The 1,153,433-nt window shown below is 41.9% G+C and overlaps 2 non-coding genes and 1 pseudogene across 2 annotated transcripts; all 3 read right to left on the bottom strand.

The window, feature by feature from the left end:
• Positions 1-304,496: 304,496 nt before the first annotated feature.
• On the bottom strand, positions 304,497-304,571 carry Trnas-uga (transfer RNA serine (anticodon UGA)). The gene has a single exon. It is a non-coding gene; the product is annotated as a tRNA-Ser (tRNA).
• Positions 304,572-319,253: 14,682 nt separating this feature from the next.
• Trnat-ugu (transfer RNA threonine (anticodon UGU)) lies at positions 319,254-319,327 on the bottom strand. Its single transcript has one exon. It is a non-coding gene; the product is annotated as a tRNA-Thr (tRNA).
• A 209,961-nt stretch (positions 319,328-529,288) lies between these two features.
• Positions 529,289-529,406, bottom strand: LOC126250223 (5S ribosomal RNA; annotated as a pseudogene).
• Between the last annotated feature and the right edge of the window lie 624,027 nt (positions 529,407-1,153,433).

Here is a 1,153,433-nt window from a genome sequence, read left to right as displayed (position 1 = left end):
TGCTTAGTAATTGAGCTATCCGAACGCATCTAACAGCCTCATTGAAATTTTTCATAATTTAGAAAATTAATATATACATGTTAGCATTGGGGCATTAAAACGAATAGAACGTAAGTGAATTCCACTATGGTACAAAATATTCATTGAGCTACCACACGATTATTTTAAAATTTAAATGCACCAGTGTGTCATTTCTTGTTCATAATTATTTTTATAACCTTTGCTCGGAGCGTAACATCAAACAACTGTAATTTGATATTCATTAACAAATGAGAAATCACAATGAGTTGAACTAAATTGCTTTATATTCACCAGTCTATCAGCTTCTTAAATAATTTCTTTTTTCCACACAACATCGGTTAAGAAAACTCGAACTTACTGAAACGACAGTTCTTCTCAAAACACTTCGTTAGCAGAGATGGAAGTGAAAAGCCACAAGACGACAACAACAGTGAATTTACGAAAATAAATTTTTCTTGCAATACCGTATTGTGTTAAAAATGTTCTTTAACGCATGATGTTGGCTAATTACATCATGATTGTTATTATTAAGCTCTCATAGGTGTACGGTGAAGCATGTTGTTTTGGCATATAGTACACAATTTGTAAGACGTTCAAAATATTTAGTTCACCCTACATATATCCGAGTTCCTTAGGTTGGTGTCCAGTGAGGCAAATCAGGAGGGGACATGGAGAGGCAGCTTGCTTTGAGGTCGTCGCTGTCCACCTAGCCAGTAACCCCGTTATCCGCGGCGCAAGGCACTGGCCATAACCTTAGCTGCAATCAGCACCCACCTGAGCTTCGCCCACAAGGCTCTACTGTGTCCCCCACAAAGCCTACTCCGTCCAGCGGCTAGCTTCTCTACGCTGAGCAGCGGCGCGTTACACACAAATTGCTCAATACGCTCTCTTCCTTCAAGAAAGCCTCAGAAACCCTTTCATCAACCTTTCGGTTACATCGAACGTTCAGTTTTCCTCTTACGTTCAGTTTTCAGCTTTGGGTGTCTTTTTCTTGTTAGGCTGTATTTCGGCAAACAAAAAAGTTTTATTCTTCCCTGTTGGCCAATTTAGAAGTCATTGCCATTTTCGAGTGCAGCACAATTCACACGATTTTACAATCAGTGTGTTGTTTTGATAGGGCGCACATTGAGCTTGTAAGACTTTCAAAATATATAGTATACGCCAAATATACCCAAGTTCCGTAAGACCACCAGAACAGTCACAGTATAACGGGCTGTACATAACAATAGATCCCCTAAACCATTCTAATAGTTTCCCATTCTATCTGTCACTGGAGACCAATCAAGTCGACAGTTTTAATGTTTTGGCGTAATGTCATACTCAGCAGAGGAGTCATGCGCGGTATCCGAATCGTTAGATTTTATTCAATGACAGGTATCTCACAATGCGAAGTGACACAAAACTCTAACATCTTTTGTCTTATCTTCTATGGTCGCGGAAGCCTATGGAATTACAAGAGAGTATCAAATGGAGTATACTGAAAGCTCTGGGAGACAGAAACGTGCGTCCTACTATGTGTATTACCGTCACTTGGACATACTTATGAGTACTGCTCCATTTAATACTATTACGAGTATGATGATACTATGTTTTGTCTTTTTTTATATAATTTCCGTCGTTCCTTAGTGGCTCATAAATTCTTGGAGGTAAGGTTCGTTTAAGGCAAATAATGAAGGGCTGTTTCTATTGTGTCATAAGCTTTCCGCTTCTTTTTATTTGTGAAGCCTATTCAGTAGCCTGTAATACCTGCTTGTTTTTGTAATAATAATTGTGTTATATAATAAATACAGATTTATTATTAGTTACAGTTTTTGTTATTCTCTTGATATTAGGTGAGAGATAAAATTTTGTAGCACATGTTTCGTGAGATACGTGTTGTATAGCGCAGAAACTTGGCCTACTACAAACGCCCAAGATAAAAAAAAATGGAAGTGGCAGAAATGAGGATGTTAAGGTGGATGAATCGGGTGATACGAAAGGATAGACTAAGGAATGAGAACATCAGAAGAAACAGTGAAAGTGGGGCCCATTGGGAAGAAGATCCAAGAAAGTAGGCTAAGATGGTATGGACATGTGCAGGGAAGAGGAGAGTACTACATGGGGAGAAGAGTTGGAGACCTAGAAATCGAAGGATCAAAGAGAAGAGGAAGACCGAAACTGAGATGGAAAGACAAGGAAGCAGGAAACATATGGGAGAAAGGATGGCTCAGAGAAGAAGCACTGGATAGGCATTTATGGAAGAGAAGGATCCAGCAAAGCAACGCCGACCCCACATGACGTGGGAAAAGGCTGTGATAATGATGATGATGATTATGTTTCGTGAGATTAAATTATATTTGTTTCAACGTATAATTAATGATCTTATTAGGCCATACGTGTCGTTTTCGGGTTTTAATTATTTTGTCTTCGCACACCAGAATGTCCAATTTTCGGCGTTTTTCTAACACACTTCGGTTGAACATCTTACTTTCACTGTTCACTGTGTTTTGGTTTGGTGTGTTTACTCTATGTGTGTTGTACAGTCGCGCTGTGTTTTTATTTAGTCTTTTGTTTGTGTCGTGGTGTCTGTATGTAGTTTAATATTCTTCGAGTTATTATTTGGTCTGGTTATGTCTACATCTGTGTTTGTTATTTTCTTAGTGGTTAACATGATCAATGAACTATTACTTATACTGATCTGGTCATTTGTTACTTTCCTGTTCATTGTACATACAGGAAACAAACCAAACCGAAATGAAGTGAATAGTGATAGAGAAGTATTATTTAATGCACTTACTATATACAAAGGAAAACATATATTACACGCCTCATGAACAAAAAGAAACGAAACACGTATGGCACAATACAAATAGCCTTTCACTTAGTGGCATTAGACGAGCCATGTCTCCAAGAATATGTTTCGGTTGGTAGTCATTTAGTTTGAGGAGTTCCCCCAAGTCCATTTAAATTATCTTCGCACTGTGTGCAGTCCATATCTTATAAAAGCTACATGAATATGATTTTTGTACTACCTCTAAGTGCTTGCCCTGGACTGCAGCTTTTCTTTCTGCAGGTCACATTTTGTAGATTACTGTCAAATACTTGGCAGAGTGTTCTATTTATGGGCATGAAAATGAGAATAATTAATAATCATATTAATGTGTGGGCTTTACTGTTGCAACGCTAGGAAAGTGCAACAAAATTCAAGAAGATCTAACGAGTATTGATGGTTGGCGCTAGGCTGGTGGTTGACGTCTAGCATAAACGAATCTACAGGTATCGTAGATCGTATAAACAGACAAAAGGTCTATCATTGTTCGATTGCACAATTGGCGATCAATCACTGGAAAGAACAACCAGCCGAAAATATCTAGAAGTGTGCGTCCAGAGTGATCTGAAGTGGAACGACCACGTAAAAACTAATTGTAGAATATATATATGGCAGACTGAAATATATCGCAAATATTCTGAGGAAATGTACTTGTAGCAGGAAAGACGTTGCCTGCGAAACCTTGTTCGACCAACTTCTGGGTGTTAATCGTCAACCTGGGACTCTTAGCAAGTATAATTAGTGGAAGATATGGGACAGTCTTAAAGAAGAGCGGAGCGTTTCTTGACGAATTCGATTAGTAACTGTGTTAGTGATAAGGAGAGACTGATCACACTTCACTGACACTCTCTACAGTAGGTGCAGTGTGCAGTACGGAGAGCATTAAAGTTGAAATTCGAAGAGCACACGTTCAAAGAAGAGTGATGAAAATTACTGTTTTCTTACCATATACATACAGCAAAATGACTATAATGATAAATAGAGAGAAATTTGGACTTTGTGCAGCAGCTCACTAAAAGTCGTTCTTCCCATCGCACCATTATAGAATAGCAACTAGTGATACCTGATGTACCCTTCGGCACTCACAGTACTCTGTCTCGCAGAGTGTACATGTAGAGATTGATTTATTGGTTACGGATACAGAAAATAAAAATATAATGATCTCAGTTTCATTGATATGAAATTTCCGACTTATTTACTGCGGTAAGGGAGTGAGCGCTATAACTGGCCAAAGTAAGGGTAGACGAAACGACACTCGAAGTAAGCGATCACCTTGCGCATTATTACTTTCAGGGTAACGGGCGATCTCTTGTCCTGCAGCTGCGAAATCAAACCCAAATGCTGAGTAATCGTAATGAAAATCAACAGCGTAATTATTTGGTAGGAAAGGTGAAGAAATGGTTCAAATGGCTCTGAGCACTATGCGACTAAACTTCTGAGGTCATCAGTCGCCTAGAACGTAGAACTAATTAAACCTAACTAACCTAAGGACATCACACACATCCATGTCCGAGGCAGGATTCGAACCCGTGACCGTAGCGGTCGCTCGGTTCAAGACTGCAGCGCCTAGAACCGCACGGCCACTCCGGCCGGCGAAAGGTGAAGACTATCGCTTTAGAAATATGATAGTAGTACTCATTTACAGACAAAATTCGTAATTGCCGAGGGGAAAGAAAATGAAATATTTGATACTGAGACGTTAAAGGCAGGGCACGGTGAAGCAAGGAATCATACAGGGTGGTCAAAAACAGTCTGAGGAGCTGGTAAGGCTGTTGCAGCGTAGGATTTCCTGAGAAATTATTGTTAACAAGTAATTCGATACGTTGCAGTGTTTCCGAGTTAATTAGCTTTGAAGTTAACCAATCAGTCCGCTGCACGCGCAGTTTCAAGCGACCCACGAGAGACATGTTGCCAAAAGTTTTCTTCGTTTTGTTTCCTAACACCGAACAAGAGAGCGATACTAAAATGGAACATAGGACAGCAGTAACGGTTTAACCCGAGCCAAAGGGTGTCCAGTCTCAAGCGTTATCATCTCGCTATGACATCAAGTGATACTAACTGTATCTGGTAGGCCGCTTGAGTTTTCGCGCGGAACGGCCTGATTGGCTAACGTCAATGCTTATTAATTCGGAAACGGCGAAATGTGTCTAATTTTTTTCTTAACAATTATTTCTCAGCAAAATCTACAGTGCAACACTGTTGAAAGCTTTTCAAACTGTTTCTGATTACCCTGTGCTAATCGTGGTCCTTGGTAAACAGAGAAGGAGGAAAAGGTAGAAATAAAAATATGGATATGGCAAAGAACAACGAAAATATCCTACACACAGAGGGACTCCAAAGAACCAGTCCTTCAGTAAAGTTAAGAAGAACAGTAGAAAAGGAGAACAAGAAACTTACTAGATACCTAATTCACGATATCGCCTTCCTGAATGATATAGTATACGCAAAGACTTTGAAGAACAAAGAACTGATTCACCTTGTGCATGTGAACTTAATAACATATAAGTCGGTATCACAGCTTTCATTCCACTGTATCAGGATAGTGACAGATATTTAGAATTGAAAGAGGAGCCAAGCAAGGAAATTCCATATCGCCAAAACTATTCTCGGAAGACTCACAGGAAGTCTGGAAAAACAAAAATGGAATACATGTTAATGGAACGTATATGAACCATCTACATTTTTCTCATGACAGGACTAGTGTGTGTAGTACAGTTGAACTTCAACATCGAAAGTAACAACTTGTGAAACAAAATTTAAAAGTACTAATGAAAATAAATTGCAATAAATCTAAAATAATGTATAAGCAACATATCAAAAAGAAATATATATAACAGAGGGTGGTGGGACGTTTAGCCAGGCGAATGGATGCTAAACAGAAAGGAAAACTTTTGATGTATTCTGAGATACGTGAGAGATCGAGACGACGAGTTAATGGAAAGTGGCGGATAACATTAGAAAACATGCAGGAGCAGCAAGGCTGCTGAAGGCCATAATACATGGAATAGAAGCCTTCATCAGCTGTAGATGTCAGATAGGTATTTCTGATGACGATGAAAAAAGGTTTAATGCTGTGTGTGCAGCACTAGTGTGATGATACAGGGTTGAGCTGAAGTAACTTATGGGAAAATCTGTAGGTAAATCCAGTGCTAAGCACTAGAAGTTAGGCAACTGGAGATACTCGCATGAATGAATAAAGAAATGTTTTTCTATTGCAGCGGAACAGACTGTAGAGAACTGCAGATCTGTAACATTATTGTCACGATTATACAATATACTTCATCGTTAGAGAAGCAAAGCTAGATTACTGCGCACACTCTACTCCAGAGTGAAAATTCATTTTGGAAACAGTTCCCCCAGATTGTTGCCAAGCCATGTCTCCGAACAATCCTTTCTTTCAGGAGTGCTAGTCCTGCAAGGTACGCAGGAAAACTTGTGCGAAATTTGGGAGGTAGGAGATCAGGTACTGGCATAAGTTGAGTTGTGAGGGCGAATCGTGACTCTTAATTTAATGGCTCAGTCGGTGAAGCACTTGCCCACAAGGCTTCCAGGTTCGAGGCCCGGTCCAGCACACAGTTCTAACCTGCCAAGTAGTTTCAAAACTTTAGATTAATTGCAAATTGAGGGGTGTATATTGAGAAGATGCCACTACAGCGTTAAGCATAACATATGCCGCCAATGATAAACTGGACGCTAGGCATGTACAGCACCTTATTTTTAACCCATTAGGCTCTCACAAACAAATGGTGTCTGTTAGACGTATCACTCGTTCTTATCGCGTTCAATACAAGCTTTAGGAAAACACAAGCTATTGGTCCGTGAGAGGGAATCAAATCTAGCAACTTCACTAAATTCGGTGACTCGCAGTCACAGTAATAGGTATTAAAACGATTGCAAAATAGTCAACCATTATGGCATAAGAGAAGGCCACACATAGATATTTAAAATGCCAAGGTTTTTTGTTGTCTGCGTCCTTTCTCCCAGTAAAACAACTGAAATGGTATGCTCAAAACTTAACGCGCTTTTGAAAAATTGTTAAAGTTATGCATTATGGTTGTAGAAGGCTTGTATTCAAGCAGCTGATTTCGTTATAAACAGGAACATGACATATTAGCACATCTCATAATGAAGCAAAGATAGTGCGTTGCCAAGTTTCTTGGTTTTGTCACGGTATTGTGACTCGTGATTTACTATAGTCAATACGATGTTGTATAACATTCTGGAATGAAAGTTCGCATAATAAAAATAGTTTCTAACTATAACTTAGAACGGTTGGAAAAAGATTTGGGTAAGGAATATGAAAAAATTAACGAAAAATGATCTTTTTCAATATTATCAGGATGTGGTCTGCAGAAATAAATGCAACTCGCTATTCTCACACCGTTTGGTTCCAGAGATAAAATTGCCAACTCATTGACCTTTTTTCTAAGTCAATTTATATAACGGTGAAATGTAACCAAAGTGAGCAGGCGATATTCTCCATTCTGTGCAGACAATGACTTCTGACGTTATAGTAGCTCCCCTTAATCGTGTAGCACCGTAACATAGTTTCAGTGCTTGTTATGTCAAATGCGATTCTCAACCTCTTTCAACATAGTAACAGCGAAACAAACACAAAGCTTAAAATGGATGTTATCAATGAAAGCTAATTTCAAAAGAAATCGTGGAAGGTGCGTGCCGAAAATCAGTGTGAATAAAGTAAACTACGAAAACTGGCTACCTGAAACTCTGCGGACCTCTGCAATGGCACTACGGTATTCTGCGGCAGAGTATGCATGTCCTATTTGGTATAATTCTAGACATGCCAAACAGGTGGACATAGCCCTCAATGACACCTGTGGTCTCATAACATGTTGCTTGAAATCCACTCCAGTCGAATGGCTTTACCACCTTGCAGAAATAGCACCACCTCCTGCTCGAAAAAAATAGCTAGAATGAGGAAAGGAAGAAAGAAAGAAAGTGGAGCAGGAGAGAACGCATCCTTTGTATGGGCACGAACTGCAGCCGCAGCGACTGAAGTCAAAGAGGAGTTTCCTTAGAACATCGACGGCACTTAAAACCACTGCTCAAAAAATTAGGTTGTAACTATGGAGGGCTACGACCTACCTGGCCCCTGGGTGGGAAAACAGCTTTAGGAACTCTGTCTCCTGTGTATGATGAGAAATGGACGACTTGAAAGTCTTGGAACAGACTGAGATCTGGTGTTGACAGATCAAAGCTTAATTCGGCAAGATGGGGCTATATTGATAAAGATGATATTCAGCGTGACTCTGCAGAAGAACAGATTGTTTGTCAAATGCTTCAATGATGACTGTGTCCAGCCTCCTGCACAGAAGATGAGCTTCAAACAGAAACAGGAAATGCATTGAAGGTTACCAAGTTTTGCACAAAATTGTCATAATAATAACTGTTTATAATGTGCATGTCTCTTATACGAAAGTAAATAAATGAGTACTTGTGGCAAAATTCTTAAAATGTGCTTACTCTTGCTTCATCGAATTATCTCTCTCAGGCTTGCTTCAAACAGAGACAATAACTTTTCTCAAAATCTACGAATCCCACAAAAGGTGGTGAGCTACACTCACTGCTCCGTTGTCCGTTTTATTATATCGTTCAAGATTACCAAAAGGTCCACTGTTCTACATCCACTACTAAAACCAGATTGTTCCTTTACCTGCTTAAAATCGATTGTTTATCCTTCGAGACTGGAGGTTATGAAAGCAAATACTATGAGCGTTGTGAAGAGTAGACTGACAGCTCAGCAGTTTTCTATGTCTTCTCTTTGTTGTGAGTCGGGAAGGAGGCATCAGACCAAATGTACAACGGAAAAGTCGAGAGATAGTCTTTTTTCGAAATAGTTGTTCTTATGCGGTTTGGTTCGTAAGGGAGAAGGTCACTCGATAAAATTCCGTATGACCTCTACTCTCTCAGATTTTACTCCTAATAATAAGTTGTCTGATTCACTTAGGAACGTACGCTCTAGAAATTTCAACAGTAAACCTCCTCGTGATGTACAACACATCTCTTGTGACGCCTGCCAATACAGTTTCTTGAGCATCTCTGTAACACTCTCTCGCCGACTAAAGGATGCAGTGCCGGCCGAAGTGTGCGTGCGGTTCTAGGCGCTGCAGTCTGGTACCGCGGGACCGCTACAGTAGCAGGTTCGAATCCTGCCTCGGGCATGGATGTGTGTGATGTCCTTAGGTTAGTTAGGTTTAACTAGTTCTAAGTTCTAGGGGACTAATGACCTCAGAAGTTGAGTCCCATAGTGCTCAGAGCCATTTGAACCAATTGAGCCAAAGGATGCAGTACGAAACGCTCTGCTTGCCATTGGATCTTCTCTCTCTCTCTTTTATTAGTCCAACATAGTAAGGGTACCACACAGCACTCGGTCGAACAAGTGTTTTGCAACTCGCTTCATTCGTGTGTGAATTACACTTACTTAAGATTCTCCCAATCAGTTTCAGCATCACATCTGCTTCCCCACTATTTGTTTTACGAGATCATTCCACTTCAGGTAGCTCTGGATGGTTTCTCCAATGTATTTTACGGTAAATACTATTTTCATTTATTTTTCAGCGTGTAATTGAACGGCAATGGAACTCTTCGACTATTTAAGAGCAGTACATTATATTGTGTCATAAACGTATCAGAAGACAGAGTGTACCCATTTTGCGTAAAAAATTGACTGTGATAAATCTTTGAAGGAGGTGACTGTAGCATTACTGAAGGTTCATCCGTATCTAGTACGAGATGAATTTCTTAGTTGCACTTGGATTGTTTTAGAAGGAATCCAGCTATTGTATTTGTTATTATGCCTCTGTTGTCGGCGCAGCACGCCAGGGCAGAAATGAATCACCTGTCAACGTCTGATGTGGAAGCCGATGACTACATCAGAAAAGCTGAAGTCAGAACCACTTCTTTGGGAACACTTTCTAGGATGTAGAAGAGATTCTTCTTATTGAGGCCAGACAGTAGTGGGCCAGTCATGCGGATCAACGGTACGAAGAGGCAGAGAAATGTTCTTCAATCCACAGCCGGAAAATGCGATTTGGCAACGACAAAACTGAGGCATTTAAAGTACAAGTTGTTAGAATATCCTCCCTACTGACAATTCGGCATCCTCTACTTGCTGTGAGTTGAGATTGAAAAACATTTTCCGTTTTGCGTTCCTTCCGTTATGAAAGTCTCACACGTAACAGTTTCTTCTTTAGGCTTTTATTGACTCCAATCCCCTAACACACACACTAATTTTGTTTTACGTGGAACAACCACCTCATTAATGTTCCGCCTGCACTACTATCTTATGGATTTTCTCTATCAGATCCTTTTGGTTTCATCCCCAGATAACTCGATATTTTATTTTCCGTCGACAATGAAGTTTAAATACTGATCCGAGGTACTTAAATTCTGTTCTGACAATGTTTGCGCATCACTATTTAAAGTTCCCTCATTATATGCAACACCCCATTGAAGTCCGCAATGCCCATTGTTGGCATTGATACAATCACCGCTTTAGTCTGGAAAGCAGAAGCGTGTTGAAATATGAAATGACGGTCCGCAGTCTAATTGCGTCAGATTTTCTCGTCCATTTCCTAGTTGCACGTAAGTACAAGGGTTGAGACAAGCCAGTAACGCTGTAACAACTTGGGTTGTTTACCGTCAGCCAGAAGAACCACACACCATTCTCTCTGATTGATTAAATGTTCGCAAACTTGTAGAGGGGAGTGAGTATATAGTATTTTGAATGGGAATCTGTGTTCCGATACGTATCGCTTCCGTTCTACGACGGTTTTAATTCAGATATTTAACTCATCCACATCTGCTTGAGGAATTGAATTAGGCGTGACGCGGTACAATTATTAGGTAACAATCCGAAAGGGAACACGACGATACATCCATTTGTCATTTAAAAATATTTGTTTGTATTAACACTTAAGCGTTTGTGTTTACATTTTTCCAAAACAAGAAAGAACCCAGCATGCTGATGCGTTAGAACAGCTGCTCTATTTGGCAACCACCAGCGGCGTTAGACTCTCCATCCTACCTGGTGTCTCTTCAGTTTCGAGAGCAGCAGCCATAACTCGAGCCAGCATATCTTCTTCTGTCTCTACAGGAGCCTCTCAGAAAGGCAGACGTTTGATCGTTTGACGTAGCACACGACCATTATGTCTGATGTACTGCGCATCAGAACAATCAACTCTGACACTTTTCTCTTTCCCTCAGCAGACATGGACGCGTAACACATTGGAACTGAATCCATCGTAGAACGGAAATGGTACGTTTCCGGACACGGGTTTCTATTGAAAATATTTGCTCACTCCCCTCTACAGACCCTAGAAGTGTGTAACGGGAATTTCCGATCACCCAGTATCTGTTACATTCTTTTTTTGCTAACGTTTTTAAGTTAAAAATAATCTGTGTACGAGAAAAGATGGCGAAGATGTTATTTTTCTTTTCTGTGTTCTTGCATTTAGTCCAGATCCTCAACAAATGAATGTATATCGCATTAAGGAAGAAATTCAAAAAGTAATTGTGCTATCCTTGTACCGCTCAGCATATTGTCCACAGATTTTCTCTTGATATGCAATTTTCAAGATGTTACACAAACACATACTCGGTTTATATAATCACGTTCCTACGGTGAACATGTGTCTCCTTCAGGGGGTTCGTCAGAATAGTGGAAATAATTATGCACAGATTCGGTGTTTCTCATAACGCAATCTATTAACAGATATGTATGTTATTATGAGTAACGAGGATGGTATTAATCAAATCATCTACTCTTACACATCTTTATTTCATCCGGAACATACTGATGTAAAACATGGTTAGTTCAAATAAGTACAGGTTCATAATTTAAATAATAGCCTTCATCTCGATGGTTCCAGTTTTGTCAGAGACTAAAGCATGGCGGGACAATAATCTTGATGAAGTTTTTTAGAAATACTCGGACACCAGAGGTAATGGTACGTGATAGCTGGCAGTCCCATTTGCAAAGCACCTAGGGCTATTGGTCCTGCGATAGCAGCGTTGCACGTTGTAGTCGAGGTGGCCGCAGTGCCGGCAGCTCGCCGGAACCGCGGAAAACCTGCATGGAGGCGGTCGCGCCGGAAATCGAAGCCAGACCCCAAATACAGAGTGGTCATTAGCCACAGCCGTGTGCGTGCGAGGGTGGGCGTGGGTGGGCGCGGGCGCAAGCGCCGACTGCCCTGCGCGCCCGCCAGTTTTTTCCCGAAGGCGGGAAGCTGGGAGCTGGGGCCGTGTAATTACTGCGAATGCCTCACATGACTGTCGCCGCCACTGCCGCCCCGAAGAATGTTGTCACTCGCTGTTTGTTCAGTCGCACCTGTAATTAGTAGCAGCCCCGACCCTCACGTTCCCGTTCACACTTTATGAAAACGTAATCCTTCCCACTTGTGACCTCAGCTCCCCAGCCCCGGATACAAAATCATTCGGAAGATTGTGGCACGTTCTCGACAGAAAGTAATTTTCATTTTTATTGTTCGCTAACGAAGAAATGATGAAGGTGACAGAATGAAAAAGACAAAACGTCAAGGTGCAGTAAATATTTATTTATTTATTTGCACGTCAAGTTCCGTAGGACCAAACTGAGGAGCAAATCTCCAAGATCATGGAAGAAATTACAACATAAAAGTAATAACAGATAAAAATAAAATGTTTATGAACCCGAAAAAAGTCAAGCCATAGGTTTAAGTAAACGCAATCAATAATACATCAAGAATCAACTTAATTTTTCAAGGAACTCCTCGATAGAATAGAAGGAGTGAACCATGAGCAAACTCTTCAGTTTCGATTTGAAAGCGCGTGGATTACTGCTCAGATTTTTTAATTATAGTGGTAGCTTATTGAAAGTGGATGCAGCAGTATACTGCACACCTTTCTGCACAAGAGTTAAGGAAGTGCGATCCAAATGCAGGTTTGATTTCTGCCGAGTATTAACTGAGTGAAAGCTGTGTATTTTCTGGAATAAGCTAACATTGTTAACAAAAAATGACAGTAAGGAATATATATCTTGAGAGACCAATGTCAAAATACCCAGACTGGTGAAGAGGGGTCGACAAGAGGTTCGTGTACTTACACCATTTACTGCCCCAACCGCCAGTTTCTGAGCCCAAAATATCCTTTCAGAATGGGAAGACTTACCTCAAAATATAATACCAAACGACATAACCGAATGAAAATAAGCAAAGTAGACTAATTTTCGTGTCGAACGATCACTCACTTCAGATACCGTTCGAATAGTAAAAATGGCAGCATTAAGTCTTTGAACAATATTATCGTTGGACAATACACGAGATATTGGTTTTAATGGGCGATAGGAGAAAATATGAAAATACCGTAAGTGAAACAGACAATGGGAAATACATACGTGCTAAGGACCTGGTATCACGAGTTGGTCGAATTACATTTTCATGAAGTGTGAGCGGCTGAGCGGCAACTAATTACGGTTGCGACTCAGCGAATACGTGGTGTACAAGATATATGAGACAGGCGAAATACTCGTAGACCAAGAATGATGTAATAATTGCAACTCCATAGAGGGCAGGTGCTCGCAGTTGTGAAGAGAAGATCAGTTTGGATTCCAGTGAAACGTAGACCACGCGAGGAAATACTGACCTTACGGCTGTCTTAGAAGACAAACAAAGGCAAAACTACGTTTTAACCATTTATAGAAACACAGGGTGATTTTTTCCACCGTGTACAAATTCTAGGGATTGATCGATGAGAGGATACGGAACAAAAAGTCAAATCAACTTATGTCCGAAAATGGATGGTTCTCGTGCTAGAGGCCATTTATTCAATCATACATTGTTACAGAGACTGCGGTGAACGAGCAGGTCATGCAGTTGGACCCTCTCGTCCGCTCTATCGACCAGGGAGACACGATTCAGATGCGTCCGGACGTTAACGGCGAAGTGGGCTGGAGCACCATCATGTAGCAGCCGGATAACCCTTCGAATCATCAATGGCACTTCTTCCAGCAGGGGTGGCAAGAAACGTCGATAGTTCCGACCTGTTAGGCGGAGTGGAAGGAAGACTGGTCCCAAAATACGGTCGCCAATTATCCCGGCTCACATATTCCGGCTGCACCAATGTTAATGTTTCGCTGTCACCACACCATGGGTATCTGCATACTATACCACAGATGACTGTTACGAAAGTTGAATATACCACTCCTCGTAAGGTGGCCTCATCTGTGAATAGAATGGATGAAACGGATCCCGGAATAGTTGTTGCCTGGTGAAGAAACCAGCGACAAAACTGCTCCCGCAGTGGGAAGTCTGTCGTTTAGTAAGCCATGCACACGCTGTAAGTGATACGGGAAGTAACAATTTTCGTGGATAATATTCCCCAGGGTCATCTGGCTTATCATGTACTGGCGGGCCAGTGACTGCCTTCCACTGTGCTAATCACATTTTTCTCCAAGCATGATGTCCGAACATTTCGGGTACGTCCATCATGACATCCTGCTTCCTGAAACGACTCTCTCTCAGACAAACGGTGAAACACTGTGGCAAGCTTTGAATGCTGTGGTTGTTGTTGGCGGGGATGGATCTTCTGATAAGACTTTGCTGCCCGCCACCCGTTACCATTTACCTTTCCGTAAGTAAACACCATGTCGGCAAGCTCTCGATTCGAATATGGAACCATTGTGTGCAACGCTGTATCACATCCATTACAAGGTGAGTCAGCAAGAGAGGTGAATCGGACACAACATTACCTATTACTATGGCAGGAGAGGGCGCTAGGGCATGACGTATGAGGAACAGTACCACCTTCTAGGAGGAAACCATGCATAACGCAACTGTGGCTGCATAGTACATCGCGTATTAGATCATAGACTCTGTAACAAAATTATGATCGAATAAACCATGCATTTCCGAACATAAAGTCTGTTGTGTATTGGCAAGACAGCCAATCCACTAGGAGGAAGCCGAAAGGCACGCGTTTAAGCTCACGCAGGCTGGCGTGAGGTCTGGAACAGGACACGGAAATGAGACTAGGAAAAAACGTACGTAACTTCTGGAATACTTAACTTTAATCCATAATTGGTGAACATCGCTCTTGACGGTACATGTTTTACAGCATCAATAGTGACTGGTAATGGCGCCTTCCTAGGTCGTAGCAAATGACGTAGCTGAAGGCTAAGCTAACTATCGTCTCGGCAAATGAGAGCGTAATTTGTCAGTGAACCATCGCTAGCGAAGTCGGCTGTACAACCGGGGCGAGTGCTAGGAAGTCTCTCTAGACCTGCCGTGTGGCGGCGCTCGGTCTGCAATCACTGATAGTGGCGACACGCGGGTCCGACGTATACTAACGGACCGCGGCCGATTTAAAGGCTACCACCTAGCAAGTGTGGTGTCTGGCGGTGACACCACAAGGTCATTAGACCTTTTCTATTCAATATCCTCTCATCGATCAATCCCTAGAGTTTGTACACGGTGGAAAAAAATCACCCCGTAGAAGAAAAAAATGGTTCAAATGGCTCTGAGCACTATGGGACTTAACATCGATGGTCATCAGTCCCCTAGAACTTAGAACTACTTAAACCTAACTAACCTAAGGACATCACACAACACCCAGCCATCACGAGGCAGAGAAAATCCCTGACCCCGCCAGGAATCGAACCCGGGAACCCGGGCGTGGGAAGCGAGAACGCTACCGCACGACCACGAGATGCGGGCCCACCCTGTAGAAGAAGCTTTTGACAATATTGGCAGGAATGCACTCTTCGCAGGGCTGAGGTACTTACTTACTTTCCGTTTTCGGATGAAATGTGTCACACTTCTACTCTCTAGAATTCCTAATATTTATGCCCTTTACTGTGGCGTTTAAAACATCTTCTGGAGTACAGCATTCGTCCTCTTTTTGTCATACTAGTAGGTGATTAAGTGTTTGGATTGTACCGCAGATGAACGTAACGTCCTTCTCATACCCCCTGAGACCAAATTTGTTCTGCACCTTGAGACTCCTGTTCTTAAACTATTTAAGGTTCTCCAAGTAGTGTAGTGTAGGTGGTAATCGCAGCTAATTTCTTCCTTTGGAGTGAAGCACTCTTGCTTAGGAAGACTTACTTGGTACAGTAAAACTTGACAAACTTCTGACTTGACGTCTACTGGTAACGTTCGTTGCAAAAACCTTCTCTTGGACTTTAGGCGACATGCTTCTGACTTGACGTCTACTGGTAACGTTCGTTGCAAAAACCTTCTCTTGGACTTTAAGCGACATGCTGCAGGTGTATAACAGTACACCAAGTGTTTTGGTGGTGCAATGCCGGCCAAGAGGCAGATCTTTCGGGCTGGGGGCTAGTTTAAGGTATCCTGTAACTAAACGGACTGACCCATTTAAGGCCACGTTCACATGCCTGGTCTGGATCGATGCTTCGCGAACTGGTGCTCTATTCTCTCCCACGGAAAACGTAGTCCTAACGCAGTTCATCGGAGAAGCTGGAGACTTGCCCCCAACCTTCAACTTGTCAGCCTTTCTAGGCTGATGTTCCTGCTGAAAATTTTTTCCTTTCAAACCAATACAGTGTGTTCTAAAACACAGGGTGGGATACGAAGTAACTCCCAGATATTTTGGGGTGTCACAGTACCGAATTTCCGATCTTCTCCACTTAATCTGCAATTTTCTTCTAGCGTCTCTCTTTCGTCCCTGTTTCTTGAGAAGAAAGCACATACTTGAGTCTTCCCTGGATTGGATTTTAGATCATTCAGATCATCGTACTCTCCCAAACTTTCAAGTGCATTGCTTATTTTGATTTAAACTTCCTCAGAGGTCCTTTCTTCGGCCGCCACAGCTGTGTCATCCGCAACCACTCGGAGACATCATGGTGGAATTCTGAAGTTAGCAGGCATAGTATACAGCGAGTGAAAGAAGATGTACAGCTTATACAGAAACCAGGCTGCAATTATAAGAGTCGAAGGATATGAAAGGGAGGCAGTGACTGGGAAGGGAGTGAGACAGGGCTGTAATATATTCCAGACATTCTTCAGTCTGTATACTAAATGAGAGTAATTTCGACAGGGAATTAAATTTAACGAGGAAGAAATAAACACTTTAAGGTTTGCCGATGACACTGTAATTCTCTCAGTGACGACAATTGGCTTGGAAGATCATCTGAAAGGAATAGATATCGTTTTGAAAATGTATTTTCGGATGAATGTCAACATAAGTACAATAATAGTAATGGAGTAAATTCGAATGAAATCAGGCGGTGCAGAAGGAAATATACTGCAAAATGAAACACTACATGTAGCAGTTGAGTTTTGTTATCGACATCGAAATAACTGACTTTGGCCGAAATAGTGAGATTATAAAAACCAAACTGTCATACATAAATGTGTCTGAAAACAGGAGTGTATCAACACTTAATATAAATTTTATTGTTAGGGAGTCTTTTCTGAATGTAGCAACACGTGGATGATAAACAATTCAGACAAGAAGAGAACAGAATCTTCTGAAATGTTCTGCTACAGAAGAAAGCTGAAGAATAGATAATGGCTCTAAGCACTATGGGACTTAACATCTGAGGTCATCAGTCCCCTGGACTTAGAACTACTTAAACATAAGTAACCTAAGGATATCACACACATCCATGCCCGAGGCAGGATTCGAAAAAAAATGGTTCAAATGGCTCTGAGCACTATAGGACTTAACATCTGTGGTCATCAGTCCCCTAGAACTTAGAACTACTTAAACCTAACTAACCTAAGGACATCACACACATCCATGCCCGAGGCAGGATTCGAACCTGCGAGCGTAGCAGCAGCGCTGTTCCAGATTAAACGGCCTAGAACCGCTCGGCCACAGCGGCCCATGAAGATTAACATAGGCTGACCGTATAACTAATGAGTAGGTACTGAGTCGAAGCGAGGAGGGAAAAAATTCGTGGCACCACTGCATTAAAAGAGGGGATTGGTGGATAGGACACGTCCTGAGTCATCAACGAATCGTATATTTGGTAAAAGATGAACTGTGAAGGGTAAACATGGTAGAGGAACACTAATGATTGACTACAGCAAGGAAGTTCGAACGATGTAGGTTGCAGTAGTTGCGTAGAGATGAAAAGGCACAAAATGGACTATCACGGAGCGCTGTATCAAAACTCTCGTAGGACTTACCATAACAGCAACATAGATAAAGCCATTCTTTCCTTTAATCCAATCAGAAGCGACTTGTTTACAGATGATGAAAATCAGTAAATATTAGAAAATACAAAAGTTCCTTAGGAATTTGATGCAGCTCTGAACAATGTTGTTCATGTCTTTTTCATATCTGGATAACCATTGTACACTACATTCATTTGAACCTGAACTTGATTGTAAACAACCCTTGGTCTTCCTCCTACCCCACCTTCCACCCTACACCCCCTAGTCACACTATCCTTCATTACTAAATTAATTAATCCTCGCCGGCCGGTGTGGCCGAGCGGTTCTAGGCGCTTCAGTCTGGAACCGTGCGACCGTTACGGTCGCAGGCTCGAATCCTGTCTCGGGCATGGATGTGTGTTATGTCCTTAGGTTAGTTAGGGTTAAGTAGTTCTAAGTTCTAGGGGACTGATGACCTCAGCTGTTAAGTCCCATAATGCTCAGAGCCAGTCAATTAATCCTCAGGATGTGTCCTGTCGACCTACCCTTCTTTTAATCAAGTAGTGTCATACAGATTTTTCCCCAGTCCGACTGAGTATTGTTTTAGTAGTTATGCGATCTACCCATGTTATCTTCAGCATTGTTTTGTACAACCATATTTCAAACGCTTTTACTCTATTCTTTTCTTTGCTGGTTATTGTTCATGTTTCACTTTCATATAAAGCTGTTCTGTAAACAAATGATTTCAGAGAAATCTTCCAACCATTTAAATTTATTTTCAGTATTAGCAAATTTGTCTTTCTCGGGAAGGAATTCCTCGCTATCACTAGTTTACATTTTATTTTCTCTTTTCTTCTGCTTTCGTTAGTTATTTTGCGACCCAAAACAAAACTGGTCTACTAGCTTCAGTCACTCACTTATTAATTTTATTTCTTCAGAATCACGTTACTTAATTCTAAAAATTTTGAATTGTTGTTGTTCATATTTATTCCTCCTCCCTGATCTGCAGTTTCCCTTCTAAATTTCTCCTTCGTTTCCTTTACTAGTTACTGAGTGTACAGAGGGAAGGACATGTGGGATAAGCAACTACCCTTCTCACTTCTCACTCCGTTCTCAATTTCTGCTATATTTTATATTCAAATTACAAATCGTAAGAGAACTACAGGAAATTGCAAGATACAGATAATAATAAGCCCTCAACAATCGCATTAAAATGGCTGTTTAGAAGTGCTAATGTTGAAACTGATGTGTGTTTAGTCCATCAATGTGCTATATCAACTGCATTGCTGTGATAACGAATTAGGTCTTCAGCATCGCAAACCGACTGTCGTAGTTTGTACTTATACAGGTATTCTTCTGATTCATAGAATACACCTCGAGAAAATGCGCATTCGCAAAGATTGGACTTGAATCTACCAGTGGCACACGAGAGTCTAATAAAAACCTCCAGATATCTCGTTCGTAACTGTGCCAACAGGGCGGCATTCCTTAACATTCAACGATTCACTGTACGCTATAGATAACGACAGCTAGAGTAATCCGCATAAAAATACGTCCAAGTAGTTCATATAAAAACAAGAAAACCATCTACCTGCCTTCTAGCTGGCGCCATTCGTTCTTAGAGAACTGCGATTTTACGCGACATAAACGGCGCTGCTATGCCGGCCACATTATAGACCTTGTAGATTTTAGATTTTCAATTACAATCCTGCATGAATCGTTTAAACATCAGACTTATGTGCATTTGATGAGTGGCAGCACTCGGGACTGTTCCAATCACTTTTCACTTTTGAGTCATTTTTGTTTTCCGGTGAAAATGAGAAAAGCACGTCTTTGAGGGATTAGATATGTATTTATACTTTTTATGATACTAATATATTCTGTACACTGCGTCAAACATTGCACCCTGTGTTTCCAGGTACAGGATCTAAGAACATATAAATCTTTTCGTGTGGGAGAAGCAGGCTCGTCATTAGTACAAACGTTGGAGTTTTTGAGTGACAGAACGCTGCGTTGTGAGATATCCTCTGGCCGGCCTTAAGTCGTCAAAAGATAGCCTACAGCTGAATTTCATTCTCAGTAATGTCTTATATATTGCTGCTACCTTTAGTTCTCAGTAACACATTCCTTCCCTCAGATCTGTCAGTAGCCCACACATTCTTCCACTTCCCTTTCTCTTTCTTCTGCTTTTCGTTCAGTGATAATTTTCAGTGTAAAGATTTCCTTGTGTCCATCATACCTCACTTTCCTCTTTCTAACATAAATTCAGTAGAAGTCTTGTTTCCTTCTCTCTTTCAAACACTTTATCATTCGTTATTCTGACTGACAACACAATTTTTTTCGCTCTTCCCCATACCTTGGCACAAAATGTTTTCCAATATTTCTCCTCGCTGTTGCCCACCGTTAACTTCACTCCAAATAAACCGTTTATATATTTTCTTAGATTCGCTCCTGTTGCTTTTGTCTGTAATCATTTTATCTATTTGAAGGCTTCCATTCCCTCTGAACATTTGTGAGTAAAACTTCCATCTGCAGAAATTATGTCTCCTAAGTCAAATGAAAGGCTTCTCATTTATTTACTGATAAAATGTTTTTATTCGTTCCAAATATGTTTCCCTATTTTCCTTATTGCTACAGTTATTAAATGGAGATCTTCACTTTATGCTAGGTCCATTTGATCGTCTGAATGTTTAATAAATTTCACGCTCTCTCTCTTTTTTTCCACTGGCTTCATGCTCAGATTTGCCACCATTACAGAGAATAAACAAGCTTGGAGACATGCAGTAACGTGGCTTCCAGTTGTTTCCTGTACTCCATAGTACCCTCCGTATCTCTTGAACCAAAGTATTTTTCGTAATCTCCGAAAGATACACACATGTCATTATTGACATCAGTCATTCCTTCCCTTATCACCTTCACACATCCAACGAAGTTTTTTGCTGCTCTTGCTCTTATGAATAAAACTGAATCCTTTATTGCTTTCTTCTACTTTATTTTCCATACATTTTCTTCCATAGATTTTAACACAGACTCTGTAAATATGCATCGTATGGGACGCATCTGAGACGTATTTAAGAGAACACATTAAATAATCAAGGTAGGCAAGAAAAGATGCTATGCTATAAAGAAAGGAAATTGTGTAACGTAATTTGTGAATTAGCAAACGTCATTAACAGATTAGTTTCATAGATATCTAGCACTCTGTGTCTAAACGTTAGCTACCTACACATTTAAAGGAAGTACTGATGTGTTGAAAGAGTTTTTTTTAAGATTTTCAACGAGATTGATGGAATATTATGTGCACTATTAGCTTTTTTTACGCAAAATTGGTAACGGATGTGGGTTGGGGAGACAGATACTGAGTTTAACATTAGCCATGCGAATATAGGATGTCGCCCATTCTGATATACGTTCGAGCCAGTGGTGTTAATGTGTTCGCACTTGACTGACATTAGAAACCATAATCAAGAAGTTCTACATCTACATTTACATCTACATCTACATCTACATTCATACTCCGCAAGCCACCCAACGGTGTGTGGCGGAGGGCACTTTACGTGCCGCTGTCATTACCTCCCTTTCCTGTTCCAGTCGCGTATGGTTCGCGGGAAGAACGACTGTCTGAAAGCCTCCGTGCGCGCTCTAATCCCTCTAATTTTACATTCGTGATCTCCTCGGGAGGTATAAGTAGGGGGAAGCAATATACTCGATACCTCATCCAGAAACGCACCCTCTCGAAACCTGGACAGCAAGCTGCACCGCGATGCAGAGCGCCTCTCTTGCAGAGTCTGCCACTTGAGTTTATTAAATATCTCCGTAACGCTATCACGGTTACCAAATAACCCTGTGACGAAACGCGCCGCTCTTCTTTGGATCTTCTCTATCTCCTCCGTCAACCCGATCTGGTACGGATCCCACACTGATGAGCAATACTCAAGTATAGGTCGAACGAGTGTTTTGTAAGCCACCTCCTTCGTTGATGGACTACATTTTCTAAGCACTCTCCCAATGAATCTCAACCTGGCACCCGCCTTACCAACAATTAATTTTATATGATCATTCCACTTCAAATCGTTCCGCACGCATACTCCCAGATATTTTACAGAAGTAACTGCTACCAGTGTTTGTTCCGCTATCATATAATCATACAATAAAGGATCCTTCTTTCTATGTATTCGCAATACATTACATTTGTCTATGTTAAGGGACAGTTGCCACTCCCTGCACCAAGTGCCTATCCGCTGCAGATCTTCCTGCATTTCGCTACAATTTTCTAATGCTGCAACTTCTCTGTATACTACAGCATCATCCGCGAAAAGCCGCATGGAACTTCCGACACTATCTACTAGGTCATTTATATATATTGTGAAAAGCAATGGTCCCATAACACTCCCCTGTGGCACGCCAGAGGTTACTTTAACGTCTGTGGACGTCTCTCCATTGATAACAACATGCTGTGTTCTGTTTGCTAAAAACTCTTCAATCCAGGCACACAGCTGGTCTGATATTCCGTAGGCTCTTACTTTGTTTATCAGGCGACAGTGCGGAACTGTATCGAACGCCTTCCGGAAGTCAAGAAAAATAGCATCTACCTGGGAGCCTGTATCTAATATTTTCTGGGTCTCATGAACAAATAACGCGAGTTGGGTCTCACACGATCGCTGTTTCCGGAATCCATGTTGATTCCTACATAGTAGATTCTGGGTTTCCAAAAACGACATGATACTCGAGCAAAAAACATGTTCTAAAATTCTACAACAGATCGACGTCAGAGATCTTGATTGTGTCTCCCGCCCTACTTGTAGACCATAGTGAAATCGTATGATTATGAAAGAAATATTAGAATTTATTCCATTTCCTGAAAACTGAAAAAAGTTCGAATTTTTTATAGTCTTTTGACTACAGAAAGCTTAGCCAACACAAATTTTGAACGCAAAAACTGGTTTTCCAAGTTCTCTAACCATATGAAAGAGTTAAAAAAAAATAAAAATCTGCTACCCCACCTTTTGCAACATATAACCGATATTAGACTGGACTAGTGTTTCGAAAGCCTGCAGTGTCGTCGTGACAGTGGCAGTGTGCGGGACGATGCCGCAGCGCTTGTCGCGCCGTAAATAACGCATGTTATTCGACGAGTTGCAGGCACGGGCGTGCAGCGAGGATGTAGTGTCACTACAAATCTGTGCAAGTGTGCCAGCTCCAATGTCGCGTTGTACTTGGCGATCAGGATTCCCCTTTGGACAGAAACGTCTCAAGATCGCAGAAATAGACGAGCAGTTATCGGAAAAATAGCGCATGAGGGTTGATAAAGTGACGGGACTGCAGTACGACGTCCTGGCGAATGCTGTGTTTGTTAAAGCAACGTCAGCGATACAGGCGCACGAGCAGTTTCCGAGTTCAATGGTACAGTCGATTCCAAAGTAAGTTTTGGAGAACTACGTAAAGTCATGGTAGAACAGTCGGGGCTAGGACTGAGCACGGTGCATAATCGCAATCTTTCGTTAGACGTATTACAAGAAGCTGGGAAACGGGCGCTGGCACGTTGCGGTACCGCTTTACGGGTGCTACAAGATAAATGACAAAACAATAAACATATTAACGTCAGCAACGGTGTTCGATAATTGCACATAGAGTCACTTAAAAGTGTTCCGTCTTATCTACGCATACAGGGTTACAAAGTTCTAATAACGTATGAAGGACTACCACGCACCTATGGAAGTTGTAGACCACCTCAGTGCGAAGTGTACGCACCAATCAAGAGCCAACGAACACATCCAGTCACAGTTGATGATACCTTGCGAATGCAGACATAGTCCGTAACTCATACAAACGAAGTCGCGAGACCAGGTGCTACACGAGAAATACTTCCACATCAAACATTCGCGAATGTTCCTGAGATTCCGTCTCACAATATCTCGTTTCAGTTCGAGATTAATACGAGCCAGCAACTTACACAAATAATTTCTCGAGAGCACGAACTTCATAGCTTGAAATCCCAAACCGTACACTCTTATCCAGTGTGTCCCATGAACCTAAGAACACAGCGTTCCAGTTGGCTTACGAGACAACTACAGTGATCAGTGAAAGCGAGGACATTTCAAATAATCGGGAAGAAGGTGCCGAAATCTAAGTGAACAAACTGAATCATAAATCGAAGACACAACTAACTCACGACATTCAGAAGGAGGTAATAGACCACCAACCCAGATCAGATAGAAAAAGAACGAAACAAAGACAGAAAAGTTGATTCAGCATGGATCGATACAAGTCACGGTGCAGTAGATGATACACCTGTATCCGTAAGTATTATAAAAATGGAGGTACATATGCGGTATGTATGTGTAGAATTATGTTCCATATCTCCTCCTAAATTGTTGGACAGCTTTCAACGAAACTTGGCCGACATATCACTTACTGTCTGGAAAGAATCGCTGTAAGTTAAGATCCACCTTCCTGTCAAAGGGGTGTGAGTGTGGGTGTAAAGGCAATATAACCCACCTGCGCGAATAGCACAACTTTAGTCATCAAGTATTTGAGTATGAGAACACTCAGTGACTTGGAACAAACTTTTAACATAATTTCAAACCCTTATGGAACTTTTTCTTGCTGACAACTCCCACAAAATGATGTTTGTCGCTTACTGCATTTTCGCTCTTCAAGTAGTAAAACTGCCGCATGAGGCATCCCATTTTAATTAATTGTTTCTTTACAGCTAGCTGTTTTCGCAACAACTTTTTTCAGACAATCCACTGACTGTGCCAGCAAAGTGATAATAAGATCTATTAATTAATTATTTCTTTACTGCTAACTGTTTTCGCATTGAATTTTTCAGACAGTCTACTGAGTGTGCCAGCAAAATAATACGACCTATAGTTCAGGAGGGTGTGTGAAAAACTGCCGCATCATGTGAGTCGTTTAAATTTATTGCCTCGTTGCTACTAACTCTATTCACATCACTTTTTACTGAATGTTCCTACAAAAATACATTATTGTACACCAATTAGTTCAAGGGATATGACGCCATGAACGCTGAGATGATGAAAAACTGCTGCGTCATACATGATGTTTAAATTAACTACTTCTTTACCATTGACTCTTTTCGCAGAAACTTTCACATACAATGTCCTCATATGTTGCTAAATATACCTACAAAATTATATCACTGTACGGCTCATAGTTCAGGAAATATGACGACATAAACACTGTGATGCGTGAAAAACTGTCCCATCATACATGGCGTTTTAATTTATTACTTCTTTACTACTAACGCTATTAACAAAAAAAATCGCAGACAGATATATCTACAAAATTATATCATTTTATAACACAAGGCGAAGTTCACTTGAGATACAGGTGACATATATGTACAAATACGTGTGAAATACGTTAAATATATGTGAAATGTATTTGACATGTGCCTACACGGGAAACCCATGGGTAAAAGCTCATCCTAAGCGCCTGGAACAATTTCAACCAAATTTGGAACACAGAATTACGATCTGTAAATAAATAATATGGGGGTAAGAATCACCAGCGTCCATTCGGGTAACCGTGATAATGCGGAGAGAGAATGGGGAGGAGGAGATTGACAGACAGCGAAGGAGAAGAAGGAGATGGGCACAGATAAGGGGGAAGAAGGAGGTGGACTGAGAGAGGGTAGAGACAAATGGTTAGAGAGGGGGGGGGATGGACATAGAAAGAGGAAGAGATGGTCAGAGGCAGGAGGTGGGAGGCAGAGGCAGAGGCAGAGAGAGAGAGAGAGAGAGAGAGAGAGAGAGAGAGAGAAGGAGGAGATGGACCGAATAAATACACACTCGGGCAACGTCTGGTACTCAGCTAGTGTACAATAAAACTTAACGCGTGCACATTCGTCAGTTTCACTACCTACCAGTAACGACACCCCACTAACGAAACAGGAGCGCTCGAAAAGGGCTTTAAACTAACATCCCGAGCAGGAGCATCAAACAGGGAACGGAAGATATATCGTACGTTGGGCAAAACGCGGAGAGATACCAAGACGGACGCCGACCCGACATCTCCAATACCAACTGAAACAGACAAAGCAGAAACGCGTGAGGTGATCACAAAGGATACAAACGATACCGAACATAAGAACACCACAAAACAATTCGGTGACCAATATAGAGCAGAGTGGCCAGAAGATACTGAAATTTAAGCCACCAAAATGATGCTGCATGTGTGCACATTCGCAAACACTAATGTCAATAGGATATCATCTGACGTGAAAATCAACAGCTTCAGACAATACGTATACGGCGCCGACTTGAACACCGCTCCGATACAGGATGTGACGAACCCCAATATTGCACAAATGCCGGGTTACTTTGCAATAATAAGTGTATGCAGTGAAGCGGGTACATCAGAACTGCACAAGGAGGGATTGAGTTAAACCACCACATCGCTACTGCAAACGGGCCGTGGTATCACCATCAAATTTCAAAACATACGGAGTGTTAACGTATACCACGCACCATTGGGGACTAAAACTTAGCAGTAAGACATTTTATGCTGGGGTGATAGTCGAGTTACTTAAAGATCTACATATCCGAGCTGTTTAGCTGGAGGTTTTAACTGCATAGTGCACCAAGATGATCAAGAATCAAATATTAATTTTGGCAAGAAACTTAAAACCCTACAAATGAACTTCGACTCCAAGACACTTCGAAATACCGCCATCCTGCACTGTGGCATATTCATGCATAATCACAGTGTCCAAAAACACGATAGACAGTAGACATTTACAGCTACATCCACATCTAGGCTCCGCAAGCCACCCTGTGGTGTGTGGTGGTGGGTACTTTGAGTATCACCGTCACTTCACTCTATTCCTGTTCCAGTAGCGAATAGTTCGCGGGAAGAACGACTGCTGGTAAGCCTTTGTCTGAGCTGGAATCTCTTTAATTTTGTCTTCATGGTCTTTTCTTCATACGTCTACAGCTCCTTAATAACACAAAGTAAAGCAGAAGAATTTTGGCCAGTTGCCTTTTCACATCACTCCGTGATCCATGTGAGTCTGAAGCATACGCACGACATTTATTTAGAGATAAGGGAACATGCAAGTTACACTGTCGTATATTACAAGAACAGACTTTGAAACGTGAAATGGCAAGTTTGTGGCATTCGCTGATAGCTTTGCAGGGCCGGTACAACATCCGTATGAAATGATGGATGTTGTTGTTGTTGTGGTCTTCAGTCCAGAGATAGGTTTGATGTAGCTCTCCATGCTACTCTATCCTGTGCAAGCCTCTCCATCTCCGAACAACTACTGTAACCATACTTCTGAATGTGCTTAGCGCGTTCATCTCTTGGTTTCCCTCTACGATTTTTACCCTCCACGCTTTCTTCCAGTAATGAACTAGTGATCCCTTGATCCTCAGAACATGTCCTACCAACCAATCCCTTCTTATAGTGAAGTTGTGCCATAATTTCCTCTTCTCCCCAATTCTCTTTAGTACCGCCTCATCAGTTACGTGATCTACTTATCTAATCTCCAGCATTCTTCTGTAGCACCACATTTCGAAAGCTTCTATTCTCTTTTTGTCCAAACTGTTTATCGTCCATGTTTCACTTCCATACATGGCTACACTCCATACAAATACGTTCAGAAAAGACTTCCTGACACTTAAATCTATACTCGATGTTAACAAATTTCTCTTCTTCAGAAACGCTTTCCTTGCCATTGCCAGTCTACATTTTATATCCTCTCTACTTCGACCAACATCAGTTATTTTGCTTCCCAAATAGCAAAACTCCTTTACTACTTTAAGTGTCTCATTTCCTAATCTAATACCCTCAACATCACTCGACTTAATTCGGCTACATTCCATTATCCTCGTTTTGGTTTTGTTGATGTTCATCTTATATCCTCCTTTCAAGACACTATCCATTCCGTTCAACTGCTCTTCCAAGTCCTTTGCTGTCTCTGACAGAATTACAATGTCGTCGGCGAACCTCGAAGTTTTTATTTCTTCTCCATGGACTTTAATACCTACTCCGAATTTTTCTTTTGTTTCCTTCACTGCTTGATCAATATACAGATTGAATAACATCGGGGAGAGGCTACACCCCTGTCGCACTCCCTTCCCAACCACTGCTCCCTTTCATGCCCCTCGACTCTTATAACTGTCATCTGGTTTCTGTACAAATTGTAAATAGCCTTTCGCTCCCTATATTTTACCCCTGCCACCTTCAGAATTTGAAAGAGAGTATTCCAGTCAACATTGTCAAAAGCTTTCTCTAAGTCTACAAATGCTAGAAACGTAGGTTTGCCTTTCCTTAATCTAGCTTCTAAGATAAGCCGTAGGGTCAGTATTGCCTCACGTGTTCCAATATTTCTACGGAATACAAACTGATCTTCCCCGAGGTCGGTTTCTATCAGTTTTTCCATTCGTCTGTAAAGAATTCGCGTTAGTATTTTGCAGCCGTGGATTCTAAAACTGATAGTTCGGTAATTTTCGCATCTAATAACACCTGCCTTCTTTGGGATTGGAATTATTATATTCTTCTTGAAGTCTGAGGGTATTTCGCCTGTCTCATACATATTGCTCACCAGATGGTAGAGTTTTGTCAGGACTGGCTCTCCCAAGGCTCTCTTCTAATGGAATGTTGTCTACTCCCGGGGCCTTGTTTCGACTCAGGTCTTTCAGTGCTCTGTCAAACTCTTGCGCAGAATCATATCTCCCATGTCATCTTCATCTACATACTCTTCCATTTCCATGATATTGTCCTCAAGTACATCGCCCTTGTATAGACCCTCTATATACTCCTTCCACCTTTCTGCTTTCCCTTCTTTGCTTAGAACTGGATTCCCATCTGAGCACTTGATATTCATACAAGTGGTTCTCTTTTCTCCAAAGGTCTCTTTAATTTTCCTGTAGGCAGTATCTATCTTACCCCTAGTGAGATAAGCCTCTACATCCTTACATTTATCCTCTAGCCATCCCTGCTTAGCCATTTTGCACTTCCTGTCGATCTCATTTTCGAGACGTTTGTATTCCTTTTTGCCTGCTTCATTTACTGCATTTTTATATTTTCTCCTTTCATCAATTAAATTCAATATTTCTTCTGTTACCCAAGGATTTCTACTAGCCCTCGTCTTTTTACCTACTTGATCCTCTGCTGCCTTCACTACATCATACCTCAAAGCTACCTCTTCTTCTTCTATTGTATTTCTTTCCCCCATTCCTGCCATTTGCTCCCTTACGCTCTCCCTGAAACACTCTACAACATCTGGTTCTTTCAGTTTGTCTAGGTCCCATCTCCTTAAATCCCACCTTTTTGCAGTTTCTTCAGTTTCAATCTACAGTTCATAACCAATAGATTGTCGTCAGAGTCCACATCTGCGCCTGGAAATGTCTTACAATTTAAAACCTGGTTCGTAAATCTCTGTCTTACCATTATATAATCTATCTGATACCTTTTAGTATCTCCCGGCATCTTCCATGTATACATCCTTCTTTTATGATTCTTGAACCAAGTGTTAGCAATGATTAAGTTGTGCTCTGTGCAAAATTCTACCAGACGGCTTCCTCTTTCATTTCTTACCCCCAATCCATATTCACCTACTACGTTTCCTTCTCTCCCTTTTCCTACTACCGAATTCCAGTCACCCATGACTATTAAATTTTCGTCTCCCTTCACTATCTGAATAATTTCTTTTATTTCATCATACATTTCTTCAATTTCTTCGTCATCTGCAGAGTTAGTTGGCATATAGACTTGTACTGCTGTAGTAGGCGTGGGCTTCGTGTCTATCTTGACCACAATAATGCGTTCACTATGCTGTTTGTAGTAGCTTACCCGCATTCCTATTTTTTATTCATTATTAAACCTACTCCTGCATTACCCCTATTTGACTTTGTATTTATAACCCTGTATTCGCCTGACCAAAAGTCTTGTTCCTCCTGCCACCGAACTTCACTAATTCCCACTATAACTTTAACCTATCCATTTCCCTTTTTAAATTTTCTAACCTCCCTGCCCGATTAAGGGATCTGACATTCCTCGTTCCGATCCGTAGAACGCCAGTTTTCTTTCTCCTGATAACGACGTCCTCCTGAGTAGTCCCCGCCCGGAGATCCGAATGGGGGACTATTTTACCTCCGGAATATTTTACCCAAGAGGACGCCATCATCATTAACCATACAGTAAAGCTGCATGCCCTCGGGAAAAATGACGGCTGCTGTTTCCCCTTGCTTTCAGCCGTTCGCAGTACCACAACAGCAAGGCCGTTTTGATTAGTGTGACAAGGCCAGATCAGTCAGTCATCCAGACTGTTGTCCCTGCAACTACTGAAAAGGCTGCTGCCCCTTTTCAGGAACCACGCGTTTGTCTCGCCTCTCAACAGATACCCCTCCGTTGTGGTTGCACCTACGGTACGGCTATCTGTATCGCTGAGGCACGCAAGCCTCCCCACCAACGGCAAGGTCCATGGTTCATGGGGGGGGGGGGGGCGTAGTATTTTATGCATCTGATAATAATGGATTTTGCTCTATGAAATGGTGGATACATAGAGCATAGCCCATTCTTATCCGACGCATAAAATACTAAGCGAAAGAACAGGCATAAGGTGGTGTCACACGCAATAATAGTATTTCGCTGCCTTAAGACAATCATATTCCGCGACTGAACTGTTAACAGACAATATCACGGGCGTTAAACGAATCAAAGCTACGATAGTACAAAAAATTGCTAAGGAGATGAACGAAATTGCTAAAAGAAGCTTATTTTAAAAGGCTGTTAAGAAGTACATGTTAATCAATACATTCTATACATTCAAGGATTACTTAGATGACACACGCTAGAGGTTTGCTAAAAACGTAACAGATACAACATAACATAACTACAATAGAACATATGTCAATGCACATACCACATTCACACAATTTTTCCCCTTTTTTCTCTTTTCACGAGAAAGTTACTTCCATAGCTATACTGTGTACAATACACACCTTAGCCTCTTTCTAAGATCAACATCTCACTCGTTGTAGAGGGATGATAACACACTTTTTTCAGGCTATCAAATAGGAAGCTGCGATACACAGAATGGAAACATTCATTGTCGCTGTGGCCTGACGCCAGCTGATAGAGTGTGTCGTATTACGTCATGAAACAATGCGTGTATAGTGTGTGTAGCATCTGCAACGAGTAGGAGTGAGAAATGAATGAACAGTATATCACTGGACTTCTACATTGTTAAATTACTTCTTTATAAAAACAGTATCAGCATTGTATACTTGGGATAAACCGAATGAGGGAGGACTGTTTCAAACAGGCTGGCCTTATATTCGGGAGGAAGGACGCTTCTTCTGACCATCCCGACTTAGGTTCTCGTAGTTTCCCTAAATTACTTCAGGCAAATTCCGGGATGCTTACTACTATAACACCACCATCGACTACCTGCCCCAATCTTGTCAGACTAGACCTGTAAGTGTGAAATGTCTGTATATATTAATTACATTATTTATGCTGTTTTTAAACTGCAATACCAATACGTGTCCAACATCCTTGTAAAAGAGATCTATGGATGAATAAAAGGCCACAAAATTAGATCCCGTGACTGCACAGGCGAATAACCAACACCTGTTTATCACTTAGTGCTGCAGCTGCGCACATCTCGCCATCATTTTATAGGACAGCAGTGGCGCCATACGTACAACACAGGTTCACATTAAGAACGCTGTTAAGGACTATTTTTGTGACTTGTAGACCCATCAGTCGGCTTACCAGAGAGAACATCAGCATCGTTGATAAAGAACGTCCGTCCTCAGAGACCAAAAACAGGAAAAGTTAACGTAATATTGGTAAACTGCAGGAGTATCCAGGGCAAGGTTCCTGAATTAGTATCGCTTATTGAAGGAAATAGTGCGCATATAGTATTAGGAACGGAAAGTTGGTTAAAACCGGAAGTGAACAGTAACGAAATCCTAGACACAGAATGGAATATATACCGCAAGGATAGGATAAACGCCAATGGTGGAGGAGTATTTATAGCAGTAAAGAATTCAATAATATCCAGTGAAGTTATTAGCGAATGCGAATGTGAAATAATCTGGGTTAAGTTAAGTATCAAAGGTGGGTCAGATATGATAGTCGGATGCTTCTATAGACCACCTGCATCAGCAACCGTAGTAGTTGAGCGCCTCAGAGAGAACCTGCAGAACGTCGTGAAGAAGTTTCGTGATCATACTATTGTAATAGGGGGAGACTTCAATCTACCAGGTATAGAATGGGATAGTCACACAATCAGAACTGGAGCCAGGGACAGAGACTCTTGTGACATTATCCTGACTGCCTTGTCCGAGAATTACTTCGAGCAGATAGTTAGAGAACCAACTCGTGAAGCTAACGTTTTAGACCTCATAGCAACAAATAGACCGGAACTTTTAGACTCCGTGAATGTAGAAGAGGGTATCAGTGATCATAAGTCAGTGGTTGCATCAATGACTACAAGTGTAATAAGAAATGCCAAGAAAGGAAGGAAAATATATTTGCTTAACAAGAGTGATAGGGCACAAATCGCAGAATATCTGAGTGACCACCATCAAACGTTCATTTCTGAGGAAGAGGATGTGGAACAAAAATGGAAAAAATTCAGAAACATCGTCCAGTACGCCTTAGATAAGTTCGTACCGACTAAGGTCCAAAGCGAGGGGAAAGATCCACCGTGGTATAACAATCATGTACGAAAGGTACTACGGAAACAAAGAAAGCTTCATCATAGGTTTAAGAGTAGTCGAATCATAGCTGATAAGGAAAAGCTGAACGAAGCGAAAAAGAGCGTAAAGAGAGCAATGAGAGAAGCATTCAACGAATTCGAACATAAAACATTGGCAAACAATCTAAACAAGAACCCTAAAAAGTTTTGGTCATATGTAAAATCGGTAAGCGGATCTAAATCCCCTATTCAGTCACTCGTTGACCACGATGGCACCGAAACAGAGGACGACCGAAGAAAGGCAGAAATACTGAATTCAGTGTTCCGAAACTGTTTCACTGCGGAAAATCGTAACACGGTCCCTGACTTCAGCCGTCGCACGGACGCCAAAATGGAAAATATTGAAATAAACGATATCGGAATTGAAAAACAACTGCTATCACTTAGTAGCGGAAAAGCATCCGGACCAGACGAGATACCCGTAAGATTCTACAGTGATTATGCTAAAGAACTTGCCCCCTTTCTATCAGCAATTTATCGTAGATCTCTGGAAGAACGTAAAGTACCTAGAGACTGGAAGAAAGCGCAGGTCGTTCCCATTTTCAAGAAGGGTCATAAATCAGATGCGAATAATTATAGGCCTATTTCGCTTACGTCAATCTGTTGTAGAATAATGGAACATGTTTTGTGTTCTCGTATTATGACGTTCTTAGATAATACAAATCTCCTTCATCATAACCAACATGGATTCCGCAAACAGAGATCATGTGAAACTCAGCTCGCCCTATTTGTCCAAGAAATTCACAGTGCCGTAGACACTGGCGAGCAGATTGATGCCGTATTCCTGGACTTCAGGAAGGCATTTGATACGGTTCCGCACTTACGTTTAGTGAAAAAAATACGAGCTTACGGAATATCGGACCAGGTTTGTGATTGGATTCAGGATTTCCTAGAAGAAAGAACACAACATGTCATTCTTAACGGTTCAAAATCTGCAGATGTAGAGGTAATTTCGGGAGTACCGCAAGGAAGCGTGATAGGACCTTTATTGTTTACAATATACATAAATGACTTAGTTGACAACATCGGTAGCTCCGTGAGGCTATTTGCAGATGACACGGTTGTCTACAAGAAAGTAGCAACATCAGAAGACTCGTACGTACTCCAGGAAGACCTGCAGAGGATTAATGAATGGTGCGACAGCTGGCAGATTTCCCTAAACGTAGATAAATGTAATATAATGCGCATACATAGGGGCAGAAATCCATTCCAGTACGATTATGCCATAGGTGGTAAATCATTGGAAGCGGTAACGACCGTAAAATACTTAGGAGTTACTATCAGGAGCGATCTGAAGTGGAATGATCACATAAAACAAATAGTGGGAAAAGCAGGCGCCAGGTTGAGATTCATAGGAAGAATTCTAAGAAAATGTGACTCATCGACGAAAGAAGTAGCTTACAAAACGCTTGTTCGTCCGATTCTTGAGTATTGCTCATCAGTATGGGACCCTTACCAGGTTGGATTAATAGAAGAGATAGACATGATCCAGCGAAAAGCAGCGCGATTCGTCATGGGGACATTTAGTCAGCGCGAGAGCGTTACGGAGATGCTGAACAAGCTCCAGTGGCGGACACTTCAAGAAAGGCGTTACGCAATACGGAAAGGTTTATTATCGAAATTACGAGAGAGCACATTCCGGGAAGAGATGGGCAACATATTACTACCGCCCACATATATCTCGCGTAATGATCACAACGAAAAGATCCGAGAAATTAGAGCAAATACGGAGACTTACAAGCAGTCGTTCTTCCCACGCACAATTCGTGAATGGAACAGGGAAGGGGGGATCAGATAGTGGTACAATAAGTACCCTCCGCCACACACCGTAAGGTGGCTCGCGGAGTATAGATGTAGATGTAGATGTAGAAGAATGCTGATGATTAGATGGGTAGATCACATAACTAATGAGGAGGTACTGAATAGGATTGGGGAGAAGAGGAGTTTGTGGCACAACTTGACCAGAAGAAGTGATCGGTTGGTAGGACATGTTCTGAGGCATCAAGCGATCACCAATTTAGTATTGGAGGGCATCGTGGAGGGTAAAAATCGTAGGGGGAGACCAAGAGATGAATACACTAAGCAGATTCAGAAGGATGTAGGTTGCAGTAGGTACTGGGAGATGAAGAAGCTTGCACAGGATAGAGTAGCATGGCGAGCTGCATCAAACCAGTCTCAGGACTGAAGACCAGAACAACAACACACAACAGGCAGTAAAATAACCGATGACGGACGGAGCAAGGAGGACATCAAAAGCAGACTCGCTATGACAAAAAAGGCATTTCTGGCCAAGAGAAGTCTACTAATATCAAATACCGGCCTTAATTTGAGGAAGAAATTTCTGAGGATATACGTCTGGAGTACAGCATTGTATGGTAGTGAAACATGGACTGTGGGAAAACCGGAACAGAAGAGAATCGAAGCATTTGAGATGTAGTGCTATAGACGAATGTTGAAAATTAGGTGGACTGATAAGGTAAGGAATGAGGAGGTTCTACGCAGAATCGGAGAGGAAAGGAATATGTGGAAAACACTGATAAGGAGAAGGGACAGGATGACAGGACATCTGCTAAGACATGAGGGAATGACTTCGATGGTACTAGAGGGAGCTGTAGAGGGCAAAAACTGTAGAGGAAGACAGAGATTGGAATACGTCAAGCAAATAATTGAGGACGCAGGTTGCAAGTGCTACTCTGAGATGAAGAGGTTAGCACAGGAAAGGAATTTGTGGCAGGCCACATCAAACCAGTCAGTAGACTGATGAAAAAAAAAAAAAAGTGCTGCAACCTCCGTCTATTTGAACCTGCTTGCTGTCTTCATCTCTTGTTCTCCCTCTACAATTTTTGCAGCGTACCCTTCCATCCAGTACTAAATTGATCATTTCTCGACGTGTCCCATCAATTGATCCCTTATTTTAGTCAGACTGTGCCACAAATTTCTTTTTACCCAATTCAATTCAAGACCCCTTCTCATTAGTTATGCGATCTACCAAGCTAATCTTCAGCAATATTTGTAGTACCACATTTCAAACACTACTTGTCTTAACCACTGAATTCGTATTACTATCACAACGTCTTACGTAACATTGTGAGAGCAAACAAAAACATAAAATTTACAATATGTAGTTGTAAATTATTACTAATACTCAACTTAAAACTCCGAAAAACTTCAACCTGTTGTAATAACAGATTTAATTACGTAGTAACACAAGTAGAACGCAATTGTTGATACTTATCACAAATTTACTAAAAATATACTAAATGTTAAATATAATACGACTCATGTTTATATAACAATTTTTAGATGCCGTTTATGTCTCTACATGACTAAAAGGAACCAAATGCCAGTAATACAGTCATTAAAACTGCAAGACAAAGCAGCGATCCACAAATATATGTGAATTACGTGCACAGCTTGCCTGTAATAAAGTAAATAACTGTAGCACTCTTTGGGTATTATTGTTTTGCAAACAAGAAGAAACTAACTTCCTGAGACGAGTAAACATACCAAATGGAGGTAGTTTATTTCACTCTATACCTTTTCCAAAGACACGCTTACTGCTCGAAAAGTCTCCTTGTAACTTATGCACAGATAGAAAGAATAATTACTCAACTCTAATTTTACCTGTTTTGGTCACTGCACAAAAATGAGTACTTAATGTTCATTTATGAGTTGAAATTCTCTTACAATCCAAAGGCACCTTCAAGAGAAAAACTGTTATAACTTTGAGACAATTAATAAAAACTTGAATAGTACAAGAGAATTTTAAACCATGCCACTCTTGTGAGACCAGTAGCTACTACGTACCATGTGACCAACGATCTGCTAACACTTCTGCTTTCCAACGTGCATGTCACATGAGAGGGTTATCCTACTCCCAGTAAAATTACTAACACGTTTCGTTGAAAAAAAATTGTGTATGTGTGTGACAGTACACAGTTCTTGAAAAGCAACTTAACAATACATAGCAGCTGTCAAGGTGCACAAACAGCAGCTAGTGCCAATATCGACGATGATAAGGAAACAATCGTTTAGAATTATGCATGAATACCGTATATACGCCAGAGGGGTACCTGTATGTTCCTCATTCTCAAGAAGAAGAAAAGAGGAAAGATCAGTAATCTACGAAAGCTAACAACCAAAACAACTATTCATACACAATGGCAGCACACTACAGTCAGAAGCTAAAACAGTAAAACTGAAAGCATAATCTTTATACGCGGTGTTAAAGAAAATGGTTCAAATGGCTCTGAGCACTATGGGACTTAACATCTGAGGTCATCAGTCCCCTAGAACTTAGAACTAATTAAACCTAACTAACCTAAGGATATCACACACATTCATGCCCGAATCAGGATTCGAACCTGCGACCGTAGCGGTCGCGCGGTTCCAGGCTGTAGCGCCTAGAACCGCTCGGCCACCCACATAATGTATTGACACAGCTTATATAACTAGCAGTTGGGTACAGAACTATGTACCAGAGTTTAGACGTCTGGTAAAATTCCTATTAAGCTGTCAGAACTATCTGGGAATGCTGTGCAGAAATTTTGACCCTGTACATGAAAAACACACCAGAACATGGAATTAGAAACTACCATCTGACATTACTAAAGTTTTTAAAATATTACTCGCCTATGAGAAATATATTTGGGAATAATCAGCAAAGTAACTAATAAAACAGAGTTCACTCTTCTAGAAAACTGCCACAGAACCGCAATACCATAATACTAAATCTTTTGCAAATACTCTAATTATACCTCAGACTATTGAAGTCCCACGTGAGCACAGGCACAAAATCCTTCCCCTAGAGGAAATCATACTATGTCCTGTTTACTTTATGCAAAATAGGCATGAACGCAATCATATAAAAGTCAACTTATTGTGAAAACAGAAAGGCTATATACTAAGGGTATGTACAGCTGTTTCCGTTCTCTGTGTTTAAAATACGCCCTCCTGAAACAGTTTTCATTTTTTGTGCATAAAGTATTCACAGTAATTATTAAGCAAACTTGTCCACACGATGGATTTTTCACAAATGTACTGGTGACTGTCAAAGGATTCTGTCAGAAACTGAGCATTGGTCAGAATGCAATAAATAGTTAATTTAGTTGCTGATCAGCATCTGATAATGGGCATTGCGATGGAGAGACAAAAAGCGTTAGTAGGTTGGCAGGATACGGTCCCGCAGATTTTCCGAGTTGTAGTTTGCTTAAAGGCACCGTTACTGTGCATGACGTTTTCCGGCAATTATGCAGTTTAGGGAGTACATGCGCTGATCACGAGAATAGTACCTATTTCAGAAGGAAACGCGTATTTCTGAAGATATAACCATATACATGCACGGAATACCAACGATGCAAAAAAAAAAAAAATTAGCTGAACTCACCGTGCTATGCTGAATAACTACCTGGCGGAATTTCTCTGGCGTCAACGTTTTTGGGAAAATACATTCCACAATTTCACTGAGCATGTTCGAAAAATCTATCGTAATGCTACAAATTAACTTGAGGTAGCTGTTTTTATCTAATCTGTGATTCCAGCTTTAATGTATATCTGTGTAAAATAAACAAATGATTTTTTTGAGAAAATTTTGTTATTAATTACATCTTTTTTGCAAAAAAATAAATGTTTTTGAAATTCCGTGCATACATATGCAATACATTATTTTTGATAAAAAATTTTTTTGAGACGATTGATCTTTTTTTTCATCCATGTGAAAATAAGCACTTTTTTGGTGACGAGCGCATCAGATATGACTGTAACACACAATTTTTGAAATAAAAAATATTTTGGTATTCCGTACATATATATGTTTATATCTTCAGAAATACGCGTTTCGTTCAAAAATTGGTACTTATCTCGTGATCAGCGCATGTACCCCCTAAACTGCATAAGTGCCGGTTTCCCAATCAACTGAATGTATTTCCCCTGTCTAACGCCTTCGAAAATATGCAAACTCAAATTTACGAACTGAAGAAAAATATGGTGTACTCTGACTGCTTAAACTTATATTGTGAAGCAAACTTTAACTGCCACATATTTTCGCGAAACTATTGACATCAGTAAATGACTAAAAAGAAATCTACTTACCGCAAAATGCTTGCTCGGAACGAAATGATCCATCCTGATCACGGCTGTCCACTTTGTCCGCATATCTTCATCAGTTGAGAATTTGAAAATGTTGTTGTTCTCGTACTAATTAACAGAAAAACCAGGAGCACAACATTTATACACCATTACAAAAGTTGATATTTAACTGCTGAAAACAGTATAGGCCCGAGAAGCTACTGAGAAACACAAAAGAACAAAACGATTCAGTAAACGATTTAAAGCAAGAACAAACGCCCTAGTTAACCGCGCTGCACACCTGGACGCCAGCTCTTTTTCTCCATATGACGTCACTCCTTGTCTACTTGGAGGCACAGTGTCTCGATTTTCATGATGAAAAATCGACTCTCTATTAAACCTTGTCGGGATACGTGAAATTCCGCGTTACACCACAACCGGGTAATATTTAAGATAAACTGTTTGTTCATTATACGAATGCTTAAATTACGAGACAGTAAACGTAACTGAAATTAAAAATTTAGCCTGTAATCGGGATAGAGGTAAGTTGGCAACCCTGACTTTTTTACAGTTCGAGAAAATATTTTACAAATGGATTCGTCGTCGTAGAGAGGAACAAGTAAAGTACAAGTATTGAAGAACGAGGGAAACTGTAAACCAAGTTTAATAACGAATGATGAAAGATTTATTCATCGCTTAAAGACGTTAAAGGTGACATGATTTTATCTGTATTGAATGCTTCATTTATTCTAGTGTGTGTCTTGGATACAATTTTTAACATCGTGAGGATCTCTTGGCGATCTGAGAGATCCCCTGTATCAATAATCACACTAGCATCTGACTTAATGGTGAATATGAACTACACATTTACGTGCTCGTGGTTTCCTCGTTTTCTCGGCGTTCTAGCAGGGAAGGTTGTATTACGGAGGTTGAAGTGCGGTTATAAACGTCAATAAAGTAACATGTAGTACTTTTCCTCAGTTCAAACTTGGCTATATTGTGACTCGTGTCATTGTAACGCATTACGGGCTGAAAACAATAACTCAAGTGTCTGTAGACTATACATAAACGAATTTCAGAACTACATATGTTAATTCCGGCATCAGAGAAGCTGTTTTAGAAAAAAACCGACTATTTTCCTGTTCATAAAAAAATCCCGACTTCGTCTAGAAAAACCTGGCAAACTCGTCTGACATATCGCTCATCGAACTTGGATGTGAAATGGTTGATCTGCAAGTTGTTTCTCTTGGTTCCCCAGCAAACACTGTTGATGATCTACTGACTTGCATTCAAAACGTTAGGAGAGAGATTGCTAGCCGGCCGCTGTGGCCGAGCGGTTCTAGGAGCTTCAGCCCGGAATTGCACTACTGCACTAAAATCAACTTTAAGCTACCGATTTGGTACATGACTTCACAGAAATGCCTGGGACGACTGTCTGCTACGGTCGCGCTGGCTGGTGTGGCCGAGAGGTTCTAGGCGCTTCAGTCTGGAACCGCGCGACCGCTATGGTCGCAGGTTCGAATCCTGCCTCGGGCATGGATGTGTGTGATGTCCTTAGGTTAGTTAGGTTTAAGTAGTTCTACATCTAGGGGACTTGATGACCTCAAATGTTAAGTCCCATAGTGCTTAGAGCTATTTGAACCATTTGAGAAATTGCTACGAACATCTCTTGAATGCTCTGCCCACAGCGCGAACGGTTTATACAGACACAATTTACAATTTTCAGTTTCAAAGATCATGAACAGTCGTCCCAGGCATTTGTGTGAAGTCATGTACCAAATCGGTAGCGAAAGTTTATTTTAGTCACATGTGCCCTTGTTGTCACTAACGTTTACGTATGTCCCCTGAAACAACGACTCTGGATCTAGTTAATGTTGCATTCATTGGCTTCTTGCCATAAATTCGGTGTCTACCGCACGTGCAGTACGTTTACAAAATTTTCAGGGAATCACAGACAGAAAGAGTCTTCTAATGGTGTAGGATCTGTAGGACAATGTCAATGCAGAACAATGTTTTTTTTTTATTATTCCACCCGAATATCTTTCAGCGAAGATTTGTAATTTTAAGCAGTTTTTTTTGTTTTCCGTAGTGTGGTAAACAATGACTAACAATAATGTGTAATGATTTGCCATTCCTTTATTATGGAATCTGTGATGAAATGACTAATGCTTTTCTGTTCGGTTGAGTATCATTTTCTCGATCAAACGAGAAAAAGGTACGTCAATCGACACTCGTAGTTTCATGGATTCGATTGGTTATTCATGTAAGTGTGTCTTCGTTTAAAGTTTTGCTTACAATGTAATGTAAATGTAGAGGTAATTAAACGAGTCAGCAATTTCACTAGAAAATTTGAATACGTGTGGGTTTGACTGCGAAATAGTACGAACTGGAATTAAAAAAATATCCAAAAGTGGCCATAACATTACTTGAAATTGAAGTCTTAGGTATAAACAGTTGTTTAATTGTTTAAGACATCACAGTACCTGCAGGCCCTACGCTCCCTGTTAACTCACATGCAGTTCAAGGCATTTTGCGACAGGAGGAATAAATAAGGACATGACTGAATGATTTTGACTTAGCACCAAATCTGGTATCTTGCATTCCAAATCTAATAGCTACTTAACTTTCAAATGTAAACAACGAAGTCAGTCAAACGTGTTAGTGGACATAATGGCGCACAGTTGCTTTTCTAAAAAAGGACTGCTGCTGGTATGTTCTTAAATATAGCGAATTTTGATTATATTAGACGTGCAGTGGACTAATCTTATCGAAGAAAGAAATATTACAAAGGAAAAGTCGGTGCAGAAATGCCACAGTTAAGTAAATATTTACAGATAATATCTGCTTGGGCTATTTTCAGTATTGGTAGAGCATATTTTGTGTCGATTGTAGAAGGAAACTTAAAACGCAGGAAGCCAAAAGTAGGCGGGATTTGGAAAGGTGTTGCTAGGCACCTATGAGAGGTTTGTGTTACTTCATTAGGGGGCTCGCCTGGTTGAGAACAGCTCACAGAAAACAATGGTCTGGAAACCGGTTTCAGCTGAAACATTTGCAGTTCTGTAGGACGAAAGAGAAATTCTGCGTAGAATACGAAAGCTGCATGAAAACACGGATGAGACCGAAGTAGAACAGTTGTTTCCTTAAAAGTGACGGATATTTCCATATGTTAACAGAAAACGTTTTCTGCATTTCTCCTTCATGATTTGGATTCGTACCTCCACGGGCATATTTTAAATATAAGAAGCATCGTGAAAAGCAGATGAGCTATTTCATAAGTAGGAAGTTGAACTTCTTTTATTTTTCTCGTCACAGATTTCGCTCACAGATTTTTGCTCTTGGTTTCAGATAGACGACAGAAAGGAGTACGTCTACATGTTGCCTGAAGATTCATTTCTTTGTGCGTTGACCATCGCTCCTTTCTGAAAGCACAAATGATAACAGAACTCCTGTTCAAGGTAATATGTCATCTCAGTTTGATACTCATGTTTATAAAACTTGTTTCGCTTGAAATATATCAGTGGCGGAGATTTTTAGGTGCATTATATGTACACTAGTACATTGGTTGACCAAAATAATGTGAGCGTACAATTATAGCAGTGTGTTCGATTGGGTTTCATAACATTCTCTCTAATGAAACACACCGAATTCAATGGAAACTGCAAACTGTTGTAATCAGTCTCATTTATTGTACCTTCAATTACGTCTTTTTGGCACTTATACCTCCATCATAGATGGATTTATCTCACTTGATAAGGCATGGCTGTACTGTATGTCCCACTTTTGAGTAATCTGTGGCAATGTCATTCTGTGATCGCAAGCTGCTTTTCTAGTCGTATTTACATCACACAGACTTCCTATGAACTGAAATAAACGAAGATGGCGTATTACGAGCTCTTCCAATTCCTAGAAGCATGCTGCAGGAGATTGAGAGATCCTTATAGTTATTTCCAATACAAAGCATGGATTCTAAAAAATTCTCAAATTCTGTGCCTGTGAAGGCCGGAGACGTGTCGTTTTATCGTTAAGTTCATAACACTCATGTTCTATAAGTACCAGACATAAGAGTGGGGAATTACAATTGGAAGTTATTCCCTTTGAGAAGAATGCCTGCACCACCGAATTTATGTTGGCGCCTAAAATGATTTCGTAGATTTTAGGAGCCACTGGAAAACACGGTACGATTTCTGAAATCACTTCTGTATCCCCCTTCATAGTTGTATGTAGTTAATCTGGCCAGTTTGCTTTGTGTTTGTCAAAAGTAAAGAGGTAAAAGTAGCCTCGATGCGTCACATGACATTTCCTAGTAATCGGAAATCACGCTTTTGTGTTGTTTTTAGCCGTGAAGCCTTTTCTTTCCGTTAGTCAGGTTCGCAAGATTTGGTAAAGCATCTTTTCTATGCACTCTCTAAACGGCGTGTTCTGTAAGAGCTTATGTAACGCTCACTTGACACTTCAGTTAAAATGGTCTTGTTACTTGACTTAAGGGTCGTTTTTCATGTGTTCCTCTCTCTGTTACTAAGTTAAATTTTTCTGCAACACATGTCTTTTTTCTTGAACTTTCTACTACTGTAGATTCATATATAGCTTTCAGGTTTGCAACTGTTGCCACTGAGGCACACACTGTAAACTTGCGCTAACAGGAAATCTGCAACGTCTGTCATGGAGGTAAGTTCAAAAAATGGCTCTGAGCACTATGAGACTAAACTTCTGAGGTCATCAATCCCCTAGAATTAGAACTAATTAAACCTAACTAACCGAAGGACATCACACACATCCATTCCCGAGGCAGGATTCGAACCTACCACCGTAGCGGTCTCGCGGTTCCAGACTGTAGCGCCTAGAACCGCACGGCCACTCCGGCCGGCCATGGAGGTAAGTCAACACAACTAAATGTGCGCAGAACGTTATAGCACAATGTGGAAAAAATAGGTCACTTCCCCACCGATAAGTCAGAAAATACACCGTGGAAATTGTTTATTCGGGTTATTCTTATACCCTGTCACTAGAAGAAGTTTGGAGCCTGGATAAATAAAAAATAGAGAAATATTAATATGGTGGTTTTAATATTTCAGGTGTTGTACAGAGTCCCGCGTCACTCGAGTACAACTCACAGGAGGTTCAGACAACCGTGTGAAACTGTCAGAAGAATCTTTCTTTGAGATGTTGTTCAACTCGCGAATCACAACGGCTTGAATGTCGCCAAAGCGATGACACTTCATGTGAATTTCTGCGTTTTGTAGTTTTGGTGCAGGTTAATACTGATAACACTAAGTGCTGTCACCCGTTAAAATTTTTTGCAGAATCGTCCACGTTTAGCAGTTCACTCAATTCGTGGCAGGCCTCCACGCGTCGCTTTTTTTATCTAGAGGCAACGGGTGTGGGACAAAATTGGGACACACCTTTCTCTTCTTCAAAGCATTCTGGAGAACACCTTGAGCACTAGATTTAGAGATTTTTACCTATCGCGATTTGTGACACAACAACGTTGACACACTAACGCCGCACTTGCACTGGTGAACACTGGCTACTCACAATTCATTGGTCGAATGCACAGCTGTTTTTATAGCTGTTAGTTCAAGCTGCCACCATTGACGCCGCTTGTACGCCAGAAATAAAATCAGTATCGGAACTTTTCCGTCACGTTGGCACTTTCTAATATTGTTTTCTGTGAATAAATTGTTTTTCAGTCATTTGTGTGAGTTTTTTCAATACCGAATCACCATCCAAAATTTAGATCATACCTCTAAGCTGTGGCAACTGGCCAACAGTGTTCAAATTTAAAATAAGAAAAAATAGTGAGAGTACGTTACATTTCACAATAATGGTTTGAGGCACGACAGTTCAAAGTACTGTTTACCGTATCATTCTTTAATTTGTTTACAATAGGACGTGAGTTATGTTTTAAAAACTAAATGGTAGCCCAAAAACAAACCACTGCCTCTTATATGCAAGGGGTAGTCAAATGAAAACGAGACAGATGGAAACAAGTAAGTACGCTATTTCTTATTTGAAAATTAATTATCATAACTGTTAATCCATACATCCAATTGTGAGACAAGACAGTCAATGCCTTTATGGTAAAATGTCTGCAGTTCCCTCAGTAACTATGATTGTAGCCGGCCGTTGGTGGCCGAGCGGTTCTAGGCGCTTCAGTCTGGAGCCGCGCGACCTCTACGGTTGCAGGTTCGAATCCTGCCTCGGGCATGGATATGTGTGATGTCCTTAGGTTAGTTAGGTTTAAGTAGTTCTTAGTTCTAGGGGACAGATGACCTCAGATGTTAAGTCCCATAGCGCTCAGAGCCATTTGAACCAACCATGATTGTAAACAGGCGTGCACCTCTTCATCCGAAGCACCTCTTCGCTCGGAAACCCTTGCAAGTCGTCCGTGCAGTCCCGATCTCTCCCTGTGTGACTTCCTTATTTTCGGAGCACAATAGTGACTGTCGATTTGCTTGGGACGAAGAGATGCTCGCCTGGGTATAATCATGGTTCCGTGGGCAACCACAACATTTTTCCGTAAAGGCTCTGACCGTTTTGTCTCAGTGGGATAAATGTATTAAGAGTTATGGGGATTACTTTTAAAAAAATAAACAGTTTACTTAATTTTTTACATCTGTCTCGTTTTCATTTAACTGCCACTTACAGCTGAGCTGCCTCAACGATGGATCGGCCGTAAACACCGAACGAATCCCGCATTGCTCCACTGGCCTCCAAGGTCACCAGTTCTCACAGTGTGTGAGTTTTCTCTGTTTCTTGGTTTTGGGTGGGAGTGAGTGAGGGGGGCTATGTCTCCTCGTCCAACAACGTTCGATTAATTGTGGAGCACACAACAATAGCAGTGGATGCAGTAATTCCAGACGTGGACGCAGTAGTAGGAGTTGACTTTGACTAACGGCTGGATGTTTGTCGTACGTCCGGTGGTGGGCGTCGTGAAAGTTAGTGGAAGGTGAATGAACGCTCTGGCCCTAAACATAAACGTAAACGGAACACTAACGTTATACGTGCATATATGTCGAGACAGACCCTCGCTGAAAATGAATGGTTCTTTTGAAAAGAAAATCTTTATGATGCCATACGTAAGTTAAAATTTAGCCCGAGTTTCTATCCTTACTCATGTAGAAGCCTTCAGTAATCAGTTGAATATTTTTCTAAATCTCTTTACGTAGAAGACATTTCGTCGACTTTTCATTATTTGTCCGACAATTACCATTAAATAATAAATGTATTAAGAGTATGCTGCTATGAAAGAGGGTACGCGGGGGCAAATATCCTCACTTAACACGCTTCTATTTTTCCTTCTGCTTTCCTGGTTACATGATAATGAAAATTGTGCACAATACACCTAGAATCATACATTACACGATACAGTAAGTTGATGATTTCTTGTATGACGTATTAAAGTTAAATTCAACAAAACGTTAAAAATGAAGAAAATGAATCCTTGCCCCAGGCTTGGGGTAAACTTTCTATTGTTGTTGTTGTTGTTGTTGTTGTTGTCTTCAGTCCTGAGACTGGTTTGATGCAGCTCTCCATGCTACTCTATCCTGTGCAAGCTTCATCATCTCCCAGTACCTACTGCAACCTACATCCTTCTGAATCTGCTTGGTGTATTCATCTCTTGGTCTCCCTCTACGATTTTTACCCTCCACGCTGCCCTCCAATACTAAATTGGTGATCGCTTGATGCCTCAGAACATGTCCTACCAACCGATTCCTTCTTCTAGTCAAGTTGTGCCACAAACTTCTCTTCTCTCCAATCCTATTCAATACCTCCTCATTAGTTATGTGATCTACCCATCTAATCTTCAGCATTCTTCTGTAGCACTACATTTCGAAAGCTTCTATTCTCTTCTTGTCTAAACTATTTATCGTCCACGTTTCAGTTCCATACAAGGCTACACTCCATACTAATACTTTGAGGAACGGCTTCCTGACACTTAAATCTATACTCGATGTTAACAAATTTCTCTTCTTCAGAAACGCTTTCCTTGCCATTGCCAGTCTACATTTCATATCCTCTCTACTTCGACCATCATCAGTAGTTTTGCTCCCCAAATAACAAAACTCCTTTACTACTTTAAGTGTCTCATTTCCAAATCTAATTCCCTCAGCATCACCCGACTTAATTCGACTACATTCCATTATCCTCGTTTTGCTTTTGTTGATGTGCATCTTATACCCTCCCTTAAAGACACTATCCATTCCGTTCAACTGCTCTTCCAAGTCCTTTGCTGTCTCTGACAGAATTACAATGTCATCGGTGAACCTCAAAGTTTTTATTTCTTCTCCATGGATTTTAATTCCTACTCCGAATTTTTCTTTTGTTTCCTTCACTGCTTGCTCAATATATAGATTGAATAACGTTGGGGAGAGGCTACAACCCTGTCTAACTCCCTTCCCAACCACTGCTTCCCTTTCATGTCCCTCGACTCTTATAACTGCCATCTGGCTTCTGTGCAAATTGTAAATAGCCTTTCGCTCCCTGTATTTTACCCCTGACACCTTCAGAATTTGAAAGAGAGTATTCCAGTTAACATTGTCAAAAGCTTTCTCTAAGTCTACAAATGCTAGAAACGTAGGTTTGCCTTTTCTTAATCTTTCTTCTAAGATAAGTCGTAAGGTTAGAATTGCCTCACGTGTTCCAACATGTCTACGGAATCCAAACTGATCTTCCCCGAGGTCCGCTTCTACCAGTTTTTCCATTCGTCTGTAAAGAATTAGTATTTTGCAGCTGTGACTTATTAAATTGATAGTTCGGTAATTTACACATTTGTCAACACCTGCTTTCTTTGGGATTGGAATTATTACATTCTTCTTGAAGTCTGAGGGTGTTTCGCCTGTTTCATACATCTTTCTCACCAGATAGTAGAGTTTTGTCAGGACTGGCTCTCCCAAGGCTGTCAGTAGTTGTAATTGAATGTTGTCTACTCCCGGGGCCTTGTTTCGGCTCAGGTCTTTCAGTGCTCTGTCAAACTCTTCACGCAGAATCATATCTCCCATGTCATCTTCATCTACATCCTCTTACATTTCCATGATATTGTCCTCAAGTACATCGCCCTTGTATAGACCCTCTATATACTCCTTCCACCTTTCTGCTTTCCCTTCTTTGCTTAGAACTGGGTTTGCATCTGAGCTCTCGATATTCATACAAGTGGTTCTCTTCTCTCCAAAGGTCTCTTTAATTTTCCTGTAGGCAGTATCTATCTTACCCCTAGTGAGACAAGCCTCTACATCCTTACATTTGTCCTCAAGCCATCCCTGCTTAGCCATTTTGCACTTTCTGTCGATCTCATTTTTGAGACGTTTGTATTCCCTTTTGCCTGCTTCATTTACTGCATTTTTATATTTTCTCCTTTCATCAATTAAATTCAATATTTCTTCTGTTACCCAAGGATTTCTACTAGCTCTTGCCTTTTTACCTACTTGATCCTCTGCTGCCTTCACTACTTCATCCCTCAAAGCTACCCATTCTTCTTCTACTGTATTTCTTTCCCCCATTCCTGTCAATTGTTCCCTTATGCTCTCCCTGAAACTCTGTACAACCTCTGGTTTAGTCAGTTTATCCAGGTCCCATCTCCTTAAATTCCCACCTTTTTGCAGTTTCTTCAGTTTTAATCTACAGTTCATAACTAATAGATTGTGGTCAGAGTCCACATCTGCCCCTGGAAATGTCTTAGAATTTAAAACCTGGTACCTAAATCTCTGTATTACCATTATAGAACCTATCTGAAACCTGTCAGTATCTCCAGGCTTCTTCCATGTATACAACCTTCTTTTATGATTCTTTAACCAAGTATTAGCTATGATTAAGTTGTACTCTGTGCAAAATTCTACCAGGCGGCTTTCTCTTTCATTACTTACCCCCCAATTCAAAGTCACCTACTACGTTTCCTTCTCTCCCTTTTCCTACTACCGAATTCCAGTCACCAATGACTATTAAATTTTCTTCCTTCACTATCTGCATAATTTCTTTTATTTCATCATACATTTCTATTGTTATGGGGCAAAATTCGACACCAAAAGAAATTATTACAACAGACGTAAGGGTAATTAAAGTATTTGTCAGGTACTGCCATTATTAACTTGTACACTCTTTTACTATATCACAATCATCATCTCAATTGTCTCCATCATCGTGATCATATTAAACATCAAAACATGACACTAACATATCATTAATTTAAATACAAAACATTTTAACACACGGAAACTGGTTCTATTGTTGCTATTTGACTGTTTTTGCCACATTTCCCTGCAGTTTTCCTGGTACAGTGTGTAATTTTGTTTCACCTTCATTATAGGGTCGTTTGGGCGGCAGACTATATTTAGATTGCAAAGTTTACAAGTTGCTGAAATAAGTTCCATTTGTGCTTTATTGAACCCCATTATTCTACCGATACTGATTTTTTCCGATTGCCTCAGACTCAAATTATGAGGAGCGACGAGTGAGTGAGCCTAGCCTTCCCCTGCCACTTGGGTTTCTTTATTAACTGGGCCGTTCACGCCATTATTTTTGGCAAACAGGTACGCTTAATGTCGAAAATGTTTAAACATAATGCTATAGATAATACAGTGCTCTGCCAATCTTCTGTCTCAGAAAATATTCTCTTGAAAAGCCCCAATGATGCCACTTCATAGCCTGCTTTAAGTTTTTTACGTAATGTGGATTCACTACATCCAAGTCCTTTAGTTGCATTTATAATGGAAGATCTATTTTCTATTAGCTTCTTAGCCTCCTCTAACGTTTGAGAAGACAACGGCGTGGAGGACGTTTTCTCTGGTAGTTTTTGTAACATGAACTTGAACTAGTCTTATTAATACTGAATCATTCGATGTGAAATAGTTAACTATAAATTAAGGTCCATTAAATATGTTAAATAAATCTACTCATCCAGTATTAAAACCGAAGAAAGAAGAGACAAACGTTTTGGGGCAAAGTTACGCATACGGACATTTGCCTTAGTTAGTTCGTAGGATCTTTCTTCGTGGCGCTGGTTTCTGAACTTCCGATATCAGCTGCCATATATAGCAACTTGATAAACTAACAGCTGGTCTTAAAGCGTGAGTTATGGACCGGGTGATCAAAAAGTCCGTACAAATTTGAAAACTTAATAAACCACGGAATAATGTAGAGGTAAAAATTGACACACATGCTTGGAATGACATGGGGTTTTATTGGAACAAAAAAAAAAAAATACAAAGTATTGCTAGACGCGTGAAAGATCTCTTGCGCGCGTCGTGTGGTGATGATCGTGTGCTCAGCCGCCACTTTCGACATGCTTGGCCACCCAGGTCCCCAGACCTCAGTCCGTGCGATTATTGGTTTTGGGGTTACCTGAAGTCGCAAGTGTATCGTGATCGACCGATATCTCTAGGGATGCTGAAAGACAACATCCGACGCCAATGCCTCACCATAACTCCGGACATGCTTTACAGTGCTGTTCACAACATTATCCCTCGACTACAGCTATTGTTGCGGAATGATGGTGGACATATTGAGCATTTCCTGTAAAGAACATCATCTTTGCTTTGTCTTACTGTGTTATGCTAATTATTGCTGTTCTGATCAGATGAAGCGCCATCTGTCGGACATTTTTTGAACTTTTATATTTTTTTGGTTCTAATAAAACCCCATGTCATTCCAAGCATGTGTGTCAATTTGTACCTCTCTATCTACATTATTCCGTGATTTATTCAGTTTTCAAATTTATACTGACTTTTTGATCACCCGGTACTTACATACGAGATATTGGTAAATCTTTGGGATTTTGCTATGGCAGACGGATAGCAATCAGTTACATGGAAAATAATTAAATAGAAAATTCCAGAAAGTAGCTCACATCATATCTCGAATGCTTCAAAGCTCAACACGACACATCTGAGTCTTCCACCCCAAAAGCTCTCGACTGGAGATGCAAGACTGCCACACTACACTCACTAGTAGGAAAAAAAAGCTAGATTCGGAGCGTTGTTCCGTGCGCTCCTTTGACTCCACCTGACCCAATGGTGGTGATACTGATGTGTGAAAAATAATCACGCCCGTAATGGACGTGAAAAGAATTTTACAGAACCATAAATAGATGCAGGAGGGAATACATTCGATACGGGGCAGTTTAAGTGAGGGAGAAATGTTTAATACATTGGGATGGTTCTTTTGCAAATAAAAACTTTGTAAAGGTATACGTAAGTGATAATTCAACATAAGTTTCTATCTTCATGTATGTAGCATATACAGTCTTTTGAAATTGGACGAAATTTTTTGAAATACTCTGTACTTGATTTTAAATTTTGAGGCGCTGCCTTACTTATAATGGTAGTTACACAGTTTTAACTGAACGTATGAAATGTGTACTGATAAGTGCAAGGCAAATGGCGTGCCTTATGTGTTTTAGAAACAGCTAACTAGTCTATCTAGGTACCTGATAGCGGTTCCAAGTCGAAATTGTGCAACATTACGGAAAATAAACCAAAAATGGAGAGTTGCAGAACTACGGGGTAATTAAAAATGATGTTGGCGAATGTACGACGAGTTGTCAAAGACCCGAATATCGGTCTACGTCCAGGACGTTCTGTGACCTAAATTAAATTTTGCAGCTAACCGTGTGCGCGTAAAAAGTGTACCGTAATGCGCAGAAAAGACGGGGCTGCAGGGCGGAGCGAGAAGAGCGCAGGCTGCGGCGTCGCGAGGCAACAGCCGTGATAAATTCCCCGCCCGGCCCGCCCCTACATCTCGCCGGAACACGGCCGACGTCTTTTTCTTGCCAGCAAATCTTAATCACTGTGCAACAATGGCTGCGGAAGAAAGGGAAGATGCGCGTGTATAACACGCAGCCATTGTAGGCGGCTATCCATTGTTGCGGCAGCCCGCCCCTGCGCCGAGTATAATCAAGTGCAACAAAGTAGGAAAACCCGCCCCTCCCGGGCTCCATTACCAGCAGACCGCACTCCTCTTCCTCCGTCTTCGCTCTGCGAAAAGGCGCCGCAACAAAACACGCGCCTGCTCTCCTCTGACCACCTACGTGGCTCATTTTGCACGTCTTCCCACCTCCGAGCCGTGGCTGGCCGTGTTACAAGAAAGATGCACCAGCCGCTGATTAGATGCAACATGTAAATAACATTGTCACAATACATAAAAAATAAGCTGAATAAACTGAAGCAAAATACACTCACTTCTGATGTAAGAGAGGTAGTTCTAATATTTTATCATTAATTTGAAAAGTAAGGTATTTACCATATGGCGGAGAGCTTGAGTCGCAGATAGGCACAACAAAAAGACTGTCAAAAAGTAAGCTTTCGGCCAAAAAGGCCTTCCGAATTAGACAACATACACACACACACACACACACACACACACACACACACACACACAAACACAACTCATACAAGCATGACCACTGTCTGGCTGCCACGGTAGAGACAGCGATGCCTTGGCAGCCAGAGACAGTGGTCATGTGTGTGTAAGTTGCGTTTGCGTGAGTGTGTGAGTGTATGTTGTGTAGTTCGGAAATAGGTGTTTTTGGCCGAAAGCTTACCTTTCTTGACAGTCTTTTTGTTGTGCCTATCTGCGGCTCAGCATCTCCTCTATACGGTGAGTAGCACTCTATCATTTTCATAATATCGTCATTATTCCATCCTCGATTTCTCATTGTTTGAAAATAAGATATTTGTTTGTTTACAAATACATGTCTGCCGTCATGGTAAACACTAAAATCCCTGCGCCACAGAACCGTAGCATGTCGCCAGATGAGCCAAACAAATTGGCACAACCATGGAGTAAAACTTTTTCAGCATTTGACGGAAAACAACTTTTCAGCATTCCGTGCTGAAACGGTGGGCGTGAGTAGCATAGCAGGAAAGGTGCGAAGAATGATGTACAGCAAGTTACGTATCACTTCCGGTGATACAAGAATGACATAATTGACAAGCAGCAGTATAGCAGGACGGATTTCAACCAAGATAACGATCTTGTCTCGAGGTCACTGATAAGTCCAATGCGACTCATAATCGAGGTCACCTCCCTCTTCTCTCCTACTGCGAAACCACTGGGAATTTATCAAGGACACTTGGGGTTCCCCCACTCACCTTAGTCGAGAGCGCAGTTGATATTCGAGGTAATGACGTAATTCGATACTGGCCATGTGGTCCTACCCACACTTCTTTGGCAAGTGCACTACGTTTATTCAATGTCATGACGTAACTCACTACTGGTCACATGATATAAAAATGGTGGGACACCCGTGGATCAATACGAGCACATTAAAATGGCGGTAAAGTGAATGGACCTCCTTCCCCTTATCATCTAGTATAACTAGCTCAGTTGTGCAGGCGTCTGTGTATCATGGGAAGAAGTTCAGGTTTGTTATAAACAATAACTCTATACTGGAATGTATCGCTGTGTATAAATAATTTTCGACCTAAGCCTATGAACTTCACAACCTGCGAACCACTCGCCTCATCATTGATCAGGCTAATAACTTAGTTGTTTTGTGGTGTTATTTCAAAAGCATTATCGGCCGCATATCCAGACGCGTGTAACTCTTGGTGGTTGTACCTAATTACTTCACGTGGATCGCATCCTTTCATCCAGTGGGTGAAACTGTCGGTATCTATACGAAGTGACTTGGGATCGGCAAAGTTTGACTTTGCAAACTCAAAGTGAAAGTGGTACATGTGATGCTTGGAGAATTCCAGAACACACACACCGATGTAGACAGGCTACGTGAACTGCAATGAAACCTTGACCATTTCCACAGCAACAAACTCTTCATTCAAGATGATGAGCCGACCGAGGTGGCCGAGCGGTTCTAGGCGCTTCAGTCTGGAAGCGCGCGACCGCTACTGTCTCAGGTTCGTATCCTGCCTCGGCCATGGATGTGGGTGATGCACTTAGGTTAGTTAGGTTTACGTAGTTCTAAGTTCTAGGGGACTGATGACCTCAGATGTTAAGTCCCATAGTGCTCAGAGCCATTTGAACCATTTGAAGATGGTGACCCGTTTCAAATTTGGTCTGGCGACATAATCACTTGCGCCATAACGCCCATCCTACCGATAAACTAAATGAATTTAGCGGTGTTCTCTTACATTTTCTATGGTTTTTCCAAATAATGAATTGTTCTTTAGCTTATAAAAGTCTTTTTCAAAATCACATGTTGTGAGAGCCTCTTGTTCGGCGTTAACATTAATGTACTACTTCAACCAGCAACACTGCTTGGAAGGGATTCCCTGGGTGAAAACAAACAAATTATGTTCCCAATCTGAGACAATGCTGAAGGTTTCGGTGGTGCAGAATATAACACTGCTTGTTCCCCAGCGTTGCCTACAGCTTTAGAATGGGACTATTTCGCGGGACTGGGCGATCTTGACATAATGGCAAGTCACTGTGTTTGTCATTCAAATTGGTCGGATATTGCAGTTCTACCTCCAGAACATATGCCTCTCCAGCATGCACAGCTACATCATGGACCTTTTCCTTGAAGTCTGGCGATCCCCTATTTGGACATCCATCATAAGCCTCCAGATGGTGGACTTTGTTACATGGCATACCTGTAGAGGTTGTTTACATGCAGGTAAAGGATGTAACATAAATCGTCAGAGGGTCTGTACTCGTCCTCACTCATTCGTTGATTATTTAGCTTGGCATAGCTGTGCATGCTTTGGCAAAATCTTCCAAGAATTCTGCTTTCGAAGAAGAGTAGCATGTCAACACGAGTCAAAACTTAGATACTGACATGTGTTCTTCTTAACATTACATCCCACGTAACACCTGGTGTGGTGAAATAGGAGGAGGATCCAGATAGTATGTGCCCAGACATACACTCTGGAACTTCTAGAAAATTTCTGCAAGCAGGTGCACATCGTTGTTCATGTATAATCTTGCATAGTCTCCTAAAACAGGGACACCAAATTCCTGCCAAACATTCACAACGTGCTCATACGCCACATTCGTTATGGCAGTGCCTGTTAGTTTATTGGAGAATGCGGTTATGTTGGGCAATGCATATATATATATATAGGAGTCTTTCCATCGAATTGAAGTTCAAAATGGTTCAAATGCCTCTGAGCACTATGGGACTTAACATCTATGGTCATCAGTCCCCTAGAACTTAGAACTACTTAAACCTAACTAACCTAAGGACAGCACACAACATCGAATTGAAGTATTCGTATGAAAAGACCCCTTCTTTGTCACAAGATGAAAGTTTACATCATCGGGAAAGGCATCTCTAGTGATGTGCTTGTCATCCTGATGTATCGTTTTAGCATGTTCCTGGAGAGACGCGTGAATGAGGAAAAGCGAATACAGGAATTACAGCGTTAGTGTTGCATGATTCTCTCGGAAAAGACATTACTTTTCAACGGTGTCAGGTGTGACAATGACCATATCACCCTTCAGTCTGAAATCATCCAGGTGCCGAATGAGAAAGCGGACATCATACCCATTTGAATCGTGAAAGAAGAAGGGTGTGCGCTGCGGCAGTTGGTACTTCAAGTTGCATGTGTCACGATCTGTGCTGCGGAACTTCGCCGTTAGATGACAATGATCTCTACATGGAATTTCCGCTTCTTTATCAAACAGCAGCCCATAAATGCGACACTCAACTGCCTGCTTGTTCCATGCATGATTCTCTCGCAAGTCGGCCATGTGAACGTTGTTGCGATAAATACCATGAACTTAGCATGCAAGATTTTCGAGCTCAGTGAGCACCCATCTTTCACGGTTAACCCTGACGTAATATTCGAATTTGTTGTGACAGGAGTCACACGAGCATACGATTTGATTTGATGCAAAGTACGGTATATGCTGTTCTGTGAAGTTAGTATGGGAGGCAGAGGGGTCCTTCACAACGTGCCATAAGTGCTAGGAGGCACTCGGCATCAATGTATACAGTTGAGGGGCGTCACACGGCGTTCTTAAAGAACGTTTTATCCTCGGTAGGCATTTTCACACGTAGCAGTTCCCGAGTCAAGCAGTCAGTGAGGTGTCTTTCTAGATACACCAGCCTCGTGATGACTGGGTGTTGTGTGCTGTCCTTAGGTTAGCTAGGTTTAAGTAGTTCTGAGTTCTAGGGGACTGATGATCATAGATGTTAAGTCCCATAGTGCTCAGAGCCATTTGACCCATTTTAGATACATCTGTTGGTGAACGAGTTGAGACGTCTATGGCAAAAATACCTGGCAATCTTTTTTGTACTCGTTTGGGCAGAAAGTAGACGGGACATGCTTTTGACCCGAACATAGTGTTGCTACTCACCCTCGGAAAATAGCAACAAGTTTAGGAGTTTGGCGTGCTGACTGAAACTAAATGCTTTTATGGCTGAGCAAGATCCTTGGCTTCTTTCAACCAATAGGAGTCACGTATCCTAATCTCTAGTCACGTGATTTTAGGTAGGATGGCGTCTGCTCGCAGCTGTGTGTAGGTCCTGCTACGCTATGTGATCAAAAGTATCCGGACATCTGGCTGAAAATGACAAGTTCGTGGTGCCCTCCATCGGTAATGCTGGTATTCAGTATGGTGGTGGCCCATCCTTAGCCTTGATGACAGCTTCCACTCTCGCAGGCACACGTTCAATCAAGAGCTGGAAGGTTTCTTGAGGCCTGGCACGAAGTCGACTTTGCAAAACTTCCCAAAGGTGTTCTATGAAATTCAGGTCAGGACTCTGTGCAGGTCAGTGCATTACAGGGATGTTATTGTCGTGTAACCACTCCGCCGCAAGCCGTGCATTATGAATAGGTGCTCGATCGTGTTGTAAGATGTAATCGGCATCCCCGAATTGCTCATCAACTGCGGGAAGCAAGAAGGTACTTAAAACATCGATGTAAGCCTGTGCTGTGATAGATCCACGCAAAACAACAAGGGGCGCAAGCCCCCTCCATGAAAAACACATAACACCACACCATAACACCACCGCCTCCGAATTTTACTGTTGGCACTACACACGCTGGCAGATGTTCACCGGGCATTCACCATACCCACACCCTGACATTGGATCGCCACATTGTGTACGTGATTCGTCACTCCACACAACGTTTTTCTATTGTTCAATCGTCCAATGTTTACGCTCCTTACACCAAGCGAGCCGTCGTTTGGTATTTATCGGTGTGAAGTGTGGCTTAACAGCAGCTGCTCGATGATGAAATCGAAGTTTTCACTCCTCCCGCCTAACTGTCATAGCACTTGCAGTGGATCCTGATGCAGTTTGTAATTCTCGTGTGATGGTCTGGATAGATGTCTGCCTTTTACACATTACGATCCTCTTCAACTGACGGCGGTCTCTGTCAGTCAACAGACGAGGTCGACTTGTACGCTTTTATGCTGTACGTGTCGTTTCACGTTCCCGCTTCACTATTACACCGGAAACAGTGGGCCTAGGGATGTTTAGGAGTGTGAAAATCTCTCGCACAGGCATATGACACAAGTGACACCCAATCACCTGACAACGTTCGAAGTCCATGATTTCCGCGGAGCGCCCCATTCTGCTCTCTAACGATGTCTAATGACTATTAGGTCGGTGATATGGAGTACCTGGCAGTAGGTGGCAGCACAATGCACCTAATATGAAAAGTGTTTGTTTCTGGGCATATCCGGATACTTTTTATCACGTAGTGTATATCACACTGCTTCCGCCAGTAATCTTGTCCATCACTTGAAATTCACTTCCACTGTTGAAAGGAATAACAAGAATTTACCAACGCTCTTGAGACCCACTGCCTGTCGTGTGGGGTATCTACATCCCACTACCCACTCATCAGATGCCATTGTCAAAGAATACCATACATATTTTAGTAACACACATTTCACAGGCATTCTCTACCACAGAAGCCATCGATGTAAGCATCGGGCGTCGCTCAAAGTCCGCTACATACTGCTTCCGCAATAATAACAATAATAATAATAATAGTAACGGAAGTTAGTGAGAACCAGGGCATAAGAGGCGCTTCATAACGTCCACCTGTTGTCGCAGGTAGCCCGCCTACGACTCTGCTTTGTTAGATAGACGTGGGGCTGTATAAAGACGTTACCATCTCCTCATGGGTGTTATAGAAAAATATGAAACATACCTGAATTTTTGTTACGAATAGCTCTCTGCGAGAGTGTTTATAAATTGTTCTGTAGTGAAAAATTGTTTGTGTGTCCATCATCCGCAGCAAGCACAGAAATATTCCTTTTTGTAAGTAAACGCCTTTTCCTTACTGCAATGTATTTTATTTGTTCCAGACTCGTTTCACCTTCTACTTAAAGCACCTTCAGTGGAATCTATAACAACATAGTTTGTTTTGATATGCGATATTTGTAGATTATAAAACAGTTATCGTGTTATTTTTATGTAAATAAGTGATTATTTATAGTTGTTTGAGCTTTTCTCTAGAATCTGCGTTTCGTCTCATCTGGTCACATGCTGGAGGTCGCACTGCAACTTAACTTACGAAACATAGCTACGTTTTCATCTCACTAACGTTTTCCTTTACAATTTTAATGATCTTTGCGCTAATTGCTATGGAAAACTATAATTCTTCTGTCACTAGGTGTAGATGTTTTACCGAAAACCGTAATTTAAAGACGTAACTACTGTTTGTTCACTTTTTGTCTCTTCCTATTCAGTTCCGTTAAGTACTTGTTGTATATCTAACGAAGAATACAGGAAATGTTTACGCAGTTAAGAATGTGATTCACCTTCAGTTGTATATTGGAAAAACGAAAGTGAAAATTTGTACCTGACTGGGACTAACACTGATTTCCCGCTTTACGCCATCAATCACATTAATTGCTTCGACCATCCGAGCACAAATCGCGGCCGGACCCAAACTTCCGTATGTTGTCGTCCATGTGTCACAATCTGCAACTCGTACGTTAGCATATTCCCGTCCAGGAAGGACATACTTGTTGAGAGTCGAGGACCTGGTTCTGCGGAATAAATACGAAATAGCACAGCTATGTCGTAACGAAGTATTTGCTGAACTCTAACGTCTGTTCATTCCTGTTCTTTTTATGTCTGTGTGTGGTGTTTCCCAGTGTATGCCCCTGTCCTAGTGGTTTAGAGTCCTTACCAAGTAGGCCTGACAAGAGATATCTAACGAATTCAGAGACGCACTGCTGTGATCGTAATAGGACGGTATAGCCCATACGAAAGTGGTACAGAAATGCTAGGCGAACGTAAATGAGAATCCTTGGTAGAAAGACGACGTAGTCCTCGCGAAACTCTGTTGGGAGAGTATAGAGAATGAGAATGCGAAGGAGACTGCGTGATCATATTGTATATCTTGTAGAGGGATAATGCGAATAAGATAAGAGAGATTAGGGCCCATACAGAGGAACGTAGACTGTCGTTTTTACGATCAATACGGGCGCTTACGGAGATATAAGGGTGAACATTAATAAAACCGACAAACTGCGGGGACCGTTTCCTGACTTTCAATGGAGGGAAAAAAAAGTCCTATGAACATGTGTCTGGAAATGGACGGTGTGCGTGTAACAACAATCATCCCGGAACACAGTACAGAGCTGCTCAAATGGCTCAAATGGCTCTGAGTACTATGGGACTTAACAGCTGAGGTTATCAGTCCCCTAGAACTTAGAATTACTTAAACCTAACTAACCTAAGGACATCACACACATACATGCCCGAGGCAGGGTTCGAACCTGCGACCATAGCGGTCGCGCGGTTACGGACTGAAGCGCCTAGAACCGCTCGGCCACTCCGGCCGGCTACAGAGCTGCATTTCATCCACGTGACGACAGATGTTCAAAGTGGCCTCCATGGGATTTGCAGGTGATAGGGATAATAGCGATTGTCATGCAGGATACACATCGTCCTTTCGCATACACCGTATTAGCGGGCCACATCTCTGGAGCTTGTACTAGAATTAGTCTCAGTATCCTGTAAAACCTAGTCCTCCAAATCTGGTGTACACACAGTCCGCCACCTCCCTGAACGTTAGTCTGCCGAAAGGACCCATGATCACATAAACGCCCAAAAAGGGCTTGAAATGTTGTGTGATGTTGTTGGTGCCTGTGAGGCTATGTGTTTTGGTATAGCTCTGCTGTCACTCTACCGTTTCCATCTGCTTGGCCGTACACGAACACCATCTCTGATTGTTCCCGACATGGATAGCAAACCATTCTGTTGCTTACAGTAGCTACATCCATCCCACTCCCTGCAGCACAAAGGAAAGACACGGCGCGTGTTCATAGGAACTGTCATTCGTCAGCGCCATCTACCGTGGCAACGATGCATTTCCGGACACATGTTCATAGGACCTTTTTCCCTCCATTTCCAGTCAGGAATCCGTCCTAGCAGTTTGTAGGCTTTATTAATGTTCGCCCTCTACAGTCACTTTCCTCTCTCTCAGTACGCGAAGAGAATACGAAAGAAAATCGTTAACTTTGGTACTATGTACCCTCTCCCATTCACTGTACAGTGCGGAGTACATACTTACATGCATATGCTGGGGAGGCGTAGATGTAGACGTTTCTGATAGCTGGCCATTGTATACACCCACCACGTCCTTCCTTGTTCTTCGCTTGTTGGTAACTGAGCTGTGCACTGTTTACATTGTGAAACGAAAGATACAGGCCTAAAGAGTTCTATCAAGCGTGATACCGATACTTAAACTACGTGCTACTGTCCGTCCTGTCCACGCAACCCACGATAAATAATTATGACATCAGGGATATTATTACACACAGAAGGCTAGGCACCTTTTATTATCTTGCCCTGTTCTCCTTTATTTGCGCTTCCCTGATTATATTTTCGCATTCTGGTTGTTAGCGGTACCATACAGTCATATGGCCGTTAAAGAATATGTTAACGTTGGAAATAATTGAAAATGTTATCGTCCAATTTGGTAGGCATCAGAGTTTCGTTATTCCTATAGATCTCGCTTCTTCGGTTTTTTTTATGTGTAGCATTTGATGGTTGTCTCCGTTACCACTAAGTAAATGTGATTAGCTGTAACTGATTTGTCATATTGTTAAGTCTGAAAAGATCGTTACATTCATTATCTCTAGTTGCTACGCTTCTTCCGTGATTTACTATCTACTTGGCATCGCGTGAAGGATCTTGAATTTTACACTCGTCGGATCTCTCGAGCCTAAGATTCTTATTTATTAGATCATGATGAAATTTATGCTTCCGTGCGGTTTTAGTTTTAGAATGTGAACAGTCATTGCTCAGTCACCTACTACCGAGTGAACTAAGAAGAAAATGGAGGATGAATATCTAATAGAATCAGTGACTGGGGCCTATACACAATATGCTGCACCACCAAAGGAAGTCGCTGAGCCGGTAGATGCAAGCTGTTATCACAGGGAGCAGCAGACTCCCTATACTAAAGAAGACGAAGACATTAAGTTTAGTAATTTGTAGTGTGAAATGACCTACTACTTCATTATTATTCGTAATGTGTAAATGCATTGACGGAAAAAATCACAACACCAAAAAATAATTAATGTAGAGTAATGAAATTTCGGGAATACATTTGTCTACGTGGCAGATTTACCTGCTAACGTTTCAAGATCACAGGTTAATGTAAGCGCGAGATAAGCCATTGCAAATGTGAAAATCTGGTACATTAGTAACCAGTTTAACCGCCAGAATGTTGAACGTGCATGCTTTCTGTTGTACAGGTGCCAGATGTCAGTTTGTGGGGTTGAGTTCCATGCCTGCTGCACTGAGTGAGTTATGCTGTCTGTGGATGACGCTGCAGTTGTCGTCCGATGATGTCCCATATGTGCTCGGTTGGAGACAGATCTGGTGATCGAGGAGGCCAAGACAATATGTCGACAGTCTGTAGAGCATGTTGCGCTAAAATAGCGGTATGTGTGTGGGCGTTATTCTGTTGGAAAGCACTTCCTGGAATGCTGTTCACGTATGGTTGCACAAAAGGTCGAATCACCAGACTGACGAACAGATTTGCAAATGGTTCAAATGGCTCTGAGCACTATGGGACTCAACTGCTGAGGTCATAAGTCCCCTAGAACTTAGAACTACTTAAACCTAACTAACCTAAGGACATCACACACATCCATGCCCGAGGCAGGATTCGAACCTGCGACCGTAGCAGTCCCGCGGTTCCGGACTGCAGCGCCAGAACCGCTAGACCACCGCGGCCGGCGAACAGATTTGCAGTCATGGTGCGTGGGATAACCACGATAGCCCTCCTTCTGTCATATGGAATTGCACAGCAGACCACAGTGTAGGTCCTGTGTTGGTTGTAGGCCCTCAACTGGTCTTCTTTTAAGCAACAGACGGTTATCACAGGCACCGAGGCAGGACCAGCTTTCATCAGAAAATAAAACAAAAACTCCACCAAACCCTCAAATTTTCTCTCGCTTGACACCACTGAAGTCTCAAATGGCTGTTGTCTGGGGTCAGTGGAATGCACGCTATAGGCGTCTGTCTCGGAGCTGTCGTTGAAGGACCGTAACCGATTTGTAACAGTTCGCTGTGTGACTGTGGTGCCAGCTGCTGCTCAGATTGCTGTTACAGATGCAGTACAAGCACCAGATCCATTTACCAAACAAGATGGTCTTCCCTCTCGGTAGTGCCACATGGTCGGCTGGAGTTCGGTCTTCTTCCGACCGTACATTCCTGTGGCCACCGCTGCCATCAGTCATGCAAGTTGCTACATTCCTGCCAAGTATTTCGTAACCCCATTACACGACCCCCTTCAAACTCTGTGAGGCGCTGATAATGGCGTTTTTGTCGCCTTAAAGACATTCTTCACTAACGTCAAGTCGCCACGTCCAGTCTCAAAGGTAACTAACGCTCAGGGCCGTTATGGCTTGTATTTAGATCAAATATGGTTTGCATGCTCATAGTAGCGAGTGGCGCTACTAGGCCACTCTTAGCGTGAAATCCGGTTGGTTGATTTGGGTGGGTGGAGGGGGGGGGGGGGGAGTCGTCGGACCCATCGGATTAGGGAAGGATGGAGGGAAGAAAGTCGGCCGTGCGAAATCTGAATAGCCATAATCTTTCAGACGTAGGAGCACGGCAACCAACTTTAGTTTATGTACCACGGCTCCGTCTTGGTGTTGCGTTTTGTCCTGTTAGTGTATATCAGATTCTTGTAGGGGTTCTCGCAAGAGGAGCCTGATCTCCCGAAACGCGTTGTACGTATAATAATGTGACGACGTCTCATTCAGTATAGCTGATAAAATAAACGAACAGCTATGTATTAACCTGACGAGTCTCTTTTCAAGCATCAGTCATACGTGGAAGTGGTTTATCCGGACGAATTAGTATCTGTGAAGGGATTAGGTGGACTCACAGACGTCTCTCATTCAACCTACCTCTACAGCTAAATTTTCATCCCGGTAGCAACCTTATTGTGTCTGACTGGTTGGGGGCGGGGGAGGGGGTGGCGGGAGGGGAGGGTACTTTGAGTATCACTGTCACTTTCCTCCTTTCATGTTGCACTTGCGAATGGTACGCTAGATAAACCATTGCTAGTAATGCTCCGTTTGAGCTCGAATATCTCCAATTGGACATCATGGGTTTCTGTGGGATATACATAGGAGGCATCAGTATAGTCGTTGGTTCTTCTGAGAAAGATGCTCTAACATTTTTAACAGTAAACTACACCGTGATGCATAACGTCTCTCTTGTAGTACCTGCAAGGATGAGCATCTCCGTAACGCTTTCGCGGTTGCTAAAGGGACTTGTGACGAAACGCGCTGCCATTCCGTGGATCTTCTCAGTTTCCTCCAACAGCCCTGTCTTGTAAAGGTTCCAGACTCACGAGCAATACTCAACGAGGATTTCATAAGCTGCCTCCTTCGTGGGTGGACCACACTTCCTGAGGATTCTGCTAATGACTTCCAGTCTGGCATCTGCCTTTTCTACGATTAGTTATACTTACATGGACTTTCCACTTTAAATCGCTCCAGACGCATGGTCTCAGATACACTCCCTGACAAAAAAGTGAAGCTCCGTGACCTGAAGGAAAAGACGAAATGAACTTGACTAGTTGAGACGATATGGGATGATATTTCAGTGATTACTATAGTGACTCAAACTTACAAAGAACTAGGGAATAAGAACCCATTATCAGTATGGAGTAGCACCCTGTCTGGCCTGAATGCATGCACTGACTGGGTTGGGAAGGGACACATAATGACGGTGTATCCTGCCCTGAGGCAAGCTGGCCCATAACCCTTGTGACTGCTTCTCGATATCCTGGATACTAGCACTGAGACATTCTTGCCGTCCGAGCTGCAACCAAAGATCTTTGGATCTAGGTTGCCACAGGAGTACCTCAGCATGAAGCAGAGAGTTCATGGAGACACCATCATGTGTGGACGAGCACTGTCCACATGAAAAATGACACCATGGCACTGTCCCACGTGGATGCAAGCCGTCAGCGTTCCCTCGATCACTGTCAACCGTTACCGTAAATCGTACCCATAGGATCCCCACACTGTGATACCAGAAGTAACGAACTATGGACGTCTTTAAAACATTGTAAGAATGGGACCTCTCTCCAGGTCACCGCCATACTCTTTGACGATGGTCATGATGGTCATCAGAGGTAGTATAGAACCTCGATTCATCGCTGAACACAGTGTAACGTCATTCATCAGCATTCCAAGCTTATTGGTCACAGCTCCACTCCAAACGCTGCTGTTTACGTTGTGGTGTTAACGGCGGCCTACGCATGGGACGGTATTTCCCTAGTCCGGATGCTGCTTATCTCCGACCAATGGTGCGGGATAACGTAGAATGTTACAGGAAGTTCATTACTGGTTCTCGGATGTCAGTCGCACCTGTGAAGGGGGTACGACGTGCTTGGTGCACAATAAGGCGATCAGCCTTGGTCGACGGGAAACGTGATGATGGGTGTGTCTGCGCTCACTCACTGCCTATCCAAGCAGTCGAACACCGAGTCATTGTCCCATCCGAATGCCTCACAAATCCGGATATTGCTTGAAACGTCCTGCCGGCCGAATGGAGACCTACATTTCGAAATCCGTCAGTTGTTCATAACCTTATCATACACGAGTACACGGTGTGTACGTGTCCTTCATAGTGATCCCTCAACTTCTGACTTCCACGCCTCTTTTATACTCTACCAGGCCTAGTAAAGACAGTAAACACGAACAAGACTAATGCACTTCGGTGACCGTTTTACCCGCCACAGAGACTTGAAAATCTAATCATTTGCATTCCCGAGAACAGTGTGTAGGTGTACGCAATTACAGTGAGATCAGATATACCCTCTGGGTGCTCCATATCATGCAGTGGATTTAATGGATGTGACTGCTTCCAGTGAATGTTCGGCAGTGGTTCGGAAATCTTGGCTACGCACGGCAATACAAATGCAGCTCACTGTAAAGGGTATGGAAACCTAATATCTGAGCATTTGCATCTGTTGATTGACCCACTACACTTCGTATTCGAATATTACTTACAGGAAAAATGCACAACCCTACGGACAACGAATTGTGTCAAAACAGACTGAGGAATACTTCATGTTACGGCGTAAGGTCAAGCGCGGGCACGCAGGTCGGGAACTATAGAGAAGAGATGGTCGTGAAAAGACGTCAGTCAATCGCACGCTGACCGCAACGCTACAACAGCGCCCCCTATGTGAAGAGGACTTGTCACGACCCAGTCGAATGGAGTAGCTTCAAGCTTCAAGATTAGGCACTTGCATAGCAGCGACTTAAGACAGTCTATACTGAAGAGCATTGCTTATTTTGGATGTCGCCCTTTGCTTACGACACTTTTGTGTAATAGTCTAAGTTAAATATTGTAATTTTTCCTTTTGTAATAAAACTCATTAATACGATTTGTTTGACCCGAGAAAGCAAGTTTCCTAGACACCGCGTCTTCCAAGCTCTTGAGCTGAGTTCACAGGACTGTACTAATACGTTCCCAGTACCCAATCGCACGTCGACTGACCTGCTAAATCATTCAACCTTAATTCCACAGAAAATGTATAGGGCTGTTTGAAATAGTGCGGGAAACTAAGAATCAACATTCCCGCAGTTTGGTAGCTCTACGGGAACTAATCAGCAGTGAAAGACTTTAGATGGACATGGCAGCATACCTGAAGATACTTGTGGACTCTCTTCCTGTCCGAACTGAGGTCGTTACAAAGGCTAGAAGCGGCGTTACACGGTACTAGTGTGATGTCCCCTGTGGATGAGTAATTTTTGAACATTGTGCTTATATCAACGTGAAATGAAAGCGTTTCCTCAGAAAAATCAGATCTTTTACTGAAAACGAATTTTGTCCCTTTAAGACATTTCGCAGGTTTGTGACAATGGGACATGTATGAGTTGTGTGAGAAAAGTAATGAGACTGATTTTTTATACACAGAAGTTTTATTCTTTTCAAACAACATTATTGTACCTTCAAAGTAGTTCGCTTCGCCAGACATACACCGACGGAGTCGTTGATGACAATTTGGTAGCAGCGCTGAAAGGCTTCAAGTGACAGGACCATTAACATGTCGGTCACATTCTTTTGAATGTTCTACAGTGTCTCAAACTGATGTCCTTTTAAGACATTTTCCAATTTTGGAAAATGTAAAAATTCACAAGGGCTCATATAGAGTGAGTCGGGGTGCTGTGGAACAACAGAAATGCCGGAGCTTAGTTTCTCCCGGCGCAAGCAATGTTCAGATAACTTACGGGACTGCGACCGAGTGACATCGTTAACTGCCGCCGATATTTTGACAGCAGCACACACACACACACACACACACACACACACACACACACACACACACACACCGTTAAAACGAACGAAAGATAACCGACATCAGAAGTTACTGATAGTGATATTAATAATCAACGACTGAGGTAGCAGAAACCCTGTGCCTCTGTTTTTTGACAAGTAAGAGAGCTGGATTTACTGCAGAATTTAAAGACAAATCACCATACTTCATTGGATCACGGGCTCGTCATCTTCAGGTGCTTTCTATAAGCAGAGCAGGTGTCTCGTCGAAATATCGTGCAGCTTCTACAACAGTATCTGACGCGACGCCCGTGATCCAATGAAGCAGGTACTACGTCGGGAAAGTCTTAAACAGCATAAAAATCACCTTCTCTATTTATAAGGTTATTTGGTAATTTATTTTCAACATCTTCCTTTGTTACACTATCCCAATATCTGGTAGTAAATTCAGAATCTTCCTTCTTGATGTGTTCCTTAACATGGCCGGTGCCAAGACAATGTTCTGCAATGGCCGATTTGCTTGGCTGTTATAAGCGTGTGTGTCGCTTATGCTCAGTACACCGGCCCTCCACAATTCTGATTGTGTGACCAATATATGACATGCCACAACTGCAAGGAACATGAATGCCTTTTGAGGTCAAAAATTTCGTGATGGAAGTGGCTCTGTGACATGAGGCGTTGTCATGATGAAGCATCTATTTGTCTGCGGTGACCAGTCTCACTCGATTCATCATTTTCCTGAACCTTTCAAGCACATATTTGTAAAACACTTGGTTGACTCTTTGTCCTGGAGGAACAGACTCACAAGAGCTCGTACACTTCGGCGTTTTCGTCGATTTCTTAAGTTTAAGGTCTCTCTGACCGAGGTTCATCTTCACTGTATTCTCGGCCTTACAAGAATGGTTTGTGCCTGCGAAAGACTTGTGTTCTTGATAATAAATGTTCCCCATAGACCTGTTTCAAGTCACACACGCGTATTCCCCAAGTTTAATACAAAACTTGATGGCTTAATATTGCTCTAAATTCCGATGTTCCATTTTCGTAACACACAACAAAAACATGGCTTCACTTTTGGAATACTCAAACATCACGTGATGGTTGTACGGAACTGAAACTTGGGACAAAGCATCTGGAGGGGATGAACATACCGCTCTACACAAGTAAGTAAAACAACACAGTGCTGGCAGATTGCTCACAGTGATGTCAGTCTCATTTCTTTGTCACATATCTCGTATATGTGGAAAAGGATACAGAATTTGACCGAAGTAACAAAACAATAGCAATCAACGCTCAAACATAGAAGACTGATTGACGTGCAGGATACGATGTGCGGCGTAATAAACAGCCCGACCATTAAGCTAATGAGGAAAATACTTTTAAAGGTATGTTTAGTTATCAATTTATTGATGCTACAGAGTAACTGCATGTTTCTGTTGTTATCAATACGCCATACTGTCTAAAATTATTCCCCCTCTATCATCATGCGGTTCAAAAGTTCGTTTCTTCGGCTCATCGCTAAGACACAACATTTCTGCTAAATATTATTCTGGATTGAATTTCTCTTGACTTCTTACAAAATCGACTAACGCATTCAAGAGCCAGATTGACTTAGTGATACATGCTGTTTAATTGTTAGAAAAATGGCTCTGACCACTATGGGACTTAGCATCTGAGGTCATCAGTCCCCTAGAACTTAGAACTACTTAGACCTAACTAACCTAAGGACATCACACACATCGATGCCCGAGGCAGGATTCGAACCTCGACCGTAGCGGTCGCGTGGTTCCAGACTGAAGCGCCTAGAACCACTCGGCCACTCCCGCCGGCAATTGTTAGAGTATCCTTCGTTTTACGTTCTGTTCACCAGGGGTCCATAAAATCACTCTATCACGTTCTGATGGTCATCTACACTTTCGTCTCATCGAATTCCTTGCGTGACCCCAGGCAGCGAATAACAGTCATAATTCTTACGAAAACTCAGAATCTTGTGAATAATTAGTTATGGGCAAGGTGCACCATGTCCTGTAGGAGCACCACTTGTTTTTTTATTTATGTATTTTTTTGGAGCCAACAGTAGTTACAAACGTGCCATGTTAACGAATTTGCAATTTCACGTGAAATAGAAACACTAAAAGACGAACACCATACAGCCAGCAGGAGTTAAAACAGTACCAAGTTAACATTACTGCAGTTTTCACAATACAACGGTGATAAGAGTATGAAGTACAAAGATACGTTCGTAAAATAAAATAAAAGCACAAAATTACGGCAGTGGTTTCGAATCGGGCCGGTCCTATAGGAGAACGAGACCCACAGCAACGTATAATTGAAAGCTAGACAACGGTTTCGTTTACAAAGATAAATTCTTAATACCAAGTAAAAACACGGACGTCCCAGTTTCCGAACAGGATTGATTCCTTGGGAGGACAAGATCCACACAATTTATACGTCAAAGCTGGATACCGGCATCTTTTAAAATGTTCGCGAGCAAATAATGCCTACATACATCGAACCGGTGAAGTAAAGTAGTTACACTTGTAGGTAGGGAGTAATCCCTCACAACCAATTTTTTTGTACTGTACAAGAATGCCTGTGTGGCCCAGTACTTGGTACAGGCCGGTATGACGTGGTTCAGATCCCCCACCGCTGTTGTATCTTGATCACAATGTTCGGATGTGACGATTGTCTGTCGGTATACGTGGGCGGGGTAAAACCCGTGTCCCAGCTTTATTCGGATGGGAGAGGTCACATGCCGTCTACTAAGCTTCACCGAGGTGAACCATGCCGAGAAGAGACGTTCGGTTGTACGGCTGCCAGTTGCCCGCCCTTATGGAGCAGGCATACGTGACATTCACAGTTCCAGTCGTCATAAATAGCTTTCTTGAATGCAGAGTTGAAATCCGTATAAGGAATTGGTGTTGGGCGGAATTGTCCTTTCGTAACGCTCCTCTTAGCGAGGCAGTTAAAAGTTGCATTATGGAGAATGCCATTACGTCCTTTTATCCTGAGTAAGCGGACCTCAACACCCAACGTCCGCCCGTCTGTTATCGACTCCAAGACATCTAAGACATATTTCTTAGTCTATTTATTAAACGCCAGATGTTCCTGCAACACACTTTCGGAGACCGTGAGAATCAATACGAGCAGGAACGTCTGCGTCCCATAGTAAATAGCATCGCCGATAGCCAGTAGAAATACGAAAAAATGATTCAAATGGCTCTGAGCACTATGGGACTTAACTTCTGAGGTCATCAGTCCCCTCGAACATAGAACTACTTAAACCTAACTAACCTAAGGACATCACACACATCCATGCCAGAGGCAGGATTCGAACCTGCGACCGTAGCTTTCGCGCGGTTCGTGACTGTAGCGCGTAGAACCGCTCGGCCACACCGGCCGGCTAGAAATACCATTCGGCTGGCAGTGCAAAAATTTGGTTGTGCCGCTAGAGGGGCTGAAGAAGACGTATCCCACACCTACCTCAGTTGTAAAGCCATCTGAATGGATACAAGCATACTGTGGCCATTGTTGGGTGGTGAAGTACTCCAGATCGTGATTAATGTTCCTCCTCGCTCAGAAATCGGATGGAAAGTACCACACCGGGGCCGAGGTGAAGAAAGTGCAAAATGGAGGGAGTTTCGAGTCTTGTAGGGCTAGCAGTAAAAGAGGTCGCTATTTCTCATAGCTGTGAATCATTCTAGTATGGAATTTCGGTTCGTTCTTCGTCTTTGAGGTGTCTGCGTTAGCCCCCAGAATTGACCAAACGCCTTCAGGGAGATAAAATCAAATATGGAAGACCGACTAAAGAGAAAATTATCGGACATCTGCCGGCTAAGATGACCGGCATTTCAGACACTGCCACTAACAGTGTGTTGGTGAGCGTATATCTGATGGTTCAAATGGCTCTGAGCACTATGGGACTTAACATCTGAAGTCATCAGTCCCCTAGAACTTAGAACTACTTAAACCTAACTAACCTATGGACATCACACACATCCATGCCCGAGGCAGGATTCGAACCTGCGACAGTAGCAGTCGCGCGGTTTCAGACTGAAGCGTCTAGAACCGCTCGGCGACACCGGCCGGCTCGTATATCTGATGGCTCAGACAAGAAGGCGAGGCACCCTATAATGTAGGACATCGAGTGTACACAAAGTCGATTTCGTTGCGTTGCCATAGACGATGCTGCCATTCGTAGACGGAGCGGGACAAGACCATGTACAGTAGGGTTGGCCACGGCGCGCCAAACTTGACGCATCAGCGTGCGCGAGCCACGACCGGGCTAGCCAGTCCTGTCACCCGGCTTTGCTCGGTGCTTCTCAGAAGTACTCGTAACACCATAGCATTTCATTTAGCACTGCGGTGCCACATTCTGCGGTCGGCACAACTACATCTACATCTACATCTACGTGCATACTCCGCAATCCACCATACGGTGCGTGGCGGAGGGTTCCTCGTACCACAACTAGCATCTTCTCTCCCTGTTGCACTCCCAAACAGAACGAGGGAAAAATGACTGCCTATATGCCTCTGTACGAGCCCTAATCTCTCTTATCTTATCTTTGTGGTCTTTCCGCGAAATGTAAGTTGGCGGCAGTAAAGTTGTACTGCAGTCAGCCTTAAATGCTGGTTCTCTAAATTTCCTCAGTAGCGATTCACGAAAAGAACGCCTCCTTTCCTCTAGAGCCTCAAACCTACCAGTAACAAATTTAGCAGCCCGCCTCTGAAATGCTTCTATGTACTCCCTCAATCCGACCTGATAGGGATCCCAAACGCTCGAGCAGTACTCAAGAATAGGTCGTATTAGTGTTTTATAAGCGGTCTCCTTTACAGATGAACCACATCTTCCCAAAATTCTGCTAATGAACCGAAGACGACTATCCGCCTTCCCCACAACTGCCATTACATGCTTGTCCCACTTCATATCGCTCTGCAATGTTACACCCAAATATTTAATCGACGTGACTGTGTCAAGCGCTACACCACTATTGGAGTATTCAAACATTACGGGATTCTTTTCCCTATTCATCTGCATTAATTTACATTTATCTATACTTAGAGTTAGCTGCCATTCCTTATACCAATCACAAATCCTGTCCAAGTCATCTTGTATCCTCCTACAGTCACTCGACGACGACACCTTCCCGTACACCACAGCATCATCAGCAAACAGCTGCACATTGCTGTCCACCCTATACAAAAGATCATTTATGTAAATAGAAAACAACAGCGGACCTACTACACTTCCCTGGGGCACTCCAGATGATACCCTCACCTCCGATGAACACACACCATCGAGGACAACGTACTGGGTTCTATTACTTAAGAAGTCTTCGAGCCACTGACATACTTGGGAACCAATCCCATATGCTCGTACCTTAGTTAGGTGCCTGCAGTGGGGCACCGAGTCAAACGCTTTCCGGAAGTCAAGGAATATGGCATCCGTCTGATACCCTTCTCAGAGTTCGGCAAAATCGTGGTGTCAGCGCATTTTAACCTTCGCTATTTGTCCGGGATACGAAGGACGTTCACAGGTTCATTTGCTGTTAGCACTCTAGCGATCTATCGTCACAGTCCTTCAAATTAATGGGAATGACAGAAGAGAGGGATAAGAATTGCTACAATGTGACATTATAATACCATGCAGAAATAACTTAAAACTTTTAGATGACAATGAAAGCGCAACAAATTACAACTATCGACGCTGTTCTGTACATCAAGAAGCGTTTTGTGCTAAATTTGCAGGCACGGAGCACTTGAAGAAATTGGTGATACGAACAGTAAAACTTCGGAAGTCACACCCATTATTCCATTTTCAATTGCAACAGTTTTCATTGGAAGTAAACGAAGAGTATGGAAACTTGATATATTACTGAAAAGTACGTTGGTTAAGTCAAGGGGCATGCCTGGAACAATTTTCCGATTTAAACCTCGCTATTGCTGAATTTATGAAGGAAAAAGGAGTGCAGGAACGAAAATTAAAACATCTAGACTGGATTGCAGACTTCGCACTTTAAGCAGACCTGACTGCACGCTGCCCATAGTAAGACACTGTAACAAAATTTCGTTATGATTTGATGAGGATGCATTTAAAAAGAGAATCGTGTTGCAGAAGGGACACATTCTGTCACACAATCCAGTTCGCTACGTTCACTGGCGCTAAAAAGTGCGAGGCTTGAAGAATCCATTGTGGCCTCGCAAGAATTTCAACGATAGCATTACGGGTTTAGGGGACAGCGCCAGTGTAACATCTGTTTTCGAGATTATTTGTCGTTTTAGTTGAAAGCGCCGCTGTGCATGTGCAGATGTAACTGATTGACCTGCAAAGTAATTCCCGGTTTAGTTAAAAATCTTTTTAAGTTAAAACTTACCAGAATGTCTACACTGCTTTCCTCAGGTATATTTTCCAAGTCTCCATAACGAGGTTGCAAAAGTGCTACAACATTTTGGTCAACGTATTTGTGTGAAAGACCTTTTTCCGGTTATGAAACGAAAGAAGTCGCGATTACGTGGTAACTTAAGTGCGATACTCTGTGAAATTGTTTGCGTCTGTCAGTATGCCGACAGTTTGTACCAGATGAAACCCCGCCGGAGTGGCCAAGCGGTTCTAGGCGCTACAGTCTGGAACCGCGCGACCGCTACGGTCGCAGGTTCGAATCCTGCCTCGGGCATGGATCTGTGTGATGTCCTTAGGTTAGTTAGGTTCAAGTAGTTCTAAGGTCTAGGGAGCTGATGACCTCAGAAGTTAAGTCCCATAGTGCTCAGAGCCATTTGAACCATATGAACCAGATGAAAATTATGTCTTCAGTGCCCCAAAAATAATTAATTAATACTTAAAACTTATTTTGTTTGTGATCTGTGTTGTTGAGAAACGTGAAATGTAAAACCAAGTGGTATGCAGTTTTCCCTTCTTCCCCCTCCCCGCGCTCAGACAGCGCGTCGTGGCGGTGGGTAAATGTGTAGCGAAGCTGAACACTTTGGCACTGGGTCCGGGTATGGCCCACGGCCGAAAAATTGGTCACCCCTTTCATACAGAGTTAAGAGTACTGTCGGTTCCGCTCCCTAGCCCCCCACAGTGTGTTCACCTTGTTTGTGAGATACGCAACATGACGTGCCCACGTCAAAAAAGTGGTTCAAATGGCTCTGAGCACTATGCGACTCAACTTCTGAGGTCATCAGTCGCCTAGAACTTATAACTAATTAAACCTAACTAACATAAGGACATCACACACATCCATGCCCGAGGCAGGATTCGAACCTGCGACCGTAGCGGTCACGCGGTTCCAGACTGAAGCGCCTTTAACCGCACGGCCACACCGGCCGGCTTGCCCACGTCAGTTTGTGGTCAAAGCAGACACCAAGCAGCTTAGTACGTAACTGAACAGGAAGGTTGTACAGACCAGTTTGGAGTTCAGATAAGAAATTGAGTCGTTTTATCGTGACTATCACCTCTGCAGATTTTCCGAGCGAAAAAGTGAGTCCATTTCCTAACTTCCGTGTGGCCAGCTTGTCACATACGTCGTGAAGCCATAATCTTGTCATCCAAAATCACGGCGATCAGGCATACATACAACCGTCGTTTGGGGACCGAAGAACTTTGACGTTGCGGCTTAATACAGTCTCCAGGACGGTGACGTAAAGAGTGTATAGCAACGGACTCAGTAACGCACCCTGAGAGAGCCTACGGATCACTGGTCCCGAACGTGTACCACACGACGGCCGGGAAAACCATGGATAATTTGTAAAACCGATGCCGGGAGGTGTAGTAATTTCGCTTCGTTAATCAGCTCAAAAATAATAACATTGTCATAAGCACTCGAAAAATCAAGAAATAAAGCCTTCAGGTACCCGTTGGTCAGGAAGGATTTTTCACTGTCCATCGCAAGAAAAAAAAAAATGGTTCAAATGGCTCTGAGCACTATGGGACTCAACTGCTGAGGTCATTAGTCCCCTAGAACTTAGAACTAGTTAAACCTAACTAACCTAAGGACATCACAAACATCCATGCCCGAGGCAGGATTCGAACCTGCGACCGTAGCGGTCTTGCGGTTCCAGACTGCAGCGCCTTTAACCGCACGGCCACTTCGGCCGGCCCATCGCAAGAGATGTGATATTGTCAACAGTACTTCTGCCCTTACGAAAGCCGCATTGCGTTCGGAGAAGCAAATCCTGATCTTTCAATCGCCGTTCTAAGAAGAATTTGAGAAGACTTTCAAAGATCTTACATATACACGATGACTAAGCAATCGGCAATACGCCGCTGCTCGACTAGGATCCTCCCCAGGTTTCAATATGGGCACCAATATTTGAGCCGTTCAGTAAGCTGGAATCGTCCTTCCAAATGTCAGTGAAGACGTTCATAAGAACGCAGTTTGCGTTATTGCACAGACTGCTGATCTTGGAATAGTGGATCTGGTCATATTCGGATGATATGTCCTTTGAGAACGTCAGAGTCCAGTGGAGTTCGGCGGGAGAGAATGGTGAGGTGAAACCATCTCGAAGTTCGTCAGCGCTATCGATCGCCGAGAGGTCAATGGGTGCTGACAGTGCAGTGGGTGGTGCTATAATATCGATACATATCGCCTGTCCATGTCTGCAAACGCTTGGGAGGCACCGGTTTGCGTTTGAGCGAGCAACCCATTGCCGAGATCCGCCGAATGGGGCTGTTTGTGGAGAGACGTTGAATGGATTTCCTCCAGTGTCCTTACCTGCAGGTCTGGAGAAAGCGCTTTGTAGCTGCATCCGTCCGTCTGCAAGCCACACAGTTCTCCCACATGGTATGCCGTTTGAGTCGACTGGAAGCACCACTTAATATCGGCCAAGCGCAGCATTCCCCGCATGCCATCGTTCTGTCCAGTGGACTGGAGAGAGTGGAGCCATACCGTTCTAATGCCTGCTCGCGGCTCACAGCCTTCGACATTGGCACGCCGCGAGTTCAAATTCCTCTTGAAGACGTCTAGCAGGGGAGACAAAACATTTATGTGGCTATTTTTCTTCTGATGATGATGATGTAGGATTTTTACGGTAAGTCATCATCACGGCTGCAACATTCTCGCATTTTGAGTGATAAGAAGAGTGTGATCCCTTTCTTATTGAAATCAGGTACTTATCCCACACCCTTAATCGTCCTCATTTACTTTTTTTCGAAATATAGTCGTTATTCAGTGACCCTGCGTCGAATCATAGGCAAAGGTATCGAGCAATATCTTTCAGGAATGAGTATATAAATGTCGTCTGTAGGTGAGTCATTTCAAAATCATTGATGTAAGTGAAACTGCTGTTATGCGCTAGTGGCTTACGCTCGTGGGATATGTCGCTCCAATAAATAAATAATAATTCAAAATATTAATAACAGTAGCTATAGCGATAATAATGTGATTGCATATTTGCTAAGTCACAAACTCCGAATTATGAGTAAGGTTTGGTGAAGATGACACTAATGGCTTGCTGTAAGGAAAGGTCATGCAATTCGTCTCAAACTATTTCGGTATTCGATTTTAAAAGAACAGATTTTCTACAGTGAATTCATTTTATCGAGGAGGAGCTGGTACGTCGATTTGTGCTGTGGACTGTTCACCTTGCAAGAACATTTTCTTGAGAGGCGAAGACCGGCGAATTGATTCCTGGCCGGGTCCACTGTTTTGATTTGTCTATAAGTTTCGTCAACGTTTTTAATTTGTCTATAAGTTTCGTCGGGCATTTTGGTAGCAAAATAAATTCCTCTACAAAAATCCCGTCAAATGTTATCAAAATGTCTGCTTTGCTATCTTAATCCATTTATGATTGCAGTTTTGTGACAAGCTGTTTGTGACAGTTTTTCGTTATTGTTTCCGGAATCAACGAATTGCTCTAGTGTTTATGCATTATTCAGTAGCCACTGCAGTAGTCACCTTAATCACAAAAAACGCAAATACGAGGTAGCTGTCTTATAGGATTATAATGACGCCAATAGGTCTGACGACTACGTTTAGCCGGCCGTTGTGGCCGAGCGGTTCTAGGCGCTTCAGTCCGGAACCGCACCACTGCTACGGTCGCAGGTTCGAATCCTGCCTCGGGCATGGATGTGTGTGATGTCCTTCGGTTAGTTAGGTTTAAGTAGTTCTAAGTTCTAGGGGACTGATGACCTCAGATGTTAAGTCTCATAGTGCTCAAAGCCATTTGAACTATTTGACTACGTTTACGCGGTACTGTCTTTCGTACTTACTATATCATGCTGTAGCCTTCAGTTATTTTCATTTCTACTCACAATTCTAGGATCTGCTGACTTACTTTATAAAGTTTTTTTACTGAACTGTTGAACGTAATTGGACATTTTAAAGGGGGTCGGGTTCTCTTATTATTTTCATTTTTCTTATTAACATGAAGAATCCGGTTTGTTATGTCTTCTGCTTGTGGTTCTGAGGGAAAACTGTAACGTTACAGAGAATTGCTCGTTTGAGTCAAGAGATTTCGACAGTGAGAATGCGTCGCGGTATTTTTCTGGAAAGGACTGTATTAAGTTCTCTGTAACCGTGAACGTTCTCACCGCAGGACTGGGAAGCTGGAACTGGAGGTACCGCGTTCGAAACCAGTCTGCGCCACATTATACTTGCAGATAGGGATCTGCCGGTCTTCACGCTAGTTTCTAGTTTCTATTACCGGCCCTACTAGTACTGGTCATCGCGCGCATTCAGTAGCTTTCTATGAGCCTATTGGTTACGGCTAGAATTAGTATACAGGATAGGCCAGTGAAAGTTCTGTCTTCACTGCGCCAGTCCATCGCGAAAATTACGACCCGTTTGACGTCACCAGGATGTAATACAGTTCTTTTTCCCATTATTGTAGAGAAATAAGAAAAGTATTACATCCTTTGCAAACGGTTAAGTTGCGTCTGTTGCTATTCTCTGGATGTGTTGCATTATTTTCATTTTATCAATCTGGTAAACAGTTGCAATGTTCATCAGTGTAGAAAAGCGACGACTCCTGCTGAAAGAAACGTAAGATTTTATAAAAATAACACACGCTTCTGTTTGTTTGAAGGAACCATTTCGGACACCTGATTCTCTATTTACTGGCTAAAGTAAAACGTATTAATGCTCTACTATTGTGCACTTAAGTAGTGCGCCGGATTTCATCTTAAAAAGCCACATAGGGAGACAATATCCGCATAGGACCATGGCTGTCAGAAACATCAGATAATATAGTTAGTCAGATATAGAGAGAACTGTGCCTTCTATTACATCGGCTCTTATTGTTCTGTATGAATGAGCTGTCATTACGAGCCAACTGATTGTTATCAAAAAGTTTTTAATGGAAATATGACTTTAACTAACATCACTGTTTATATGTTCCCGAAGAAGAAGGGTGGCATCAATAAATAATCAACAGAAAGATCTTAGTCTTCTTGTTTTAACTTTAAAATCTGTAGTTCCGCGGAAATAAAATATTCAAGTTTCCGGTTTAGGGTATTATGTCGCTATCATTTAACGCACTACGTTGGCGTTTGTGGTATCTTTGAGAATGGTAAGAGTATTAGTTCATATTCACTAAATATTGGCCACGATAGTACATATTGGAAGAACGATCGATCTAGATACTTAATGGCGTTGTAAAAGCCCAAAGTTGTGATGACGTAATCATATTTAATGGTGGCTTCCTGAGTGAGGGATATGAAGTGAGGGTGAATAAACCAACAGAGTCAAAATTTTACCTTTCAGTAAGTAAGCAGTGCCGTGACGTGCTACATGTCCTTGACAGGATTATGGTGTTCCGACTGGCATAATAGTTTTGAGAAATATCCTGAACAGAGTTTATATCTGTTACTTGTCTAGTCTACAATTACTTCGTAGTCGCTCTTCTCTAGGGTAGTAAAGAAACGAATAAAAGATCTACCTAAAATTGTGAAAAGGATCTCGAAAATTATTTAAATCAATTTTTGATTATAGAATAAGTTCTATTACACCAGTTTTGAATCTTTTTACATTTTTTACTAAGTATGGAGGTACCTGCGAACAATTCGAAGGAAATTTCTAATTCAAACTACAGAAGGTATAAAAGTATGGTTATTTAGTGGATTACAGCGAAGGGGAACTTCTGAGAGAGCATAACAGCTGTAGCCATCTAACATAAGTTTTCGCAGAAGGCACAGGACAAATATTTATTGACCCGCCTTTCTCAAGACTTTTCATTGCCATAACTTCAAATCGAAAGACCTGCACCAGGCGAACGGTCTACCCGACTGGAGGCCCTAGCCACACGACATTTCCATTGCCATAACTGAGAACTATCAGCTTCTTTACGATACAGATGAGATCTAATCTCACCTGAAACAATTCTTCATAACATCAGTTATTCTGTTTGCTGTTGTTGTTGTTGTTATTGAGAGGAGATAGATAGCACGCATTATAAATTTGCTGTTGTGTAAATGGAGGACATTCTCTGTTATATGTATTACAAAGTAATGAAAGCAGGTAAACTTGTAGTAAAAACTGTGTGATTTGATGTAATGTACAGTTCAGTGACTTTATGGATTCGGTTCCTGATGTCAAGCAATATAAAAAAATCGTAAATGTATTTTTAATTATAATGTTTTCTATCAAAAAGCGGCGGAAGAATCAGCCAACGCAATAAAAAAAAGTTACTGAACAGAAGTCGTGAGACGAATGTTGGAAACCATAATGAAGCATCATGCATTCTGATAGCAGATTATCCCAGAAACTTCTAAACTAAGGATACAACTACAAAATACCGAATGGTATGTGATAAATTGTCTTAACTACACTGCTTCCATGTAATAAGGTGAGAATGTGTGTCTCACAATGACTGGAATTTGTGTGCTGTGCAGAGCTTTCTGTCTTTTGTTGTTTTTTGTCGATTTTGTTTATTGTTTCCAGTAACTCAGTGGTTTAAGGGGCGCGATAGTTATTTAAAAGTAAGGGAAGCGGTAGTTTTTCACACATAACACGACTTTTCCTACAACAGCAAATTACATGAGAACCTATTGGATAGTTAGAACTGAATGCTATACCGTAGTTCCATATGTTTCGCTTCCGATCCGTAATCGAATTTTGATTCAATGGTCCCTAGAAGGTAAGAATATAGCACCTGGAACAGAACCGTACGTAACAAGGCGTTCGTCAGTGTGTAGCAGCCAGTGTCTTTCAGCTACATGCTATTCATATGTACACTCAGTTCTTAGCTATGGAAATGTTTTATGTGGATGAGATGCACAAAATATGAACATTGCTTTCAAACTACAGAAAAAGGCCATAAGATTAATAATCAAAAATAGCAGTCGAGCTCGTTGTCAAAAGATCTGTTCAAAGTACTTGGAATTTTAAATGCACCATGTGAGCACATTTAGCACTCAGTTGTACATATCAAAAATAACACTGATTATTACTATAAAAACAGCTCTGTCCATGACCATGGAAGGAGAACTAGACTCAACTTACATTTACCAGGAAGGAATAAATACAAGTTTCAAACCACCGTTTTCTACCTTGGAATAGACCAAAACAATAAATTGCTCAAGGAGGTTAAAGATATAGCTTAAACAAACTTATTTTAAAAGGCAGTTAAGAATTACCTTTTAAGAAATAAATTCTGCACATTGACGGTTACTTAGATGACACAGCCAGGAGGGTTGGTAAAAATGTAACGTATGTAAATAATAATAAGGATAATAAAACATCATTTCGCATACCACTTTCACACTGTTTTTTCCTTTTTTTTATTCTTTTCTGGGGCATTTTACTCCCAAAGCTACGCAATGTGTAATACTAACACCTTGTGCTCTCGTTATAGATCGATGCTGACTCAGTTTTTTCATGATAGCAAGTGTGAAATATGGTCGCTCTGACCATTTCATCAGCTGATAGTGTGTGTAGTGTTATGTTATGACACAATGTGTGTATAGCGTGTATAGTGTGTGCAGTGACTGGGAGTGAGAAATGAATTAATAGTGAAGCACATGCCTTTTATATCATTAAGCAAATATCGTTGCAGAACATTGTTGTACAGTAGGCATTATCCGGATGAGGTAGCAATGTTTTAAAGAAACTGGCCTTATTTTCGGGAAGGAAGACGCTCCTGTCTTTAACTGGCCATCCTGATCTGTGTTTTGCACCCTTTCCCTAAATTACTCCAGGCAAACGTCGGCATAGTTCGTGCTATAACGCCGCTGCCGACTATCTGTCCCATCCTTATCAAACTATACCTGTAAGTGTGTAAATGCCTGTATATATGAATTACTTTATTTTGTTGGTCTTTAATTGTAATATCAAGACATGTCCAACATCTCAGTAAAAGAGATCTACGGATGGACAGAAATACTACACTGAGGCGACAAAAGTCATATGATAGTGGTGTGCACTTACAGAGATGGTGGTAGTATCGCGTACACAAGGTATAAAATGGCAGAGCATTGGCGGAGCTGTCATTTGCACTCAGGTGATTCCTGTGGAAAGGTGACCGACCTGCTTATGGCCACACGATGGGAAGTAACAGGTTTTGAGCGAGGAATGGTAGTTGGAGCTAGATGCCTGGCACATTCCATTTCGGATTTCGTTAGGGAATTCAATATTCCGAAATCCACGGTCTCAAGAGTGTGTCGCGAACACCAAATTTCAGGCATTAACGCTCACCACGGACAACGCAATGACCTTCACTTAACGACCGAGGCACTATGCAAGCTGGTGGTGGCTCCATAACGGTGATGATCATCAGCACATGACGGTTGAAGTGATCGCTATAGCAAAAATCTACTAATATCAGTATTTTTGGCCACTGTTATGATCACAACGCTGAAACTGGCTGCCAAATGAAATAAGGTTGGAAACTAGACTGCTGAAAAGTGTTTAAGTTGACATCCTGTATCAAACAGCCGAGTCCCGCAATCGTCTCTAAAAAGACGGACATACAGAGACTAAATGAATATTCGTCGTTGCCACATGTCATTTGCTCCTTATTCTGTTTCTTGTGAAAATTAATAAATCAGAGCTAATGAACCGATTAGGAAAATCATTCAGCTGAAAAACCGCAAAAATACGTTATCTGCGTATTACGCCCTATGATCTGTGGGATATAATTAAATAAATATCCGACGTCGGCACATGCGCCTTCGTCTACCAATGTCGTTATTGTCATTCTTCCACATGACGTGGAGCTATGAAATCCATCAGATCTTGCGAAAAGGCAATTACAAAACATCTCTTCAATATTAAGTGCTATTGTAGCTTACTGTTCAACAACTATTTTTTGGAGCCAGGATATTAACAGTACTGTATTGGATGGCACATGTCTGACAAAATATAGCAATAATAGCAATATTCCTAACAGTGGAAGAATCTCATTAATTTTGTATTTTCATTCCAGTGCGTGCAATTGACAATCACTTGCGCCTATTACCGGGTAAACTAAAATCTAGAAGGAACAATGTATTTAGATTCATCTCGAAAGAAGAATAGACTGGCAAGGCAGTGTCAACCCTCAAAGCCCTTCTTATACCGTGGAACTACGTAAATATGCTCAGTAATGGGACTTGCCGGTATTGGAAGTTTATGTAACTGGTAAATGCGAGGTAGAAAAATGATTCGAGCTGTCAAATATTTGTTATTAATTATTTAGGTAACATGTTTCTCGAGAAGTTACAGATGCTAGCCAATTTTGGTTAGTGAAACTGTTACAGACCTCTTTCAATATGCAGTATAGATATTTTTACTGTGGTTTAAATATAATGTAACACCTGGTCATCTTAAGGCGTGTACTGGAGAAAGCACACTGAGCTTCTATCTTGCTGATAGAGAACTGAAGACGGTCAGAAGACTCTGCGCCGAAATTTCGTGACAGGAAGTTCCTCCGAATTTTCATACGGAACGATCTATACGCCACAAAAATTTTAAATCTCAGACCAAGAGATCATAATATTCTAGCCAAGGTTCCATTTGATAGCTGCTTCTCTTTTACAGTTGTATCAAAGCGCGTTATTGTCTCACGCTCAGATGAAAGATAGTGAGATTTTCTCGTAAGTGAAGAAAGAAGTGACTAGGTTGCCTAAAGCCTTTATAAAGAAAGAGCATTTTGTTTATGGCTGAATGAGGGGGAGTTATTACCTTTTTTGTGACATCTGGTCGACTTGGAAAGAAGTGAAACATGTAAGTACGACAAGACATGTGAAGTGTTTTCGAAACAAGCATGAGCGACGTTATGCCTACCTGTAATCTATTCGCAGTCAGAGAATTTCATATAGTAATTGAACCCGTAATGCTGGGACGTATCCGTTGTTCGAAGTCCTAGAAGCAGGAGGATCTGCTTATCAGGCTAGTCTTTGTTTTCTCGGTTTAGTTGTCAAAGCCTCCACGTCTGTTGCTTTAACAATTGTTCGCTTGTAGGTTCCAAAGGTTGTTTACTTTTATTAGGTACTGATCGCATGCAAATAGTTCAAATGGTACAAATGGCTCTGAGCACTGTGGGACTTAACTGCTGAGGTCATCAGTCTCCTAGAACTTAGAACTACTTAAACCTAACTAACCTAAGCACATCACACACATCCATGCCCGAGGCAGGATTCGAACCTGCGACCGTAGCGGTCGCGCGGTTCCAGACTGTAGCGCCTAGAACCGCTCGGCCACTTCGGCCGGCATGCAAATAGTCCGCTATTACTAGAGATCTGTGTCTTATTGTTTGCCTACCTTTCACTGAATTTGAGTTTCCACTAACTCGTTTCTCCTTTCTCAATAACGCGTCATGACCTTTTCTTTATTCATAATTGAAATCCGTTAAATTGTATAGGAGAAAAATCTGTATTATCCATATCACGTCTTCATAAACTATATTGACGAATTTGACTTTTTAATAACACTAACAGTTGCTTCGTTTGAGCGAATGATTTAGGTTTGCCGTATATTATAAGTGACTTCCATTACCGGTACTTCCGATAACCTTGTCCAATTGAGACTGTATTCCGTCTGTAATGATATCGACATCGACGCGACTTCCTGCGTTCTGCAGAAAATCTTCGAAAGTTAAATATAAATAAGTATGTCTGAGAGCAAAGCTTTAAAATAGTTATTGCTGGGTGCGGTGAGTAAGGACCCGCAGCATATTCTTGCTTTTTACAGTTTTAATACTACCAGATTGTTTTTCGTTTTTCTTTAATGAATGCATTTATTCTTGTTGTATCCTCTCTTTTGCCAATTCCGGTGGTCCTCTATCCTACTTCTTCATGATACACAACAACACAAACTTCAATGATTCCTTCTTTCTAGTTTCTGTATCTGTTTTCCCATATTTCCACTTAACTAATATTTACTTCGTTGCCATGTGCTCTCTCTCTTACATGCTATCCCTGCGTTAAAGGCTAGTTTTATTTGTTCCCACACGTATCAATGATATCTGTTTCGATAGGCTGGAGTTGGAAATTTCTTGATTTTGGTCTGCATTCGTCGCTTGCCCACGTGCAGACCGTGCTTCAGACAGTGAGCTACTGCTGATTTCGTAACGAAGTCGACTTCGTCAGGTGGTTAACCATGGACCGCACATTTTTCTCTTGATCGCTTCCTCTCATTAACTGCTCATCGAGGTACTGATTCACTTTTCTGCAAACAGTCAGATGATACCAAAAGTCTTGGCCACAGTCTTCCTTACTCTAACGTATTTTTTTCTTCAGCCGTCGCTGAAAATTTTTATATATCTATCCCACGAGGTAACTTGCCTTTTCCTACTCTGGTAGTGTGAAGTCCTTGTCCACTATTCTTCTTGATTTGTCTTGCATGTAGATGTGTTTCCAAATGATCGTTACCCATTACATTAGACGTCGTATTACCAGTGCCTATTCAAACGTGCACGGTATTTCTAAGGCATCTGTACACATTGTTTTCTTTACAAACCCCTTCTTCATACGTCTATTCTTTTAGTCGATTTTATACCTTGTGAATAACGTAAAATAGCACGTTGGAGAATATGGTGACCAGCTTTTCTGCCTGGGTGCGGCATCAGACTGTAGCGTAGTTTTACGCTATTTACATTCGTGTACATACTGATCTCACTGTGTACTTCATAAAGTATCTTATTCAATTCATCGTGCCTCTCGGTGTATTGTAATGCGTTACTTAGTGAAGTCAATGTTCCATCCATTATCTGCTAAAGTTTTATCGAAATGATATGGAACGATCCAGGTGACAGGTCACGTACAGGTGATTTGTTTATGTGTATTACTAAACGCTGACCATTTACAAATTAATAAATAATACAGTAACTTAAATTTTATGAAAATTAGCATACAGCTTTAACAATAGTAATTTTACTTCCCGAAACGTACTTAGGCATAGGAAAAATTTCAACATTCCTGCCTTCTACATAATACATTTCGCTAGTCTGCTGTAAAAAAAATTCCCTATATAACGTGATGAATTATTCACAAGAGGACACTTGATATCAGATTTAAAATTTGCTTTCTTACGTCTCAAACATTTCACGTTCCTAGGTAAGATTACAGAGTTCTGTGGCCACTGTATTTCTTCGAGTGTATATTGTTCGAGCATTCTCAGATCTTCGACCTCGCGAGTCAAACAAGTCTGTCTAGTTCAACCAGATGTGAATGTCGGCTACTCGAATAGTAGCCCAGCATTTGCCATACAATGGCTCTGTAGGCAAAGTATTTCCTAGACAAACTGCTGTTGCCGATTATCCTACCGAAGAATTGGAGCCTATCATTCTCCATATTTGCGAATGAACCTATGTGGTTGTTCTTCTCCAGGCATCGGATGCCTGTTATAGACGAGTGACTTTTATGTGAAACCGAGACCAGCTTAAATTACAAATCTTCTAATTTCGCCTAAATCAGTCTAAGAGAAAACAGCTGTGTGCCTCATGCCTTATACGTTTCAAGTGCTTGTGCTTTAGATCGAAAGATTTCACCTACGACGAGACGTTATTCATAATTAAAAAAGTGAGATTGTTAATCAAGCAATGACCAACCAAATTCCATAATCATAGGTTGCAGTGATTAGAGAGTATTCGTTATTTGAACGCAATTTCTAGTTTGTGAGTTGGTGATTTGAATGAAATGAAGCCCTGTCTTAGTAGGGGCATGTTTCTACTTCTTAGACGAGCGCACGCTGCAGTGAACATTGGAAACGATGCGAAATTGTGGCTGGATGGGGACTCGAATACGGTACCTGGATATCAATGAGTCTTTTGTCACAGGGTGGGATCCTACATTTTGAGAAGTGGATTGCCAATTCACGAAGACAAAGCACATTGGAAGATAACGTGTGGAAACACGAAAGTGAAAACTCGAGGAAAACGAGTATTATCTAAAATGAGAAAGGAAAGAGAGAAATATGCAGTGCGGTTCTAGGCGCTACAGTCTGGAACCGCGAGACCGCTTCGGTCGCAGGTTCGAATCCTGCCTCGGGCATGGATGTGTGTGTTGTCCTTAGGTTAGTTAGGTTTAAGTAGTTCTAAGTTCTAGGGGACTGATGACCTCAGAAGTTGAGTCCCATAGTGCTCAGAGCCATTTGAACCATTTTTTTTAGTCAGCCTTAGAGACGCTACACGTGCTATGGACCGCAGAACAGTGAGAAACTTACGATAAAATAAATCACACACACACCACCAAACGAGCTGATGTGGCTTATCGACAGTGCATACAGATCGTTTTTACACATTGTTCACGCATGGGAGTAGCGTTACTTGATGCTTTTTTTTTGTCGTTAACTAGCAGTAAACTACGTTACGCTGAAAAGTGATCTAAGAAAACGTGTACGTTGTCAAATAGTTTAAATGATACCCACCGTTTCAGCAAACAGTAACGCTTTACTTAAGTTCACAAAAAATTTTAGAGTACTTAATATCCTCGATTTTGTTATCAAGGAACAGCTAATTCAATTGCTCTCACGTAATCAGTGGAGGAGCTCCAGTCTACAGATCTTCGCTACATAGCTTCACTATTACAGTAAGAATAAAGAAACAGAGTTTGATGCTGGATAAAAAAATATAAACTTCATACAGTAATTTACAAAGTGAAACTATGGATGAGTCTTAATACACGTTTAAACAGAAAGCATAGAAAACTATACCGCAGGATTTAAACATTTTAAATACTGAGGCCAGAAGAAAACCTTCCTCCTTGGGAAGAGAAACGACTTGCAGGGAACTATATTTTTTATTCAGTCTTTCTGTTTCTTCGAACAATTGTAGGTACAACTGTGGGCGTCAAGAGCAAGTTTTCTCTCGAAGCAACTCCTGTACGTGCACTTGTTAAATGTTACGGCTTCTTAAATGAAATGTAAAATCTGCTCTTTTCATATGGTAAGGAGACAAAGAAAATCTCTCATTGCATTATTTCCAGCTGATTGTTTTTCTGGGGCAGACATTTTATGTGGACAGAAATGAGTTACTCGGTAAAATGTAGAGCGCGGTATGTTGCTGGCGGCGAAGTCATCGCTCGCAGACTTCCGTTTTCGATCTCAGTGTGCGAAGTTCGAGGGAGTAAGCAGCTTGCAGATAGCAAAAGCTAGCTAGCGTAAGTGATACAGATTGACAGTGTAACTTTCTCGATTTACTGTGCCATCGGAAGGAAATGACGTCAGCGACACAAGATAAGACTCATTAATTACGTCGACCTTCGCTTTCCTGCTCTCGTCGTCCTGAGAATTTTCACGTGAACTAAACGATGCTAAGACTACTGGTATCAGAACAGTCGTGAACCGAACTGAAGAAAACCTTCATGTAATAGACACCAGTCGCATTTCAAGAAATCCCCGTTTTCTTCTCGTCTCAATCGAAATTTGATTGATTTTTATTGTTGACGCAATAGCTGGCGCTATGTTGTTGATCACGGAGCATCGAAACATGTTCAGATGTGTCATAGAGTGACCCCGAACATGGGTCGTGGCCAATTTATTTCACATTTCAATTTAGCTGAAGCTGGGTTTAATGTTTGGTGGGCCGTAGAGCGTAGATGGAAAAGTGATTCACAACAACATTATGCAGACAAGAGATATTATTTCCAAACGTGCTCTAGAAATAATACAATTAGAAATGTTGATACGAGTTGTGCAAGTAGGATATGAATACGCAGTGTCTCTAGTCAACCCATTTGTCTTACATCAATACGGCCGGCCGAAGTGGCCGCGCGGTTCTGGCGCTGCAGTCTGGAACCGCGAGACCGCTACGGTCGCAGGTTCGAATCCTGCCTCGGGCATGGATGTGTGTGATGTCCTTAGGTTAGTTAGGTTTAACTAGTTCTAAGTTCTAGGGGACTAATGACCTCAGCAGTTGAGTCCCATAGTGCTCAGAACCATTTGAACCATTTTTTACATCAATACGCTTCGCAGCAATGACGTAGAAATAAAGAAAAGAAAAAGCAAAACACAAATCATCAAAGCTCAAAAAGATCTAATATTCAAATAATGATTTTTTATATTGACGTCAAGAAATTTCTCCTTTTTATCCACTAAGATAATTCGAATCAGGCGAAACCCCTTCGTATCCAGTTGAAGGACAAAATGTATTTAGCTGAATTAAAAAACACACTTTATGTTAATAACAGTTTGCAGGTTCCACGAAAAAGTTTTATTCACACCTCGAAAACAAAGTACTTGGAGGAGTTCCCACGTGGGAATTCATTTCATGTTTTCCGAGTAGAAGACATACAACTTATACTTGCAATATGGTAACCAACGTATTCAGTTTCTGACAGACTAGCGTACAAATATTTCATTTAGGATTTGTAAAGTAAAATCAATAAATACTTTTACTTAACGATGATGGAGGACCAAATATTTCATGGACAACGTCCTTATAAGTGCAGGCTTAGCTTAAAGGGCATTCACCCGTTCACACCTCATCAGATGAATAACATGTTCAAGTCCACCTTCTAGCGTTGATCTGTTTGAATGGAGACGTGATAGCAAGTAGCAACTTTCATTATGTGGAACGTGAAAGTTCAACAACAGGTTCCGTAGACAATAAAAAATATATACGGCTGAGTGTTTAAGGGTCTGTGACAGACCATTCATTTCTATTCAGTAATTTTTCAGTGGTACAAATGACATTGTTAAGGGGTAACAACTTAACCTAATTTGGAAACGCTTCTGCTCTTTGTCACACATTTTATTTCCATGGGCAGATTGTCAAATAATTTTATAGCTGTGTATTTCATTCCTTTAGTGTTAGATTCGCTAGCTAGAATTCTCAATCATTTATTCTTCCTGTATCTCTGTTACTCTGAAACTGTAGTGGATTGTCGTCAACAAATGTCATCAGGGAACAAACACTGCGAGGTTTTGGCTGATATTTCCAGTTGCTGAAATAGATGACTGCAAGATGTAGGAACACCACATATAATTTTAATTACATTCTTTTGTGGAAGGAATACTTGTTGCCGAAGTGAGGAGATACAATAGAATATTATCCCTTTAGGACATCAGTGAATGGGAATATACAGAATACGTTTCTTTACTGATTTCTATATCTCCAAAGTTAACAGCTACTTGTAGCCTAAATTCCTTAACTTAAACGTTTTAGCAGATCTCCGTATGATTTCTCCATTTTATATTTACATCCTGGTTATTATTTGTTACCTAGACGCCGCGTTTCTTAGTTTTACCGCATCTCCATGGTCCTTGTAACATTAAGATACATGATAGTTTTGTTCGACATAGAGCAATTCCCGATATGTGTATTTGCCCATTTCCAAGAAAAATTTTGTGTAATTTCAGTATTTGTGGCTATCCTTGTCTGCTAGGACGACTATGTGCTATTTAGTGTGAGTGTTCTATAATCGGCGTCAATCACTTCATAGAGTGAGCTTTACTTGTAGACATTTTATTCACAGATCGAGCACAGCTTGTATCTTTCCTTCTCCCGTTTCTTGATTACGTACCATCTGGATTCTTTGTACGGATATATGAAAGAAAATGGTGCTGTCTCCTGCTGTGACGTTGAGAAAAATTCCTTGTATTGATATAATATCTCTGATGATTTGATGAAAGCAAGCACTTCAGTATAAATACTTTTGGGTATTCTAAATATGATAGCTTTTGAACGCCCTACAATGCTTTCGGCTTCATTATGCTTTCTCAACAATACAGACGTTACAACGAACTCAAATATTTCTTGTTTTCGACTGTAAGATATTGCTTCGAGGGAAAAACTTGGTTTCTGGATTGACATCTGCATATATGCCCTGCCAGCCACGTTACGGTGGTTACCTTTGCTACCACAGTCATTTTTCTCCCTTCTGTGTTCGATTAGTGAATGGTCTACCCTCTTCCGTGTGGGCTCTTAATTCCTCCAATTTTCTATTTATGGTCATTTAGCAAGACATATGCTCGAGAGAGTAATGTGTTTCCCGACTCCTCCTGGAACATAAGCTTGCGGAACTTCAACAGTAGCCCTCTCCGTGAGACACAAAACCTCTTATGCAGACGCGGTCACTACAGTTTGCTGAATATCTGTTTAATGCTCTCGTGCCGACTGAACGATCCCGTGACGAGACATGCCGCTCGTCGTTGGACCTTTTCTATCTTTTCTTTTAATCCCACTTTCTAAGGGCCTCCCATCAATGAGAGTACCCGAGAAGTAACTATGCTGGAGAGAGGGAGATGAGTTTAACATTCTGTCGGCGACGAGGTCATTAGGGACGGATTGCAAGCTCATATTGGACAAGTAGCTCTATGACGAAATAACTAAGCTGTTTACGTTTCAGAGGAACCACGCCGGAATTCGTTTTAATTGATTTAGGGAATCCACAGAAATTCTAAATCTGGATGACAGGACGCAGTTTCCAATTCTGCTCCTCCAGAATACGAATCCTGATGTTAGCAATTGGGTGTAAAACTGGGTATGTACTAGGTGCGTTAGTGTGCCTGGTTTTGGGAGACGACGAAGATTCATCTTGTCCGCTTTCAGGGAACAAAAACTTCCAACTGATAATGGCACTAGATATTTATTAGAAATTGATAGTTTCTTTTATGCGATGTATCTGCTATGGAGTGGTTGTGGTAACAGTTTGTAGTGTGCAGGTAGTTCATTTCTTAATAAATGCCACCAAGGTCTTGTTATTAATTTACAAATCTCATGCAGACCGATATTTCGTAAGTTTTGGTATTTACAATGGTGTTGTGGTACATCATTTTCTCTCTGAAGTGATTTTCTATTCACTGTTGACAACATACATTGTCTTAAACAAACAGGTACAATTTCAGTTAACACTGGACAATGTGTGTGAAACAAGTACATACTTATATTAAAAATAAAAGTCACGGCTATAAAGTTATTTTTATTTAAAAATAACACATTTCATCAGATTACGTAAAACTGTCAAAGGAATTTCATTGCGCGGGCTAACAAAAATCGGCTCAGGAAACTTTCACGACCTCTGTAGCACACACTTCCAACGGGTTTGTAGTTGTCGCCGTTTAACAACAAATAACTTATTGTTGAATCTCAAACTAATTTTTTTCTGTTCTCTGCAAGAATAGGGAAGGTGTCCACATCAGCACGTCCTCGGCTGGATAAAGCGCTCCTTTAGGCTTTTCAGATGTTTCTCCTGCAGGTCTTCTGACTTCACCTATCCAATTTCCATTAAGTCGTCGAATCGATTATTTCTTATCTCTTGAAGTCCAGCGATTCATTCGCCTCTCTTATGTCCTGACCCATCATAATTTCGAATTCTATTCTATCTGTTCCTTGACACATTCGATTGTGTTCACAACATACAGCTCTCTATCATTAGTTCAGCATCTAACAGTTTTCTAACAGTTTCGACGTTAAAAGTTCACCTGTCGGTGCCAAAAGACAGAACTGATAAACTCACGACCTTCGTTTATAGACACAACGGAAACTTAGTTTTCAAAACCCCATGTAACATACGTACTCCTGAGTGTTTCCTTCGTTTCTGTTTATTTAGTTTGCTGCCTGCCCAGCCATTGCCTCCAACTGCACTAAATACAAACCACTTATTAACTAGTTCTAAGAATTCATCGTTAATTTCTACTGTTTTCATTTCAAAGAGTTGATCACGTATTATTTTCTTGTTTTAATAAGTGATTTTCAGATCTACTACGTTCGAAGTTTCTCTATTAAGTCTTTTCTTAGGTGCTGAAGTTTGACGGTATTTAAGGTTCATGGTTAATGGCACTGCGTCGATCTTACAGAATCTCAGATCCGACGTTTCGAATTTCTTACTGAGGGCTTGCTCAGATTGGAAGATTGTGCTGACGTGACACTAATAAAAAGAACTATTGACATCATCGACAACATCCGTTGAAGGCTATCTGCACTACAGTTATACAGTACAGTGTCGTCAGTAAGGTGGTGGTTCAGATATGTTCCACAAAACATATTGGCTCTCTGTATTCCCCGTTTAAGGAGGTGAAAATATGCTGGTAATCATTGTGGTGATCTGGAATCACCTCGCCTAACTCCTATTCGAATTCTGAACTTTACTATACTGAAGAAGTATGATGGAAACCGTAAGTATTCTTCATTCTTCTAACACAGGTTGAATACATGTCTTATTACTCTTGAACGGTGAATAAGTTGAAACGTGTTAAAAGCGTTCTTAAAATCTTTGACTCCTAGATAGTTGGGCTGAGTTGTTTGGGGGAAGAGACCAAACAACGAGGTCATCGGTGTCACCGGATTAGGGAAGGATGGGGAAGGACGTCGGCCGTGCCTTTTCAAAGGGAACCATCCCGGCATTTGCCTGGAGCGATTTAGGGAATTCACGGAAAACCTAAATCAGGATGGCCGGGTTGAACCGTCGTCCTCCCGAATGCGAGTCCAGTGTGCTAACCACTACGCTACCTCGCTCGGTCCCTAGATAGTGTACTCGTTCGTAGTCATTGTTCCGTTCACGACTTGCAGATGGTCCATTGTACTACACGTACTTTTAGCACCAGCCTGTTATTTTGCCGTTATTAAAATCTAAGGTGCTTTTTGTGTCGTCGGCGATAATTAGAGCGAATAACTAAGGTCCAATTGACTGTGATCGATACTAAATCGAATGTGTTAAAGAAGTATCATTTTCGTGTGAAGACTCTGGATTGCTTCTTGTTTAACTATCATCGTTTCCTTCTTCAACATTTTTACAAAAAAAAAAAATGGTTCAAATGGCTCTGAGCACTATGGGACTCAACTGCCGTGGTCATCAGTCCCCTAGAACTTAGAACTACTTAAACCTAACTAACATAAGGACATCACACACATCCATGCCTGAGGCAGGATTCGAACCTGCGACCGTAGCAGTCGCACGGTTCCGGACTGCGCGCCTAGAACCGCGAGACCACCGCGGCCGGTAACATTTTTACAAATAATTGCTTGTTAATACCTATTAACAATAGGTGGCGACCCTCAGCTTTTCTGTACACTGTCAGCTATTATTGTACGTTGGCACTTCAGAAAGTAACTTACACACTCGTTACAGGTTAAGACCATTGCTCAACAATAGTGTCCCTTTGCCAGGAAAGAGTGCCTGTTTGGGTTTCCACAGATACTGTTCTGCTGCTGTACGGGTAACGGGTGTGTAACAGTGTGCAATTGGAATAGCGCGGCAACTGAAAACGTACTACGAGTTCGAAGTACGTGGAACAGTACGATTCTTATGGGCTAATCATCTAAATTGGAGAGAGATTCGCCTTGAAATTCTGGCGGTATATGGACCAAATGCGACGTCGCGTCCAGCTGTAGTGAAATGGCGCCAACAATGTGACCGAGGCCGCACAGATGTGGGTGATGCTGGCCGAGGAGGAAGGCCCTCGACATCGACTACAGACGACAGTTTCCAGGCGATCGAGGAGGAATGTCTGGAGGAATGAAATTTTCTCGCGATGACGACGTTTACACAGCTGTTCTCGAATGGCTCCCTGACCAAGAAGCGGATTTCTATCTTCGAGGAAGTGAACGATTAGTAGAACTTTCCGACTATTGTTTAGAGAGACTTGGCGGTTACGACAAAAATAGTGTTATGTACCTGTTTCACTTCAGAGTGCAATTCATCATTCAGTGAATCTTATTTGTCCTGCCGTAATAATGTGTATAATACTTACTGAAGTCCCCTCGTACGAGGCGTGTTTTTTTAAGTAAGTACCGTTTTGAAATTAAAAAAGACGTGCTAAGGTATCTCAATAATTTTATTTTTATATGAAAGCCTGTACCTTAATCTACACACTGACGCCATTACAGTGTGATTCTTCCTTGTTTACATTGTGTACTGAGTGTTTAAGATGCCTCCGATAATCGTGAGTCCCGCCGACTGTGAAGTACTGGCTGTTATAAGATTTCTTAGTGCTAAAGACGTAAAAGCGATCGATATTCATCGTGAGATCTGTGCAGTTTACGGAGAAAACGTTATGAGTGATGGAATGGTAAGAAAGTGGGTGAGAGCATTTAAAGATGGCCGCACGAATGTGCATGATGAACAACGGAGTGGGCGTCCTTCGGTCGTTAATAAAAGTTTGGTGCAGGAAGTGGACAGTAAGGTGAGAGAAAACAGACACTTTACGATCTCCAGCATGCGGAATGACTTTCCTAATGTTTCTCGTAGTGTTTTGATGGCATTGTGACCGAGCACTTGAATTACCGAAAATTGTGAACACGTTGGGTACCGAAAATGTTGACGGCTGTGCATAAAACGAAACGTTTAGACAGTGCATTGACGTTCCTTGAGCGGTACCACAACGACGGTGAAGATTTCTTAAGCCAAATTGTTTCGGGCGATGAAACATGGGTGGCCTACGTCACAATAGAATCAAAGCAACAGTCCATGGAAGATGAGATCATCCTCCGTACAGCCCCGATCTTGCGCCCAGTGACTACTATCTGCTCCTGCGCTTGAAGAAACACCTGGGCCGTCAGCGTCTTCAAGACGATGACGAAGTCAAAAACAGTGGTGGTGCAGTGGTTAACAAGTCAGGCGGCAGACTTCTATGAGGAGGGTATTCAAAAACTGGTACAACGTTATGACAAGTGCCTCAATATTGACGGAAATTATGTAGAAAAGTAGATCAAGGTACAGCCTTTCATGTAAAAATAAAATTATTGAGATATTTTAGCACGTCTTTTTTTAATTTCAAAACTTAAAAAAAAACATGCCTCGTATTTCTCAGTCATTCACTTTATATGACGAAGTAGTTCATGAGAGTGTAACAATGGTAAAGTAGTCCTCGAATCAGAAATCGAAAAAGTAAATAAACGCTACCACCAACTTCATTGGTTCATCTTAAGACTGATTAATGCTCCATCAACGACAAAAATCTGCTGTTTCTTGAGTTGTAATCGGTCCACCACTATCTGTATCAACATAGATAAGATAGACCCAAACTTAAAATGTTGTAGGCCGTCATGAGAGAAGTAAATAAGTTTGTTTACCACTTGTTTGTAAAGAATGTAAGCTATGCTACAACTGTACCTATTTTTCACAGGTGAAGCCATTTTGTGCTGCGTACGAGTATGAAGAGGCAAGGAATAGCGATCTACTTGGTATGTAATTTTTTGCCTTTATTCCTAATTGAGACATTCAAAGCCATATCTTGGAATATTGATTGAGGCGTCTGTGTCGTCTGCTGACTGTTGCTAACATTTCGCGTCACGAGCAAAGGAGGCTATTTGTTTGAGAATTATAGCGGCTTCGCAATATGCATCAAACAGCCGACGGCCCGAGAACCCAAAACAGGTACCTTCAGTGAATATGTTTTTACTTTGCTACGACTTTCACCGCCTGCTAGGTTTGGTAATACCAATTTCATTAACAGTTAACGGCACTAAAATCAGAAAAGTAGAACACCAGCTAACAGTACGTCCTGCGGCGCCACAACACCTGACTATTTTATGTCTGAAATAAGGTTTATTCAGCGATGCTCCATTACAGTTGTTCCAATTCTGAATTATAAAAGGCTGCCTAGTGAAATAAATCATCAGAACATGCTGCAGACGATTGATTATCGCCGAGATTGCTGTTAAAACAATTTCAACATTACTCGGTAAATCTTTACAGATGGCTGACGTAATAACCATAGTGCTTAGCCCTTACATGAAACGCTGTAAACGGATGTTGCTTTTTAAGTCATTCACTTTCATAGAAGTTTTGTGTAGGGTGGAAGCCGGCCGCGGTGGTTTCGCGGTTCTAGGCGCGCAGTCCGGAACCGTGCGACTGCTACGGTCGCAGGTTCGAATCCTGCCTCGGGCATGGATGTGTGTGATGTTCTTAGGTTTGTTCGGGTTTAAGTAGTTCTACGTTCTAGGGGACTGATGACCACAGCTGTTAAGTCCCATAGTGCTCAGAGCCATTTGAACCATTTTTTTGTAGGGTGGAAGTTGCAATAAAAATGTCACAGGTTTACTGGTTGTCATTATTCTCCTGCGTAAGAAAGACGACCGGAACATTTCTTTTTAAACGGAAGCTGAATTTTGCGTTTCCCTCGATGCTTCAATGAGTAGGGGACTGATTCTCATTATCTGTCATTTCCAAAAAAGGTTGTTAGCTCTTTTTCTGGTGGAGACACGATGACGTCCAGTCGAACAGCGCTCTAGAGCTGTTAGTATATGTAGGTTATCCGTTTTCCGTGTTAAACTACAGCTTTATCGTTTGACAAACCGAAAAAGATAACAAGAAATATTGCAATCAAATACTACACACATAGATATCAGGCGGATCTAACAAAGGTTACTATCTCTCTTTTTCTCATGGGAGCCATAGTGGCTACGGTTGGCAAAACAAAGGCTGTGTAATGACTGGAAAACTTTTAATATATTCCGTCTATTGTTATTTTCCTCAGAGTGTTTTGTTCACCAACACTCGTTTCGTAGCACAGCTTCAACTTCAAGACTTCATTCGGCTGTGGAAGGATCTTCACGTGTTGCCAGCCAAGCAGAATCGCGTATATGCGAGTAGCGCATTATAATGAAATTGAGGCAGTTATTAGGAGCGATTCGACCATACCGAATGGCGCAAACCTATTATGTTTCGATCCTCGGAGTTTCACAGCAGCTCTCGTGTTTTCTCCGAGGATTCTTTCCCTTTTTTGTGTCCACTGTCGCACTGGTCTGGTTGTAACCGATAACCTGGCAGTGCTTCCCATTTGATAATTTTTGTGTGTATACGTTTCTGTTGAAAATACGTGATGCACCCATATGAACCTTTACTAAATACTTTTGGACCTGCTGTATCCAGGATGAGGTTCTGAGTTGTTCTGTGTGTATCGAAGTTTTGTCGGACTTGTTGCGAATCTGTCGATATGCCGATAAAATTTCATTCCTCTGATTCTGATATCTGCAATCTGCAGCGATATTCGTTAGTTTATTGGTTGTGTTTTTTAGGACTGTAGTCTCTGTTCATCTTCTGTTCTGTTGGTGGCGACTATCTTCCTTGCAGTTTTGCGTTCTTCTTTCTGAACAACTTCCAGATCACTTCTTTCTGTGGAGTGTAAGCGTAGCGTACAAGAATTGAGGCTTGATTACTTTATTACAGTGCCCAATTTTCTAGTGAGTGGATGTTGTATACTTTACCGTAAGCTCTCCCAAGCGTCTGCATCCGAATTTTATGTGCCATTTCCTCTCGCTCTGTAGGTTCAATGACTTCGCTCAAATACTTGAAGTGTGGTACTCTCGAGATTCGTTCGTACTTTGTGATCAGTTTTTGAGAAGGATGCTTTGAGCAGCTGTACTTGGTTTTTTGGAAGGATATTTGAAACTCAACTCTGTTTTTTGGCTAATTCGTTGAGACTTCCTGTCCGTTTAACTGCTGTCGTCTGCTAGTATTGCCAGACATCTGCGATAGGTAGGCAATAAGTTTGGGCGTCATTTTTAGGTTCTCCAAGTCGTATAGGTTTTCAATAGTTTTGGTTTTTGAGTTCTTTTGCCCACTCTCGGATGGCTTTGTTCAACACCGTATTAACGAGGATACGAGATACATCGTTGCCCCACCGAACACTGCTTTTGATCAGAACTAGTTGGAGCTGCAATATTTACGTTATTAAAAGCAGTGTCCGACGAAATAGTTATATCGAGTGGCAAAAGAACAATTGTACACCGCAAAAGAGAAGGAGAAACGTGGTGAACAGTGTGAAGACGGTCAGAACACAAAGTTTTGCTTACATGTCACTAATAAAGTTGTAGTGCGACCTCCATACCAGATGAGAGGAAACAGAGATCAGCAAATCGTAAGTAATAACTTTTTACATAAAAAATTGCGACGTGAACTGTTTAATAATCTAAATATAACAAAACTGTATCGTTATAGAGCACACTGATGATGCCTTAGAACAAGAAAAAGGTGAAACACGTCTGGGATAAACAAATTAAGTGGCAGCAAGAAAAGGCGGTTTTATTTAAAAAAAAAACAAGTATTACTTTTCTTGCTGCGGAGGATTGTCACGCAAACAAACTTGCCATTAGTGCTTATTTTTCCCTGGGCAGCAGTTCAGGCGTGGACGCAAAACGGTTAATCTATAATGACAGGCGTATTCCACTTAGTGGTGAAGTTACGACGGCGCAGGTAGTATATCATATGACATATTTGCTGGAAGGCTGATAGACAAAGAGAAAAAATAGCTACCACACTGAAGTTGGCACATTATCTGCAGTTTTTCCCCTAACATCCTGTATACAAACAGCGGCAAATAAAATGCATTATGCAATGGCAGTGGATGAACTATATTATTAAGTTTTGGATTTATTATCTTCCTGCAGATCTGGGCACCTATATTACACGGCTCTCACAATGAGAGAGCCTACTACCTAAACGTTTGCTGGATATCACTGCATATTTGCAAATGAAATTATAACGAAGTTCCCATAAAGAATCTGCAGGTTTCCTATTTATCGTGTGTACCCCCCAAATTCTACTTGTGTTTCCTCAGGATAGAATTAGGAACTTCGTCATTTAGCTTAAACAGACTAAAGTGTGAGACAATGGTCAGGAGATAATGTAACATGGCGATAATGTGGGGCCCTTGTTCTTTTGTACTGGGACGAAATAAGAGAAGAAAATACGGTTTTGACTTTCTTTTCCATTGCCTACTGACACATTTGCTAGATGAATAGGAAGGAAACAAAGAAAATGCCACTCTGATGTTTTACAGCTTATGAACAACTGCACACATCAATGTATTGGCGGCATACCTGACAGATTTCTGAGAAAAAAAAATCTGTCACTTCTTACACACGATGATCGAAGTGAGTGTGTGCTCGTTGAAGTATTAACAATATAATTTCATTACCTCTCCGATACCCACAAATGTGGTATGGAATATTTTTGCGGATTGTAGACGTATTGCGGCTTGTTATCGTGAACGGTATTTAATTAGATGGCGCAAACGTAGCCTCACCAAGCGCCACTGGACTGCTACTGGCCATCCTACAGTTAAGCTACAATGTGTATAAAGTTACTTGTTGAATGATGCGAATTTTTTCTCTTTGTTTGAAGTAGAAACATGTTAGACGAAGTCGGTCTAGTGCAGTGAATCAATGAAATTTTGTTCATCGCGTGATGCTATTTCTATCAAGCGTCAACTTAATTTGTGAAGTATTTTACTGTGTACTGCTGTTTAAGGATGTCGTGTTGTATACATGTCGTTCAAATGGATAAATTTGAAAACCACGTCATCAAAAATTCTTCTTTTTTCCATTCCATTCGTTGGAAACTCATCAAAAGATGATTAATATTTATAAAGAGCTCACGTATTCATTTTCCACAGCCGAGAGCAGACCAGCTGAATTGAGCTCTGGTCATACAACCTTGAAGATGATACATGTGAAGCCCAACAACCACACTTGAAACTAAAAAGAATGTGTACAGAGTGTTGAACCGATCAGTCACGTATTGAAGATGGGACGTCATACTCGTGTTGCAAGAAAGAATACAGTCCATTCAGTATGGAGAACAGACTATGTGCAAACTGTGAGCAACAGTTCCGAATGCTCGGCAAAACGCAGCGGCATAAACAAATTACCCAGAATTTCGAACTATTATATAATTAATCTAGCGTCATTTTGGCGAGCTGGGGACGTGTGTCGGCGGCCGCGGTGGCCGAGCGGTTCTAGGCGCTTCAGTCCGGAACCGCTCGACTGCTACGGTTGCAGCTTCGAATCCTGCCTCGGGCATAGATGTGTGATGTCCTTAGGTTAGTTAGGTTTAAGTAGTTCTAAGTTCTAGGGGACTGATGACCTCAGATGTTAAGCCCCATAATGCTCAGAGCCATTTGAACCACTTGGACGTGTGTACACATCCGAAACAAAACAACAATAAAAGCATAGTGTAGCGTCCAGTGGCCCTGCATCAAAAAAGAACAAATCGGAATCAACTTGCGAAAATGATGTCTCGAGTGTTTTCTGGGTAGAAAAAGGACTATCCGTGCTTACTGGATTGACGCGGGTGAAACAATAATTCGTGTGTCGTACACAAGTTTATTGCACCATCCACAAAAACAAATTTGGAGAGGAGGTTTCTTTCATCTGGACAATGCACCTATCCACAGAAGTATGAATATTCGGTTCGAAGTCTTGGGCATACACCCTGTTCATTAGATACGACACCATCTCTCTCCCACCTATTCCAGCAGCCACAGATTTTGTGTCTATAAAACATTTTATGTACAAAGCAGAGGTTATGGCAGAACCTCCCTTAATGGATCAGAACCAAATGAAGTGATTGTAAAAACTTTGCGTACTAAGTCGAAAAAGTGCGCTTTTTTTACAGCATAATATTCTCTGTCCCTAGGAGACTGATATATTTTCCCTTGCCACTGGAACAGCGAGTAGCTTCGTATTTACGAATGGACAACGTAAACAGAGCTTTTCAGAATTTTTTTCTTCGATATCTGTCTCTGCTAGCACAATCAAAATCAGAGAAAAACTGACCATCGTCCTCCAAACAATAACGTCGTAATGATTAATTTTGGAACAGCTGTTACAGCCGAAATTTGTGTTGAAAAACTTACCATTGATACTAAAATCAGTAGTACGACAACAAGACAACATAAAATCTGTACATTTATTTTTATTTTTCAGCTTCAATACCTTTTCATTGGTATGCTATCTCTGTGAGACATTCAGTTTTTGTTTGATAATGGCTATCTACGTCGAAAACTGATTAACAAGAAAAGAAATACTTCCCGCTTTTCATTCAAGCAATGAAAACTGTCTTCTAAGCAATGATGGAAAGTACACTTAATTTAAGTACAGAAATGAGTCGCATCTGGTCTTTGCGTCAAACAGTTATTTGACACTAGTTCGTAAACAGAAAGTCTACACTGGTTAGTTGGTAGCGTATTGTAAGACTGCATATCGTTTAGAAAAGAGAGTAACACGTTATACCCCTTTGTTTTTATCACTTATTTAATGCAGTGATATAATGCAATATAGCTTGGATATGTGTAATATATAATTCCAAAATAAATAAGCTCCAACTATGACTGAAATGATTTGAATGCCACAATGGAACAAATATGTATCCAACATTCGTCAGAGCGCTTCAAACCACAATTTTTATATGTGAGTGCAAATAACAATTCATAGAAAAGTAAGAAACAATCACACACGTAATAATTCATTTAAATAATATGAAGTCCTGACTTCGGTGTATATCGATCGCTTACAATCCTTATCTGTCATAGTCAAATATTTATACTCAGTATAGGATGAACCGACGACGTTAGGAAAAAAACTATGCCTAGGTGACATTCATAGTTTAACATTTCGAGTGTTTGTCAAGCAAAAGGCGAAAATCAATGGCGATGTGTGGGAATTAGAGGACGTCGAGAAGGAGAAGTGAACTTCGCTTCCTGGTGCTGACTTCCTTTCACCCGAAGCTGTGATCGGAGTTTTTGCGCAGGCTATTAAAACAGCGCCAACCTGTAAAATATATTTTATGCGTGTGATGGCAATCTAAATTTTAATAAGGGCTTATTGATTCATCAGTATAAAGTAAACTGAAAATAAGGCAACTAAAGCGCAACTTTAGAAGCGATAACTTGCAGCAGTAAAATTAACTTCTTTGAAGCTGGCACTGATGAAAGCAAATGCTTCCTACCTGACGAATAATTAACCGTGAAACGCAGGTTTTAAAATTAAACACCCAAGTTCTGAAATTTAGTCCTCGCGTATTAATTAAATCGTATATCTTCCTGTTCCTTTTTACCGAATTCAGAGTAACAGATGCGGATCTGAAAACTCATTTCGCCGGGAAAACGTGACAAGCGTCGGGGCAGTGGGGTAGAACATTTTGCGGAAGAATTACTCTAGCGACCAATATCTGGCAACGTGTAGCAAAATCGCTGATGATAAATAAGTCTTCCGGAATTTGGAAAAAATTTCAATTCCTGTATTTTCAGCAGTAAAATTTAATTAATAACAAAATCTAACAGCGTTAAAAATGTTAATTTCATTGCAGTACGTGTCGTTCAAATTTACTGGAAATAATTATCGTGCCTACTTTAAACGCGAACATCTTATGTTAGGCTTCATCGTAACTCATTCGTATCTCAACTGAAAATACGAGTAGCTGTAACCAGTCACATTTAATGTATTATACTTCCTAGAACGCGTTTCGGAGAATTATACGGCTATCATCAGATGGATTTACGTCTATTATTAAGGTATGGCTATACTGCATTTGCATAACGTGTGGCAGTCACTTTCAGCAGACACGGTTTCCTTTCTTGTAGTATTTACATCACATGGACATTCTACACACTGCTTAGGTCAGCATATACAATGTCTATTGATGTAGCCTAAATACTACCAGAAAGGTAACCTGCGTTGACGTTCCCCTCTGCCCTGTGAGCTACAAACATCGATGGATATGAAGCAACAACCGCTAGAAAAAAGTTGACTGGTTGTTTTTTCCACTTATTTCAATCTAGTTAAACGTCATTGTTTGACAAATACTCTGCACGATACCGGGGTACACGTGAAACAGTTATTTTTTACTGGAACACCGTTCTTTTCGTATACTGGTTGTTTTTCATTCATATACTTCCTTGTAAGATATTTAAACCAATTTTTCATTAGAGAAGATGATTCTTTGTGAAGATGGCTAAAAACAAAACGAGGATAATTGAATGTAGTGGAATTAAATCGGGTGATGCTGCGGGTATTTGATTAGGAAATGAGACGCTTAAAGTAGTAAATGAGTTTTGCTATTTGGGGAACAAAATAACTGATGATGGTCGAAGTAGAGAGAATATAAAATGTAGACTGGCAATGGCAAGGAAAGCGTTTCTGAAGAAGAGAAATTTGTTAACATAGAATATAGATTTAAGTGTCAGGAAGTCGTTTCTGAAAGTATTTGTATGGAGTGTAGCCATGTATGGAAGTGAAACGTGGACGACAAATAGTTTGGACAAGAAGAGAATAGAAGTTTTCGAAATGTGGTGCTACAGAAGAATGCTGAAGATTAGATGGGTAGATCACATAACTAATGAGTAGGTATTGAATAGAATTGGAGAGAAGAGAAATTTATGGCACAACTTGATTCGAAGAAGGGATCGGTTGGTAGGATATATTCTGAGGCATCAAGGGATCACCGATTTAGTATTGGAGGGCAGCGTGGAGGGTAAAAATCGTAGAGGGAGACCAAGAGATGAATACACTAAACAGATTCAGAAGGATGTAGGTTGCAGTAGGTACTGGGAGATGAAGAAGCTTGCACAGGATAGAGTAGCATGGAGAGCTGCATCAAACCAGTCTCTGGACTGAAGATCACAAAAACAACAACATCCTCAATAACCGGTTTCAGTTATTATTATTACTATCTTTAGATTTCGACAGATAGGCACTGCATAATAGCAGTAAAAGCACACTATCTCATGAACTGGCAGGTACGTAACAGACTAGAAGACTGATGCATCGGCATTTCAAAATTAGAACAACGATATGCATAGTTATTCATGAAACATCACAGCAGGCAGGGCACGGCTCATGATGTGTTCTGTTGGGGCCGACATAAGATGGTAACAATGATTACCGAAACCGGTTATCGGTAATGGAGCTTGTTATTGGCGATCTTGGCAAGATGTCTCTCTTCAGTACTGTATTATCACAGATCGCCCATTGCGGGTCAAAATGAGTAAATTACAGCAACGTTTTTAATTTTTGTAAATTTAGTTTATTTTTGATGTGGCTTGTCATGAATTCCTCTCCTGTGCCAACCTTTTCATCTTACAGGAGCAATTGCAAACATTGACCTTAATTATTTGCTGGATGTAATCCAGTCTCGTTCTTCCTCTCCAGTTTTTACTTTCTACAGCTCCCTCTAGTATCACGGAAGTTATTCCCTGACGTCTTAACATCTGTCCTGTCATCATGTCCCTTCTTCTTGTCAGTGTTTTCCATTTATTCATTTTCTTGTCGATTCTCCGGAGAACTTCCTCATTCCTTAGCTTATCAGTCCACGTAATTTTCAACTTTCTTCTGTAGACCACATCTCAAACGCTTCGATTCTCTTCTGTTCCGATTTTCCTACGGTCAGTGTTTCTCAATCATACAGTTCTGTGCTCCAGATGTACATTCTAGGAAGTTTCTTCACAAATTAAGGCATATGTTTGATAACAGTAGACTTCTCTTGGCCAGGACCAAATAAATACTTCCAAAATTTCAAAATATGACCGCTAATTTACGCAAATTAATCAGTCTTTCAAGAATTACAGCATGTCAGTATGTCAAACAGTAATCGAGCGGATTTCCTTAAACTGAAACTGTAAAAGAATAAGACTACATACCGCATTGCCATTCCAATGCACACTTCGTTTCAGTCTTTCAAAAAATGTTTCGGCATTCTCAGAAACTGAATTCACTTCTTCTTCATTGTGGTTTGAACAAGAACGCCCACATGTTGACAAAGTTGTTTCTACTACGTTACAGAAGTTTCGCTGGGGAGACCTTGCACATCCTCCATACACTCCCAATCTTTCCCCATGAAATTTTCATATTTAGGGAGCCTTGAAGAAAGACATTTGTAGCCGTCAATGTATTTTTTTATTTTTTACTTTGATTTAAGTTTGTGATAAGAGCTGTAGGACCAAACTGCTGAGGTCATCGGTCGTTAGGCTTACACACTAATTAAACTAACATAACCCAACTTACGCTAAGGACAACACGCACACTCATGCCCGTGGAAGGACTCGAACCTGCGACGGAGAGAGCCGCGCGAAACACGACAAGACGCAACAGACCACGCGGCTACCCCGAGCGGCTAACCGTCGATTTTCTTCGGACGAAGAGAATCACGCTTGGTTGCGTAGGCAATAGCCAGCATTTTTCCATGAAGACATTGACAGTCTTGTCTCACAGTGGGATAAAAGTATGCCAATTACATTTGAAATAACGAATAGTTAACTTACTTTTTCCATCTGTTTCCTTTTCCTTTGACTGCCCCTTATTCCAAAACAAACCTCGCCTTCATTTCAAACATTTAGTTTTTAATGGCTGTTAGCCACGAGTCCTAAACTTTCATCTTTACCTACAAACATGGGCAACTTCATTCCGTATGTTGGTATCCCTCTTAACATACCTTTCTTCAGGTTCGAGCATGTGTTCTCATTCTAACGACACTCCGAACTTGATGACAAGAATATTAATTCAACAAAAATTACATCCACAGTTTTGGGAAGGAAGAAACGCTTTAGGAATATTTTCTGTGAATTTGATGATTACGGCATCATTGACGCAACTTACTTATACGATGGCATCTGTTTAATGTGTCGGAACACTTACAACAAATCTCTCTGTACTGCATGTGTGCCAAAATGTTCCTAACTGGCCACTTATTTTCTGAAGTTTCGTGCTATCATCTGAGTCAAAGCTACGTGATAATAGAACGAGATTACGTAGGTGACGGCAAGCATAGGGGTTTGTGAAATAGCACTCTCAAGTAAATACCATACCACAGTAAATGCGCTAAAATGTTTGAAGAAATTGCTGCACAGAATACATGTTTTCCACGAAGAAGCATATTAGCTTAGTTTTAAGAAGCTGTAACTTCTTGTTAACGCTTTTAATTTCTGTTGGAAGTCTTATTGAAAACGGATCTTGCTGAATAGTAAGGATGTTTCTGCACTACAGAGAAGATAATAACGGCAAAAGATAAGTCGCTTTTCTGTTTAGTATTGACTGAGTTTATGTTGTAATTTCTTATTTTTGATTTCGTCCATATTGTTAATTTCAAATACTAGAGTGATATTTTTGTCTGTGTTTTTTAAATTAATGTTATAATAAGAGCATTGAGAGGGTACAATTTATTCTATGTTTCTTTGTGGAAATGTGTTTCTGTGTGAGGCCTGGGTGGATCAGATGTCAGGTACAACTGTTTTCTTCTTAGTGTAGAGTTTTAAATATTTAACCAGATTAGACCCAAAATATTTTATTAGGGGAGTTAATGATATCGACATTGAGTATTCAAATCACAAGTGTAGTGGGGGCGCCAATCGTAGGATGCGTAGAAGCTTCAGCATCCGCCAACATGTAGACTGAGAACTAACGCCACGAGTTGTGGTAAACGCAGAGATTTACTGCAGCCATTATATCGTGAAAATAATGTAAGTGCACAAGCGCTCTCCAGGGCCGGTGAAAGTGCGGAATATAGGAACAGGTCCTCAGTGTGAAACTCCCAAGACTGTCTTCCATTTGTGGCACAATGATTAAGATACGCATATTGTATTTTGAAGAAACCAGTTTTAGGTCAATTTCCGCTCACTAATTTTCAAATTTTGTAGACTTTCCTCAAATTATTTGGGACGAATGTTGGTCTGGTTCCTTAAACAAGGATATGCCCTACTTACTTTCCCAGTCTTCTCAGTTTAGATTTTTCGACTGGACGCTGGCCGGACGTTGAATCCTTACCTTTATTCCTTCTGTCTTTTTTCGATTTAAAACTTCTCAGAAAACTGTATCATGTTTTAATAAATAGCATTCACCTTCGCAAGAACTCTAAGCTGTCGATTATAGCCCGTCTTGCAGACTTCAAAATACATCAACTCTTAAATATAACAAGAAGAAGAGGAATTAAAAGACAAATTCATTGACGTAACACAGATATTTGGAGCGGAATAATCTGCGTAGAATAAGCACAGGGAAACTACTTTCCGTGTCTACCGTAACAAGCCCACTGGAGAAACAAATCATCTATTGTTCTCCTGAAACGGGTCTCACGTGTCGACTAAAAGCATTACAGAGCCATTGGCTCAGTATTCTCTCTGAGTAATTGGAAAATTCTTTCTGAAATTACCGAGTTGTTACCGACAAGTGATGCGACTACATGTGAGGAAGTAAGGCGGACTTAATGGTACCAAACCGGAAATATGTTAAAATGTTATATAGAAAAGAGTCTAAGAATCTAAATAGCTATTACCAAAGTAGTCTGAAAATTCATGGGAATATATATAATGTGCCACTGGACCAGAAGTCACTAAACAATTTGTTTAAAAAGCCAGCATGTAAATGAGTATTGACCATTTTTCAATTTTACCTTTTCTATTTCCTTCTGAACAAATAGCGTATCACCTTCATTAGGGCTCCTCGTAGTAAAATTGTGTCGCACGCATTGCTTACTATTTATTTTCCGCCTTCAAGATACAAAAGGACGGAAGAGTAGGGTTTAGCGTCCCGTCGACCACGCGATTATTAGAAAAGGACAACTGGCTCGCACATATCCAGAAAGTCGGCGGGTTCTGGTCAAGGAGCCATCCCGGCATTCACCTTAATCGATCTAGGGAAAGCACAGGAAACCTACCGGCGGATAATCCGAATGGATACGAATAACCCAGTCCTCATGAATGTCAGCTCAGTGGTTTTACTGTAGTTAACACCAGCCTGTTGAGAAACTGTTCCTCTATCAGTTTTGCACAAACATTAATATCACTGTACGCGGTTCTTCAAAAAAGTTCCACAGTGGTCACTTTATTAAGTTAAATATGCGCAAGAGTTGCTTGCACTATCGTTTGTCTTAGGTCAGAAGCATTTTGGGGTAACTGTACCTGTTCATTTTTTCCTGCATTATTTATTTGTCTACTTAATATTCAATAGCAAACGTATGGTTGAACAGTCTATGGGTTACTGCCGGTTCATATTGTCAAACTGGCACAATATTTCGGAGATCTGACATATCGCTATCGTCAGGTGTGCTGATGAACTGACCTCCTAGGACGCACGGCCGACTTATATCCCCCCGCCCCTCCCCTTCTCTGGTCTTTCCGTACGCGGACACTGTGAAGCGGCAGTCGGCAGTACACCCGTCGACTGTCCGATCAGCTAATACGCCGGGAGAAACTGAAGAATCACAAGGAACAAATAATTTCATCTACAGAAAATTATATAGGCATACCGCAAATTTGCTATCGTAGGTAGAAATTAAGAATGAATATATATCAGCGAGTACGAGTTATACTAGGAACGACTAGGATTATAATGTGAGATTTACAGTTAGTCCATCAGACGAATATCTTTCTTTGACTAGAGGTGCGGATCCAGCGGTAAAAATTACGTACGCAACACAATATAAGAAATATATCTCCCATGTTTCTAATTTAGGATTCTCAACAGTGGCCAAATTTTTGAAATATATTTATTATTACGCTATCCAAAGAATGCAGCAAAGAACACGAAAGGTACGGCTGTGGCAGACTCACAATTCCCATTATTTTAGGTTACGGGAAATGTCCTCAACTGGAGACTTCTGGGACCAGCTACACCAAAAGTTTATATTTCATAATGTCTCACCTATATTTATTATTTTTATTTTCTGAAAAACCTTGGTGTATAGTACTAATTTTTAAGAGAGCTCTACATTTAGTTTCAAGCAGACGTCTTAAGTTTACCGAGCAACGTGGCAGAGGAAGTGCTAACACGCTGGACTCGAATGTTGCTGAACTCCGGCTCCAGTCTCCATCCAGCCATCTAGGTTGAAGCTTCCTGTGGATTGCTTAACTGGTTTAAGGCAAATGTACGGTCTACAGATTTCCATCCTCAGCCCAAGCTTGTTGTCGGTCTCTTAATCACGGATCCTCAACCCTAAGCCTTCCTTTCCTCCTTTCTCTAGTGTGCTCGGGCCGACGTTCTTTAGGTAGCTGCGCTCAGTTTCCCAGCGCTACAAATATTAATAGTATTTATTTGGTTCCCTGTTTTATTGTTTTCAGCAAGACTGCGGTCATACAGTTTCTCTGAGTATAACAATTATTTCTATTTAGATTTACTGCTAAATAAGTGAGGTTTCTAATCTTACACTTTCGTTTATTACACTGTATAAACAAGTATCTAAGTATTATAAAGTATTATTTAGTTACTGATAAAGTGAATACGATTATGTAGAAAACATTCAGTGTAACGAATGTATTATACGGTTTCTTTGAGATACGCAAGACGACAGGTTTTCAAGACAAATAAGTAACTAAAACAAGCCATTCTTCTTTAGATTATCAACTGTTCTTTATTAAAAACCTAACGTAAACAATATGATTATATAGAGCTAATAATAATAATAATAATAATAATAATAATAATGGTTCAAATGGTTCAAATGGCTCTGAGCACTATGGGACTTAACATCTATGGTCATCAGTCCCCTAGAACTTAGAACTACTTAAACCTAACTAACCTAAGGACATCACACAACACCCAGCCATCACGAGGTAGAGAAAATCCCTGACCCCGCCGGGAATCGAACCCGGGAACCCGGGCGTGGGAAGCGAGAACGCTACCGCACGACCACGAGATGCGGGCATAATAATAATAATAATAATAATTTCATGATTGTAATAATAACAATAATAGTAATAATAATAGTTTTAATGTGTTAGTAGTTATCCAAAGAGCAAAAACCGTAGTAATTACACAGCAGCTACAATTACAGTAAATACGTTGGCAGTAACTTTAAATAGAGGCAGTATTGTAGATTCTACTAAGCTGCTGCAGAAGAGTTAGCGTGGTAAAGGAATTCAGTTAGTGAAAGTATGAGAAAGGTTAATTTTTACGCTCTAGACAAAATAGTTATATTATGGCCGGAGAATGAAATATTGCGTATTGGTGACTTTCATGTAACATAATTTTCTATTCAAATTATAGGGATTCTTGTATGACAGCACATTTGAGAAGATTTCTTGTTCTCCTCTCCCAATGAGGCGTATGACTCTGGGAATAAATATGGTCTCTGGATCTTTATAGGTTATGGAAACGGATTACTAAGGTACTTCTGTCGAAAGAGAAATGAAACCAAGCAGGATCATGATGCAATTATGACGGACACCATTCAGTTGAGAGATGATTATACTGTAGTAAACATTACGTTAGTGTTTTGGTTCGGGAATAGATACCCTGGATTATATTGAAATATAACGACTGAAATAGTGCTGGGCTCGACGTTCTGCCAGGTTATATAAAAACAAATTTGTAGTTCTTGTCTCGAAGGTGAAAACTTGGAAATATTTTTTATGTAGATTTCGATTCATTTTACTTTATAATACTGGAAGACAATTTTCGCGTCGGAATGCAGACTTGCAGAATCTTGCTGGAAGCTAGCTCCATCCGTCCGCTATCCTGTAACAAGTAAGCAGCACATGTACTTAGCGTTTGTTGTTATAAATAGTAGGACAGACTTGTGTAACTTCTGTGTTATGAAGATGCGAAGGCGTTCACTTTGAACAGTAAACAGTACTCACCGCGGTCGGACAGCCACCGCGTAGCTGCTAAGTCTGATACCTGCGAATACGTAAGGTCAGGATTTTAAAGTCGCATACTGCAAGAAGAAATGGCTACGTTTTCCAACAGAATTGTCTTAGAAACGAGAAAATCACGTTAACATACAAAATCTTCTCAGCTGCACGCGCACTTGAAGGTTCAGGTGACATTAGGTTACTAGATGAACGGATTCCAAAATGACGTCGACGGAATGAGATGGGAAACATTAGTTCGAGATTAGTTCGTAGATTCTACGGAAGGTTCTTCGTTACAATTTCGGCATTAAAGATCTCTGTAATAAGAGAGCGAAACGACTATTTGCTCTCTGTATTCATTTTAATAGGAATTTACAGAACTGGTGGTGCGCAGTCAGTAGCACGTAATTATTGTTTTCAGTTATGAAACGTATATTTCTTACGCAGTCCGTTCCGAGGTTCACTGATGTAAGTTGACTACCAGCATTACATTTCAATATTTCGATTGGAGTGTCAGGCCAAGTCGTGATATCATAGAGATTTTTGTTAAGCCTGACTACAATATATTTTTTCTAAGAATATCAATTTGTCGTTGTATTTGATACGTTTACTGCGAATTATGACGTGAAGAGTGCCATGTGAAACACATTTGGCTTAAGTACCCACGTTTCGCTTGAGAATATTTATTCTTCCTGAAAGTAAACTTTTATTACTTGTCTTTCGATACAAATTGACAGAGATAGATGCCACTTAGACATGAGCCCATCAGTTGTCTATATTTTGGACCACATTCATAACATGTAGCATAAGAACGAAATTCAGAAACATATTACGGATTAGATCTGTTGCAGTTGCGTCCCCAGATGTCGCCAATGGTTGTATCTTTACAAGATTTGCAAATCTCATACCTAGTAACAAACTGATATTCATATAATGAAACGCAACAGTACGTATAAAAACAAAGCAATTAGCAGAAGAGGGAAAGACGATAATCTTAATCATATTCTGCGTGCAAGTGAGATCTTTGTGACAAGAGTACGAGGGAAAGCGTTCTCGAGAAAGGGAGAAACTGAGAGAAATGTCTCGGTCGGAAAGTTCTCAGATTGTGTAAATACTTATCGGCAGGGCGGGACGGCGGAGAAGTTGAAAGCACGATTCGCTGAAATTGGAATACTTCAAGAAATGGCAGCGAGCACTTAATGAGAGTCCGCGATCCACAAGCCGCACGCATGTGTCAATGGCTGCCATCGCAGGCCCGAGTATGTGTGTACGTTGTCTCTACAAATCTCGATTTTCGAATCCTCGGCGCGAACTTTGGATCGGCGATAAAGGAAATCGACGTTCGTCCAGTCGCATCTAATTAGCGTAGAAAAACATTACGTAATTTTAATTGGAAACTGGGTGCGTTGCATGAGCTGCGGTGTATGCAGTTGCTGCTGCGAGCTTGCTCTTGTATCTGCGTTGTTGTTGCCTTTTCTTTCTTTTGTTCTTACATTTAGCTGGTCACACAAAATTTAAAGTGTGTGTCACTGCTGAGCAACACATGATTCTCTCCCAGTCGTCACGTGCCAACATTTCAACTTCTCGTTGCTGTAATTGGTGATCTTGCCATGTGTCCAAAGACCGTGCATCGAGTTTACAACCTTTCTTCAGCAAAGTAGCGCACATAACGTGTTCCACGTCTCGTTATACAGAATGTATGGTAATTAACAGCGAAAACTGACATTGTTGACATGCCGATATGGAACGTTCTTCCGTTTGCAAGATAACTGCGAGACACCACTGACTTTAGTAAGAAACATTGTCCTCCTTAGTTCAAACTTCTCGAATAAGTTTCCATCTGACTGGGATCAAGTTTCACTCATGGCCTACCTTAACGAGACACACAGCAGTACGGCAGAACGTTACAGGTTACAATTTACTGTACACTCTACCTACTGAAGGAAATGTATCACGTGTGCTCCTAAAATTTCGATGTAATACTGCACTAGTCTCAGTAGTTAGTTAAACCATGACATTACTATACAATTCTTTGTTCCAGTTCCTCAACCGTATTAACGGGAGTGCTGTACATTTCACAAAGAAAGAAAAATCCAGAGGACTGTAGTGAGCTGATCCTGCTCGACCTATTCATCTTGGACAACATAGGCGCCGTCGTGTAGTCTTACATTAACAGCAAAATGTGCCGATGGCCCTTCCTGCACTTATCACATTCCCCAAGAATGGGCATAGGTGAATTTTTAGCCCAGTTGAATTCGCCGTAGTCGAAAAGTTTATATTTCAAATAAATTTGTACTTACTAGGACTAAAATCAGTCGTGTTCTTAAGTACACGATTACAGTTATATTGCAAACGGCGCATTCGTTGACCATGCTTACTGGAACATTTTTGTTTCTACTATCGTACACTTCCGTCTGTGTCAGATTCCACTGTTTGTTACGATAAACCCTGTACCGTTTTTGATACGGATATGAACCAACATGTGGTTTAGCTAATAATAAGTACATTACCAAATCTGATAAACAGAAGTAATTTATGGCGTTTGCATTGCTTCGCTGTTAATCTTAAACAATTGAAGTTCTTCCGTGTAAAAAACACGGAACAAACGAAAGACTATGGTTAGGTCGCAAGACAGCTAGCGTGTGTGGTTTGCGTATGTCCTCCAGCGTGTTTCATGTGCGGATATGTCTCTGTGCGTGCGTGTGTGTGTGTGTTTGTGTGTGTGTGTGTGTGTGTGTGTGTGTATGTGTGTGTGTGTGCGTGTGGCCCCGTACGGGGTAAGATTACTATTCAAAACCCTGAATCTTTCGTCCTCAGACCTATAATTTCAGCGAAGGAACTGCCGTGTCATCATGTACATGTGTTCCTCTAGCTAGAGTCAGCAGTGTCAGTGCTCTTCAGCTGCCAAGGTCGCTGAAGTAGCTGGGACAACAAACAACGTAAATCAGGATGTAGGAATATGCAGCGGAGAATTTTTTGCTCGCGACGTGTCGGTCGGTCCGTTAAACGGCAATTATCCCCGCAATCGTGCGTGGTCCCTAGCGCGCAGCCGGTTGTGCGTGTGTGCGTGTACGTGTATGTGTGTGTGGAGGCGCGTACTCACCGCCAGGCGCCGCTGCTGGCATCTGCAGGCCGCGCTGCCAACTACTGAGGCGGCGCGGCGCGCAGTGCCGGCACGGCAGCCCGGAAGGGGCTAGGCTAGCTGCCACCGCCGCCCAAGAAACCACACGTGACGCCCACCTCCGACACACGGCGCGCAATTTTTGCGAATCTGTCGGGCAGCGCATCCCGCGCTGGCTGCGACGCTCGTCGGCGAGAGCCGCGCGGCGCCGGCGTGGGCCGGGCCCGCAGGCCGCCCGCTATTTTCGCCTTTTCTTTTCTCCACGTTCGCGGGGGGAAGGGACCGAGTAGTTCTGGGACCTCCTCCCTTCCGCCGACGGGGAGGAAAAGCGACGTGGGAGAAGAAGTGGCCGAGATGAAGAAGTGAGAGCCGACTTTGCTTCTCATTATTTTTGTTTTTGCGTCATTTAAGAGTGGGGTAAAATTGTAAGGAGTGGCCGGGAGGGGGGAAGAGGGGGTAGCGCCTCCTCGACCAATGGGAAGCCGGGCCGCGCCGGCGCTCCGCGCCGTCTCAAATATTGATCTTACGCTGAGTCGCCACGCCAACTCTCTTCTCTCCGGGCTTTTTTTTCTTTTCTTGTGAAAGCGAAGCGGAGCGCGCTCGGGGCTGAAGGGAAAGGGGAAGGAGGCGGAGGCGCAGGCGGAGCGGCAGGCGCTGGGCTCGCTTCTCACTTCATAAAATTACAGGCCCTCTGCTCCGGACTTTTTCCTGCCTTGCCGTGTACCACCAGCCGAATCACTAATCGTGCCATTCCAGATGCTCTCAAATCTCATTTCGGCTACCACAATGAAAGAATTTGGAAAGTTTTTCGCTGCTGTAACTAAAAATTCTAGGATGACCTGTCCGAGCCTCCAATAATTTTCTTTTTTACCCGATGTCGCCTTTTCGCTACAGATTGCTACACTCAACATTGTCTTACAACGTGTTTACGAGGGTTAAACTTACATAGCAACACATTTAATTTCTAGACCTCCTTTTCAGTTCTTAGTCCCATCACTGTGGTGATTTTCCGAGCGATGTTCCCGGCCTAAATGACAGAAGAAATATGCATGTTCCCTGGTTTCCAGTATACTGACGATATTTCTTTAAAGCTCAATATATCGACGGCCCTAAATATATCGACGAATGTGTTCTCCCTGTTGTGGGTGAGATATTCGGGACACAACTAATTTTCATTCTGTACCCAGTCTTGTTATCTCGGAATGTTTGAATTACCCTTTGCATTGCTATACTTTACACTTTATTCCAGAAGGTAAAACAGTTTCATTATTTACTTCTCAACACAGACTGTTTCTAGAGCTCCTTTCTGTTTTCTAGCCCCACATTTGTTGCTATTGCCTCAGTGATTTTACCGGCCTGACTGATAGAAACAATACTTCCAAGTGTCCAGCAAGCTGATGCTCCTACTTGCATGCACAATATTTCGACGTTGTCGCCATTCACCTCCGTCAAATCACCATTTGCACCACGTGATATGGATCATGGCTACAGTCGTATATACACTGGTTTTGTGCAGAAATATGAAATCCCCAGCTCGGGAGGACACAAGGAAATATATGCTTTCTCATTTATGTCATTTACTAATCAAGTGCCTCTCTTACGTACCACCCTGTCACAACACTGTAAGTACTGGAGACACGGAAGTATGTGGTGTAGGTGAAATCTACATTAAGCGACGATCCTGTGTATGCAGATGTGGAACAGTAACTGGCCACAGAGACAGCATGTTTTCACGGATCTTAACACCAATTTTGGAGGGTCGGACTCGGAGGGATCACACGAACTGGTATCGATTCACTGATGCGCACTTCCGGTCGATAGTGGCCAGCGAAATCGTCGTGCTCATCGGAATCTGAAATCTGGCGGGCGTTATTCGGCGCAGTGTGGCGCTTCCGATGGCGATACGTTAGCTGGCACCACGAATTATCTCTAATATCCCGGAGGGCGCAGCAAGCCTCATTCCTTCAAAGCGGACAGCCCACAAACACAGTAGCGGCACAGCGTGCTCTTTCTGTTTCCTATTTCTGTCGGGATATCATATTCACTGTCCATATTTCGAGTTTCTGTCTTATAACCTTTCAGTGACAATTTCATATCATTTGGCTTATTTACTTTATCGCATCTTTTTTATGTGTTACTGCATGAGCTCACGGTAATGTTGCTACAGCGTCGTGGAATTTTTCGTTACCTTTAATGAATCATTATTTAATATATTAGGTAACAGTAATAATGTGTCTGCATAATATGTTAATTTCGGACTGCAAATAATAGGCAGTAAACGAACAAGAACAGAATTATAGCTTATTGTTAGGAAGCATTCTTTCATTAGGCTCGACTGGTTTAGGAGTGATACGCAAAATACAAATCAGGATCACTACCGGTATTCAAAAAAATGGTTCAAATGGCTCTGAGCACTATGGGACTCAACATCTATGGTCATAAGTCCCCTAGAACTTAGAACTACTTAAATCTAACTAACGTAAAGACAGCACACAACACCCAGTCATCACGAGGCAAAGAACTACCGGTATTAGTAATCGGTTGTAGCTCTCTATAACAGATTTAAGTTATTTATGCTAACGATGTAAGTCTATAAGTGTTCGAAAGTAACTAACAGTGTGGAACAGACACTCTTAGCAGAGGATCTGAGTCTAGGTGTCTGACATCGTAGCGCCAGGGAAGAACATTACGTAAGGCGTTAAGTTCAGTCGCAAGGCATTCCCTTCTGTCAGTGTAATTCCAATGTAAACAATGTTCCGAATGAATTTCGCACCGAAGTCAGTCAATGGGCTGTGACCACTATTTACGTGGCCATTTTCATCGATACGATGCTAAGCACTGATGAAAGTTTTATATAATAAAGACTGTAGCAAGTCGAATATGAGGTAAGGCTACGGGGAATGATGATACGAATTTCTTCATGCGTGGATCCACAACTTCGACATAACTTACGAATGATAAAACCATTTTAAAGATACTACTGTGGAGATTAAAATTGTTTTATCATTTCTTACACAATTTTTGCACTTCTGGCACTTCGTAACGAAAGAACGACTACACTCAGTGGTACATACGAGGGTTGGAACTTTAATAGTGGCAACTATTTATTTACAGCTCGTACAAAACAGATACGCGTTTCAAAGTTTTACTGTCCTTCAAAGTAGTCACTAGCATTGTGTATAACCCGTTGCCAGCGATATAGATGTCGTAGGATACTCTTAGCAGTGCCAGTTGTGTTGACAGTTCGAGCGGCGCGGTCTATTGCCCGACGAATATGTAGTAGTTCTGAAGCAAATGCCGTGAAGTGTTTCCTTCAGTTTAGAAATCGAGTTGAACTCACGAGGGCTTATGTCAGGGGAGTGCAGTAGTTGGTATAGCACTTAGCAGCCCCATCCGCCAAAGAAATCAGGAACAGCTTCCACTGTAAGTGCTTGAGAATTGTCCTGCAAAATGATGGTCAGGTCCTGCAGAAAGTGTCATCACTTCTGTCTCTAAGCTGGTCGTAGGTTGTGTTCCAAAAATTAAAAGCATAGAGACAGAAGAGATGACAATTTCTGCGGGACCTGACCATCATTTTGCAGGACAATGCTCAAGCACGTATAGTGCAAGCTGTTACTGATTTGCTTCGGGCATGGATGTGTGTGATGTCCTTAAGTTAGTTAAGTTTAAGTAGTTTTAAGTTCTAGGGGACTGATGGTCTCAGAAGTTAAGTCCCATAGTGCTCAGAGCCATTTGAACCAATTTGTTACTGATTTGTTTGACTGATGGGGCTGCTAAGTGCCATACCACCTGCTACACTGACCCCGACTTAAGCCCTCGTGAGTTCAACTCGATTTATAAACTGAAGGAAACACTTCACGGCATTCGCTTCAGACCTGCTACAAATTCGTCGGGCAGTAGACCGCGCCACTCGTACTGTCAACACAACTGGCACTGCTAAGAGTATCCTACGACTTCCACATCGCTGACAACGGGTTATACACAATGCTGGTGACTACTTTGAAGGACAGTAAAACTTTGAAACACGTATCTGTTTTGTACGAGCTGTAAATAAATAGTTGCCACTACTGAAGTTTCAACCCTCGTACACATTGCAATGCCTTGTGTCTGGTTATGGGAAGAGCCCAGAACGAGCAACATATGAATATTCGAACAAAGAGAGCAGAAAGAGATGCACATTGCTTACATTGTCCTTCAACTAGATCACTGTCAAAATGTGAATGCATTACTAACCTATTCTGTAGTACAGGATAACAGCGTACTGCGAAACCTCACAGGGACTATCTTTTAATTTTATAGTCGCTACTTCAGAAAATTTTAGAAAAGTAATTATTTATTGTCTTCCTTTTATTCAATACTTTCTTATTATTTCACCTCGGTCCATTCTTCTTTCTTCACAACCTTGCGTTATTACTATTTTTGCCTTGAAATCTTGGTAGCTATAAAGCTTTCATTCTGAAAACATTTCTTTCTCTTTCTTTTTAACTATGAGTATTTATGAATATCTTATTTAATTTCTCTGATGCAATTTGTTGTTAGTTATTACTCTTGGAGATTTTTTGTGTGGTGTAGTCATCTGTAAAAATACTCAAAAATAACTATCTTCTTTTATTTATTGTTGCCGTTGGTTTTCTGAGATGCGAGTTTTTTCCAAGAGCAGATTTAATATCCAGCCTTCTACGATTTTTACCTTAAGTGAAATAATAATTCGTGACTGATTTACAAGGATATTTAAATTTCTTCTTGGTTAGTTTTAATATTCCTACCATCAAGCTTAGCCGGCTACCAGAGTGCCCCCTGCTGTGACCACCATGTCTCCGTTTTTGCTATTCAGTTGGTCTCATTTTTCTGTCTTCCTTGAGTTTTCAAATAAAGGTTTTAAATTCAAAATAAATATTTCTCTCTTCCAATGTTTGTTGCTGAGATATAAAGAAACTGTCACAATGAGAAATATTTCCGCACACAAGAACTGCCATAGAAAAGCTACTTTGTTTCAGCGATCTTAATATGAAGTAGCATTGAGCCGTCTCTGACCACAATAGCACAGTTCAGCTAACAAAACGCAGCTAATGTAATAATAGTTCTAGAAATACGCCCCCTCCCCTTAATTCGAATATTATAATAGCTATTTTTCCTTGTAGTATATTTTCATTCTTGCTGTTCGATAATACTTTTCCCTTAAATCTGTGAAAACTTAAAAATATTCTGCAACACTTGATACTTGAAGCCAATATCCACACATACCGCCATACCGAAGCGTTCAAGTTACAGGCCCACAGACGGCCAAATGATTTATGATGCAGCTGGCTGGATGCAACAGTATGTTGGTGTTTGAAATGGAACGATCATATAAGCTCATCTGTGAGGAAACATTTTTAGAAATTTTGGCGGAACTGTGGAAAGCTACAGTGTATTTAAAGAACAGATAACTTATAAAGCAGCTGCATGACCTGTTGTGAAATACTGGTCAGGTAAATGGACTCCATATTAGGTTGGACTAACAGGGTTAATCGAGAGCATATAACGACAAGTTTTCGATGGCGTTGAGCCACAGTCATTGCAATATTTTTTAAAAGAATAAACGGCAATTTGACTGTATATTATTATATTTATCTTAATGGTATAACAAATTTTAGCATTGTAATTGATAATGGCATAAAAGCCGAAATATAGATTGTACAGAAGATAAATATAATAATACACAGTCAAATGACGGTTTACTCTTTTAAAATGCAAATAATGAAATACAGAGCTAATCGTCACTGCATATATGCTCGTGGGAGAGTGTAAGAGAAATTCTGAAAATCGAAACTGACAGACATTCGAAGAAAGTCACCTGTCTCGAGAAAACCTACTTAGAAAATTCAATGAACCTAATTTCACGAAAAAATTAACCACTATTCCTCAGATTCTTACGTATCACACCCTTTGCTACCCTAAAAATAAAATTAGACTAATGAAAGCTGACTCTTAGGCATATAATCAGTCATTATTTTCATCAAAACAACTCTTTGTCAAGCACTTCATAGTTTCTTGCAGAGTACATAATCTGTTTATTTGGATGTAGAACCGGACATGGAAATACGCAAGTATCTCAATATCCTTACATTACATATCATTTGCATCATTTCCCACAGACATACATAGAATATTTCTACACTGAAATAATATGTGTAATACTGAGCAACCTGGCACTGCTGCACACAACTGAAGCACGCAAAATGGACCGTCAGAAAATCTGGTCTAAATCCGAGGCTGTAAATAATGACGTGAACCCCGAAAGTTTTGATATCGTGGAAAAAGTTTTAAAAATAAAAAAATAAAACAAAAAACATTATTTGATCTTAGGAAGCTGTAATATATAGTTTCCAAAGTGCGGGCGGGCAGTTAGCAAGGACAACCTTGGGGAGGCAATAAAGTGAATTTCTGAAGGAACTGCTCGGTGACAATATTGAATAAAATAGGAGAACAAAACTGAAATGTGTAACGACTAAGCGATACTTCAGATAAATAAAGGACGACAGTAATGATGTACGGGATACATGCGGCATGAATTTTTTAAAGTATCCATTACTGCAGGAAGACAAAAAAGGGGACAGTGCTAAGAGACAATGAGTAAGGTCTTCCTTGTAAGTACCCACACCTTCTCCTGGCCAATCATTACGTAGCGCATTGTTAAAAATCTTTAATAACGACGTAACTGATACGTGGATTTGTAAGGTCAACAGAAGTAGCCACAAAGATATATCACGTTACGAGTTAATGCCAGATCATTTCTGAAATGACGTCACGTTATATAGTTTCACCCTATAAAAGCTATCAACTCTAAATAATTTTCGCCCCCGTTATTTTTGAGATATAAAGTAGATATAAGCAAAATTTGCAAGACTAATAAAAAATAACTGATCTTAAACCAAGCTTGTTCTAACAAGTTTTTGTCTTGTTTCTATTTTGTCGGTGAATAATGTATTCTTCTGACGAGACAACACGAAACGTAACTATAACACTTGTGTATTTTGTTGTTCTTAGTGAAAGACTAGCATCCACTTTGTGTTTCCCCTGTGCTTGATAGCGCCGGTCATCGCTTGTGTATCGGATCCGGTGACCTGATAAATAAGCCGCTCGACGAATACCATTTATAATGAATTGCCGCTCGCCGCTCGCCGCTATCCTGCCACGGTCGCCTAGGCCCTTCAAGCACAAGGCCAGTTAACTCGCTTTCATTCCCTAGAGTCACACGTCGAATGAAAGGCGGCTTTACAAGTAAATATGAGAGACTGAAAACATCCACAAATGTTTCAAGCTAACCTAGTACCTTCTTGTTATGTAGTGTCGAGTTTCAGACATTTCAAATATGTTGTGTACTATTACTGGGAGTAACGCGTTTATGCTAGCAGGAATACATATTTCAAAGTCTGCATTCCTCTCAATAGATGTATTGATAAGATATAATTAGATGTACACAAGCTGTGTGCTTAGTTGTCAGAATTACGCAACACTTAGATTTTTCTGTGAGCTAATTTACTTTACCAGTCTATGGTTTCATTTTTAAAATGGTTACGGTACATTATTTTACTCATCATATATCAGCCGTAATTTGAGGCGTGGTAAGCAGTGATCATAACATTTCTATTAATGATAATCTTTATATTGTAAGTTAATCTCCTATCGTACAATAGATGCTTATTCGAAGTCCTACTATGTTGCAAAAAGTCGTCAATGGAACACCCTAACCCATAAAAATGATGAGTTACAAATTTCACTAACTGCAAAACCTAAAAATTGCTCATTTCGTAAAACAATTTGTTTCCCTTTACTTGTCACTGAATGCATTACATGACAATCCGCGGTCTCAGTATTGTCACCGAAAGTCTTCGACAATTTTTACCAGCTTGTCTTCTTTCCCTAGTTCTCATTATTTTGTGTTCTCATTTTTATTCCTTTCGTTATAAGTTACATAGCTGTTATAATGTAAATTATTTATATATGATCATGTTTGGTCTTCGTCACGATCGCACTGGTAACTGGAAGGTGTGTGTTCTGCTGTAAGAGAGGACGGCCATAATTCGCCAGCGAATAACTGCTAATAGAAAGTAATAAGTAAATTTAATCGCACAGGAGGAAACTTGCAGTGATTTGGCATTTTCTCAAGTATGGACATATACGGATTTTCAATATGCTTAGAACAGAAGCAGAATATGTGAACAATAAAGCTCAGATTCTTATATCAAAGCAGAAAATCTTCACTATGAAATATATCCTTTTTCCTATGAAGATTTCCTCGTAGCAGTTGCTAAGCTCATATTTTCGGATCAAAGCTGAAATATTTGCACATGGCACACTCTTTTTATTCTGTAAAATATTTCCTCGCGGTATTTCATAACCTTTGTCTATAACGTAATCGTCATATGTACGTACAATCACAAAAGACTTATTTTTCGTGTTTTTTAACCACCACTGTAAGAACTTTATGTATAGTGATTTGTTCCATGATCAGATATCTTTGGCTGGGTTCATGCCATGGAATCTAAGTGGGAAAAGTAAGAGAAAAGTCAGATTTGCTAAAATTTCTACCATGTGAAGAACAAATCTCTACGTTGACGTGGTTAGATAAAAAACGTTCTTCGCTCTGAGAAGAAGTGACTACGTAAACTGGGATAAAGAATACGTTTTTATTTCATCAACAGAGTAGCCAGGATGTAACCGTGAGAAGAACTAGAACTGAATGCCCTTGGAAACAATAGTGTTGAAAGTTGATGTCAGTCATTCAGATCTTTGCATGTCACACTTTTCTTTCACAACATACTAATTCTTCATAATGCTAACCAAAGCGAGCAAGCGCTTCATATCAGTCGATCCTATTAGAGACCATGGGTATCTAAAAAAAAAAAAAGGACGCCCATCAGTGGCTCAAAAGAGACTAACCGTTGCTGTTATTTTTCTTTCTCTTTCAGTGAATTTTTTTGCAGAGATATATTTATTGGTAACGAAATTGACGGGGCATCACGGATCTGTCGTGCGAAATTCTGTTTTCCACTGAATGACTGGGATTCATGTTCAGAACAGAATGTTTTGTAACAAGGAACATTTTAAGTTTGACTTGGAAATATAGGGTTTGTAGTAAATAACTTACAGTTCCGCTGGAAGTCTTTCAGAAATATATCTTATAAAATACTGAAAATACTGTTTGAAGAAATTCTATCAAAGCACTAATTGTTTGCTTGTCTAGTGTTCTTCTAATTCATTCCAGACTTGATTCCAAATTGTAAACTACAAATCCTCATGAAATAATGTACATTCTTGGTTAAAAACGTAATCTGAGAATTCTCACAGTCGTATGATACCATAGAATTTACAAGCATAAAAATACGCAAAGTGAAGATGCTTTCGTGTTTAACTGTCTTCAGTAAACGAGATCTTCCCGCGAACCATACGCGACTGGAACAGGAAAGGGAGGTAATGACAGTGGCACGTAAAGTGCCCTCCGCCACACACCGTTGGGTGGCTTGCGGAGTATAAATGTAGATGTAGATATAACATTGCTGAAGATAACCGCTTTCAAGATCCTAAACGCATTATCCCCAAGAACTCCTGTAAATTTAAATTTTTCAGTTTTTACTGAATGATTTTATTGTGATTCTCGATTAAATGACAGTAGGTTTTCAGAAAAACAACTGCTTGTTTTGAGCCACAGAACTTCATCTTTGAACTCCGTTTCTTACTTTTTCAATGTTACTGAGCTGTACGAAGTGCTTCTATAAGGAGAGAGCAGCCGTTTGTTCGTGTGTATTGTCTTTTATTGAGAAAGTCCAAATTGTGCAGACCTTCAGCTCAGGTATTGTTACCTGATTTTAGCGTTAGTTCCCCGACTTTTAATGTTTTGCAGTGCATCTTGTGGATATTGAGTAATGAGGTCATCTGAGATCCGCAGACCCGAATCAACGTATTGACTAGCGCACCAGTCGCCAAAAATTAATGTCTCGTAAATCGCTGGTCGCATGCTAACCGTAGCTGCAGCGCCGTATAAGATAAGATGATAAAGAAACAGTAATTATGCGGAAGAAGTTTTCACCAAAATGGAGCATTAACGGCCGCTCATATATCCTAATCTTTACAGCAAACTTGGCGCCAAATTTAAGTGGAGAACGTTTTAAACGCAGGGAGGAGTTGGCGGGAAAGTTTTCTGATCACTAATCCTGTTGCACAGTTTAGGGAAAAACGCGAGTGATTAATTGCCGGCGCTTCGTACAATAGGATACTCACGCTCACAAAATTCTCGTCGTGCAAGTTTCGAAGCGCCTCAACCAGCCGTAATTGTATCGTATCGCCCGGATGAACTGTGTACGCAAGCGTTTAAGAGTTTCTGTTAGGTATCATACCTACCAATCTCATCTCCGCACACTGACGGAAAAAAAGAAATTCCGACGCTCTCAGTTATTTCTTTCATCTCTGAAATCACCTCTTCAGTTTCATACGTGAATTTTCTGCACGAAGGTTTCCATAAAAGGCAAAATGTGTAATAAAATGCAGCGGAAGACACGAAACGGGTAGAATGTGTTCCGGTCTTGACAAAGTCGAATAATTCTTCGTAAAATTTACGTGGATTACGCCATCTGCCGAATAGTTCTTTGCATACACGTTCTTTTACAGTTTACGTATTAGTTTAATAAGAACCACCCGACAACAGAAATAAATTTCAGTAAGCATAAATGCACAAAAACACGTATTGTCAAGTCCATAACTTCACCACGACATGAAGGTCATCTCATGTAGTAATAAAGATAGTTCAAATCTGAGTACTTAAAGAGGAGCTTTTAGTTTTTTTAGGCCCTGTGCTTAGCAAAGCATAGGTTTGTTTATCTTCGCTCAAACACATTTCGCTGCTGTTGTAACATTTTCGATGGGTTTGCATCAGTGTATTGTAAAATTAATATTTTATTTCCTGTTTGCACATTTATACGCTGTTCTATTGTTCTAACTACTTACATCATGATTTCGTATAGTTACGCATTATTGATTTGCCATTTATATATTTATGGTTTCTGTATATCATCAACAACATGTGACGCTGATGATTGTTAATCGAATTCGGGAACATAGGAACACTACTCTAGCGACTTTGAAGGAACTTCAAAAGTTTTTGCACATTGTTTCTTTATCTGATTCACAATAAACGTAGCGTTTACTTCAAAAAGGTAAGCTGAAATCGTGTATTAGTAAACGTAAGCTACCTTCTCCTCTCACTATTCATAACGTAATTTCTGGCAACAGTAACGTAACTGTGTAAATGTGAAACCAAATAGTATAATTGTCAATATGAGTATAATTTTAGAATAAACAGGAGCAAAAACACTAATGCCACCACCGCAGTAGCAAAACGTGTATGTGTGGCCATAAAAAATGTACATGTCGGACGGTGTTTCTAACAATACTGACGTACAAATAGTAAGTACAATTACAGTTACTGAAGTAAACAACAATTTAATGTTCCTGACTTGATTCCTTAATAAAGAATTTATTACGTCCCCAGAGACGGAAAACATGTGAAAACTGAGTACCTTACTCATACTTGAAAAAATAGTGTGTGCCATTATCATATATCATCATTTTTTCGTGTTGTGGATCGCGAAACATTTTGCTGAATTTTTTTCGTGTGTGTACATTTTTTTTATACACCTGATAGTTGATAACGAAATTAAGGAACAGAGGAACACTGCTCTAGCGACTGGGAAAAATACCATTAGAATTTGTTGACAGAAAAATTTTAAATCGGTCACTCAAACGACGTACAGAGGTGAACAACTGCAATACGTTAGCTGCAGCGGCTTATGTAAAACTGAAGAAAGAGGTCTTCTTACTCTTAAGTAGGTGCAAATTATCTTCGTAGGAAACTTCATTTTGTGATATAGGAGCCCCCTGGAGGCGGTGTCCGTTCGAATGTAACAGCAGGAAAATAAATGAAATCGACTACAGTCCACAGAATAATTCAGTTCCAGTTTGTTTCTTCAATAAGTTCAATGCAACCAATATTACGTACTGAGGAGTTTTACACTAGCAGGAGCTCGCCTATGGGAATCTAAAGAGCTTCTTCAGTTACTTTGCCAATCTGTAACCAGAACGATTCACGACCTACTGGTTTCCAGAGATCATTTTATTTCGCATTATGTCAGAAAAAACGTTACTGTTATATTCTTACCCAGAGTGGAATTTTTTTTGTCAGTTATAACAAGTTTCAGCCTGGACATAACGCTGCTGACGCAGCAGTTTAAGCTAAAACCGTAAAGATAATTTCACAAAAACCCTGATAAAAGTAATATGTAATGTAGGCACGCAAAAGTGAAATTAACTGTAAAAAATGTACTATGGTGTTTTCTATTATACGTATGTCTAATGAGCCCCGTTCCAGACGCGTGGATATTAAAGAATGCGAGTGAAGTAAGTAGTTAGTGTTTCGGTAGTTGGAGGAATTATGATAAATGCGGATAACATACGCGTGAGAATGCTTATTAAAGACTTGTATGGCCGCAATAAGATACATGCAAAATACTTTCAGAGAGAACTGCCCTTGTTTCTTCGACACATAACATTTTATTACAAGAATGTTAAAAAATCCCAGTTGTTGTATGAGCGCAGGAAGGAACCGTTAATTTCACGTGAAATTTCGACATCGACTTTGGTATTATAAACCAAAAGATTCCTTCTGCGTGCTACGACCTATATCAGTAGAAATATCGAAAATATCACACGATTAAAAGTGAAAGGTAATATGCACATATGGACTTTATTCTTACAACTCTTCCTTGAATGGAATAATTAACATGCGATTCAAAGCGAAGTAGGTCTGGTACGTACTGTGATGATTTGCAGAGTACAGATGCTTTCAGTTTGTATTTGTAGTTGCGGAACAGCATTTGTTTCATTGCTTAGCACAGCGGACAGTCACTGCCCAAGAACATTCCATTGTGAGTCTATAGAAATTATAACGCCTATTTCATCAAGGAAAGTTAACTGCGTTCGTGTTTCAGGCAATGTCGAGAGTCGAGAATAGCATAGAAAGAAAGAAAACACATTGCGTCTTGCATCACAGAACTAACTGTTACTGTCTTGTATTATGGGTCCACAGCTTCTGTAAATTATTTAAACGATGTCATATTGCTTCCAACAAACTAAAAAATTGGTTGCACCTTCCGTTAACCCCACTTTACATTACGTTGCATTATGTTTTGTAGCAGCTTGAAAATGGCTTAATGTCGAAATTTCAACCGTAAAATGAAATACTGACAGCTAAAAGCAAGATGAAATCAAATATGAAACTAACAAGTACGACGTAATCGAGAAATGAAAACCGTTACACGTGTAAGATAGTTGCTGAATTTCCTGCCTCACTCAAAACGTAGTAAGTACTTGTCATTGAATACTTGGATAGACGAGACTGGCTTCGAGTTACAGCTGCTCTCTAAATATCGTTACTAGTTCCGATATAATGCTAACGTTTATGAATCGGATTTCTTCCTTCGTAGTTGATTTATTACTTTCAAATGCTCCAAAAATGGGGGATTTATGTGTTTTTAAATTTCCGTTGCTGTTAGTATCCTAACAAATTAGGAGTTTCATAATATAGTTCCGTAGTTCGTGATATATGTGGTAATTAAAGCCATTGTTTAAGATACACGGCTTTAAAACGAATATCTTCACAGCGTAGTACGCAGTCTAAAAGGGCCACTGATTAGTGGCGTAGTAAGATGTTAAATGTGGACTGTTGATGAATCGCCGGTTGGCGATAGGTCATGCCTCGCAGTTCAGAACTGAAGTGGAGGTCAAAGAACAGCGAGTCATCTCGTGGTCTAGTAACCTAACCAGCAACGCAGGTGCTGCAAGTTCCTCTTGCCCGCCAGGAAGTCAGAGACGCAGCAGCCGCGGCCAGAGTCTTGCGGTCGCCTCGGCTTAAGGCTGGTGGAGACGTGTGGTGCTGCCCTCTGTGAGCCAAGAGTAGTACTAGGCAAGCACTCCTTCCCGCTGCCGCCGTAGGCGACGCCTCCGCCGCTCGCAGCGGCACGAGCTACCGCGCCGCCGATTCGCTGACAAAACACATTCGGGCCTAATCAAATGTACGCACGCCGTTGTGAGCTGCTCTTTTATCCCCAACGGGTGTGAGCGCCCGCTAATGACATTTTGCAACACCGGCCGAATGTGAAGTGCCGCATTTCTTTGCTGTAGCTGTTCTACTGTCACAGCGAACGTGGCGCGAACAGTGCATTATGTTGAACCATTCGAGTTGTGGAAGCAATTTTTGCGACCACAGACATTCAGTCTCCAGCGCCACGAGAACCAAAATAGCTGCGCATTCTAGCGGCTTTATTATTAGTAATCTGGGTTCGGGGGAAAAAAGACGATGTTGTCTGGTAACCACACCTCTACATCGGCCGTATTTGATTCAGTCCGCAGTTCAACAAAATTCTAATTCTCAAATTCTATGGACAGCATAATACTTTATTGTTTTGTTTCCTCTTGGAGTAAAGAGAAAGTTACATCTGTCGGTTACTTTTTATGCAGGGCAACACAACATGTCAGCAGTTTCTCACGCAGTACAAAGAAAAACGTTATCAATGTCTACGGTAATGTGTCACAGCAGCAAAATCTGGCATTATCCTCAAAAGGTCACTCAAAATCTTAGCACTTCGTGTATGTTAGAAGTTGCATTGGCGAATTTTATTAAGGAGGAGGTCCCCAAGCTCGCAGTTTACCATAGTGTAGTAGATATGAGTCGAATAACGGCTTTGGAAAATTCTTAGGTCTGAGGGAGTCATTTAACTTGATTTCACTGTTTCTGTGACTTCAGGATCCCCGGTTTGGCAAAAAACTCCATCAGGGATTTCGAATACTATCGTCAGCTTACATGGATATTTCTCGGGTTTTATGGCAATTGGTTCCTTTTCAGTGAAGAACAGGAGCATTTATTCAGAAATACTACAGTCATGCCACATCTATATTTTCTTTGTCTATTATATGAAGTGGATACCATACAGAGGAAATGGTATTTTGATTGGTAATTCCCACCAAATCGAGGCTTATCAAATTACTGGTACCGGTTAAATTTAACTCTGTTTACACATAAATGATGTATTTAAAAATTTTACTTTACCTCAATGAGCTACGTTCATATATAATCGATCTGAAGGAATTATGTTACACGATGCATAATAGATTCACGCGATACATAATAGATATATAATTACCGTAGCTCAATTTTTAGAGCACAAATACAGCAAATGTGTTTAGAAATAGATTTCAGTATTAAATTCACTGCTTAATATTTCATAAACGTTTCTTACATAGTTATTTTCGTTTGTACAGTGCTGCATAGGTGAGGTGCTCACATCGTTTCATCTCTTTGCACGTTAATGACGAAATAATGCTATTTTGACTTTCATAAATAAGCCGATAGAACATTCACTGAATCTGGAACACAAGTTATCAGCATCATTTACACATTTATGGGTCACGTTTTTGCATAATGTATTGCGAGAATTTTTGACAAGAAAAGCATTTTAAAACAGCTAACGTGACAGAATTGGCTACCAGTTCAAGACTCACAGTTCTTGGCTGCCAACTTCTAGAATAAGTAATAGAGGAAAATTCTTTAGCACAAGATTGCAAACTGAAAATTTCCTGAATATTTTGACACTGTTCCCCATTCATTATACCTACAAAAGCAAAGTACATATCGTTTCATCTTCTTGACCATTTTACCTTTGAACCGATTTGCAATCAGTCAAGACACAAGTCTATTTCCTGTTCAGCCTTGTGCCATGTTTGCAGCCGTTTTCTGACAGAAGTGATCCTGTTATTTATACTTAAACTAAAGAATCTGGTTGAAGTGTGTTGGCCCATTGCTTATTATGTGAGGTATGTTCGTTGTAGCACCTACCACCAAATTGATCTGCTCTGCGGAAAAAAGTACTAGATTTAGCTGCACCTGCATCTTCCAACTCCAACTTGATTTTTTTAACTAGGCCATTTCATAGTCCGGCCTTTCCAGCACGACGTCACTAATCTTCATCTATGCATTCCCCTTCTCCCTAGTGTTACTTTGAATTTCTCAACATTTAGATTTCCTCTCACCTTGCAATTGAAATATACAGAGGCTTATCCTGTCGCACAAAGCCACGTTCATCTGAGATACGAAGATAGAAGAGACAGAGAACATGCAACGAAGAGTGGCATGTTTCGTCATGGGATCTTTTAGTTAGCGCGAGAGCATAGCACTGATGATGAACACAATCCACTGACAGACGTCTCAAGAGAGGCGCTGTACAGCATTGAATAGTTTACTGTTGAAATTCCGAGAGTTTACAATCCAAGATAAATAGGATAAAGTACTGATTTCTCCCACATACCTGTGGCGAAATGATCACGAAGAGAAAATCAAAGAAATTCATCTGTTCCCATGCTCTATTCATGAATGGAACACTGCAGAAGAAACATGATAGTGGAACCAGAAATACTCACAGCCACACACGATAAGGTTGCTTATGGATTATAGATCTTGATGTTGATGAACTGCCCCAAAGATTGTTAACCCTGAGCGGGTATTAAATGGCGCATTGGACTAGAAACTCAGCAATATACTGAGGTATGGCCAAACATTCCGGAAACATTTCCTACACGTAGAGGAAGAAAACATGTTATGTGGACATGAATCCGGAAACGCTTTATTTCCATGTTAGCGCCCAGTCTCTAAAACACTTCAACACATCAATCACGCAAAGCACATGAGGAACGTATCAGCACAGTGTGAAACTTTCTCCTAAATGAAACATTCAGAACGTCCTACGGTAGCAAGGGTGTATATATCCATCCGCCGTCGCTTTGAAACCCTGATGCACTGATGCATCTCTAAAGAACTGAGTATTGTTTCACAGCCTTCCACATTACAGGCACAAGGACTCGGTACATTTTGTACCGGTGTTCCGTAAACGAAATCTTCCAAAAGCCCTCACAAATAAATTTCTAGCGGAGGCCAAGGAACAGGTCCGCCTCTACCTATCCATCTGTTGCCGATTCTGTTATTAAGAATCCTACGTACATTAACACTGAAATAAGGAGGAGTTCCATGGTGCATGAAGTAGCTTTGTCACACTCGTAACGGCACATGTAGCAGAATAGGTAGAATATTTTCTAAGAAAGCGTGCTACGTTTCTCCGCAGAACCTGGATGGAAGAACGTGAGACCCTAACAAACACTCAACAACAGTGCCATTCCAGACGTTGACAGAAAATGTTTGTTGATGATGTGAGTGCAAAATTTCGTGAGGATTCTCGACAGCCCATATTACAGTCTGATAACACCGAAACGGAGCCTCATCCGTGGAAAGTTCATTTGCACTGAAGTAAGGGTTGACACATTATTGAATGAACCATTCAAATAAGTGTACACGTGGAAGAAAATCAGCTGCTGCTTGTGCTTGCGCACACTGTACATTATACTGACTCTAGACAGTCATGTGGTCAGTATTGCTTGTTGCAGCTATTTGTAGCGATAGGCTTAAGCGTACCATGCTCCCTAAGACAACGATCAGTTGCTTGAATCGTCCTGTTGGGGTACCTTAGTTCTGTAAATCTCCCCCGACACAAAGGTTGAACTCCAGGGCTATTAACAGCCACTAATAAGTACAGCTGTACACCTCCTATTTGAGTTCACTTCCATTGCACTGTACCGGAAACCATGTTCGTGATAAACAGTGTTCATCTAAACGTAAACTATATGCTTGACGCTAATAGACCGATGAAGTTGCATGTCAACACAAACAATGAAATGAGTTACATATTAACATTAAATTCGTTCTAGTGGAACAACATACACTGGTGGTGAAACTAAGAATTGCGATTTGCTGTACATTCGGTGTAGTTTGCTGTAAATTTGATCCAAAGGCAACCAAGAGGGTATTTTGAGCATTTCATGTAAGCAAACCTTTGATGTGATGCGAGTACGCTCTGTTTATGTGTGTTTCCGACGGTGAAATCGATTATGAAGAGAAGTAGAAAACGTGGAAATAACGCGTTTCCGGACTCGTGTCCACATAACACATTTTATTCCTCTATGTGTGAGGAATGCTTCCTGACAATTGGGCCATAACTTTTTGTTACACCCTGTGTTTAAGGCGCTCCACCTACATAGCAGTATGTAGCATGTTTCTATAGCTTTACTTTCCGTACCCAGCAGTGGTTATGACACTGAATTCGCATTTGGGAGTAGTGGGGATCTCATTCCCGTTTAGTTATTCCGAATTACGTTTTCCTGGTTGTCACAAACCACTTAGGATGAATACCAGAACAATTCATTTGAAATGAAAGTGGCCGATTTCTTCTTCCATGAAAGCATTACAAAATTAGCTTGCTTTCCATACTTACACTCACTGATGTCATATGAAATAATTTTTTGAGGCAGTTCCACACGTAAATACAGTGTTCATTGTACGGAGACGTGATGTGGTGATAATATCTAGTGTCCATCCTCGAACGTCATGTAGATGACTGTTTAAAAAACTAGGCATACAAACAAAAACATCACGATACGTTTATTTTCTTAAGAAGTTTGTAGTGAAGAGACAGCCACAATTCCGAAATAATCGTATCATTCATAAAAATAATACTAGGAAAGAAATTGCTTCCGATATTCACAAATTAACCTTTCTCTTACACAAAAAAGGGTACAGTATGCAACCATAACAATATTTGCCCACCCCCTTGTGAATTAAAGCTGCTAGGAGATAATGATAGTTTTAAAAACAAATTTAAGTCACTTATACTTGAAAATTCTTCTACTCTAGATGAATTTACGAGTACCTACTACCGTGTGGTTCCCTTACAATTATCAAATTCTGCTGAAGTTCAAGATTTAAATAAATATAGCTATGTAAAAGACCAGCACGTAGCTACGTTGTTATGAAGAAAAGTATATTATTTGTAAATCTACTGATAAGTTCGACTGCATGGCGAGTTCATCCGGTAGTGGTTCACGGAAAAGAAAACCTTGAAAAAGTAAACTTTCCAACCTCACCTTGTGCTTTCGATCTGATCACCTCGATAATCTCTATCATTCTAATCATGTAGGAATGGAACTCAACCCACCCAATTCAAAACATCAAGTGCGTTGACGATTACCTGTGAATCTTCAATCAAACTGGAACTACCACAACGAAATTCCTTAATTCAGTAGCTATTGTAGAACAACAGAGGTTTAAGAGAAAGCAAACTAGAAGCACGCAACACATTCAAAAGTTAGCATCATGTGTTTAAGAGGTGGTCAGCGTGATTTCGTATAACTCAGTCAACTCAGTGGTAAGACTCCGGACTCGCGTTCAGCCGACCGGCGGTTCCAATCCTCGCCCGGACATGTACGTTTGATTTTACGTAGTTTCCCTAAATATCTAAAGGGCCAAGAGCATCTTTGGAAAGGACACAGCAAATTTTCTTCCCCATACTTCGTCTTTAATGACGTCGTCGTCGACAGGACGTTGCACCCTAATCTTGCTTCCTATCTGCCTTTCCTTAAGATCACATTATCTGTGAAAAATCACGAGAATACAGAGAAGGAGATATGTAAATAATTAGGATTTGTGCTATATGCAAATGAAAAAACTTGATTTTAAAAAAAATATACATTCGTATCTCAAAAAAATTAAACAGTTGCCAGTTCTGCTTACAAGTGACGTAAGAAAAATGAAAGTTCATACGGCTCATAACCATGAGTTTGAAGTAACATATGAAGAACGGAGTGTACATGACGTGCGTTATCAACTGAACAAAGAAAACAGAACAAGGGATATATATATATAGACAAAACCAAGTAGTGCCGCATTTCCGCCTACTTCCGCTATTTTCACGTGTCATTTATAGGTCAAGTGTCTGTATTGACTTCGTCTCCGACGGGAAATTAAACACTAATCTTCTTTTTGATGTGTATGTAAATATATAACATGGCAAACTTTAAAAGGTGGACAGTTTTTGTCATTGTCCAACGGGTCATTGTCCATTTATATCAGGTATAAATTTTCATCTAAATCTCAAAATAATATACAATTTTCTTTTACTGTGACTAGTAGGCTCTAACGATTAATCAGCTGTTCCTATTCACGCGCAGTGTTAGCTATGTAATTTTTTAAAAAAATGTTCATACCAGTGTACGCGCTTTATGCATATTATAAGGAAAGTCAGAGAGGATCAAGTCATTAGTACATATCACCGACATTTTCTCTAACAGACATCAGTACAAACTAAGTTGAACAGAGCACACCACATATTCCAGAGACTCTATACGGTAATCGTTAAGTAGCAAATGTTTCTTCTTATAGTTCTATGGTAGCCCATTCATCTTCTGCACGACACACTGTACAGTTTAATTTGAAAACCTTGGCACTGAGGAGGAGGAATTTTTCTCAAATACCAGACATTGTGTTAATCTTTACGTCCACGAAGCTGCTTACCTTGTAGATGCATTCATTGACTAAACGTCAAGTTACTGAATTTTCAGAGTATATTTATTGTGTGTGGCAGATACTGATGGAGGTCTCGTCCTTACTGTTACTCACAGTTAGTAATGCTCAGCTGTGTGAAACACGAAGCTGACATGCTCGACTTGCGTAGTTACCACTAAGGTTTCGCAATACGCTGGTAACACATTGCTTTAGAAAGACAGGTGGAAAGAACTGAACGATTTTAAGAGAAAAGATTGTGAAAAATCTAAACAATTTAGGTTTTTCTGTCCAAAATTCTGAATAAAAAACAAAGAGACGGCTCAAGCGCATAGGGACAAACAGGGAACTGGCTGTGTTAAAAATTTTGAAGACGAGAACGGAGAACCAAATGAACTGTGACGACAGTATTTAAACCACAGCCACCAAGAAACAGTGGCCTGCGACACACAGATGGAACTGAACGGGAGAGAGAGAGAGAGAGAGAGAGAGAGAGAGACAGAGACAGAGAGACAGAGATACCCATAAAAATGTCATTTGCTTCAATGAATTTCTTTTGACTTCACTTGGAAAACATATGATTTTATTGATAAGAACCGGCAAACTGCCTGCATCTATTTTTATAAATCTATCCGTATTTCAGGGCTTAAGCTCCTCCATCTTGAGGGCTAAGATATTTAAGTTAAGTCCTCTAACACTACATAGTGAATAGGTCACTACGAAACGAGAATACAGACAGGTGAGGTACTTTCATTAATGGTGATATGACGTTTATCGGTCATATCTTTCACATCTTTTCAGTTTTATTTATTTGCTTATTCGATGCTCTCTGGAGGCGCAGTAGAGAGAATGGATAAACAAAAGATGAAAATACGGAAGAGGGTAGAACGAAACGAAAATCTTGAGTGGCAAATCTCAGATGTGGTCGTTTTTATAATATCTTTCTACCACTACTACATACGAGTGGCTTATCTTGATACCAAAGACAATAACATATGCTTGTAAAATGCACAAAATGACAACTAAAATGCACTGTTTTCAGTATTTATTAACGAAAGTCACGTGTCGGATGGATCATGATTTTTAACTTACAAGTATAAAACAATAATACAGAGCGCACTTTACTTTATTCTGTGTGTCGATTACGGACTCGGGTAGTGGTTTCAATTATAACTGAAATTCATGGTCCAGATTTTTAGAAATGAAAATCAGAAAACAGGATTATCTACAATATCATTGAATGCAGTAAACCGGATTTTTCTCTTACAAGCCCATTATCATCAAAGACGATGAAGTACTCAAAGCAACATTAAAAAGTGTATTAATCATGGTGAGTGAACTGGAAAATAGCGTAAAAGTCATATCTGACAATGCAGTAGTGACGCAACTGAAAATATCCCAGCTAAACTAAATAAATATGAAGTCAACATATCAGAAAACATTTTGGCAGAACGAAAAAAATCAGTGTGTTTATGTGTGTGTGTGTGTGTGTGTGTGTGTGTGTGTGTGTGTGTGTGTGTGTGTGTGTGATGAGGTGAAAGGAGGACAACATGAACAGCGAAATACTCAAGAGAAGATAAGTTCTACGTTTGGTTAAGCAACAGAGAAGACTATACTCGTACAACAATTTAAGTTAAACTGACAATCACAAAAAACCTAAATACAAGACAAGAGTACTGGAGGGTAGATTGAGACCGTTTTACATATAGAACCCGACAGAGTAAAGGAAATCATTGATTCTTGTAACTTAGTTAGGAATATATAAGATAAAATAAGTACGAAGAACTACGCTTACTTCACAGAAGATGTGTATCTAATAAACACCTCTTCCAGGTGTTTGCCATGTATATATTCTCATATTGTCTTAACCCCTTTCGGTGGGTGGCAGGTTGGAAATCTTTCAAAATAAAGAAGCATGTCTGCGCTCATAACACCTTAAGTGCAAGAGGTTAGAAATCATACTGCTACAATAGGAAGGCAAGATCGCACAAATGGAGAATTTCCTTTAAGTCATTGGAGTACAGATATGGGTGTTTGGAGAGCCAATGCCACAGCACGTCAGTCTAGTAAAGCAACTGTTCTTTTATTCTGAAGCTCCAGCAATGAATATTTTGTTACCAAATAATCGTCATGCTCATTTTAGAAACTCTTGCTGCCGTTTTACGTGCTCGCTAGTTAAATCTGATTTTTAAAAGAGCAGCTCTCACGTCGTAAATGTTTACCAACAGACGAATCCGTACAACACAACCTTTAAATTAATACAACGTTTTCTGAACGGTCACAAATAAAAACGATAACCATAGGGGATCACACACAGCTGTCGAAAGAATGAAAGGGTAAATAACAAGAATAAAACATAGTGTTTCTCAGAAAGTGGGTCTTTTTAAAAACCAAATTTTGTTGCTAGTGGGCCAGTACGCTGACATACGTGTCCTCAGTGGACATTCCCGTCCAGACAAACATGGTTTGGATGCTGAGTTTATTGAAGTATGAGAATTGAAGCGCTGATATCTTATAGAGTGGCTGACTCTTATATTGGGTAGTATCACATGGTGGGATTACCCGTTGTGAATTTGTAAACAAAATAGTCAAATGTACTTCTGCGACAGTCTCACTTAGCGTAACAAGCTTGTATTTTTTACAGAAAGCATAGATGGCCTTGTGAAAGATAGATGCTATCAAAAGCAAAGTTAAAGAAGCCTTTGGATAAAGAAAAGGAGCTGTGAAAATATCAAGAGCTCAGATAACAAGCCAGTACTAAGCGAAGAAGGGGAAGGTGAAAAATGAAAGGAATATATAGAAGGGGTACACGAAGGACAGAAACCTGAAGACAATATCATGGAAAGGGAAGAAGTAGATCAAGATGAGATGTGAGATATGATATCACGACAAGAAAGTGAAAGAACACTGAAAGATCCAGGCAGAAACATGACACCTTACGATTTATCTAAGACAATACGTTTGTATACTCGTATATTTAAAGAAAGCTTTTGATACTGTTGACTGGAATACACTCTTTGACAAGTTGAAGGTGCATCTGCATACATACTTCACAAGCCACAGTTTGGTGCGTGGCGAAAGGTAGGTTGTACCACTACTAATCGTTTCCCTTCCTGTTCCACAGAGCCAGGGAAAAACGACTATCTATATGCTTCCGTAAGCGCCCTAATTGCTCTTGTCTTATCTTCGTCGTCCTTACGCGAAATATACATTGGTGGCAATCGGATCGTTTTACAGTCAGCTTCAGATGCCGGTTATCCAAATTTTTTCAACAGCGTTAGTCGAAAAGTACGTAGCCCTCCCTCCAGTGATTCGCATTTGAGTTCCCGAAGCAACTCCATATCGTTTGCGTGTTGATCGAACCTACCGGTCACAAATCTAGCAACCAGCCTCTAAATTGCTTTCATGTCTTCTTTTAATACTACTCGATGGGTATCCCAAACTCTCGAACAGTGCTGAGGAATAAGTCTCACTAGTGTTCTATATGCTAGTTTCATTTACAGATGAACTACAATTTCCTAAAACTCTACCAGTTAGCTGAAGACGACTAATCGACTTCCCCACTATAATCTTTATACACTCCTTCCATTTCATATCGCTTTGCTACGTTACACCTAGATATTAAATCGAACTGACTGTGTCAAGTAACACACTAATAATGCTGTATTCGAACATTACGGGGCTGCTTTTCCTACACATCTGCATTAACTTACATCTCTCTGCATTTAGAACCATCTGCCACTCGTCAGAGGAATTAGAAATTTTGTCTAAGCCGTCTTGCAGCAGATTGCTGCTAACCTTATCCACCAGATCTACTAATGAACAGGTATATCGTAAATAAGAGCGGTGCTTTAACATTTCCCTGAGGCACTTCTGACGATACACTTGTCTCTGATGAACACTCGCAGTCGAGAACAAAGTACTGGGTCCTATTACTTAAGAAGTCGTCGAGCTAGTCACATACCTTGGAACCTATTCCGTATGCTCTTACTTTCTTTAACAGCCTGCAGTGATCACTGTGTCAAATGCTTTTCGGAAATCTAGAAATACGGAATTTTAATGTTGTCCTTCATCCATAATTCGCAGTACATCATGTCAAAAGAGGGCAAAGTGAATTTCGCACTAGCGATGCTTTCTAAATCCATACTGATTCGTTGGACAGGAGTTTCTCCGTTTCATGGAACTTTTATTATTTTTAGTATGAGAATATGCTCAAAAATTCTGCAGAAAACCGATGTTAAGCATATTCTGCGAGTCAAATCTTTTACCATTCTTACATACATGAGTCCCCTCAGGTTTTTTTCAGTCGCTTGGAACTTTGCGCTGGGTTAGAGACTCGCGATAAATGCAAGCTAGGTAAGGGGCTACTGCCGCTAAGTACTCTTTGTAATACCAAACTGGGATTCCATCCAGGCCTGGCAACGTATTTGTTTTCAACTCTCCCAGTTGCTACTATACACCAGGGATGCCTATTACTATGTCCTCCATACGGGAGCCTGTGCGATTGTCAAACGTCGGTATGTTTCTACGACCCTCCTGCATGAACGATTTCTTAAACACTAAATTTAAAACTGTAGCTTTCCTTTTCCTTTTCGTCAGCGAGTGACCCGATAGAAGCCTATGGAGAGTTATTTTTAATACGTACAAAAACCATACTGCAGAAGTACGAGTACATGAAAGGGAGTCAGGAGGGAGTGAGACAGGGTTCAATTCTGTCGTCCACGTTGTTCGTCTGTACAACAAGCACAAGAGCAATTTTATATGGAAACTAGTTCCGCAGATGATGAAAAGATTGAAACAATGTATAATGAGATAACGGTAATAATCCAGAGAGTTAAGGGAGAAAAACAATTAATTGTGATGGAGTTCGGTAGTAGCATAAGGAAAATAGTGAAAGAACATGGACCAGAGGAAAGGCAGGAGATTATCAGCGCCGGAAGAAAGAAATGAAGGAGGAAGGCGCCTGGTAGAACTTTGCACAGAGCATAATTTAATCATCACTAACACTTGGTTTACGAATCACGAAATAGGGTCGTACAGGTGAAAGAGACCTGGGGACACAGGGACATAACCGTTGTATAGTGGTAAGAAAGAGATTTTGCAACCAGATTTTAAACTGTAAGACTTTTCCAGGGACAGATGTAGATTACGGCCATAATTTATTTGTAATAGACTGTAGATTGAATGTTAAGAACAGCAAAAAGGTAGAAAAATCAAGGAGGTTGTTGGGAGTTTCAGGGGAGGATTAGGCAAGGTTGGATTCAAAGAGGGTGAAATACAAAACAGAAGACGAATGGGCAGCCTTGAGAAATGAAATAGTGAAAGCAGAAGAGGATCAAACAGGTAAAAAGACAAGGCCTGGTAGAAATTCTTGGATATTACAGGGGATATTGAACTAAACTGGCTAAAGGAGAAAATATAAAAATGCAGAAAATGAAGCAGGAAAAAGAGACGTCTGCAAAGTGAAACTGATAGTGTGCAAAATGGCTAGGGCTAGAGGACAAATGCAAGACTGTAGAAGCATGCATGATTAGAGGAACGAAAGATGATGCCTGTTGGAAAACTTAAGAGACATTTGGAGAAAAGAGAAGCAGCTGCAAGAATATCAAGACCTCATATGAAAAATAAGCAAGGACGGAAAAGCTGACAGACGGCAGAAATACGTAGAAGATGTGTATAAGGAAGACACACTTTAAGGACAATATTATAAAAAGAGGAGAGTAAGTAGATGAAGACGAGATTGGAGATACAAGACTGCGATAAGAATTTTACAGAGCACTGAAAGACCTAAATGGAGGCAAGGTCCCTAGGTAGACAACGTTCCCTCCGAATTACTAAGATCCTTGGGACAGCCAGTCCTTATAAAATTATTCTACGTGGAGTGCAAGATGTATGAGACTGGCGGCATACCCTCATATTTCAAGAATAATTTAATAATTCAAATTACAAAAAAGGCTGGTGCTGACAGTTGCGAATACTGCCGAACTATCAGTTTAATATGTCGTGGTAGGACAAGATAGACACGAATTATTTAGAGAAGGTTGGAAAAAAAACTTGTACAAGCCTACCTCTGGGAAGCTGAGCTTGGGTTCTCGAGAAATGTAGCAATATGTGAGGTAGTACTGACCCTACGACTTATACTAGCACATAGTTTAAAGAAACACAAACCTGTTTCTATAGAATTCCTAGATTTAGAGAAAACCTCTAAGTGTTGAGTAGAATACAGTCTTTGATAGTTTGGAGGTAGCAGCGGTGCAATACAGATACCGAAATGTTACTTTCAGCTTGTGCGGACGAAAGTGGAGTTCCAAGAGTCGTTGGATATGAAAGACAAGCAGCTGTGGAGAAGAGAGTGATACAGCGTTGTAGCCTGCCTTCGATGTTGTTCAGTATGTGCAATGAAAATTCTCTGAAGGAAACCGAGGACAATTAAAGTTCAGCGAGAAGAAATAAAGACTTTTAGGTTTCCTGGTGACACTGTAATTCTGTCAGAGACAGCAAAAGACTTGGTAGAGCAGTAGCTCTTGTCAGGAGGATATAAGATGAACAACAATAAAAGCAAATCAAGGATAATGGAATGTCGTCGAATTAAATCAAGTGATGCTAAGGGAATTAGATAAGGAGGTGAGACACAAAAGTAGTAGATGAGTTTGCTATTTGGGCAGCAAAAAATTCATGTTGCCTGAAATAGAGAGGATATAAAATGTAGAGTGGCAATCGCAAGAAGAGCATGGAAAATGGCATTTTGTTTATATCTAAAATCAATTTACGTATTAGAAAGTGTTTTCTTAAGGTATTTATCTGGAGTGTAGCCGCAGTTGGTAGTGAAACGTGCTCAGTGAACTCGCATAAAAAATTGTGATAATAAAATAGTTTTTGCCTTAATTTTTTGTAAAAAGAGTTACGATCCGGTGGACAGAAAGTCTCCATTCAAAACTCTGAAAGAACGAGATGTGGATATCAAAATCAGTGCAGGTATTAACGAAACACTGAATGTTACAAGGTATAATTCAGGGGCGAAATTTAGAAACATTTAGAAAGTAAAACAGATTGAGACCAGATGATGGACTCGATCGATAAATTTTCAATTATACCTTAGAAAAAGTAATCGAGCAGTGGCTGAAACTAAAACCAGAACTTAACAATGACGAACAAATCAAATTTGGTAGAATAAGTTGTAGGAAAGACTGCTTAGCTTTTGCAAACTACCTGGCGATTCTCCGTCAGGACATTTGAACCATACAAAAACAAATAGAAATCCTGAAGGATAAACCAGAAACAGCAGAAATATTATTTTAAAAATCTAAATACTGGAAAATCAAGGTAGTTTCTCAGTTAAAATATTCTGGCGAAACCATTCAGGAAAAAAGATGGAATGCTCTAGTTCTGAAATTCGTTGTCACAAAATGGAAACAAGTTTCAGGCTAACACACCACATCTGTTGTTGTGGTCTTCAGTTCGAAGACTGGTTTGTGCTGCTCTCTACACTAGTCTGTTCTGTCCAGAACTCTCCATTTCTGAATTACTACTTGATACACATCCGTTAGAATCTGCTTACTATACTCATGCATAGATATGCCTCTACAATATTTACCAAACACTCTTTCCACTACTCCAAGTAGAATATTCCTTCATGCCTGTCCTGCTAATCGCTCCCTTCCTTTAGTCAATCTTTACCAATTACTCATTAGTTATTCGATCCACGATTCTAATCTTTAGCACTCTTCTGTGGCACCACGTTTCAAAAGCTTCCGTTATCTTATTGTCTGAACAGCTTATTGTCCGTGTTTCACTTCGGTATAAGGGTACGCTACAGACAAATATCGGATTTCCTAACACTTAAATTGAATTTAGATGTTAAAAAATTCACAAACGCTTTTCTTGCTGTTGCCACTATCCATTTTATATTCCAGTTACTTCGGCCACCGTCAGTTCTTTTGTTGCCCAGATTGCCAGAGTTCATCTACTACTTTTAGTTTGTCATTACTTACTCTGATTCCCTCAACATAGCCTAGTTCAATTCGACTACATTCCGTAACTCCGATTTTCTTTTTTTGATATTCTTCTGATAATCCCTTTTGAAGGCACTGTGGATTGCGCTAAACTGCTCTTACAGACCCGTAACCGTCTCGGCCAGAATTACTTCTCGCTGAATTTCAATTTCCTTTCCGAATTTCTCCACGGTTCTTTGCACAGCTTCCTCAGTGCACAGAATGAACAACATCAGGAATAGGTTACAGCCCTGTCTCACTCCCTTCTCCACTATTGCTTCTCTTTCGTGTTCTTCGACTCTTATAATTGCAATCTGGATTCTGTACGGGTTTACATGAGTTTTCGCTCCTTGTATTTTATCCTTGTTACCTTCAAAATTTCGAAGAGTATAGTCCAATCAACCATGTCAAAAGCTTTCTGTAAATCGACAAATGCTATAGATTTGCCTTCCTTCAACCTTTCTATTGCTACATTTCCGAACCTGGACTTCCCCGAGATCGTTTGCTAGCAGTATTACCATTCTTCTGCAAGTACTATTTGTCGTGTCAATGTTTTGCAACTGTGACACATTAAACTCATGGTTCGGTAGTTAGAACAATTGTCAATGGAATTTTAATTATTACATTCTTCTTGCAATCTGAAGGTATTTCCACTGTTTCTTATACCTTGCACGCAGGGTGGAATAGTCCTGTCATGGCTGGAATTTTCAAGGATCTTAATGACTATGTGGGAATTTCGGCGACGTAAGGATCCTTGTTTCTATTGAGTTCTTTTCGCATTATCATTTCTCCCATCTCATCTTCACCTTCTTACTCTTCCTCTTCTTTCTATAATATTGTTCTCAACTACGCCTCCCTTGCATTGACCATTTTTCATCCCTTCCACCTTTCAGCTTTTCCATCTTTCTGTAGTATACTGGCTTGCAATCTCAGCATTTGATATTTATATAGCAGTTTCTTTTTTCTTCAAAAGTCTTTTTAATTTTCCTGTAGTTGAAATCTATCTTTCCCGAAGTCATGCATGTTTCTACAGCGTTGCATTTGTCCTCTAGCTATTCCTGCTTAGCCGATTTGCCTTTTCTTTCAGTTTCATTTTTTGTGCATCTGTATTACCTTTCACTTGCTTCATTTGCTGCATTTTTATATTTTCTTCTCCCCTCAGTTAAATTCAGTATCCTCTGTTATGCGAGGATATCTACTACGTCTTGTCTTTTCACCGACGGTGTTCATCTGCTGCCTTCTTTACTTCATCTCTCGAAGTTACCTATTCTTTTTCTGTTGTATTAGTTTCCCCTGTTTCAGTTCAGCGTTGCCTTCTTGTAAAATTGTTAACAACGTATGGTTCTTTCAATGATCCAGACCCGTCTTCACAATTTCCTATTTCTTTGCAGTTTCTACAGTTTTAATTTGCAGTTCATAACCAATAAATTATGGTCAAAGTGACGTCTGTCCCTGAAAAATATCTAGACTACATTTTTATATCTGGTTTCGAAATCTTTATCTTGTCAGTATATACTTAATGCATGCTATCGGGGGAAAGAACGGCTGTAATTTCTCATTGCCTTCAGCCGTTCCCACAATACTCTCAGTAAAGCAAAAATGTAAACAATGAAATTGGTCGCTGTAATGAAATAAGATGTGAAGGAAGGATGAGTAATGCAACCTGATATACCAGGCAGAAAATGTTGAGCAGAAAATTCACTATTGGACAGTTCTCCGGGCAGAAAACAAGCAATTTAACCCAACAACTTTATCTGACTAGCGGAAAAAAGCACATTCTGAGAGAATGGAAGAATTATGGACGCCAAGAAAGACTTTGAAAGAGCCCCTCGTTGCACACTGAGTAGTCCAATATGGTGCAGATGTGAATAATAGTAATAATAAAACGTGGAAAAAATTGCGAGAGAGTATACGAACTAATACAACAGCAAAGAGAAAAGTCCTCAGTTGTTGGATGTAACAGAGTTAGTGTAGCAGAAGGATACCTTTTAACTTAATTGGGAAGACATTTGGGTCTATCACTTTTGTCAGTTCTTCTGGAAACCTATTGAAAAAGAAAGCTGCTGAATGATGCACATCTTTCTGTACAATGTTTATGCACGCTTTATCCAACTGCAAATCGTTTTTACATCTAGTGTTCACTTAATGAACATCACAGTTTGTTCTGTGTGAGTCACTACTGCTAACAACAAATCGTGTGACAGAACATATGTACAGGAATGTCAGAGTTAGAATTCCTAGACTCCTGAACAACGCCATGAAGTGCAACGGTACAATGTTTAAACAAATATTTATCCCAAAAGCTGCTATACGATTAAATCATTGTTGCTGCAGTTAGTGTAGCAAAGAAGCCATTATCTGATTGAAATCACTACAGTTAAACGATATGGGCAAGCTATTTTTCCTAACAGCTTGTATCATATCGATATTAAATCGTCAGAAGTGTATTATCAAGAAAACACATAAAAATTATTTTGTCGTTAGTTGCAGTACATCTTCCGTATGCACGAATATGTGACTCTAATAGTAGAAATATAAATGAAAAATCGATGTAGAGAACGTATGAAAATAACTGCATAAACCAATGATCACACATAGTCTATTAGAACCTTGAACTTGATAATGGAGATGTACAAAATGATGCGGCTTGGCAATAAGAATTTTTAAATTGGGGACTCCACTGCCCTATTAGCACTTCTGGAAGAAAGGATATCGTGGAAAGACGGCTTAGCTACAGCCTGTTGGTTGTTTCCTGAATGGAGCTGGGACGTGGGTCATGAGTTGTTCTTGTATGAGGCAGATGGTGAGAGCATTAGCTCGTTTTGAGCCCCGATACACCGCAGAATGCAAGCGATATTTTTGATGGCGAAGACCGAGTTGATGGATGGAAAGATGAGAGGTTTTTGGGATTCTCGGGGTGTAGTTCCGATATAGCATTCGGGTAAAGGAAGAAATATCTATTGGGCTTTGTTATGCGATCATTGAGAATAAAAGTTGATAGGTAAGAGATCAAGACTGGTACAGTAGTTTAAGCTTAGACGATATGTTTCTACCTTCCAGTATCAAAACTTGTTTTTTTTTGTGAAAAGAGAAAGTGATGTTCTACATGGTGGGGCATTTTGCAGAGTTCGACAAAACATTTTTCTCTGATGGGTTAGAGAAATTAAAAACTCGCTGAGTCAAGTGTGTAAGTAGCAAGGAGACTACTTTGAAAAGTGTTTTTCATTTATAGAATTTTTTTGAAGCTTACGTGATTGTTTGAGCCCATAAACACATTTTCGTCATAGTCGTAGACAACCGCTAGTCAATACGAACTTTTCCTTGAAGGTTAGGAGCTTAAAGAACTATCCTCTTGGTCTTAGTTTTCTACTAAGAAAGTGTGCAATTTGATTGGCCATCTAGTCAATATAATCGTAACACAGTGTGTATGACTGCCCGTTGCATGAAGGTGGCATAATAGCTGATAAAGTCTGTATGAGTAAAAGATCGCCAGTTCGAAAACCACACATAAGTAACCTGTCGTAGTTTTCTTTCCTAACTGCACAGTACGTAATAATGCTTCCTAAAAGTGAATTTCGACGTTAACAGCGCCTAAAGTTAGACGTGTCAGTAATTATTGTTACTTTTACCTTCTCACTGTCAGCTGTGTGGCCTATAGACGATGAACAACCAGAAAGAACTATAGAAGTACTAGGAACAGTTGTGTACTTTGTCGATTCTTGAAGACATGAGGAGAAAGTGAACAATTCTCAGGCCTGACACAAACAGATATACTCTTATGATCCAATAATCGTAGTCAGGTGTCAACTCGGTCAACCGAATAGCTGTGTTCATACACCTCTGAAACGTAGTAGTGTTGCCTGTAATTCGTTTGACTGTCAAAACCAGAACACTACGCCGACATAACACTTTTTCATTACTTTAGACGTGTAAATTCGTCGAAAGTTATTGAAGATTTCGTTTCTGACAGCTAATAAATGACTAGCTGAATTCATCGTCTCCTGAAGATGACCTACGTGATGAAAATCCCAAACACGAGATCATCGATAAAGCACACAAAACGTAAGTAAATGTGTTTGCAGTAGCTGACTCCTCAGGCGTGTCACAAGAAAGAACTCAGCATATTTTAAACTAGGAGGAAGCACTGTTAAAAGGGGGTGCCAAGTTTGTCGAATGCAGGCAGGAAACAAATTTTTCAGGAATATTTGGAACATTTTAAGAATTATCCAACTGAAATTGTATGTGACACTCTGGGGAATACGTGGGTCCAGCACTACATACCGGGCCTTAAACGGCAATCAAAGTCGATACTGCAGGTTGCATAGCATAAAAATAGTCGATTTCGACTGCCGATACGGTTGTGGTCATAATTTTGGAAATCCAAACAAATTTTGCTTATTGATACTTTCGAAAGATTCAGATTGTAAGTGCCAAATACTTCGTAAATCTTTTGGAACAAACTCGTGATTTAATATGTGAGAAGAAGCCTGGACGAAAGTCGCCTTTCTTAATGGCTATCCAACTATCCACAAAAGTTTTTCACATTTGGAAAAATGTAGGATTCTGTGTACGAGTTGTTGGAAGATCCTCTCCTGTCAGCCTGTTACCGCACCTAAAGAAAGTTTTATCCGCAATCCCTTTTGAGACAAATGGAAAGGTAGGTTAGTGTTTTGCAGAGCCGGAATTACTGATTGGAAAAACTGCTGGACAGAGAACATCGATCTCAAAAGAAATTAAACTAAAAAAGTGAGCTTATTTTTTCCATAAAGGCACTGCGAGGCAGAAAGAAATGTACATTTTGTCCTCGTGTTTTACATTAGACCATTAAAAACCAGTTGATTTTTAACAAGGTAGTTTCACTTTGGTGAAACATTTTAAATATATCCGTGTTTTCTCCGATTTTGACTTCTATGGACCACAGGAATAATTTTTATATTTTGCCTTCTGGTTTTATCCACAGTATGTTTTTTAAAAAAATCAACCAGAGTATTGTTACTGTCGGACTTCTGACTAAATTACTCCGGTATTCTTTGTCCGGTTCCTCTGCAAACTTTTAAAAAGCATTCACCACTCTGTTGAGCATTTCAGTATTTTTTTCTTCTCTCTTCTTTCCATGTTTTTATTTCTTTTCTCGTAATTAACTCTATGATTCAGTTACAAGGAAGCTTTCTGATTTCAGTAAGTGCTGTAATGGTGCAGCTCAGTTTGTATATGACATGGCACATACGCCGTTCTTGTCCTCAGTTTACGTCGTCATTACGATTGAATTGTTTGGTCTGAACTACATTAATCTGACTCGTAGCATTATTGCCGTATAGTAGCCATGGTATTTTCGTGTTCTTGTAAAAGTCCTCCTAATTGTCCATCGTTACAGTAAGTAACATTACACAGGGAATTAATAAGACTTTTTAATCGTAAATAAATTCCATATAGAGAGTGTTGTATGCACAAGCTTCCATGCACATCCGAACTATTCATAACGAAATACTTAATTTTTGTGTACTGAGGATATTGATGGTGCTTCTTATGCTGTTCTTTCCAGAAACCTGGACAAATAAACTCATTAATAACGCTTTGGGTTAGCGTAGGTATTATGCATGGTATTCTTTGGTAGGTGGTTTATCATTGCGTATAACACGTAAACGGTACAAAAGAAATGTGTGGGAGACTGTAATGTATTTTCTTGACGTGTGCTCATGTGTCTATACTTTTATTTTTGTAAATGAAGGGCACAATATTGTATCTGTTCTACAGGATTAATTTATTTAGTTAGCCGGTTTTAACTTACAAGTCCACTCACATATTTTAACTTACTATCTTTGTCAAAGAAGTTACAGTATTTGTAAAAAAACATTGGAAAAGATGTTACTAGTTTAGACTGAGGCACAAACACATAGTAAATATCAGCTCTGATAAAGCGGTGGTAATGCAATTAAAAAGGTAAAATGTTGAACAATAAATGAATATAAAGGGAGAAAACCATGGAAAACATTAACACTAAACACGAAAAACATTGCATATATAAAAATTTAAGATTAAATTAACAATCCCAGTAAAATAAATTATTACTTGACAAGAATACTAAAGAACAGCTTGAGCAGATGTTACATGTGGAGAGTGATACGCAATCAGCATAAAACATACAATTGGCATTTGCAACAACAGTATACGTGGAGTACATAGGAAATAACAATGAAAAAAAAGTACTGAAAATGGAGAAATGGAAAGGAACAGACAGTGTGGGAAGTAATGAAAAACTGAGAAGATTAAGTTTAGATGAGACGAAGTATTGAGCAATGTTTGATCATTTAATATTAAATCACGACAGATGTTTATTATTTCCTGGGCTGCCAACAAGTTTAGTTTATGGACTTTGTTTCCTAACTGGAGAACATGGGACTGTTGCTGGTAACTGTGGCTCTCGCTCAGTACATGCTCAGCAAATGTGGTGTCATAATTCTGCCAACCTCCAGCTGCGTTCGTGTTATGCCAGCCTCGTTGCCATGCCTCTGCTGATTTTTAGTCTTGTATATGGTATGAAGGGAAGAGAGGCATAAAGCCTGTGTGTGCACGTATTCTGTGTCTCTTTTGGAGCACTCAGCGACTGCCTAGTTTGACGCTCCTTTCCGACGGATTAACGATGCCTTACTCGTTCACCATGTAAGTTAAAGTGGAGAAGATCTGGAGTTTAACCTAGGACACTGAAGCACAAGGTGGTATTAGGGATCGCTCCCCAAACTCTGGAGACGAAAATTTCGTTTACGGCTGCTTGTTGATTCTCTCCGAATTTAAAGTTTTCGGTATCGAGATCATTCGATGCGAAATTGTTCAGCGTATTTTCTTTACCACTATTAAACGATCTGGAAAGGTTGAGCGTAATAAGGGATCTCTTTAACTACTAAAATTTCAGGTGTTAAAATACGTGGGGAGAACGTTCAAGCTGTTTGCAGTATTTCTGTTGGATTCCGTTGAATACGACACCGGAGTGGCTAGTTCCCTGAGAGTAATGGGTCTTACACAAATCCACTAGGCTTTTAAACGTGTAAATATTCTGTTCATTGCATCACACGTGAAAGAAATCCTCTTTGTGATTTTTGATTGTTTTTGTGGCATGTCGAGATACGCGATTAATTTTTCAGTGAATGTCTTACATGCCAAATTTTTTGATCTTACGTTCTAAACGCAAGGGTAGTCTTTTCCCCTTGAATGTAATGCTAGTCATATTCTTCAAAGAGTGAGAACCATTTCAGTGTCTCTACCTGTAGAGCGTATCTTGAATGATTACACAGCAGTAATATCGATTCTGACAGTTCTGTATCGTCACTTTTAAAGTGAGTGGATAATGGTACTGAATTTCACTTCCTTTTTTATAATTTGGAACATTAATGCAGAAACGGTAATTTATAATTCTCCTAAATAAATTCCAATGCTTCATAATGTGTTAAGACTGACAGTAAGAATATCTGCTACCCACTGCAGTTGGTTAAAAATGAATGCGTCTGTTTGTTCCTCAAAGAGTTCCTCTGGCTTGGGTCAGTACATCCTACGCAATGCGCAAATCACTTTTCTCGGATTATGTCATAAATATCATTGTTTCCTTGTTTGTACACGACAGTGCGTATATTGTATGGTCAAGGGATTACACTAATGTTTTGGAAATTAAAAGATCAGAAAACGATCTCACAGAGTCGTCTATATCATTTTAGGTGAATAAAGTTCATACAGATATTTAATCGTATGCACGTACGTATGATAGGGCGACAATAAACGAGCCCTATGTGGTTTAAACATTCATTTTTGATTGATTATTTACAGCTTCTAAACCCATTAGTTGTGAGGCCTCCGTCGTCGGATGTATGTATACAGTGACGTCAGTGAGGGGATATGTCAACGATATTCATATGAAGTGATTCGTTGTGACTTATCGTAGCTGTATTCGTTCCCTTTCGGTATTTCGCAAGGGTTTTACTTCTAACATGGGCACAAAGAGAGCCCATCACTGTCAGAAGGTCTTCTCAAATGCAATATGAACCACTCTAAAACTATCGAGAACATGATCAGAACATGATAATGAACGAATACGCATCGTAATGGCTGGTCTTATAACCTAACGAACAAAGCAAGACGTTATGTTGTCCGTCAGAAATTTCGTCATAGATGGTTAATAAATTCTTCGTTATACTGAAGGGGAAATGCATTTTGACTACAAATCTTAACGTTCTTCCTTGTGTAACCTTCGCCTCTGTAGTTCCAGAATTCTGAGTGCCCCCTCATGTTTCCAATTTATGTCGAATTAAATTGCCAAAATATTGAAAACATAAGACAGAAATGTGTTAGACGTACACGAAAATACCCCTTTTAGTGGTTTATCAGAAAATTTAGAATATTAATTCACAGGATCTCTACACATTTGGATAATCTGCTAGCAGCAATTTTGACAATATTTTAACTTCCTTCCGAATGTGTAGTGATACATTGTCAATGTAAAGAGTTCAGTATATGATGACGGAAGGAGGGAAGCCAGTTTAGAAAATGATCCCCAATGACGCAAAGGTTATTAGAGACAAAGCTCTATCTCGTGAAGAACAGAGATAAACAAGGAAATCTCTAAGCGCTTTTGAAAGTATTCACTTTGAGGAATGTGCGGAAAGTCTAATTCTGGATGGCCAGAAGGGCTCCTTTCGAATTCGTTAACCACTGTTCCGACTCGCTCGCTGTAAATGATAAGTCCTCCACTGTACTGTCAACATGGGCCACCACACACACAATAACTGAAACTTTGAATTTTTCACTTACGAAAAAATAGATGTTAAATGTATATGTGAATCTTTTTTATAGCTTGATTCACTACAAAGTACTTAGAATAGTCTCTTTTAAAGATAGTCGAGTACTACCCCGGAGTCCATACAACTACTTTTTTCTCTTTTATTCAGAGTGTGATCAACAAGCTTCTTCGAACAAGTTGTGCCAACATTTGTACCATCTCTACAGTATCTCACGCTTAGCTCTGTTAGGAATGAGGAAGATTACTTTGACGAGCTGCTCCCTGCTCATCTGGAAGCTTGACATCACCTGCTCCTCTACAACATATTCGTTTGACGGCTGAGGCAAAGGAACTTTACCTCACTTCGGGTAAGACTACTGCCTAAGCCATTCAGACAGACGGTTATCCATATATTACAGTCCAGCAGGATGTTCCATGCTCATTTACGACTACATTTAATGCGTAATTTATTGTCTGATAATTACCAGAGTCTCCTGCACAGACACTTAGAACACAGTAAAGAGCGGCCGGAGGTGATAGGTTTTGCTCACGGAAAGTACGCCTTCTTTTAACTTAGCATCAGCGAGTAATAATAATTAATAAACGTCTTTGCTTCAGGTCCAACAGCGTTGGTAAAACCATGATTCGGGCGACGCTGTAAGTTTTGTCAAAAACCACGACTAGCAATTTTGAGCTGATCATTGCAAATTTGAGAAGAAAACTGCACGAATATAGGCATGACCTAGCATGTAATCTGTAACATGAAAGACATGTGAACACATTGGGACCCGAAAACAAATTTCATTCATTACAAAAACCTACTATTTTTTCTTTGATATTTTTTCAGTTCCCTAAGAAGGGGCAGCTTCGCAGCGGAATAAAAGCTGCTCTTAAGTCAAAGATATACATGGATTTCAAGTGATAAATACACAGAAACCAGGTGTTAACTGTGGCACTGAAATTATACATAGATGACAATTTTGGCATACAACAGTATAATGCAATTAATTGATAACAGTTTTGCAGCTGGAATACATGGCAAAATACATGACACAAGATGACAATCTTGATGCTGTCATGAGAAGATGATGGTGTATAAAAACGATTGCTTTCATGACACTGACGATGGTATCGTGAAATAACCACAAGAGGCAACTTTCAGTGATACTCCTTTGGTCGTAGAGGGGGAGAAGGGAAGCGGAAGAAGAGAAAGGAGAAGCTGAATTCAGTGCAGTGTGTGACGTAACTGTGGCTGATAGGCAGTTTATATTTCGGGATAAATTTCATTTCTTGGCGAATGGGAAATAATTGAAATTTCTGAAAGGGAAAATTGACTAAGCATGTAGGTGCCTATCTACAGATGTAACAGCGCATCCGGATGACTGGATCTTTAATTATACTGAAGAATATTGGACGATGGGACTGGTTTTTTCTGTTAATGTTTTGGATTCTGATTGTTCCAGGAGGAGAAGAGGTGTGACGGATGGATCGCTTTGTGGCTGATGCGGGAGGTGAGACGAAGTACCTGTCTTTATAGAATTTCATATGGTCTGCATGGTTACAGATCCACAAAACACTGGAAAAGACTACGATGGGGCCAGTAAAAGATTTGTATATAATGTGACATGGATGTGGAGCCCGGGTCCAGCCTGTCAGTATTAGGCGGACAGTAAAGTAATGTCGTTCCTCCGCATGTCGATATTCGTTTGTCATTTATCAACTCATTGTATGCTTCATTATCGTGCCAAAGACATTTTAAGGTAAGAGTGACTTGTTTACTTGTTAATAATTAAACTGTAAATTGATTTTTGCAGTTTACTGTGAAATGGCCAGCCAAACACCGACAGAGGTACAAATCCGTGTTGTATATTTTTTGATTTTCACAAGGCTAGTAGTACAACAGTTGCTACCAAAAGCATTTGCGATGTTTTCCAAGTGCATTACACGTTCGTAAATGCCAGAAGTAGATTATCTAGTTCAAATCCGGCAATTTTGGTCTTTCCGACTTGTATCGGTCAGGAGGACCAACAGTTTTAGACAGTCACATGTTAAGGGTGGAAGCGGAATCAGATCCGTGTCAGACAATCGACGGACTGTCAGACACTCTTAACCAACCTCGGACGACCATCCAAGAACATTTGCAGCAGGTTGGCAAATACAAAAAAGATAACCGATTCACCACAGGCAACTTATTGCTTTTGAGGCACAATACAGAAGCGTTTTTAGATCACTTGAGATCACTGGAGATGAAAAATACGTCTTCTGTGATAAGCCAAAACACAAAAGGCAGTGGTTCTCTCGGAATAAAACGCCAATAAGTACTTGTAACCCAAATTTACACCCAAAAATTGCGCTTCTGTGTGTCTGGTGGTGTATTCGAGGGGTCGTTCATTTTTAAGTACTGAAACCAGGGTAAACTGTGAAACAGACCTTTACTGTGAACAGCTGGGTCGATTAAATCAATCTTTCATTGAAAAGTGTTCAGTAATCGTCAACAGAAACCGCATTATTCTGGAAACACAATAATGCAAGACCGCACTGCGCAAGACGAGCCCTGAGAAAAATTAATGAACTGGGGTTCGAGGTACTGTCTCATCCAACATAGTCGCCCGGTATTGCGCCATCAGATTTCCATTTACTCCATCGTTACAGCATTTTCTAAGTGACAAAACATTTGTAGCTTTAGATGATGTCCAAAATATCATCTACAGATATTTTGCTCAGAAATCAATTGACTTTTATCGATCAGGTATTGAAAATATGAACACTAGATGGCAAATGTTGTTGATAACGGCAGTGACTGCATCGTGGTTAGAAATAAAACCTTGTTAATAGTTTATCTGTTTCAATTTAATGTATAAAACCGATATAATTTTCCGGTCCCCCTAATAGTAGTCGTTCTATTAGTTTGTTACTACAAAACGCACTCACAACAGAATGCAACATCGAGTGTGAGAACACCAACATAATGCATGCCGTAGTAGACAGACATAGTTAACAATAAACACGTGAGCTATTATAATCGAGCAAAATAGGACACAGCACTTACCTAAAACTCGAATCGACGATAACAACAAATCTCAACAAGCTAATTCCTAGCATTCCTCTCGTTACAGAGTCTTTTTTTTTTTTTTGGCCTTTGGTTCAACGTTGCGTTAATATTAACCTGCCTAACCGACGACTGAGGTGGATTAAGGAGCGAGAGCGATTGAGACATTTGAACTCATCTGTAAAGTAAATGACGACTGAAAGACTTGTAAACAGAACAGACGCAGCATAAACTGTATACTCGCTATCAAAATTATACAAAATTTACGAGTATGACCTACAGTCTTACTGCTAGACTTCATGAATTCCACTTCTCTTTATCTGTAATCATTTGTTATGAGGGATTGTTTGACATGCCACAGCTCACCAATTCAGAACTGAGGGCGGCTATTTTCGTAATCAAAATAAGAATGACAGTAGTAATCAACAGTATTGCTGAAGATTAGACAGAACTTCGATTTCCAGCCTACATTACTAATTTCTACAGGACAGATTTAGAGTTCAGATGTACTGTACTTTCTTCATGATGCTTGTGATATTTTAGAAATTTACCTCAAAAGACACCAAAATGCTCTACCTCTCCCAGTTATAAACGTAATTGGGAAGTGGTGCTGTTGTTAAGACACTGGGCTGGGGCGAGATTGAAATCCAGGTTTGGATTTCCTATGGCATCCATAAATAAATTAAGGTGAATGCCGGGATATTTACTTTGGACTGTTCACAATCGATTTCCTTCTGTCTTATCCGAGCTGATGTTCCACCTCTAAAGACTTTGTCATCGACGAAACGGTAAACAGTAACATTCCTTTCATTCTTTCTGTCTATATCACTAGTTACTCTCAAAAAATCAGTATCGAGTGCGCGACAATGTTTGCCTTTAATTGTAACATTCATTAAGAACTATAATAATAATTGCATACGAGCCACTGTGCGATTTGTTAATATCATCTCTATGTACTCAGCACTATAAGGCTGAGTAATACCCGCAGTTTTGCATCTCTTCCAATTTTAAACGTAGTTTCTTGCGAAATGTAAGGTATATTTTTATAAGTAAATGGCAGCCGCGATTTTTCAGCTAGTGGTGCTTCCTGCTACCTTTGTACGCGATGTCCACTACGACTCAAACCTTTTATGGATCATTCACTCTTCGTCAGTATTCCAGTATAGCCAGTGCACGCATCGCTTTCGTAGACAAACTTTCCCACTACCCATTGTTGCCATTTGCTAAAATTACAAATGAGGCTACGTACTCGATTCGCTTCATGCCCACATTCTCGACTACTTTCAGATATTTCTGTGTCATGACTGATTCCAGTTGCGAATCACTGATCGTGAACTCAGAGGCTACTACATATCAGTTTTCTAGAAAGTGCTCTGTTTTAAGTTCTCTGCATTAAAAGCTAATTTCCGATCTTTGAACCATGTTTATTTCCTGTCAGTTCACAATTTTCATGAGATAACCGAGTCACGTACTAGGAAATGTGGATATGATCTATCAGTTAGTATAATCTGCAGTCTCAGATTTCACTGAACTACACCGAAAATTAATTGTGTTAGTGTGTAAGATTCTCCATACTGGATAACGTGTATGTAAGAAAAATGCGTAACTCTTATCGAACTGTGTACTTTTATTAGGAGGAAGGATGAAGATTACGGTTTAACATCCTATCGACGAATCTCAAACTCGAACTGAGAATGGATGAAGATTCAAATCGGCCGTTCCTTTTTAAAGGAACCATCGCACCATTTGCGTTAAGTGATTTAAGGGAATCCTGAATACCCTAACTCGGAATAGTTAGACGGCCAAGTATATTCGACTTACTTGTTAAATATTATTCAGGAAAGCCAAATGAAATTTTTTATATGGGCATTGATGCTTACACATCCCAAAACATTTGTAGCAACCTCACCTCCATCAACGTAGTAGGTGTTTGAATTCGTGCAGCTGTGTTTAGCCAATTGTATTCAAGTACCTCGTACCTTAACTCAGTTTCCTTAAAAGCTACAGGTATTTCTTCTGTGCTCGTCTCTTCGAGGTGTATGTGCAGGGAAAACCTGAACTCCACTGACAAAATTTCGGAGGTGGTCGGGGATACTTTGTCTATTTTGGTCTAAGAGAGCCATAATCTCGGATATCTTGTTACATAGTAATAATGGCATTATGATTACTTTGATCTGTTATTAGTATTACAGTTTTTTCTGAGAAAATACCTTCAGAATAGTGCAAAAGCCTGTAATATGCAATCACCAAAACGAACAACACAAAACATAGATATGCAACATTTTTCAGACGATACTTGTGTACTTTCATCACAGTGTTTTCGATTTACTCTCTCAGTGTCCAATACAGTACGAAACAAATTCATAACTTTTCCGTTACAGGTATTTATCGTGAATAAATGTGTCCATACTGTAATGTATCAACGTTAACCAACTAACACTCCTAGAAAAAAAAAAGCGCCTCAAGAAACAAATACTACCGAATGGAATATTGCCGTCAAGAGTGAGTGAAGTGGGCATTACTGCTGTCAACAGCAAGCACAAGTTTGTTTGCAAGCAAGACACACAGCGTATACCGTCGAAATTTGCGGTGTTTTGTAGATACAGTGTTATACAGATACAAAGGTAAGTGAGGGGAAGAAATCAAACGGAAAGCCATCACTCTGCAACGAATCACCGGAGACCACCACTTCCTTATCCCAAAATACTTAAAAAATATCCCTTAACGATCACCAAAATTTTGTCGGTGAAGCTAGCGTTGACCCTGTATATGTATCAGATCTTGCGTCTGAAGTGTGTCCACTTCTTTCGAGGGATATTGCTGTTCCCGCGTGGCGACTCATTCCTTTTTGTGTGCTCTAACACCAACAATTAGCATATATTTGATTTAATTTTAGAAAACTTTTGAAAGTTGTTGCTTTTTCCTAAAGTACGACGGTAGTACCAAGAAAACCTCTTCCTCATACCAATTACATACTGAACGTCCTACTCGTATAAGTAAACTCATTTAATTAATACTAACGCAATTTTTTGAAAAAAGGTCAATCTGCGAATAAATCAATTACCAAGTTTTTTCTGTAGAATATCTAAATATATCTGCTACTTCTGATGCAGAACTTAGATGAGTTACGGCAACCAGTTCCCGAATACAAGGTATTTTCCTCCTGCGTTACCCACAATGGTCGTGTGTACAGAGTATAGTTTCATTAATACTAATGACAGCGCCTAATGTGTCGGCTGACTGACGGCAAACGGAAACGAGACTGCCATAAGTACATCCATTTCGTAGTTAGGTTTGTTTTACGATGACGGTCGCATTTACGTACGTGTGAGATTGTGCGCTGAATATCTGCAGTGAGTTCAGAGTTCGATGTGACTGCAGAAAAGTACCCGTTGCCTTGGTAACAAACACAGTTCTATCTCTGATTGAGAGCAGTGACTGGACAGCGAAATGTGTCTATAGAAACACACGTAAGCATATGAAGCATCATTCTCCGTTATCCACAGCGCATTTCTTTCGCAGTGTTCTGCATTTTAAGCTTCGCTGGAGATAACTTGTACGAGTTTAAAGGATTCAGAACTAGCGTGTGGTAAGCAAACGGAATCAATGCTATGCGCTCAGCAGTTTCATTCCGTTCAGCTTTTTCTATAGAGAATACAGGGAACGTTTCTACATTATGGGTTATTAACTACTCCGCCCATTTCTCAAAAAATGTTTGCTAGTCGTAGTTTTTCGAATACCCATTTTTACGCTATTTTCTGTACAGAACACATCGCGATGACAAAATTTATTTATTTGCTACCATACCTATGTTGTGCTGCCTAGTACCTTAACCGGACTGTACAACTGTTGCTACAATCACATAAAAGGAAAAAAGAATTCTAAATGAAAACTGTTTTCTGAATGTTGGTATCAGCTCTTTGTATGCTCGTTACACCGAAGTGTGGTGTCATGGTCTGCTTCTCCGTGACACATGCTGCTGCTTGTAATTATACACCACATGTAATACTCACTTCCTTGTATTTAATTATAATGGAACGAAATATATCACAATAGTTACGTTGCACATTATGTGACTATCACGTATTGCTATCAGCTCTCGCATCCCGTCCATACAGAGGCACCTGCAAGAGTCTCCCTGTTTCCCCTAACTCTTGAACGTTGCTGCCAAACAGGATGTTTCCTACTTGTGTCGGAAATGTAGAGATGGTGGCAGCTTGGAATAGCTCATAATGGGCTCTCCGTTTATCTGCATCGCTGAGAATATTATGCCACATATTTTTTAAACTGCTCTATTGATTTTTATTACTTACAACCTAAATGCTGCATTGAATTAGTGAGTGATATTTTTACGCGCAGTGTGTTCCTTATGACTTCTAATTTATACAGCGATGTGAATTAAAATAAAATTAAAATGGCTCTAAGGATATGGGACTTAACATCTGAGGTCACCAATCGCCTAGACTTAGAACTACCTAAACCTAACTAACCTTTGGACATCAAACACATCCATGCCCGAGACAGGATTCGAACCTGCGACCATAGCAGCAGCGCGGTTTCGGACTGAAGCGCCTAGAACTGCTCGGTCACAGCGGCCGGCGGAGTAAAATCGCAAAATTATTAAAACTGAAGCTATTTAGTAAGAATAGATAGTTTTCGTGAATTTATAATGTTTAACTTTTCATGATCAGGGTGGAATTTTTTAAAGAACATCATATTCGCCGTTGACTGTAGAAATATACAATGGCGAATATGATGTCCTTCAAAATATTTATTCTTTGGAACTTATCCGCAGATGAATGATGATAGTAGGAACAACACAAGCCACATACATGTTTTGATGCTTATTCTTTAGGTGAAGTACAAGAAAATTAAACGCACAACCACACTACGCAAAATTCAACAAACAGTTCGAGTTGTGCGAAATGCACAAAAAAGAACAAATAATCACCTAACGTCGTCGTATATAAAGAATCATTAGGCAGAGAAGAAGTTGTCTAGGAAACATTGTATGGCTAATTTGAAGAAAGGTCACTCGTTAAATTAAGCCGAAAGTTATGGGACACAAGTTTTATAGCTGTGAAACATTTGTGATGACGAATGATTGTGCGACATACAGGGAAGTTTGAAAGTTGCATCTACTGTACGCTATTTCATAATTAATGGTCAAGTAACCCAGACCATTCCGTCTTCTAAGCAAATATGACCATAAGCGATTGATTACGATTAGCGAGATTATATCTTAGGCACCATGTTGTTACACTCATACTGAATTTAAGGAATAAATCGTACACAGAACAGTCAGGAAGGTGGCAGTAGCATTCGAAGAAACTGTTCTCTAAACTATTGGCTGAAGTACGGGTGCATTTACCCATTGTTTGGTGAGTGCAATGAGCAATAGTTGTGGAGCAGCGTAAGTTACGAATAGGTAGCTGGGAATTTAATATGAATTCGTCAGCTGACTCAAGAGCCATCCCGTGTCCCCATTCGGGTATTAAAACTGTGTAAAAGATTGCCTTAAAATGTTCGCTTTTGACACGGAAGGATACTTATTTTAGATGTGATGTAAAGTGGGTTTGGAGAAAGCAGGGAGACCAAGATAACAAAAAATCATGTACTGGTAGCTTCTTCAGTACTTGTCACGGGATTCCCGTGAGTAAGTGACATTTCCTTATTATCAATAACACAAATTAAGTTCACATTTCGATGCTCAACTTCGTCTGTTATGTTGGAAGCGTAAGATGGAAAACTATTTTGTTCGGATGTAGCTTATTGTTACGAAGAACACAACTAAAATAGGAAGTCGACATAAAACTCTCCGAGACAATACATAATACGTACACAATTCGGGTGTATTGTCCAATTTTGCGCCAACCTATAAATTGATAACTAAAATTAGTTCTAGTTTTTTGTATTTACATCTAATGATGGAAATTTTAAGTTAGCTTATCAAGTGAACCATTAAACTACGCTCACCGATACTCACAACTATTTGTTTATTATAGTTATTGTTAGAAATAAAACTGTAGTGTCTGAAAATTCCAGCTACATGTATAAGAATGTAATTTTCGTTTATTATACGTAATTACATCTGTAGATTGAAATACATAAAATTTAACACCTATTTTGGTTACTTTATGGATAGTATAATATCCGATATTAGTAGCTAGTTCCTTTTCAATATGTTTGATGGGAGACTGTACTGTTCACACAGAGACCACGGGAAGGTACTGGTGCCAACAGATAACTCATCAGTATCCATCTCATCCCAAACTGTAAAGAAGATTATTAAATATCTCGTTGACAAGGGGGTCATTAGGGACCCACCACGAAGACGGACAGGCCAAAGATGGCTCTTTTTCCTCACTTGGGAAGCTGTAGCATCTGTGCACCTCAACTAGTTTCCAAACACAGTGTTACCGATGGTCGTAGGCGCATTGCCGGGTCAAACAGTAGCGCTCGGAAGAAGCGAAAGACGGTCGGTGGGCGTCGTTTAGCAAACAGCGAAAAGGTACCACGGAGAAGGATGTCGGTCGGCGTGTGTGACTGTCCTTGTCCAATCACGGTGTGCACCAACTTTGGCAAACGAGTAAATAGCGGCTCTGATTAGAGCCGAGGGCTTCTGGGGGCAGGCAATCGAAGCTCTGCTCCCGCCATAATGCACACACATGTCACTACCATTGAATCAGCTTTTTGAGAAACCATCAAATAAGAACTTACAATACTGTTATTAATGAACATACTGCAAAATGCGCTATGTCCAAAACGAGAGCAGTCCCCCGCAGTAATCACTACGTTGTGATTTAACATTTTTCCGCTCTTTCGACCTTCCAGTTAGGTGACAGGAGTGGTTAATTGTTGCAGCTTTAGTTGTTGCTTGTTGCTTGAAAGTGCTTTTCGTCATTGTCTTAGTTATTCCAGTTAATTTTTCTGTATTCTGTGCATAAGAGAGTGAAAAGAGTTGGATCTTATGTCCGCACTGGTTCGTTTAACAAGACTCGTGAAATTTTTCATGAACTAGTCTCGAAATCCAGCACAGTGGAACAACTTGCCATACGTCTCATTAGTCGCTGGTCGTTGTCTGGCAGTCACGTAGCCTTCACGGAAGAACGGACAATTAGGAAAAGTTTGTGGCCATTTTGCTTACCGTCCTTTCCGATTGTGCTTTTATGTTAGGGGATATTTAAAAGGAAAAGTGTGATAAAGAGCCCTAGACCAACCGAAGTAAAAAATATGCCAGAGTATTGAAACCATCGACGTTACAGATATGCGTAAAGTGAGTTTAAACGTGATTTTAGCAGCACGCAAGTGCATCTAGTTGCAGGGCCCTCCTTTACAACCTACGTTTTAATCTGTAAATTGTTGTAACTTACAAAAAATCTTAATAATAACATGCAAGTCATTGCCAGACGGTGAGGAAGTGACTATTTTCGTAAGTGCTTCTTCAGTGAATTCATGATTTATTCCAGTCACAGTTTTGAGATAATTCTGACAAACGTTACATCTTCCAGACTTTAAGCATCATCTTCAGCTGTAGAAATAGTTACGAAAAAAAAAACAAGGTAAATTTCCTACTGGGTTAAAAATGCACAAATGTTTCGGCTATATAAAATAGTAGCTATACGTATTGGCTGTAGAGTAACATTAATATCTTATATAATTCTTCGCCAGACATACCTGCCCTATACGGGAATGTGTCTGTGCCGGCAGCTGTACCGGCGTGAGACTAAGCTGTAACTGAAGATCCCGGAGGAAATATGAGCAATTTACATAGCACTCGAGGAAAATCTTTGTAGAAACAAGATCTGTTCTTAAAAATCAAAAAATTACAAACCCAGCGATATGAGAGATAAAAAGTAAGTAAAACCGGTAATGATTTTCTGAATTAGCTAACAGCTGTGGCAGAAATAAGCAAACATTCTCTTTCACTAGCAGTTGTCTTGGCTCCCCACACGCTTCTTTATTCTTCTTTCCCGTAATTGGATCTCTTGAGAATAAGCGAAAGAAAGGTTTTATTTAGCTTTTCTTGCAGATTATTACTGTTTCATACGTAACGAGAGGATTTGTTTTTGTGACTTACCTGATCGTATTTCCATCCTGTAGAATTGGTGAACCTAATTCTTTCTTTTTAATTTTTCTGTACTAATTAGATCTCACGATGTTGCTTTTAAGTGTGTGTGTGGATATGGTACCTCAGTCAGTTTGCGTCCATTCTTTTTATTTCTCTTACGAACGAACTTTTCGCACCGAACAGAACCTGTGCTTTTATGAATTTTTTAGAATACTTGTGTAGTAATAACTTGTAAATTCCTTGGTTTCTTGTCCACGACTTTTTCATAATTTTACGGTGCTTCAGGTTTGTTCGGTGTTGTCTAATGCCGATAATACAGTTTGAGCAAAGTAATTATTTGTAAATATTTGTTTCCTAAATGAAACGCTCTGTTGATTTTCTCAACGCTAGTATTGTGGATTTCTTGTCGTTATAATTTTCAGTTTATTTCCCTCTTCAGTACTTAAATTCCGTATCAAATACACTATGTTTTCGCCCTTCTTTAAATTTCAGACTGTCTTACGTTGCCTATCAGGTATTTTGTTTCTTTTAACGAAGTAAGTAGTCAAACTTTTTCTGCTTGTTCCTCTAATATTCTAAGTTGCTTTGTGCTTATGAGGTTTCTTAGCCGCGTCACATCTGCGAATGAAAATGAGATAATGGTGGGATATATCTAAGGAGAATATGGTCAGAAGGTGAGCAAGACAAGGCTACCATCTTTCACCATTGCTCTTTAACATATACTTTATCATATACCTAGATGAAATTATTGAGAAATGCTCAGCTGGTAAAAATTGAATTTGTGTTCTAGGAAAGAAAAGTGCATGTGTGTCATTAGCGGATGATATGGCGTTACTAGAAGGAAGTGAAAGTAGTGCAACGAAAACGTAGAAAGGTCTGAATGAGACCCGTAGAGAATATGGTATGAAGATCAAGCACACAAAAATCAGTGCATGGTGATCGGCAAAGAAGTTAAAATAGCTAATATTGAGATAGTACAAATTAAAAGCAATCAGATGACAGCTTTTAAATATCTAGGAAGACTAATAACGGAAGATCTGAGGTGTAATTAGGTCAAAGCTCGAATTATGGTAGATAACGAAACTTCCGATTGAAAGGTAAAATTATTATGTGGAAAGCTACGTGAAGAGTATAGCAAAAGTATAGTTACGTGTTTTGTCTCAAGTGTGGCACTCTATGAAGCTGAATCGTGAACACTAACAAAAGAGGACGAAAGTTGGTTGCAAGCATCTGAGATGTGGATGTAGAGGGTGGAAAGGGTTGATTGCATATATAGACTGACTAATGAAGCAGTGTTAGAACGAGAAGGAGAGAGAACTACTGGAAGTTACAATAAAAAGAATGCAGAGCAAGTTGGTCACATGTTGCGACGGGACTCTTTGATGGTGGATCCATTGGATGAAGACTGAAAGAAAGGAGAAGATATAACATAATGGATCACATTAAGGAAAGTGGAAATGAAGAGAGCGGCAAAAGACAGAAGGACATGGAGAGCAATCGTACGAAGACCTGCCTTCGGGTAAAACACATGATGATAATCGTTAAGAGAAAGGGAACTTATAAGTGCAGCGAACGGAAGTATGGTGAAACGTATTGGATTCAGAAATGGAGAGGAAAAGACAGTTCAGTCGTTTTGTCTACTACAAACACGTCTACACTGGAAATGAGGTTAAAGTTTTGTGACTTTCCTCTAATGAACCAAGAACCTAGTAGATATTAAAGCTATTCTTGTTAGTCACTCTACAGGACCAATTATTGTGTAAGAAATGCTAGTATTAATTACTGTTAAAACCAGATTGAACACAAGTATCTATAACGACACTGCATGTAGTTATCAGGCGGAAACTTACTGTGAGAGGATGAGAGAAGGTAGAAATACTAGAGAGAAATAATGAGTTTTCTAAAACCACCATATCCTTAAATTAAAATGTTATTATCAGATATATAATGAGACGAATATAGTACGTTCTGTTATCGAAACCCGGATTTCATGACCACATTCTTCGGCTTCATCAAATCACAAGAAATCTAGAACTCTGGTTACGGCACGAAACAGTCTGTCAACATAGTTTTCATTGTAAAAAAATATATGAAAGAGAAGTAAACATGTCATTTCTACTCTGTCTTTTAACTTTCACATATCCGCTCGCAGTGAGACAACAGAGTTTAACAAACGCTATTTGTGCTAGTTTATACGTTTTCTAGAAGAGGCGCAACCATTGCACATCATCAACTTTCCTCTCGCCTGGACTTTGAAATGTCACTCACAGTTCCCTGCAGGAACTGGTGACTGCTACTGCTAATCACATGACGTTAGCACAAAGAAATCTAATTTCCTTTAGGAAACTAGTGGACATTCCGATAATACTTTACTTACCCTTTGTTGCGTTGATCTTGACGTTGAAGCTTCATTGTTGCGCACCTCACTTTTATATTCGTATAGATATTTTATTTGACAGTTTCTTGCAAAATTTCTGGATGAAATCAGAGGCCTTACTTTTCGTTAATAATTTTCATTTCTCCACTACTAGATTAATACCAGTTCACAGCAACAGTGCACAACCAGTGTCACTATTTGGGCATACTTTAATCAAAAGAGTCATGTACAAAATACATTTACTCATCACCATATCCAAAGAGTCTGTGTTATGTCGAGTCTAAACGTCTCAAAACGGTGGAAATAACACCAGTATAAAATAAATAGTTACAATTTGACCACGTTACGCAGGTGATTAATAAAAGACGATACTTATGCTCACAACGGGTCAGATGCTGATGGGTTTCATGAACTGTTTGAATATATATATATATATGTAAGCATTATTTTATGTGGGAACATCATTCTTGATTTTTGCATATCTGAGTGCTGGTAATTTGAACTTAGAAGTTGTTCTGAAATTCCCTAGACAATTTTAAATTTCAACATATCCTTTTATCTGGAAAAGGCTTTTTAATTGTAGTGTATTATAGTCTAATGGCACAAAAACCCAGCAGTAATAATGCTATTAGCAATTTTACAAACAGAGTCTCTTTTGAAACGCAATTAACACGTTTTTGGAGTCTGTCTTATTCGTACACTATGCGGTGCAGAGTTTTTCTGGCAGGATTTGTGGCCACCTCCAGCTCCGTGAACGTGACGAACCTGTTCACCTGAATATACTTTACCACTCTTGAAACGTTAACAGCCACTTTCCTTCCAAAATCGGCTCCTTTCTCCGTTGATGTGTGGCCACTTCACCAGCCAACCGCCCAGCTGGAGACGGTTTTTTGTGATAGTGCACACTTTCCACATGCAGCCATCATTTGCCTGTGAATATCCGCAGAGGTTGCACCCTCCTACCACAGAAACCACGTCGTCCAATGCTGTCTTTGGTGATCATACTCATTATTTATGTAACAACAGCAATTGAGAAAATGCGCTGCAGTGTGCAGGGTTTACAGTTCTAATGATTGTCCTGCCACCTACGAGTAAACCAAAGTACTACATACTTGCAACTGTAATGATGGATCAGATGGTGCAACGTGCGTGATGGAAATAAACAAAGTATAAATGAATGTAGAACCACCATATTATTTCCATATTGATTTGATCTAGCAAATTCGACAAAATATGAAATGTATTCTGAGTATGTTGTCTCGTAAGCTTTCTGATAAGATATAAATTCTTAAAAAGGTAATTGTTTTTTGTAATAAGTAAATTTGCAAATTAAGTATTAGATTGGTGCATAAGTTGGTACCGTTTTTGTTTTGCATGTTGGTATTCCGGTTGCCATGGGTTTATTTGTCGATTGTCATATTTTGTTCGTAGTTCACTGTTGCTATTTGAGTTTACATTTTATCATTTTGTCATTTGCAGATAGTGAGTGGAACTGTGGATGCTAAATATGGTGTGCCAAGTGGAGAATAGGAACATTTCTGATATTCTCTTCTGTCTGAATTCAGTAGAGGGGTGACAGCAACGGAGGTAGTCAGAAACACTTGCGCTGTGTATGGGGATAATACGAATCGACAGAGGACGGCAAGAAAATGATTTTCACTTTTTAAGAAGGATAGTTTTGACATTAGTGACTCTCACCATTTAGAAAGACCTTCGGGGTTTGATGAAGATCGTGAAAACCCTTTAAGCCACCATGATCCACGTCAGTGTACTGAAGAACTGGTAGTTGTGATGAACTGCAATCATTCCACCAACGTGCATGCAACAGGGAAGCTTCGAAAAGAGAGTATATGGCCAAAATCACAAAAATCTGTCAGTCGCCATACGTGCATCTCTGTTTGTTCGTCATCATTTGGCTCGTGAACAACAAAGACCATTCCTGTTCTGCATCGTTACTGGTGACGAGCAATGGTGTCTTTATGCCAACATGTTGGAAAAGACAGGAATGGTTGAGCCCAAACACAGCAGGAACTCCCGTACAAAGATCTGCGCACATTCGAAATGCTTTGATGATAATCGAAATTTAGTGGGGACTTCAAAGCTAGATGCTTTTAATGGTCTGCACAACGAAACTCTGTGTCGATATCTGGCAGAAAATCCAAAGAGACTCTCTTCGTATGTAAAGTACACCAATGGAAAGGTACAATCAGTACCTTCACTGCACGACAGCAATAGTAACGTTACCGATGACAGTGCCGCTAAAACAGGATTATTAAATACGTTTTTACGAAACTGATTTATTAAACTAGCTTAAGAAACTATCACTGAATTCGAATGGAGAACAATGGCCAAAATGAGTAAATTGGAAGTAGATATCCTCAGTGTGGCAAAGGCGCTTAAATAACTTAATAAAGGCAAGGCTGTATACCTAGTAGGATCCTTCCAGAGTAAGCTCATGCAATAGCTCCATACTTAGCAGCCATATATACCGCTCGTTCGACGAAAGATCCATACCCAAAGATTGCAAAGTTGCACATGTCTCACCAATACTCAAGAAAGGAAACAGGAGTCATTCGCTGGATTACAGATCTGTATTACTAACGTCGATGTGCACCAGCCTTTTTGGAACGCATACTGTGTTCGATCATTACGAATTATCTCGAAACAAACGGTTCATTGGCAAATAGTGACCAAAAATTCAGAAAATATCAATTTTGTTAAACAAAAATAGTTCTTCATTCGCATGAAATAATGAGTGCTATAGATATATCAAAGTGATTGATATTTATAGTTTTTCAGAAAGCTTTTGATGCTATACCTCATATGCGACTTCTAAACAAATTACGTGTCTACCGAGTACCATCTCAGCCACGCAACTGGATTCGTGATTTGTTGTCAGAAAGATTACAGTGACGAAAAATCATCGAGTAAAACAGAAGTGATATTTGGCGTTCCTCAAGGATGTGTTATAGACCCTCTGCTGTTCATAATCTACGTAAATGTTTTAGGATACAATCTGGGCAGCCGTCTTATATTGTTTGCAGATGGTACTGTCATTTACCGTTTCGTAAAGTCATCGAAAGATCAAAAACAATTGCAGAATGATTTAGACAAGACATTTGTAAGGCGAGAAAAGTGGAAGTTGACTGTAAATAATGAGAAGTATGAAGTGATCCACATGAGTAATAAAAGCAACAGCTAAATTTTGGTTGCACAATAAATCGTACAAAAACTAAAGGCTGTGAATTCAGTTAAATACTGATGGATTACAATTACGATTAACTTAAATTGGAACAATCACAGAGATAATGTTACAGGGATAATGAACCAAAGACTGCGATTTATTGGCAGAAAACTTAGAAGATGCAACAGATCTACTAAAGTTACTGCCGACAGTAAGCTTGTCCGTCCTCTTCTAGTGTATTGCTGTGTGGTACGTCGATCCGCGAGAACACCGAAAAAGTTCATAGAAAGGTAGCTCGCTGCGTATCACCGTGAAATAGGTGAGAAAGTGTCACGGATGTGATAGGTAATCTGGGGTTCCAGTCATTAAAACAAAGGCGTTTTTCGTTGCGGCAGGACTTTTTCACGAAATTTCAGTGGTCAAATTTCTCATCCAATAGCGATAATGTTGTTTTTCGCGCCCCTTTACATATGCAGAAATTATAATCGAAATAAAATAAGAAAAATCAGAGCTCTTGTGGAAAGATTTAAGTGATTGTATTTCTCACGTGCTGTTCGAAAGTGGTATTGTAGTGAAATAGCTTGAAGCTGATTAGACGAACCCTCCACCAGGGAATTAATTGTTATTTGCAGAGTCAACATGTAGACGTAAATGTAGATGTAGCTCTCACCTTGTGGACTACCAGTGGAGAGGTCCTTACTATAATATGTCGTTGTGTCCCTCATTAGGTCTAAATGGTTTTTGTGGCCGATTGTACACTGGCCACGGTCTGCCTATGTCTTCAAACACTCTACTAACATTTCTGTTTACATAAATTTCTGAAAGTTGAGCTGGTTGGCCCAAGATAATGCTTCTCCCTCAATAAATCTTTTTACAGGCATAATTTTTGAATCGTTTCAGGAAGTAAATAATCTTCGCAAAGTTGCATAAAATATACAGGAAACTTCTCACAGGCGTGTTGAACCAGTTGTTATACCCAATACTAAAGGAAGTCGTCGAGCAAGCCCCTTCTTGTAATTACTGTGCACGAAACGAACGTTAACAAAAGCCTTACGTACAGATAACATATTATGGTCAGTTTCTTTCTCTACTTTTTTAGCTTTAACGAAGTATAAATATAACCAACATTTAGCGTACTTATATTTTCAGCTTCAGCCTTCCACCTTGCTTCTACAACAGAAATATCATCTCTGAGATCCGATCACACTTCATTCACTTTCAGTTCTGCTGGTCCCCATCTGGATTCCTTGTGAGTTCCCTGTCCTCAACCTGTTCCACTCTTTCACAGAGCTTTCTTACCTTATTGTTTATAGCCGTTGCATGGTCATGTAGCTCACTGACTTCCTCAATTTGAGTGTTCAGTTCGATTTTTTGTTGCTACAACCGATTTATTTGTTTTTTGAAATCTTTGACTCCATCTGAACATTTGTTTCCACGGTAAACTTATCTAAGTTATTGAGTTCTTTTCAAATAACGTCATTTGATTTCGCACTCGTTTTCTTTACACCTGAGATCTTGTTGTCTATTTACCAAAGTCCATTTGAAATTTAAGTATCCAGGTGGCTAAGTTCAAGGGAAATTTTAAAACCTAGTTGGGAAATTTTTCGAACTATATATTTTGAAATCCTACGAAAGCACTGCTCGCACTTTGCTCTAGACCTGCTTGTTCTAGATCAGTTCGATATAGTCCTGCTTACTCTAGACCTGATTCATAGTGTCCTACTGTTTCTACAGCTGGTTGAACTAGTTCCAACTCATTAGCCTCCTCTGATACCTGTTTAATTTCTTTTACTGGCACTATTAGATAGGCACTTTTTCAATGTTGCCCTCCTGTTCTGCTTTCAGAATTCTCACAAGTGGTAACAACGCCCGGCATGGTTCTGCATTACATAAAATAATTTTAAAAACTGTCTAGTTCTTTACAGCAGACAATAGAATCCATTAATTCCTGCACATAAAAATCCTGCAGCATGGCAGCAATTGAAAAGACACTTACAGTTCTCTGCGGGAATACGTGGTTGCTATCACTCATCACGTGATGTTAGGAAAATGAAATATAGATTCATTAGGAAACTAGAGAGTATCCCGATAATATTTTACTTACCTTTTATTACGTTGATCTCCTTGAGGTTGAAGGTCCGTTGTTGTACATCTCAGCTTCAGATTCGCGCAGATATTTTACTTTAATATTGTCTTCTGAAATCTGAAATTAAAATCAACCGCCATACTTTTGGTCAATAAATACCATTTATTCCCTAGTAGAAGAACAATACTTTTCACAATCACTATTACTACTGCGTCCGCAGCTCGTGGTCGTGCGGTAGCGTTCTCGCTTCCCACGCCCGGGTTCGATTCCCGGCGGGGTCAGGGATTTTCTCTGCCTCGTGATGACTGGGTGTTGTGTGATGTCCTTAGGTTAGTTAGGTTTAAGTAGTTCTAAGTTCTAGGGGACTGATGACCATAGATGTTAAGTCCCATAGTGCTCAGAGCCATGTTACTACTGCGAAATATTTTAGTCACAAGATACGTATATTCATCAGCACATTCAAACATTCTGTGACATGTCGAGTCGATATGTTTCATAATGGCAGAACTGATACCAATACCAACTATACGATTTCATTTTGACCTTCTTACGCAGACGATTGATAGAAGGCTATATTTACGCTAAAAACGTATCAGATATTGATGCTTTTCATGAACTATTTGAATATTTATGTGTTATCTTATGTATTATCTTACGTGGAAACATAATTTATAGTTTCTCCATTTACGAATGCATGTAATTTGAACACAGAAGTTGTTCTGCAATTCCCTAGGAAAATACGCGTTGCTAAGTATGCTTTCATCTCGAAGAGTGGTTTTAAGCACTGTGTGTTATTTTAGTGGTGCAAAAATCCGAAAGGAATAAACGTGTTAACAATTGTAGAAATAGAGTGTTTTGAAATTCTGAGTTACGAAGCAATTGAAATGTTTCGTATTTATATATTAATTTAATCTAGCACGTTTGTCAAAATATGAAATGTATTCCGGACACTACGTCTTATGAGCTTCGTGATAAGGTACAAATTCTTGAAAAGATAATTTATTTTTCTAATAAGTAAATTTTTCACATTATGTATTTCGTTAATTTAGGTTCTATCTCTATCCTGTATTAATTCATATTGTTGTTTATGCGTTGTGGTAATTGCCAGGCTAGACCGAGAGCTATTCTTATTGCTTCATAGTCTATTGGTATTGGACTGCTGCGTATTTTCAAACGTGGCTGTTAGTATAGCTTTTTTATTTTTATTAAAAGGACGTGTATAAGTCAACTTTTATGAAATTAAGTAAATATAAGTATCACCCATAGTATACTGAAAATTGGCATTTCAGTTACAATTATTATTCGTGGGAATAGACCGTGAAAATCTCAACTGGAAATACCGACATCCAGCAACATGTGGTGGACGTCAGTTGACCACTTACTGAAACGACTGATAACTTTTCTAAACCGTTGTAACTTATATTTAAAGTCAGCCCGAAAAGAATCTGAGAATCTGAGTTTAGATCAACTAGATTAATCTAAACTGGATGCTGCCGTTATATACCAAAATAAATGTAAAACATCTCAGAATAGAGAAGTTACGTCTAAAATCCTGGGACTGCTAAAATTTTTCTTGTCACCTTGTTCACAACTTTTATGCAGAATTATTTGTTTTTGTTGACACCTCTCAGTCTTAACTATTTATTTACTTTTCTTAAGAAAGTAAGTTGCATAGCTGAATATGCATAGTCGTAAATAATCATGTATATTCAATTGAAAAAAATTATTCATGGGAGTAACTTTAAATGGCATATTGCGAATAATGTTTGTAGGGTAAGATATTTTGTATATGGGCTTCACGTCCATTGCTGTACCGAATATCGATGGCTTAAAAACCGTGCCAGTTATAAATTTTCACGTAGTGCTTTTGTTCGGATTTGTATTCCATTTTTAACCTATAAACATTTTATCAAAAAATTGTAACCGCACAAAATCTAGTACTGTTTATAGGGCAGCACCACGTACTGTTCCTACGAAGTTAGAACACATTTGTGAACTAACGGTCGACAACGGATTATTTCCGCTCATTTTGGAGATTTAAGCCCAGTAACAATCAGACGTGTTAGACACACACACATTGAAAATTATGTTGAACGATGAGTTACTTCTCTTTGGCACAGAAGTTAATTTATTATGGTAGTAATTAAGTAAGCACTGTTTACGAAAAGGTATACGGTCACACACGGTGAGGATATTACAGACGTAGAACATCTCCTAATATAGACCAAATATACACTGTTAAACGTCATGTAAGATTAGTTCGCGTTAGTTCGACTGAAACATTTTCAACATTTTCTATCACATGTACTATCCTCCTTAAAACGTATTTATCTTCCTCTGTCTCTGTGTGTTTGAGATAGCTGTTTTCAGGAAAACACTTCTTCAGTATTCCACACAACTCAGACTGTAACTGAAGTATTTTTCCATTAATAAAAGCTTTCATTTGATGCGTTTTTTTTCATTTTTAAACCCTTTATTACGATTTTGGACTGGCATGGTAAATAATTAACCTTAGTGCTTGGAGCTAACTACCTAGGTAGCTAGGTTCCTAACTGAACTGCCCTTCAATTTGAATATTTGGAAGAATGTTGATGATTGGGGGTTCAAAAGTAATTTCGCTTAGAGGAAAAGTTAGGAGTTCTTTTTACGCAGAATATGATGCTCTACAGTTTCTATTTGGAATAGCCGTTTTTGAGTTACAGGCGTTAGAACATAATCAAACTCACCTTCCGCCAACTTGGTAAAAACTGCCGATCTTTGACGATAGATTGTGTCTGAGCTGCTGAACCGATTTTAACTTTTGAGTATGTCATTCAACGCGAAATTTTATGCTCTTTCATTTTGGTATGGTGGAAAAATTTCTGTAGGATGCATCGCTTTCGAGCTATAAGCGAAAAACTAAAAAAAAAACACTAATTTTTCGTGGTTTTCCCCCATTAAAAGTGTATCATGAAGCGGAAACCGTCGTATACTGATAGAGGTCTTATTTTGGATGCCGAACGTCAGTTAAAATTATTTCCAGCCTGTGCATATTCACTGAGTAGCAAAAATCTAATTTTGCTACGCTATACTTGGTATGTGGTTTAAATAAAGACTGTAGCCATGTGCGTTCGATTCATATATATTTGTGTCGCCTGTCAAAAGTAGTTACCGTCGCATGATAAGTCCCGAAACTGACAAACTCATTTGTACAAAAAAATGACAAATTTAGAGACTTGGTCCCCCTGAAAAAAATTCTGCAAACGCCCATGGCTAAAGGCAACACGTGTACGATGGCGAGTCGACAAGGCGGGTGAACTGGATGTGGTAACGACTCCAGTAAAGAGCTAAAATAGTCCTAGTAGCCTAGGAGGGTGTTGAAGCCGGTCGCGGTGGTCTCGCGGTTCTAGGCGCTAAGTCCGGAGCCGCGCAACTGCTACGGTCGCAGGTTTGAGTCCTGCCTCGGGCATGGATGTGTGCTAGTTGAACTTCAGCTTTATGTCCCGAAAATATAACCACTAAGATGTACTTGGTCTTCATCAAATTGACCAGAAAGTTGAACCGATTCTGAAGAGATTGGAGTAATTGTACACTCAACAGTTTACAGCTGGTATGTGTATAATTTTAAGTACATTGAAGGCTTATTCGCGCTTCGAAATTGTAATACGTGTAAATTATCATTCACTAAGGTTTGAACTCCAGTTCCTTGACTTATTTTCGAGAAATTGCTTTCATGGTGAAGTACCTACAAAAAGAAATGCAGTAATGTGTAATCCACTTCTACGGCAGGTAGCATCATTCTATGAAACACCAGTTTTCTCTTCTTGCCTCACCGTAGCCACCCATTTCAACTTCGTTACGGAAATCCGTCCTTGTCACACAGATACTTGACATTCTTCAGTGAAATACACCGCACTTTCGGACAGCCATTCAGATCTGCATTTGGTTATTTTAAATGCATTTCTACAGGGCGGTAACAGACCGTTGATGCTAGTGACATGACATAAAGCTTAGATGTAATGACGTATAGCTTCTGGCTGCCCTTTAGAGAGTAACTTTATTTCGTTTTATTTCTTGCACCCATTTATCTTTGTATCTGCATTGAAAACACCTGTACAACAGTCCAAATGTCGACGATATGCGCTCTTGTGTCTTGCCTGAAAAAAAACTTGATCCGTTCTCTGGCGGAGCTTGCCGGTACTCACTTCGCTATTTGTCAGATTTCCATTCAGCTCTCAAGCTCGCACTGCTTCGATCTGTCTCGGGTTTGCTATTCTGACATTGTTACTTTTCGTTCATAGTGTTTCAGAGGAGTAAGGATAGGTTTGTTACTTGAGTTGGCCGTTATGCAACTCGTGTGTGGGGTCACTGAACGCAATGGAAGACCGGCACTATGCCGAAATGTCCTTACAGCGACGGAAAACATATTACAATATTTTTGCATCTGTACATAGGGGCCCACGAGAAATCGGATTCTTTCGTGTTATAGTGATTGCTTATTACAGGCTTTTTACTCTTGTGACGGTAATAGGTAATTGGAGTAAATAACAGAAGTAATCACAAAGACATAACACCTCTGAAACGAGCCACCTGGAGACCAAGTGTACCTTCTTAAAAATTTTCCTGAACCAATACCGAAATCTTGTGAAATTCGGGTTCATCCTGTTTTACGTCAAAATGTTGTCTTCAGAACAGAAGGCTGTGAAATCTCTACTGATTGAAGGCCTTTTCAATAGCAAATTTGGTTATGAAGCCGTTCTTGTGCTCGAATAGGTGTAATTTGTTGGAGAAATCAGTCAGCAACCAGCCATTGTTTACACGCTAAATTACAAAGGAATGTTAGAGTTTAACGTCTCGTCAACAGTGAGGTCATTACAGACGGAGCACAAACTCGGATTATGAAGGATCGGGAGAAACGTGGGTGCGCCATTTCAAGGGTGTCATCCTAGCAGCCTGAAGCTGTTGAGGGAAATCATGGAAAATCCAAATATGTTTGCCGGACGGGAATTTAAACCGCTGTCGTCCCGAATGCGAGTCCAGTGTGTTAACCAGTGCGCAGACTCATTCGGTACGTGGTAAACTGTACGACGGCGATGGATGAGTGACGTGTAATAATACCGTAATGTTCCATCTGGCAGAAATTGAACTAAGTTCTACCAGAACTGTGACCACACACGCCGCGCGGGATTAGCCGAGCGATCCAAGGCGCTGCAGTCATGGACTGTGCGACTGGTCCCGGCAGAGGTTCGAGTCCTCCCTCGGCCATGGGTGTATGTGTTTGTCCTTGGGATAATTTAGGTTAAGTAGTGTGTAAGCTTAGGGACTGATGACCTTAGCAGTTAATTCCCATTAGATTTCACACACATTTTTTTGTGACCACATACTTACTTCTGATCAGGTTTGAAGGGAAAAAAATTAACACGTCCAAGAGACAATTTTTCTCTTAAGAAGCGTATGAGATACATTTTCTTGTGCAGTTTTCAAGCATTTTGGCTTGCTACATTGCGGCTTTCACTGCACAAAATTTGGACTATATAGTCATGAATACGTCTGTTTCGAGCCACATGCCACCGCCAACAACAAATTATTGACATGTCGTGTAAGGCTTGTTTTGACGTCTGATAAAAAAGCGCTGTCAGTTTCCAAAACAGCAGTGACTCTGTTATGTTAAGTAAATAATACAAACAAATCTGTATGTTACGTGTACATTAAGTATTTTAGTGCTCTGAGGTGGACATAAAGGTATCCACTCGCAAACTACTCTGTCTGACGAGAACCGAATGCAAGGAAAACTTTAAAGCAATGCAGCGGAAGACCGGAGACACTAAAGTGTGTGCCACTAACATTCCGCCCAGAAATACGTGGAGAATCAGAGGAATCTTACAGGACCTTACGTTGGTTTATAATGAAAGCAGAATAACTATGCTTATGGCTATAATTATTAATCTCCTGACAGAAATGAAGGAGAACGTAAGCTCAAAAATTGACAGCTTGTAACTGGCTGCCGAAACTGTTAATATAGTAAATAGCTATCGTTAACGGCGTCTGTAAAGATGAAGCTAATTATGCAGCTAATCCAGATTCGTCAGGTCATTATACAGCGTGATTTTATATACAGTGCACAAACTCCAGGGATTGATAGATGAGCGGATACGGAATAAAGAAGTCTGATGAACGTACGTCCGGATATGCATAGTTTCCTTGCTAGAGACCATTTATTCGATCATACTTTGCTACTGAGTCTGCGGTCTAATGCGCGCTGTACCATGCAGCCACAGTTGCAGTATGTATGGTTTCCTCCTACAGGGTGGTACTGTTCCTCATACGTCATGCCCTAGCGCCCTCTCCTGCCGTAGTAATAGGTAATGTTGTGTCCGATTCACCTCTCTTTTGACTCACCTTGTAGTGGATGTGATACAGTGGTTCCGTATTCGAATCGACAGCTTGCCGCCATAGTGTTTACTTACGGAAAGGCAAATGACAACGGGCGACGGACAGCAAGATTTTATTAGGATACATATCCCAGCCAACAACAACCACAGCATGCAAAGTTTGCAACAGTTTTTCGCCGTTTGTCTGAGACAGGATCGTTTCAGGAAGCAGGAAATCATGAAGGAAATACCCGAAATGTTTCGACACCAGACTTGGAGTAAAATATGATTAACACTGTCTAAGGCGACCACCATGTCAGTACCAGGCAGTTGGCCCGCCAGTACATTGTAAGCCAGACGACCGTGTGGAACATTCTCCATGACAAGCGTTACTACGCTTATCACTTACAGCGTGTGCATTGCTTACTAGAGACAGACTTTCCACATAGGGAGCAGTTTTGTCACCGTTTCTTCACCAGGCAACTACGACTCCAGGATTTGTGTTATACGTCCTATTCACAAATGAGGCCATGTTTACGTGTAGTAGTATCTTCAGCTTTCGTAACAGTCATCTGTGGGATAGTATGCTGAACCCCCATGGTATGGTGACAGCGAATCATTAGCAACGGTGCAGCTGGGATGTGTAGACTGGGGCAGTTAGTGACCGTATTTTTGGACCAGCCTTCCTTCCACGTCGCCTAAGAAGCGGGAACTATCGGCGTTTGTTGCGGGTGACTTTGCCTGCCCTGCTTGAAGAAGTGCCATTGATGATACGAAGGGTCATGGGGCTGTTACATGATGGTGCTCCCGCCCACTTCGCCGTTAACGCCCGGACGCATCTCAGTCGTGTCTTGCCTGATTGATGTATCAGACGAGGGAGTCCAGTTGCATGGCCTGCTCGTTCACAGGACTCAACCGGTGCAATTTCCTGTTATGGGACCATCTCAAACGTATCGTGTATCCAGAGTCCATTCTAGGTGTGGAGACACTGGAGCAGCGTATTCATGCTGCCTTTGACACTGTTTGGATGCAGCCTCGCCGATGTGAACGTGAGAGACAGAACATGCTACGGTGAGTCCACACATGCATTGAGGCACATGGAAATCATTTCCGATAGATACTGTAACTGTGGCTGCGTGGTACAGCGCGCATTAGACCGCAGTCGACTGATGACCTCAGATGTTAAGTCGTATAGTGCTCAGAGCTCTCTAATGGTCTCAAGCATGGAAACCATGCATTTCCAGACATAAGTGCATTAGAACTTTTTCCTTCCGTGTCCTCTCATTGATCAGTGCCTAGAGTTTGTACACGATGGAAAAAAATCACCCTGTATTTGATTAATACCTACTTGGGACTAGAATCCAGGTACTCTATAATAGATCCACAAATATTGGTTAGGGAGCAAGGGGAAAAAAGCAGCAACCCCACACTGGAACAACACAGTTTGTACATTTAAAGAAAGCTTTTGAAAACGTTAACTGAAATAAACTCTTTCAAATTATGACTGTAGCAGTGATAAAAAAAAAAACAGGGAGCGAAAGGTTATCTAGAATTTGTACATAAATGAAACTGCAGCAGTAAGAGTCGAAAGGCTTGCTTTGGAGGCAGCACTTGAGAAGAAAGTGAGGAATTGTTTTAGCCCGACACTCATATTAATAAGTCTGTACGGTTAAAAAGAAGTAAACGTAGTCAAATAGAATCTTATAAAAGATATTAACGTTCAGCGAGTAGAAATAACGACTAAAATTTTTACCAGTGACATTGCAATTCTTTCAGCGACAGAAAAAGACTTGGTAGATAATTTGAACAGAATGGATGGTATCTAGAATAGTGGGTATTGAATGAACATCTACAAATGTGGAACGATGGTAATTGAATGTAACAAAATTTAGATAACTGGAATAGGAAACGAGACACTCACTGTTGTAGAGGAGTTTCGAGCTTTGGACAGCAAAACACCATGGACATAGTGGGGAAAATAAAAAATGCAGAGTGATAATAAAAGGAAAGGCATGGAGTATAAATTGAAGTGTTAGGAATTCTTTACTGAAATAATTCGTGTGGAATGTGAAACGTCACCTTTGGAAAATTTTATAAATGACAGTGCTGGAAAACCTCTACGTTATTTGATTTTCAAACAGCTGAGAAAAACTGAACGTACTCAGACATTCACGAAACTGACACAATATTTTTAGCGCAACGCAGTCTGACTTTCAATAATCGCTACAAAAGAATGGCCCTGACTAACAATAACCTATACCTTTCATGAATTACTTCCCTCACAAAAATCTTCGTTACTCGAACTACTGCAATACAGCGAGCGCCAATACTGCCAGATAAATAAAAGATGCTAACTACTGAAGGCACTAACTACTGATAGGCATACTTAGCAAATGAAAGATTTTGATAGAGAACAAACAATGTACAAACAATGTATTTACCTTAATAGTGTTCAAAAATCAATATATATATATATATATATATATATATATATATATATATATATATATATATATATATCAGTTCATGACATCCAGTACTACAAATTTAGTCTTTCTGATGGACACACGTCCAGATCATCCGCTCTCAAAACTCCGCCATCTCTCTCCCCACACCCACCACTGCTGGCGGCTCACCTCCAACTGCCCAAGACTACAATAGTGAATATTCTAACAATGCTAACCATCCACAGACTGCACACAGCACAGTCAGTGATTTTCATTCAGAGCGCTACGTGGCGTTACCAATATAAAAACCTAAACAGCCTACTTACAAATGTAGCCACATACGGAGGTGACGCGTGGATGTTAAGCAGTACAGACAAGAAAATAAGGGAAACTTTTGAGATGTGATGTCACAGAAGCATGCGGAATGTTAGGTGGACAGACTGAATACCGGTAACTAATGAAGAGGTTCTGAATGTAATTATGAGAAAAGAGCACAATTGCACGACTTGACTAAAACAAGGCATGCTTTATAGGACACATTTCTTTAGACATCATTTTGGTTATGGAGGGAATTTTGGAGGTTACGAATTGTAGAGAGTGATTTAGGGTTGATAATAGTCAGAGGCTTCAAGTGTCTGTACGTTGCAATCGTTATGCAGAGATGAAGGGGTATGCACAGGATAGAGTTGTGTGGGGTGCTGCATCAAAGCAGACTTCAGAAGGAAGTTCACAACAAAAGAGACATATATGAACATCTGGGTCTGCAACTGCAACCAAAACATATCTACATCGTGCCACAGGCCCCATTTAGTTATGCCAGGAATCCATCAAATGGCTGGACGACATGAATCCAAAGCACCTACCTTACTGATGGAAATACAAGAAACCTGACTCAGAGGCAAGAATTAAAAAGAAAGGAATATTACACCTTTACGTTTGTGATACGTCTTGCTTTTACGGTCCATACTTATCTCAAAGTTACCTACGTGACGTGACAGCACACACATGTAAGGACGGAACGCGAAAGCCCGACAAAAGAATTGTCGAAACCTGTGCCTGCAACAAGGAAGACAGTAGTACATCCATTAATGCGTATTTCCTGATATAATTGCAAATATAGTGGATACTAAAATTGCAGGGCTTCCCTCGTTTTGCTGTTTTGCGCCAGACTTAAAAATGTGCGTATGAATGGTGAGCATACCTAAAAGCCTCATTAAATACCCACATTTTTTATTTTAAATCGGCTATTCGAAATGCCTCCAGCTTATATGCAAGTAGTATTTAATAAATTTTACACAGTGTTTATCAAAAATATTACTGTGCAGCCTAGATGATTTGGGAGTTCTCAAACATTACCCCAAAAATTACTAAGCACTAACATAGTAGGCAATCCACTTATATTTTTTGATTTCATAGAGAATTTGGTTCGTTCGTCACCTTAATCCTGTAGTAACCCGACATGTACTTTCAGAATGTAGTATTTCGATCATTTTTATTTTTATCCATATTTGGTACTCCATTTCGTAATGAAAAAATAGTTAATTGAGTTGCCAGAAACTTCTCATTCCACAAAAGCAGCGGCTGAATGCCTGAAGCCCAGTAACATGTTGTTATGTTGTTGGATGAGGACATTCGTCGTCTAAGCAGCTCCCTTGTACTGTATGCCAAAAATCTATTAAAATTTTCAGTGATGACTATTCGTTGAGGATACTGGAAAAAAACAATAGAGGAGGGAAACTGGAATGGAGAAGGTAGCACACATATCATTAGAGAATGCTAATATTGCAGACTCAATAGAAGAACACATAGTTATTAACGCGGCTTTTAAGCTCCATGCAGAACTTGCATCAGGCATGATAAACAGTGTTCGCCTTCTCGGAAAACGTAGTTTTATGGTTTTCTTCATGCAAACCAGTTTCACAGCAGACTGTGGAATCTTCAGTGAGGAAGTATTTTTTTTTCTAAATTTTGTCACATCAGCCACAAATCTGTAATAAATACAACACCACATTGTTGTTGTGAACCTGCTATGAGTCTTGTTATTAGGTTTCTCGATATCTTTTGTTGTGGCTTATGTGTTTTTGGCTAAGTTTTCCTCGTATTCGTTCACAATTTTCTTTCTGTTTCTTGTTTGGCAACACAATTTCCTCTGTTCACCTTGTGACGCGATTGAGAAGCCCATGGCGGTTTCTTTCTTTCTTGTAAATGCTCATTCAACAAAAATAATCACACAGTTATTGCACTATATTGCGGATTTCAATCGCCCAAGCAGGCAACTTAAAATGGTGCACTCCTTCAGGAAATATGTGTACGATGTTATTACAACGTCTGTAAACTTATAGAGCATCCTGTAGAATACTTAGGCATGCGTCAAACAGAACATGTTCACTGGTGAATACAGGAACTTTAGGTTGTATGTATTTTACTGATGTTTTCTGATAAGTTTAATTTCGACTCAACGCATTAGAATTACGTACCACAGCGCCAAAGCCGGCCTGTGTAGTTTCGATAGCAAGAAATCTAGTGTAGTCGGTCCACCAGCTGCCAACCCGAGAAACTTATACAAATACACTGACACAAAAACAGCTAGTTTTATACATGATAAAATGTCAAGTCAAGGAAATATATGATATTGGTTGTGAAACAAAATGTAGCGTATATGGAGCCTCCACCGAAAAGATAACGGCTGTGAAACGAAGTGAAATACGAGTACAGGTGGTTTCCAGCGTAATGAGGGAACGTTTCACAAACAATTCAAAATATCGAACGATGTTTTCAAGCAGCTAGATAATCCTCTAAGCTTTTTATAAAACGCATTATAAGACCTCTATGACTATTTGGAAGAGTGATTTCCTGTTCGATAACGTTTTAGAGCTCTATAAAACAAGAATATACTGATACAATGAATAATAATGTTTTGTGTGAAACGTATGGAGAAAGTCTGGAAGTATACAAAATTTCAAAGCCAAGACAACATTTTTCAACAGGACAGTGTTCAACTACACAGGCACCTGTCTCTATGGACATTCTGCATGCTTTTGAGGTACTCTTACGGCGAGCAAGCTCCTCGACTCTGTCCCCAACAGAACGTATATGGGACCAGCTCGGACATAAGTTCGCCTCAGTGCCAGTATGAAGGACTAGCTACAAGTTCTGGGCCAATCTGCGTCAGGAGAGGATACAACGTCCTTACGGCCCCCTAGTAAGTTCATACACCCAGGACAGAGCTGGTGTAATGTCGTAGTGATAAGTGGGCTAATACTGCCAAATTCTTTGTAAATATTGTAATCACTTCACTGAAATGGCGTCACCAACCCCTCAGCCTTTGAAACTGCATTTCGCTTCTTGCTCATTATTTTTGTGCTTTTTCTCAGGTGTGTATACCCTTCTATAAAGACAAGTTTTTCAAATTGTTATTTTATAGGACTGCTACCAATTTGGTGAATACTTTGAGGATGCTTTTTATGGCTTGTCTGTGTTCTTAATTTGAAGCTCAGTAATTACAACTTGTCCCAGTTTTTACGGACAAAGATATTCTGCAAACGTTTTTGCAAGTTTCCGATAATACTGTAATATTTTCAGAGGCGACAAAGTTTCGTGGAATGGACAATGTCTTGAAAAGAAGTTATACGAAGAACATTAATAACAGTAAGAAGAAGGTAATGGAATGTAGTAGAAGTAAATCAGGAGATTCTGAGGGAATCTGATTAGGAAATGAGACAGAAGAAGTGGTGTATGCGTTTTTCTATTTGGGCAGGAAATTTATGTCGATGGTTGAAGAAAAAAAGGATATAAGATTCAGAGTGGCAGTAGGAAAAGAAGCGGATCTGAAAAACAGAAATTTGCTAACACAGAATACAAATTTAAGGGTCGGGAAGGTATTTGTCTGGAGTGTGGTTTTGTACGGAAGTGCAACGTGAACGGTATCAAGTTCAGACTAGAAGAAAATACAAGCTTTTGAAATGTGGTGCCGGAATCAAAAGCTAAAGATTACATGAGTTGATCGTATAAGTAATGACGAGATACTTAACCGTATCCAGGAGAAAAAATGACATTACTTTAACAGATGAGATAAGTTGATATGACAGACCTTGTGCCATCAAGCAATCGCCAGTTTCGTAATAGAGGGAAGCGTCAGGAGTAGAAACTGTAGATGGAGACAGATGCTTGACTATAGAAGTAGGTTCAAGTGGAGTTAGATTATAGTAATTATGCATAAATGAATAATCTTGCACATTGTAGACTAGCACGAAGGGTTGGATCAAACGTTATCGGACTGAAGACTGCAACAACACTTTTGTGTTACTTTTTCTCCTGCTTCAATCAGTTGCACTTCAACACTTACCTTACTAACAACGTTTATTTTCATCACCGATGGAATGTTTTTCAGAGCATCTGGTATTACTTCGTTATTAAGTATCTGTGTTCGTATCTTGAACTATACAAACATTTCAAAAAATCTTGGATTAATATGTCTGTTGGTAATTACTTTTTCGCCACATTTTACACGTGAGTTACACTGTAATCCTGATATTCACACGGCGTCTGCCATACAAAGCATTTCCAGTTTTCAAACGCAGTTTTGGTCTCAACAAACAGAGTCTCCTTAAGGTGCTAGCCCAGCAGTATTAAATTGTTAACCGAGCAGTAAAATAGTGGCGACTTTGCACAATATGATCTGCTGAAATCGTCGTTCCGATACAGTGAACGGTTTATAAAATATAACGGATGGTCATGTTCTTGGAACAAACGATGTATTCGAATCATTTGCCAAACGTACGTATATGAGAACAGTATTATTTACTAAATAAGAATAATAAATGGAGAAAGAGAGAGAAAAATGTAGCTAGAAACTGTCAATGCTGAAACACTTCAATTTTTATAATCATTTCGGTAACGATACTGTTTTGAAGGAATAAATCTGAACGACGATTCTCTTAAGCCAGTCATTACGAACGATTTGTCAGCGTCAGACCGCATACGGCCTCTTGTTTAAAAGACATATTCAAAGAGCGGGTGATAAATGCTCGATGTGGGAAGCGGCGGGTTTTTGCGTCGCTCGTTTTTCCCTTTTTTGCGGGGGCGCTCGCGCCACTTACGGGTTAATTGTTTCCTGAAAGCGAGAGCCGCCGGCCACTTCTCGCCCTTTTTCCCTTTTTTCCCTCTTTTCTTCCCCCGAGTCCGGCCGGCCCGGAGGAGGGGGGTGATGAGCCGCGGAGTTAACTTCGGGGGTTAATTTGCTGAATCGTGTGGTCACTCGCCTGGTTAAACACTCGACGTGCCGCGCCGCCCAGCGCGCAGGGAATTTAAAAAAAGTCCGGCCGCTCTGTGTCATCCCATTAAATCCGGCGCTGCCGCTGGCCGCAGCCGCTGGGGGAAAAAAGGGAAAATAAACACGGCAAAGGGAAACCCGAGCCCGCACCAATTACTGTCAAGCACGCATTTATTTTTCCCTCGCCTTACTTTGTTTTGATGAATTTATCTCGAGCCCCTGGTCCTTCTCTCTAAACTTGCCCTCATCTTCCACAATTTGTCTGCGCACGCTGCCCACGCGAGGCTCGCTGCGCTAAGTGTTTAACGAGTTTTAAAAAGCGTTTAAGAGCGTTTAAAAACGAGGCGACGACAAGAGGCTGTCGGTTGCGAAATCTCGCGCATTTTACGCCGCCTCCCGTCCAGTTTGTGCAGATATCTCGCTCGACTGAGGCATTGGGCCTAAGTTTCTATTAAGATCTCGGACACGCCGCTGATAATTGTTTCGATATAAATGTAAGCATGAACAGAAACTCAAGAAGATTTTTACCACCATAAAAAAATCCGTTAATTGTTGTTAACTTTTATTAACAATATTAGTTTTAAATCGCTACTGATGTGAAAGTAGGAACCAGAAACGGAAACAGTCTTTTAGCACAATCTTATCAATAGCAACGCGTTTTCCGTAATGTGTACACCTGGAGGAGGAGTACTGTAAGACCACACAAACACATTTTTTAAAAAAACCCAGTTTCGTTAATTATCATTGATTATTTTTACAAACAGCATACTTTTTAAAGATATACAGATGTGTATAAAGAGTCCTGAACCTGAAAATAGGTCTATCACATTTGTTACGAAAAATGAAACTCACTGCTACCTCTTAAATTTTTGGGACAAGTGTAATTGAAAAAATAAAAACAACTACGAAACCTGGCACAAGAAATCATTACGAACAATAAACATTTTTTAAAAATTTTAATATGTAAAGTACATTACGAGATTACAATATTTTCAAAATGTGGGCGTACAATAACCCCCGCCTCCCCTCTTGGTATTGCGTTGGTTAACCACGCCTCCACGGGATCTACTCCAGGAATCTCAAAGACTCAATAGCACTCGAAATCATAGTACTTCATGCAGTGCAGTTCGTTTGATAAAAATATTTTGTAAGTCTTCTGAAAATTGGAAATTTGTGGTGAGGTCTTATCGCACCAAACTGCTGAGGTTATCGGTCCGTAAGCACTACTTAATCTAACTTACGCTAACTTATGCTAAAGACAAAACACCACCAATGCAAGTCCTCTGACAACGGAGATTGTTAGAAACGTAAATGAGCGTTAAGTTCAAAACTCAAAACAGTACCACTAACTCAAACTGTACTATATATTTTCAAAGTAGATTGAAGAAATATCTAAAATTAACATTTATTAAAGGGCGGATAAACCAGACCTCTTATGTAGTGCATATTGAACAGTAAACACTAATCTGTATAAGGCTAATAATGAGCTGGTGCAAATGAGGTGTAAATCAATAATAAACACTTCATTTAGTCTACAAATTACTTTCACTGAGTATTGCATCTTACTGAAAAATCATAAGAATGGATAAAACTAATCTCCTTCCATCTTCCTTCATAATGGATGACTGCTGACTTTTTTTTTGTTGGCAGCCTGTGCGATTTGTAAAAATCTAAAAATGAGGTATGGATAAAGACTCACATTTCGTCTGTTGTTTGGAGCTAACTTGTTTGCAGGTATGTATGTATAAAACAGCATTGTTCTAAAATGGTTCAAATGGCTCTGAGCACTATGGGACGTAACATCTGTGGTCATCAGCCCCCTAGAACCTAACTAACCTAAGGACAGCACACACATCCATGCCCGAGGCAGGATTGGAACCTGCGACCGTAGCTGTCACGTGGTTCCAGACTGAAGCGCCTAGAACCGCACGGCCACACCGGCCGGCAAACGGCATTGTAACTCATGCATAAACATTATGATGGCAGACCTGTAACTAATTGGAAATGAAGTCCCATACTCCTTGACAGAGCGTAGAGGAACGATGCCGGAGATCCGCACGGCCGCACTAGGCATGGTCCTAATGGAGATGGTTTGCTGTTGCCTTCCTCCGACCGTAATGGGGATGAATGATGATGATGAAGACGACACAACAACACCCAGTCATCTCGGGGCAGGTGAAAATCCCTGACGCCACTGAGAATAGAACCTGGGACCCCATGCTCGGGAAGCAAAAACTCCACTGCGAGACCACGAGCTGCGGAGTGTAACTAATTACATACTGGCATATACGCATTTCGTAACTTCGAATTATGATTTATAGTTATATTAAGCTAAGATGCCTTAAATTGAATTAAAGCGATTTTTTGATGAAGTAACAACTAACTACCTAACCGTACACATAATAAAAATAGATGTTCATACATTTGTAAGTATATGGCTCTGAGCACTATGGGACTTAACTGCTGTGGTCATCAGTCCCCTAGAACTTAGAACTACTTAAACCTAACTAACCTAAGGACATCACACACAGCCATGCCCGAGGCAGAATTCGAACCTGCGACCGTAGCGGTCACGCGGTTCCAAACTGTAGCACCTAGAACCTCACGGCCACTCCGGCCGGCTTGTAAGTATATATATATGTTTCACATCTCCTTCTAAACCAATGAACCGATTTGAACCGAACTTGGTACACACATCACTTACTGTCCGAAAAGAATCTTTGTGATTTTAAGAACTACCTACCTATCACAGGGGTATGGGTGAAAACGCAGTGTAGTCCACGACGCGCTAATGTCCATGTCTAAGTCGTCCAGTATTTGGGAATAAGAGTACTTAGTGATCTACAACAAACATTACACATAATTTCAAAAATTAATTAAACTTTATGTTGCTGACATTCCCCACAAAATGATGTGAGGAATGAAATTTATCGCTTACGACGTTTTCGCTGTTCATGGGATAAGACTGTCGCATGAAGTACGACTTTTAAACTTATTACTTCTTTGTTACTGACTCTACTCACAACACATTTTGCAGACTGTAGCCATGTATGCCACAGCAATTTCCTGCAAAATTATTTCGGTGTACGACACATAGAGCAGGAGATACGACGTCACAAATATTGAATTGCGTGAAAATAAATAGCAAGGCGAGATTTGCTAGAAACGTGTACAAATACAAGTGAAATACGTTAAATGTATGTGAAATACATGTGACACATGGTTCAAATGGTTGAAATGACTATGAGCACTATGGGACTTAACATCTGAGGTCATCAGTCCCCTAGACCTTAGAACTACTTAAACCTACCTAACCTAAGGACATCACACACATCCATGCCTGAGGCAGGATTTGAACCTGCGACCGTAGCGGTCGCGCGGTTCCAGACTGAAGCGCTGAGAACCGCTCGGCCACTTCGGCCGGCCGAGGTAGAGTCGTCGCTCTCATTGAGGAAGGAGGATGTTCCATCAGAGAAGCTGGCAGGCGGTATGGCGTACCACATACCACTGCAACGAGATGGTGGATGTCTGCCTTGGAAGATGCACCACCAACAGGGCTCCTGGCTCAGGCAGGAAGAGAGTGATCTGACAGCAGGAAGACAAGGACCTAGTGTCTAGGAGCAGAGAAAATCCCTTTCTGAACGCGAAGCAGTTGCGGCGGGAGATCAACTTCCCCGGCTCCAGTGACACGATTCGCCGAAGGCTGAGGGACGCTGGACTGCATGCACGACGATCCGCCGTGAATCAAGAGCTCAGCGAAGACAACGTTTTATACCGGCTAGCATTTGCGGAGCGCCATCTGAGGGCGTCGTGGGACAACGTCATTTTCACTGATGAGAAGGTGTTTTCCGCCAATAACGACGGTCCACGAATCGTTTACAGGCCGCAAGGGACTCGCCATCGACGCGTATATGTAACCACAACGAGAAGAAGTGGCCGGCTATCTGTTACCTGCTGGGGTTGGAATTCTCCGAGAGGGGCAGGAATTCTTCACAGGATAGAAGGAACTCTGGACAGCGCGCAGTATGCCCACATATTGGAAAATGTGATGCTTCCGTTAGTGCGAATGCTGTACGCAGAAGGGGACGTCACATTGGAAGAGGACCATTCTCCCATTCACAAGTCTGCATTTTTTCAGCACGTATTGTCTTTACTCTCTCCCAAATCCACGATTGGCGTCAACGTCATGGACTGGCCGCCACGGGCGGCTGATAGAAACTCCATGGAAAACATGTGGGCTGAGGTCGCCAGAACATTAACAGAGAACTGGCCACGAAACCAACCAACTACCGCGGACGCTCTTTGGGACTGCGTCCCGGAAGCCTGGGAGGAAGTTGCTTCTTCAGGCTGTTGCGTCCGACGGCTTATACATTCTATGCCAAGACGCGTGATAGAAGTACAAAATAATGAAGGATTCTGGATAAAATATTAGAGTTCTTAAAATGTTTTGTTATGTATTCTTTTTCGTCATTTTTCCTCAAAATTCAAATGGCTCTGAGCACTATGGGACTTAACTGCTGAGGTCATCAGTCCCCTAGAACGTAGAACTACTTAAACCTAACTAACCTAAGGACATCACACACATCCATGCCCGAGGCAGAATTCGAACCTGCGACCGTAGCTGTCGCGCGGTTCCAGACTGTAGCGCCTAGAACCGCTCGGCCACTTCGGCCAGCCATTTTTCCTCATTGGAAGCTAGTGGAAGATCACGTGGTAACAGAAAAGATACAATATGGGTTAGCTTTCCTTTGAGTTGCCCTTTTAATTCAAGTGGGTTTCTTTTGAATATACAGTTTGTTAAGTATTCTATTTTGATTTCATTTATACCATGTCTACATACTTACAAACTAATCAGCGTAAATGGAATCTGTCACAGTAGTTTTTGTTATTTCAAATACGTCTCTCTCTTCCCCTCCATCCATGAATACACCCTCCGTCCTCCACACAATACGCCAACGATTTCATATTATGTTTAATCGCCGCGCGGGATTAGCCGAGCGGTTTTAGGCGCTGCAGTCATGGACTGTGAGGCTGGTCCCGGCGGAGGTTCGAGACCTCCCTCGGGCATGGGTGTGTATGTTTGTCCTTAGGATAATTTCGGTTAAGTAGTGTGTAAGATTAGGGACTGATGATCTTAGCAGTTAAGTCCGTTAAGGTTTCACACGCATATGAACATTTATGTTTACTCGTTGTTAATATCTCTTCTATTCTCTCTCACACTCTCTCTATCTGTCACTATTGCCCTTCTATTACACTCCCCCAAAACTTTGTAAACAAATCTAGCGGTTTCCAATGACGCTACATTTTCTCTTTTAATTGCTGCTGTCTTTGTTCTCTATCATTCGTCTCACCACCTATGAAACCGTATTCGTTGATCTCCTCTTCCCTGTAACCCATTCTTCGGTCTGAGAACAGTCCTTCCTTATCTCTCGGTCGTAAGATAAAACGAACTGTGGCACACGTCTAAATAATCAATACTTTTCAAGCATTTCACGCTTATATTTTGCACTTCTGCACTTCAATCCATTCACAGATATCGCCCTCCTTCCTGTTACGCGTCCCGTGCATCTAGATCTAAATGAATACTCTGCAATTCATAATTATGTGCTTGGCAGGGGGTTCTGTGGTCTGGTGGATTAATCTTGTATTGAGGTGTAAAACGTGTAGGTTCACGTCGGGCGTAAATTTTTAACACACACAAGTAGCTCTTCTTCACCCCTAGTAACGCCAAGTGCAGAACGCCTGTAAGCTCCGTAGTTGAATATCCGCAGTAAAGATAACATCCCTTCGCTGCCGACTGGGCATTCGTTTGAGCTGTGACAGATGGAGAAACCCCGTAAGGCAGAGACTCTGTCACCAGCAAGCCGTCGTAAACTAGAAAACGTATTTCATTTTAATGAACCAATGGCCATGTAAGTTCACAAGGGTCTTACTTAATTAGAAACAGAGATGTTGAAAATTGTGGTGCTGGACTGGGATTAGAATTCGATTTCACTATGTTCCCGAAGATTGCAACCTCTTCTAGGCGTCCTCGAAGGGCACCTATCTGGTTTCGAACCCTGATCAGCACAAAATATTCATTATTTCATTTCAAGCCCTAGCATGTGCACTCCGAACTACTGGTAAAAAATAGTTGCATTTTCAACGTCTATTCGTGCGTTGTCAGCTGTAACATGTTCGTTTCAACTCACAGCCACATGATGAGCGTTTTATCACAACATTACAAGATCAAACGTTTCCTTACATCTTTTCAAGTTCAAACATTCCTCTCCATCCTACTGGTGAAAACGGATTTGGGTTTGACGTTGTGTTCGTTGTGATCACCAACGACGACATGTTGCGGATTCAACTTCTAGCCAGCAGAGTATTTTCCATCACATCATTGACAGTACAACCATGCCATTCCTAGCTATTATGGGAAAAGAATTTGATAGTTAACGTTTCTTCATGACCACGTGTGCGGGGTTTGAATTCCATTCAGCACAAAACTTTTCATCGCCTGATGTCTAGCTAAACATGCGCCCATCTCGCTACTGGTGAGTCAACTTTGACATATCGGATTTTCTCGGCAGTAGCTAGATGTATTAAATGAAATGACGAGACGAAACATTAATTTTTCCTTTCCAGGACTCCAACCCGGCACATATCGCTGTTATATTCTAGAGAAAAGGAACGTTAAGTATGGGTTTGTTACATCAGCAGCGACATGTGACCATGTTTGAACTAGAAATAATATGATGAAGTGTTCAGTGCTGACTGAGAATCGAACCCCAAACGTATCATTGTTGACTACACACAGCTATTTATCGTCTGTTCCTGGCTAGAAAACGACGGTGCTAGATGCTGGGCTCGAATCCCAGTCAGGCAAAAACAGTTCTATCGTCAATTAAGGTTCCAGCATTTCGCTATTGGTGAAAACATTTGATATTTATCTTCTGATTTTATGCACAGTCGTGCTCAAAAGTATCCGAACGACCTGAATTGCATTTCACCTGATTCCCATGCGACCTACATAACGCAGCTGTCTAGCAGGTCCTCTAATCGCTCCTTGGTACAGTCGTTTGACTATTGAAAATGGTTCCAACAAGTCACCACTAGAAAACACTGCTCTGTATCGCAATAACTCAGGATGTCAAGTAATACCACGATACTAAAAATATCAGGGAACGCCTCATCACGCGTAAGACTGTACTTAAGGCTTGTAAGCTCGCATTTAATGCAATAACTGACATACCTGAAATGTTAGCACTCTCATTATTACGTCAGATAGGTAATGCACGTAGTAAGTTCGTCGCATTCATGATTTCCTCTTCAAAGTAACATACCATACTTGTTATTTAACACAAAATGTCATTAAAAATTTACGTTATTCACGAGCAGCTAGTTGAGAATATGTATGAACTTCAAATGACACGACGAACCGCCTCGTTCTGCATTTGGATTCAAACCCAGGTCCTGCAGGCTAGGCCGCGGTGGTAGTGCGGTTCTAGGCACTTCAGTCCGGAACCGCATGACTGCTACGGTCGCAGGTTCGAATCCTGCCTCGGGCATGGATGTGTGTGATGTCCTTAGGTTAGTTAGGTTTAAGTAGTTCTAGGTTCTAGGGGACTGATGACCTTAGATGTTGAGTCCCATAGTGCTCAGAGCCATTTGAACCAATCACGCAGCCTAAGATTTCGTGGCTGACGGAAATTAACAGTCATTCCTGACTAGGCATAAAGAGAGTGATATACCTCATTTTTGGACAGTATCAGTTAGCAAATATCAACTTTAAATTACATAATGTAACATTTTTAACGGACGCGAATTCCTATCCAGAATCTATTGTCCCTGTTAACGAACTACGAGAGATGTTAAATATTGCTACTTCACAAGTAACTCACTTGAAATGCAGTGAGGTAAAGCTTTGTGTTGGACAAGGATTCGAACCCAGAATGTAATTGGATTGTTATCGAAGAACAATCAACTTTTACATATCGGATTTTCTCGGCAGTAGCTAGATGTATTAAATGAAATGACGAGACGAAACATTAATTTACCCTTTCCAGGACTCCAACCCGGCACATATCGCTGTTATATTCTAGAGAAAAAGAACGTTAAGTATGGGTTTGTTACACCAGCAGCGACATGTGAGCATGTTAGAACTAGAAATCATATGACGAAGTGTTCAGTGCTGACTGAGAATCGAACCCCAAATATATCGTTGTTGACTACACACAAAGAGGCGACACTTACCGAATTTTTCACCACCACCAGCTCGGAATAACATCCCTGAATTTACAGTGATCTCGCAAATAGTTATGTGTCTCACTGGGAGTCAAAAACGTCAGATATCGTTAGTGTTGACAACGAATGAAAATGCATTAAAAATAAAAATTATTATCCACCAGCAGATAGGTGTTGTCATGCTAGAGCTTGAGAATACATAGTGAAAAGTTTAGTGCTGGGCCAGGATTCCAACCCATTCATGCGCAATATGTGGAGATGTTAAGGAATCTGCAGTTTTGAACAAACAACAAGTTGTAGTCGAGCTGTATTGTCACGAAGGGATCAAATTCCGCGTTAAGGGCGGTCTGAGTTGCATTCCCAGTTCAGAACCAATTTTATCGACATACAGAAGCTCAAATAAAAGACGGAATAAAGGTCCTGTGACCATACACAGGGTTTGTTTCGTCACTAGAAATAAATAACTAGTATAAGAAAAGTTACTGGTGATAGAGTTTCTACACGTCGCCACTCCTTACTTTATTGTAGTTCCACCTAACGTCTACTTGGTAGAGAAGGAATATCATGTTTAATGTGATTTTCAGACCACAATGCCATTATACCTTCTTCACTTGGCGTAGCCAGAAGAGAATAGAATCTACCTCTCCTTATCAAAGAACATCGGCAGAAGTTGGAATCGAACCGAGACCAACAGCATATGAAACTATCATCGGTCCAACAGACCACCACTCCCACTTCACGACGGCTCATTTCTCTATCGTAACACCGTTGCGGCACACAAGATGAGAATTCCGACACACAGGCTTCCTGTAGTGGTTTGTAGGATGTTCAGTACATTCATTTACTTGGTTGACCGAATCGCCATGAACTAGCTGCCTTGGCTACCCAGTGCATACATTCGACTCTATTTTGTAATCACCGAAATATAATAACGTAACTGCCACCTACACAGATCTGCCAACAGTGTAGGATGCAGAAATTTAAATAGGAAGTGTCCCTTTCGATTTGAGCTACTCTATTGCGCTAACTGTTTGTTGAAACCCTCGTGCAGTGCAAAATAAATGCTGTAACTTTCTGTCTCTCAGAAGTCTATATCCAGCCATATGCATTATCTCACAGCACTGTGGAATGCCGAAGTTCTGGAGGAACTGTTGTTCACTTCCAGAGGTGCTGTAACTTCGTCGCAGCTAATAGCATAACGGTAAGCGTCGTGCACTGTTGATAAGACGTCGCGTGTTCTATTACATTCGCTACTACATTTTTTTTAAACGCAATTCTGCTGTCTGCCAAAGTATTCAATTTAATGGAACTTTGAACATAATTCTCTTAACTTCTCAACCCAAAATAGTCGCATGTGGAAAAAAGGCTAACTTCTGGGTCATTTTGTTCTTTTCAGGTTTAATAGATGGCCAGGCAGCAGACGCGCTTGAAGCTTTTGTATTATGTATGGGGAGAGCGCATCGTGCCAAAGTAGTCAGAAAAGTATTTTCTACATTAGCTGTCGTCTGGTAGTGGCATTTTATTCTTCTTCAAACCTTGTTTGACAGCTTTAACTCAGAACAAGTTTTCTACATGCATGTAATCAATAAACTGCATGTGCATTGTCAGACTGTTATAGATAACATCAGAGAATTCGCATATATCGTTGATGATTAATTTCTCTCTCATGTTTAGCATTGTTTTAACAACACTAAAAGAAACCTTACGAAAACTGTGCACTGTATTGTAAGAAAAGAAATAAAACTACCCACGATAACCTTACGACAAAAGTCTGTTTTAACAAAACTGAGTATCTGTACAAAAGCGTGCCTCTATCTGCACGAATTAGTAAAACACTATTCACTTACATTTCGATTGGGTCTGTGTTTCAACGGTATGCTGTGTCATACTCAACATGTATGACAACGTGGCATTTCATAAATAAAGTTACGTATTCCTAGAATCCCAAAATTTGCTTGTCAGCAGCGGAAAGAGGCGTTACCTGTTGCGCAGCATTGTAAGTTTTTCACCATTGCACCATGAGCTGAAAGTATTTTCTTACGATTTGCTAATTAATTTATTTCCTTCATACTTACCACCCTGGCATGGGAGTCTTAAGTGAAGAACATTATTGAATTTCGTATCGTTGACGGTCGATTCGAATTTCTCCAGAGACGCTTGTATTGTATAGCAGCTTGGCAGTCAGAAAGCCGAGATCTACGACCATTAACACAAGTTACTGAGTCGAGCTGCCAAGAGGATTTGATGTGTGAAGGTTTTCTTCTGATTTTGTTACAGAATTTTTTCTGGGAATTCGCAGCTCAATGAAATAATACACACAAAAAAAAGCTCGCACGTTCTGCCCCTACCACAGTTAGAACTGACGATTTTCTTAACCGGTGGAACACGAGACACGGGCGGTACCACGGGGATACGGATAGGCTGCTGCCAGCACGCCAGTCTCGTCATGGTATTGGTCACTCAGCCTCATAACGCATTGTGAAAGATGTTAAAAGTTGTCACTTATGTGAAGAATAGCATTTCTTAAGCCAAAAAATTGCAATTTCTGTCTCAGTGTCTTAGTTTACGTGAGGATTATATACCACGAGTCATTCAAATGGAAAGGGTATATCAAGTGAATCTAGCGAGTCAGTTCAGTACCATACGCGGAAGTAATTGCACTGTCACAGTGTTGGCAAATGTTTGTGACGATGTTGCCAATTCTCAGTTGTGCTGGGAACAGCTCTGTAGTGTTATAGGAGGAAAATCCTGTGCTCGTGTGATAGGAGGATACGGAGAGGAGGCGCGGGGTTTGATAAATATGCAGCGTTTTCTCCTACCAGCTGCGTCAAACATTTAGGTGTGTAATCTTCCACTACAGGAAGCCTGTGTGTCGGAATTCTCATCTTGTGTGCCGCAACGGTGTTACGATAGAGAAATGATCCGTCGTGAAGTGGGTGTGGTGGTCTGTTGGACTGATGATAGTTTCATATGCTGTTGGTCTCGGTTCGATTCCAACTTCTGCCGATGTTCTTTGAAAAGGAGAGGTAGATTCTATTCTCTTCTGGCTACGCCAAGTGAAGAAGGTATAATGGCATTGTGGTCTGAAAATCACATTAAACATGATATTCCTTCTCTACCAAGTAGACGTTAGGTGGAACCACAATAAAGTAAGGAGTGGCGACGTGTAGAAACTCTATCACCAGTAACTTTTCTTATACTAGTTATTTATTTCTAGTGACGAAACAAACCCTGTGTATGGTCACAGGACCTTTATTCCGTCTTTTATTTGAGCTTCTGTATGTCGATAAAATTGGTTCTGAACTGGGAATGCAACTCAGACCGCCCTTAACGCGGAATTTGATCCCTTCGTGACAATACAGCTCGACTACAACTTGTTGTTTGTTCGAAACTGCAGATTCCTTAACATCTCCACATATTGCGCATGAATGGGTTGGAATCCTGGCCCAGCACTAAACTTTTCACTATGTATTCTCAAGCTCTAGCATGACAACACCTATCTGCTGGTGGATAATAATTTTTATTTTTAATGCATTTTCATTCGTTGTCAACACTAACGATATCTGACGTTTTTGACTCCCAGTGAGACACATAACTATTTGCGAGATCACTGTAAATTCAGGGATGTTATTCCGAGCTGGTGGTGGTGAAAAATTCGGTAAGTGTCGCCTCTTTGTGTGTAGTCAACAACGATATATTTGGGGTTCGATTCTCAGTCAGCACTGAACACTTCGTCATATGATTTCTAGTTCTAACATGCTCACATGTCGCTGCTGGTGTAACAAACCCATACTTAACGTTCTTTTTCTCTAGAATATAACAGCGATATGTGCCGGGTTGGAGTCCTGGAAAGGAAAAATTAATGTTTCGTCTCGTCATTTCATTTAATACATCTAGCTACTGCCGAGAAAATCCGATATGTAAAAGTTGATTGTTCTTCGATAACAATCCGATTAGGTTCTGGGTTCGAATCCCTGTCCAACACAAAGCTTTACCTCACTGCATTTCAAGTAAGTTACTTGTGAAGAAGCAGTATTTAACATCTCTCGTAGTTCGTTAACAGGGACAATAGATACTGGGTAGGAATTCGCGACCGTTAAAAATGTTTACGTTATGAAATTTAAAGTTGATATTTGTTAACTGATACTGTCTAATATCGAGGTATATCACTCTCTCTATGACTAGTCAGGAATGACTGTTAGTTTCCGTCAGTCACGAAATCTTAGTTTCAAAATGGTTCAAATGGCTCTGAGCACTATGGGACTCAACTGCTGAGGTCATTAGTCCCCTAGAACTTAGAACTAGTTAAATCTAACTAACCTAAGGACAGCACAAACATCCATGCCCGAGGCAGGATTCGAACCTGCGACCGTAGCGGTCTTGCGGTTCCTGACTGCAGCGCCTTTAACCGCACGGCTACTTCGGCCGGCGAAATCTTAGTTTCCATGTCCTGGGTTTGAATCCACATGCAGAACGAGTCGGTTCGTCGTGTCATTTGAAGTTCATACATATTCTCAACTAGCTGCTGCTTGTGAATAACGTAAATTTTTAATGACATTTTGTGTTAAATAACAATTATGGTATGTTACTTTGAAGAGGAAATCGTGAATACGACGAACTTACTATGTGCATTACCTATCTGACGTAATAATGAGAGTGCTAACATTTCAGGAATGTCAGTTATTGCAATAAATGCGAGCTTACAAGCCTTAAGGACAGTCTTATCCGTGATGAGGTGTTCCCTGATTTTTTAGTATCGTGGTATTACTTGACATCCTGAGTTATTGCGATACAGAGCAGTGTTTTCTAGTGGTGACTTGTTGGAACCATTTTCAATAGTCAAACGACTGTATCAAGGAGCGATTAGAGAACCTGCTAGACAGCTGCGTTATGTGGGTTGTATGTGAATCAGGCGAAATGCAATCCAGGTCGTTCGGATACTTTTGAGCATGAGTGTACTTCGTTAACAATCCGATTAGGTGCTGGGTTCGCATCCCTGTCACAAACTTTATATGGTGGGATTTCAATTTTAAACATGAGCTTACCTTGTTCCTTGTCAATGACACCATATTAAACGTCGTTTGGGGTAGTTCTCAGGACGGTAAGTGTTATTACAGGATTTCCAGTTCAGTACAAACATTTTCGTCATTTATTTTCAGGATCTGAATTGATAACTGTTACTGGCGCAAACGTCTATACTTCACGTCTCTTTGTGCCTAGTTATCCGGCCTCAATAAGGCACAAACAAAGCTTAGCTTAGGTGGCAATGGCTATAGGTATTGGGTTTGAATCCAGGTCCATAACGACGACGTTGGTCATGTCATTTAAAGTTCAAATTTGTGTACACGTAGCTGTTGATGTGTTACGAGAAATTACTGGTGATTCACTGTTAACGTTGAGATTTCCTTAGAGTGCTTGTTGCCGTTAATCGCGTTTTTCTACTGGTTCGTCCAATATCCAGTTTCCAGAGCCACTCGCCGTTGAGCGACCGTCAGCACGTGGATGGAAAACCTTTTAGAGAGCGAAAAACTTTTTTCTAATTGCCGTTCAGCTTTGTAACTCCATATATTGTCTCAAGTATTTAATTTTGACTAAGGATTACTGTACGATATATGTACAATAATCCGTTTTCTCAGAACTTTTGGAATGTCACTTGTTGTAATTAAAGTTAGTTTATGAGTCTTATTGGGTTTCACATCGCTAAGAAGGTGTTTTCTAATATGTTTTGTATGACGCTATTAGTTGACACTTAGACTGACTGCCATAAAGACCTTTGGTCTCTTAGTAGTCTCTTGCGGTACCCATTGTGTGTAGTCAAACGACTGTACCCCACGGGGTTTTGGTGTTTAGAGGACCTGCTACACAGCTACGTTATGTTGGTTGCATTCGGCAGTGACCCACTTTTTTTGCTGTCAAGTGTACACACACACACACACACACACACACATACATATATATATATATATATATATATATATATATATATATATATATATAGGGTGTTACAAAAAGGTAGGGTGTTACAAAAAGGTACGGCCAAACTTTCAGGAAACATTCCTCACACACAAAGAAAGAAAATATGTTATGTGGACATGTGTCCGGAAACGCTTACTTTCCATGTTAGAGCTCATTTTATTACTTCTCTTCAAATCACATTAATCATGGAATGGAAACACACAGCAACAGAATGTACCAGCGCGACCTCAAACACTTTGTTACAGGAAATGTTCAAAATGTCCTCCGTTAGCGAGGATACAAGCATCCACCCTCCGTCGCATGGAATCCCTGATGCGCTGATGCAGCCCTGGAGAATGGCGTATTGTACCACAGCCGTCCACAATACGAGCACGAAGAGTCTCTACATTTGGTACCGTGGTTGTGTAGACAAGAGCTTTCAAATGCCGCCATAAATGAAAGTCAAGAGGGTTGAGGTCAGGAGAGCGTGGAGGCCATGGAATTGGTCCGCCTCTACCAATCCATCAGTCACCGAATCTGTTGTTGAGAAGCGTACGAACACTTCGACTGAAATGTGCAGAAGCTCCATCGTGCATGAACCACATGTTATGTCGTACTTGTAAAGGCACATGTTCTAGCAGCACAGGTAGACTATCCTGTATGAAATCATGATAACGTGCTCCATTGAGCGTAGGTGGAAGAACATGGGGCCCAATCAAGACATCACCAACAATGCCTGCCCAAACGTTCACAGAAAATCTGTGTTGATGACGTGATTGCACAACTGCGTGCGGATTCTCGTCAGCCCACACATGTTGATTGTGAAAATTTACAATTTGATCACGTTGGAATGACGAAACTAAAATGAGCTCTAACATGGAAATTAAGCGTTTCCGGACACATGTCCACATAACATCTTTTCTTTATTTGTGTGTGAGGAATGTTTCCTGAAAGTTTGGCCGTACTTTTTGTAACACCCTGTATATACAGGGTGAGTCACCCAACGTTACCGCTGGATATATTTCGTAAACCACATCAAATACTGACGAATCGATTCCACAGACCGAACGTGAGGAGAGGGGCTAGTGTAATTGTTTAATACAAACCATACTAAAATGAACGGAAGTATGTTTTTTAACACAAACCTACGTTTTTTTTAAATGGAACCACGTTAGTTTTGTTAGCAGATGTGAACATATAAACAAATACGTAATCAGTGCCGTTTGTTGCATTTTAAAATGTTAATTACATTCGGAGATACTGTAACCTAAATTTGACGCTTGAGTACCACTCCTCCGCTGTTCGATCGTGCGTATCGGAGAGCACTGGAACTTACGTCGCGTTTCTACAGAATGATCTGACAACGTTGCTCGAAAATGTCCCACTGGAAACGCGTCGACGTATGTGGTATCAGCATGATGATGCACCTGCACATTCCGCAATTAACACTAGGCTGACCCTCGACAGGATGTTCGACGGGCGTATCATAGGACGTCGAGGACGCATAAATTGGCCAGCCCGTTCTCCTGATCTTACACCTCTGGACTTCTTTCTGTGTGGTACGTTAAAGGAGAATGTGTACCGTGATGTGCCTACAACCCCAGAGGATATGAAACAACCTATTGTGGCAGCCTGCGGCGACATTACACCAGATGTACTGCGGCGTGTACGACATTTATTACGCCAGAGATTGCAAATGTGTGCAACAAATGATGGCCACCACATTGAACATCTATTGGCCTGACATGTCGGGACACACTCTATTCCACTCTGTAATTGAAAACGGAAACCACGTGTGTACGTGTACCTCACCCCTCATGGTAATGTACATGTGCGTCAGTGAAAAAGACCAATAAAATGGTGTTAGCCTGTGGACGTAATGTGCTGTTCCAGTCTCTTCTGTACCTAAGGTCGATCACCGTTCCCTTTGGATCCCTACATAATTCGGTGCTCTTCGATACACACGATCGAACAGCGGATGAGTGGTACTCAAGCGTCAGCTTTAGGTTACTATATCTCCGGATGTAATTAACATTTTACAATGCAACAAACGGCACTGATTACGTATTTGTATATATGTTCAGATGCGCTAACAAAACTAACGTGGTACCATTTAAAAAAACGTAGGTTTGTGTTAAAAAACATACTTCCGTGCATTTTTGTATGGTTTGTATTAACCAATTACACTAGCCCCTCTCCTCACTTTCGGTCTGTGGAATCGATTCGTCAGTATTTGATGTGGTTTACGAAATATATCCAGCGGTAATGTTATGTGACTCACCCTGTATATATATAATGCATACATTTATATATATTTGAAGTGTGTAGCCTACGTTCGTCCGAGCATTTATTAGAGTCCCATGTAAAAATTTGAAGTAAATCGATCAATAACTTATCGAGAACTTTGCTATCAAGGTTTCCCTTTATAAAGTGTGTATTCACCATATATTTTGAAAAAATATGTTGGTTCTGTCTGTCGGAATGTTCATTACATTGTTGTTGTTGTTGTTGTTGTTGTTGTGGTCTTCAGTCTAGAGACTGGTTTGATGCAGCTCTCCATGCTACTCTATCCTGTGCAAGGTTCTTCATCTCCTAGTACCTACTGCAACCTACATCCTTCTGAATCTGTTTAGAGTATTCATCTCTTGGTCTTCCTCTGCGATTTTTACCCTCCACGCTGCCCTCCAATACTAAATTGGTGATCCCTTGATACCTCAGATATGCCCTACAAACCGATCCCTTCTTCTAGTCAAATTTTGCCACAAATTTCTCCTCTCTCCAATTCTATTCAATACCTCCTCATTAGTTATGTGATCTACCCATCTAATCTTCAGCATTTTTCTGTAGCACCACATTTCGAAAGCTTCTATTCTCTTCTTGTCTAAACTATTTAACGTCCATTTTTCACTTCCACACATGGCTACACTCCATACAAATACTTTCAGAAACGACTTCTGTAACGCCGGAAATGCATATCCTCCTATTTCCATCTATTGTTCCATAATTTTTTCCTTATTTTGTTACCTGAAGATATAACATTTCTGTGTCTTTATATATTGTAATTGTTTTAATATTTGTATATATATATATATATTTATGCATTTATGTCGATGCATAATTGGTTTGTTTTGTAAATATTATTTGTATTTTACGCTGGGTCTTGCCTATGGAAAACTATGCTATCGAACGAATACATCGATAGGTCGTGTGAAGAAAGAAAGTGTGTAGGATCTTTGGTAGTGTCAACTCCGCCGCGTGGAGCGCGGGCAGCGAGGGGGAGTCGGGTTGGAGTAGTGCGATTGAGCAGGTGTGTTGTATGACGCTCCCGCAAGTTGCCGGGCTTTCGGGGTTTGGCAGCATGTAATTGCGATCGACTGGCTATGGTAGTTTCTAGCACGGTGTCGCGGACGGGAAGCATTAGCTGGCACATATCAAGAGCCCGTTTCGCCTGGTGACCGTGTCGAGAAGAAGGCGCGCCAGCATCCAGCTTCTGCAACAGCGACGGCCGACAATGAGTGACTGTCGCCACCTCCTCGATCGGCGACTTCAAACCTTCAATCAACCAACAAGGAAGACTAAAAGCACGTAAAGTTTCAGAACTGTATGGCAGACCTCAGCTTTTCAAACTGTTCAAATCACAAAATTACAGTAACGTAGCATGAACCTTTGTTGCTCATTGTCCCAATTGCATTGCCAAGCAGGGTCCCGAGTGTCGTTGAAATTCAAACGCCAGCATTAAAGCATTATAATTCGATTTCGCTGCTTTAATTTCAAAGTTCAGTTAAAGTATTCATAGCTGGCTACAATATTTAGATTACACAAGCACAAATTAAGAGTGCGAGTTTTGTTACCGTATTTTAGCTTACCTGTGACTGCAGCTCAGCTTGGTACGTACAAAATTTTACTATTGTTAATTGTTCAGAACCATTTAATTCAAGTTCGAAGTTAAATCTCTTATTTCTAAATTGCGTAGATTCAAGTAGCTTTTGAAATGATTGTTGAGGTAGCCCAAGACTAACTGTATTTTACTGAATTTCGATATGCTTCAGAAACAAAGTTCACTATTAATTTCAGTCACTAAACTAACTTTCAATTTTCCAGTTTTATTAATTCTTTTGCTAAATTAAGTCAGGGTGTAGCGAAATTTATTACTTCAGACAAACATTCAGTTTTCACACAACACGTGTCAACCTTCAGTTGCCACGCTTTTAGTGCTAATTATATGTGTAATAACCTTTCTTTTTCAGTTACTATAGGACTGGCGACCGTGATTTCCCCCAAATCTCAAATATCTAATTACCGCTAGTTAATTGTTGACGTAACGGCCGCACATTTACTTTCTTTATTAACTTTACCGCTTTTCAAAATTAATTTCCACCAGTTTCATTTGCATTTTCCTTTTCATTAAGATGTAACCCTTTCCTCCCTCTTTACCGACAAATTAACTTCGGTGACGATTGCTTTTCCCAAATTTCCATTAGGTACACGCGGTTTAAATTTTTACTGTCATTAAGGTCGATAAGTGAGGGGGAGGTTACACTTCCTGACACTTAAATCTATACTCGACGTCAACAAATTTCTTTTCTTCAGAAATGCTTTCCTTGCCATTGCCAGTCTACATTTTATATCCTCTCTACTTCGACCATCATCGGTTATTTTGCTCCCCAAATAGCAATACTCATTTACTACTTTAAGCGTCTCATTTCCTAATCTAATTTCCGCAGCATCACCCGATTTAATTCGACTAGATTCCATTATTCTCGTTTTGCTTTCGTTGATGTTCATCTTATATCCTCCTTTCAAGACCATGTCCATTCCGTTTAGCTGCTCTTCCAGGTCTTTTGCTGTCTCTGACAGTATTACAATGTCATCGGCGAACCTCAAAGTTTTTATTTCTTCTCCATGGATTTTAATACCTACTCCGAATTTTTCTTTTGGTTCCTTTACTGCTTACCGAGCGAGGTGGCGCAGTGGTTAGCACACTGGACTCGCATTCGGGAGGACGACGGTTCATCCCGCGTCCGGCTATCCTGATTTAGGTTTTCCGTGATTTCCCTAAATCAGTCCAGGCAAATGCCGGAATGGTTCCTTTGAAAGGGCACGGCCGACTTCCTTCCCCGTCCTTCCCTAATCCGATGAGACCGATGACCTCGCTGTTTGGTCTCTTCCCCCAAACAATCCAATCCAATCCTTTACTGATTGCTGAATATACAGATTGAATAACATCGGGGAGAGGCTACAACCCTGTCTCACTCCCTTCCCAGCCACTGCTTCCCTTTTCATGCTCCTCGACTCTTATAACTGCCATCTGGTTTCTGTACAAATTGTAAATAGCCTTTCGCTCCCTGTATTTTACCCCTGCCACCTTCAGAATTTGAAAGAGAGTATTCCAGTCATCATTTTCAAAAGCTTTCTCTAAGTCTACAAATGCTAGAAACGTAGGTTTTCCTTTCCTTAATCTAGCTTCTAAGATAAGTCGTAGGGTCAGTATTGCCGCACGTGTTGCAGTATTTCTACGGAATCCAAACTGATCTTCCCCGAGGTCGGCTTCTACCAGTTTTTCCATTCGTCTGTAAAGAATTCGTGTTAATATTTTGCAGCAGTGGCTTATTAAACTGATAGTTCGGTAATTTTCACATCTGTCAGCACCTGCTTTCTTTGGGATTTGTTAAAACATTTTAACATTTTCATTTATACACTGAAGCGCCAAAGAAACTGGCATAGGCATGCGTATTCAACTACAGAGATATGTAAACACGCAGAATACGACGCTGCCGTGGCAACGCTTATATAAGACGACAAGTTTTTGATGCAGTTGTTAGATCGGCTACTGCTGCTACAGTGGCAGGTTATCAAGATTTAGGTGTGTTTGAACGTGGTGTTATAATCGGCGCACGAGCGATGGGACACAGTGTCTCCGAGGTAGCGATTAGGGCGGATTTTCCCGTACGAGCATTTCACGAGTGTACCGTGGTATCAGGAATCCGGTAAAACATCAAATCTCCGACATCGCTGTGGCCGGAAAAAGATTCTTAAAGAACGGACCAACGGCGACTGAAGAGAATCGTTCAACGTGAAGGAAGTGCAACCCTTCCGCAAATTGCTGTAGATTTCAATGCTAGGCCATCAACAAGTGTGGGCGTGCGAACCATTCAACGAAATATTATCGATATGGGTTTTCGGAGCCGAAGGCCCACTCGTGTATCCTCGTTGACTGCGCGACACAAAGGTTTACGCCTCACCTGGGATCGTCAATACCGACATTGCGCTGTTGATGGCTGGAAACATGTTGCCTATTTGGACGAGTCTCGTTTCAAATTGTATCGAGCGGATAGACGTGTACGGGTATGGAGACAACCTCACGAATCCACGGACCCTGCATCTCAATACAGGACTGTTCAAGCTTGTGGAGGCTCTGTAATGATGTGGGGCGTGTGTAGTTGGAGTGATATGGGACCCCTGATATGTCTAGATACGACTCTAACAGGTGACACGTATGGAAGACTCCTGTCTCATCACCTGCTTCCATTCATGTCCATTGTGCATTCCGACGGACTTGAGAAATTCCAGCAAGCCACTGCGACACCCCACACGTTCAGAATTGCTACAGAGGAACAATCTTCTGAGTTTAAACACTTCCGCTGGCCACCAAACATCCCAGACAATAACGTTATTTAGCATATCTGGGATGCCTTACGACGCGCTGTTCAGAAGAGATTTCCACCCCCTCGTACTCTTACAGATTTATGGACACCCCTGCAGGATTCATGATGTTGGTTCCCTCCAGCGCTACTTCAGACATTAGTCGAGTCCATGCTACGTCGCGTTGCGGTACTACTGCATGCTCACAGGAGTGCTACACCATATTAGGCAGGTGTAACAGTTTCTTTGGCTCTTCAGTGTATAGTATATATGTATTTACTTACAGTATATAGTTAGGAATGCTTTTATGGCTACAAAGACGCCATTATCAACGCCTCACTGAGTATGAATGACGTCGTGTAATATGGCTGCGGGATGCTGGATGTTCCTTCTGCGATATTACAGAATGACTTGGCAGGAATATAACCACTGTACATGACTGCTGGCAGCTGTGGCCATGAGAATGTACGGTCACAAGAAGACGGAGTTCCAGACGGCCGCGTGGTATTACCGAGAGGGAAGACCACAATGTTCGGCGTATGGGTCTGGCGCATCGTACTTCACTGCAGCAGCAATCTGAGCAGCAGTGGGCACCAGAGTGACATAACGAACTGTTACTTCAAGGACAGCTCCGAGCCAGACGCCCTCTAGTGTGCATTCAAAAGGTCCCAAACCACCGCCGTTTGAGACTACAATGGTGTCAAGCGAGAGCTCGTTGGAGGCCAGAGTGAAGGTCTGTGTTGTTTTGTGATGAAAACTGCCTCGGTGCCAGTGATGGCCGTGTGTTGATCAGGAGGCCAGCTGATAATCTGCAACCAACCTGTCTGCTTGATAGACACATTGGGCCTACAACTGGAGTTAAGGCCTGGAGTGAGATTTCGTATGACAGCAAGAGCACTTTCGTGGTTATCCCACGCACCCTGACTGCAATACTGTATGTCGGTCTGGTGATTCGACCTGTTGTGCTGCAGGCATCCATGAGCAATACCAGGGGGAGTTTTCCAACAGAATAACGGTCGCCTACATACCGCTGTTGTTCTACAGAGCATCGAGATGTTGCCTTGACTTGCTCGGTCACCAGATCTGTATCCAATCGAGCACATATGGGTCGTCATTGGATGACAACTCCAGCGTCATCCACAACAGGATTAACCGCCCCTTTACTGACCGACCAAGTGCAACAGGCGTGGAACTCCATCACACAGACTAATATACAATACAATGCATGCACTTTTGCATGCTTGCATTCAACATTCCAGCGGTTCAACGATTATTAATGTACCAGCATATCACATGTACAATGACTTATCTAGCGCTTACATTAACCTGACATCTTACAACGTTAATCACTTAAATATGTTACCCAAAGAAATGCATTCCCGAAATTTCATTACTCTACATTAATAATTTTTGTGTAGTGCCTCATTTGCGACTAAACGACCGGGAAATCGCACCAATACCTCTGACGAAAAAGCGTTAAAATGACTTTTTAAGTTGTTTAAATTTCTAAAGCACCCCTTGGAAGATCACAATACCAGAATCTGTTGTTTACAAATCAAGCGTTACATATCAAAAGAAGTTTTGCATCACCCCGGTTCGCCGGTCGTGATAACCGAGCGGTTCTAGGGGCATCAGTCAGGAACCGCGCGACTGCTACGGTGGCAGGTTCGAATCCTGCCTCGGGCATGGATGTGTGTGATGTCCTTGGGTTAGTTAGGTTTAAGTAGTTCTAAGTTCTAGGGGACTGATGACCTCAGATGTTAAGTCCCATAGTGCTCAGAGCCATTTGAACCATTTTTTTCACCCCGGTTCCCAGAACTCCTGAAGATAGCAGACCCTCTGACTGTTCATAGATGTCACTAAACCTGCCCAAAGTTGTAAACAACCATGCATGAGCAGTGCCTATTAGACGGAGGGGGTCCGATATGCCGATCAGTTCCAGTCGTTCCACCAGGAAGGAGGCACACGGCTCGTGTTGTGTGTAGTTCAACCATGCCTAGACGGTCAATACCGCGGTTCGATCGCGTCCGCATTGTTACTTTGTGCTAGGAAGGGTTCTCAACAAGGGAAGCGTCCAGGCGTCTCGGAGTGAACCAAAGCGATGTTTTTCGGACATGGAGGAGATACAGAGAGACAGAAACTGTGGATGACATGCCTCAGTCAGGCCGCTCAAGGACTACTACTGCAGTGGATGACCGCTATCTACGGATTATGGCTCGGAGGAACTCTGACAGCAACGCCTCCATGTTGAATACTGCTTTTCGTGCAGCCACCGGACGTCGTGTTAAGACTCAAACTGTGCGCAAAAGGCTGTATGATGTGCAACTTCACTCCCGACGTCCATGGCGAGGTCCATCTTTGCAACCACGACACCATGCAGCGCGGTACGGATGGCCCCAACAACATGGTGAATGGACCACTCAGTATTGGCATCACGTTCTCTTCACCGATGAGCGTCGCATATGCCTTCAACCAGACAATTGTCGGAGACGTATTTGGAGGCAACCCGGTCAGGCTGAACGCCATAGACACACTGTCCAGCGAGTGCAGCGAGGTGGAGGTACCGTGATGTTTTGGGGTGGCATTATGCTGGCCCGACGTACGCCGCTGGTGGTCAAGAAAGGCGCCATAATGTCTGTACGATACGTGAATTCCATCCTCCGACCGATAGTGCAACCATATCGGCAGCATACTGGCGAGGCGTTCGTCTTCACGGACGACAATTGGTGCCCCCAACGTGCACAGTATAATGTCATCGCTCGACCAGAGTGGCCAGCATGTTCTCCAGACATGAACCCTATCGAACATGCCTGCTATAGATTGAAAAGGGCTGTTTATGGATGACGTGACCCACCAACCACTCTGAGGGATCTACGCCGAATCGCCTTTGAGGAATGGGACAATCTGGACCAACAATTCCTTGACGAACTTGTGGATAATATACCACGACGATTACAGGCATGCATCAGTGCAAGAGGACGTGCTACTGGGTATTAGCTATACCTGTGTGTACAGCAGTCTGGACCTGTATCTCTGAAGGTCTCGCTGTATGGTGATACAACATGCAGTGTGTGGTTTTCATGAACAATTAAAAGGGTGGAAATGGTGTTTATGTTGATTTCTATTCCAATTTTCTGTACAGGTTCCGGAACACACACACACACACACACACACACAGACACGTCAGCAAGGCCCATTTAAAATGGCAAAGTTGCGCAAGCTACCTGGAAATTAACTAAGGTGGCCATGAATACACGACTACCTGCTGATATGTTGTATGTATTAATAGTAGTGGGAGAGACCTAATGCGTCACGATGTTTCATATGCAGAGGTACCGTACAGGTACATGATATAGTTGGTTAGAGAGTGGTTCCGATTAGTGTGGATTATTTCGGTGCTGGTGTAGCATGTTTGGCTAAGGGTTCGTCTTTGATAATTTAGCGATGCTAGACAGCCAATATGGAGCATCACCTGAAACAAAACATCTGCACAGATGCAGTCTGTTACTTCCTCCCAAATTTGTCCCACTATAGGAATATCTGGGACGTTACAGCTAATATGTAAGTTTAATGACAATCACTCTTTAGGTTCATTGCCAAGTTTTGTAAATCTGTGGAAAATTATATTTAACAAGCATATCTTGTGGCTGCGTGATCAACTACTTCCAAATCGATTCGGTGATTAACTTACTGAGGCCGTGTCGTTGCTATGTAGCCAATTGAACCAAGACTGCGAACCACGTTTATTTGCGGTGATGCACTGACCACCTTGGCTAGCATCAGCTCCACCTTCTGAGGGGTTTTTGCAACTGGTACAGACACTCGGCATCGTCAAAAGAGCAGTAAAAATCCTGATCATATTTCTGTCCTAAATGCTTTCCAAGCATGGGAATATGTATGGCCAACGCCGGTTTACTTAAGGGTGTGTTTCTCTATGCAGCTATGGGAACACTTTTGCTCTTAGTTGAAAATTTACTGTGTGGGTTCACAGTCGTTGAAAAAAAAACGTTACACATAACCTTTGGGTTTTGTAGTAATTACCAATTCACTCCGCAAGGAGGCACTATACCTCTCAAGCTATGATTTAAACATCACATTAACAGTCTATCTTTCCTTCCTAGGCGGCAGCCACTGCATTAGAGGTGTCGTGTATAGCGCACAGGCTTACTGTTGCGAAAAAAAATTAACAGAGTCTGCTACGGGGAATATATTCCTAACACAAATCTCTCGCAAAATGGCTGGACTGAGGAATTATGGAACTTTACCGACGTCTATTCTTCACACGCGAGTGGAGCAGGATGAGTCTTAACGTACTGTCTGCCACACACCGGGAGCTGGTATGTGCGTGTTACAAATATAATTTTTCGATACAGTCTACGTATATAGACACTAGGGTCATCTCAGAAAGCTCTTGTATTTCATGTGCCGCTTAAGTTCCTGAAAGAACATACATAGACCACACAGGGGAACGAGTTTGTACTGTTTCCATGTAGGGTTAGGATTTACCCTGCCCAAGTCGGCATCTGATATGATGATACTATATTAAGCCTACCATAATTAAAATTAAAGGTTTGTCGGATCATTTTTCCAGAAAAATATGAATCTACATTGGCCTATATTCTCGCAACTAAAAACTTCTGTCATCTAGATAAACAATAATGGCCATTTTCCTAATTTCTGAAAACCCAGTTACCTTATTGTCGCTAGCAGTTCTGTTCTGTTATTCTTACATCACAATTTTGGCAATCATTCGACAGGGCGGAGTGTGCTTAGCATGGATTTTCTGTTGATAATATCACATATCACCTACGGGATACTTCTATATGCTTTAAGAGGACAACTACATTCTATCTAAATGCGTGTATTGTTATTCGTCTTAACGTAATGAGTTGACGTACGGTATCGAATGGACTTCGGCAGATCACTATTAACGAAATTTCTTCGAGGTTACAGCAGCAAATGGAAGAGATATATGCTCTTTCCCCTAAGTCCAATATCGGAGTCATTTTCTCTCGAATAGCACGTGGGAAAAAGTGAATGCACAAAATCTTTATGTATCTTGCTCTTCAGCTTGTAAAATTGTTAAGCGATACAGACCTCGTATAATGACTTGTACTTTTCATCCCATCTATCTGTCTTATACATTAAAAAAAAAGAGACAGACTACGAAGGAATTATCCGAATGGGGCTGAAATCGGTAGATGTGATGTACATGTACAGAAAAACAACTTACTACAGTTTCAGGAAGTCAGTAGGTCAGTAAGTCAGTAACACGTTCATCCACCTCTGGCCCTTATGCAAGCAGTTCGGTTTGGCACTGATTTAAAGAGTTGCTGAATGTCCTCCTGAAGGATTTCGTGTCAGATTCTGTCGAATTGGCACGTTAGATCATCAAAATCACGAACTGGTTGGAGGGTCCTGCCCACAGTGCTCCACACGTTCTCAGTTGGGGAGAGATCCGGGGATCTCAATTGCCAATGCAGCCATCCTAGGCTTACATTTCAGCAAGATAACGCCCGTCCGGACATGGCAAGAGTGTCTACTGCTGGCCTTCGTGCTTGCCAAACCCTGCGTTGGGCAGCAATGTCACTGGATCTCTCCCCAGTTGAGAACGATTGCGTCTCCTCCTCGCATTTTTAACTAATGGTGCATTTTCTCAGCCATTCATCTCCTGTGGTGCCAGTAATTGCTGGAAGTGAACCTTTAGTAATGTTGTATAGATAAGTGTGTGTATTTTTCTACAAATCTGCTATGTACAATCTTATGATGGCGTCACACATGAGTAATGCTGGGACAAAGCTTTCTACGTATTTTGTTTATTGTAGAACTTGTTTTCTTGGGAAAGTCACGTAGTTGTTAAAATCTCTTACTGCGCTATTTGTTTTATGTGGTATATTGCTGCCGTGCGGTTAAAGGCGCTGCAGTCTGGAACCGCAAGACCGCTACGGTCGCAGGTTCGAATCCTGCCTCGGGCATGGATGTTTGTAATGTCCTTAGGTTAGTTAGGTTTAACTAGTTCTAAGTTCTAGGGGACTAATGACCTCAGAAGTTGCGTCCCATAGTGCTCAGAGCCATTTGAACCATTTTTTTGGTATATTGCTGTATTTTGCTAAAATAATAAGCTGTAATAGGCGTCCAATATTTAACGTCACACATTTACACATTTTGTAGAGTGAAAACATTGGTATTTGGAGAAATCTTTTTTTACTCCATGTGCCGACACACTACGTGGCTCAATTAGTTACAATTTCTATCCGGAAAAGGAGAAAATGGTTCAAATGGCTCTGAGCACTATGGGACTTAACATCTGAGGTCACCAGTGCCCTAGAACTTAGAACTACTTAAACGTAACCAACCTAAGGACATCACACACATCCATGCCCGAGGTAGGATTCGAAACTGCGACCGTAGCGGTCGCGCGGTCCCAGCCTGAAGCGCCTAGAACCGCGCGGACACACCGGCCGGCCGGAAAAGGAGACTACCTGAAAATTTGCAACATGAATGCTCCAGGTTATGGATTTATTAATTGGGTATGGAGGGAATATGGGTAATGCTTTCCAATTTAGAAATACAAAAAGTTTCTTAAATGACAGGTTCAAATGGTTCAAATGGCTCTGAGCACTATGGGACTCAACTGCTGAGGTCATAAGTCCCCTAGAACTTAGAACGACTTAAACCTAACTAACTTAAGGACAACACACACATCCATGCCCGAGGCAGGATTCGAACCTGCGACCGTAGCGGTCGCGCGGTTCCAGACTGTAGCGCCAGAACCGCTCGGCCATCAGCGGCCGGCTTAAATGACAGGACTCACGATTGGGGAGACAGGAGGAAGAGGAGGAGGAGGAGGAGGAGGAGGAGGAGATTAGCGTTTAACGTCTCGTTGACAACGAAGTCATAAGAGACGAAGCAGAAGCACGGATTAGGGAAGGATGGGGAAGGAAATAGGCCGTGCCCTTTCGCAGGAACTATCCCGGCATTTGCCTGAAGCGAGGGAGACAGGAGCAGTCACAGGGAAGACAACAGAAACTTTCACAAAAGTTTCTGGAATGAGTGTAGGAGAAATTGAGAACCAAATGGTACAAGCGATTACAACAGACCACGGGCCAGCTGAGAGGTCAGATAGACCTCACAACCAGGGGAACGACTAGCTCTCCAGGCTGAGGTCCGAACAGGAATAAAGACTGACAGTGCTGGGAACAGGACCAAGAGAGAAAACCTGGCTGAGAAATAAATGTGTAAGCAGTTTAATTGGTTCCAGGTGGACAGATTTTTGGGGGAAACTGAATGTTTTGAAGCTTTTTTTTAAACTATTGGAAATTAGGGAAAATCGTAAAGAAATTAAAAGAAAATGTTGTAAATGGGAATGTGAATGATTTATTTCAGCGGGCAGATGCAAGTGATGGAATGAATGTTGAGATTTCAAACGTGTATGATATTGGAGATGACGTGATCTACCCCCTATCGGCTCGGCGCCTCGCTGTCATTTTTGGCGCGTCAAGATTATGAATGTATATGCTGCCCGCGGTAGTGGTAAAGGAAGAGAGCGGGCGCAGTTTTATATGGAAGAGGTAGCACTACTACATGGAGACAGCTACGACCACATCAACGTCGGAGGCGATTTCATATGCGTCTTATCCCCGAAGGATCAAATTCCACCGCAAGCCCGGAATTGAAACACCTCGTAATCTACCCGCACCACGTGGGTACCTCGCGACGCATACACGAGCCACTCGGCGAGCCGCCTTGATCGTGTCTGCATCTCCCCAGGACCTACACGGCGGCGACGACTGATGCGGAGCTGTGGCCGATGGCACTCTCCGGCCATTTCGCATAAGTCTGCACCTTATTGTTAGTGGCGTGGACGGGGCTTACGGAAACTGAATGTTGCGCTCCTCAAGGAACCAAAGGGTCGGCAGCTTATAACCGAGCAGTGGAGGGAATGTCAAAGACGCCTACCGTCATATTCTTCCACGCTTAATTGGTGGCTAGAATTCGCCAAGACCGCCTTCCGACGCACTCTGATCCAATACGGGCGCGAAGCAACGCATTGGCATCGCCAAACAACGGAGTGCTAGTTCATGCTTCTACGGGAGACTCCGCCCAAGCGTCGTTTGCTGCACATCGGGTGGGATTACAATAGATGAAGGCAGTCTCGATTACCACCTCCCGGTCGGTACGGCATCGTCATGGAGCCACTGTTATTTGGACTGCCGGCTGACGTGAATTGCGTTGAGAGGTCAGGCCTTGATCTGCCGAGCGTACGCAGACAGGTGTCATCTCCGTGATCAGGTGACGAAGTGCGAGGAAATCTGGTTCTCCTCCTTCCTACTACCGCTTACTGCAGTGGCACATGTACCCTTATCGCTTTTCCTCATCAAGATTCCTTTCGTTGACTATAGCTACATCCACGTCCATCACCTGGCTCCTGCGGTGCGTCATGTATACCACCAGATGATGAGAAGACGTAAGCGGAATGTGATAAGATGACGTCAACCTACGATAGCTTGGCTCGTGATCTGGCATACAATACAATACCCCTTTCACGACTCGAACGCCCGGACGACCTGATGTCTGCTGGTCAACCAAAAACATAACATGCTCAGTGGATCCATGCCATTAATAAGGCCAACTGTCCACCCTTCCGACAGTGTCATCTGCCTGACACGGATGCACATCACCTGGAATGCCGATCTTCTGCGGAGGTGTGACAGTTGATTATAAAAATGCCTGCCCTTCGTCTCCGCATGCCCCCCACACAATGTTCCCACAGTTACTTTTATTCAAGGATAACAGGTTTTTCCCTCACCACAGGACTGATTCCGTGACATGGATCAAAGGAATGTCGATGTCTAATCTGTTGAGAAACAGTGACAATAGCATTCTTGATGTTTTTAACTTTTTACAGGATCGTTTTACTCGTCTTCAGCACCATCCGCGCTATCGACAATACTATGCCGGTTTTTTTGGACAGTGTTTTCTTGGACATCCCCGCAGCTGGTGTGCGCCGGGCACGAGAAGGTAACTCCACAGTGAGTGTCTTATTATGAGCACAGGAATAGTGGCAGAGACATACGGCACTTTTCTCCGAGACTACATCCCCTAACCTCGTCTGCAGCACAAGGAGACCAACTTGTAGCCCTTTCTACCTGTACGTCTCATACAGCCGCGGGTGCCCGGGAGTGTGACCTTTATTTTCTATTTTTCATTATTTTACGTTGTGAGATTGTTTTCTTCGCGCAGGGAACTAAACATTCATGTGTTTCCTTTTTTACCTGAAGAAAATGATGTTGTGATTTCTCGTGTAAAAAAAAAAAGGGGGGGGGGGAGGCTGAGAGGGTTGCGAAGTTCAAAGCTCTATGTTTCTTTTCTTTTTATCATTTCTACAAATTCACTGGAAAGAAAAATACGGCGAAATTTCGGGCAATGTCTACGCAAATTATGAAATAAAATGTGAGAGTAACGAAATAGCTGCCCTTATTGCTTATAGGCTTCGCTATAATCAAAATATTTTGCTTCAGGCAGCTAGAGTAGCAAATATATGTCTAAAGTCAGTGAAAATATCTAACCAATAAAACAAATTTTGGAGAGCTATTCTTAAAAGATAGCATAAGAAACGTTATAAATTTGTGCAGCTACACCAGATAGTTTTTATCAAAAAATGGATCAAATGGCTCTGAGCACTATGGGACTTAACATCTGAGGTCATCAGGCAGGATTCGAACCTGCGACCGTAGCAGCAGTGCGATTCCGGACTGAAGCGCCTAGAACCGCCGGCCACAGCGGCCGGCAAAATGCTTCAACCAACAGTGAATGAGCAAGGATGTAACGAGCAATTGTGCGCCTACATTAAAAAATCCATAAACGGGCAGTAGTATCAGAATAATGACACAACATTACTGGATCATTTATTTGTTAGAAAATATTAACTGTAATGTATGAAATGTGTTACGGACTTCTAGACATAAATTATGCCCACAATTCAAAATTTTACAGAGGGGTCTGAACTCAGATATTCACATCTGGAGCAATGAGTTACATACTATTAATAGGTTTTTAGTTCAGTATAGGTCGGCCAGACATCATGGTAGGAGAATGAAGACAGGAAAACTGGTGATTCGCTGTATCTTCCAGTCGCTGGCCTAGTTAAGCAAAAGGTAGCAACACACTGCTCTATTATGCAGAGTGAGTCATGTAAGACGTAATACCTCTTTTACATCAGACATCGAATCGTCATTCTCGGAAATGATAATGTGCTAAGGGACATGTAAGTTGGAATGTAATAAAAGATCTTAATTCGTGTATTGATCGAGGTATCGGAGCAAGCACGACTTTTTTTTAACACAGAATGATATACTTTTAGTGGCATGGGAAAGTGCTTAAAAAGATGATTAGAGAGATATAATGCGTGTCAGTTTTGAGTTTGAAACCCTTCCCAAACGAATCCAAGAAATATTCTAAAACCGAAAAGCAAATCGGCCAAAATCGGCTACTGCGTTGTAAAACATTCATGCCAGGCAACATCGTTGTATCAAGTCTTTCGACTGTTTACTTATCTGCACTACAGAATTAGCTGTAACTGTGTCGACTGTCGGCAGGTCATTCTGCTTCAACATTTCTTGCAAGCAGTCCAGTACAGTCTAGACATAAAACCCGGCTGCCGGCTGGTCGCCGCAGAGACGAAGTTGGAACCGTTCATTTAAGGCGGCAACGTAACTGACCACCCGTCAGAATTCCAAGTCTGGCCATATGCACGATCGGGCGACACTGCACGATGCCGAGACTTATAGAGGAAGTGCTATCATTCTTCGCGAACCGCTACAGGGATGTACATTCTCGTAGTCTAGTGGCTCTGTTATAAAAAAGATGAGTGAAATATTCAACTACGAACTTGAATGGTGTTATGTGACCTCCGACCAGACAAAATGCCGAGAACAACGACGAAAAAAAGCGGTAAACGTAGCGCAATACAGATATGAAGTCGTGAGTTCGAGACCGTTTGAGGCCTAATTTTTGAAAATCGTATTTTGGGTGTCTGCTAAATTTCTGTCTGATGGATCCTCAATGATGATTCGCTTCATTGTCAAACACACCAATAATAGCAAAAAATTGTAGAAACAGTTCCGTCAAACAGCTCAAGATCAGAACAGCTCACGCTCGAGAGTTTCCTCGCCCTACAGCGGCCACCAGCCACCGGCCATTCGCCACCTGCCGCATAACGCCGGGCGCCATCCGACCAGCCGAACGCTCCGCGGCGCTATGAATATATTATATTCACAAGCTGCGACATCGTCGCGAAAAAACAGTGGCCCGTATATGTAATAGTTTCCTTTCATTTACGTCTATGGTCACAAACTGTTTCATAACAGATTACCGGTTTCGGTCTTTAATGACCATCATCAGATCTGTTTCATAAAAACAAAGTCCTAATGTACTGCAGCCATAGTGGCATCGTCAAATGTTAAATGCGGAATCAGCACCAGCATCGTCAAATACACCACATGCACGAGTCATGTTGTCAGTAGTACCACTGAAACAGATCTGATGATGGTCATTAAAGACCGAAACCGGTAATCTGTAATGAAACAGTTTGTGACATTAGACGTAAATTAAAGGAGACTGAGAATATATTATTAACTGTCATTTTATTATTCGCAGTTCTAGTATTTATCTTGCAGTTATATATGGGATTTTGCATGCTTGAAACTTATGATCGTTGCTCAAGTATTCTGAAATAAAGTCGCAAGTGGAAAAAGGCTTAACATTTGAAACATAGTCGAAATGGGTTTAATAGAGGGGTGAAGGCAAGGGAGGCAACTCGAAGCGTTTCTATTGTGTGGGAGATGAGTGCTTTTTGGAAAACACGACTAAAATGATTTTTCTGTTTCAAGCAAGATCATTCTGGCATGAATGACTTTCCACATCTAGTAATTCTCTATAAGTGACATATGTGGTGACCTGCGACCATTTAAACGTCGTGAGGCGTTTGAATTCAATAGCCAAGGTTCAAAAGTCTGGAGTAGGAGTACTGGATGCTCCAACTCAAAGCTACAGAAGTCAAAGGGATGACTAATGCTGCATTTTGGTTTGAACATCATCAGTTCGCTCATTGAAAATCCCTATGTAGTATTGTTACTGGTGATGATGCCTTTATGCTAACCTTTTAGGAAGAAATTAATGGCTGAGCCCTAGCAAAAGACATATACTCGTGTAAAGTCAGTCTGAACGTAATATTTTGCAACTGCTGGCTTAAGAAGTGTTGTGCGCTACGAACCTCTCCCCAGGGGAGTGCCTATCGCTGTTGGTATTTGTTGCCAACAGCCTACACATGTTTCGGTCGCAATGTAATAACAACAACCTACTGAACTGCATCATGTGTTGCCACTACAAGATAACGCACTCTGATTATCTCATAAACGAAACAGTCCAGGAGTTTTTTTTAAAAGCCATGCCTCACACCTATTCTTCTGATCTTATACCCTCATATGTTAACTTTTCTCACTCCTTATCGAGAAACCATCAAGGAAGTACTTTTCTGAGCGAAAATGCATTTCAAACCTGGTTTGACGATATCTTTACCAATTCCACGACTGAAGAATTCTACAGGATCTGAGTTAAACTACGTGAGTATTATCAGACTGTTTTAGATAATGTGAGAGAAGAGCCTGTTGATTAATTTCTGTCCAATGTAAAAAATGGAAAACACTATTAGATTATGCATTATACTAACACAAATGAAGGCTGCTTATTACGAAAGCCTAATGTAATAAAAAAAGTTATCTGTAATACGAACGAGTCTGTATCGGCAAGAATTAGACCGTTTCAGAGTAACAGCTTGCTTTTACATGGTGTCCCATGTCACTGTCAAGCTGTACAGAAATGTGGAAGTTCATAAATAAAATAAATAAGATTTCCGCATTGATGTCAGATCTGAATGCCTGTAGCTCTGTCGCAAAACTGCTGTGTCCTGTTGTGGGGTTGTGAACCACTGAGGGCTACGGCGGAACGAAGCCTCTCCGTCGTTTCTAGGTCCCGGTTCAATACACACAAAACACACACCTAAGTGAGGGTGACGTGCTGGCGTCGGTGCATTTTGTGAGCAACAGCTTGATTAAGCTCTACTCACTCCGTCCTGCTCCGCGAACAAGCAGACACTACACACTGCGTTGCCACTAGGAACACCTGCACTTTTACACCGCCTCACGTTTCCCTCAAGAACAAGAGAAGAATGGAACCAAGAACTCATATGTTTGAAGGAAACTCTCTTCAATCTGCTCAATCTAATGTATGAAGCACCTGTCTCAATAGCACAAAGTTGGCACAGTGTTCATTGTTGCGGCAATTGCATCCTCAACAAATGTTACCTTCTACTATGCACCAGCAAACGCAGTCACTATATGTTTTATGAGATACAGTTAGTTAAGTAATAAGCTCACCGCAATCCTGCGTCCACTGTTCTGAAAGATACGGCCGTTAGTTATTTGACTGTATGGGCGCGACACTGATATACGTGTATCTGAGATGAATTAATGCATAGGTAGCAAGACAAATGTACGAAAATCACTAATATTGAGCCAAAAAAATATAAATTAAACGACATCCAAAAAATGTTTGGCACTGAGTGATAGTCGATGGACTTCCAGGACTGGAGCCAAATTATCCTACTAAGTTCGCTAGATATTTACTTGTAACTTTGATGAAATATTTTGAAAAATCCGTGCATAGTGAGTGACGGTGAGTTGGAAAATTGCGTTTTCGACAGCAAGAACGTTATTTTACAAGTAAATTACAATGTCTCTTGTCATTTATGTTGTGGGAAACCTACTTCTTTCTGCCTTTGCCTGTACTACAACTATCAGAGAATGTTCAAAATCTTGATGCTTCACTAGCTGTGACTGGTTTAATTTTCAACGGCTTTTTGAGCCCACCTTCTCTACTACTGCATGTGATTTCCTGCACAGTAACCTTTCTTGATAGGAACTTTGTTATTCGTAGCTTACGAAGTCTCCCTTTACAGTCGTATTTTCCCAAAAGCACTCATCCCACACACAATACAAACGTTCCGAGTTGCCTCTGTTGCCTTCATCCTTCTATTAAATCCCGTAGGAAATAGTAGGTCTCAAATGTTAGCTCTTTTACCACTTGCGACTATTTTAAAATTCTTGCACGAAGTTCATAAGTTTGAAGCATGTAAAATCCCATATGCAACTGTAAGATTAATACTAGAACTGTAAATAAGAAAATGACAGTTGGTGATAAACTCATAGCGAAGCCTGAACTGTTGTGATCGTGACGCAACCACGAGCTGTTTCGCGGAATTGTTTCTGGAAGTTTTTGCTATTACTGTTGTGTTAGACAGTGAAGCGAATAATCTTTACCCGCATCTCGTGGTCGTGCGGTAGCGTTCTCGCTTCCCACGCCCGGGTTCCCGGGTTCGATTCCCGGCGGGGTCAGGGATTTTCTCTGCCTCGTGATGGCTGGGTGTTGTGTGATGTCCTTAGGTTAGTTAGGTTTAAGTAGTTCTAAGTTCTGTGGGACTGATGACCATAGATGTTAAGTCCCATAGTGCTCAGAGCCATTTGAGCCATTTTAATAATCTTTGAGGATCTATGAGACAGAACTTCAGCAAACACTGGGAACACAAGGATCTCGAACTCAGACTTCATATCTACAATGCGCGACGTTTATGTTTTTAAAATTTTTTTCCAATGGAACCATCATAGCGACCAGATGGAGGGGAGAGGGCAAACTGGTCGGGGGTCGCAACCCGAGGCCTGGACGCCAGGTCCTGTTCCCTCTGCAGCAAGCAAGGAAAGCGCAGGGAACGTGGAGTAGAGGTTCAAAGCACATCAATGAGACAAGTTTTTAATCCTTTTTGCCAACCACCAAAGGTAGCAGCAAACCGACTTGGAGCCGCACGGGGTAGGCCCGCGCATTCTAAGGCGCCTTGTCACTGTCTGCGCGGCTCCCCCCGTCGGACGTTCGAGTACTCTACATCTACATCTACATCCACACTCCGCAAGCCACCCGACGGTGTGTGGCGGAGGGTACCCTGAGTATCTCTATCGGTTATCCCTTCTATTCCAGTCTCGTATTGTTCGTGGAAAGAAGGATTGTCGGTATGCCAATGTGTGGGCTCTAATCTCTCTGATTTTATCCTCGTGGTCTCTTCGCGAGATATACGTAGGAGGGAGCAATAAACTCTTTGACTCTTCGGTGAAGGTATGTTCTCGAAACTTCAACAAAAGCCCGTACTGAGCTACTGAGCGTCTCTCCTGCAGAGTCGTCCACTGGAGTTTATCTATCATCTCCGTAACGCTTTCGCGATTACTAAATGATCCTGCAACGAAGCGCGCTGCTCTCCGTTCGATCTTCTCTATCTCTTCTATCAACCCTATCTGGTACGGATCCCACACTGCTGAGCAATATTCAAGCAGTGGGCGAACAAGCGTACTGTAACATACTTTCTTTGTTTTCAGATTGCATTTCCTTAGGATTCTTCCAATGAATCTCAGTCTGGCATCTGCTTTACCGCCGATAAACTTTATATGATCATTCCATTTTAAATCACTCCTAATGCGTACTCTTCGGGCATGGGTGTGTGTATCGTCCTTAGCGTAAGTTAGTTTAAGTTAGATGAAGTAGTGTGTAAGCTTTGGGACCGATAACCTCAGCAGTTTGGGCTAGCGGTTTGGGCTCATAAAACCTTACCACAAATTTCCAAATTAAAAAAAAAAAAAATAAAGACCAACTTCGCGGCCGCCGGTGTGGCCGAGCAGTTCTAGGCGCTTCAGTCTGGAACCGCGCGACCGCTACGGTCGCAGATTCGAATCCTGCCTCGGGCATGGATGTGTGTAATGTCCTTAGGTTAGTCAGGTTTAAGTAGTTCTAAGTTCTAGGGGACTGATGTCCTCAGATGTTAAGTCCCATAGTGCTCAGAGCCATTTGAACCATTTTTGAACCAACTTCGCGTGGAGATGGTGAAACGTCCCCTTTGAATAATTTTACAAGACTGTGCTTAAACTGACGCACAATATTTTTAGCGCAACGCAATCTGACATTCAATAATCTCTACAAGAGAATGGCCCTGACTAACATTAACCTGTACTTTTCACAAATCACTTACCTCACAAAAATCTTGGTTACTCCCACTACTGCAATACAGCAAGCGCCACTACTGCCAGCTAAATAAAAGATTCAAACTATGGAAGGCACTAACTACTGATAGGGATAGTTAGCAAATGAAAGATATTAATAGAGAACAAACAATGTATTTACCTTGATATATATATATATATATATATATATATATATATATATATATATATATAGCAGTTCATGACAAATTTCAAAACTCCGCCATCTCTCTCCCCACATCCACCACTGTTGGCGGCTCACCTCCAACTGCCCAACGCTATGCGCTGTTCACAGCCAGCTGCCTAACACTACAATGGCGAGTATTACAACAATGCAAAGCAGCCACAGACTGCACACAGCACAGCCAGTGATTTTCATACAGAGGTGGCGTTACCAATAAAAAAAACCTAAACAGCCTACTTACAATGGGAGCGGTAGGTAGTAGTTCGCTACACTCGGTGGGACTATCGACGCTCAGTTTTTTCTGAGAACATTCCAGTGACCAGAGAATAACCGGCACTAAGAGTGGAAAATGTGTGGACCAGCTCCTCATAGTGGTGTGGGTTAAGAAACACACTGAAGAAAATTAGAGAAAAAAATTGTCTGTATGTGGGATTGCGGACAACTGAACGATGTCGTTCACTGAGGCGCCATAAATCAAGGTCATTCTTCTCGCCGTCATCAAACAAGTAGTGAGCCGTGTGTCTGCAAATCCACTTCACGGTGTTCGTCTGCGTTTGTGGAAGTATTCCAAGTCCAGAAAGTGTAGTAGGTGAGGAGGTGTCTGATGAAGAGTCGTACGGGTAATTACGGCAAAACATTTTCCGCATCAAGAACCAGATATCTATCGCCAATCCGCACACCAGGAGATGATGATGTTTGGTTTGTGGGGCGCTCAGCTGCGCGGTCATCAGCACCCGTACAAAGTCCCAGTTTTGGCACAGTCCAATGTTTGCACAATACAATTTAGCTTCTATCACGAATGATGATGATAATGAGGAAATGAACCAGGAGATGCACATCCGCGTCCAGAACATCACAGGCGACACACAACATGGTGTCTGCAAGATGAATCTCGTGAAGGCGTGACTGGCATATTTGTTTCCAATTGACCGTAAGGTGCGACACAGCCTGAAGTCAATGGCCTGATAAGGAGCGCACGTCAATCGCCAGACGGCAAGCCAGTCGATGTGGGAATGCTTCCCCTCAACCACATTCGATGATCCGTTCTGGTGAAGGAAGGCATAGATCGCCTTCGTGGACATCAAGGATGTTGACAATGCCGCAGTACGGACATAGCTGTTCAAGGAAAAACTGGTGGATGTATAAGAAGGGTGTCGGAACATCCGAAAGCTGGGTAGGGGCTATAGAGTGCCTAGTGCAAGGGCCTCAAGCAACGGGCTGGTAAGGCAAGTGGGACAATTGGATCGCAGTACTATCTGAGAGCTGACGAAGAGGGATATCGCCCTGTCATGGACATCATACAGGCCCAAACAGCGCCTGCATTGTATGAAAGTGAGGGAATCATGCCTTATCTTGAACAGCAAGCCCTGGCAAATTCATGAACCCAATACCGCTATCACGAGGCAGGTCATAGATGGTGGAATGGGGAGCGTCTGTGCCACATGGGGCATATGTGACGCCAGGTATACATTTACATTTTGTGGCTGTTGCTGAAGTTTGAGGGCTCGTAAACATTGATCTATAAGCCCAGCTCGTTACTGGGACAATAGACGCTGGGAGTTGAGGGCAATCATGCACCGCATATCTCTCACGAAATCGAGTTCTAAGCATCGGAGAGTAGCAGCTACATACACTGAAGCAGCGCTGTCCACAGGATGCCTCGCATCTATTGCCATAGTTCTTGGCTTGTGGAGGTTAATGCACCTACCAGAAGCTTCACTGTAGGCAGCAACCCACACCAGTGACTCCCTGACCCCAGCACCACTACAAAGAATGAGGACGAGATCACTTGCATAAAAAATGCAGGAAAAGACATGGTCACGGAGAGACATCCCAGACAGGCGTTGACAGAGGCCACAGAGCAATGGTTCTATCGCGAAAGGACGCATCAGTTAGACATCGGACAGCCTTGATGCCCCAGATGACTGATCATGATGATAGGAGTGAGACGTCCATTGCGGAGTACGCGGGACGTTGCCCCACGAAGCAGACGAATTACGACGTCGATAGGAGTATCAGGGTGTCCCATATTGCGGAGCACCCTTTCCAGCTAGTCGTGATCGATCCGATCGAACGCCTGGCTGAAGTCATGGGCGGCAAAAAGTGTAGATGTTATTGGTACCTCCCAAAAATGCCTACAGCGAGGTAAAAATCTTCATGTCGCTGTTGAGAGCATGTCAAGAAGAATTGTCATAACACTACCAGCAGGGGAAGCATGGGAGATGCGTGCTTTAAAGCCATGTAGAGCACAAAAAGTTTCAACATGCATCTCCTGGTTGAGCGCAAGGTCAACATCACCAACATACAGCATTTCATCGAGTATTGCTAGTTTAAGGTGCGTACAGATGGTATTGAAACTGACTGTAGGTACGTAATAAGTTTGAAAAGCTCACATGGCCAGAAGGACATGCAATGCCAACATAGAGGAAGCATGGCTAGCTCCTCGTTAGACGCCCATGAAAGGGCACATCACTGTAGCAGGGAGGGAGCCGACACCACCAAGGGAGTTCCATCGCCCTGTACACCTCCAGAACGTCCATTCTCAACACTGACATCCAGAATACAGACGTCTCGCTGGGCTGGTTCAGTGGAACACTATCAGAGATATGCTCACAAGCAGCATCAGACAGAGAAAGGGTGCAACTACATCAGTCGCAGGCAGGAGAAGGTCGGTGTCTGTAGGTGGATGCAGACCTAAGACGGTGGGGAGAGGAGTCGTGTCGTACAGTGCCAGGGCATCGGACGATATCACACCATCAGTAGGAGGGTCGTCATACCGTCCACACATCCAATGGAGGAAGTTATCAGATGGGATACAGCATTGTCTCTTCCATATCCTTGGCGACCGTTCCTTCGTAACATGTCGTTCTGTGTTGGATGGCACACGAATGTCGTCTTACTTGTGGCCAGATGGCAGAAAAGTGGAGGTTGGTACAGCTCCACGATCAACAACTGTAGGGTCGGAACAGAAGGCTTGTGTCAACTGATGGCCATCGTCTGTTGGTACTGCCTCTGGCGGCAGTGTATGAGAGACAGGCAAAACGTCCGTTGCGTCTTCAAGAGGAACCGACGTCAGTGACGACTGATTCAGAGTGGATGCAGCAGGCAGTCCTGCCACAGTCGCGGAAAATAGAGTTAACTGATTGGGCGCCACAGGGAGAGCGGCCTCTGAACCTGTCTACATCAGTGAGAGTCAGAGTGGAAATGGCCTTCCTGGCCACAACCTGAACAAGTGTGCGGCTGGCCATCGTGCATGGCGACAGCCATGCAGCAGTCAATAAACAAGTAAGAAGGCATGTGTTTCTGTATTTCAGTTTCTAACTGCTGGACACCATTGAATATGCGGTAGGTTTCAAACGAATTCCACCTTTCAGCAACATGACTAACTACATCGCTGTAAGGTGTAAAAGCGGCCATCACAAGCTCTGATGGCACCTCAAATGGGAGTTCGAAAACCTCAATGTTCTAAGGCCAAGACCAGAGTGATCAAACACGAAAGCCCCTATATGGCCGTCAGAGTATTGGAACCTGTTATCCTTAGCATGGTGACGCACAACGTCGGTGCACAGCAATTTATTCACCGCCTTTATGCACTCAGTTGCACTAAGGATCGAAAAATCAATTATGAGAAAATCTTGTAGTGAGAGCCACATTTTGTCCTGTATAAACCATTCTCGTTCATACACTTGTGGTCGTTCATGATCCAGAGAAAAAAGTTAATTTAATTGTAGCTCTGTGATAGGAAGAGGCCATGATGGTCGATAAATTCACACAAGAAAACAAGCAGCTGCGCAGAAGTAAACAAACCTTTGCTCGCCTGCAAGCAGCACAACAGGCGAGACACAAACAAGATGTGCTCACCTCACCACTGCTGAAGGCGGACTGGTATCCAGACCACAAGCAGATACAGCTCCGTAGTGGCTATTGGACAATGACAGCAGTCCCTCCACACAGTTCCGCTCCTTACGGTGTTACCAGATCATGCGTATGTTTGGACTTGGAATTCCGAGGCACACCCATTTAAGAAGGAGAAGAAAAATCCAAGGATGTTTAAAAATTGTATCCAATCATCGTTGTTGGCAGCTAAAAGTGTCCTGAAGCAGAAAGAAGTATGAAGAAGAAGAAGACAGCCATAAGCACCATGCGTTTTACCTATAACTAAGACATTAGGTGGAATTATCCCATTCGTAATACCTGCACTTGCAACACTTTCAGATATTTAATCATTAGCGAGAGAAGCATCAACTGTGGCCCAAACATTGAAAAAATGAACAAAGCGCACAGAGCAGTTTGAGGGGGCGAAAAGACAGGTGGGATGATGGAATCTGTCATCATCATGAGAGGTCTATATTTCAACCACACCGCAAAAAGCTACCCCATAGACTACTTACAAATACAAATCTGCTTAAATTCGTAAAAAAGTTCCACATTCTGAGATTTCATTGAGTGTTTAAGTAGAATACGACGCTAACTCATTCAAATCTAGATCATGGAACTCACTGGGTTGCATTTGTTAAAAAAAGGAGGTATAACGTCTACTTCCTTGACTCAATCGGAAATTTACACTCACCAGAAGAATTGCGCCATTGTTTTGCCAACAGTTGAGCGTTCTTTCTTTTCCCACAAAGACTTCGATACGAATCCCTGCGAACATTTCTACTTCATGTTCCTCTTGGTGACTGCTTAAAAAGCCAGCAGCATGTACATAACTGCAAAAACTGAGGTCTAGATGTGATGTCATATGTTCTAAATTTAAAACAATGATCATCAGTTGTAAGTACGAATTATCTTCTGGCAATTTTTCTAAGCGAGAGGGAATGGAGTATTGCAATGACTGGTTTGTAAAGATACAACAGCATGCGTAGTATGACAGAGGGGAAACGTTAACTAATGTAAAAAGTGGTAATGTTGCGGAACTACCCCCTAGATCATACGATATTGAAGGTTTAAATCCACTTATAAAACAATCTTTAAAAGGGATTGATTCATGTGCAAACGCTAAAACGTTTCAAACATAAGTAAAAACGACAGAAGAGACTGTAGGCTTCAGCCGGGAAGGTTCAATGGGGTCACTAATGGGTTTCCTAATGCTTCAAGCTTGAGGAAGAATTCTGATAAATTTTACGAGTCAGCACATCCTGTCGGTATGCCAACAGTTACCTCGACTCGTGTTGATTGTAATAATGTAACGAATTCGTACCTTAACTATAGATTGATTTACACAGTCTACAAGTTTTACCCGACTCTGAGCCCAGGATATAAAATCGTCTAGGTACCCGCCATAGCCATACACCTACCACTGACAACCCAAACATTAGACCATCTAGAGTTGAATGTAGTAGAACAGGCGAGTAGTCTAGTCAACTATCATGGTGAAGAAACTGTGATACGTCTACACTTGAAGTAGGAGCAGCGACATTGATGTAAGGTATAGAAGTGATGCACTTAGTCATCAGTATATAATTTTGCTGTAGATGCAAAACATTATAACATGGGAGAATTTCATATTCCTTAAGTTGATAGCCTTAAAACCACGCAATGATGTCAGTCGATATAACAGTTGCTATTAGATTTGACGAGCGAATTTTACGTAAGGAATATTTCCCACAAATATTTTTTTTGACGTCATTGAAAAATACTGATGATATTAGGATTCTTATGCAACACCATGGTGCTTTAAATTTCAGAGTAACAGTTTCGTATACCTGGAAGGAAAATTTATGAAAATGGATGGAAGCCCTAAAGCGACATTGCAACTTACACATAATGAATTTACATTTCTGTTTCAAGAAATAAGATAAAACCTGAATGGGGATGAGTCCGACAGCAGAGGAAATGTTGAAATCAGGACCATTAGAGCATAAGTTTCTGCATCAACTTCAGATTTGAATGGTTTGCAAAATGCAGGATGGATCATATATCGATTGATAAGCGAATACGATCGCTTTAGTGTGTCAGGACCTCTCAAGATGGTTATGAGATTCTTTGAAGACATATGTCATCATAAATGTGAAGCAAGAATTAATTCTTGTACGAAGTGCAGTGGATAATAACTCATACATCAGGAACAAGAGGGTGAGCATGAAGAGAATAAACTTTTGTACGAGAAATGAGATGGAAAATGACTCATATTTCTGTTAACAGACAAGCAGAATTTGAAATTTTTAAAGGTGCTGCATTCAGATAGTCAACTGCCATTAACTCTCTGTTCAAGGGAATTGCCTGACTATCCAGTTCTGCTGACTACATCTAGAATTTCATAGGCTTTTAAAACAGCCGTTCAGTTAGAAACAATTTTATTCATTATACTGCTACTGATGCAAACCGACAGTCTGGAAAAGTATTCGAGCATATTCGATAGTCGTAAACTAACCAATGCTAACGTTTGCGTTAACTCGGAGATCTATCCATATTTACAGCCAAAGTGGTATTATACACTGACATCTACAGTGTATTGTATGGCATGTATGCAATGTTTCCCCCTCCTTACTATGAGAGTGATGATGACTCAGAAGTATGCTCAGCCCACAGATGTTTAAGGAGCTGGCGTCCATGATCATGATAGACTGCTCAAACGAGAATAATACAGTGAAATTTGGGCCAGTACATGTACATATAGAATCAAAACCATTAGAAAATTTCTCCAAAGAAACTGCAGAATATACATTATTAGTACATGAGTGCGTGATTAACTATTTGCTTTACATTGGAATTGTGCAATGAGTTGCATAAATTTACAGGTACAATCTGACATCTGAGGCTTTTGTGATGAGTACGAACATCATTAATAACACTCAAAGCTTCTACGATGAATATGGGCATTTTGTATTTAAGGATATGGCTTTCAGATATTGACAAACGATGTACGTTTGACGACTATGTTCTCTGCAAATGTTGTATCACCCAAGCCATTCAGGGAAGTGAAGTGTGCCAAGAATCTAAGAAGTGTGTAATAGTTAACTCGCAGTTTCATACAGTACACTGGCACGAATCTGGAATGGTGATATCGCCTCGAATTTTCAACCACATTGATGTGATTGTGTATGTTAAAGGCAGTGTGAAGACTTCGTGGACACGCAATATTAAAAGCACTCTTCAATTTACTACCTGGAATCGTGCAACTGTCCATCTATATCGTGACTCAAGCAAAAGTATGGATAGGAAGAGGAAAATTCATGTTTAGATGGTTCCTTTAAAAGGGCACGGCCGACTTCCTTCCCTATCTTTCCCTAATACAATGGGACCGATGACCTAGCACTTTGGTCCCCTCCCCCGAATCACTCATCCCATTCAATAGATAAAAGCACTCACACAAACTTAATGGTACATTTATTACTTCTTGCAGAGTGGTGTGCATCATCAGTTCCCCAATGTTCACTCATGCAGTACATTGGCCATATGGATTTCACCACAACCAACACACAGAGAAGCTAGTGCATTCAGCTTCCCTCACTACCCAACTATTAATAAGATGGTCTGAGCAGCTGCAATCCTTTCAGTCTTATTCAGACCACTGACAGTAGCAGTTATTAAGCGCAAACGTGCCAGAGTCGAAAAAACGTTCTCACTTGGATGGTGACGAGACGGTAGGTATGTTTCGAAAACAGTTTATGTTGGGTACTTGTTTGTTGTATAGCCACAATCTACAGAATTTTTTTCTTTGTTGTTACAGATTGCAGCATACTGTCACCATTAATGGGGAGCAGTACAATGGATCTTTTAATTTCCAGTTCCCAGGAGGAGGGAGCCATCTGATTCGAAATTACAGAACCAGCGCTGTTAACCAACAAAGATTCAATCATGAATAAACAACTTTATATATCTGTGTTTGTGAGTGTGTGTGTGTGTGTGTGAGTGTGTGTGTGTGTGTGTGTGTGTGTGAGTGTGAGTGTGTGTGTGTGTGTGTGTGTGTGTGTGTGTGAATAATATAGTTATCTGCCGTAATCCTTTTTCTCCCTCATATGATTTTTCAGTGATGTTTAGGAAATGGGGATGGATGGGTGTGCTGTGGTCGAGCCCAGTCCTCTGTCTGTGTGCTTCCAGAACTTTGGCTCTCCACCCAATCCACAGGCTCTACGAGAGGTTACAACGCCTATCCCAGATAGGAGCAGTGTTCTGGCTTCACATCTGGGTGAGTAAAAACGTGATCCATCTACAATGGGGTGATGAAAATCACGGAATAGCTATATGTACATATACAGATGGCGGTAGTGTCGTGTACACAAAGTGTAAATGGACAATGCACTGGTGGAGCTGACATTTGTACTCGGGTGATTCATGTGATACGGTTTCCGATGTGATTGTGGCCTCACGACGGGAATTAACAGACATTGAACGCGGAATGGTAGTTGGAGCTAGATGCATGGGACTCTCCATTTCTGAAATCGTTAGGGGATTCAGTATTCCGAGGTCCACAATGTTAAGAGCGTGCCGAGAATATCAAGTTTCAGGCATTGCCCCTCACCACGGACAACGCCAGTGGCTGACAGCCTTACCTTAACGACAGAGAGCAGCATAGTTCGCTTAGAGGTGTCAGTGTTAACAGACAAGCAGTGATGCATGAAATACCCGCAGAAATGAATGTGGGACGTAAGACGAACGTACCCGTTAGGGCAGGGCGGTGAAATTTGCCATTAGCGGGCTGCGGCCGCAGCACGACATCACTTGCAAGCGCCTTTCCTGGGCTCGTGACCTTACTGTTTGGATCCTAGAACACTTGGAAAAGCTCGGCCTGGTCAAATGAACCCTGATTTCATTTAGTAAGAACTGATGGTAGTGTTCGAGTGTGGCGCAGACCCCACAGAGCCATGGAACCAAGTTGTCGACAAGATACTGTGCAAGCTAGTGGTGGCTCCATAATGGTATTGGCTCTGTTTACGTGGATTGGACTAGATCCTTTGGTCTGACCGAATCGATAACTCACTGGAAATGGTTATGTTTCGCTACTTGGGAACCATTTGCAACCATTCATTGACTTTATGTTTCCAAACAACGATGGATTTCTTATGGATGATAGTGCTCCATGTCACCGGGCCACAGTTGTTCACTATTAGTTTGAACATTCTGGACATTTCTAGCGAATGATCTGGCCATCCAGATAGCCCAACATGAAATTCATCGATCAATTATACACAACTGGCCATTAAAATTGCTACACCACGAAGATGACGTGCTACAGACGCGAAATTTATCCGACAGGAAGAAGATGCTGTGATAAGCGAATGATTGCCTTTTCAGAGCATTCACACAAGGTTGGCGCCGGTGGCGACACCTACAACGTGCTGACATCAGGAAAGTTTCCAACCGATTTCTCATACACAAACAGCAGTTGCCCGGTGTTGCCTGGTCAAACGTTGTTGTGATGCCTTGTGTAAGGAAGAGAAATGCTTATCATCACGTTTCCGACTTTGATAAAGGTCGGATTGTAGCCTATCGCGATTGCGGTTTATCGTATCGCGACGTTGCTGCTCGCGTTGGTCGAGATCCAATGCTGTTAGCAGACTATGGAATCGGTGTGTTCAGGAGGGTAATACGGAACGCCGTGCTGGATTCCAACGGCCTCGTATCACTAGCAGTCGAGATGACAGGCATCTTATCCGCATGGCTGTAACGGATCGTGCAGCCACGTCTCGATCCCTGAGTCAACAGATGGGGACGTTTTCAAGACAACAACCATCTCCACGAACAGTTCGACAACGTTTGCAGCAGCATGGGCTATCAGCACGGAGACCATGGCTGCAGTTACCCTTGACGCTGCATCACAGACAGGAGCGCCTGCGATGATGTACTCAACAACGAACCTGGGTGCACGAATGGCAAAACATTTTTTCCGATGAATCCAGGTTCTGTTTACAGCATCAGCATCCGTGTTTGGCGACATCGCGGTGAACGCACATTGGAAGCGTGTACTCGTCATCGCCATACTGGCATATCGCCCGGAGTGATGGTATGGTGTGCCATTGATTACACGTCGCGGTCACCTCTTGTTTGCATTGACGGCACTTTGAACAGTGGACGTTACATTTCAGATGTGTTACGACCCGTGGCTCTACCTTTCATTCAATCCCCGCGAAACCCTACATTTCAGCAGAATAATGCACGACCGCATGTTGCAGGTCCTGTGCGGGCCTTTCTGGATACAGAAAATGGTCGACTGCTACCCTGGCCAGCACATTCTCCAGATCTCTCACCAATTGAAAACGTCTGGTCAATGGTGGCCGAGCAACTGGCTCGTCACAATACGCCAGTCACTATTCTCGATGAACTGTGGTGTCGTGTTGAAGCTGCATGGGCAGCTGTACCTGTACACGCCATCCAAGCTCTGATTGACTCAATGCCCAGGTGCATCAAGGCCGTTATTACGGCCAGAGGTGGTCGTTCTGGGTAGTGATTTCTCAGGATCTATGCACCCAAATAACGTGAAAATCTAATCACATGTCAGTTCTAGTATAATATCTTTGTCCAGTGAATACCCGTTTATCATCTATATTTGTTCTTGGTGTAGCAATTTTAATGGTCAGTGGTGTATGATATAATCGAGAGGCGGCGGCAACGCTTTCGCAGTTACGGAGGGATACGTAAGCAGCATGGGTCCATATTTCTGCAGGGAACTTCCAATGACTTGTTGAGTCCATGCCACGTCAAATTGCAGCATTAGGCGGGGAAAAAGGAGGTCTGTCACTATATTAGGATTTGTACCATGACTTTTGTCAAATCAGTGTTTATGTGGGCATGCTGCACGATGAGCCAAAACATTATGAGCACCTGTTTAACAGCCCGTTGTTCCACTTTTTAAACACATTCCAACAGAGGTTCTGTTTCTCATGGATTCTATATGTCCTTGATAGGATTCCAGAAGTATGTGGCAGCAGATGTCTTCGCACAGGTCAACCAATTTCCGCAAATTACGGGACTGTGGTTTACTGGCACGCAGTAGGCGCTAAGGATGTGTTCCAGTGGATACAGAACAGGCACATTTGCTGGCAAAGACATCAATGTGAGTTCACTACCATGCCAATGAAGCCAATGTATCACTATTCTGACCTTACAACATGGACAGTTATCCTGCTAGATGATGTCATCGCCATAGGGAGAGACTTCAAGCACGAAGCGATGCAGCTGGTCCTTAATAATGCTCACACAGTTCACTGCTGTCACGACGCCTTAGATTACCACCACAGATCCCATGGAAGCCCAACTCAACGTACCCCACGGCATAATTCTGCCCTCAACAGCCTGCATCTGTGGCTCTGTGCCTGTTTCGTGCAGCCATTTGCTTGGATGAATGTGTATAAGGATCCAACCATCGACCTGGTGTCACAAGAAATGCTGTTCATTCGGCAGGCGACACGTTTCTATTGATCTAGGGTGAAATCTCAGTGATGCTGTGTCCACTGCAACCGTAACTGACGATGTCGTTGGGTCACCATAGGAACACGTAGGGGTCGTGCGATATGGAGCTCCATGTTCAACAATGGCCTTTGATTGGTGTGCTCCGAGACATTTGTGCGAAACCAGCATTCTACCCTGTCGTCAGATCTGCCACACAACGCTGCCTTTCCTGGACTACACACTGGAGGATTCTCTGACCTCTACTTTTTGTGATCAGACGTGGTCGTCCAGTACCATACGGCCTACGCGTTATTCCACCATCCTTCAACCACTTTCAGAGATTCCAGTTTCCAGCCGTAGGGCCACAACAATGTCCCCTTTGTCAAAACCGCTTATAGCAGTTGGTTTCCGCATTTACGGCCCTTACCTTTGCTATAATAACTGCCCATTCTTCTCTCTTCCGTTTAGATTCTTTCCTTGCTACTCAACACAACCAGAAGGCACTCGGGCTCGCGGTGGACAGTGGTCATAATGTTTTGGATCGTCAGTGTATTTACGTCTGACACTTATACCCCATCATCTGCTCTGTTTCATGGGACTACCCCAGGGTTTTGAAAACATTTTTATCACGAATTTCGCAGGGCTGGACTCCAATTATAAACTATCAAATACATGTGTAGTAGTAATTCATTCTTCTTCTACAGTAATAATAGTAATAACAATAATAATAACAGTAATAATAATAATAATAATAATTTAAGCTTGTTTGCATTGCTTATGTGATTTTTTAAAATTTTATTTGTAGGTGTTGTTTATAACGATATGGCGGTTAACCTACCTCAAACTATGATTCCTTTCTCTAGTATGAGTTCAGAGGTATGTGCTCCTTTTATAGACAAGATGATACGTGAGTCATAATTCATATTTGTACAGTAATAATGATAGTAATAATTTACACATGCATGAACAAAAGCAAAACGAGGATAATGGAATGCAGTCGAATTAAGTCGGGTGATGATGAGGGAATTAGATTATAAAATGAGACACTTAAAGTAGTAAAGGAGTTTTGCTATTTGGGGAGCAAAATAACTGATGATGGTCGAAGTAGAGAGGATATAAAATGTAGACTGGCAATGGGAAGGAAAGCGTTTCTGAAGAAGAGAAATTTGTTAACATCGAGTATAGATTTAAGTGTCAGGAAGTCGTTTCTGAAAGTATTTGTATGGAGTGTAGCCATGTATGGAAGTGAAACATGGACGGTAATTAGTTTGGACAAGAAGAGAATAGAAGCTTTCGAAATGTGGTGCTACAGAAGAATGCTGAAGATTAGATGGGTAGATCACATAACTAATGAGGAGGTACTGAATAGGATTGGGGAGAAGAGGAGTTTGTGGCACAACTTGACAAGAAGAAGGGACCGGTTGGTAGGACATGTTCTGAGGCATCAAGGGATCACAAATTTAGCATTGGAGGGCAGCGTGGAGGGTAAAAATCGTAGAGGGAGACCAAGAGATGAATACACTGAGCAGACTGAAGACAACAACAACAACAACAATGCTAAATAGATGTTTTATTCTTTCTTTTGTTCCTAGGAAGTGTGGATAATAATATTACGATGGACGACGTAGCTCCCAGTGTAGAATGTGATGGAATGTTAAGAAGCACCATATTAATAGATGATAAGAAATGAAATCCATGCTTTCTATACAAGCACCAACGAAATTACTGACACTTGCATATGACGGATCGTTACACACAAGATACTTACCCATGTGATCATTTGTTCTATCCTGCAGGAAACTTGGGATCGTCTGGAGGCAGGCTTGTGACAACAACACTGCAGCCCAGTCCATCACACTGCTAGCTGCGAGCTGACCCGTTGACGATGCGTTCACGGATCCCAAGCCTGTTGACAGAAGGCTCGACTCAGCCCTGTTCGTCAATATTACGATCGCCTCGGCCAGAACAATCTACCTACGCTCGCCTCAGCCCTGAATGTTGCGATTGTTGGCTTATTTTCAACATGTATCGTCTAGCAGCAGTTCTCTCGCCAGTCCTATTAGTTTGGGCAGAACCAGGTTAATCGTACACCAGCTTTAAACCACTCAGTGGTTGCAGGCGTATTTAGGGACAGGATCTAGTATGCTCGCGTTAATAACTCTGCTGCAAGCTACTGACTCCCTACCTGCTTCCTAAACGTGTGTCTACCGGTTTTGGAAAGAGAGCTCCCCAAAATTGTCTACGATCTGTTGTATCGCACCATTAAGTGTAGTGCAGTTTTATGTTGCGAACTCGCATATCCCCAGAAACAAGACTGTAGTGGCGTTGAAAATAAAACCAGTGTCTTTATCCTGAGGGAAAATGGCGTGATATCGTGCGGTACTTCACTTCAAAAATTGTTCAAATGGCTCTGAGCACTATGGGACTTAACATCTGTGGTCATCAGTCCCCTAGAACTTAGAACTACTTAAACCTAACTAACCTAAGGACATCACACACATCCATGCCCGAGGCAGGATTCGAACCTGCGACCGTAGCAGTTGGGTACTTCAATTGGCGGGTGGCACCGTGACCTCACAACAAGTGCCAAACTGAGCTAATTTTCCAAACTGTAGGAAAGAGGTTCTGGTTGGGCACTCACCTGGATATTCGTTCACATTTTGCAACCCACTAAATGAAATGTCTTCCTATCCTCCGCTTTCTGAAGATATAGGTGCTTGAAAGGGCTGCGTTAATTTTCAACTACGATTTCTGCTGTGCTTGGTCGGTACTGGCTTACTAGAAAAGTTATACGAAAAATTCACAGCATCTGAGAACCAGTGAAGTAGATGGATTTGTGCAGCATATAATTTTGATGGCATCGATTTCCCATTAAACTTTAGGATGTACCTGAATTTGAGAGTTAAATTCTCCATATATCAATTCATGTTTACAGCTTGATGAAGGAAGAAGAAGATGGGAAGATGGAAAATGAGCACGATGTGCAGAAAAATGATGTAAAACATAAAGTCGTCAGACGCCTCTCTTTTCCCAAACTAGCAGGTTAGCGTGACATAAAGATTTGTTGTTATTCTACCGGAGGAAGAAACGACACCACGTGTAGTTCAAGAACACGCCTAAAACTTTCTCCTTCGAACTGAGTAAAAATAAAAGTGCACGACATTTTTGTTCTAATATCTTAACCCCTTGGCTTCTAGTGTTCGATTATCAAAGCATTTGAAAGACTGCTGTAGCCGGGAGCCGATATGTGTCGAAATGCCCGCTGAGGTAAACAGGTTCTTGAAGTTTAAGACTTTCCACCACCAGGAACGTTGCCCCTTTGTAATGTACGAGTATGCCGACTGCTAGTGCCTCCTCACTCCTGTGACGTACTTTGAAGGTAACCCCATGCCTCACATAAGACCTTCACAGAACGACATGTACCGTATGCAGCAGTTAAAAAATAGGATCTCCATATGACTCGGCTTGTAATAGTTTTGAAACCTACATTGGGGATAAGCCTGCGATTTGTTGCTCTCTGGTCTTGAATAAACTTGCAAATAAAATCGATGAGATTTTTCGCCCCAACATTCCCATAAACAATCACAGCAAAATGACGATTTGTCCAAGAAAACTGTTGAATGTCATATTTGTGGACTGCCGTTAACTACAAAACTCGAAACAGAGATCACTGTCATTTAACAGGGAAGTTCCGTGGAGCGGTACACTACGCATGCTACTAGAAATACCGACTGCCACGACAGGTACCTGTTTTCTTTCACAATTTGAGCAGGTATGATGGTCATTTCACTGTAGAGCACTTGGCTTATTTCGGACTGCACCGAAAAATACATTTCATTGTCCAAGGTAATGAACATGTATATTGCACTGTGGTTCTCACGGATATTTATGCACACACTGCTTCAAAAAGTTACTGAAACCATTTGTCAGGAGTACATGAACTTCATTATAGCTGCAAATCTCTATTATGTAAGGTTTCAGACAGTCGTGACAAAGAAGGGAGTCTTCCCATACCAGTAACTGAGCGTCCGGCCATCCTGATTTAGGTTTTCCGTGATTTCCCTAAATCGCTCCAGGCAAATGCCGGAATGGTTCCTTTCAAAGGGCACGGCCGACTTCCTCCCCTTCCTTCCCTAATCCGATGAGACCGATGACCTCGCTGTCTGGTCTCCTTTACCAAAACAACCAACCAACTGAGCGTCCGGCCATCCTGATTTAGATTTCCCGTGATGTCCCTAAATCGCTCCAGGCAAATGCCGGGATGGTTCCTTTGAAAGGGCACGGCCGACTTCCTTCCCCATCCCTCCATACTCCTATGAGACCGATAACCTCGCTGTTTGGCTCTTCTCCCAAACAACCAACCAACCAGTAACTGATTCGATGGAAAGATTCAACGCCGGCCGGTGTGGCCGTGCGGTTAAAGGCGCTTCAGTCTGGAACTGCGGGACCGCTACGGTCGCAGGTTCGAATCCTGCCTCGGGCATGGATGTGTGTGATGTTCTTAGGTTAGTTAGGTTTAATTAGTTCTAAGTTCTAGGTGACTGATGACCTCAGAAGTTAAGTCGCATAGTGCTCAGAGCCATTTGAAAGATTCAACGAAACCGCAATGCTGAACATAACTACATTCACCAGTAATCTTACTGCCAATGTCATGCGGAGTATGGAAATGCATTGAATGTGTGGCAGAAAATTCAACAATTGTAATTCAGAGGAGTAAATGGAAATGCCGTGTGGCTAGTGCCTCCCGTCGGGTAGACCGTTCGCCTGGTGCAAGTCTTTCGAGTTGACGCCACTTCGGCGACTTGCGTGTCGACTTCAGGGGAGTATACATGGGTAGCGATGTATGCTTACTTGCGGACATTTTCAATAAATTCAGGAGTGTGTGAATGAGCACATATATGATGGATCCTGCCTTCTATTACACCGCACCAGGGTTTTCGTAGGATTCAATGCTCAGAATGACATGTGCCAGAATCGCACTATTAACCGATGTCGACCTTTTTTTTCCTTTTTTGAATGTGGGATTCACAGGGGACTTTGCCAATATGTTCATAGGTGCAAAAAGGCAAATAACGCACGTGTGAGTGCATTGCACACGACGATTTGACTTACATCGTGTATGTGTATCTCGATATAAGCACTTACACGGGCATGTCACGTAGCAATCTCTAGCATTGGAGGGTTTCGATGGCTGTCCGATTGCAAAATTGTCGGATTTGGTTAATGCACGGATGTGACTGCAGACTCATGTTGTATCATATGTCGTGGAGGTGGACGCGGCATATCCTAATAGTTTGTATGACGCACGCAATGATCTGCACTATGTCCAGGGAGCCACGTTCCATGCAAAATTGTAATTGACACCAATTCATCAAATTAAGTAACTTGTAGGGATTCATTTCAGTGCACGAATTTCTGTTGATCATAGTATATGCACAATATACTGTTAGTGCTTGCATGGGACTGGTCAACAGCATTGCTGGTTTTAAGGACATTTCAATTTTTTTTTTTAAATTGCACAAGTGGTGGTTTATGGACATGCTATATTATCCGCAAGACTCTTCGATGGTGATTGTGCACCCACACAATCGCAACAGATGGCTGCTGTCCATCTCTACAAGGACTACAGTGGGTCTGCACCTGTGGTGGGCCACCAATACCATTATCTCTAAAAGAAATACTGTGGGCCTGCTATGTGATGACCTACCTACAAAAATTCTACAAAATTTCGACTGACTCTGCTGTGGGTTTGCTCTGTTGTGACCCATTACCTATCTGCATGTCAAGAGTCAGCACTGTCTTTCCGCTGGGAGGACAACACTACTTCTTCAAGACTTCATGGAAATCCACTACTTCCGTGTGCATTTTCCTTTACTGACCAGACTTTGTGCAATGTAATTACTACTGTGATGAATGATCAGGACTGTCTTTATGGACAGAGGACAATGTTTGCTTTCGACCAACAGTATATCAATAAATGTGTGCATTTGATATATTTGTTACCGTTAATATAAAAAATTTAACAATTAATTATTGGGTACTGCCCAAAACAATTTGTAAAGTTTTTTGTGGGGAGCATGGGGGCTATGTAAGTAGGCTGTTTTGGTTTTTATGTTGGTAACGTCACGTAGCGCTCTGTATGAAAATCACTGGCTGTGCTGTGTGCAGTCTGTGGCTGGTTGGCATTGTTGGAATATTCGCTAGTGTAGTGTTGGGCAGTTGGATGTGAACAGCGTGTAGCGTTGCGCAGCTGAAGGTGAGCCGCCAGCAGTGGTGGATGTGGGGAGAGAGATGCCAGAGTTTTGAGAGCGGAAGATCTGGACGTGTGTCCGCCAGAAAAAGGAAATTTGTAAGAATCGATGTCATGAACTGATATGACCTTTGAACACTATTAAGCTAAATACATTGTTTGTTCTCTATGAAAATCTTTCATTTGAAACTATGCCTATCAGTAGTTAGAATTTTTTATTTAGCTGGCAGTATTGGCGCTCGCTGTATTGCAGTAGTTCGAGTAACGAAGATTTTTGAGAGGTAAGTGATTCATGAAAGGTATAGGTTATTGTTAGTCAGGGACATCCTTTTGTGGGATTATTGAAAGTCAGGTTGCGTTACGCTAAAAATATTGTGTATCAGTTTATTGATGATCAGAAGAAGTAAAGAGAAAAATGTCTGAGTACGTTCAGTTTTACTCAGCTGTCTCTGTATCAAATAACGTAGAAGTTTACCAACACAGTAATTCATACATTTTTTCTAAGGGGACGTTTCAGATTGTCCTATAGACGAACCAAGGGGCTACCAATATTGTTTTCTCAAGATCGTTCAGTGAACGATGGAGCGTACTGGGCTCCACAGCAGGCGCCTAGTTCATGCACCCACGACGACTGCCGTTCAACGGCGACGAAAGCTGGAATTTTCACGCCAGTACCGCAATTGGACATCCACTGACTGTTGGCAGGCGACCTTTTCAGATGAATCATGTTTTATGCTCCAACTAACAGAAAGCAAAAACCCTGCAACGAAGTTTGGGTAAGTCCAAGCCAGAGGAAGGAGCGTTAGGGTCTGGGGAATGTTTTCGTGGCATTGCCTGAGTGATCTCGTCATTCTGGGACGCACAGTGGATCAACACAAGAATGCATCTATCCTTGGGGACCATGTCCACTCCTCCATGCAATTTGTTTTCCTCTGCACTATGGCGTCTACCAACAGGATAATGCAACATGCAATACAGCTTGCAGCGTACGAGCATGGTTTGAAAAGCACCAGATTGAGTTTGCCGTACTCTCCTGACCGCCAAACTTCCAGGATATAAAGACAATCTGTGGGACCACCTCGATTGCGTTGTTCGTGTCATGGATACTCAACCGAGAAATATAGTGCAACTGCTCACGGCACGGGAGTCGCCATGGCTCCACATCCCTGTCAGTTCCTTCAGAAACTTCACTGACTCTCTTCCTGCACGTCTCGCAGACAGTTCGACTGTGTGCGGCTGCAACTCAGGGGCGTATTGCATTGTGGGAGAAGTAGCAACTAATGAAGACACATATAATAATGAGCAATGAGAGATACGTAAGGATTAATAATACGTTCGAATGTGAGAGTCTCCTTCTTTTTTATTCTGCCTGGGGCGGTGGCTCATTCTTTCAAGGTGAAAGAATATTAAAGGTTAGAGTCTCTGACGAAAATGCTATTCTTTATGAAAGTAAGGAGGAATTTATGACATGATGGATGAGGCGATCCGCCTACTGAGTGCGTAATATGGTCTGAAAGTAAACTAAAGAAGGACGAATTGGACACCACGATGATGTACCTGGAGGCAGTGAGTTCTGCTAACTTGGAAGCAGTGCCACTAAAGAGGATTTCGTATACACTGTTTTCCGAAATTCTTTCACCAAACAAGACGACGTACATATTCCTGAATTTGAATCAAGAACAGCCGCCAAAGTAACTTAGAAGTAGATATCCTCAGTGCAGCGAAGTAGCTTAAATCACTTACTAAATGCATGTCTTTCCTTGCAGATTGCATACCAGTTAGGTTCCTTTGAGAGTATGCAGATACAATAGTCCTATACATAGTAATGATACACAGTCGCTCGCTCGAAGGAAGGTCCGTACATAAGAATTAGTAAGTTTCGCAGGTCACGCCAATACCCAAGAAAGGAAATAGGAATAACCTGTCTGAGCGGTTCAAGGCGCTACAGTCTGGAACCGCGACCGTTACGGTCGCAGATTCGAATCCTGCCTCGGGCATGGCTGTGTGTGATGTCCTTAGGTTAGTTAGGTTTAATTAGTTCTAAGTTCTAGGCGACTGATGACCTCAGAAGTCGAGTCGCATAGTGCTCAGAGCCATTTGAACTAATTAAGGAAAAGTCCTCGGCCAAAATATAAATGATATCTGACGTTCCCCAAGGAACAATAATTGGATCTCTGTTGTTCCTACTCTTTATAACCGATTTAGAAAAGAATCTTAGTAGCCCTCTTACATTGTTTGTAGATGATTCTGCCGTTTATCGTCTAGGAAAGTCATCAGACAATCAAAAACATTGTAAAATGATTTAGACAAGATATCTGTATGGTCCGAAAACAGCCAGTGTCTCTAAAGAAATGCGTCAGATCATCCCCATAAGTACTAAAAGGAATCCGTCAAATTTCGGTTACCCGACAATCGATAAAAATCCTAAGAAAATACCTATGGATTACAATTACTAACAACCAAAATTGGGACCATCCCAAAGAAAGTTTTGTGGTAAAGACAAACCAAAGACTGTACTGATTGGCAGAACACTTGATGCAAGAAGTCTACTGCCTACATTGCACTTGTCCATGCTCTTCTGGAGTACTGCTGGGCAGTAGGGGATGCTTACCAGTTAGGATTGACAGAGGACATCGAGAAAGTTCAAAGAAGGGAAACTCGTTTAGTATTACTGCGAAATAGGGGAGAAAGCGCCACGGATATGATATGCGAGTTGGGATGGCAGTTATTAGCACAAAAGCCTTGTTTTGTTGCAGCGATAGATGTTCACGAATTATTAATTGCCAAGTTCCTCTTCAGAAAGGGAAAGTGTTTTGTTAACGCTCATCTATGCAAGAAGAAATGACCATCGTAATAAGGTAAGAGCTCGCACGGAAATATGTAAGTGTTCATTTTTCCTGAGCGCTGCTCGAGAGTGGAACGGTACAGAAATTGCCTGAAGGTTGTTCGATGAATCCTCTGCGAAGAACTTAAGTGTGAACCCTAGAGTACTCAAGTAGATGTAGACATATGAAGCACACCAGTACCTACACAGAAACTATTGCTCTTCGAAGGTAATGTACTACTGTAAATTCAAACATAAGAAATAATTTGAGAATGAAATTTCTCAGAAAGTACTCAAGAGAACAGAATTGCATGGAAGTTAATAAAAGTAGATTTTGGGAAAACGAGAAAAGGAAAGAATACAAGAGTCTGAGATGTGGTGTTACAGATGGATGCTGATGATTTAGAGGAATGATATGATCTGATTAATTCTCCCCAGAATCGGCGAATATGTGGAAAATACCGATAAGAAAAAAGTCCGCCACCGTAGCTGAGTGGACAGCGCGCCGGCTTGTCATGCTAGGGGCCCTGGTTCGATTCCCGGCTGGGTTGGAGATTTTCTCTGCTCACGGACTGGGTGTTTGTGTCGTCTTCATCACCATCATTTCATCTTCATCGACGCACAAGTCGCCGAAGTGGCGTCACCTCAGAAGACGTGCACCAGGCGATCAGGTCTACCCGCCGGGAGGCCCTCGCCAAACGACATTTCATTTCATTACAGAAATAGACATAATGAAATGACATGTATTAATATTTTAGGAAATAACCTCTACAGTACTGCAGGGAACCGTAGGGGGCAAATTGTAGGAGAAAGCAGTCTGGAATATACAGGGTGGTCCATCGATCGTGACCGGGCCAAATATCTCACGAAATAAGCGTCAGACGAAAAAACTACAAAGAATGAATCTTGTCTAGCTTGAAGGGGGAAACCAGATGGCGCTATGGTTGGCCCGCTAGATGACGCTGCCATAGGTCAAACGGATATCAACAGCGTTTTTTTTTAAATAGGAAACCCTATTTACGTAGTACGTACAGAAATATGAATGTTTTAGTCGGACCACTTTTTACGCTTTTTGATAGATGGCGCTGTAATAGTCAGAAACATATGGCTCACAATTTTAGACGAAAAGTTGGTAACAGGTAGGTTTCTTAAAATTAAAATACAGGACGTAGGTAGCTTTGAACTTTTTATTTCGGTTGTTCCAATGTGATACATATACCTTTGTAACTTATTATTTCTGAGAACGCATGCCGTTACAGCGTGATTACCTATAAATACCACATTAATGCAATAAATGCTCAAAATGATGTCCGTCAACCTCAATGCATTTGGCAATACGTGTAACGACATTTCTCTCAACAGCGAGTAGTTCGCCTTCCGTAATGTACGCACATGCATTGACAATGCGCTGACGCATGTTGTCAGGCATTGTCGGTGGGTCACGATAGGAAATATCCTTCAACTATCCCCACAGAAAGAAACCCGGGGACGTCAGATCCGGTGAACGTGCGGGCTATGGTATGGTGCTTCGACGACCAATCCACCTGTCACGGAATACGCTATTCAATACCGCTTCAACCGCACGCGATATATGTGCCGGACATCCATCATGTTGGAAGTACATCGCCATTCTGTCTTGCAGTGAAACATCTTGTAGTAACATCGGTAGAACATTACGTAGGAAATCAGCATACATTGCACCATTTAGATTGCCATCGATAAAATGGGGGCCAAGTATCCTTCCTCCCATAATGCCTCACCATACATTAATCCACCAAGGTCGCTGATGTTCCACTTGTCGCAGCCATCGTGGATTTTCCATTGCCAAATAGTGCATAATATGTCGGTTTACATTACCGTTGTTGGTGAATGACGCTTCGTCACTAAATAGAACGCTTGCAAAAAATCTGTCATCGTCCCGTAATTTCTCTTATGCCCAGTGGCAGAACTGTACACGACGTTCAAATTCGTCGCCATGCAATTCCCGGTGCACAGAAATATGGTATTGGTGCAATAGATGTTGATGTAGCATTCTCAACACCGACGTTTTTGAGATTCCCAATTCTCGCGCAATTTGTCTGCTACTGATGTGTGGATTAGCCGCGACAGCAGCTAAAACACCTACTCTGGCATCATCATTTGTTGCAGGTCGTGGTTGACGTTTCACATGTGGCTGTTTCCTTAAATAACGTAACTATTCTGCGACCGGTCCGGACACTTGGACGATGTCGTCTAGGATACCGAGCAGCATACATAGCACACGCCCGTTGGGCATTTTGATAACATCAACACGATATCGACCTTTTCCGCAATTGGTAAACAGTCCATTTTAACACGGGTAATGTATCAAAATTGTCGTCATTTCCTTACACAGCTGATGGTTGTTCGTATTCCCAACTGCGGATACATTTTCGGTAGAAACTGTACTTATAGTCCATATACAGTACAGAAAGAAGAATAAACTATTAAATTTGTGTATGTTTTGAGGGTGTATGGGGTGTTTCATTTAGGGCACCGAGCTGCCACCTTAGGCAGTAACAACGAGTCGCTTTTCGTCGAACTGAGGTTGGATGACAGAGGCATGCACGTCATTCCATGCTGTTTCAGTTCAGTTCCACAGTTAATGAAACGCAGTTGTGACATGTGAAACTCTCTCAACCCATGACCAGATGTTTCCTGTCGATCTGGAGAAAATGCTAACTAATTAACAGTCCGTTATCCTCTGTATCGAAGAAGTTGAGGACTGCACGCCGAAGTTACCTTATTGAAAGATAACATCAGAGATAACTCGAAAACAGGTCACAGCCACTGGCATTAACACGTCTGAAATGTAGCTGCTGACTTCCAAATTACCTGCTATGCAAACCCGAAGTGATCGTGTTGTGTACCCGATGGCACCAAATGCGATCACCCTAGGCGCCGACGATGACGAGTGTAATTTGGCAGTATTCGATCTCTTCCGAGGTTCCTCACACGGATACGTCCATAGTGATGCTGTACTCGGAACAACGTCTCGTCTGAAAAGACGACAATGTGCCACTCCTATGTGCAGTGCCTGGGCATACCACTGCCTGCGGGCCTCTACCACGGCCTGCAGGCCTCTCTTCAAGTCCGTCCTACAGAAAGGTTCAAATGGCTCTGAGCACTATGCGACTTAACTTCTGAGGTTCAAAATGGTTCAAATGGCTCTGAGCACTATGGGACTCAACGTCTTAGGTCATAAGTCCCCTAGAACTTAGAACTACTTAAACCTAACTAACCTAAGGACATCACACACATCCATGCCTGAGGCAGGATTCGAACCAGCGACCGTAGCGGTCGCTCGGTTCCAGACTGTAGCGCCTAGAACCGCACGGCCACTCCGGCCGGCCCTACAGAAAGTCAGAATGCCAACAGTCCGAGGTACCCCAGATGTCATCAGACTGTCCCAATTCCTCGTTCGAGGTAATTGACGTGGTTGTAAAATTCTCCACGACTGACCCAACAATATGTCTGTGCTCTTGGGCGCTAGTCACGTATAGCTACTGAAATACTGCACAGCGTGAAGTGCTGCCCTCAAATACCCATCGATTACAATTTGACGTCTGATGCACGCCGCCTTCGTGGTACTGCAATTTTAATGGTCAGCAGTGTATTTCGTTTGTGTACGGGAAACGGTATAACCTGAATTCTGCCTCTGAAGGGCAAGTATTTTTGTTAATGAGGAATTTAAATACTCGAATAGACGATGATGGTAGATATAGCCACCTCTGGCGTTTGTAATGGCCGTTAGAGATGCGCCGCAGAAGCGTTGCGCTGGTAACGAGGCGTCGGCTTTCTTGGGCGATTGCTCTGTCAGTTGCGGAGGCGCAGTTTAGGAGAGCGCAAGCAGAAAAGTGTGACGGCGGAAGATGGATTGCGAGGGGGCCGGCCGGAAGTTTGGTGGCCAGCGAGGGCCGCAGGCCACTCTCCCAGCGAGCAGGCCAGCAGCTGGGACACCTCAGCCGCTTGCCTCATCTTCCGCACCGCTCTAATATGCACTTAGTGCAGTGCGCTTCTAATACGTGTCTCAGAAATTTTACCGTTGACTTCTAGTACAGTAGCAGCGGTGTCGGCACAACCGGCCAGTGCGGCAGACTAGAAACCTGTCCATACTGCACTGCAGTCCCGTCAGATTTTTTTGTTATCTCCACCAAACACATCATCGCATAATGATTCCTCAAACACCGTTGAAGGTCCCGGTAACGGCTCTATTATAAAAACACAGTAAACGTTTCTTTGCCTTATATCGAATGAGCGTCCATAGCGGTTATACATTGTTCACTAACGACTAGATCACTTCTAGTTCCACGATGACTATCATAATACCTGCACCTATTATTTACATTTCATATTTTCTCCCTGTACTGAAACACAGCGGACACAGTAGCGTGCAAAATTTAAGGACGTAAGTAACTTTCACACGATGTGTCACTAACAAATTACATAGCTCGATGAAACCCGGACCATATATGAAAAGAACTGCTATAGTGTTCAAATGGTTCAAATGGCTCTGAGCACTATGGGACTTAACAACTGAGGTCATCAGTCCCCTAGACCTTAGAACTACTTAAACCTAACTAACCTAAGGACATCACACACATCCATGCCCGAGGCAGGATTCCAACCTGCAACCGTAGCGGTCGCGCGGTTCCAGACCGAAGCGCCTAGAACCGCTCAGCCACTGCGGCCGGCTGCTACAGTGTGCTACATAAGGTAACTGAGAGAGATACACAGTGAGACGACAGATGCGAAACTTTTAATCAAGGACAATAGTTCAGTATACTGAAGTCTCCGCGGTTTGTGATGGTCCTCTGGAAATTACAAAAGATGTGACGAGGTTCTTAATAAGGTGTCAGATGAAGAAGGACGACAATGTATGCTGTGCACCTTGCTACTATGCTGTCCAAAAGGTTGGTAACGAGTTTTTATGGTAGACCATTGCATCCCTCCACCAGGGCGGCTGACAACTGCTGGTGCCTGTGACCTTGCTGCATTATGTCTCCCCACCGCATCTCACACGCGCTAGTTGCGATTTAAATCGGGGAATTGGCAGACCAGTCGATTCGTCGAATATCTTATAAGCTTCTCAACCTACGCAGTTCGATGCGGTCGCTCTTTGTCATCAATAAAGATGAAGTCAGGGTCGAATGTACCCCTGAAAAGACACACCTGGGGAAGGAATATAGTTGCACATTGACACTGTCCAGTGCGTGTACCGTGTTCAAAGATTTGGAGGTCAGTATATACATCCAACAGTGCTAATCCACACCATAACACTTGCACGTCCAAAACGATAATATTAGACAATTATCCTATTGACAAACTGCCTATTGGCTTCTGTCTCGGGTTCTTCGGCCGAAGAACCCGAGACAGAAGCCAATAGGCAGTTTGTCAACAAGTGGCCACGAAAGCCTCAACAATTTTGAATTATCCTATTATGGGGTGGTGGGTGGAATTTTGTTATAAAATGTTTTGTATTTTCCCGGCCGATGCACCATATATGGGGCGGCGGGTGGAATAGTTGTTATAAAAAATGTTGTTCCTATTATTTATTTAATGCTGTTGTTTGCCGTTCTCAACACTGGCTCTCTAACTACAATATTGGCAACCAGAAAGTGATTAGCAAAACGTGAAGCCTGTAATTAGAATTCCTAGTGCCCACTTCATCTGAGAAATACATTTATAGCTACAGCTTATAGCTCTGAGGAATTAGGAGATTGTCTGGGATTCATAATCAAAAACGATTCTCTCTAAAATGTTCACTATATTCTGAAAGTCACAGACCAAAAAAGGATCCACACAATCCAACTACCAGAGCAGTTCAGAGTCTAATGCGCCGATGCAATTATAACTGTTCAAATTAAATGTTTAAGTGAATGCTCGACATAATTTGATGATAATGTTCATCAAACGCCACGCTAAATAATGGTAGAATGTCTGTCCTGCGGCGGCACGTGCAAATACGACATACACAAACTGAAGATAGATCATTAAAGTCATCCCAGCATTAACACTTCACTCGAAAAAGATTTCATGGTTACGCGTATCCCGAGTAACTTATTACGGCATCTGAGGCTGTTTATAGCAATGATACCGACGCGACGCGACTCCCGGCACAGGTGGTGCGCTAATCAGCGTCTGGAGAGAACTGGGGCCTTTTTCTCTCGCGCAGCGTTCTTATATATAAAACCGCGGTGCGGACGGCTAAGGGAACGCCTGATGAAATCCGCTCTCCCGACTAGCCGCTGGGCTAGTAATGCACCACTTTATCGAATAAGTCATTGCTTCCTTTGCTGCTGGCCGATGAAGCTCTCAATTTAACTGTGCAATCAGCACACAGGTAAGTAATCATAACAAAAGTCTTACGTGGCTAAGTCAAATATTTTGGGCGAGAGAATTAATTTAATTACACTACACGCAGTAGATGAGCTCTGAACTTGCCCTTTGGAGATACGCTATCGCTATAGTTTTATAGTTATTCAGTTGAAACTTCTCACATCTTTATGATTATAGCGGATCTCCCTTTTACTTAAATTTAAACATCCTAGCCTTATTTATTCTCCTACTTAATCTATCTTGCTTCCTTAATTTTTAAGACAAAAACCAGAAAAAAATGAATTTCAACTAAAATTTTAATTTGTGGGATCCAGAATACTGCTTCTACTAAATTATTATGAAAAAGGAATCTAAATATAAATTTTTAAGTTTCTAGCTCTTTTCTGTTGCGCCAATGATTTTTACAGAAAAACGTTCAAATTTCGAAAATGGTTAAAGTTATTGAACTGATTTTCAACACATTGATTTAGTATTACTCCTGACATGCTAGAACCGTTTCAGGTTATTTACTTGATTTTTAAAGTATTGTGCAACATTTATGATGTCAGAGCTAGTTACAGCGGACTAGGCTGGCACACAATGGAAAGACTGACGTGAACTTTATAAGGCGTGAGTATGCTGCTTACCTACACTATGTCCGTTACGTTTCTCACCTATCGCCAAATCAGAGTACGTAATGCACCCGCGAACGTTGTCGAACATGATCGTTTTAGTGGTCCAGGTGTTACGGTGTGGGGAGGCATAATTTTACATTGACTCTAACCTCAAAGTCTTCGAACACAGTACACTCACTGGTCAACGTCACTGTGCAACTAATCTCCTACCCCACGTGCGTCTGTTCAGAGGTGCATTGGACCTTGACTTCATTTTTATGGATGATAATGTGCATCTGACTAGACGATAATCGGCGCATGGACTTGCCTGCCCGTTGTCCTGTCCTACATCCGATCAAGCATATATGGAATTAGTTGGGAAGACGTATTTCAGCGCTTACACATGCATCAGCGACCGTCCAGCAGTTGTCACCTGCGCTAGTGGAGGACTGTAAAACCCTACCACAAGAATTTCTTACCAACTTTGTCTCCAGCATGTGAGCACGTTGCAGAGCATGCTTTTTGGTTCTTGGTGATATCACACCCTATTAAGAATCATCTCCAACCTTCTGTAATGTCCAGACGACTATCATAAAGTACGGTGACTTCAGTGTATTTATTGTCTCTGATTAAATGTGCCGTTTCTGTTCGTCTCATTACGTATTTCCTTCAGTTAACTTCTGCGCCTTACTGTAGCAGCTCTTCCTACATTGTCCAATCGTATTATTGTGGCCACCGGTCAGAATCCTAAATAACCACCTTTTACAACGTGAACCTCTGCGAGATGTGCAGAAAGGGAGCCATTGAGGTTCTGGAATAGGGAGCCATGCCAAGTCCAGTGCTGTGACCAGCTGCGCTAAGTTCCTCGGTTGAGGATCCATGGTGCAAACAGCCCAATTGAGGTGGTCCCACATATTCTAGAGTGGGTTTAAATCGGGAGGGTTTGGTGACCAGAGGAGTACGGTAAAGTCATCCGCGTGTTCTTCGAATGACGCAGGTACACTGCGAGCTGCGTGAGTCGTTGCATTGACCTGCTGATAGATAATATCGAGCCGAGGAAAAACAAACAGCATGTAGGCGTGTACATGGTCCCCAGGGATGGATGCATACTTTGTTTCATCCATTACATCTTCCAGAATGACGAGATCACTCGGGGAATACCACGAAAACTTTCCCCCGACTATAAGCCATCTAGGATGTTTGCTTTCAGACCTTTCACGGCGTACACGCCAGCGGCTACCTGTCCAATGGGGCATAAAACGCAATTCATCTGAAAAGACCACCTGTCACCACTCAGTTGCGGTAGGCCAGCCTTCGTCCCCGACGAACAGCAATCGGCATGGCTGCATTAACCAGGCGCCTGCTGCTGGCTGGACGGTTAGTAGCCCCTTGGTTCATCTGGGTGGTCAGTCGCTCATCAGTTGCATGCCCATTCGCCTGTAGACATCTCTGCAGCCATCGTTCACCCCTGTCGTCAGTGGCCAACGGTGTACCACAGTTGCCTCGGCGTCGGTTTCGGGTAGCATCATTTTGCCTTGTACGTATCCTTTAACCACGGAGGTACCAGAACAGTTCAGAAACTTATCCTTCTTGTAAATTGTTGCCCCCTTTGCCCCAAAGCCAATGACCGTGTCCATTTGGACGTCAGATAAATCGCCCTGTTTCGCATTACAACGATGCCCTGTTTCCTCGTTCCCTAGATACTTTATGCATACCCTCCACCGCTAGTGCTGCCGCCCGCCGTCTGTGGGTAGTTATTGCGCGCTGACGTGGAACATAGGCGGTGGTCACGTTGATGCGATCGGATTGTGTATGTATGGTCCCAGTTTCATAGAGTTATGTTACTTGTCAGTGACGCATCATGAGAAAGTTGCTTTCGTCTTTAAGTTTGCAAACCAGTGGAGTAAACATGTATTGTTTCATTACTGTTTTCCTACACATATCCGAGTATTTTAAATAATTTAAATACATGACCTGTCACACTCTACATCTATATCTACATCCATACTCCGCAAGCCACCTCACGGTGTGTGGCGGAGGGTACTTTGAGTACCTCTATCGGTTCTCCCTTCTATTCCAGTCTCGTATTGTTCGTGGAAAGAAAGGTTGTCGGTATGCCTCCGTGTGGGTTCTAAAGTCTCTGACTTTTATCTCCATGGTCTCTTCGCGAGATATACGTAGGAGGGAGCAGTATACTGCTTGACTTCTCGGTGAAGGTATGTTCTCGAAACTTCGACGAAAGCCTGTACAGAACTACTGAGCGTCTCTCTTGCAGAGTCTTCCACTGGAGTTTATCTATCATCTCTGTAACGCTTTCGCGATTACTAAATGATCCTGTAACGAAGTGCACTACTCTCCGTTGTATCTTCTCTATTTCTTCTATCAACCCTATCAGGTACGGATCCCACACCGGTGAGTAGTATTCAAGCAGTGGGCGAACAAGTGTACTGTAACCTACTTCCTTTGTTTTAGGATTGCATTTCCACAGGATTCTTCCAATGAATCTCAGTCTGGCATCTGCTTTACCGAAGATTAATTTTATATGGTCATTCCATTTTAAATCACTCCTAATGCCTACTCCCAGATAATTTATGGAATTAACTGCTTCCAGTTCCTGACCTGCTATATTGTAGCCAAATGATACAGGATCTTTCTTTCTGTGTATTCGCAGCACATTACACTTGTCTACATTGAGATTCAATTGCCATTCCCTGCACCATGCGTCAATTGCAGATCCTCCTGCATTTCAGTACAGTTTTCTATTGTTACAACCTCTCGATACACTACAGCATCATCCACAAAAAGTCTCAGTGAACTTCCGATGTTATCCACAAGGTCATTTATATATGTTGTGAATAGCAACGGTCCTACGACACTCCCCTGCGGCACATCTGAAATCACTCTTACTTCGGAAGACTTCTCTCCATTGAGAATGACATGCTGCGTTCTATTATCTTGGAACTCTTCAATCCAATCACACAATTCGCCTGATAGTCCATATGCTCTTACTTTGTTCATTAAATGACTGTGAGTAACTGATTCAAACGCCTTGCGGAAGTCAAGAAACACGGCATCTACCAGGGAACCCGTGTCTATGGCCCTCTGAGTCTCGTGGACGAATAGCGCAAGCTGGGTTTCACACGATCGTCTTTTTCGAAACCCATGCTGATTCCTAGAGAGTAGATTTCTAGTCTTCAGAAAAGTCATTATACTCGAACATAATACGTGTTCCAAAATTCTACAACTGATAGACGTTAGACATATGGGTCTATAGTTCTGCACATCTGTTCGGCGTCCCTTCTTGAAAAAGAGGATGACCTGTGCCCTTTACCAATCCTTTGGAACGCTACGCTCTTCTAGAGACCTACGGTACACCGCTGCAAGAAGGGGGACAAATTCCGTCGCGTACTTTGTGTAAAATCGAACTGGTATCCCATCAGGTCCAGCGGCCTTTCCTCTTTTGAGCGATTTTAATTGTTTTTCTATCCCTCCGCCATCTATTTCGATATCTACCATTCTGCCATCTGTGCGACAATCTAGAGAAGGAACTACAGTGCACCGAGCGAGGTGGCGAAGTGGTTAGACACTGGACTCGCATTCGGGAGGACGACGGTTCAATCCCGCGTCCGGCCATCCTGATTTAGGTTTTCCGTGATTTCCCTAAATTGCTCCAGGCAAACGCCGGGATGGTTCCTTTCAAAGGGCACGGCCGACTTCCTTCCCCATCCTTCCCTAATCCGATGAGACCGATGACCTCGCTGTCTGGTCTCCTTCCCCAAACCAACCAACCAACCAACCAACTACAGTGCAGTCTTCCTCTGTGAAACAGACTGTGCTACAGTTTGCAAGTTTTCTCACCTGTACTCGACTGGGAAGGTGAGGTTCACGTTCTACAGAAACATCACTGGTATTCTCTCATATCATGAGGTATTGACGCTATCATTGAGAATTTCGACGAAACAAAATATATTAACCGATTTTAACATTAAGAGGGCATCTGTAAATAGCTGTAGAATCACTGCTGATCTTTAATTTTTCTTACCTTCACGGCATCAGACTGAAGCATCACTATTACTGGAATTGTGAAATAAGACGTCGGAGGATATGGTATGTTGCGAAATCTTCTTGGAAAATACTTATAAAGAACTAGCGTCTACTGGAGTGTTAAAAATGGTTCAAATGGCTCTGAGCACTATGGGATTTAACAACTGAGGTCATCAGTCCCCTAGAACTTAGAACTACCTAAACTTAACTAACCTAAGGACATCACACACACCAGTGCCCGAGGCAGGATTCGAACCTGCGACCGTCGCGGTCGCGTGGTTCTAGACTGTAGCGCCTAGAACCGGTCGGCCACACCGGGCGGGTACTCAAGTGTCTTTAACAAGTTTTTTGACTTTTATTTGCCGATATATATGAAAAAGGAAGGGAGGAAGATTGGGTTTAACTTCCCCTCGATATTGAGGTCATTAGAGACGGTGTATCGAGGATGTAGACGGAAGCCTTTGAAACGAACCGTCCCGTCATGTGCGTGGAGCGATTTAGGGAAAACAGGGACGACCTACGCCTAAATGGCTGTACGCGGGTTTGGACCGTCGTCCTCCCGATTGCGAGTCCTGTGCACTATTTACTGCGCCATCTCACTCGGTGATGTACATCGCCCCATCAGCTGACGTATAGTTAAATCGAACTGGCTCAGTGTCGAAATGCCAAACTACGGATCTAAGTGTCCCTAGTCCGACGTTTTTATATGTCACTTACCATTTCTTTCACCTCTGGTAATATTCTATCATATTTTGGGCCTGCATCTTGGATAGAAATACTTCATATTCAGTTATTTCGGCTGTCAATCATATAGCCATCTCAAAGGTGAGTCTGTGGCTGAATGCCGATTCTCCAAGTATGCGCTAAAGCGCTAAAACTGCGTGACAAGTACATTCTGTCAGTCCAAAACGTTTCGAGATTGGATGTATAAAAAATAGAAAAAAAGTTCATGTGGTAGTTTTAATGCTTCAGGTATCTTACATAGTCACCGCTCACTCGAGTTCAACGGATCTAACTTTCGTAAAATCATATGAAACTGTCAGAAAAATCCTTCTGTGGGATGTTCAACTCGCGCCTCACATTGGCTTGAAAGTCCGCGGCAAAGTTTTGACCCATCACGTGAGTAACTACTTTTATCGGCGCCGTATTGTTTTTGTTCGCGAGTGAAGGTGTGCGGGAAAAACTTTGCGCACACTTTTCTCTCCTTTAAAACATTCCAGAGAACGTCGTGCACACTTGATGTGGACATTTTGCTCCATTTTGATTTGTGACACAACAAAGTTGACACAGTACGCGGCCGCACGTCCACTGCTTAACGCTGCCCGCTCACAACTGACTGCCCGAATTCACTTCCGTTGTTCAAAGTTGGTAACTCAAGCTGCCAACACAGCGTTGGCGTGAATTATTCACCAGGGAAAACATCAGTCTCGGAACTTTTTGGACGGTCGGTGTACTGTGGTGCAAAAAGTGCATGCGTCAAACACAAGATAGTCTGACATGGATAAAACTTACGCTTCTATCTAAAAAATTTAGCAAGACCGAGTCTACAAATTCACAATGCTTACGAGTAAGTGCTGTTAATCACTAAAATGGATTACAGGTGCTGGAATGACAGCCACTGAAGACTCAGAACAATAATTCCTGAGGGAAGGCGGACGTGAAATGAAAGGCGTCCATGATTTGTCATTGTGGATGTCCTCGTCTCGACTGAGCATGTTGTCCCACAACTGAATTTCTAAAGCTTAGTTGATCACTGCATCTCAGTATTATGTGGCTGCGGCAAGTGTTTCGAATTTCCCGCTGTTATAGTTCTGATTGTTTGCTGCTTGCTATTCCAACACCTGCCCTTCAATTTAATAATTAACCAGAAAATTCGGAAGCACTCTGGATTCTCTGACCCAGCGTTTGCTATATTCTTATATTAGGTGCTTAAATATTATGACTAGAGCTGAGCCGGCCGCTGTGGTCGAGCGGTTCTGGGCGCTTCAGTCCGGAACAGCGCTGTTGCTACGGTCTCGGGTTCGAATCCTGCCTCGGGCATGGATGCGTCTGATGTCCTTAGGTCAGTTAGGTTTAAGTAGTTCTACGTCTAGAGGACTGATGACCTCAGATGTTAAGTCCCATAGTGCTTAGAGCCATTTGAACCATTTGACCAGAGCTGTTGTGCCAGGTTTCTTATGTGGGACGCATGACCATTTGCTCTACAGATCTTCGTGCCAAGTGGTTTTAGCATTTTAGCGTTTAAACGTGCATGCCAGAAGAGTCAGAACCCAGTCACTGACTCGCCTTGAAGATGACTGTACGGTAAACAGGCGAAATATCGAAACAAAAATTACTAGTATCCCGGACGACTTTCTCTTCAATAACACCGATGGCTTACATGGAAAATTCCGCGAGAAAACATTCAAAATAGGCTAACAATTTAGTCCGAAAAGGCAATATAATGGCGAGCTGTAGTAGAAAAACGAAAACCTCTAAAGCAGCAGGCTAGAATACTGCCTGGGCTCTAATCGAGTCACGTGGACTTTTTCTTGTATCAAAGACTCATATTGTTACATTTTTTAATCCTCTTACGTAGCACGTATATTTTGCTGATAGTGGGACAGGTTAGATATGGGTCACTGAAATAAAAGGTGCTGCTCATCCTATTTTTAATACTTTTTATATTTTTTCATATACGCTGAGATGACACGTGTCATTGGATGGAGATATGGATATATACAGATGTCGGTAGTATCGCGTAAACAAGGTGTAAAACGGAAGTGCATTGGCAGAGCTGTCAGTTGATTCATGGGGAAAGGTTTCCGACATCATTACAGTCGCAAGACGGTAATTAACGGACTGCGAACACTGAATGGTAGTTGGGGCTAGGTGCGTGGGACATTCCATTTCGGAAATCGTGTGGGAACTCAACAGTGTCAGGAATGTGCCGAGAATACTACATTTCAGGTATTAACTCTCACCAGGGACAACGCACAGGCCGAAGGCATCCACTTAACGACCGAGAGCAGTGGCGCTTGCGTAGAGTTTTCAGTGCTAACAGACAAGCAACATAGCTTCAAATAACCAAAAAAATCAACGTGTGACGTACGTCTTACGTAACCGTCAGGACATTGCGGAGAAATCTGGCGTTAATGCGCTTTGGCAGCAGACGGCCGACGCGAGTCTTTTGCTAAGAGCACGACATCGCCTGCAGTGCATCTCCTGGGCTCGTGACCATATCGGTCGGACTTTTAAGACTGGAAAATCGTTGCTTGGTCAGATGAGACGATTTCTGCTGGTATGAGCTGTTTGAGTGTGGCGCTGACCCCACGAAGCCATGGACCCAAGTTGTGAGCAATGGATTGTGTAAGCTGGTGGTGTCTCAGTAAGGCGTGGGCTATGTTTACATGGAGTGGACTGCGTGCTCTGGTCCAACCGAACCGATCATTGACTAGAAACGGTTATGTTCGGCTACTTGTAGTCACTCGTGGGCTCCATGTCCCCAAACAACGTTGGAATTCTTATGAATGACGTTGCGCCATGTCACCGGCCACAGATGCTCGCAATTGGTTTGAAAAACATTCTGTGCAATTCGGGCAAATGATATGGCCACCTGTATGTCCCGACATGAATTCCGTCAACATTTATGGGACATAATATAGAGGTCAGTTCGTGCACAAAATCCTGCACCGACAACACTTTCGCATTTCTGGACGGCTATAGATGCAGCATGGCAAAATATTTCTGCACGGGACTTCCAAAGACATGTTGAGTCCATCCCACGTCGAGTTGCTGCACTACGCCGGTAGAAAGGAGATCCTATACGATATTACACTACTGGCCACTAAAATTTCTTACACCAAGAAGAAATGCAGATGATAAACGGGTATTCATTGGACAAATATATTATACTAGAACTGACACGTAATTACATTTTCACGCAATTTGGGATCATAGATCCTGAGAAATCAGTACCCAGAACAACCACCTCTGGCCGTAATAATGGCCTTGAAGCGCCTGGGCATTGAGTCAAACAGAGCTTGGATGGCGTGTACAGGTACAGCTGCCCATGCAGCTTCAACAGGATACCACAGTTCAATAAGAGTTGTGAGTGGCGTATTGTGACCAGCCAGTTGCACGGCCACCATTGACCAGACGTTTTCAATTGGTGAGAGATCTGGAGAATGTGTTGGCCAGAGCAGCAGTCGAACATTTTCTATATCCAGAAAGGCCCGTAAAGGACATGCAACATGCGGTCGTGCATTATCCTGCTGAAATGTAGGGTTTCGCGGGGATCGAATGAAGGGTAGAGCCACGTGTCGTAACACATCTGAAATGTAACGTCCACTGTTCAAAGTGCCGTCAATGCGAACAAGAGGTGACCGAGACGTGTAACCAATGGCACCCCATACCATCACGCCGGGTGATGCGACAGTATGGCGATGACGAGTACAAGCTTCCAATGTGTGTTCACCGCGATGTCGCCAAACACGGATGCGACCATCATGATGCTGTAAACAGAACCTGGATTCATCCGGAAAAATGACGTTTTGACATTCGTGCACCCAGGTTCGTCGTTGAGTACACCATCGCAGGCGCTCCTGTCTGTGATGCAGCGTCAAGGGTAACCGCAGACATGATCTCCGAGCTGATAGTCCATGCTGTTGCAAACGTCGTCGAACTGTTCGTGCAGATGGTTGTTGTCTTGCAAACGTCACCATCTGTTGACTCAGGGATCGAGACGTGGCTGCACGATCCGTTACAGCCATGCGGATAAGATGCCTGTCATCTCGACTGCTAGAGATACGAGACCGTTGGGATTCAGCACGGCGTTCCGTATTACCCTCCGGAACCCACCGATTCCGTATTCTGCTAACAGTCATTGGATCTCGACCAACACGAGCAGCAACGTCGCGATACGATAAACCGCAATCGCGATAGGCTACAATCCGACCTTTATCAAAGTCGGAAACGTGATGGTACGCCTTTCTCCTCCTTACACGAGGCATCACAACAACGTTTCACCAAGCAACGTCGGTCAATTGCTGTTTGTGCATGAGAAATCGGTTGGTAACTTTCCTCAGGTCAGCACGTTGTAGGTGTCGCCACCGGCGCCAATCTTGTGTGAATGCTCTGAAAAGCTTATCATTTGCGTATCGCAGCATCTTCTTCCTGTCGGTTAAATTTCGCGTCTGTAGCACGTCATCTTCGTGGTGTAGCAATTTTAGTGGCCAGTAGTGTAGAATATACCCTGTGACGTTTCTCACCTCAGTGTGTATTGAGGTCCTACTAAGATTTTGTGGGGCACACCCGATGTTACTTTTGTTTTTGTTGAATATTCACCCTCTATTATAACCCAACGTGTTCTGCTAATCAAACATGCTTAGAGACAGATGTATAACTGTGAAGGTATTCATTGCACAATGGCACCATCACATTTTAAAAGCTCACAGTCTTTCCATATCTGCCGAAATTAATGTTCACTTTACTAACGGCCTATGCACCACATGAAGCTCGTTAAATTTTTGCAATGATATTCTGGAGGAGTGGGATACAAATGGGTATCCGGTCATCGTTAATTAACTTTTCCGCAGTTTCTCTAAAGCTCTTGAGGTGAACGTGAAGTGCTTGCTTCGCAGAACGTCCTGTACAAGATCGTTCTAAGAACTGGCTATACCAACCGCTGCTTCTCAGTAGGGGAAAGTCTTGTAGCTTGCTACATTTTTCTGACTTTCGCCTCTAGTTGGCCCTGTAAAACAAGTTTAATGTATTTTCTTATTACATTTTTAAAGAATGGCATTCGATTTTCATGTGCTTTGGTCGTTTTCTGAAATTAGAGAAATAGTTCCAGATAATAAAAGTTTCTTCTAATGTGTAACCATGTTCCAAGGTGCAACGTGGTCATGTACCTGGGTAAAGATTTTTGATTGATGGTTGCAGCAGCTGATGGTACACCACACCGATCAGGACGCATTTTGTCACTCACCTCAAAATAGTTGTGTTTGAATCGTTGAAACAAGTCTCTGCACGTCTTTTACCGACAGAACATGTTCTCCATACGCTAGCAAACAATGAGTTTCCGCAGCAGGTTTCTTGAGATGAAAAAAGAAGAGTGACACTAACCGCACATGCTGCTTTTTAGGTACAAAACCCGACATGCCAAGGCACTAAACAGGTACGTTATTTTCAGTCCACTCAAATGTCGCACACAGATGCGAAAACTTACATGTTTCTAATGTTAAATAAGTTTCGTGTCGCTGTCCGCTATGCTGCACTAGTACAACTATTGCCCTCTCTTCGCCAGCAGCGAGAATTATTCAAGCTACCTCCAGGACTAAGAACAGTTTAGTCATGTATTGCCCATGAATTATGAGAAGTGTTTAGGGTCACACATTTTCAACTACCACGTAAAATGTAAAAACAATAAAGGACACTTTAATTGGATTTTCATTTAGAAGTAACAATTCCACATGACGTGAGTGCTACGTAATACGTGACTTTTGCAAATCTTCAATGCACTAATGCGATATGCTTAAATAAACATTGTAAAATATCTTCCTTAGACGGTGTTTGACTACAGCTGCTTAGGAATTTTGTTTAGCGAGTCTAATTTAACATGTCTGTATTAATTTTAATATTTTATGTGGCTTTCTAAACAATAACATCAGTTTTCTTTCCTAATTACACAAAATTTTCTTTAATTAGCGTGCACGTCTTGGATATGAAACTGAATGTTCATTACGTTTGCATGCTATGCCTCTTCCTTATGTCTAGTGATTCCCTTATTTTTATCCTAGCTGGCGCTTTCTATGTCCCAGTTTTGAGCCAAAATAACGTACAGTGGACTTTTCGTACGTTAATATTAGTACATGTAACGATTACGTGGTGAATGCGTGTTTTTAGAGTTGTCCATATCCATGTTCCGCAACTGTGAAGTACGGATGAAATTAAACTCTATGGGAAGTCTGTAGTGCCTCTCTTTTTTGATGAATACCATGTCATTTAGAACCACTGCATACTTTTAATAGCGTGTTGTAAGAACATGTCATTAATTTTTTTCTTAGGTGAATAATCCAATAAAAATCGACATGGATTGCTATTCACGTGTCTACGCGTGCACTGAAATGCCGCCAGTTATCTTAAAACAAATGAGACCTTCAGCGTTTTGCTTTTTGAATGTCTTTCTTTCTTTTTCTTTATTTGGGCCACACTTCACACATGTGCAGGTCACTGTAAGTCATTAGGAAGAGAGAGAAAAATTCTAATAATATTGAGTAAGAGAAAGGTCTCACGGTAGTATCTTTTTACTATCATGTGAATGACCCACAAGCGGAATCAGTTTCACTGTACAATAACTTACCACTGGTAATGTTTGTGCATGAGAAGTGAAACACCATGCATGCTTTTATGTTGGTAAAACAAATACTGGGTTCCGAAGTTTTGATAGACTAGTGTGAAGCAACAATCTTTTTTTTTACAAAAGGGGCCGTGTAAAGATGCTCTTGCGGCTATACTGCACAGGTGTGTGAGGTCCGTATTATGTAGGATAAGCAAATACAAAGAAGGCCTGCGTAATTATACACTGATTAACTTAGACAAATTGAGATGTCTAATCTGGCTGACACTCTGAGAAAGTCACACAGTATTGAACGAAAACCTGCTAAGAAAATACCGGAAATGAGTTCTGGCGGGAATGCACAAAAATTCGTCAGCTTGCTACATTATTGGTCAATTAAATGTCGAGACTATAAAACTAGGAAAATGACACGTCTAACAGTGGTGTGCAGTAATTGATCCACTTTGTAAGCATTGCAATATTTGCGTTCGGTATTGGGTTGGTAAGGGATGAGGAGGGGGAGGGAGGTGCACAAGTGAATAAATATTTCCTTTTCACAAACCTCATAACAGATGCGACAGAACGTTATTTTACAAAGTTCCTACCGTCAGTATTTCCTTGCTGTGGGTTGTGATATAATTCAATTGAATTTTCCGCTCGTTGTTCTTAAATCAGACATCGGCTACGAGCTCTCGATTTACACCTAACCGACTGCTTCAGATGGGAAATTTTTTGTTCAACAATAACTCAAATTTCTGTGTAGCTTTGATGACATGGATTCTCCTTGTGTCACTCTCCTTTCAGTGTTCAATTTGCCATGTTGCATAATTGACGCTGGAGCTTTGACACATGTATATTATCAGATGCATTAACACACTGTGAATTAGTGCATCGTTTTTCAAGTTCAATCAGTACAGTTTTCGTCATGCTACTCAGTGCATCACCAACTAATGAAAATGCAGGGTTTTTAAAAACGATCCATCCGATGTTACGAGAGTAAATCTTTTAGACAAATGAGGATATCAGCTTGGGATAAATTTGAACTTACACATAAGACTACAGAGTTTTTGTTTTCAAAAGAACCACCCGATTTTAGAAGGGTGTATCTTTTACATGCATGCATATACAACCGTGAGATACTTTTCACAGTAACGTTTAGCATCAAAGTTTTCATTTATCTTTCACTAATCTCTCAAATCACAGCATGCCGCCTTAAATTGATTAATTTTAGTTTGTTTATGCACCACTGCACATTTTCCATCTTCAGCCTCTTTAAAGTACCCACATGGATTAGCCGTAATTGAACGACTTTCTCTGAAGTGGTGTCCACAGGTGCCAAAATCGTATAATAGTGCATATATTCATCAACTGGCGGCGACATGGAGTTATTTAAGAAAGTCGTGGCAACTTTGTACCCAGATTCCTGCAGAACCTTAACAAATGTTCGCCCCATGCTTTTGCGAGCATGTCTGAAATTACTGCAGCTACTGCTGTTGCTGTACGGCGTCGGAACACACCCAACCCTATTCGAATTAAAAGAACGCAGATGGAGTCTTTCTTCTCTCTCAAAAAAAGAAAAAAAACATATGTTGTGAAATAAGGCTTCCCTGAAGGCCAATGCGAGATCCGTACTCCCATTACGCCGAATCCACCGTTCAGGCAGCTCAAAGTTAAGAAATGCTCTTACGAGAGGGTGCCCAAAAACAACAAGAAGTATTTTTTAAAATCTACAAATCGGAATTATCTTTTAATAGCTATATATTTTCAAATTGTTTACAAAACAGACTTTCCCCTTCCAGTATAACTAATACATTTGTCCCACCAGTGCTTCCAATGCTCGAAACTTCATCTTTAGAAATGGCTGACAGCCCCTCCTTGTTTTTTTAGAGACTTATTCAATGTTGTCAGATCTGTGTTCTTTCATGCCCCTTTTAAAGAAAAAGTCGCACGGAGCAAGGTCAGGCGAATACGGTTCATGGGGCAGCGAAACTATGCCATTTTTAGCCAAAACCTTTTTAACAGAGATGGCTGTGTTTCCAGTTACGTTTTCGTGGTAGAAGAACCAGTTTTCTGTCTGCAACAAATCGGGTATTTTTTGACGAACACTGTTCCAAAATCTTCTTAAAACTTCCATATAAGTTGATCAATTGTCTGTCGACGGTCTGTGAGCACAAGCTCTCGAATTTTTTCAATATTTTCTTCGTTTCGGGCAGTTGATGGACGACCAGAACGAAGTTTGTCATCAGTCGACATGTAGCCATTTTTAAATCGAGCAAACCACTCGTACACTTGAGTTTTTTCCAAAGCGTCATTTGGATAAGCTGTTTTCAACGTTAAAACTGTTTCAGCAACATTTGTACCGAGTAGAAAACAAAATTTCACAGCTGCACATTTTTCACTTAAACTTGCCCTAATAAAAAACGAAACAAGAACAAAACAGCGCTAGCAAAAATAATCACTGCAGGTGAATAGAATCACCCAGGTCGACAATGCAGGCGTCACTGAACTGGCAATGAGTTGCTCTGTCCGCGTCAAGCGGCAGAAGTGCGTACTACACAAGCTCCGCCCACGGCAGTGTTATTTCGCTATTTCCGTGTACCCCCTCGTACATGTAGGTGCTGTGCTCTGTTGGGCTGTCCTGCAGAAAAATGAAACTTGCAGCATTGTGGAAAAAGATGAGCTAGCGGCCTAGCTGCATTACGGAGAGTCCTGTAGGCAGGCAACTTACAACAAGCGCTAAGCTAACCTCTTATTAGTCGCCCACAATATTACTGTACCCGGGACTGAGGGCACTTCCGTTGGTTTATCGTGACATTTCACGAGAACAACTTGAACATCTTGATAAAATACGCACAAATGTCACGAAAGCATACACAGTGCGTTGCGTTTTCCTTAGTGGCCACTGCACTTGTCTAAAAAGGCCACAGGAGCCCAAGTGTAACATTATCGTCGTAGGGTAGTAGTTACGATGCGTACGTTACGAATCACCGCGAGCTCCTATTTTCTTTCGGGTAGGAGATACAGTGTCGTGAAACACCCTGTATGTTAACTGTTCGTAGGTGGCGCTACGATTTGAACTAGGAGGTTTTTGTGCGCTGTGACGTATGCGCCGCAGTGCAGCCGGGTGGCACCGTCGTTTGTTCGTCAGCCCAGCACGGCGAGTGCTCTGCGGAAGCTGATAGCACAGTCGTCAATAATTACGGCGTCCTCAGACGCGCCGAATTACTCCAGCCTGCGTTGTTACCAGCCGGCCCCATGATTCGATATTGCACAAAGCCATTAATCATTTCTGCAGGGCGGGCCACTATCACTGCTGCTGCATCTTCACAATCAACACTGGCGTCATTTCCGGGCTCTGTTATCTGAAGAATAGCACGCGGGTAACTGGTCTGCCGCCAATAACGTGAACTCTTCCTGGAATTTTCAGCTTTAATATTACTCACGTGATGTTAGAATTAGTATTGTCATTAGAACAGCAGTAGCTGCGTGAGCGAACACGAAACACAGCTAATATCTCAGATTTGTTATTTCACCTGAAGTAAATGAATAGTCGACACGGATTTAGAAAATACCATTCTTGAGAAACACAACTAGTCCTTTACTTACACCAGGTGTTGATTCCTATCAACAAAGGATTTCAGATTGATTTTTAGAGTTCCAGAAGGCTTTTGACATCGTACCTCACAAGCAGCTTGTAATCAGATTCCCTCCTTGGGGAATATAGTCTAAGTTATGCCACTGGATTCGTGATTTTCTGTCAGACAGGTAGGTCATAGTTCGTTGTAATAGATGGAAAGTCACCGAGTACAACAGAAGTGATTTCTGGCGTTCTCTAACGTAATGTTATACGTCTTCTGTTGTCCTTATGTATATAAACAATGTAGGAGACAATCTGAGAAGCTGTCTTAGGCTGTTTGCAGATGATGCTGTCGTTTACCGTCTACTAAAGTCATCAGAAGATCAAAACCAATTGAAAAATGACATAGATAAGGTATCTGTATGGTGCGAAAATACTAATGAAAACTATGAAGTCATCCACATGAGTGCTAAAAGCGATCAGTTAAATTTCGGTTACACGATAAATCAGTCAAAATTAAAGACCGTAAATTCAGCTAAATACTAAGTAATTGAAATTAAGAACAACTTAAAGTGGAAAGAACACATAGAATATGTTGTGGGGAAGGCAAACCAAAGACTGCGTTCTATTGGAAGAATACCTGGAAGATGCAGCAAATCTACTAAAGAGACGGCTTACACTACGATTGTCTGTCCTCCTTTGGAGTACTGCTGCGCGGTGTCGGATCCTTACCAGATAGAATTAACGGAGTACATCGAGAAAGTTCAAATAAGAGCAGCACGTTTTGTGTTATCGAGAAATAATGGTGAGAGTGTCACGGATATGCTACAGGATTTGGGGCGGACACAACAAAGGCGTTTCTCGCTGAGGTGGGATCTTCTCACGAAATTTCAATCACCAACTTTCTCCCCCGAGGTCGAAAACATTTTGTTGTCACAGACCTGCGAAGGGATAAACGATCATCACAGTAAAATAAGGGAAATCAGAGCTCGCACGGAAAGATACTCGTATATGTGTTGGGTTTTTTTCCCGCGCGCTGCTCGAGAGTGGAGTAACAGAGAATTATTGTGAAGGTGGTTCGATGAACCCTCTGCCAGGCGCCTAAGTGTGATTTACAGAGTAGCCATGTAGATGTAGATGTACACAAGAAGATTTAGATCCCCAGGGGCTAATGATTCAGAATAATTGTTGATTTTATGGATGCTAGATAGTTCTCGGGAAATGAAGTAAACACCATGCAAACGTCACAAAAAATTTCGGCTGTTTCAAATTAACGTTTCTACACACACTACCCGTAATTTTTGAAATACTAACGACGGATATTTAACACCTACTTCTTAATATTGCCGTTAAAATATGGACAAGCGCAAGTTTCTTTTCACCATGTAAGTGGATTGTGTGTTGTTGAGCTCTGAGGTGTGTTAATGACTACAGAAAACTGCTCTTGATAAAATGTGTTTTTATATTTATGAATATTGACCTATGAATGTGCCGGCCGCTGTGGCTGAGCGGATCTAGGAGCTTCAGTCCGGAACCGCGCTACTGCTGCGGACGCAGGTTCGAATCCTGCCTCAGGCATGGATGTGTGTGATTTTCTTAGGTTAGTTAGGGTTAAGTAGTTCTAAGTCTAGGGGGCTTATGACCTCAGATGCTAAGTCCCATAGTACTTAGAGCCATTTGAACCATTTTCAACCTACGAATGTATTAATATAACGCCATCTGATCTGCTCCAATAGCAAACTGACACTGGAACCATTTTCTTTGCTCAACGATAATCAGGTGGCTTAAAAGAATATTTAAGTGCACTTTAATGATCCAGTTTCCTATCAAAGAGATCATTACTTGACTAACGAAATGTTTCAGATACTCCACCAAACAGAAGAAGCATATGCACTGAGCATGCTTGGCTCATAGCTGTAATTTAAACATTGTTCTGTAGGGTCTGAAAATAATGAATAATAAAGGAACACTGAACATAATTTGGTGTATCATTCGCTGCTCTTAAGATCTCGACAAAAACTTACAATCTGGAACCTGGAAGAAACGTACGAGAGATACTGCTAGGAATCACTCTCTGAAATGAAGGAATGCAGCCTGTGCAAAACAATTCTCACTCAGGAAATACTCTCTCTGAAAGCAGCTGGTCATGGCATAATCCCCCTTATCATGTTACTTCTAAGTCCATGACCAAATGGCTAGTTAAAAACACGTTCTATATGCTCTCAATCTGACAATGGAGAGGACCACGAACAAATGCAGAAAAATTTTGTAACAAGTATTCATTATTTGAGTGCAAAAACGTAGTTTATGTTATGCGGAAGAACATAGTTAAAGTATCATGAACAACTTGGCATCTACACTACTGTATAACAAAGACTTCGCTCACAAAATACTCACGTAGCCAACGAAAATACTGGGAATAGTTAGATGAACTAAGAACGGAGTTATATCTTGCCTACGATTCAAATCTGTATCATTGCAGAAACGAATTCTGTTCCACATTAATCGAAATTTGATTCACTATCAGTACAAATCCTGTCGAATAGTACCGCTCATAATAGCTCAGTACAGGCGTGGATACATTGTACTAACATGGCACGTATGGCGCTGAGCACTATGGGACTCAACTGCTGAGGTCATTAGTCCCCTAGAACTTAGAACTAGTTAAACCTAACTAACCTAAGGACATCACAAACATCCATGCCCGAGGCAGGATTCGAACCTGCGACCGTAGCGGTCTTGCGGTTCCAGACTGCAGCGCCTTTAACCGCACGGCCACTTCGGCCGGCCTTAACATAAGGACATCACACACATCCATGCCCGAGGCAGGATTCGAACCTGTGACCGTAGCAGTCGCGCGGTTCCGGACTGCGCGCCTAGAACCGCTAGACCACCGCGGCCGGCAGCACGTAAAGCAGAACATTGCAGAATATTATGTTATTACTCGTCTGTTGTGACCAGTGAGTGCAGGACGCAATTCTCATTATACGCTGATCAGCCGGAATATTGTGAGCACTGACCTACTGCCGACAGCGGTGTCACCTGGTGACGAACGACTGCTAGTGAGACACATGCACGGTGCGTGTAGTGTCAGAGAGCGCGCTGTCCGTGTGTAGAATGGGGAAGGCGCGTGATCTGAGGACAGACTGTGATGACCCGGAGGTTCGGAACGAGTATTTCTGAAACTGCACAACTTGTCGGGTGTTCGAGGAGTGCTATGGTGTCTTCAACACGTGGCCAAATCAAGATGAAACCACGTCCAGGCGTCGTGGGGTTGGGCGGCCAGCCCTCATGGACGTCGTAGGATGGGCAAACTGGTAAAACGGGACTGGGCGGCGAACTGTGGCAGAACTAACATCAGACTGGCCAGAGTAGAGTGTGTGTTTCCGCAACCGACGAGCCATGCCTGTGCCATCGTGAACACCACTATATCGGCAACTACGGCTGAATTTGGCACCTACCTATGGGCACTGGACGTTGTCGCAGTGGCAGAGCGTTGCATGGTCTGATCAATCCCGATACCTTCTTCATCATGCCGATGGGAGGGAACGAATCCGTCGTCTTCTAGGGCAACGGCACCTTGACAACTGTACTGTGGGACGGAGACGAGCTGGCGGCGGCTCCATTACACTCTGGGAAACATTAACGTGAGCATCCATGGCTCCAGTGGAGCACATGCAAGGCACCATGACGGTCCAGGAGTACCGTACATTGGGTGCAGACCACGTACACCCCTTCATGACGATCATGTTTCCCGATGGTATTGACATTTTTCAGCAAGATAATGTGCCATGTCACAAGGCCAAACGTGTGATAGAGTGGCTCGAGGAAGACAGTGGCGAGTTCCAATTGATGTGCCGGCCTCCATCCCGCCAGATCTGAACCTGATCGAAGACATCTCAGGCGTGATGAACGTGGCGTTAGAATTCATCGCCCGCTTCCCCGGAATTTATAGGTGACTTGGGTGTGCAGATGAGGTGCAAGCACCTTCCAGAGACCTACCGAGGCCTCATTGTTCCCACTGCACGACGCGTCGCCGATGTTATCCGTGCCAAAGGTGGATATAGTGGCTATTAGGTAGTTGGTCGTAGCGTTCTGGCTGAGCAATGTAAGTTTACACACACAAACTCAATTTACAACCGTCAACCAGCTCTCCCCACCTCTCTCTTCTCTCTCTCTCTCGATATACTCGTATACAGAGGGGTCCAAAAAAATGTATCCACTGTTTAAAAGTTCATAACTTGCAAACTAATTAACGGAGTTGTCTCATTTTTGGTAAAAATTTAGCTTAAAGTCCAACTTAAAGATATCACTGTAGGTGTTCTAAATGGTCACCATTAACATCCACACACAAACGATGCCGCCGAACTGCAGCACGGACTATTGACTGCAACGTGTTCAGTTGGATATTTACACATGAATGTACGACGGATTCTCGAAGTTCATCCAATGTGCCTGGCTTTTTATATAAGAATATACAGCCTACAGTTGCAGGTTAACTGTATCGTTTACCTAGGTTTCAACGTTAGTAATGGCGTGTTCTTAAGACGTTATTACTAACGTTAAAACCTAGGTAAGTTAACCTGCAACTGTAGGCTGTATATTCTTTTATAAACAATATCAGTTGCTGTCGCTGCATAAAAATGTTAAAAATTATGCCTGGGTTTTGTTGATAAACGACGGCCTTTAGTGTTCCCCACAGGTAAAACTCCACAGGAGTTAGGTCAGGGGAATGTGGTGGATACTCCACAGCACCTCTACGGCCTATCCATCTTCCTGGTAGATTTTCGTCGAGATACGCCCTAACACGATTTTGGTAGTGGACTGGGGCACCATATTGTTGAAAGTAAACCCTACCGTCTCCATATAAGTCTCGGATGGCAGGTAAAATGGATGTCTGAAGGTTCTGAAGGTACACCTCACCGGTAACTCGAGTAACTAGGTCAACTAAGAACAAAACACTGACTATCTGGCGACGGTCATCTGACAAAACAAAACGACGCAATACAACGCTTGTGTGGCGATTGCCGGAACTACAAACTATTACACTACCAAAGATGAGACAACGCCGTCAATTAGTTTGCCAGTTATGGAATTTTAAACAGTGGATATATTTTTTTGGACCACTCTGTATATCAATAGAGAGAGAGAGAGAGAGACAGAGAGAGAGAGAGAGAGAGGAGAGGGTTGAGGAGTGATTGGTTGACGGTTGCAACTTGGGTTTGTTTAGGGAAACTTATTTGCTGGTTTCTTCATATCTGAATATTTAGTACAAAAATCTCCATTACTGAAATAACTTAGGTTCTGTCTTCTAGTATAAGTCGTATATTTCCATCAAAATAAACTTTAACTACAAGAAGTAAGACATTTTGACCGAGTTATTTCTTCAGCTATTCTAATAAATGTATTTTCGCTCACACATATTTTTCCATTTCTGTCACACTGATAATATACAGTATAATATTTGAACAGACAAAGGGGATTGTGGTAACAGGTGTGCTCAGTATGTCATCACACATAGTGTGCGTCAAAATTAAGTACGGATATTAAATAAATGACTTTGGAGAGCATAAATGAATGACAGTAATATTGAATTGCTGTTCTGCATTAACTTTGGAGTGACCAAACAAGAACTTACACTACAGGGGAATCAAAAGACTTGTGAGCATGAGTCTATTTTCTAACAATTGCGAAAATTGAAGTTTTCTTTACAAGTAAGGCATTAAATAGTCTAAAATACAGGAGGGAATGACAAATTGAAGTGTGTAATGCATCGTATTGAGTAACTACTACATGGTCTTGTAATTACCTTCGAACTCAGGAAGAACAAACTACATAAGAAGTCTGAAAGTCCGGCGCGTTCTGAACCAGCCCGGTGTCGGATCACCGAAAAATGCCCAACTATCGAGCGGTACTTCTTACTGCTGGTATACACTAAGACTCACAGCGAAATCAGCTGTAACATGGTGTTTTGCGGTAAAATGTTGATTTGAAGAGTCCTTGGGTTACTAACTTTAGCTGGACCACATTTCTATTCAACACATTTAGTTTACATACATTTCCTGTACAATGTTTTAGTTTGACCTAAAAAAATCTCGAATATCTTTTTGTTTTCGAGATCGTCGTCACTCGGCATGAAAGTTGTTTCTAATCTTGCGTAAACCAGTAAGTTCAGAAGCATTATAATTATCATTACACACACCAAAAGTGATTAATTTATTTAGGGACTCTGCGGCTTCTGCCCAGCTGCTTGTCGCCTTCCCTTCCGTTTCTTCATCTGAGTTCTTCTCTTCAAGACTGTGTATAGGTTGAAGGTCTACTGCACTTTAGATAATATCCTCATCGGTTAGCCGGTGTTCGATAAGTTCATTGCTATCCAATTGAATCCCCTCCACGAGTTCCTCTTCAGATACGTTTTTCAAAGGAATGTTGTTGGTTACACTTCTTACAACATCCAAAACTTCAGACACTGATTCGAGATGTTGTTTCTCCTCAACAATATGTGGTGTTGAATCAAACGTAGAATTTGCAGTTGGCCAACGTTTTCTACAGCACGGTTGTAAAGTAGCTTTTTGTACTTGAGCCCAAGACAGTGCGGCAGCGTAGTTGGCATCTTGTACATCAAACTTTTTTTGAAAGACAGTCCTCCCACAGCTAGAGCAGATGATGGCAAGTGCCGCCGTAGTAGGCCTGTTTCATCGGCATTGTATATATGATCAGCTGTTAGGTTATTGCCTGTGATTATGTCTTCAAACTCGTCTTTCTATTTTTCTGCCGATTCTTGATTTTCTGAAAAGCCCTGAATGAAAGAGTTCCTTTAAAAACATTTAAAGTTCTGGTTTACTCCTTGAGCCAATGGTTGAATCAGTGACGAACAATAGGTGGGAGAAGTGTAGCAAATATGGTTCCAGAAACTAATTCAACTACTGGCGGATGCACTTTACAGTTGTCCAAAAGAATGATGGCTTTGCTGTCTTCTGGTACACCAATGATTTTCAAGCTTTCTTTGATTCGTGGAACAAAATGGGAAAATCTGGTTTTTGAACGGGTGGCCGTCATCCACGTATTGGCTGAGTGTCATTCTTAAATGGACGAGGTTTTCCAGATTTACCAATTACAAGAGGAGGTTTTCGGTGGTTTCCAGTCGCATTAGCACATAGCAAAACTGTCAGTGCCTTTGTTTCTTTTTTCAGCCCTTTAGGCGCATTTTTACCTCCTACAGCTAGAGGAGATTTTGGTTGGTAAGCACCGCCGTAGTAGGCCTGCTTCATCGGAATTGTAAATATGAGTAGCTGTTAGGTTATTACCTGTGATTATTTCTTCAAACTCGTCTTTTTATTTTTCTGCTGATTCTTGATTTGCTGAAAATGTTTCTCGAATTGTATCAAGTCTTCCAATTCCATGCTGGAACTTAAAGTTTCTGAACCAACAGTCATAAAAATTGTCTTCATTTGCTGTAACACCAGAGAGGTCAGAGCTATGTGCTTAAGGTTTCTCTCCTGGTTTAGAACTTGAAGAAAGGTTTGGTTTCGAGAACGTTGTCACTGTTTAGATGTTAATAAGACTTCCACAGGTCACTTTTCTGTTTACGTTCACTAATGTATTACGCATCCTAGTTCGCAAGAAAAAATGGCTAAAACAGCTCGCAATCTAAACAATGAACTGGACCTGTGTGTGGTGACAGCCGAGATCAGCCGAGGAAAGTACGAACGCTTCCGATTGACTCCGAACAATGCTGGTTGCTCCTACCAGTAGCAGACGCGTAGTGGACACTTCGGAGTGGATCCGCGCCTGGGATGGTGCCAGACCACTGAGCGTTCCGGATTGTTAGATGCCGGAGTACTCTGTAACTCTGTGCCTCTCCAATGTCTTGCGTCTAAATTCCAATTCGGCACAAACTCAGCGTTCGAAATGCTACGAAAGTAATATTACAAATTCGAATATTACACTACTGAAATGTACAGGGTGACAATTATTGAACTATATGAAATAGAATCGTCATAACTTCTGCACGATTTGCGTTAGAACGTTCAAACTGCAAGGATGGCCGCGGGGCATGATGGGAATTAGTATGCGCAGTATGGTTTGGTTTAGCCTACGAAGCCCACTTTCATTAGGATGGGTTCGCCAGTAAGCAAAACTGGGGCATTTGAGGGACTGAGAATCCACATTTCGCGATCGATAAGTCTCTTCGACCTTAAAGGCTGACGGTGTGGTGTGCAATATCCAGTCACAGAAGAATCAGTGCCATATTCCCTGATGGCACGGTGACTACCCAACGGTAGTTTTGGAAGATGATTTCATCCTCATTATCCAAAGTGACCCTGATTTCGTCTGCGCCACATCATCGTCAATGATGGCATGCATATCGAACACGTCATAACCTAAATCCGAATATCTGTAGTGACGTTTACATGTTGAATAAAGTGTGTACACACCATAGTTTGTAAGTAATTTACGTTTATTGCATGTAGTTCAATAATTCTCACCCTGTATTAGATATTTCCTACCAACAGCCACTGCAAGTAACTGAAACAGTCTCACCAAAAATTTCCAAAACTGCATCGAACACCTCTGAACTGCTCCAACTTCCTTGCTTCGACGCCCGGAACAAAGGGCGGGTTGAGACACTCTCTACCACATGGCATACATGCCTGTGCAGTATTCTCATTGGCTGCAAGCAGGTGGACTTGGCCAGTGGTGAAGCATGTTACTGCAGCAGTATGTCGCACATAGGTGACATAAACAGCTTGCTCTACCTACGGATTATCCATGACAGGGTATCTTTGCGAAAAATTTTCAAAGACTGTTTCGTGCTCTGAAGAAAACAAACTGCGAATAGCATGAAAGTTCTGTTTAACACATGTTTTGAACACCGTCTCCTTCTCAGTTTGAAATGTGTTGTAATGTGTTCTGGAGGGAACCAGAATAAGGACATTACAAACTGATGTAAAAAATACATTACACTTGTTCAAAAAGAAAACTACCTATTAATGAAAACTGGAATTCAAGCAATATTGCTGTAGTTAAATTGAAGTAATAGCAGTATCATATTAAAGCCTTCAGGATGAAATCATATAAATTTTGAGTTCAATAACAACAATGTGACTTGGACAATATTGAAAATGCATAAACAATTACTGAAAAATATCAAATAATAAACAGCTGTTTATGGCCTGAATTTTTTTATTTTTTGACTCTGACATTTTAAAATTTTCCTGTGGCATTCTAGTTTTAGGAAACAGGTTTAATATAAAGAGAGACCAGATCAAATAATATTATGCTAATTTTATTAATTTTTTTTCAAAAAGTGACTCGAAAGTCCCAACAAGTCACAGCTGTACAGACAGTAACAAACCTTACTTCATGAAAAGTGGTACTCATAAAAACAGTTTTTTCTTTCACTGAAATATAAAAATACTTTAAAATGAGAACATTTAGAATGAGGCCTTGATTCTATATTATGAAAAACATAGTTTTCACACCTAACAGGATTTGCAACACAATTTGGCCAACGACCTCCGAGATTCTGGGTTCGAATTTCATTCGAAGGTGAAAAACCTTTCTTCCTTATTTTATTCAGTAAAAAGCTGGGAGAAGTTTCTTGCTTTGGTCTTCCTCTTTTCTTCAAAACTGTTTTGCCTTTTGTCAAAAGCCCACGATCTACCATACACTTGAACAGAAGGAAAGGTATTTGTCCATTGAAATCTGAATACATAACGTATGAATTTACGTGTTATATCGATGGCAGTGAAAAACTGGCGGTACCACAATTTTTTAGATTTACAATCTCTGTCATAAATTGATGGGAGCATATCTGCTTTATCATCTCCACCCATATGCGAATTATAATCTCTAATCACTACTGGGGCCGTCACATCAATTTCGTACCATCTTTTTGCTTCCGTGTCATGTTAACTGTTTCTGTTCCATGAAAATTTGATAAAAAATATACACTCCTATTGTCTTTCCATTTAAAAATGTAATTACTTTTTTCGAAGTTTGACTGTCAAATTCCCTCTTAACAGCTCTTGATCACTCTTTAGTTTTGGTAGGCCAAGTCTATTGGGACGCACAGTTTCACACGCATATACACCTTGAGCTTTTAGACATTCAAAAAGATCCACAGAAGAGAGGTAACTGTCCATCACAATTACATAATTATTGTAATGAAGGCGGAACGTCAGTTTCTGCACCATACTTCCACCAAGTGCGAACTTTCTTTGCCGCTATCAAATGTTTTACCCTGGTAGACATCAAATTCGTAGATGTAGTCTGATATATCTGTACGACACCAAAGCTTGTACCCATGTTTCACTGGCTTCATTGGATTGTATTGTTTAGGGGAAGATCGTCCTTAGAATCGAACAACACTGTCGTGGATAGTCTGAATCTGATCTGGAAGCCGTATTTTCTGAAAGTTTTCGTTCAACGCTGTAATTAGCGGACGTATTTTATACAGTTTGTCTTTATTCTTCTTAGGTATAGAAAGATTATCATTGAGGTGAATCACGGACAGAATCTGTTCGTGCCCGTCTCTTGTCAGTGTTCTCGTGACAAGTGGCACGTTCAGATCACTATCACAACATCAATAATGACGTTTTTGTGTAAAACGATGACAACTGCAGAAGAATTCAATACCAAGAAATCCGTAAAGCTCTTTCTCAGTTATAGGCTGAATCCGTTTCTCCTTTTCCATAATGTATAGATTACTTTGAAAAATAATATTTTCAATCACTTTGCTCGACAAAGCAGTCAAAAAGGTATCTGTTGCAGAATACTTTGGGGAAAAGTGTTGCTCGATTACTCCCTTTTGGAGCGTAAACTTAGGAAAATCTGTTACACAGTTTTGTCTCCTAAATTTGAGAGAAATCTTTAGACTGCGATTTACAATTTCGGAATTTCTTTCATTTTCAGCGGAGGGAGAGTATGTATTGTCTTTCTGACCAGCAGCTTGCTTTTTGTTATGTCCCCCTGGTTGCGCCTGTACGTTGTTGCTTTCTTGTTCGTCGTTTGTCAAGTCATTTTCAAAATCACTTCAGCTTCTTGAGAACAAGTGGAAATATTCTCTTGTCGACTGGTGGACTGTGACACAATTTTTTGTTCTTTGCACTTGTACATTGTTGAGTTCGAATTTTTCTAAAATTTGTTCTGTATCAGTCTCACTACTTTCCTTATCAGGCGTATCGATGTCAGATGGAAAATCCTCCAGGAGTAACTCCAGTACCTCCTCATCTGCCAACTTTCTCGCCATAGCCTGCCTGCAAAAACACATATCAATAGGCCGGACGGGACTTACATGTACCAACTTATCTGTACAAATTTATTCTAAGGATTTATAATATATTCCGCTCCTATCAATTACTGGTATAAATTGACTTACCGAGTGACAGAAAAACAATTATGCAGATCGGATTCTCACAGGAAATGCACGGAATAAACACTTTTGAACGATCACCCTGCAACTGCATACAACCAAATACCGCGAGGGCTGCGCGTGCTGTAATTCAAATTGCTTTGGCGTCACAGATAACGCATCCATGAAAGAACTGCTATGCATTACAAATGCACCAAAGAAAGAAAAAGTGGCGCGCTACATTTCCGCTGCAATTCGAATGACGAAATATGTTTTACACTCACTTTTATAAAATGGGGTTTTGAAGGCCCGTCTGATCATAAAGGGTATTTTATACTAAAAGACTGATTAATACTAACACACAGTGGAAATGGAAATGAGCGTTTGGCGTCATTGGCCGGGAGGCCCCTTGCGGGGCAGGTCCGGCCGCTGTAGTGCACGTCTTATTACAATCGACGCCACATTGGGCGACCTGCGCGCCGGATGGGGATGAAATGATGATGAAGACAACACAACACCAAGTCCCTGAGCGTGTGAAAGTCTCCGCCCCAGCCGGGAATCGAACTCGGGCCCGTAGGACGGCAATCCGTCACGCTGACCAGTCAGCTATCGGGGCGGACACTAACACACAATACGCCTGCACTAAGCTGAATTACTGTGTTCGTGGATGAAACTGGATGTACAATGTACACATCAAATCACATTAAAATTTTAAAGGAAAAGTGAACATGAGTTAAAATAAAAATAGTAATAAAATGTTAATACGCTTCGTACACTAATCATTAGGAGATGCATACAGCAGCAACTAACACAGAAATCAAATGATGACATTAAGTACACTAAAAATCTTCTTAGCCTAGACTGTTTCAACAGGGAAAATACTCTGTTAACATTGATCAGTGAGGACAATCCCACATATACAGTGGATAGTCACCTCAAATTTGTTCATGAGATAAGTTTCCCAACAATAAAACGTTAAAAACAACAAATTGTGTAATATATAAAGTAAGTTGCACGCAAAGCAAGATTCTCCTGAAGTAGTAAGAAATTAAAATATCATACATTTTTTAAGTTTTCCTCCATCACGGGTTATGAAAACTGCCAGTAGGGACTTCATTTGACATAAAGAACAAGTAACATGTGTTACTTTCTGTAAACAGCCAGAACAGTTTAAAAGATAAAAGTAGTGAATGAGTACAATACTTTATGGATTCCTCACTGAACGAAAGTCTTGAAAGAATATATTTTAGATTAAAACTCTGTTTTTTTCCTTAGAAACTTTCTTGCATCAAACATATAAAAATGAAGAAAGAAAATTACTTGGTTGTGGGATGGAGTGGTGTATCTACACATAGACATACAAGGCCACACTAATTAGACTCCTTATTGGACAATGACACATTGGAGTGGCAACAGTGCACTGGTGAAATATCTTGAAATGTGTGCTGATATCATTGAGTGTTCATGCCAACGCTGTTCTGACAGTCTGTTCAAATGGTTCAAATGGCTCTGAGCACTATGGGACTCAACTGCTGAGGTCATTAGTCCCCTAGAACTTAGAACTAGTTAAACCTAACTAACCTAAGGACATCACAAACATCCATGCCCGAGGCAGGATTCGAACCTGCGACCGTAGCGGTCTTGCGGTTCCAGACTGCAGCGCCTTTAACCGCACGGCCACTTCGGCCGGCTCTGACAGTCTGTGACATGCCTCATATGATGCATGTTTGCTGTCATGTTTATATATGTGCTAGCATGCAGCTAGCACCTCACCTGGTGTGGAATGCGCTCCCAGCTCTGGTAGTGGATGAGTGTCATTCTGCTCGCCAACGTCATTGACCTCTGGGTAGATCTGAGAGGAATATCTTTCATGAGGCCCAGCAAACAGCTGACTAGTTACTTCGTACCTCATGCACCAATGTGTCAATCTTGGTCACTCCATCTGTCCCTCATAACATAAATGAGAAGTTACAAAAAATTAGGTGTAAGCCTGATACAGAATATCCGAACATGTATTAAAAATAATAAATAACATCTTACCTTACGAATACCGATATCCTCTTTGAGCAACAACTTTAAAATAATTTTGAGGGTCCTTAAGAGTGAAACACAACATATGAGGGCTCGCTGAGAAATAAATGCCTCCGAATTTTTTTACTGTGTTCTCAATAACGGTTGAGGTATTACGTGTCGTGCATATTACTCAGACGAGTTTTCCTCTTTGCTGATGCAAGTTGCAACCCTCTTCCACTAGAGGGCTACCAGTTGTAGTGTGTAACATTGCATGTGTAATATAAATATGTTTGTGTGTGAGAAACCCTTGTTGTTGTGGTCTTCAGTCCTGAGACTGGTTTGATGCAGCTCTCCATGCTACTCTATCCTGTGCAAGCTTCTTCATCTCCCAGTACCTACTGCAACCTACATCCTTCTGAATCTGCTTAGTGTATTCATCTCTTGGTCTCCCTCTACGATTTTTACCCTCCACACTGCCCTCCAATGCTAAATTTGTGATCCCTTGATGCCTCAAAACATGGCCTACCAACCGATCCCTTCTTCTAGTCAAGTTGTGCCACAAACTTCTCTTCTCCCCAATCCTGTTCAATACCTCCTCATTAGTTACGTGATCTACCCACCTTATCTTCAGCATTCTTCTGTAGCACCACATTTCGAAAGCTTCTATTCTCTTCTTGTCCAAACTAGTTATCGTCCATGTCTCACTTCCATACATGGCTACACTCCATACAAATACTTTCAGAAACGACTTCCTGACACCTAAATCTATACTCGATGTTAACAAATTTCTCTTCTTCAGAAACGTTTTCCTTGCCATTGCCAGTCTACATTTTATATCCTCTCTACTTCGACCATCATCGGTTATTTTACTCCCTAAATAGCAAAACTCCTTTACTACTTTAAGTGTCTCATTTCCTAATCTAATTCCCTCAGCATCACCCGACTACATTCCATTATCCTCGTTTTGCTTTTGTTGATGTTCATCTTATATCCTCCTTTCAAGACACTGTCCATTCCGTTCAACTGCTCTTCCAAGTCCTTTGCTGTCTCTGACAGAATTACAATGTCATCGGCGAACCTCAAAGTTTTTACTCCTTCTCCATGAATTTTAATACATAATCCGAATTTTTCTTTTGTTTCCTTTACTGCTTGCTCAATATACAGATTGAATAACATCGGGGAGAGGCTACAACCCTGTCTCACTCCTTTCCCAACCACTGCTTCCCTTCCATGCCCCTCGACTCTTATAACTGCCATCTGGTTTCTGTACAAATTGTAAATAGCCTTTCGCTCCCTGTATTTTACCCCTGCCACCTTCAGAATTTGAAAGAGAGTATTCCAGTCAACATTGTCAAAAGTTTTCTCTAAGTCTACAAATGCTAGAAACGTAGGTTTGCCTTTTCTTGATCTTTCTTCCAAGATAAGTCGTAAGGTCAGTATTGCCTCAAGTGTTCCAACATTTCTACGGAATCCAAACTGATCTTCCCCGAGGTCGGCTTCTACCAGTTTTTCCATTCGTTTGTAAAGAATTCGCGTTAGTATTTTGCAGCTGTGACTTATTAAACTGATAGTGAACTGACTGTGAACACCTGCTTTCTTTGGGATTGGAATTATTATATTCTTCTTGAAGTCTGAGGGTATTTCACCTGTCTCATACATCGTGCTCACCAGATGGTAGAGTTTTGTGAGGACTGGCTCTCCCGAGGCCATCAGTAGTTCTAATGGAATGTTGTCTACTCCCGGGGCCTTGTTTCGACTCAGGTCTTTCAGTGCTCTGTCAAACTCTTCACGCAGTATCTTATCTCCCATTTCGTCTTCATCTACATCCTCTTCCATTTCCATAATATTGTCCTCAAGTACATCTCCCTTGTATAAACCCTCTATATACTCCTTCCACCTTTCTGCCTTCCCTTCTTTGCTTAGAACTGGGTTGCCATCTGAGCTCTTGATATTCATACAAGTGGTTCTCTTCTCTCCAAAGGTCTCTTTAATTTTCCTGTAGGCAGTATCTATCTTACCCCTAGTGAGACAAGCCTCTACATCCTTACATTTGTCCTCTAGCCATCCCTGCTTAGCCATTTTGCACTTCCTGTCGATTTCATTTTTGAGACGTTTGTATTCCCTTTTGCCTGCTTCATTTACTGCATTTTTATATTTTCTCCTTTCATCAATTAAATTCAATATTTCTTCTGTTACCCAAGGATTTCTATTAGCCCTCGTCTTTTTACCTACTTGATCGTCTGCTGCCTTCACCACTTCATCCCTCGGAGCTCTACTGTATTTCTTTCCCCCATTCCTGTCAATTGTTCCCTTATGCTCTCCCTGAAACTCTCTACAAACCCTTATAAAACTGAAAGCACGAATTAGAAGAGTTCTTCCACGAGTGGAGCATGCTCTCTTTCAGCATGACAATGCCAGACCACAGACACGAGCGCTACGACATTTGCCGCCACAAAACGACGCACTGAGTTCGCTGTCATTGATCGTCGTCCATACATTCTCGACTCAGCTTCATTCGAGTTTCAGTTTTCATGTTTTTACGAAACGTAAACAACACCTTCGAAGATTTCACTGTCATTGTGAAAAAGCAGTGCAAACAGAGGTGAGTTGTGGCTACGTCTAGAAACTCACTCTTCAATGATGGTATCAACAAAGTAGTCTCTTGTTGGGAGAAATGTGTTCGTCGTCCGTGTTGTGTGACTATACCGAGAAATAACTATGAGACATCAAGCATAAAGATGAAGAACGTTAATAAGGTTTGTTTTATTTAAAAAATCTTTAAGAGTTTTAACATAAAAGATTCGGAGGCATTGCTTTTCAGTACGCCCTCGCATATACACTCCTGGAAATGGAAAAAAGAACACATTGACACCGGTGTGTCAGACCCACCATACTTGCTCCGGACACTGCGAGAGGGCTGTACAAGCAATGATCACACGCACGGCACAGCGGACACACCAGGAACCGCGGTGTTGGCCGTCGAATGGCGCTAGCTGCGCAGCATTTGTGCACCGCCGCCGTCAGTGTCAGCCAGTTTGCCGTGGCATACGGAGCTCCATCGCAGTCTTTAACACTGGTAGCATGCCGCGACAGCGTGGACGTGAACCGTATGTGCAGTTGACGGACTTTGAGCGAGGGCGTATAGTGGGCATGCGGGAGGCCGGGTGGACGTACCGGCGAATTGCTCAACACGTGGGGCGTGAGGTCTCCGCAGTACATCGATGTTGTCGCCAGTGGTCGGCGGAAGGTGCACGTGCCCGTCGACCTGGGACCGGACCGCAGCGACGCACGGATGCACACCAAGACCGTAGGATCCTACGCAGTGCCGTAGGGGACCGCACCGCCACTTCCCAGCAAATTAGGGACACTGTTGCTCCTGGGGTATCGGCGAGGACCATTCGCAACCGTCTCCATGAAGCTGGGCTACGGTCCCGCACACCGTTAGGCCGTCTTCCGCTCACGCCCCAACATCGTGCAGCCCGCCTCCAGTGGTGTCGCGACAGGCGTGAATGGAGGGACGAATGGAGACGTGTCGTCTTCAGCGATGAGAGTCGCTTCTGCCTTGGTGCCAATGATGGTCGTATGCGTGTTTGGCGCCGTGCAGGTGAGCGCCACAATCAGGACTGCATACGACCGAGGCACACAGGGCCAACACCCGGCATCATGGTGTGGGGAGCGATCTCCTACACTGGCCGTACACCACTGGTGATCGTCGAGGGGACACTGAATAGTGCACGGTACATCCAAACCGTCATCCAACCCATCGTTCTACCATTCCTAGACCGGCAAGGGAACTTGCTGTTCCAACAGGACAATGCACGTCCGCATGTATCCCGTGCCACCCAACGTGCTCTAGAAGGTGTAAGTCAACTACCCTGGCCAGCAAGATCTCCGGATCTGTCCCCCATTGAGCATGTTTGGGACTGGATGAAGCGTCGTCTCACGCGGTCTGCACGTCCAGCACGAACGCTGGTCCAACTGAGGCGCCAGGTGGAAATGGCATGGCAAGCCGTTCCACAGGACTACATCCAGCATCTCTACGATCGTCTCCATGGGAGAATAGCAGCCTGCATTGCTGCGAAAGGTGGCTATACACTGTACTAGTGCCGACATTGTGCATGCTCTTTTGCCTGTGTCTATGTGCCTGTGGTTCTGTCAGTGTGATCATGTGATGTATCTGACGCCAGGAATGTGTCAATAAAGCTTCCCCTTCCTGGGACAATGAATTCACGGTGTTCTTATTTCAATTTCCAGGAGTGTATAATAAAGACTCATAACTAAATCTAATAATAAACAATGTCACATATATAAGTAAAATAAATAAAATAACCTGTGAGGATGAAATTTCACGAAGATCCATATGGAATGTAATTACATTAATCTACGCGCTTCATGTAATCCATTACCTCTTCTTCTTAGCTTTTAAGGGACTCGAAGTTCCCATACCGATGTCACATGTTACCTCCAAATAGTACTATCTTTTGCTACTTCCTCTCAATTATTTACTTTCATTCTGTTGCATATTTCTTTAAATTTTATCCAGGATGCGAGCCTCCAGAAGAGCCTGTTCTACATGCTCAAATTCAGTTTATGGTTATGCATCAGAATTCCATATACTTGATTTCTCCCAAACTCCATCTTCTATAACTTCACAGTTACTCCATACCCTTTTAACACATTCACCAATCTGTTTAGTACCTCATTCCTTTTTCATAAACTCCCATCAGCAGCTAACACATCACCAACATAAGTGGTCAGTTTCTTCTGTAATGAACTGGGAGGGTGCTGTTAAAACCTCTAATAAATGCAGCTGAAACAACCTTCAATCCGGAAGCCATTGTGCAAAACTGATTATAAGAGCCATAACACAAATTTTTGACAAGACAGATCCAATTTAGTTTCCAGTACGCTTACATGAATGGTAAACAGCACAATGAGATTTCTGTAGAAGCTCGTCTAACGCCATCAGTCTGTCAGTTTCTAGTAAAATAATTACATTTATCTGCTTTGAATCTAACATCAACCTAACGTCACCTCTCGTCTTTGGAACTACCAACAACAGATTTTTATAGGAACTGACAGGAGGCTCAATAACACCTTGTTGCATTTTATCTATCCCAGTCTTAAACCTCTCTTTATGTCATTTGTGTGGGGTAGGGCTTGACAGAAAACTTCCCTTGCTCGTTAATTTTGAACTGATACAAAAAATCTCTGATAGTTCCGGGATGCTCTGGAAACACCAAGAAGAGCCATGGCAGTACAATAAACAAATTTCCTTTCAATATTTCATCTGCCATCTCAAATGGGTCAACTCTACTCCATATTTCCTGCAGAGTACAATCACCGCTTTTGCAATTTAGTAATAGAGTTGCATGAAATTTGTCCTTATTCATTAAAGGCTTCGACGCAAAATACAGCTCAGATCTGGTGAGAAAATTAAGACAGTGGCTTGAATTTCTTTTTTTCGTAACAGCACACTCATGAAAATTCAACTTCATTGTAGTGACATCACACTTCAAACATACTTCACTGCAACCCAAGTCCATCAAAGCTTGGTTTGTTGATAAAAAATAAATATCTAAAATCAAATAATTAGGCAGTCTCGCCACAGTCATAAATTTCACAGAAAATATATGTTCTTGACAAAGAAATTCAACAGATGCTTGCCTCTTCAAAACTTTTTTATGATATTCGACCATTTCCCCATAGTTCTTTGTTAAGGAACAATAATCCATGGACTTTCGTACCTCTGAAATCCTGACTCACTCCGTGCACACACCTGGCTTCCCGTATCCAGAACACAAGAGATGATAATCAATCTTACAATAACCATTCCTTTCACCACTGTCATAGTACTCTAATTCTAGAAATACTCTCTGAAAACACTGTAAAGCATCCTTACAGTGACCAGCAAGAATAAAACGACGTAAGTGTGAAAGAAAGTACATGAGACAGCTCTGCAGGACTGTCATGATTGTACAACAAATGCGTTTATAACACCATATCTTCAAAGAATTTAGCAGGATTATTCAAACCAGAATGATTTAAATTTTGCGTTATTAGCATACGATGTTTGACTGTCTTGTGCCGCCTCAGAACAATATACAAAGAAGAACAGATGATGAAGCTCCTCAAGGAAATTTACTGAAAATTTATGGTAAGGTCTTATGGGACCAAACTGCTGAGGTCATCGGTCCATGAGCCTACACACTATTTAATCTAACTTAAACTAACGCTGTGGACAACACACACACACCCATGCCCGAGGGAGGACTCGAACCTCCGACGGGGGAAGCCGCGCGGACCGTGACAAGGCGCCGTACACCGCGGGGCTACCCTAAAGGCACTTAGGTCCCAGTGGATGACTGCATGTGCATGGCAGTTTCACCTTCCAAATACCTACAGTTTTTTTATCAGCAGACGAAGTAAGGGGAAGTGAAAAATCAGACTGCTGTAACCAAATATGAGGACGAATTTTGTTTGATGTCATTCTGAAAATCTGAAACTTCTGAACAGACGAGGATTGATTATAAGCAAAAATATGCGAAGACTAAACTAAACTAAATTCCGTCCGAACCGGTCTCGGAAGACCCTAACGGTACTGACCGACTGCCTTGTCATCCCCAGCCTACGGACGTCACTGGACGCAGAGATGGGCGGGCACACCGCTGTCGCAGCTAGTAAGCCACTACTGCTCTTGCTACCCATCCCACTGTCGCAGAGGTTTTTTTCCCACGGCACGAGCCTTGGCACTTTCTTCCCTCTGCTCTTCAAATCGCTACCCTCACTCGCGTTTCGTCCACTATCTATCACCCGATGGACCGTGTTAATGCGTAGCCTTACCCAGACGCACGGACAACATCACAGCCCAGCATCCTGTGATCCACTTACTAGATATCTAACATGTTTACGGAGGTGACAGTAGAACTTTTGGTTTGGTCACCACGTTGGTGCGGGCGTGGAGGGCTCCATCTCCTTTTTAAACGGGCACACCGCTCTCCAGGCCTTTGTCGGTTTTCGCTACCGGAACCGCTACTTCTGAATCAAGTAGCTCCTCAGTTGGCTGAGTCCACTCCTCTTGCGAACAGCGCTCGGCAGACCGGACGGTCACACTCATAAACATACACTCTACTCCCGTTCACAAAAAGCTTTACTATTGAAAGCATCCAATTATAAACCTACATCGTTGACCTCAACCTGTTGTAGAATTATGGAACATGTTTTTATGCTCAAGAACGAAAATCTCCTCTAGTATTTGACATAAAGTTCATCACGATACCTATTTCCGCTGCTGGAGAATGAGACGTCTTAACTGACGGTCGTATCTTTCGGTGTATTGGCTTAGAAGCTTAATTTTTTCTTTTAGACCACCAAGAGATGGTTGAGCGTAGCGTCTGATATGAGTTTCAACTTGATACCTATACCCATTGCTGAGAAAAAAGTGGTCTTATTAGTCAGACAGACATGAAGCACACGAAAACATTAAGCGAATAAAAAGTGACTTGAAAAACATTCAAAGGTCACTGTAAATATGTCTCCAAAGTTAAATAATCACTCTTCAGACGTCTATCATTCACTCACAAATGTACATGAATAGTTACAGAGGCGCAAGAAGCTTCATCTCACAGCATAGAATATTTAGTACCACATAAAGTCAACTACAGGCACAATATTTTTCAAATGCCAAGATGAATATTAATGAGAGTTAATTTACTAATGTTATTTAATTCAATGTACTCCAGACCTTCTAAACATGTGAAAATGACTTCACACTAACCTTCCTTCCAAGTCTCATTCTGTCCTGTCATATGTGGAAGAGGTATTTAGCGTTTGAAGAAGTCTCCAACTGCACTTGTAGTTTCAGATACTGAATTATTAAGTAAAATCACCCCACTTTCTACACTATGATAAGATCATCTGTTGTAGTATATCATATGAACTCCAACTACGAATCCCTCTAATTACATTTGAATCACTGACTTGTATCAAGCAGATAAAACAATAGCTGTACTCCACACAGTAAATCCAACTTCAATGAATAAATAGTAATATTTTGAAATGTAAGTCCTATATGACAAGTACTTAAAGCAAAATCTTACAATTCAAAAGATTAAAGGCTTCAGAAACACAAAACACTACCACAAACCCTTCAATGCAATTCCAACGGTCAGAATTATCTTTTTTCGCATTAACAGTCATAAAATTCAATGAAAAAATGTTACCTATACTGTGTAAAAATCTGACATTAATTGATCTTTCTCGTAATGCAAACCACAATCATACAATTTCACAAAAGAAAAAACGTTTGATTGACTAAAATTCATTTAATCCCGGGTTGTGAAGTAGATCGCTGACCTACAAACACTATAAAGCTTTTACCGTCCATATCTGAACCTAATTTGACTTAAAATAGTTTAGTGTACTTTTCTAAAACAAATCATACATAGATACTTCACATACTATCACACAAAAAAATTTCTCTTCGTTACAGATCTACACAATGGCAATGACGTTCCACTTGAATAGAGTGCTTGTTAAAAATACCATAAGAGCAAATATGTTTCCACATTGAGTAGCAGAAAAATGAGCAATACTTTCACCACAATGTTTGCAAATAACATGCTTACCTGATCACTTCCCACAGGATCACATAGTATGACATAGTTTAAGAAACGTGTATGTCGTGTATCAGATGTAGACTTTAGCGTAAGGTACGACAGTAAATGTTCCTTGATACTCAAACAGTAAAATGGATACAATTATCACTTCCAGCATAAACTGACACTTAAACACTATATAGCTTTCCCCAAAAGAATAAACTAACTAACAGGAAAAATATTAATAAGAAACATTCCTGACCTGAGACCTCCAAGATCAGTTAACAGCTCACGCATGTATCAGATACCTTACACGCTTCACTTCAGATCCCCTCACAAGAAAATCTTCAGTTCTCCCCTCTAAAACTCCAAGAATTGTTGTAAGTGGCATTAAATTTTCCCACAATTTATTGACTCCTAATCATCCACAAAAGAAGACTACTCGCAGAATGTCTATCCTCTCAGTGAACGTTACCAATTCTCGACTTCTCAAAATTATAACACACTGTCAATGAAATAAAGGTTTGTCCCATATACTGGGTAAAAATAAATAAATCAAGCAAGTAATGTAATATCGATTCACTGCGATTCATGTAACAAAAAAGATACACATAAATATCTGAGAATCAGAGACCACCGTCCTTCCAGCAAAATATTTAGTGCAATTGACACACAATACCATTTCCTTCGACAAAAGTACTAGTGAAAAACGTAAAGAAATTATCGTTTTTGCAAAATACCTCACACATATTAGTATGTCATTATAATAGGTGATGACCCACAGAATATGAAAATACTATACAAATTTGATGGACACTGACAAAAATGATATCGTGACTAATAGAATTTGAAGCAGTAAGGCGAGGTTCACATTGAGAAGATGCAAAGGTTGCTATAAGATAAAGATAGCACGATGCGACGGTACACTCGTGTTGCCACTGGGGTGATACGGCGTCCGATACGTTATGCGATGCGACCCGTGTTGTGAGAAGCAACAAAACAGCTCGAATCACGTTTCTGTTTCAGTCGTAATCAAATGGCTCTGAGCACTATGGGACTCAACTGCTGAGGTCATTAGTCCCCTAGAACTTAGAACTAGTTAAACCTAACTAACCTAAGGACATCACAAACATCCATGCCCGAGGCAGGATTCGAACCTGCGACCGTAGCGGTCTTGCGGTTCCAGACTGCAGCGCCTTTAACCGCACGGCCACTTCGGCCGGCTCAGTCGTAATCGAGAGCTCTTCTGAGAGAACATTACTGTGACGTTGTTTGTGTTGTGGTTTTCAGATCAAAGACAGGTTTGACGCACTCTATCGTGTGCAGGCCTTTTCATCTGTGAGTAACTACTGCAACCTACATCCTTCAGAAACTGCTTACTGTATTCAACTTTTGGTCTTCCTAAACAGTTTTTTACTCATCCACACTCCCTCCAATTCTGAGATGGTGACCTCTTGATGTCTCAGAATGTGTTCTATCAACCGATCCCTTCTTTTAGTCAAGTTGTGCCCCAAATTTCTTGTCTTCCCAATTCTATACACTACCTCCTCATTAGTTACGTCTTCTACCCATCTAATCTTCAGCATTCTTCTGTAGCACCACATTTGAAAATCTGCTATTCTCTTCTTGTCTAAACTGTTTATCGTCAGTATTTCGCTTACACACATGGCTAGATCCCAGGCAAATACCTTCATAAAAAACTTCCTAACACTTAAGTCTATATTCGGTGTTAAAAAGTTTCTCTTCTTCTGAAACGCATTTTTTGGCCATTGCCAGTCTACACTGTATACCCTCTCTACTTTGGCTATCATTAGTAACTTTGCTGCTGAAATAACGATACCTACTTACCGCCTTCAGTGTCTCGTTTCCTAATCTAATTCACTCAGAGTCACCTGATTTAATTTGTCTGTATTCGATTGTCATTGTATGGTTTTTTGTACGTTCATCTAATGTCCTCCTTTCAATACACTGTCCATTCCGTTCAACTGCTGTTCCATGTCCGTTCTGTCTGTGACAAAATTACAGTGTCATCAACAAACTACATGATTTTTATTCCTTCTCCCTGAACTTTAATTCCTATTCCAAATTTTTCTTAGGTTTCCTTTGCTCAATATAAAGATTGAATAACATCGGGGAATAGGACAACTTTCTCTCACTCCATGCCCAACCACTGCTCCCCTCTCATGCCTCTCGACTCTAAAGCTGCCATCTGGTTTCTATCCAAGTCGTAAACAGCCTTTCGCTCCCTTTATTTTATCCCCAGACACTTTCAGAATTTCAAAGAGAGTATTTCAGTCAACATTGTCAAAAGCTTTCTCTAAGTGTGTAAATGCTATAATCGTAGGTTTCCCTTTCTTTAACCTTTCTACTAAGAGAAGTCGTGGGTTCAGTATTACCTCGCATGTTCCTACATTTCTCCAGAATCCAAACTAATCTTTCCCGAGGTCGGATTCTACCATTTTTTCCATTCGTCTGTAAATAATTCGTGTTAGTATTTTGCAGCCGTGACTTATTAAACTGATTGTTCGGTAATTTTCACACCTGTCAACATCTGCTTCCTTTGGTATTGGAATTACTATAGTCATCATGAAGTCTGAGAGTATTTCGGCTGTCTCATACATCTTGCTCATCAGATGGTAGAGTTTTGTCAGGACTGGCTCTCCCAAGGCTATCAATAGTTGTAATGGAATGTTGTCTATTCCCGGGGCCTTGCTTCGACTTAGGTATTTCAGTGCTCTGTCAAATTCTTCTCGCTGTATATACCCCATCTCATCTTCATCTACATCACTTTCCATTTCTATAATATTGTCTTCAAGTTCATCTCCTTGTATGGACATTCGGTATACTCCTTCCGTCTTTCGGCTTTCCCTTCTTTCCTTAGTTTACATATGGGCTCTTGATATGCATGCATCTGCTTCCCTTTTCTCCAAAAGTCTCTTTAATTTTTGTGTAAGCGGTATCCGTCTTGCTCATAATGAAATATGCTTCTAAGCCCTTACATTTGTCGTCTAGCAATTGTTGCTTAGCCATTTTGCACTGCCTGCCAGTCTTATTTTTTAGACGTCTTTATTACCGGTCTCCTGCTTCATTTGCTGCCTTTTTTTATATTTTCTTCCATCTGATATACATAGTTTTCATATTTTCTTCTTAAATTCAATATCTCCTCTTTTATGCAAGTGTTTCTATTAGGCCTTGTCTTTTTACCTATTTCATCATCTGCTGCGTTCACTACTTCACTCTTAAATCTACCAGTTCGTCTTACAATGCATTCCTTTCCCATTTTGTATTCAACTGATGTCTAATGCTCCCTTTGAAACTCTGTCAACCTTTGGTTCTTTCATCTTAGCCAGTTCCCAACGCCGGCCGTTGTGGCCGAGCGGTTCTAGGGACTTCAGTCTGGTACCGCGCTGCTGCTATGGTCGCAGGTTCGAATCCTGCCTCGGGCATGGATGTGTGTGATGTCTTTAGGTTAGTTAGGTTTAAGTAGTTTTACGTCTAGGGGACTGATGATCTCAGATGTTAAGTCCCATAGTGCTTAGAGCCATTCTAACCAGGTTCCATCTCCTTCATTTCCTACCTTCTTGAAATTTCTTCAGATTTAATCTACAGTTCATAACCAGTAAATTGTGGTCGGATTCCGTGTCGGTCGCTGGAAATGTCTTACAATTTAAAATCTCGTTCCGAAATCTCTGTCTTACCATTACATAATCAATCTGAAGCCTTCCGGCGTCTCCAGATCCCTTCCGCGTATACAACCATCTTTCATGATTCTTAAACCAAGTGTTAGTGATGACTAAACGCTGTGTTCAAAATTCTACCAGGCAGAATCCCCTTTCCCCTAGTCCATATTGGCCTAATATTTTTCCTTCTCTTCCTTTTCCTACCATATAATTCCAGTCGGCCATCACAATTAAATTCTCGTCTCCCTTAACTTTCTGAATTATATCACATCATACATTTCTTCAGTATCTTCATCATCCGCGGAGCTAGTTGGGATGTAATCTTGTACTACAGTGGTAGGTGTGGGCTTCGTGTCTATCTTCGCTGCGATAATGCGTTCGCTGTGCTGTTCATAGTAGCTTACCCGCATTCAGTTTTCTTATTCATTATTAAACGCACTCCTCCATTACCCCTACGTGACTCTATATTTATAACCCTGTATTTACCTGACCAGAAGTCCTGTTCCTTCTGCAATCTAACTTCACTAATTTGCACTACAGCTAACTTCAAGCTTGTTCCGGCGTAACGAAAAGATGAAGAACGGAAGAGCAGAGAAGACTCCGAGATGGCATCAGCCAACCGCCCGCTGACTAGGACCGCACGACGACAGGAGAGCCCTCTACACGAAAGAGAATATAAGCGCCCCTCCTGCCAGCATCGGGAGTAGAAGACGGACACTAGCAGAGAGACCTAGACGAGCATTGATATTGACGATAGCAGTGACTTAGGAGGGAAATTGTTTACAGAGTGAGTAACTAACTATTGCCACCAAGAATAGCTCAGAAAGTACGATAGGAGCTGAAAAGTTTGTGGGACAAAAGTTGCATGGGACAACGGGGCTATAATATGACGTTGGTTTTTTGTTGCTAGGTGGGGTCGCTTCAGAGATATGAAGGTCAACTTTGTTTTTTCTTCTTTAATGGGATGCTACTTATTTTCTGAGAGCGGCTATTGAGACGAATTCCATGATATGTAACAGTAAGGTCTTTGAAGGTCACAAAGGTGGCATGAACGTCCATTCGCACAAGTTGTTCCAAGTGGTTACCGTTGGTATCAGTACAGTGCTGCAATCTTCTTATCATGGATTGAGTGGGCTCTGACAATTCTCTCTCTCATATCTTCAGCTGTAGTTGGAACATCTTTATGAACAATGTCTTTTACGAATCACCGCAAGAAAAAATCCAGAAAATCCAGAGGCGTCAAGTCTGGCGAACGAGCCGTCCACGACGCATCTGCTCCGCGTCCAGTCTCTGCAACTCATTCCTAAACATCAGCGAAAAATATGCCGGACACCATCTGTTCCTTGTTCCTGAAGGTATTTCTTCCAATAGCAGACCTAATGTTTCTTGCAGAAATGTGGTATACTTCCTACCATTAAGATTTCCTTCGATGAAACAGGGGTCTGTAATTCTGTCCTCCAGAATCCAATACATTTACCGACCACGGTTTTTGGCGTGCAACTTGCCGCAGCCATCATGGATTTTCAGTTGCCCGATAATGCATGTTATGCAGATTAACCTTTCCATGTTTCGTGCATGTAGCCTCGTCAGTAAATAAAATCAAATTAATAAATGTGTCATCCCTCTGAATCTGAAGTTGAGTCCATCGGCAGAATTCAATGCGACGCATACAATCCGTACCAGTTAATTCTTGGTGGAGACATGGTAGGGATGATATTTATGGCGATTCAGAACGTGAACAACACCACTCTGGCTCATGCCAGATTCCCTTGCGATTTGACACGAACTGACACAAGGATCTCGAACCACAGTGGCAACAGTACCAATTCCCGTTTCCTCGTTAGTGTCTTTCCTTTGCCGGGCATGTTTCTGATGCGTTAAAGATCCAGTTGTTCTCAATTTAGCATATACATATTTAAATGTACGACGTGTAGGGTGAGTACGTCGAGGATACCTTTCAGCGTATAAGTCTCTAGCTCTCACTGAATTTCGTTGGCATTCTCCGTAAATGAAAAGCATATCGACTTGTTGTGCGGATGAATACATCATTCACATTCGCTTGATTCGACGATAATAGTCTTACCGTTGCTGTTAGTGTTGTATTGCGAAACCGTCGAATGGTGTTTACATGTCAATGGCACGTTAGAATGGTTAGATGGATACGCCGTATTCAGCGAATATTTACTATTTGCACGATATACGAGAGAGAGTTGTCAGAGCATGTGCTTCGATAAGTGCCGAAGTGATAAGAAATATCCATGATAATAAGATTGCAGTACTGCATTGATACCAATGGTCAACACTTGGAACACACCATACGGCACACAATCACTTCCTTATAGATTTGACCCCAACAAAAAAGACTGACAGAGTCAGACTTTCGCTCCAGACATCTCAGCACACAATGTAATATTTATCGCGTACTCCGTACAAGCTGAAAGCGGGTTAAACACACATCAAAAAATGGTTTCCATCACTCCGGTTCCCAGAACTCCTGAAGGCAGACGTTGGCTGACTTCAGCCGTCGCACGGACGCCAAAATGGAAAATATTGAAATAGACGATATCGGAATTGAAAAACAACTGCTATCACTTAGTAGCGGAAAAGCATCCGGACCAGACGAGATACCCTTAAGATTCTACAGTGATTATGCTAAAGAACTTGCCCCCTTTCTATCAGCAATTTATCGTAGATCTCTGGAAGAACGTAAAGTACCTAGCGACTGGAAGAAAGCACAGGTCGTTCCCATTTTCAAGAAGGGTCATAAATCAGATGCGAATAATTATAGGCCTATTTCACTTACGTCAATCTGTTGTAGAATAATGGAACATGTTTTGTGTTCTCGTATTATGACGTTCTTAGATAATACAAATCTCCTTCATCATAACCAACATGGATTCCGCAAACAGAGATCATGTGAAACCCAGCTCGCCCTATTTGTCCAAGAAATTCACAGTGCCGTAGACACTGGCGAGCAGATTGATGCCGTATTCCTGGACTTCAGGAAGGCATTTGATACGGTTCCGCACTTACGTTTAGTGAAAAAAATACGAGCTTACGGAATATCGGACCAGGTTTGTGATTGGATTCAGGATTTCCTAGAAGAAAGAACACAACATGTCATTCTTAACGGTTCAAAATCTGCAGATGTAGAGGTAATTTCGGGAGTACCGCAAGGAAGCGTGATAGGACCTTTATTGTTTACGATATACATAAATGACTTAGTTGACAACATCGGTAGCTCCGTGAGGCTATTTGCAGATGACACGGTTGTCTACAAGAAAGTAGCAACATCAGAAGACTCGTACGTACTCCAGGAAGACCTGCAGAGGATTAATGAATGGTGCGACAGCTGGCAGCTTTCCCTAAACGTAGATAAATGTAATATAATGCGCATACATAGGGGCAGAAATCCATTCCAGTACGATTATGCCATAGGTGGTAAATCATTGGAAGCGGTAACGACCGTAAAATACTTAGGAGTTACTATCCGGAGCGATCTGAAGTGGAATGATCACATAAAACAAATAGTGGGAAAAGCAGGCGCCAGGTTGAGATTCATAGGAAGAATTCTAAGAAAATGTGACTCATCGACGAAAGAAGTAGCTTACAAAACGCTTGTTCGTCCGATTCTTGAGTATTGCTCATCAGTATGGGACCCTTACCAGGTTGGATTAATAGAAGAGATAGACATGATCCAGCGAAAAGCAGCGCGATTCGTCATGGGGACATTTAGTCAGCGCGAGAGCGTTACGGAGATGCTGAACAAGCTCCAGTGGCGGACACTTCAAGAAAGGCGTTACGCAATACGGAGAGGTTTATTATCGAAATTACGAGAGAGCACATTCCGGGAAGAGATGGGCAACATATTACTACCGCCCACATATATCTCGCGTAATGATCACAACGAAAAGATCCGAGAAATTAGAGCAAATACGGAGACTTACAAGCAGTCGTTCTTCCCACGCACAATTCGTGAATGGAACAGGGAAGGGGGGATCAGATAGTGGTACAATAAGTACCCTCCGCCACACACCGTAAGGTGGCTCGCGGAGTATAGATGTAGATGTAGATGTAGATATTGTATCACAGACACAGCCCCTTTGAATGTTCAGAGATGTCACTAACCCCGCCAAAAGATGTAAACAACCATGCATGAGTGGCGCCAATTAGACGGAGGGGGTCCGACAGCCGATCAGTTCCAGTTATTCCACCAGGAATGAGGTACAAGTGTCGTGTTGTCTGTAGTTCAACCATGCCTAGACTGTCAATACCACGTTCGCATTGTTATTTTGTGCCAGGAAGGGCTCTCAACAAGGGAAGTGTCCAGGCGTCTCGGAGTGAACCAAAGCGATGTTGTTCGAACATGGAGGAGATACAGAGAGACAGGAACTGTCGATGACATGCCTCTCTCAGGCCGCTCAAGGGCTACTACTGCAGTGGATGACCGCTCGATTATGGCTCGGAGGAATGACAGCAACGCCATGATGCGCAGCTTCACTCCAGACGTCCATGGTGAGGTCCATCTTTGCAACCACAACACCATACAGCGCGGTACATATGGACGCAACAACATGCCGAACGGACCGCTCAGGATTGGCATCACGTTTTCTTCGCCCATGAGTGTCGCATATGCCTTCAACCAGACAATCATCGGAGACGTGTTTGGAGGCAACCCGGTCAGGCTGAACGCCTTAGACACACTGTCCAGAGAGTGCAGCGAAGTGGAGGTTACATGCTGTTTTGGTGAGGCATTAAGTGGAGCCGACGTACGCCGCTGGTGGTCATGAAAGGCACAGTAACGGCTGTACGATATGTGAATTCCATCCTCCGACCAATAGTGTAACCATATCGGCAGCATATTGGGGCGGCATTCGTCTTCATGGACGACGATACACGCCCCCATAGTGCACATCTTCTGAATGACCTCCTTCAGGATAACGTCACTGCTCGACTAGAATGGCCAGAACGTTCTCCAGACATGAACCCTATCGAACATGCCTGGTATAGATTGAAAAGGGCTGTTTATGGACGACGTGACCCACCAACCACTCTGAGGGATCTACACCGAATCGCCGTTGAGGAGTGGGACAATCTGACCAACAGTGCCTCGATGAACTTGTGCATAGTATGACATGACGAATACAAGCATGGATTAATGCAGGAGGGCGTACTACTCGGTATCAGACGTACTGGTGTGTACAGAAATCTGGACTACAACCTCTGAAGGTCTCGCTGTATGGTGGTACAACATGCGATGTGTGGTTTTCATGAGCAATAAAAAGGGCGGATGTTTATGTTGATCTCTATTCCAATTTCCTGTACAGGTTACGGAACTGTCGGAACCGAGGTGATGCAAAACTTTTTTTGATGTGTGTATAACGCGTAGGCACATTAAACATTAATGGATGGTGAGGCTCGCAAAAGGTGGTAAAATCTGTGAACTTGCTAATAAACTCACTTATCTATACTACAAACATGTTTCTATACACACGATCTGTGTAGGAGAACCGCATAATCAGTGGCTGACAACAGAGTTACTACAAATGAGTAGTAGCAGTAACGCTGCTAATATACGATTCAAGACAATTCCCAAACCTGAGTATTACGAAGAACACAGAAAGCTACCAAACAAGGCAAAGCGATGCGTTGGCAATGCCAAAATCAAGTATACTCGTTCTTTTGTATGTTGCAACGAGACACTCGTAACCATGTGGGGTGTTAGGAAGGCAAAATCAGAAATTGCTTTTCTGGTGTCAGCCGGAGAACCGAATTAATTTTTCCCTTCACCAATCGACTTCCATGCGGTAAGGAACTTCAGCGCACGAGAATCTCCTAACTACGTAGCTAATCACGACACTTTCCTCCTAAAACACCCAACAAAAAATTCAACAAGAAAAGCAGCAATGAAAAGCTCTTCTGAAGCGATAGGCATAGCATAAGTACGATCCGTAACGTAGCCGGTGGTTTAATACCTATCTTAAGGGAGATACGTAGTTTTTCTCTCGTGAGTGGAATCCATCCCACTTCGTGGAAAGGAAGCATGTCCGACCTATTCCTAATATCGAAAATCCGATATTGCCCTGTGATTGCGAGCCAATCAGCATATTACCTGCTGTTTCCAGAGCTTTGGAACATATTATTACTTATAATCCGTCTTGACTGCAAATTTTTTTATTCATATGACCGGTTTCGGTTCATTCAGAACCATCTTCAGATCTGTAACAATAGTGATACTAATTTACTATTTTCCGGACGCAAATCTTTTTCATCCTATTTAAACAACATCAAATGTACCAGAACGTACCTGATATTTCAGTTACAGGAGTAACCCGTCCAAATTCGACAAATTTCACATGCTGCGTCACATAAAATTGGTTGGCAGAGTGCACGTCATTTATATTAATTATAACACTATTACCGACAGGTGGCATCTGGTACATTTGTTACACTCCATTTCCGTATACTATATTCAGTAGACTTTTTTTATTAAAAAATACTTAATTAAAATACGTAGATGTCAAGGTTAAAACATGTACTTATCAAAATTAAAAAACAGTAAAATTATCATTTTTATACGATCTAAAAAACATAGGGCGATCTATATATCTATGGTGCTGGTGTGGAGTTGTTTTCCTCTACGGTCTGCTTCCGTGCTTCCCGCCATTTCGGTGTTGTGCCGCGATCCGCTCAGTCGTCTGATGTCCATCGTCGCGGGCAAGAGGGCCGCACAGGAGGGCCCCGTCAACGACGCCAGGCGCTGCACGCGTCTTCCGGCGCCTCCACCGCGCACCTTCTCTCATCTCTCGGCCTGGTGTATAGTATGCGCAAATGGAATGTAACAAATGTACCAGACGCCACCTGTCGGTAATAGTGTTTAATTAATATAAATGACGTGCACTCTGCCAACCAATTTTATGTGACGCAGCATGTGAAATTTGCCGAATTTGGACGGGTTACTCCTGTATCTGAAATATCGGGTTCGTTCTGGTACATTTGATGTTGTTTAAATAGGATGAAAAAGATTTGCGTCCGGAAAATTGTAAATTAGTATCATTATTGTTACAGATCTGAATATGGTTCTGAATGAACCGAAACCGGTCATATAAATAAAAAAAATTTTGCAATCAAGACGGATTATAAGTAATATTATAAAATCACTGATTGCTGTTACCCCATAAGACATTATGTCTTTGCGAAGTTTGTGCCACGTCAGGCTTCAGGATACATTACGAAGTTCTTACGTATTAGGACAAAGATAATGAAAGAAAACTTGAAAATAAAATTTAACAAAACATGCTTTGACGCAGGGATTACTCCTAATTACGCAAAAGTAAAAATCAGAAATATGTCAAACATAGCACAAAAAGTAAAACGTAAAAGTGAAGTATTATGGGTTAAAACTCAAATTCGATTCTAGGTAACATTTTATCTCCATTACAGTTCACATATGTAAGCAGAGAGATTGAAAATAGAATTGACAGGGAGCGAGAATTAACTCTAAACAGACATCAGAAGAAGCTTTTTAACCTAGGTGTAGATTTTAATATTGATAACGAAGCGGAGTGTAAAAAGTTGCATACTTTTTATGAGAGGGTCGTGAACTTAACTCAGATAGAATTAACAGAGGATGAGCCGAACCTTTTAAATAATGGGCTGCAATATAACCGCCGGCCGCGGTGGTCTAGCGGTTCTAGGCGCTCAGTCCGGAGCCGCGCGACTGCTACTGTCGCAGGTTCGAATCCTGCCTCGGGCATGGATGTGTGTGATGTCCTTAGGTTAGTTAGGTTTAAGTAGTTCTAAGTTCTAGGGGACTGATGACCATAGATGTTAAATCCCATAGTGCTCAGAGCCATTTGAACCATTTTTGCAATATAACCTAACTCCCGCAATTAACTCAAATACAATAAAAAAGACTGTCGCAGAAGTGAAAGTTTCATGTGATATCGCAAATATGAATAGATACGAACAGACCAACACGGCAGTTAAAATAAAGAAGTCGATTATAGATGAAATGCACTCTGCTCACAAGAACAGAAACGAACTACTAACTGTTAAGGGCTTGAATAAGAAGTTAGAATTACATAAGGCTATCGTTACAAAGGCAGATAAGGGCGGCACTATGGTTTTAATACATGATACAGACTATATAGAGAAAACTGAAAAGTTCTTTATGGAGAACGGAATAGTAGAAGTCAAGAAAGATCGAACCAAGAAATTTCAAACAGAAATAAGGAAACAAATAGATAACAGTGTGTTTCTGTTCACAGAGGAGGAAAAGTTTAAACTGAAAGTAATGAATCCGCGAATCCCCGAATTATGGTCACAAATGAAGCTCCATAAAGTTGAAAAATCGATTCGCCCAATCGTTAATAATACCAGTAACCAAAGTTATAAACTAAATAAAGACCTAAATAACAGATTGAAAGAGGCATATACATATCATCGGACTTTCAACATTAGCGACAGCTACGAATTTGCCGAGCAAATTAAAGAAGTACTTGTACCTCAGAATGCGTCACTAGCTTCAATGGATATCACCTATCTGTACACATACGTTTTTTTAAATGGAAACCCGTTAGTTTTGTTAGCACATCTGAACATATAAGCAAATACGTAATCAGTGCCGTTTGTTGCATTGTAAAACGTTAACTACATCCGGAGATATTGTAACCTAAAGTTGACGCTTGAATACCACTCCTCCACTGTTCGATCGTGTGCATCGGAGAGCACCGTATTACGTAGGGATCCAAAGGGAACGGTGATGGACCTTAGGTACAGAAGAGACTGGAACAGCACATTACGTCCACATGCTAACACCTTTTTATTGGTCTTTTTCACTGACGCACATGTGCATTACCATGAGGGGTGAGGTACACGTACACACGTGGTTTCCGTTTTCAATTACGGAGTGGAATAGAGTGTGTCCCGACATGTCAGGCCAATAGATGTTCAATGTGGTGGCCATCATTTGCTGTACACAATTGCAATCTCTGGCGTAATGAATGTCGTACACGCCGCAGTACATCCGGTGTAATGTCGCCGCAGGCTGGCACAATACGTTGTTTCATATTCTCTGGGGTTGTAGGCACATCACGGTACACATTCTCCTTTAACGTACCCCACAGACAGAAGTCCAGAGGTGCAAGATCAGGAGAACGGGCTGGCCAATTTATGCGTCCTCCACGTCCTCTGAAACGCCCGTCGAACATCCTGTCAAGGGTCAGCCTAGTGTTAATTGCGGAATGTGCAGGTGCACCATCATGCTGATACCACATACGTCGACGCGTTTCCAGTGGGACATTTTCGAGCAACGTTGGCAGATTATTCTGTAGAAACGCGATGTATGTTGCAGCTGTTTGGGCCCCTGCAATGAAGTGAGGAGCAATGAGGTGGTCGACAATGATTCCGCACTTACATTTACAGTCCACGGTCGCTGTCGCTCTACCTGTCTGAGCCAGCGAGGATTGTCCACGGACCAGTAATGCATGTTCCGTAGATTCACTGCCCCGTGGTTTGTGAAACACGCTTCATCGGTAAACAGGTAGAACTGCAACGCATTCTCTGGTAATGCCAATTGACAGAATTGCACTCGATGATTAAAGTCATCACCATGTAATTGCTGATGTAGCGACACATGAAACCGTTGAAAGCGGTGACGATGCAGTATGGGCATGACACTACTTTGACTCAGTCCACCGGCTCTCGCAATGTCCCGTGTATTCATGTGTGGGTTCATGGCAACAGCAGCTAACACACCAACTGCACCAGCTTCTCCTGTGACGGGCCTGTTACGGACCCGTTTGCGTGCTACGACCATACCTGTTGCATACAGTTGGCGGTAGATGTTTTGCAATGTGCGGCACGTTGGATGCTCTCTGTCCGGGTACCGTTCTGCATACACCCTGCAGGCTTCAGGTGCATTTCGTCGACACTCGCCATAGATGAGTATCATCTCCGCCTTTTCAGAGTTCGAATACACCATGGTCACAGTCCCTACAACACTACACTATCACAGACGCCTGGTAACACGGCGTACTACAGTTGGCCTTCGTGCGGAGACGAATGCAGAATAACAATAGCAGCAGCAAGCGCTACATGCGGACACTGCGACAGCTAGACCAAACCACAACAGTGCACTACAGCCACACTCGTAAACACGGTCGTCATCGTAAACATGTCCCTGGAGATGCTGCTCGCCGACCGTGGCCCGTGTTTGTTACAACACGCAACTGAACGTCGGAGGTTTCAAGCGTCAACTTTAGGTTACAATATCTCCGGATGTAATTAACATTTTGCAATGGAACCATCGGCACTGATTACGTATTTGTTTATATGTTCAGATGTGCTAACAAAACTAACGTGGTTCCATTTTAAAAAAAAACGTTGGTTTGTGTTAAGAAACATACTTCCGTGCATTTTTGTATGGTTTGTATTAAACAATTAGACTAGCACCTCTCCTCACGTTCGGTCTGTGGAATCGGTTCGTCAGTATTTGATGTGGTTCACGAAATATATCCAGCGGTAACGTTAGGTGACTCACCCTTATTTTGGCCGTGTTTCATAATTTTTCATCGATTTCGAACAAACATTTTAAAGATTAATATACTTCTCGACTTGAGGCAACAACTTGAAATCAGCTCCTATCCATTCAAACATAGTTTGAAGAAAATCGTGTGAATTTGTGGCAGACTTGCTAAAAATCACGATCTCAACCACAGCCTACAATTTTAGGTTGAATTAGACGATCGTTTGTGTCACAGCTAGAATCCCTGACAAATGTAAAAGCAACTAAGGACAATGGACAAAAACTTGATCACCGTCCAGAAGAAATAGCGTTATTACGTCGTCTCTTGCCTTCGAAAGAACCTGAGTTTGGCGAGGAAAAGTTTCTACGAATTTCTTTAAATTTGTCAAGTCCAGCTGAAGCAATAAGTTGATAATTAGGTCCCATAGAGCCACTAAATTTGGAGGATACTGACTGCGACGTTTCACACTCTGCTCCATATAGGGCTAGGTATTTTCTAAGGCGTAAAAGATCAGTTGATTTAACGGGCCACTCGACGTGCGATTAACTGCCTCCATGTTCATCAAAATAGGTAAGTGAGGCTGCAGCCATTTAAACACGGTTTTGCATTCTTGTAAGACGGGAGTGCCCACAGCATAATCACCTACATCTACATGTACACCTACAGCAATGTTTGTACCTCACCACGAATATCTAGAAGAAAGCCAAAACTCAGTCATCGCAAACGTTGAAATAAACATCCTGGTTCACGTTCTCTGTAATCTGCATGAGGGGGCCAAACTCACGACACGAGAAACACACCCTAACGATCACAGTACCAGCCGCCTTCTTTAGATACTCCGAGCCGTGCTTTACGTATACTCGCTCCCTGATTGGCGTCTAGGTAGCGAGTAGGGGAGACTGCTCTACCTTGCGACACTTTTCAGGCTTTCGCCTCTTGCCAGCTATCTAATGTAAGTTTAATATCGTTTAGTATTCCATTTTTAAATGATGGCATTCACTTTTTATGTTACAGTCTTTTTCCAAAATTACAAATGTTACTCCGGAAAATTAATGTTTTCCCAAAATTTAAGAATACCTTCCAAGGTACAGCACGGCAATGTACCTAGGGACAAATACTACATTGAAATTTAAAAGGGATGCAGTCGAGAAAATGTTGCCAATATTGTGTTTAGTCGGTTATCTGTTACACTAATACTGCACTACACAACAATTATCAGTAAGCGAAATCGTATTAAGTAGGACTATTATCATGAACCGGTTACAAATTAAATACATTTTGAGATAGAAGCTGTTGGAAACAAACACAAATTTCCATTTTCATGATAGGTGGATCTGCTAACATCCCATGTTCCGTGGCGAAATACCTTCTTCTGTTTGAAGGTACAAAATTATGCACGACCCACGAAGTGACGGCTTCACCGTTCACTAGTTTTAAAAATACACTCCTGGAAATGGAAAAAAGAACACATTGACACCGGTGTGTCAGACCCACCATACTTGCTCCGGACACTGCGAGAGGGCTGTACAAGCAATGATCACACGCACGGCACAGCGGACACACCAGGAACCGCGGTGTTGGCCGTCGAATGGCGCTAGCTGCGCAGCATTTGTGCACCGCCGCCGTCAGTGTCAGCCAGTTTGCCGTGGCATACGGAGCTCCATCGCAGTCTTTAACACTGGTAGCATGCCGCGACAGCGTGGACGTGAACCGTATGTGCAGTTGACGGACTTTGAGCGAGGGCGTATAGTGGGCATGCGGGAGGCCGGGTGGACGTACCGCCGAATTGCTCAACACGTGGGGCGTGAGGTCTCCACAGTACATCGATGTTGTCGCCAGTGGTCGGCGGAAGGTGCACGTGCCCGTCGACCTGGGACCGGACCACAGCGACGCACGGATGCACGCCAAGACCGTAGGATCCTACGCAGTGCCGTAGGGGACCGCACCGCCACTTGCCAGCAAATTAGGGACACTGTTGCTCCTGGGGTATCGGCGAGGACCATTCGCAACCGTCTCCATGAAGCTGGGCTACGGTCCCGCACACCGATAGGCCGTCTTCCGCTCACGCCCCAACATCGTGCAGCCCGCCTCCAGTGGTGTCGCGACAGGCGTGAATGGAGGGACGGATGGAGACGTGTCGTCTTCAGCGATGAGAGTCGCTTCTGCCTTGGTGCCAATGATGGTCGTATGCGTGTTTGGCGCCGTGCAGGTGAGCGCCACAATCAGGACTGCATACGACCGAGGCACACAGGGCCAACACCCGGCATCATGGTGTGGGGAGCCATCTCCTACACTGGCCGTACACCACTGGTGATCGTCGAGGGGACACTGAATAGTGCACGGTACATCCAAACCGTCATCGAACCCATCGTTCTACCATTCCTAGACCGGCAAGGGAACTTGCTGTTCCAACAGGACAATGCACGTCCGCATGTATCCCGTGCCACCCAACGTGCTCTAGAAGGTGTAAGTCAACTACCCTGGCCAGCAAGATCTCCGGATCTGTCCCCCATTGAGCATGTTTGGGACTGGATGAAGCGTCGTCTTACGCGGTCTGCACGTCCAGCACGAACGCTGGTCCAACTGAGGCCCCAGGTGGAAATGGCATGGCAAGCCGTTCCACAGGACTACATCCAGCATCTCTACGATCGTCTCCATGGGAGAATAGCAGCCTGCATTGCTGCGAAAGGTGGATATACACTGTACTAGTGCCGACATTGTGCATGCTCTGTTGCCTGTGTCTATGTGCCTGTGGTTCTGTCAGTGTGATCATGTGATGTATCTGACCCCAGGAATGTGTCAATAAAGTTTCCCCTTCCTGGGATAATGAATTCACGGTATTCTTATTTCAATTTCCAGGAGTGTAGTTCATGAGCCCACTCGAATAGTAAACGGTGAAGAAAACACACTTCATCTTTTAGCAACAAATAATACTGCGCCAGTAACAAGCATCAAAACGGATACACGAATCAGTGAACACAGGGTTGAGGTAGCGAGGCTGAATACCGTAACTCCCAAACCCACCAACAATAAACGAAAAATATATCTATTAAAAAAAAGCAGATAATAACTTGCTGAACGCCTTCCTGAGAAACAATTTCCACTCGTTCCAAATGTGATATGACTTGAATTAAAAAAAAAAATAGTATAGACAGCAGTTGAAAGATTTTCACTAAATAAATTATGGAGGTGATCTCCCACGGTATACAAAACAAGTCAGAACACTTCTGTAGAAGCAACAAAAACAGCATGCCAAATTTAAACGAACGGATAACCCCCAAGAATCTCGATCCTACAGAAGCCCGAAATCTAGGGTGACTTCAGTGCGAGATGCTTCAATAGCTGCCACAACAAAACTTCGTCTCGAGCCCTGGCAGAAAATCCATACGGTTTCTGGTCGTATTTAAAGAATGCCAGTGGCAAAACGTAGTCAATGCTTTCTATGTGCGATATCAATGGAAATACTATGGATGATAGTGGTGCTAAAGCAGAGTTACCAAACACAGTCTTCCGAAATCCCTTCATCAAAGAAGTCGAAGTAAATATTCTAGAATTCGAATCAAGCACAGCTACGAACATGAGTAATTTAAAAGTAGATATCCTCGGAGTAGTGAAGCAACGTAAATCACTTAATAAAAGCAATTCATCCGATCCAGATTGTATACCAATTAGGTTCCTTTCAGAGTATGCTGATGCAATAGCTCCATACTTAACAATCATATACAACCGTTCCCTCGACGAAATATCCATACCCTAAGAAAGAAATTTGCACAGGTCACACCAATATTCCAGAAAGTCAATGGGAGTAATGCACTAAATTACAGGCCCATATCATTAATGACGATATGCAGCAGGATCTTTGTACATCTACCGTGTTCTAACATTATCAGTTACCTCGGAGAGAACGGTTTATTGACACACAGTCAATACGGATTTTGGAAACATTATGCTCTTTACTCACATGGAGTGCTGAGCGGCCTTGACAAAGGATTTCAGATTCATTCTGCATTTCTAGATTTTGAGAAGGCTTTTCACGCCGTACCTCACAAGCGGTTTGTAATCGAATTGCATGCTTGTGGAATATCATCTCACTTATGCCACTGGATTCGTATTTCCTGTCGGAGGGGTCACTGTTCGTGGTAACTAACAAAAAGTCAGTGAATAAAACAGACGTGATTTCTGGCGTTTCCCAAGTTAGTGTTGTAAGCCCTCTGTCGTTCCTTATCTATGGAAACGATTTGGGGGACAATCTGATCAGCTGTCTTAGGTTTCTGCAGATGATGCTGTCATTTATCGCCTAGTAAAGTCATTTGAAGATCAAAACCAATTACAGAACGATTTAGACAAGCTATCTGTATGGTGTGAAAATTGGCAATTTATCATAAATAATGAAAGGGTGAGATCATCTACATGCGTGCTAAAAGGAACCCGTTGAACTTCTATTACACGATACATCAATCAAATATAAAGGCCGTAAATACAACTAAATACCTAGGAATTACGATTACGAACAACTTAAATTGGAGAGAACACATAGAAAATGTTGCGTGTAAGGCGAACACCTAGAAGATGCACCAGATCTACTATAAAGATTGCCTACACTACGCTTGTCCGTCCTCTTTTGGAGTACTGCTGCGCGATGTGGATTCCTTACCAGATAGGATTAACGGAGTACATAGAGAAAGTTCAAAGAAGGGCAGCACGTTTTGTATTATCAAAAATAAAAAGGGGGGAGCGGGGGAGAGAGTCACGGTCATGTTACATGATTAGCGGTGGATATAATTTAAAAAAAATTCGTTTGTAGTTTCGGCTGGATCTTCTCACGATATTTCAATCACCAACTTCCTCCTTCGAATACGAAAATATTTTGTTGAACTAAATCATCATAATAAAATAAGGGAAATCAGGATTCGCACGAAAAGATATAGGAGTTTGCTTTTTCCGCGCGCTGTTCGAGAGTGGAATCACAGAGAATAATTGTGAAGGTGCTTCCAGAATGAGATTTTCACTCTGCAGCGGAGTGTGCGCTGATATGAAACTTCCTGGCAGATTAAAACTGTGTGCCCGACCGAGACTCGAAATCGGGACCTTTGCCTTTCGTGTGAGCTACCGAAGCACGACTCACGCCCGGTACTCACAGCTTTACTTCTGCCAGTACCTCGTCTCCTACCTTCCAAACTTTACAGAAGCTCTCCTGCGAACCTTGCAGAACTAGCACTCCTGAAAGAAAGGATATTGCGGAGACATGGCTTAGCCACAGCCTGGGGGATGTTTCCAGAATGAGATTTTCACTCTGCAGCGGAGTGTGCGCTGATATGAAACTTCCTGGCAGATTAAAACTGTGTGCCCGACCGAGACTCGAAATCGGGACCTTTGCCTTTCGCGGGCAAGTGCTCTACCAACTGAGCTACCGAAGCACGACTCACGCCCGGTACTCACAGCTTTACTTCTGCCAGTACCTCGTCTCCTACCTTCCAAACTTTACAGAAGCTCTCCTGCGAACCTTGCAGAACTAGCACTCCTGAAAGAAAGGATATTGCGGACACATGGCTTAGCCACAGCCTGGGGGATGTTTCCAGAATGAGATTTTCACTCTGCAGCGGAGTGTGCGCTGATATGAAACCTCCTGGCAGATTAAAACTGTGTGCCCGACCGAGACTCGAACTCGGGACCTTTGCCTTTCACGGGCAAGTGCTCTACCAACTGAGCTACCGAAACACGACTCACGCCCGGTACTCACAGCTTTACTTCTCCCAGTACCTCGTCTCCTACCTTCCAGCTCGGTTGGTAGAGCACTTGCCCGCGAAAGCAAAGGTCCTGAGTTCGAGTCTCGGTCGGGCACACAGTTTTAATCTGCCAGGAAGTTTCAATTGTGAAGGTGGTTCGATGAACCCTCTGGCAGGCATTTAAGTGCGATTTGCAAAGTAGCCATGTAGATGCTGATGTAGGTGTTTATATGGATGGAGGCGGACTCACCAGATTCCCCAACATTTCTATTTCCTGGGCAGTGAGGAGGCACTTTTCCGGATTCAGGAAGAGGCCTGCAGTCTGAAGGTAGTTCTCGCGTGGCTTAGACCTTCTTCGGAAAGACGACAATGTCATCGAGATAGGAAATACACGTCGGCAATCCGAGATATCGAAGCAGGATTTCCATCATACATTCTAAGGCAGCTGGAGTGTTACGCATTTCAAACGGCATAACATAGCTGTACCTCTCATCAGGTGATGTTACGATGTTATTTTGAAACTACATAAAATATGTATGTATATTCTGTCACCTCATACAGCTAATGAGTTGTAATTGTGACATCAACTGAGGATTCCTAACGCGGATATTCCAACGTGGCTCATTGGCATTTGCAATTTCCTTGTCTTAGTTATATACGTTCCCTAAGACAGCTTTACACTACTAGTTCATGCATGTTCTAGCCCTATTTCCTTATCTACAAAGTTTTTCAGTCATTCTATCTGTCTTGTAGTTTGGAAGGATTCTGACGCAACTCTGCTTCTCGCAGTAAGTTTGTTCGTAGGAGGTGCGCGTTCCTGTGTAGCGTGTAAAGATTTCGCGGATGGAGTTATGAATGCTGTTTACATGGCTCTGAGCGAGCTGCTGCAAGCCTAATTTTGTTTTTGCAGCATCCAGGAGCGAGACACTGGAATCTGAAGAACGTTTTTACATTTCGCCCTGAGAACACATTCTTTATACGTATATTCCAAGCAGATTTTTTCGTGAAAATGTGGAACCTTCCTTCAACTACCTCCAGTAAAATTTTTCCAGCGTTTCTTTTACGATCTTCACCCAAGAAAACGACCACGCTTCCCTTCTTTGTAGATAGACGATATCCACTGCTAGTCAGACGTGGTGCAGTTGACAAACTCTGTAGCAGTCAACCAGATTGTGCCGTATAAAGAAACCTCTGTACTGGGCCAATTGTAGTTCCATACTGCATATAAATCGAAAAGTTATTTCGTTTATTTCTAGTTACGTACCACCACATATAATGATACGTCGCTGCCGACAGGTATTCTTATGATGTGATCAATGTAATATGTGAATTATTAATTGTATTTTCGAACCTTTCTACGTTTCTTAGTATTAATAGATAGGTGCAAGGCCTTGCACCAGCCTGATGTTTTGTTGATATACAACTGCATGTTGGCCCAAATTTAGTGGATAACGTTTCCTTGGCAATTATTATGTAATATGCATAAAGGCACAGATGTCAGCTAGTACTGTCGGGTAAGACACTGATGTCTTGATGAACAGTACTCGTTTCACCACACATACCCGTGGTGCAATAGATTTTCTTTTTACTAATGCTTGGCACAGCGACTGACTGCCATTACGATTAAGAACCAAATGTTCTGTAATATTCCTAAGTAGACGCAAATGACTTGGTCCACTTCGTTGCTGCGTGTAATACTCAAACGTACTGATGATATGTAATGGTAATGATTCCCTCCACTGCTTTAACAGAATCGAAAAACTTAATGCTAGGAGAGTTCAGTTACACTATTCTTTAATCACCCCTTGCCTGGCACAGAAAGGAGTGAAGTACTGAGCTGTTAAAATTTTAGACTACTTACGTAGTGATATAAAGAATGTAATAGATAGTTAATTTTAAAATCAAACACTAGCTGAAGTAATATCCACTTGACAAGTCCTTGTATTCTACAGAATAATTTATAATTTTTTGATGCTTACTGTCTGTGGTGTGGTGTGGTGTGGTGTGTGTGTGTGTGTGTGTGTGTGTGTGTGTTTTGAGGCAGAGAGAGAAAGATCGAGAAACTTAACGTAGTTACGTATAAATCACTGAATATAAAAGAGAAAGTAATACAATGGTGGGCATGCTGGCATATTTTTAACTCAGAATGTCTACTATAAACATCATCAGACTGATTGCGGTTGTGAACAATGAAATGCATAAGCGACTAAAGTAAAGTGAACAATAATCTGGGTCCATAGTTAGGCGACCATCATGACATTTCAGACTGAACGAGTTGTTTTACGTAGAACAAGTTGTTTGCAATGATTGGAACATCAACCGGAAGTCACATGTAAGTGCTTTACGGTTAATATCATATTTTGCTGATGAATGTAAAAACTTGACTTTTTTCTGTATTTTAATTCACCGTTTTCAAATGGTATCTTATTCTGGGGTAATTAGACGCTGCGGAAGGAAATATATACTGAAAAACAGTGAGTAATAAGAAAAATATTTAGTGTCCTCTCCAGAAGCACTTTAAACAATTGGGCATACTGACAACAGCATCACATTCTGGAAACACCCCCCAGGCTGTGGCTAAGCCATGTCTTTGCAATATCCTTTCTTCCAGGAGTGCTAGTTCTGCAAGGTTCGCAGGAGAGCTTCTGTGAAGTTTGGAAGGTAGGAGACCAGATACTGACAGAGGTAAAGCTGTGAGGACGGGGCGTGTGTCGTGCTTGGGTAGCTCAGATGGTAGAGCACTTGCCCGCGAAAGGCAAAGGTCCCTGGTTCGAGTCTCGGTCCGGCACACAGTTTTAATCTGCCAGGAAGTTTCATATCAGCGCACACTCCCCTACACAGTGAAAATCTCATTCTGGAAACAGCGTCACAGTTTGAAAAAAACAGTAATATTCATAAACATAATACTATCAGGGAAAATGACTTACACTGTCCTTCCCTCAGCCTTACAGTGTCATAGGAATGAGTGTGGTAGTCAAGAATAAAATCTTAACGACTTAAGAATTGATGTAAGGAATTTAATAGATTACAAAATTAACTTCCCACTCAAACTAAAATCATATGAGCTTGATAACTTCTTCTACTCTATATAAGAATACCTCAACCTGCAATAAAATATTGTTTGTGTGTGTGTATGTGTGTGTGTGTGTGTGTGTGTGTGTGTGTGTGCGTAAAAAAAGATGGAACACAGCTGTGTATAAATCACTGTATGAAAAGAAAAAATAGTTGCTTAAGACAATCATGTTCATGGTGAGAACGTTGAACTACGGTATCAGCTGTTGGATGTCACTGCAGTAGCATAGCAGAGGGTCGATTACATGCTTCAGTAGCTAGGCTCCATGTGTCCATCTGGACGAAATTACAGCCTCGCAGAAGGAGACGGAGAATTACAGGGCCCACGTGTAGGCAATGAAGACTCCACACACCGGAAGTAACTTTGTTTCGCCTGGAGGTCCACGAATGCAGTGGGAACAATCGCGATTGTGGACAGTTTAACGTAGCGAAAAACGTTGTGCCAGATAGCGCGCGGCAGGGGGGCAAATTATCAGCAGAAAGGCCATGTCAACAGCAGGCGGCATTGGCCATGACTAATAGGTGTTTAGCACACCTTTGCATAACATGGACTGTGTTGTAAAACGTTGCACGCACTGCTGGTTGCACTTTCAGCGTTACTCTGCTTATGCAACGCGTTAGCTTACGTGACGGACCGGTGCCGCCAACCACTGGCGATCTTTCAAATGACGATAGAAAAACAGTTCGAAACCTTCAGGTTCAGCTGGAAAGGGACCCTAAACTGCAAAAAATTCGAGGTTGGCAACCAAATAAATATTTATGACGGGACGAGTTCTTCAGTGGCCAATGGGCGGAAAGCACGTGTTTGTAAACTCTATACCTTATTTGAACATAAACGTTGTGTATCATCCTACATCATAATGTAAAAATTCATACTGGAGAAACCAACGTTTCGGTCACTGTTACTGCGGTTTCTTTCTGGATTTACTAATGTGCTTTGGCTGTGTGGAGTCGCTTATATTTTGTCATTGCTGCGCAGTTAGCACGGCGTTACCTCACAGTTTTAAAACGTCGTTGTTATGATTGGTCACTTGAGGCGGAAAGAGCAGGAACTTTATTATAATAGGTTGCTACGGTGGAGGGAGTGGGGCTGTGCTGCTTCCTGTTGGTTGTTGTATTGTTTGTTATGACTGGTGCTCAGCCGGCCGCAGTGGCCGAGCGGTTCTGGCACTTCTGTCCGGAACGGCGCTGCTGCTACGGTCGCAGGTTCGAATCCTGCCTCGGCCATGGATGTGTGTGACGTCCTTAGGTTAGTTAGGTTTAAGTAGTTCTAAGTTTTAGGGGACTGATGACCTCCAAAGTTAAGTCCCATAGTGCTAAGAGCCATTTGAATCAATTTTTTTTGCTCAGGCCCATTTGAACCATTTTGACTGGTGCTCATCAGCGAATAAGGCGCGGTCTCCTGTTTTGTGCTGCTGGGCGCTGGCCGCGCTGCGCCAGTTATCGCCGGTAGCGCTCGCGTCACGTGTTGTAGGTGACTCCCGAGGGCCGGCAGTCAGCCTGGGGCAGGCCTGTATCCATCCCTTCTGTTCATGTTGTTAGGACGTTTTATTATTTTATGGCATCCCTGATCTTGCGTTCGTCATTGGCTGCTTTTCTAGTACACACATTCCGTAAAATTTGATGTCCTTGCCACAGTCTTGCAGGTATTCGGTCAGTGCAGACTTGCTGTGCTGCCCCAGATGAATGTAGCTTTAATATTATCGTATGCGCGTTGCTATCGGCCTGCCAGTCTCACCGGTGTATACTTCTCCACATTGACAGTCCGCCTTGTACACACCGGCAGGTCACGCTCAGTTAGAAAACAAAGACAAAATATAAGCGACTCCACACAGCAAAAGCACATTAGTAGACCCAGCAGAAGGCCACTGTAACCGTGGTCGAAACGTTGGTTTCTCCTGTAAGATTTTTACATTATGATGCGGCACGACACTTACAAAACTTTTATGTTAACTGACTTCGGACGCACACGCCTATACAGTTACCTGAATAAACTACGTTTCGAAATGAACAACGGCATGCAGAATCAACGTTGGTGATGTTACCATGAAATGAAATGATCGTATGACATTGTTGACCGGGAGGCCCCATGCGGGGAAGTTGGGCAGCCGTATTTCAAGTCCTTTTTAGTTGACGCCACTTCGGCGACTTGCGAGTCAATGATGATGAAGAACACACAACACGCAGTCATCACGAGGCAGAGAAAATTCCTGACCCCGCCGGGAATCGAAAGCGGGACTCCGTGCGCGGGATGCGAGAACGCTACCGCAAGACCACTTGCTGCGGACATGTTACCATCGAAAACAACACACTGTCGCCTGCGATACGTTCGCGATTTACAGATTATAGCTGGTTGTCGGAGAAGGAGCTTTGTAAATTTCAAGAACACGAAGGTGTAAACAGACAGCCGAACGAATCCACAATTCAGTTCATCGTACTGCCATAAATTTTGGGCTCGTTCCCTGCAAAATGTAGCACAGGTTGTAACTATTCAGTAATCATGATAACACTGTTGTGCTTCATACTACACTAGTGAGTCGCCCACTCGTTGCTCGAGTAGCACTGACTCGAACAATGTTTGTTTGATTCTCAGAGCGTCCACTTCATCTTAAAGACAAAAAGTTGAGTCTTTGCTTTTTCGTTTGCGACATGCAATTAAATTAACTGTAGTCCATGAATACCGATCGTTTATACTTGTTTGGATTCCCCTCTGCCTGGAAACGAGGAAACTGAAAATGGCATGTTCAGAGGAATATTCTTCTTCACATTCGCAAACTGGTGTGTTATGATACATCACTCAGTGTAGATGTTTCGATAATGACCATGACCTTTCAACATGCATGGATACCTCGAGAAGCATTTATGTCGCGCTAACTGGGTCTGTCCTTGGTTCTTTGGAATATGCTGTATACCTGCCATGCAGTGCTTCCAGTGTTCCAGACGACTATTCGTCTAATCTTCAGACTCGTAGAAGTATTTTATTAGATACATATATGAGCTCCTACGACCTAGTGTACACAATAATATTGTTCACGCCCCTACCAATACAACGCTACCTCTATATCTAACGGAGAAGAACATGCGTAGTTTTATTGGATGTTTATAGCCGGTTTGCTGTCCGTGCTCCACCACTACATTTGAATGAGCACATCATTCGTCTTTTCCTCAAGTATCGTCCTTGAGTCTACAGGCATAAATACTAGGACGACATCGGCATACATAACAAACCTTTCTATAGTGTCAGTTCCGTTTAACAAATGTAAGAGGCGTTCAGTAGTGAGATACCAGAATAACGAACCACTTATAAACAAAACTTTGTAAGTAGGCTGTTTAGGTTTTTATGTTGGTAACGCCACGTAGCGTTCTGTATGAAAATCACTGACTGTGCTATGTGCAGTCATTGGCTGATTTGCATTGTTGGAATATTTGCTATTGTAGCGTTGGGCAGTTGGATGTGAACAGCGCGTGCGTTGTGCAGTTGGAGGTGAGCCGCTAGCAGTGGTGGATGTGTGGAGAGAGATGGCAGAATTTTGAGAGCGAACGATCTGGACGTGTGTCCGTCAGAAGAATGAAATTTGTAAGACTGGATGTCATGACCTTTGAACACTATTAAGGTAAATACATTGTTCTCGATCAAAATCTTTCATTTGCTAACTATGCCTCTATGCCTATCAGTAGTTAGTGCCTTCAGTAGTTAGAATCATTCATTTAGCTGACAATAAAGGCGCTCGCTGTATTGCAGCAGTTCGAGTAACGAATATTTTTGTGAGGTAAGTGATTCATGAAAGGTATAGGTTATTGTTAGTCAGGGTCATTCTTTTGTAGGGATTATTGAAAGTCAGATAGCGTTGCGCTAAATATATTGTGTGTCAGTTTAGTGTTGATTAGAATACGTAAAGAGAGAAATGTCTGAGTACGTTCAGTTTTGCTCAGCTGTTTGAAAAACAAATAACGTAAGAGGTTTACGAGCACAGTCATTCATAAATATTTCTAAGGGGATGTTTCAACTTTCGCAACCGATGTCATCTTTATTGGAACAAATTTATTTCCATCTGCATGATTATTGTGCAATTCCAGTTAAGTGTCTGCCAGAGAGCCATGTAACCGGCTTCAAACTCTCGAACAGCGCGTGCAAGTAACGAAAACTTAAATCTTTCCGTGTGACCTCTAATTTCTCTTATTTTATTATAATGATAATTTCGGCTTGTCTAGACGGACCACAAAAAAACATTTTCACATTTGGAGAAGGACACCGGTGACTGAAATTTCATGTGAAGATCCTGTCGCAACGAAAACCGCCTTTGTTTTAATGATTGTCATCCACAATCCCGTATCATATAAGTGGAAATATCTCCCCTGTTTCACAATAATACAAAATGAGTTGCCCTTCTTTGAACTTTTCGATGTTCTCCGCCAATCCTATGTGATGCGGATCCCATACTGCGCAACAATACTGAAGAAGACGGACAAGCGCGGTGTAGGCGGTCTCTATAGTAGACCTGTTGCATTTTCTAAGTGTTCTGCCAATAAATTGCAGTCCTTGGGTCGTTTTCCTCGCAACATTATCTATGTGATCGTTCCAATTTAAGTTATTCGTAATTTTAATACCTAGGTATTTAACTGAATTCAGAGAATTTAGATTTGAGTGACTTATTGTGTAACCGAAGTTTAGCGGATTCCTGTTAGTATTCATGTGGATGACTTCACACTTTTCATTATTTGGTGTCAAGTGGCACTTTTCGCACCGTACAGACATCCTGTCTAAATCACTTTGTATTTGGTTTTTCATCACGTGATGACTTATCGCTGTGCACAGAAACGTGTGAAAAACTGAGTCACAGGATCTGCAAGGAACTGGGAAATGTTCTACAAAAAAAGGAGTTTCAGGTTAGGTGCTGCGGCAGGTGAGAGGAGATTTATCAATATGTGCCCATCAACTTGCATGTGTGATACTCACATTGAAGAATAGAGTGGAAATTATTGAAGGGTCAGCAATTAAACCTCCATCGCAAAGAATGTGTCAAGCAATAGCATGAAATGAAACTTTCTGAGATATTAAAACTGTGGTGTCACCGCCAGACACCACACTTGCTAGGTGGTAGCCTTTAAATCGGCCGCGGTCCGTTAGTATACGTCGGACCCGCGTGTCGCCACTATCAGTGATTGCAGACCGAACGCCGCCACACGGAATTTCTAGAGAGACTTCCTAGCACTCGCCCCAGTTGTCCAACCGACTTTGCTAGCGATGGTTCACTGACAAAATACGCTCTCATTTTCCGAGACGATAGTTAGCATAGCCTTCAGCTACGTCATTTGCTACGACCTAGCAAGGCGCCATTATCAGTTGCTCTTGATCTTGTTAATCATGTACCGTCAGACCGACGTTCACCTTTAACGGATTAAAGTTAAGTATTCCACCAGCTACGTACGTTTTTCTATATTCTAATTTCCTTGTCCTGTTCCAGACCTCACGCCAGCCTGCGTGAGCTAAAACGCGTGCCTTTCGGCTTCCTCTAGTATTCCTGGGTTGGCTCTCCTGCCAGCCCACAACAAAAACTGTGTGCCAGACCGGTATTCGCACCTGTGTCCTATCCAAGTGCACCCTCTGCTGCAGTCTGAAAATACAGTCTGGAAGAAGGATGAACTGATTCTGAAACCAAAGCTTCGTTCTTTCAGTGCATTATGTTGGAATGCATACTACGATACAGGTGGCATTGGTGGTACAGATAAGCGGATACTAGCGCAGGGGCCAGCTGAGGAAACGACACACACCATAAGCTAGGGGGCAACTGTACCGTAATGGAAATCATTAAGAACAGAATGGCATCAGGCTCGAATAGTTTTGCATCAAAGTCGGAGGAGCAGGAGATTAGTGTTTACCGTCCCGTCGACAACGAGGTCATTAGTACGGAGCACAAGCTCGGATTAGGGAAGGATGGGGAAGGAAACTGGCCGTGCCCTTTCAAAGGAACCATCGCGGCATTTGCCAGAAGATATTTAGGGAAATCACAGAAAACGAAAATCAGCATTGCCGGACGCGGGTTTGAACCGTCGCCCTCCCGATTCCGAGTCCGAACCACCTCGCTCGATCATCAAAATCGCTTCTACCTCAATTGGCCCATAGTTCTCTTTATGTAAATAAATCAAACATTCGTCCTGTGGCCCTCATGTAAACAAACCACGCAATTTTTCTCTTATGTTTATTTAAACGTAGTTTATGACTCAGTTACTATAATTTATGACAAAAAAGTGGCTGTTTCCCTTCTCTCCCCCCCCCCCCCCCCCCCACACTTCTATAGCCCTGTTCAGTGATGTATAAATTGTGGGGCTGAATTATCTTCAGTACTATAATTAATGACCCATGGACAACAAAGATTTTTTCTCGTCTCCAAGAAATTTGTAGTGACATTTCTACAGACGCACTGCAGCACTGCATGTTTAACAGTTTATTTCGCTCATATCTTACTTAGTATGATTTGTGACACGCTATGACCTCATTACTGAAACATTATTACCTTAGAGGACTCAGACACTATAAAATTATAATGGCTTTGTAAAAAAGGGCGGGAAATTTTAAAAATCCAGGTAGGAACGTTTTTACACGCATGTGTGTACGTTAAAAACACACATAAGACACCGCTAATTTACACTAACATCCGACGTTTAAGCAATTCTTCACACTTGTGCTACTACCACCACTGCCTGTGAGATAGGTCAGTAGCTACAAGGTTTTTATTTAAAACAAAAAAAATGGAAGGAGGAATAACACGTGTCACAGCCTCCGGGCCACTCGCACCTCTCCGGAGAGCAGGTGGAGGTGCTTTGTGATGTACGCCATCTAAACTGTTACTCGAAAAAGAACATGCCATTTTCGATGTGCGAATAAGGCTTATAAATTGATATAAATATAGCAAATGGAAAACTGTGAACATGCATGGGGAAAACAAGATAACTCCATTAACTGTAAATACTAATGGCTAGTTGCCACACGTTGGTGTGCATGTCGAAAATGAAAGGTTCATAGTTCCGTATCATCTGCTAAAAAAGTGCTTTACTATAAGGGGATAGTACACATTGCTTCCCAATAGAAAAAACAGCGCAGTAGAGCTAGGAGTTTCCGAATGGATTCCAAGTACCATCAAATTCAGAATGCGTGACCAGAAGTGAGGACATGATCACGTCACCATTACGGCCGCCATGTTGGATCTATGGAGTGTGTAAAGAGGCTTGGCAGCCACGAGTGATCAGTATTCGGTTGTTGTGGAAAGTGTCAACATGTCTTCGCCGGATGTGCTAAGCAGACCTCAATCATTAGAAAGGAAGACGACGCCTACTTTCGAACCCTTTGGTTAGTTGTCATTTTTGGAGAACCTGGACACTCTTCTTCCTGTCGTTGTTGTAGTCTTCAGTCTGAAAACTCGTTAATGCAGCTCTCCATGCTACTGTATCCTGAGTAAATCTCATTCCCGAATAACTACTGTATCCCACTTCCTTCTGAATCTGCTTACTGTATTCATCTCTTAGCCTTCCTGTACGATTTTTACCCTCCCCACACTTCCCTCCAGTACTAAATTGGTGATCCTTTCATGTGTCAGAATGTGTCCTACCAACAGATCCCTCCTTCTAGTCAAGTCGTGCCAAAAATTTCTTTTCTCGCCAGTTCTCTTCAGTACGTCCTCATTAGTTACGCCATCTACTCATCTAATCTTCACCACTCTTCTGTAGCACCACATTTCAAAAGCTTCTATTGACTTCTAGTCTAAACTACACTCCTGGAAATTGAAATAAGAACACCGTGAATTCATTGTCCCAGGAAGGGGAAACTTTATTGACACATTCCTGGGGTCAGATACATCACATGATCACACTGACAGAACCACAGGCACATAGACACAGGCAACAGAGCATGCACAATGTCGGCACTAGTACAGTGTATATCCACCTTTCGCAGCAATGCAGGCTGCTATTCTCCCATGGAGACGATCGTAGAGATGCTGGATGTAGTCCTGTGGAACGGCTTGCCATGCCATTTCCACCTGGCGCCTCAGTTGGACCAGCGTTCGTGCTCGACGTGCAGACCGCGTGAGACGACGCTTCATCCAGTCCCAAACATGCTCAATGGGGGACAGATCCGGAGATCTTGCTGGCCAGGGTAGTTGACTTACACCTTCTAGAGCACGTTGGGTGGCACGGGATACATGCGGACGTGCATTGTCCTGTTGGAACAGCAAGTTCCCTTGCCGGTCTAGGAATGGTAGAACGATGGGTTCGATGACGGTTTGGATGTACCGTGCACTATTCAGTGTCCCCTCGACGATCACCAGTGGTGTACGGCCAGTGTAGGAGATCGCTCCCCACACCATGATGCCGGGTGTTGGCCCTGTGTGCCTCGGTCGTATGCAGTCCTGATTGTGGCGCTCACCTGCACGGCGCCAAACACGCATACGACCATCATTGGCACCAAGGCAGAAGCGACTCTCATCGCTGAAGACGACACGTCTCCATTCGTCCCTCCATTCACGCCTGTCGCGACACCACTGGAGGCAACAGTGTCCCTAATTTGCTGGGAAGTGGCGGTGCGGTCCCCTACGGCACTGCGTAGGATCCTACGGTCTTGGCGTGCATCCGTGCGTCGCTGCGGTCCGGTCCCAGGTCGACGGGCACGTGCACCTTCCGCCGACCACTGGCGACAACATCGATGTACTGTGGAGACCTCACGCCCCACGTGTTGAGCAATTCGGCGGGACGTCCACCCGGCCTCCCGCATGCCCACTATACGCCCTCGCTCAAAGTCCGTCAACGGCACATACGGTTCACGTCCACGCTGTCGCGGCATGCTACCAGTGTTAAAGACTGCGATGGAGCTCCGTATGCCACGGCAAACTGGCTGACACTGACGGCGGCGGTGCACAAATGCTGCGCAGCTAGCGCCATTCGACGGCCAACACCGCGGTTCCTGGTGTGTCCGCTGTGCCGTGCGTGTGATCATTGTTTGTACAGCCCTCTCGCAGTGTCCGGAGCAAGTATGGTGGGTCTGACACACCGGTGTCAATGTGTTCTTTTTTCCATTTCCAGGAGTGTATTTGCCATCCATGTTTCACTTCCATACCGAACCACACTACTTACAAATACTTCCAGAAATGACTTCCTAAAACATAAATCTATATTCGATGTTAACTTCTTTCTCCCCTTGCCATTGCCAGTTTACATCTTATACCGTCTCTACTTCGACAATAATCAGTTATTTTGCTGCATCACCTGTTTTAATTCGACTACATTTCGTTATCTTTGTTTTGCTTTTGTTGTTGTTCATCTTATATCCTCCTTTCAAAACAATTCCGTTCCGCTGCTCTTCGAAGTCCTTTCATGTCTCTGACAGAATTACAGTGTCATCGGTAGACCTCAATGTTCTTATTTCCTCTCCCTGTACTTTTAATTCCTACTCCAAATTTTTCTTTGTTTTCCTTTACTCCTTTCTCAATGTACAGAGTGAATAACACCGGGGATAAGCTACAATCCTGTCTCACTCCATTCTCAACCACTGCTTGCCTTTCATGCCCCACGACTCTTATGACTCCCATTTGGTGTCTGTACAAGTTGTAAACAGCCTTTTTCTCCCTGTACTTTACCCTTACTACCTTCGCAACGTGAGAGATTATTCCAGTCAACGCTGCTAATAGCTTTCTCTAAGTCTACAAACGCTGTAAACATAGGTTTGCCTTATCTTAACCTGTCTTCTAAGATACGTCATAGCCGGCCGCGGTGGCCGTGCGGTTCTGGCGCTGCAGTCCGGAACCGCGGGGCTGCTACGGTCGCAGATTCGAATTCTGCCTCGGGCATGGGTGTGTGTGCTGTCCTTAGGTTAGTTATGTTTAAGTAGTTCTAAGTTCTAGGGGACTTATGACCTAAGATATTGAGTCCCATAGTGCTCAGAGCCAAGATACGTCATAGAGCCCGTATTGCCTTGCATGTTCCACATTTCTCCGGAATTCAAACTGATCTTCCGCGATGTAGCCTTCTTCCAGTTCTTCCATTCGTCTGTAAAGAATTCCTGTTAGTGTTTTCAAACTATGACTTATTAAACACATAGTTCCACAATTTTCACACTTGTCAGAAACTGCTCTTTTTGAAATTCGAATTATTGCGTTATTATTGAAGTCTGAATGTATTTCGATTGTCTCATACATCTTGCACAATCATTGCTGGCTCTCACAAAGCTGTCAGTAATTCAGACCGAATGTTGTCTACTCCCGGCTCCTTGTTTCGACGTACGTCTTTCAGTGCTCTGTCTAATTCTTTTCACAGTATGTCTCCCATCTCAGCTTCATCTATGTCTTCTAGCATTCTTCTCCAAATGAGTCTTTAATTTTCCTATACGCAGTATTTATCTTTCCCCTAACGATATGTGCTTCTAAATCATTACAATTATCCTCTAGCCATTTCTGATTAACCATTTTGCACTTCGCGTCAATTGTATTTTCCCCTGCTTCATTTGCTCATGGTTTCTTCTTTCATCAAATAAATTCGATATCTCCTGTGTTTTCCAAGGATATCTACTTGGCCCTGTGTTTTTACACATTTGATCCTCTGCTGCTTTCACTATTTCGTCTCTGAAAAATCTGTTTATCTTGTATTGTGTACCTTTCCCCTGCTCTTGTCAATTGATGCCTAATACTCCCTGTGAAACTCTTCAACAGCCTCCGGTTCTTTCAAATTATCCAGGTCGTATCTCCTTAATTTCATAGCGTTTTGCAGTTTCCCCTGTTTTAATCTACAGCTCATAACCAACAAATTGTGGTCGGAGTCCACATCTGCCTCTAGAAATGTCTTACAGTTTAAAATATCGTTCCGAAATCTCTGTCCAACGATTACGTAATCACCTTCTCTGCTTCCAGACCTCTTCGTCGCGTTCAGCGTTCTTTAATGGTTCTTAAACCAAGTGTTAGCGATGATTAAATTATACTCTGTGCAAAATTCTACCAGGAGGCTTAAACAAAGTGTAGACATCATCTTTATGTACAGGCAGATTACAACAAGACAAAGTGACGGCGTACACGGCATGGCACACCACTGCCCACGATCGGTCTGATAAGTTTTAGGATATAGAACCAAAAAAAAAAAAAAAAAAAATGGTCAAATGTGTGTGAAATCTTATGGGACTTAACTTCTAAGGTCATCAGTCCCTAAGCTTAGACACTAATTAACCTAAATTATCCTAAGGACAATCACACACACCCATGCCCGAGCAAGGACTCGAACCTCCGCCGGGACAATTTAAATTCACATAATTTGCTGTCAAATGTACAGTTTGGTTTTAGAAATGGTTTAACAACTGAAAATGCTATATTCTCTTTTCTCTGTGAGGTTTTGGACGGATTAAATAAAAGGTTGCGAACGATAGGTATTTTCTTTGATTTAACGAAGGCTTTTGACTGTGTTGACCACAAAATATTACTGCAGAAGTTAGACCATTGTCACTTACAATTGGTTCGCCTCTTACTTTAAGAACAGATAGCAGAAGGTAATTCATGATGACTAACTGACAACCTCAGCTGCCGACAGATGTTGTTGTTATACCTCGATGTGGACAGCTGAAAATCTGTGCCCCGACCGGGACTCGAACCCGGGATCTCCTGCTTACATGGCAGACGCTCTATCCATCTGAGCCACCGGGGACACAGATGAATAGCGCGACTGCAGGGACTTATCCCTTGCACGCTTCCCGTGAGACTCACATTCCCAACTGTCCACATCGAGGTATAACAACACCTGTCGGCAGCTGAGGTTGTCAGTTAGTCATCATTTATTCCAGGGAAAAGCTGCACGGTCATCAACAGTAACTGTTCTTTCGAGAACTAGTTACTGTCTTCGTATATATAGAAGGTAATTCTCGGCAATTTTGATAGTGGTAGTGATGTTCAGTCCCAATGGGGAACTGTTAAGTGGGGCGTTCCCGAAGGGTCGGTGCTGGGGCCGCTGCTGTTTCTTATTTATATAAATGATATGCCTTCTAGTATTATAGGTTATTCAAAAATATTTATGTTTGCTGATGACACCAGCTTGGTAGTGAAGAATCTTGTGTGCAACATTGAAACAGTATCAAATAATGTAGTTCATGAAATAAGTTCGTGGCTTGTGGAAAATAATTTGATGCTAAATCACAGTAAGACTCAGTTTTTACAGTTTCTAACTCACAATTCAACAAGAACCGATATTTTGATCAGACAGAATGGGCATAAAATAAGCGAGACGGAACAGTTCAAGTTCCTAGGCATTCGGATAGATAGTAAGCTGTTGTGCAAAGCCCATGTTCAGGATCTTGTTCAGAAACTAAATGCTGCTTTATTTACCATTAGAACAGTATCGGAAATAAGTGACAGTTCAACACGTAAAGTAGTCTACTTCGCATGTTTTCATACGCTTATTTCATATGATATTATTTTTTGGGGTAATTCTTCTGATTCAAAAAGGGTATTTTGGCTCAGAAACGGGCTGTTCGAGCTATGTGTGGTGTAAGTTCGAGAACCTCTTGTCGACCCCTATTCAATAGTCCGGGAATTCTGACATTGCCCTCACAGTATATATTTTCGTTAATGTCGTTTGTTGTTAGCAATATTAGCTTATTCCCAAGAGTTAGCAGCTTTCACTCAGTTAATACTAGGCAGAAATCAAATCTGCATGTGGAATGCACTTCCTTGGCTCTTGTGCAGAAAGGAGTGCAGTATTCTGCTGTATCCATTTTCAATAAGCTACCACAAGAACTCAAAAATCTTAGCAGTATCCCAAACACTTTTAAGTCCAAACTGAAGAGTTTCCTCATGGGTCACTCCTTCTATTCTGTCGAGGAGCTCCTGGAAGAGCTGAAAAATTAAGCAAATTCCAGTGTTACATTGTTGATTTTCTTTATTTAAACTTACGAATTGTCGCCTGAATATGTTTCTTATATTTCATTTTATCTGTTTCTACTATCGTGTTATAATTTCATGCATTGACTCGTTCCATGACCATGTAGACTTCTCCTTAATTTGGTCCCACGGAACAGTACATAAATTAATAAATAAACCAGCCGCACAGTCCATGACTGCAGCGCCCCAGACCGCTCGGCTAATCCCGCGCTGCGATATAGAACAACCGACGTGAAAATGTTTACTGTATAGATTTTGCTACGGAAAAAATAAGTCGATGTGATGAAATGCTAATAACGGCTGTTCTCTGGAAATATCCCCATCGACCGGAAACGTGATTTATAAAACTATGAGTGTGTCTAAGACTAGCGCCGCCCCATGGCTGCGTGGGGGTTGCACGGTGACACGAAGACAGAGGGCCATTGTTCAGGGCATGCGAGTTGAGATTTAATTGTTTATACATCCGCCCACGTGTGATCGCAGGGGTCTGACAGCACATCAACGGTGCCGCTCGCCTGCTGCCATCGGAGACGAAGCGGAAGCCGTGCGGAGCACAACACACTGCAGTGCGATACAGCAGCGGCTGTCCGACTTTCAGCTGCTATCGGCCGATATGCGCACCTCGGAAATGGTGGGCTTCCTCCTCCAATACCTTGCTCTAAATAATGACTTTATTGTTTCTCTGCCAGTGGTAGCCGTGGCGGAGGATGTGTTGGTGGTGGCAGCAGCATAAGTGTAGGGAATTGCTTAAACTTGGGCGTCTAAGGCAACCAGGATTTCATAGTAGCACCGTAGTATATCATAAATTAAGTTTTATTTTACCAAGACCACTATCATCACCAGCCAAATACAGATCGATTTTAGTAAGTACTGCTCGTTTAATGAAATAACACCTAATTATGCTACACTGAAGTTACTTAACAAATCGTGTAGTGCACAGGAAATCAAGATCAGGTTTCATGGTGAATGGGTGGGAAGTTAAGTTAGATCCGCACATAAAGCTAAACATCTGGCCAGTTCTACAGCTAATGATTTCGGTTTCGCCTACAGTCTGTTCTTTCCCCAGTGCAAGACAGATTGGTCCAACTATTCAGCTCTGAATTTTCGGCCGACGAGCTGTACGTTCTAAATAAGGATCTGGGCTTTAATCTGCCCACATGTGTCAGTTACAGAGTGGTTAAAGGGGTGATATCGAAGCTAAAAGTGGATGTGAACAGACAAAGATTCCTAAGTCTTCACAAGCCAACATTGCTGTCAAAACGTGTAGCGCTACGGCAGGCTGAACGTGAAATGCATTACCCAAGGCCATTGTTAAAAAGACGAATATAACCACGTGGTGTACCATTTTCACTGCAGTGGACAACTGTTAATGGTCGCGTCATTCATGAGCCTGCAAATGCATGCGGAGCACAGCATCGGTAAGGGATCTCACTGCAGTATACTGATTGCATCTGCAGCCTCAGGATTGATAGAGAACGTCGCAGAAGCTACTATTACCAGCTGTCCACTGCAGTGGACACGGCGGACCACACTGTTAAGTTATATGAAAACAGTATTTTAGTAACTATGGCTGATAAGGCTACTTCTATTGTCCTGATTAATGATTCTGTCTGTATTTCTTTGCAATTCTTTAACGATAATGCAATAGCTGAGGTTAAAAAGCAGCCTCTACTACCATTCACTCAAAACTTCTAACTTTTGTTCAATTCTGATTTAAAAAAAAAGCCGTCTTACTGTAATGAACCAAAAATGTCAAAGCTGCTCTTTCAAATAAAACCTCACAAGGCGAGCCCTCCTACCCGCCTGATTGTTTGTGCGTGCCAAGTCGCAGTTATATCGTTAACAGTTTTTGCAACGCTAAATTGAAGAAATCTTGACGTTATTTCAGTCTTATAGTATAAAAAATAGTTCTGAAACGTCTAAGCTCTTGGAAGAGGTCGATGTTCCGGAGGAGGCGACACTTGACATCGCGAGCAAGTACATCAATATCCCCACTGACGAGACTCTAGAGATCATTATGACGAATCTTTTGCGATTTGCTAAAATAAGTTTAAATGAGGCAACTGAGTTTATTGAACTGATTTGGTTCTCTTTATCTTTCAGGTACTTCATTTTTAAGCGCAAGACTTATTATCAAAGGGATGGTTTCGCCATGGATTCTAGACATTCTGGTATTCTCTCTCGCATTTTTATAAATGATCTGGAAAGTAGGTTTTTATTAAATTCTCATGAGGAATTAAGGAGTAAAATTATTGTTTATCTCACATGCGTCGATGATATCTTCATCGAAGTTTCAGAGTAATGGAGATGACCTCCAGGAATTTGCACAGGCTTTTAACTTAAATGCACAAAAGATATAATTCTCAGTGGAGTTTGAGGTTAATGGTTCCCTAAATTTTCTTGTTTTAAAAATCTCTATAGTAGGCTCCAGGCTGGTCATAGATATTTTTCACTAGCCAACTGCTACTGACATAATTATTGCTGCCGACTCTTGTCATCTTCCAGCGCACAAGGGTGCACATTATTCATCAGTGTTTCATCGGTTAACGAAATTAGGTTTAGATAATGAAGCTGTTAATAAGGAAATAAATGTTTTAGTACGGGAACGGACAAGCTAGTGGCTATTCGGAATAGGTCTACGTGTATGGGTAGGAAAATTCTTAATGAAGTGCAACGTCAGCCGTCTTCTTCAAAGGATAAAGTTACACATGTTTGTGTGTCTTACTTTGGCCCTTATTGAAACAGGATTGCTCATGTCATCAGATAAGTCAGGGTTCAGGTAGGTTTACGCAGACGAAAGAAATTCGGACTTGTTTTTCTGCACACTCTCGATGATAAAACTGAAAGTTTTAAAAGTTCAGGTGTTTACAGAATGAAGTGTGGTTCTTGCGATGGCACCTGTTGGGCCAGACGAGGCAATATTATGTAACAATACCTAGGGAGCATACTTATAAAAAAGTGGTGTACTTGAGTGTCATCTGAGAGAGAATTGTCGTCTGTTGCTACACCCCACCTCCACGGTTAATGATAGTTTAGATATCTTGCATGTTGGTCCTAACGGTAGGGACTTCGATATAATTGAGAAGTTGGAAACTTATGTGGCTCGCCGGCCTGTTCCGGAGGATATCATCAGTGAGCAAGTGACAAATAGCAGGCGTTTGTTTTTCAATATTTTTCACTATTTGCTGATTCATTAGCTCGTCTTTTGTTTCTCCCTTACTTGTATCTCATTTATCACCAGTTATTTCAGATTCATTTATTTTCGCATCTTATTGTAATATTTGCTGCAATATTATAGGACTTTTTAATAAAATGTCCACCCTGCTTTTTCTTTTATTTGGCGTTTCTTACTGCACTTATTGTCATTATTATTTAATTTGATTTGTAATTGCATCATTTTGCTGTTGAATCTGAAGGTGTACGCTGCTTCAGTTGGTAGGCCCAAGCGCATTCCTGTGCTTATGCGAAAGCAATAAACGGCTATATTCGTTTACGTTGTAGGGAATTACTGTTGTTTTCTTCCCTTTATTACTTTGTTTTATTTTCTGTGCAAAACATACTCATATTTTACGTTTTGAAAGTAGATTTCTCCGTCGCCTGGTCGTGGTCTACATAACAGCACTTTAACCGTTATTTTGATACTATTATTATTTGTCGTTGTTGTGGTCTTCAGTCCTGAGACTGGTTTGATCCAGCTCTCCATGCTAGTCTATCCTGTGCAAGCTTCTTCATCTCCCAGTACCTACTGCAACCTACATCCTTCTGAACCTGTTTAGTGTATTCATCTCTTGGTCTCCCTCTAAGATTTTTACCATCCACGCTGCCCTCCAATGCTAAATTAGTGATCCCTTGATGCCTCAGAACATGTACTACCAATCGATCCATTCTTCTAGTCAAGTTGTGCCACAAACTCCTCTTCTCCCCAATTCTATTCAATACCTCCTCATTAGTTATGTGATCTACCCATCTAATCTTCAGCATTCTTCTGTAGCACCACATTTCGAAAGCTTCTATTCTCTTCTTGTCTAAACTATTTATCGTCCACGTTTCACTTCCATACATGGCTACACTCCATACAAATACTTTCAGAAACGACTTCCTCACACTTAAATCTATACTCGATGTCAACAAATTTCTTTTCTTCAGAAATGCTTTCCTTGCCATTGCCAGTCTACATTTTATATCCTCTCTACTTCGACCATCATCGGTTATTTTGCTCCCCAAATAGCAATACTCATTTACTACTTTAAGCGTCTCATTTCCTAATCTAATTTCCGCAGCATCACCCGATTTAATTCGACTACATTCCATTATTCTCGTTTTGCTTTTGTTGATGTTCATCTTATATCCTCCTTTCAAGACCATGTCCATTCCGTTCAGCTGCTCTTCCAGGTCTTTTGCTGTCTCTGACAGTATTACAATGTCATCGGCGAACCTCAAAGTTTTTATTTCTTCTCCATGGATTTTAATACCTACTCCGAATTTTTCTTTTGTTTCCTTCACTGCTTGCTCAATATACAGATTGAATAACATCGGGGATAGGCGACAACCCTGTCTCACTCCCTTCCCAACCACTGATTCCCTTTCGTGCCCCTCGACTCTCATAACAGCCATATGGTTTCTGTACAAATTGTAAATAGCCCTTCGCTCCCTGTATTTTATCCCTGCCACCTTCTGAATTTGAAAGAGAGTATTCCAGTCAACATTGTCAAAAGCCTTGTCTATGTCTACAAATGCTAGAAAGGAATTTATTTGTTTTATACTAATGATCACTTGTATGTAAGTATCCTTCGTCTCTTTGGTACTAGTTGTGGCCCATTTGCAATTACAAATGTAAAAGAAAATCTTTCGTGGCTAAAAGGCAGCCTTTCTGGTCTGCATACCATCTGGTGTGTGTAGTGTTAATCTTAATTTTTAATGCATCACTTCCTTTACTTGTGTACTGACGTTGATGTTGATCGCTTAGCACTACATCTTATCATTGTGGTTTTTTTGTGTGACATTTTTTCCGTCGAAAAATTGTTCATCAACTTTGTATTTTGATATGTATCAGCTTTACATCCTACAGTGTCATGTGTTACATATTTTTGTATTACTACCTGGTATCAATTAGCATTGCGCTCGTAATTGTATAATAATTTTTTATAGATTGTCGGATGCTGGGCTACGTCCGAAACGCGTAATGCAATAAAGAAGTTCAACTAACATCTTGTGACTGTTTTCAACAACCTATCACCATTGTTTATAAAATTTATAAGTGTCAATATTGCCGCAAACCTCATTCACGACATTTTGTCATATTTAAAATAAAGGATGTTAGGAAGCAAGGCAAATTTGTATTGAAACTCGCGTAGAAGACGCAGGTGCGACCCATTCTACATTCCTTGTCCAGTGCTAGGAGTCCTTATCTGAGAAGCATGGCAACAGACACCCTACGAATTCAGAGAACTGCTCCTAGGATCGCGTAACAAAAATGTTTAGTTAACATTAATTGGACTCTGTGGAAGAAAAACAATGATGTTCGATAAATTCATTGAACGCAGAATTTGAGAAAGATTGAGCTGCAGTTCTGCTGCCATCGTCGTATACCTCTCTCAGGAGTAATCAGAATAAGGTAAAAGAGATTGAAGAGTGTACAGAGACATCTAAGTATTCCATTTTTCTTTGCTCCTTTTTCAAATGGAATGGGACGAAAGTTTCGTAATACTGGCGCGAAGTACCATCTGCCGTGCACTCTACAGTAGCCTAAGGTGGTCATATTTAGGTGTTGACAGAAACCGCAAAACCCCTAAGAAGGAGTAGCTGCTTACTGATTGTATCCAGCTGGTCCGAATTATTTTATTTGTGTTATTCGCTATTAGAGACGTCGATAGTATCCCCTATGGTCAAATATCTATCTAACCATTTGAACGTTTTGATAAAACGCAGCAAAATAGGCAACCACTTTTGCGAGTTGTTTTTTTAACTACACGTTGCATGTAGACTTTCGCTTCGACTGTAGTTTATAATCTCTTAGTATAGTGAGCAACCAGAACAATTTCAACTCGTACTTAATTTCGTGCTAGTCTTCGTTCGGTACGGCAGACAGTTTCAGTTATTCCAGATTTTGGATATTACATATTTTTTCCACTTTATCCTCGGTAAATGCCTGTAGGTATTCACGAACAGGAAATAAAATCTTGTGGGTTAAAATATTATAGTTTGTGAACTCTGTCCTGGCGTTAGTTGACAATGGAATGTGTTTACTTGGTTGATAACCAGAATGTTTTTCTTCCTATTACGATTCTGCAATTTATATCTACTTCGGCCGTTGTCATTTATTTTTCCACCCAAATACAAAATATATAAACAACCTTTAGTGCTTCTGTTCCTAATCCAACTCTCTGAGCATCGTCCATTACTGGCACTCGTGAAGCGACCATTTCACAATTTCAGCGTAGATAATTTTTCTACTTGTTCTTGCTTTTTTCGTTCTGGAATGCACCAACCATGGAGGAAAATAGTCATATGTATTAGTGGTGTAGCCCACAGCTTCCATGGCGTACACAAGTATCAATGAAACCCGGATAAAAATCACCTTCCCCAGTCTAGATATAGACGGCCTTTGTAGGTTTCATTGCACAAAGGAACCTTTCCATGTGCAATGCGAAACAACCACCTAAACAACGTAACCAGGTGGAAGGCTAGGATTTAACTTCCGTCGGACACAGATCATAAGCACAGATTAGCCATGGATGGTGAAGGATATCAACTGTAACCTTTTGCTTCTAGGAAACCAGCCTGATATTTGCCTTAATTAATCAGTAGAAACCATGGAAAGTCTGAATCGGAAAAATCGGAAACCCGTAGGATTTTTGAGATGATCTCTTGATGTTGTAACACTAATCATCTTATGATACAGTTTTAAAGTTAACGGTTTCCGTGAAGGCTTGCAGGGACATATTCGGTCTTCACATACAACGGATGATCAAGCGTTTCAAGTTTTGCGACACAAATCTGTGAATCTGGCGGGAAACGTACAAAACTTACGTGATATATTCTTCCAAGAGGCCGTCCAACCCTGGAATGCCTTGTAGGTCTTTCATTTTATTGTAATGCTGCAAATGTTAGACACGAAAGGAATACGACCTTATGAAAATGGGCAAATCTTACAATCTTAATTATTGGGAGTCTAGCTGACACGCCAGCAGTAACTGTAGTTTCTTTTTGTACATAGGATTTAATTTATGTTTTGTTCTCATCTGTTTCTGCGAAGAAATGAATTGTATTTTATTATTTTACTGTATTAACCAATTGACTACAAGTTTTTGCATAATTTTTTGTGTATTTGCATTGTGAGAGCTGACTTTGGAGTGTGGTAAAAACCAAAACAAGCGTATCAGCACTACTTACTTGCATTGCATTGAGCTACTACTTCAGTTTGTGTTATGCCGTATTCCTTGTAGTACAGGCGAACATTAATTAAATATAGCTAAGGACTGCTCCTGTTGGGTGTTGATGCAGAGGGAACTGACTGTCTGTAAACGGTGGTTTCTCTTTGGGTCGACAAGGACATACAGTTTTCAACTAACGTCATCGCATTTTCCTAGACACAATCCCACATCTCGAATCTTCCATGAACTTACAAAGCCTAAAATAAATTATAGTCCTAAATAACAAGCAAAAATGGGCCTAAAACGTAATAAATTTTGTATCAAAGCTACTTACTGTCGTAGTGGTTTACTTTTGAAATCACTCATAAAAGCAGCAGTACAAACTCAAATTTACGCTACAGCAACTTTAGACATACTTACAGTCGCTGTCAATAAACTCCTCAACATGGGTACTATAAAAAAAACCTCATGTTACAATCTCCTACAACCACGTAGCACAATATCTTCACCGACTGTTGCTTTTAAAACTGTAAGTGACAGCTATAAGGCACTGCACTCGAAGAAATATCTTAGGTTACCGTTAGATGTCTCTGTCCAGCGACAGCAACGGTGGTTTCATGCTAACAGTAAGTGATAATTAAAGGAAATTAATTCCGCCTGAAACCACTGGCAGTCAAAGGGTACTTGTGAAATTGATCTACATGATTTATCCGAAAATTACCTTGAGTAATTAATCAGAGAACCGACTCGTGACTGTAATGTATTAGATCCTCTAGTCGCCAACAGGACCGTACTTTTCGACTCTCTTAGCATAGAACATAGACATAGTAATCATAAGGCCTATGCAGAAGCACTAAATGCGGCTGTAAGTAGGGATGAAAAGGAAACTAAGAAAATATTTCTACGTAGTAAGAGCGACAAAAAAACATATTTCAGGTCAGCTGAGCAGCTAACATAAAAAATTAATCTCTAGGGCCGAAAATGTTGTGCACCAGTCGACAAAGTTTAAGTACGAGGGTTGGAACTTAAATAGTGGCAATTATTTATTCACAACCGATGCAAAAGAGTTACATGTTTGCGTTACTGTCCTTCAAAGTAGCCACCAGCGTTGTGTAGAAGCCGTTACCAGTGATGTGGAATGCGTAGTATACCGTTACCAGAGCCTGTTCTGTTGATGGTGGAAATGGAGTGGTCTACTGCCTGTCGGATCTCTGGAACAGTTCTGAAGCGAATGCCACGAAGTGATTCCTTCATCTTTGGAATCAAATCAAAGTCACAAGGACTTCAATCCGGGGAGTATGGTGGATGGTACAGTACTTTCCAGTCCCATCAACCGGACAGAGCAGCCACAGCTTGCGCTGTATACGCCCGTGCATTGTCGTGCAAAATGATGCGTGGGTTGCGCAGGAAGTGTCGCCGCTTCTTTCTCAAAGATGGTCGTAGATGACGCACCAAAACCGAACAGTAATACTGTGCATTGACGGTCTGACGTGGAGGAATGTAATGCGTTAGGATAACACCATCACAGTCGTACACGAGAAGTACCATAACTTTAGGCCGCTCCATTCGTACCATCAATAGAATTGGCTCTGCTAACGGTATACTATGCCTTCCATATCACTGTCAACGGGTTCTTCACAACGCTGGTGACTACTTTGAAGGACAGTAACAGGTGCAAACATGGAACTCTTTTGTAAAGGTTGTGAATAAATAGTTGCCACTATTTAAGTTCCAACCCTCGTATATTGCATAATACATTTGAGACAGGTATGTTCCGAGCAAAGTTATGAAGGACGGTAAAGGTCTACTGTGGTTCGAGAGACGTGTTAGAAAAATGCCACTAAAGCAAATAGGGCTTTACTGCAAATTTAAACCTAGCCTAAGCATCACAGATAAACAAAAACGGAGCGAAACAAAAATTAACAAAAGGTGACATATGTGTGAATCGTTCAACGAATTCAGAAGGAAAACTTAAAAAAGTTTTGGTCCTATGTTATATCAGTAACCGGATCGAAGCTATCTGCCCAGACACTCTTTGACCATAATGGCATCGAAACAGAGGCTGGCAGACAGAAGTTCGAAATACTAAACATCTTTTTTCTAAAACTGTTACACTGAGGAAGATCGTGCTGTGGTTCTTCCTTTAAATCTTCACACGAATGTAAAAATGACCGCGGGATACAAAAGGATCTGAAATTACTAAAATGAGGAAAGGCCACTGGACCTGAAGGAATACCAAAACAATTATGCATAGAGTATGCGAAAGAACTTGCTCCTGTTCTAATTAGAGTGTATCGTACGTTACTGAAGGAGCTAACAGTTTCTGGTGAATAGATAAAAGCGCAGGCTATTCCCGTTTTCAGGAAGGGGCGTCGAACACACGCATGAAGCTGTAGGCCTCTAAAACTGATGTCAGTCTGTTGCAGAGTTATGGAACGTATTTTATGCTCCTGCATTATGACATTTTCGTATACCGAAAACCCTTACTATAGCAGTCAACAATCGTTCCACTCGCGAACCACTCGCTACAAGAACAGGAATACGTGCACAGAGTGGCAATACAAAGCGCCCTCCGTCACACACAGTAATTTGGTTTGCGGAGTTTAGAAGTAGATATAGTTGCAGATACGTAATTGTTCCTTTCAAGATATTTTACACGAACAGTTCGATACGTTTTCATGAATTGTGATGGGAAGAAAAGGAGCGCGTTATGGCCCAAACGGGCCAATAGGGACCGTCCGACTGCCGTGTCACCCTCTGCCAATGACGTCATTCAGATGCAGTATGGGGGGGTGCTGCATCAGCACACCACTCTCCCGGCTGTTGTCGGCTTTCTTGACTTTTCAGCCGCTACTTCTCACTCAAGTAGTGCACCATATTTCCGTCCTCCCACCAAGGAAAAATCGCTGGCAGTACCGGGAATTTAAGAAGTAACAAGGAGTCTTACTAGTTCATCGAGAAATATTCTTCTTTTCTAAAGAAAAATTTTTTCCACTCTCGAGTTTTTCTCTCCAAGCACAAAACCATTGAACAGAGATATCTATAACGTTGTAGAAGATTATCACTGGCCAGCGGTTGGTTTTTCTCTTGAATGTGCAAGTGCCAAAAGCCGATCTAAAGCGTCATTCTAGTCCAGTATTGTTTTTGGTTTCTTGTCTTCTCTGTTGCTTATTTCCTCACGGTTGTGCTCTGTGCTCACCAGGACAACCTGTTTGTTCTTCCTTGGGACTTAAGATACGGCCGTCTAAAAAAGAACTTTGAAGTGTGAACACCTTCTTTGCTTGATATATTGTTAAGCAGTTCAGGCTTATTTTTTCTCACCGTCCTCAGCACTGTAACATGTCTTTTCAGAAGTTCTTTGCTCTAATGCGTTTTATGTGAAGAAATTGTCACATGTGACATTTTCTCTTTCAGCTCACGTGTCAGATCCATGAAAACCCTCAAATCTTGATTTTCTCAGCTGCTTGTCCAGATAATTTTCCTGTATAGATTTATGTCTTCAGAACGTAAGAAGTAGCACTGTCACGTCCATATTTTTACGCCATATTTTGAGGGTTTGCTTGGTATATGGCTTTTCAATGGAACATGGTCTCGGAAAGCCACCAATTATTTAGCCATGGTTGCATTTGTGCCAGGATTGAATAATGCTGAAGGTATTTTCCCCCACGTATCCGACAGAATTCTTGTAGGTGCCATATTGTCGTTTACTCTTAGCGCTCTTCCATCAGACTTTTCGTCGAAACGTAACACGTCTGAGATGCAACACAACCGTTTCAGCGATATTGCTACGGGTAGATGGCTCTACCTGTTCCTGGATCCTATAGCCTCTTTGTTGCTTCACCATATGATTTATACACACAGCCAGTAATAACAGGTCAATACAGGCTCAAATGGCTCTGAGCACTATGGGACTTAACATCTGTGGTCATCAGTCCCCTAGAACTTAGAACTACTTAAACCTAAATAACCTAAAGACATCACACACATCCATACCCGAGGCAGGATTCGAACCTGCGACCGCAGCAGTCGCGCGGTTCCGAACTGAGCGCCTAGAACCGCGAGACCACTGCGGCCGGCGTCAGTACAGGCATCATATATAATTTCATTTAATGCTTCCCAGTTATTTCCATAAACTCTTCGACCCTCAATATTAGTCATTTCCACCACAATACTCTGAATATTATCTTTCATCATAACTTGAAAAGATAATTTTATGTCACTTACTCAGGCGATAGCGTATCCTATCGGACCAGAGTCAGTTTTATGTTTGCACTAGATGCTCTTCCAGTATGCGGAAAAGATTCTAAGCTCTATGTGATTTTTTTTGTCTTTATATCGAATCAGTTGAGCAGATGGCACATTGTCATTTGAGCTATCAGTGTCTGAAACATCTTCTCCAACAAATGCAGGATGAATATAGTCATCACTGGTATGATTTTCTTCTTCAGAAATATTCTTCTCGCTGTCAGATGCATTTATTAATGCTTCCAATTGCTCATCGGAAAGAACTCGTGTCGTCATGATAGCTACACAGAATTTATTACGATAGATACATGAACTGCGTCTGCAAGCAATAGTTAATAAAATGTAACTGTTAGCGATAATGCACTGTAATAAATTGAACGAGATCAGCGAGCTGCGTTGTTGCGTAGCCTTCGCACATTTCAAAAATGAAGAACCAGATATTTACTTTGTCATAAAAGAAACTGTTATGGTCTACATTTGTTAGCTCATGGTGCCATCATAGTTACAGCGCTGACGTCGCTAATACGGACAGCATACACTTTTTGAAGTGATACAAATAATACCTCTAATTATTTGAAAAGTGTTTTGTCCACTAGTACCCACCAGTTTTGTCCGGGAACATGTCCACAAAAAACTGACAATCCATGTCGTTATTTTCGAGACCAGACATACTATCTACATGATTGTTTTATTTCATTTCTAAAAGGAAGAGTTCTTTAATTTTTTTCCTATAAAAGGACTTGTACCATACGTCACCCGCTGTTCAATCGGAAACAGATTAACCACGTTGTATTATAGCACTCATTACTGAATTCCTTATGTATAGTTCGGATGGCGAAAGAAGACCCCTGACAGTTGGAGTGTGTTTGGCGTGCCTGATTCACGTTTCTTCCACAACTAAGCACGTAACGCGAATTTGTGTACGCCTCGCCTCATCCTTGCCGCAGCTCTAAAGACGACTATTGAGTCGCGTCGCTCCAGTACTGCCACGAGCCTTTCCGCTTCGCAGCTGAAAGCTGACTACAGCAATCTCTGCGCTCAGGGCACTTCATTTCCCATGCGAAGTGTAGTTTTAGTACATTTACTGAACTATCATTTTCTGAACACTGTTCACTAAATTGTGTTTAGCCTTCGAAAATCGGCTTCCATCAACCAGGAACTGTAGTTTTACCGCCCAAACACACAAGGAACAACTACTTTTGATTTTTAAGGAGATATAAATGGACGTAACGGTTGGGCTTGACCTTGCTGAACTCTAATTTAATGGTGCCAGCCTTGCCACCTCGTCACATTTTGGCCTGCAGATGATTTAAACGAAACTGATTGCCAGAAATTAAATGAAAAAGCCACCTTGACTGTTTCCAGATTAGTATTTTATGATCAGACATTACAGTTTCACGAACGTTATGTGTACAATTTCTTATTACGAATACACCATAACTGTAATGATTATGAAACTGAAATAGGGAGCGGTATAGTAACTTTAGTTATAATAGAACAAAAATACGTAGCGGAAAAATAATGACGCAGGCCATCTTCCACCTTGCGTCTTATAAATCACTAAATATACCTAGTAAATTGAGTGTAGATACTTTGTGAGTTATTTGGCATAACAGTTTTGGCTATTACTGTTGATCCAACAAGAAATATGTAACAGGCTACAGAAGACAGCTAGATTGTCACCAAAGACATATCAGATTCAATTCGCATAAATAATGCTTTGAGGAGTTGTTCAAACTGATGGCTTTTGGCTACTAGTTTTTCAGTAAATCTTTTCTGATGTGAATCGGGGGCAGTGCAACTTTGTGACACTTGTAACACATTTTATAACTTCGACATTTAATTTTCGCGTATATGGACTTTTCAAAACCTTTATCATTTAGTTTTCGTAGCAGTGAGGTATATTGGGAATATAGCATATTAATTGTCACGATGTCCCAACAGCCAGGACAACACTGAGACATGAAGTCTTAGGAAGAGAAAGTAGAGTTCAATTCGTCTGTCACAAAGATGGGCTACCAAGTGTTTCTTTATGATTGACCGTTATGACTTTGTTACAGATTTGTTCAGTTTTATGAGTTTTGTTTTATGAGTACGTGGAAAAACAGTTGTCACCAAGTTTGCCAAACTGGTAAGAGTTATTTTTCTAATTTTCCTATAGTCAAAATAATCATAAATGAAATAAAATAAGAATGAATAAAGTAACTAAGCTAAATTAGGCAAGATAATTAAATTAAACCTTTACACTGTTCTGTTCAGTAGAGCCTTTAAGCAAGGTAAACAGATCAAACTTTTAGACGCTTACCTGCAAGTTCAGTGGTATTAGAAGAAACAAAGTCATCGCACATTTAGTAAAATATTCTGAGCAAGTGTGTTATATTTAGAAACAAAGTTATGACGCGAAACGACACTTATATATATGAAACCATCACAGATATCCCTAACTTCATTAACGAGACTTTTTTTATACAGTTTCTGTTGTCACACTTGTTTCTGCAGATATGAGTGCAGTCACAAAGTTACCCCTGTAATCTACGGAAACAACTATTTTCACTTTCCAGTGGGTGAAGGAATTTTTTGTAAAATTTGAATCTTATATAGAATGACTTGGACGTATAAATTATTTGTATCAACTTACCTTCAGTTAGTTAGCGCTTCAAATTTACCAACGTAACAGAAATTTTTCGAGAAATCTACAAATACGTTTCTCCAGCGGCAAACAATATCGCGCTGTGAGCATCTCAAATGGAATGCACGTACTTTCAGCTTTCATTTGAGCGCTGCGAAAAAACGTAATGCAGCTGAGATATATGTTGAATGTTGACCCATGTTAAAGTACTTAAGAACGAAAAGCTAGAACACTTTGTTGTCATAAAGTAATACGTAAGTCACCAAGCTGCCCAGTTTTATGGTACGAGCTTTAAAATAACTGCCAACTGCTTTTCGCAGCAGTGAATAGTAGTCTTGCCATGGACGTTTCATCCGAGAGGAAAATTGTTCTTTTTCTATTATTTACTCCTCCCTCCCTCTCCATCGGACTTTTTTAAAGCCCATCTAAGTGCTTTCTAAGGATTGTCATGTGGTGTTTGTATGGCACTACTTACGAGTTGAAGTTGTGACCTGTACCAGAGATAAGTAAGCTGAGCTCCCTAAAACGAGCTATAGTGTTTGGAAGTGCCGATGACCACACCGCACATCAAGCTACCAGATTTATTAGTGTATCAACGCCGACTGACCAGCACCTCCGCAAGGAATAATTTAGCACTCGCAGCCACGTAACATGGCGTGCGATCGGTGGTCCGAAAAAGGTCCTAACCGACAAGGAGCGGAGACGAGTATAACAGCTTGTTAGTGAACATCGGTTTCAATTTCGAGAGGAATTGCTGATGGTAGAAAATGTAGGTTCTTATCAAGCAGTTTCCCAGGGAACGTTGTGAAGACAGCTGCATATAACAGTTTGGTGTCGGGTACCCCGTAAAAGTGGCACACAGAGCTGGACATCTTCAGTGGGCCAACGGACACACAAACAGGACAGTTACTCACTGGAGACTAGTCCGAGGAGCACCAGTTTTGCCTCTTGGTAAATTATCTAAGATGTCGGCTGCAGCGACGGTCCAATGAGGCGATTAACCTGGAATGTGTGGAAGGTGTAGTTAAGGCCAGGTGGCTGAGTATTTTGAATGTGTTTTAGTCCCATAATCTCGGCTCACTACTTCAGGTTACGTGAACACAATACAGAAATATTTATTTTAAGAATCTCAGAGACCAAGCGTTGACCCTCCTTCTTCATATTTATGACGAGTACGCTGTGAATATTCCGTTCTACGAAGGCGAGAACAGTTGCATTCACAGACTTACACGCATCGTTCCTAATTTGATTAACGCTCAGGCAGCATCTCGCACTTCGATCAAACCGCTGAATTAACATCCACGCAATTTGGTAACTCTACGGGATGTAACCATCAATAAATGGCTTCTGTTCGATATAGCATACCGGAGGAAACATGCGGACTCTCTTACTAGACGAATTGAGTCAATTTTCAAAGGAAGAAGTGGTTTTAGAAGATATTTACATAATGCCTCTTGAGGGTGACAAAATTGTTGTCCGGTGTGCTTATTTTGTTGAATCGAAGGATGTGGATGGCCCTGACGCTTCTGCTGTGTTCCTACTCGGCAGAAGGGACATTCAAATCCTTCCACCAATTCGCGTTTAGTATTTCTGTGGTTTTCCTAAATCACTTAAGGGAGCTGTCGGATGCTTTGTATGGAAAGCCCACGATACATTTCCATTCACATCGTTGGTCAGGCATAGAATTTCTTCCGACTATGACGGAGTCTGTGGTGATCATTACTACCATAAATGGAGGGTAAATCTTGCACTTTTTTCTTTCTCTGATCTGAGCACATAATACTTCAATGTTCCAGCAAACGCAACAGGGGCGTTAATCAACCTGTTGTTTGATGTGTTGTTTGTCCACGATATACAGGGTGTTACAAAAAGGTACGGCCAAACTTTCAGGAAACATTCCTCACACACAAATAAAGAAAAGATGTTATGTGGACATGTTTCCGGAAACGCTTAATTTCCATGTTAGAGCTCATTTTAGTTTCGTCCACCTACGCTCAATGGAGCACGTTATCATGATTTCATACGGGATACTCTACCTGTGCTGCTAGAACATGTGCCTTTACAAGTACGACACAACATGTGGTTCACGCGCGATGGAGCTCCTGCACATTTCAGTCGAAGTATTCGTACGCTTCTCAACAACAGATTCAGTGACCGATGGATTGGTAGAGGCGGACCAATTCCGTGGCCTCCACGCTCCCCTAAACTCAACCCTCTTGAGTTTCATTTATGGGGACATTTGAAAGCTCTTGTCTACGCAACCCCGGTACCAAATGTAGAGACTCTTCGTGCTCATATTGTGGACGGCTGTGATACAGGGCTGCATCAGCGCATCAGGGATTCCATGCGACGGAGGGTGGATGCATGTATCCTCGCTAACGGAGGACATTTTGAACATTTCCTGTAACAAAGTATTTGAAGTCACGCTGGTACGTTCTGTTGCTGTGTGTTTCCATTTAATGTGATTTGAAGAGATGTAATAAAATGAGCTCTAACATGGAAAGTAAGCGTTTCCGGGCACATGTCCTCATAACATATTTTCTTTCTTTGTGTGTGAGGAATGTTTCCTGAAAGTTTGGCCGTACCTGTTTGTAACACCCTGTATAATTGGACCTAATGCTCACGTAGCTGCTGTGCGGGGAGCTCTTACGTGGCAAGACACAAGTTGCAAGCGACTCCTGAGCGCTCTTTTTGCATTGTTAGCACGAAGCTTTGAAGAATACGCTCATACCTGACTAGAAAACTGAGTCATAAAATTCTGGTTGGTAGCAATGTCCTTCTAACCAATAACCACTGATCCGTTACGGTATCTGAAAACGTTTCGAACGGGAACGAATAAACCCTAGCCCACAAAAGGCAAGCGGTATCACTTTCTCCATACTGGATGAATGCTTCCACATTTGTGCTGAACCCGTGAGTAGTAAACATGCCACGATTTGATGAGCGACATGGTGGAGATACAAAGTACTCGCCTCCAGCCCCTATTTTCTGTGATAGAAATGAATACACAGCGCGACTGTAAATGTAGGCAGCTGACGAGCACACCATTACATTCTGCTTCGAATGAAACTGAACATCGCCCTAAAGCCTAAAAGTAAAACAGCCTGCTCGACAACTCTGTGAATTCCGGAAGGGCCGTATTCCCGAGTGAGGAATCAATCGAACCATTGGCAATCAGACGCATGCAATAAAGGAAATTGAGCGCAGCGAATGGCGGTGGGTGCTCAGCGCTGGGATTCAGCTTCCTGTCGTTCTGTGCACACTGTCTACTTTTCCCTCTGCATTTGCTACGTCACCAAGCTAATTCGTTTCGTTCCTGTTCTATAACACAACGATAAAAATTAGGTCAGGATTAGTGTCTGGTGAAAACGGGCAAATCTACAGCAAAAAAAACTGATGAACAAGTACGCTGTAGCCGCTTTTATATTGTTGCTGAGCGTCGCATTGTAGGTACGAAATTTTGCCCGTGTAGAGTGAAAAGACACTATTGCTAAACTGCAATATACATTTTGCTGTGTATGGACATCACCAAATGACTTGAAAGACAGGAGTGTTACGTCCAGAATTGACTCTGTAGTAAAACATATTCAAAACGTGGATTTCCACATTCTGCTCGTTCAAGATGATAAAGATTTGTCCAAAGTCCCATTTCCTTACTTTTTAGTCAAATAAGCGAGTTAATTGAGAAAATATTAATGCTTTACATTAGGGAAATATACTGATCCACCTTCAGTACTTTTATTCAATGTTTTAAATTCTATTTTTAAAGTATCTTAAATGATTTAGATCATAAACTGACATTTCTCGACTTGGATTTTCGTTCCCATGCAATACTCTTATTACGGTTTTGAAAACTGTTATGACAGTGTAGATCGCAAGGCACATTTATTCAGAGGTGACGGTTTTGATCGTTACATGATCATCTTAAGACCTAGCCATTTTGATGGACAATGGCTGAGTATGGGCCAGGAACCGCTGAATTGCAGCTGTTGACTACCGTCATTGAGCGATTCCTGCTCCATACTCAGCCATTGTCCATCAAAATGGCTAGGTCTGAAGATGATCATGTAACGATCAAAACCGTCACCTCTGAATAAATTTGCCTTGCGATTTTGACTGCTATTATTATTTTCAAAGGTTATAACTAGCTCGCTGATACCTCCAATAACGTTTTCAAAAATAATCTTATCACAGTGCTTTCATATTTTGATTGAAACGTAAATAACTAATTTATATACGTAATGGGCATCCGGTAATTTTTTACACTTCAGCTGAACTAAACTGAAAACCAGTCCGCGATGAACACTAGTTAACAATTCTGGGCTCGCCAGATTCGTAATGCTCACTTAATTAATTGATGCTGCATGTATGTAAGATAAATGAGTTGTATATGAATACTACATCCGGTGCAATGGAACACAAAACACTGACGATGAACTTAAGAATTTCAACTTAGCCGAACGTAACCAAGAAGTCATTTTGAACATTTCATGTAAGAAAGTTCCATGTGGTATGCTTGTAAGTTGTTTTGTTCTTCTGCATTTCCCATAGCTAATACACTGTGAAGATATAAACATATTATTCACTCACAAAAGTTTCACGTCATGCACTGCGCTTTTTTTGGTTAACCATCGTCACCAGGTGGAAGGTATCATTTATATGGATTTTTTTTTTTTCTGGCAAGCAAAGGCGATTTCGTGCAGCAGCACGTGAGGAGACACACAGGTTAGGTTGCGACTTGTACTGATTATAATTAAATGAATTAGCTGCATGATCTGTAAATGTGACGTAGCGGATGGGTTAAACGTACGAACTATATTAACAGTTGCAAGAAGAACTGTATGTGTGCTCCATTCTGATGCTGAAATTGGCATGTACTTGAGTCACGCGTTGTTGTTCTGTAGCACAGATGATACAGTTTTTACGCCATTTTATTCTCATTATGTTGTTGTACAAAACGTTTTAATAATGAAATTGTGCGAAATTCAGAAGTACCAGTGCTTTAATAATCAGTTCAGACAGTTGTTAAACATATGATTTTTAAAAAAATAATCGTTGTTTTTGTTACATAGTGACACAAGAAAGGTAAACTCATCTGCTACGCTTTAGAGGCAAATTGTAAGTATACGACATAAAACTTACGATAACTGAGAGAGAAATATCGTAGGGTGAATGACACTTTAATTTGTTTCCACCAGACACCAACGATGGTACTTATTATTAACCTCCATTATACAGTTTTAATAAGTAAATGCAGCCGAACGCTGTGGCTCCGTAAAAGAGGCCACGAACGATTCTGTCTCTAAGCTCCGTGTATAATAAGACGCGACTTGACTCTTATTAGGAACGGCTGTAAACACTGGCCGTTCTTCTTATTAGAAACGGCTCTGGACCGGTAAGCAGAGGGGAAAGTTTGGCCCGCTGACCCGTCGGCGGCGATTTTTGGGGTCAGAGGTGTCCGGTGCGTGGCAGCTGCGAAGCGGCGCCCAGCTGCCCGCTCCCACGGCGAGCACCAATCATTTGGGCTAAACACGCCGCAGACCGCTATAGCTGGGACCGGCTCTCCACAAATACGCCGTCTTCGTCCTTGACACCTACGCAAGCTGGTGACCTCCTGACAATTCGTGTCTTCCTACTCTTAACAACCGACCACGCTGTCTTTCGTTCACCCCTTCTTACTAGAGCCCTTTGAGCTCATTTGCATTTATCCACCAAAAAACGTATACGGTTACCAAATGCTTTCACGTGAAATACTAGTGTCTTAAGTAGTTTACGAATGGATCGAAAACCTCGTGGCAATCAGAACGGAAATAATTTACCGTTTGGTCCAGGGAAGTATCATAGGACTGCTACAGTTCTTATAATACGTTGACAGAGCGCTCTATTTTAAACTGATGAATAAACATTTGGGATCGTATTTCAAATAGCCTTCAGCAACGTATTTTTGCACTTTTTATTTTATCGTTATAAATTGTTTCTGAAAATATACGCCTGTACAAACAAAGGTTTAGTTAGTCATAAAATAACATTTGCTGCGTCCAATAATGATTTTCCTTTCTTCCTCCATGATGCCTTTTGGGAAATAATTCCCGTTATCAAGTTCATCTCTTGTGCATTTTGAAACTTAGAGGCGTGATGTTCACGGTGTGTGGCCTAGTGCCTCTCCTGTAATATATTCACGGGAAATTATGTAATTAATAATATATCTTTCTCTATAGATAATGACGAATTTGGAAACACTTTCTAAACACGGATTTCTTGTTGTCCTCTTATGTAGAAATTACCACATAGTATGCATCACTTACGTAGCTGACAGGTCACTGTCAACTGTGTAAGTGATGTGTAACATGTGTGAACTGTCCCAGACTTGTGTCGACACATTTGTGCCATCCTCAGTCTACATCTACATCCACAACCACACTCCGCAAGCCACCTGACGGTGTGTGGCGGAGGGTGCCTTGAGTACCTCTATCTGTTCTCCCTTCTATTCCAGTCTCGTATTGTTCGTGGAAAGAAAGATTGTCGGTATGCCTCTGTGTGGGCTCTAATCTCTCTGATTTTATCCTCATGGTCTCTTCGAGAGGTATTCGTAGGAGGGAGCAATATACTGGTTGACTCCTCGGTGAAGGTATGTTTCGAAACTTCAACAAAAGCCCGTACCGAGATACTGAGCGTCTCTCTTGCAGAGTCTTCCACTGGAGTATATCTATCATCTCCATAACGCTTTCGCGATTACTAAATGATCCTGTAACGAAACGCGCTGCTCTCCGTTGTATCTTCTCTCTCTCTTCTATCAACCCTATCAGGTACGGATCCCACACCGGTGAGTAGTATTCAAGCAGTGGGCGAACAAGTGTACTGTAACTTACTTCCTTTGTTTGCAGATTGCATTTCCACAGGATTCTTCCAATGAATCTGTCTGGCATCTGCTTTACCGACGATTAATTTTATATGGTCATTCCATTTTAAATCACTCCTAATATCTACTCCCAGATAATTTATGGAATTAACTGCTACCAGTTGCTGACCTGCTATATTGTAGCTAAATGATAAAGGATCTTTCTTTCTATGTATTCGTAGCTCATTACACTTGTCTACATTGAGATTCCCTGAACCATGCTCAATTCGTTGCAGATCCTCCTGCATTTCAGTACAATTTTCCATTGTTACAACCTCTAGATATACTAAAGCATCATCCGAAAAAAACCTCAGTGAACTTTCAATGTTATCCACAAGGTCATTTATATATATTGTGACTAGCAACGGTCCTACGACACTCCCCTGAAATCACTCTTACTTCGGAAGACTTGTCTCCATTGAGAATGACATGCTGCGCTCTGTTATCTAGGAACTCTTCAATCGAATCACACAATGAGTCTGATAGTCCATATGCTCTTACTTTGTTCATTAAACGACAGTGGGGAACTGTATCAAACGCCTTGCGGAAGTCAAGAAACACGGCATCTACCTGGGAACCCGTGTCTATGGCCCTCTGAGTCTCGTGGACGAATAGCGCGAGCTGGGTTTCACACGACCGTCTTTTTCGAAACCCATGCTGATTCCTACAGAGTAGATTTCTAGTCTCCAGAAAAGTCATTATACTCGAACATAATACGTGTTCCAAAATTCTACAACTGATCGACGTTAGAGATATAGGTCTATAGTTCTGCACATCTGTTCGACGTCCCTTCTTGAAAACGTGGATGCCCTGTGCCCTTTTCCAATCTTTTGTAACGCTGCGCTCTTCTAGAGACCTACGGTACACCGCTGCAAGAAGGGGGGCAAGTTCATTCGCGTACTCTGGGTAAAATTGAACTGGTATCCCATCAGGTCCAACGGCCTTTCCCCTTTTGAGCGATTTTAATTGTTTTTCTATCCCTCTGTCATCTATTTCGATATCCACCATTTTGTAATCTGTGCGACAATCTAGAGAATGAAATACAGTGCAGTCTTCCTCTGTGAAACAGCTTTGGAAAAAGACATTTAGTATTTCGGCCTTTAGTCTGTCATCCTCTGTTTCAGTACCATTTTGGTCACAGAGTGTCTGGACATTTTGTTTCGATCCACCTACCGCTTTGACATAAGACCAAAATTTCTTAGGACTTTCTGCCAAGTCAGTACACAGAACTTTACTTTCAAATTCGTTGAGCGCCTCTTGCATAGCCCTCCTCACACTACATTTCGCTTTGTGTAATTTTTATTTGTCTGCAAGGCTTTGCATATGTTTACGTTTGCTGTGAAGTTCCCTTTGCTTCCGTAGCAGTTTTCTAACTCGGTTGTTGTACCACGGTGGCTCTTTTCCATCAATGGTTACTTTTATTTATACGTGCTTTCGGTAACAGTTATTGGAACAAAAATTATACATAGAAGTATTTTATATCTAGCGGGATAATTACCGTTTTGCTGTCGGGTCCTACGGTCCACGGTAGTCAGTCCTGTGCAAATTCTCTTCATGTCTGAATAATCACTGCAACTACATCCATTTGAACCAGATAACTGTATAAAAACCCTCATGCATCTTTACACTTTCCACCCTTCTAATTTCCCTCCGTTACTAAATTGACGATTCCTCGATACTCAGAATATGTTCTATCAACCGCTCCATTATTTCAGTCAAGGTGCACCATAAATTTTTTTCCTGCCAATTCGATTTACCTCCTCATTGGTTGTTCGGTTTACTCATACGATTTCCAACAGTCTTCTGTAGCAACACATTTCAAGAGCTTCTGTTCTCGTCTTGCCTGAACTGTTTATTGTTCAAGTTTCACTTGCGTATGAGCCTGCACTTCAGACAAATATTTTCTGAAAAGATTTCCTAACATTTAAATTTGAATTGTGTGCTATCAGATTGATCTTTAACAGAATGATTCTTTTTGCTGTTGCCAGTCTCCGCCTCTTTCTGCCATCATAAGTTATTTTGCAGTCCAAAGAGCAAAGCTCGTCTACTGCGTGGAACGTCTCATTTGCTTCATTTCCTCACCATCGTCTGATTAGATTCAAATAAATTGCATTCTTCCTTTTTATTTGTTTTGACATTTATGCTATAATAACGGTAAGTCATTCTGTTCAACTAATCTCTCAAGTGCTTTGCAGTCCCTTACAAATTACCATGTCGTCTGAAAACCTCGAGTCTTTATTTGTTCTCCCTGAACTTTGATTCCCTCTCCAAATTTTGCCTCGATTTCCACTCCTGTTTTCTCATTGTGTAGACTAAGCTACGATGGTGGTACGCTATAAACTTGTCTCACTCCTTTCTGAACCACTCTTTTGTTTTCGTATCTTTCGACTCTTATAACTTGCTTAATTCAGTTTGTCTTCTGGATAATACGTAGCGTCAATACTGCAATGCGAGTCCGCAAATTTCTCCGAATCCCAATTTGCCTTTTCCCAAGGGCGGATTCTAGTGGTTTTCCACTCTTCTGCAGAAAGTTAGTTTAAGTGTTTTGCAGCCACGGCTTATGAAACTGATAGTTCGGTAATAGTCTGCACCTGTTCAAATGGTTCAAATGGCTCTGAGCACTATGGGACTTAACTTCTGAGGTCATCAGTCCCCTAGAATTTAGAACTACTTAAACCTAACTAACCTAAGGACATCACACACATCCATGCCCGAGGCAGGATTCGAACCTGCGACCGTAGCGGTCGCGCGGTTCCAGACTGTAGCGCCTAGAACCGCTCGGCCACCCGACCGGCCTGCACCTGTCTTTTGGAATTGGAATTATTGTGTTCCTCTTGAAGTCTGATGGTATTTCGTCAGTCTAATGTATCTTGTGCACGAGATGGAATAGTTTTGCCGTGGCTGTCTTTACCAAGGATCTGAATAGCTCTGCAGGAATATTCTCTATTCCAGGAGCCCAGTTTCAGCTTACGTCTCATAGAGCTCTGTCAAATTCTTTTCACAATATCAGATCTTCCATATCGTCTTCTTCTACTGCCCTGTTCCTTTTCCATAATTTTGTCTTCCACTTCCGTTGTAAAATATTTTCATATATTCCTTCCATCTTTCAGCTTGCCGTTCTTTGCTTAGTACTGCGCTTTTAATATTCACACAGGTGCTTCTCTGTTCTTCGAGGGAAGTTTTCATAAATGCTTCATCTATTTCTCCCCTAACCAATCCTACGCATACATTTTTCGCTTTCTGTCAATCTCAGCTTTTAGACATTGAATTACCTTTCGCCCTCTTAATTTACTGTAGATGTAGTATATTTACTCCTTTCGAGAGTTAAATCTAGTATCTCCTGTGTTATCTAGGGATTTCTACTAGGCCTTATCTCTATGCCTACTTACTCGTTTGCTGGCTTTACTATTTCATCTCTCAAAAAAAAAATGGTTCAAATGGTTCTGAGCACTATAGGACTCAACTTCCCAGGTCATTAGTCCCCTAGAACTAGTTAAACCTAACTAACCTAAGGACATCACACATATCTATGCTCGAGGCAGGATTCGAACCTGCGGCCGTAGCGGTCTCGCGATTCCAGACTGCAGCGCCTAGAACCGCACGGCCACTTCGGCCGGCTGCCATCTCTCACAGCTAACTATTTGTTTTTCATAATATTTTTTTCCTCTTGTTTCAGTCAATCGTTGCTAATGTTCCATTCGAAACCCACCCTAACTTCTGGTTATTTCCATTTGTGCAGGGCCCATAAGCGTAAGTTTTTACTTTTCTCTGATTTCTTTAATCTGTGATTCATAACCAACGAATTATGATGAGACTCTACATCAGCTCCTGGAAAAGTTCTGAAGTTTAAAATCTGGTTTCGAAATCGTTTTCTTAACACTGTACAATCAATCAAACCATCCAGTGTCTCCACACCTCTTCTACTTGTTCAACCTTCTTTCCTGATTCTGAAACCAAATTTTGGTCATTTCCTTAACCCCTATTACTTAACTATAATTTCGTTGCAGACGGAAAGCTATATAATAATAAAAAGGACCTATATAAGGTAATGTCGTAGAGATTACGGTAATAATCACAATAGCCACAAAATGTTTTTAGGCCTAATGCGTGTTCCAATAATTATTAATTAAAGCATGATGGTGTTTCACAGATCTACATAAAAGCACTAACTGAGGATGGCAAAAACACGCCGAAACATGTTGGGACTACGAAGAAGATTAGTGGTTTGCATAAAAGGCAATCCTGAAATCCCGTAATTTAGACTATTCCACAGCTGCTGTTAAGACAGAAAGCCGACGATGAGAATAACAAACATAGGTCAATAAAACACCAATCTGAGCAAAGAGTGGGAAGTAACTGTCATACTTGATAAATGTTAAATGTTATAGGCCTATTTCACTTACGTCAATCTGTTGTAGAATAATGGAACATGTTTTGTGTTCTCGTATTATGACGTTCTTAGATAATACAAATCTCCTTCATCATAACCAACATGGATTCCGCAAACAGAGATCATGTGAAACCCAGCTCGCCCTATTTGCCCAAGAAATTCACAGTGCCGTAGACACTGGCGAGCAGATTGATGCCGTATTCCTGGACTTCAGGAAGGCATTTGATACGGTTCCGCACTTACGTTTAGTGAAAAAAATACGTGCTTACGGAATATCGGACCAGGTTTGTGATTGGATTCAGGATTTCCTAGAAGAAAGAACACAACATGTCATTCTTAACGGTTCAAAATCTGCAGATGTAGAGGTAATTTCGGGAGTACCGCAAGGAAGCGTGATAGGACCTTTATTGTTTACAATATACATAAATGACTTAGTTGACAACATCGGTAGCTCCGTGAGGCTATTTGCAGATGACACGGTTGTCTACAAGAAAGTAGCAACATCAGAAGACTCGTACGTACTCCAGGAAGACCTGCAGAGGATTAATGAATGGTGCGACAGCTGGCAGCTTTCCCTAAATGTAGATAAATGTAATATAATGCGCATACATAGGGGCAGAAATCCATTCCAGTACGATTATGCCATAGGTGGTAAATCATTGGAAGCGGTAACGACCGTAAAATACTTAGGAGTTACTATCCGGAGCGATCTGAAGTGGAATGATCACATAAAACAAATAGTGGGAAAAGCAGGCGCCAGGTTGAGATTCATAGGAAGAATTCTAAGAAAATGTGACTCATCGACGAAAGAAGTAGCTTACAAAACGCTTGTTCGTCCGATTCTTGAGTATTGCTCATCAGTATGGGACCCTTACCAGGTTGGATTAATAGAAGAGATAGACATGATCCAGCGAAAAGCAGCGCGATTCGTCATGGGGACATTTAGTCAGCGCGAGAGCGTTACGGAGATGCTGAACAAGCTCCAGTGGCAGACACTTCAAGAAAGGCGTTACGCAATACGGAGAGGTTTATTATCGAAATTACGAGAGAGCACATTCCGGGAAGAGATGGGCAACATATTACTACCGCCCACATATATCTCGCGTAATGATCACAACGAAAAGATCCGAGAAATTAGAGCAAATACGGAGACTTACAAGCAGTCGTTCTTCCCACGCACAATTCGTGAATGGAACAGGGAAGGGGGGATCAGATAGTGGTACAATAAGTACCCTCCGCCACACACCGTAAGGTGGCTCGCGGAGTATAGATGTAGATGTAGATGTAAGTTGTTCACTAAAATAAACGTTAATGCGTATTAGTCTTCGATAACAAGATTAGCTTGCCCCAACTTGTGCCAGTGATGCTACAGAAATACTTGAAAGTTACAGTATGCGTAGGTACGACAAGGCAGAGTCCCACTTGCACATGAAGCGTATGCCAGGCTTCGATTTATAGGTAGTATAGTCGGAAATTTTAATTTTTCGCAAAAGAGAACGCTCTTAGTATCTATAGTGCGTCCTTCGTCTAGTGCGTGGGATGCGCATCTGCTAATACTTACACAAGACATCGAGTATATAGAAACAATGACAGTGGGAATGGTAACATTCTCCTTTACCCATATAGACAGTGCGACAGAAATACTGAACAAAGTTTTGCGGCTGGCAATCGAAGAAAGACATTAAATATCTGACAGTAACCCGATCGCAACGACTGGTAACCAGGGCATATTCTTTTAATATTCTGTAGTCTCCTAAGTACTGACCTCGCAAAAAGTTTGAAGGCGGTTGACTCTAATAATATGGTGCCTTAAAATAGAAAACAAAAATTACCCTGTTTGAATATATTATGCGCCTCTGTGATTTGCCAGGTATTGGTGGAGGTGTGTTGTTGAAGTGAATACGTGTCTGTGACAAACCTCCTTTAGTATCCTTCCATTAATGAGACATGAGAGCACAAGAGGCTGCACGAATGACCTACGAGTGTGGTACCTGCGTTTGTGAGCTGATCTGGAATTAGCCGACTAAAGAGCGAAGTTGGATCGGCGGGTCATTTGCAAATTGACCTTTTTTCATTTCAACATTCACTTTGTTAATGCCGCGTTCGTGTCCTGTATACACCGAAAACTGAATTACACTGACCTGTAAGACAAAATAAGATCATAACGCAAAATAGCACACAGTGCTGTTGACGACTTGTTTGGGTGGTACTAATTTAGTTATTATGAAGAACTCTAGAGTGACGATATTATCGAAACAAGGAACTTGAGTTAACGATAACCTAGATACATCGTTTGAAAGCGGCAAGATCCCGGCTACTGGGTGTACTAAAGCCCGTCTGAGCTCCGTGTAAACACAGGATTCGACACGCGGCGCTTAGAAGGTTGTAAAATACTCGCTATTAATGAGTGTGAAATGTTACGAAATGAGTTGTCACGCGTACTACAAATAACGAGGAATTTAGATCTATTTTAAACAGTAATTTTTGCTGAGATCAAAACGTGGAAACATGTGTCCGTGAGCTGAAGGTCTTTTTATATTTGACAAAAATTTTCAAATGATGTGATTTTTGTGTGTACAGCTTGTTCTTTTGTGGACTGTCCCAGAGAGTTAACGACAATATTTGGCAGGTGATTTACTTCTAGTGAGTCCCACTTAACTGTTTCGCCTCAAATATATTTCGTCATGATGGAGATACTTGTTACCTTTTTTAATAGCAACATGGGGCGAGGGCATAAATTAATGGTCAGTGTGATTTCGTCAAGTACTGATCTTCGAGACAAATAACCTAATTTCTTACTGCTTGTGTGATATATTTATGATTCAATATTTATTAGTGACATAAATTCATTTGTGACTATACTGTAGATGTGAAAAGAAATTACGGAGTAAAATATCATTTACATTTGAGATTTTATATTTTGTTCTTAGTGAGACCTGGTTAACTCGCTGAGTGAAAGTTTAAGATAACTTCAAGAGAAATAAATGTCCTCGAAACATCAGTGGTTTCTTCACAAAATAATTACCACTCAGGAAAATCCATAAAAAATGCACCAAATTAATTTGAAATCCACTGTCACCTCAGTCTCGACGCAGCAAGATGTGGAAAGACAGTTTAATTTCTATGAAAAATGTGCAAAACATTTTATCAATATATAACAATAGGTCTATACATTATTATAGCAGCTGTAATAAGAGTGTTCGTAACTTTCATAAGTCTTCTCGTATAGGGTTCAAGCAGAAACGTTGGAGATGGAATGGGTTGAACAAAAACGCATCTTCATGCAGGTCTTTTGTTATTGGTGCATTTTGATGGTATTCTCCTTAAATTAGTATCATGTCAATCATTTCTCCTTTTAAAATTATTTACCAGTCGAAGGAAATGCGACTATCTTTATGTTTTCTGATAAAGATATAAATAAATGAGACGAAGAATTAAATTAAAAATGGTTTTTTGTAGACCATGCAAAAGACTTTTCTACATAGGAAGTACTGCAAGTGCGCTTCGGTTACTTCCTCCGAACTCGAACACACAGTTATGTGTCTCTACTTTCATAATTCATAGTCTCATTGCTAAGGAAATAAAATTGGGGTTGAGGTGTCGTTCTCGCCTTCTGGGAGAACGACGAGTGCATTTCATATTTAAATACATTTTCTTACATTTTCTTACATTTTCTTGTGTTACTTCTTACAGACTCACAGAATTCATCGCGCTTAAGATGACAAGAACCGCAATTTTTTAGGCAAACGCATCTGGGGCGTCCAGAAGCAAAATGCAGTGAGTGCGCTAGAACATTTTTTTCAGGAAACGCAAAAAACTTCTTACTTACTTCATATGGCAGATACTCGAAATTCCTTTTCATCACAGATTTATGCTTACCTAAGGAGTATATTTCTGACAATCTCTAAAATATTCTGCTTTTATTTTACTAGTTATTATCTGAGATAATTTGGATTCTCCGAGTTTTGTCTCTGTTCCCAGGGATCTACAGAGTTATGCTTCTGTAGAGATTGATGTGCGTATATTTTCATTACATAAAAATAAAAAGACACCTTAATAGTGTTACAAAAGATTTAATGACTAAAACTGAATGTGATTACCAAGTATGTGACATTAAACAATAGTTTGAAATAGTTGATACCTCACAAGCTTTCAAGTCCTGTCCCGTCCCCTCTAAATTACACTGGCAACTCATTGTCCTCTGGATAAATTTCAAAGTCCGAATCTTCATCTGCATTGTTCTCTGCTGTCTGACAATGGATTACATTGTTGTAGAAAGCAAGATTTTCATTTTCTTCCCAAGTGTGCCAGAAATGCTTTTTGAGCAGGAAATCAATATCCCTCACTTTAACCTCCTTTAAGGCTTTTCCAATTCTGATTAAGTTTGGCTCCATGGACCAGTAGGCTTTTCCTCGTCTGCATATCCCTCTCCCTTCACCAGCGCCCGTTCTGTAAGCCACTTCACCTCTTACTAGCGTGTTTCTTTGTTTACTTTTGGTGATCATAACCCGTTTTACAGGGGCAAATCTGAAGTGGCATTGACATCAGCAACTGCATCCTTCCAACACAGATTGTTGACATCTACTCCTAATTGCAAAACTATTCCGTGATCCTCAAACACTTCATTGTATTTACTCGGTGAGGTAATTGTGACTTTAGACCTGAGAACCTTTCCTATTCTTCCAAAAATTCTGTCGGGTGGTAGAAACTGATATGCAACCATTTGATAGAATATCTTCACTCGTTTCACGTTGACAGGAGCTTCTTGTGTTAGCCAATAGCACAGCATACAAAAACATCGTCTGGTTTTTGTTTTGCCCTCCACAACTGTCTGACATCAGTCAGATGGTATGGATGTCAGTTAGGTCTGCAGATGTTGACCTGTGATGTCCACAAGATACAGTTTCATTGGATCCATTTGCAAAGTCTGTTCCTTTCCATGTGTATGTAAATGTGTTCTCCTTGTTTTGCGTTAACCAGATGATCCTTGACAGATTGTAAAATTATACACGTACATTTGACGTGTATAATAAGCACTTTTATCCTGCAATTTAGGCAGTGGAAGGCTTCCTGGCAGTCAAATGTCAGGGTTATTTCACCATTTTCCTCAACATTCAGTATATCATAAAAATCATTTGCCTTAGCTTTGTGTAAAGCACGTGGTGTTGTCAATTCTTGTTTATTCACCTCATCTACAGTTATTCGGGTTAATTGCTTTATTTGTTGTTCTAAGCTGTTGCACACTGAGCAACAGTAGGTTGCTAGGGAAGCGAAACTGATACTATAATCAGATACAAAAATAGATCTGAAAAACTCGTACGTAATTTATCCTCAGTTTTCTCTGGATCCCCATTAAACATTTTCCAAAGCTTTGCAATCGATAATTTACGGGACATAAAGAGTACTGAAGTTTTTTCGACGGCGGTAGTGTGATTGCACTGGTTTCAGCTTCTCAATAAACTCCTTAACCGCACCTCGTTTCCCTTGATAAATATTCGCCATTCGGTCTCCACCTCGTCTTTCAATTGGAGCCTCTCCTGTCTATAAGTACCGTCTACAGACTCTTTGTATTCACGCTGTTAATATGCCAAGAACACTAGTAAACATCTTTTGGCACACGTGCAATTGCTGAGTTTGGTTTACCGCTTCAGATGGGGCAAATAGTACCTGATTGAAGTATTTATGTTTTTCCTGGTATGTGCTGCTTCAATCCGACGCCTCCTCGGAGATTCGACTGATGTGTGTATAATTATAAACTCGTCCTATTTAATTTTATGTGCAACTTTATAAAAGGCCTGACGTGATCTCCTTGCATCCTGCATTGATACTCTCGCACACTGGTATACTGATGAAGCTGCATGCTTGCAGTGGGGACGAACTGGCAACACACTTGCGGGATATCCACCAAAGAACAGTACTAATAAGGAGAAAGCTAGGATAATGCACTAAAAAAATCACATACTCTACTATGTGTCCCTAAACAAATTATTATAAAATCAATGATACACTATTCATTCAAGGAAATCGTTCCTCACTGCAGCCATATGAAATGACAATAATTTATATTAACATAAATCTAAAATATCACAGTGTAACTTACTGTTTACAGAAATGTTGGTAACGAAGTTCTTATTATTTCCATACAACTAAGGTTGAGGACTAAATCTTAGCCGGCCGTTGTGGCCGAGCGGTTCTAGGCGCTTCAGTCCGGAACCGCGCTTCTGCTACGGTCGCAGGTTCGAATCCTGCCTCGGGCATTGGTGTGTGTAATGTCCTTAGGTTAGTTAGGTTTAAGGTGTTCTAAGTCTATGGGACTGATGACCTCAGATGTTAAGTCCCATAGTACTCAGAGCTATATGAACCATTTTTGACTATATCTTACCTCATGCGTTTTGCTTTTTTCCTCTTCCAGTCAGAAGAATTGGCCGGTTTTTACAGACTTTTCCTTTTGGGACTGATTGTACATGTCTTCCATCAGTAACATCCAGGATTATGGAGGAAATGATAAAGCACTCTTCGTATTTTATCCAACAACAATACCACAAACGCTCTCCATGCATTCACAAACAACCCAAGCCAAGAAAAACGCGCCAATATGGCTAGGTAACAGTTGACGTGCTACTGTTTTTTCTTTCACGTTAGTTTGCAGTAGGGACAACTTGACAAATTGCCACCCATAGGCTCAAAAGTAAAGTTTATGAAGTAATGAAATGGGAAGGCTGTATTATTCGGACAAAATACATAATGTGTACAAAGCGAGATTTTCATCTTCAAACCTTTTTAATAGCGGCGCATGCTAAGGATATACCAAGTTCTGCTTCTTTATGATACAATGGATTCACTCAGTTTTGCTTTCCAACCGTAAGTGGAAAGACAGAGCTGTGCATCTGTAGACGTTTTCCAAGGTACATTTTAGGGCAGAAAAAAGCTGTTTTGTGTTTTAAGAGCGTAATCGATAGATGGCACCACAGAGAACAAAATGTTGGCACCAACTCATTTTCGAGAAAAAGTGGATTTACAGCAGTTTGCATCTGGACGCCTCATCTGTTATTGGCAAGTTTATTGAGTTTATATGTACAATCAATACAAATATTATTTAAAATTCCAAGTTCAAACAAGCGGATGAACTTGCAAACTTTCTCAAAAAGTAGTATTCATATAAAAACAGTGATTCGTGAAGCACCCTGGTTTTGTCTTCTATCCGCAGCAGAAGTTAACCTGAAGAATTAGACACTGTCATATCAGACATAAACGTGCTATTACAGGGCTGGACAAAAGTATGGAAACATCGCGAGAAGTGCATGCTTGAAAATATTTGCCAATACTAGCCATGACTGCAAGATGGGCTATTTTACACTATGTGATTAAAAGTATCCGGACATCCCCGAAAGCATACGTTTTTCATATTAGGTGCATTGTGCTACCGCCTACTGCCAGGCACTCCATATCAGCGACCTCAGTAGTCATTAGAAATCGCGAGAGAGCAGAATGGGGCGCTCCGTAGAACTCGCGGACTTCGAACGTGGTCATGTGTTTTGGTGTCATTTGTGTCATACGTCTGTACGCGAGATTTCCACACTCCTAAACATCGATAGGTCCACCGTTTCCGATGCGATAGTGAGGTGGAAACGTGAAGGCACACGTACAGCAGAAAAGCGTACAGGCCGACCTCGTCTGTTGACTGACAGAGAAAAATGGTTCAAATGGCTCTGAGCACTATGCGACTTAACTTCTGAGGTCATCAGTCGCCTAGAACTTAGAACTAATTAAACCTAACTAACCTAAGGACATCACACACATCCATGCCCGAGGCAGGATTCGAACCTGCGACCGTTGCGGTCGCTCGGTTCCAGACTGTAGCGCCCAGAAACGCACGGCCACTCCGGCCGGCTGACTGACAGACACCGCCGACAGTTGAAGAGGGTCGTAATGTGCAATAGGCAGACATCTATCCAGACCATCACACAGAAATTCCAAACTGCACCAGGATCCACTGCAAGTACTATGACAGCTAGGCGGGAGGTGATAAAACTTGGATTTCATGGTCGAGCGTCTGCTCATAAGCCACACATCACGCCGATAAATGCCAAACGACACCTCGCTTGTTGTAAGGAGCATAAACAATGGACGATTTGTCAGTGGAAAAAAGTTGTGTGGAGTGACGAGTCACGGTACATAATGTGGCGATCCGATACCAGCGTGTGCAGTACCAACAGTAAAATTCGGAGGCGGTGGTCTTATGGTGTGGTCGTGTTTTTCATGGAGGGGGCTTGCACCCCTCGTTGTTTTGCGTGGCACTATCACAGCACAGGCCTACATTGATGTCTTAAGCACCTTCTTGCTTTCCACTGTTGAAGAGCAGTTCGGGGATGGCGATTACATGTTTTAACACGATCGAGCACCTGTTCATAATGCACGACCTGTGGCGGAATGGTTACACGACAGTAACATCCCTGTAATGAACTGGCCTACTCAGAGTCCTGACCTGAATCCTATAGAAGACCTTTGGGATGTTTCAGAACGCCGACTTCGTCCAAGGTCTCACCGACACTGACATCGATACCTGTACTCAGTGCAGCACTCCGTGAAGAATGGGCTGCCATTCCTCAAGAAACCTTCCGGAACCTGACTGAAGTATGCCTGCGAGAGTGGTAGCTGTCGCCAAGGCTAAGGTTAGGCCAACACCATATTGAATTCCAACACTACCGATGGAGGGTGCCACGAACTTGTAAGTCATTTTCAGCCAGGTATCCGGATACTTTTGATCACATAGTTTGTTTGACCACTGTGCAATGCCCTCAAAATGCTGCAAGTGTCAGTCGTGGTCAGACCCGTGTTCCGTGTAGTTGTGAGTGCATTATGTCGGAGCTAAGTTAATTCGAATTTGGGCAAATTTTTGGTGCTAGTATGGTGGTCGCTTCTGTGACCAAGTGAACCCAACTGTTTGGTGTTTATACAGGCACTATATTGAAGATTTATGCAGCCTACAGGGAAAGCGAATGGGCTACACGTTTTCCGCAAAGTCACAACGTTGTGTATGATTGGTCGTGGGAGACGGTCATTGGAGAGGATTGCGACGAAACATAAGAGGACGGCTGTTGCAGAAGTCACTACAGCACTGAATGTTGCACTTGTGAACTCTGTCACCATCAATGCAGCACGAAGGAGGTATCGTAAGCTTGGAACTGCAGGCACAGCTGCAATTCGAAACCACTCATCAGTGGTGAAAATACTGTAACAGAAAAATGTGGTGTCGAAGCCATAAAACCTGTTCTGTGGAGCAATGGAAGAATGTCGTTGAGTCTTGTTTCACACTGTTTCCAACTTCTGCCCGAGTTTACGATCCAAGAGTGAAACGTGGCGGTGGTTAGGTGATGATTAGAGGAACCATATCATGGTATTCCATAGGCCCCTTGGTTACTCTGCAAGGTCACATTACTGACGAGGGTTCTGTGACTATTTTGATTGATCGGTTCCATCTAATGGTACATTGTTCGTTGTCCAGCGGTGATGTTGTGTTCCAAGGTGACAGGTCTGTGTTCACACAGCTCGCGTCGTCCAGTACTGGTTCTGCGAACAGAGGATGAATTTTCGCACCGCTCCTGGGCACCACAGTCACCAGATCCCAATATTATTGAACCGTGGTGGTCTACTTTGGAGTGAAGGATGGGTAATCGCCATCCATCTCCATCAGCGTTACCTGAACTCGAAGCTGTCTCTCATGAAGGCTGGTGTTAAGATTCCTTTGAAAACCATACAGGACCTGTATTTATACGTTTCGAGACGACTGGAAGCATTTTTCAATGCCAACACATTTCCTACACCGTATTAAGCATAGTAATGTGTTGTGTTTTTGGTGCTTCCATAGTTTTGTTCTCCCCATGTGTATCGAATAGGAACTTTTGTTATCCGAGCAGTATTGAATTGAACTGAGCAACAGTGATAACGAAATCTAAACTTTAAGGTAGCCATCACACCAATTTATCATTTTGCCGGATAAAGAAGCACTTTTTCTAATACATACATCGCTATCGTACACTGCCCCACTTTCACGGTACCATTTTCGTTTAGAAAGTATTGGTTTTAGTGCAAATAAGAATCTGTGGTTCAGACTAGCTATCGTTTATACTCATCAGTGTGCGGAGTCCTGCTTACATGTTCGTGATTTTTTTATGAAATTTCACATCATCTGCCTCAGATTTCAAGAATGATGAAAAATGATTAGGAAAAAAACACCGGAGCCAATCTACAATGAACAGTACGCTTTTCAATTTACGGTGTATGATGTCCTTATTAGACTATGAGAAAATAAGTGTACCATTAACTAAACCATATTTGGTCGGTATAGTTGGGGTGTAAGCTAGCAGAGTCTTCTAAAACTCTTTGCACTTTGGGCCACTTTATACACCAGTTTTACTACCCATATGTAATCTAGATGATGGCTTAGTTATTCTCTCATTGTGATCCGAGACTTGAGTCACACAGTGTGTCATGAGCTATGTGACTGCACAGAACGAAAAATTAGACGTTGAGGAAAACAGCTGAGTTTATTTACAAGTGAATTCTCGTATCATTGTGTCATGAGGTAACTTTATTTTCACTTTTCATTATTACTTTGGTGAACTCTAAACATGTCATCGAGTTTCGTCTTAGCTACAGGGAGATGATATATGTCCCTGTGACTGAGTCACAGATAAATGCTTTACTAACTGTTAGTGCACAATGCTACCATCTGCCGTTCGCGTAGTGCAAGTTTTAACTACCACCACCAGGATAACTTCAGGCTCCATGTAGAAACTAAAAGAAATTAAAATACGGCGCTCAAAATACATTTCATATTTTGTATTACGAAAGATAATACGTGAAAATGTTACGCCTTACCGTTTAGGGTCTACTGAAAATGCCTTCCCAGTATCGAGACAGGAAAAAAGCTATGTAATATACGAGACCTATCCAAACACTGTACTTCACAGTAGTAAAATTAGGACTCGTTGTTACCCTGTCATTCCGTGTTCGTGAAGTAGACGTTATTGAGGGTCATAAACGCTTAACACACAGTGTAAACTTCATAATTATAAACAATAGTTGCACTGTTGTACGTTCCTATTCAGATCTGTTCACTGTTGTTTTGTCAATTGGAGGCAGTCATATGCTTCCTGTATCCCTCGCCGTGTGGCGCCTAACCGAGCTCCAGGTCATCAAGATAGATGAATTTTTGTCAGTTCTTACGAAAAGCGATGTAACGATCTGAAATAATCCAACAAACGTACAGTTTGGACCGTACCTGTTGATATACGTAAATGATCAGGTCGATATGGTCTATGAGACAGTTTGCGGATAGTGACTTTGTTGTTGATGATGAAGATGACGATGATAAAGCCAGAAGACTGTAGCGATATGCAGGAGCCACAGAGAATCGACGCAGAACCTGGCAGTTGAGCCCCAATATGACAGCTCAAACATATTGTGTCCAAAAACCTTTCCGCTCACACGACTGCCGATCAGAGCATCGACATATAAATAGTTGTAGGAAAAGCGGACGCCTGACGGACAGTTTCTGAGCGCGTTAGAAATGTACCTCCAGAAATTTCGGCACCAAATCAGCCTCACGTCTGCTCTAGCATGTAAGGGCTACGCAACCTATTCGACAACCCTTGGATGTCGTTAGCCTACCTTCGGACCCTTGAGAAGCCACCACGTCAAAGTTTCTGACAGATACGTTTGAAACGTGCTCGACGAAGTTGCATGGGTGGTACACAGAGCGTTGCCGAACTGGGGGGTCTTACAGGAACCCTTTCCCATTTGAGTCACATACATGATAATGTCACATTCCCAGGAGATTACGCTACAGCCGGTTAGAAAACATGAGGGCTAAAAAAGCATAAGTACCCTTTGCTGCTTCGAATCACGTTCAGATTTTGTTGAATGGTTTCGAAGAGCCCCTCGTGCTTCCACCCTGTACACAACATCAAAAACAGCAGTGCAATAACGTCCGATGGGGATCCAGCCCCACAATATCCTTAGAGAAGGATTGAAACGTTCGAGGGTGTCGGCAGTGTCAAAAGTTGTCAAGTACATCTTCTTGTTGCTCATCGAACTGTGAACTGTCGTTTTCGAGCGCAAATGTATGGTGATGAACGCCCCAGGGAAAGTGGAGTTTTCATTTACGCCCTTTATGCCACCTTCTGAGACCTTTGTGTGACGATTCAGAGCAGCGGTGTTTCTGAAATGTCATCCTCGGACACCCATAAGAGAACCGTGTGTTGTCAACGAAGGGTGTAGTGGTTCTGATCGCGATCGCAGAGAAGTCAAAAGAAGGGGTGAAATGTAGGTAACAGGTGCTGTGAAGACCTTCTCATCGTGTGGCATTGGGCAGAACTGTGGTGAAATTTGGTGCGAATGTGACGTCATTAACGCACCTTACAGCTCGTATGAACTTCCGAGCTGTGGCCTTTTCTTCGTATGTGTCCACTCCTTGCTGTGTGAAGCGCCGTCGAGCCCGATGGCAAGGCTGCGGAGTGCCATACTTTTGCACCATTGCAGAGGATGGCTGTAGGAACCTTTGAGCAAAATTTCAAACTTATGCATCGCAACTGGCAGAAAATTACGGGGCTTCGAAAAAGTGATCCTTTAATTTTGTTGCGCAGCGGAGAGCTCTCCTAGTACAATACGCTATGTAGCGCAAGTACATAACTACAGGCACAATATCTAGATATTATTGAGGTACTGTTTGTCAAAATACATCACCTGAAAAAACTGAGGGAATCTGAATCGGAATTGCTCATGTCCCCGTCCAGTTTTAGCGAAATTATTGTGAAATGAGCGGAAGCATTAAAATCACTTTTCATTCATTGCCGAACTCTATGGCAAATTGCTCAATCTAGCCCGCAGTTAATCCGTTCAACTCTTGCAAACGACTAATGTTGCTGCTGGTCGCTTAGAAAAGTGCAAGCAGTAGGTTCATTGGTCTGCGGACAATTATGATAATTTGGTATGGAGAAATAAGTCACGGTACATGAGTTGAGACTCTGACTTGTATATATAAACTTGGCGAACGTTATCTACCTCATTTAAATCCGGCGTACGGTAAGTAGTTCTGTCTATGGGCTTTCTGGCTACTTTGTTTACCTCCAGCTAATCACAGGTAAGTATTAAAATAAGGCAGGCCAACTAGAATGTAGTTTCAATAAATTAATGAAATATATGGGAAAATACCAATTAGCCTAGCTGTGCATTGTACCCTTCTCCCCTCCCCTCCTCTCCAGTCAATCACAGGGTAGTTTCAAAATTATGCGTAAAAATATCGTCAGGTACGTAGGAAAAAATTACGTAACCTGTACAACGCTAAGGTCAAACATATTTGCCTCTGAATCGAATGTGCAAACACACACACACACACACAGACACGTCTACACATTATTTTGCAAGCTGGAACTTGTCTGAGAAAAGAACAAATGCATTTTTTTCGAGTCGGTGATATGTGGGACATAATGAAAATATTAACCAGTTGACAAAGTACTTTTGGTTGTTCTGACAAGTCTCACATCCAATCGGCAGTAATATGATATGCATGATACATTGCAAAACACACTTAGGCAGCCGGCCGAAGTGGCCGTGCGGTTAAAGGCGCTGCAGTCTGGAACCGCGAGACCGCTACGGTCGCAGGTTCAAATGCTGCCTCGGGCATGGATGTTTGTGATGTCCTTAGGTTAGATAGGTTTAACTAGTTCTAAGTTCTAGGGGACTAATGACCTCAGCAGTTGAGTCCCATAGTGATCAGAGCCATTTGAACCATTTGAGCCACACTTAGGCATTGTAGCTTAATACGGAGTTGTTGACGAGAATAAACAATGTTATTACCCTGTCAAAAACTCGTCTGATAGCAAAGTCCGCTAAACATTATAGTGACTCCCTCAGATTGATTATTTTGCACTTCTATGATGCTTGTCAAGTATCATAATGTTCCTTCCACGTCTAAGATATCTGTAATAATATGTCAGCAATGCTAAAAAGTACAGTGCTTACGTCAAATTAGTGTCTAAAGCATTGTTGCGAACTGTAAGGTACCCCAATGCTATGTTCACGCCTAAGCACATGGGGCTTGATAAACAGGCACGTAATCTTATCAAATGTGAGAGAGCTAGTATATGCTTTACTCTACACACACAGTTAACAACCAACGTTGCTTGTGCAATATAACTAACCAATTAGCAATATGCAGTCGTCCAATAGAATTTCACTTTAAATTCTATTTCGTAAAACTTCATACAGGCGAAATAAAATGAACTTCTACTTTAAGCTCAAGCCGCTTATTATCACGAACAGATGGCGGCGTTCATATTTAGACGTGCATCCCTCATGTCTCACCTCGACCTTAATGTTCTTATCTGAAGAGCATGGCAGTAACACCAAAATCATTTCTGTCTCAGTCCTTCGTTCAATCACTTTCTCGAAATCCTTCTCAGTATCAGGAACCCGGCTCTGCAACAACCTTCTGCATTATATTAGAGAACGGTATAACCTCTCCAGCTTCAGAAGTCAGTTAATGGCATATCTACTAAAGCAACAATTACGATTTACCATTGTTTATTTACGCCGCCGTTAACCTTGTGCATCCTTTTTTCCAACCAGGTCTTCCTAATTTCCTAATATTCTTAGCTGCTGCAGTCTCCTTAAATTTCCTTTCCCCCTGAACTCGCTATATTATAAAACAACTATTTTCTACGCCTGCAAGTTTTTTTGTATCTGCCACTATCATTGTTACTGTTATCGTTATGATTATTGTTAGTGGTGGCTGCAGCAGTAGTGAAAGTATAGGCTGACTCTTACTGAGAAGATAACAGCAGCCAGCCACTTTTTGCAGAGCTATTTACTTATCTAAACAGCGCCTTTACTGGTTTCGAACCAATAAGTTCATCTTCAGACGGTTTGTTCACGTTAAGATCCATTTTACGGCTTTAAATAAATTGCATTGTAGAAAGTGGCTGTTTGCTGTTACCTTCTCTGTAAGAGTCAGCCTACATTTTGTACACAACAACGGGCTCAGAATGTCAGTTTTCGACAAAAAAGCACTATTAGAAATACTGCCAGTATTAACTTTATTAGTCCAAAGTTAGTATTATTTACTCACACTGTCATGACAGACACTCGAATCATTTTAATATTACTTACAATACAATTTTTTTTTTTTTAGGCAACTACGATGTGAAAATGCTAGGCATGCTGTATGTGTGAAACACTGGTCCGATGTAAGAGACAGCCTGATGGCCCCTTATCAGATCATGTTAAATAAAAAAGAAAATGCTTGGTTTAAGATACATTAGAGCTAAAAATTTATTAATTTCCACATCTATGATCCTCGTCAAGTGTCACAGTGTTCTTTTTAAGTCTAAAATGTCGAAAACGTGCAATGTTTACGTCAAGTATCACAAGTATTTTCCATATACATATATATCTATCAAATTAGTGATCAAAACACGATTGTGAATTTTAAAGTAACTGTTACAATGACCTTCTCATGCCTAACTACTTACTAAAAACAGGCTAAGGTAACAGTTGACATTACAGGTTATGTCTAAAAGATCGATGTAGAACTAACCTGACCAGACTTATAACTGGAGAAAATACATTTTACCTAAATAATACACTAGGCAGACAGGCATACAAAGAAATAGGCAGTCCAAATTATTGGAATAATGTACTTAATTAGGTCTACACTTGATGCAAATCACCCTACAACCTCAAATTAAACATTTCCAACTTAAATTCATTGGTTTTCCACTGTTGATGGAGGGTAAGGTTTATACTCGTCCTCTTATGTTTCACAAGAAGTTTATCTTTTAGTCTCCCATATATCACCGATTCGATAAAAATGCATGCATTCTTGTCTCAGGCAAGCTGTTAACAGCTGTGAAAGTTACACAATTTTTTGAGCTTATGTTACGATATTTTTACACGCAATTTTAAAACTATCCTGTGACTGGGTGGAGGGGAGGGGAGAATTACAAAATACAATTAGGATAATTGGATTTACTAATTTATTTTGTCTATTCAATTAAAATATTTTCTGACTGAGCTGCCTCATTTTAATACTACATTGATATTGGCTGGAGACGGGGCATTGGTTTAAAACCACAACACGGCTAGTTGTATTTTTTAAATTTATTGAACTTATTTTTTAAAAATGTATTCTGGTTCGGCTGCCTCATTTTAATACTTAGTTGTGATTGCCTGAACAGCAGACGTTTGTCACCAAGTCATGTCAGAGGGTGTCACAAAATATAAACAAAGTGCGTCAGAATGATGACAGACAATAGTACTACTATAGATTGAGGCTTTATTTTTCATTCTGGAGTCAGATCATTATCTGTGACCGATAGCAGGAAGTCATGATAGTTGTTCTGTAAACAAAAAACTCGTTAGTCATGATAGTATTTTGCTCATCACTGTGACGGAAGTTAAAAATGTAGTCGTTATTGTGTTAGCGTAATGACTGAAGCCTCCTGAAAGAAAATGTCCCTTGCATCGTGGTAAAAACAGTTACTACCAGAAACCCACTTTCGACAACTTGTACATTCAATTTTTTGTCTCTCGTATATCAAATATACTTAGGAAACAAAATGCCTAGTTGAAGTGTATGCAACAAGTAGAATTTGCAGCGTCATGTCCTAATACTGTATGTCATTTTCCAACATCTTGAACTATTTGTGAAAGTTTGTTAGTAACAATGCCACAGGCACTGATGATGGAAGATGACATTTTGCCATGAGCCGGCTGCCTTACGCAAAAATACAGTGTTATGCAACGCATGAAATCTGATACCTGAGTTGCACGTTTCTCTGTGGATGAGGAAAACAAATCTTGCGATCAAATTGCTCATACGGATGTTTCTAATCGAATAATAGTCCATTCAGTAAATTAGTAAGTAAGTTACCGAATTTTTGTTGTCTTATCTCTTCTTTTCAGCCAACATATACCATACAAAAGAATCCCGAACACTACCGTAGACATACTGATCATTTTTCTCCTTTTCTTGTAAAATTTATTGCTACCATTAGTTTCATGTGACCACGAATTCCGAAATAATTTGCCTGTATGTGCAATCGTTTCTTTGTCAAGACAATATAAAAAATTATTTACGATAAAGAATATCATAATTAATTGACTCTTTGAACAATGATGGAATGCCAAAATTGCCTTTTTTGCTAGGAACTTTGTCACTAATTCTTCATTCTATATGCAGTCGATTCTTGCTAATTCTAACCTAGATTAATAAAATTCCTTGATAAACAGAAATATGGTTTTGGTAGGAGGACAGCTACAACTGAGCTTCGTGACAGAGTCAGATAATCAACAACTTCAGCTGTAAATAGTTTTACTGGCTAAAAATCATGTCCGGTTTCGGGAAATTCTGAGCCTACCTTCAGGTGCACAAGAACCGTGGGGCACGTGCCCCTGTACGCTGTGAACAGTAGGCTGTGGGCAGCTGACAGCTGCACGCTGCACGCTGCACGCAGATACGGAATGATCTCGGCTTCACGTGCTGCTGTCAGATGCCGCAGCCTGGCGTTCACAGTGCGCAGTGGCCACGTGCTCTACGGTTCTGGTACAGCAGAAGATAGGCTCAGAATTGCCTGGAACCGGTAGTTATCTTGAACCAATAAAGTTACAAAGACAAAAAAAAATCGCAACATCAAAAATTATTAACGAAGCGTAAAGAAATTCCGGAATACGTTTGACTGAGTGAGATATTTAAGTGATTAACATTACAAGATCATAGGTTAATGTAAGCGCTAGATAAACCATTGCAAATGTGAAATACTGGTACATTAACAACCAGTGTAGCCGCCAGAATGTTGAATGCAAGCATGCGAGCGTGCATATACGAGGTGTGGCTAGAAAAAAACCGGACTAGTACTGGTGAAACAATAAAACGAATGCAATAAGGCTGAAAGTCGCGTGGCCTGTCACGTGACTCTCGCTCCGCCTACTGCTCGAGTTTCATCTGCCTCCTGCACTCAGTCTGCCCGTGGCGTCTGTTTTAAGTAGTTGACGTTTTGTCTGTGCGTCGGAAAATGTTGAGTGTACAGAAAGAACAGCGTGTTAACATCAAATTTTGTTTCAAACTAGGAAAATCTGCAAGTGAAACGTTTGTAATGTTACAACAAGTGTACGGCGATGATTGTTTATCGCGAACACAAGTGTTTGAGTGGTTTAAACGATTTAAAGATGGCCGCGAAGACACCAGTGATGACACTCGCACTGGCGGACCATTGTCAGCAAAAACTGATGCAAACATTGAAAAAATCGGTAAACTTGTTCGACAAGATCGCCGTTTAACAATCAGGGCAATGTCTGAGTTAACAGTAGTTGACAAGGAAAGTGTCGAACAAGTTTACCGATTTTTTCAATGTTTGCATCAGTTTTTGCTGACAATGGTCTGCCAGTGCGAGTGTCATCACTGGTGTCTTCGCGGCCATCTTTAAATCGTTTAAACCACTCAAACACTTGTGTTCGCGATAAACAATCATCGCCGTACACTTGTTGTAACATTACAAACGTTTCACTTGCAGATTTTCCTAGTTTGAAACAAAATTTGATGTTAACACGCTGTTCTTTCTGTACACTCAACATTTTCCGACGCACAGACAAAGCGTCAACTACTTAAAACAGACGCCACGGGCAGACTGAGTGCAGGAGGCAGATGAAACTCGAGCAGTAGGCGGAGCGAGAGTCACGTGACAGGCCACGCGACTTTCAGCCTTATTGCATTCGTTTTATTGTTTCACCAGTGCTAGTCCGGTTTTTTTCTAGCCACACCTCGTAGTCTGCTGTACAGGTGCCGGATGTCAGCTGTTGGGAAGGACTTCAGTGACTGTTGCACTTGATCGGTCAAAATTGGGACGGTTAGTGTTGTTCATGGACGATTCTGGAGCTCTCCGATGCTGTCCCATATGTGCTTCGATAGGAGACAGTTCTGGTGATGAAGCAGGCCACGGCAACATGTCGACACCCTGTAGAGCATATTGGGTTACAATAGCGATATGTGGCGAGGTCTATCCTGTTGGAAAACGCCCTCTGCAATGCTGTTCACGAATGGCAGCACGCCAGATCGAATCGCCAGACTGACGTACAATTTTGCAGTCAGGGTGAGTGGGATAATCACGAAACTGCTCCTGCTGTCGAACGAAATCGCACCCCAGACAATAACTCCTGGTGTAAGACCACTGTGTCTAGCACGTAGACAGGTTAGCTGCAGGCCATTAACTGACTTCCCTCAAACCAATAGAAGGCTATCACTGGCACAGAGAGAGAATCAGCTTTCATCAGGAAACACAACAGACCTTCATCGTGCCATCCAATGAGCTCTCGCTTGACACCACCGAAGTCGCAAATGGCGGTGGTTTTGGATTCGGTGAAATGCACTCTGCAGAGCATCTGGATCGTACCTGTCCTTGAAGTAACATATTTATAACACTTCGTTGTGTCTACATCTACATCACCTACATCTACGTGATTACTCTGCTGTTTACAATAAAGTGCCTGGCAGAGGGTTCAATGAACCACCTTCAAGCTGTCTCTCTACCGTTCCAGTCCCGAACGGCACGCTGGAAAAACGAGCACTTAAATTTTTCTGCGCGGGCTCTGATTTCACTTATGTTATCGTGATGATCATTTCTCCCTATGTAGGTGGGTGCAACAGAATGTTTTCGCGATCGGAGGAGAAATCTGTTGATTGAAATTTCATGAGAAGATCCCGTCGCAACGAAAAACGCCTTTGTTTTAATGATTGCCACTCCAATTCACGTATCATGTCTGTGACACTATCTCCCCTATTTCGCGATGATACAAAACGAGCTGCCCTTCTTTGTACTTTTTCGATGTCATCCGTCAGTCCCACCTGATGCGGATCCCACACCGCACAGCAATACTCCAGAATAGGACGGACAAGCGTGGTGTAAGCAGTCTCTTTAGTAGACCTGTTGCACCTTCTAAGTCTTCTGCCAATGAATCGCAGTCTGTGGTTTGCTCTACCCACAATATTATCTATGTGATAGTTCTAATTTAGGTTATTTGTAATTGTAATCCCTAAGTATTTAGTTCAATTTACAGCCTTCAGATTTGTGTGACTTATCGCGCAATCCAAATTTAGCTGATTTCTTTTAGTACTCATGTGAATAACTTCACACTTTTCATTATTCAGGGTTATTTGCCACTTTTCGCACCATACAGATATCTTATCTAAATCATTTTGCAAGTTGTTTTGATCATCTGAGGACTTTAAAAGACGGTAAATGACAGCATCATTTGCAAACAGTCTAAGACGGCTACTCAGATTGACTCCTATGTCGTTAATATAGATCAGGAACAATAGCCGGCCGGAGTGACCTTGCGGTTCTATGCGCTACAGTCTGGAGGCGAGCGACCGGTACGGTCGCAGGTTCGAATCCTGCTTCGGGCATGGATGTGTGTGATGTCTTTAGGTTAGTTAGGTTTACTTAGTTCTAAGTTCTAGGCGACTGATGACCTCAGAAGTTAAGTCGCATAGTGCTCAGAGCCATTTGAACCATTTTTTAACAATAGAGGGCCTATAACACTTCCTTGGGTAACGCCGGATATTACTTCTGTTTTACTCGATGACTTTCCGTCTGTTACTACGAAATGTGACCTTTCTAACAGGAAATCAAGAATCCAGTCGCACAACTCAGGCAATACTCCGTAGGCACGCAGTTTGGTTAGAAGACGCTTGTGAGTAATGGTGTCGAAAGCCTTCTGGAAATCTAAAAATATGGAATCAATTTGACATCCCCTGTCGATAGCAGTTATTACTTCATGAGTATAAAGAGTTAGTTGTGTTTCACAAGAAGATATTTTCTGAATCCGTGCTGTCTATGCGTCAATAAATCGTTTACTTCGAGGTACTTCCTAATGTTCGAATACAGCATATGTTCCAAAACCCTACTGCAAATCGACGTTAGTGATATAGGCCTGTAATTCAGCGAATTACTCCTACTTCGCTTTATCGGTATTGTTGTGACTTGAGCAATTTTCCAGTCTTTACGTACGGATCTTCCTGTGAGCGACTGGTTGTATACAATTGCTAAATATGGAGCTATTTTATCTGCATACTCTGAGAGGAACCTGACTGGTACGCAATCTGGACCGGAGGCCTTGCCTTTATTAAGTGATTTAAGCTGCTTCCTTACTCCGAGGATATCAACTGTGGTGCCAATTGCTGCTGAGATTGCTGCTGCGGATGCAGTAGGATGCGCCACAGTCATACGCCTAACACGATGGTCTTCCCTCTCGTCACCGTTAGGAGCCCGGTCTTCTTGTGACTGTACATTCTTGTGACCACCGCTGCCAGTAGTCATGTACAGTGGCTACATTTCTGCTAGGTCTTTCTGCAGTATCTCAGGAAAAATAACCAGCTTCCCCTATCGCTGTTATACACTCCTGGAAATGGAAAAAAGAACACATTGACACCGGTGTGTCAGACCCACCATACTTGGTCCGGACACTACGAGAGGGCTGTACAAGCAATGATCACACGCACGGCACAGCGGACACACCAGGAACCGCGGTGTTGGCCGTCGAATGGCGCTAGCTGCGCAGCATTTGTGCACCGCCGCCGTCAGTGTCAGCCAGTTTGCCGTGGCATACGGAGCTCCATCGCAATCTTTAACACTGGTAGCATGCCGCGACAGCGTGGACGTGAACCGTATGTGCAGTTGACGGACTTTGAGCGAGGGCGTATAGTGGGCATGCGGGAGGCCGGGTGGACGTACCGCCGAATTGCTCAACACGTGGGGCGTGAGGTCTCCACAGTACATCGATGTTGTCGCCAGTGGTCGGTGGAAGGTGCACGTGCCCGTCGACCTGGGACCGGACCGCAGCGACGCACGGATGCACGCCAAGACCGTAGGATCCTACGCAGTGCCGTAGGGGACCGCACCGCCACTTCCCAGCAAATTAGGGACACTGTTGCTCCTGGGGTATCGGCGAGGACCATTCGCAACCGTCTCCATGAAGCTGGGCTACGGTCCCGCACACCGTTAGGCCGTCTTCCGCTCACGCCCCAACATCGTGCAGCCCGCCTCCAGTGGTGTCGCGACAGGCGTGAATGGAGGGACGAATGGAGACGTGTCGTCTTCAGCGATGAGAGACGCTTCTGCCTTGGTGCCAATGATGGTCGTATGCGTGTTTGGTACCGTGCAGGTGAGCGCCACAATCAGGACTGCATACGACCGAGGCACACAGGGCCAACACCCGGCATCATGGTGTGGGGAGCGATCTCCTACACTGGCCGTACACAACTGGTGATCGTCGAGGGGACACTGAATAGTGCACGGTACATCCAAACCGTCATCGAACCCATCGTTCTACCATTCCTAGACCGGCAAGGGAACTTGCTGTTCCAACAGGACAATGCACGTCCGCATGTATCCCGTGCCACCCAACGTGCTCTAGAAGGTGTAAGTCAACTACCCTGGCCAGCAAGGTCTCCGGATCTGTCCCCCATTGAGCATGTTTGGGACTGGATGAAGCGTCGTCTCACGCGGTCTGCACGTCCAGCACGAACGCTGGTCCAACTGAGGCGCCAGGTGGAAATGGCATGGCAAGTCGTTCCACAGGACTACATCCAGCATCTCTACGATCGTCTCCATGGGAGAATAGCAGCCTGCATTGCTGCGAAAGGTGGATATACACTGTAGTAGTGCCGACATTGTGCATGCTCTGTTGCCTGTGTCTATGTGCCTGTGGTTCTGTCAGTGTGATCATGTGATGTATCTGACCCCAGGAATGTGTCAATAAAGTTTCCCCTTCCTAGGACAATGAATTCACGGTGTTCTTATTTCAATTTCCAGGAGTGTATATGTATTACTAGCGTCCTGCTTGACACAGTCAAGTCGTTTAAATATCTGGGCGTTAGGTCTCAAAGCGATATGAGGTGGAATGAGTATGTGAGAACCGTGGTAGGGAAGGCGAATGCTCAAATGGAAATCCCTGGAGAGGGAAAGCGGTGTTCTTTTCGAGAAACAGTATTGAGAAAATTTAGAGAACCGACATTTGAAGTTGACTACCGAGAGATTCTACTGCAGCCACCATACACTGCGCGTAAGGACCACGAATAAAAGATACGAGAAATTAGGGCTTATATGGAGGCATGCAGACAGTCGTTTTTCCCTCACACTATCTGCGAGTGTCACAGGAAGGGAAATGACCTGTAGTGGTACAGGGTACCCTCCTCACGCATCGTACGGTGGATTGCGGAGTATCTCGTAGATGTAGATGTAGATATAGATCTCGTTCAAACTCAGTGGGGTGTTAAAATTGGCGTCTGTGTCGCCTAAAAGACATTCTTGACTGCGTCATCCACGCTCTCTACAATTCTAAAGGAGACAGATTGGTTTGACGAAAACATGCCATACGGAGAAAGAAAGCGGCAGACCGAGTTCCCGCGTCTTGATTGCAGTGGCTTAGTCAGTGTAGAGTACAAAAGAAATATGTCGGACTTTCGAGTTTTACTTGTTACTTTCTACTTCCCTTAGTAAAGAAATACGAATATAATTGAAACGACACTACCTGTCTTTTAAATTATTTTTCCATCGAATACTCCTGTTTCGACTTTTCCCAGGTTTCACCTTCATTAGTCAAATATTCGTTAAACTGAACCATAAATTATTTGAACTTCTTATGAGGTCCCTTTTTCTTCGAATGTACTTCAATTTTTCACGTTATTTATAACATTTTAGCACTCAAGTCACGTTTACTTCTAATATATTTAATGAAATCGAACCCATCAATTGCGACAAATGCCCTGTCTGACAGCTGATTAATTTAATTGAAACTGTAGAAGATCATCAATAAATTACGGACGTAACGCGTTTCTTCAGCTACGAAATGGATAGTGGAATAAGAAGGAAATATCGGTATTATCAACTAGAGAATCGGGAGATTTGTCGCTACGAGTAGTGGGTTTCAGATGGGTGGCTGTAAATTACCAACTGACACTAGTGGTTACTGAGACTATTTACTTGTAATTATTTACGTGAACACGGTTGTTCCGAAAAGTGTTGTCGCAGTCTAAAATAACTGTAGAATAATACTATGAATGCGTATTTTCTTTGAATATACTTTAGTTTATTGCTGTGATATCGATATATATTAAATTTTCATATGTGTTATCAGTTCTAAGCCCCATACGGTTTTGAAAATGCTTCAACTGCAGAACACTGTTTGTAGGGCGTATGTGTCAGAGAAAGTGAAGAAACGTAATACGTTAATGCTACAAAGATCTCAACACGGCAAAAATCTTGCTATCGTATAGTGGATTACCAAAGTTTAGCCAAAGATATTCAACGTTTGGAACATAGATGTGACATGCACCAGATACCCGGTATGCGTGCGTTCCATTTAGACGTGTGTTTCCTGTTCACAGCCACGAAATGCAAGTTATTTGGTCAAGAACTACTAACATAATTTCACGGTAATAGGTTAAGGTTGCTCAAGCCGTAACTCTCAAGGGAGAAATACTGTATTTGGTAGGGTAATTTTAAAAAATTCAAGTTGTTTTGCGTACACTGAATCTTTATTTTTTAAAGTTATTATCCAGCTTCCACACAAATACAAAAATCTTTTCGAAAAATGAGTTTCACCCTTTTTCAAATCTGTACCTTCAGTACGATTAAGGCGTCTGGTTTCCAAATCCGTACCCTCTTTTGCCTAAGTCGTACTTAGGAGACGAAGTCTGAGACTACATAACAAATCCATGGAATAATGTAAAGCCCGCATCTCGTGGTCGTGCGGTAGCGTTCTCGCTTCCCACGCCCGGGTTCCCGGGTTCGATTCCCGGCGGGGTCAGGGATTTTCTCTGCCTCGTGATGGCTGGGTGTTGTGTGCTGTCCTTAGGTTAGTTAGGTTTAAGTAGTTCTAAGTTCTAGGGGACTGATGACCATAGATGTTAAGTCCCATAGTGCTCAGAGCCATTTGAACCATTTGAATAATGTAACAAAACTTCAAGATATCAAATTACATTTTTCATAGTTAAAAGGGAATGAAATTATAAATTCTTAACAACGTAAACTGCTTAAACTAACTTATGAAGATCACTTGGTTTAAACACAAATATCACAGAAATATTTCTTAGTTTCACTTTCCACTCCAGCGCATAGGTCAAGCCTTTACATTTCATACATTGAATTGTGTCTTTTTCTGTATCTTTCATATGGAGTTGACACAAACACTTCACTCTGTCCATTTTTTTAGTCTTGTTAAAGTTTCCATCTGTCTGTCGCTTTTTTATACGTTTCTGCACGGATTTTTCCTTTTTATTTGCCTTTTCTTTGACTTATATTTTCCTTCTGTAAGGACTTGATGTTAATTCCACTGTAGGTTTACGTCGTTTCATATGTTTCTTATTAACTGTTGCTATGCACGGGATAGGAGATAAATTGTTTAGTATGACTTTATTTGTTGATGCCGGCCGCAGTGGTCTCGCGGTTCTAGGCGCGCAGTCCGGAACCGTGAGACTGCTACGGTCGCAGGTTCGAATCCTGCCTCGGGCATGGATGTGTGTGATGTCCTTAGGTTAGTTAGGTTTAAGTAGTTCTAAGTTCTAGGGGACTGATAACCACAGCAGTTGAGTCCCATAGTGCTCAGAGCCATTTGAACCATTTTTTTTATTTGTTGACTGACAAATTCGGCAACCGTTACTGTATTGCTTTCGCGTCCACATTCTTGAGACATTGTACAAGGTCCAGACTGATCACTGAGTAGTGTTGCCACGTTAGGCGGGCTTCCAGATTTTTGCGCCGTTGCTTCAGTTCCACCAGCCGATTCTTGGTCCGATTTATCAACATCATGTACAGTAGCAGCTACAAAGTTTTCTTCTTTGACGACATTTCTATCATAGGGCCACAAGCTTGTGGCCTTAAAAATCGTCTAGTGATACATCCACAGAAACGGATCTGCGGTATGCATTACGCGCGAGTTCTCCGATGTTAGTTTTTCTATGACACCGCTAGGATCTGAACGTAGCCACGAAGAAGTTGTCTCATTGTAATCCATTTTTAGGGTTTTAAAAAACGATCTGTCCAATGGCTGTAGAGGATAGTTGTGTGAGCAGGAAGTGATAGCACTAATATACTATACTCTCGTGCCAGTTGAACTGAATCAAAAGTTTTTGTATTTGCGCTATGTGGATTCAGTAAAAGCAAAATTCGTTTCTGGTCCCTTTTTTCTACTTTCGTATCTTTTATGAAATGTTCTAGCCATTGGGCAAACAGTTCCGATGTTATCCGTCCAGTTATCGAGCATCCAAATGCTGTGTTTGGTGAAGCTCACCTTTAAAGTCATCAATGAGTCAGAGGTATGAATTCACGTGCCGCATTCATTGTACATACACATGCCGTCGTGAGACCGATTTCTTTGCTTGTGGCTGCGCGACCACTTGGCGTTTGCCTTTTCGCACAGATACTTTAGACGGTTTGTGAACTGTGGGTAATGCGGATTCATCCGCGTTATGTATTTGGTCAGGAGTCAATTTATGTTCCTCTAGTGGTTTTTCGTATTTATCAAAAAACTCATGAACACTCTCTTTATTAAACCCCTTTCTTCGTGCCATCGCTTTTACTTTCAGAACTCGCAAGCATGAAGTGGGATGATCTTTCAAAAACTCGTACTACAATTTCTTACTGCTTACCTTTTTTTCTTTGCTAAAGCGATACGATAGATCATATTTCTCAGAAAGCAGGTAGGGAAGTTTCCTTAATTCAGTAGTATTTACTCCGAGGGAACTAGATTCTAAGTTAATTAAATGCTGCGTTAATTCATCTTCGATCTCCGCTCTCATATAATTAGATCTTTCAAATTTTGATCTTCTATTTAGACGCTCGAAATGAAAACGTAGTGTTGGCTTTGATATATTATATTTTCTACATGCTTCATTATTTGTGTTTTCGCCATTCGGATGTTTTAGTCGTCCATATCCTGCTGCTTCCACTTATTGTACGGTCAGCTGAAACAAACAATTTTTGGTTTATATGTAATTCCGTCAATTCTTAATTCGTGCAGACACGATTAACGAATTCTCTACTGGTAGGACTTAGGCAGTGGGACATCTGCCATTTCAAACCAGAATTACGGGCATAACCTCAGTCTTCTACAGCTTGATTATGCTTAAATGAATTGAAGAGTAACACGAAAATAGAAATGATACTAAACAATTACTTTAACATCATATTCTCCCCTGAAATCAAATACAAAAGAACAAAAGCATGTAATAAAAACACTCAGACAAATTAACATGCTAATAATTTTTCTGTCACGATAGCCAGCAGTAGGCTCACGCCTACTCGCACAACTGTTTAGTTCAGTTTTACATAACTTGATGTCTCATTATACAAACGTGACATAATATATTACAAGAAGACGACTTCGGCTGTGGTACGACTAACGAGACTTTACCCTACCTAAAATATATCTTGACTAGCAAAGCAATTCTGATCTTGCTCTTAAGTGAAGCAAAAACTATTACCGTCTCCAGGAACAAACACATGTGTTAACAGCGCTGGAAGTCATAAGTAACACCGAACGATACATTCACAATACGAAACTTGTGCAGCAAAAGTTGCTTCTAGCCTAAAAAGCAAGAGAAAAACACGACAAAATGTTACATATCGGCATATTATATCTATCACAAAATACGTTTATTGTATGTATAAAAAGAAACGTGTTTCGGGCCACTTATGATGCTTCCCAAATAAATGATGCGAAACGCCTATGGCAACAAACAAATTGCCTTCACTTAGTTGCATAGACGGTACATACCTCCATGAGTTTAGAGCAACTAATAGAGCAACTAAGACGGAAAACAGATTTAAAAAAACTTTATTATCGTTTAATAAATACTGTCTGCTGTGCGTAGTTAATATGTCAAATGATTTTTTACTTAGTTGTCGGCAACTTTGACAGCTATGTCAGTCTCATCTACTAGAAGTTGTAAGTTCAACTACAGCCATGTATATGTGAGTATTATTATCCCTAATGGTCTACCAGCATGTGCATGTGGTAATGTGCGTGTTTCTGTGTGTGTGTGTGTGAGGGAGAGAGAGAGAGAGAGAGAGAGAGAGAGAGAGAGGTGTAGATATAAAGTGTGTTTTCCAGAGAGACTTTGTTTCCTGACAGTCAAATTTAAATTGTGTTGCATGTGACTGTCAAGGAAAGAGACTCAGCGGGAAGGCAGAATTTGGTTTGTAATTTGTAATGTTCATTCACGCCGTATAGCTGAAAACGTAACCAGTGGCAACTCACATGGCACGCTGCGACTCGATTTCTATCGATCCCTACAAAACCATCCGAGTTCATTCACAAAATAGAAAATGCCAAAAAGCAATCTCAAACGGCGTACTGTGATTGGAAATTTTAGAAATCCCGTAGTGCAACCGTAGGTTATAGAGCACAAGTGAATATTTAATTTGGGAACGTGTGATGGCTTATATATTTTACTTCTGTGCATAATGTTACGACTTTCTACAACTTTATTTTTTGGTTCTCAATTGTTATTACTATTATTATTGCTATTAGTGTTTTTACTGTTATTATTATTGTGTTAATCTTATAAAGTTCAGAAAATTTGCCAAGGCATTACAGCTATTGTTCTATGGATTCGGAAATGTGTATTTATACAACACTTTCTAAGGCAGAAGATAAAGCTATCAAGTAATTTAATAGCCCGAGTAAAACTTTACTTTAACTGAAGAAGAGATGCATGAACCTTTCAATGTCTGCCACAACAGAAAACTGTTTCTAGAACTCTCACATACCCGTAACGAATTTTATACTTATTTTGGCACTGGCGCGGAAACAGGTGTCAGGATAGATACTGTTAATGAGAAAGTAGCATTTAGAAAATTGAAACAATATTGAGAGTGCCAAACTGTGCTTCAGAAAACAAACTCATGATCGAGAGTTCATTCTGTGACCTTACCACTGCAAACTTGATATATATATAAAAACCAGTGCAACGAAATTACTGAAGTGGAACACCTACTCCATTATGAAGTTCTTGGAGCGTCAGTGCCTATTTTTCGACGTTACTTTTACAAAAAATAAGTTCGTAGAGAAACTGCACCAGGAAGAAACAGAATAAGGCCAAGAGCTCACAATATGGGCCCTCTCAAAGATGAAAACCGTTAATCTCGGGTAACGCAATTGCCTGACAAACTTCTGTAGGTTTCCGCCTGATTAAATTTGATTCGCGAAGATAACTGTGAGGATTGAGAGTAATGTGTACTTTTATTTTGTTGTTTGTTATGACGGTCAGTAAGGAAATGTAGTAGGTAAGACAGCACATACTCGTCTGCAGTCGGCCGAAGGGGTCCACGACCCCACGAATTTCCATAAATAACGTCATATATCCACATTCTATGCAACTATGCGAAAAATGTGGAGTACAGTGATATGAAGCATTCAGTAATATTAATAGTATGGCAAATTAATAGATAAATACGAATTGTACATTAGTGTCAAATCCTCCTTGCAATACAAACGAAAAAATGACACCATCAGCTTGCATGCATTTTGCGGCCCATGTGCGCAGATGATAAGCTATTAAAAACTAATGTGGAAAAACATGTAACACTCAAGTAAGCATTTGTTCCTTTGTTTACGCTTTCAGCCTTTCCCCTTCGATCGTCATAAACAATAGTGTAGTCTAGAAAGCTAGCAGGTAATGCACAACATGGGTAAAGAGTTTTGAGTACTTTGATTTCAAATACAACATATATGTATATGATTTGTACATCCAGAATGAGGCACACTATAAAGCCTTAGTATACGTTCTGAAACCCTCTGATCTGTCTTGTATAAAACAGTTCTCAGCACAAAAACTTGCTTGGAATTTGAAAATTCCGGTTACTCGCTATTCACTCTTCAATGGTTCTTAAAAAGTAATGAGCCGAAGTGATCAGGACAGTAGTGAGTTTTGTAGCTGTCGAATGGCTTTCCGGTCAGTGGCTGGTGGTTAACCACGTTTATGTAAGAGGATTTATTAGTCGCAATGTGCCGTTCGCTATTCTGGATGGAGTCATGAGCTGGCACAGATGTATCTAAGAAACTCATATGGAGCCACCTCACCTCGTAGTATTTGTCAATGTCATATAAGCCAAAATTAGTTGCAAGTCAGTCCTTTTGAAGGTGACACACTTATCTGCGACGGGAAGCTTAAATCTGTGACACCATAAGACTCTAACAATCTGTCGTTACAGAATTAATAAGTTGCGAACAGTCACGTCATAGAAATACTAGTGTGTAACAATGCGGTGTGTATGAAATAGACGTTCATCGATGGACCAAGGAAGTGGCGGCAGAGGTACATTCGCCAACAAGATAATGAGCTGTTTTACGGAAGAGATGGGTCGCAGAACCCTTGTACGCCCTGTCGTCAATCACTGCGCTGAGTGTTCCACGTTGGACGAAAAAAGAAGTAAAACACGTACAACGTTGGGCAGAACGATGTTTTCCGCGTGTTTGTTCAAATGGTGGGAATATTTTAGGAACTGTAAAGCTTAGAAAGTGACGAAACATATTTTAAAAAAAATCCAAAAATTCATGAACCAGATTTCAGTAAGAAACTACAAAATGTTTTGCAATGTTCTGTATGTTGCTACTGTGCTATCGGAAATGTACGATCAGAGTTCGTATTTATAGCTACACAACTCATTCTTAAGTTGTAGCATACCATACACAACGAAAACAACTGTATACTATACATCAGTGCAAATATTTTCAAATGGTTAATTACGAAAAAAATTACGTTACTATCTGTAAATTCGGCTTCATATTGTGCCACAATCTGATCCTGATTTTGTGCTATGCGATCACCTTGGAAGGGCCTCTTCGAATAATAATACGTGATTCACGCTTCACTGTATTGTTTAAGTCCAGAATTATTTAGATAGCTTGCGAAGAAAGTAATTCAGCCATATTTCATGCATGTTAAGGTGGCAAGCCAAGTTACACCATCCGTCCTAAGTGTCGATGCTGTACGTTGGGTTGCCTACCATAAGGTGCATGAAATATCTTATGGACCATTTTTACTTTGCCCACGCTGTATAAGAGTACACACAAACTGTCAACGCCAAAACGATTTTTTCTGTTTGGAGTGAGTCAAAGATAAGTGTGTTGAAACGGTGCATATTTATAGGGACGCTATTTCATTAGAGAAACTTTCTCATTTATATCACCTCAGATCCAACCAGACGTCGGTACTGAGTCAACAGTTTAGCTTGTCTACTACATTAGCAACACTTAGTAAAGAATGTAATAATAATACAGTAATGAACATATATTTAGCACTTTTATCATTACGTTCGTGTCGCATAAAAGGTATGAGATCTAACGGAAAGGTATGGCAGCAGTAAAGAAGTGATCGGTGTGGGGAAGAAGCTGACTTGTTAGAGGAAAAGCGAGAAAGAACTGGGTACGATTAACGGATGAGATGGAAGGAAGGAAACAGAAGGAGAAGTGCATAAGAAAAGCATAGATGTTATCCATTGGGACAGAGATACCGGTTCCGTGTTGGACAGATATAAAGCAGCTGTGTATGGCGAGAGGGAAGTTACGCCGATGATAAGAGGTAAAGTTTTAATCTCATCTTGAATGCAGAGTGGTTCTGATTAAGACGCAGGTTCAAGGTAGATCGTTCGACGGTCATATATTCGAAATGGTGAAGGTGACTGAGAAAGAATTATTGTTATGCAAAGATAAAGCCAAGATGCTGGAAATATCCGATTTAGTATTGCAGTTCTGCAATGACGATAGATACCTGGTGTGTGAGTATGTGAGAAGAAGTGCTGAGGACGCCACTGACAAATAAACGGATGAAATAAAATTATCTTACCTACCCGGTCGCATCCCGCCTCAGTACTAGCAGGACTGACGTGATGAAACTACCAAATTCTACACACATATTTTGCGCAAACATGTATACCTACGTAGAGTAGTGTAGAGTTTTAACCCTTTGTGCCACATTTCACTACATCACAACACTGAAGATTTGGCAGGAGTAAGGACTGACCAAATTTTTGTTTAATTGTTTGAGGTGGAGATTTTTTTTTATTATTGCATGAAGGCATGAGAGAGGTATCCTACCTGCTGTAACAGTTTGTTTTTCCTAATTTAGATGCTCATCCTCTATCATGTTTTTTCCTTCGGTGTTTTGACATCAGCAAAACAAAGTTGTTCGAGATATGTGTTATTAAATTGTGTTTTTGGAGCTTAAGGATCTGAAAATTTCCTCTAGACTGCTGAGAACAGTTTTGATTTTATAGAATGTCCTTGGCTCAGTCATCTTTCAATTTTACGTTTCTCGCTATCTAGATTAAGTCCAATCGTAGCTGTAACATTGAGATATGTTTGTTTCTGTATAGTAAAATACATTCAAACAATGCTTCGCTTACGAAATGTTGTCATTACAGGTTTAATTGAAACTAAGTATAAATTACAATGTACTTTCATTTTGCAGTGAAGTGAACGCTGATTTCAAACCTCAAGTCTTACTTGGACAGCTCAGTGGACAGAGCACTTTGTCGCGAAAGGAAAAGGTCCCAGTATTGATCTCCGGGGAAGTTTCAAACCAGAAGCTTGCTCATGTTTCGTGAATCCCAGGAAATATGGTGAGCTGTGGTCGTTGTTCCACTCTACCATTTATTTACGGTTTAGAAATGATCTGTTATTCTATATACATATTTCTAAAGCCGAATTGTTATTTTGCTTGATTAAAAGCTAACCTTTGTCTTCTACGTGGTTGGTGACAATTTTAGAAAATATCGGCTAGAAGGCTGATGTACATGTAGTGCTTCATGTCTGTTTCCTTTCTTGTGAGGAGAATGGTTCCAGGCATTTTCCAATTCTAGGGAATTATTGACTCTTGAAAAGAATTTGTTAATAATTTTGTAAGTACTCTATCGTTTTATGTGTTGTAAAATAATATTTGCTGCTGCCAGTTTCGATTTTTTGTTAATATTGCTCACGACGTGTTTCGGTAAGTAGCTCCCATTATCAAGAGCTTTTTTGAGTACAATAACTTTCTCGGCGTGATATTTGTGATCTGTGAGCTGCTCCATTATTGTGGTGACTTTTCTATAACGATCGTGAAGAGCATAAGGGGAAACTCATCCATCAACCAACGAGTTCAGGAGTACAGATTTGTTGGACCAGCCTATTATTTGAAAACTGCGTGCAAATTATACGATCAGTCATAGAATATCAACTGCGCCCGCCGTTGTTTCTATACTGTCAATATACAACACAATTTAATACTTTCTCAGTGAGGAATTACGAATGTATGAACTTAAAATATGAACTGTGGAGAGAGTTTCGTGATATTTATGTACATACTGCACATATTTTATGTTTATTGTCTTATATATTGTGTATTGTTTGGCTGACGATATGTTGTATAATAAGTATGGCATACGACTTTTTTTTTTTTAAGTGGACGAGTTTTATGTTTACTCTGTTCTGTGAAACAGTCTGTATTGTGCAGTAAATTCACACCCCATAAAACATTATGCCATTTGCAAAACTGTCATAAAGGAAACAGACGAATGGTTCCTTGGCTTTTCTTTCTCTATCCTTGTCCAAGTGATTTTGTGCTGCTTCTCTAATGGCCGCACTGTCGACGATGCCAGGCCGTTTTCTAACGCACGAATATAAATTTCACTCATTTTATGCCTGAGCTTGACATTCTAATTATTGCTACAGACCAATATCTTGAGTTTCGTGAGGCCTGACCTTCCACTTTCAGCTAATCATTCGATTTATATTTCTGATTCAAAATATTTTGCGATCTTGCTGTTTAGTCGCTGAATTTTTCCGGTATGTTCAGATAAATTACCGTTGTGGGGTAAATTTCATTACACGTAGCTACACATATCAAAAGACAGAGGTTATACATTTAAAGAATTAGGTAGAAATAATTTCACATCGATATTACAAACTCTTACAAATTTTTGTACAAATCTATGAATTCCTTCAATTTCATATCCTAATCCCAAACCCTTGATCATAGTGAAGGATGTCACAGTCTTATGCACAGACTGCAGTGTAGATAAATTATATTTCGCAGAATTATCTGAATAATTCTTAGTCGTCTATTTATTCTTCATACAACTGGTTTTCATTTCGCTTCATATCGCCTTCAACTGTCTTAGATATTTCATACACGCGATGGAGTGCAGCGGGTAACTGCCATCATTGTACTTCGAAGGTACCCCATTTATCCTCCTACTTATGCATATTGTATATTTCATGTTTATGTGAAACTAGAAGACTCGAACTAAATTTTCTAAAAATGTCTCAAGGATAAACAAATACTGATACCACTAAACATTTTTTCCTGATATGCCGGGTAACATTTGGTTTAAAACTCTTATAGTTCGTTCTCTTTAATTCTGCATATAACAGAAGAACATTTTCTTCTTACTGCCTGTTTTGTGAACATCGGATTTCTGTCACTATCCTTTGCGTTTCACGATGTTAAATTTTGAATGGACCCTTCTAGTGAGTAACAGTGTACATCAAGACTCTTTTACTTAACCACATACCAGAAAGTATAATTTGAAGTGTGCGAAACGTGAGTATATTTAGGAATGTGCTTTTATCTCTCGTCCTAACGTTCTGACGTTCCTTCCTTCAGTGCAGAGTTGCCATCGTCTATATATCTACACCTACATCAATACCCTGAAAGCCATCTTATGTAGTGCTAGGTGTTCGTCATACACTCCTCTAGATGTCTGCCGCACTCCCGTCTTTAATTGTTCCTACCCAAGCTGTTCCTTCATGTATCCTAACATCATCCTCCCATCTGACCTTAGATCGTGTTTTCTGCATCCCTTTATTTCTTGGAAACCAACAGAGGACCTCTTTCGTCCATCTAGTATCCATTCAACAAGATACACACCGTTCCCACTTCTATTAAATTTTCATTGCTTTAATATTTACATCTTTTATACCGGCGTGTTCCACGATAAATTACTATGGTTTCCATCGTCGCCTAATAATTATCAACAAGAGTCACTCCGTTGCTCTCTGAGCAATTGTGAGGTTTCGAATGGTTTTTACAGTGGCATATTGTGTCTCATTGTCATTACTGTGAACTGTTTCTCTGCACTGAACGTAAATTTCTAGTTTCACGCACATCGGAAACTGATTTTGAATAGTCCATTAGTTTCCTAAAATGACTCCAGGTCATTTATGGCTTTCTGTTTGTTTCTTTATTTGCCTTCCAAACACTTTTTCGGGCTGCTCCAAATAGAAAAATCCATCTGCTTTCTTGACTTGATTGTAAATTTGTACTGTTTTGGTAGTGATCATAAATTATATGAATCTTGAAACTTCCTGGCAGATTAAAATTGTATCCGGAACCGAGACTCGAACTCGGGATCTTCGTCGTCCGCGAGCAGGTGTTTTACTCCGTATCTATGTTATTAATATTGATTATCATTTCTACCTTGATACTTTCTCTACGATGTTCTATTCTTTGTTCCAGTTCATGCTCACTACAGGCCAACACTGTAGCAAAAAAAAAAAAAAAAAAAAGGCTGTCGTGTTTCAGATGTGTGCTTCTAGCACGAATACCTTCATTCTTTTCCCATTTGGAGATCTGGAAACTTCTCACAGAGCTGCTGAGAGTAACTTAGGTAGTATGGAGTGTCCTTTCTCAGTTGCTCTTCTTTTTCTGAATATCACACTACCTTCAAGATCTCTTTGGAAGCTGCAACATTGGTGTACGAGTATATGTCATACAGTCCTCAGTGTACTAACATAGATTCAATAACTTCCTTGTGTGTATTTTAGTGTCACTTATTGTGGTTGGTTTTCATATTGGGAAAAGATTTAGTCATGTTGGACAACCATAGAAACACCATATTTGAAGCCTACAACTATGCCCCTACGGCTCAAATAATACGGAGCAGCAACGCTGCCCCATGGTCACATACGTCTGCAATGGCATTTTCCACACTAGAGATGTAAATGATTTGAATGTGCTTTGGTCTCGAACAAATTGAAATTTACTGTCTCAACCCCAAGATATCACATTTTTTCTGTTATTTAATTGATTTCTTGAATCTCCTGTCAAGAAATAGTGTTTACGGAAAACATCACTTGAATTAGAAAATATGCTGTAAATCAGAGTTGTTTGATCTAAGATAGTCACATTTTAGTCAGATAGACTTAGGCACGGTTCATCTAGCAGTGTACAAGCAACATGCCAAATGTACCACTGATGATCGCTGAGTATCGAGTTTCCTGGTGCAGATAAATGACTCGAGACATCTGGCAAATAAGTCTGATGAGACTTTAGTTTTGTAATTAAATTATAGTAATGAGGGAAGACCTTAACTGGAACGGCTAAAAGTGAAGAAAAATTATCTTACATTACGGAGATATATGTGTTCTATGATCCTAGAAGGCCATTTATGTGAAAAACTTCTGCATTTGTGTACAATATATGTCTGAAGGTTAGCGAATCTAAATAATACAGACACACAAGAAACAATATTGTGTTACAGACGGTTGCATCATCTAGTCAAAAGTATCCAGACACCCTTGAGTAATGCGGAACTGATCACTACATTCGTATGCCACGCTAGGCGGACGCGCCAATATAAAAGGAAGTAAGCACTATTGTTTATCAGTAGAGAAGCACTAACAGCGGTATTTCAGGAGAGGAGACTTCCAAAGTGGACTAGTCATTGGTAGTCACCTAAGGAACAAATCCATCAGCAACGTTTCAATCCTTCTAAAGTTTCTCGGGGCGACCGATGGTGCTGTGATGGTGAAGTGGAAACGCGAAACAACAAACACAGCTAAAACCTCACACTGGGGAGAGTGTTGTACCTAGAACACAGTGTACATGGGAACGTGCCATGTTTCGTGGTCGCAGTTTCAATCTATTGGCCGATCTTAGAATCACATGAAGGAATGCACACTGGAAACCGTCCCCGGCATTTTCTAGCATTTTTCCTACTGTGAGACATAATGTGTTTTGAGCAGCGTTTGTAAATATTGCGAGGTCTACATATTTATGTGATGTGTAATACATTAAAGCTATTTGGAAGATATTCGTAATTCTTCAGTTGCAGAGTCTTATGGTGAATAAAATTCAGTATATTTTTGAAACTAGTTACATGACGTGTGGACAGTTAAGCGATATATCGTCGGTCGTGCGCGTCTTGTACTTTGAAACGGAAGAAGGTGTTCTACCATGGCACACGTGACATTCGCAAATGAGTTGAGTTGCTTTAATATCATCTCAGTTTTCCCTGTCTTCAAAATGGATATTTTGTTAGTTGCCAATAGCTTCTATTTCAAATTGTTTTTAACTTGTAACTGGTTTCTTACTTTGATTTCACTTTCTGATTAATACTGGTGTGTAGAGTTGGCGAAATGAATATTTTGTTAGTTGCCAGTAGTTTGCATTTGAAAATGTTTTCAATTTGTAACTGGTTTCCAATAATACGGCTTCTTAATTTTATTTCACTTGCTGATTGTTACTGGTGTCTTGAGGTGTAATACAGATACTATTAAATACACTATTTACAATATTTTATCCATTGAAACACTTTAAAATACGAATATAATATTTGTTCCTAGGAAATGACCATGTTGTACTTTGCAACAATTTTTCACGTTTTCAGAAACCTTACTTAAACAAGGTAAATTTCTTACTTTCAGTAAAACTCTGAAGCACATATAAAGCGAATTTCAAAATGCAATAAGAATAACTTTTACAGGACTGGTTAAAAGAGAGAGTTTCAAAAGTATTCCAGGATGCAATATGCTCACCTACTTACGAACAGTGACCACCGTGCTTAGCGAATGGTGGTTGTGAAACACTGCATGAAATCAGCGAAACTAATCACTAGTGAGTTCAAAACTGTTACCTACAGTCCAGCTAACACAACGACTGTTCGTTGTTGTTGTTGTTGTTGTTGTGGCCATCAGTCCTACGATTGGTTTTATGCAGTCATTTCCACGCTACTCTATCCTGTGCTACCCTCTTCATCTCCGAATAACTACTGCAACCCACGTCAATTTGAATTTGGTTACTGTACTCATCCCATGGTCTCCTTCTGCAATTAACACTTCCCAACAGTACTAAATTGACTTTTACTTGATGTCTCACTCAGACTGTGTCATATCAACGGATCCCTTCTTTTAGTGAAGTTATGCTACAAATTTGTTCTCTCCCATAGTATCATCTAATTAGTTACGTGATCTACCCATGTAATCGTCAGCATTCGTCTGTGCACCACATTTCAAAGGTTTCTTTTCTTTTCTTCTATGAAATACTTATCGTCCACGTTTCACTCCCGTACAAGGCTACATTCCACTCAAATACCTCCAGAAAAGCCTCCATATTGCTTAAATTTGTATTGGATGCTAACAAATTTCTCTTCTTCAGAAATGTATTTCATTCTACATCTTATATCCTTTCTACTCCATCTTACATTCTCTCTGCGTTCTTTGCTTAGTACTTCTAGTATTTTTCCATTTGAGCGCTTGAAATTCATACAACTGCCTCTCCCTTCGCCACAGGCCCTTTTAACATTCCTGTAGACGTTATCTATATTTCCTCTAGTTATATACGCTTCTGTAGGTTTACATTTGTCCTCTAGCTGCTCATCTTTAACTATTTTACACTTCCTACGAATTTCATTTTGAAAAGGTTCGTATTTCCTTTCACCTGTTTCATTGCTGCGTTTTTATATTTTTTCCTTTGCTCAGTTAAATTTAGTATTTCTTGATATATCTAAGGATTTATAGTGTGCCTTGTTTCTTTATCTATTTCATCCTCTGCTGTCTTCGTAATTTCATCTATAAGAGCTACTCATTCATCTTCTGCCCTATATGTTGCTCCTGTTTCAGTCAATCGTTTCCTAATCCTCCCTTTGAAACTCTCAAAAACATCTTCTTCTTTTAACTTATTCAGTTTCCATTTCCTCAGTTTCCTATCTGTGTGCAAATTATTCATTTTATACAGTTATTTTTGAAACGGCCTTCTCTAATTTTTAATAAAATGTGTTAAGAATTGTATCAGATTATATATATATACCTTTCTACATGAAAAGCGTTTTGTTCCACACGCTATAAATGTGTTTCTGCGATTTCGTTAGAGCGATGTAATTTCTGAAAGGGCTTTACACCTGGAATAATGCCCCTTAAATGATGATAATCTTTGCATGCAACTATCGAAAATCTAATGCACTTAAATAAAAATGAAACATCCTGTGTTGAATGATACTGCTAAAAAAATAGCTGCTGCGGGGCTTGTTGCAAATAAATGCCGAGATGATGAGCTCTACATCCGCATAAAAGTTACTGAGGGAGAGCACATAGTAATTCACTTATTGGTATTGGTTTAGACTTAATGCAAAACTTAGAGATGTATTTTAACTTCGGAAGCTATGGGTAAATGTGTTTTGTGTCTATAACACGAATAACGGTGAGTATGTAATGTATGTATTCCATTAAGGCATTGCGAAGAAATGAGAGAATTAAGTGTTCTCCTTCGTATTTGGTTGTATTACAGAGCATGTACCAGAAAACGTCAAAAAACTACGTTTGTTTTTCGATGGATGCGATGGGCAAAATAATACTCACTGTATAATTCGAATGTGTGCATCTTTGATTTTGATAAAGTGGAACAGTTATTTTCTATTCGTGGATATTTGTATAATTTCTGTGACAGAAACATTTCTGTGGTGAAACGGGTAACGAGAATAGCTGATAGCGTGTATAAAGTGAAAGAATATTGTGAAATTACTGCCATTGCTCCCAAAAAATATAATTTAACCACAAAGCTAGTATAAGCATAGGATATCTCCAACTTCTCTAAGTCATGGCCAACATGTTACAGGAACGAAGGTTGTCGAACGAGTCACGAGGTAGACATGTTCCAAAAAGTCAGAAAATCAGGCTTCAGTCATGTTCCTTTGTGAATTTTGAACATAGTAAGTTACAATCAGGTGTTGTGGCTTCTGAATACATAGGAGGAATACAGAAGCATACATTCGATCTTTTATTTCAAGAAGTGTCTCCTGTTTTTAGTTTTGAAAAGGTTTACACTGTACCAGTAGCTATTCACGGGAACAAAATGCAAAACTTTCGATTTTTATTTGATTGTATTCCGCATGAATTTATATCTTGCTATGACGATTTGATGAAATGGTCTGTATGTAACATTGTTGTTAGTAATGATCAGTGGAACCATTTTGTATGTACTTTGATTAGAGTTACTGTGAAATGTATGAGTAAAAAAGAAGCTACTTAAAACACTACTAAAACATAACCACATGAATTATTTCCTCAAGAAAAGTACGTTATTCCAAAATATGGACTTATTTTGTTTTCAAAGAGATTACAGAAGTTAGCAAGTTGCAGTAACAGCTAAATGTTCACTTCATTCTGTTGTTTAACCGTTGGTAAGCCTGTCTTGTCACATTCCATCTACTCACCCGCGAAATTTTTTTCCGCCGTTCCCGAAAACTTAAGACTTGGGAGTAAGGCCATTTCAAAAATGACTGTATCATTTATAATCTACAGTTCATAACCAATAAATTAGTGTTGTGTGATGTCCTTAGGTTAGTTAGGTTTAAGCAGTTCTAAGTTCTAGGGGACTGATGACCATAGATGTTAAGTCCCATAGTGCTCAGAGCCATTTGAACCAATAAATTATGATCAGAGGCTGAGGAAATACCTTAAAGTTTCATATCTGGTTCATAACATCCTGTCTGACGATTATACAGACAATCTGAAGCATTTCAATGTGGGCATATCTCCTTCATGTATACATACGGTTGTCTTCCATAATTCTTAAAGCAAGTGTTAGCGATGAATAACATATGCCTTACGAAAAATTCTATCAACCGGCTTCCTCTTTCATTAATTCAGTTTTCCTCTCCCTTAACTACATGAATAATTTCTTTTGTCTCATGATACATTCTTTCAATTTCTTCGTGGTCTGCGGTGGTAGTTGGCATATAAACCTGTACTACTGTGGAGTGCTTCGGCATTGTATCTGGCTTTGTTATTATACTGCGTTCACTATACCGCTCATAGTAGCTACTCCCATTCCTATTTTCGTATTCCTTATTAGACCTACTCCTGAACTACGTAAATTTGATTATGTACTAGTAACCCTGTACTCATCTGACCAGAAATCCTGTTCGTCCTGCCACCGAACTTCACTAATCCCCACCATATTCAACTTCAATCTACCCATTTCCCTTTCCAATTTTCTAACCTACCTACCCGATTAAAGGACTAACGTTCCACGCCCCTGTCCGCTGAATATCTGTTTTGGTTTTTCTTGTGTCAGCATCCTCCTGAGTAAGAAAATGGTTCAAATGGCTCTGAGCACTATGGGACTTAACTTCTGAGCTCATCAGTCCCCTAGAACTTAGAACTACTTAAACCTAACTAACCTAAGGACATCACAAACATCCATACCCGAGGCAGGATACGACCCTGCGACCGTAGCGGTCGCGCGGTTCCAGACTGTAGCGTCTAGAACCGCTCGGCCACCTCGGCCGGCCTTCCTGGGTAACCCCCGACCAGATATCCGAATGTGGGCCTCTTTTACTTCCGGAATATTTTACCTAAGAGGATGCCACCATCATTTAACCGTGCAGTTGAGTTGCATATCCCCATGAATAAAACGGGCGGGCCGAAGTGGCCGTGCGGTTAAAGGCGCTGCAGTCTGGAACCGCAAGACCGCTACGGTCGCAGGTTCGAATCCTGCCTCGGGCATGGATGTTTGTGATGTCCTTAGGTTAGTTAGGTTTAACTAGTTCTAAGTTCTAGGGGACTAATGACCTCAGCAGTTGAGTCCCATAGTGCTCAGAGCCATTTGAACCATTTTTTTTTTAATAAAACGTCTGTCATTTCCTCTTGCTTGCAGCCGTTTGCAGTACCAGTACAGCAGGGCCATGATGGCTGATGTTATAATGCCGGTTCAATCATGCAGAGTGACGCCCTTGTAATTACTGAAAAGGATGCTTCCCTCTTCTAGAATCACAGATATCCTTCCGTTGTGATTGCATCTGCAGTATAGCTATCTGTATTACTTAGGCACACAAGTCACCCCGAGCCGTCACAGCCTATGTTTGATGGAGCAGATGATTCTGCCCAGCGAATTAAAAAGGATTGTGTACAATGTTCGAGCAGATCCCCAAAAGCCACGCATTTGTGTAGTCGATGCTAAGCGACGCTTGAGGTAGTGTAAAGAGCAATGTCATTGGACAATGACTGACTGGAAACCAGTGACGCTGAGTGATAAATCACGCAATCCATGGGAAGGTTTTGGGTTTTGTGAATGTCTACAGAACGTTACCTCCCAACACATGTAGTGCCGACACGAGGTAGTGTTGTGGTTTGGGGGTGTTTTTAGTGGTTCGGATGTCGTCCCCTTATTGCATTTAAGAATATGCTTGATGTAGAAGGAGATGGACACATTTTGCTGCATTTCGTATTACTTATATTACAGAGAGAGCGCGGAGACGATGACTGTTTGTGTCAGCATAGTTTGGCACTCTGTCATAGAGCAGCATCTGCGAGGCAATGGTTTCTCGGCAGTAACGGTCCTGAATCTTACTGGACTGTCCAGAATCCCGACCTTAGTCCAGTGGAACGCCTTTGGAATGAGTTAGAACGTAGAGTTCGCTGCAGACCACAGCTTCCAACATCACTACCTTCTCTGGTGAGGGCTCTACAGTTAGAACGATCTGCTATTCCTCCACAGACATTCACACTCCTCAGTAAAAGTGTCCCTAGCAGATTTCAAGTCATTACAAAGGTGACTGGTGGATACATGCTATACTGACGTTCACTTATATTACAGGTGGACGGATACGATTGATCAGAAAGCGTTTAACTAGGAGATTCGCAACAGTCATAAACGAGGTATTTTAAGCAAAAAGGTTAAAATAACAGACGCAGTACTTAAAGAGTAATGTTTCCAGATACAGACGTTTAGGTGCTACCGTACGTTCTTCCATTATTCGTTATCGAAGAATGAATATGGAGTTTCAGTGGAGTAAGCAAAACATGGTGGAATGGAAGAGACCTTTCTGAAGAACTGTTAGGTTTCATCTCTGTGGCTTTTGATATTGGACTAACACAATGCGGATAGACGTAGAATGATGTAGCATGTACACACGCAGCCTTGTCGAGGATGCGTTCTGTTTCATTCCGTCATATTTTAATTACTTCACTGAAACTCTACATTTGCACTTCGATGACGAATAAGGAAAGAACGTAAGACAACACAGCAGCTTCTGTTTTCCGAACTATGAATCTCTAATTACTACACAGGGTGATACATTTTCTATCAAGTAAATGTACTGCTTTCTGCCAAATAATACCCCATTTACGACTCACGTTAATTTGTTCGCCATAGTTGTCTGTTACACGGTATGGTTTTTTTCAGCGAGTGTGCGTCTGTGCTCTCAAAGCTCGTTAACCTTCAGACATCGATAGCAGATAAATGCAGATTTTTAAAGATAAGGGGTGGTCTAGATGACGCAAATCCGTATTCTAAAATCAATTTAACTGTTTTTAGCCGTCCAGTGTAAGGAGCTGGACACAAACTGCTGAGCAGCCAGGTTAACATCATGGTAGCCAGTTAGCCTACTCAGTGAGTAGCCTCGTCATTATTTTCTCTACTGCGTTTACGCAATGTGCTCGTGCGAAATTACGCGTGTTGTCTACAAGTCGGGAGAAGACAAACAGCAGGTTTAAGCCCACACGCGAGGCGCACTTCCTGCTTGTGCCTAACTCGTGGATCCTTACATCACGCTTCACGAACATTTGTTTCCTTCCGTGCTCATTACGTGTCACCATTTTTAAACACATTTGGAATCCATTTTGAGAATGACTGTCATTTTAGTTTAAACCTGTGTGCACAGTCTGCAAATAACTGCAGGGCGTGTGGCACTAAACCATACATTAAGGAGCTTCGTGTAACTTCCACGGATGGGACGTGGGAAAAACAACCGCTTGTCTGATTCCGTGCGAGTTGTAATTAATTCCATTTCACCTTCTTAGTTCCTATGAGAGCAGAAATCGGCGGGTTGCCGAACAGTCTAGGTTTTCTCATTGCAAAATGTTTCCTGTGTTTTTGTAAGTCGATTTACACGATACTTTTTCAAATCTCTGCCATTTCGTATAAAACAATTTTTCTCCAAATTGATGAAAACGGACGAACGCGAGACTGTGTAAATATTATTTTCTGGCCGTGTACTTCGCTCCTGTGTACACCAGGGCTTGTCCCCGGTATTCGGAGGACGGTGGCGTTCGTCAAGCCTGCGAACTATGGGTGAGTTTTTATGTACTCCTTCTAAATGGGTTTCGGTCTGGGCCGCCGAAGCTGACTGAAGGGTGAGCGATTCTCGCACGATGGCGGGGGTTTTCCGGCGCCTGTTGGAAACGAGCTCTGAAAATCCCTGGCTGGACTTAACATTTTCAAGAGGAGTTGTGGTGTTTGCCGCAGGAGGAACTGGCCAATGAAAGTGGCTACGTGCTGGTCCGACAGGTGACTGGCTGAAAGGCCTGGGCGTTGAAACAATTTCGTGCAGCGATTTTAGAGTTCGCAAAATCTAGAAGTCGGCCAACAGCCGTCGCTGGCTGTAGGGGGCCAGGATTGTGCAGTCTGAGGAGGATGGTGTTTCAGAGTGTAATTCTGACGTCAGTCACCAGCTCGTGGATATATAGGAATCAAGTCGTGAACCCAACAGGGTGAGTCTGATATTTCTAACGTTGCCTGTCGGCAGTGAGTGATTCTCAGTGATCGATGCAGTTAATCGGATGGTACAGAAACCTACAGGAATCTAAATGTGCTTCTCCATTAGTGTGCTTGGAATGGGGTTTAGTCATTTTCAGATGTTCTCGGATAGTGTTGCGATTTAGTGTGCGAGCACGTGTTCGTCAAGGCAGTCAACATATATTAAAACGTGGAGGGTGGAAGTAGCGTTTGACTGAAATGAGGCGAACTTCGCGAGGGCTGATAGAATTCCGTTTGACCCCGTGGAAGTTTGAAGTGTGGTGTTTTTGTGTTTTTTTTTCTTCTTTTGACTTAAACCGGTATCATATTTTGTATATGGGGGGTATTATTAACGAGAGTTTCTAGATACCAGATGGAGACTGTGTAGAAACAGTTTGTGGCCTTCGTTTATCAATCTAATAGTCAAATCTGAGACTTTTGAAATCAGATGGATTACTGCTTGTCATTTATTAATGGTATAAGAGCAGCGGCAATTTTACTCTGTCTCGCGGATCAAAGCGAGGCTGGCGATGTTTGTTTAGGGTATTTTAATTGTGTAGTGAATCGAAGGACTAATCCGGGTCCGCCAGTAAATATTTCCAAGTAAATCGCTTAATTTATCTGACACGCCGCACGTCGTAAGCAGTGCTTCGATTGTGCCCGCAGCTGTGAGACACCGCCCGATGCCACGGAAGCTCTGAGGACGAGATGGAAGGAAACTTTCAACTGTTCCACCAAGCTTCAGTCTAGCTGGAGGAAGATAGATGTTCAGAAACTCCCACCACATATTACCTCGGCCATTCGAGGTATAACACCGGTTTCTATGTCAGTTACTTGTAACCTACTCACAAACTGAATGAGGTTATTTTGTTTCGTCAGTTGAGATATGTCCGAAAGCTAGAAAGCTTGTTATGACTTCATGTTTCCTCTGAAATACCGTGCTTATATAATAAGGCCAAACATTAATTAACTTAAAAATCAGAGAGAACTGTGTTACAATGGAACTGATATCAATACATAGCAAGACGGTTCTCGTCTCTGAAACTATGTTCTCCTTCCAGATCATTTTGGAGATAGAAAGAATTAGGGGAAAAAAAGCTTCAAGAAGATCGCTATAACTTTTTGGATAAACCATCAAGCAAGTTTATTCTTACGCCCCCGGAAAGTCACGGTACTAATAGTGTTGCCATCGTTATCTGAGAAAAAAGACAATGTATTTCTTGGTCACAGTTGATCAATATATTTTTAATCAAACGGTTCGTTCTTGTTTATTCAAATACTACTTATCTACGTATTACTGGGAGTGTGATCTTGGCTATGGGATCCTTATCACCATGGAATAAGAGAGGACGTCCTGGTTATATAAACAGAGGCAGTATGAACCGTAAATGAGCATGTCCTTGTCACTGCTTTATATCGCCATTAACGAGAGTCCACTTGTTAAAACTCTTTTATTAACGCCTTTCGAGTGCGGCCCATCATCGGAATATCAGAGAACAAGGTGCCAGACTAATCGTATCGAACACTTTACACAATACTCTGTATTAAATTTTTTCTCCGATATTCTGATGATGCCACACTCTAAATGCGATAGTAAAAATGTCTTAACAACAAGTGGACTCTCGTTACTAGCGACCTAAGCGTGCCCAGGGTGTGCCCAGTTATTCATATAATGGTGGAGACTTTTTGTCGCAGATTAAAGTCTGAGTAGTGCCTCATTTGTCCGGCTGGCGAGAGGGCATCAGAAAGAAAGAAGCTGAAAAATGTGAACGCACATATAAGGCTAGACAGATTCGTAATATCTAGAATCATCCTGCCCTTGAAATTAAAAAAAAAAAAAAAACCGGGGCGGTACTAACAGCCCTATAGTCACAAGACGTTGATTCTAGCATTGTTAGTTTACTGAAGTACATACAGGGTGTATCATAATTAATGGCGTAAACGCATACAGTTTAAAGTACACGATACTAGAAGCAAAAAAGTCTCAGTAAACATTGGGTCAAAAATGCATACCTTAAGAGCTACGAGCAATTTTCATCTTCCATACTGTGAAACGAATCTCTTCTACTGCAAGTTCTTTGCTTTCCATATTTTTGGAAGTGATAGTATGGACCAAAACAAGAAAAAAATGTCCAGCAAAATGCTCTAAAACGCATACCTTAAAAGTTACGAGCACTTGATTATTAGAAGAGATGTATTTCAAAGTAGCAAAGATGAACAACTGCTCATAGCTATTAAGGAATGCAGTTTAGAGCACATGTTTACTGGACTTTTTTCTTGTTTTGGTCCATACTACCAGTTCCCAAAATATGGAAAGCAAAGAACTTGCAATAGAAGAGATTTGTTTCACAGTACTGAAGATGAAAAATTGCTCGTAGCTCTTAAGGTGTGCATTTTCGCCGCTATGTTTACTGAGACGTTTTACTTCTAGTATCACGTATTTTCAACTGTATGCGTTTACGCCATTAATGATAATGTTTACACCCTGTATACATCGACGCTACAGTCTCCATTAAACATCATCAGTGTAGTGGGAAATTCAGAATCGAAGGAGGAGTCAGTAATCATGTCACCAAAACATTTCTCAGAACTCCAGAGAATGTTTTCAGATGCAAGAAAAGGGAGAAAGACGAAGTAAGAAGTGTTAAATAGAACATACCTGATCCACCATCGTTCTGATGGTGTCAGTGCGCCATTCACTTCGAGTACAAATAAACGTCAACAACGAGTTGAGGAGTTTAATAGAGCAAGTTCAAAAGAAAACTGAAAATCAGTTTCAATAATAATAAAATAATTTCTAAGAAACAAAAGGGAAAGATAAAAGTACAAATTAACAATGTTGTAATAGAATCAGATAATGAGGTTATTTTTTTGTTTCTTCGAGAATTCTTGTTAAAGAACGCATGAGAAGAATAACGAAACGAGGTAGTAAAAATAACATGAAGCACTTTTGTAAAATTAAGGAGAGGTTGTAAAAAAAATCTTCTGATGTGTCTCAAAAGGACTGGTTACGATCAGGGTGTATTATTAATTTTGACTTTTGACAAATGAAACATGGACTTTAAATGCGAAAATATTCCAAAGCTGATGACTGCTCAGTGTGCGATGGAGAGATGCATGATACGAGTTACTAGTAGACCCGGGCAAACAGACAAAAGTATCACGGATTAAACTAGTTGGAAGACGTAACTCCAACCGCAGTGCAAATGAATTGGAAGTGGTCAGGGTATGTAGACAGGCGAATGAATTATACATGGACCAAGGAAGCTCTCTGCTGTACTCCAAGAGCCAAGAAAAGTTCGAGAAAATAGCTTTATAGCTGACATTATAAAACATGCGGAGAAAACATGGTTGTATACGAGTGAAGACGCAATGCGTGGGAAAGTATAAAGGACGGTTATCTGTGGGTATCAAATAACTGTTGTTGATGACGATTATGATAAATCGGCTTTCCGTGAGGAACGTAGGAATATTTTATAATCCTCTACAAATTGCTGTAGTAGACTCCTGGAGATAAAATTAAAATAATCGTCCGCCATCCCTTTCTTCGCTAAACTGACCACGAAGTACCTTACGACATGGCACCGCAAAAATTACCGTGTGTCACATACCTCTTACATCCTAGCCGTCGGGTCGGCATGAAGACTTAAGGCGGCTGTGCGAAAATACCCTTTCTACGGTTTCCTCGGAAATTATCTCATCCTTACTCTAGGGAGGATTACTGGCGCACGATTTTAGCTAGGTATATCTACTCTGCAAGGGTTGTTTAAATGTTTTTGAATTCACAAAGGCTTACGTTTACCATTTGTACATTTCAGATTTTAAACTGCCGCTCCTCCGCTTTTGTTCGCTAATTGTCTGGAAGGACGCAATGCAGGGCGATTGACGTCGATGTCTCATCGAAAATTGAAGTGTGATTCAACGTCCCGCAGGTCGACCTAACTATTCTCTTGTCGTTGCTGATTTATATTTATGAGCGGCGCGATAATGCGGCCGGAAATATGAAGCTCTGCCAGCGATCTCTCAAGCGTAGCCGCTCACGCACCTCGCCGTCCAACACGGAGACGTGCATTTCTAATCGCCGCATTCTCTGTTATACGGTGCATACAACGCCTGCCGAAAATGTTTCTCAAGTAAGTGTTTTATCTCCACTGGAACCAGAATGAAATTTTAAACAAGTCCATGTGTCATCGACGTGGACAATACGTAAATCTATTTCCTGAATTTTAAAAATAGTGTAGAAAGATACCTTCAACAAGAATAGAAAAACATTCTTGTGTCTTAACTGAAATGAAATAATGGCATTTGATTACAGAAGTGAACGTACTACATAGGCTACCAACGTTTCCCATTACGATGCTGGTTGACTTCTACGTCAGTATCTCTAGGATAATACTTTTCCATGGACCGTGGAGTAGTGAAATACATACTACGATATTCTCTCGATTATTTTGATGTCTGTTTGTACTGCAAGTACCACAGTTAGAATGTAACTGTAAAATATTTTCTCTTTCCAGTGTACGGGGTGTATGAGAAATACATTACAAACGTCGAAATAAGAAAAAGAGTCCTTGTAAATGTATTTGTAAAACTATATACAAAACACCTTACAAATTTCTTTATATAGAGACTTATAAAACATGATCAAAACATAATCACCTTGCTTTCACACATTCATGCACTGCATCATCCCCAGAAGCTGTCGCAGAATTCCGTGACGTGTCTCCGCCCTAGGAACGTCTCCTGCGGGAACGAATTGCCTTACGTGATCACACTGTTATTCCTTTAAGGTGATGGAAATAGGCAAGCCATGATACTAGCCATCTCCTTCCACACTTTCCATTTGCCATGGTATGTATCCTACAATGCATCCCGATTACAATCACTGGAATATGCCAGCGTCCCATCGTTCATAACCCATCCGCTTCCTCTTATTTGCAGACACGCATCCTGCAACCAGTCTAGGAGTTCTCTGAATATAGTGCTTCTAGACGACACCTCTCTACAGTGAGTTGTAACGTGACAATTTTCATTCTCCCAAAAATATTACGTTTGAAAAATATGCCATTCTACACTCGATATTCTTGCCTTATATGTAAACAGTGGTGAACACAATGAGAGTTTCACTCTGCAGCGGAGTGTGCGCTGATATGAAACTTCCTGGCAGATTAAAACTGTGTACCGGACCGAGACTCGAACTCGGGACCTTTGCCTTTCGCGGGCAAGAGCTCTACCAACTTTATTTTTTTTATTTTTTCGCTGCATCTACTCGGGGCGGACGTCGTAAGACATCTGTTTAAGTTCGTTGTTGATCGATTGACTCAGTTTTTTTTTATTACAGAGGGCAGCTAACCCTCTGACCGAACACGCTGAGCTACCGTGCCGGCACCGAGACTCGAACTCGGGACCTTTGCCTTTCGCGAGCAAGAGCTCTACCAATTTTATTTTTTTTATTTTTTCGCTGCATCTACTCGGGGCGGACGTCGTAAGACATCTGTTTAAGTTCGTTGTTGATCGATTGACTCAGTTTTTTTTTATTACAGAGGGCAACTAACCCTCTGACCGAACACGCTGAGCTACCGTGCCGGCACCGAGACTCGAACTCGGGACCTTTGCCTTTCGCGGGCAAGTGCTCTACCAACTGAGCTACCCAAGCACTACTCACGACCCGTCCTCTGAGCTTTACTTCTGCCAGTACCTCGTCTCCTTTGGAAGGTAAGAGACGAGGTACCAGTTTTGCAAAACACGTTGTGCTGCTGTGTGAACAAGTCCGTAACTGACTGCTGCACATGATCGCCTGACAGGAGTAATCGACTCTTCAAGGCCTTTTTTAAGGGAACGAAGCCGTGAAATAGCATGGAAAGAGATCAGGGCGGGCCATAGACTGCATCACACTTGAGTTGGCGTAACAACATTTGCAATGTGGGGACGTGCGACAAGCACAGAAGTTGGTGCACTACACCACAGCTGTCGTATCGCCGAAATAATAATTCGAATTAAAGCTGTAAACTGCCTTGCATCTGCTCATATACATAATCCTGAGTTCCAGGCATCCACATACAATCTCTCTCAGGTTAAAATAATTGCTAAAACTTTCACTTGCTGTATCTATAGTTTAGATATAAAAATTCTGTACACATATAAGAATGGAGCGTCATTGACCGAAGAGCACCGTAATTACCATCGTTTTCGAGGGGAGTTTTTGTGTAAAACAATGTCATCACTGCAATCTTCTTACTCGTAACTGTGCGTGACTGTGTAAGCCACCATCGTCCAAAACTTATTTCGTCATCATTATTTGAAAACTATTTTCGGTAACATAAGTTTTGTTGTTATATGTAATAATATGAAAATTATTATGATGAACGATGACAGGTTTGACGTTGCCAACTGAATGGATCTCTGCATCGTCTCTCTTCCAATAAAAGCAAAATTAAACTTGATTTCCCTGTAGTAGGATACGCATAACTATATTAAAATATCCCTGCACAAACATTTTTGGGACAATATGTTGCTCTAGAATTTCAGCTTCGTACCCTAAAATTCTAACGATATTTCTGTTCACGAAAGGGTCAAGAAATATTATAAATGAAGAAATAAAAAAGAAAAGCAATGAAACAGAATATAGTTGAGAACTACAGGAAACGTAAGGGTAAGTAAATGAACTATGGAACGTTACAGGTACCTAACAAATGTGAAAAACGAAAATTCTGGAATAGAGAGGAAAAGAAACACCTTTAAAAATGACAGATGATATTATGAAGAAAAAATTACTGTAACGATTCTGTCAAGTGAACAGTGTAGTACTCTTCGCGTAATATTTGCTCAATTTGCAGCTCTATTATTAATGAGGACAACTGATAAAAGCCATTCAAGTTTCTCAGAATTAATTTTAACTCCTTGATCACTTGTGGATGATTACAATGATACTGAAAATTAATTAGCAAAATGTTCATAAGGCTTGTACAATCAAATGGCAAACATGGTAGCTAAGACTGAAAACTATATCCTTACGTACAGGATAGCTGCTCAGGGCAAAACAGATAAACAGAAGGAAAAAATCACTCTGGAGTGGTTCTACAACTGCCGAAAATGGTGACAGCAAGAATTGATATGATTTCTTTCTGAAGTGAAAACTACGAATTCATTCTGCAGTATTTTCTGCCATCATCACACGTGACTTGCTCCTACTTAAAGTTGTTTACTTCTATATTAGGTATATTTGTACTTCTAAACATTTACCGTTCTGAAGCAACTCAAATGAGGAACATAGAATATTTTTAGCTCAGAAGTCCAAAGTTAATACATAGTTGTCACTGACTCAAGAAATTTGTTGCTGACAGCATCTTCTTGATCAAAAGCAGATTCACCATTTCATCTGAGACGTGGTGACACTATGTCACCTCACTTTACATATTCATTTCTAAGTTAGTAAGTTTGCAGATTATCGTAATGATTACGATAAGGAAGCAGGTAGAAACCTAATTAGATGGATGAGCAATTTTATTAAAGTGAGATTTGTGAAAACCACATCGTCGTCAGAGGCTGGGATCACAAGATATTCGAATTTTTTTAGAGCATAATAAACAGAATTGACGGTAGCTGGCAGCGTCCACGAGAAGCCATTGTTACGTATTATGGTGAAGAATCACCATGGTGGTAGTTCCGAGTAAGGCATTTGGAAGATTGGAGGGATGGCGTAAGACCAGCAACAGAGTTAATAATAACAGTGATAAAAAGCGAGACTTCGTAAACAGCCCTGTGTCGATTTGCTCGGACGGTAGCACCATACCTAGGGTTACAGGTGAAACTTGATCAACGGTCTTAAAGATGGAAGACGAATCCTAGTTCCCAACACCAGAGAGAGCGGAAGAACCTGATGGAGGAAACCATGAAAAATAATCATTTCGGACTAACAATCCGATCTCATCTTGAAATTTATTTCCTACCATGTACAATGCACAATTTCAATTGCAGAATGGAAAGTCCGCTGAAAGTAAACACTACCCAAGTCATAACTCGAAAGAGGAATCCACCACTGCTTTATGCAATTCATCTGGATCTAGGGTTCAGGGGATTTGCAATATCTAGAGTGATGATGAGTCGGAGCATCCTTGTTATCCTTCCAAACTCAAGTTCAAAAGGAAATCCTTCGCAAGCAGCTTCATGTAAACTCATTACCAAAACTTGACAATGGGAAACAACTTAAAATTACCTTACATAAGCATGAAATAAAAATTTTAGTAGTACAAGGAGCAAGGTTTTTGGACTAGAATCTTTCAGAAACCAAAAACTGCAGAATTTTTAAGGATAAACGAGCAATAAAAACTATGAAAGGCATGCCAGTACCGTGTACCGCATTCTGTAGTCATAAAAATTAAATATATAACGTTAAAGAATTCAAATCCAGTTCAGAAAGACTCTCTTTTCAGAGTAAAATGCAAAAACAAACAGTATACTTTTGTTAATTGCCATGCTCCAATTAATGATGACAATAAGAAAAATTCGAGTAAAGTGGAAGCATTCGGGGAACTTTTGGAAGACAAAATATCAAAAATTCCAAATTCAAATGTTGTCGTAATACTGGAAGATTTTAACACACAAACCGGGAGGGGAAAAGCTTTTCGAAAAATATTAGGAGGATATCCAGTCCCTAAGAAAACGAACAAAAATAGCGCAAGATTAATTAATATTTGAAAACATCCCAGTTGAAGTTAATTGCAACTTCCTTCAAAAAACTGCCGAGAAAAGCAAAAACGTTCATGTCTCTAAATGTAATACCAGGGTAGATCCAGTTAGATCATGTGGCTATTTCTCAAAGCAATATGAACGAATTCATGAATGTAAAAGTAAGAAGAACCAGGGAATTTGACTCTGATAACACTGGTCAACACTCATTTTCTTGCCAAGGATATTTGAGTGGCTTTAGGATGGGTTAGTGGTGCTGAGGACGAATATAGCAACCATTTATGTAGTTTGGCTCTAGTTTTTGAGATAATGCATGATTTATTCAAAAAATTAGAAAAAATTGCTAATACTGAACTCGAGCGCTACAAACTACAATGAAAAAAGAAAATAATCTTTATAAATAGCTTCTATGAAAACCTGATAGGCATTTGTCCACGTATAAAACATAATTGAAAAGTTTCTCTATAAGTATATCATTTTCCGTCCATGACGAACCGCTTCCTGCACGCTTTCCTTTTATAGGTCTCTTCAGAACAGTCACGTTGCAGATTCCAGCAATAATCTGCCATCATATGCCTGTCCCATCTTCCTTTATATCTTTCCTCTATTCCTTTCATATCTTGATGGAACCGCTCTCCTTGTTCCTCACTGAAATCACCTAGATTACGAGGAAATCGATCCAAGTGGCTGTGAAGGAAGTGCAATTTTATGCTCATGTTAGCTCCTAAGTTTTGAAAGTTAGTGAGCATGTTTTTGACCAGTTCCTCGTAATTGGGAGCTTTATGATTGCCCAAAAAACATTTTACAACAGCGACAAAACTGTTCCAGGCCGATGCTTCAGTGACAAATGGTTCAAATGGCTCTGAGCACTATGGGACTCAACTGCTGAGGTCATTAGTCCCCTAGAACTTAGAACTAGTTAAACCTAACTAACCTAAGGACATCACAAACATCCATGCCCGAGGCAGGATTCGAACCTGCGACCGTAGCGGTCTTGCGGTTCCAGACTGCAGCGCCTTTAACCGCACGGCCACTTCGGCCGGCCGCTTCAGTAACAGTCATGACACTTGTAAAATTGGTATCGTTGATGAGCCTGCGAATTTGAGGACCATCAAATATTCCTGCCTTAAGTTTTTCACTACTGAGTCCAGGGAACGTATTGCAGATGTATGTGAAGCAATTACCATTTCTGTCTAAAGCTTTGGTGAATTGCTTCATTAGTCCTAACTTAATATGTAATGGTGGGAGAACAATCTTGTCCCTACTAACCAGAGGTTCATTAATGATGTTTGCTTTACCAACAGCCATATGTTCCCTTGGAGGCCATGTTTTCTGCTTCCAATGTTCGTGCTTTGCCCTACTATCCCACATGCAGATAAAACATGGGTGCTCTGTGTATCCACTTTGTTGTCCAAGCAAGAAGTTCACCATTTTCAAATCAACACAAATCAACCACTGGTGCTGCATATACTGAATTTTCTGCAGAGCCATCTAGATGTTAGCATATGCTTCACAAAGTTTTGTTGAGTGGGCAATTGGAATAGATGCGTAACGATTGCCATTGTGTAGGAGAACACATTTTAAACTTCTAGTGGAACTGTCTATGAAGAGACGCCAGTCCTCTGGTCTATATTCCGGCAGCCCCAATTCAAGTAAAAGTCCAGGTATATTGCTGCAATACACTATAACCTCTTCTTGGTTGAAGTATGGAAGAAGGTTTTCTTCTCTCGTCCGGTAAGCTGTTATTTTAACACTTGGATGAAGACAGTTCTTTTCCTTAAGCCTGGATGCTAAGAGTTCTGATGCTTGCTTTGAAAGATTGAGTTCTCGTATCAAGTCACTGAGCTCCTTCTGGTCGAACTGCTGGGGTTGTGTCTCACGTCCTTCGTATTCCGAACCACTACTTGTACATTCCTCGCCGTGCACATCGTCATCTGATGATGTTAGCGTGGGTAATGTTGTGAAGGTTGGTACAGGAACATCGTTGCTGTGCACCACCGGTCTTCTTGCTGACTCCAAATCGGGATATTCCCACTTTCGTTTTTTGAACCTATTAAAACCTTTCACATTAACAATGCAAAAATAGCAATCATCTGTATGGTTCTTCTGCTCTCGCCATACCATAGGCACTCCGAAGTTTAAGCTTTTCCTTTTTCGTTTTGTCCACTGCCGTAAGCACTCCACACAGCATTTACAAACTTTATGGGGTGCCCACGCCTTGTCTTGATCTCCAAGTTTAATTCCGAAATATGCCAGATACGCTTCCTTCACAAAAGGAGTGATATTCTTCCTGTTCTTTTGAAGAACGTATTCACCACAAATGTAGCAGAACTCATCTGGATGGTTCACGCAAAGACGGCGTGAAGAACTCATGTTTTCCTAAAACAAAATTGCACAAATACTACATATTATGCAGAACTTTCTTGTATTTGCATGTCAATCACATCCAACAAACATCATTAATTGTGTTGTGTGAAATGAATACTCACCTCTTATTTGCTACGTCACGATGAAAAGGTTCTATCTCCTTGAAGCTGCACTGCACATGTGTGTGACTTTCGACCATCGCCATTTTTCTTGTTTACACTGAACGCTACCTATCGGCTGTTGCGGGGATTACCTCGGCCAACAAATGAATGTCGAGTACCGCCGAATTCAAATCTGCACAACCCTCAATATCTTCAACACACGCACCGCACAACAGGACTGAACACATGCTGACAGTGTGATGTTTGCATGATGTAATCCTCAACCACACAGATGCACTCCCTGAGTACAATTGTTTAATAAAGATAGTACAATATCACTAATTAAAAAACAGGTAGCAAATACATTACACCATATATGGACCCTGCAGTCGATATTATCCACATGAAACTCTCATTTCCACAAATAACCTATATCTCAAAAACCAGAGCCAATTTTGAAAAAGTACAAATATACTCGGAATGAGTATCATAACAATATCCCATTTTCGTTCAAACTTCCCTGGCAACGAAAAAAAATTTTATTTTGTAGAGCTGTGTAATTAGCTGACTAAAACTAAACTGAAACTTCTCCCTAATAAAAACCAAAAGATAGAGGAAAAACTGATTAAATCTAACACAGAAAGGCTCAACATCACAAAAGAACCAACAAAACATTTTCGAGAAGAAATTAAAACATCTAAATCAGGGAAATGGGAAGAATTATCCAAAGAAATCAACAGAGCAGCGAAGAATGTGTTTGAATCAACAAAAAGTTTTTAAAAAAAGGGTCTGGTGGAATGAAACATGTCAAAAAGCAGCAGAATGAACAAAATAGTGGAAAAAATGGAAATGTTCTGGGAAGACAGAGGATCTTGATGAATTTAAAACGCAAAGGAAAGAAACAGCAAGAATGATTAAGGGTGCTAAACGATCTTGTGAGACGTCAGATATGAAAATGGTAAAATAGGCCTAAGCAATAACCAAAACTGTGAAATACTGACAAATAGTTTGAACAACTCTGGAACGGTGAGGGACCGAACAGTAAGCTAGAATTTGCAGACCTTCATGAAAACACAGACGCAGCTCCACCACCTATTGCTGAAGAAACTGAAAAAGGAATAAATACACTGAGAAATAACAGAGCCAGTGGAGAAGTCTGTATTACAGCTGAAGTAGTAATGGTCTCAACCAAAAACAGTAACTAAACTTCAGATCATGTTTGAAGAAGTATGGGAAACTAAAAAGATTCCACAACACTGGAAAATGGCTCTTATCCATCCTCTGCACAAGAAAGGTTATAGGCACGATGTAAATAACTACAGAGGTATAGCTCTGTTGTCAGTGGGCTATAAAATATTTTCAACAATATTGCTAAACAAGGTAGGAGCAACAGTTGATAATCATTTGGGAGAATATCGGAGTGGATTTAGAAAGAGCGGATCTAGCGCAGAACAGATTTTCAACCTAAAGTCCATAATCCGTCACAGGCTTACAACCTGTAAAGACACAGTTGTAACATTTATAAATTTTAAAATGGCATTTGATTCATCTGATAGAGAAACACTAGATAAAGTGACCCGAGAATTTGGTATTAAATGTAAACTAGCTGCCCTTATTCGTGAGACGCTCACAGACGCTAAATCAAAAGTAAACTTTCGGGCTGAAGTATCTAAGTTATTCAAAATAAAAACAAACTTAAGGCAAGGTGAAGACCTGTCTCCACTACTCTTCAACTGCATTCTAGGGAAAATAGTAAGAGAATGGAAACAAACATGACAGAACATAAGGCATCACCAATAAGTCTGGGGACTAAGAACAAAGGTACTGAATTTCACTGTCTAGCATTTGCGGATGATTTTGCTATTCTTACTGAAAACCTAACAAGTGCAGAAATACAAATCAGCCTCTTAGAAAAAGTAGCCAACAAAGCAAGTTTAAGAATTTCTGTAGAGAAAACAAAATTTATGACAAAAATAGGAAATTCTCTAGAAATCCCAGTAACAGATATTGGACAGATAAAGAGCGTTAGTAAATTTAAATATTTGGGCGAAATGACTGAAGAAAATGGCTTAGAATAATTCGTTATAGAAAAAAGAGTACATAAAATGGAGAGAGCATATGGTATAACCAACAGCATTTACAACAAAAGGTCTCTGTCTAAAAATTTAAAAATACTGCACTACAACACAGTAATAAAACCAGTATCTCTTCATGCAAGTGAATGTTTAGTACTGAATCACTAATTACACACACCTGAAGTCCTAGGAAGAAGAATCATTCTAACTATACTTGGTCCACTAAGAAATGCAGAGGTATGAAAATTAAGAAGTAATGAAGAGCATAGAAAACCTGACTGAAACTCTACGGAAGAGTCGACTGCTACGTTTTGGACATTTATACAGAATGAATGGCAACAGGTTAACCAAACAGATTTTTAAACATCACTGGGCCAAGAAGTCACCGAGCGAGGTGGCGCAGTGGTTAGCACAATGGACTCGCATTCGGGAGGATGACGTTTCAAACCAGCGTCCGACCATCCTGATATAGGTTTTCCGTAACGTCCCTAAATCGCTTCAGGCAAATGCCAGGCTGGTTCCTTTGTAAGGGCACGGCCGGCTTCCTTCCCCATCCCTCCCTAATCTGATGACGTCGCTGTTTGGTTACCTCCCCCAAATCAGCTAGCCAAGCAACAAGAAGTCAACAATAGCCTGGATTCAAGAAGTCAGGAAAAATTAGTAGATAAACAACATAAGTGAAGAAGACGCAACGGAAAGAGAGATTTTTAAGAAGAAAGTGGTAAAATGGAAGGATTCCAAGGATTGAGGGAGAAGAAGAGAGGGACAAATTGGTCTGGGGAGAGAAAAAGGATACATAGTGAGAATATGAAAGAATACTGGGCGAAAAAGCAGAAGAGCAAAGTAACTACCACAACCTACATCCATTTGAACCTGATTAGTATAATAAAGCCTTGTCTGACCTCTTTCCAATACACTGCCCATTCTAATGAAATGATCTTCCAAGTCCTTTGCCGTGTCGGACCAGAAAAACAGTTTGACTGGAAATTTCAAAGTTCTTGTTCCTTTTTATAGAGCGATAATACAATTTTCAAATTGTTCCTTGGTTTATTATAGTGTTTTCTCAATGATTGGTCAGTTTTTGTACGGAATGTTTGACATAATGAGAAACATCTTCCTGAATGCAAACCAGACGTAACATCAACAACGAAATTCACCGAAATTAGTAAGACCAAGAGGTAATTACATATTAAACTAATGATTTTCACAATATCTATGGAAACTGAATGGAATGAGCCATTTAAAGGCTCCACAGACATGACTTAATTCTGTTGATGGCTGCATGCCAGCCATTTACTGTACTAAGAATAAACTTATTACACTTTATCGCTATTCAAGTTGCGAGTGAAGCATAGATTTCGAAGTACGTAATTATATAGTCGTGCTCTGCTACGACAAATGCTGCCAGTGTTTTAATTAAAAATTCCTCAAAATCAGACAGTTGTCTAGTAAAAATGATTGCAGATCACATCTAAAATTTTATTGTGTTGGGCAATGGATCAGAGATGTTTTGACTGCATTCAGACCTCCTTTCTGTATCACTGTCAGTTTTGGTAATAAATAATATGGCTTTCTCATATTTTCAGTCGTGCGCTAAGCCAAGGATACTTGATGCAAAGTCAGTCTCTGCACAGCGCATTGTCAGCTGACTGTGCACCAGTCAAAGGCTAAAACAGAGGCTCATAAGAAGTACTTCTGACTGGTCTTGTAACACCATAGCTCTAATGCTGTACTGATTTATTTTGCCTTTTCTTTTGTTTAGTGTTATATCGTTGAGTTTCTGTAAATATTGTTTGATTGCATTAATAGCACGAAAGTACACTCCTTTCTTTGTTAAAAACTTTGTTGTCATGATTTGATTCAATGCAATGTAGTGTATCTATCATTTAAATTCTCTGTCTCATTTGAAGGGAAACAAAACTTGCTGTATATATTTGGAATTTGGGGGAATAATTTTTTGTAGAAATGTCAATATGTGCAAATGTTCTGTTTTATTTAATATGTTTGGTTACTGTTACGTAAACTGCTGACCTTCACTTAGGGTTCTTAGTTATTTTATATGCAAAAGTTGTTGTGATTCCCCTTGGGAACGGAACTGTGTAGCGCGCGTCAAATGTGGTTGGCACGGATAGCAAGGTGGAACAAAGAGTCAGTCGGGGACGAGCTACCAAACTGTCAACTGCTCATGTAAAAGTTATATATTGTGCTGGTGCCGAGAGAGGTTTTCAATGCCTCGGATGTATGGATAAAGAGCTGGAACTATTCTGGAATTGATATCTATCATCGCCACCAAGAGATGAAAGATTCCAACGATTCTACCTGCAAATCCACCTACCAACATGCTATCGCTACCACATTGCGCAATCACTGAAAAGGAACCAAAGAATAGTAGACATGTGTGGTGAAGGATCAGCTCATAGGATGTTTTAGTGTGCACAAATATAAGGTAACTTATACTCGAACTCGTATACCTACCTTGAATTTTTTTCGTAGTCACACAACCACCTAGGGCCCTTCCCATGCTAAAGTGATTACCGAGTGTCCTTACTGAAAGAACATTAAAGCTCAGTGTTTTAGCAGAAATGAGTAATATAGTAAATAATGCTTGCTGAAAATAATTTTTCTATTAAAGCTGCTTATTAAAATTTTATTGCCAACTTCAAAAGTGAAAGTTCTCAAAACTGAGGCTTATAAAGTTTGCTTGGTAAATGATCACAGTGCAGTCTGTAGAAAATCAACCAAAGGTGAGCTATTGTCTTATAACCACATCAGGTTGTGTTCTACTTCAGTAAGAGATGAGAACTAACACTGTTGAAGGTTACAGAATGGCGCTGAGCACTATGGGACTTAACTGCTGAGGTCATCAGTCCCCTAGAACTAAGAACTACTTAAACCAAACTAACCTAAGGACATCACACACATCCATGCCCGAGGCAGCATTCGAACCTGCGACCGTAGCGGTCGCGCGGTTCCAGATTGTACCGCCTAGAACCGCTCGGCCACCCCGCCCGGCTGAAGATTACATGTTCATACTTGTTAAGGGTTTGTTTCTTTCGTGTAGTGGAAGTGTGTTTAGTATGCTCTGCTGCAGTGATCAAGATTAAGGGGCCCTGTCCAATGAAAGTAGTTCAAATGCACAAAGTTACTTAATTATAGCAAGTTTCAATTAGTCTTCTATTCAAGTGAAATTCTGTACAATATTGTGCTTTTCTTGTGTATTAAAAGTGCATATTAATGGTGTAACAGGATCAACAGTTAGTCTATTGTGCTCATGCTAGATAACGATTAATAGAAAGACCACTATCTATGAAAACAATAATTTCTTCATTCAAAAGACAGTGAGAAGTTCAAAATGGCTCTGAGCACTATGGGACTCAACTGCTGTGGTCATAAGTCCCCTAGAACTTAGAACTACTTAAACCTAACTAACCTAAGGACAGCACACAACACCCAGCCATCACGAGGCAGAGAAAATCCCTGACCCCGCCGGGAATCGAACCCGGGAACCCGGGCGTGGGAAGCGAGAACGCTACCGCACGACCACGAGATGCGGGCACAGTGAGAAGTAATCTGTTAGTGAATTCCATGTAATTTTCATTCCAAGTAGAAAGGAGTTTAGTAGTGAAAGACTTAATCTATGCACAGTAACTAAATTTGCGGTGGACCATATTCATATTTCATGTCAGATAGGAATTTGTTTGAAAAGTAATATTAAACCTATGTCCAATTTACGATTCTACAGTGAAAATTAATAGTAACGTTATTGAGACCATTCAGTTGACCAAGCCTTGAAGGCAAAAGTATATATCATTTTCTGTTACCTTTATGCAAATAGCGATGTTCTCCTATAACTGTTAGCACATTCTTTAACCTTGAAAATATGCAGGTGCCAGAGTTCATTGCACTCTCGTGTGACGAAGTATAGGCTGTGATTGTCCATTGAAGTTACTTACTTTCAGTTTCTTGAATAACAATGTTACTCATTCTTATGTCTTATTAGGCTGGCGAGCGTTGTTATTATCATTTGGGCACTGTGGATAGGCAAATTATTGTTTGTTGCTGTTTAAATATTTACGTAATTCTGGATTTCACTTCCGATAAGCTACCTCCGTTAGGTATTTCAGGTCAACATAACAAAATTCCTCTGAGGGTAACACAGCTCTGTTGCTTTATTCCATAATTGCTTTAACAAGATAGTTTTATTTCACGACCTGCCTCCAACTTTAAGGTTGTGGTATAGCAATAGCGGACAGAAGTGTTATACGTGGCTTTTCCGTGACGGGACTATTTGTTCTGTTGGGGCATAGTACGTAATAAACCAAATTTGGTATTAGATTGCACAAGCTACGTAAATCCAGTTGCAGTGTTAGTCTGTGTCTTCTCCAAGGACCCCTTATCACCACTAGCTAGCTAGCTACGAAACGGATAGGGTACCATCTACAGAAATTCAGGGCGGCAGTGGAGGTTATGAGTCCGATTAAGTATTTATCATTATCCTTTCCGCTATTCCTTGCCATTTTTTCATAAACTGCACGCAAGTGTTAGCTGTTTTGTTACGGAATGAGAGTTTGGATTCTATAGAAATCTTTTCATTCGAGCGCGCATGCGCCCGATTCCTCGGCATGTCTCGTTTCTTTATGGAATCTTAACAAGGGGCTACATTTTGCTCGAGAGGTACTATAGTCGATAAAACTGTGCCTGGGTGCGCTTGTAGTCCGCTGGTTTAACGAGGAGAACACTGAGTAAGCGCCAGTGGTGATACGCTAACATGCGTGGGCTGTCGTCACCCGACCCAGTTGTGACTCTCAAAGGCTCCCCTCGACGAGTTCAAAATTTAACGTTATACACATAAAAATACAGGAAGGGGGGTTAGAATTGAAGATATTGTCGCCATAAAGGTCTCTAGAGATGGAGTACTTAAGGAAGACGTGGAAGGGGTTTTGACTTTGATTTGAAGAAATCACTCCGACATTCATCTATTAATTTATCAGCCTGAGGAGAAATTTTGTGAATACTTCTTCAGTACCGTTTTTTTAATATTGTGACAGAGGGGAACACTGAGCCTTGTCAGAAACTTTTTAGTGTAAATTAGCTCACAAATCACGAAGAAAGCCCGTTTACGGAGAGACAGTTCACTTTGGTAGTGGTGTTGGTTTAAAGAGCTTACAATATTTCGATGTAAGGATTTTACTTCGTGGGTAACATGCAGAGTACGTACGACTTCGTGAGAGATCTACAACTACATTTACACATCTCAAGTAGTGGTCTATGGCGGGCGATAATTTTGTATCGTAGCCACTCCCCTTCGTTCCTGTTCCAGTCACTAATGGTATGCAGCAAGAATGAGCGTTGACGAACTTTCGTGTCAGTTCGAATCTTTATGATTTTGTCTTCATGGTCGATTCGCAGGGTATACTCTTCTTTAGGTGTGCAAGCCTGTACATTCCACTGTCTTCCTCTTTCCTTAGTAGTATTGCATACAACATAGGCCAGTACGTCTGCTTTCCTAATATGATAAATTGAGCATAATATTTGTTTTGCTGCTCGATTTACAGACTTATATTTCGAATAGGGAAGTTTACTGCGTGTAATGAAAATGATGCTGGCACTACTTTGCACATGTATTAGTACTGGAGACATTTCTGTATGTAGACAACGTAGCTCAACTTGTACGCATGTAAGAATCAGGCGCTACTATCTTGCAGTTAGTGAGTAGTCAATGCGAACTTGTCGAGATAACGTCAGCAGCTTTCACAAAGTCATGTAATACGTTATCTCGATTGTTAGTGACAGAGGATGCCAACTGAGTCACAACTAATATTTTGATGCTATGTTGTAACTACAGTCGAGAAAGTTACTCTTGTTGTTACATGGTACCACAAAATAGGTCTGAAACTACTGAAGATTAAAAAATTGCAGAATAATTGTCATTATCTTATTAAATGTATCATAACATCACAATGTATTAGATTAATCTAGTTCAGTTTACGTCCTAAATGTTATCGTTTTAGTAAACAAGAACAAACCGCCACTTGGCAATCACGTACATATGTAGCAGAAATTTATTAGAGTAGAACTTACGCCACACTTAAAAGTTGAAGATATTAATTTAGTAGAGACAAAAATTCTGAGTCCAACGTCAGTAATGGAAGAAACAGCATTACATTATTACATTATTTAAATTGCTCGGTCACAATGAAAATTTAATTCATATGAGTTGGCAGTTGGCATATTATATCTTCAAAAGTATGAAATACCAAGTGCTCTCCGTATTCGTATGGCATTAACTACATTGCATCTTCAGTAGGCCGTTTTTCGTAAGTCACGTGATAAACAGCGCAAGGGAAGTGTGGGGGTTTTTGAGAACAGCCATGAAATTTCCCCCGTGTTAGAATATTACAGATTCCAGTTGATAGCATACTGGCTGCTCATAACGGAACAACGTGATCAGTGTTTCAGTTTAGAATTAAATAAAATCATATTCATAAACAGCTTTTTAGATAAAAAAACTGATAGAGTACTATGAGATAGCAGGTTAAATTAAAGATCTTAGTTTTCATACGTTATTGAATTAATTACGATATTTAAAAGAAAAGTTATTGACAAAATGGAAACCGCACAAACGTGTGGTTTAAGTTACAAAAATTATCTCTTCTAAAGTTCACAGGTTCTGGAAAATAATAACGAATGACGATACCCACGTTAAACTAAAGATATTATATTTCGCATGCCATTTACTTAGTTACATTATTAAAAATTAAATTTATTGACAAGATAGATAGGTACTGTACAAACGGATGATTAACGTTACGGAATCTGGAAAATAATACTAATGACGATTCGTGCATTAGAGACAACAAGTGCAACGATTCTTCTCTGAACCCGAGCACAGAACGTTAATTCAAAGAAAATTCGAATGATGTCTTGCTCTGTATACTGAAGGGATACATTTGGAGCCGCCGGATAAGAACAATATTATTACCTTAAGATGAGTTCTAAGACAGGTTTGGGCCTGCCTGAATGTACCCATACGTTATACGCCAGCGTGGAAAAAAAGAAGATAACCACCGTAAAAAATTGTGTAATCTTGGTAACGATCACGATAACGACCTAATAACATCAGCTATTCTTTTAGTGTCAACGACAGAAACGCTGGGTAGCGTTCATTACTCCCTTTTCGGTGTTAATGTAAGACAAGCCCCTGAATGTGAATGCAAGTTGTATGAACATGACACTGCTAAAAGATAATTTAATATTATAATCGGCTGTTGACATCATATGATTAGAGCTTTGTAACACTAAACACGTCGTAAATTCGAGAAATGTGCGTATGTGATGTATAAAAATGTTATACCTTTCGTAATTTTCGAATTATTACTTAATATTTTATTTTTACTTTGGGCCAATGCTGAAGTGGCCATCTGTTCTGTGGTAGCACAATTAATTTTCATTTTGATGTTTTAAGGTTATAAATACTAATATTTTCTAAATATATGTACACAGTATATTAATTCCTCTCTATGTTTGCCGGCCAAAGTGGCCATGCGGTTAAAGGCGCTGCAGTCGGGAACCGCAAGACCGCTACGGTCGCAGGTTCGACTCCTGCCTCGGGCATGGATGTTTGTGATGTCCTTAGGTTAGTTAGGTTTAACTAGTTCTAAGTTCTAGGGGACTAATGACCTCAGCAGTTGAGTCCCATAGTGCTCAGAGCCATTTGAACCATTTGAACCTCTCTATGTTTGCAGGAATATTACGACCAAAAAACGCAAATTGGGACGTGTTTATTGTGTTTTGTTGCCACTTTTTCATGCTTTCTTTATGTTGTGTCTCCTGGCTTGCATTTTAGTGTTGTCTGAGTGTATCACCTGCCGTACAACTTGCCCCGTATGGACGCGTTACAATTTGGAATAACGAGTCACATGTGTGTGAGCAGGGCAACTGTTTGCCCAGCAGCATTTTTTTCTGCTTTAGCCGAGGCCACTGGGTAGCATTTAGCAAATGCTTCATGGGGATTCGGTTTTGTTTGATTCCATGTACAAGCTCGTTTAGTGCTCTAAAGTGAAGGTGAACAGTCGGTTGTCGTGACTAAACTTGTCAAACTGATTTGCAAGGCCGTAGGAACAAGTGGAAAACACATCCCTGTGCAATGATGCAACAAGCAAATGCACTTTAAATCGCGCATAATTATGCGGCAGCGAATTCGGTACAACTTCGCTCAGTGAGATCTGACAGGCGCCGGTACTTCTATTTCCGTGAAAGAGAGGAAAGCAAATATATTTTAATCTGGTAGACGCTTATCGAAGGGCGTTTTTGCGAGTGATAAAATAAAGGCGCTTTACAGATATTCGTTACCTGCGAATCGATCTGCGAGCCAGCAGGGACAGAGCGTAAGAGGCGGCATGTCCCGCTGTCGGTTCCCCGCATTCAGATGAACGCCGCCTCAATTAATGCCGTGAACACGACAAAGGATTAGCTGAAAACAGCCGGCGCCCATACAGTGACGGGCGGCGCATTTCCAGCCTGACGGCACTTCCACAGAGAATTCGTGTACCTTCATTCCGAACATGAAATGGCAAACAGCCGGGGGTGGGCCTTAATACACAGCCGGCAGCTCTGAAGCTCAGTGGGGATCGAATACTGGCCCCCCGTCTTACTCGCACACTTCGCACAACCGCGTACTGAGGTCGCTCGCCGCCTGTTTGTGTCTGAAATTTATTTTAAGTCGCGAGAACACTGAAAAGTACCGAGCGCTCGCAAAGTGGCGTACGTCATTCTCATTTTCCAGAAAGGCAGCCGGACACACGCGCATAACCACCGCGGGCTCCAGTCTGTTGTATAACTGTGTTTTATGCTCACGCACTACGACATTTGCGGAGAACGATGATCTCCACTACAGAATTCAACATGGATTTCCTTAACAAAGAGTTTGCGAAACACAGCTCCCATGGTTCGTCCATGAAATCCAGGTCACCAAAAACCATCTAAGCTGACATTCTGTTCCTACTCTTGCGGAAAATATTCTATACAGTTCCGCACTGTCGTCTAGTGATAGAAGTACGAGGTAATAGGGTATCGGAACAGATTTGTGACTGGCTTCACATCCTAGCATACAGAACTCATCACACCGTTCTTAACGGGACGAAATCGAAAGATGTAGAAGTAATTTCCTGATTATCACAACGGAGAGTATAGAACCTTTACTATTTATAACAAACACTTAATGATCTAGTGGTTAACATCGTATACATCACGAAAGTGTTCGCAAAATGATTCAGTTGTCTATAGGGAGGTGACAACGCCAGAAGAGTTCATTGAAATGCGGGAAGAACTGCAGAGGATGAGTGAGCGGTACAAAGACTGGCAGTTGAACGTGAACGTAAATAAATGTAATGTCTTGCACATCCATTGCTGTTCGATTATGGTACTGATGAAAAATCAGTGGAAACTGTAGCAACCGTAAAATACCCGGGTGTAACCGCCCAGAGCGATCAAATGTGGAATTACAACAGAAAACTAGTTGTAGGAAAACAAAGTGCCAGACAAAGATTCATTGGAAGAGTCTTAAAGGAATTTTAATTAATCCACGGAGAAGTGCCTTACAAAACAATCATTCGACAGAATGTTGAGACAAATTGAGACTGGGACCATCACCAAGTTGGATAAACAGAAGAGGGACAGTAGATTCAACGAAGGGCTGTTCGTTTAGTAAACGCGAGAGCTTTCGATAGGTGAACAATAAACCTCCAGTGGCTAGCGCTACAAGACAGATGTTGTGCATCACGGTGTGGTCTACGTATTATTTTCTCCGTCATAAGTCTCGTGAAATGACAACAACGAGAGAATCAGAGCTCATATGCCGTATGGAGGAAGGCAATGACGTATTACTTCCAACAGTCCCATGCTATCTAAAGCACTGTGGTGCTGAAACCAACCTTGAGGTTTGGCGATAGATTACCCCTTTAACGGAGATTTTCCCCCCACACCGTGTGCACTAAGTGGTAAGGGAAGGGGAGAAGTGATGGTAACCTCCACCATACGCCGTAAGGTGGCTTGCGGAGTACACAAGTCAACTAAGCGTTAGTCCCAGAAACAAGCCATTCTGTCAAAAACCGTAGCATGCAGGAGATTCTTACAGAACGCTGGATTATTTCCCTATACTCGTACTTTCTTCGTCCTCTGCACATATTCCGCAAATCCTCAAAATTTGTTTCCTGCCCAATATTTTGAACAGGAAGCCACTAGTTCAGAACTTACAATAAAGAGATATTTACATACTCCTTTAAACTAGATTCTTTTATGCACCTAGTGATCTATGTTACATCTCACTTCAATTTCGACACATGCTGTTACTTTAAACAGAAAAATATTTTTATTTGAAATGTTATACTATTAAGTCGGTATCCTTAAATAATCGTAACTGTCCCATCGCTATACAGAGTTTTAGTGGGAAAAAACACAAGACCTTAAATATATTATATAGCTAGTAGCAGTGTCTCCAATATCTGTTAAGAGGTAATGCCCTCACCTATATCTATGAAAACTGTCTACCAGATCTGCCAATATCTAGAAAGTGAAATATTGCTCAGTTACTCTCATAGTATAGATACATTGGGCGAAAACCTGCTGAACTGTAAAGACAAACAGCCCCTGTGCTATTAATTAGTATTTATAACATTACCTCTAATGAATGCGATTGATACCAACTAGCTTAAAAACTTATTCACTTTTTCATAACACTACCTAGAAGCCATACACAAATCTATAATAAAAGATAATTCCAAGCTCAGGCAACAAAGGACTAAAACTTGCTGCACTAGAAAGTCTGCACATCAGAAACCATCAATAAGGACTCTTCTGGCGTTGTTCTAAATAACAAAACTCCAACTTCTGCAGTCCGATGTAATACTACACCAATAACGCGCCTAATATTCCAATAAAGAATTTCGTCGTGTTGGCAACGCTTGTTATACTACTGCAGCAGTAACACTGGTAATATAGACACTGGATTTAGTTTCTGCTTTGCGTACTGGATCTTCGTTGCAATATTACACCACAGTGTTAATTTGAAATACATTGTTGTCATGTTAATATACAACGATTAAACAGCCTGACTTATATTGTATGAAAATAAAAATGGAACATAGGTTATTGAGATTATTGAGAAGCGTGCGTCAGTGTAATTATCACAATGCTTCACCCTCAATTGAGTAATCTGAATTATAATTCTTAGCATTTTTTTCTCACTTGAAGTGGTAAAATCTGTTCCGCTATTGCTTTTAATAGTTACATATACCCCCCCATGAACCATGGACCTTGCCGTTGGTGGGGAGGCTTGCGTGCCTCAGCGATACAGATAGCCGCACCGTAGGTACAACCACAACGGAGGGGTATCTGTTGAGAGGCCAGACAAACGTGTGGTTCCTGAAGAGGGGCAGCAGCCTTTTCAGTAGTTGCAAGGGCAACAGTCTGGATGATTGACTGATCTGGCCTTGTAACAATAACCAAAACGGCCTTGCTGTGCTGGTACTGCGAACGGCTGAAAGCAAGGGGAAACTACGGCCGTAATTTTTCCCGAGGGCATGCAGCTTTACTGTATGATTAAATGATGATGGCGTCCTCTTGGGTAAAATATTCCGGAGGTAAAATAGTCCCCCATTCGGATCTCCGGGCGGGGACTACTCAAGAGGATGTCATTATCAGGAGAAAGAAAACTGGCGTTCTACGGATCGGAGCGTGGAATGTCAGGTCCCTTAATCGGGCAGGTAGGTTAGAAAATTTGAAAAGGGAAATGGATAGGTTACAGTTAGATACAGTGGGAATTAGTGAAGTTCGGTGGCAGGAGGAACAAGACTTCTGGTCAGGTGACTACAGGGTTATAAACACAAAGTCAAATAGGGGTAATGCAGGAGTAGGTTTAATAATGAATAGGAAAATAGGAACGCGGGTAAGCTACTACAAACAGCTTAGCGAACGCATTATTGTGGCAAAGATAGATACGAAGCCCACACCTACTACAGTAGTACAAGTTTATATGCCAACTAGCTCTGCAGATGACGAAGAAATTGAAGAAATGTATGATGAAATAAAAGAAATTATTCAGATAGTGAAGGGAGACGAAAATTTAATAGTCATGGGTGACTGGAATTCGAGTGTAGGGAAAGGGAGAGAAGGAAACGTAGTAGGTGAATATGGATTGGGGCTAAGAAATGAAAGAGGAAGCCGCCTGGTAGAATTTTGCACAGAGCACAACTTAATCATAGCTAATACTTGGTTTAAGAATCATGATAGAAGGTTGTATACATGGAAGAACCCTGGAGATACTAAAAGGTATCAGATAGATTATATAATGGTAAGACAGAGATTTAGGAACCAGGTTTTAAATTGTAAGACATTTCCAGGGGCAGATGTGGACTCTGACCACAATCTATTGGTTATGACCTGTAGATTAAAACTGAAGAAACTGCAAAAAGGTGGGAATTTAATGAGATGGGACCTGGATAAACTGAAAGAACCAGAGGTTGTACAGAGTTTCAGGGAGAGCATAAGGGAACAATTGACGGGAATGGGGGAAAGAAATACAGTAGAAGAAGAATGGGTAGCTTTGAGGGATGAAGTAGTGAAGGCAGCAGAGGATCAAGTAGGTAAAAAGACGAGGGCTAGTAGAAATCCTTGGGTAACAGAAGAAATATTGAATTTAATTGATGAAAGGAGAAAATATAAAAATGCAGTAAATGAAGCAGGCAAAAAGGAATACAAACGTCTCAAAAATGAGATCGACAGAAAGTGCAAAATGGCTAAGCAGGGATGGCTAGAGGACAAATGTAAGGATGTAGAGGCTCATCTCACTAGGGGTAAGATAGATACTGCCTACAGGAAAATTAAAGAGACCTTTGGAGATAAGAGAACCACTTGTATGAACATCAAGAGCTCAGATGGCAACCCAGTTCTAAGCAAAGAAGGGAAAGCAGAAAGGTGGAAGGAGTATATAGAGGGTCTATACAAGGGCGATGTACTTGAGGACAATATTATGGAAATGGAAGAGGATGTAGATGAAGATGAAATGGGAGATACGATACTGCGTGAAGAATTTGACAGAGCACTGAAAGACCTGAGTCGAAACAAGGCCCCCGGAGTAGACAACATTCCATTGGAACTACTGACGGCTTTGGGAGAGCCAGCCCTGACGAAACTCTACCATCTGGTAAGCAAGATGTATGAAACAGGCGAAATACCCTCAGACTTCAAGAAGAATATAATAATTCCAATTCCAAAGAAAGCAGGTGTTGACAGATGTGAGAATTACCGGACAATCAGTTTAATAAGCCACAGCTGCAAAATACTAACACGAATTCTTTACAGACGAATGGAAAAACTAGTAGAAGCCGACCTCGGGGAAGATCAGTTTGGATTCCGTAGAAATATTGGAACACGTGAGGCAATACTGACCTTACGACTTATCTTAGAAGAAAGATTAAGGAAAGGCAAACCTACGTTTCTAGCATTTGTAGGCTTAGAGAAAGCTTTTGACAATGTTGACTGGAATACTCTCTTTCAAATTCTAAAGGTGGCAGGGGTAAAATACAGGGAGCGAAAGGCTATTTACAATTTGTACAGAAACCAGATGGCAGTTATAAGAGTCGAGGGGGCATGAAAGGGAAGCAGTGGTTGGGAAGGGAGTAAGACAGGGTTGTAGCCTCTCCCCGATGTTATTCAATCTGTATATTGAGCAAGCAGTAAAGGAAACAAAAGAAAAATTCGGAGTAGGTATTAAAATCCACGGAGAAGAAATAAAAACTTTGAGGTTCGCCGATGACATTGTAATTCTGTCAGAGACAGCAAAGGACTTGGAAGAGCAGTTGAACGGAATGGACAGTGTCTTGAAAGGAGGGTATAAGATGAACATCAACAAAAGCAAAACGAGGATAATGGAATGTAGTCGAATTAAGTCGGGTGATGTTGAAGGTATTAGATTAGGAAATGAGACACTTAAAGTAGTAAAGGAGTTTTGCTATTTGGGGAGCAAAATAACTGATGATGGTCGAAGTAGAGAGGATATAAAATGTAGACTGGCAATGGCAAGGAAAGCGTTTCTGAAGAAGAGAAATTTGTTAACATCGAGTATAGATTTAAGTGTCAGGAAGTCGTTTCTGAAAGTATTTGTATGGAGTGTAGCCATGTATGGAAGTGAAACATGGACGATAAATAGTTTGGACAAGAAGAGAATAGAAGCTTTCGAAATGTGGTGCTACAGAAGAATGCTGAAGATTAGATGGGTAGATCACATAACTAATGAGGAGGTACTGAATAGGATTGGGGAGAAGAGGAGTTTGTGGCACAACTTGACCAGAAGAAGGGATCGGTTGGTAGGACATGTTCTGAGGCATCAAGGGATCACCAATTTAGTATTGGAGGGCAGCGTGGAGGGTAAAAATCGTAGGGGGAGACCAAGAGATGCATACACTAAGCAGATTCAGAAGGATGTAGGTTGCAGTAGGTACTGGGAGATGAAGAAGCTTGCACAGGATAGAGTAGCATGGAGAGCTGCATCAAACCAGTCTCAGGACTGAAGACCACAACAACAGTTACATATAAGGACGATACTTTTCGTATCTTCCATTCTGAACCATTTCGGTCCCTCTGCGCATAATCTGCATTCATCAAACTATAGATGACAGGATACAAAGTTGTATCAATTACATTTACGAACAACTTAAATTGGAAGGAACACAGAAAATGCTGTGGGGAAGGCTAACCAAAGACTGCGTTTTATTGGCAGGACACTTAGAAATGCAACAGATCTACTAAGGAGACTGCCTAAACTACACTTTCCCGTCCTCTTTTAGAATACTGCTGCGCGGTGTGGGATCCTTACCATATAGGACTGACGGAGTACATCGAAAAAGTTCAGAGAAGGGCAGCACGTTTTGTATTACTGCGAATTATTGGAGAGAGTGTCACTGAAATGATAGACTATTTGGGCTGGATATCATTAAAAGTAAGGCGTTTTCTGATGCGACGGAATCTTCTCACGAAATTCCAATCACCAACTTTCTCCTCCGAATGCGTAAATATTTTGTTAACACCGACCTACACAGGAAAAAATAATCACCACGATAAAATAAGGGAAATCAGAGCCCGTACGGAAAGATATTGGTGTTCGTTCTTTCCGAGCGCTATACGCAATTGGAATAATAGAGAATTGTGTAGGTGGTTCTATGAACCCTCTGCCAGGCACTTAAATGTGATATTCAGAGTATCCATGTAGATGTAAATGTGAATACACATTTAACGCCGAAAGCGAGTTAGTTTACTGACAGGAACATACAGCAAGAAACGCCAATTTCTGACCTGTTCAGATACACATTTTGTAAAATAAGGGAATTAACCGAACAGTCATTATTTCGACTTCAGTGCACCACAGCAATAAAATGTCGTTTACCAATGCTGTATAATAGAAAAAAACTCTAGAAATCAAAGGTACTTCAGAGCTTTCAATGGAAAGCAAAAGACAAGCCAAAAGAAAGAATTTATTTTTAGGAAGGCCCCTTCCTGCAAGGGAGCTGACGTTAAAATCAAACTTCAGTTATCCGTGTGTCGTTAGCCGTATGATTAATTATTATGGAACTGTTGTTGTGATTCAGATGACGCCTAAGCACGGATTGAGGAAAGTATGCGTAATAACAATAACACGAGCCGTGGCTATTAGAAAATCTCTTTTAAGTCTCCTTTGTAACTCCAAAACAACGGCAAGTTTCAAAACTACGATGAAGATGAAGGAACTTTAATTTCACTGTATCAAAAAGAAAGTTCTATTTTTAAAAACGTACGCGCTGAACAGTGTTAAGAACATACACTTATCATTTCACTTTTTCGTTCCTTTCTTGTATTTAATTATGGTCAGACACAGCATATTGTTGGAAGCAAGAATATACATTTCACGTGGCGATATTTTTTTTTAAAGTTCTCAAACTGGATATTAATAATCCACTGAAGATAACTTACTAAATTTACACAGTATTCAAGGAATAAAAGAAGGATAATTTTACATTTTACATTTTGTATTTCTCCTACCTATATAAAATAGAACGATATATGAATTATAATAACAATACACTGAAATTTTTATGCAGCTACAACCTACTCGAGATTTTGACATGTTATATATATGAGATAGAGTTTTACGTCGGGTAGAGAATGATTATAATGCGGTATAGTAGGCATATCAAACCAACAGTCAGAAGAAACATAGATGCAAAAATAACATTGCGGCAAAACATCTACCGAACGCTGAATGTAAAATCCTCACAGGATGTGAGAAGAACACAACTTCTAAACATATACTTACTTTCAGTAACTACCAGTCGTTTCGTCTGCACTGTTTCCTCCGGTTCATTTTCTTGAATTGTTGGGAGCTTCAGAGGGAGCATTATGCAACGTTATACTGAAACAGGGGAAAGGAATAGAAGACGAATGGGTAGCTTTGACAGATAAAATAGGAAACGCAGCAGATGATGCAGAAACTGATAGAGGTTGGTCCCGGGGAAGATCAGTTTGGTTTCTGGAGCAAGGCAGGAACACACGATGCAGTACCGACCGTAAGACTTATCTTAGAATACAGATTTATGAATAGTAAACCTACGTTTATAGCATCTATAGATGTAGAAATACTTTTTAATAGTTTGGATTGGACTACGCTTCTTGAAATTTTGAAGATAGAATGGATGAAATACAACAATAGAAAGGTTATTTACAACTTGTACAGAATCCAAATTGCTGTTATGAGAGTCGAAGGACGTGAATGGGAATTAACACTTAATATATGAGTGAGACATGTTTCTAGTCTATCCCCGGCGTTATTAAATTTGTACATGGAGCAGGCAGTAAACGAAACCAAGAGAAAATTGAAAAGGGAATTAAAGTTCAGAAAGAAGATTTACTAACATTACGATTTGCCGATAACTTGGTAAATCTGTCAGAAACAGCAAATGAGTTGAAAGAGCACTTTTACGTAATGGATAGTGCTTTGACAAGAGGCTATAAGGTGAAAACGAATAAAAAGGGGACAAGGTTAATGGAATGAAGTACAGTTGAATTAGGTGATGCAGAGGAATTAGATTTGGAAATGAGGCACTGAAAGTAGTAGATGAGGTTTGCTCTTTGGGCAGTAAAATAACTGATGATGGCCGAAGTAAAGCGGATATGCAGACTGGAAACAGCATGAGAAGCCTTTCTAGAACAGCGGAATTTGTCAACATATAATATAAATTTGTGGTGCTACAGAAGAATGCTGAAGATGAAGTGGGTAGATCGAGTAACTGATGAGGAATCTCTGAATAGAACTTGGAATAAAGATATTTATGACACAACTTGACTAAAAGAAAGAATCTGTTGACAGGACACATCTTGATTCAACAAGAGATTGTGAGTTCGATAACAGAAAGAAGTGTGTCTTTCTGATAGCAGGGGGAGGGGAGGGAAGGGGGAATGTAGAGGGGGATTAAGGATGAAATACAGCGAGCAGGTTAAAATAAATGTAACTTTTCGTAGTTACGCAGAGATGAAGATACGTGCACAGTATGGATGAACAAGGTGAAATGCCTCAAACCAGTCTTAGGAGTGAAGATCACATCAACATTATTCTACATCGTCCAACTAGCAGAAAGTTTTGGAAGTAAACAAGATATTTTATGTCGAACAAAACCTTCATATTGGCTTATAACAAACACCACTTAGCTGGAACAAGTCGGTCAACCCGAAGCTAATTAAACTTAAATACACAAAAATATAGATCTTGACCGACGTAAGTAGTACTCTTCATGTATGATATCCTAGAACTCGTAAATTACGAGTGTGTGTATGCAGATATGTGAATAATTGGGATAAGTACAACATAAACATTCAGTCGAGTGTGTGTATGCAGATACGTGAATAATTGGGATAAGTACAACATAAAAATTCAGTAAATAAGATATAATTCCAGATTTGAGAATTAATTAAGAATTGTATTTACTGAAACATAAACTTCTAATGTGTCTTACTGAAAGAGATATAGACCTAAACCCTTGATTTGTGTTGACAGTTTGACTGCTGATACTGATTGTAATATCTGGAATTGTCGAAGGTAATATGATTACAAATGCCGAATTACTGTCCGAAAGAAACTATTAGGATATTAAGACGAGAGTGACAGCTTTCCTCTTCACCCGAGGACTGTCATCTGACTACCATTCTAAAATCTGAAATATATACAAAGAGTTTTAGTGTCAGACGTGAAGTACATGCGTTGTGGATGGCATTTGCTCCAGATGCATGAGCGTACATGCAGCCGAAATTTTGATCTTAGAGAAACTTGGTACTCAGCTTCTCAAATGGTTAAAAAACATTTTTAATATTCTTGATCGCAATAAAATATAAAATTGCATTTTTCTGATATCCGGCTTCGGTTGACTGACCTATGAAAATAAGCGGAAAATTGCTTTTCAGTTAATGTGAAATCTGAACAAGCTATAAAATATATATTATTTATAAAAGTATTAAGACATAAAAAACAGTAAAATGCAATAAAAACGTACCACGTTTGCTAAGGAATCTGTACCGACGTGCAGTGTTGGCCGTATCGTCGTTGCTAAGTGTAACACGTCAATCCAGATCTACATTTACATGACTACTCTATAATTCACACTTAAGTGCCTGTGGAGGGGATTCTTCGTACCACCTTCAGGCTATTTCTCTAAGGTTCCACTCTGTAACAGAGCTTGGGAAAAATCTTTCCGTGCGAACTGTGTTTACTTTTTTTATTACGATTACATTTTTCCGACTGTAGGATGGCGTAAGTAATATATTATCACACTCAGAGGAGAAAGTTGGTGATTGAAATTTCGTGAAAAGATCTCGCTCCAACTAAAAACGCCTTTGTTGTAATGTTTGCCGCCCCAGCTCTCATATGATATGCGCGACACTCTCTCCCTTGTTTCGCGCTAATACAAAATGAGCTACCCTTTACTGCACTATTTTGATGTTCTCCGTTAATACTATTTGGTAAGGATTCCGAATCGCATAGCAGCACTCTAGCAGAGGACGGACAAGGGTAATGTAGGCAGCCTTTTTGGCACACTTGTTGCATCTTCTAAGTTATCTGCTAATAAAACGCAGTGTTTGATTTGTCTTCCTCACAATATTATCTATGCTATCGTTCCAGTTTAAGTTGTCCATAATTGTACTTTGGTATTTGGTTGAACTGACAACTTTTAGAACGTGCGATTTATCGTGCAACCGAAATTTAACGGATTTCGTTTAGTACACATGCGGATGTCCTCACACTCTTCCTTTTCACAGTCAACTGACACTTTTCCTAACTTACAGTTATTGCATCCAAAACATTTTTCAACTGGTATTAATCTTCTGATGATTATACTAAACGATAAAAGACAGCATCATCTGAAACAATGTAAGAGACCTACTCAGATGGTTGCCTAAACAGCTTATATAGATTAGGAACAGCAGAGGGTCTATAACGTTTCTATGGGGAACGGCAGATATCACTTCCCTTTTACTTGACGATTTTCTCTTGATTACTACGTACTGTGACCTTTCTCATAGGAAATCACTAGTCCAGTCGCACAAGTGAGCGATACTCCATTGCCATGCAATTTGTTTCGGAAGTTCCATGCGGCTTTTCGCGGATGATGCTGTAGTATACAGAGAAGTTGCAGCATTAGAAAATTGCATTGAAATGCAGGAAGATCTGCAGTGGATAGGCACTTGGTGCAGGGAGTGGCAACTGACCCTTAACATAGACAAATGTAATGTATTGCGAATACATAAAAAGAAGGATCCTTTACTGTATGATTATATGATAGCGGAACAAACGCTCGTAGCAGTTACTTCTGTAAAATATCTGGGAGTATGCGTGCGGAACGATTTGAAGTGCAATGATCATATCAAATTAATTGTTGGTAAGGCGGGTGCCAGGTTGAGATTCATTGGGAGTGTCCTTAGAAAATGTAGTCCACCAACAAAGGAGGTGGCTTACAAAACACTCGTTCGACCTATACTTGAGTATTGCTCATCAGTGTGGGATCCGTACAAGTTCGGGTTGACAGAGAAGATAGAGAAGATCCAAAGAAGAGCGGAGCGTTTCGTCACAGGGTTATTTGGTAAGCGTGATAGCGTTATGGAGATGTTTAGAAAACTGAAGTGGCAGACTCTGCAAGAGAGGCGCTCTGCATCGCGGTGTAGCTTGCTGTCCACGTTTCGAGAGGATGCGTTTCTGGATAAGGTATCGAATATATTGCTTCCCCTTACTTACACCTCCCGAGGAGATCACGAATGTAAAATTAGAGTGATTCCAGCGCGCACGGAGGCTTTCCGGCAGTCGTTCTTCCCGCGAACCATACGCGACTGGAACAGGAAAAGGAGGTAATGACAGTGGCACATAAAGTGCCCTCCGCCACACGCCATTGGGTGGCTTGCGGAGTATAAATGTAGATGTAGATTTGATTAGAAGTCTCTTTTGAGAAACTGTATCAAAAGCCTTAAAGAAATCTAGAGTTATGGAAGCAGTTTGAGATCCCTGTCGATAGCACTCATTACTTCGTATGAATAAAAAGAGCTAGTTGTGTTTCACAAGAACGATATTTGTCAAGAAATGGCTGTTAACATTTAAAACCATGAAAAGACTGAACCCTGTGTTTTAAGCTTATCAACTTATGCACGTCGGATAAACGCTAGTTATGGAAACGAAAAAATCAATATATTCACATATTTCGCATGTTTCTTCTCGTTAAAGTTCTATGACATAATTTACCGGATGAAATTTGTAGTAGATCATGCATCCTAATTTGATATATCAGTAGCCATAGCAACAACACTTGAAGAATAATTACCTTCGTTATACGGTCCTAAAGCAGGCAGTGGCTCGGAAAGAGGGTATAAGTATGCAGCCACAACACTATTTGATGTCTTGTCCAGTAACGTAGAATATCTTACAAGCAGCTAAAGAAATCTTAAATTTAATTGGGAGTCATTTCTTCTGGGTAACATTTATACTGTGGTGAAATATTTGACGTAATGTCAGTAACAAATGCCGCACAATTAGAAACATGTTTACTTCACTGTAAAATCTGTGTTTCACATGTAACAATAATAGTTAAAAGCACAGTAAGATTACCAGGAAACACTACATATTCCATTACAAAGTATGTATCGCTGAACACATATATTATTTTTATAAACCACTAGTGGTTCCTGGTATGAAAAGATGTAACATGTTTGACTGAAAACAATAATAAACATTCAGCTGTTGAAGACGTATTATCTTTAGAATTATTCTATTATTTTTACACTTTTTTTGCCTCCCGGACAGTGATTAACTTGAGTGTGACAGGATTATTCATTTTTTCCTTGTTTTCTTCTTCCTTTTCTCTTCCAAAAACCTCTTTATTCTTTGGTTGTGATTCTATTTCCTTTGCTCTGACTATGTTGTGCCTGTTTTCGTCTTCTCTTTTACTTCAAATTTCATGTTCATTATTTTCTTTCTGAATTTGTATTTTTCATTTGTCATTCCAGTACTTATCCCTGCTTGTTTTAGGTCTTCTTCAGTTTTCTGAAACCAATTTTTTGACTCAACTGTTTACTGGATTAAAAATCCTCTTTGTGGCTTTGTTATTGTTTATTTTATCTACATATGTGTCCATAGAATGTTAGTCGGCGTTTTCTCATCACGTCTGTGAGTGTGTCCGTGAGTTCGTATAATCCTTTGGTTGGTGTATTCGTACATACATCATCTCTGTATACCGTTCCAAATATTTTTCTGAGGGTTTTACGTTCTATTTTTCTGTCTCTATGACGCCGGATGCTTCGATTGTGGTCGTTTCTGGTGGGTAGAGCGCTTCGGGTAGCATAACTGTATTGTAGTGCCTGAATTTGGCCTGTCTTGAAACATTTCTTTTATAGTAGTACGCTCTTGTTAGTTTTTAGGCTTTCTCAAGTTTTTCTGTTCCTTCTACATTGCATGACTTGTTTGATCCGCCAATTTTTATATATTCCCCAAAATATCTGATTTTATCCACTCTGTTAACCTTTCCGTATTTTGTGTGCATGGCTTGGTTCTTGCTTCTCTTTCTTTCCGTGTATCGAGTTTTCTCGTATGATATCTGTAAACCTGTTTCGGCAGAGACTTCATTTGGAGAACTGCCAGATCATCTACAAATGCCAGGCGTTTTATGATCGTATTTTCTGTACATGTTCTTCCTAACCGAACACCTGTTACTTTTCCTTCCTATTGTTTGTTAGTTTTGTCCAGGATCATGTTGAATAAAACAGGCGAGAGACCATCTCCTTGTCTGGCCCCTCTGTGTATCTCGAATGTGTCTGTGATTTCTCCCATAATTATTTTGTAGATGTGGTATTTGTAAGTGTCTGTGTATCGGTGTCTTACTTTTTCTGTCTGTTCCATATTCTTCTAATGTGTCAAACGGAGTTTACCTGTATTTGGAATAGTATGCCTTCTTAAAGTCCACGAATGTGACTACAGCGGTGTTCGTCTGTCTGACCTAAATCTGTTCAGTACAGAACCTTCCTTTTCTAAAGCCTGCCTGGTATTCGCCAATCTTTATATCAGCTTGTGTTTCTAGTCTGTTGAGTAAGGTCTTGGAGAGAATTTTGTAGGTGACCAGTAATAATGAGAAACCTCTGTAGTTATTAGGGTCTGTGTTGCCCTTTCTCTGGAGCGAGTGAATCAATGCCCATTCACATTCCTGTGGAATTTTCTCTGCATTCCATGTTTCTGTGAGAATTTTATGAATATCCTTTGTGATGTTTTGGTCATTGAAGCTCCAGATCTCAGAGATAATGCCGTCCTCTCCTATAACTCTGTTGTTTTCTAGTTGTTTTACAATCTCCTCTACCACTGTTATTGTAGGCAGTTTCGAATCTGGGTTTGGTACTGTTGGCGTGAAGTGTAATTTTTCTTTAGGCTTCTAGCAATTGTGGCATTTTGTAAGAGTTTTTTTAGTTTTGTTTAGTATTTGTTTTCAGATATCCGTCTGCTATTTTGAGGCAGATATCCGGAGACTGATAACCCTTTATATTTTCCCTACAGGTTCTGTAGAAACTTCTCGTGTTATTTCTCTTGAAGTCTTCCACGATTTCATTTAGTCTATTTATGATGCATGTCCTTTTCACTCATGTAGAATCTTTCGAGAATTGTCTCTGGACTTTGTGGAAACCCAGGTATGTCTCTGTTGTTCTTTTACAGCTAAACGTTTTCCAAGCCTGGATTCTACGTTCAGTGGTCTGATCACAAGTTACGTTCTACCATCTATATTTTCGTTTCCTAGGAGGTTGACCCTGAAACACTGTATTGCAAATTGTTTTCGCAAAGTTTGTCCAATTTCCTGTCAAACTGTGATTAGTTTCTTTAATAATTTTGTCTTTGTTTATCTTGAAGTATTCTGGGTCCGGTCTTATAATTTTATTCTGCGTTGTCTTTCTGTTTCTTGGAATTGGTCTAATTTTTATTGTAGGAAGTTGTGACCGGCCTCTAAAAATGGTTTGCGTGTTTTCACGTTCAGAATTTCTCTTGTATTTTTGTTTGTTATAGCTACGTGATCTATTTGGAATTCCTCCCTCCCCCCTCCCCACATGTTTTTGGGAGTTTCCCATGTTGTGAGTTCTCGCCTTGGCTTTTGAAATTGTGTTGATATAATTTTTAATTTAAACTTTTGACAATACGAGATATTCCCCATTCTTAATGGGGCATTCGTGTGCTGTGTGTGGACTTCTGATCTGCTTGTACTTCTTGCGTTTGCCTATTTGTGTATTGAAGTCTCCTAATACAAGTTAAACATATATTTCAGGTGTTTTGTTTGCTATTTCTTCCATATCTTCCCAAAAGTCTTCAACTTCTTGTGGTTTCTTTCTGTTATGGTCGTTTGTCGGTGCATGTGCATTGGTGATTGTGTACATTTTGTTTCCTGATTTGAAGATTATTATAACGATCTTGTCTTATATTGAATTGAAATCTGGGAGCCGGCCGCGGTGGTCTAGCGGTTCTGGCGCTGCAGTCCGGAACCGCGGGACTGCTACGGTCGCAGGTTCGAATCCTGCCTCGGGCATGGGTGTGTGTGATGTCCTTAGGTTAGTTAGGTTTAAGTAGTTCTACGTTCTAGGGGACTTATGACCTAAGATGTCGAGTCCCATAGTGCTCAGAGCCATTTGAACAATTTTTTTGAAATCTGGGATGTTGTCTACGACTGATTTGTGAACCGAAAATTCTGTGCCAAACATTGTCGGTGTTCCTCTTCTGACGGCAGGTTTTCCTTTGTATACCATGCAGTTTCTGTGTCGAAGTGGTTTTCGTCTGTGAAACGTGTCTCTTGTACTGTGAGGATATTGATGTGAATTTTTTCCAGAACATCCGTAAGCTGTTGATTTTGCCTATCCTGATCAGTGTATTTGTGTTGAGTGTGCCAATATAGCGTTTGCGAAGAGGTTTCGAGAATCTCCGACTTTTCTCCTTTTCACGATGTTCCTGGTCCCTCAGAATCCAGTGACTAGGGACGTGCAGTATATCTACTGGGGCCTGGGGTAATCGATATTTTTCCTGTTGTTCCATCACGGTTTCTTCAACTTGAAGGTGGTTGTGGTGGTCTATGTTTGAGGTCACAAATGTTAAAGACTTAATTGTTGAGATCAAGACATATTTGTATCAGCACCACGAACATGGTGAACAGATGCTGACCTCTAGCCGATGGATGCCAGAACAGACACTAACGGGTTTACATCTGTGTTAGTTTTTGGTCCATCCCGGATATTTCATTTCCCCAGTACCAGCCATATCTGAGTGACTTTTACCTATCTGCCAGATGTACAGGCGTCCACTGGGGGGTTTAGCAACCCCACACCTGTTATGTTTATTATAATTTACGTAACTGAATTAACAGTTGAGGAAGATGTAGCTGCAAATATGTGCAGTTCCAGTTGTTGTAGCGAAACGTTGTTTCGCAGCTTCCACGGAGTCTGCTGAGACCGGTGGTCGTTCAGTTCTCAGCAAGCCGTTTCTGTGACCTAGAGCTTGTCACACAATGTTTTCATGCTTTTGTCAACAGTGGCATTTCTTTTGCTCTGGAAATTGCAAGCGACATACAAGACGTGTAACAAAAAATGAATTTAGTTAGTTTTCGAAGTCCTTGGAACCAACTCGTACACTTGTATCAAAAAGCCAGCGGACATAAATAACAAGAAATGATTTTTCGACCACTGTGTACAAACTGTTACGCATTTGCATGAGTGCAGCAGGGAAATGTGGTAAGTTATGTACAGTTCCTCTTTTCGGAGGCAGTGTTCTTCCGGGTTTCTGTAAAGGACAACCTTTGAAATTTATTGGAACGTATCTATAGGACATTGTATTAGGACATTGTGTGTAAGTTCAAAGAATGTAATATTGTGGGTCACACATAATAAAGCAGTATCTCACCAAGTGTCGTAAGACCTCTTCAAGCTTCCTTATATGCATTGTTTGAGTAAATGTATGTAGTTGAGAAAGAAAGTATTTAAGCTCAAAGCACAAAGTTGGGCACAATGTCGAACTATGGACCTATCCATCATGCCAAAGACTTTTTTTTTGTATAAAACCAAATTAGTGTCTGAGTTACGTGTACGCAAGGAAAATGAGGGACTTGTCAGAGGTGCAGTATAACACACCGCAAGTAGGTATTGCCTTCAATACACGTCACTCGGCCGCCGCATTATTTTATTATTAAACAAATCCACTCAGAAACGTTTCACGATATAGTATAAGCGGCAAGAAGAACTGGAAACAAATGAGAGATGAGGCCAATTATAGCAGCGGAACACCTCAACAATTACTAAAAAAGGTGAAAATAAACATGGAAAAAACAGTTCATTTTACTATTGTTTGATGAAAGCTGCCATTTGTATAAGTGAAATTTACCAAAAGTGACACTGACAGAATGGTGCCGTAACGCCACGAGCGACTAATCGGTGCTCTGCAGTACATGTGTAACCTCACTGTTTCCAATCACTTATCATAATTAGATACCGAAATGATCAGAGTGCAATTGGCCAAGAACTTCACTTAACAACGAAATCATCTCGTTTCGAAGACGTTGTCGATAAACGCCGTCAGCCTACTCAAAAGAAAAGACCCCTGCAGCCTTGTTTTTAGTGTAGCGGTGTTGGTGGAGCGTGTTACATCCTCTGGATAGACAATTTGGCTAATATTCCATACGTGTCCTCCGTCTTGCAAGTAGGCTACAATTTCACTTCTTAGTTATTATCCAGCTCCACAACACAGTTCATGAAGGATGAAACATGACTTTATTTACAATGAACTCAATTATTTTGCCATCATACAGAGATGAAAATATATGTAGCGTAAGTTGAGAGAAAGTGTGTGTAATTTTTCAAGTATTTCCGCTAAGTAGAGTCAGTAGTATTAAGGTTAATGTAGATTTTTAGGAATATCTTTAAATTACTATCACCTGATTGTAAAAGTAACTTATGTACTATAATGGAAGTATAGCTACTTTGAAATCCTTTCCAAATGTACTTACGTGAAAGTAAGCAACAATCTTATGAATCTGAAAAGCAAAACAAAAAAGATTACGGCACACTGGGAAACGTTGGTCGACAGGCATAATATTTTAACAAATGTACATTCGACACTTTTAGTCTAGAGTGAGAGTCACCTGTCACTCGTAAAGTGAACGTGTAGTGTTTTTAATCGCAATGGAGAAGTGCGTTCAGTATTGACGAGATGGTACTGCAGGGACAGGCACGTACAGCTCCGCTGATAGGAATACGTCGTAACATATTTCGTCTTATTGTACTGTTAGAATGAATATTTCCCTGGGCTCATACCAGGCACCACGTTTTCCTATTTCGCATAGATGGCCCTACAAAATGATAAAGTCCGAGACAGAAGATAGTTACTGGGATTATGGGACCAGTGACTGCAGCATCGAATGCACATGTTAAATAATCTGCTACAAACAACTGAATAATCGTAAGAAGAGCGCACACATAGAAAGCAATCGTCCCGCGTTTGGTTTACCGTTTAAGCAAAGACAGACACAGAATTCATTATCATAATTTTGCAGCCGTGACTGCATTATAATTGTACCTAATATAAAGTTGTAAAACGAACCATAGATAACTACAAGAATTTTTGAAGTAGTAATTTCCAGGAAAAGCAAGCAATGACAGTTTAAGAGAAACTGAAAACTCTTCATAGGGAGAGAAGAAGTTTCAAACATGGAAGGCTTCCCTCTACGTGTCACGTAGGTACTGAGAAGGCGGTTATTACTAAGTTTTAGTCCTGGTAAACATATTATGTGCAGTCTGCAATCATTGTACAGTTCGTGACGGAAGTCATAGAATTATACATGGAAAGCTTGCCAAAAGTATCGCCATCATCAGTCTTCGGGTTCACAGATTTTTTGGTTTTGTCTCAAATAATAGAATAGAAATGTCTGATGGTTTGTTTGCTGCCACTTATAAGTGGTGTTTATTTGTGTGTACGCCACATTTAGGTGTTTTACAAAAGCAATGAAACAAAATGAATTCATTTCATACATACAGGTATACTAGAACCTAAAGAAATAACTATCATTTCATGAATGCATTACAAGATTCTATTTCAGAATCGATTTATATAAAGTTTGAACACATCCGAGGAAATTCAGAAAAAAAATCTTGGCACAAAAAGATGAAAACATAATGTACATTATTACAAACGTACAGTGCCACTGAAATGAAATGATGTAACTAAGTTGCAGTTAACTAACCTGATAAAAAGCTTTCAAAACAAGCAGCCCATCTTTGAGTAGTGTCTGGCTGTCCGTTAGTATCGCCAAATCAAAATAACTGACGAATTTTGCAGCTCTTCTTTAATTCCTACAGAGATATACTTTGTCTGCAGCAGAGAGGTCAAGAATGTCCGAAAATATCGTGTTTCCGAGACGCGTTTTGCATAGCTTGAAAAGCAGCGAGAAATTTTCTTCGCAGGGGTTTCTCGGAGCGTTCTGAGCTTTCTTAAATACTTACCGCACACTGAGGGTGATGGAATTCGAGGTATTAAGGAAACGTACTGAATTTTTTTTTCGTGAAGAAACCTGAATCGAATGAGATGAACAGCAATTATTAACGGAATAGAATAGCGGCATGTGATCCAGGCTGGGCAACTACTCTCGGTTGTATCAAACACGTTGGAACAGCGTTAGCAGAGCAACATATCTGCTGGTCTTCAACTGCGTGACAGATTCACAACTTCATTATCCCACAAAGAGAGGCAATTATCATTCTCTGGAGTAGCACATTCTTCTCTTGCAAACGACATAACGAAATAATCTTTTACGTCTTGAGAAATGAAAATGTTTTCCACGATTTTCAATATTTTAATTTTATATTACCCTTACTGAACAAAATATGCCGTTTTGCTATCCGGTTCCACTTCGCAGCTGCTATACGGCTAGATGTAATTAATATAATAAGTGTAGCCAGGACGTGAAATAGAGTAACTGAAAAAGGATTCTGTGTTAATGGATCACCTTCGTGTCGCTACAGATTGCCTCTATTGCAGATAATCGTCACAGAAGAATGAAAGAGCTTATCAAAGCAAGTCCTAAAGTATGTTTAAAACTCAATTATTATAAAACCAGTATAAATAAGGTAAGGACTACGAGGACTCTGATATTAAAGAAAACAGAGAAAAAATTTATTGAAGCTGCCTGTTAGCCAAAATATCTATTAATCACTTCCTGTAAGTAGCTCATTACATTGGAGTGGAAATTTCAAGAAATAAAGCGATGAAATACATGCAAGAAGCACAGCCATTGCAGCCAAATCACAATTACTTCATGCTCTGCCAGATAAATTAAGAAGATAATTTACTCACTCAAAAGCAAAAGCTCGCACAGAGTCGATAACACGTCAAGTAAATTATTAAACATTTTCTTCACACATATGGAATGTATTTAGTCACGTGTGCAACCTATCACTATCACAGGAGATATTTCCAGACCGACTGAAATATTCTATTATTAGACTTCTTTCCAAGAACGGTAATGGTACAGAAACTAATAATTACCGGCTAGTTTCATTGTTTACGTCCTCTTCGAAGGTGGTTGGAAATATGTACACACATGAAAAATAACACACATATCACAAAATAAAATACTTCGTCAGGCTTAGTTTATACTTCAAAAAGTATTTTCAACGATCATGCCAATTTTCAGTTCATGAATCAGATAAAACAAAATTTAAACGAGAAAATATTGTCAACTGGTATTTTCTGTAAGTTGTGAAAAGCATTTTATTGTCCATTTCACTATATTCTCCGAGAGAATTTGAAATATTGTGGCGTAGGTAATTTGCTGATAAATGGTTTTTGTCATATGTAACCAAGAAGACTTAAAGTATCTTATTAAGAAACCCACTGAGTATAAACAACGAAAGACCGTCTTCTGAATGGGGAATAATCAATATCTGCCTACCACAGGGATCAATATTCGCTTCACTCTTGTTCTTTCAATGTACAAGTGACTTGCTACTATACATCAAGAATCAGAAATAGTTCCATTTGGTGATGATGAAAGTGCCTAAAAAATGATTAAGGTTAAATCAATGAATGAAACAAAATTTTTGACCACGCCATTAGAAATTATTCATGAGGGTAAATCAATAAATCAAACAGAATGTTTCGAGTTTTCAGGTTTTGATATTGATAAAGCCTGAACAGGAAGTCACATGTTATGTATCTTGTTACCTTCAGGTCATGGGTAATGTCATATTTCGCTGATAAGATGCCGAAAAGTTGACTTACGTATCCTATTTTAATTCACTATTGCCGTATGGCATCATATTTTGCGGTAACTAGTTACTGGCGACAGCATTCGTTGCAAAACAGAGTGTAATGAGGATAATATTTGGTGTCCACTCCAGACGCTCATGTACACAGCACTTCAAACATTTGGGTGTACTAAGAACAGCATCACAGTAAACTTACTTCCTTTGAAAGTCTGCTCTCAACACTCAATTACCATTCGAAAACGACGTAAATATAATACTAGAAGGAGAAATGGCTTACACTGTCCATCGCTCAGCTTTAGCGTGGCACAGGAATAAGTGTGGAATTCAGCTGTAAAATCTTTGGCAATATATCCAGTGCTGCAATGGATTTAACACATAATAAAATGAGAGAGAGAGAGATAGAGAGAGAGAGAGAGAGAGAGGGTGAATATAGTTAAACAGAAGTCATTTATGTACAAAAAAGTGGCTTCATATATACTTATAAACAGAAAGCATTTTGCCAAAGTTTTCGTTGATAAAGTATGTTATCAATTTAAAACTGAGTGTTTCCATATGATAGAAATCGCAGATACGATCCATGGAATACTCAAATAACCAAGCTCAAACTCAACTACGTACAACCGAGATACTGAAAAGAAAACAGTACTTTTAACAGGGAAGCCGTAGTGGCAGTCGATGAGCGTTTGTTTTTAAGGTTCTTGACGCCAGTTACTGGAGGACTGGAGAACAAATGAACAAAAGAATAAAAACCACGCAGTGCGTTTGGGAATCCAAACAGAGTTATCAGAACTAAACCTTCGATTCTGAAAATGAAAGCTTACAATCGATGTATATTGCCAGTTTTGACAGTGAGTTGAAGTGCCGAAGTCATTAAAAAAAGCTAGGCATGAATCGAGAAATTGAAATATTCATGTTTGGCACAAGCAAAAGAGAGAGGAAAACGTAAAGAAAAATCAAGACAACGACGTAATGGAAGGTGGCTGAACAACGTAGCCGGATGCTGTATTCTTTAGTTTACGTTACCAAATATAATGTATACTAGAATGAACTTTTGACTGTTTCGAAGAAAACACGTAGCAGCTAATTTGAAGACTGTTAGCTGAAGGACTCCCACTAATCTCTACCGTCACCACTAGAAAATAAAAAGAAAGGAAACGCAGTGAATTTTTAATCGTAACCTTCCTTCGTTGTTGCACTGAACGAAGAATAAGGGAGCAGCCGGCACTGAGGGTGGTCGGCTGCGACGCATGTGGGAGGAGCGCCGTGTTTAACATGCCCACGGCACCGCAGCTATTAAAGATGGACAACTTACACACAACTGACAAGCCCTTGATTAAGGCGCCGCCCCTGTATTCGCTTGGAATAATTCAGTAAACGTAAATCAGGCGGGCTGGACAGGTTTGCAACTATAATTTCGTCGTGACCGTTCCACTACGGTTCCACAGTGCCTCAAATAGAAAATGCGAACCATGCTACGCCGATGACATCAGCGCATTTAGTAAAGGAAACTCATTTCTCTCGCCAGACAATGTGAAGACTTTTTTAATGCAGTGTCTGTCATTGTGAGTAAACATGATTTTTGTGGCCTCGCCTCTGTATTGTTCGAAGAGATACTACATAACCAAGGACCAATAGAACACTTGCCTTCTATTTATTTTAATACCGATAACTTTATTAATATAAACATAAAACATCACACACCATCACAGTATTATAATGAGACATGAATATTACGGTTTCTTTTCATATTATAATCCAAACTGAAAGTTTCCTAAACTGCAGGTCCAACAACATGTTCGTGAGAAACTATAGTTAAACCAGTTCACAAAACAGGAAGTCTTAGCGACTAAAAAATCGAAATAAAAAAATTATAGGAGAATAAGAAATAAAATCATAGCTCGCTGCCAAAATCTGTTAGGTGAGGAGCAAAATGATTTTCGAAAAGAAAGGTCTTGTGCAGATGATTATTTCAGTTTCAAAGAAATAGACACTATACTACATGCGGACAATCATGTTTCTTGGGTAACACCGAAAATGAAGTGCAACATCCTATTCACTCTCTGAATGCAGTCCGTAATTTGAGCAAACAAGCGAAAAAGTCTCTCAGATGAAAAATTCGTCTATATATATTTATATACATACTGTTTTGTTGGTGTGAAGAATGGCAGCTAGCTCTAAATGTAGAAAAATGTAAGTTAATGCACATGGGTAGGAACTAACCTAACTCATAATGTCCGGGTATAGAAATACACTCCTGGAAATTGAAATAAGAACACCGTGAATTCATTGTCCCAGGAAGGGGAAAATTTATTGACACATTCCTGGGGTCAGATACATCACATGATCACACTGACAGAACCACAGGCACATAGACACAGGCAACAGAGCATGCACAATGTCAGCACTAGTACAGTGTATATCCACCTTTCGCAGCAATGCAGGCTGCTATTCTCCCATGGAGACGATCGTAGAGATGCTGGATGTAGTCCTGTGGAACGGTTTGCCATGCCATTTCCACCTGGCGCCTCAGTTGGACCAGCGTTCGTGCTGGACGTGCAGACCGCGTGAGACGACGCTTCATCCAGTCCCAAACATGCTCAATGGGGGACAGATCCGGAGATCTTGCTGGCCAGGGTAGTTGACTTACACCTTCTAGAGCACGTTGGGTGGCACGGGATACATGCGGACGTGCATTGTCCTGTTGGAACAGCAAGATCCCTTGCCGGTCTAGGAATGGTAGAACGATGGGTTCGATGACGGTTTGGATGTACCGTGCACTATTCAGTGTCCCCTCGACGATCACCAGTGGTGTACGGCCAGTGTAGGAGATCGCTCCCCACACCATGATGCCGGGTGTTGGCCCTGTGTGCCTCGGTCGTATGCAGTCCTGATTGTGGCGCTCACCTGCACGGCGCCAAACACGCATACGACCATCATTGGCACCAAGGCAGAAGCGACTCTCATCGCTGAAGACGACACGTCTCCATTCGTCCCTCCATTCACGCCTGTCGCGACACCACTGGAGGCGGGCTGCACGATGTTGGGGCGTAAGCGGAAGACGGCCTAACGGTGTGCGGGACCGTAGCCCAGCTTCATGGAGACGGTTGCGAATGGTCCTCGCCGATACCCCAGGAGCAACAGTGTCCCTAATTTGCTGGGAAGTGGCGGTGCGGTCCCCTACGGCACTGCGTAGGATACTACGGTCTTGGCGTGCATCCGTGCGTCGCTGCGGTCCGGTCCCAGGTCGACGGGCACGTGCACCTTCCGCCGACCACTGGCGACAACATCGATGTACTGTGGAGACCTCACGCCCCACGTGTTGAGCAATTCGGCGGTACGTCCACCCGGCCTCCCGCATGCCCACTATACGCCCTCGCTCAAAGTCCGTCAACTGCACATACGGTTCACGTCCACGCTGTCGCGGCATGCTACCAGTATTAAAGACTGCGATGGAGCTCCGTATGCCACGGCAAACTGGCTGACACTGACGGCGGCGGTGCACAAATGCTGCGCAGCTAGCGCCATTCGACGGCCAACACCGCGGTTCCTGGTGTGTCCGCTGTGCCGTGCGTGTGATCATTGCTTGTACAGCCCTCTCGCAGTGTCCGGAGCAAGTATGGTGGGTCTGACACACCGGTGTCAATGTGTTCTTTTTTCCATTTCCAGGAATGTAGTTGTATGCTGCTTGACGCAGTAACATCGATTAAATATCTAGGTGTAACGTTACAAAGTGATATGAAATGGAATGAGCATGTAAGGATTGTAGTACAGAAGGCAAACGGTCGACATCGGTTTATTGGGAGAATTTTTAGGAAAATGTGGTTCTTCTGTAAAGGAGACGGCATACAGGGCACTAGTGCGACCCATTGTTAATCCTGTGCGAGTATTTGGGATCGACACCAGGTCGGATTAAAGGAAGACGTCAAGCATTTCAGAGGCTCGCTGTTAGATTTGTTACCGGTAGGTTCGAACAACTAGCAAGTATTACGGAGATGCTTTGGGAACTCAAATGGGAATCAGTGGAGGGAAGGCTGACTGCAGAACGATTCTACTGCCGCAACGTACATTTCGCCTAAGGACCATGAAGATAAGATAAGAGCGATTAGAATTAGGGAGGCATATTGACAGTCGCTTTTCCCTCGCTCTACTTGCGAGTAGAACAGGAAAGGAAATGATTAGCAGTGGAACAGGGTACCCTCCGCCAACTACCATACGGTGGCTTGTGTAGTGTGTATATGGATGTAAACTTAGATGTAGATGTTTCACAAAATTACAGTTGTGTAATGAGAATCATCATTTAAGTTCCTCAAACAACGAAAGTTATCTTTGTTTTAAGATGATCAAACAGTTCATGCGACCAACACTCTGTTTAGTTCATATTTGTGTCCTACTAGATCACTCTACTAGAAGCCGCACGGAAGTACTGATTACTAGCATGTTCTGAGATCGCCAACAGCCAAGAAGCATTTATGGGCTAGTAATAATTACTTGTCAGTCGAAGCGTGAGTATTTGATTGAAATAAACTTTAATTTTCGGTCCTCTGTTCTGGTAGCGAAGCACGCACCGTTCGAAATCAAGAAAGGAAACAGTTAATATCCACTGAAATGAACTTTCTGAGGGAAACGTCTAGCTACAGCATTCTTGGACATAAACGCAGTTCAGTCACAGCCACAGAGCTTAAGATAACATATATGCCCGCATCTCGTGGTCGTGCGGTAGCGTTCTCGCTTCCCACGCCCGGGTTCCCGGGTTCGATTCCCGGCGGGGTCAGGGATTTTCTCTGCCTCGTGATGGCTGGGTGTTGTGTGCTGTCCTTAGGTTAGTTAGGTTTAAGTAGTTCTAAGTTCTAGGGGACTTATGACCACAGCAGTTGAGTCCCATAGTGCTCAGAGCCATTTGAACCATAACATATATGACAGATTATCTTCGATAATACTTCCGGATGATAGAAGTGGTACGAAAAATTCTAAACTGCATATCCAAAGAAAAGCGATTAGAGCGTCTATCACAGAATTGATGGAAGTACACTGGAGCAGGGCCCTAGGAGTATTACTTGTCACTGTGAGTACGATTACTCGATTTTCAAAATCAAGAAACTGTTAACTGCGTGAAATCAAAGTTCCTTTCAGCAATATTAGGAAAAAAAACGAAACAAAGCCTGATGCGAGAAGAGTAATAAAATAAGGAATTGATCTGATGGAATTACATTTTGCTAGAGACATATGAATCTCAGCATTATCTTCGTTGAGGATAAAAACTGAAGTAATGAATTAAAATTTGTGCCTGGTAAGCAGGAAACCCGTGTTCAAGTCCCGGCCTTGGCACAAATTTTAATTCATTGCTTCAGCCTTTATCTTTATCGAAAATAAGAAATGATGAAATTTTTGTTGATGTCTGTCGGAACAGTTGTTAAAGCTTAGGCGCTCTAATGATACCCTGTGTAACTCTTAATGGCATATACTGCTGTACCTTCTGCATGACAATGTTTCACATAATTCTAGCGCTGATGGGGAATTTTAAGAACATTTTTGTTCTATGGCTACGTGGAAATTGTGTGTTCCTTACAACTGCCTAAAGTCTGGTAATCGATGCATTATATCTGAAAAATACCATATACACATTTACAGCGTAATTTTTTAAAAAATATATAGACAGTAATTATACAGCAGCTCGTGTATCCAGAAGAAACCTCTGAAGTTATTTTTGGCTTGGAGTAGCCGTATTTACAGATATGTAAGAGAACTACAAAAACTAAAAACACTATAAATTACTTATTTGTATCTTTTGCTATGAGTCACATTTAATTACTGTTTAAGTAATGAATGTATTGTATGTAATGAAATATAAAATAAATAAATGTGACTGGTAGCAATAAAATACAAACATTTATTCCACACAGTCATGGTTCCTAAACTTAGCCAGTATGTGTACAATTAACCATAAATTGAGATTCCAAGAAAATTGAAAGAACATTCAACAATAAGTAACGTAGGCTATTCTTTTTCCTTTCGTATTTTCCCTTTCAACAACGTTTGGGACTTAATATCAGCATGAGTCTTATTGTGCACTTCACAATAGTGTGAATGTTTTAGGAAATTGGGAAACTGAATTTGAGTAGCACCACACTGAAAAGCACCGAGATATACTGACTGTCGTATAAAAGGCCTCTTCCACCCACGTTGTTGTTGTTGTGGTCTTCAGTCCAGAGACTGGCTGGATGCAGCTCTTCATGCTTCTCTGTCCTGTGCAAGCTTCTTTATCTCCGAGTAACTACTGAATGTGCTTAGTGTATTCATCTCTTAGTCTCCCTCTACGACTTTTACCCTCTGCGCTTCCCTCCAGTACTAAATTGGTGGTTCCTTGATGCCTCAGAACATGTCCTACCAAGTGATCCCTTCTTCTAGTCAAGTTGTGCCACAAATTCCTCTTCTCTCCAATTCTGTTCAGTACCTCCTCATTAGTCACGTGGTCTACCCATCTAGTCTTCAGCATTCTTCTGTAGCACCACATTTCGAAAGCCTCTATCCTCTTATTGTCTGAACTATTTATCGTCCATGTATCACTTCCATACGTGGCTACACTCCATACAAATACTTTATGAAAGGACTCCTTGACACTTAAATCTATACTCGATGTTAAAAATTTCTCTTCTGCAGAAACTCTTTCCTTGCCATTGCCAGTCTACATTTCATATCCCCCTACTTCGACCATCATCAGTTATTTTGCTCCCCAAATAGCAAAACTCATCTACTACTTTAAGTGTCTCATTTCTTAATCTAATTCCCTCAGCATCACCTGATTTAATTCGACTACACTCCATTATCCTCGTTTTGCTTTTATTGATGTTCATCTTATACCCTCCTTTCAAGACACTGTCCATTCCGTTCAGCTGCACTTCCAAGTCCTTTGCTGTCTCTGAGAGAATTACAATGTCATTGGCAAACCTCAAAGGTTTTATTTCTTCTCCATGGATTTTAATTCCTACTCAAAACTGTTCTTTTGTTTCGTCTACTGCTTGCTCTGTATACAGATTGAACAACATCGGGGATGGGTTACAACCCTGTCTCACTCCCTTATCAAACACTACTTCCTTTTCATGCCCCTGTACTCTTATAACTGCCATGTGGTTTCCACCCAGAGAGAGTACCATGGCATACAGACAGTCAATTTTATAACTGCCATGTGGTTTCCACCCAGTGAGAGTACCAAGGCATACAGACAGTCAATTTTCCTGCGTCCTTGCATGAGATGAATAGCTAAAATTATCTCAATGTTCTATTCATGATGCTCTGTCCTGCAGTAACTTACGAATTTTTTTTAGAGATATAGGCACTGCATGTGCTGAAATGGGATGTGAATGAAATGGTAGATATTTAGAGAAAGAACATCGTCAGACTTCTTTAATTCAGATTAGCCACAACAGCCATACCATTATGGTACTGGAATCATATTTTAAAACGATGGTGCCGCGCGGGGTTAGCCGAGCGGTCTTAGGCGCTGCAGTCATGGACTGTGCGGCTGGTCCCGACTGAGATTCGAGTCCTCCTTCGAGCATGGGTGTGTGTGTTTGTCCTTAGGATAGTTTAGATTAAGTAGTGTGTAAGCTTAGGGACTGATAACCTTAGCAGTTAAGTCCCACAAGATTTCACACACATTTTTTTTTAAACGTAGTTACTGTAGATCAGTCAAGAGTCTAAGCGTTACCAAATGACGTCACAACATATACCATGTTTGTCAAATATTACTTGAATTTATGTTTTAATGTCACGCTCACAAAATGGATTTCTTAACTGCACTGGAAATGTTCGCTCATAGAATTCAGCCATCGCACTGCGAATGGCAGTAAAGTTTCAAAAAGAGAAGTTCGATTTAATGATCCCTCTGCTCTTTCCCTGTCACAGCAGCAGTCTGAATTTCTTAAAAGCTCTGTTGCAGACATAATTTAACCTAGGAAAACATCTGTCAGGCTGTCAGGGAGGTGTCGTCCAAATAGCGAGGTGCCAAAGCATGGTTGGTACCTGGCAACGCAACCGCAACAGAAGGTAGGCACTGCGAGCCGCATAGACGAATGAGCGACACAGGCGTATCCACACCCGTAGGAGTTTCGCTACCCAACCGCAACCGCAACCGCTGTTCTGCGTACGGCCGCGCACGGGACCTCACTGCTCAGCCCACGATCACCGCATAAGATGACAGCATCTTCTCCTAGCAGGCCAATAGCGTGATCAATGCATTAGGCACGCCTCTACGTGAAAGTTATTGTTAAATGTACTCTGAGTGAGAGATTTGTAGTTTGTCTGTATCAAGTTATACGTTAATTAAATAAACAACAAGTTTACTGTTACCAGTCACCGTTTTCTTTATTTCGCCGACGCGTTTCGAAGGTGGATTTACATTAGTTAGTACTGCATTTGTGTGTGTGTTGTGTTACGATTTTTGGAGGACCTTGTGGCACTATTTCAGAATATGGTTTAGGATTACTTTTGTCAAAAAATTAAACTGATATCTAATGGTAAACCTTAAATAAGTTAACTCGAGTACCTCCAGTGGTCACAGGTTCCTTTTGCTGTCGTAACACATCACATGTATACTGAACACATTTATAAACAAATATGGCGTCTGGAATCAGCTGGGTGCAAGGTTCGTATAGCAGAAGAGAAGACATAATCGCAAAGTGCAAAGAATATACATCGTAACAACATTATTACAGAATAATTATTTAAAGTATTTGGAGGTGTTTGTTTTGAGGTGTCGAATATATGGTTCAAATGACTCTGAGCACTATGGGACTTAACATCTGTGGTCATCAGTTCCCTAGAACGTAGAACTACTTAAACCTAACTAACCTAAGGACATCACACACATCCATGCCCAAGGCAGGATTCGAACCTGCTACCGTAGCGATCACGCGGTTCCAGACTGAAGCGCCTAGAACCGCACGGCCACACCGGCCGGCTGTCGAATATATGTGTGTGTACTTCAGGTGGTATATAAATCCAATTTCGACAAGTTAAAACAGATAAACATTCGTACTCGTTTATACAATCGCATGAAATGTTAAAATGGCTTAAACTTCATACTTGTTAATAACAATTAGGTGAAATGTTACAGATTTGAATTACAATGATCATATTGGCTACAGCAGTAAAATCATACATAGATGACACTCTTTGAAGAGAGAGAGGAAAGAGTGATTATATGAGAGCAAACATTTACATGGCAAGGAGTCTAAAGATTACATGTTGCATATATTAGCTGCCTAAAGGTTGGGGTAATACAATGGTTAATGCTATAAAATATGCAGATAGTTATACATTGGTGCCAGTAGTTGATGTACATACAGTTATAAGCTGTGGTGACTGGTAACAGTAAACTTGTTGTTTATTTAATGTCAGTAACAGTCACGGTAAAGCCTAACCTAAAAATGTTCGCATTTAAAGTTATACGTTAATGCTCAGACAGTTGTAAATACTCATGACATTCCTGTGAAAATGGATTGAACAAAGTTAAGTAATTCTTAGTATATATGTTATAACTAAATAAACTAATAATTTATGTGTTATGGTATCCAATCGGTCTCCTCCCGGAGCAAAGTAAAGAACTCACCATCGTGTCGACGAATGTATTTTCGTCCAGTGCAAGTCAGAGTACGTTTTCAGAAAGGATCAATAAAAACATATTAACAAATGATGACAGTAACGGATTTCAACCCATGTAAAACTTAGAAGGTTACAACACTGACATTACGGATGCATTTATTCTCAGCTTACCGGGATTTGAAAAGCAGCTGATATAGTCAAAGGGCCGCTGTGTCACTACTCAGAGAGAAAAGTTTGCAGTACGAGGCGCCTCAGTTGTAGCTTTCTCTTCCACTGACTCACCATGACGGAATGCCAGATGTCTACTTACCGCAATGACAAACAGAACATGGCATGATGCTCATCTGGTATCGCAATGTCTAAAACAATAACTTGTATGAACCAGCTTTTCGTGGCCGTGCGGTTAAAGGCGCTGCAGTCTGGAACCGCAAGACCGCTACGGTCGCAGGTTCGAATCCTGCCTTGGGCATGGATGTTTGTGATGTCCTTAGGTTAGTTAGGTTTAAGTAGTTCTAAGTTCTAGGGGACTAATGACCTCAGCAGTTGAGTCCCATAGTGCTCAGAGCCATTTGAGAGCCAGCTTTTCGTGCTTGGAAGATACTGACAGTATTTGTCCAGGCTGGAGACTAGTGAAATAAAATGCTCTAAAGAGGCTAATCAATACGATCATACTCGGAAACAAAAATGAAGTTGCATGTTATTCTTGACAATATTCATCTGTACTTATGAAACATGTTTGGGAAATTACTTCTCTGTATAAGTAGTTCCAGTAATTTTTATGTCTAATTTCAGTAATGAAATTTAATTTTCGAGAAACTGAAGTTGTATAAAGCCATAGTAGTCAATGTTCCGTGTACGAGTATTATTCAGTCAACTAATCGACGAAATCGGTGATTTTTATACATTTGAACACGAGTGTTTGAGTGAGTGTTTCTTTAGCTTCAGACATAAGTAAATGTACCGTCAGTTATAAATCTGTTCAAACATGAACGTAATGTAGTCAAGAAAATAGCATAAATTTTTAACTCCTTTCGTTTCATCTCAGCTGGAAACAAATAATAAAGTGAAGGGTTGTGTGTCTCATTTCTCTCTCTTACGAGAGATGCAACGTACCATATTTTTATTACTTAATTATTTTACTTCCCACATCCTCAAAATAATTGAAAATATACCAGAACAATCAGTACTAGACGAGACAGACATATTTAAGTATCAAAAAGGAAGAGAAAGAAAGATTACCAGGTTAAAATGCATTGGAAAAGGTGTCAGAAAAAACCTGTGTGTCAGCTGTTATCTTGACTTTGTTTCCACGGCTCATGGTTCGTTGAGATCACCATATTTTTGTAAACGGTAGTTATTGGGCAAAAACAATCCCATGTTTCATCCCATTCCAGACGTTATAAGATATGTGGGTCACTCTGACGTGTTAGAACGCTACTAAACGTTTCCCACGTTCTACACCGCAGGTGGTAGGCAGAGCCGGCCCTTGTCCTTGAACCTCGGTTTCTCCTTTCAATTCAGGCATGCCCAGGCATTTATTCGATGGGCTTCCTGTTGCGATGCTTCTTGTTTTCTCATTCGGAGAAAGTTGAGTTTTAGCGTTTGATGGTCGGTCAGCGCACGTAAGTTCGACCACCCTCACTCATCACTCATGAGGTCGACGTAACAGCGGAATTCCGAGTCGGTATGTATGGTAAGAGACTGTGAGCGATATGCTAAAGGACATTCATTGTGAATCGGAGGAGGAAAGAAGACTCTTCTCTCACGAAAGATCATCAGGTAAATTAAGGGAAAGAGTATATGATAATGATATAAAATGGTTCTCTTAACTCCGGCATAGTTTTCTACATGCAAGCGGACATTACTCAACAACGATTGTCTCAAGTACTTTTCATGAGAACCCACGAGATATGCCGATAACACTATATTTCTGTCAGAAACTGAAAAAAAAACCGCGTGAAAGATCAATTATGGTGAATGGATAGTGGCTTTTAAAAGAGGTTGTGAGTTGTACATTCACAAAAACAAAATGAAGGTAGTACGGTGCAGTCAAATACATCAGATGATGGTGAGGGAATAAGATTAGAATATCGAAACACCGAAAGCAATAGATGAATTTTGCTATTTGGGCAGCAATATAACTGACGATGACCGAAGTAGGGAGAATACGAAATCGTGAATGGTAACAGTATGAAAAATATTTTTGAAAAATGGAAATTTGTTAAAATCGAATAAATTTCATGTTAGGAAGCTTTTTTTTTTTTTTTTTTTTTTTTTACGACGGTGTTTATCTGGAATATAACCTTTTACGGAAGTGAAACGTGACGGTGAGACGCAAAGAGGAAGAAGAGAATAATATAAGCTTATAAAATCTGATGCTATAGCAGAACGTTAGAAATTAGAAGAGTAGATCGGGTAACTAATGACTTGGTTCTGAACAGATTTGGGGAGAAAGGATAGGGGATGAACATGTAGTAGGAGCCCAAGATTTGGTTACAGGAAGCAAGTCAATGAAAATGTAGGTTACAACAGTTATGCAGATATGAAGAGGCTTGCCAAGGATGGACTAACGTGATAGATCAGTCTTCGAACTGAAAAATGTAGCAACAATAAAGAGACCTTGAAAGCAACGTATCTGTCTCGTAATTGGTTCAAAAGTGACATAGTGAGGCACGAAGAAAGAAGGAAAGGCAAAGAATCTGTTGGTTGAAAAACATGGATTTTGTTAAGTTAGGCATATTTGTAAACATGAGTCGGATTGCGTATGATGGGCATCCTGCTTTTTTTTTTTTTTAGACGATTCGCAATACCATCACAAGAACGTCAGTCAGTAATATTCTGCGTATAATTACTTTGAGGACTCGAGTGCTATAGGATTCAAGTTACGCATACACAGCGTAACGTGCCCGTGATGTGCTGGCCAGTTAAAAGTTACCACAACATCTACTGAGGAAATACTCCACTGATCAGCCAGAACATTATGACCATCTACGTAATAGCCGTATGTCCACCTTCAGCACGGATAACAGCGGCTACGCGTCGTGGCATGGAAACAAGGAGACCGTGGTAGGTCGCTGGCGTCATATCTGCACACTCAAGTTACCTAATTCACCTAAATTCCGGAGAGGAGACGATGAGCAATGATGCAATGTTCATGCACGTCCCAGATGTGTTCGATCGGGTTCATACCTAGCGAGTAGGAGGGCCAGCTCATCAACTGAAACTCGCCACTGTGTTCCTGGACGCGCTTCATCACATTCCTAGCCTTGTGATGTGGCGCATTATCCTGTTGAAAACTGCCGCTGTTGCCGGGAACATGATCGTCATGAAGGGGTGCAGGTGGTCTCCAATGAGTGTACGATACTCCTTGGCCGTCATGGTGCCCCTGCGAGCTCCACTCAACCAATGGATGCCCACGTCAAGGTTCCCCGGAGTATAATGCAGCCGCTGGCAGCTTGTCGCAGTCCAGCAGTACAGCTGCTCTCCTCGAAGACGACGGATTCGTGTCTTCCAATCGGCACAATGCAGCTATCGTGCACCAACGTCCAGTGCCCAAGGTCACGTGCCCATTTCAGTCGCAGTTGCCAATGCCGTGTTGTAATCATTGACATATGGATGGGTCGTCGGCTGCGGAGGCCTGTCATTACGAATGTTCGGTGCACTGTGTGTTCAGACGCACTTGTACTCTGACCAGCATTAAAGTCTGATGTTAGTTACGCCACTGTTCGTCGCCTGCCCAGTTTTAGCAGTCTGCCCAACCTACGACGTCCAACATCTGTAATAAGGGGGTGACCGCCCAATTGTACAACGTGTGGACGTTGTTTCATTTTGTTTTCGCCACTTGTAGAAGACACTCACCACAGTACTCCTCGAACACCCGACAAGTAGGTCGGTGGTCATAATGTTCTGAGTGATCAGTGTAAACACAACAAACATACAATTCAAAGCTCGTGTAAACTTAGTAGTTGGTGAGGAAAAAGACGGATATGAGTTCACTTATAGATCATTGTGTAACTGCAGGCTGTTCGTACGTCCATTTGTTAGAAGCCGCTTGCGCGGTCACTACTTGAATGTGTGGAAAATATATTCTTGCGGACTAACCGTGGATATCGAAAATGTATGGAGAGGGACGATGAGTTTGATTTGCTTGCTGCAGAATAGAAATGTGGAAATATCTGAACTGTTGAACATACTAAAAAATAATTCGTAAACTAATACTTACCAGGATCTGAACATCGTTTTCCACGTCTGAATTTGTTAATATGCAACAACCACTACAAGTATTGCATCAAGGAGAAAGGAAAGGAATTGATGTCAGTAGGTAATGTATCCATCCTGAATGGAAGCCTCGTACAATCAAATATCTTCATTCTTGAAGGGTTCGGGGTACAAGTATTTGAAAATCAATAGGGATGAAACAGCGTAAGTTGTAGTCACAGATCGTTACAATCTGTATTTACTGCCGCATTTGATAATTCATATAAGCAAATGTTGAGTTCCAAATATAACTGATGTCAACTGTACACCAAATGCAATTTCCAGCCTCGACTGCGAATGTATCGTTTACATGAGTTGTGATATGCACAATAATTGTTGGTAATTTTTTGTCCGTAAATATTGGAGGCAAATTTAAATTAATACTAAACAAATAATCATCAGTTAATTTACTGTCACTTACAGTATTCACATTCCTGCTAGTTTGAAGCAACTGGATTTCGGAAACCATTCAGAAAAGAGCATATATTTGTACTATATTTTCACTTCCGAATGGTATGTTGTATCGTTTCTTGACGAATCCCTGTTCCCTAACGAAACATCCTATGTACATTGTCACAGGAACTCCCAATAACAGATTTTTCGGTGCAGATTTTTCAGCCTGCACATTGCGCTCGTGTGGAATCGTTGAAGATAATACACTAATAATATCATAATCTGAAGATTTCTTAACATGTAGCACCAATGAATGCAACGAGAAGAATATCATCCAAACAGAAATGTCTCTTCTGGAACGCAGTTTCAAATTAATTGCAAAACACAATGTAAATGTAGATATGTATATATAATTTGCATCCCTGAAGTATATAGATTATGCTTGAAAAAATATTTTTTTGCTGTGAAGGTATTTCAGAAGTTACTCCGTGTTGAATGGGACCGTGCGCCGACGGAATGTAGGCAGCTGCACGCACTCGATGAATTATTTCAAGAAAATTTTCGATCAGTTTATGAATTACTGTCCAATAACATTTGCCTAAAACATGCACCGGTGCCAACACGCAAAATAATAACGAGTACTTCAACGCGTGCATTTGGAAACTGGAACCGAGACATCTTCAGTGTGTGGCAAAAACTATTGCAACTGAAGCATATATAGGTTACTCATCTACTCTCAAGACCATGTACGTGTTAGGATTCGTCACTGCGACGAATAGAAAAAATTTGCTGAGTTGTGTGACAGGAAATGAGTGGCCGACGAGGAGTAAGGAATGTCTTAGTTTGTTAGAAGAGCCCGGATTGAACAGCACCAAATTCAGAATCACAGCATGTATGAGGATGAGCAAGAATGCTTCTATGGTCCTGGAATCGCAGGTGACCCTAAGCTTTTGAAAAGCTTTTGAAATATCGTTTTCTTTTATTACTCCAAACTTTAAACCCTCTCTTCTCGAAACAACATATTTCAGCATGCAGAGCACTCTAGACACTCGACAGATGAACTGATTTATTTTAGTTTCCTAAATTGAGAGATAATTAAATTTAGGGACGTTAGTTTTTTTTATTTGAATCTTAAATATTTTTTTAAACATTTGAACGTAGGGAAACATGCCAAGAAATTGACAGGTGTTTCAAATAGCTGCCATTTTTTTGAGGTATTTACAAACCCCCATCGTAATCCTCTCCTCTCAAATTGATTCTGATTTAAGAATTTTCTATTTTCATGGGTTTCAGATATAGTCACGGGTGTGTACAACGCTCAGCGCAAACCAGGACGTGCCTCGTTGCGCATGCAAGGACTGTAGCCGCCATTTTTATTTTGTTACGCGGTAATTTTTTTTTCTTCGACGAATGTATGTATAACAAAGTGGTAAATAAAGTGTGAAATACCAGTTTTAATGAAAACAATCATTGTAAAGAAAAAATTCTACGATTCACCCATTTTTCGTGCCTCTCGACCAGAACTCCCCTCAATAAAAATATAAAACTAATATTTGAAGCGTGATGAAATGTTGGTAATATGTGCAGTTCCTGGTACTGCTGTAGGCTACTGGTAACATTTTATAGGAAATGGATTAGAATGCAGATGTGATTCGAGAGAAAGCTATACAGAAGAAGATGTGGGATGGGTGTTAGGGAGGGTCAATGAAACAAATGTGGGTGGAAAGGGGCGGATATGACAGCAGTTGTGCAGGGACAGAGTGTGTTGGAGTTTTCTTTTAAAATGGAAGAGATAGGTTAGGTTATAGCCGATCAAGAATAATTTAGTGCTCAGAGAAGAGAATGTGATTGAAATTATTCTGGAAGTGCACATGGGGAGTTTGAAGATGTAAAGAAGGTGGGATGTGGCGACAACACGCTATGGTCCTCAAGTGGGGTGTTGAGATTCAGTTTTGCTAGAGAATTAAGAATGGCTAAGGCGTTCTTGGTGGTTCAGGAGATGTGGGAACATTATCAACTGTACAGGATGCCAGTCCAGGAATGTAATCTGATTCAGAAATGAGACAGATTGTATGACATTCATGGGTCTGGAGATAATCGTTTGGAGGGAGTTTCATGTATAGGTTAAATATTGGGCACGTATTGGGAAGTACGGTGATTCAAATCCCCGATCGGCAATTCAGGTGTAGGTTTCCGTGATTTCTCCAAATCTCTTTAAGCAAATGTCGCTGTAGTTCCTTTGAAAGGACACAGTCGATTTCCTTCCCCATCCTTCACCAAATTGAGCTTGTGCTCCGTCTTTAATGACCTCATCGTCGACAGCACGTTAAACACTAATCTGCCTTCTGTCCTGTTTTAACTTTTGTATGGGAGAGAGTGGGAGAGATAAGAGTCTAGTAGCTACGCCTGAAGAATAGTGAGTTTGTTCCTATGTTCAATTGATTAGTATTTTTAGTTCGCTGAGGGTCTTCTTTTGCATTATTTTGTTCGTGGAAGTTATAAATTAACGATTTGCAATGTGTGGTGGATGTCTCGCGTAATTTTTCACATAATTCTTGTCTGGATTTTTACTGGGTTGATGGAAAGTTACTACTGGCTACACTAAGGGGTATAATTATTGGGACAGAGACAGAGATGAGGCGAATGGAAGGTGGGATGGAATGCAAGGAAAGCAGTGTCGTCATCACATGGGAGCAGGTACCTCGGAGGGTATGGTTCTGGAACGTTGACTGTGTGTAGGAGACCAAAGGGCGATGACACGAAGCAGTACGTATTCTTGGAACATTCCTGCGGTTGTGTGAAGATGCGGGGTGGCTGTCACTTTTGTTACAGAAAATGGACGGTTAGTTAGAGAGTACGCAGTTAGCCAAATTTAACTGGATCCACGCGTCATGGATTCTACATCGGCGCTAGTATTCTCCATTGCCAGAAGTACTACAGTTAAGCGAGGATAATGGACAATGACGTAACTGAAGTATGGAAAAATGGACCATCTCAAAGTAGAAAGCGAATACTTTTGGAATGTGAGTGTGCGATTTATGGTCGTATGCGATACTAATTCAGTATTGGCATCGACACCCTACGGGGACAATCTAGCTGTGTCTCGATGCACGCGCTGCCTTGAGAGAGGATATGCTGTAATATCCTTAGTCCTGTATTAGCATAATCCGGAGCTGGGGAGTAGCCGGTGACTGGACGCCATAAGCAAGAAGGTTAGCGAAAGTCTGGACATCTACACCCCCATCTCGCTGAAATCATCTCTGTTCCTTTCCAGACTGCGCGTAAATGCTAGGTTACGAATACTTCGACGTCCATTTCACGAGAATGATTGATAATTCTAGTGAACAGTAACGAAGGATAATAAGTTTTTTCGTGTGCCTACTCCCCGCAGCAGCTGTACATACAGAAAACGCATTTTTTGTGCAAAGATTTTGGTATTTATTTTTAAATTTAATGCGAAAGGCATCGTCAGAGAAAGTTCTGGAATAGTATACAGTTGTTTTGTAGAAAAATTTGTTCCGAACTGTTTTAAACTGTGGTTAATATTAGTAAAATATCAGTAAAAACTAAAACTACACACTCTTTCAGATCATCCAAGGAAAATGTCTTTTACGTAGAGGACGAAATATGTCTTAGATAATGAACACTAAATTTGCAACACGAAAAAGTTATTTTTTAAATAAACGAATAGCAGTGATGAATAACAAGATCGTCGGTATGACCATTGCAGTGTTCTAAGCAGGTTTTCCCGAGACATTCAGCTTATTTCTTCGTGTGCTTGCCATATAACCCTTTTAAGATTTTCTTTTACAATTCTTCCAGCCAGTCAGTACCATAACCATTCGCTTCGCTGTCCACTGCATACGTTCCGTGTTCCCTACTAGTCAACCTTAAAGTCATCTTACACATTTGGTCAATATGCGAGTATGGGTAGTACAAGTCTTTCGCAAACAAGGAGGGAAGATTAGAGTATAATGTCCCGTCGAAGTTGTTATAATTGGAACTCAAGCTTGGACTGAAAAGACACGATGTTTCTGTTATTGAATCGATGTTTCGTATGTGCATTCAGATACCTGAAGATGGTCATGCAGACTGAAACCATTAGTGACTAAAACTGTGCAACTCAATATCTGGCGGTGTTGCTCACATATCTACCCACACCTTCATCTACGTATATACTCTGAAAATCAATTTGAAGTGCATGGCAGAGGAAGATTCCCATTATACTAGTTATTGGAACTTCTTCCCGTTGTATTCGTATGGAGGGTGAGAAGAATAATTGCTTAAACTCCTCTGTGCGTACAAAAATTAGTCTTATCGCGACTGACTATCCCACTTGCAGGAGATTGTTGCATATTTCTGGATTCCTCTATCCACGCTTGTTCTTGAAACTTTGTAAGCAGACTTCCACGGGATAGTTTGCGTCTACTTACAAGCGTATGCATGTCGTTTTTTGACAACATATCCATGAAGGTCGCCCATGGGTCAAACAAATAAGTCATTATTCGTGCTGCCATTTTCTGTATACGTTTAATATCCCTTGTTAGTACAGGTCCCACACACTTCATTTATATTGTACGATTAATCGTACACCCGCTTTGTAAGCAGTCTCCCTTGTAGACTAGTTGAATTTTCCTAGTATCCTACCATTATACCGAAGTCTGTCACGTTTTTTAACTACGATTGAACCTATGGATCGTTACATTTCATATCCCCAGAAATTGTTACACCCCGAGCAGTCTGATTCCAGTTGTAACTCATTATAGACATAGGATAGTAGGGGAAAGTTTTTACCTAGAGGACAATGTACCTGGGAATGCATGATGTTTTTTGGTCGTTACTTCAGTCTAGTCACTGATTTTAGAATCACATGAAGGAATGGGCGCCAGAGACCGCCATAAGCAGTTTCCGCCATTTTCTACAGTTTTTTTGTTGTTGCTGGACATGAGACTGATCTTTGTACAGCACCTGTCAATATTTCGAGTTCTACGCTCTTAAGTGCTATATAATATATTGAAGTTATTTGGAATATATCGTTCGTTCATGAGTTACAGAATTTTATGGCAAGTGAATTTCTATATATTTCCAAAATTAGTTACATATCGTGTGGATGGTAAAGCCATGCATCTTCGGTCGTACAGCATCTTGTACCTCCAAAGAGAAAGTTTTTACCATGGGATATGCGATATTTGCAAATTAAGTTTCTCTCGTGTTTTAGCAATGTTACCTGTCTTTCAAGACAAGTGTCAGCTTCCAGTAGCTTCAGTTCCGGAATGTGTTTAACTTTTAACTGGTTTTTCATAATACTTCTGCTTAATTTGACTTTGTTTACTGATTATTGGTACATAGTAGAGTAGTAACGTAACAGATAGACGCCTAATACGGTACTGACAAGATTTCCTCCATTGCAACGCTTTTAAATTTTAATAGAATATTCGTTTCTAACTATAAGAGCATTTATATCTTGGAACCCATTTTATAATTTGTAAAAACACAAATTTTCCAGAGTAGTTTTGAAGTCTCAGAAAAAAGCAACACCACAAAAAAATCGAATGCATCAGTTAAAAATGTAAAAAGAAAATATAGTGAACTTCTATTACAGAGCTGGCTAAAGGTGAAAGTCTGAAAAGCGTCTCAAGGCACAACACCCTCCCCTAAGTTTTTTCGTTTTCTGATGTGCAATGTTTTACGTTTCTGCAAATACACTAAGGTGACAAAAGTCACGGGATTCCTCCCAATATCGGACTGGACCACCTTTTGCCCTGCGTAGTGCAGCAGTTCCACGTTTCATGGGCCCAACAAGTCGTTGGAAGTTCCCTGCTAAAATACTCAGCCATGCTAGCTATATAGCCGGCCATAACTGCAAAAGTGGTGCTGCTGCAGGGTTTTGTGCATGAACTAACCGCTTAATTATGTCCCATAAATGTTCGATAGGTTTCATTTCGGGCGATTTGGGTCGCGAAATCATTCGCACGAAATGTCCAGAATGTTCCTCAAACGAGTTACGAACAATTTGGCTCAGTGACATGGCGCATTGTCGTCCATAAAAATTCCATCATTTCTTGGAACATGAAGTCGATGAATGGCTGAAAATGTAGCCGTACATAACAGTTTCCAGTCTATGATCTGTTCAGTTGGACCAGAGAACACAGTCCATTCTATGTAATCACAGCCCACACCATTATGAAGCCACCACCAGCTTACACAGTGCCTTGTTGCCAACCTTCGACCAGGCCACGGTCTTCCAGTCGTTTTGGGTCCAACCGATGTGGTGAGGTGCCCAGGAGTGGGGCTGCAGGCGATGTCTTGACGTTAGCAAAGGCAAACGCATCGGTCGCCTGCTGCCATAGCCCGTTAACTCAAGCTTTCGTCGCACTCTCCTAACGGATACTTTCATCGTACTTACTACCTTGATTTCTACGGTTATTCCACTCTGTTGGCATTATCAACTTTACCCAGACTCCTCTGCTATCGGTGGTTCAGTGAAGACCGTCGGACACTGTGTTGTCCGTGGTGAGAGATAATGCTTGAAATGTGCTATTGTCGCAATACTCTTGGCACTCTGAAACTTTGAATATTGAATTTCCAAACGATTTTGGTGTCCCATGCGTCTAGCTCCAACTACCGTTCCGCGTTCGAACTCTCTGCGATACTACCTGCATCTGTTTATGTCCACAACTTTATCCCATGACTTAAGTCACCTCACTGTATGACGCAAGTTGTCAACCTTTGCATCACTTTGAAATCTAATCGAGATCTGACTGAATATTTTTGTAACACTTTTCAAATAGTACACTGCTGGAAATGGAAAAAAGAACACATTGACACCGGTGTGTCAGACCCACCATACTTGCTCCGGACACTGCGAGAGGGCTGTACAAGCAATGATCACACGCACGGCACAGCGGACACACCAGGAACCGCGGTGTTGGCCGTCGAATGGCGCTAGCTGCGCAGCATTTGTGCACCGCCGCCGTCAGTGTCAGCCAGTTTGCCGTGGCATACGGAGCTCCATCGCAGTCTGTAACACTGGTAGCATGCCGCGACAGCGTGGACGTGAACCGTATGTGCAGTTGACGGACTTTGAGCGAGGGCGTATAGTGGGCATGCGGGAGGCCGGGTGGACGTACCGCCGAATTGCTCAACACGTGGGGCGTGAGGTCTCCACAGTACATCGATGTTGTCGCCAGTGGTCGACGGAAGGTGCACGTGCCCGTCGACCTGGGACCGGACCGCAGCGACGCACGGATGCACGCCAAGACCGTAGAATCCTACGCAGTGCCGTAGGGGACCGCACCGCCACTTCCCAGCAAATTAGGGACACTGTTGCTCCTGGGGTATCGGCGAGGACCATTCGCAACCGTCTCCATGAAGCTGGGCTACGGTCCCGCACACCGTTAGGCCGTCTTCCGCTCACGCCCCAACATCGTGCAGCCCGCCTCCAGTGGTGTCGCGACAGGCGTGAATGGAGGGACGAATGGAGACGTGTCGTCTTCAGCGATGAGAGTCGCTTCTGCCTTGGTGCCAATGATGGTCGTATGCGTGTTTGGCGCCGTGCAGGAGAGCGCCACAATCAGGACTGCATACGACCGAGGCACACAGGGCCAACACCCGGCATCATGGTGTGGGGAGCGATCTCCTACACTGGCCGTACACCACTGGTGATCGTCGAGGGGACACTGAATAGTGCACGGTACATCCAAACTGTCATCGAACCCATCGTTCTACCATTCCTAGACCGGCAAGGGAACTTGCTGTTCCAACAGGACAATGCACGTCCGCATGTATCCCGTGCCACCCAACGTGCTCTAGAAGGTGTAAGTCAACTACCCTGGCCAGCAAGATCTCCGGATCAGTCCCCCATTGAGCATGTTTGGGACTGGATGAAGCGTCGTCTCACGCGGTCTGCACGTCCAGCACGAACGCTGGTCCAACTGAGGCGCCAGGTGGAAATGGCATGGCAAACCGTTCCACAGGACTACATCCAGCATCTCTACGATCGTCTCCATGGGAGAATAGCAGCCTGCATTGCTGCGAAAGGTGGATATACACTGTACTAGTGCCGACATTGTGCATGCTCTGTTGCCTGTGTCTATGTGCCTGTGGTTCTGTCAGTGTGATCATGTGATGTATCTGACCCCAGGAATGTGTCAATAAAGTTTCCCCTTCCTGGGACAATGAATTCACGGTGTTCTTATTTCAGTTTCCAGGAGTGTATTTCATTATAGCTAACTACATCTGCGTAGCATGTAAGGTTACTCTTAATATTGTCATTACCACACATACGAACAGCAAGGGTCCAGACATACTTCCCTGGGGCACACCTGAAATTACTTCTACGTTTGTAGCCGACTCTCTACACCAGATAACATGTTGTGTTCTCCTTATCGAGAAATCCTCAATCCAAACACAGAAAAACGCAATGTCATATCTGCAAACCTGGCATCTGTCCTTTACCTACTAGTATGCTTGCAAGTTGGCTTCGAATGTTAAACATTTAGTCTTCTAAAACTCTAATTACTATTGAAATTAAAATGCCTTCTACGTTCACAAAAGTAAATAAGTATCTGTAATGGATGAGAAAGAGACAGAAGGTCAAAAATAAATATCTAATATTGCTGAACATACGCCTGTAGCCATCTCATATCTGTGGCCGCTCTCCTTGCTTTTATTTATTCGCAAAATTATCTGGTTCTGTACGTTGCCTACTCATGTTATGATATTCGATTAGGTTTAAACGATTTCAGTAGTTCAAACAAGTTTTCGCTCCTCTGATTGTCATGGAAATTCACCGTTTTTAATACTTATACAGGTTTCAGTTAATATTTGCATAATGCTGTACTGTCACTTTTCTAAACCAGAGGAATATTTCAAGGTCATGTAGGTGAAGAAAATAAATCCAGGTTTCCGTCTAGTAACAATAAATGCTATATAGTCGCCTCTGAACAAAACTCCTTAGATGAATTTATTGAGTGTGAATCGTCGATACGGAGCTTTCTATACTGTATTACGTAAAGTCTGTCAACATTCTGACAAACCGTGTGTTGCTAACATTTACTATTACTTCTGGAAGACTGAGTTAACCAGGAAATCTTGAGAATCAAGCTACAGACCATATGTTTGTAGTTGCACGATTGATATACATTTAGCTATTGCTCAAATACGTACGTTGTGTAGTGGGTTGCGTTTCCAGTTTAGAGTCCATATTGCTCACTTCTCTACGTTTCTACTGGAATAAATTGCATTGGAGTTTCAGTACTGTAGTGTAAATATTTTGTCTGAAGTTACTGGAGATTTACTAGAGGTCAAAATAAATAACTAGACAAATAAAAAAACTAAAACATGAATAAGTACATTTGCCTAATGTGTTGTCAATTAAATCAATGATTAGTATAAATATGCACTTACATAGTCACTATTTTACGCAAATACTCTTACATGTCAGAATAAAAATTATTCTCGAGAGACAATACACAGCTGATACTGGTAAATGGAAAACATGAGTATTTCTGACGATTTATGGCAACAGGAGTGCTTTGAAACTGCTCCTTTTTTTTGTATTTGTCGTACGCAAGTCAGAAGCAGTACACCTGTATAAGTAGCAGTTAGTATGTACGATATCTTGCGTAACAGTGATATACAGTGAAGTTAGCGTATATACAAAACAAAACACCGCATTTCAGATATTCTAATTTAATGACATGTAAATGATTGAGATATTGAAATGTTCCATTTTTAACGGTTCCACGTATCCACGAACCTCTCAACGACTTACTGACAGGGTTTCATGTAACAATAATTTGGTTATACCACATTTGTATCTGAAACACTGAATAGTATGAATCATTCGTTTTTAATTTGTTTGACATAGGCAGATCTTTGATTTTTATCAAATGTGATAGTCAGGCAAGTGTTACAGTAGAGTACCAGTTTTTGCAGCTCCCTCTACTAACAGCAACATGTTCATTTCTTTTGTTGTATTAAAACGTTCCATCGGGTAGGTCATTGAACGCTAAGCTTATGGCTAATGGAAGCGATTGTGACCTTGTCTAAGAACCTATCCCATTACTCAGCTGTAAATATTCAGCCACCAGTTATATGATGATGGTCATGCCAGGTTACGAGTCCTGTCTCAATATTTGCAGTCTCACTCCGACAGCACAGTAGGTACACATTATCGTTTCTATTAGAATACATGATCGTAGAATATGAATCTGTTTCGATATTTTATGTCACCATTTTCTTGTTCTTTTTTTCCCCATGAAACCATGGCAGTTTTCAGGGATACATAACTTCTCTTGCAAAGGAGTTACATAACATCTGTTTAAATGGAAAATCGACTCCCACCTGACGAATTTCAGAAGCACATTCTACCCCAAGCTAGCTTGTGATTACCTTATTTTTGGTCCACAAATCACGTAAGCAAAGGACTACAGCTCCCTAAATGCACGCGTCTCTGATGTTGGCCATAATTCAAACCACTCAAATGTAGCTGCATGGGAGGCAGATATAAGAATAATATTTATAGGAAGAACCTTAAGGCAGTGCGATTCATGAACGAGAAAAAGAGATTGCTTACAAAATCCTCATTAGAGCACTTCTTGAGTATTGTTTGTTAGTTTGGGATCTTTAATAAATTTCGCTAACGTGAGAGTTAGAAAATATTCAAAGAAGAGCTTGCATGTTTCGCCATGGGTTTGTTAGGCACGGTTAGGGTGCCACAGATGTGCTCACTGGGAGAAGTTTCAAGAATGACGTTGTGCAGAGTCCTTTGCTTCAAGATTCAGAGGCGACATTTCATATTTCCTCCTCCATATTTCTTGTAATGAGTACGACACTAAAAATAGAGAATTTGTCCTCGTAGACGAAGCGTCTTTAGACCTGCGTACTGTCCGAGAGCGGAGTACCAAAGGGGAAAATGCTGTTGGTACACATTGTACTTTCCACCACACAGCTTATGGTGGCCTGTGGAGTAACTCAAATCTAAAGAAATAAACGTGGCTGCTCTTACGATGCTGTGGGTTGTAAGTACAAATATAACTCTAGTTAACTGGCTTGGCTGTTCCTCACACGGAACAATTTCGGCATCCAATTTCAGGAATTATGAGCGTGATGTAGCAGACTAGGATATTCAAGCTTGGTACTCCACAGTATACTCCAGGGTTATCGTGTTGTGTGTTTTTCATTTCATTTATTTATCAGGTTCTGAGGTACTATGCGAGCCAAGGCCAGCTAGAGACGCAACGGGTGTATACGTAGATTGCAGAATTATGATTAACAAAATTTATAAACAAAAGAAATAAATTGAAACCTCAGTTCTTCCCGGAGCATAAAATATTCAAGTAACTTACGGAAGGAAGCCGGGTAACTTGTTCTACAACCGCCGATATTTCGGTACGCCTACATCCTGTCGTTTTGAGACCAACAAATGTAGTAAAGAAGCGTTGTGCAATGGAATTTTAACCCTAGGTACGCAGAACGTATAACGCACACACGCACACACACACACACACACACACACACACACACACACACAAGCTGTTAACACTAGGGCCACCACAAAACCAGAGATGACCTACGCGAAAAGCCGGCCGTTGTGGCCGAGCGGTTCTAGGCGCTTCAGTCTGGAACCGCGCGACCTCTACGGTCGCAGGTTCGAATCCTGCCTCGGGCGTGGATGTGTGTAATGTCCTTAGGTTAGTTAGGTTTAAGTAGTTCTAAGTTCTAGGGGACTGATGACCTCAGATGTTAAGTCCCATAGTGCTCAGGGCCATTTGAACCATTTTTGAACCTACGCGAAAAGTTACCGACATTGAACTTCAATAGCCAGCGTGTGACGTAACACTAACTCTGCCCTTCTGTTCTTTTTACATGAGAGAGAGCAGGATTCCACGCAGCATTTCAGCAAAAAGATCCATCTATATTTATGAGGGCACTTGCTAATTTCGACTGCTTCCTTGATAACACTATACCAATAGGTGGAAGAGCATGCACTCTCAGTGTTGTTATATGCCATAGGATGACCAGTGGCAATGCAATTTTCTGCAATAGTAGATTTGATCGGCTGCTGTAAGCGTGTATGCCGCTTGTGCTCAGTACACCAGTCCTTCACGGCCCTGATGGTCTCACCAATGTATGAAATGCCACAGCTACAAGGAATAGGATAGACACTCGCCTTATACAAACCAAAATCATCCATTATGAACACTAAAAGGGACCTAATCCTAGGTGGTGGTCGAAAAACACGTTCTATATTTCCACAAAACACACTCATCATGTGGGAAAGGTTTCCTGAGTAAGGCATAAATGCCGTAGAAATGGTGACACCTCGGTATTATCAAACAAAGAAAAATCGTGAGAGAGTATGCGAATAAATAATACATTACAAAAAATGTTCTTAAGTACTACGAGAAACTCCTGCGTAGAGTAGAAGGAGTTTACCGCAACTAAACCTTTCAACTGACGCTTGAAAGCTTCTAGTTTATCATTCAGTTTCTTTTTCAGTTCTGCTGGTAAGCTATAATCTGTAAGAAATTAAACGTGCTCAGCGGTGCATACCTTTCTGCACATTTCTTAGGGAACTGGTATCCGAGTGCAGATCGTTTATCCGTCTAGTGTTCACTGAATGATTGAAGCAGTTTCTTTTGAATGAGTCTACATTTCCAAAGTTAAATTTCACGATTAATTATATGTACTGAGCGTATATGTACAGTGGCGTACACGAAGTTGGATCGCAGATCTGGTCGACCGCACTCTTCTGTTTGAATGCACAGAGTTGGCCCAAATTCTTAAAGGAATAAAGGACGTGTTTATCATTCACATACTGCCGCCGACCACGTGGAGAGGCAAAAACATGACATTCTCCCATGGCATACCATATGTTCGCTTAAGAACAAGGTAAATGTAGTGACTAATTTTTCTAACGGTACATTAATGTCGACTTCTCTGGCAGAGATCAGTAGACCTCTTTTGTGCAAGTCTTGCAAACTTTTAGAATATGAATTTTAATTTGGAAGTATAGGTGTACACTCTGTCCCGTACTGACAAGAGCCGCCCCCACAACAGAATTTGAAAATTGAAGTGGGTATTACGTAAAATAAAAGTAAAAGACGCTCACAACTGTTCACTCAATGAGGGTGGTCCTCCACGTGCTCTAATAGTCGGCTGCGGTCTTCCGAGTCAAGGAGAAATAAACAGCGAATATCTGTTATGAATTTAATTTACGCACATTGTCCGTAGTTGTTGAGAAAGCGCAGTGTCCAAAGCTTCTCTTCCGCTCGGCATCTGGGTCGTCACCTACAATCGTTGCCCGCTTAATGTACAATACTTTTCCGTTATGTGAGATGTTACTGCCCTACCGAGACGACCTATATTTCCTGCAACAATATTTCAGTACGGAGGAGCAGATGGCGTGATTGAAAGAAAAACTTTTTAAAACTGGTGTATCCCAACCACTGAAGCGAGCCGGGAGGAACACGTATCTAGAGCGGTATCTCTGAGTGCCGGAATTCAAATCGGCGGCAGCACGATTGTCCTTTATGCTATGGACTAACGGGACGGGTAGCAGTTATAAGGACGCTATTTTCCCTAGGAGCGTAAGAAGTGAAGCTGACCTGCATCTTGGGATAATCATGTAATTGCAGCGTCAGAGCCAGCTGCGGGCCGCAATCACATTTCTGCGCTCGCTGCTCTGCGTCCCGGCTTACTGACGTATTACCAGTCTCGCTCCTTACGTTTTGGGCTTCCGCGCCATACGCGTCCCATTTGCGCAGGATTTAACTGTCGGTAATAGCAGCATAAATCTAGTAAACACTACACAAACATTGTGAGACTGCTTCCCATTCTAAATATAAAACACCGGTCGCCATTTAATTTCTGAATTATTGTGTTCAGCGTGACCTCTCTTGAGAATTCATTCACATAATATGTATTTGAAACTTTACAGTACAATCCATTTTTTCTACGAGGGAGGTGCTTTAATATTCTTTGTATTTGCTTCGCCGCGTAGCAGAGCAAGAAAAGTACTGTTTTAGGAAACATTCAAATTCTAAAATTATTCAGCAAGTGATTCACTTCGTATTTAACTGACAGCGAGCAAAGAGTCATGTCAGATTCCTTCTGTAGGCTTTATGACGAACTTTCTTCTGAATGGGGATGCATAACTACTGATATTTTACAGGGCTCAGTATTACTACTTCTGCTAGTCTTGCTATGTGTTAGTGAGGTTACATTGACAAAGAAGAAATATTGTTCTTTGTTGATGAATCCGTCATCATAATCAAGTACAACAGAGATTCTACTACTGAAGGAACAACAAACGAATTATTTAGAAAAAATATTGAGTGGTTGTTGGTAATTCATTGTACATTTAATATAGTGAAAACATAGTTCATTCAGTTCTCTACAAGGATCGATAAATTATCATAAATATCACTAGGGTACGGCGTGCGGCCGCGGTGGTCTAGCGGTTCTAGGCGCTCAGTCAGGAACTGCGGGACTGCTACGGTCGCAGGTTCGAATCCTGCCTCGGGCATGGATGTGTGTGATGTCCTTAGGTTAGTTAGGTTTAAGTAGTTCTAAGTTCTAGGGGACTTATGACCACAGATGTTGAGTCCCATAGTGCTCAGAGCCATTTGAACCATTTTTGCTACGGCGTGGAACATGTAAAATGTAAATTTAGAGATTCCTGAATATTCTTATTAACTGTTGCTTAAATTGAAAATCACATATTATAGAGCTTCTCAAACACTTACATTCAGTAGCTCAGCACCAAACAGCTGATTTTATTGATGACATCAGCAGGAAGCTATGATCTGCGGCACTGCCACACTCAGACACAAGGATAATTTCTCGTGCCCTTTCTCGAGCCTTATACAGGCAACAGTAGAAAAACTAGGCATATTAAGAACAGCTTCACAATAAGTTTGTTTTCTTACAAAGTTTGTAGTGAAGAAGAACTTACACTTTGAAAGTAATAGCAGTATTCATAATAATAACAAAAGGGAAAAAAATGTTTGCATCATAAGCTTCTTCTTGCACAAAAATGAGAAAATTATGCAAGCACAAAATTATTTGACCATTTCCTTTGCGATTTTAAGCGTTGTCAGTCAGTGAAATCATTTCCACATGGCAACTCTTACGAACACACGTATGAAAGCCCGACTAGATATGTGAGTGTGGTCAGGTTACGTTTATTATCAAAGCAAACATCAAACTGTTGCCATATTTCACTGAGATCCTAAAAATGTGAATCTATTGACACGTTCCAGATCAGTTGTTCAGAAATGGTAGGAAATGTAAAAAAGTAAACAGAACACGGAAGGCTCTCTCTCCTTCGTATCGTAGAGAATATACATCACATAAAGACACGTTGGAATTTCAAATTTCAAATATACCTAATGTATACGAGGATAGATCGATAGTTTTGTCAAAAAATAAAAAAAAAAAAAAAGAAATTCTCAAGCTGCGACATCGTCGCGAAAAAAACAGTGACACGTATATGTAATAAGTTTCCTTTAATTTACATCTATGGTCACAAACTTTTTGCTAACAGATTACCTGTTTCGGTCTTTAATGACCATCATCAGATCTGCAGCAAATTATTTTCCAAAGAAAATACAGCTCTGTGCAATATTTGTGTACAGTACCGATAACCTCTTTATTAGAGCCGGAATGATTTCTATGAAAAAGATGCGGCAGATACATTCTCACCTTAGGTAGTGCTGCGGATAAAATGGTTCTCTCTTATATCTGCGAACTTTCGTGTCTGGCAACCTAATATTCTATGCAGTTTTACATCCACGATATAATGATAACTTCACCGTTTGTCTAAAATCACACAAGGACACCAAAAGTCTTTGTCATTATGTGTCAACTTTTGATACGTTTTTCTAAGCGTTTCTCTTCTAGACGGGCTTCCATCACTTAGTAACATTTAGTTCACTCACATACAGGAGATAAATACCATACTGAAAATCTTACGAATCTTTATGCGACGGTCTTTCATCATGAAACTACTAAATTTGTTGACCACGTCTTTAGAGAAAATCGCTCTCGTTATTACAGAATATGCCCACGATGGAATGATTGTATGGCCGCCGTTAAATTCATTGCCTATCAATAAACTCCCCTCAAATGACTTACTATTCGTGTCTCAATTCACTCTCCATCGGCAATGTTAGTACTTGTCATCATTAGTTTCTGTGAAACGTTTAACCTCTATCACTGAAGACAGATGTCAACAAATTTTTCACTTTGCATCTATTTTAAATTTCCGTAAAATTATTACATAAATCACAGTTAACAACAGTCACGACACGTAACGACAAAATTTCCAGTATATTGCAGAAATGTACCAAAGTAAATCCTCCATTTTCAAAATGACCTTCCGAGGAATATTGGGGTTGGAGTACTGAAAATGTTTCTTCTTTAGTCTCATGTTTCGTGGAAAACAAATGGTACATTTAATGATTAATTTTGTAACTTTTAATTCTGGAGACAGCGTAGTTTTTAATGGTACCATCCTATATGACTAAAATGCTGTCCCGAATCCGGTACTACTTGCAGCGTAGGCAAAACAAAATATCAGTTTTAATATTTCGTGTAATTATTGACCGAATTAACAAATTTAAAATGGTGTCATACTCAACTCTTTAAGAGACATAATCTTACGTCAAAAGTTTAACACAGTAAACCAACACGATTGACAGCGGGCAAATACACGGACTTCATTCGTCCAGTATTTGAGAATGACGGCACATAGCGACATCCAACAAAGTTTACACATAATTTCAAACCTTTGTCGCTGGCGAAGCCCCACGCTCCTCATTCCCACACACGCACAAATAATGAAAAGATAAAAGTTTATGCTTGCTACATTTTCGGTGTTCATGCAGTCAAACTAACATCAGTCGTGAAGTTTTAATTCATTGCTTCTCTACTACTAATACACTGTTCGCAACACAGTTTGGAGAGCCGGCCGCGGTGGCCGTGCGGTTCTAGGCGCTCCAGTCCGGAGCCGCGCTGCTGCTACGGTCGCAGGTTCGAATCCTGCCTCGGGCATGGATGTGTGTGATGTCCTTAGGTTACTTATATTTAAGCAGTTCTAAGTTCTAGCGGACTGATGACGCCAGAAGTTAAGTCCCATAGTGCTCAGAGCCATTTGAACCATTTTTACAAATTCCCAGACTATATTCATCCAGTGTTTCGTAATCAGAACACTTAGCGACTTTCGACAAACATTAAGTGTAGTTTCAAACCTTTCCTAAACTTCTGTTGAAAGGCAAATATTTAACACAGTAATTCATTTGTATAGTAATCAGGCGTTTCAGGCTGTTTTATACATGGCAGTTCGAGTCTTTAAAGAAACGGAACTTTACTGGTAAATCTTTTAAGTCAAGAAGAACCAAGATTAATATATGTTTATTCAGATATTAATTTTATGGGATAAAATCTTATTCTCAAATATTTGGGATCAGAGGGGTACGACACAGCAGGTATACTGCTGAACGTGGTTTTCTGGGTTCATACGACTGAAATAACCTGCCTTTCTATGGCTCAATGAAGAGTGAGAATGAAACATTTAGACTGTCTGAGTCTTTCGTCAGCAAGCATCACTGAAGGATGGAGATTAAAATCGATTCTATAAGTTGAGCTGTATTATTGGTCCCGAAATACATTTCAGAGCACATACAGCCTTATAATGGAGCCGTATTGTATCACTTCGACGTCCCCAGTTTGGTCACACCACGCGGGAACCTACGAAACCTTTGGGAGTCAGATTTAAAATCTCAAAGCTGTCGTATGAATGAAAATATAACTCTCGCAGTGAGAAGATCATTTACAGTATTTCTGAAATATTTCAGTCACGCACCGTCACAACTATCGCTCTGATTTTTAAAAAAAAAAAATCCTGCAATCTCTCTAACTGCTGCAGGAAATTAGATTTGCTCCGTTTCTTTCCATGACATGCGATGACTATGAATGTAAAAAAAATGGCTCTGAGCACTATGGGACTTAACATCTATGGTCATCAGTCCCCTAGAACTTAGAACTACTTAAACCTAACTAACCTAAGGACAGCACACAACACCCAGTCATCACGAGGCAGAGTAAATCCCTGACCCCGCCGGGAATCGAACCCGGGAACCCGGTCGTGGGAAGCAAGAACGCTACCGCACGACCACGAGCTGCGGACGACTATGAGTGTAAGGCCCTAATAGGTAGTGTGTATAGAAACTGGAATTTCATGTGTTCGTTGCAGATACATGGGTTAATGTGTTTAGAGTATTCGATCTGTATGTCTATTCCATTCTATACCATGTATAATCGGAGATATGCCATGCCCATAATTTTATAAATCCTTGCTTTCAGATATGGATCTTCTTAGCACCATCGTTTTTATGTTTTGATTTTAGGTATAATTTATTGTTTACGGAGGAAGTTTTTCCGCTTCTCTGTTGCTTCAGTCAATTTGATATATTCTGTTCGACGTTACTTTTGTACAGACTGTTGGCAATGGATATGTTCCATTGGATGTGTCTGACTGCATTATATGGTATAAAAACTGTAGGCATTGTAGATTGTCTACAAAAAAAAGCTACTTCCAATTAACGTCAACACAGTGGAAAAGTAATTTTGTTATCGTTCGCAACTGCCCAGGTTTTTAAAGGAGGAATACATATGTACACAAGTCACAAGGTGACTTTGTTGGCTTATAGATGCCAACCGGTAAAGATACTGTCAAGGATGTGACTATAATGGAATTCACAAACTTAGTAATTAAGCCTAAATTTCTAAGCAAAAGGCACGATTTTTTCCACAACTTTAGGGATAAGCGGAAAGGTTAGACTTCATAAGACACATCTAGATAAGCAGTTTTAACTAGGTTTGTCTACGCTTATTTTTCTTATTTATTTTATTATTTTTAATTAAAAAAGCATATTTTACCGAAAACTGTCTTTATAAAAGTGCATATTTCATTCACAGCATTCATTTATCACTTAGAGATACTATTTTTACCGGATAATAGAAATTAACGTCCGTTGAATGCGTAAGCGAGCAATGATAAGCGGAACGGATGTTGTGAAGGAAAAGCAACTTGCTGCGATTGGGAAGATGAAACATCACTTCATCAGTCAGTTATCGCATCGAAATTACGTCACCGGCATGGAGGGTGAATCCCCGAGTTTCAAGCTGCAGTGTGTTGTGCAACGCTCGTTAGTTTGAGTGTGAGTGACTGCTTGCTGTTGTAATTAGGAAGTACCAGCGACAAAACTCTCTCAATCAACATTCTCACACAACTGCGTAAACGAAGTTAAGGGAAATATTTTCAGTGAAGACTGCAGCGTCTTTGTTTGGTGTGTGAAAAGAGTGCTTCTGCGACGAAAAAATATGACATTGTGCAGCACATAGATACCACGCGCCGTAAGGAGAAGTTTAAGAGCTGTAGCGATAAATTTTCCGAACGCTTGTGTTTAGCATTAGTCGATTCTGACATACCGTTGTGGAAACTGAATAATGTGCAGCTTCGTGTATTTTTATAAAAATAAACAAACAAAAGGATACCAGAGGAATCTTTCTGTTGGCTACAGATGCATCGGGACAGTGCCTGTATAGTGCTGTAGTTGGTGCTACGAGAGCTGCTCCTATGTAGGGTCGGTAAGCGGGTCTAAGGCATCCATTCAGTCCACTGTTGACCAGTCTGGTGTGGCAGATGAAGTTAGCAAAACGAAAGCCGAAGTTTTAAATTTCAAGTTCAAGAAATCATTCGCACAGGAGAATCGTACAAATATACAGTCCTTTAACCATAGGACTCGTATGGACGACATAGTAATAAGCATCCCTGGTGTAGAGAAACAACTGAAAGATTTGAAAGCAAATAAATCACCAGGTCCGGATGGAATCCCAATTCGGTTTTACCAAGAGTACTCTACGGCATTAGCCCCTTGCTTTCATCGAGAATCTCTCGCCCAACAGTACCAAGCGATTGGAAAAACGCGCAAGTGTCTCCAGTGTATAGGAAGGGTGGAGGAACGCACTTGCAAAATTACAGACCAATATCCCTAACTTCGGTTTGCTGCAGAATCGTTGAACATAATCTCAGTTCGAATGTAATAAACTTTCTTGAGACTGAGAAGATCATGTGCACGAATCAGCATGGTTTTAGAAAACAACGTTCATGTGCAACTCAGCTTGCGCTTTTCTCACCTGATGTACTGCAAACTATGGATGAAGAGCAACAGGCAGATTCCGTACTTCCAGATTTCCAAAAAGAATTTAACATGGTGCTCCCAGTGCACGAAGGTACAAGCACATTGAATACGTTTACAGATGTGACTGGCTCCAAGACGTCTTAAGTAATAGAACCCAGCATGCTGTCTCAACGGCGTATGTTGATCAGAGACAAGCGTATCGTCAGGAGTCCCCCAGGGAAGTATAATAGTTCCGCTGTTGTTCCCTACATACATAAATGATTTGGTGGACAGCAATCTGAGGTTGTTTGCTGATGACGCTGTGGTGTGCAGTAACGTGTCGAAGTTGAGAGACTGTAGGAAATGCAGGATGACTTAGACAAAATTTGTAGTTCGTGTGACGAATAGCAGCTAACTCTAAACCTGTAAAAATGTAAGTTAATGCTGATGGGTATTAAGAACAAACCTTTCCTCTTCGGTTACAGTATTACTAGTGCCCTGTTTGACACAGTCAAGTCGTTTCAATATCTGAGCGTATCGTTGCAAAGCGATACGAGATGGAACGAGCTTGAGAGAACTGTTGGAAGAATTTTAGGAAAGACTGGTTCACCTGTAAAAGAGACCGCATGTAGGGCGCTGGTGCAACCTATTCTTCAGTACTGCTCCAGTGTTTTGGATCCGTACCAGGTCGGATTGAAGGGAGGCATCGAAGCAATTCGGGGGGGGGGGGGGGGGAGGGGGAGTTACATTTGTTACCGGTAGGCTCGAAAACTACGTAAGTGTTACAGAGATGCTTTGGGAACTCAAATGGGAATCCCTGGACGGAAGGCGACGTTCTTTACGAGAAATGGTATTGAGAAAATCTAGAGAGTCGGCATTTGAAGCTGACTGCCGAGCGATTCTACTGCCGTCAACATAAATTGCGTGTAAGAACCACGAAAGTAAAAATCAAGAAATTAGGGCTCATACAGAGGCATATAGACAGACGTTCTACTTGCGAGTGGAATAGGAAGGGAAATGACAAGTAGTGGTACAGGGTACCCTCCGCCACGCACCGTACGGTGGCCTGCGGAGTGTTTATGTAGATGTAGATGTATATCATTTCTACTTAACATACAAATCATTTCACTGTTGCCAAATTTTTAATGACTCTTCAGCTTTCTTGTGGCCAGAAGAGATTTGGTATGACAGTGTACTGTTATTTCTCAGTGGTGCTGCTCCATATACGGGAACTGGATTAAAGGTTCACCACCTCAGATTAGTTCACCTTACGTGCCTTTCTCACGGTTTACATCGTTTCGCTGAAACTGTAAGAAGTCAGTATAACGACGTGGATCTTCATGTTTCTAGTTTGATGGAAGTGTCTGTCAGGTGACCAACTAGAGTTCAAAAACTTCTTGAACTCCACTCGAATTTGGCTTTATCTCCTCAGCCAGTGGGGAACGCGGTTACAGGCTGACATACATTTAAGTGAGGTGAAAAACGCTTAGAACTCCCTAAATGCAGAAGATGCAGACAGTAGTGCCACAGCCGAAGAATGCTTTTATAAAAACGGCACCCAAGATAAGATATAGTACATTCATAATCGTATCTCCAAAATATCTGGTATTTTAAAGTAGCTGGAAGCTCGAAATAATTCCTTGGAACACTCCGATACACGAAATTTTAGTAACATTGTCGTCAGAAACTCACGGGATTGCAAAACTAGCGTCCGAGAAACTGAATTAGGTGATACAGAAAAATTTCGGTTACAAAACACTGTGTCAAATTTTTTAAAAGCTTTCTGGTGAAGAAACAAATAGAGAAAGTAATTCACCGAAGAAGAACTACGGTACCTTTCCCAAGCACCTGTGATGTCATGCGACGTAGAAAGAACATTTTCAGTATACAAATCATTCTTCACATATAGACGTACGAGTTTTACGTAGAAAAATCTCAGCATCACCTTTCTTGTTTACTGTAACACCTTCAATAAGATAAGAGTTTTGTGAACCTGTCACATTTTCTTGTATACATTTTTGCTTATTTTGGTGCATATTTTCAGCGTTCTTCCTGCTAATTTGATTACTTATTTTGCTATTTTGTTGTGCTTAGAAATTCGAGGTTTAGTAATAATAGACTTGGATAACGTAGTCATTAATACATTTTCTCATTAGCTAAACAAAAGCTTTCTGTAGTTTCTGAGACGCTGAATGTGATTTTAGGCATATTTATAAATTCACTGGAAACAACAAAAGTAAGTGCTCATGCGTTTAGAGTAACTGCTACTCTCATATAATAATGAAATAATATGCACCTGAAAACATTATAAATCACAAAGAACTTATTACTTGCACAAAACAATGTGACAAAGAATTCGAGGAAATTCTCAGATAGTATAAAGCAGAAAAAAAGTTCTTTGGGGGATGACGAAATCTGAATTGGACCACTGGGGGTTAAACAGGCTTTCAGAGTGTTTGATGAGAGGGATTTAGAGTATGATAGAAACTTCTGACGTCCGGACATCTGCGTACGTATCAGATGCACAAACAGTGTGACAAGATAACAAACTAGATGAGTTTCCGTACAGGAGAAGAACACAATTCCTATTGCAAAATCGCTGCATCTTATTTCTGCGGTGGTACGATTTTTAAACTTAAAGACGTAAGAGAACGAGTTGAGAAGAGAATAAAAGTAACACACCATCTGAACTGTTCGAGTGCTGTTTAGGTAAATTAAGGCTTTTTAACCCAAACACGTTCAGAACACCTTTTCAACGGTAAAACTGTCAAAAGTTGGTATGTGGAAATTTTACAACCTTTTTCTCACCTGTACCAACAAACTTCTGCAAGTCTCATGGACAATTAATCAGTTATATGTACTATACTACGCATTTATTGCTTCTCGAAAATGACGATTTATATTTGTTAAAAATAAGATTTGGCTGTTTATGCTTACTTAAAAAACTAAATAGGGAAATCTGGGAGAGATAAATACATTTACCATGAGCGTACCGCATAAACGACAGCATATAAAATCGTGAAGCATTTCACCCAGACTGGAAAGTTCAGTGACTCAATCAGTATAACTAGAGAAGAAACGATCTTATAAGACCATAAAGAATCGCGGAAAGACACTCGAATGACACCAGTACATTAAAGAAGAAGCAGTTGTGGATCCAATGACGTACGAAGAATTCGAGGAAATACCCAGTTACTGTAAAACAGAAAAAATCCTTTAGGAGATGGCATGAAAGCTGAATTAATCCACTGAACGTTAAACAGACTTCAACAATGTTTGATGGAGGTGATTTAGAGTACCATGGAAACTGCTGAAGGGCTCAAAACACCTCACATAAAAAAGGGACAGATAAGAATGCCAGAACTATTGAAAAATATGTTCAGTAGACTCAAAGTACAAAATATAATAAAAAATAATGAGAAAAACATAAATGTGTAGTGGCGCTCTTCTGACAAAGCAACAACGTGCTTTTAGAAGCCGGCCAGAGTGGTCGAGCGGTTCTAGGCGCTACAGTCTGGAAGCGGGCGACCGCTACGGTCGCAGGTTCGAATCCCGTCTCGGGCATGGATGTGTGTGATGTCCTTAGGTTAGTTAGGTTTAAGTAGTTCTAAGTTCTAGGGGACTGATGACCTCAGAAGTTAAGTCCCATAGTGCTCAGAGCCATTTTGCTTTTAGAATTGGTCACTCCAGATCAGATAGGATATTAGTGCTGGAGCAGTTGATTCAGAAAAGAAGGGTTATATTCTGGCAATATCACTGTTTTTCATAGATTACGAAAAGACATTTGATCATGTGATCGAGAGTAAATTATGGGAAACGATGGAAGTTGAAGGAGTTCCTAAAAAATTTGATTAAAATAACGAAAGGCTTATACAAAAGTACATCAGAACAGGTTGAAACACAGCAAAGTGACTGTACAAATGAACCTAGTCCTAAGTCAGGGAGCAAAACATGGATGTCCAATGTCACCTGCACTTTTCATACAAGCGTACAAGGTGTGGTAAAGTACGCTGATATATAATTTTAAAGTAGACAATACCCTTTTATTTGTAGAAGACTAGGCTATTCTTAACTATTAAGGAGACGAACTGCAATTAGCTGACAATATCCTTAAAAACGTTGTTAAAGGAGAAATCTGTGACAAAATCCAAGATGATTGCCTTGCACAGGAAACAACATATCTATAAATTATAAAATTATAAATGGAATTTATCAATAAAATAAGTAAATTACATGGTAAGTCTAGCACAACTAACAGAACATTAAGGGATAAAACCCAAAAATCAATACAAATATGTTGTATAAGTTGATGCCAGTCTCCGTGTTTACTTACAGAAACGAGAACTGGACACATCATGGAAGAGCAAATTATAAGTTGCCGAAATGAGACTTTCAAGACATGTTGTACGCTATACACATTCCTGGATATGAAAAGAAGTAATAATATAAGGAAAGGATTGGAAATCTTCAGTGTAAATCATAGAATACAGAACAGTAATCTAAAATGGAAAGAACATATTATACAAATGGACTTTAACAAAATTCGAAAGACTTTTTTACCGAATAAGCCAACATGAATACGAAACGGAAGGCAACCCCTCACCAGATGGATGAACCATTTTCCTTGAAGAAGGAATAGATCTACAGCTTCAAACCTTAAAGGTGATTATGATAATAATTACTTTCCGTGTCCTGGCGAGGACACCAAAACTCTCTTCTCCCAAAATTCTACAGCTTTAATGGTCTTATCATTGCATCGAAACAGAGCATCCGCTGCGCAAACAGACGCGATTCTTAGGCTCATGAGCAAATGTTTAGTTGTCTGCGTTTGTGTACTACCTTACTTTAGTTGTTGCAGGTTTGTAATTTGCAGTGTCCAGCCATAAAGTGCTATTGGATAAAACTCCTCCTTATCTTAAAACGAGTTTTTCCCCTCTCTATTTCACCGGCTATTTTGCATATGATATTTGATCGTAGTATAGTTGCAAGTGGGTACGTTTTGTGGACAGGTGTAAGCCTCAGACATCCGATGACAATCTTGATAGTGTCACTTAACGCACCGTCTACTTGTTGTGGGTGGCAAGACGCCTCCCATACTTTGCCGTATATTCTCCGTCTGCAAAAGAAAGTCACACTGCTGATGATCGTAGAAGTTCTGGCTGCGCTCCTCATGTTGATCCAATAATTTTACATATAATATTGTTCCTTGCACATAGTTTTACTTTAAGTTCTACAACTATCAATTTCGAAGTACAATTATGATGCAAAATAAATACTTTTACAGAACCATGCCAACGATCAGGTTCATTTGAAACTATTGGAGCTTTACTAGAACTGAGCTGTTAAAACTTCTAATCTCTGCACAGCGAGTTTTACAGAACTGTTTTTAAAATCTACCTAAGGATATCTACGTAATTATTCATCAGTATGAACTGAAGGCACGCGTTACAGCTGGTTTAAACAAAAACAGGCGCTTGTCAGGGTGTGGGGGTTTCTGTGCTACAAGATTCCCAAGAGCTTAGTACTGAGCGTCCATTTGCTTGTGTCAAACTCGCATGTAATATTATAGAATGTAATTGGAAGTACTGGGTTTTTTCGCTTAGCGACATTTTTAGTGGTGGGACGATATTAGGCGGATGGTGATTTGTGTTCTTTTGGTTTGTTTGAATCAAGAATTAGTGGAATTAGAACTGCGCCGCTTCCTTCGCATTTAGACAGGACTCAGTATGTAACACAGGCAAATTAATCCCAGCCTTTTCAAAAATATTCTGGATTACCCGTTAGCAACACCGAATACATTGGTGTTCTAACAATTTATTAGGAAATATATGTAATGTGATAAAAAAGATACATCAGCGCTACATACTGTCGCTTAAGTGCAACAAAACATAGCGCCTGTGCAGAACTGCAGAGAAAAGAACGTTTTGTTATTACTACATAATCAAATTATGTTCGAAGCGTAATAGATTAATATCCTACAACTGAAGCTGAACTGAAAGCTTGTTCGACAGATTACGTAGAGGATCTTGTGTCTGCAATATCAAAATACTCTCCAATGTCACTAATACTGAGTTTCGAAACCTTGTTAACTGTTATTTTTCCTGGGTTATGCCCTATGACATCGTATTCTCAGGCAGTCCAACGAATTCCCAAAAGCGAATCTTAGCCTTGTGAAAGGATACCAGATTCACGTGCGGTGACAGTTCAGATACTTTATTTCAGCAGCTCTCCAGGTGTTCGTTACTTTAGACTACATTGTATAACATTTCCCAATAATTGTCATGAAGTTATTTATCTGGAATGAGTAAAGAAGTAAAAAATATATATTTTATCTAAGTGCAATATAACAGAATGAGCTAAATTTACGAAATATGGTAATACAAAATCGATAAAATGAATTACGTTATGACGAACAACAAACTTTAGGAACACCCTTGAAGTACATTTCAGTGTGTTAGAGTTTGATGCCCACCATATTTCCCACATGACACTTAATACACCATAACAAGTTTTTGACTGCATGTATACCCATGTTTCTGAATCCTTTCTGTACTAACGCTAAACACTAAAATTCTTTGTAAATATTGTTTCAGATCTAGTTTCACACTCTAGGTTCGAATGGTGCTGATATGGCAACAGAAAAGGACATTAATAAATTTCCATGGTAACGAATCTTTGAGAAAATGCTGTGCTCTTTAAACTAATACTTGGACGATGTTCCAGCCTTGGCCTCTGAAGTAATTCTTGTTTCTGGTCTCTAATATTCTGTCGAACTATATAAAGCCTGCATATGACTAAACTGAACTCTTTCCAAGAGTATTACGTCAGTGAACACGAAACACAGAAATGATTTGCGCTGGGATTGCATTTGCGTTATTTTGAAGAATAACTTGAAGTATTTTGCGAATACTGCTTTAAATAAGCTTGTAAGATAAATGAAAACTGAGGGTAATAAACTCAGATTTCTTCAAACCTACAAATGCAAACCGAGAGTAATAAACTCAGATGTTTTCATATCTAAGACGAAAATGCTCTCTATGCGCAAACTTATTTTATTCCTTATAGGAAATTTAAAGTGAGGTTTTCGCGTTTCACTGAAATGTAGGCGATTACAGGCCGTAAACAGGCTCACTAGGTAACATTCTAAGGTGAAACTAAACGATCTTGATTAAACTAGGCGGGTATGTAGAGCAGGCAAAATAATGTAATACTGTTTTTCGTTTTTGCACAATTTCACTTTTAAGGTGCAAAACACCCCGAAAGCTAATTTGTCAAATCGTACTCAGAGGGAGTATTTTCAGTACCGTTATACATAAAAATGTGCTTCGTATAAAAACTGAAGTGTAATTAACGATTTTGAAAACTTTATAATCAAGTTATGCATTAATCTAAAATTTAGCAAAATACGTCACTACTGTTAATTTTGAAAGATGAAAAATTTCTTGGCAACGTAAATTACGGAGGATTTCTATCCATGTGTAATAAAGCTGGTATATAAAATACCGTTTATGGGAACTAAGCTGTAAATAATGTATTGTCGGAATATTTTCAACATTCTTTATTCAAACATCTACACATTCATCTTTGTTCTAATTATTGGTGGTTGTTATATTTGTCTTATGTTTTCAATTGTTATTTTACGTTTTCAATTCATATTGCTTTGTTTTTTAGTTTACGATTTCACAAACAGATATTTTTTAATTTAAAATAGTAAGTAACTTATTATTATGATATAAAATCATTACAGTGATGATCATCTGTAAAGAAATGCATAAAACATAACGTTCTTCACACCGTGCACATAAAAATCAGCAAAATTTCTTCAAATAATACACATGTCGCACAACACAATATGAAATAAAATATAGCAGGATTCGGAAAATTGTGGCAAGCGATCCTCTAAATTCTGTTAAGCCTTTTGCAATCACCAGAACAACAAGTTCCTTGTACTCGTGTACGACACTCAAAACTGTTCTTTCCACTGACCACCATAGAATCTAAAAAAAAAAAAAATAGACATTTCTCTTTCACACTGGGAATGAAAACTTCTGTCAGATACCCTTTGATGTGGTCGGACTTCAGTATACAAGATTTCGATGTCGTCACAAGAATTTTGGGACTTTAAAAAGAGACTCTCGGGTTCTCGGTCAAAACTCTCCATTAGTTTCTTTTAAAGCTATGAAAATGGGTGTGGACAGTGTGAAGAAATCGTTTTGAGGACGCGAAATATGTTCATGTGGTGATTCCAAAAGATCGGGGGCGGGGGGGGGGGGGGGGGGAGGGAAGCAGCTACAGCCGTGGGACGTATGCAGATTTCAGTGTTGGAAGAACTCGGTAAGAGGATTTTCAGATCTAGTTCTGCTGAATGATTATGGTGTCAGTCTCCACTTGAGAATCAAGCTGTAGTCACTAGTACTTAATCAGTTCTCTTCACCAATGTTTTCCAGTGCACCGAAATTTGACTGGTGCACATCAGGACATTTAGAGGATTACCCGCCACAGTTAGAAATTCTGCTGAATTTTGTTTCATAGTGTGATTTCCGTCCTGTGTATTACGTGAAAGCAATTCGTTCATTTTATGTGAATGGTGTATGAAAACGTTCTTTTTCAAGTATTTCTTTATAGATTTTCGTTATTGTAATGATTTTGTATCCTAATAGTAAGTTACTTATCGTTTCCAGTTAATTAAATACGCACATGTGAAATGGTAAACTAAAAACAAGACTTGTCAGATGGTAAACCTTGGAATAAACAGTTGCTTGCAGTGGACTTTTCGAAATAAAAGTATCAGAAGTAATCTTAAATACTTAAATAGAACAGTGAGAAAGATGAATCAGCGACTTTGGACGGTGATATGAAACGATGTTCAGTATCGTAACGATTTCGCCACATTCCTCCGTGTACAATAAAGCCTCGCACTAATTTAGACCTGTAGTACATAGAATATTAAAATTGCGTTATATATTCACCGGGTACTTATAACAGAAGTTATACGAATTGTAGAATATTCTACGCGGAGTACTTTAAGATTAGGAACTAACGGACAGAAATAAATATTTCGGTTTTTATTGACATATACCTAACATATACCTAACAGCAACAACTTCAGCCCAAAGTAACTTTTCAAAGTGACGGCTTCAGACTCCATGCATGCATTACAACGTAATTCACTGACTAAACTGATGTCTTTGTTGAAATCAATTTGACCTCACTGGTTGTACAGATGTGTAGCTGCTGCTTCAGCAGTACCCACCATATCGCATCGTCCAAAGTGTGACTTGCGTGGGAAGGTTGTCCACTACTTATTTTGGAATCTACAACTACATCTACAGATATATCCCATCAGCTACTGTCCATTGTATGGCAGAGGGTACATCGTATAGATCCTTTAGATTTACTGCTCTATTGCATTCGTATATTGAGCGAGAGAAAAACTGCGATCAATATGCCTCTGTAAGCACAATACTCTCTCTCACATCATTCTAGTGATCACTATGCAAGATATGTGATGGACCAAGCTTCATGGTCACACAGACACAGATTCTCTAAATTTCCCCTACAGCGTTTTGCAAGACCTACGTCGTCTTTCTTCCAAGTATTCCCATTTAAGTTCCCAGACATATCTGTTACACTTTCTTATTGGCTATACCTACATGTTACGATCGTAACAGCGCTTCTCTAAATTCGTTCTATTCTATTTTGTCACACCTACTTGATAAGGACTTCAAATACTCGAACAATGCTCTAGAATTGGTAACACTAGCATTTTGTACATTATTACCCTTACAGATGCACTCCACTTTCCAAAGAGCGTGAAAACAAATCTACGTCTTCCATTCGTCTTCCGTAATTCTAATGTTACGTGACCGTCTCATTTCATACAGTTTCATAATTTTCTTGTTGTGGTCTTCAGTTCTAAGACTCTTTGATCCAGCTCCTGAAGTCAGCATATCCTGTGCAAGCTCCTTCATCTCGGAATAACTACTGCAACCTACATCCACTTGAATCTGATTACTGTTTTCATCCCCGTACAATTTTTACCTCCCCCACACTTCTCTTCAGTAGTAAATTTATGATTCCCTGACGTCTCAGAAAATTTCCTATGAACGGAAACCTTCTTTTATTCTAGTCGTGCTAGAAAATTTTTTTCTCCCCAATTCTATTCAGTAGTCCGTCATTAGTAAAGCATTCTACGCATCTGATCTCCACCATCCTGTAGCAGCGTAATTCAGTAGCCTGCATTCTCGTCTTGTCTGAAATAGTTATTGTCTCCGTTTCACTTTCGTACAGTGCTACACTCCACACAATTACCTTAAGAAAAGGCTTCATAACTCTTAAATTTATGTTAAATGTTAAGAAGTTCATCTCAGTAAGAAATTCTTTCCTTACTATAGCTGGTCTGCATTTTATATCCTCTCTACTTCGAATATGGTCGGTTAATTTACTGCCAAATGACAAAATTCATCTACTACTTTAGGATTTCATTTCGTAATGTGATTCCGTCAGCATCGAATGGTTTAATTCGACTACATTCCATGACCCCTGTTTTGCCTTTGTCGATATTCATCTTATATCCTCGTTTAGAGACTCTCTCCATTCCTTTCAGCTGTTGTCACAAGCACCTTCCTGTTTCTAACAGAATTACAATGCCATCGGCAAACCTCAAACATTTACTTTCTTATTTTTTTTTTTTTAAACCTTGAGTCATTCTCCAAATTTTTCGTTGATTTCCTTTACTGTCTGTTTAATATACAGACCGAATAATATCGGATATAGGCTACAACCCTGTCTGGTTCTCTTCTCAACTTCTGCTTTCTTTTCATGCCTTCCGTTTCTATAATTGCTCTCTGGTTTTTACGCAAGATTTAAATAACCTTCCGCTTCTTATATTTTACCCTTGCCATCTTCAGCATTTCATAAAAGTGTAGTCCAGTCAACATTGTCAAAAGCTTTCACTAAATTTATCAACACTATAAACGTCGGTTTGCCTTTCTTCATCCAGCCTTCTAAGAAATGTCGTAGGTTCAGTATTTTGTCACGTGTTACTGTATTTTTCCGGAGCCCAAACTTACCTTCCCCAGGCTTCTAACAGTTCTTTCACTCTTTTGTAAATAATTCGTGACGGCGTTTTGAAGCCTTGACTTATTGAAGTGATAACTGGGTAATATTCACACCGGCAGCACTTACTTTATTTGAGACTGGAATTGTTACAATCTTCCTGAAGTCAGAGGGTACTTAGCCCGTCTCATACATCTTACACACCAAGTCGAATAGTTCTGCCACGGCTCGATTTATGAGGGACTACTACAGTCCTGAGGGAATGTTGTCCACTCCAGTGAACTTCTTTCGACTTTCAGTGCTGTATCAAATTCTTCTTAGTATTATCTCTAAGTAATTATACGATGTGATGTGCTCAAGATGTTAACCGCGAATCTTGTTATTTGCAAACCGATAGTACACCACTCATTGGCCACTCCATACAGTCCATCCTGCTGCACAAAACTTTAGCAGTGTGTCTGTAGCTTCCTGAATCGAGTAATGCTCAGTCTCTGCAACGAGTCACATCCTGAACACATGAAACATTGCTGTGTATTGTTTTTCAAAGTAGTGCCACAAGTGATGCAGCAAGATGTTTTTCAAGCATGTCACCTGTTTAATAATACGTGTATCGCATTAACTGCTAATTCAAGACATCGTACTACCCGAAAAAACTATTTCCTACCGTTGTTCCTTTATCCCCAGTTTAGGAGCCTCTGACGTTTATCTAATAGTTAGTGAGTCATTCCATTACCGATTATTTTTGACTCAGTTGACAAACGGAACTTGAAATCCATTGTTTACACTTTAAGAAGAATTTAGTTTTTATGTCATTTCATCGACAGCTGTTAATTACACGATTTGTGCAATTCGAGATAATTAGCTAAGCCAACACTTCTCTTAGAGCATTTTCACTCGGATATTACAGGAAAGTGTTGCTCTGATTTATCTTTGCTGGATAACAGCGTATAGTGGCTGTTTACGGAGTAAATTTACGTGATCTACAATAACCTTCCTACGAATAGTGAATTCAAAATTACATTTTCGGCTCTTTGGTCACTATTGTTAAATGCAGCCCAATGAATGTATCTTACGTACTGAAGTAATAAGTCAATAAAGAACTATATAATATTGGAATATAACAGTTTCATATGAACGAGCGGATAGCATCTAACGATCCATTTCCTACAGAACTGCCGAAGGGATCTGGCGCAATAGAATAGGTGCACGGTGGAACAGACACGCTTAGCTGTTTCTCTGAACTCGTGGTTAGGCGCGGATAATGCATTCTACGAGGTCCACGAATCACTGTCATAGAAATGGGTAAATTCACTTAGCTTAGCCTTTAGAACGGTGCAGCGCATGTGTTTATCTGGCGTGCAGTAATGGCCATTCCGCTGCATTCGAAGTAGCATGCGAAAGCCCGCCCAAGGCAACGAGAAACCTACCTCACATCACGAAATAAGGATTAACAAATGTGCCCTTATTATTTATTTATGCATCTATTTTACTGGCAGGATTAGGGCCGTTAGGCACTCTATTTTCTCTATCCACACATTTTTAATGAGTCAACATTACAGTTTGTACATCGCATGAGCAATGTGTAATGATAATGATGATAATAATAATAATAACTATAACAGCAATAATGATGAATATATAGGAATTTAAGATATGGCAGCCTTATCAGTACTGTGTTAAACAATTTCCACATTACGTTCTTGTCGAAAGTGAGTGATGACATGCGGCAGCGGTGCAGACGGAATCACTGTGGAGACGAAATTAAATGATAAGAGGACAGCTAGAAATAAGAGGGTAAAGTTAGCTGATTAAATGGAAGGAAGAAAACAGAAGTGAAAACGGATCAATAAAGCATGCATAATTTGCAGTGTGACAGAGAAAGGGAAACAGTTGGCATATTTTTGAGAAGGAAGCTTTGCGATGACAACAGATGAAGCTTTAAACTCTCCTTTAATGCTCTGTAGTTTTGGATGAGGTGCAGGTTACAGGGTAGTTCGTTCCACAGTTGTATGGCCGAAGTGGTGGAGGAGACGGAGAAACATCTAGCATTAGGCAAAAGAACAGCCAAGATGCTGGACGCATCAGATCTGGTATTGCAGTCATGGAATGGTGACTGGTATTTGATATGTGAGGAGACGTACTGCTGTCACTTGTGACTAACAGACAGATGAAGTAAACAGAGCGTGTGAAAATCCCATCGCCTGTCCATTCGTATCAGCCAAACTGGGCATGGGAAGGACAACCGAACGTTACACACGTCTCACGAGATTATTCAGATGAAGCTGGAGTTTTCAGAATTTGTGCAATGTTGAACATCACAATAGCTAAGATTTGGCAACTGGATTAAATTTTGTTTAATTTGGAGCGAAATATTTTTCTAAATATTTGAACTGCATGAAAGTAAGGGAGAGAGATTTTGTACATGCTCAGAAGTTGTCACTATTTCATAGCTAGACGCAGTACGAACAGATAGCAAGCCCATCGCGGTAAAATCGCTGCTCGACGACCGGCGATCTCGTAAGTTTTTCAACGGGCTTGTAAAACTTTGAACTTCGATCTTTCCTAAACGCTTGAGAAGAGCATCGTTTTTGAGTAGCATTCTTTACTTCTAAGTATTTACTACAAGGGCGTAAAATATGAGCAAATTCAGTGAGGCGCTGGATTTATCGTTCCCTTATTAAACGTTTGTTTGATGTTCTATAAACAGTTGTATAACTCAAAAACGTGTATTTGAAAATAATTTCACTATTTCCTTATGCACAACCAAAAGCACGTCAGCAGTAGCATGGTTCATTCGGTTTGTGTTCCAAGCATGATGAGCGATACTTGTTGGCAACGGGAATAATTCGTTTTTGTTTTCGATTAGTCAGTTTCGGAAAGCAGTGATATATGAATTCATGCCGTGTCCGTCGGCGGACGGTGAAGCGTCTTCTTTCACGATGCTAATAATGTTGGTACTTCAGTGTGACGCACCGAAAGTAAGAAAAATTAACCATCTGCTTTGATCCTGCAGGAACGTACAGGTGCTCACATTTTCCTAAAAATATTTTTAATTCCTCGTGTCGAAACTTTGAATAAAGGTTTCAGTATCTCGATGTATGAGAGAATACCAATGGTTTTTCTGCAAAACGTGAGCCTCACGTTCACAATCAAACTACAAGCGAGGAAACACGGAAACTGCATCGTCGTCTGACATCTCATGCATTTGAATTATTAAATAGGAAACTCAGAAGTGTGCAGGAGAAGAATATTAAGGTATGGTGCAATAACCAGAAAAGTCACGTTAATATGCTTTCAAGTAAAACACAAAAAACTCTTCAGAAATTGGTAAACTTTATTAATCGGTCTTGTCTTTTTCTAACTTTATTTAGTCACCCAACACACCTCAACAGCTCATTACATATCCAGGCAAAGATTTACCATGACATGTGTCGATTTTTGTTAGTGGATTTGTCTCCCTCTTGCACCAAACAGTTATGTTGTTTTGAATATGATTTAAAAAATAAAGAAGTAACTAAAGAAACAATAACTGTTGGCACTTCATAGTTTACTGAATATGATGAAGAGTCTGAAAATTAAACACACAAGTTGATAAAATTGAGAAGTGTGGAAGGATAATAAGAAGTTCATTGTGCTTCTCCTTCTCATGAACTGTATGTAGCATCCGTAACAGTTCTGTCACAGACCACCTCATTATAAAATTCCATGTCTGAGACGGATACATACTTCTTGGCAAGTTTCATGACATCCTTAGACTCTTGAGATTTAACTGGCCGAGGTACTTTATAAAGTTCTTCCTCAGCAAAATTAAACGTATTTGAAGCTTCCCGAATGACGAAATCATGATAGATAATTTGTGATAATGATGAAGTACAGCAAGCTACATGCATTTGAATGCTCAAAGAACCTCTGCTTTGAAACAGTAAACTTCTGATTATCAGCACTCTTAATGCTAGTTCGAAACAGCTTTCTTTGGATGGAACAAGAAGTCTACGAATAGATCTTGTGTAACATCAGCCAACGTGAACTCCATGTATGTATTTCACCATGCCAGACTCTGACTAATGTTTGGTGCAACGACAAAGCAAACCCTGGACACGTCGGTTTCTTGCCGCAAACACATGACGTCGACAAGTCCATTTCCTATGTTCTTCTGAATTGGTAACACGGACAGGTCTCATTCGTGCACCACACGCCATAGCGGTTTCAAACTAAGCAGTTGTAGTAAAATCTCATTTTCCGCCAAACTTGGACGTACCTGATTACTGTACCAGTGCCTTCAATTAGGAAACAGTAAATGACTACTATTTTAATATACGGAGAAAACATAAACTAGAAATAACAGATGCAGTTTTATGGTATTCTTTTCCTGTTCCATGGATATAATATCTCCATGTAGTGTTTCACTGACGTTATACAATCACATACAAGGTGTAGACACAACGTTTTGTGTACCGAACTTTATCTCTGCGGTGTATAGAAGAGAAATAATTTTCTGAAAATACGATAGTACAATGTCACACGCAGCTAAGCAGGCCAATAATAAAAAAAAATCTGCCAATAGTAATCCGAATCCCTGAAGAGGGCATGCTTTTAAATTTACACTGGTGAATATACCCCGCTTTTGTGTCACAGCCGATGTACGAGTAATTACTCATTAAATTTTCAATCATACAGGGACTTCAAGCTACATGAAAACAGTTAATACTGCTTTTCTCTTAAAAAGTACTACTTACCTCATTTTGCACACTGTTACGTCTACTAGGACTGCCTTATATCTTCTGTACAACTCTGTATTCATCGTTGCTTAATGCATAAAATAAATTTAAAACCACGGCTTCACTAACGAATGTCGCCCACTTGTAATTTTAAGCCTTCATAAAACGTTAAAATACGACTGTCCGCTTCGTCTCATATATCCCATATCTTTTCGAATGAAAGTTTTCTACTAGGCTGTTGACGCAGTTTAAATAAATGACAGTCAAATAAACTAACAACGCACTGCAATAATGCACCAAGCAATAACAAACCCGGGCAGTGATACCACAGAGTGACTGCTATGAATTTAGGAGTGACATATATTCCAGTTTCTTTGTTGAAGAGGCGGGCAAAAGTTACGCAATTTGAGCCTAACACATATGATTTCATCGACTATTAATTAATACTATTTTGATGACAAACATGGGTGTGTGTAGCAATTTTAAAAAACAGACATGAAAGTAATTTCAATATATACCACATCGCTGAGGAAATCAATAAATTATCAAAGAAGGATACCTCCAAATATATATGTATTGTTAAAAATACTTAACGAGAAACTCACTTTGCCAGAAAACTGTTTCTGGATATTTTCGATGAAATGATGCTAAATCAGCTTTGCCTCCCTCTTTTGTAAATTATACTACTTCATCAACAACAGTATATGTAACACACTTAAATGACAGTTAGTAGCTTAATTTAATGACATTATGAAACTTGCCTTGATCTACTTCATGCAGTTCTGCAAACTTTGTTAACTACTATATTAATGGAAATAGTGGTTTATACTATAAGATGATAAAAAGTGAGCAGTACATATTGCAACAAAGCTGCTGTTACAACAACAATAAATATCTAATGACACATGCCTTTTTATTTACTTCGCAATTATGTATTCCATGGTTTTTTTTTATTCCTTAGAGAGAAAGTGACATCCAGTTCTGCTCTCACAAGATACACATTTTATACTAACTGTAAAAAAAGCATGACAATAACACAGTTCTTATTCTAATGATCTGAACTGCTGTAATGCACTTCCTCTTGGATGTTTTTTATCCATACATTAACCAAGAAATCACTCCAGCTGTTCCTGGCTGAAATCAAACTTCATTACACCTCTCACCTACAGTAGGACTACTGAACTAGGTATTACATTTCCATTCTGATTCTTTGAAATGTACTCTGACTGAATAAGATGACCTTTTATAACTGCTATATTCTTGAAATTAATTGGAAACGACACAATAATGAAATGCAAAATAAACGGCAGTTGTATATACAGAACCATGTAATATAACTCTCGGACAGATTACAGAACTTTACTTCCACATAAATGGAAAAAAAACGCAACAGCCGATATGCACGTTTGAGAAACAGAGCCTTGTTCCACAGAAAAAGGACATTACAGCCAAAGATTTTAAAGAAACTCTCAGGTGTGTATTAATCAGAGTCTATATCACACATGTTTATGTTGCATCAAAACAAGCAACACTACTAATACACTACTACAATGCGTCCTAGGAGGAATGGTCAATATTCTGGGATATTACAGGAAATATAATTCGTACCAACAATGTCTGATGACCACGGGCTCTAAAATGCATACTTTAATACCTATTAACACGTTTTCATTTTCTATACTGTAAAACAGATCTCTTCCATTATAAGCTCTTTGCTATTCACATTTTGAGAGGTGGTAATAGGGACCAAATCAAGGAAAAAGTCCAATAAACATGGGCTCTAAATTGCATACCTTAAAGGACTAAGAGCACTCGTTTATCTTCGCTAATGTGAAAGTCGTCTCTGAACAGGTGCCAACAGCTTTTATGGCGTGCATTTTAGAACCTATGTTTAACATACTTTCTTAGTTTTGGTCCATACTACCTTGTCCAAAACTACAGAAAGCAAAGAGGATGCTGTAGAAGAAATTTGTTCCATGGTATCGAAGATGAAGTGCTCATGGCTCTCAATATAAGCATTTTAGAGCCCATTTTTAATAGACTATTTTGCTTAGAATGACAATTCCACTCTAATCCTGGAATGCTGACAATTCCTCCCGGGACGCCTTTCATAATAACAGCTTTTTCAAAAGTGGAAAATCGAACAGGTTTTTTTATGTTCCACTAATCATATTGTTGACAACTCGCCACGATGCCTAATGTGTCAGCAGATTAGCAAACAGAAAAATTTTCTTTGTGGAATCTAACTATATGCTTGCCATTCACTTAACTGAATTTTTGGTTTTACTCTTAATCTACAACAAAATTTGGTAAGTCTAAATTAGCCATATACATTGTATCCACTCAGAAATTCATCACGAGGCGTCATCAGGTGGATATGATTTCAATTAGTTTTTGGAATTTTCGTTTTTTTGGTGAAATACAGTAGAGGTAACTCGGTTTGGTCGTTTGGATTCAGTTCGGGAGAGTTATTCACAATTTTTTTGTTTCGGTTTCAAAATTTATAGCTTATTAAATTATACTTACTGACTTAAGTCTGAAATTTCTATCTCTATCGTTATTCACTTTTCCTTCTGGACAGTGTTGCATAAACCTGTATACGTTTTGAGCAGTTTCCAGCTTCTGAAACGTTCTCATACCTCGTATTCTAGTAGGAACTGCTCGACGTGTCTCGTTTAATTAATATGATGTTCATACATTATAGGAAGTCTCCTGTATGTTGCTTTGGTTCACAAGGGATTGTTTGCCTGTGAATTTAATCAGGTGTCTATCAACTATCTGAGAAGTAGGTTCTCCAAAAATATAGTTCATTATGTTCCAACCAAGTATTAAAATCACGCGCAATAAAACGACAGTTTCGCTTTTCTTCGGAAGTGCTGTTGAATACAGTGCCAGTCGTATATGTTCGATATACGAGTATTAAGTCTTAAATTATTACCTCTAGTTATACGCAGCCATTTAATTTTGTGATGGGTATGAAGCTTCCATTTGTTTGAAGATATAGAATAGTACATTATAAATTGGAATATACCTTATGATTTGACGTATGTTGCGGTTATTATACTACAGTAACAAACGCAGATTTAGTAACAATTATTTCAAGCATGTCCGCAATTATATTCTCCAGTCTACATTAAAATACACACGTGTCCTTTTAATTAGGGGTCGTGATCAGCTCTGTATGGCGTATTAGAAGTGACATTGTGCTGAGTTCTGGGAAAGACCACGGAAGTCTGTTTTTTGGTAACCCAAATAATCCATAGAAGGACAACCGACCTTAGATTTGAACCAAACGAGTTCCTGACAAAAAGTTAATATTTTACATATCTAGTTAAACAAAGGTATCTTTATAAGGAGATTAAGATCCTTGTGGTCTTACGTTTAGTTTAGTATAATATTTTTTAATGTTCCATTGATCATATTGTTGACAACTCACACGATGTCGAATATGTCAGAAAATTAACGAATACTATTTATTTTCATTGTTGAAAGGTAGTTCCATGCTGGCCATGCACATAACTGGATTTTTGGTTTTAATCTTAATCTACAACAAAATTTGGTAAATGTAACCTAGCCATATACATTCTAGCCACTCAGAAATTTAACAGAGGGATAGGAGGCGGTATCAAGGAGAAATGATTTCAGTTTGTTTTTGGAGCTTTCATTATCTGCTAGCACATTTAATTCACAAGGGAGATGGTAAAATATTCTTATGCCTACACAATTAGCTGCTTTCTGTGAAAGAGTAAAGGTACGTTGCGAGTAGTGGACGTTTTTAGTTCCTGGTGTAATATTTATTAATGCTGCTATCATTAGCGAATTGTGTCTCATTCTTCACCAAAAAACTTCACATGTGAACAAATGTATTGCGAGGTCGTTGTTAGTTGGCACTTCTGATAAATAACAGAAAGTGAAAAATGTAAGTGATTCATCTATATAAAGCACTACAGATACTCCATGACAGAATGTTAGTTATGTGACAGGTGATACAGATATTTTAACAGAGATATTGTGTGCCCATTTATTAAATTTCAAGATATTACTTGTCTTCCTAAAGAAAAAAGGTTGGAAGGTAGTCTATAACTTAACAGCTTGACTATGTAGTCGTCATTAGAAACGGCTAAGGATGAGGAATGAAACAGGGCGTGTCCTCATTCAACGAACATTTGCTCTAAGTGATCTAGGGAAGTGAATATGAAAGACTGTGTAGCCATCTGAACCCCACTTATCACGCATACGAATTCAGTGTCTTAACCATAGCGCTACATCACTTTGTGTGAAAGTGGTGTGATCAGTGAACTGAACAATAAGCCGGTATAAAATAACTGAAGACACTACAAAATGATGAAGATGTAGATTAGAGACGTAATGAAGTATCAAAGAGAGCTTTCTTGGCTCAAGGAATCAACAATGTAGTCAAAAAGTAAGATCTACGAAACAAATTTCGTGACATATGGCGTCAATGTCTCCATCTGCATCTATGTCTACATCTGTACATCAACTTCAGAAATGTCTATGAAGTGCATGGCGATGGGTACTTGGTACCAATATTAGCGACGTTACCAACCGCTTGTAAACGGAAGGAACGATTGCCGCGTCTATGTATCAGCTCTCTCGTCTTATTCTCATTATCTCTACGTTAGATATACAACACAGCGAAAATCTCATCTGAATACTACTTATTAAAATTTGCGGAACAGAGTTTCGTTAAAAAAATCGTGTTTTTTTTCAGAGATTCTCATTTTAGTTCTCTGATACATTTTAGGGCACAATGTACTGACCTAAAAGTACGTTTATGATTTTCTCCGATGTGTTATGACTATCTGATGAGGACTGAAACCTCGGAGCAGTACTCTAGAAGAGGTTACACTAGTGATTTCTATATGGGTGCATTTACAGATAAACTGCAGTTTCTCAGGTGCCTCGTAACAGATCTGAGTTCTCCATTCATCTCCTCCGCCACTAATTGAGCCTAAAATACTACTAGTAATTTGAGAAAAATTTTATTTCACATTAATATTCTCCATCTGTGTCATATTGAAGCGGCAAATGAGAGTGCGGACAAAAGGTGAAACAAGACTTTTCACTTTTCGTAGTAGCTGTTGATTTATTCAGAGAAGATGTGGGACTGATTACATGTTTCATCTGCATTGATTGGATCCCGGCAGCTTGACGCGTCTTTAACGATTGGTTTCAAGACTCGCAGATCTGAAATTCAATCTCTTTCATCCTAAGTTTCCAGTTTTTCTCATAATCCTCGATTTTCTCAGTGTTTTTCTGAGTTCCATCTGCTCAAACAGGGCTTATAATTAATTATAAACGCTCTTCCCTTTTCCTAAATCGTACGTGGCCAACAGCAAAGATGGTGCTGTTTTTACTCGTTTTGATTTTCGGAAGACATTAATTCGAATTTAATTGTGTTAAATAGTATATTTTCTGAATTTGGATTCCAAATATAGTGAATATTGTTCAGAATTTATGTACGCCCTTCGTAGGAAATGCAGGAAATTTGTAATTCCGAAAAAGGAAGGTGTCGCTCATTTTTTGCAGTTGGCTTTACTATCTCGGAAGCTATTGGTAGCGAAAAATATGTTCGAAATTTTTAACGCACATAGAAATAAATAAATAGAACCTTTAGTGTTCTCGATGTGCGCTGTAAACCTACACAATAAATGACACTAAAAAGCTCCGAACATACGAAGGAAGTGTGCAGTACTATTATTGTGAATCTCGAATTACTGTAAAAGTGTAAAATAATGAATGAAAGATTTTTTGGTGTAATGTGCTCTGTAGTCCTTGCGAAGGATATGTGTAGTTTTAGACCATACCGTAATGCATTTGGAGCAGTTTCATCGAAACAGGCACCTCATGAATACTTTAGACAGTGGCATGAACAAAATATTACAGCAATCAATTTGAGTTACTAGTCTATATTTACCAGTGCACCAATAATAAAACTTCGCTCATGGCTGTGTAATGTTTGCGGTAAAGTGACATATTAGCCTTATAACTTCCGGACTTAGATCGTGCCTCACGTGTACGTGGAGTGTGGAAAACTTTCCCTTACCTGGTCTATATGGTATTTTATCACTGTCGTCGCCGAATATCCCGTGTATTGCAGAATGGCACCAGCCATGGATTATCTTCTCTTTCATAAGTCTTACGTTTAGATCAAGGTATTTTAGTACTCACTGAGATGGATATACCTTACTAAAAGACTGTTCCATATTTTATTATACAAGGTTCCACTGAAATTCGGAATGATCCTTTTATTCAGTAACATTCAAACGATATTCAGACCTGTACTCTGTGTCTAGACACTGATCCTGAGCACGACGAAGACTCTCAGGCTGCGAGACATTGTTGTAGAGATTTTGCTGTCTTATAATCATTGTTATTCATCTTTGCAATTTGCTTGACCACCTGAAGTAAATGGAATTTTGGAATTTTATTACGGTCCGTATCATTTCCATTCAGTAGGAATTGGTTGTTCTCCTACCCTGTCTCAAAGTGGTTCTAGCCGATTTGGGTTTTTTTAGTTTGGCCATCTGTACAGACGTGAATTTTCAGCCCAAATCTTTTTCTGTATTGTATTTCATGTTGTAGTATCCCTCTTTGGGGTCCTCTTTCGCAGAGTATAAACGTTTTATTGGAATATTTCTAGCTGTACTTTGAGGTTCATTACATTCCACAACATATTTAGTTAATCTAGTTCTCTCTTTTCTTTGATTATACCCTTAGACATTTGGTTTGCACTTCGTCATACTCGAATTAATGTTTGTATACTTTCGAATTATTTTATTTGCTGTTAGTCTGTATTTTCCTTGTTGAGAGTATTGTGGAGCTGACATTTAGGAAATTTCATTTCTTTCTTCTGTTGGATTTATTCATTATTTCCATTCAATGCAAATGTTTAGCGGCATTAAGACTGTCTTCTATGATGACCATGTTACAGTGTCTCAGGTGTGTAAAGTATATTTCATTGTAAACGTATTTCTTAAGTCTGAAGGCTGTTTCCAAGTTGTAGCAACGAATTTCGTAATCAGTCATTTCCAGTTTAGTCTCTTGTGTTAATTCACCTAAATATTTGAAATGAGCAACTCTCGATTTTCCGTATTTAGTTTCTGGAATTATGGGCGTCAGACGATGCATACAATTGCTTTTGAAATGAGATTTGGAAACTTACTCTTTCTGCTGTTTCTTTAAGAATTTATATTTTCACATGTATTGATAATATTCATTTATACACTCCCGTAACTATTGTATTGGACGTAACAGTCTTTGCTTATGACAATTTTCTTTTTTTAGGGATACGTAAAGCTCTAAGGAAATTTCATGTTATTACACACAGGAAATTATCATACACTGAATGAAAATATTGTTTACAAAAGCTGCTGGAAGTGTCGCCAATCGATTCAGTGTGTAATGACTATCCTAGTCATAGCACCTGATGAAGCCCTTACATTCAGTGGTGTTCTTAGTATTTTGCACTGGAGGTCACAGCAACGGTGCAGTAAAAAGAAAAATATGCAAATAAATAAAAACAGTACTGCAAAATACACAAGTATGACTAGCTTTCGTTCCTTATATTCCTCTTTGCTCTCTAAAACTGTATTTCGTCCTAAACCGTAGGTTCCTAGGCATGAGCAGTTGCAATTTCATGCTACTATGGACCTCGACTACTTGAATAATTATGTCCATTATTAAGTGTCGACGTCTTTCCGTTAATGGCCTGCCGTTTTTGAGCAAAAGTCTATATGTCTCCTGGCAAATAAAAAAGAAACTGGACGCATGTAACATTTGACAGGCTTTAGACCCCAGTATTGAGAAACCGTAAGTCTTGAAGACATCACTGAAGGTAACAACGGAATACTCAGGGGAGCGACAATTTCCAGTTGTGAACAACTTTCAAAGCACCGACTCTTGTACTGTGTAGACCAGCTTCCAGTAAAACTGACAATTCTATTTTTACGATTATCAGTCACTATAATAATAATATGGAGATTCAGTGATCAGAATGCTGTTTCAGTTTCAGCCCTGGGGAAAGACGGGAAGAAATGACGCAAGAAGAAGCGGCGAGAAGCACGGCTGGATTATAACTACATAAGAATATCGGATAATAAATACGGAGAACGCATGTCAGTTAGTTAATGCGTGGAATAGAACTAACAACTAGATCAATTTAAGATGAGAAAAGCACTATATAAAAACTACCATACAAGTTTAACAGTTCTGAAGACCTCAATGTAAGTGATAGATTAGCTACACTGCGCATGTGGATTATGCTAAAGGTGCGGTGGAATGGTAGGAAAAGTATAAACTCAATTCATGTAACTGAAGAGAAGAACCAAATATGCAGTAACAATAAAAATTATAGAACTGCTCTTTGATTTATATCGTTCTGTTGTATTTCAGATTTGCAGGTACAAACTGTCCATTTGATGTGATCTATAATATTTCAATAATTAATGTATCCTGCTCAGTGAAATCTCCTTAATTTTGTGATCTCTGTATGTGTTTGTGATGTTCCCGTGTGAATTAATAAGAACATAAAGTCTCAGAAAGCTAATAAACAATATATCGCAGAGGGTACTTACTACCGTTGTAAGTGCCTGCTTTTCAGTTACATTTGCGGTTGGAAAATGGGTATAATTACTGTCTGAATGTCTCTAATCTCCCTCGGCTTGTTCTTATGGTCTACCCGCTAGATGTACAATGGAGGCAATAAAAAATTGTAAATGTCTCAGTAATTTAAAATTCGTGAAGAAGACGTTATCATCAGTAGCAGCAGTAGCGACATCAGCATCATCAACATCATCATCATCTTCCACATATGTGGACATCTCCGTAACATTCAGGTACTGATTGAATTGTAATTCTGACGGAATGTGCCTAAATATCTTTGACTATTGCGCAGCTTATATCATTTCCATTAGTACTCTTTGAAGAAGTACTACGAAGTGGTACCAGTCAATGCTGAGTAGAACCCAGCGGTTTTCTTTCCTTTCAAAATTCTTTGACCTCAGTGAAAACGTCAGTGTCAAATGCTGAGTGTGAATTTCAGGAAGGGGAAAAAATTTCTTTTTTCATTAATAAAGAATATTTTACCATCCATTCACCTCATGCTCGTGTATCATAAAAACCCAGAAAAAATTTACTGACTTAACCGTAACTAGACAAAACGATTTTGAATAGGATTTCTTTATATGGTTATATATCCGAAGTGCTCATGATGTTGGCTATCCGTCTCGTTTCTGCCTTTTTATATGTCTAGCGTCAAATCGGTCACCAAAATGTAATGTCCAGACGACAATTTCTGTTCCGTGATCTTCTGACAGGTAACGCATGATGTAGGGATGCAGAATGAGAGCAGCGAGGATACTTGTGAGAATATTAAAAACTCCCACACTTGTCTCTCAGAGGTCTGCATACGATGAAAGTTTCACGTCCGCCTTCTCTGAACTACATTTCCACCTTGGACTCCCTCCCCCCACTCCCTCCCCTCCAGCCACCTCTCCTCCCCTTCCTCGGGTACAAAAGTAATTGATTTTTGCATTCCCTGCATATACCTTAATACACCATTGATACTTTTCCTTTCTTTAATTGGTGGAAAATGTTTAATGGATATATTCCTTGCAGGTGTCACTTCCATCTTCTCCTTAGTCTAGTTCTATTGAATGATAATAACAAAAAGTTGTTTTCTAATGTCAACGTTTCTAATTTTCGCAGTCCTATTATTTTCTTTTTTAGCCTATACAATTTTCATAAATGCATTTTGAATACGTCATTTTTCTTTCCAGTTTAAAATCCGTGACTCGCTTTCGCGCAACTGCGTTACGGCAGCTACCGTCTGTTATAAGCATTATTCCTATTTTGAACGTTTGATGTTTGTCGAGTGATACGCATATCACCTTAAGCCTGATTCTCTATTTTGTACGAGTTTAACCCTTTGTAGAACTGATACAGTGAAACATCACTAATTTCTGGAATTCTTAACTACAGTGGGTCAGTTTAAGATGGTGAAGAATTTCAGCTCTGCATCGCTTGCACACAAAGCCCTGAATACGAATGTAGGATGCGTCTAAAGATTTTCGCCCACTGGAATTCGATGAAGCCCGGAGGAAATATCGAGTAAATTTGGCAGCCGTATCAGAGATGCAGCACAGTCGGCGAGTATTTGGCGACCGAAAGGGCCTTAGGCTTACGGTGCTAATACCACTGCCTGCAGCTGCTCGGCGGATGGCGAGCAGAGCTAAAAAACACGCAAGTGGACGCAGGCCGAGCCCGCTCAATGGCCGTGCTCCGTTTTACTTCTCTAGGGAACGGCGTTCCATAAAACATATCGTAAGCCCAGAGGGCTGCTCAAATGTTAACAGCGTTTGTGGCCAGCGGCATGTCGAGTGTAGTTGGCAAAGTTGGCAGCAGTGCGTGGCGATGGCGGCTTTCTATGCCGAGGTCCGCGTTCGATGCCCGGCTGGAGGGGCGCAGGGCCCGCCCCTCGCCAGTCAGCCGCTGCCGCGTGCGCGCGCCGACCATTATGCCGCATTTTTCCCGACCCACACCTAATGGATTTGTTATTTTTTTCCCTTTCTCGCAGCTGTGTAATTTAGGTAGAGCTTACATAATGAATTTTAATCATTCGATAGCGAACGCTGCTGGTTGCCGCAGGAAAAAAGTATCGTCTATCATAGGAATTGATTAAATACCCCTCTGCAGTGTCCAGTTCCAGAGAATGTGCTTCTGCTAATTATCAGCCACAAAAAAGAAGCACAAAGACAGAAAAACACACACACGTGCACACACACATATGCGCATACAGACACACACTTTAGTGATGATGAAACCCAATGTATCACAGGATAAATTCGTGCTGCACGAGACGTGCGGAAGGAAGTTCGCAGAAAGCTGTTGTTCTATCCTTTTAATGCAGCGTTCTAGGCCCAGCCGTATGAACGACGCAGTTGAATGATTTCGTCGCTACGTGTGTCTCATTTTTATTGATTTCAAACAAAGCTCGTCTGGCTAAATTCCTTCTTCTACATCCACAAGCACACAATGCAAGCGACTGTACAGTGCATGATGCAGAGCCCCTTGTATCAATTTTAGCTATTTTCCATTTTTCATTCGGTTATTGAGCGAGGGAGAAATAGCTCTCTACTTGCCTGTTCTGTCTTGTCTTATTTTTATGATCCCTAGCTGAGATATACGGTGGTGACAGTAGGACTGTCGAACATCTTTCGTCGAGTACGGATGGTCTAAAATCATCTAGCAAAATTTCACGAGAACGAATCGCCTTTCAACTACGGGCATGCGGACCTCTTTTAATGGTACGAGAGCGTCTCTGCAGTAACTCGTCGTGTGCTGTTATGCTTCGTAGGTAACGACTCCTAACGCTGTAGCAGTATACTAGAACTGGTCGCACTTATACCAGTATGAGTCTTGAATGTCTATGGCCTTACAGGTGAACTGCAGATTTTCAGAAACTTTATCACAAATCTACGTCTTCCACTCACCTTTCTGTTTTTGTTATTGTCCCATTTCACATCACTACCCAGTATTACATCTAAATATTTCATTGTTTCTACTGTCTCCGTATGTCAACCTGATCTTTCAATCGGATGCTACAGCGTTTTTTTCTTTTCCGTTGTTCTGGACATTGTATTCTGTTTATCCACACTCAGTGAAAGCCAGTAATTGCACGAAATGGGTATTTTCTCCAAGTTTCTCTGCAGTGCTGTTCGATCGGAAAACGAGAACACTTTCCTGTGGACATCATTATCGTCAATTAATTTGTAGCGCGGCTAATATTTTCTGATAAATCATTTATGTATTTAGTGTATCTCAGAAGTCATATTATGGATTTTCGACCTACACTCGAAGTCACTTACGCGTCTGATGAGTATTTTCGATTTACTTTTAAAAAAATTCCTGGAGCTAATCGTGTACTTGAGGAGATACTCTGTATGACCTTGTATTGGTTATTAGTCGATCACGTGGTAGGTAGCCTAACGCCTTTCGAAAATCTAGCTTGATGGAATGTGTCACTTCATGCACTTGTTGTGATTAAATAGCGTACAAAGCTTGATTGAAATTGACTCCCATACATACTGCACAAGTGCGGGATATGTTGGGGTGAGAAACAGGTCATATGTCTGGTTACACCATTACAACTTAAGACAAAATTAGTAACATAAAACGTAGTTAGTATTTATAATCGTATATAGCTAATTTAGGAGAAAAGTATAGGACACTACAAATGAAAGGGATCCTTTCACAGAGACGAATTAAATGGGGATGTACATATAACAACGAAACTAAGAGCTAAGAGCAGATATAAGAGGAAAAATGTGAGCAGTTTCTAAGATGGTAAAGTGTAATCTCGCATGGATCACTGTATTTGGCACTTTATTTTTCCTGCTTGTATGAGGAGGAATCACAAATTTTTCGTATCATTGTAAATTAAATTGACAAATTATAGGTCTAGGCATGCATGGTTTTGCTCTTGTACTGATAGATGCAGGCAAATAGGAGAAAACCTAGAATTTTCAGGATCACGTTGATGATGAACTGTCACATGTATTGAAAGTTGAACATCGGTCAATTAGTTGCCACGAGAATGAACAGACCGAATTACATCCCAAGGAGCTTATACTGTACTTTAAAATAAACGTCTTTGCTAGCCCCATATAATAAAAAAACGAAAACAGCTGATTCTTCAGCAAAGTGTTTACTAACAGGAAATCTGGTCAATGAACAATATAATCAGACTATATTATATGAGGCTATGCTCCCAAAATCGCTCTCTCGTAGTTGTTCAAACTCCAAAGAGGTGACTTGTGATAAGAAGACAAGAAAAAGGAAACCACTGTAGAAGTCAAGAGGCTTATCGAACCATTTTTGGTTAACACAAATAAGAAATACTGTATTTCAAAGCTCACTAACAAATCCCACACGAAGCTCTGAAGCCGCGCGGGGTAGCCGCGGGGTCTCAGCCGTCTTGTCACGGTCCGCGCGGATCCCCCCCATCCCCCCCCCCCCCCCCCCGCCCCGCCCGTCGGAGGTTCGACTCCTCCCTCGTCCATTGGTGTGTGTGTTGTCCATAGCGTAAGTTAGTTTAAGTTATATTAAGTAGTGTGTAAGCTAAGGGACCGATGACCTAAGCAGTTTGGTCCCATAAGATCTTACCACAAATTTACGATTTACGAAGCTCTGAAGATTCGTATGTGCGAAGTAGCTCTGTTACGGCGATGCACAACACAGAAGTTGGTGACGTCGGCTACTGGAACCAGCCTTCCTTCCCTACAATAGTGCTGAGTAGTAGTTTTATTCATCCGAGGATCGCTTTCACATCGACACTGCACATGCTATGGTATTACAGCGTCAGAATGAAAAAAAAAACATAATTCATAAGCACAGACATTTAAATATTTGGCCTTATATTTGGAAACATCCAGGGATTTCCTTCAAATAATTTAGGTACACCATGGAAAACTTAAATCATGATTGCCGAATGGGCATCGCAGCAGTCATCCTCTTGAACATGAGGCTAGTATGTTTAAAAAATGGTTCAAATGGCTCTGAGCACTATGGGACTCAACTGCTGTGGCCATCAGTCCCCTAGAACTTAGAACTACTTAAACCTAACTAACCTAAGGACATCACACACATCCATGCCCGAGGCAGGATTCGAACCTGCGACCGTAGCAGTCGCGCGGTTCCGGACTGCGCGCCTAGAACCGCGAGACCACCGCGGCCGGCTAGTATGTTTAAATCAGGGCATCATTCGGCTTATCCTTAGTGTACAATACTGTCATGTTTACACATTTTTGCAAAGACAATATTTCATAATGTAAAAACCTAGTGCTAAAATGTTCGCTCATTTTTCGTCATCGCTCACTGCACGCACTACACAAAAATTATTGACTGGCAGCAGGGCTATGACGACGACGTTTGGTTTCTATTTTATGTACCCCAACTTCCCATTTGCTTGTCCGAAATACTGAGTCCGTATCGCTTCATAATGAGCATGACGTATAGCTCAGAACGACAAATAGATGATTGTATTATTATTTAAAGAGCTTTGTTGTAAGGTTCCTAGAAAATAAAAAAAGCATTATATTACGAAAGTGTCTTGAGAAATGACAGAGGTGTGTTATTATTAATTACACCTGCTACTTTTTACAAAAACCCTGCTCTGTGTAAGCTAAATTATCTTTCATTGTATAGAACGCGTTTCTTTGCAGGTAATTTTTAGAAGCCTTTATAAATAAATTTGTTCCAGTAATCCCTTTAATATTTCAGGTTCCTTATTGCAAAACATTCCTTGTTAGAAAATGGGTTTTTGAGTTTTATATTTATTCTTTCGTAGTACATAGAATTTAGCCCAGACGAAATACAGCCGCCTCAAAGTTCCGTAATATCAGTGCGAATAACTGTGGTGTTTTGGCTTCACCCACAATAGCTGACTGGTAGTGGAATCCTGAAGGAAACAGGAAAGTCACTGGTTAGGAAGTTGACTATGTCTAGGAAATTGTGCTGCAATATTCTGAGGAAAAAAAAGTTAGAGGCGTCGAAATGAACTTACGAGATTTAAACTGTCACCATACACACACCGTGGTCTTCAGTTCGCCTGTATAATAGCATTTAACCGACGAACAGATTTTGTTAACTGTGCGTATATGTAACTACAACTGAATGTTAGCGTAAGCGCTTTCAACAAATTTTGGCTTACTGCTGTTCCTTGAATAAATAATGAATGAAATAAAATGTAAGGGCATGAGATGACACCATATACCAACGCAGTGATGCATTTTTTGAAATTCTTAATGTAACATATCGTTAGAGCGTTAGTACTGAGCATAAAAGCTTATATAACGACCATACATGAACAAGTCACACAGATGCTTCATATGCATGTATAAGGAAAAGTCGGAAATGATGGTTCTTTCTTTCTTGGGATGCAAGTGTGGCGATAGTTGAGTCCCGTAATTTAAACGAAAGGTTTGTATCATCAACAGCTCTAAAACCTATGCTCACTTATAAACTGTTTCCAATCTTGATTCAGAAGTAGTGTTTCAAGAAAATTGAAAGGTCCAGTAATAAGCTACTGAGCGCTGTGTAGAAAGCTATCCTCTGAGAATGGTTTTGATGTTCGCTGTGCACTGCGCATAAATACTTTTTCTTCCTCCTGTAGCTAACTGCTAGGTTCGCTAGGGACTAAAAATGGGAAAATAACGGAACCACCCGCAGCGGAACGGACAAGCCAGTAGTACAAAGGAAAGGTATTATTGGGCTTCGCAGAGGATGCAGGCCTGCTGCACGGATGCTGCTCATACTCAGTAGATAGCTTATGATTAATATGACATAGTTTTTCTCAGATGACAACAAAATAATACAAATTAAACAAGGAGGCAAACTTCTGTAACCTCGCAAAAACAATCACAAATGTTACTGTTTGTTGCTCTTGAGAAAGTCCTTACAAGATATCTTATAATATAGGAACATTTTTTCTTGAATAAAATGAAAAAAGGCAAAGTAAGATTCGGTTTAACGTCCCGTCGACATCGAGGTCGTTAGAGACGAAGCATAAGCTCTGGTCGAGTCAAGGGTGGGAAATCGGCCGTGCCCTTTCGAAGGAATTGTCCTGGCATTTGCCTGGAGCGATTGAAGGAAATCATGGCACACCTAAATCAGGATGTCCGGATGCCGGTTTGAACCGTCGTCCTGCCGAATCCGAATCCAGTGTGCTAACCACTGAATAAGATCAAGTGGAATGGCTGTAGTGTAGGAGAGGTCGCTCGGATAGTATGCCCAGTTTGTGTAGTAATTCGAATGGCTCACCTTTCACTTGCGTTTAAGTACTGGAAACATACTTTTCAACCACAAAAAGAGGTTTACATCTTCGTACATGATGGAAATCGTGCGAATAGTAACCCCATTTCACTGGAGATGTACAGAATAATAACGCGCCTACTCACATACGAAAGATACACATGTTCTCAGCTAGACAGAATCTAGTTTCGTTACTCTTCATGTTTAAATTTCTACAAGCACATGATTGAAAGGCTTTTGAATTGACTATACCTTCTTCCCCTTCAATGATGAAGATATAACCCCCGAAATGAAGATTCTGAATGGAAATTTATTCTGAAGTTGCTACGTGGATCTAACAAAATGAAGTAACCACCATTGATTTTGAGGACTTGTCTGTTTTTCCATACAGAGGTCCCAGTGATTTAAGGCTTTTTTCCAGTGCATCACAGAGTACAGTTACATTTGTTTAAAACTTTATTATTGTTTTACTCATTAATAAGTTATTTTCATGAGGATGGACTGTGATATTTGTAGATAGTGGTTGATAATATCTAGGCATGTGTTGTCAAACAATTTACGAGTACATTTTTAAGAAAATATTTTGATATCACATATTGTTACTTGATCACAGTCACAGCGCTGTGGAGATGAGTGTGGAATGATTCATGCATGTGGACTATGTAACTTTTTAACTTACTTTTTGTTCACTCTAACAACGTGGAACGGAGTTTCTATGGCATTTTTGTCTAAATTTGCCCATACTATATTTCTATTGTGGCTTTCAATGCGCGATATTGCAATCAGCTTCGCGTCTGGTTCTTGAGAATATCTTTGTCTCTCATCAGGTTACCAATTTGGCAGTCTGGCTGTGTGGGAGTGCTCCAGCCTTCCTTCCATTACTTTATGAGAAATTTTATTTTACTCTTTTGTTCGCGTCTTTTGCACCCGAAGTTTAGTGCCAAGTGTTTCAGGTCATCGAAATGTGGTTATCGATGCATTAAAGCCTCTGTTGCGTATTTTATCATTGGTGATTTCACTCGAGAAGAAGCGCGCATGTTCTTAGAAGTCGTCGATGTGCTTTACAGAGCTGTACGTTGGCTCAGCAACAACACTTCTCCTTTGTAGGCACGTCTTACTGCGGAAGGACCAATGTGTGCAAAACATCGATAGGACGACTTGACAGAATGGTTTTGTATCGTTCGGCACTCATATGAGAAATTAAAATTAGCTGAAGAATAAGTCCATATTTTGGTAGACATTACGAAATATGGCGGCCCGGATGCAACAGTGCGCTACTTCTTTCCCAGTAACATTTTTTTGTTCTAAAATCTACTGTCGAGCTGTGTCTGGTATTGTAATCTTTCTGTACCACTATTAGATATATGCTATAATTACCCGAAATGCTAGACAAAGAACTCAAAAACAAAGCGCTGCCAGTGAAAGACTACTTAATCAGCTAGTGCACAGTACATTCTTAATACGTTAAGCTGATCTATGTCTCAGATGCGAAGTGGTATTTGCCGTCGATCAAATGTCGATGAGGTGAGAAGGAAAGGAATTACAGGATGCCAACAGCTGTGAATGAGAACAAGTGGACTTATGCAGGGAGCGTTATCGGCTGTGGTACTTTTCTACGCAGAATCAGATGTTTGTCTCAAGGCACCATTGGTAGTTCACAGGCAAAAAAGTCTCACGTTATTTGCAGCTTCTTCGGAACTTCCACTAGACTAGGTCGCAGTTATGATCTGTTTGTCAAATCTTACGAATTTAGTCTTTCCAGCCGGCCGATGTGGCCGAGCGGTTCTAGGCGCTTCAGTCTGGAACCGCGCGACCACTACGGTCGCAGGTTCGAATCCTGCCTCGGGCATGGATGTGTGTGGTGTCCTTCGGTTGGTTAGGTTTAAGTAGTTCTAAGTTCTAGGGGACTGATGTCCTCAGATGTTATGTCCCATAGTGCTCAGAGCCATTTGAACCATTTTTTTTAGTCTTTCCAGCCTACTAAAATTGGCGAGGTCAGAGCTTCGTCTCTGAACATATTCCGGTGCTCGTCGGCCTTCCCAACAAAAATTGTGTCGGTCTCCTTTACACCCATCTCTACGTTATACCTCGACATTCACAAAATGCAAGCTGTGAAGACTCCTAAGGATGTATATTTGTTGTTAACGGCTTGAGTTACACATACGTCAGTCTGACTGAAACACAAAATTCGAAGAAGCCATACGTGTGTTGAGGATTTCTGCTTCAGGTCGAGGGTATCAGCTGCTAATTCAGAAACAAAGATGTGACATACCAATCCACGGGTTTTAATGTTAAGGTGTCTAACATTTTAAGAGATCTTAATATCCACAAAAATAAGAAAAATTCTAATCCTTCATACGTGTCCTGATACATGAAAGCTATTATACAGTGTTGGCGCTAAGTCATTTTTCAGCTCCAGTTTGTAGGGCGTGGTGCACAAGAGCGTCCTATATCTTTTTGCACAATGATTAACTGCCACCGGATTTTTCTCACCCAAGTGTCTTCTATCTACGTGTATTTTGTCACATTCTAGCAGTAATCTCCTTGGCATTTTCCACTCTCCTCCACCCGGTCCCCCTCCCCTCCTTTTCATAATGCTTAACCCTGGCGGTCTCACTTTTTGTAAATATCCATGATATCAAAGTTTAAAACTGCGTAAAACATCAGAAAGAATTTAACATTAGTTTCACACCTGTAAATCTCATTGGCAACTTCGTCCTTCCTTGTGGTCTGGTTCCTAGTTCTCAACGACCATTATTTCTGCTGCATCGAATTTGTCGTTACCTTTGTGTGCTTCTGATAGAAAAAAATTGTTGCTTACCATGTTCTGCTGTATAATGGTTATGCGATATTACAAGGTAATACAAAAATATTTGACGTCTGACCTTGCTTCATTCCATCTTTTCACCAAAAAGATGCTGGGGTGATTTCTAGATTTCTCCTAATTTTCGCAAAGATTCAGTCTTGATTGTGACATTTTTCCGACGTGCCGATACTCAGAGGAGTTTCGGGAATCCAGCCGGCTGCAAATGGTTCAAATGTCTCTGAGCACTATGGGACTTATCATCTGAGGTCATCAGTCCCCTATACTTAGAACTACTTAAACTTAACTAACCTAAGGACATGAAACACATCCATACCTGAGGCAGGATTCGAACCTGCGACCGTAGCAGCAACGCGGTTCGGGACTGAAGCGCCTAGAACCGCTCGGCCACAGCGGCCGGCCAGCCGGCTGCATCTTGAAAGCCTTGTTGCAAGTGTTGAGATTTTCCTGTCTGCCCTGCGATTCCCCGAGGCTACAGCACGTTCAATGAGCATGCATCACATTACTTCCCGTCTGGAAACAACAGTTACATTTTGTATAAAATATCTTTATTCTGTCTACCGAAAATTTGGTCCATCCGCGTTCACCAAGAATCCACTGCTATCTCTCCTCCGTGCACTATCGTAAGTCTCCAGATGGATACAACAGTCGACAATAAACTTCTTTAAGAATTTTCCACAAATTGTGTGTGATTCACAGTCATATTCAACATACTCGGTGGTGAATAATAATAACCTCTGCTTTTTAAACAAGAAGTGTCCTTAAAAATACATTGATCACGGGTGTGCTATTTTCCACAACATGAAAACGTTAATTATTTCAGTAACGGAGAACGTACGTTTTGAAGGCCTCTATTACTTTCTTGAAAAGAGTGGACCATCGTCATCACTAAAACTACAGAAACAGGAACGTCCAGAAAATGAAGTGTTCTTTTCTACCAAATGTCAGTGTTAGTACAGTTATGTCTTGCTTTCAGCCCGATTAAGAGCCAACCAGAAGAACAAGCAGGATTTCAGATGAGCTCCCCAAGTTACATAACAAAAACTGAGCAACAGCAAATCAATTATAAGAATCAAGCGAAGAATTTAACATTCGAAGAAGAGTCATACCTGGCAATCGTGCTTTTCTGTCCTTCTTACAGTTTTGTTGCAATTCTCCCGCTCACTGATGCCGTGTTACTAGGTAGTCAAATGCAAAGTATACAATTAGTGCAGATGATGCCTAAAATCTATGAAGGGTTATGACGTAAAATCTCAGTGTGTTAGTTTCAATTTTATTCTGAGAAACAGAAACTTTGTGCTTTAGTTGCCACACGTTAAAAACAAGGTATTAAAAATCAACGGTGTATTCCAGGAATGTTGTCTCAGTGTATGTTGGAACTCAATTCTTATGATAGTGTATTGGTCATGAGCATCGCATTCAGAACTAATTAAAAACGCAGGTCACAGAATCCGTATACGAAGATTTAATTTTCGTGGATTCAGAGGGCTTTTTTCCTGGATAACGTCTTCGGTGCAGTTACGAATCAGCATCACAAACACAATTTTTGTTTGTTATGATATGTAAACAGAACTTTAATGTATGTCGTATGGTATTAGATAAAAGTTATAAGTGCTATTTAATACATACAGAGTATTATGACAGACGCTTCATGTGACCACTGCAGCATCGTAGGCATCTGCACTCTCCATATTTGTGAGACAAACCTACCAAACCTACGCTTACGTTCACAGCTAAGCGTCGCATTTGAAAGTTATACTGTTGTGCATCCCAAGTTTCGAGGTAATGTGGAAACTTTCATCGCCAGCTTTGCAAGAAATGCTGCCTAGCAGGCAGCTTTCCATTCCCTTGGTATAATATATTTATATTATAGTGTCTGAGTGATAAGACTAATGATGAATTTACGCATACTCTGGATTATTGAAATTTGAAATAAAGTTTTAGCAGCTCACATTCGATGGGCGGGAATCACATTTAAATAAAATGTAGTAAAGAATGAGTACTATTCCTCGAAAGGAATAGGGGTTCCATAAGTTTTAATAACTGAAAATAATAACAGTCAGTAGGAAATTTATTTTAGTATTAATAGAAAAACATTCACAATACTGGAAAGTGGTGCGAGTATTCTCTCGTGGAGGAGGCGACGGTTCTGCTTCAGCAGAATTCTACCGTACGGTGCCTCTGGGCTTTACAGGTTCACTTAAACACCGCCCGCAGCTCGTGGTCGTGCGGTAGCGTTCTCGCTTCCCACGCCCGGGTTCCCGGGTTCGATTCCCGGCGGGGTCAGGGATTTTCTCTGCCTCGTGATGGCTGGGTGTTGTGTGATGTCCTTAAGTTAGTTAGGTTTAAGTAGTTCTAAGTTCTAGGGGACTGATGACCATAGATGTTAAGTCCCATAGTGCTCAGAGCAATTTGAGCCATTTGAACTTAAACACGACTATGAAAGCCCACAAATAGAAGAAAAAAGTCGACCTCTGATAACAGAAAAAAATGTTTCTAAGAACCGCCATTAGATAAGAAGAACTTCTGGCTGTTTTCTATTTCATAATGTTCAAAAGAGGTGTAGCAAGGTATTCGTTAAATCGCCTTGTATCCAGTAATAGGGAAGATCAATTGTGCGCTGTGCCCATGCGAGTCGTACTTAGCTCGGGTAGCGGATACCTTCAGCAGTTTTCCTAAACTAGCACTGACAAACCCGTTACCTAACATACGCCCAGCAGAAGCGGCAGCTAAATCCTATTCCGGCGTTTATCTAACTTGGCCATTAATGGTCCGTTAATAGTAAGCTCGGTGTCAGCTGGACGTCAATAATTAACCTGAGGAAAGCCAAGACCTAACGCCACTGTTGCGTCCTGTTTTCCACACAAGTACCTGCAAGTTATTACATAATGTTGCACAAGTTATTGCGATATTTTACGTCATGGAACATAAGTTATTCTTTCCTTATTGTGCCTGTCATATCCCAAGCCGCAGTAGGTCTCAGTAAATGAAGAGACAACAACGCTGAAGAAAAACTAAAGAATTTTTTATTATAAGAAAAAAATAATTGTTGTCAGTCAAAATAACGTCATATATTGTTGTATTCGAAAAGGATTTTTTAGTACGAAGTGTATCAGAGAAAAAATAGATGTAGTTAATTCAATACGCCCACAAACACACACACACACACACACACACACACACATACACTCACGCACTCACGCACACACATAATAAACAGTACGCGCAGGTGACCCAAGAATTTTATACCTCCGTCTGAAGACGTACTTAGGCACAGAACTAGGCTACAATCAAATACACCACATATCTGACGATGTTGTGATATGCTTGAGTGTTTACTCTTATCATCATTACCATCTTAAGGAATCATGAAGTTTTCGAGACGTATTGGATAACAAAAAAAGAAACTTTGTTGTAATCAAAGTAAAAAATTTCTTTATGAGGAAAATTTTCTGTGGTATTTAAACAAATCATTGACTAATACGTGCAACAGAACACTGAAAAACAGTATTTACTTCCATAAAACGCATCTACATTTCCCCATAACGTGGTTTGTAGAGTAGAAGTTCGCAACATGCTGCTCGCGCACCGGTAGAATATGGTTTTGCAAATTGGAGAAGAAGAAGAAGAAACTCTGACAGCCAAAGAGTAGCAATAAGAGGAAAACGAAACGCAAGTCGTTCTGAGAGTGAGTGATCGGGTTAAATTCCGTCACAGATACAGTATCTCCGTGAAGAAGTCAAACCGTGTCAAGAAGCGAGCTATGATTTGGGTTACGATAGAATACTAAAGACCCTTCAACTGTCTCTCTTTCTGGCTACAGACACTCATAAAAATATCGAAATCGGTAGTGTGTCTACAGGTATTTGCATCAGATCGTGGAATATGTAGCAGCTTCATCTGCATATCTGTTTTCAGCTTCAACGCAGGCGTCATAGGTCTCATAACAATAGTCAGTGCAGCGAAGAATTTTGTGCCCACTATGCTGCAACGTGCACTTAGAAAAGGTAGAAAGTTCAATAGAAGCCTGTTTAAAAGGTATTAAATGATTTTAGAAATTATTTTCTAGTACCATGCGTCTTACACACAGTGCTAGAGGGTGATTTACAGCATCTACGGTATTAAAACCTCTCACACATTGCTGTGACTTTTTTCTACGGAGGATTACTCGATAAAACTACTACCGCTGACACATATTATGACAGTATTTGGGGATTCCACTTTGAGGAAACATAATTTCTTAACATAAATCACATATGTAAGCGTAGGCTTCCGCGGCCAGCTGGCCGAAACGTTGGCGCATTTTAAATTATGACGATGCGGTCTGATACCCTGAAGAATTTTATTGAAGAAGGATAAATCACATATATTCAGGACAGAATCTCCAATAGTTCAAGGAAACCCGAAATTAGGTAATTCAGTTTTTCCCAAAACTCTCGAGACGAACGTCTTTTATCAGCTTTACTTTAAATTTGGCGTTTGGATTTGGATTGGATTGTTTGGGGGAAGAGACCAAACAGCGAGGTCATCGGTCTCATCGGATTAGGGAAGGACGGGGAAGGAAGTCGGCCGTGCCCTTTCAAAGGAACCATCCCGGAATTTGCCTGGAGTGATTTAGGGAAATCACGGAAAACCTAAATCAGGATGGCCGGACGCTGGATTGAACCGTCGTCCTCCCGAATGCGAGTCCAGTGTGCTAACCACTGCACCACCTCGCTCGGTGGCGTTTGGAGCGAGAGCGTTTATCACAGAAGTGACCTGTGTTCTTTTGCAACTAGGAAGCAAACCCCGAAGTATCCCTCTATTTTATACGTTAGTATTCTTCTTATGGTGCCGCATTGATTTTCTCTTTCTGACAGCATACCTAAGTCAAATTTTACAGTCACTGAAAAGCGATGCGTTTACACTGCACGAACAATAATCGGTCTTCACATTCTACAGTAGCACATATATTATACACTGATTCAGATAAACAGCTAGTACTGTTGACAGCGTGAAAGTAAGAGATGAAATGACGAAGAAAGCATATGACAACTAAAATATTTCTGGAATTTCGATAAGCTTTGTGTTGTAACATTACGCTTTTATTGACTTTCCTGTTCTTCTAAACCTTATTAAAATCCTAATTTCTTTAACATCCTTATTTTCATATACTAGCTTAACGAACTAATATGATGTAAATTGAAAGGACAGCCAATATCTTTAATATGTTTTGCTACAGCTGTCGTATATGGTTTGTGCCAACTAAATGAAACTACAGATGTAGAGACAATCTCTTGTCATAACAAATCCTTAAAAACACAATGAAAGATTCCACTGTTATTTCTGGATATGGTAACACATATACTCCTCAAAAAAAGTTCATTTTAGTGTAGTTTCATTTTTTTATGCATGTCCCGTTTATCACATTCACGTCTTTGCGCTATGATGTGAAAGATGTCAGGAGGTTTCGAGATAAGATACATTTTCTCTGTGAATTGACCAGTTACATAACTCTTAATATGTCAAGAAAAAATTAATATAACCCAGCCACATACATACTATCTATTCCGATATTCTTGTATGGATCAGAAGTGTTGCCAAGCAAAATTAATTTGGATTTGGTATTAGCACCATTAATTCACAAGTAAGACGGTCAAATATTTTTAAGGTTGTATATTTAAGTCCATTCTGTCCAAGGGTGAAGTAAAGTTGTGGATAGTTGAGGCTACTTTTGTTTCTACGTTATATGCTGCTATTATACTCAAACTGTGGCTGATTCTTCGCGACAAACTTCAAAACGAAGTAAATTTATTGTGTGGCTGTTGTTAGCACGTGCGATTTTTTAAGCAGTTGCCTGCGTGAAGTTTAAGAATGGGTACGAGATATTCACCTCACAATAAGTTTCTGCGCAGTGCGTACTTTGTGTCTACGCGCATAACATTTAGCACATTTAGTAATGATAAATTAAGGGATCGTCCTTCATCTCTCTATCGGCAGAAAACGATTGTAGAAATCGAATTCTTCGGTTCGAAGATAGATAGATCACTTTGGGCGAAAGCAGAGTGTGATGACCGTAGCATCTGCAGCTTTCCTAGGCACGTGAGGCGAGCGTACATGTTTCTCACACGGCCAGCCTGCTGCGCTAGTGAATAGAAAGTCGCTACGCAACTGCTAGATGAATAGAGCCGGGGCTCGAACCCGGTGCTCGCTGGCAACCGGTTGCGCGCTATTCGTCTCGCCTCGCCTCGTAACGGTCGGCAGCTCGCCACTAGAGCAGCTTTTATCCAGCCCGTCCTTTCCTATACACAAATAGACATCGCCAGTAGTTAAAGATCTCTCACGATCTAGGGCGGCAAGGCGGGAACCGCCAGCCACGCCATCGAGGGAAGCGCTAGTCTTAAACATATTTAAAACTACATTACTCGCATTCTTCATCAGTTCTCACAATTTTAAGCATGCAAAACTATTTGAAGCAAAAGTTCTCTTAGATTTCTAAAACAAGTGACAGGGACTTACATCCACGTGGCAACATATATGCCCCGTTCTCTGCGGGATGCTAACATCCACGTCCATCCCTGTGATCAGTAGTGAGGCCTTCTCTCCTCTAGTCAATACATGCTACGTTGAAGTATATTAATAATTCATTGTTCTCTTCCATAACGTACGGAACAAGGAAAACATGATTCTTAGTACACATTTCTCTTATATTGACAGTTATTTTTCCTTATCGGTCCTGAGAATTAATAAATGATATGGAGGCTATTATGTACTGCGAGAGAAGGGGCAGAAAAGACTTGACTGTATTTAACCTGGTGATGTGACAGTCGCTTAAACGTCAACATTTTACGCGTTATCTCCAACACTGCAGACAACTTTAAACATACGAATCGTTTTACCGCAAACTATTTTCTTAAAGTTGAAAATGAATGGGTATTAGAGACGCAGGAGGTTAATTTATGGGCCTCTTACTCCATATATTGTGCTTCGCAGACAGACATCAGCTGTATAAAAATGCGTGCTCTATTACTAGCGTTGCATATTGACTAGGCTCCCAACTGAAATGAAATAAAGAAAAGCATGAACGACAAACCTCAGATTGAAATTGATGGGCTACACATTTTACTACGCAGGATAATTTCTTGAAGTAGGTTTTTGTTATTAATGTCCCTCCCGAATACGTGTCCAGTCTTAAAGTGCTGTAAAACTACCATCGAAAAGTCACATAAAAGGCACCCAGTGATAATTAATTCTTCAAACGTCTTCGAACCAAGCGCCTGATAAAGCGAAGCAAGGCTTCATAGCACTCCACAGGCAAGTACTTCGTGTGAGTTCCAAACAGAATGCAGTAACAACAGCATTAGTAATTAAGTTGCGCAGAATATTAGCCCCAAGATAATTATTTAAGTTATATTTGTTAGATGATGGATAAAGAATATAAGTTATAATTTCTCATTGTTCTAAAATAGAATGTAACAAGGAAAACTGACGCACCTATGATCTTTAATATGATAAAATTCCAAACTTCGAGGAGTTATTAGAATACGACATTTTGAAAACTCTCGCTGTTGTACCATGCTTCCACACACGTTCTTGTGTTGATACTTCTACACTGAATTATTTATCCACTGCTTGTCTTCAGGTAAATCTAATATTTCCAATAGCCTGAGAAACATATGTTCTTAGCTCTGATACGAACCAGTATAACGCAAACACAGTATTTTGCCGATAGTTTATACGAATGATGAGGCCCATACACAACTATGCTGTTTATAAATAAATTGTTTCATTCACTGCACCGTTTTTGAATTCATTAGAACTATTGATGTCAAGGAGCTACATTGTTTTATATCTGTTACTTTATGAAAGCATATGCTTCCAGAGATAACCACTTGCTATAGGTATCCGTACAAGAAATTGACAGCGAAAATTTTCGGTGAAGGACGGGTAAAAATTTCAAGCTAGTTCTGTTTTATACGAAGGCTAAATGGACAGATAAGCTAAATAATTAACCAAATTAATTAATGTTTCTAAAACATTTTCTGAATGCGAAAATAACTACACATGTACCCACAGAAAAGACTTTAATTAAAAATCAGTATAGATTTAATATTCTGATGAAAGAAAGTACGTTCTTTTCACAGAATATGGTGTCTCGCAAACCATCGACGAAGATGAGCAGGCACTATCCGTGTTCCTAGAATTCCAAAACATGTTCGACAATCTGCGACTTACACCAATGGAACGAGAGTACGTAGCATCTTCTCAAACACATGATCGGCTCGAAGACTATTTCGATTGGTAGAAACCAGTGCGTTATAACTTACGATGAATACTTGCTTGAAGTATAGGCAATCCAGGGAGTGCCGCAAGGCAACGTGATAGAACCAGTGTTACTTTCAATTCATGTAATATAGCACACTCAGCTTTTTCGGTGAAATTGTGCTATGAAATACTCTCTTCTGTGCCTTATGCAGGAATTTACAGACTATAGTTAGAAATGAGTAGTGCCAGTTGTTCAACTTCTTCAGTCATTAATTCTATTCAAATGCAACATTCGGTTTATGTTATCACAGCTACGAACTGCGGCAGATTAATACTACAGTTAACCGTAGCAACTGTCATAAAATGTTGTTGACAATGATGGTAGGGAAATGTAGAATAACTTAGAAAGTACAGCGGCGTTGCGTAAAGAATCGAGTCTTCCTTAATTGTGGATAAATGCAAAATAACGTACATGAATTTTGAGAAAGAGCTAGTAGTTTTTGAGTACGATGCCTGTGATCGGTTGCTAGACTGATTCACATAGTTAGAAAGCGAAAGTGGGACGAACATACAAAACCACCTGTAGTTAGTTCAACACCAGTACTTAGATAATATTTTTGAGAAAGCCCTGGTGAGATTACAGTATAGACACAAAAAATATCACGTACAAGACTCACCCAGTCTCTAGAAAAGCACGAGATTTTGTTAGCTTTGGAGGTCAGATTGTAGGAGATGACTAAATAAATTCAGAAACATACTGTGAGATTTGTTGTTCAACGAATCTGTCAGCACGACCGCTTTACTGAGACGCTTGGTGATCACAAATGTGATTCGTTGGAAAAAAGATAGCGTTCTTTACGCCGAAGTTTAAGAACCAACATTCTTTACAAATCGTAAAACAATTTATAATATGAATAAGGTAAGAGCAGTTGTAGCCCATAAAGACATAATCCACGTATTATATTCACCAAGAAATGACAGATGGGAAAGGAAGAGAGAAATAAGGTAATGAAATACCCTCTACCGTGCAGTATACAGTAATACATTGAGTTACAGAATATAGTTAGAAATGAGCAGTTTCAGTTGATCAACTTCTTGCGTCACCCGTCACAGGTCTATTCAAATACAACATTCAGCTTATGTTTTCACAGCTACCAACTACAGTAGATTAATGCCACAATTAACTGCAGCAACTGTCACAGAATATGGCTGATAATAAAATTTTCGTGACGCTTCTGGTATTGTACTGAGGCTACTTGGCGTAAAATGAGATGCGCGAATTTCGCTAGCTTCCATGTGAGCGATTGGCGGTGCTGTAATTTTGCCAGTTTTCGAAATATGTTACTCGATTAACTGACAGGAATTGAGCTGGTTGTGACCAATGTCGGACAAAGTTTTTCATCACAACGCTTACACTACTTTGCATAGGAAACTGTATTTACTCTCAGTCTTCGAAATAAATTATTCTGGCTATTGTAGACATTTTTTCATGTTGGACACTGAGAGCGCAAATAGGCAAAAATTTTTGTACGTTATGACCTGTTGAGTACTCATTTTACATTTTAAATATGCATCAGGTTTATAGGCTGTAATTGATGTTCTACCACAAATAACGATATATAATAATTTACTACGTCAACATCGTCCACTTACTACAGTATTCAAATTGCCGGTTTCGGATCTTTATTTGCATCTTCAGTTGTGGTAATTAATCCATTAGCAACTTCATCATTGTACACAAAACCTCAAGATACATGTAACTTGATCATTCGTATATCATGACGATGATTAGTGGATTAATTTTTAAGTCTGAAAATGGTAATAAATTGCCGAAACCGGTGATGTGAATATTGTAGTAATTGGGCGATCTTGACATAATTGCTATATAAAAGTTCATAATGCTTTCAGTTGACAATATGTCGATGCTTAGAAAACAGCAATAACTTTTACAGGCCACAAGCTTCTAACCTTTTCATAGAAAACATCACGAGCGGCCTGAAAAAAAAAAAGAAAAACGAAATCATTTTAATTCCAGTTGGCCTTCCGAGGTTCTCTATCCCTTTGGGTGTTTACATTGACATTTTTGAAACTGAAAACAATAATTTTGATTTTCTTATTTTCAGGTTAATTAATACTCTTATTACTTGTTCTTTAATCAAAAGCTTAGTACATTTGAAAAAAATGCACTCCTATGAAGTACAACACCAGCCTTGAACACACTTTTGTTGGAGTGACAGTATTTGTTTGTTGGCAAAAGCAACAAAAAGAAGAACATTTTTCTGCAACAAAGGCATGTCGATACTTGGTGCTACACAGTGTGAAGAGTATCTTGCTAGTGGCACAAATACAAACAGCTAAGGACTTCTTGACAATGAAAATAACGTTTCAGTCACACATTATTTTTATTATTAAATATAAGTTTCATGCAAATGAAACAGCCAAATGAACAAATATATTACTCAAAACACCATTTGAAGACACCAAAAGTAGTCACGCGAATCCCTTGTAGTTAATATCAACAATGATTCCTTCAGTGCTGAGATGTAAATTTCAAACTAACGAAACACACTAAACGATTGTAAGGAAAGTTTAGTAGACCATGCTGCCCAAAGATAGCATAGAATATTCGAAAATGTTCTTTGTTAGTTTGTACATGTGTTGATTTGTTGTTGGTTTGTAACATTTTGGTCACTGTATGCAGTCTAAGTCTAAATTTACCAGATGCTACGATAAGAAAGTTAAAATAAACGGGAAGCATCCACTTAGAAATCCTGGGACCGCATCATGTCTTCCGTGTCTCAAGCTGTAGATTTGGTTGCTGAATTTTGGTGAATGCCTAGAGCATATTAGATACTGAAAAATAAATAAGCCTTGATGGCTAAAACGCAGGCAAAATGAGGACGCATGCTTAAAACTAAAAAAAAAAAGACCTTGAGAAAATCGTGGGAAACGGAAACTGTCTATCAGAGTCGGTTGGAGTTAAGAGTGCCAGTCATCCCACAGCAACGTGGCCGAACCAAGAGCGCAGTATATGGAAAAGACCGTTCGTGGTCAATATTTAGCTTCCAGCAACAAAGCTTTGACCGGTGTGGATACTGCCAAGTTGCAGTACGAGCTGGCGCGACGTCGGTGCAGCGTGAGAGGAGCAATTTAATTGTGTTTAATTAAACTCGGCGGAACCAAGTCGCTCTTGGCCTGATCATTACCTCCACGTCTTCATATAGTTTTCTTATTTTTTAACCTAAGTCTCATCAGTCAGCGTATGACAAAGCTAATTTCTTTTCCTGTCCGTATTAACAGTCTGTATAACTTTTTTTCACAATCAAAATAATTTTAACTCCATAAAGGCTGCATTAACTTAACAGATGGATTCTGGTATATATTCTCTGATCTAGAATTTCAATATGTAACTTCCGTTTGTTAATTGGCTGGCTTGCCTTAAACATACGCGAATGAAATACGGGCAATAAAGAAGATCTCTTAATAGTGGAGCATTTTCGATCTGTAACATCGTATGAATATGAGGCAAGCAATACAGTTGGAACGAAATATAAAATTACAAGGGAATCATCTTCTTGGTATATTAAGTCCGTCACTGCGTCGAAGAATTCGTCAAGTTCCAACTAATAAAGGACAGAATATACTACATAAAATTAGGGAAAAAATGGATTTATGGCAGAATACGGAAAAACATTGTGCAGTTATGGGGATACATCATAAATGATGCTTAGTAGTGTTTCATCCTCAGTAGAAGATAAGGTATGAACGTCTGCTGCCTGGATTGTGCGAATTGTTTACTCATCATAACGGGCTACAGACATGGCAAGGAAACCTGAATGGTAATTCTTTCGAGAAAAGAGATTGTCTTCTTTCGTTCATCCTGCCAATTAATTTAGAAAATTGACACTCAATAGTGGGTATTCCAGATCCTTTTGCCGATCATATACTGCGTCTGAGAACGGTGAGGACAAAGTAAGATAGTGTGGAGTCATACAGGCAGCTACGTTTCTTTCGTTGCATGCATGAACGGAACAGGAGAGGGAACGACGAATAATAAGTTTTTCTTCTTTTTACTGTCTATTATTTACATTCCCCCAGTAGGACATGGCCTCAAAGCAGCCAAATTATCTTTGCTTAATAAAAATAAAATAAAATAAGTTTTAAAGAGATAAAACAGCGATGAATTCGTGACATGGTGAAGTGAGTTGTTCTGCTCCGGTTGTTGGGGCTCCTGGTAACTATAGGTAAGAAATTTTGATGAAGGTATGGTACATGAAGTTGCATGCAAAAGAACGTGGAATGAATTTGGGGGAGGGTGAGTCAGGGTTGTCATCTGGAATGGCCACGAGAGGTAGGTGTCAGCTTATAGGATGAGAAAAAGAAAGAGGCCGAAAGACATGACTTTAACGACCCGCCGACGACAAGGTCAACAGAGAGGAACGTGGGAGGGATGGTGAAGGAAACCGACAGTGGCGGTTCCAAACGAGCCATCCTGGCATTTGCCTTGAACTGTTTTGGGAAACCTAAAGCTAGGTGGCCGGACGGGGAGTACAATGTCTTACTAGTGCACGGCGTTAGCCTGCAATGAATTACGGAAAACCTGCAAATCCTGAATCTCGATGGCAGGATATAAATTTCAGCCCAGATGCCTCCCAATGCGATATTCGAGCCTTAACCGCAGCGGTTTATTGCTCAGTCTGATTATGGAAAGAACTGCCGTCCACCTTTTACTGGACAGGGGATTGTGAAGACTAAATCTTCAAATAAATTACAGAGCTCCCGATAGTATGCAACTTGAAATGCTGTACCGAATGATAAACAATGTGCACTAGATGACTTCATGAATGTAGTGGCCGCACAAGAACGTGAACGGCTAGTCAACAGACAGAGTCTCCTGTCTGGATTTAGTGAATGGTTCATTACGAATAGGAGGCGGCTGCATCGCTGAACTTCTTGCCACCGACAAGATCAGGAACGCTAGCGATGTCAACGGGCTGCACCGATGTTCTTGCTTTGCATCACAGATATTGTGGTAGCAGTAGGATACTAAATTCGCTTTATTTTCCTCGTCTTGGTTCTAAGAATTTCTTTCAAGAGATTGCGTTCATTTTGTGACACGTGGAATACTCTGGTGTATATTTTTTTTCGAGACGGGGAAGAAACTAGGTGTGGATAAGTAATGATGTTTCACTCCGAGGAACTAGTTGTACAGAACAATATTCCTTCGGAATCAGTATACAGTTTACGCTAATTGTTTGTTTCTTGTACTCACTTGCCTTCATTTCCTAAATCTAGGCCTACGTCTGAAAATCACTACACAGTATGCGGAAGACAGTACTTTTTATGGTATCACACATTTGCTTTTCTTCCTGTTCCTTTCGGAGAAGGGGAATAATTATTGTGTACATGGCACAGTGTTGGCTGTTGTTACAAGCTTCTGTAAAGTTTGGAAGGTAGGAGACGAGATACTGGCAGAAGTAGCTCAGATGGTAGAGTACTTGCCCGCGAAAGGCAAAGGTCCCGAGTTCGAGTCTCGGTCGGGCACACAGTTTTAATCTGCCAGGAAGTTTCATATTAGCGCACACTCTGCTGCAGAGTGAAATTCTCATTCTGGAAGCAATATATTACAGGCTGAATTCGTAGAGTCCGTTCTGAAACTGTTTGTAGGAGTTTTCTAACAAAATCTGACTAAATATAACGCTCCTCGGCTAATTTGTAGCTATTATATTATGTCCCTCCCTGTGTCACGCAGGCGACTGAACTGATGATTTTGTGATTCTCGTTGGAACATGTATAATTGTCTGTGTTTGCTATTTTATTTAATGTAAAAATTCAAGACATTAACTGTTTAAAATTTGGGATTAATATGAGTAAAATACAATCAACGGTGCAGCACAAACTTGTCGTTTTGTTTATAAACGAATATGTATATAGAAGCCGACCATAACAAACTTGTGTTATGGGTGATTATTTTCATTTTTAGTCTTCTATAAGTAGCAATCAGATGCCTCTACTAAAAGGTGTCTGTTGTCTGGAAAAGTATTTTCACTGCCGTTTATCTAATGTTGTTGAGTGATCCCAAACAGAGACTGAGATTCCCACAGTAAACAGGTGGTTGCATTTCATTCTCTTTACATATAAAATGTTGTTTAAATTATAATTTTGTGTGTCCAAGATATAGAGCGGCCTCTATGTATGGTTAGATAATGAATTCGAGGATATCTATTATTGGTGAAATACGAAGAAATGCTTCCAACATCTATAAAGTAAGGCTACTGTAGGATGCTCATTTCCGGCATAAGAAAACAGAAAATATTTTGATTTGGAGCGTAACAAACTGCTCGGTTTGTTGAATACTTTATTGCAAATGATTTCCAAGCATTTTTTGTGGACTTGTCTTTGCACACTTAGGTACATTTATCGCAACAAAATAGACCCGCAGTTATATCTAGTGGCTATACCACGGTACCCACTAAAGTAGTGAATATGAGACTAATATAGTAAATATGAGACTATAGGGGGTACTGTGGTACAGCAGCAAGATTTCATTTCAATAACTGTGCCGAAGTGCCTGAAGATGAAACCGTAAATATATATCGAAAAATATTGCAAATGAAGTAAACAACAAAAACAGATGAGCCTGTGTATTGAAAATAAAATAACTTCCAGCCTCGTAGAAGCAACAGGAACGCACAGCACCATCCGTAATACCTGTTGAAACTCACTTGACTCTCGTGAAAGACTTTTGGTAATGTTCATGCCATCATGACAGACCTCAGTAATACCAGTGCTCGAAATCACATTTTTTTCTTTTCAAAGTAATCATAAATAGCGGAGATTGCCGTGTAACTGCATTTCCTAACCGGAAGATGGCCGTCGTCAGTGCGCTAACTGCAGAGAGTTACACGCAGAGATAGGCTTCTCTAACAGGATGGGCGACACTTTTGCACAGAAGTTAATTAACTGCAGGTAAGAGGTGTAAGTGTGTGTGTATGAGTATGTGTGAGCGTATGTGTGTGTACGCGTAAATAGCACGCCACAGGAAGTTGGCCGCAGGTCAGGTGGAAAACAGCTGCCCGCTTCATTGGACACGGCCGCAGCGCTAAGGGCAACACGCGGCGTGGCCAGCAAAACGCGGCCGTGCATTTCCTAGTACCTCCGTACACCTCATGCTATGCCTACAAGGACATACGCTTTGCACAAGCAAAAGAACTACAACCGACGACCGGAAGAGATTAAATTTCTTAAACAAAACTGCAGTGTAATCGCGATGTGATACGTACAAGGAGGTCTAAAGCCGCAACGTGAAAGCGAACGTGGGTGTGGATTCCACCGTGACCGGTGGTCGCTCAGAGACGATCAGAAGTGCAGCGTCCTCTAACGGCATCTGCTCAGGCAAGCACAATGGGTGTGATATAGCTGCGTTATCTTCATTAGCAATTCTCACAGATTTGCGGGAAAAATTCCGAAAGTAATTGTGAAGGCACTAATGCGCTAATACGCTAAAAAAATCTTAAAATTTACCCAATGTCCTCCTAGAAAAAAAAAATCGAGCGAAACTCAGCTCAATCTGTTCGTCCATTAAATTTAGAGAGCACTATATAAGGGCGCCCATATAGATATATTCCTTGACTTCAGGAAAGTGTTCCATAGAGTTCAACACTGTCGTTTTGCAAAACGTGTGAAGTTCCCGAGTATCGGCAAGCTAAGAGACTGATTTCAGGAGCTGATTTCTGATGCGAATCAACAATGTGTTCTTAACGGGAGAAAATAGACACACGTACAGATAATTTCTACAGAAACGTTCCCGTATACAATAGATCTACATAATCTAATGGATATCGTCGGAAGCTCCATGAGTCTATTCGTAGATAATACGTTTGTCTGTAGGAAGAGGGTAGAAGAATACAGTAAAATCTGCGGACGATCGATGCTTGGTCCAAGGACTGGCAGTTAGCTTGAACGTAAATAAATTTAAATTTCATACGAATAGGTTACGAAATGCATTACTGTTCGTATACGCCGGCCGGGATGGCCGAGCGCTTCTAGGCGCTACAGTCTGGAACCGCGCGACCGCTACGGTCGCAGGTTCGAATCCTGCCTCGGGCATGGATGTGTGTGATGTCCTTAGGTTAGTTAGGTTAAGTAGTTCTAAGTTCTAGGGGACTGATGACCTCAGATGTTAAGTCCCATGGTGCTCAGAGCCATTTTTTTTGTTCGTATACACTGTCGACTACAAATCGCTGAAATTAGTAACAACTACAAAATAGCTAGGAGTAACCGTTCGGAGAGACCTAATGTGAAATGTTCACGTCGAACTAAGTGATAGGCGGAGATTTATTGGAAGAATCATAATGAAATGTAATTCATCGACGAAAGAAGCGAGTTTAAAAACACTTGGAAGACCGATTTTTGAGTAATTGTTATCAGTAGGTGAACATTACCAGACTGGATTAATATAAGAGGTAGAGAAGATCCAACAACGACCGGCACGTTTCATCGCGGGATCTATTAGTAAGCGAGATGGCATTAGGGAGAAGCAAACCAAACCCTCTGTGGGACTGGCCCCAAGACAGACGTTGTGCATCATGGAAAAGATTACTTTTGAAATTCCGGTAGAATGCGTTCCAACAGGCGTTTGGTAACTTATTGCTTCCTACCACAAACTCTCGCGACGACGCAGAGAAAATCTGAAAAATTAGAGTTTATACGGAGATTAATGTTTATCGACAGTTGTTCTTTCCACGTATGTGGAAAAGATAGGGGGCCCTCCTACACACACAGTATATTTGATAATTTCACATGTAAGCTCAAACTGAAACATCAGTGTATGTTCACGCAGCATAAAGTTCGGATTGACGGGTTGTTTGTTGCCACAGTCCGCAGCTCGTGGTCTCGCGGTAGCGTTCTCGCTTCCCGAGCACGGGGTCCCGGGTTCGATTCCCGTCGGGGTCAGGGATTTTCTCTCCATCGTGATGACTGGGTGTTGTGTGTTGTGTGTTGTCCTTAGGCTAGTTAGGTTTAAGTAGTTCTAAGTTCTAGGGGACTCATGACCATAGCTGTTAAGTCCCATAGTGCTCAGAGCCATTTGAACCATTTTTTGTTGCCACAACTTCATTTTAAACAAAGTTTTCAGTGTACGTGGTCAGTGGAAATGACACAGACATTGTAAACTAAAAGAAGTGGAGTAGTTTATATTCTTATTTCACATTTTTATACTTAAAAGGTAAACATCCCACCTGCAACGCTTAAAACAACATAAAAGTTATTAAAAAACACGAATGCGTCAGTTCTACAACCCAACAAGGGCATTCATCTGTGTAAATCTCCATTTGCGTACAAACGATTTCTGAAGGTTAGCGAATGTAAGGACCAGAGAAGCACAAGTTAGAATATGAAAAGTACTTTGTAACATGTGATTATCACACTAGTTACCATTGAAAAAATACTTTGTAACAGATGATTATCACCAGCATGTTCACAACACTCACAAATGATGTAGTATTACCTCAAATGTTAAAGATTTGCTTGAATAAAAATATGTTCATACTTGAAATACTAAGAGAGTAACATGTATACAAAACAGAAATTTGTTGTCATTGAAGTGCAAATATGATGTTTCAACGAAGTGATTAAAACACAACAGAATGGAACAATGTTCACGCCTGGCAGCGACAACACGTCTACGTTTTGTATCCATACTGGAGCAATCCAATATGAAGATCCACCACGATGCCATAAATGTCTGTTCCGTGGTATTGTTTCTTCAGCGACTTATTTAGCTTTAGTCTTTAAATTCAAACATCGATTGAATGAAAGTAAAGAGTTTTCATATAACTTATCGGTTGTACAACAAACGTATCTCCATATTTAAAAAAAAATTAATCGGTTTTAGCCATTCCAACTGAGTCAGTTGCCCTGTCAGTGACATGACGGCACTTCTAATATCAGACTGACAGTGTCCTGGGATATTACTGAAAAAGATCATAGCAAAACGACGCGTTTTCTGTACATATTTAATGAGCTAGTGCCTTCAAACTGCCTAATTTCATTGTTTGCACGATCTTCTACAAAATGCAGCAAATATCGCGTCATAGTTCTATTAAACAGTATTCCAGCATGATATCTCCTCGATTCGGTCTGCGCCGTGGGAAAGCATCTTGCGCTGTGTTGATTCAGCACATTGTTGCAATCAGACGGAACTTAATGCGGACTTCGTACTGTGAAATTCCATGTTGAGACATTGTAAATGTCCTGAATGCTAGCTTCGATTTTCTGTGTGAGGACAACTTAACGATGGCCTGGTTCAAGTGGTCCCGTTATCACTCAGAAGATAAGAACAGCTTACGGTTAGCTGCACACACTGTATGGAAACAAGGCCAGAGCAGTGCTAGGAAACGCATGTTTTCAAGCGCTAATGGGCAACAAGATGATTCTCAAAATAAACTCAGTATTGGTCTTTAACAATGATCTGTGTTCGCTGTTAAGTTTATCACACAGCAGACACGCCCTGGATTATATCAAGTAAATTCGAATATTCTGACACCTAAACTTGCAGCAAGCCACGAGAAGCTAGAAATTATGGTATCTATTCCGACCAAAGGTTTGTAACTCCTCAGGTAGAGGTTTAGTAACTGGAGGGTGCGACCAAGGGCTACAGAGAGAGCTGGTGCACTAATAACACCCTCGAATCGTATTTGGGAGGACGACGGTTCTAATTTCCATCCCGCCATTCAGATTTACGTTTTCCATGATTATAAGAATACTGGGCTGGTTTCCTTGAAAGGACACTGGCAATTTCCTCCGCATTCTTCCTTAATCCAAGCCTGTGCTCCATCTGTCGTCGTTGACTAGACATTACCCCTGATCTTCCTTAAATGTTCCAATCGAGCTGCATTACCACAAAGTAATCACGTTTCATCTTAACAGTCAACTTGCAAATAAGGATGTATGGATCCATTCGGTAAAAGAACAGTAAATTTCTAGGGGTAGTACCAGACCAATCATTCATCTTCACATGATGGCTTCTAAAGAACTAGAAATATTATGTCAAAGGTTCTCTGACATGGAGTTCATCAGCATCAACAGTAGTGTATCCTTCATCTTCAAACTTGCTGACAACCAGCTAACTGAATCAGACTTTGTGTTTAAACACAGGAGAGCTTAGAAGAATTCATACTTTCTGGCTGTCTATCCTTAGCCACATAGTACCTCCACACATTTAGAGATCAGGGAACAATGGCCGGAAGTAAATATGCCAGGTAATAACACATCTTGTACGAATGGATGCACGTGCGATAGTAAACTGCTCATATCAGCCATGACTGTTGTATCGACGATTGTGACACTATCTTGTAAAACAGTACACAATCGTTTGTGATGTGTTCTCGTAGGAGCTTACTGCAGTTTACAGGTGGCTGTCAAAGGTGAAGCGATACTCGTTACATTAACTTTCTGAATTGCAGTACTCGGCAAACGCGAAGCGGAGTCAATGCCCAAAATACGGTTTCTCTACAGGCCTCCTCTTGACTCAAAGAATTTTTGCTCATATGGCTAGAAAAGTACGATAGGCAAGACATAGCAAGGTGTCCAAGATTCTCGACAAAGAACGGTTCTCAAATGTGAAGTGTCCCAACGTAATGGAATGCTGCCAACAGGATCTGAGCCGCGCTCATGCCGTTTATTGCTCGTCATCTTGTTTTTGTGGTTCTGTCGCCCCGTTCTTTCTTTAATTCGATTTACTGGCCTCACTAGGTTGCTGGTTTGCTTGCACTGTCGTACCAACTCTGGAGCGACCGCTAGTATTTCCGGGTCGTCGTTTCTCTGGAGTTCAGTTGGGTGTTGAGTCCGGACGCAGCAGCAGTGAAGTCGGGGCCGGAGCGCCAGTGAGTTGCGGAAGGCCAGTGCTCGCCATCCGCTGGCGACACACACGAACTGTTCGACGGGAGGAGATTGGAGCGGGACGACCGTTAGTCGGTCGTTCGGTCGGTCGTCTCATCGGGCGACGTGTATTTGTTCTTTTGACCGTTTCAGGGCCTCGTCACTTGGCCATCTTGCCGGACGTTGGTCGGTTTCTTCCTTGTGCAGAGATTTCGTGGCCAATGGGCAGGAGTTACCTCTGCATGGATGGGTCCGAGCCAGGGTGCCCTGGTCGCCGTGACTCCGAGTTCCGAACGGACGTGGAGTGGAGTCGGGTTGGAGCTGCAGTCAGCTTCGGACAGCCAAGGCTCACCCGACCGTCGCCGACACACGTAACTTGAATGGGAACGACCTGTGTTGGTCGTTAGGTCAGTCGTCTCATCGGACGACGTGTATTTGGTCGCCGACCGCTTGTGGAAACTCTGTGTGTGTCGAATTCATTCGTCCTTGTTGTTCCACAGTGATTGCTTTTACGATTGTTCGAGTTCTTGTGCAAGTGTGTTCACGTAGAACTGTGTGTAGCTACTGTGATTTCCACTGAGCAGATGCATGCTGTCTGCGTACTGGAGTAGTCAGTCGGTCGGTTGCGACAGAGCAGAGAGGAGGGAATTGATGAGGTTGTTGGTTGGTTCTTCAGCCGTCCCTAGGTCCTGCTGCCACCCGATTGTTTAGTGTTACGATTGTCTGCCTGTCTCACCTAAACTGTGGTTAGAGTTTCCTCCCCAGGCCGACCCTTGGAACACTTCTGAGCACCACTGTTTGTTGTTTGTGATTGTCATTTTATTTGGTCGCAGGTACTGTGCCAGGTCTTCAGCCGTGTATTAATATTGTCTGTTTTATGTTTAGTATATGGCATTCATCCGACTTCATGACAACTGTTTTAAGATTAGGCCTTCATGCGTGTTTTATTTAAAATTCTTGTTGCTCTGTATTTAGGTTTTCAGCCGTGTATGTTTCAGAATCTGTGGCTTTAAATTTAAATCCTTGTCTCTAAGGTTTCACTTTAATTATCTCCAATTCTTTAAACGGCCTTCAGCCGTGTTCTGTAAATGTTTATCTTAAGGTGGTCATTAATTATTATTGAGTAATTGTTTGGGTCTTCAGCCTACAAGATAATTCAAGTTTTCTTAAGATGTTTCTGTTGTACCGTGTAAAAGCTTATCTTTAAAGCCTCTCTTCTATTATGTGAAAAAAAAAATTTATTGGGCTTTCAGCAGAAGAATTTATTTGAATTTTCCTTAATATGACCTTTAGCCGAATATTGTAAATGCTTGGCTTCTAAATAATTTCCTTATCTGATCTGAAATATTATTTCGGCCTTTAGCCGAGAATATATTGAAATTTTACTTAAGGCCTTCAGCCGTTACTCTGAATCCTGGTGTTTTAAAAGTAATCATTTAAACTTATTCTGGAGAAGTTACTTGAGCCCTCAGCCGTGAATTGACCTTTGTTGTTTTAAAGAGAAAACTGTGCATTGGTTCGAGCAATAAAGTTGTGTGTTCTTGTATAATTAACAGTAACTGACCTTGACCCCTTTCCACAACCTGATCTGCTCTGTTCTGGGAACCCAGATTTTAATGTCTACTTGGGGCACTTCGCACGTATTTTTCAGTGACATAAATTATAGATTCCCGATTTCTACTCGTGTTACAACTTTTTTTTTGCCTGATTGCGATATGCATTTTAAGAAGGCAGATATGACCTAACTGTATGTAAGATAAAACGAATACAATTAAACCAAAATTATGGCCATGGATAACTCGAACACCAACTCCAGAACGAACATAAAAATAGAAAATTTTTATAAGTCAAATGAAATTCAGTTTATTTTATAACAGAATATCAGTGACAAAATGACATGAAGAACATCACAATTATAATTACGCAAGTAACTGAGATATAGGTAACCTATTGAACAAACACCTTCAGAAAAAAGTAAAAAAAGCTTGTAAAAACAAAAAACAGGAAGCAAGAGAGATGCGGAAATCGAGAAGAAACACAAAAGTATTCACAGTGTAGGAAAAATCCAACGAGCAATTTCTATAGGATATTTTGGGTTGCGGCAAGTACTACATTTACAAAGTGGCCAGTAGTATTAACTGAGGCAATACGACCAACTAGCGAAATCAGAAGAGAAAGGGACGAAGAACTACAGCAATAAAGCATTATCTTTAGAGAATGATGGGGAGTCGTTCGGGAACTCGCTGTATGGTTTTGAATTATATAAATACGTGTGTAATGACTTGATTTTGTTTGACACATTTCAGCTACTTAGTAATATTTTTCTCAAACGTCTGTATTGTTGAAGGAGGCTTGAAGTGATCTACATGAACTATTAAATGGACATCAACTAACAACAATATGGGAATTTTAAGTCCGCCTTGATGACCGAGGGAGGTGGCGCCGTGGTTAACATACTGTATTCGGATTTGAGAGAGCGACAGTTAAAACCCGCGTCCGGTCGTCCTGAATTAGATTTTAGTGATTTCCCTAAGTCGCTTCAGGCAAATGCCGGGATGGTTCCTTTCAAAGGGCACGGCCGACTTCCTTCCCCATCCTTCGCCAGTCCGATGTGACCGATGACCTCGCTGTTTGGTCCCCTCTCCCAAATCAACCAACCAATCAAGCAATACGCCTTGATGCAAAACACTTTTTGTTATTTACTTATTATCCACACTAATTTCTGTCACATATACGCCATCATCAGTGGGTTCTTTAAATCTAAAACATGCAAAAAATAGCATAATTATAAAATACTTTACAACATTATTATGTTTGTACTGTCTGTTTTTTTATATTGTTTACTGTGAATACTTTCAATCTACCTTTTTTATTATACGTTACAGCATGGTTTTAAGATTGCTGCTGATGTTTGCGGCATGTTTTTCTTTTTTTTTTCTGTTGTCGTTTTTCTGGGGATACATCATGTTTGGATTCCGTAGAAATACTGGGACACGTGAGGCAATACTGACCTTACGACTTATCTTAGAAGAAAGATTAAGGAAAGGCAAACCTACGTTTCTAGCATTTGTAGACTTAGAGAAAGCTTTTGACAATGTTGACTGGAATACTCTCTTTCAAATTCTAAAGGTGGCAGGGGTAAAATACAGGGAGCGAAAGGCTATTTACAATTTGTACAGAAACCAGATGGCAGTTATAAGAGTCGAGGGACATGAAAGGGAAGCAGTGGTTGGGAAGGGAGTAAGACAGGGTTGTAGCCTCTCCCCGATGTTATTCAATCTGTATATTGAGCAAGCAGTAAAGGAAACAAAAGAAAAATTCGGAGTAGGTATTAAAATCCATGGAGAAGAAATAAAAACTTTGAGGTTCGCCGATGACATTGTAATTCTGTCAGAGACAGCAAAGGACTTGGAAGAGCAGTGAATGGAATGGATGGTGTCTTGAAGGGAGGATATAAGATGAACATCAACAAAAGCAAAACGAGGATAATGGAATGTAGTCGAATTAAGTCGGGTGATGTTGAGGGTATTAGATTAGGAAATGAGACACTTAAAGTAGTAAAGGAGTTTTGCTATTTGGGGAGCAAAATAACTGATGATGGTCGAAGTAGAGAGGATATAAAATGTAGACTTGCAATGGCAAGGAAAGCGTTTCTGAAGAAGAGAAATTTGTTAACATCGAGTATAGATTTAAGTGTCAGGAAGTCTTTTCTGAAAGTATTTGTATGGAGTGTAGCCATGTATGGAAGTGAAACATGGACGATAAATAGTTTGGACAAGAAGAGAATAGAAGCTTTCGAGATGTGGTGCTACAGAAGAATGCTGAAGATTAGATGGGTAGATCACATAACTAATGAGGAGGTACTGAACAGGATTGGGGAGAAGAGGAGTTTGTGGCACAACTTGACCAGAAGTAGGGATCAGTTGGTAGGACATGTTCTGAGGCATCAAGGGATTACCAATTTAGTACTGGAGGGCAGCGTGGAGGGTAAAAATCGTAGGGGGAGACCAAGAGATGCATACACTAAGCAGATTCAGAAGAATGTAGGTTGCAGTAGGTACTGGGAGATGAAGAAGCTTGCACAGGATAGAGTAGCATGGAGAGCTGCATCAAACCAGTCTCAGGACTGAAGACCACAACAACAACAAACATCATGTCATCTGCAACTGTGTGAGCGGCTGTTAGTAAACAAATACAAAAACCTGAACTTACGCATGTCAGCGTTATACAGTTGGGATTGAGTTAGTGTTGTGGATACAGTTTTGGTGTGTTCTAGCCTTCTACTTAGTTTGTCGTGCACTCACGTTCGTTGGACGGCGTGCAGCTAATTTTATACGCAGAAAAAAATCTTTCGCACTTCTTTCATAACCCAACATTTCCGTGTGTCGCGAGAAATGTATCGCCTGTTGCGAGAAGGGTATGAAAAAGTTGCGGGCGTTCTGGCAACTTCTGTTCCTTTTTATTGTCTCTGTGTTTGTTGGGGGAGTAGTTCTTTTGTGTGTGTGTGTGTGTGTGCTTTCTGTTTTATGTCCTGAGTCAGTTCTCTCAGAGCGGTAAAGAGTGTGTTGTTGCCAGTGTTGTGTTTTCGTTTACTACGTTTTTCCCTTCCACTATAGCCTTTTGTACGTTGTAGTTGTCGGTATAAACTGTTGTGGCGTTTCAGGATGTGTAGATCACTTTCGATATTAGTGGGGTTATTGTTTTCGTTCATTAGGTGTTCTGTGGAAGTGGAATGTGTGCTGTCATTCTTTAGAGCTCTCATGTGATCTGTGTACCTCGTTCGGATATTTCTGCTTGTTTGTCCTATGTATTGAGCCCGACAGGAGTTACATGTGAGTTGGTATATTCCAGCACTGCTGAATTTGGTTGATTTTCTTTTGTCTGGTCTTAGCCTTTTTCAAACTGTGTTGTTTGTTCTGAATGTTATTGGGATCCCTTGCTTTTTCAAGATGTATTAGTAACAGCCTAGTGCACACCAAAACTGCATCCACAACACTTACGCAATCCCAATTGTATAGCGCTGACATACATAAGTTACGGTTATGTATTTGTTTATTAACAGCCGCTCACCGATGACATGCTGTATGCCGAGAAAAACGGCAACAGAAAGCACAGAAAACATGCCGCAAATAGCGATAGCAATCTTTAAAACCATGCTGTAACGTATAATAAATAAGGTAGTACGAAAGTATTCACAGAAAACAATGTTTTAAAAAAACAAACGGTACAAAGGTAATAATTTTTTACATTATTTTATAATTATGCTATTTTCTAAAAAACCATGATATCGAAGAATGTGCACAAGATTTTGATGACGATATTTGTCGCTGAAACCAGTTTTGGGGATAAATAAATAACAAAAAGTGTTTTGCATGAAGCCGGACTCACAATTCCCATATGGTTGTATTTCTTTCACTAACCTAGTGAAAGATTCGCAGTAATGAATGAAGTTTAAAGATTCATATGTTGAAATTATTGTACGAATGACAGTCAGTACAGAAATATTTGTGGTTTTTGCTTCGGTCGCTTTAAAATGTATGAAAACACATTATTTTTCTCATGTGCTAGATTTCAAAATAATCTAAATGGAGTCAGCAGTGCTGACAAAATATCGTGAATGGCCTTTCTTCGTTAAGCTTATATGGTTTTTCAGCATCTAACGCTTTTCTTGTGATTCAAAGAAATATCAGTAATATCTGCTGCAGTTAATGCATGTAATTATCTTCAAATCTAAATATTATACACCTCGCACCTCAAACACAACACATACACACACACATTCACAGACACACAACGGTTTCTCAGTTTAAAAACCTTTATAAATTTAGGTAAATCGGACTATACCTTTGAATTACGTTGAACTACACTGGAGTCAGAGGAGTGTCATTTAATAGCATGGCATCGGCCAAGAAATATCACTTGTACTAAAAAGGAAAATCTAGCACTCTAATAATGAGTAATAATTGTACCACGATAGATTAGATATTCAGCGATTTTCCGAATGTCCCGAAGAACTGCATGCATCAGTCTTCTGTGAGCATTTGTTAGGTACGATATATGGAGACTTATAATGATACACTGTTGTAAAAAAACGTAACTCCTCCCGAACAGGCCATGAAGGCCCAACGGCACCGACCGGCGTCCGCGTCATCCTCTCAGACCATAGGCGTCACTGGATACGGATATGGAGGGGCATGTGGTCAGCACACCGCTCTCCCGGCCGTATTTCAGTTTCCGAGACCGGAGCCGCTACTTCTCAGTCAAGTAGCTCCTCAGTTTGCCTCACAAGGGCTGAGTGCACGCCGCTTGCCAACAGCGCTCGGCAGTCCGGATGGTCACCCGTCCAAGTGCCAGCCCAGCCCGACAGCGCTTAACTTCGGTGATCTGACGGGAACCGGTATTACCACTGCGGCAAGGCCGTTGGTTCATACACTGTACTAGATGATAAAATTCATGGGCATTGCTTTTGTGTGATGTGGGCCTATAAATTGAGCCGGAGCCTTAATGGAGGCAGAAGAATAAATTTGGTAGTTTTAATTAAAAATACTCATAAAAAGTTTATCATGAAACAGAAAAATGTCCCTAAGATATTTTGCAGTATCAGTAGTTCTGTATATATATTTCAGTGTAATAGATAATTCATCTCCGATAGCTAATTTATTAAAAATCACATTGTGGTACTAAACTTCTGAAACTAATATAAAAGAGTTTCTGTGAAATATTATACGTCCCGCGCGATTGGCAGTTAAGTACAGATTCGATAACGCTACATGTCCGTTGACTAGCTTTGTAACGAAGAACAGTAACAGCATCCGTGTTTTAGCTTGTGAGCATTTGTTAATTTTACATTTTGTGGAAAATGGGGAGCGTAAAATTGCAGATAACCTAGACAATATGGTGTATTTAGAGAAATACAGGACCTATAAACTTAAAAGGATTTAGGCCCGTAGAAATAAGGAGCTGAATGTCCTAAAAAAACTGCATGTTTGTTGTTTAAAAGGAAATGGCTAAGAATAAGTCTCTTTACAGCTTTGATCGTAACTATTTCCAATGGAACGGCTTCCAGCAAGCTCCATACAGTGGAGGAATATATAGATCGTAATTATCTTTTCACATCAGTGACACTGGCGTGGCAACTAAATTCATTTGTGTATGCGAGGATTATATCCTTATATTATCTGCTGGCATTCATTGGGATATGTGTGGGTTTATTTTTTTGCCGTTGCAGGGAATATTTGATAGCACTGAAGTGTTTCTCTGTTTCTTAGTACATAACAACAGCTGTGTGCAATGATTAAATGCTCAGCCGTGAAATGCGTGGCAAAAACACATTTCGTACAAATTTCATGCATATATTTTATCATGCCTTTAGTAAATACTAGTGCTTTATGATTACGTTTGTACATAAAGTAAACACGTACCAAACATTAAAGATCATATTTGGTTTATGATACGTAAGAAGGAATGCCGATGAAACGACTTTAAACGTTGCTAGAATTTCTCGCAGGCATTTTCCTTCATGGCTGTTGTCTAGTTCGCAGCACACATATCACATAAGTTTAATAAGTTACTCAGTCTGCAGAATGTTTTAAGATTTCTTTACATTTCTTCGCAGACTTAAACATAAGGAGGAATGATAGAGATTAGGGAAGCAGCTGTGTAATGCATTCATTTAAATGCTATAAACAACGGAGGAAAATAGAATTTAACGTCCACCGACGAAATTATTGCGGACGAACCACAAGGCTGGACTGGATGAGGACGGCAGGATGGCGCAGAACTTTAGTCAAGACCTTTACGAAGAAACCAGTCCGGCTTTTATCTTGTGTTTTTAGGGAAAACTTGATTCCTACGACCCGAAGACGACTTGGACCGCAACCCACTCATGTGGGCCCCTACTCCAGTTACGTTCTAGACGTAAGTAGTTAACATGTCTTATTGTCTGTTGTGCCGCAACCTCCTGTTAGCACTAGCTTGCTTTCACCTGCCAAACTTGACTCGTCTACATCGTCTCAGCTCTCCCATTCAGTTCGTTATTTTGTGAAACGTTTATTCTTAAAAAGTTGCAACTCTTTTGAGAAAAGAGAGATACGAGAACGGAATATATTATGTAGGCCAGATCAAACCTCACCTGCAGCAGTGGCTTAATTTTAACACATAATTTATCTGCAGAATTATTGCAAGTGAAGCTGTGTGTCCTAATACCCAAAAATATTTTTGTAGCTATTACTTGTGCTCATACATGAGATATCCTGGAAGATCTTGTTGTCTCAGCTGATACACTGCTAATGGTATGTTTCAAAATATTACCGAACGTAATGTGTCATTTAAAAGTGTTAATGAAACGTTTTCATGAATCTTATGGAGTTACTGCTTTTTAATTTAAATTTTTTCAGCGAGTAAGACTAATACCTCTAGGTCCTTCCGTCGAGTAACACAACATATTTCGTTAATCTGTCTTCATAGATATTTATACCCTACTCATGTAATCCGAATCAACTTTAATAATAATAGTAATAATAATAAAGGATATTATAATAATGATAGCGCTATTATGGTAGTGAGAACAAAATTTATGAAATTACTTAAAACTTCAGATAGAAATAACAGTTGTTATGAGAAACATTCTCTCCACTGATTTCTGCAAGAATTATCTTGCTGGCTTCTCAAAAGATTATATTAATTTAATGAAAAGTTCTTGCTGGATTAATATACAATAATGAAATCGGGTACCTCGTGAATCATGGAAGATGTTTTTTTACTGACTTCGATATGTGTTCAATCAGACCAGGGGAAGATGGGCTTGTTTCTCTCAGACCTAAAACACAACGATGATAGCTGAAAAATTTGTGTATATCCGAAGGCTTATTGCTTCTGTGCCAGCGAGCAACGTAAGACTATCAACATATTCTTTTCATAAGAGGTAGTATGCAATCCAAAAACATAAGGCTATGAACAAAAGTATTTTATACAAACAATATTTTTACTTCCGGTTAGAACTAGTTTGTCTCAGTATGGGAAAAATCATTCTTCGTACGATTTTTTTTCAGAACTGATGGTAATGATCCACCTAATTCCAAAGTTCTCTCTCTCTTTCTTTTCTTTTTTCTTCTTTTTGCCATGCGCCAACAAGCATCTCTGTTTCGTGAAGCGCAGATCGTATCGAAGTGTAGACTGCTATAACAGGCACATTAGAGTTCCACCTTCATCTTCGGTTGACGGTAGTTGAAGGAATAGCTATGACTGATTTTTCAGCGTCCTAGCAAATAAAGAAAATAGGAAACGTGTTGTTTCTGTTAATATATTGTGGAGAAATCAAGTTCTACGAATGTTTAATACTGGTAAACACATCTTTTGAACACGCAAATTTCCATCCTGAATATGTTATTGCCTAAGAGAAGAGCTCGAAGAAATTGTCTATGTGCTACGGAGACGGTGACAGAAAACAAGGGTCTAGTAAATAAGAGATTCGTTTCTCAGGGCGCCCACCGTCAGTTTACGTCCTTTGGGTAAAGATATAATGTTCTTAACGAAAGTATACAGTCATACTGGATTCGACTGTTACGATTATGTTGCTGCAGCGTAGATCCTTTAAATTTTCTGCGTGTCACGTTCATTTCGGCCGCAGCCACAATTAAATTCAACCAATTACTATTCCTAATTATTTTCGAATATAAAAGAAAAATTAATGTTAACTGAATGCCAAAGAAACGATCACTCCGGACCATGCAACACGGACCACCTTACGTGTAAGTGTGCGAATCCGATCACATATTTCATGTGTGTTAATAACTTTATCTGGGCAGGTCACGGAGAAAATGAGCATTTTCTATGTGCTAATTTGTCACTATATATGTACTGAGATAATAGCCAAGCGAGGACACTGCTTGTGTAAGTCAGTTCTTCCTACATTTTTTTCACTTTTAAACCATTCTTAACAAGCTAGCACACTACTATAAGACGTAAAATTAACCACTAAAACCCAGGACAAGGTTATCTTTCAGATTACTCATACTCAAAATTTAATCTCTGATACTCAATTTACGGACTCTGAATTTCATTTGTGTTACTTAAAAGCTTCTTATGCGAATTCGTACTTCTGCGCAAATAAAATTATTTCATTTTACGATGTTGTTCCACTTAGTTGCCAGTCTGATCAAATTTTTTTTCAAATAGGTATTCTTACAGCGTGCAAAATGCTCATGCACTTGCAAAGTACTTAGCTGCGGGAAATAAAATTTGAATCTAATATTAAAACAAGTATTAATTATAACATACTTCCGAATTTTTTGTGTTGAGTAGATTCTCTCGTTTCTTCTTATGGTCTTTCCGCAAGATATAAGGTGGCTGCAGCAGAATCGTTGCACAGCCTGTAATGTTTCTTTCTTCCTTAAACTAGTACAGTATCACTTCACGAAGAGACGCAACTCTCAATACCTGTTAAACTAATATGTAATAATTTGCCTTAAAGCAAGTCTCATTTTACCATATTTTTCACAACTGGAGCAGAGTGCTTAACTCTGACAAAATTTCTCATCTAAAATGGAGCTAATTATCTCGATTTTGAATTCAGGTTTCCCAAAACACCATAAATTGAATATAAGGTAAGTAATTTGATCATTTTTACGTCTTTTCGTCACGTTGAACTGCCTGTCTGAGTATGAAGTAGTACGGAAGAGTGCAAATTTCCGTTAACAACATCTTTGAAAGAACTATGATAACTCACAGCAACAAGAATGCTATTGGATTAGTATTTCCTCGGCACGTTGACTGTATGAGCAGTTTTCATTTGATGAATATGTTCCCACTTTTGAGCGTAATGCCGAGAAATGGGCAATGAAACATAAATCCCAAACACACATGCGACTGCTTAATGTCTTAAGAGATAATCTCACAATTTCATCAAAATATTTGTCTTCTAAGTATGATTTGTAATACAAATAGTAGAATAAAATGGTGCTATTTCCTTATGAGACTGTCGTTAGATGCCTCAGATAGAGTTCTCTCGCAGTGAGGCCAGCTACGGACAAAGTAGAAGTCATTCTGTCGTTTCAGCTGACTTGACAGTGTGTTCTTGGTAACTCATTATAATTGAAGTGACGTACACATTGCTGTAGCTTGTGTTCCACAGACAAATGAAACTGGTATAAATTTTTTTTGCTATCCTTTTCCGAGGTCTTCACCCAAAGCAACATGTCAGATATTGAGTCATATGTCCAATATGTTTGACTGAAATTGACCCTAACGTAGACGAGTTCTGCTTCATCCTACTAACGCCATTCCTATGGATACTACTGGAGTTCAGCTTTCATCATATTTTTTCACATATGTCAAATATATAGGGTGAATCGCTAATACCTAACACTTCTTTTATTTCGATAAGGGTTCAAGATTATAAAACGAGGTTTTCGTCGAACGATAGTACACAGATGGGAACCTAATGTGTTAATCAAATTGTTGAAGCAAGAATATATTTTTAAAGTAGCGATATACTTTTCAAAGACTTTAGAATTCTGTAAAACGATGAATGAGTTGATGTAGCGCTTGTTGGTGGGAGCGTTGAAACTTTTCGCAAAAAATATCCAAAAATGTGCTAAAATTGAAAGTCTGGGTGACCGAAATATGCTATTGGGGTGTAAACGCCTCCGAGTTGGGCTCTCATGCCACGCTCCGTGGTTACATGCAGCAAGAAGACTGGCCCTCGTTGCTAAGACAAAAAGTAATTCCTGTTGACCCAACTTCATATGACTTATATACAGTCAGCTATGATTGTTGTAAACAGAGCTATATGCTACCTTCTAGTGCCTCTGAAGGAGCTTAAAAAATTATGTATGTATGTATTCATGTTTTGAGTGAACAGCTTTTCTGGAAACATGTTAACAGTGGAATGGCTTGATACAATGATAGAACATGGCGGTAATAATCATCTCGTATCTCTTGTATATTTGCGACACGTTCCAGTCCAGGGTTAACAAGTCTTACATCACTGTACGTGACTTTTCAAGAACTTTCGAATACCGTTAAAAAGTATATAGTTCCATTTACAAAAAAAAATATTTATTTCAATATCTTGGTTTATATAAGAATTAAGAGTGTTAATCATGCAATAAAAATATGTGCCCATCTGTGTACTAACAAATGTCGAAAGCTTAGTTTCCATATGTTAAACCCTTCTCTAAAGAAGAAGGGTGTTACGTCTTACTAGACGCACCCTGACTACCAGTTCTTCCATTGTTTCGAGTCAGTAATAGCAAATATATTTTTGTGGTTCAGTCGACGAATATATCTCTTATCATAGATTAAAAATTTTTCTGCACCTGCGTGATCGTTGTACTGTTCATCGCAGGGATGATGCAAGTTACAAAAATGGTGGGGTGAAATTGCTCTAGGGACTACAGACGTATTCTGGAACGAACACATGTCCTACATTAGTATATTAAAGAACTTGGTCGTTAATATTTCAGTCTACACCACACTTCATCACGTCACTGGCAAAATCAGTTTTAAGTCCTTTAAACTGGAAAACAGAACAAGCGTTGAGAATAAGTTATAAGAAGAGGAAAATAACATATAATAAACATACTGAAAGGAAAATATATTTAAGTACAAGTTTAATAACATTTCAATCTCCACCACATCTCATCACGTCATTAGCAAATTCAGTATTAAGTTCTCTAAACTGCGAAACAGAACAAGTCTTCAAAAATCGATTATAATAAGAGGAAAATAACGTACAATAAAGATACTGAAAAGAAAATAACGCAAATAAACAATGAAGTCATACGCTTACTTATTGCGTATTTATATTTCGCTGTCTCTATGCCTCACTGGGTAACTGCCAGACTACAAGCCGAAAAGTCCGAGGTTCGACCCCAGCAGGTCCGATGACGCCTATTTTCTGTCTTTACGAAGATATTTTCAGTCCCATTTTCGTAATGTGTAAGTTACGACCCCCAAAACACGGCCTCTTTATTGGGTGCTTCAGTGTAATTGGAAATTGCTTTTGTGTGTCGCACTACAACATTGTACTTATAGTCTAATTTGTGTGCCCATGCAGTAGAGCGACATCATATTAGCCTGGTGAGATGTGGTGTTTAAGGGTATTTACTGACGGCAAACACAGGTAGATCTGTCATTGTTTCCAGCAACGTCTGTCTAAGACTTCTCCGTCGACGGGCTGTTTGCCTTGGGCATTTTGTATGCGTTTTCCATACAGCTATCGTTCCTCCGGAAAATCCCGGTTTGTTCTTATGTAATGTTTACATCATTTTGCGTTAAGTATTGTGATTTACGACTCCCTTTTGCATTAGCAATTATAGAATGCTCTGTGTTTCTGAATGTATTTCACGTTACCATATCGATGCTAGGAATCACACATAACAAGGCACACATGGTCCGAAACGTCGTTGTGCTCGATGCTAACTTGTCATTTTTGTCGTTAATTTGTAAATACACTTATTTGAGCTACGGGCTAAGTTGACAAGCTGTGAAAAAATTGTATAGTGTACATCATTTTCTAATCTTAAAAGCTTTAGTATTCCGTATAATCTTCATATTGAGAATAATAAAAAATATGTGTTTTAGCCGACTATTAGATTCGTTGTCGCAGTCGCACTGGGGTTATTCACAACACCAATTCTGAACACATTAGCCACGACGAAAACTAATTGTTGCTTCGCTTGTGACAAGATATCGGTGAGTGATTGATAGCATTAGAGTATTTCGATCATTATTTCCACCATTCCTGATCATTGTTTTTCACCCATGTAGAATATCACATTGTGAAGTGGTCGGACTTCGGAAAATGTTTGCAGTTGCAATATCAGTTGGCTAGTCGTAGACGAGACGTTAACCGCTGTCCCTGTCCCTCTCTCTTTCTTTTCCTTTCTCCTCCCTTCTCTCTCTCTCTCTCTCTCTCTCTCTCTCTCTCTCTCTCTCTCCCTGTTGGATGATTCATTTGCAGTAGTTCAAATCAAATGGCTCTGAGCACTATGGGACTTAACTTCTGAGGCCATCAGTCCCCTAGAACTTAGAACTACTTGAACGTAACTAACCTAAGGACATCACACACATTCATGCCCGAGGCAGGATTCGAACCTGCGACCGTAGCGGTCGCGCGGTTCCAGACTGTAGCGCCTAGAACCGCTCGGCCACTCCGACCGGCTATGCAGTAGTTGGTGTGAACACAAACTACTTCCCAAATGTAGCTGTCACTCTTAATAAATACCCTTGACCTGTATTTCGCATTACACTAATCTCAGAAACTACAGTATCGATTGCTCACAGAAAATTACACTTAAAAAGTAGGTTAATCGCAATGAGAACCACTACAACGATTACCAATGTATTTTGTGCAGATGATGATCCAAGCTCATAAATATTTGAAGAAAGTCATATTCCAGGCATATCCAGAGCTGCTGATGAAAGAAAGATGTATTCACTAACAGTTCATCATGCACCATAATGTTAATTACCTAAGTCTGTATCACAACGTTCCCACTGAACCGCGAAAAGTAAAAGAGATAAACTTCTTGTTTCACAAAATTTGCCTTTATAGTAAAGACCTTTAATTGATGGTAGCTTTAGGAACGCAGGATGGTTTTGTACAGGGGGATTCAAGAGGAATATAGTAAGTACAAACGGCTAAAACTATTTCATGCATACCGGTGCATGGACAAGAATTACAGAGAATGTAAAATAAATTTAGAAGAAATTCTTACGTACTTAATAGGTGTTCTATACGACTCCCCTTGCTTATACGGACAACATCTAAGCGATAATCCACTTGACGCCATGCGTTCTGAAGCGTATGTGGACTCACCGACGCGATAGCATTAGAAATACGCGTTTTGTGTTTAGGAAACGTTGTTTGCAAGCGACACACATACACAATGCATTTCACATAACCGCATTAAAGGAAATACATAGATGTAGGTCCGGAGAGACAGGTGGACAAGAGTAGAATACAGCGTCATGGCTAGTACGACTAACACGACGGTTTGCAAGCTGTTGATGTAAAAAAGAGCAGACCTCCATACCCCAGTCGAAATTCGGAACATTCTTTTACATTCTCTGTAATTCATATCGATGTATTGCTATACTTAAATAGTTGAAGTCGTTGTAATCGATACATTGATTTCGAATTTCCCCGTATTTTATTTTTGACGCCACAATGGGAACGTTGCCATACAGACTGATATATACGCTTTTATGGTCCCTGATTATGATCGCTTGATGGAATCTGGTAGTTAATGAAGGTTTGTTTCATCAGTAGCCCTTGTTGATTGCGAAATTTGATATCTTTCATTACGTCTCGCTTTTGCACTTTGTGTATGTGTGTGTGTGTGTGTGTGTGCGTGTCGGGAAATACTGGATGAAGAGTCATTGTATGAGATCGATGTAATTACAAAATTATAACAAGGAAATTGAAAAGATCTGTGGAAACGCCCGTAACAACTCTTACGAGAATTTTCAAACACCGGAGTGATTTCAAAATGGCGCAGGATCGGCAGCAATTTAAATGCACGGCTTGTAATTCGAATGTGCGGTGTGAATAGGAAGATGTTTCAGGAGCAGGCGGCGGCCATTCCTGGCTGCTGGCGCACAGGCTCCTGCAGGCGTACGCGAGGTGCGTGTCGGCGATATTGGCACGCGCCAGTGTGTTTTTGAATCGCCGGTGTGGACACGGCCGAATGGATTGCGCGAGCAAGTGGCCCTAATCGCATTCCGCCAGGCCGCGCCGTCATGACATTTCTCGCGCGTCACTGTCCGCCCTGCAGTGCCCGCGCATACCTCACCAGCCTCAGGCCGCGCCGCTGCGACACTTCTTTTCCGCGCGCGCGATAACACGAACAAAACACGCAGCCTGCAGCCTGCTATGTCGACAGCGGTCGCTCCGCATCCAGAAGAATTCCCCCCCCCCCCCCCCCCAGTGTTGATGGCGCTTTCTTTGTTTTCACACTACCGCACAGTCGAAGTCGGGACCCAGAGTTCGGTTCCGGGCGAGGTGAATCACAGTTCATTACTGTCTCTCCCCCACCCCCCCACCCCCTCACCTCCAATAGACATCACCAAATGCTGATGATTTGGAATAATGTTTGGCGACGTAACAATGGCAAGAGAAAAATTAAGATTCTGAAAAGAACCAGAGAAAAAAAAATCCGATCTTCAAACATCTTACTCAAAATCAGAATATAGCAGAAGCTTAAAAGGTGCTGCAAATTTCACGAAGACATATTACAGAAAAATTAAAGGAGTCAATAAATATAAACGTCTTGATGAAGTAGTAAAGAAGGAGGCAGTGACGAGGACGCTAATAAAGTCAGACCAAGGAAGTTGGAAATAGCATTTCAGTTGATTAAATATATTGACAATAGTAGCTCGATCTCCTTTCAAGGGACATTAGATAATTATTAATTATTTCACACTAACAAAACCAGAATATTCATGCGGAGCCGAGGAAGACAGGAGAAATGGGAAGCGGTAAAGGAAAATAGGAAAATCCTAAGAAAAATATTGGGGCCATTAAAACACAAAGACAGGAGTACTGAGAATCTCTGTAAGAGAACAGAACAGCTAAATGTAAAGAAAACGTAGAGTGATGTGCGGTCATCTGGAGCGCACGAATGAAAACAGAATATATAACAGTGTTTTTGTAAATGTGAAGTGAAAAATATCGACCTGCTGCAGATGCCTCCAAGAAATTAATACTGATCTGAAAGAGAAGAAAAGTGAAGAACGTGAAATTATGGACTGACGTACGTTTCGACAGCAGGTTTTAGTTTCCCATCTCCAGGGAAAATCAAAAAAGAAATTTGGAGCGAAGTCACCGGAAGTTCTACAGCTCTCTGATAGAATGAAAAATTATTTAGAAAAACTGGAAGTTATATCATAAATATTTATTTGCGTTGTCCATAGAAGACCGAAATCAAATTAAAAAAAAGATTATACAGTGAAAACAAAAATATACATCCGAACGTACACAACAGGTAACGTATCAACAGAGTATAGACGTTGCGCAACATCCAGTTGATTTCCGTCTCTGCGAGACAAAAAAATGGTTCAAATGGCTCTGAGCACTATGGGACTCAACTGCTGAGGTCATAAGTCCCCTAGAACTTAGAACTACTTAAACCTAACTAACCTAAGGACAACACACACCTCCATGCCCGAGGCAGGATTCGAACCTGCGACCGTAGCGGTCGCGCGGTTCCAGACTGTAGCGCCAGAACCGCTCTGCCACCAGCGGCCGGCTCTGCGAGACATATATAACTTTTGTCTAATAGTTATAACGAAATAATGGAAAAATGACGTCATTAATAACACACTGGATGTTTCAAATATATCTGGTGGATAGCAGCCTGAATGCTATCACGTACAGTTTGTTAGACAGAGAAATATATAAATGAATGTAATCAATAAATATGAAAATAATAATTCTTTGAGAAACAGGAGAGCGAGTAGGTATTCAAATCTGACTTCAAAAAACAAAGTACATATCTAGCAACAATCTAGCATCCAAAATCCAGAAACTAAATGTGGCGATAATCATGTTTTGGTGTTACAGTTCTTATGTCCGTGCTTGCTATGAAAAGAGGACGAGAAAATCCGCCTATTATGGGTAAAATGATTCAAATGGCTCTGAGTACTATGGGACTTAACATCTGAGGTCATCAGTCCTCTAGAACTTAGAAATACTTAAACCTAACTAACCTAAGGACATCACACAAATCCATGCCCGAACCGTAGCGGTCACGCGGTTCCAGGCCGAAGCGCCTAGAACCGCTCGGCCACACCGGCCGGCTATGGGTATAACGAAACTGAAAATGTGTCTTGCATAAGGCGGATTTCCTCGTCCTAAATATGGAGAGTTTCTCAGTTCAAATCTTTCTGCGAAATCATTCGAGAGACTAGTCTAGAAAATGTTAGTTATGATATTCGTTTCCGTAACATGGAAACAGCCTTCAGATTTCCGAAAGATACTTATAATGGAAAATGCTTCACAGAACATAGACACAACAGTACGGTCGTCAAACCACAGTACTGTATTATGTTGAAACACTCATTCTAAACCGATAGAGAAACAATGAAGAAATTGAATAGCAGAACGAAAAGAATCAGAAATATCTTAGGTCAAATTATACTGAAGAAGGAACATACGGACTAACAGCAAATAGGGAAATTGAAAAGTTTACCAATATTTATGTGGGCTACATTTCTCTGGACATACTAAAGAATGGAATCACTCAGGTTAACTAGAAAGGTTGTGCTTTTTTTACAAAAGATACAGTAAAGCTAAAACTGTGTCAATAAAATGGATCGGTGTAGCAGAATAAAGCCTGAATGAAGCAGGAATAACACAGCCACATAGAAACAAGGATAGGCAGAAGATTCACGACTGGAGGAAAGCCCAAGAAGACGGAACAACCTGGTCTGACGATAGGAAAAGAGCCCATTCTGAGAGAATCAAATTAATATCGACACAACGGAAAGCTGAAAAAAACTCTAAAAATGCTGTACGTTTCTCATAACGTGTTCTAGCAGAGCACAAACATAGGTGATGATACTAATAAATCAATGCACCAAAAAAGTTGACTTACGAATTTCTTTGCAATAGAATTCAATTTATGAGTTCGAAACAAATGTGATGAAATCGAGAGAGCCCCTACTTCACGTATCTAATCCTACGGCGAGAAATAAAATAGTATAGAGAATTCGCCTACAGAAACTCAAGAGGGCGTGTGGAAGAACACACGAAATATACAACAAAAATGTCTCTTCATACATATAAAACTCAGGCACTCTCATGTTAGTATCACACAAGACGGAAAGTCAAAACATTTCACAATGGCCATGAACAGGACGCCACGGTAATGGTTCTCGGGACCACAATTTTGGCAACGGTGGGACGGTGTCGTCGTCTGCTTATGTCGGAAGCTACCCTGTTTTCTCAGCGCTCACTCATCTTACGCTAGGGGATTTCATGCGTACGTGTCTTCTTAGTCTTTATTTTATTGTTTCATTTCTTTCTTGTGACACGGTTCTAGGCACTTCAGTCTGGAACCGCGTGACCGCTACGGTCGCAGGTTCGAATCCTGCCTCGGGCATGGATGTGTGTGATGTCCTTAGGTTAGTTCGGTTTAAGTAGTTCTAAGTTCTAGGGGACTGATGACCTCAGATGTTAAGTCCCATAGTGCTCATAGCCATTTCTTGTGACAGTGCAAATGTTCCATGGCGACCTGGACATTTTTTCCTTTGAGTATCTTTCCAGAGAACAGAACCTAGGTAACTGAAAACGAAAACGATTTAGGTTTCGCACCACCTGGGTAGAGAAAAGGCCTACACTGTGTATAATTAGGAAAATAAATTGATGGAGTACTTTTCACCATTTTTTGACAGCGAAAAATTACGCTCTATTGAAGGGTAAAGAGCAGCTGTTTTTAACATTATATGATACTCAGAAAGAAAAAAAATGCACGATAAATAAGTTAACAGGCTCAATGTATTGCCTTATAAATACTGTTTGATGTATCTGTATGCGAATAAATGTGCATGTTTTGATATGTTTAGATGACATTTTTCGTGTTGTTACAAGTATCAGCAGTTTACCAAACCAATCCTATTAAGAACATTCATATGTAGTTTTATGTGACCGTTGGTAAACTTTATCATTGCTAGTTCCTTAATTTAGATACTTTATTTCGCCCTTTGGTTCGTGGATAGTATCGCATAACCTCACTTTCACCATTCTCTACAGGGCTAAGCGAAGGAACGTATAGCCGACGTTCGCTCTTGTCTGAACACACCATCGCTTGAAGGTGACACCGCCTGCCACTGCGTTCTGTTCCGTTGTCGTCTAACGTGAGTCAGTTTCAACACGAGTATCAAAACAGAACCCTGAACGCCGGCGAAACTCTCACACTTAACACAGAAGGTGACATGGGAAACATTCTGAAAGAGCAGAGCAAAATTAAGAGAAAGATTCTCGACAAAACCAGAACGGGAGATGGCTACAGGCAAAAATCCCGGAAAACAACGGATAAATTGTTCAACCTCCAGCAGACATTTGAAAATAAACACTGAAATTTTGTGGGCACATCGACACACTGCCTGTAACAAGATTTACCCACGAAATATTAACGTACATAGATCGACTGAAATTATACCCTGAACTCAACAAATCAAAGAAGAACTAGGAAAAACTAGCAAAAGGCCAGATGAAGTCCACGAAAGGTTTGGAGAGAAACTTATGCAAACAAACAAATGACAGATGAAAAGTGCAATCGGAGAATGAAAACCCGGAAAAAAGTAACCTTATGGGCTAGAGAAAGCAAGATAATTCACGGAGAAATATTGAGAGCTGCATTGAAACTCGGGCATATAGATCAAAAAACTTTGCGTGATCCAGCAGTGTCAAATCGTACCTAATAATAATAGAAACTATTCACGTCACTATCCAATATACAACAGGCAGTTCTAACTCAAGAAACTGAAACGTATCCTGTGTTAAAACAGCTTGTAGATTCTAAAATTCCTTGCGTTTTACTAGACACTTAGTTGTCATTTTACTTTATTCCCTGAAAGTTAACTGATAAATCTGGAGATGTATGCACGTGAAAATGTAAACGCTTTTACTAAAATGATTTTTGGTTGGGGATGGAGGAGCCTTAATGAGTAAACATGAAAACACATTTAAAGTGTTCGGAAGAAGGGTAGTAAGTTTAATATTCGCGGACGACATTGCCTTCCTTTCTTCGAAAGTCGCGAGTCGTTCTACAGGTAGTGGCGGTCAGTGCCTCTTGGAGGCACGTGTTAATCTTGCCATTCAGCTCTTCCTCCTGTAGCGCCCCTTCCACTGTCGAGCCAGCGCCGTAGCAGATGTCCCTCTAACCTGTCCTCACCTCTTCTAAGGTTGTCCTCGCACCTCTCTGCTCATCCATTATTTTCTTTCTTCTTTTTCTTTAGTACCTCTTCATTTTTACATTTGCATCTGTCAACTGATTTTCTACATTCTCCAACAGCATTATATGACAAACACTTCCAGTTTTGTCTTGTGCGGATTTTCGTCAGTATTTCGCTTCTGTAAAACTCTGTGGCCTAGACACATACCATAGGAAACTTTCTCCTCACTTTCTCGCAAAAAGAAATCTTCACCTACCCAAATTTACTTCTGATTTCTTCCTTGCTTCGACCATACGGCTTAACAGTGCTTTCTACGTGGCAGATTTCTTCTTTAATGACAGTGAAATACTTTTAGAAAAACTGTTAAATGAAATAACATGCTATTCCGTGTGGAATTCGTCATTAGTAACGTGTCCGAAAGAAAATAAATTTACAATTTAGACGGATTATGGCGTGAGGTCGATATTTTGTTATTGAATACTTTTGTAGTTTTCTTCAAGATGCGTTAAATTCTTAGAGTAATCGTGAAATAAACATCATTTACTGAACTTTGATGTAGAAAACTTGGAACCGAAACACCTATAAGGCCACTTCCTGTTTTCGAATATATACGCATTTGTAAACTTCCTAAGACGCTCGGTTTTAAAGATGCCAACATCTATGTACCGTGATGATTCTTGCTTATTATGGCTGAGTAAACTCGGTTTATTTCCGAAAGAAGTCGATGAGGTAAGTAGTAAAATGTTTACGGGGATTAAAGGTAACTAAAACTACTGCCTTTTATAACGTATTTCTCATCTACGAGACATGGTTTCTACAAAATATAGTTGTAATATTACAGAGGGCTTTGTCGTAACGATAGCCAAAAGAATAAAAGCCAATTTAAAGACGACAGTGAGAGATAAGTAACTAAGATAACTCCTTCCTAACATTTCCTGGCAGACCCAACGGTACCGACCGCCCGCCGTGTCATCCTCAGGCCCCAGGCGTCACTGGATGTGGAGGTGGAACGCTCGGCAGACCGAACGGTCACCCATCCGAGTGCTATCCCAGCCCGACAGCGCTTAACGTCGGTGATCTGGCGGGAACTGGTGTTATCACTGAGACAACGCCCTTGATGAAAGATAAATACCATGTGTAAATATGTCAGGACAAAGAATGTTGTTGTAATGGTCTTCAGTACGAAGACTGCTATGATGCAGCGCTTAACGCTAGTCCACCATGCGCAAGCATCTTAATCTGTGCATGACTGCTGCAACCTACATCCTGCTTGATGTAGTCAAGTCTTGATCTCCCTCTAGTTCCTTAATTTAGATACTTCATTTCGATATTTGGTTCGTGGATAGTATCGCATAACCTCACTCTCACCATTCTGTGCAGGGCTAAGCCAAGGGACGTAGCCGGTCTCTGTGGCCGAGCGATTCTACGCGCTTCAGTCCGGAACCGCGCTGCTGCTATGGTCGCAGATTCGAATCCTGCCTCGGGCATGGATGTGTGTGATGTCCTTAGGTTAGTTATGTTTAAGTAGTTCTAAGTTCTATGGGACTGATGACCACAGATATTAAGTCCCATAGTGGTCAGAGCCATTTGAACCATTTTTTTAGTCGAAGTCGTGCCATAAATTTCTTTTCTCGCTAATTAGATTGAGTACTTTTTCATTAGTTATCCGGTATACCCATCTAATTTGAAACATACTTCTGTAGCACCCATTTCAAAAGCTTCCATTCTCTTTTTGTATGAACTGTTCACCGTCCATCTCTCTTCTCTTGTACTAAGCTATCTCCTTGAGGAAAAACTTTCTAACAGTTAGATTCATACTCGTTGAACTGTTTCCCTTTCTCAGAAATGCTTCTCTTGTCATTGGCTCTACTTCAGTCACCGCCAGTTATTCTGCAGGCCAGGTAGGGGCTGCTTTTCGTGTCTGCATTCCTAATCTAATTCCTTCGGCGTCGTCTAATTTAACTCGACTACATGCTATTTCACTTGTTTTACAATTGTTGGTTTTTATCTAATACCCTCTTTTAAAGACACTGTTAAACAGCTCTTCAAAGGTCTTTGCCGTCTCTGATAGTACTGGACTGTCCTCGGAAAACCTCGATGTTTTTATTCCTTCTCCATGAACCTTAATTCCCTTCCAAATTTCTGCTTAATTTCCTTTACTGCTTGCCCACGGTACAGTCTGAATAACTTTCCGGACTACTGCTTCCCTATGATGACTGTCTCCTATATGTCTAAGTTGTTTATGACATTTCACTCACCTGCATTTTAACCGCGCTACCTTCAGAACTGAAAGGAACGTAGTCTAGCCAACATCGTCAAAAGCATCCTCCTCATCCAAAAATGCTGTAAAAGAAGCACGTCTGTGTTATTATTCGAGGAAGACTTGGCACCCGAGCAGACAGTAACGATAATTTACGGAAATTATTAAATAGCATGGAATTGCTACGTCACTCAGTTCTCATATACCGTAATAACAAAAGAAGGATAATATCAATTAGACATAGCCGAAAGAAGAATCGCGATGGGACTTCTAAGGTTTCGCCACTAGTATCCATGGAAGATGTAATTCATACAGGATAGTAATGTTGCAAATTGCGTTCTTGTGTACAATGTTCTCAAGTTTAATTAATCGTTTTAGTCGTCTCAGCTCTTTGTATTAGGTCTGTTGTCGAAATATTGTGCAACAGAGTAGGACTTTCAACCCACCTAAACAGCTACAAACATATCTTTAAAGAATAACTGCAAGCTTAAGTGTATAAAATGATTAATGTGTGTTTACATAAACGTGGGGATTATGCCGTTTCAGAAACGTAATAACTCAAATTGGTCGACGTAAGGCAGTTTTCTTCAGAAAAATGAATTTGCTTGTGTTATGACTTTGTCTGAGAATAACTAATGTTTGCCACATTGCACGGTGTCATACTTGAATAAAATATTATAATGGTGAAGGCTGAAAGGAAACTGTAAACATATGAAATGTTGTGCCTACCAAGCTTAGCAGTGTAAATCCGGCACATTCACAAGAAAGGAGGTATCTTTGTTGTAAGAGTGTAATAGCAAGAGGAAAAAAAAAAACAACAAAACAAAAACAAGAGAAAGATAGAGCAGTTAGAAAAAGAAAAGGAATGCTAGTGTTTAACATCCCGTCGACAGAACAGTTATTACAGACGAAACACCATCTCGAATTCGACAAAAGTGGGGAAAATCAGGTCATGAAATCATGGAAGGAATCATCCTACCCTCCACATTAAATGCTTTAGGAAAACCACGGAAAACTGAAATAAGGATGGCCGGACGTGCATTCGGATATTATTCCGCCAGAAGAGGCATATTGCAGCCATCACTGAAGTGTCACAGGGCAGCTCGTTTTCATGTTATGAGGGGAGAATCACCTAATTTTGCACTCCTATAAATTTCTTGAACAGTGTAAGATACCGAAATGAGGTTTTCAGCATATGATAACAAGTGGAGAGGCACCTAATGTCCTTCCATGTTTAGTCCATGGTATGAACTATGATACCGAATCAAGTGAATTTTTAAAAATGGAATTATATACATTTTCAACGGCACTAGAAATTTATTTAAAAGAAGTCTGTAGTGATATAAAGATTGTTAGAGTTGGTGATGAAAATTTTAACAAAAATATAGGAGAAATGAGCTAAACGTGAGGGGCAAGGCGGCCGGAATGCGATGTAAACATTACCAAGTGGTGCTTTTGTGACGGGCTCTGTCGTTGTAGTCAACCTCTACACTGTTCACATTCTTCCAAAAAAGCTGTTTAATTTAACATAAGTACGTACGAGCATTTGAAATAGTTCTCCCAGGCCGTTCCCGATGCGTTAGGAGTTAGCATATACGAGGGCAAATTGCAAAGTAATGCCTTTCAATCGTTATGTGAAAACTCTTAAAGCTTTTAAAATGAAACAAGTGTTATTAACATTCCACATATTTATTTGTCAACATAGTCAGCCTGATGACGAACACTTTTCTCCCAACGACACCGACACTGTAGGACGTTTCACCTTCTTCACGGAGTCACAATCTGACCTCTACTTGCACCACTTCATCACTATCAGAGTGAAGTCCTCGAAGAATATCAGATGAAAATCGGTTGAGAAGAAGTCGGGACCGTCTGGAGCGTGATCGATGGCAGTGAAGCCAAAGCGTCCGATTGTTGCAGATGTCGCAACGCTCGTGTGTGGTCTGGCATTGTCAGGCTCATGGAGAGGGTGCTCCATGTGTGGACGAACTCTTCGAATTCGAAAGTCGATTACAGTTTGCTGTTTCTCACGCACCGACATAATTATGTTACACGCCGCTATGTTACGCGCTGCAATTCGGTGCCCTCTAGCGGCAGAGGGCAGCAGATATTAGACACGAAAAACAAAGATGTAGAGTGTTAATGAGGCTTGTTTTGTTTAATAGCGCTTAAGAGATTTCACATGAAAATCCTGGGGCATTACTTTTCAGCACGCTATCGTTGTTCCAGTTGCATTGATCGCGGCTGACCTTTTATCTTCGTCGTATAATGTAAGACCAAGAGGAACTACGATTAATCACATTAGTGAAGGCCTGTCTTGTTGCTGCATGTAACGACAGAGCCACACTTGGCAGTGTTTGCACCCCAGTAGCCGATACTGACCATCTTGCCTTTCGGTTTAAACACATTTCTCTAACAGCTTGTAGAAAAGTTTCAACGGCACCGTTAACAAGGGCTATATAACTTCATTCGACATTTTAAGAGCTATGGTATGCCATTAAAACAGTATACTGTTACATTTAAAAAATTATATTAGAAATATACTTCCATATATCAGATCATACGAGAGAAAAGTGGTTTGAACATGCGATAAAATTATGTCTCTGTCGCTTCGCTAGTTTGAACGGTTTAGTAAATAAAATGGTTGCAGTTTTTAGGTGGCTGGGTAAGTGCAAAATGTTAGTTTCTATCTCAGAGTTCCCGCGTGTGAGTCAGATATCTGTCAGGTAGTGACAAGTGATAACACTGCTTTTTATCACGCTAAGAACAAGTCACGTACATGTGCAGCTAGCTCTATTTGTAAAGAAACGTAAAATTCACAATTCACCAAACTTCGATCACCTACACGGTTCAAGGGTCACATCTGATGTCAGTTATGGTATCCTTGGGAATAACAATCCATGGGGGCAAGAAGTTGAAGTACAAGAGAAATAGAGTCTTAGGTAAAGCATAGTGTAGGTGTTGCATCTTTTTCTAAATGAGGGTGAACTTCGGGTTTTCTGTGATAAAGATGGTTTGCATCACGCTGAATAACCCAGCAGTATACGTGGTGCCTATAAACAATAGACACTGTACTCGTACGAAAAAAAGTTGTGCAAATGGTCACATTACTGTTTGACTCACTTTCATTCTATTATGTCGTAGAGGATCATTTTAAAACGGGTAACTCAAAGTGTGTATTACGATGACGAGTATTTGTTGTGTAAACTCACGCCTAATCGAGGTACCAGAGGTACTCACTACTGCTTCCCAGTACATTTATTCCCTAATGAAATTTGTTATACATAAAATAACTCTTTTTTTCAAACCAACAGCTCAGTTCATGGAATCAATACTAGAAACGAGAATAATCTTCACATATACTGCAGGTCATTTAGTTTGATCCCAGAGGATGTCCATTGTTCAGTAACATACATTTTCAGTAATTTGCCAGCATCCATAAAACGTTTAACTACTTTTAAAGTTCAGTTTAAGAGGAACCTATATAATCTATTGGCGGCTAACACCTTCTCTAGTGACGAATTTCTTAGTAGATCTGAAGGACGTGTATGTATCATTAATAACATCATATAACATGTTACGTAAAATCTGACTTCCGCACATTTTCAGTAACGTAATGTGATCAATGTAAATAAGTCTTGTAAACTGATTTTCTCTTTGATGATGGGTAGCTGCAACAGCCTAAGAATTATCATATGCACCTCAAGGTATTGTATATATATATATATATATGTGTGTTTCTTTTTTTTTTCATTCGAAGACGGTAGTTTATGAGCCAGGAACTACTGGAGTGGTATGTCGTAAACTCCACGTACTGCGTTCACATTCACTCGTTGCCTTTTGTGTTTTCTCATACGTCGGCAGCGAGTGGTTCTCGTTATCTGTTTAGTTCTTCTCGGAAACATGTCTGCTCCTAGCAGCTATTATGCTTTGAGGGCCCTGAGTGTGTTGTAATGTGCAGTGACAAGGCTATCGAGTATACTGGAGGTCATCAATCACCAATATGGTCATGCTTTGTTGCTAGATTTAGCAGTGAAAATTCACACCCCAGCCCTTATCGTTATCGTCACGTGTCAAGACAACTGACGCACCGCTGTAATAAATAATTTTTCAGGAACTTGAAGGAAAAACAGAAGACAGCATTTGGCAGTCGAGTCTGCATAACTAATATCTCAATGAAACTAAAAGAGGATGGGCTTAAGTTACATTATACATTTTCTGAAAATGTGAGTGAACAAGAAGAGACTGAATGCTCAGAAGGTAAATATCGACGTTGAAAACCTGTAACGACAAATTGCATTTGTGCTGTAAAGTAACTGATAACTGCCTCAAACATAGAAGAATCTCGAAAAATAACTGCTCTGAAGGGTAATAAGCGTGGTAACATATTTTACCGCCTATCCAGAGAATTAGTTTGAAATATTGCAGTTTATCAATGTTTTACACGCTGTCAATAAGGAATTTGTTTTTTAAAAGTGTCACTTAACATGGGAAGGAAACTAGTTAATACGAAAGCGTGAGCCGGAGGGAAACACAAGTTGTGAGACGTGAGTTGCTCCCGGGGTATACAATGTTCAAGTAATTTAGGGAATGCAGCCGAGTGACATTTCCGACAGTCGCCGATATGTCGACAGGAGCACACCCTGCCATTTTCAAGGCAAAAGTTGGAAGGGGTTCCTCTTCTTCCTATTCTGAGTAACACTGGTGCTCCGACATATTGTATATCATAGCACCTTGCCACTCAGTTGAGCCCTATAGTAGGGCGATACAAGCACTAAATTAAGAAATGGCGGAATTCGTACTTCGATTAGAGGGAATGACTCTGATATTCTAATAAGTTTTAATGTGTTCTCTCTCTTCACTCGTGTTCCTCTGTCTGACTCTTTACTGTCTATTGAGGCTAAGTTTGGTGCTGAATTAACGAACCTGTTACTCTTTATTCAATGACCAGCACTAAGAGCGGACAGACTGAGTTGCGATGGGAAGCCCATTATCACCTGTGTGTTTTCCAGGTATGTAGACGATAATTTCGTTGTTTACCTATGGGAGTGAATTTGAACGACTTTTTAGAACACCCGAATTCAATCCACCCGAATCTTCGTTTCACGATGGAAGTGGAAAAGGATGGCTGCCTTCCCTTCCTTGATGTGTTGGTCAGGTGGGATGCGGATGGTACGTTGGGACGTGCCGTTTATAGGAGGCCTACTCACATTGACGTGTATCTGCAGGCTGACAGTTGTCACCATCCTCGCACGCTGAAAGTTTGTCAGCAGAGTTAGCCAATCTCCAAGTCCCCTTTCGTCACAATTGTTATAGTGAAAGACAGATCAGACGTGTGTTGCGCTATCGACCAACTGTGCACTCGGTGAAGAATGATAACATCGAAGTGAAAACAAAGTTTACGGTACTGAAACTTCCTGGCAGATTAAAAATGTGTGCCGGACCGAGATTCGAACTCGGACCTTTGCCTTTCGCGGGCAAGTGCTCTACCATCAGAGCTACCTAAGCACGACTCACGCCCCGTCCTCACAGCCTTACTTCTGCCAGTACCTCACCTCCTACCTTCCAAACTTTACAGAAGCTCTCCTGCGAACCTTGCAGAACAAGCACTCCTGAAAGAAAGGATATCATCGCAAACTCCGCTGCAGAGTGAAAATCTAATTCTGGAAAGTTTACGGCCTTTTTGCCTTTCGCAGGGAGAATTTCGAACAGGATGTGAATTATGTTTTTCGACCACCATCTAAGATCAGGTTTATTTTATGTTTCGTGAAGATGATGTTGTTTTGTGTAAGGCGGGTGTCTACCGTATTTGTTGCAACTGCGGCATGTCATATATTCGTCAGACTACAAGATCTGTAGAGGACCGGGGTACGTCGCATAAGCGGCACACACGCTGTCAACAACCGAACAAATCCGCCATTGCAGAACACTGTCATGGCACCGGCCTTGTGGAATATAGTAATACAGAGATTCTGGTATACACTTCCAGCTGTTGAGATAGTGTCACTGAGGAAACGGTTGAAATTAAATTAGCAAGTAAACTTATAAATACATATGGTGGTTTTCGTTTAAATTCTGCACGGAATTCTTCTCTTTCCTTTGTCAATAACAGAGGGACAGAGTTTAGGATTTATGCTACTTCACCCGTTGATTTTAACCTCACTTTCGATAACTTCCGACGACGGTCATTTTTGTATTGTGATGGAGACAGTGTATGCAGTGTGAGTGAGTGTCATCTTCCCGGAGTTTGCCTGAGAAGCAATGTTTCAGATGCCCTCGCTCAGCGCATACTTGCTGCAGTTTTACCTTGAAAATGGCAGTGCGTGCTCTTGTCCAAATATCGGTGCTTGGCCACGGCCACCCGGCCGCATTCCCGCAAGTAACTTGAAGTAAATAAAAATGGTTAAAAATTAAACGGACAGAGCAAATTCGAAACGAAGATTTGTTTTATGGAATATTGTCTAAAACCTGAGTATAGGAAAAAATCTTCAGTATCTGTCTTATGATACTGTGACTGTTGACTCTAATGCACTGCTTTGCTCGTGATTCACTGTATCAATATTTGTGACAACATTGAAGAAAATATTTACGTAATTACTATACAAAGCCATTCTGTTTCTGTTCATGGAACGTGCGGCTTTTTTTCCTGTTCGTTAGACATCTTGTAGTGTCAGACAAACGCTAAATCTGTAAGCCTAAAAATGTAATGAAGAACGGGAAGAGGGATTCTGTGAATCTAAAGAAAGATGTCCTGCGACAAGCAGCTCGTTACAGAGATACGTAGGGAAGCTAATGCGACAGGGAAGCGAGGCAAAGTGGAACCAACTGACACATTGTCAACTTACATGTTGTTACCTAATGCAAAAATGTTATAACCCTGTTGACAGACTACACTGAAAGACAACTACCGATAAAAATAGCACTGAAGTATCGAAATTTTATGAATTATAGATATACAGGATGAACCCGAACTCCAGAGGCAAAATTTTGGAGGTTTCTCAGGGATATTTTCTGAGCATTTTGGTATAAGGGCGCTATGGTCTGCAGCGCATCTTAACAGAGTAATTGAACTTCATTTGAATTGTTGCGGGAATTCATATCTGTACATGTTCTGCACTGAAAATATCTGCACACCAGAGCAAATATCGACAATATGCGCAGTGTGTCTTGTTCTATCCACTCAAGGAACTCGTTTTTGACAACTGTAATGCCGACTTCACTCTGCGCCGTCAATCTTACATCAAGTACTGCTCGGTTCTGTCTTGCGTTTGTTTTTCCAACAGTGTTAGTCGTACGCAAAAAGTAGTACACAGGTCTTCTGAAGAAGACTTGGACGATATGCAAAACTTGTGTAGGTTCACTGCATACAGTAGAAGATAGGCACAACGATGCTGTTCTGAGCTGTCCACGCGAGACGGCAACCAGAACACAGTGCTGCTGTTGCTGCATTACCGTTTGGTGCTGTGTTGCACGTTTTGGTGAGAGCATATTGCAGGTTTTTTCTGTTCAAATTATTATCAGTTGCGAATATCAACAACCATCAGCAGTACAATGGAATGACGACAATGAAAATTTGTGCTGGTCCGGGCCTCGCACCCGAATTTCCCGCTAATCGCGAGCAGTTGCCTTACCATTCGGTTATACGCCACGACTCACAGCCCGAATCACACTTTCATATGTCGTCAGCCACGTGTCTAGAGCCTGTACTCCACATCCATTATGTTGGTTGGTTTGTGGGATTAAAGGGACCAGACTGCAATGGTCATCGGTCCCGATCCATTATGTATGTGCCCCTATAGGGGAGACATATTACATGAAAGTCGCTTTCCCAGTGTCGGCGGATAAATACAATATTTCTGCGCCTGTGTTTTTCTGAATTTTGATGCAAAGTTCCTTCGGACAAGCGGTCCGGCTCATATTTTCGTTGTCGTCATTCCTTTATACAGCCGATGGTTGTCAATAATCGCAGCTGACAAGGGAACCTCCCCATCGCAGCCCCCTCAGATTTAGTTATAAGTTGGCACAGTGGATAGGCCTTGAAAAACTGGACACAGATCAATCGAGAAAAGAGGAAGAAGTTGTGTGGAACTATGAAAAAAATTAGGACAATCTGAACTCAGGAGCGCCGTGGTCTCGTGGTTAGCCTGAGTAGCTGTGGAACGAGAGAACTTTGGTTCAAGTCTTCCCTCGAGCGAAAATTTTACTTTCTTTATTTTCGCAGAGTTATGATCTGTCCGTTCGTTCATTGACGTCTCTGTTCACTGTAATAAGTTTAGTGTCTGTGTTTTGCGACCGCACCGCAAAACCGTGCGATTAGTAGACGAAAGGACGTGCCTCTCCAATGGGAACCGAAAACATTTGATCGCAAGGTCACATGTCAACCGATTCCTCCACAGGAAAACACATCTGATATATTCTATACGACACTGGTGACGGCATGTGCGTCACATGACAGGAATATGTTGACGACCCACCTAACTTGTACACTTAGCGAGTGGGTAAAAAGATTCTTCTACCTTGCCCGATTTAGGTTTTCTTGTGAATGTGATAATCACTCCCAAAAAAGTGATGAAAACATAAGAGTTTGTCACATAAACTGAAAATAAAAAAAAATTAAACTTTTCACTCGAGGGAAGACTTGAACCTAGGACCTCTCATTCCGTAGTGGCTCTCGCTAACCACTTTTTTCTTTTTTTTCCAGCAATCCAATTTTTATTAACCACTTTTATTTTATTTTTATTTTTTATTTCTTTATTTATTTATTTTTTTGTATTTTTAGGATGGGCAGGGCGTGGTACACGCCACACTAGCAGTGGGGTCTGTTCACGGCACTGCCAGGGCGTCGAGGCCCAAAGCCCTCCCACCCATTTTTCATGTTCCCTGTTGGGTCATAGCACTAAGTGTGCAGAAATCTTAACACAATATTCCCATTCTCCGACGTAAGAAAGACAAAGAAACCTCTTCTCTGAATAGAGACTGAACACTGACAAAAAAACTTAACAATTCTTCCCGAATCACACGAATACTTTGGAAGTCGAACACGAGTAATTTTGAACAAAATGTTTTCAAAAAAAAAAAAAAAAAGAAAAAAGAAAAAAACGTGTTTCGGAAGCAAGGTAATAGCAAATAATAATAAGAAACCAAGTGACTTTTAATTTTCTTCTGTTTGTTCTCGTTCAAGGTGTTGTAGTGGTTCCACATATTTAACCAACACCCATTCTTTCAAAAATGATCTTCAGCATGTTGCCGTAGTGCTTCTTGTGGTTGCGATACGTGCTGATTTTTGCATTTCACACTTCAGGTAAACGCGGAATTCTATCTCGTTGTCCGACCCAAGTGTGTGGATGACATAACTAACATAGTTTCCCGGTAACCAGCTAATGGCGTTGGTTTTTAATTTCGGAAAGTATTTCATGTCTGGTCTCAGGAGGAGCTATGGCGTTATATATTCCGTAGAGGATATGGTGAGAAAGGCGATTTGTTGCCTGATCCAATTCCAGTTATGCACATTGCCACCACAGGTGAATCTGTGGCTGAGTGTATCCACCAGATTACATTTTCCACAAAGTTGTGTCTGGTTTAAACCGATCCCATATAGTCTCTCGTTGGTGCTGATGACATTATTAACTGTTTTTTAGACGAAAGGACGTGTCTCTCCAATGGGAACCGAAAACATTTGATCGCAGGGTCACAGGTCAACCGATTCCTCCACAGGAAAACACATCTGATATATTCTATACGACACTGGTGACGGCATGTGCGTCACATGACAGGAATATGTTGACGACCCACCTAACTTGTACACTTAGCGAATGGGTAAAAAAATTCTTCTACCTTGCCCGATTTAGGAGAAAATATAAAAATGCAGTAAATGAAGCAGGCAAAAAGGAATACAAACGTCTCAAAAATGAAATCGACAGGAAGTGCAAAATGGCTAAGCAGGGATGGCTAGAGGACAAATGTAAGGATGTAGAGGCTTGTCTCACTAGGGGTAAGATAGATACTGCCTACAGGAAAATTAAAGAGACCTTTGGAGAGAAGAGAACCACTTGTATGAATATCAAGAGCTCAGATGGCAACCCCGTTCTAAGCAAAGAAGGGAAGGCAGAAAGGTGGAAGGAGTATATAGAGTGTTTATACAAGGGCGAAGTACTTGAGGACAATATTATGGAAATGGAAGAGGATGTAGATGAAGACGAAATGGGAGACAAGATACTGCGTGAAGAGTTTGACAGAGCACTGAAAGACCTGAGTCGAAACAAGGCCCCGGGAGTAGACAACATTCCATTAGAACTACTGATGGCCTTGGGAGAGCCAGTCATGACAAAACTCTACCATCTGGTGAGCAAGATGTATGAGACAGGCGAAATACCCTCAGACTTCAAGAAGAATATAATAATTCCAATCCCAAAGAAAGCAGGTGTTGACAGATGTGAAAATTACCGAACTATCAGTTTAATAAGTCACAGCTGCAAAATACTAACGCGAATTCTTTACAGACGAATGGAAAAACTGGTAGAAGCAGACCTCGGGGAAGATCAGTTTGGATTCCGTAGAAATGTTGGAACACCTGAGGCAATACTAACCTTACGACTTATCTTAGAAGAAAGATTAAGAAAAGGCAAACCTACGTTTCTAGCATTTGTGGACTTGGAGAAAGCTTATGACAATGTTGACTGGAATACTCTCTTTCAAATTCTGAAGGTGGCAGGGGTAAAATACAGGGAGCGAAAGGCTATTTACAATTTGTACAGAAACCAGATGGCAGTTGTAAGAGTCGAGGGGCATGAAATGGAAGCAGTGGTTGGGAAAGGAGTGAGACAGGGTTGTAGCCTCTCCCTGATGTTATTCAATCTGTATATTTAGCAAGCAGTAAAGGAAACAAAAGAAAAATTCGGAGTAGGCATTAAAATTCATGGAGAAGAAGTAAAAACTTTGAGGTTCGCCGATGACATTGTAATTCTGTCAGAGACAGCAAAAGACTTGGAAGAGCAGTTGAACGGAATGGACAGTGTCTTGAAAGTAGGATATAAGATTAACATCAACAAAAGCAAAACGAGGATAATGGAATGTAGTCGAATTAAATCGGGTGATGCTGAGGGAATTAGATTAGGAAATGAGACACTTAAAGTAGTAAAGGAGTTTTGCTATTTAGGGAGTAAAATAACTGATGATGGTCGAAGTAGAGAGGATATAAAATGTAGACTGGCAATGGCAAGGACATCGTTTCTGAAGTAGAGAAATTTGTTAACATCGAGTATAGATTTAAGTGTCAGGAAGTCGTTTCTGAAAGTATTTGTATGGAGTGTAGCCATGTATGGAAGTGAAACATGGACGATAACTAGTGTGGACAAGAAGAGAATAGAAGCTTTCGAAATGTGATGCTACAGAAGAATGCTGAAAATAAGGTGGGTAGATCACATAACTAATGAAGAGATATTGAATAGGATTGGGGAGAAGAGAAGTTTGTGGCACAACTTGACTAGAAGAAGGGATCGGTTGGTAGGACATGTTTTGAGGCATCAAGGAATCACAAATTTAGCATTGGAGGGCAGCGTGGAGGGTAAAAATCGTAGAGGGAGACCAAGAGATGAATACACTAAGCAGATTCAGAAGAATGTAGGTTGAAGTAGGTACTGGGAGATGAAGAAGCTTGCACAGGATAGAGTAGCATGGAGAGGTGCATCAAACCAGTCTCAGGACTGAAGACCACTACAACAACAACAACAAACCATGCGGAAATAGCGTCTGTAGATAGCCCGGCATAGTTGATGTTCCGCCATACAGCTTTCCAGTCACAATTTGGGAATTTCGTTTCAATTTTGTTTCTACCCTCATTTAACTTCCTTTCAAGTATGATGTCGCGCTCTGTGATACGTGTGTTGCTTCTGATTTCGTCACTAAGATAACTTGCTTCGAGGAAAAAGTTCCTCATATACTGCAGATGGGCATTAATCCTTCGCACATCAATCGGTGCTTGCAGGCTATGGGGTGTCACAGCCTCAAAGAGCTTTGCGGTTATACATTGTGGAAGTTCTCTGAGTATATGGAAAGTCCGTTTGAGGAACAGAGCAGACGCTTTATTGCGAATATCCACCAAACCGAGGCCCCCGTTTCTGACATCCAGTATAACGGTAGTCGCACCAACCCTGAATATGTCTCCTCGCCATAAATAATTGGTAACCACGGGACCACGTCGCTCCTTGACCACCGTCTCCTTGATGTTGCCTATCTTAGCATGGACTACTCAGTTTGTATATTTTACTAATTTTTGTCATAGTTCCACACAACTTCTTCCTGTTTTCTCGATTGATCTGTGTTCAGTTTTTCAAGGCCTATCCACTGTGCCAACTTATAACTAAATCTGAGGGGGGTGCGATGGGGAGGTTCCCTTGTGAGAATACATTTAATGTATTTCATAACGGCTTTAGTCGCCGCAGTGCAAGTCCGAAGGAACTTTACATCGTAATTCGTAATAACACAGGCACAACAATATCGTACCGCTTGTTATTGTTGTGAAGGTACTTCCAAAGATGCAGAGGTAACTGGGGTAACGAACCAAATAATTCATAATTACATAATCTCTATAACGAGTCACCGAAGACCCCGGCTCACTTGTACCAGAATATTCAGAAAATAGCTCTGAACAAACTCCGGATTTCCGGTTCAGCCTGAATACTAGCCATCAACGTGGAACAGTAGCTGGACAGCATGTGTCATGTCAAGCATACCTTGTGAAAATCACATAATACAGGTTGCACTACGACGCAGCAACAGCTGCACTCATTACTGCCTGAGGAGTTTCTGATGCTCCAGATTGTAAGCAATTTATTTTATTAAAGAAACTCATCTACAGCACAACTGATATTCGAAATCTGCGACACTGTTCCCATTACTAAGCTGGTGACACTGGTTTTCGGGCGTTGACTATCTGTTGACAAGTTTCAACTTATGCGATCAACTCAGTATCAGTAGGCAAGCGTTTTTTGCTGGCGTGTTCATGCATTCTCGACGGCCGGTGTGGCAGTGCGGTTCTAGGCGCTTCAGTTTGGAACCGCGTGATCGCTACGGTCGCAGGTTCGAATCCTGCCTCGGGCTCGGATGTGTGTCATGTCCTTAGGTTAGTTACGTTTAAGTAGTTCTAAGTTCTAGGGGACTGATGACCACAGATGTTAAGTCCCATAGTGCTCGGAGCCATTTGAACCAACCATGTATTCTCTTGGCAAACGTCGTCATCAGTGAAAAAAATTTTGAGTAGTAAAACCATCACGCAAAACAACAGGCAGAACCACTTTTGGCAGAATGAATGCAGTCAAGTACGGACTTCCGCTAAAGGCGATCACCATTTGGTGAGTACACAAAATTGCAACGTTCGTCTCGATCCTTTTGTTTCAGACCTTATGCTTCAATAGTGTAACCAAGAGTGGTCCTCATGCCAACTAGTTTCACGTGCAACTAGCTTTGCGGAATGTTTGCTTTAATTTCGTGTTACTTAAAATTATCAGATCGTTAAAAATATCCGTTACTGTTATTTCCTTACAATTCAGTATTCTTATAATAGAAATTATTCAAACTACAACACAGCGCTGCTCTTCCATAACGGTATAACATCTGTCTGTGTCTGAGATATTCACGTGGTAAGCTTCTTTGAACACAAAAGAAATATAATAACGAATTCCTCATAGCCATAACTGCAAGCGATGTTTATTTCATTATGTAATATGGTTAATGTTCACTGAGACAAAGGTATGGGGCGCTATTTATTAATTTATGCACATATTTCACTTTGCTATTGGTATACGACTTTGAGACGAAAAAGAAATGGTAATGGATTGATGCACGAGGTGAAGATGTGAGAAGCCGAATTTGTTGCAATGAATACCCAGTAATTTCGAATGTCTAACCCATCAAAAGACTGAACAGTCAATTCACTGACACTGAGCTGACAAAAGTCATGGGATACGTCCAAATGTCTTGTCGGACCTCCTTTTTGTTCATCTTAATGCAGCAGCTCGAAGTGGCGTGGACCCAACAAGTTTCTAGAATTCCCTGCAGAAATATTGAGCCATGCTGCATCTATAACCGTCCATAATTGCGGAAGGGTTGTAGGTGCAGAATTTTGTGCTCAAAGCTACCACTCGATTACGTTTCATGAATGTTCGGTGGGACTCACGTCGGCTGATCTGGATGGCCAAATATGTGCGAACCATTGTGGCCCGATGACACGCCGCATTCTCATCCACAAAAATTCCATCTTTATTTGGGAAAATGAGGCCTATGAGTGACTGCAAATGGTGTCCAATTAGCCGAACGTAACCATTTCCGGTCAGTGACAGGATTAGTTGAACCAGAGGACCCGGTCTGTTCCATGTAAAGACCGCCGACAACATTCTGGAGCCATCACCAGTTTGCAAAGTGCCTTGTTGACATCTTGGGTCCATGGTTTCGTGGAGCCTGCTCCACACTCGAACATTATCATTGGCGCTTACCAACTGAAATCGTGACTCATCTGACCAGGCCACAATTTTCCAGTCGTCTAGGGTCCAATCGATATGGTGACGAGCCCAGGAAAGGCGCTCGAGGTGATGTGCTGTTAGCAAAGGCACCCGCATCGCTCGTCTGCTGCCGTAGCCCATTAACGCCAAATTTCCTAACGCATACGCTCGTCGTACGTCCCACATTGATTTTTGTGGTTACTTCAAGCAGTACTGCTTGTCTGCTAGAACTGACAAATTTACACATACGCCGTTGCTCTAGGTCGTTAAGTGAAGGCCGTCTGCCAATGCGTTGTCCGAGGTGAGGAGTAATGCCTGAAATTTAGTATTCTTGGCAATCTCTTGACACTGTGCATCTCTGACTATTGAATTCCCCAGCTATTTCCGAAATGGAACGTACCATACGTCTATCTCCAAGTATCATTCTGTGTGCATAGTCTAGTAATTCCCGTAATGTGGTCACAATCATAGTGGAAACCTTTTCACATGCGTCATCTCAATACAAATGACAGCTTCGCCAATTCACTACCCTTTTATACTTAGTGACGCGATACTGCCTTCATCTGTATATCTGAATATCGCTGTCCCATGACTTTGCCATCTCCATGTATAGTTATAATGTGAGTAATCATTCTCTGCTGAAGATCTGCTCACCAGCACAGATTTTATGAAAGTACAACATTTATTGAGAGAAGGCAGCCTTTGCAATTGTATCTGTATAACGATACATGTGTGGGTAAAGCCATACACGAACATCGTGTATGTTAACATCCCACAAACTCCAAACATCCGCTATACCACACCTTGGTAAAGTTCTTGACTCTAGGCAAAGCAGTATTGAAGACACAGGCAAAGCTGGTTGTTTGTGGAAATACAGAGGAGTAGTCGGAGAAACTCTACTGAGTATTGTGACACAAAGAAAATATGGAAAGACGAAAAAATGTAGTTAGGGGACAATATTCATAGCTCTGTCAGCGTATTTACACTACCTTTAGACGTCAACAATCAACTGTAGTTTACGATCGACAGCACAAACTGCCCATACTTGGCCAAATGGAATAGCAGTTACTTGTTCTGGAAACGTGACCAAATGGAATAGCAATTACGTATTCTGGAAACGTTCACAATACATGGTCCAACGTATGAATGACCATCACAAATGCAATACATCATTCGCAAAAACCTGCCTTTTTGCAGTAGAGATGCGGTGTATTATTGAACACCTCAGTCGCATGTAATGTAGCTGTGTCATATAAATAACAGAATTTGATACACTTAATTTAATTACTGAAAGTAGTCACTCAGTATATAGCTGTTAAAAGTATTTATTGCAATTTCGGTTTCAACGTTTTGTCTTGTAGGATCTTAAACTCTACTCTACAGCCCGAATCCAAATATCCTATTCCACACTCCATATGAGCGCGAGTCATGTGGCAACTTAACGTTGTAGAGCGCACTTTAACATACCTAAATGCTTAACAATGACAAACTGTCAAAACTGAAATCGCAATAAATTGTTATCAGCCATATGTGGAGTTCCAAAGGGATCATTAGGCAACGATTGACAGTAATGGGGGAAGGGAAAACAGTAGAAGGCGAATGTGTAGCGCCGGCCGCAGTGGCCGAGTGGTTCTAGGCGCTTCAGTCCGAAACCGAGCTTCTGCTACGATCGCAGGTTCAAATCCTGCCTCGGGCATGGATGTGTATGATGTCCTTAGGTTAGTTAGGTTTACGTAGTTCTAAGTCCAAAGGACTGATGACCTCGGATGTTAAGTCCCATAGTACTTAGAACCATTTGAACCATTTTGAATGAAACAGTGAAAGCAGCAAATTATCAAATACGTAAAAATGCAAGGTGTAGTAGAAATCCTTGGATATCACAGCAGATACTGAATTCAATTGATGGCAGGAGGGAATGCAGAAATACAGCAAATAAAGGCAAAAGGGAATAAAAACGTCTAAAATAATGAGACTGACAGAAAGTGCAGAATGGCTAAATAGGAATGGCTAGAGGACAAATGTAAGTCTATAGAAACGAGTAAAACTTGGAGGGAGGTCGATACTGCCTACATGACAATTGAAGAATGCCTTTGAGGAAAAGAAAGGCAGTTGTACGAATATCAAGACCACAGATGGAAAAACCAGTACCGAAGCAAAGAGGAGAGAGCTGAAATGAGGAAAGAATATATAGAGAGACTATACAAGACGAATGAACTTGAAGACAGTATTATAGGAAGGGAAGAGGAAGAAGATGACGATGAGATGAGAGGTATGGAACTGCCAGAAGGATCTGACTCAGCACTGAGAGACCTAAGCCGCAACAAGGCCCGTGGAGTAGACGACATTCCCTCAGAACATCTGACATTCACGGGAGACGCAACTACGACATAAACCTGGTGTGCAAGGTATCTGAGGCTGAGGAAATACCACCAGACTTCAATAACAATGTAATAATTCCAGTTCCAAAGATACGGAAACTTATACGGCAGTTATAAGAGCTGAAGGGCGTGAAAGAGAAGCAGTGGTTGAGAAGGGAATGAGACAGGGTTGTAGGCTATTCTCGACGGTATTCACTCTGTACATTGGACAAGCAATTAAGGAAACCAAATAAAACTTTGGAAAAGAGGCTAAAGTACAGGGAGATGAAATAAAAACTTAGAGGCTTCTCAGTAACATTGTAATTCTGTCAGAGACAGCGAAAGACTTGGAAGTGCAATTCAACGGAATGGACAATGTCTTGAAAGGAGGATATTAGATGAGACAGCGAAAGACTTGGAAGTACAATTGAACGGAAAGCGTTTCTGAAGAAGAGAAATTTGTTAGCATCGAATATAAATTCATGAGTTAAGAAGTCTTTTCTGAAGGCATTTATCTGGAGTGTAGCCTTGTGCGAAAGCGAAACGTGGACGATAACAATTTCAGAAAAGACAAGAATACAAGCTTTTGAAATGTGATGCTACAGAAGAGTGCTGAAAACGGATCACGTAACTAATGAGAAGGAACTGTATACAATTGGGGAGAAAATAAATTTGAGTCGTAACTTGAATAAAATAAGTGATCGCTTGATGGAACAGATTCTGAAACATCAAGGAAATGTCAATTTAGTACTGGGGGGAAGTGAGGGGATACAAACTGCAGAGGGAGACCAAAAGACCAGTAGAGTAAGCAGGTTAAATGGATGTGGGTTGCAGTAGTTATTCGGAGATGAAGAGGCTTGCACAGGATAGCGTAGCGAAGAGAGCTGCATCAAACCAGTCTTCGGACTGAAGACAACAACAAGATCAAGAAATATTGTTCCACGACACCTTCTCTAAACAGTGCACAGTAATAGCACCTGAAGCCTGTGACACGTTCTGCTCCATTACTTTTGAACCGGAATTTGATTGGTGTATCCGTAGCTGAAAAAGTATTTGTTTTGGAAGCAGCCGTTCGAGTTGTAATGACAGGTCCCAGTCTGACAACTGGCTGATTGCAAAATGGCTCAAATGGCTCTATGGGACTTAACTTCTGAGGTCATCAGTCCCCTAGAACTTAGAACGACTTAAACCTAACTAACCTAAGGACATCACAAACATCCATGCCAGACCCAGGATTCGAACCTGCGACCGTAGTGGTCGCGCAGTTCCAGACTGTAGCGCCTAGAACCGCTCGACCACCTCGGCCGGCGGCTGATTGCAGGAATCATTACTTGGGAATGGGGTTGCAACCCACAGACTGGTCATCAAGAACGAAAGATAAAAACTAAGTAGAACTGTGCGTATGGCACTGAGGTGCTTCATTCTTATGTTTCAACTTCTCGTGGAAAGACTGCTTTGTCACATAAATAAGTCGCGGTCTACCTGAAACGAATTTCTGTCCTTTACCTGCAGAAAACAAAACTAATAATTATTCGTAAGTTTCGAACGAGCACAATTATGAAGTCCAATCTCACTTACTACCACAATAATACAATGCAAAATAAAATGAAATAGGTAAAGTGCGGTAAGTACGGGCCGAGGGTACTATGGGCCACTAGGTGTTTCTCGGTTTTGATGCAAGATAGCGGGCGCTTGCAGTGCTTGAAAGAAAGCGCAGACATCACTTGTCCATTTGGTAGAACTTGAGTTATGTAGCTGTTCAGTTTCTGCCGGAAGTAAACATTATTTGTTTCTGAGTGTGCAACTGTTGAACGATGTAATATTCACCATCGGTTTATCCTTTAAAAGGCAAGAAATTATAATATCATCCTAGTTTTAATGTTTAATAAGTCTACGGTAGATTCTATCGTAATAATGAAATTCCGCTCACTCAAAGCAGCTTCTGTTTCTGCTAAGTTTTAGTTTGTAGTGTCAGTCACGTAGTATAAGCCACACCAAAAGTGGGTGGTATAGGTCACATAAAAAATCTTTTTTGTTTGTTTTCAGAGCACGATGCCATGGTTGAAGTAGAAACGTGCCAGTGACTGTCAAGGACAATGTTCCGAGCTACAACGAAGTATCAGTTTGAAGCGTTTTTGGAAAGCGAAATGACCGATCAAGCTGCTAATCGTTAAAATGTTCCTAGAACTACACTGTAAAGGAGGTTAAAAATCATTTTAGGGACTGAACAGACATCTTTGACACCTCAGATGGGTTATTCAAATCAACATTTGACGAAAATTTGGAAGCAATGCATGTAGCACATATGAGAGATTTAGAGCGCAGATTAATTCTGTTTAGCTGAAAATTTAAAACTGTCTCACAGATTTAACGGAGAAAGTAAGTTGGCAGGTAAGATTTCTATCGAAACGTTATGAAGACCATCCATAATTGTCTTACAGAAAATCTCAGTCCACAAATTCAATGCTTTGTATCACGTTCAATCGACCACAAGTTGAAAGGCTTTTGAACCAACTATTGTTTTATCATTTTGTACATTTGATATACAAAGAGTTTTGTTTGTAAATCGCAAAAACATCCTTTTCTCTTAAAACCTACATTTTGTTCCATGGTCCATGCTTTTCTTAACATCTCGAACTGTAAGTCTTAAAAATTCTTTTCTTGCATTTTTTGATTATGAGTTTTGTTTTCACTATTTCACCACAACAAATGTTCAAATAAAGATTTTATGCAGTTATACCCTATTTCAAAGCAACAAAAATGTTGTACCAATTTCGGCTTAAGACCCATACAAGGCACTGCTCCCCTACCGGAAAGTATTTGCATAGAGTAACGAGATAGCGAAAAAACAAGAAGTTGAAACATAAGAATGAAGCCGCCCGATGCCAGACGCACAGTTCCCACTTAGTTTTTATCTTTCGTTCTTGGTGTCTAGTTTGCGGGTTGCAGCCCCATTCCTGCAATCAGCCAAGCATCAGGCTGGGATCTGGCATCACAACTGAAACGGCTGCTTCCAAAACAAATACTTTTTCAGCTACGGACACACCAATAAAATTTCCGTTCAAAAGTAATGGAGCATATCATGTCACACGCTTCAGGTATTATTAATGTATACTGTTCGGAAAAGATGTCGTGGAACAATATTTCTTCATCTAGCTGTTGTAGTCTTCAGTCGGAAGATTGGTTTGATGCAGTTCTCCATGCTACTTTATCCTGTGCAAGCCTCTTCATCTTCGAACAACTACTGCAACCATACGTGCTTCTCAATCTGTTTACTGTATTCATCTCTACGATTTTTGCCCCCAACACTTACCTCCTATACTAAATTGGTGTACCCTTAATATCTCAGAATGTGTCCTATGAATCGATCTCTTCTTCTAGTCAGGTTGCGCGACATACCCATATAATATTCAGCCTTCTTTCGTAGCGCCACATTTCAAAAGCCCCTATTCTCCTCATGTCTAAACTGTTTTTCATCCATGTTTCACTTCCATACATGGCTACACTCCTTACACTCCTTACATATACTTCCAGAAATGACTTGCTAACACTTAAAACTACATTCGATGTTACCAGATTTCTGTTTTTGAGAAATGTTTTTCATGTCATTGCCAGTCTACATATTATATCCTCTCTGCATCGATCATCATCATTTATATTGCTACCGAAATAGCAAAACTCATCCACTACTTTAAGTGTCTCATTTCCTAATCTAATTCCCTCAGCATCACTCAACTTCATTCGACACCATTCCATTATCATCGTTTTGCTTTTGTTGATGTTCATCTTATATCATCCTTTCAAGACACAGTCCATTCCGTTCAAATGCGTGCAAATTCCTTTGCTCTCTCTGACAGAATTACAGTATCATCCGCAAACCTCAAAATGTTTCTTTCTTCTCCTTGAACTTTAATTCCTACTCCATTTTTCTGTTTCCTTTACTGCTTGGTCACTGTACAAATTGAAGACTACCCCTCCTCAACCACTGATTTCCTTTCATACTTCTCGACTCTTATTAATGCCGTCTGGTGTTTATACAAGTTGTAAATAGCCGTTCGCTCCCTGTGTTTTTAACCCTGCTACCATCAGAATTTCAGAGAAACTGTCAAATGCTTTTTCTAAGCCTACAAATGCTATGAACGTAGCTTTGCCTGTCCTTAATCTATCTTCTAAGAGAAAGCGTAAGGTTAGTAATGCCTTGCGTGTTCCTATATTTCTCCGGAATCCAAACTGATCTTTCCCGAGGATGGCTTCTACCATTTTTACCATTCTTCTGTGAAATATTCATGTTAGCATTTTGCAACCATGATTTATTAAACTGATAGTTCGGTTTTCAGACAACATAGTTGTGTGAGATAACAGCGATTAATTTACGTATAATCAATTATTCAAAATGACAGTCACAATCGCATTATTTATTTTGCCGCCAACCGGTTTCAACCCTAGATGGGGTCATCTTCAGTTCAATTTACACCATTTGGTCGCTCGCTGGAGCCGTCACCCTGTCTGCGCACGGTTGGTAACTACTTTTCTCAAAACTTTACAGAAATACATTTACTAGGCACGTGGAGCTATTGGGGAACACGTTGCCTAAGTTTTATTATAAAACATGATTTCAGAATCATAATGTTAGTATTTTAGATGGTAGCAATAACTGCTTGGGGAGTTACCTAAGCACAACAATAATCATTATTTACATGTCCTTTAGAATCAAACACACATCAGCCCCATAAAACTTAAGTTTTATATATATTTTGTATTAACATGCTGCTGTGATTATAAAAATGATTGTTTCTGTTATAACAATCAGTATCATCCGAGATCACAGTAGTTGAAAAGTCGTGTTAAATGAAAATATATAAAGGTATCTAGACGGCTTTGTTCGCAAAAATCCACTATGGCCACAGACTCATTTAGGGAATTTATTTCTTTGTTATTATTAATAAGTATCTAGTATCTGCAGTTCTATGAAACGATGTAAATGTATTAGTGTATTCGAAACATCATGCAGCAAAATGGATGGATGTTACTTTATCGTATTGGTAGAAGCTGTCACCATGTGAGAGCCAGAAGTCATGCACGGTAAAGGCCAAATTACTTCCCGAGAAGAAAGATGAACTCATTTACTATATGCTTTGGGACATCAAATATGTATAGAACAATCCCAATTCAGTTCGCAGAAATCGTCTCGACGCTCATTCGTCTGGAGGGAAAATGGTAGATGGTTGAATCTCTGGCGTAGAACAGATACCGCCAAATGTGCCGCACACTATAGCACATGATGGCAGCAACTGCTGAATAGCAATCAGCAAGCGTTCTTTGCACAGATCATTGTCAGATGAAAAACCACTAATATTTAAGAACGACCGAATAAAAGTTAATAAACTTATTTTCAGAAACGTATTTTTTAAAAAACAGTGTGAATTTTATTGTGATAAAATGTGAGCATGTTTCAGATAGAATGTAAATGGCTGCACTTCTGTAGGTATTTGAGAGTGGGTGTACTGTGATCCCACGTATAGACAACATTGGAATGGCGACATATGTTGCCTTAGAAACATCACCCTTTGGACTCTCTTTGGCGTTCCCTCCTGTCGTTAAGACTCCAACATAGTTATGAAAAATCAACCGCGGCTAGTGAAATTGTTCGTTCTGGGGGAAGACAGGATTCCATAATTAACTGTGACATAACTTTTCTCACGCTATGATTTAAGGAAAACATTCGTCGTGTATGTGTTAATATTTTCGTACCTTCAGACAATGTTTGTCGGCGCTGCATTATGAACACACGATGTAGTCTCTTCCACTGGTGCATTTATCAGACGTATCCCTGTTTGTAACACTTTTCTCCTACTCTGTAGCAATGCTCATTTCATATAACTTGACATCGAATAGATGCCTGATTTATTTAGTGTGACTATGGTTTCTTCATAACAAGTACTTCTTTATTTTAGCTCTCGGCGAATTGCCACCAGAGAGAACCCACTACGGATAATTATGCTAGTGTCATCAGAATATATGGTCCTTTTTTGATCCTCATCAATGAAAATACGAAGGAAATCCTCTTAATTAAAAACCAATGGAGAGTTGACATTATATATATATATATATATATATATATATATATATATATATATATATATATATTTTGAAACAAACTTAAGGTTTCGGATCCAAATAACTAGGAAGGCTGGCTAGATGACACTGCAAGAATGCTTTCTTGTCAGGTAAGAGCTATTACAGTTTTTTCTCTAAAATCTTTTTCTTTCGTACAAACAGTCGTTGCTGAACAATTATCAACTCAAGATCTCGGCAGCCGAGGCCAAAAGCTAGTGGGACTTACACCTTCTGCGTCTACAGCTGATTGGGCACGTGGTAGATTACCAACAGGATTTTTCCTCCTTTCTCATTCCATATGTTTGTATGGTATTAATCTTTTAAATATCCTCTGTCCAAGTCTTCTGCCGTAATTAGAGTATTTTACAGGAGGAAATGCTACAGAACCGACAGTATGCTTATTCACCAATTTCAGATCATCTGCCAACTTACACAAAACCATCATGTTATCAGTATCTCTATTATTATCTATTGCATTATTATTATATCATCATTATTATTAATTGAATTATTATTATTATTCGAGGTACAAAGGACGGAAAGGTTTCTAAGTATGATGGCGCTCAGTAGAAATGTTCAAAACTGGAAGCAAAATTGTTTGCCGAATGTCTGGGGAAGAGAAGTCCCCACAACTGGAACACACTTGTAATTATTTCGTTCGTCGTAAAGAAGACGGCCTAGACAGAAAATCAGCAACCTCGTCTTCATAAAGTGCAAGATATTCACTGACATTGTCACCAGCCGCATTGATGAAATAATGAATTTTAATTAGGCGAAAGAACAAGCTGACTTTGTTAGTGGTAACAGTACAATGGGCCATTAACAAGTAACCGACCAAGTTATAGAATGTGATAACAAGAATAAATTACGGCTTTGCGTGTAATTCATACTTTTGATTCAGTTTCAGAGAAATCTGTAGAAATGTCCCTCGAGAAACAAAATGTTGATTCAACTTACGCCAGTAAACTGAAGCATGTATACGTCAGTGCTAAAGCTACCATAAACTATGTGTCTACAGTCAGATATTCATAACTGAAAGAGGCGACAAGCACAGCAATTCCAAATCACCTAAACCAATGGTAGCAGTCCAACAGGAAGTTTTCAAATGTTTAAAGAGCGAAAACAAAGAAGGAATATTTCCTCATGTACCTAAACGGCCTTCGATTCGCTGATGATATAGTACTGGTTGCCGGCCGGTGTAGCCGAGTGGTTCTAGGCGCTTCAGTCTGAAACCGCGCGACCGCTACGCTCGCAGGTTCGAATCCTGCCTCGGGCGTGGATGTATGTGATGTCCTTAGGTTAGCTAGGTTTAAGTAGTTCTAAGTTCTAGGGGACTGATGACCTCAGATGTTAAGTCCCATAGTGCTCACAGGTAAGTAACTGTAACATACTAATAACCTACACGTTAGAGAAAATAGAACTAAGCGTGTTTGTGTAGGCAGTGATTGGTGCCGTATCCTCGCGGCATGAACGCGCACAATGAAGAACTAGTTTTTCTGCTAGGGTTGACGCAGCACGCGCCCTAGACAGTGCCATGCATAACTCTTACCGTTAAGCGACCGTCTCACAACGCCTCTTCAGACCTTCTTCGTCTCTTTCTCTTCAGTTACCCTTTAGCACGAGCTGCAGACAGCAAAGTATAGAGAATACGTTTTGCTCCATTAACAGTCCTCAGTTTCTCTGGTGACGGTTGGAGGTGGCAAAAATGTCTTGGTCGGATGTGAAAAATTCTTCACGAACAGTCCCAGATATTTGAGGAGCTTCGTGCGCAACTGGAAAAAGAAGAAAATATTTATTCTTTAATTTCAGACAGTATTGCGCATAAAGCTGGCATCAAATAATGTACAGCCTCTGTACTGGTTTTGTTAAACTAATGATACAGTGCGATGGGGGCATGAAGTACTTTTTTTTTATATCGCACAGTACGTGAGTAACAACATAAGTGAAAAGATATTGCTATAGTAGGAGTCACAGCATAACAGCGATTACTATAAAAAGAAATTAAAAAAATTATTATGTATAACATTTTTTTTTCTTTGCAGCTATACGGACTGAAATACTCAAATATTACCAAAGCGTGGTATAAATATTGTTTACTCAGATTCATTACATAATTATCAGTCAATAATCAGCTAGTAATATGGAGTAAAATATAAATCCAACTTGTAATACTGTGAGAACGGTGCTACATTCTTGCAGCGTGTTAATTACTAAACTGAATATGAAGAGTGTAAAATACAATCAAGTTTATAAATTTATCGCACCTGCCCTTATTAAGACGGTTGCGCCTCGTTTCTTACATCAGATCAGACGCATTTCATTGTTCTCTTTCCATGAATAGTGTCAGAGTGAAAAGAAATGTCGAGGTTAGGAACTACTGATTCAGTACTAACGAACATGGTAGAAATGTTAGTTACAATGGCTGACTTATTTGTGTACTCGCTATATTCATATGCAATGCGACAACTTTTACGCCGGTAACCGTTGCAGTGGCAGCTAGGTGATTAATACAGGAATGACGTTTATAATAGAAAGAAAGAAGTCAGGAGAGATGAGGCAGTAGAGAGAGACAAACTAGAAAGAACAGAGAAAAAATACGAAGAATGACGGGAGAATTTTCAAGGACTGGTCAGGATTCTATCACTCTGTTTCACGGGAAGGAGACAGCTCAGTTACATAACGACAGAACTCGCTCCGATGGTTTCTCACGAACATGCAGCATAGAGGTCGATCCTATATACGTGGGTTGGCCACAAATATGAAAACGTCACGAAAAATGCGTGCCTGAACATAAATGCAGATGCAAGCCAAGCCGCAGGTGGTGCTGTTGTATTTGACCACGAACGGCGCCTGTGTAATGTCTTCAATACTTTGCAAGTGTCAATCTCGGCCAGAACAGCGTTCTGCGTGATGGTCGGCGCACTAAGTGGAAGTTAAGTGAATTCCAACCAGGGGAAAATTGGTGGTGCTAGTTTAGTGGGTGCCTCCGTAACCAAAGTATCTGAAGTATTTGGTGTTTCAAGAGGCAGCATATCGAAGATTCATACCGCTTACAGGGATAGCGGAAAACATCATCCACTAAGTAAGAACTCGGACGAAAGTGTGTGCTGAGTGGTAGAGACAGACGGTCATTGAAGAGGATTGTGAAGAAAAAATAACGGGGCACGGAAATGAATATCGCAGGCGTGGACCGTGTTAGCAACGACATAACATGAACGGAGCTCTATAAACAGGGAATTGCAGGACAAGTTCTGATTCCAAAACCACACATCAATGCTGCAAATGCCCGTAACACGAAAACGTGGTAACGAGGCTCTAAAACTTTGGATTATGGAGCGACGGAAGAAAGTCATTTGGTCGGATGAGTTTTGTAACACACTGTTTCCAACTTAGGCCGAGTTTTCGTCTGGCGGACGCTGTTCCAAGCCCACGACTGATGCAGCTTGCCGCCAAGAATGAAACATCGCGGGGGTTAGGTAATAATTTGGGCAGACATGTCGTGTGCCAACGGTTCTCCTGCATCATATTATCCATGGTAATGTGTTTTGTTTTTAGCGTTTCCACCTTTTTCCAACCCTCTGTATGTAACGGGGTTTCGGAAAATATTACTGTTACACATAAACTTAGTGAGAACTCCGAATAAGCAAAATAGTTACGGTATAAGATGAAAAACCAGACGTATGAGAATTACTGAGTGAATGTAAAACAATGTGTGAAAGTAACGTCGTGTGCCTAGATACCTGAGCATAAAGGAAAGTCTTACTCGAGTGTTAATAGCTTAATCAAATTGTAAGAAATATTCACGAAGTTGATCTATACCACAGTGGTAATGACTTGATAGGACTAGTTTCCGGAAAAGTTACAATTTCCCTGATATATATAAATATATTGCTAAATTATACAATGACGTGTAAACAAGAGAAAGTCTTCTTGCATACTTTAATCTTTCGTTCTGTCTAGTTAGGATCCAATTCGGAAATTAAATGCAAATATTTATTGTTTATAATTATTTATTAAAATAACCTGCTGTTTATTCTACTTAAAAGGCCAAGATTATTACACATCATAATGCCGAATATCTGTAATCTGCAAATTATTGTAAAGCTCGTTACAGAGTCTACTTTTTATTGCATCATACGTTAACGTTTCTTATCGATCTACTAACGGTTGAACAAATGGAAGAATGATAGTTTAAATGCATCTGCGCGAGTTGTATTCGATTATATGCATAAAGAATTCAGTACGTCCCCATTCGCTTCGTCTACGTTCCAGCCTATATGGTCATGCTACACCACATGTTCCTATGCCATGACTTGACTGAAATGTTAATCAGTGCCCACTACATATTTACTATTCATGGAGTACACAAGTTTATTTTAATGTATTAAGAGACGGCTGGCAATATATTTCGTCAATATTGTATTATATATCGACAGAAATACAGTTTTGGAACACCAATAAGTTGCTTTGTGAGCAGAACATATAACCACTGCTTTCATAAACCAGTTCATGGTATTGGGATTTTTTTCTTTCAATAAAAATATGTGCAGCATTGTCTGCAAAAGTTTCTGGATGTTACTGGATGCTTTATCGGAGATCATTTCCTCATTGACATTCCGGAAAATCTGAGCTGGCAACTTTCACTATTCGTTATGTACTGACAACGCCACACGTTCTTCAGGGATAGTCGAAATTACTTGTTTGTCTTTGCATCACTTTCTGTCCAAGTCAACGTGTTGTGTTCTTCCCGTCAAGAACTTCTGACTCTTCTCGTCACCCGGATTACTTTCCCCATACAAAGATAATTCATTTAAGAACGCTGGCGCACTTTGCAAAACTTACAGAAGCTATATGAAAGTTTAGAAACGCTATGTCCATCTTTCCATTTTCATCAATATCTTGTAGGACGTCGTCCACATAAAATCGAGCTGGTATCGAATAATCATTGTTTTTAGGATTCCTTCTAGTTCCCATAGGGAAGAGCATTACAGTATACATAGATCACGACGTTAGAACTTAGAATCCACTCTAGACCTCTGGTACATACAGAAATGACTGAAACAACGCAACATACCTGCTGCATAATCTCTCTGAGATGACCGAAAAACTGGCATTTACCTACTTCTGAAGACCATCAGCGTATAGACGGAGTGTACAAGAAAATAGAGTACATAACACATCACTGGCACAAAATTCATGGTCCTTGAATCACAGAGACCAAATAATCCCTCAGAAGTAAATGTAATTTGTTTGCAAACAACTACGTCGATAGAGCAAAAAAACTGTCATCTAAACACTTTAATGTACGGCTGTCAATCGTGGACTCTGTTGAAACTTGTAAGGGAAAATATTAGAAGCAACAGCAATCTGGATGTGGAGGGAGTCACATAACACGCTGTACTCGAAGAAATACTAGAAGAAATTAATGAAAACGGACTTAAATTAACACTCAAAAGAAAACCAGAATAAATTACCATCTGATTCCCCAAAACATAATAAAAACCTTATATTCTGGAAACATTGTACAGACATGTTTGCGGTATTCAACAGGTTTCATTTTAAGAAAGCTGACAGAGAATTGAAAAAATGGTGTGTTAACCTCAAGTATTCAAATCCAAGATGAAAGGCGCCCTTATTTCGGTACAGGAGTTGTTTCTCTTAGTTGTTGAGACTATCTCTCTGTAACGTGTCATTTATACGTATTAATTCTTTAATTGTTCGTTTACATATTTCTAAAAATATGGTTCAAATGGCTCTGAGCAATATGGGACTTAACTGCTGAGGTCATCAGTCCCCTAGAAATTAGAACTACTTGAACCTAACTAACCTAAGGACATCACACACATCCACGCCCGAGGCAGAATTCGAACCTGCGACCGTAGCGGTCGCGATGTTCCAGACTGTAGCGCCTAGAACCGCTCGGCCACCCCGGCCGGCACATACTTTCTAATCAGCATTCTATAGATTATGTTCTGACTCTTAACGTGACCAAACAGCTTTCGCTCGCATGGTCCCATGGAAACTGATGAGCAAATAAGTAAATAAATTTAAAAAAATAAAAATTCCTGGGCAAAATATCAAGTAACTAACCTTCAAGGAGAGATCAGTGGAATGTCTTGCAATTTAACAGCCGGTTGGTAGAGATGGTGAAAAAATGAGACGGATGGTAGCAACAGAAGTGTGTTGCCTTTTATGAATGATGACGAACGAATCCATCCTGATTGCAGAAAGTAGATACAATGAAGGCATTCACGACCAGGCGTCATAAATCTTCCGTGTTTTATGGACGTGGTCCATGTAACTTTTTCGTTCCTGATGTTTCGTCCGTAGTGCGTAGGACACCCTCAGAGGTGCCCTTGATTCTGTTGAGTCCTGCCGATTGAAAGATCGGGAGTGGGAGAGCGACGTTAATACTGTGAAATTGGGGCGTGGTAAAAGAATACACGTGATCTTCAGAGATAATTACTGTCGGAGACAAAACCTAACCATCGAACTTTTCGTCTGAAGAACATAAAACTTTTTAAAATTATATTTTTGTGCAGGTCCACAGTCTTAACATAATTTGAGAATGAAAACATGGTTCAGATAAACTGCGTTGTTTTTTTATTATCTAAGCCATTGGCCTATTTCGACCTTTGGTCCTTTTCAAGCACGTATCCTAGTCTCACAGCGTCATTTTAAATCATAATATATCGCTGGTAAAGACGTAACCATGTACAGTAGCATATTGTTTTTGTGCCACATACGCACAAAAGTAAGATATATTCCTGTCCACATGTATCAGCGACATATTATGATATAAAATGAAGCTGGAAGCTTAAGATACGTGCTTGAAAGCGACCAAAGATTCAAACTGGCCAATTTCAAAGATAATAAATATAGTACAGTCTGTCTAGACAATATTTGCATTCTCAAGATAAAGTTTATCTATCGGTTCTATAGAGTCACTGTCCACGTAGCTCTAAATTTCATTCCTTCTTCTTTTCTCTTAAACTTATCCCCACGTTTCCATTTTCCGATGGCTTCAGTATATAGCCATGGATAATAGTTTGTCATTGTAGAAAAGATTTTGTGTTAGGATAATTTCATGTCATTATTTCGTGAGTGAAGAGCACGCTCTGTTTGGTACAGATATTTTTTTATTTTCCTTCGTCGACGAAGACTTTTATGTTCTTTCAGTAGTATATTTACGCTTCTCTTGGTAGTTCCAATGCAGACCTTGCCACACGTACACGGAATTTTATATACCCTGTATGCCGACAAAGGAGGGCGTTTATCCTTTACAGATCGAAGGGTGTGACATATTTTCTTTATTTGTCTAAAAACCGACTTGATGTTAAATTTGTGTAAAATCTGAGCGATTTGATCTGTTACTTTCTTAATGAAAGAGAGAAACTGTGTACTTACAGCGTTGTGTTTCATCCTTGTCCTTAAGCCTACTATTATGTGGACGTAGAAATGTATTTACTTCTTTTCCTCATTTTTGCTCGAAAGCCTGATTCAGAGGTTTTAATTCGGCACCCAGGTGTCCTCTCAGGACGTCCTATCAGCTCTAGATGAAACTTTAAGGGCGAAAGACTTTCGCGGATGAGGTTCTGAAAGCACATTTTTCCATACTATTTTTCTTTCCTACTAACTTGACTTTTTAAGTGCTTGCTACTACTGTACTTAATCATAGTGTTGTTACGTGTAAATTAAGAAGCATGTTAGTGTGTTTAATGTGGAAAGAAACTATGTGATTTGAATGAGTTGGTGCAAATGGGATAAGTATAATTTTTTTGCACGCGTAAAGCGAAGTTAATTCTGCGCCTGCGTAGCTAAATGAGGAACGACCAAGTGATTGTAGCAGCGAGGATCGAGGGGTGTGTGGTCAGTGGTCTGAGTGCCGGAGGCGGCATCGCAGTAAATAAACCGCAAATACGGATACGGGCGCGCAGGAAGCCGACCAATGGCAGGCCGCGCGCTCTGCCTGCGGTGCTCACTCCACACACTCTCGCTCTTCATGAATACATTTACAGTTCAAACCCCACGGGTCATTTTTCTCGGGATTAGATATACAAAGTGTTTCTATATGAAACTGACGCTAACCGGCCTTTAGTCAAGAAATATGTATAATACCGATTTTTAAATTATATTCTTGAAAGAAAAACACCTAACGACACTATCTTTTTCCTTTCCCTGAGAGAAATTTGGAGGGGGGGGGGGGTCACCCTCCTTCCTATCTGATATGGTCACTCTTGCGATTAATGAAATGGAAGATAAGAAATCGCGGATATTTTTAGAATTAGTCATGGGTGGTCTGGATGGTTTTGTCTTGAACATAAAGAGCTTAGACGAGGAGATAATGGAGGTTGGGAAGCTGACATGCGCGACATTGCGCTTGTTTATGTATGAGGAATAACATGTAGTTTTTTACTATCAATGGAAAAAAATAAAGTTACGTAGTTAATTCTTTATTTGTTAGCAGATATTGTCTGCAGCCCTGGTCTATACTGAAATCGCTGCTCTAGAGTACTCCGGTAAAGGAGCCAAAATTTAAAGGTGCAGCCCGTTCGTACAGTGGAGTATTGTGCGGTACGTCGTTTTGTGCATATCAGCGGTAACAACATTGCAACAATATATGCCTGGGTGGTGGAAGTGTCCGGCAACATTACAGCATCACATAACACAGTGATCATGTGGCGGAAACGCTTCCAGTGTAATCAGACAAGTCTGAACTACGAAGAACTGAGTGGCAAACAATATCTCTGTGGAGACTAGGGAACAGCAGGAGAAGTGATAAGCGTATCACAATCGAAGCGATAGTAGAAAAAAGTACAAAACAGTGATGGATTGTTTTCCAGCATCTTGCACGATATTTTGAACATAACACAGGCCTCCGCTCCTCTCCCATTCAAAAAGCGGAAATGTTACAACTCTGTCAGTCCGATTCAGATGCCTTCTTTAGCCATCTAACCACCACGGACGATTGCTAGCGGTATCGCTATGACGCCGACGCAAAGGAACAAAGTGAGCCGTGTAATATGTGTATTAAAAAAAATGGTTCAAATGGCTCTGAGCACTATGCGACTTAACATCTTAGGTCATCAGTCCCCTAGAACTTAGAACTACTTAAACCTAACTAACCTAAGGACATCACACACATCCATGCCCGAGGCAGGATTCGAACCTGCGACCGTAGCGGTCGCGCGGTTCCAGACTGAAGCGCCTAGAACCGCTCGGCCACTTCGGCCGGCAATATGTCTATTCACCAATGCGGTGAAACAACGATCATAGGTCAAGGCGATTCTGAGTAAATTTTGGGACAGCCATTATATGGTTTTAGAAGATTATGTTCAGTATCGCGTCGAGTTTACGGGAGGCTCTTAAGACGAAACGTCGCGTAAAGCTGTTTTTACAACACAACAAATCGCCACTCGTTCTGCGCGTTGTAGAATCATCATGCTGCTTCTTTGGGATGCCAAATTTTACCTCACTCCACATATTATCCTTACAAGGCACCCATCGAGTTCTTTCTCTTTCTGTGGAAGAAGATGAAAATTGCTTCACATGGAAATCCAGAGTAACGCCGAGGTGATTCTCTAGCTGGAACGTTTCGTGAACAGCCAAAATGCAAACATCTACAACCGACGTCTCCGTCAGGTCATCTGTGCTTGGAAAAATGTGTCGCGTTGATGGACAGACACATAGAGAAAGACTCACTTCATCATAAGATTTCATGGTCGCAACTTGACTTTTTAGAGTTGATAATTGCAACTTAATTATTGCCCCTCGTACACAGCATCAGAAACTTTTTTGGCAAAAATTACATAGATGCTTACAGTTGCCTAAACTGAGGTCTTTGAGGTAAGGAAAAAGTTGTTCTCTGTTCACAACGTCTTGTTAAAAGCCACAACCGTGTGAGACAGAAAGCTATTGCGGAACATACCCACGCTCCCGTGGCAGAAAAGTTTCATCTGCCTGGGCCCTTGAGTAATTTCATTCTTCGCTTTTCACATTAGCCTATCCTGAAACAGAACGTACCATGACCTTACGAAGTAGTTAGTGTTCCTCTATTCGTCAGTAAGTCATCATGAATACACCTGTTAACCATCTCAATTCCCTGTCTGTCTTAATTTTGTACCCAGTGTGTAGCAGAGTCCAAAAGTTATAGCCACGTTCTAAAATTTTCGCAGTAAGATCCGGTTTTTAAAAGACTAAAGAGTGCGAAAAAGTAACTAAAATTTTGTTGAAACGAAGCATTTCGAAATCACTTTCAGAAACTCGACATATGCCTACCTTGTTTTGTTGCTGTGGTCTTCCGGTCCATAGACTGGTTAGATTCAGCTCTCCTTGCTGCTCTATCCTGTGCGAACCTCTCCATCTCCGAATAATAACTGCAACCTACATCTTTCTGGATCTGCTTATTGTATTTGTCTCTTGGTCTTCCTCTACAATTTTCACCCCCAACACTTCCCTTAAATACTGAACTGGTGATCCCTTGAAGTCTCACAATACGTCCTACCAGCCGATACTTTCTTTTGGTCAAGTTATGCCACAAATTCCTTGTCTCCCCAGTTGTATTTAGTACTTTCTCAGTAGCTAAGTGATCTAAGACATCCAATTATCAGCATTCTTCTGTAGCGCCATATTTCGAAGGCTTCTACTGTCTTTTTATCGGAACTGTCTATCGTCAATGTTTCGCTTCTTACAAGGCTACACTCCAGAGAAATACCTTGAGAAAAAGTTCCTAGCACTAAAATCTATATTTGGTGTTAACAGATTTCTCTTCTTCAGAAACGCTTTTCTTGCCATTTCCAGACTATATTTTATATCCTCTCTACTTCGACCATTATCAGTTATTTTGCTGCCTAAATATCAAAACTCATCTGCTACTTTAGGCATCTCGTTTTCTAATTTGATTCCCTTCACATCATTCAACTACATTCCGTTATCTTTGTTTTGCTTTTGTTTATGTTCATCTTATATCCTTTTTCCAAAACACTGTCCATTCCGTTCAACTACTCTTCCAAGCCCATTGATGTCTCTGACAGAATCGCAATGTCATTGGCAAACCTCAAAGTTTTTGTATCTTCTCCCTGGACATTAATTCCTACTCCAAATATTTCAGTTACATGCCCCTGGACTCATATTGCTGCAGTCTGATTTCTGTGCAAGTTGCAAATAGCCTTCCGCTAACTTTATTTTACCCCTTCCACCTTCAGAATTTCAAAGACAGTATTCCAGTCAACATTGTCAAAAGCTACCTATAAGTCTACAAACGCTATGAAAATGTGTTTTCCTTTCCTTAATCTACCTTCTAAGATAATTCGTAGGATCAGTGTTATCTCGTGTGTTTCTACGTTGCTCTGGAATCCAAACTGATCTTTCCCGAGGTCTGCTTCTACGAGTTTTTCCATTGTTCGGTAAAGAATTCGTGTTAGTATCTTGCAACCGTGACTTATTAAACTGATTTTCACACCTGTCAGCTAGTGCGTACTTTGGAATTGGAATTACCACATTCTTCTTGAAGTTTGAGAGTATTTCGCCTGACTCATAAATCTTGCACATGGATGGTTCTCTCAGTGCTATCAGTATTTCTGACTGATGGAATATCGTCTACTCCCGCAGCCTTGTTTTGACATAGATCTTTCAGAGCTATAACAAATTCTTCTAGCAGTATCATATATCCCATTTCATCTTCATCTGCGTATACTTGCCTTTCTATAATATTGCTTTCAAGTTCTTCTCCCTTGTATAGCCCCTCAACATGTTCTTTTCATCTTTTAGCCTTCTCTTCTTGCATCGGATTGGTTTTCCACCTGAGCTCTTGGTATTCATACAGCTGCTTCTATTTTCCACACAGGCCTCTTTAATTTTCCTGTAGGCGGTATCTACCTTTCCTTTGTGAAATATGGTTCTAAATCCTTACATTTGTTCTCTAGCTATTCCTACTTAGCAATTTTGCACTTCCGGTCAATCTCATTTTACACGTTTACATTCAATTTCGCCTGCTTCATTTGCAGCATTTTTAAATTTTCTCCTGTCATCAGTTAAGTTCAATATCTCGTGTGTTATCCGAGTATTCTTCTGGGCCTTGTCTTTTTACCTATCTGATCCTCAGCTGCCTTCACTATTTTTTCTCTTAAAGCTACCCACTCGTCTTCTACTGTATTTCTTTCTCCCATTCTGGTCAACCGTTGCCTGGTGCTCTCTCCGAAGCTCTCAAGAACCTCTAGTTGTTTCATATTATCGGCTTCCGTGTTCTTAATCTTCTAGCTTTTTCCAATTTCTTCAGTTTTAATCAGTTCATAACCAATAAAATGTGGTCAGAGTCCACATCTGCCCCTGGAAATGTCTTACAATTCAAAATCTAGTTCCCAAATCTCTGTCTAACCAATATATCAATCGGATATCTTCCGGTGTCTCCAGTTCTCTTCCAAGTATACAACCTTCTTTCAAGACTCCTAAACCAAGTGTTAACAATGGTTAAATTATGCTATGTGCAAAATTCTGCCAGTCAGCATTCTCTTTCATCCCTTTCTCCCAGTCCATATTAACCTACTATTTTTCCTTCTCTTCCTTTTCCTACTATTCAATTCCGGTCCCAAATAACAATTAAATTTTATTCTTTTGTAACTTTCTCCATAATTTCTTTTATCTCGTCATACATATCTTCAGTCTCTTCATCATCTGCGGAGCTAGTTGGCATCTAAACTTCTATTACTGTGGTAGGCGTGGGTTTAGTGTCTATCTTCGCTACGATATTGCGTTCACTATACCGCTCATAGTAGCTTACCCGCATTCCTGTTTCCTTATTCATTAGAAAACGCACTCCAGCATTACGCTTATTTGACTCTGTATTTATCAAGCTGTATTCACCTGACCTGAAGTCCAGTTCTTCCTGCCACCGAACTTCGCTAATTCCCATTATATCTAACTTCAAACTATCAATTTCCCTTTTTAAATTTTCTTACCTACATGCCCGATAAAAGGAGCTAACATTCCACCCTCCTATCCGTAGTATGCCAGTTTTGTTTCTCTTGATGACGCCATCCTCCTGAGTAGTCTCAGCCCAGATATCCGAATGGGGGACTACATTACCTCCGGAATATTTTAACGAAGAGGATGCCATCATCATTCAACCATACAGTAGAGTTGCATGTCCTTGGGAAAAATTACGGTTGTAGTTTCCCCTTGCCTTTAGCAGTTCGCAGTACCAGCCCAGCAAGGCTGTTTTGGTTTTTGTTACAAGCCAGATCAGTCAAACATCGAGACTGTTGCCCCTACAACTACTGAAAAGGCTGCTGTCCCGCTTCAGGAACCACACGTTTGTATGGCCTCTCAACAGATATCCCTCCGTTGTGACTGTACAGCTATCTGTATCGCTGATGCACGCAAGCCACCCCACCGACAACAAGGTCCATGGTTCATGGGGCGATGCGTACCTTCAGTGCGCTGGTTCATTATTTATAACATTCAGAAACAAGGAGCGAAATACACTTTATTACGGAGTGAAAGAAGACATACACTGATTCGTCCACGCTGAAATATAGGTTCTAAAAAAATTTGCTTTGAAGCCGGAGATATCCACGTAAAAATAATTCGTGCTGCTGAACAGTCGAGGAGCTAATGTGCTGGTTTACTACGAAGCTCACTTGTATCGATTTAAAAGTAACCTCAAGCTACTCTGTGAGTAGACTGTTTCCGCATTCAGTGATAACACGTTTTAGCGTGAAACATTACTTCATTTCAAAAAGTTGTTAAAGAAAAAACATTTATTAAGAATGTTTTGAGCTTCAGTCCGTCTATGCAAATGATGCACAAGAGGCTACTATCATGTCCTTCTTAGACTTCAGCAAAGCCTTTCTACTGTCGACTTTGACATTTTACTAGGCAAACTTAGCAGCTTAAATTTCTCGCAGTGTGCTGTGAAATGGTTTCGCTCCTACCTGACGTTTAGCTGGCAGTGCGTCATGTCTGGAACCATAAAGTCACAATCGAAGCCGGTAGTGTTAGGCGTCCCCCAGGGTTCGGTAGTAGGTCCTATACCCTTTTCATTGTATGTCAATGACGGGGGTTCAGTTTTGTCCTATTGCAAATACCACTGGCTAACCGCCAGTTGAACTTAAGTGCAAACCAAATAAACTTGAAGACAGCTAATGAATATCTCAGTATTGATTTGTATGTACTATCAAAATGGATGCAAGCTATAGGGTTAACGTTCAATCCATACAAAACGCAAGTGTTACTGTTCGGTCATTCTAGGACCATTGGCCCGAAATATCGAGAATGCCTTCCATCTTTAACCGTACCTATCAATCTATCTATCTATATCCGGTTCCCGCTCCAGCTACTGCCGGGTCTGGGTGCTGACGAGTCCTCTCCATTTGGCTCGGTCCTCCCACCACTTTTCTTCCTCCACTTGCTGTCAGGCCATACCTCTCCTTTCCACAGATATTCTCACTCCCATTTTCTACTGTGTTCTTGGGCGCCCTCTAGGTCTTTTCCCATCCATCTTTAGTTCTTCCATAATTTTGGGGAGTCTCTGCCCATGCATCCGCTTGACATGCGCGTACCATCTTAATATCTTTTTTTTTCCAACTTCTTCTCTCATACTTTCTTGTTTAAGGTCCTTTCTAATCTCTACATTCCTTACACTGTCCATTCTTGTTTTTCCCTTTACTGCTCTGAGAAATTTCATTTCCCCTGCTTGCAGTCTGCTCCAGTCCCTTTCTGTCATTGCCCATGTGTCTCCACCATAGATGGCAACAGAGAAGTAATAATTCTTATACATAAGGAGTTTTGCTTTTTCTGAAATTTCCTTATTCCAAATCAGGTGTTTTATTGCTTGGCAGAAATTGCCTCCCTTCTGTAACCTCCTATTAATTTCGTTAGTTATTCTTCCATCCCTAGATATTTCACTCCCTAAATAAGTGAAACTTTCTACCACTTTGAGGGGTTCTCCATTCAGGGTAATATTTTCATTGATCCCTTTCTCTCTTCCGAATACCATTACTTCACTCTTATCTTTATTTATTTTTAATCCATGCCTTTCCATTATTTCCTTTTACGCATCAAGTTGTAACTGTACATCTATCTCTTTATCACCCCATATTACCATATCATCTGCAAAAATTATCTTCTTGTCTTTTCCTTTTACTATTTCTTTAACTGCCCTATTCATTCCCTCCATCACAACATTAAAAAGTGCAGGAGATAGAATACTTCCTTGTTTAAGTCCTTGTCTTATTTCGAAGTATTCAGAGTTCCCCAATAATGTTGTAATTCTACAATTGTGTCCTCTGTACATTGTCTTTATTACATTAATGTATCCATCTTCTATATCTATCTTCTTCATTTCTTCCCAGACTCTTTCCCTGTTAACTGAGTCATATGGCTTTCCTATTTCTATAAAAACCATTATCATCCTTTTGTTATACTCCCAATTTTTTCCATCAGTTGACGGATAGAAAATATCAAGTCGATCGTGCTTCTTCCTTTCCTAAACCCATGCTGTTCTTCACTCAGCTCCTTTTCTGTCTTTTCACTTATTCGATTTAGTAAAATTCTTTCAAAAATCTTGCCTGTATGACTGATAAGGGTTATTCCTCTGTAGTTTTTACATAGTCTTTTATTGCTTTTTTTGTAGATGGGAACAATGTCTCCTCTTCTCCAATCGTCAGGTATTATACTATTTCTCCACACACTTGATAGTACTCTATACAGCCACTGCATTCCCACTGGACTGCTGCTTATCATGTCCACTGAAACTTCATGAGGTCCTGGGGCTTTCCCCCCATTCATCTTCTTCACAGCTATTTCCATTTCTTCCAGTGTAATTTGTCCTAATTCTGCTTCCCCACTTCTCTCAATTTCTCCATTATTTGTTGTTTCCTCGTGTACCTGGTCCTCAGCGTTTAACAGTTTCTTAAAATGTTCTTTCCAGAGATCTTTTATATTCCCTGGATCTTCAATCACGGTACCGTCCTCTTTTTCCATCTTTACTGGTACTTCAGAAGCCTTCCTTTTATTTTTCATCATGTTATAGAACATTTTCTTATTGCTCTTCACATCTTCTTCAAGTTTTTTTTTGTTAACTCTTCCCATGCCTCTTTCTTTGCTTTTTCCACTATTTCTTTGCACTTCTTCTTGTCCTCTATATATCTTTTATGGTCTTCGTCATTTTTAGTTTTCCACCACTTTCTATTTAACCCTAAATGTGACAAATATCAACTCTTCCTTAGCGGAGAGTCTAGGAGTAATAACAGATGAATTGCTAAATTGGATGAACGCGTAAGTGCAATGTGCATGAAGGCATCAGCATTTCTCCATGCCATAGAAAAATAGAAAACGCTCTCCCCTCTTCACCTGAAAGAGAAATTTGAACAAGCACTTATACGTCCAATTATTGACTGCAGCGTTGTTATCCTACGAGGTATTTCTCAGGAAAGTTCACAGCGTCTGGAACAGGTTATGATGTGTTTGTGATGTTCGACTCTTTGATCACATTTCACCGTCATGTGCACAGCTAGCCTGGTTGCGTACAGACAAGCGCAGATACGTGAGATCTTATTTTCTTTCGGCGCATACAATGTTCAAATAATATACGGGAACTCAGACGGGTAACGCCGTCGACAAGCACCTATATTGCGACAGGAGCACAGTTTGCCATTTTAAGGCAAAATTCCAACAAGTAAGTGCTTGCATAGTGTTTACTTGCTGCAGTTTTGCTTTGAAAGTGGCAAGATGTACTCCTGTCGAAATGTTGTCGACAACGTCTCCCGGCTGAATCCTCGTAAGTCATTTAAGTAAAATGCAGAGATTTCCATACACACTGTCTTCTCTAATGTCTTATGAACGTACACCGACCCTCATATCTCTCCTTGATCCCAATGCTATTGCCTGTACAACGTGGCAAAAATATTCGTTCCCATCAGAGCAAAATCCTTTCTGTCATACTCCATCGTGCAGCCATCTTCTCGAAGTCCTTTTCAGTAGTAGGAACCCGAATTTGGAATAACCTGCTGCATTATATTATAGAAGTGAATAACATTTCCTGCTTCAGAAGACAGTCAATGACATACCTGCTAAAGCAAAAATAGTGATTATCATTGAGCCTGTACGCACTCGATAACCTTGTACATGCTTCCTTCCAACTAGATGTTCCTCATTTCCCAGTATTCTTAGCTAAATTTGCTTTGAAACCGGACACGTCAAAATAACATGTGTTACAGAACAGTCAAGGAGCAAATGTGTTGGGTTACTGCGAAGCTCATCTGTATCGATTTAAAAGTGGCCTCTTGCCACTCTGTTAGTACACTGTAATAGGAATAATGATAATAACTAACTTGATAATAGTGACAATAATAAAAGAAGCAGATATAAGTAGAATTTATAGGTGTACGAAGTAGACGTGTTCTGGTGTATCGAATTCTGGGGACAGGAAATTTAGGCTTCTAAGTTTGGCAAGTAAAATATCAATGTCGACAGGGGCAAACGCTTCGCTGAAATATAAGAAGCAAATGATAGTCGCCTCTTGTGGCTTCATAGTATAGACGAACTGAAGCACAAAACAGTCTTAATAATACCTTTTTTTTAGCAACGTTCTTGAACTGAAGTAATGTTTCAGGCGAAAACGCGTTTTAGTTGAAAAAAACCTATAAATTCTTTTTATATCTGCGTCTGTCATTATTGTCACTACTCACATTGCCACTATAGACACTCAACTCATTTTAATACTATTTATCATTCTAAAATTGTTATTTATTAGGTAACTATAATGTAAAAAAGGTACTGTATGTGTAAAACCCTGGTCAGACGTAAGAGAGGGTTTGATGGCCCTAGTAAGGTCAGGTTACAGAAATAAATATACAACTGAACTAAACGCAACAGTTGAATTCTGTTCCGGATACAGAACGCGGTTTTTTTATTTGTCGTTAACAAAGATGGTTGGATATGCACGTTTTTACAGCATTGTATCAGATGAAGAAGAACAGAGCACGCTGTGAAGCTGCAACAAACTCTCTGAAAATTACACATATAAATCAGTGAGCAGGTCTTAAGCCACACAGACGGATTGTCACACTAGCGATGTAACTAACGTGGAATTATATACTCAGTCAAAAATTTAAGACGACTTTCCATAGAGGACTTTCTGTTTTGTATCAGCATCGTATCACGTTTCACTGTGGCAAAAGTACGAATAGGTTACCTTCACAAGGAAAAATACTCCCTCGATTAGCACCAGTGAGCAGTGACGGCAGTCATCTTTGAACAAACGTGACATAAGGAAGTCTAAGTAAGTGAAGGTATTTATCAGCTTCATTGCGTCACACAACAAGCACAGAGTTGTACCGTTGGATAATCAATTAGACTCTTACCTAATTTAACGCGATTTTGGTCCACCGTCGTCGGATTCCGCGTTACATCTCGTTTCTACGGTGCCTCGAAATATTTTTTAAGTTTAGTTTGCGTTGAATACAGGCAACATAAACTCAATTAAATATTTGATCATCGGATCATTTACGCGACGTTATAAAGCACATTGTAAGACGTGTAACGCTCAACGTTACCTTGCCCGTATCGCAGTAGTCAGAAGTGATTTGCTATGCCATTCAGTATCCATCCTCGAACTGCAATGTACCAGGCCAATTCGAGGTCACCTTACCTACTGCACAGAAGAAAAGTACACAATATTTTTTATGTAATGCGAAGCAACAGTCTTCCAATGATTTGCATTCGCCTTCGATGCATGCAGACGGACACGTAGTTAGCAGAACATGGCAGAAAGACTACCTTCACAACGAAAGATTTGATGTCAGATCGTAATATAGCTGCATTTGGCCTTACTATGAATAACGATCAAAACCGATTTTAAAATTTAGCTGCTGTTTTCGAATACAAGTCTCATGCTTTAGCAAAAGTTGTGTGAAACTGGCACCAGTTATATACAAATGCAGTGTAAGGCTCTTGAAAAGTGTGTCAAAACGACATGAAATAAACAAATCGTGAACCAGGAATTACAAACAGTGACATTACAGAATTGTAACGGTTGGATGTAACGTCATATACACTCCGAGACGATTTGAATGTGCGTGAAACACCAAAATAAAATTTAAACTGTCTGAAGACGAGCATGAAATGCTGGGGCCCTACCATGGTTTCAAAATATCCAATTCTTCTACAAATGTGGCTAGCTGTTGCGATTCTAATGGAACTAATATTACAGTCACAGATTTCCTCATTCTGTGGTGGACAAGATTTTAACAAAACTAAGTTTTCCATCGACGATGGGACGTTTGTGCAAATGTCTCCGCAGTGATGATCACAACACGTTAAAACCGTAGGCAACAGCAGTGGTCTTACCCGTTTATCGCCACCTGGCTTCTCACAAATGCTCCAGCTGCAGCAGACATTAATCCACGTTTTTCCAATACAGTAATATTCATTGCAAAATCATACTTCAAATCCCAGGGCACGGAAAATAGGAATGCCTTTCAATTTGCTGTCCTCAGTCTAACACAGAACAGAACTACTCAAATTTACGTTTTTACTGACTGATACCCTGTACAGTATCTGAATGATGATGTAGTATTTGAGACCTATATTAGGCCGCTGGAACAGGAAGCATCGAACGCGTAGAAAGAAGGACGATGCGGAAGTTTACAGGATTGGTTCACTGGCGACAGAGTATAACAGAAATGTTGGAAAACCTAATCTAACAGAAACTCGAAGAAATGCATACAATCTGCTTAGAATACTTCAAAGCACATCTTGCGGATCAGAAACTACGAATACTCTTCACTTCCTTGGGTGTGTATCCCGTGGAGTCGGTGCTGACAAAATGAAACACATAGGTGGACAAGCAGTCATCCTCTCCACGCACCATCCGTGAATGGGACGACAGGAAATGTGAATATGGTTATGGTTTACAATAACAAGTATCCTCAACCAAGCACTTCCACGAGATTCGCAAAGCATACAGTTATGCGTATATGTAGATGCAGAAATTAGCGTTAAAAGCTGATATTTCTGTAGCAGTATTGCATTCAAATTATTCGCAGTTTGTGCTGACCAATAACTAAAATAAATTTAATCTCAATGAAAACGGTATATTAATCTTAACGGGAGAAAATGATTTCGTCTTCGTTTGACCACGTATAGTCTTCTTTCCGAGTGAAAGCTTCTGAGGATGAAGATGGCTAATTTCCAGGATGTTACCTGCGTAAACGCCCTGTGCAGGTAAGTTTATTACAATAACCATCACTAAAAAGACAAATTTACGCTGACTTGCTCTGCGATGCTATGTATTTCTTGTGCACTGGATCGACGTGTAATGAATAGTACTTAGACAAATATTTTACAAAAGATTGCTGAGGTCGTATATGTGGATACGCTGGTACGCCATCCAACTTTATTCAAATAATGGAGCGTCGGCCGTGGAAAGATCACAAAAGAAATACAGGGTGATTCGTAAGTTATGCCCCATAGGACGAACAGGGTGAACTAGAACTCCACCAAAAAACTTCCAGAGGTGGTAGTTGGACCAAAAAAAACAAAAAACAAAAAAAACACTTCGTCTTTGATACTGTGAAATAGATCTCTTTTAGTGAAAGCTCTTTCCTATTGTGAAACACATCTCATCTACTGAATAAATGCCTATAGCTCTTAAGGTATCCATTTTAGATCCCATGTTTCCAGACATTTTTTTGTTATTTTTATCCATACTACCATCTCTGAAAGCTTGTCGGTAGAGTTCTGCTTCATAATTTTTGTCCTATGGGACATTACTTTTGAATCACCCTGTATATAAGTCTCATCGCGTTCTGTAAATGCTACAGACAATTGCTACGTTGTTAGGCGATCGGGTATTGCACAAGGTACTAAGTGATAGAAGGTACCATCTTCAGACTGTCCAACGCTCAGAGAGAGAAGAATTATTATCAGTGACAAAATTTTGAAATGTAAAGCTCAGAACTTCTGCATCCTTCCGCTATTATGCAGTTCGCAGACGCTCTTTTCCAAAACATGATGGTTCAAAACAACATCAGATATATGAGAAAAAGGATGCGATAGTTGTACCAGAGATAGAAATGAAATTGTGCGATTTCGGCTAAAAAGCGGTCAATGAGAATTAAACATCCTGGGGAAAAGCTATGTAAAAATTCTTAAGCAGTTATAGAGCGATGAAATGGTCCAAAATATTTTCTCCTGTATGGTCCAATGAACAGATTTTGGTTAAAGATTGTCCTCTAACTTCATAATAGCTAAGGGAAAGCAGAAATTCTAAATTTTTTCACTTCAGAATTTTGTCACTGATGAAAGCCAATAAAGCCTTGCCTCTCTGAGTGTCGCAAAGTTTGATGTGATATGTGTAGAAGTTGTTGTTGTTGTGGTCTTCAGTCCTGAGACTGATTTGATGCAGCTCTCCATGCTACTCTATCCTGTGCAAGCTTCTAGATCTCCCCGTACCTACTTCAACCTACATCCTTCTGTATCTGTTAAGTGTATTCATCTCTTGGTCTCCCTCTACGATTTTTACCCTCCATGCTGCCCTCTAATACTAAATTGGTGATCCCTTGATGTCTCAGAACACGTCCTACCAACCGATCCCTTCTTATAGTCAAGTTGTGCCACAAACCTTCCTTCTCCCCAATCCTATTCAATGCCTCCTCATTAGTTATATGATCTACCCATCTAATCTTGAGCATTCTTCTGTAGCGCCACGTTTCGAAAGCTTCTATTCTCTTCTTGTCCAAACTATTTATCGTCTATGTTTCACTTCCATACATGGCTCCACGACATACAAATATTTTCAGAAACAACTTCCTGACACTTAAATCTATACTCGATGTTAACAAATTTCTCTTGTTCAGAAACGCTTTCCTTGCCATTGCCAGTCTACATTTTATATCCTCCCTACTTCGACCATCATCAGTTATTTTGCTCCCCAAATAGCAAAACTCCTTTACTACTATAGGTGTCTCATTTCCTAATCTAATTCCCTCAGCATCACCCGGCTTAATTTGACTACATTCCATTATCCTCGTTTTGCTTTTGTTGATGTTAATCTTATATCCTACTTTCAAGACACTATCCATTCCGTTCAACTGCTCTTCTAAGTCCTTTGCAGTCTCTGACAGAATTACAATGTCATTGGCGAACCTCAAAGATTTTATTTCTTCTCCATGGATTTTAATACCTACTCGGAATTTTTCTTTTGTTTCCTTCAATGCTTGCTCAATATACAGATTGAATGACATCGGGGAGAGGCTGCAACCCTGTCTCACTCGCTTCCCAACCACTGCTTCCCCTTCGTGTCCCTCGACTCATAACTGCCATCTGGTTTCTGTACAAATTGTAAATAGCCTTTCGCTCCCTGTATTTTACCCGTGCCACCTTCAGAATTTGAAAGAGAGTATTACAGTCAACATTGTCAAAAGCTTTCTCTAAGTCTACAAATGCAAGAAACATAGGTTTGCCTTTCCTTAATCTAGCTTCTAAGGTAAGTCGTAGGGTCAGTATTGCCTCACGTGTTCCAATATTTCTACGGAATCCAAACTGATGTTCCCCGAGGTCAGCTTCTACCAGTTTTTCCATTCGTCTGTAAAGAATTCGCGTTTGTATTTTGCAGCTGTGACTTATTAAACTGATAGTTCGGTAATTTTCACATCTGTCAACACCTGCTTTGTTTGGGATTGGAATTATTATATTCTTCTTGAAGTCTGAGGGTATTTCGCCTTTCTCATACATCTTGCTCACCAGATGGCAGAGTTTTGTCAGGACTAGCTCTCCCAAGGCCGTCAGTAGTTCTAATGGAATGTTGTCTACTCCTGGGGCCTTGTTTTGAACCAGGTCTTTCAGTGCTCTGTCAAACTCATCACACAGTATCGTATCTCCCATTTCATCTTGATCTACATCCTCTTCCATTTCCATTATATTGTCCTCTAGTACATCGCCCTTGTATAGACCCTCTATATACTCCTTCCACCTTTCTGCTTTCCCTTCTTTGCTTAGAACTGGGTTTCCGTCTGAGCTCTTGATATTCACACAAGTGGTTCTCTTTTCTCCAAATTTCTGTTTCATTTTCCTGTAGGCAGTATCTATCTTACCCCTAGTGAGATAAGCCTCTACATCCTTACATTTGTCCTCTAGCCATCCCTGCTTAGCAATTTTGCACTGCCTGTCGATCTCATTTTTGAGACGTTTGTATTCCTTTTCGCCTGCTTCATTTACTGCTATTTTGTATTTTCTCCTTTCATCAATTAAATTCAATATTTTTTCTGTTACCCAAGGATTTCTACTAGCCCTTGTCTTTTTACCTACTTGATCCTCTGCTGCCTTCACTACTTCATGTCTCAAAACTACCCATTCTTCTTCTACTGTATTTCTTTCCCCCATTCCTGTCAACTGTTCCCTTATGCTCTCCCTGACTCTGTACAACCTCTGGTTTAGTCAGTTTATCCAAGTCCCATCTTCTTAAATTACCACCTTTTTGCAGTCTCTTCAGTTTTAATCTACAGTTTATAACCAATAGATTGTGGTCAGAGTCCACATCTGCCCCTGGAAATGTCTTACAATTTAAAAGCTGGTTCCTAAATCTCTGTCTTACCATTATATAATATATCTGAAACCTGTCAGTATCTCCGGGCTTCTTCCATGTATACAACCTTCTTTGATGATTCTTGAACCAAGTGTTAGCTATGATTAAGTTATGCTCTGTGCAAAATTCTACCAGGCGGCTTCCTCTTTCGTTTCTTAGCCCCAATCCATACACCTATTACGTTTCCTTCTCTCCCTTTTCCTACTACCGAATTCCAGTCACCCATGACTACTAAATTTTCGTCTCCCTTCACTACCTGAATAATTTATTTTATTTCATCATACATTTCTTCAATTTCTTCGTCATCTGCAGAGTTAGTTGGCATATAAACTTGTACTACTGTAGTAGGCGTGGGCTTCGTGTCTATCTTGGCCGCAATAAGGCGTTCACTATGCTGTATGTAGTAGCTTACCCGCACTCCTATTTTTTTGGCTCTGAGCACTATGCGACTTAACTTCTGAGGTCATCAGTCGCCTAGAACTTAGAACTAATTCAACCTAACTAACCTAAGGACATCACACACATCCATGCCCGAGGCAGGATTTGAACCTGCAACCGTAGCGGTCGCTCGGTTCCAGACTGTAGCGCCTAGAACCGCACGGCCACTACTGCCGGCTCCTATTTTTTTATTCATTATTAATCCTACTCCTGCATTACCCCTATTTGATTTTGTATTTATAACCCTGTATTCGCCTGACCAAAAGTCTTGTTCCTCCTGCGACCGAACTTCACTAATTCCTACTATATAATCTATCCATTTCCCTTTTTAAATTTTCTAACCTACCTGCTCCATTAAGGGATCTGACATTCCACGCTCCCGTGTAGAAGTATCTGTCTGTAAAATTGTAAAATAACTAAAATCTCTAGATAAAAGCAGTGCACCGATTCCCCAGGGGTATCCTGTTGCATTCATTAGCAGCTACTATGAAAAACAATATCGTGCTAATTATTAGAACTGATATTTTAACCTCAATGGGGTCCAAAGCCAGTCTCAATAATACGCCATACTGGCTGTCGATACTAGGATTGAAATATCCTTTTACTTGTATTTTTTACAATGTGCAGTTTTGTGTTTGTTTCCCTTTTCAAATGTGTACTATAACCCCTTAATCCGATAAATTTGGGTTAAAGGAAGAGTAACTGCGGTGTCGACGGCCTGTTCGTCGGCTGCACACAGCTAGGCAGAAGAAACATCTAATTCGGCCGCCGTGAGCTGGCCAGAAACCGCAGGTGACGGTACACATGACACCTGAGGCCGGCTGCAGTAGTGATTGGTCCTCACGTCTTTGTGAGCCGCCTCACTCAGACCTCCCCCTCAGACGGTCCTCAGCCACGGCCAACCGATTCGGCTCGTATTTGGCAGGTCGCTCGAGTATAACCTAAAATGAAACAAACTTACGATAATTTGGCTCAATACCTTCTTGTTTTTGAGAAAAAACATCCCAAAAGTTCATTCCACACAATCGCCTGAGAACTGACAGGACCGATAGACAATTGAAAACTGAGTATTTCTCATCATCTTATAGGGAGTCCCTAAACGCTAGGTAAAGAAAGCACCGTTGGTGTAGCGACCGAGGCATCTGACTCGGGTGCAGAGTACCTGTGCTGGATTCCTAAATGTTTTCTGCATTTTTTTCTGTTGATACTTATTTTCGTATCAAAATTGTTAAGAATGGTATGATTTATGGGGTAAGTAATCAGTAAGGAATAATAACAAGGTAGGAAAATACATTTCTCACACAGCTTGGATTAGTAAAGAAGTAAACTGTTAGCCTGGTCGCCTTACAAATGCACTTCCGTGAAACAACTGGTGAATGGTACTTGTTACATACACCTTCGAAATAAATATACTCATGGCAGCTATGGTATTTAATGAATGCTGTATTCGCAGAACTACAGCGTTCCATCAGAAGATTCGGCGGAAAACAGACCAGTGAATTTAAAAATATTTCGTTTTTGGGGAATTAATTTTTATGCTTACCACGATACGTTAAGACTGCCTGAAAAATGGATGCTGAAAGATGATCATGAATTATTCTATCTACTGGTATTAGATACGCGTGGTTGTGCAACTACTACTTGGTTTCAAAAAAAAAAAAAAAAAAAAAAGACATTGAAATTCTGAAGCCTCGAAATAAAGTTTTTAACTTGGCGATACAAATAAACGTGACACGCTGTCACACAGGTGTGCAGTTCGGCGGTATTACTTTTACCGTGCAGGTCTGTTGTTCCTCGTCATCTATAAACATGCTATAGTGCATGAGGACATTAGTCAACTCCAGGGATATAATATCAGACATAACTTGCTCTCAGCGAGATATGTTTTGTAAATTAAATTTCTCAAGTTTCCGGATTTGCGGCAAGTGACGTAAACGTACTTTAACCAGTCAGTTAAACAACTAACCTCTTCTACAAGCCGAGGACCAATTTTCCACGCGCTGTGATGGAAAATTGAGCCGTGTGTTCGTTATTTTATTTGTACTACCGACCAGGACAAGAGTTTGTTTTTCTGCGTTATGTGATGACGTGCGCCGAATTTTCGTCAGATTCTCGTGTCCTGTTTGTTCGGCGCTGATAACGTAATCACGACTAAAACCGGCAATATGTGGTGCTCTCTGCGTTCTGAAAAGTGCTACCAATTTTTGTCTATCTTCGACATTTTCCGTCTCCTCGTGTGAGACGTATTTCGTTTGGTGTCGTTGACGAATCTTTTGGATACCTTGTTATTATTTCTTATTGATTTACTTACCATATTAACCCTTAAATTCCTACAGGTTTCGATAGAGAATAAATACAAATAAAAGAAACCTTCAGACTGCACTTGGGAACCGATCACAGGTTCTCCGCTTCCCACCGAAACGCCTTGGTCACTACACCAGTTTTTTCTTCCATTGAATAGCGTTTTCCTTCTGGAAACATTCGCGTAAAAGTTTCTTTCTTCGATTTCTAGCCAGACATGTGTTTGCAGATCCCTTAAGTGATGATGAAAAATACAAAGTTTCTATTATCTATCATTCCCGACAGTTTTGTGTAAACTTCGTGTTGTGAAATTTAGGGGCAATTTTCTAAAAAAAACCGTACGGTTTTGAGCCAAAAGTGTGTTAGAGTGTTTCATTTTAGGTTGTACATAAGCGACCGCCCAAATACGAGCCGAATCGTTTGTGCGTGTCTGAGGACTTCCTCTTGTCAGATTATCTTCAGCATATCATCACACTACCCTCCGATCACACCGCGCGTTGGGACGGCAATGCAGCGCCTTATTACGAACATAGTATGAAGCCAGTGAGACTTTACGAACCTAGTTCGAGACCATTGCTACTTCGACTGCTACTGACCATTTTAAGTAAGTATTAGTAGAACAGAGTAAGAGATAATAGAGAGACGGCTGCACACAAAACTACGAACTCTTTATATAAAAATTTTCTAAAGAAATACATTTGTGAATGACTTGAGGAAATGAGACAACCAGCTCCAGGTGTAAAAGTTTTTTATAAACTCTTGGCCATGCTTTCAACAATTGTACCATTGTCTTCTTCTGATGTACAGGGACCTTTCGAGGAAATTTTCTATACAGCACGGTTAAAAAGAATTATCAAGGTATAAATGATGTACAAAACCACTGGATAAAAATATAATAAATAAAAATTACTTGCACGTAAAAGGGCATATCACCGACGACAGATTTCAGAGCCAAAGGTCGTGCAAGTAACATGTGGGACCATCAATAAAACCAAAGAAAACCGATTGAAAACATTCCCATTGGAGATGGGCTAAGTGTAAAAGTCAACACTTTAAGATGTGTATGGAATTAAAAGGAAGTAAAACGGCCGATAAGTACTGGTGTCATGCGGCGACTGACAAAGTTGTCACAGTACACGAAATAGGAAATACTAAAAATGTTTATTTCACCTTCAGTGGCAAAATATAAGTACAGCTCCAACGGCATAGCAATGGGTAGCCGTCTGGCTCAAATCTTTGCTGACATTTTCATAAATTCTCTTGAAAATTCATATTTCAGTTCCAATTCAGAATAGCTAACTAAAATAAAATTTGTGCTCGCTATGTCGACTATTTTACTCTTTGTCTTCGATGGGAACGTCCATGAAATAGATTTGTTGATTAGCACTTTACATATGTTACATGAGACAATTTGTTTCACACAAGGAATAGAAAACGAAAGTGGCAAGCTTAATTTTCTTAATCTCACGACTTCAATAGTAGATAATAACTTCAGCTTTAATATTTGCCGCAAGCCTACCTACTGGGGAAATATTATTCCAGTTGATTCTGCCGCAAAACGTACATACAAAGTTGCTTTCTTTAATTCCGCTATTGATGGCGCCTTATCAACGCCCCTTTACCCGATTAATTTACGGAGTGAATTGTTGTTGTACAATCTATTGCCATTAGCAACAGATATGATCGAAATTCAGTTACACAGAGAAAAACACCCGCGGTCAACAAAGCGGAAAGTAGTAAGTGAATTTCTATTTCCATGCTAGGAAATGTATCCTACAGGATAAAACCTTTATTAGTGAATGAATACAAATGCCACGTAAACTTCTTCACTGACAACAGCTGAAAGAAAAACCTTGTGCATGCAATTAAGAATGTCAGTGATCCCTTTTCTAATACGGATGTTTATAAAATGATTTTTAATATCTGCCTCTGTTACTATATAGCTGAAACTGGCAGGGCGACCAAAGTAAGGTATAAAGAACATTTACTAGGAAAGACGATTGGTAATGTGCACCACTCCACGTTTGCTGAACATTTACTCACTACTTATCATTCCCCAAAAGATCTGTGGGACACCGTAATTTTCTGTAAGGAGATTAAAGGGCGGCTATTAGACTTAAGCGAATAGCTAGAAAAATTTCTAAACACACACTCAGTAGGTGTGGTGACATATTAAATGATCAGCTGCAACTTGCGAGTCGACAGTTTCCGGAATGTTTTAAGCTGGTGCTTCAGACCGATTAATGTAGTTACAGCTGTCGTTAATTCTCACCATAATTTCTACTTTCATGTAAAATATTTTATCTCGTTCTATTTATTCTCCTTTTTACTGTTATAATTAAATTTCCCCTCCTTTTTCCCATCTCCCATTTCTCAACAGTTTTCTTACTAGGAATTTTCTCTGTCATTTTTAGATATAACGTGGGTACTGATAGTTTACGCTTTATCTGTTTGCCATGGGCATGTGTTTTCGCGCTAGTACGCCACCTACCGATGTTTCCTATTCCGTGCACTGCGACAAATACTCAGTTGCCGCATAGCACCATCCACGTACGAGCTGTTTCACTGCCTTTTAATTCTATGTATATTTTAATGTGAAGACTTCTGCGTTTAGACCAGCTACAATGGGAATGTTTTTAATGGATTTTGTTTGGTTTTACTAATGGTCACATATACCACGTTACTCGACACGAGCTTCTTTGCACTGAAATTTGTCGTCACCATATGTGTTTTTACGTGTAAGTAATCTTTGTTTATTATATTTTTATCTAGTGATTTTGTACATCCTTTACACCTTGATACTTCTTTTTAACTATGATGTATAAAAAAGTTTCCTCAAAAGGTTCACGTACTTCCGAAGAAGACAATTTTACAGTCGTTGGCACCATGGTCAAGGGTTATTAACAAAACCTTTATACGTGCAACTTGTAGGCTGATTTACTGAAATGATTCATTTACATTCGTCGCTGCTGAACAGTAGCTATGTTCAAAATTTTAAAATACATTTATTTTTTAATCCTTCTATTGTGTTTGATGTGTTGTAAAATGTGCATCCGCCTCGTTAAACCAACCGACACCGCAGTAACAACACATCATTGTCATTAGAAAATTTGTATTGGTTGTGGGTCCTGTTGCGCTAAAATACTGAAAGAAATGCCTCACTAGTCTTTGTGCCACACAATGCCCATATGAGCAACATACATTTTGACTGTAATCCTAATCTGTCCGTTTGGCGGGTTATACTGTAGACTTGAAAATTGTAGACATCCGAGACTGTGCAGTAACGAAGAATGCAAAGCAAAAGGATAATCAGTCAAAATAGCGACAGCTAGCGTGGCAGATTATTGTGATTTAGACAAGTCAGTCTGTCTGGTTTTGAGGTACGGTCTGAAGCCTGTATGCTGTGTGATATTACTACAGACCTCTAGACCCTATTTTGTGCTCTAGTACGTACAGGTATAAGCCCACACAGTTCACCTAGTGAATGGAACTTTTTACCCTCCAGCAACATTATACAGTCTGATGCAGAAGTCATCGAGTATAAGACATAACACAGACTTCGATAAAACTGCGAAACGTTTCCTGTCATGAAAAAAATACGCGTAAGCATCAATAAAGCGCAAGACCATCGTATTGGAGTAAATCTCAGGCAAACTGAAGCAGGCACAAGAGGATTGTAGAGGCTGGGAAACAAAGGCTAGGTGTGCCATGTGAAGCGAGACAGCTGAGGACCAGGTGTGGAAGGCGCAATATGGGCCACGACAGCGGCAACTCTTGACTTTCACTTGGCTCTCTCCAGCAGGTGTAAACCGCGGCTATTAAACTTCTCACAAGCTATTTCCTTCTCCACAGCTAGCAGCTAAACGATAACTGTACCTAATTTACAATGAATCTTACACGTCTAAAATCTGAAAGCGTACATCCATTTATGAAAATATCACGCTGCGTGAAGGAAGACATCCGCAGGATGAAAGGAGACACAGAAGATTTACATTTATATAGGAGTTGGACCAAATTATTACGAACGCCTACGTTCCAGATCTTACTGAGAGTGTCTCTTGCTTACACGTGTGCGACAATGTCCAGCAAAGTATTCTGAGTCGCCTAAAAGGCTGTAACGACCACAAAACTCTATAACGGCAAATCGTCATGAATTCAATAACGCCCGCTTAGTTGGTACATCCGAAACAACAGTACGAAATTTACTTTGGCTATATAGAACTACAGCATCTAGTGTCACGATAGCATACAGAGTTCACATAAAAATTTGCTCTGTTGTACGCACGAAGAGATAGGAGTGACACAGGGTTGTAGCCCATTTCCCATGTCATTCAATGCATAACATGGAGCAAGCAGGAGATGCTAGGGAGATATTTTCAAAGAGGAATAAAGTTCAGGGAGAAGAAATCAGAACTTTAACGTTGGATGATGGCATTAAAATGGGTTGGGTTGTTTGGGGGAAGAAGACCAGACAGCGAGGTCATCGGTCTCATCGGATTAGGAAAGGACGGGGAAGGAAGTCGGCCGTGCCCTTTGAAAGGAACTACACTCCTGGAAATTGAAATAAGAACACCGTGAATTCATTGTCCCAGGAAGGGGAAACTTTATTGACACATTCCTGGGGTCAGATACATCACATGATCACACTGACAGAACCACAGGCACATAGACACAGGCAACAGAGCATGCACAATGTCGGCACTAGTACAGTGTATACCCACCTTTCGCAGCAATGCAGGCTGCTATTCTCCCATGGAGACGATCGTAGAGATGCTGGATGTAGTCCTGTGGAACGGCTTGCCATGCCATTTCCACCTGGCGCCTCAGTTGGACCAGCGTTCGTGCTGGACGTGCAGACCGCGTGAGACGACGCTTCATCCAGTCCCTAACATGCTCAATGGGGGACAGATCCGGAGATCTTGCTGGCCAGGGTAGTTGACTTACACCTTCTAGAGCACGTTGGGTGGCACGGGATACATGCGGACGTGCATTGTCCTGTTGGAACAGCAAGTTCCCTTGCCGGTCTAGGAATGGTAGAACGATGGGTTCGATGACGGTTTGGATGTACCGTGCACTATTCAGTGTCCCCTCGACGATCACCAGTGGTGTACGGCCAGTGTAGGAGATCGCTCCCCACACCATGATGCCGGGTGTTGGCCCTGTGTGCCTCGGTCGTATGCAGTCCTGATTGTGGCGCTCACCTGCACGGCGCCAAACACGCATACGACCATCATTGGCACCAAGGCAGAAGCGACTCTCATCGCTGAAGACGACACGTCTGCATTCGTCCCTCCATTCACGCCTGTCGCGACACCACTGGAGGCGGGCTGCACGATGTTGCGGCGTGAGCGGAAGACGGCCTAACGGTGTGCGGGACCGTAGCCCAGCTTCATGGAGACGGTTGCGAATGGTCCTCGCCGATACCCCAGGAGCAACAGTGTCCCTAATTTGCTGGGAAGTGGCGGTGCGGTCCCCTACGGCACTGCGTAGGATCCTACGGTCTTGGCGTGCATCCGTGCGTCGCTGCGGTCCGGTCCCAGGTCGACGGGCACGTGCACCTTCCGCCGACCACTGGCGACAACATCGATGTACTGTGGAGACCTCACGCCCCACGTGTTGAGCAATTCGGCGGTACGTCCACCCGGCCTCCCGCATGCCCACTATACGCCCTCGCTCAAAGTCCGTCAACTGCACATACGGTTGACGTCCACGCTGTCGCGGCATGCTACCAGTGTTAAAGACTGCGATGGAGCTCCGTATGCCACGGCAAACTGGCTGACACTGACGGCGGCGGTGCACAAATGCTGCGCAGCTAGCGCCATTCGACGGCCAACACCGCGGTTCCTGGTGTGTCCGCTGTGCCGTGCGTGTGATCATTGCTTGTACAGCCCTCTCGCAGTGTCCGGAGCAAGTATGGTGGGTGTGACACACCGGTGTCAATGTGTTCTTTTTCCATTTCCAGGAGTGTATTTGCCTGGAGCGATTTAGGGAAATCACGGAAAACCTAAATCAGCGTGGCCGGACGCGGGATTGGGCATTAAAATGCTGACAGAGTGAAAGGGCTTGCAAGATCAGCTGGAAGTGGCAGACGTGTTTTGTTGCGTGGGTAGCAAAACAACGAACAACGGTGGAAACAAAGAGTATACAAAATATAGACTGTCTGCGGAAAGGAAAGTTATCCTGAAAAAGAGAATTATGTTACTATCGAACAAATGTGTAAGTCTTTTCTAAAAGTATTTATTTGGAGGTCCTCTTCTGTGGAAGTGAAACGTGGGCGATGAGCAGTGCAGACCAGAAGAGCATAGAATCTCTTCATATGTGTTGCTATCAGTGCTGAAAATTAGTTAGGTACACCGAGTAACTAATGAGCAGAGGATGAACGGAAATAAGGAGGAAAGAAAAGTCAAGGAACAACTAAATTGATAATGGAAGAAAATGTGGGGGAAAATTACTGTAGAAGTTGACCAAGGGATGAATACAAAAAATAGGTTCAAATGTATGCCGAGTGCAGCAGTTCAGCAGGAATTATAGAACTAACGCAAGGCAGAATATCATGTAGAACTGCATGAACCCGATCTTGGGAATGACGCCTAAAAGAGGTACACAACTGCAAAAGGAAAACTCATCTTTGTAAACATACAGGACGTTGTCTAAGAGGACCTCCGATAAGACCGCATTGCCGTAGTAGTAACTTTTGAACTTAATAACAGTCAACAGAACACAATGTCAACCGAAAAATAGATACAACAATTGGAATACAAATATTTTGTTCTAATTTACAACACAAGGCACACAGCCACATCGAGCAACGTTTTATAAAAATAAGGCTTATCGCAGTCACACTCGCACTGCATATGTACTACTGCAACCAGTTTCGACCTTGGCAGGCATTATCATTTAACCTAACTAAAGTTAAAATTTGAACAACCATGAGAAAATGGCATTAACAAGAACAAATAAAGGATAGTTTTAAACGCAGTGCGATACAGCATTTCTTGGCTTAAAAGGCCACCACGTGATGGAATTTTCACTATATTAGTTGCAGCTGAATAACTGGAGTCTAGTTCTCTATGTCTTAAATTTGCACATATTAATATAAAAGAACTCTATGCCATTCTTATGATCGTAGCTTTTACGTATGCGTAGATATATTTATACAAGAAAATGATACTAGTAAGGACAGGGCAATTTGTAAGTTAAAAATGAAGGATAAAAGTAATTAATACTGTTCATTGTGTATTAATCATATAACTTATGAATGAAACTAATGACGAGCGATATCATGACGCAATTTTTGAAAGACGAAATTCCTGCAGTACTTCTGCCGGCGTCATATTATTAAGTCGGTTTCTGATACTTACATGTCCAACAGGGAAAGAGAAATATTTGAACTGCTCCCTTACAACTGCGATTAATTGTCCCATGGAGTCATATCGCTGACAGTTATATCCTTCACAGTAACAATACCCCATTCACGAATCTGGAAGGTTAGTTTTATGGGAATAAGGTTGAAATGAAACGTCTTACATTCTCTTAATGATATGGGTATTCTTGAACCACCATGACTTGTATTAGGAAATCAAGTAAGTCCACGTTATCTTTCCTCTCGATCTTACAAAGAATTAGTGCAGTTTCTCTGCGAGAAAGAGTATAAAATACCTCTGAAAACATTGCTGGATTTATATACATCAGTCTCGAAGAAGATCAGAGTTAGTGAAGCTTTACACTTGAACTGGATGTTTAAGCTGCATTTTTAGATTATTATCCACTGTTATACCTACTATCGATAAAATAGCTTTATTTCGTTGATCTCAGAGTGTTAATTCACTATGATTTTAGTATAAATAAGAAATACATACAACTACTCATAGTGATCACTTGGAATCACAAGCACTCAGATTTTTCCAACCAAAAGAAATTGTTGCTGGTGGTGTTGCTGTCTTTATCCGAAGACTCGTTTGATACAGCTTTCCATGTTATTTTGTCCTGTGCAAGCGTCTTCATCTCCGAATAACAACTGCAACCAACATCTTTCTGAATCTGCTTATCGTGTTCATCTCTTGGTCTCCGTCTACGATTTTTACCTCCCACACTTCCCTCCAGTACTAAATTTGTGATCCCTTGATGTTTCAGGATGTGTCCTATCAACCGATCCCTTCTTCTAGTCAAGCTGTGAATCAAATTTCTTTTCTCCCCAGTTCTGTTCAGTTCCTCCTCATTAGCTACGTGATCTAAGCGTCTCTCTTCAGCATTCTTCTTTAGCACCACATTTCAAAAGCATGTTTCTTTTTTTTGTCTGAAATGGTTATCATCCACGTTTCACTTCCGTACAAGGCTACACTCCAGATAAATACATTCAGAAAATACTTCTTAACTCGTAAATTTATATTCGATGTTAACAAATTTCTCTTCTTCAGAAACGCTTTCCTTAGGGGGATTTCAATGAACACATATTTCATGGAATTTAATAGACAGTTGCCCAATGTAATGTAAAGGGTGTTTCAAGATAAACAATAACCATTTTGGGAACAAGTATTGCAAACTAGTTCTAGTAGATAAATATTTTGAACACATCCCTAGATTGAAAACGAAATTGTGAGCAGATGACTTACTGAAGCATTTATTAATTCGGAAATAAATCACAATAGCTCAAGCCAAATTTTCAACTTTCCAGTCATTGTATTCAGTGTGTGTTTCTTATTAATATTTAGAGTTAGTTCTTTCACGAAGAGAACATTTTTAATAGTCTGAGGACCAAGCCTTTCCATGCCGCTACTCTGCAGCCTTCGATTTCTATCCGTCTCCGTGTGCACACAGCGTGGTTTGTCGTGGACACGCAGTGCAGTCCCAGCATTGTTCACAAACGTTAGGTTTACACAACGTATGCCATCACTACACTAACTTTCGTGGCAGAAATACAGTATGTTGCTCATTTTGACGACAGCCCACTTACAAAATGATATTCCCGCCTAGAACCCGTGACAGGCTAAAAGTGTAGTTAGCATTCAGATTTCTGCTGCACATTTGCACGTCAACACGTACAGAAAATTGGTCTCGTGTTTATGTTTCGAAACTGTTCATGCTGCAGTGTCCTCAAAAATTTGCTGTTGCTCTGGAATGCCACGTTTTTTTTCTTCTTCTGCTTCTTTCGTTACAGAACAGCTGAGGTCCACTTTTAAGTCATTAAGTTAGTCTTATTTACAGATTCTTCTGTCACTTGTTGGTAATACAATTCCATATTTTAGGTACAATAAGAAGTAAACCTTTTTTGTTCTACTGATATTTGTTTATTTCTAACTGATTTTAGGCTTACTGGACCATCGTCAGGAAACAACTGACTAGCGTCCGCAAGGGACACCAGTAGTTAGATAAATGAACATTGTAAGCAAAGATACAATTCATTTACGGAGAATGTTGTGTTTTTAACATTGTAAATTCCACCTTTAGCAATGGACACTATTAAACGCAATAAATAATTAAGTTAGCTTTATGCTTCCTCCAATATTCTTTCATCTGTTCACTTTCTTCTTCGTCCTCTTCTATTTTACATTTCCTTCCCTCTCTTTTCGAATCTTGTGTGTGTGGGGAACCTTCGCACTTCTTAATTTTGTTTATATATCAGGAGAAAGAAAACTAGCGTTCTAGGGATCGGAGAGTGGAATGTCACATTTCTTAATCGGGTAGGTAGGTCAGAAAATTTAAAAAGTTGAATGGATAGGTTAAAGTTAGATGCCCACGTCTACCACAGTAGTACAAGTTTATATCCCAACTAGCTCCGCAGCTGATGATGAGATTGAAGAAATGTATGATGAGAAAAAAGAAATTATTCATATAGTGAAAGGAATTCGATAGAAGTAAAAGGAACTAAACTAAAACTAAACTAAACTCCGTCTGAACTGTCCTTGGACGGCCCAACGGACACCGCCCGGCCGGCGTGTCATCTTTAGCCCCCAGGCGTCACTGTATGCGGATATGGATGGGCATGTGGTCAGCACACCGCTCTCCCTGCCGTATGTCAGTTTACGAGACTGATTAGTAAAAGGAAGAGAAGGAAAAGTAGTAGGTGTATATGGAATAGGGGTAAGGAATGAAAGAGGATGCCGGCTTGGGAGAATTTAGCGCAGAACGTAACTTAATCATAGCTAACACTAGGTTTATGAATCATGAAAGAAGGTTGTATACATGGGAGAGGCCTGGAGAAACTGGCAAGTTTCAGATACATTATATAATGTTAAGACAGAGATTTAGGTACCAGCTTTTAAATTGTAAGACATTTCCAGGGGCAGATGTGGGCTCTGACCACAGTTTATTGGTTATGAACTGTAGATTAAAACTGAAGAAAGTGCAAAAAGGTGGGAATTTAAGGATATGGGACCTGGATAAACTGAATCAACCAGAGGTTGTAGAGAGTTTCAGAGAGCACTAAGAAACGATTCACAAGAACGGGCTAAATAAGTACTGTAGAAGAATAATGGGTAGCTTAGGGACATGAAACAGTGAAGGCACCAGAGGATCAAGTAATTAAAAAGACGAGGGCTAGTAGAAATCCTTGGGTAACAGAAGAGATATTGAATTTAATTGATGAAAGGAGAAAATATAAAAGCGCAGTAAAGGAATCAGGCGAAAAGGAATACAAACGTCTCAAAAATGAGATCGACAGGAAGTGCAAACTGGCTAAGCAGGGACAAACGTAAGGATGTAGAGGCATATATCATTGGGGGGTAAGATAGATACGGCCTACAGGAAAATTAAAGAGACATTTGGTGAATATATATGAATATCAAGAGCTCAGGTGGAAAGCCAGTTCTAAGCAAAGAAGGGTAAGCAGAAAGATGGAAGTAGCATATAGAGGGTCTGTACAAGGACGATGTACTTGAGGGCGATATTATGGAAAGAGAAGAGGACGTAGATGAGGATGAAATGGGAGATATGATAATGCGTGAAAAATTTGACAGAGCACTGAAAGACCTAAGTCGAAACAAGGCCCCGGTGTAGACAACATCCCATTAGAACTAATGATAGCCTTGGGAGAGCCAGCCATGACAAAACACTACCGTCTGGTGGGCAAGATGTATGAGACAGGCGAAATACCCTCAGACTTCAAGAAGAATATAATCATTCTAATCCCAAAAAAAAGCAGGTGTTGACAGCTGCGAAAATTATCGAACCATCATTTTAATAAGTCACAGCTCCAAAATACTGACACGAATTCTTTACAGACGAATGGAAAAACTGGTAGAAGCCGACCTCGGGGAAGATCAGTTTGGATTCCGTAGAAATGTTGGAACACGTGAGGCAAAACTTACCCTACTACTTATCTTAGAAGATAGATTAAAGAAAGGCAAACCCACGTTTCTATCATTTGTACACTTAGAGAAAGATTTTGACAATGTTGACTGAAATACTCTTCTTTCAAATTCTGAAGGTGGCAGGGGTAAAATACAGGGAGCGAAAGGCCGTTTACAATTTGTACAGAAACCAGATGGCAGTTGTAAGAGTCGATGGGCATGAAAGGAACTCGGAGTAGGAATTAAAATCCATGGAGAAGAAATAAAAACTTTGAGGTTCGCCGATGACATTGTAATTCTGTCAGAGACAGCAAAGGACCTGAAAGAGTAGCTGAACGGAATGGACAGTGACTTGAAAGGAGGATATAAGATGAATATCAACAAAAGCAAAACGAGGATAATGGAACGTAGTCGATTTAAATCGGGTGATGCTGCGGGAATTAGATTAGGAAATGAGACACTTAAAGTATTAGATGAGCTTTCCCCGATGTTATTCAATCTGTATATTGAGTAAGCAATAAAGGAAAGAAAACAAAAATTTGAAGTAAGATTAAAATCCACTCTGAAGAACTGAAAACTCTGAAGTTTGCCGACACCATTGTAATTCTGTCAGAGAGAGCAAAGGATCTGCTCGAGCAGCTGAAAGGAATTAACATTATGTTGAAAGAAGGACATGAGATGAACATCAACAAAAACAAAACGAGGATAATCGAATGTAGTCGAATTAAATCAGCTGATGCTGAGGGAATTAGATTAGGAAATGATACACTTAAAGTAGTAGATAAGTTTTGCTATTTCAGGAGCAAAATAACTGATGATGGTCGAAGTAGAGAGAGTATAAAATGTAGACTGGCAATGACAAGCGTTTCTGCAGAAGAGATATTTGTTAACATCAATTATATGTTTCAGGAAGTCTTTTCTGAAAGTATTTGCATTGAGTATAGCCATGTATGGAAGTAAAACATGGACGATTAATAGTTTAGACAAGAAGAGAGGCCGGCCGAAGTGGCCGCGCGGTTCTGGCGCTGCAGTCTGGAACCGCGAGACCGCTACGGTCGCAGGTTCGAATCCTGCCTCGGGCATGGATGTGTGTGATGTCCTTAGGTTAGTTAGGTTTAACTAGTTCTAAGTTCTAGGGGACTAATGACCTCAGCAGTTGAGTCCCATAGTGCTCAGAGCCATTTGAACCAAGAAGAGAGTAGAAGCTTTCGAAATGTGGTGCTACAGAAGAGTGCTGAAGATTAGATGGGTAGATCACCTAACTAGGGATCACCAATATAGTATTGGAGGGAAGCCTAGAGTGTAAAAATCGTAGAGGGAGACCAAGAGGTGAATACACCAAGCAGATTCAGACGGATGTAGCTTGCCGTAGTTACCCGGAAATGAAGAATCTTGCACAGGATAGAATAGCGTAGAAAGCTGCATCAAACCAGTCTCTAGACTGAAGACCACAAAAACTACAAACAATTTATTCTGTCTCCGATTTCTTGCTCATTTATGTCAGTTCATTCTAAGTCTTCATGCACTTTTGTAAGCTACTTGTATTTTCCTTTTAATTTATTAAAATCCTGTACAATTTTTGTTGTCTCCCAGACAGAACTCATCCGTTGGAATAGCCATTGTAAATTAGCCTTCTTTTTCAAACTTCGTCTTTACTTTTTTCCACATGACTTTATGCACCCAGTGCAGTGATGAATATTTGCATTTGCGGAGAATGATTTTTATTATAAACATCTTTTTTTAATGAAATACTAAGTACATCTTTCGTATTCTTGCTCTATATCTCGTTCCCCTCCCTTAGGTTGAATGACACCTCCTAGATACTTAAATAGATCTGTTCTTCTGATGTTTCCGTTGTATGTGCGAAATTGCTGTGGCTCTGACTTGTCGTTTTTCACTGTCTGTTTATATTGAACTCTGTCATAAAATCTACATACTGCAAGGACTAAAACATTATTATCCACTAACGAACTCAATCTTTTGGTGAAAAGCAGGAACAGAATGTGGATGTGTGATTGGCACATTTTATTCATTGTCATGTCAGAATCTGTATGACTTTCAGAAGGTGAAAAACGATACTCTCCTGAAAACAAGCTCATAATGAGTGATACGTAAACTAAGTGAATTTTCCTAAATAATATCTCAATAAACAGGTGTGTCAACTAGTCTGAAAGTGGAAAGTATTTTAAAGGTGTGTCCAGTTGAGATCGTGGGAGTGAATGTTTCCACATATTTTCCTAAAATTTTTTTTGATAATTGAGAATGTAATTTTCATTAAATTGCGGAATATTGTATGAAAATTAAAATATCTATGTGTATATGACTGGTGTTATTTAAATATGGATATTATTCAGATAAACCCATAAAAATGAGAAATAACAGCAGAATGACAATTTCCTGGCATTACATTGAGCGGAAAAAATTGGAAATTTGTGGTAAGATCTTATGGGACCAAACTGCTGAGGTCATCGGTCCCTAAGCTTACAAACTGTTTAATCTAACTTAAACTAACTTACGCTAAGGACGACACACACACCCACGCCCGAGGGAGGACTCGAAGCTCCGACACTGAGCGCAACATTCATGCTGTTGCCCATTAATTTCGCTGTGTCAACAGCAAAGGATGGAGTGTAGTTTCTTCGATCCCCACGAAAGAATGAATTACATTTTGGAATATAGTTAAGGTGTGTGATACTCATTTATCTTAATCTAGTTCCCGCGAAATATGTGTCCAACACAGAAAACTGGTTCACTGGAATCACATTCAGGAAGCGTGGTGGTCAAATCCTCGTCAGGTCATCTAGATTTAAGATTTCTGCAGTTTTCCCAAAGTCTTTTCAGACGAAATTCGGAATGATTTCTTAATTGAAACCACGGGCAATTCCCTTCCCTGTATTCAGTTCCGAGTTAGTTATTTGCCTCCAGCAAGCTTGTTGCCGATAAGATGTTACAGAATTCTACATCTACATCTACATGGATGCTCTGCAATCACACTTAAGTACCTGGGAGAAAAAAACTGGAACATGTCATTGGTCATGGCCTTGTAGTAGAAAATATTCCAGCATTGACCTGAAGTAATTTATGGAAACCACGGAAACCCCAAATCAGGATGGCCGGATGAAGAGCGAAGCCTTCACCTTGCTTATTGCAAGGCCAGTCCGTTTAAAGCAGTGCTATCGCATTCGGTTTAGCCCTCCTGTACAATACTGTTTTACAGAGAAGTCATTTAATGATGTAAGCTGTTAGTACTACACTGTTCATTCACTTCTAGCTCCCATTCAGTGCACACACTAAACACGCCATACGCTACGCACAGTATACACACATTGTTTCATTCGTGGCACTCAGTTATTCCTCAGGTTGATTCACCATACAGTCCTTGGGAACAATAAACACTACCGGCATTCTGCATTTCATAGGAACAAAAGGCATGAACGCTAGCTAAACTCAACAGTCTGTCACCTAGCCTTTTAAAAAGGTAGTGAAAGGGCAATAAAAATCACAACTTGTTGGCCTTCTCCGCTGATATGTATAGCGACTGCTGGATACCCAAAAGTTTCAGACCCTCTTGATTCAATAATTTCGTTGTCGTTATTCACCTTTTAATATACAGCACGCAGAACATACGAAAAAAATTAACGCAGTATATCCGTCATTTTGTTTTTCGACACAAACAGTTACCTAAATTCAAACATACCTTTGCACAAAGCTAATTTATCTAAGTATACACAATACATACTTTAAGCTTCTAACATTCCATTGTAATACTGCACTCCTTTACAGAGCACTGTTAACAGCTGCTGAGGTAAAATACAACATTGCTATTGGACGTAAAATTTATCGTTGTGTTGAGTCGTCGATGATAGTTCTCATTGGTGCAGAGTCCTCAAATTAATTTGTTTTACCTTGATATATTATCTATTGTCCCAGTTAGATAGGAATTGTGCATTATAATCATGAAACTTGTGAAGTAATTTATGTTTCGCCGGTATCGTCGAAAGAAAGTCATCAGAGCATATGCAACAATTCATATCTGATGACAGAGTATGACCATTCCATTCTACACAAAGAAGAAGACGCGCCTGAATAATACTGTGTGAAGATCTGCAAAGTGTAGATTAAAAGGGTTAAGTACAGAAGGCAATTCCATGTGGGTCATGCAGTTACATGAGAAACACTAAACATAATGCTACCTGGTTTTTCACATACTTGAAGAGACGGAGGTTGAAATAAATGCTAGAGCCGAACCATGAATTTCAAAATTTCAGTCCTAACATCTGAACGAGATGCTAGAGTCGTTTTTTCCTTGTGCAGTTCTTCTGCTCCTTGCCGTCCCTTGTTAACAATAAGAAAAAAACAAAAAACCTCGCGACCTCAGTTGCTTAATTAAATCTATCGCTGATTAAAATGTGTCGGCACAGGATACCATACGACACTAAGACATGCCACTCAGTGGCACAGACAGGACACTCAACACTTTTCTTTCCATTTCTGAAGAAGGAGCCCACCGTGCATCGTTCCAGTGTTCTACGCCTACCTATCATTCACAATGTCGTCTCTTTAACTTTACAAAACACTTGATCTTTTTACAATGTCAGAGAATACAGCATGGACATAAGCTGAATTAACGATACGAAGCTGTATTTCTACAATGTGTTGTACTCGCAGACCAGTGGAGTAGATTAACGTCACTTCACGTTGCTGCTCTCCTGCTAGTAGTCTGCAGTGGGTGTTATCATTTGCAAAACTAATGCTTCACTTTACGATTTACGTCTACCCACTCCATTCGTAGATGAGTGTTCACTAACATCCCTGGTCTGATTATGCACATCGCCTACGTTATAATAGCCAGTGGCACGTCATCATGAACAACCATCACAACTCATACTAGATGCCGGTAATAAAGATAATGTGTATTACAAGTATGACTGGTATACACAACTTTATTTCCTTTGTTTCAGGTGGGGTCCGATGATTTGGGGTCGAGCCACCAAAACGAGCGAACATCTCCACTACAGTGCCATAGCACCAACAAAACAAAAAAAAAGAGAAGGCTTATATATGCTACGTAACAAGCGCTATATACTTGACAACGCAGCACACAACATGGAAGATTATCCTTGTTGTGGAAATAGGATTTTGCAAAAGATTTCAAACTTATTCTAAGTTGAACTTTGAACAAAAACCGAGAGTAAAGCTACGTCAAATTATACAGAAGACTCAACAGGGTTTCTAGACTTTTGCTAACACGTATATGAGAACTGAATAATCCTAATAAATGGATAATTCAGTTCCTGTATTATTTTTTCTGAAACAGTAAAACAAGTAAGTTTATTTAATTGTTGCGTTGAGATTTTCTTCTATAATGTTCCACTCGTACCCTGCACATAAATTACAATTACTTTCGCTCTTTTATGGCGAATCTTTTCTTTATGGCATCATAGACATTTGTAGATAAGAGTAAGTGCAAGGAATAGCTTTAGAAATTACATCACGGAACATTTAAGCTACTGTTAAACGTATTCTTCAATAAGTGATTGGTTTCGATCAAACATCATTTTCCAGCATCCGTAGTATAAACCTTATGACTACAGAGAATATAGGTTAAAAAGTATCATTTAAAGCTGTAGCACAATTACAGGCATAACTTACAACTTGGGTTAATAACAGGAGTTAATTGGAATACAATGACGTCAAAAAGCCGACCTGAAAGCACACGATGTAACAACAACAACAACTAGCAACCAGAATATTATTTACGCAATAAAAAATTTGCGATAACTAAACATGTCATGTTACCAGTATGGAGGGTAAACATGTGTGTATGGTATAAAAGTAGAATACGTTAATGATAACGTAATCGAATAATCGAACAGCAGATGTGGTTTATAACATTTTGCAGACTTACTAGTAAACTGTTCTTTAAACAGTCGAACTGTCATATATAAAACTGCTTCAAACGTGTGATTAATTTAAAAATAAGTTAGTTTGTTAAATATTTGACCTTATACATGTAAGCGAGATAATATTTTGTAAAAGCCTGAAATTATGTTTTGAATTTGTTGAGAGACGTTAAGTATTCTCATTACCAACAATGGATGACTATAGGTTGGGTAATTTGCGCTGTTCTAAGCAAAAGGTAGTTTTTCGCGCATGTCCATGTTTGCGGTGTCAGATCTCCTGAAATAAGTGACGTACGATGACATAATTTTACAGGTACATTAACTGCTGTATTTGTATTCTGTGTGCAAGATGTGTAGCGAATAGAATTAGTAATAAAGACATAATAAATCTAAACATCATGCTGGATGACTATACTGTGGATACTTTTCACCCCCTGAGTTACGCTGCCTCAGTAAACATATACAGAGTGTGTAACTATATTACTTGATTTCGTGTGTAAACCTCAAAAGTAAGATTGTAGCTCCAAATTTATAGATTATGACAGCAGTTTAAATTTTAAGCCTTTAGGATTTAGATAGGCAATGTGAAACTGGGATTTTTAGTAGTATTAGATACGTGCAGGCATACGTCATACTATGCAGGACCGAAGCAATAAGCAAATAGAGTTCGCGTAGCAACTGCCCCATTACAGAGCCACTTTGCGGTTGTGAGTGCCATACCTCATAGGCAACTTAAGGTACCAAAGATACATGATGCTCACATATGCAATAAAAGTGCCAGGCCAAAATTATTGAACACACTGAAACATTGCAGCCAATACTATCCAATAACTACTTCGTTTCTAAAGGAAAAACTTTCAAGCAAAATAAAGCCTTAGCTGCAGGTCTGGTGGGAACATAAGATAATGTCTGTCTCGATCACTTGGAAAATAATCTTTTTATGGAACATCCAATGCGAGCCGGTAACATTATAGGTGTATTATAGCGGTTATGTGGATGACAGGATTGCATCATTTAGTGGACCAAAAGAAATCATAAAGTCAATCAAGTTCACAAGAACAAACAGCTCACCATTGAATATGGAAAAGAGAAGAGTATGAACATTCTAGATGTTACTATGCGTAATGGAAATGAGAGTCATGCATTTAATGTTTTCCAGAAACCGACCACGTCTGATGACATAATCCAGAAACCAAAATGTTACACCTACCATATTTCGGGCAAATATCCGACAAGATCTGCTGCTAAAACAGGGGTAAAAACTGATTTTCGGGCTCAAAATAAAATTCAACACAAGGTAGGGGATAAATCTGACCCGGCACCACACTACCACAGTCATGTATTAAGTGTAGTGCAATGGTTGCGATAAATATTATATTGATCAAAACCGTAGGAGAGTATGTCCACGGTACAAAGAACGTTACAACACTGTTTTTCTTAGGCTTACTCTCGCGCTTATGAGACTGTTCACTCCATTCGACAGGTCCTGCAGTTACCCCTAGCGTTCACTGAGGATAGCAATAACGCCAGCGAATCTTATCGTTGGTACCCTTCCATCCCGAATTTTAATTTCACTACTGAATATTTCTCTTATGTACGCCATTGCTTCTTCGGTGTACAGACTGAACAGTAGGGGCAAACGACTATGTTCCTGTCATCCACCCTTTCTAATCCTATCACTTCGTTCTTTGTCTTCCACTCTTATTTGGTTCTTTGGTTCCTGTACATATTATATGAGATTCCGTAGAGCTTACATCTCCTTTCGTGGGAATTTCGAATATCTTGCACCATTTTACACTGTCAAACTTTCTTTTAGGATGATAAATCCTATGAAAGTATCTTGATTTTTCTTGAGTCTTGCGTTCATTATCAAAAGCAACGTCAGAACTACCTCTCTGATCCTTTTATCTTTTCTAAAGCCAAACTGATCGATATTTAACAGATACTCAGTTTCCAGTCTGCTCGAATAAATCTTAAAATATTTCAAACTACATTTGTTATTTTGTTATAATTTACGTATTCTATACCATAAGACCATATTTACTCCCCACATAATTAAAGTAACAGATTTAATTACCGCATATTTCCTATTCGCATATAAGATCTTCAAGCTGCTGCTTCTTGTCTCCTGATGTAGTTTGGAGTCGACATTTTGTCAGTGTGCTTCCTTTTTGATGTCGTTCATTTATAATGTAACTCTTGCTGCTAACGTAAGCTGTAAGTATCCCTAATGCTTTTGCTACAATTCTGAAACATACTCTGCCACCTGCAGTCTCGGTACGCATGAAGTTAGTACTGTAGTTTCTGGAAAACGGACTTCGACCGAAACCGGTCGCTTATCAAATAGTTTTAATAGCAACCAACGTTGTTAAAAATCTTTTCTAAAGTTTTCTAAGCATAACAAACAGAAAATATTTTGAAACCAATCAGATACGAAGCGTAAATTGATAATTAATACAGAAAAGTCTGCTATATCTCTATATATTTTTTCTACTACAAATGCTAACACTTATATTAGCAGTAACACGACTTCGACTTCTACCACTTGTAACCGATAGTTGTTCTAGCAGCGTAGCCTACGCTATGGTTAAATACTGGCGCACCATCCAGCTCTTAAATGTATTTCTAGGTGTTTTAGCCTCTTATACTACTAATGCTGTAACAATAGTTGCTTTCTCGCATTCTGTTTCAAATATTTTTACTGGTAAAAACTGCTTCTACCATTTCTGTATCTTCAAATTAGTAACTATGAGGAAAAGTACTTTCCTTGCTATATCTTCAAAACTGAATTTGTAAGTACCCCCGTTGTAATGTAAAATTTATTCCTTAAGCTCTCCTTCAGTGCCAGGAACGAAGTTCTGTTCATATCATCCAACCGGTAGAACGTATCAACTTTTTGCGGACAATACATGTTTGGTTTATTTTAAACGAGGTGGAGCAGAGGTAAGATGCTGGACTCGCCATTGTGGAAGAATTGAGTTCAGATCCTCGTCCGGCCATGCAGATTTATATTGTCCGTGGTTTCCCCAAAACTGCTTAAGACAAATTTCTGGATAGTTCGTCTGAAAGGATGCCGGTCGAGTTTCTTCATAAATCCTCACCAGTCTTGGATTCCGCCTGGCTGTAATAACCCTGTCGCCGAACAAAGCGAACTTGTTTCAGTCAGTTGACAGCACAGACCGAGGACATGTATATTTACTACTCAATTGGTCCTTAATGGCTTGACTAAAATGCATGAAAGCGACAAACCTCGGACACACAACTGTCGCAAACTGGGTTCGTACGATAGATCTGGTACAACAGACATGCTATAGCCACTTAGTTCTGTGGACACAAACCATTTCTTCGATTCTCTGCATTCGCTCAATTTACCTGTGGAGGAATTTGGCTGTAAACTATTATGATACAGTACGTCTTGCACTCCTAGTGTTTCCTTGATACCAAATAATGAATCTCGGGGCACCATAACCGAAGATATATATATTTACAAAATAATAAGGTTTGGGTATCCAAGGAGAATGTGATGAAATTCTGTTTTCTAGCTTCCTCGTTTTACTCTTCTTACAGGTTGCCTCATGTAGAGGCTGGTCGTCTGTCGTTGATTTCTTGCAATGTGATTCCATTTGTCTTCCCAGCGTCTAGGTCTTGTTTTTATTTAACTACTTTTCTACACGTCTTATAGATATGCTATCGTTTCGCTAATTTAGCTCTTTGTTTGCTATTTAGTTCTCTTTATAATCTTATGTTAAGCACTCAGCGAGTCTGTCAAGCACATGGAGGACCTGGGTTCGGTTCTCAGTAACACAGTAGTTCTTCCTTGATGCAGCAACTTTACGTAGGTATATTCAGCCTGCGTGAATGCAACTTTTGAAAAAGCCCACATTTCGCGCATGAGCAACTGCAAGGAGATTAGTGCATAATGACCCGTTGACGGCGAGGTCATTAGTGACGGAGTGCAAGTTGGGATTAGAGTAGGATGGTGGAAGAATATGGCTGTGGTCTTTCAAAGGAAGTATAGCAGCTCTAGCCTTAGGAGATTCAGTGAACTGCCGGAAAAAATGAGAATTTGAACCGTCGTCCTCCCGAATACTGCGCCAGTTGTCTGTCTGACAAGGTTGTATCCTTGTGCCCAATGACGCCGTCGACGGAGAACACCGCAATGGCTGGCGACAGTCAGTACTCCCTGAAGATATTTTGTTATTCATTAATGTAAATCTTCTGGTCTTTGAATTCAGCCTCTGAAAATTGGATGGCAATAGACCGCAATCCTCAGAAGCTACAACAGTTGTTCACCGATTCCTCAATGAACCTATTTGTATCTTTTTTAATTAATGTTCCTCATTTGTAATTGCCAAGTCTCTGATACACTTAAAAGTGCGCCGTCTAGCTGGTATTACGCAATCACTGATGTTATTCTTAGCGAAGTGTCTGTACTGAGGTAACGTCTTTCTCCAGCGGCTACAGCCTACCCACCTTCTCTAATGTTCCTGATCTACATTTTGAAATATATTCCTCTTTATCCATCAACTTCTTTTCCTTCCATAAAATCTTACTAACATCATGCGGCATAGTTTGCATGACAGAAACTTATTTTTAAAATAACAACGCCAAGCCGCAAAAAGTTTTCCTGTTATTATTTTATTACCTTTGGCCTAGTGGTCATCACGTGGCAGAACTTTTAAACGTGTTCTCAAGCTAAATTTAAAATTACAGATACTTCATATGCTGAATATAAAATTATAGACATTTCGTATGCTGAACTTAAAATTAAAGACATGTCGTACGCTGCACTTAGAATTATAGACATGCAGTATTCACCATGAAACAATTTTGAAACTCTTCCCAGGCGATAAACGCTAGGTTGAAATTAGTTTCAGAATAAGAAAAGGAAAACTTTTAGAAGCTTGGTGTGGTTTATTTTATAATAAAATATCCTTCCCTTCGTTCTGAATGTTTCACATTTCTCTACTACATTTCTCTATATGCTCACTCATGTAGCGAGCTTGTATTTTGTATAAGTGGCAAGAGCGCAGTATTTTAATGAACCTATTCGCTAACTCTCGATAAATATTAAATTGCTGCAACGTATATATGAATACTGGGTGTCTCAGTCCTATCGTATCAGTACAATTTCCGAAAACAGTAACGCTGAGTTCTGTGGCTAAAATGCATCTTAGGTGGGTCATAAAGAATGAATTGAGCAGTGAACCAGACAAACCCTGAAATGTAATGAGATGTAGATGAAACCAGTCCGCCTAGAAAATTTCGAGCGAGAGGATGGCACAAAATTATAACTTTTGGTAATTTTGTGTTCATTAGTGTAATGGTTTTTCTTTATCATTTATGTTTGACGAATATTGATCTTTCCCATTGTTTTCATTTCTGTGATCCAGGCTACTTCTGAGTTTTCTCCAAAAATACTTCACTTTGCCACCAAATCAAATTTCAATAAATTTTCACCTTACTAATCATTTTCTCTACATATCCTCTTGCTATTGTTTGTAATCGATCCACTTCTTATATCGTCATGAAGCACTCGCGTGTACATAAGCATCCTGGTCGTATCATCTGTGCAGCATTTCAGATCTTTCTCAGTTCCTTCAGGTACTCGGACAGCCATGCAATACCCAGGGATAGCATGGATCTTTCGCGTCGTTGAAGCGCTAAATCTACTCAGAAAGCGCCCGGTGAACGTAGTACGGCATTTGTCTGTGCCAATACTATTTTCACGTTTATAGTTTCTTCCCATATCATTATGAATGGCTGGTCGTACAGGTCGCGTAGCACGGCTGTCAGGGCGTCACGTAGCTATCGAGTCAACAATAAAGCGCCGTCACTGCACACCGTACTTAGCGAGACGCTCCTGGCAGCATGGCATAACTCGCCCTCGTGCTTTCTTAGAGAGTAATTCTCATCTTCCCTTTAACTATCGCCACGGAATAGAAAATAATTAAGGAGATAGTTGAGGCTACCTCATGGTGCAGCAGTAGCAGCAGATGCTCAGCTACAGAGAGAACTGTCTCGCTCATATCAATATGGAATACTCACTAATGAAATTCGTCAAAAGTTATGCATCTCAGTTTGAGACGAATAGTAGTGTCAATAGGTAGAGCATTAGCAGAAGAAAGTACCTCGTCATACATTGCTAAAGCTGTAAGTGGCTTAGAAAGGGGTTGTGTGCACATGAATCTTTCATCATTTTCCAATAATATGAAGTATCAGACAGGCAGCACAGCAAATACTAAATCTGAACTAAAATAATTTCTTCTTGACAACTCCTCCTGTTCCATAGACAAATTTTTCACTAAAAACTAGTAGCATGTAAAATATAGCATTAAATGTTTACTGTTTTGTCTAATCTGTTTCACTTGCAGCAACATGTAGTGACAAAGGGTAATATGTTAACAATTGTCAAATTCACATCAGACAAACAAATAAAGTATGCATTACCTGTAAACTGACCCGTTCATATCAAGTTCATAAATATTATAAAACAGTGAAGTACGTGATATGCAAATAACTGACTTCCTTAGCTACTTCTCTGTGACAAATTTCATGTGTATTGTGGTGTGTGTGACATAATGGCGCTGACTACTGCCACACCTAACACACCAGATGTTATACGCCATCGTGATTCTGAGCCAGTACTCAGGGCGCTGATGATTAGACTAACGATGTAGTTCAGCGACATCGAAATCGATCACTTTTGAGTCATTGCTATTAAGTGGAAATATGCAAGATGTCCCACGAGGAATGGTTAGTGTCAGGGATATGACAGGAACGACCGTTCGAAGCAACAATGTTGGGTAAAAATGGGCTCTAAAATGCCTACCTTAACAGCTATGAGCACTTCTTCATTTTCGATACTGTGAAACAAATACCTTCTACTGTAAACTCTTTGCTTTCCATACTTTGTGAGGAGATACTATGGACCAAAACAAGAAAAAATTGTCTATAAATGCGTAACCCAAGTGCTGTGATCAATTGTTTAGAAGAAGGAATGCGCTTCACGACGTTGAACATGAAGAAGAGTTCATAGTTCTTAAGATATGAATTTTATATGCAATATTTACGAGACTTTTTTGCTTAGAATAACCGTGCCTGTCACATGCTTGAATATTGACCATTCCTTTTGGGGCACCCTGTATCTTCTGAGAAAAAATGAATGAATAACTATGTAAGGCGCAGCGGTAGAGGAAGGAGATACGAGCTTACACGAATTTTGTGGATCCAGTCATATCCTTGTAACAAGTTTCTGTAAGTCTGCAACACATATTCAGCACCAACTGTGACTTCAGTGACAAGCTTTGCTCTCTGTGATGTACATCACAGTATTATACCTTAAGCTTTGCATGTGAAAGCCAACTAGCCAAACAATCGTTTCTTCCTTTCTCTTTCGTTTCGGGTTCTAGTACTGTTTCCGGTTACTTTATTCGTCTGCTGGTCGCCCGTGCACGACGGAACAACCAAAGTCTTAGCATTTCAGAACGAATTATATGGACTCAGAACCACACGTCTAATCTCACAGCTGCAAATTCCTATAAAGTACTGTTTCATAGAGTGAGCAGGTTTCCGTAGCAGATAACTCTACACTGAACGCTGCAACGCAGTGCTTTCCTGTCTATAGAAAAATAATGTCGTTGGGCGATCTTCAGGAAATGACTAAACACTTGGACAATATTTCCAGTTGGTGTAAAAATTGCAGCTCTTTGAATGTTGATAAATGTAAGATATTGCTCATAGCAATGAGAAATAATTTAGTAGTATCTGATTACAAGGATAATGGTAAACATCAAGAGTAAGTCACATCGTGTAGATATCTAGAGGGTATGCTAAGAACATACATGACATGGGACCATCCAGTTCAAACAGCACGAATAGAAGCTTTCTGGCAACGAGATGCATTCTGTAAGGGAAATGATACACAAGACGCTAATGTGACCAATTCTAGAGTATTATTCCAGCGTTTGGAGCCCTTATCACATAGGCTGTCTACAGATATCGAGCGAATTCTAGGAGCGCTGCTGTTAATTTTTGGAACACAGCCTACGACCACCTTAGAGACAGAAGTGATGACACTTTCTGCAGGACCTGACCATCATTTTGCAGGACAATGCTCAAGCACGTACAGCGCAAGCTGTTCCTGATTTGTTTGACTGGTGGGTGTGCTAATTGCACCTACCGCACTCCCCTGACTTAAGCTCTCGTGAGTTCAACTCGATTTCTAAACTGAAGGAAGCACTTCATGGCATTCGCTTCAGAACTGCTACAAATTCGTCGGGCAATAGACCGCGCCGCTCGAACTGTCAACACAACTGGCACTGCTAAGAATATCCTACGACTTCCACATTGCTGGCAACGGGTTATTCACAATGCTGGTGACTACTTTGAAGGTCAGTAAAACTTTGAAACACATATCTATTTTGTATGAGCTATAAATAAATAGTTGCCACTAATAAAGTTCCAATCCTAGTACGTGGTATCTTTTGACTAATAGCTTGAGTCAAAACTGAGTATCATACAAATATCTGCCACCAAGAATGTGTAGAGATTTGATGTGGAACGACTAAATAGGTTCGGTTGAAGGTAAAGCGAACGGCTGGCCACGATTCGTCGGTGGGATACTGAGAAATTGCAGTTCATCTTCATAAGCGATTGCATACAAAACTCTTTCCCGATTCATAATTGATTGCTCAGTTGCATGGGATGAAAACCAAGACGGACTAACAGGGGACATCAAGAGTTTACAATGAAAGACTTTGCGAATGGTCACAAGCTTCTTCAACAGACAAGAGAGGCTAACGAAACTGTAGAAAACTCGTAACTACCAAACACCCGAAGAAAGACGTTCTATATCTCTTGTCTCTAGCGACAAAATTCCTAGCAGAAATTGAAAGATCGTCTTTCGAGGCAGAAATTCCAAAGATTCGTCACACTGTCCATCCCAAAGAGATCTCGTAGATAAAATGAGGAAACAACGCCCTGCTCATAGGCGCACAATCTGTATTTCTTCCTTCACTCCATCGGTGAGTGGAGATGGAAGAAACAAGAATATGTAGTTCAAAAAAACTAGCCTCTGCCACAAGCTTCAGTTGTCACATAACGTAAATGTACAACCTATCAATGTATTGGAAATTATCGCTGTTTTTCACCACGTGGGAGGAACGACGGAAAATGAGCCTTTTCTTTTTTCGCTTCGCTGCAGCTAATCTCCTGTGACAGCTCCATTCTTGCATTAGCAAGATGTTCTACAGAGCTAGGCAGTGTCTTAGGCGCTGGCGCACGTCGCCGCCAGCTACATCCCTGCTTTGGTCGTTAGAGATACAGCCGCGGGAGCTGCTTACCGTAGCACGGCTGTCTCCCGTACTCCCACTCTCCCCGTCCTCTTTGAATACTGACGTTTATCCCTCTGGACACTGAGCGTTGGCTCTCACTGCGATGTGAGCAAAAATTGGCTTTTACATCTACACATATACTGAGTAAGCCACTCTACCGTCCGTGGTGGGGGGTACATCGTACCTGTATTATTGGTTTTCTTTCCTTCTCATTTCGCGTATTGAGCGAAGGAAACATGACTGTATGCGTACCTTGCACGGGCCCTGACCTCGTACCTGATTCTCATGATGCCTAAGCAAGATACACTCCTGGAAATTGAAATAAGAACACCGTGAATTCATTGTCCCAGGAAGGGGAAACTTTATTGACACATTCCTGGGGTCAGATACATCACATGATCACACTGACAGAACCACAGGCACATAGACACAGGCAACAGAGCATGCACAATGTCGGCACTAGTACAGTGTATATCCACCTTTCGCAGCAATGCAGGCTGCTATTCTCCCATGGAGACGATCGTAGAGATGGTGGATGTAGTCCTGTGGAACGGCTTGCCATGCCATTTCCACCTGGCGCCTCAGTTGGACCAGCGTTCGTGCTGGACGTGCAGACCGCGTGAGACGACGCTTCATCCAGTCCCAAACATGCTCAATGGGGGACAGATCCGGAGATCTTGCTGGCCAGGGTAGTTGACTTACACCTTCTAGAGCACGTTGGGTGGCACGGGATACATGCGGACGTGCATTGTCCTGTTGGAACAGCAAGTTCCCTTGCCGGTCTAGGAATGGTAGAACGATGGGTTCGATGACGGTTTGGATGTACCGTGCACTATTCAGTGTCCCCTCGACGATCACCAGTGGTGTACGGCCAGTGTAGGAGATCGCTCCCCACACCATGATGCCGGGTGTTGGCCCTGTGTGCCTCGGTCGTATGCAGTCCTGATTGTGGCGCTCACCTGCACGGCGCCAAACACGCATACGACCATCATTGGCACCAAGGCAGAAGCGACTCTCATCGCTGAAGACGACACGTCTCCATTCGTCCCTCCATTCACGCCTGTCGCGACACCACTGGAGGCGGGCTGCACGATGTTGGGGCGTGAGCGGAAGACGGCCTAACGGTGTGCGAGACCGTAGCCCAGCTTCATGGAGACGGTTGCGAATGGTCCTCGCCGATACCCCAGGAGCAACAGTGTCCCTAATTTGCTGGGAAGTGGCGGTGCGGTCCCCTACGGCACTGCGTAGGATCCTACGGTCTTGGCGTGCATCCGTGCGTCGCTGCGGTCCGGTCCCAGGTCGACGGGCACGTGCACCTTCCGCCGACCACTGGCGACAACATCGATGTACTGTGGAGACCTCACGCCCCACGTGTTGAGCAATTCGGCGGTACGTCCACCCGGCCTCCCGCATGCCCACTATACGCCCTCGCTCAAAGTCCGTCAACTGCACATACGGTTGACGTCCACGCTGTCGCGGCATGCTACCAGTGTTAAAGACTGCGATGGAGCTCCGTATGCCACGGCAAACTGGCTGACACTGACGGCGGCGGTGCACAAATGCTGCGCAGCTAGCGCCATTCGACGGCCAACACCGCGGTTCCTGGTGTGTCCGCTGTGCCGTGCGTGTGATCATTGCTTGTACAGCCCTCTCGCAGTGTCCGGAGCAAGTATGGTGGGTCTGACACACCGGTGTCAATGTGTTCTTTTTTCCATTTCCAGGAGTGTACATGTTGGCGGCAGAGGTCACACGCATTTCATCGAATACAGATTCTCTAAATTTAGCAAATAGCGTTTCGTGAGAACTACGTCTTCTTTCTTCCAAGGAAGCCCTTTTAAATTTCCCGAGCACCTCTGCTATACTTTCGTATAAGCTATACCGACTCCTGTCACTGAAATAATACTCTGGACTTCGTCACACTAGCATCATGTACGCGATTACCCTCACAGATCCACTGCAGTTTCCGAGAACCTTTCGAAGAAATTTATGTTTTCTGTTCTTCCGCCCAAATACTGATTTTGCATGATCGTCCCTTTTCACATCGCTTATGAAAGAGTGGGCGAGATCAAACTGGTCGAACGACTCGGGATTGACACTTGTTAATGAGCATCACAGAAGAGCTGGAAATGGCCACAGCTGACGTCCATGCAGAGCTGTGCTCAGTTTATTAAACTGTGAGGCACGGGCAGCATCTCTGCCTGACGGATAGCAGCAATCACGTTCTCAGTGTCCTGCTGTTGCTCTTTCAGTGCGTGAGAATTATTGGAGTATACCTGACCCTTACATTTACACCACAGCTAAAACTCACAGGAAAGAAAGAGAACGCTGGTTGACCTCTTCTCACCGAACACATCCTGCTCTAGTGACAAGGCTCTCAAGGAAAATGTTCATCAAGTTGTTCATTTTCCGGAAGTTGATCCACATATAGGTTAAATAGTTTCCGGACATTCTGGTTAGCTTCAACAGTTTGGTGAGAGAACAGTGTTAGGATACGGACACCAGACATTGCGCACTAATGTTATGCAACAGCTCTTCAAAATAATGATGGGGATTTTCTGATGCATAATGGTGCATGTTCAGCGAGTTCATATACCTTGACAGTTCAGCTCGGCCTCATATGAAGAAATTAAAAACCGAGGATCCAGAAGCCCTAATTCCGCTTCACTCAGACATCACCGGTAGACTCTACAAGCGATTGCTTGCCTACACGCTGCAACTCAAGCATTTTCTGTGACGAGCAGTTCTCCTGTTCGTTGACAAGGGTCAAATTCCGCGAGACTCTTCGAATATTTTATTTTGCCGTCCTAAGCAGTTATAGATTGTGACATGCCCTTCATGTTCAACTCTAATCTTGTAATCGGATACTATGTCGTTCTTGGTCTTTGTTGCAGTCTGTGTCTAGCATAGTCCACATTTGAAACCTACTGAAATTCGTTGCATCAAGTGAAAATTTTGTCCAACCCTTTCCGAAATTCCTTACCAGCACCGTTTTCAACTTTATGACTCATTAGCAGTGTTTGATAAGATAGGAAATTTTCTCAGTGCGACATTCATAAGTAAAAAAAGATGACGAATACCAAGTACGTTGCTGAATAAGTTTCTTCTTTTACACTAGCGTATTTACTCTTCAGCCTTGCCGAAACCAGTTCCCTTTCTTTTCTAGTATTAATTCTTAATGAGCTAGTTTCAAATTTCCGTATTCACCTCTTACTAGCATCTTCATTTTCGATTTCGCCAAAGCAAAAACAGTATCCCAAACACATGCATGTCGTTAACTGCGAGCATCATTTGATCACTAATTCGTATTTCTGACGTTTATCTACTAGTAAAATCATAAGATAGGCGACACTGTATTTATGTAAATACTACACCACAGAAACGAACATATTGACATTAAACATAAATGTAAATCTAAAGAAATATTTTCTAAGAGTATTCGTTTGGTGTGCAGCGAGATATGGAAGTGAAACGTGGGCCATAAAGGAATAAAGTCATAAAGTGAATAGAAGTATTCGAAAAGTGATTCTACGGATGAATGCTAAACATGAAATTGGTATACTGAGAACTAGTAAAGAGGTATTAAATCAAACTGGGAAGAAAAGGAACTGACAGCACAGTAGTTGTCATCTTGTGCCATCAGGGAACAGACAATATGATAGTGGAGAGAAGTGTAAGGGGTAAATACTGTAGTGGGCGACAAAGGCCTGAATAAAATAAGTAGGTTCATTTTGTTGTAGTATGTGGTAGCTACTATTTTTTAAATTTCTGGTTGAGGAAAACTCAATCAGTCGGTCGTGTAAATTAAATCTTACGTCGCTTTACAACAGACATATACAATGTATAACTTTTATCTATAACTTTGTGGATGTCAGATTTCACATAACCTTTGTTGCATACCGGATGTTGGTTTGTATCAGATAAAGTATGGCCACCACCAAAAATAAAACTGAGATGATACAAAACATTGAAACAAACTCAGGAAATGATCCCAGAATGAGATATTCACTCTGCAGTGGAGTGTGCGCTGATATGAAAATTCCTGGCAGATTAAAACTGTTTTAATCTGCCAGGAAGTTTCATATCAGCGCACACTCCGCTGCAGAGTGAAAATATCATTCTGGAAACATCCCGCAGGCTGTGGCTAAGCCATGTTTACGCATATACTTTCTTTCAGGAGTGGTAGTTCTGCGTGGTTCGCAGGAGAGCTACTGTAAAGTTTGGAAGGTAGGGGACGAGGTGCTGGCAGAAGTAAAGCTGTGAGGACGGGACGTGAGTCGTGCTTGGATAGCACAGTTGGTAGAGCACTTGCACGCGAAAGGCAAAGATCCCGAGTTCGAGTCTCGGTCCGGCACACGGTTTTAATCTGCCAGGAAGTTTCTTAGAAAATGATAGTTAATAAATGAATTGCAGTGGTACAAAACGATGCAGAACAAATTAAACACAACAGTTCCATTTGTTCGTGTCACGAACCCGAGGACTTGGTATCAGATAACCTTTTGATCATCAAAGCTTAGGTTTCAGCGTTTTCTCTAAATCACTTTGACCGAAAAATATTGTGATTTTATAGAAGGGGAAATGGTCGATATCCTCTCCCAACAATTTCCACCTGAATGATTCTCAGTTTTTATTAATTAAGTTAGTAAAAGAAACTTTCCTGTCAGTTCCATAACTGAATTCTTTTGCGTCATTGTTATCAATCAGGTATAGGTGTGATGTTTATGTTCGCAGGTGAAAGTAAGCTGGCGTTCTTAACAACTTCGATAATGTATGCACGGTTTCTGATGTCATCTAACCATCTTCCATTAAGTCGTTGTCTCGGACACGACTTTTGTCTTGGAATCCAGTAAGGAACTTCCTTGGTGCACCTACCATCCATTCTGGTTATACGGCGCGACCAGCTCCTGTTACAACTACTCCTTCCGTTTCTGTCATTTCCTTAATTCGTTAAATTCCTGTCACTCCTAATAATTCCCAACATTCGTCTCTCTCTCTCTCAGTCGTGGAGGAAACCACAGTTTCTTAACGTTGTCCGCTTTTGAAGTCCAGATTTCATTGCCATAATCCAAAACCTGCACAACCAGCTGATGCGAACTTTGTTTTCCCATATTTGGGATGCTCAGTTTAGAAAACTACAAAAGCCCTCTAGAACATTTTCACTTTTTGTTTTGATCTCCTCCTAGTGGTTGTGTTTAATTGCTAGAAAACATAACAGCTTGTCAGCGCCATTTAAGACTGAGATTTTTAATTTGCATAATTGATTTACACGTGTACTTTCAAAGTTACTGTGTGAAGTTCATCTGTTTACAGTTGTAGATTACTGCGTTACAGGTAAACAGTAGAATGTTATTAGCGAAAGCAATATGGTTCACACATATTCCGCTAACACCTGTAAGACGGTCTAAAGAAGAGTAGCAAGAATAAGAATGAAAAATGAAAAAAGAAATAACGAACGGTGTAGTACGAGGAAATGAAAATTATGTAGACAGTAGATATATACGAGGCCGAATTTTACATGTGAAAATGTTTTAAGCTTTTCAAATAAAGCATATGTTATTAACACCTTACAACTTTTCCTTTATGTCTATATATTTGCAGCTGCTTGGCGGTAGAGGGTTACAGATTGTGGCGTCTAGCACGGCAGAGTGTAAGAGTAACTTTGTTTGTTCGTGAGAAATAAAGTGCTGTAATCGAATTTCGAATTCGAAGAGATCCCGCACATATGGAGCAGCCTCTCCTTCACCATGAGAGTGCCAGAGCACACATGAGAGTTGCGAAATCTGCAACAATCCGACGCTTTGATTTCACTGACATCGATCATGCTCCATCCAGTCTCGACTTCTCATCCGATTTTCATCTGTTTCCAAGACTTAAAGAACACCTTAGAGGACATCATTTGAATACTGACGGAGCGATGCAAGCAGAGGGGAGGGCATGGCTCCATCAACAGGGTCAAACATTTTATAGTGAAGGTATCAACAAGCTGGTCTGTCTTTGGGAGAAATGTGTTCGTCGTCAGCGTGAATATGTTGAGAAAAAAATATGTAGACATGAAGAAAGAAGACGTATAGCGTTAATAACACGTGTTTTATTTAAAAAGCTTGAAGAATTCTCATATTAAAAATTGAGAGGCAGCACTTTCCAGCACGCCCTCGTATGTGGAGTGAAACGGTAGAGAATCAAGTAACGAGAGGAAAAGAAGAGATTGCACGGGTTTATGCAGGAAAAAAAGATGACCTCTTTCTTGCGGAGTGCAACACAAATACTTCAGATAAAGCACTGGGGGTATCTCACGTAAAGTTAGTTAATTCATACTGTGGAGAAGGAAACAGAAAAAACTGCAACCAGGACACCAAATATTTCAAATCACATGTTACAATGACGATTGAAAAATAGCTCACGTATTATAAGAGCAGCCAAAAACGAACAAGATGTCAGCATGGTTACCTGTTAAGTCTAGGAAGAAATCTGATCAGTTTATAATTGTGCCGTTTTATATCACGTTACAATTAATTTCTTAATCACAGTTTGTGAGCTAATGAAGCTTCCGTTTCTACCTTATTCATGGAAAAAGTATATTTTTACGGTAGCAGATTTCCTTCAGCTATCGCACATTTGTGTAGACTATCTGGTGACTGAGAGTAGTTAACTAAAGGATCCATCGTAATTAACAGAGGAAAGTGACACTGGTGAACACATACCAAAATTAAAGCAAAAACGTTCCAATAAACGTGGGTGCGCAAACAAATCATTTGTGAGGTATTTGGGAATGTGTGTTTACGAAGTGCCACTGACTTCAGTACAAAATATTCTCGTAGTTAGTACAAATGTGTCTGAAATGTAGACTTTTGGACTGAATCCCGTTCTAACTGGACTCAACTGTCACCGACGGCCTACATTAACAAGAAAAACATCACTATTTGAGCGCGTTACATATTACTGTACACCCGTACCTGTTTAAGATGTTCCATGTGTCGTCCTCTCATTTAGACGTGATACTCAGTTACTCTTTGTAGTCAGTTATAAATTTTTTCAAGCGTATCCGGAATATTTCGTAAATCTTGACAAGGCTATACATTTCGCTGCTTCAACTGAAGTGTACCAACGACAGTGTGGTACAACCCACTTTCGAGTTTACCCTGCACAGGTGAATCCACAGGATGGAGGTCAGATGTTCTTGGAGACCAAGGAGTAAGTCGTGTTAGAACTATAACCTTAGACCAAATTTTTCCGTTACATGCCGTCTTACATCGTGCATGCACCACGTTCTACAGTCATAGATCATGGGTGAAATTTGGGCCTAAACAGATGGGGTCTTAATCCAAAAGTTTACATTTCAAATACGTTTTTACAAACTATTAGAATATCTCTATATCTAAGTCAATGGCGAATCGTAACAAGACATTCGCTACTATTCGTTAACGGCTCAGTTGTGGATCCATGTTTACTGTAACGCTTGTACTTCCACTATCGCATACTTTCACATGTTTCAGCTGTCCCTGTTATAAAGCACTTTGTACATTCACCTTGTAACATAAATTGTTTTTCCAGAATGAGATTTTCACTCTGCAGCCGAGTGTACGCTGATATGAAACTTCCTGGCAGACTAAAACTGTGTGCCGGACTGAGACTCGAACTCGGGAGTTTTCCCGAGTTCGAGTCTCGGTCCGGCACACAGTTTTAATCTGCCAGGAAGTTTCATAAATTGTTTTTGTATACTTCTGATAGAATCTGGGAGTAACTGGTTTTCCAACGTAGAACGAAGGAAGCAAAATTAAGGTTTACCGTCCCTGGGGTGAAGCGTCATTAGAGACGGAGCACAAGCTCGGATTGTGGAAGGGAAGTCTCCGTGTCCATTGGAAATGAACTGTCCCGGCAATTCCCGGCAAGGTTAGAGGATGTATAGAACATTAAGACGGATTGTACAAGCGTGACGAAAGACATCCGTGGTCTTGTTAGGGCAACAGCTGGACCTCGGCACGGACTGGTTGCATCATCTCCTTACCTACATGCCTCTGGCTTGCTTGGTCTTTTCCCTTACACAGATGTAATCATATGTTCTTCGTCTGGACTGCTGTCTAACGTTAATTACTCATTACCTAATTCTCCATTCCTATCCATTCGGAGCTGTTTTGACATTCGCCGACACCTGCTTCGGAGCCGCAGTGTACTTTCTGCCCTAACAGTGCTAACTGGGTAGGTCGTCGAAATATCGTGGAAAAAAATAAACATTAACTCGGCTGCGTACCCACAAACTTGGAATTCACAACACTCCCCTTTGTTTATAATTTCAGAGACTGAATCTAAATCAGTTTTCGTATATTACATCGTGTAGCAGATTTCATTCACGAAAAGTCTACATCACGTTCAATTCTGAAATTTTCGAATCAGATGAATGGGTTATTATATACCACTCCTTCACAGCACTAGGCTACAATATTTTTTATGCAAATAACGAGACTGTCACAAATTTAGTCTTACAATTTACTTTCATGACAGGTTATATTTTTGAGAAATTTTAACAGTTGTTCATAAATTCTTTGTGATAAATTATGTAGGAAATCTTTGAACTAGACTCCTCTGAAGTCAGTGTGCTCAAAACCAAATATTAAAAATTCGAAGCATGACATTTCACATCACGTAAGTGTTGACACAATCAACATATAACTCTGCAATAACTACTATTAACGCTACTACAGTAGTCTTTAAAGTGATAACAGTAAAAATACATAATTTCTGCTAATATATATAACAAGCCGAACCTCAACGAAAATAAATGTAACGCATTGTGCATAAACAGGCTTAGAGTCTATTTATTTTAGACTGCACTTTGGCGATAAACCACTGTAAACAGTAACAATCGTCAAATACGTTGGAGTAACCGTGCGGAGCGACCGAAAGTGAAATAAGCACATAAAACTAGTTGTAGCAAAAGTAGATGCCCATCTGTCATGCAATGGAAGAATCTGAAGTAAATAACATTCATTTGAGAATAGTGACTTACAAAGCATTGTTCGAGCAATTCTTGAGTACCGTCTGTCTGTAGCTCTTACCAGATTGAGTTAATAGAAGAGACAGGGATCCAACCAAGAGGGGCCCACTTCGTCACGGGTTCGTTTAGTGAACATATCAGGGTTGCGGTGTGCTGAAAAAATTTAGTAGCAGACGGTACGAGGGACGTTGTGCATCGCGGAGAAGTTCAGTGTTGAAATTTCAATCACCTAAGTTACAAGGAGAGCTGGGCAACATATTGTCACATCGAAACCATGCTCAAGTCCAAATCCAAAAGGAGGGTCATGAATAAAATACGATACTTAGCACTGAAAGCACGTTCGTTAAGAACACCAACGCACAGCCAGAAGAGAACTGACCTGCTGGGCGGAGAGTGCAGTTATTTACAGAAATATAGGATATTCGAGAAACTTGTTATTTGATGAAATGATAAGTACTAAATCCATATATCCATAAATATTATAAAAATGGATCTATGTACACTATGTGATCAAAAGTATCCGGACACTCCCCAAAACATTCGTTTTTCATATAAGGTGCATTGTGCTGCCACCTACTGCCAGGTACTCCATATCAGCGACCTCATTAGACATCGTGAGAGAGCAGAATTGGGCGTTCCGCGGAACTCAGGAACTTCGAATGTTTTCAGGTGATTGAGTGTCACTTGTGTCATACGTCTGTACGCGAGATTTCCACACTCCTAAACATCCCTAGGTCCACTGCTTCCGATGTGATAATGAAGTGGAAAGGAGAAGAGACACGTACAGCACAAAAGCGTACAGACCGACCTCATCTGTTGACTGACAGAGACCGCCGACAGTTGCGGAGGGTCGTAATGTTTAGTAGGCAGATATCTATCCAGGCCATCACACAGTAATTCCAAATTGCATCAGGATCCACTGCAAGCACTATGACAGGCAGGAAGTAAAAAAACTTGGATTTCGTGGTCGAGCGGCTGCTCGTAAACCACACATCACGACGGTAAATGCCAAACGACGCCTCGCTTGGTGTAAGGAGCGTAAACATTGGACTACTGAACAATGGAAAAACGTTGTGTGGAGTGATGAATTACGGTACACAATGTGGCGATCCAATGGAACGGTGTAGGTGTGACGAATGCCCGGTGAACGTCATCTGCCTGCATGTGTAGTGCCAACAGTAAAATTCGGAGGCGGTGGTGTTATGGTGTGGTCTTGTTTCTCATGGAAGGGACTTGCACCCCTTGTTGTTTTGCGAGACACTATAACAGCAGAGGCCTACATTGATGTTTTAAGCATCTTCTTGCTTCCCACTATTGAAGAGCCATTCGGGTATGGCGATTGCATCTTTCAACATGAAAGAGCACCTGTTCATAATGCACGGCCTGTGGCGGAGGTTACACGACAATAACATCTCTGTAATGGACTGACCTGCACAGAGTCCTGACCTGAATCCTATCGAACACCTTTGGGATGTTTTGGAACGCCGACTTCGTGCCAGGCCTCACCGACCGACATCGATACCTCTCCCCTGTGCAGCTCTCCGTGGAGAATGGGCTGCCATTCTCCAAATAACTTTCCAGCAGTAAAGTACAGATTAATGTGGTCCAAAAGCTGATACCAAAGAAAGCAATTCATTCGAATAGCAGCTGGTACACAGAATGATTAAATATGAGGAAAGAGTCAGATGATTTGTCTACAGTGATGCTATACGTACTAGTCTGTGCGCTAAGCGTCACGTCTGGCCATAGAAAGACTGCCCGTGGGGAGTATGTGCGGCTCTACAGTCCGACGCAGCGACTTCTGAATAATTGAACCGGTTGATAGGTGAACAGAGCGCGGGCTCGTCAGCATCCCATTTTAAGGGCCTCCTATGCGGAGGGTCGCCGGTTCGGCGCCCGCGGCAGTCAATACAAAGCTCGCAGCTTTCGTGGCTGTGTGGCTGCTCCGGGGCCCATGCCACCAGCTTATTTATAGCCCCGTTATCCCCTGCCGCGCCCAATTAATCGTTTGCCGTGTCCGCCACTTCTTTCCTTTAATCAATTAGCTGCCGTTATTGTCAGCGCAGGGCACGTTGTCACGTGCCCGCACACACGTTGCTCGCAGCACCAAAACGTGCTCTTCCAGTCATCGCATCGAAGGGGATTTCTAGTCTTCTAAATCTAAATTTGAATTTCGCAGATAAATTTTCCGGCACCTACCTAGCTGAGTTATAAATGGTGTTCCGTTACTGGCGTCCGGTATGGCGCCGCACCTGTAACAGTCAATAAATAGCTCATCCGACGAAAAATTAGACAACCCCTTTAATAGCGCACGCTGTCGCTTTAGAGCACTCTATATTGCGTAAAAATGATATCAGGCAGTCACGTGATCCTCCACAGCTACGTAAATTATGGCAGTGAAGTGGTATGTATGTGCGTGTCACTTGTATAAAACCAGTGCACCACGAGGGATCGACGTGGAAACGTGACGGAATGGCAGGAAGATGCCACCTTATTTTTACGTGTCCGTGGCCACACCTTGGACGAAGTGGCCCGATTTGTTGGTGTGACAACGCAGATTACCGAACGTGTCTACAAGTGATAGTGTACCACAGACAATCACGTTACGTCGCGTGAAAACAGTGGTCACAGAAATGGCAACCGACATGTACGGGAGACCAGTGTGACACCTTGTCAGCGAAAATCTGTTTCAAATGCGATAGGAATTTCTGCTGTCAGAGGACGTACCTCTAACCCGACCGCTTTCCGAGCAAACATTGCGAAGGGAACTACAACTACGTGCAGTTTATATTTGTAGTCGGGAGCCACACAGTAGGCCACTGCTCACAGCTACACATAAAGCAGCGTGAGTTCTGGGCCTCACACGGCAGCTGGGTGCTAGCTGACTGACGACGTGGAGTGCAGTGTGACGAGTCACAGTTTTTTCCCTTATTAAATGCTGCAGTGCGTCGAATGTATGTGCGGCCCAATTAGGTGTTCACCGAACCTTGTGGACGGCGTAGTTCAGACCGTATCACGTTTTGGAGGTGTTACTCGTACCACGACTTGGACCCACTCAAACAGGTTTCCGTGGTGATGAACCAGGATGTTTATTTCAACTTTCTCGATTCCCAAGTCTTGCTCTATCTCCTATATCTGTTGATGAGTATGCTGTGGATACTCCTCTCTTGCAAGTTGACAACAGCTGTGTTTACTGTGCAAGTTCTACCTGAATTGGCCCGCTAATTGGTTCAAATGGCTCTGAGCACTATGGCACTTAACTTCTGAGGTCATCAGTCCCCTAGAACGTAGAACTACTTAAACCTAACTAACCGAAGGACGTCACACACATCCATGCCCGAGGCAGGATTCGAACCTGCGACCGTAGCGGTCGTGCGGTTCCAGACTGTAGCGCCTAGAACCGCTCGGCTACTACGGCCGGCGGCCAGCTAATTCACCTGATATTTATCCCATGTAAAACGTCTGCGATTATTTCGAGTAGGGGATGAAAAGTAAAACTGCATCCTCCAGGTTTTGTAGCTTTTCATCAATGAGTGGCATCTTGTGGACCATATCTGTAGAATCTTGCGAACCATCTTCCTCGCGCAATTTGGGCGGTGTACGTGTCGCTATGGCCTCCCATCTGGTAGACCCTTCATCAGGTGCAAATCTTTTTAGTTGACGCCACTTCGGCGAATTGCGTGTCGATGAGGATGAAATGACGAAGACAGCAAAACATCTAGTCCCCCCAGTGGAGAAAATCTCCGACCCGGGCCCCCGCATGACATTTTGCCGCGCTGACCACTCAGCTACGATGTTAGAAGGTGTTAGCTTGAGATGCAACACATACGTAATACAATAATCGTAGCTGACAGACAGGTATGCTTTTCTTTCCATAGGTTCATACGGAAGACAAAGCAGACTACACCATAAAAAACATGTGTACATTTAGAAAAGAAGAAATGTGATAACGTTCCTTCCACGGCTCATTCGTGAAGCTGTCCTCAAAGGAGTGGAATAAGTGAAAAATCTAAAACATAGCTTAAATTAAAAGATAATACCAAACTTGTCACAAACATGCACGGTCACTAAAATGCATAAAATTGTTTTATAACATTTAATTACACTGAGCGCCTTTATGCTATAAAGGTGTCCAGATGTCTGATTTTATGTGACGCTTCCATTATTTCCTACTGTTAATATTATATACAACATTTGGTTCTACTAAGCAATTCATCAGGTGTCTAGAGGAGTTGGCAACCAGCAAATTCTTTAATCTTCTGTTAAACTGTGATTTGTACTTCTGTGGCAAGACAGAATGTCGAAATTAGTTCATAAGTAAAGGCCGTGTGGTGTTGATGAAGAAATGCTGTATTTGAGTACAGATGTTCTGTCCGCTGAGTAGTCGACAACTGTGAATTACGTAGCGAACAGTGAAATAATTTATTTATTTATTTTTAAGAAGTAGAAAAAAACGTACAAATGTGTGAGAAATCTTGTGTGACTTAACTGCTAATGTCATCAGTCCCTAAGCTTACACACTATATAACCTAAATTAACCTAAGGACAAACACACACACACCCATGCCCGAGGGAGGACTCGAACCTCCGCCGGGACCAGGCGCACAGTCCATGACTGCAGCGCCTTAGACCGTAAGAAGCAGAATTCAGAAACACAGGTCTGTAGGATTCACTGACATAGGGTCGTAGGTAAGGCAGACGAAAACTTGATGAACCTTAGGACGTTTATATCCAAGACTGTTGACCTGACTCCTGTAACTGTTTCAGTGCCAGTACAGCACGTAACTCGGAATAGGGGAACAATACTCCGGAAATTCAAAGAATATTATTCAGCTCATATATAATGTGAAAACCACATACGGCCTGGGTACTTCTTATTTCTTTTAATAAAGTTGGCTCTGACACCAAATGCTGTCGGGTATTTTTAGCTGTAACTGGTGAAATAGCCTGGTGTGCAAAACTTAAGGCTGAAAGAAATTTTCGCATGATGTGTCACTGCCAAGTAATACAGCTCGATGAGACTTCGACCACATATAGAATCTCTACAGTATAGCACAGAATCTAACTAAAAGAAATACACAATGACACGAACAGAAATGACACTTTTATTCAAAGACAATGATTACACTGAACTCACCGAGACCTATCGTGGTCTCTTGGACATTAACAGTTGGGACATTGTTCTTATACGGTGTGTGATTATTACGGCCGGCAATGCATGTTCTGCAACGTGTTCCCATGCTGGTCACAAGTTTGGTGAGGAGTTCTGGTGTAGACCGTTCCATTCCTCAACTATAGCGGTTCACGACTGCTGTATGGTCGCTGGTACACGTGGACGTGCTGTAACAATTCTTCTCACCTCATCCCACACGTACTCGATGGGATTTAAGTCGTGGGAACCAGTAGGCCTGTCCAGTCGTCGAACATCCTCTCGTTCCAAGAGCTCTTCCACCTCTGCTCTGCGATGGGTCGACCATTATCATCGATAAAAATTATGACAGGGCCAAATGCACACCTCAAAAGACACAGACGGGGAGGGAGTACAGGCGTCGCAATAGCGTTGACCGGTGTTCAAAGATTTGGAGATCAGCACGGCCTTCTAACATTTTGCTTTCCCCAGCTATAACATCTACACCACCAAAACGATCATGTTCGACAATGTTCCCACCTCTCGCTGTATGACGGTACCTCCAGGATCACTACTCAGACTGAGTCTATTCTCATCCGAGGAGATCAAGTGAGCCTACTCCTTATTAGTCCAGTCCCTATGCTTTTGGCACCATCGCAAACGATGCTGTCTTCGGGCGGGTGTCAACGGAACAAACACACTAGTCGCCGAGCAGAGAGTCCACTCGCATACAGTTCCTGTGCCACTGTGGAGCAGAAGATTGTGTGCTTTGCAATGCTGTTAAATTTGATTACAATTGTAACCGTTACCTGACGTGTGTCCGTTCTTGCCTGTTGGAAAGTTTATAGGTTATCTGCTGCTAAAGTTGACCATGGTGAACCGCCTTCTCTGCTTCGGGCAGCAGTGCCCGTGGTTTGGAACGCTCCCCATGCACGCCAGCAACTGTGTGGGTAATAGAATACTCCAGGACTACTCACTCTTCACTCTTCGTCCTTTTTCCAGCTTCCCGATGATTTTCCCACTTCCAAAGTCATTCGACTGTTGTCTCTGGGCCACGCTGTAGTGAGTAATTCCACCACAGTGCACCGTAACTGTTCACTGATTGACACAAACTGCCGTTTTCTGTTCCCTCAACTGCACTGTGTAGCGGGGACAGCTGATGTGACACTATTTGACGTCCAGCTATCTTTGCACGTCCAGGAGACCTCAAGCAACACTCTCCCGCACTTTCATTTATTTCCACCGAGTTGTTAATAAGTTGCGTTATTTTACCTATCTTGTCCCTCTGGTCTGCAGAGCAATGTATGTTGCTTCCGCGTGCCTAAAAATCAATGGGAGTAGTATGAAATACGCTGTATGCTAACTTAGGGAAATATCTTGACTTACTAGTGAAACGAATTTTAGAAAATCATGTGGGAATTTACAACAGAAATTACTACAGAAGGTTTCCTATATTTTTACGTTACTCATTATTTCTTACCGTATCTCCACTTGCTCTAAGTTATTTGCTTATGTAAGTGTAAGGTGTCTTTTTCTTAAGGTGATGGTTGAATTTTTGGGATCACATCTACTAAAAACGAAAAAAGCAACAAAGAAGTCTGGAATACATTAATCTGGCATCAAAATGTGTGCACCTCCTCTGGTATACCTCTGCTGCATATTTTTACATTGTAGCTACACTGCCTATTGCTGCAGAGTCGGCGGCAATATTGTAACAAAATAGGTAAGTAAGTACTTGTGTTCTAGAAAATGACAGTGAGCTAGATCCCATGACGTTACTGCGCAACGTGGAAGAAAAGGCTGCAGAAGTAATTTTTTTAATAAAAATTGAAATTTGGAGAGAATGCAACAGAGAACCTACTCTCACGAGCGAACTGTATTAGGCAGGTAAAGAAGCATCCGCTGCATATAGTCATCGGTGCAACAATACAAAATAATTACCAGATACGCCGGCCGCGGTGGTCTCGCGGTTCTAGGCGCGCAGTCCGGAACCGTGCGACTGCTACGGTCGCAGGTTCGAATCCTGCCTCGGGCATGGATGTGTGTGATGTCCTTAGGTTAGTTAGGTTTAAGTAGTTCTAAGTTCTAGGGGACTGATGACCACAGCAGTTGAGTCCCATAGTGCTCAGAGCCATTTGAACCAATTACCAGATACGATCATTGCCTCTGCGAGTTGCCTACCTTGGTCGTCATTTCACTTCTGGTTAAAAAATGTTTATCAAAATTTGCAAACAGAAGTTATTTCATTTATAGTTCTCACATCAGTATTGTGTTTATGTGCGGTTACTAGGCACTGCTGTGATTCACCTGTAACATTGTCAGTCCTTCCTCGTAAAAGTAACACAGTGAAACTTGAATTTTAAGGGCGGCGTATCATCGGAAGTATTTCTGTTGTTTAATTTTTTTCTGCAAAACATGGAATATTTCCTCTAAACATTTCACATATTGTTCTCATTTATACTACATCAGAGTAATAATAAAGACTCAAACACAGTCGTTTTGCGTTTATTTTTTCCCATTAAAATTCATCTATCTACGCCAACAAAAGTATCGCAAAAATGTTTTTATTTTTTTGCGTTGTAATCTGTTGGATGCGATAAGGCTTGAAAGTAATGACAGTGACCTTTCTTTCTTGCTTACGGTCAAGTTACTGTGATCTTTCACTTCGGTTTTCCCTCCTCTTCGGCTTACTATTGTTGGCCTATAGGCCGGCCGGTGTAGCCGAGCGGTTCTAGGAGCTAAGGTCTGGAACCGCGCGACCACTAAGGTCGCAGGTTCGAATCCTGCATCGGGCATGGATGTGTGTGATGTCCTTAGGTTAGTTAGGTTTAAGTAGTTCTGAGTTCTAGGGGACTGATGTGTGTGATGTTAAGTTAAGTCCCATAGTGCTCAGAGCCATTTTGTTGGCCTATAGTTCTTATTGTGTAGGGAGAATGTTGTATTCATAGGCTATTGTATCTAGGAACAAATGATGTTTTTTGGTCGGTACTTCACTCTAGTGACTGTTTTACAGTCACACGACGGAATGCGCACTAGAGACCACCATAAGGAGTTTCCGTCATTTTCTACAGTTTTTGTTGGTGTTCGACATGGGGTTGAGTTTTATGCAGCATTTGAAAATATTTCGCGTTCTATGCCTTTAAGTGCTGTATGAAGTGTTAAAACTACTTGAAATAAATTTTTAATTCTTTAGGAACAGAATTTTACGGTAAGTAAAATGCTATTTATTTTCAGAAACATTTATATAATATGTAGACAACCAACCTGCACTTCGTCATTCATGCACCATCTTGTAACATGAAACACAAGGTCTTTTATCACGAATCGGGTGATACTTACAATTGAAATGAGTTTCTTTAATGTCTTAATAATTTTATCTGTCTTGAAAATGGAAACAGCTTTTAGTTTCCAGTAGCTCCTATTTCAAAATATATTTTACTTGTAACTGCTTTACTTAATTTGATTTCTCTCAGCGATTAGTGGAGTGATAATGTAACACATTGGCAATTAAATACAACTGTGATAATATTTTCTCAATCGCATCGCTTTCAAATTTCAATAGAATGTTTGTTGCTTCGTACATGACCATATTGTACCTTGGAACAAGTTTTCACAGTTGGTGTAGTTTTTGTAATTTCAGAAAAAGACTGTAGCACATAAGAAGTGAATTCCAAAATTTAAACATGGAATAAAAAATATATAAAACTACCATTACAGGGCGGGCTAGGGACAGAAGTCAGAGAAGTATACCAAAGTACAATACTCCCCACTACCTTGAAATTTCACATTTACATTTTATTTTACCAACCCATTTCTTCATATCCGTTACTGGCTGACTGCTGTTTCCGTAGTGATCAATATTCTGGTCCGCAAATTTATCATTTTTATACGCTTCATCACACCAGGATTTGGGGAATATTTTTTTTAATGTATTATGTATCTTCCGTTGCGTTAAAACTTTGTTTGCGGTGCCTGGAGACATTCTGGTATACCGATTTTATTTTCGCAACTCTTTTCAATAGCTCTTACGTCAACAAAATATTCGTTTATTGTTTTACCCGGGAATTTAAATTGGGCACGTGTAGCTTTACCGTATTCTGTTCTACACATCGTCAGACTGTTGAGGTCCATTGCTTGGTAAAGTCTACCTCCACACATTTCCATACATTGTAGTATTCAGTGATTCGCACCTACATAACTCCTGCACTCTTTGTTATGACATCTACTTATCTTCCTTTAGGTCGTCGTGTCGCGTCTCGGTGTTGTATCTTGGAATCCTGTAAAGAACTTCCTTCGGCTGTCTACCGTTCATTTGTGATGCTAAATAAGCACCACACCATCTCTATTTTGCTTTCATTAGTCGTAATTACATCACCTATTACATAATGTTCTCTGATCAACTTTTTTGTTCACCTGTTGCTCCTAACAGTTCCCAATATGCGTTTCGTCTCTGCAACCCACCGTATTAGAATGGCTTCCGCGTTAAGTCCTTGTTTCAACTCCTAAATTCGAGACTGCCAGTGCGCACTGATTATAAACCTTCCTGTCGTATGACATTGGAATTCAGTTTACGAAAGGCACTACCTGTCATTTTTACTGTCTCTTTTATTTACTTGCTGTCTATTCGTTAGTTCTCTCCACCTGTCATGAAAAAAAAGACTGGTTCATGTGTTAATTTGTACTGTCTTCTTTTCGACGTGCGCGAAACCAAGCTGGTTGAGGTATGTCCCATTAACATCTGTTCCACAGTATGCTGACGTAGACTGAATGAATGTGGTATTCCTCAAAGGCTGGTTGTTCAGATTTTGCTGAAACTGAATCAAGTGCTTTCCAGAAACCTATAAATCCCACACAAAGTGTTTATTCACACTCATCGCATTACTCTGTAATCTAACTCAAAATCTGCAAAATGTCCATTGTGTAGAAGAACTTGTAACGGCCCTATGTTCGTTTATGTGATTAATACCCAATGCTCATTTCTTGACTCTGCATTCTCTCCACATTTTACCTCCCTATACTTCAAATCTGTGTTGGTTGTCCTTCATCACGAGTGATACACTGAATGGCTTTTGGCTTTTGTGATGTCCTCTCCTAGCGTCGATGCAGAGGCGGGAAGGAAAGGGAAAGCCGGATACAAGTTGTACCGCAGCTCTTGTTCTGGGGAAACCGCTACCCGCGCCCCTCCTCTCGGCTGTCTACCTTTACTTGTGCATGCTTTGCTTTACATCTTCTTTCATAAATATTCTTAGTTTAGTGTTCTCCATAAGCCATTTCTTGTGACAGAGTTATATTTCTTGACCAACTCTATCCGTATTACTCGTAAAGGAGTCGTATTGGCTATTTGGTTAAGAGGATAAAGCAACTAATAACCGACCTGTTCAGTCCCTCACAGACCTCATTCACTGTTTCTAGACTTCTCGAATGAAAACCGGAAATAATTTCCTTGTGCCAGTTCTTTTAAAACCGATCCTCTTTTTGAACCCTTGAGAGATCACATGGTAGAACAACTATTGAATATGCAATGGAATTCATTTTAAAGTTTCGTTACCACTGATTAATGAGAGAGGATTGTTAGTTTCATGGTAAGTAAAGAGAGAAAAAAATCCAGGTTTGATATAGGTGTAGACCTAAAATTTGTTCGACGAATTTCATGTTGAATTTGACGTTTCCGAGTTTCTGTTTTATGAATAGGAGAATTACTTGTCTCTCCAATGGCTAATACCTTACTGTATCGTCAAATTTTAGTGTTGGTGTCTGACATCCCGTGTATGCCGTTAAGCAGGTTACTTTTTTCTACAGGAGTGCATAATAAGCTGTTGAAACGCAACAGTGGTACTGTGTTCCAGACTAGGATAGGTATCAGAAAGAGAATAGCACAACAGCAAATTACAGGCCTGCTGCTACGCTCAAACTGTTGTTCAACGTCACACATTCCGAAACGGTCAGACGAAAACAATTCTCGCTTAAAGCGTGTGTGGAATTGCAAATGACGTTGTCGATACCCGGCAAGGATTTCTTTTGTCAGACATCTTCATTGGTTTAAGTGACTTACAAGCAATGCAGGAATTATTTCTTGTAAAATACATTTTTGAGGCTACAAATGATGTAACGGAATGATATGAACATGAGCTTCAACGAAAAAATTATGGGGATAGTTAACGATTTTTCTGAGTATTTTTATATCCTGTGCTGTCCGCTGGTTTGTTACAAAGTAACTGCATTTCGTTTGATTTCCTACACACTTTTATATTTGTAACTGTATTGGACTGAAAATATCTCCATAACACTGTAAATGTCGACGGTACGTGCTGTAAATCTAGTTTGGAAACAAACTGCTCCCATTCATTCACGGTAGTTGCGATTAACAACACTAATACTCTCTTCACTCTTCACCGTCAAGTGTACATTCAGAACCGCTCGGATTAATTTTCCGGCAGTGTCAGTTATTTCGTAAAACTGATACCCAGCAATGTGGATAGGTTTACTAATGCACGGTTGACCGATATACACATCGTGTGCGGGTTTCCTGACGGCGATAACACGACACGTGCCATCACCGAATTTCCAAGAAAATTCGCTCGGTGTAAGTGGAGTCAAAATAAGCGAACACGTGTCTCGACTTATCCGTAGATACTTGAACGTTTCTGAAAATGGACAAGATTTTCGTGGTATTTTCGAGTTACTTTATGCACCCTAACCGTGCGATAACCTCAGACAAACAGGTGGCTTTGTGGTTAACGACGACGCTTTTTAATTTTTGCACCCCGTGTTCCAAATCCGATTACTGATTTTATTTCATTTGTATTGTTTTCATTTATCTACCCATGTCCGTAGAAGGCTACTGCACGAATGTTTCTTCTCATATTAGTGGATGCAAGGGCGTTATATTAATTGTAAAATTACCACTGAATTTCACAGTCACACATTTATTATATAATATACGAGTGTATGGTAGGTTGAGGGGTTACAATCTATCGCGTGACCGCTACGGTCGCAGGTTCGAATCCTGCCTCGAGCATGGATGTGTGTGATGTCCTTAGGTTCGTTAGGCTTAAGTAGTTCTAATTTCTAGCGGACTGATGACCACACATGTTAAGTCCCATATTGCTTAGAGCCATTTGAACCATTTTATTATCCATTTGGTTACAATCTTCTTGAATTCTTATATTCTGATGTTTCATTTTTATATCAATTTCATTGTTATGTTAGTTTTTATATTTTATTCATATGCTTATCCTTCAGGAAGATTTTGTGCATTCCCTTGGATGATATCGATCGTAGAAACATTCGAAACGGATGATCCGAAAACCACGAGCACCGTGCGAAGTCAATTTTGCCATAGTGACATTTCTTCTTATGACTCTCACTTGGGGATAAAAACGTCCTTAACATTGGTGAAAATTTCGCGCGTTGGCAATAATTTCGCGTCAAGCCATGCATAATGGATCACTTTTCCGAAAACCGGCGCTTGCAATTGATTATAAAACAAAGTACACTACAGGCATTTCACCAAAAACATTTTCAAATAATTTTCTAATTATTTTTTTAAATTCATTCATCCGACATGCAGTCAGTACACGAATAAGGACAAAGTTATATTAATGTACACTGGCAAACCTTCGTGTAGTAATCTTCTACAGACATGGATATGTAAATGAAAAACAAAAATAAAAGTAATGTTAGGGTTTCGAACGCGGGGCGCTAAATTTAAAGAAATGCGTCGACACTAACCACTGTGTCAGCATTTCGGCTGAGGACAGCGCCTTGTGCAAGGCAGGCAAAGTACCTGGAAAATACCTCGAAAACTTCGATCGTCGTTTTCTCAGGAACTGCCTAGTATCGATGGATAAACCGAAACACATGTTCGCTTGTTTTGACTCCACTTCCAGTGAGCGAAGTTTCTGAGAAATCGGGTTATGGCGCTTGTCCTTTTCTTCTCGTGAGTGCAGTGGAAGAGAGGGACAGTCATTTTGCATTTGTAAATATTTGCCTACGAGATGTAATGTCACGTTTTAAAGTGACTGGGTACTGTAGGCTTTTACATTACTGTGGAGGTATTCTCATAGGAGCGAAGATAACGAGGGCAACCATCCAAACATATTGGAAGTATACTATTACTCACTAACGAGCCATCGAGCACCAAGGGTCACTTATAAAAAGACACTCAGAAAATTTTGCTGAACAACCTCACAAATTTTGTCATTGGGCTCGCCATGTTGCGTTACACCCTTGGCAAAGGGTACTTTATACCAATATTAGCGCCCTAACTTCTCTTACTCAATTCTCTCGATCTGTAGCGAGATATATGACACAGGCAGCAGACGTGTTGCACGATCTGCCTCGAATATAATTCTCTAAATATACTCAATACGGTTTCGAGAGATAAACGTCGTCTTTCTTCTAGAATCTATCGTATCAGTTCCTTGGAAACCTCTCCAGTATTTTCATGTGGACTATATTCAACTATCAGGATCCTAGCAATGCGTCTCTGAATTGTTTCGGTTTGTAGTATCCCTTCACTGGTGATGGCAGGATTCGTCGGACGCCTGATATTGTGCACAGAAGACTAAGGACGCGCCGAGTACGAATACATGTCGTTAATAAGCTCTTCTCTTTATCTGTACTACATCATTAGAAGCAACAAAACTGGTATTCATTTCTATAGTGTTTCAACAAATTCGTGAAAGATAGACTGATGTTGAAAGCAAAAGTCCGCTTGCAACTTTCAAGAGGATAATGAGCGCTTGTTTACTTCGTCGTATGCGAAGTTCTGAAATGTATGGCGCCTTATTTTGAGTAATAAGTCTCTGCGAAAAATGCCTTTCTCAAGTCGGAGAGACTCTTAATATCTTGCATCGAAGTTGTAAATCCATCAGTTATGTTTACCATCATGGTAACTGTAATACACAAGCGCCAAACATTTAATTACATTATGCTCTGATCTTATTGGGCCCATAAATAGAAGTAATGCACGAGTGGGTTAGTAACAAATAACAAAACAGGAATGCTAGTAATCTACTACGAACAGCACAGTGAACGCTTTATCGTAACTAAGGAAGTTACGAAGCCAACGCTCACCACAGTAGTACAAGTTTATATGTCAGCCAGCTCCGCAGAACAGGAACAGATTCAAAGAAAGTATAGTAAAATAAAGGAAACTAGTGAAGGGAGACGAAAATTTAACTGCAATGGTTCACTGTAATTCGGTAGTAGGAAAAGGAAGAGAAGGAAAAGTAGCAGGAGAACATGAACTGCCGGAAGAGAAAGACAGATGAAACTACCTAGAAGAATGCGCAGGGTGCAATTTAATCATTGCTAACACTTGGTCTAAAAATCATGAAAGAAGGCTTTATACATTGAAATGGCCTGGGGACAGATTTCAAATGAATTATATTACACTAAAACAGAGGTTTCTGAAACAGATTTTAAACTATTACGCATCTCCAGGGCCAGATGCTGACTCTAACCATAGTTTATTGGTTGTGAAGTGCAGAATAAAACTGAAGGAATTGCAAAGAGGAAGGAAATTAAGGAGATGGGACTTGAATAAACTGAAGGAACCACAGTACGTTGAAGTCTTTAGAAGGAGCATATAACTACGATAAACTGAAACGAGGGAAAGAATACAATAGAAGACGAATGAGTGCTTTTGAAAGAAGAAGTAGAGAAGGTAGCAGAGCATCATGTAGGTAAAAACGCAAGGCTTAGTAGAAATTCTTGATAACACAGGACGTATTGAATTTAACTGACGAAAGGAGAAAATATAAAAATGCAGCAATAAAGCAGGCGAAAGAGAATACATACGTCTAAACATGGGACTGACAGAAAATAAGACATGGCTAAGCAGGAATGCCTAGATGACAAATGCAAGGCCATAGAAGTGTGCATAACGAGGGGAAATATAGATGTCGCTTACAGAAAAACGAATGACCGTTTTGGAGAAAACAACAGCAGCTGTAAGAATATCAAGAGCTCAGACGGCAACCCAGTACACAGTAAAGAAGGGAAAACTGAAAGCTGGAAGAAATATATAGAGGTTCTGTACAAAGGAAAGAAGCTTTAGGACATTATTACAGAAAGAGAAGGGGACTTAGGTGAAAATGAGATGGGAGATATGATACTGCGAGAAGAATTTGACAGAACGCTGTAATACATAAGAGGAAACAAGCTTCCTGGAATAGACGACGTTTCTTCAGCATTATCGAGTTCCTTGGCAGAGCCAGCCACGATAAAATTATTCCATCTGGTGTGCAAGATATATGAGACAGGTGGAATACCCTCATACTTCAAAAAGAATTTAATGATTCCAATTCCAAAGAATGAAGGTGTTGAGATGTGTGAATACTATCGAAACATCTTGTTAATAAATAATGATTAAAAAATATTGACACGTATTATTTACGGAAGAATGGAAAAACTCGTAGAATCCGTCCTTAAGTAAGATCAGTTTGGTTTTAGGAGAAATACACGAACACGCGATGCAGTACTGACCCTGCCACTTATCCTAGAAGATAGACTGAAGTAAGGCAAACCTACGTTTATAACATTTGTAGATTTAGAGCAAGATTTCGACAATGTTAACTGGACTACGCTCTTTGAAATTTTGAAGGTATCAGGGATAAAGTACAGGGAGCAAAAGGTTATTTACAACTTGTACAGTAACAAGGCTATAGTTACAAGAATCGGAGGTCACGAAAGGGAAGCCATATTTGAAAAAGCAGTGAGACACTTTTGTAGCCTATCCGCTGTGTCATTAAATCTGTACATTCAGTGAGCAATAAAGGAAACAAAGGAAAATTTTAATAGTGAATAAGAGTTCATAGAGAAGAAATACAAATTTTAAGCTTTGCCGATGATATTGTAATCCTGTGGGAGACGGCAACAGATTTCGAAAAAATTTGAACGGAATGGATATCGTCTTGAAAAGACAATATAAGGTGAACTTTAACAAAAGTAAACCAAGGGTAACGGAGTGTAATCGAACTAAATTAAACGATTCTGAGAGAATTAGGTTAGGAAATTAAAAAATTTAAAGAAATAGATGAGGTTTGCTGTTTCGGTAGTAAGATAACAGATAAGGGCCGATACAAAATGCAGGCTGGATATAGCATGAAGAACATTTCTCAAAAACAAGAATTTATTAACTTCTAATATATATTTAAGTGTTAAGAATTCTTTTCTCAAGGCGTTTGTCTGGAGTGTAGCCTTGCACGGAAATGAAATGTGGACGATAAGCGGTTCAGTCAGGAAGAAACGGAAGCTTTAGAAATGTGGTGCTGCAGGAGAATGCCAAAGGCTGTGTGGGTAGATAGCATAATTAATGAGGTGGTACTGAATAGAAATGGGGAGAAGAGAAATTTATGACACACTAAAAGAATCGAGAGGTTCACGGGAGGCATTCTGAGGCATCAAGGAACTGTTAATTTGGTAATGGAAGGAAATGTGGGAATTACAAATTTTAAAGGGAGACCAAGGCTTAAACAAAGTAAGTAGGTTCATATAGACGTATGGTGCGGTATTTATGCAGAGATAAATTCGCTTGTACAGGATAGATTAGCGTGGAGAGCAACGTCAAACCATTCTTCTGTCTGTCGACAACAATAACAAGAACAAATGGAGAAACATGACTATCGCCGTGTGGGGAGCGACTAACGTGCTCATAAACCGGGAGATACCTAGGAAAAAGTTATTTCATGGGATAATGGTACTATAGGGTCACAGAACCTGATACTGAACTGTACGTAAGTGTTTTCTGAGCAGTGTACGTGTATGAAATGCTACGATCGAGAGGGGCGAGTTTTGCTACATCTTGGAGATATTCATTCACTCGCAAAACAAGCTGCCAGCGTACACCAGAGTTCCAATGCTTGCTACTTCAAGGACGTAACGCAGCCAGCACCGACAAAGACGAAGCGACTGTCGTGTGAGTAGACCCACGAGACCTGGTTCGTTTCAGGAACTGACCCGTGGTGGACGTCCAAGTCTCTCGGACGTTCATTCCTGGGATACTGCCCCAACGCCTAAGAAGATGGAGACAATGGCCGCACGGGGAGATATCTTGAGACGAACTGGTGTGGAACGCTGTCAAAAGTCAATATGTGGATCGACTCATAGTTAAGTACAACAGTAAAGCATTCACTGACACCTTCGCCCGGACAGGAGCCGAAACTGAGTGCTAAATAAAGGAACATCTGCATACTTTGTCAGGCCCCCACCTAGTAATTTCTAGTTATGCTACTACATAGTAAGTGTTAACAGAATTATTACAATGCCAGGAACATGTATAATAGAACAGAAGTCATTTAATGATATTAACATAGGTGCAGCTTATATCGTAATTCTAACTTAATTGTAGTTTACTAACATATTAATAATATCACAGTTGGACAATACTCACACCATGATGAGCAGAATACATGCGCAATCAATTAAAAATTGTGGGTTGATGTAACACTATGTAACACGTTCTACGTTTCAGCAACAGAAGGTTCGTCCAGTTCGCAAATTCCTTTGCTCCCCATTCAATGGCGGTGTCATTAGACTTGCCGCAAAGATGGGTCTCACTGTCTTGTCTTAAACGTTTCTTATCTCTTCCACGTATTAAGGAAAGTTTCGTTTAAAGCCCTTCTGAAATTAGGGTGTCTTACATGTTGTTGTTGTTGTTGTTGTTGTCTTCAGTCCTGAGACTGGTTTCATGCAGCTCTCCATGCTACTCTATCCTGTGCAAGCTTCTTCATCTCCCAGTACTTACTGCAACCTACATCCTTCTGAATCTGCTTAGTGTATTCATCTCTTGGTCTCCCTCTACGATTTTTACCCTCCACGCTGCCCTCCAACGCTAAATTTGTGATCCCTTGATGCCTTAGAACATGTCCTACCAACCGGTCCCTTCTTCTTGTCAAGTTGTGCCACAAACTCCTCTTCTCCCCAATTCTATTCAATACCTCCTCATTAGTTATGTGATCTACCCACCTAATCTTCGGCATTCTTCTGTAACAAAACATTATTTGCATTAAAAGATAAAATTTTCCCTTAAATTTCCAAGCTTTTATTACACAAGGTACAGGAGCTCTTGAAACCCGTACGGAATTAGCGACAGTTGTCATGTATGTGCCCATCACGTTGAAACAACAGTTCGGGCTCGATGAGAGGAAAAATTCCAGCACGACTGTAGACCACTGCATGACGACAACGATAGTAGAGGCAATGGTGGCCCAAAACACTATCATATTTATTTCTATAATGCAAGGGATAGTACAAAGAGAAAGCGAATAAAGAAATTCTGGAGACGATTAGTTTGTAGCTGGTTAATTCCTATTTTTTCGCACGATTCCGTACTTTATCATCGTTTACATCTTTACCAACAGATAATGAATCAGAAAGAGTGTTATTCTCGTTAAGAGGAAGCAATACTTGAGATATGGATGACAGATGCCATGCGCTCGGTACATTTAGGTCAAGTTATACGGAAGGTAGAAATCCTAAACAGGGTGTCTTCTTTTCCCCCGATTGTGTCGATATAAGGATATCAAAATGGAATTATCGAGTGCCGATAGTTTTATTTTATAGCGTGTTTTTCACAATTTTCGTAGAATATTTTAAATCGTTCTTTTGAAAGTGTGGTAGGACATAATTTTACTTTCACTATGTGAAGGAGTCTTACTACTTTTTGAGCTTTTATCACGCCCAACTATTCTCTTTGACTGTGTGAAAGAAGTGTATGTGGCACATAAGAGGAAGACCGATTGCAATGCTTGGGGGGAGGGGGAGGGGAGGTGGTGATGTGTATAAATAACAAGATTTCCAATGTGGAGAAATAGCACACCAGTTGCGTGAAAAGAAAGGGGAAAAAAAAGAAAGTTTAACGCAACTAGAGAGCTATTTCTTCCCATCGGCATTCTTCAAAAACAGTTGCGAAAAATGATGAACAAAAATCTAAGGACAAGTTTGGTCTTTGGGCGCTCGGCGCTACCAACAGAATGTGCAACGTTTAGCTTCACAACGCAATTTTGACACTACAACTGCTAGGTCGCTAGCGTAAAAAAAAAAAAAAAAAAAAAAAAAAAAAAACAGGGAAGTCGACACGAAGTGTTCCGGACAAATCTGATAATCATGTGACGAAACCGAACGACAGAATCATCGGACACCTTTTATGGTGCCGCTTACATGCAGTTACCATTGTTAGCAAAGGGGTTATCGCCAAACGTCAACGGGCGTCGTTTTCCTTTCAGTTTTTGCTCTAAGGAGGATACGCAGGCTGCTAGTTTGTTGATGTACAGAATATCTAATAATAAATCAACACTTAAATATACAGTTCTAAAACCGGCAGTATATTTAAAATGATAAGCCGATATTTTTATAGGCCGGTACGTCGATTTTTTTCCATCGATACGCACTCTCGATTTATACAGACTTGATAATGATATTTCTAAATGTCGATGTATCGGATTCCCGATATTTTATATATATCAATAATGTTAGTACACACCCGCAGAGCGGCAAGTTACGTATTTCGCTTTTCTGTGTCTCCTTAGCAATAAATTATATTTCTTAAACTCCGTAGGTGTTTTTCTATTTAAGAGGTGTACTGTCGAATTTTTGTAACAGTGAAGTGTAGAGTCACGCAGTCTGTAGCACAGTTGTCATTTCTTCTAAACAGCTAGTTACACGGTTGATAACGAGTGAGCCTACATTGGTGCCACGACAGGATGGTAGCCAGTTTCTGCCTGTGCTTTGATACTCAGTTCTTAAGTTAGTAATGCTAGGGTGGGTAAGATGCGTGTACGTTGTGTGCAGACGGACGAGGAGCTGCCGCAGAGCGCGACCAGCTATCAGTCGTCTTAAGGCTGATGCCTGGGGGTGCAGCGATGGCGGCGAATCTCGCGCGTCTCATGGGACACCTCAGGTGTAGCCTGTTTCGCCCACGGGCTCTGCTGCCGCGGCACTTCCCACTGTACTCGCAGCAGTGGATCCGCCCTCACAGCAGGGTGAGTGGCGTCGCATGAGGCGGAGAGCTAATGTGGAGGCTGGCTGTCTGGCCTCGCGTTCTCGCCCTGTGAGTGGCCAGGTGGCCGCTTCTTCAGCAGATTTCGCGCAGTCGCAGGGGGAAGGGGTTTCCTAGTTATCGGGAGATCCGACGTAAAACGCGTAATGGAGCCCCTTAGGGAAAGAAAGTCGATGTGCACTTGCTATGTCTGCAGGGGGCTTCATCCGAAATGTGGAGGAGGCCTTGCTTGTGGCTACCGAGCATGCAGGGTGCAGTCATTTCCCCAAGTTGAGGCTCACGTCGGCGTCAAGGACGCGTGTCGCTTGGGTTCTGAGACCTCACTTCAGAGGTGACCGGGGTCTTTTGGTTTGGAGCCGAGTGGAGGCTTCGTCGACTCTGTGACAGGCTTGACTCCAGAGCTCTGGACCTGCATTATCGGATGGATAATTGTATGACTCCCCTTAATGAGTCAGAGTTACACTACACAAAGGAAACAACTGAGGGGGTAGCAGAGTATTTGTGGCGGTTTTCTTGGGACTGGCAGTAGTTGGAGCCTCTCTGATCGACACAAGCCAGAGGACTCGCAAATAACGAAATCAGACCGCGTTCAGAGAAAACACCCTTAAACTATAAAAATTTTGTCAGTAAGCTGTAGAAATATTCGTACTAAAGTTCCCGAATTGATTGCCCTCCAGGAAATTTCACGGGCTCAGTTTATTCTCGGGAGCGAGAGAAGGCTGAAAAACGAAGTAGAAAAGCTCTGAGATATTAGCGATTCATGGAACGTGCATCGAAAAGACAGATTACACTCCATAGGGAGGGAGTGTTTATTGCAGTCGACAAAAATATTGTCTCTAATGATGTCGATTTTGAGTGAGACTGTGAAGTTATCTGGACCGTATAATAAGGCTAGGTGAAATCAAGTTAATTATCGGATGTTTTTACCTGCCACCCGATTCCGCCGTAACAGTTTTAGGGTCATTCAAAAGAAGTCTACATTCAGTAGTGCGGAAATACCAAGATCGTGTAATATTAGTTGGAGGCGCCTTTAACCTACCGAGTAGACTCGGACCTCTAAGGATTCGTTGAAGTAGTTACGGATAGGTAGTCTTGCGAAGTACTTTTGAACACGTTTTCCGCAGCTAGTTCAACAGCCCACGAGCACTGGAAATATTTTTGACCTCGTAGCTACAAACAGGCATGACCATATCGACGACGTCAGTATAGAGACATGTCATCATAGCGGCTATGGTTTCTAAATATAATAAATCACTCAAGAAGTGATGGAGAGTATATCTGCTACAAAGAGTAGATAAGCTGTTGTTAGCGTCCCACTTATACATTGAATTGACATCATTAAAGTCTAGTATGACGGACGTAAAGGAATTATGGGCAAAGTTTAAACGGACTGTAAATCGTGTTCTTTAGAAGTATGTGCCGAGTAAGTTGATTAAGGTTGGAAGAAACTCACCGTGGTTCAAGAACGAAATTATGAAATTGCTGAGAAAGCAAAGGTTGTTGTATTCTCGGTTCGAAAGAGAACGCGCAAATGTAGAGAGTCAAAAGTTAGTAGAAATTCGTGCGCCTGTAGAAACATCGCGAAGCATACAACATCTACCGCAGTCATAACTTAGCAAAATATGTTGCCAAGAATCCGAGAAAGTTCTGGTCCTACGTAAAATCACTAAACGGGTCGAAGGCTTCTATCCAGTCATTCGTTGACCAGTCAGGTATGGCAGTGGAAGGTACCAAAAGGGAAGCCGAAGTTTTAAATTTCGTATTTGAGAAAGCGTTCACGGACGAGAATCGTGCAAACATACCGTCGTTTGACCATCTTGACCATCGCACAGACTGTTGTATGTAGGACATAGCAATAAACATCCCTGGCGTAGAGAAACAACTGAAAGACCTGAAAGCAAATAAGTCACAAGGGCCGAATGTAATCCCAATTGGGTTTTGAAAACAGGCGCTGGCCCCTTACCTAGCTTACATTTATAGCGAATCTCTTGTCGAGCGCAAAGTCCCAAGTGACTGGAAAAAAGCGAGGGTGAGACCGTACATAAGAAGGGTAAAAGAACGGACCCGCACAAACATAGTCCAATATCCTTAAAGACGGTTTGCTGCAGAACTCGTGAACATAGTCTCAGTTCGAATGTAACAAATTTTCTTGAGACGGAAAAGCTTCTGTCCACGAATCAGCACAGTTTTAGAAAGCATCGTTCGTGCGAAACTCAGCCTGTGCTTTTCTCACATAACATCCTACGAACTAAGGATGAAGAGCAATGGCAGATACCCGAAAAGCATCTGATAACCTGCCGCCCTCCCCCCCCCCCCCCCCCCCCAAAATGGTTCAAATTGCTCTAAGCACTATAGAACTTAACATCTGAGGTCATCAGTCCCCTAGACTCAGAACTACTTAAACCTAACTAACCTAAGGACATCACATACATCAATGCCCGAGGCAGGATTCGATCCTGAACCGCCTAGAACGGCTCGGTCACAGCGGCCGGCACCCTGCCCCACTGCACACTGCTAACGAAGGTACGATCATAGGTTCCAAGATGTGAGAACAGCTCTAAGACTTCTTAAGTGACAGAATCTGGTACGTTGCCCTCGACGACTAGTGTTCATGAGAGACAAGCGTATCGTCAGGAGTGCCCCAGGGAAGTGTGAGGGCCGTTGTTGTTATGTATCTATATAAATTACCTGGCGTTACGGCTGTTTGCTGATGATGCTGTGATGTACAGGAAAGTGTGAGTGACTGTAGGAGGATACAAAAAACTTAGACGGTATTTGTAGTTGGTGTGATGAATGGTAGCTAGCTCTAAACACAGAGAAATGTAAGATAATGTAGATGAGTAGGACAACAAACCTGAATTGTTGGAATATATCATTAGTAGTGTGCTGTCACTTAAGCAATATTAAGAGAAATCAGGACTTCAGCCGCATACAAGTACTGAAATAAGTCTCTGCTGAAAACTTGCGCCGGACCGGGAATCGAACCCGGGTGCTCCGCTTCTCTAGAACGGTTGCCTTAACCATCCTGGCATCTGGATATGCGTACCTTCCGAGTCAAATGGTCCTAGTCCGGCACAAACCCTCGCCTTTGATTTATTTCAGTGCCCGTATGCGGCTGTAATCCTGATTCCTCTTAAGATTGTAATCTATAAGGCTGCTGTACCACCAGTGAAGTCTGTTCTGTCTGAGCAGCGCGGAGTGGCCGCGCAGTTTGAGGCGTCATGTCACGGATTGCGTGGCCCATTGCGCCGGGGGTTCGAGTCCTCCCTCGGGCATGGGTGTGTGTGTTGTTCGTAGCATAAGTTAGTTTAAGTAGTGTGTAAGTCAAGGGACCGATGGCCTCAGCAGTTTGGTCCTTAATAATTTACACACGTTTGAACATTTGTTCTGTCGGACATTGTACGCCTCAATGGATACCACGTATATGTATAAATATCCAGGCATAATGTTGCAAAGCGATATGAATAGGAACGAGCATGTAATGATTGTAGTAAGAAGGTGAATTCATTGGGACAATTTTAGGAAACTGTGGTTCAGCTGTGAACAAGACGGCATATAGGGCAATAGTGCGACTCATTCTTGAGTACCGTTCGAGTGTTTGGGATCCACTCCAAGTCGGTTCAAGTAAGACATCGAAGCCGTTCAGAGACGGGCTGCTAGAACTGTTACCGGTAGGTTCGAACAACACGCAAGTATTACGGAGATACTTCGGAAATTCAAATGGGAGTCCCTGAACGGAAGGCGACGTTATTTTCTAGGATTAATGTTGAGAAAATTTAGGAAACCGGCATTTGTAGCTGACTGCAGAACGAGTCCACTGCCGCCAACGTACATTTCGAGTAAGGACCACGAAGGTAAGATAAGAGATATTAGGGCTCGTACGGAGGTATATAGATAGTCGTTTCTCCGTCACATCATTTGCAAGTGGAACAAGAAAGTAAATGACTAGTAGTGGTATCGGGTACCCTCCCCCACATACCGCACGGTGACTAGCGTTGTATGTTTGAATATGTAGAATAATGCCTTACAGAAAAATGTTCTTAACTACTGTGAGGTTCTCCAGAACATTGTGCAACAAGGAAACCTTTAAGCTTTGATTTGAGGACTATGAGTTTATTGATCATATTTTTCAGCTCTTTTGAAAGTCTACTGAAAACGAAAACTGCTGACGAGTGCGAACTTTTCAAGTTCTACTTTCAGAATGAAATTCTATAATGGAGTGATTGTGTGGAGATGGCACAGTTATAATTCCGAGATATGTTAACAACGGCCTACATGAAGTTTGTCTTTCTGACCGCCGTTTTCTGGGCTAAGAATATCTTTTATGAGTGAGCGGAGTTGCCCCAGAATATGATATTGTGCCGGCCGTAGTGGCCGAGCGGTTCTAGGCGCTTCAGTCCGGAACCGTGTGACTGTTATAGTCGCAGGTTCGAATCCTGCCTCGGGCATGGATGTGTGTGATGTCCTTAGGTTAGTTAGGTTTAAGTAGTTCTAAGTTCTCGGGGACTGATGATCTCAGATGTTAAGTCCCATAGTGCTGAGAGACATTTGAACCATTCTTATGATACTGTAGGAGATAACAGAGTGTAAGTAAACAAGCCTTAGTGTTTTGGTATCAGACAGTAGAGATTATTCAGTACCTGCAAATGTTCTTCAACGTTATACTTCCAAGAAAATGTCTCATCTACCATGAATCTAAAAATTTAAAATAATCGACTTCTCTGCTTTGCAATGCTCTAAAATTAATGTTGCACACAATACGGGCCCTTGGATGAGCAGCATGTGTGAGATACGTGTTATGTTTCAGAACTCACATCTACCTGCTGGAACACAGCGCACAATCGTCTGTGATGTGTCCACAGACGAGTTTACAACCGTTCACAGTTCATAAATAGGCGTTGAAGATGGTACACTACCACAAGGTTTGAATGTATACTAACTGACCAAATGTATCCGGATACCCGTATGTAATACGGAATTGACCATTGGATGTCGTGAGAGGCGGACCCGCAAGTATAAAATGAGGCGGGGCTTTTGTGTTGTCAGTAGAGAAACAGAAAAAGTACAATGGATTGGTAGGGATAGCAAAGTAACTTCGAATGTGGACTAGTCGTCAGATCTCACCTGAACGAGTAACAAATCCATCAGGGACATTTGAGCCTTTCTAAACTTATAGAAGTCTACTGTTGGTGACGTGACTGTGAAATGGAAACACGAAAAGTGGTGTTGCAAATAGCTAAATTCCAATTTAAAGAATAAAACCTAAAAATGTGTAAATGGTCAAATGACAGCAGTTAGGTAGGCAAGAACATAGAAGCCATATGGTACATGACAACCATCTGACTAATGAAGGTATTAACGAGAAACTTAGACCACGGAATGCAATTAGTCTTAAAGGAGATAAAGGTAACACTGTTCTTACTGTGACGGAACATGAATATAATGAAAAAGATATGCAATTCTTTCACAATAGTAAAATTAAGAAGGTAGAGAAACATCCGACTAAAGTATTTAACGATAACTTAAAGAAAAAACATTATAACTGTAGCTTTGTTTTAAGTTGATTTATTTGGTTATTTCATTTACTAGCAATTTTGTTTATGTGATTTCTCATGTGGCTCTCTTACTATTACGCCTCACCATTATAAACTAATTTCTTATCCTGTCCCTTCTACATATGACTGTATCGTTATATCCGCAACTAACCCTGTTGACGTTACGTACTACACTTTACACTGTGTGATGTCCTTAGGTTCGTTAGGTTTAAGTAGTTCTAAGTCTAGGGGACTGATGACCTTAGATGTTAAGTCCCATAGTGCTTAGAGCCATCTGAACCATTTTTTGAAAAGAGATGACACAGTACTATCAGATTAGCCGTAAACGTCTTAAGCACGTCATATCGGGTAATGTTTATGGGTAAAACGAAGAAGTAGTATGAAATCTGAAATGAGTAGAAGAGAAGGGAAACGCATGAGTTAAATTTGATTGAAACACTCTGGGAAACTGCGATGCCGCTGCAAAGAAATCCGTCCACAAGATGCTAGAGCGGCCAGACCTAGAATACTGGACCATCGTTTGGTGTAGCAGGCATGGCAAAACATAGAACGAATTCAGAGATACGTTGCTCTGAGGGTAGCATTTCGGTGCAGCTTGTGTGAAAGTGTACCGGAGATGCTCCCGAAACTTGAATGGGAATCTTTGGAAGAAAGTCGATTATGTTCTCGCGTAAGCCTGTTGGATATATTTAAGGAATCTGTTCTGGAGGAAGTCTGTGCCACAGTCCCGTTACTTTTTTCAAGCAATCGACAAATGGTGTGGGGCAGAAAATCGTTGATGTTTGTAGGTTGGGGAGACATAAAAATAAATTAAACTGTTAGTTTACTGATACCTACACCGTTAGCGTTACAGACACTTTGAAACGTCTGTATGACGGAAACCATGTATAATGGGGCATGTAATTTTACGACGCTTTCCTTCCAGAATGGTACTTCTTATCGCCTCTTATTATTTCTTAATTTCTACTTAAAATTATCCCGTATGTTTGCTGTTACTGAACGTAAACGTTTGTCGCTATTGTGTACTTGGTGTTCCCAAATCTAAATTAACATTTTCAAGTCTGACAGTGGTGATCAAGTAAGGGTAATTTTGATACAAGATGAAACATGTAAAATAATATATTGCACTTTTCAGTGTCAGCTGTGTCAGACAGTTTATACGGACCCTTGTTCTATCATACCTATAATTAAGTAATGTAGTTCAAGTGGTAACACGAAACGTTCGCTATTTACGTATCAAACTGTGCATTCGGTGTTAGGGTTCACACCTCGTTTCACCTACAACAGCCAATTGTTACGTCATTAGTGCGCTGGTTACAAATTCTATGCCGGCCGCGGTGGTCTAGCGGTTCTAGGCGCTCAGTCCGGAACCGCGCGACTGCTACGGTCGCAGGTTTGAATCCTGCCTCGGGCATGGATGTGTGTGATGTCCTTAGGTTAGTTAGGTTGAAGTAGTTCTAAGTTCTAGGGGACTGATGACCACAGATGTTAAGTCCCATAGTGCTCAGAGCCATTTGAACCATTTTGAACAAATTCTATATATACCAGACTCGCATTGATCTACAACTTCTGTTTCACCCTGAAAACTCCAGACAGCACAATACATAATGTTTTTGATCCTACAGAGTGTAAACGTACGCTTTCGGGTATGAGTTGATACGTATAGTAATATGTGCTCGGTCCCCATCACATAACGGGAAATCCAGAAAGCCCTAGATATCTCATATATAAATCAACAAATGTTTCTCAGGTTCAAACATATGTTAAGTTAATAGTATGAACTGTATCGTTCCATAACTTTACTGAAATTCAAGTGAATAATGTTTGTAAAATACAACTAAATAGCCAACGCAAAAAGTCATTTACAACACAATTTGCAACTGAAACTACGAAACTGAGACACTCCAATACGGTCATGAAACCAGTTCCCCATTTTAAAAATAGACACTTAAAAACTTCGTAAGAGAAAAGTAACTAGGAAAACCTTAGGTTAAAAGTACTCTGAAGAAAGAACTTATTTGGTTGGTTGGTTGATTTTGGGAGAAGGGACCTAACAGCGGAGTCACCGGTCCCATCGAATTAGGGAAAGATGTGGAAGGAAGGCGGGGAACCATCCCGGCATTTGTCTGAAGCGATTTAGGGAAATCACGGAAAACCTAAAACAGGAAGGGCGGACGAGGGTTTGAGCCGTCGTTTCCCCGAATTTAAGTCCAGTGCAGAAACTTAGACTAAGTGCAAGTAAGGAAATTCAAAAGTGCATCTAAGTTCACTCTGATATTAAAAAACTGCGGATGCATTAAAAGAATGGCAACAACCAATTTAACCAGTAAAGTTATGGAGTTCTACGACACTAGTAGCACATTTAAAACTGAGGCAATAAAATTGTAAAAGAAGACCTGGAAGAAGCAGGATTAAGACAACAGGAAATGAGCGAAAGGAAAAATCTCATGGCAGCACATCTGGCCAGATAGAAATACCTAGCAAGCCCGGAGGATATGAAAAGAGCCCATTCTGAGGGAAGGGAAGTGACATGGAGCAGGAGGGCTCAGATATGAACAGTAATAATAAATAACCTGCCACGATGACGCATGTAAAGCAACGAACAGAAGTAATTGGCAACTAACTGTGTCTGCGTGCGCTACGGATGTTTCTGGAAGGGGATATAAATTTAATACGACTTAGTTCGCAATATTGATGCAGTCGGAAGTAATAATAGAAAACAGGAGACAGCTATGCTCTATTATTAGGGCCAGAGAGCAGGGATTTATGGCGTGGTATCCCATGTAAGACACAAGTCAGTTCTGCTTCTCAAAGTTTCATACTGATTGAGCGATCGTCCGGGAACTTATGTGGACTCTCTGACTGAAATACGGTGGTCACAGGCAATCATGTAGCCGAGGTTCGCTAAAGTATTAAATCTGTAAGTTTAACAAGAATTACCCCTTTCTTCGTGTTGTTCGGCCTGTGCACCGACCTCGTAACGGTCTCTCATAACGAGGTAGGCGCATAGACAAGGCAGAAAATTGTGTGAGTTGGCGAGCAGCTGACGCGGATCACGAAATAGGGACCGAGCACGCACGATGGTTCTATCTGGCCACTTAAAACCTAGAATAGGAAGCACTGTCTTCTCTGCCCCTCAGATTCTAATTTTGTACAATGCCAACCGATATATCTTACAAACACACTGTACGGTGTTGAATTCGATAAAGAAATGAGATTTCTTCATTGTATGATAGTTAGACGTTTCTTTTGCTCTACAAGAGCACATCGAAACTGTCATGCAGGTCGCCGAAGTATGGTCAGAACAAGAAAATTCATTTGTTTTTTAAGTATTGAGTGGCACATCGAAATAGAGATTTTTTGTGAACAGATAAAAACTGTAGTTTTACTATCGTGGGAGAATGAAACGCCCACTGATTTCTCGTACGTACATCTAGGCGTTCACCTCAGTTTTAGTATCGAGACACTGTTGTTGCAGTCATCCTCCTCTGCACGTCTCGTTCGCTTGATCGTGAGAAGCACAGATCTCTTCTTCTTACCAAAACAACAAGTATCAGTAACACGGCAGATTACCAGTTACTATATTATTCAGTGTTTGAAACCCATTTTGTGTAGCTAACAACTAAATCTGTTAAACTAGATCTAGAAGTCATACAAATACTTTTACCTAAAGTTACTAGATCTATCACCGTTCATTAGTCGACATGTATCTCTAGATTAACTGAGGTGCTCTGAAAGCCACTATACAGTATACGGTGGAAAATATACCCGGTGTCCTAGTTATACAAATGGCTGTAACGTAATTCTGTTGAACTCGGCACTCTTTTCATAAATCTGACATCTATTGCTACTGTTAGAACTATTGCAAATAGCTTAATTCAGACCAAAACTTATCTGTAAACTATAACTTAAGATTCAATGTATTAAAAATTGGTTGTGAAGTAACATTAGATGCTTTCGGTCCCTACGGAAAAATGCTCGAAATTATGCATTCCTTTTTACTTCTTTTACTTCGTCAGATTTCTTCGTGTTGTTCGGGTTTTTGTATTTTGTTTCTCTTTTAGAAATTATGCTCAGATTTTGCAACATATATTTCCATCAACTAATTCTGCGAAACCTGATGAGAGAAGACTGATTCTTTTAATTTTGACATTTTTCTTACAAAATGTTTTTGACGCAATAAAGGTGTTTCAGTCGAAGCACTATGTCGAAATATCTCGGTTCTGATAACTAGTTTTACTTCAAACATTATTTTTAATTACTTGATGGCTCTGAGCACTATGGGATTTAACTTCTGAGGTCATCAGTCCCCTAGAACTTAGAACTACTTAAACCTAACGAACCTAAGGACATCACACACACCCATGCCCGAGGCAGGATTCGAACCTGCGACCGTAGCGGTCGTGCGGTTCCAGACTGTAGCGCCTAGAACTTTAATTACTATTAATTAATTAAAACGTCGATAAAGATACATCTAAAACTGGCGTAATACTTTGTCAACAAAAATCCTGTTTCAGTTTTGTAATCTCTTATCAAACGGAATGGTTTTGTGTACATCACAGTAGCGTTGTGTTTTGTTTATTTTATTATTTTGGTCTTTTTTCCGGTTCAGTCAAATTGTTATCAACGTGATTTCCACGCGAACAGAAGCGGCAGTTTATGAGGGACTCCAGATATAATTTAGTTTAGTACCCATATAACTGTAGATCAACATCGCTTAAAATTATACATAACTTAATGTGATACTTAAAACACGTCTTAATTGTTATTTGACGCCATCGGAATGACGTCGTAAGCCTCCAGACTAAAACACGCTCCCTCAGTTAAAGGTGAGCGAATGTGTGGACGGTTTTCGAGGATTTTGAGTTCGTCAGTATTGCAAATATATTTAATAAAATCGAAAACTTAGTCTCAGTTGATGGTGGGCGGACGTGTGATCGGCTTTTGGGGAATGCTGAGTTTGTCGGTATTGCCAACATATTTAATAAAATCAAAAACTCAGCTTCGTTGGCCTAACTGAACTGAACAGCAATAAACAAACATTGCTAAAAGGTTTTGTTTGTTACTCATAAAGTCAAGATCATCTCAATGGAAAAATGGATGCTTGAACCTACAGTCCCGAACAACCATGCTTCACAATATAAATATATCCGCGGGGACACTGGATTTGAGAATCTGTTGTTGGGGGTCGCTGTTTGTAAAACAAATAACAGAATCACACTGTAAAAGATACTAAACACAGTATTTTGAGATACGGAGCCAATGTTCGGAAATACATCTTTTAGGTAGTTCGTGGTCTTGATTAAGGAATCCGTGTGAGGCGTATGTTTCACAAAATAACAAGTGCCTGCCACATTTACGTTGGCAGCACCACTTTGCAAAACAATACAAAATCGTTTCAGGTGTGACCGAGATGTTGCTTTCCAGTTTAAGTTCTTTATTACCCATCGAAAAGCATTATTCGTTTTAACGTATGGCTAGTAGGAATCGAACGAAGGAAATCCGAACGAACGTACAGAAAAAAGTCTTCACAACAGCGCGTCTCGTAAGGTAAAGGTAAAGTGAAAGGTTATTCAAAAAGCAACAGTACTTCACTGATGTAATTGCAAGTAGTATGCCCTTGCCTTCCTCAGCTCTTTTTTACATGTGTTATCCAACCATTTATGGGGCCTGGAGTTCAAGGTGGGCTACAAAGAACGGTGCAACTCGGTATCTTTCACATTAACAAACCTTACCAGAGGTGAAGGAAGTGTTACGTGACAGATGGAAATCTTAGCCCTTACCGGGAAGCCTCATGCTAGTCGAAAGGAATATGAAACCGAATCGCACAAACCACAGAGATCTGCCAGTATTCTCGTCATGGAGTTGTTTGAGGGGTAAACGTCGGGTTGTGTGGGAGGTTTGTCAACAGCCAGCAATAACTCATCCCGTGAAGTGCACGCCAGGAAGGTGCAGTGAGATTGGCAGGCACCCAGCTGGCTGTCACATTTTACAACAGGTAGCTGCTCCCTTCGAGAGAATGTGACAATATTTTATATGTCGTTGCAATACGTGCTTTGACACTGACAATTGTGGAATAGAGCAAAATAACTGATTACTCTTTTAAGACTATTAGGGAGCTTTAAGTCTAAGTGCTCAGTTTCGGATCCTCTACGTTGTGTAATCCTGACACTAACGGTGCTGCACGCCCTGTTCAGTTCCAGTTTCTATGTTGCTGGAATTTATTTTAGGTGCTGTCAAGTGTAGTACGTAACTTTAACAGGGTTAGTTGCGGAAACTGTCACAGTACAAGCAAAAGCGCTTCAGTAAACATCGGTGCGCGAACGAGGCGTTTGCGAGGTAGTCGTGAGTGTGTGGTCACGACCTGAAACTGAATTCAGTATGAAGTATTACCCAAATGTATCTGAAATGTGAACCGATCATATAGGTGTCACCTATAGCCTATCTTAGCAAGAAATAGACTACGCCCGCACTTTCCCACCATGCTGTAGCCCTCGGTCGCACATTCCTCGCGTCTTTCAGTGAATTTATGATTCTGAATTTCCAAAAACATCTGTTTCTTCTGTAGTGTTGGATCACACTGGTTGAAGGACAGTGGTGTAAACAATGTAAGATTATATAGTCTGTTTAAATGCATTATATTACATCTCATATTGTTGCATGTCAGCTGGCAAACTGTTCAAGAAATATTGTTCATCCACTTCTGTTCCTAGAACAACTAGACTCCCTGTAATTGTTCGTTACATATCTACAACAAAAGGAGACGAATAAAATTTTAATCAACCTCATCTAACTTTATATCTGCTGTTTCTTTTGAGGTCTTTATTACAAAGCTTCGGTGAAATCATTCGTTTAAATAAGAATTTAGAGATCAATTTTTCTAGTAAAACGTCTAAAGATATCCATTCCCATCAGGGTGTTATAAATGTGGTTCACTGAGAAAGGGTGCCTAGATTATGTCTGCAGTTCACTCGTAATAAAATAATAAATATGACAAGAACATATGTTGATAATTCATTCATTATAAGTAGAGGAGTTGATTAAATTCCATGATTCTTTCGTAATAAGTTACTAGATATAAGCAGAAATTTGTTTTGACGATAGTGATCAATTACCCCCCATATTATTGATTATAATTACAGTCGCATTAAATCTGCAGGGCCTATAAGAAATGTATAGCAATCGTAACATAGAATCGAAGTGCACGAATAAGGCTAAAAGAAAACGGCAAAATCAGCTTTTAGAGGAAAAGTTATACATTTTAAAAAAAAACTATGTTATGTTCGGGAACTTAGTTGAAGCTAAATACCTGAAGGCCGAAACACAGTCATTTTTGTAACCATCTGGTGAGATGCGTCAGTTAAAACTGATAAATGAGTTCAGTGTTTAGCCGGAAAATTTTCCTGGTAGTTCTTGGCACAGCAGGTGACTGTTAGTGACTAATTTGGTGTACTGTCAAATAAGACGATTGTACACATTACATTTCAGTATTGTAATGAATTACATCGGACTGTATCAGATTGTAACAATGATCTTTGGCACCTGGGGACGTGAAGCTTAATTGCAAATGAAGACTCTGCAGAAGTAGAAATTTGACCAGGCCAGAAAATCAAGACCATAATTAGTTGACGAGCTAGGCAAATGTGAAAGTTTACAGACTACGAGTTCTGTTATAGCGGTCTTATGGTTGACATCCAACCTCGAGTATTTAAAAGACGTGAAAAAAAAGGAGTTAAAAATAAAGCTACGCTCGTATAATGAAATGTTCAGATTAGAGCAGGAGCAGGAAATTCAAGGATCACAAATGTATCAGGTAAAGCAAATTGGTCGCTTGGATTCATTGCCAGGATTTTTGGAAGGTAAATTTTGTCTATGGAAGATGATGATGATGATGTTTGGTTTGTGGGGCGCTCAATTGCGTGGTTATCAGCGCCCGTACAAATTCCCAGCCTTTGCTCAGTCCAATCTCGCCACTTTCATGAATGAAGATGAAATGATGAGGATAACACAAACACCCAATAATGTCGAGGCACGTGAAAATCCCTGACCCTGCCGGGAAACGAACCCGGGGCCCCGTGCTCGGAAAGCGAGAACGCGACCGCGAGACCACGAGCTGCGGACTGTCTATGGAAGAAAGCCATAATTTGTAATAATGCTGAAGAATGTGTATCTGTATGTGATTGGTCTAACAGGGCCGTTACTAGGAAGGAAAGAAGCAGGATCAGGATTTAACATCCCGCCGACGACGTATCCATCAGAGACGGAGCACAAGGTCGGATCAGGGAAAGGATAGAGAAGGAAATCAGGCGTGTCCTTTTCAAAGGAACCATCCAGAAATTTGTCTTAAGCTTCTCAGAAAAAGCATGGGAAACCTAAATCCGGGTGGCCGGACGAACGCCGTCCTCGCAAATGCCAGTCCATTGTGCTAACCACCTTTACGTAGGCGATAAAGGGCAAACACAGTGCTCACATCACTGTTTTGACGTGGGACAGAGAGCCATTGTCAGCGACAGAAAAATATTCTAATGCGACATCTGGTTTCTGCACAGTATCCTCGACGTACATTTCCGAGATATGTTAGAAATTTCCATGTTAGAAATTTTCATATTAGAAATTTCAAATACCAGACTTCACTAATTAATCGACGATTTGTTGTTAGTAAGATAAACGTTTCATAAGAGCTGCGCGACTTAATGGCATGCACTTGGTTGATTTGCAATATATACTGAAGAAGTCACAGATAAAATTACCAACTCCCAATTTGCTACAATGTCTACATTCAGTTCCACAACAATGGTATATTTTGCAGTTATAAAGGAAAATTTTTTCCACTCTTCTACCCTGCTGAGCGGTATATCATTTTTTGATAATATCTAAATGACTGTAGCTAAAGCAGAAAAAATGCGCGTATTTGGCATCAGTAAGGATATTTGCGCTTTGAGGCAAATTATCTTATAGATAGCCGTGAAAAATAAAATGAACTAGGCCAACCAGATATAAGTTTCCCTAAATATTTTCGGACTTTCTCCTTCAGTAAGACCGCAGGCAGCTAGCGACATGATTCTACATTAATTTATACATTTTACTGACTGCTGGGCTCCATGGCTGAGGATTACAATATTTTAAGAAATACAGCAATCAACCACTTTTTGATTGGTGTATTTCTTAAAGTAAGTTTCTACCTAATATCATAAATGTGATACTCCCAAGGAAACTCATTCGTAGGTATTTGGATTATTCGAGATCCATATTGTCTTGTGATAACAGAGTGTACTATTTGTCCTATAACGCCATAGTCACGAGGTCCTCGATGATGTGCTACGTATCAAAAAAATAGGACACATAACACATATTTTCAGAAAAACTTCCATAAAGCCTAAGTTGTGAAGGATGTGAAAACATAGAAGAATTTATATATTTTTTAAAAATTATCTCACTTTTTAAAACGCTTACAAAGAAGAATCTAAATGTGGGTAAGGTAATTCCAAGGCTATTTTACACAAATTTTGTCGAAAACAAGCCTGTTTGCAAAGCATATCGTGTTCCAGCACTGAAGTTGTGCCGAGTTCAAGTATTACAGAGTACTGCTGTTATGGAATGTAATTAATAACAATTATATCGTTTGGTTACGCAAAAAAGGCCTAAATGGAGTAGAAGAAGTTTCGAACTTTTGATGGTTGATGGTAAACTACTGAAAATACTTAACAACGGACTCTTTTCTGGACCAAAGTGAAGGAGTTAATTGGAGTCTCTATGGTGATCGTTCCTTGTATGGATATTGTGAACTGTGTTTTGAGGGGTAGTAGGTAATGCAATCAGCGCTTTGAACTGGCTTCTGTAAGACGATCTTCAATCCATTCCGAAAATAAGTAATATTTAGCCCTTGCTGATTCTACAGGATAACTTCAACCTGGCATGATGAGTTACTCCAACATATGACAGCGTATGACGTTGTTGTAGTCATCAGTCCGAAGCTCGGCTTGATGTAAATCCCTACGGTACTCTACTCCACAAAAGTCTAACCATTGCTGTATAACTTCAGGACCCTACATCCGTCTGAAACTGCTTACTTTCTTTGTCTCCGTCCCTAAATTTTTACTCCTACACAATCCTATCAACCTACCTTTTTTTTTTAAGTTTGGTTATGCCCTAAACCCCTTTTCCCACAGTTTCTATTCGTCAAAATCCTTCTTTTAATCAAGTTGTGACATGTGCTTATTTGTCCCCTATTCGATTCAGTGCTTCTTCATTAGTTATTCTATTTCCCCATACAGTCTTTACCATTCTTGATTTATTACCACTCTCCTGTATCTTCTTTTCTCTTTTTTGTCTCCACATTTCATTTTCGTATGATATTACACTCGGATAATACTTTCTAACATTTAAGTTTATGTTATCTGTTAACATATTTCTCTTTTTTCAGGAAACTCTTTGTTTTTATTTCCAGTCTGCATTTTATATTTTCTTTTCTTTCACCGTCATCGCTTATTTTGCTGTCCAAATAGAATATTCCATCTACTACTTTTAGTTTTTCTTTTTGTAATATGTTTAGCTCACTGTCATCTGACTAAAAATAAGAGCACTCTGTTAGTCCTGTCTTAACTTTATTTATGTTCATCTTGTAATCTTACTAGACACCAGGACTTGACTCCAAAAAGCCGCTTGAGATCAAGGTCACCCCTATTACAAACAGGGGAAGATGTATTTCCCTGCGATCCATGAGAGGAATGAAATAGTGGAGTAGAACCAAAGTCAAGAATAGACGTCTGGTTGATGATCTAAAATGTGGAGGGCTTCAACCTTTTGAGAAGACTATGCGCTACCTTTAACTGTGTGAGGACAACCTCGGAACATGTAGCGAGACAATCAACGTGGGACCTGTCGAATGTCCCTCGTGCGAGTGTAGACTCAATCAGTCGATGGACCACCTGATCGAGTGCTCTGCGCAAGGCTTTAGTGGTGAACTTGAGGACATACACAAACTCACGGACAATGTTATTTCGTCTGGCTTAAAAAGTTAAGTGAAACTTCGTAAAGTTTTATGTTGAGTAATGCTGAATGTACCTTATTTTATGGGGTAGTGTCTTTCTTTGATAGTCGCCTCGTAAATCTGTACGAGTAATTAAAGGAGATTATAATCTCTTCAAGACACTATCAGTTTCATTTAACTGATCTTGCAAGTCCTCTGCAGTCTCTGACAGGATTAGAACGTCACCGGCAAACATGTTTTTATTTATCCTTCATAAGCTTCATTTTCGTTTTCTGATTTCTCCGTAGTTTCGTTTACCTCTAGCGCAATGTATGGTTTGAATAACGTGAAGGACAGACTGTAGCCCTGTCCAACTCTTTTTTTCGACTTATGCCTCCTTCTCGTGTCCTTCGACTCTATGAACTGCAGTTTGGTTTCTCTATGATTTATGACACTAACGAATGAAAAAACGGTGTATACAAGCTTTTAAAAGAGACCTGTTCCAAAAAGTATATAGCTGTGTTTTGTTGTTATTTGCAATCCGATTTCTGTATGTATCACTTAATGATTTGTGTGAAATTGGTATCGAAAAGAAAACATCGCAGGACAGCGTGCATGCGAACAGCCCTCGCGGCCCTCCATAACTCGGAGAGATCTCCGGTGTAACGTAGCATCAGAAGCGCAATTACGTCATTCTACCATCCTGCTATAATACAAGGCGGGAGTTTCCACATATCTCCAAATCTCGCTCTGGGAAAAGGGCTTCACGCTGCATCTGTGGTAATAGCTTTAATGCTGAGACCTTCTATCTGCTGTAGACGTATCATACTCTTGCAAGAACTTCTCGAAAGCTTAAAAATTTCTAAGGACTGTCGCACTTATATTTGTACACTGCTTTGCTATGTTGAAAGTGCACGTAAGATACTACGTCTTTCGCACATCTTAGTTTCTAATTCCATTGCGCATTTTCCAAGGATGAGTATATAAATATTTTTCGAACGTAATACAATACTGGAAGTTCGTATTTATAAAACTTTTCTCACGATAGGATTTGTTGCATAAAGAATTTTTTTAAATACATTTACCATTTTGGTATACTCGCACTAAAGAAATAAAGTAATCATTTATTGTAATAAATAGTGTAAGTTAGTGTACCATATGTCGTGAAATGCTTCATAACCCGTAGTTCAAAGGTTCAGACACTACACACTAAGGGCTAACGCTTCCTCACATAATCAATAATAATCTTTTTCACACTGAATCAAATGAGATGTCAGCCAGTTTTTGGTGTAAATACATGGAAGCTCAGCCAATAATGATGTAGGGCTGACCAGCTGAAGTGTGTGGCGGGGGGTACTTCCTACGCCGAGTGTCACAGGAGAATGGTCAACACTCGGGGGTAAGACAGGAACGATAATTTGAAGCAAAAAAGTCTCGTAAAAGTGGGCTCTAAAATACATAACGTAAGATGTATGACTAATTCTTCATTTCGATACTGTCAAACAAATATCTTCTACTGCAAGCTCCTTGCATTCCATATTTAGGAAGGCGGTAGCATGGACCAAAAAAAGATAAAATTGTCTAGGAAACATGGGCTCTAAAATGCAGCATTAGGAGCTATAAGTACTTGTTCAGTGGAAGAGATGTGTTTCACAGTAGCGAAGGTGAACAAGTTCTTATAACTCTTAAGGTATGTATTTAGAGCCCACGATTACTGGATATTTTTGGAGTGGCCGAGCGGTTCTAGGCGCTACAGTCTCGAACCGCTAGACCGCTACGGTCGCAGGTTCGAATCCTGCCTCGGGCATGGATGTGTGTGATGTCCTTAGGTTAGTTAGGTTTGAGTAGTTCTAAGTTCTAGGGGGCTGATGACCTCAGAAGTTAAGTCTCATAGTGCTCAGAGCCATTTCATCCATTTACTGGATATTTTCTCTTGTTTTGGTCCACTCTATCACCCTCAAAATATGGAAAGCAAAGGGCCTGCAGTAGAAGAGATTTGTTTCAAAGCGATGAAGATGAAGAAGCGCTCAAGGCTCTTAAGGCATTCATTTTAGAGCCCATGTTTACTAGAGATTTTTGCTTCAAATGATCGTTCCTGTCGTATCCCTGGATACTGACCATTACTTCTAGAACATTACGTGTATATCAAGGTTTCTTTCAGTTCCATTCATGTGTGAAGTCCAGGAACTATGACTGCTTGGTGTGAACGACAATTTCACAATCAGCCTGTCGATACTTAGGGGGCTGGCGAAAGTTAGTAGTTTATGCCTATAAAGACTGTTCCTAAAGTTTTCTCTACAGTTTTTCACGAGACAAACACCGTTTACCTTCTAGTTTTTGCTATTTAATGTTTTTGAGAGTTTCTCATACTTTTTTCCGCCAGATAAAAAAGTCCGTGACCAATCGCACCACATTTCTTGTTGGCCACCATTAGCCCGATGTGATTTGCGTAGCTTCAACAAAATTCGATTATTCGCAGTGCTTTTGCTTTCTGTGTAATGCCTTCTGTAGACAGACTGCAATTGCCCAGTATCCAACCAATGAATTATAGCTTTCAATCTGCTTTATCTACAACTGAGCTCACGTGTTAATTGCATTTCATATACCTACTTATTGTTACTTCCAGGAATATGTCTGACATTACAAACTACTGTTTGCCAATGGTTACTAGTGTAATTATAAGCTCATTCATTTTCACGTTTCGTGAAGTAAACAAATTTACCTCCTTTTCTTGCATTACTAGTTAGTCAGCTCTTGTACGACGTTTACATTCTAACGACATCTAAGTAGATAAGACCATAACTTCAACAGGACAAAATTTCGTCATAGATAAACGCGTCATATACAAAAAGTCTGCGATTTTAGCTAGTTCTACTAGCTAAATGATTAACGCATAACATGAAAAATATTAATCATATTACACTCTCTTGGGACACCCAGATTTCACTTCAGTGTCTGCAGACGACTCGTCATCCAGGATAAAATGCTGACGAGAAAATTTCCATCGACTGTGAACCAAATTAAACATTCCATTAACACGTTATTTTTTTAATTAGACGCTGGTGTAGTACCTAAGCAAAAGATTACCGAAAGTCTTCAGACATCGAATCCTCGTTGTTAAGACTATCGATGACAATATCATATCATGTGGTAAACACATCTCTAGCAGAGCGTATAGAGCAGCAAGTTACATTAGATAAGTCTTTATAAGAGGACTCGACTGGTGCTGCAGATTTGGTATCAGGTACCGTAGGCAGGTTGCGATTGCAGCTATGTACCGACGTAACTAGTGATGCTCTAATTATAATCAACTCTCCATGTTCTGCTGTGAAATAATGAAGGCAGTATCCATCTGTATAATTACTCTCAGCTGCATCGAATGTCATTGTTAATTAAAATCTTAGGTTCTCACGCTCGCTGAATAAGCTGCATTATATTTGGCAGGACTAATACTCGCAGTCTTACAGAAAAGTATAATGACAACTAGAAACTCCAAAGTGGATTATTTGGATACATAAACGAATTTAAAATAGCTGTGTACCTTTTTTAATGTAGCAAACAATGTATTAAACGAGCCTAAAATTCTAAATCCATAAACGTATCGTGCCTTGTCAAATATCTAAAAAAACAGCTCTAGAAAAACTGAAGTATCGATCTAAATGTCACGTATTCAACCAATTGTAACATATGCATGAGGAGTCTTGACTGAAAATTTTAAAAAAAAGTATGAGAGAGCTCTGAGAATAATTAGAGGGGAAAATGCTAAGCAAATCCTTGAGAGCAATGATGGGCCCTGTTTGTAGGGAATGGGGAATCCAAAAATCGTAGAAGTACGGTAGATGATGTAAAATATCCGTACATCCCTATGTAAGACCTCAGCGACTCCGTACTGGGACACATCGTTGGATGTCACCTTACTAATAAATCCACCAGGCACATTTCAGCCCTTTTAAAGTTGCCCAAGTCTGTTGCTGGTGAGGAAACCGTGAGGAAGCAGTGCGAAGGAACAGCTACAGCTAAACAAAGGCCAGGTAGGCGTCAAGTACTAACTGACAGGGACTGTCTGTCTTTGAGGCGGGCGGCTGTAAGAAATCGCTTGAAATCAGAGGAAGAAATCAAGTGTGAGTTTCAAAGTGCCTCCAGCAGCGCCACTAGTACAATGACTGTGCGCAGTGAATTAAAAATAATGGGGTACAATGATCGAGCCATTCCTCATAAGGCTCACATTTCTTTATTCAGCGCTAAATGAGGCACAGAGCAACGCCACTGGACAGTAGATGACTGGAAACGAATCATTCAGAGTGATGAACCACGCTGTACCCTGTGGCAATCCGATGGAAGGTCTTGGGTTTTGCCTAGTGCCTGTAGACGCTAGCTGCCGTCATACGAAGTCCCAACAGAGGAGTACGGAGGAGTTGTGTTCTCCGTGCTTACGGTCTAGTTCCCTCTGCTTTTGGCTGTTACGGAATAATGAACTGCCATTGCTCCAGAGAGATTCAGACACTCTATTGAAAGTGTCTCCGGCAAAGCTCAAGCTGTCGCGAAGGAAAAGTGTTTACACATCCCATATTAATATCCGCTAAAGGTGTCCGGATAAGATAATGTGAACGTCCAAATTCAAGAACATGCAAAAATAAGAGCTAAGGGGATTAAGTGTATTGGGCATATAATGGAATCACATGACAGATACATCAAGGCTGTCGTCAGATGAAAGGGAACCACTAGGACGCCCGAGAATGATGTGGAAAAGGACAGAATTATTTAACTGTTGAATGGTCAGTACATTATAAAACTAAAAGTTTCGGACTGTTACGGTGTGAAAACTTCGAATTCATTGTGTAAGGAGACATGGTAGTTATTAAATGGAGTACTGAATACTGATTATAAAGTTTGAAAAACGAACCGCGAATGGTAAGTGTACATAGAAGAGACGTATCAACGTACACAACAACAATAATTTGGTGGTGGAGCTACAGCTATGTTCGAAAAGTTAAAAATCTCATAGAAACATAACGACCAGGAAGACAAAATTCTAACGCAGAAAAAGAAAGCAAGGATGTTATCCCTTGTTCTTATAAGATGATATCCGGAGAAAGAGCTATGTATATATCAAACAAGGATAGCAGCAAGTATATATCATAGAAGCTATGGGACGTCGACGAAAGTATTTTAAAATGCCTGTAATGAAGCGATTAGCTTAATGTGATAATTTGCAAGTAGTTTCGAATTTCACCATGAAACCTAGGAAACGGAAAAATCATTCTGAGTGATAGTTGCAAGGGGAAGAGTAAATTACTATGTAAAAAACTTCGTGTCGGGCACAGGTGTCACAGAGAATGGATATTTTATCACTGTTGTTCTGTTCATACGGAAAACATATTAAAACCAGGCTCTGTTACGAGAAGATCTGGAATGCCTTCTACACCGTGAGGCAAGATAACAGCTTAATGGTGTTGGTTGAAATTGTGGATTACGTGCAAAATACTCTGTAATAAATCTACATTTTCATATACAACCCCTAACCACTGGACAGTACGTTTGGAGGGTAATTCGTAGCAGTATGCCGATTTTGTGTCCTGTTGTATGTGCGTACGGAGAGAGGGGAAAATGGTTATCTTCAGCCCTCTGGACGTGACGTCATTTCTCTGGTCTTACGCTCATGAACCCTATGTAAGAAATGTAGTAGTAGTTCTGTTCATCCGTGGATCAGTTTTACAAGGATGTCGGACATGTCGTGGTATTGCAGCATGTTGTTGTTGTGGTGTTCAGTGCAGAAACTGGTTTGATGCAGCTCTCCATGCTACTCTATCCTGTGCATGCTTCTTCATCTCCCAGTACCTACTGCAACCTGTATCCTTCTGAACCTGTTTAGCGTATTTATCTCTTGGTCTTCCTCTACGATTTTTACTCTCGACGCTGCCGTCTAATACTAAATTGGTGATCCCTTGATGCTTCAGAATATGTCCTACGAACCGATACCTTCTTCTTGTCAAGTTGTGTTCTATTCAATACCCCCTCATTAGTTATGTGATCTACCCATCTCATCTTCAGCATTCTTCTGTAGCACCACGTTACGAAAGCTTCTATTCTCTTCTTGTCTGCACTATTTATCGTCCACGTTTGACTTCCATACATTGCTACACTCCATACAAATACTTTCAGAAACGACTTCCTGACACATAAATCTATACTCGATGTTAACAAATTTCTCTTCTTCAGAAACGCTTTCCTTGCAATTGCCAGTCTACATTTTATATCCTCTCTATTTCGACCGACATCAGTTATTTTGCTCCTCAAATAGCAAAACTCATTTACTACTTAAGCGCCTCATTTCCTAATCTAATTCCCGCAGCATCACCCGATTTAATTCGACTACATTCCATTATCCTACTTTTGCTTTTGTTGATGTTCATCTTATATCCTCCTTTTAAGACACTGTCCATTCCGTTCAACTGCTCTTCCAAGTCCTTTGCTGTCTCTGATAGAATTACAATGTCATCGGCAAACGTCAAAGTTTTTATTTCTTCTCCATAGATTTTAATTCCTGCTCCGAATTTTTCTTTTTTCTCCTTTACTGCTTGCTCAACATACAGACTGAATAACATCGGGGATAGGCTACAACGCTGTCCCACTCCCTTCCGAACCACTGCTTCCCTTTCACGCCCCTCGACTCTTATAAATGCCATCTGGTTTCTGTACAAATTGTAAATAGCTCTTCGGTCCCTGTATTTTACTCCTACCACCTTCAGAATTTGAAAGAGGGTATTCCAGTCAACATTGTCAAAAGCTTTCTCTAAATCTACAAATGTTAGAAACGTAGGTTTGCCTTTCCTTCATCTATTTTCTAAGATTACAGCTTAAGAACAAGAAAACGTAATTTGTATATACAGGTATGTACATACTTATAGGCCTAGTTCGACAAGAATGGGACAGGTAGTCGATTGTGGCCTTATGGCAACAACCATCCCGCTGTTGGCGTGATGTAGTTTAGGGAAGACATGGAAAACCTAATGAGGATGATGGACAGAGATTGGAGTTTCCATCCTTCCAAATAAAAGTCCAGTCCGTTTAAAAACGGATCAACCTCTTTCGACTTATCCTTAGTGTAAATACACTGTTTTATTTATATAGGGATAACCAGAATTCCACCGACAAACTTTCGGGAGCTGTTCAGGGATATATTTTGAGTACGTTGGTATAAGACACCCACCGTCTCCAGCATTTCGTTACCGATTAAAAATGTAATTATGATTTGACAAAATGCCTGTTGGATTCACTATCTGGTTCTTCGGCCAACGTTTGTTTGATGATTTTCTTGACGTTTTGCCTGCAGGAGTAGCTGGCATTCTGAAAGCTTTACCCTCCGTTGCTGGTGGCGAGTCTGTGTACCTGGAGCGCCAACGTCTGACTCCTTTTCTCTGCTGTGGTTCTCTCCTTGCTTCCTGCAACGGTCGTTCAGTGCACCACGGGATTCCAGGATCCGTTCATCCTGAGGCTTTGCTCTTTTTTGTTGCAGCTATTGTAATGTTTGTGGATCTCTATTGCTTCCCGTAACAAGCGGTCTTGGTAGCTCTTCACCACAGCAGTAACTTCCGTGTCGGCCCATTTTATTATGTGGTCGGCCTCACACGACGCATGTTCCACCTGCAATACCGTTTATGTTCGGTGATCCTGGTGTTGATAGAACTTCCAGTCGTTCCAACATACGAGGTGTGGCTAGAAAAAAACCGGACTAGTATTGGTGAAACAATAAAACGAATGCAATAAGGCTGAAAGTCGCGTGGCCTGTCACATGACTCTCGCTCCGCCTACTGCTCGAGTTTCATCTGCCTCCTGCACTCAGTCTGCCCGTGGCGTCTGTTTTAAGTAGTTGACGTTTTGTCTGTGCGTCGGAAAATGTTGAGTGTACAGAAAGAACAGCGTGTTAACATCAAATTTTGTTTCAAACTAGGAAAATCTGCAAGTGAAACGTTTGTAATGTTACAACTAGTGTACGGCGATGATTGTTTATCGCGAACACAAGTGTTTGAGTGGTTTAAACGATTTAAAGATGGCCGCGAAGACACCAGCGATGACACTCGGACTGGCAGACCATTGTCAGCAAAAACTGATGCAAACATTGAAAAAATCGGTAAACTTGTTCGACAAGATCGCCGTTTAACAATCAGAGCAGTGTCTGAGTTAACAGGAGTTGACAAGGAAAGTGTCGAACAAGTTTACCGATTTTTTCAATGTTTGCATCAGTTTTTGCTGACAGTGGTCTGCCAGTGCGAGTGTCATCACTGGTGTCTTCGCGGCCATCTTTAAATTGTTTAAACCACTCAAACACTTGTGTTCGCGATAAACAATCATCGCCGTACACTTGTTGTAACATTACAAACGTTTCACTTGCAGATTTTCCTAGTTTGAAACAAAATTTGATGTTAACACGCTGTTCTTTCTGTACACTCAACATTTTCCGACGCACAGACAAAACGTCAACTACTTAAAACAGACGCCACGGGCAGACTGAGTGCAGGAGGCAGATGAAACTCGAGCAGTAGGCGGAGCGAGAGTCACGTGTCAGGCCACGCGACTTTCAGCCTTATTGCATTCGTTTTATTGTTTCACCAGTACTAGTCCGGTTTTTTTCTAGCCACACCTCTTATACTTTCCCACATATACAGGGTATGCGGTATATTTCCGACATTGCAAGTAGCTCCCTTTTGTCCACTGTCTATCTGAGAGTCTCTTTGATCTTCTAAGCTGGTTTGTAAATAGTTATCACACCCTGTTTGCGTAATACACGGCCGATTCTGTCTGACACCCTGAGGCTGTGTGGCAGGAAGACCGTACCCAACATTTCGTTTTTCGGCGTTTCAATCCGCCGAATATTAGGTTTCGTGGCAGTCCTTACACAAGTGGTGGAGTATCCATCACATCTCAGAATGTTTTCCAAATATTGCATCACGTGTTAAATGTGCTGCGGCTCATAAATTCATCTATCGGGCGTTACGAACGTATTAAACATCCCTCATATCTGGCTGTGATGATGGTTTGACAGTTTGTAGGAGTATCGGTCCCCGTGTGTCAGCTTTTGATACACGCTGTGTCCCAGGTTCTCACCATTCCTCGCAACCGGCACATTTAGACTGGGTAGCTGTTGGTACTTTTCTGTCTCTATAGCAGATTTTATATTGACACGGACACTTCCCTAAACGTCTGAACAGTCAATACAGACACAAAGCTAGCTGGACCAAGACACAAAACGAGATATATCAACTCCATAACGAGCTGCCGGAGACAATGTGACGAAATAAAATAAATACTCAGAAGGTATCTCTGAACAACCTTTGAAAGTTTGTCGATGTGGTTCTGGTTCATCCTGTATATTCCTGCAAATAAGTTATTAAATAAAAGAAAAGCTAGTGCTACACTGTTCATTTCTGAACGCCGATCACTGCAGTCATTCACTATTCATACATTATTTCGTAATGCCTGGTTAACTCAGTGGGTGGAGCATTTAACCCCGAAAAGAGTTTGGGGTTCAAGTCCCAAGGAGGTTTTGAAAATCTAGTGCTACACGGTTGATCCATTTCTCAGCATCAGTCGCTGCACAGACACACACACACACACACACACACACACACTCAAACACACACACATACAAACACACACACACTATCAACTAACATTAGAGCTATGATGATGATGTTTGATTTTGTGCACTGCCACTTCGCATCTCCGTGCCTGAAAAACTAAGTTAGCAGTCATCAGTGAGTAATGTGTTGAGCTCAGAAAGAGGAAAGATGTTATTACAATGCATTGCAGGGGTTCCGTGCGAAAGCCTACACCGAAAATAAAAACTATAGTGCCAAGGCGTGCCGTGAATTAATAGAGGTTTTTTATTATTCTTTACATACGATGGTCGCAGTTGAATTGCTATTCAGTATTCTGCGAAATGTGGTCCTCTAAATTTACCCACAAGGGTTTCACCCAAAGATTGTCATAGAAGTTGATCGAGCATCTCCCTGTTCTGGCTGTACCGAACTGTTATGGTTCTAACAGCGCATTCCTAAGTTCCATGTCTGTTTTCATGCCACCTTGACAAGCACTCGAGACTCCGCAAAAATATTCTATAGCTGTTAGCACTAGCGTCTTGTATGTAATTTCGTTAACAGATGCAATGTACTTTTAAGCCTTTGCAACAAATGTAAACCATAACTATTACTGATTTTGCGCGTTAATGCCATTTTATGTCGCCGAGCGAGGTGGCGCAGTGGTTATCACGCTGGACTCGCATTCGGGAGGACGACGGTTCAATCCTGCGTCCAGCCATCCTGATTTGGGTTTTCCGTGATTTCCCTAAATAGCTTCAGGCAAATGCTGGGATGGTTTCTTTGACAGGGGACGGCCGACGTCCTTCTCCATCCTTCCCTAACCCGATGAGACCGTTGACCTCGCTTTTTAGTCTCTTCTCCCCAAATCAGCCCAACCCTAAATATTTAAACGACGTGACGTGATCCAGTAATTGCTGCTAATTTTCATTTCAGATACTGTCTCTTTATGTGTTTTTAGGCTTTAATTTCCTTCTATCCACGTTTAACCAATAAATACGCCAAGGTGAAATTTAATTCCATTCTTTCTACGTTTTCTTAAGGTCTTCCAATGATGATACTTACATATTAACAACAGCATCGCCAGCAAACAGTGTTGCTGACCTTACTACATAAATCATTTTTGAGTATTGAGAACAAGAATTGAAACTGAAAAAAGGGACCTACGATAAAAAAAACTGAACAACAATTTTTTAGAACATTCCAGCATTCAAAGCCACCAGGGTGAGCGTTGCAAGATGTTGGTCACAGGAGCAGAAATCACATCGTTTATGCTAGAATGCCGTATTGTCTTTGGAAGTTTCTACTCCTGATAGACTTCCTCAGAGGCCAGCTCTCACTGCGGCCAGCTGGTCGCTGCTCGGCTGCTGTCATCCATCCACAGGAGTGTGTTGTCTCCAGTTCCCACAGTCGCAACCTTGCTTTTCAGGTAAGACGGTAACAGATTCGCGGGAGACTTTCCGGGATCTCAGCAATGGGGCGATCCCTGGATGAGGACAGGAGTGCCGGTTAAGTGTTAGGAGGAGGAGCACGTCATGTCAGACAACACAGTCTACTTACTGCAAGATCACGGTTTTAACTGTGAAAGCACTCACTAACATTTAATATGGCGAGCACTGCTCGCCTCAGTGCTATAGAGAAACGAAACGAAGTTAGTTCTTTGTTATTGAAGTTTTCAAAACGTTTTGATCCTTCTGCAAGAAAATACGTTCCCGTGGGATACCAAACTATTTTTGTGACTGGAATGAAAATATCCTGGCAGGAAGAACGAAGTACGTTATCTTGGACTGACAATTATCTACAGATACTGACGTAATGTCTGGTGCGTTACAGGAGAGTGTGACAGGACCGTTGCTGTTCGTATTCCACATTATTTACATAGCGGATTTTATTTTTAGGGTTTTCACAGATGAAGTCCTCTATGAGGATGTTCTATCCGGTAAAAAATGTAGCAACATCCAATTAGATGTCGAGAGAGTATCAGCTTGGTGCAAACACTAGGAATTTGATTTTTATGTAAACAAAATACGAAGTTGTGGACTTCACGAAACTTGAAAGCGTGGTACCTTTGAGTATTGGATTGAAGAGTCACAACAGTCAGTCACGTCTTAGTAATATTAGGTAGTAACAATGTGTAAGTGACTATACAGGCTCAGTCACAGGTGAAGTAAAAGGCAGGCTACGATTCATTGGCACGAAGCTGGGAAACTGCAGTTCTTCTGCAAACGAGATTGCATACAAAACACTAGTGTGGCGCATACTTAGATACTGCTCAACCGTTTGGGACCCATATACGTCGAACTAACAGGGGAGAACAAAGAACGGCAGTGGCAGTGATCACAGTCCTATTTAACTGGCGAGAGAATCTAACAGACAGTGGAAAAATCTTTAATGCCGGACAGTCGAAGAAGCTCAGTCTAGAAAACCTGAAGAGCCCACTCTCAGTGCAGATACTAAAAACTATTGGTCAGACCCTCATCTGTTTATCGCTTAGGTAAAATAAGATGAACAACAGAGGCGTTAAAGCAGTCATTCTGCTCTCACTCGGTCACTGAATGCAACTGGAAGAAAGCTAATATATCGTACAACACAAAGTACCCTCTGCAATACGCTTCAGTGATCCAGTGAGTATAAATATGTGTGCAGAACACACAGCAGTGCATGTACTGGGAAAATAAAGTTAAAGGTGCAGCTGAGGAAACGGAATATTAAAATGATTTAGTTGTTACCTAGATCCAGTTCCCGTTAGAAACAAAATTGTATTTGTGGAAAGTATTCTTTTCGCAATAGCAAGAAAATGAGTCTCGAAGAACACACACAAACGGACGACAAGATGATGAATTTCAATTATGATTTTTAAGGTAATTTTTAGGAGATAACGGGGGCGTTCCCCAGGAATCATGCAGGAAGGAAAAGCGCCAGTAAAATCAGATACCGTTTTGCTTCATTTTCGAGTCAGTGTTTCATCCAGTCTAATTCGGTTTCCATGCAGTATCAATGCTTAATAGGAAATGCTATATGAAGGATGGTTTTACAAAATCCAGGAGTTATAGAGATGATAAATGCTGCCGCTGTGACAACAAAAGCTGATATGTCAATTAAACATAGGGTCTAAAATACATACCTTAAGAGTTATGAACACTTGTTCATCTTCGCTAGTGTGAAACACATCTCTTCAGTGCTCATCCCCTTAAAATATGCATTTTAGAGCTCATGTTTACTGGACTTTTTTTCTCGTTTTGGTGTAAGAAACCTGTCCCTAGAGCTTCTCTGTGTTTTTCTGGGACATCCTCTGTACCTAAGTCAGGGATGTTGCAACTCCCTGTCCGGGAATTTTGATATACGGGTTATATGAAGTCCTCAAACAACTTCGTATACTGGAATAATTCGCTGATAAAAGATTCTCTAATTTTTGTCCAACTGAATGAAGGTTGCACCACGACTGTAGACAATGAACACCGTGATTCAGTCACTGTGAAACTGCACCTACGCTCAATTACCCGTCCAGACGTCCACATTCAGATCTTCTGTGGTTTCCCTCATTCGCTTGAGAAATATACCGTGATGACTGTGTTGAAAAGGAGACGTTCGATTTCCTTCCCTGTCCTTTTCCATTCGTAACTGCCGGCCAGTGTGGCCGAGCTGTTCTAGGCGGTTCAGTCTGGAACCGCGCGACCGCTACGGTCGCAGGTTCGAATCCTGCCTCGGGCATGGATGTGTGTGATGTCCTTAGGTTAGTTACGTTGAAGTAGTTCTAAGTTCTAGGGGACTAATGACCTCAGATGTTAAGTCCCATAGTTCTCAGAGCCATTTGAGCCATTCGTAATTTGTACCCTGTCTCTAATGAACTTATCGTTGACAGTGTTGTGGATTGGCAGGAGACCAACCCACTAAATTGAGAGGAAGCCGAAAGGCACACGTTTTAGCTCACGCAGGCTGGCGTGAGGTCTGGAACAGGACAAGGAAGTTAGACTAGAAAAAAAAGGATGTAGCTGGTGGAATACTTAACTTTAATCCATTAATGTTGAACGTAGCTCTTGTCTGTACATTCTTTACAATATCAATAGCAACTGATAATGGCGCCTTGGTAGGTCGTAGCAAATGACGTAGCTGAAGGCTATGCTAACTATCGTATCGGCAAATGAGAGCGTATTTTGTCAGTGAACCATCGCTAGCAAAGTCGGTTGTACAACTGGGGCGAGTGCTAGGAAGTCTCTCTAGACCTGCCGTGTGGCGGCGCTCGGTCTGCAATCACTGATAGTGGCGACACGCGGGTCCGACGAATACTAACGGACCGCGGCCGATTTAAAGGCTACCACCCAGCAAGTGTGGTGTCTGGCAGTGACACCACAGACAGCACATTAAATGCAAAGATTCTCTGCTTGCTTCAACTGAGCAAGATGTCGGAGGAACGCTGAATTCTAAATTCCTTTCATAGAATGGCTGGTTTACACTGAGGTGACAAAAAGTCACGGGATAGCGACATGCACATATACAGATGGCGATAGCATCGCGTACATAACGTATCAAACGGCAGCCCATTGGTGGAGCTGTCATTTTTTCTCGGTTGATCCATGTGAAAAACTTTCCAACGTGATTATGGCCGCTCGACGGGAATTAACAGACTTTGGAACTGGATTAGTAGCTGGAGCTAGACGCATGGGACATTCCATTTCGGAAGTCGTTAAGTAATTCAATACTCCGAGATGTACAGTGTCAACTTCCGAGAACACCAAATTTCAGGCATTACCTCTCACCACAACAACACAGTGTCCGACGGTCTTCACTAAACGACCGAGAGCAGTGGCGTTTGTGTAGTGGATTTGTTAGTGTTTAACAGACAAGCAACACTTCGTGAAATAACCGCAGATATCAATGTGTTGCAGAAAAATTTGACATTAATGGACTGTGACAGCAGACGACCGACGTCAATGCATTTGCTAACGACACGTCTTCGCCTGCAGCGCCTCTCCTGGGCTGGCGACGTTATCGGTTGGACAGTAGACGACTGGTAAACCATCGCCTGATCAGATGAATCCCGACTGCAGTTGGATAGAGCTGATGGCAGTGTCTGAGTGTAGTACAGACACCACGAAGCCATGGACCCAAGTTGTCACCAAGTCACTGTGCAAGCTTATGGTGGGTCCGTAATGGTGTGGGCTGTGTTTACCTGGAGTGGAGTAGATCCTCTGGTCCAAATGAATCGATCATTGACTGGAAGTGATTATGTTCGGCTACTTAGAGACCACTGCAGCCAATCATGGACTTTATGTTCCCAAACAATGATGGAATTTTCATTGATGACAACCTGCCACGTCACCAGGCCATAACTGTTCGCGATTGCTTTGTAGAACATTCAGGACAGTTCGACTGAATGATTTGGCCACCCACCGAACATTTATGGGACATTATCGAAAGGTCACTTCGTGCAAAAAATCCAGAAGCGGCAACACTTTCGTAATTATGGTCAGCTATATAGGCAACATGGCTCAATATTTCTGCAAGGGACTTCCAACGACTTGTTGAGTCCATGTCTCGTAGAGTTGCCGCACTATGCTGGACAAAAGGAGGTCTGACACGACATTAGCAGGTAAGCCATCACTTTCGTCATCTCAGTGCAGAGCGACAACACATAGCCATGTGAAACAACTTCTGAGAAGCAAATAGAGAGTTTCGATGTAATCTTTTTAGTGCAGCGTCGGGTGTTCCTCAGAACTGTTCCGTAGTGCAGGATCATTAGGTTCATGGGTTAAAGCTACGGCAGAGTTTCGGTTTTCCATCCAGGTCGAGCTGGTGATAGAGTGATGGGGAAGAAATTTTTACCATTGGCCATAGTATCGATATTCGGCTCAAGAGAACACGAAGTAACCACATAGGGGTGACTCGGCTAACACCTAAACCCCACACTTCCCGAATTTCCCTCGAGTGTCTTAACCTTGATCAGTGATATTCACTATTACTGAAAACGTTGGAAGGAAAGTCAGGCTATGATTGCTGAAGAGCGAGTATTTGACAAAATTCGTAGATAAATGTGACAAACTGCGCATTAACAGCTGCGGAGAACCATTACTGAATAATGAAACTATTAGCAATAAATCAGTCGAAACTCTGTAAATTATCTAGCTAAAGTGTAATGATCGCATAAAACTGTGTGGGAAAAGTATAAGCCAGGTTAACAACCATTGGAAGAAGCCTAAGGAAAAGTAATTCATCCACGAAAGAGAATGCTTAAAAACACTTGTTCTAGCGATTGTTGAGTACCAAAAGACCGTCTGAAACCCTTACGAGATAAGATTAACAAAATATGTAGAGAAGACCCAACAAGGAGTGCCGCATTTCGTTACGTATTCGTGTAGTGTGCGCGACAGCCTTACAGAGACGCTTATCAACCTCCAGTGGTAGATGCCACAAGAGGCGTTGTACATGACGATGAGGATTTAAACTTCCTAGTGATTTCATTCTAAGAAGGGTCATGTAAAACATTACTGCCTCCCACACTCAGCTCTTGAAATGTCCACGAGTAGGAAATCAGACAAATTAGTTCATACGGAGGTTTTCAGACCACGCATCATTCGGAAATGGAACAGAACAGGGGAGGTGAAACCATAGGGGTATGTGAAGTACCATCCGTACGGTGGCTTAGAGTACGGATGCAGATGTTATTCGAAGAGCTCATTTGAATAAAAATAAATTTTTAGCAATTATCTGTGTAATAGCGAGAAGATATTCTCTAAAAATTGCGAGTAAATCAACCAGGAACCAGTCTAGACGGGCGAATGTCACAGGTGAGACTTGTCCAAATTATTTTTATGCGAACATCGCAGTAAGACAGTTATATTCCAAGAAATATTTGGGGATGTTTAATTTTGGCTGTACTGCGCACGAATGGAATACGTCGCGAGGGAATTGCCGAGTACATTAGCTCAGTTCGTGATTTATGAATTTAGACAGCGGAACGATGATGGCAAAGAGTCGAACCTCCGGAGCCTTCCGTGAATAAGGAACGCGAGAGTGAGATTACGGATCTCCGTGCCCCATTTGTCGATCGACGCGAACTCGTCGGTCTTTTGGTATCACCGATCCTGTCCAGTTTGACAGATCCGGTGGGGCTCTGAGAAAATACAATTTGGAATTATTCCACGAAAGGCAGGTCACATCGGCGATAACCTGTCTCTACGTGGCTTCGCGGCCCGATTAATTATAAAACGGACAAGCGGCGCGGGTGGTCGCTTACTTTGTGACAAATCGGAAACCGCGGCGGGAGGCGGCGCCCGCCCCCGCCTGCGCCTCCTCCCACGCAGTACAGATTCGCGTGCGCCGCCTTCCCGAAAGAAAAAATGAGGAAAACCAGGCGCAGCAAATTCGGTGAGCGCGGCGCGGCGCGGCACGGCACGCCGTGGTGCGTCGGCGTCGGCGCGGAGCCGGCGGCGGGGGTGGCAGTGGGCGGGCCCGCCGACGACGCCATGCTTCCTGCCGCCCCCGCCGCCGCCGCCTCCGCCGCAGCGCGCCAACTTCAAATGCGCCGCGCGCGCCGACACCAGCCCCACCGCGGCCGGGGGCCGGCGGACGTCGAAAGTTTGCGTAAAACTGGACTGAATCGTGAAATATAAAATAGCCCTAGGATTTCTACACCCATAACAAAGGGAAAGAACCGTCTGCTCCAGGATCTAGGAGGGTATTTTAAACTCGAATTATTCACACTCGATATCTTTCAAATGATATGTGCGAGAGAAAAAGGACATTCACTACTTACGTATTTGCAAACGGCATTCCTGACGGTTGACTAATGTCAGAATATTTTCATAGGTATGTGACCACCTGAAGAAATTTTGAGTAACAGAACTCATAATTTAATAGTGGGCGGACAACGTTCATCCACAATATCAAAAGCGGCCAAGGAAAGGTAACTGGATGATTAACGTATCCACTATTCATAAATGATTTATCAGATAGGAGCAGTAGCACTAAAAAATTGTTCGTTGACGATGCAGTTGTCTACAGAATCCTTGCACGGTCGTACAAAAATGCAGTAAGACTTGGTGTAACAAATTGCGGTAATATTTGAATGTGCATGAGTGCAAGAAAATTCATATAAAATGTAATATAAATATAATAAAAATATAAAAGTACGAAGACCACACGAAGAAAATTTGAGTAACAGAGCTCATAATTCAATAGTGGGCGGAGAACGTTCATCCACAATATCTAAAGCGGCCAGGGAAAAGTAACTCGAAGATTAACGTATCCACTATGCATAAATGATTTATCAGATAGGAGCAGTAGCACTAAAAAATTGTTCGTTGACGATGCAGTTGTCTACAGAATCCTTGCACGATCGTACAAAAATGCAGTAAGACTTGGACCAAATAAAGACTTGGTGTAACAAATTGCAGCAATATTTGAATGTGCATGAGTGCAAGAAAATTCATATAAAAATAGAACTGGCTAGTATCTGAGTACGAGATTGGTTACGAAAAACTGGAGCACGTCACCTCGTATGAGGATTTTGGGGTAACGGGATAATACTAATGCAATCCGATGATCTTGTAACACCAGCATTAGGAAAGGTGAAAGGAAGACTTGGATTTCTGAACTGATTCTGGAATAATACGCCGGCCGGTGTGGCCGAGCGGTTCTAGCCACTTAAGTCTAGAACCGTGCGACCGCTATGGTCGCAGGTTCGAATCCTGCCTCGGGCGTGGATGTGTGTGATGTCCTTAGGTTAGTTAGGTTTTGAAGTTCTAAGTTCTAGGGGACTGATGACCTCAGATGTTGAGTGTCATAGTGCTCAGAGCCATTTGAACCATTTTTTTGGAATAATTCTATGCATCTGTAAGTAAATCGCACATAAGACTCTAGCGTGAGTATTGTTCCTGCGTTTGGATTTCTCATTGAGTGGACATAACGACAGGCGTCGAGCGAACTCATGGATGCGCTGCTAGGAACGTAAACATATCGGTTTGGATCATAAAATGGCAATCCCTGGACTAAAGATGACATAATTCTCGCTAAGCCCCGCTGGATGAATTTAGAGAACATGCATTTGAAAAGGATTTTTCGATTATCACCCTGCCGTCAGCTACATTTCGTGTAGATATGAGCGTAAGAGAAAACATTTGGGTAAGTGATTCGCGGATGGACTGCAATACAAAATCTTTAACATTGGTACAATGTACCCTCCACCATGTGGCTTGCGGAGTATTCAGTACGCACATAGATCTTAATGTAGGTAAATATATAGACACAAAGCTCCAACCGTTTGAATAGGCGACCACTGAACAATAACTGGAACCAGTCAACCTTCAAGTATCTAGAAGATTCAGTGCGGGTTGATTTAACGTAGAATGACCATAACATTCGACGAAATAATAGAACACAGACAAACGTTAGCACTTTCTCAAGCATATTGTTGTTTCCACCTTGGTGATTTCCTGTCGGAAAGGTAACAATTCATAATGACTGATGCGAAGTCATCGGGGGAAGGTGAAGTGATATCTGACTTTCCCCAAGGAAGTGTTATAGGCCATCTACAGTTCTTAATCTATATAAATGATTTCGTAGACAATTTGAGTATTCCTCTTAGACTGTTTGCAGATGATACTGTCGTTTAACACGTAATACAATTATCATAAAATACATAACAAATGTAAGATGATTTAGAGAAGATATGTGGATAGTGCTAAAAGTGGTAACTGGCTAAAGACAATAAAAAGTGCGAGGTCCCTCACATGGGTGCTAGAAGGAACTCATTATAATTCGGCAAAGCGATAAAGAACACAAATTTAGTCTGACGAGTCAGCTAAATCCCTACGTATTAGTATTACGAACAACTTAAATTGGATCATCACAGAGAAAATGTGTGGAAAGGGAACCAAAGATTGCGTTTTAGTGACAGAATGCTTAGAAGAGTCAACAAATCCACTAACCGTTCTCTTCTGGAGGTCAGCTCGTTTTTATTGTCATGAAATGGGAAAGAACGTGTCACAGATATACGCGAATTAGGATGGCAATCATTAAAACAATGGCGTATATCGTTGCGGCGAGATCTTTTCACGATATTTCAGTCATCAAACTTCTCCTGGAAATGCGAAAATATTTGGTTGTTGACACCCACCTAAATAGGAAGAGCTGACTCTCGTAATAAAATAAGAAGAATCAGAGTTCTCGCAGGAACATTTACTTGTTCTTTTTCCTTATTGCTATCCAGAGTGTAACGGTAGATGAAGAGTCTTAAAGAGGTTTGATGAACCCTCTGCCAAGCACTTACAGGGGTCGGACAAAAGTATATAAACACCGCGATCAATGAGTGCTTGACCATAAATTCAAAGGGTAGCCAAGCCTGGAGGATGAGCTGTTGTATTCGACCACGAATGGCACCTGTGCTATGTCCTCATTACGCCGCAAGTGTCAAACGTGGTCAAAACAGTGTTTTGTGTAGTTGTGAGTGCATCAGTAAACAATGTAGCCGAAGAAATGGTGTTTCATGAGGCACCATATCGAAGATTTATACGACTTACTAGGAACGTGGAAAAAAACATCATCCACTAAGCGTGTGGTGAGTGATCGTGACAGACGCTCGTTGAAGAGGACAACAGCTGGGAAAGACACTGCACAACTGAATGTCGCACTCTCGAACCCTGAAAGCACCAAAGCAACAAGCAGGTTATTTCAGGGCAAACTGGAATTCCAAAACACTCATCAGTGCTGCAGATGCCGATAAGAGGAGAACTTGTTGCCGATGCCATAAAACCTGTACTATGAAGCCATAGCAGAATGTCATTTGATCGGATGAGTCTTGTTTCACACTGTATCCAACTTCTGTCCGAGTTCATGTCCCAGGAATGGAACATGGCAGAGGTTTGGTGATGAATTCGGCGGCCACTCTGCAGGATCGCATTACTTCCAAGTGACCATTAGGGCCGAAGAGGTCCATTCCACGGTTCAGTGTTTGTTCCCTACTGGTGATGTTGTGTTCTAATGCGACATGGCCACAGTTCATAGAGCTCTCATCGTCCAGAAGTGATTCTCTGAGCGTGAAGATTTATTGTCCCACCACCCCTGGCCAACGAAGCACCAGATATCAGCATTATTAAGCCTTTGTGCGCTACTTTGGTGGGAAGAGAGCGTGATAGCTATCCACCTCCATCATCGTTACCTGAACGTTTTGCTATTCCGCAGGAAGAATGATATAAGATTCGGTTGAACATCGTACAGGATCCGTATTCACCCATTCCAAGACCACATGAAGATATTTTCAACGCCAACCGTTCTTCTACACTGGTGATGTGTTGTGTTTTTGACGTTTCCATATTTTTTTTCCACCCCGTGTAAGTGTGAAAACCAGAGTTGTCATGTCCATGTGGATGCAGATGCAGACTGGTCTGAGGCAGCTCTCCAAGCTAGTCATTTCTGTGAAGCCTTCATCTCTGCATAGCTACTGCGTTCTACATGAATCTTCTTACTCTAGTCAAGCCTTCGTCTACCGCTACAGTCTTAACCCTCCTCCCTCAACACAAACACACACACACACACACACACACACACACACACACACACTCACATACACTTCGCTCCATGACCAATTTAACTATTTCCTTATTCCTCTCGATCTATCCTAACATAACAGGCAATCCCTTGTTGCTGTCACTGTCTGCCGTAAGTTTCTTTTTTGCTCTTTTCGATTCTATATCCCTTCATTAGTAATATAATCCACTCATATAACCTTCAGCACCCTCCTGTGACACCAGATTTAAGAAGCTAGTATTCTCTTCTTGTCCAAACTGTTTATCGTCTATTTTTCACTTCCGTACAAAGCTACCTTCGAGACGAATACCTTCAGAAAACATTTCCTAATACTTAAATTCCAATTCGATGTTGAAGATTTTTTTTTATTTGATATTCTAATTCCCTCACACATCGGCAGTTTAAATTCAGATACATCCCATTACCATTGCATTACCATTGTTGACGTTCAACTTTTCTCAAGGCACTATCCAATAATTTCATCTGATCATCCAAATTCTTTTCCATCTCTGACAGAACTACAATATCTTCGGCAAAGTTCAGAATTTTAATGTCTACTCGCTGAACTTCCGTTCCCTTTCCAGATATCACCTTAATTTCCTTTCCTGTACAATCGATTAACAGACTGAATAACATCGCGGTTACGCTATAATCCTGTCTCACTGCCTTCTGAAATCCTGCCTTCTTTTTATGCCCTGCTACTCTTGAAAATACAGTTTGGTTTCTTTATAAGTAGTAAGTGACATTTCGCTTCCTATATTCTTTTCCTCTACCTTCAGAATTTTCAGAATTTTAAAGAGTGTATTCCCATCAACCGTGTCAAAATATTTCTAGAAATGTACAAATGTTATAAATGTAAGTTTGCCTTTCTTCAGTCAATCTTCTAAGATCATTTGCAGGTCCTAGAGCCCCGCGTCTCCTGTTTTTCTCTGGAAGCGAACCTGATCTTCCTCGATATCTAAGATATGATACCGCGTGAATACGCAATCCGAGGCCAATACGTAATTACAATAATAATAATAATAATAATAATAATGACATATTATTATTCATTCTTAGATCATTTTTTTAATTATGTGGATAAGTCACATAGAAAAACGTATGGAGAATATAGATAATGTAACAAGTTTTCATCTCATTATGTACACACAATGATAATCTTAACTTCTAACTTGTATCTCATCACTTCTAGGGTCACGTACGGGGCAAACCCCTAGGCCACTGACAAAATTACAAAGATTGTTTAGGAATATTTAATGGTATTTTGATATAATGGACCCGTGATTTTTGGTGACTCGTTTCCACAATAACTGGATTTCATTTTATTTCTCACCCCATTATCTTTATGTCCATATTGCACTCAAAATATCTGCGCACAGTTCATAGGCCGACCTTACGCGCTGTGTGTCTTGTTTGGAAACAATGTTGTATCATCCAGTCATAGCAGTTAATGCTGGCAACAGTAACGCCCACTTAATCTTCACCCTCAACCTTACATTTCAGTAATACCAAGTTCTGTCTCTTTTTTGTTTTTCGGGCGGGGTTAGTTGTACGTGAACAGTGACACACAGTAGGATGGATAGGATTAATCAAGAAGAGAATGCCGGTGTTCACCTCTTGTATGGGTTCACTATATGCGATCAAGAGCAAAACAAAGGCGCTAAGTTGAGCTTTTCTTGCATCGTCAATCATGCCACATCTAAGGGATGTTTCATTTATAGTGTTGTATGTTGTACTTTTTAGTGATTGAATAGACTGAATATTGCAGGTTATTTTCACTGTTGTGAAGTTATTCTACAAAGGTTAAGGCATATGGGGATACAAACCGAATAAATTGTAACTACATTATTTTTCTGTAACAAACCAACAGCCACTACTAGTCGACTATACCAAAATACTCAGAAAACGTCCCCGAACAGCATCTGACATTTTTTCGTAGGAATTCGGGTTCTCTCTCTCTCTCTCTCTCTCTCTCTCTCTCTCTCACTGCTTCCCACGCAAAACAGCACTTACTCAATAACTACTGCTCGTCGCCAAGCTCATTTCAACAGCTTTCTTGGTGCCCGTCGTCATCAAACTATCAAACTAAAAAAGAAACTCCATAAAAGTTCTTTTTTGTGAAGGGCACAGAAAACGCATAACATGTGTTCTTCAATAAGGCGGCAGGCTTCTGTCAGTGTAAATAATTTATATATTCCTCAGTGCAATAAGAACGATTAAATATTAGCTGGTTTTCAACTCTTTTTTTTAAATATATCTTATTTTTATATTCCTTCTGCAGGAAACACATTGAAGATAATTTTAGAATGATATATCATACGTTTCTGACAAAGAACGCTGTTCGTACATCTCTGTGGAAATCACTTCTACTTCTAGTTTCATAATTGTGCACACGGTTATTTAATGCTAGTTTCATAATTGAGTACACGGTTATTTATTGCTGAAAATCCCCTATGTCGCGTGCGGTAACTCACACATCAGCATATAGAGGTGTGCAAAACTTTCGCACGAAAGAAACTTCCGGATGATGTCTCACTGTAAAGTAACAGAGATCGATGAAACTTGGACCATACATAGAAAGAACTGTTGCAGTATAATACAGAAGGTATCTGAAAGATGTATGCGGTCAGACGAACAGAAACGGCACTTTTATTCGAAGACGGTAATTACATTGAACTCACCGCGATTCGCGATGGCTCCCTGGAGACTGCAAAATGTGGGATACGGTTCTTAATAGGCTACGTGACCACCACGGACAGCAGTGTATAGTCTGTAACGTGGCCGACGAGCTGGTAAGGAGATCGTAGGGCAGGGTGTTCGATTCCTCAATCAGCGCGGTTGGCAGTTGTTGCACAGTCGTTGGTCCTCTGCAATACGTCTACTCAACGTATGCTCGATGGGATTCAGGCCGATCCAACGAGCTGGCCAGTCGATCCGCGGAATATCTTCTCGTTCCAGGGGCTCTCCCACGTACGCGGATGCGCCCTGTCGTCCATAAACACGAAGTCAGAGTCAGTTACACCCCTGAAAAGACGCACATGTGAAAGGAGTACAGTCTCAAAATAACGCTGAAGGGTGAGTGTACCATGTTCAAAGATTTGGTGGTCGGTAGGGATCAACCAACATTATGCCTCCCCATACCACAACACTTGAACAACCAAAACAATCATGTTAGATAACGTTCCTGGCTGCGTTACGCGCTCCCACCTCTGGCCTTACGAGTATGCACACAGAATCACTACTCAGAATGAATCTCATTTCACCAGAGAAGAGCACGCGACATCATATCCTGTCGGTCCAGTGCCTATGCTCTTAGAACCATCGCGAGCGATGCCGTCAGTGTGCTGGTGTATACGGAACACTACGTACTAGTCGTCGGGCAAAGAGACCCCTGGCATGCAGTCACCGAGCGTGTCTTGCAGTGCTTTTAAATGTGGGCGGAATCTCACCGGCTGTTTGGCGTGGGTCCCTTCTTTCCTGTTGCACAATGTAGCGGTCATCTGCTCGTGACGTTCATCACGGTCGACGAACTTTTCTCCTTCAGGCAGCAGTGCCTGTCGCACAAACCGCTCCCCAAACACGTCAGTAATGGTGTGGGTAATAACCAACTCCTCGGCTGTGATCGAGACTCCTCGTCCTTCTTCCAGCTACCCGATGGTTCTTCCACGCGTCAGGTCATCCAGAAGTTGTCTCCAGAGAATGTTGTGATGAGGAACACCACCACAGTTAGCTGATTGACACACATTGTCTTTTTCCCCTTCCTTCAACTGCTCCTTATTGTGGAGCCAGCCTCATTTGCGCTGTAGTCACGCTGACTTCACTCCATGTGACGCAAAACTTCCTGTGCACCGAGCAGTTCAAGGCGCTTCAGTCTGGAACCGCGCGACCGCTACGGTCGCAGGTTCGAATCCTGCCTCGGGCATGGATGTGTGTGATGTCCTTAGGTTAGTTAGGTTTAAGTAGTTCTAAGTTCTAGAGAACTGATGACCTCAGCTGTTAAGTCCCATAGTGCTCAGAGCCATTTGAGCCATTCCTGTGCACGACTGGGAGACCTCTGACAAACTGCTCCCACACTTTCATTTCCACAGAGTTGTTAATATGTCACATACTTTATCTGTTTCGTCCTTACATTTTAGAGAGGAGTAAATGCACAGTTCTGAACAGACAAAATTTTAATTTACTTAACAATGTTCCTACAAGTGCCTCTAATGCTGATCTTCTTTTATTAGTCGTACTGCTCATTTTTAATGCGTTTTTATTTGGTTGCTTACTTGTTCGTCTGTCTGTTGGGTACAAATTTTGCAACAGATTTCAAGCTGACTTCCCGATATGCTAGGACTTGGAATTTTGGATGATAATGCAATATTAGCTCTCTATGTTGGCGGTCTGTTGGATAGTGGTGGGATGGGGAAGAATCCGCTTGGTAACACATGATATCGAAACTACCCTGCACGACCAGTTTATTGTGTGGGTGGTATTGGAATGTGTTTCAGGGGAACACATGCAGACAGGCATGGCTACAAAGAGAGAAGCGCGAGGAGGTGGTGGATACTGAGAGGGAGAACATGAAATGGGCAGAAACAGAGGGAGTCAGAGATGGACATATAGAGGTGGGAGGAGGAGATTGGCAAAGTAAGAGGGAGGAATGGGAGAAGGACTGACAGAGTGGAGAAGGAGGAAACAGACAGAGACAAGGGGGAGGAAGAGATGAACAGAGAGAGGGCAGAGAAGGGGGTGGATAGAGAGAGGAGGAGGAGATGTGTATAATATTGTGATGTACACATACAGGCCGAAACCGTGTCATAAATCTGAAACTGAAATATAAAGCCTATGAAAATCATACAGAGTTAATTTTGGTTACTTCCTTATTTTATATTTTAGAAAATTAATAGTGAAACGGACTGATGTATTATTAACAGCTAGATATGAAACTATTCTATTTTAAATATGATCGTGTGGAGAGCCACTGAGATAAATCTCCTTTTCCGCCCTTTCTCTGTCCATTTCTTCGTGCTCCCTTTCTCTCTACATCTCCTCCTCCCCCTCTGTCTTTCCATCTCCTCCTCCTTCTCTCTCTACTCCTCCTTCCTCCCCCTCTGTACTATTCCAGTCGCCCCTATTTTCCACTACCTCCTCCCACTCCCTCAATCAATCTCCTCTTCCCCTCACTCTGTGTATCTCCTCCTCCCACATCTCTGTCTTATCACCTCCTCGCCCTCTCTCTGTCCATGTACACTTCCCCCTCTCTCTGGCTATTTGGTCCTCTTTCCTTTGTCTGTCCATCTATTCCTACCCCTCTCTCCGTCCGACATCTCTTCCACCCTCTCCTTTTGCATTTCCTCCTCCCACCTCTGTCTGTCCATTTCCTCTTCCCCTACTCTGTTAATCCATCTCCACCGCCCCCCCCCCTCTTTATGTCCATTACCTGCCACCTTTATGTGTGTCCAACTCCTCCCACACCATCGCTGTCCATATCATTTTCCCTCCCTCACTGTCCATCTCTTCCTCGCCCTTCTTTATGCTCACCCATGCACATCCGTACATGTATCCCACGCCAGGAAACTCATTCCAGTAATACTTGCACAACACGCCAGTCGTGTAGAGCACCCTAGATGCCAGGGTTTATCAATCGGTGTCACCCCCACCCCACGCCTGACAAAGAGACCGACAAGAAGAAAAAGAAAAAAAAACACACTGTTGAAGCAGGCCTTGAAGATCCAACGGTACCGACTAGCCGCCGTGTCATCCCCGGTCCTTAGGCGTCACCAGATGTAGGGACATGTGGTCAGCACACAGGTCTCCCAGCTGCGGTCACTTCTTGTGACCGGTGGCGCTACATCTCAATAAAGTAGCTCCTCAATTGGCCTCACAAGGGCTGAGTGCACCCCATTCGCTAACAGCACTCGGCAGAGCTGGACGGTGACCCATCCACGTGCTAGCCAAGCCCGGCAGCGCTTAACTTCGGTGATTTGACGGGAACGAGTTTTATCACTGCGGCAACGCCATTGTCAACCGACAAAAAAGCGAATTAATGTTGCATTGCAATCTAGTTCTGAGCTATGCTTACAATTTAGGGTCTGTAGCTCATCGGGAAGTTAGTTTAAAATCAATTGCAAAATTTGTACCAGACAGACGAATCGACAAGAAAGCGAACTAATAAAAACGTGTTAAAAATGAACATTTCGTTGATGTCCTGCAATATTTCTGTCTGTTCACTAACGACTTTAGATGTATCAGGTTTTTCAGAAACGACTGAAGGGACATAAAGTAGTAGCGTAATGATAATGAAAATTGAGATAGTACATCGGTATGCGATTTACCACCCGTAAGTAAAATAAGATGGAAATGATATTGGTACCCTCCTCACATGGTACAGGCGTCGACGATGGTTTCTTTCTGCATTACCTACAAAAAAGTAGAGCAAAACCATGTTTCTTAACACTTTGATCAGTTGCTCTTTAGCCTATCGCCGCTGGTGGCCTTATGCAGAATGTTTCTGGTCCTACAACGACATCACACAGTAGTAAGCGCCGGGCACTGTTTCAGAAGGGTACTGCATACATAGCGCATCGCCTGTTTCACTACAAATCTTTGTCAGACAGTATGAGATGCCACATACATTGGTACTCAGATTTTAAAAAAGTTCTCCGGTAACAAGGTGCACCTGGAGCAGCCAGCTGACTCCGAATGTTGCAAAAATTCTGCTGAACTGTTTCTGATTTCCTACAGAAGTGTAAAACGTAGTGGCGTGTCCGTTCCACTATTGCAGGCAAATGGTAAAAGCGTTAGTCAGGCTGATGAGAAAGGTTCCTTGACTATTCTTACCAATAAGTCCGTAGTGCATTCCTATGTGCAGTTCACTTTGGTTACCCATCGTTTCCCTGGAAACGTCATTGTGGATTGTAATAACTCAACTGCGTCTGAGCTCCAGACCAGGAAATATGAAGGTAACTATATACCCTCATACTGAAGATTACTTTTTATTGTCGTTTGGTCTACTTGACATGCAGTCGGAATGTTACTAAAAAAGTGGTGTGTCTTATGATTATTCAAAAAAGTTTAAGTATAACAGGACATCGTGGTAACTGACAGCAAAAGAATGATTTAGACTTTTGAGGGGAAGAAAGACAAAGAATACTACAAATATGTGTCCAAGGGCTCTTTCCTAGTCATTTAGTTGAATAAAATCCTCTCGATTTTAAAGTCCCGTCAAAATCCCAGATTATTTTATTCGATACTATAAACACACTAATTGTTTTTGAAATGTACATCGAACTAAGTTTGTTTCTGGCGCATTTTAATAAAGTATTCTACTTCCTTTTGGAAATCCCACTTTAGTCTGACAGAAAAGGTTCTCAGTGGTTTCCATAAACCACTTTGAGCGAATGTCAGGCTGTTCTCTCTTCCCCATTCGTCAGCAGATTTGAGCCTGTGCTCTGGTTTTAATGATCTCATCACGGGCGGGGCGTTAAACCCGAGATTAACGTCTGTTCCTTTCCTCAAATAGTTCATCAGCTATAGGTCCTGCCGTAATACTAGCTGAACGATAATCTGAATAGTTTATAAAAGATATGTGCGTCATGGAAAGGAAATTGTTTCAATACCCGTCACTGTGAAGTCCGAATTACGACTACGCTGTCTTGTTGAATTGACCACAAACTGTTGCCAAAAGTACATTTTTGAGGCATTGTTCAGAGAATTTGCACATACTACGTTTGTTCCATAGTGTCTTCCGTAATCACACTGTCACAAGTGTCGTGAAAAACAACTTTTTCTCTTCAACAACGCCCGCGATACATTCGAGAGTAACATTCCAAATTTCTTCCAAATCATCTTTCATGACTTCTTTCATGAAACTTAATGTAGCTTTCGTTTTCCTTTACCATCTTTCTACGTAAATGGACAGTAAAATCTTACTCATAAGTCTCGCTTTTTGTTATTATGTGAGAGTATGTATATTGTCATTTTAATCTAAACTGCCTCGGTAAATAACCGGATAAATAAATCAGCTAGGAAACATATACATTGTCAAAATCGTGACCGATTAGTGCAAGCAACATGAAGAAGTTGTACAAACAACTCTACATCATTCTGCCAAATTTCAAATTTCGCTTGACGTGGTGTCTGGGAAACTGTCAGAGATCTGTAGAAACTTGTTAAGATTTCTGTGTAATCTTAAGTTTGTAAATACAGAGTGGTGTTTCGATGGCATCCAGCATAAAGTCTACAGAAAAATTTCCAAATCGAGAAATTATAACATACGCCTAGCTTTGTGCAGAATGTTTGTCACTCACGTTGTTTTATGTCACATCGTCACGGCTGGCCTAGTTGTTATCATATACTTGATATAAAAAAAAGAAGTGGGATACCCACTGTCTCACAGACACGGAAGTGGAATTATTCGTACGTCGTATGGCAGTGATCTTATTATGAAAAGTTTCGGTTTTGCATTAAAATGTATCTAACCCTAATTTCAACCTAACTGAAAGATTACGGGGTGTATCAAACGGCTAGTTGACTTTAGACTGCCAACAACTATACCGATACTTACAACCGCTACAGCACTTTATGAGTAATGGATAGTAACCTACATTCAATTTTAGGGAATAATTATTCTAATGTGTAAAGAGTTTTAAAGTTCTGAAAATTACCCGGATTCATATCCACAATATTATGTTCAAAATGGTTCAAATGGCTCTGAGCACTATGGGACTTAACATTTGAGGTCATCAGTCCCCTAGAACTTAGAACTACTTAAACCTAACTAACCTAAGGACGTCACACACATCCATGCCCGATGCGGGATTCGAAACTGCGACCGCAGCGGTCGCGCGGCTCCAGACTGAAGCGCCTAGAACCGCTCGGCCACGCCGGCCGGCCACAATATTAGGTACCATTAGCATATTTTAATGAGTTTCAGGGCGGGTGGTTAACCATTCCTCTCACTGACGATCAACCATTTTAATTTCAATTTTTTTTACATCTACTTTTCTTTCGAGTCCGTTTGTAAGAGTTTTAGACAAAATACAGTCCTTACGTGATGCAACGTAAATTGTGAGTGCGATGCTAGTGACTCAGATGTCGTGGGTCCTAAATTCAAACCTAGCGCCATCATTAGTCTCCCTTTCTTCTCACAATGCTTAATCACCTGACCGAGATCATGACTGCCTGGTCACTACAAGAGAAAGACCAAAAATATTAAATTAGACTTCATTTCGGAATAGTTTTGATCAGTTGGTGCCAGTGTCAAATTAAAGGCAGTAGAAGGCAATAGTGAGGAGCACCAGTGATTTATTTTTACCCTTAAGAAACGTCTGTTATAATAATGATACTATTCCAGCTTGTTTCTACATAGAGTGAACTGCTCTAGTGGACTAAGAAAAATATATTACCTATCGTAGAAAAGTAACTAGAAGCTGAAAAGATTTTAATAGATCGACTGTTTGTTGCATATGTACAAAACAACACAAACAAACAAACTGTTTTTAAATGTTTCGTCACAAAATATAAGAAGAACACTCTCCTGTTGTCGAAACGGTTTGATTTATAAAAAACAATAACTAAACAGCTAATTTCGATAACGGACGACATTTTGCATTGGGACATATCACTGCATCATATTTTTTAAATGTTTATTTTTACTGTCTAAGGTGCACATATTGACTAAAGGTGATGTGTAGTTTCGATCATGCAGAGCATCATCTTCAAAACTATAAATTAAAAACAAAAATAACAGTAAGTGCATAAATAGATTAGGATGAATGGCGAGAACCTTTGAACAATTTTTCTCGTCCTTTCCTACTACCCTTCTACCCATCACCCCTTGATGCACACTTTTGTTCCATACGAAGTCGTTTTAACAACATTTTGTGTGCCACTAGTATCTGTCACTAAGAATCTGAGGCTGGTGTGGTGGGATTATGTAACTTCCGGATAAGTTCTCTTATTTCGAAGACTTTATCTGATCACGATTTGTGACTACTCACGTAAAATCATAATTTCAAGATGATTCAGAAGGTTTCATCTTATATTTAGCTTCTTAAATAAGTACTATTTCTTATTTTAAACTTTGATCTGTGAATCTGAAGAGGGGCTTAATAAAAAAGAAGAAAGTAAAGAAATACAGTAGTATACAGAAATGAACGACAGATCACAGAGAAAGGCATGTTACTGCGAGAAATATCTGCACAGTGGAAAAAATGCGTGCTACAAGGCATTGTTTCAACTTAGATTTGAAATCTTGTTATTGTTTCCCAAGCTATGCAGTTCTATAGAAATTATATTGAAAACTAAGCCTGAAAACTTCTACAGTAGCGAAGAAAGTATTAGCGAAGTGCATAAATTTGTATTTAGTGTTATTACTGAGAGAAAGTTGATGCAAATAACACCAATCTGTGAACGTTCATCCTATCAGTGAAATTTGACGCGTCAAGAAATTCATTATACAGATAATTGATTTTGCACAGGGTTTCAACGAATTTCTTGATCTTGCTTTATCACATGAAACAGCAGAAAATTTTTTCTTAAATAGAATAGTATTAGAAAATTAATGTAAACATTATGTTTGCGTAGCTCACGTTATCCGTTACATATCAGCTTATTTCCTCCTGCATTTTCAGATACGCTTACTTAGAGAAGCAGAGAGGACTTGAGAGCTGAAATAAATTTTCTGTCTCCTGATATCACAAATTAGTGGTAAATTCTCCCAAATATGTTTCAGTAGCAAGTTATGAACGTGATCTCATACTGTAATTTAACTGATGCCCCGACACGTACAAAATGTTGGATGAGACAACTCCAAACGTAACGTGCCTTTTACCGTATGCATTTCTTTCTCATTTTACCTGAGCAATATTAAATTTACCAGAACGTTACATCTGTCCTCGTCACCTGTAGCGTACCGGTAAATTTAACATCAGTAAATTTAACATGAGTAACTTAGTTTAAAGAGAAAGGGTTGTATCTGCTACCAGAATCCATATGTTCTTGACAAGAGATCGTTGATACTAAATAGCTAAGCTACTGCATAGGCAGTCGACTCCATATGGGCGTTATGAGAGGGAATGAGCTGTCGAGTGCAATTTTAACCCAGAATTTCACATAGTTGAAACATGACATTGTGAGGGATAATCACTGTATAACACTAACGTTTCTTTCTCCTCTGTTTCCTTTTATTTTCCACGTATTCTTACTGTTAGTACTAGATGCATTTAAACAATTATTTACCCATATTTTCAAATTTTATCTTAAAGGAACAAGTGGAAAGTTATCAGTACCGTAAAAAAGTCGTCTTCCAAAAGTGTAGGCGAAAGCAGTGAAAAATTTATTAAAAAATTTCGTTGTGTTCATGTCATTTGTGTAATTAAAACCAACTTAACTTTCTGTCATGTTTGTAAATGTTTCGCTTGGTTGTATGGGATATTTCTCGAAGCAATTAAAAACAAAGAAAAGTAATGCTACCATAATCGACAATAAAAATGTATGTGCATGTTTAGAATGTATTTAGCTATTAAAATATCTTTTTAAAATGATACAGTTCATTTTTAACCAACAGGTGGACTAACTTTAAAGACAAATACGTACATAGATACTGTATTCTTGATCAGTAACCGCGGAGTGAATCTTCATGTTGTCGTTTCACTTCTGTAGACAACTCGTCAGTCAAATATATCATTGATATGTCCTTTTGCCAAAGCAATTTTTCTTAACGACGCGTCGTAATTCTGTAGAGCAAGCCAGAAGAGCAAGTCAGTTGGATGATTGTTAATCTAGTGTGGCGCAAGTAACCTGGTGAATTACCATCGACGAATGCACAGGAAAGGGAGATTTCCAGGTTTTGTGGCAAAAGGCTTTTGAGTTCATCTCGCCAGCAGAAATCCTCTTTTCTGTGATAGTAAAAGTGGAAAGGAAATTGAAGAAATTTGGAAGGTACCGTTTCGTACTATCCAAATAAACACGGAGTTTGGAGATGCGCAGTTACGGGTTATTCGTGTTTGACGCAAAGGGAGATTCGTAAAAGCCGTAGAGAGCGGCTGAGTAATATACGGGACACGCGAGGGCGCACACCTGTGCGCCTCCTGCAGCCCGGAGCACTTTCTGAAAACAGTAACTCGCCGCAATTTTCTGAAATTGAACGGGCGACCCACTTAGCTGTCTGAGTTACACAGCTGTGGCATAGCGGTAAGCGCGAGCAGCCTTTTATTGTACACGACGTCCAGCGCAGGCCCTATTTGACTGTTCTAAGGAGAGCCGACCAAACGACTGCACCGAGAGCAGCTCATCGGAATAAAACATACGTTCAGCTTTCACGAAAGCATCTTCAGAGAATTCCTCAAACTGGCTTGATTCTAAAATCAATTTTATGAAGTAGCAGAAGCCCTCACTTTCGTACACATTTACGTAGTATTTGGTTAAGCCTTCGATGCATTTAAAAACATTTTTCATGTTGCCACGAACGTATTTTAATCCTACCAAAAGTACACTATTGTTTGTGTCTATTACCTGGAGAAATCAATTTTATGAAGTAGCAGAAGCCCTCACTTTCGTACACATTTACGTAGTATTTGGTTAAGCCTTCGATGCATTTAAAAACATTTTTCATGTTGCCACGAACGTATTTTAATCCTACCAAAAGTACACTATTGTTTGTGTCTATTACCTGGAGAACAGTAACGCAAGCACAGTAAATTAAGTTAAACTCTCCTGTCGAATTGCAAGTACAATAGTCTACGATAAATACCGAGCAAGACACTAAACAACTGCTATTTACAATAAAGGAAATTATCCAGACATCTTGTGTCTTCATTGTAACCCGAAAAACCTTATTTTCACTCTAAATAAATCACACAGTTCCGTTTACATACGTCTGTCTCATAACGAGAGAGTTATTAACGCCATTGAGTATTTGCATATTCACTCTGTTCGCAAAATGTAAAAATCCGACAACATTCACTTGAGCTGAGGGACCAGTTTTGCACTGTTTCCCATATTAGATATAGATTCAGCATGGAACAGGTTTTTGGTCATAATGAAACTTGACTAACTCCGACAGCTCTAGCCACCTACTGACCTATTCTTACACCGTGAGTAGCTTCGGTCTCTGTAACGAACATGCCAAGAACTACCAGCTAACTAAACTGCGCAAAATAGACAACATGTATGATTGTCAATTATTTGTACGGTGGAAGACGCCGGGATTATTTACATAACAGAATCTGCAAGCCAATATTTTCCAGTGTAAATTATTACATGTATCAAAATCTGAATTTGGTCTACCTTACACTCTGATTTTTTTCTGTGTAAACTGCGTGAACTTTTTAAGGTATAATTTTGTGTAAAACTGAAGGTAGCAACACTATTATGTCTACTTTTAGGAATAAGCAGTAATTGCCATTGCAGAAGCAAGTTAATAAATTCTGCGGGATGTAAATATACTTCGACCGAACAATTCATTACTTTTATTTCGTGGATAAGAAGGACTAGCTGCACTGCTAGTCTCGTACGTAGGTAGCTAGGTACTCGTAGGTAGGTAGGTAGGTAGGTGAGTGGGTAGATACTGACAGATGTTTTCGGGAAAAATCTTTAGAACAATTAAAATGCTCACAGATAAAATATTACACTTTTTAAAAGATATAGTTTCACAGGCATCTTTACCCACTGATGAATCTGATTTGTTTCAGAGTTTAACTCACATATTTTTTTGAAGCAGTGGTTTTACCTTACGTCTGTCTTCTTTCAGCAAGTGAGTAGATTATCTCTCGTGTAAATGCACAAACACTCAAGAAGGGCTGAACATCTATACTTTAAATGAAATGTGGTCTTTCCTTCACATACCAGAAGAAAAGGAGTTTACTTCCTTTTCAGCAGATTCTCAAGATTTTACGACAGAATTTACCATAGAGATAAACTACTAACTTTCTGAAGGAAGACAGTCAGAAGGGGGGGACTTTTTCTTAGAAAGACATATTGAAATTTTACTCTCAAACGAAGCAGGGTCGTTACTGGAACACATACTAGTGCCTTCATATCTTTTATGATGTGCGATATTTTATCTGGAGTACTTAAACTACTGTAAATACTCTCCTGAAACCCGCCTGTCAATATCTTGTAGCATTATTACCGAATAAAAAGTGTTTCGTTCAGTAAGTTCTTAAAATCACGTCGAGGATCAAAACTATCAGCACCCATTAACGTCTGTTACATCGCTCAATATAAGGGGAGGTATTTCAACTTCTAATAAGTTGTCATAGCAGTTGCGATTTATATTTCTAATATTATGTTTACGCTAGTTCAGCAACGCCTGTAACATGAATCTATTTCCTCAGTTAGACATATTCTTTCCAGCAGCTTATCGAAGTATTTTCTCAGCATGATAGTTATCAAAGGGTATGCGTGCAGTTATATCCAGAAATTTGTGAAAGTGAAAACTGGCAGGTGTTTCACGGAAGTCAGCATTTCATATACTTCCCTAATAATATTCCGTCACAGTTCGGTTACTATGTTAACGATTTTTTCTTGATATTTTGTGACGCAAAATGTATATCTGCAGAATTCGCTGTCACCTTAAAACCTGTTGTGAGTATTTCCAAGTGTTGCATCATACAAGGAGTTTACTCTTCATAGCAAAATGATATGAGAAATTTGGAATGAATAGTATATTATGGGAAATTATAAATCATAGGGAATTCTTTTTAACTTAAAGAAACAGTAAATGGAACAAATTGTGGAAAATATTTCAGAAATCTCCCATTTTCTCAGATGCACACAGTACGTGACGTGTTCTCTAACACAAGCTTTTATGTGTTGCACGAAATTATGATGGTATCCCGGCTACGCGTAGACAAGTGTAGAGATTTCCGCACACTCTGTCTCTCCCACTATCTTATTAACGTACGCAGTCGCTCACATCTCTACTCGACCCTAACGCTCTTGTTTGAATAATACAGCAGGAAACACCCATTCTCATCAGAGCAGAATCCGTTCGCGGTACTGAGAGTTTTACGCCACCATTTGTCAAATGTGTGATATTTTCTACACAATACGTTTCGGGACTACGTTATCCCAACAAGGAAACTAATAAATAAATCTCAATACCACACGTTCTGACAACCATCCTGTAATATAACATAATTAAGGCTTCTAAACTATTAGACACAGTAAAAAATAAAAACCAGCAGCAACCAGACATTGTCAGACATAAAACTCTTCGTAGAACATGTCATGATGGTGTGCTATGCTCTTAAGGCACAGTTGTAAACTAAAGGGAGCCGGTTTCACCTATCAAAGATAGTACTTTCCTGCAACGAATATGACACAGACCCCAACGATGCTACTGTCTATATCAAATCTATGAGCATTAAATGTCAAGTCCTGGCATCTTAAGCGATGTCCTCCTTGGGAAGCTGCCACCGTCTTTTTCGAATTAGTGGTGTCAGGGTTAATGTTTTCTATTGGTCACGCTTTATGGACAAACACGTGTTGCAACATAGGTATAGTATTGGTATTTTCAGAATTTACTGGGACTTGACACATGAAGTTCATAGATTTGTAATAGGCAGTAGCATGGTTGGGTGCTGTCACATATGGGTTGCAGAATGTACTATCTTCGGAGGATGAGAGCGGCTGCCTTTAGTTTACAACTATGCCTTGAGAGTATGACACCCCAGCATTATATGTTCTAGGAAATGTTTTATGTTTGATAGTGCATGGTTGCTGCTGGCGTTTGCTTTAGACGGTGCAGAATGGCACAGAAGCTTTAGGATATGTTCTACTACAGGACAACATAAACATTTTTATATGTGTTTCAGAAAGTGCAGTTTGCGATTTATTGATTGGTTTCCTTGTTTTATAGCTATTGATGGAACAACGTAATCTCGAAACACAAGGTGAAAATATCACTCATTTGACGACTGGTGAGGTAAAATTCTCAGTACTGATTCCTGGTGGTTTCAGAACATAGAATCGCTGTTGTTTCACTCCATCACTCGGCTCCAGGAACCTCTTGAATGGCCTCCTACATTATTCAGATGAAAAAAATCTGCGCTTCAAATAGCAATTAATGACATATTTATTAAAGCGACAAATAATGTCTGCCACTGTTTCTATACGTACTCCATACCTCATTGCAGCTAATTAGAGTTCATTCCAACCAGACCTTCTTCATTTCCCGAAACCTTTAGCTGGTGCAGTCGACCTAAATTGGTCTCCTTCAGAACTCACAGAACTCATTATGTTGGAAAATAGTATTACTTTTGTACACCTGTAAATACATGTTATATCTCCTACTATCACTGTTGTTATTATTATTATTATTACTAGTCGCTGTAGCAGCTGAAATAGTAGTAGTAGTAGTAGTAATAGTAGTAGTAATCGCAGCAGTAACGCTTGCATCAACGTAATTAATTATTAGTAAGTACTGTTATTCATATTAAAATTATTGTTAACTCTTATGTAGCTGTCGTATAACAGTAACGAATGGGTAAACCTTGGTACGATGCAAGAGAGAGTCTGAAGGCCTAATACGATCAGGTTAAATAAATAAATAAGTAAATAAAGTAAAACTCAATTGATGGGGTTTATCCGTGGGTAGAACAATTGGTTCCGTACCCGTAATGAATCCAAACTGCTGGTTGTTATATTCACCCGCAACTTCCTACTCAGTCACAGTCCTCGTTGCCACAGTAAGAGGTAGATTTATGTTGTTTTGCGCAACACAGCTGTTCAGACTGTTAATACACTTTAGAAGGATGTCGATGCATAGGTACAGCTTGACGGAGCACGGGTAATAAACACGTTACTTGTCATCTGAACACTTTCATAACACATTCTTTGAAAGACTGATTTGGATATTCGCAGCAGCTTCTTCTTCTCTGTGTAAACAATACTTGATGAATCAGAAGTTCTGAAAATCAGTCAAGTTTTTACATGGCGGTTTCTAAATTCCAATATATTTCACAGTGACAATTATATTACTTTTTGCTTTAATTTCTATATATAACGTAGGTATGACTGCCACATCAGTTAGCTATATAGCTTCAAGTCAGCCAGGTAGCGTAGTAGCGGTCTAGCACCAGAAACAAATTTTCTGGAAAACTTTGGTAAATAACTGTAGTATATCTTTGCTAACAGGAACCTTTCTTGATTAGCTAAGGATAGCTTGATTTCAGGCACTTGTATACAGTATGTCGGACAAGCCACACGTCACTGAATAGTCTTGGACATCTGTATTTTCAATAGGCATGTAGCATTGGCAAGAGCAAGGAAAAATTGTCCAAATCTTAGATGAGCGTGAACAGCAATGGTAAGGCACGAATCAAAACTAGTCTTCTGAGCCACTCTCTGAGAAACTGGTTTCGATGTACATGTATTGTCTGGCTATTGTGTTCACACTTAGTCCATGTTGCCTTTGTTGAAAGTCATCTCAGCCTAATTGGACTATGCCTCTTCAGTAACCATTCAGTAGTCTTAAAATTGTTCCTCTACTTCCACTTCTTTGCATGAGGTATTTTTTAAATCATATGCAGTAGAACAATCGTCTATGTATTGTTTTAATTTCAGACAAACGTTACCTTTGACAGTGTTATAATGTTGATCATTTCATTAACATAGCTCGTCAACAATGTGTGTTCATATTCTCATGGCATAGTTATCCATGTTGCATATAAAATATTTATTTGTAATTTTTGCGGCAGCTACTTTTTTCAGATATGCGCTGTACCCGTAAAACGGCAACCAAAGCTGCTATTTCCAAACGTGCACAGATTTTCACACGGAAAGCTATTAGGATATGGACGTGGTAAATTTATACCATCTGTTTAATTGGGAACAAGAATAAATCAAAAACGACAGTAATTTCCGCTTGAACAGTAGTAAACTAAAGCGATAAACGTCTTTTTGATGTCAATGATAGTTTTATACGAGTTTAATGTGATTCCATTGCCTTTCTTTATTCAGCGGCAAAAGAAACAATATGTCGCTAACTATGAGATTTGTGGCCATTATAAATTCAGCAGTTACTTGAAAAATCAAACACTATCCTTAGTGCTAAATTACGAACGACACAAAAAGAAGGAAGAATTATGTCACAACCATAGAAGTCGGAAAATTGAGTAATATAATTATATATAACGATGCTCAGAAAAATAATGTAAACAATAAGAATGAGACATTTGAATAGAAACATTATACTAAAGAAGTAAAGTGAAGAAATTGTCTATATGGCCTTAAAGACGTGTACTAAGAAAGGATGTAAAAGAAGGATAAGCAACAGAAAGGGTAGTTTACAGATCCAAGTTTTAAACACAAAACGGCATCAAGTTAGGATAAATGAGAATTTGTGCAGTAAAGCTCAAAGCGAGATGAAAGAGAAACGATTATAGTGGACGAAGTCTGATTAAGAACTGGAAAGGCCTTGAAATTAGCACATGGTCCCCGAAGACCCCTAAAGAAACATGAATGTTAGCACTATAAATAGCGAAAAAAGCAGAGACTTTTACATGCACATGTGTCGGAGGATTTTAGTCTGACATCTGCTGAATCAGAATCTTATTCAGTATCACTTGGTAATGGCCCAAAGGCTGGAATTTCAACTGTAAAATAAATAATTTTTACAGTCAACGATGAATATGATTTCGTCTACAAAAATTCTACATGACGGGGAACGCCGATCATGAGAAGTTAAAAAGCAGAGAAGTTGCTCGTAGCCACAGAGTTTGCCAGTGGCGTTGTCTGTAACATATGAAGGCAGTTTGTATACTAGATTGCGTTCAATAATATTCAGCAGAAATATTGGAAAAAAGGGCATCCGTATTTTCAGATAAGATCATCAGATACGTAAAAACCTGCCCTGTCTGTTCACTTCGCTCTACACTAACTTACATGGAAATAACCCTGAAATTAAAAATATAATTATAATAATTAGTTTCAGCTGAGAGTTTGCGTAATATCTCAGATGTATCCTTTCTTTGCTTCACGCAGCGGCCTCGCAACGGCAGGAGGCAGCTCATGGACATTTCCCACCATCAGATTTAGCTTTTCCGTGTTTTCTCCAGATCATTTAAGGAAATCCTCAAGATGGATCCTTCGCAAAGAACATTGTCAGTTATCTTTCCCAACCCGAACAAGATCTCCGATTCTAATGACTTCGGAACGCTCCCCTGCTTGCTTTCATCTGCTGAAGTTACTACTTTGTACAAATGTAAACGTACGTATCTGAATAAATTCGTAGCTCTGTTGGTCGCACATTGTAACAATCTATGGAAGACTGTTGATGCTACGTAACCGTATTGGCGTACTTCATGACATACTATTTCTTTCTGTCTTACTATCGCCTTAGCTTCATCAAGTTTTTAATTTTCTTTTGAGCATGGCAGGAGCGACATCAGAATAATGTCGCGCTTACTGATAAAATACGCGAGTCATGTGTGAAGGTTTGAAGGAACTGGCCGCTAACTCGGCGCTTATTTCCAGAATCGTGTTGCACGCAGGTACAAATTACAGCTGCAATGCTACTTTCCTCCGCATTTATCCACGGGAACAATCGACACAGCTGCGCCAGCAGATTCTCATCTTATGAAGCATTTTCCATATAAAAGTCCAACTGAATACGCATATATAGAGCGTGTGCTAACTTAGGCTACTTTCGCGAGACATTTAGTGGTTACTCCTGCTGTCTGCAGTAAAACTGTGTAGTAGAAACTTATATGTTCCTTTGCTAAAAATAGTAGGCAATTCAAAGCGAATATAGTGACTACAAAGGATTATAACTAATGTATAACGATAATCGATCCTAGTTACGGGAAACATAAAAGGAAGTTCAATATTTTTACATCATTTATAAGTGTTTTATATACCTCTCTTTGCTCACACAGACAACGTCTAAGTGATAAATCATTTCACGCCTAACATTATATAGCATATGTGAAGCCACCCACACGAACGCATCATCCACATGTACATCTACATCTACATAGATACTCTGCATATCACATTTAAGTGCCTGGCAGAGGGTTCATCGAACCACCTTCACAATTCTCTATTATTCCTATCTCGTATAGCGCGCGGAAAGAATGAACACCTATATCTTTCCGTAAGAGCTCTGATTTCCCTTATTTTATCGTGGTGATCGTTCCTCCCTATGTAGGTTGGTGTCAACAAAATATTTTCGCATTCGGAGGAGAAAGTTGGTGATTGGAATTTCGTGAGAAGATTCCGTCGCAACGAAAAACGCCTTTCTTTTAATGATTTACAGCTCAAATCCTGTATCATTTCTGTGACACTCTCTCCCATATTTCGCGATAATACAAAACGTGTTGCATTTCTTTGAACTTTTTCGATGTACTCCGTCAGTCCTGTCTGGTAAGGATCCCCCACCGCGCAGCAGTATCCTAAAAGAGGACGGACAAGCGTAGCGTAGGCAGTCTCCTTAGTAGGTCTGTTACATTTTCTAAGTGTCCTGCCAATAAAACGCAGCCTTTGCTTAGCCTTCCCGACAATATTTTCTATGTGTTCATTCCAACTTAAGTTGTTCGTAATTGTAATACCTAGGTATTCAGTTTAACGAATTCCTTTTAGCACTCATGTGGATAACCTCACACTTTTCGTTATTTATGGTCAACTGCAACTATTCGCACCATTCAGATATATTTTCTAAATCGTTTTGCAGTTTCTTTTCATCTTCTGATGGCTTTATTAGTCGATAAACGACAGCGTCATCTGCAAACAACCGAAGACGGCTGCTCAGATTGTCTCCCAAATCGTTTATATAGATAAAGAACAGCAAAGGGCCTATAACACTACCTTCGGGAACGCCTGAAATTACTTTTGTTTTACTCGATGACTTTCCGTCAATTACTACGAACTGTAACCTCTCTGACAGTAAATCGCAAATCCAGTCACATAACTGATACGATATTCCATAAGCACGCAATTTCACTACGAGCCGCTTGTGTGGTACAGTGTCAAAAGCCTTCCGGAAATCCAGGAAAACGGAATCGATCTGAAATCCCTTGTCAACAGCACTCAGCACTTCATGTGAATAAAGAGCTAGTTGTGTTTCACAGGGACGATGTTTTCTAAGCCCATGTTCACTGTGTGTCAATAGACCGTTACCTTCGATGTAATTCATAATGTTGCAACACAATATATGTTCTAAAATCCTGCTGCATATCGTCATAAAAGTAAATTTCGAATTCCGAAACTGTTTTCGGAAAAGGAGGCAAATAAATTGGATCTTTCACATAATCCCATAACAATAAATCCATGCGTGTCAGGTACGAAGTAGTGTCGCTATGTCCATTAAGACCGATCCATCAGTTTGGAACACGTTGATTTAAAAGTGTGCAAACCTCAGTGCTCCCATTCAGGGGAGTCCCATCTTGCTGAATGACGTAAACTTTGAAATCCGTGTCAAAATGTGACATCAGTCATTGCTCGAATATGTCCAGGTAAGTGTTTATTGAAACACTTGACACAATTAAGGAAAACGGATAGCAGGAACAAACAGTTTTTGTTCTGACATCACAGAGAACACATTAACCTGCGGTGAGTCACACGGATGCTCAGTTACACATGTACGCTTTTCGGACTTCATATTCGAATGTTGTGCCGCTAACGATGATTCGTACTTTAGACGTAGTCTTAGTATTTCGATTCCTGTAAAATTTGAGTTGCCGGCCGCTGTTCTAGGCGCTTCAGTCCGAAACCACGCTGCTGCTGCTGTCGCAGGTTCGAATCGTGCCTCGGGCATGGATGTGTGTGATGTACTTAGGTTAGTTAGGTTTAAGTAGTTCTAAATCTAGGGGACTGATGACCTCAGATGTTAAGTGCCATAGTGCTTAGAGCGATTTGAACCATTTTAAAAAAATTGAGTTATGCAAGGTCTCATTTTCATCTTCGTTTCGATAACACGACAAACAGGTGTTAGCAGCATTTGTAGCTCCGTACTGGATTTGTACGTTTAAACAACAGGCGAAATGTTTCAACGTTTTTACTGAGGCACTTGGACGCACCGATACTTTTTCCTTCCGATCCACGGTGGTTGCACAACGATCAAAATTTTATCCTTTCTTTCATAGAGTGTGTAATTCTTATCGTTGTATAGTTATTCATCAAATAACTGTGGCCTTTCGTATACCCTATATTAGTTCTGAATTATCGTGTATAATACCGAGTTAGCCACTATAGTCTATGTATTTTCGTTTGCTTGAAAGATATTTTCGTATTTCTGAACACTTGGTGAACGACTGCTCCACATCCTTGATGCTAGAATGATCTTTCGTATTTACTGGCCCAACCCCTTGTTATATACGCGCTTCATCTATGGATTAAAGAGCATTGAGTAAGGACCTGCACTGAAGGGGGGGGGGGGGTGACAAAAATATGGAAACACAACACATAATCATGACTAGTACGGTGTGGGAAACCTGTTGGAATACAATACAGCTTCCAGTCATCTCGAAATGGATAAAAACAGGTCCTGTATGGTTTTCAACCGAATATTACGCCATTCTTTCTATGAAACAGTGCCAAGTTCAGGTAATGACGATGGAGCTGTCAGCAACCTTCTCACCACACTAGACCAGAAAGGCTCAATAATATCGACATCTGGTGACTGTGATGGGCAGTGGAGATGGGAAAATCCATCCTGATGCCCACAAAACCAGTCCTGGACGATCCGAACTGAGTGAACTGGGGCTCTGTCCTCCTGGAACACTGCATCACCAGTGGGGAAAAAACAATGAGCCACGGAATGGAACTGTACCCGGAATGGTTACATAATCCTTGTCAATAATGCTACCTTGCAGAATAACCGTGGGGCGTAATGAATGTCACGATATGGCTGCCTAAATCGTAACGGAAAATCTGTCGAGTACCAGTCTTGGGACGTAAACTCGGAGAGAAGTTGGAAACAATGCGAAACAAGGCTCATCGTATAAAATGACATTCTTACATTGCTGCATAGTCCGGGTTTGATGGCCTCGGCCCCATGTTTTCCTATTACGGGCATTAGCACTGATGAGTGCTTTTTGATTCCCAGCTCGCCCTGCAGTGCCCTTCTTATGAAGCTCCTTTCGTGCTGTTTTGTTACTGTCAGGGTTCGCGAATCAGATATTCAGTTCTGCAGTGATTTTTACAGATTTAATCCTCTTATTTTTCATCACAGTCCTCTTCAATGAGCGTCTGTTCAGATCACTCAACACACACTTTCTTCCGCGTTGTGACTTACCGGATGATGTTTTTCCGCTTTCCCAGTATGCGGTATAAATTTGTTCTGAAATGGAAATACTACATAATATTCTGTTTATACGATGACTCCCATAAGATGAAGATTGAATGATAATTAAATATAGAACTTTCTCGTCATATGGTACAGCTGTTTTCCGTGGCAGTATACTGTCAGATATAAGTGCGAATTACAGTCTTTTAAGAAGATCAGAACGACTCTGTAACGTAGTGGCTGTAGTAGTGGGTTGTTGGCGTCAGATTGCTTCGTCTCTCGCAAAAAATGATGATAGGTCTCTCTTGCCCACACAAAAAGAGTATGTGATAATAATCAGCTTTCGATGTTGAATAAATAATAGTGTGATATATTACCTACTATTTTCTAGTCTGAATTTATTCTTAGTTGCAAAAAAATAAAATAAAGTCAAAAATAATAAAGAAGGAGATCTGATACCTTGAAACTATACGGACTACAGATTGGAAACGTAACAATCAAATACTCGAATATAAATTATTTACTCCTTAGAGGCTTTGCCTAAACATCAAGTTATTTTCAATTTAAATGTTAAGGAAGAAAAAACTGTTTCGATTCCAGTTGTGCCTATGCAAGTTTTCTTGCAGTCCAAGTGGTTTAGAAAAGTTAATCACAGGAGGAAGATGCGTAAGGTATTGTTTTCTAACATTCAGATCACGATTAGGTGTGAATTTTCTGTTGTTAAAATCGAAATTTTTGACGTCGACTTGGAACCTGCAACACAAATATTTTCACAGTGTTTAATTCATTTGACCTGCCCATTTTCTAAGAGGGTAGAATGCGAAACGAACAGACTCTTACATCAAAGGGTACGTACTCGAGTATTCTGAAACGGCAGCTTATGGCCTAATGCTTCCACAAACGTTGGCGACGGCCAGCACAAAATGTAGCTGCGTAACGCCGATCAAATATGAAACAATATCTGCTAGCGTTACACAAATCTCTAAGTGCAGCAAATTTACGTTTTGAACAACGTGCTTGACGAATATTCGATAAAGAGAAGCCAGTGCCCTATTACTGTCGGTATCACACACACGCCATTAACAAGACCGGCATTCTACAGGAGTTGCGTGATTTACGGTAAGTAATGCTGCCTCACCCGTACGCTCTAGTGCAATGTATGTGGAACGTATGTAAAGGTTACATAGCTTGTTTTAGCAACTAACTTTGTATCATATAAAATATCTTGTTAGAACACCTTCAGATGTATTAATGATGGTAATTTATTTGCCAAATCCTTATCGTTAATGACTCATCTTTAGTCTTACATAAGAGCGAAAGTCTACACCGCTCACATCCAGTTTTCAGCTTAAACAGATTTAGAGAGTATGAACTGTTCTATGGAACTTGTAAGAGAAATATTGACAAATCAAAAGCAGCACGTCCAGCGTACGCCTCGATATATTTCTCGTAAGAGATCCAGTAGCGGAAGTTCTCTAATCATTTTGTAAAGTAGACTTTCATGCTTATGCAGGGTGTTACAAAAAGATACGGCCAAATTTTCAGGAAATATTCCTCGCACACAAAGAAAGAAAATATGTTATGAGGACATGTGTCCGGAAACGCTTACTTTCCATGTTAGAGCTCATTTTATTACTTCTCTTCAAATCACATTAATCATGGAATGGAAACACACCGCAACAGAACGTACCAGCGTGACTTCAAACACTTTGTTACAGGAAATGCTCAAAATGTCCTCCGTTAGCGAGGATACATGCATCCACCCTCCGCATGGTAACGCTTATAGTGACCGTTATCTTTGGAACACGTAATGAACTCAGTGATCTACTAGCGGGTAACGGCAGTCAAATATTGTGAACGATTTCCCTGAGTATCACACAAACGAGAACTAAGTTGTTTCTGAACTGTGAGTGGTGTCTGAAAATAATGTTAATAACACAGATCAGGAATTTGTTTCTGTTTTAGATCAAAAAGTAATACAGTGACAATCAAGAATATTTTTCGGGGATCGATTTATTGTTAGTTCCCATCCTTTCGCTGTGTAGAACAGATTATCAGGAAAACAGAAATACCTTATTAAATACGAACTACGTACGAAAATGTGCATGTAATACTTGTGAACGGTAGTAGTGTTACAGCATCTTGCTATATAATCCTAGGTGAAGAAAATGAAATTATCTAACAACCGTATGCATCTAATATAACGAGGGTAACATTGTGAAACGAAAATTAGCAGAAAACAGAGATATGAACGAGAAAGACTATATAGCAGCAGTGATTCCTCAAATATTTTTTATCATTCAGTTCCGTACCAATCAGGAAATTCAAATGAATACAGGCAAAGACAAAGAGACTATTTTGGCAGTACAAACAAAACACCTCTAACCGATTGCATTGTAGGTAGTGAAGGGAGTAATGCAGAACAAAAATTAAAATTACAATATTAGAGGTAATTGAGAAATTTCCTTGTTAACGACGTCATCTCAAACAAGGTAAATAAAAGATTTGAAATCCCTATGAAGGTGTTCTCTTACACTAGGCGGACAATCGAATAGACCGACTACCTGTCGTATTCTTGTGCTGCTCCTATAATTTAGAATTGTGTAAATTAATTATTTTATGCCCTCGCCAACGTATTTTGACAATTGAGCCGTAAGTTCAGCAGTAAAATACAGACCTTAGCGTTCAGTTTGTACTCCCACACAGCTACTGCCGTGGAAAATAAAATAGGCTCACTTTCGTAAATGCGAAAGTTGTCTACATGGTACATAAGAATAGCTAACGTATTATATCGATTAATGTTGGAATTACGTAGTTACCACAGCATTGTAGTGTAAGGAAAAACAATTATGGTTCTTTTAAGTGTACGCCAAAGTTCCGTACTATCTCCGCAAAATGAAGAAATCCAGGATACGTAGGTAATTTTTTTCTGTTGGCGTTTTTAATTTTATTATTTAAATTTTTTGCTGGTGGGTGCTATTTGAGGTTCCATATAACAGTAATCGAACTCCGTTTAAATAGTGTAGACCTTAGGAACAAGTTTTATAAATGAGTAACTTTATACATTCCCAAATGTACATACCCATCACCACAGCAAATAGTTCTGTTACACATATCTAATCATATTCCTACGAATAAGGAATGCGCACTTTTTGAAGCATTAATCATGCTACTGTAGAAGGCTGAGCCATTAAACGGAACTCAACAGAACAAAATTAATACGTTAGATGTGCAGTGAAATGCACTGGGTCGTAAGAGCCAACCAAGTGTGAGGGTTATTTTCCTGAGAGAAAAAATGCATGGACGCGCTTTCAGATTTGTGTCGTTTTCTCATAAAAATGCAACTGTATTAGTTATCTTTAGATCTGAGTCATGAAAATCTGAAACTTTCAAATGCATTTACAAGAAGGAATCATTTGAATTGACTACGACCGGTTGCTTTATAATGCTTTTTAAAATTCTCTCATTCTTCTATATTATTAAACGAATAGTTGTAGAGTCAATAAACAGCTTCCGGTGTTTTAATGTCATTCGCACGTTCAACATTCACAAATAATTTCTTGCATACGATAATACTGTAAAATGTAGATGTTTTCTAGTGCCTTCACTACTTTATGGTAGGTCATTGCCGTAAATTATGTTCCAGAGCAAAACGTACATCAAACAATAATCCATAATGGTTACTTAACTGTAGACTTTCAAATAAGGATTATTGCTGAATAAACTTAGTAGCTGAAAACAGTGTACAGCTGCCTACACCGTAACATCTTAGAATCTGTGATACAGTTTATTTATCCAGTTTTCGGTATGAACTTCAGTTCCAGAACTATTCAGTGTCACTCTACGCATGACATACTATCAGCGCAACATTACAAACAAGAAAAACAACTACATACTTTCTCATTTTATGGCGTAGACGTAATTGGTGTGACTCATTTTAATGAGATGCAGATATGTATGCAACACGCACCGAAGCTTCTTATGGGAAATGAGATAAAACTTTACCGCTGAACTGATCCCACGAAATACATCACTAAGAGTCGTAAGAAGTAAAGCAACTGAAAACACTGCACCTGGTGTGTTATTTACTCATTCAGAGAGATAGTAAGTGAATGTACATTATTTTCGTTACAACTAGAAGTGAAGTTAGGAAAGTCAAAGAATGAAATAAGAAAGCTGTAATATTTACTGCTACAGAACATTCTTCTCTAAGTGCACGCCATCGATTCCAATAAGTAAGAAATACATTTATCTTTCTGCGCCACCTGGAGCTTTAGTTGTTAAAATAGTGCAAGATCCGTCAGTCTCGTCGTTCTGGCCTTCCAATTAATCAGAATTAGCTCGTAACGATAATCATTATAGTAGATCACAGAGTCCGCATTACACATGTTTTACGTTACATCGCATTGCATTTCTCGGGCAACAGGCTCACATATCTTAATGATGTACTGAATTGCAGACCCATTAGTTTATTCCGTTTAGCAATGTGAGCATTGTGGCAAAAATAAGTCCATATCACACCTAACTGACGGAATGAAAACAAAATAAAGAGTTACTTCCCAGAGTTTATTATAATTAATGTGAAACACAATAAAATATATGCGTAACAGTTTTATACACAAAGGATATCCAGTATTTATTCCGTATCATTATCTAAATTATCATATTGCTAGTAATAGTAGTATAGAGTCAGAAACTTTAAGTTCTTTGGCTCTGTCTATACAGAACACAGTACTTACGTTGATGTTTGTAGGAAAAGATCTCCACTTTACGACGTCATGGCAGCACTGATAAATGAATCGCATGTAAATATTTATTTAAACCTTCGTAAAGAGTTTGGCAGTTTCTATTCAGAGTTGAAACAGTTTTTCCGACTTGACGCTAACACCAAGTGGAACGATACAGAGCGAGTACGGTCGGAAAATCTGAAGCACTAAATGAACTGAAATGTAGTGAAAGTGAAAACTGTAATCATATTTCTGAACTTAGAATTATGAAACCATTTTAAATCTGTCTTAATAAGAACCGTTTAGATTTTTTGATTTTATAGTATAAATACTGATTCCGTATTTTTATAGAAGAGCGAGACACATCTGGTGTACTATAGAAGTTCATCATGTAAGAAACAAATAATTTACATATCTGCTGCAGAATAATGACATCAAAGAATTTATATAGGGTTACCATACGTGCAGTGATGAAATGTCCTGATGATTAATCTTGAAAATCGTGACACAGATTTTCTTTTGTGTTATAGTGTACTAGAAATTGGTAATGCTCTACTGAATGCTGAAACTCAGTTTACTTTTCCATATACTAAACAAAACATTAAATGTTTTAAGCAATCTCTCAAATGGAAAGCAAAGAGTAACAAAATCTTTGTACTGATATAACGGTAACAGACTATGTATGCCAGGTAAAACATCCTGTCAGTCTATGTCTTTCGCGCAGTGCTGTATTCTTTGAGATGCAACGCTAGAGCACCGCTCGCAAAAAGCAGCTACAATCGCGATCTCCCGTCCTTTTCCCAAAGTCCTAAAGTGTTCCACATTCAAACAAGGCAAACAAGAAGGAAAAAATTCATATTTTAAAACCACGCACAGCTGATGATAAGAAATTCTTAATTTACTACCAATTTCCGTCATCTTCAGGTACCATAATATTATTATACAGCATTCTGCATGTCATCCTTCTTTATGTGGCCTCAAATAAAGTAAAACTAATCATGCGTCACTGCTGACAACATTAAAATACAGTGCACAGTCAATAGTGCAATGTTCTGTCATAGTTAATCACACCTTTTGGTGCGGTGAACTTTACATACGTATTATTTGGCGACATAATAAGATTGTTCCCCTGTGGGCTGTTTTGAAATAATTTTATGGTTCTTGAAGAGTATTAGATGATCACAAGCGGTAGTGAATAAAACATTATTTTATCAGTTGCTCTATGCGGTTTGGGAATATGATTCCTTCTGTTGGTCACCACCTACACAAAGTCTATAAAAAACAAGATTCGCATTATTTAAGTATTCTTGTGTCCAACCATATTACAATTTTCATTTTCAGGCTAGATTTGTGTGTTACTCATCATGAGTAGTACAAAAATTCTGTTAAATTTCGTTTACGCGAAAAACCACACAAGTTTCAAGTTTGTAGATTCAGTTAAACATATGGCGATTACTATTCTCAACACTTTAAATTTGAACCAAGACATAGAAAATGTGGGGAATGTGAACCAAAGAAAGTGCTTTATGGCAGAACCTTTAGAAGGTTAATGCTACTAACGAGCCTACCTCCACTACGTTTGCCCGTTCTCTTCTGGAGTGTTGTTACGCTAAGGGATCTTTACTGGTCGGGAGGGAGGGAGGACGTCAAAAAAGTTCTGAGAACAGCTCGTATCTACTGCTCGAGTCACGGATATGGTAATGGAGTTGGAATGGCAAACATTAAGACGAAGGCGTTTTTAATTATTGTGAGGTCCAAGAGATTTTCACGAAATTTCTCCATCGCATGTGAAAATGCTATGTTGACCTCGATCTTTTTAGGGGGAAGTAACCATCATGGTAAAAGCTTGGACGGGAAGTTTCAGGTGCTCATTTTTCGAGAGCGTAAAGGCGCAGGAAGAGACTGAACGTGGCTCTGTGTACCCTCTGCCAAAGATTATCAGTGTGAATTACAGAGTAATCATATAAACGTACATGTAGATAAATAACGCGGCAAATTCTGAATGACCGTAACAGTATTTACCGCCTAAATAAGAAGATGGGAGGGAATTCGAAAATTCGTAACGTAGTTTTCTTAAAAAGCAAAACATCCTCTGTTTTCCAGGGCCTCCCGGCTTACTATCTGATGAACGAACCGTTTCATACATTTTAAAGTTGGCTAAGAGGAGAGTCGATTTATTTTTCCCGCCAGAGTTGTGTGCCATCTTGAATTCTTTTACAAAGCCGTGCCGGTGGACTGTTCTGCGTATTCTAAAGTTACGAGGAGACAAAGCTGTAAGCACGTGATGCTAATGCGACGCGCCAGTGCCTTGCAAGGAGTCGTTACCTACCTACTAAGCGGCAGCGGCGGCGCCGGCAGACTGCGCGTAGGTTTTACTATTGTGCGCTCGCTATGATCTATGACGGAGGGGCGCGCCCGGTCTCCACGTGTGCTCTAGGCGCGTCCTGCGTCTTTGTCTCGCGCACCCTATCTTACGATCCAGCTAGCCAGCTAGCCAGCTCGCGCGGTAACTTCTAATGCGTCACGCCGCTGCAGCGTACAGCCGAGTAATTCACTCTAACCTCGTGGTTCGCTCTTGTTGTTCTGAAATCCTGCTACATATTCACAGATACACTGAAATCCAACCTTTTTTGGCTTGTTTCAAGGCTTTAGGCAGTACTTTAGCTCATTTCAGAACAGAAACGATCGACAAAACATTCAGCTTATGGGCGCTTTGATAAAGTATACTTAAGTAATTTTTCCATGAAAATATCGAGATGGTCATCTCCATCATTTCTAACTCTTCTGCAATACTTAGACAATAATAGGACTTACAAGGAGCCCTAATGTGGTCTTTAGCAAAGAATTAAAAATCCTGCATTGCATCTCATTCAATTTTAAATTATATTTCCAGAACGTAGAGGTATTATAGGTGGACAACACTTTCTACATATCAGACTATCATTTTCATTGTCTAACAAGAATACAAAATTCTTGAATTTTAAGCATTATAATGATTAGTAACACTGCTAAACTGAATGAAGATTACGAACACAATTTCGTGGAATGTACAGTTTAGCTGTGACTGGGTTTTAATTGAAGCCCATCATCAGATGATCAAATTAAATATTCTTTCTCTGATGCTATGAAGAGATACAGTTGGTTACTAGTATACACGAACTTTCATGAAATGTGATATTATTGATTGTGCTAGAGTATACCTTAATTTTATTTTTTATTTGTACAAACATGGTACCTGTGGTTGCTACATAAATACTTTATTAAATCTTACGCTACATATGAAAGTATTAAAATCGTTTTATTTATCGTCACATGCGTTTCGTCTTTCGCCTAAAAACGTGGTCAGTGCTTCGAATGTTGCACATTTTTACACGTGATTTGTTTGAAACACGAAAACAGTGTGAGTGTTATATGATTTGAGTGAGATTCTCTTATTTACTGTGTTTCTCACTTGCGTTGTTACTTATTGCCTGCATACAAATTTCACGAGTAGTTTCGTCTTTGATACAGATTTTACTGCCCCTTCTCCATCTGCAGAGTTATGTGTCTCCTACACGTTTTCGTACACATTGAAATACGTCTGACTTTGTAACATTCTTCATATTGACTGTCTGACCTTCAATTAGCTTTCATTTCAGATAAATTCGCTATCGTTTGTCAAAGCTGTACGTTAGAAGGCACGCCGGTCCCAAAAGTTGACTGCTGCTCAATGCCAGGCGGTTCTAAGTTCCAATAAAACAGACATACAAACGGTTCCAGTAGCGTGCGTGCAGAATTCGTAACTGAAATGTTGAGTCCATTAGTGAGTAACGCGTCTTGTATTTCGCAGTCCAGAAAAGGACGGTCAGGCATATCTGCAGTGTCAGTTCGTGAACTTCGTGTAGGTAGATGTTTAGGTGTGTTGGGATTCCACCCTTACTGTCCCTGTACATACACTCTGCTATGGCTTCACAATATTGATTCATTCAGAAGAAACTGTAACATTCATTTAGTGGTCACTAGACTGAAGAACGTTTAGCATTTCCGTAAGAATTATACGGAAGATCTGCATAATTCAGTAGGTTTCATTTTCAATAGACTTCCATCAGAACTGGAAAAATTGAGTGATAACCCTCAAGTTTTCAAATCTAGGTATATACTTTTACATGTGGCACACTCATTTTCTATACAGGAGTTTTTCACAGTAACTGAGAGCTTTTCCCTGTAATGTGTTATCTATTAGTATACTCTCTCATCATTTTTTTCGTCTTTCATAAATTATTTAGATTCTTTTACTTGTAAATTTTCTTTTCAGCATTCAGTAAACTCGCTCCATGAAGAAGTAGCTTCGCCCACAGAATCTGATACATGAAGAAAATAACGTATAAGCATCGTTTTCTCCCTGAAGCAGACCAGTAGTGAAGGAAAAAAGTCATCAAGAATCGCTGTAACACCGCGATGCTTTCTTTGACATAGTTCCATAGTAGGTCACATTCTGTGAGTACGGAAAAACTAAGGCATTTTGCAAATAATCCGCTACGAATCACTTGCTCAAGAACAGCTTAATACTGTACTACTAGTTTCAGTCTTGCGCGTACTAGCAGGTTCATTTATCTGCAGAATTAGCAATAAACACTAACAAAAGCATTGAAATTATGGATAAGAAAAATATTCTGCAAACCTGTACATCCTGTAATGGTGCTTAGTACCGCACCTCGGTATGTGGAACTGTAACGGTTCTGCGGCCTTACACTATTTGTCAGTAAGTGACTGCTGACAAAACCCTTTTTTTTATCTGAATTGTTTTCATATGCTTGCTTTTGAGCTGTTTATTTTGAGGAAGCGAGAAGGGCTACTTCTTAACATGGAAGCCAATTCGCTGTTAAAATTGTTGTAATATTGTCACAGATTTGGCACCTTAACGAAGAGGAAAATATGGAAAAATAGCTTCAGAAACCAACGGGTATTCAGCTCCAGTTCTTTGACTTGGAAATATGAAAATGAATCATTTGGAGCACTCAAAACTGAATTTTAATCATTCTATAAAATATTCAGATACTTTGTCGAGGAGTCACCTCATTTGAGTGACGAATGCAGCTATCAGAAGAGAAATTGTCAACTAAGGAGTACAAGTAACGGAAGTTAAACTCTGTAATGAATGAAGAAGATGGAAGCCTGTTTCTCGTGGCTTGTCGGTGCAAAGTACTGTGCTATGAAATAAATAGGATGTAGCGCACCTCTTTCTGTACCCGGGGGAGACGTCTGATTCAGTATGGCTGAGCAGTCATTACCGCGCTCGTAATAACCGTCTGCATTTTGTTAATAATGACGTGATTTAGAGAGAAGACTGGGGGACAGTTTCGTTGAAATAACTCTTCTGATCGTTCGTTGGACTTACTCGAATTGTTGCGAAACTGACTGATCAGTGGTCATGCAGAAATTAGTAGTGCTTCTTTCAAATTTTATTAATTTACTAGAATATAAAGAAAATACATCATTTTAATTAATGCATTTCCTGCAAGAATTTGGAACTCATGTTAAAAATCTGAAGCTTCAGCGAGTGCTTTTACTGTATTTCAGATGGAAAGAACGGAATCTAGTAGATGATAGATATGTAATGCCGTATAAAATTAGATGTTCCTAGTGTTTTGTTCATGGCAAGAATCTTCTATCAAGCTATCAATAGAGGGGAATGTAGATGAAGGCATCTTAAAGGTATAGATACTATCATTCGGAGGAAATGATGAATTTTTTGAAGTACCAGTTCAATGACAGTTATACGATCACAGAGACTTATATTTTTAGAGGCTTTAATATTTCAATGAAATGCTCCTAATTCACAGTCATGTATTTTTATGTTTCTCCTGTTTACGTTTCTGAATACGCAGAACGAAGTGAAACACAGATCCAGCCAATTTATAAAAGCTTACAGAAATTCCACATCAATTTGTGTTTCAGGTATTCATACAAATTTATACATCGGAGGGTAACAGGATCGCTATGAAATCGTCTAAAATATAGTAGTTCAGCACTCCGCGATCAGCTTTAATAACGAAATAATCGGAAGGAAAAAACAATGTTAAAAATGAGGCAGTTAGTTCTAATCATCGATTACCTCCCAGTAAGTATGTCATTGTGACCATAGAGTGGGGGAAGCTTTGACTATTTTCATTCTAGTTGGCGACATAGGCGTATTGTATTATAGGACCTTTAGCCGGGTGACTAGAAGGGTTATCATGTCCAACCTGTTTCACATTAAGTATCCTTTTTCACAACATCATGAGTAAGGACATATCAGGACTTCGATCATTATGAGAGCAATCAACTCCGACAGTGTCACACCGTTTCCGTTTTAAATAATGACATGCACTTAGGTGCGTCAGAACCACATAAAAGTTGCAAACATGGCGAAGTAGGCAGCGTAATAAGTTGGACACCATCATATTCTTTACAGTCGTCTGGAGGAAAATACTCTCGTCTCGTAACGGTTTTATTTTACTTCCTCATATTCCTGACAACGAATGATAAATGAACTGAAAATCTTTAGTCCTTCGCCTGAACACAATTTTAGTTCTTCGGTTTGGCTGTGAACTTTCGAAATATGCTTTTTCTCCTACCACTGACGCTAAACTAAAGTAGTATATATGATACCAAACCGAATTTACATATAAACACTGATTTCAATACATTATGCTTACATTTCAGGGTAAGAAATCAGTTTACATTGCATAGTAACCTGCTGCTTGTACTATACATTTAACCAGCCATCATACAGGTTTATTCGTTATTTTGGAAATCATTATACTGTTATTAACATAGTTATTTTTCTAATAAGTCATAGTTGTAAAATATTGATAAGAATTGTTTACAGAAGTATGGAAAAACTAGTAAAGCCGACGTCGGATAGGATCAGTTTGGGTTCCGGGGAAATGTAGGAACACTGCGATTTATCCTAGAAGATTGGTTGAAGAAGGGTAAACGTAGTTTTATAGCTTTTGCAGATTTAGAGAAAGCTTTCGACAATGTTGACTGATCTAAACTAGTTGAAAAGTGTAAGATATAAAATGCAGGAAGCGAAAGGTTGTTTAAAATGACATTTGGAAAAGGAATTAAGCTTCAGAGAGAAGAAATAAAAACTTTAAAGTTTGCCGTTGCTATTGTAATTCTGTCAAAAACGGCAAATACTTTGGAAGAACAGTTGAATGGGATGGATACTGTCTTGATAAAAGATTGTAAGATGAACGACAACAAACGTAAACCAAAGGTACCGGAATTTAGCCGAACTGAATGAGGCGATCCCTGGGATAATTAGATTAGGCGGTAGATGAGTTTTGCTATTTAGGCAGGAAAATACTGATGATGGTCGAAGTAGAGAGGATAGAAAATGCAGAATGGCAATAAGAAGAAAAGAATTTCTGAAAAAGAGGAATTTGTTAACAACTAATATATATTTAACTTTTGGAAAGTTTTTTTCCGGAATTTTATCTGCATCGTAGACCCATACATAAATGAAATGTGGACTATTGGTAGTTCAGACAAGAACAGAATAGGAGCTTCTGAAACGTGCTGCTGTGGTAGAATGCAGAAGATTACATGGGTAGATCGAATAACCAACGAGAAAGTACTAAATCGAAAATAGGGAAAAGGAAATTTATGGTACATGATTGAAAGAAAGGTTTGGTTGACAGTGTCGCTTCAAAGAATTGTAAGTTTATTATTACGGATGGAAGTGGGAACTGGTGGTGAGGGAGATTGTGAAGACGGACCAAATCTAAACCACAGAAAGCATGTTGAAATGGGTGTAGGTTACAGCCAGTTTCCGTGGACACTACCGATCCCTTTCAGTTTTATCCCTTTCATCAAGTTTTCGTATTCGGCATCCTTTGTCCTGCAGTCATCGATTACAACAATTGCTAGGGTTCTTCGTAAGAACTGTCAACAGACTGTGCCATTTTCGAGGTTAAACTGCACAGTACATGTGTGTAACTGAGCCAGTGCTTGCCCTATTAGCTTAGTCTCAGCAAAACTTCCTTTCCACGTTGCGTTTCTTACATTCCAAGACTACTAATTTTGTTGTGTTCGGAATAGCGCGTCATTTCGTTATTGGTGCCACCTACGTCGGGATTACCACGTTTATATTTGTTGCTCCATGTCACCTATTAGATGATACACTGTTTTTAGTGTCACTAAGAGCCCCCTCCGTGAATCTTTAAGTAAAGCTTCTTTGTGTGTTTCATTCATAATTTTAATCGATATCACTTTTTTCATGCCATGTTTCAAAATCAACAAAGCTGGCATTAAAGAAATGATCTTTGTGGAATGAAGTAACAATTAATTTATTCCTACTCTTTCGATTTTTTTGATAACACTTCTGCTTTTAGTAAACGATATCTGCATTGCTACGCGTACCCACTGTATGCATTACCCATAGTAACTTTCCAACTAGTACCTAGAATTCGGCTCAGAGTATATGATCCGCATCTTCCCTCCCATTCTGAGCTTTCTTCTCGAAAGAAGTAAATCGGCCATTTATCTCCGCCATACGGTTCGTAGTACAGTTGTCCCTGTTCCTGAACTTTCAGTGCAATTATTTCTGCCAGATAAGACGCTTGCGGAGAGTAAATAACGGACGAGTCATATGGCTCGTATGTCTTCACAGACGCTGACAGTTTGTGAGTAGTTAGTGGCAAATGAGCTTATCTTAAGTTGCACGCTACAGGGTCATGAAATTTTTGTGGATAAATTGAAAGGTGTGCACCTGATTGTGACTGGTAAATATCGAGAAGTGGTGGTGGTTGGGTAACAGGAGTTTGTCGTTCCTCAGCTCTACATAATTTATATGAACAACGTGACTGACGACAACGGCGATAACAGTGTCAGGTTTCAGGGACTTTCCAGGGCAGTATAATTATTTTTCTGAATAGTTAGCTTCTACAATGAAACGCAGCTCATGAGGTCGTCTCTTACACCTGGCCTGGATAGACAAGTATTTTTTTTATATGTCAATTTATCTACTTCAAGCTGCTTAACCATGATGCAAAGCTAGAGCATAATTTGATTATTTCGATAGGTTAATTTTTTGGACAAGCTGTTGGGCCCGAATCATTTATTTCAGCACCTTCGTAGGTAAAAACACAGTCGGTACTGTGTAGCAAAGCAGAAAATTCGAATTTCGAAAAGAGTGACGATATCAACTTCCTGAATTGTCAATACATTGCTTTAAAATTATTAAACGTTTGTGAGAGAGTAAAACTTTAACCATTATGTAGCACCTGAGTTCTCGCTTTCGTAGTAATGTAGCAACGTGACATTTACTGTTGACTGGATCGAAAAGCGATCTCAGCGGGAAAATGTTATTTATTTGCATTCACAATATATATTAAATAATGGCGGAAAAGTGAACAGTGTTTATGGACTGCGTGAAGCGGTCCGGTAAGGCAGAATATGTCCTTTGCGAAAGTTAAATAGGAAAAGGTTCGCCATTAACGCCGTGGCAGATTTTGGGAACCAGCGAACTAGAGGAATCCCAAACAGACCGAAGACGACTCAGCCACATGCGCAGATTTACAATCATTGATCCATTGTCTCTTGCAACACAATTTTACGTGCGCCGACATGCTTCCCGGGCTGCTGTATACACGTGTATCCCCAAAGCCCTTCTTAAATGAAGAAGTGTCTTAGTGCTGTCATAGAATTTAAAAGTATATTTCTTCCTCACTTTCATCTTCCGAGAGTCGTTATTTAGAGATACGTTCATGTTGTGCGTGAAAGGTGGAACCCTTTATGGATTCGATTTGTACCTTAAAAAAAAGCGAGATGACTGTTATGTGGGCACGTAATATAATGTCTGAAATAGCTTAAGAATCCATGGCATTCATATGCGTAAAAGAGCGTAGCATGTATCTTTGTAACTGAAAAACTGGAAGCCGAAGGTGAAGTTATTTACCATTATAATGCGAATGATGAAGGTACATTGCTACGAATTACCAAATTCGACTCTAAAACAAAAAAAAAATTAAAACGGCATGTATGCCGGGGATAGTTATTTATGGTATAAATGAGACTATAATTAATTCGTTAGATGACATATTCTTCTATATGTCATCAAAAATGGTAGAATGCAGGTCAGCATTAAACAAACTACAATCTTATAGCTAAACGACATTCTGAACTCAATGTTCAGACATACAGGAAGGGAATTTTGATTTTAAAGCCTCATTGACATCGCGATTATTAGCGACGGAACACGAGTTATGACTGGGCAAGGATGGGGCAGAGAAATGGGTTGTGGTCGTGTTGTCGAACCATAGCGCCACTAGCCCGAAGCTATCTGGGAAAATCTAATACGAGATGCGAGGAAGAAAGTTTCAACTAGATAGTGTTAGTAGCCAGTAGAGACATGTTTTGTAACTGCCTATCACCTTTGACAAAGATGGCGACGGCAAGTTATTTCCAGAAGATGACAATGTCCGTGAGCGTGGATTCTAAACATTGATGAACGCCACACGATAATTCTCCCTGTCGTATTTTTATGCATAAATATTTAATTTACAAAGTTACAAAAGCCTCGCGACTACGATTGTAAATATTTTGTATCTGTGCACCATTCACTTATTTCAGCTATACAATATAACACAAGTAGAAACTATTCTGCCTTTAAGGTATGCCTGGCAAACGCTAGTACCTGTGACAAATAGCCATGCACACCAGTGTAAAAACAGTGATCATGATATAAACAGTGACCCTAGGGAAGCAGTGCACATGAAGGTCAATAAGACAAGTTTGGTTCCGAAGACGTGCTAAATATGCGAAAGGACAACATTGCACAACCAACGTGTGTAAATAATGGTTTCGAAATGGTATGCAGGGCTAATTGTCGCAAATGTTTACTTTTCGCCTCGCGTCTTGGACTTGTAGTCATGACCTCTTTAGCCCGTTATCCACGTTACGGTACGTTTGGGAAGTACTTAGCATACCACTATCATTTCCCCCTGTCCATTTCCATTCACAAGAAGACAATGTCCGTATGAGCTCTACTTGCTATGGATTTCTTGTCGTCATTCCGCAACATTTATGTGGTAGGAATTAACATATTGAGTGATTCTTGTCTTCGATAACGCTACACAAATTTTAACAGTAATCCTCTCCTCTCTTGCAGCGTCTGCCGCTTGAGTTTGTCAAGCATCTCCGTAATGCTCCCACGCTTACTGTGCGAACCTGTGACAAAACGCATAGCTCTTCTTTCTGTTTGCTTCAGCTTCTTCAGTAGTTCTTCCTGGTCAGGATCCGAGACCGACGACCAATCCTCAAGAAGCCGCCGAACGAGTGTGTGTAAGCCACTTATTTCGTGGATGAGCTCCATTTCTTCGAATTATTACAGTGAAACGTAGCCCGGAATCTGATTTTCCCAAGACTATTCCTACGTGGTTGTTCAATTTTAGGTCGCTTCGGACGCGTAGTGCTGATATTTTACGGTTGCTACTATTTCCAGTTACTGATCGTCAATCGTGTAACCGAACAATACTTGGTCTTTCCGCCCTTTTATGCTCAACAGGTTACATTTATTTATGGATGGAGCCAATGCCAGTGGCTGTAGTAACCGTCAAATTTCTGTGATTCTTCCTGCATTTTGACATGTTTTTTTGTTATTGTAGTTTTCCTATATACAGTGTGTCAAGCGCGAAATGCTTGATGGAGATTACAATAATACCTACCAAATAGTTTTTTTTTTTGTATCTTGTCAAGTACAATAACGGGCCAACAGTGTTCTCTTGGGATACGTCGAAACTTACTGTTGCGTCTGACAATTTTGCTCTCTTAAGAATGACGGGCTCTGTTTGCTAGTTAAATCTTGGAGCAAATTACAAAACTGATCTGATAATCTCCAGACTTGTAATTTGTTCTGTAACGATTTCATAATACCACTGGGGAACCATTACAAAGGAAATTTCCAGTGAACATGAGTCCGCGAACGAGCCGTTTGCGAAATAATAGCGAATGCGTGGTTACTGGCTTCAGTGTAAAATATTGACCTAGTTAGTTCTGTATTTGAAAAGTAAACATTTCGATTAAATGCGAGTTTAACTGGGATCAAATTTCGGACATGTCGTACTTTAAAAAAAACAGCACCCTACTTGTTGCAATAAACTTAACACTGATCTATTGCAGGCCGGCCCTCTGTGGCCGAGCGGTTCTAGGCGCTTCAGTCTGGAACCGCGCGACCGCTACGGTCGCAGATTCGAATCCTGCCTCGGGCATGGATGTGTGTGATGTCCTTAGGTTAGCTAGATTTAAGTAGTTCTAAGTTCTAGGGGACTGATGATCTCAGATGTTAAGCCCCATAGTGCTCAGAGCCATTTCAACCATTTTTGTACCACAGCCCCCAACGCTGATTATGTGTGAAATATGGACCCAGTAAGATGGGGAGGTGATCGAAAAGTTTACGTTTCAAATGTATTTGTACTAACTAGGATATTCTTTCATACTCAAGTCACCGGCACCTCGTAAACACACACCCACAATTCTCTCGCAATTAGTCTGCTTTCGGGCCGATGTTTCTCTAATTCTGTTTGCTGCTACTACCGTTGGCTTATACTCTCACCCTGTCAGTTTCCGCTATTATAATTCGCGGTGTATACTAACTCCCTCACTGATGAGTTTGAGTTTGCAGGGAATGCTGTACGCAGGCGCCCCAAATATTTAAGCTGCTTTGCGACAACACCACACACACACAAGAAGCATAATTCTCCAGTTCGGCTCTTAATTCGCACGCAGAGTTGGAGTGTACCTCTGCAGCAATCGTCCCTCTGCGACGCCACCCACGTGCGGGCAGGGCAGTAATCCTACGCTCCGAGCGCAGTCGTCGGCATCGCCTCTTCTACCCCGCCAGTGCGACCCTCAGCTGCTTCGCCGGCAAATCATTTTCCTACTTTTTGCGAGTTGCCTCCTGTAAAAGGACCGGGCTGACAATGGCTGCGTTCTTCCTTTGGAAAGCGGAACCGTTGTCCGCAGATGTCTCTGCGCTCGTTTGCCGGTGCTCCTTTTGAATCGGAAAGCCCGCGTGCTCGTTCGACTCGAAATTGTAAGTAGCCGGCTCCTTTATTTCTGCGCCGTATGCACGAGTAGCGGTCCGGCTAAATGGCACCGTTGTAGTGAGGCATCTCGCCGGCGAATGGCTGCGCTTCCTGTAATTAGGGCGAGGGCGATACGTGCGGGCCCCGTTAGCCGCGTGTGTGCCGCGCTTCTCACGACTCCGCCGACGGATCCCGGAGCCGTGGGGTCACATCTCCCGGGCCCCAGCTGCTGCCGCATTGTCCGCCGCAGCCTCTGCGCCCGCCGCCCAACACGCGGCTCAGCCCCACTCTCTCCGCGAGCCGAGTGATGGACAGGACGTGTCACGTAATGGGCTCAGTCACAATCGTCATCATTACTCACTAGATATCCACTGTTCGCTCGAGGCCTCCTCCAGACTTCCGCCTGCATTACGGTCTTCATCTATAGGGAGAACCGAAGCTCCACCGACAGCATTCCGAGGTTTTCGGGCGTAAATGCAGTATTTCTTGACTTCCGAAAACCATTTGATCCTGTACTGCACAATCGCTTATTATCGGAAGTACGATCGTATGGAATATCAAGCGAAATTTGTGACTGGATTGAGGGTTTCATGGTATGAAGGACGCAGAAAGTTATCTTGGATGAAAAGTCATTGACAGATGGAGAAGTAATATCAGGTGTGCCTCAGGAAAGTGTATTGGGCCTCAGGGAAGTGTTTTGTTTGGTTTGTAGGGCGCTCAACTGCGCGCTCATCAGCGCCCGTACAAAGTCCCAGTTTTCTCACAGTTCAATTTTTTACGCAGTCCAACCGAGCCACTGTCACGAATGATGATGACGAGGAAGAAATGAGGAGTACAACACAAACGCCCAGTCTCCGTGAGAGAAAAATCCCCAACCCGGCGCCGGCCGCGGTGGCCGTGCGGTTCTAGGCACTTCAGTCCGGAACCGCGTGACTGCTACGGTCGCAGGTTCGAATCCTGCCTCGGGCATGGATGTGTGTCATGTCCTTAGGTTAGTTAGGTTTAAGTAGGTCTAAGTTCTAGGGGACTGATGACCTCAGATGTTGAGTCCCATAGTGCTCAGAGCCATTTGAACCAGCCCAACCCGGCCGGGAATCGAACCCGGGACCACTCAGGGAAGTGTATTGGGCCTTTTGCTGTTCATGTTGTATGTTGGTGACCTTGAAGACAATATTGATAGTAACCACAGACCTGACGCACATGGTGCGGTTGTTTACAACGAAGTACTGTGTGAAAAAAAGCTGCGGAAATATTCAGTCAGATATTATTAATATTTGAGAATGGTGCAAGAATTAGCAACATGCTTTAAACATGCAGAAATATAAAATTGTGCACTTCACAAAATGAAATAGTGATTCCCATCGAGTAATAGTGAAAATTTATTGTGAAACATGTTTCTGGGTCTGTTACCGCCTCTTACGTAGCCATCCACGTGGAATTTTTACCTTGGACAAGGAACGAAATGATGTGGGAAATTCTGTCTCTCCATCATCTCACTTCTTTTGCGTTACTTACAATTTCTCTGGACGCGAATTAAGTTTGAACTCGGATTAATTCTTCTTTCTCTTGATGTATCATTTCGACCGCCTCTGAAATAACAGCGCTGAGTTTCTGTAAAACTCCACTGACAGTATTATTTTTGGACAGCATGCCGTACCGAGCAAGTATGGAGACCCTTAGGAGCGGGCGCCATGTCGGCCGGTCGAAGTCCGAGGCGTTTGTGGTTTGTGCAGGTTGCAAACCGAGGCAGCCCCCCAACCAAACCGCAGCAGACGCTGGTATGTGCCAGAGTCGAGCCAGCACGTTGACCGAGCGAAACGATCCGTGACAAACCTACGAATCAGAAGGTAGCCATGCAGTGCATGTGATGTAGTCCGCCACGGACTCGTCGCTATGTAACACCTTGTTCTATTCATTTTTTCAAAAATAACCGCAATATTTCTTCCCTCTGGTCCCACACGGTGGGATATTGCGGTCAAACCTGTACCACGTCCTATCTTCAGCCAGAAAGACCTAATTTTAGTTCACAAAGTTAACTGTTTGAAATCGAGATTTATTTCCCGAGGATTTCTTAAAAATAGGACTCACTCTTTTTTGTGATTATAAGACGAGCAGCAGGTGATGAAGATTTTTGTGCAACGGTAATTCGGAAGGATGTCAGATTGGCATGAAGGGGACTACGTTTCTACACATACTGTTAGTAGGGGAGAGTGGGGCGAAGATTGAGATGAAGAAGAATCTTGACATGAAGAAGAGATTTTTATTCTATTGAATATGGAAGGATGGATAGATCTGAGGGTGGATTTCGGCGTCAGGTGGGCGGACGCGGTTCAATTTTGGTTTGGGTAGGATAAATGTAAGGCTGGTGGGATGTGCTGGTACAAGCGTGGCAGAGCACCAGGGTTAGTAACGACTAGGTAACAGTGACCAAAGTTGTGGAAAGTGAGAAAATGAGTAAGTGTTCAGTGGGAAAGATGAGAGGTGGGGGAGATTAATATTTTCGTATGAGGTAAGAGTGAGGGGGATAGACAAATACGGAAGGCGAGGTAAAGTGTATGACATTCGCGAATTTTGAAGAAGTAAGCAGAAATCCTGGCGAAATTGCCGTAAGAGAGAATAGATTCGATTAAGGCTTTGTAGGCATGGAGTATGGTAGAGGGATGTACGGATCATTACAAGTTTTAATAGTTTTTAGTTATGAAAATAAATTCCTGTCAGACAGAATCACACTAATTTTGACGAAGTGAGCGATTTCGTCTGGTATCCGCCATCCTCTTTTCTGCAAGGCAAATAAGTTTAAAAAGGAAAAGATAAATTATGGAGATGAAGTCAAAATCACAACAAAGAGAAATAAAGTGATGCAATACCGTAAGGTACATGCCGTGGTTTAGAGAAATCCCAAGTAAATTAGTATACATTAGTAGGATCATGGATATAAAAGGATCAAATCACTTTAGTAAAGAAAAATTATTTTTAACAAGAGCGAAAAATTAAAAGTTCTGAGCAGAATTGGTAACGGAAGACAGCTGGACAACCTTACGGAAAACAAATTTGCGGTGCTCAATGAATAGAAATGCATAAATTATTAAAGGGTCACTTTTAGTTCGCAAGGGATGCTCTCCTTTACCCCATAAACAGGCTCTGAAGACCGCTCGATAGTCGACCGACCGCCGTGTCATCCTTAGCATTCAACGCTGGAGGCGGTGCGGAGGGGCATATAGAATACACCGCACTCTTGGCCATTGTCGGAGTTTGGATGTTGGAACTCTCAATCAGGCAGCTCCTCCATTGGCATCACGAGGCTGAGTACACCCCGGTCCAGTCTTCCCACCACAAAAAATCCCTGACTCTATCGGGAATAGAACCAGGGTCTCCCACATGTAGGTTTGTCGCGTTAACCACTCGCCTAAGCAGACAGACCACGCAAGTGATCCTAATTTAATATTCTTAAGACATTTTATAGACACACGATTCCACCTCTCGTTTGGAGCTGTATGTGAACATCGCAAGTGCGCAACGGGTCGAGTTCGCCTGCTGGCCGTGCGATCTGAACGAGAGTGCTGTCGACAAGGAAATGAACTCGGGCGAGGCGACTAGGATGCCAGACTCGGATACCCTCGGCTGGGCAGAAGCGAAGTCATCTGCATCACACAGGTCACTGAGTATGCACAGTGTTTCCCTCTAACATTGATATTTATGTATAAGATACTTCGTCTTAAATATGAAATTGTAAAGGACGTTTAAAATATTTGAAACTTAAATGCAGTAAGCTTGTTATCGTACTGACATAACGTTTTACAAAATGTCTGCTTGTTACAGGCGCTTCGCTTTTCTGTCATAAAATATGATAACTGCAGGCTTTGTAATGCAGTTTTATACATTTTTTGACTGAAGAACTAAAAAATACCGCTATACAACTAACACTTTTTTATTGACAGCATTGGTGCCCGACTGAACCTGCATGTGTTACTAGTTAAACATAGTCAATTTTCATAGGGTAAAGAGAGTGTGTGAAAACTGTTTTATGCAGAAATTCGTTCCTTTATAACTTCTTGATCCAGGCTATAGTCGTGATCTGAGTGTTGTTTTTCAGTTATCACGTAAAAGCACATCTCGCGTAGTGGGTCGTACACTGACTACAGTAACACTTTTTTTTTTCATCGGTCTTCTGACTTGTTTGATGTGACCCGCCACTAATTCCTCTCCTGTACCAACCTCTTCTTCTCAGAGTAGCACTTGCAACCTACGTCTTCAATTATTGGTGGATGTATTCCAGTCTGTGTCTTCCTCTACAGTTTGTGCCCTCTACAGCTCCCTCTGGTACCATGGAAGACATTCTTTGATGTCTTAACGGATGTCGTACAATCCTGTCCCTTCTCCTTCTTAGTGTTTTCCCAATTTCCTTTCCTCTACGATTCTGCGCAAAACCTCCTCATTTCTTACCTTATAAGTCCACCTAATTTTCAACATTCGTCTGGAGTACCACATCTCAAATGCTTCGATTCTCTGCTTCTCCGGTTTTCCCACAGTCCATGTTTCAGTACCATACAGTTATGTGCTACAAACGTACATTCTCAGAAATTTCTTCCTCAAATTAAGGTCTATGTTTGATACCAGTAGACTTCTCCTCCTTATTGTCAGTGCTCATCTGCTTTTGATATCTTCCTTGCTCCGTCGGTCACTGGTTAATTTTCTGCCTAGGTAGCAGAATTCCTTCACTTCACCATCAATCCTGATGTTAAGTTTCTCGCTGTTCTCATTTCTGCTACTTCTCATTATTTTCGTCTTTCTTCGATTTACTCTCACTCATTATTCTGTACCCGTTACACTGTTCATCTCATTCAGCAGATCGCGTAATTCCTCTTCACTTTCACTCAGGATAGCAGTGTAATCAGCGAATCGTATCACTGTTATCCTTTCATCTTAGATTTTAATTCCACTCCTGAACCTTTCTTTCCGTCATTGCTTCTTTGATGTACAGATTGAAGAGTAGGGGTGAAAGACTGCATTCCTGTCTTAAACCATTTTTAATCTGAGAACTTCGTTCTTGGTTGTCCACTCTTATTATTCCCTCTTGCCTCTTGTACATTTTACGTATTACCTGTCTCTCGCTATAGCTTATCCTATTTTTCTCAGAATTTCGAACATGTTGCACCATTTTATAATGTCAAACGCTTTTTCCAGGTCGACAAATCCTAAGAACGTGTCTTGATTTTTCTTTAATCTTGCTGCCATTATCAACTGCAACGTCAGAATTGCCTCTCTGGTGTCTTTACCTTTCCTAAAGCAAAACTGATCGTCATCTAACACATCCTCAATTTCCTTTTCCATTCCTCTGTGTATTATTCTTTTGCCCTTATTTGATTGCAAGTTCTCCAAAGCTCTTTTAAATTCTGATTCTGATACTGGATCTCTTCTAAATCGACTCCTGTTTCTTTTTCTATCACATCAGATAAATCTTCCCCCTCATAGAGGCCTTCAACGTGCAATTTCCACCTATTTGCTCCCTCTTCTGCATTTATCCGTGGAATTCCCGTATACCCTTAATGTTACCACTGTTGCTTTTAATTTCACCGAAGGATGTTATGTCTTTGCTATATGCTGAGCCTTCCCCCCCCCCCCCCCCCCCCCCATGAACCATGGACCTTGCCGTTGGTGGGAAGGCTTGCGTGTGTCAGCGATACACATTGCCGTACCGTAGATGCCACCAAAACGGAGGGGTATCTGCTGAGAGGCCAGACAAACGTGTGGTTCCTGAAGAGGGGCAGCAGCCTTTTCAGTAGTTGCAGGGGCCACAGTCTGGATGATTGACTGATCTGGCCTTGTAACACTAACCAAAACGGCCTTGCTGAGCCGGTACTGCGAACGGCTGAAAGCAAGGGGAAACTACACCAGTAATTTTTCCAGAGGGCATGCAGCTTTACTGTATGGTTTAATGATGATGGCGTCCTCTTGGGTAAAATATTCCGCAGGTAAAATAGTCCCCCATTCGGCTCTCCGGGCGGGGACGACTCAAGAGGACGTCGTTATCAGGAGAAGGAAAACTGGCGTTCTGTGGATCGAAGCGTGGAATGTCAGATCCCTTAATCGGGCAGGTAGGTTAGAAAATTTAAAAAGCCAAATGAATAGGTTAAAGTTAGATATAGTGGGAATTAGTGACGTTCGGTGGCAGGAGGAACACCACTTCTGGTCAGGTGAATACAGGGTTATAAATACAAAATCAAATAGGGGTAATGCAGGAGTAGGTTTAATAATGAATAAAAAAATAGGAGTGCGGGTAAGCTACTACAAACAGCATAGTGATCACATTATTGTGGCCAAGATAGACACGAAGCCCACGACTGCCACAGTAGTACAAGTTTATGTGCCAACTAGCTCCGCAGATGACAAAGAGATTGATGAAATGTATAATGAGATAAAAGAAATTATTCAGATAGTGAAGGGATACGAAAATTTAATAGTCATGGGTGACTAGAATTCGATAATAGGAAAATGAAGAGAAGGAAATGTAGAAGGTGAATATGGAATGGGGATAAGAAACGAAAGAGGAAGCCGCCTGGTAGAATTTTGCACAGAGCATAACTTAATCATAGCTAACACTTGGTTGAAGAATCATGAAAGAATGTTGTATACATGGAAGAGGCCTGGAGATACTGGAAGGTTTCAGATTCTCATATAATGGTAAGACAGAGATTTAGGAATCTGGTTTTAAATTGTAAGACATCTCCAGGGGCAGATGTGGACTCTGACTACAATCTGTTGGCTACGAACTGTGGATTCAAACTGAAGAAACTGCAAAAATCTGGGAATTTCAGGAAATGGGTCCTCGACAAACTGACAGAACCAGAGGTTGTAGAGAGTTTCAGGGACAGCATTAGGGAACGATTGACAAATGGTTCAAATGGCTCTGAGCACTACGGGACTTAACTTGTGAGGTCATCAGTCCCCTGAACGATTGACAGGAATGGGGGAAAGAAATACAGTAGAAGAAGAATGGGTAACTTTGAGGGATGAAATAGTGAAGGCAACAGAGGATCAAGTAGGTAAAAAGAAGAGGGCTAGTAGAAAACCTTGGGTAACACCAGATATATTGAATTTAATTGATGAAAGGAGAAAATATAAAAATGCAGTAAATGAAGCAGGAAAAAGGAATACAAACATCTCAAAATAAGATCGACAGGAAGTGCAAAATGGCTAAGCAGGGATGGCTAGAGGACAAATGTAAGGATGCAGAGTCTTATCTCACTATGGGTAAGATACATACTGCCTACAGGAAAATTAAAGAGGCCTTTGGAGAAAAGAGAACCACTTGCATGAATATCAAGAGCTCAGATGGAAACCCAGTTCTAAGCAAAGATAGGAAAGCAGAAAGGTGGAAGGAGTATATAGAGGGTCCATGCAAGGGCGATGTACTTGAGGACAATATTATACAAATGGAAGAGGATGCAGCTGAACATCAAATGGGAGATATGATAATGCGTGAAGAATCTGACAGAGCACTGAAAGACCTGAGTCGAAACAAGACCCCGGGAGTAGACAACATTCCATTAGAACTATTGACAGCCTTGGGAGAGCCAGCCCTGACAAAACTCTACTATCTGGTGAGCAAGATGTATGAGGCAGGCGAAATACCCTCAGACTTCAAGAAGAATATAATAATTCCAATCCCAAATAATGCAGGTGTTGTCAGATGTGAGAACTACCGAACTATCAGTTTAATAAGTCAGGGATGCAAAATACTAACGCGGATTCTTTACAAACGAATGGAAAAACTGATAGAAGCCGACCTCGGGGAAGATCAGTTTGGATTCCGAAGAAATGTTGGAACACATGAGGCAATACTGGCCCTGCGACGTATCTTAGAAGACAGGTTAAAGAACGGCAAACCTACGTTTCTAGCATTTGTACACTTAGAAAAAGCTTTTGACAATGTTGACTGGAATACTCTCTTTCAAATTCTGAAGGTGACAGGGGTAAAATACTGGAAGCGAAAGGCCATTTACAATTTGTACAGAAACCAGATGGCAATTATAAGAGTCGAGGGGTATGAAATGGAAGGGGTTGAGACAGGGTTGTAACCCATTCCCGATGTTGTTCAATCTGTATACTGAGCAAGCAGTAAAGGAAACAAACGAAAAATTTGAGTAGGAATTAAAATCCATGGGGAAGAAATAAAAACTTTGAGGTTCGCCGATGACACTGTAATTCTGTCAGAGACAGAAAAGGACCTGGAAGAGCAGTTGAATGGAATGGATAGTGTCTTGAAAGGAGGATATAAGATGAACATCAACAAAAGCAAAAAGAGGCTAATGGAATGTCGTCGAATTAAGTCGGGTGATGCTGAGGGAATCATATTAGTAAATTAGACACTTAAAGTAGTAGATGAGTTTTGCTATTTGGTGAGCAAAATAACTGATGATGGTCGAAGTAGAGAGGACATAAAATGTAGACTAGCAATGGCAAAGAAGGCGTTTCTGAAGAAGAGAAATTTGTTAACATCGAGTATAGGTTTAATTGTCAGGAAGTTGTTTCTGAAAGTATTTGTATGAAGTGTAGCCATGTTCGGATGTGAAACATGGACGATAAATAGTTTGGACAAGAAGAGAATAGAAGCTTTCGAAATGTGGTGCTATAGAAGAATGCTGAAGATTAGATGTGTATATCACATAGCTAATGAGGAGGTATTGAACAGAATTGGGGAGAAGAGAAATTTGTGGCACAACTTGAATAGAAGAAGGGATCGGTTAATAGGGCATGTTCTGAGGCATCAAGGGATCACCAATATAGTATTGGAGGGCAGTGTGGAGGGTAGAATCTTAGAGGGAGACCAAGAGATGAATACACTAATCAGATTAAGAAGGATGTGGGTTGCAATAGGTAGTGGGAGATGAAGAAGCTTGTACAGGATAGATTAGCTCATTGGAAAGCTGCATCAAACCAATCTCTGGAGCCGCACGGGATTAGCCGAGCGGTCTGGGGCGCTGCAGTCATGGACTGTGCGGCTGGTCCCAGCGGAGGTTCAAGTCCTCCCTCGGGCGTGGGTGTGTGTGTTTGTCCTTAGGATAATTTAGGTTAAGTAGTGCGTAAGCTAAGGGACTGATGAACTTAGCAGTTAAGTCCCATAAGATTTCACACACATTTGAACATTTTTGAATCTTTGGACTGAAGACCACAACAACAACATATGCTGAGTCAGTCCTTCCGATTATCATTTCTTTTTCGATTTCTTCACATTTGTCATGCAGCCATTTCGTCTTAGCTTCCCTGCACTTCCAATTTACTTCATTCCTCAGCGGTTTATATCTCTATATTTCTGAGCACTGTCTAACACAAAGTAATACCAATAAAAAAGTAGATACATTTTACTGTTAGTTAGTTAACTAACAGTTAAGTGAGTGCTAAGATCTTGCTTTAAGCGAAAAAAAATTACTTTTTATGTTTTAACGTACACCTGAATCGCCTACCTGCAGGCCTAATTGTTGCAGCTCGTAAATTACAAAAAATTGTGTAATGTTAAGAGTGTTAAGAGATTTAATTCTATTTTTACGTTTAATCTCTGTCGCAGTGCGTGTTAAGTGAAGATGCTCCCATAAGATAGTCATACTGGCCGTGTGGTGGGTGGAGGGGGAGGGGGGGATATATGTGGATTGTAGTCTGGAATTCGCGAAGAGTATTTGACGAGGCTCTCCCATGGAATTGTAGGCTCTGCAAAAAAGACAAGAGACTCTACGAGCAGGAGGCCAGGATTTGTACCGTTCAGGTTGAAGTGGATTGCGCGATATTTGAACTAGATAAGTTGAAGTGAGAAAACGACCGTGAGAACTGAGTAAAGGTAACAAGCGCTAGGCGAAAAGGGAAAAGCTCTGAAACCTCATCTACACTTGAGCTCACAGTATCCAATAAATATGATTTGTTACCTGAAGTAGCATGGGAAGATCTTCATCAATCTGTAGGTCATAGCAGGGAGCAACAGACTTCTAGCGAAGAAACATTTCAAATTAGGAACAGGCTTCCAGGTGCATTGTGAAACCAAGAGCGAGTCTTAGTCTGGTGAAAGAGGACATAGTGATTCTTTGTAGGAATTGTGACACGGAGGATCAGGTTATCATAGTAGGGGGAGCAGGGTAAGCCTGTGTGAACAAAACAAATTGAGTATTAGGGGTGACCAGGATGAGAAGTCTGAGTTTTGTGGAGGTCCTGCAGCGCTATGGCCACTGCTGAACAAATTTGAGCAGATTGCTGCTGACTGGAATGAAATTGTACATGAGTGCGGTGCCTGTTGCTTCAACTGGAAGATTGGGGTATACTAGACACGGCCTAAACCTGAATAAAAGAGAAAAAGATAGGCTAGTTGAGATTGTTGCAGAAACTGTACTGCCCACCCCCTCCACTCCCCCCTCCTCCCACCCCCTGCCCCTCTCCCACTATCACACAAAGCAATTTGGCTGTGGTTACAGGTGTCATAGATGTACTTCTTTAAGGTTAGAATAAGCATTCAGCCACCTTGTTATGTAAGAGGTTAAACTAACAGCAGACACAAAACGCTTGAGAATGTACAGAAAAGTAAGGTTAGCTTGTTTCATCAGGATACTAAACTACTAAGTAGTAAGGTAGAAGGCCTTCTTGTCTGTTTAGAAAATTTAGAGAACTCGGAAAATATATACCTCCTGTGCCCATCTGAGTACCAAAAAACCACAGAGATAGAGAAGCTAAATTTAAAAGTTTACGCTCCCGCATCTTACTTGTGTAGACCCAATACGGAGAAAGGGGGAGTTGTTACATATATTAAGACACAACACAAGTTCTAAAACCTTGAGACAACTAGAATCTGTACTGTTCAGCACAAAGAGTATGTGCTTGTGAATTAATATTGAAACACAGTTCACTTTTAATTGAAATTGTATATAAATCCCTACTGGGAAATTTTGAGTTGTTTATGAGAAATTTGGATTCCTTACCGTGCTTAGTGTCATACAGCAAAAAATGGCTATAAGCACTATGGGACATAACATCTGAGGTCATCATTCCCCTGAGACTTAGAGCTACTTAAACCTAACTAACCTAAGGACATCACACACATCCATGCCCGAGGCAGGATTCGAACCTGCGACCGTAGCAGCAGCGCAGTTCCGGACTGAAGCGCCTAGAACCGCTCGCTCACAGCTGCCGACGCTATACAGCAGCAAGCAGTTGCTAGTCTGTGGTGATTTCAGCGCATATTTTCTAAAGGGTTATGATAGGAAAAATGGTCTGGAAAGCTTACTTGGATCCTATAAGTTAATCTCATTAATTAATTTCCAAGAAACAAGTAGATAAAGATAGTAGGACCCTAATTGATAATATTTGCTTTGATGTAAAAAAATTCTCTCCCTATTCATGACACGCATTTAGTTGAGATAAATGAGATAGCACCTTACAGTGTAGATTCTCCTCGGTGGAAATCAGTTAAAATAATTAATGAATCCAGAACAATGTTTCTAAGAATAGTTTACAAGGCATGAGCTTGGATGAAATTTATAATGATGACATAAAATTTATTGAATTCCGTGATAAATTCATATTATTATTTCAAAATTGGTTTCTGTATATAAGCTAATCAGAAACAAAATCAAACAGCCATGTAAAAGCCATGGATCACTAGTGGCATTAAAGCATCTGGCGAAAGAATAAGGGAATTGCATATGTTGGCAAGAATATGTAAAGAGCCTGTAGTAGCTACACACTACAAATACTACTCAAAATTACTAATAAAAGTTATGAAAAACAAAAAAACATGAATATTACGTCAGAAATCAGTAACTTCAACAACATAATTAAGGCTATATGGAATGCAGTGAAGGTTGAGACAGGATAAAGGGACGAAGAACTGATAACATCACTTTTTAATTAAATGGAAGGGCTATAAATGATGAGTCGTAGCAAATGGATTAATAATCATTTCTCAGATATAGTAGAAAATAAAGGGATAAACAGTTCAAAATAAAAATCACAGCAGTTTGTTGAAAAAGCAACTCTAGTAAAATTCTATCATATGACTGTATCACCAGCTTCTCCCTCTGAAATTAAGAAAATTATATATTCTCCCAAAAACAAAAGCTCAATTTTATTTCATGATTTTTCCAAAAAATGCTAACGATCTTTTCCCATATAGTAAGACTTGTCTTATCCGAAGTATGTTACATATCACTTACTTGATGTGTCATTGAAATATGTCATTGTTTAACCGCTTTATAAGAAAGGCGATGGGAGACATATTAATGAATATCAACCTGTTTCACTAATGACATCATTTTCCAAATTTTTTGAGTAGGTGATGTCTTCTGGAATAGTATCCGACCGGAACCACAATAATATTATCAGTAAGTCACAGTTTGGATGTAAGAAGAGTTGCCGTACTGTGAACGTTATTTAGACATTCACTCGCCAAATTTTACTAGCATTAAATTACAAAATAGCATGCGTTGCTATTTTCTATCACCTATCTAAGGCAGCTGACTGTGTGAACCACACTATCTTGTAGGTAAACTGAGTTTTTACGGAATCGATGTCGTAGCCAAACAATGGATAATGTCATATCTAACCATAATCATGCAGGAAGTTGTACTTAGTAATTCAGCCAGTGGTATCAGGGAGATTTCTCTCGTTAGGGAGTAATCACGTATGTGGTTCCCCAACGCTGTCTTAGGTTGGCTGGTTGATTGATCTGGGGAGGGGACCAAACAGCGATGTTAACGGTCCCACAATCTTAGGTCAACCACTGTTTCTCATACATGTAAATGATCTTCTGACCAGTATACAAAATGCATAATTTGTTCGTTTTGTAGATAACGCTATTATTGTAATCAGACCAACGAAATGTAGGGCACGAGAAGAAATTATAAGCAATTTCCATGACAGTGCAACTGACTGGTTCTCTTGGAATGGTCTCACTCTTAATCGTAAAAAAAAAGAAAAAAAAAAACGTATTCATTTTTGCACGTCTACACCATTGATAAGTGTACAGATGGTGAGTATTTATAAATATTGTGGAGAATGCAAGACTTGTGCGTGTCCATACTAGTGAGAATTTAGGCAAAAAAGTCACATTTGTGAACTCTTAAAACAAGTTAGTTTGCTACACATATCTTAGAATCATTACAAATCATAGGGAGAGACAAAACAATTAGTTGACGTAATTAACATGTTTTCATTGAGTAATGTCATATAGAATAATGTTACGGGGTAACTCATCTTTAAATAAAAAAGTATTCGTTGCCCAGAAACGTGGTGTAAGAATAAATAATATGTGGTGCTCACACACGATAAGCTTGTGAATATCTGTTTAAGCAGTTGGGGATTACGACTGCTGCTTCACAGTTGTTTATTCCCCCATGAAGTTTGTTGTAAGTAATCCACTGCAGTCCAAAGGAATAATGATGTACATAATTACAATACCAGAAGGAAAAATGACATTCATTACTCCGTATTAATGTTACCTTTGGCGGAATGAGTGGAGAACAATGCTGTAACTAAAATTTTTGATCACTTACACCGTATTACAGGGTGTTCGGAAATTATTCCCGTTACAGACGTCTAGGACCTGTAGAGGTGAGTGAGTACATAATATTTTGAACAGGAACCCATGGGCAGAAGCGTACTGTTTGCGTCCTACAATGGTTTCAGTTCAGTTATTAAACTCATCTAACCGCGATACAGTACCATTTTTAGGCAACAATTCGAAAGGCAACATAATGAAATGTCCATCCATCACTTAAGCACACTTGTTTGTATTAAAACTTAAGCATTCCGTGTTTGCATTATAGCAGAACAGAAGAGAACCTAGCATACTGTACGTACAGAACACTACCGATGTTAGAAATGCGGTTCGATGTGGCGACCACCAACGTTGTTACAGACGCTGTACTTAAGACACAGGTTGTGGTACACACTCTCCATCTCACCTGGTGTCTTCTATTGCAACGGCCGGTAGATGTTTCTCTGTCCCTACGGAAGACCGACGCAGAGTGACATCAGGTGACCGTCTGACGTAGTACACATCATCCTATATACCCTATTGCATACCGGAACAAGCAGCTTTGAGACTTTTCTCTTTCCCTCAGCAGACATGGACGCGTCACACATCTGAACAGAAATCGTCGTAGAACGGAAACGGTACGTTTCTGAGCATGGGTTCCTATCGAAAATATTGTGTACTCACTCCCCTCTACAAGACCTAGAAGTTTTTAACGGGAATTTCCTAACACCCTTTATAAAATTTCTGAGAGGCAGGAAAGAAAAAACTGAATATAAAATGAAATAATTTCTCCTTGACCATTTCTTTTATAAGATTTTCTATTTTTGCTATATGTGAAAGGTAGTGGGCGGAATTACTAACTAAAAAAACTTATAAATGTCCAGCATATAGCTATATTTACAAACAAATTTTGTGGTGTGCATATAATAACTCGGTCCACAACTAACTACTAATTAACTGTCTGCTCTTTTAAAATTTTTATTAAAGGGAATACTTTGTCATTTGTCTCCTGGCTTTTATATATATGACCCTTATCATGTATATTTGTTGACAACGTTTTCCCACAGCGGTGGGATTGAACCATAACATGTATTTTATGGTATGACATAATTTACTTTACTTTAATTTTCACATAATCTTCATAATTTCTCTTTTAATTTTTGATCACCACGTGGGCGTGGACGTTAGACCTACAACAACTTCCTGGGTGTTAAAAGGTGGCTTGTTAAAGTCCAAGGCTCACGGTATGACAAACCCGTTACCAGTAAATACGTCAGTTTCTCCCGTTCGAAATAAGGCACCTGCTGATATTGCACTTTTCGACTTTCTTTCAAGCAGCCACTTAATTGAACAGAAAGGAAGAAGGAAGATTAGGATTTAACATCCCGCCGACTTCGAGGTCGTTACAGACGGAGCATAAGCCCGGACTGTACTAAGGATGGTGAAGGAAATCGGACGTGTCTATTCAGATGTACCATCCAGGCATTTTCCTGGTGCGGTTTAGAGAAATCATTGAACACCCAAATTTGGATAGTCGGATGAATATTTGAACTGTCGTCTTCGCTAATGTGAGTCCAGTGTGCTACCTACTACTCACCTCGCTCGATGGGCTGGGAAGGAAGTGCCGACGTGGACTGGTGGCGCCGCCGTGCGCGCCATCTCTTATTCCAGGTATACACTTCTTCACATCCTCCGAGCCTGCCTGAAGCGGCTGCCTCTCTATGAACGTTGCAGTTTTCACAGACGCTGGTGTTTTTCAAGTCTGTGACTGTATTCATGTTGTACAGTGTGTGGTATAGTGATCTGATAGAAATCTAGGTAGACCATCTTTTATGAGTGTGGTATTTTCCGCACGTCTTACCCAAGGTGTTACATTAACAACTAACGTTCAAAGCGGCGTCTCCATCTTCATTGCAGGCATGGCATCGACCCGGTAAGGTCCGAACAATCTCACAGGCAGCGAGAATCCTTCTCACGTGATGTTCTGCAGTCTCTATTGATGTCTCGTACATATGGCCCCACAAGAAAAGATAAAATACGCTGATGCGAACAAGGTGGCTACACTCTGGGTAAGGCATCACGTAGACGCTCAACTGATAGAAGGCTGATTGAAAACTTGTCATTCTTACGACAAAGCACCGTTTCTTCCTATTCGGTAGTCCACACAATTCCTTATCCTCTTCGTTCATTGAATAGGGGTACAAATTGTGTAAATCTAGCCTGCATACACGTGGTGTACCCCGGATAAAGGTAAACGAGATAAAGGAATTGGTGGCAGCCAGAGATCTCACCGAGGCCCCTTGGCTAGCATACGCGTGGACACACTAGAGCAATAGAACGATTCATACTAGAACCATCAGACCAGAAATCCACACCTACCCTCTGTATTTCTCAGTTAAATATAGAACGACGTAGTAGGTCAAAATGCGAATATACGAGGGCCATTCGGAAAGTAAGGCCCGATCGATCGCGAAATGGAAACGACAGTGAAAATCCGATGAAGCTTTGCACAGATGTGTTGGGCAGTGTCTCTAGTATACCTGTCGCTCGCGTCACGTCGCTATTTTAAGTTTTGAGCGCACAGTGAGCACATAAAGATGCCTAGAAAACAGTGTCTCCCGCCAAGTGGGAGAGTCTGGTGAGAGATTTCGCCTGAAGCTATACAGGCCAGATAACAAGACTGTCATGCGAATCCTTCTTCGTGACAATTATCGTCCTCACTCTGCAGGAGCAATGACGATGTTCCTTCGACGTTTTCTATGGGAAGCGTTTGATTACCACCAATACAGCCCGAAATTGGCTCGCACTGAGTTTCGTTTCTGCTCAAATGAACCGCTGACTATGAAGATAACAATTTGGCACAGACAACGAACTGTAGACCAACGTAGAGATTTGGCAGAAAGCACAGGTGGCGGCGTTCTATGACTGGGCATTGGAAAGTTGGTACAACGCTACAACAAATCTCAAAGTCTGAGCGGCGACTATGTAGAGAAGCACATGTTTCAAATAAAACATTTTTGAATTTCACAGTGGTTTCCATTTCGCGACTGGTCGTACCTTACTTTACGAATGGCCCTCGTATATCAAAATTATTTCTAGACTATAAGTTTGACACAGCTGCTATTCAAGAGAAGAATGTGGATGACAAGGACAAACTGAAGCTGGAGGGGAGAATACAGGGATGTGAAGTATTAGGAGCCGCATTTCGTCATGTTTATGATTATGTTACACATACATGGAGAATCACTTGAAACGGCAACGCAAATGTTGCAGAAATGGGAAGTGCTATTGATGTGCGGTAATCACAGAATGGATTGATAGTCAGGGGCTCGTATTGTTAGCCAATATCCTGCCCGCATCTCGTGGTCGTGCGGTAGCGTTCTCGCTTCCCACGCCCGGGTTCCCGGGTTCGATTCCCGGCGGGGTCAGGGATTTTCTCTGCCTCGTGATGGCTGGGTGTTGTGTGCTGTCCTTAGGTTAGTTAGGTTTAAGTAGTTCTAAGTTCTAGGGGACTCATGACCACAGCAGTTGAGTCCCATAGTGCTCAGAGCCATTTGAACCATTTTGTTAGCCAATAAATAGATTGTAATAATACTTAAAAAGAGTATTTTTGTGCAAACATTCACTTCTTTAAATGGAACAATGCCTATTCACATTAACAAACTAACAGTAGTGTAAATTAGAATGTCAGCGATATTTGTCGCAGGATTCTAAAGTGAGTCATTTACGATGTACTGTATTTTGAAAAGTTCCCACGCAGTCACTTGTACAATACATATGGTTGCACACACTAAAGAACAACATAAGTGCATACCCTATTACCGCGGGACTGCTGCGGTCGCAGGTTCGAATCCTGCCTCGGGCATGGGTGTGTGTGATGTCCTTAGGTTAGGTAGGTTTAAGTAGTTCTAAGTTCTAGGGGACTTATGACCTAAGATGTTGAGTCCCATAGTGCTCAGAGCCATTTGAACCATTTGAACCATACCCTATTTGTGCGAATTCTGACCAGTAACGAGACAATTGACCAACACAGGTTGTGTCCATACTGACCACCGCCAGCGGCAACAGATGCTTCCAGTCTGGCATGGAACGACTGCTCCACACGAGCTAGCATTTCAGCGGAGGTATCCGAGCAGGCTGCTGCAATAAGCCATTGCGTATCATCGGATGTAGTTTGTAAGTCCTCGTAGACAGCATCTTTCAGCTTTCCCCACAGAAAAAATGTCTACAGGGGTCATATCTGGGGAACGGGCCGGCCAAGGTACAGGCCCTCTGCATCCAATCTAATGATTTGTATACAGTTCGTGAAGACATGCTGTAGTACTTCCTGCACTATGGACTGGACAGAGATAATGTTGGTACCTCAAGTTCCTCCTAGTCTTCAGAAGAACTTCTGGCATCCGTGGAAGATGGTTTGTTATGAGGCTACGATACTTGTGCGCGTTCAGTGTTCTGTCTATGAAACATTGGCCTATGAGCTGATGGTTAACCATCCCAGACCACACGTTTACACTCCATGGACGCTGACGTTCCACCTGACGAAGCCAACGGGGACTGTCAACAGACCAGTATTGCATGTTTCTGCGGTTTACCTAGCCTCGATTGATAAATGTGTAGCCAGTCGATGTGCCCGAGCGGTTCTAGGCGCTTATGTCCGGAACCGAGCGAATGCTGCGGTCGCAGGTTCGAATCCTGCCTCGGGCATGGATGTGTGTGATATCCTTAGGTTAGTTAAGTTTAAGTAGCTCTAAGCTCTAGGGGACTGATGACCTCAGATGTTAAGTCCCATAGTGCTCAGAGCCATTTGACCCATTGTTTGATAAATGTGTCTCCATCACTAAACAAGACAGGTGATACATCTGGGGTGTCCTGTCTTAACGACTATGTACAGAAGTTAACACGATTTTCAGAATCGTTTCCATGCAGCTCTTGATGGAAAGAGATGTGATAGGGAAGGAGCCTATGTCGATGCCTGACTCATGCCACTTCCTAGTGCAATTATGTGGGAGGCAACACGCGAGTCAGCTGCAACAAATTTTAAAAGTGCTAATTGTATATTTATATCACACATTTAGGAAGACTGATTTGGATTAACGATGGTTCAGCATAATAAGTAGTATTTTTGTCTTCGGGCACAGAGTGGCTGTGATTGTCAGATTACCGTAATGACCAGTAGTAAAATGTTTTCTCACAAGTTTATCGGCTTTTATTACTTCCAATGGGTTCCGACGTTAGGTGACTCTGTTTACCATCAACTGCTCCATTTTTCAGTTTGCCATCGCTACAATAACAAAATTAAGAACTGAAGAGGCTGTAAGGATGAGAGCTAGAATTTTTAGTCCTGGAAATATAATTTGTCCACAGCACGCTCATAGTGACTAACGTAATGATCTAGCAAGTGACAAACAGATTTACATGCAAATACTTCATTTTACGTCCGCATTTATTTTATACTGAACGATCAGTTCCACTAGCACTATCGCATGTTCTTGATCATTTTACTGTACATAAAATATCACACAAGATTAAACGATCGAGGAAGAAGTTACACTCAGGTGCAACACAAGTGTTATTGTCACGATATTATACGGGGTAAGTGTTTGCAGGTATTTCGGTAAATTTATTGTCGTTCATTTCCCTGCTGGTTAGACTGAATGTAGTCTATAAACACGATGCACCCTGCTCCCTTTGCTCACAGACATTCTTTGGCAACTAACAGTGTAAACGTCATCGAAGACGGATGATTTCTCTGATCGGCATGGCTTAACACTGCTGGCATATCATTCATGTGAGTGAGTACTTCTACATATGCTCATGACGGTTCTGAATGTTCGAAGGGCGTTGTGGTACGGTTTCACCAGCTTCCATTACACATTACTGATCTCTAAATCAATAATTTTAGGTGTCACTGTGGGTGATATTCCAAAGGAGTGAGAATTTGCAGGTCATGGAATTGCTTCTCCGCTACCTATTCATCTGCTTTAGTAGATATTATCTACTAAATATCATCCAGTGCCTGTTGATGTAAGGGAGTTTGATATCTAGCCGACTGCCTCACTGTACTCGTATGTGGGTGGATATGTCCGTCGTGATCGGGTTCTGTAACACCCAAACATAAATTTAATTGGTGCAATATAACTGAACACTTATTTATTGCAATACACACATAAACCATAACATCCAGTTCCGATTAGACACATACGAATCTGTCCAGGTTGCGAACTGAGTCCCATAACAAAACGGCCGCTTCCATAATTAAACACTCGTCCAAAAACTAATTACGATACCAACTTCGCGGTGCCAAGAGTAGTGACAGTTGCTATCCTCGTGGGCTGTTTACTGTACGCAACTAATTACAGGCTCTCAGCTGCTCTCGTCAGACTGCGGCTAAGTGCGATCTCCAGACTGCGTAGTTGACGCACTGTCGATAATCTCCACCGCTGATCGGCGAAGAGCTGCCGCTGACTCGCAGGGATATGAGTTATAAAACCGCACAGATTCATAATCTGAGTCTATGTGATTGGCTGTCGCTGGTGGAGATAACACAGGCCCTGCTCGTTTTCTCTCTGAACGCGTCGATGACAAGGCCTGGGGAAATAGCGCAGCCGCTGCTGTCTGTCTCCGGGAACAACCGCCAAAGCCTGCATGTAGGCTACTCCGACACGCCTCTGTGACGGAACGGCGGCCTACCCAGCAGGCCCGTTGCATGAGACACAACACACATCGTCCAACGTATCACTCATATATTCTGTGCACCGTAAGTAAAAGACGTGATTACAGTTACTTGTCTGTAACCAGCACCTGCAATACCTATTGAAAAACCATACAGTCACCTACAAATTCCTTCAACACATTGCTCTTACACTGCTGTTGGTGTCTTTATCGTAAAGATCTTTCCCGATAAAGAAATGGTATTTGACAAAATTTTCTGTTTCATCAACTACAAATGTTGCCTCTTCTATAAACAAGACTCATCGTAACCAACTAATGACTGACAGTTTATGCAACAAGCGATTGACTTAAGTCCTCTAGTTGTCAGTGATCAGCGAGCAGAGCTCAAACCATGACTGAGATGATACAGACGAGTGAGCTGACTGCGAAGTACCCTCTGTGACATGTATCAGATACTGTGGCGAGGTGTCGTGGGCTCAGATCTGGATCTTCTTCAGCTTGCAGAATGTGTTCGTTCTGAAGGGGGTCAGAGTGAATCAAGGTGTACGTCACTCCAACGTTTGTGGTGCTACGGATCCTGTCACAGCAACGGAACGCTAAAGAGGAGCAATGCTTGTGTTGTGTCTGCAAATGCATTTTCGCATAGTTATGAATACACGAGTCCCTCAATATCTGTGCTCCCAGACTTAAAAATAGCCGGCTCCTGTAACCGAGCGGTTCTAGGAGCTTCAGTCTAGAACCGCGCGACCGCTACGGTCGCAGGTTCAAATCCTGCCTCGGGCATGGATGTGTGTGATGTCCTTAGGTTAGTTAGGTTTAAGTAGTACGAAGTTCTAGGGGACTGACGACCTCAGATATTAAGTCCCATAGTGCTCAGAGCCATATGAACTTAAAAATATATGTCTACTCACAAAACTAATTTCATGTCATAGTTGAACTCAATATTTACATGGCAACGGCCTATTAGTAGACGCATCAGACATTCAAGTGAGCCAACCCTCTACTGTACACAAATATCAATCATAATAATGTTTGTAGAAAAATCTATTTATTGCATTAGCAGAGTGACTTTTGTCTCTAATACCGTATAACACTATTTAACAAAACTAATTTTAACTGTTGGTCGTATTACGAAGCACAGTGCCGGATAACTTTTTAGAGGGACAGGAGTACGATAAGAAGATAGGTTGTCACTGAGCGGTCCCGAGAAAATCGGTCGAACAATGAATGCAGGCGAAATAAACCACTGCTACTGAAAGTGAACGGATTGTTTACATACGCCATGCGATCAAAAGTATCCAGACACGTGGCCGAAAATGACTTACAAGTTCGTGGCGCCCTCCATCGGTAATGCTGCAATTCAATATGGTGTTGGCCCACCCGTAGTCTTGATGATAGCTTCCACTCTCGCAGGCATACGTTCAATCAGGTGCTGGAAGGTTTCTTGGAGAATGGCAGTCCATTCTTCACGGAGTGCTGCACTGAGGAGAGGTGTCGATGTCGGTCGGTGAGCCCTGGCACGAAATCGGCGTTCCAAAACTTCCCAAAGGTGTTCTATAGGGTTCAGGTCAACACTCTGTGCAGGACACTCGATTACAGGGATGTTATTGTCGTGTAACCACTCCGCCACAGGCCGTGCGTTATGAACAGGTGCTCGGTCGTGTTGAAAGATGTAATCGCCATCCCCGAATTGCTCTTCAACAGTAAGAAGCAAGAAGGTGCTTAAACCATCAATGTAGGCCTTTGTTGTGATAGTGCCAAGCAAAACAAAAAGGAGTGCAAGCCCCCTCTATGAAAAACACGACCACACCATAACACCGCCGCCTCCGAATTTTCTGTTGGCACTACACACGCTGGCAGATGACGTTCACCGGGCATTCGCCATAACCACACCATGCCATCGGATCGCCACATTGTGTACTGTGATTCGTCACTCCACACAACATTTTTCCACTGTTCAATCGTCCAATGTTTACGTTCCTTACACCAAGCGAGGCGTCGTTTGGCATTTATCGGCATGATATGTGGCTTATGAGCAGCCGCTCGACCATGAAATCCAAGTTTTCTCACCTCCCATCTAAATGTCATAGTACTTACAGTGGATCCTGATGCAGTTTGGAATTTCTCTGTGATAGCCTGGAAAGATGTCTGCCTATTACACATTAGGACCCTCTTCAACGGCCGGCCGTCTCTGTCAATCAACAGACGAGGTCGGCCTGTATGCTTTTTTGCTGTTCGTTTCCACTTCACTATCACATCGGAAATAGTGGACCTAGGGCTGTTTCGGGGTGTGGAATTCTCGCGTACAGACGTATGACACAAGTGATACCCGATCACCTGACCACGTTCGAAGACCGTGGGTTCCGCGGAGTGTTCCATTCTGCTCTCTCACGTCTAATGACTACTGAGATCGCTGATATGGAGTGCCTGGCAGTAGGTGGCATCAAAATGCACCTAATATGAAAAACGTATGTTTTTGTTGGTGACCGGATACTTTTGATCTATTATATCTGTATCTAAAAGTACACCTGAATTCACAGCTATATTCTGCAAAGAACTGTGAATTGAGTGGTAGATGGTACCCCTCATTCTACTACGTATTAGGAATTATCATTTCTATCTTTTCTATTCGCGTGGGGAGCGCAGTGACTGTGTGCGCGATGTCATTAGTCTGCTCTTGTCTTCACGGATAGAAACGTACGAGGATGCAGTACATTCCTAGTTCCTCACATAATAGTGGTTCTTGAATCTTTGTATGTAGAATTTCGCGAGACAGTTGGCCTCTATCTTGAAACGTCCACCACTTCACGTTTTGCAAAACTTTCTTGTCGCTCACTCATGGGTCAAACAAATCTGAGAGCATTTGTTCTTGCTTTCTGTGCATAAGTTCAGTGTTCTCTGTCAGTCCTACTTGGTATGGATCCATCACACTTGAGCAGCATCGTAGGATGCATTTACAACTGTTTTGCAAACAACCTACTTTGTGCACTAATTGCCTAATGAAACGAAGTCCGCTAACTGATTTACCTACTACTGAAATCCCACAAATTGCCATAGTTATGTATTTGTACGATTTGACTAATTCCAGCTGGAACTCTGATAATGAAGTTATAGGATACTGCGTTCTTTTAGTTTCTTCATGAGCACCAGTTTACATTTCTGAACATTTACAGCAATTTGCCAACTTTTGCACTAATTTTAAATTTTATCAAAATTTGGCTGAATATCTGTGTTCAATTTTTAGATAGTGGCACATTACAAATAAGTGCATCACCTAAAAACCGACTTAGGTTACTGTTAATATTGTCTGCCAGGTCATTAATATACAAAATGAGCAGCAAAGGATCCAACACACTTCCTTGCGGCGTTTGTGAACTTACTTCTACAGTTTCCAATTATCTCCATCGAAGATAACATACTGCATTCTTCTTACCACTGTAGCCTCTGTTCAGTCACAAATTTCATTTGACACCCGTTGTACTCGTACGTCCATTAATAAATGGTGCTCTGGTACTGAGCCAAAAGGTTTTCGGAAATCACGAAAAACAAAATAACGTATAACGCCGCAGAAGACTGCCTAGCCTTTGCCCATGACATGCCACTGCATGCAGAAAATCCAAAACTGGCAATGATTTATTTGTTTTTATTTCAGTCGAAGGTGGTATCATGATAGCGTACAGTTACATTAAGGTACTGAATGTAGGGGATGGGAGGTTAAGTGATGCAGAATGTTCACAGGTTACTGTATCTGCGTGGGATATAACAGTTAAACTACGGACGGGAGAAATTGTGTGAGATGTGTCCCAAATACGGCAGAAACTACGACATGTTGCAAAGATGGAAAGATCAACCTAGCGACAAACTCAGAGGTTTATCTTGGATAAACGCTTTACGGAATTCTTGTAGCGTTAGATTTGTATATGCTCTCAGCCATTCAACGACTTCTTCTGTCCCCGTCGTCAGACATTATCTTTAGGCTGCGTGGTACCCTATTTTACGTAACTTATGTCGATGTCTGTTCAAAAAAATGTTCAAATGTGTGTGAAATCTTATGGGACTTAACTGCTAAGGTCATCAGTCCCTAAGCTTACACACTACTTAACCCAAATTATCCTAAGGACAAACACACACACCCATGCCCGAGGGAGGACTCGAACCTCCGCCGGGACCAGCCGCACAGTCCATGACTGCAGCACCTTAGACCGCTCGGCTAATCCCGCGCTGCCGATGACTGTTATGGAGGAGTATTGGTAGAGATGCTGGTATCGGTAGGCGGTGGATAATTCAGCTTGTTTCTCTATAGTCTTCTAGCATCAAGTTGCCGTTGACATTCACCACTAAGAATACTGAAATGAAGCCAGGTGGAAGGATAAGGGGAGGGGGGGGGGGTTGGAGACTGAGTTATACCTAAGCTTTGAGCTGTTTTTCTTGGTCACAGTGGTCCCTGATGGAAAGCCACTGAGCTCTTTTCAAAATTTATTTTAACACCAAAGCAAACAGTACATACATCCGTGCTTCAGCAATACAGGAAAAGACATTCATAATTAAAAATATTTATTTCCAATAAAACAAAGCATATACATTATTGTTGCCAGAGAACAATACAATAAGAGCTCTTGCATTAGAAAATATGAGTTCAGTTAAATCTGTGTTTGCCTTAAATATCCTGACTCAAATGAATTCTGGACCATAACTCTTATCTTAGATAAAGTTAAGTCTACTAATTTCAGAGAGAGCCAACGACCATGCCGCAGTGGTAACACCGATTGTCGAGCTCGGGATGGCTGACTGCCCGGGTCTTCCGAGCACTGTTGGCAAGCGGGGTGCAGCCAGCCCTTGTGAGACCAACTGAGAAGCTACTTGACTGAGAAGTAGCGGCGCATGTCACGAAAGCTGACAACGGCCGGTAGAGCGGTGTGCTGGCTGCGTGCCCCTCCACATCCGCATCCCTTTGCGCATATCGGCTGAGGACGACATGGCTGTCGGACGGTAACACTTGGCCTTCCGAGGCTTTTTCGGACGGACAGTCAATTCCAGAGAGCCATCTCAATTCAATATCCTTGAAAATCATTTTGCAAGAATTCTTTATCTCAAACGGTCGTGACTAACAGGTAAAAGTTACAAATTAAAAGGAAAATTAACGTAACATTAAACAAGCGGCCGTTATTGACCAATACTGAGCGGATAATACAAATCGTATTGAGCAGGAACGGACGTAACTGAAAAGTAAAACGAACTATTAGATTAAATATTTAAGAGCAAAATACCATAGCATTAAGCAAGTGGCCACTACTGCCTAGCGGCTAAGTTACTTGCACAATAAAAGACTTGATTTTACCAAGAGAACGCCCAAGAACAACTGGCAGTGTGTGTATATGAATAAACACACGGGAAGAATGACCGCAACTGACTAGTAAAAGAAAACAGATTAATTATTTAAAAGCAACAGAACACAGCGCTAAACAAGCGTTCGTTATCCATCAACAGTTAAGCCACTTACACAATACCAGGAATAATTTTACTGCTAGAACTCTCGTGATCAGTTGGCAGCATGAGTATGTAAATATGCAGATTTTCAGTCTTAACTGACCACAAAGAAACATTTAAGTTCAATCGTTATAAGAAACACAATACAGTATTAACCAAGAGGCCGTATTTTAACCAACAGCTAAGCAGTCTAATCTTACAAGCTGAAACGGCTCTGACTAGGCGCTGACAAACACCAGACTATTGTCCGCCCCTGATAGCTGAGTGGTCAGCGGCCCGGGTTCGATTCCCGGCTAGGTCGCCAGCCGTTGTGGCCGTGCGGTTCTAGGCGCTTCAGTTTGGAACCGCGTGACCGCTACGGTCGCAGGTTCGAATCCTGCCTCGGGCATGGATGTGTGTGATGTCCTTAGGTTAGTTAGGTTTAATTAGTTCTAAGTTCTAGGGGACTGATGACCACAGATGTTAAGTCCCATAGTGCTCAGAGCCATTTGAACCATCTGAACCGGCTGGGTCGGAGATTTTCTCCCCTCAGAGACTGGGTGTTGAGTTGCCGTTATCATTATCATTTCATCCCCATCGACACGCAAGTCGCCGAAGTGGCGTCAGCTGGAAAGACTTGCACCAGGCGAACGGTCTACCCGACGGGAGGTCCTAGCCACACGGCATTTCCATTTATCAGACTATTTAAATGAATTGAGACTGCAGTATTCTTCAAGCAATAAGAGCGGCCGCAATAAGTCAAAGGAGTCCAGATTCTTTTAAAAGGTGACATTTCTGCAAGAACGTGACCATGCGTAATCATGGGAAAACTGTACGAACTAAGTTAAACACGTTTCTGAATGGTCACTAAACGAAGAACAAGAGCGTTAATAATGTAGAACAATCCCAAGAAAAGACATAAGAGATCTTCATACAGTTATCCAGTGGTACTCATATATGGCACGCCAAACTTTAAGCAGCTTGCACACAGAGCACAGCACCTGTTCTCGTCACCTTTTCCCATTGCCATTACATCCCCACACTGTACGAGGTGATTTCAGGAGATGACCAAATCACAAAGAACACTGTAAAAGACAGAAAAATGCAATTAGATACAGAATAATTTACGTTTCACGCCCGCCACAACGCCAGCTTAACGAAAGGCACTCTTAAACATCTACGCTTATCATAGAAACTACGATTCAAATCAGAGCTTTCAAAATGTAAACACTTACTTAGGCGTGGGAAAACAGGGCACACACTCAGCTTCGCGCTCCTCCGCCCACCCTTCGCCCCGCCACACAACCCAAAGCAAAACTTTAACTCACAAACAGAGAGTAAAGTTAGGGCGAGTTGGGCCGAAGTCAAGGAACTCGTTTGTAAAGTTCGTGAATATGCAGCCTAGTTCCTCAGGCAAGGTGCACAGCCTTTATCACAACTCGGCACCAAACCCGGTGCCACAGCCGCAAGTCTCGCACCAACACACTTCCTCGCTCTGCAGCATACGCTTCCGTTGACAGAGGCCAGCCGTCTCTGCAGTACCAACACGGGCGGGTACACAACACCCATCCCAAAGCTGGTCCTTCGCAGGGTACGCTCCGTTGACTTCGCCGACCCTCTCTGTCACTCTCCAGGTCTCACTCCAAACTCTCTACTCAACGCCGCAGATTGCGCCCTCTGGTCTGGAGCCATACGTCAGTATCTTCGCCTATTTCAATCGACCACGGGCCAAAATCAATGGGAACGCATCACATTTAACTGCTCTCCCAATTAAAGTTTTTGTTACGCATTCTGACCTCTAAGTCTTGTTTGGTGACAGAATCGCTGTAGGTACGAGGGTTGGAACTTAAATAGTGGCAACTATTTATTTACAGCTCGTACAAAATAGATACGGGTTTCAAAGTTTTACTGACCTTCGAAGTAGTGGCCAGCACTGTGTATAGGCCGTTGCCAGCGATGTGGAAGTCGTAGCATACTCGTAGCAGTGCCAGTTGTGTTGACAGTTCGAGCGACGAATTTGTAGCAGCTCTGAAGCGAATAGCGTGAAGTGTTTCCTTCAGTTTAGAAATCGAGTTGAACTTACGAGGGCTTAAGTCAGGGGAGTGCAGTAGGTGGTACAGCACTTAGCAGCCCCATCAGTCAAACAAATCAGTAACAGCTTGCACAGTACGTGTCTGAGCATTGTCTTGCAAAATGATGGTCAGGTCCTGCAGAAAGTGTCATCACTTCTGTCTCTAAGCTGGCAGTAGGTAGTGTTCCAAAAATGAACAGTTCAAACCCTCGTAGATACACGAAATAATATTTCCGTTTCGTAAGATACAATCGTGCACTGAGGTGACAAAAGTCATGGGATAGCTAAATGGACAAAAATAGATGGTGGTAGTACCGCTACCTCTAGAGCCGTCCGTAATTGAGGAAGTGATACCGGTGCAGGAAGTTGTACACCAACTGACCTCTCGTCTACGTCTCATCAATGTTCGATGGCTGGCTAAATCATTCGCTCGAATTGTCTACACTGTTCTTCAGACCAATCGCGAACTGTTTTGGCCCGGTTGACATGGCGCTTTGGCATAAAAATGAAGTCCATAAATGACTGCAAACGGTCTACAAGTAGCCGAATATAACCATTTTCAGTCAATGATCGGTTCGTTGAACCACAGGACCCATTCAATTCCGCGAAAACACAGCCCACAGCATTATGGAGTCACTGCTAGCTTGCACAGTGCCTTGTAGACGGCATGGGTTCAAATGGTTCAAATGGCTCTATGGGACTTAACATCTGAGGCCATCAGTCCCCTATAACTTAGAACTACTTAAACCTAACCAACCGAAGGACATCACACACACCCATGCCCGAGACAGGATTCGAGCCTGCGACCGTAGCGGTCGCGCGGACAATTTGGGTCCATGGCTTCGTCGGGTGTGCGCCATACTCGAACTAATTAACTCTTACCAACTAAAATTGGGACTTGTCTGAATAGGCCACAGTTTTCCAGTCGTCTAGGGTCCTACCACTGTGAACGTATGCTTCAGAACTGAGTAACCAGTCACCGCACAAGCTGTGGCCCTCATATACGTGAGTGTGAAACTGGTGCATTTCTGGCACACGTGAGAGTGTTGCTGTAGGAAGTGTCGGTGGCTTAATAGACTCGGAAGGTTTTTGTTGATTGAAGGTAAAGGAAGACACATCCGTATGGAAACATTTCATGCACCCCCGCGATTTCTAAACTGCAGTAATGATTTGGGATAGTGTCTTTTCCCTATTCGCACAATAATGCCCTCGTGAAGAAAGCAATAAATAAACTGGCTCTCTCTATTTCTCTTTCTCTCTCCCCCTCTCTCATTATTATTTTTTTTAGAATCTTACGTGGAATTACTGGTCTGTTTAGAGCCTTGACATGCAGCAGACTGGAATTATTACGTTTTTGAGACTGACCAACTTTGGGGCGACCGTTGGAGCATGTCAGATGTTTTTACTGGCCACCCGATTCTGCTGTGACAGTTCTAGAGTTGTTCAAGGGAAGTCTACGGTCAATATGGCGTAAATATCCAGCTCATGCAATACTTGTTGGAGACGACTTTAACCCAAATACTTTTGGACACGTTTTCTGAAAACTGTCTTGAGCAGCTAGGTCGGAAGCCCACATCCAGTGGAAATATCTTAGATCTCGTAGCTACGATGTCAGTATAGAAACGAGGATTAGCGATTGGTATATCATTACAGCAACTATGATCACATAAGTCAATCAATCAGTCAAGAAAGCTAGGAAAGTCTTTCTACTAGATAAAGCAGATAACCAGTCACTAGCATCTCACTTAGTGAACTGGCATCACTTAATTCTGGTAATATGGAAGTAGAGGAATTATGGGCAAAATTTAAGCAGATTGTAAATCGCAGCCTGGAGAGATATGTGCCCAGTAAGTGGATAAGTGACAGAAAAGACAGGCCATGGTTCAATAACGAAATTCTGAGGATGCTGAGGAAGCAGAGGCTGTTGCACTCTCGGTTCAAAAGAGAACCCTCAAATGCCGAAAAGCGAAGGTTAGTAGAGCTTCGTGCGTCTGTGAAAAGATCTATGAGCGAAGCATACAACATCTACCACCGTCACACCTTAACAAAAGATCTGGCAGAGAACCCGAGAAAATTCTGATCGTTTGTAAAATCGCTAAGCGGTTCTAGCGCTTCTATTCAGTCTCTTGTTGACCAGTCTGGTGTGGCAGTTGAAGATAGCAAAACGAAAGCCGAAATTTTAAATTTCATGTTCAAGAAATCGTTCACACAGGAGAGGTAAGTAAACATATCGTCATTTGACCATTAGACAGACTCCTGAATAGACAAAACAAGTATCCCTGGCGCAGAGAAACAAGTGAAGGATTTGAAAGCAAATAAATCACCAGGTCCAGATGGAATCCCAGTTCAGTTTCACAAAGAGTACTTTACGGTGCTGGCCCCTTATCTACCTTGCATTTATCCCGAATCTCTCGCCCAGCACATAATCATAAAAGACTGGAAAAAGGCGCAGGTGACTCCAGTATATAAGAAATGTAAAAGAACGGGCCCGCAAAATTATAGACCAATTTCCCTAACTTCTGTTTGCTGCAGAAACGTTGAACATATTCTCACTTCGATTATAAGGATCTTTCTTGAGACATAGAGGCTTACGTCCACGAATAACCATGATTTTAGAAGGCATCGCTCGTGCGATACTCAGCTTGTCCTTTTCTCTCATTATATACTGCGAACCATGGATGAAGGGCAACAGGCAGATTCCATATTTCTAGATTTCCGGAAAGCATTTAACACGGTGCCCCACTGCAGCTGTTAACGAAGTTACGACCGTATGAAATAAGTTCACAGATATGTGAGTGGCTCGAAGACTTCTTAAGTAATAGAACACAGTATATTTTTCTGGGCGGCGAGCGTTCATCGAAGACAAGGGTATCATCAGAACAGACCCAGCGAAGTGTGATAGGACAGCTGTAGTTCTGTCTCTCTATATAAATGATTTGGCGGCCAGGGTGGGCAGCAATCTGCGATTTTTTGCTGATGATGCTGTGGTGTACGGTAAGGTGTCAAAGTTGACTGGCTGTAGGAAGATACAAGACGACTTAGAGAAAATTTCCAGTTAGTGTGATGAGTGGCAGCTAGCCCTAAATGTGGAAAAAATGTGTGTTAATGCGGATGAGGAGGAAGAAAAAACCTGGAATGTTAGGATACTGTACTACTAGTGTCCTGCTTGACACGGTCAAGTTTTTTAAACATCTGGGCGTAACGTTGCAAACTGATATGAAATGGAACGAGAGTGTGAGAACTGTGGCAGGGAAGGCGAGTTGTCGACATCGGATTTTTTGGGAAAATTTTAGAAAAGAGGAGACCGCGTATAGGATGCTAGTGCGACCTATTCTTGGGTGCTGCTTGAGTGTCTGGGAGCCGTACCAGGTCGGATTAAAGGAAGACATCGAAGCAATTCAGAGACGGGCTGCTACATTCGTTACCGGTAGGTTTAAACAACACGTAAGTGTTACGAAGAGGTCTCGGGAATTGAAATGGTAATCGCTGGAGGGAAGGCGACGTTCTTTTCGAGAAACTCTGTTGAGAAAATTTAGAGAATCGGCATTTGAAGCTGATTGCCAAACGATTCTACTGCCGCCAACATACATTTCGGGTAAGGGCCACGAAGAGGAGATACGACAAATTAGGACACATACGGGGGCAGGTAAGTAGCCGTTTTTCCCTCGCTCTATTTGCGAGCGGAACAAGAAAGAAAATGACAAGTAGTGGTACAGGGTACCCTCCGCCACGCACCGTACGGTGGCTTGCGGAGTATCTCTGTAGATGTAGATCATCCATTGTCTTCCGTGGCGAGAACGTACCATATTAATAACCACGTCTAGCCTTTCATAATGTCCAGGAGACCATTATAGTCTTTGAACAAAAGGGTCATTTCTGATCTCGTCATTGCAAGTTTATTTCACTTATATTCTGTACCACACTGTAGCAGTTCTTTCCATATATAGTCACTGTGTAAGTGATGATTTGCGTGTGTGTGATTTTCTGTGTAATGGAGGAAGCACAGTACCTGTAAGTAAACAAACAAAAATACCACTTCTAACATTAGCGTGTTAAAAAGAAACAAAAATTCATTTTATACGGTTTTTCGAATGCAGTCTTAACTTCGGAAACTCGCAAGAGAGGCAGAAAGTCACACATGCAAACATCACCAAACATATTCGTGTAAACAAATGCACAAGATCACTCAAAAAAGAGAGTAAATTTTCGAAACGCTTTGTGCTAAGCTGCAAGAAAATAGTAACTGGTACATTTTTCATTATTTAAATCGTAAATTACAGTTGGCGTTTAGCGCTGAAACTGAACTTTTCATATCTTGGGTTTACTCGTAGATGTTAGCTTTAATAGCCCTGGAGAAAGAGATCGTGATTTTAGTTGTGCCACAGGTCGTTGACCACCACGTTCTCGGATACTTTACACATTTCGAGGTAGTGGTTAGCTTAGGACATGAGATTCAATCCAGGGCTGCAAAACGCGGAGCTCAGTCAGTGAAGACTGACAGCTGTCGAAAGAGCATCTCGCAGTTCCGACATGCCTTGCGGCAGCCAATTCCAACTGTTCCGCGTTACACCTCTTTTATGAAGTGGCTTGTAGTGTTCGTGTGCTATCTGTGTCCGAGCAGCAGCCGGCGGCCGACGTGGTAACACCGTAGCGGCAAGTCACCGACGTCCTCTATCAAGTAATTTTGAACGTACTATAAATAAAGTGCTCTATCACTAGCTCCAACACAAGCTTCTGATCGCCGCATCATGGATTGCTTTACTCGCACCAACATTCCAGGCGTCCGCTGTATATGGTGAAATCCTTCACGAACGCGCTGGTGAAGAATGTCAATATTCGCAAGAAGTCTTGAATACACTATGTCCTTTTAATGTCCGTAAAAATAAAAATCCAATGCAGAACAAAATGAGCTGGTGCCTCACCGTGCATGAACTAAATGGTCTGATGACAAGTGGAACATCTTGCGGCAAAACATTTAAATGTTCCATTAAAAATCCACTGTATGATGCTCCAGTCTGTGTTCTATAGAAAATGAAAGGTACAGTTAACCTGTCTCACATAATACCAGCCCATACATCAATGCTAAACTGTTGTTGATATATTGTTTCCATAACTGAAAAAGAATTCTTATCCGTCCATTCATGAGTGTTGTGAAAATTTTGCACTCCATTCCTGGTAGACTTTGTTCATCAGTGAATAGTATGGTAGAAAGTACAAAAACATTAATACGACCTATTCTTGAGTACTGCTCGAGCGTTTGGGATCCCTATCAAGTCGGATTGAGGGAGGACATAGAAGCAATTCAGAGGCGGGCTGCTAGATTTGTTACTGGTAGGTTTGATCATTACGCGAGTGTTACGGAAATGCTTCAGGAACTCGTGTGGGAGTCTCTGGAAGAAAGGAGGCGTTCTTTTCGTGAAATGAAATGAAATGCCGTGTGACGAGGGCCTCCCGTCGGGTAGACCGTTCGCCTGGTGCAAGTCTTTCGATTTGACGCCACTTCGGCGACTTGCACGTCGATGGGGATGAAATGATGATGATTAGGACAACACAACACCCAGTCCCGGAGCGGAGAAAATCTCCGACCCAGCCGGGAATCGAACCCGGGCCCTTTGGGTTGACAGTCTGTCGCGCTGACCACTCAGCTACCGGGGGCGGACTCCTTTCGTGAATCGCTACTGAGTAAATTTCGACAACCAGCATTTGAGGCTGACTGCAGTATAATTTTACTGCCGCCAACTTACATTTAGCGGAAAGACCAAAAAGATAAGATAAGAGAGATTAGGGCTCGTACAGAGGCATATAGGCAGTCATTTTTACCTCGTTCTGTTTGGAAGTGAAACAGGGAGAGAAGATGCTAGTTGTGGTACGAGGTACCCTCCGCCACGCACCGTATGGTGGGTTGCGGAGTATGTATGTGGATGTAGATGGTTGTCTCGATTGAAAGTATATTTCAGTAAGACCTAGTAGCACTCTCTGAAGATGCTATGTTTAAAGTAGTTGCTCTCGTAACAATTTTCACACAGTTAAGTGGCTCACATTCTCAGGCTCTGCTATTTCTCTGTTAGAACCGCAATTATTGTCCTCATTATGATAAAGTATTCGATCTTCTAAATCAGGTGTTCTAACAGTATCTGGTCTTCCAAAATCAAAATCAATGACCCTTTTTCAAAAGGGCTTGTCTCTAGAAGACGTTCACGTATTCTCTGAAGTGTCTTATTGTTCGGTAAATGTCTAATAGGAAATCTTTCAGCATACAAACATCTGACTGCAGGCGCCTTGCAGTTTCCAAGTCTATATGTAAAGTGCATATCCACCATGTCCTAATCAGGAGATATTTTAGCCAGACGTGCACAGTACATACTAGTCCAATAAGAATACGGCCGAGCAGGCGTAACGCTCATAACAGAATTCAGAGACAACACGTCCCCTCCAACTGAGGTCGAAACATACGCTTGTTAGGTTATCAAATAGCAGATTCTATTCCCAGTAAGAAAAGAATGTTCAGTACACACTAAACACTTGTCCAATAAGAAATGTTGAGTAAGCTTTCATTACTGATCGTGTTCTCTATACTAAAAGGATTTGTTTACTTTCTAGTATCATAGCAACTAAGATAAACATGAGAAGGCATTGACTTACAAAAATAAAAAAAAAGGTTCAAATGGCTCTGAGCCCTATGGGACTTAACATCTGAGGTTATCAGTCCCCTAGAACTTGAAACTACTTAGACCTAACTAACCTAAGGACGTCGCACACATCCATGTCCGAGGCAGGAAACGAACCTGCGACCGTAGCGGTCGCTCGGTTCCAGACTGAAGCGCCTAGAACCGCTCGGCCACCCTGGCCGGCTTTAACTTACACATCCCAAAACAGACAACAGGGCCGGCCGCGGTGCCCGAGCGGTTCTAGGCGCTTCAGTCCGGAACTGCGATCCGACCGGGGTGGCCGAGCGGTTCTAGGCGCTTCAGTCTGGAACTGCGTGACCGCTACGGTCGCAGGTTCGAATCCTGCCTCGGGAATGGACGTGTGTGGTGTCCTTAGGTTAGATAGGTTTAAGTAGTTCTAAGTTCTGGGGGACTGATGACGTCATAAGTTAAGTCCCATAGTGCTCAGAGCCATTTGATCCGGAACTGCGCGACTGCTACGGTCACAGGTTCGAATCCTGCCTCGGGCATGGATGTGTGTGATGTCCTTAGGTTAGTTAGGTTTAATTAGTTCTAAGTTCTAGGCGACTGATGACCTCAGAAGTAAAGTCGCGTAGTGCTCAGAGCCATTTGAACCATATTTGAACAGACAACAGGTACAAAGAAAAATGTAGAACCACTCTGGAAATCTGAAAAAAAAGAAACAAAGTAAATACGTAAAAACAAAATAAATGCCTGTAAGTAATAAAATACAAAAAATGACAATATGTATTCCCCAGAGGTTTCCCACGTATTAGTTAACACTCCGAATAATAGTAAAACAGAATTCCAAACCAAATATATAACTGTAAGATATTTCCAGGGACATAGTTGGGACCTGACCATAATTCATATTATGAACTGCAGCCCAAAAGTGAAGACATTACGGCAAGGTGGGAAATTAAGGAGAAAGTACCTGGATAAATTGAGGGAATCGGAAGTTGTAGAGAGATTAAGAGGGAGTATTAGGCAACTTTTGGCTGAAACAGGAAAAAGGAATACAACAGAAAACTAATCGGTACGTTTGAGGAATGAAATATTAAAAGCAGCAGAGGATCACACAGGTAAAGAGACAAGACCTAGTGGAAATACTTAAATAGCTCGGGAGATATTGAATTTAATTCACGAAATCCATACATATTATAATAATTTATGTAGGTTTCACATCTCGTCCTAAACCATTGGACTAGATTCAACCAAACTTGGTACACACAGTACTTAAGGACTGGAAAAAATCGCTGAATGTACCTAGAAAAATATGTCAGTGTATGACGCATAGTTCAGGAGATACCATCTCATAAACATTGAGCTGCGTGAAAATGAAACTGCAGTGCAAAATTCGCTAGAGTTACGGGTGAAACGTGTGTAGAGATACGTGTGAAATTTATTAAATATATGTGACATGTGCGTACGTGGGGAAAACAATAGGAAAGCAGCTCATACAAAAGCCCTCGAACGATTTCTACCAAATTTGGTACATATACTAATTACGATCTGGGAAGAAATACTGTAGGGTTAAAACCACCTGCCTCCTATTTCTTATTGGTATGGAGGCGATGAGAGAAGGTCGGAGTAGCAGAGGAACAGAAAGGGGAAAAGAGGAGGTGGACGGGGAGAAAATGCAGGAGGAGATGGACAGAAAGAGTAAGAGGAGGAGGACATGGTCGAAATTCGAGTGAAGGCGGATGCTCATCTATTAAGAAAACATAAAAATGCAACAGATGAAGAGGATGAAAGGAATACAGATTTTAAAAAATAAAATTGATGGGAAGTGCAAAGTGACTAAGGTTAGGCAACAAATGCGAGTTGAAGAACATGCACACTAGGTGAAAGATAAAGAGTGCCAGTGGGAAAATTTAAGACAACTTTGGACAAAAGATAAACAGCTGTACTAATTTCAAGAGCTCATAAGGAAAACCAGTACTAAGCACAGAAGGGAAAGCTGAATAGTGGAAGGAATATATAAAAGGTATATATAAGAGGAATAAATCTGAAGACAATGTTATTGAAAGAGAAGAGGAAGTAGGTGAAGATGAGACTGGAGATATGATTCTGCGGGAAGAATTTGACAGAACACTGGAAGACATAAGTGTGAAAAAGGGTTTCTGGAACAGACGATATTTCTCAGAATTATTAAAATTTTTGGGAGAGCCAGCCATGACAAAATTATTCCACGTGTTGTACAAAGCCGGCCGGAGTGGCCGAGAGGTTCTAGGCGCTACAGGCTGGAACCGCGCGACCGCTACGGTCGCAGGTTCGAATCTTGCCTCGGGCATGGATTTGTGTGATGTCCTTAGGTTAGTTAGGTTTAAGTAGTTCTACGTTCTAGGGGACTGATGACCTCAGAAGTTAAGTCCCATAGTGCTCAGAGCCATTTGAACTTTTTTTTTGTACAAGATACGTCACAGAGAGGAGATACCCTCTGATTTCTGGAAGGATTACAAAGAAGTCAGATGATGACAGGTGTGAATATTACCCCCGGTACCATCAGTTTAATAAGTGATGGTTGCAATATACTGACACGAATGATTTACCGAAGAATGAAAAAAAAAACTGGCAAAGATCGGTTGAAGTTCTGGAGTAATGGTGGAACACTGGAAATGGAAAGCTGTGTCAAGTCAGACTTTGGACAGAAGACCACAACAACTAATAAGCTGTTTGAAATGGCACACACACGTAAAATCTGTAGCAGGAAGGGGGATGGAAGACTTAGGTTGTTTTGGAAGGGATCTGGTAAAGTGCAGCGCATCTTTGAAGCAATATCACGAAGCTGGTGTGACATCTGGTCCACACATTGGAATTCTTGTCAGGCAGGCGTGACAGAAGATATCGGACAAATTCAGAGCGATTGTGCTAGGATCATAAGACACTGGTATTACCGATACTAAAGAATAGCAGAGGGCTTCAGGGAACTAAAACTGACATTTTTGAGAGAAAGTTAACGTTGTTCTCGTGAAACCTTGTTTGATGTATTTAAAGAACGGAGAATGACTGGATGACAATTCTGTTGTCTCTGTTGCATAAATTACGCAGGTATCTTGAGAAAAAGTAAGAGAGGTTGGTGCGTATACGAAGACATAGGGACAATGATCTGTCTCTCCACTACTATTACTAATATGGATATAGAAAACCTCAGCCACTCGCTTTACAGGGCTTTCGGCTTATGTATGTAGAGGCGGAAGTGTGTTACTGCACTGTGGCTACTTGAGAGAAGGGTATAGGCACTTCGATGCTTGATGACGTACAGAAAACTCTGAAAGTGCGCAGCAGACTTTCATCAACTCCCATTCGTGTACTGGACAAAGGGGAAAGTGCTCCAACATTACTCATAAGGCATGTCATACACAGGGTGTGTCAGTAAGAAGGTGCAAAAATTTAACAGGCCATAGACGATGCCAACTGAACAATCTCAGGTAGGGAACCTGAGGTCGGAGAAGCCAGCTTAAGGAGATAATACACTACTGGCCATTAAAATTGCTACACCATGAAGAAATGCAGATGATACACAGGTATTCATTGGACAAATATATTGTACTAGAACTGACATGTGATTACATTTTCACGCAATTTGCTTGCATAGATCCTGAGAACTCAGTACCCAGAACAACTACATCTGGCCGTAATAACGACCTTGATACGCCTGGGCATTGAGTAATACAGGGCTTGGATGGCGTGTACACGTACAGGTGCCCATGTAGCTTCAACACGATACCACAGTTTATCAAGAGTAGTGACTGGCGTATTATGACGATCCGGTTGCTCGGACACCATTGACCAGACTTTTTCAGTTGGTGAGAGATCCGGAGAATGTGCTGGCCAGGGCAGCAGTCGAAAATTTTCTGTATCCAGAAAGGCCCGTATAGGACCTACAACATGCGGTCGCGCATTATCCTGCTGAAATGTAGGGTTTCGCAGAGAATGAATGAAGGGTAGAGCCACGGGTCGTAACGCATCTGAAATGTAACGTCTACTGTTCAAAGTGCCGTCAATGCCAACAAGAGGTGACCGAGACGTGTAACCAATGTCACCCCATACCATCAAGCCGGGTGATACGCCAGTATGTTAATGACGAATACACGCTTCCAATGTGCGTTCACCGCGATGTCGCGAAACACGGATGCGACCATCATGATGCTGTAAACAGAACCTGGATTCATCCGAAAAAATGACGTTTTGCCATTCGTGCACCCACGTTCGTTGTTGAGTACACCATCGCAGGCGCTCCTGTCTGTGATGCAGCGTCAAGGGTAACCGCAGCTATGGTCTCCATGCTGCTGCGAACGTCGTCGAACTGTTGGTGCAGATGGTTGTTGTCTTGCAAACGTCCCCATCTGTTGACTCAGGGGTCGAGACGTGGCTGCACGATCCGTTACAGCCATGCCGATAAAATGCCTGTCATCTCAACTGCTAGTAATACGAGGCCGTAGGGATCCAGCACGGCGTTCCGTATTATCCTCCTGAACCTACCGCGATAGGCTACAATCCGACCTTTATCAAAGTCGTAAACGTGATGGTACGCATTTCTCCTCCTTACACGAGGGACCACAACAACGTTTCACCAGGCAACGCCGATCAACTGCTGTTTGTGTGTGAGAAATCGGTTGGAAACTTTCCTCATGTCAGCACGTTGTAGGTGTCGCCACCGGTGCCAACCTTGTGTGAATGCTCTGGAAAGCTAATCTTTTGCATATCACAGCATCTTCTTCCTGTCGGTTAAATTTCGCGTCTGTAGCACGTTATCTTCGTGGTGTAGCAATTTTAATGGCCAGTAGTGTATCTTTGGTTAAAGAAAGGGGGCGCTTGGATTGTTCTATATCTACACTCCTGGAAATTGAAATAAGAACACCGTGAATTCATTGTCCCAGGAAGGGGAAACTTTATTGACACATTCCTGGGGTCAGATACATCACGTGATCACACTGACAGAACCACAGGCACATAGACACAGGCAACAGAGCATGCACAATGTCGGCACTAGTACAGTGTATATCCACCTTTCGCAGCAATGCAGGCTGCTATTCTCCCATGGAGACGATCGTAGAGATGCTGGATGTAGTCCTGTGGAACGGCTTGCCATGCCATTTCCACCTGGCGCCTCAGTTGGACCAGCGTTCGTGCTGGACGTGCAGACCGCGTGAGACGACGCTTCATCCAGTCCCAAACATGCTCAATGGGGGACAGATCCGGAGATCTTGCTGGCCAGGGTAGTTGACTTACACCTTCTAGAGCACGTTGGGTGGCACGGGATACATGCGGACATGCATTGTCCTGTTGGAACAGCAAGTTCCCTTGCCGGTCTAGGAATGGTAGAACGATGGGTTCGATGACGGTTTGGATGTACCGTGCACTATTCAGGGTTCCATCGACGATCACCAGTGGTGTACGGCCAGTGTAGGAGATCGCTCCCCACACCATGATGCCGGGTGTTGGCCCTGTGTGCCTCGGTCGTATGCAGTCCTGATTGTGGCGCTCACCTGCACGGCGCCAAACACGCATACGACCATCATTGGCACCAAGGCAGAAGCGACTCTCATCGCTGAAGACGACACGTCTCCATTCGTCCCTCCATTCACGCCTGTCGCGACACCACTGGAGGCGGGCTGCACGATGTTGGGGCGTGAGCGGAAGACGGCCTAACGGTGTGCGGGACCGTAGCCCAGCTTCATGGAGACGGTTGCGAATGGTCCTCGCCGATACCCCAGGAGCAACAGTGTCCCTAATTTGCTGGGAAGTGGCGGTGCGGTCCCCTACGGCACTGCGTAGGATCCTACGGTCTTGGCGTGCATCCGTGCGTCGCTGCGGTCCGGTCCCAGGTCGACGGCCACGTGCACCTTCCGCCGACCACTGGCGACAACATCGATGTACTGTGGAGACCTCACGCCCCACGTGTTGAGCAATTCGGCGGTACGTCCACCCGGCCCCCCGCATGCCCACTATACGCCCTCGCTCAAAGTCCGTCAACTGCACATACGGTTCACGTCCACGCTGTCGCGGCATGCTACCAGTGTTAAAGACTGCGATGGAGCTCCGTATGCCACGGCAAACTGGCTGACACTGACGGCGGCGGTGCACAAATGCTGCGCAGCTAGCGCCATTCGACGGCCAACACCGCGGTTCCTGTTGTGTCCGCTGTGCCGTGCGTGTGATCATTGCTTGTACAGCCCTCTCGCAGTGTCCGGAGCAAGTATGGTGGGTCTGACACACCGGTGTCAATGTGTTCTTTTTTCCATTTCCGGGAGTGTACATACTCCACAAGCCACCGTACGGTGCGGGGCGGATGATACGTTGTACCAATACCTATCATTTCGCTTGCTGTTCCACTCACAAACAGAGCGAGGAAAAAACGACGTTCTGTGTGCCTCGGTACGAACCCTAATTTCTCTTACCTTGTCTTCGCGGTCCTTACGCGAAATTTTCGTTGGCGCAATAGGATCATTCTACATTCAGCTTCAAATTCGGTTCTCTAAATTTCCTCGAAAGAATGACGCCTTTCCATCAGGGATTCCCATTTGAGTACCTGAAGCATCTCCGTTGATCGAACGTACCGGTCGGTAACAAAACTAGCAGCCCGCATCTGAACTGATTTTGTAGCCAGATACGGTCGTTTTCCTTCTCTTTGTCGTAGGTTTTATCCTCCGCTTATTCACACTTAAACACAGCTGACATTTGTTACACAAAGCGGAAATTTTATCAGAACCATTCCACAGTTACTTACGCTTGGCCATCGATGGCTGTACACAGCAGCAACGTCAGTGAACAATCTCATAGCGCTGCTGACTCTGTGTGACGAATCATTTGTCTATATTGAGAACACTAGAGGCCCTTTTACACTTCCATGGGGCGCACGCAATGATACTTTCGTTTCTATAGAATGAATTTCATATTTCTTTTTTCTCTGTGCTATTTTCAGCTTCAAAAACAGACGGTCCACGACACATTGAACGGAAGGTCTGGACCCATTCATTGACTTCACGTATGAGCAGAACTTTTTATGATTTTGTGATAGATCTTCCTCCAGGATCTGATTGTGAAAATTGTTATAGATACCACTAGTTGCCCTTCTTAGGAACACACGTCTCACTATTAAATTTCCCCTATCAGTTTCTTTGCAGTCTCCATTGTAGTGAGAGTATAGTGGTCTCCGTTTTCACGCCGTTCTCCAAATGAGACCTTTAAAGCAGGCTAGTTATTTACCGTCTTTCATTATTTTACTTTTAACGTACTTATCCAAAACATATTTATAAAATCTTTCAACTTCTGTGTTTGCCAGATCTGAATTAAATGTTCTTAGTTGATAGTGACTCTCTAACACTAATGCTCTCGTACCATTCTTGATAACCTCTTTGCCTTTGGTGACCTTTGTTCTTGAAATAGGATCACGGTCGCCTACCCCTCTCTCACTGGTGACAATGTCGAAAACTTCGGGTCTGTCTTTTGCCTGTGGCTCGTTAGAACATTTGTTCGAGGCAGTTAACAGTAAATGTTTCCGGTATTATTTCGCAAGACTGTCCTTACCACCGATAACGTATGCGTTGTTTGCCAGACGATATTAGGCAGATTAAAGTTAACTCCTGCTACTACTTTATGCATGACCTATATCTGTGCTATCGAGTCGGGTTTAGGACGCCTTTGAGTTATTTTGTGACGAATTATTCTCAGTATATTTCTCTTAATGATAAGACATTTGGAAATTCCAAAGATGAAACAAATTAACTTTTTCGACAGTCCTGTTATTTATTTTCACTTTTGTCTCAGTGTGCGTTCACCGTAAACTTTTTGACGAAACCGATATTTTTAAATCTGTCTTTTCCGAAACAATTTTTTTTTGAAAATGGGTAGGTTTCTGGCTAATCTTCAGATTCTGCGAGGATAATAAAATAAAACTGCATTTATAAACCGTTTACCCAATGGTGAACTGACTAGTTTCATTCTTCAGGGATAGCTTCGTGAGACATTGTGTTTCATTTGTATAGACGTTTTTATTTCTTGGAGCGAATATCCTATATGTTTGATGATTCCCATTAGTATACTTCCAAGTAGAGTGTCTAACACCTGTGCATTTCTTTCTCTAAAATATCGGTTGTGTCAAATCAGGACTTCTCTTCTTCCTGGACTATCCGAAAATAGGGAGTTTCACCTCAATAGTCGGCACATCGCGTTGCAGGTGTGACGACTATAACTAGTTGGAACGAAAAGCTGAGCAGACAGCATCATTAGCAGGATATCGCACTTGCAATGTGGGACTTGGCTGTAAAGCTGCACTATAACGGTTTCTTCCAGAGAGAGTAACGCTACCTTCGTCGAAGTTTGCCTTTCTGGAGAGAGCAATTTCCTTAAGGCCGTTTCCCCTGTTGCTGTTTCATCGCGAAACCAGTTATTGTTGCTACTGTCATATGGTGTTTAATGCCGTCATCCAGCTCTCAAATATTACTTCTTTCGGTTGAAAAAGACGCTAAGGTTGGAATGTTAGGTGCAGTTTTCTGTCGGGTTATAGATATTTCTTCTGTCGAGGCTTCGAGAGTCGATATGTCGGAACACTTATTTCATCTCACATCAAGAAACAGTCACCATTAGCTTACTCAGACGAAGAGAGTGTTTATAATATTTACAGAAGTGCAAATAACGCACCAATGGTTCCTTAATCCTGGTTTCATATGGAAAGTGACCATCACTATTAATAGGTTACAAAGAACATGAATCATTTGGTAAAGTTAATACACTATCCGAACTGAGGTCACTGTGCAGTTGAAAATGCTTTTATTATTGAGAGTGTTAGGTACGACAAACAATGAATAGAAGCATGAAGTTCTCGGTATTACTGATTATTTCTCACTCCGATTAGTTATAAATTTTTTGAATAATCAAGCCTGTAAATGTATTTGTAAATTCATTAAAGTTAAAGAACTGAAATGTTGGAATTGAATACTTGCTGCTTACCTACTTTGTTCTGTCATTTGAATATTTTATATTATTAGGTATAAAACATGTTACACACTACTATAAGTTTTAAGAATGTTCAAGCATTGCAATCGTAGAATATACAATTCAATAGCTTTTCTTACCCGTGGGAGATGTGAAATCAATAATCACTAATAAATAAGTAGGGCTGCTGCATACTGTAAAACGAAACTCTAAATATTCCTCAGAGCTTACCAACACCACCTACACAAAATATATCTGAATAAATGAATTATGAGCATTTAGTCTTCTAACAAAACCAGGAACAGCATATTGCTTGAAATTTTGAACACCAATTTTTTTCTGAAGGAATAAAATTGTGCCAAATGCTGTGCAGTTCCTGCAGTGCGCTCTCTAGCAGCAGCTATACAACAAAATACACACCGAAAGGAAAAAGTAGAGGATGAAATATTTTGGCGAAATGTAAGATTTGTCCTCAGATGATCTACGTTTTGTGTGATGCACGAGTTTTCGTGCATACCGGTCACGACAAACAGCAGTACATCAAAATAAAGGCTGTTTTAAAGAAGATAAAGTTTCTGAGTAATTATTGTGGTATTTCACAAAGCGAATCAAAAAATATGCGAAAAAAATGTAGCATCTCTCAATACACCTTACAAGACAAACAGGGGAAGCAAGCAATACTTTTGAACCGTACCTCTAATCCAAATGCCATCAGAGAAGTAGAAGTTTCTTCCGCAGGTGATGATGGTATTGACAGAATGTATGAAGAAATCATCGAGATAGGGAAATGAAAATTTGATTATGTTGGGGGAGTAGAATTTGGTAGTAGGAAAAACACAAATAGCGGGAGAATATAGACTGGGGGAAAGGAAGCCGCCTGGCAGAATCTTGCACAGAGCATAGTTAACCGTTGCTAACACTTGATTTAAATATCACGAAAGAAGGTTGTATACGAGCAGGAGACCTGGAGCCAATGGAGGGTTTCAGACTGAGTAAAAAGTGGTAAGACGGAGATCCCAAAACCATAGTTTAAACTGTAAGACGTTTTTAGGGCACATGTAGTGGTTCTGGCCACAGTTTATTGCTTTGAACTGTAGAGTAATTGTCATGGAATTTCACGAACATAGTAAATTAAGGGGATGGGAACCGGTTGAACTGAAAGAACCAGAGGTTTTTGGAAGTTTCAAAGGGAGCATTAGGCAACGATTGACTGCAACAGGGGAAAGGAATACAGTAGCAGACAGTGACGGCAGCAGAGGATCAAACAGGTAAACCAACAAGACCTAGTAGATATTTTTGGATATAACAAGACATATTGAACTTAATTGCCGAGAGAACAACACGTAAAAATGCCGCAAATGAAGCAAGCGAAGGGAATACACATGTCTTAAAAATGAGATTGACAGAAAGTGCAAAATGGATAAGCAGGAACAACTAGACCACAAATGCAAGGCGTCAGAAGCACGTGTAACTACGGGAGAGATTGATACCGCCAATAGGAAAATAAAGAGATCTTGGGAGAAAAGAGAAGCAGCTGTATGAGTATCAAGAGCTGAAATGGAAAACCAGTACTAAAGAAAGAAGGCAAATTTGAAAGATGGGAGGATATATTCTGGATGACTACACTCTTTAAAATTCTATACTCATAAAAATTCTGATGGTAGAAGGGGATAAATCTAGGAAGCGAAAGGTTATTTACAATTTGTACTGAAACCAGACGGCAGTCATGAATGAAGGACATAAAAGGGAGGCCATGTTTGAGAAGGGAGTGGCACCGAGTTGTAGCCTACCCTAGGTATTATTCAATCTGTACAAAGAGTAAGCCGGAACGGAATCAAATTTCAGAGAGAAGAGACAAAAATGGAGGTTTTTCGATGACATCGCAGTTTTGTCAGAGACGCCAAAGGACCTGGAAGAACAGTAGAAGAATGGATAGCGTCTTGAAAAGATGTTGTGTGATGAATAACAAGGAAAACAAACAAGAGTAAAGGAATGTAGATCGAATTTTTAGGTTAGAAGGTTAGAAGGTCTCGGAAAACTACAGAAATGGCTTCACTCCAAACGGGTGCAAGGCAAACAAAGGACGAGTGTATACCTAGCAACAATCGGTAGAAGCTCTGTTGGGAAAGAAACAGAGCTCCAAGGGCTGAAACAAAGCACTGAAGTTCAGATCTATACAGGTACGTAAAAGTGACTAAACCCAGGGAAAAGTTCGGTCGAAATTTTTACAGAGGACCTAGCCGTGTTCAGAAAGAATAGATTAAACACAGTTGGTGGTGGAGTGATTATTTCTCCTTGTAGTGAAACGGAAGTAGGTAGCTCCTGTGAGTTAGTATGGGTACAGGCCATACTTGATAGTCGGAAAAAAATTAATAACTGGTTCCCTTTGCCGACCTCCGACCCAGATGACACAATTTCTGAAAAGTTCAAAGAAAACTTGAGTCGCATTTCAAATAGGTACCCCACTCATGCTGTTGGAGTTTGTGATGACTTCAGTCCACCCTCTCCATCTTAGCGAAAATACATGTTTAAAGTCGGTAAGAGGCGTAAAACTTCACCCAGAATCGTGCTGAATGCTTTCTCAGAAAATTATTTTAAACAATTATTTCAGGAGCCCAATCGAATTGCAAATGGTTGCGAAAACGTACTTTACGACTTAGCAAAAAATATTCCTGCGCAGATGAATACCGTAACATCCAAATCCACCAAAATAAACGCAAAATATATCTGTTACAAAAAGCAGACAAACATTGTCTCGACGCCTTCCTAAGAGACAGTCTCCACTCCTTACAGTAGGGTTATTTAAGCATAGACCAGATGTGGTTTAAATTCAAAGAAATAGTACCGACGGCAAGTGAGAGACATATGCCAAATAAATTAATAAGAGACGGTACTGATCCCCGCGTAACACAAAGCAGGACATAACACTGTTGCAGAAGCGACGAAAAAAGCATGCCAAGTTTGAAAGAACTCAAAATCCCCACGAAGCTCGAAATCCAGTGCCAGATTCATTGCGAGATGCTTTTAATAGTTTCCACAACGAAACTCTGAGGAGAAATCTGGTAGGAAACTCAAAGGGAGCCTGGCCGTATGTTAAATACGCTAGCGGGAACACGCAGTCAATAATTTCACTGCGCGATAGTATTGGTAATCTCACTGATGACAGTGCTACAAAAGCAGAGTTAATAACTGTTTTTCGAAATTCCTTCAGTGAAGAGCACGGGGTGCAAGCAGAGCTCGCAGTTTACAGCAATTTTGCCAGAGCTGATCTGGTTCCTCTGGTTTGGAGCCGCGTGGAGAGTCTCAAGCAAGGCGTTCATCGGCTCTGTGACGGTCTTGGCTGCAGATTTCTGGACATGCGTTATCGTATGGAGAGCTGTAGGTGTCCCATTGATAGGTTAGGGGTACACTACACAAAGGAAGCAGCTACTTGGGTAGCAAAATAGTTGTGAAGTACACATGGCGTTTTCGTAGGCTAGGTGGTAGTTTGAGGTACTCTGATGAACACTCGACGGTCGACACACAGATAGCGAAATCAGACCGCGTTCGGAGTAAACGCACTTTGACTGACAAAATTTTATCAGTAAATTGTCGAAGTATTCGTAACTAAGTTCCCGAATTTACTGCCCGCCATGAAATTTGTCGCACACTAGTAATTTGAGAATAATTATTTGTGGATAACAAACTACACGATATAGTTTGCCATATTTACGCTTCACAGAACTTTTATATATGCCCACAGGTTCGACTGAACTAACCAAAACACGGCTGGTACATGAAAGAAAACTTGTCGTAGCTAAGGACAAGCAAAATACTACAATGGTAATGCCAAAACAGACATACGTAACGAAATTTCCAGAACATAAATTTCAGAGATCGGATAATAAACAAAAAATTCAATTCAGACGATTTTCTAACATCCCTCATGTTTGCAGATGACATGGTGTAGTAATTTAGACCTGTCGCTGATTTTAGTTGGCAGCCACAGGACACAGACAATGTAAAATGAAAAGTAAGGTGCACATACAACTAAATGACAACAAAATCTCATGTGTCATATTCCTTAACCTAAAACTAACCACTATCTATGCATTTCAGGAAACAATAGAAAAAACCACAGAAGATGCACAACTGTGGTGAAACATATTTAGGTGATAACACAAAATAATAATTTGTGTGCTTGCAAAACGGCGGATCCACCGTAGTTATTATTTTTCTGCAAGCACGGGAACTGAGCTCGTAACTCCGATATGATGAATTGCAAATCACGCTCTGGAGAAGTATGTGCCGAGTAAGTGGAATAAGGACGGAACAGACACGCCGTCATTTAAAATTCGGAAAATTCTGAGGAAGCAAATACTATTGCACTCTCGGTTCAAAAGGGAACGCCCAAATGACGGCAGGCAGAAGTTAACAGCATTTCGTTCATCTGTAAAAAGATCGATGCTCGAAGCATGCATCTACCGCCGTCATACTAGCCGAGAACGCGAGAAAATTCTGATCGTTTCTAAAATAGTAAATCGCGTCGAAGACTTCTATCCTGTCACTAGTTGACCATTCTGGTGTGGCAACAGAAGATAGCAAAAGGTGAGCGGAAGTTTAAATTTCACCCTTAAGCAATCGATCACGCAGGAGGACCGTCCTTTGAGCACTGCCCGGACTCCTGTACGGAAAACACAGTAATAGGCATCCCTAGCGCAGAGAAGCAACTGAAAGATTTGTAAACAAGTAAGCCGCCAGGTCCGGATGGAATCCCAATTCAGCGGGCCGATGTGGCCGAGCGGTTCTAGGCGCTTCAGTCTGGAACCGCGCGACCGCTACGGTCGCAGGTTCGACTCCTGCCTCGGGCATGGATGTGTGTGATGTCCTTAGGTTAGTTAGGTTTAAGTAGTTCTAAGTTATAGGGGACTGATGACCTCAGATGTTAAGTCCAATTGTGCTCAGAGCCATTTGAACCATTTGAATCCCAATTCTATTTTACAACGAGTACTGTACAGCATTGCCCCGTTACTTAGCTTGCATTTATCGCAAATATTTCGTTCAGAGAAAAGTCCCGAGCGACGGGAAAGCTCGCAGATGATGCCTGTATACCTACTGATACGCACTTTCGGCAACTACCTCTTAAAAATTTAAGTGCAGTGCACACAACGTCAACGAATCTGTGCGGCGCTCTTTAAACGTGAACGTGAACGAGCCTTCCACGCAACACACATGATGGCGCTGGTCATTGCGTGTTTTGCATTGCAACAGTTAGGGTCGAACTGTACGATTAATGGTGATACCTGTTACTCTACATATTACTAATGACAGTATTTGGACATCTATATCAAAGTCTCGTGGGTTTTTCTCTAAAATGTTATGTATTTCTGTACAAAAAAGCGTTTCGATCTTGAATATTGTTCGTTTAGAACTGATTTTTATAAGAAATTTGCATTTTTGTAAGATTTGTTAATTTTTTGTCCAGAGCATTTGATAGTGTGTGTTCCAAAGGGTTTTTGTGCAAATGGTTAAACCTAGCTGTCAAGAGTTCCTACGTTCTGCTCTTGGCGAGCTGTCTTCAGAATTATACTCCCGTTATCGTAATGTGTGATGCGATTTCCAGCATCAGAGGCGTGCGCGCAGGGGTGGCACACGATCCGTCATCGGCTCTGTGCTGTACTCTGTGTATACGTCAGACCTGCTGGTAACATCTCGCGTCTCTGCAGTATACGCTGATGCGTCAAAACATTATGACAGCTGCCCACTGCGAGGTTGTATGCTGCCTGCTGGCATTGAGGGCACGAGACGTAGTAAGAGAAGTACGAGCGGAGCAGAGGCGAATCGGGAACCATTCTAGCGACGATAATTTGCAGATATGCGGAAATCCGCCGACTTAAGCGACTTCGACAGAAGCCCAGATTGTTGTGGCCCAGTGCTTGCGAGCGGGAATCTCGGAAACGGCCAAGCTGGTCGGCTGTTATCGTGCTACTGTCGTGTGCTACTGTGGGCATCGTCTCAGTAGTGCGACTGGATTCGTGATTTCCTGTCAGGAAGGTCGCAGTTCGTAGTAATATACGTCAAATCATCGAGTAAAATTGAAGTGATATCAGGTGTTCCCCAGGGAAGCGTCCTGGGACCTCTGCTGTTCCTGATCTATATAAATGACCTGGGTGACAATCTGAGCAGTTCTCTTAGGTTGTTCGCAGATGATGCTGTAATTTACCGTCTAGTAAGGTCATCTGAAGAACAGTATCAGTTGCAAAGCGATTTAGAAAAGATTGCTGTATGGTGTGGCAGGTGGCAGTTGACGCTAAATAACGAAAAGTGTGAGGTGATCCACATGAGTTCCAAAAGAAATCCGTTGGAATTTGATTACTCGGTAAATAGTAGAATTCTCAAGGCTGTCAATTCAACTAAGTACCTGGGTGTTAAAATTACGAACAACTTCAGTTGGAAAGACCACACAGATAGTATTGTGGGGAAGGCGAGCCAAAGGTTGCGTTTCATTGGCAGGACACTTAGAAGATGCAACAAGTCTACTAAAGAGACAGCTTACACTACACCCGTTCGTCCTCTGTTAGAATATTGCTGCGCGGTGTGGGATCCTTACCAGGTGGGATTGACGGAGGACATCGAAAGGGTGCAAAAAAGGGCAGCTTATTTTGTATTATCACGCAATAGGGGAGAGGGTGTGGCAGATATGATACGCGAGTTGGGATGGAAGTCATTAAAGCAAAGACGTTTTTCGTCGCGGCGAGATCTATTTACGAAATTTCAGTCACCAACTTTCTCTTCCGAATGCAAAGATATTTTGTTGAGCCCAACCTACATAGGTAGGAATGATCATCAAAATAAAATAAGAGAAATCAGAGCTCGAACAGAAAGGTTTAGGTGTTCGTTTTTCCCGCGCGCTGTTCGGGAGTGGAATGGTAGAGAGATAGTATAATTGTGGTTCAATGAACCCCCTGCCAAGCACTTAAATGTGAAGTGCAGAGTAATCATGTAGATGTATATGTAGATGTGGAAAGTGGCTGAAGAATGCTGAATGAGTAGGCGACAAGAAGTTGGACGTCCATACCTCATAACAGAACATAAGGATCGAAGGCTTGCCCGCCCTCTGAAATAAGATCGGCGGAGATCTGTAGTTGATCTGAAGACAAAATACCGTGCTGGCGCAAGCGCAATGTTTTGGAGAACACTATTCAGCGTACAGTGTTGAGCATGGTGTTCAGCAACAGAGGACGCCTACGTGTTCCGATGTTGACACAAAAGTATCGTCAGTTGTGATTACAGTGGGTACGGGATCTTCGAATCAATAGAGTCGTGTCTCGTGGTCGGATGAATCCCGGTAAACCAGGTCGATTACCATGTCCAGATACGCCGTCTGCTCAGAACATGCAGCACGCCACGGGCGCAGGTCGGTGGGAGCATGTTATAGGGCACATTCACCTGTGATTCCATGGGACCTGCGGTAGTAATCGTAGGCACCGTGACAGCTGTAAACTGAGCGAACTTTATTACGGTCCACCTGTAGCCCCTTGCGCTTGATGTCTTCCTGTCCGTCTTACAAGGCCAGAATCGTGCTGCAATGGTTTGAGGAGCATGATGGTGAACTCACGTTGATGTCATACGACAACCGAGACCGCTACAAGCGGCCAACAGCGTTGTACGACAGATAAGAAATCCTATTCGAAGATGAGCAGCATGCCACACGATTAACGCACCCTCTCTGGAACAGTTTAATCCTAAAGTAACTAGATGGCTGCCGAATGAAGTTAGTAGACAGTGACGGTGCACTCAAATCTAATGAACAAATACGAAAAGACTACGAGTATATCCTGTTACTTCTGTCTATTTATAATAGGTCGTCAAATGTTAGGTGAAACACGAAACGCAATAAACTAATTCGGAGAAAGCCAGCGACCGTTTTAAGCAACCACGCAGCATTTTTATATTCTTCTCAACAGTTTGTGGCGAAACTGGCAGTCGGACTCTCCCGGCAGCAATTCCCAAGTCACCAGTTAATTCGAACTTCCGAATTATGTTCTTCAACCTCGATATTCTTTTAATGTGTTGATAACCGCGAAGAGCAGCAACACTGTTTCTGTTCTTTCGATTAGCCGGCCGGGGTGGCCGAGCGGTTCTAGGCGCTACAGTCTGGAACCGTGCGACCGCTACGATCGCAGGTTCGAATCCTGCCTTGGGCATGGATGTGTGTGATGTACTCAGGTTAGTTAGGTTTAAATAGTTCTAATTTCTAGGGGACTGTCCCATAGTGCACAGAGCCATTTGAATTTTGTTCTTTCGATTAAACAGCTTTACGAGGAAAGCCCAGCTCACCCATGTTGACTGCAACTACAATGCACACTGATGCTTTGGTTTACCCTACGTCGCCGTACCATTACCGGCGCCTAACGGTAAATCATGACAATAACACTAGTAACAACGCAAATCCTGGAGCACACAGTCTGAACATCATTCCTATAAAATTGGGTATGCATACGGTAAATAGTTTTCTGCTCGAGCAGAGAAAGTTTAATAATAATCATCGTGTACGTTTCCACTTATTGTAAAGTATACAGCCATCCCATTCTTCCTGATATATTGGTTCAAATAGCTCTGAGCACTATGGGACTTAACATCTGAGGTCATCAGTCCCCTAGAACTTAGAACTACTTAAACCTAACTAACCTAAGCACATCACACACATCCATGCCCGAGGCAGGATTCGAACCTGCGACCGTAGCAGTCACGGACTGAAGCGCCTAGAACCGCACGGCCACCGCGGCCGGCCCTGATATATTCACTCGCATCATGAAGAATTAAGTGCTTTTAGCTTAACATGCTACACTTGTATCCTCGATACTGCGTCCAGAGAATTTATTTCAGCAATTAAATATTTCTGCTTTTAGCTAGGTGCAATGCAGCACGTAGGCGCAGCACGTAGGCGCAGTAAGATGGGAGCTCCATCAGGCGGAACTGGTTTAGGTTTTACACAGTCTTCCTAAATTGCATCCTTCAGCGAGGTCGCAGCGGATTTCCTAGATCATCCCTTTGTCACGCCTTACGTCTTATTACCGGTACCTCATTTTCATTATTTGCTCCTCGGTGCCAGACTACCACATCCATAACTGTCTACTGAGAGCTTCTGTTCCGCTTCTGACACTCACATCGACAGAATCTTCCGCAAGTGTGTAGTTCGTATACGAAAAGGTCTAGGGTGAGCCTCGGTCTTAATTTATAATCAAGTTTCATGCGCCCATCAGGAGTGATTGGTGCATCTGGAGAGCAAACTAAAGCACGTGCACTTACATGTGTTGCTGATTACTCTGTGGCTGCAAACTGGAGCCGGCCGATGTGGCCGAGCGGTTCTAGGCGCTTCAGTCTGGAACCGCGCGACCGCTAAGGTCGCAGGTTCGAATCCTGCCTCAGCCATCAATGTATGTGATGTCCTTAGGTTAGTTAGGTTTAAGTAGTTCTAAGTTCTAGGGGACTGATGACCTCAGATGTTAAGTCCCATAGTGCTCAGAGTGATTTTAACCATTTTTTTCGCAAATTGGAAACAGAATGTTCGAGAAGAATACTCTTGCGATAATGAGAGATGATAAACTTGAGTTCAAAAGAAAGGAACTCTTGGATTAAAAAGAATGTAAATTTATAGACGTGTATCAAACACAGAGAAGATGTTCTGGTGAAGGAACAGGAAAAAAAAAAAAAAGACTGCAACTGTACATCATTCTCGTGGCGAAGATTGGCTTCCAAAGACGACACTCTACTCTTAATTTGCCGTAATACCACGTAACATTTGGAGCGGCAGAGTTATCATACACGTGGCATCTTTACAATGTAACCCATAATGAAAGTGACAGCGTTAAATAGAAATTACGTACGGTAACAGTGAGCCTGAAACAAAATTGCCCAGTTAGTATCGCCAAGAACAACGGGTAAACGTCGTTGGTCAGAAATACAACTGCGTAATAAATGCGTAATATAACCACCGTCAGAAGTACTTCATTGCTCGTTTGATGGTTTCTCAGAAATATTTCTTTTCAAGTTGACTGCTTCTCTAAGGACACCGAGCAAGGAACATAGAGGTTTAAAAGTGCTGCTGAAATGGCAAGGGGGAGTGTTGTGGGTCGTCTCGCAGAGGTCTGCGAAAGGTGCTGCCATCTGGCGGTAGCAAACTGAAGCGTCGCTCCTCAAGCAGCAGGCAGCAGAGGCAGCTCACTCCGCGCGCTGCGTAGCTTGGGGCTAATTCAACGCGGCGGAGCGGACGGAAACATCGCATAGCCTCCACTAATGTCCGAAACCAAGCGTGGAAATCCCAGTCCGACACCGCAGTACGGGGAGAGTAACCTGCGATCTCACTGTGCTTAGTATACCTATCTCCATGCTCCGTAAACCATTGTGAAAAGTTCAGACTGAAAGGAATACTGAAGCAAATTAGAATATGCTGAGCTGTTGAAACGCTGGTAAAATTGATTGCGAATCCAATTTTCCGTGCTAGCTGTTTTAATGGAGTCAAATGGTTCAAATGGCTCTGAGCACTATGCGACTTAACTTCTGAGGTCATCAGTCGCCTAGAACTTAGAACTAATTAAACCTAACTAACCTAAGGACATCACAGACGTCCATGCCCGAGGCAGGATTCGAACCTGCGACCGTAGCGGTTGCTCGGTTCCAGACTGTAGCGCCTAGAACCGCACGGCCACTCCGGCCGGCTATTGTAGTCACTCGGAGACTGGTATAACTGGTTTCGTGTCATGCCGGTATATCCTCGGGTGTATTTCTGCGTAAAAATTTTTTATACGAAACTCTATAAGAATCGTACTACTGACTTACTAAGCTCAGAATTCTTAAAAAATTAAAAGCATGCCACGTGAATCAGCAACAAAAGGGATGAGCAGCTATCATAAAATTACTTACAAGGTCTAATGTCCCATGTTATCGAAATGGTTCAATGTGTGTTCCCAGTTGCTATTAGGAGCAGTATTGACGCAACTACCAACGGAAGTCAAACTTAATAAAGCCAGTTATCACTGAAAATTTACATTTGGAGAATGCCAGACGTCCCTAACGTAAATGTGTTAAAAATTTATGTTGAGGAAGGTCCAGCAGGGGCTATTTTTTAAGTAGACCCAAATGAAGGAATAATTAAAACAGTGCTGTCGGACTTGCGTATGGTAACGTGAAATCGTTGAGACTGTTGAGCATCTGAATATTGAGATGACATCGGAGAATAAGACACTGTCTACCCCTCCCATTTTGAGAAAAATATACATATCTCGTCAGAAATGATAGGTGTGTTCCTAAAATGAGAGGGACACATCTACCATTTCTGGTGATGTATAGGTGTTGTCAGAATGGGTGGTTATGAGATACTACGTTTTTTTTCTTCCATGAAGTACATAGTTTGACATTTCTGAACATTTAAAGCAAATTACCCATCTTTGCAAAATTTTAAAAATTTTGTTAAGGTCTGACTGATGCGTCTGTGCAGTCTTTCTCAGACAGAACTTTATTATATATAGCTATACCATTTGCAAAACGTTTTAGCTTACTACTAATAACAGTCTACCAGATCATTAATTCACAACATGAACTGCAAGGAGCAAACACACTTCTCCGGGGCACTAGGGACTTTTCCTCCGGTGACGCTGCATACAACATAATACGCTGGGTCCTTCAAACTAAAAAGTCTTCAGTCTCGTCGAAAATTTCGTTTCGTACCCCAAGTGATGGTGCTTTCAGTTAATTAGCGGTGGTTTGGTACAAAGTTATATGCTTTTCAGAACTCAAGAACAACTGCATCCACCTGTTTGAATAGATCCGAGGCTTTCAGGATGTCCATATTTACATAATTACTCTGTGATCCGCGCTTAAGCGTTCGACAGAGGGTTCGTAGAATCACTTTCTGTTTCTCGGCCGTTCCACTCTCGAATAGCAGGTGGAAAAATGAACATCCAAATCTTTCCGTGCGAGCACTAATTTTTCTTCTTTAATCACGATGATAAGTTCTTCATATTGGGAACCGACTAAATAATTTGCCATCCGGAGGAGAAAGTTAGTGATAGCAGTTTCGTGAATAGATCTCGCCGCAGAGAGAAATGTCATTGTTTTATTGATTGCCATCCCAACTCGCTTATCATGACCTATTTACCTATTTCGTGACAATACAAAACGAGCTACCATTCTTTTTAACTCTTTCACTGTCCCCTGTCAATTCTATCTGGTAAATATTTCATACCTCGCCGCATTACTCTAGTTATTTAGTTGAATCTACAGGATTTACGTTTTTGTCATTTATACTGTAACCGAAATTTAACGGGATTTTGTTAGTACTTATGTAGAGCACCTCATATGTTTTATTGTTCAAGGTGAGTTGCCACTTCTTGTACCAAATAGATATCGTGTCAAATGAGAAAAGCGCGAGGCGAGTGTCCTAAATTCCGATGCTTGTAGAATCCATGTTGGTTGGCACGTAAGAGGTGATTCTGTTTGAGATACTTCATAATGTTTCATCTCAGCTAAGATTCTACGTCAGATGCGCGACAAATATTTTGGACGGTAGATTTTGGATCATTTCCCCTACCTTTATTGGAGACAGTTGTGACCTGTGCTCTCTTCCAACAATTGGACAAAGCGTTTTATTCGTTAGTTTTGTGATATATTACGGTTAAAATGGATATTATGAGCTTAGTGGGAAACTTTTCAGGCTGGCAAAGAAATGATTAAACAGTGTATCTATACTACGAGGTTTACATCTTGCCGAGAAGCAAAACTTCGGCTTGTTCTATTCCAAATTAGCACTTACCTCCCTGAGCGGTGTTCAGAAATGGTGTTCAAATGCGTCCAGTCCATATGATTTACGTTGTCCATGCTTTCCCCAGACAGATCTCAACATAGTTCTTTGACAGTTCCTCAGCCGATTTGCTTTCCCATCCGTGGCCCCGGAGTTTGTGCTCTGTCTCGAATTGCGTCGTTGTCGAAGATGTTTTGAACCCGAATCTTCCTTTTCCTTCTGAATCTGTACCACTAAAATATATCCAAAGCGAGCGAGTCAGTGACGTGGTAGCGGACAGAATAATGAAACTTATGTCCCATTGTCCCCCGGCAGATAACAGCTCGCCTATGATGGAGAAAGGTTCAGCACACAATATCAGCAGCAGTGTTAGGGAGCGGTGGAGTGGTGATATTCCTCCAAATCTGAAGCCCAGGTTACACGAGAATCAGATTCACTCAAACATGCAACGTTCGTAATGAAATCTGTTCAATCTCCTTAGAATTCAGAACACTGTATGATACTTTATAGTCTCAATCACAACCACAATAGAAACAATTTGGCCACACTGTCTGAAATGAAATAACGAAGAACCGTGAAATATCTTATTTTAGTCGTCACAATCAAAAAGACGTCACAACATAGCTTTTGAATCTGGTGGAGCTGGACTGTCCTCTATCGACGTCTTCAGCAACCGATGGGAGTCATATTGACTGAGTTTCTCTGCCGTGAGCGCAATTACAGTTTTTTAGCTTTTAGACGCAATTACCAGTGACTTTTTTTGTATTTGAGCTTTCTTTGGGCAATGTGAATTTCTGATTTAGCTTACTTTCTTTTCATTATTGCATTCACCCTACGCAAGAAATATATTGTACACCAGTTTTTTATTTTTATTTTTTTTAAACAGTCGACAAGAAATGAGTTCATATAAGAAAGCAAAGCATGAAAAAGTTTTAATGGTTTTATAACTTAATAAATGTTGCTAACTGGCTGCCAAATAAAATAAACTATTGGAGTAAGAAGCACACATAAGATAGTTTCTTCTTTGCTAGTAGCACCAATCCACATACTACGTTTCAGAGGAAACAGTAAAAACTATCGTATGATGATGTTTGAGGTTAGCAACAAGCACTGTGTTTCAGATATCTCAATGACACGCATAAAAGAATTTTCACAAAAATGACGAAGAAAAGATAAATAGCTAATAGTTGCACTTACTGCTTAAAAAATGTTCAATACTTTTCTGTAATCGAACTAGGGTTTTCCATGTAGTTACAGCTTCGTTCAAGGAGGTACTAATGACATACGAGTAATCAGTTAGTTAACAGCGTTCACTTACGATACGGACTTCGCTTTTCATACCCATCAAGCAATTTATAAAAAGGGACGAATGAAGGATGAAGGTTGGAGACACGGATCTAATTAGGGACGGAAGAGAAGCCACAAGGACGGGTAAGGAAACCATTCAGCTGAAATAATTTACAGAATCCTTGCAAAACCTAAATCTCAATGTCTGAACAATGATTTGCAGCCACGTCCTTTAGAATACAAACTCATTATCTTACCCACTGGCGACCCCCTTCGTCTTAATATCGGGACTAACATATCAGAATCAGTCAAGAAACGGGTCTACGCTGTAGTTACGACGTTCTCTTCTGTGACTGCACGCGGGAGAATTCATGTGGAGTTTGGAAATGTAGAAGAGATGTTCTACTGACTGTTCTTCGGTTTGGGAGTTACGACTTGCTCGACTGGATCATTTGATGGAGCACCTTCTGTAAAGCCAAAGCCCTCGGTCCTGGTGAGGAACTGGCATAAAATTATATCTGTCACATAAGTTGCCAATGAGCAGAGAATACGATGTGCTGGCCTTCCCTGAAGCCTTCATCCACGTGGCCTACAGTTAAGTACCTTGAGAGGGATTAAATTATAATTTAACGCAAGAAATTAGTCATGAGGGCTGAAAATAATGAAATGTTCTTCGACGAGAATAGGATTTATCTCGCATGTATTGCAAGGCATATTTTCCTTTTGTCCTTTTGTGATCTGTTATAGATGCAATAAACAGATGTTGAAGCAGCGTTCAATAGACAGCCACCATTCAGTGAGAACTCATGTTACATTAGCCATTTTCTCTTCATTGAAAATTTGTCTCGAGATCGGAGTTTTACATAAATGCAACGGGCAAAACAACACCGCCAATACTAGATATACTTGGACGTCACCGATAAAATTTCGAAGGAATTTATGAGCATTCCTTGAGTATTTTTTATAAGGGACCCGTGTATGCGATGAAGAATAATAATTTAATTATGATTCATTTGGTTTGTTATCCCAATAACCGTTGTTTCCATGGAACTACCGGCACAGCACTGAAAGTGCAAGTAATATTCAACACAAACCACAGAGTAATGCAGTAACCCTCTGGTAGATGTGATGAGGCTGCCTTCGCTGCAAGTGTAGCTCTTCCGTTGCTTTCAGTGAACCCATACACGAGATGCATATGGACCAAGTCTTCATCAGTAAACTTCCCTACACTGCTGTGAATCACTGTTAATGTACAACTAACGCTCCCGGGAAAACAAACTCGGGATAGAACCAAACAGTAGTGAATGCAATCTGGAGTGCGAAGAGTAAGATGGAGCATTACGACTGTCAACGGCAAATACTGTAAGTGAATGGGACGAGTTTGGCTCTAAGCAAGACACACAGCGTATAACCCCGATGGCTGGACTTTTCTGGAGATATTTTTATTGCAATACATACACAAAGAGCAATGAGGGAAGAACACAAACGACATGAACCGGCTCTACACGAGCCAACAGAGAGCAAGCGTCCTTTATACCGAAATACAAAGAAAAATCTCTAAATACTCTCAGAAATTTTTTAGGTGAAGCACAGGTTCGCTCTGTATAGGCAATAAAAATTGTACATTTGCAATTTAAAAAAAGTGTAAAATGGTGTTAGTACCCTTTAAGCTGGTGAGCCTGTTCCTGAGAGTAAGCCACGTGTTCACTAGATGGCAGCATCATGCAGCTGCACAAACACCAGCACAGGAGCGGTATAATGATGCCCGCTATACTATAAACTTTCCCCAGGGCGAGTAGCGTTCGGTCATTTGATTTCTGCGTTGAGAAGGTGCGAAACCTATCGAGATACGTCACAGAATGAAGGTGCAATATGATGATCTATATGTGTTACAGCAGAAGGTCTCCGGTTGGAGATGATAGCTGGCACCACAATAAGTAACGAGAAACGAAGAAGGCGACTAATGAATGCGATTCTTACTGATCACCCAATCCAAACAAGCTGCAGACACAGACATCGGCCGGTAAAGTTCTGCTAGTCCTCTTTTGGGACGAAAATCATGTCATTTTCGGACCCTGCACGTAGCGAGCTCCTATAAAACCATTTTCGGCCTGCAACGAAAGCGAAAAGACGTATACTGATGGAAAAATATCACCAAGAAGGAGTTGTGCGACATAACTGAAAGTTGGCAGGCGTGTTTCTACATCTGAACGATGATATCTATTCGAATTTCGCGTCAGTCTCATAAGAATGGCGCTAGTAGCGCCACTATGGGGATGCAAATCAGGTTTGCTTGAAGTACACGCTGTAACGGTCGCGAGTGTTAGTTCGTTTTGAGAATGGACGTGGAGAGTTGATGTTAGTCAGGGATGTCTTTAAGACGACAAAGACGCTATTATCAACACCTCACTGAGTTTGAACAAGGTCGTGTAATAGGGCTACAAGAAGCTGGATGATCTGTCTGCTGTATTGCAGAAAGACTTGGCTGGAAGGGAGCCACTGTACATGGCGAGAATGTTTGGTCGCAAGAAGACAGACCAGGCTCCGGAAGATTACGTGGCACTACCGAGAGATAGGAGCATCGCGTTCGGCGTATGACTGTGGCCGGCCGGAGTGGCCGAGCGGTTCTAGGCGCTACAGTCTGGAACCGAGCGACCGCTACGGTCGCAGGTTCGAATCCTGCCTCGGGCATGGATGTATGTGATGTCCTTAGGTTAAAAATGGTTCAAATGGCTCTGAGCACTATGGGACTTAACTGCTGAGGTCATCAGTCCCCTAGAACTTAGAACTACTTAAACCTAACTAACCTAAAGACATCACACACGTCCATGCCCGAGGCAGGATTCGAACCTGCGACCGTAGCGGTCGCGCGGTTCCAGACTGTAGCGCCTAGAACCGCTCGGCCACTCCGGCCGGCTGTCCTTAGGTTAGTTACATTTAAGTAGTTCTAAGTCCCATAGTGCTCAGAGCCATTTGAACCATTTTTGAACAATATGTGAGGCAGTTGCCACCACAGTGATACAACCAATCATCACAAATCGGTTACTTGAAGGACAGCTCCGAGCCCTGTAGCGTGTATTCCACTGACCCAAAACGAACACCATTTGAGACTTCACTTCCATCAAGCGAGAGCTCATTGAAGGGCAGGGTGGGGATCTGTTAGTTTTTCTGATGAAAATTGGTTTTCCTCGGTGCCATTGATGGCTGTGTGTTGGGTAGAAGGAGACCAGTTGAGGGAATGCAACGAACCTGTCTGCGTGTTAGATGCACTGGACCTACACCTGGAGTTATGTTCTGGGGTGCTATCTCTCTGGTGATTAGACGTGTTGTGCGCCACTCATGGATAGCAGTCCAGGAGGTGTTTTCCAACAGGATAACGCTCGTGCACGTACCACTGTTGTATTCAGCATGCTCTACTGACAAGGGAACCTCCCCATCGCACCCCCCTCAGATTTAGTTATAAATTGACACAGTGGATAGGCCTTGAAAAACTGAACACAGATCAATCGAGAAAACAGGAAGAAGTTGTGTGGAACTATGAAAAGAAAAGCAAAATATACAAACTGAGTAGTCCATGTGAAAGATAAGCAACATAAAAGAGAATATTAGCTGATGAGCACCGTGGTCTTGTGGTTAGGGTGAGCAACTGCGGAATGAAAAGTTCTTAGTTCGAGTCCTCCCTCGAGTGAAAATTTTACTTTCTTTACGATCTGTCCGTTCATTCATTGACGTCTCTGTTCACTGTAATAAGTTTAGTGTCTGTGTTTTGCGACCGCACCACAAAACCGTGCGATTAGTAGACGAAAGGACGTGCCTCTCCAATAGGAACCGAAAACATTTGATCGCAAGGTCATAGGTCAACCGATTCCTCCACAGGAAAACACGTCTGATATATTCTTTACGACACTGGTGACGGCATGTGCGTCACATGACAGGAATATGTTGTCGACCCACCTAACTTGCACACTTGGCGAATGGGTAAAAGGAATCTTCTACCTTGCCCGATTTAGATTTTCTTGTGGATGTGATAATCACTCCAAAAAAAAGTGATGAAAACATAAGAGTTTGTCACATAAACTGCATCAAATGAATGCAACAGTTTCAGAGTCGCACAATTTTCCCTGTGCTCTGTCAAAACAATAGTTTTTTACGTTTTCAAATGTTTCCGTGCGTAGACCGTCAAATTCTGTATATGTCCAAGCAAATCTGAACATGTCCTGGAATTTTGGAGAGCGAAGTTGATTATGTGGGAGTGCCTGAACTTTGATAATTATCTGAAAATAAAAAATTAAAATTTTCACCCGAGAGAAGATTTGAACCAAGGACCTGTTGTTCCACAGCTGCTCACGCTAACCACGGGACCACGGCGCTCGTAATCTAACACTCTCGTTAATGTTGCTTACCTTGCACATGGACTACTCAGTGTATATTTTGCTTATTTTTTTTCATAGTTCCACACAACTTCTTCCTGTTTTCTCGATTGATCTGTGTTCAGTTTTTCAAGGCCGATCCCTGTGCCAACTTATAACTAAATCTGAGTGGGGTGCGATGGGGAGGTTCCCTTGTCAGTGTCGACATGTTGCCTTGGCCTGTTTGATTACCAGATCTGTCTCTAATCGAGCACATGTGGGACACCATCGGTCGACAACTCCATCGTTAACCGTCCCCGTACTGACCGACGGCAACAGACCTCAAACTGACATCCGGCACCTGTGCAACACAAGACATACAGGTTCGCATCCTTGCATTCAACATTGTGCTGGTTACACCGGTTATTAATGTATCAGCATTTCACATTTGCAGTGGATTATCTCGCTCTTACACGAACCTACGATCTTGCAATGTTAATCACTTAAATATGTTATCTAGACAAATGTATTCCCAAAATTTCCTAACTATACATAATTATTTTCTGATGCTGCAATTTTTTTTCTGCCAATGTATACTGCTGTCTGCTGGATCTTTGTTGAAACATAACACCGTGCCCCTTCAACAGATGCGATAATTACAGACCTGATATCTGAATGTCTTCCACGTTCAAAACAATCACCAAACCTTCCCCAGTCTCCACCAATAAGTATGGAGCGCTTAGATATTCGGTAGGCTGGCGACTCCTTCTCGTGAAGACGTACTCCCATACGAATTCTTTTCTATGGAGTTCAAGTGTTTTGTAAGCGCTGGAGAACTTGCGTTGAGCGTAATGGAGATTTTATGGTAAACTGATACAGTTCGTCCGCCTAGGGTACAATAAACAATTTTCAAGCTAAAAAGTATTTAGGTTTTTCATTTGACTCGGCCTCGTAGAAATACAGACAGCTTGTTTACTATGAATTGCTAAAACGGTAAGCTGAAGGACGATTACTGAGGAAGAATAGTCTGTGTACTGGGCCAAGTAGTTGCAGAATTTGGAAATAATAATTTTCGCACTGATGAGTGTTAATGGTCTTACTCTTGATACAGGCAATGTCTCTGATACCAACAACACATTTCGTACATTCAGGGCGTAGGTTTGAATTTGGTTGTGATGGTGTGAAATTGAGGACTCTGTTCTAGTGACGTTGCTTTTCTTAGTATACGTAACTGATCTGATCTCCATTTATAAAATTTCTTAGTGTATTCGCCTATCATTTCTGAGTATTTTGGTAGGTTCCCGGTGACGTTTCGTTTTATTTCTTATCCCTTTTATCTTGGTATCCGTATTACACCGAAAATATCAGCACATCGTTGCAAATGACTACGATCTGAACTTTTTTTTTTTTTCAATAAACTTATTCCACACATTCGCGGTACTTGCTGTTGATTCACTTTACTCATCTCCCTCAAATCTGCTTTCAGCAGTGCTTGCTTCCGTTACAGGTTCGTTTTTCCGTCAGTGTTAGTTGTAGGTTAACAGTGATACACAGCTATGTGGAAGAAGTGGCCGACGTGCACCTGGTGTGGAGTTTCACCGAATTCAATCGAAGAGCGGCAGAACGGCGCCATACTCATCTGTCTCGCAGCGGGGGCATCTGTCTGGGGATTGTTGCATTACTCGCTGTTTCGTGTTGCACGTTTTGGTGATTGTGTGTTACACGCTTTTCACTCTTGTGGATGTATTTTTACAGAAACAAAAGTCACTGGAGTAACGAAACGAATAACTCACAATTATATCGTACCTCCGGACCAAGTCATTGGATACCACGGGTCCGTTAAACCAAACTACTAGATAAACGTGCCTAAACAACTTCGCAAATTTTGTCGGCGAAATTCAGGTTCATACTGTACATGTGAGTATGAGGTTCCTTGTTTTAATTTCTGTCTATCAAATATTACGATAGAATATTAGTGGCTATAAGTCGCCTTCACCTTCTTCAAAAGAAAATCTCTGCCTGAAACTTTTACTTCAGTTCGTATTTTAAACTGAGTGTTCACTCAGCCTGTTTTTTTATCACTTCTGCTGTGATATGCAGCGTCTTTGAATCACAATAAACATGTTGCTCTTGCTCAAGTAATTTACTCTTCATTCAGTCATTCATAACTAGCGGATTTCTATTTTCTATATTTGTATTTCTAGTGCTTCAAATTTATTCATTTACTGTAACTCGAGTATCTAAGACACATCAAACAATACTTCAAATAATTTTTAATAGGAAATGGAAGGCGGGATCTAGCATTCAGCTGGAAGATTACAGAGAACACGGCATTACTTTCTACCAGCAATTAAAGAACGAAATGGTGTGTGATTTAGGATTCCAACAACTGCAAACTGTACGTGCTAATATCTCTTCGTGGAGACTTGCAGTGACGTTTACCGCTTACAGCTTACATGTTTCACACAGGCCCATTGCCACACTAATGATATTTGTCTCTGGAAGCTGGATCGAATAAACAGTGTACAAGCAACATTAAATCGCAGATCAAAGATTAGAAGAGGAAATAAATGTCAACGACGAACTGTCCAGCATGATTAATAAATAGTCCTTTGTGGGCAGGTAAATGCTTACGGATAAAATGGTTACGGATAAAATGTAAGGTCACCAGCTCTTAGTTAAAAAGAATGCATAATCGAGTGCGGGTCATATACATCCCTAAGCATTATTTGTTTTTTAATACGTACGATCCCCCCCCCCCTCCCCCCACTTATCGCTCAGACGGCCGGAGTGGCCGAGCGGTTCTAGGCGCTTCAGTCTGGAACTGCGCGCAGGTTCGAATCCTGCCTCGGGCATTGATGTGTGTGATGTCCTTAGGTTAGTTAGGTATAAGTAGTTCTAAGTTTAGGGGACTGATAACCTCCGCTGTTAAGTCCCATAGTGCTCAGAGCCATTTGAACTTATCGCTCCTCTCACCCGTGACAGTGACATTTTAATGTGAAAAGTTGCGGAGGCAGGAATTCGTGCGACATTATTCTGAATGTCTTGTCCGAAATTTGCTTCGAGCAGATAATTAGAGAACCAACTCTACAAGTATACGTCTTAGGCTACCCAGCTTGAATCAGACCTGAACTTAACGAATCAGTTAACGTAGAGGAAGGTGTCTATGATCGTAAAGTTATGATAGCAACTACGACTACGGGTATGGAAATGAGTATTACGAAAGGTATAAATACTTTTGCTTAGCTAGAGGGACAGGATACAAATCGCAGAATATCTGAGTAGTCAACAACAAATATTCAATGCTCAGGACAAAGGTGTGCAGCACAAATGGGAAAAAATTGAAAAGAATCGTTCAATATAGCTAAGACAAGTATGCTCTAAGAAATATCTTAAGGGATAGAAAAGACCCACCGTGGCTTAATAGCCGCTTAGAAATCTGCTACGTAAACAAAAAGAGCTTCATCACAGATTCACGAGAAGTCAAAACCTAGTGGACAAACTAAAGGTGAACGGAGCAGAAATGAGCTTAAGGAGAACAATGAGAGAAGCGTTCAGTGACTCTTAAAGTAAAATTTTGCTACCCAAACTGGTTAAAAACTCTAAGAGGTATTGGTCTTACGCGAAATCAGTAAGCTGATCGAAACCATGTATTCAGTCACTCAGTGATAATAAGGACACCGAAGGTGATGATAAGGGAGACAAGGAAAAAATAATGAATTTGGTCTTCGGAAATGGTTGCAGTCATCGTACGAACGGCGAAATGGCAGATATTGAGATAACTAATCGCGGTATAGGAAAGCAACTGCAGTAGCTTTGTCGTGGAAAGGCAACAGAACCAGATGATATACCTACAAGATTCTACAAAGATTAGACGAAAGAACTCGCTCCCCTTGTGTCGGCAGTTTCTCGTGGATCGCTGGAGCAACGAAGCTTACCTAGCGACTGGAAACAAGCGCACGTCATTTCCGTTTCCAAGAAGAGTCGTAGAACAGATGCGCATAATTATAAGCCTATATCGTTGACTTCAATCTGTTGTAGAATTAGGGAATATGCTTTATGCTCAAGAATTACGACGTTTTTCGAGAACGAAAATTTCCTCTATAAAAATAAACTTACATACGTACCTACTCCTTGGTGCTACAGACCATGTAGGGCCTTGGCCTCTCTGACGATCATAGCCCAGTCTTGACAATCTTCTGCTCGTGTCCTCCATCTTCTTACACTCATCTTTCCCAGATCATTTTCCACGTCCTCTAGCCGTCGTTTCCGAGGTCACCCCTTGCTCTTTCTGTCACCTGGGTTTGCTCTGTAGACCTTCTCGACACATCTGTCCACCGACAGTCGCTCTTCGTTGCCCAGCCATCTCATTCGGTTATACTTTATTTCCGTAACTAAGTCAGCAATATTGTACGGTTCTTCCAATTCCTGGTTTCTCCATATTCTCCACTGCTCCGCCTGAATCAGATTTCCAAAAGTCTTTCTTAATCTTTTCCTCCCCCATCTTCTTCAGAAATCCTCTTCTATACGCATCAAAAAAAGTTTTACATCATCTCGGTTCCGAGAGTTCCGGAACCTGTACAGAAAATTGGAATAGAGATCAACATAAACATCATTTCCGTCCTTTTTATTGCTCATGAAAATCACACATTCCATGTTGTACCACCATACAGCGAAATCTTCAGAGGTGGTGGTCCAGATTTCTGTACACACCGGTACCTCTAATACCCAGTAGCACGTCCTCTTGCATTAATGCATCCCTGTATTCGTCGCGGCATACTATCCACAAGTTCAGCAAGGCACTGTTGGTCCAGATTGTCCCATCCTCAACGGCGATTCGGCGTAGATACCTCAGAGTGACTGGTGGGTCACGTCGTCCATAAACAGCCCTTTTCACTCTATCCCAGGCATGTTCGATAAGGTTAATATCTGCAGAACATGCTGACCACTCTAGTCGAGCGATGTCGTCATCGTGAAGGAAGTCATTCACAAGATGTGCACGATGGGGCTGCGAATTGTCGTCGATGAAGACGAATGCCTCGCCAATATGCTGCCTATATGGTTGCACTATCGGTCGGAGGATGGCATTCACGTATCGTACAGCCGTTACGGCGCCTTCCATGACCAACGTCGGCGAACGTCGGCTCCACATAATGCCACCCCAAAACAGCAGGGAACCTCTACCTTGCTACACTCGCTGGACAGTGTGTCTAAGGCGTTCAGCCTGACCGGGTTGCCTCCAAACACGTCTCCGACGATTGTCTGTTTGAAGGCATATGCGACAGTCATCGGTGAAGAGAACGTGATGCCAATACTGAGCGGTCCATTCGGCATGTTGTTGAGTCCATCTGTACCGTCCTGCATGGTGTCGTGGTTGAAAAGATGGAATTCGCCATGGATGTCGGGAGTGAAGTTGCGCCTATTGAGCACAGTTTGAGTCGTAACACGACGTCCTGTGGCTGCACGGAAAGCATTATTCAACATGATGGCGTTGCTGCCAGGGTTCCTCCAAGCCATAATCTGTAGGTAGCGGTCATCCACTGCAGTAGTAGCGCTTGGGCAGCCTGAGCGAGGCATGTCATCGACAGTTCCTGTCTCTATGTATCTCCTTCTTCTCTGAACAACATCGCTTTGGTTTACTCCGATACGCCTGGACACTTCCCTTGTTGAGAGCCGTTTCTGCCACAAAGTAACAACGCGGACGCGATCGAACAGCGATACTAACCGTCTAGGCATGGTTGAACTACAGACAACATTCCTGGTGGAATGACTGGAACTGATCGGCTGTCGGACCCCCCACCCCACCCCGTCTAATAGGTGCTGCTCATGCATGGTTGTTTACATCTTTGAGCGGTGTTAGTGACACCTCTGAACAGTCGGACTGTGTCTATGATACAATATCCACAGTCAACATCTATCTTCAGGAGTTCTGGGAACTGGGGGGATGCAAAATTTTTTTTGATGTGTGTGGTTACCGACATTGTCCATGTTTCTGAGCCATACATTACCACCGGCCTTATGACCGTTCCCCTTCGATTTCCTGCTCATGTTACGTGACTGAAAGATCTTAATCACAGCCCAGTAAGCTCTGTCTCCCACAGCAATGCTTCCTTTTATTTCCTCTCTTTTACTCTTATTTTCCATAACCAGCACTCCCTGGTATTGGAATTTCTCACATCTCTCATAGTTGCCTCCATTCAGCTCAATGTATTTTGCTTTAACAGCAGTATTTTTCTTGAGTGCAACGAGATACTGTGTTTTGGTGTTGTTTACTCGGAGTCTCTACTGTTCTGCCTCCTTTTCTATTCTGCCAAATCCTCCCAATTCTTTCAGTCTTATAGAGAGGATACACACATCATCGGCATATGCTAGATTTTGGTAGCTACGGTTAAATAGAATGCCACCTGGGTTATCAATCTCCACGCTTCGTATCACTCTCTTCAACACTATGTTGATGGGTAGTGTGGATAATACATCATCCTGTCGCAACCCTTCGCTGACCTCAAATTCTTCAGAGAGTTTTCCTTCGACTTTTACTTGATATTTTGCGCTGTTGAGGATCATTGGTACCAGTCTGATTAGTTTATATGGGAAGTACATCTCCATCAGGGTCTCATATGGCTTTTTCCTTGTAACACTATCATTGGCCTGTTTGGAGTCTACGAAAAGCTGATGTACATCCGCATTGTATTCATAACAGTTTTTCCATTATTTGCCTTCTAGTGAAGATCTGGTCAGTTGTTGATCTGTTTCTTGCAAAGACTGGAAGTCTCCAAGTACTTCTGTAAGTGGAGCAAGTCATGTAGCAATGACTTTGGCTAATACGTATACGACACTGACTAAAGCGATACCATGGTAGTGTTCACAATTTGATTTATCCTTCTTCTTATGAACAGGAAAATTAATGGCCAAGTTCCACTCGTCTGGCATCACTTCCTTCTCCCATATTTCATCTATCACTTGATGGAATGTCTTGTTAGACGATCTACTTCACATTCATCATTTCTGCGGAAATGTTACCATTACCTGGAGGCTTATTATTCTTTATTGCCTGTCTAACTTCCTCTGTTGTAGGTGTGAGTACAGGTACTTCATCCTGACTAACATTTTGCCGCGGTTGGTCGTTCCCTGTTTCACTTTCTTCCAGTACTTCTCCCTCTATAGTGACGATCAGCAGCTCACTGAAATATTCAGCCCACTGGTCTAGCATCTGTTGTCCCCCTCCTACAAAATTTCCTTCTTTATCCCTACAGAAGACAGGGCGTGATTTAAAGACTTTCTTCAGTTCCTGAATTCTCTTGTAGAATTTCCTTACTTCTTGGTCGTTATATTCTTCTTCTAGCTCCATAATCCATTTCTTCTCTGTCGTTTATTTCTTTTAAAAATTCTGTCTGTATCTCTCCCTTTCTTCATGAATTCTTCTGTATTAGCTAGTGTTGCCCTTTTATCATTTTCTTTGTTACCTCATTTCTCGCTGCCACCGACTTTTTACAGTCTTCATCAAACCATGCTGCCCTTTCAACCATTTCTTTTATACTTAAACTACTTCTGCAGTTTCTTGTAGAAAGTACCGGACCGAAGTGCAGTATGACGAAAGATAAAAATAGAGATGGATTACGCAAACAGAGATCTGGCGAAACTCTGCTGGCTCTGTTCAAAAATGGTTCAAATGGCTCTCAGCACTATGCGACTTAACTTCTGAGATCATCAGTCCCCTAGAACTTAGAACTACTTAAACCTAACTAACCTAAGGACAGCACACACATCCATGCCCGAGGCAGGATTCGAACCTGCGACCGTAGCGGTCGCGCGGTTCCAGGCTGTAGCGCCTAGAACCGCTCGGCCACCACGGCCGGCCTCTGCTCGCTCTGTTCCCCCATGAGATCCACACAGTTGTAGACAACGACGCTCGGGTTGAGGCATGCTCCTTCACTTCAGGAAGCCATTTCATACCGACCGGCACTGCCGTCTAGTGAAAAAAAAATTGCGAGCATACCGAGTATCAAACCACATTTGCGTCTGGATTCACGACTTCCTTGCAGACAGAACTCAACACGTCCCTCCAAAAGGAACAAAATCGACAGACGTCCAGGTAATTTCTAAAACACCCCCAATATGTGTCTTAGGACCGTTACTGTTTACAACATTTATAAATGATGTAGTAGAAAGCATTAGAAAGTCTTAAAGACTGTTCGTAGATTGCACAGTTGTCTATACGAAAGTAGCAGTGCAAAATGACCTACGCAAGATCGATGAATGTTGCAGTCTCTGGTAGTTGGCCCTGAATGTAAATACACTGAAGCACCAAATAAACTGGTTAGGCATGTATATTCAAGTACAGTGATATGTAAACATGCGGAATACGGGGCTGCGGTCGGCAACGCCTATATAAGACAACAAGTGTCTGGCGCAATTGTTAGATCGGTTACTGCTCCTGCAGTGGCAGGTTATTTAAGGTTATTTAAGTGAGTTTGAGCTTCGTGCCATAGTCGGAGCACGAGCGATGGGACACAGCATCTCCGAGGTAGCAATGAAGTGGGGATTTTCCAATACGACCATTTCACGAGTATACCCTGAATATCAGGAATCCGGTAAAAGACCAAATCTCCGACATCGCTGCGGTCGAGAAAACATCCTGCAAGAATGGGACCAACGATCACCGAACAGAATAGTTCAACGGGGCAGAAGTACAACCCTTCGGCAAATTGCTGCAGATTTCAATACCATCAACAAGTATCAGCTTGCGAACTATTGAACGAAACATCATCGATATGGGCTTTCCGAGCCGAAGGCCCACTCTTATACTGTTGATGACTGCACGACACCAAGCTTGACGCCTCGCCTATGCCCATCAACACCGACGTTGGGCTGCTGATGACTGGAATCATGTTGCTTGGTCGGAAGAGTCTCAAATTCTATTGACCGTGTGGATTTGTACCGGTAAAGCGACAACCTCATAAATCCATGGGCCCTGCATGTCAGCAGGGGAATGTTCAAGCTGGTGAAGGCACTATAATGGTGTGGGGCGTGTGCAGTTGGAGTGATAAGGGATCCCTAACACTTCTAGATACACCTTTGACATGTGACACGTACGTAAGCATCCTATCTGATCACCTACATCCATTCATGTCCATTGTGCATTCCGACGGACCTGGGCAATTCCAGCAGGACAATGCGACACCGCACACGTCCAGAATTGCTACAGAGTGGCTCCAGAAACACTCTTCTGAGTTTAAACACCTCCGCTGGCCACCAGACTCCCCAGAAATGAACATTGTTGAGCATATCTGGGATGCCTTGCAACGTGCTGTTCAGAAGAGATCCCCACTCTGTCGTACTTCTACGGATTTATGGACAGCCCTGCAAGATTCATGGTGTCAATTCGCTCCAATACTACTTCAGACATAAGTCGAATCCATGACACGTCGTGTTGCGGCAGTTCTGCATGCTCGCTGTGGCCCTATACGATATTAGGCAGGTGTACCAGTTTCTTTGGCTCTTCAGTGTAGATGTAAGGTATTGCACCATGGGAGACATGCGTTACAAAGCGCTTGTTCGACCGAAAAAAAAAAATGGTTCAAATGGCTCTGAGCACTATGGGACTCAACTGCTGTGGTCATAAGTCCCCTAGAACTTAGAACTACTTAAACCTAACTAACCTAAGGACAGCACACAACACCCAGCCATCACGAGGCAGAGAAAATCCCTGACCCCGCCGGGAATCGAACCCGGGAACCCGGGCGTGGGAAGCGAGAACGCTACCGCACGACCACGAGATGCGGGCGCTTGTTCGACCGATTCTTGAGTATTATTCATCACTATGTCAGCCTTCCCAGGTAGGACTAATAGAAGAGATAGAGCATATCCAACGAATAGCGGCGAGTTTCGCCATAGGATCGTTTAGTAGACGTGCGAGGGTTACAGAGGTGCTCAACAAACTCCAGTGGCAGATGCTACAAGAGAAGCGTTGTACATCGCAGAGCGGTTAGCTACTGAAATTTCGAAAGAGTACTTTCCGGGAAGAGTCGGGCAACATATTACTTCCTCCCACGATGAAAAAATTGGAGAGGTTAGAGCTAAGACAGAGGCTTACCGACAATAATTCTTCCCACGCCTCATTTGCGAGTGAAACAGGGAAAGGGGATCATTTAGTGATATCAGAGTACCCTCCGCCACACTTGCAACCCCCCCCCCTCCATGAACCATGGACCTTGCCGTTGGTAGGGAGGCTTGCGTGCCTCAGCGATACAGATAGCGGTACCACTGGTGCAACCACAAAGGAGGGGTATCTGCTGAGAGGCCTGACAAACGTGTGGTTCTTGAAGAGGGGCAGCAGCCTTTTCAGTAGTTGCAAGGGCAACAGTCTGGATGATAGACTGATCTGGCCCTGTAACACTAACCAAAACGGCCTTGCTGTTGCGATACTACGAACGGCTGAAAGCAAGGGGAAACTACAGCCGTAATTTTTCCCGACGGCATGAAGCTTTACTGTATGATTAAATGATGATGGCGTCCTCTTTGGTAAAATATTCCGGAGGTAAAATAGTCCCCCATTCGGATCTCCGGGCGGGGCTGCAAAGAGGACGTCGTTATCAGGAGAAAGAAAACTGGCGTTCTACGGATCGGAGCGTGGAATGTCAGATCCCTTAATCGGGCAGGTAGGTTAGAAAATTTAAAAAGGGAAATGGATAGGTTAAAGTTAGATATAGTGGGAATTAGTGAAGTTCGGTGGCAGTAGCAACAAGTCTTCTGGTTAGGTGACTACAGGGTTATAAACACAAAATCAAATAGGGGTAATGCAGGAGTAGGTTAATAATGAATAGGAAAATAGGAATGCGGGTAAGCTACCACAAACAGCATAGTGAACGCATTATTGTGGCAACGATAGATACGAATCCCACGTCTACTACAGTAGTACAAGTTTATATGCCAACTAGCTCTGCAGATGACGAAGAAATTGAAGAAATGTATGATGAAATAAAAGAAATGATTCAGATAGTGAAGGGTGACGAAAATTTAATAGTCATGGGTGACTGGAATTCGGTAGTAGGAAAAGGGAGAGAAGGAAACGTAGTAGGTGAATATGGATTGGCGCTAAGAAATGAAAGAGGAAGCCGCCTGGTAGAATTTGCACAGAGCACAACTTAATCATAGCTAACACTTGGTTCAAGAATCATAAAAGAAGGCTGTATACATGGAAGAAGCCTGGAGATACTGACAAGTTTCAGGTAGATTATATAATGGTAAGACAGAGATTTAGGAACCAGGTTTTAAATTGTAAGACATTTCTAGGGGCAGATGTGGACTCTGGCAACAATCTATTGGTTATGATCTGTAGATTAAAACTAAAGAAACTGCAAAAAGGTGGAAATTTAAGGAGATGGGACCTGAATAAACTGACTAAACCACAGGTTGTACAGAGTTTCAGGGAGAGCATAAGGGAACAATTGACAGGAATGGGGGATAGAAATACAGTAGAAGAAGAATGGGTAGTTCTGAGGGATGAAGCAGTGAAGGCAGCAGAGGATCAAGTAGGTAAAAAGACGAGGGCTAGTAGAAATTCTTGGGTAACACCAGATATATTGAATTTTATTGATGAAAGGAGAAAATATAAAAATGCAGTAATGAAGCAGGCAAAGAGGAATACAAACGTCTCAAAAATGAGATCGACAGGAAGCGCAAAATGGCTAAGCACGGATGGCTAGAGAACAAATGTAAGGATGTAGAGGCTTATCTCACTAGGGGTAAAATAGGTACTGCCTACAGGAAAATTAAAGAGTCCTTTGGAGAAAGCAGAACCACTTGTATGAACATCAAGATCTCAGATGGAAACCCAGTTCTAAGCAAAGAAGGGAAAGCAGAAAGGTGGAAGGAGTATATAGAGGGTCTATACAAGGGCGAAGTACTTGAGGACAGCATTATGGAAATGGAAGAGGATGTAGATGAAGATGAAATGGGAGATACAATACTGCGTGAAGAGTTTGACAGAGCACTAAAAGACCTGAGTCGAAACAACATTCCATTAGAACTACTGACGACCTTGGGAGAGCCAGTCCTGAAAAAACTCTACCATCTGGTGAACAAGATGTATGAAACAGGCGAAATACCCTCAGATTTCAAGAAGAGTATAATAATTCCAATCCCTAAGAAAGCAGGTGTTGACAGATGTGAAAATTACCGAACTATCCGTTTAATAAGTCACAGCTGCAAAATACTAACGCGAATTCTTTACAGACGAATGGAAAAACTAGTAGAAGCCGACCTCGGGGAAGATCAGTTTGGATTCCGTAGAAATGTTGGAACACGTGAGGCAATACTGACCCTACGACTTATCATAGAAGCTAGATTAAGGAAGGGCAAACCTACGTTTCTAGCGTTTGTAGACTTAGAGAAAGCTTTTGACGATGTTGACTGGAGTACTCTCTTTCAAATTCTGAAGGCGTCAGGGGTAAAATACAGGGAGTGAAAGGCTATTTATAATTTGTACAGAAACCAGATGGTAGTTATACGAGTTGAGGGGCATGAAAGGGAAGCAGTGGTTGGGAAGGGAGTGAGACAGGGTTGTAGTCTCTCCCCGATGTTATTCAATCTGTATATTGAGCAAGCAGTGAATGAAACAAAAGAAAAATTCGGAGTAGGTATTAAAATCCATGGAGAAGAAATTAAAATTTTGAGGTTCGCCGATGACATTGTAATTCTGTCAGAGACAGCAAAGAACTTGGAAGAGCAGTTAATGGAATGGATAGTGTCTTGAAAGGAGGGTATAAGATGAACATCAACAAAAGCAAAACGAGGATAATGGAATGTAGTCGAATTAATTCGGGTAATGCTGAGGGAATTGGATTAGGAAATGAGACACTTAAAGTAATAAAGGAGTTTTGCTATTTGGGGAGCAAAATAGCTGATGATGGTCGAAGTAGAGAGGATATAAAATGTAGACTGGCAATGGCAAGGAAAGCGTTTCTGAAGAATAGAAATTTGTTAACATCGAGTATAGATTTAAGTGTCAGGAAGTCATTTCTGAAAGTATTTGTATGGGTGTAGCCATGTATGGAAGTGAAACATGGACGATAAATAGTTTGGACAGGAAGAGAATAGATGCTTTTGAAATGTAGTGCTACAGAAGAATGCTGAAGATTAGATGGGTAGATCACATAAGTAATGAGGAAGTATTGAACAGGATTGGGGAGAAGAGAAGATTGTGGCACAACTTGACTAGAAGAAGGGATCGGTTGGTAGGACATGTTCTGAGGCATCAAGGGATCATCAATTTAGTATTAGAGTTCAGCGTGGAGGGTAAAAATCGTAGAGGGAGACCAAGAGATGAATACACTAAGCAGATTCAGAAGGATGTAGGTTGCGGTAGGTACTGGGAGATGAAGAAGCTTGCACAGGATAGAGTAGCATGGAGAGCTGCATCAAACCAGTCTCAGGACTGAAAACCACAACAACAACAACAACAACAACACTTGCAACCATAGGTTCCTCTACAACTAAAGGGGCAAGTTAGTTTAGTAGGTCGATGCGCAGTATAGCACTGCGGTCTTCCGACGGCAGCTTTATCTTATTTATACATTCCTCTTAAGATTCTTAGTATAACAATGAATGACCTTACATTATTTGTCATCAGACAGGAACTTCATACACTACATGGCTTCTGAAAGTATTTTAATACGATTCTCACGAATCTGTAGTCTTTTATGCGTAAATGTCGGTAGCGTGCATGCGGCTGATGACTGAACGACTTTCTAAACTTGAAAATCTCAGATTTTCTAACGTCACTTTACGGCGTAATAATACCTATTTGTGATGCAGCACTTTTGACTACGGTATATGTTTGGTCTCAGTTTTCTGTTCAGTACAACAAAAAAACAGTCCAAAGTTACAAATTTGAGTTATATGTATGCGCTGTAACTGTTCCTCGGACATTTTTGATATGGTTTTCGCATCTTCGGAAATGCCATTTTTGAGTATGTTAGGATGATTTAAAAGTGGGTATCGGCCAGAAACTAGTCATCGAATGAATAAAAAGAGTAAAATTTGCAACTTTGGAATGGTTTTTCGTTGTACTGATTAACAGAAATTGCTGACTCACAGCTATTCCATTGTGTTGGAAGGTCGTATATTTTCTGTTTCCTCCGATACCAAAGGTTTCCATATATTTCCGCGAGCAGATATGGAACTCATACGTGCAATCAGAAGTAAATGAGACTGACAATTTTAACGGAAGTGTGATGCATCTGTGGTGGCAACCTCATACTTGGGGTGATTCTCGAGTACTGCTTTAGCACCTGAAGCATTTATCAAGTATCAAGACAGGTAGTGTCTCTATCGTGGAACTTATTGGGTAAATTTAGTGGCCGCTGCTCTAGGGAGACTGAAACAGTTCCTCTGCCTCCATAATATTTTTCTCACAAAGGAGTTAAGAGAATAAAAGAAGAAAATAGATATCGCTTGCACCTCGGTATGCTAAAAGTAAATTTCTCTAGCTCCACACGCGAATGCAATTGCACACAAAGTCACTAATATAGGAACGAAGTACGTTTTGTCATTCGCTTTGTGGTGGCTTGTGATGTATGTTTGTGGACTGACATGAAGTGTATCGGTACATGAAGTCATTTCACTTTTCGTTTCTCGTTTTAAGATTGTACCTACCGTTACTAATACATATCGAGAGCCAGGACCACTTTTTATTCACAATGAGGTAATGGATTTCATAATAGACGGTTTAAATGAGCTATTTGCAGTAATTGAGATACGAAAGTTGATGCGCAACATGATTTAAATAACATTTTATGTCGAAGTCACTGAGCTATTGAGCTGTATCACTCGGGGCAAGTACCTAATTACATTCAAAACTCGATATTTTAATGAATAAGGGCTAATCAAAACATCAACACGAAAATATTATTTATGTTCAACACTCGCTAAATTATTGGTAAATTTGTTTCATGATTTTGGCTGTACTAACAACCCAAAACCAACCCAATCAATTTATTTTTTTAAACTCGATTTTCACCTGTATTATGTCCGGAACTACCTTTTCCCTTCAGTCTGAAATAAAATTTGTCACTATGTCGAATAGAAACAAATAAAATAAATCTGCAAAATCATAAAAACAGTAAACACCATACTATGGGTTAAACCTTAGAAGGAGGGAGAGTGTCTGGATCCCCTGGCGAGGTGTTTCTCCTCTTCGAAAAATTTCTTTGTTTTGGTACAGCAATATCATGTGCACAACAAAATTATGAGATGTATCGTTTGTGCAAAAGATAAACAAAACATCCTTGTGGCAGTTCATTTTTAATTATTCAAACATTTTCTAACATGGACTTTCAGAGAGTTTTTTCTTAGCGTATTCTGCTCCTTGATTCCGTGGCAGGACGTAGACAGGGCGTCCAGATTGATGCCGTGCTGCTTAAGGCGTTTTATACACTTACACGCATCGTCGCTTAGTGAACAAAATACGAACTTACCGAGTATCGGACCAGACTCGTGACTGAATTTGGAACCTTCTTGCAGGTAGGATTCAACACGTCGCTTTGAGAGGAACAAAACCGACGGTTGTAAATCTAGTTTCGGAAGTACTCCACTGAAGTGTGATAGGACGCTCACTGTTTACAATCTGTATAAACGATCTAGTGACTAACGTCGCAAATGCAGTGAGGTTTTTCAGAGGCGATGCAGTTGTCTATACTATGGTAGCAACACAAGAAGACGGTAACGAATTTCGGAAATACCTGCAGAGGATCGATGATTGGTACAAGACAGGCAACTGACTCGGAACGTAAACATATGTAACACATTGTGCATAACAATGCGAATAAATCCATTACTGTTGTATTTTACTATTGGTGATAAATACACTGTGAATACTTAATACCGTAATATATCTGCGCTAACCATTCGGAGCTACCTAAAGTGGAGTGATCTCATAAAACAAATCGTAATGGAAGCAGATGCCTGGCTGAGATTCATCGTAAGATTCTTAAGGAACTGCAATTACCCGCGAAAGAAGTGGCTTATCATACATTTCTACGACCGATTCTTGCGTATTTCTCGCTAGTCTCGCTAGTCTGTGACCTGTACTAAGTTGTATTCATAGAAGCGATAGAGAATATCCGACGAAGAGAGGCGTGTTTCATCACGGAATCGCTTACACACGACGATCAGATTTTTGTAACTTTTTGTACTCATGGTACATTAACTTCAGAACTCAAAAATTAATCCTCCCAAACAATTCGATGCAACTCTAAACAATTCTCGAGAAAATCGACTTCGACGTTTTCCGGCCATCTTTAATATCTTAAAGCAAGGCCAATTCTTCTTGACAGGCGGTGTGACTGTGTGGTAGACTGCTCGCCTGCCACTTAGAAATTTTATGTTCGATTCTCGGATGATGTAAATTTTTAAACAGAGGTGCCTGCCTACTAGAAATTCCGTGAAGTCCAATGTGTTTACAGATGGACAAAACCAGCAACGACCAAGACTGGTAGTCGCTGGTTCGAGTCTCGTTTCGGTCATTAGTTTTTTGTTCTTTTTTCCGTTGAACATTATGTATCTTATTCTTCATGGAAATGTCGATAGAACATGCACCTTTGTTTAAATTTTGGCTCGGCTAGGAATCGAACCTGTGCCATACAGGTGTTAGAGGAACATTTTAGCACACAACCACAAGCCCTTTTCAGAACAACTGACTTTTCTTTAGCATATTAAAAACGATCGGGTGAATTTTTGAGAGTTGCATCGAACTGCTGTAGATGAGTTTTGTTTCAATTCTGAACTTCGTGTACCATAATTATAAAAAGTTACAAAAACGAGATAGTCATATGGCTCCTTTTTCGTCTGCACGAGAGCGTTACGGAGTCGGTGGCAGTAGCGACAGGAGAGGTGTTTGCATCACGCAGAGGTTTATTGTTGAAATTACGAGGGACTGCATTCCCAAAAGAGTCGTAGAGTCGTACAACGTTTTTTTTTCTTCACCTGGGCTTTTATTTATTTATTTTCACTTCAGGTTTCGGCTTATGAAGCCATTGTTCAGTAAATACCAATTAAATTTGCGAAATATCTAAATTGGCAGCATCTTCACAATCTGTGTTTCAGTTCCTGTTGGTTTATAAACTACTATAGACGTTTTGATAATTTTGACATTTATTTTGTTCATATAAGCCGAGAAATATGGACAGATATAATGTTGACGAAGCAAGGTTTGCTATAGGAATGCAGGACTGTGCCCACCCATACACAGGGAACTTTTTGAAATTTTTTACGGCTAAATGAACACATTTCCTATCCGTATATCTCCCCTCTCCCACTTTTCTTTGACTCCTATTCAATTTTTGTTTTTAATTCAACTAAAGATACCAACCACTTCCGTTTTTAATTTGCTTATTTTGTTTAGTTATCCGCAGAAAAAGGAGTTTGCACCCAACATGAGACCCCCGCGTACTAACCATCCAAAAGGAAGCCCACAATAGGGTAAAACTCCTAACCTGCCTAACATGGGGCTAAATTCCTCGATCACCATACAAACCTAAAAGCATCTCATCCGCCCCATTCTTACCTATGCAAATGGTGCACGGTCTCTCCCAAGTTTAGCTACTACCTTCAAATTCTTGAATGTCATGTATTTGTCTACCTTCTCGAAACCGATTATTCTCATCTGCATCTTGCATAAACTGATTAAGTTCCCACACCTCCTTGGACACTCGGACACTTAAAATACTTTCGCCAGTTCTGTGTCTCCCGCAAAATCTCATCCCAGTAACTCACTGTATTCCCCACTTTCGACAATCAGTGGGCGCTGTCGTGCCTCTGCCGCCACCTCCAACCTTCCTAAAATCTCCACACAGTCTGTGTCTTTTCCCAGAGCAATTTCAACGGCATTCCCCTCCGAGACCATCAAATCTTTCCTGAGATGATCCAACCTATCTCTTATAAGCAACCCAACCTCTTAATTTCCAAATGATACCTACATTTCACATTTTACGAGCAAACTGCAATCTGTAAGAAGGTGTCAACGTCACGTCATTTACTACAGAAACTTAAAAAAGTATTTCCTTTCGAACTTAAAGAGAAATTCGTTCAGTCACTACTACTCCCCATATTTGACTGTGATGATCCTATTTTCCAAGCTATGGAACTGTCAAAGAATACTTGTGTGCGATCTGCTTGTGGCGTACACTGTTTCGACCATATCACACCTGCTTGCTAACAGTTACCACGGCTGCGTGCCGATGAGCGTGTAGAGACTACCGTGTCCCCTTTATCGTCTTCTCAATCGTTGCACAGCTTCTTATTTATCATAGTCACTTAATTAATTAGTTACTTGTTCCTCAGATTAAATTCACAATCAACGTTACATTGTGGAACGTGTCAACAGAACACACATAAAACACTTATTTGCAGCTAATTTAAAAAAATAAAAAATAATGTTAATGTGGCTGTATGCTGGGCATTTATAGTTTTTTATTACTGATTATCTCTACTGAAGAGTTACTTTATGGCGCAGCAGGAGTTTTTAAGGATAAAGCCCTTGAATTTACATTGGAAAATATTTCTGCTATCTGTCAGACATTTTACTGGCGTTTATTACCATATCTGCATATTTCACCCCTTTCTGTACCGAAGTTAGATTCGTATAAGGGTAATGCAAATCATTTTTCATTCTACTGTTATACTTGTGAATATTTCTGTTTATCTCGAACTCAGATGGATTGTGATAACGAACTTCATAATTGAACGAGGTGGGTGTCCGACGTTGCCTAGGTATGTATTTATTTCAGTTCTCTATTGTTCCATACCCTCCTTCCCCCTGTCCCTGTCCATCTCCCCCTCTTCCTATCTGTGTCCATCTTCTCTTTCCCTCTCTCTTTGCATCTGCTCCTACGCCATTCTCTCTCCACGTTATCACCGCTACCCCAATAGGTGATTTATGGTTCTTACACCCACACTGTTTCTTTCCAGATATTAAGTAGTAGGTGTACCAAGTTCGACTGGAATTGATTTCGAGGTTTAGAGGAGCTTTTGCCCACGGCTTTCTCCGCTTACGCACATATCAAATGTATTTCATGCATACTTAACACATTTCACACATATTTGTACATATAGTCCACCTGTATCTCTAGTGAATATCGACGGCAGTTTCGTTTTACGCGGATCATTGTTTATGACGTCATATCTCCTGAACTATGCGTATTATTACTCACTCCGTCTTCAGGCCACGAGTGGCCTACCGGGACCATCCGACCGCCGTGTCATCCTCAGCTGAGGAGGGGCGGATAGGAGGGGCGTGGGGTCAGCACACCGCTCTCCCGGTCGTTATGATGGTATTCTTGACCGGTCGAGTAGCTCCTCAATTGGCATCAAGAGGCTGTATGCACCCCGAAAAATGGCAACAGCGCATGGCAGCTGGATGGTCACCCATCCAAGTGCCGGCCACGCCCAACAGCGCTTAACTACGGTGATCTTGTAACTTTTCCTCCTATCTACGTAATTCTGTAGCTCTCAATTCGTTCGAGCAATCAATCATTCATGATAGGAAACACCGTCATAGCTCAGTCACTCAAAATGATTCTGAAATTTTACTTGTTAGAATAAAATCAGGCGATGATTCTTCTTCTCTGCAGGCTCGTGCTTTGCGGAAGTCCGCTAATCTGTACAAATAAAATGCCTCGTAATTTTGGGAGCGTTGTATAATCAGTCGGGAAACCTCAGATCAAGCGGATATTTGGCTTTGATGAAGTTTAACCTTCCGAAGAAATAATGGAGCTCTTGGATTATTAAATGCAGGTTCGTATCCAGTTTTTCGGAAGTTCCCTTCTGATTAACAACTACGCAATATATCGATGAATATCATTAATTCTCAAAAGTCGAATACACACCTTTTGTGTGAAGGAGCCATATATATGTATTTCACTTTTAATCGTACAATTTCGTATCCGTTATCTTCTGTCACAAATCTCAATAATTAGATTACAGTTCTTCAAACCAAGTTCAGGCTAATCGGCACGAAGACAATCTCGGAAGCTCTCTTTCTTTTTTTTATTTCTAACAACCACCAGAGAGAGTACTACAAAGAATACTTATGCGCTCATGGCATAGCTATTGTATGAAACTACTTTTCGCATGGATTCTGCGAGTATGAAGATAGAAAATTAGTAAACGTCATTCAAGGGTAGAATTGTATCTGAATAATTCATCGTATATAAAGAGATATTACAATTGCCCCTCGCAGCGAGCAAAGTTAATGATAATACACTTTGCGAGCTAACAGAAAAAAATTTGTTGGGTTGTTTATTCAAAAGAGGAATATTTTGAATTCGTAAAATTTTACTATAGAGAGTATGGGTAACATGTTAAGACAATAAGTTACGAGAATACCTAAGCTGTAGCTTTTACATGTACCGGGGTATATCCGCATCCCGAGTACATAACCAGGGAAGATGTAGATTGGTGTAATTACGAAAAAAGGTCTACCCATTTGGGAACTGGCCTTCACAGGGAAACCCTGGAAAACCTGGAAGAATAGACCCCAGCTCAGGTATTAAAGAAGATAGGAAAGCCTAAATCCAGTAATTTTGAAATATATAGAAGCTCTACAGAATTACGTAGAAAGCAGGAAGAAAAAATTACAATGGCGCCAGTGTGACAGGACTCTCTTGGATTGTTATATATGTATTTTTTGTTTCATGAAAACCAACGAGAACGAGAAGTAATGAACCTGAAGTGAGATACGGTGCCCATAGTAAAAGATTGCTGATACCAAGAAACGATTTCAACTATTGGACAACACCGAGACTACAGAAAAAGGCCAGAGAAATCTAATTTTTTTTATCCTGTAGTTAAAATAGTTTGAAATCAATTTAGAAAGAACTTTTTTCCAGATAGTAGTTAAGATTGTAGAACTGTATATTGTGTGATTTTCGTATCTGGACATTGAACTTTATACCATCTGTGAAGTAATTTGAAAGTTAAGTGTGTCTACGACAGTAAATTTGAAACTGTATTTTGTGATTAGAACCTGATATTGATAGTTATTTATTGTTATTGACTAGAGCGGCATTTAAAATGTCATTGAATCAGCAACGAGACGTGCAACAGCCTTCAGCTGTTTGCTCAGAAGCAGAGGCCACGGATAGCAATTCTGAGACTGTTGTGGCTAGCGGTAGCAATATAAATAATCCCGCTGGTTCAGAAAACATTCATACAACAGCTGATCAGACTGTTGTTGACACGTTAGTTGTTATTATGCAACAGTTGTCTCTATTAGCCGAAGGCCAAGCGGAGGTAAAACGAGACTTATCCGTTATACAAAATGAACTTCAAAATCAATTAGCCGAAAATCAAACAGAATTACAAAATCAGTTAAGAGCAACCTTTACCGAATTAGATCAGAGATTAAATACCCAGACACAGGAAATAAAAGAACAGGCAGAAAGGACCGAGCAGAATCTTGTTGCTCAAATTGAGCAGGTCCGCCAACAGTGCCAAGAAAATAATAGTAAATTAAAAGCGGAACTAACCGAATATGTATACGTCAAAATTGACCCGATACAAAAACAAGTAGAACTGTTTCCTCAAGTAATACAAGCTCAAGAGGACATACAGTGTTCCGTAGCTATGATACCAGAAATTATAGAATCCCAAGATAATCTAAAGAAGCAATTTGACGAAGTGAAGGAAAAACAGGAGACAGTGGAACATAGAATGAATGTACTTGCGGGAAAGTTTTCAGAAATGACATTACAGCGGCAAAATTTTCCTTCGGAAACCATAGAAGAAACTGTGAAAGTAGCTTTACAGTCAATTTCAGAGAGTTCGGAGGAGAATTTTTTCAACAAAGGGTTAAAGAAAGTTCGAGAACAACTTGGCGAAGAATTCTCGCGTTGGAAAGAAAATATCGAAAGATCACTAAATCTCTCGCAGGAGGATTTAGAAACAGCGGGAAGTAGGAAACAAAATTCTCAATCTGCGCGTGACATCCCGTCCGCGTCAAGATCCGATGTAGACAGAACTGGAACGTCACCAGTTAGATTCGATATAACGGATAGCCACAGGGAAGAGTACGAACAGGATGATTTTTGGAATCGTAGTACCGTTGAGGAGAAGATGATTAAACAGAGACAATTTCAAATCTTTAACCCTGACAAAAAGAATGTTCATCCTGTAGTCTTCATTCGAAGTTTCAGAGGTCTATTTCCACGATCTTGGACAGAATGGCAAAAGATTAGTTTTGTATCAGGATATATACAAGGATCAGGAGCATTGTGGGCATCTGAACAAACATCTTTTTGTAAATGTTACAAAGAATTTGAGCAGGCTTTTCTAGCAAAATATTGGTCTGCTGGAGTACAAGAAAGACTTAGGCAGGAAGTATTATATCCTGAGCCTTTCTCATTTTCTAGAGGATCTCTAAAGAGATATTTTGAGAAATACATCAATAAATCTTTGTATTGGGATGTACCGATTCCTTTGTCGGATATACTTAGAATTCTCAAGTCCAGACTACCCACCAGTATAAGGAATCAACTGTTATATATAAATGATAAGGATATAGACTCATTTATGACTACACTTGATCGTATTGATATAATTGAGGAGGACAATAAAAGGGCAAGAGAAATGTCATATCAAAGAAGAGCAATAGAAGCGAATCCGAGCTGCAACTCGAATGGGAATGGCAGTAATGGTAGTGGTAACAATAATCATAACCAACTACACTCTCCGAGGAGACTTAGAAATGGACAAAATGCAAACAATAATTATTACCATAATGAAAACTTTGGTAATGGTGCAGCGAGGGGCTATTTTAGGAACAATAGGAATTTTAATCGATATAATCCAATGTATGACAACACAAGACAGTTCTACCAACACCAGCAGAACAACAACAATAATTACACAAATCAAGCAAGACAATATAGACCGAATTCACCACAACAACCGATAATCACTGAAGTAGCTGAAGAGACAAATACCAATCGGACCAACAGTCAGTCAAACTAAACGTGACCGCATCGTGCCCCGGAGGAGCGGTCAGGGGATCTGTTAGGGGCGAAACAGTAAAATTACAATTGTTAAGATATAATGATGGTGAGCTGTTGACGGAAGAATTAACAAAGGATTTAATAACGTGTCATAATGACAGATCGAGTGTTCCGGTATCGGAAGTATTTGTTGAAATAGAGGAAGTTCCAACGAATGTGATATTGGACACCGCCGCTTCCGCCAATGTCATCTCAGGCGCTCTTTTTCGGAGAATTATTAGGAAGAAGAAGGTACCAATTTTGCCAGTACAGAACTGCAAAATCATTGGAGCTGTTGGAGCACGCTCTCCCAATGTCAAAATACAAACACAATTAGAGATGAAAATGGGAAATGTAGCAATAAAATGCACGTTCCTTGTAGTGGAGAAGTTATTAGTGGACTGTATTCTGGGTATTGGGAGTATGCAGGAGTACGATTGTCAGATTGATTTTTTGGAAGGAATAGTTAAATTTAGATTAAATGGAAAAGAGATAGCACTGGATTTAAATAGAAAGGAAACGGTGCATGAGAAATATTGTCGCGGTGCCATAATTCAATTAATTGACACTACAAACGGTCGTTGGAAGGAGCTTTCAAAGGATTTGATACAACAGGAGGACTTTAATCAAACAACAATGATAAAAGCTAGTGAATCAAATCAGCTTACCGGAGAACAAAGGCAGCAGCTTCATTATTTGTTAGAGGCATGTTCTGCATTCAAATATTCCACGAGAGCCAAGGGCGTTAATTTCATGTGATATCTGCGGCCCTCTCCCACGATCAAGAGGAGGAGTCAAATTCATTGTTGGATTCTTTGACGTGTTTACCAAATATGTAAAACTATATCCATTAAAGTGTGCTACTGCAAGAGCTGTTGTAGTGAGATTGGTGCGTGACTATCTTCCGCATGTAGGTTTACCGAAATCCATAATTACAGATAATGCCAGAATTTTTACTGGATTTAAATGGAAGCAAACATTAACACAACTTGGTATTCGACAAATTTTGACATCGTGTTACCATCCACAAGGTAGTCCAATAGAACGAGTTTTCCGAGAATTAAACCGATTTATGCGTACATACTGTCACAGTAAACAAACATCATGGGCTGATTATTTGTCAGAATTTGAACAAATATTCAATAATCTGACACATACCTCAACTAACTTTACTCCAACAGAGCTTATGTTTAGTCAGATTGAAAAGAACTTCTGGATAAACCATCTGCCAAAGTATGAAGACCAGAATTTAAAATGGGAGGAAAAGATTCGACTCGCACTTGTCAATTTAACTAAAAAGGCAATACAACGGAAATTGACATATGACAAACGGATTCACCGGATTCAGACGTTTCATCTTGGAGAAAATGTTTTATTGAGACGACACATCCATTCCTCGAAACTGATGAAGAACATAAAGAAATGGAATCTTATTTATACTGGACCATATGTTATTGTAAATATACCAAATCCGGGATCATACTTGTTGGCATATCCCGAATCGAAAAGAATAAAGGGATTATTCCCGCATAATGATATTAAGAAATTTTTTGAAGGATCGTAGATCTGTGATACCAAATATGGAGAAGAATTTAGAGTGGAATTTGACTATGAGTCGAATGTGTATATAAATATCAAGAAGTTTATGTTGTCTAGAGGTTAAGAGACAGTGAGATTACTCCTGTGGTAGGTTAAGAGACAGTGAGATTACTCCTGTGGTAGGTTAAGAGACAGTGAGATTACTCCTGTGATAGTTTAGCAGACAATTTTTTAGATAGGTAGAAGAATTTGTTAATTACTAGTGTTTCTAAGTGTGGACTATGAGCAGAAGCCACAGTGATATACAAGGAAAGTGCATCTACATTTCCTCAAGACACGGCACTTACGTGAGAATTGCGTGTGAAACTTGAACAGTGTGGGATATGTAGGTAAATACGCTGTGAGTATGATGTGCACTGTTCGCGCAAGAAAACAAATGAACTGTGAAATGAAGCAACAGTCGATAATGTCACTGTTGAAAACAATTGAAGAAACTCTCTGGTTGCACGAGTGAAAATTATTATAATTTTTAGATTTTTCATTATGCCTTCTTTACCAGGAGAATTAATTTAAGAATTTTAATTAACTTTTTAAGAATAGCAATTTGTGTGTTTCATCTTATGGACATAATTGTTGAAATATATTTCCATAAATGTTCATGAGAGGATGAAGAAGATGCTACGAGTGGATGATTTGATAAATGAACATACGTCATCATTAATGATATTTATTTGCAAGTGGATCTATAAATCAATTAATTATAAGAATAATGAAAATTTTTCAAATTATTTCTTTTGTGGAGTCAGTGTCATATGCCTATGTTTAAAATTTTTCATCAGGTGTAAACCTAAATTTTATCCATAATTTCGTAATTGAAAGCAGACCTTGGACAGATTCAATGCTCTACTTCCACCTGCACTGTAACAAAACGAAGATAAGATTAAAAATTTTTTTTGAGAGGAATACATTCGATATGAGCTACAACAAAATTTAATTGCCCACGGCATGCCTGATGGAGCAGTTTTGCTGGATGAAAAACGTAAATGTGACAAAAGTGATAAACTTTTTTCCGCTCATAAGTTTGCGGTTTTAACAGCGAGAAAAAATTTGAAATCATGTGCGAAGTTTGTTGCAAGTCGCTAAGTATTCTCATTCTCAAATACTGGATGTATAAAGCGTGGGTATTCGCGTGCGATAGGCTCCACTTCTTTTTTCACGCCCACCCCCATCCCTTTGGTAGGTCGGTGGTGCTTACCCCGATAGCGATTCTTTCCAGACAGTATGTGAGGTGTGTAGCAAGTTTGGTCCAGTGGCTTAGGAGAAGATGTGGAACGTACATACATATAATCTGTTGCCTTCGGTAAGTCACGGAAGATCCCAACTGGTAATGTTTATCATTTAAAGATTTTATTATGTGCCCAGTATATGTACAAATAGCTGATTCAGTAGAGAAGCCTTTTGAAACCCAGACTGTAATTGGCAAAGTTTTCCATTTGTACACAGGTGGGTAGCAACCCTGAAGCACATCTACATATACACTCCAAAAACCATCTTACTGTGTGTACCACTGTCACTTACCCCCTTTCCTGTTCCATTCGCAAACGGTTAGTAGGAAGAACGACTGCTGGTAAACCTTCGTGGGAGCACGAATCTCTCCAACTTCATCTTAATGGTCTTTCCGCGAGGTGTACGTAGAAGGAAACAATATGTTTGTTGACCATTCTGACGACGTACGCTCTAGGAACTGTAACAATTAACATCATTATGCAACGTTTCTCTCTTGCAGCTTCTGCTACTGGAGTTGATTGGTCATCCCCGCGACGCTCTCGTGCTTGCTAGATGACCCTGTAACGAAACGCTCTGCTCTTCTATCGAACGTTTCTTTGTGTCAGATGGTTCAAATGGCTCTGATCACTATAGGACTTAACATCTGCGGTCATCAGTACCCTAGAACTTAGGACTCCTTAAACCTAACTAACCTAAGGACATCACACACATCCATGCCTGAGGCAGGATTCGAACCTGAGACCGTAGCTGTCACGCGCTTCCAGACTGTAGCGCCTAGAACCGCGCGGCCACCCAGGCCGGCGTAGTTTTGATTTGTTTCCCATAATGGCGAACAGGCCGGCCGGTGTGGCCGTGCGGTTAAAGGCGCTTCAGTCTGGAACCGCGTGACCGCTACGGTCGCAGGTTCGAATCCTGCCTCGGGCATGGATGTGTGTGATGTCCTTAGGTTAGTTAGGTTTAATTAGTTCTAAGTTCTAGGCGACTGATGACCTAAGAAGTTAAGTCGCATATTGCTCAGAGCCATTTGAACCATTTGAATGGCGAACAATATTCAAGTATTGGTGGAAAGAGTGTTTTGTAAGCTACTTCCCTTACTCACGAACCACATTTCCTGAGGATTCTTCCAACGAATCTGTCTGGCATCTCGCTTTCCTGCGATTAGTCCTATGTGGTCGTTCTACTTTGAATCACTACGTGCGCATAGTCCTTGATATTTTATGGAAATAGCTGCTCCCAGTAATTGTCCTGCAATCGTGTACTCATAAAATAATGGGCCTTTCTGTCTATGTATTTAAATTTGTTTATGTTAAGGGTCAAATGCCCCTCTCTACACCGTACATCGATCCTCTGCAAGTCTTTCTGCATCTCGTTGCAATTTTCTCTATATACATCATCTGTAAAAATACTGATGGAATTTTCGACATTGTGTACTATGCTATTTGTACAAGATGAGTTACGTAAATTATAAAACCTCTTTTGTTTCGTGAACAGACCATGTTTCCGGCAGAGGATAGTACGCTAAGGGGCACGTACATTTCCTGTGTGATTATGTAGACTAAAATCTTGTATCGATCGAGATATTAAATCAAGTATCACTTTTAAACCTACATCTTCATAGATACTCCGCAAGCCACAGTACGGTGCGTGGCGGAGAGTACTCTGTATCCCTACTAGTCATACCCTTTCCGCATATAGAGCGAGGGAGAAAAGGTGTATATATGCCGCATGAGCCCTAATTTCTCGTATCTTATCTTCATGGTCCTTATGCGCTATGTCCGTTGACGGCAGTAGAATTGTACGGCAGTCAGTTTCAAATGCCGGTTCTCTAAATTTTCTCACTAGTGTTCCTCGAAAAGAACGTCGCCTTCCATCTAGAAATCCCCATTTGAATTCCAGAAGCATCTCAGCAACACTTACGTGCTGATCGAACCTACCGGTAACAAATGCAGCAGCGTGCCTTCGAATTGCTTCGATGTCCCCCTTCAATCAGACCTAGTACGGATCCCAAACACTCGAGTTGTATTCAGAGACAGTTCGCACCTGCGTCCTACCAATAATCCGAAGTCGACCATTCGACTTCCTTACCACATTCCTTACATGCTCATTCCATTTCATATCGCTTTGCAACGTTACGATCACGTTTATAAGCGATGTGACTGTGTCAGGCAGTAACCTACTGATACTGTACAAACATTACAGGTTTATTTTTCTTACCCGTCCACATTAACTTACATTTTCCCACATTTAAAGCTAGCTGCCATTTTCACACCAACTAGAAATTTTATCTAAGTCATCTTGTATCCTCCTACAGTCACTCAGCTTTGACACCGTACCATACGCCACAGCAACATCAGCAAAAACCGCAGATGGCTACACACCCCGTACTCCAAATCAGTTATGTATATAGAGAACAATAGCGTTCCCATCACGCTTCCCTAGTGGGACACGCCTGGCGACACCCGTGTCTCTCATGAACACTCGCCGTCGAGAAAAACATACTGCCTTCTCTTACTTAAGAAGTCTTAGAGCAACTCTTATATCTGTGAACTTATTCCGTATGCTCCTACCTGCGTTAACAGGCCTGCAATGCGACACCTTGTCAAACACTTTCCAGAAATATAGAAGTATGTTATCTGCCTGTTGCTCTTCATCTATAGTTCACAGTATATGTGTCAGAGAAGGGCACTCTTGAGTTTCGCACGAGTGATGCTTTCTGAACTCACGCTGATTCGTGGACATAAGCTTCTCAGTCTCAAGGAAATTTACTATATCCAGACTGAGAATATGTTCAAGGATTCTGCAACAAAACGGCCGGTCGCTGTGGTAGAGCGGTTCTAGGCGCTTCAGTCCGGAACCACGCAGCTGCTACAGTCGCAGGTTCGAATCCTGCCTCGGGCATGGATGTGTGTGATGTCCTTAGGTTAGTTAGGTTTAAGCAGTTCTAAGTCAAGGGGACTGATGACCTCAGATGTTAAGTCCCATAGTGCTTGGAGCCATTTTATTTGCAGCAAAACGAAGTAAGAGATATTGGTTTGTAATTTTGCCTGTCCATTCCTTTACCCTTTCTTTATACAGGAGTCACCTTGTAATGGTACTTGAATTACGTAACCATTACGGCACCTCACCTGAACCTCTCGATACCAGTAATATTCTACTGTGTTTCTGTAGAAGTAGTTAACATATTTCTGAGACAATATTCAGATTTGATTTCATTAATGTAGAGGTACTTTGATACATCGATATGTTTATGTTGCATTGATATTATTCTTACGTGTATTCTTTCTTTTGTCCTATGATCTTTGTCGTACTTGTAACTCTGATTTTTGGGCACGTAAGCGATAGTTAGTTGTTAAAGAGTCGAACCTTAAAAAAGTCAAGTCTTGGACGTCATGTTGGAAAGACGCATATTGTCTCTAGCTTATAAAATGTGAACTTTAACAGTGAGGAAGATGTTTTCAAGTATGTTTTGTATTGTGAAGTGATGTTTTGTGTGTTACGTGATATTGCAATACAAGCAATTAAAAGGAAGTGTAACTTAAATCTGGAGTGCTGATTATTTTATTTTTACATCACTATTGTGCTAACTTTAAAAGTTTTAATCTTCAAGAATGGTTTGTGAAGCGCATCTACAAAACTTTTGAATATAGCAGAATAAAACCTAGGCCTCTTTGCATCCGAGCTTGGAATCATTACCACCTAGATTTTCAACGATTAAGCCATGATTTTACAACGAGACCAGCGTTGGAAACACGAAAAGATGAGTGTCTAGTTTATTCATTATTACATGAAATAACTTTATTAACTGTGCTCTAATGGCACCTGCCACATAATAACTTTGTTGTTGCCCGAAAATGCACTATTTAGCAGCGTGAGCAACACCACAATCATTATTAAATTTTGACCTTTGTTGTGGTAGGTTTGTTAGAACCTGCATTTTTTTCCAGTGGCCTGGGAGAGACATTAGCGATAAATGCAAGCGAGGTAAGGGTTCAGTGCCGTTGAGTACTCTTTGTAAAACGAATTGTGATTCCTTCCGTCCTGGTAACTTGTTTCCTTTCAGATCTTGCAGTTGTTCTCTTGGTCCAGAGATGCTTATTACTATGTCGTCCATATGGGAGTCTGTCCGATGGTCAAATGACGGTATGTTTGTACTGTTCTCTTGCGTGAACGATTTCTTGAACGCGAAATTTAAAACTTCGGCTTTCGTTTTGCTGTCCTCGACTGTCACACCAGACTGGTCAACCAGGGACTGAATGGAAGCCTTAGACACCTTAGCAGTTTTACATAGGACCAGAATTTTCTCAGATTCTCTTCCAGATGTTTTGCTGCGGTATGACGTTGGTAATTGTATACTTCGCTTATAGATCTTTTCACAGACGCACGAGTCTCTACTAGCCTCTGCCTGTCTTCATTTATGCGTTCTCTTATGAAACGATAGTGCAAAAGCCTCTGCTTCCTCAGAATTTTCCGAATACCGTTATTAAACCGTGGTGGTTCTTTTTCATCCTTTATCCACTTTCTAGACACATAACTCTTCAGACCACGATTTACAATCTGCTTGAACCTCGCCCATGATCCCTCTAGGTCCCTCTTACTGGAATTAAGTGAAGTCAGTTCACTCTCTGAGTTGCTAATAATTGCTGACCTCTTCTATTTAGCAGAAACACTCTCCTAGCCCTCTTGACTGATTTATTAACTTTCGCAACCATAGATGATATAATGACATCATGATCGCTAATCGCAGTTTCTATACTGACATTTTCGATGAGATCCGGCCTATTTGTAGCTACAAGGTCTAAGTTGTTTGCAGTGTGTGTGTGGGTTGCCGAGCTGTTCAGGACAGTTTTCAAAATCTGTGTTCAAAAGTATTTCGCACGACAGTCTGTCTGTACCCCCGCAATGAATCCATAGACAGTCCAGTCTATAGTATACTCGGTAGGTTAAAGTCGCCTCCAACTAGTTTTGCATTATCTGGGTATTTAGGCGCTACAGAATGTACACTTCCTTTTAATGACTCTGTAACTGTCACAGCGGAATGGGCCGGTAGAAACATCCAAAAATTAGCTTGGTTTCACCTTCACTTGCTATGCGCGATCTCGACAGAGACAACATTTTTGTTAACTCCAATGAACACTCCCCTCCTATGGCTTCTAATCTGTCTGACTCGCTAAATATCTCGGAGCTTTCCACTTCGGGTTCCAGCCAGCCCTCGGTCCCAAGATTAATTTCAGCGCGAGAGCTTTCCTGGAGAGCAGTAAATTCTGAAACTTTGTTACGAATACTTCCATAGTTTACTAATACTATTTCGATAGTCGAAGTGTCTTTACTCTGAACGCGCTATGACTCCCCTTGCTGCGTATTGATTGGTGGGTGTTCGTCAGCGTACCTCAAACTACCATCTAGTCTAAATAAAACCGTCATATTCACTCCACAAGTTCTCTGCTGTTCACGTAGTTGCTTTCTTTGTGTAGTGCACCCCTGACGTATCAAGAAGAATAGAATGATATACTTTTTTAATAGCATCCGAAAGCTCTTAAAAGGATGAGTACAGCGACATAAACCGAGCGAGGTGGCGCAGTGGTTAGACACTGGACTCGCATTCGGGAGGACGACGGTTCAATCCCGCGTCCGGCCATCCTGATTTAGGTTTTCCGTGTTTTCCCTAAATCGCTCCAGGCAAATGCCGGGATGGTTCCTTTCAAAGGGCACGGCCGACTTCCTTCCCCGTCCTTCCCTAATCCGATGAGACCGATGACCTCGCTGTCTGGTCTCCTTCCCCAAAACCAACCAACAGCGACATAACTGAAAGGCAAGTCGTCCGGAATCGTTGTTCACGCGCTACGTCTTTGTATGAAGCATTTCGACTGTTTACGTGCTAGCAGGAGCTGTCCAAAACATGACCGAAAGAACACATACCATCTTCATTCATATATAGTTAAGGCTCACCAGCCATTTGACCATCTTCTTCTTCTGTGCGGATGCACAAACAGTGCCTGAGCTCTTGCGGGAATTGGCAGTAAAGCCGCGAGTAATGAGCACAGTGAGCAGGGGCACTATGATTATAGTGCGGAACAATAAGTTACGAATGTGGGTCTCACGGGAGGCGTGCCAGAGATAAGTCCCTGCAGTCGTACTGTCCTCTGTGTCCTCGGTGGCTCAGATGGGTGCCGGCACGGTAGCTCAGGGTGTTCGGTCAGAGAGGATTGGCCTCTATACAGGGTAGTCCATTGATAGTGACCGCGCCAAATATCTCACGAAATAAGCATCAAACGAAAAAACTACAAAGAACCAAACTAGTCTAGCTTGAAGGGGGAAACCAGATGGCGCTATGGTTGTCCCGCTAGATGGCGATGCCATAGATCAAACGGATTTCAACTGTCTTTTTTAAATAGGAACCCCCATTTTTTACTACGTATTCGTGTAGTACGTAAGGAAATATGAATGTTTTAGTTGGACCACGTTTTTCGATTTGTGATAGATGGCGCTGTAATAGTCACAAACGTATAAGTACGCGGTATCACGTAACATTCCGCCAGTGCGGACGGTATTTGCTTCGGGATACATCACCCGTGTTCAAATGGACCGTTTACCAATTGCAGAAAAGGTCGATATCGTGTTGATGTATGGCTATTGTGATCAAAATGCCCAACGGGCATGTGCTATGTATGCTGCTCGGTATCCTGGACGACATCATTCAAGTGTCCGGACCGTTCGCCGGATAGTTACGTTATTTAAGGGAACAGGAAATGTTCAGCCACATGTGAAACGTCAACCACGACCTTGAACAAATAATGATGCCCAAGTAGGTGTTTTAGCTGCTGTTGCGGCTAATCCGCACATCAGTAGCAGACAAACTGCGCGAGAATCGGGAGTCTCAAAAACGTCGGTGTTGAGAATGCTACATCAACATCGATTGCACCCATACCATATTTCTATGCACCAGGAATTGCATGGCGACGACTTTGAACGTCGTATACAGTTCTGCCATTGGGCATAAGAGAAATTACTGGACGATGACAGATTTTTTGCACGCGTTCTATTTAGCGACGAAGCGTTATTCACCAACAGTGGTAACGTAAACCGGCATAATATGCAATATTGGGCAACGGAAATTCCACGATGGCTGCGACAAGTGAAAGATCAGCAACCTTGGCGGGGTAATGTATGGTGCGGCATTATGGGAGGAAGGATAATTGGTTCAAATGGCTCTGAGCACTATGGGACTTAAATTCTGAGGTCATCAGTCCCCTAGAACTTAGAACTACTTAAACCTAACTAAGCTAAGGACATCACACACATCCATGCCCGAGGCAGGATTCGAACCTGCGACCGTAGTGGTCGCGCGCTTCCAGACTGTAGCGCCTAGAACCGCTCGGCCATCCCGGCCGGCGCAAATTGTGTTCTTGTTGTAGTGGTCTTCTGTGCGAAGACAGCCGGCCTCTGTGGCCGAGCAGTTCTAGGCGCTTCAGTCCACCGCGCTGTTGCTACTGGTCTTAACAAATTCCTCTTCTTCAGAAGGATATTTTGCCTGAAAATAGCAAAACTCATCTAATACTTTTGCAGTTAACTTCCGAATTTAATTCCCTCTGCATCGCCTGATTTAAATCGACAAAATTCTATTCCCTCGTTTTGCCATTAATGATATTGATCTTATATCCTCCTTTCAATACATGACGAACAGCTACCCCTCCTCTCTTCAATCATCTATCTTTTTGGATTTTGTAAACCTTGGGATCTCAATGATCCTTGCTTATAGTGACGACCAGTTCTACTATACTTTACATTCTGGCCAGCCCACGCGTGCGCACTTGCGATTCCCGTATGCCGTTCGCTTATTCATTCACAAATCTATCAGCGATGGTCCCAGAATTATTCAACAATATCAGTGCCTCGCAACTGACAACGCCTTCGAATGCCAGTATATTATATGATCGGCATACGAGTGAATCTCGAAGTTAGCGTCGTATACAGTGCGAAAACGTTAATTTAATAATTGTGTAAGGGATGAGACTACTCTCCTAATTAACAGAGCTCAAAATTCCCAGAATTAAAACAGATTCATATGCGATGTACGTAGTGGGGAAACTGGCGGTGGAAATGTTGTGTTTATGATACATAGAAAAAATTTTCATCTACACTAAAGTGCCAAAGAAAGTGGTGTAGGCATACGCATTCAAATACAGAGATATGTAAACGGGCAGGAGACGGCGTTGCGGTCTCGAAGCCTATATAAGAGAACAAGTGTCTGCCACAGTTGTGTCGAGTGGATGGACGTGTACGGGTAAGGAGACAACCTCATGAATCCATGGACCCTGAACCTCAGCAGGGGACTGTTCAAGCTGGTAGAGGCTGTGTAACGGTGCGGGGCGTGAGCAGTTGGAGTGATATTGGACCCCTGATACGCCTAAATTGGACTCTGTCAGGTGACACGTACGTAAGCATCCCACCTGATCACCTGCATCCATTCACGTCCACTATGTATTCCGACGGACTTGGGAAATTCCAGCAGGACAATGCGACACCACATTTGCCCAGGATTGCTACAGAATGGCTCCAGGAACACTCTTCTGAATTTAAACACTTCCGTTGGCCACCAAACTCCCCAGATATGAACATTACTAATCATATCTGACGTGCCTTGCAACGTGCTGTTCAGAAGAGATCTCCACCCCCTCGTACGCTTACGGGGCCTCCGTCGGAGGTTCGAGTCCTCCCTCGGGCATGGGTGTGTGTGTTGACCTTACCGTAAGTTAGAGTAAGTAGTGTGTAAGCCTAGGGACTGATGACCTCATCAGTTTGGAGACCATTTGCATCTACACTCCTGGAAATGGAAAAAAGAACACACTGACACCGGTGTGTCAGACCCACCATACTTGCTCCGGACACTGCGAGAGGGCTGTACAAGCAATGATCACACGCACGGCACAGCGGACACACCAGGAACCGCGGTGTTGGCCGTCGAATGGCGCTAGCTGCGCAGCATTTGTGCACCGCCGCCGTCAGTGTCAGCCAGTTTGCCGTGGCATACGGAGCTCCATCGCAGTCTTTAACACTGGTAGCATGCCGCGACAGCGTGGACGTGAACCGTATGTGCAGTTGACGGACTTTGAGCGAGGGCGTATAGTGGGCATGCGGGAGGCCGGGTGGACGTACCGCCGAATTGCTCAACACGTGGGGCGTGAGGTCTCCACAGTACATCGATGTTGTCGCCAGTGGTCGGCGGAAGGTGCACGTGCCCGTCGACCTGGGACCGGACCGCAGCGACGCACGGATGCACGCCAAGACCGTAGGATCCTACGCAGTGCCGTAGGGGACCGCACCGCCACTTCCCAGCAAATTAGGGACACTGTTGCTCCTGGGGTATCGGCGAGGACCATTCGCAACCGTCTCCATGAAGCTCGGCTACGGTCCCGCACACCGTTAGGCCGTCTTCCGCTCACGCCCCAACATCGTGCAGCCCGCCTCCAGTGGTGTCGCGACAGGCGTGAATGGAGGGACGAATGGAGACGTGTCGTCTTCAGCGATGAGAGTCGCTTCTGCCTTGGTGCCAATGATGGTCGTATGCGTGTTTGGCGCCGTGCAGGTGAGCGCCACAATCAGGACTGCATACGACCGAGGCACACAGGGCCAACAGCCGGCATCATGGTGTGGGGAGCGATCTCCTACACTGGCCGTACACCACTGGTGATCGTCGAGGGGACACTGAATAGTGCACGGTACATCCAAACCGTCATCGAACCCATCGTTCTACCATTCCTAGACCGGCAAGGGAACTTGCTGTTCCAACAGGACAATGCACGTCCGCATGTATCCCGTGCCACCCAACGTGCTCTAGAAGGTGTAAGTCAACTACCCTGGCCAACAAGATCTCCGGATCTGTCCCCCATTGAGCATGTTTGGGACTGGATGAAGCGTCGTCTCACGCGGTCTGCACGTCCAGCACGAACGCTGGTCCAACTGAGGCGCCAGGTGGAAATGGCATGGCAAGCCGTTCCACAGGACTACATCCAGCATCTCTACGATCGTCTCCATGTGAGAATAGCAGCCTGCATTGCTGCGAATGGTGGATATACACTGTACTAGTGCCGACATTGTGCATGCTCTGTTGCCTGTGTCTATGTGCCTGTGGTTCTGTCAGTGTGATCATGTGATGTATCTGACCCCAGGAATGTGTCAATAAAGTTTCCCCTTCCTGGGACAATGAATTCACGGTGTTCTTATTTCAATTTCCAGGAGTGTATTAACGAACTCCATGGTCCCAAACAACGCAGAGTTTTTATCAATCAAAGTGTACCATGTCACCGGGCCACAGATGTTCGCGCACACAGATTGCCCAACATGAATCCCATCGAACATTTATGGGACATAGTCGAGAGGTCAGTTCGTGCTCAAAACCCTGCACCAGCAACATTTCCGCAATCGTGGACGGTTATAGAGGCAGCACGGATCAGTATTTCTGCAGGCGACTTCCAACGATTTGTTGAGTCCATGCTACGTCGAACTGCTGCTCTATGCCAGGCAAAAGGATGTCCGACACAATGTTATGAGGTATCCCGTAGCTTCTGTCGCTTCAGTGAACACTTTGATGATGGAAATAACAGTGAAGAAACTGCAAAAAGGTGGGGATTTAAGGATATGGGACCTGGATAAACTGAAAGAACCAGAGGTTGTACAGAGTTTCAGGGAGAGCATAACAGAACAACTGACAGGAATTGGGGAAAGAAATACAGTAGAAGAAGAATGGGTAGCTTTGAGGGATGAAATAGTGAGGGCAGCATAGGATCAGATAGATAAAAATACGAGGGCTAGTAGAAAACCTTGGGTAACAGAAGAAATATTGAATTTAATTGATGAGAGGAGAAAATATAAAAATGCAGTAAATGAAGCAGGCAAAAAGGATTACAAATGTCTCAAAAATGATATCGACAAGAAGTGCAAAATGGCTAAGCACGGATGGCTAGAGGACAAATGTAAGGACGTAGAGGCTTATCTCACTAGGGGTAAGATAGATACTGCCTACAGGAAAATTAAAGAGACCTTTGGAGATAAGAGAACCACTTGCATGAACATCAAGATCTCAGATGGAAACCCAGTTCTAAGCAAAGAAGGGAAAGCAGAAAGGTGGAAGGAGTATATAGAGGGTCTATTCAAGGGCGATGTACTTGAGGACAACATTATGGAAATGGAAGAGGATGTAGATGAAGACGAAACGGGAGATATGACACTGTGTGAAGAGTTTGACAGAGCACTGAAAGATCTAAATCGAAACAAGGCCCCCGGAGTAGACAACATTCCATTAGAACTACTAACAGCCTTGGGAGAGCCAGTCCTGACAAAACTCTACCATCTGGTGAGCAAGATGTATGAGACAGGCGAAATACCGTCAGTCTTCAAGAAGAATATAATAATTCCAATCCCTAAGAAAGCAGGTGTTGACAGATGTGAAAATTACCGAACAATCAGTTTAATAAGCCACACCTACAAAATACTAACGCGGATTCTTTACAGACGAATGGAAAAACTGATAGAAGCCGACCTCGGGGAAGATCAGTTTGGATTCCGTAGAAATGTTGGAACTCGTGAGGCAATACTGACCCTACGACTTATCTTAGAAGCTAGATTAAGGAAAGGCAAACCTACGTTTCTAGCATTTGTAGACTTAGAGATAGCGTTTGACAATGTTGACTGGAATAGTCTCTTTCAAATTCTGAAGGTGGCACGGGTAAAATACAGGGAGCGAATGGCTATTTACAATTCGTACAGAAAGCAGATGGCAGTTATGAGTCGAGGGGTATGTAACGGAAGCAGTGGTTGGGAAGGGAGTGAGACAGTGTTGTACCCTCTCCCCGATGTTATTCAATCTGTATATTGAGCAAGTAGTGAAGGAAACAAAAGAAAAGTTCGGAGTAGGTATTAAAATCCATGGAGAAGAAATAAAAACGCTGAGGTTCGCCGATGACATTGTAATTCTGTCAGAGACAGCAAAGGACTTGGAAGAGCAGTTAATGGAATGGATAGTGTCTTGGAAGGAGGGTATAAGATGAACATCAACAAAAGCAAAACGAGGATAATGGAATGTAGTCGAATTAAGTCGGGTGATGCTGAGGGAATTAGATTAGGAAATGACACACTTAAAGTAGTAAAGGAGTTTTGCTATTTGGGGAGCAAAATAACTGATGATGGTTGAAGTAGAGAGGATATAAAATGTAGACTGGCAATTGCAAGGAAAGCGTTTCTGAAGAAGAAAAATTTGTTAACATCGAGTATAGATTTAAATGTCAGGAAGTCTTTTCTGAAAGTATTTGTATGGAGTGTAGCCATGTATGCAAGTGGAACATGGACGATAAATAGTTTGGACGGGAGGAGAATAGAAGCTTTCGAAATGTGGTGCTACAGAAGAATGCTGACGATTAGATCGGTAGATCACATAACTAATGAGGAGGTATTGAATAGAATTGGGGAGAAGAGGAGCTTGGGGCACAACTTGCCTAGAAGAAGGGATTGGTTGGTAGGACATATTCTGAGACATCGATGGATCACGAATTTAGTATTGGAGGGCAGCGTGGAGGGTAAAAATCGTAGAGAGAGACCAAGAGATGAGTACACTAAGCAGATTCAGAAGAATTTAGGCTGCAATAGGTACTGGGAGATGAAGAAGCTTGCACAGGATAGAGTAGCATGGAGAGCTGCATCAAACGAGTCTCAGGACTGATGACCACAACAACAACAACATTCCGTAACATGGTAGCTACAAGGTAACTGTGAGTGAACACCATATATTATGTGGCCGTGCGGTTCTAAGCGCGTCAGTTTGGAACCGCGTGACCGCTACGGTCGCAGGTTCGAATCCTGCCTCGGGCATGGATGTGTGTGATGTCCTTAGGTTAGTTAGGTTTAAGTAGTTCTAAGTTCTAGGGGACTGATGACCTCAGTAGTTAAGTCCCATAGTGCTCAGGGCCATTTGAACCATTTTGAACCATATATTATTCTCATTGCGCGCTTTTGTGCAATTAGTACTTTCTTTGCAAGATCTTCTGATGACACTGAAATTTTTATGGATGGCAATGGGGCATGTCACGGGGCCTGTGCTAGCTTCCTTTTTACATCCTCCTTGCTTCGTCCGTCATGCGTAAACGTGCATCTCGCCGATCAAGGTGGTTTGAAAGCTACTTGAGAAACCCACAGCTGCGTGTTGTCTGTTGGAGCGAAAAGTCGTTCGGTAGTTTTCTCAGGAGTGTCACAGCACTCCTGGGGCCATTATATTTCTCCTTGCATATAAATGGTATGTGGTTGATTCTGTCCTCTTGTAAATATCTTTTCTATGCTGATGACCCCAGTTATGTTTAGGCGAAAAACCTAAAACTTCAACTAACCGGTAAGAAATCACAAGTATTTTTAGTCCCATCGAAAACTAGTAAGTTATTGACTCCTCGGGAAACTGCGTCGTGTTATCATCGACGATGTCACAATGCCTTATCAGAAAAGGGTGACAAATTTGAGTGTAACTTTCAATGAGCTCCTCAGTTGGACCGAAAATCCTGATGTCACGATTATAAGTAATTCAGTTTGTCACTGTATTCCAGCAGAAGTTTAGGAATATATTTCTACAGAATGCGAACTGTACACTTGTGCGACCACACGTTCCGCCGAACCTCCGCTGTTGCAATGAATCCAATACGGTACGGAGGTTAGAACTAACCATCAATGTCTGCGCTACATCTGCATTACTTATCGAGCTTCAAACGCCCAGTTAGGATGTTTCCCGCCAGTCTAGTTACGTAAAAACCAGACGCTAAGTCTATTTCATCGACTTCTCACTGTGCGTGCAACCCAGTATCCTCAATCAGACATAAAGTACCTGTCATCCTATCATAATCACAGCATAAGTAAGGTCTCACTTATCTACCATTCTTCCTATGTCCATTTATGAACCAAAAGGGTTCGCAAACCCCTCCGTTTCCGCCGTCCGTCTCTGGAATAAACTACCCTTCACTTTGGACAAAATTCATAGCTCTGTTGCTCTTTAAGAACGCTGGGCAGCCTGATAACTTTAGCCTAAAAAACTAACATATGTAGCCATTTTATCTCTGTTAAACAGTAAAGCAAATTATTTCTTGTCCTAGTTATGTTTCTATTCCCCATCAACAGGTTACCTTTTTTAGTACTTCACCACATTCCGTTTCTCTCTTTCTCATCTATTGCAGCAACAACTTCCGTCCAAATTTTGCAACGTGCCGAGAGGCGGGCAAGTGAGCCCGCTAAAAGATCCAGCTGCCAGGTGGCCCACCACAATATAGTTCTTAATTATGTCGTGCTGTGGCACAGTGCAGTGCTGCTGTGTTCACTTGCACGACTGGAGCCAGGGCCCTGTCGCAGCGTAGTTGGGCAGCGTCTCTGCTCAGCCCCTAGCAGCACCGTGGCTTTGATTAAAGCCGACGCCGTGTAATGCCAACGGTTGGTTCCATGTGGGCCAACAGCTTCATCTACACTACTGGTCATTAAAATTGCTACACCACGAAGATGACGTGCTACAGACGCGAAATTTAACCATTGCTGTGATATGCAAATGATTAGCTTTTCAGAGCATTTACACAAGGTTGGCGCCGGTGGCGACACCTACAACGTGTTGACATGAGAAAAGTTTCCAACCAATTTCTCATACACAAACAGCAGTTGACCGGCGTTGCCTGGTGAAACGTTGTTGTGATGCCTCGTGTAAGGAGGAGAAATGCGTACCATCACGTTTCCGGCTTTGATGAAGGTCGGATTGTAGCCTATCGCGATTGCGGTTTATCGTATAGAGACATTGCTGCTCGCGGTAGTCGAGATCCAATGACTGTTAGCAGAATATGGAATCGGTGGGTTCACGAGGGTAATACGGAACGCCGTGCTGGATCCCAACGGCCTCGTATCACTAGCAGTCGAGGTGACAGGCATCTTATCCGCATGGCTGTAACGGATCGTGCAGCCACGTCTCGATCCCTGAGTCACCAGGTGGGGACGTTTGCAAGACAACAACCATCTGCACCAACAGTTCGACGACGTTCGCAGCAGCATGGACTATCAGCTCGGAGACCATGGCTGCGGTTACCCTTGACGCTGGATCACAGACAGGAACGCCTGCGATGGTGTACCCAATGACGAACCTGGGTGCACGAATGGCAAAACGTCATTTTTTCGGATGAATCCAAGTTCTGTTTACAGCATCATGATGATCGCATCCGTGTTTGGCGACATCGCAGTGAACGCACATTGGAAGCGTGTATTCGTCATCGATACTGGCGTATTACCCGGCGTGATGGTATAGGGTGCCATTGGTTACACGTCTCGGTCACGTCTTGTTCGCATTGACGCCACTTTCAACAGTGGACGTTACATTTCGGATGTGTTACGGCCCGTGGCTCTACCCTTCATTCGATCCCTGCGAAACCCTACATTTCAGCAGGATAACGCACGACCGCATGTTGCAGGTCCTGTAAGGGCCTTTCTGGATACAGAAAATGTTGGACTGCTGCCCTGGCCAGCACATTCTCCAGATCTCTCACCAATTGAAAACGTCTGGTCAATGGTGGCCGAGCAACTGAGTCGTCACAATACGCCAGTCATTACTCTTGATGAAGTGTGGTATCGTGTTGAAGCTGCATGGGCAGCTGTACCTGCACACGCCGTCCAAGCTCTGTTTGACTCAATGCCCAGGCGTATCAAGGGCGTTGTTACGGCGAGATGTGGTTGTTCTGGGTACTGATTTCTCAGGATCTATGCACTCAAATTGCTTGAAAACGTAACGACATGTCAGTTCTAGTGTAATATATTTGTCCAATGAATACCCGTTTATCAACTGCATTTCTTCTTGGTGTATGAATTTTAATGGCCAGTAGTGTACGTCTGGCAGCGTCATCGGCCAGATCGGCTCATCTACATACACACTCCGCAAGCCACCGTATGATGTTCCACTCGCGAACAGAGCGAGGGAGGAACGACTTTCAATATGGCTGCCTAAGAGCCCTAGTTTCTCTTATCTTTGTGGTCATTAAGCGAAATGTTTGTTGGCGGCAGTAGAATCGTTCTGCAGTCAGCTTCAGATGCCGTTTCTGGTGGGCACCTCCACGGCTTCCAGGGATTGGCGAGTCTTTGCGCCTGCCCCACTGCTGGGAGCGGCTGCCCACCCGGGTACGCCAGTGCCTGCCGCACGCCGCACAACAGCGTCGCGTCCGCGTGGCTGCACCAGCCGCTCTCCACTCCCGCCTGGCGTACTCACCCCAGCACGCCGCTACTGTGCCACCGCTGCTGGGGTGACCACGCCACCTAGACGTCGCCATCGACTTCTGTACTGAAGACACGCAGAATAAGCAACTTATTGCTAATTGATATCTTATGGTTCTGCGCTCGCCACGATACTGGTGGTACGTAACCACCATCGTTGCACACACCATACTAGGGCAGTAACGACCGTCCAGCATTAAATGGTGTCCGCACATCCAACTCCATTACATTTGGCAACCCAAGAACGTTAGTAACAATGAGCGACGGCGGGGAACGACGATCAGCAGCCTAATTTGAACGTGGTGAGTGGAAGCAAACTGTTTCTTACCTTGAGAGGTGGCATGAGCCCCCTCTCGTATTTCTATCTTACTCTGAGCAATTCGATTTTCCTCTCTAATTGCATGCGGTGAGAAGTTGCTATTACTTCACACGCGGACTTCCCACGCAGCGTCTCTCGTCACCCGGGTGGTCCGGTGACAGGCTGGTTCTGCTGATCTTGAAAGGGTTAAGCCACTGGGTGTGAGGAAGTCGAGTGGATGGTTTCCAGATGCCGACACTGTCGTAATAGCGGGGGCGACACGCCCACAGGGGCCTGACGGAGCGGCTGGGCTGGAGATTCCGTTACTTCGCAGAAATGTAGTGAAAACACTTTCTGGCGGGCTACCAGCGAGGCGTGGGAATTACTTGTGTTCCCAGGCAGTCATGGCGGGCAAATTCCCCCGTTTTCTGCAAAATCATAACTGTGATTGGCTTGCTCAGGGGATAGTTCCGTGACGTAGCAAAATCGGCGCAGAAATTGGCTCCATGTATCTCCATTGGTGGAATAGTAGTGCTTCGGCAATAGAGTGGAATTTTCCGCCGGTTTTCGAGTTGCTGATTGGAATGTTTAACCACGGCCACTGTCGTGGGGGCGGGAATGTTCTGTGTTTGGCTTTTACGGGTGCTCTTGAGTGGGATCGGCTCTCGCCTTTCGGTCGGAGTAGGTTACAAGACTGAGCTCTCGCTGCTCTGGCCAGCCCGCGTTCCGTTGGCTGTCTAATATACTTTCATTCAATTGTAACTGTTTGACAGAGTTGCTTAAGTTTCGACTTCAACGTAACTTTCCGAGTACAGTAGGCAATCGAGCGTTCTGCGTACAAGCGGCCTATGTTGTCCGTCTTAAACAGTATTGGCTAAAGTTGACTGTATCGGAGTTACTGTATGACTTCGCTTGTTAAAATCAATCACTGTACCGTCAGTGATTGTGTAGCGAGCCTTCTTCATCTCCCTCAGAGGCGCATTTGTAATGATATGAAGTCTTTAGTATGGAACAACCAGACCAGGATAATTTGTTTCGAGCTATACTCGCGACATTATCACCACGACGGGAGGTTGAAGCAACCAGCTATCGCCTCCGGTACGCCAGAACGTGTCCTTGCAGTTAAGAAGACAGCTTGGTAATGTATGTCCGCAGCACCGGAAGATTAGGTAATTTTGCTAGGTGATAATCAGAGCTCAGCAGAGTGCGCCTGTTTGTCTTTTCTAACGTGGTTCTGTCTTCGGTGTTCATTGTCTGAGTTCTCACTACTGTAGCAGCAATTAATGTTGGGTTGGCTGGGTGTTTCTCTTAAGATTTGAGTTGCAAGGAATTGTCTCCACATACCACTTGGTCATAAATGTCACAATCTAGTTTATGGACAACTTCACCTTCACAGAATTTATTTGAGTATCCAATTTGACGTATTGTAAATGTTTCATGTGTTTTGTTTATTATTTTGAGTTTAGTCATAATAAATCAAATTGTTATTTTTGGACAGAACTTTCATTGTTTGATCCATAGAGCAACCCTTTCATTTCTCACTACGTTAATGAAACTTTTCATTATCAAATTAGTTTCTATCAAATTAATTTCTATCAAATTAATTATTGCAGGTGCCAAACTCTTTTCTACTCCACTTGCAGGATCGATTACAGTCAGTTCGCGTTTCTTCTTAATTCATGTGTCGGAGTCGGAGTTAGAAAAGGGGGGGCTTAGAGCATCATTTCCATATGAAGATTCTAGAAGAATTTAGTGTTAAATACACTGCTAGCCCCGGCACCTCGCAACCTGTTTTTCGTGTAACGTTGTTAATCATTACTCGTCTGAATTTGGTCTCTTAATGGAAAGTTCGATTGGTGGGAGTGGAGTCAGTCACTGATTTGAGTGAATTTAGCGGACACACGAAGGGGACAGATGGTGGTTTTCGCCGAGTTCGGTATAGGCAGTGCGACATGTTGGGGCACAGTACTCCAGCAGCGATTTGTTTTACTCGTCTGAATTTGGTCTCTTAATGGAAAGTTCGATTGGTGGGAGTGGAGTCAGTCACTGATTTGAGTGAATTTAGCGGACACACGAAGGGGACAGATGGTGGTTTTCGCCGAGTTCGGTATAGGCAGTGCGACATGTTGGGGCACAGTACTCCAGCAGCGATTTGTTTTACTCGTCTGAATTTGGTCTCTTAATGGAAAGTTCGATTGGTGGGAGTGGAGTCAGTCACTGATTTGAGTGAATTTAGCGGACACACGAAGGGGACAGATGGTGGTTTTCGCCGAGTTCGGTATAGGCAGTGCGACATGTTGGGGCACAGTACTCCAGCAGCGATTTGTTTTAAATTTAGGAGGCGTAAGGATTAGACGTGTCTGTAATAAAAGGCGTACTGGTGAAGTCCTTTTCTTTTTTTTCCTCATTTTTTTTGAAAGCACAGTCTTCGCAATGAGCGAACCAGGTATGGAGGAAGTTACCAACGAGGAGGTGGTTCAGACCTTCCTCAATCAAGTGGCATAAATGCGGGCAACCAACATGGATATTCGTAATCCGTTAGACAAATTAAGTGCGCCATGCTCGAACCCTACCATCGGCTCTTACCAAGTGAAATCGGGACTCATCTGGCGTGGCCACGGTTCTCCACTTGTCTATGAGCAGCCGATATGGTCACGAGCCCCGCTGCAGGCGACGTTGTGCTGTTACCGAAGTCATTCGCGTCGGTCGTCTGCTGCCATAGCCCATCAACGCCGCTCTATTCTGCTGTTATTTCTCGCAGTTTTGCTTGTCTGTTAGCACTGACACCTCAACGCAAACGCCGTTGTTCTCGGTCGTTAAGTGAAGGCCGTCGGTCATTTCGTTGCTGTGGTGAGAGGTAACGCCTGAATTTTGTTATTATCGGCACATGATTGGCACTGTGGATCTCGCAATACTGAATTCCCTAACCGTTTCCAAAACGGAATGTCTTATGCGTCTAGCTCCAACTCTGATTCCGCGTTGAAGTCTGTTTATTCCCATCGTGCGTTCATAATCACGTCGGAAACTTTTTTCACATAAGCCATCTGAGTAAAAATGACAGTTCCGCCAATGCACCAAACTTTTATACCTTGTGTACGCGATACTACGGCAATTTCTATACGTGGATATCGCTGTCCCGTGACTTTTTGTCACCTGAGTATATTTTGGTATTGTTAGGTCTAAATGTGAATACACGGATGGAGCTTCAGTTTAATAGCGATTAACGCCGAAAAAGTGGGAAAGTAGTTCTAGTATTCAAATACTTCAGCAAAAACGTGAGCTTTCTGTTTAAATTTCTTTCACACCCAGTTTAAATCTAAAGAAATGCAAGGTCAAAGCAAAATTTAGCGCTCACAGTGGGACGTTGTGTGATACAAACTGAAACATGGAGAGATATGTAGTCTGACATTACACTCACTGGAGGCATATTCTCAGCTTCATGTCCTGATGTACCTGTAGAGAATTCTTAATAGCGCCGGCCTTGTGGCCGAGCGGTTCTAGGCGCTTCAGTCCGAAACTGCGCTGCTGCTACGGCCGCAGGTTCGAATCCTGCTTCGGGCATTGATGCGTGTGACGTCCTTAGGTTAGTTAGGTTTAAGTAGTTCTAAGTCTAGGGTACTGACGACTTCAGATGTTAAGTCCCATAGTGCTTAGAGCCATTTGAACCATTTTTTTTAAATTTTTAATGAAAACACTATCTGTGAAAATAAAATGATAAACGTAAGTACCAGTTCATCTTCAAAAAACCCTAGAATTACTGCTACATTAAGATTATGTGTAGTGTGAACCATCATCAAATATTTCGTTTTCGTCATCTGCAGACTCATCAAGGACTTCGGAAATTGTTTTTTCCAAACATTTCTCTTTTTCACTGCACATTTTCAACAGATAATCAACAAAAAACGCACGCTAGACACATGAAACAGAGAAAACTCCAACATCAGCTAGTGCCTGTGAAACAAGAAACGTTACAAGGGTTTAAAAAACAATTAATTTTTACCACTACTAGCATCCAGCGGTCACAGCATAACTACGGAGCACGCTGACCTAACAGACGTTTACGGGAGTCTCAAATATTCGTTCGACACCGTGGAAAATCAGCATAATTGGCGTGACGCAATATTACGTCCGCAGCACCTTCTCATTTCCCTCAAGCGCCGTAATATTATGTAGCCGCAAGCCAAGTGTTAAACGCTGTATCTCATATTAAATGTAAGTCTTTTATAGTGTGTGTGTCGCTAAGAACGTAATCCAAGATATACACTCCTGGAAATGGAAAAAAGAACACATTGACACCGGTGTGTCAGACCCACCATACTTGCTCCGGACACTGCGAGAGGGCTGTACAAGCAATGATCACACGCACGGCACAGCGGACACACCAGGAACCGCGGTGTTGGCCGTCGAATGGCGCTAGCTGCGCAGCATTTGTGCACCGCCGCCGTCAGTGTCAGCCAGTTTGCCGTGGCATACGGAGCTCCATCGCAGTCTTTAACACTGGTAGCATGCCGCGACAGCGTGGACGTGAACCGTATGTGCAGTTGACGGACTTTGAGCGAGGGCGTATAGTCGGCATGCGGGAGGCCGGGTGGACGTACCGCCGAATTGCTCAACACGTGGGGCGTGAGGTCTCCACAGTACATCGATGTTGTCGCCAGTGGTCGGCGGAAGGTGCACGTGCCCGTCGACCTGGGACCGGACCGCAGCGACGCACGGATGCACGCCAAGACCGTAGGATCCTACGCAGTGCCGTAGGGGACCGCACCGCCACTTCCCAGCAAATTAGGGACACTGTTGCTCCTGGGGTATCGGCGAGGACCATTCGCAACCGTCTCCATGAAGCTGGGCTACGGTCCCGCACACCGTTAGGCCGTCTTCCGCTCACGCCCCAACATCGTGCAGCCCGCCTCCAGTGGTGTCGCGACAGGCGTGAATGTAGGGACGAATGGAGACGTGTCGTCTTCAGCGATGAGAGTCGCTTCTGCCTTGGTGCCAATGATGGTCGTATGCGTGTTTGGCGCCGTGCAGGTGAGCGCCACAATCAGGACTGCTTACGACCGAGGCACACAGGGCCAACACCCGGCATCATGGTGTGGGGAGCGATCTCCTACACTGGCCGTACACCACTGGTGATCGTCGAGGGGACACTGAATAGTGCACGGTACATCCAAACCGTCATCGAACCCATCGTTCTACCATTCCTAGACCGGCAAGGGGACTTGCTGTTCCAACAGGACAATGCACGTCCGCATGTATCCCGTGCCACCCAACGTGCTCTAGAAGGTGTAAGTCAACTACCCTGGCCAGCAAGATCTCCGGATCCGTCCCCCATTGAGCATGTTTGGGACTGGATGAAGCGTCGTCTCACGCGGTCTGCACGTCCAGCACGAACGCTGGTCCAACTGAGACGCCAGGTGGAAATGGCATGGCAAGCCGTTCCACAGGACTACATCCAGCATCTCTACGATCGTCTCCATGGGAGAATAGCAGCCTGCATTGCTGCGAAAGGTGGATATACACTATACTAGTGCCGACATTGTGCATGCTCTGTTGCCTGTGTCTATGTGCCTGTGGTTCTGTCAGTGTGATCATGTGATGTTTCTGACCCCAGGAATGTATCAATAAAGTTTCCCCTTCCTGGGACAATGAATTCACGGTGTTCTTATTTCAATTTCCAGGAGTGTATACAAAACGCCTGGTTATATGTAAGGGGGTCACGATGGCATTATCCTTTCCGTCATAAATAAATACACAGAAAAAGTCGGAAACGGTAGGACACTCTAATGTCGTCACACTTCATATTGACCGGCCAGTGCCGCAGGAGCGATACGCAGGACGTGTGTGGCTGCACACACCATCTTCGGGTAGCGCAAACACTGGTTAGCCGTAAACGGTGTCCCGTAATTACATCGATTCCGTGAAAACCGCCACCGCTTTCAACTGTCCTGAACAACAATGTGCTTAAGCACCCTTTGATCTACCTCCGCACTGCGCCAGCTACTTTACGGAGTGTGCCGGAGAGCACTTCTAATACCGCTATCTCAGCCCCGTCCTCTTCCATTCGCGAATGCCGTGTGGTAAGACTGATCGTCAGTAAATCCCTGTATTAGCTCAGATCGCTCTGATTTTTTGTTGTGGTCATTTCACGAGACGTATTTGGACTGAATAATGTGTTACCCAACTCTTCCCGGAACGTAGTCTCTCGGAATTTCAGTAGTAAATCTCTTCACGATGCACAACAGCTCTTTTCTAGCGTCTGCCATTGGCGATTGTCGGGCATCTCCGTACCTTTGTCGCGCCGACTAGATGACCCATGAAAAAATACGCCGCTCTTAATTCGATCTTTCCTATTTCTTCTATTAATTGGTTCAAATGGTGCAAATGGCTCTGAGCACTATGGGACTCAACTGCTGTGCTCATAAGTCCCCTAGAACTTGGAACTACTTAAACCTAACTAACCTAAGGACAGCACACAACACCCAGCCATCACGAGGCAGAGAAAATCCCTGACCCCGCCGGGAATCGAACCCGGGAACCCGGGCGTGGGAAGCGAGAACGCTACCGCACGACCACGAGATGCGGGCTTCTATTAATTCAAGCTGGCAAGGGTCCCACAGTGATGTGCAATACACAAGAATCGGTAAAAGAAATGTTCTGTAAGCCACATCTTTCTTGGACGAATTACATTTTGTTAAGATTCTTTCAATGAATCGCAGCCTGGCATCTGATTTTCCAGCAATGTGGTCATAACACTTTAGGTCGATCCGGAGAGTTACTGTTAAGTATTTTAACGCAGTAATCGTTTCCACTGATCTGTTGCCAATAATGCAATACAGTAGTAGCGGATTCACTTAGCTATTTATGCGAAGTAGGTCATATTTATTTCTGCTCAGGGACAACTGCCAGACCCTGCATCAATCATCGATCTTCTGTAGACATTGCAGCAACTCGACAAAAACTTCTGGCGTTGTTACCTTCATGTATGCAACTGCATCGTCTGCGAACAGCCTCATCGAGCTTCCAACGTTATCGACTAGAACATTCCTAAACTCTGTTGGACCTACCACACTCCCTAAGTGTACGCCTGACATTGCCTTTACATCAGTCAATTTTGTTCCGTTTCGTGAGACGCAAGGAAGTCCTGATTCCAATCGAAGTCTGCTCCGATACTGTGTAAGCTTGTCTTTTGTTCAATAAATGACAGTTTGTATCTGTGTAAAATGCGTTCTTGATGTCAGGGAATGGGGCATCGACGTGGCCGTCATTTTCTACGACGATCTAGATCTCATGGAAGAACCTCCTTATTACGCAGTACAATACTCACGTGTACCTCTTCTCACCACAGATCATAGGTGCTATATGTATTAGGGCTACCCCGCGATCCTCTTAAAACTGAAAATGAAATGTTAAATGTAAAAAACAATCTTTTTCGTCCGGAAAGGTATTAAAATATTACCAGATATAATTCCGTGGTTGAATCACTTTCCTGGATACCCTAACGTTTTGTCCCCCACGGCGGAGGATATCGTCATGAGTGATTGTGGCTTCCACGAAGAACCGATTCACGCCAAGTAAAATTTCGTTTCTGCGAGTTCCTGTACAGAGTAGTCGTGGCTTCCCTCTGATTTAGTAACATGTATGGCACATACCCTCCTCTTACGGAGGGTATGGCATACACCAAAGCCATTAAATACCTCCAGAGCAGATAACCAAAAGATTGAGTCCTTGTTATATGGGAAGTCGTGCCTAGAGATCTACTCAAGTAACCCATTGTTCATGAAGTCTTTGTTTTTAGCGAGACATACTGTTGAAAATTTTTCACTCTTAGAAAGCTTTTTCGAGTATGACGAGTCGTGTGGACTGCTCCAAGAGTGAGCTCGCCGGCAGTGTCCGAGAGTGGGCCAAACTCTCGGATACTCGTGTTCTGTGAGTTCACACCTCTCGCGTAGACGGTAACCTCCATCTCTCGGAGCTGCTCGCTGTAGCTGTCAGACAAGAAAAACTGTAACGGCATTGTCGGGAGAGCTGAAAGTACTCGGAGAGCGCTCAACGGTCATATTCCGTCCCAGATTTGAACCGTATTCACATTTTGTTCACTACCACATCTTGTTAATGGTTCAAATGGCTCTGAGCACTGTCGGATTTAACTTCTAAGGTCATCAGTCCCCTAGAACTTAGAACTAATTAAACCTAAGTAACCTAAGGACATCACACACATCCATGCCCGAGGCAGGATTCGAACCTGCGACCGTAGCGGTCGCGCGGTTCCAGACTGTGGCGCCTAGAACCGCTCGGCCACCCCGGCCGGCTCATCTTGGTAATATTTTTTGCCGCATTCATGCACATTAAACACAAGTACCCACGAAACTGCGTGTTTCGAGCCATAATATGTGGAAGGTAATATTTTTTGCCGCATTCATGCACACATTAAACGCAAGTACCCACGAAACTGCGTGTTTGGAGCCATAATATGTGGAAGTGCCACGTTTCTGCTCGAAGAAATCGCCCATTTTACCTCCTAAGCGAACAGCACGACCAGCTAGTGTAAGTAGAAATCTCTAGACTTAGACAATGCTGGGCAGCAAATAATAATAAAAATGATAGAGTTATTATGTAAAATTAACAAACGAAAACAAAAAAAAAAATTGGCAGTGAAGTGAGCCGATCCCGTATTGAAGTGAATCTATGAATGCTACCCACTATGCTAAATCGACACTGCAACGAGCTGCCCTTCAAACGTATACCGGTATTGTTGGGACAGTTGAGACTAGTGTCACAATAGATACGCGCTCTGAGTTAATGTCAGTGATGTGTCGCAAAAAAGTAATAAAAGAAGCAACCAGAAAGTGGATTCAGGACAAAGTTGTGCATTTAATTACTTTGTACGAGGAAATGTTAAAATTATGGAACGTACAGTTAATGGACTACGGGAACTCAGATAAGGAGCAAAATTTGTTGGCTGAAATGCCTATAGTTTTTAACATTTTAATTAAAATAGAGAAGCAAGTGAAGTTATAAGAAAAATTACCACCAACGCTGTATCTTCAGTATGTCTTTATTCCATCACACGACTAGCTTCGGCGATACACTGCCGTCGTCCTCAGGCCCCGCAGCCAAAACAGCCAAAGCCCAAAGACAACACCGTGTCGACTATGGAGTCTTGATGAAAGCCCACGTGTGCTAGCAAAAAGTATCCCACAGTAAATGCGCCAAGGAAATCAAATACTCTTTTGGCAATACAGCTATGTATATAATTTGTTATGAAGTGGTATTTACTGATTATGTTATTATATTGGCTGTTGAAGAACACACCTTCAGGAATTTACGAGTGGTTCCCTAAATCAATACAAGTAAAAAATTTCAAATAAAGTTACATCCGGAAATGCTTCATTTATCATCTATCCACCCTAATTGGCTTTTGAACGCCTGTGGGTATCAAAATAAATTAATTATTACTATATCGAATATTAAATGGAATAAACGTAGTTGATGCTACAAATATTACTGTCACAAGCAGTCTGTCTTTAACAGTAACGGATTTGCGCGTAATAGTATTTAAATTCGTGATTTTGGGTCGAATTATAAAGTGTATTTTTTCCATCTCCATCGCTGTCATTCTCGTAAAATTTCGATATTGTAGTTGTTGTTCCATCATAAGCACTAAGGTGAGATACTTGTATGCTCCTAAATTATCACGCAGCATAATCCGATCCGTTATCCAATACGATCACTGTCGGTTGCGTTTTATATTTGCTACTAAAAGTATTAAAAATGCAGCTCCAGCCCGACACTCTTTCATCGTAACCTCTTATTTCACGCACTGAATGACGACAGAAAAATCTCGAGAAATTGATATATCAGGTCTCACAGACACTCGCATCTCTCAGCATGTAAATGCTTCCTACATCTGCTCTCGTAAGAATCTCAGACACTTGCAAGAAGTACTTGCAAAGAACTATCAGACAGTAACTATCAGCGAAAATTCGCCCCCAGTGTAAACAATTTTGCGATTACTACCTGAGAATGCTAAACATTCTGAGAGCAAAACACTCACCTACATTCCATCTCTAGGAACTCTCATGCGACGAATAGAAAATGAGGCGCTATTACGTGGGGAATGGAACTTTTCCTTTGTTTTTCTGCAATTAAAACGTTCGCCTAGAGGTGAAATTTGTCACGTAGCTTTGGTAGTCGTCATACACTGAAGCGCCAAAGAAGGTGGCATAGGTATGCCTATTCAAATACAGAGATACGTTAGCAGGGAGAGTACAGCGCTTTGGTCAGCAACGCCTATGTAAGACAACAAGTGTCTGGCGCAGTTGTTAGATCGTCACTGCTGCTACCATGATAGGTTATCAAGATTCAAGTGAGTTTGAACGTGGTGTTCCAGTCGCCACACGAGCGATGGGACACAACATCTCCGAGGTAGCGATGAAGTGGGAATTTTCCAGGATGACCATTTCAAGAGTGTACAGTAAATATCAGGAATTCGATAAAACATCAAATCTCCGACATCGTGCGGCCGGAAAAAGATCCTGTAAGAGCGGGACCAAGGACGACTGAACAGAATCGTTGAACGTGACAAGTGCAACCCTTCCGCAAATTGCTGCAGACTTCAATGCTGGGCCATCAACAAGAGTCAGCGTGCGAACCATTCAACGAAACGTCATCGATGTGGGCCTTGGGAGCCGAAGGCCCACTCGTGTACCCTTGATGACTGCACGACACAAATCTTTACGCCTCGCCTTGGCCCGTCAACACCGACATTGGACTGTTGATGACTGGAAACATGTTGCCTGGTAGGACGGGTCTCGTTTCTGATTTTATCGTGCGATTGGACGTGGAAGGGTAAGGAGACAACCTCATGAATCCATGGACCCTGCATGTCATCAGGGGACTGTTCAAGATGGTGGAGGCTGTGTAATGGTGTGAGGCGTGTGCAGTTGGAGTGATAGGGGACCCCTGATACGTCTAGATACGACTCCGACAGGTGACACACAAGTAAGTATCGTGTCTGATCACCTGCATCCATTCATGTCGATTGCGCGTTCCGACGGACTTGGGCAATTCCAGCAGGACAGTGCGACACACCACTCGTAAAGAATTGATACAGAGTGGCTCCGGGAACACTCTTCTGAGTTTAAACATTTACGCTTGCCACCAAACTCCCCAGAAATGAATATTATTGAGCATTTCTGGGATGCCTTGCAACATGCTGTTCAGAAGAGACCTCCACCGCCTCATACTCTATCGGATTTATGGACAGCCCTGAGAGATTCACGTTGTGAGTTTCTCCAGCACTACTTCAGACATTAGTCTAGTCCATGCCACGTAGTGTTGCGGCACTTCTGCGTATTCGTGGGGGGGGGGGGGGGGGGCTACACGATTTTAGGCAGATGTACCAGTTTCTTTGACTCTTCGGTGTATATCACCCGTGAGTGAGTGCGGGAAACGTGTTCATTCTGCCACCCACTATTTCTGAACACACACTGAAAGTAAAGTGAACCTGAGGCCTTGCTTCCACTGTCACTCGAGAACTTGCATTTGGCCACAGGGGCTTATTTCGGAAAAATAATATTTCATTTTGGGCAAATGTTGCCTCTTCCTTAAATAAGATACAACTGCTAAACTATGGGTCTGCGACGCTCTGTTTTAAGAAGCCAATGGCAGTACTGTTCCCCCAGATGGCCTGAGAGACTAAACACGCTCTTACTGGCGTGGATAATGTCAATTCCTGTGCAGAAATGAGCATGACGGAACATATTTACTTCCTTAAGAGACTGCAAGTGTTGCCATCTACGTCTGTAACATTATAAATAGTTACAACTACGCTAGGGTAACCACCTGGAGCTGATTAAGGCGGAGAGACATCATAAAACTATAATGTGGATAGCACGTGTGAGACTGTATGCACACAAGAGCTCAAAAAGAAATGTAACTCATCTATCAAAGAAGTGGTTTAGAAAAGACTTGTTGAACTAATTCTTGAGTATTGCTGATTACTGAGACACCCTTATCAGACAAATCAAAGGAGATGCAGAAGATGCAACGAATAGCGGTTCGTTTCGTCATGGGATAGTTCAGTAAATGTGATAACTGTGTTCCAGAAACTGTCAACGAATCCAAGAGTCAGATGCTACATGAATAGGGAGTGTACAACAAGGAGATGTTTAGTGTTAAAATTCCGATAAGATTTATTTGTTTCAAGACAAGCTGGGCAACAAATTTTCCCCACATGCAGTTCGTGGCTGAAACTGGGAAAAGGAGAAATGGTAGTGGTCCCATTGTTACATACTCAGCACGTCACGTCTCAACAAATTTATTTCTCGGTTCGATATTTCTCTGTTATCAATTAACAAGATATCTCGTTCCTTTACTGTGAAGTTTTTGATGTGTATTGTTTAAGTTAACGCAGCTTATGTATCTGTTTGTTTACGTTTGTGATAGTGTTTTACTGCCTTTGTTCTTAAACACTTCCGGTGGATGTTGCAAATGGTTTCTATAGCTCCGACACCGTAATGTGCTGGCGCTGACGTTCATCAGCCATTGCCAACTCAGACAATGAATAGAAGTTAATCCACTAGCGATTGAAGAAATAACTGCATAATAGCTTTGCTTATTAGTGCGTAAAGTAGCCAAAAATATTTTGTATAGACCCATTAAATGCGCAGAAACTTACAGAGTCTTTTACCCTTAGAAGACATGAAGATATATACGTCTTTTTTAAATAAATCCTGTGTGTTTCATTCGGTAATGCGATTTCTCTCTTGACTGTTCCGTCCAAGTACACACTGTATAAAAGCGTGTAGCGTAACTGGTATACTTCCTGGAGTTTATAAAAAGCAAACAGAAACACAAGGAAAATGCATCCTAGTCATTTGGTCAACCGTACTGAAGGTTCGTATCACACAATTCCACGTGTTGGATAAAGGAACTCATCGCTGCTTCCAGCGTTGGTGAAGTGAATTACACTACACAAAGGAAGCGGCTACTCGGGTAGCAGAGTACTTGTGGCGTGCACATGGGTTTTTTTTAGGCTAGGCAGTAGTGCGAGGTGTCCTGATGAACACTCACCAATCGACGTGCAAGCAGGGAAATGAGGACTCGCTCAGTGTAAAGATACTTCAGCTATCAAGATATTAGCAGTAAATTTTCAGAGTGTTCGGAATAAAGTTCCTGAATTTACTGCCCTCTAGGAAGCGTGTGGCGCGCATATTATTCTCGGGACTGAGACCTGGCTGAACCCTGAGATAGGAATTTCTGAAATATTTAGTGAGGGTTGGAACGTGTATCGGAAAGACAGATTAGACACCGTAGGAGGTGGTGTCTTCATTGCAGTTCACAAAAATATTGTGACTACTGAGGTCGAAGTAGAGTGTGATTGTGAAGTTATCTGGACACGTTTAACAGGGTTAGGGGAAAAAAAGTTAATCGTGGGGTGTTATTATCGGCCACCAGGTTCCACCGTGACAGTTCTAGAATCATCAAAGGGAGTACTGTATCGCAGAAGTACCCGGATCATGCTATATTAGTCGGAGGCGACTTCAACCTACCTAGTATAGACTGGGATGTCTATGGTTTCACTACAGGTGGTACAGACAAGCCGTCGTGTGAATTACTTTTGAACACATTATCCGAAAACTGTCTTGAGCAGCTAAATCGACAGCCAACGCGTAATGGAAATATTTTAGATCTGGTAGCCACGAACAGACCAGACCTCATCGACGGTGTCAGTGTTGAGACAGGGATTAGTGATCACGATGTTGTCATTACGACTATGGTTACGAAAGTTAAAAAGTCAGTCAAGAAGGCTAGGAGAGTATTCTTACAAGAAAGAGCAGATAAGCAGTTGTTAGCATCCCACTTAGTAAATGAATCGACTTCATTTACTTCCGGTACGATGGACGTGGAAGAATTATGGGAAAATTTTAAACACATTGTAAATCACGCATTCGACAAGTATGTGCCGAAAAAGTGGGTTACGGATGGAAAAGACCCACCGTGGTGTAACAGCGCAATTCGGAGAATGCTCAGGAAGCAAAGGCAGTTGCACTCGTGGTACAAGAAAGATCGGGAGAATGAGGACAGGCAAAAGTTAGTAGAGATTCGTGCTGCTGTAGAAAGAGCGATGTGCAAAGCATTCAACCACTACCACCGTCATACCTTAGCAAAAGATCTTGCTGAAAACCCAAGGAAATACTGCTCTTACGTAAAATCAGTAAGCGGGTCGAAGGCTTCCATCCAGTCACTCACTGATCAGTCTGGCCTGGCAACGGAAGACAGCAAAATGAAAGCTGAAATTTTAAATTTAGCATTTGAGAAATCTTTCACGCAGGAGGATCGTACAAACATACCGCCTTTTGAGTCTCTTACAGATTCCCGTATGGAGGACATAGTGATAGACATCCCTGGGGTTGTGAAGCAGCTGAATGGGTTGAAAATAAATAAATCGCCAGGTCCTGATGGGATTCTAATTCGGTTTTACAGAGAGTACTCTACTGAATTGGCTCCTTACTTAGCTTGCATTTATCGCAAATCTCTTGCCCAACGTAAAGTCCCAAGCGACTGGAAAAAAGCGCAGGTGACGCCTGTATATAAGAAGGGTAGAAGGACGGATCCTCAAAATTACAGACCAATATCCTTAACATCGGTTTGTTGCAGGATTCTCGAACATATTCTCAGTTCGAATATAATGAATTTCCTTGAGACAGAGAAGTTGCTGGCCATGCATCAGCACGGCGTTAGAAAGCATCGCTCCTGCGAAACACAACTCGCCCTAATTTCACATGATATCTTGCGTACCATGGATGAAGGGTATCAGACGGATGCCATATTCCTTGAATTCCGGAAAGCGTTTGACTTGGTGCCCCACTGCAGACTCCTGACTAAGGTACGAGCATAGGGCTTTGGTTCCCAAGTATGTGAGTGGCTCGAAGACTTCTTAAGTAATAGAACCCAGTACGTTGTCCTCGATGGTGAGTTCATCGGAGGTGAGGGTATCATCTGGAGTGCCCCAGGGAAGTGTGGTAGGTCCGCTGTTGTTTTCTATCTGCATAAATGATCTTTTGGATAGGGTGGATAGCAATGTGCGGCTGTTTGCTGATGGTGCTGTGGTGTACGGGAAGGTGTCGTCGTTGAGTGACTGTAGGAGGATACAAAATGACTTGGACAGGATTTGAGATTAGTGTAAAGAATGGCAGCTAGCTCTAAATGTAGATAAATGTAAATTAATGCAGATGAATAGGAAAAAGAATCCTGTAATGTTTGAATACTCCATTAGTAGTGTAGCGCTTCACACAGTCACGTCGATTAAATATTTGGGCGTAACATTGTAGAGCGATAAGAAGTGGGAGAAGCATGTAAGGGCAGTTGTGGGGAAGGCGGATAGTCGTCTTCGGTTCGTTGGTAGAATTTCGGGAAGATGCGGTTCATCTGTGAAGGAGACCGCTTATAAAACATTGATACGACCTATTCTTGAGTACTGCTCGAGCGTTTGGGATCCCTATCAGGTCGGATTGAGGGAGGACATAGAAGCAATTCAGAGGCGGGCTGCTAGATTTGTTACTGGTAGGTTTGATCATCACGCGAGTGTTACGGAAATGCTTCAGGAGATCGGGTGGGAGTCTTGGGGGTCTCTAGAGGAAAGGAGGTGTTGTTTTCGTAAATCGCTACAGAGGAAATTTAGAGAACCAGCATTTGAGGCTGACTGCAGTACAATTTTACTAACGCCAACTTACATTTCGCGGAAAGACCACAAAGATAAGATAAGAGAGATTAGGGCTCGTACAGAGGCATATAGGCAGTCATTTTTCCCTCGTTCTCTTTTGAAGACGAGACTGGAAAAGCAGTGACACAGACTGGTGATTGTTACTGCCACTTATAACACAGCTTTATGGCCACAATTGCAAGAACTGAATTTGGAACTCGTGTGGCTCCAACAGGATGAGGCAACCTGCGATACTGTCGTTGAAACTAGAAGTTTGCTGAGAGAAAGATTCCCTGCTCATCTCACCTCAAGCAATGGCGATCAGAACTGGCCACCTAGATCGTGCGATTTGACACCATATGACATTTTTGTGGCGTATATCAACTCTTGTGTTTATGTGGGCAATCCGCGAAGCGTCCCTCAACTCAAGGCAAAAATAAGACGTGTCATGGGTCAAATTCAAATGGAACTAATCTCTAGAGTCGTCGAAAATTTTGTCCACAGAGTGGATGCGTGCAGACGAAGTCGTGGACATTTGCCCGATATTTTTTTTCTTGTTTAATTGTATTATTTGTGTTTCGTATTGACATAATAGTACTAGCAATATTCCAATAATTTGCGTGTATTATTATTAAATTAAAACCTGCGCTCTTTATGGGACACCCTATAGAATGACTGGTTAGATGTAAGAGAGGGCCGCAGGGCACCACACCGGCTAGGTTGTAGGCTTCAAATCGGCCGCGGTCCGTCAGTACACGTCGGACCCGTGAGTCGCCACTGTCGAATCTAGCAGACCGAGCGCCACCACTCGGCTGGTCTTACGAGACAAGCTAGTGCACTGCCCAGTTCTACAGCCGACTTTAATAGGAATGGTTCACTTGTTTTAGCTTCAGCGATCTCATTTGCAGAGACGCTAGTTAGCATAGCCTTCAGCTAAGTCAGTAGCTACGACCTAGCCAGGCGCCACATACAGTTTATGCATTGATATTTGATCTATAGGTGTGAAGCAATCAGAATTGTAAAGAAGTATTCGCAGTTCAGTCTATAACTGCACTTGTAAATATTATGGTACTAACTCACGATCGACGTTCACCGCTGATGCTGAATTAAAGCAAAGTATTTAATTGTATTCCTGCCTACTAACTTTCTAATCACCTAAGATGTTCCAGATACATCCCGTCAAGTATAGTTCATTGATCCTCACGTCAGCCTACGTGATCAACGCGTGCAATTAATGGCCACACCTCGTGATCATACTGAGAGTCAAATTGCGTGACTCAGCCGAGTCACCCTTTTCCCGTGAGGCCCATAGTTCCGCTTCATACACAACATTAAATAAATGAAGTTAAAGAATCCTTCCGTCAGTTTCGGCGTACCGAGCGTGTTAAAGTGGTTTACAAATGTTTAATATGAACAAATTCGGGTAGAATATTTGCGGGCGAAGGAAATGCGGATGCGAATCACATTTCTGATATCGGCACAGACCTGCTGTTATCGGGCCTGCACGGAGGGATTGGGACAGTCGTGGTTCCCGCGAGTGGTTCGGGAGCAGTACGCGGCCGCCACACAGGGAGCGGCGTCTTGCGGCGCAGAGGTTGAGCGCGCGCCACGTGCGTTGGTCAGGACAGCCGGCCCTCGCCAGCTGCGCCAGTGACCAGCCGCTCGCTATTTTCTTTCGCCATTCTCCGCGTTAATTGTGACCGCGCAGCGCCGGGGAGGAAAAAACAGCGCCGCCTGATAATTGAGCGCGTGAATGGCCGCGGGTCAGCTGCCGGCGCAGCCCCGACCTACCCCAGTTTGTCCCCCGGCGTACACAAACAATTGGCGCAGAAAGGAAAGGCGTGCGGCAAAAACGCTGGACGCGGACGCAGGCGTGGTCGTGGACCGCCGCCCGGCTCGCCAGTCGGGGTCGCTGCCGCCGCCGGCGCCGGACCGCACCACCCAGGTAACTCCTCTCACACTCTCTCTACGCCGCCACGATTACTCGGATTAAGCACCAGATCCGGTACTTAGCCACGGTCTGGCGGAACGTCTGCTCACTCAGAGGTCGAACATACAATGCCACTGCGGTCTTCCGCGTGTCGCTTCCATTTTCGGCACAATATTTCGACGACCGATCTAGGCGTCTTCTTGAAGTGCTGCGAGATTTGATATTATGTGTACCCGCTGCCTGGACTCCAACCAGACTGTGAGCTCTATTCGGTCTCACATTTCTTTCGTAAACGAGTTCGACTGGCGACGACCACTGCGCCCTTTGATGCTCTTTTGTCTCAAAGAGCACGCGCTGATACTCTGTGAAACGCCAACTCCCTCAGCGTTTTCGATATCCGATGGATGTGATGTTCGTCGACATTTTGGTAAACTGAGAGCCGGGCCCTACAAGTTATTTAAATCGAAATTTCCGTCCCTGTTTATTATGGTAATTATGTTTTCTGACATCTTTAGAGCCGGCCGCTGTGGCCGAGCGGTTCTAGGCGCTTCATTCCGGAACCGCGCTGCTGCTACTCTCGCAGGTTCGAATCCTGCCTCGGGCATGGAAGTGTGTGATGCCGTTAGGTTAGTAAGCTTTAAGTAGTTCTAAGTCTAGGGGCTGATGACCTCAGATGTTGTCCCATAGTACTTAGAGCCATTTGAACCATTTTGACATCTTTAGAGCGGTATAGTCCTTAGTTACGTAGTCCCAGAAGCTTGGCGTTTTCACGACGATACTGGTATCATTGTGTTTCATTTCATGATTATATTCGGGGCAGTGTCCGGCGACAGCTGAATTGCTTGCTTGTTTTAGTCGGGTGTGTTGCTGATGTTCCTTGCGTCTCTCCTCGACTGTTCTGATACTCTCCCCAGCGTAAGACACATTCGCATGGAATGGAAACGTGCCATCCAGGGTGTTTCGCCCCTGCAACTGAAATAAAAAGTGTTCTTTGTAATGTTAAAGACGTTATAGGTCTCCGAAAGCCGGGTGTGTATCGAATTCCATGCGAATGTGGCATGTCTTACGTCGGGCATACTAACAGAACAGTCGAAGGAACATGCAGGGAACACACCGACACACCCGACTAAAGCAAATCAGCTGTCGCAAAGCACTGCCTCAAATATAGTAATGAATGAAATACAATCACACCATTATTGTGGTGCAAACGCCAAGTTTCTCGGACAGTATAATTAAGGAATATATAGAAATAAAGATGCCGGAAAACCTAATATACAGGGACGAATGTTTCAGGTTAAATTACGCTTGGGATCCGGCATTCGATTTATTAAAACCTCGCCGACCATTACATCCATCGGAGTTAGAAAACACTGAGGGAATTTGCGATTCACGCAGTATCGGCGCGTGATCTATAAAACGAAAGAGCGTCAAACGGCGCAATGGACGTCGGAAATCGAATTCGACTATAAATGGGGGCGAGAGACTAACAATAGCGGACAGTCTGGCTGGAGTCCAGGCAGCGAGTACACGTAATAACAAAACTCGAAGAACCTGAAGAAGATGACTGGTCAGTCGTCGAAATATTGATCAGAAAATGGAAACAACATCTCGACTGAACATTCGGATGCTCATAATTAACCAATTACGCCAAGAAAACCTGAGAGATCATATCTATTGTAACATATTCTTTGGCCTGTATCCTGTGCCTTTTAGCTATCGTGAACCCTACAGCCAGTTTCCGGTAGCTAGGGGAATGGGTCTTTCTTCAGCCTGGGGATGATGTGCTGGCGATTCCATGGTCCACCTAAACGGGTAGTAGTCGAAGCGTATTAGGGTCATCTCAAGGGCGTGCAGTTTTCCCCTGAAGGGCAACGTTTTCCAGCACTTGTTGGAAAGAAATTTCTGGAAGTCCTGGTAGGGGTCAGCACCTTATAGCAAGTACTACTAGCGGGAAAAGGAAGTGGTCAATGAAAACGCCTACATTCCGCTCGTGATTCTGAATGGCTGAAAGTGACAGATGTTAAATAATTTCGTGGAGCAGTTCGGAAGTCCGCAAATCGTGGAGCTGGACAGTAGCCCTCGTGGGTCCTGTGGTGTGGAGTTCGCGACGTTAACCAGAGTCAGGCGTTGGTGATGCTTCGTTAGTATTCAAATGAGGATTGGCTCCAACAAACGGAAGTGCGTTCCCGTGGGCGGGCGTGGCATTCTGCTTAGCTGTCTTACGTTTCCCTGGACTCAGATTTATTGGAAGTTTCCCGAAACAATGCGATGCAGCTCAAAACGTCATTACAAACAAGGTGCTAGCTTGACTATGTCTAGAGTATTGTTCCTGAATTTGGAATCCTTATATTCATTGACGCACTGCTAGGATCATAAGATATCAGAATAGCCGATAAGAAAGTCAAACAAAAATACTCGGGGAAATTAACTGGGATTCCTTGTAAGTAAGACGACCCAGTTTTCACGGAACCATCTTCGGTGTATTCAGGTAACCTGTATTCGAAGAAGGCTGTACGACCATGGCCATTATGCTGCCAGCTTCGTGTATCTCGTGTAGGGCTACAGAAAATACAAGAGAGATTAAGGTACGTACGTAGTCATTGCTCTCTCGCTTAAAATTTGAGTAGAATAAGATGGAGAATTAAGGCTGGTATGATGTGGCAACTGCCGTCATCTGTACAGTGACTTCAGGAGTATACAGGGTAGTCCAGCGACCTTTTCCGTAATTGGTAAACGGTCCGTTTTAACACGGGTAATTTATCAAGAAGCAAATACCGTCCGCACTGGCGGAATGTTACATGATACCACGTATTTACACGTTTGTTACTATTACCGCGTCATCTGTCACAAAGCGAAAAAGTGGTCCAACTAAAACATTCATATTTCTTTACGTACTACACGAATATGTAATAAAAATGGGGATTCCTATTTTAAAAAACGCAATTGATATCCGTTTGACCTATGGCAGCGCCATCTAGCTGGCCACCCATAGTGCCATCTGGTTTCCCCCTTCAAGCTAGACAAGTTTCGTTCTTTGAAGTTTTTTCGTTTGACGCTTATTTCGTGAGATATGTGGCCCGGTCACCATCAATGGACCACCCTGGATATGTAGATGTAGATCTATATATTTCAAGGTTCACTCTCTCCTTTAACAATAGGCTGGGAAATGGGGGGTGGCATGCTGCCATTGGAGGAAGAGAGGACGATATTTGTCAACATAATGTTTGAAACTTCTAACAGTCTTTACTTGTTCGTTTTGAATCGATTGACGACAATGTGAACCGAATTTCATGAGAGCACTTTATATATCTGCGCTATCTGCTAAGGACTGAAATTATTACAAGGGCGTCCTGAAAAGTAATGGTTCCGAATTTTTATGTGAAAACTCTTAAAGCTTTTTAAATAAAACAAATGTTATTAACATTCTGCATCTTTTTTCTTCATTTCCACATATTTGCAGTCCTCTGCCGCTAGAGGGCTCCGAAATGTAATATGTAATCGGGCTGTGTGCAACGTAACTACGTCGGTGTGAGAGAAACGGCGTACTGTAAAGGAATTTCTAATCGTAGAACAGTTCATTTACTCATGGAGCACTCTCTCCTTCTCCTTCAAACTACACACGAGCGCTGTGACATCTGCAACAATCCAGCGTCTTGTGTTCACTGTCATAGATTATCCTCCGTACAGTACCGACATGGTCCCACCCGATTTTCATCTGTTTCCTTAACTTAAAGGTCGCCCTCGAGGACTTCCTTCGATAGTGGTGAAGCGGAGCAAGCAGAGGTGAGGTTGTGGCTCCGCCAACAAAGTCAAACAGTCTACAGCGACGGCATCAACCAATTGGTCTCTCTTCGTAGCAAGGGTGACTACGTTGTGAAATAAATACGTAGATATGAAGAATAAAGATGCAGAATATTATAAATTGTGTTTTATTTAAAAATCTGTAACAATTTTCACATAAAAAATTTGGAGGCATTATTTTCTGGATGCCCTCTTAATTATATGACTTTTTGTAGACAATTATGATGCAAACCTCATATGTATCAATACAATTACCTTATTTTCCAGTGTTCGAACGATTTGATGTATTCAGGAGCAGATTCTGAGGCATGACATTTCATCTCATTCCTTTCTTAAAAGGAAGTATAATGAAGTAAATCCTTTTACAGGAGTTCTGTACGCTGTAGCTAGTCTGACGATGTGTTACAGGGTGTGGAATCTCCTTGTACGAGGTCTCCACGTTACTTCCTGACAGGTCCTCCCGTGAATGCGACCATATCGGTCTGATTGCTTTCCAGTTTTGTCCGAAATACGCAGCAAACGCACAAGGTGTCGCGCACTGCAAATATGCTGTAAACCGACGAGCATGTGTGCTACGTTTTCTGCACTTCAGTGTTTGTAAGTTTAAATAGCAGGTACAGTAATAAACTGTATCTGTTCGATCATTTCTTCGTATCTTGTGGCATTTATTTCGAGTCTCAGTATTTTGTTTTTACAGGCAGGAAAGCAGTTTGAGGCTGGAGAGGCAAGGCAGACACTCTCCGGTCATATTCTCCTTACAAATTCTTGCTCACTTTCCCTTTCGTTTACAGTTGCTTTCGACCAGGTAAAATCTACATCATGATGGGACCCATTCGTTATTTTTTCATTGCAGCTTGCCACATTTGTGATGGTTTCTTCTTAGCGCTGCCCTTCGCTCACAGATCCCTCAATTTCACTGCTTATTTGTGTTATTAGGTTAATCGCTTTTCATGTCTCTCAGCTTTGGTTAACTGTCGATCTACGTTAATCTCTTAGGTATAATATCTGTTTTTTTACACTCTGGTCGAAGATGAGCATATTGAACATCTATACTGGATGTTTCCGCGATGATGCCGCCAAATTGCAGGGATGACGGAGAAGGGAAACGTGTCGGTTCGAGATAAGGAACCCCGGTCCGGAGACGATTAAGTAAAAAGTTACGAAATGAAACTCGGTTTGCGGTAACTCTGACAGTGCAACTCCACAACCTAAGTATCTTCCTCTGTTCGATGTAACAAACTGATTTATTATATATGTAATTGCCAAAGTTATAGGACAGGTAATTGCAACGTACATGTAGGCGCACCTGAGTATGGATGGGATCGGTTGGGGACGAAATATCCTATACGTAGCTCATGTACCTATGTGATTCCAACATGACGGATTCAAATCTCAGATTGCACGTGTTGTTAGTGAACGCCTGTGTGAGACGTTTCCTGATTGGTCGATAAGAGGAAGCGTTCCTTTTTGGTGGCCAGCTCGCTCACCCGATCTCTGACCACATCTACGCGTCTGGTGCCTGACACACTGGTCGAGACTAAAGAGAGCCTCCCGGTAAGAATCCTCGCTCCGTGATCTACACGCTTTTCTCTGCGCTATTAATTAAAGGTGTCCTGACGGGTGATCAGCCGTGATGTTGATATCGTGTTTCTGCACGATATTTCGAAGACCAGCCCTACCGTCTTCTTCAGGTACTGCGAGCTGTGTCATGCTTGTTCGGCGCCTGGGCTCCAACCAGAACGTGATGTACAGTATATATCTAAATAAATGGACTACCGTATACACAAAGTTGCTGAAACTGAGGCCTCCTTCTCATTTAGTTAGTCTTTCTGATATACTTCTTTCGTTAGTCTCCTTAGTCTATCCGAGAAACTTGCCATTTGCCAGGTCGTAGTTCATGTCTTAATAATGCCTGAGACAGTTCTCAGCGACTGCTGATCTGTGTGATCATTTTATTGTTTTAGTCTTGTGTGTCGCTGATGTTTCTTGCACCTCTCCTCGACTGTTGTAATAGTCTGCTCCACTTAAGACACGCCGCATTCCCATGGAACACGCTACACGCACGCATTTCTGAGACATACATCAACTTTAACATTACAAAGAACGCTTTCCATCTTTGTTGAGAGGAGCGAAATAAATCGGATGCCGTGTTTCCGTAGGAGTCTACAGATCTTTCCGGAGATAAGATATCCTTGGCTTCTCTCTTTCTTTCTTATTTTCTAAATCTACGTCAGTCATTCTTGATTTTGAGTGCAATGCCCGTTTAATTAGTCAGTCTGAATATAAATTGCTTCAGAACACTATTCGTAGGTGCAGCTTCATATTTGCGCGGCGTATTGATTAATACATTAGATAACTAGCATACAGTTCCATTTCAGACATTTCGGCGGCATATCTTACGACCATCTTCCGAGTGAACAAAGGTACTGAAGCTTCAGCACTGGCAACCGTTAATTTAAACACGGGAGTCGCGTAATTGCGCTTGCTGCCACAGAAAACACAGTGGCCAACGATGCTGTTCGGTAGTAATGAGTTTTGTATGAACTGAATATGTAGTTAGACGCTGATGGGCGTTGGGCTATCGATCCATCAATAGGAACTCAACTGTAGCAACGTCTCTGCGAGATTATCCAGGTCGGACTGAACACCATCACTACAGTAACATGTATCGCTCGTTAAGAGACAGATGTTTTCAGAGAAGTTGCATGTATCAGATTATATGTATGATAATATTAGTTTTGATTTATAGCTATGGCTACCACCACGTTTTTTTACTTCTTTTGCACACTATTAAATTAACTTAATGTATCCTTGACATACCATGCACAAACACAGCTGTTATACAAAAGCCCAGCTGTTATATAACAGAAAAACGAATCAAAAACTTTAGTCTAATTTAAAATCATGTCAGAGGTTCCTGTAAACTTGTGAATTTCAGAAAATGACCCTGTGGAGCTGATATAGAGGTAACTAAACAAAAATGGGCATTGATAAAACGGATTAATTCCTCCCAGACCATGAAAACACAAACGTCTAACATGATCAAGCCAAGAAAAAGAAAAATCTCCAGTCTACTTGTGATATGATTTCAACTGCCACCAAAGGACTAAATGTACCAGTGCGTGCTCAAAAGTAATGCCTCAGAATTTTTAATGTGAAAGCTCTTAAATCTTTTTAAATAAAACAATCGTTACTAACATTCAACATCGCCGTTTTCATGTTTACATGTTCGTTTCTTAACACAGTCACTCTGGTGACGAACTCATTTCTTCCAACGAAAGATCAGTTTGTTAATACCGCCACTGTACAGTGTTTGACCTTGTTGACGGATCCACAACCTCACCTCCGCTATCACGGCTTCATCACTATCAAAGTGAAATCCTCGAAAATGTTCTTTAAGTTTCGGGAATAGGTGAACGTCGGATGGGGCCAAGTCATGACTGTATGGAGATGATCGAGGACAGTGAGCCTAGACACGCTCGTGTGTAGTCCCGCACTGCCATGCTGAAGGAGAGGCTGCTCCATGTGTGGACGAACTCTGTGATTTCGAAACTCGATTACAGCACGTTGTTTCTCACGCACCAACACAGTTACGTTACACACCACCATGTTAAACGCTACAATTCGGAGCCCTCTAGTGGCAGAGGTATGCAAAGAAGTAGACACGAATAATAAAGTTGTAGAACGTTAACAACGTTTGTTTTATTTAAAATGTTTTTAGAGTTTTCACATGCAAAATTCGGCAGGCCCTCGTATATTCTATGTCAGTATTTTTACTGCAACAAATCTTTTTCGTGCGTTTAAACATGGCAAACGTCTATATCCTTGCTAATCATAGTGTGTGTCCAAATGAAAATCTACATTTTTAGTTCGCAAATCACCTTACAGAGTTTGGCAGAGAGTACTTTGAGTACGAATGCCGTTTCTCCATTTCCTTTACCACCTGCGAGAAGCACACGAGAAGAAAAACTGTCGGTATATTTCCGTATGTGTGGTGTCCCACGATATTACAGCTCGTAAAGAAGTAGCTTTTGAAAGAAGTAGCGTTTTGCATGTTACCACTGACACGCCTCAAATTTTGAAATGAAACACTAATTGACCTCTCCATGTGTTTATGCTTTATACATTATATTTCTTAAATTCTCATGGTCAGCTGCCATACCGTATCACAAGCGTCGATTCATTGCAGGCCTATGACATTTGACTAAAATTTCCTCAGATTTCTGTTTCTCTATATATAGAAAGAATCTTTCGAAATCGGCCTCATTACGCTTGCATTCGACGTTATCCACTGGGTCATTGGTATATACCGATGGCAGTTATGGTTCTATATTGCTTCGCAGGAGAGTATTACTTATTCCTTTAAATCTCGGTTTTTAGTTCTGGTTGCTAGGAAATACGCGTTCCAATCACAAAGATAGTCCAATATTCCGTCACTAGATGGCGGTGAATGAAACCCCTTTCGGGTGTCAGGAAAAATTTCATCGCCATAATTTACTACCTTCTGAATCTCATGGAGGAACAGAATAAACTGAAACTGCGGAATCCGTATCGATTCCTACGGACAAGATTTTCGACCTCCAAGGAGGACTTTATAATACTTGGTCATGAAGCGTGTCCCGTAATTCCACATAATGTTAACGTTACATTGCCTTACACATTTACTCTTCTGTCCGCTGACCCTTCTTGAGGACTGGAATGGCATACGGCTTTCTCTACTCGCTTGGGATGTTGCGTAGCTCCAGTGACTTGAACTCTGCTGGAAGAAAAGCAAGTCAGTTTTCGTAATCTAAAGCGATTCATAAAGGCATCTCAACAGTTCCAGTCACCTTTCCTGCACCGAACGATTTCAGCTGATTTTGTATTCGGCTATCGCTGACAGATAGCCGTTCTTCCTGCGTAAAATTCTTGAACGAAGAAAGAAAGCGGGGAAATGATAAGTAACCTACGCCACATATTATAAGGCGGCGCGAGAAGTACGGATATAGATTAATCACGCTCGAAGTAGTATTTGTTATTTGGCGTCTGAAGCTAGGGTAGCCAGCCGACTTGTGGCGTGGCCCGGCTGTACGGTAACTGTATTGGCCGGTAATACGAGCGCTCATTAGCCCGCGGCTAGCTCACTGATCGCATATCTGCCGGCTTTACTCGCCATACTGGCCACATTACCTGCCCCGTTACTGCATTACGCTCCAGCTGTCCGTCTTATTTCCGTGCTTATTACACCGAACAGTATTCACGCGTTTCTCTTCCTTCGCCTTAACACCATTTCACATACAGGGTGACAATTATTGAAAATAAAGTAAATTAATTACAAACTACGACGTGCACACACTTTTTTCAACATGTATAACGTCACTACATATATTAGGATTTAAGTTATGAAATGTTCGATGCGCCTACCATCATTGGCGATGATGTAGTGCAGACGAATAGCGAAATTCTGCATGACCCGCTGAAGTGTTGGAACATCGATGCTGTCGATGACCTCCTGAATGGCTGTTTCCTGGTCAGCAATGGTTTTGGCGTTATTGCTGTACACCTTCTCTTTAATATATCCCCACAAAAAGGAGTCCTTTGTGTTCTGATCCGAAGAATATAGCTGCCAATCGAGGTCCGTGCCAGTGGCGGTCCCCAAAGTGCTCCTCCAGGACATCAAACACTCTCCTGCTGCAATGGGGTCGAGCTCCACCTTGCATGAACCACATCTTGTCGAAATCAGGGTCACTTTGGGTAATGAGAATGAGATCATCTTCCAAATCCTCCACGTACCGTTCGGTAATCACCGTGCCACCAAGGAATATCGCACCGATTATTCCGTGACTGGACACTGCACACCCCACAGTCACCCGTTGAGAGTGAAGAGATTTCTCGATCGCGAAATGCGGATACTCAGTCCCCAAAATGCGCCAATTTTGCTAATTGACGAACCCGTCCAAGTGAAAGTGGGCAGCCGGCCGCGGTGGTCTCGCGGTTCTAGGCGCGCAGTCCGGAACCGTGCGACTGCTACGGTCGCAGGTTCGAATCCTGCCTCGGGCATGGATGTGTGTGATGTCCTTAGGTTAGTTAGGTTTAAGTAGTTCTAAGTTCTAGGGGACTAATGACCACAGCAGTTGAGTCCCATAGTGCTCAGAGCCATTTTTTTGAAAGTGGGCTTTGTCACGCATGCGCATACTAATCCCCATGATGACAGCGGCCAGTCGTGCAGTTTGAACGTCCTAACGCAAACCGCTCAGAAGTTATGGCGATTTTATTTCATATAGATCAATAATCGTCACCTTGTAGTTGCGTCAGCAAGAGTGTAAGAGAGTGCTCATATTCTACTTTGTTTTGTCTTTAATGATAGATTCTCCCATTCCATACACACATGTGAAAGCAAGAAGTCAGCTTACCTGTCAGAACGTTAGCCACAGACATCACGCTAGTATCGAGCAGCATTCCTCTAACCCTGATAATAACGTAAATGCGGCGAAGAAAATAGTTTATAAGTTTCTTCAAGAATGTCATATATGCAACTGAAATCGCTCATCGATGATTAGAACCCAAAGAAATATCAAATTACGGGGTTTTGCCTGGTGTATTTCACCCACTTTGCAAAATATTGGCAAACATATTTATGAGAGTAAGAGAGGATGACTTAACATGGTCAGACGATGTTAGGTTACCAAAGTGCTCGCCAAAATAGGGACGGGACCGTGCAGCCCTGTGAACGCGGCTGTTATCACCTCGGAAGACGAGAGTGTCCACAACCTACTCATCGTGAAGAGGTCCAAGAAAGGGAAATACCTGATCACCCTGAATGTTGAGAAAAATCTGCTTCATGTTCACAGTAATCTAAATGAATAGGCTCAATTCATGACACGAAAAGCACCTCGAAAAGTCAGTGAACCGCCTCCAGCCAGCACACTGCGAGTTGAACACGGCGCCTCGTATCATTTGATAAGAGGCAACTTTGGGACTCGCCGGACCATACTACACGGCTCCAATAAGTTATCACCCTGTTTCTTTGTTGTTTGGGCCATCGAAGACAAGCAGCGCCGTGTACCGCAGTGAGCAACGGCTTTTACCAGGTACCCGACTCCAAATATCGACTGCATGCAATTCCCTTTGCAACGTTCCGTCGGAATCTGGTTGAGGTCGTCCTCCGTTCATTGACAGCAGAAAGTCAGGACTGGTGTCAAAACTTGTCACTGATGAGGGGTGACACTTATCCCTGGCTCTTGTACTTTACGAACTTTTTACAACGACTCCTCTTACGCCGTGTTACATGGCTGCTATTGCTCCACCATTCGTTGTAAAATGTTGGACAGTTCACGCCGATACTGCTACAAATCTTGCATCATAATTCACGGTGTATCATTAGCATTACAAAACACGATAGCTCCTTTCTGCCGTTCTGTCACATATCCACGCCGAACTGTCTTCATGCGCTGATTCCTTACAATCGACTTGCATAACATCGGGACTCACGTCAGCGGTGAAGACTCACGTCATCCCCTGGTACCAATCCTACATATCTACAGCACTCCAAAGTAACCAGTGTCGCAGTCTGAAGGAGTGAATTATATTAATAGACAAAAATATTCGACACCATCTAACTATGCGATCGACGAAGAGTCGCTGGAATTATTCACAATAGTCAAGTATCTGGTAGTACGTGTCCAGAGCGATTTGGTGTGGATCATCCATATAAATCTAGCCATGCAAAAGTCACAAGCTAGACCCAGATATATTGAAAAACTCCTACTGATATGTACGAAAGGCGTCGAATAGAAAAGCATCTTGTATCTTGTTGCTCAGTATTTTTCGTGATGTAAGAGCGCTACTAACTGGGCTATTAAAGAACAGCGACGCGATCCGTCACGAGCGTAAGAGTGTCATAATACGCTCAACAGGCCATGGTGGGAGACTTCTTAATTAAGATGTTATGTTTGACAGATAGCCTTACCCAAGCAGTTCCTAAAGATCACGTTGCAAAGATGGTAAAAAATATGTTACTTCTTCCAGAATTCGTCTCACGTAGTAACAACGTTGGTAAAATTAGAGGAATCCAGTCTTATACAGAGGCGTACTGACCGTCTTCCACCGTACCATTCACGAATGTAGTAAGAATGGAGAATAAGAAAACTCTGTACCCTCCCAACAAGCCACGCGGTAGCTTAAAGAGAATAGATGCAGATTTAGAAAACTAAATCTAAACATACCGAGCGAGGGTTACTTATTTCTTTGGCTTACAGTAAGACTTTTCGGCGGCCCGCGACACACCCTAACTTCACAATGGTAGTACTAAATGTCTATGGTTGGATGATTAGTTTGGCGTAGCCTAATTCATTATATACGCATATCTTCCTCGTGAATCAGCGTATTATTAAAAACCATAAAAAAATCCCTACAGTAGTTCCTGAGATAAGCATTCACATGCAGATAGAAAAACGCGACTGCGGACTTTAGTTTACATTGTGTATAGGAATTCTCCGTAAAATTATTGCAGGTTTAAGTTCACCATAGTACAAGCCATATACAAAATGAAATCAGTCAGCGTGAGTAAAAAAACGAACGAGATGATGCAATGATTAAGTACTGGAAAGGCATTTCGGAGCAGTAGTGTTCAAATCCATTAATTAAGACTGAACTTTATCGTGGTTTTCATAAATCACTTAAAGTGAATTCTGGAAATCTTCCTCTAACTAGGATATGGCTGATTCAGTCTCTCATCTTCACCAAATGAGCTAGTACTCTTTGTCTAACGGACTCACTGTTCACAAGATTTTGAGCTCTAACGTTTATTCATACAAAGAGACAAAATTCAAAATTGACCTGTCCGCAAAGATTGTGGCTTTTAGTGGAAAGTACAATTATTATGGCAAATTTACTCGAAGATGGGAGTACTGTAGGCACACGTCACTGAAAAGCCACAGGAAATATAAGCGCCGTTACAGACTTCTCCGCGAAATACGACTGTAGCTCATAGCAGCTGTCTCGTGAGCACATCGCATTGATCCCCTGTCATAGCTGATTAATCGTGCAACCGTCTAAAACGAACAGTCCCAACACATTCACACTTAACACGAACAAAACAAAGCAAGAAACTGCTCTTAGTATTTTTAAAAATAACTAGAAAGAAGGAAGGAAATTAGGGTTTGTCTCGATTTTGGCAAGACCAGGCCAAAAATTACGACGGTAAAAAATTAAAAAAAACAGGACTTTTTTATGTAAGAATAATCTTCAGAGCATGAAGCAAAATATGAGCTGTGACTATACGGAAAACTATCAACGTTGCGTGCGAATCTCCGGCACTAACTTTCTTCGTATCTAGTGTTCTCCAGGGCTATGGATAGCCATCCACCGTTCTTATTGGGACGAAATTTAGTGTCAGTTGTTTATAAGCTTTCATAGTAAAGACATTGATTTTCCTTTCAGTCATCTGGAATGCACTCCAACGAACACGCTGTTAGTTTACAGTTAGAGAAAACAGTGTAGTAGCACTATCCATTAAACGTTCGTATCTGTATCGACAATTACATATGTCACAATTCTGCTCCTAAACTCAACCAGAGATTTCATCGTAAATTAAGAATAACGCATATCAGAAACGTCTAACCTCTTTATTCCACGGAAATGAGTCATCGTGTCCCTATACACAAAAAACTAACAAATTCCTGCATAAATATTGTGCTGCGGAAGATTTTTTTTGAAAGGTTGATCCATCATGTCAGTCAGATATTAATCATAACTTGCTATGCGCTGCCAATGATAAAAACATTGCATGATAAAATAGCTCTACTCCTATCATCAGGTCATCCTGATACTACGTAGGCCATCAGAAGCTGTTTACACTTTGGCTTCATGAGTATGTTGTTTGTAATCAAGGAGAATTTTGTGCTCCTTAACAACTATGAGCACTTCCACAACTTCCATAATGCGAAGCAAATATCTTCTACTACAATCTCTTTGCTTTCCATATTTAGGGGAGAGATAATATGGACCAAAACAAGAAACAAACTGCCTAGTAAACATGGGATATAAAAAGTATTCTTTAAGGGCTATGATTTCGTGTTCAGTGGAAGAGATGTGTTTCACAGTAGCGTAGAGGAACAACTGCTCATAGCTCTTAAGATATGCACTTTAGGGCCCATGTTTAATGACAACTTTCTTGTTGTGGTCCATACTATCACCTTGCAAAATGTGGAACGCAAAGAGCTTGCAGTAGAAGAGATTTGTTCCACGGTAACGAAGATGAAGAAGTGCTCATTGCTCGTACGGTATGTATTTTAGAGACCTTTTTGCTCTGAATAATCGTTCCTCTCAATCCCTGAACAATGACCATTTCGCATAGGGCAGCCTGTAGAATGTTACCTTCATTTATGTTAGCAGGGTCTTGACCAAATCCTTGCCGATTCTGATGTGTAAGAGATAAACATTCCCTTTCTGCAGATTAAAATCTCATACAAGCAGAAGAAACGCAGCGTCTACTGCTACATTCACAGTTGCAAAGTAGTTGCGGGACACCGCTCGAAATGTGTGCATTAAAAGGCATCTGTCGCCTCATTACTACATTCCTTCCAAGGGAGATGCGCTTTAGTATTAGTCAATATGTTATCATTTGAATACGTTTGGAAAAGCGTGTGGGGTTACTATAATTGATACTGTTCCTTTATACAGACAACTACTTACAAGGGATTAGGCTTCCGTATATATATATATATATATATATATATATATATATATATATATATATATATATATATATATATATATATATATATATATATAACAAGCAAGGAGTCCGTAGCCAAGCGATTAATAAACTGTATTGTTTCATAAGCGCAAGGGCTCTGGATCTAATCTTGCTGCTTGTGCTTTTTTCCTTTATTCTCATGTCACTCCAACAAAGGATTTATTATGACTGTCCAAATTATCAATATTTAATTATTCTTTTGTTATTTGCATAATATTTATCCTGAAAACTAGGTAAGCAAAATATTTTTGTGAACACATTGGAAATGAAAATGGATACACAGCCGTTCTGAATCAAATCGCTATATTCTTTCTATTGACATTATTGTACCTAAATTCGTGACACGTATAGGGAACCGCAAGAATCAGGATGATACCGATCTTGGAAGCATGTAAAACAATTATTATTGTGGCATACAGCACACGTTATGAACGCTGAGTTTTTGCACGAACATGGGCTTTTTCATCATTTATACTGCGAAACGTGACAGTTTCGCGGCGTACCATGCATCTCTGATAATGTCACCGAATATTGGTGGAGACAACTGATGGTGTACGATTGATTGAATTTTTACGCATTCTTCTGCTGAAGCTATCTCTCTATTGTGTTCGATGATGTACCAGCAATTTATACTCTCGTTATAAGGTTTTTCACCTGCCTGTAAAAATAAATGTTGTACATTTTGGAGGAATCACTTTAGTACTGCACGTTTGCAGACTATCTTGAAAAATTTCATATACAAAACAGAGTTCCTTTGCCCTTCCAAATCGAGGAGCAAAAAATTGTTAGTCTGTCACGTATGGCTTCAAGACGTCAACTAGAAATTTCCTGTATAGTACTGTTGTGAGTTTGCTGGACTTCGAAGATTTTATCAAAAGATTTTTGTATTTGTGTGTGTGTACTCATCAGCTGCTTTTTGCACACTTGGTCCAAATGAGCCAGCGGCCTCTTTCGAGCAAACGAAGACCATTAGTAGCAATTTTAGAGATAAGGTGACAGCATACACTGATGAGCCAAAACATTGTGATCACTGCCCACCGCTGCGCCGGTGGCATTGCGAGTACATCACACGGTAACAAAAGTATGTAAGTGGAGCAGACACGGGCTGGGAATCACCCTAGCGACGATATGAGGGAAATACACTGAGGCAAGCGACCTTGACAAAGGGCAGAGCCTGAGAACGACTGTCTCTAAAATGGCGAAGCTGGTCGAATATTCACGTACTCCTGCCGTGAGCATCTATGGAGAGAGGTAGAAGGGCAGTGAAACTATCACTAGGTGCTAAATGGTTGGACGTCCGTGACTCTTCACAAAACGTCGGGTTCGGAGGCTTGTCTGCTCTGTGAAGTAGGACAGATGGTGATCTGTGGCATCTCTGCACAAGATATCCGGAGTGCACCGTTAATCGTGCATCTTTGAACATGGAACTCCGCAGCAGACCAGCCCTACGTGTTCACGTGTTGGCCCGACGACATCGTTAGTTACGATTTCAGTAAAGACTGGGCCATCGGGATTCGACAACCGATCAAAGAAACCGTGTCGGCTCTTCGGGTGAAACATATTTTTGCTACACTTGGTCGCTGGTCGTCCCCACAAACGTCCTCATCGAAGTGAACGGCGGCTCGAAACGCGCAGCGCCCCACGGACGCTGGCTGGTGGGAACAGTATTATGTTATGAGAGACATTCTCCTGCGCTTGCATGCGACATGTTGTAGTAATCGAAGACACGCTGACAGCTGCGAACCACCTACATCCGTTCATGCTTGATGTCTTCCCCGAAGGCGATGTCACCTTTCAGCAGGATAATTGTCCGTGTCTCGGTGGTGGTGGTGGTTAGTGTTTAACGTCCCGTCGACAACGAGGCCATTAGAGACGGAGCGCTAGCTCGGGTTAGGGAAGGATTGGGAAGGAAATCGGCCGTGCCCTTTCAAAGGAACCATCCCGGCATGTCCGTGTCTCGGAGCCGGAACAGTGCTACGGTGGTTTGGGGAGCATTATAGTGAACTCACGTTAATGTCTCAGCGACCAAATTCGCCTGATGTAAATCTATGGAACCCCTGGGTCGCCATCACCGCGTACGCAAATCAGCGGCCCGTTATTTACGTGAATTACATCGCCCGTTTGTAGACATCTAATGCCACATACCTCCACAACCCTACCAACAAACTTCCGGATCCCTAATACGTACAATCAGTGCTGTATTTCGTTCCACAGACTGACAAACAAGCTATTAATCAGGTTTCAAATGGCTCTGAGCATTATGGGACTCAACTGCTGAGGTCATTAGTCCCCTAGAACTTAGAACTAGTTAAACCTAACTAACCTAAGGACATCACAAACATCCATGCCCGAGGCAGGATTCGAACCTGCGACCGTAGCGGTTTTGCGGTTCCAGACTGCAGCGCCTTTAACCGCACGGCCACTTCGGCCGGCTAATCAGGTTTCCATAGAGTTTTGGCTCATCAGTGCATTGTGCAGTAGGCGTTGTGCACCTTGTGCATATCCTTTCGCTGCACAAGAGCTACCAATTTTCCGCGTTCGTCAAGAGTTCGGTTATAAGTTGACTGATATTGGCACCAAAGAACAAACATTCAAAAATTAGCATCGTATGGTCTATAAAAATAGTATCGCAGTTGATGCAAATGAATAAGGTACTTTTATATCTATTACCTGTTTGATAAGTGTTAATAAAAAAATCACTGTCGTATTTTATTATAAGGACTCGAGTCTGTATTCAAAAATTTGCTGCGGCACCATGAACTTGCTGCAGTGAAGCGCTTTCCTTCTCTGGTACAAATCTGGTGATTTTTCTCTGACGAATTCGGTGTCTTCGTTTGAAAAGCACGACTTACGAGTAAGAAATGGCTAACAGCAGCAAGAGCCCATTCCTACAGGTTTCTCGTCGCCACCTGCTCATTAAATTCTCGATCGCCTATGAAACGATCATAGGTCAACGAATCAAATGTTTTAAGTTGGTCATGCCCTGTTCCGCACTGTTTTATACGCTCTTCCCATCTTTTCAAACGCGTGAAGCTCCCCTTCTACGAAGAGTGGCCAAACTCCATCCTGGATGCTCTCTCGCTAGACTGACCACCCTAATCTTGTAATACTGCGGAACGTAATCACTACCCATATCCGACTGCTTCTCTTCGGCCTTGTAATCGTCTGATGAAAATGAAGTGACTTCTTCAGTTTCTTCAAACTCATCCTCTTCATCGATGTCTTGGTGAGCAATTAGTTCGTTTTGTATCACGAGTTGTTTCTCCGCTATCATTTCTAAAATTCTGCGAAGTATTTCTTCTCCAATTTAATGTATTCTTATGTTATTACTGCAGAACGTTTAGAAGCGATGAGGCTGTTCTGGAGAAGTAACTGTTCACTGTACACAAGTGCCGTTTTTAACTGTGAAGCTTCACTGTAAATTGATCCGGCTTCACAATCAGGTTCTCGTTCCCTTACTGTGAAAGTACCAGGCACATACATTTATAGAAAAATCAGACTTCTTGGCCCGTTGACGTGTAACTACCTCGGAGGCTAACATAAGAATGAAGTATTCTTCGTATCTGTAAATACTGTTCCCTTTCTCCCTCCACCTGTGCACACGCTGCTGTTTCTGGTCGGTCAAACCTAAGTGGAGGATTACAGAGAAAATGGATTCGTACTTGTACTTACACCGGGAAAAGGGGCTCATGATGGGTTGAAATGTAAATCCAGAAATACGGTTAAAGTGGTAAACTACTTTCAAAAAGTTAGAGAAAAATTCGAATTTTCAAGGTGAAGATTATATTAACGATAAATAATTCCTCAGATACTGATGATTTGCACCATCATAATAAACCATTTATTAGAATTACATGAGAGCGAAGAAAAAAAGTATTAGCTGGACCACGATTCGATCCAGCGTCCTTCGTTTAATGAAACCAAGCAATTACTTGTTTTTCGGTATCGCATAGGGATTAGATTCCCCGCCCTTACGGTTAAGGCTCTAGCATTTTACCACCTTTTCTTCCAAAGGGGGCAGGGGTTGCCTTCTGAGGCCTGGCCACGATGCCCCATTCTCCCTCTCCCAGAGCCAAGGAAGGAAAGGCGTCTTACATGATCAAGAGAGCTTTATTTGAACAAATTTATTTAGTTATTTATAAGTATATATTTTTGTTTTCTTTATTTTTAAAATTTTTATTTTTTGTAACCGGATCCTTCTACCGCCACCAGAAGCTTCCAAATCGTCTTCACGCAAATTAATGGAGAAGAGACTCCCTGTAAACCGTTTCCTCAGAGGATCAATCATGTGCCGTGAATCGTCTTCAGGTGTGCCTTCTAGTACTCGGAACGCCGCAATGAGCAGGAGGATCCCCGAATAATGCGCCTAAATAATTCGATAGTCGTGTCCGGTACAATGCATGGTGGTGGAACGCCTCATGTGTAGTCGTCAGATGGAACCACAAGTCGAGAGCGTTTTCGGGCACAGCTTGCAAAACGTAGTACAGTGCCATGCCTTTCAGCCAGTTGACGGCATTCGTTCTGGTGGTTGGAAAATAAACAGTAACTGGGAGTAGAAGTTAGTCCGGCGTTGCAACAGGAGCGCCAGCATACGTTGTATAAGATCACAGCAGCTGCACTTCGCAGCACATATCAAGCGATGCGCGTTTGAATCGACAACTGCGCAATGTGGGCACAAGGGGTCGTCCAAGATGGATGGAATGGAGGCGTTGGCGTGTGGCTAGCTTTCCGTGCACCACCGCTACCACATGGGAAGGCGCGTACGTGGGTAGGTATGGGGTGTGGACGGACCGACACACCCTGGTCCAGCAGATGTTCGGGTGGTGCTGTCTGACGTTGTTGCGCAGTTGTCGTGCTCGATAGAAGCGGTAATAGTCCTTCGTGCTCGGCGCCCTCGTCGCCGGTGGATCCTCGGTCATGGGTCATGTAGCTCAGTTCGACCAGGAAGTCTTGGACGTGGACGACAGACGGTGCTATGTGGCCCACAGCGGCCGGCGCTCGAAGATCTCGGGGCGCGACGATCTGAAGCAACGTCCCCGACAAACTGGTGCTGGCCGCGCTCCGTGCCATCGCGTCGTCCGTAGGTATAACTCCAGCGTGTGACTGTGGACACGAGTCAACTCCAGGCATCCCGCCAGTGGAGGCCTCGTTCAGGTAGTGTAGCGGACCCTGAATATGTTACTAAGCTCACAAAATGTCCGTACGCCGCTTGGAAAATATGGGCCATGATGACAGTTAGGGGAAGAATGTGTGCTAAATAATTAAGTTTGGACACCAGGTAATGTTGACGTAACGCGTCCGGGGAATCATATCCGTGTTGCGAAATTCGCTGTCACGGAGCAGCGCACGTGTCCGTTGTAGTAGCCGTCGTGCGTGGCTGTCGCAGATAGGCGACCTGCACTCAGAATGCGGTCCGTCTAGGAACGTCCTGGAAGGAGATCGCTGCCGGCCGGAGAGGGCGTCTCCTGACATCCATGTACGTCGTCTTGTGCATGTTGACGACGCTGCCTAATACCGCTCCGTAGCGACACAACCACTGAAGCGTCTCTTGGATTTCGTCGACCGACGGCACCAAGAGGACCACGTCGTCAGCGAAGACACCACATCGGAAGATCACGTCTCGAATGCAGATGCCTTCCAATCGTTGGCGAAGCAGTGCAGTGCGGGTTCGAGGGCAGCCGCGAATAAGACTCCTGATAAAGGACATCCCTGTCGCACCGACCGTCCAACAGTGATGTATTCGGTTTGGTGGCCGCTGACCATAATCCAGGAGCGCGCCCCGCGGATTAAACGTAGGATCAACCTTGCCGACGACTGCGAGAGGCCCATCCGTTCAAGCACGGCGCGAAGGCAAGAGTAGTCGATAGGATGGAAGACTTCATCACAATCGACGGAGACAAGGGCGCGTCGGATGAGAGAGGCCGCCGCCAGCGCTGTGATGTCGCAGTAGGCGCCAAGTGTCCTGTGGGTTTATTTTTCGCCATCCAAACATGTCTGGTCAGAATGCATCACGTGTCCGATTGTGACCTCAAGACGTGTGCGAAGCATACGGGCGAAAAGTTTATAAATCGCGTTCTGGAGCGTAAGAGGACGATAGTCGTGACAACGGTGAGAAACGCTGGAACTATATCATGAAGCCTTCGAGCAATTCACTGAGCTCCCATCAGGGGATAGAAGGCGCCGCAGAGTTCGTTCGGCAGGCCGTCTGGTCCCGGTGATTTGTTGAGGGCCCCGCGTGCCAAGACCGCTGTTAAGTCTTTAGCAGTTATGGGAGCCAGGAGAGCGTCGCCCTTGGCCACAACTTTGGGGTTAGGCAAATCGCGCAGAATGCGTTCATACTCTCGGACGGTCCGCGGGTCCTCAGCATAAAACATCCTGTAATGCTGAACGAATGCTGCGGCGATAGCACTCTGTGTCGACGCGTCCAACCGCTGCTGTCTCTACTGTGTTATAAATTGGTGCTTGCGGCGACGTCTCACTCTGATGACATGATATACGGATGTCATTTCCGTGGGTATGGTATCCTGTGCTCTCGCCCAGTCTCCGGCTCCGTTAAACTGTTGCGAGGTGAGACGGAGTAGGCGAGATTTTAGACGATTAACCGCTGTCCGCCGGTCTCGTGATGGCGTCTGTCATTAGTTCCCTCAGCGCTGTGCAATAAAATTTCAACGCCGCCCGATACCAGCACGCTCTGTCACGATCATATTCCGTGAGCGTCCGTCGCAAGGCCAGCTTGGCGCTGCCGAGCCACCAATGTAAGGCAGAAGGATGGATATGCAGACTCCGGGGACAGCTGTCCCACGGAACAGTGATCTCTCGCCGACATGCGTTCTCGTACAGGTAGGAAACGTTTAGCGTCCATGCACAGCGGCTTCAGTATGTCGGGGCAGTGTGAATGAACAGATACATGCCACTGGTGAAGGCTGTCGGCCACAGTTCCGCATCCCCTGTCGCGGCTCGGAGTCCTCGGGAGACGTATATCCGGTGGAGGTGGCAGCCGGAGTGGTCGGTAGAGTATGTATAGACACGGTGGTCCCCATGTAGAAGAAGCCATGTGTCTTGAAGCGCCAGATCCCGCACAAGTTTCTGTAGTGCCGGCCAGGTAGAGTAGTGCAGCCTTTGTGCGCTGGATCCAGGACGCTAATGAAATCGCCGCCTATGGAGTAGTGTTCTGTTTTCCCATTCAGAAGTGGAGCAATTTCGTCGGAACAGAAGGTGATCCTTTCCTCGCGGCCAGATGTCCCGGAGGGCGCGTATACATTGACAATACGGACTGCTCCCACCGTAATGGCAAGGCCTCGTGGAAATGGCACATACTTGACGTCCGATGCCTCGATGCTGTCGCGTAAGTGGATGGCGGTTCCACTGGCACTGTCTCTAGATGGGATGCCGTAGGCCGTGTACCCATAAATATTCATTCAATTGCAACTCCGGATGGACATCTTGAAGGAAGGTTGATATCTAGGTCCGCTTCCCGGAGCATATCATGAAACATGCGTGTTTTGATTACAGAGTGTATATCGTTGACGTTGATCGTACCCACACGGGAGGATGCAATTGGCGGTCCCTCGGTGGTCCTGGGTCCGCTTGCGTACCCATCCTTGTGGCAGGAATATTTAACTCTGTCCTTGTGCGGGTGTTTCGGTCGGCTACGGACCCTTTGGCTGCCGGAGACCACAAATTAGTATATACGCGCACCTAAAACTTTTAAACTCGATTTTGTCGAAAACGGGCGAGAGTTGTCCTTTTTACAAGTATGTTCAGGTCCTAGCCATGATCTACACACCCTATAATATTTATCAGATCGGTCAGGGCATCTAGTACGGTCCCCTTGTTGGTAAGAAAAAGGCTGTCTTCGCTGAAGAGGCCGCTAACAAAAGCGTGTGTGGTGGTGCTCAAATATGACGCAATCGGTTCGAATGCTGGTGGTGCAAGAAAGTTTCACCTCTAGTATTTGGCGGCAAGGAGAGAATAGGTGTTGGTGAAAATTTTCCCGATCGGCAGAATTGCATCAATGTCCCGTATTGTCGCACAGACATCAGGGCACTGTCTTTTTGCCTAACTGGAAGTGATGCTGTCAATCTTGGTCCGTCCGTCTAATGGGGACATTAAGCTCAGCGTTCACCTTGTGTTATTCGAGTGGATTGATCTGTGTGCCAGTACCCGGTTTCGCCTTGTCTCGTAATCATATAACACAAACATTCCACCATACTATACAAATATCCATTACGAACATTTAAACTCGTCAGATACACTTAGGACAAACCTCTTACACGCTGTAAGGGAAGAGTCACTATGCGTGGAGGAAGAAACACCTTTCCGAATAGGCAGCTGAACCCCCTCCTCGGTGCTTACTAGCCGATGTTGTTCCAAAACAACTTACATTCCGTGAAGATCTAATAGTTTCGTCTCCTTAATGACCGTATTTGTATGATGAAGAGGTTTCCTGGCGAACTGAAGCAAACATTCAAAAGAATTTTATTAAAATGTTTCCCTTCTACTTCATCGGAGGAGGGGCAACAGAAGTGCTCCAGAATATTAAGATCCAAGATCGCTTGCTCAGTCAGATGCATCCCTAAATGGTACACAAACATTTACTACATACATATATAGTATGTGCTACTCCAGCAGACAGTGCTAATGTAGTAACTGCGTCCACTGTGATTCTATAAAGTTCGGATTCTGATTCTGTGATTATTGCATCTATCCCTGTAACAAATGGTCGTCATTTCAACGTCCAAATTACTTGAGAGTTTCTGCTATTGTAAGTGACACTTTACCTCAGTATGCTGTTCCTTTTGTCCCGAACAATGATACGGATACTTTTCTCTGCATGTCACGAAAGGCAATATGATCTGTGTACATAGCAAAATATTAAGTTATGGCTTACTGCTTCAGACTTAAACGTCTGTAGTTGAATTATCATTTGCTCCAATGATTATTTCCGTAACTTATTACCTCTTTCACCTCTGGTAATGCTTTTTATTTGGAAAAAAACAAGTTGTTGTGTGGTTCTGACTCTACGTTAAAGTATAGGCTTCCCTATAACTGGCTAAGTACACTCCTGGAAATGGAAAAAAGAACACATTGACACCGGTGTGTCAGACCCACCATACTTGCTCCGGACACTGCGAGAGGGCTGTACAAGCAATGATCACACGCACGGCACAGCGGACACACCAGGAACCGCGGTGTTGGCCGTCGAATGGCGCTAGCTGCGCAGCATTTGTGCACCGCCGCCGTCAGTGTCAGCCAGTTTGCCGTGGCATACGGAGCTCCATCGCAGTCTTTAACACTGGTAGCATGCCGCGACAGCGTGGACGTGACCTGTATGTGCAGTTGACGGGCTTTGAGCGAGGGCGTATAGTGGGCTTGCGGGAGGCCGGGTGCACGTACCGCCGAATTGCTCAACACGTGGGGCGTGAGGTCTCCACAGTACATCGATGTTGTCGCCCGTGGTCGGCGGAAGGTGCACGTGCCCGTCGACCTGGGACCGGACCGCAGCGACGCACGGATGCACGCCAAGACCGTAGGATCCTACGCAGTGCCGTAGGGGACCGCACCGCCACTTCCCAGCAAATTAGGGACACTGTTGCTCCTGGGGTATCGGCGAGGACCATTCGCAACCGTCTCCATGAAGCTGGGCTACGGTCCCGCACACCGTTAGGCCGTCTTCCGCTCACGCCCCAACATCGTGCAGCCCGCCTCCAGTGGTGTCGCGACAGGCGTGAATGGAGGGACGAATGGAGACGTGTCGTCTTCAGCGATGAGAGTCGCTTCTGCCTTGGTGCCAATGATAGTCGTATGCGCGTTTGGCGCCGTGCAGGTGAGCGCCACAATCAGGACTGCATACGACCGAGGCACACAGGGCCAACACACGGCATCATGGTGTGGGGAGCGATCTCCTACACTGGCCGTACACCACTGGTGATCGTCGAGGGGACACTGAACAGTGCACGGTACATCCAAACCGTCATCGAACCCATCGTTCTACCATTCCTAGACCGGCAAGGGAACTTGCTGTTCCAACAGGACAATGCACGTCCGCATGTATCCCGTGCCACCCAACGTGCTCTAGAAGGTGTAAGTCAACTACCCTGGCCAGCAAGATCTCCGGATCTGTCCCCCATTGAGCATGTTTGGGACTGGATGAAGCGTCGTCTCACGCGGTCTGCACGTCCAGCACGAACGCTGGTCCAACTGAGGCGCCAGGTGGAAATGGCATGGCAAGCCGTTCCACAGGACTACATCCAGCATCTCTACGATCGTCTCCATGGGAGAATAGCAGCCTGCATTGCTGCGAAAGGTGGATATACACTGTACTAGTGCCGACATTGTGCATGCTCTGTTGCCTGTGTCTATGTGCCTGTGGTTCTGTCAGTGTGATCATGTGATGTATCTGACCCCAGGAATGTGTCAATAAAGTTTCCCCTTCCTGGGACAATGAATTCACGGTGTTCTTATTTCAATTTCCAGGAGTGTATATCAATTTGAAGATTGGAGGAAGACAAGGGCATACCCCCTCCAATAGCACCATACCTTGTCAAACAGTGCGGTACACAAACCAACCTTAGGATCGAGGACAGCTTTCCTCGAGAGTGACGGCCCTAGTTAGGTTGTGTTACTCAATTACTGAAAACGGAGATACACTATTAAGATTGAGTTCGCCACTCTTTCTCAGTAAGGAAACGAAGACATGGACATGGTGCTCAGAGTTAAACAGATAGCTGTGTGATGTGAACGGTTTGCGTGAGGCAGATATGACCGCCGATGGGCAGGCGTCGGGGACTCATGATTCGCATGTCGCCTGGTCGCCAGCGGGATGGCTTCTAGACCTGGAGCGTGTTACACGTTACTCTACCTACGTACTGACTGCAATGGAGTCCACTACCTAGCGAATTCTAACAAATGTTGCAGAAGATAAAAAACAGGTTATCATTGCTTGTCACGTATCCTGTCTCTTTGAACCGCCCTGATCTGTGACTTAACCGAAACGCGTCAGGATTTCAGCACCCAGTACAACAGTAACTTCGTTAGATTATTTATGTTTCAGTGAACCATTCAGTGAGATTTGCAACTGTCTATCAGATTGAGATTCGAAACCAAAACCCTGACGCTGTCCGTCAGTATTATTCTCGGCTGGACGATCCAGGCCCTACTGACGATCAGTCCTCATATGTTTAGTTATTGTATCAAAATCTGACAGTTCTGATACACTGAAGCGCCAAAGGAACTGGTATAGGCGTGCGTACACAAAGTGATATAAACAGGCAAATACAGCACTGCGGTCGGCAACGCTTACATAAGACAACAGGTGTCAGGCGCAGTTGTTAGATCGGTTACTTCTGCTACAGTGGCACGTTGTCAAGATTTAAGTGATTTCGAACGTGTTGTAGTCGACGCACGAGCGATGGGACACAGCATCGCCGAGGTAGCAATGAAGTGGGAATTTTCCCGTACGACCATTTCACGAGTGTCCGCGAATATCAGCAATCCGGTAAAATATCAAATCTCCAACATCGCTGCGGCCGAAAATAGATGCTACAAGAGAATTTTTCACCGTCACTGAAGTGCAACCCTTTTGCAAATTGCTGCAGACTTCAATGCCGGACCATCAACAAGAGTCAGCGTGCGATCCATTCAACGAAACATCGTCGATATGAGCTTTGGGAGCCGACTCGCGTACCCTTGATGACTTTCTAAGGAATGGCTTTCTAGCGAACTGAAGCTAACCTTTCAGAGAATGATGTGGCTAAAGGAATTTCATATAAATTTTTGCACCGAAAAATTATGGAACAACACTCTTTATTGACTATTCCGATGGTGTTGTAATTACAGTACTGATGGTAGATAAATGGTTCAAATGGCTCTGAGCACTATGGGACTTAGCATCTATGGTCATCAGTCCCCTAGAACTTAGAACTACTTAAACCTAACTAACCTAAGGACAGCACACAACACCCAGCCATCACGAGGCAGAGAAAATCCCTGACCCCGCCGGGAATCGAACCCGGAAACCCGGGCGTGGGAAGCGAGAACGCTACCGCACGACCACGAGATGCGGGCCGATGGTAGATAACCCTACGGCAATTGAGGAGGGGAAACAGACATCTTCCAGTATCTTAATATACAAGATCGCTTAAAAAAAATGGTTCAAATGGCTCTGAGCACTATGGGACTTAACTTCTGAGGTCATTAGTAACCTAGAACTTAGAACTACTTAAACCTAACTAACCTAAGGACATCACTCACATCCATGCCCGAGGCAGGATTCGAACCTGCGACCGTAGCGGTCACGCGGTTCCAGATTGTAGCGCCTAGAACCGCTCGGCCACACCGGCCGGCCAAGATCGCTTCCTAAGTCAGATGCATCCCTATGTGATACACTAACATTTACTAAATGAATGTATTAGTAGCTCTTCTTATTCCTCCAGTAGACAGTGCTAATATAGTAAGTGTCTCCACAGTTGTGACGTACGGTTCGGATTCTGATCTTACTCTTATTGCATCTATTTCTGCAACAAATGGTCGTTATCTCAACTTTCAAATTACTTGAGAGTGTCTCCTCTTGTGACACTCTACCTCAGTATCCAGTTTCTTGTAGCACGAACAACGATACATGGATACTTTTCTTTGCATGTCACGAAAAGAAATATGATCTGTCTAGATAGCAAAATATTAAGTTGTGGCTTACAGCTTCAAATTCAAGGGTCTGTAGTTCAATTATCATTTGCTCCAATGATTATTAACCGTAACTTATCATCTCTTTCACCTCTCGTAACACTTTTTATTTGGGAAAAGACAAGTTGTAGTGTCATCCTGACTCTACGTTGAAGTATAGGCTTCCCTATAACTGGGTAGGTATATCAGTTTGAAGATCGACGGAGGATAAGGGCAATAGCACCATACCTTATCAAAAACTGTGGTGCTCAAACCAACCTTAGGATTTAGGACAGCTTTCCCTGAGCGTGACGGCTGTAGTTAGGTTGTCTTACTGAATTACTAAACACGGGGATAAACTATTAAGGTAGAGTTCGCCATTCTCTGTTAGTAAGGAAGCGAGGATGTGGACAGGGTGCTGAGGGTTAAGCAGACAGCTGTGTGATGTGAACGGTATGCGTGACGCAGAAATGGAAGCCGACGGGCAGGCGTCTGGGACTGGCGCTTGGCATAACGCCCAGGGGCCAACGCGATGGCTGGTAGACCGGGAGCGCCCTACGCGGCACTCTACCTACTTACGGACTGCCATGGATTCCACTACCTAGCGAATTCTAAAAAACGTTGCAGAACAACAAAAACAGGTAATAAGTGTTTGTCATGTATCCCGTCTGTTTGATCCGGCCTAGTCTATGCCTTAGGCGAAATGCGTCAGGATTTCAGCACTCAGTACAACGGTAACTTTGTTACACTATTAATGTTCCAATGAGCCATTCTGGGACACTGCGATTGTCTTTCCGACTGAGATTCGAAACTAGAACCCTGGCGCTGGCTGTCAGAATTATTATTGACTGGATAATCAAGGTCCTACTCAGGACCTGATCTCATATTTTTAATTACTTTATCAGTATTTGAATGATACCGATGATCAGACACGTTGAACTTGTATGACGGTGTGTATACCACCCAATCATCAGTTTAACAAGTCAAGGTTGCAAAATCATGAGGCAAATTATTTACAGAAAAATAGAGAAAGCCGGCTGGTTTGGCCGAGCGGTTATAGGCGCTTCAGTCTGGGCGAGACCACTACGGTCGCAGGTTCGAATCCTGCCTCGGGCATGGATGTGTGTGATGTCCTTCGGTTAGTTAGGTTTAAGTAGTTCTAAGTTCTAGGGGACTGATGACCTCAGATGTTAAGTCCCATAGTGCTCAGAGCCAGCCAATAGAGAAACTGGTAGCAGCCGACACTGGAGAATATCAGCCTGAGGTCCAGAGAAATGGCCAAATAGGGTATAAGTAGTGTATACGAATTTCGTGAATTGCAGAGAAAACGAGAAACAATTAGTTATAACACATTCACAGAATCTATAGCTTTCACTCTGAATTACGATCATCCATGTATACAAAATGTGCAGCTGCTTTCCACCCGAAAATGATGCGGAGCAGATAACAGGATGAACAATAAATTGCAACGCTATTAAAACATCCCCTTAGAAAAATTTAAAAATGACAGTGCTTGAAAACCTCTTACGTTATTTGATTTTCAAACAGCTGAGCAAAACTGAACGTACTCAGACATTTCTCTCTTTACTTATTCTGATCATCACTAAACTGACACATAATTTTTTTTTAGCGCAACGCAAACTGACTTTCAATAATCCCTACAAAAGAAAGCCTGACTAACAATAAACTATACCTTTCATGAATCACTTACCTCACAAAAATCTTCGTTACTCGAACTACTGCAATACAGCGAGCGCCAATACTGCCAGCTAAATAAAAGATTCTAACTACTGAAGGCAAATGAAAGAGTTTGGTAGCGAACAAACAATGTATTTACCTTAATAGAGTGCCGGCCGGAGTGGCCGTGCGGTTCTGGGCGCTACAGTCTGGAGCGGTCGCAGGTTCGAATCCTGCCTCGGGCATGGATGTGTGTGATGTCCTTAGGTTAGTTAGGTTTAATTAGTTCTAAGTTCTAGGCGACTGATGACCTTAGAAGTTAAGTCGCATAGTGCTCAGAGCCATTTGAACCTTAATAGAGTTCAGAAGTCGTTATATACATATCTATCAATTCATGACATCCATCTTTACAAATTTCCTTTTTCTGGAGGACACACATCCATATCGTCCGCTTATAGCAACCTCTCAAAACTCTGGCATCTCTCTCTCCACATTCACCACTGCTGGAAGCACATCGCCGGCCGGTGTGGCAGTGCGGTTCTAGGCGCTTCAGTCTGGAACCGCGTGACCGCTATGGTCGCAGGTTCGAATCCTTCCTCGGGCATGGATGTGTGTGATGTCCTTAGGTTACTTAGGTTTTAGTAGTTCTAAGTTCTAGGGGACTGGTGACCACAGATCTTAAGTCCCATAGTGCTCAGAGCCATTTGAACCATTTTTTTGGAAGCACACCTCCAACTGCCCAACGCTACGCGCTGTTCACATCCAGCTGCCCAACCCAACACTACATAAGCGAATATTTTGAGTCCAACCAGCCACAGATTGCACACAGCACAGTCCGCGATTTTCATACAGAGCGCTACGTGGCGTTACCAACATAAAAACCTAAACAACCTACTTACACTATCATCAGGAAAGATCTGTGTATAAGCTCTCTATTACGATTTCGTGTCTGACAAAAACGTACAAAATCCGTAGTAGTACTGTACACATATGTAGCGAATGGCATTATAGGAAAACTATAAAATAAAGTGCAGCACGTTACCGGACAACAGCTTCCCACAAGCAGAGACGTCATAGCAGCTGCAGAGCCGTCGTCAGCCTAGATTTCCGTCTCACCTTTGAGCCATGTCTCCTACGGATGAGGACAGCAATCGGACTGGAGGCCGGAGACGCCTGCTGACGGTCCTGTCGCAGGCCGTCAAACATCTGGAGCAGAAGAACACCTCGTTCGCCAAAATGGTAAGCTCCTCGCTAGCTAAACTGTGCCTAACTGAGTCGCGGCGTGAAGTGCAGATCTGAGGCCAGGGGGATGCTTTTGCGCTGGTGGACGAGGTGCGGGTATTGCATACCCTGAAGAGGGGCTCGCACGACGGAACGCGGACGGTCCGCAGCGGACGCTACAAGCTAGCGGCAAGCAGCGAAGGTCTCGAGCTGTGTTTCGTAGGCGCCGCCGTCGCCGCATCTGCAGGAGACGCCGCCGCAGCTGCAGCAAGAGGCGTCGCCGCGACTGCTACACGCGCCGCCGCAAATGTAGGAGGAGGAGGAGCAGCTGCCGGGGGCGGCGTCGGCGTTCCTGCCGACGCAGGAGGCGAAGCTGTCGACGCTCGTGCAGGAGGCGCCGGCGACGCTGCACCAGCGGCTCGGAGGCGGCGTCCCTGGACTGCGTAGTCACCCGGAAAGCCTGGCGGCTGCCTCTGCAGCCAACGACGCAGCAGAACTACACTGAAGCGCCAAAGAAACTGCTACAGACATGCTTATTCAAATACAGAGATATGTCAACTGCCAGAACACGGCGCTGCGGTCGGCAACGCCTATAAAAGGCAAGTGTCTGGCGCAATTGTAGGCTCGGTTACTGCTGCTGCAATGGCAGGTTATCAAGATTTAAGTGATTTCGAATGTAGTGTTATAGCCGGCGCACGAGTGATGGGTCACAGCATCTCCGAGGTAGCGATGAAGTGGGGATTTTCCCGTACGACGATTTCACGAGTGTACCGTGAATATCAGGAATCCGGTAAAACATCAAACCTCCAACATCGCTGAAGCTGGACCAACAACGACTGAACAGATTCGTTCAGCGTGACAGAAGTGCAACCCTTCGGCAAATTGTTGCAGATTTCAATGCTGGGCCATCAACAAGTGCCAGCGTACGAACCATTCAACGAAACATCGTCGATATGGGCTTTCGGAGGAGACGAAGGCCCACTTGTGTAACCTTATTACAACGCTTTACGCCTCGCCTCGCCTGGCCCGTTAACACCGGCTTTGGACTGTTGTTGACTGGAAACATGTTGTCTGGTCGGACGAGTCTCGTTTCAGATTGTATTTAGCGGATGGACGTGCACCGGAATGGAGACAACCTCATGAATCCATTGATACTACATGTCAACGGGGGACTGTTCAAGCTGGTGGAGACTCTGTAATGGCGTGCGGCGTGGGGCGTGTGCCGTTGAAGTGATGTGGAACCCCTGATGCATCTAGACACAACTCTGACAGGTGACACGTACATAAGCATCCTGCCTGATCACCTGCATCCATTCATGTCCACTGTGCGTTCCGACCGACTTGGGCAATTCCTGCAGTACAATGCGACACCACACACGACCAGAATCGCTACAGAGTGACTCCAGAAAAATTCTTCTGAGTTTAAACACTTCCGCTGGCCGCCAAACTCCTCTGGCATGAGCATTACTAAGCGTGTCTGGGATGCCTTGCAACGTGTTGTTCAGAAGAGATCTCCACCCCCGTGCTCTTACGGATTTATGGACGGCTATGCAGGATTCCACCCCCCCCCCCCATGAACCATGGACCTTGCGGTTGGTGGGGAGGCTTGCGTGCCTCAGCGATACAGATAGCCGTACCTTGGTGCAACCAGAACGGAGAGGTATCTGTTGAGAGGCCTGACAAACGTGTGGTTCCTGAAGAGGGGCAGCAGCCTTTTCAGTAGTTGCAAGGTCAACAGTCTGGATGATTGACTGATCTGGCCTTGTAACACTAACCAAAACGGCCTTGCTGTGCTGGTACTGCGAACGGCTGAAAGCAAGGGGAAACTGTCCGCCCCAGTAGCTGAGTGGTCAGCGTGTCGGATTGCCGACCTCTGGGCCCGGGTTCGATTCCCGGCTGGGTCGGAGATTTTCTCCGCTCAGGGACTGGGTGTTGTGTTGTGTTCATCATCATTTCATCCCCATCCGGCGTGCAGGTCGCCCAATGTGGCGCCGAATGTAATAAGACCTGCGATATGGCGGCCGGACCTGCCCCGCGAGGGGCCTCCCGGCCAATGACGCCAAACGCTCATCATCATCATCAAGGGGAAACTACGGCCGTCATTTTTCCCGAGGGCATACAGCTTTACCGTATGGTTAAATAGAAGTAATACTGAATTTAATTGATGAAAGGAGAAAATATAAAAATGCAGTAAATACCTGACGGCTTACCAGAGAGAACATTATCATCGTTGATAAAGAACGTCCGTCCTCAGAGACCAAAAACAGGAAAAGTTAACGTAATATTGGTAAACTGCAGGAGTATCCAGGGCAAGGTTCCTGAATTAGTATCTCTTATTGAAGGAAATAGTGCGCATATAGTATTAGGAACGGAAAGTTGGTTAAAACCGGAAGTGAACAGTAACGAAATCCTAGACACAGAATGGAATATATACCGCAAGGATAGGATAAACGCCAATGGTGGAGGAGTATTTATAGCAGTAAAGAATTCAATAATATCCAGTGAAGTTATTAGCGAATGCGAATGTGAAATAATCTGGGTTAAGTTAAGTATCAAAGGTGGGTCAGATATGATAGTCGGATGCTTCTATAGGCCACCTGCATCAGCAACCGTAGTAGTTGAGCGCCTCAGAGAGAACCTGCAGAACGTCGTGAAGAAGTTTCGTGATCATACTATTGTAATAGGGGGAGACTTCAATCTACCAGGTATAGAATGGGATAGTCACACAATCAGAACTGGAGCCAGGGACAGAGACTCTTGTGACATTATCCTGACTGCCTTGTCCGAGAATTACATCGAGCAGATAGTTAGAGAACCAACTCGTGAAGCTAACGTTTTAGACCTCATAGCAACAAATAGACCGGAACTTTTCGACTCCGTGAATGTAGAAGAGGGTATCAGTGATCATAAGTCAGTGGTTGCATCAATGACTACAAGTGTAATAAGAAATGCCAAGAAAGGAAGGAAAATCTATTTGCTTAACAAGAGTGATAGGGCACAAATCGCAGAATATCTGAGTGACCACCATCAAACGTTCATTTCTGAGGAAGAGGATGTGGAACAAAAATGGAAAAAATTCAGAAACATCGTCCAGTACGCCTTAGATAAGTTCGTACCGACTAAGGTCCAAAGCGAGGGGAAAGATCCACCGTGGTATAACAATCATGTACGAAAGGTACTACGGAAACAAAGAAAGCTTCACCATAGGTTTAAGAGTAGTCGAATCATAGCTGATAAGGAAAAGCTGAACGAAGCGAAAAAGACCGTAAAGAGAGCAATGAGAGAAGCATTCAACGAATTCGAACATAAAACATTGGCAAACAATCTAAACAAGAACCCTAAAAAGTTTTGGTCATATGTAAAATCGGTAAGCGGATCTAAATCCCCTATTCAGTCACTCGTTGACCACGATGGCACCGAAACAAAGGACGACCGAAGAAAGGCGGAAATACTGAATTCAGTGTTCCGAAACTGTTTCACTGCGGAAAATCGTAACACGGTCCCTGACTTCAGCCGTCGCACGGACGCCAAAATGGAAAATATTGAAATAAACGATATCGGAATTGAAAAACAACTGCTATCACTTAGTAGCGGAAAAGCATCCGGACCAGACGAGATACCCTTAAGATTCTACAGTGATTATGCTAAAGAACTTGCCCCCTTTCTATCAGCAATTTATCGTAGATCTCTGGAAGAACGTAAAGTACCTAGCGACTGGAAGAAAGCACAGGTCGTTCCCATTTTCAAGAAGGGTCATAAATCAGATGCGAATAATTATAGGCCTATTTCACTTACGTCAATCTGTTGTAGAATAATGGAACATGTTTTGTGTTCTCGTATTATGACGTTCTTAGATAATACAAATCTCCTTCATCATAACCAACATGGATTCCGCAAACAGAGATCATGTGAAACGCAGCTCGCCCTATTTGCCCAAGAAATTCACAGTGCCGTAGACACTGGCGAGCAGATTGATGCCGTATTCCTGGACTTCAGGAAGGCATTTGATACGGTTCCGCACTTACGTTTAGTGAAAAAAATACGTGCTTACGGAATATCGGACCAGGTTTGTGATTGGATTCAGGATTTCCTAGAAGAAAGAACACAACATGTCATTCTTAACGGTTCAAAATCTGCAGATGTAGAGGTAATTTCGGGAGTACCGCAAGGAAGCGTGATAGGACCCTTATTGTTTACAATATACATAAATGACTTAGTTGACAACATCGGTAGCTCCGTGAGGCTATTTGCAGATGACACGGTTGTCTACAAGAAAGTAGCAACATCAGAAGACTCGTACGTACTCCAGGAAGACCTGCAGAGGATTAATGAATGGTGCGACAGCTGGCAGCTTTCCCTAAACGTAGATAAATGTAATATAATGCGCATACATAGGGGCAGAAATCCATTCCAGTACGATTATGCCATAGGTGGTAAATCATTGGAAGCGGTAACGACCGTAAAATACTTAGGAGTTACTATCCGGAGCGATCTGAAGTGGAATGATCACATAAAACAAATAGTGGGAAAAGCAGGCGCCAGGTTGAGATTCATAGGAAGAATTCTAAGAAAATGTGACTCATCGACGAAAGAAGTAGCTTACAAAACGCTTGTTCGTCCGATTCTTGAGTATTGCTCATCAGTATGGGACCCTTACCAGGTTGGATTAATAGAAGAGATAGACATGATCCAGCGAAAAGCAGCGCGATTCGTCATGGGGACATTTAGTCAGCGCGAGAGCGTTACGGAGATGCTGAACAAGCTCCAGTGGCGGACACTTCAAGAAAGGCGTTACGCAATACGGAGAGGTTTATTATCGAAATTACGAGAGAGCACATTCCGGGAAGAGATGGGCAACATATTACTACCGCCCACATATATCTCGCGTAATGATCACAACGAAAAGATCCGAGAAATTAGAGCAAATACGGAGACTTACAAGCAGTCGTTCTTCCCACGCACAATTCGTGAATGGAACAGGGAAGGGGGGATCAGATAGTGGTACAATAAGTACCCTCCGCCACACACCGTAAGGTGGCTCGCGGAGTATAGATGTAGATGTAGATGTAAATGAAGCAGGCAAAAAGGAATACAAACGTCTCAAAAATGAGATCGATAGGAAGTGCAAAATGGCTAAGCAGGGATGGCTAGAGGACAAATGTAAGGATGTAGAGGCTTATCTCACTAGGGGTAAAATAGATACTGCCTACAGGAAAATTAAAGAGACCTTCAGAGAAAAGAAAACCATTTGTACGAACATCAAAAGCTCAGATGGAAACCCAGTTCTAAGCAAAGAAGGGAAAGCAGAAAGGTGGAAGGAGTATATAGAGGGTCTATACAAGGGCAATGTACTTGAGGACAATATTATGGAAACGGAAGAGGATGTAGATGAAGATGAAATGGGAGATATAATACTGCGTGAAGAGTTTGACAGAGCACTGAAAGACCTGAGTCGAAACAAGGCCCCGGGAGTAGACAACATTCATTAGAACTGCTGACAGCCTTGGGAGAGCCAGTCCTGACAAAACTCTACCATCTGGTGAGAAAGATGTATGAAACAGGCGAAACACCCTCAGACTTCAAGAAGAATATAATAATTCCAATCCCAAAGAAAGCAGGTGTTGACAAATGTGAAAATTACCGAACTATCAATTTAATAAGTCACAGCTGCCAAATACTAACTCGGATTGTTTACAGACGAATGGAAAAACTAGTAGAAGCCGATCTCGGGGAAGATCAGTTTGGATTCCGTAGAAATGTTGGAACACGTGAGGCAATACTGACCCTACGATTTATCTTAGAAGCTAGATTAAGGAAAGGCAAACCTACGTTTCTAGCATTTGTAGACTTAGAGAAAGCGTTTGACAATGTTGACTGGAATACTCTCTTTCAAATTCTGAAGCTGGCAGGGGTAAAATACAGGGAGCGAAAGGCTATTTACAATTTGTACAGAAAGCAGATGGCCGTTATGAGTCGAGGGGTATGAAAGGGAAGCAGTGGTTGGGAAGGGAGTGAGACAGGGTTGTAGCCTATCCCCGATGTTATTCAATATGTATATTGAGCAAGCAGTGAAGGAAACAAAAGGAAAGTTCGGAGTAGGTATTAAAATCCATGGAGAAGAAATAAAAACTTTGAGGTTCGCCGATGACATTGTAATTCTGTCAGAGACAGCAAAGGACTTGGAAGAGCAGTTAATGGAATGGATAGTGTCTTGGAAGGAGGGTATAAGATGAACATCAACAAAAGCAAAACGAGGATAATGGAATGTAGTCGAATTAATTCGGGTGATGCTGAGGGAATTGGATTATGAAATGACACACTTAAAGTAGTAAAGGAATTTTGCTATTTGGGGAGCAAAATAGCTGATGATGGTCGAAGTAGAGAGGATATAAAATGTAGACTGGCAATGGCAAGGAAAGCGTTTGTGAAGAAGAGAAATTTGTTAACATCGAGTATAGATTTAAGTGGCAGGCAGTCATTTCTGAAAGTATTTGTATGGGGTGTAGCCATGTATGGAAGTGAAACATGGACGGTAAATAGTTTGGACAAGAAGAGAATAGATGCTTTTGAAATGTGGTGCTACAGAAGAATGCTGAAGATTAGATGGGTAGATCACATAAGTAATGAGGAAGTATTGAATAGGATTGGGGAGAAGTCTGTGGCACAACTTGACTAGAAGAAGGAATCGGTTGGTAAGAAAATGTGTTGAGGCATCAAGGGATCACCAATTTAGTATTGGAGGGCAGCGTGGAGGGTAAAAATCGTAGAGGGAGACCAAGAGATGAATACACTAAGCAGATTGAGAAGGATGTAGGTTGCAGTAGGTACTGGCAGATGAAGAAGCTTGCACAGGATAGAGTAGCATGGAGAGCTGCATCAAACCAGTCTCAGGACTGAAGACCACAACAACAACAACAATGCAGGATTTATGGTTTCAATTTCCTCCAACACGGTTTCAGACATTAGTCGTGTGGCGTGTTGCGGCACTTCTGCGTGGGGACCTACACGATGTTAGGCAGGTGTACCAGTTTCTGTGGCTCTTCAGTGTAAATCTGTCGTTGTTATCTCCCATTAGAATTCCCTGTAGCACAAATTTGAAGTGTCAACAAAATTTTCAATATGAAAGTATTATTTTTACTTACCTGTCTAAAACACACTGCTGTCCGCAGTATCTACAGAAAAAATAGTGGCATCACGTCATTTCACAAGTGGTAACTTCTAGAAAAAACATTGAAAACCATGTTGAAAAACCAAAACTCAGAGGCACGCTCTAAGGAATGTGCCTTCTGTCCTATTTGCACTAGGAATCATCCAGTCTTCGCAACGACTTTTTTTAAAGAGCGTTACTATCTGAACCTCTATTACCACTTTCTCTCTGGTAAGAATGAAAAAAATCTTAATTGCATGCTATTAAGCTGATATCCGGTTTTGGATTAGAACTTCCTTTCTCGTACTGTTTTTGAAGTGGATGGAGTAGCTTCCAGACGGATCAACCTGCTTCGTACCGATATTGCGTAGCAGAAGGCGCTTCACATCAGTGTCATGAGGCAAAGGGTGCTTCGTTCTGAAGTTGGTTGGTGGAGGGAGCTTCGGACCAGTGTTACACCTCAGAGGGTGTTTCGTACTGACATTGCGTGACAGAGGGCATCATTCATCAGTGTTGAGTGGCAGGAGGTGCTTCGTATCAATGTTGCGTAGCATACCTGGCTCCTTGCCAATGTTACGAGGGCGTGATGAGAAGTAATGCCTCCGAATTTTTTTACGTGAAATCTGCTCAAGCTTTTTAAATAGAACAAACGTTATTAACTTTCTACATCCGTATTCTTCACGTTTACAAATCTGTTTCTTAACATAGTCACCATGGCGACGAACACATTTCTCCCAACGGGACACCAATTTGATGATACCGTCACTGTGGGTTATTTGTGTTGACCGAGCTACAGCCTCATCTCTGCTTGCACCGCTTCAACAATGGCAAAGTGAAGTCCTCGAAGGTGTTGATTCAGTTTTGGAAACAGATGAAAATCGGATGGTCCATGCCGGGACTGTACGGAGGATGATCGATGAAAGTGAAGCGCTGTATTGATACAGATGTCCCACTGCTCGTGTGTTGTCTGGTATTCATGTTAAAGGAGAGGGCACTCCATGTGTAGACGAACTATTAAAATTTGAAACTCAATTACCGCACGTTATTTCTCACGCAGCGACGTATTTACGTTTCACACCACCACGTTAGACGCTACAGTCCTCAACCCTCTAGCGGCAGGACTCTGAAAATATGTGGACATGAAATATAGATATCTAGAATGTCAATAATGTTTGTTTTATTTACGGTGCAGTCATGGACTGTGCGGCTGGTCCCGGCGGAGGTTCGAGTCCCCCCTGGGGCATGGGTGTGTGTGTTTGTCCTTAGGATAATTTAAGTTAAGTAGTGTGTAAGCTTAGGGACTAATGACCTTAGCAGTTAAGTCCCATAAGATTTCACACACATTTGAATATTTTTTTTTGTTTTATTTAAAAAGCTTTAAGAGTTTTCCTATAAGAAATTCGGAGACATTATCTTCCACCACGCCCGCGTACACGGTAGAGAGGGCTCATTGCTATTCCAAGAGGCAGTGCTCACAAGGTTGTAACATAATTTGGGGCATTGGTGCAATTATAGTAATCGGTAAAGTTTTCGCCACCACTTTCTCCTTGTCAGCGAAATACTGGCGCTGAAATTTTCTGCCTCCATCAGCATTCGAGCCGAATACGTCAGAGATGAGCAGCACCACACAGGACTCTTTTAGCGAACTCGTCGATCAAGAGCACCTTTTTCTTACTAAGCAGAAGCTATATCAAGAAACAATACCGATTATAGTAACCCTACACATTAATTTCAAATATATTCAAATGATAACGTAATGACTAATTTTAGTCTGTATCTCCACTGACGGGAATGTAGCAAACAGTCGATGAATGTCTTTTAGTGCGGAGGTTTGGAACAGTGCACCTGGCTACCTTGTAGACGTTAATATAGCAATAGATGTTTCTTCCGCTTGAATGAGGCTGTGACCTGCAAAAAGGGAATGTTTACATCTTACACATCAGAATCGGCAAGGACTTTGTCGGACCGCTGCTAACATAAATGGAGGTGAACATCTTACAGCCCGATCCAGCAGTAATGGCCCATGTTCAGGGATTGACAGGAATATCCTTTCAAAGCAAAAAGTCTAGTAAACATGGGCTCTAAAATGCACACCTTAAGAACTTTGAGCACTTCTTCGATACCGTGGAACAAGTTTCTTCTACCGCAAGCTCTTAGCGTTCCATATTTTCGAGGCTGCAGCGCCGACCAAAGAAGAAAAATGTTCAGTAAACATGGGCTCTAAAAAGGTACATTAAGAGCTATGAGCACTTGTTCATTTCCGCTACTGTGAAACACATATCTTTCACTGAACACGAACTCAAAGCTCTTTAAGTAAGAAGAGGTTTCGGTAGAAGAGATTTCTTTCGTATTATCGAAGTTGTAGAAGTGTTCTTAGCTCTTGAGGAGCACAAACTTCTGCCGGCCTATGTGGCCGAGCGGTTCTAGGCGCTTCAGTCTGGAACCGCACGACCGCTACGGCCGCAGGATCGAATCCTGCCTGGGGCATGGATGTGTGTGATGTCCTTAGGTTGGTTAGGTTAAAGTAGTTCTAAGTTCTAGGGGACTGATGACCTCAGATGTTAAGTCCCATAGTGCTCAAAGCCATTTGAACATTATTTTTTGAACCTGATACCCGTTATTTTTAAATTCTTGTATCTGTATAAGCATCCAATACCGCGTAGCACGGACTAGCATAGTGTTCGCAGTCTCTTTAGTAGACGTTTTGCATCTTTTAAGAGGTCTGCCAATAATATGCCGTCTTTGATTCACGTTCCCTACAATATTCTTCGTGTGATCGTTCCAATTTAAGTTATTCGTAGGCTAATTGTAGCCCCCAGGTATTCAACTAGTTTGACAGCCTACAGATTTCTGTGATTTATCGTGTAACTGAAAGTCAACAGATTCCTTTTAGTACTCATGCGAATGACCTGACACTTTTAATTATTGAGAATCAGTTAACAGTTATCGCATCCTACAGAATATCTTATCTAAATCATTTGGCAATTGGTTTTTTGCCTTATGATGACTTCACTGGATGACAAACGAAAGCATCATCTCCAAACAATGTGAGAGAGCTGATCAAACTGTCCCCTAAATCCTTTTTATATTCTAGGAAAGGTGGGGCGCTTGTAACACTTCCTTGGGAAATGACAGATATAACTTCTGTTTTACTCGATGATGTCTGTCAATTACTATGAACTGTGTGACCTTCCTCCCAGGAAATCAGGAATCCAATCACAGTACTGCAATTTGCTTAGAAGTCGTTTATGAGGAAAGGTGTCACCAAAACCTCCTGGAAATCGAGAAATATGGAATCATTTTGAGATCTCTTGTCGACAGCACTCTTTACTTTGTATGAATAAAGAGCTAGTTGTTTGCACAAGGACGAGATTTTCTGAATCCGAGCTGACTGTGTGTCAGTATATGATTTTCTTCGAGATAATTCGTGTAACATACTATATGTTGTAATATCCTATTACAGATCGACGACAGTAAAATGTACCTGTAATGAAGCGGATTACTCTTTTTATCTTTCTTGAGTACAGATGTGACCTGTGCTACTTTCCAGTCTTTAGGTACTGATCTTTCGTCGAGCGAGCGGTTGTATATGATTGTGTGGTGATGCGTACTGTAAGACCTTCGGTACGCACACCATCAGATTATTTGACTTGTCGCTCTAACGAAGTAGGCGAGTGTCAGCAATATGTCTCGTGGTCTTATCGTGGCGTGTTTATCTTCTGCCGTTTAGGTCTGCCGATAGAAATGCCACTTGCACGCTTAGAGTAGCAGATTGACGGTGACCAACTTTAAACAGAACTTGATTAATTTTCAAACACATTTATTAAAATAATAACAAGCATAAAAATAACTGGCTCTGAGCACTATGCGACTTAACTTCTGAGGTCATCAGTCGCCTAGAACTTAGAACTAATTAAACCTAACTAACCTAAGGACATCACACACATCCATGCCCGAGGCAGGATTCGAACATGCGACCGTAGCGGTCGCCCGGTTCCAGACTGTAGCGCCTAGAACCGCACAGCCACTCCGGCCGGCATAAAAATAACGTAACTTGGTTCTGGATGCTATTTACAATTGACATTCTGAAGTTTCTTTGGTCTTGGTACGTTAATCTTATTCTCACATGTTTCTGATACTTGACAAAGTGTCTATTCATTTATCTTCATGGCTATGTACAGGAATATGGTAATCTTGTTAGGCGCAGACTGAAAAGTTGACTACAGACTAATGCAGACAAATGCAGATTGACCAATCGGAGGTCTGTACACTCGTTATAATACCTCGCGCGTTCAGGTATCACTGTGCGAGTGTGATCCGCGAAGAGAAAAGGTTCTACGTTAGCAGCAATCTCATTGGCTGCGTTACATATTAATACGCGGATCGGCGGAAGCAGAATTTGGTCCGTCTCTAAGACAGCGCCATCTCGTAGTGCGTAGACGGACGAGCGCTGCGCCTGCGCTGTTGTGTTTAGCGAGGCGCGCTCTAGTGGGAAAGTTGTGTACGCGCTGACTATGCGAAACTATGTACATAACAGATTGTTAAGTATGGAGCTATTGCACCGGCATACTCTGAAAGGAACCTAATTGGTATTAAATCTGTTACGATGACGACGAACGAATCGGCACCATTGTGAATGACTGGTGGCCAATGCTAAATAGAAACATACAGATCTCTTCTTTGCATATGCAGCAGGTTTGTTAGTGAAGTCGATAAGGAGCTGGCGACATGGGCTGGGCCCACAACAACTAAAATAATTGGAAGTCGTTGGTAAAAAATAATATATTGTACTTAACTGGTGGTACAAGAGTTTTCATAGTCAGGAGGAATATAATTACAAACAGAGAGCTATAGGTGCATCATATAGGCCATACTTTAAATAAGCGCCTTGTTATGGGTTACTTCCTATCAGCTGAAGGCTATACTATTTTCCTACTTGACGTCCCGAGCAAAAGTGGCCGAGCGCACGCTAGAGACTTATTGCAAGCCGTGGAGCGGTGCTAGTCTCGACTCGCGGGTCCAGCGATACTAGAACGGTCCGCGGTCGATAACTGCAACCCCTAACAAGTGTGGTATCGAACGTTGAGACCACAAAATCTGGACCGGAAGACTTGCTTTTATTAAGTGATTTAGGTTGCTTCACTATTCCGAGGATATCTGTTTCTAACTTACTCATGTTGGCAGCTGTTCTTTCTCCGAATTCTGGAATATTTACGTCTTCTTTACTGAAACAAACTGAAAACCGTGTTTAGTAATTGCTGTTTACTTTCGCTGTCACATTACCATTGGTACTGGACAGTGAAGGTATTGATTGTGTATTGCCACTGGTGTACCTTACATACGACCAGAATCTCTTTGAATTTTCTGTCAGATTTCGAGACAGTTTCATTGTGGAAACTATTGAAAGCATCACACACTGAAGTCCATTCAAAATCTGGAGCTTCTGTAGGGCATCGCCAGTCTTGGAGATTTCACGTTCTTTTGAATTTGGTGTGCATTACCGCTGCGGTAGCACCAGTGTTCTGACCTGTCCTGTGTACTGTGGGGAATCAGTTCTGTCTCTTATTAATTTATTTAAAATAGTTCAAATGGCTCTGAGCACTATGGGACTTAACATCTGAGGTCATCGGTCCCCTAGAACTTAGAACTACTTAAACCTAACTAACCTAAGGACATCACACACATCGATGCCCTAGGAAGGAATCGAACCTGCGACCGTAGCGGTCGCGCGGTTCCAGACTGTAGCGCCTACAACCGCTCGGCCACCCCGGCCGGCTCCAGAAGAGTGACGAATATCTTTTTTGTCTTCCTTCTGCCATCGCTGAGGATTGAAAATGAGTCGGAAGTAAAGATAAATTTGCTCGAAAGAAGCATGAACGAAAAAGTAATAAACCAATTGCTACGTAACCACCACAGACTAAACGAACCATGTTTTGGGGAATGTGAGATATTACAGAGGGAAGTTACGACATTCACTTTTGTGTCCACCGCTAGAAACAGAAGATTTAAAATCCTTCTAGGAGCCCGTGCAATTAAAATGGAAATGAGCTCTGATTCTACAGATTTTTTTTGTCGTTTGCATATAACAGGCGAAAATACGTTTGTGGAGATATCGATGTATCTTATTGTTCAGATTTTTCTAAATTTTTACGCAATACCATTTCCTTTTTCCGGTTTATTATTAATTCTGTTGTAAACGGCTGTACTGACGCTGACCCATCTCTCAAGCTATATAGGATAGACAAAGAGACTGCCCCTGTCTGGCATTCATCTGAAGATCTATGTTAAAAGTCAATGACCTATTTGAAATGTTTGGATACTGAAATTAGCACAACTCTAAAAGACTCTTACTGTACAGATCATCAAAGGAAGAATTACAACAGAAACGTACTGTGTTCTATGAAAGTGGATGAGGTCTGTGGGGTTTTATAAACATACGTATGTGGAAATGTAAGCCGTGTTTTTGGTTTTATTTAGTGCTCTATGTGCCTGAAAATGGACTGTGCATTTTCATCAGACACCCTGTGTAACATCTCTGTCTAACTTCAGTGGCACACACTATTACAAAAAAATGGTTCAAATGGCTCTGAGCACTATGGGACTTAACACCTATGGTCATCAGTCCCCTAGAACTTAGAACTACTTAAACCTAACTAACCTAAGGACATCACACAACACCCAGCCATCACGAGGCAGAGAAAATCCCTGACCCGGCCGGGAATCGAACCCGGGAACCCGGGCGTGGGAAGCGAGAACGCTACCGCACGACCACGAGATGCGGGCACACACTATTACAACACGTGTCTTTAGTTGCTCCGAAAAACATGGAAAAAAATCATAACTTTTCTCTGTGGCAGTAATAAAAATAGGTGGCGTAATATTTGAGTTACTAATGTTTCTTGGAGCAGCTGAAGATGACGAACTAACATGACATGGTGTATGTGGAGAAACGGCAACAAACTTAGAAATTATGCAATGCATTTAAAAGTAAGTGAATAAAGAAACCCGCCTGAAGAAGGCAATATTTTGCCGAAATTAATTTGGGGAATTAAATAAACAAAACCTGTTTGTATCAAGGTGAACCCACGATGCTACTTGTATATTGTTGTAGGAGACACGGAGCAGCAAATAAAAAAAAGCACAAGCTGTAGTGATTGTAAACTGTTTTTGTTTCAAAACAAACAACTGTATGCCGAATCAACTTTGATTTCGTTACCATGGTGAACAATACTTTCTCGTCTATGCTATGTCTACGGTGGAGCTTAGCACTGTTTATAGATCATGACTGGCTGTGGTAGATCGAACTTTGTAATTAAAGTAGCCGGCCGTAGTGACCGAGCTGTTCTAGGCGCTACAGTCTGGAACCGCGCGACCGCTACGGTCGCAGGTTCGAATCCTGCCTTGGGCATGGATGTGTGTGATGTCCTTAGGTTAGTTATGTTTAAGTAGTTCTAAGTTCTAGGGGACCGATGACCTCAGATGTTATGTCCCATAGTTCTCAGAGCCATTTGAACCACTTTTTTAAATTAAAATACTCATCAGTCTTGATCACAAGGATTTATTAATAACTAAAAAATCGCACGTCAAAATGGTAATCTGTTTCGGTTTGATCAAAAATCATCTTGAGGCCATGCCTCATTAGGTGGTGGCCAGGGACGACGGAAGAGTCGGAGGGCACTTGAGGGTGAGGCAAATAAAAGCGGTCCGGAGAACAGAGTTCCGTGGTGCAAAGAAACACAGCAGAGGTGAGGAAGTACAGCAGATGCTGCTAGGGCCACGACCAGACTGCAAGTCCAGTCTGAGTATGATCGACGTGATGTGCCAGTCTCTTGCGACAGGCGTCGGGTTGATTTGGTAGCACTATGAAGCACTTTCTCGTGAACTACAGCCACATTTTCGGGTGGTGCGGACATGTTTCGGAATGGTTTCTTTTATTTGTTCAAAACAAATCCCGCCTGACGTCATTTTCGGACTAAGCCACGCATGGCACTCTTTGCTGGCACCTTGACACCATTAAACTTCTCAGGAAACAACTGACCACACAGTTTGCATGACTTTGTTGTCAAGTAACTTCCACAATTATCACCCACTACTCCACTCTGAGTGCCTTCGTCCCCTTTGCACTGCTCCACTCACACTAGTTCTAGAGGACTGATGACCATAGATGTTAAGTCCCATAGTGCTCAGAGCCATTTGAACCCAGCCACTCACACTGAAACAGCCCGCACTACGCACTGAACAGGTGTGAATCACGTGGCGTACGTACACGTGCTGTGCGCGTCAACGGGTGTGGTTATACGCATATATTCACGTCGAATCGCAGCCACTTGTCCGAGCAACTTTTATTTGCCACACTCTGTATAACTTTATAAATTTTAAGAACGTGGAGGTGTACTCAGAGAGCCGAATGAAAGTACACTACTGGCCATTAGAATCGCTACATCAAGAAGAAATGCAGATGATAAACGGGTATTCATTGGACAATTATATTATACTAGAATTGACATGTGATTAGATTTTCAGGCTGTTTGGGTGCATAGAACCTGAGAAATCAGTACCCAGAACAACCACCTCTGGCCGTAATAACGGCCTTGATACGCATGGGCATTGTGTCAAACAGAGCTTGGATGGCGTGTACAGGTACAGCTGCCCATGCAGCTTCAACACCATACCACAGTTCATCAAGAGTAGTGACTGGCGTATTGTGACGAGCCAGTTGCTCGGCCAACATTCACCAGACGTTTTCAGTTGGTGAGAGATTTGGAGAATGTGCTGGCCAGGGCAGCAGTCGAACATTTTCTGTATCCAGGAAGGCCCGTACAGGACCTTCAACATGCGGTCGTGCATTATCCTGCTGAAATATAGGGTTTCGCAGGGATCGAATGAAGGGTAGAGCCACGGGTCGTAACACATCTGAAATGTAACGTCCACTGTTCAAAGTGCCGTCAATACGAACAAGAGGTGACCGAGGCGTGTTACCAATGGCACCCCCTACCATCACGCCGGGTGATACGCCAGTATGTTAATGACGAATAAACGCTTCCAATGTGCGATCACTGCGATGTTGCCAAACACGGATGCGACCATCATGATGCTGTTATCAGAACCTGGATTCAGCCGAAAAAATGACGTTTTGCCATTCGTGCACCCAGGTTCGTCGTTGAGTTCACCATCGCGGGCGCTCCTGTCTGTGATGCAGCGTCAAGGGTAACCGCAGCCAAGGTCTCCGAGCTGATAGTCCATGCTGCTGCAAACGTCCTCCAACTGTTCGTGCAGATGGTTGTTGTCTTGCAGACGTCCCCATCTGTTGACTCAGAGATCGAGACGTGGCTGCACGATGCGTTACAGCGATGCGGATAAGATGCCTGTCATCTCGACTGCTAGTGATACGAGGCCGTTGGGATCTAGCACGGCGTTCCGTATTATCCTGCTGAACCCACAGACTCCATATTCTGTTAACAGTCATTGGATCTCGACCAATGCGAGCAGCAATGTCGCGATACGATAAACTGCAATCGCGATAGCCTACAGTCTGACCTTTATCAAAGTCGGAAACGTGATGGTACGCGTTTCTCCTCCTTATACGAGGCAACACAACAACGTTTCACCAGGCAACGCCGTTCAACAGCTGTTTGTGTATGAGAAATCGGTTGGAAACTTTCCTGATGTCAGCACGTTGTAGGTGTCGCCACCTGCGCCAACCTTGTGTAAATGCTCTGAAAAACTGATCATTTGCATATCACAGCATTGGTTAAATTTCGCGTCTGTAGCACGTCATCTTCGTGGTGTAGCAATTTTAATGGCCAGCAGTGTACAATTCAGTTCCATTTATTAGCACAAATTTTGTACCTGGTCTCTTAAAACACAGGTCGCACACGTTCAGTAATCATGGTAATAAACAATGGTTTACGAGCTTCGCAAGGCTAGTACTAAGCATCAAGGTCAGGCTGCCCGGCTAGCCGCGCGGTCTAACGCAGTGCTTCCCAAGCAGGAAGGCGTGCCGGTCCCCGGCACGAATCCGCCCGGCGGATTAGTGTCGAGGTCCGGTGTGCCTGCCAACCCGTGGATGGTTTTTAAGGCGGTTTTTCCATCTGCCTCGGCGAATGCGGGCGGTTTCCCGTTATTCCGCCTCAGTTACACTATGTCGGAGATTGCTGCGCAAACACTGTCTCCACGTACGTGTACACCGTAATTACTCTACCATGCAAACATTGGGGTTACACTCGTCTCGAATGAGACGTTCTCGGGGTGGTCCACGGGGGGCCGAAACGCACAATAACCCTGGGTTGGTGTGGGGCGGCGGTGGGCCGAGTGGACTGCTGTAGCCTGTTGTTGGGTTGTGTACCACTGAGGGCTACATAGGGGACGAACCTCTCCGTTGTTTCTAGGTCCCCAGTTCAATACATACATACGTACATACAAGTATCTGTGGTCGAACGACGTGTCTGGCAGAGCAGTATTAAATTACTTACACAAACTTTAGCATCATCGGCGGAATCGGACACCGTTATCTAGATGAGCGCACGAGTATTGGCCGTTCGGAGTTGTACGGTTCCACGGCCACACCGCGGGCAGCGTGAACACTGTGCGACTTGGGAACACAATCTGGCGGCATAGGCAACTGGAAAAGTGATCACGCATTCCTCGGCCCGTTGTGTTTGTGTATCTTAACTGAGATTGACGAACCCTATTTATCTTCTTAATTTGTCCGTTTTCAAGCGCTAGACGCGTGTGACATTGTATTTCGGAAATCGTTAGGGAATTCAATATTCCGGGATCCTCAGCGTCAAGAGTGTGACGAGAATACAAAATTTCGTGTATTATCTCTTACAACGGACAACGCAGTAGCCTACGGCACTTACTTAATGAGCGAGAAGAACGACGTTTGCGTAGAATTGTCAGTGGCAACAGACAAGCAACACTGCTTGACATAACCGCAGAAACCAATATTGGACTTACGACGAATGCATTCGTTAGGACAGTGCGTCGGAATTTTGCGTTAATGGGCTGTGGCTGCAGACAACCGACGCGAGTGTCTTTTGCTATTTTTATTGTAGCTATGAATGAACTATTTTCTCCTATTCTTTCTCCACACGTTTGTTGAGGCTCCTCCAGTTTTTAATCTTTTAAAGCAATTGGAGCGGTACTGCATTGATACCGCTCTTCGTAAAATACTTCCAGACTAGGGATGGCGCCATTCTGTAATATAGCTGATGTCCAATGACGAGCCACCGACCGAGCGAGGTGGTTCAGTGGCTAGCACACTGGACTCTCAAATCACTGCAGGCAAATGTTGGGATGATCCCTTTGAAAGGGCACGGCCGATTTCTTTCCCCATGTTTTCCTAATCTGAGCTTGTGCTGCGTCTCTAATGACCTAGTTGTCGACGGGACGTTAAACACTAGTCTCTTCCTCCTCTTCCACCGACGACAGTTGGAGACTATCATGTGGACCAGATGGGGCAAGTCCTGCACACTGTATATTCATGCATCTCATATAATAGGCCGCGCCGCATAAGAAAAGGTACACTACTATCTCAACAATGCTGTACCAGTTATTATAGCACGTATTTGTTGCTCGTTTCTGTCGGGTATTGTTATTAAAATAGAACTGATCGCTTTTCCCATTTTCTATAATAACGCAATATTTAAAAGCAATGCAAATTTTACGAAAAAAAAAATGACTCGTTCTTTAAAAAAGATATATTTCAAAGTGAAAAATTTTAGCCCTGCTGCAATGGCTAACTGATATCGGTATTTTTACCAGGTTATCAGTAACAAATAAAAACACCTGTTATAACCGAGATCAAACAAATATCGAAAAATACCGAATATTCGGAACTAAAATGCCGGTTTCGGTTTTAAGCTGTCGATCGTCCCTCACGTCTACATGGCTACTCTGCAATTCACACTTCAGTGCTTGGCAGAAGGATCATCGGACCACTTCCACACTATGTCTCTGCCAGTGCAGATCGTCAGCGTTTTGTATCTCAGCGGCTGAATGTTTTATTGCACGCCGGCACCTCATGTTGCCGCAAAGTGCCGTTGCGCGCACAGTCTAGCCGTGGGGGGGGGGGGGGGGGGGGGGGGGCATGCAGCCGCGCTGCACAGAGAAAACAAGCCGCAGTGTCCCGTTACGAGCGGAGACGAGATGCTCTCTACTGAACATCACTGACAATGCAGATTTACTTTTATGTCCACTCATCACGTGGCATGTAGCGGTTTCTTGTGATCAAACAAATATTGACAAACATTTTCCAATCAAAATCACTTTTGAGCAGTTAATTAACACTGACTCCTTCCGCTTTACATTGATGTCACATCTGTGATAAATTCTACCAGTTAAATCAAGCAATATGGTTGCAGAGACCTTTTCAAGTCTCAAACACCTATGATGTATGTATGCCGGCTGAAGCGACGGACTAAAGGCCAGGATCCGAACCGTGGTCTTTTGCTCCCTTTTTTTTTTCTTAATTTTGTTCGTTATTTCTGTAGTTAGTTGGTCTATGCGGACGTCACATGACATTAATCGTTTAATACTTCACTCAGTTTTTTTTATTACCTTTTGAATCCCGACCTTGGTAAAACTTTTCGTTCGTCGCTTCTATCTGCATATATTCGTTCTACCAGTTACGAAATCCATACTCGTCTGTAGTGTGTTTGTAAGCTGAGTCGAAAGCAGAGAAGGTTTTCCACATGTTTGTAGCCCTTTATAGATGTTAAGCCTCCCTAGGTAATCAGTAACTGTAATTAGCGTTCTCTAACTAAATGAGATTTTTCTTATAAAACTGAAATCGTCGAAGTAAATAAACTGTGAAAAACCTCAAGGAAACAGCAGGCCGTTTGTTTTTTAACAGTTTAGATCTCAGGAACAGAATGTTCAGACGACCGAAAAAGAGTAGCTTGTACGAATTGCGAGAAAGCTTAAATATGTATTGAATTTGACGTTGGGGTATTTAATACTTAAGTGTTAACTGTTCGTGGGCGTTCTCTTGCCTTTTAATAAGTAAACGCTTTAATAACTCATTCCTGTGAACTTGGTTACTTTTTTACGTTTTTTTCTTTTATCCGTAACATTCAAATAACCGTGACTCAACCATTTCAAATATTAAATATTTCTTCTGACGCACACTGTCGTTTTGTAAGTAGAGGAGAACAGTACAAGCTTGAATTTCGTGACTAGGAAAGGCGGCAATTACACACTCACCGCCCTCCAACCACAGAGTGACTCGTTCTACAAAGATCTTTAAACAGAATGTTAAGCACACCCCACAAAAATTAGCCACGAGGACACATCAGGTTAATACTGTGTAACAGCGCATATAACTTTGCTTATGACATCGGTTCGACTAGCAAGGTAGTTCATAAGTTCGTTCATGTAGGTCGTATTCACCTGAAGCCAACCTTCGGTCATTACATCCCGCGGAACTACCAAACTACGAGGAAGTCGTTTTCTACGTTTCATCCGCTCTTGAAAATACTCCCAGGCAGTCACTGTAGGATTAAGACTGGGTCATTTAGCTGACCAGACGAGTATGATAGTGTCAAGGTGTTACTCAAAGCAGGAGCGTATGTGTGCAACAATATGAACACGGCTGTTGTTATCTTGGAAGGTGGGAGTGCTCGTAGCATACTCATGACAATGATGTAGAACACAGGGCGAGACTTGATCACCAATAATCTTGAAATAAAGAGACCACGTGATGGTACGAAAACATCACAAAACTACATCTAATCTGAACCATCGAATTTGGAAGGAAGCAGAATCGTCGGATGTCACTACACGCGTCCAGTCAACTGCAGTCCAGTTGCTGAGTTTTCTGGTCAACTGAAGACATGCCGATTTATGAGTCCCTGTAAGCACTGGCCTTTTGCAAGGTTCTTCTCTCTGACAGTCCTTTTCATGCAGTTCCCTGGACAGTTTTCTCTCGATAACTGGTTGAAATGGAGCAGCAGCAATTCCTGACAGTCTTGACTCTTACCGTCATCGACAATAAGTGACACTCGCCTCCGATCATTGTCTGTTAGGATCATTGTAAGAACACCATTCTTACGTTCTGCTATATGGCTGCACGTGGTACAGGTTGGACAGTCCGAGTTGATACAACAGCAAATTGGACGTTTATATTCACAGTGTACTTATGGGCACTCTCAAACACGACAGCTACAGTCTCTAATTCTGTCACGTCGACCTATCTTACTACTCTGATTTCATACAATAGACCAGCATATCCACACCACTTCACTGCCACGAGCCGGCAGAAGTGGCCGTGCGGTTAAAGGCGCTGCAGTCTGGAACCGCAAGACCGCTACGGTCGCAGGTTCGAATCCTGCCTCGGGCATGGATGTTTGTGATGTCCTTAGGTTAGTTAGGTTTAACTAGTTCTAAGTTCTAGGGGACTAATGACCTCAGCAGTTGAGTCCCATAGTGCTCAGAGCCATTTGAACCATTTCACTGCCACGATTTACGTTAGCGGAGTAGGGTGACATGACCGCCTGGTATGATTTCTCCACCATCTACAGATCTCCGAAGTAACCAGTATGTTCTTTTAAGGAGGTAACTATTATACAGTCTAGTCAGGCTACTTAAGTTACATATTCGTAACACTAGTTAAACAATGCGTTGATTGTATTTAAATGTTCGAGTCTTTTTACGAAAGTAATAGGAAATGGCATATCCCTCTTTTCGCAAAGAGTCACAGTGTCTCAAGTTCTGAAACGCTTCTCTACGGATACCGGATTTAACAGTGTAAGCCGGCCGGTGTGGCTGTGCTGTTCTAGGCGCTTCAGTCTGGAACCGCTTGACCGCTACGGTCGCAGGTTCGAATCATGCCTCGGGCATGGATATGTGTGATGTCCTTATCTTAGTTAGGTTTAAGTAGTTCTAAGTTCTAGGGGACTGATGACCACAGATTTCAAGTCCCATAGTGCTCAGAGCCATTTGAATCATTAACGGTGTAAGTAGTAAATACAACGCGAATCCGACCATCTGCCACAATTCGCATCGTTTTTATCAAATATTGTAGTTATCTGATTAAAAGTATCCGGACGCCTGTTAGTGAACATTAATATGGGGTGTGTCCACCTTTCAGTTTAATGATGGCTTGAACTCTGCTAGCGACGCTTTCAATGAGGTTCTTGAGTGTCTGTGGAGGAATAGCAGTCCATTCTTCCTCAAGAGGCGAAACCAAAAAAGTTAGTGATGTTGCTCGTAGGGATCTGGAGCAATGTCGATGTTCTAACTCATCCCAAAGGTGTTTCATCGGTTTCAGCTAGGGATTCTGGGCAAGCTAATCCATTTCAGGAGTGTTATTATCCATAAACCAGCGTCCCACAGATGTTGTTTTATGACAGCGTGCGTTGCCATGCTAATAAGGCGCAATAAGGAAACCACACCCTAACCAAGGAAATGACCCCCATAACGTTACATCGCCTGCTGCGTACTTGACCGTTGGCACTATGCATGATGGCAGTTAACGTACCCCAGGCATTCGCCCAACCCAAACCCTTCCATCGAACTGCCACCTAGTGCAGAGAGATTCATCACTCGAAAGCATTTTCCAGTGACTTCGCTCTTTACACCTTTCAAGCAGCATTTAACACTGACTACAGAAATGGGTGGATTATGAGATTCTTTTTACCTCCCTATTCAGTCACTGCGCTACCTAGTTTCTGGTACCACTCTGGAACTCACGAGTGACCCGGGCCGCTGATTTAGTGCGATTTTTTGCAACCGCCCTCCGCAATACTCGACGGTACATGAAACCTGCTTGGTCTTGGTTTAGTAATGATTGTTCCTTTGCGTCTCCACTTCACAAGCACAACGCTGAACTGAGGAGCTTTAGAAAGATTTAAACGTCCCTGATGGATCTGTTACTCAGGTGAGATCCAATGACTAGTACACGTACGAAGCCACTGGGCTCATTTGAATCACCAATACTACTGTTACTTCTTTCCTACTGACAACACAATGCTTTCCGCCTCCTGTTCAACTAGCGGGTCCACTGTCGTGACATCTACTGGTCAATCAAGCATTACCTAGAGGTGTGCGGATACTTCTCATCAGATAGTGTAGTTTCGGCACTTAAAATTAAAGTTATGCACCCGTATTTCAAGCGTGGCATTTAATACAGTCTTTATTTGCGTGACACAAACTGAAAATTTGATTGCTTTTACGATTAATATCTTGACGTAGTGACAACATCTGACCACGACTGCCCGTCCCACTAATCCGCTTCTCAATTGTTGTTATTTGGTTAGATATTTCACGGGTCACTTTCACGATATGTCGAAAGGAGGTGAAACAAGTTAGTTTTTAAGATTATTAACTTAATTTGTATTTAAATATGTCTGCTTTCTGACAATTTATAGATGAGTTACGTAACCGAAAATAATAATTAATTTCGCATAAGTGTAGATGCAACAATGCGTGTTACGATAACCAGTAAAGCAAAATAATGAGCATGATTAGGTTCAGTGAAATCCGTAATGGTATGTAATTGACAATGTCAGTAAACATGTGTTCCCTAGAAACTCCACCTTTTAGACGAAATACACAGCTGTATACTAGGTAACTTCAGGGATTATCTCTGCCTCGTGATGACTGGGTGTTGTGTGATGTCGTTAGGTTAGTTAGGTTTAAGTAGTTCTAAGTTCTAGGGGACTTATGACCATAGATGTTGAGTCCCATAGTGCTCAGAGCCATTTAAACCATTTGAACTAGGTAACTGTATAATCAGTAAATCGTTGCAAAATGCAAGACGACCATCGACAGCATCATTCGTTTGGAGAAAATACTGATAGCTCATAATCTACATAAACAAAAATACTGAAATGCACTTAAACAGGCAAAAAGGCTCGATACTGTTTACTTAAACCAACAATTATCATTCACTGGTATCATCTAAAACTTCAGATATCTAGAGATATATGCCTGGGTATTTTACGGTTGAAGGAGCTTATAAATTCAGTTCTCGTGGTGGCAGATGTTTCTCTGAAATTTGTGGTTCAAATGGTTCAAAGGTTCAAAGGCTCTGAGCACTATGGGACTCAACTGCTGTGGTCATAAGTCCCCTAGAACTTAGAACTACTTAAACCTAACTAACCGAAGGACATCACACACGTCCATGCCCAAGGCAGGATTCGAACCTGCGACCGCAGCGGTCGTGCGGTTCCAGACTGTAGCGGCTTTAACCGCTCGGCCACTCCGGCCGGCTGAAATTTGTGGAAGAACTATAAAGAACTGACATTCGTCAACCAAGGGGGTCACTTACAACAGGTACCAGCTTGCTGATACTAAAATATCATTAATGAGTTTGGTTGCCTTACCAACAAAGTTTGCCATAAGACAGAACAGTTATTTACAAACTACTAGTTCCGTTAGTGGTTCGTTTAGTTACAGCGAGATTCTAGGAAACAGGGAACGAATTCAAAAAATGGCTCTGAGCACTATGGGACTTAACTGCTGTGGTCATCAGTCCCCTAGAACTTAGAACTACTTAAACCTAGCTAACCTAAGGACATCACACACATCCATGCCCGAGGCACGATTCGAACCTGCGACCGTAGCGGTCGCGCGGTTCCAGACTGTAGCGCCTAGAACCGCTCGGCCACTCCGGCCGGCAGAACGAATTCAACACGAGGGGCATAAATGCGCAGTGCTTTGTTATTATTATTATTATTATTGTTATTACTATTATTATTGGCATTTGGCACCGTGCGTTCCATGGCGTTACTTTCTCCTCGTAATGAGAATGGCTCTGAGCACTATGGGACTTAACATCTGAGGTCATCAGTCCCTGGAACTTAGAACTACTTAAACCTAACTAAGCTAAGGACATGACACACACCCATGCCCGAGGCAGGATTCGAACCTGCGACCGTAGTGGTAGCGCGTTTCCAGACTGAAGCGCCTAGAACCGCTCGGCCACTCTGGCCGGATTTGTGAATGCCACCACACAAACTACAAATGGAGATGTAGATTTAGAACACTGTAATTAAACATGAAACACATGAATAGGCAAGGTTTTTTTCTGACCAGATGCTGTACATGGTAATGGGTAATAATGGTCAAAATTTATATTGCTTTCTACTTTTATAATTTAACTTAGCCTCAGGCAGCGGCGTGAGCAGTTACGTAAGTACTCCGCAGTACTTGAGGCGCTATTATGCTGGGCTAGGGACGCCACGACGGTATTGGTGAGTGAAAGACGCCAACATTCTGGCACAAACTCGCCATACGGAGGACCGGGTGCCGTCACGTGAGGTACGCAAGAGGGTCGGAGAGGTAGCGGCCGCTACAGCGGGTCGCTCTCCTGGTTGCCAGCTTCCTTATCCTCTGGACGTGTCCATCAGTCTTTCCTACTGACGGCGAAATCCTCTTTCCGGAACTTGTACGGTTCACTCCGCGACCGTAGCCAGTTTCCGTAAATGTTGTACCACCTAGTGGTAGTTCTTGGGAATAAAAACCATGTTTCTCTGAATCTTAGTATTCCTCATTTTTGATGTCAGCTGTAAGTTTCTGGTTCATGGGGTTGCCTGTAGGACATGGGTTACCTGGTGGAGCTATCTCACTTGGTCGCTAACTCTTTCCTTACAGGAATCACTTACCTGAGTATTTCGGAGATCTGATTTTATCGATGACACGAGAACATACCGAAAATTTTCTTTTTGGATGAGCACGGAACACCATTGCTCTCGCACCAACTTGTGACAATATACCTTCAAAGTAAGATACTGCAACGATGGATCGGTCCTAAAGGGCGTAAGGGTCTCGCATTGCACCATTGGCTTCCTAAGTTGCCTTATTTCATGGTATGTCTGTTTTCTAGTGGGGTTGTGGAAGAATCCGTATATACGCAGCAGCGGTGAACGCAGGAACATTACACTGGATTGCAAAAGTATGGGACGACTTTGAATACCGTTAGATTCACAATGTCCATTGTAGATGACGAACTGGAACTGTGTTTTAAATTCTTAGCTTAGTAGATTGTATGCAGCCAGTGGAGTTTTGAATTTGATACTATTTATTATACCACTAACTAGTTTTCAAAAATTGGTTCAAATGGCTCTGATCACTATGGGACGTAACATGTCAGGTCATGAGTCTCCTACACTTAGAACTACTTAAACCTAACTAACATAAGGACATCACACACAGCCATGCCCGAGGCAGGATTCGAACCTGCGACCGTAGCAGCAGCGCGGTTCCGGACTGAAGCGCCTAGAACCGCTCGGCAACAGAGGCCGGCTAAATAGTTATCTGGCCACTTCACGCTGATTATCAGCCCATGACGGGCATTTCATTCCCCCCCCCCCCCCCTCAAAAAAACAACAACACAGGATTCAGATGACACATGGCTGCCTTATAGTGAACGAACACGTTTGTCGTGCTTCCGGTGGAGGATGCACTGAAAACTTTCGTAAGATAAACGAAAACTTTGTTCCTAAATGTAATTTTAAAAAGCACCTCAAGGCTGTACGTATGTGCGTATTAGGCTATATCCTTGTAAAATCGGATTGTCCTTTTCAAAATGAAGACTGTGCGTAAGTTAAAATTCACGCAAAAATTTCTGCCTCCTTTCATTTAGAAAATTTAGTCTTGTGCAGCCGGATGAATCTTTTTGAAATATCCTTAAATTTAAGAAAGCACACGCATGTCGAAGTTACTTTACGTTACGAAGCATAAGGAGTTTGCAAACACGTGACTTACACACACGGGACCTCGTACCACTTGAGTTACTCATTTTCAGTCAGTGCTCCATACCTCATAACATCATGTGTCGTCTGTATGGTCTCTCCCTGCAGATTTATGACACTTCTAGCGGTGCCCCCCCCCCCCCCTCACACTAGTTTACTACGTGGGTGTGTGGGTGTGCTGAAAAGTAATGCCTCCGAATTTGTTATGTAATTACTCTTAAAGCTTTTGAAATAAAACAAACATTATTAATATTCTACATTTTTGCTTTATGCCTACATATTTATTCCTCGACATAGTCACCCTGGCGACAAACACATTTCTCCCAACGAGAGACCAGTTTTTTGATACCGTCGCTGTAAAATAATTGACTTTGTTGACGGAGACACAACCCGACCTCTGCTTGCACTGTTTCATCACTATCAAAGTGAAGCCCTCGAAGGAGCCCTTTAAGTTCTGGAAACAGATTATAGATAACTGTGAACTCAAGGCGTCGGCTTGCCGACGATCTAGTGGCAGAGGACTGTAGACATGAAGAATAAGGATACAGAACGTTAATTACATTTGTTTTACTTAAAAGCTTGAAGAGTTTTCACATAAAAGGTTCGGAGGCATTACTTTTCAGGACGCCCTTGTAAAATCGCTTTAACCACTGTCTGTCGCTAGTACAGATTATGTCTGACTGTAATCTATTGTAAGCAGTTGTTGAGCTCCAGACTCCACAGAAGCACTCCATCGCTCCCCGGCCCGCAGGCGCGCCCTGCAAATATTCCCTGTGTGTCGCGGTGGGCATTGTAGAGGAATTTGCCGCCTGGCTACCTGGCTGGAGGGGACGCTCCCCTGTTCGGAAGGAGAATCTCTTTGCCGGCTCGCCTCTCCCCGTCTCTCGGGCTGCTTAGGTGTGGAGACACTGCCTAACGACTGCACTTCCTCTCAGTTGATGCAGTTATGAACAAGTAATCCTCACTCTTAGATACATTAAATGTATTCGCAATAGTGAATATGGACAACCGTCGGCTGTATAGCGGAATGACGACAGTGAAAATCTGTGCCGGGCCCGGAACTGGGACAGGGATTTCGCGCTTATCGCGAGCGCTCACCATACCATTTGGCTATCCGCCCACGACTTACAGACAGACCCAAACTTTCATATGTCGTCAACCATGTGTCTAGAACCGTACTCGTACATCCATTATTATGTCCGCGCGGTAGCCGAGCGGTCTCAGGCGCCCTGTCACGGTCCGCGCTGTTACCCCCGTCGGAGGTTCGAATCTTCCCTCGAGCATGGGTGTGTACGTTAGTTTAAGTTAGATTAAGTAGTGTGTAAGCTTAGGGACCGATGATCTTAGCAGTTTGGTCCCATAAGACTTTACCACGAACTTCCAAATGTTTCCATCCATTATGTATATTTCCGCACAGGGGAGAAATTTTATTTGAATGTCTCTTGCCCGGCGTCGGCGGATAACTACAATATTGCAGTGCCTTCGTTATTCCGAATTACGGCCGAATGTTCCTTCAGATAAGCGGGAAATCCGGGTTCGAGTCCCGGCCCGGCACGGATTTCCATTGTCATCATTCCATTACACAGCTGATATAGTCGCTGCATGAACATTGCATCGTAATTCGGAATAACACAGGCACTGCAATATCGCACTTTTATTAGATTTCGGTCTGCCACATTTCTTAGCCTCTGCGTTGCATTCTGGTTTTCTGTCTAATCCTGCTGTAGTTGAATGGTTTTTAGGGTAAAGGGACCAAACAGCATGGTTATCAGTCCCTTTGTGCTGTAGTACAACAAACAAGCATTGATTGTCAAGATGCGGCGTTACACAAGACTTTCCTTAATTGCTCCGACAATAAGTACACCGCGCCCAGGAGGTTTTACGCTAATACTGTGAAACACGGCCTACACCCTTTATAAGTTGTAGAGAGTTCACGAGCTTCTTCAGGTGTTTCATACCCAGCTGCAGCCACCCATCGACGATTACGTGCCGTACAGCTACCCAGTTTCGGGATGTCGATGGCTACGATCCATCCCCAGTCCCAAATCGTCCCAGGCGTTGATATTGGATGATTTATCGGGCCAGTCCAGTTGGGCTAGGGTGATTCAGTGTTTGCGAATCGAGGAATGTATGTGTGCAGACTTACGATCGTCTGTTGTCATCTTGGAAGACAGAAGAGTCCACATCATGAAGAAGTACAAGAGATGGCAACACTTAAGACAGAATGTTGGGGTAAACATCCTGTGTGATATTCACGATAACCTGAATGCATGGGCTCAAATAACGGTACGAAAAACTCCCTCAAAACGTCAGAGAACTACCCGTAGTCCGAGTTATTCCCTCCACACTTTGATCGAGTGAGGTGGCGCTGTGGTTAATGCTCTCGCATTCGGAGGACGACGCTTCAAATCCTTGACCGGCCATCCAGATTTACTTTTTGTGTGATTTCCCTAAAACGCTCCAGGCAAATGCCACGATGTTTCTTTTGGTTACATTCCCCATCCTTTCGTAATCCGAGCTTGTGCTCCAACTCTAATGACCGCTCTTTTTAATCACCTCGTTGTCGACATGACGTTAAACTTTCCTCTTCCTTTCTTTCCACACTTCGCGCTTTAAACGTTTGATTGGACCGTCGGCGCACTCTACTACTTACACGAACAGAAAATAGGCAAAATCGCGACTCATCAGACCCCACTAAAAACTAGTCAGTTGGTATTCATTTTCTATGTTTTTTGGCTCATTGAAAACGTACAGGTTTCTGTGACGTTGGAAGTGATTGTCTGGTAGTAGGTATTAGACCCCAGATCTTCATTGCATGCAGTTCCTTTAGCAGTTTTCACTGGAAACTGCTTTACATGGATTTTTAATGACTGAAAGTAGCAATTCTCATTTGGTTTGAAACTGATTATTGTTGACATGGCATGACACTCATCTCTGGCCCTTGTTGGTTGGAATCTTATTACGACAAATTTTCTTGCACTGTGTTACATAGCTATAAGCCTTGTAGACATGTTTTAAAATCCGCGTTGATACACAAACAAATCTGGACACTATGTACGCGGTGTGGTGATAAGCTCTTCCTAACACATTAAATTCTTCCCGTCGTTAAATCACGTCTCCACGTGGACCCTTTTTTTGTGTTGGTTCCAGACACGCTGGCACACACACACGATTCGATCAGTACAAACGACTGGAAAATATATATCGCTTCACTGCCACGGCTTAAATCAGCGGCAGAGGGACGCCTGACCAACTCGTGTCAATTCTGTATTATATATAGCACTATGAAAGCACTAGTGTGGTCTTCTAAGGGGTGACAAATATTTTGTCAGGGGAGCTTGCCATCATCACGTAAAGAGGCTATATTGAATACAATGACATGCGCACTCCAGTTCCTCAGTATCAGGACGATTGTACCAGCAGCCACAAACTGAACGAGGCAACGCGCTGCCTGAGGTACTCGACTCTCTTGAGAGAGGAACGCCGTTCAAATCCACGTCTGGCCGCATATTTTGATATTTTCCGGAATTTTCCTAAACAGGTTATATTAAATCTCGGAGGGGTGGTTTGGAAGAAATGACACGGAGAAAGCCCTCTTCCACTTTGTCCTATCCCGACTCTAACGGCTTCTCCGTCGACTGGAAGTTAAACCCTGTCTTACTTCCTTTCCTGTGTACGCAAAGCCATGGAACAGCTTCACGCTCAAATAGAGCTTCGGTTGCGTACCACTAAGTCAGTTGGCGTAATTCTTAAAATAGTGGACTCGCATGTGGGACGAACTGGCTTAATATACCATTAGGAGATGGTGATTCAGAAACCACCTGGTAAATTATTCCTGACCCGGACTCGAACCTGGAATGTTACCTTCCGTTGATAATGCTCTTAACGACCGAACTATCCAAACACGACTCGCATCGTCAGGGTGAGGAGTCTTTCAGCTTCAGTTACCTCTCACGGAGGCAAGGTTCTGGGTTGGAGTCCCGGTACATAGTTACAATATGTCAGAATGTTTCAAAACAGAGCACACTCCTCTGCAGAGTCAAAGATTCGTAATGCTCATTTAGGTTTTCCACTGTTTCCCTCAATCGCTTAAAGCAAATTCGGGATACTCCCTTTAAGGAGGTAGCGGCCAATCGGCTTCCGTCGCTCTGTGCATTCGACGCATGTGATTCGCCTTTAATTATTTTTCCAAGCATGATATGTATACTCTTAATCTTTATTTTTTGTTTGTTTGTGTGGTAGATAAATTCCTGTAAACCCTGGAAACAATTTGCGCTGTGTTTCAGGTAGAATGACGAAAAGTCTCATCTTAATTATAACAGAATTTAATGGGAACACTTCCCAATAGTTCGAACAGAGAAATGCTAGGAAACGGAGGTACTGAGTACTGATGACGATATAACTGGTGTCCTTAATCGTGTCTGCTAGTAGGTGTCTGGAAATCTTTGATCGGAAACCGGAGTATCCAGTTAGATGTCAGGAAAACATCGGCCTACTGTCAAACGTGGCTTCTAGCCTTCAACGTAGAGAAACGCAAAATTGGTACACCTCCTGAATGGTAAAAACACTTTATCCTTTGGTTACTGTGTCACTGAATCACAACTAAAGCGTCTTTTCATAAAAATAATTAGGTGTAACGATGTGTACACGTAGGAAGTGGAACGATCACACAGACTCAGACGCAGAAAAAAGGAAACGGAAGGCATTCACTTAGTGGCAACAATTGCACTTTCCCTACACAACAGATTGCATAAAGGCACGTGTACTGTCCATCTTAATTTCTACTCAAATATATGGGACGCGTATCAAGTGAGGCCAATAAGTTAATCGAGCGTATGCGAGGAAGAACAGTGCGGATGATGACAAGTTCGTGTCACTGCTGAGAGTGTGTAACTGGCGGACATTAGAAGAAACACGCTGCAGGTCTGGTGAAAACCTGCTTCTAAAACTTCAAGGAAAGTCTTTCAGGCTAAAAACTACGAATATTCTTCAACAGCTTACGTATGTGCCCCGTAGAGATGGTGTGGATAAACATCTCGCATACCGCTTCCCATGCTCCACCAGTAATGAATCTGTGTACTCTGTCGCACACATCATAGTAATCCCACTGTCTACACGAAGATATAGATGCGCGGTCAAGAAACATAACGGAGTTGTGCTAAGCACTATCTACATGAGAATAAGCCACTAAAATTGTGACGTATGCTTCAATATGAAGTGCAGATTGGCACCAGGAGTTTGTGTGAATGTAGCCTTGCTTTGTGAATAGTTTCTAGTTGAAATGAAGCGACTGAATTTTATATCTGGATTCATGTGGAGGCATACTTAATCACATTTTATTCTGAAAATAGATTTGTACGCGCTGAGTAGGTGCTAACGGGTCGGAAATGCAAAGGGAAAGTTTCGCCGTACAGCATGCAAAATGCGTCACGTTGCTCCGGTCCTGTTTCAGCACTTGCAGGTACCTTCGTTGGGCCGTGGGTTCAGGTTTTAGTGTCCGTGGTGATTACGACTGGGGGCGGGCAGTGCATTAGCAGCTTTTTAACCGCGGGGACTGCAGAGCGCGGGGTGTCCTAACTCTGAGAGGGCGCGCTAAGACAGCGCAGGCTTAATCCTTGCGAGTGGCTCCTCCCTCACCGGCTCTACATTTTTTGTTGTAGGCAGCAGCCATTTCCCTGTCAAAATTCTTCATTTCCTCTGTTTCACCCTTCATTTTTGTTTTTGCTCGCCGCAAGGTACTGTCGGAAAAAAAGGCGTCGAATGACCCTGTAATACTATGCAAGGATATACGATAATTTTCTAAGAAACACACGCACCATTACACCCGCTCCCCTACTTCCCATATTCGAGTCCAATAGTGCAATATTATAAAATGCCCTGTCCCCTCCTTCCACCGACTCAGGTTATTTTTTCACGATTTACGTAAACCGCCTGAGGCGAATGCAGGGTTGGCAGTTTCAACGATAATACCGTATTTCTGCAAAAGAAATCGTGTTACATCTCTTTGTGCCATTTAACATTAATATTAATCTTCCATCTTTCACAATGATAAATCACTACATTTCGGCTACTATATGCAATTGAAATCTTTCTCGGCGTATTTCAATGATGAATTTTTCTCGGGTTATCAGCCGAGTGGTGGCGTTGTCTTGTCGCAACGTTTCGACGAGTTTCGTATCCATCATCTTCTGGCATAGATGAAGGGTACGAAACTCATCGAAACGTTGGGACAAGACGACGCCACCACTCGGCTGATAACCCGAGAAGAATTCATCATTTCGGCTACTAAACACTTCGTCTTTCAGACTCATTTTATTTAATTCTCTCATACAACAACGGCATTTTTCCTTCATACATTCTCGCGAAATATTTTCTCTTAATATCCGAATCGTAGCTCTATTCACCGTGAGAAATCATTTTCGGTCGTCGTCCTACCATTTGCTGATTTGCCTCTGACATTGAAATATAATTAGGCTGCCAAGAAAATAAGATACCGATTCTTTATTCGAGAGGTGTGTGCTTTAAATTCCTGTCCGTCTGTCCAGATCTACACCCGCAAACATAGCACTGTAGAGTGCGTATTTTTCTTGTACAGACATTAAACCCCTGTTGCACTAATACAGCAGGTGTTTTACGCTTATCGTAGATTGCAAACTTAAGACTGCATGATTAAATTGTCTCTGATCACGTTAGCACAATTTTCAGCTAGTGTTACGTTAATATATTAGTGTACTGCTGGTGAGTATATTTGTTAGACTCAGAATATAGAAAATCGCGAAGTCACAGAAGTTTATAATGGAGTTTAATCGTAACGCAGGATTTCTAGTATGAACCACGTCACACAAATCTCTAGATTCAGAAGATTCAGTGGTACCTAAAGGAACTCAACAAAGGTTTTGTCATGAGTACCCAATAAGCAGTCTGATTTGCTGTGAGGAAACTAAGGAACTGTAATTCTTTTGCGAGAAGTACTGCTTAGGAAATACCTTTATGCCGTACCTCAGGATCTTCATTGCATGTACGAGGAGGTAAGTTCGGTTGCACTAACAATGTATTCTGAATGTGAAGACATAATGAACTACACATACGATCATGGCCTCATTCATTTAACAGTAGGTTATTCCAACAATCATGATGGCTGTCAAGAGTTGAGCACCGTTCGTAGAAATTATGGGCTAGTATCTTAACCCCTCTGCCACCTCACTCTTACAGGTACGTGAATCAATGTACTCCACACTGGTTAAGATTCACACTAATGGGCTTGCTTCACAAGCTAGAAGATTGGCACGCACTACATCGTCCAGCTGCCTAACAGTGGAGTGGTTAAACCTGCTGTGGGCGTAATTGGTGAGCACTCATAAATCCTCGCACGGGACGTGCTCTGAGTCCACGAAGTTCTCTGTACTTCCACTGAAATAACTTGCTGACTGAATTTACTGCGAGTCGTATGGTATGGGTAGTTGCAAGCCGATCTTAACTCTTTCTCGAACGGCACATATTCGCCGCGTTGTTTCATTTGTAGGTAAGCTCATCGGATAAAATAACACTCACTCCCCTTTATTAAGGCAAAAAGGCTAGATCCGACGAATCAGCACTGTATTAGAAGACATCACTTGTGCGAAACTCATCTTGCCCTTTTCTCACACAACATACTGCGAATAATGGGTGAAGAGCAACAGGAATATTCCACATTTCTAGAATTTCGAAAAGCTTTCGAATCAGTGCACAACTACAGACTGTTAACGAAGGTACGAGCATATGGAATAGATTGCCAGATATGTGAGTGGCTCGTAGTTTCTTGAGTAATATAATCCAGTCCGTTGTCTTCGACGGGGAGTGTTCGTCGGAGACAAGGGTACCTTCAGGAATGATAGGACCGCTATTGTTTTCTATATACATAAATAATCTAGCGAACAGGGCGGGCACCAATTTGCGGATGTTTGCTGATAATGCCGTGGTGTACGGGAAGGTGTAATCATTGAGTCACTAGGAGGATACAATGTGACTTAGACAACATTTCTAGTTGTTGTCATGAATGATAGCTAGCTCTGAATGTAGAAAAATCTGTTAATGCAGATGAGTTGGAAAACAAACCCGTAATGTTCGAATACACCATTGGTAGTGTGCTGTTTGACACAGTGGCGTAGTTTAAATATCTGGACGTGATGTTATTAAGTGGTATGAAATGGGACGAGCTTGTGGGTGTTTTGGTAGGGAAGGCAAATGGTCGTCTTTGGTTTATTGGGAGAATTATGCGAAAGTGTGGTTCACCTGTAAAGCAGACAGCATATAGGATGCTGGTGCGACCTAATCTTGACTTCTGCTGGAGTATTTGGGATCCGCACACTGCCGAATTAAAGGAATTCAGGGGAGGGCTGCTATATATGTTACCGGTAGGTTCGAACAACACGCAAGTATTGAGGGGTGGGAATCCCTAGAAGGAAGGCGACTTTCTTTTCGAGGAACACTACTGAGAACCTAGATTTGAAGCTGGCTACAGAAATATTCTACTGCCCGCAATGTATATTTCGCGCAAGGGATACGAAGATACGAGAAATTAGGGCTCATACGGAGACGTATAGACAGTCGCTTTTCCCTCCCTCTGTTTGCGACTGGAACAGGAAAGGAAATGACTAGAAGTGGTACAGCGTACCGTCTGCTATGCACCGTACGATGGCTTGTGAAGTATGTATTTAGATGTAGATGTAGATGTGGATGTAAAGAGCTACAATGGTCGCACCAGGGCGCTGTAAGGTGTAGAACTGATACCAGGCTGCCACGTGAGCCTCCTCCGCTGATGTACGTCAGGGCAGTGATCTGGTGTGCATGTGTTAGTTGGCTACATGGAATCAGGCAGCAAGTAGTGTCGTCGTAGAGAGGTGACTGAATGGCAGAACGGACGTGCCATGTTCACACCGTGAATTAAGTTGCCCGATTTATCGGCTTATAAACGTGGAAGTTGTGAAGGGTACTGCATGCGATGGACATTTGGACTCTGGTATCTCATAAAACGCCATTGTTCACAGCGGCACACCAAACAGCATGTCTTCAGTGGGCCAAACAACACAGAAAGTGTACTGTAGCTGAGTTGGGGCGAAGTATGGTCCGACGAGCCACTATTTTGCCTCCTTCTTGATGATGCGAGGCGTCGGGTGCACCGACTGCCCAGTGAGGCATTTGACCCGCACGCTGTGAAGAGCACAGCATAGGCCAAAGTTGATTCTGTGACGTTTTAGAGCTGTTTTTATAGCACGACTTGTTCTCACTCGTTCAAGTTACCATATAAATGAAGTAGAGTGTTTCTTTCAACATTTTTAGTGACCGGGGTTTGCTCTTTCTTCTACATCCTCGCGGTGAGTGTGCTATGGACAGCCTCGTCTTACAATACGACAACAGCCGTGTTGACTGCGCTGCACGCAGACGTTCCTGCTTTGAATAACACTCGAGAAACCTATTCCAACTCGACTGGCGCGCTAAATCACCCGATCTTAATGCCATAGATAATTTTTGGGACTTTCTGAAACATCGGGGACACGTATCAGTCCAAATCTCCGCAGTTGTTTACCTCTTTGAGATTTAATCGTCAATGAATGACTTCAGCTGGATACGGCGTACCTGAACAAACATGTGGACTCTCCTCCTCAGCGAAATGAAGCCAGTTTCAAGGCTAGAAGCTGTGTCGCCTGAGGGTGACTACTTTTTGTACGTAAAGACTTGTCTAGAGTTGCTTGTGGAACGCCACAACACTGCTTCCCGCCACAGCCATCTGTTCAACAACAAGTTACTTTTTTCGAGCTATAGTGGTGGTGCCAAACTCACAATTTTTGCTTCCGAAACTGGACACGCTTATATAGCTGGCTTAAAGGCATAAGCGATTTTCAAAGATGCGCGGTGAAACTCGGGAAGTAGTTTCTGGAGTTGTCAGTGAATTCAAAGGAGCCTGACACGTCGAAAATAGATCTTTAAAAACCATCCATTTCCTCCTAGACAAAATTCCGTTGATTTGAAGGTGCCAAGATACCAAGATACTTCACCAAATAAAGAACGTCGTTTGCTCCTACGTGTTCGCATAACACCAGTTTCCTCAAAGTTTGGATTTTTAACTTTTTTGCCTCCACACGTTGTAATGTTCATTTCAGAGTTTTCATTTGCACACTACCAGCGCAGATGCTTACAAAGACTGTCTGAGTAAGACATCGGGTGAAGTTTATTTTCCCAGTCTATGGATTTACCTCTGCGATTAGAGGTGTGGTAACTCTCCTAAACACAAGCATACTGCTGTCCAGTATTTTGTGATAACAAATCGTGCTGAAAGCTACTTTTTTTAATGTTACAATATGGAGACTTCTCGGTTCAGCCTGTGGAGTAGACAGTGACCGCGAATCGTATTGGCTCGCGTTTCGTAGGTTGTTATCAAACTCCAACAGAACGTAATGCGTTTTATTCGCAAAGCTTTATGTCACAAAACTAACCCATTGTGAAGGCAGACATAGGCTGAGGCTGTTTTCCTGCCATCCGCTACTTAGGATATAACGTCACATCGATCCGTTACTTGAGATGGCATGTTTCTACTTTTCAGAGGAGTGTGCTCTGCGATTCCTATTTTTAACTAGTTGAAACCGTTTGTCAGACCGGGACTCGAAGTCGAGGCCACGCTTTTTACTGGCAGGATGCATTATCCATTAATTCAAAGTTCTGTTTTAAATTGTCACAAATACGCGTTACTTCGTACGTTAGTACGTCTGCCTCAGCATGTATTTTCTCCATCACAATAGCGCTTTTCTGTCACGCTATGAAATGTGACGGGATTTTTCCCATAAACGCTGCCGCCGGGTGCAGCCGTTTACATTCGCTCGTATCAGGGACTGCAGAGGTATCGCTATAAGGAAACTAACACACTTGTCCGTTATTACGGGGGTGTAACACCTCACGTTATTGTCCATTAGTGCTGATCACGCCGCAGCCTAATGGATTAGTCCTTCCAGCACTGGCGGCCCCTGGCTGCATCTAAAACAGCGTATTTGCCGCTAGCGTGCTGTACACTTAAATGGACTCCATACACGTTGCCCACGTTGTAGCTCGGTATACTTGCTACGTTCGCGCTACGGATGCACTATACTGCGCTCGGTTCGAGATATTGGCTTTTGTAGGATTCCAGTTTCCACTTGGGAAAATTCGATTCGACCCTTTCCGTGTTACAATGTTAGAAGCATTCTGCTGCTACAATGCGTTTGTGATGATTATCGAATCTTTCGAACGTGACGTATTTCCGGCGAGGGCAAATTGTCGCAGTCCACTTGTTTGGTGCAGTCATAACAACAGAAGCAGCAGCAGCAGCAATATGTCCACAAGACCGATGTGCTTAACTATAAGTATATCCCGATGACGTCAGTTTCCTCCAGGATGGCATTGTCCTATCTTGTCATAGCTTCTCTAGAGACCGAACAACATTTCGGTAAGCGCGGATCATTTAAAACCCAGTATACTCTGTGTATTCGTGAAACCCAGAAGGCGGTAAATAGAGGAGCTCAGGCTGACGCTGTGTTTCGTGACATTCAGGAAGCCTTCGATAAAGGCTCTCAGCACTATGGGACTTAACTTCTGAGGTCATCAGTCGCCTAGAACGTAGAACTACTTAAACCTAACTAACCTAAGCACAACAGACACATTGATTCCCGAGGCAAGATTCGAACCTGCGACCGTAGCGGTCGCGCGGTTCCAGACTGTAGCGCCTAGAACCGCTCGGCCACACGGGCCGGCCTTCGATAAAGGTCATATGGTAAATAAAATTCGTGCATGTGGTATATCCGAAAGGGTATGAGATTGGATTAAAGACTTCCTAGCGAAGAGAACTCGGTGTGTCTTTCTTAACATGAAGGTGCGGCCAGATGCCAAGGTAGCATGTGGTGTATCGCAAGTTAGCGACACAGGTTCAAATGGCTCTAAGTGCTATGGGACTTAACTTCTAAGGTCATCAGTCCCCTAGAACGTAGAACTACTTAAACCTAACTAACCTAAGGACATCACACACATCCATGCCCGAGGCAGGATTCGAACCTGCGACCGTAGCGGTCGCGCGGTTCCAGACTGTAGTAGCGACACAGGGACTTGGTGATATGTATAAGGGGCAGTGAAATGAAAAAGAGGCAGAGGGACAAGAAATAAGCAAACAGCTTGTTATTTCAAAAGTAATCTCCGTAACTCTTAATAAATCATCGCAGTGTGAGTCACGATGATCAGTGCCGTCATGGGAAAATGTCTGCGGTTCCTTACAGAACCGTGATTGTTCCCACTCTTGTAGCTCTTCGCCCGAAGCAAATCTACATCCTCAAATGTCTATCTTCAAAGCAACAAAAATATAGAAATCGCATGGGGAGGGATCGGAACTGTATGGAGGTTATGTAAGGCCTTCCTACTACGAGAAACTTCTGCAGCGGGCAAGTGCGCGAAAGGCAAAGGTCCCGAGTTCGAGTCTCGGTCGGGCACACAGTTTTAATCTGCCAGGAAGTTTCATATCAGCGCACACTCCGCTGCAGAGTGAAAATCTCATTCGGGAAACATCCCCCAGGCTGTGGCTAAGCCATGTCTCCGCTATATCCTTTCTTTCGGGAGTGCTAGTTCTGCAAGGTTCGCAGAAGAGCTTCTGTAAAGTTTGGAAGGTAGGAGACGAGATACTGGCAGAAGTAAAGCTGTGAGTACCGGGCGTGAGTCGTGCTTCGGTAGCTCAGATGGTAGAGCACTTGCCCGCGAAAGGCAAAGGTCCCGAGTTCGAGTCTCGGTCGGGCACACAGTTTTAATCTGCCAGGAAGTTTAATTTACTTGTTTTTTCGATCTGTCTCGTTTTCGTTTGAGTAACGGTTATGTAAAGGACCTGGCAGACAAAGTCAGTCACCGTTAGACTGTTGACAGACGCTTTTATGTACAAGAAGGCGATAACTATAGACATTTATCACTGATTAAATAGGAAGTTGCAGGTGAGCAACGTTCGGTACAAACATTGTCAGGCGTCCTTAGTATAAATAAATGGAATAAAATAGGCGAAATATTCGATACTGTTTGGCTACACTGTTGCCGGTCAGTCATTATTCGGACTGATTTAAGCAGGAACGACAAAAAAAAAAAAATGGCCGTGTGCAGACACATGTTGAACTCAGGTTATGTAACTGGTCGCTTACAAAGCACTTATTCAACCAGTTTTCGAGCGCTGTTCACCAGTCTGGGGCCATTATCAATTGGTACTCACGGAAACATTCAAAGAAGAACAGCACGATTCGTAACAGATTTGTTTAGTTAGCGTCACACTGACAGAAATGCTCAACCAGCTGCAGTGGCGGACGTTACAGGAAAGGCGTGCATCGCTGATGGTCTTACCAACCGCGAAGAGCACACACTCCAAAATGATACACTAAACATGTTAATGCTCCAACATATACTACCCATAATGACAACAAACATAACATTTAGGCTTTTACAGAAGGCTATGATCTGTCTAAGACATCGGACTATGTAAATCACATTTTCTTCTGGAGAAACTTACACCTCCTCGCTTTCGAGTTACAATACGCAATGGTTCATTTCATACTTAACTGATAGGAAGTAAAGGGTTATTTTAAATATCTCATGCAGCTCTCATGATGAATTTGTTCCGAGTAAGGATGTATACATGTGGTGAGTGACGTAAGACGTAACACCTCTTTTATTTCGTGAACGGTTACACATATCGATTAGCGGTTTTCGGCATATGTTAGAGCGTCGAGGGGCGCGTATTTTTTTGTTCAGTTAATGTTTTTTTGTGCTGGTATCAACAGAGATATTGAAGCAAGAACTTTTTTTGAATGGATTCGTATACTTTTTATAGCCGCATTCGAAAGCTCTTGAGAAGACAATTACAGTGATATAGCAATGTTGACGTTGAAACCTGGCTTAAAAATATTCGAGAAATGCCCCAGAATTTGAGAGGACGGTCGCCGGAATGTGCATTGGTGGTGCAAACACCGCCAAGCAGAGCTCTCGTGCTACGCTGCATCAGAATATCAACACATCTGCCTGTTTACTTCTCTGCCCTGCAGGCTGTTCATTTCTGCTTCTTGCAGACATGTACAGCAATGAGCAGATGTTGTATGTACTACTTTTATGTGGTGAATATAAAAGAAATGCCGTAAGAACAGTACAGTGGTATAGGGATATCTATCCTGATCGGCAATGTCCGACACGCCATGCAACTGTAAGAATTATTAAGACGGACAGACTTCTTGAACATGAAAAAGAGGACAGGAAAGAAGACTGCAACTGGCAGAGGACACGAAGAAGCTGTTCTGGCTACGACACTAATGAATCCGCACGGTGGTACGAGACATATTTCCATGGAATGTGGAATCAGCCAGACGAATGCGATTCGCATCTTGCATCGACAGAATTTCCGTCACTATCATCTGTCACTACATGGGGCACTCGACGACCGTGATTTCGCACGTCGCACAGAAATTTGTCGGTTTGCCTTTCAGCAACTGAAAGAATACCCTACGTTTTTCCAAAGTGTGCTCTTTACCGAAGAAGCAACGTTTACTAACCACGCTACTGTAAATTTGCATGAGATGCACTACTGGGCAGCCGAAAATCCACGCATGTTTCGTCAGGCGCAACAGCAACTGCCGTGGAGCGTAAACGCGAGGTGTGGCATCATAGGAAATTACATTGTGAGACCTCACTTCATTTTAAGCATTCTAAATGGACATTCGTACGCACAATTTCTGACGAACATTCTGCCGGTTCTTCTAGAAGAGGTACCACTGGATATTCGACAGTGTATGTGGCTGAAACTTGTCCAGCTCAAAAAAATGGTTCAAATGGCTCTGAGCACTATGGGACTCAACTGCTGTGGTGCTGTGGTCATTAGTCCCCTAGAACTTAGAACTACTTAAACCTAACCAACCTAAGGACATCACACACATCCATGCCCGAGGCAGGATTCGAACCTGCGACCGTAGCAGTCGCACGGTTCCGGACTGCGCGCCTAGAACCGCGAGACCACCGCGGCCGGCTCGTCCAGCTCACTCGTCCCGTGTTGCAACGCAAATACTGAATGAGAACTGTCCTGGACACTGGATAGGACGAAATTCTGTTAGCAAATGGCCTGCGAGGTTCCCCAGTTTGACTCCTCTCCATTTCTTTCTTTGGGGAGGACTCAAAGATGCAGTCTATGACGAAGCCCCAACTACGGCAGACAATATTTGTCGTCAAATCGCCATTGCATGCTCTACCATATCACCCACTGTAATTGCATTTGTTCATCGTTCTCTCGAACGGCGATTGCAAATGTACCTTTCAGTCCACGGTCAGTAGTTTGAACACACGCTTAAATGATGGATAAAGCTATTTTTCTGGAAGACAAAATTTATGTTATGTGATTTGAGTGGTTACCAAATCATTATTAGTAAACTGTTTATTTCATTTACGTATGTACCAAATTGCTTTGCAATGTCAAGTAAGTCGACAGCGTGTCTTATACGTAGCTGGTAACATTGTCATTACGCGCGTAGATACAGCATGAAACGACATTTCGTTACGAAGAATATTTATTTTGCGGTCTATAGGTCGTCACCAAATTATTTTTAATAAAATGTTTAGTTCAACGAATGTAACAAATATGATATAATTTAGAGCAGTGCAGATAGAGACAGTTGACCGACAGCATGTATTTTACCTCTAAGAAACACACAGCCACGTGTAGGAAAAGAGAGGTCAAATCTTCCTTCTAACATTTACATATTTATCACAGTAGTTGCTTTTTGCAGCGTGTACGACCTCTTTATTTTTGAAGAACAAATAGCTGATTTCTCTATTTTAGCTCACGTAAATTTGGGAGGATACACAAATGTGAAATAGATTTCCTGAGCCCTTTGTGATACACTAGATTCCAGCCTATGCCGTATTTCCGCATACAACATTCATAGGTGAACCTGCATGTCGATCGTAAGTTGGTTCAAGTGGATCTACGGCTTTACTCTCTTAGTGCTGGTCTGCCTTACGATACACAACTACGCAGGCTGATCCGAGATGCCTGCCTGACAGTGTTTACACCGCAAATGCCGTTTCCGGTCACTGTGCTCTCACATTCTAGGAGATTTCTCGAATTTTTTACGATAGGTTTCAACGTCAACATTAACAAATGCTATATCACAGTAACTGTTTACTCAAGAGCTGTCAAATGCAGTTATAAAAAGTATACGGTTCAATTTAAAAATCGTACTTACTTCAGTATCTCAGTATATACTCTTGAGTTACCCGTCACGCAGACGCGAATGCGTCCTAGTGCCGTTTTTCAACGGGACAATCCTCGTCCACATACGGCACGTGTGTCTATGAACTGTATGAGTGATGTTAAGGTACTTCCGTTGGCACCAACGTCCCCAACTCTGTTCCCGATAGAACACGTGAGGGATCGGCTCGGATGTAAACTGCGTCCCAGTGCTAGTATCCGGGATATCAGGGACCAGCTACAACAGTTGTGGGCCCGTGTGACTCAGGAGATGTTGCAACGGCTTACACACCCTCTGCACCCGAGACAGTGCAAGCAGGGCAGAGAGAGAGTGCCACCTCATGCTGATAAGTGGGCTCATACTGTAAGTAGGCTGTTTAGGTTTTTATGTTGGTAACGCCACGTAGTGCTCTGTATGAAAATCATTGACTTTGCTGTGTGCAGTCTGTGGCTGATTTGCATTGTTGTAATGTTCGCTATTGTAGTGTTGGGCAGCTGGATGTGAACAGCGCGTAGCGTTGTTCAGTTGGAGGTGAGCCGCCAGCAGTAGTGGATGTGGGGAGAGAAATGGCAGAGTTTTGAGAGCGGACGATCTGGACGTGTGTCCGTCAGAAAGAGGAAATTTGTAAAAATGGACGTCATGAATTTATATATATATATGACTTTTGAACTCTATTAAGGTAAATGCATTGTTTGTTCTCTATCAAAATCTTTCATTTCCTAACTATGCCTATCAGTAGTTGGTGCCTTCAGTAGTTATAATCTTTTATTTAGCTGGCAGTAGTATTACAGTAGTTCGAGTAACGAAGATTTTTATGAGGTAAGTGATTCATGAAAGGTATAGGTTATTGTTAGTCATGGCCATTCTTTTGTAGGAATTATTGAAAGTCAGACTGCGTTGCGCTAAAAATATTGTGTGTCAGTTTAGTGTTGATCAGAATAAGTAAAGAGAGAAATGTCTGAGTATGTTCAGTTTTGCTCACCTGTTTGAAAATCAAATAACGTAGAGGTTTTCCAGCACAGTCATTTATAAATTTTTCTAAGGGGACGTTACAATACTTACAAATTCTTTGCGAATTTGACTCGATTTCCTTATCACTGACATACCATCACACTCGCTCTGATCACGTGAACTTTCATTTCGTTTCCCCTTTCCCTTCTTGATGTTTCACTTTTTTATGAAACTTATTCTTCAGAGTTCTTGGGTGTGCGTATTGATTAGAACTAGAATTGTACATCACGCATTGTAGATCTTTTGGAACGCTTGAGTTCAGCAACATTTGCTGTATCTGCTCTTGCCGACTTTTGTGATGAAATCATTAGTAAATTACTTTACTTTGCATACTTACATTTATTGATGTGATTTGGAATAATTTTCCAGGTTAATTCCAAGCATAGGACCAAAAGGATAACATACCGATCCCCGAACTTAAAGAAGGTAGTTTTAAAGAATTACACACTAACAACAGCCTTACAATAGATTTTCTCTCCTACTTTTTTCTGCGTGGAGTGTATTTCTCTTGTGTTAATCAATAAGAGTGGTTACGTATGAAATACAATCAGACATTCATTTCGGCCATGGGTTCAAACACACAAGACATTTCACGACTGATCTGATGAGGATCTTCTCTGGCCCTCACAACTTGGTCTGTTGCATATCATATGTATTCGTTACTGGGTAAAAAGTATTCCTCGAAATTCGAAGCACCGTTTGGTTACTGCCTGAAACTTCTCGTTACTGTTATGTTGTCTTCACCGCACGAAGCTGGAGCCCGATTCGGCCGTGTCGGTAGTTTTCGTATTCCTCAAACTAGTTAGCCTCAGCAGACTCGGAGTAACGGAAACGTTTCGCTACTCGTTTTACTTCTTTTTCGCAGGTTAGCTCCAGCTCGGTAGTTTTCGTATTCCAACAATTTCATATTTGCAGCGGAGGAAATCTTCAGTGATACGGAGTACGGAATAAAATTTTTTCACTTGCCATATTCTCTTTGCGACATCCAATTCTTGTCCGACTCGGGCGGAATAAGCAGTATTCATAATACTCTAGATCCCTCTTTCCATACGTTACAGCTTCCACAGTATGGCAAATCGCTGGCCTTTCGATATTTCGCAGCGTTAAATGGTGGTTTTAACAGGGCTAAGACAAGTGACTGGAAAACGGGAATTGCCATCTGGTGACCGTGTGTAGCCGTGCCTTGCCATTACAGAGGCAAGCGGATGTGCTGCAGAATTGCAGTGTCGACCTATAATGGCCTGTGTCACAGTGGCTATTCAGTTCGGCGTGTATGCATATGAATACGGGTTCAACTCAAGCAACTTCATCTGTAACGATTAGTGCTAATACAGCCATGATGATTCTTCATCAGTATGTGGAAAACAAAGATGTGTTCAGGAGAGAGATACCTCTGAAACGGCGCATCCACGAGCGCCGCTATACGCAGAGCTTGATCGGTGAGCAAAAAAGTATTTCTATTTAATAGTTACTCCAGTAACGAGTAGAGTAACTAGTGCTAGTTCTGCAGGTTCGCAGAAGAGCTTCTGTGAAAGTTTGGAAGGTAGGAGACGAGGTAATGGCGGAATTGAAGCTCTGAGGACGGGTCGTGAGTCATGCTTGGGTAGTTCAGTTGGCAGAGCGCTTGCCCGCGAAAGGCAAAGGTCCCGAGTTCGAGTCTCGGTCCGGCGCACAGTTTTAATCTGCCAGGAAGTTTAAACTATCATCTTATCTTGCACAATGGCTTAGTGACAACTTGGGTCCGTGACTTCGCGGGGTCTGCGCCACACTCGAACTCGAACATCAGCTCTTATCAACTTAAGTCGGGACTCATCTGACCAGAATATGGTTTTCCACTTGTCTATGGTCCATCGATATGGTCACGAGCCCAGGGAAGGCGCTGCAGGCGATCTCGTGCTGTTCGTGAGGGAACTCTCATCGGTTGCCCGCTGCCATAGCCCATTAGCGTCATATTTCGCCGCACTGTCCAAACGGACACGTTCGGAGTTCGTCCCACATTGATTTCTGCTGTTATTTCGCACAATGTTGCTTGTCAGTTAGCAGTGACAACTTTACGCAAACGACGTTGCTCTGAGCCGTTAAGTGAAGGCCGTCGGCCACTAGGTTGTCTGTGGTGAAAGGTAATGCGTGAAATTTGGTATTTTTGGCGTACTCTTGACACTGTGGATCCCGGAATATTGAATTTTCTAACGATTTCAGAAATGGATTGTTCCATGTGTCTAGCTGCAGTTACTATTCCGAGCCGCACGGAGTGGGCGCGGTTTGAGGCGCCAAGTTTCGGATTGCACGGTCCCTCCCGCCGGGCATTGGTCTTCCCTCGGGCATTGGTGTGTGTGTTCTTCTTAGCATAAGATAGTTTAAGTAGTGCGTAAGTCTAGGGGCCGATGACCTCAGCAGTTTCGTCCCTTAGGAATTCACACACACACACACACACCATTCCCCGAGTCCATAAAGTCTTGGCGGTACAGGTCCTTGAGGTTTCAATTTCTTGGCAGCAGGGAGAGGGCAGCCATTGGAGACGTGAGACAGAGCCCTGAGATTGTTGTCTTACCGGCTGACAAAGGCAATGCTACGTTGTTGTTTCCCATAAGGACTAAATTGAGAAGATGCAGAGCCTGCTAAATGACGAATCTTACAGGAAGATCATTCTGACCCCACAAAGAAGGTGTAGAACAAGACTAGTGCTCTTCTGAAAGACGCAGATTTTGCAGAGAGCAGAGGGTGTCGCCAATAAATTGACACCTCAAGAACCCGTACCGCCAAGACTTTATGGACTCCCTAAAGTCCACAAAGGGGGGATGGGGGGTCACCAACGTTAGGGCACCTACATATTTGCTGGCCAAATACCTGCCCTCATCACGTTCGTAATTCTGTGGATACCTTAAAACGTCTTGACAACTTCAAGCTGAAAGACTCGATACCCTAGTGAGTTTTGATGTTGTTCCATTATTCACCAGCGTGCCTCTTCGAGAGTCAGTTGAGCTTAATGCACAGAAATGAAGACGACCGACCTTTTCAAGCACGTTCTGACCTCCACGTATTTTCTCTTAAATGGAGAATACTATGAACAGACAGAAGGAGTCGCAATGGGGAGCCCACTCTCGTCTGTGGTCGCGAATTTCTATTGGAGTACTTCGAGGAGGAAGCTTTGGCATCATCGAAATGGAAACCTACTTATTTTCTACGTTATGTGGATGACACGTTCGTGATCTGGCCCCATGGAAGGGACAAGATCCTAGACTTCCTTACGCACCTGAACTACATACATCTGAACATCAAATTCACTTTGGAGACCGAAGTAGAAGGAAGATTACCATTCCTGGACGTCATGGTCAAAAGAAGAGCGGATGGCACCCTGCGCCGCGGGGTATACAGGAAGAAATCGAACAAAAAAAAATGCTTCAAATGGCTCTGAGCACTATGAGGCTTAACATCTGAGGTCATCACTCCCCTAGAACTTAGAACTACTTAAACCTAACTAACCTAAGGACATCACACACATCCATGCCCGAGGCAGGATTCTAACCTGCGACCGTAGCAGCAGTGCGGTTCCGGACTGAAGCGCCTAGAACCGCTCGGCCACCGCGGCCGGCAAAAAGCGCACACCGACGTGTATTTGCAAGCGGATAGCTGCCACCACCCTGCGCAGAAGAAAGGGTGCTAAAAACACTGGAGCACAGGGCGCGCACCATCTCTGACGCAGAGAGAGTGCTCCAAGAGCTGGAACACCTCAAAACTATATTCCGGAAAAACGGGTACTCGGAATGGCACATCAGATTCGCTCTGCGCCCCACCTCTACGGTACAGTGTGTGGAGACGGAAGAAGTCAGGGAGAAAGAGATAGCCACTGCGTATATATCGTATACTGGCGCACTATCGGGGAAAATAGGACGAATATTGAGGAAACACCGAGTAGGAACTGTCTTTTGCCCACCAAATAAAACTCAAGCATTATTGGGAAGTGTCAAAGACGATCTTGGTTTGCGGCAGCCCGGCATATACCAGATTCCGTGTCAATGTAGGAAGTCTTATATTGGACTGACAGTGCGCACCATCGAAGATCGTTGCCGAGAACATCAGAGGCACACTCTACTTGGGTACCCCAACATGTCGGCGGTCGCAGAGCACTGTTTGTCCGAAAATCACGAAATGAACTACCAACATACCAGGGTCTTGGCACAGACATCTAAATACTGGGACAGCGTCGTTAGAATCGAAATTCTTGCCAGGGACGGACTCATCAACCGAGATTGCGGTACAACCTCAGCAGGGCATGGGAACCAGCATTGAGTCTAATTAAAAAGATGCTCAGAAAAGGAAACAAACGGGCGACTAGGGCGGACGAGGCAATTACACCGACGCCACCACAGACGCCGTCGCCAGCGTCTCACCGATTGGTGACGCGCGGGCGCGGACCGCGGAGAGAACGCCTCGCAATGGGAGGGGATTTGAGACTGCCGCCCGCCCTCAGGAGCTCAGTTCGTCAGCGCACCTGACGATGGCGACATGTCTGATCGCCGAAATATCGCGCCCGTTGCACACGATGGACCGGCAGTACACCCGTGGACTGTTCGAGCAAGATCCCAATTATTTGAACTGGTGTACTCTCTTGGACCTCTTGCCATCTATCTCAAGAAATTCTTCCTGTTCTAGTCTTCTTCCTAATTGCATGAACTCTGTTTTGTCTCTAATCACATTGAGCCCTACCTTCTGTGCATAATTGTCCATTTTCTGGTACATTCCTTTCCACTCGTGCTTTTATTCACTTAGTAGTACTATGTCATCTGCATATGCGAGACAACTGAAGTTACCGTCCATCTCTACTCCAGCCCACTCTTGTTGCCTACACTCTGTTATTACTTTCTCTAAGATGACACTGAACAGAATACATGAGAGAGCATCCCCTTGTGTGAGGTCAGTCTCAATCTCGAATGTTTCTGATGTGGCTCCTCGGAAACGTACTGCTGCCTTTGACCCTTCCATACGAACTTGCACCATTCTCACTAGCTTTTCAGGGTTTCTGAAGTCATGCATTACATTATATAGGCTATTCCTGTGGATGCTATCATATACACGTTGAAAATCGACGAACAGGCTATAGATATCTTTATCATATTCCCAGTGTTTTTCAAACAACTGTCTTAGTGTGAAAATGTGATCTACTGTCGATCTGTTTGGTCGAAAGCCAGCTTGGTACTCCTGTATGTTGTTCTCTATGAATGGTTGCAATTTTCCGAGGATAAGATGGACAACACCTTATGCGTTACATTCAACAAGCTGAGTCCTCTGTAGTTATCGCATTCCATTCTTGTATATTGGGCATATTATAGCCAATTTTCATTCTTCTGGCAGCGTCTCCTTCTCCCATATCAAATGGATCAGTTTATATATTTCTAAGTGTAAGCTATCACCTTCCTCCTTGATTAATTCTATGTTATTCTATCCTCCCCTGGGGCTTTGTTGTTTCTGAGTCCTTTGTTTGCGATCTTCACGTCTTCTTCACTAACTTCCCACTCTTCCTCATCTTTCCTTTCCTCCGTAGCGTTTTCAGGTAACATCTTGTCTGGCTATGGCGATTCAACAGTTCTGAGAAGTATTTTTTCCATTTTCCTACAATTCTTTCCTTGTCATTTATCAAGTTGCCATTCTTATCTCTAATTAAAAAAGTTAGGCCCTGAAATCCACGTTTCGATTTTTTTCTGTATTGGAAGAATACAACCATTCCCATCATAAATCGCAATTCTTCCTGTGTTTCCACCGACACTATTCATTTATCTTCATACTTCATTGTCTTTATTCTTACTTCTCCTGCTATTATGCTTCTTGCTTTCCCTAATGCTTTATCTTCTTCTTTCTCAGTATAAATGTTGAATATCGTTGTGACAAATATAGCCCCTGCCGAACAATTCTTGCAATACCTCTTCATATGTTCCGCCACCGATAATTCCTCGTGGTATTTTTTGCGTTTTGTGTGTAACTCTTTTATCAGTCTTCTGTCCTTCCGCTCTATATCAACATCTTTCAAGGACTGCAGATAGATACCCAGTCAGCTCTATGAAACGCTTTTTCACAATCAACAAACCGAATGTCTATATATTCTTGTCCACGTTTAGCATCCCTCACTTCCACGCACCTAGTCTGGTTGCCACATTATGTACCGTGACTCAACGTTACATAAAAACATCTTTAATGCTGTTTGCGTTACTCTCTTGTGATAAGTGGCTTCTGGGCAATAAGACGTTGATGCAAAGCGAACCCTATCGCCTCTCGAAGGATCACTCTGCCACAGATCTATGACTGTGATCTGAATCAGATGCCCGATGCAGTGACTGACAGTGATACCCAACAACTCCTTGATGCAATTCAGGCGTCTCCATAAGGTAATGTGGTAGTCTCACAAGAGTACATTTCGATTCGTACTTTACTGATTCTCCATTTCCACTTCAAAATAGCTTCGCTAACTGTTAACCTCTTGAGAAATGACTCAGATTCGATGCCTGAACTTATCTAACTTAACAATAATTCCAATGTGCACTAAATAAATTGTATGTCCTCGTAGTCCTTCAAGGCGGTTTGTGTGAATAAAACCTCCTAGCTTGGATAGGAAGAAATTTTACTCAATCAGCGATATCAGCTATTCTGACAGAAGATACTACATGATTCTGAAGCACTGTGCTTGCTCGTATACAAGGTATACTAGAAATTGTTTTACTGCTAGAAAATTTTGGGGTAGATTACATATATAATAACACAAAGAATGTCCACACGAGCGTATGATGTCCGAAAAACCTCCTTTTTGAGATATTTATGAAAGTATTTTTGATGAAGATCTCAAAACAAAAATTCATAATAAATTTTCAAAATTTCCTGCTGTGCTTCTACACAGCCATGCACTTGTTGGATTCTTTAGAACACCACTCGACACAGACGAAAGCGTCCACGATCTTCAATGACATAGTGATGAAATGCCTCTGAACTAGGAGTGTCGACTACATGAATAAATTGTTTTTGATTGCCTAGATACTCGAAGAACTAAGCTCGGGAAATATTGTAGGTCATAGAACGGCTCATCCCATATCATTCCAACTGTAATGGCAGATATCGTTCAGTATACCTCGAACGATGGGAGTGAAAAATGCTAATGTTATTTCATCCTTAAAACGTATGCTCCCTGTTATTTACGGGAACACATCCAACATCAATTAGGAAGGGTTGTTCTCCAGTGATCAGTAATCAGAAGGCGAACGACCTTGCAAACCTTACGATCCCCCTACCAGGATCGTCTCTGGTTTCACGCAGAGTCCTTTCTCTCTTACCACGCCTACCAAAGAATCATGGTCTACATAGATCCATCTCAGCAATGCGACTATACACAGCAGCCAATATTGGAAGATTCGCCTGTCTTCTGTCTTGAAACGGTCCTTGATAAACCTCTGTAAACTCAATTATATTACAACTGAGTATCCGGCGTTGACTGGGTATTTATTTATTCCAATCTTCTATTAGTCCATATCTTCCTCCCCGTCTCTCAGTCCATATCCTCATTCACTTCCTCTCTGTCCATCTCCTCCACCCCCCCTCCCACCCTCTCTCTCTCTCCACCTCCTCCAGCCGCACCATCGGTCCATCTCCTCCTGCCCCTCCCTCTGTCCATCTATTCCCCTCCCTTCCCTCTCCGTGTAATCAACGCTCACCCCAATAGGAAGCTGGTGAATCTTACCTCCATAGTATTTTTTTCCAGACTGTAACCCTCCCACCATGAACCATGGACCTTGCCGTTGGTGAGGAGGCTTGCGTGCCTCAACGATACAGATAGCCGTACCGTAGGTACAACCACAACGGAGGGATATCTGTTGAGAGGCCAGACAAACGTGTGGTTCCTGAAGAGGGGCAGCAGCCTTTTCAGTAATTGCAGGGGCAACAGTCTGGATGATTGACTGATCTGGCCTTGTAACATTAACCAAAACGGCCTTGCTGTTCTGGTACTGCGAACGGCTGAAAGCAAGGGGAAACTACAGCCGTACTTTTTCCCGAGGGCATGCAGCTTTACTGTATGGTTAAATGATGATGGCGTCCTCTTGGGTAAAATATTCCGGAGGTAAGTTTGGAGTAGGTATTAAAATCCAGGGAGAAGAAATAAAAACTTTGAGGTTCGCCGATGACATTGTAATTCTGTTAGAGACAGCAAAGGACTTGGAAGAGCAGTTAATGGAATGGATAGTTGAAAGGAGGGTATAAGATGAACATCAACAAAAGCAAAACGAGGATAATGGAATGTAGTCGAATTAAGTCGGGTGATGCTGAGGGAATTGGATTAGGAAATGACACACTTAAAGTAGTAAAGGAGTTTTGCTATTTGGGGAGCAAAATAACTGATGATGGTCGAAGTAGAGAGGATATAAAATGTAGACTGGCAATGGCAAGGAAAGCGTTTCTGAAGAAGAGAAACTTGTTAACATCGTGTATAGATTTAAGTGTCAGGAAGTCGTTTCTGAAAGTATTTGTATGGAGTGTAGCCACGTATGGAAGTGAAACATGGACAATAAATAGTTTGGACAAGAAGAGAATAGAAGCTTTCGAAATGTGGTGCTACAGAAGAATGTTGAAGATTAGGTAGGTAGATCACGTAACTAATGAGGAGGTACTGAATAGGATTGGGGAGAAGATAAGTTTGTGGCACAACATGACTAGAAGAAGGGATCGGTTGGTAGGACATGTCCTGAGGCATCAAGGGATCACAAAGTTAGCATTGGAGGGCAGCGTGGAGGGTAAAAATCGTAGAGGGAGGCCAAGAGATGAATACACTAAGCAGATTCAGAAGGATGTAGGTTGCAGTAGGTACTGGGAGATGAAAGAGCTTGCACAGGATAGATTAGCATGGAGAGCTGCATCAAACCAGTCTCAGGACTGAAGACCGCAACAACAACAACTAATAAGAGTACCACAATTGGTTGAAATCCTTCCAGGAGTTTAGGTTGAGTTTTTTATCCGCGGCTTTGTTCGTGTTCACACATGTCAAATACTCGTATGCTTCACAAATATTTAACATTTTCCACACGTATTAATATACACATTTCACCTCTGACTCTAGCGAATGCCGGCCGCGGTGGTCTCGCGGTTCTAGGCGCGCAGTCCGGAACCGTGCGACTGCTACGGTCGCAGGTTCGAATCCTGCCTCGGGCATGGCTGTGTGTGATGTCCTTAGGTTAGTTAGGTTTAAGTAGTTATAAGTTCTAGGGGACTGATGACCACAGCAGTTGAGTCCCATAGTGCTCAGAGCCATTTGAGCCTCTAGCGAATTTCGACCTTCAGTGTTATGTTTCACGCAGCTTAATGTTTATGCCATTCTGCCTTTGACTTACACTACGTGATCAAAAGAATCGAGACACCCCCGAAAACATACGTTTTTCATATTAGGTGCATTGTGCTGCCACCTGCGGCCAAGTACTCCATATCAGCGACCTCAGTAGTCATTAGACATCGTGAAAGAGCAGAATGGGGCGCTCCGCGGAACTCACGGACTTCGATAGTTGTTGGAAGTTGTCCAGCGAGTACACATGTACGAAATACTTGTTACGAGACCAGTTAAAAGCGCCGCTGTATTTAGTAACACGAAGGTAACGCGATTGAAGCCGACCTGTGTATCGTTGAAACTGGTACCCTAGAAATAAACCTAAATAACGGCGATTGGTATTTTTTCATTGGACTTCGAACGTGGTCAGGTGACTGGGTGTCACTTGTGTCATACGTCTGTACATGAGATTTCCACACTCCTAAACATCCATAGGTCCACTGCTTCCGATGTGATGGTGAAGTGCAAACGTGAAGGGACACGTATAGCACAAAAGGGGCCTCGCCTGTTGACTGACGGAGACCGCCACAGTTGAAGAGGGTCGTAATGTGTAATAGACAGGCATCTATCCAGACCATCACACAGGAATTACAAACTGCATCAGGATCCACTGCAAGTACTATGACAGTTAGGCGAAAGGTGAGAAAACTTGGAGTTCATGGTCGAGCGGCTGCTCATAAGCCACCCATCACGCCGATAAATGCCAAACGACGCCTCGCTTGGTGTAAGGAGCGTAATCATTGGGCGACTGAACAGTGGAAAAACGTTGTGTGGAGTAACGAATCACGGTGAACAATGTGGCGATCTGACGACAGGGTGTGGGTATAGCGAATGCCCGGTGAACTGTGGGTATGGCGAATGCCCGGTGAACGTCATCTACCAGTGTGTGTAGTGTCAACAATAAAATTCCGAAGCGGTGTTTTTATGGTGTGGTCGTGTTTTTCATGGAGGGGGCTTGCACCCCTTGTTGTTTGGCGTGGCACTATCACAGCACAGGTCTACATTGATGTTTTAAGCACCTTCTTGCTTCCCACCGTTGAAGAGCAACTCGGGGTGTCGATTGCATCTTTCAACACGATCGAGCACTTGTTCATAATGCACGGCATGCGGCAGGTTGGTTACACGACAATAGCATCCCTGTAATGGACTGGCCTGCACAGAGTCCTGATATGAATCCTATAGAACACCTGTGGGGACGTCAACTTCGTGCCAGGTCTCACCGACCGACATCGATACCTCTTCTCAGAGCAGCACTCCGTGAAGAATGGGCTGCCGTTCCCCAAGAATCGTTCCAGCACCTCATTGAACGTATGCCTGCCACAGTGGGAGCTGTCATCAAGGCCAAGGATGCGCCAACACCATGTAGAATTCGAGCTTTACCAATGGAGGACGCCACGAACGTGTAAGTCATTTTCAGCCAGGTGTCCGGATGCTTTTGATCACAAAGTATATGTGCAACATTGATATAATTTGGCAGGCACATCCAGTGATACGTGTGTATGTGCCTACTGTGTGCCAAATACGTTACGAATAGAGTTAGTATTAAAGACGTAATAAATGCTTCACGTGTCAGTTTTATTATATGAACAGTGAAAATGTAGTAAGTGATAAGCATTTTTCCTTTCATTACTTTTCGGGGATCATCAGCGAGAAAATTTTGTGGAAATTTGGTTGCAAGTCTATAAGTACTCTCTTTCTCAAGTACTAGATAACTTAAGTATGGGTATTCGGGCGTCTTGGGCTACACAGTTTTTTCACCTCCACCCCTTTGGTAGGTAGGGGTTTCTTACACCACAGCGATAATTTCCAGACAGTATGTGGTATGTGTACCAAGTATGGTTGAAATCTGTCCAGTGGTTTAGGAGGGGATGTAGAAGATAGATACATACTGGGTGATCAAAAAGTCAGTATAAATTTGAAAACTGAATAAATCACGGAATAATGTAGATAGAGAGGTACAAATTGACACACATGTTTGGAATGACATGGGGTTTTATTAGAACCAAAAAATACAAACGTTCAAAAAAATGTCCAACAGATGGCGCTTCATCTGATCAGAATAGCAATAATTAGCATAACAAAGAAAGACAAAGCAAAGATCATGTTCTTTACAGGAAATACTCAATATGTCCACCATCATTCCTCAACAATAGCTGTAGTCGAGGAATAATGTTGTGAACAGCACTGTAAAGCATGTCCGGAGTTATGGTGAGGCACTGGCGTCGGATGTTGTCTTTCAGCATCCCTAGAGATGTCGGTCGATCACGATAGACCTGGGAGGCCAAGCATGACGGAAGTGGCGGCTGAGCACACGATCATCACCAAACGACGCGAGCAAGAGATCTTTCACGCGTCTAGCAATATGGGGTGGAGCGCCTGGTTCTAATAAAACCCCATGTCATTCCAAGCATGTGTGTCAATTTTTACCTATCTACATTATTCCGTGGTTTATTAAGTTTTCAAATTTATACTGACTTTTTGATCACCTAGTACATACACTCCTGGAAATTGAAATAAGAACACCGTGAATTCATTGTCCCAGGAAGGGGAAACTTTATTGACACATTCCTGGGGTCAGATACATCACATGATCACACTGACAGAACCACAGGCACATAGACACAGGCAACAGAGCATGCACAATGTCGGCACTAGTACAGTGTATATCCACCTTTCGCAGCAATGCAGGCTGCTATTCTCCCATGGAGACGATCGTAGAAATGCTGGATGTAGTCCTGTGGAACGGCTTGCCATGCCATTTCCACCTGGCGCCTCAGTTGGACCAGCGTTCGTGCTGGACGTGCAGACCGCGTGAGACGACGCTTCATCCAGTCCCAAACATGCTCAATGGGGGACAGATCCGGAGATCTTGCTGGCCAGGGTAGTTGACTTACACCTTCTAGAGCACGTTGGGTGGCACGGGATACATGCGGACGTGCATTGTTCTGTTGGAACAGCAAGTTCCCTTGCCGGTCTAGGAATGGTAGAACGATGGGTTCGATGACGGTTTGGATGTACCGTGCACTATTCAGTGTCCCCTCGACGATCACCAGTGGTGTACGGCCAGTGTAGGAGATCGCTCCCCACACCCTGGCCCTGTGTGCCTCGGTCGTATGCAGTCCTGATTGTGGCGCTCACCTGCACGGTGCCAAACACGCATACGACCATCATTGGCACCAAGGCAGAAGCGACTCTCATCGCTGAAGACGACACGTCTCCATTCGTCCCTCCATTCACGCCTGTCGCGACACCACTGGAGGCGGGCTGCACGATGTTGGGGCGTGAGCGGAAGACGGCCTAACGGTGTGCGGGACCGTAGCCCAGCTTCATGGAGACGGTTGCGAATGGTCCTCGCCGATACCCCAGGAGCAACAGTGTCCCTAATTTGCTGGGAAGTGGCGGTGCGGTCCCCTACGGCACTGCGTAGGATCCTACGGTCTTGGCGTGCATCCGTGCGTCGCTGCGGTCCGGTCCCAGGTCGACGGGCACGTGCACCTTCCGCCGACCACTGGCGACAACATCGATGTACTGTGGAGACCTCACACCCCACGTGTTGAGCAATTCGGCGGTACGTCCACCCGGCCTCCCGCATGCCCACTATACGCCCTCGCTCAAAGTCCGTCAACTGCACATACGGTTCACGTCCACGCTGTCGCGGCATGCTACCAGTGTCAAAGACTGCGATGGAGCTCCGTATGCCACGGCAAACTGGCTGACACTGACGGCGGCGGTGCACAAATGCTGCGCAGCTAGCGCCATTCGACGGCCAACACCGCGGTTCCTGGTGTGTCCGCTGTGCCGTGCGTGTGATCATTGCTTGTACAGCCCTCTCGCAGTGTCCGGAGCAAGTATGGTGGGTCTGACACACCGGTGTCAATGTGTTCTTTTTTCCATTTCCAGGAGTGTATATACGTACATCCGTTTTTATATTATGTATGAGTTTCAAGGTCACACATGAAGATCAATCTGAGTACAAATGTTACCTGCTTACCTTATTATATGAGCAAATACCATTCTTCTTCGTCGTAGTTTTAATGTTATGTAAACAGGTACACCACTGTCTCCGTTTTTCACGTCGACCGTTTCCCACTTTAGGTTTCTTATAATTGCAGGCACTGAGAGGTCATCCAGGTTCTGGTTCCTTATCCATCCTTATTTTCTCTTGCAACTCACACGTCGCTCTTAAACCGTTTAACATTCCTTCCCACTTTCAATATTGTCTTGTTCCTGGTTCAAACACGTCCAGCAGCAGCATTTATCCTCCCACTCTTCTTTACTCTCTCTGCCTACTGTAACGATACAGTCCTCCAGCGAAACTATTAAGAGACTACATATACTAGAGACTAGGATTCTCTGTTTTGGGTCTCTGAATGCTGATGTCACTGGTGAGCAGTAAAGCTTGTAGATCAAGACGAAGCAAATTCTCGGAAGTTGGCCAACCAGGTGACCAGAACACGGACAGATGGGCTTTCGCGAGTAGCAGAGACCCTTAACGATGCTACCCGGAGTTTGCGCCATATAATTTCTCTATAAATCAGAAAACAGAGATAATTAATAGTGATACGCCAGTCATTACAATTAAAGTTTGTAAAAGTGAAGTAAAAGCTTAGGATCGATAGAAGAGTTCTTGATACAAGAAAACAGGAATACAAGCAGCGTGAGAGGATGGATTGCGATTCTCAAGACGTGCTTTCGAGCAGAACGGGGAGCTTACCGTCTACCAATGATTCGCTCTCACTTCCGTCAAACACTTGGTGGCACTCCGTTCAGTCAGAGACTTGGTGGGACACACTTTCAGTAAAGAGATGTTAAGGCTCACTTCTCATGTAGGCTCGATGACCTTCAGATGAGGTGAAAATGCGGAATACTATTTCGTCTTAGAATTGGTAGCGAAGTTGGAAATCGTTTCTGCCAGCAAAGCCTGCACCACATTTATACTTCTACTACAGATCTTATGTTTGTGTGGAGAATTACACTGGTGGGCAAAACATAAGGACGAAACTAACTTTCACGTGATGTGCCACTGCCAAGTAATATAGATCGATGAAACTTGGACCATTCATAGAAAGAACTGCTACTGCATAGCGCAGAAGGTAATTGAAAGAAATACGCAATGAGACGATCGGAAGCGACTCTTTTATTCGGAGACAATCATTACAAGTCACCGCGACATTACAAAAAAAAGAGGCATGGTTCTTAATAGGGTGTGTGGTAATCATGGAAGCCAATCATTGCCTGCAACGTGTTCTCATGCTGGCTATAAGGTTGGTGGTTGGGAAAGGATTGGTCAGTTACAGCAGCAGACGGTCGCTAAATGGTGCAGCATGCAAAAAGCGACCCACGTCAAACAGCGGATGCAATAGCAACCCGTTTAAGACGACTGCAAGGCACGCAGTGTCACGCATCACAGTGGCACGGAGACTGCATGGGATGGTCTCCTTGCCTCACGACCAGCACGTAGTGTTCCGTTGACGCCAGGACGTTCGTGACACCGTTTGCGATGTGAATATGCTGCAGTCCGTCTGTCCAATGTACCCCACGAGTATTCGAAAGGCTTTGAGTTACTCTACCTGGCAGACGAGTCAGACGAGTCCATTCGCCGAATATGCTTCTCCACCTGTGCTTTTCGATGCGGTCGCGGATTGTCATCCATAAAAATGAAGACATGACCGTACGCACGCCTCGAAAATAAGCGTATGAGGAAGGAATACTGTCTCGCAAAACGTTGATCCGTGATTAAACATCTGGAGGTCAGTATGCCTATGCAACATTATACCTTCATGCACCATAACACCATGACCGCTCAAAACGATCGTGTTTGACAGTGTGTCTGCGTGTTTTCCGTGTTCGCGCGTCTCGTATTACGAGGGTACGTCCAAAGTCATTACTCCGACAGAATCTATTACTACACCACTGGCCATTAAAATTGCTACACCAAAAAGAAATGCAGATGATAAATGGGTATTCATTGGGCAAATATATTATACTAGAACTGACATGTGATTACATTTTCACGCAATTTGGGTGCATAGATCCTAAGAAATCAGCACCCAGAACAACCACCTCTGGCCGTAATAACGGCCTTGATACGCCTGAATCAAACAGAGCTTGGATGGCGTGTACAGGTACAGCTGCCTATGCAGCTTCACCACGATACCACAGTTCATCAAGAGTAGTGACTGGTGTATTGTGACGAGCCAGTTGCTCGGCCACCATTGACCAGACGTTTTCAATTGGTGAGAGATCTGGAGAATGTGCTGGTCATGGCAGCAGTCGAACATTTTCTGTATCCAGAAAGGCCCGAACAGGACCTGCAACATGCGGTCGTGCATTATCCTGCTGAAATATAGGGTTTCGCAGGGATCGAATGAAGGGTACAGCCACGGGTCGTAACACATCTGAAATGTAACCTCCACTGTTCAAAGTGCCGTCAGTGCGAACAAGAGGTGACCGGTACGTGTAACCAATGGCACCCCATACCATCACGCCGGGTGATACGCCAGTATGGCGATGACGAATACACGCTTCCAATGTGCGTTCACTGCGATGTCGCCAAACACGGATGCGACCATCACGATGCTGTAAACAGAACCTGGATTCATCCGAAACAATTACGTTTTGCCATTCGTGCACCCAGGTTCGTCGTGGAGTACACCATCGCAGGCACTCCTGTCTGTGATGCAGCGTCAAGGGCAATCGCAGCCATGGTCTCCGAGCTGATAGCCCATGCTGCTGCAAACGCCGTCGAACTGTTCGTGCAGATGTTTGTTGTCTTGTCAACGTCCCCATCTGTTGACTCAGGGATCGAGACGTGGCTGCACGATTCGTTACAGCCGTGCGGATAAGATGCCTGTCATTTCGACTGCTAGTGATACGAGGCCGTTGGGATCTAGCACGGCGTTCCGTATTACCCCTCTGAACCCACCAATTCCATATTCTGCTAATAGTCATTGTATCTCGACCAACGCGAGAAAAATGTCCCGATACGATAAACCGCAATCGCGATAAGCTACAATCCGACCTTTATCAAAGTCGGAAAAGGTACGCATTTCTCCTCCTTACACGAGGCATCACAGCAACGTTTCATCAGGCAACGCCGGTCAACTGCTGTTTGTGTATGAGAAATCGGTTGGAAACTTTCCTCATGTCAGCACGTTGTAGGTGTCGCCAACGGCGGCAACCTTGTGTGAATGCTGTGTAAAGCTAATCATCTGCATATCACAGCATCTTCTTTCTGTCGGTTAAATTTCGCGTCTGTAGCACGTCATCTTCGTGGTGTAGCAATTTTAATGGCCAGTAGTGTACATTACATGACCTTACTTCTCGTTGGTTCAGTTCGTATGCCCTTAGCACCACCGTAAACGGTGTCACCAACGTCCTGGTGTGAGATGAACACTACGTGAGGCAAAGAGACCACCCGATGCAGTCACCGTGACACTGTGATGCGTGAGATTGCGTGCCTTGCAGTCGTGTTACACGGGGTTGCTGTTGCAGCCGCTACCTGACGTGGGTCGCTTTTTGCATGCTGCACGGCGTGGCGACCATCTGCTGCTGTAATTGACCTTGGTCGACCACCTCCTCTGCTTCAGGCAGCAGCGCTTGTTACTCGTAACTCTTTCCATGCCCGTGAAACCACGCTGTAAGCAGTTTCAAATGCCTGGGCTACACTCGTCATTCTTCGTCCTTCTTCCAATTTCCCTGACAGAGTGAGACAGTGTAGTCGTTAGTATACTGGACTCGCAATCGGGAGGTCGACGGTTCAAACCCGCGTCCGGCTATCTTGCTTAACGTTTCCCGTGATTTCCCAAAATCACTTAAGGTAAATGCCGAGATGGTTCCTTCGAAAGGGGACGGCCGATTTTCTCCCCAATCCTTCCCCAATCCAACCTAGTGCTCCGTCTCGAATGACCTCGTTGTCGACGGAACGTTAAACGCTGATCTCCTCCTCCTTCTCCAGTTTCTCGATGATTCTTCCCCGTGTGAAGTCATCGAGATATTGTCTCTGGGCCATGTTGTAATGAAGAATACCATCACAGTGCACCGTAACTGCTCCCTGATTGACACACACTATCTTTTTCCCATCCTTCAACTTCCTCCTCTTGTGGATCCAGCACCATTTGGCGCTATAGTGACGCTGATCTCATGTCATGTGACGTCTAGCCTTCAGTGCACGACTGAGAGACGTCTGTCAACATGTTCCCGTACTTTCATTTATTTCTACCGATTTGTTAGTTTATCTATCTCGTCCTTCAGTTTACAAAATGGTTCAAATGGCTCTGAGCACTATAGGACTTAACTTCTGAGGTCATCAGTCCCCTAGAACTTAGAACTACTTAAACCTAACTAACCTAAGGACATCACACACATCTATGCCCGAGGCAGGATTCGAGCACGCGATCGTAGCATTCGCTCGGTTCCGGACTGAAGCGCCTAGAACCGCTCGGCCACCACGGCTTGCTTCAGTTTACAGACCAGTACACTGTGTGACATATGATTCTTACCGCAAACGTAACAAACGCTCTGGCTTTTACAATAAAGTGCTAAAATTTTGCTAAAAGCGTTATTAATGTAGATTTCATAAGCTTAAATGTATATAATAACACGCCTCCTGCGATAGGGTCATAATGTATGAACTTGTCAATTATTTTTAATGAGACTTTTACTGGATGGTCTGTTGTTCCACAGCTACAGTTTGCTGTATTTTTATTTATTTATCTTTTTATCTTTAGAACTAGTTTCGTGGTCGATCCCCATTCTGAAGCGTGATTGCATAGCACGCAATTTAGTTTGGCTGTGAGCATCGATGATTCCAGAGTCCATCCTCATAACTTGGCTTATAGCAGGAATGATTGCTTGAGATCGGAGTTGCCACTGTGTACCTTGTCGCCGAGGTCGAAAGATAAATAAAGAAAATAAAAACAATGTGTAGTCTATTTCTAAAACAAATAATACGTAAATACCAGTGTAGTGGTCGTATTTTCAGCCAGCTCGTTGTGTGTCTGCTGTTGCGTGTAGCGGCCGGCTCAATCTTAAGCAGATGTACTTAATTTCAGAATCGTGCAGAATTCAGGACTACTATCTTTTCATTGTCAGTGTATCGCCGTTGTACAATATGCAACTCCAACAAAACATTTTCTCAGGCTTTTGTATACCGCTACAGATCCTCCGTTTCTTGGAGAAAGCCACTACTATTCTCGTATCAATAATGGTGCTGCACCACCAACGGCTTTCTTTTTTACTTCCTGCGCGTACGAAGTCTTCAAGTTTCTCTGCAATCAGTATTATATACGTTTATTTGCGTTCCATAATATTTTCAGGTAGTGTAGATCTCCTTCACTATAACTGCCACTACACACATTGAACGTTCATGGTAGAATATCTTCAGATCTACAGAAATGTCCGATGTAAATAAGTCTCCGTAGGAACATAACGTTATGAAGTGAAGAATGCGTGATTGAGCAGATTTACTATTATGGCTCATATTACTCGATTATCACAGAAAATTAATTTTAAAAGTTACTAAATTCACTGGTTGGATTCCATATCGAAACGTGTAGGCTAGATCTACACCTGTCTGCAATTACACCTGTATTCCTCATGCCACTTTACAGTCCTTGGAGGAAAGTACTTTGTTTGCTATTGTCAAATGGTTCAAATGGCCCTGAGCACTATGGGACTTAACTTCTGAGGTCATCAGTTCCCTAGAGCTTAGAACTACTTAAACCTAACTAACCTAAGGACATCACACACATCCATGCCCGAGGCAGGATTCGAACCTGCGACCGTAGCGGTCGCGCGGTTCCAGACTGTAGCGCCTAGAACCGCTTGGCCACTCCGGCCGGCTACTATTGTCACTTCGTTCGCGGGAAGAATGATTGTAAGCCACCTTGCGACCCCAGATCTCACTAACTTTAGCTTCAAGGTCTTTTCGCGAGACACACGTAGGAAGAAACTTATATACTGCTTGACTCTACAAGGAAAGCACGCTCTAGGAAATTCCATCAATAAACCACACCATACTGACCAACGCATCTTTCGGAATTTGACGAGCCTCTCCGTGAGGCTTTCGTCCCTACTAAACGAACCAGTGCTGAAACGCATTTTTCTTCGTTGAATCTTCTGTATTTCTATTACGAAACCTGTCTCGTAAGGTTCCCAGACTGACAGACAATTTTCAATTATCGGTCGCATAAGAGTTTTGTAAGCTACTCCATTCGTGATCGGACTACAGTTCCTGGAGTTTCTTCCAATAAATCTGATTGTGCTATTTGTCTTTGCCCCGATTAGTTTTATATATGTGTTGCACTTTAAATAACTACGTACACATACTCCCGCTTATTTATGCGTTCGTTTATGTCTAGAGTCAGTCCCAGCACCAGGCGTCGGTCCTCTTCAGGTCTTCCTGCATCTCGCTATAAATTACTAGCCTTGCGACTTTTCTACGAAGATGTTGTTAAAAGCAATGCGTGCGAATTTTTTATTCTGTTCTCAGTATCGGTTGAGGTATTACATGTCATGCATATTACGTTCCCCCCGAGCTGATGCAAGTTGGAACAATCTGCCACTAGAGGTCTCTGTATTGTAACGTGCAAAAAGACGCCCGTAAATTACGTTAGCTTAAAACGGAGGGGGGAGGCGGGGTTGTGGTACTGCAAAATCGCACCAAATCTTATTTAAACGCGTAGACAATGAAAATCTAATTTCACCTTCATAATTCAGAGACTAGACATTCTTATAAGGGATAACATTTTGTTTTAAAAAATTAATCCCGAGTATAAGCGACATTATAGTGCCCACTTATCTTTATGGCTTCTGTGAACTGATCTGGATGCTTTACAAGTGTGCATGCTCGGGCTTCTCCGATTTGAAACAAGTTCTGCAGATTGCATTCAGGAGGTTCCCTGTCGCGCCAGTCGAAATCCCTGTGTGTCAGACAGTGAGCCAGTCGTGATATGCTGCAGCGCATACGAAGACAATATTATTCTGTTCAACATGAATCTGCATCAAAACTTTTACACTTTATACGTTAAACGGCATGGCGATAAATCGAAATGGCTCTGAGCACTATGGGACTCAACTGCTGTGGTCATAAGTCCCCTAGAACTTAGAACTACTTAAACCTAACTAACCTAAGGACAGCACACAACACCCAGCCATCACGAGGCAGAGAAAATCCCTGACCCCGCCGGGAATCGAACCCGGGAACCCGGGCGTGGGAAGCGAGAACGCTACCGCACGACCACGAGATGCGGGCGATAAATCGAAACACACGTGCCAGCAAGAGGTTACTCGTTTGTGGAAGGAAACTAAGCTAAAGTCCGCCGACAGGAATTCTCTTAGTGATCATATAAATCAAGAGATTGAAAAGCTGCGTAATCGTACGGTTCAAAGGAAGGTACAGACAATGTTTTATTTCGTCTGCAAAGTAAATAAAGGTTTAATGACATTTAATGTATACAGTATATCAATAAAAGCTTAACCTATAGGAAGCCCACAAAACGGTTAATACAATATTCATTTAACCTTTTTGTCCGTCTGTCCGAACACTACTCAGGGTTGGTATCTTTAAAATAGTGTTTCTGATCGTGTGTTAGAAACACTGCTTAGTGCACTTCCTAAATAAAACATATTTTTGTTACAGTGCTTTAATCAATGTTTAAGACAAACAAACAAATTCATTTTCACCCGACTACGGGATAAACCTCACCAAATCTCAATAAGGGGGAAATCCAGATATTGAACAAAACTTACCTATTTAATGGACTTCGCCTATCATAGGTGCGTGTAATAAACTATGTCAGTGCCTGAGAAACAGCGTGATGTAATCGAGTTTCGAATTCAAAGGGTTCGTCCACATATGTAACACTCTGTCCTTCAATATGACACAGCCAGGCCACAAACAAGCGCTGTGACGTCTTCGGTTTACTATCGTCGCCCATTCTCTATACAGTCCCGACTTGACCCCATCGGGTTTTTATCTGTTTCCAGACCTTGAAGAACGCCTTCGAGGAATTCACTTTGATAGTGATGAAGCGGTGCAAGCGAAGGTGAAGTTGTGGCTCCGTCAACAAAATCTGTCATTGTACATTAATCTACATCTACATTTATACTCCGCAAGCCACCCAAAGGTGTGTGGCGGAGGGCACTGTACATGCCACTGTCATTACCTCCCTTTCCTGTTCCAGTCACGTATGGTTCGCGGGAAGAAGGACTGCCGGAAAGCCTCCGTGCGCGCTCGAATCTCTCTAATTTTACATTCGTCATCTCCTCGGGAGGTATAAGTGGGGGCAAGCAATATATTCGATACCACATCCAGAAACGCACCCTCTCGAAACCTGGCGAGCAAGCTACACCGCGATGCAGAGCGCCTCTTGCAGAGTCTGCCACTTGAGTTTGCTAAACATCTCCGTAACGCTATCACGCTTACCAAATAACCCTGTGACGAAACGCGCCGCTCTTCTTTGGATCTTCGCTATCTCCTCCGACAACCCGACCTGGTACGGATCCCACACTGATGAGCAATACTCAAGTATAGGTCGAACGAGTGTTTTGTAAGCCACCTCCTTTGTTGATGGACTACATTTTCTAAGGACTCTCCCAATGAATCTCAACCTGGCACCCGCCTTACCAACAATTAATTTTATATGATCATTCCACTTCAAATCGTTCCGTACGTATACTCCCAGATATTTTACAGAAGTAACTGCTACCAGCGTTTGTTCCGCTATCATATAATCATAGAATAAAGGATCCATGTTTCTATGTATTCGCAATACATTACATTTGTCTATGTTAAGGGTCAGTTGCCACTCCCTACACCAAGTGCCTATCCGCTACAGATCTTCCTGCATTTCGCTGCAATTTTCTAATGCTGCAACTTCTCTGTATACTACAGCGAAAAGCCGCGTGCAACTCCCGATACTATCTACTAGGTCATATATATATATTGTGAAAAGCAATTGTCCCATAACACTCTCCTGTGGCACACCAGAGGTTACTTTAACGTCTGTAGATGTCTCTCCATTGAGAACAACATGCTGTGTTCTGTTTGCTAAAAACTCTTCAATCCAGCCACACAGCTGGTTTGATATTCCGTATGCTCTTACTTTGTTTGACGGTATCAACAAAGTATTCCGTCGTTGGGAGAAATGTGTACGTCGCCAGAGCTACTATATGGAGAAATAAATATGCAGACGTGAAGAATAAAGATATAGACTGTAAAAAACGTTCATTTTATTAAAAAATCTTCAAGAGTTTTCACACAAAAAATTGCGGAGGCATTTCTGTTAGCACGCCCTCTTATTTACAGTGACAGCATCCGCGAACAGCCTCATTTCGTTAAAAACTTAAAAACGTTGGACGTCCGGAGTTTAGTTTGTAACGACACATATTTTGTTTAAAAGCTGCGGTATCTATCGCCCCAGTTTGTAGAAGTATATCTGACACAGTGGACTAGTTGGGTGTGGTGTTCGGAGACCTATGGGAGCCCGCATCTCGGTGAACAGCGGCGACCAGCATACGAGGCGCCAGAGACTGGCCGAATCGTGTGTTTGCCTACCTGTGTCGCGTGGCAGAGCGGCGCGCAACAAGTGTGCTCGCAACAGGTGTCGCGGTGTGCTTCGCCTCACACGAGCGGTCGGTGCTCCACCGACACGTATGGCTGGGGCTGCCGCCCGCGACGCCGGCAGCGTCCCGCGGGGAAAAAACTTCTTCTCCAAACTGAGAAGTCTCTTACACCCGCCATCTACTTTGCTGTGTCTGGGGGTGGATGCTTCAGTTACAACCATCCTTGTCCTCCTTATTCTGTTCAATTCGCGAATGGTGTGTCGGTGAAACTGGGCATGAGCTTGTTTCTCATGTTTCATCATTATCTTCATCTAGCGAGATGTTTCTAGATAAATGGAAGTGTAAATCTTGAACACCTTGGACGACCGCTACCAAACCGATACTCCAGTGCATCCGTGGCTGTGTGACACATAGGTTAGAACTTCATCTTTATACAAGTCTGGGTTCAGTACAGAAAAAGCGTGCTAACCATCGATATAGGCTACTGAGTTATCTAAAATTACTGGAACTTCTTAGGTGAATATCACAACACGGCATTAAAAGAGGACATTGATGTATAGCAGATCGTAGCTATTCGGACTCTAAGGAACGTCGAATCATTGGCCTGAAGGACATGGGAGCATCAGACCAACGGATCGTACGTACAAAAATGGTTCAAATGGCTCTAACCAGTATGGGACTTAACATCTGAGGTCATCAGTCCCCTAGAACTTAGAACTACTTAAACCTAACTAACCTAAGGACATCACATACATCCAAGCTCGAGGCAGGATTCGAACCTACGACCGTAGCAGCAGCGCGGTTCCGGACTGAAGCGCCTAGAACCGCTCGGCCACAGCGGCCTGCTGGATCGTACGTAAAGGTGCTGCACTACATTAACTGCGAAACGTGTAGTGTTGATATGGACTCGGGACTAGAAGAGAGGTCACGAATCCTACCAGAAGGGGTATGCCGCGAGCAGATCAATGGGTTGTCCGACTGGCTTTGACGAACACATGGACGTCAACAGCTGAAATCCGTGCAGAGGCTGCAGGCAGAGTGTCACCAGAGACTGTCGGGGACAAATTACTGGAAGCTCGGTAGAGATATGTAGTGTACTGCTGACAGCATATTACAGCCAACTGATACTAGCAGGGTATAGAGCCAATGAACTGCGACTCTGACGAGGAAACATCACCAAACTGACGTCATATATTCAAGATATCAGCTCCAGAAATTAATTCCGAATGAAAATTTGGTCCATAATTCTAATAGCTCGCAGTTATGACCCTCTGAAAGTACAGTTTTTAAACTTCGCGGGCACCGGCTGTTTGTTACTCTCTCCACCCCACTGCTGCCGCCTAATGCCCGAGCGCGAAGTACTGCGTAGTGGAGTGACGACCTCAGCAGTCCTATTTATGGAATGTTGAAGGCAACAGTAGAGGACGCGGGTGGTGGATACATCCGCAGACGTGAATTGAAATCCCGCTCGAGAACACGTATTATTCTTTGCAAAAAACAGTAAGTAATATGAGTACCTATGTAATATGTCACCCTATTCCACATGTATATTCAGTATTATTTTAACATTACTCTCGTATTGATATACTGCAGTTATATATACGTATCAAAATGAAAATGAATAAACCAAAGAAACTGAAGAATTATTATGAGATTAATTTCAATGATTTTCGATTTACAATTTAATCATGCGAATTACGTTGAAGAATAGTGCATCCCCTGCAAATGTTCTTGATTTCAACAGTGCTATCTTTAAAATCCAAAGAAAATAACGCACAACAGCGATGTTAATGATGAAATAGCGCTACGCTACTTGTTTAATGACGCACTTTTTCGTTTCATTCATTCACACTGCATTTGTGAATCACAACTCAGGAACGTTCAGAGCAATCAGATCCCTGGTACGGTTTACGAGTTAGACACCGCGCAGTTTCACAGAATGTGCAAAGCATGTTACCAGTCTCAAACTAAAAATAATATTTCTCAAACCTTTTACTCAATACTTCTACATCTACATGGATACGCTACAAACTACATTTAAGTGCCTGGCAGAGAGTTCATCGAACCACCTTCACAATTCTCTATTATTCCAATCTCGTATTGCGCGCGAAAAGAACGAACACCTATATCTTTCCGTAACAGCTCTGATTTCCCTTATTTTATCGGGGTGATCGTTCCTCCCTATGTAGGTCGGTGTCAACAAAATATTTTCGCATTCGGAGGAGAAAGTTGGTGATTGGAATTTTGTGAGAAGATTCCGTCGCAACGAGAAACGCCATTCTTTTAATGATTTCCAGCCCAAATCCTGTATCACTTCTGTCACACTCTCTCCCATATTTCGCGATAATACGACACGTGCTGCCTTTCTTTGAACTTTTTTGATGTACTCCGTCAGTCCTATCTGGTAAGTAACAGTACTTCACGCTCGCGCGTTAGGCGGCTGCAGTGGGGTGGCGTTAGTGACAAACAATCGGTGCACGCGGAGATTTAAAAGCTGTACTTTCAGAAGGTCATCGCTGCGAAATGTCAGAGTTATGGCCCACATATTCCAGTGGAATCGATTGCTTTGGCTGATACTTGCAAGTGTGCTTTTTTCTCCTTAAAATATGGTTTCAAATTCGTGGTGTTTCCTCGTGAGTGGCATTCTGCGATTTTAAATCACTTCCGCTTTCGGCGGTCAGATCAACGCCACCGTGTTCGTAGACCAGCCGGCGAAAGGCTACAGAAAGCAGAGATCCTCTCCACCTCCTTGATTCACAGTGTGCGGAGCTGCTGGATATGACAGCAGGACTGATTTGGTAACTGTTGTAGGGAGGCTAAATGCTCATCATTGTGTCCCCACAATGGCAAACCTCTTTGTGATACACTTCATGACGAGAGTACCAAATGGCATATTCCCACAGGAATATACAACGTAACACAAGAGTTTGCTGACCATGTCTGTGGCACTCTCGGCTTACTGAATGACCACCCATCCTGCTTCAGATCTTCTCCAGCTCCTCCACTACTCCCGACAGGTAAGGCTTCCAGACTGACGAGGCGCTGCTTAAAAATCAATCGAACCAAGGTTCTGCAAGCTACCTACCTTGTCGATAAATTATCGATCCGTAGGATTCCTGTACTGCTTTCCAGAACAGCGTCTGCTTTTCTTACGATTAGTTTCATTTAGACGTTTCATTTGAAGTTGTTCCGTACGGGTAGGCTCCTCCTAGATATTTACGAGTGTTGCTGTTTCCAGTCATTTATCAGCGACCATCTAAACTAGCAATAGGTCTTTCTTTTGCTTATATGAAATAATTTGCATTTCTCATACTGAAGCTCTACCGTCTGTCTCCTGCTCTTCAGATATTACTGAATTTCGCTACAAAAAAATGGCTCTGAGCACTATGGGACTTAACTGCTGAGGTCATCAGTCCCCTAGAACTTAGAACTACTTAAACCTATCTAATCTAAGGACATCACATACATCCATGTCCGAGGCAGGATTCGAACCTGCGACCGGAATTTCGCTACAGTTTTCTAGCTTTGCGACTCTCTTCTATACACAAACAACCTCACGGACTCTTCGACGCTGTGCACCAGATCATTTATGTACGGGTAGCACTCCCTTCTCCTACTCCTCAAGTCGATTTCACGTCTGATGATTAAGCCCTGTTAAGAAAGACGCATTGAGTTCTGTCTGCTAGGAAAATTTAGAAATTTGTATTGAGGATTATGGGACCAAACTCTTGAGATCCCTAGGCTTAACGTTAATTAATCTAACATAAAATCTAACTTAAAATAACTTACGGCGAGGACAGCACACACACTCATGCTCGAGGGAGCACTCGAACCTCCAACGGGGGAGGGAGGGGGAGGGGGTGGGGAAGCCGCGTGAACCGTGACAAGGCGCCTGAGCACCTCAGACCGCGCGGCTACCCCGCGTGGCTCTGCCAGAAAGTTCTGAGTCCACTCACAGGGCTTGTCCGATATGAAATACCTTCAGCGAATCAAAGAACACGACATCTACTTTTATCTTTAAATGTTAACGTCTGTAAGTGCTCATAGCAGTTCTCTCTCTCGTTCATAATTTGTTGTACAAAAGTATAGTTTCTCTTTGATTGAACATCTAAGATTTTCCTTCTGTCAGATTCCTTAATTGTAAAGATAACATTTCTTTTCTGTGTTATCATCAGATCACGAAACTTAAAGTTGTCGAATACAGTCTTGCGAGAAGGATTTGCGTATTGGTAACCCTTCATTGGTAGCAAAAACGCTTGAGAAACCTCTGCTTGCTGCTCTAGAATGTAAATGCAAATGGTGTCTTCGTTCGGAATTCACCAGTTTCTCAATGTATTGGTGATTAAGTGTCTCCTACCAGTTAAAGTGTGGAAACGAAGCTCTGAAAGGAAATCATCGTCCAAGAGAGTGAAGACAGAGGGAAGTTTTTAGACCCTGGTACGTCCAAGTGCTGCTCAACGTGATCTCACATGGTCCTACTGTATTGGATGGAGAGAAGAGACTTCGCCAGCAAATCAAATTATTAATTGAAAATACCATATGCAACCCCAGACAACAGAGAGTTATGAGACATTTGCGTGGCTAGTCGCCACCTCGTTTATGGAAATAATGGGTGAACAAACCTTTCTTTTTGTCAATTTAAAGTGTTAAGTGTACATGTCTGGTTGTGGCACGTGGGTAACACAGTAAATGTTTGTGAAAATTTTTTCACTTCGAAAGAAAGGCACAAATGAAGCGAAACGCGATGACTAGTGACGGTATAATAGCAGCACGTCATTAAGACAGCTCAGAGATGTGTGCAAGAGTGGCTGTTTCTAATGATGACCTACTTTCACCCAGTTGTTCGACCTGGCACCAGCAGCAAATTCTTTGGAAAGATTAAGCGTCACTGTTGGGGAATCCCAATAAGTAGAAGTAATACGAAGCTTGTAAAACTGTTCAAATACCGGAAAATTTCCGAAAATAGCATTACTTGATAGAATACCAACGTCGTGACTAGAGCCCAGATCCTTTCAACCGCGATTCTCCGTGTGAGCGGAACCTTACTATCATTTTAACTAAAGTAAGATTAATAATTACCTAAAATGTAGAAATTTCTTAAAATTATTAAAATACAGAGTGTAGTTCGAGCTTAGAACATTCAAGGCGTGATTCCCAATAGGTGGGAGGAAATGAAACAATTTCGTAACTGCCAAAATAGTGGATACTTTCCGAAAAGTAGGAAAAACTTGCGAAATTTAAAAAGTGCTTACGTCAAGACTGGGATCTGGAAGTTCTCAGGCTGTGGGGGTATGGCTGCCGTTTTAACATTCGACAATTACAAAGCCTTTCCCAAAAACTGGAAAAAATTACCAGTGTCGAAGATCAAATCCACAATCTCTCAGGCACAAATATTTGTGTGTGGATTTTTTCTTTTGTTTTTCCCATTCTCTACTCCAAGTTACAGAGCAGGCTCAGGTTGTTACTCCAACCAATTATGGAGAAGCTATGCTTTTCTTTTTTCAGCCAAATACTTGTGGAGCTGGTAGTAGGCAAAGGAGTTCCCCAGTGGATAAGTTGGAACGGGCCAAATTATTGGCCTACGAGAAATGATGTTCGGTCTACACGCGTGGTTTGCACCTCTAGATACACGGCTGGTAATTAAAAGTGCAACACTATGAAGGTGCAATACAAAAGTAAATACGAGGGTAAAAAGTAAAAAGAGGTACAAAGTAAATACGAGGATTGCCCAGAAAGTAATGCACCGCATTTTTTTCTTCGACTATTCTTTGTTGAACATAATGAGAATTACACACGAAAGAATGGTGTTTTATCTACACACTCTATTTTTCCACGTAATCTCAATCCCATTCTGTGGCCTTCCTCCAGCTCGAAACAAGGACGTGTGTGCCCTGTCGGTACAATCCTTGTCCTGGTGGCGGAGCCAGTGCTTCACTACGTGAATCACCTCCTCATCGCCCTCCAAATGTCTTGACGGATATAGCGCCAACTGGTGAGTCGCAATACGTCTGCCTCGCGACTGGCGTCAGTTCGCTGCAATATGTCATGTGTGACAGCCGGGATGGTCTCCCTGACCGCTGCAAATCGTAGAGCTGCGCCTTCTGATGACCTAACCCTCCGACTAACTGTACTTCTGTCGATAGCAGATGCTCCATAGACTTTGCACAAGCGTTTACGTATATTCCCCACAGTTTCTGTCTCTGCACTGAGAAATTCAATGACGGCACATTGCTTGTAACGTACACCACCTTCAGATGCCATTTTGAAACTGTCCTGCAGCTACGCTATCTGTCGGAAGTGACGGAAACTTGGAGCGCTCACTCAAGAGATTTCAAAAATACATACGTAACGTTTCGCATTCGTATCATTGTTTTCAGCCGAGAAAAAAAATGCGGTGCATTACTTTCTGGGCAGCCCTCGTAGTAGCAACACCCTGAATGTATGGAAAGATTACGCAGCGGTGTGGTCACTCCGATATCGCATACAGCTTTTAGTTGTTTCTAAGGAGATGGTGTTACGTCTCTTAAACGAAGGAGAAAAATTCTACCTGTGCTTGTTGGAACTCGACAGTGGTAAGTGGTACGATAATGGCCTGTCGAAACTGTGGTTTATCGTTCCGTGATATTGCTCCTCGCGCCAGTTAGGTGCCCACGACTGCTGTGTGAACATGGAATCTATGGGTTCAGGGGGGGGGGGGGGGGGGGCAGCAGTGTAGAAGCGACTGTCGGAGACTGGACAACGTAGAAGGACCACAGCCGCGTCCCGTTCTCGTGTCGGTACAGCTCCGTGCTAGCCATGTACTCGACGTCTCTCAAAAATAAAGGGGAAAAACTTATACTTTCCAACGCCTTGTAGCGAACACAGGCGTCAGCGTGCTGGGTGTTTCCCGCTCCAATTGGCCCTACATAGAATTTACGTGCCACCTGTGAGTCCAACATATGGCAATTAATTGTGTTTATCGGGTCTAACGGACAAGCATAAGATGTTATGATGTCAGACATAATCGGATATTATATGCGATTTCATCTCCTACGTGCTGACTCCAATCTGAACGGAAACCGCTAGATAAGGGAGGTTTCATAACCCAAGCCTTCCACTTGCCACATTGCAGTAGGACAGCACCTCGTCCCTTGTGGTGAGGAGTTTGCTTGGCCTCTGCAAGGATCGACAAGCACCAGTGCTTTCTTGAAATGGGTGCGATGTGGTTGCTCGTTACGGGCCGTCCCCTCTGTTGATGCTTTGTCTACTCACTTCACGTGAGACCTCCGGCCCTTCTTTAATTGCATGCCATGATGTGTACGTGGGACCTCACACTGTATAGTTTCGTAACCCAAATCATTTGTTCATTGCCAGGTACCTAAGTGAAGTTGTCGTATTATAAAGAATATCTTCAAGATATTCAAAGGGTTCGATGCATTTTTGACTATAAGAACCCAGTACCTTATACTGAACGCCTAATGCAAACAAAAACGAAAGTACAATCGGTTGTACCCTCAGGAAACATAAAATGACGTTTAATTTTTGCAATACTCCACAAAATATTTACCATGTAGCATCAGGAACATTATCAGGTTCTTCGCCGATGATGATGTTGTCTGCAGAAAAGCATCGTCGTTGGACGATCGTAAGAAAATAAAGAGAGACTTGGACAGAATTTACACTAGGTGTAATGAATGCCAGCCTTCCTTAAATGTGGATAAATGGGAGATAATATGCCAAAACTAGAAAGAACGCAATAGTATCCGATTTGAAAATTATTGGTGAATTTCTGGAACTCTTTACATGTGCAGTCCTAAAGCATCGGCTGCGCACCGACCGGTGCAGCGCCGCGAAGCGGCATCAAGAAGGCGCTGACCCACGCGCCGATGGAAAGAGCAGACAGCGCAACGCCTCCAGGAAGGTAGAGTTCATCTCCTTCTGTCAATGCTGATTTAACCATCCGGCCAGTTCGATCACAGACTTCGAAAGCATCCGTACTCAGTAATAGAAACCTGACACTTGCCCTATGCTCTGCAAGTAGTAATATTGAAAAGGACTTGCATACAGGAAGCGAGTTAAGTTATGTTCATTTTCTTTTTAGAAATAAAGTGATTAATTAATCTTAAAGTGTTAAGTACAGATCATTTTGGATACCTGCTACCGGCCATCATATCTTCTCTCTTTCCTTGTTTGTGTCGGTGCTGACTCCCACACAAGCCGATACAACATTACATGCCGCGCGGAGTGGCCGCGCGGTGAGAGGCGCCATGTCACGGATTACGCGGCCACTTCCACCGGAAGCTCGAGTCCTCCCTTGGGCATGGGTGTGTGTTGTTCTTAGCATAAGTTAATTTAAGTAGTGTGTAAGTCTAGGGACCGATGACCTCAGCGGTTTGGTCCCTTAGGAATTCACGCACACACACACACACACACACACTCACTCACTCACAACATTACATACGTAAACAGAGGCATTTAGAATGTACAGTACCCAGAATCTGGTCCGACGTGTTGCTATTTTACAAACTAATTACGTGATTGATATACTGACTTGTTTTTTTATAAAAAATAAAGCCACTGACTCCGTTGCTAAGGTACCAGATATTGTTGAAAACCAGTATCCAGATTTTATTTCCAAAGAAACAGTCATTACGAGAGTTCATAATAATAGCAAGACGTACACAGCTAGAGCATAAGGCATTTTATCTTCAGCTAAAATGTTCTCTCGGATTACCTTATGATTCCAACTATTCACATTATCCTGTCTCAGAAAAGGAATGCTATAGAAAAATAAAATGGAAACCTGAGTCTGAACGCATGCCCTGTGAAATTCAAAAAAGACTTGCACAATATGTATTTCACTAGCAGTGCACTCTTTTGTGGCTGAAAAATGTTAATATGTAATGGGAAACGGGAACCTATGTGCCACTGATATAAGTTAACTGTCTGCCTTCCTGAATAAGGAAGGTGTTCAGGAGTGCTTCTTTAGGTTCTTGCCAAGATATCTGTGGTTACGATCCATCTGGAAAACATTTTGATTATTTCTGAGCTTCTAGTGATGATCTTCATCGTATATATTCTCCATCGACAGTAATAAGGCGAAATGGTAGAGACTCGCGAAGCTATTGCCGTTTTTACATCCCTCCGGCACCTGTTCAGTGACAAGTGCCTACAAGTGGCAAGCTGGGTATCCCGTGATCGAGGGGGATTGATGGAAGATAGAACGGAGCGGGAACTGGAAGTAGCAGACACAAACATGTTGCGTGAAACAAATCTGGAACTGATATGTACACGGAGAAAATGTCTTCGTGAACCATATGTGACGCTTCACAGTCTGATATCAATTCCTTAGTGACTGTTGAAAACTGAAACCCTGTTACGTTTTTCGTATCATCTGGACTATCGGAGGCAGCGATTACATCAATTGCATTTATGTATGTAGACCGATAATTTTAGGTCAGCATTAACACTCTACGAGCCATCGTACTTCTTGTGACGCAGTGTTCTAGCGCTATTTGTCAATCTTCCTGTTCTATACGTGGACGATAAGTGACAAGAACGAATGTCGGTACTTAAGCCAGAATCCTTCTAATTTTACTGTCAAAAACGTTTAATGAAATTTACAATATTTTGCTCCTGTCATAGCCCAACGAATGGTCTTGAAATCTGATGTGTTACGGCCGAATGTTTCCTGCAGCTATAATTATCATTTCTAACAAATTCTGTAACATCCATTTAGACTTATTCGACAGAAAGGTAGAACATTCATCGGAAGTGGGTTCAAGTAAGCAAGTCTGTGAACTAAATATAAACGCACGGTTTTTCTGCGAATCGCAGCTTCTGTCCTCAATGCAACGTGGCTTTCGACATACTTCATTCGTGTTCATAGATGGTAAGTCTTGTGTATGTCTCGTATCATTATTATTAGAACGTAGCAAGAAGATAGTGACAGTAAGTTCGAGTACACCGGAACATAATTTTTTTTTATTTGTAGTACTGTAGACAAAAAATACTTTCGACACTAGTTGGTAGGTATCTTTCAAAAACTACAATTCAGCAGAAGCCTTGCAACTTTCGCCGGCCGCGGTGGCCGAGCGGTTCTAGGCGCTTCAATTCGGAACCGCGCGACTGCTACGGTCGCAGGTTAGAATCCTGCCTCGGGCATGAATGTGTGTGGTGTCCTTGGGTTAGTTAGGTTTAAGTAGTCCAAGTTGTAGGGGACTGATGACCTCAGAAGTTAAGTCCCATAGTGCTCAGAGCCATTTGAACCTTGTAACTTTCTGTGCCCTATACCAGAATGTGACATATTACGCGATCCATACGTTACATATAACGGACGTGTGACATCAACAGACTTCGGAGAAGGAAAGTTAAACTATCATTATTTGCATTTAGTCATATTATCTCATTAGAAAGACTTATCTGTTGATTATGAACATTGTAAGGGCTTGCACAGTATTCAGTATTAGATCAAATCCGTAAAAAATGACGTTAAAAAAAGGACGCTTTTGATAAATATTGAGGGAGTTATAAGTAGGGATCGTCAAAAAAAAAAAAAAACCAAAAGCGATAATCATAAAATCAGGAGACGGATGTAATGAGGGGAAGCTGCAGACTACTGCAGTTGGAGAAAGAGCCAAATACGAACGTAAAAGAAATCACGAAGATGACAGACAGAATAAAACGAATTTGAGTATAGCATATGCACATCTTAAGTAATGGGGGAGAAAATGCGACCTGTAAAAAGATATGGAATAGTCTCCCTTTTGAAAGAGAAGACGGGAGAGGTAGAGGGGACAAGATGCGCAGACAAGAGTGCGACAACGATGTAGATCTGGATTACATACCCTTTTGGAGTAATGGATGCAGGAGACGACGAGTGCTCTTAAACACTTCTAAAAATCATGGAGCATTTTGATGGTACCGGAGCCACCAACTACGGTAAACGAATTGTTCCACCGAAATGCAATTTCACCGAAAAAGTAAAAGAACGATTGTTTCTGATCTTCGCGTATAATGGACCTCACATTAAACTATCGTTAATAATGGTAATAAGTTTGTGTGGTATAGAAAAACAGAACTACATTTAAGAGGACATTGTACACCACTAAAAATTTATGGTAAAATGATCGAGAAGCTATTTGCTGAATATCGCCGATGTGCACGCGAGAACACTGGACCTAAGAGCAGCAACTAATTATTGACAATGAAACCACTACTGGACGTTTGAACAATTTATCTTTGATCAGCTGGCGTGACTCCGGGAGTTGTTAAGGCGTATACGCTGTGTATCATAATTAATAGTGGGAACTGCCACGGGAGAGTGTACACGATGATAGAAGCAAAAAAGGCCTATCAAACACGGGTCTGCAGACGAGCCGTTTGCGAGGTAATTGAGAATGTCTGGTCACGAGCTGCCACTGATTCCAGTATGTGGCTTACGTCAGATTCGAGCTCAGCTGGATGGGGACTTTAATCGAATAGCTTAGATTTCAAGTACACTGCCTGACAAAAAAGTAGCAGACATCATCGGATGTCAATATAACTTGGTACGTATCTCGTATATACCATTGGTGTGCATGGACGTACGTGATTAATTCTCTATGACAGGTTAAACGGCCACCAGAGTGCGTTAGTATTGTTCGCGTTTAGTGTTGTTTCCAGGCCTGGTAACGTGAATAAGGGACGTGGTCATCGTCAGATGTCGAGTAACCGACCTGAAGGACACGGAGATGTTTCGAACTCGTATGAAACGGCGTTATCAGTACCTGACAGAGTTTGAAGAGGGCCTCGTTATAGGTCTCCATCTGGCCGGTTGGTCGAATTGTGCAATATCCAGATTTAGAGCGCAGTCGGATATAATAGCGGCTCGATACTAGACTGCATGGGAGCGTGAGGGAAGCCATACTCGTCCTCAAGGTTTCCGTTGACCACATCTCACCGCCACAAGAGAGGATCACCGTTTTGTCCCCCAAGCGCATCGTAATCCCTTCATCTGTCATCCGACAGCAAGTAATGGCCGCCCTTAACATTCTGCTTCATCCCACACCATTGGTCAGAGACAGCAGCAGGCGGACAGAGAATTAGCGTGCAATGCGCAGGCTGCCGTTAACACTACAAAGGAATGACTGCGTTTAGAGTGCTATCGGACCAATAATTATGGGATGATGATGAATGTCGTCGTGCTGTGTTTAGCGATGAATCGTGAATCTGTGCTCCGCGGATGAGCGTCGTCGGCGGGTGTGGCGGCGCCAGGGAAGCCGCCACTCTAGCAATGTTTTGGAGACGCACATCGGTGTTACTCCTCGCGTTACGCTGACCATCCAGGATATCAAGGACCAGTTACATCGCTTGTGGAAGAGTTTGCCTCAAGAGTGGACACAACACCCTTATTATTCCCTTCCTAACAGTGTCAGTGCATACATCTAAGCCAGAGGAGGAGCAACGCTTACTGTTACTGCCATCTCGTTTGTAAATTTGACTCTATTTTGTAATCGCTGAAATAATGTCACATTCTTTCCATATCTCTGAAGTTTCAGTTTGTTTCCTTCTTCTTTTCTGGGTGCTTCACTTTTTTGTCAGGCTGTGTATGTTTGTACTAAGTAAAACGACATTTCATACTGCCATCTCGTTTGTAAATTTGACTCTATTTTGTAATCGCTGAAATAATGTCACATTCTTTCCACATCTCTGAAGTTTCAGTTTGTTTCCTTCTTCTTTTCTGGGTGCTTCACTTTTTGGTCAGGCTGTGTATGTTTGTACTAAGTAAAACGACATTTCATACTGGTGGCTACTAATCAGGCAGCCGCAATTATCATTCAAATGGCTCCTTTGTGAGCTTACGTGTACTAGAATGTTTTCGCTTCTACTATCGTATACTTTTACCGTGTCAGTTTTGTTCTGTATAACAGCATTAAGTAGATGAATGTGCGATTTCTTTCAATTGCTTATGGTTGTTTAACTGGTGGCTTATCAATGTCTGCTGAGTTGATAAAAGATAAATTATTGTATATCCAGTAGCGTTTTCATAAAATACGCATTGAGATCTTGCAGCCCCAGGGTATTGTTCACGAGTTCCAGAGGATGCAGTGGCGGTTCAAATCCCTAGATGGACATCCAAATTTTGGTTTTCAGTAGTTTCCCTAAATTGCTTAAGGCAAATGCCGGGATGGTTCCTTCCCGAACTCCAGCTTGTGCTCCATCTGGAATCGTAATATACGATCTTTCTTTTGTTTTAACGTTCTTGACATTCACCCCCCCCCCCCCTCACCCTTCATAGTCAATATACTTTTGCATTAGAGTCTTTGTGTGGCCTGTTTGTAAATAAGAAACAGACGCGTTGCCGGTAGGAAACAATGATTAAATAAATTGCGATAGTGTGTTATTAGAATATAGTGGGGCGTGTTATAATGTGTTCGTTTAGTAGGTGCCAGTTCGTCACCGAGCTGCTCACCCAACTTCAGGGGCAATCAGACCAAGAACTGTCCTGAAAGCCATGGCTCAAAGGAATCAGAGAGTTCCAGTGTTTCTGGAGAACAGCTGCAAGATTATTCAGTCATATTTTGACAATATTTCAAAGTGATTGTCAACTTTTTTTATTGGGATATGAAACGCAGTCATCTCGTAGGCTCAGTTATAAGTATAGTAGGTAGCAGGCTTCGGTTCATTGGCAGGAGACTGGAAAAATGCAGTCCATGCACAAAGCAGACTGCTTACAACACACTTGTCCGACGTCTCCTAGGTACCTTTATCAGATAGAACTAAGAGGGAACAAAGAACGATAGCACGAATGTTCACAGGTTTGTTTGCCACATGAGATAGTGTAACGGAGGTGCTGCAAAAAGTGAACTGGCAGACGCCTGAAGATGGATGCATAACATCCCGTGAAAACTTAATTCCAGCGTTACAAGAAATAGCTTTAAGAGACGAATCTAGGAATATACTACGATCTCCTACGTATCGCACTCGTACTGATTGCAAAGACAAAATTAGACTAATTACAGCTCGCGCAGAAGCTTTTAAGCAATTGTTCTTCCCCTGCTCCGTACGAAAATGGAACAAAGAACAAGCCCTAATAAGTGGTATAATTGGAGGTAATCTCTTCCATAAACATCACAGTGGTTCGCAGAGTATAGATATATATGTAGATAACAATGTACCTCATTAATCGTTCTGGTCCCTAGCCTTTGGAGGCAATAGTAGTGAACGGAAGTTTAATGCACCCTAGTCAGAGAAATGTGGTTGAGTTTGTACAAGCGTTGCCGACGAATGGCAAATGTTTACATCCGTGGCATGCTTTAATGTGGTTCAAAATGGTTCAAATGCCTCTGAGCACTATGGGACTTAACTTCTGAGGTCATCAGTCCCCTAGAACTTAGAACTACTTAAACCTAACTAACCTAAGGACATCACACACATCCATGCCGGAGGCAGGATTCGAACCTGCGACCGTAGCGGTTGCGCGGTTCCAGACAGTAGCGCCTAGCGCCACCCCGGCCGGCCGCTTTAATGTGTCAGGGAGTTTCATTACTTGCGATTCAAATGTTAAAACTGGTAAAACATAGTCTTCTCTGAAGCACCTTCCGCTACACATCCTGACGTTTCTTGCCGAGTATAGAGGTAGATGCGTATATGCTGTGCAGTTTCATTCTTCTGAAGGGTAAACGCCGCGTACCACATGCAATCATCAACCTGTGAAAGCTGTTAATTGCCAGATCGCTTGTCGCAGGAATTTTTTGGTGGCAAAGCATTCTGGAGAACTTGTGTGAAGTCTGGAAGATATGGGGAGGCTACCGGCAGATCGGGCTCGGAGCGGTCGGTAGACATAGGTCTCTGTTGGAATCCCAGTCTGGCACACAATTCTAATCATTTTTCCACTAATGAGCTATAAATTCGCCTGAAGAACCTGACGGACACCAGCAAAGCAACCGCATACCATGTCCGGCGTTGTGACTCACAAAATACCAGTGTTACTCGTAACACTTCTGCAGCAACACAGGGACACTTATAGATGAGATTAGCAAATATTTGGACAGCACTCTCGAGCAGCAGCAAACGGTTCAACGGTTCTATTCAGCGAGCTTTCCAGAAAGCGATACTTGGCAACTGACAATCTGAACTGGCCATGTGCAAGTTATCACCAACCTAAAATTATGTAAATTTCTAGGCAGAGACTTCGGTGCGCTTTTTCGGAAGACTCGGAATACTCTCTTCTTGTGAGCTGGGATTTCGGATGTTTGGAAATTCTGAAATTAGTTTCTATATTGTCACGCAGCCGAAAAATACAAGAACTTCTACGGTCCTTACGTAAGTACTGCCAAGTTTATACGACCCGTATCAGGTCCAGCTGACAGCGGTTATGGAGCATATACGAGGCCTGTTCAGAAAGTAAGCTCCGATTGATTGCCAAATTGAAACCACAGTGAACATCAGAAATGTTTTACTTGTAACAATTAGCTACACCTTTCAGCTACTTCTCTACGTAGTCGCCGTTCTGACTTAGACTTTTGTCATAGCGTTGTACCAACTTTTCAATAGCCTCGTCATAGAAGGCAGCCGCCAGTGCTTTCCGCCAATTCTCCACGCTGGCCTACACCTCGTTGTCTGTGTCAAAATGTTGTCTTCAAAGACAGCGGTTCATGTGACCAGAGATGAAACTCAGGGGGAGACAATTGCGGACTGTATTGTGGGTAATCTCACATTTCCATTTGAAAACGATGCAGGAGCATCTTCATTGCCCCTGCGGAATGCGGCTGAGAATTGTCTTGAAGAAGAAACAGCAAGACAGTTATGTAATGTTAGCTGTATAGCTTCAGGCGAAATTTCTCACCAGGCCCTCGTACTTGGCGGCAGACACTATTTTCTAGACATCTTTACGCACTCACTGCGAGCTCAGAAATGAGAAGAGCGACGTGATGCTAACTGGGGTTATACTAGAGACACTACCCAACACATCTGTGCAAAGCTTTATCGGATTTTCATAGTCGTTTCCATTTCGCGACCGATCGGAGCTTACTTTCTGAACGCCCCTCGTATGATGAATGACAGTTCGGACAGTTACCGGTTTGTAAGACGAACGAAAGAGTATGAAAGAAATGTTAGCAAATCCTAACTGGCAGACATTCGAAGGAAGACGCTGTACATCTCATGAGAACCTGCTTGGAAAATTTCAAGAACTGTCTTTAAGGGCAGAAGAACCTTGAAAAACTGTCTCTCAAAATAGAAACTACGCATATTCTTCATATCCCTGTACACCTACCCCGTAGGATGAAATTAGACAAATAAAACAGCTCGCACTTGAACCGTAGATCTCGTATCCCCTGCCACAAACTTCATTGTGTTCGCAGCGAATATAGATGTAGATTTCGAAGAAAAGCAGAGAAACTACTCTCCGGCTCACTTACGCCCACCCACGACAAGCGCACCTTGAATTATACAACTGCGTGGCAGAAAGAGAAATGAAGTAAGGAGCGTTAGTTATTTCTGTTTCGTCAATGTCGAAGTCATTAGAAACACAGCACAAAATCAGATGGGGAAAGGTGCCCTGTTTAAGGGCTGTTTGCAAAATTCGCTTTAATCACTTCAGAAAATACATCAGTACAATAGAGTGCCTTTCTGGGATTTGAACTGCGCTAGCCCCAAATATTAATCGAATCTACTGCCTCAAGAGAGAGAGAGGGGGGGGGGGGGGCGAAATAGAGAAAGTTTTTTTTTGTTTTTGTTTTTGAGGGCAAAGGAAGACTAAGAAGTTTTTGAACCGTGTAACTGAAAATGCTTTCTTTCTTAGTACACATTGGCGCCTATCTTTCGGGAAACTTATCTGTGCAGATGGTTGAGTTGAGAGCGTCAAAATCGGCAAATTTAGTTTCAAACATGAATAGAGCAGAGTGAGCACTGAGCGTATTATTGCTTTTGTGTTGTTGTTGGAATGACACATACTTCTCTAAGAGCCTGCCAACCTCAGCATTCTAATTCGTTGGACGTATATGTGAGATGCAATAAAGAGCTGTAGCAGGTAAATTTCTGACACTGTTAAGCTGATCTGTGCTGTTTAAAAAACAAATGTTGTTCCGTAATCTATTTTAGGTGAGTGCTAAATGACCGTTTCAAAACCGTGACGATCAATTTATTTCCCCATCTTTCTACAGCTGAGCCATTAGGTAATCTCTAATGATTCCATTGTTGACAGAACCAAATTTTAATATTACTTCTGTCGATAATCATCATTATCATCTTATAACGTTCTTAATTGGCCATGCGGTTCGCTCCAACTTTTCTAATACCAGACCCTTTGGGGAGAAAGCTCTCTTTAATAGACCTTTTGTCTTCCATTCGCAAGAGGCGCTGCCCGCACCGATTGTTTTTATGTTCCCCTTCTCCTATTAAAATATCAAAAAACGTGCATTCGACTTCCCTAGCAATGTTCATGGGTTGCCAAATATTGAGAAACGCCATTTAAGTTCGCTTGTTGAAATGTACCCGATAGAACTTCTTTCTAATTATGAATTTGAGTTAAAAATTAATGTCATTTCTTTCTTCCCGCGACGATTTTTGTAAATTTGACGACAGCCTAATGGGAGCCTGTCGACATCAAAGCTATTACGCACACGCAGCTGTATTTTAAGAAGGCGGAGTAGGTTGCCGTTAAGTGTAGCCGTTTTGCTAATTTAAGGCTGAAAACAGAAGACCAATAACGGCTCGCATCGCTTCGGCACAAGTTCCCCCTTTCGCCGGCGCCTTTTATTCCAAAGTTTACGCTTCGTTTGAGTGAAAAAGTGTAGCGCCAACTCGGGAGAAGAAGCACATACAAGTGGCGCTTTGATTGGTAGCGGGCTCGGCCTTTATTTACAGCGGAAGACGCGGCAGCTGATGCTCGCCAACCCTTCTGTGGGGGAGGCGCCACAGCCACCGCCACCACGACGCCTTCTTCTTTTTATTCCCTCCCCACTTCATGCCGAAGCGGGTCAATAACCTACGAGGTCGCGACTCATTGCTGCCCACCCGCCCCGTGGCCGGAAGCTACTCACATCACGCCGCGCCTCACGTTTCATTTACATCTTTCCTCGCGTACGTGTTTCACTCGGTCTCATCTACCTCGGTCATTGATGCTAAGGTGCCTCTGTTGCCATACAGAATCAACTTGTTTTGTTTATTTGCTTCTTTATTTGATAATTTCAGCCGTATATGCGCGATGGTCAGACAAAATTTCGGATGTTATTCGGGAATATATTCTGAGTATTTTGGGGGTAATGGATCCGTGATCCCTCGTGACTCGTTACAGAGTAATGATATAATCGTAATTTATTAGATTTGTGGCCGTAATTACCTTCATTTCTGTTAAAATACCCACGCAACAGTGCAAAAGGGTGTAATACGCAACCGCCAAAACGCACCCATGAAACACTGTTGTAAAGACGTTTGATATATACTATTACACCAGGACGCTGTTGTTTCATGAAGCTTTATTCAAGAGATGTACAGTTAGGCGACAAGCTTATTTCGGCTGCATTGCCATTTTCAAGCGATTTTCATATCTCATCGTTGACGGTGCAGTTCTCAAATATTTCTGCTTATTGTATTTGTTGTGCAGATTGTATTGCTTTTGTTTATATATATTTATCTCAATACTAGATGCTGTTGCTGAAATTTTCGTTTTCTATAAATCTGACAGCTTTACTTGACGTATGTAAGCGATGTTAACTTCAAAAATATCACTCAAAAATAGCATCTACTTTTGAGCAAAAATATATACAAACAAAAACAGCTCAATCCGTGTTACAAATACAATACGCAGAAATATTTGACCACTACAACGTCAACGATGAGATATGGAAATCGCTTGAAAATGACAATGCAGTCAGCGACCGCTACGGTCGCAGGTTCGAATCCTGCCTCTGGCATGGATGGGTGTGGTGTCCTTAGGTTAGTTAGGTTTAAGTAGTTCTAAGTTCTAGGGGACTGCTGACCTCAGAAGTTACGTCCCATTGTGCTCAGAGCCATTTGAACCATTTGAACAATGCAGTCGAAATTAGCTTATCTCCTAACTGTAAAACTCTTGAATAAAGCTTCATAAAATAGCAGCGTCCTGCTATAACAGTACATATAAAATGTTTTTAATAGGTATATACTTGGCTGCAGGCCATGAGCCATACAAAATGAAACACTGTGTTATGCAAGAATGCGCCACATACAGATGCAAAAGTCTTGTGCTTGGCTTCGCTACGATAACAGCTCAGCGTTGCGTGGTTGTGCCGCACTTCCTTTGCTTTTAGTGAACCTTACACGAGGCTCATATCCGCCAACTCTTTATCTGTAAACATATCCACAATTTTGTATTTAAGTCCCATAGTGCTCAGAGCCATTTGAGTCAATTCTGTGTATCACTGTTAACGTACAACTAACACTTCCGAAAAGAAAAACACAAAGTGGAACCCAAAAGTACTGAATGCAACCTCGAGGCCGAAGAGTTTATTGGGCTTTAATGTTGTCAACTGAAAGTACGATATAGTTTGTGACTGAAACAAGTTTGCATCCGAACAAGGGAGGTAATGTGTACCGTCGACAGTTCACTGTTGTGCTGTTAATTTCAGTGCGGTACAGATGTAAAGATAAATTGGGATAAGAAATCAAACGAAGTGCAATTAATCTGTAACGAGCCTCCGAAATACTCTAAAATATCCCTGAACAACTGATCCATTACATTCCAGGCGTGCAGCCGAAGACAGTCAGTTTTTGCAAGTGATAATTTAGTCGTATACTCTTCGGCCACCTTCCGGGTGACCTGACACCGAAGCCACACGAGAGACACGTCACTGCGCTTGCGGTCAGAGATGTTGTTCGGCGGCAAAGAGCCGTATGTGAACTGAATCTGTGGTTAGACGCTGGGATAGCGATGCATCAGTAGGAGCTCCACTGCAGAGGCGTCCTTTTCACTTGATCAAAGAAAGTGCCCGATTCCATCCTTTGTCCAGACTGAAACCGTTATCTGCCCACCCAAAATCTAATGTATCAGTCAATACGCCGTGAAAATACTATTATGGACATCGATGAACAAAATCTGAAATAATAATGGCGAATTTGAAGTTCATCTGGTATTTTCACTGAACCGCTCTGTATTTCATAAATCATATTCATTGATCGTATACTTCCGTAGAACCCGATGAACTTCTTTCACTCGTGTGTCTTCCAAAAAAAAAAAAATGGTTCAAATGGCTCTGAGCACTATGGGACTCAACATCTTAGGTCATAAGTCCCCTAGAACTTAGAACTACTTAAACCTAACTATCCTAAGGACATCACACACACCCATGCCCGAGGCAGGATTCGAACCTGCGACCGTAGCAGCCCCGCGGTTCCGGACTGCAGCGCCAGAACCGCACGGCCACCGCGGCCGGCGTGTGTCTTCCAGTCTTGCTGGTCGGTCAACGTCTTAGCAGCTACTCTTTCTTGTTTTAATGTGACCTACGAAAGCCAGCATGTTAGCTTTATTGTGGTTGATTTCTTTTCAAACTTTTCGTTCAATTCCTTGTTTGATCTCAGCTGAAATGTAAACTCATCTGCTGTTACTATTTTCGCCCTCAAAATCTTTCTTAGGGCTTTCCTTTTCTTCTCTGCATTTTAGTTAGTTCATTTCTGGCATTTATCTCTGATGCATATAACATTAATATTTTGCTACGGTACTCTACTGCCTGAATTTGGTGTGATAAGAAAGAGAATTATATTTGTAAGTGTTCTCTGCGGCTCTTTCTTGGACTGCTGTCTTCTCACTGTTGTTGGGCGTGATGCTAGGGCAAGAAAATTTGTCAAAATCCAAATGGTTACTGTCTGTTTTTGCAGTGCGAATGCTGAAATTCGTTAGACCGCACCACCGGGTTCTTTTCTTATCTGTCCATCACACTCTTCTTGCATCAGTGTTTAGGTTCGAGTTATTACTTAACAAAATTTATGGTCACATACATACAGATGATGTAGTTAGTAACTTGCTGTCTTTGCGTAGAACGTATCATTGCCTAACAGTGCACTCATTGTAATGTGAAGGTCAACACGATAAGACATAACCAAAAATGTAAACAAAAATGCAACAGATTACCTTGTTACTGTTCATAATACAAAATTTACTCTTGAACACTGTCATTTAGTGTTGTTAGTCCCATTAAAAATTACAAATATTGGTTCCGTGGTGGCCAATTTACACCTTTCTGTTATATGTTCTCACCCTAGTGACTGAAGCAGATCTACTTTGTGTAATGGATCACAAAGACGACAGTGACGCGTAATTTATCAAAAGCGAAAGAAATACTTGCATATATAAAAACGAAATTGCAACTGAATGAATGCAGTACTTAAACTGTTTGTGAAAAGGTTTCTGTTGTAAAATCAATTAAATATGGGTTTTTAAATATTAGACGAACAATTCATTATACCTGGCCATCAGGCCTGCAAACTGTGTAACAGGTACTAAACTGTAGCTGAAGACCAGCTCCTATATGTCTCAAGCTACAACTACTATTTTTGTTGAATGTTCCCCGAGTGACTGCGGTAGTATCCTTCGTATGAGTTCATATTATTAATAGCGAATAGTGTGAGGAAGTATTATTTACTACCATAGCAGTCTTAGAACAAAGTTCGTGAAGTAACACTGGAAGTTGTTATTATAGTCCCTTTCTAAGCTAACACTACCCATTACAAATGCGTAGTTTTACCCCTGAGCATGGTAGTACATGCCACTGCAGCATAAAATCAGCAAATACTTTTCTTTTCTTTTTTTTTGTTTATTGGCTTTCGGTACGTGCCCATATAGCCATATAAATAGTGGAACATCAGTTATGTAGATAGGAACGTGAGAACGACACGACACCCAGTCCCCGAGCGGAGAAAATTGTTGACCCGTCCGGGAATCGAACCCAGAAGTAAATACTTGACAACATAGACTATTCTTGTAGAGGCAAGTCGGAGCACTAAGTTTCCATACTCTACCTGCAGTTCATGTACATTCTGTAACTATTCTGTGCTTCCGCGACAAACATTTGTGCATATGGCCTTAAATATAGGTGAAAAGTGACTTGATATGCCGGTGATTTTATTTGCGTCTGATACGATTCGATAACTGTAGACACTCAGTATAATTCTGACCACAATATTAGTTCGTGAGATAGGAACGCATACAGCTACAGGAAGATGAGTGCTTCAGAAAACTGTCCGTTCATTGTTTCTCGGCAGCTGGCTTGGCTTACTTCTCTGAACTCTAGACCACCCATTAGGACACAGCAAACATTCCGGTCTGGAGAACGACTGTGGCAATGTGGAGTAATTGTACCAAAGGCACTATCAGAAAACAACTAGAAGATGTGAACCTGTCCATCCTAGAAGGAACTCTCCCATAGCCAAAAGCAAGTAGTACCCATCACGGAAATCTCGATGCAAAAGTGTATCTCGGAGAATCTGTTTAGAGGACGTACAAAGTGACACCAAGAAGACCTGTTGCAAGTCAAACCACATAGGCAGGAGAGCGTACCAAAGACAAACTAACGAGAGTACACAGTGCGGCAAAGAACAGCAAGGGAGGAGAACACAGATCGGTTGGAGCGCTGCAATAGATCACTTTGCCACGGAGTGCTGTTTTGTTGAAGTTTTGAAAGAGTCGAGATGGATGCTGTTTCGAGACGGCAGCGTCGCGACTGTCGCGTTTTCCAGTTCCAGACTGCCGCTGACAGCAGCGAGCCTTCCATGCTCCTGGTCTCCATCTAGTGGAGAACACGCGCCGTGCTTCGCTGGACACCGGTGAACTTCCTGCTATTCCTCCTGCAGGCGCATTATGGTTTTCTTTAGACTTGTCCCGCTGAAGACCACAATTTGTAATCCTACATAACATGTTTCTAAAATGTTACATAAGCAGAATGTTCCTGGGAGAACCTCGCACCTTGGCAGATGCGTCGTCGCTAAATTTAAATTACTTTCCACTTTTCCCTGTAGCCGGTATTCGTTATATTTCTTTCACATTATTAATTTTCGAATTATTTATGGATATAAAGATGCCTCCATCACCCGTGTCCGGTATACTATTCAGACATCACCATAGTAAATTTTCCTGCTCTTCACTTCTAGCTCTAGGCTGCTCTCTGTTGCTATTGCTATGTGGGTATTATTGCCGTTTACAAGCGAGACTAGGTCTGGGAGTTTTCCATGGGATCTCCGACAGTTAACTAAGCAATAATAGGGCTCCCCTCTTCGATATCAGGTCGTAATATTGCATCGCAAGTATGGAGTATTCTCCATCCTATATATATATATATATATATATATATATATATATATATATATATATTACAAAAAGGTACGGCCAAACTTTCAGGAAACATTCCTCACACGCAAATAAAGAAAAGATGTTATGTGGACATGTGTCCGGAAACGCTTAATTTCCATGTTAGAGCTCATTTTAGTTTCCTCCACCTACGCTCAATGGAGCACGTTATCATGATTTCATACGCGATACTCTACCTATGCTGCTAGAACATGTGCCTTTACAAGTACGACAAAACATGTGGTTCATGCACGATGGAGCTCCTGCACATTTCAGTCGAAGTGTTCGTACGCTTCTCAACAACAGATTCGGTGACCGCTGGATTGGTAGAGGCGGACCAATTCCATGGCCTCCACGCTCTCCTGACCTCAACCCTCCTGACTTTCATTTATGGGGGCATTTGAAAGCTCTTGTCTACGCAACCCCGGTACCAAATGTAGAGACTCTTCGTGCTCGTATTGTGGACGGCTGTGATACAATACGCCATTCTCCAGGGCTGCATCAGCGCATCCAGGATTCCATGCGACGGAGGGTGGATCCATGTATCCTCGCTAACGGAGGACATTTTGAACATTTCCTGTAACAAATTGTTTGAAGTCACGCTGGTACGTTCTGTTGCTGTGTGTTTCCATTCCATGATTAATGTGATTTGAAGAGAAGTAATAAAATGAGCTCTAACATGGACAGTAAGCGTTTCCGGACACATGTCCACGTAACATATTTTCTTTCTTTGTGTGCACACGCGTTAATTTGAAGTACTTAAACCACACAGAAAAGTCTCACTTCATTAATTTTTTGAATAACTTGCAGCTCACGTCGGCAGCTAAACTGTTGCGGATGTAATTGTTAAACAAGTGACTTGCGAGGAACTAAAACCATGCCTGTCTACGATGTTGCATTGCAGACGATTTCCATCAGTCGGGAATTTAATCTGTTGACATTAAATGTTTCAGAACAATTTCTGCAGCACATTTCTTATGATAATTTTTGAACAATGTATATTTCGCTAACAATGAAACAGCCCTTTGGTTATTCGCTGCAGCCCACAATAAAACCAAGTGTCTGCTGGACGACGAAAACCAATAATCCCCTTACACCAGACACACCTGATAAGAGAAAAATTAATGCATTCAGGCACTTCTCGGTAATTATTGGAATGGAGTACAAAATGATCGTGGCCGTTGTTCGGCGTATTGTGCTGCATACCAGGCATACTTTATGAAATTCGTAAAATGTGGTGATGCAGACAGACAATGCAGAAATGACTGAAGTTTAACAACACCGTTTCGCTGATAAACTGAAATGACAAAGAGCTATCGGGAATTATATTGTCAGACAATTATTTGAAATATGGTTTACAGTGTCGAAAAATTTCTTTATCGAGAGACTGAAACACACAATTAGTTCTGGGTGGAATCAGAGTTACGTTAACAGTCTTTTCGTCGTCCTCGTCAAGACAGAGGTGTCGTTATGTCCATACAAAAAATGAAATATTTTTTGCAAATGGTGAGAAGACGTTTTGGATGTTAAATTGCAAATTATTCTCTCCCATTTATCCAGATTATGCTACATCGATTATCAGACTTTGCTAGTAAACAGTCTCTTTTTTTTTTTTTTTTTGCCTCGATGTTTCTCATCTCTCACTTACGGCTGGCATTGTTGTATATGATTGTGTCATAGCATATGATTGTGTCACTGCACAAGTGACTCCTCCTTTTTTCCTCTCGAAATGATTATGTGTTGGTTGTACGAAACGTCACTCATTGGCTTTATACTTAGCTTTTATGGGATAATGAGAAGCTTCGTATTTACATCACCTACGGATTTCTCTATAGTATTACCTACTATAGACATTTTCTCTACACGTGTACTTGAGGTAAACATAGTAATTTTGCGAATTCTTTTCTCGTATAATTTCCTGAATCCGTTTAACCACTTCCAAGAGTCCTGGAAATCATTAATGTTCATCTCACTTGCAATTCGTGGCGCCCAGTCTCGATGACTCCCAGGTAATGGTGCACTGACTCTCACCAACAGTTCTAAATCTTTCGAACAGTTTTGTTTTCACATTTCCGCGAGTTTCAATTTGACCATATTTAATACTTCATGTAAATCCTTCTTCCATTTATACAGTTCATGTTCAGATTTTACGGAATGAAACCGGCTTTGCTTAAGTTTTAGTGTTTTCTACCTCATTTGTTTAACCAAAATATTTTCCTTTCTCACTGAAAGCTATTACTGTACATGTTTTCCTTGGGTTCAGAAGGTACTTTACATTTATTCTGGAATTTATTTAGCGCAGCAATCATCATTCGCACCAAAATTGACGGAATTGTCAGAGTTATTTCTTTTTTCTTCTGATGTTACCACAATTTCCAATGAAATACCGACATTGGAATGAATATCCAAGGAGTTGACTAATAAATAATACACATGTAGGTCTTCAGGAGAAGTAGATGATTTCGACTGCATACCATGTGCTTCATATTTTACCTTTGCAACACTGGAAACTTTAACTGGATTCCACTTACTGTGAAATTATGGAACGTGCACAAAGACAGTTGCTATCAGTAATCATATGCCAAGAAATCACAAAGAAAATTAATCCAATTGTATCTCCATTGTTAACACCTAGTGATACCACAAAGGAAAATGCAAATTATTATGGATATTAAATGAATTGCTGGAGCAGCAAGCGTAGAATGAAATATTCTTGTATAAATAGGAAAAGAGCCAATCAGTTGCAAAATGGAAGATTTGTTAAAACCCCTTTACCATGGTATTAACTGTTTACTTGTTAGGGGCTGTCAGTATTTCCTTCTGAAGACGAGGTTTTTATAAACGCTGAAACCATGGTAAAGATATTTAAATAAATCTTCCATTTTTCACAACAAATTATTCATACTTATTGGATTACGTGTTGGGGCAGAGGTACTTTAAAATATAGCCTAAAGATGTCAGTGAAATATAAAATTTCATCTCCATAATAATTGAAACATGCACACATGGTTGTTGTCATTTGGTATTTGCTCACCAGAGTATAGCTGGTGAGGAAATACCAAATGACAAAACCATGATGAGCATGTTTTAATTATTATGGAAGTGCAATTTTACATTTGAGTGACGCCTTTCCGCTATGTTTTAATGTACTTCTGCCACAACACGTAATCCAGTAAGTCTGTGCAATTTTTCTTTTTTGTATTCGTAACGAGTTTTTCACTTTTAACACTTGTTTAGATTGCCAGTATTTCCTTCTGACGAAAAAGTTTTTATAGACGTTGAGACCACGGTAACCGGTTTTAATAGATCTTCCATTTTGCCGCTGATAGGCTGTTCTCTATTTCTAAAAGAAGATATTAAACTAGTTGCAAATTTGTGCGATAAGTAGCTCCGAACAATTGTGTGAGAGAAACTATCAGCACAAACTGAAAATCGCTTTGCAAATTACGATCGCGTTGTGTTATCTGTTTGCCGATGTGCTGTCAATCAAGGACATGTGCTCGCCGTGTTGCACATACCCTCTCTGCTACAGCTATGGCAGGTATGTACATTTCTTCAGCCACATCATGAGCTACGAATATGACAAAATTCTATAGTTTTAAAACCTCTTACAGTGTGTCTTTGCAGGTAAAATTTTGACATCTTGTTTCTTTCGGTGTATTCTTCATGCACAAAAGAAATCAGGGCAGGTTTCTATATGGCGAACTGGACAGTTCCCTTGCGAGGATGTCCTCTTAGCAGCGCGGGGTAACCGCGTGGTCTCAGGCGCCTTGCCACGGTTAGCGCCCCCCCCCCCCCCCCCACTCCATCCCGCTGTGTTTGAGGCGCCATGTCACGGATTGCGCCACCTCTCGCGTCGGGGGTTCGAGTCCTCCCTCGGGCATGGGTGGGTGTGTTGTCCTTAGCGCAAGACAGTTTAAGTTGGATTAAGTAGTGTGCAAGCCTAGAGACCGATGACCTCAGCAGTTTGGTACCATAGGAACGTACCACAAATTTCCAATTTCCAGTGTCCTCTTTACGAACACGGTAGGCGTCCGACATCGTGCAGACGTGAGTTACGACTTGTAGCAGGTAGGCCACTTTGGCCCCGTTAGCGGCCTCCACAGCCTGATCCACACATCGAAAGAGACTCCCTGTAAACTGGGCACGTGCCACTGGCCTTTCTCCCGACTGTCCGTTGCCTCCCTGAGGGGTTACATCGCGCCAGTAACGTTGGAACTCTCAGTGAATAGGAAATCTACCCATTACACATGTCCAGACGCTATTTATTTATTCTCTGTTTTCATATACTCTCTTATCTAGATACCAGAACAGACCAAATGTTGCACACAAATTAGTCTATTCGAATATAACACGTCATACACTGGCGTGCGAAACTTAAGGACGAAAGTAACTTTCGTATGACGTGTCTCTGCCAACTAATACAGATGGATAAAACTTGAACCATACGAACATAGAAAGAACTTCTACAGTACAGTACAGAGGCTAACTGAAAGAAATACGCAATGAGACGAACAGGAACGACAGTTTTATTCAAAGACAACAATTACACTGAAGTCACTGCAAATCGTAATGGTCCCCTGGACATCAGAAATGGGAGGGGAGGGGTCTTAATAATGTGTGTGACCACCACGGACGGCAGTGCATTCCTCCGACGCTGGTCACAAAGGTGGCAAGGAGTTCTTCTGATTGGGCGTTGCATTCCTCCACCAGTGTGGTTGGGAGCAACTACGTGCTCGTTAGTGGAGTACGTCTCACCAAAGCATCCAGCATACGCTTGGTGGCGTTTAATTCGTGGGAGCGTGCAGGCCATTCCATTCGCCGAATATCCTCTCGTTCCAGAGCTCCTCTACATGTGCAGTTCGATGCCGTCGCGCATTTCCATCTATAAAAGTGAAGTCAGGGCCGAATTCACGCCTGGAAAGACGCACATGGGAAGGAGGCAGTGTTAGAACAACGCTATTCGGTGAGCGTAAGATTTGGAGGTCAGTACGTCCATGCAACATTATGTCTCACCACACTGTAACACCTGGAACATCATAAAGTGTACTTTAATATAATTTAAAATGAGTTACTTCAGATAAATATTATGGTGTTAAGCGAAAAATATATGCACACAATAGTTTCCTAATAAATAATAATAATAACTTGAATTATTTTAAGAATTTAAGTACTACCTTTAGACACGGAAACCAGAAAGCACATACTACTGGTCTACAGTACTGTACTACATTGATACGCCACAAATTTTGTAATTTATTTCTAGACTTCACTGTACTGTACAATACTACACTCCACTACACTACACTGCTGCAACTGGTATCAGAACTAAACTAGACTAGCTCATTTATCTGGATAGCTAGCCACAGGCGCATTTAGACACAACTCACAGGGGCTGTGCTGTTGTGTCACCCAAGACGTAGAGATTGTGTGATAATTGTCAGGATCTCATGGAATCCTTCCTGTTAGTCCCCAGGACTCGTCTCCCACTGCTTCCGGAAAGCTGTTGTAGGTGGTGTACATCATGATGTATGGCGTCTTCTTCGTTATATCTCGGACATGTAGGCTTGCAATTCGTAAGTTGATACTTTCGCTGTCAGGAAAAATCAGCCTGTGCAAAGCTCCTCATTCTTTATTATATTATAGACTGACGTACTGCCGAAGATGTTTCTACTCTGATTTCCAATTCCTTGTGTAATAGCATTCATCCAGACGATTTGGTATGGGGTGCCGATTGCTCCACATTCACTCGCATCTGTGGTGCGTTGCCGTATTTTCGGTAAACAGTTAGGATATGGAGCACGTCCCGACAGATGGCGTATAAGTTCCTTGGTTGGAAGGAACTACGACATTCTTGAGCTTTCTTTTTTGTTTGGAAGGAGTAGGTAATTTCTCCTCTCAGTTTTTGTCCTGTTCCAGTTTTGTTATCATTCTCTGTCAACGCATGCCTTTATTTCCGTATTTGATGTAGCTCTTGTGTCCATGACATCCTTCACCGTATCATATACACCCTTCTTGAGCCAGTATTGTGCACCTATAGGGCCACTGGTAGTAAGACCAGTACTACAAGCAGCGCGGCAGCCGGTGTTGTTCCATACGAGGCTGTCAGCTGTAGGAGTACACCTCTATGCCCACGCCGAGGAGCCTGTATTATCTTTACCTTGCTCACAAAAGCGCTTAAGATTACGTTGTGGCCGGCCGCGGTGGTCTCGCGGCTCTAGGCGCGCAGTCAGGAACCGTGCGACTGCTACGGTCGCAGGTTCGAATCCTGCCTCGGGCATGGATGTGTGTGATGTCCTTAGGTTAGTTAGGGATAAGTAGTTATAAGTTCTAGGGGACTAATGACCACAGCAGTTGAGTCCCATAGTGCTCAGAGCCATTTGAAACATTTGATTACGTTGTGATACGTTCTCATTGCAATTAGAAGCAGCTGAAAGCTTGTTTGGCCAATTGTTACTATTTTGTTTAGAATTTTAATTTATTTTCTATTAACCAATTACTAAGTGTTTCAAGAACCTCCCTGCTTTTTTTTTTCTAATTTAGCCCTTGCATTGGCATATACACTACTGGCCATTAAATTTGTTACACCAAGGAGAAATGCAGATGATAAACGGGTATTCATTGGACAAATATATTATACTACAACTGACATGTGATTACATTTTCACGCAATTTGGGTGCATAGATCCTGAGAAATCAGTACCCAGAACAACCACCTCTGGCCGTAATAACGGTCTTGATACGCCTGGGCGTTCAGTCAAACAGAGCTTGGATGGCGTGTACAGGTACAACTGCCCATGCAGCTTCAACACGATACCACAGTTCATCAAGAGTAGCGACTGGCATATTGTGACGAGCCAGTTGCTCGGTCACCATTGACCAGACGTTTTCAATTGGTCAGACGTCTGGAGAATGTGCTGACCAGAGCAGCAGTCGAACATTTTCTGTATACATAAAAGCCCGTACAGGACCTGTAACATACGGTCGTACATTATCCTGCTGAAATGTAGGGTTTCGCAGGGATCGAATGAAGGGTAGAGCCACGGGTCGTAACACATCTGAAATATAACGTCCTCTGTTCAAAGTGCCGTCAATGCGAACAAGATGTGACCGAGACGTGTAACCAATGGCAGTCCATACCATCACGCCGGGTGAAACGCCAGTATGGCGATGACGAATACACGCTTCCAATGTGCGTTCACCGCGATTTCGCCAAACACGGATGCGATCATCATGGTGCTGTGAACAGAACCTGGATTCATCCGAAAAAATGACGTGTTGCCATTTGTGCACCCAGGTTCGTCGTTGAGTACACCATCGCAGGCGCTCCTGTCTGTGATGCAGCGTCAAGGGTAACCGCAGCCATGGTCTCCGAGCTGATAGTCCATGCTGCTGCAAATGTCGTCGAAATATTCGTGCAGATGGTTGTTGTCTTGCAAACGTCCCCATCTGTTGACTCAGGGATCGAGACGTGGCTGCACGATCCGTTACTGCGATGCGGATAAGATGCCTGTCATTTCGACTGCTAGTGATACGAGGCCGTTGGGATCCAGCACTGCGTTCCATATTACCCTCCTAAACCCACCGATTCCATATTCTGCTAACAGTCATTGGATCTCGACCAACGCGAGCAGCAGTGTCGCGATACGATAAACCGCAATCGCGATAGACTACAATCCGACCTTTATCAAAGTCGGAAACCTGGTGGTACGTATTTCTCCTCCTTACACGAGGCATCACAACAACGTTTTAACAGGCAACACCGGTCAACTGCCGTTTGTGTATGAGAAATCGGTTGATAACTTTTCTCATGTCAGCACGTTGTAGGTGTCGCCACCGACGCCAACCTTGTGTGAATGCTCTGAAAAGCTAATCGTTTGTATATCACAGCATCTTCTTCCTGTCGGTTAAATTTCGCGTCTGTAGCACGTCATCTTCGTGGGGTAGCAATTTTAATGGCCAGTAGTGCACTTTAACTAGCAGATCGTCTGCGTATGCGATGCAGTCTACATCGTTTGTCATATTTTGTAGCCGATTCAGAAACGGTCTTATGACAACAACCCTGAAATATGGACCACAAACGGAGCTTTATGGGCAGCCTTTGCTGATGTTTCTCACAGATTTTTTCCCTCACACTCCAATATCACCTGCCTGTCTGTGCAGTAGTCTCTCTGCTGTAGGCACCCTGTTCAGTCTTTTGAACGGGGTAGGCAACAATAAGCTATCGGACGCCCTTTAATATTCACCATTATGTCTATAACGTATTGCACTTGTCTTGTAATCATAAGGTGTTATGTAATTTACCGCACCTTTGGTGAATTTCCCTTCCCTGAAAGTGCTGCATGGAGCTCGTGTCAGTTACCTTTCTGTGATCCCTCAGGCAGGGCCACAGAAGCTTCTCCTGTACTTTGACTACGGCATTCACCAAACAAATCTGTCTGTGATCTTTCGATGGTTTCGGGTCTCTGTCTTCCCCTTATTTTTGGAATAATGGTATTCGGGATTTTCCAAAGTCTGGGCACCCATCACTGCAAGACACATTCGTTTAATAAAAGTATTAGCTGCTGATGCAACGCTTCTGCCACAATTCTATCTGTTCCAGGTGCCTCCCTTCTTCTTTAGCTTCATTATTGTAATTCTCCCTTCTTCCAGAGTAAATGGCATGACCATTCTATTACTCACGTGCTGCTCCAGTAATTCACAGTGAAGATACTGGTGGTACTCTTTGTCTCCCAGCGTCGTATCATCCGGGAACAGTGTTCTTAATAGATACTGCACTGATGTCCTCCAACCTGTCTTCTTGTGCCATAAGATCGTCTCGATGTCGTAAATACAATGGGTAATCAAGCCTTGCTTGTTGCGAGTTTGTATGGAAAACCATAAACATCTGTTACCATTTGGTCCTTACGTACGTCTCTCATTTTTCTACTCTTTTTTCGCGTAATAGTCTTTTGTATTCTTCCCAGAATGAGATTTTCACTCTGCAGCGGAGTGTGCGCGATATGACACTTCCTGCCAGATTAAAACTGTGTGCCGGACCGAGACTCGAACTCGGGACCTTTGGCTTTCGAGGGCAAGTGCTCTACCGTCTGAGCTACCCAAGCACGACTCACGCCCCGTCCTCACAGCTTCACTTCCGCCACTACCTCGTCTCCTACCTTCCAAACTTTACAGAAGCTCTCCTGCGAACGTTGCAGAACTAGCACTCCTGAAAGAAAGGGTACTGCAGAGACATGGCACTGGTATTGTTGTTTGACTGCTCAATAGAAAATCGGCGTTCTTTGTCGTTCTGATTCCCCTATGGATCACTGGTAGAATCTTCTCGCCTGCCTTGTTCTGCGTCTTAAGGACGGTAGAACAGAGCACCAATGAATTTTAAAACTTATGACTGGTGAACAAATACACTGAAGAGCCAAAGAAAATTATACATCTGCCTAATATTGTGCAGGGCCCCCACAAGCACGACGTGGTATGGACTCCACGACTCTCTGAAGTAGCGCTCGAGGGATCTGACACCACGAATCCTGCAGGGCTGTCCATAAATCTGTAAGAGTACGAGGGGGTGGAGATCTCTTCTGAACAGCACGTTGCGAGGCATCCAAGATACACTATGTGATCGAAAGCATCCGGACACCCCCAACAACATACGTTTTTCATATTAGGTGCATTGTGTTGCCACCTACTGCCAGGTGCTCCATATCAGCGACCTCAGTAGTCATTAGACATCTTGGGAGAGCAGATTGGCGCGCTCCGCGGAACTCACGGACTTCGAACGTGATCTGGCGATTGGGTGTCACTTGTAACATACGTCTGTACGCGAGATTTCCACACTCCTAAACATCCCTAGGTCCACTGTTTCCGATGTGACTGTGAAGTGGAAACGTGAAGGAACACGTACAGCACAAAAGCACACCGGCCGACCTCTTCTGTTGACTGACAGAGGCCGCCGGCAGTTGGAGGTGGTCGTAAAGTGTAACAGGCAGACATCTATCCAGACCATCACACAGGAATTCCAAACTGCATCAGGATCCACTGCAAGTACTATGACAGTTAGGCGGGAGGTGAGAAAACTTAGATTTCATGGTCGAGCGGCTGCTCGTAAGCCACACATCACGCTGGTAAATGCCAAACGACACCTCGCTTGGTGTAAGGACCGTAAACATTGGGCAACTGAACAGTGGAAAAACGTTGTGTGGAGTGACGAATCACGGTACACAATATGGCGATCCGATGGTATGGCGTGGGTGTGGCGAATGCCTGGTGAACGTCATCTGCCAGCGTTTGTAATGCCAACAGTAAAATTCGGAGGCGGTGGTGTTATCGTGTGGTCGCGTTTTTCATGGAGGGGGCTTATACCCCTTATTGTTTAGCGTGGCACTATCACAGCACAGGCCTACATTGATGTTTTAAGCACCTTCTTGCTTCCCACTGTTGAAGAGCAATTCGGGGATGGCGATTGCATCTTTCAACACGATCGATTGCTTGTTCATAATGCACGGCCTGTGGCGGAGTGGTTACACGACAGTAAAATCCCTGTAATGGACTGGCCAGCACAGAGTCCTGATGTGAATCCTATAGAACAACTTTGGGATGTTTGGAACGCCGAATTAGTTCCAGGCCTCACCGACCGACACCGATACCCCTCCTCAGTACAGTATCTGTGAAGAATGGGCTGCCATTCCACAAGAAAACTTCCAGCACCTGATTGAACGTATGCCTGCGAGAGTGGAAGCTGTCGCCAAGGCTAAGGGTGTGCCAACACCATACTGAATTACAGCATTACCGATGGACGGCACCACGAACGTTTAAGTCATTTTCAGCTAAGTTCAAAAATGGCTCTGAGCACTATGGGACTCAACTGCTGAGGTCATTAGTCCCCTAGAACTTAGAACTAGTTAAACCTAACTAACCTAAGGACATCACAAACATCCATGCCCGAGGCAGGATTCGAACCTGCGACCGTAGCGGTCTTGCGGTTCCAGACTGCAGCGCCTTTAACCGCACGGCCACTTTCAGCTAAGTGTCCGGATACTTTTGATCACATAGTGTATGCTCAATAACGTTCATGTCTCGAGAATTTAGTGGCCTGCGTAAGTATTTAAACTCAGACGAGTGTACACATAATTGCAAACGTTTACAAAAAATTTTGTCGCTGACAACCCTCACAAAATAATGAAACGAAAAAGTTTATCGCTTACTACACTTTCGCTATTCATCCAGTAAAACTGCCGCATTAAGCATGATGTTTTAACGTATTACTTGTTTACAACTGTATTCGCCACATATTTTGCAAACGGGATTCGCATATAAAATTCAATACACTGCAAAAATTATGTCACTGTATAACACAATGTTCAGAAGGTATGATGTCAGAAACACTGGCGGTGATCGCATGAAGAAAGAAGGCTAGAGGAGATGGGAGGACAGAAAGGGAGAAGGAGAAGATGGATAGCGGGGGAGGAGAAAATATGCGGAGAAAGGGAAGAGGAGAAGGTGGACAGTGAGAGGGGAAGGAAAGGCTGGGTGGAGAAGAGGAAGAGACGGGTGGGGGGGGGAAGGAAAGAGGAGATGGACTGACAGAGAGAGAGAAGGAGGGAATGGATAGAGATATGGAGAGGAGGCAATGGACAGAGAAAGGGACAGAGAGACAGAAAGAGAGGGAATGACAGCACGGACAGAAAGGGGAAGCATGAGACGGACAGAGGGAGAGGAGCAGATAGACGGGGTCGAGTTAGCTCTGTAGTTCCTCTGTGTTTGTAGGAATGTTGTATGATCAGCGTCCTCTGTAACAGGAAAATTTAAGGTACAGCCATTTGGAGGAATGTGCCTAACCAGGTGTCTTATCGCCGTGGTTAACACATGCAATCTAACTAGTCCAACTGTGTTTTTACACATTTCGTAACCAGACGTTCTGCTTTTTCTGATCAAATACTTCTTCCGTTTCTCATTCTGTATCCACCACTGTTTATCCTCTCTTTGTAATTCCTATAGTCATCTGTAGATTCTCCTATGATCTCTACATTTTCATTAACTTCCTCCATTAGCTGTCCCGTGCTCTCACACTCCGCTTTTGTTACGTGTTGCTTGCTATCACTCCCTGCATTCGTTACATTTTCAGCTTGTTCTGAATTTGACAGTGTGTTCCTTTTTAAGTCTCCCTTGTCCGTAGGTAGTCATCCATTCCGTTCCTTGCTTTGCTTTCTTCTTAGCCACTTCCAGAAACTCTACTCCTTATCTCTATTATTATTGGTTCAAATGGCTCTGAGCACTATGCGACTTAAATTCTGAGGTCATCAGTAGCCTAGAACTTAGAACTACTTAAACCTAACTAACCTAAGGACATCACGCACATCCAAGCCCGAGGCAGGATTCGAACCTGCGACCGTATCGGTCTTTTTTGCCCTTCATTTTGAGGAATAGCTTTCTACCTTGCTTGGCTTGGGTGCTTTCAATGTCTGATTTTGTAGCGGCCGTGTGAGTGATCGGAACAGTAGCTGCCACACTAGTGGAAGACCGGACTATTTCGTTTTTGCATTTTCTTTTTCAGTTGTTGTAGACAGGGTGTAGTTCAAAGGCATGACCAAACGCCCATGAAGAATTCCTCACATATAGAGGAATAAAATGTTTTATATGTACATTGATCTGGAAACGCTTCATTCCCGCGTTAGAACTCATTTTCTACTTCTCTTCATAATCACATTAGTCGTGATAAACAAATAGAAACAGATCGTATTAATATTACATGAAAAGCTTTCTGATATGAAATGTTCAGAATACCCTCTTTGTTATGCTTGGTTTGAATGTACAATAAGTTGTAATTCCTAGGTTCACGAACAGTATTTGTTGTTCCACAGGAACGAAGGTAGCGTTGATGTGTGACTCACTTCATTGTTTGTGTTGACATGCGAATAACCTCTTTGCTCAACTAAGGCTGCGCTCGTAGCATCAGTTGTCTAGTGTTAATCGCGGACTTGGTTTCCGTTGCAGTACAATGGAAGCCTACTTAAATGCGAAGTTAGTAGATGCCCATTTTCTGTACGGATTATTAGATGGTGATCGCCATGGCTCTCAATGTTTGTATTGGGAGAGATTTCTAGAACGCGATGCCCCGACAGGAGGATCTTTGAAGCAACTGATCGTCGTTTTAGGGAGCATAGGACGTTTAAGCCTACTACTCACGACAGGGGAAAGCGTAGAAATAACGAGGATACCACAAATGGACGAGAAACTTCTTCGTGCAGTTGACGGGGACCTGGTGGTAGCGCAAGACAATTAGCTGCAAAAAGTAACGTTGAACACAGCATTGTCTGGAGAGTGCTTCTAAATAACAGATTCCGTGACAGATGGGTGGGTTGGAGGTGGGCGAATTCCTTGGCCTCCACGCTCTCCAGACTTAAATGCACAAGTATTTTATGTTTGGGGCATTTGAAAAGTCTTGTCTACGGATGCCCTGTACAAGAAATACAGAGTCTGCGGCCCCGTATTTTGGAACGCTGTGAAATAAGAAATTAAGCATTTCTCTGTGTGGACACATCAGCGCATCGGGGATTCACTGTGATGGTGGACTGATGCAGATATCGTTGCTAACGGAGGGAATTTTGAACATTTCATTTAAGAAAGTGTTTCGTGCTATGCTGATACGTTTTTTTCCTGTGTGAATCCCATGAAGAATGTATTGAAGAGTTGCAGAAACTGAACTCTAACATGGGAACAAAGCGTTTCCGGAACAACGTCTATGTAACGTATTTTCTTCCTCTATGTGTGACGGTATTTCGTGAAAGTTTGACTAGACGCATTTGTTACACCCTGTATACCCAGTCAGTTTTGCGTGTGATATTTCTAGAACGCATTACATTAGTAACTTTCACGCGGAATCCTTCATCAGTATAATTTATTATATGCTAAAGTTCGCCTGACTCTACATTGCTAGTTGGTGAAAACTCGGAAGTTTTTGCTTTTGTGGAGGGCTTTTTTGCACTCTCCGAAGGGCTTTTAGCATTATCCAGATTTCAAATTCCATGGATAAAATGCCTAGGCGTTGTTGTGGAATCACTTTGCCTTTTGGTACTCATATATATGTGCAATGTCCTGACAATGGCCAAGGTCTACTCGTAAAAGCGGTTTTCGAAGCATAAGCCATGCACCCAGAACTAAGTTTCGCCTTCCGCTCAGAGATTCGCCAGTGTTCGCCATTCAGCCACAGTTAAGTGTGAACCGGACAAACCGTGCGTATCGCTAGGTAAATATTTGTAAGTACTGGTTGCGGCTATCACAGTGTCGTCGTGGTCTGGGGCGCTACCGACTATTTTTTCAGTGGCAGTTAATTCAAACTGAATGGTGCTTTGATAGCGTGAAACTTCACTGAGTCCGATAACGCCTCACTACCACTTGCAAAATACGCCAGTCAGAGAAATGAAAAGCACTATTCATCACAGACAATGAATAAACAGCTACAGATCACTTTCAAATAGAGGCACGACATGAAACCATTGAACTAGAGCATTATACACCAAAGATAACTAAGAAAAATACTAATTGGCAGTACTTGACCAAGATAGACAGTTACCGTTCGCCGCGCGCTGTGGCCGCGCGGTTTGAGGCGCAATGCGCGGATTGCGCGGCTCCTTGCGCTTGAGGTTCGAGTTCTTCCTCGGGCATGGGCGTGTCTTCTTACTAGCATAAGTTAGTTTAAGTTAATTTAAGTAGTGTGCAAGTCTAGGGACCGATGACCTCCGCAGTTTGGTCCCTTAGGAATTCGCACACATTTGAAAATTTAGTTACTGTTCACGTCTTTGTAGAAGCACGCAAAAAAGTGACTAAACTATGCGCTGTATACAAACTAGGTACAGCTGCTACTCGTAGTTGCTCGCTGCTCTGCGACTCGACTCCTACTACGCCTACAAAGAATACGCAGGAATCGCAGAAATGTTGTATGAAAATTCCCTTCATACAGTAATGTTTGAAAACATTCCAGTTGCAGCAAAACAAACTCAGAGTAGTCGGATTTAAAAAAAAAATGTTAAGATGTGGTAGGACTGAAACTGGGCACATTATGTTCGACCTTCCCGGGGTTAATACGAGTCTAGTAACAATTTGTTTTTACAAAGTATGCTATATCACATAAGAAATATAAGTTAAGACCTGTAAGTTTATAAAGATGGGGTTGACGGCTTTTGGGAAACTGTGCACTTACGTACAAAATATTGGTTCAAAATTCTGTGCTGTTTAAAATGTTGTCATTAATTAAGGAACATTGAATTGACACGCTACGAAGTGACATCTCCACAAGGCGCCAATGACAGCGCTAGGTGAAAGCTAATATTCTATCAGGTGGACTCTGTCCTAAGGCGCGACAGATGATGAAGAATAAAAGCTTATATTACACATACAGTATGCAAATTGCAATCGAGATAAAACATTTTAGACCTACTACATAATATTTTAATGGATTTCTAAATGTGGTTAAAAGGTACCCAAATTTTTCGTACTTTTGTGTGTAGGGGAGAGGGGGGGGGGGGCGGAAGAGGTGTACAATTTTGGTTTCGCCAGGGAGGCCGACCTAGAAAGTTTCTCCTGTGTATTCGCTTGCTATTGCGAATGTTACCTTACCTTAAAGGGTTGGTAGACACAGTGTAACACTCACAGAATGGAATAGCCCAAATGCTTACAATAATAACATGACTGACACACCACCTGTTGCGGTAACAGCGCCCACGTACATCAGAGAAGGAATCCCAGGTGCGGCATTAGGAAACCGAGTCCTGATCGATACAAAGGCGTCAATGTTTCGGAAAGCCGCTGGAATAGCGGTACAGCACTGGTGTAGAAAAGACTTGATATTTTACAACAAATCCAAGGAGCACTTCTCATACACATTATGTCTGAGTCATAGTGTAAGATTACGTCCTGTCATGACGTGCGGATGTTTTAATTGGAATTTTTAATTAAATATCTTAATTTGTCCCTGTATTTCTGTAGATAAAAGTCTCAGTGAACTCCATTTTATTACACACGTATATAATTAAATTCACAATAAGGAAATGGAACGAACGGTAAAGAGAGTAAACGAATGCCTTGATAGTTTGGATAGGGGATGGGCAATGTGATTGAACAGAACGCGTATCAGCACAAAACATTTACATTCGTGTAAGTCGTACCTTGAATGCCGAAGACTAATACATGGAAATAAAAAATACTACAGAAGGATGTGCATGTGCATCTATTGTCAAAGTTGAAAGCATGTGCAAACAAGCGTTCAGAATGAATATTAAAATTACTGAACATCGTTACCAATGATTCAGTTCTCCCTACACTTCTCATCGCTGTTGTGGCTGCATCTCACCATACTCAAATTTACAGGCGGCTGCTGGCGTGGCTGCAGAACCACTCACTGACTCCCTCGCTCTCTGCGTCTGAGTTCATCTCAGCCGATGAGAACCTCTCGGCCGAGACGAGTCTTGGAGACGTCGTCCAGCAGTGAAGTCTGCCTGTGGAGAAGCCTGCTAGAAAGTGAGAAGACCCCTTCCTGAGAAAGAGTCCACCACAGAAGACTCCGCCCTAAGAACAAGTCTCCGCAAAGTGCTTCCAACAAGGAAAACTCTGTGCCCTGCGTTTTTGAACATCACATAATTTTTGATTAGCTGAATACTAAAATTGTGAGTGTAGAACCGTAAGAAGTTGTCTTAGAAGACGTTGGTCTCTCCCCTTTAGTCGCATCTCAGGTGGTCAATCAGTTAAAAAACTTGAGAGGCATAGCGCTCCAAAAAGTGTCCAACTCACGCCCTCTGTCTGTCTACGGTTGTGCTCTGGCCAATATCGAAGAACCTCTGTAAGCATAGTTGCACTCCTGACCCCCACTTCTAATTATTTATGTGTAGCCATTGTTACGTGGCCTTAAACGTACAGTTTTGGTGAACCAATGGTAGCCATTTTTACGTGGCCTCAAACATACAGTTTTGGTGTTACCTGCACGAGGTGTAGGCGGCTCGCAATCTTGAAGGGAGTCGTAATCTCTCTGTTCCGTTGCCACTTTCTAAGATGTTATTTTAACAGTCCGTGTTTTTTGGCGGATTCTGGTTAGCTGCTGATCTCTCCACAATGGTAGTTCTTCCAGGACTTTGCTGTCTACTGGCACGCATTCTGTGAGCGCACAACTCACGAAAAACAGACTGGCTCCCCGCACATTTTGGAGATATACCGTGCATTGTGTGGCTTCAGATATTTGGAGCCAGGGCAGCTTCCTTTCAAAACACATCCCGACCCGATGCTGTACCTGCCTGCTGTTTTTCGTCGCACGGAGGCAAGCGGCAGTTCTGCGAATGACGGGTGGGAGAGTGTCTCCATGCAGTTTGTGGCCCTACCGCGCTTCCCTTCTTCTCCACAGAGTCCAAGCTGCTTTCACAGTGACGTCTCATTTAGCTACTCATGCAGTTTAACATAGAAAATTTTAATCTAAGTAGTTAAATATAGGCAATTGCTGGTACTGTTTCACATTTCATGTCCAATGAGATTAATTTATTCTGATTTGATTTGACTCGACTCTTTCTCATGGGTTTCACATAAGTTAAAGGACAGTTTGGTATAAACTGTCATGCATCAAAAGAATATGGAAAATCATGCCTGAAGTTTACTGTGAGATTTCCAGCCCAGTACATTTGCATGCAAGCCTGAAAACCTTACCTTATTTCATTTTACCCATTATTTTGTTTAACCAATTTTGTGTTCTAGTGTTAATCTTGCAAGTCTAAATTTTTGGATTAGATATTATGATTAGATTATATTTCAGTCTTATTGTAATATGAGTGTAAATTATTAAACCAGTTAAATTGTTATGTCATGCAACGCAATCTCGTCAGTATAATGTTTCTCTATTTGAACATTCATTCTCTAGCGACAACCTGACAGTGTGTGGTGAAGGTATTTTGGGTGCCACTATAATATCCCCCTTTGCTGCAACATTCGTAAATGAGGTGCACGAAGACCTCTGTTTGAGCTGAGATTTATCTCATTTAAATTCATTATTATCTGAAGAGCTACGCACGGAAGGTAGTAATATATTACCTGAGTCTTCTTTGACCATACGCTCTTGGAATACTGTAAAATGACTTTAACGTCACTACACGTCATCTTCCAATTGCAGCTCGATCTCAGAATAGTATTGCAGATGGATAACGAAGTGGCTGCAGAATTAGTCATTGGAGGAACCGACGACCCTCACCAGCGGCTAAGTCTCCAAAGCACCAGCTCAGGCAGCGCAGCAGGCTGGCATAGTCGACGGAGGCTCTCAAAAAAAAAAAAAAAGGTTCAAATGGCTCTGAGCACTATGGGACTTAACTGCTGTGGTCACCAGTCCCCTATAACTTAGAACTACTTAAACCTAACTAACCTAAGGACATCACACACATCCATGCCCGATGCAGGATTCGAACCTGCGACCGCAGCGGTCGCGCGGTTCCAGACTGTAGCACCTAGAACCGCTCGGCCACTCCGGCCGGCGGAAGCTCTCAATTTGGAAGTCTGATGGAGAAGGCTCCTCAAGATCAAGTGATTTCTGATCGAATGTTAAGTATACGGAAACCTTGCATTGCTGCGTTTTGCATCGCTCACAAAAGTCAGATTGCTTGGGCTCTGTATCCTCCAAGCCCTGATCACTAAAAATTCTCCTTACAAAACACGAATCACTTTTTTCTAGCTGGTAATTAATAACATCCATCCTATCTATGTGATTACTCTGCTATTCACAATAAAGTGCCTGGCAGAGGGTTCAATGAACCACCTTCATGCTGTCTCTCTACCGTTCCACTCTCAAACGGCAAGCGGGAAAAACGAGCACTTAAATTTTTCTGTGCGAGCATTGATTTCTCCTGTTTTATCGTGATGATCATTTCTCCCTATGTAGGTGGGTGCCAACAGAATGTTTTCGCAATCGGAGGAGAAAACTGATGATTGAAATTTCATGAGAAGATCCCGTCGCAACGAAAAACGCCTTTGTTTTAATGATTACCACTCCAATTCACGTATCATGTCTGTGACGCTGTCTCCCCTATTTCGCCATAGTACAAAACGACCTTCCCTTCTTTGTACTTTTTCGATGACATCCGTCAGTCCCACCTGATGCGTATCCCACACCGCACAGCAATACTCCAGAATAGGGCGGACAAGCGTAGTGTAAGAAGTCTCTTTGGTAGACCTGTTGCACCTTCTACGTGTGCTGCCAATGAATCGTAGTCTTTGGTTTGCTCTACCCACAATATTATCTATGTGATCGTTCCAATTTAGGTTATTGTAATCCCTAAGAATTTAGTTGAATTTACAGCCCTCAGATTTGTGTGACTTATCGCGTAATCGAAATTTAGCTGATTTCTTTTAGAACTCATGTGAATAAATTCACACTTTTCTTTATTCAGGGTCAATTGCCACTTTACGCACCATACAGATATCTTATCTAAATCATTTTGCAAGTCGTTTTGGTCATCTGATGACTTTACAAGACGGTAAATGACAGCATCATCTGCAAACAATCTAAGACGGCTACTCAGATTGTCTCCTATATCGTTAATATAAGATCAGGAACAATAGAGGGCCTATAACACTTCCTTGGGGAATGCCAGATATTACTTCTGTTTTAATCGATGACTTTCCGTCTATTACTACGAACTGTAACCTTTCTGACAGGAAATCACGAATCCAGTCGCACAACTGAGGCGATACTTCATAGGCACGCAGTTTGATTAGAAGACGCTTGTGAGGAACGGTGTCGAAAGCCTTCTGGAAATCTAAAAATATGGAATCAATTTGACATTCCCTGTCGATAGCACTTATTGCTTCATGAGTATAAAGAGCTAGTTGTGTTTAACAAGAACGATATTTTCTGAATCCGTGCTGACTATATGTCAATAAATCGTTTCTTCGAGGTACTTCATAGTGTTCGAATACAGCATATGTTCTAAAACCCTACTCCAAATCGACGTTAGTGATACAGGCCTGTAATTCAGCGGATTACTCCTACTTCCCTTATTCGGTATTGGTGTGACTTGAGCAATTTTCCAGTATTTAGGAGCCATCTTTCTGTGGGCTTTGTATATAATTGCTAAATATGGAGCTATTTTATCAGCATACTCTGAGAGGAACCTGACTGATATACAATCTGGACCGGAGGCCTTGGCTTTATAAGTGATGCGGGTGGTACTTACATTTTATAAACATTTGCTTTTTTTTCGGAGTCAGTAAGTTCAGCATTTTCAAACTGTGGGACCCCAACCACCTTCGAGAGGTTTATCTCTGACATATAGTGCTTTCTGGAGAAACAGTCAACTTTGTACATTTGGGGATAATAGTGCCTTCTGCTAAAAAGCGAACCTTCTCAGACCACTCCCAGATTGTAACATCTGTTCACCAGAAATTTTCTCGACGAGAGATCCCATCTTGATTCTTCAGAATAAAGCTGGATGTCCCAGCGTGGAACTATGAAAACATTGCTGATGCCTGAGGGCTATTGAGCCTCACCTCTCCTTCGCAGGCTTTCTACACCTACGTCTACATCTACATGGATACTCTGCCTGGCAGCGGCTTCATGAAACAACTTTCACAATAACTCTCTGTTATATAAATCTCGTACAGCGCATCGTTTCTCCGTATGTAGGTCGGCGTCAACAAAATTTTTCCGCATTCGAAGAGAAAGTTGGTGATCGAAATTTCGTGTGAAGATTCCGCCCAAGGAAAACGTCTTATGCGAATTGGCTCTAGGAATGGTGGCTGTATCTACTGTTCCTGACAATCTCTGGGCTCTTCTACAAGGCAAGTAAATCTGAATCAGGGGCAAGCGTAAGGTTGCATTAGCCAGTTACCGACAATCACTAGTACTGTATTTTACCATATTGCTCGGCGTCAGTTACATGTTCCGATCAAATGGGTCTTTCAGTATGAATCTGTATACGTTACATGACTGTTTCCAGAAAAATGGTCATGTAACACTAGTCCCTGTCTGCCTAACAGTTTCATGTGGCCCTTTCACTCTGGATCTCTAGTCGCAGCAGTTTCCGTAGATGTATCGATACTCGTGTGATCTAACAATAATGGTTCCTTCTAGCTAACTACTTGCAATAAGTCACATTTGATTATTTTGAGGGTCAGCTACTAGTCCACCCAGCAACGATTGTTTCTTTGCAGTCATCCTCCATTTAGATGCTATTTTCTTATGTTGCAGCTTTCTTATACTCAACAGCATAATAGTGTGCGGTCGCGCGGTTCCAGACTGAAGAGCCTAGAACCGCTCGGCCACTCCGCCCGGCAGTAATATATCCGTACATGAAATAGGCACATATACACGTTTTATTTTTAGGAAAATGCTGTTCTAGCAATAAACGGGAGTAGATTCAATCTTCTTGTTGCTAAGGCGTTTTCCAGTAGGTCCCTCTTCGTTTTCGACGAAACACAGAGATTGAAAATCCTTTCAGAATATTCCAAACTGAGATCGCCTTGGGCAGTCTCTCCATGCTGGGACGTGGTGAGAAACAGTCGAGAGTTCTACAAGGGCCTCCACAGATGTATAATTCAGAATTCTCATCCCTCTCTTTGCCATCCCCATTCATTTTTAAAAGCTTGTAATGCTAGATCACTAGAGTGCCTCTTTTTGTGCAAACAGCCACTGCATCTGTGAACATTCTCTGTGTCACGGACAAACAGCGAAGGATGCACAGAACAAAAAGGAAATAGTCATCGATATTGCTCTTATTTCATGTGCCGTCAAAGATATGAGGGGATGATTTTCTAAAAGTGCGAGAGTGTGTTGAAAAGTAATACCTCCGATTTTTTATGTGGAAAGTCTTAAAGTTTCCTAAATAAAACGAACTTTATTAACATTCTACATCTTTATTCTTCATGTCTACATATTTTTAGCCCTGTGCAGCTCGATGGCTCCAAATTATGCGTAACATGGCGATGTGTAACGTAACTAAGTCGTGACGTGAGAAACAGTATACAGTAGTCGAGTTTCGAATTCGAAGAATTCGCCCCCACAAGGAGCACCCTCTCGTTCAGCGTGACACACGAGCGCTGCGCCGTCTGCAACAGTCCGACGCCTCGGGTCCACTGTCCGAACAGTCCCAACTTCGAACCATCCGATTTTCATCTGTTTCCATCACCTAAAGGACAACTTGGAGGACTTCACTTTGATAGTGATGAAGCGGTGAAAGCATAGGTAAGGTTGTGGCTCCGTCAACAAAGATAATCGTTCTACAGTGAAGGTATCAACAAATTGGTCTCTCGTTGGGATAAGTGTTCGTCATTGATGTGACTACGTTCACAAATAAATAAGTAAACGTGAAGAATAAATACACAGAATGTTAATAACGTTTGTTTTATTTACAGAGCTGTAAGAGTTTTCACATAAAGAATTCTGAGGCATTACCATTCAGCGCACCCTAGTATATTGTGGGTACTGTGTGAAAAGTGTGTTGGGAATAGAGTCGGCAGCAAAGGAGAAATAAATTAAAACCTTACGTCTGATGCTCACGTTTGACTCCACGAACAACGTAACTGTTGTAAGTTGTAAACTTTTTTCCTTTCATCATTTTGTGAGGGGTGGGAGCTAGAAAAAATTTTGTAAGCGATTCAAATTATGCGTAAAGTCTGCTGTAAATCGCTAAATGCTCTCATTCTAAAATACCAGATAAATAAAGTCCGGGTATTTGCGCGCCGTTAGTTCAAAATGGTTCAAATGGCTCTGAGCACTATGGGACTCAACATCTTAGGTCATAAGTCCACTAGAACTTAGAACTACTTAAACCTAACTAACCTAAGGACATCACACACATCCATGCCCGAGGCAGGATTCGAACCTGCGACCGTAGCAGTCGCACGGTTCCGGACTGCGCGCCTAGAACGCCGTTAGTTGCCTTACGACCAACACACAGTTTTAACAGTAATACGTGCCCTATTGTATTAATCATTTAGCGTGAGAGTCTATCTCTTAATGAGTAGATTGTCACAGCATTTTAAATTCGTTCAGTAATCATGTGCAACATTGAAAATCATATTATTGTTGTCCCTGTAAGCAGTTAGATAGGCGAGCGGTTCTAGGCGCTACAGTTTGGAACCGCGCGACCGCTACGGTCGCAGGTTAGAATCCTGCCTCGGGCATGGATGTGCGTGATGTCCTTAGGTTAGTTACGTTTAAGTAGTTCTAAGTTCTAGGGGACTGATGACCACAGCAGTTAAGTCCCATAATGCTCAGAGCCATTTGAACCATTTGAACTAAGTGTATCGAAATTGTGCTTCAGACATCTGGGACTCTCTCTACACGCTGTTGAGTGGAATCGTGTTTATTTTGAATATTTTTTTTTACTCGAAGTAGGTTCTTCTTTTCTGCAGCAACTTCGTAATTTTTACGTGTTCATTACGAAACATTCAAAATATCGGTTTTTGACGTGTCCTCTTCTAGAAGTGAAACGGGGCTGGGAGCAAGTGAAGAGGAGGAGAGGAAAGAATCGTACAGTGTCGTTGACTTGAAGACCTCGAGGGGTACGTTTAGCAGCTTAAATCGACAGATTTTTCTTCCTTCATCTCTTCCATTTCTCTCGAACAGTTCCAAGTGGAGCGCAGCGCTTAAACTCCCCATCCCGACAACATAGCCGGCCGGAGTGTCCGTGCGGTTCTAGGCGCTTCAGTCTGGAACCGAGCGACCGCTACGGTCGCAGGTTCGAATCCTGCCTCGGGCATGGCTGTGTGTGATGTCCTTAGGTTAGTTAGGTTTAATTAGTTCTAAGTTCTAGGTGACTGATGACCTCAGAAATTAAGTCGCATAGTGCTCAGAGCCATTTTTAACCGAAAACATATTACGATCAACAGTGTCACATGTCATTCCATGATACGCTGCCGAGGGATATGGGAATTGAATCCTGGACATTGGTGTCCTTTACACCGTTGTCTCTGACCATTGTGGCCGTCAAATATTAGTGGCGAAAATTTCCTCCACTACCAGAACTCGAATCGATTTCCACCGGCAGGCGTGCGGTAGCGACATCGGCTCCGAGAGCGAAGGGAAGATGATCAGACGGCAGCGGAGCAGGGAATACAGCTGGTTGGCTGGCGCTTCTGAGAAGGGCTGGCCAGCCCTATTAGTACGCCCTCGTTAGACGCTGCCTAGTAAGTGGAAATAATTCGGACGGGTTTGCGCCTGCCTCTCCAGATACGTATCGGCTAAGTCACCGTGTAAGTGGTTTCTCAGTAAAGTATTTGTACGCACAAAGGAACCAAGGTTCGGAGCTCTTACTATCGCAAGATGGAAAAAGCTTGATGTAGTAGGTCGAAGGATGTGATGTGATTATGTGGCCGTTTTCCGTCTCGTCAGCACACGTGTCAGAAGATGATTGGTACGGGCGAGGCTTGTTAACATCTACTTTCTCTTTTCATTGGGACGAGGTAGAAAACCGGTAAAACAAATTAGTGAGTTAACTTGTCGGAAAATTAACGTTTCCTGAGTGTGTTTAACTACCTTAGTCAGACACCTATGTCCCAGAAATCCGTCGTCGATCCATGCGCCCGCAACAAGCTTCCCAGCAAATTTGTAGTTACTTCCTTCTCTCCGCATTCATAACCCTAGGAAACACGTGCAAAAACATTTCCGTTCGATTTTAATTCATTTATTGTCGCATTCAGATGTGAGATAGTTTCATTCCGTGATGAAATTACATTGTGTATCAGTCAGATGCTAGCTTTTTGCACGACTTCTATAAAAATGAAACGTTCTAGTTCATTCAGATAGCGGATAACATAATAATTTTAACGACCACGACATAAAAGACCCAAGGTTTCGGTTATTGGGTGCTCCAATTAATTGTGTCAGTTCTAGCTCAGTAAGGAAGTGCCCGACCTGGGGTTCAGGCTCCGGTTGGTGCTAGGATTTCTTTCTCTCACTTATTGCTTTTTCGTCTTTACTAAGTAACGTGATGTCTATCTCTTGCGATGTTTTGTGTACGTAGAAGATCTGGGTGAAGGTCTAGTGAGGGCTGTAATTATCACATGGCAACGGGACTTGATATTTTAATGCGTTAGTACGGAACTGATTTACACTGAAAAAAAAAGAAGTTTTCAGTTTAGGCCACTTGGTGCACATCTGGCGCCGTGAATGCAAGAAAGACGTACACAAATGTTCCCTCATCTAATGGATTAGGAACGGTATGTGGGAAGAAAAGGTCAAACGAGTGAGAAAGGCCTAATGCTGATTTTATTATTAACCGCCGCTTACACGGTTTGTTCAGTTTGAGCACCGGTGGCTTCGACATGATGCAGTACATCCCCAGATTTGTACCTGGTGACAAAAATTGGAGGTATATTTTCCGGTGTAAATCTGTTCCGCATTAACGCATTAGCATTTTACCAAGTTTCGCTGCCATAAGATAATTACAGTCCACACTGGACCTTTGTAATTGTAACCACCCTGTAGATTTCTGAATTTTTTTTTTTCCTGGTTTGACTTTCAGTCAAAGCTTCCAAATAATTTTGTATGGATTATTTTTAGTTTAAGATAAAGTTATCATCAAACCGAAAGTTGGTTTGAACACCGCAGTGCTATACTGGGCATGGTCCGACTGGATGCAGTATCCACTTGCCCTTCCTCAAACCTCTCAAGTGGCTTATCTAGCCAGTTGTAGGAGATCTACCGTTCAACGTGCACTATAAACCACATTGTAACTCGCCGTTTTTCTCATTAACATACAATGCCAGAGGTGAAAGAAATATTGATAAAAGTCATAGAACTGACTCGTGATGAATCCCAGATCTTTGCAGCCGGCCGATGTGGCCAAGCGGTTCTAGGCGCTTCAGTCTGGAACCGCGCGACCGCTCCGGTCGCAGGTTCGAATCCAGCCTCGGGCATGGATATGTGTGATGTCTTTAGGTTAGGTTTAAGTAGTTCTAAGTTCTAGGGGACTGATGACCTCAGATGTTAAGTACGATAGTGCTCAGAGCCATTTGATCCATTTTTAGATCTTTGCAGCCGTAATCTGTCAGTTAAACGATGGCCTACCAAGCGTCAAACACAGGAAACGTCAAGAAATAAAAGAGATATATGCCCCTAAGATGGGTTCAGATAACAGAATATGTTTAATGCATCCGGTATGATACCAAACGACATGGGCGAATTACAGGATGGTCCTTCTGGAATGGTACTACACATTTCCTACCCCATTCCGACCTTGCGTTCGGTCACTAATGGCCTCGTCGTTGACGAGAGCTTAAATACTAGTCTTCTTCCTTCCTTCACAATGGGAAGACAGTAGCAAACATTATGCCTACTGGTGGCACCAGCAGTTGTTGGTGAACCTTTGACGATACCGGTAAGATAAACCACCAAACAAATGACGGCCAAAGGTACCGAGACGCGTGCCAGCAAGCAATGCGTAAAGAGGTAGCCGCGTAAACCTTCGCCAATATGTATTATGTGTGCTGTTGGGCCGTTGACATCATACTTGCTGTATTACTGTGTTATTCATCGCGAACAAGTCGCAACCCGTAACACGCCCTAGAAATGACTGTCTAAACCGGTTCTCAGGTGTTGGGGAGGAGGGTTAGGGAGGGAGAGGGGGATACGAGCGAGCACCATTTCTAATACGGCAGCGCGTAGTAAAACACTGTGATGTTGAAATTAAATATCGAATTGAGCACAGATTTGCTTTACAAGAAAATGAGTGATATATTTGCTCCTCACGGTCAGTCACCCTGACGACCGATAACATAGATACTCGGTGCCATTGAGTCGAAGGAACGAGTCGGTTGAGCGGTGTTTCGAATTTCCTCGATGCGGCAGAACGGTAGAGTGGCGAAGAATTTGTGCACCGGAACTAACGTAACGGTACCTAGGGAAGGCGGCAGATGCGCGGCTGCACGCGTGACTCTGCCGGCCCGAGAAATGGGAGCGCCGCACAGCGATACCGGAAGTGGCAAGGGAAGGGAAGGCGAACGAAGGCGCGGGAAGGCGAGGGTCGCAGGCCTGAGGGCGGAGGGCGGAGGGCGGGGCGGGGGCCCAAGGGCGGCTGGGGAAGGGCGGCAAGGGCGGCCCCCGCCCAGTGACACAAAATGGCGGCGCGCACCGGGTCAGCGGGGCCCATTCGACTCCAGCCGGCGCTGGCGCTGCCGACACCTCTAACCCCGGCTACGTCACGCTACGACTCGCCGCCACCGCGCCGCGTCCGCTCTCAAGCCCGTTGAGAGAAGCTACGAATTTGAGCTCTATGTGGCATTCGTCGACAGTAGCACGGTAAATGCGACGTTTTGGCAAGCTGACTATATCACCAGATTTGTATTCGTAGTTCATTTTGTAGAGAGAGACATTCGCTTGTCTCTGAGAGCGACACCGCTGCATCCACAGCCTGCCCCGACCACCCTACAACGCTGCGTCCAGTGTGATTGCGGGGGGAGGGGGGGGGGGAGAGGAGGGAGGGTCGCAGGGGCTGCGTGACAGTTGGAACGATAGTCAGTCGTTTCATACACTGTAGCTCATTGCTGTAACTCCGTAACCTGTATTGACCCTCCGCGCGTCTTTAGGCCATTGTTTGGAAAACATTACCATTGTCATCTTGTCGTATGCCACCTGAGGCACCCATCGCCGTTTTCTTCTGGCCAAACATTCCCAGTCTCTTGGCTCGAAATTCAGCTATTTTCTAATCGTAACTCAACTCTGACTGCCTCTCACATTCTATCGCTTTTTGTGAGAAATCTCATTTTTGGGGCTGAGTGAAGTTCTGTGTCGATTATTTATAACCACCAATTCACCTCCATACAATAGCTTTGGAACCTCTGTCATTTTATAAAATGTCACCCTAATTTGTTGAGGTATTGTTTCTGTAGTGCATGTTCTTTCACATATGTTCAGTTGTGATTTACAGTTCCTTATTTTCTTCACTTCATGGATTTGGCTTTAAAACCGCTAATTGTCTGCAGAAGCATTCGTGAATCTATTTTACCACCAGGTAAATTTGGGGAGTCATGTGTTTTCATTTCTGCTCGTCTGTGTACCACGTGTTGCTATACTGAAATATTTTACGTTCGGCTTGTTCCAATGTTAGAACATATCATACTGTTTCGTATCTTTTGCGATACATGGTGATCTCCATGAAAGTGAAGTGGATGAAAATCGACTTTTGATGTCAGTTTGAGTATGTTTCTGACATGTCACTGTGTCCTTCAGACTCGAATGTAATCAACATTTTTTCTGGGGCAAAATTCTATAACCATTGTTCTGACCATCATATATAACTAATCGACGTAAAATAATTCGTTAGTAATATAGATGAATGGTCGTCTAAAGTTGAACTTCTAAACGCATTGCAACCTTTAAAAATTAAGAGATATGCAATTCGAGACAGTGTTGGGTACAACGACTTAAACCGAGGTAAGTATCTCCGTTTCATAGAGGGACCGGTGCGTATGAAGCCAAAAGCATACAGTTTCCGTCGGCAGATATATAATTCCGACAGTGACAATTTACGAATATAGCCTCAAAATGTGATGTGCTGTATCGTTTTGAGGAACAATTGCCCTTTTACTGTTACAATACTTGTGTTGCTCCATAAGAGGGTTTTTTTCACTAACTTCATCATCGTCTAATTCGTACCCATTGATTTTAATCGATTACCACATACGTATTTAATTATAACAATATCCGGAGAACCTGCTAGCACTACAGAAAAGCATGCGACTATGGTAATCCAAGAGATCTCTTCATCACAGTTTCAATATGTTCCAGGATTCATTCAAAAGCAATTTAATTTAACCGTGGTCGTTTGGATTAATTCCATGAGCTCCCAGTCATTGCCGTTTATATATAAATGGACGAATCAAACGAGTACCTCCCACATGAGATGAATCTAGTTTGCAATCTGATGCATTTCGCAACAAAATTTATGACACAGCACTCATTTAAACTTTTTTGTTCATTTCAATACCTCAAACGAAAGAAAGATTTAAGTGAATAGTTTACCATCTCTTTTGGTGTGATAATACACATTTTACTGTGGGCAAGCCATATACCTGAATAATTTTGTTTCGCGCAGTCAATGTATTGTTGGTCATCTTCATACGATCTCCTCACACACTTTCCCTCAAAATCACGTTTCTTTTAACACTAGTTAGATTCGGACGACGTTATGAGGTATTTTCATAAGGCATTTGACATGCTTCTTCAAACTTCAGCCGTGTTGTCCTTCCATTCATCTCAGTCTTATCTTTCCACTGGCATCTGGCAAAGAATTTCCAGGGTACGCCTACCATCATCTGCAGACTCTTGCCGCACGAATACGAGATGCCTTAGAGGCGGTGACTGATAAGATGTTAGCAAAAACATAGAGAGAAATTGAGTAGCGCCAAGGTGTACTACAGGTAACAAATGGGGTACATGTGAAAGTGTAGGCATTAAAAATTGTCTGAGTTAATCTAAACTTTGTAATAAATCACGTAGCTGCAGCATAGTTACCTACAGATAAATTTTTGTAATCAGGAAAAGACTTTATGCTCATTCTCTATGCTTCGGTAAATAACTCAGCAACTTTACAGATGAGTGATGGGATTCCTACTCCCCAATTCGTGTACGGTTCGATTTATTCGAATAAAGCGCTCTACTTGTCAATTAGGTTGTAATTTTATTCAAGTTACGGGTTAAATGAAGTTACTGATCATACCCATGTGTGTTAAGTGATTAAGCCGAGGGCAGCACGGCCACGTACTGAAGGTATGAAATCGGAAGACATGCGTCATTAACAGCCAGAGCAAAAGTAGGCCAATTTTACTTAGCTTCGCGGAAGAGCTCCGGCATCGCGTCTTAGCGATTGGTAGCTCAATCAGTTTCTCATGAGCAAGACTAAACGATACGAGCGCCAAACAGCACTGTGTTCAGATTCCACCGTAAACTACACAACATCCCACGCTATCGGGGCGCAACGCCACAGAATACCTCGAGAAAATTATTACTATTACGATACTGCTCAACTCACCTGTAGGATTTCGAACCAGTCACTGAATTTTATGTTTAATTTTCATTAAAACTGATTTAATGCTACAAGAAATCGAGAAAACTGAAAAACTGTCAACAGATAGTAGCTCCAGTGGAATGATTAACACAGAATTTGGACTGACCGCAATGTTTTTTTTTTATTCTTTATGACGCATTTCCAGCATAACCATAATTTGAGAAAGAAGCAATCCATTGTGAGATAATGCATAAACTGGTTAGCACGGAACATCATGACAATATTAGTAGATAACAAAATAAAAGCAAGGTTATATTCAATAAACAGGGTTTTCCAGGACGAATGGTCAATACTCAGGAAGGTGACAGCAACGATTTTCGAAGCAAACCAGTCTAGTAAACATGAGCTATAAAATTCATACCTTAAGAATTACGAGCAGTTGCTCAGTAGAGATGTGTTTCACACTACTGAAGAGGAACACGAGTGTTTATATCTCTCACGGTATGCTCTTAAGAGACCATGTTTACTTTTTTTTTTTTGTTTTTGTCCGTACTACCACCACCTCTCAAAATATGGAAAGCAAAAAAACTTGCGGTAAGAGAGCTCCGCTTCACATTTTCGAAGATGAAAGGAAGTTTAGGTATGCATTTAATAGCCCATTTGTACTAGGCTTTTTTGCCTCGAATGGCCATTCCTGTCATATCCCTGAATATTGACCATTCGTCCTGGGACACCTTGCATATCTAGTCACCAGCTGTACTGAACAGCACTGTAATGTTCAGAACAGCTCTTGACAAAATATTTAGATCTGATAAAGAAATGGTCCAAGCCCGTCATTAGGAATAACAAACATATGACATCTAGGAAAATTCTGTGCATGACTGCTAATAAGGATTTCCTATTTTATGGTTCAAAATGGTTCAAATGGCTCTGAGCACTATGGGACTCAACTGCTGTGGTCATAAGTCCCCTAGAACTTAGAACTACTTAAACCTAACTAACCTAAGGACAGCACACAACACCCAGCCATCACGAGGCAGAGAAAATCCCTGACCCCGCCGGGAATCGAACCCGGGAACCCGGGCGTGGGAAGCGAGAACGCTACCGCACGACCACGAGATGCGGGCTCCTATTTTATGTATTGGTATAATTAAGAAGAAGCAAATACGCAGTAAAGGATTCACATCTACACAAATACACCGCAAGTAATGCATGACGCAGGGTAGTGATCACCGGTATTAGCCACTTCCTGTTCGACTCCGTCTGCGAATGGAGCGAGATTTAAGACACTATTTTGATGCTTCTGCATGAGCTGTGATATTTTTTCCCTCCAGATATATTCGAAACTAAAAATTACTATTTTTTTTGCTCAATTTGTATCCAAATTGTGCAGAGCCAGATGGAGAAAAATGAAATGGAAGTAGTTCAACATGGACGATCTGAAGTTTGAAAGGTAGGAGAGAGATACTGTTGGAGATGAAGTTTTGAGGGTGGGTCATGAGTCGTGGCCAGATAACTGAGGCGGGACGGCAATTGCCCGCTAAAGGCAAAAGTCCCAGGTTTGTGTCCTGTCCGGCGCGAAGTTTCAAAGTGTCTCAGAGCGGAATGCTCAAAATCTACAAATATATCCCGTATGCTCTGCAGTATATTGCGGAGAGCAGTTCACATCAACGTGAGCGGCTTTCTGTCCTATTCCAGTCGCGTATGAAGCAAAGTGCACGCCCCGTAATATCGCTTTTCTTATTCTCGTCGTCCCCGGAAGAGGGATACGCTGCAGGCAGTAGAGTTGTTGCACAGCGTAGTTCTCCTACTGTTACATGTACCGATGAATCAGGATATTACTGGAGTAAAAGAGGAGGGGAACTGTGCTCCCTGGAGAGATAAATGGCTGCTCTCGTTCTAACACTGCCTTTCTTCCAGCTCTCTTTACACCATTTAATGATCAAGCCTTTTTTTTTTTAGCGGACCCGCAGCATGCGTGAGGTCGAAGTACGACATATTTTATTTTTGGTACGGGTTTCTGCTACACTATTGATTAATTTGCTCGTAATGATTACAAAGTTACGAGCTCGTTGTGTAACTTTGTAATCACTACGAGTAAATAAATCAATAGTGCAGCAGAAACCTGTACCAAAAGTAAAACCATTTTATAAGTCATGCGAAACTGTTACCACCCAGAAGCGGGTCTTTAAATTCTATCAGCCCCTGGTATTTCGGCCTACTGGATACGGAAACCGAATACTGAAGCGTCTTCTTTGGCGTTTCCACGAGAGGTGCACTACACTCCCGCAGAATCCGTCCAACAAATTTAAGTCTTCCGTTCACCCTCTGTAAAATTGATTGCTCAATATCATTCATTCCGATTTCAGAGTAATGCATTTTCTACAGAAACTTGGGTTGTGTATTAACTTACGTGTAGGGCTACAAGTTTTTATTTTCAAAAACCATACGATTGTACAAGGGCTGCTATTCACGTGCATACATACAACTTTGGGAAACTTCTTGCAAGTAAGTTTACGATCAAAGTTTTCAGTATGCTCTCCAGTGGGCCTACGACATACATGCAGATGATATTCACACTCGTCCGTATACTTTTGCGAGCATGTCTGCAGCTACTGGATTCTCTGCTCCTTTCATGTGGCGTCACAGTACACCGAAAGTTGATGGAAGTGGAAGCACATGGGCCAAGTGTTTCACGAATCTCCACGCTTACCTATATATCAGGCGACCTTGGACGCCAGTGGTCCAATGCGAGATCCATACACCACATATAGCAAGCCATAGTTGGGATGGCTTATTTTTAAGAAATACTGTTACGTATGGGTGTCAGTGAGGTGGTACTTCATCTGTTGAAACATGAAATTTTACGGCGTAGTCTAGCAATTATGGAAAACGCCCGATCTCCGACACGTCCAGGTACATGATTCCTGTAACCTTGTGAACGAGCGAGCTAACTACAGGAGACTCTTACCAGCAACAACATCAGCAGACAACTTGCAGTTGGCGCCAAACTTTCTGTTTCGATTAAAAATTTAAAATCCATCTCAAGTTTCTACTTCCATTCAGGTAGAAGATACAGTACTGTGAAGTATGATAAATATTTTTGAAACGCCCTGTATTACGCCTAATCTGGTGCGGGTGAGAAGACAAGAGAAACTAAAACGACTCCTAGCTCCTAATCTAGCAGCATTCGTACTTTATGCTCCTTTCAGTAGGGAATGACACGTCTAGCAACGATTAACGAGAAGCTATCGGCTTTTGGCCTACGCTCCTGTCGTCATGAGTGATAGCATGGATGTCTAAGCTTCCGTGGACGTTAATTGTCGTCAGTGAACAGCATGGCTGTCTGTTCTGGCGCTTTGTGCTCACACCGACAAACTATGCGGCATGTGCAGTGTTACGTCTCTAGGCCGATCACTCCACGGCGCTGGTAATACATGTATCGCCCTGGAACCGGCAGTCATTTGTACCCGTACAAATTGCACAGAGTGTAACAAGATGTTTGGAAAATCATACTCGTGGTGGACGATGTACATAATGCAGTGAACTCTTATTCGGGAGGAGCAGTGATCGAATCCCCGGACAGTCATCCAGATGTTGATTTTCCTAGCTTTCCTTAGATTAATTAACACAAATGACGGTGTAGTTTTGCTAAAATCGACACCCCTTATTTCCCTTCTCATCCTTATCCTTAGTAACAGTGGATTCTGCCGGAAGCCACCATTTTTATTTATTTATTTATTTATTTATTTATTTATTTTTTTTTGAGTACCAGTGTCTTTCGCATGAGACCACCGATGCTATTGCAAGACAGTGACATCTAGTGACTGATTAACGTACTTCTAGAAATGTTAGCAATCACAGCGTTCGAACCAACTGTCGGACGGAGACTGTGCTGCCTTTTTAGGAGATCGTTTGTACTGCTGCTGTTATCCGTCGTTTTGGAAAGATTTGTTTCGAAAGGAAACCACTGGAGAAGTAAGCAGTTTTTGTATTAATTTATCAAATTTTAGGCCCATGTTTGAGTGTTATCTAGAACTATAATTTGTTTTAGGCATTACATGTTCATGGAAGTTTCGATACGTTGGATTTTGTGTAGGAAAAATGCCAAATTACTTTCAAATATATCTCATGAAGTGACGGGTGGTTGAAAATTTTATGTCCCAGTGGTTGCAAATTGAAACAACACCTTCAAAATAATTGAGTGTTTACTTTTAGCCAACTACTTCTTTTTTTCATTGCTTATTGTGAAGATAAAGGTGAATTTTGTGAAAAATTGTGCTCCTTCTAGATGGCCTCGTTTTCAACTCTAATCTGCTTCCAGTCCTTTACGAAGTAAATAAGAAAAAATGAAACTTTTTATCTATATTATCTCTGAATACTAGTGCCATTTTGAAGTTCAGGATAAATGTATGTGTGGCTCACCTCGGTTGTTCTGTTCGTCCGCAAGTCTTTTACCTATTTACTTTCACCATTCTCAGTATTGTATTGTTGGTTTCATTGACAGAAGCGTTAGTGTTAGCTCTAGCAAAATCTCTCTGCATTTGTACAGAATGTTTGGTGTAGAGTAGGACAGCCCTATTATTTAATTAATGTTTAAGGTACTGAACCAAGGTTTTCGAGAAATAATATTACATAATAGGTCTACCTAACATGGTGTATGGTTAATCATTTCAGCTTTATTAACTACCGAGCTACTGAGGTAGATCCAGTTCAGTGTCAAAATTTACTTTTCTTTTCGAAATTCAGAACAGGTGGTTAAGAAGGAAGTTTGGAATTTAACGTGCTCTTTGATGTCGAGTTTATTAGAATTGTTGAAATACAAACAAAAATTGTTGCCCGGACAGATATGTGCTGGAAGCTGGTTTCCGTTTCACATACTGCTTGAGCAACTCCTGGACACCACATCAGTGCCACATTTCTCCACTTAGCATCAGAGAAAGCTGAAAAAGTGAATATTTAGATTAATTTTCTTTTGTAAAGGATCTACGTTTATTCAGAATATTCTCAGTAATAGGTACAGCACACACAAGATAACGCGCGTGATTCAACATACTGTTTTATCAAATTTTTAATTTTCTTTCTCTCACTGTGCAGTATAGTAACACGAAAGGCTTCGTACTATGTCCTTGATTCATTTAACTTTATTATTATTTTTTTTATTACAGAGATTAAGTTAGCCGACGATCTGGGAGATTCTGTGTGCAGTGATTTGAACTCTTAGTTATAAGAATTGCTATTTATACTAATGACCTGAGCTCTTGTGAATTACTATCCTCAGTTTCTGATATTTACACACTACGTACTTTAACTAAATGTAATTATCTATCTAGACTTACAATGTTCTTGCGACTATAGATCTTGGTCCTTATTGCCAAATAAGAGTAAGTCTGGTTGCAAAAAAGGAAGAGGCACTCTCATAGACGCACACTAGCACTGCACTTCTATTTGCCTGCCTTATAATCACAGTACTACGCTACAGAATTCTTTGGTTCTTAAAGTCGATTAATCAATTTTCTCAAAAAGAAGCCATACCCGATTAATTAACGGGTGTCTCCCTAATTTACATACACGGTAATTTATATGCAACGTAGTCGTTGCACATTTATAATAGAACAATATATCGAAACAAATTATGGTACGAAAGAAGAGGATTATTTTGTAACATGATAAACACATTTTTTTTTATTTTCCGAAATTCTGAAGCAAATGCTTTTTCCCGAAAGCATTATATGTTTCTTGACATCGCTGGACAGCTGATAAAATCATAAAATAATGTAACACGTGATAGATTTCAGAGTAGTGCTTGTCTCAGACGAAACCTAGGCATCCGGCGTAGCGCAGTTTCAACTCCCCATCCTCGCAAACATCGCTTAACACCGCGCTGTGCAAGTAGATATTGGCCACAAATCTACAAGACTTTTCCAAAATGTTTCACAGCAAATATTAACAACCGTTATGCCAGTTTCCCTTCATTTGGACAAATAAGTAACATCAGTAAAGTAAAATGTTCTACACGGGCATAAAACAAAAGCTAAACAGGATTACATATAATAGGCGTCAAGGATAAGGAAAAATAATTATTAAATCCTCACATTGAACTACAAAGATAGAACGATCGTTTCACACGATCCTGAATCAAGAAATGACAGTACTAATTATTTACACGTAGTTTAGAAATTTGAATGAAACATTTGGGTTTTAAGTGTATTATATAAAATTGAGAAATTTGAATTGAGTATTTGAGTGAAAAGAGGCAGTAGGGTGAAAATGGCAGGTGTGGTGTTAGTTTGGGTCACCGAGCTGCCATCTGCACTAAAGCTTCTCTGGTGTTGTGCATCAAGCTTAGTTGCCATCTGTAAGCGAAACTGAAACGAGCTATATTACGGTCTATTCATTTTTGTTGGCGTCCTGTTTAAATATGCATGTGAAATCACTATACAGAATACTGGTTTAGGTCTCATTTAGACCAAACGAATTTAACACAAGCGTGAAAATAAAAAATAAAAAAAAACACACACACACAAGCATTTCATGTGTGTGCCGGCCGGTGTGGCCTTGCGGTTCTAGGCGCGTCAGTCTGGAACCGCGAAACCGCTACGGTAGGAGGTTCGAATCCTGCCTCGAGCATGGATGTGTGTGATGTCCTTAGGTTAGGTTTAACTAGTTCTAAGTTCTAAGGGACTGATGACCTCAACTGTTAAGTCCCATAGTGCTGAGAGCCATTTGAGCCATTTCATGTGTACTTCTCATAATGAAAGCCGTGATGTGTCTGACAAACTCCATCACGTCGCTGCTCCTTCGCGGAATGTCACACGCCTTTTGTATTCTCCTTCACATGTTACTTACGTAAAAAATCTCTTCTTCATAAATTAATGATCCAGTGAATTTAGTCTGGCGCTCTGTCTACGGGAGCCAGGAAAGTAACTATCTGTGTGAAGTATAACGCACAGATGAGGGCCTATCTACCACTTATTCCAATATCTGCGCTAAAGAAACGTCCGGATAGTAAAAATATTCTCCTGTCAGTGTTGATGGTAGCTCAGGAAGCCCTGTGAGATATGTATTGACAATCCTACACATGACATCGACGCCGTATTTTTATGAGAACCCTCGGCACGCGTTCTCTGAGAGTCTACTGCAGCCGACTCGTGCGTGCGATGACAGTTCAGACGGTACTTTGGTGAAAAGGTTTTTCCCACAAAACTTCTACTCTTTGTCTGATGACTTAAAGTGAATAATGGTTACAAATGAGTCCACAGCCACTTCAAGTTAACATTTTAACACAGTGGCTGAAGCTGGATGAAGTAAAATTTCCTTTTACTTTGATCCCATTGTTCTAGTATCAGTCGTGGAGAAATTTTAAAATGTATGTATTAATATAGCGCATCTGAATGTCCACACTGCGTTTAGAGCCCAAGAACGTGGTTGGCCACATTATCAGCCTTTACAGTCAAAAGCATAGCAACAAGTTCAAGCCGGTTGGTTGGTTGGTTGGTTGGTTGGTTTGGGGAAGGAGACCAGACAGCGTGGTCATCGGTCTCATCGAATTAGGGAAGGAATGGGGAAGGAAGTTGGCCGTGCCCTTTCAGAGGAACCATCCCGGCATTTGCCTGGAGTGATTTAGGGAAATCACGTAAAACCTAAATCAGGATGGTCGGACGCGGGATTGAACCGTCGTCCTCCCGAATGCGAGTCCAGTGTCTAACCACTGCGCCACCAGTTCAAGCCGGCCCGGAGTGGCCGCACGGTTAGAGGCGCCATGTCACGGATCAAATTCAAAAATGGCTCTGAGCACTATGGGACTTAACATCTATGGTTATCAGTCCCCTAGAACTTAGAACTATTTAAACCTAACTAACCTAAGGACATCACACAACACCCAGCCATCACGAGGCAGAGAAAATCCCTGACCCCGCCGGGAATCGAACCCGGGAACCCGGGCGCGGGAAGCGAGAACGCTACCGCACGACCACGAGCTGCGGACACGGATCAAATTCAAATGGTTCCAAGCACTATGGGACTTAACATCTGAGGTCATCAGTCCCCTAGACCTAGAACTACTTAAACCTAACTAACCTAAGGACCTCACACATATCCATGCCCGAAGCAGGATTCGAACCTGCGACCGTAGCAGCAGCGCGGTTCCGGACTGAAGCGCCTAGAAGCGCTCGTCCACAGCGGCCGGCTGTCACGGATCGCGCGGCCCTTTCCGCCGGAGGCGTGTGTTGTTCGTAGCATAAGTTAGTTTAAGCAGTGTGCAAGTCTAGGGACGGATGACCTCAGCAGTTTGGTTCCATCATTGAATGTGAAGTTCTATAACGTGGAAAGTCACAACTACATGATTATTCTGCAATTCACACTTAAGTGTTCGTCAGAGACAGCATAAAACCTCTGTTAGTGTTTCTGCACCTTCCCACTCTCGCCGCGCTATCTGGGCGCCTTGTCACGGTCCGTGCGCCCCCCCCCCCCCCCCCCAACGGAGGTTCGAGTCCTCCCTCGGGCATGGGTGTGTGTGTTGTCCGTAGTGTAACTTAGTTTAAGTTAGATTAAGTAGAGTGTAGGCTTAGGGACCGATGACCTCTGCAGTTTGATCCCATAAGACCATATCACACTTTTCCAATTTTTATTTCCACTCTCGAGCACAACGAGGAAAATTTGAAACCTAAATCATTCCGACAGATCTCTGATTTTTCTTATTTTATTATGATGGTTATTTCTCCTTACGTAGGTGGGGGGGGGTCGACAAAATATTTCGGTCTTTGGAGGAGAATTGGTGATTGGTATTTTGTGAAAAGATCTCGCCACAACGAATAACACCTTTGTTCTAATGATTGCCACCGCAACTCACTTATCATATCCGGACACCCTCTCCCTTATTTCGTGTTGATATCTTTCCCCTGTCAATCCTACCTGATAAGGATCCAGTACCGTGCAGAATGACTCTAGAAGAGGACCAACAAGAATAACGTACACAGTCTCTTTAGTAGATTTGTCGCCCTTCTAAGTGTTTTGCCAATAAAACTCAGTACTTGCTTCGTCTTTCACACATTTTCTATGTGTTTTTTTGCAGTTGAAGTTGTTAGTAACTATAATTAATAGGTATTTAGTTGAATCAACAACATTTAAATTTGCGCGATTTTTCGTGTAACCGAAAGTTAAAGTACTTGTTTTGCAAATCAAACTGCCTTTTCCTACCGCTTGCAGTTTGATTTGCAAAATAAGTATTGATATGCTTGCTGAGGAAGATGGCTACTCCAACAAACGCGAAAGTTAAAGTCTCTTTTTTGAGTTGACATGCTGCATTTCACACTTTTTTTATGATTCGGAGTAAATTGCTGCTTTTCGTCTAGATACATTGCCTACATCAGTTTGTAATCCAATCAGAGTGAGGTGCTCAGATTGTCTAGGAACCTGTCGTAACACTAATGGTTCTGTGACTTGATGTTGTCCTGGACACTGACCATAGTCGAGTCATTTCTAATAGCTGTACTTGTGCATGCATTTGAAAAGGCTTCTCAGCAGAAACTCAACAATAATGGAAACAAAGTATCGGGCAGTTTTACTTATTCCAGTGACAGCCACAATGAAGACCCAGAATTTCGCTCTGTGTTGGTTTCGCCCGGCAGGAGAGCTTATACAGTCTCTGAGGAAAAGTATCCGTACACCCGTATGTAATGTGAAACTGACCACCGGATATCACGAGAGACGGACGTACCAGTACAAAAGGAGGCAGGGAGGACTGTGTTGTCAGAAGAGAAGCAGTAACGGCAGGATGAGTCACTTAGGAGAGGTCAGTAACTGCGAACGTGGACTAGTCACTGGACGTCGCGTGAGTAAAAGATCTATCAGTGACATTATCGACTTTCTAAACATGCCCAAGTCGACTGTTGATGATGTGACTGTGAAGTGGAAACGCGAAGGAATAACTACAGCTGAACCAAGACAAGTCAAACCTTATGTACTCACAGACAGGGACCGTTGATCATTGTGGAGGGTGGTTGTATATTGCATCATGAAATCAGATGAAGGAATCATTACTGAGTTCCAAAGTGCTACCAGCAGTCCAGTCAGCACAATGATTGTGCGGAGGGAGTTAAAACTAACTGGGTTGCTCCTTATAAGCCACACATTTCCGTAGGCAGTGCTATGCGACGCTTGAAGTACTGTACAGAGTGACTGCACTGACTGTAACCGAATGATTTGTAGTGATAAATCACGCTACACCATGTAGTGATCCGATGGAAGAGTTTGTGTTTGGCGAATATCTGGGGAACGTTACCTGATATCATGCACAGTGACAATAGTGAAGTGCGGAGCAGATGGTGTTAAGATGTTGTTTGGTTAGGATGTGGTCCACTTATTACTCTAAAGTAAACGCTAAATGCGGAAGAACGTGAATATATTTTACAGCATTCAGTACTGCTTACAGTAAAGGAACAATTCGAAGACGATGACATTATGTGTGAACATGACAATACGCCGTGTTATAAAGCAGCATCCGTGAGACAACGGTTTGTGGACAATAACATTCCTGAATTGGACTGGTCTGCCGAGAGTTCCGCCCTGAACCCAATGGAATAGCTTCGGGATGAGCTAGAACGTCGACTTTGCTCCACAGCCCAGTGTCTAAGACCAACATCTTGTCTGATGGGTGCCATTCCTCCACAGACATTCAGATACCTCATTGTTGTACCCATCAGAACTCAAGCCGTCATACAGTCTAAGGATGTACAGGGTGATTATAATTAAAGTTAAACTTTCAATAAGCTGTAGAAATAACATCACTGGTCAGAATGACTTCAATATTATCCAAGAAGGGGGAAAACGTATGGCTGAAGAAAAATAAGTAGCGTGAAAATTGATCAATTGATGGCGCTGAATGTGTCAGAACACGTAAATGAAAACACATATTTTTTTCGAAGAGACAGGTGGTCCCGGTCCTGTTACCAGTACCGTCACTGGCGAACGCTGTGAGTGTCTTTTCCGCAGCCGGCCGCGGTGGCCGTGCGGTTCTAGGCGCTGCAGTCCGGAACCGCGGGACTGCTACGGTCGCAGGTTCGAATCCTGCCTCGGGCATGTATGTGTGTGATGTCCATAGGGTAGTTAGGTTAAAGTAGTTCTAAGTTCTAGGGGACTGATGACCTCAGCAGTTAAGTCCCATAGTGCTCAGAGCCATTTTTCTTTTCCGCAACCACGTCATTTTAGCTCTCCAACAGCGTGGATGTGTGGACGGGATCGTTTTTATGCAAGATGGCGCACCTCCCCACATCGCAAATCCAGTTAAGCAGCTGCTACAGCGCCATTTCGGAAATGCTAGACTTGTCAACCGCCATTTCCCTACAGCCTGGCCGTCCCGATCACCTGATCTTAGTCAGTGTGACTGTGGGGCTATCTGAAAGATGTGTTCAGTGTTCCGATTGCAGACTTAGTTCCATTGAGGGCACGCATTGCGCAACACATTCTGAACGTGACCCCGTAAACACTTCGATCAGTTGTGGAACATGCTGTGTCTCGATTTCAACTTGTTGTAGAAAACGGTGGACAGCATGCTAAACATTCTTTGCGCCAGTCACACGGAAATTAATAATCCGATTTCATTGTGATTGCAGCTTTTTAATGCGGTTTTTGGCCTCAGGACAATTAAAAACCATTGTGAGTTACGCTTTTTATGCAGTTTCTTGGCCTCAGGACAACTAAAAACCGATTTTTCTCATCCGATGTAATATGACCTTGCCGTGGTGGATGGGCTTACTTAACTAACATTATCACACCAGTACACCCATGCACACTGAGTAGCACAGTTTGTTTAGCGTCAAACGTACACTTAGGCTTTGTTGTATTTGTAGTCGACCACTATTAAATTATGATGCTCACAGCGCCATCTATTGCTACATTCTGTAACTATTTATTTTTCTTCTGCCATACGTTTTCCCCCTTCTCCGATAATATTCCGTTGCAATTCGACGTCATTCTGACCAGTGGTGTTGTTTCAACAGCGGTTTGAAAGTTTAACTTTAATTATAATCACCCTGTACATAGCCCATATTACTGTCCAGTACTAGATGGCTGGATACTTTTGATCATATATTGTAGCTTCTACAGGGGATGGATAACAACAGGGAAACACCACAAGAAATGGTTGTTCGAACATAAATGCTTATGCTAGCCAAGCCTACAGGTTGCACTATTGTATCTCACTACGATCTGCCCCGTGCAACGCCCTCAGTACCTTGCAGATGTCAGTAGTGGTCAGAACAGTGCTCTGTGTAGTTTTGAGTGCATTATTTCGGAGCTAATTGAATTCGAACGTGGGTAAATTGTTGGCTCTCGTATGGCGGTTACATCCGTAACCGAGGTAGCCGAACTGTGTCGTGTTTCAAAATGTACCGTATCGAAGATTTATACTGCAGGTAGGTAAAACGGAGAAAAACGTCACCCACTAAGTCACAACGCGGACGAAAGTGTATGTTGAGTGGTTGTGACAAATGGCCAATGTAGAGGATTACGACGAAATGTAAGAGGACGATAGCAACAAAAGTCGCTGCAGGAATGAATGTTGGACTCTCGAACCCTGTCAGCAGTCCTCGTGGTGCAGAAGCAATACTATTTGGACTATAGATCGATGGAAGAACGTCATTTGGTCGGGTGAGTCTTGTCTCACACTGTTTGCAATGTATGGTCGAGTTTCCGTCCAAAGAGTCAAACCTGACGGAGGTTCGATGATGATTTAGCAACCACATCGTGGTATTCCACGGGCCTCATGGTCACTGCGAAATTTCATTACTGCTAAGGATTATGTGACAATTCTGGCTATCAGGTCCATCCCAAGGTTCAGTGTTTGCTCCCGTTGACGCCGTTTTCCAAGACAACAGGGTCCCTGTTGAGACAGCTCCCATTGCCCAAAACTGGTTTTATAAGCATGAGAATAAATTTTCACATCTCCCCTGGCCACTACATTCATCTGATCTCAATGTTATTGAGCCACTGTGGTCTACGTTGGGGAGAAGGGTGAGCGATCGCTACCCATCTCCATCATCGTTAGCTAAACTTGCCGCTATTTTCTTCAAACCATACAGGATCTGTAATTTATTCATTCCGAGACGACTGGAGACTGTTTTGAAAGTCAATAGTTTTCCGATAGGTATCATATTAGATATGGTAATGTGTTATGTTTTTGGTGTTTCCACCCTGTGTACACGTGAAACGGACGGAAATGTTTCATACGCAGTACGCACGTCGCTACTGTAAAACAGAGAGACATAGCCATTATCCTTCATGTCTTCGCTAACGATTGCAACAAATGCTCCACGCCATTAGCACCATTCGCCAATAGTTGCCCCTGGCGACTAAAACCGACGGGTGCCACAAATGCACCACACGAGTAAATTGTTTTTTGCTGATTAATCGCAATGCTGTTTATAACGCCTCATCTTCTACTGGGCCATCAATCGCTGTATCCATTAACAGAACAAACTTCAGATGATTCTACAGAAAACTTCTACGCAACATGACTCTCTTTCCGCCGGCCACAGTGGCGCTACAGTCTGGATCCGCGCGACCGCTACGGTCGCAGGTTCGAATCCTGCCTCTGGCCTGGATGTGTGTGCTGTCCTTAGGTTAGTTAGGTTTAAGTAGTTCTAAGTTCTAGGGGAATGATCACCACAGCAGTTAAGTCCCATAGTGCTCAGAGCCATTTGACTCTCTTTCTCCCTCTCTATCTCTCTCGCCACCTATCTTGTAACATACTTAATATCTACAAATTAGTGGTTTTCATAAAATAACAGTGAGCAAAGAGGCAAGCAGTTTTCCGTAAAATTCTACTCCGAAACGTTTTTAGTTATAGAGTTAAAAAAGCAATGGTAGATTACAAAATTAACCGATGTATTTTCTGTTTGCATTTAATAGTTCGTGGACAAAGTAGAGTCATATAGTTAATGTTCACAGCGAAACGTTTTTCAAAAATATCTGGAAGCTGTGACTCAAGCTTTGCCAACATAGCGTAGGAATTGGAGACGAATCAGCTGTGTGTTAGCAGACTTCGGTCAGAGATTTAGCATGGCTTTTTTTTAAAGTTACCTTTTGGATATTAACAAATTAACATACGCTGTGTCACAGTTCCATTGTAGACGTTATTCCACATACGGAGACACACTCAGAAGGAAGCACAGCAAACACGTTGTGAAAAAAATTGCATCAAATTATTATAAATCATCTGAAAGAACAGCTTCACAGCATACATCTAGTTAAAACTGTAGCGAGATGTCACATTTAAAGAAATAAAATTTTAAAAATCGTAAGTTACTTTCGCGGGCTCATATATTTATGTGTTTCAAACAACAGATTTCGTACTGTTCTAGCAGCGACCTCTCTCTGTAGAGTAAACTAGATCTCGGCTGCTCGCTGGCGATGTTAGAGCTAACACGCGACGCCTCTTTCCCCTCCAGTCAAGAAATTACGCATCCTCATTCTCCGGTGTCTGAAAAGATAAGTGCCATTTCTCAAACTATTGTAAAATTTCGTGATTTATAAAACACTTTAGTGCGTCCCTTGTTTGAGGTGAAAAATGATTCTCTGTTTAAAAGTAGATTAAAAAGGCTTTCTCAAAGTTTTTCATTTTCTCGTGATTTATGCGGCGTCTGCTTCTTAAAGGGACAAAAACGTCGCGAGTGAGGGGCTATTACAGACTGCTGGGAACGCAGATAATTTAAGGAGCGAGGCGAACTGGGGGAAAAACGGCGTCTCGCGCTGCCTACCAAATCGAAAAGAATAAAAGACATCTGGTCCGCGACCGTCTCTCCGACGATCTCTTATCTATGGACTGCGTCATCCGTTCGCGCCACGGAGCACGTACGCCAATACATCGGCAGTAAAGAACGCATTACGAAACCATCAAGCCCGTTGCCAGTCAATGGGAACTCTTCAGCAAAAAGGCAGCAGCGACGAATTTAAAAACGTGGGCTCGAGGGACATCAGTGAAATATGGTGACGAAAGACCGAATCAGCCTTTGTTTCGTGACCTCGGAAATTAACCGGCTCCGTTGTAGCGGGATATCGTGGCTGCGTCATAAGTAAGGGGTCGTGGTTGTGAATCACGCAGTATCGTCGGTGTGAAGGTTAAACGTGCCTTTACACTGTGTAAGATTTCGCAAGCTGTGGCAATAATGACAGACGTGGTGAAATATTTACGTCTTCAAAACCAATTTGACACTACTGAACGACTACATAGCCGAAAGACAAATATTTAAAAAGATCTAGTAAATGAAGCTTGTCTTTAACGGATAATAACACAAGGTATCTTTACGTCTCTGGTATCTCAGACAGTGGCCACTGCCCACTAACATAGTCCACAAGGCCTTTTCATAAAGGTTAAAATGGCTCTGAGCACTATCGTTCTTAACATCTGAGGTCATCAGTCACCTAGAACTTAGAACTACTTAAACCTAACTAACCTAAGGACATCACACACATCCATGCCCGAGGCAGGATTCGAACCTGCGGTCGCGCCGTTCCAGACGGTAGCGCATTTTTTTTTTATTTTTTTTTTTTTAGATATCAATGTGCGAACAGTCATAGTTAATCAAGCCTGGATAACTAAAACAGAACGAAGACGCCATCGAAGATATGAAACATAAATAACATGAAAAGAAAGCTACCACGTCGTAGTGAGGCTTCCCAGCGACTGCGCCCACTGATAAAGATTGTTCAATATATGGTCGTTTGCAGTTCGTTCTGAGCTCATCTGCCACTGCCTGGAACATTCCAGCTACACGGGGGCTGTGAAAGGCACTCCATAGGTAGTTTGCGAAGCACTGGCGATATCTGGTATGCCCGGAAATAGCATGATGTCTTTCTTGCAAGTAGAGCCAGAAGTCAAGGAAATTCTTGTGTCCGTCACGACAGAGGTAATGGACTGCATATCCACGTATCCAGGTGACAGAGTTGGTTCGAGTCTTGGGGTAAAATGTGTCATCCGGAAACAATAACGCGCGTGCAGATATATGCTCCGGCCTAACTCGCAAGAGATAAGCCAGCATCTGCCGCACTAGGTGCCAAACCGGTTCCGCCTCTCCACAGCTGAGGCGGTGCTCGTCAGAATCTACTGTATTACAACCCACACAATTGGGAGATTATGCCATGTGAATATTGTAGAGACGTTCTTGCGTCACGAGCTTCCCATTAACGACTACGTATCATTGAGAAACAACATCGGAATCAAGCATGGCATCGTGTACAGTCTTCCACACCAAGCGCCACCGTACGTCAGGATATTTTAGTTCGACCACATTTAGGGGGCGGCGTTGCAGCATGTCATGATATAGGCGTCGAGTTTTGGCCATTTGTGGTGTCGTGAGCGCGACACTGCAATAACTTTGTTCTAAATAGAAACGTCCTATATAAAAGAGGGGCGCTGGGATGTCCTGTAGTGGCACCGGCGCTCTTAGTGAAGCAGGTCGTAGCGCCGTCAGAAGCAGACTCGTGAGGCTCGTAGGACAACGGCGCAGCAGACATAAATGTGAGCTAACATAGAGGGCAATGGCCCTATCATGGACGTTAACTAGGCCGAGACCACTTTTTTCCTTGGGGAGGGTAAGAGATACGTATCTGATCTTCAGTAACATACCAGCGGTGACGAAGTATCCCAGCGCTGCCATAATGCTACGAGCCAAGGGCTTCGGAATGGGTAGCGTTTGGGCGACATGCGGTATGCGGGACGCAAGGTATACATTGGCATAATACGCCCGCTGAACGATGTTGAGGGATCACAAGCGCTGATTTGCAATTCCGGCCCTAATTTGGTTAAGAAGGCGTCGATAATTGAGCGTCGTCGCGCGTCGCATGTCGTTCATGAAATCTAAGCCCAAGCAGCGTACAGTATCACTGAAGCGTAAGGGGGCAATGTGTTCCTGCGGTAGCCCAATCCCGATGCTCAAGGCGACGGACTTGTCAACGTTGATTAGGCTACCAGAAGCTGTACCGTAGGTTGCAATCCAGTCCAAAGCCGCGGCCATGTCGTCAGCTCCACGTATGACGATCATCAAATCATCCGCATATGCGGTGCAACGATAGATGGAGCCGCCGAACTGTATCCCAGTGAACCTGTCTCGGAGACCACACAACAAAGGTTCTAAGGCAAATGCAAATAATAATGTTGATAATGGACATCCCTGTCGTACTGATCGGCGGATCGGCATGGGTGCCGTCAGTCTTCCATTGACAAGAACTCGAGAAGTTGCACCATGTAGTAGGCGTGTCAACACTGTGATAAAGGGGTCGGGGTATTCCATACGCCGTAGAACGGCCGTGAGGAAAGTGTGGCCCACACGGTCAAAAGCCTGGCTAAAGTCGATAGACGCGAGGGCTGCCGGCAAACGTCTCACCCGTGCAAGGGAGATGAGATCTCTGTAACGACATAACGCAGTTCTGATGTTGTTGGGTCCCCCCAAGGACGTCTGATCGCCGGACAAGACGTGCAATAGTGTGCCGCGAATACGTTCTGATAGCAGCCTCGAAAAGATCTTGAAGTCGCTGTTCAATAACGTTAAGGGCCGATAGTCGCGGACATGATTCCGTCCTTCGGCTTATGGATGGGGACAATCAGACCTTCCAAGAATGGTGCAGGCAATGTTATACCCGGGGACATCAATTCCTGGCAAATTTCAATCAAACACGGTAGCAACAGTTGTTTAAAGGCTCGATAGAACTCTAATGGTAACCCATCGATTCCTGGTGATTTATGGGGAGCACCTTTACCAATGGCGTCGAGCACTTCCTCTTCTGTCACTTCTCCCAGTAAAGTCGGTACCATGTCTGGTGGAACTGTACCGTGGACATGTGCTGAAACGGTGTCTACCGTCGCCATATCAGGGAGCACTGCTGAATAAAGTTGAGCGTAATGCCCATAGAAGGCTTCTGCTATATCTGCTTGTTCTACCACATGTCGACCGTCGTCGGTTATCATGTCGGTTACCAGTGCCCTACGGCGCCTCCTGCGTTCTATGAGCACGTGGTGCATAGATGGCCTTTCTGATTATATCATGTCTGGAGCACGCGACCGTATAACAGCGCCTTGTAAATGATGGCGTGCTAAGGAGACGAGCTGCGCTTTCGCGCGATTGACTGTGATCTGCCTGTCAGGTGAGGGCTCCATAGCAAGACATTCCCGTAGGACGGTGTAATAAAAGTTTTCCGTGCTCCTCCTCCATGCCGCTGCTTCCCGGCCGTAAGCCACGAAGGTGCGTCTAAGAACAGGCTTCGCACATTCAATCCACCAACTGAGGGTCGATCGGTAACGACCACGACGCCGTAAGGACGCGTTCCACGACTCTTCGACAGCACCTTTACATGCCGGCTCGTCCAGATGGGCGACGTTCAGTTTCCAGGGGGGCCTACTGCGCCACACACGTGCAGGTTGGAGGGCAATGGTGCAAATATAGGCTGTGTGGTCGGTGAATGCAGTGGGCCAGAGCTCTGCTCCTCTCGTCGCCGTCGAAAGGGTGCTTGTGACGTAAATCCTGTCCAACCGACTTGATGAATGGCTTGTATAATGGGTGTAACCAGGAGCTGGGCCATGGATGTGGCGCCACGTGTCAATCAGGTGGAGGTCACGCACTAGCATTTCCAATTCCGCACACGGGACGTGTGTAACTGGGCACTCGTAGTATGGGCAAGTGAACCGTCTACACCACTTAGATCCTCAGCAGGCGCAGCATCCATGCTGTCTGATGAGATGTCACCTTCTTGACCGGCCGTGTGTAGGAGGCAATCGTCAGAAGGGGTCCGCCGACGTCGCTTGCGTCGTCGAGGCGAACGTTGCTTTCGAACGTGGACATCCGTATCCGAATGTGGGAGGCAATCCAGCGTCGTATCACCTTCCGCTAGGAAAGCCGCGGTCGGGACAACGTTCGCGTCCACGTCCATCGCATTCTGAATGTTATGTTGCGTCTGGAGTCCGTGGGACTGTTGCTGCTGTTGTTGCTGTGGAGGGGGCGACATATGGGTTGGCACCGAGGGTCCTTCCTCTTCCTCCCTTGGTACTTCTGGCGTCGATGGATGTGTCTGATCGCCCGTTTCGTCCTCAACTATGGTGCGCGTCCTCGTCTGAGCGTACGTGAGGGGCAGGATTGTCGGCCCCGTCGGGGAAACGGAGTCTCCCACTGGTATCTGCGTAATTTTACGTTGTAAGCAGCTCGATCGAACATGGCCTTCCTGCCCACATCCGGAACAGGTACGCGGTTGACCGTCGTACATGATGATTGCACGACAGCCACCGATGTTCAAATAGGACGGCACATGTTTCTTGAGCTCAAGTTTAATTTGGCGCACACCATTGTAGACCTTATACGTCGAGAAAGTTTGCCACTTTTCTGCAACGTGGCTGATAACATTGCCATATGGTCGGAAGGCGTCCTTGACAACTTCCTCTGGGACCTCGAAGGGGAGCTCAAAAACCCTTACAGTTCTTAGGCCCATGCCTGCATGATCCACCGTCACTGCACCGATATGCCCGTCAGAATGTTTGAATCGGAGAGAGTTCGAGTATTTAGAAACCACTGTCGCGCAGACCTCTGCACTGGTCATTTTAACATAAACCACGCTCGCCGTTATAGAAAAATGTATTCCGACGACAGTCGCCGGATCTAAACGTAGATCGTCGCGTGTGAACAGTTCTATTTCATAGGCTCGAGGACGCGCGTGATCTGATTGGAAAGTAATTTTGATCGTATCGTGGCGCCATGTGTGTGCCATAATCGCACTGAACTTGGAACAAATACAACTCGCGCCGCGAGAAGGTAAACACAAGCAAGCGCTCACGGTCGCGCACGGCGGGCCGCAGCGGACGTCCTCGCCCCACCGCAGCCGAAAGCAGACTGACACAGGCCTCGAGAACACCGGAGAAGGTTTCTTCGAGTTTATAGTGCTTGTTGTGAGCTGCAGGTGGCGAGATATGCAACTCTTTCAGGCTGTATGCGCTTCCATTTCCGGATGGGGAAACTTTTTCATTTCACCCATCTCTTCTTTCAAAGACCCGATTCGTAGTGGTAGAGAAGGTTAAATGAGTGCTCCTCCTTTGGTTGGTCCACTACCTGTCTACGGAGTTCGTAGGTCCAGTCCACCATTCCCCAGCGTCGTAACCAATCATATGCTTGGTTATTCATATCGGAGAAAGAAGCTTTATTTTCCACGATAACGTACTATAAGCTCAATGAGTGGCACTTATTCACAGTTATTTTGTACTTAGGAATTTTCGAAACGACTGTGCAGTACGTATACACTTACGAAATTCGTGATAAATAATTTATTGCAGCTAGTGGTACTCAAAAACGGTAAATTATGATGTGGAAATTTTTGCCATCAGCTATCTAAAATGAGTCACATATAGTAAAGTTACGTTTAAAATCAAACTAAAAATACTTGTATTTGAAAAAAATTTCTATTTTGTACCTAATTCTTTTTAAATTTTATTTCTGAACTACAAGCATACATACTTACCAAACGTGAGTGTTTTCCGCGCTCATCTATAGGGTGTTTAAAAGTCAATGCCCCATACGCTTAAAGGAGATGGTACACGTCAAATTCAGACAAAAAGATCTAAGAATAAACTTGTTGAGATATTAGGTTGCCCTCGAATTTGGTCACAAGTATGGGACACACTGTCCTGTAACGTGTGCACTTTGTGCGTGGGAGTGGTACACACTATTGCTGTTAAATGCTCCATAGCCAGAATTTTGAAAGGTTAACGTCGGTTGAGCGGGGAAGCCATGCTAGCGGACCATCTCGGCCAATCCATCGGTCATGAAAAATTTGTTAGCTATTGTTATGCGAATCGTAGAAAATACTATACCATCTCGCTTTATAGTGCATAAACTACGTTGTTGTTAAGCTCATTGATTATGGATATCGTAGAATTATTTGAATATAAATCCAGTAACTGAGACAAGTCCCTCGTGAAGTGTTTGATTATTTCCACAAACAAGTTATCGATTCTTCTCAGGCTCATCTACAGAAATATTTTTTCCTTGTTTGACGATAGCTTTCTTCAATACCGCGTATATTTTTTTCGCTTAGAAATTATTGATAAACAGTACTTGTCAATGTGTATGGTAAAGGCGCACGGCCTTTTGAGTCTGTCACCCATAATTAACGCCCACAACCTGATACATAAACGAACATATTATCTTGTTAGATTGCCCAGGGCTTGGACCGGTCCACCAGCCACTATTATTGTAATTCATTATTACACTCCCCATGTATCCCAATTCATCCGTAGATAAAATAGACACCCTGAACTGCAGATATTTAGCTCTCAACAAGCCTACCTCTGAATGGAATGACTGATATAAAAAACAGATGTAACTGCTGTTACCGTCATCAGCTCAATATTTGGTGGAATGAGTACATCAACAGTAACATAGCCATAAAAACTTAGCAATCAACTTCGACAGAAAGACAGCCTACATCGCTGAGTGAAGGTAAGGTAAGTTAGTCTACATCTCAAAGGCTATTTTTCCTGGTTTATGATTGTACGACTTTTTTTTTGCATTTTACCAATATTATTTCCTGAAAGAATATGGGACTCATTTTTTTAATACTAACATGTTATGTCCATAGCGAGAGTGCACAAAAATGGATTATCTAATACTGGGCCTATGCAAACTAAGCTCTTATTTTTCTTTCCTGAGGTTTTAAGTTTGTGCTTGTTACATCCTCTCGTTTTATGAATCTATTGTACGTGAGAAATTGATGTTATTGTCTCTAACTCTTCCTTAGTCTTCCTAATGAGCATTTCCCTACCAAGGATGTACTTAATGGTGCCTCCAAGAGTGTTAATTACGTATCTGTCTGGGGTCCTTACTAAGTCGGAATGACTGAGGACATTGAAACCTGGTCCAAGATGAGCTACGCCCTTTGTGGCAGGACTGTTTGCTCAAAATGAACCTCTAAAATCGATGATTATTGAGCAATATAGCGAGATCTGTGAGTTGAAGTATTGTGAATTATGTAAAGAAACATATGAAAGGTGTTCAATAAGTAATGCAACATAGTTTTTTTTTCTGCAGCCAGCTTGGTTTTGTACAGGACTCGAATGCACCATATTGGTCCCCACTATTTTTCAATATAATCTCCGTTCAATGTGACAGCCTTGGGCCATCTTACTGGGAGGGTATGTATACCCGTATGGTACTCTTCTACTGGTCGGCGTCTGAGCCGTACAGATGGAAATCGGAAGGAGAGAAATCCGGCTTGTAAGATGGTTTACGCGACCTTACTGCGATGACTCACCGTGCTTTTCTTCACTGACAAGGCTCCACAAACATTCTGCAAGCGCTTGTGAGCATCTGTGATGCTCTGGGTTTCGGCCAAAAGAATCTCAATGACAGCTGTTTGCTTCATATGTGAATGCAGGCTTTCCCGGTGTATACTGCTGATGAAAACTTCTCGGGATTCCATCCGGGTAGATGCGTCGAAAATCCGCGACGTTTCGGTGAGTGTCATTCTCATCATCTTCTGGCGAAGATTCCCATCACTTCGCCAGGAGATGATGAGAATGACACTCATCGAAACCGCGGATTTTCGACGCGGCTACCGGAATGGAAGCCCGAGAAGATTTCATTAGCTGTCTGCTTTTAATGCACTTCCGTTACTACTTATAGCGTCGCCAGCCGTCGAAACTTCATGAAACGGTAGGGCCTGAAGCGGGAATATTCCACCATGTCCCACAACAAATTACGCATTTTTCCAACGGAAATTGGCCGAGGAAAAAAAAGTGTGTTTCATTACTTATTGGACGCCCCTCGAATATGTCATTCAATTTTGGAACTTATCATGCAAGAATCGTAGCGATAAAGTTGAACCTACTGCAGTTGCAAAAATATTCCGTCTTACCACACTCAAGGTTTGTTTGTCTCCTTCGGTATCAGACTACAGAATGAGAAGAAGGTGAGTACAATATAATACTGACACTCAGCTACGGTATACGCCTTATTGCGACTTTTAGCGTGTACGATATGTCCTTACTGCTAATGACTGTGATTGCATTTACACCGCTTTTCTCTTTTCCTGTTTCTATTTTTCAGGTTTAAGTCATATATATGTGTCGTAACCGACAGAATGACCATAAATAGAGTAACTCGCGGAAAGACTTTCGTTTGCAAATCGTGCCTGCATATGACGTTTTGTAAATGGTGTGTCACTGTGTGTACATTTCAGTGCAAAACAAAGCGGTCTTTTTGATTTAATGAAGGCGACTTTGACAGCGCGCGCTGCTAATTAGCTTATTTGGTTGGAGCGGCGCGACGCGCGGGACGTGTGACACGGAGGGCAAGAGTACCTGCGAACCGCCTCTGCCGCCCCCGCGTCGCGTTTTACGCTTTCTTTCCATTAGGTGCTCTCCTGCGCTCTCCTCAAGTTTTCTCATCTCGAGTTTTTCACCCTCCCTGACGCCGCCTCCCCTCCCACAAAACCAGTCATCATTCTTTTTTCTCATTAAGGAGACTTGTTTCTTTCTTGGCAATTCCCTATCTTTCCGAGTGTTACTTCTCAGTGGCTATATTAAAACGCCTCGCCTCCTCCCTCGCTGTCAAGTTTGTTTGTCCGTCAGGCGGCCAAGTGCACGCAGACTTTTCGCGCCGTCAGGTACTGCCATAGTCATACCCAGAATTCCCTTACAAACCGCCGGTAGGATTGCAATATCCCTGACTGTCTTTACATATCATTATTATTTTCATATAAAGTAATCTCCACTCAGTATGAAACACCGACAAAAACTGCCAGAAAGCTGTAGAGTAATTTCATTATATGGAAGATTATGGACTTCCTCAGTCTGCACTTTACTCATGTTGATTATTGATACAACATACATGATCGGCTTCAGAACATACATTATCATATTTATCTGGGAAGCCAGTCATTTCTACAGCGATTCAATGAAATACGTCCACGCGTGGGTAGCCGAAAAACTTCGGTATATTGTTTTACCACTTAATCACGTAAACAAAATCACGTAACATTCTGCAAAAACTTTTTTGGTTTTCATCACGTACGAAACCCAAGCTGACCGACCGTGGAGTGTACCTGAGCTTTGGTTGGTACGTTCACGGCACTCTAGACTTCGCAAATGCTGTAAAACAAAATTTTTCTCAAAATATTATGCGATTTTACCCACGCATTAAAGTAGAGCGGAAAGGTATAATTGGTTATCGGCTATCCACGTATGGGCATATTTCCTTGAACCACTGTAGATGTGACTAATTTTCCAGATACGTTTGATAATGTAACGTGTACTCTGGAATCAGTTACTTGTGTTGTATGAATAATCAACATCAGTTATGTGCAACCTGAGGAAGTCCATAATCCTTCACATAGTAAAATACACTGCGGCTGTCTGTGTCCGAGATACCGTCGTCAACAACGACGAAGATTAAAAAATATATATTCAACATTTTCTTTCAGTTACTGTTTTCGGTTTTCACCTAATGCTCTATGTGACGACAAGCTGTATTTATTTATTTAGCGTATTCCACTACACACATGATTATACTTGTTGTGTGATCAGTGATGAAATGTACTTTAAAATACATGACTGAAGGACACAGAATAAAATAAGATAAAATGAGATGAAATACAGAACATAATAAGACAATATACAAAACAGAACTTTGCAGTATACAAGTTGCGTAACTTTTTATTACCATATTCTGACGTCCACACTGGTGACTCATTCGAGACAGGACGGTAAAGTGTTAAAGAAGTCGGTCATCAGTAACATACCTTCTTAAAGAATGTAGTTCTCATTTATTTTGATGGCTGTTCGCAGTTGACACAACTACAAGCAGGTATTTGACATTGTTAGGAAATGTTACGAAATGGGAGAGTCTTGAAGGCGATCAGTACCTGGAGCAGATATTAGTTGCTGGCCATCAACATAGATAAATATAATATAATGAGCGTGAGGAGACGAAAAGATCCGATATCATGGGCCTATGCGATGAATGGTGAGTTGCTCTAATTAGTGAATGCCGTCAAGTATTTAGGAGCATCTATAGGGAGAGACTTAAGGGGTATGGCTGGTATATGCCAGACTTAAATTTATTGGAAGAATCCTAAGGAAGTATAAGTCACACCAGACGTCCACGGCGGTGTGAAAAGAGAAATCTGGGCTTGTACAGAGCGGTGGCTCTCTTCAAGTGAGGAGTGATTGGTGATTGGGACAGTTCTTCTCACTTGCCGAGATCGAAACGTATGGAGATCCTGCGGCGTTTTCAAAAGTGTGACTGAAGAACGATCCGATTCTCTGAGGAGTAGGCAGGGGGGAGATCGATAAGAGGTGAATGAGGGGAGGGAACTGGCAGCTGCGAGGAGAGGCCACGATCAGATACTTTCGTTTCGAATGGCAAAAATAAACTCTCTCCGCTGTCAGTTGAGTGAAAGGAAGTTTCGTAAAGACTGCTGAAGCACTGGGGAAATTCTTGTTCAAGAGGAATCTCCAGGATGCTTGTCAAGTCAAGTGCTGGGCCTAATCTCACACTAAGTGACATAGTGCTATGTGGAACACACAGCACTGGTAGTCAAGCTAAACGGTAAGGTTCGATGACTGGCCACTAATGATGCAAAGCCGGTCGGTGTGACCGAGCGGTTCTAGGCGCTTCAGTCTGGAGCCGAGTGACCGCTACGGTCGCAGGTTCGAATCCTGCCCCTGGCGTGGATGTGTGTGATGTACTTAGGTTAGTTAGGTTTAAGCAGCTCTATGTTCTATCGGACTGATGACCTTAGATGTTAAGTCCCATAGTGCTTAGGGCCATTTGAACCATTTTAATGATGCAAAGGGCAGCTTGAAAATTGTTAGCGGGTTACACCGTGTGTAGGTCGGTGACTCGAACGCGAAACCATCCCTTCCGCGGACTAAGCTATGCAGGCACGACTCACGACCTATTACTACCACAGATAAAGCGGTGTGAGCAGTACGATCATAATCCACGAAAGGCGAGAGTACTGATTCGAGTCGCGATCCGGCACACAGTCGTAATCCGTCAGGAAGTTTCAAAACAGGACGCACTCCTCTATAGTGTCGAAGGTTCCCTCTGGAAGGCACATCTTTCTTTAAACGCATCTATTCTTTGAAAAGCTTACCGCTAAAGTTATTAACATTTTGCAGCTACCTAAAGCAACGTGATACCAAATAGTGTGCAGACTGCTAACCATCACTACTCACGTCAATGTAAGTTCTCGCAACTAACAAACAGGCTACTGCTTTTTCAGTGTTACTATTTTCTTATTTCATAGTTCCGCAGCTGTTGACGTTGCATAAGACGTCGTGTCTTCTATCAAATTTATCAACATTAGCAAAAGTGAGACTCTTTTTTCATGGTAGAAACACTGACTTTTCTAGGCAACCTGTGATGACGAGACGACTGTATAATTAAATGTCAATTCCCCCGACTGTTTTACAGGAGCGCATTTAATTCGACAATGTGATTCGAAGCAGCGTCCTTAGATATGAAATCACGCTATAGTTAAACTTCTCTTTCTACTTCGCTTTCATACGCTACACTTATACTATTATGTAAGCATTAAAAACAGCTAATGATATTATCACTTTTAAGATTTTATACTCTGGAAGATGTAATTAAGTGTAGAACTGGTTTAAGCGAATTTTAGAACTATAGCCAATCACAATCACGACCACTAGGTCCGATTCTATTCACTCTTTCTACACCAAGCGCCTAACATCTATTTCATTTCGTTGTCATACATCGACTCTCTTTAATCTTGTTGTTGGTCTTATCATCTCAGACCGTAGTTGAAAAAAACATAGACTCCGGCTCTTTTCAATCCAAACGAGATCGAATGATAGCGTTTCCCATACAGAACCTGGTTTGAAGGATGGTATCCGATACCGCCTCGTGCAGTCCTAATTCTACACTTATGAGCAGCAATGTCCTCTGAGTGTGATAGCAGTTGAGATGGTTCATATGTCCTGGTTTCTTAAGTATGCACCGTGTTTGCTTAGAGTTTATTAAACCTGCTGTTGATGATCCAGTGGGTGATTCTGGCGACAGTGCAGGCTGGAAGGGACACGTTATTTATTTACTTTGACGTATGCAACTAAGGGTCGGGAAAACTTGGAAGAGCGATTCACCCGATCGTGGTTAGGCTCGCTTCTTAATTTGTGATAACGTACTCCGTCCTCATAATAAACTTCACATTATAACGTACTGAAGCTTTATAATATACTCTACCCTTAGATCCACTGCTTCGCTCACATCATTATCGAGAATGTGACACCACTGTACGTTGGAATTAACGTATTCGTGTACGTAATCACACCTACAACAACGTACCGTTTCTAGTGACATGCTCGTCGATGGGGCGTCAAATCTTTATCTCTCTTTCTTCCTTTTTACTAACAACACGCAACGAAAAACTTAAACGCGGCTCAAATGCTTGTCTTGAGGCTTCAGTTACTCCAAGTTTTATATTGTCAGTGGGTTTCAGCAGCTCTTATGTTGGTGGTGCTTGCAACTCAGATTCAGTGTAAGTGCTGTAGTAAAAATGGTCAACCATATCTCTATCACATGGATCACGATAAACCTTAATTCCATTGATGCACAGTGTACTCATTCCAACACACGCATAATGCAGTACAGAGTCCGTTGACACAATATCGTGACAGAAAAGTGATCATTAAAGCAGAACAATGACAATGGTGAATGGGCGAAAGAGACCTTGATGCAAACAAAGTCCTTTCAACTTTTCAATTGAAATAAAGTCCCCTATTATTGAAATCGGCACATAAAAGCTGTTTTACTCTGTTTATTCAGATTCTACGATGTAGTAAAATATTATTTTCGTAACTTAGTCCTATCATAAACGATGTCTTTCATTGGAATCGAGCCGTCACAGGAAAATATGGTTTCACGATTGTCTTGTAGTTTCACGTTCAAGAATTTGGAAATTTTTAGGTTATGTACACGTTGCACATACAGTCTAATTATCATCTCAAACTTTTCTTCGAGAGTATAATATCGTTCAGTTACAATTCATTATAGCCTATGAGCGCTGTGGGATTGTCACCTCAGATGTGGTTGCATCTTCCCCAAACCACTTATGAATCTATCCCATATTCACTCGCATGGGTCCACCACGTATGCACTCTCTGAGTAGGCCTGTAGTCAGTATGAAACATGGGGGAGGAATCTGGCGATCACCGCTAGCTGCCACCTCAAGAAAACCGGCCCAAGCCTCAAAGTTCTCTCTTGCGCCGACACCCAGCTGGCTAGAGCTGTAATATTCGGGGTTCGCAACCGCAGTTCGATTTCTGAGGCAATCACCTGTTGGTCCCACGAGGACTAGCTGGAGACTTTGAAAATTACCGACAGCACGCCCAGCTGAAACCCGGACAACGAATAAATAAATTACTTACGGTCCGTGAAAGACTTAATATTTTCTTTGAACCCTCGCTAAAGATGGCCATACGTTGTCTAGCGTGACACGGCACAGGCTGCACCAGTAGTGGCTTTGTTGTCAAGAGGTATTCTGTATTCACTCTTCGCAACCAAATAGAAACAATATCATTTGTTGGCAACAGCAGAAACAGTTGGGTACGAACGGCAGTATTCATAAAAGAAAAGGTAGGGTAAATGGTTAGAGCACTGACGTGGAGATGACTGGATACGGAGAACCAGCTGAAGTGCAGAAAACAATCTCTGTCGAAGGGATTAATCTAAAGTGATTCATAAAAAGAGTAACGGGATGAATATTTCAGCCCCGCTGTTCCCCGATAATAAACTAGTGTCTGTCTATATTCTGTCACAAATGGCCATAGAAATCAACAGGTGACATTTTCTAAACTAGTGTCTTGAAAGGATTCTTTTTAGAACTCCACTCTACATCTACATCATATTCTGCAAGCCACCTAATGGTGTGTGGCGGAGGGCACTGTCGGTACCACTATCTGATCCCTCCAACCCTGTTACAATTGTGAATAGTGAGTGGGAAGAATGACTGTCGGTAAGCCCCTGTATTGACACTAATTTCTCGAATTTTCTCGTCGTGGTCAATACGCGAGATTTATGGCGGGGAGGGGGGAAGGAATATGTTGTTTGACTCTTCCTGAAAAGTGCTGTCTAGAAATTTCAATATTAAATCTCTCCGTGATGTACAACATCTCTCTTGTAACGTCTGCCAGTGGAGTTTGTTTTTCATCTCCGTAACACTCTCTCGCCAGCTAAACGATACCGTGACGAAGCGCGCCGCTCTTCCATGTATCTTCTCTATCAGCTGTACCTGATAGGGATCCCAGATAGATGAGCAATACTCAATAATCTGGCGGACAAACGCCTTATAAGCCACTTCCTTCGTGGATGAGCTATATTTCCTAAGATTCTTCCAATGAATCTGAGTCTTGTGTCTGCTTTTCCCACTAACTGTTTTATATGGTCATTCCACTTAAGGTCGCTCTGGATAGTTACGCCTAGATATTTTACGCCAGACGCAGTCTCCAGCTGTTTGTCATCAATAGTGTATCTGTAGAGTAGAGGATTTCTTTTCCTATATATGCGCAATATGTCACATTTATTTACGTTCAGGATCAACTGCCAGAATCTGCAGCATTCATCAATTCTCTGCAGGTCGTTCTGCAAATCTGCAAATTCTTACTATCTTCTGGCGTTGCTACTTTGGTATAAACAACCGTATCATCTGCGAATAGCCTTAAAGAGCATCCAACGCTTTCTACTAGGTCATTGATGTATACTGTGAACAGCAGTTGTCTTATCACACTTCCTGTGGTACTCCGCATATTACCTTTACATCTGTTGATTTAGTTCCTTTAAGAGTGACGTGTTGAGATCTATCTGCAAGGAAGTCTTGAATCCAATCACAGGTCTGCTCCGATACTCCGGAGATCGTCGTTGTCCACTGCACTGTGGGTCTCATTGAGGAACAGAGCGAGTTCAGTTTCGCAGGTTCTCTGTTTGCGGAATCAATGTTGATTTTTATTGAGGAGCTGCTCATTTTCCAAGAACGTCATAATTCTTGAGCATAAAATGTGTTCCATAATTCTACAACAGACTGACGTCAACGATATATGTCTATAATTGTGTGGAACTGTCTTACGGCCTTTCTTAAAAACGGGAATGACCTGCTCTTGCTTCCAGTCGTTAGGTACCTTTCGATGCTCAAGCGATCTACGATAAATTACTGCTAGAAGTATTCCTGCAAAAAGAAAGAAGTAAGAGAACACAGTAACTATGTTGGAGTCTTAGCTGGAGTCACACTTCCTATCACGTACTTACTGTTCATTGCAAGAAATTCTCACAGCAAAATATATTTCTCCGGTGGTGGGTATTTTTGAAATGTCAGAGAAGTATTTTAATTTCTTTTCTCTAGTTTGTCCATTTAAATATTTAATGGATAAATACACACCAGCTAGAGTGTAGTAGGTTTGAATATTTATGCGAAGTGGGAACTGGAGAGTAGGACGCAGTTTTTTTTTTTACTCTAACGCTGTTATAATGGTGTATTTATTCCACAAATACATATTCACTTGGTCGTATTGAGACATAGCATGACGAGGAGTACATACAAGAAAAAAATAGCAGATAAGCATAGTGTGAGAGACCCTAGACCTCATGTTAAAGCTTGAAGCCGTCTCCTGTTTTCTCAGAAAATTCAAACACCTATTAGACTTCCAGTACGAATACTAAGCTCCGGAAATAATGTACTATTCTGATCCAGTACCTGTGAAAATCTCATATTAATTAATGTTTTCTGGGACGTTTCGCCACGCAGTCAGATAAATAAACCAGCTTAGAATTTTGACGTGGGTGAACCCGAGAGAAAGAGAGTTTTACAATCTGACGATGTCCATTTCAGTAAAGACAGAAGACTGCCTCGGACTGTAAAAGAAACAAACCCAGAGTTCCAGTGGCCTCACTTTTAGGAACATTTGCAGAAATCTTCGACGTGATTCGGCGAAACCACGCAAAACCTAAAAAAAAATTAATTAAAATACCCAGTTATTGGGATGTCTGCACGAAAATTTTAAAGCAACAATCCATCTACAGACTCTCTAGCAATGTACTGTACTTTTATACCACAGCAACTACGAGGCCTGTTCAGAAAGTAAGCTCCGATTGATTGCCAAATTGAAACCACAGTGAACATCAGAAATGTTTTACTTGTAACAATTAGCTACACCTTTCAGCTACTTCTCTACGTAGTCGCCGTTCTGACTTAGACTTTTGTCATAGCGTTGTACCAACTTTTCAATAGCCTCATCATAGAAGGCAGCCGCCAGTGCTTTCCGCCAATTCTCCACGCTGGCCTACACCTCGTTGTCTGTGTCAAAATGTTGTCTTCAAAGACAGCGGTTCATGTGACCAGAGATGAAACTCAGGGGGAGACAATTGCGGACTGTATTGTGGGTAATCTCACATTTCCATTTGAAAACGATGCAGGAGCATCTTCATTGCCCCTGCAGAATGCGGCTGAGAATTGTCTTGAAGAACAAACAGCACGACAGTTATGTAATGTTAGCTGCATAGCTTCAGGCGAAATTTCTCACCAGGCCCTCGTACTTGGCGGCAGACACTATTTTCTAGACATCTTTACGCACTCACTGCGAGCTCAGAAATGAGAAGAGCGACGTGATGCTAACTGGGGTTATACTAGAGACACTACCCAACATATCTGTGCAAAGCTTTATCGGATTTTCATAGTCGTTTCCATTTCGCGACCGATCGGAGCTTACTTTCTGAACGCCCCTCGTACATTCTGTTAATGAACCCCACTATCTTGTGTATTGTAAGTGTGAGGTTGGTATATCATATTGACTACAGTGTTAATGTTCTTCAAAATAAAGCTATGGTGCTTCGAAATCGATTCCAACCAAGTAAATTAAAACAATAAAAACAGTTGACTAGCAGAACAGCAGTGAGTGATTAGCTTTTACTTTCCATAAAAAAATATTGTTGAGCTGTAGTCCGCAATTTAGATTTCTATGGAAGTAAGGCCACATAGCCCAACAGTCCATCCTTTTGTCGCACAAGTACGTAAAAGGAGTGGTATTATGAATTCCTTATTATTACTACTTTGCGTAATTCATGTGACTTTCTGTAGCTGTGACATCCTGGCCAGTGTGTAGCAAACGTAAGCTGCTCGTCTCTCTGGAAACCTGATTCGTCCGGTGTTTCTGTGGAAAGCTGCGAGGATAACAGCACGTTCTGCGAGGAGCAAACTGTCCCTTTTCAAAATCATATCATGGGAGCAGTCGCAGAGTCTAGTGATGGGGTAGCAGATAATGAAATCAATTTTAAAAGAAAATACCCAGTTTAATTTGTTGGGTTTTTCCAGCGAAGAGGGAGCCGAACTCTTATTATTATTCCTAAAAGGGGTCCGGCGAACGGGGATGCGCCTCTCCGAATTGAAATCGCAGGGGCATGTTTGTTCGCGATCTGCGTCTTCCAGAGCGGAAGTGCTGCGCCTTATACATCACTGCTTGACCTTGGCCGTTGTTACGTACATTAAAATAAACGCAAATCTACGTCTCCTTATCGTACGATATAGAGCACATACTAATTCATGTTGTAACAGTCGTTGAAACGAATTTTTACAGTACAAGCTGTGCCAGTTATAATCGTCCGCTAACCCCGTGGGAAACAGTTACCCGACTGTTGAACAGCCGCACATCGACTGAAAGTAGCTGCATTACCGATTCGGTCAGTACATATTTGCGCCTATCACATATGGAACTTCTTAATCGGATGATCGGTCGTATTTATGATTAATTCGTACAGACTGTTCATTTGTTTCCCGTTATTTCAGGGCTAAGACGGTTCAATTACGATAGCCATCAAACGTCCACAGGCCGGCAATAATGGGTTTTTTGTGGCCGGCCGCCAGCCGCCGCCCGCCGTCCGCACAGAGCGAGAGATTTTCTTGTAGGAGCAGATGGTACACCGGCGGTCGTTCACCTGGAGGGGAACAGATGTTCTCCAGCAATCACGATCAGTAATTACCCCAACAATATTTGACATCAAGAACAGCGCTGCCGGCCCGCGCGAAAGCCGTCAAAGTCGTACACCAAAACGAATTACCCGAAAGGTTTCGCGAAAGCACTGCTGTCCACTATGGATATTCGTCTCTTTTTTCCCTAGAAGTCGACAGAGCATCTGATATCGACTAACAAAAAGCTATTCGCAATCGGAATGCAGTCTTTAATAACGCAATACATAAGTAATGACTCGCTTATTGACGATCAGTCACCTGATAAAACAGTGGCATAAAGTAGTTCTGTCCATTATCTTTGTACTCCGGTCGAAAGCATCGTTCGCAGTATTCTCGTACTATAATTTCCTAGAGCGTATGTACTTCTAGTCTACCTATGAGGTTACGTGAAGCTCTGAATTCCACACTGCGCCAGGAAACTGTTCACAGTCGAGAGGGACTGAATTCGAATCTCTGTCCGGCTACCAGGATTAAAAATTTCTGTGTTTTCCTTAAATTCTTCCAGATGATGGCTACAGTACCTCCTTTGTATACGCAAAGTCTAATTTCTTCTTCTATGGAAAGAACGTCACTTTAACCAAGACAACGTGGTTGAAAAATTTTATTTGCTACCTGCTTCAAACACACCAGTCATTAGAAGTCAAGCCAGCATACTTAATATAGATAGAAATATATTATTATTATTATCATTATTATGCGTATGGACCCTGATAGCCAACGCAATGCTTTTATGTACGTTTCTAATATTTCTTACTGTTGGGTATTGTCCTTTCCTCAGTCCACATGGTTCGCTTTCATTTTTAATGGCGTTTTACAGTTTTAGTACCCAACAGTTTACAGTTTACCTTAAACGATTGTCACCATCTAGGCTTTCGTCAGGTTCTCTTTAACTTGTCGTATCCGTGATATATTCTATAACTTTCTGATATATTATGACATACATTGTAAAATTAAAGAATATACCATCGATCCAAAAATTTGAAAAGGCTCACAAGGAAACCCAGAAAGAAACAGTGGAAGTAGTAGACAGAAATATGTTAGATCAGAAGGTAAAGTGTTAAGTGACACAGCGAGAGAGTGTTATATTTATATAGTATAGAATATATTCTGTGGGGTTCTCTCAGTCATAACAAATAAAGATGATGTGGCATCGCAGCTGTGATAGTCATGTGGTGTGTATCACAAATCGAGAAGAGTGACTGAAACCATCTGAATACAATAGCTGTGATACTGCATCATATTCAATTGATGATGGTGTGTTTTATTACTAACAACATACTATTATCTACGTTTGGGATGCTCGACTGATTTTTTTGTTAAGTGTGCTGCGAGATGAAATCAAACATTTTTTTCCCACGACGAGGTGAAATTACGTGTATATGTCAGCGAAAGTGTTCCACCACACCGATATGTCGTGTAGGTGTGTTTCTACTGTGGCTCTACTTGTACCAATTAGAACTTTACTCCTAACGTTGTTGGTAAAAATACACACAATTACCATGAGCACTACCTACGGCTAGAACGCCACCGTCATAAGGATTAAGAGCACTACCTTCGGGTAGAACGCCACTGTCATATGGATTACAACATTTTACCCAAAGCGAAAGCATCAGTACGGATCATGAGTGGCATCAGTGGAACAGCAGAGTGAACATCCATGATGCCACGAATGGTAATCTCAACCAGTGATCCCGTCTGCATCATCATGTTGCGAACAGAAGGCTTGTCCAACAGGGGAGTTGCTCGACTTCTGCACCTGAGTGCTGTGGTGTGCACATGGAGTCGGTTCCAGTGGACAGTGGCTGAGGATTTACACCGCACAGGTCGCCCACGTTCGTTAGGTGCACAGGGTGATCGATATCTACGACTTCTGAGTCAAAGGATCCGTGGGCTGAGTGCTCCACAACTGCATTCGGCTTTCCTAGACGTTTTCATGATGCGTATCTCAATTCTGAACGACCACGGCAATAGCATCACGGCATATACTACTGCATCGTGTACTTCCTGTCTGTCTGTGGTTCCAAGCACTATGGGGCTTAATATCTGATGTCATCAGCCCCCTAGACTTAGAACTACTTAAACCTAAATAACCTAAGGACATCACACACATCCATGCCCGAGGCAGGATTTGAACCTGCGACCGCAGCAGCAGCACGGTTCCGGACTGAAGCGCCTAGAACCGCTCGGCCACAATCGCCGGCTGTGTACTTCCTAACAGATGGTCAAGGAAACATGCAGAATGGACGCCCCAGGATTGGTGTCGGGTGTTGATTACGGTAGAAATTCTTACCTGTTTGTACCCTGAAATCGCAGGTAACGTGTTTCGAGACAAACCGGTCGCGTCGAATACCTCCAACACTGTCCCACATGTGCAACAAGGCGGTGTTGGAATTATGTTCCGAGGTGGCATTACATGTGGCCACCGTACACCTCTAATGGTTCTTGTGGACAATATCACGGCCCTACGGTGTATGGATGAGATTCTGCAGCCAATAGTCGAACCGTACCGCAAACATTTTGGTGATAATTTGATCTTGATGAATCGCGTGCTCATCGTGCTGTTCTCGCGAATACGTTCCTTCAGCATGCTAGGATCAAGAGAATGGAGTGGCCTGCCTGTCCCTGGTCATGAACGGAACCTAACATATGTGAGATCGATTGAAACGAGCTGTTTTTGGACGTCGACAACGACCACGTACTCTGCAGAATCGCCGTTGAACAACGGGATAATTTGAACCAGGTCTGACTTGAATATCTCATCGATGGTATGCCATGACGAATTCAAGCCTGCAACCGCGCAAGGGGACGTTCCACCATGTATTCACGTTGCTCAGGACTGCTGTGGAACAGACAATTTTTTTTAACCGGGTGATCTATACACATTGAAAATGATTGTACGTGCATGCCTCATAGACAGATTTTGTGAGCACTCTCTGGCTGTCTTACTTAACACTGTATCGAGCGAGGTGGTGCAGTGGCTAGCACACTGGACTCGCATCCGGGAGGGCGACGGTTCAATCCCGCGTCCGGCCATCCTGATTTAGGTTTTCCGTGATTTCCCTAAATCGGTCCAGGCATATGCCGGGATGGTTCCTTTGAAAGGGCACGGCGGACTTCCTTCCCCGTCCCTCCCTAGTCCGATGAGACCGATGACCTCTCTGTCTGGTCTCCTCCCCCAAACAATCCAATCCTTAACACTTTACCTTTTGACTGAACATATTTCTGTCTACTTCGAAATAAAGGGATGATGCAAAGCTCTTATTGATGTTCGTATGTACAGAGTGAACCAGAATTCCACGGAAAAAGTTTCAGAGGTTGTTCATGGATACCATCTAAGTATTTTGAAATGAGGGGCTCACGGTGTCAGGCGGCTCGTTACAGAGTTATTGCATTACGTTCGGTTTTTCACCATACTAACTTTGTATCTGTGTAGGACTGAAAATAGTGCATAACAGTCCAAATGTCAACGGTATATGTTGTGTGTCTCATTTCTATTTGCTCACGGTATCTTCTGTTAACATCAGTGATGCTCTCGTTACTTCGTTATCCTCAAGTCTGCATTCCGTATTCTTCGGTTCTGTCTAGCGTCTTTAAACTGGTGTCTTCTGCTCGTGTTTGTTCACATATGCTGTCCTGCTGGTCTGACAGCTTGCCACTCACAAAGAATTTACATTGCTCACTGTACTGTGTTTGTAAATGTCAAGCTGTAAAATCAACGAGACAGAATTTGTGAACCAACACGAATAGAAGAAACAAATTTAAAGACGTTGCCCTTTCAGTACATATGGCATAGTTTACTATTAAAAAATAACAACACTTCGTAATGGCATAGAAAGCTGAGTCTAACTTTGACCCAATAAAAGTATTAGAGCAAAAATGGAAAGTACCATTTTCTTTTAATTCTGCAGAATTATTCTGCCAGAATAGACAGAACACACTGTGATTAAAGTTTACGCATTTCGTCTGAGGGGTATTACAATGCTCTGTGTTGTATGTTCTACTTTTTTCTGATTGCATATTATAAGCCATTTCACTGTTGTGAACATATTTTCATGGAAAAGGTGATTATGGTAACAAACCGAATAAATCATAACTACATTATTGATTGGCGACTCCATGGAGTGCTGCGTGCACCACGACCATATATGTTATATTAAAAGGAAGGTCAGCGTTGATCGTAATATTGATGTTTCATTGATAGCAGAATCGATATTCGATCACATAGTGATCATCTTCGGTGCTGTACACATTAAACTCAGACACTGGTATCAAGTTATTGATAACTTGATGCCAGTGTCTGAGTTTAATGTGTACAGCACCGAATCCTGCCTCGGGCATGGATGTGTGTGATATCCCTAGGTTAGTTAGGTTTAAGTAGTTCTAAGTTCTAGGGGACTGATGACCTCAAAAGTTAAGTCCCATAGTGCTCATAGCCATTTGAACCATTTTGAACTTAAATAAATACATGATAAGTGCATTGGGGCATAGTTTGTTTATAGTAAAGTCATCAATAACACTTGCATAAACATAACCGTGCTGTCACTGTGTACGTCAGGAAGAGCGCAAGTGAGAATATGTATATACACTCCTGGAAATTGAAATAAGAACACCGTGAATTCATTGTCCCAGGAAGGGGAAACTTTATTGACACATTCCTGGGGTCAGATACATCACATGATCACACTGACAGAACCACAGGCACATAGACACAGGCAACAGAGCATGCACAATGTCGGCACTAGTACAGTGTATATCCACCTTTCGCAGCAATGCAGGCTGCTATTCTCCCATGGAGACGATCGTAGAGATGCTGGATGTAGTCCTGTGGAACGGCTTGCCATGCCATTTCCACCTGGCGCCTCAGTTGGACCAGCGTTCGTGCTGGACGTGCAGACCGCGTGAGACGACGCTTCATCCAGTCCCAAACATGCTCAATGGGGGACAGATCCGGAGATCTTGCTGGCCAGGGTAGTTGACTTACACCTTCTAGAGCACGTTGGGTGGCACGGGATACATGCGGACGTGCATTGTCCTGTTGGCACAGCTGGTTCCCTTGCCGGTCTAGGAATGGTAGAACGATGGGTTCGATGACGGTTTGGATGTACCGTGCACTATTCAGTGTCCCCTCGACGATCACCAGTGGTGTACGGCCAGTGTAGGAGATCGCTCCCCACACCATGATGCCGGGTGTTGGCCCTGTGTGCCTCGGTCGTATGCAGTCCTGATTGTGGCGCTCACCTGCACGGCGCCAAACACGCATACGACCATCATTGGCACCAAGGCAGAAGCGACTCTCATCGCTGAAGGCGACACGTCTCCATTCGTCCCTCCATTCACGCCTGTCGCGACACCACTGGAGGCGGGCTGCACGATGTTGGGGCGTGAGCGGAAGACGGCCTAACGGTGTGCGGGACCGTAGCCCAGCTTCATGGAGACGGTTGCGAATGGTCCTCGCCGATACCCCAGGAGCAACAGTGTCCCTAATTTGCTGGGAAGTGGCGGTGCGGTCCCCTACGGCACTGCGTAGGATCCTACGGTCTTGGCGTGCATCCGTGCGTCGCTGCGGTCCGGTCCCAGGTCGACGGGCACGTGCACCTTCCGCCGACCACTGGCGACAACATCGATGTACTGTGGAGACCTCACGCCCCACGTGTTGAGCAATTCGGCGGTACGTCCACCCGGCCTCCCGCATGCCCACTATACGCCCTCGCTCAAAGTCCGTCAACTGCACATACGGTTCACGTCCACGCTGTCGCGGCATGCTACCAGTGTTAAAGACTGCGATGGAGCTCCGTATGCCACGGCAAACTGGCTGACACTGACGGCGGCGGTGCACAAATGCTGCGCAGCTAGCGCCATTCGACGGCCAACACCGCGGTTCCTGGTGTGTCCGCTGTGCCGTGCGTGTGATCATTGCTTGTACAGCCCTCTCGCAGTGTCCGGAGCAAGTATGGTGGGTCTGACACACCGGTGTTGATGTGTTCTTTTTTCCATTTCCAGGAGTGTATACTCACTTTCCCTCTTCCTGACGTACACAGCGACGTCATTGTTAAATTTATCCAAGTGCTATTTATGACGGTGTGCTTAAAGTAATGCGACAGAATTTTTTATGTGAAAACTCTTACAGCTTTTTAAACAAAACAAACTTTATTAACATTCACCATCTTTATTCTTCATGTCTACTTATTTATTTTTCACCACTTTTATCCTGGAAATCAACAAATTTCTCCCAATGAGAGACCAGTTCGTTGATACCGTCACATTAGTTGACGAAGTCACAACCTCACCTCTGCTTGCACCGCTTCATCACTATCAAAGTGAATTCCTCGAAGGCGTTCTTTGAGTTCTGGGAACAGATGAAAATTGAGTGGGTCCTAGTCGGGACTGTGTGGAGGATGATCGATGATAGTGAATACAAGCTGTAGTATTACTGCAGAGGTCGGACGGCCTATGTTCTGGCATTGGCATTCTGAAGGAAAGGTTGTTCCATGTGTGGACGAAATCTTCAAATTCGTAGTTTCAATTTTCTGAGGGTTCTGCAGTACCTTGTAGAGTTCATGATGGAGCCCTTGGGCATGAATTCCGAATGCGCCACACCCTCAATGTCCCAGAACGCTGTGAGTTTGACTTTGCCTGCTGATAACATGGTCTTGATCGATTTTGGCATCGGTGATCCTTTGTGGTGGAACTCCACTGATGCTCTCTTGTTTAGGGGTCAAAATGGTGATCCAAGTTCCATCACATGTGGTAATTTTATTAAGAAAATCGTTACTCCCACGCTCAAAACGCAAAAGAAATTGATGACAGATGTCTTATTCTCCTCTGTTCAATGTCAGGGCTGAGCATTCGAGGCACCCACCACGCACATAGTTTTCTGTACCGTAGATCTGCAATGATAGCCTGTACATGCTCTCATTATACGCCACTATTACCTGAGAGCTGTGTCTGTCTTATCCAACGATTTTCTCTGATGAGTTCATCAAGCTAATTCTGATGAATCTCGCCAGTTGGTGCTCGCGGTCGTCCACTCTGAGCCCTGTCAAACAAGCTAAAGTTAGCACCGCCATTTCTTTCATTACAAGCACGAACAACCCAATGTCACACATTACTGATGTTGACACAATCACCACCGTACAGTGGTTTCATTCTTCAATGGATTTCAATTGGAAGTACGAGTTCTGGGCTTAGAAACTCGATTACAGAAATCAATGTGGGACGTGCGAAGAACGCATCCGTGAGGATAGTGCGTCGAAATTTGGCGTTAATGAGACATGGCAGCAGACCCACAGCACGACAGCAACTGCAGTCCCTCTTCGGGGTTCGTGACCGTAACTGTTGAACCCTATACGACTGCAAAACTATGGTCTAGTCAGATGGGTCCCGATTTCAGTTGGTAAGAATTGATGGTACGATTCGAGTGTGGCTCAGACCCCCACGACGCCACGGACCTAAGTTGTCAACAAGGAATTGGTGCAAGCTGGTGGCTGATCCGTAATGGTGTGGGTTGTGTTTACATAGAATGAAATGGGTCCTCTGGTCCAACTGAACCGATCGTTGACCGGAAATGATTATGTTCGGCTACGTGGAGACCACTTGTATCCATTCATAGATTTTATGTTCCCAAACAACGATACCCTGTCACCGGGCCGCAATTGTTCGCGATTGGTTTGAAGAACGTTCTGGACAGTTCGAGTAAATGATTTTGCCACTCGAATCGCTAGACATGAATCCCATCGAACGTTTATGGAACATAATCTTGAAGTCACTTCGTGCAGGACATCCTGCACCGACAACACTTTCGGAATTATGTACGGCTTTAGAGGCAACATGACTCAGTATTTCTGCAGGGAACTTCCAACGACTTGTTGAGTCCATGCCACGCCTACATGGTCCACTACGCCGGGAAAAAGGAGATCCGACAAGATATTAGGAGGTATCACATAAGATTTGTCACTTCATTGTATATAAGGAACGATCAAAACGATTTCGTTTGAGGGCTTTGCTGCAGCGTATATATGCAACGTACCGAGAATCCGATTTGAGTATCTAAACACCGACATGTAGACAAGGGATTAGTTTGGTACTTGTGTCTATCCGACGAGCTTGCGGTAAATGCGGAAACGTGAACTATGGCGACGTAATTACCGGATGGCTTCAATCAGGGCCAACGTGCTGCTATTAGTTTCTGGGCTGGCGAAGTACAAGCACCAATTGACGTCCTTCGAAAAATGAAGAACGTGTATGGGGCAGCATGCCTGTCGAGAACCACCGTTGTGGAATGGTGTGCGAAGGGGTGTTGCTGCTTCATGATGACGTAAGCCCTCATACCGCAAACGTCGCAACGCAGAAGAAACGCCAGTTCAAATGGCAGGCACCAGCGTCCTCCTCTCTCCCCATGAGACTATGATGCCTTAAAAATGGCCTAGAAGGGTTGGCAATTTCTGTCGGACGAAGATGTGCAGCAGTCAGTTGCGGACTTCTCCACGCACCAGGGCACCGTGTTTTACCAAATGGTTATCTTCAACCTTGCACGTCGATAGGATGATCGAGTCCTTGCTGACGACGGTTTTGTCTGACTGGTATACCATTTCTGAACCGAACGGCCTTCGGATGATAACTTTTCGATCGCTCCTTCGTGGGTATTTTTATCTTCTATTATTATTGTGCGCTTGTATTCTAATTTGCCTATGTATAAAACGTGTATAAACTGTGGTGTCACCGCCAGACACCACACTTGCTAGGTGGTAGCTTAAATCGGCCGCGGTCCATTAGTACATGTCGGACTCGCGTGTCGCCACTGGCAGTGATCGCAGACCGAGCGCCACCACACGGCAGGTCTCGAGAGACTTACTAGCACTCGCCCCAGTTGTACGGACGACATTGCTAGCGACTACACGTACGAAGCCTTTCTCTCAATTGCCGAGAGACAGTTAGAATAGCCTTCAGCTAAGTCCATGGCTACGACCTAGCAAGGCGCATTAAGCATATCTGGAGAGAGTCTCACTTGTATTATCAAGAGAAATGTACCACAATGAATTAAAGTTAAGTATACGAGAAGCTCCGTTCTTTTCTTTATAGCTTTCATCACGTATCCTGTTTCAGACTTAACGCCAGTCGGCGTGTGTGTACGCGTGCCTTTCGGTTACCCGTCACTGTGGACTGGCTGCCTTGTCAGTCCACTACATAAACACGCGGGACAAACAAAAAAAATCGGTCATTCCCGGGCGACGTGAGGCTAATACCCCGTAACACCGCCTCTACGTGTGATAATGGCATCAGTTTAGCGAGGAAAGGGGCCCAGGGGTTTTTTCAGGTACGCCACATCCAGGTGAAGTAACTGATTGATGATTAGACCCCATAGAGCTACAAAATTTCTAGGATGTGGATTGTTACCTTTCACCCACTGTTCCAAATAATTTCAGACGTTTCCTATAGGAATAATATCGGCTGATTTAACAGACCATTCATGAGGCGAAAGGTCCACGTAACGTTCGTCAAATCAGGAACGTATGCATGTATCCCTGGAAACAAGGGTATTGTCATCTTGTAGGACGGGAGTGTCTCAATATATTCGGCTTGTAGAGAAACACTTAACCGTCGAAAATGTTAAAATAAATTTCCTGATACATGTTCGCGGTAACCTAAATGAGTGTACCAAGTCGTTATACGAAAAAAAGAAGCCAAAATCGTCTCAGAAGCACCTCTGGCCTACGTGGGCTAATCGATTCGTTGGGCAATCTGCTCTGTTGCTTGGCCCAATGAAGACGAGGAGCTTTATATGCTACCGTGCGAGGTGACATAGTGGTTACCTCACTGGACTCGGGTTTAGTCCCTTTGATCTACAAACCAACCAATCAACCTCACTGGACTCGCATTCGGGAGGAGGACGGTTCAAATCCCCATCCAGCCACCCTGATTACGTTAAGAATCTCTGTGATTTCCAAAAATCACATAAGGCAAATGTCGGCATGTTTCCCTTGCAAGGGCACGGCCACCTTCCCGATACGAGATCGTGCTCTCTCTCTCTCTCTCTCTCTCTCTCTCTCGCTCTCTCTCTCTCTCTCTCTAATACCCTCTTTGTCGACGGGATGTTAAACTCTGACCTTCCTTCTTCCTTTATATGCTGCAGTCCACAATGGCGCTCGGAATGATTGTTCGGAAATCTAAATCTACGTGCACATTCTTCAAGACACCCTATGATACACGGGGGAGGGTATTTTGAATGACTACTGGTTTTTTTTCCTTTCCTGTTCCAAACGTAGATGGAGTGAGGGAGAAACGACTGTCTAAATGACTTCGTGGAACCCCTAATTTCTCTTGTCTTGCATTCGTGGTCTTAAAGCGGAATTTTCGTTGGTGGCACTAGAATCAGCTGCATACGCCAGTTCTCTAAATTTTCTGAATGGTGCTTCACGGAAAGAACGTCGCCTTCCCTCCAGTGAGTCCATTTGAGTTCACGAAGCGTTTCCGTAATACTCGCGTACTGACCGAACCTACCGTTAAGAAATCTAGCAGCACGCCTCTGTAATCTACTACTTCGATGTCTTCCTTTAGTATGACCTGGTGGGGATCTCAAAACTCGAGCAGTACCTAACAATGGGTTGGACTAGTGTTCCGTACGCAATCTCATACACTTTTTTAAAGTTCTCCCTATTACCGTCCTTACGTGCTCGTTCCATTTCATACCGCTTTGCAACGTTATAAGTGGAGATGGACTTGCATTCACTGACACAGCTGTTTCTGTTGGGTTTGAAACCGTATGTCATTGACAGTTCGTACCCCTCGACTCCCGTGTCTGTCGGTTAAGATCTCTTTACGACGGCTATTCTTGCGAACTTCTACATGAGTGCGAGGTGTGCACCATTCCTTGTGGTAACGACGGATATTCCGCGTTTATCCACCAACTATGGGACAAATGGATTCACGGTGTGAAACACAGCAGCACCTTTCTGCCATCGTGTCCCGTCTCCACGTCGTCGCATCTTACTGGCGTGGATCCGTGCAAGTGGCTGGCACATACACTACACTTCACTGCCACGCCTTAAATAGGCGGTGGAGGGTCACATGACTGCCAAATGCCAATTCTACTCTCTTTAAGCTCCCTGAAGCGACCAGTGTGCTCATGTAACATAGAAAGCTTCCTATATGGCAAAATGATAGGTGCAAATGATGGTTATCAGCAAAATCACACCGAAAACCTTGGCGTTATCAAGGGTAACATTGATTATGAGCACATATTGCTCCCGCGAAATCTCTCTGACAGCTAGTAAACCCTCACAATTACGTCCTCTGGGGAGTCACTTTTGTTCGTCGACTCATTCCGACAGAAAACATTTCTACGATATTGGTAACTTACGCCTTTGTTTTGCACGCTCTGACGTCACAGAGTGTGTAATCACTCAGGTGACCGGAATCGTTTTGCGATGGAGTGCAAGAACTAGTAAGCATTCAGTATTTCCGGAGATCTAGTAGGCTTCTCTAGTGGTAGCCTGATATGTATCAGGGGTGTTTACTGATAGTATTGCTCGAATTCACAAGCGCGTGCGATAAAATTTTATCATTACAAAATATCTACGGCAGGTGATTTTATCAATTCAGCAATTCTGTACATACTTTATTTTAGCTTCATTTTGGAAATAACTAACATGAATTGACAGTAAAATGTCTTAGTACGGTATTCAGTTAGGTGTATTTTATTGCTCGGACATGCCCTTTATGTTTTATATCTGTTACCCATATCAGTCTCTTGACGTTTTCAGATACTGACTGAGTCCATTGTCGCTCAGGGAATGAAAAAAAAAATGTGGAAATTTTACACATTGACATTCAGATGCTCGATTATTTGACGCTGCAACATAGCTTGTCCTGTTGGCATACTGGAATGTGTGACATACAACAACACCTGGAGTGCGGAAGGTCCCCGCGACGGATCCGAGGTTTGGAAGTTCTCGTTAATGGACCTCGTGGCAGTGAAAACTGCGAGGACAACGCAACTAATTGAATCCCCTCCGCAGCGAGCGGCTGCGTCCTATGTGTGGCCACGCAGTCCCTAAATCGAGATTTTGGAGCAGCTTTAGGTCGGCTCCAGCTGGTGGGTCCGCGATGCTTGTCCGTGACAACTCAATTAGCAGCAGCCGCATACAACCGCCGACCCCACATTCTTCCAGATATCCCCTCATCTGCGCCGTTGCGGGTGGCGTGTCAACGCTGCTAACTCGTTCTGCCCGGCAGAAACGAAAATATGGGCGTGAATTAATGAATGACATAGGGTAATTTAGAAAACGAAGTAGTCAGTGACGGGAATAAGAATATGATCAGTGACATGTGTCACGGAAAACAAGTTGATCACAAGAGCTTTTCATTCTTGTACAGAGAACACGGAATGTGAAAAAGACGAATTTTAGTTGTTAATGCTCTGCCGACGTCTACTGAGAACAAGCTGGTCATCCTTCGGGATTGAAGCTCTAACAATGGCCGTGTTAGGTGATTAAATTGATTCAAGTCTGCCTATTATGTAAACAACTATTCTTTTTAACGCTAAAACGTGTTTCAAAAGATTTGTAGCATTATCAGTGGGGTACATTTGCTCAGGTCTTATTTTCTAGAATGTTGTGGTCTGTAGAACCTTCTCTACACCATAATATGGATTGCTATAATCAATTTTCGTGCTTTGTTTCCTCAACAGAATGCTTGTCTGTTGTAGAGATACACACGCTACATGTTTGTATTGAACGACATTTGCAAGTTAAAAGTTGGTCTGTGGGCCATGCCCATAGCAGCCACATAAAAATTAGGTTATGTTAAGGCTGAAGTTGTAACTAGCGAATGTTCTTCAGTAAAAACATGTATAGTGTTCCTGTGTGTATTTCAGCAAAAGATCAGAGTGCCGAAGAGAACAAGTACCACTAAAATAAATGTAAGTAAACCCAAAATAACACACAACAGAAATATGTCCATGCAAAAAGCGAGTTTCCGGCAAGACAAACTCATAATAACACTCTTTCGTTGCAAATGGTAATTCATATGTTAATGTAAAAAATGCCCCACAGAACCTAACATTCTAGAGAGTATTACCTGAATAACAAAAAGAACTAGCTTCGGTGCCACCCACCCGCCTTTTTTGGCCACCATAAAAAGGTATCGATGTAGACAGAACCCAAAATGTGAGTCCCAGGCGGCTACAGGCAGGCTACGGTGCTGCTGTTTCGCCACTACATTGGTGCTCTTGCGCCTGATAGTAGGCCAGCCGGAATCGAAGTATGTCGAAGGGGTTGCCGCTGTGCAAGCGCCTAGGACTTCGTCAAGGGTTGCGCTTGTACATGTACATTTTTAAAATTTTCAATAAAAGTGGGCAGGTGCTGCCGAGGGTTTTGCAAAACTGGGAGGTCTTAGAGAAGAGCCTTTACCGACTATTCGCAAAAGAGATGAAGTGTGAGCATTTAACCTTCATGAAACAATTGAATTCAGTGGGCAATGTTGGGGAAACAAAGAAAGAAGGTTAATTGGGTCCAAACGTCCCATCGATGAACAGGTTACTAGAGATGATGCAGAAGCTAGGATTCAAAAGGTTGGGGAAGAAAAACGACTTGTCCCTTTCAAACGAAAGATCCCATGAGTTGCCTTCATCTATGTAAGGAAATAACGGAAACCTTAAATCGGGACCAGCTGGGCATTTGAACCACCATGTGTTAACTCCATAAAATGAAAATAATGGGTATCTCTAACGAGAAATATTTGAAGCAAAGGCTGGTGCGACTCCAAAAATAGTAATATTATGCATCTATTGTCAATCAGAAGGTGTAAATATCACTGTGGTCGAAACTGCAGTTTTAACTATTATTGCTGACATCTTTATCCCGGAGTCAGAAGCTTTAAAGAGGCTTCAAATCCAAAAACTAAATGAGCGTCACCATACTGTTTTATACTGGGAAACAGAATTAAAGGATCACTTTTGTGAAATGTAGTAATTCTCACCCATTGCGATGCTTAAGTTTGAAATTTGGCTTAAAGGTTTCCGATGAGTGATTGAGGAAAACATTCCAAACATACTGCCGCTCAGAATCGGCCGAAAAGGTTGCAAGGTTTGGCATAAAGGGGTCAATAAAACCACTCCTTTTTGTGGGGCGTTGACTCCCACACAATGCGTGGTCCAAAACGACAGTTAGCACTGCGATGAGCAACGTCGGTCGACTCTCCTCAAACTCTCGGGCATTTCAACCCTCCTCTGAGGACATTGTGGGGTTGCAACCCCATCGAACGTTATCGCACCCGTTTGGAACGCAGCGCGACCGCAATTTTTTCTCTCATGCACAGGATGGAACCACTAGGGACCGTTGAAAGTCGTTCTACGAAATTTGAAAGTGATCCGAAGCAGTAAATGGTGCTTATGGGTTTTCAGCGCTCCTATATTGTGTCCTGTGGCGTGGTCATGGAGGGATGAGACACTGACAAAAAGGTCCTTTAAGACAAAAGGAAAAACTCTCGGTGACACCCGACCACCATTACAGAGAATTTTTAAAATGTACCTGTGCAGGGAGAAGCCGTGACGAAGGGCTAGGAGTTTTCTGACCAGCAACCCCTTCGACACTCTCCGATTCTGGCTGGCCTACAGTCCCGAGCCAGGGCAGCCGTTTAGCAGCGGCGTTGCCTGCCTGCAGGCGCCACGGCCTCTCGTCACAGGTCCTGCCTGTGCAGGTACATTTTTAAAGTATCATTAATACACAAAACTTCACACATTAGTAAGATATAGCACACTTTAGCCCTTTATATTGTCTGTGTCTATGTGAACTCCTGTGTCCTATCCATGAAGCATTTCACAAATACCATGAAATATGTGAATTTGGCAGTGTAAGTAGAGGCTAAAAGAAATCCAATTAACAAATTGTGCAGTCAGCAAAAAAATACAAATGACGTCAGTATAAGGCGATAAATGGAATTTTCACTTTTTGATCAACAGGCACTAAACTGAGAAGACTTAAGGAGGAAAATTAAGATTGCCTTACATATGTTCGATTTGTAAGTGATTGGCTCTGTGAAAGAAGAAGCAAAGGGCTGAAAAATTGTCTAGGTGTCCAGCACGTTTGGAATTAAGACGTAACACAACTTCCCCTTCACAAAGTAGTCACGTTAGCATTTATTTAATGAGCCAGTATAGTTTGCAGTTCACTTTCATTGTCATAGTAATTTAGGAAATAGATAATTTTAATGTAAAATATGAATCTGGTTGTAGATTCTGTATAGAACTACATTCCTGGAATCTAATCATAAATTGATAACCCAATGATACTACATAAGTGAGAGTCAATAACATAATTTTTTGGAAATACAAGAAAATATCAAGTGAATTTCGTAGTGTAATTCTAAACCACTCAAAGAAACAAATCGACGATCTAACCAGTTCAAAATGTATTCTACAATGTTGCCGATTCTCCGTTAAAAAAGCAACAGGAAGAATACGACTGCACACCCGGTGTGTTTCGTGACCTGGCTAACAGCTAGGAAGTTGGCTCTTCGATGAAATGTTAGCGCCAGTTGCCACCGCACTGACTGGGGACCGAAATACCTAAAGTATAGGACAATGCGTTTTATTCAAATTTCTGTGATTATAATTAGATCTAATTCATAGTTACGAATAGTATCCAGATGCACCGACTGCAATTAGAATATCACAAGTAAAGAACAGGGGAATTCTTCGGCGGTTCTCCACTTCAGAAGTTGTTTTAGCAATTTTTGTTTTACATCCTTAAGCGTACTACAAATAAAGAACTTTCACCAATAGCAATTCACTGTTTTTCTACATTACTACATTAACAGACCCTGTTAGCATTATTATTAAATAAAATGATTTTGGATATTTTAGACTTAATAACAGTTTTCCTTACTGATCCTTTCATTGGCACCACGTGTAACACATAATAACACAAACGAAAAGACAACATAATACTGATTACAAAAGGTGAACGCCCACAAAGAAATTCCATGTGTTGTGAATAACATATAGTTTGAAATCAGAAAAGCAAACTGTGCAAGGAAATCTTCCACAATGGCCAATAAATAGGACTCAAAAAGCCATGAAGAAAATGAAAGAAGTGAATGAGTGCAGAGAGTGTGATTCTTGTTAATTGTTCTCCTCTTCTGCCCAGATGGTACTTATAGCCCCGGACAAATTTTCAATTATCTATTCGCATCTATCCGCAGCTTGTGAAACAATTCTCACAGGACGTATAAACAACATTTTATTGTAAATTTAGACTGTAGTCAATAATGTGGACTGAACTGGAAAAATCCCAAATGTGTACCAACGGCGATTTATCATTTCTTCTTGTGTGAGCGTTAAGATTTTTATAGTATCCACTGCTTCATTTTTGTCTTGCTTACTTCTTTTAGTACACTCCGATTGTAAAAATTGTTTTGTATCGAATCACTCCTTTGTTAATCCTCTGTTACATCGTACCTGGGTACGACTAAAAATAATGTCCATCATGAATTGTGAAAACCAATTGTAATATAACATTTCCTGTGTTTAGGTGGCTGAAGCACAGGTTCCAAAAGCTAGTAAATAAGTAAGAAAAACGAGCGGAGGGCATGTTCAGAAAGGAGAAGTATCAACGGCTTCGAAATGATGAAGAGGGCAAGATAGATATTCAGTCCCGAATGGAGAAAAATGTCCAACTCACTCAGAAATCGAACCCGCTGCCACATGATGAAGAGTCAGCAACGCTAACTATTAAACCACCAGCTGCTGGCAGCTCCCGACAGGTGGTGCATTTTGCAGGTATTTTATTTACTGGTTGTTTCACACAAACGACGCCTCTGAGCTGTTAGAAGTGGTGTGGAGGTACTGCATGAACTCAGTATTCCGCGCGCGCGTGCGGAGTTACATCAGCAGTTTCCTCAAACTATATCTTTGCTGCACTTTCCTATGAAATTTTAGGGTGCAAGTTGGTGGTTATGTGGAGACCGGTAGTGGTATGTGTTTCTGGTTTAATAGTACGAATTTGGAACTTAGTTTCAGAGATAACAGTGATTCAGAACTGACGACTTGATAATCCTCGCCTCACAAGACTGCTGAGGCTTATCTAAAACGTTTCGTTAGTACCAAAGTGAATGTAGTTGTTCGGGGTCCGCCTAAAAATTGTCCCAGTAACTATTATTGCCTCGGATAGCGAGATCAAAGGCTGCAACGCACCGGGATTGTGATGACGACAGGAGCGAGTGCCGTATATCCTCGAGTTACCAAAATGAGTGTCTAAAATAACTCGAAGAGGTATTTAGTGAGGTGTATTTATCATTTTGTGCGCCATCTAGGGATGATTTCAACATGGGAAAGCTTACGGAAAGCAATGAATTACGTTTGCTCCCGAAATTAGCGTTTTCGACGGCGTCAGATTCAGCCGTGTGTACCATAGTATTTAACGTAACCGTCTGTTCTAAGAATTACACCACGATAATTGTCATATGAATGTTCCGACAGCTAGAAGTGTCGTTAGTGTGAGACAACAATGAAATAAACTAACATCAAAATGCATCAACTGTGAGGAGTTGCATAGAAATTGCATCCCAAGCTTACCTACCTGAATCTCTTCGAGTTACTTTGCTTTTCCTCTGTCTTAAGCTCTCTGAAAGCTGAAAAGCTCATTCATCAGGTTGTAATTGCTATGAGTAGATGATACTACACGTGCCTTCGGTTTTTATAGACTCAATGACAGTTCTGCTTAGGTATAACATATTCTACATCTACATCTACATCTACATTTACATCTACATTTATACTCCGCAAGCCACCCAACGGTGTGTGGCGGAGGGCACTTTACGTGCCACTGTCATTACCTCCCTTTCCAGTTCCAGTCGCGTATGGTTCGCGGGAAGAACGACTGTCTGAAAGCCTCCGTGCGCGCTCTAATCTCTCTAATTTTACATTCGTGATCTCCTCGGAGGGTATAAGTAGGGGGAAGCAATATATTCGATACCTCATCCAGAAACGCACCCTCTCGAAACCTGGCGAGCAAGCTACACCGCGATGCAGAGCGCCTCTCTTGCAGAGTCTGCCACTTGAGTTTGTTAAACATCTCCGTAACGCTATCACGGTTACCAAATAACCCTGTGACGAAACGCGCCGCTCTTCTTTGGATCTTCTCTATCTCCTCCGTCAACCCGATCTGGTACGGATCCCACACTGATGAGCAATACTCAAGTATAGGTCGAACGAGTGTTTTGTAAGCCACCTCCTTTGTTGATGGACTACATTTTCTAAGGACTCTCCCAATGAATCTCAACCTGGTACCCGCCTTACCAACAATTAATTTTATATGATCATTCCACTTCAAATCGTTCCGCACGCATACTCCCAGATATTTTACAGAAGTAGCTGCTACCAGTGTTTGTTCCGCTATCATATAATCGTACAATAAAGGATCCTTCTTTCTATGTATTCGCAATACATTACATTTGTCTATGTTAAGGGTCAGTTGCCACTCCCTGCACCAAGTGCCTATCCGCTGCAGATCTTCCTGCATTTCGCTACAACTTTCTAATGCTGCAACTTCTCTCTATACTACAACATCATCCGCGAAAAGCCGCATGGAACTTCCAACACTATCTACTAGGTCATTTATATATATTGTGAAAAGCAATGGTCCCATAACACTCCCCTGTGGCACGCCAGAGGATACTTTAACGTCTGTAGACGTCTCTCCATTGATAACAACATGCTGTGTTCTGTTTGCTAAAAACTCTTCAATCCAGCCACACAGCTGGTCTGATATTCCGTAGGCTCTTACTTTGTTTATCAGGCGACAGTGCGGAACTGTATCGAACGCCTTCCGGAAGTCAAGAAAAATAGCATCTACCTGGGAGCCTGTATCTAATATTTTCTGGGTCTCATGAACAAATAAAGCGAGTTGGGTCTCACACGATCGCTGTTTCCGGAATCCATGTTGATTCCTACATAATAGATTCTGGGTTTCCAAAAACGACATAACACTCGAGCAAAAAACATGTTCTAAAATTCTACAACAGATCGACGTCAGAGATATAGGTCTATAGTTTTGCGCATCTGCTCGACGACCCTTCTTGAAGACTGGGACTACCTGTGCTCTTTTCCAATCATTTGGAACCTTCCGTTCCTCTAGAGACTTGTGGTACACGGCTGTTAGAAGGGGGGCAAGTTCTTTCGCGTACTCTGTGTAGAATCGAACTGGTATCCCGTCAGGTCCAGTGGACTTTCCTCTGTTGAATGATTCCAGTTGCTTTTCTATTCCTTGGACACTTATTTCGATGTCAGCCATTTTCTCGTTTGTGCGAGGATTTAGAGAAGGAACTGCAGTGCGGTCTTCCTCTGTGAAACAGCTTTGGAAAAAGGTGTTTAGTATTTCAGCTTTACGCGTGTCATCCTCTGTTTCAATGCCATCATCATCCCGGAGTGTCTGGATATGCTGTTTCGAGCCACTTACTGATTTAACGTAAGACCAGAACTTCCTAGGATTTTCTGTCAAGTCGATACATAGATAATTACTTTCGAATTCACTGAACGCTTCACGCATAGCCCTCCTTACGCTAACTTTGACATCGTTTAGCTTCTGTTTGTCTGAGAGGTTTTGGCTGCGTTTAAACTTGGAGTGAAGCTCTCTTTTCTTTCGCAGTAGTTAACTAACTTTGTTGTTGTACCACGGTGGGTTTTTCCCGTCCCTCACAGTTTTACTCGGCACGTACCTATCTAAAACGCATTTCACGATTGCCTTGAACTTTTTCCATAAACACTCAACATTATCAGTGTCGGAACAGAAATTTTCGTTTTGATCTGTTAGGTAGTCTGACATCTGCCTCCTACTACTCTTGCTAAACAGATAAACCTTCCTCCCTTTTTTTATATTCCTATTAACTTCCACATTCAGGGATGCTGCAACGGCCTTATGATCACTGATTCCCTGTTCTGCACATACAGAGTCGAAAAGTTCGGGTCTGTTTGTTATCAGTAGGTCCAAGATGTTATCTCCACGAGTCGGTTCTCTGTTTAATTGCTCGAGGTAATTTTCGGATAGTGCACTCAGTATAATGTCACTCGATGCTCTGTCCCTACCAACCGTCCTAAACATCTGAGTGTCCCAGTCTATATCTGGTAAATTGAAATCTCCACCTAAGACTATAACATGCTGAGAAAATTTATGTGAAATGTATTCCAAATTTTCTCTCAGTTGTTCTGACACTAATGCTGCTGAGTCGGGAGGTCGGTAAAAGGAGCCAATTATTAACCTAGCTCGGTTGTTGAGTGTAACCTCCACCCATAATAATTCACAGGAACTGTCCACTTCTACTTCACTACAGGATAAACTACTACTAACAGCGACGAACACTCCACCACCGGTTGCATGCAATCTATCCTTTCTAAACACCGTGTGTACCTTTGTAAAAATTTCGGCAGAATTTATCTCTGGCTTCAGCCAGCTCTCTGTACCTATAACGATTTCAGCTTCGGTGCTTTCTATCAGCGCTTGAAGTTCCGGTACTTTACCAACGCAGCTTCGACAGTTTACAATTACAATACCGTTTGCTGCTCGGTCCCCGCATGTCCTGACTTTGCCCTGCACCCGTTGAGGCTGTTGCCCTTTCTGTACTTGCCCAAGGCCATCTAACCTAAAAAACCTCCCAGCCCACGCCACACAACCCCTGCTACCCGTGTAGCCGCTTGTTGCGTGTAGTGGACTCCTGACCTATCCAGCGGAACCCGAAACCCCACCACCCTATGGCGCAAGTCGAGCCACATCATCGTCAGCGTTTTGCAGTCCTTTTTCCGTATTCTCATCCCTACTGCTTCTCGTTCCACTTTATCTCAAGCTGTAATGGAACTTGCATTGTACTCCTTCACTTGTTTCATTTTTGCCACGGTTTTATGAGTCCTATTTATCGGCCGTTGCGTAAGGTTTCCTTGCACTGTTACCTTTTCTGATTTGAAGATGTGTGTTCCTCAATATGGCTTTTCTTTGTTGGTATTCACATTCTTTAGTCGGTGTTACTTTGTCTTACCTTTGGTGTTATTAAGTCTTAGAGGTGGTGCCAATGAAATGATTCTTAAGGAAAACTGTTAAGTGTGTAACATTAAAAAGAATGTTATTTACTCATAATGTTAACACTATCTTGTGATGCTAAAAAGTGAATCGCTTCCAGCGAAATCTCTGTTTTTGTTTGCAGGACGTTTGAAGTCGGAAACCCAAAAAAGTTACGACTGCTATTCAAGAGGAGGACTCCCCAAATAATTCCGGTGTTCGAGTTGCAGTCGGTGCATCTGGCTATTACTCGTAAGTACTCTTTGGACTCAAATTATAGTTACAGAAATGCTAATCAAACGCATTGGCTTCTGCTTTAGACATTTCGGTTTCCAGTCCATGGGGTGGTAGCTGGCGCTAATGCGTCTTCGAAGTGCGAGCTTCCTAACTGCAAGCCAACTCAAAAAAAAAAAAAAAAAAAAAAAAAAAAGAGGTGAGCAGTCGTATTCTCCTGTCATTTGGGTAATGGAGAACTGGCAACATTGTACAAGATCCAGAATGAGATTTTCACTCTGCAGCGGAGTGTGCGCTGATATGAAACTTCCTGGCAGATTAAAACTGTATGCTCGACCGACACTTGAACTCGAGACCTTTGCCTTTCGCGGGCATGTGCTCTACCAACTGAGCTACCGAAGCACGACTCACGCCCGGTACTCACAGCTTTACTTCTGCGAGTATCTCGTCTCCTACCTTCCAAACTTTACAGAAGCTCTCCGTCGCAGGAGAGCTTCTGTAAAGTTTGGAAGGTAGGAGACGAGATACTGGCAGAAGTAAAGCTGTGAGTACCGGGCGTGAGTCGTGCTTCGGTAGCTCAGTTGGTAGAGCACTTGCCCGCGAAAGGCAAAGGTTCCGAGTTCGAGTCTCGGTCGGGCACACAGTTTTAATCTGCCAGGAAGTTTCATTGTACAACATGTTTGGCGGCTTTGATGCCATCGATTTACTTCCTGGGGTGCTTCAGAATTATCCAGCAAAACTCCCTTGATATTTTCTTGTTATTTTCAATAAATTATCAGATTGATTCTCAATTGAGATTTAACTCTGGGTTATCTGATTTATGATTTGCATCCAGGAATGTCGTTCCGTGCAGAATCTACAATTAAACTCATATTTTACATCTCGAAATAGTCCTATTATCAGTTAGTACAGCAATGAAAGTGTACTGCAAACAGTACTGGGTCATTATGTAAGTGGTGACGTTGCCACGTTGTGAAGGGGAAGATGTATTATGTCTTAGTTACACACTTTCTGAGTATCTAGGTAGTTCTTCAGCTTTTTATTGTTTCTCGTAACGAACTACAAGTTTCCTGTTCATTAATCATTAAGGGAATTTTAATTTCACTACATCGAATTCGTACTCCCTAGATATAAGGCAAAAAATTTAAGAAAATTTGAAGTTACACCGTTGTTAAAACTTATATTTTCTGCTTGTACTGACATTGTTTTGGGTAAATACGCAATTTGACTGATATATTTATGCTACTGAAAAATCTGTTGACTGGATATCTTTTTGCGTTTAATTTCACTACCTAATTTACAAATATTCATGGTAATCACAAAATGCTTCTTGTAAAGGATACGAGTTCAAGTAGATGAAGTGTATAATATCTTACTAATGCTTTGGGCAGGTTCATATTAAGATACTTTCTGTTTACTAAAGTAGGTTTTTCTCATTCTTAATAACAATTAATGTGTATTAGAACAGTGCATATTTTATAGTGTTTTTCGTTGGGTTATTTAATAGAACAGCAAAACATAGGAGAGAAATGTATCATCGAAAACATATTCTCACACATTTACTAATACAGTCTGTTGATGCTCATCTAGGTTTTATACTGGACGACAGTTTAAAGTTAATGCTTCTGGGATAAAGAAGTCATCAGTCGAAGTTTAAACTGCATTTTCGTCCACAGAGAAATTTTCTTGATGGCTGTTCGGTAAAGACAGAGATATGTGAACGTTTGAGGGCAGAAGATTAGATTAATAAGACAGATACGATTCGCGAATTGTGGTGGCAATGGCTAAAACAAAAGCGTTACACAGCATGTTCCCATGAAATTTCAATCGCCAACTTTCGCCTCAGACTGTGAAAACATTTTGTTGACGCCCACCCAAGCAGAAAGAAATGATCAAATGGGTCAAATGGCTCGGAGCACTATGCGACTTAACTTCTGAGGTCATCAGTCGCCTATAACTTAGAACTAATTAAACCTAACTAACCTAAGGACATCACACACATCCATGCCCGAGGCAGGATTCGAACCTGCGACCGTAGCGGTTGCTCGGCTCCAGAGTTTAGCGCCTAGAAGCGCACGGCCACTCCGGCCGGCAGAAATGATCTCCATAGTAAAATAAGAGTATCAGAGCTCGTACAGAAAGGTTTAAGTGTTCGTTTCCCCGTGCGCGGTTCGAGATGGCATGATAGAGAAATAGCTTGTAGGTAGTTGGATGGACCCTCTGTCAGGCAGTTGTCTGTGAATTGCAGAGTAATAATGTAGATATAGATGTAGGGATTGCTTTTCACCCAAGCTCCTGGATAAGTTCTTTAGTGAAATCAGCAGAGTGCAAACGGGCATTCTCGAACACAAGCAGCACTTGCTGCAGATTCCTTAGCCGTTGTCATTATATGATGACTGCATGACCCTCAGGTGTTGGCAACAGGTACCAGCTGCGATCGACACACCCCGAGGATGCAGTTCGTAACACAAAACACCTTCCTAATTCCCACAGATGCATAACGCTACATTTTGGGGAGTCCCACCGGCCTTTACTTAAGATGTTTCTTGTTGGAGCCAACCATTATTTTCATTTTATTAAGTTAACGCATGGTGGTTCCAATCTGATGTAGCCATCTTGATTTAAGCTTCACGATATTTTCTTGCATAAATGAAGGAAAATCTTAGGACCTTTCATTTGAACAGGCCCAGTCGTTTTCCTTCCTCGTCCTTCCCAACCCTAGCGTTCGCTTTGTCTCTGATGACCTAGTCGTTGATGGGATGTTTAAGTCTGATCATCCTTCTTTCTTTCTCAAACTTAGCCCGCTGAACGCAATTGGGTCACGAAAGTTGATTGGTTGAAGTTCATCACATTTGGCAATAGTCGCCTGGACCATTGCGGTAAGACGTAGAAAACCTCCTTCATCAAATCCCGTTGACGTTCTTGAATGTGGCAAACTGTTCACCTCGAAAAAATCTTACTGGAAACGACAAACTGATTTTCTGAAGCTATTTCTTCGATGCACCCACCCTATACACGGCACGAATGTTTCCATCTGCCTCCTCTACCTGCAATCCTCCATTAAATCGACAGAGACCAAAATATTACAAATTTTAGACTTTTTCCGTATCACGCTCCATTTTGTAACGCTTAAATGACCTTCCTCATCAGGCTTAGCTATGTCACATTCAATAAGTTACCCCAAGAACAATTCTAGAACGACAAATAAAAAATTTAGCATTGGAGGGCAGCGTGGAGGGTAAAAATCGTAGAGGGAGACCAAGAGACGAATACACTAAGCAGATTCAGAAGGATGTAGGTAGCAGTAGGTACTGGGAGATGAAGAAGCTTGCACAGGATAGAGTAGCATGGAGAGCTGCATCAAACCAGTCTCAGGACTGAAGACCACAACAACAACAAATATACTAGCAGCAGCCTGCGTGACAACACATCAAATAAAATCTCCGACAACTTATAGATCACAACGTCCTTGGCTACACAATTATTTGAGACGAAATGCGGTTAAAAAAATGTTATAAGAGGAGTGTGCTCGATACCCACTGATGAGCCAAAACATTATGACCACCTTCTTAATAGTTTATTTGTCAGTCTTTTGAACAAAATACATCACTGATCCTGTGTATCAGGGATTCGTCAGTTTGTTGGTAGGTTAGTGAAGGTATATGGCAGTAGATGTCTACGCACAGGTCGTGTAATTCGTGTAAATAACGGGCCGCTGATTTGCGTACGTGGTTGTGGCACCTGATAGCGCCCCATATCTGTTCCATACGATTTACGTCAAGCGAATTTAGTCCCAGAGACATCAACATGAGTTCCCTATAAAGCTCCTCAAACCACTGTAGCACGGTTCCAGCTCCGAGACACGGAGAACTGTACTGCTGAAGCTTGACATCGCCGTCGGGACGGACATCAAACATGAAGGGATACAAATGGTTCACCAGAAGAGCCGACACGTTTCCATTGATCGACGGTCGAATCCCGTTGGTCCCGTGCCCACTGCAATCGTAACTGACGATGTCAGTGTGTCAACATGTGAACACGTACGGGTGGTCTGCCGCGGAGCTTCATGTTTCAGCGCACGATGAACAGTGTGCTCCGAAACACTTTGGCGCTCACCGGTAGTGTGCTCTACTGATAGAGATGCCACAGATCACCATCTATCCTACTTTACAGAATAGACAAGCCTCCGAACCCTATGTTCAGTGAAGAATCGTGGACGTCCAACCATTTAGCGCCTAGTGGTACATTCACTGTCCGTCTACCTCTTTCCGTAGACGCTCACGATAATAGCACGTGAACATTCGACCAGCTTCGCCGTTTTCTAAAAAATGGTTCAAATGGCCCTGAGCACTACGGGACTTCACTTCTGAGGTCATCAGTCCCCTAGAACGTAGAACTACTTAAACCTAACTATCCTAAGGACATCACACACATCAATGCCCGTGGCAGGATTCGAACCTGCGACCGTAGCGGTCGCGTGGTTCCAGACTGTAGCGCCTAAAACCGCTCGGCCACTCTGGCCGACGCCGTTCTCTAGATACTCGTCCACAGGCTCTGCGTAATAATAGTCTGTCCTTTGACAAAGTCGTTTATCTCAATGGATTTCCCCATTTGCAGTCCATATCTTCGCTAGGGTGATCTGCCCGTGTCTGCTCCGCTTCCATGCTTTTGTTACAGCGTTACGTGCCCGCAACGCCAGCAGGCTGCATCCAACGCCGCGGTGCGCAGTAGTCAAAATGTTTTGGCTGTTCAGTGTACAACACCAGTGCAGCTCAATTGAAAAGCAACACTTTCTGCAGAAATATTAGCTTCCTACTTTGTTATCAGTTCGTCCACATGGCCGTTACGTCATTTTACTTCACTGATTACATAAGCAAGTGGAAATTACACATTGGGTAGCTAGAGACAACTGGTAAATTGTAATCCGGAAGAACCAGGAAATGAATATTTTTAACAGGGTGTTATCCACCTCCATGTAGTCAGAATTCTCATCCCTTACAACAAAATCACAAGCCAGCTAAATGAGCAATTTGTTCTTTTGTTGGAATAATTCTATCTATCTATAAAGTATGGGCTCAGTTCACACTTCAGGCAATGATTTTTAACAAACACGAACATACACTCTCCACCTCTGGAACACCAACTGAACAACACAGAACTGCTGCATTGTTCCAAATACCCGTTAAACATTATCTCCCTTCGCTACTGACTGCAGGAGTGTCGGTGTAGCCTGGGCCATAGACAGACTTCGGGAGTCGCAACAAGTAAACATTCTGTCACCAGTAGACTTTCTTACTAATCGTCTTGTAGGGTTACGGAGCACTTATTTGTTATTGTTTCGAACTCGAGTTGAAAATAATAGTGCTAGATTGAGACTCGAACTCAGATCTCCCTGTCGCAGGATCTGACCCTTTAGGGAGATGTAGCTCCATCGTTCCACTTTTTTATCACGTTCCAAACTCCTCAAGATCTCCAAGAAAACTACTTGTCTGGGGTCGAATCCTGGTCCGACACAAAACAGCTGAAACTGGCGTCCACTGACCTACAGGCGAAAAGTAATCGTGATGTCTTACGACTCTACGTGCAGTGACAACAGAAAGGATTGGTGCCAGTTTTGACTACCAGTGAGAAACAGAACATTTCACTGTATCATTTCAGGTCCAAAAATCCCACTCCAAGTGGTGAAACAGATTTCAGTAGTTAACTCCTCTTCGTGTGCAGCCGGCCGAAGTGGCCGCGCGGTTCTGGCGCTGCAGTCTGGAACCGCGAGACCGCTACGGTCGCAGGTTCGAATCCTGCCTCGGGCATGGATGTGTGTGATGTCCTTAGGTTAGTTAGGTTTAACTAGTTCTAAGTTCTAGGGGACTAATGACCTCAGCAGTTGAGTCCCATAGTGCTCAGAGCCATTTTTTCGTGTGCAGTCGACAACGATGATATGAGTGAGGTTTGATTCTCAGACAGCATAGAACTTTTTCGTCACGTTACTTCCAGTTTAGATATGCGCACACTCACTACTGCTGAAATAAACCGATATTTAACGTATATTCGTGGGCGGAAAACGACAGCGATAGTATCGGGAATAGTTCGTGTAGTCGGAAATTTTTTTACTGTGGTGAGATGGAGTTCCACGAACAACATATTATGAATGCCGACTAGTGGTGGATATGCGAAGGCTTGCAATTTGATTTGAAGGTCACTTTTGTAAGTTGTTACTGAATAACTCGAAAACTTTGGCCTCCAGAAAAAACGTATCCCAGTACAAAATTTATCAAAACTGAATTTCTGGCAAAAATATCATGTTTATTTTTTTCTGTAGGACTAATAGTTAGCGCGTAGCGAGCGAGATTATATGAAAGTCTCGTGCGTGGTTTTTGAAGGTCAGATGCATAAAATAACGTCAGTAGGAGTAACTGACTCACCCTCTGTTCACGCGTACCAGGGAAAATCTAATCATTGATGATCGAGTGTGGATCTGAATCCCGCTGATTACGAATCTGCACCCTGTGTCACTCCGTCGGTGTGTAAAATAGCTGATATCCTCCAGAAAAATACCCAAAGCAGCGATTCCAGTCTGAAAGTGAAGAAGAACTTTAGCATATCGCCCACAGCGTTACACGCTTTAACCCACATAAAGCGACAAAAGTTGAAAATATAAACCTGTCCAATCAGAAGCCTACTAAAGCCTACATTAACAGTAGATCACATTCCGTGTTGTGTAATTTCCGCAAGACTGACTGCTATGAGGCGGACTCGGGTTCGATTCCCGGGACTGCGAGGAGTATTTCCTTGGTAGTAAGACAGGAGTCTAGCGCTCGCATCTGGATTAATGGGCAAGTTGTAAACGTATCAAGTGATTGGACTCAGAACTTCCATGTCGTTCTTAATGCGTTATATTACTCATCTAGTGCACAGCACTGGAGATTTCGCGAGGCTATTCGTGGACAATGCTATTGTCTACACAAAGATTGCTATGCCAGAATGCTGTAGCTAGTTGCAGAGAATCGGCGATTGGCGTATTCACTGGAAGTTGACCATAAACATAAATGGAGTCCCAGGGGCTTTGGTAAATATCCCAGAATATGACAGGAATGATAATTTGAAGGAAAAACTTGCAACAAACACTGACTCTAAAATGCAGACCTTAAGCGATATGAGCACTTTTTCATATGCGCTACGGCGGAACAAAACTCTTCTACTGAAAAAAGTGCTCATAGCTGTTAGGGTATGCGTCTTAATGCCCATGTTTTCTAGATAATATTCCATCGTTTTCGTCCACACTACCTACTTCCAACAAATGAAAAGCAAAGAGCTTGCAGTAGAAGACATTTGTTTCACAGTATCGAAGATGAAAAAGTGATCACAGATCTTGAGGTATGCATTTTAGAGCCCATGTTTACTGGACTTGTTTGTTTACTAGACTAAACTTGTTTGCTTCAAATGATCGACCATGCTCCTGTTACACCATGTATAGGCGAAGAGATAACTGCTTTTCGATTACACTTTTTAGGACAAATACTTGGGAAATGCAATCGCCGTAAAAGACCTAGGAATAAACATTTAGATCGAAATAAAGTAAAATGATTACAACAAACAAGTTATAGGACAAGCAGATGACAGAACCTTTAGGAGGTGTCATTCATCTACTAAAGTAGTGAATTGCAAAACACTTGTTTAACAAGTTATTGAGTATTGCTCAACAGACTGTGACCCTTAAAATGTTGAAGGAATGGAAGAGATACAGAAGATCCAAATCGAATCGCCGATAAACCTGCCAACTTATATCTGTGTGTGTGTGTGTGTGTGTGTTTATTTTTATGGTTCAAATGGCTCTGAGCACTATGGGACTTAACATCTGTGGTCATCAATCCCCTAGAACTGAGAACTACTTAAACCTAACTAACCTAAGGACATCACACACATCCATGCCCGAGGCAGGATTCGAACATGCGACCGTAGCAGTCGCGCGGTTCCGGACTGAGCGCCTAGAACCGCTAGACCACCGCGGCCGGCTGTTTATTTTTATTTTGTATGGCTTATCCAGATAGGATAATAATGTGGATTGTAATGTTTTATACTTCCTGTTCAATTTTTAATTTCCCTGAGTACAGATTTAGCGTGAAAAATAGCGCAAATGTTCAAATGTGTGTGAAATCTTATGGGACTTAACTGCTAAGGTCATCAATCCCTAAGCTTACACACTACTTAACCTAAACTATCCTATGGACAAACACACACACCCATGCCCGAGGGAGGACTCGGCCGGGACCAGCCGCACAGGACAAATAGCGGTGCATTCATTGCGACTCTCATGTTCGATTCGGACTATAGGTACCGGTGATAAAGGAACACAAAACTCCTCCCGAACAGGCTATGAAGGCCCAACGGTACTGACCGCGTGTCATCCTCAGCTCATAGGCGTCACTGGATGCGAACATGGAGGGGCACGTCGTCAGCACACCGCTCTCCCGGCCGTATGTCAGTTTCCGAGACCGGAGCCGCTACTTTTAAATCAAGCAGCTCCTCAGTTTGCCTCAAAAGGGCTGAGTGCACCCGGTTGCCAACTGCGCTCGGCAGACCGGATGGTCAACCATCCAAGTGCTAGCCCAGCCCTACAGCGCTTAACTTCGGTCATCTGACGGGAACCGGTGTCACTACTGCGGCAAGGCCGCTGGCAAAGGAAGACAAAGGAAGGAAGATTAAAGTTTACCATCCAGTCAACGACGAGATCATCAAGGATGGAGTACAAGCTCAGACTGAGTGGACGAAACTGGCCGTGCACTTAACATAGTAGGCGTCCTGACATTCTCTTGAAGGGATTTACGGAAATTATGGAAAAGTTAAATGTTAATGACTAGACAAGGAAGTGAACCCCAGTCCACCCGCGCAAGAGCTCATTTTCCTTAACCACAGTGTCATTTCACACAGCAACAGGAGCTTAGAGGGTGCGCAGTAATGTTGACCCACATTTGGGACTGCAGTTTAAATCTCCTTCCGGCTATGCTTATTTAGGGCTGTCATAGCCTCCCCATGAGAGCTTAATGAAAATATCGGGACGGTGACGATAGTTGATTTCCTTTCTCATCCTTCACAAATCCGAACGTGTGCTCCATCTCTAATGACCCTATCGTTGACGCGGCGTTAATCCCTGGACCCGCCTCCTTTCTTCCTGTATGGTTGGTGTTACTGATGAGCGTGAGAAAGCGGAGACAGAATCTCAACCCGGTTTGGCATGTACCCTCTTTCTTTAGACCAGTACCAAGAGAATCGCCATCTACAACATCCCAGTCGTATACCAGTGATTTCCACCAACAGCACCCGATAAATCTTTCTGGAAGAATCTGGAGTGTAGCCCAAGATACTTGCAAGTAAACAATTATCTTTACCTTATTTGCCGGCCAAATACGATTTACGAAAATTTCTTGCAGCAACAGGATGGATACAGCTTTTGACAATATTGTCTGCTACACATTCTCTGAAAGCCAGAAGGTATTAGGTATAAAATAAAGAGAGATGAAATAAAAACTCATAGTTTCCCAAATGTGTGAGAGTCGGTAAACGTCTTGGAAGAGCAGAGCGGCGGAATTGATTGCGTCTTGAGCATAATTATACGATAAAGATAAACTAAAGTAAAACACGGATAATGGGGATACTCGAATGAAGTCGAGTGATGTTGAAGGACTGAGATTAGGAAATTATAGACTAAAATTAATAGAGGAATTTTACTGACTGGGCTGCGAGATAACTAGCGATAACAAGATTAAAGAGAATATAACGTAGAGTTTGGCGATAGCAAAGAATGATTTCCTAAAAAAGGAAGAAAACTGTTAACTTCGAAGATATATTTGAGTACTGTCTTTTCTGAATGTGTGTATTTTACTGGCGTACAGCCTTTTACGGACGTGAAACGTGGAATATAAACAGTTCAGACGAAAAGAAAATAGAAGCTTCTGTATTACAGTGCTACAGTAGAATGAGGAAAATTAGATGGGCAAATCGGATAACTAATGAAGAGGTACTCAGTGAAACTGAGAAGAACAGAAATTTGTGGTACTACTTGACTAAAAGAAGGATAAGAGGACAAATCTTGAAGTATAAAGTAGTTCAGTTGGTAATTAAAGGTAAAATGGAGGAGTAGGTATGCGGAAGTTGTAAAAGGGAACCAAGGTTTGAGCACAGTATGCAAGTTAAGTGGATTTAGTTCGCAGTAGAGATCAAGTGACTTGGATGGGGTACGCTAGTAGATCATTCCGGAAGCTCCATGAAGGTGTTCGTGGATCCTGCTGTTGTGTTTATAGAAGTCGCGGGGGTGCAAGTATTAGCAGTCGATCATCATCGTAAACAAATGGACCGTTAGTAAACGATTGCTGAGGAACTGCTGAAGGCAGTCACACCCGTTAAATATCTCGGAGTATAAGTACAGTGAGGTTTACAGAGGTTCGCCCACACAAAATTAATCGTAAGAGGTAGCTAACAAATATCTCCTTTGACCAATATCTGAGTTTACCAAATGGGACTGATAGAGGAACCAGAGAAGATTCGAAGAAGGACAGCGAGTTTCGTCACAGGTTCGTTTAGTAGGCGCGAAAGCGTCAGGAAGATGCGTGTCCGACGCCAGTGGCAGATGCAAGAGCAGCGCTGTGCCTCACGGAGTGGTTTACAGTTGAAATTCCGAGAGAGTGCGTTCCTAGAAATCACAGTATGTATTGCTTCTTCCAATTTTTATCTCGCGGAAAGACAGCGTCCTTCGCGCACACCATTCGCTAGTGGAACGAGAAAATTGGGAGGGAGAAGAAGAGTGCGTGTGGTACTTACAGTAACCTCCGAAACATATCGTAAGGAAACCTGCGGGATATAGATGTAGATGTACACTACTGGCCATTAAAATTGCTACACCAAGAAGAAATGCAGATGATAAACGGGTATTCATTGGACAAATATATAATACTGGAACTGACATGTGATTACATTTTCACGCAGTTTGGGTGCATAGATCCTGAGAAATCAGTACCCAGAACAACCACCTCTGGCCGTAACAACGGCCTTGATACGTCTGGGCGTTGAGTCAAACAGAGCTTGGATGGCGTGTACAGGTACAGCTTCAACACGATACCACAGTTCATCAAGAGTAGTGACTGGCGTATTGTGACGAGACAGTTGCTCAGCCACCATTGACCAGACGTTTTCAGTTGGTGAGAGATTTGGAGAATGTGCTGGCCAGGGCAGCAGTCGAACATTTTCTGTATCCAGAAAGGCCCGTACAGGACCTGCAACATGCGGTCGTGCATTATCCTCCTGAAATGTAGGGTTTCGCAGGGATCGAATTAAGGGTAGAGCCACGGGTCGTAACACTTCTGAGATGTAACGTCCACTGTTCAAAGTGCGTCAATCGAACAAGAGGTGACCGAGACGTGTAACCAATGGCACCCCATACAATCACACCGGGTGATACGCCAGTATGGCCATGACGAATACTCGCTTCCAATGTGCGTTCATCACGATGCTGTAAACGGGACTTGGATTCATCCGAAAAAATGAGTTGTTGCCATTCGTGTACCCAGGTTCGTCGTTGAGTACACCAGTGCAGGCGCTCCTTTCTGTGATGCAGCGTCAAGGGCAACCGCAGCCATGGTCTCCGAGTTGAGAGTCCATGCTGCTGCAAACGTAGTCGAACTGTTCGTGCAGATGGTTGTTGTCTTGCAAACATCCCCATCTGTTCACTCAGAGATCGAGACGTGGCTGCACGATCCGTTACAGCCATGCGGATAGGATGCCTGTCATCTCGACTGCTAGTGATACGAGGCCGTTGGGATCCAGCACGGCTTTCCGTATTACCCTCCTGAACCCACCGATTCCATATTCTGCAAACAGTCATTCGATCTCGACCAACGCGAGCAGCAATTTCGCGATACGATAATCCGCAATCGCGATAGGCTCTAATCCGACCTTTATCAAAGTCGGAAACGTGATGGTACGCATTTCTCCTCCTTACACGAGGCATCACAACAACGTTTCTCCAGGCAACGCCGGTCAACTGCTGTTTATGTATGAGAAATCGGTTGGAAACTTTCCTCATGTCAGCACGTTGTAGGTGTCGCCACCTGCGCCAACCTTGTGTGAATGCTCTGAAGAGCTAATCATTTGCATATCACAGCATCTTATTCCTGTCGGTTAAATTTCGCGTCTGTAGCACGTCATCTTCGTGGTGTAGCAATTTTAATGGCCAGTAGTGTATATGTTTCATCAAACCAGAACAACGACCAGGTTTCGAAGTGACGGAACCGAGTCCTAGCACACGAGGCAGGTCCTCCGCCTCCGCCTCTGGCGATGGGTATCGAGCGGCAACCGAAAATGTGAAAAGAGTGCGTGGGCGGCAGTTGCGTGGCGTGGCGGCCGGGCAGGATGCAGCCGGCCGAGGTCAATGCGCCGTGGACCAGCTGGCGCCGTGGGAACCGGGCTGGACATCCTCACAAAGACAATGCGACCTTCTCGTGTGGTGCCGTTATGTGCCGCAGCAACAGCTGCACACGCGTCGCTTCCCAACTTTCATCTCCCGAACGAGAGACCACCCCTGTCTGACGGGCCCCACGAGGTTCCGTTCGACTTAACGGCCTCTGTCGTAATGTATGCCCCCGGGGACAAATTATTAGCCAACGTTCGCAGCACCTTGTAGTGGGGTGGCGCACCGGTTAAATCAAAACGAATGTAACGTGCCTTGCCAGTCCCGTGCTGTTGTCCACAGCGAGCTACCGTCGCTGGACGACTCTCAGCAAATGCAGAAAGACTTGGACATTCCCACTTGCTGTAATGAATTACATACTTCTTTAAATCTATGTAATGGTAATACGATACCTTTATCGTATGACTGCATTTATAATGAGCCACAATTGGTATCGGCCAATGCGTACAAACACATGGATGTAGCAATTTTTAGGAATATGAAAAGGAACGATATCATAGGTTCAAAAAATGGTTCCAATGGCTCTGAGCACTATGGGACTTAACTTCTAAGGTCATCAGTCCCCTAGACCTTAGAACTACTAAAACCTAACTAACCTATGGACGTCACACACATCCATGCCCGAGGCAGGATTCCAACCTGCGACCGTAGCGGTCGTGCGGTTCCGGACTGTAGCGACTAGAACCGCTCGGCCACCCCGGCCGGCTCTCATAGGTTCAGTCGAAGGTAAAGCAAAGGTGTGGACTTCGTTTCATTCGTGAAAATGCAACCATTCTACGAAGGTGATTGCTTTGCAAAGCACAAGTGCATTCCACCCTCGAAAATTTCTCAAGTGCATGGGACGCATCCAGAGTAGAACGAACAGGGTGTAATGAAGACATGCAAAGGGCGACAATACGAATTGTCACAAGTTTGTTTGATCCTTGGGGAATCCTCATTGAGAAGATGAAAAACGCTTGAAAACACGCGCAACTATCGCGCTAAAGCTTATTCAGTAAGTTTCAAGCTATTCCGAGAAAGCTTACTCACTAAGTTTCAAGGAACAGTATTAAGCGAGGAATGCAGGAATATACGTATCGTGCCCGTAGTGACCGCGAAAATAAGATTAGACTAATTATAAATCGGGGAGCGGCATTCAGTCAACCACTCTGTGACGTGTCCGTGAGAGATCGGTCCGTAGGATGCACGGTTACCTCCTTTTTGTAAATTCTGGTACCTGATGAAAATATTTTTGTAACGTATTCAGCTGAGATGCCGGACCGTGTTAAATAGTTAATACTGCTTTTAATAATCAACAGACCTTCGCCACATACCTTTTTGTTGATTGTCGTGTGTTCAATTTGTATTGTGATTTAGTTTTTCTTGTTTTTTGTTTAAGACTAGAATGAGGAAAGTTGTTTTATTAACAGTTTTGTTAAACAATAATCAAGTAAATATCTCATGTACAAGCGTTTATTTAAAACAGTGTTTAAGCACGGAATGGTACACCCCGTCCCAACAAATCTGATGCGTTTACTTAGCAAAATGGCTTCAAATTATTATTATAAAAATTTAACCCTTTACCTCCTTGAAGATAACATAGAAACCAAATCCAACTTCTCAATTTACTGCCTTATTTAATTATTATTTGTTCAAGTCATAAAAGTGAAGCGTTATCGATGGAACGGGAAGAAACCCTAATCCATGGTACAATAGGGACTAGTATCCTCTGTCAATTATTTCAGTGCTTCGAAGAGCATAGATGTCAATGTAGATTTAGATAAAATATGTTACTCTAGTTCAGGATGGGAAAACGGGGTAGCGTTTCCTTGTGTCCTATCTACTCAGTGTCTTTGTAGCTCTCCGCCCAGACATGGAACTGTCGCGGCAGCATTTCCGACCCAACAGTTGATTTCCTTTGAAAAGAACAGGAGACGACGAGCTGCGACCCATGTCATAGACATCATAACTACGTAGCTCGGTTTCTTCAAGCAGGCCACCGAATGGCGAACAGTGCAGGTATGACGGGGTCACAAAAAACAGCCATTGTGTTTGGGAGTCCCTAAGGTCGCGTAGTTAATAACGCGGCCTTGTCCCTTGGAGACTCAGGCGGTGTAAGAGTGACGTATCTCGCCAGGAACTTCAAACTATCGTCGCGACGCTGTAAATAGTGTTCCAGCAGCGTGTTTATAGGCTCTTATCCGACATAAGACGCAAGGAAGTGTCACTGAAGATGACGTTCCGTCCAAATCAGCATCGGACAGGAAGCTGGTAAGGGAACGATAAGTTAGAACCAGAACGTCATCTATATCGGCAGATAGTATGTAGTACACTAGATTAATTCTTCCCTTATTTATTCTACTACTCTCAGCTCTTCTTGTGGCGTGGATTCTCGGTTTTACGTGAGGATCTCCGTGATACGCACGTCGCATTCTCAGTGTTTCCAGCTACACGTCGTCGAGTTTATCCGAGATTCTTGAGGCTATTAACCGAACCCGTGCCGAACCTAGCATCCGTTCCTCAAACCTTATCTGTCTCTTCCTTTAATCTAACTCGGTAAGTGTCTCACAACGTGGAATATCCTAAAAATTGGTAGAATGAGCTTTTTTAACGATTTCTGTCGTATATGAAAAACATTACTTTAGGATTCTTCTAAAAATTATGAATGTGGAATCTTCAAGTGGTCATTCCTCCTCAAATCCTCCAAACACATACTCCGGAATATTTTACAGCTGTCACTGAGTCCAGGAACCGATCGCCGTGCGCCTAGTCGAAAGATATACTGCCATTTCGGCCGTTTACGTGCTTTACACTACCTTAATTTGTGTTGAGGGTTTGCACCAGGTGGTGATCCCCTTCCAGTTCGCCCATGTTTCGTAACAAATTTCTATCCACGTCACATACCTGTACACAATTTCGTCGTTTGTGAAAAGTTTTAGACATTATTTGTCAGAACGTTTACACGCAGCCTGAACGGTGTCGATTGTGTCTTATTACTTTAAGGAATCCCAAACTTTGTTTTCAGTTTTGATGGTGCCTGTCCATTACGATAGGCGTACTTCATTCCTTCTTCAAGGTAATATTCAGTCCTATCGCATGTTTTGGTTGTTGTAGCCTTCAGTCCGGAGGCTGGTTTGATGCTAGTCTCCATACTAGTCTAACCTGTGTAAGCCTCATCTCTTCATAACTTCTGCAATCTACATCCATTTGGATCTTCTTCTCTAGTCAAGTCTAGATCTCTTTCTAGAATTTTCATCTCAACCACCCTCCCTGCATATTTCCCTCTATTTCCAAATTTACAATTCGTTGGTGTCTTAGGAATTGCCCATGCAACGTGGTCCTTTTCTCATGCTGGGCCAAAAGTTTCTTTTGTTTAAAATGTGTCATCTTCATTAGTTATCTGATCTACCCACCTAATCTGCATCATTCGTCTGCAACACTACTTTTCAAAAGCTTTTCTAATCTTCCTGTCTGAACTGTTTCTCACACACGTTTCATTCACACTTAAGAAGGCACTACAGACGAATACCTTCATTAAAGGCTTCTTAGCATTTAAATTCACATTCGATTTTAAGAAATTTCAGAAACTCTTTTCTTGGTATTGACAGTCTGCAGTTTATATTCTTTCTACTTCTGCTGCTCAAATAGCAAAACTCACCTACTACTTCGCGTGTCTCTTTCCCTGATCTGATACCCTCTACATTGGCTCCTTTTATTCGACAAAATTCAGTTACCATTGTTTACCACTATAATCTCGTTTCAAGATACTATCCATTCTGTTGAACTGATTTTCTATATGCTTTACCGTGTCTGATAGAAATCAGATGTCATCGAAAAACCTCAGAGTTTTTGTGTGTACTGCTATTTTTTTCAAAATTCTCGTTAGTTTTCTTTACTGTTTTCTCAACTTGAACGGGGGCTCGGATCATTCTATTCGACATATTTAATTATGTTTAAGGTCAGAAAATGTTGTAAGATTATACAAAATTTGGCTGTCAAGAACACTGGACGATTGTTTTGTGGACAACTTTTTCCATCCTCGTAGAGGGTCGTAACCTGTGCTGTCTTTTAAGTACTGTCATATTTGCTGAAGCAGCGATTCGGAACCATCACCGAACGACCATCCTGACTTTCGTTTTCAGTAGTTTCCCTTACTCACTTGCCTTAGATACTGGCATGATTCCTGGAATGAAAAGGGCACAATGAAATTTCTTCCCCATCCTTCGACGATCCGCCTCTAGTAACCTTGTCGTCGATGGGACGTTAAACCATAATCTTCCTTTCCTTCGGCCGGGCAGATTCGATCCCTTGTAGCTGACTTCCCGATTTCGCAAGCTAAGATGCTGTGAGTTGAACTAATCGATTGTGGCAAAGCAAAAATTATACGTGAAATTAAACCTAAAAATCAATATACCCCATATAATTTATTAGACATTGAAACTGCAGCAACAGGAAGTGTAGCAAATAAAGAAATTTTATTGAATGTGAGTACTTAGTATACTAAAAATAATAAATGAATAAATCTGTAGGTGATTTCGAGGTGTTCAGGATGCGTAGTGTAGTGCACAGATCTATCATTTCTGGCAGCAACAACGGCTCCAACACGGATGGGCATCGAGCCGAACTGAGGTTTGAAGAAAGACACATATGGGTAAGTCATTCCATGCTGCTTCAGTTTTATGGCAGTGTTCATCGATTGTAGTAGATGGTGAGTAGTGTCGTGTCGGTCTCCCTGCAACAGACATTTTAAATGGTTGACAGATCTGCAGAACCTGGTCACCATGGCAACCATCGAATAGCCTCTGTATCGAGGTAGGTCGGGACATCACGAATAACACACAGTCTTGCGTTGTCGTGTTGAAGGAAATGTCACGGAGCGATAAGATAGGGCACAGCCAACGACCTTAACACACCAGATACGTAACGCCTGCAGTCCAAATTATCTGTATGCGCTGTGTACGTAACCGTACCTGTGCGCAAGATGGTGGGCCTGTATGACGATGACGAATGCGATACGGTGACGCTCGTTCTTCTCATATGCTCCAGAAACAGATACGTACGTCTTGACACTGTATGCAGATAGGGTAAACTCTGAAAACAAGATGCTGTGACACTCACGTGTCCAGTATTGTCGTTGTCTACGCGGCTCTTCTGTCGCGTCAAGCAATCGTCAAGTACGGTCCTATACTTCAGGCATCATGGCACAGTGAGTGTGGCTGCTTGCTTGTTGCAAATAAGCCCATTTACTGACTCAAGTTACGTGACAAGGCTGTAGGACCCTGTACGGTAGTTCGATGTCTGTCCTGTCGGGCACTAATCGCTTAGGGCCACTGGTATCCTACAAGGCGTTGAGTACGGCCTTCCTCAACCCATCGACTCCATATCTGCGAGAGCAACAATATGGCGGAACGATAAGCCGCAGTCTCGACAGCGCAGAATCCTGCCGCTGTCGAATTCCGATACGTGCTAATAGACTACCATCTTATTACTCGAGACACAGCTCGATATTCTCATAAGCAACTAAGATTCGAATGCAATTTCTGTATGAGAAACTCACTGCATAATCTTTCCATGTACATAAAATATAGTCGCCGTTGCCTCTGTTTACTTTGTGTGCTTGAGTTACAGTGTTAATCATTTGCATATCCGAGCACGCAGTACACTTAACGGCAATTTGACATTTATTACATGCTCCCTCATATACTTGCAGTTTTCATGGTCAGCAGAGTATTATCTTGTCGTCTAAGGAGCTGGGAGAGAAGGGGAACCAGTACGTAGCCTTCTCCTCTATACGCGCGCGGCTGCCGCGGTCCACTCGCTGCGCGCGGAGGCCGGCTCAGTGGGTCAGACGCCAGCTGCCCGGCTGGTCGCGGGCGCCATCTGTGTGGCCCCGCCGCCAAAAAACGCCCAGCGCCCAGCTCGGGGCCCGCTATTTGAATAGCGACGGCCCCTCCTGCTCACATATTTGAATGGTCATAATGAGCTTTCATTTCGGGAGACACGAATAAAAAGGCTTAAGCAGCTGCCCAGCACAAAGGAAAGAGTTTTATTTTCGGACGGTTTTCATTAGCGGCTTCGGGGCTAGCGCCGGCCGCGTCCACTCCGCGGGCCCAGTCGATCGCCCTTCAGACGCATTTTGCGTAGCGCCGACCGCTATTTATTTAGCGTATGGCACGAGAGGTCACCGAGGTTCGCGTAATAAACCTCAAGACTCACAAAGCAGTCAGATTTCTTGCGTATTCGGTTGCATTTGGAATCGTACTCAAGAAGTGATAATTTTCGTCACAGTACGAACGTGAAGGGCATTCCGCTGCCATCTGGTAGATGATTTGTCTACTGAGACTGGTAAGGCGGCCCTTATCCACCGATATGACGCGCGTTTGCCGTGGTTTGTTTCTTTCTTGCTCAGGCTGGCCCGTATTTTTGTCGAAGTCCGGGGTTATTTTCCGTGATAGAGGGAAGGCTGTAGGCACAAATCGTGGAGGAAACTTCGAGCTTTGATAACCAGGCTTCGGTTATATTAAAATTGTCAATGCAGGGTGTCTTCAGAAATATTTATCAGACTTCACGAGACTATATCTGCTACACGAATGAACGTAAAAACTTAAGCTTACGTATCGAAGCAGAATTTGCCTTGGCGTGAGTTGTAAGTTGCCGGATATTATGGTGCCCGTAGGGATCTTCCTGGTGCTGCTAGCTCGATAATTATCGAGTGTTCGGTGAGTGAGGTGACAACAACACATCAACAAAAGGCGTTTTCTGTTCTTCATTTCAACAGTCACGATGCAGTTATAACTGTGCAACGGGGCTTTTGTCCAGGGTAAGGCCTCAACGATGGATTGTCCGTAACTCACATTGCACCACGGACATCCAAGGCCGCCCGATCTCAGTTCACGTATTTCATTGTGGGGTGCATTGTGAATGGGTCCGTCTGTACACATCCCTTTCCAACAACTTTTGTGTAATGGTTCAAATGGCTCTGAGCACTACGGGACTCAACATCTGAGGTCATCAGTCCCCTAGAACTTAGAACTACTTACAGGTAACTAACCTAAGAACATCACACACATCAATGCCTGAGGCAGGATTCGAACCTGCGACCGTAGCAGTCGCGCGCTTCCGGACTGAAGCGCCTAGAACCGCTCGGCCACCGTGGCCGACCAACTTTGGAGTACTGAGACGCCATAAACAGCAGGAGTGACTCCACGTGTTCTCACTAAAGAATGGAATGAATTTGATTATCGTCTGGATGTTTGCAGTGCGTCCTGTGGAGGGCACACAGAACATTTCTGAAAAGTAAATGAAAACATTGGTCTTAACTATAATTGTAAAAGGTACACCAAGGTTGTATACGCATGCATGTAAAAGATATAAACCCTTGTCAAACCAGATGGTTCTCTTGAAAATGAAAATATTGAAGTTGAATGTTTAAGTTAAAACTTACAAGCTTTTATTTTGATTCATGTCGAAGACGTATTCGTGTGAACCTGGATGAATATTTTTTAAACCACCTTCAGTTTCCAGACTTTTATGTACCAGGAACCTCTGGAGCCAAATCTGTCGTTTTCTGCATATTCGGACACGGAGTGATCTGGAAGCAACGTACTATTCCGTAGTTTACTGTATTCACTGACCAGAGCACTGCTCCGTCATTTTTGTTATGGGCGAACATAGGCTTGGCGTAGCGAGCCACAACTAGGTGTCGACCTTCTCTTTCAGATATAATGTGCACGGAGAGTGTCCCTTAATTTCTGGAAGGCATATAATATAGTTCCATTTTTTCGCCTAGTGAATATATAGGGGCAGTCAAATGAAAATATGATAGATGGAAAAAAGTAAGTAAACTGCTTGTTATTTCAAAAGTAATCGCCGTAATTTTTTATACATTTATCCCTCTGTGAGACAAGACAGTCAATTCCTTAGTGGAAAAAACGTTTTCGGTTGCCTACATAGCCATGATTGCACCGAGGCGTCTGGCTCTTTGCCCGAAGTAAATCGACAGCGACGAATGTCTTTCTTCAGCACTCCAAAAATGTGGAATTCGCATGAGGAGAGACGGGGACTCTGTGGAGAATATATAAGGGCTTCCCAGTGTATCTACTGCAGCTTAGTCGAAATAACCTTGGAAAATGTGGGAGGGCATTACCCTCCGACAGAATGGTGCCATCCGTCAACATTTCTTGGCCTTCGGACTAGACGGCGCGCTTCAGTTTTTGCAGACTGTCCACCTACTGATGTGCTTTAATTGAGGCGTGCCATCGAGTGCAAACCCCAAGGAACGTTGACGGACGGGATCTTTCTGTTGCACTGGCTGGGAGTTCCTTACGCATCTTCCATACAGTCCCTATAGCTCCCCATGCGAATGGAGCCCTAAAGAAAGAGACTCGTGGCCATTGATTTGCTTTGGACCAAGAGTCGCACACCTGGGTACAAGTATGGTTCCGTAGGCAACAGTAAACATTTTTTCATGAAGGCAATGACTGTATTGCCTCACAGTGAGATCAATGTGTTAACAGTTATGGCAACCACTTCTGAAATAATAAATCGTTTAATTACTTTTGTTCCATCTTCTCGTTTTCATTTAACTGTCCCTTGCGCACTTAGGTGACAAAAGTCGTGGGGTGCCTCTTAACATCCTTTTCTCCAGTAGCTCGACGTGGCACGGACTCAGCAAGTCGTTGGAAGTCCCCTGCAGAAATACTCAGCCACGCTGTCTCTATAGCCGTCCATAACTGTCGAAGTGTTGCTGGTGCAGGATTTTGTGCACACAGTGATCCCTCGACTACATCCCATGAATATTCAGTGGAATTCATGTCGGGCGATATGGGTTGCCAAATCGTTCGCTCGAACTGCTCGGAATGCTTTTCAAACCAGTAGCGAACAAATGGGGCCTGCTGACATGACGCTTTATCTACAATAATTCCATCGTTATTTAGGAACATGACGTCCGTTAATGGATAATGGACTCCAAGTAGCCGAACATAACCGTTTCCAGTCAATGATCGGTTCAGTTTCATCAGAGGACCGATTACATTCCGTGTAAACACCGTCGACGCCGTTACGGAGCCACCACCAACTTGCACAGTGCCTTGTTGACAACTTGGGTCCATGGCTTCGTGGGGTGTGCGCCACACTCCAACCCTATCATCAGCTCTTACCAACTGACATCGGGACTCATCTGACCAGGCTTGACTGCTACGGTCGCAGGTTCGAATCCTGCCTCGGGCATGGAGGTGTGTGCTGTCCATACGTTAGTTAGGTTTAAGTAGTTCTAAGTTCTAGGGGACTGACGACCTCAGACGTTAAGTACCATAGTGCTCAGAGCCATTTTTTGACCAGGCTACGGATTCCCAATCGCCTAGGAGCCAACCGACATGGTCACGAGACCAGGTGATGTCGTGCTGTTAGAAAAAGGCACTCACATCGGCCGTCTGCTGCCATAAGCCATTAACGACAAATTTCGCCGCACTGTCCTAGCGGATACGTTTTTCGTTCGTACTACGTTGATTTCTGCGGTCATTTCACGCGGTGTTGCTTCTCTTTCTACTGACAACTTAACGCAAACGACGCTGCTCTCGGTCGTTAAGTGAAGGCCGTCCGCCACTGAGGTGTCCGTGGTGAGAGGAAATGCCTGAAATTTGGATTCACTGAACACTCTTGCCATTGTGGATTTCGGAATATTGAATTGCCTAACGATTCCCGAAATGGAAAGTCCCATACGTCTAGCTCCAACAACCATTTCGCCTTTCAAGTCTCTTCATTCCCGTCGTGCGATCATCATATCGGAAATCTTTTCGCATGAATCACCTGAGTACAAATGACAGCTTTGCCCCTGCACTGCCATTTAAGCGATACTACCGCCATCTTTATATGTGCAGGTCGCCAGCCCACAACTTTTGTCACCTCAGTGAAGTACGGGTCAGCTTTTTGACCGGGTTCAGAACCGTGCAGCAGACAGAACTCAGCAGATCCTTCTCCGTTTCTCAAAATTTTAACGAAAGGTTACATACAGATAACTTGGTTGGTGTCGTCGGTTGCTCATTAAGGCTTATAGCGATTAACCTGCCATGGACAGAAAAATCACAGCGCCAGAAAATTATAGAGAAGTGCAGGAAACTTTACTTTACTTTTTCGTCTCCGGAAACTACAATTTGTTTGCCCAATATTGGGCAATGTCCAATGCTTCTTCTTTAGCTAGCCATAGATCGTCGAGGGTGCATCTGTGCGGGCTGGCTGGGCATTGTAAGAGATGTTCCATGTCCTGTCGAGTGCCGCAGTCGCATTTGTCGTCATTTTCGTCCAACAAACCCCATTTGATCAGATTAGATTTCACAGGAGCCACCCCAGTTCTGATGCGGTTGAGCATTCTCCAGGTTTTCCAATCACCAGAAACGCCGCTTGGTGGGTCCTCTCCTAGTGGATAGTAGATGGGGGGCTCATCTAAGGCGCAGCTTAGGAAACGGCGTCTGGATTTGAGTCTGCTGGGGCCACACTCTAGGTCAAATATTGAGTGACGAGCATCAAAGGTTTGTTTTAGCTTCTCGGTATGTTCATGGGCTTTCCTACGTGAGTCAGGGTTTGTGAAACCTGCGGCCCTGTAAAGATTTTCTATGGGGGTAGGTTTCGTGCAGCCTGTCACTATCCTGCATGTACGGGTCAGCTTTTAAAATTCTGAGAGCATACGGTCCAAAATGGTGCAACAACATATTAGCCCCTCCTGTACCTTTTTTGCGTGGGCGGATCTGCACCATACCGGGCAGGCATATTCTGCAGTTGAGAAGCACAAAGCTTGGGCTGAAGTTCTGACCACGGTAGGTTTGGCACCCCATTTGCTGTTGGACAGCTTTCTTATTAGGGAATTTCGTGCTTCTACTTTTTTGCGTGTTTTTTCGCAATGATATTTGTATGTCAATGTTCTGTCCAGCACGACGCCAAGGTGGGTGGGAGTATCTGTGTGTTCTAGTAATGTCCCATCCCAGGTAACATTGAGCCTGTACTTTGCCTGCCTCGAGTTCAGATGGAATGCACTCACTTGAGTTTTGGAGGGATTGGGTTTTAGAGAATTCTTTTTGTAGTAGGTTGACATTATAGAAAGGGCGGTTTCTAGTTTCTCCTCGATGGCTTCAAACCTGTTGCCTTGAACTGTTATTGCTAGGTCGTCTGCATATACAAAAGTTTTGGTTTTGTCTGGAGTTGGTTCGTCATTTGTATATATGTTGAATAGGATTGGCGCCAACACGCTCCCTTGGGCGAGCCCATTTTTCTGATTCCGCTATCGACTCTTTTTCCCTTCAAGCATTACGAAGAACTGTCTATTTTGGAGCAGGGATTCGATTATCTTGACTAGGTGGTAGTCTTTCAGGGTCTCGTAGATTTTGTGCAGTAGTGTCCGGTGATGTACTGTATCATAGGCGGAACTTAGGTCGACTAGTGCCATCCCGGTCATTAGTTTATTCTCAAACCCATCCTCGATATGTTCCGTCAATGCTAGAATTTGACTGGTACAGGACTTTCCAGGTCTAAAACCTGCTTGGTGTGGAATTCGCTTCGAGTCAACGATCTTCTCTATTCTGTTGAGGATCAATCTTTCATAGAGCTTAAACAGATGGCAGAGAAGGGTTATGGGTCGAGAGTGCAGGAAAAACTGGATGCTGGTAACGAGACTTTGATGCAGGGACTGTTATAAATAAATACGAGTACTGTGCCAGTTGACCAGCATACAGTGAAACACTAGTTCGTATCTAAAAACACCGGAAACTGTTACTTAATGCTGTTTAATAACAGCTCTTTTGGAAATAAGTTATTAATTAACCATTTTCATGTACCTGTGGACCACATCGAAATCAAATTAATGGCCAAGCAGACGTAAAGTGTTGCGCAGAAATAGATGGACAGATCCATTGTTGCTCAATTGCGGGATTGATAAGCAATCATGTGAAACAGTTACAACCGTAAAATATCCGGGAACGACGTAAAGTGGGATCATCACATATAACTAGTGTAGGAAAAGCAGATGCCAAACTAATATTCAGTGGAATAATTTTAAGAAAATTATGTTTGTTTTCAAAACAGGAAGCATAGAAAAGCCAATTCTTGAGCACAACATGTCAGGTTGGGGCCTATGTCAAGTAGTACTGATAGAGATGGAGAAAATACAAAGAAGAGCAGCGAGTTTCGTGCTGGTTTCGTTTAGTAAGTGCGTTAGCGTAACAGAGTCGCTCACCAGACTCCAGACACAAACGCTAAAGAGAGAAGTTGTCAATCGTGGATTAGTTTACAGTTAAAATTCTGAGAGCATACGGTCCAAAATGAAGCAACAACATATTAGCCCCTCCTGTACCCATTATATCTCACAAAGAGACTACGACGGAAAAGATAGGCACATTTGTTTGTTATGGAGGTTTCCGACAGCCGCACCACTCTCGAATGGATCAGAAACTGTGGGAAATTGTATGAGCACCCTCTGGTACACACCGTAATGTTGTTTGCGAAACATAGATGTACATGAATGTAGAATTTCGATTGAATAAAAGAATGTGAGACGTTGGAATGATGTCAATGGATGTAAAGACGAAACGTCTTGTTTGTCAAGGGGCCAAGATGGACAGCACAAGTTAGACTGGACGAAAACTGGAAACAGAATCGGCAGTCGCTTACTTGGAAAAAGAATCCTGACCTTTACCTGATGCGCCTAAAACAAAGCACGGGGAATTTCAACCCGGAGGGCTGCACGAGATTTAGACATCGCTCCTCCTGAAATCAGTTCCAGTTATCACATACGAGGTCACCCGCACTAATTCTGATTATTCAGATTATTCATTAATACCTGTTGACTAACCAGATAACTATGCCAGTAGTATTATCAACAATTTCAGTACACTGTATGCAACTAGAACATTTTACTACTGCTATTATTATCATTGTTGCTGTTTTTCAAACGATTTTTCAGTCGTTTGATTTGAAAAATCATGTGTTTTCTACCACTGATTCCGCGAAATGTCGCGGAATTAAGCTTGACACAGGACGTGTTAGGATTTAGAACTAAATAAATAATTCTTATGAAATGATATATCGGATATGGAATCAGGTGGAGCAATGGTAAGACACTGCTTTCATATTCAACTGGAAGTTGACCCTAGTCCTTGCCTGATCATTTATATTTAGTACTAAGTCTTACACCGGTTGAGGCACAATGAGAACACCGCCATGGTAAACTATGTAGAATAGTTTTGTTAATAGATGTATCAACCAAAAGCTCTTCTTCGGAGAAATGTTAATTATTGCAATACTACAATATTCTGTGAAAGCTCATGATATGGACTGAATTTACGGAACTCCGAACTTAGGCTGAAGGTCATAATGATGAAACAGTCAAAGTTTAATATTCACTCGTAAGTAGAACAAAATAACATAGTGAAGGTCGACCGCCGATATCAGGTTTCTGGTAGTCTTCAGTGCAAAGCCCTGGCAATGGTGAAAGCAGGCACTGGTGGCGCCCTCAGATGGCGGTTTGGCTCAGCGTCGTACTTACAGAAGGTTCCGATCGAGACTCTGATTGAAGAACTGCGAGTGCAGTCTGCACCTGGCACAGAGGTTACTAGAAGATGCCTCGGAGCGCTTTTGCGCCACCCTAAATACGCAGAGATACTGGAGACACTGTTTACTGTCATGTGGCCTGTAGAGGCAAACGGGTCCGTGGAGCCAGCTGCCTCTGCTGGGGCTCGCACTGTCGCCTGCTGTCCATTCATTGAAGCTCCGTCATCTGCTGATGTAACCCCTTCGAGGTTAGGCCACTCGGACACCATTGCTGTCCGAAGGGTTGCCAGTCTGTAGGGTGTACAGTGTGTATGGAGCACCTAAGTTTCCCGCGGTTTCCTTAAATCGCTTCAGACAAGTCCCAGGAGGGTTCGTTTGGAAAGGGCACTGCCAGTTTCTCTTACCAGCTTTCCCCATGTCCATGTGATCAATCCCTAATGACCACGTCGTCGAAGGTGTACTGAATCCTAAACTTCCTTTTACGATAGGATGGATGTAAGCAATCAGTTTGAGTGTGTTGCTATGAGGTCGCCGACTCTAAGCAACGTCCAAATATCGCGTGTCTACCTAGTCGTTTCCACTGGATCGCTTGTCAGTTAATGTTAGGGCTTGAACAATTCATCACAGATTAGTGGAGATTTTCTATCTTCTCCTCCACCTAAATGACCTTGCTGGCTTTCAGAACTCCTTAAGGAGGTGTCACTTCAACATGAAATAAGACGATATGCAAACACTGGATACCTAGGACTTCGGATTAGTCATAATAGACCTGTTAACTGCCCACATTGCCCTGTAAACAGATCTTTTGTAGTGACGGATGGGCGATATTTTTGAACCATTTATATAGTGTTAATATCCAGTACAATATCCTTCTGCTACGTATGTAACTATGTGAATGGTCTGTGTGTGTGTGTGTGTGTGTGTGTGTGTGTGTGTGTGTGTGCGCGCATCTCTCTGAGAAGGGGTACTGGGTTTTCTCTGGGGGGTGGGGTGAAGGAGAGGAGCTAGCTACATCAGTTGGAGGTCTTCTTTATGTCAGTGGATAAGTAGGATGTGCTGCTGGGACAGAGTTTGCTTTCAATATTTATTTCGTGCTTGAGTTTTTTGAATTCTTTCATCATTAGTTTGACACGATCTGTACATGTTGGCCGATCGAGAGTCAGACTGGTCCCTGGGAACTCAGGTATGGACTCCTTGCCCAGTTTGACCACTGTTTATTACAATTACTCCTTGTTAACATAAATACGAACAAGAAAGGTATAATTACACATTAACATGATTAACAAAACACAAAGTGAAATGAACTGGCAGTTATGAACATTGAAACATATTTAAGCCAGAACTAGGTTCATTTGACAAAGCCCACAAGGAACACGTGAGACGGGAGTGACCGTTATCTCAATAAGTCATTCTCGAGAAAATATAACCACGGATGAGTGTACCGTGATCGCTTCTATCGTGCCAGAGACGTACGAAATTCGCCTACAAATGACAAAGTCTGCTCTATCATGGACGAGCCCTCGATTACCTGATCAGGTGTTAAATCACGGGACCTAATCGAGTTTAAAAGGAACGCACAAAAACTCAGTTAACTGCTCTCTTTCCCGGGTACACCGTGCTGCCAGACATACTCACCATAGCCGGTGAGTTGTGGAGTCGAGTCCTGCATGCGGCCGGGACCGCTGGCCACCACTTCTCATCCGCTGCTGACCCTCAGAAATGCAAGTCTGCCATCTGCCGCATCCCGAAAGTCAGAGTCTCCTTATCCACATCTCTATCCAGAGTGTCTGTTTCTCTACGTGTCCAAAAACTAAGTGTTGGCTTTCGTGTTTCCATCTTTTCTCTCTGCCCTGAAAAATACTCGGCAGAAGGTACTTAACTTATCATAAAGCTTAACTAAATATTGCCCAATCATAATTTTGAAAAATAAAAAACGTTGGTCCAACGCTTCACCTAGAAAATGTTTTCTAAATTGTCCAACGCTGCATTCCAACAACACAATTCTGAGAAAACTAAGCACCATACTCCCACTTTTCAGATATCTACAGGGTTATTACAAATGATTGAAGCGATTTCACAGCTCTACAATAACTTTATTATTTGAGATATTTTCACAATGCTTTGCACACACATACAAAAACTCAAAAACTTTTTTTAGGCGTTCACAAATGTTCGATATGTGCCCATTTAGTGATTCGGCAGACATCAAGCCGATAATCAAGTTCCTCCCACACTCGGCGCAGCATGTCCCCATCAATGAGTTCGAAAGCATCGTTGATGCGAGCTCGCAGTTCTGGCACGTTTCTTGGTAGAGGAGGTTTAAACACTGAATCTTTCACATAACCCAACAGATAGAAATCGCATGGGGTTAAGTCGGGAGAGCGTGGAGGCCATGACATGAATTGCTGATCATGATCTCCACCACGACCGATCCATCGGTTTTCCAATCTCCTGTTTAAGAAATGCCGAACATCATGATGGAAGTGCGGTGGAGCACCATCCTGTTGAAAGATGAAGTCGGCGCTGTCGGACTCCAGTTGTGGCATTAGCCAGTTTTCCAGCATGTCCAGATACACGTGTCCTGTAACGTTTTTTTCGCAGAAGAAACAGGGGCCATGAACTCTAAACCGTGAGATTGCACAAAACACGTTAACTTTTGGTGAATTGCGAATTTGCTGCACGAATGCGTGAGGATTCTCTACCGCCCAGATTCGCACATTGTGTCTGTTCACTTCACCATTAAGAAAAAAATGTTGCTTCATCACTGAAAACAAGTTTCGCACTGAACGCATCCTCTTCCATGAGCTGTTGCAACCGCGCCGACAATTCAAAACGTTTGACTTTGTCATCTGGTGTCAGGGCTTGTAGCAATTGTAAACGGTAAGGCTTCTGCTTTAGCCTTTTCCGTAAGATTTTCCAAACCGTCGGCTGTGGTACGTTTAGCTCCCTGCTTGCTTTATTCGTCGACTTCCGCGGGCTACGCGTGAAAATTGCCCGCACGCGTTCAACCGTTTCGTCGCTCACTGCAGGCCGACCCGTTGATTTCCCCTTACAGAGGCATCCAGAAGCTTTAAACTGCGCATACCATCGCCGAATGGAGTTAGCAGTTGGTGGATCTTTGTTGAACTTCGTCCTGAAGTGTCGTTGCACTGTTATGATTGACTGATGTGAGTGCATTTCAAGCACGACATACGCTTTCTCGGCTCCTGTCGCCATTTTGTCTCACTGCGCTCTCGAGCGCTCTGGCAGCAGAAACCTGAAGTGCGGCTTCAGCCGAACAAAACTTTATGAGTTTTTCTACGTATCTGTAGTGTGTCGTGACCATATGTCAATGAATGGAGCTACAGTGAATTTATGAAATTGCTTCAATCATTCGTAATAGCCCTGTATTTGCGTCAGAAATTTTTAGGAAACGACGTCCTAAAGACACACTGACAGATATTTTTTATACCGTCCACCTTGTGAGAGAGAGAAATTCTCACGACTCATGGAGTCTGGCACTAACTCTCACACAAAGTCAGAAAAAAAAACTTTCAACAATTAACAGCTGCAGAGCTTCCCATGAGAAAGCAGTGATAAATATCCCTCGGTGAGCCTGGTACCCACTAGTTTTCTAGGAAAAGCCTTACTGGCGAAAACGATATTCTACCCAGCTGTTCTCTGAGCAGACAGACTGACTTTAAAACTAATTTATTTTGCTCTGAGCAGAAGCGCAACGTGTTTCGTTATACTAGGCTTTTTAGCCAGAGTCCCGGACCGGACAACACGTTGCAGCAATTTGTGGCATCTTGACTGCGTACGCCTCGCCGGCACCACGGCGGACAATACGGAACTCGTGAATGCCAACCTGGCGGTCAGTGCCAGGGTATTCTTCTCCTGCTCCAACTACCGTAATCTTCAGAACCTGTCTGCTCTCACCATGGAGCTCTGGAATCTGTTTTATAGTGGCGTCTCGCCTCATCCTACCATGTGGCCCATCCAAACTCTGTCACATTCGTACAACACAAGAAGCATGGGACACGCACCTTACTACATAGGGTGAGAGAAATTAAGAAGTGTAACCAGATCGATCATTGCAATCACTATCATCACCCACTTTATCTGCATCAGATATTCATTAATCAGTAGAAACATGGTACGGTTTACGATAAATTTAAACAATGGCAATAGTACATGAGACGTATTAGTCCACCTCGTGACCGACATGTTTCAAACTTCTGTGGCATTACCTTTCAAAACAGTACACAGTTCTCTGTGATGTACTCACGGTGCAGCTTGCCACTGTTTACAGCTCACGATCGGTTGTCGAAGATGGAGCATTTCTCGTTACTAGAATTTATAAAAATCGGCAGGATGTGCTGCTCGGAAACACAAACAAATTTACAGAAAAAATTTTAACAACAGAAATTATCCTATTCGGGAGAAATTTATCGCTACAGATAGAAACTTACAAAGTACCTTACACACACATCAAAAAAGGTTTTGCATCACCCCTGTTCCCAGAACTCCTAAAGATAGACGTTGACTGTGGATGTTGCATCACAGACACAATCCCCTAAACCTGCCCAAAGATGTAAACAACCATGCATGTGCAGTGCCCATTAGACAGACGGGGTCTGACAGCCGATCAGTTCCAGTCAATTCAACAGGTAGCAGGTACACGGCTCGTGTTGTCTATAGTGCAATCATGCCTAGACGGTCAATACCTCGGTTCAATCACGTCCGCATTGTTACTTTGTGTCAGGAAGGGCTCTCAACAAGGAGAGTGTCCAGGGGTCTCAGAGTAAACCAAAGCGATGTTGGTCGGACATGAAGAAGACACAGAGAGACAGGAACTGTCAATCACATGCCTCTCTCGGGCCGCCCAAGGGCTACTATGGCAGTGGATGGCCGCTACCTACAAATTACGGCTCGGAGGAAGCCTGACAGTAACGCCAGCATGCTTTTCGTGCAGCCACAAGGCGTCGTGTTACGACTCAAACTGAGCGCAAAAGGCTGCATGATACGCAACTTCACTCCCTACGTCCATGGCGAGGTCCATTTTTGCAACCACGACACCATGCAGCGCGGTACAGATGAGCCCAACAACATGCAGAATGGACCACTCAAGATTGGCATAACGTTCTCTTCACCGATGAGTGTCGCATATGCCTTAAAGCAGACAATCGTCGGAGACGTGTTTGGAGGCAACCCGGTCAGGCTGAACGCCTTAGACACACTGTCCAGCGAGTGCAGCAAGGTGGAGGTTCCCTGCTGTTATGGGGTGGCATTATGTGGGGCCGACGTACGCCGCGGAAGGCGCCGTAACGGCTGTACGATACCTGAATACCATCCTCCGACCGATAGTGCAACCATATCGGCAGCATACTGGCGAGGCATTCGTCTTCATAGACGACAATTCGCGCCCCCATCGTGCACATCTTGTGAATGACTTCCTTCAGGATAACGACATCGCTCGACTAGAGTGGCCAGCATGTTCTCCAGAAATGAGCCCTATCGAACATGCCTGGGATAGATTGAAACTTTGCTGATTGTGGAAGACGTGACCCACCAACCACTCTGAGGGATCTACGCCGAATCGCCGATTAGGAGTGGGACAATCTGGACCAACAGTGCCTTGATGAACTTGTGGATAGTATGCCACAATGAATACAGGCATGCATCAATGCAAGACGACGTGCTACTGGGTATTAGAGGTACCGGTGCGTACAGCAATCTGGACAGTGACCTCTGAAGGTCTTGCTGTACGTTGGTACAACGTGCAATGTGTGATTTTTATGAGGAATAAAAATGGTGGAAATGATGTTTATGTTGATCTCTATTCCAATTTTCTTTACGGCTTCCGGAACTCTCGGAACCGAGGTGATGCAAGACTTTTTTGTGTGTGTAGAACTTTGCAAAGTTCTTCACAAAGAATTTTTCGCAGACAAAAAATCGACGAGATGGTGTGGCAATTTCATCAACAAGCACACATCAACTTGCCTACGATATGCGCATAGAGTGTTGAGAGTAATTTAATTCACCTGTGCGATGAACACATGCAAACAGTGAGCCTAAAGATCAGTTCTTTCGCAATACCGCAGTACCTAAATTTCTACAGTTTTTACTGCTCACGGATGAACCCCTTTTTAATCGTTATGGCGTCCTCAACCGACGCAGTAGCTGTGCATGAAGTGATGAAAATTCATACACGTTCGGCCCCAATCACCAGCAAAGGTTCAAAAAAAATGGTGCAAATGGCTCTGAGCAGTATGGGACTTAACATCTGAGGTCATCAGTCCCCTAGACTTAGAACTACTTAAACCTAACTAACCTAAGGACATCACACACATCCATGCCCGAGGCAGGATTCGAACCTGCGACCGTAGCAGTCGCGCGGTTCCGGACTGAAGCGCCTAGAACCGCGTGGCCACCTCGGTCGGCAGCAAAGGTTCTCCGTCAGCTTACAGACTGGGACTGTATAAAACCAGGTAACCGGACTCCATTTGGTGCCACACTTTGCGCGCGTTTCCAATGTGGGAGGAAGTTATATATTTCTTCACTTGTACTGAAATGTATACTATTGGAATTTTATTTTTAAGTGTAACCCTTACTGTGAGCACGTCTTTCTTATTTGTCAAATTTCTGTCGTATACAATATTGCTTATTACCATCGTTCTGTATATAATGATGTTCTTCTTTCTTCTTTGGACTTGGGTTTCTATAACACCGAATCATTACTCCTTACTAGAATGACATACGGATTTTAAAAAATCCAGCATACATCACATGATACACGCGGCATATATCTACATTGAAGAGCGAAAGAAACTGATATATCGGCCTAATATCGTGTGCCCACAGAAGTGCTGGAGGGAACTAATACCATTAATCCTGTAGGGCTGTCCATAAATCCGTAAGACTACGAGAGGGTGGAGCTCTCTTCTGAACAACACGTTGCAAGGCATCACAGATATGCTCAATAATGTTTATGTGTGAGGAGTTTGGTGGTCAGTTGACGTGTTTAAACGCAGAAGAATTTTCCTGGAGGCACTCTGTAGCAATTATGGACGTGCGGGGTGTCGCATTGTCTTGCTGGAATTGCCCAAGTCCGTCGGAATACACAATGGACATGAAAGGATACTGGTGATCAGACAGGATGCTTACGTACGTATCATCTGTCAGAGTCGTATTTAGACGTATCAGGGGTCCCATATTACTCCAACTGCACACGCCCCACACCATTACAGAGCCTCTACCAGCTTGAATAGTCCCCTGCTCACATGCAGGGCCCATGTATTCATGAGGTTGTCTCCATACTCGTACGCGTCCATCCGCTCGATACAATTTCAAACCAGACTCGCCCTACCAGGAAACATGTTTTCAGTCATCAACAGTCCAATGTCGGTGTTGATGGGCCCAGGCGAGGCGTAAAGCTTTGTGTCGTGCAGTCATCAAGGGTACACGAGTGGGCCCTCGGCTCCGAAAGCCCATATCGATGATGTTTCGTGGAATGGTTGGCACGCTGACATTTGTTGATGGGCCAGCACTGAAATCTGCAGCAATTTGCGGAAGGGTTTCACTTCTGTCATGTTGAACGATTCTCTTCAGTCGTCATTGGTTCCGTTCTTGCAGGATCTTTTCCCGGCCGCAGTGATGTCGGAGAACTTATGTTTTACTGGATTCCTGATATTCACGGTACACTCTTGAAATGATCGTACGGGAAAATCCCCACTTCATCGCTACCTCTGCGTCCCATCGCTCGTGTGTCGACTATAACACCACGTTCAACCTCACTTAAATCCTAATAACGTGCCATTGTCGCAGCAGTAACCGATCTAACAAACTGGGTCAGACACTTGTCTTATACAGGCATTGCCAACCGTAGCGCCGTATTCTGCCTGTTTACATATCTCTGTATTTGAATACGCATGCCTATTCCAGTTTCTTTGGCGCTTTAGTACATATAAGCTCACCGAAAAACATGTTAGTTGCCTCTTTAAAAGAGCATACTGGTCGCTTCGGATGATGTGGAACTTCTACCAGGCAGCATGCCACCCTTCACCGCTGTCCTAAGTCATGGCGGTCAAGTGGCGTCTATGTGCCAGTCAGTTGTTTGTAATCAGCGTGTAAGAAGCGCCGACGTAGAGATGACAGGAGAGCAGCAGCTATGACCACACCGTGAATGAAATAGCTCGATTTGCTGGTGTTTCTACACGGACTATCCCACGTGTCGACAATGAATGGTGTACGACTCACAACCATACATCACGGCATTAGAGCACTAGTCGTAAAAATGTCCTGACCGACAAGAGCCGGAGACCAGTATTGCGCCTTGTCGAGGACAATCGGTTTGCTGTCGCTTCAATGAGTTCTCGAGCGAGCGTCACGAACGGAACTGTATGCAATGGACAATTGGATATGTCCATTGCTCACAGCGCATATACAGCTGCTTGTCTTTAATAGGCTCAACAGCACAGAAACTGGAAGTATATAGTGTTTCCCAACGAGTCGCGATTTTGATATTTCCAAATGATGTAAGACTTGGATTGCGCCGACGGCCCACGGGGCCTACTTCAAGCCGAAGTTGCTTCTGTGACGTTTTTCTTACTGTGACTTGGGCCCATTGAGTCAGGTTACCGCCAAAGTGGACCAGCTTCTTTTCTATTTCAGCTTTCTTGGCTGCCTAGTGTTACCGTTGCTTCTATATCTTCATGATAAGTATGTTATCGAAGTCCTGAGCCCAAATATAACAACACCCATGTTCACAGGACTTTATATAAACGTTCTTGGCATGACTAATTTTTCCGGTGTTCCTCCTCGAGTTATTAATAACTTCCGTTAATGTACAGCAAGTCCTTTACAGGTACAAATTCCGTACTCAGTAGTACGAATATGTCGCTGTAGAGATTAATTACTGCGTATATTGTATTTTTAACTGAAGGCGTGAGCTCAACTCTAAAGCATACGGTCTGTCATGAGACTGTGTCGTCAGGCTTGCTCAAAATATCTGCAAGAAACGCAGCTCTTTCCTAAAACTTCTCTCCTTATGTTAACTGACTTTGGAACGGTTCATAGACTGATGAGCAATACGCGTAGTCAGCAAATCGTTTGCACCACAAGCTGTTAGCTTATGGTGTATATTCTAATTTACATTGTCTCCCTAATTAACAATAATCTATCGAATTTTTAACGTGCGTGGGTTGGCAATAAGGATGTCGGACTGCCAAAGCACTAAGACATTATTTGTCGTTACGCGTTAGTGCGTTAATTTCTTTTTGTATCAAGATGTATCATTACTGTGTAACAAGTTCCACCAAAATTGATCGATTTTAAGGAAATGGAAGAGCAGTGTACAACAGAAATTTCTTGTCCTGTTCCGTAAGACATCGCGTATACAGTGTGACATGAAATGAACGAGACGACTGCTGTATATTTATGTAGTTAATAACAATGTTCAAGTGGTGGTGGTCACTTTCTAAGCAAGAGCTCGTCTGCATTTGTTGATTCTAGTGCTCTGAACCTCACCGTTTATACCTGAATGCGGAGCGAAAGAATGGCATGCACGTAAAAGATACACCCTTGTAAAGTCGGATGTTTCCTTTGAAAATAAAACTCTGTCGTTAAAATGAACTCCAAGTTTCTTTCTTCACTGATCTGTGAGTTCGGATAGATCTTTTCCAAACATTCTACATTTTACCGTGAAAGATAATGTGGGGTTCAGTACATATTTTCGCTGCACATAGATAGCTATAGTAAAACAAAAAAAAATTAACTTGTGGTAAGTTCCTATGGGACCAAACTGCTGAGGTCATCGGTTTCTAGGCTTACACACTGCTTAATCTAAATTAAACTAACTTTCGCTAAGGACAACACACCCACCCATGCCCGAAGTAGTACTGGAACCTCCGATGGGGGGAGCGGCGCGAACCGTCGCAAGGCACCTAAGACCGTGCGGCTACCCCGCGCGGCACCGATAGTACTAGCAGCGAATTCCAATAATATTTAGTTGCTTTTTTTTCAGTGAGTACCTCAGTTCTGGGAAAACAATGCTACAATACTTTGATAGCCACTTTTTGGTGCGTGGCAGAGGGTACTTCTTGAGCCATTGTCACCCTCCCTCGTGTTTCCTGGCGCATGGCAAGAATGATTGTTGCTAAGTATACGCGCAAGCTCGAATCTCTCTAACCTTGCCTTCATGGTCTTTCCGCGAAGTATGCGTAGGAGGAAGAAATATATTAGTCTACTCTTCTAGCACTATATGGTTTCCTGCTACGGTCGCAGGTTCGAATCTTCCCTCGGGCATGGATATGTGTGATGTCCTTAGGTTAGTTAGGTTTAAGTAGTTCTAAAGTCTAGGGGACTGATGACCTCAGATGTTAAGTCCCATAGTGCTTAGAGCCATTTTAACCATTATTTATACGGTTTCGGAAATTTGACAGTAAGCCACATTGTGATACTTGTCTTGTAGCGTCTGACACCTGCGTTGTGTAATTATATCCGCAACGCCTTCACGCTTTCTAAACGAATCTGTGACGAAACGCACTTATCTTCTTTCAATTTTCTCATTTCATCTATCAGTCATAGTTGGTAACGGTCCTAACTGACGAGGAATACTCCACTATCAATTGAACGAGTGTTTTGTAAGCTACATACGTCGTGAGTGGACTTCACTTCTTGAGCATTGATGCAATGAATCTCAGTCTGGTATCTGCCGTTGATAGGATTATTTTTATGTATTCTTTTCATTTCAGATCGCTACGTAAGCTATTTAATAGTTGTCACTGCTGCCAGTGTCAGTTCGGCTATCGTGGAATTATGGAATAACGAAATGTTTTGATTTTTTTATGTATAATACGTTATATTTGTCTATGTTGAGGATGAACCGCCAATAGCTACACCAAGCGTCTGCCCTCTCCAGGTCTTCCTACATTTACCAGTAATTTTCTAGCGTCGCAACCTTTCTTTATACAGGGAATAATAGTCGTAGCCCAACACATCAGCCACCGGTTCTGTGCTGAACAGTCCGCAGCTCGTGGTCTCGCGGTCGCGTTCTCGCTTCCCGAGCACTGGGTCCCGGGTTCGATTCACGGCGGGGTCAGGGATTTTCACCTGCCTCGAGATGACTGGGTGTTTGTGTTCTCCTCATCATTTCATCATCATTCGTGGAAGTGGCAAGATTGGAATGAGCAAAGGTTGGGAATTTGTACGGGCGCTGATAATAGCGCAGTTGAGCGCCCTACAAACCAAACATCATCATCACCGTATGAACACGTGCCACCGCTCCTGCTAGTGGAACGCCGCCACAGACCCTCGAGGCATCGAAAAAGGTCGTCTGGCCCCACGATTCTCTGTACGCGTTAACACGCAGTGATAGCAGGCTACGCGTACGCAGGAAACCACACAAAGCGATGTACCCACTGGCTATCAGTGGACAGGTCGCTCATATCTACACGGCTATGAAATGAGGACCACGACATGGCGGCCACTGTCCCTCGCCGACGGACGACGTATCAACCCATCGTCTTGTGCACTCTGAGGGATAGTAAAGATTTTCCACCACATCTCTGCCGAAACTTCAGAATGATTTAAGAGAAACTCCAACGTAGTGTGGTTTCTTTCACTTCCCACTCTCCCCCTCCCCAACACGTCGCCTGATTTCAGTCGTATTGCGCACGCATGGGACGGTATGTGCTTCCACAAGATGTAGTTGTCTGTAGGAGAGTAGCAACGCCACGAGACTGTAGAGTAACACGGGAAGACCTGTAGAGAACATAAGATCAGTGCAGGGGCAGATAGCTGATCCTGAACGTAGTTAGTGTAACGTATTGCGCACAGAGAGAAGAAGAAATCCACTTCCGTTCGATTACAATTTTTGCAAATAAATCACTGGAAACTGTGGCTACTCTAAAATACTTGGAAGCAGCCATCCGGAGCGACATAATGTGGAATGACCACAAAACAAAGTATAGGAAAGGTAGATGCCAGGCTGAAATTCACTGGAAAAATTTTAAGCATAATTCATCTAAGAAATAAATGACTACAAAACACTTGTTTGCCAGATTATTGAGTATTACTCGTCATTCCGGCACCCTGAACACGTAGGATTAATAAACGGGACACAGAAGATCCAACGGAAAGAGGAGCGTTTCTTGACGTGATGTTTTAGGCGACGCGAGCGTTACCGGAATGCACAACCCCTCCAGTTTCTCACAACATGCAGGTGCGACTGCATCACCAGGAGGTCTTACGTGAATGTTGAAAATTCTCATGATGAAGCATTCACTTCAAAATATGACTCGGAAACAAAAACCTGAACACCTAAACATTGACAGTCGATGGTCTTTAATTCGTAAAATTGTGTCAGTTACAGTGATTACTTATTTATTCTCTTTCCATTTTTCTCTTCGCTTGTTATACATACTTCTATTATGCTGAATTTTCGGAAATTGGTAGAGAAACAGGTTAGTTGTTTATTGAAAATGTTCCTGTCAGTGCATCATGCTCCAAAATCGTACTTCAAGGAAAAGAAACGTCAAGAAGCGTATGAGCAAGTACGTAATGTAGTTTTATAGGCATCTGCACCTACGTCTGTACTCTATAAACCACTCTGTAGTACACTGCAGATAGTATTTCGAATTGTACCCCTATTAAGTTTTCTTCCTACTCCATTCTTTTGCGGAGCACGGGAAGAATGATTTCTGTAATTCGTCTAATTTTGTTTTCGGCGTTCCTACGGGAGTAATGCGTAGGGGGTTGTACTAGACTCCTATACTTCTCATTTTATACTTTTTAATGAAACATGGTAATTGGGGTTTCGTGGGCTTGTTGGTGTCTGTCTTCTGCCAGTTCAGGTTCTTCAGAACCTCAGTGCCGCAAGCCCATGGATCAAAATTCCTATGGCTATTCGTGCTGCTTTTGCTTGTATACCTTCAACATCGCCCGATAGTCTTATTTCCTATGAGTTCTATACAACTAAGCAGTATTCTAGGATGGATCGCACCAGCGTTTCGTGATCAACCTCCACTGCATTTTTGCATTATCCTACCACTGAATCGAAGTCTGTCATGTCTTTTACCTGCGACTGACCCAGTGAGATCATTTCGTTTCATATCCCCCACGTATTGAGAAATTCTGATCGTAACTCATTGATACCTGTCATAGGGTACAATACTTCTACGTTTAGTGAAGGGCATTTTTCATTTGTGACCATCCAAACAAAGTTGCCAAGCTTTGCACGCGTTTGAAATCTTATCGAGATATGACTGAATATTTATGCAACTTTTTTCGGACAATACTTCATCGTCGATATGGACAACATCTGCAAAAAGTCTAACACTATTATTAATATTGTCTGCGAGGTCATTAATATACAGCAAACGGCAAGCGTCCCAAGACACTTCCCGGGGACATGCTACATGTTCTCGTGGAACGAAGTAATAATTATCAGATTTATTTAATTGTCTTGTCAGAAGGAAATGACATACAACATAGATATGCACATCTTAGCTAAGGGCAAAATATAAACACTACAGACCTTAATAAACTGCAGTATGTAGTGCACTGATCGTCCTCCACGTTGCACGAATCTAGACATAAGCGACACTTCGAGAAGGTGGCTGAGATCTCCTAAGCCTCGCATTCACAGAAGAACACAGACACTTCATCTGTGGAGAGACGTTTTACTCCTTGTAACACTAGAAAGGAGTCGGTTGAGTAACCTAAGGTAGTCCATTGCCATGAGGTTTTTTTTCTCCAAGTATCATACATAACAGAACATGCTAGTTCAAATGGCTCTGAGCACTATGGGACTTAACATCTATGCTAATCAGTCCCCTAGAACTTAGAACTACTTAAACCTAACTAACCTAAGGACAGCACACAACACCCAGTCATCACGAGGCAGAGAAAATCGCTGACCCCGCCGGGAATAGAACCCGGGAACCCGGGCGTGGGAAGCGAGAACGCTACCGCACGACCACAACATGCTAGTTCTAAAATGACATGTTGTAGTCTCGTCTGCTGTGATGGTGCTGCCAATGTCTCACCTGTCTTATGGAAACTCTTCCTGGATTTCGTTCGTGAATGTGCTTGTTTGTAAGTAAACGGATAACAAACTCCAAATGTTATTGCACTGTTCTTCCTTTTTCTGACTAGTACTTCTTGTTGAATGTCACCAGCAGCAATTCTAGCAAGATAATGTAGCTTCTTCACAGAGGTGGGTCGTAGGCGGCCTGTAATTATGCGCTACCTCTCGCCGTGGGATCTACACTATACACGGCATGCGTATTTAGCTACAGACAAGAACAAAGCAGCTGCAGAGATCCTCACGGCTTCTGGTTGAGCTCCCAAAGTTGTTCCGTCAATTTCAGAATAACATTATTTCACGAGCAACTTTCAGTTTTCTGTTCAGCCAAAGAAGTTACGACTAAAGCTCATTCAAAGAAATGATACTAAGAACGCATTTCTGTAAACAATGTGAAATGCCTTTATCAGGTTGATGAACGCTATAAGAATCGGTTTCAGCTCTCACGGAGGTAATCCACAAACTCACCACAAGACTATACAGAAACTCCAGACATTCGCAGAACCCGTTTATTCTGAATCTGGGGAACTACGACCACAACCATAGATGGAAACATAAAAGACCAAAAGACATACTTGCAAGGACATAACATCTATGGCCAAGCATACGCAAACATAACGGCACAGGCGAACCCCTGTTAATCAGACGCATTTACTGGATATCCAACTGAAATACACTGCCGAATAACTGGCACCACACAGGGAAGCCGTACCGTACACTGCATGCAAACAAGCTCCACACATACCCCACACAGTGAGATGATCTATGGCCGATCTCCCACTACTGTATAACGATCTTGATTGTTCCAGGAATGTAGCAGCTGCAGCAACTGGGACACATCGCCATCGCTTGTCACGGTAATGATGCATGATACCTATACTAACAAATCCAACCTTGTATGAGCTATCGTAGCTAGTAAGCCACTACTGCTCTTACTACCCATCCCACTGTCGCAGAGGTTTTTTTCCCACGGCACGAGCCATGGCACTTTTTTCCCTCTGCTCTTCAAATCGCTACCCTCACTCGCGTTTCGTGCACTATCTATCACCTGATGGACCGTGTTAATGCGTAGCCTTACCCAGACGCACGGACAACATCACAGCCCAGCATCCTGTGATCCACCTACTAGATAACTAACATGTTTACGGAGGTGACAGTAGAACTTTTGGTTTGGTCACCACGTTGGTGCGGGCGTGGAGGGGCCCCATCTCTCTTTTTCCGAAAGAAGTGGATTAAACGGAAAAGGTAATTCGTGCTAAAGTGGATGGGCCATCTCTGATACCAAATGCTGAATCTGAATAGATGAAAGAGACAGGGGTGTGCTGGCGTGCCTGAAGGTCTCCTCCGAAGACTTATCCAACAGTTCTGGAGAGAAAAACCCTTAGGTAGAAGCTGCAGTCGCTTCGATGTTTGTTCCGAATGTACAGAGTAACAGTTGAAGGTTCGTGCAGGTTTGTAAAAGTTAACCCGTTTTCGAACAGGGGATACGGAAGCCATGAAAATTGGGCTTAACTGCCGTCACTGTGTATCGCTAGGAGAAGGATCAGTTGGTTCCGCCATAAGCACGTGCCGCCTAGCGCTTATTTACGCTAGGCGTCTGCTCATCGCCCTAAATGATCAAGGATGGTGGACTTTCGAACCACTTAGGACGTCGATGGGCAGCGAATCACGGATCTATGCATGAGGATGCGTTCCGAACTGGTGCACCGTGAGGCGTGCGCCTCCGTTCGCCAAGGCTTACCGCCTACACCCTAAACGAGTCATTTTTTCCATTGGCGTCCACTTACCGAAGCAAAAAATCCACTGATATGAAGAGGAAATTGAAGCGAAATTGTAATAAAGCATATGCGTGAATACACATTAAGTTTCGAAAGTTTCATCCTATTTCGCAAGACCATATCTTCTACACACATAAAAATAGGAACACAACGTGAATTTTAACTTACTCATAAAAACGCTTGGCCGATAGTTATAGGCTGCCAGTTCAGGTGGTTGGCGGTAGTGGTCTCGCAAGCTCTCTCACTTTCTCGTTTATTGCTGAACGTGTGTCGAGATGGCGACAAGAGAACAACAAAAGGCGTTTCAACAGGCCCCAGTCCCACAATGATATTATTGGGAACAGTAATTAAATGAAGGCATTTTAGATCAGACAACTTCTTCTTTGCACTTCTAATTAATCTGGAGAGGAATACATTCAGTTAAAGAGTGCAGATGCTTAATTTCAGCAGTGTTGTCTCGAGGATTATTTCTTTTGTTGACCTAGTGTTAATAATGGTCGAGTTTTTATCAGTTTCTTGAATAATATGCAAGCTTTCTTTCTGCCTGTTTATTTAATCTAAGAAAAATCACCTCCTCTACTTTTGACATAGACGAGACATTTCAGTTTCGTCATAATAACAGGGAAATCAAACTGAAGAAAGAAACAATCCTAACAACCAACAACTGTCCACAGCTAATCATTATCTAGCCCCGAATTACAAGCACGCTAACCACATTCCTTTCTCTCACGTCGTTATATGCATGCCGACTCGCCTGCTCTTCCAAAATCAAAGATACTCTTGTGTCAAAGATAGGCATGAAAGAAGTTACATTCGTATAAGTATACAAATTGGTTTCCAAGAATTTAAAGCTAATGCACAGTCTCTTCACTAGCGGTGGGAGGGGGGGGGATGGAGGAGAATATGTGGTCACTGCGCCGCTGTACTCACATTCGGAAGGACGGCTGTGCGATTCCCGTCCGGCCGCACAGGTTTCGATTTTCCGTAATTTCCCTTAACCGCAGCTCCACCTCGCACCGCGACAACGACTGCTTATACGGTACCCAATAATGTTGATTCGCATTCGGGACTAACGTTCAAATCCCCTTCCGGCGATGCTGATTAAGATTTTCCGTGGTTTCCGCTGATAGCTTAATGCAGATACCGGGATTTTCTTCCCCGTCATTCCCTAGTCGGAGTCTGCGCTCCACCTCTACTGACCTCGTCGTGGAAAAGAAGTTAAGCCTTAATATTTCTTAATGTTCCATCTACGACTACATCGCTATAGACGGAGCAGAAATTAAGATTGGAAAAGGATAGGGAAGGAAATCCGATGTGTCCTTTTCACGAGCATCGTCTCGCCATTCAACTTAATCGCTTTAGGAAAATCATGAAACACTTTAATTTACAGAGGCGAAAGGAAATTTGAACCCTTCTCATTCCGAATGCGATTTCAGTGTAGTAAGCAGTGTTTTCGATGTATCAGATGGGTTTCTCGATATACGCTTTCAATATTACCACTTAATATAATTATTGTCTTCTTTGCCGTCTTTCCGAAGCTAGAAAGTGCTTGCACATTCCGTCTACAGCTAATGAGAAAAATATGGAAGGACAGTTGAAACAGCACCTATCAGAAGAATGAGGATTGGCCGTGTACCTCTCTTCCGGATGACCAGAGGACTACGCCTTCTCCTGTCGGCAGAGCCTCAGGAGTTATGGGCAGCACTGCAGAGATCTCGGCTTGCCGGTTCCTCTGTGACTTGACGCTGGCTCCAGGGACCACCGATCGCAATCGACGTCTACTATTCCACATGAAAAAACTCACCGTCAGCACAGAGAAAGTTAATAGATAGAAAAAGATGGCTTGACCATTACAATCACTGATGTCTTTACCATGATTAGTATCTAACATAAAATTATCAGTAGAAACATGACTTTCATTGTGTTTAATGAAATTTACGTGAGAAAATGAGATACGACAATCCGGTAATGGACTGATGACTCTCAAGAATACCAGCAATAGAAATCAGTTTAATTGTACTCCACTAAAACAGTCTTTGTTTCAGTAAGTGGTGGATTATGCCATCGAAAAACACAAGGAATGCTAATTGGTACCTCATATTTCATGTCCATAGCCCTTCCTAGATATGGATCTAATTTCGCTGTTGAGCAAGAACATTATGACCATCGCTGAACCGCAACGCAGATGCAATTCTGCGTTGTATGGATTCGACAAGTGCTTGGTAGGTTTCTAGGGGTATGTGGCACCAGGCACCAACACGCATTTCTCATAAATTACGTGCCTGTACCGGAATGAGATTTTCACTCTGCAGCGGAATGTGCGCTGATATGAAACTTTCTGGAAGATTAAAACTGTGTACCGGACCGAGACTCGAACTCGGGACCTTTGCCTTCTGGCAGAATTGAAGCTGTGAGAAGGGGTCGCGAGTCGTGCTTGGGTAGCTCAGACGAAAGAGCACTTGCCCGTGGAAGGCAAAGGTCCCGAGTTCGAGTCTCGGTCCGGCGCACAGTTTTAGTCTGCCAGAAAGTTTTAAGTGCCTGTGGTTTGTGGGTGTGAAGTTTGAGCCCGATAACGTCCCAAATGTGTTGCATTTAGTTCATAACAGGCATAGTTGGTGGCAAATATATCACTGTGAGTCCATTATCGTGGACAAACTACTTTAGCACGATTATGGTATTGTGTCATCGACAGATATCCTGTTGCCAAATGTCATCGCCGCTGGGGTAGACATCCAGCATGGAGGAATGCAGGTGGTCCATAGTAATGTTTAATAGTCCATAGCTGTTACAGTGACTTCGATTATTACCGCAGCTCCCATACATGTCCAGGCGAATGTCCAGAATAGAGTAATACTGCCTCCACTGGCCTGCATGTGTGGCCCAGTGGATTATTCAACCAGTCTTCGCCTCGATGATGGCGTATCTAGACAGGACCATCAATTTGGTGTAGCAAGAAATGTGATTCATCCGACCAGGTGACGCCTTTCGTTTGCTCTGCAGTCCCATCTCATCTCAGTGATCCCGCAGCCACTGCAATCGTATCTGAAAATGTCGTAAGTGAACATGGGAACATGCGCGGGACGTTTGCTGCGGAGCCCCACGCTCAGTAGAGTGCTCCGAACGGTGTTCTCCGACACACTGGTGGTTGCACCAGCATTGTACTCTGACGCTATGTCTGCCACAGAACGCCGCTTATCCTGCATTAAAGAGTGAGTAAACCTTCGACTTCCACATTCTGCGATGAGGCGCTAACGTCCAATACCTCGTCGCCCCTGTCATGCAACCACTTTTCATAGATTCTCACGACAGTAGCACGCGAACATTAGACCAGCTCCACTGTTTCCGAGGTGCTCGGTCCCAGTTGCTGGGCAAAAACAACCTACCCTTTGACTGAGTCAGTTATTTCAGTGCTTTTCCCGATTTTCTGCCTTAATAGTCACTAAAATGATTCCCCATTCTTCACAAATCTCACTACATACTTTCCTTACCGCGTCACGTGACCACAACTCCACTAGGCGGCATTCAATTTGGCGGTGGGCAGTAGTCATAATGATTTGGCTGATCAATGTATTTACGAGCCCACTCATACACTGCCTTGTCCAAAGGCATGCGTTACGCAGCTGCCTGATTGATGATAGCAGATTCTGGCTTCTCATCTAATCATCGCACGTCCCCTGTAAACTTCGAAGATAAATCGCTGCTGGTGTGTGTAGCAAATGGTCTACCATTGATATGAAGTCCAGTGAACAAGCTGGATTTCTCACTGTAAACGCGTTTGGTTGCGATAGGGGGTGAGAGGTACATTTAACTGGCTGTAACCAGAGGAAGGAGGGCGTATGGTAAGGTCGGGTGCCTATTTATCCGAGTGCATGGAAGCAGATACATGTCATCTGCATGTATCGTACATATCTACAAACGATTCGATTCTGTAGCGCCGCCCGTGACACGTAAATGGTAGTTTTGTGCATTTTTAGTATGCCAACAGAATTCTCTAATAAAGAAATAAATGGTTCCACTGGTAAAAAAGTTCATACAATAAGCACAGCGTGCAGATTCGTGTGTGGTTCCTGTACTCACTGTGGTTAAGACATCTATTGGATCTTCGTTGGAGGAGAACTTAAAGAAAGCCAGAAGCGCTGTGAACTGAATCTGTCCCATCCTCGCCGATGCAGATGGTGCACGAATCTCCGCTCCTCCCGAGTTCTACTACTCCCTTCGTTTTCTTGATCGTTACGCTTTCCGTACCGTTTAGCTTCCCCACTCGATTGCTGTACTACGTACCATATAAACACGTGGATTACCATCACCACTCACATGTCTTCCCAAAATTGGAATCGCAATAACCCACTGAACGCCAACTTTAAGAATCCCGGCGTGCTGCCGCGCCACTATCCCCTCCCACACCCCTTACATCTCCATACTCACCATGCCCTCAACCGGCGTGACCTGAACCGCCATCTCTCGCAGATTATGACCTTATTCCTGAGATATATTCCTAAGCTGTACAAGCCAGTCAGCTACAACTCTTCCTGCCCTTCGACTCCAATTGATGGCTCCAACCCAATATGAAATCCTACCAGCCTTTCATGGCCTACGCACTGTCTCTTGACCGTTCCCAATAGTCATCTCAAATCGTTTTCCATATTAGTTTCTCTGCAGTCCTATCAGAAATTAAATCCCTCTCCCAGTAAATGTTATCATGATCCCATAGTAAATCATCCTGATAAGCTTTAAGACCATCCAGTCTCAAAAAGTTTTAAATCACCGTGAAAGCGCCGTTTTCATTCCGACGAATGTGTTTTTTTATAAATTGTCAGTTGTTTTATTCTGTGGATGAAGAGCGGCAACAGGAGCGCTGCCAGCCCGCTTCCTATTGAACGACGTAAAAAAAAAAAAAAAAAAAAAAAACGGAAAAAAGTTAACTTGCTGTGGTCCTGAATGCTCTACTTTCGTGTCAGTTGCTTTATGTTTTGCACTTTTTTCCACAGTTTATAGGCGCCAGTGAAGAGTATGTAGTTTCCCCATTTTTACCCCATAGCAGATGGTCAAAGCCAGGAGTACGTAGGAGAACCCATACTAAGCGAAACAGTTATTCGTTTCTACGAGAAGCTGTCTCTGTGGCGTCAATGATGCGTCAGTGGTCGATGGAGAAGTTCTAGGATTCTAAGGCATTGGTGAAAGAACTTTTACAGCGAAAATTGTGCACTCAGAAGTAGAAACAGTGTCCAGGAAAAATACCTGATCGCTAAATTATATGGCAAAATCCCGGCTTAAAGACAAATTTCCATTTTCACCTCTTGAATGGGAAGAAAAATTTAATTTACAACGAAAGACAAGCTGATATTAGATTAAACGTTTGTAAAAAGAGCAACACCTCGAAAGGGCTGTCCGAGTGAATCCAAACTACCGCAGAGCAGTGTGCCAGCAATAAGAGATTAATATCGTAGAGATAAGATTTAGACATTGCTCCAGCAGGGAAGTCCGTTGTTTTAGCAGTATCAGGCAGCGAACACGAGTCAGACCTAACGAAAGCGCCAAAGTAAGTGTCAATATGGAGAGGGAGCAGTATGAAATTGAGCTAGACAGGGCAAAGCGGGCAGACAGCAACGACTGTGTTTTTTATCGCGACTTTTAGACATGCTGTTTGACTGTGTTATGTGTGAGTGGAGCTATCAACAGTCTGAGATATGTTTTGTCGTATAGCTTGCGCTGGTGATGCCATGTGGACCACGTGGATTCCACTTGGCCAGGCCGTTTGCAGAACTGCTTCTGAAATTCTGATGTGATGAGCACTTGTCCGTTTGAGAAAGCTTAGTCACAGCAGTGAGCTCACAGCGTACAAAATACTGAACCATCGTTGGCGTTCAGCATAATCGCACGCGCTTTGTCAAGGTTACTCTCCGAAGTTGGTATTCCCGCCTCACGAAAGTCACGTTTGTTAGCAACAGAAGCACCCATAATCCATGCGTCTCAGTTTCTGGCCACGGACATTTGACAAAGCCACGAGGTCACTAGACAAAAATTATTCGTGTGTGAGTGAAGCTTCAGTGGCCGTGGTCGTCTTAAATAAAGCGTTAGTGGTTACGTGACAGCGTCGTCATGTTTACAAAAACAATATTTCACCCAGTATTGTTAAGTGACCTCGATCAGGATTATGAAAGCGCATCATACAAAAATATTACGTTAATACCGTGTAAACCGCCTCTAGAAATGATAATGAGCTTAGTTTGGTGAGGAAGAGCATCCAAAGTCTCGTCAACTACACCGGATCCAACTGAACCGCTCACTGATGATGAAATTCCGTAGAGCTGCCAGATTCAGGGGGTGATGACTGCTAAATTTCACCAGTTGTTACAAACAGTGCCAAACACTTCTGAGGGATTAAGGTAGAGAAATATTGCGGATCAGTCTACGTGAGATAGGGTGTCAAAATAGGAACATATTGGTGCATCCGTATGAACATGGCTGTTGTCATAGCGAAACATAGCAATGTCGGTAGTATACCCCTTATGAACATGTTGAAGAATGGAAATACTTGAATACCGAGAATGCTGTAATAATCATCGTGGTTCACATTCACGGTAACCTGAATGAGTAGAAACAAAGATGTGGCGCTAAGAAAGCAAGCCCAAAAACATGACAGAACCACCTCCGGCTTGAACTACAGGCTCCATACACTGCGAATTAAAAGCCTCATTTAGCCGTCGGTTTATTCGTCGGACCACACTTCCCGCCTCAAGCAGACGCAGATCCAGGGGAAAGGGGGAGCACGACCTCCCCCCTCCAAAAGCAAAGGCACTGACTAATCACAGTTGTAAAAAAATCATTATGATTACGTAAAACACATATTTTATCCCTAATCTTATTGAAGGTCAGGGAAGTTGTAGCACGTTAGATGTCAAAGTGGCTGTTAGCTATATTTGGAGGTGGAGGGAGAGACAACAAAGGATGGAGACCTCAAGAATCGGACTTTGGGTGCGCCCCTGGTCATAGGTCATCTACTGTCCTGTTCTGCGTTTTATGGCCCACTGAAGACGTGCAGCATACTGTGTCTCTGTGAGAAATGGCCATGTGCCAGATAGCCAATCCCAAATTTCCACTGCATACATTTTCATTCCCTAAATTTACTTTAAACTGGCTGAGATGGAACTGCATTCATTGATGGCAATAATTACAATCGATTCTGAAAACCACTGCCATTGAAAAGGCATGAAAGTCGTCTCTGTTTCCTGCAGGCCGGGATCTTCATATGTCGTGTTACATGGCTGTGAGTGCCAGTCACATCGGAGAGTCCACTTGGAGACACCAGCAAATCGGGAAAATTTATTCACGGTGTTGTCATAGGCAAATAAAACCACGATATCTCCTTTCTGTCATTCTATCACTTCTCCACGTTGACCCTGCGTGCTAATTCCATACGACCGACTGAGACAATGGTTCAAATGGCTCTGAGCACTATGGGACTTAACATCTTAGGTCATCAGTCCCCTAGAACTTAGAACTACTTAAACCTAACTAACCTAAGGACATCACACACATCCATTCCCGAGGCAGAATTCGAACCTGCGACCGTAGCAGTCCCGCGGTTCCGGACTGCAGCGACTGAGACATACACATCATTTCACTGCCATGACTGACGTCAGAGGTCAAGGCGCACATGATCCTCTCGTATCCGTTCTACGTCATCCTTGTGCTCTACAGTGACCAGCGTGGTCTTTTAAGGGGCTGATTAATACTATGACTAGTAAACTAATTTCCATGTATTAAATACATCATCGTGATGAATAGAGTCTTGGAACAGTAGCCAAACACCTGAGCTATGAACACGAGCTTTCTGACTTCAACACACGTCAAAAAAAGTTTTGCATCACCTCGGTTCCGAGAGTTCCGGAACCCGTACAGAAAACTGGAATAGAGATCAATATAAACATCATTCCCGCCCTTTTTATTGCTCATTAAACCCACACATTGCATGTTGTACCACCATACAGCGAGACCTTCAGAGGTGGTGGTCCAGATTGCTGTACACACCGGTACCTCTAATACCCAGCAGCACGTCCTCTAGCGTTGATGCAAGACAGTATTCGTCGTGGCATACTATCCACAACTTCATCAAGGCACTGTTGGTATAGATTGTCCCACTCCTCAACGGCGATTCGGCGTAGATCCCTCAGAGTGGTTGGGGGGTCACGTTCGTCCATAATCAGCAATGTTTCAATCTATCACATGCTTGTTCGATAGGGCTCATGTCTTGGAAACATGCTGGCCACTCTAGTCGAGCGATGTCGTTATCCTGAAGGTAGTCAATCACAAGATGTGTACAATGGAGGCGCGAATTGTCATCCATGAAGACGAATGCCTCTCCAATATGCTGCCGATATGGTTGCACTATCGGTCGGAGGATGGCATTCACGTATCGTACAGCCGTTACGGCGCCTTCCATGACCACCAGCGGCATACGTCGGCCCCACATAATGCCATCCCAAAACAGCAGGAAAACTCCACCTTGCTGCACTCGCTGGACAGTGTGTCTAAGGCGTTCAGCCTGACCGGGTTGCCTCCAAACACGTCTCCGACGATTGTCTGCTTGAAGGCATATGCGACACTCAACGGTGAGGAGAACGTGACGCCAATCCTGAGTGGTCCATTCGGCATGTTGTTGGGCCCATCTGTACCGCGGTGTATGGCGTCGTGGTTGAAAAATGCGGTAGTAGCCCTTGGGCGGCCTGAGCGAGGATGTCATCGACAGTTCCTGTCTCTCTGTATCTCCTCCATGTCCAACCAACATCGCTTTGGTTTACTCCGATACGCCTGGACACTTCCCTTGTTGAGAGCCCTTCCTGGCACAAAGTAACAATGCGAACGCAATCTAACCGAGGTATTGACCGTCTATACAGGGTTGAACTACAGACATCTCGATATGTGTACCTTCTTCCTCGTGGAATGACTAGAACTGATCGGCTATCGGACCCCCTCCGTCTAATGGGCGCTGTTCATGCATGGTTGTTTACATCTCTGGGCGAGTTTAGTGACATCTCTGAACAGTAAAAGGGATTGTGTCTCTGGTGCAATAGCCACAGTCAACGTCTATCTTCAGGAGTTCTGGGAACAGGGGTGATGCAAAACTTTTTTTCATGTGTGTATTAGGATCTGCTACTGACAAGCTGAGAACTCAATTAAGAACTGCACGGAACGGATCTTACGATATAATTGGGGTGGCCTTTGTAAGTGAGTCTTGTGTGTTGGGCTTGTCAAAAATCATTAAAAAAATACTGTACAGAAAAAGTAATTCAGTAGCTACTGAATTAAAATCTAGGCCCAAGTATAATCTAAGTTTATCCTAGTCACTCTCGACCAGCACGGGTTAAAAAAATAACATTAACATGTATCTCAACTGGGCATACGACAAAAGCAACATTCAGTTCGATCAAATAAATGAGGCACACTTCAAGCGCTGATTAACTTGGTGCCGGCCGGAGTGGCCAAGCGGTTCTAGGCGCTACAGTCTGGAACCGCGCGACCGCTACGATCGCAGGTTCGAATCCTGCCTCGGGCATGGATGTGTGTCATGTCCTTAGGTTAGTTAGGTTTAAGTAGTTCTAAGTCTAGGGGACTGATGACCTCAGATGTTAAGTCCCATAGTGCTCAGAGCCATTGAACCATTAACTTGGCAAAGTACTCGCAAAAGGAATTGGGGACTTCACAAATAATTAACATCTTAACAGTTTAATAGTATGAAACGTGGCCTATGATGGACACATTGCGATTTCTACATAGTACCAAATGGTGGAAGGAAAACAAAACACGTAACTACCGCTGATCGTGGATGAGTCCTCATGAATTTAATTAAGTGTCAAAAAACGCGTAACGTAACCCCTCCATAACCAGCAGATGCCACCAGATTATCACACTGTAATCGATGTGAAGGAATGCAGGGTCTACTCAAAACTTCCTGTCCGGACCCTGTTCTGCACAGAATCTGCTCTACTAAACAGATTCACCCAATAAACACCGAGTGCCAAATGCTTTTTCCTCTCTCTCTTCTTTCAACAAACAAGTTCTCCATCAGTCGGATTCCTGCCAACACCATTTCTGGGGCATTCTAAGTCGATGTACTTCATCACTTATGTGTTTTTTAGTCCGGCAGTCTGTGGTTTTCCTGCGTACAAAATTTCCTGAACATCAGCTCCTAGTCTTCCACTCTCGACTATTGTTTACGAATTACTGATGAGTCTTCCGGGCTGTATGGCTGTTGCCGAAGTAACTTTTCGGTTCTTTGAGAAGGGCCACACAGCCGGGAAGAGTCAGCAGCAGCTTGACATCCGGTCGTGAAAGCCTACATTGTATAATTTTTTAAGAATGTCTTCATGGCAAGCATCTTGACACAACTCGCTTTAACCAGGAGACGGGCTGGCCGGAGTGCCGAGCGGTTCTAGGCGCTACACTCTGGAACCGCGCGACCGCTACGGTCGCAGGTTTGAATCCTGCCTCGTTCATGGATGTGTGTGATGTCCTTAGGTTAGTTAGGTTTAAGTAGTTCTAAGTTCTAGGGGACTGATGACTTCAGATGTTAAGTCCCATAGTGCTCAGAACCATTTGAACCATTTGGAGACCACAACAACAACAACCAACCCCAGTAACCCTACCGTGCAAAGGAGATCTACAGTTTAACGTGGAATCCCAACGTGGAATTCCTGGTGAAATTTCACATCTCTGACGGCTAGTTAAATGCCGAATGAAATATTCCGTGGTTCGACTGGGATTCGATCTCACGACATTTCAGTTTCGAGGAACACGCCTTACCACTAAAATGGCAAGGGCAGCTGCCAAGAATAGCCACTACAGCTAGCATGAAACCTAATGTCCCCTCTTCGTCGGGGAAAAGGAGGGATGGTGACTGGTGAGAGCGCGTGCAGTTGGAGCGTGTTGTTGCTGTGAAGGGCAAGGCTGGATGCCGTAGCCCACTACACTCGAACAGCACAAAGAGACTGCCGAGTGAAACCTACGACTGTCAACAGAGCCACAGCTGCTCACTCTACGAGAGGTGTTTGGAATTTAACCCTTCCCAGTCCTCAGTGCCCTTGTGGACCCAATGTGTTTCTTTTGTGGTTACAAGATATCTTTGAATGTCCAATGAAATCACATGGCACTGTTACGTTCTGGTGTGTCTGTGACATCAGTGGGTGCTAACACCGACTGGATCGAGCTAACGCTCACTCTTCTTAGCAAGTTCAAACAGTTGAATGTGCGCTGTAGCCGCTTGAGAAATACAATAATTTGATGGTTATTTATAGTATATTCTTGATCCTATAAAACCTCATAATAGTGTGTGTTATTCAGAGACAAGTGTACGAAGTGGCCTAGTACGGTATTACCCTCTCCAGTAGGGTGCTATTTCCAATGAATTCCAAATAGACCCATTGGGAGAAAAGACACGTTAATAGTTTACAGTGGCTAATGTTGTGTCTGTACAGTAATTATTTGCATTGTTTCCAGATGTTCGGATTATCAGATACAGAGAATCAGAAGCATCTGCTGAATGGTGATACACCTGATGACGAGTTATTATCTGGGTTTTCAGAGGATGAAGACACGGAAACTAACATTATCACAGGGGACGTGCGAAATGTAACTGACGAGAAGCGAACGACCTACAGATGACTAGGTTTCTGAGCCATGTCAATCATTATCCGTATTCCTCAAGTAATTCTAATGGTTATCTTGCTGAGTTAGATGATGTTCTATTAGCACAAATGGTAGGCGTCGTACAGGAAAAGAGGAAGCCAGCGGTAGAAAAATGGAGAAGTTATGACTTCGACGTGTCTAACCTCTACACGGAATGCAGAATGCATTTTGTCATGACCAGTTGATGAAATGACACCTACTCAGTGTTGTTGTTTAAAGAGTAATACTGTCCAGTCACATGAATGTGACCGCTGCGAGTCGCGCAGGAAGAGGGTCACTGAGGTTCTGGAAGATCCCACAGATTCTCAATATGGTTAAGATCCGTGGAGTTTGGTGGCCAGGAGAGCAGGGTAAACTCATTCTGGTGCTCATGTGCACTGCCAGCTGTGTGACACGTTGCATTGCCCTGCTGGTAGCTGCCACAGTGCCGAGGAAAAGCAGACTGCATGTATGAATTTGCATGGCCCCCAAGTACAGATGCATACTTGTGTCGATCCTTTGTGCCTTCCAGAATAACTAGATCACCTGCGGAATGCCACGGAAACATTTCCGAGACCATAACGATCCCTCCTCTGGTCTGGACCCTTCCGACGATTGTAGTAGGGTGTTTGTTTCCAACGTTTCAAGCCGTACACTGCAACGGCCGTCTGTCAAATGGAGCGTACAACATGATTCATCTCATACGACCACCTGTCGCCACTCAGTGGACGTCCATTTCTGCTACTGTCGTGCGAATTCCAGCCTTCATCATCGCTCAACAGCCGGCGCCTGCTGCGGAGGCCCATACGCAGCAACGTTCGCTGTACGGTCGTTGAGGCACCTCTGTTAAATGGTTCAAATGGCTCTGAGCACTATGGGACTTAACTTATGAGGTCATCAGTCCCATAGAACTTAGAACTACTTAAACCTAACTAGCCTAAGGACATCACACACATCCATGCCCGAGGCAGGATTCGAACCTGCGACCGTAGCGGTCGCGATGTTCTAGAGTGTAGCGCCTAGAACCGCTCGGCCACTTCGGCCGGCGCACCTCTGTTAGTACCCCCCTGGTTCATCTGGGTGGTTAGTTGCTCAACAGTTGCATGTCTATTCTCCCCTACACATCTCCGTAGCCGTCGTTCAGCCGTGTCATCTAAGACCCGCCGTGCAGCACAGTTGCCTAGGCGCCTGGTTGGATAGCGCCATTTTGCCATGCACGGTATACTTTAACAACGCCAGCATACGAACATTTAACAAACTTAGCCCCCTCGGAAATGCTTTCACCCCTGGCTCCAAAGCCAACGATTATGCCCTTCTGGGCGTCAGATAAATCTCTCCGTTTCCGCATTGCAACGACTGCGCGTTTCCCAGTCACGCATTATATACCCACTGCTAGTGCTGCCATCTGCCCTCTGTGAGTCATTATTGCAAGTTTACGTCGGACATAGGGAGTGGTCACTTTAATGTCACTGGACACGTTTACTACGCTTTTCCCACTTCTGCGTATACCTAGTGGGTCCATGCGAACCCGTCCCAGTATCTTATCCAATTTTCTTTTAAATGTTGAATTTAGTATTGTGTGTTATTCAGACTATTTGGAATCTATTTTTTGTTAGAACCTCATAATTTATAATGTGTGAGATATACGCATTTTACATGTCTTATTTTTATATCAGTTTATTGCATATCGTACGTATACATTTGAAATTTCGATTAGTTTTCTCAATCATATACTGTTACGTAACATGAAGAGAGTCCGCATCTCGTGGTCTCGCGGTAGCGTTCACGCTTCCCGAGCGCTGGGTCCCGGGGGGGGGGGGGGGGGTCAGGGATTTTCACCTGCCTCGAAATGACTGAGTGTTGTTGTGTCGTCCTCCTCATCATCATTCATCCCCATTACTGTCGGAGGAAGACAATGGCAAACCACCTCCGCTAGGACCTTGCATAGTACGGCGGTGCGGGTCTCAAGCATCGTCCCCTACGCTCTGTCAAGGAGTATGGGACCTCATCATCAACTTGAAGAGAACATTACTGTTTGCTTCTGCCTTAAGCAATAAGTCTGGTTTGGTGTGCACCATCGCGCAGAGGGTGCTGGGCCGGCCGTAGTGGACGTGCAGTTCTAGGCGCTACAGTCTGGAGCCGAGCGACCGCTACGGTCGCAGGTTCGAATACTGCCTCGGGCATGGATGTGTGTGATGTCCTTAGGTTCGTTACGTTTAATTAGTTCTAAGTTCTAGGCGACTGATGACCTCAGAAGTTAAGTCGCATTGTGCTCAGAGCCATTTGAGCCATTTAGAGGGTGTTGGAGTGTGCGAGAGAGACAGAGAGTCGCTGTTTGGACACGAATATGAGACGTTGCTCGCACTCGATAGCAGGCAGCATTGGTGTAGCGCGTTTACTGTGTAGAATGAAATTGTATTACTTGTAGAACGAGGGCCATTTGGAAAGTAAGGTACGATCGGTCGCGAAATGGAAACCACTATGAAATTCAAAAATGTTTTATTTGAAACAGTTAGCTAGCCTTTCCATCTGCTTCTCTACATAGTCGCCGCTCAGACTTAGACATTTGTTGTAGCGTTGTACCAACTTTCCAATGCCTAGTCATAGAAGTCCGCCGTTTGTGCTTTCTGCCAAATCTCTACGCTGGTCTACAGCTCGTTGTCTGTGCCAAATTGTTGTCTTCATAGTCAGCGGTTCATTTGAGCAGAAACGCAACGTAGTGGGAGCCAATTTCGGGCTGTATTGTTGGTAATCAAACACTTCTCATCCTCATTGCTCCTGTAGACTGAGGACGATAATTGTCATGAAGTAGGATTCGCATGACAGTCGTGTTATGTGGGCTGTATAGCTTCAGGCGAAATCTTTCACCAGACCCTCCCACTTGGCGGGAGACACTGTTTTCTAGGCATCTTTACGTGCTCACTGTGCGCTCAGAACTTAAAAGAGCAACGTGATGCGATCGACGGGCATACTAGAGACTCTTCCCAACACATCTTTGCAAAGCTTAATCGGATTTTCAGAGTAGTTTCCATTTCGCGATCGATCGGACCTTACTTTGTGAGTGGCCCTCGTATATTAGTAGCACGAGGCCTTTAAAGAAATTCGTGACTGTAAAGACCGATGTTTTGTAAGAATGAGACACTCACGTTAAAATAAACATAGTCTTTTTTCCGTATTTCCGACTTCTTTGTTAACCTCATGGGACTCTTCCTGAACCTGACACAGGCTCTGAGCACTATGGGACTTAACGTCTATGGTCATCAGTCCCCTAGAACTTAGAACTACTTAAACCTAACGAACCTAAGGACATCACACAACACCCAGTCATCACGAGGCAGAGAAAATCCCTGACCCCGCCGGGAATCGAACCCGGGAACCCGGGCGTGGGAAGCGAGAATGCTACCGCACGAGCACGAGCTGCGGACGAACCTGACACAGGACGATCAGAATTTTTATGCAGCGATAGGATAATGGGAGGAGCTCACGTGTGGAATGGGTTAATGCAGCACTTCTTCTCCAAATACTGGCGGTGACCATTTCTTCCACCGCTAGGATTCGAACCGAATACTGGCGATGCGAGCGTCGTCGCCTAGTCGGGTACGGGGACATTTTCCGGAAGGAACCTGTTGACTGCGACAGTCCAGTGGCGGAAGGGCAGGCAGGTCGTGCGAAGTGGCCGCTGTGGGAATCCGAGGGCATTTAATGTAATGTGGGAGGAGGGAGGCGGGTTTGTCGGTCCCCCTCCTACTCACCTGTAGCCGGGCGGCTAGCACAAAAAACGCGCCTAGCGCTGGTAAGGGTCCGCCGGCGTGCCCTTGGACACGAAGGTTCTTGAACCCGGAGTCAGTCGGACCGGCGCAGCCTCCGCAGCACGTCCACGGCCTGGTCGTCACTGCCGCAGCCAGCAGGTAAGGCGCGCTCTCCCACCGCCGGAGGCAAACCCGTCGGGCGGGTTTCATCCGAGGATGTAATGGTGCGCTCCAAGTGTGGCAGTGCGGGAGTGGACGCGTGTGCGAGTGCGTGCGTGTGCCGAGCGCTGGCGAAATGTCGCTTCTGCGGGGGCGTCGCCACGGCCCCGGTGTCTTTGTGAAGCGCGTCAGGCTCAGAGGTACGTGTGCGCGGCGCCACGGGAGGAGCACGCCGCTCTGAACCACGTCTCCCTAGGCAATCCTCAGGCCTCGCGACACCGCTACCTACGCTCGCCATTCGCTTGACAGCCAGTAGCATCTTTGTCGCACTGATATGCAGCAGCTGACAGCAACTGGAGCTTGTGATTGGGTGTCACTCTTAAATTTGGCTATTCCCACACAAAATCTTGGCACTCTCCCATTACAAATTCGCCAGTTTGGTCCTCCCTTCGATATGTCGGTCGCTAGCTGACTTATGTAATTGCCTTATTAGATCTTTGTTTTAAATAATATTTCAGTTCTTAGTTCTATACATGTTTGGAAAATAAATATGGTTGCGGAAAATCGAGCTTCTGCAAAAAAAAAAAAAAAAAAAAAAAAAAACAGAATATATCTTTCTTTTGGTTGTGGATGCACATTTTGACACCTCTGTGCGTTGCTTACCTAATTATTTCTCAATGTGCGTCATCAGCGTCTTAATGTACAGGGAGGCATTTGTTGGGTGGAGAGGGGGGCGTGTAGGTGGAGGTGGGGAGAGAGGACAGCTCTCTATATTGATCGGCAATATCTCATGTTTAATCATATTATTTGTTCCTGGTGTTCTTTGTCCATTTTAGCTCAATCTAATTTCTTGCATTTGTCTTTCTTCTAACTGTGCCACTTTTATCACCAAAAATCAGTAATAAACGGTGTGAAACAAGATCGATGAGCGGTTTGGACGTAAGATCTCCAATTTAACAATTTGGTCCTTAAAACAACCTCACTCCCGAGGACAACTTTTTTAATTGCATTGACAATATCTTAAATAGCGAGCAAGGTAAATTTTCAACTTAAAATAATAAACTGGAATAATAAAATAGTATATCCAGTGTGAGGTACATGCTCAAAAGGTATTGTACTTCACTGGAAATTGACGTAATTCTGGATGCACTCATAATTTCCGCTCTTCACAAAAGTAGCTATTGCTAGCTCTGCGGAAATTTGAAGGTCAGGACAGTTTTGAAAAAAAAAATATCACTTGGAAGTGAGAGAATTCAGTGAAATTACGATCTGTCATGGTTCATATTTTTCCTTTCAAAACATACGCTGCATTTGCAACGGAATGCGAATTACTTTTCCGTCTGCATTCCTACTATAGGCTTTCACATAAGCTGGATCCGTGATAAAAGTTACGGTGCATGTAAAGTATCCCATCAATGACACTTTTATCTACCTCTGTCTTTCTCAAGTGACGCATTAGATAGAATAGGTTTAGCGTAACTAAATTTTCAGCACTAGCCCACGAGAGGAACATGTGATACTGGCAATATCGATGGCAGAAAATGGACACATATGCTGATTAAAGTTTAATTAGCACACGTGTTCACTTGCCGGACTGAAGTTTTATGTTGATCTCTTGCCTAGGAAACGATGAATTACAATGTGTACCACATCGCCCCCCTAAGGCTCTTCAATAGCCACTACAGGTCGAATAAAAAGCGGCCAGGATTAGAAAACGTTTTTCTATGCGGGTCTAGGGGCGGAGCTAGGGACGCCTCGCTAGTGCTAGCTGGGGTTCGAACCCCGGCCCGTTCCCGGGCGACCAGTTGTACAGCTTACGCGTCAAAGAGGCACGCACTTTTCTACGCACCACGAGCACGCTCTGACAGCGCATGCGCGGCTGCAATGGCGCCCTACTCGTGTGTACGTTCGACAGAGAGTGAGGGGGGGGGGGGAGGGGGAAGGGAGAGAGCATGTATCCTCGGGCGCTTTCTTTTTTTCCGCTTCTCCGTTATTTTCCAGTCAGCTGTAATTCTGAGGCCAGTTTTAAAAACAACTGTGTATCTTCTCCGATGTTCGTTTAAAATGATGCGCCGTTTCGCTTTAGGGACTTGTTTAGATTCTGAGTAGAGACATGCGTTTTTATCGTAGGGATGACATGGACGGGAAATATTAACGACGGCCGCAGCGAAAGCAGCTGGCTTCAATGTGTCGAGCTCAGCTTACAACACCGCCCGCTGACGCGGGATTCCCAACCAATCTGCTCTTCATTGACTAGCTCTCGTGACAAGGGCTGCTGTCTGGCGCTTCAGTCTGGAACGAACGTGAAAGTGTAGGCGTTTGAATGAAAATCTAGGGCAAACATAGCAAACGTCAACGGTTCGACGAAAAAAAGAAGAAAAAGTAAACAAAAGAAAAAATGGAATTAGATCTAATGAAAATTGTACGCACACCCAGTTGAGGGATTTAACACGAAAGAAACGTGTAAAGGCATGTCGTATTAATTTTTGGTGCGTGCAGAGAGCGCAGTACATGGTCGGTCCGCAGAACGTGGAGTCCACAGATCGATCCCCGCTGTCCGAATAACTGATGGAAACATGGCCGACGCGCGGCCCAATTCAATAGTCACAACGCCCACACCCTCCCACCCCATTGCTTCACTATTTATTTCGCGCGAAACCATTTTTTTCTCCTTCTTTTCAATTTCTTTTTTTTTTATCTTCTTTCTTTTATTTTCGAAGTTTCTGAGTTGATTCTCCGCTATAATTACACGCGCCTTTGAATAATTTTATGCAATATATTGAACTTTGAGACTGCTTAATACTATGAGAGAACTGGAGACGGTCTGTTCACAATCAAAGCGTTAATCTTTCCAACGTTTTTTCAGTACAACTGTTATAGAATAAGGCAGCTCAATAAATAAAAATCAGAACTGAAAATCAAAACAAGACATAAAGCAGCAGTTTCTGAGCTCTGTCAGCGTCATAATGGCGAGAATGTTTCGTATGTAAATTCGTAATTGGTGACTTCTCTTATTGCCTATTTCATTATCATTTCGCCATTAAAAAAAAAGAAAACAAGCAAAATATGTTCACTGAATTGCAATATTCGCTGAAGAGCAAACTTTAAAATAAAAATTTATTCGCCAAGATTTAGTAATAAAATGAATAAATAAATGAATATAGGCCAGTGCAACCGTTGGTAGATAAGAATACGTGGTACCGATATTTTTTCGAAGAAATAACGAGTGTTTGGTGTCCACTAGAACACTGATTGTGCTTCCTAACATCACAAGAAATCTCAAAACTAAGCAAACTGGTGACAGTATTACTCGCAGTGCACACAGAAAACTTAAGTTTATTCCGAAGCATTCTACGTCAAATAAACAATTTGTACTTGTAAAAAACAGTAGTGCACATCTTAAAAATGGTAGAAGCCAATCAGAAGTCCCTCTACTCAGTGTCTGTTGTAATTAAAAATTATGTAGTTTGTACTGAAAAGTTACGCAAGCATGAATAAAAGTCCCCCAATAACCTGATTATATTTCAGGTACTTAAAAACAGCGCTTCATATAATGATTTCCTTCTCAGATTCGAGTAAACCTTAATTTTATTTATGAAACGAATCACCTCTGCGTTTCGCAGTAGTTTTGTGAAACTTCTGTTAAACAGTCAAGTCTCTGCTGAGGATTTACCGACGATTGATACAGATTAGTAGTCTGCAAATGTTAAGACAGCAGAGTTTTGTGTCAAAACTGCAGGAAATGGCACACTATATTCCGGAAAGCACGGAAAAATTCTGGCAGCTGCAGCAATATCATTCCGTACTTATCCGTAACTTAAGGCTGTAGACTAAGCAGAGTAAAAATTAAAAGATCTCTCGTTAAACGTAAATTTCGAATATTCTCCTGGAAACAACAGTTCCATAGCCGTACGTTATGCGCAGCACCGTTCTCAAGCACATTCCCGTGGAAATCAGTTGGAACCTGGCTTCATCACTGCAGCGTGAAAAATTGGCTGATTCGAACTAAAACGAGTGCTTGGAAATAGGCTGTGTTCCCGAAACTAGTAGACAACAAAGAAATAAAATAATTTAAAAAAGTGTATACGTGGAACTCTCATTTATAGGAATAAACTTACCCACGTATAACAATTCTATTTACAAAATAATTGGGAATATCATGGAAATCCGACACTCCCGCGTATTTTCGCAACATTCTCCTGGAATGTGGATAGCGTCATGTTGTAACATACTATACCAAAGTTTCTTCAGGTGTGTAACACTGCTGGCGTAACGCAACTTTAATGTACTGTCTTCTCCCCTGCCCCTACAATTCTTTAGAAAACGGCATAAATGAAATTAGTCATCTGAGTAGAAAGAAAGGGAGCTGGTGAGAGTATAATGGAGTTAACGAATGGTCCCAGTAATATTAAATACCCTAATCTAGAAGCATTTTATGGAACTCGACTATGAGCGAGTAAACCTACGAACTTCAACTTTCGATTCATTGTGAGGGATAAATTTTTTAAATAGACGCCGAAAAATTTATCGAAAAATCTCATTTCAGGAAGTTAAGTAGGTTTATAATCCTACAAACTCGGGACGTCTCGAAGTTTGTTCGGCTGGCATATCTACAGCTTACAAGGGAACCTCCCCATCGCACCCCCCTCAGATTTAGTTATAAGTTGGCACAGTGGATAGGCCTTGAAAAACTGAACACAGATCAATCGAGAAAACAGGAAGAAGTTGTGTGGAACTATGAAAAAAATAAGCAAAATATACAAACTGAGTAGTCCATGCGAAGATAGGCAACATCAAGGACAATTGGAGTTAAGGAGAGCCGTGGTCCCGTGGTTAGCGAGAGCAGCTACGGAACAAGAGGTCCTAGGTTCCAGTCTTCCCTCGCCTGAAAAGTTTAATTTTTTATTTTAACTTTATGTGACAAACTCTTACGTTTTCATCACTTTTTTGGGAGTGATTATCACATCCACAAGAAAACCTAAATCGGGCAAAGTAGAAGAATCTTTTTACCCATTCGCTAAGTGTACAAGTTAGGTGGGTCGACAACATATTCCTGTCATGTGACGCACATGCCGTCACCAGTGTCGTATAGAATATATCAGACGTGTTTTCCTGTGGAGGAATCGGTTGACCTATGGCCTTGCAATCAAATGTTTTCGGTTCCCATTGGAGAGGCACGTCCTTTCGTCTACTAATCGCACGGTTTTGCGGTGCGGTCGCAAAACACAGACACTAAACTTATTACAGTGAACAGAGACGTCAATGAACGAACGGACAGATCATAACTTTACGAAAATAAAGAAAGTAAAATTTTGAGCTGAGGGAAGACTTGATCTCTTCCGAAAATAAAATTTTGAGCTGAGGGAAGACTTGAACCAAGATCCACTCGTTTCGCAGCTACTCACGCTAACCCCGGGACCACGGCGGTCCTGACCTCTTGCGTGCCTTGATGTTGCCTATTTTGCACATGGACTACTCAGTTTGTATATTTTGCTTATTTTTTTCATAGTTCCACACAACTTCTTCCTGTTTTCACGATTGATCTGTGTTCAGTTTTTCAAGGCCAATCCACTGTGCCAACTTATAACTAAATCTGAGGGGAGTGCGATGGGGAGGTTCCCTTGTTAGCAGCACGTTGACAACCGCGTGTAAATATCTTCTTCATGACGCAGCAGCCCCCTGCCAAAAATAAATTTTAGTATTTTTTCCATTGTAAAACGTGTTACAGCACATCTTTGCCACCTTCATTCAGCGTTTTCATTTACAATATTCTTGCTGCATCGGATGAGGATGATTGTGTGAGAAATGTTTACGCGAGAAGCGTAATTTCAACATTTAGGGATTTTGCTATACTAAACAGTGGTGCCTTCCTTATGTTTTTAGAATTGGGTTAAATTTTAATTCTGTTTTTTCTCTGACTACCGCAGTTGCTGTGTTGATTTACATTTGCATCTCAGGGCAACTGCTCTATAGCACTGTTAACTGCACTCTGAATTCAAAGGCAAAAGAAACAAGGATTTCATTTCAGCTTCGAGTACACGAAATTCCCTGCGGCTCTGGCACGAGTGTATGTACCAGTGACTGTACGTTCTCTTGAAAGCAGTCGCACAGATAGCAACACTACTCTTCTGTTCCCTCGTCCCTTTTGTCGTAACAAACTATGTATTAACTCTACATTTTCTTGGCGAGGATGAAGAAATCATTCGTACGCGCTAACAAAAATTTTTAAAGGCGGGATTTAGAAAGAAGAGATCCAAAAGTAAAGTTTTAAGTTCTGTCATTGATCGTCCTTTTTCTTCGCTAGACATTCCTTTTTATCATAATGAAGCGGTACTTTTTGTTTTGGGTAAAATACTAGTGTGATTAAATCTGTTTGGTAATATTTTAAATCTCCTTTCCTAATGTCGTACGTGCACTTCTTTTTGGAATAATCTGTTACCTTTCACAAACTGTCATCGCTTAGCTCTAACCCCCTGAAGAAAAACGGCTCGGCGTGACTTCATTGTAACGTAGAGTGGATTTTATTTATATTCCTCTCTCTGAGGCTCTGAGTACACACGAAACCTCACATTGACGACTCAAGTCGTAAATATTTAGCGCTACGACCCCACTGCATTACTGTTATCCGACTATTGATTTCTGTGAAACGGAATTTTAAATCCGTTCTTAACGACAACTTTCGGCCGTATACCTCAATGCTTAAGCAGACATAGGATTTTATCGAATAGGCCGTCCTCCCAATGCGTTCAGGAGCGTTCTGCTTACAAAGACAAATGCGTGCTACAAGCACTTGGAGAGAGAGAGAGAGAGAGAGAGAGAGAGAGAGAGAGAGAGAGAGACGGACAGAGAGCAATATTTCTCAGCATATAACTTTCATAAAGCTTTTTCGAAGGTCTTTATTACACTACAAATATTCACCAATTTCTTTTAGTCTACTGTGCAAAATCGTCGATGGGGTTAGCAACGATTCCACATAGACTGTTATAAATAACGTATTCCACTCTTAAAAATATGCAGGAACACTGCAGCTGCATTAAGTAAAAATTATCGTAATAATTCGTCGTTTGGCAGTAGCTGAATTAGCACTGCAGTACGAAATGCTGCGAACGGAACGTGGGTAACGTAAAATGTTATGAAAACTCCTTATCATTGATGGAAGTCTACTCGTTACAGAAACTTAGAAGGAATAACCGCTAGATACAGGCATATCTATTCGTCTACAGTTTCATATGTGACACGGAGTAATAGAGTTAATTTGGATGTCAGCTGGACGAGAAGTTGGTAACTGTTGACAACGGACTGAAATTTACGCCATAAACAGTGCACTTAAAGAATTGTGCCTCACCTTTGATCTTCCTGAGAAAACCGCAGTTCATTTCCTGAGCTCCCGACGCTGTAATTTCCTCTGATAAACGCTGCAAACGCAGTGAAAAAGAGAAAGAGGAACGTAAGGCGTGGGGACGAAGATAAATGAAACCAGATTAGGCCAAGATAAAGGCCGAAGGACTCACCACCTCGCCACCGTTTCTAAGTCCTGTTCAAACGTTTACCCGTCTTTCGCATTTATTCTTAACTTTCAGTTCGATTGTGAGGATCTTTTATGTTCGTCTTCACTTGTTGTTGGTGTTTATTCCTGGAAAGAGTGTCTTTCTTTTGTCGTTATTCTGTCTTGTTACTAAGTTACGAGAGCATCAAATATCACTGGAGATATTCGTAACTTTGTAATAGATGCTCCAGTTTAATTTGTCAGGTAATCACTTTAGATTCAGAATCGTAGATTTCGTAGTTCGTAAAGCATTGATTTCTCTCTCTATCAAGTCAAGAAACTTTATCCCAATATTTCGTTCATGAAAAACAAGTTTACCCTGGTTTTCCTAAATCATTTGAAACCAACCGCCAACGTTATCCCTTAAATAATGGTTGGACCTATTCTCTCCCTTGCTCTTATGATAACTAAAATGATCGCTATGAGTCGACACAGATATTAATTTATTTAGAGAAATATTTAGCTCATAGTATATTTATGAACGGATTTTACTGTCTCGAGGTATAGAGAGATAACGTAAAGAGAAACCTTTACGGAAATATGAATAATGTGGTGGATACATAATAAAATATACAGTTATGGGCAACAAGCTATGCTTATTAAACAAAAAAGTCTGTTAGTTACTGTTCTTACACGCAAGTTATAGCTGGCCACCCGTACTGACGCAAGTAAAAATTACATACACATACAGACCATAATTGCACTTTACTTCATACACTAGAAAATAACAGCACTCTGTCTTCTAATCAGTTTCAAATACGATTTCAGATACTAAAGCGTTTCGTTTGTAGTACTCTTCTTGCCTTTACAAAAAGAAATTAATATTTGTTCCTTAGTTTTCTCATAAATAGAAACGGTTCAGTTGAACTCAAAAGCTAAGCGGAAACGGACCAATACTTACAAAATATAATGAAAAAAACAGTTATAGATAATTTTATCAGAAATTAAGACGGAAGCATGGCTCAGTGGTTGTTGTGCTAGCAAAAGAGAGCTGTTATTTATTTCGAATCACAAGGGACCATCACAAGATAGTAATTAACGTTTTACACAATGTCTTCTGCATTCGTTTTTTAACACAGGCATATAGGTTGGTAGCGGAAATTTCGACCTGCTGTGGTTTAAATTTTGTACTGTAGATACTGAATGAGAAGTGATCCTGTCTGATGGTGAAATATTCAAGTTCGAGACCGATAATGATTCTGTTATGTTAAAATAACTCCATTACGTAATGCAGGTCGGAACTGTCTTTGATTTCTAAAAGATAACACTCGTCCCCACACAGAGCTACAGTCTGGTAATAAACATGTCAACATTGGTTGTATTCAAGTCATTTAATTAAGCTTTTACAGTATCGTCAACAGAAACAAAACAAGTATTAGGTTATACTGTTTGCATCTGTGATGAATGTACAACTTTCAAAACTTCAAGTATTGTGTCAAGAAATTCGATTGTCATTTTAAACGACAGAGAGCCCGTCACCGCACAATGAAAACTAATTTTTACAATGCTAATACTAGTCAAAATGCAAGCCTTACTTTAACTACAAGGTAACAGTTTGATTTTCTTCGTGGAGCACAGGCTCACTGTCACTTAAGACATTTGCCTATTTCTAAATGTTCATGCCCCACTACCCCTCTCTCCCAATTGTGTAATTATTTCTCGCTTTCAACTGCAGTAGTTTTACTGAGTGACATTAACACAAATTACGAATAGATATTTTTCCGGTTTCTTCGCTGCTCATCAACAACAAATTTCAAGGAGAATTAAAACAATACAATAAAATTTCATGTGAGGGAAAGATCTGGAAAAAATTGTTGTACGACTCGGTAGAGCCTCGCGGACCAAGGAGAGAAGCAGTAGCCACATTCTGCTCAAATACTGGACATGACTGTTTGGCCTCGCTTCTGCGTAATATATCCATTATGCCGTCTGCAGAATGTGTTTTGTGTCGCAATATTGATTCGATTGTGAACAAACAAAGAACATTTAAAAGAGTATACAAAATTAAGTGATTGTTATTAAGACTTAACAATGTTGCGTTGGAAGCAAGACGGTAAATGCCAATACGTGCCAGAACATTGAAATAATAATAATAATAATAATCCAAGTGATTTCGCAATGAGACAAAATGCAGCTGTATATGAGTTTTTTTAAAAAGTCTTTGTAGCTAATACTGTCATAATAATTTCGATTTTTTTCAGCTCTAAAGATGAAAATAGATGAAACAATAAGTAGATACAATAAGTAGCTTTAAATATCTGTTAGGTGAAAACTTTTAAAGAATTTTGACTAATAACGCTTTGTGGCTGCTCTCGTAAAATTTTCACCTTACGTTTATCGTCATAGTTATTTATTTTTTATTATCCTCGGGGCGATAGAACGGTAAAGCTGAATATGAATACTGCATGATATGAACTAGTCATCATTTATAAAATAAGTCACTGAGATTGTGAAAATATATTTTTTCCATGGGTTAAATCAATGTTACGAAATATAAAAAGATACGAAAAAACGTTCAAATAATGCTCTTCTTTTACGAACGTACATCTTGTTGGCTAATAAACTAACGAACAGGGTGGCCTGTTTACAGACTAAGTGTTTGTTACACAAAAAAACTGCTCGCTCACGGGAATGTCATCGAGCTAGTTTGTCAGGATTTTATTTGGGCGTTACCTTTGATAGCGGAGTGTTGTGAATTTTCGGCCAACGGCTCCTTAATGAGGTACTGTCGGCGCGCTATCGATCGTGCGCACAATGACGCGTGAATGTCACAAGACGCGGCTGTAATGTTCTCACTAATTTGTCGCGGAATGACCCGGAGCGGCTGTGTTGCAACGCCGCCTCCCAGCCGCGCCAGCCGCGGGCAAACTGCAGCCGGCCGGCCAGTCGCTCGTACGTGGAAAGAAATGGAGACGCCTACTATTAGAGTACATTAAGCCGCGCTCCTTAAAGAGATTGTCAGAGATTTCATCTGACACGGAGATGGCGCTCCTTACAAAGAACTGCAGCTGTGGACGAGCGAGATTAATTTATGGGCTGAGATCTACGATCGTGCGGTCCGAGTGTCGGAAATAAATTTCGTTAGGTTGCACGTACAGGAAAACAATTGATAGGATCAGCTTATTTGCATGGGCTTCGATGCCTGAAAATTTAAATATCCGCCACTTCCGCTGTTGTGCAATTCTTCCGTACGTTTCCTTCCCCTCAACTCCACGGCAAAGAAAGAAATACGAAACAGATCTCTCAAGAGAGTGTTGAAGAAATCGCTGTATACTGCCGCTTAGCTTAATAAATTATTATGCTTATCAACGAAATGTTTAGCGGAACATTTATTTGTCGAATACACACAACAATCACCGTGCATTAAAAACATTTAGGCATAGTGCAGGTTAAGGTCAGTGTTTTTCCCTCACACACCAGCAATTAAATTCCAGTATTTCCTGTCTCCACTCTTTTTATCCGTGGAAGACTGAGTAACGTTACAGCAGAAAGCCGCTACAGCGATGAAGCTCGTTCTGAACACTGCCGTAAGCGTACCCCGTGTGAGATGTGGGAAAAGGCTAAGATGTACGTTTTACCATGGTCGTTTGCTTTCCAAGCTACAAAGCAACCATTTTTGCAGACATACTTAACTTTAGCTCTAATTCTTGAGAATATTACTTTCCGTAAGACCGTCTGTACAATATTACATAGCTTGCCATAGTTATTTTCGTGTTATGTATCCTCATCAACAAGTTCATCCGCTGTAGAAACACAGAAGCAGTGCATATTTTTACCGAAGCACACTTGCAGCGTGGCCCATCTACCAAGCAACCAACAGCAATATAAACATTGGGTCTTGTGAAGTTAGAAATTATAATTTCAGAGTGTGGTTCAGTAAAAAGATATACTGTATCTCTACGTGTATTGCTACAGCAGATGAGCATGCTGATTAAGACAAGTACCACGAATATAACTATGGCTAGCTACAGAATAATGTACAGAAGGTCATACAGAAAGTAACCCAATAGGTTTCAATAATTAAAACTGAGTAAAAGTACCCACTGATAGTGGCACAAATAGACTGAAACGTATTTCAGCATTTAAAAATAATAGTTTTTAGCAGCCTTAGGATGGTTTAGGTTAAGTAGTGTGTAAGCTTAGGGTCTGATGACCTTAGCAGTTAAGTCCCATAAGATTTCACACACATTTTAGTTTTTAGCATAACAGGCGGATCTAAATTTCCAGTAATGTACATCTTATTTAACTACAGTGAATTGAAATGACTTAACATTACTTAAAGAACTTCTTAGCAGATATTCTTCAGGAGAGTAGAAGCAGTTGTCCGAGGGAAAGTTACGTTCGCGATGTTAGTTACAAGTTCCATAGATCATTTGAACTATTCTTTCATCGAAATTATGTGGCACGAGTCGGTTCACAGGATATATATTCATGATTAACATTGATGAACACGTTATCATTTGATTCCTACGCATGCAACTACACTTATAAACATTTTTTTTTCTTTTTTACTGGCTACCAGTTGTTAAGTATTATTACACGTTTAAAATGATTAATATAGACTTGCCGGTAATCATTCCATTAGGGAAAGATTGAGATCAAAACAGTGGACAGTACTTACGGTGAATGTGACAAAAAAAAATCTTAAGACTATATGCCTATGTATCACATTTTAATTGTTACACTTTATCATCACTGCCGCAAGGAGAGCATTGTTTTTTTTTTGGGGGGGGGGGAGGATTGGGGAGTGGGTGCTGGTGGAGGGTGGGTAAGAATATTCTTAGATTCTACCGTGAAAACATGATCATCGAACATTGTAAGTACGTGTTGATGACAGATTACGTTCCTTCCTTCACCATTATCTGTAAGATTTCGCAGAATTTCTATTACTCTCCCGCCAGTGACTTCAAGTCATATGATATGAGAGCCTCATTCTTTTGTTGCGGCGGTACATAACTGTAGTGCTTCGATAGCCACGCGGACGTGTTGTCTGCGGCGATCGAAATTGCATCTAAGGACTGACTGCACTAAGAAGACCGAAATTATATGTTTGTAAAAAACAATCGTAAGATTCAGAAACCAGTGGCTCAGTTTTTTCTTAGGCTAGGGCAGTCATGGCGAAGTTAAACATCACGGCGCTGGATAAGTTAAAGACACTGAAAGCGCTTTAATTACGTATCATAACGGACTCAAAAGCGTACATTATTATTACGGAAATAACAGTGTTGCAATATTTACAAGAGACGTTCGATGACAGCGTCTACCGCCAATCATTAATGCCTTCCCACACGTAAGCGCCCTCACCTTCTTTCCTCCGAGATCGGCCTGCGCCGACGACGCCCGTAATAAACCCTTCGCGAATGAAAGAAACATTAATTAGAAATTCAAACTTCAAAAATTAGACTCTCCTTTCAAGTGGTCGGCGGGAGTTTATTTTCGTACTCATCAGTTCCGCTCCATCGCATTTGCGTCTTATTTATAGATGTGCCGCGAATATTAGCCGAATTCTAAATGATTCGCAAATGTAGTTGGCTCGACGTCCCTGGACGCCTGCCCCCTGGCCCCGCCCCCGCATCCACCCCCACCCCCGCCTCCGCTGGCAGCTCCTCAGAAAGTTATTAGTACCAATTGGAGGAGCTTCCCGGTGTCCGAGCTCGCACGCTTCATTTGTTCAGAACCATTAGGGGCAGAATTGTTTTTAGATTTCAGAGAGAGAGAGAGAGAAAAGAAACCCAAGAACGCTGGCTGCGCTCTCCAAAAATCCCATTGAAACTTATTTTAGAAGATCCAATCACCCTTTAATAATTTTCTTTGTGTCCGGGAATGGAAATGAATTTGGCGCCCTCTCTATCTCACCTTTTTTGCTCCTCCCCAGCTTTCGGTGCTCTCGCCTTCCCCTCATTTCTAGCGTCTGCAGAAGCTAATGCGTCTCCTGCGAACTCAGCCTCCTTTCCGTAAATTACGTGTCCACTTCCACATTTCACTTACAAGTAACGACACCGGACATGGCCGAAGCTTTAAAATATAGGAAAAAAATTGTCTTACGACGCTGTACTGTGCAATATCGTTGTTTTATTTAGAACGATTTCTACATCTACATGATTATTCTTCAGTTCTCACTAAAGTGTTTGGCAAAGAATGTACTCTCAGGCCATTTCTCTATCGTTTCAGTCGCGAATAGCATGTGGACGAAATGTATATCTAAATATTTCCGTACGAACTCAGGTTTATTTTATTTTATCATGATATTCATTTCTCTTATGCAGGTGTGAGTCAACAAAAAGAAAGGTCGTAAATAAAATTTTGTTGAAACAATCTCACCGAAACAAAAACGTCTTTCTCTTAATGATTCCCGCCTCAGTTCGGTCATCATATATGTGACATTCTCTCCCTTATTTCGTGATAATACAAACGAACTACCCTTCCTTTGAGATTTTATGATCTTCTGCTTCAATCTCGTCTGGTAAGGTATCCAAACTACGCAGCCGTATCCTAGAAGAGGATGGACAAGGGTAGTGCAGGCAGTTTGTTCAAAGATTTGTTGCATCTTCCAAGTGCTCTGCAGTAAAGCGCAGTTTTTGATTAGCCTTCCACATATTTTCTGTACGATGCTGCCAATTTAAGATTTCGGAACTGTAGCTCCGTGGAACCTATCTGAATGGGCAACACGTAAATTCGTATGATTTATCGTACAACGGAAATTTTACAGAAATATTTTAACACTTTAATCGCCATTTCGCATGTGTTGAAAGCAATTCTGATCGTAGCTCGCGGCGAAACGGAAAAATGTAAAGGAAAGCAAGGTTGTCGTCATACAAAGAATACAAACTATGTCTGCAGCATTCCGGTTGAAATTCTTATAAGTTAATTCTGCTGGTTAAGCATCGCAATTCTGTGAACGTCATAAATAATTTATCCATCATGCCAACAGTCATCAATAAATAATTGTTAAACTGATATACTCGTACATATTGAAGATTCATATAGGTCCGTTCTATAAATGAAAAAGGTCTTGTCAATCGTGTCTCCGTTTTGGTACCGTACATGAAATCTGCTTTCCTGTGTTTTTTACAAGTGAGAACAGCCGTGCTACGACTGAAAAATACGTGATAAGTAGCTTGTCAACTGTCTTGTTTATTCTTCTTTATCTCTTCTTATTTTTTCGTCTTGTTTATCTTTATTGCTTTTCTTGCTACGTTTTCTTGTACGGCCAAAGTGAAAAACGGCTGCGTTTACATTGTGTCGTAATATTGGCGTGTCTTAGTGCATTAGCGTCTGTAAATTGAATTGAATTTTTAGTTAATGATAATAAATAGGAGAGTAAAATCTGCGACGTTCCTAATTAACGACAATTAAACGATGTAGGCTGTGACATGAAAGGTGCGCCGTCCTGTTACCTTCATTTATTTCATTCCAAATCATTTCATGGCTTGATTTCCTAGGTGACCTGCTCAATTTATCTGACAAACATCTACTTAGAACGCTCTGTTGCAAGTTCTTCAGTGATTCGGAGAGATAAGTTTCAACGATAGTTTTCCAGAGAAATGTAGTCGTCTGACAACGGCGTACCCAGCGAGGAGCAGTGGAGGCAGCTCCCCCACTCCTCCCCCTCCCACCCACCCCTCCCACGCGATAAAAAAATTTGGAACGGTTTGAGGACGGCAGTATTCTTAAATTTGGTGTGGAATCTGTTCTAATGTATGCGGAACAGCTGGCATTTTCTTTAGTACGTTTATCAGCAGTTCAATTAATAACTTTACCAAAGAACATTTAGTCAGCTCAGTGAAATTCCAGTCTTCATAGTTTTATAACGTTTTGTAGTGCACACTGCAGTGGCGTACATGACAGAGAATTCAGAGCGATTAGCTTCGATTCTACAGTTCAAAAGCAGATAAAATAATGAGAAAAGCACAAGCAGTTGAAGGCGGCAATAAAAAAATTCCTCAAAACGAATACTCTCTTGCATCGGTATTGTAACAACCAACTGTGTAACCATGCCAGCTTAATGACGTTTTCATGTTAGCAGAATAGCTGCAATAACATTCTCAGCTGCAACTTACAAGAAAATGGATTGAACCGATGTGTCTGGATATGAAATTTCCGCCAACGCAATAATTTTAGCCTTATACATAATCTTCGAAATGGTCTCGTTAATACTGTCAATGCCGCTGTAGTAGTTCCCTTCAGAGATGAAAAATGGATCAAAGAATTTTTTGTCTTATGTAAATTTGAGCCGGCCGGTGTGGCCGAGCGGTTCTAGGCGCTTCAGTCTGGAACCGCGCGACCGCTACCGTCGCAGGTTCAAATCCCGCCTCGGGCGTGGTTCAAATGTCACTGAGCACTATGGGACTTCACATCTGAGGTCATCAGCCCCTAGAACTTAGAACTTAAACCTAACTAACCTAAGGACATCACACACATCCATGCCCGAGGCAGGATTCGAATCTGCGACCGCAGAAGCAGCGCGGCTCCGGACTGAAGCGCCTAGAACCGCTTGGTCACAAAGGCCGACGCCTAGGGCATCGATGTGTGTGATGTCCTTAGGTTAGTTAGGTTTAAGTAGTTCTAATTTCTAGGGGACTGATGACCTCAGATGTTAAATCCCATAGTGCTCAGAGCATTTTTTTTTTTTTTGTAAAACTCAGTGTTTACAATTTTTCGTTACGCGAAGAAAGATCAGTTTAATATGACTACATAGATGTTTATTAATTCCATGGAATTCCTCTGTAAACATGTAAGCTGTTATCAATATAATCTTCTAGCTTAACTAGTGGTGTGTCCTGCATGTTGGTTACATACAGCGTCTTCATTATTTCCGAGTTATTCACATCAGTTAGGCAAACGATTAATAAAGGTATTTAGAATATCAAATGGTTAAGCAATGACTGTCTAAAACTGTCGTGACATTCCAAGTAATTGTTAAATCACTAAAAAGAATAGCATTTGAACAATCAGTAAGAAGAAATCTGCACAATTCCGCTAATTCAAACACGAATTACCTACTTTAAAGTCACTGCAATAAGTGTTACAAAAATGTAGCATTTACGTCGCGCGTAATTTACTTAGGTAGAGCCTAGCGCCAGAGCCAATGTGTTCGAAAAATTCAGTAGATTTCAGCCGTTTAGAGCTAAGGAGTCATCGACTAAAGTTGGGTGATGAATTCCTAAAAGCTGCGTGCGGTCGTCGCCTTGTGTCAACAATCCACATGGGCGGTAAAACATGATAGCCGGCGTACTGCATACTCTGCCACAGAATTGAAGTCAATGCAGTTTAAGCTGTGTTTGTTTACATTACGTAAATTTTGGAGTGTCTTCGAAAGAAGTCTTTTCTTTTACATCTGTTATTCCTTGTGAATGTTGAGTTGATTATGACACCAGAACCCACCACAAACCACTTCATTCTGACTTACATTATTCCTTCGCTGCTCAAACGGCATTAGCCTAATGTTTTCGTCGAACGCTCCCGCTATGTTTACTCTATCAAATACGGAAAAAGAGAATGACAAATTGATTGAACAGCGTCAAATTGATTTCCGCATTACCCATAATTCATCACTCCCCTAAAGACACGAAACGATTTTTTGTTGACTTACTCGCGGCCTGACGTTAGGTGCCGCAGACAGAACGTGGATAAATCATAATACGACGAGGAAAGAAAAGCAACAGAAACGTGGAAGCAGGTGCAGAGGTGGCACAAAAATGCAGAGTTGGGCTAAAAATTTAACCTATCAATTACTAGCGAGAAAGACTCTTCATCTTGATCCCAAAAGCAAGTCTGCATTTACCCAAATATCGGGTAGATATCCCCGTTAATCTCCACAGGAGGAGTCACGTAATTGGCAACAGCCTTATCAACAAACTACACACTGGGCCACAACATTCTGTCGTGTAGTTAATGCTAAAACCGCTTACATCAATCTAGACGCCAAAATTAATATAATTTTTGAAATGGAAAAGTATACTTTTTTTAGCACTAATTTTACCGATTCTTGAGTGTTGTACTTCAGTCTGAGATCCTTGCCCACTAGTATTAATAGGAGAGATAAGGAAGATCCAATGAATAGCGACACGTTTACTGACTGAATCCTTTAGTAAGCGTGAGACCGCTACGGAGAGTCCAGTACCAGACGTTATAAGAGAGGCGTTGTGTGTCGCGGAAAGGATTACTGTTGAATTTCTGGGACGGTACGTTCGAAGATGAATCGGGCAAGATATTACTTCGTCCCACATATGCCTCGAGGAACGACTATGACGATAAAATTGCATTAATTAATTAATTAGAGCTCATACTGAAGCTTATCGTCAGTCGTTCTTCTCACACAGCATTCGAAACTGGAACACGGGAGGGTAAAAGTGACGGCAACCTCCGTCACACATTGAAATGTGGCCGGAATCCGCTCTTGTAAAGTAAACACCACCCGCCACACGACCTCTCATGCCAAGCTTCGTAGGCTAAAGGCAATACATACAAGTATTTTTAGCAGTTTTACTATTCTCCTTGTGATTCGCTAAACGTAAACGTTCGGTTCCAGGCTCAGAAATTGTACCTGGCTCTATACCTATTTTGTACAAAGCAGACACAAGAGAATATTCGTAGTCTCGTGCTATCTTCATGACGAGTGACCCTGTCGTCATTGCCCCGCAAGAGGTTGTTTAAATCGCAATGCCTGAATACAGCCGCCTTCCTTTCGATTTAGCATATATCTGAGAATTCTTATGAAACTTTGATCGTCAACATTAACGATCGTTGTTTCACTGTATTCGACTTTTCGAGAACTTTCGAACACAATTAAAATGTATTGAAATGTAACTATAGTGTCAACATACACAGAACATTTATATAGATCAGCATTTGTCCTGAGCTAAAAACACACTTGTGGTGGTCAAAGTCTTAAAATAGTATGAACGTTTACTATCTCAGGAATAGGCGGGTGTGTTTCCATTTAAAAACATATCCTGCCCTTTTTTAATATAGGTGGGGCCCTCAATAAGTAATGGAACTTTATTTCTTGCCCAGCTTCGGTTGAAAAAATGGGGAATTTGTTGTGGGACATCGTGGAATATTCTCGGTTTGGCCCCTATAGTTTCATGAAGTTTCAATAGGTGGCGGCGCTATGCACAGCCTTGAAAATGTTCCAAGCAGAGAGCTGTCATTTGAGTTTCTTTCGACGGAAAACCAGAGCATCGCAATTATTCGTAGGCCCTTACAGAGTGTCTGCGGAGACCTGGCAGTGAAAAAAAAGCACGGCGAGTCGTTGGGCGAGGTGTCCGTCCTCCCCAGTGGTGCAACTATCAACTCCGGATTCTGTTGTGGTATCTTCGGGAAACCGAAGAAACCACTTCAGGTTGTTCCTCACCACAAATATGTAAACGAACTTTTCCTTCTCCTAGATGAAGCAAGGCCTCACGCAAGATGAGCTCACAAAATTTCATCGGACTGTTCTTCCTCATCCACCCTACAGCCCTACTTTCCGACTGCCATCTGTCTGGTCTAGTGAAGCATGCACAACGTCGCAAGCAGTATACGGATGATGGGGAGGCGATTGATGTAATACAACGTTGGCTCCGACGTCGTTCAGTAAAGTAGTACCATGCGGGCATACAGTCCCTCTCAGTAAGATAGCGTAACGCCGTAGCACTGAACGGAGATTATGTTGAAAAATAGCATTTTGTAGCCAGTAGAGTGGGGAATAATATGGTGACTAGAATCGTGAATGAAACCAATCCTCTAAGAAAAAAGTGTTGTACTACTTACTAAACGGCCCTCGCAGTTTGCGCTGATCCGGTGCGCTTTTTTCATTCTCGATGTTGAACCTCACATCTGTGATTGCAGGATATTATGTCATTCGACAAGAAAATGCTACACCAATACATGTTTATCTTCTCACGAAGTGCGGACAAATGGAAGCATACAACTTAGTGTTTGTGAGACCTTAACTTTTCCCGGCGAATTGAATGTTCAAATAACTTGCGGGTGTGCTGCCGGGTGACGTCGTGGACCACCGCCGATATTTCAACAGGAGCACACCCTGCCATTCTCAAGGCACGAGGCAGTTGTGCCTTGAGAATGGCAGGGTGTACTACTGTCAAAATATCGGCGGTGGTCGACGACGTCACCCGGCAACAAACCCGTAAGTTATTTGAACTCAGTGTTTGTCTGGTGTTCTGTTATAATGCCCATGACACCGAAATTAGCTAATCGCAAATCAAATTTGCTAAAAGCTGCCTGGCGCGAGGAAAATGACTTACTGCGAGAAATTTAATGCTTTTGTGGCTCCAACCATGGTAAAGATATTTTCACCTATCTCTCTACACTGCATGGTACCGTATCTTCATACACGTACACATCATCGGTGCGTACGTGTATGAAGTTGCAGTTCTCCATGACAAGTAGAACGGCCAACAGAGTGAAATAGCGTTGTTTGTTTTTAATGTTGTCACCAGGGCTTATAGGCTATATGAGGGCGTGAACAGCCTCAGAGATCACTATGATGGATATGGAGCTCCTAAGTATGCGCATGACACAGCTCTATCAGCACATAACAGAATTTGAAACGGGCTTCATTGTGTGTCTCCATTTGGCACAGTGCTCGATTTGTGCGATGTCCACATTTGTGAAGCATTCTGATCTGACAGTGGATCAATTTTCGACTGCGTGAGAATGCAAAGGTAGGCATACTCGTCCTGAAGGTTCCCATCGACCACGTCTGACCACCACGATGCTGGATCGCCATATTGTGCACCGAGCACATGTTAGCCCCTTCACATCTGCGACGGCCATCCAGAAACAGGTAATGGACTCACAGTAACATTGCTTCATCTTACACCACTGGTCGGACACAGGCAGCAGGCGGACATCCGAAGGCGGCCTTCGACACAAACAGCTGCGTTTGGAGTGGTGCCGTGATCGGGATGGATGTACTGCTGACGAATAACGTGAACAATGAACTGCGTCTCTGCACTAGCCCAGATGATCTTCGTCGGCGAATATGCCTGCGACCTGGGAAGAGCTCCCATTCTTCGGATGTTTTGGAGAGGCACAGTGGATTTTACTCCTGGCGTCATGGTGTGGGGAATCATCAGGCATGACTTCTGTCCACGTCTGTTTATGACTGACGGATTTATGACTTCAGAACGGTACGTCGCGGACATCCTGCGTCCTCTTGTGTTACCTTTCGCGTGACGGTATGGTGATGCCATTTTTCAACATGAGAATGTTGGTACACACAAGGCACATATCTCTCTGAACTGTCTGCTTGATGCTGAAGTATTCCTTTGGCCAGAACGATCTCCATATCTACTCTCGATAGAATTTGTATGGATCAGCTCCGTATCCAGGATATGAAGGAGCAGTTCCAGCAGTTGTGGGGCAGCTTTCTTCAGGAGAGGACACACCGGCCTTATGACACCCTTATCAGCCGAAGCATCCAAGCCAGAGGGCGTGCGACGCAGACTGGTAAGTGGGCCAACTTTTTTGTAAATTTGACTCGTTACTGTAGTCACTGAAATAACACGACACAACGTCTTAAACAGTGAAATTTAATTTCGTTTCTTTTTTTCCCCTTCTAGGCGCTCCACTTTTTTTTCAGGTTGTGTATTTTGTCGTGGGCTTCATTGGGGTCTAGGTACATCAATTCAAAACCGCTGGAAAACCGTAATGGCATAATTTGAAAGATGATACAATATTTTCACTAATAAAAGAAGCGTTTATAATTTCTGCACAGCTTCGACATGGGACTGTGTGTTACCTCCGACGTCTTGGTCCCGGCAGAGGCTCCCTGGATATTAGTTGCGTTTGATGTGGCATGTGTCATCGTACTCTTGCGCGGGTATTTTGGACGAAGACTTCTCATTTCATTTTTGAAAATCTTATGCTGCATCACTAAGCCCGGTTCATCACATTAGATCATTCATGGTTTAAAACACGGTTTTCCCACTAATTCTACATGCAAAACCTTGTTAGCCCGAGGAAGGACTCGAACCTCAGATGAGGGGAGCCGCGCGGACCGTAACAAGACGCCTCAGACCACGCGGGGTAGCCCCCGTCCGAGGTTCGAGTCCTCCCTCGGGCATGTGTGTGTCGTCCTTAGCGTAAGTTAGTTTAAGTTAGATTAAGTAGTGTGTAAGCTTAGGGACCGATGACCTCAGCAGTTTGGTCCCATAAGACGTTACCACAAATTAAAAAAAAAAAAAGAAAAAAAAAAGAACTTGTTCATGGCAGTTCATCGATACATGCTCTGGTTACGTCTATTTGGCCAAGGCTACACCTGTCATGCGTCTGTTCGTTTATCTTAGTAAAGTAACTGTTCTGTAAGAAACGGGATAAATCTTTTCGTTGACTTCAGGCGAAGATGAAGCTTCGGATGAAATCTACAATCACGCGATTTTAATATCGTCTATAGTTGTGTGATGTGTTACCCACAAAAGAAGTCATCGTCTTTGATAGAGGATACGCAACTGAGCTGTATCCTCAGTTCCCTCTTCTACTGCATTTGTGGGGGAAGAACGGTTCCATAAATGCAGTTTTTTCTCCGACGTATTTCACTCATTTTGTGTCTCATTAATTATCTATTCAAAGGCTAATAAGCTTTTACGAACCCTAAAGCACTCGTTTTAACATTTATGTGAATAAAAAGACAGTTACCATCCCTTCCATCACACTGATACGTTGTTAACTCACCATTCTAGATTGACTCATTTCGAGAAATGTCAATCTGAGATCATCTTAGTATACGTTATACACTCTTTAGCTGGAAGAATACAAATGAGGGTGGATGTCAATTCGAGGTTCATTTAGTCGTTAGGCTACATGTACATATTTGGAACGCCCTTAAGAAAGGGTATTCTTAAAATTTTTGGAACAATCCTCCTCGTGATTTACAACGCCTATGGTTTTGAATAACTACTGTGTGTGTGTGTGTGTGTGTGTGTGTGTGTGTGATGGACGTCTGTGATACTCCTGCTAAACAAACCCGTAGATAATCGAAAAATTATTCTGAGAATCTTCCTTGTGTTATTTCCTAATGCTGTTTGATAAATATACCAGAGAGAGGATCGGTAATCACGACAGGTTCGGATGAAACTGTTTCCGAACCTCGCAGATGCTTTGCGGTGTTTGAGAATTACACCAGTATATATGAATCACACCCTGGGGCTTTCTCAGAAAGTTGGTTCCATACTCAGTCGTCACTGACCGTACATATTTTTTGTGCTTCTTTAACGTCTCATCGATGATGACGTCATTAGATGCGGAGCACTAGCTCGGACTGGGACAATTTAAAAAAGTAAATCGAGAGTGCACTTTCGAAGAAACAATCCACATATTCACCATAAGCGATTTAGGGGGATCATTGAAAACCTAAATATGGGTGGCCGTAAGCGGATTTGAACCGTCGTCCTCCCTAGTACAAGTGGAGCGTGTTTTGAGGTGCCACCTCGTTTGGTCGAACAAATATGCTTTGCTTGCCAGATTACGCGCTCTACTAATCATTTGTTTCTTCAGAGAGGTAGTTTCAGCCTTTACGTTAGACGAAGGTAATTTGGTAGTGATACTGCTTTTTCTAGCAATGTTACACCCATCAGTTCTTTCAGAGAGCTACCCTGTATGCTTCCGTTGCTGACGAAGTCTTCCCCCTAACAACACATTACCGAGATAGCTCACTGCATTCACATATGTGATGGTCGCTATTTACGCATTTACTTCGTCAAGAAACCATATGAAATCGTGTCGAAGGCTTGGTGCTGCCATTGACCACATAAATTTGAAGTTTGCTAGCTAACCATTTCGTTGCATTATTGATAAACGATATTGCAGCAGACGTGCAATGTTTGTTTACTGGATTCAGTAACTGTCATGTACACGTCACAACATGGGTAGTCTTCTGGAACTCGAACTAACGATGATTTTTGACTTAATGTTAAAAATGTAACAGCAGGATTACTTCCTAGTGCTGAAATATTTAAATCTACGAGCGTTCAGCGGCTGTATGTTTTATTTATTATCACTTCAGATCTTAAATATTTCTTTGCAGTGCTTGCATTTTAATCTGATATCTGGAAACATTAAATGTGTATAACAAGTAACGTTTTAAGCCGGAGCTACACTAAGCGATCAAATACCTGTGTATTATTGCAGTAGTCATCGTAGGTGTCCGTTCGGTCAGAATGATGGAAAGAACTGAGCGAATTCGAAAGAGCAATTCTTGCAGTTGGGACTTACCGTCGATTATTTCTCAGTTATGCGTGCCTAGGTCCACAGCTAGAGATGTTATTGTGAAGTAGGAGCCACTGATTCCATTGTTAGATATAAGAAATTAAGGGAGAGAGATCATGAAATTTTAAGGCGTACTTCAGTTTATTGGGAGAATTTCGGAAAGTGTGACTCATCTGTGAAGGAGACTGCATATATGACACTAATGCGACCTTCTCTTGAGTACTGCTCGACTGTTTGGGATCCACACGTCAGATTGAACGAAGACATCGAAGTAACTCAGAGGCGGGCTGCTATGTTTGTAAGCCGTAGGTTCGAACAGCACCCAAGCATTACGGAGATGCTTCGGGAACTCAAATAGGCACCCCTGTAGGATACGCGACGTTCTTTTTCGAGGAATGCAACTGAGAAAATTTAGAGAACCGGCATTTGAAGCTGATTGCAGGACGATTCAACTGGTGCTAACAAACATTTCACGGAAGGACCACAAGATAAGCTAAGGAAAATTATGGTTAGTACGGAGGCATATAAATAGTCGTTTTCCCTAGCTCTGTTTGCGATTGGATCAGGAAAGGAAATGACTAGTAATAGTACAGGGTACTCTCTGCCACGGAGTATGTATGTACATGTAGCTGTACCTTTAAAAACTACATGGCTGATATTTTTCCCCATCATTCCCCAATCCAAACTTGTGTTTCATCGCTAATCACCAAGCTGTTGACGAGAAGTTTGATCCATAAACTCGGTTTCTTGGGTGCAGTGCCAGTGACTGAACGACCGGTCTCTGGTCAAGGTTGTGTCGCTATCCAAATGCCACTGATTACAAGAATGTCGCTTAGAGAAATCACAAGGGCATCTGTAGAGAGGTGGAAGAACGTCTTGAGCCTCCCACCGGGCATGAGGCCGAATGTCTGGCGAACGGTATATACCTGTGTTGACGCGACAATGAAATTTAGCGGATGTGACGAGGTGGTTCCGTGTTGTTTGTCTTGGACTCGATCGGTTAGGCTCCTTCGATGACAAAATGGAATTAACTGTGTGTGAAGACACATTGGACACTGTCATAGTGCCCACAACGTGACAACAGTACTGTTATGTGTCACGATGATAATAATTTTGCCCACAATATCGTTGCTTGTTGATATTTAGGAAAAATTGGTTGACTATTCCAGAGCTGCACCGCATCCAACATTTAGGAGATGAATTAGTTGTGTGCCAAGTCAATTCATCACACTAAATAAAAACATGGAAACCCGCTGGCCGGCCGAAGTGGCCGTGCGGTTAAAGGCGCTGCAGTCTGGAACCGCAAGACCGCTACGGTCGCAGGTTCGAATCCTGCCTCGGGCATGTATGTTTGTGATGTCCTTAGGTTAGTTAGGTTTAACTAGTTCTAAGTTCTAGGGGACTAATGACCTCAGCAGTTGAGTCCCATAGTGCTCAGAACCATTTGAACCATGGAAACCCGCTCCACCTTCAGATCATTAGAACTTAGTGGAAACTTCTCCGATAGGTTGAAACCTATCATAGCAGCAAAAAAGTGCTCGTACTGATATTGTATGCAGGGTGAGTCAGGAGGAAGTTACATGTTTTGAGGGTTGGTGTTATTGGTGCTTCTGAACAAAAAACTTCAAATGAACATGTATCCTTTTCTTAACCGTATCCGACATACAGCTGGGAAAATCACGGGCGTCAGTCACATGTCGTTTTTCACCATGCGAATAGAACCAAAACGACATTAGACTACGTAAAATTGTCTTTACTGACCACCTCAATTACGTACGGCCAGTGACACAGCATCTCACTGAAACGTACCCTGGGCGTTGGATCGGTGTCCGTGGAGTCGTTTCTTGGCCACCAATACCATCCTGTCGTACTGCATTAGGTCACTGTTTATGAGGTTGACTTAAGACCGAAGTCTACAAGCCCAGAGTGGACACTAAGGAGGAAATTCTCGCACGTATTTTACATGCGTCTGCTCAAGTAAAGGACCGTAAGAATGAGCTCAGGTCAGCAACTCGGCAACTGTCTACAAGGACAGCCAAATGCATTTCAATTGACGGTGAACTTTTTGAACGTCGTTTGCGAGGAAATACGCACAATTAAACAAAACATTAGGTCACAATGTTTCATCTACTATTACCTGCTACTGTACTGGTCCCCACTGTTTTCGTTAGATACCTCGGAAACTGTTAAGAACAGGACATATGTTCATATGACGTTTTTTGTTCAGAATCACTAATACTATCACCCCTCGAAGCATTTGCCTTTTGCTCCTATTCTTATAAGGAACAGCAGTTGGCGCCCTCAAGCTTTTGGCACAAAGCATTTTCTGCATTTCCTGACCATAGCTTGAGCGCTGTTTGTGTGTAAATTAAAGTTCGGGTGCTTCATCAAGTACCTGCGTATGTAAATCACACTCCTGATGTCTTTCATACTTGACACATGTAAATATGAATCCGTTTTCACAAGCTGACGCCTATTTAGGAAATAAAAAAAGTTATTCCCTTCTCCTATCAAGATGTATCTGTTTCGGCACGGATGTTTCGGACTGTGAATGTACAACATGGAGGAGACTAGTAACCGAGAATATTACACAAACATTTCTGATCACGAATGGGATTGTAAAGTCACTCGAAAAGTGACTATTGTTCGACAGAGTTGACAGATACATGGTATTTGCTTTGAGATACTGAAGTATAAAATACGCTTCACACACTCAAGAAGGCTTCCGAGCAATAATGACTTATCACTCACATTACAGATTCCGACGTTTACGTTCGGTTGTAGTGAAAACTCTGGATAAATAACGATGAAATTTGTTCATTTTACTATATAAATAAAGGAAGAGCTTCTCAATTAAGTAAGGAAAATATGGCGTATGTTTAGGACAAACACATTTCAGTTACTCTGCACGATAACAGATGAATTATGCAATAATGATAATATATAAATAATTAGACGTTATATCATTACCACACTAATTATTCTAAAATGTAATAACATATTACATTGGCATTAGATATTTATAATTGACACCTTTATTATTATCATTAATACCAACACTACTATCACTGTGATTTGCTGTTTCAAGTGGGTCCAAAATTGCCCTCGTAGCTAGCGTCAAATGAAGTGAAAACATGCTATGAGACGCAGCACATCCTTCTTCCTGATCGTAATAAGAGTAGAACTGACAATATGCCGCGGTCAAGGATCACTTCGGCCGCCATTTCGTATTGCCCTTCAGATCAGTATGACTGATTGGCATGTTATTATTAAATGTGGTCTGTAGACCTACAGAAACTAATACATAGCGTGGAACGCTTAAAGCAGATACATTGAATCTGAAGAAGGTTTTTGTTTTCTCCAAATGTATTTTCTTTCCTTCAACTGTCGTCGTTCTAGACACCTTTGGCTGATCTAAAATTGTTCTACTTCAGTTGACAAAATTATAGAATAACAAACAAAAAATCAGTAATTCCAAAATTTTTGTTCGCAAATAGGTATTTCCGGAAAAAATAAAAGTAAAGTCTATCATTTCTTCCTGTAGACTGTCGCAGTAAATCATCTTCATCCACGTGAAACATACTTCTATGCTGTGATTATCCACGTGAGGGAATTATTTAATCAAATATGAGTTCTCATATGCTGAATCAGACAAGAAGCTGTCTCTTGAGATCATCTGGATCTTGCGTTTTATCATGAGAAACTTTCGAATGCAAAAATTAAGTCGGCCGGTATTGTAATAGTGTTAATTGTGATTGTGGTACGTAAAGTCACGAGTTTTGCGAAGAAGACACATTTTATAGATTGAATAAATATGCGGAAGTTATCAACAATTCTCCTCATGCGCTGTATACGATGTTTCATTGTACAGCGCAAAATTTTGGTCTTAAGTAGACGCAGCTGGTGATTCGGGTTTATCTTCAATACCCCTTTCGATGAAGCTTCACACTTATCGGCTGGGCATCAATTTTTGTTGAGAATCTTTGACAAGTAAATGAACATTTAAGTTCCGTTGTTAGAAAATATTCGTGTATATTTTATATATGCAATGTATCTTCTAAATCTGACAATATACGACATATAGTTGATAGATCTTCTCGATTTTAAGTGTCATATGGGGGCACGTACATTGAGGATTATCAGGTAGAGGGTAGTTCCGGCACAGTGGAAAATAAAGTATGAATTCTGGCACAACACCATATTTGGCTATATTATCTCCCGTTGACTTCATATCCGTCTTGAAGGAAGTCTCGCAGGAGTAGAAAGAGCTTCTCCAGCGTTCTCAATCGACACAACAGAAAAACTGAGCCTCATTCCCTTAACTAATAATAATATTAATATTAATAATAGTCTAATAATAATAACAAAAGCGAAGCTACTCTCAGACGAAATTTGCTTGATGTCACAGATCTGCAGCAACTCACATCCAACTGGACACGGATGTTAACCGAACTAACATTCGGATGTTACGTGACGCTCTGGAATCGACTTTATGCAGCATTAATTAAGGCGACATGCATCTACCACGAATGTCTCTGACAGCCACGCAAGACGGGTTGGAGGAAGTGGGTAGCAGGTATCCAACCCTAAAGTAGTTCTATGAAATACGGCAGGGTCACCGACGGATGTACCTCTGTACATACCTGCAGGACGGTCAAGTCTGACAGTTATCCAATAATTCCCTGTAGTTGGTGTGTACACTTTTTTGGGGTCCTCAACTATCGACTGCTGTACAAACAAACTCTGGAAAATAATTTTCGACCAGCTCATATGAGGGCACATAAATTTAGAATGAAAAGTCATAGTTTTGAGAAACGACTCCTGCTGCGGTAGTTTCACGTTAAGATAAGGAGAATGCATGTCTCTGTTATTTTTAAATGTCTGTGACCCGCGTCAGTTAGGACAACAGTGGCTAAATTTATGTTGTCATAGCTAAGCTGCACGAAAAGGCTAAGGAAATGAAAAACCAGGGTTAAAAGCTGGAGTTGTTTGTCTCTGTTTCCAAGTAATTTTTATTTGGTATCTTTCTTCAGTGCATACGCTATCTTTCCTTCTGATGTACATTACAATTGAGGAAAGTGCGTCTTGAACTTTCTTTAGCGTTCGGTGTCAGGTATTAACGTGTAACGGATAGTGCAGTGTTTGCTACGGCATGAGCGGTTGTCTATTCGGAAGCATCATATTAAGTGTACATTCTACCGTAAACATCAGTGCGGCGATCACTACTGTTACGAGAACACGAAAGGACGTGGCGAGATATTTAACTTACCAGGACATCTTCTGCAATTGATGTGCAACGGTTAGCTGCGAGTATTGCATATGTCTCAGATTATAGCCAGCAGCTACTCGTAATTATAAGGAGGAGGATGTGCAGAAGCAAAGCATAGGCTTTGCTATATAAGATCAACGGAAGTCACGAATGAGAAAAAAGACTGTCTTAAGAACTCAAAAATATTTCAGAGAAACACATTTCAGAGATAACTGAAACTTCCACTACAGATGTACAAAATTTTTGTTACTGAAGTTTACACAACCCGGTTTCTAGGTATCAGCCCCATCTTCAGGTGTAACTTTAAGGAAGTTTCAGTTATGAACAATGTACATAACAGTTGTGCCCATCCCGCTAAGATAAATTTATGACATTTCAGAGAGGTAATAGAGTAGACTATGCTACTGTCTTGAAGCATAACAAAACGTCTCTCAGAGTATAAAACAGACAGTTTTTATTTGCATTTAATAACTGAAAAGAAAATGCGTACACGATGGCCACACAAATGAAGACAGATCGTAATTTCCTCCATTGCGTTTATAAGAACGATAAAAAGAATCCCGAATCATATCTTTAATTCCATACGAACAAAGATCAACTCAGGTACAATTAAAATTACTTTAGGCTTCGCGTTTTCGGATTATGGTCTTAGCATCAGACACAGCTTAAGATAGACATGCAGTACAATCTCAAGCAGTATTCTTAGTTCTTAAGATGAACAACGTTGTTAACACTGCGCTGTGAAATCCTTCCAGATTAATATCACAGCCATTACAAGACAGCAGTCTTAACGGTGTAGTAAGACAGTTATTCATATCAAGATCAGGGTTTTGCAAGCAATACAGCAACGCAACTTAAGCGTTCTCAAAGCTCTCAAGAAGTATCGAAATTGCTTGATTTGTTATTTCACGTTGTGCTTAGTATTACATTTAGCCTCACGATTGGGCCATGTTTCTGAAACGCGGAGGCTGACTAAGTTAAATTTTGATAATATCGTAGTTTAACAAAACTTGCCGTATGTGTCGAAGTAATCAAAAAGGTGTAGGAATTCAGATCTTGTACGCTGTGTTATTTTTACAAGATACTGTTGCCCTCTTAACACCACGACTACCTTCGATTTTCATGTACAAGGGCGGGAACATTTATACATCGTAGGAAAAAGTAAAATGACAGGTATTTAGTGTGGAGCGCAGAGACGAGTGTGACGTGAAATGTATGCATGCAGATGGCAGCACGATCATAAGCGAGCTGTCGGAAAGATGTGAAGGAGTTGATAAAGGAGCTGAGGGTCAATGAATAATGAAGAAGATTGCAGTAGGCAAAGACTGGTCACGGAGTCATCGAGATACACTATGTGAACTCCTCACCGTTGGAAATGTCCCTTCAGCAGCGACATTCGAGAGGAAATTTCCAGTCCGCTAGAAAACTTGAACTGAAAATAACTAACTGAGAAAGTTAGCAGAGTCAGCTGTTCAGGACATTTGAAATCCTATGATGACTATGTAGGCTGACGAATAGATTAAATGAATTCAGAACGATGTGTGGAACTACGGACGGAACGGTTTCCAGCAAAACAAGAAACCATCAACAAATTAAATTCTATGAAGTGATGGCAGTGCTTCTGCAGTTATATGGTTATAATAATTTGGCGCTGAACCGAAAGGAGGAGAAAGCTACTGAAGTAACGTAAGTGATATTCCAGAAAAGAACGACTCGTTAATCCTTAGAGATGAGATAATAAACGAAAATGTCAGACAGGAAATAATAATGTATAATACAAAGAAACAGCAATCGGTTCGAGCAGTTATTACGAGAAATGGAAGACAAAAGGCTTTGCTCCATAAATCGACTAGCCGTACAGATATCGGATGCTGAAGAAAGCAATGAGAGTAAGAGGTTGAAATCTGTAATAGAAGAAAACGAACTGCACGTTCCATCGTGGAGATTACAATGATGAAGGATTCTGAAAATATTCTCAGGATTGTCAAATAATTGTGCTGTATGTGCTTTAAAAGCTTTAAAAAAGTTTGTCGGTAACTGCTGCTAATAGATGCCACAAGGTACAGCGCCATCAAACTGTCGTGCTAGAGCACCATGCAAATCGGAGCCTACGGCACTCAGTCACAACATTCATCACGTACTGTTTGTATCAGGTCTCGTTCTGAAATTGTTAGAGACAATGAACCTACAAGAAGTAAGTTTCTGGAGGTCGGTCACGCTGATATTGCAGTTTACTGTTGGAGTAACAGTAACGAGATCATTTGCCGTAATGATATTTGCAGAGCAATGAATAAACCTGCTGTGTTATCAGATTCAGTCGTAGCAACAAGAATGTCCTACAGGGAGGCAAAAAATGGAGGTGAAATCTTATGGAACTTAACTGCTAAGGTCATCAGTCCCTAAGCTTACACACTACTTAACCTAAATTATCCTAAGGACAAACACACACCCATGCCCGAGGGAGGACTCGAACCTGCGCCGGGACCAGCCGCAGAGTCCATGACTGTAGCGCCTGAGACCGCTTGGCTAGTTCCGCGCGACTACAGGGAAGTAACACCAAACTCAGGCAAGAGTCGAGTCTTCTGTTCTAGCCGTATCATATAGAATATAACTAAAACGAGTCTTCCATGTCACTCCACAGACGAAATATGCTGACCGTGGGAAATGTTAGTCACCCCTTTGAAAGAATGAAATGGTCGCTTTGCAGCGCTATGGATGGGGTAGGCCAACTGATCCTCCACCGCTGAAATAAGTCAGGGCAGAGAAGTTGGTTGTATCGAATCAGCGAGTTCAGACGGGCCGACGTGGAAACGTAACAAAATGGCAGAAAAAAAACACCGTGTTTGGACGTGCCCGTGACCTCACCGCGACTGAACTTGTCTGATTTGTCGGTGTATGAACGCCGGCTGTCCAGTGCGTCTAGACTCTGGAGTGACTGGAGTGTTATTCGCAGCTATGTATCACGGTATAAGAGAAGAGGCCGAAAAAAATCATGACCAACTGGACCAGAAATGAGCATCACGCCTTATAAATGATAAACAGTTTCAAACCTGAAAATAAATTCTGCTGTCGGTAATGGCGGGCTTCTCTCAACATCGCGAGGGAAATTGGATGTAAAAGACATTTGGAGTCGGGTACCTCGCGAAAGACTGCTCACAGCGGCAAATGGAACTGTACGTCTTCGGTGGCTTAGAAGACACAGAAATCGACTGTGGTCGACTGGAGGCACGTAGAGAGGTCCAGCGAGTCGTAGTTTTACTATTTTTTTTTCAAATTATAAGGCACCGAGTCACTAACGACTTAATAATGCATCTAACTCAATTTGTGGAGGGTGTAGTTCAGGCCGGAGGTGTTTCTGTGATGTTTTGTGCGTGTTTTTCGTAGCATGACTTGAGCCCACCTATTCATATTTTCGTGAACGTGGACCTGGTTGTTGAAATAAATATTGAGAGTGACTACGTGTTGCTCTTTCTTCTGCATCTTCGTGATGAGTAAGGATACCAAAGCCCTCCAAGATGAGAACAACCGTGCTTGCAGAATTGCAGGCATACATTCCTGGTTTGACGAACATACAACCACCACATCTTGTCTAGATGATTCGATAAATCAGCCGATCTTAATCCCGTAGAAAATTTCTGGGAGTTTTTGGAACAGCTCGTGAAACGTCGTAATCGACAACCCCGATATCTGATAGATCTGGTGATGTAAGATTCAATGAGTGGCTACAGCTGGATATGGTACATCTTAAGAATCGCGTGTGCCGCCTTTCTCGCCGAAATGAGGCCATTACCAATGTTAGCGGCGGAGTTACACGGTGTTAGCGTCAAGTATCTTGGGGTTACTATGTTTTATTCTGCGGTTCTAGTTGTTGTAATTTGTTAGTACAACGAAAAACCAGTCCAAAGTTGCGAATTTCACTTTTTCTTGTTCACTCGATGACTAGTTCCGGGCCGGACCCCATTTTCAAATGATCGTAACATAGTCAAAATAGCCGGCCGCGGTGGTCTCGCGGTTCTAGGCGCTCAGTCCGGTGCCGCGCGACTGCTACGGTCGCAGGTTCGAATCCTGCCTCGGGCATGGATGTGTGTGATGTCCTTAGGTTAGTTAGGTTTAAGTAGTTCTAAGTTCTAGGGGACTAATGACCACAGCAGTTGAGTCCCATAGCGCTCAGAGCCATTTGAAGCATTTGAGCCATAGTCAAAATGGTATTTCCGAAAATGTAAAAACCAAGTCAGAAATGTGCATACAGTTAGAGCGCACAAGATAACTTGTATACGCTGTAACTGTTCCTTTGCACATATTTGACATGGTTCTTACGTTTTCGGATATACCATTTTTGATTATGTTACGATGATTTGAAAATGGGTCCCGGCCCGAAACTAGTCATCGAGTGGAAAAAAAGTGAAATTTGCAACTTTGGAGTGGTTTTTCGTTGTACTAATTAACAGAAGTTGCTGGGCCACAGCTATTCCAGCATTCTGGAAGTTCGTTGCAGTTTGTTGTCTGTCCTACCAGATTGTTATGAAATGCATTCGCAGATTTCGAACACGGTTATACAACTGCTATTCCATTTACTAGAAACATACAAAAATTTATGCCGATCCTGGATTTCCAGCTTATCGTGAGCTGCCGCCTTAACAACTTAAGCTAACCAAACACTCCTCCAGGACCGACCCAAATTTCTGAATGTCCTAGTGTTCACAACCCAAAGTGCTCGCAGGTAATCTATGTGACTCCTACATGAGGAGAGACATTGTTTTTCTCGTCAGGCTGCCTTGCTTTGGCATAAAACACAGTAGTGCCGTCTGTCTGTTTAGTTCGATGCAATGTTCCTTCGGACATGGGCTACTATACGTCACTTGCTCACTGCAAATATTAGTACTGGGACAAAATATGTTTACATTGATCTACTGCAACATTAGACTTCAGAAAGCTCGCAGTCTTCTTATTGTGAATGATTGACAATCAATGATGGCGAACGATGGCAAACTAAGAAGTATCTGAGTGAAAAAAAAATGCTTCAAATGGCTCTGAGCACTATGGAACTCAACTGCTGAGGTCATAAGTCCCCTAGGACTTAGAACTACGTAAACCTAACTAGCCTAAGGACACCACACACATCCATGCCCGAGGCAGGATTCGAACCTGCGACCGTAGCAGTCGCGCGGCTCCGGACTGAGCGCCTAGAACCGCTAGACCACCGCGGCCGGCTGAGTGAAAAATATAGAATACTTCTTGCTGAATACGTACAGGTAATATTCGAATGGGATACTGTTGTACATAGTGGTAGCTACAAAAATTCGGATGCACTTTGCCTTGAGACTTTTGTAGTTTTACTGAATCGTAACACAGTTGATGGAATGTATATTCGTTGTTGGATGCCACGGACTCGTCTTTGCCGACAAATCGTTGCTGCCGTACGTGGCGGATGATAATCCGTCGCCACCTTATTGAAAGACCTCACTAAAAGACGTACAGTATGCTCATCAGCTAACATTTTTTCCTGCATTCTTGAATTTGGCTGCTTGGACACTGTTTAACACATTTAGTGGTCAGCAGTAGCTCCACTGAAGCTGTGCCACTTTCTGGAACGCTTCGATTCTGACTTTCTGGTTTTGAAAGGTTTCACTGCTCTCGTTCACTATTATTTGCGATATGCAGACCATTAGACCACTAAATATAGGACAACTTTCTGAATTATTACAGCAAACCTGAATGGTTTGCAGTAAGGGCAGACAACCGAATTGCGTCGTCATCCAGTACGGAGTACGGAGTACGGAGTAGTAGAAAAAAATATCAAGCGGGCCGATACGATTTTCAGGCAAACAATTAGCTGCAAATTTTTTCTCGTAAATGCGCAGTTTTCTGTCATATCACAAACGAAACAGGCTTACAAGACTTTGTAGAGCAATCTGGAAGCAGGCTTACAACGGAATTTTTATCAGGCTACCAAACTCCTGATGTGAATCTTCAGGTTTTTGCGGCGCAAAGACTGTTCCATTAAGTTTCGGGTGTGCAGCCGCAAGAAATCTCCTTCTTCTTCTAATATTTCGGCTGTATAACGTTCAGCCATCTTCAGAGTGAGCCGTAAGTCTTGCGGCTGAACGTTATACAGCCGAAATATTAGAAGAAGTAGGAGATTTCTTGCGGCTGCACACCCGAAACTTAATGGAACTACCAAACTCCTGTTCAAAAGTTCAATAAAATGTCGTTAAGGTATCGGTCCAACCTCCTCGGTGTCGTCAGTATGAACCATATTACACAGGCACATGGAAGTTTCGATCTACGTCTGCCCATCTCCATTTTTATTGACAGTGAAATCCGGGAACATATTTTTGGGGACTTCGTAAAATATAATTTGAAGACAGTTACAATGGAATGCTTTGGAACAGGTACCCTTCCTGCTGGAGACTGTGGGACTGGTGGCGTCATCTTCATGCCCAACAGCACAAGTCTGTAAGGAAACGAAACAACCTCTTTAGGTAGCCTGCAAGATTATGGTAAACACCAGGAAGTTAGTTGGAATTTTTTTAGACTTATCAGCCAGACGTAATGATACCTAGAAGGGCTGATGAAATTTTCCAAACTCGTACTCAGTGGAAAGTGTATCAGCAATGCTCCTACATAACTACGAAAAAAATTCAGGTTTCTTGAAGTACAGTTACTATCAATACTGCCACAATATGAAAAATTAGTCAATAGATTTATGTTTCATTCAGGTATTCCTATGTTAGCAGACATTATAAAAATTGTGCAGAACATTAGGGGAACCACACTAATTCATTTCGTAAGGAAATAAACTTTTCTTCTGGTGCTTTGAGAATTTTATTTTATATTATCTACTGAAGATCTCACTAAACTTATTCATGATATTAGTTACATCGCCTACCATCGCTTGAAATTTCCATTAGTAGTATAACTGTTAGGCATCACCGTTACCTCCACATCTTCAATGCCCTTTAAATAAGTACACGGATACTGGACCGTGTTTAAGGAACTCAAACTATACCAGAAACGTGTCTTCAAGAATTTCCGAATTTGTTACTTTTCTTGCTGAAGTTTTCGTATTCATACAATAGTTCATTAGTGTAAGTTTTCATTACAGAATGAAACATACATTTTGCATACGTTTCACAAAATTTTATTTCATTTTATTCGATCTATTTTTCGGCTTCAGATTCACTCAGTTTTAATGAGAGCGTTGTTCGAAACGACAATGATGGTAATCCTTGCTTTGCATCGAATACGTCGCTTCATCGTTTCTATTTTAAATAGTTTAGAGACTTTATACGAAAACAAAATTGTATGTTTCTCTGCTGTAATTTGAAATTATAGCGTAGTATTAAACGTTCAGTCAGTAGAGGCGAGATACAGTACAGCAGAAGACAGTAATGCGACATTAATCATGAACCTTACACACACATTAGCTACTTTCTGTTTATGTCTTTACTCAGTCACTCAGCGAAGTGACAGAAGGGTGGCGATATTTCACTAAAATTTGCTGCTGCGGCGCCAAATTCCCATCGACTTCATCTGTCCTCTCGTTCACCACAAATTACACGTTCAGGGAGGCTGTAGCTATTCACGTCGATCTATTAAGCCGAAAAAGATTGGCCGATTACGGTCCACCGCCTGAGACAACATTCCCTGTTATTTTAAAATTATGGAAGTAAAACAGTTTTTTATTTAGCTACTGCAAGGAGGAGTCCGTGTTGACTCCGTAGATTACGTACATAATTGGAACGGAAGGGGTAAGCAAATGTTGACGTTAAGGTCACTGCCGCCCGTACGCCGTCCTCAAAATCATTTCTTCCCGAACTACGAATGCAACCGCCTACATGCTGAGTCCTTCCGAAGAAAAACAGCCTCCACTGCAGATCGCGTTAATGTCTCCATACAAATATGATGGCCTCAGCTGCTTTCTCCATTTAAAACTCTTGTTTCATCTTTGTATCTAATTTGTCGACAAAATGCAATGAAATGTGTTCAGTACTGAAGACTGAAGATCTCTTTTTCCAAACAAAATACGTGCGTACACTTGACGTCAGGTTTTCTTAATAACCTGGATAATATGGATACAGTCTGCGAACTGATTAAATGCACCATACTGACAGTATAACTCAAATTCTCCGCGTTCCACGTTGGCAAATACTACAAAATAGACTGACTCATTTAAACGACGAAGCAGCTTTCGCCCTGTACTTTTTCATAACGAAACAGCTTCCTTGCACGTAGCGATTAAGTCTTCTGCAATGTTTGAGAGATCTAACTTAATGTTAATGTATTGCGAATTTATTCTGCTGATATTCCTTAGCCGGCCGCAGTTGCCGAGCGGTTCTAGGCGCTTCAGTCCCAAACCGCGCGACCGCTGCGGTCGTAGGTTCGAATCCTGCCTCGGGTAATGTTTTCATAACGAAACAGCTTCCTTGCACGTAGCGATTAAGTCTTGTGCAATGTTTGAGAGATCTAACTTAATGTTAATGTATTGCGAATTTATTCTGCTGTTATTCCTTAGCCGGCCGCAGTTGCCGAGCGGTTCTAGGCGCTTCAGTCCCGAACCGCGCGACCGCTGCGGTCGTAGGTTCGAATCCTGCCTCGGGCATGGATGTGTGTGCTGTCCTCAGGTTAGTTAGGTTTAAGTAGTTCTAAGTTCTAGGGGCCTGATGACCTCAGATGTTATGTCCCATAGTGCTCAGAGTCATTTGAACCATTTTTGATATTCCTTAAATCAGTGACCATATTAGCCTGTGTAAACATTGTTTTCCACGAATTTAAACTAAGTGGTGTCATGAACGATGAGCTTTTATCTCTGTGCGCACCTTCGTCATATCATCTAGCAAATGGAAATCGTTTCGTTTGCTTCTTAAGTGATTCTGAATTCCTAAATTTCTAATCGCAGCTTCCTCTGTAAGGAAAATTATTTCTAAAAATTATTTCCATTGACCTACGGAATAAATATTGATTGCTTTTATTTCAATATGACTTAACCATCATGCTGAGTACAATATTTGACCCATAAACATTTACATTGTACCCGTACTATTGTGGGTTTTGAACTATTCTGCACCGGTTCTATATCGAAAGACAAAATTTTGGGAAGTATTAAGGAACAATAATATGATCTACACCTACGTCTACATGGATACTCGGCAAATCACATTTTAGTGGCTGGCAGAGGGTTCATCGAACCACCTTCACATTTCTCTGTAATTCCAATCTCGTACAACGCGCGGAAAGAACGAACACCTACATCTTACCGTACGAGCTCTGGTTTCCCTTATTTTATCATGGTGATCGTTTCTCTCCGTGTAGATCGACGTCAAAAAATATTTTCGCATTCGGAGGAGAAAGTGGGCGATTGCAACTTCGTGATAAAATTCCTCCGCAACGAAAAACGCCTTTGTTTTAATGATGTCCATCCCAAACCCTATATCATTTCAGTTACACTCTCTCCCCTATTTCACGATAATACAAAACGTGCTACCCTTCTTTGAACTCTTTAGATGTACTTCGTCAATCCTATCTGGTAAGGATCCCACACCGCGCAGCAGTATTCTAAAAGAGTGTGGGCAAGCGTAGTGCAGGCGGTCTCCTTAGTGGATCTGTTGCATTTCCGAAGTGTCCTGTCACTTTCCAAAAAGCCAGAAGCTTCTGGAAAACGTATTGTTTGAGGATAGGAATATTATGACTTGTAAGGAGAGCTGGTAATGTTTTCTCGTCATTTACTTCACCAAATGCCCAGCCTTTCAGTAGCGGCGTTTGATACGACTGAATGGTAACAACACTTCAGTCTTCCAACGAGCTCTTCATATTTTTTACGAAAAGATCGTAAGTTTTCTCGCAACACTCAGTTTTGTACCTGATTACCACCGACACCACTACATAATTTTTAAAACTTTTAACGCTGCAGGTGACATAGCTAGACGATGCACTTCATTATTACAATGAGAGTTAGTTCTAAAGCTTATTGTCAACGTCATTTATCTTGGGAGAAAAGTGACTAACTGTTTGTCGCGAAGAAAATTTATGATCTCACAGTATTTGTAATTTTCAGTGGGTATAAAAATTGATCTAATAACAATGTCATAAGTTTGCGGAAGTGTGTCGCCGACGGACTGTATTCGTTATACACCATTCGTTTGGCCTTTAGTGTCTTCTGGCGACTGATATTAATTTTACAGGAACACCTTTTAACGTGATTAATATCGGACAAACGATGACGATTAAATCGACCACTGATATTTACTTAGGGACGATTTAATTCCGCCTCACCATCCACTGATGGGAGTGCCGTTGTTTTTCTTTGCTTTCTGTATGCATTCTTTGCGACACAAGCTTCAGTTCATAAAGCGATTTTCTGTTCCACGCGATAACGAGGGTACCAGGAAACCTCACAGATAAAACACAGTTTACGTAATTATATTGAAAATTAATAATGTCAGTTGCGAAGAACAACATCTACAGTGACTAGGCAGAAATGGCAGATAGGGAGTGTGTGAAGAGCACTGAAGAAAACATATACAAACGTCTTCACTGCGAAATGGTTTCAGCTATTACCAGTTTTTATCAACGTTTAAACTTCCCATGTATATAACAGAGAAATAAAGTAGCGAACAGTTTTTTTTTTCATTTTGTTGTGACTTGTTGCTAAAACTGGCTCATTGATTTCATTTTTTACTTAACTGCTGGAAACACGATTTTGTTTCGAATAGACTAAAACTTAGGTGGAAAAAAATATTACTGTAGAACAGAAGATGAAAACTGTGCAATCTTGCGATACTGCCAATCAGTCAGAGCAATGATTCTGTTCGTTACATGGTAACATTGCGATATAACTGAATTTTAATGCG

The sequence above is a fragment of the Schistocerca nitens genome, chromosome 3 (assembly GCF_023898315.1).
Source record: "Schistocerca nitens isolate TAMUIC-IGC-003100 chromosome 3, iqSchNite1.1, whole genome shotgun sequence".
NCBI classification, from domain to species: Eukaryota; Metazoa; Arthropoda; class Insecta; order Orthoptera; family Acrididae; genus Schistocerca; species Schistocerca nitens.
This window is presented reverse-complemented; position numbering and strand designations above follow the sequence as displayed.